Source organism: Cavia porcellus, unplaced genomic scaffold, assembly GCF_034190915.1.
Source record: "Cavia porcellus strain 051 isolate PalLab524CR breed Dunkin Hartley unplaced genomic scaffold, mCavPor4.1 scaffold_1, whole genome shotgun sequence".
Classification (NCBI taxonomy): Eukaryota; Metazoa; Chordata; class Mammalia; order Rodentia; family Caviidae; genus Cavia; species Cavia porcellus.
In genome coordinates, this window is record NW_026947484.1 from 231264464 (window position 1) to 232309008 (window position 1044545).

The 1044545-nt window shown below is 42.8% G+C and overlaps 5 protein-coding genes, 3 long non-coding RNA genes and 1 pseudogene across 19 annotated transcripts; 5 read left to right on the forward strand and 4 right to left on the reverse strand.

Annotated features, from left to right (window-relative positions):
* Positions 1-12776: 12776 nt before the first annotated feature.
* LOC134474595 (uncharacterized) lies at positions 12777-77645 on the forward strand. Of its 3 annotated transcripts, XR_010045466.1 has the most exons (6): positions 12777-12847; positions 14291-14389; positions 59880-60019; positions 74673-74710; positions 75993-76088; positions 76963-77645. It is a non-coding gene; the product is annotated as an uncharacterized LOC134474595 (long non-coding RNA). The 3 variants fall into 3 exon arrangements; XR_010045459.1 differs by having other exon boundaries at positions 75993-77645; XR_010045477.1 differs by lacking the exon at positions 59880-60019 and having other exon boundaries at positions 75993-77645.
* Positions 77646-105287: 27642 nt separating this feature from the next.
* Alk (ALK receptor tyrosine kinase) lies at positions 105288-820660 on the forward strand. 2 transcript variants are annotated; one of them, XM_063230372.1, is made up of 29 exons: positions 105288-106920; positions 302078-302194; positions 327223-327387; positions 482190-482391; positions 641466-641593; positions 700990-701121; positions 707662-707793; positions 710037-710137; positions 727493-727662; positions 746483-746577; positions 746749-746874; positions 773984-774146; positions 783600-783750; positions 788016-788147; positions 788795-788939; positions 790497-790679; positions 791832-791930; positions 792369-792521; positions 793442-793546; positions 793909-794095; positions 795090-795180; positions 795284-795348; positions 796691-796820; positions 803096-803193; positions 806433-806525; positions 809162-809263; positions 814604-814738; positions 815359-815449; positions 817816-820660. In XM_063230372.1, the coding sequence occupies exons 1-29, from the start codon at positions 106248-106250 to the stop codon at positions 818530-818532; spliced, it is 4881 nt and encodes a 1626-aa protein (XP_063086442.1). In that variant the 5' UTR covers positions 105288-106247; the 3' UTR covers positions 818533-820660. The 2 variants fall into 2 exon arrangements, with proteins under 2 accessions (XP_063086442.1, XP_063086446.1); XM_063230376.1 differs by lacking the exons at positions 105288-106920; positions 302078-302194; positions 327223-327387; ... (9 more) ...; positions 783600-783750; positions 788016-788147 and having other exon boundaries at positions 788883-788939; positions 790497-790605; positions 817816-819807.
* A 12275-nt stretch (positions 820661-832935) lies between these two features.
* Positions 832936-908251, reverse strand: Clip4 (CAP-Gly domain containing linker protein family member 4). Of its 4 annotated transcripts, none has more exons than XM_003473006.4 (16): positions 908110-908251; positions 900964-901111; positions 880613-880752; positions 879801-879894; positions 878536-878697; positions 876636-876754; positions 873584-873817; positions 866189-866324; positions 859441-859581; positions 857332-857421; positions 856583-856726; positions 850585-850719; positions 848501-848624; positions 845178-845242; positions 838775-838847; positions 832936-835154 (listed from the first exon to the last, which is right to left on the reverse strand). In XM_003473006.4, the coding sequence occupies exons 2-16, from the start codon at positions 901094-901096 to the stop codon at positions 834833-834835; spliced, it is 2112 nt and encodes a 703-aa protein (XP_003473054.1). In that variant the 5' UTR covers positions 901097-901111; positions 908110-908251; the 3' UTR covers positions 832936-834832. The 4 variants fall into 4 exon arrangements, with proteins under 4 accessions (XP_003473054.1, XP_013011416.1, XP_063086468.1 ...); XM_013155962.3 differs by lacking the exon at positions 908110-908251 and adding an exon at positions 907242-907445; XM_063230398.1 differs by lacking the exon at positions 908110-908251 and adding an exon at positions 906927-907059.
* On the forward strand, positions 883115-886083 carry LOC134471473 (uncharacterized). Its single transcript, XR_010040922.1, has 2 exons — positions 883115-883305; positions 884776-886083. It is a non-coding gene; the product is annotated as an uncharacterized LOC134471473 (long non-coding RNA).
* A 17276-nt stretch (positions 908252-925527) lies between the features above and the next one.
* LOC100732305 (FACT complex subunit SSRP1-like) lies at positions 925528-928041 on the forward strand. The gene has a single exon (XM_063230406.1). It carries the CDS (start codon positions 925597-925599, stop codon positions 927640-927642), a length of 2046 nt encoding a protein of 681 aa, XP_063086476.1. The 5' UTR covers positions 925528-925596; the 3' UTR covers positions 927643-928041.
* Positions 928042-936589: 8548 nt separating this feature from the next.
* LOC134471500 (uncharacterized) lies at positions 936590-945302 on the reverse strand. 2 transcript variants are annotated; one of them, XR_010040950.1, is made up of 3 exons: positions 944286-945302; positions 942090-942214; positions 936590-940165 (listed from the first exon to the last, which is right to left on the reverse strand). It is a non-coding gene; the product is annotated as an uncharacterized LOC134471500 (long non-coding RNA). The 2 variants fall into 2 exon arrangements; XR_010040955.1 differs by having other exon boundaries at positions 936590-941977.
* On the forward strand, positions 945233-955886 carry Pcare (photoreceptor cilium actin regulator). 2 transcript variants are annotated; one of them, XM_063230410.1, is made up of 2 exons: positions 945233-948875; positions 953128-955886. In XM_063230410.1, exons 1-2 carry the CDS (start codon positions 945564-945566, stop codon positions 953506-953508), a joined length of 3693 nt encoding a protein of 1230 aa, XP_063086480.1. In that variant the 5' UTR covers positions 945233-945563; the 3' UTR covers positions 953509-955886. The 2 variants fall into 2 exon arrangements, with proteins under 2 accessions (XP_063086480.1, XP_023422125.2); XM_023566357.2 differs by having other exon boundaries at positions 945233-949165; positions 953128-953518.
* An 8358-nt stretch (positions 955887-964244) lies between these two features.
* On the reverse strand, positions 964245-1019812 carry Togaram2 (TOG array regulator of axonemal microtubules 2). Of its 4 annotated transcripts, none has more exons than XM_003472884.4 (20): positions 1019668-1019812; positions 1005643-1005781; positions 1003661-1003774; positions 1001869-1002156; positions 1000992-1001203; positions 1000087-1000277; positions 995996-996042; positions 993979-994148; positions 991526-991676; positions 991126-991287; positions 988196-988349; positions 987271-987376; positions 986282-986517; positions 983478-983636; positions 979257-979374; positions 978777-978871; positions 977337-977526; positions 976890-977106; positions 968613-968699; positions 964245-964717 (listed from the first exon to the last, which is right to left on the reverse strand). In XM_003472884.4, the coding sequence occupies exons 2-20, from the start codon at positions 1005668-1005670 to the stop codon at positions 964362-964364; spliced, it is 3081 nt and encodes a 1026-aa protein (XP_003472932.1). In that variant the 5' UTR covers positions 1005671-1005781; positions 1019668-1019812; the 3' UTR covers positions 964245-964361. The 4 variants fall into 4 exon arrangements, with proteins under 4 accessions (XP_003472932.1, XP_063086483.1, XP_063086482.1 ...); XM_063230413.1 differs by lacking the exon at positions 1019668-1019812 and adding an exon at positions 1013154-1013307; XM_063230412.1 differs by lacking the exon at positions 1019668-1019812 and adding an exon at positions 1012449-1013047.
* A 954-nt stretch (positions 1019813-1020766) lies between these two features.
* On the reverse strand, positions 1020767-1026796 carry LOC100731480 (glucocorticoid modulatory element-binding protein 1-like; annotated as a pseudogene).
* Between the last annotated feature and the right edge of the window lie 17749 nt (positions 1026797-1044545).

Here is a 1044545-nt window from a genome sequence, read left to right on the forward strand (position 1 = left end):
GTGTGACATAAAACTAACCTGCCAGGGAAATTGCTAGTTCTGTTTCCTCTTGAAGCCTTTTCTGATTTCCCCCTCTGCTTTGGAAGATGTGCCTCTTTACCATTGCAGACTGAGAAGGGAATGCTTCTCATCCTCTCGCCATTTGAATTTTAATAGACTGAAAATGGAAATAGACTCTGATTCTACTGTGTCCGGGGCAGATGTCCTAGCCTTTCTGTACTTCCCCAGGAAATGGTACAGAATGAAATGGAGATGTATCAGGATGTAGCCGCCCGGTGTAAGTCCATTCTTTGGAAATTTAATGACGTGAGTGAAATGGTCCTAAACTTTTAAGAATTTTTGTTCTTATTGCAATAACAAATACCACTACTGGTGTCTCCCAGGGCCTCCACAGCCATGCAAAGCCTAAGCCTGCCCTGCTCGTCTCTGCAGATTCTCCCAGACTCACTCTGCACTTGTCCAAAGCCATGCTGAACCAGCCCAGTTTGCAGCGCATCCTCGGCTCACAGGACCACCTTCCACTTCTGTGCAGGGGCTTTAGCCCCTGTGAGGTTAGCAGAGCTGAGCCACGCCGGTGGGCGGAGCACCTGCGTCCAACCTGTTTGGGCCTCTGGTCATCTCTTTGCTCTCTGCTGTCCTCTGCCCCTCGTACTATGCTTTTCCTTTGCAAATCCCTTTTGCCTCCTCCTTTCCTAGTCCACAATATCAGCTATATCCTGCCCTGTAGGACGTGGATAACCAAAGGGAACATCTTGGAAAGCTCCTTAACAGGAGCTGTGGGGCCCACTCCTTCAAAGCACTTTAACCCTGGCATCATTCTCTGTTTTCAGTTGAAGGAACTGAGACCTTGAAGAGTTAGTTAGTTCCTTAACATGACAAGGTTGTGAAGCATTTTGACCCTAAGTCCCATGGTGTTTCTATGCTGCTTTCAAGGGCCATTCTAAAGGATGTCAACGCTGTTGAATTCATCTCTCCTGTGGTCAGGGAGAAGTGGGTGCATTTTGTCAGCCTTTGGACTATATTTTTGGATTGCACTCTGCTGACTTTGTTTTATTTAATGTTTTGTAAGTGGCCCCTTTTTATAGAAGAGAAGGCTGGAGCTCAGAGAGGAAAGTGACTGGCTAAAGTGCCACTCTAAGAAAGATGAGGCTCGGTTCTCTAACCCCGGCCTTCTGCCCCAGCATCCCCATTGCTCTTTGGGCCGTCGAATGGCCGGAACTCAAGGCGAACAGCCAGAGGTTTGTAGAATCCCAGAGATTTCAACATGGTTTTTCAAGACAACATTTGGCACGACTGGAATGGGTAATTAGCTCTGCCACAGATTCGGTTTATACAGCGCCTGCCCATGGCGCCTGGCTCAGGTCTGAGGCCAGTTCACGTACAGCAGCAGTCGGTGGGAGTTAGACTTCTCTCCGAGGGCCAGGCAAGGGCTGCGATGTCTGGGCCTTCACATTTATTTGCCTCCCTTCCCTTGGCTTTTTATGGAGCCGAGCCTATCATTAATCAGGCTGTGAACCAAAGAAAATAAAAAAGCTGCCTTGGAAAGAAAGAACTCTTATTTATTTAAAATTGAAAAAAAAAAAACACCCAGAATAGACAGAGCCGTGTTTCCAATACACTGAATTTGATTATCTGGCTGTGAACAAAGGGATTTCATCATTTAAAATTAAAGCTGAGATGCTAGGCAAGTTTGTTTGATGAATCAATTTCACGGGGAGGAGGCCCTAAGTAACAAAGGTGAATCTTCTTTCCTCTTGGGTCTGTACATCCTGAGCATTTTGCTAATTACTCCAATTGTTCAGCTTCTAACTTGGAGAGAAGAGAGTCAGAGAAGTCCAACATGTCCCAAATAAAGCCTTGAATGGGGGAGTCCCTGGTCCCTGTTTGCGAGAGGGACCATTAGACCCTGAGTTCTCCCACATGGATGTTTTTGGCTGCAATCGTGAGTCTCAGTCAGAAATAGGAGCGCCATCCTTCGGGAAGCAAGGCCCATCAGTGAGGAGCAGAACAGAATGAAAGAGGAGGAAGCAGAGGCTCTGATATTGTTTTGGAGGGTCGCTCCCAGGGTGTGTGTGCAGGAAGCCGTAACTGCAGGATGTGATCCTGGCAATATGAACCCCGGGACCTACTTTTCCAGTTTCAGTTAATTACAAAATACAGTCCCTGTGGATGGGCGACCCCTCTCCACATAAACTCGCCTACTTTCCTTCCTCAGCTCCTCCAGTGTTCATACAAGCCCGCTTTTAACATGCTGCAGGCGCATTTCTGATTCGCCTTTCTGTTTGGGAGCCGGGGTGGGGGGGTCCTGCTTCTTACAGAATAGTTAACTTCACAGGCAAGTTCGCTTCACCCCCTGGCTGCTGCACTGGCCCACCTGCCCTTCCCACCTGTTGCCCATCTGGCCGCACTGGCATCTGCATTTCAGGCTGGCAGTCTGCTCCCTCCTTCTGCAATTTTCTTCCCGGAAATGCACTAAGCCCTGTCTCTGTGTGGCTCATCTTCTTATCATCTTAGAGCCCTAGTGCCACGGTGTTGCCTCCTTTGATTCCTGTCCCCCTTTTCTGCCTCAGGACTGCCATGGTGTGGTCACACTGCCTTACCCCTGGATTCATCACTTGGTATTGCTGCTTGTTAAGCTTCCTGTGTACGTGCCTTTGGGTCAGATATTCTTGGAAGGCAGCATTACGTGATTCCTTCTGTGTATATTCTGGGACAGGCAAGATGCTGCGGGAAGAGTGGGTACTCACAAGTCTTTGACAAATGAATGAATGAAAGAGATTTATTGAGATAAACATTAGCAGTCTTTGGCCCAGATTGGTTCTCATATCTTCCTGCCTTTCTTTCTCTTTCTACCTTTTTCTTTTTCTCTTTATAGCTGACCTGCTCCCCAGCCTCAGCGTTCTAAACAGCTCTGCTAGGCACTGTCTTGGAAGGTTGCTGATTTCTGCACCAGTGGGGAGCTGGCCCTGATCCCAAGCAACTTTTATAGACAAGCAACAACAAAGCAGCTATATGGTGAGGGTGGTCTGGAATCGGGGAAGAGGGAAGCTTTTCCTGTGTCATGTTCATTTGCTTAGGGATTGCTATTTGGAAATGTTTTATGAGCATTCCCTCTCTCCTCTGAGGAAGAAGCCCTCTTCCCTGGCAGAGTCTGCTGTCTCCAGGGGAGGGTTAAGTATAGAGCAAGCACATTGGCCTAGTACTGAATAACAGTCAAGCCTCTGTACTTCCTAAGACGCTGCTGCAAACCCCCACCCCTGGGACCAAGACTCCCCCTTTAAGCAATTTGGCTTAAAGGAGCAGGAAATCAGCAAGGCTCCAGGGAAAGGGTACTCACTGGCTTGGCTTGATGCTGGCTCTGCCACATGCTGGGATGAGGGAGAACCTGTTTCCTTGAGAGGAGCTCAGTTTCCTCTCTGCATATGAGGCTGATACTCTCTGGGGCCTTTTTTTGAGGGGGGGGGGCAAACACTCTAGAATTCCTAGTTCAGGATTCCAGAGCATCTGCTTGGGTCGCTGTGGTTCAACCTGGGCTGAGACCAGGAGGTGGCAGCACCAGCTTTGCTTAGAACGCAGCTTAGGCAGTGGTGTCACTGTCCTCAGTGGAGCTGGGATGTGCATCATGCTCCCCTCTGCTGTGTTGCGCTGCTACTTAGTCTGCTGGCTCATGAAATGAATTTGGCAACCCTGCTACACCCCGGACTCCTGGGCCACTCACAGCTCCCTCGCTGCCTGCCTCTGACTTCACTGGTGTGACATACTCAGGCCAGGGCACACTCATCCCCAGCAAGGCCCAGTGACTGGCTTACACATGGGCTGCTCCCAAGAGCTCCTTGACTCAGGCCTGAGCCTCCCCCAGGCAGATGAGAGTTGCATCTGTAAGTTCCTGTGTTCGCCCACTCCAAATTAGCCACCCGTCCCCTCGGCCCCCCACGCTGCCTCCAACAGCTCCATTTGCTCAGGGCAAAAATGGAAATGCCCAGTGCCAGGCCTGACTGAACTAAGCACAGAGAGTATGACTTGGGGTTACCTACCAAACTGTTGGGGAGCTCTGACTTGCAGTGTAATAGAATATTTGAATGGCATGGACTGTTAAGCTGAGCCAGTTTAGGGGTTCTCCAGTCTTGCAGGGGGTCACTTGGGAAGTTTATTGGAAAACATATGACCTGGAACATGAATCAGACTGGATCCCAGGAATCTGTATATTGGCCAAGCTCCTCAAGTATGTTGAGCGTATCTGGTCTACAGGAGGGTGTTTAGGAATTGCCATCAAGTCTACACCAGCGACTCATTCAAGGAGCATGTTGGCACACACTCGGAGCCCATCCCAGACCTGGGAAGTAGGAGGTCAGAGGGTACCATTCTGTTCCAACAAGGCCTCCAGGTGTAAGGTGACCGATTCAGACTGGCTTGCCTGGCACTGTCCTGGTTTTACCATTGAAACCCTGGCATCCTGGCTGTCCCTTTGGTCCCGGGAACACAGAAATGCTTGGTCACTCTCTGAGGTGACTTTATGCATTCTGAAGTTCAGGAAACATGGGAAAGAGTTTGTTTTGCAGTTGAGAAAGTGGAGGCCAGGCCAGGAAGCTGTTTGTCTACTGTACACAACGAGCTGGTGGCCCTGCATTCTTGCTGCTTGAGGAAGCATTTGCTGGAGGTAGCTGCTTCGCTCTTTCCTGCTCTCCTCTAGAAGCTCACCCTGGAGGAGCTCATTACGCCGTGGCCATATCTGAGATGAATAATCTATGGGCTTGCTCGACTGAGATGTGAGCAGTGACAGAGACAGGTGCCGCCACACCTTAATGAGCTCTTCCAGGGCTTCTCTTGCTCATGTGGAGAACGTGATTTCCAGTTTAATGGATTTCCATTTGGCCATCATCCCCGGGAAAGCAGAAGTACTGCTATAAGATATAGAATCCTTGGGAAAGAATTACAAGCCAGGAGCTGTGGTGCAACTTGGTCAGAATCCCTGTTGATTCTGCTACCTCCAGGGTCTCTCCAGGGACTAAATCCTAATGTGTCTCCCTTAGTTCTCTAGCCATTGGCCACCTGGTCCAGGCTGATTATCCAATACAGGCTTGGTTGATTTATTCCAGGTGCCCATTACAGTACTAATCAGGAATGTGGTGATGGGCCAGAAGGCTCTCGCAGTGCAGTGCTCTGCAAACTGGAGCATGCATCACAGCCACCTGCAGGTCTTGCAGTGGCATACTGGGCCTGCCCACAGAGTTGTGGGTGAGTTCGTGGTAAGGACATGAGCATCTTTCACATATGATGTTCATTACTGGTGTTACCAGGCTGGCATTAGATGATTTCTAAGGATTCTCCTAGCAACAACTATTTTACTTAGAGAAAAGTAGCATGGCTGCACACGGAATGTATTTTCACCATCGCAATTCCTATTTCCCTTAAGCATCACTATATGTAGGCTAACATTTAAAATTCCACAATAAAGAAGTCCTTTAATTTAATTAATTAATTGTTTTGATACTGGGAATCGAACTTATGACTATACTTTTTCAAGATAGGCACTGTGTCTCTGAGCTATTTCCCCAGCTTTAATTTTATTTGAACTTACCCATAATAATAGTATAAATTTATGGGGCATGAATGGATAAAAAAAATGTGGCATATGTGCATGAGGGAATACTACTCAGGCATAAAGAGATGAAATCCTTTGATTATGAAAACACAGACTAAAAAGTTATGCTATTGGAAATAAGCCTTTATTTTCCGTAAAGGTTTAGCATCACCAACATAGATATCTAAGGCTAGGAAAGGAAAGAAAACTGGAATATATTAGAATCTTTTGTTCCAGCAATGACAGAGCAGAATCGCAAATCTTTATCAGTCATTTGCCTTTAAGACCTCTTCATCCTGTGATCTGGGTTACTGGAGTTTCTTGACTTACTTCTTACCGCCCATCTTTCAATAAAAAGTAGTCTCTCCTCTGCTGAAATCTTCAAGAAGCATCCATTCAAACTCCTCACCCATGAGTACAAGTTCCTGTGGGTTCCAGTTCTCCTGACCCCTCCATCTTCATCAAGCCCCACTCCCTGCAGTCCACACATTTCACCAATGTGCTTGCTTTTGATTCTCAGAGCTCAGAAACCTTTATCCTGCTTTGTTCATGCTGAGCAGTTTGTTTTTAAAGCATGATCTTGCACTGCTTATCATGGCTGGCTCCTTCTCATACCATTGGTTCAGCCCAAATATCACCATCTCCCAAATCCTTGCACTGACTGTCTGTCCTATTGTAAATATTCTAGGACATACCATTTCTCTCTATTACAATTGTCTATTTACAATTTTCTTATGGAATTTTTTCCTACTTCTGATCTGATTCTTTATCTTATTCACTCATGGGCTGCGGGGTCTGCAAGAGTAGGGTGCTGATGGTGGTATAGGAGTTGATCACATTGCTGGGTGTATAGAGCAGACTGAGGCACAGAGTGAGTGTATTCAATTGTACCTGGAGAGAATGTGAGGGAACCAGGCTCAGCCAGGGCAAAAGAGAAAAGAGGAATAGGAGGAGATAAAGTTTCAGGTATGAGAAGCCATGAGCTTTGGCAACAGATAATGCTAGGCTCATAATTTTGCTTCAGTGTGACCTCGTTGCAGGTTTTCTTACCTTCCTGGAACACCAAAGCCAGTCATGAGTCTTCCTGGGGCCATTTCTCAAAGCCTCCTCCCGTAGGCTGGGTTTACTCCTTCCTGAACTTCTTAACCGCCTCTCTTGAGGTTCTGAATGTGTTATGTCAGTAATTCAGCCCATCCCTAGGTCTTGCAGGCTTTGGAGAAAGCTTGGTGAAGAAAGACCTTGCTTCTGGGGTAGGTTTTCACTGAGAATCCTCCAGTTCCCTTCTACCAGTCTACTTCTCTTACGTCTGAAATACTCACCCTGTGTCCCAACAATTGGACAGGGCAGGAGATAAGGGAGTCCTGTTGGAGTCCTGAAGGCCAGTTGGACACAGTGGCCTCTGGGCAGGAAGGACTAAGAGAAGACACAGAAGTCAAGAAAGAGACAAGTGAACTTCTTACCCAGGCCTGCCCCCACGTTTGGCACCACGTAATGGTCCTGGTGTCTTATCGTTCGTTCATCTGTCCATTCTTATTTTCATTCATTCACTCATTCAGCAAACACTTAACTGAGCACTGTGATTGGCGTGTTGATAGGCATTTGGGGGACAAAGATGATGCAGTCCCTGCTCTCCACCACAAAGATTGTTACTGTTCAATATGGTCAGTGCAAGAAACTTATGCAAGAGTTTTTAGGGCAGCTTCTCCTGTGTGGCCACAAGAAGGCTCTGAAAGGAAGCAACACCTAAGAAGGAGCTGATACTTGGAGCGGAAGGTAATTAACTGAAAAACAGGGGATGGCAGTTGTGAGAGTTTATTCCATTCTGTAACATTGAACCCTGCTGTGTGACAGGCACTGTGCTATTTGTGGCTCTTGTCTTGGAATTACTCAGGAAATTACGATTCTGTGGCAAAGGCTGAGGTGGGGGACCAGGAAGGAGAAACAGAAAAAGCTCACCACTGCGGTTTTACTGGGTATCAAGGAAAAAATAGGTAAGTGTTTAAATTAAAAATTTATTACAGTAAGTGACACATTGCCATTCATCCCCTGAAGATAGTCTCCCATCATGCTTTCAGCCTTCTGAGGCTATTCTGGATGCTCTCTTTCCTGTTTTTTTAGTTGAGCTGTCATGGTTGCTGTGATGTCCAAAACTGACTCAAAACATATATTTTTCATAGTCACTTGGACTGTGGCAAAGCCAGAAATTACACAGTCCCGGATCTGGTGACGAGGATGAAGCCATCTGTAATCCTTATACTAGGCAGACATAACATAGACAGCTGATCCAAGCAAATAGCAAATGTTTAAATAAAAATATTTGTTACAGTGAAGCACAGATTATTATTAATCTCCCCTAAAATACCCCAAATACTCTCCCTTTGTTGAAATAGACTTATTTCATTGTTTTTTGGTAATTTTTACTGTACTTTTTTAAATTTAAATTTTCACTTTTTTGATCATCCTTGTATTTAAAGTATGGATTCTGAGAAGACAGTTTTTAAAAATTATTTTTTTATTTTAAAGATAATAAAATGCAACAAGACAAAACAGAATAAAGCCAATGAAAACAAAGCAGTGATATGATACACAACTTCAAAGCAGGATACTAGGAAAACAACAGTAGCTACCATAGTATATCTTGTTATCTTCACAATAGTTGTCCATCTTGTCGGACATAAAAAAATCAAACCAAAGCAAAACAGAATAAAACCAATCAAAATAGAACATTGAATAAAGCAAAGCAATTAATTGAAACAAAACAAAACAGTGGGAACAATATTGGACTTCAAAGACGAGATAGAAGGAAATCCCCTGTATTTGCTATATTGCATACTGTCATCCTTCCAATAGATGCTCAGACTGCTGGCTGCTTGTCCTCTGAACCAGCTGGTTATTTCTGGGAATGGGGGTGGGGTGGGGTTGATTCTAAGCCCACATGTTGGTAGGCTTACACAAGAGGCACTGATTTTTCTCTTTCTGGACCCTGCATAGCTTGCATGGTTTACCAGAAAGGCTGGCTAGTTGGATTGTAGAACTGGTTTTAAATCTAGGCTTTAATTACTCACTAGAAGACCTGGAGCAAGTTGCCCTAATGCCCTTCATCTTAGTGTTCTTATCTGTATATGGGGACGGTGAGAGTATTAGCTATTACTGTGGATACAATGAAAAATTATACAATGCATTTGACATGAAGCTAGCTCATAACCAACACTCAGTACCTGATAAGTATAGTATCATCATTATAGTAGTTTGACTAAGTAGTCTTACTTATTTTGTTCTTCTTTATCAGTATGAGAATTAAATATTGTCTTTTATTACCATGTGAGTGTTGCCTTCCTGCTGGAGAAATGCATCATGGTCCAAATATGAAAGAGTTAGCCATGGGACCAGTTTTGTCAATAGAATGTGAGAGGATGTCATGTGTGCCAGGTCTGAGCTGATGTTTTAACATGCTTCCCCAGTGAGGATGTCGTGTCACAGACAGGCTGGTCCATCAGCTGCCCCCTGAAACAAGAAGACACCGAAACAGAGCTGACTGGTAAGTAGCTGTTATGTGAACACATGAGAAAAAATTAGGTGTTGGTTGCTGTAAGCCAATGAGATTTGGTGATTGTTTTGGCAATGAAGGTGACTAATTATGGTGTCATCCTTTCATTGCAAGGAAGAATTGGAGAAAGATCTTTTGGAGGGAAAGATTCTTTAGTCAAGCCCTGAAGATGATAACAATGATATTTAGATATGGTAGGTAAAAAAATAGATATGGCAGGTAGAGGTGGGGAGTATTCTAGCTAGAGGAAAACCACAAATTTGGGGGAAAGTGTTACTCATTAGTGGAGTGGGTAATAAGTCTAGGGTGGCTAAAGAATGTGTCATACATCTGGAGCGGTAGTTAAGGGCCAGATCATTTAGGGCCTGGAAACAGTGATAAGAACATTTGTCCTAGAAGCAATGTAAGACCGTCTCTTGGTCTGTTGCTGCCTTTTAGAAAGATCACCTTGGCTGATCAGCAAAGGCTGGGTCAGAGGGCAAGAGGACCCTAGAGAAGGCAGGCAGGAGTCCAAGGAGAGGACAGAAATGGACGAGCATGGGAAGAGTTGGGAAAGACCTGGTGACCTCCCAGGTGAGAATGGAGGTGTAGGAGTCAACCGTGCGGTCCACGTGGGATTCGGTAGATGTGTTGATGGGGAGTGCGGAGGAGGAGCAGCTGAAGGGAGGCACACAAGGAGTGTGTTTTGGTCATTTGGTGCAGCTGGTGTCTGGAAATGCTCTTTCTCTTAGCATAGTAATGTGCCAGTTAAAATTTCCAGCATCCTTTGGAACTAAAGTACACATCAGACAAGTCCTGCCAGATGAGACCGGTTGGTCACTACTGGGGAGTCCAGGAAAAGCTTTGTTTTCAGATAGGCCCCCTAACTTCCTCTTGACTTCTGCTCCCTGAAGAGAAGCTTGTTCAGCGCAATCATGGGAAAAGCCGAGAACACTTCTGAGGCCTTGGGCTTGACATCTACGTGTTGCTCAAACATCAGCTGGGGAGAGAATAGCGATTTTGGAATCATGAGCATATGGGTGTCTCAAACTTCACATGGGTGAAAGACTTACAGTAAACAGGCTGAAGGGCCAAGGACAGAACCCTGAGCAGTAGCATCACAGAGTGATACAGATGCCATAGTCATATACTTTTTTAAAAATCCAAAACAAAGAACAATAGTAACAGAGCTAGTGTTTCCAATCACCATCACAAATCTTACTCTTCTAACTTGAGCCTTCGAAGTTACCACTGTTCTTACATTTGGCTTGTATTCCCTGCAAACATTTCCCTCGGGCCCATATTTTATGATCGTGTTTTTAATGCATAAGGTGTGTTATTCATATCATTTTGCAGCTTGCTCTTTCCAAGTTAACAACACACCTTAGAATCCTCCTTTTCAGTGCCACCTGGTCCTGCAGGGCAGTACGTATCCAGTTTAGGTCTGTGCTTGCTCCTTTATTGGTAAATGCTTTGTGTTTCTTATAAATGATGGAAGAGGGCGAGCAGACGAGCACGGTTCTATTCTAACAGACGCTATCCGTTGACCTCTGTGTGCATGTATTGATTTTCACTGCCACCAGCAGTGCAGACAGACTGCCTGTTTCTTCACATCTCACCACACCTGAGATTAGAGGAAGGAACATGTGGGACATCAGGTGAGTGAAGAGGGAGCCTTTTAAGTTAACGCTTTCCTGGTTATCAGCGAGGCTCAGTATTCCCAGTTTAGTACGTGTAAAAATGCTACAAACCGCTCATTTATATCCTCCGATTATTTTTCTGTTATGCTGTTCTTTTCTTATAAGCTTCTAGGAGTTCTTTATTTATTCTGGTTACTAGTTTTAATATATGAAAATATTTTCTCTTGGTTTCTTATAATTATTTAATGCTAGCTTATAATGCAGCATTTAGATTTATCTGTCTACGGTTTCTGCTTATAGGTTTCAAAATATTATATTTTTTTCCTAATTGGCTTATAGTTTTCTATTTTATAGTTAGGCATTTTTTTTCCACCTGGAAGTTATCTTTATTAGTATGAGACAGGAATTAGATCACTCCTCCTCCCTAGATAAAGATCCATGGCTCTCATACTATTTTTTGAATAATTAATCTTTCCTCTTACTTGAAAAACTACCTGTCATTTTTCAAATTCCCATATGTGTACTGTGATCATAACATCCGGTGTGTGTTTAAATTTTTAAAAAACTGCTAAGTAATAGAAACATTGCTGCTAGTTCCCCCTCAGAATGCTTCCCCTGGCTTTGAGCACACCCGTCTCATTGGTCTTGCCATTTTCTGAGGTAATTTGGGAAGTCCTTTTTGTGAATGTCTTTAGTTTCACTGTTGTGGCCAATGTCCTGAACTGATTCAAAATATTTACCTTTCGTAGTCATGCTGATTTTGGAGAAGACAGAAGTTCCCAGGTCCAGTGAATTAGGCGGGTGAGGAGCCACTACACTATCTTTGCAAACCTCCCTCTTCTGTTGAAGGGCACCTGCAGGCACCAGTGACAGCACTTTAAAAAAAAAATCACATCTCGCAGGCACTCATCCAGGAGGACCTCCAGAACTACAGGAATCAGCAAAGATGATGAGATAAGCCTGTTCCAAGTGAGGGGGACAATTTTGAGGGATATTAATAGCAAGGAGTCTTTTACTGTTATAAATTTTCTTTCAAATAATTTTAAAATATCATGTCATATTTTTGATTGCCCTTTGTACACAAAGGTCTTTTTCTGACTCTCTTCATTGACCACAGTGTCAGATAGGTCCTATTCCTCTTTGCAGATCCATCCTTTACCCTTCTTCAGCCTGTTGCTGCCCCAGGAAACTGAAATATACAGACCACGTTCTGGGCCCAGCACTTGGACCAGGCGGTGAAGGATCTCAGATGGAAGAGAACGGAGGAAGATGAAGCCGAGACGTTTGTTCTCTTGGATTTCTGCCTGCAGGGCTGCTTTAGGAGGCTGTGTGGCTCTGTTGAGGGTCACCTCTCTTCTCCAAGCGGCCCTCTTTTCCAACTACTTTCTAGAGTCTCTCCTTGCCCCTTTGGACTTCAGAGTGGTTGCTACTCTGTCTTATGGAATTTTTCCTCGTGATTTCCTTCTCCCCTGTTTAAATAGGCCCTGTATTAACCTTCACATACTAAACTGGGAATGCTCTTAATTCTTGCTGGAATCTCGATTGATGTAGCTGTAACAGAAATGGCCTCATCCAACCAGTAGACTTCAGTTTCTTGGTTGCCCAGGTAACAGTTCCTGTTCCAGATCCGGTTGCTCCTGTCTCTTAGAAATGGTTGCTCACTGTGACGCATAGCTGGTCACTATGATGCACACTGATTAAGCCAATCCCCAGTTGACAAGCCATTCTGGCTCTGTACTTCCTGCTTGCTTATCCTACTTGTGTAGGCCCTAGACCACCAGAGATCAGGGACCGATATTCTGGGAATGATCCCCATCAGTGCCCAGCAATGCAAATAAATCTGGCACCAAATCTTGGGTGTCAGTTCAGTGTTTCTGTTTGCTACTGCCTCATTGATTTTCACTGAGATTGTATTATATAGATTATTTTGGGGAGAAGTGAAACATACTACTGACTCTACCACCCACAAGCATGGTATGTTTCTTCATTTATTCATGTCTTTTAAATTTTTTTTCTTTTTTTTGGAGACAGGCTGACCTTGAACTCACTTGGACCATTGTCGATCCTCCTGCCTCAGCCTCCCAAGTGCTAGGATTACAGGTATGCACCACCATGCTGGGCACATGTCTTTTATTAAAAAAGTGACTTGCACAAGTTTTATGCTTTTTTTTCCTCAAAAAGTTTTGGTATATTTTGTTTGATTTATTTACAGGTAGCATACAGCCTGTGTTTCTATCATAAATAAGACCTATTTTAATTGGTAAATGCTTTGTAGAAGTTGTTGATTTGTATCTAGTGGTTTTATATTTGGTTATTTTGCTGAACTCTTAAATAAGTTCCAATAGTTTTCAGTCAAGCTTCTTCAGATTTCTAGGTAGACAATTTCATCTGTGGATAGACAGTTTTATACCTTTTCAATTTTTTTTGTAAACTTTATTTCTTCCTCTTGTATTTTTTTCCCCTTTTTTGGGCACTGGCTATGTTGAATAGTATTTGGTAGTAATAAATGTTAATATCTTGCATAACATTGACAGGCATCTGCCCCAAACTGAAGACCTTAGATTCTATTTTTAATTTGCTAACCATTTTAAGAATAATAAATTGCTGTTGGAATTGTAGAAAGCGCCTTTTCAATAATTTTGGGAATAATAGTATTGTACTATTGTAAAATAATGAGATACAATCTCAGTGTTGTTTTGAGGAATCCTGCCACTGGAAGGCAGAGGGAGGAAAATTATAATTTTGAGGCCAGCTGGGGCAACTTAACAAGACATTGTCTTAAACTAAAATTTACAAAGGTTTGAGGATGTAGCTCAGTATGAGAGCACTTGCCTGGGATGTAGGAAGCCCTGGGCTCAATCCTCACTACTGCTAGATAAGTAAACAAACCAGCAAACTACAAAGCTTCCAATAAAAATAGGTGTTTTAAACTTTATCTCTTTCACTTTCCTAAGCAACTATTTCCAATTCTTTTAGCTATTTATTTTGCATGTTTATCTCTATAGCTTTAACTGCATGTGTCTCCTACCACTGTTTAGTTTTGAAAAATTTCCCACACTGACTAGAAAGTAATACTCTTTATCTTACTTTCTAAAGCCTTTTCTTCTTTTCTGACATAATACATAAATATTTTTCTAACGAACTTTTGAATTAATTAGTATTTATATTTTTTAATTTGTATTTGACCAAAAAAGCATGTTATTATTTGTCTTCTTGTTATCTAGATCCTATGTGGCTATTGACTGGGGTTTTAGGTTCAAATTTTATGAAAATACCTTTTTTTCTAAACAGTCAATACTGATTTAGATCTAATATTACATTTTTCTGATTTCTTTCCTATTCTTAATGAACATTAAGTTTTCATTAAATATTGAATATATGAAATATTTATGAACATGCATATGTTACCAAATAAAAGTACAATGAGCATATAAATGCCCCAAATTCCCCATTAAGAAGCATTATTTTTGAAGTCTCTTCTCCAACTTTCGATGTTGTGTTCTTTTGATATATATTTTAATTTTTTTTTCCTTTTTGAGATAGTCTTACTATACAGGTCAGGCTGACTTGAACTTATGTAGCCCAGGTGCACCTCGAACTCATGGCTCTCCTCCCTCAGCCTCCAGAGTGCTGGGATTACAGGTATGTACTACTGCATCCAGCATGTTATATATTTTAAAATTAGTACAGTCCACTTTTTCCTTCGCTTGATTTTTCTAGTTGTTGTTCCTGTCATTTATTTTGCTTTTTAAAAATTGACATACTTATAAATATTTATGAAATATACCAATTTGATAAATGTGTACAATATATAATAATAAAAGCAGAGCAATTAGCATTTTCATCTGAAACATGTATTACTTTTATTTTTGGAACTTTAAAGTCTTCTAGTTATTTTGAAATATAACTGTAGGCTGTAGTTAGTCTACTGTGCTTTTGAATACTAAACTAATTCCTTGTATCCTTCTTGTATGCTCAAAGCATTCTCCATAATTTTGTGTTCATTATTTCCTTTATAGTTTTGCCACATACATTATAGTGATTACTTTTATCTATAAGCAATATAAGTTCTCCAGGTTTCCTTTTAAATATGAGAATAAAGAGTCATCCTTTATCATGTTTGCCTCAGACTATTCAGTTTTACAAGTTTTTATGTAAGTAAATTGCATAATCTGTATTCTGCAGTGACACCCGCCCATTCATTCATCACTTTGGTTTAGGGATTATCTGCATTTTGCTAAGTACCTTTAAGTCACCAGTGCCACAGCTGCAAATATCATCTCATGATTAAAAATCTTGGGAGATAGGGCTGATTAGTGATTAAAAGCATAGCACATAGGACTCTATGCATTTGTTTAAATCTTGGGTTCACCATTTATTATGTGACAATGGCAAGGTTTTTTTTATTTTCAGGAAAAAAAACATGAGAAATGATGAAAATTTCTAAACAAGATTAATAGGATAGTAATAATGGTTGATACATTGTGTGTTGTTATTTTCAAAGTAGTTGCTCAGATTGCAAGGTATAGGCGTGATAAATGGATCAGACACTATCAGCACAAATCTTTGTTTTCAATGAAATAATACAAATTAGTAGTATAAGTATGTATTATCTCATTGAAATATTTCCTTTTTCCTTTTTTCTTTTCTCCGTTCCCCATCCCAGTTTCTCCTTCCTCTCAGTTTCTCCCCAGTTCCCATTATCTCTCAGACCTTTTAGATCCTATTTACTCTTCCGCCTTCTTACACTAGGGCAATAACAGTGTTTACACATGTGAGTCTGATTTATGTCCTCATTGCATTTATCTGTAATATGAGCGTGATAACACTCTTGTCACCCGAGGAAGTGAGTGAGTTAAAAATGTAACTGTGGAAGTTCCTGGAGCGGTAGGTCCGTCTTAGCTGTGGTTTTTCTTTCTGTGGCTTCAGTTATGAACTTGCAGCCAGACAGAGTCTAAAAACACAAAATGGAAAATTCCAGAGTAGAATTCAGGGAGAAAAGTTTCATAGCATATTATAAGAAAGAACTTTGTACCTCAGGGATTTATAATTTGGGAAGAACTAACAAAGTTTCTCCTTTTCAAATATTGATGTGTGGGAGCCATTGGTAATCATTTCACCAAAGCATTTGTTTAAAATTTTACTCTATGTAGAGACAAAAATTATAGATCATTATCTTAAAGGATTCTTACACATTCTGTGGTTTTGAAGTTTGACTAGGAAGAACAAAATGTGCTTTTGCATAGCTAATTTTCTGCTGCTTCTTTGTGCTGTTAATTATAATGATTTATCATAGATATTGAAATTATGGAGTTTTCCTCTTCAAGTATCTGAAATGGGAGATTGATTTTGAGCATTTGGTTCATGCTCACATGATAGAATTAGGCCTTCTCATAGGCATTGCTAGCCTTTGAGTGCTGAATATTCTTCAGAGGTTGCAAGTTCAAAGCGTGAACCCAGGGTGGTGCTATTGTAGGAAGCCGAGCATTCGGGAGAGGCACATTGTGTGGCTTTTAGGCCATTATGGGAGTGTCCTTGAAGGGTCCCAGATCCCTCTTCTCTTTCTCTTTTGCTTCCTGGCCAAGGTGTCTGCATATTTTGCTTCACTACAGGCAAAACAATAGGGCCAGCTGATCATGGACTGCACCCTCCACAACTGTGACCCAGGATATACTTTCTCACTTTGCAAGTTGATTAGCTCAGATATTTCAGTACAAGGACAGAAAGCTGCCTAACAAAACTAAGGATATCTAGGAAAACACAGTGTATTTATAGGACTCGGTACTATCTAGGTTCAGATACCCAGTGGGGGTCTTGGAACATATCCCTTTGGGCAAGAGGGACTACTGTGTATTCTAAACACTATGTAAACTGTGCTATTATTACTGTAATACCATAATTATTACTACGATTTACTTTCCTTTTTCTGTCTCAGACAATGTCCCTATGAACATCTCGCACAGGCTGCCCGTCCCGTATGCATGTGCCAAGTCAGCTGTGGTGAACCTAGGGCACGTGTGTTATTTATTTTTTAAGGCCCAAGATGTTAATGAATGAGTTGTTTTTCTTCTAAACAAAACCCTCAGTATTCAGGTTTCATTGAAATATGGGTGTTTTGTGGTAAATAAGAGGGTTTGGGTTGTAGTGTAGGCTCTGGATTCTAAAGTGTTCGCCCTCACCGTGCTGAGTTGTAAGGGGTGAACATCTTCGGCTGCATGGTGTCAAGCTGCCTTTCAGGGTGGTCCGAATATCTGTAATGTAGAAGTGTTCTGTTTGGTCCACATCTTCATTGCCCTTGGAATTAACTCTGTGTATGACAAAGATGGCAATTTTTGGAATTTTTGCATGAAATCCACATATGCCACCTAGAAAAATTCAAGAAAGAAGAGATTGAAAACAAAAATTTTTTATTATGTTCCATTGTTACGGGTGTTCCATACACGGAACACTAGGCATGGGAGGGTGAAGAGAGTTTAAAAAGTTTGCCAACATGGTGGCAATGACACTGCATCGTGTTACGGTTTTTACCGTGTATGTGTGTGTGTGTGTGTGTGTGTGTGTGTGTGTGTGTGTGTGTGTGATTTGTTCATTAGCCACTTCATTTGATTTCTTCTGTGCTGTTATCTAGACAATGTTCTGTACATTTTCTCGCTGTATTTTTCTTATAAGTGCTCAGTTGTAGAAAGCATACTTAACATCCTGATATTTTGTCAGTTATATATATTATGAATTTAAAGCTTGCCTTTCACCTTCTTAATAAATAGTTTGAGGAATAAAAGTTATTCAGGTTTATGAAGTGTATTTATAACATTTGTCTCATAATTTTTATGTGTGTGTCCATTTTAAAAATCCTTTTGCTTGTGCTGAGAATATACAACCGTCTTCACACATCGTTCTCGGAGAGTTTGTCTTTCACTATCTACCTTTCATCTGTCAATTTTACTTGTGAAGGGAGGTTTGAGGCTTTATTTAATACATCTTCATGAATATTACAAATTGTGTAAACAATATCTATTGAAAAATTCAGCCTTCCCTCCTGATGTGCAGTAGTCTAAATCAATTATTTTTCTTATTGAGCTTGACAGCCTTTTTACTGTAACAATTTGTTTTTTAACTTTATTCTTATTAGTGTACATTTGTCGTACATATTGATCTCGTTCATCATAGGGAACTTGTACCTGTACATAACACATCTCAATGCTACTTTTTTTCCACCACTCTCCTCCTCTCCTTTAAACCTTCTCCTCCTCTTCTCCTCCTCTGCGTTTACACGAGCTTTGTTTCCAATTTTTCCTTCCGTTCTCCTTTTTCTCCCTTTTCTCTTTCCCCACCTCCCTTGTTTCCCTTCCTATTTGAACATATTTTTCCTTCTTCCCAGGATCTATCCTCCATTTTATTCCTTATTTACTCTTTGGGTTTCTCACACCAGAGAAACAACGCAATATTTAAACCTGTGTGTCTGATTTATTTCACTTAAGATTATGGTCTGAAGGTGCATCTTTTTCCCTACAAATGAATCAAATTTATATCTGAGTAGTACTCTGTATTTTCTTTACACATTCATTTTTTGATGGGCATATGGGCTGTTTCCAAGATTTAGCTGCTATATATTGTCTTTCAAATATATCAGTATGGTATGATGCTTTTAATTCTTTTGGGAAGATACCTAGAAAGGGACTAGCCAGTCAAATGGAGCCCTCTCATTTTAGTTTTTTGAGACACCTTCATCCTGATCTCCACAGTGGTTGCACCAGTCTACATTCCCACTAACAATGGAGAAGGGTTCCTTTTTCTCCACGATCCCACCAGCATTTGTTATTGGTTGATTTCTTGATGATAGCCATTCTATCTAGAATGAGATAGAATCTCAGCATTATTTAAATTTACCTCTCTTGAACGACCAGTAGTGTTGAGTAGTTTTTGTATATATTTATTTGCTGTTTCTATGTTTATCTTAAAATTGTCTATCTCAGATGCTCATTTTCTGATTGGTTCTTTAAAGTTGAAGGACCTGATTTTTTTTTTTTTTTGCATTCTTTGTATATTTTAGATGTTAACCCTTTGAGAAACAGCTGGAATTTATTTTTCCATTCTGTGGGTTGTCTCTTTGCTCTTTTGGTGATTTCTTTTACTGTCCAGAAGCTTTGTGATTTGATGAGATCCCAGTTGTTGGGTTCTTTGTGATATTTCCTATGCAATCAGGACTTTGTTCATAAGTCTTGCCTACATTTATGTCTTTAAGAGTTCTATCTATGTTATCTTCCTGCAGATTATTTCTGTTTTAATATGTTGATCTTTGACCCATTTCAATTTTAGTTTAGTGCATGGTGAGAGATATAATTCAATTTTTGGCGTGTGGAAAGCCAATTCTTCCATCACTGTTTATCAAAGAGTCTATCGTCCGTTCTTCCAGTGAAAGTGTTTGGCTCCTTTGTCAAAGATAGGTAACTGCATGTGCTTAAAGTTGTTTTTGCATCTTCTGTTCTGTTCCACTGATCCTCGAGTCTTTTTTTCCTCTACCATGCTGTACTACACGTAACATTTTAATTCATTGCATGTATTATAAGTTTTAATTTATCTGGATGTAGAGCAGTTCTTATTGCTATGATACTATTTGTCTTGAACCTGTTGTGGTTTTCTCTCCTTTTTTCCTCTTGATTGAATATAATTAATTCCTCATTTCACTTTTCCTTGTATTTATATTTTTAGTTATTTTCCTAGAAATGTTTATGTATACAACTAGCATACCCAATATATAAATTCTGTCAATATTGCAATTTTTTATATGTAACTTTTAGTTTTATGAGATAAAGTCTCTATGTACTCCAGGAGGTCCTTGAATTCACTGTGTAACTCAAATTAACCTGGTGTTGGGTGGTCCTCCTGCCTCAAAAGTCTGGAATTCTAGGATTATTGGCAAGCACTACCATGCCTGGGAATACTTTTCTTTTAAAAACTGTGTTTAGAACAGTAAAATGCTCTTATAGCAGTTTGTCTCTGCTTACCTCTCCTCTTAAGTTATTTGTTTTTGTTGTGAATGTCAGTTTTTCTCCTTTTCTTAAACCTCACAAGATACCATTATTACTGTATTTTATGGATAATTTTTAAGTATACCTATGTTATTTACTATACCTGTGCTGTTTTTTTTCTGCTTATATCTTATATCACTGTTTTTTCTCCTGAAATATATCCTTTTGAATTCTGTGAACACTCATCATTTGACTGAAAGATGTCTATTTTGCTCAGTTTTTGAAAGACATTTCTAAAGTTATTTTCCAAATCAACTAATACTTTCTTTTAGCTCAATGAAGGTATTATTCCACCGTGTGTATGTTTCCATTATTGTTATCTGGAAGTCAGCTGTCAGGCTAATTATCATTCTTCTATGTCAGTCTGTCACTATGGTGACTCTAGATCTTTTTTCCTTTGGGAGTTTTCATCTCGTTATATCTTTTGGTTAAAGCGATTAACTGGGTCAATCTAGACTCAAGGGAGGGGAAAATAGATTTTACTTCTTGATAGATATACAGAATATTACAGCTATAGTCTTACATGAATATGTGCTTTATGAGTTAAGAAATTCATTTTGCATACCTTTGAAAAAAATGAGTACATAAATGTAAAAGACATTTTACTTAAGGACAACATACGGTATATGAGTGACCTAGAAAATCAGCTCGCTGGTTAAGAAACATGGATATAGGGTTGCTTCTCAAAGGTTACTTTCAAAAATAGCCAAAACAAGCAATAACCATTTATTAAATGCTTCCTCTGTATTAGGCATTGTTTTAAGTGATTTCACAAGTTTTATTTTATATAATTTTAGATGTACAGAAAAGTTGCAAAAAGCAGTCCACAGAATTTTAGTAATCCCTTTCCACATCTTCTCTAAATGTTAATATAGCTATAATAAAATTGACAAATATGGAAATTGAGAGGGGTATAACACCATTAAATATTTGTAGACCTTGTCTGGATTTCATCACATTTTCCATTGATGCCATTTTCCTGCCCTGGGATCTAATCCAGGATTCCTCATGGAATGGAAAGATCTCCTTGACTTTTGCAATCTAACAGTGCCTTGGACTCTTTTTACTTTTCATGACCTTGACACCATTTAGAGTACCCATGCCAATTATTTTGAAGAGCATCACTAAGTTTAGAGTTGTCTGATTTTTTTTCTTGAATGAATTGAGTTTAAGCACCCCTGGGAAGAAGAGACCAGTAATGATGTGCCTTTCTTAGGGCCACATGTGCAGGGGGGGTGGTATTACAGCTTATGACTGCTAATACTAACTCTGACTACACGGTTAGGATGGTGTCTTTCAGCTTTATCCATTGAAATATTATTTTCATCTTTGTAATTAAATAGATAGGTTTATTCATTAATTTGTAATTAATAGTAATCTGTGTAATAAGTAACAAGTTCATCATTCTCTGTCATACGCTTATATTTTCTGCTCTTTATCTCTGTGGGATTAATTTCTGAATAATTGTTACAGCTTTCTTGCCTTCTCTAATTTTCTCTTCAGCAATGTCTCTTCTGCTATGCAACACATCATCTGTATTTTTATTTCAAAATTTCTAATTCATTAAGGAAATATTATCGATACAATTGTGTTTTTCATTTCTAAAAATTAGACATGTTTGCAGTATACAATGATGACACTCATCATGGGTGTTGGTATATTTAGATAGCTTACAGAAAACCTTTATATCTGCTTTTATTCTCAATATGCATCATGGCTTCAGATCCACAAAATTCTTTTATTTACACATTTTTCTTAAAATCTTAGGAGTTTAGTGTATGAGGCTGGAAAATTTAACATTTATGACCTTTAACATGTGCCATGCCCTATTCTAAGTACCTGATGTGTATCGACAGATTTATTCCTTGCATCATTCCTGCCGTACAGGTCCTTTGCTTCACCTTTAGTTTATAGATCTGGCTAATGAGTCACAGAGATATCAAGTGGCTTCTTCAAGATCACAGAACCAGAGCATTGCTGAACAAGGTCGTTTTTTAAAATCCAGGTATAAAGCTTCCCTTTGTCTTCCCATCCTAATAACAGGCCCAACTTCTGCAGTCCTGACTCCCCAGAGCAACGTCCCTCCATTAGAGAGATTGTGATTAAAAGAGTGGAAATTAGTTCTGCTAATGGGACCCATGTGTCCTTCAGGGTGCAGTGCGGAGGGAGGATCTGGGTCCCGGCTCAGCCCAGCTCCACCTCCCCGCTCTCACCACTGCTGCAGGACTGTGTGGCTGAGATAAGATTATTAGAAGGCACAATCCTCCGGAAGAACTAGGCCAAGTAATTTCTCCCCTTCTGATCCAGCTTGTTTCCTATGTAAATAAATAGGGGGGAAAAGGGGAACTCGTGGAAGAATTCATTACATCCTCTTCTTTTCCAACTTTACAGAGTCTCTCAACCTGTAATCACACATCATCATATTTCTATCATTTTGCTAGTGTATTTTGACTCATTTATTTCCCTTTTATTTACATTTCTTTTGTTTGAATCTGTCTGAGAGAATTAAATTAATATACTTGGTTTAAAAGTGAAAGATACACAAATGCTCAAAATGAAAAATAATGTGCCTTCTATTCACCTCTTGTCCTCCCAGATATTACCCCCTGAAGACAACCTCTCATGACTGCCCGTGGTTTTAGTTCTCCTGGGGTTATTTCCATACCTCTAAATAACATGTGTGTTACCATTTCCTGATCAATGAATATCAGACATCATCCATTGATCGCTGCTCCCAAAGATAAGATGGTATCTCACCTATTATGGTCTAGAGGGAGAGCCCTTGCCGCAGACACTCGGCCTCCACTAAAGCCTGTGACTACGAGGTGCCTCTGGGGTGGTGGGAATTGACCCAGGGTGGCTGCTCGTGTAACTGTAGAGGCTTTATTGATGTTTGTGGAGCTGAAACTGGAAGCCAGGAAGGCATGAAGATGGCATATGATTGACCACAAGGAGGGGATTTCTGCTCTTGGGAACAGTTTTGCGTGGTTTTTAAAGAGGTTAACCAAGAGGGAGTGAGGTGATTGTCTTCGATGAGCACACCGTTTATTGCTCCCAAGAGGACCTTGTGGCATCAGGGAGCCAAGAAATGGAAGAGATTTTGCTATAATTGATGTGTATGATTGTTCTGGGCAGTAGGAAACAGCAAGGTCACTTGAGATAGGAAGAGCCGAATGCCCAGAAGTCCTCTGGCTGCATCCAGTAACTGGAAAGGAAAAATGTAGGAAGTGACCTGTGCTGTCACATCCAGTCAAGTTTTCTCCATCTTTCTGGGGACCAGGAGAAACTAATGGAAGCCTCTGGGGGGCAGGAGCTGTGCATGGGGACTGGGAGCAGGTGGCCATTCCCTGACAATTAGATGGCACCGTGGGAACCGAGGGGGATTGGAAGACGGGAAAGCCTTGCAACTCTGATTTATCTTTCTTTTTAGAGCAGGCTCAATGTTCACAGAGAGAACACTGACATGTACTTCTCACCTATGTCAGATTCTACCCCTTAAAGGATCACCTATCCAGGGTCTTTGAGAAAGAAGGGTCTTAAACAACACCTGCTATGGAATTGCCCATTGGTACCCACTTCTCTGTGCCCCGCCTTCCCAGCTCTACCCTGCTTCCCCTGACCTCACTGCAGCCATCACCTGGAGCTTGGGGACTCCGTTTCACACAGGAAAAGGATGTGACAGTCTGGTAGGCCTCAGCAGAAGAACAACTTTAGATAACTGCACTTCCTCACATGGCCTGGCTCCTTCTCTACCTGCCCCACCTCCATAAAGGGCTGGAGGGCTGGTGACAGTGACAGAGGTAATTACAGAGTTGGAGGGACAAAAGTGATGAGCTGATGCTTGCCGCCACTGGGTCTCTAGCTTATTTGGGGAAAATCAAGCAAATAATAAAAGTCCCAGAGACCCCTCCCGTGCACGGCCTGCAACCTGCTCTCGCTCCCTGTGCTTGACGTCAGTCCTGCTCACCTGCTCCTGGAAGACTTAACTATCCAACATGCAAAGCTTGTACTTTCTTCTCTTTCTTCCTCTTTTGCAATGCTGGAGATGGAACCTAAAGCCTCGTGCACGTTAGGCAAACATTCTTCCCCCTTTCTCAGCCCTTCCTATTTTATTTTGAGATAAGATTTTGCTGTCTTTCCCAGGCTGGCATTGAACTTGTGATCTTTGTGCCTCAGTCTTCCAAGCAGGTATATACTATTGTACCTGGCTAAATCTTTCACTGTCTTAAAAATTATGTCCAACATCTTTTTATCATGGGGATTGGTCTGATCGCAGACTCTACTTTATTATCTTCAAGTCAGGGGCTTCATTCCTAGCTACATAACCAGGAGGTGGGGGCAGGGGAAATTTAACAGATAGTTCAGGGTGGCCTGATGCACTCCAAGGTCTGATATCAGTGGTAGTTCCTATGCAAGCATGAAAATATTCCTGGCCCTGTAAATTTTGTACACCTGCACACACACCCTGTCACAGAATACAGTGGATATTTAATGCCTATTTTTCTTTATTCATCCTCCCAATGTTCTAGACCTGTTTCTCTGAAGAGAAATGTCCTGAAGACCCTAGACATACACATATTTAAATCATCTTATCTTTGATTCAAATTGTTAGGTAGTGTCTTTTTTTTTGTGTGTCTTTTTGAGACAGGGTCTCACTATGCAGTTCAGGTCGGCCTTGAGCTCACTTTTGTAGCCCAGGCTGGTCTCGAACTCACAATAATCCTCCTGCCTCAGCCTCCTGAGTGCTGGGGTTATAGGCATAGGTCACCACACCCAGCTACAGGTCATGTCTTCTTTCCCAGTCAAGAGCAACCCTCCAGAAGTGCTGGGTGACAATAGCAAGTGCCACCTACATAAGTGAACTCATCTGATACCCTCACTATCCTGTCATTTTCCCATTTTAGAGATCAGAAAGTGGGGATGGATAGAAGCTTTTGGTTTCGCAAGGTCTGGTGTGGCTGAGCCAGAACTATAATTCAAAACCCATTTCATGCCAAGGGTCCTTTCTACCATATTAAAATGGCAGAGAACTTCACCGAATGTGTATTATTTGTTAAAACAGATTTCTGCTCCACTAAAGAAGAAAGTAGTGTCAGGATGTGTTAGACACAGGGAAGCTGCACTCAGACCAAACTGTCCCTCAATATTATGCTCGAAGAGGACTTGAGGAGGAAAGGTCCTATCTGTAACCCTGGAGTTTTGCTTTTGGCCTCCAGCCCTTCTATCAAATATGTCAGAGGGATCTCAGCTTTTTCATATGAAGATAGACAGCAATGAATAAGGTCTGGCCCCTCCGGCCCTTGCATTCTGTGCTATAAAATGCTAATCTGACATGTGATATCAAGGTAGGTGGATGCATCTTCCCTGCGAGTCAGCTTGCGAGTGTTCTTTGCAGAGCGTCATGGTGAGTAGCTGGCCTGATTGCCGAAGCACGTCCCCGGTCATGGAGTTAGCCTGGTTCTCCAGCTGCAATAAAAAGGGCTTGATTTTGTAGCAATAGGAAATGATTGGCTGTTATCAAAAGCAGAGAACTCATATTCAATTCTTTGTGAAGTTAAAAAAACTCTTCAAAATAAGGCAAGTTGACAAGTAAGAGGCAGCATAAGTGGGTCCACGAAATGAGCTGTCCACGGACACTGAGGAACACCTGAAGATCGGACAAATGTGGAGTGGCACCCATCCTCTGCGAGGCTGATGAAAAGTTGATAGGGTCAGAAATTGTGCAAATAGGCAATTATCTGTGAGAACGATGGCGGAGGATTTAAGTAGGGATCAAAGAGCAAACTTGCTTTTGAGAGCACCAGAAGGGGAAAGTTTCTGTGAGGATCATGTCGTGCATTTGATTCATGATTGGACACAGCCCAGACTTGATACTGAGCTGGTTTCCTCATGGGAAGCTGGACACAGTCAGATTTGTTTGAAGAAAACACTAACTAGTTGATACCTGCTACCTCTGGCTCGTCGGTGTCACAATTCTTGACCTGGAAACATTGGTTACTGGGAAGAATCTCATGCAACTTGTTGTCAAAATGAGATTGTCGTCAATGAAAAATCCTTCAACTAAGATTATTTATAAATGTTGGGGTTCTAATCAGGAAAGAGGATGAGGGACAGAGCAGTGTCTAGGTAAGAACTGCATATTTGGAACTGGGCTATATGGGTCCTAATTCCTGGTTTGCTACCTGTAGATAAATCACCACCTTGACTGTCGTATTCCTCTCTGCACAGTGGGAATTACAACTCTCACCTTGGACAGGTATGTGAGTTAAAGCCAAAGTGGCTAACAAAAGCAAAGACTTTATAAATGCCAAAGCACTACACAAGGGTGAGGCATTGTAAATATGATTGTTACTGCTCGGGTCTCCAGTTTATAAGATTGAAATTTGACTGCTCCAATGACAGATATGTGGGAATACATGAATAATTCCACCCAAAATATATTTTTTCTCTTTGCCACCCTTCAGCAATAAATATTTAATTTACATTTGAAATCTGGCAACTGCTAAAGCTATTAATCCAAATAAACACTCAGTACTCTGCAAATCAACATGCTTCACAGCCAGAGCCTGCACCTGCACTGGAATGCATGCCTGGCCCACCTGCTGGAGGAGTTGGCTACATCTTCCTGGTGATGGCCGTGATGACTGTCAGTCAGTTGACAGGCTGTAGTGGGGGTCCCGGGGCATGGAGCAGCTCACAGGACTCTGTGGGCAGTGACCAAGTGAGGACATCCATTTCACTGAAGGGCTGACAAACTAGTTGAGAGTATAAGAGAAACACAGATAAAGATGAAGAAAACCAAAGGGCCCTGCAACAGACAATGATTGTTTCTGAGTGTCTGGCCCTTATCTGTCTTCTTATGGCAAATAAATACATGAACAAATCTTCTGTTTTCCACTTGTTAACCACCATCCAAATTTCCCCCTGTATATTTGGGAAAGGGTGACCTCAGTCCCCTCCTCTAGAAGTGGACCTCTGACCCAGGCCTTCTAATCAGAACCTTGATGACTAGTTCTGAGAAAAGGCAGCTCAATTAGGTCCAGGTCCAGAGCTCTTTCTCAAATATTCAGAAGAAAAAAAAATATATTCTTGTGTCTTAAGATAGCATAAGTAACTTCCTAGTGACAGCTCTGAGTGCTTGGATCTAAGCAGCCCTGAAGCTCCCTTGGCATCCCCATGACCCCAGCCAATGTATATGCTGGTTTGCTTAGTCCATTCAAGGATATGCATAGACCCAGAGTTACAGTTGTGTTCACTCAGCTTCATACTACTCAAGGGCGCCTCCTCATGCTGGCCGTCTCAAGGATTTTTCTGTTTGTTCCCCGTTGTATGTTTCTCATTTGAAGCTCTGTCTTAAGACAGCAACTGTATGTCAATTGCCAGGATGCAAAAGGTACAAAGATAAATGACGTAAATAAGCCTGGATCTTGCTCTCAAGGAGCTAACACATCAGTAGAGAGAAGGGGATGTGAAAACAGTGGAGCTGGGGAAGTCCGGGAGCATCCGTGGTGCCTTGCTGATAAGAAGTGGGATGACGACAAGGGTGGAGACTGTGGCCTAAGCAGGCGGAAGGTCTGTTCTCTATGGTGTCAGCGGAATCTGAACAGGTGGCGGGAAGGGCTTAGTGACCAGTGTGGCTGTGTGGTTTTGATTTAAATTTTTCCTTTCTTTGACTGTGGGGGATGTAACCACATCTTTATTTTTGGTTTTAGTAAAGGAGAGAGCAAGAGCAACCTGAGCTATATTTCCTTTCTCTGTGTTTCCAGGAGCTTCACTCAGAGGACCAAGAGATGTAGTTTCATGGTTGCAAGGAAGGACTGGTTCTTTTAGACAGAGAAAGAGACAGAAAGAGGTAGAGAATAGTAAGACTTTGACACGCTTAGAGTAGTGGCAGAACTAAGGGGATGAAAACCCCTGGTCTATCTTTTCTGGGAGGCAGGGGATTGTGGATGTGGAATTAGCACAAGGTCACAAACTTAAATGCCCACAGGGACCAGGGAAAGTTAGAGTGAAAAAGACAGGCTGGGAAGAGAAAGCCTGTGGTCTGTTGGTCAATCTTGACTTTTCATTTTTGGTATACACAGGGGGAAAACAACTATCTTGTTGTCTCATCTCTGAGTGAATAACAGAATAGGTGAGCTGATACGTGGCTCCTGACTCCTGGCTGCTGTGGGAAGACAGTACAGAGTGTTGGGGAATCACCACGTCTGGAAATGCTGGCCATCATTTCAGACCACTGTGCCTTTAAAACAAGCAAACACTTGCCTATAGAGTAGACACTGAGACCTTAGAAGAATTGGCTGCCCAAAGGCATGAGATCAGGCGCACTATATGCCTTAGGCTGCATGCTTGAGACTGGCTTTTCTTTTGATCCCAGACTTCGGATTCTACATGACACAGACTCTTTTCTTGAGATCACATCCCACAGGTTTGGAACAAGGTAGTAGGGAGTGGCCGGGGTCTTTTTATCCTGCAGTTAGTGAGAAACAGAGCCAAATGCTGTATGTTTGGGGGAGCAGGTTCAGGGATGAGAAGGTCCTTCTCTGTCACCGTGGCCATAGCACCAGAACTGGAGTCCCCTTTCCTGGCTTGCATTGGAGGCTGCAGGAGGGTCCCCATCCACTCTGTCCCTGGGCATGAGACCAATATTCCCTTGAAACCTTGACAGAAGTTAGGTGTCTGTGCGGTGGAGGCCCCATGCTACTCCTGCTCCTTGGGTAAGCGGTATCTGAAGGATACAATAGAGTCAAGGAAAACCTGGAGTCCTGTCCACTTGGGAGAGCTTGATGCACACACATCCAAGGTGTACAGTGGGGATTTAGGCAGCCCAGAGAGGAATTGAGGTAGTTGGGACATGTGTGCTGCATTAGATAGAATCTTTTGAAACAGTGCACCACAAGCTACCAATGCCATCATCCTAGAAAAGTCTTTCCCTCCCTCCCTTCCATCTTTCATTGTTTCCTTCCTTCTTCCCATCTTTCTTTCCCTCTCTTTCTTTATTTCTCCATCTTTCCTGTCTTTTCTCTTTGTCTCTTTTCCCTTTGTGCTAGGCATGCAGCTGCCAACATGTCTTTGTGATCTATCAGACTCCTGATTTACACCACTCAAAAATTTTGCATGACTGTCATCTCATTAAGGTATTTATGTCCGGGCACAGCCTGAACTTGAATCTACCTTGAAGGTGTAATTGTGTGTTGCTAATGTAATGGCTGGAGTTGCCCATGCAAAGAGCAACATGAGAGAGGTCACTGGGAGGAATGCAAGGTCACAGAGCCACCTGAAGCGTGCTCAGGGTTGATTCGCTCATTTCCTCCAATCCCAGGGAGGGAGAGGCCCCTGATGGCAGGCAGGTAGGCTTTGTGGAGAAGAATGACTCCAGCATGGGCTTGTGCAGATGGAAATGGAAAGGAGTTCATTGTGCTTTCCAAATTGCTAAAGACTTCACTGACAATCTGAGCACATACACAGCAATAGTCCAAAATCAGATGCCCATAAAAACAGATGGACCAATAGGAGAGGTGGCTTTTTTCTCCCTTAAAGATGGTTTGCTGTTTCCCCAGCTCTGGCATATTAATCTCCCAGACAATATAAGAAGATGCCTCCCTTTTTGGAAATAGATACAAAGTCAAGTCTTTCTCTCTAGCATTTGCTCTACTTCCAGACATCTTGGGCTTGGCTAGATACACCACTGTGATACTTTTTCACTGCACAGGGAAGGGATGCCTGGCGTCTGGTTTCTGGATCATGTCACATTTGTAAATTTAGACAATATTTATTAAGCAACAGTAATAGGCCCTGGGGACACCGTAGGGGACAAGACAGACATGGCCCAATTCCGACAGACTGGATAGGGACACAGATAATGGCAAGTTCCATCAGGAAAGACAGATAGGGCTCTGGGGTACTTCTCTCAGACCTGTAGGACAGGGAAGGCTCCACAGAAGCCAAAGGTCCTGCAGATCTCAGATGGTGGGAATCATGGTAGGGACCGTCACTTGGTCCAATATTTGCAGTGATGAAAACGTTGAGTCCCAGAGCAGTGAAGGAAAACTACAAGTTCACACGACTCATAAAGTGGAAGTTAGCTCAGAACTCAGGCTCCTTCTGTCTATTACTCTGTTTTTAACTCCATTAACATTACAGGATTATTTTTCCATAATAATGAGGATTAGATGAATTGGCTTTTAAGACATAAAATAAAGGGGTCAATGGGGATCAAATATTGCTGCCATAGATAACATCACAGATGCTAAGGACCACGGCTATGGTCTCAGGCGAAGGCTGAGCTTCAGAATTAGACAGACCTGCCTGCCCCGTCCCAGAGGTACTGCCTCTAAGAGAATGCATGTACCTTGTGGGCAGCTCAGTATGAAGAGAAGGGTAAAAGGAGTGGGCTGGGCTACTTGCAAAATAGTGATTAGATGTGTAACTCACTATCTCTTGGGACATAGTGAAGGAATAGAGGGGAGGGGTGGACTGGGATGTTAATGAAGCTGTTTATATAAGGCAGAACCAGCAAGAGAAGGGAAATACCTCCTGTTATGGTTTGTGTCTAGGTGGTCCCCCCAAGCTCCATGCAATTATGAAGGTGGCTGAATCCAGCATTTGTGATTGGGTAGCTAGCTGTTTGGCACTGGTGGTGTGAGTGCTTCACCCACCCAGGGATGGAGCAGACATAACAGTGTAAGGGTGGAAGAAGGCATGTCTTTCCTCTTTTGCTCTGTTTGCTCTTGCTGTTTGTGGTGGCCATGAACAGCTGCCTCACCATGCTATCCTGCCTTGGAGCCGGCTGAGTATGGACTCAAACTCCCAAAACTGTAAGAAATAAACCCTCCCTTGCTTCACTTTGGGCATCAGGTATTTTGTCTCAACAGTGAGAGAAAAGTAACTAAGACACCCTCCCAGCTCGTCTATGGTACTAATTCATTTGTCCATCCAACATTATAGTTGAATGCTTTCTCTTTCTCTGTGTTAGGGGACAAAGGTTCCAATGTGAAATACGATGTAGTTTTGACTCTCAGAGAAATCATCTCATTGGTTTTAACACTAAGCAAAGAGGATTTTTAAAACATAAAAGTTAAGTAAAACCATCAGTGGTCTGCAAAGGGTCTTTTCCCATCCTTTGAGTCTCACAAATTGTGAGGCTTCAGGAAACTCACAAGTAGCTTCACTTGCTTTGGTACTGTGCTCCCCTCAGCTCTGCAGTCCAAATCACCACCAAGAGGCAAAGAACAGGAACCGAGTTTTTCTCCTGTGGAGAGAATAGGATGATCATTTCCCTCTTTCTTATGGTTGCTAGGTGTTCCCTTTGCAAGTCATTTCCTACATCTTTCCCATCCCCTTTTCAGAGTACAAGGTTTATTATCCATCTCCTTCCCAGACAAGAAGGTCCACCAGCCTTTAGCTCACTTCTTCCAAAAAAGCCAAGACTTTCTCTGAGAAGGACTGATGTCACAGACCCCCGCGTTTGGAAGGAGCTCAGTATAAGTGGGTGCTGACCTTATATAAGTTAAATTTCTATTTTCTTAGTTTGGGCTTCCCAATTCCCAAACTGTGGGGAGCCCAAGTTTGATTTTCAGACAAAAGTATTGAGGCATGTTATTTGTGGAAGGAGGAGAATTCTCAGAAGAAGCAGTAGGAGAGTGAAGATGAAATTCAGGGAAGGGGCTCAAGCTAGTCAAGCATAGGTTAATGACAAATGACTGCTATGGGTGCTGGGGGCTCTAATCCTCTGGGACCCTCTGAAAGAGCCAATCTGCACTTTGCCTCAGAACTGCCTTAGAAAGATAGGTGGGGACATTTACCCACTGACTCCCATCCCTCACTAGGTAAAGGTTGTTTCTGGGATGTCAATGCCTTAAATTTCTGATCTCCTTAGAGAGGTCTGGAGGCCAGAAAATGAAGCAAACAGACAGTCAATGAAGAAAGCCATCTACACTGATGGGAAATGTCTTCAGTGATTGCTAGATAAAGTTGGAATTGTGTGGGCAGGACCATTGTGCACATGTCTTTGCTGGTTTGTATGGTGCTCCTTTTAAGTATCTGCTGCACTTATCACATTTTCAATTCTTCTTAACTTATTTTAGTTTATAGACATAATAGGTATTTTATTTGCTTCTGTGTGCCCAATACCCAGCTTGGTACCTGGAATCCAGGGAGGCCTTGATATATATTTGTTCAATGGATGAAGAAATGACTGACTGAAACAATGACTCTGTACCCTGGACTCGTCTGTCCAATCTTAGAGCATGCCTATAGGCTTTAGTTATTAGAGGAAGAGGAGGAGGACAGTTGGAAGCTATGTCTGATTCTGGGCAGTTCTTTTCCTGAGACTATGGAACAGGGTATGATTATTGTTGAAAAGATGGCATCTCTTGTCACTGGGGCTCAAATCTGTCTGCAGATCATCTCAATGTTTTTACTTTTTTGTTGTTGTTGCTGAGACAAAATACCCAACACTGAAAGTTAAAAGAGGAAAGGTTTATTTAGCTCACAGTTTGTAGAGGTTTCAGTTCATGGTTGGGTCCAAAGCAGCATGATGTGGCAGAGGAGGAACAATCCATGACACATAGAATGCAGCAAGCTACAAGATGCCATAAGTGAGAAGCAATAAACAGGCCTCTTTCTGTCCTTTATAGTTTTAATCAAGGCTACCTGTCCTTAGGGCAGATAGCATTCACGCTCAGGGTGGGGCACCCTTAATCCTACCCAGGACTACACCAAACCAATCCATGGACTCATTCAGTAACCACCCACCCCTAATTCCAGCATTATATGCTATAGATCCAACCATCTCTGAAAAAGCCCCATCTATGATTACATGAGACTTTGTGGGGAATCTAGACACAAGTCATAATAAATAGCTCACTCACTCTTTTGATAGAGTGCCAATTATATTATGTTATATTAGTCAATATATTAGTCAGTATAATTATATTATATTAGTCAATATATTATGTTTAGAAGTAGATGAAATATAAGAAAGATATTAGCTATAAATGTTACGTTTACAGAGTTTACAGTTCAGTTTAGGGTCAAAACAACTGCTATAAACTTATAACAGCTTATAATCAAGTGATGGATTGTGTATCTCAAATTAAGTACTCAAAAATCACCCAGGGGATTCAGGACAACAAGGGAAGTAGAACAAACTGTGGATTTGCAGTGAAGAGAAGACTGGGGTTAGGTTCTCCTCTCTGCCACTAGACTGTGGGACTCACGGAGACAGACCAGAGTTGATTCAAAAGGCGTGAACCACTACTCATGATATCTAGAGCCCACAGGAAGCTCTAGTGTTCTCTGCCCCAAGGATGTGGGGCATGGATGACTTAATGGGACTCGTGCCCTCTGTTTCCAGTTGGGTTTGGTCAATGCTGAGTCTAGTTGGAGGTAGCCAACTAAAGCCAGGAGGGTGGCATTCCTTGGACCGCCTCCCAGGTCACTTTGGCTAGCTCTGACTCTATACCACTCTTTCCTTCTGGGTCCAATAATCTGGCACTCTTTCTCTTCTCTCTGGATCTCTGCTAATTCTGGCTTCTCACATTATGCCTTGAGGTTTCTCACATCCTTCCTACACCTTTGTAATGATTCCACTTGTAAACAAAGCCTTTCGCATTATCCAATTCAGTGAGCCATCTGTTTCCTCTTGGGACCTGACTGATACAGAATATCCAAGTCCTTACCCTTAAGAAACTCCTAATCTAGTAAAAGAGAGGCCTGGATAGAGCTACCCCTAAACAGAGGCAGATTGAAGGCAGAAAGATGATTGGCGGCCAGAGGGTGTTTCCATCAACATCAATACTTTGGGAGTTAAGGTGATAAGAATCCTTCAAGAAGATGTCTGTACTATAATTATTGTAATTTAATTGTGCCAGTACCATTTACTGAAATAGCAATTGGAGCTTTTGGCGCTATGCAGTTAGTGTTTTCCTTCCCAAAGGCCTCTTTTTCTTTGCCCATAGCTTCTGTAAGAAGCAGTAGTTTCCAGGCCCTTGGGAGACAATGACTTTCCTGGTTTTTGCTTTGCCAGAGTCTGTGTGCTCTAGAGGGAGATGTGCAGAGATGCAGGGGGAAGGGGTGAAGGTGCAGATTGTACTTGCAGTCAAGAATTCAAGATGTGAAAGCTGCCATGGGAATAAGAAGGTTTTAGAAAATCCCTTAAGACCAACAGGGGAAGAAAATTTGAGGTTTATTGAGTGGTCGGTACCAGTGCACTAGCCATGCAGGTCTCAAAGAGCAGTGGCAGGATGGCTCTCTGGATATCCATGGCTGGACCTGGCTCTAGGTCCTCTTCTTTGGCCATGAGCCCAGGACAGAGTTAATACTCACCTTCGTGGGATTCTGTCCACCTGGATGATGATCACATTGTGGCCCATGGGCCAGAAAGCCACTCCCAATGGATACATGCTGGGAGCTTTAACAACCCTGAAGGAGGAAAGGATGCCCCGGCAGTGGCTAAACTTAAATTCATCGCTAACCCAGTGGGATAGGAACTCAGAAAATATTAAAGTTATTTCAAGAGGTAAAAGTAACATGAAATTTCTTATGTTCCATGTGTGGAATGGAATTCATAGCTGCTAACATGCAGATTTCCTCCATAACTGCTCAGAATCCCAGTGCAAAACCTTCCTGCACCTCATGCTGATTACTGTCCTAGCTCAGGGACCAATTGGTTTTGAAGCAACTGCTGTTTTGCTGTTGGAACACTGGTGGGCAGAGATGAGCGTGAACTCTCAGAGGAACATTATGTACTAGTGATGGAACTGGGTTTGAAAGTGTGCTAAAGAATGTTTTTTACCCCAGTGTTGAAAATGAAGTGGCTCAGTAAGTGTTTGGGAAGAAAAGAATACAAGTGTAGCTTTTTAGATCATACTGACAGAAGCAATTTCTCTGAAATTCTCAAGCAATATGAAGACCAATTACTCTCATAGAAAGGGAATTTCAAGCCCCTATTTCTGATTTTCTTTCCAAACACCAGTGAACAAACAAATGAACAAACAAAATTGGACTTCTTCCAGGATAGAAGACATGGGAGCCTGATGTTAGAGTCCCTACTTGGAGAACCCTGCCTTTTCCAGGCGTCATGGTGATTTTACCAGCAGTTTTTTCTAGCTAGAGTCCATGGAGATTGACTTAAGCCAAAAGACAGACTTCCAAGGAGAGGTCGCTAAGACAAGAGCAGATTGATAATGTTAATAACAGTAACCTCCATGCTGGAGTGGATTTTAGCCTCAGCTCTGTGTCCCTCCAGAGGGGTCCAGAGAAGTTCAAGTAATTATAGAAAATATTTGCAAGATACATACTTGGTAAAAGACTTATAGCCAAAGGTACTTAAGGAACTCTTAAAACTCAACAATAAGAAAACAAATAATAAAAAGGGGCAAATTATTTGAATAGATACCTCACTGAAGAAGATATACACACGTGTGGCAAATAAGTATATAGAAAATGGGAAGTTGCACATTATTATCATTGGTGATTGCAAATTTAAATATTACTGCTGCTACTGCTACTACTAATGCTACAAATCTATTACAGTGGTTAAAATCTGAAAAACTGACAACATCAAATGCTGACATGAACTTGAGCAACAGGAACTCTCATTACTGATAGGAGTGCAAAATGGTGTAGCCACTTTGAAAGACAGTTTGGTGGTTTCTCACAAAGCTCAAAACAGTCTCGCTATATGATCTGGCAATTACTCTTCTAGGTATTCACCCAAACAAATTGAAATCTATCTCTACACCAAAACTTGCATACAAATGTTTATAACAAATTTATTCATGCTTGCCAAAACTTTAAGCAACCAAGAAGTCTTTCAAAGATGAATGAGTAAACACACTGTGGTCCATCCCTGCAATGGAATAGGATTTTGTGATAGGAAGAACAGAGCTATCAGCTGTGAACAGACCTAGAGGAAACTTAAACACATGTTATTCAGTGAAAGAAGATAGTCTAAAAATGCTACATACTAAAATGATTGCACCTGTATGACATTCTAGGAGAGTCACCATGTGGTAAGTGTTGTAGTTAAGGGTTGTGCAGAGAACAATTAGAATCAGGATATGGAGTTTATGATATTATTTTTATAATGGTCACTGGGAATTAACACAAGAAAATGCAGGAAATCTATCTTCAACACCAAAGACATAGAATATTTATAGTCAAGAGCCTAAATCCCACAGCAATGTCCTGCATGAGTCTAGATGAAGACCCAGAGCTCATGAGAATGCCTCTCACGAGTCCAGCTGGAGGTCCAGAGTCCACAAGAAGGACTCATGCCAGTCTTTTTTACGGATCTATGCTGGGAAGGCCCAAAGGTCAGCAGTGGAAGCCAGAAAGTTGCCAGCAGGATGAAGGAGCCGTGCTGGTGGGATGAGGGTTCTATGCTGGAGCCGAGAAGTCACACTCACAACAAGACCAGGGCTGTCCTGAAAGGCACCACAGCCGTCCTCAGCGACACAGAGGCCCTGAGCTTCCCCCAACAACAAGCACAGTTGGGTACATGTTAGGAAACCAGCGTGACAAGCCCATCCTGGAGACCAAATAGCACCCATCTTCCCCTCTGGAGCCAGAAAACAATGCTCGATGTGAGGACCAAAGCTTCTCCAGGAGAACCAACAGCTCAGACAGCAACTTGTAGGAGAACCCATAATGCCTCCTTAATGCCTCAACCCTCCAACACCTCCCTTCTTCTCCACCTATTTATCCTGGCAACTTTCCTCATGTGGAGCATCTTTGCTCAATGCCATGCTGATGAAATCCAGCTGGTGTAAAGTTGTCCACCAGTTCTTAATCCATAACAGTAAGGAATTACCAGCTGAATGGAGAGGTACATAAGACCAGGAAAGGTTCCAGACTACAGATGCCATGCATGTAAGTCTGTGAGTCCCCAGACATGTGAATGTGTGAATCCCCAGATAATTCCAGTCCCCTCCGTCTATCAACCGAGGACCACTTAGCAGAGACAACCAATCTGTACTCAGCCTGAATTCCTGATGTATAAAATCCATGGGCATAATAAATGCTTGTTTTATACCCCTAAAAAGTTGGATAATTAGAAATAAATAACTGGACCATATATTTTAATAGCAATAGATAACTAAAATAAATATATTATACATTCTGGTTATCTTTCTATTGGTGGGATGTGGTGATAGTCAAAAAGACTCGGAGTCAAAATCATTTAGTAGTCTGACCACAGGCTCAGAGGATAGTGGTATGTACGTAGCATTAGGGGAATCTTCTTCTGAGGGTTGCAGCCATTGTTGATTCCAAGAGGTCTTGTTTTAAGGTCCTATGTTGTTTCCATTGGGTTGTTGGGTTGGGTTTTATTCCCTTTGGTTTTGTTTAATTATGTCAAATGTGATGGCAGGAACAGCTATTTCAAAGATAGCAAGATATATTGTTATATATAATTTTGGATTTACTCTAGGCTTGTTTTGATGTCCTTTATTGCATTCACTGTTTTGTTTTTATTGTTTCTGTTCTGTTTGATTTTCATTATATACAAAGTTATCTGCAGCTATTTCGAAGACATCAAAAGGCATTATGGCAACTACTGTTGATCTCGTAATGTTTTGAAATCCTGTATCTTTTACACTGGCTTGTTTTGATTGGCTTTATTTTGTTTTATGCTCTTTAAAATAAAAAAGAATCATTTATTAATGAGAAATAGGTTTACTTGCAAAGAGTTCAAGATAGTCAGAACGACTGGTTCCAGATTTAAAGATAAAACAAAGCAAATCAATTTTTCCTTACCCTCCTCATCCTCTTCTTCCTCCTCCTCCTCCTTGTCCTCATTCTCATCCACATCCACATCCACTTCTTCCTTCTTTTGACATTTTGTGAGAGGGTCTTGCTATGCAGTCCAGAATGCGCTATGTAGCCCAGGCTGGCTTCAAACATCTAATCCTCCAACCTTGTCCAATCCTCTTTGGGATTTCAGGCATACACTACCATACCTAGTACAAGGCTGAATTCTTATAGTAGTTTCCTAAGACTATTGCAACAAACAATCGAAAACCTACTAACTTAAAACATCACCACATTTATTATCTTAAGTTATGGAGATCAAAAATCCCTGTCTCACTAGACTAAAATCGAGATACAGCATGGCTTTGTGCCTTCTGTAGGTTCTAGAAGACAATTCTTTTCTTGACTTTTCCTAAATTTACAAGGCTGCCGGGTTCCTTGCCTCTTGGCCCCATTCTTCTACCTTCAAAGTCAGTAGTGCCATGCAAAATATTTCTTGAAATCCCATTTCTTTTATTTTTCTCCTTTGTCTCCTTCAATGTATAAATATCCTTGTGATTCCATTGGGCTCTCACGCACATTCCCTGATAACCTCCCCATTTCAAGGCCAGCTATCAGCAAACTTAATTCTCCTTTTCTGTCTAAGCTTACATATTCACAGGTTCTGGAGATTAAGCTGTAGACATCCGTGGGGGGCATTGTTCTGCCTATCAAAGTCCCAAACTAGCTTTACTGTCAATTACAGGATGCGAGTGATAGTTCCTACTCTGCATCCCTTTACAAACTTTTCCTCTATTACATTCTCAGTCAGTTTCTGTTGACTGTCTCCTCTCCCTGGAAATGTACAAGGCATATAAATAAGCATTTTTATATTACCAATTATACTGTCCCATGGAGGGGAAGAAAAATTAAAATGACAGGCAGAGCAATCTGAAACCCACCTGTGATGCAATAACCCGTCCTTGTTCTGTTTTATCTCATCAGACTCTTCGAGTAACTTCATGAAATAGGTGGAGTGGGTATGGTATCCATATTTAACACCTGGGACAGGAAATTGCAAGGGGGGTGAAGGCACGCTTCAGTGGCACCCAGGACTCATTGCAGAGCCTGCCTTGGGCTCCATTTCGTGTTTCCAAAGCCCGTGCTTTTCTCCTCCATGCTGAAACCTCAGTCTCCCCTTGGCATCGTCTTGGGCAGGTGAATTTCTTGTATGTGTCAGAATCTCAAGTCTTCCCTGTCCTTTCCTCTCCCTCTCTCCCTTTCCTTCCTTCCTTCCTTCCTTCCTTCCTTCCTTCCTTCCTTCCTTCCTTCCTTCCTTCCTTCCTTCCTTCCTTCCTTCTTTTCTATGAGGCAAAAAGATTCCTATTACCCCTACTCTGTCCTTGTATGATTTCATTTCTAGCGTGCTCTTTGAATGAAGGTTAATATTGTAGGGCATTCTCTAGGACAAGCCAGGAAAAGCCAGCACAGGGCCATCATGTGAGCTTTTATTTCACTCTCCATTCCAATGTGCAGATGCTCTAAATTCTGGGCTTTTATTCTGGTGCATTTGGGTTGGCAAAAACTGATACACCCTGAACCCACTCTTGAGGTCATGATTAAACTCCCAAGTGTCTTTTAAGCTTGTCAGGGGGCAAAGAGAGCCAAATCATCAATGGGTCCTTCCACTGAGAATTCAATAATTAAAAAACCCCATTTATCTATTTAAAAACATTCATGGGTAGACTGGGAGAGGTGGAGTTCTAAGCTTACAGCCAGTGAGCAGAGAAGATCACATTAGCTCTGACTCACTGCCCAATCTACCCTCATACCATCATCAGATCATTAGCAGAGGACATCGTGGCAAGACAGTGCAAGGCCCCGAGGGCTTCCTCTCTCCATCAGCTCCCCTGTGCCATTTTCCAAGCATTTGTGAGTGCAGAAATTTGTTGCCATCGGGCGATATCCGGGTATACAATGTAGGGGAAGAGCCTGGGGTGAGACTGAGGTTTGATTCCTGGCATTACCAGTTATTAGTTCTGGAAAAGTTAGTTATATAATCCAGAACTTATGTTTTTCTCTTTCTTTTCTTACATGTCTTTGTAAGGAGAATAATAATATTTTTCTAGGATCATTTTGAGTAATAAATGGTATGATTTCTACAAAAGCATGTGACAAACCCTGTGTCATAGCAAGTGATCAGGAACTACTTCCTCCCTTCCTTCTTCCTGTTTATAATGTATTCAGCTGCTCCTCAGAGCTGTGCCTGAGAAGACCTTGGAGATACTGGGGCTAACAAAATATAGTGGGGTAGGGAAGGCATGCCTGATATACAAAATTATAGACTTTGGTTCTTCTGTGGAAGCCCTGGATAAGAGATAGCCCATTTCTGAACATGCATTAAAATGAAAGTAGTCCAACCTACCTGTTCCTAAGCTCATGAGACTCTGTGAATATCTAATATTCTAGGGCTGAAAAATCTATAGAACACTGAGCAAAGAGAAGGGATCCTGTTTCCAATCTTACCATACCAACAAGTAGAAAATAAGCAACCAGACACCTTCTAAGGATTAAGAACTGTAGATATTTCAGCATGGAGTGAATTTAAAATTGTGCAAAAAAGCATTTTATTAACAGCTCCAGGGACTGAAATCCTTTGTCAATATAGTTTCTATCGTTCATAGCTATGTATTGGACAACAGCTATGATCTAGGCAGGCTACAAATAAGAATATTTAAACTCAGCCCTCCCTGAAGTCTCGGTGGAAAGACCTGAAAATCAGCCAAGCATGAATCAATGAGAGATGCACTACGGAGAGAAGGGAGTGGGATGAGACACACAAATCAGAAGCCCCCAGAACCCTGAATATGGTGTGGGCTCAAGGTCGGAGACACAGGATAGGGAACTAGGCAGTGATTCAGTGGGAGGCAGGGAGAATAATGCAGCCGTTTGTGAAGGAAGGAAAAGTTGCGGGTGGATTCCCCTACAGAGGAAGGGCTGAAGTGTCACCCTTGCTTGAGACTCCCGTAACTGCTGCACACACGTGTGTCTAATCTCCTTTTAACCATTTCCTCCTTTTCCCTGTCACGCTTTTTGTGGCCATTTGCCAGTTACACTGCAAGTCCCCTGAGGACACGAATTGCACCCTATTTGACTGGGAATGTCAGTCTGTTGATGCCTGTACATGGAAAGATGCATGTGGATGTTTGCTGGACATTTGAGTGATTAGAGGGAGGACAGATGTTGAGTATCCAGGTCACAGCTGGTTCAAAGGGATGGGAAAATGCAGGCTGTTTTTCATTACTCAAGAAAGTGTCCTAGGAACCTAGGCAGTCGTGGCTTAGATGTCATACTGGACATCTGTTGGTTGCTCACCTGGAATCCACTCGACTCTTCCTTACTTTTTATAACACCCAGAGTTTCCTTTATGGAGCACGGCTTCAGTGTCACTCACCCTTGGCCAATTAGTGTGGGCACATCTTTCTTGCCTGGATGCTGGTCTAGACGCTCAGGGGATGATCCAGACTTGAGCTAATCAATGCATTGCTGTGCCTTGCCCACTCTGATTCCTCAGGCTTGTCCAGCTGACTCAAGTTTCCCTGTCTGTCCAAGGTTTGGAGAAGGACAGTCATTTCCTCCTCCCCTCTGAATGAAGTGAAGCACAAACACTGTGATGGAATCAGTGTAACCACTTTGCATCAGGAGGGAAGATAGAGATGAAGTTAGCCTTTGGAAAAAGAACTAGAGGAACAAAACAGAAAGCTGGACGGGACTTCTGGAGGGTGTTAAGAATCAATCCATCCCATCGTTTGATGTGGTTTTTATTAATATTTATAGCACAATGCACACTAAGTGATGTGGCCATAATTCTGCCTCCATCGGTGGGAGGCGGTGGCATGGTGGTTAGGAATTGAGGCCTGGATTCACCACTCCATCATCAGCTCTTGACACTTGGTGAGCGATTTGAATTTCCTGAGGCTCGGTGTTTCCCATACAAGAGTAGAATACGGATAATAATAGGCTTGTGAGGATTAAATGAGATAATTCATGTGCACTTCTAAGCATATAATGAGAGCTCAGAAGAGAATCCCACAACAGGGCTGACATAAGCTGCCTAACCTTGAAGGGTCCTTCCTGGTATTTCATTATAGAGCGATGTCCCTGGAGTTACAATTGAACTTCCCTGTCACATTTCCCTTACTTAGGCTCAACTTTAAATTCTTTGTGTCTACTTAGAAGGTCAAGACCATTCAAATGACTTATTACCACTAACATTTTTCATTCTGTTGTACTGTAATCATTGTATTTGTCAGGAATCTCCGAAGAAACAGAACCAATAGGATGCATGGAGATTATCCATATATCTATCTAAAAGATTTGTGGTACGGAATTGGCTCATGTAATTATGAAGGCCAAAAAGTCTTACAGATTGCAGTTGGCAAGCTAGAGACCCAAGAGTTGGTGATAGAATTTCCAGTCAAGTCCAAAGGCCTGAGCACTAGCTGGTGTAAGATCTAGTCTAGGGCAGAAGATGATGGCCCAGCTACAAAACTCAGACAAGCAAAATTCTCTTTTGTGTAGCCTTTTTGTTTTATTCTGGTGTTTTTAACTGATTGGAAGGAACCCACTGGCTCTAGGGAAGGTGATTTATTTTACTCAGCTATTCATTCAAATGCTATTATCCAGAAACACCTTCTCAGACACACCTAGAGTAATATTTGACCAACTATTTGGATACCTTGTAGACTATTCAAGTTTATATACAAAATTAGTCAACACGCACAGAAATCTAAATATATTTATTGATTACCTCCTATGGGCAAGACATTGTTTTAAATTTAAGGGATATTAAAATGGAAAAAGGTGAAAAAGAAAGAAAATACCTACTTTCATGAAGGTGCTGTGGTGCAAGTTCTTTATATTTTAGCAAATTCTCTCATTGTTGTCTTATTTAGTTCTCATAATAATCCTGTAAATTTATTTTGATATATACTGTATCTTATAGAAAAATTAAGTCATCGACTTGCCCACAGAGCTCCTGAGCAGTGGATACAAGACTAGAATTGAAATTCCTAAACTTAGTGTAATATTCTCTCTGCTCCACTGGATTTTCACATACTTGGTCACCTGCAGAGATCTACAAAGTTGTAAAGAGTCCATTTACAAATTTACCGTCTCCATTCTGCAGTGTGCTTAAGGGATACAAATTGTCAAATCATATGTAATTGCCAGTATTGCTCATTCATCTACACAGTCTGAGAGCCCCTCCTGCCTTTGTCCAGCGAGGAATAGCATTTAAGAAATAGACCCAGGGTGGAATCAGCTGACCGCTTAATTCTCAACCTGAGATAAGCTCTTGCTTTGTTCAGTGGCTCTTGAAATGATGACATGCAACAGAGCACAGAACAGCACTCTTTCTTGTTTTTCCCTCCATCTGAAACCAAAAGAAATTCTTTAAGGAAGTTTTAACCAAATGCATCTGTCATTTATTAAGATGGATGGCTGGAGAGCAACTTTCTCCATTACTGGAAATGGCAGAATCAAATTAGGAAATAACAGTCCTCGGTATCTTCTCCAACCAGCTTTTGCATAATGTGTTGGGAAAAATGCCACCTCGGCAGAAAACTACTGTTGTAAGGGCCAAGGTTCTTTCCCCAGGGGAGCCCTGTTTCCCGTGAGGTTCCTTTCCCCCTTGGGCAGGTGAAGGGGCTAAGCTTGGGGGTGGAGTTTCCTCACCCAGGACATTTGCTTGGTGTTTGCAGGTAGGCGAGGCTGTGTTCCACAGTCTAAGAGGTTCAGATAAGTTCTACTACATTCTGCTCTTATTTAGAAGCCCTGGCTCTTGATCTGGTTTGCTAAGCTTCGTTCTTCTCATTTCTTAGTGGGTTAAGCAGCTCTGGCTGGACACACACTGAGTGTCTACTACATGACCAGCACTCTTGACCCAGGAGTTACCTACAAGGGAAAAAATGCCTGTCTGCTTCGTCTTGCTACTGTGCTTGCCCGGTTCACAGTAGATAAAGCTCAGAAAGTGTTTCATGCTATCAAGGTAATAAACCAGAGCAGCTAAGTACAGAGTGAATGAGGGAAGGGTTTATTTGAAAGAATAAAAACTCTTTCACAAGCCATGAAAGCTGGACCCTTATTTCAGAATGATCATTTTATTTTTATGTCTCCAGGGGGAAGTTAGGCACTTAAGCATTTTTTCTTGTTGCTGTTAAAAAGGGCTTTTGAGATCATTTAATTTGTCTTCCATCGAAACAAGAGAATCTGCTTTCAACATCCTAAAAATGCGAGTGTACTAGCCGCCTTTTCCTATAATACTGAGAGGCAACTTTAATTTCACCAATAAGAAATCAGAAATGATTATTAATCTATACTCTTTCAGCAAGGTTTACTGAGCTTCCAACATGTGCCACATGTGGCACTAGGCTGTCAAGAAACAGTAGCAACAAGATGCAGGATATCATTAGTGCGTGTTATTTGCTTCGCCCTTTATTGTTAATAACGAGTTTTCATGTGCATCTTTTTAACCTCTTAACCATCCTGTAATGGAGGAAGGATAAGCATAATCAAGAGGCTCTAGTTTATGATTGTCATTAGTGCTCCTCTCCCAAATATTTCCAGGGCACAAAAAGTACCCATGTGAGCTCTCTGACCTCTGAAATACGCAGAGGAAGGATCACATTATTTGTGAACCAGAGCTCTAACTGGACCTCCCCTTTCATTCACTGGCGATCATGGTTACTCGTGCGCCCATCACCAGCAGATTGAGTAATCACAGGGTTCAAAGACCCCTGCTGCTCCACACTGGTGCAAAATCAAACTTTCACCATATTTATTAAGCCACTGAAATTTTGTGCCTTTGTGACTGTCCCATGATCTGACTCCAACTAATTCGAGGTTCCATTTGATGACCTTTGCTCACTGTCTTGTGGAGGACAAGACCATTTCATTATTCAAAAGTCCTATGCATTGGGAAATTCTGACTTCATAACTGAAATAAAATCTACATTCCCTACTTCCTAACTCCTTACATTCTTCCCAGAGAGACAACAAAGAGACCCCTCCTACTGCATGTCAACTCTTCACAAAAATGACTGCTATCCTGTCTCTCCTCAAGCTCTCTTCTCCAAGTGAAATGTGACTGACACCCTCAGGTGGGGTCTTGGATGACATGATTCTCAGGTGCCTCATTATTCTTGTTCTAAATCCAGATATAACCTGATTTATCAGTGTGGCTTTTGCTTCTGACCACCATGTACTATGAATAAGTCTTCATATTTCTTTTCATTTATGTACTAAAATGAAAACCATTTTAAAATGTATTACTCTTTAACATAAAAGAAACATTGTAATTGCACCTGAAAGCCCTTTCATAGGTCTCTATTTTTTTTTAAAGATACAGAACCTACAAGACCCCAGGTGAATGCTGGCTATTTTTCCAATTTTACCTTTCTCAGGTGTTCCTGAGTCAGTCATTTGCCGGTCTGCCCTCTGATATTTTCCTCTCCCCTACTGTGCTGTGTATCACAGTAGAGCTGTCCCCTGAGAGAAAGCTCCCAGATCTCATTCCCATTATCTACTTAGGCTTGGCCACCACAGCACTGGTGAGAGACACTGCTCTCCTGTCATCCCTCCACTTGCATGGCATTTCCAGTAGGGGCTGCATTTCCTGTCTCTCCAGCTCCTTCCAGACAGTCTCTGCCATGTGGCTCCTGCCAGACAGCTCCTCCATGAGAGCTCTGGCGATCCTACTGCTCTCTGGTTCCCTACTGATCCTGATCTCTGAGTTGCTCTAGTCTTCTGTCCATCTTCTCAATTCTTTCATAGTGGCTTTAAGTCTATTAGATTTTCTCTATTTGAAATACCTTTAGAGGGTTTTGTGGATCTGACTCTAATAGCCATGAGTGTTCTAATCTCTGATGCTGGTGAACATCTTTCTTAGAGTTCTTAGAGTAGACCATAGTCTTTCTTGATGCGGAAGGCAGTTGTCTCTCTTGGATCTACACCTGGCTTCTTCTAATCACTCTGCAGCTCTCCTGACCTGTCTGTCTCCTCTGGTTTCCCTTCGTGCACTGTCCTCACTTTTATCTGAACATTCATTTGCTTTCCTTTGTCATTATGAGCTCATGGCAGACATAAGTTATGTGTAACTTGTTCATTGCTGTATCCCAAAACCTAACCTAGCTGCTGTATCAAAAAAGGTGCTCAATGAATAACTGAAGAAAAAATTAACTATTTATATATGGCAAATGTGGTCATAAGTTTAGGATGATGTATTTTGAGAAGCAAGAGGGGTGCCTCAGTAGCAAATCTACCTGGAACTCTGAAGCGAGTGTTAAGTATTTGTTGAAGCTTTGTGCTGTGACTTCAGTCTGTATAGTCATGGGTATGTCTTTGATTTATATTCTCAATATGAGGTGAAAATTTTTCTGAGGATTTTTTTATCCTAAAGATTAAAAACTTTGGATAAGGAATATTTGTTGTTATTGATTGTGCCAGATGACTTTTCCATTGGCAATGGCCTAACATTCTGAAAAAATATGTCGATGAGCCTGGTTGTTGATCAGGAATTACCACTGCCATCCGTAATGTATACAAACTTCCTTTTCTAATCACTCAATGACTTTGAGGGACTCCCCAGGTGACCAGTGGGTCTGGAAGAAGGTGACCTCCCTTGGTATCACTGTATCTAGCAAGGGATTGAGCACAAGGGTAGCCATTTTCTCCAGCATGGAGGACATGCCAGAGGATCTAGCTTTGGCTCTATCCATAAATATCCTTTCCTCATTCAATAAGGAAACCTCTGTGACCATGCTGAGCCCATGCTGCTGCCTCAATGACCCAAACATGTAATGACAGCTGGGCAGAGACTGGCTTAGTGCTGCTGGGCTAGGAGCAGTGGAAGCTTCCATCCATCTCTGGGGGACCTCAGTGTACAGTCAGAAGTTGTGGCTGTGTGGGTTTGGAACACAGAAGTGAGGAGTTTCGTGCACTTGAAGGTCCTAAGCAGTTATTGTCATCACAAGTGGTTCAGGCTTCAGGAAGCATGAGAGGAGATTGCCAGTGTTTCTATGGTCATTAATGAGATTTTCTGATACATTTGGACAGCTGGTAAAGCCATTGAAAGTAGGCTGATTTGCAAGGATTAGCATAAATGAGTTTAAGTAAAATTTATGCGTGAGGAATACATTAAAAAAACCCAAGTAGAACCAATAAGTATTGGGTCTTCTCTAAAGCAGTGGGTGCTAATAATGTGAACAGTTGAGTCCTTCCTACATTGTGTATGATAATCCTTTGAAAGACAAAATAATGCCCAGAAATTTGCTCAAATGGCATAAAGCTCTCTGACACCCAAGTCTATGTCATGTATGAGCATATTCTTAAAATGTCCTTGGAGGAGAAGGTCCTCAGTACGACATCATCCCTGTGTTCCTATAGAGAAGTCAATATGGTTAAGATGTTGCCTGCAAAGGCTTGATGGCAGGGCTGTTGAAATGCTCCACAAGGAGGCAAGTGATCATGTATTTTATTTCTTCAAAGGGTAAGGTGAACTGTGAATGTGAAACCATCAAAATAACCATAGAGAAGAACGTATTCACAAAGTCTATAGCAACAGTTACTATTAGATGGAGTCAGTAATGTGAATGCTATTAGGAATGAGAAGCTTACTGAGGGTACCATGGCATTAAGAGTGTGACAGATTACTCTTAGTAGTCAGATTTGTACACTGACCAAACAGAGCTACTGAAGAAGGAGACAGTGGACTCAGGAAGTATTTATATAATGACTTTTAGTTTTTGTAGTCTTTGTTTCAAAATATATTTTGAATACAATATTGACTGTATATTTTGACTATAGCTATTTTAAGCAGGTGGAAACAGGAGTATAGAAAAAGTCCATTGCAGTGGTGATGAACCTATGGTACATGTGCCAAACCGGGCTGTTTATTAACATTGAAAAGCTCTAAAAGTTTCGACATCACTGGTCTATAGAATCACGTTTTGAGAAACCAACTGCAACTGGCAAAAACTTAATTCAATTCCAATTTATTACTTACTGAGTCAGTGTCTGTGCCAACTATGGGATGTACTGAGCGCTATGATCTTGGGGCAGCTTTGGTGAAGTGATAGTTGTCATGGTTATGATGAAGCTATATCTATTTGCTCAGTATTTGCATCTCTTATTGATGCTAAAGGGTGAAGTTAATAATGTCTTATTGACCCTTCGTTAACTGTTATGGAATCCAAAGTATAGTTATAACTCGAGCCCAGTATTGATTAAGACCACAGAGATTTGCCACCTGTTAGATCAATGAGGCTCATTGGGCAATTGTCCCCATATGGTGGCTGGTGTCCCTGTAAGATGCTGAGTCCCTAGCAGGCTTGTGCTGGTTGCCATTGCCTAAAATCAGGATATTGGCTGATGCGCTCTTGGAGTGGCAAAGTGTGGGAGTCGAGAAGGCCTGGAGCCACCTTGCTGGGCATCTGATGTGGCATGGCATGGGTGTCCTTGGCTTCCCCATACTCTGCTGAAATAAAGCTTGTAACTCTTTCAAGGGTTGTGCCCAATATTAAAACATTTGTGAAACTAAAATTTTTGGGGTCTCCAATACCAGGTGTTTTGATTAGAATCTTGGTTTTGGAGAAGCTGAGTTACTTAGAGGTCCTTTAGGAAGATGGTGCCTTATTCTCTGGGTTGGTCCTTTGATGGTTAAATGTTTACTGGGGTTTCATCTTGTTCTCATTAACAACTGATAACTGTGGGCTATTTAATGCTTCCTTAGTAGTCACAGTCTGGCTCATAAGGGGAAGGAAGTGAAACTGCCTAGTAATTTGAGGTTGCACTTCCTGTACTGCCATCATAAGGCCCAGGTTGGGGCTAACAAGGGTCTCCGGACCATTGGAACATTCAGCAAACTAATGAGCCCGTTGCACCATGCCAGTGTTCACTCTATGGTTGGAAGGTAGTGAAGTGGTGAACATTCACAATGGCGGCAGTGGAATGTGATTTTTCCCATGTCATGGGCACCCAGTGGATGAGAAGGCTCTACTGTGCTGCCAAGGGCATGTAGAATGGATAAATTTCAATAGATTGAATGGTTTTTAAAATGATTTATTGACTTTAGAATCATAAGACATCCCTGCCAATTGGCTTTTCTCAACAGGTATTAAAGTTAATTCTGAGCTAGTGTTACAGAGGTGTAAGAGCCAATTGGATTCTACTTCATCTTCACGTTGAATAAATTCTTTTAGTGCATTTTTAATCAGTCGAAATCACAGATCCTATTTCCATTTCTGATTCTCCTATTCAATTTTAAAAAACAGAACAGAAAAAAGGATAGAAATGATACAGAATTTCAAAGAAGTAGGAAATTAACACTAGTTAATATATTGCATATTGTTATCTTAGAAGTAGTTGTTCAGGTTACAGGATTTAGGAATAAAAAATGATGAAACAGACAATGAAACCTATAAACATGTGCTCTTTCCCTTCTTCCTTCTCTCTTTTCCTCTATCCCAGTTGTTCTTTCCTTTTGAGCACTTTCTTTTGCTTTCATTATCACAATATCTTTTGCACATTTGGATCTTATTACTCATTCAGGTTTTTTTACACTAGGGAGACAATATGATATTTACACATGTAAGTGTGATTTATTTCACTTATGAGTGTGGTGTCCAGTTGCATCCATTTACCTCCTACTTCATTGGATAAAAACATCACATCATTTTTTATCCGTTCTGTGGTTGATGGCCATTTGTGTTGTTTCCAAGATCTGGCTATTATAAATTGTGCTGCTATAAACATGGGTGCACATACATCACCATGGTATGATGTTTTCAGTTCTTGTGGGAAAGTGCCCAGAAGGGGGATAGCTGGATTGAATGGGACTTCCAATCCTAGTTTCTTGAGGAATCTCCACAGTGATTTCCACAGTGGTTGCACCAGTCTACACTCCCACCAACAGTGGAGAAGGGTTCCTTTTTCCTCACAGTTCCTCCAGCATTTGTTATTGGTTGATTTCTTGATAATAGTTGTTCTTTCTAGGGTGAGATAGAATCTTACTATTGTTTTAGTTTGCATTTTTCAAATAACCAGTGGTATTGAACATTTCCTCATATATTTATTTGTCATTTGTATATCTTCATATGAAAAATGTGTGTTCATCTCAGATGCCTGTTTTTGGATTGGGTCTTTGAATTTGGGGGTCCTGGTGTTTTCCATTTCTTTATATGTTTTAGATATTAGTCCTTTGTCTGAGGAACAGCTGGCTAAAATTCTTTCCTATTCTGTGGGTTTTCTTTTTACTCTGTTAGTGATTTCATTTTAAGTGCAAAAACTTTTTAATAAAATGAAATCCCAGTTGTTGATTATTTGAACTTCCTGGGCAGTTTGTGTTTTATTCTTGAACTCTTTGCCTGCTCCTGTGTCTTCAAGATTTCTACCTACCTTGTCTTCTAATAGATTTAATGTTTCTATTTTGATATTTAAATCTTTAATCCATTTTGACTTTAGTTTGATGCACAGTGATTGACATGAATCTAGTTTTAGTCTTTGGCATGTGGAAAGCCAATTTCTCCAGTACCATTTATTTAAGAGGCTATCTTTCTTCCAGTAAACATGTTTAGCCCCTTTGTCAAAGATAAGGTGACTGCATATCTTTGTAGTTTTGTCTGCATCTTAAAATCCATTCCATTGATCCTCAGGTCTGGTTTGGTGTGTGTGTGTGTGTGTGTGTGTGTGTGTGTGTGTGTTTTTTTTGCCATTACCATGCTAATTCTATCACAGTAGCTTTGTAGTATAATTTCAAGTCAGGAATTGTAATGCCTCCTGCCTTGCCTTTGTTGTTCAGGGTTACCTTTGCTATTCTACGCCTCTTCTGTTTCCAAATGAATTTTAGATTTGTTTTGTCTAGATCTATGAGGTATGTTAATGGTATTTTGATTGGGATTGTATTAAATCTGTATAACAGTTTTGGGAGTATAGCCATTTTTACTATGTTGGTTCTTCATATCCAAGAGCAAAGGATAGCTTTTCATTTTCTAATGTCGTCTTCTATGTGTTTTGTTTTGTTTTTTGGAGTACTATAGTTTTCAACATACAGGTTTTTTACATCCTTTGCTAGGTTGATTCCTAAATATTTAATTGTTTTGGATACTATTGTGAAAGGTGTTATTTCCATAATTTCTCTCTCAGTGAGTATGTTGTTTGTGTACAGGAATGCTATTGATTTTTGAGTGTTATATCCAGTTACACTACTGAATTTATAAAAATATTTTTGAATGGTTATGGGAAACTCTTCAATAAAGTTCTTTATCTGTCCCATTTTAATCTTCTGTGTTCAGGGAACTCCAATTTCATCAGGGTCAGGAATTTCATCCTCTCTCTTATGCATCCCCACCTGCAATGCCATCTATGTTGAACAGAAGAGAAGAGAGAAGTGGAGAGGAGGGAAGGGTTAAGTAGGAAAGGGAAGATGAGTTGACTAGGAGCAAGAGATACCATTCAAGGTATCCCCCCATTGATCCAAGAGGTGGACCTCACCTCTTAATAAGCCCATTCAGTTATGAACTCATCAATAGATTAACCCATTGGTAAACTCAGCATCTTCATGCTCCAATTACCTCTTTATGTGTCGCCTCTGAACATTTTTGCATTGGAGATTATGCCTTTGATATGAAACTCTGAGGAGAAGCATCATATTTAAATCATAACAGCACGGGCATTTCCTCCATGACAGTGCTAAAGATCAGAACCATTTTTGCAACAGAATCAAGCACCAGTAACAGCTGAGGCACTTTAAACCACATAGAATCCTGGAGAACCAAGTGCCCTAGGGCTGATACCTCTGTGTACCAGGTTACTTGCTTTTGTTCACGTGATCAAACACCAGGTGCATCTCTGCATGCTCTATAGCACAGGGTCAGCACCTGGTTGGTGCACACATGTGACAGAGAGCAAGAGTCACTCCCTGAGCCTTGAGTCAGTGGGTCTCAGCAGGAACCAAGACCCATAATCCAATTCAAGACACATGGGTAGGTCTAGGTCATGACACACTACCCAAGGTGTGACAATCCCATACCAATCACTGAAGCTTCTCATTTAGGTCAGTGAAATCTACAACAGAGGCTCTAGCAAATGTAGTACAAATTAGCAAAGCTGAGAATGTGAGCTCACTAGCAGGTAACAGTGCAGCTCAGGGAGTATTTGCAGGAGGTGGTGGCTCCAAGTTGCACTGCCTGCAGCACCACAGCTGTTGGCCTGCCAGAGGCAAGGAAAGAGTCCTAGGCTGTGGTCACTGCACAGACATCCTGCCCAATTTGCCTATTGCCTTATCCTGGATATAGGAAGTGGGACCAACCTCTACCCCAGGTTGGTTTGGAAGTCAAGAATGATGATGTCACAAACACACCAAGAGGATATGAACAATTTGTTACACATATATTGAGATTTTCTACAAAGCATAAGCCAGTCTGAAATGACTTGAATAAAGCAAGGGAACGTTGGCTTTGAGTTTTATTGTGGTGAAGGGGAGAGAACAGAGTAGCATTCCTGCCTACAGCTGAGGTTGGTGTGGTTTAACCTTTTGGTACAGGGAGAGCAAACTTGGGTTTGTTTATAAACAGCTTGCTCCATCTGAGGCAAAAGGAGAGACAGAAGTGGTGGCCTATCACAAACTGAAAAGGAGACATAAGACATGTTTGCAAATTCTAATTTCAGCTTAAAAGCTCAGAGTGCATCATTAGCTACAAGTATTGTCAGGTGCTTTCCTAGAAGTGACAATCTCGGCTTGGTTTTGACAGTGTCTGCCAAATAGATAAGCCTGAATAGCCGTAATTTGTTCATTGTTTTTTTTTTTATTTAAAGAGAGAAAAAAAAAAACAAAGCAGTAAAAGGGTACAAGCAGTACAGAATTTCAAGAAAAAAATATACAGTAAGAAATCACTAGTTAATAAGATTACATGTTGTCATCTTAGAAATGGTTGTCCAAATTACAAAATTAAAGCATACAAAGTGGACATTCATACAGTGAGATTGCAGCCAGTTCTGTTCAATGATCCAACAAAAACTCAGTAATATGGTTTTCTATCCTACACACTTAAATATGCATGCAGTTATATCCTTTAGGCCACTTTCTTTTCCTCTCTTTTTTACAATAACAATTATACTTTTTAGGTTTTATTACTCCCATAGTTCTTACTACTTTTTTTTGAAGAGAATAAAACCAAATGTGACAAAACAAAACAGAGTCAGAACAGAAGGATGGAAACAGTATATGATGCAAAAATAGATTGTTTTAAGTGGAAACGTATCCTCTGGGTGGTGTGGCTGCTAGGGCCTGCAGCTCCAACACACACGTGCTTTTTTCCAAGATGACCGCTGCATGTGGGCGTGTGGCAAACGTACTTCATGCTTGACCTCCCGTCTTCTCACGTAGAATATCGAAAAGATATTTGCTCAGGTGGAAAGAGTTACTGAGACGAATCCTCTCCACTGACTCATCAAGGGAATTTCTTAAGAAACTGGAATTTTCTTTCTCTTTCTGTTTTTTTCCCCCCTGGTGGTACAGGAGATTGGGCCCATGGCTTTTACACTGAGCTACATCCCCAGCTTTCAATAAATAAATAAATACATACACAAACACCTGTTTTGAGACAGGATCTCACTAAGCTGCTAAGTTTCCCAGGCATGGCTCCGCTGAGTTTTTGCAAGGCACGAAGAAGCAGTGTAGGTGGAGAAGGACAGGAGATTTAGGCTGAGAAAATGACACGGGTCATGGCATTGAGTCCAGAAAGAATGGGACCTGCCAATGTTTCTGCAAAGCTAGCTACAATCCTGGGTTTCTGTGATTTTCTCAGTGACTCTTAATCACCCTGGATCACAACTTAAGGCTCATTTTTACCCTTGCCTTCTCCTCTTTAGCCAGTTTCCATCAAAATGGTGCCAAGCACCTGTTGGTTGCATCACTCAGGGTTGTGGCTTCAAAGTCTGAAATAAGGTAGAATAGTACAAGAATCAGTTACTCCTGAAAATTCCTCAGCTTACCCATAAAGTACAAGACACATGGTTCTCAAAAGAGATACGGGTTTGGGGATCCATGTGTAAAAGACCTCTACACCTCAGGCTTAGGGTCCTGCTGTGAGGAGTTTACACCTTGAGGGGGCACATAGAGCCCAGAGCAGACACCAAAGGAAGAACTCCTCTGTCTACCTTCTGGGGCATGGAGGGGGAGTAGACAGATGAGGCTGCCCATTTTAAGTTGTTTTTCTCCTCTCCCTTTCTCTTCCCTCCTTTCCTCTCCCCTCCCCTCCACCTCTTTCTTCCGCACCTCATCCACTTCCTTCCCTTCCCCTCCCTTGTCCCCGTTTGCATACTTGGACCTGTGTGGGTTAATGCATGCATGACTAGAGCCCCTTCTGTTTGGCCCCTGGTCAGTGAGTTTTCATCATTTTCTTTTTTGTCACACATTGCTGTGGGCTCCTGGACTGGCGTCAGGGTCCTGGTGAAATTGGCCTCCTGCACTGGTGTCTACATGTTTCCATCCATCCTTAGCATGTGCAGCTCAGGAAGCTCATAAAGCCTCCTGGAGTGAAGTCCCCCTATAGTTCCCCACCACCAGTTCGATGCTCTGTGAAACGTGTATGCTAAATATATTTTGTATCTTCCTGCCTTGTCTACAGCAAGAATGAGAGATGTTTTAGGGCAAAGATCATCTTTTTTGCCCCTCGGTATGCTTCAACTTCCCCTATAACGGGATCCCAATGAATGGTGTTCCTTTTTAACGATGATGTTGATACTGAAGTGTATACTTTGTCCACTTCACGGAGCTGTATGCTCTGCTGTGTGTGTGTGTGTGTGTGTGTGTGTGTGTGTGTGTGTTTTCTCCTATGTCTCTTTGTCTCCTCCCTTCTTCTGCCTGAAGATACTCATTTTGTGGTTTCTGCATCTAAGAAGGCTACAGCTGTCAATCATTTTATCTTTTGCAGATCTTTTAAAAACCTGACTCTATTTAAATTTGCCAAAGCAAAGTAAAGCACTTAAAAAGCTGTTCTTCCTTTGGGGCACAGTTGTTCGTCCTCTTCACCACTGAAGAGGACCTTCACTCCACTGCCGGCCCTTATGCAGCTACTGCATGTGGAAGGGAACACCATAGCCCACACAAAGCGTTCACACTGCCAAGTCTAGGTGTGGGAAAGAGTTTAGGACTCTGGGCCATACAACACTGAAAATGTGAGTTTAATTCCCTGTTGTTTGTGCTCAACTTCTTCCTGAAAAGAATTCAGGGTAGCTTACAAAGGAAAATAAATTAATCTTAAGGGGGAGAGTCAAAGAGACTCCATCCTTATAGGATGGAAAAACTAGTCCAAAAATGCACGCCACAAAGATTTATACTCTGCTAAAGGCTTGCAATGCATTTGGGTTCTCTCTTTCTTTCAAGATTCTCCAGGGAAAACTCATCAAGCCATCATGCCCTGAGGTACAAATATTCCAAATGACAGAAAGAAGCACAAAACTTACTACTGAATCTAGAGAGAATCTTCTTCCAAGACTTTCCATTAAGAAAATCCATATAGCAACTAGTCCTCACCAGTGTTCTCAATCCAGGAGCAGTAGTGGGTTTCATGAGTTGTTTCTTCTTTTGATCTATGCACAAGACAGACAGGCAGGACACGGCCAGCAAAGCAGCACAACACTAGGCCAGGCAGCAGTGGGCAGGCAGGGCCAGCTAGGTGAGACTGAACTGGCCAGGCTCTGTGGAGCTTAGCCGGGCAAAGCAAAGCTGGGCAGGATCAGACAGAACTGGGCAGAATGAGGCATAGATGTGAGCAGCCCTGGACACAAATCACCAGAACTGGGCATAGCGTGGCAGGACTTGGCAGATCAGGGCACAAGTAGGTAGGGCTTTTAGAGTTGGTTAGAACAGGGCAGGGGAAAGCAGGGCTGGGCAAGACTGGACACGGCTGGGCAGGTCTGAGCAAAGAACAAGGCAAAAAAAGACAGGGTCTGGGAATCACTAGAGGAAGGAGACTGTCCCCTGGTCCCAGCAGTGCCCAGCAACTCATCTTCCCTGGGTATTGGGAGACTGACTGACTGGTTTCGCTATGGACTGGGAACCCAGTAAAGACAGCACATGCTCAGGCCTTCCTTGAGGATGCAGTAGGTTTGGGGGAAGCTCAGTTATTTTGGGCTGAATAGACCCGTGCTGTCATGCCTGATGAAGACCATGAATAGAATGTGTCCTCTGTCCAGTAGGAAACGCTCTTTGTCTTTGAAGATCCCGCACAAATGCCACTTTCTCTGCACCACCTTGCTAAGATGCAGCTCTGCAGCAGGCTGGCCCTTCCCTTATGCCCACCTGGAATCACCACTAATTGGTACCTGGGTCATTCCGGTGTTACTGGCTCTCCACTCCTTTCTGTGCTGCACACTCATCATGAGGGAGAGACGGTACTTGGGTGGTTTCTGCTTTGTGCATCTGATGTTGATACCAAACTGTCTGCAGCTCGCTTCACAATCAACATGTCAGGATCCCTCCACTGGGGAGCCATTCGCGTGGGCTAAGTTAGATCTGACTCTGAGATCAGAGAACAGAGGATTGGAGATCTTGTCAGGAAACTGAGGCCTCAAGAGTATCACTGGCTTACCCAAAGTCACTCAGAAACTTAGGAGGATTCTGAACAACTTTTCTTTGTCTGGAGGACTTTTAAAATAACATGTGACTTTATTTCTTGAAATCACTGTGTCAGTATCCCTGAAACTGAAGATTTTCCGAATGTGTTTTAGCAACTCCTAGGATTTAAGGATTTGTAGAAACTCCTCTGTAATGTCACGGCCTATCCTGAACTCATGAATTTCTTCTTCCTTAATCCCATGGCATCCCCCAGGGCCTCCTGTCTTGTTAATATTCGTGCTGGAAAAATCTGAACATGGGCTGAGAATCCCAAATAAGTACTCAGATAGCTCAGAAGAAGAGTCCAGGCACCTGAGTCAGGCAGGTCTGGTTTCACATCTCAGTTTGATAGCTTGAGCACATCATTTACTATCCTTAGGTCTCGGTTTTCTAAACTGTAAAGTGGGGCTATTGACTTTCTAGGAATGTCATGAAGAATGTGGGATAATGAACACTAAGTGTGTTCATTAATGTGAACACTAATGAACACAGAGAAAGCACAGAGCTTGCGTAAAAGAGACTCAGTTTCCTCATTGTCCCTGCAAATCATACAGCTGTCACCAACTGGTACGGGTGTTTGTGTTAATGCAAATGGAAATTAAAACAAAAATTTGTAGGAAAAAGCTTTATGTTGAAAAGAATAGAAAATGGGAAGGGGTTTTAGTTTAAGGAGCTAAGCAAGGTCCCCCTTAGCAAATGAAAGTTAAAAAAAGAAAAAAACAAAGGAAAGGATACTAGCTTTTGCAGCTGGAGGGGGCACCTCTGCTGAGGAGGATCAGATCTATCTATTAACAAAGAGAAAAGACCAGTTTTCTGGGTTTCTGGTGGGCTGGGGTCTAGGTGAGTCTTATCCCAGTCTCAGTTTGTAGCTATGGAGAAATCCTGAGCACTTGAGGGGTGACTGGGTTCCCATGAAATGATTGCTGTGGCAGTGCCAGCCTGTGAGGCTCTGCTTTTCCTGGGACACAGGTTTAGGACAGTGACTGGGGACCGCTAGGCACCGATGCAGCGAGGGGAGTCTGGAATTGGACACTGTGCAACTGGCACTCAGATGTGAATCCTGAGAGTTAGTTACTCTCCTCCTGATGTCCTCAGCTTTAAGAGAATGAGGAAGGGTGAGGAAATTTGGGGCTAAGAAAACTTGTACTGCTGACTTTAAAACTCTAAATAATTAACATACCTATATTCAAAGCTTTAAGGTAATAGAAGATACAAAAATAAAGGTCACAGTTTAAATCTCTTTTATTCACCTATTGGGCATCTGTACAGCTAAGGAAAGAATCATAGGTTTTAGAAAAATAACTACGAAACAAAACCTCTTTAACTTTCAGAAGAAAACACTAATCATGCTTTAAATGAGTAACAGCTGAACAGTCCAGCAGTTGTGTGCCCTTTGTCTCTATAGTCATCTCTGACTGTACATAACCATGACAAAGATCAAACAAAACCCTCACACAAATGGGTTATCGTCTCCATGTCTAGCCCCCATCAGTGCCAGCTCCTCTACAGCATTTTAGATAGCTGATGACAAGGAGAAAATCCCCAAGGCTGGGGCTCCCTGCAGCTGACAGGTAACTCTGTGTGGGATCTGTCTCTTGGGCCAGAGGAGGTCATCTATATTTCTGGTTTCCTCCTAGAGCCATTATAAATATGAAAGGATTGGGCTGGGGATAGAGCTCAGTGGCACAAGTGCCTGCCTAAATGCAAGGACCTGAGGTACCAAAAAGAAGGGGCCATTCAGTAGATGCTTCTCCTACTCTGAGTATCTGGCTTGCACATTCAGGTCATAAAGTGCTTGGGGGCACGCGTGAAACTAAGTATGTTACACAAGGCTAAACCAGGCATAGGATAATCCACCCTCACCTAACTAAGGGTTTCTGCCTCCCTCCTGCAACAGCTCAGGGTCCTGCTTGTCTAATGTCATTAGCATTGCAGAGGTCTTAAGCCAGAATCTGCCTAGTCTGTCTCAGTATCAGGAAGAAGAGGCCAAGTCCCTGGGAAAAGGATCTGAAAACCTCTGTGCTTGAATCTGCTTGTTCTACACCATGCCCTCTTCACCAAGAGGCCAGAGCAGGGAGTGACTTTTGCATCTCCAAGCTGTGGCCGCAGCTTCCTCATATTCCTGTTGACCCGTTACTGAGGCAGAACATAGTGCAGGAGAAAAGGAAAGAGGTGACCCAAGATACAGCTTGGGAGCTGCCTGTACGACCAGATTGACAGGGCAGGAAAGCCCCCTGGGGAGCAGCGTCCTTGGTAGGTCTTCCAAAGGTAGCACAAGCTCTGTACTTGCTCTCAATTAGGAAGACAGGCTTGCCCTGAGGCTCTGGGATGACTCTGAAGAACTATGACAGCCAAGACTTAGGCACCTAAAGAGGGCACCTCCATGATAAGACACAAGGAAATAAAAGTGTCATGTTGGAAACTAGTTGCTACATGTTATGCACCAAGTGGAGCTCCTTAGTATGGTTATGAGCCAGGCACATGTATTTCCAGTATAGGGGCTAAGGGACTGAGGCCTTCACAAGATGATCAAAGCATCTGCTCTTGCTAAAAGAATTAGGCAGGGGAGGAGGAGTCAGTGGCCCTCCTGAGGGAGCCAGTGGCCCTGGGGCAGCACATCAGCACTGGGGCTCTGAACAGGGCAGTGGGAGGGGCGCTGGATACCCAATGGACCAGGCGTGTGGGTGGTTAGTGTCTCCACACAGGCGGTTTCCTCCTCTGAAGAATAGGTATAAAGAGGGTTAATCCTCATGTGTCCCAGGATTATCGTGACAATGAAATGAAATGAGACAGATATGAAAATGTTGTGTATATTGTACGCCATCATGAAAAGGAATAGCATAATTAACAGAGTCCAGCTTAAAGGATCTAGTCATTTAGGGTTTCAGATTTTTTAAAAATCTTTTATCTTTTTATCGGTACCGGGGATCGAACTCACAACCGTCTGCTTGCAAGGCAGGTACTTATGCTGCTGAGCGAAATCCCCAGCTTCAATAGCATAATTAACAGAGTCCAGCTCAAAGGATCCAGACATTTACCAAGGAAACCAAAAAAGAAAGAAAGAGCCTTTGGGGAAGGCCAGTTTTCTATCTGTCTCCGTCTTCTTCCTGTAAGCTGTCTTCTTTGTGGAATGTGCTGATTTTTTTTTTTTGTTTTTTATTAAATCTAGAAGCCTCAAGACCAGTTTTAAGATGAAAATAATTTCATCGGGCAAAACCCCGGTGTATATTCCCAACTTTCCCTAAATTTTAGATTTTTATGCATGCTCTTATATTGATATTTTTAAGACCACATTCTTTATGGCTAAAAATCCAAAGTGGGTATTTATCTGTTTGACACTATCCATTAGAGCAAAAACAATTTAATTTGGATGTGCTAATGTAATTTGCACACCAATACCACTTAAAAACCACATCCTAAAAATGCCAGAGTTGCCTTGAACAAGTTTTAGTGGGGATGGCTTGCAAAGCAAAGGTAATAAATGCATCATATAGAAAGTTATAAAATATGGAAGCGTTAATGAATTGCGAGTACAGGTTTAAACTCTAATAAAGGAGAATGATTACAGGTGAATGAGTAATTATTTTAAAGATAGTCATAATTGGGATTACATTTTGGCTCACTTAAAATATTGCAAAACATGGACTTTATGCAGCAAATACATTTTGTCATCAATCCCCATTATTCTCCTTAGAATGTTCCTGGAGGAAGCAAGAGCTTTGCCAACGACTGCTTGGAAAGACCCAAAGGTAGAAGTGAATGTCGTTGGCTTTCACCTAAGAAAAGAACCGAATTCGGGAAAACTCAAGTAACCCAAAGTCACCGTGAAGCAAGGTCAGAGAGGATGTCGTGATCTAAGTGCCGTGACTTGTGTTGGTCTCCTACGCTGTTAATGCTCTTTTTATTGTAAGTTTTTGTTGAGAATGTTATCTGGTGCTACAGTCTCATTTTTCTTTTCTTGTAAAACCTCATTATAAAGCTATGTATTCTTTTTCCTTGCATTAGGTTTCAGATTATGCTGGGAGGAGCCCCAGGCTCTGTGAATGTGCCAGTCCCCCCCTCTGTGAATGCCCACCCCCTCCACCCCCGCAAGTCAATGTGGAAGAAAGGGTGGACTGGAAATCCACAGGGTCCTGCGGCCTCAACTCTCTCATATGTAGAACTGTCTTGCTGTTGTTTGTCACAAAGTCTGAATTCCAGGAGAAAATTGCATTTGTGAGGAGGATTCTACTGCCAAAAAAGAGAACAGGCAAACCACCAATGTGAGGAAAGCACATCCCTTACACGGTGGGGCAAGGGGGGTACCTTAAAGGGCAGGCCACTTTGGTGTCCAGCTGAGGTGAGGAGGCAGCCCAAGCCAGCAAAGGGCTAGACTGGGAATGGTCTCTGCTCTCGCCCCAGGTGTGAATCTGGAGGAGCCGGGAAGCACCTGCATCCTCCAGCTGCTATGGGAGGTTTTGCTTGGCTCAGGGATTCTAGAGCAGCAGCCAAGGGCTGCCTCAGAAACAAACAGGCTGTTTTTCGAAAATAGGACATTTGGTGTCTTTAAAGGCAGTGTGTCCCCAGCTTCGCACGTGGCCCCTTGCCTTTGAGAGGGAGCCGGATTGCAGAGCAGCTGAGCACTGAATAAGGGGTCCAGGATGTGTGCATCAAGCAGTCTCCAATTCCATGTTTATGGGCTTAAATCTTTTCATCTTAAGATCTCAGAGCATCTTACCTGGCATTAACAGTGATTACTTCAGCTTTATGGGGAGAAAATAGAGACAGGCGTGCACAGAGCCTGCTTGATGAGACAGCGAGGGAATTGGGAGGAGCCTGGGGCTAGATGATACTCTGAAACGTTGCTGAAGATTTGATGAGATTTCTTCCTCTCCTAACATCATGGAGCTCGGAAATGAAGGGGAGATGGTGCGCTTCAGAACCTGAATTTCATTGCCAAGGAAATAATCCTAGAATGGGGACAGGAGCAGACCAAGGAACCGGAAAAGCAAACACATCCCACACGTTTGAGTAGATCCTACTCTAAAAAGAATAAGTAACCCTCTGTGTTTTACTGTTTACCCACAAGCCCTTCTCCCAACAACTTATTGATAAAGTTTCAGCACAAAGATCCTGCCCATACAGCTCTAAGGACAGAGGCGGACTCTGAAATACAGAAAAGGAAACATGGACAGTCCAAGAATTAACAATTATATTATAAAAAGATGTGGCAGGGATAATTTTGTATGGAGGTTATTTTATATAATTTATCTCAGTCATCTTGAGAGTGTTCTTTAGCGGATGTGTCATCCTTCATATTTCACAGGTGAACAAACTCAAGAAGAGGGAAAGTCAGGATCTGTTTCCAGGTTTAGCTGCCTCTAACATTCTTGTTCTTTTAATCCCACTATGGCTGGGTAATGATTTGAGGCTGGTCAGGGTTGTTTGAATTTTGGATGCGGTTAAGAATACAAATACGACAGAAGTAAAATATGTTAGAGTAATCTAAATGAGAAATGTATGAACCCTGTATGAGGAAAATCTTGGAGCACAGACTTGCACGTCTCTTATTCTTGGCTAGACCATTTCAATATGATCAATATGTTGGTTCTGCATAAGTTAATTTAGGAATATAATATACTCTCAATAAAACTTATAATTTTTTTTCTTGTATGTTAGACAAGATGATACTAAACGTTTACCTGGGAAACAAACATGGAAGAGTATTCATGAAGAGTGAAAAGAAATAGCTACATGTGAAGAAGGGTTAAGTGGGGGAGACACATTCAAAAGATAGCCAAACACATCACAGAGAGCTTGAAATTCACACGGTTCAAGATGGACACATAAAATCAGGCTGGTGAATAAAATAGTTTAAAGGCTAAATACACATAGAAATGTAACATATACCAAAGGTGACATTTTAAATCATTCAACAAGGCATAAATATTCTAGCAAGCCTGCTGGTACATGCTTGTCATACCAGCAGGAGAATTGCAAATTCAAGGTGTCCGGCAGCAATTTAGCAAGACCTTGCTCCACATAAAAGGTAAAAAGGGAAGGGATGTACCTCAGGGTAAGCCCTGGATCCAGTCCCCTGTTCCATCAAAAAAGTAACTCTTTAATAAATGATAAGGTCCTTAGATAGTCACATAGTAAATGATAAAGTTACATCTATAAAATGCACAGGAACACACTTCAAATATGTCAGAAGAATAATGGAACTTCTCACTGTGTGGGCATGGAGCGGTTGGCATATACTCTTCTCAATAATCATAAAACTGGGCAAAAGATATTTCAGGGATCCAGAAACAAACTAGAAGCTGACAAAAATTGGAGAAGCATTTATCCATGAAAAACTGCTCAGGTTTTGGGTGTCAGAGTTTGCAAACTACTTGCTGGAGTGCTATCATGCCCTCCCCCAATTTCATTATCTTCCCTATAAATCTGTCAGGATTACAATTTTACCATTGCCGAATGGGTTGGGAAGGATACCAGGTTGCTACTAGATGGTTTATCTTGAAAAGAAAAAGGGGGCAAGACTCAGGGTGTTGTTAGTAACAGTAGCAAACTCAGTAGAAAATGAACAGGGAAAACCTGGATCTTTGCTAATCTGAGGTTGTGGTCTCAGAGTACCTAGAAACAGAGAGGTCCTAGAACCTGGAGTCACAGAAGTGCTAGACAATCTTGCCACTGGACTGCGGCTGACTGGGGAACTGTGTGCACTTGGGTCTCTCCAAAAGAAGGCAGTGGAAGGGGAAAGCCAGGGACAGTTGAAGACCTGGTGGACTTTGAATGTTTCCCAACCTATATTAAGTTAAATCACAGGGTAGAGGAAGGATGCTTTAAAGGCTCAAAGTGGGGGTTAGGGGTATAGCTCTGCAGCCAAGTGTCTGCCTAGCAAGTACAAGGTCCTGAGTTCAATCCCCAACCCACACGCACACATACACAAAACACCACAAATTGTGAATGTCCAGTAAGTTAGGTTTTTAAAACCATGAGGGTAAGACTGAAAAAATTGAGGCATTAGTGGTTCGTTAGGGGGAAGAGAGATTCTACATTTTCAGCCAAATTTCCTTACCTCTCCCCAAAAAATAATCACTGAATGAACAACCTAAGAATCTAGAATTGTTGTTTATATTACCTAATATATCAAATCTCTATAGTTTTGAGATGTGTAAAGAAACAAATTGTTTTCATCTGTCACAAGGAAAATAAAGAAGTCAACAGAAATCAGTTCTGACTGGCCCAGACACTGAATTTAGCCAACAAATGGCTGAGAATGGTGGCACAAGTCTTAGGTAATCACAGCATTCTGGGAGGCTGAGGCAGGAGGCTCACAAGTTAGCAACTTAGTGTGATCCTGTGATCCCCTACACACCAAAAAAGCTGGAGATGTCACTAAGTGCAAAGGCTCTGTGGTCAGATTTGGTTACAGAAAATAATTTGTCAACAAAGACTTCAAAATTTACTATTTATTAAGATGTACTCAAATAATTATAGGAAATATTGTCCAAAGACTTCAAGGAAAATGTAGTAAAAATAACTCAACAAATAGAAAATCTCAATAGAGAAAAGGAAACTATAAGAAGAACCAAATGGAATCTCCAGTATTGAAAACTACAATAATTATTTAAAATTTACTAATTTATTTGATAGCAGATTCAAGATAGCAGAAAAATTTAAGGAATAAAAGAGAATTCAGTATTAATGTATCATTTCAGTCAAAAATGCATGAAGAAACATCAAACAAAACCAAATTAAGAAAAATTCTGTGAAATAGCTACATTTTAATAAGATAAGTGGCATATAATCTTGAAAAATCAATATCATGAATGACAAAGGAGGGTTAAGAAGCTGTTTTAGATTAAAGACTAACTTAAAGATAAATCAGTGTAATACATGATCCTGAACTGGACACTTTTCTGAAAAGTAAAAGTTTTCTAGAAGAGACATTGGAGAAATTGACCAACAAAATTAGAAAATAATCTGTAATTAGATAAAACATACTTATGTTAAATTTCTTGAATTTGAACTCAATTACATTTATATAAGACATTCTTGTTGTTAGGAAAGCAACATTTAGTAGTTAAGGTAAAGGAAGATTACATTATACACCTCCCCACTCTAGAAAGATCTCTTTACTTTCTAGTATCTGTCTTTTATTTTGCTCTTTATGTTTTGGGCTTTTCATGTAAGACAAAACCATGTGATATTTAAGTTTGCGAATCTGATTTATTTCACTTAACATTACGGTCTCAGGGTGCATCTTTTTTCCTACCAATGACTCATGTTTATCTTTCTTTATGGCAGATGTTACTCCATCATGCACAGCTACATTCCCTTTGTCCATTCATCTGTTGGTGGACACATAGGCTGCTTACAAGATTCAATTATTGTGAGCTGTGCTGCTGTAAACATGGGTACACGTGGATCACTGTGATGTGATGTTTTTGACTCTTTTGGGAAGATATCTAGAAGGCGAATAGCCATGTCAAATAGAATTTCTAGTTTTAGTTTTTCAAGGAATCCCCATAATGAGTTCCAGAGTGTTTATACTATTTACATTTCTCTCAGCAATGCAGAAGAGTTCGTTTTTTCTTATAGCATCTTCAGCATTTGTAATTATTTGATTTCTTGATGATAGCCATTCTTTTTGGGGTAACATGGAATCTCAGTGTAGCTTTCATTTGCATTTCTCTAATGGCCAGTGATGTTGAGCATTTCTCTATGTATTTTCTGGCCATTTGTACTTCTTCTGTGAAGTCTCTATTCATTTTTTATGCTTGTTTTTTATTGGATCTTTTACTTTGGGGGGGTTCTAAATTTTTTTAGTTATTTGTATATTCTACATATGAGTTCTCTGTCTAAGGAATGGTTAGAAAAATTTCCCCCATTTTGTAGGTTGTTTTTTTTTTCACTCTGTAGATGATTTCTTCTGCTGTGATGAAGCTTTTACATTTAATATTATATGATTTGGTGATTCTTGGAATTATTTCCGGTGTAACCAGAGGTCTATTTAAAAAGTCCTTGCCTATATGTATGACCATAAGAGTTTTACCTGTTTTGTACTCTAACAGGTTAAGTGTTTTTAATGTTTAGGTCTTTGACCCATTTTGAGTTTAGTTTAGTATATGGTGAGAGATATGGGTCTAGATTCAGTCTTTGGCCTGTGAACAGCCAATTTTCCAAGTTTTTCAAAGAGGTTATATTTACTCCATGTATATTTTTGGCCCTTTGTCAAAGATCAAATAACTGAATGTGCTTGGGTATTTCTGCATCCTCTATTCTGTTCCACTGATCCTCATGTCTTTCTGTTTTATTTTAAAGAAAAGAAAACAATAAGAACAATGATACAGAATTTCAAAACAATATCATAAGAAATTAACAGTGTTTAAGATATTGCATATTGCCATCTTCAAAGTAGTTGCTCAGATTATAAGATGTCTATTTTTGTGCCAGTACCATGCTGTTTTTAATCATTGTAGTTTTGTAATATAACTTCAAATCAGGGATTGTGATGCCTCCTGCTTTGCTTTGGTTACCTGCTTTTTAAATTCTGGGTCTCTTCTGATTTCATGTGAATTTTAGGATTGTTTTCTCCAGCTCTGTAAAGAATGCTGGTGGCATTTGGGTATGGATTGTGTTAAATATGTATATCAATTTTGGGATTATGGCTGTTTGGACTATATTGATTCTGCTGACCCAGCAACATGGGACATCTTTCAATTTTCTGGTGTCTTCTCCAACTTTGTTTTTCAGAGTACTATAGTTTTTGTTGTAAAGGTCTTTTACTTCCTTAGGTTAATCCCTAAGTATTTAATTTTTGCTTGTGAATGGTATTTTTTCCTAATTTTTTTCTCAGTGGGTTCATTATTATTTTATAGGACTGCTATTGATTTCTCTTTGCTGATTTTTATTGTACTATATTACTGAACTGGATATTAATTTTAAGAGTCCTTTGGTAGAGTTTTTTGAGTCTTCTATGGATACGATCGTATAATAATAATTTGACTTTTTCCTTTCCCATACACCTCTCTCTGTCTCTCTGTCTCTCTCTCTGTCTCTCTCTCTCTGTCTCTCTCTTTCTGTCTCTCTCTGTCTCTCTCTCTCTGCCTCTCTCTCTCTCTCTCTCTCTCTCTCTCTCTCTCTCTCTCTCTCCTGATTTGGCTTGCTCATGTTTTGAGTACAACGTTGAACAGGTAGATATCCTTGTCTCATTCCTGATTTTAAAGGGAAAATTTTCAGTTTTTTTCCCCACTTAATATGATGTTAGCAGTAGGTTTGTCATAAAAATCTTGTTATCTGATTGAGAAAGTCTTTATATACTTATTTTTAGTACTTTTATCATGAAAGTATATTAGGTTTTGTAAAAGGCTTTTTTGTGTCTATTAAGATGATCGTGTGATTGTCATCCTTGCTTCTGTTTAATGTGATATTTATATTGATTGGTTTTCACATGTTGAACCATCCCTGTATCCCTGGGGTGAAATTTATGTAGTTGGTCTTGAAGTATGATTTTTTTTGATGATTTGTTTCATTCTGTTTGTCAGTACCTTGTTGAGGGTTTTTGAATCTATATTCATTAAAAAGATTGGTCCATGGTTCTCTTTTTTGGTTGGATCCTTGTCTACTTTTGGAACCAGGGCAATGGTAATTTCCAGGAATCACTTTGGGTGTACTACTTCCCTTTCAGGTTCATTAAAAAGCTTGAGGAGTGGGTGTTACAACTTCCTTGAACTTTTTGTAGAATTCAGCAGTGAACTCAACGAGACCTGGGCTTTTCTTAGGTGATAGCTTATATACTACTATTTTGATTTCACTGACTGCTACTGGATTATTCATTGTTTTTAAATCTTCTTCATTCAGTTTTGGTAATTCATATTTATCCAGGAATCAACTCATTCTTCTATTCTCCAATGTATTGCTTACAAGTTTGCAAAGTACTTGTTAATAATGCATATGATTTCAGCAATATCTGTTTTTGTCACCTTTTTTCATTTCTAATTGGATTAATTTGAGTCTTTCCTTTTTTTGGCTAGATTAGCTAAGGGTTTGTCAATTTTGGTTATAAGAACCAGCTTTTAAATTCATTAAATCTTCGTAATATTTTTGGTCTTGATTTCATGGCTTTCTGCTCTGATCTTTATAATTTCCCCCTTCGTATTACATTTAGGTTTGGACAATTCTTGTTTCTCTAGGACCGTGAGGTGCACTGTTAGATTATTTATTTGAAGTCACTCTGCTTTTGTGATGTGGGTGTTGAGTTATAAACTTCTCTCTTGATTCTGCTTTCATTATGTTCCATAAATTCCGGTATTTTATCCTAGTGTTGTTATTAGTTCATAGAAACTTTTATTTCTTCCTGATTTCTTTTGTAATCTATTGTTTAGTTAAGAGTGTGTTGTTATACATGTATCCATATTTATAGCAGCAGAATTTGTAACAGATTAATCTTGGAAACAACTGAAATGTCTATCAACAGAGGAGTGGGTAAAAAGTTGTAATATTTTTATGTAATAAAGTATTATTCTGCTATAAAGAAGGATAAACGAGGTTTTTACAGGTAAATGGATGTAACTAGAGATCATACGCGTAAGTGAAATAAATCAAACTCACGTGTAAATATCATATTGTCTCCCTAGTGTAAGAAACTGAAAAAGTAAGATCCAAATGTACCATAGATACTGAGAAAGGGAAAGAAATAGCTCAGAAGGAAAGAACTACTGGGATGGATGAGAGGGAAAAAGAAGAAAGGGAAAAATACACACACACACGATAGCTAAAATAATTGTACTACTGAGATCTTTTACTTCGTTGAAAAAATGGTTTATGCCTGTATTGTTTGATCAAATATGCATGCTTATACTTTGTAATCTGAAGAACTATTTTGAAGTCAACAATACGTAGTTAATTTCCTATTATCTTGTTTTGAAATTCTGTATCATTTGATTTATTGTTTTGTCTCTTTCAAATAAAAAAATGTTTAGTTTCCATTTGTTTACTCAATTTCTGTTTTTCTTTGGTTGTTAATGTCTAACTCTGTTGTGCTCTGATCTGATAATGTGCATGGTAATATTTCAACTCTTCTAAATTTACTTAAGCTTTCTTTACTGGCTAGTATGTGATCTAGTTTTAAGAAAGTTCTGCGTGGTGCTGAGAAAAATGTGTGTTTGGTTTTGTTGGGTGGAATACTCTACAGGTATCTATTAAGTCCACTTGTTTGAAAATTTGGTTCAACTCTGATATTTCTTTGTTGATTTTTTTCTAGTTGTTCTATTTGTGGGGTATGGAAGTTTCCTTCTATAATTGTATTTATTTGATCTTTTATGTCCAGTGGTGCTTGTTTTATGAAGTTGGATACATCCTTGTTCAGTGCATGTATGTTAATAATTGTTATCTCTTCCTGTTCAGTTATTCCCTTAACCAATATATAATGACCTCCTTTGTCTCTTTTGATCAGTTTTGGCTTGAAATCCACTTTTTCTGAATAAAAGATAGCCATATCTACTTTATTTCATAGAATATTGTTTTTGATTTTTTATTTTGTGTATAGGTTTGTCTTTGGCTTAAATGTTTTTTGTATACATGATAGCATTGGGCTTTCTTCCTTGATCTGGTTTCCAAGCCTTTGTTTTTTGCCTGGGGAACTGAGAGATTTCACACTGATGGTTATCACTGACAGATATTGATATATTCCTGTCATTATCTTATTTTCTTGTTTATAATTTCCTATTTTCCCTTCTATTTCTCTGCTCTGTCTTTTATCATTGTTAGCTGTATTGGTTCTTCCTAGGGCTTCTTTGAGAATTTCTTGGATTTCTGGTTTCCTCATAATGAATTTTGTAGGTGCTCTTAATCATGAAGCTATCTTATTTCCCCATCAGTTTTGAAAGATATGTCAGCCTGAGTTAAATATGGTCTTCTTTAACTACAAGTATTAGTCCTCTTTGCATCATCTAGGAGCGATTGGCCCCATTTTTCATGTGATTTTAATGGTATCTCTCATTAATTGTTCTCTGACAATAGCCCTGTCTTCTAGCTTTGACACTGTCCTCACACTGGTCACTCCTCTGCATATACTTTTGACACAAGTTTTTCATCTCTTGAATTTCTGTTCAGACTAATTTTCTATGCAAGTCATGCATATTTAGCATTTTTCTGATTCATTCTTTTATCTTTTTGTTAATGTCTTGTTTAGACTCACTGATAATTTTGTCTACTTGCTCCCACATCTTGTTACTTATGCCTTCTGTGAGCTGGACAAATGCCTTATTGATAGTTTTTAATCTCCCCCGGTATCATTTCAAATATCACAGATACGTGGCTTTTAGTTTCCTCTTGCCCAATGTCTCATGCATGGATCAGCGCTGGAGGAGTTAGGTTTTGGAGGCATTTTGTTAATCTGTTTCTAGGTTGTTAATTTGTTTGTTTGCTTTTGTGTTGAGGTTTGTGGATTGGCTTTATAAGAAAGCTTTTTTCCCCTGGAGACCTCTTCGTTTTCTTTGGCTACACTCAGTGGTATCATGTAGGCATAACTAACTACTGGCCTTTTCCTGTCTCCAAACCTAGCCACCTCCATTTCTTGAGATGGAAGTTTGCAGCATGTTTATCTCTCAGTGTCCATTTGTCCAGGAATGGAGTATAGTATTGTTAATGACCTCAAACAAGATACCTATTGCAACTTCAGAAAACCAATTAACAACTATGTCACTTGGCTATAGTAATAAAATCAACATCAATTATTGCATCAGTACAAGTGAATATTGACAAACCCTGAGAATCAATAAAGTACCCACCCTGGCTCATACAAAAGAGATCTCTAATTCTAGTAAGAATACAAAGACAAAATATTGACCTATTATTTATTGGCATACTATAAATATTTACTAAGTGGAGCAACTTTACTTGTATTAACAATAGTATCAATAGCAATAGTGTAAAGTTTTCTGTCTGTCTAGAGGTTCATAAAGCTTAGATGTTTTACCAGTAAAGGTGGAGGAGGTAGGGGACTGGAGAATGAAAAATCAAAGTTTAAAAAAATTCATTGATGAGATATAAGCAGGAGGAGAGAAAAGTAAGATACAAGGTCCTGCCTGTGGAGAAGTAAAAGGAAATTAACAGTAATAGACAAAAGTTGCTGGAAAAAATAAATAAGAAAAAGAAGAAAGAAGATAAACAGAACAAGAAAAAGAGAGAAAGAAAATATAAAAAACAGGAGAAAAAATTGGAGAGGAGAAAGAGAAAAGAAACTAAAAGGGGAGAAAAAACTTCAGACTCCCCCAAAACTTGATGAAGGAAATACAAAAATAATACAAAATCAAAAAAAAAGATTGAATCAAAGGAAAAAAATTCCTGTGTCATCAAATGAGCATTTTCTTTGCAAGATCCGCAGTCCCGGGACGCAGGAACCAGGATTTTCTGTCTGGCCTTAGGACCTAGGAGTTTTGCAATGCCTTCCTTGTAGGAGAGGGCCCTCTGTGTGCTCCCCCAGGCCGGTTACCAAACAAGTGAGGGGATACCCTTGCTCTGTGGCTGGGTGGAGAGCAGGATCAGCCCTCTGGTCTCCATGGGATGTAGACCACAGCGCAGGGTTTTGGGTGTGCTGTTGGACTTCATGTCCTCAGTTTTGTGGTCTGGTGACTGGGTTTTCCTTGCCTCTGCTGCCCCGGGTCTCGCTCCACGAGGGAAGGGCATCGCTCTGCCCGTTGCTCAGGTCTTTTCATTTCTGTGGGGTTGGGGTGCTGCCCCTCGAGGGAAGGGCCTTCTCGCTTCTTTGGGGCGGGGTGGGGTGGGTGCCACTTCTCTGGCCCAGAGTCTGCTTTCTCATCCGAGGGCAGGGTCTGCTCCTCACAGTGTGGTTCACTTTACACGCTTCAGTCCTTGCTTGGTTGGTGGGCCCTGCTGGAAGGACCTGGGGGAGCAAAGCTGTTCACATAAAGGCCACCAGGAGGCACAGCTTGGGGTGTCCTCTGAAACGGTGCTGGTAGGCACACTGCAGAGAGAAAAAAGCGGAACAGGCATGCAAGATGATACAAACGATTCAGCTAAGGATGATACTCAGTGCCCTGGGTAGACCGTGCTTGGATAACATGTAACTATCCTGCTCATTCGTCAGAAATCAGAGAGACACCCAGCGGCTCAAGTGCCTGCCTGCTAAGTGCAAGGTCATGGGTTCCATCCCTCGTGTAAAAAATAAAAATTAAAACTAAATAAAATAATAAAATCAGAGATACATACACTTTTGATTTTAATATATTTAGTCATTTGAGGAAGATATATATATATATAAATTACAAATGTGATTGTCTCCTCCAGGGCCCTATGCCATACCCCACCCATCCCATCCACCCTCAAACTCACCGCTCTCCTCAGAAGTAAACTCGCTGTTGTCTTCTGGATTTAGTCCGGCTCCTACTGCATGCTAAATGGTACAGTCAGCACGCTCAGCCTGGGACAGCCTCAGGTGACTTTCTCCTACGATGGATGTGAATTTAGTTTATTTAGACTGATCTTTCCTCTTTCATCCTTCTAAAGAATGATGTTGCTTACTTTTCAATTCCTTCAGCTTTGAAGTGTTGCTTAAACCCCTGTGTCTTGTGATAGCATGAAATTGTGCTTAAACCGCTTACCCTGCACTTAACCTCCGTGTTGCAGGAAGGCAGGTAAGACGGTGTCTCTTCGTGTGATGAGAGCCACAAAGCCCCTCCGTCCTCCTCACTTTCATCCCCTCTCCGTGCCTGTGCGCTGAAGTGGACACCACTGGGTTTAGGAGTACATACATTGTATTTTGGAACTGTCATTAAGTTTTCTTTGCTTTGACTCTAAATTGCTCTGAATGTGGAAACCAATACAATTTACCACGAGGAGGTGCTGACCTTTGTACTGCAGAGCCAATTAATGACCGAGTCCAATTACACTTTTTACAATTATGATGTCTTCTGTGCAATTCAAAGGAAAAATTTCAAAGATTATTCTTGTTTATGTTCCACCAATTGCTCAAAATCATGTCTTTTTTTAAAAAAGTAAATTTCATATTTGAGTTCTGCCTTTCTTGCATCTGGTTTTCCGCAACGCCAACCTGGGATTATGGAGTGTTTTACATTTTTCTTGTTAAAGGAAGAAACTTAAACCTTTCACCTTGTTCCTTTTACCACTCAATCTCTTTTTTGTTCAGAATCCATTTCATCTCTTTCTCGGGGAAAATGATCTCCTATTCTGTGCCAGCTGCTTCCTATTTGGACCATGAGTTTCTTGAGAACTTTGTGTTTTCCTTGAGGTCTCTAAGTACCTTCCTTTATAAATAAAGTGCCTTCATTTATGTCCGTGGTTTTGGTGTTTTTTCACGTTGCTAAAGTCTTTTCAAACGCTGTTCTATTCTGCCCCTTCTCCAACTCTTCTTCCCACTGCTGGGACTTTTGTTGTTTTTTGGTTTTTGTTTCATTTTGATCTTTTAGCATTTCTTTCTTGGAGGGCTCGGTCTCCTCCACCCAGCCCGTACCTCAGCTGCAATTCTAGGACTTTTAGATATTGTTTCCTGGATTGAGTCTATTATTTTCTGAATATCATCCTTCTTTCTTTAATTCTACAATTTCTCTCTTTAAATTGTGCATAGTTCCCTACTCTGTTTTGTTGAAGTTCGTCCTAAAATAACTTTTAAAAAGCAGATAAATTCTTGGAACAAAATAGCTAACATTCATAGGATTGGAACAATTGTTCGTACTATTGTATGGTGATCTGAGTTTTTCTTGAAGATCATTATGTAAAATAACAACCCTAGTTATGCTCATATCATCTTGTTTTGAAGGACTATATTGTCAGTGTTCTGGGCTCTTTGCTATGATTGTTTGTATGTCTTTTTCATTTTGTGTTTTTCTGGAAATTTGTTTTGTTTTGTCTTTTTTGTTTTGTTTTTCCCTCTAATGCTAAAAGGATAGGTATACATGTAGAAACTCATGCATGTGTAGAACTTCTAAAAAGTTTATGAGAATCGATTACATAATGCACCATGAAATGAACAGCTACTTTGAAGAAAAAGAAACACTGTAGTACCCAGTGCTGATTCTGTAGCATCATGATGTGCAATCCAGCAATACTATTATTCTTTGTTCAGAGTGGTTTTAGTCTGTTTTGTATTGTCCATACTCAAAGATATGGACAGCTATTTTGAAGAGAACGAGAGACATTATGACAGCCATTGTTGACTTCCCTATTGTCTGGTCTTGAAGACCTAAAATGCCTTCATCATCCTGTTCTGATCAGTTCTATACTATTTTGTTTTATATGAGTTCATTGTATGTGATGATATGGACAACTATTTTGAAGAAAGCAAGAGACAGTATGATAGACAGTGAAGATCTCTAGTTGTCTTGCTTTGAAATCTGCTCTCTTACACTGTTTTCTTATGATCTGTTTTTTTCTGTTTTGTTATGTTTAATTTTACCTGTTTTAAGGTAAAAAAAGCAGATCTGTGCAATCTATGCTGCTTCAACTTTCATATGTATCAAATACTTTTATTTTTTTTTTCATATTTGGTTGATACATTACTTGGTTGTAAATTTCCAGTTAACATATAACATTCCCCCAGCTTCTGAGATACTGACACCCCATTATTCAGTTTCCCTGATGAGGAGTATGGTGCTGACTCCCCCACCCCATAGTTTTATTAGTTTCTTTATAGGGTTGGTAGTTATGATTCTAAATACAGGTTAACTTTTTCTCTTCCTCATTGGTACTGTGTTCCTTTCTTTACACACCTTGGCCATTCAGTGCAGACTTTCTGAAGTGAATATTATATCTTTTTTACCTCATAATTTATATCCTTTTTCTGTTGTTCTACATTCTCAAAGTTGTCCTTGCTCTATTTTCTAGTGCTTTTGTTTATTAATTCTCACCTTAGGGAAATTATATTTTTTATTTCCAAGAGATACTTATTGTTCTTTGATATTTGAAAAACTGTAACTTGATCTTGTTTTACTGCTTCAGGGTTTCTTTTTAATTCCACCATCAAAGCCTGAAAGCCTGCAACTGCAAGTCTGAGTTTGCACCATAAATTCCAGACTTTTCTTGTCCTATCATTTCTTTGGTTGACAACGGGAAAAGGCTGACTAGGCATTCTCTATACCTGGCAAGGAGTTATTATTATTACTATGATTATTGCACTGGGGATTAAACCTCGAGCTTTTGCACACTGTTACATCTCCAAACTATTTTGAAACAGGTTTTTGCTAAGTTCCCCAGGCTGGACTCAAATTTGTTATCCTCCTGCCTCAGCCTCCCAATGATGCTGGAATTGCAAACGTGTGCCACTTTGACACTTTGGACTTCTTGATTGGCAGATCTTCTTAGGGTACAGAGACTGGGAGCCTTTGTCTTGAGGGTTTCCCAAATATCCACATTTGGTAGGTTTTACTTGTGGACATAAGCCCTTACAGTGAAGGTTCATGTCCTTCCTAGATAGTTTGCTTTAAGTTACTGAAGATGTTTTCTTTTTTCCTTCTTTCCACAGGGCAAGCCACTAACAACCAGCAGTCTGCATATGTGGAGGTAAATTATTCCACCAGCACGTATCTAATTTTTGTTGCATTTGGGCTCTGGCTTCCACTGCATTGGCCCTGCCTAGAAATGCAACCCCTTCCTCCATGTAGCCAATTATACCTGTATTTGAGGCTGCATTTGATCTGTTGTCCATCAATACTTACCAAATAATTTCCTTCTGTCTTTGTTGAACTCTCTGATCTGCTAATGACCCCTTCCACTTCTGCCTAATGTTTAATGATGTCTTTGGAGGACTAAGACATGTGCCTTTCCACAGTCATTGGGAATAAATGCTAATTACCAATATCCTTTTTAACAGGTCTCTGAGGGCAAATCCCTGCTTCCAAGCAGTGCTGCCCTATGCTGTTCTTGGTAGATTGCATTGATCTTATTTTAAAATTAGAGGTTCCAACATTTTCAATGCTGTACCTTCTCCTTTTTGAGTTTCAGAACTATAAAGCTACTTGTTCCTGAATTAATGGTTATTTTCACCAAAGGTAATATTTATCACTTGATAAATGATCTTGGTTCTCTGGAACCTCGCTAGCCCCTCTCTATACAAACGAAGATCACATAGTGTAGAATGTAGAGGGATGATTTTGTTCTGCACATTGCTGTTTCTTAGACTTTACTGATCCTTTTCTTTGCACTGGAATGTTTGCTCCCTTTTCCTGTCTCCCTGCACCTCACTTATTATCTCCTCCCATAAAAGTGGTACCCAAACCTTAGGGTTATGCTGAGCTAGTCATTCAAAGTGTGTGGCCTATTAATACCTGCGTGTAGTAGTGTCTGCTTTGAGCCCTGCAGAAGGAGGTGAGTATCAGTGGTTCCTTAAACAAGTATCATATTGTACCACGTGATTTCACTGTTTCTAGCATAGCTGATTGAATGAGACTTGGCCACCACTCAAGGAAAGTCAATCCATAGACAGGAAAGCAGCCTCTTGCCTTGGTTTACCTAGTCATTGTTGCCAACTTACTTGGATCCATTCCTTTGTATGAGGTAGTTGGCTGAGTGCTAAGTGAGTGTGCAGAGCCATTTATATAGAGAGTAGCAGACACAGAAACAAGCTGGTCACATGAATGCTGGGGCACTGTTATGGTTTCTGCCTGGATGTCCCACCAGAGCCTCATGCAGCCATGGTGGCGCTTTTCAGAAGCAGCTGAATCTAGAGTTTGTGACTGATTCATTACCTAGTGCTGGGATTATGGGTGTGAGTGCTACCTGGTGGTGGCCTACATATAATATAGGGACAGGAAGAGTCCTCTCTCATGTCTCCCTTTTTGCTCAGGGTTCTTTTGCTGTCCTTTGCTGCCATGAACGGTTGCCCCTCATCATGCCACCTGCCTGGGAGCCAGCTGAGTATGGACTGAAACCTCCACACACTGTGAGCTAAATAAACCTTCCATTTCTTAATTTGGGGTATTGGGAATTTTGCCTCGGCGATGAGAGAAAAGTAACCAAGACAGACACTGAATGAGTAGCAAAACAAGACAAGGTAGTTCATGGCTGAGTTTTGGGTCTTGAATAATCTTCATCTTGGTCCCAGCTTTTTGAGGCTTGGTGGAGCAATGTTTCTATTCACACCACGGAAACAGAATTGAATAATTTACTGGCCAACAGCTGAATCCTTTTCCCCTTACTCCTGCCTGCATCGTAATCATTTGCCACCCACTATTTGGGGAAATTGTGGGTCCATTTTTGAGCTCAGGCTAAAGTAAAACAAATCTAAAGGTCCTGTTCAAAGGCAATTTGTTCCACAAACCTGCTGCTGTGACCTCAAGTACCTCTGTTTCCTCTAAATCCACACAGCACTTTGAACAAGATAGCTACCCTTTCAGGACACAGCCCATACTGCCCTCAGTATGAATACTGTGCCAGCATTCCTGTAGGACTGGCGGACTGTGAAGACCAGACTTGCTATGCTGAACATCCTCCACAGTGCCTGGAGCATGCTGGTATCAAAGAAGTGTCCAGCAAATATTTGCTAAGTCAGTGAGCAAAATGATGGAAGGGCCAAAAAAGGAGAGAGAGGCAGAGAAACAGATTTTAATTAAATCTATGTAGAAATTTCTTTATGCCACCAGGTACATGGGAATATAGAGTCATCTGACAAATTTTTGTTCAACATGTTTGCTGTATGTTGTGTTAAGTACACCATGATTAAAAAATACAGCATTTCTTTTTAAAGAGTTTTAACCAAAACAAAACAACAAAAAAAGAGAATGACTTGTGAATTAAGTATGATAATATAATTTTAGGTTCTGAGTGTTCTCTGACAGTAAAAAGGGGCTGAACTACAAACAAGGACATCTCTGATCGGGGCAGAGGCGTGCGGCACCCATTCTGTGTTGGCCCAGCCGGTTCACAGCCAGGCTTTCCTGGTCTCTGCAGGATGTTCATCCTATAGAATGTGAAGAACAAATTCAGGGAGACTGGGATTTCATCGTGGGTCACACGGTCAGTAAAGCAACTGAGTCATCCCTCCATCTGGCTCTTCAGATTCAAACTCACCTGCTCCCCGGAGAATGGTCTACCTGACCCAGGAACTGTCTTTCAGAGCTTGACTCTGCTCAGATATAGGACCAGAGAGAAGAAAACCCTGGGCTTAACTTAAGAAGATTGTCCTACTGTAATGAACCCCCTTGGGATCTGCCGGAGAACAAACTGGCTGCTTATTGGCCTCACAAGGACTCTTTTAACCCTAGCATCTGACTTTCGTGCTGAGGAGGTCTGGTTTTCCCATCTCACACCTGGCCTTCAGGCTGCCTCAGCTGAGCCCCAGCTGTTGGGCCCATAGGGAGGTGCAGACACAGGCTCTAATCTGCAGCTCAGCCTGCTTTGCTTTGGACCTGGGTTTTACATCAGTTCTGCCTTCTAGGCTTTGGTTAATTATCAAAAACCTGATGCCTCTGGGTTTTTATTTTGTTAAATTCTGGATACTTTGGACTCATAAGGTGTCTAAAAGAAATAAAACATTTATTCATCAATGGTGATTTCATTACTAAAATATTTGGCAACTTCCAGGCCCATGTTGTGCTGAGGCAGATCTGGAGTTTAATCTGACTTCAGAACAGAGGAAATTAGAGGGAAGGGGCAGATGCACTGGGCACTCTGAGGGACTGCAGAGCTACCTGGCCCTGCCAATGGACTGGCATCCAGACGTATGAGCCAGCCCTGCAAGGTGGAGAGCAGGAGGCTGGAAAAAGCAGGAAGAGAAATATAGGTCCTGCCTGCTCATCTGGGGGCCCTGTGAAGGTGCCAGCATTTCCAGAGTGTGACAGGGAGGGCCAGGATGGAGCATTAGCTGTCGAGCAAGTGCACAAACACTTGGCATCGTTGTAGTGCTGTGTAGCCCAGGGAGTAGGTGTGGGAAAAACACGGGAGGCTCAGCTTCCGTGTCAAGCGAGGTAAGTTATGATCAGGATTGGTGTGGACCTCTCGAAGACATCAAATTTGATGGCCAGTCCCACCTCTTTTGGGCACACTGAGCTAAGAGGTGGATGAGAAAGGCTTACACAGTTGGTGCCTGTGTCTGTATCTGGCCCAGCCGGGACCCTACTGAGGCAGTCTGAGGGCCAGGTACAGAGCAGACTGAGCACTGGTACCACAGAAGTGTATGCAGAGGTTAACAACACAGCCTTGTGTATCAGAACCAGCACTTTTTAGGCTTCCCTTTTATCCCTTTCTGCATGAAATTGGACAATGAACAGCTTATCTCTGCCTATGGATGCCGACTTCCCTGGTATTTGGTTGTGATTCTAAAATGAGATAACATTTATAAGGCGTTTATGGATGGAGGCCAGGGGTGGTCACACAAACCTGCGGTCCTAGCACTCTGAGAGGCCGAGTCAGAGGAATTACAAGTCCAAGTTCAGCCTGGGCAATTTAACAACACAGTGAGGCCCTGTCTCAAAATGTTAAAGGGGCTGTGGAGGGCCTGGGGGTGTAGGGTAAGAAGGCTTTGGATTCAGTTCTCACGACTGCCTCCCCCCAACCCCAAAAAGGACCGGGAGGTCCCTGTGTGGTATATGTTATATGACTAAAGGAACTTTGATCTCATCGCTCGAGAGATTCTTACATCCTCAGGCGGCTGCATACTCTGTCTTCTTCCTGGATTTGGGTGGGTCTTACTGAGTTTTAAAGACTTCAGCTCAAGCATTTCTGGAACCTTCCCTGCCCTCAAGCTGCACTGAGTGTCCCTTCCCCGGGCTTCCTAGTGGACCTTGGGTCCCACTTACTTTTCATATGCACTGTTCACATGTTTTTCTTTTCCAAGAAGGAAGGAAGGGACTGAATTTTTTCTTTGTGTTCCAGCATCACTCAGTGCGCTACATACAAAGTCCAATGTGAGCAGAGCTGAGTCCAGGGTCCACATTTGTCTGTCTCTACAAGTCAGGGCAGGGTGACTGCTAAAGGAGTGGCATCAAATGTGTCTTTCACAGAGCAGCAAGCTTAAGGGAAGAAGCTATTCTTGTGTGCCCTCAGCTGAGCTGGAAATACTTGTGTGTGTGTGTGTGTGTGTGTGTGTGTGTGTGTGTGTGTGTATGATCTAAGTCTTTTAAGGGAAGAGAAAAAAATAAGAGTTAAAAGGGAAGAGGAAAAGTCGAATCGCTATGTATCCATTATAGATCTTTGCTGATTGAGCAGAAAAAAACCATCATTGCTTGATTGACCATGAGAGCAGCAGAAGAATACGATATTAGAGAAAGGCCAAACAGACTCCCATCCAGCTCTGTGAAGGGACCTGACGCCATGTAATGCAGTCAAGAAGTTTTCAATGATGATTCCATTAGTGAGAGGCAGAAGGACATGGGATAAAGGAGTAGGACTGTCTAGCTTGGAATTCTAGTCCTACCAAACCACCACTTAAGTAACTTTCTAACACTGTAGTTCCTTATTAATACAATGAGGATAATAATAATATCAACCTATCCTATTGTTATCATAAGGGTTAAATGAGATGGTCAGTGTCGAATCATTTGTCAGGGTGTTGGGTGTGTAGTAAGTGCTCAATAAATTCTAGCAAGTAGATGAAGATTGATCATTTCTTTTGAACATCCTGGCCCTGAATCTGGAGTCTCAGAGAGGGAAAGGGTAAGATTGGAAGACAGCGAATCTGAGAATATAGGATACTATGGCCTAGAAAATATGTATGCCTCTTGCAGTTTATGTTAAGACCTTTCAGACTGTGATTCTGAGGGAATTAGCCACAGGAAGAAAAAACAATTGTGTAAAGTGTGATCTTGGAGTCAGGATCCAGAGGACCAGTCTGACTCCCACCACTGCTCAATTTTGTGGCCTTAGGCAAATTGCAGAAACTCTCTGGGACTCTGCCTATGCATGTGTAAGTAAAGAATTGGTTGGTAAGCTTTTTCTTTTTCTTTTTGGCTACAGCAGACATTGATTCTAATATCCAGCCAAGCTGAACTGAAACTCTCCCCTACTTGTCTGCATTTACTTGCAGTTACCTCCCCAGTTTGTTGGGGGCTACACAATGGCGGATGCACAAAGCCTACCTCCCTAGGCAGGCTTTTCCTAAGGGGAATTGATGGTTGAACAAGTGCAAGACTCATCTAGTGCTCTGTGTTTAAGTAAGTTTAAATGCCTGAAGATTCTGGGGAGCAGTTATGGATGGGATGGGATTCAGCAGGAGAATCTGTCCCTTCCTCAGACGCAGGACAAGATCTGGCAGGTGTGAACTCGAGTTCAGAGACTGAACAGGAAGGGATTTCCATCTTGACAAAGAGAGCCAAGATCAAATCCCAGCGATTGTCTACACAGAAGCAGAAAGGGGAGAGTGGTTGGATGGAGAGTGGTTGAATACAGCTTTTGTGGTCCTCAAGGTGGAGAACTATGATCCCCAAGGCAGATTTCAGATTGTGATGTAAAGTAAGAAAATGCATATGTTTCATTAAAGCAGGAGTCAAGAAACTACTCCACAAACAGACAGACAACAGATATTCTAAGCTTCATGGGTCATTCTGTCCCCATCACAACTACTCAACTCTGCCCCTGTAGTATGAAAGTAGTCACCACAAACACATAATTAGAATGGCTGGGTGCAATGAAAGCATTGTTTACAAAAGCTGGTGGCACAGCCACTTTGATCCACAGGCCAGAGTTTGCAGACAGCTTCACTAATGGAGCTCTCCCCGCCACCCATAGTAATCCCATCACCATCGAAGGCAAGGCAGTGTTTGAGTAGAGGTTCAAGGACCCTTTCTTAATATGGCCTGAGTGAATATCCTTGCTCTGGGTGGGTGCTGATGAGCTAGGCTGTTGAGTCCCTTTTAATAGCAAATCTCACAATGTTGTTAAAAGGTAGGCTGTTGGGACTGTTGTAGCTGAATACACAGGCAGGGCTGTGGAGTAGTTTGGGCATGATTGAACTGAGAACGAGGAGACATCTCAGGGTGCAAGATAGGCCATAGCTGAGGCCACCTGGAGACTTTCTGGATAGTTTTCCTTTAATTGATATCTTCTATTGCTCTGAGGAGTCCTTGAATCCTCTCAAGAATCTGCTCAGGTTTCCTCCATTGTCCACTCAACTCCTTGCTTGTTCTGATTAAATACGGGCTGCCTAGCATTAGCTGGCTAGCAGAGTTATGAGCTCTGCAGAGATCTCACTCCTCCTGCAGCCCTAAAGACCACGCTGCTTATCTCATTCCTTTGAGCCTTTGCCATGCACCTGTTTGTGGGGAATGTGGGTCTAGGTACAGACCCCAATGGTACAGCCAAAAGAAAGGTTACAGGGTCCGTAAGTATCCATGATGGGGAGACCTTGGAAGAAACTGGGGAACTAAGACAGTGAGCCTGGAGCTGCTGCTCCTCTGATCCATTTCCACTTTGATTCTCCTTTCTTTGGGGAGCATCGTCTGGGAGGACTCTCTACTCACAACGTGGCAGGCTTGATGGAGATTTCGTGGAGACAGTCAATGTCAGCCTATCCAGTGGGAAACATTCTTCTTTCTTTCAATGTTTTGTCTCCTTTCTTACCTAATTTGACACACACACACACACACACATACACATCACTCACTAGTTGTGTTAATGTTTTCATGTGAACTAGCTGAATGCTCAGTCAGAATCCACGAAACCAAAAAAACCACGCCAGAGTAGGATGCTGTAGCTTGCTTGGGTTTCCTTTTTAAGAAATATAACAGGACTCCAAGGGAGGAGGCGAGATGCAGTACTAGGAGGGGAATCTTAACTGTGCACACAGCGAGGCTGCTGCTGTCTGACTCGGGGCAATCAGGCACTGCTGCATCTGAGTATCCAGATTCTGGGCTCCTCCAGCAACTCCCAACTCACTTTGAATCTTAGGTCACAGATAAACCACATCTACATAAAGCCCAGCTCAAGTGGATTCAGGCAGATTATAGGTCTTTACCCAGCCACTTCTTTCAGTAAAGAGAACACTAAGTCATCCTAGCTGACTTGCACGAATTATCTCTCAGTCTGCGGAACAGCTGACTGTAGATTTCTAAGACCTGGCCCAAGGGATGCAAGCATTTCCACTATGTTAGCATCTGCTGCATTTCAGGGTAGAAATATGATGGGAGAGGGAGTCAGAACATTTGTGTTGAAATCCTGGCTCTGTCACTTAGTAAATATGGGGCCTGGGGCATGGCTCAGCCTTATGAGAATTAGGCACCCCATTTGTGAAATGTAGATTTAAATGTAAAATAAAACGAGACTGTTCCAAGTACAGTTGCTTCTCATTACTCACATAGCTATGTTCTCCACAGTCATTGTGAACACTGAATTAGTAAATACTGATCCCCTGGCCCTTCGGGAAATACAGAGTTAGTTTTCTGCCACCTTTGGTAACAACAGTTTAATCATTCTTTCAATATATAACTTTGTTTTATGTGTCTTTCTGTTTAGACGTCTTATTTCATATATATTGTTGATTCATTGATATTGAACTCTCAGCCAACATCATTGCAAATTATGCCTGAATGAAACTTACCTAACGTGCATTTTTAAAAATGAGGCACACCGAAGCCTTCTTGCCTTGTGGCTCTCAGCACTCCATGGGGGAGCTATTTTAAACAGTGGTGTCATCACAAAACCCCCAAAATGAGAAAAACATGGTAAACAGACTACAAAAGGGTACTGGTTTATAGGCTTTATGTTGAAACTGCAGGGCATAGCAGCACCATGTTCTGCCTCTACAAGAAAGCTACTGAAAGTTTTCCCTCCTCTCTGTCTGTTGCAAGAGTTGATTTGGGGACTATCCAAACATTTTAATAAGTAGGAGAATTTGCAAACACTGATTTGTGAATTGTGAGGATTCCTTGGAGGGTCAGTGTGAGATCTATTATGATCAAGCTCAAACTTCCCAGACCAGGGTGCAGTCTTTTAAGATTTGTCTCCTGATTACTTTCCTGCTGTAGCTTCTGCACAAGCTCATTTTTCAGTCCTTCTTGCTCGCTTCTGAATGCTGTTTCTTGCTTCTGTATGGTTGCTCACACAGAGTCTGCTGCCTGAAACGCCCTCTTCACCCTCATCAAGAAAAGCTGGTACTCTTCTCAAGGAAAACCAACAGGTCTGTATCTTACTTAGTCCATTCACATTGCTATGACAGGATGCTGCATACTGGGTGACTTACAAGCGTCAGAATTCTCTTACGGTTCTGGATGCTGGGAAGTCCAAGATCTTGGAGTCTGCTGTAGGGTCACTTTTTGACTCACAGACACTACGTTTTCACTGTAGTTTTAGTTGCTAGAAGGGACAAAGGAGCTCTCTGGAGCATCTCTTGAAAGTTCACTAATCTATTCATGTTCTAATAGCCTCCTGAAGGCTCTCATCTCAATATTATTACTGGTTGTCAGGATTTTGATATATGAATGGAGGGGCACAAATATTCAGGAAACCTAGTCTTCTACTCAATCTGTATGTTTGACTCAGAAGAAAAGAGTTTGTTTCTAAGAGTAATTTTTTGAAGTACACATAAGTCACGGGGCAAAACAAATGAACATTTCATCTCTGTCACCAATGACTTGTTTCTTTCATTTTCTTGATCATTATCTTAGAGAAAGTTCAGTCTTTGGTGAATGCTGTCAGCTTCAAGGCTTGGTGGGAAATTCCTAATCCATTTTCCAGATTATATTCAAAATTTGAGGAACCTTTACTGTTAGCTTGCGTTTTCTGTCCTTGACTGAAGCTTTCCTCAGATGACACCCTTCAGAAAGACAAGGTCAATAAATAACATCAGGAATCAAAGCAACCCTCTGTGTCTCAGAATGTTAGACCCAGCCTCAGCCCTGCACACTCCAAGTCAAGGGTGACTTCCAGAAGAAAACAGTATACCTGGGAGTCAAGTGTCCAGGCAATTCCCAGGTAGGCTCCATGTTACCGCTGGCTGGGTTTGGGCTTCATCCGTCTCGCCTGCCCCTGGGACAAGCTCATACATTCTGCCCTGTGTCTTGCTTGCCTCTCTCTGATTGGTGCTTGCTTCCAAGTTTGTTTCCTCTTTACTCCAGCCAACCAGTTCCCAGCTGCTCCCGGATACTTTTGCCTGCATGATCTGCCTTTCCTCTATTCCATGCCAATGCTCGGACAGTGAAATCTGACTCTCAGGAGAGGGTAGGGGGAAAATGCCAGGTGGAGAGCTAAGTAGACAATTGTTCTTGTTCCCAGTTTTCACTATCTGCATGTTCTTGTTCAGACTCCATTTTCTTGTGTCCCCAGTATGTCCCATGTTTAAAATGGGAGGGTTTACTGATTGCTAAGGGCTTTCCCAGCATTCACACGCAATGGTGCTATATTTTGTTGGAAGAGAGATGAGTGAGATGCTCCTGATTTGTTCACAGATGGATAAACTACCTTCGATTGGCTCCAGGACTAATGGAAAATCTGCTCTATGATTGTTTGGTTGAAATAACTTCGAAATCTACATTTCGTCCAGCTTAGTGATGACAACACTATCGGGAATGCTAATGGCTTACAAAAATGAGAATTAGGAGAAATCAGTGACAGTACACAGAGGATAGTACTCTAGTAAAAAGTAATCTTATGCTCATCCATTACTCACCTTTTGGAGGAGAAAAGTCTCCAATGTCCCAGAGAAAGTTTTACTACTCAATTTTTAATGTTGCTAGGTGGTTCAGAAATAGGCTTGAAAGGGAAAGAGAAGCAGCCAAGTTGACTGTGAATTCAGGGAAGAGAATGTTGATTGTCTCAGGAAATAATTACTATTTAAAATGAACCATGTATGATATCATACATGGTGGGAGGGATGGTGATGCGGGTGTTGGAGATGACAATAATGTTAAAAAAAACTGTCACGTGGAATCCGCATGGTACACGAGGACCTGTGCTAAGCCTTGACATTACTCTCTCATTTAATGAGTCACATTTTATTATCAAAGGTCACAGCAAGGCATAAACAACTGTGCTGTATAAACAACAACCTGAATGTGCTTAGGAAACAAGACTAACATGAATAATCATCATAGTTTACATTGGTAGCCAGGTTCTAAGTCATTGCTCATGTAGGAAACCTTCCCTATACTGACCTTGGCAAAAATGCTAAGATGCAGAAAGGACAGATGTTTGTCCTGTTGCAGATTTTAAAACTGAGACTTGCAGAGGGAAAGTGACAGAAGCCAGTAAAAACCCAAGAGAGTTGATAAAATTGGCTTACAATTATACTGGGCATTGAAGAAGGACAATCTCTTAATTGCATTTTGTAAAACACAAAGGAAACAGTGTGTTTGCTCTCACATAGCCAAAGCACTTGCTTAATTGCATGCTCTTTAGTGATGTCAAACCTGATTTGGAAATATGTAAGACAGTGAAGAGCTCCCCAAAGATAACAGACAGCTTGTTCCGTCCCCTCTGTCACCCTAGGCTTCACTGCATTTCTGTCCCAGCGGTTCTCAGGTCCTGCTTCATTGCTTGGATCAGCTGACGGAGGTTTGCTGTTTTCTGCCCCTGTGAAAGGCCTGTGTCTTCCACTGTGTTCTTCTTTGAAATCAATGACCTTTGAAGTTCCAGCCTATTTAATCTCCAGCCTGCGCTGCCTTGGTTGCAGCTGACCCTGAGTCTTGGCTTTGTGCAGGGTGGAGAAATGGACAGTCAGGAGCAGTCCAGGCATGGCCCTTCTCCTCCGCACACTGCTGGCCTCTCCCAGGGTCAACTAAGGGCTTTGAGAGGAATAAAAGATGATCTCTGTACATTCTCTTCCGGTTCCCACATTTAAGAACTTCCGGAAGTCATTTTTTTATCATGTTTTTTGCCTTGTCTCAGCTCTATACCATGTGCCCTTAACTGTCCTCCTATTTCATCTTCTAGGCCATTCATCAGAATGTTAATCAGGAAGTTTGGGAGTTTTCTCTACCTGGAGGATGCTTTTCCCAAACTCATTGAAAGTCTCTTTGATTTGTCCAAGAATAACAACAACCAAAATAAAATCTAGACTAAGCAGGAAAATATTCTATGTGGGTAATATATTTATAAGGCGCAGGTGGAAAGGCCTGCTGGTTGCTCCGTCTTGACAAACTCGGTGGTTGCTGTCAATGTGTCTTAAAGTTTGCTAAGAAAAGCTTCCTGCCTCTAACAATAATGTCCTGGATTCTGCTGTTATCGATAGGTTAGTGTTAAGTCTGGTTCTCTGCGTTAGTGGTGGGGAGTGAGAACCTCTTCTAAAATCAAAATACTCTCAGGCTGGTTATCAGCTTGGATAGTCTTTGGCTGGAGTAACAGGCTGGAATGAGCATTCCTGGGTGTGACTGATGCTGCTTGTGTCTTGACTCATGCCCATCTAATAGGTGCTTAACTGCTATTTTTACAAAACAAAACAAAACAAAATCTCAATCTTACAGCTTTGGGGTTGTGGGAGTATGCTTACCCTGTGTGTAAAGCAACTCAGAGCACTGAGGAGCCAATGCCCCTCAGGCACAGCCTCCCAAGGGGTGGGATACCCTGCCCCAGCCTCTCATCCCTGGGTGGGTAGCTCTGATGCACATCCTGTTCTGGCTCCCCCCTTCCCCAGGATTAAATCCCAGTTTCCTTCTGTGGTACCTCGCCTGACAACACACTGGCTTCCCTCCCTCCTTCTCCCTGGGTCAGTCCCTCCCCGGGTGTTTCCTGGGCTCCCTCCCCATGTAAAGGACTGACAGGTGAATTCTTATTTCAGGGATGCTACTGGGGAAACACATGCTGAGAATACAGGCAATGGCAAAATGCAAGGATGATCTTGAGGCTTTTATAAGTAAATGGAGGCAACTTGAGGTGATACTCACAAGTGAAATAAATCAGACTCACATTTGTAAATATCGTATTGTCTCTCTAGCATAAAAATAAATAATAATAAGAATAATAATTATAAACTGAAAGAGTAATAAGATCCAGAAGGTACAACAGATATTATAATAATGAAAGGGAAAGAAAGTGCTCAAAAGGAAAGGACAACTCACAGGCACATCCCTATAACTGTGTATATGTTTAAGTGTGTAAGACAGATAACCATACCACTAATTCTGTTAGTTCATCACAAAAAAATAGTTTATGCTGTCATTTTTTGATTGTTCATTTTTTACGCTTAGATTTTGTAACCTTGAACAACTACTTCTAAGATAGAGCTGCTACACCTCTACGTGTCAGGTTCACACTTCAACCAGGGAAAAGGGGAAACTATCAAATCCAAGACAAAGGCCACGCCTTCTTTGCCAGATTTTGCCACATCAAATAGGAAGCGATACCTCTCCAGGAATTTCTGCCTGTACTGCATTTCCCAGAATTTTGTTACGCCCACTCACACCCCAGTTGCAATGGACATGGGGAGTTGAGCACTTTTAGCTATGCACATCCTTCTGTCAAACATGACTGGCACTGTCATGGTAAAATAAAACAACATACTGGGTAGGCAAGTGCTGTGCTTGTCACAGAAGCCACGCCTTTTTGAGTGTTGCTAACATCTGTGTGTGCATAGGTTTATTAAACCATGCTGCTCGATGTCTGACTAGCAGGTTGATGTTACCTGGAAACTGCTAGAAATGCAGGGCCATGCATAATGGCTCATGCCTGTAATCCTAACACTTTGAGAGGCTGATGCAGGAGGGTGGCATGGGCAATTTGGTGCCTTAGTGAGACCCTGTCTTTAAATACATTTTTGTAATGGACTGGGATATAGCTGAATATGCCCTGGGTTTATTCCCTAGGAAAGAGAGAAAGAAAGAAAGAAAGAAAGAAAGAAAGAAAGAAAGAAAGAAAGAAAGAAAGAAAGAAAGAAAGAAAGAAAGAAAGAGAAAGAAAATACAGATTCTAATTTAGCAAATCTGGGATTAACGTGAGTCCTGCATCTTGTTTTGTTTTGTTTTTGTGGTACTGGGGATTGAACTTGAGCTACATTTCTGGTCCATAAACAAAAAAACAAACAAAATTTAAATTTTGAGACAGGGCTTCACCAAGGTGCTCATTCTGGGTTCAGATTTGTTTCTCCTGCTTTATCCTCCCAGCACACTGAGATCACAAGGTATGTGCCACCATGTGGGGCTCCGAATCTGCTGTCTAAAAAGATCTCTTTCTGTGGTTATCTGTATGTACAGTCAAGTCTGAGAAGAAGTGTCTTAGACTAGTTTTCTTCATGTCACAATGAACAAGGAAATACCTTGGTCATTGGCGTCCTTTCTTCCGCCATGTCCAGGGCCTTGTCAGTGGTAAATTTCTGCTGAATGTCTAAATAAGTCAGACAATCCAGAGTTAGGGGAGAAGCTTCCTCGCTAGCCCTTCAAGTCCAAGTGATTCTTTCACCTTCGGACGTACCATCCCCTTATTCAACGCCACTTACCTCACTTTTCTGTATTAGTGTTGAAGGTCTTTGTTCTCTTGGACCAAAATGTCTAGAATCTTACTTATGCTGGACTCATCCTTACCTTATCCTCTCCCAACATCTAGCTGAATGCTTTGCTTGGTTAAACTGAGATGCACTGAAGCTTTGTCATTTTCTGTGCACAGTTTCACTTTCCTCACATTGTTTGGTTCATCTATTCCATGTTCTTTCTCTCAAAACAAAGCAACTCCCGCAATGCATAAGATAGTCTTTTGGATTTTTAGCATAGTTTTAAACAGTTACCAGTAGTCAAATAAATAGGAAACTATTGTGCAGAAATGCCAAGTATTTGTTGGCAGCAGAATTCTTTTCTATAAACAGAAACTCATCTCTATCTAGATGAGAGAGAGGCAAGCAGGCATGCTTTAATAGCATCGTGGGGGCCTGAACCTCTGGCCACTGGTCTCCCCTCCAGTAAGCTTTCTGGCCCTCAGAATTCTTAAATGTTTAAACCACAGTCCATTGGGTGAGAGGGAAGATCTCATGGCCCACCAACAGCCTAGTGAAGATTAAAGGAAAACAAAGTCCTTACATTGCAGTAAATTTGTTGCTATAAAGAAATACATATTGCAAATTATTTGCATTACAAAGGAAGAAAATGGAATGCCTACAAGTCTCCATACGCTAAAACAATGCCCTGTGATCTTAAAATAACCCAGTGGTTTTATTATTCTTTCTTTGATAGAAGGTACAACTTATTCAAATGGCTCAAGTGCATAGGCAGCACAAAACAATTTGAGTGTCTTTCTAAAAGCAAATTAGCACAGGGATGTAGATGAATCATATTAAACCTTAATTAGTGGGAAATTATAGGCCTAAAATCCAGTGAATACTACTACAGACAATGGCATACTTGGGGTCAACCAAATAATTGATAATACTCTAGTGATAATAACGAAGCTAAATGAACAGCAATTTATAATTTACAAAAGTGCAAATAATGGCTCTCAGAAACCGCTCCGCTCACTACAGTCGTGGTAAATCTGTTCTGATACAAAATCATAAAAAATGTCATTTGAGTGCAAAGCAAGTACTGGGAAGCCAATGACAAGGACGCTGCTGACTTCCTCAAAACTACGGGAGTGCGACTCCCTACAAGCCTGAGTCACACAGCCCGAGCTGGAGCACGCAGCCAGGCTCAGAAGAGACCCTCAGGTTTCTGTAGGTTCTGAATTAGACTCCTCCACAAACTCTAATAGTGAGCTATTTTTAGTTTATGAACTCCCCAGTTTAATAGCCCGGATAACGAAGGGCTGTTACCAAGTAGCCTCAAGTCCAGCATCAACATGGAAACCTAGAGCCGGAGACCTCCCTTCGCCAGACTTTGAGAATTACCATTGTAAAGAGGGCAGAGAGACACACTGGAAAAATGCTTTGCTTCCCTCAAAGGAGCCTCCTTCATTATGTTTTGTTGCAGGAGCCAGAAGGTAAACTCGCCAGCTGGGCTCTCTCGGAGGGCCAGCAGCACACATTTCTGTGCAAATTCACCTTGATGTGGTGTGACACGTAGGGAAGGCACTGGCAGCCATGCTGGAGGTTCATTAGCTGAGTCCCCGAAGGCTCCAGGAGCCGGGTTAGTGGTACAGCCTCCACTGAGGGTTCCCTAACGGGCCGGGACATCTTACTCTTTTGCTTCAAGATCAATTTTAAAAGCAGCTTGGCAGCTCTGCCTCTTTACATCACCCTTGGCTCCGCTGCAGGAGGCTGCCTGTGGATCTCCTTTCCAAAGTGGCTTTCAGTGGGGCCGTCCACAGCGGACAGTTTGTAAATATGGTCATTTACCTGCAGCTGCAGCTGGTGGGCTCGCAGGTGAGGCCTCCACAGCATCGTCAGCTGTGAAAGGGCGAAGTAGAAACAGGGCCAAGGTAGAGACAGAACAACCAGCCGTCTCCCACAACAGTGGGAGCCAGAAGCCCGTGGTCAGTGCAGCAGGGGACAGCAGATGCCACCTGCCCTCCTGTTAGCCTTCATATCTGAGGCAGGTCAGGAGCAGATAGGGGGCCGGCTCCACCCATGATATGGGACTACAGAGTCATTTACAGCACATGCACTACATAGCTGGACAGAGTTTGTCATGGGTTTCTGTGACCTATCCTTGGGAAGGCTGATTTCACTATTGAATGTTTCCAGATGGTCTCCCTTGTTTAAAGCTTGACAGGGACAGTTTAGCCACTTCCTTCAGAATACCCACTAGAATTCACGTGGGTTTGAGTGTGTCTACAACGTCCTTGAATGTTCTGAGCAAACATAATTTAAAAATAGTGCTTGTCCTCCTACGGTGGTCCCGGAAAACTAGTTTTAGGGACATTATGATGGTTTCACTCAGGGCTGGAGGAGTTGAGGAAGAGGGTCCGCGTGCTTTAGCGGTTCTGTCTCACCAGGGAAGTAGCCAGGCTGTGCCGCTCAAATGTTGGTGCACACGTGCACCAGCAGGCTGTGGAGAGCCCCACACTCTGAAGTCCTGAGGAAACACCCTGGCTGTTCTTATGTTTGATGAGAAACGCTTCTGGGAAGTGTGGTTTTACAGTCTGCACGGAGTCCGTTATAGCTAGCATAGGTCAGGGTGCAGGGTGTGTCTGAAGAGGCAGAAGCCAGGGCTTGGCTGAGCTTTGCAAGTCAGACAGGCAAGATCTAAGAGGGCCTAGGAGAGAGGTAGATAGAGCGGCGGTGTATGCACAGGTCTGGGCTTAAAGGTTTTTGTAGTCACACTCATGTTGCTTCTGTGTTCCTTGGAAACTGCTCAGGCTGTTCTCAGTTAGCAAGTCTCAGCTGAAATTTGTGTACCCTTCGATAGTCTTCTTTAGTGGAAATAAAATACCTCACTTTGGTGTTCAGGTCACAGCTTGACACTTGATTGATTCCGGACCACGCATCTGTCCAATTGGAGATGTGCAGACTTTGTCTGGTCCGTGCAAAATAGGAGCCTGATGATTGGAAGATCCAAACTTTTGATGGAAGTGTGGAGTTCAGAGTTGTAGGAGTTGTAATTCAATAAAAATACATACATTTTTCAGGGAAAGTTCCAGGGTCACGCTTCATGACAAGGTATCAGAAACATTCTTATAAGGAACAAAAGATTCTATCTACATTCACTACAATTTGACTTTGTTTTGGAGAAACAAGCAGATGAAACTTGCTAAGAGCAGGAAGGGAGATATGAAAAGTGTTTAAAAAGAAGAAAAATTATCATTGTTTGCCAGTGATATTGTGGATCCTTGGGAAGCCCAAGAAGATCTGTTGAAAAATTGTTACAAACAGTGAAGTGTGTTCAGAAAGAAGGCTGGATGCAAAGTGAATATAGGCAATCAGTGGCATTTCAATATATAATTCCAAGTTAGAAAATACACTTGAAACAAGTTAGAAAATACATTTGAAAAGGAAACTTTACAATAGAAAAACAAACAATATGGATAAAGGCTACAAGAAATATACAAGACATATATGAATAAATTATTAAACATTCATTCCTTAAAAACATTGTTAAACATGCCTCCTGTGCTTTTGAATGGAAATATTCAACATTGTAATGAGCATGTCTCTTTATGTTAATTTGCACATTTAAATAATGTCAGTAAAAATTTTTTTTTCAACTGAGTTGAGTCAGTTCTAAAATGCATATGGCAAAATAAAAGAAAAATATATTTGTAAACTCTGAAAAGAAAGAACAGTTTGGAAGAAGTAACAGCTTTCTGTCTTCACTAAAGCTACAGTATTACAGATGACTATGGGATAGACTAGAAGGATCAGAAAGAGATCAAATATAGACCAAAATTATTTTTTAATAAATGTATCATTTCTTATCAATGAGAAAAAGATTTGTCATGAAATAAATAGTCTTGGGACAAAGAATTTCATGAGAAATAAAAATTAAGAGTAAAGTTGGATTATACTGTTTTTTTATTTTAAAGAGAGTCAAACTAAACAACAAAATAGAACAAAGCAGATCAGAAGAAAACAATGTAAGTGACACAGATTTCAAAGCAAGACAACAGGAGATTTATAGTGGCTCCCAGGATGTTTCTTGTTTTCTTCTAAGTTGTTGTCTATATCTTCACATACAATGAATTCATACAAAACAAAATAGTATTGAACTGATCAGAACAGAGTAATGAAGGCATTACAGGTTTTCAAAGCCAGACAACAAGAAAATCAACAATGGCTACCATAATGTCTCTTGTTCTCTTCAAAATAGCTGTCCCTACCTTCATGTATATTAAAATTAAACAATACAAAACAGGCTAAAACCACTCTGAACAAAGAATAAAAACATTACTGAATTTCACAGCATGATGATAGGGATCAGCAATGGATACCATAAGGTCTCTTTTACTTCAAAGTAGCTGTTCATTTCATCGTGTATAATATAATCAATTCTAGTAAATTGTTTAGAAGTTCTAGGCATGTAATAGCCCCTACATGTATACCTATCCTTCCTGTATTAGACAAAACAAAAGTACAACAAAACAGATTATTAGAAAAACAAGAAATAAAAAAGACAAATAAATAACAACAGCAAAGAGCCCAAGACAAAGGGCCTTCAGAACAAGGTGGTAGGATCATAACTAAGGTTATTTTACATAATGATCTTCAAGAGTTCCTCAGATCACCAGAAACAAACATGCAAAATTGTTGCAGTCCTTGTGAATGTTAACTATTTTGTTCCAAGAGCTTGTAGAATTTGTAGCAAAATCATCTTAGCTTATCTTAAGTGTGTTTATATAAATTTAGATATTTTTTCTTTTTATACTATACTTTCTTCCCAAAATATTGAAATAGATTAAAAATGAAAACCCATAAAACACTAGAAGAAAACATAGGATAGATTGTTTTAGATGTATGTATTTATGTGTAGCTTAGATATAACACAAAGCCATAAAGAAATTACTATTAATTTGACAGCTGCAAATGTTTCAGAAGGTAATATAAAATAATCAAAAGGCAAAAGAGATAAATGTGCTCATTTCCTTAATATATAAAGATATTCCACTAATTAATGAGGAAAAAAAAGTGTGTAAGTACATAAACCAAGACTTACCAGAAAACACAAAATACTTTTAATAACAAGAAAATACATTTATGCATAATAGGAGAAATAGAATTTAAAAGTACAATGGGATATTATGTTTTTAACAATCATTTTAATCATCGAAAGTGTGATAACACACTTTGATGGTGAGTATGGGAAGAAACAATTGATCAGAGATACTATGAGTATAAAAATGAATGTATACTCTGCAGAAGGCAATCAGCCAGGAAAGGACCTATTTTAAATATGCATGCTCTGAGACCAGCAGTTTCACTACTAGAATTTACCTAAAAAGATTTTGCATTTATACAAAATGAAGAGTATAAAAGATTATTCTGTGCAACACATATTGTTACTTAACAGAATAATGATAACAAAAGTTTCTTTTTTTGAAGATTTCTTTAAAAAAAAACACCTAAATTCAATCAATAGGAGCCAGTTGAATGAATGTGAAACAATAATATGCGATGAAATACAGCCACTTGAAAACACCAAGGCTCTTTTATGAGTGCTGAGATTAAACAATCTCAGAGATATATTGTTGTATTAAAAAACTACTACCTAATATGCATAGCATGCTACCAGTGTGTGTGTGTGTGTGTGTGTGTTAATATCTACACCAACAAATCTCAAACACTTCGGTCTCAGGAAGACTTTATACTTTATACTCTTAAAAATTATCAATGACCCCAAAGAGATTGTCTAAAAATTTCTAGAAAACTCAAGAATACATAGGCACCTATTTTAGTAGTTGTCAAAATGATAATGTCACTTTGCCTTTGTGCATATGAGAGAGAATAAGAGGAAAGCAGATGAATACTTATAATTTGGCACTTTTAAGAACATAGTTTGTACCTTATGAATTCCCTGGAAGTGTCTTAAGGACCCTGGGAGTTCAGGGACCACACTTGGAGAAGAGCTGACTTATACCCATGTGACTATATATATGCACAGAAGCGTTCAGGGTTGCAGTTATTGCCTTTGGGGAAACACATGGAAGACCCAGGAACCTCGTGGAGCTCTGCTGGGAGAGAGATGTACCTTTCACTGCAAAACCTTTTGTACCTTTTCAATTCTATGCTTGTGTTAGTGATTGCATTAAAAAAAAAGAAACAAGAATATAAAGAAACAAATTGAAATGGAAACTAAGATTTATGACCTCTAGAATTAATCCAAGTCATGGACAAAGACTGATGTACATGAATATTCGTTGCAGTATTATTTATGATGACAAAGATTTGAAAACAACCCACATGTCTAAAAATAGAGATCGGTTTAACAAATTATGGTACATCTATACATTGTAATTCTATGCATTCATTAGAAATCATAAATCCCTAGAATGTTCTGTGATGTGGGAGAATGGTCACAATATAGTGTTAAGTTTTAAAATATAACACAGGATATAACTTTGCATGAACCAAATTATACTAATTTAAAACAGTACTGGAAGGATCTATATCCCAAATTTTAAGTCATTAGTTTTGGGGGTGAGAGTACAGGTCATTTAAACTTCCTCTTAAATATATCCTGAATTTTCTGAATTTCCTACAATTAATATGTATCATTTTTATAACTAGATAGTGAATATTATAATAGGAAAAAACTAAAGTAATCTTTTCAGGGCAATTTTTTTCAGCAGCTCCTGTCACAGGGGTTAATGGGATAGAGAAACATTTCTAAGGGGGCGTCCTGCCTCTGATGTAACCTGTGGTGATGATGAACCCCATCTTGCTGGATGCATGGGGACCTGTAATACCTGCTGTGATGGATTGAGTTGCAAAGGCTGCCTTGGTTGGGGGCCCTAGAGAAGACAGAGAACCTGAAAAATTAGAAGAGATCGGATAGCCTGTTACTGCAAAGCAAATCTAAAATTCAGCAATCTAAAATAACAATAAACATTTACTGCCTCACAAATCATGTGAGTCACAAGTTTAACCTAGCTTGGTGGCTCTGGCTCAGGATCTCTTACGAGGTGACGTCAGGATATCAGCGGAGGCTACAGCTGGAAGAGCTTCCTCCTCATGGCTTATTCACTTGCCTGCAAGTTAGGGCAGCTGCTGGGAGGAGTCTTTCTTTCCTTCCCACATGGGCCTCTCCATCCTTACAACATGGCGGCTGCCTTCCCCAGAGCAAGTGATTCAAGGGTGCCACACTGTCTTTTATGATTTAGCTCACAAGTCATTCACTGTCACTTCTGCATATCACACTGGTGGCACTGGTTAGCCCTAGTGAGTGTGGGAAGACAGTATACATGGGTGCAAATGTGAGGTGATGGGGATATATTTGAGGCTTGCAAACACCAGTGGACATTTGATTTTCAAAATAACTTGAAAGGCTCTAGACCGGGACTACTATCTCAGAGCAAGACATGCTAGCCTGGTTGAGGTTTAAGATGCTGTTTCACAGGGTAGAGACTAGTTATCAGGGCAGTCTGAGGCCACTAAGCCACCAGGAACCATGAACGGAGTTTGGGACTGAGGACAGAGAAGATGGCACAAAGGAGAGTTTTCTTTCCTGAAACTAGGTAACTGTTCCTGCTTACAAGACTTCTATTTACTGGCCTGAGGATTAAGCTTTGGTTGCTGGGATTATAACCTCACATCCTGTGTTCCTGGGACCAACCATGATGTAACTTTATTTTATATAAAGCCTTGGAATATCTACAAAATATGAACATTGCAGCATCCAAGTCACTTTGTCCATACTGTTTCACATGTGTCTCCTCTGTCACACACAAAAGTCCAATCGAGTATAAATATACATGAGCATCCGGATTGGTAGCTCTGGAAAAATGGTCATCGTGGACCCTGGTTTCTTCTGTGCTGGGAAATTCTCTCGGGTACTCAGTTTGTGTTTAGCAAGGGTGACAGCGGAGGGCACTGGGACTCTGTTAGAGGGTGATGAGCAAGCTTTCAGTCCTGCTACCATGATGAACAGGTGCTAGGTTTAAAGAATAGGTGTACACAGGGACCTGTTCAGGGAGTCAGTGGCAGAAGGGACAGAAAAACCAAGTCCCAGGTTGTCTTAGTTTGATTTCTTAGAGCCAAGTCTATCCCAAGTTTGCTCAGTAAGTGATGTATTCATCGCTGGAAGATAGCAGTTTTCAGGACAAGGGGGCATCTTGGTGCTCCCTTAGTAAAAAGTCTCAAACATCATCTCCATTAAGTCTCTGTGATTTTTCTAATTCATATTTTTGAGAGAAAAACCCATTGACTCAACCTAGCCTGGGGTTGGTTTCTCCAGATTCTGTTCACTGCTTCTCACATCAGCCATGACCATGGCCTGAAGTCCCCACAGTACTGGAATTAGTGATACTCCTGCCAACGTTGGCTGTGCACAGTCAGAAGAAAGGGCAAAGGAAGGAAAGATAAGTATCTTAGTTCACATCCTGGAAAGAAGGGAGCTTATAGTTTCAAGGATGTTAGCCAGTGGATAGCAGACCTCAGAGGAAATGTATTGTCCAGCGGGTAGAGCCTATAAGAACAAGGCTAAGAAACTGCACTTTTAGAAATTATGAGTAAGGTGTGCAGATTGGTCACAGAGACAAAACAAAAAATCATTCAATGTACAGTGGGTGATGAAAATCATGGTGAATGTTCAATTAAGAATACTGTTACAGTAAAAGACATGTTGTCATTAATCTCCCTCCAAAAGCCTCCTTCCCTCTAATCCTGTAACCCATCATTCTTGCTCCTTTCTGAAGAAGTTCTCTTTTATGGGTGCCTTTATGAAGTATGACAAAAGAAATGCAATCACTGCCACTACTGAGTGCCATCCAATGGGAAGCCAGGCTCATAAACACATCGCACTGTGTTCTTTTCTACTTTATTCACGAGTTCTGGCCGCATACATCTTCTAGCTCTTCCCCAAAGTCACCGTGACCATGAAGAGTAAATGGTTTGAGCCAGTTCAGGACATCAAGGCAGCTGAGACACAGCAACTAAAGACACTCACACAGAGGAACTTGCAGAACTGCTTCAGTAAGTGGCAAGTGTCATTGAAAGGAGGCAGAGTACTCTGAGATGGATTAATGGCAATGCGTCTTTTCGCGTAATAATTTCTTACGTAAACACAAAGCATAGTTTTTGAAACATAATTCAAGGTGAGAGGGGGAGCTCTTAAGAGAATGATTTGATGCCGTGCTGCTTTGGCTCAGTTCTTCCTAAGTAGAACCAAGTCTAAAGTCCACGTGGGCTAAGCTCAGTCAAAAGTGCTCAGTCATCCCAAGGCCTGTATTAGAAAAGAAAATAGGGACAAAGTCTCAGATAGAACCACACAGACGCAGAATGATGGGTCATATAAGACTGGCCAGTGGGAACTTCTATTCAATCATTAAGACAACTGGGACAGTCAGTTGGATTTAATCCATTGTTCAGATTGACTTGCTTACGGTCGATCAGATCCATCGTGTAGACATGGCTGAGTCCAAGGCACCAAAGCTTTCTCCTTGGTGTCTCTAAATGTTACAGGGCAGGGCACTCACCTGTCTTGGCTGAAAAGTCAGAGAACTAAATGGATCGGATACTGTATGTTGGTGTGGAGCCCTTTAAAAGACTCCTCAAATGAGTTATATTGATAACCATATTATCCAGAAAGTTTTTCTTTGGCTAAGGAAGATTCCTTAGCCAAAAAGGATATTTAAAAAGGCAAGGACACATTAGGATAGAAGCAGGTGATAAGACTACTTATTAGCGGCAGTAATAGCTCCTGCCCTTTTTCCTTAATGTGCTGGGCTTCAGCAAACAGGATTACTGTGAGACACAGTGGTGAACACTGTTTGCTTTTATTTCCTTTGCCGTTTCCCCTCCTTCTGTAGATGTGAGGTTGTTTATAGTTTCTAGGAGAGATCTGTCACTCTGTGTTGTGAAAGGTGTTTTTTTTTTTTTTTCCCTGCATTTATGCCACGTCTGATGTGATGCCTTTGGAGAGATGAGAGGAGCTGAGCGCTCTCGTTATCTCCACAATGATATTTGCAAGACTGGAAGCATGTTGAGGAGAAAGCTTTGTTTGGAGTTGGTTCCCCAGCTTGGTGGGATCCTCAGGGCACTAGTGGTGGCCAGTTTTCCTCAAGTAACTAGTTGTCTGGATCCTTTCTAGTTTATAATGCCCAGGGCAATGCTTGCAGATGTTCCCCTTCTTTGGGGACCAGTGAGGCTTTTAGTCTACCCCCTGGGCTTCACATAATAGGGTGGCTCCAGGCAGGCATTTCCTGCCAGAGTTGTGAGCAGAAATGACATGCACTATTCTAGGGTGTCCTATTTATTAATTGGTGCAAGATTCTCTGGCCTTACAAGGCTGGCTGCTCCATCAGCCCGCATCCTGGGGTTCCTCAGATGGTCAGAGCCCTCTGCCTGCCAGAAATACACATGAACTGTGAGATTCATATGTTTCACTGTTTTTAACTTACTGGTTTTCTTTGAAGCAGGGGGAGTCAAACTCTATCACTTATTTTACAAAATTATTAAAAATTATTTGTAAAAAATTAATAACCCTCCTATAATTCTGCTGTTCCAATATCTATTTTTTTTCATGCTTGTTTTTATTTTTGTAGTTTTTGCTTAGTTGTAGCATGGCATGGATTCTATTTTGTATTCTGGGTTTTAAAAATTTAATTTGATCAAGGCCCCATGATAGTAATAGCCTGAACTATTTTATTTGCCACGACATCTCTCCTGTGCACATCACACAAAAGCCAGCACACAGTAGGTACTTAATAAATAATGATTAAAATTAATATTTGATGACTTTACTTTCCTCTTAGCTTGATGAATATTAGAAGATATATATGACTGACCAGCAAACATAGGCAATAAATTCAAGTCTCAGGTTTGTCCAAAGGCAAAGACATATTTTTAAAACAATCTTTGGTTTGTTTTTTCTTTGTTCAGCGTGAGATCCAAGAGCTCTTTCTGGCTCCCTGGAAACTCGGTCTCCCGGTCCCTGTCAATCCTAAGCAGGAATTTAGACACGTGACCATCCTGCTCCTTTCTTCTAACACTGTACAGAAGCCCGGATAAATCAAGAGTTCTCCCAAGGTCACACAGACTCCGAAAAGCAAGGCTGTAATTCCAATCCTCTTTCTGAACACAAATTCTTAGTTCATTTGAGTGTATCTCCTGAGTTTCATGTCTAGCACTTGGCACAAATCAAATTACCCTGGTTGTGGGTTTCCAAGGTAAGAAACCTTTCAGGTCAGCTCTGTTTACTGATTTGGCTCTTTTTTTTTTTAACCTGTCTTATCCTTCTCCTGTTTTCCACCACCACTTCCTCCTCTTCTTCTTTCTCTTCCTCCTCTTTTTTCTCCTCCTCCTCTTTTTCTTCTTCCTCATCATTCTCCTCTTCCTGTTCCTTTTCTTCTTTCTCCTCCCTTACCCTCTCTCTCATACTTACATCTGGGTACTTAAGACTTACTAATTTGTCATTCAGGATCAGGACCAAGTCAATCAATTTATCTCAAGGCCATCAGTAAGTCAGGGTCATCTTGGCCCATGTAGTATGTAGGGTTCTTTTGGCTAGAACGCGTCCCTTTCCCGTCCTCCTGTTTGAAATTAGACCATCAGTTCTTACTTCCTTTAGCCTAGTAAATACCTATCTGTGTAGGTGACTCTCAGAAAAACCCACACTTTCTATCACATTCCAGTCTCTCAAAAACTTGGTCAGAAAAAAGTTACAATCTTCTTTTAAACATGAACAAAACACAACAGTTTAGAATCTTTGTGCAGACCAGAACTACATTTCCAAGAACTCTATTAAAAGAGTAAAATTAATTGTAATAATATCTTTCTTGGATAACCTTGCTTATCCAAAATATTCTCATTTAAATAAGTACTCAACACACAAATTACTAGTCATTTTTTCATACTAAATACTTGGACTATTGTGTGCATTTTACATTTACAGCACATTTGAGTTTGGATTAGCCATTGTTAGCTTAGTGGTCCGATAGGTTAACAACTATTATATTGAACACTGTGGATCTAAAGGGTAAATCAGAGCATGAGACTCTTCTACCCAACTATCCAGTGTCTTCTCATAGCAATCAGCACAAAAGTCAAACTCTTTACCGTGACCTTTGCAACCCTACACGAGCTGGACCCTAGCTGCCTCTCTGATTTATGTCTTCCATTCATGATATCCAGGCCACAATGACCTCTTGGTTCTCTGCATATGAAAGCCCATTGTCATCTCTGGGATTTGCACTGATATTCCTTTGCTTAGAACATTCTCTCTTAAAATCTTTGTAGATTCCCTCCTGTTCTCTAATCAGGATTTAACTACATTGTAACTTCCTGGGTGAGAGAGTCCTTCACCAACTCTAAAGCTACAGTTACAGCCCCAGCCCCTTCACCAAGTGCTCATCAGCTGTTGCAGGGCCCTGTTTAATTCTCCTCACGGCGTTTACTCTTCTCCTTTATCACCTTATATGCTTGAGTGTCCGTCTCCTATCTGGAGATGGTAAGCGCACTGGAAGGTGAGCTGCTGGATGGGAAACACTCCTGTTATCTCATTCAGAGCAATATCCTTAGAACTCGAGCAACACCCTGTGTGCATTAGATACTGAAGAAATATTTGTTACCAAATTAGTGCCTGACTTCATTAATCACATAGGTCCAGTCAGATTTTACATTTGTGGAGCATGTTTTGCCTTACATCACACTGCCTGGATTTGAAATGCTATTTTTATTATTGCATTCTTTATAAAGTATTCAATATCCCCTTGCCTAAGTTATTTGTTCATTTCCAGAAATTGAAAATCTTCAGAAGAGAGACTTGATGTCCTGGGTGTACTCCTGGCTGTTTTTTTTTTTTTTTTTTTTTTTCTTGGCATATATGGCAGTCAGATTTTATAAGGGAAAAGATTTTATATAGAACATGTAATTTATAGAATTATTTTATAACAGTCACCCAAAGAGTCAAACACAAAAAAATGCAGGAGATCTGGCCACACACTAGAGACTCAAAGAATCCAGCTGAGGGCCTGGATCCCTTGGCAGTGTCCTACACGAGTCTAGCTGAAGACCTAGAGCCCATGACAATGTCTTCCACCTGCACACCTGGAAGCCTGCAGCCTGTGATAATGTTTCATGCAGGTCAGCTTCCAAGATCTGCACTGGGAAGGCCCAAGGGTCAGTGGTGGAAGCTAGAAAGTCTGCACCAGCGGGACGAAGGATCTGTGCCAGCAGCTGAGGGATCTGCACTGGAACCAGGAAGGGATGCTCAAGGTGAGGACCAGAGCTCCCCCACAGAGAACCACAGTGACAGAAAGGACCTCGGCTTCTCTGACAGTGGGTACAGTTGAGTTCATATCAGGAAACCAACTTGCAGACTTCTCCAGGACAATTAACAACCCACCACCTTCCCCTCCGGTTCTCTGTTTATGCTGTTGGCCACAATCCTCGGGTGGGCCTCCGCACTCAGCACCACGCTGACCCAGTTCTGCGGGTGTTACAGGTTGCCCACAGTTAATTCACCACAGCACGTGTTCTCTCACCTTCCTTTACCCTCACTTCTCTTCCCGAATCATCTTCAAGATGATACAGAGCAGCCCCATATATTTTGGTTGTCTTGAGGACTTCCACAGTCTATGTGAGCCACTCCTACCTCTTGTGTCTCGCGGTAATTTGGGCTTTCAGCTTCTCCTGTCCTTCTTTGTCCACCTCAGTCCATCTCTCCCCATTCATTTCCTCTCTTGTGAAGTCACTCGGGGATGCTGGGCTTCCTACTCATGCATCTAGGTTCAAACCAGGTAACAAATTTGGTGCTTATATACCCTTTTTACTGAGTCTTCTTCTTCTTCTTCTTCTTCTTCTTCTTCTTCTCCTCCTCCTCCTCCTCCTCCTCCTCCTCCTCCTCCTCCTTCTCCTCCTCCTCCTCCTCCTCCTCCTTCTCCTCCTCCTTCTTCTTCCTCTTTCTCTGCTGCTGCTGCTCCTGCCAGATCCTGCTATGTAGTGTAAGCTGGTCTCAGGCTCACTTTATAGCGCAGGCTGGTCTCAAACTTCCAACAGTTCTCCTACCTCAGCCTCCAGGAGGTACTCTTCTTGAGCTTTGTAATTGGTAAAATAGATGTTATTTCCCCTCATAGTGTTAGCATATTAAATGAGCTATTACATGAAAATTACTTTGTAATACACTGAGCCAGTGTAAGTGCCTGAGACAAATTAACTGCCACAGGTCTCCCTTTTTGTCTTTCTGTATTTCCCCTCTTGCTGTTAACTCCACTTTTCTATCCCCTTTCCTGTTGGTGATGATGATAGGGGATAAAGGTGTCAAAATTACAGCTGCAGGCGTGATGAGAAGCCTAACTTGTCCCCGTGGGGTGTGTAATCTTTGGAAGAAAAGATCATTGGTTTGGATCCAACTCTGTTATTTACTTGCTGTTTGACCTTGGACAAATTATTTTGCCCCTCTGAACTTGGGTGTTTTGTCTCTGTAATGGAAATAATAATATATATCTTCCCCCAAAGGCCACTGTGTGATGTGACACATGCACACAGACACAGAAACACACAGAGAGACACACACATAGATACACATTCATAGATGCATATGTATAGTACTTGACAGATTGCCAGTGTTAATTCTGTCTTAACAGTCATCTAATAAAAAAGGAATGCTGTTTTTGAGATTTATATAATTCAATCTATAGGGAAAGACATTTTTCTTTTCTTGGGACAAATCTGAGATAATTTATAAAGACATGAGAGTTAATTGAGACCCCTGTGTCCATGAGATGCAAAAGCATTTTGAGGGAAGATGTTAAACCTTGGAAACACATATTAAATTTCAAGTCTCTGCAGCCCCCTAGTGGCCACCGATTTCAGCAACTGATCCGTGGTCATTGACAAATTACTGAGTCAATTTGCCTTTGAACAAGACCTAGAGACATAAGGATAGAGTGACGAGTAAAAAGGGCTGGCATTTAGCCTTCTTCATACTTTAAATAGAAATTTATTCTTTTATCAGTGTGCACACCGGCAAAAGCTGATGAAAATCCAAAAATATATGTGCACATATGAGGAAAGTACTAACCTCCAAACTCCTTCTTTTTTTTTTTTCCTCCCTTGTATTCTTCACCAAGAAAAGAGCATTATTTCTTCTCTTTGGGTCAGGTAAATCTTTGCCCTTAAACTTGTAAACTCAGTACATCCTCTCTGAATGCCAGGCAGAGGCCAGATGCTTGTCAGTCTGTGAGTTGCAAGCACTGTGACAAACATACAGCTACAAGCAAGTCATTCTGAGAAGCGATGTCTTTTGTTATTAGGTCTTCCACAAGCCAAAGGGGATACCATAGAGCTGTAAGAACCCAGCTTCTAAGAGCATCAGTCCCTGGAGGCTGCACCTGCTGTGGGGCTGTGAGCACATTACTAAGGGAAGAATGTTCCGCCCTCCGCTGTGCCTGAGACTGAGCATGCATCTCTGTGACCTGTCATGCTTTGAGCCTCAAGGAGGATCTTACCTAGCTCCAGAGTTAACACAGGGTCTGACAATCAGCCTTTGCAAAGAAGAAACTGAGGGACTTGTGTGAACCAAAGACTGTAGTTTTATCTGTAAACTCAATGAGCTGCTTGGTATCACATAGGCAGTATGTGAATTCAGTGCTGGGAGCTCTCTAAGGTCGAAAGGAAAGGAAGAACTGACACAGAGCCCTCAATTTACAAATGAGGAGGGGAAAAAAAAAGCCTGGGCATCTGAACTGTCACTCCCAAGACGGTTGGCAATAGTGTCTCATCATGCCATCATTGTGTCTTCCAGTCGCCTCTGTATCTCTTTGGCCTGTTGATAGGTATGAAGCAGTAGTGGAGAGCTTATGAGTAAGGGCCTTGAGTCACATTAGGGCTGTATGATCCGGGGAATAACACATTGTCTGTGACTCAGTTTCCTCATTAGTAAAATTGGAATTAAAAATATTTACAATGGCCTGGGGTTGTGCACTCAGGAAGTGTTTGTGTAGTATGCCAGGAGAGTGTGGGTTCAATCCTCAGCACCATGCATGTGCCTTCCAGACGCTGGAGGAGAGGGCGCATGTTCAGGCACCATTCTGAGAAACGAAGTGGCAAACAGCTGTCAGAAATGTTATTTTTTCGTAGCTGAAGAATAACTCTGCAAGACCGTGGCCAATCCCCGCCTCTCTCCCCTTCCCCGCTGCCAACTTTTCCTGGTGTGCGGAAGGCCGGATCGAAAGGTTCCCAGAAATGCGCTCGAATACCGGGAATCGGGAATTTGTGTCTCAGGGCACCAAATACAAGCGGTTCTTGGATTGGCAGCGTGGCGTTGCCACCCCGTTCCTCCTTTCTTAGCCTTGTCTCCTTTTATTCTGGAACCTGATTCTTAAAAATCAGAGCAATTTAATCTGCTAAGCGAATAATTAGGATGAGGGCTTGATTGCAAAGTCCTCCTCCAGTTCTCCCGTTTGTTCAAAACCCGCTTCTGTGCACCCAGCAGTTTAAATAGGGCAAAGAATCTAGAGAAAGGGGAGGAAGGGCAGGAAGGAGGGAAGGAGAGGGATTTACCGAGGGAGGGCGGGGCGCGAGCGGTGCTTTTCTCAATGAATACCGAGGCCTCTGCAGATTTGCATAGGGGCCGACCTCGCCGCGTCATTGGTGGACGGGCGCGGGCGGGGCGGGGCGGGCCGGCTGGGGCCGAGCCGCGGCGCGGAGTTGGCGCGCGAGCCCCGCCCCCGCGCGGCCCCGCCCCCTCCCGGCGCGCGCTCGCGGCTCCTCCAGCTGCAAGTGGCGGGCGCCCGGGCAGATGCGATCCAGCGGCTCCGGGAGCGGCGGCGGCGGTGGCAGCTGACGACCTCTGCCGCCTCTATCCGGGGTGTCGCGGGGCACCGAGACACCTTCCCACCGCCTTCTGGCCGAAGACCCGAAGCCACCGGCGCGGAGATAGGTGAGCCGAAGGCGAGATCCCGGCCTCCCTGCGCTGGATGCTTCCACTCCGCGGCCGCCGCCGGGGCGGCCCTGGAGCCTGCGAGCGAACTCCTGGGAGCCGAGGCGCGGGCCACGGCGAGGACGCCGCAAACTTGCGCGCCGGCGGCTGCAGCCTGAGCCTCTCCACCGCAGCGGCAGGACTCGCACTCACGCCCAGAAGTTCGGGGGGCGGTGCAGTCGCCTGGGGGCGTGCGCGGTAGCAATCCTCTCCCGCGATTCTTAACCCAGACCCCGGGCAAGGAGATCAGAGGAGCGGAAAGGAACCGCAGGAGGTGGCCAGGACAGCAGACACCTGCTCAAGGCCGAGGCTTCCAGCCGGGAAAGTTGCAAAGGATTGGAGGCTGCCTGGAGGACAGACAGACCCCAGCTCCGGCCGCGGGGGGCAGGAGAGGACAGCGCCCGGTTGCCACCTCCCTTCCAGCGTAGTAGTTTCTAGTCTGGGAGCACAGCGAGCTACAAACGGGGGCGCGGCACTTGGCTTGGCGAGCGAGAGGCGCGGGGTCCAGCTGTTGAGTCCAGACAGCTTCAGTCTCTGGACTCCCGCCTGGCTCCCGGCTCCGTCTTATTCAGACCGCAGCTAGGGTAAACCTAGAGACTCGGTTGCGCACGGTGCCCCAGGGACAGGTGGGAAGAGCCCTTCAGGATCAAGGACTATTCGAAGCCCTTCCTGTTTGGGGGAAAGCTGGGGGTGAGGCTGGGCTCCCCAGAGTTTGAGACTAGTTCAAACAGCTCTGCTCTGGCGGGATGGCAGCCTTGCGTCTCCTGTGGCTCCTGCCACTGCTCTCTGCGGTAGTCTCGGGCTCCGGGGCCTCGCCTGGCCATCGCGCGGGGTCACCGGCTGCAGGGCCGCCGCTGCAGCCCCGGGAGCCGCTCAGCTACTCGCGCCTGCAGAGGAAGAGCCTGGCGGTGGACTTCGTGGTGCCCTCTCTCTTCCGCGTCTACGCCCGCGACCTGCTGCTACCGCCGCCATCTCCCTCGGAACCGAACACTGGCCGCCCGGGAGAGAGTGGCTGGCTGGCTCTCGACTGCGCACCGCTGCTCAGGCTGCTGGGGTCGCCGTCTGGGGTCTCCGGGACAGCGGGCGACACCTCGCCGTCTCCAGCAGCGGCGCCGACGCTGTCCAGGGTGCTGAAGGGCGGCTCGGTGCGCAAACTCAGGCGCGCCAAGCAGCTGGTGCTGGAGCTGGGCGAGGAGGCCATCCTTGAGGGCTGCCTTGGGCCCCCAGACGAGGCGGCTGTGGGACTGCTCCAGTTCAACCTCAGCGAGCTGTTCAGCTGGTGGATTCGCCACGGCGAAGGGCGACTGAGAATCCGCCTGATGCCCGAGAAGAAGGCGTCGGAAGGAGGGAGAGAGGGAAGGCTGTCCGCGGCGATCCGCGCCTCCCAGCCCCGCCTTCTCTTCCAGATCTACGGGACCGGTGAGCAGCTCCCGCTAGAGCGCGTTGGGATTTGCGTTCTCACTTACACGGATTTATGACCACTGTTAACCAGTCCTTTCTCTCACGCTCCTTTCCCCAAACCTCAGCTTCCTAATCCCCTTTCTTCATTCCCAAAGTTAGACGTTTGTCCTTGAGCGCAATCACTCTCCAAGGGCCTTCTTTTCTTTTTAGTAACCAAGTTGTGGAAAAGTTTTTCACTTTTGGCAGAATTTCTTCTTTTACTGAATTACAACAGATCCAAACTAAAATTGGATTCCTTCCTTTCTGGCTCCGAGAATGGCTGAAATGCTCCTATTACTTTTAAATTCCAGCTGAGTACAGTACTAGATGAAACCATTTGCCCTCCTCCCTCTCCCTTGTCCCCCTTCCTGGTCATCCCATATTTGGAAAATGCAGTGTAATTTCCCAGAGAAGATAGAACTCCTCTTTACATTGAGCCCCCCCCCCCCCATTGCAGTTTCTTCCCAAGTGCCGGGTTGCCCAGGACATGCCTCTTCTTTGGTTGATCCATTCTGCTACCTTCTCCCACTTCCTGCCTTCTTTGCACTCTGATTCTCATTCTTCTTCTTAGATGTCTTGGGAGACCCCCAGAGAACTCATGGAACAAGAGACAGGAAGAGGTGTGGTGAGAAGGGAGAAAGTTGTAAAAATGGTCTTGCTTTGGGGAAATCACTGTCAAGTCAGGGAGAAGCAATGGGTGGCTTCTCTGGTTTTCTTTCCCTTCTCCTCCTCCTGCTTTTGCCTCCTCTTCTCAGCTTGAATGTCTGCAATAGCAGCTCTTGGTGATAGTCTCTGGCAGGCCTGTTTCACTGCAGATCTCCCTGCTGGAGATGCCTGAAGTGACGTTTTTGTTTCATTTACTTCCTTGTTTCCTGCTACAGGCACTGACTTGGGGGCACATATTTCTAACTCTTCCCATAGTAACCTTTCACTGGAAAACCAGGTGGTTTTGAATGGATGTTTCTCTTGTAAGACTGCTGGGGAAGAACTTGTGAATAAAACATACAATGTAAATGAATGAGAGAAGCACGTAAGAGAAATCATGTTTTTTAAAAAGCCTACAGTAATTCCATTGAGCAAACCCAGCTTCTTTTCTATCATTCTCATCATCAGAAATAAATGAAATTCTTATGCTCCACTGGTTACTAATGTCTAATATTAATTGGATGGGAAGTATTGAAAAAGGTCCATTGTAGAGCTACAAGGATCTCCTTTGCTTGTTCCAACACATACATACTCCCACACACATTCAAGACTCTGGTGCAGCAGAAATACTGAGGAGCAGATGTTCCTCAGTCATTGCACAGAAAATATGCTAGTGTGTAGTCTCCAAGGAAAGGAAAACAGCCTGGATGCATATTTCAGCACTGGCACTAGTGGCACTGGCACGTAAAGTGACCCCTTGTGATCATGCTGGAATTTATATAGTTCACATCGAAAGACGGGGTCTGATGGGCTTGATGGTGCCTTCAGTGAACAGAGATGGGAGAGCGATCACCATCATTCTACAAAGGATAGTTTTGTAAGAAACAGCTGGGTTTTAATGTCATTGTAGCTTCTGTGGTTTATACATGAAACTCTCTCTTAGTACCCAACATTTTTGTAATAAACATAAAAATCACTTCTCTGCAAATTCAGATTTTTTTCCACTTCTAAATCTTTGAGCATTTCTAGAGTTGCCCGTCAGCTCTTGTTAAATGACATAGGACCCAGCACTGTGCTGTTGTCACATACTGGTGACAGACAAAAGGGGTCCTTTTTAAAATATATCTCCAGACTTACCAGTTACATGTGGGCAGGTTTCAAGAAGCTACCAATCACCAATATAATGCATTTGAAAAATATACTACCCCAGTCAAGTTCTCCATGGGGATTTGAAGCTGCTGAGTGGGGGAGCTTCATGTAGAAAGGAGTCTCCTCCAAGAACTGCTTTGCTATTGACTATTGGGAAATCATGAACATCCCAAGTCCTACTTAGTTGCGTGGTCCATTTGGCAACTGGACCAAGCTCTTATGCAGCATTTGACACATCTAGCAATGCTGTTTTCAGGAAGAGCCAGGATTCTGCCACTAAAAGGCCAGAAATTTTGGCCAAGCGTTTTTCAACAGGATTAGGATCAAATGGTTATTGATGGTCTCAAATAAGACACTAAGTGTAACTGAATGAGCTCCCCATGACCTCAAGAGAGACAGACAGCTCACTGAAAAGCACTTCAGCCATTGTGGTGATCACACTTGGAAGAGGCTGGTTTCTCTTCTCTCTGAGGACATATGCTATCTGCAGCTGGGCATCTGGCCTTGCAGGGCTGGCCTTTTGCTTTTCAAATGCCTTCCAGCCTCATTCACATAGAGTCTCCATTGCAGCACTTCCCATGGAGCAGACGTACCCTACCATAGTGTGTTCCATGTTTGGGGCGACATTTATTATTGTCATTTCACTCATTTTCTCATGTGAAATTTAAGCCTAAATTCTGCCACTTGGATTGATTTTGCTATTTATCATCTTTGGAGAGATTGGCTTATTCTCTTTATATTGGCTCTAATTTATAGACAGTGTCTAAAACTCTTCTATGGCATAGGATCTTCATTATACAAAATAAAAGTAGACAGAACTCAGCTATTTTGTTCTGCTTCTGCCCAAGGGACTGGCAGTCTACTAGAAGGCTACAACCATGCTTATGGGGCTATTTGTGGGGAACAAAGAAGGGAATGGTCTTCCTGCCATATCTTGCAGAGAGGCGCCTACAGCAGCCCATTTGTCTCAGACTGAAATAGCTTCTTAAACTTGAGCAGGATTGAGGATGGGGCAAAGTGGAAAAGCCCCCAGTTAGAACAAAGGAGGACCATTGTATTGCTTGTGGTGTTGGGCTGTCCGGAAGGACCAAAGAATGCCTGGAGGGTCTTATATTGAATGACATGCATACAGTTTTCCTGTTCAGATTTCCATGGATTGATAAATAGAATAATCATTTCAAAGTCAAAAACAGTTCCCTGAGCACATAAACAGAGAATCAGTAGAGAGGCCGTAGCTGGGAGCCTATGAATGGTGATGCATCCCATTCCTCTGGTTTATATCCTGGTTTGATGTTTTGAAATCTGCTTCTGCCATCCCCCCAGGCAAAGGTGTAGAGGATGTTGTGGGATAGGAGAACCTGTTTCCCCATGTACGCAGGAAAGGGCGTGTATGACTTGGGATTTTTACATATACAAAAGGTCTGAGCAATTTAGGGTAGATGTATGCAATGCGATACACAGGAAGTTTGACCTCACGTATCTGTCAGTCCTTCCTATTCCATTTCTAGAGAGGACAGAGAAAGTAAGGAAAGATATAGAGAAAATTGGAACTCCCAGGGTGGATATCAGTTATTGGAGGTGAACTGGGAGAGTTGGAATTAATCCAGAGAAGAGCAGAGAGCTGATTTAAGAGTTGAAGGGACTGATTTATGATGAAAGATGAAAAAAATTAAATATATATGGCTGAGCTAAGTGGTGATGAAGGGAAAGCCATGGCAACAATCTACAAATCTCTGAGGAAGGAGACTGGCAGTGAAAGAGAGGAGTAATTTAGCGCGGTCCATTGAAGTAATAAGATGATACTTGCAGAAGGAAACTTCAGGTTAGATATCAAGGAAGCTTATTTTCTGAAACTGATATTCCTCTGCCTATGGAATGGAATTCTAAGGGATCGGGGAGGCAGGTGAGATGTGGGTCAGACAAGCCAGAGCATTCATTATTAAAATGTTCTATATTTTCAGATGCCATGAAGCCATGACAAGAAAGCTAGAATGGGAATGGAGTAGGAATCAGGGTTTCTGGATATAATTCAAAAGGCTTTGAGCACTGGTGTTTTCTGGGAAAAAGAAAAGAGTTGCTTATGTATCTTTGAAGTTGGTGAAAAATGTAGGAATTTTGTTAGTAGACAAGCACGGTAGTACACAACTGTAATCCAGCAGTCTGTGACACTGAGGCAGGAGGATACAAGTCTGAGCCCAGGCTGGGCAATTTAGTGACACAGTGACATCTTGCCTCAAAATAAAAAAATAAAAAGGATTCAGATATAGCTCACTGTGAAGACCTTGGGCTATATAAACCCCCAATACTGCCCCAAATTAAAAGAATATTGTTAGTAAAAATTTTTTTTTGAATTTATTGAATTTATCCTTTCTTACCACAAGATTAAGCATAGAATTTTTTTGGGTGGGGTACAAACTGTCTGTCTAGTGTGTATGTGGGGGTGCGCTCACCTGGGAGTCAGGTGTCTAAGATGCATCTAAGAGGGGGGCTGAGTCATTGCACAGAAAAGGAGACCTCTCAGAAGTTGAAAAGATGAGATCATCTTTAAACTCAGCGGACACCTACTTGAAGATTCTTTGAAATGTTGAGCATATATCTGGCCATTAGAAAGATGACATTCGCCCACAGCCGATTTAATATTTCACAAGTTTACAAAACGGAAAAAAAAATCTGTGATGGGCTTGTGTGGCCAGTGCTGGAGGAGAATGTTATCATTAATAAAAGTGAATATCTTCGTAAGGGATTGTTCTGCTGAAGGACAGGAGGGACTGACCCAAGAGGGTAGGAAGAGCTGGATCAGCGGAAGCTCCAGCCTGCCACCCCTCACTTCATGGGAATTTGGCCAACTGGACCCTTACATGGCATTTTGCCTTCCTTTGTAACCATTTTTAATGTCCTGTTACAAATATAAGGACTTTTACAATATAAAACACTTGCACATTTATTGTTTCTATTAATCCTACAATAGTCAGGGCAAGTATTCCCTTTGTTTTATAAGTAGAGTCACTGGAACCCAGCTGTTTGATAACTCTTCTTCCAAGGTCATGAGAGTACAAAGCAGTAAACCTGGAGATTCATTTTTGTGTTGAGACATTATGAGGCACTAGATGCTGTGCTGTGTTGGAATCAAAACCATATTTTCCCTTGCCTTCAAATCAGGGTCCTTTCCACTGAAGGAATCAGTTCAAGACATAATGCAAATTGTGAACAACTAAGACATAACACAAATTGTGAACCACTAAGACATAAACAGATGAGACCTTTTTGTTATGCAGGCCAGAAGACCCTGTAACAAATAGTTGGTAGTCAGGAGCCATGACTTGGAATAGTTCCTTAAAGTCTTTGAGAGCCAGTTGTATCACTGTAAAAATCGGGGTAGTAATAGTTCCTAAGCGTAGTAATAATTCAAGGTATTGTCATGGAGATTAAATTAGAAGATGTGTGCAAATCTATAGTGCAAGGCCCAAATAATGATAAAGTGCCCCTTCAGTATGAAATGTTATGGCATTTCTTACAACAGCAACTCTCCAGCATCCAGTCAGCAAGCTGTGCATGCTACATCTTAGTCTGTCTGAATGGTCCCATCTGGAGCTGTGTAATCTCTGGGTGTGGCTGCATATGGTGACCTTGGCAGTGGTAGCGGTGCTGTGTTTTCTCCATGCAACTAATTTCTCACTTCCAAGATAGGCAAGGTAGGGTCCATGGGGAGGGAAGAGAATGGGTACCAGGGTAGTTTTTATCATCTCACTTCTTTTCCCCAGAAATATGGAAGAGAAGGAGGACTGAAGTGTAGGGTTTTTATTTCATTTTCATAAACATATGTCTTCATAAGTTTCTTACCTTGCATTCATTCCAAAGAGTCAAGCAGCATATTGACCATCTAATTATTTTGTTTTCCTTCAGAAAGAAACTAAGCATTGAACTTTATGAAAGCTAGTACTGAGGAAAAGAAAGAGACATCGTGGAACAGTAGCTGTCAAGTGGTGGAACTTCTTTCATTCAAAATGATTTGTCCAGTCCAAGATCTGAACGCCCAGAGAGGTTCTGGAGCCCCGGTCTTTAGTAGCTCCTTTATTCTAATTAGCAGAAGCTAAGCCCTTCTCTGTCTGGCCATTCATTATCAAGTGAAGGACACAGCGAGAGATATAAAATACCAAGTGGTTATATGAAGCCATTACTATCGGTTCAACCATTGATGTCCTATAGAGACATGTAACCCGGGGACTTGTGGGGAGGCTTCTCCAGGAAGGTGTATCAACCTAAAAAGGACTGCTAAGCATCCACACAACACTAAATAGGTGATTTTTTTTCTCATAGCTAAACTATTGGTTAAAAGATGCACATGGACATCATTTCCACCTGGGAGCAGATAAAGAATGGGGCGTGTTGGCGAGGATGGTGGTAGGTACAGAGGTCACATGGAAAGAGCTGAGAAGTTATCAAGGTCCTGTGGTTGCTTTCTCTTTGAGCCATTATGTTGGCCGCTGGTCCCTGCTGCCCCCACTCTTTCTCTGCCTTGTAATGGCACAGGTAAGGTCTGGCTATGAAATAGAGAAGGAGCGAGAAGAATCCCCCAGGACCCCTTTTGGTGAGGTGAATTTCTCAGAACAACTTGTTTTCCTGTTAGACGATTTTAAAATGAATTTTCTAGTAGTCTATTCTGAGCTTGGTTTCACTTGACAATATATTGTACATGTTTCAGAAAGCAGGAGGTCCCAGAACAGCTCAGGAGACCTCCCTTAGGACAGACACATCGATGACCTTGGTTAATTAGGTTTTTGTTCCTTGCACCTGACCGTTCTGGCTGGGTAACAACAGGCACCTGTACAGGGAGGGAATAGAATTCCTTAGAGGAAGGAAAAGACTAAAGAGAAGGTATGGAAAATGTTTGAGCTCAGAGGACAAGTAAAATGTAGACAGGTTTAAAGAAATTAGACAATAATCCAAAGAAAACCAGAAGCACTTTAAACCATTGATTCTTCTTCTTTTATTCATGTTTCCTGGGAACATAGGTTCAAAAGAGAGGACAAGAGTCCTTTACAGACTATGTGCAGGTCTTCAGTCCTGAGGATTAAGGTAAGCGCTCTGCAGAACTCTGAATTAGGAGCTAGAATATTTGGATTCTCATAGAGAATTTGCCTTTTGTTAGCATCTCTTTTGAACTTGCTGATTTTCTGGGTCATTGTTCCTAAAGGAGATAATACAGATTTCGTCACAATTGCCTTGTGGAATTGTCATGCGCATTGTAAGAGATGATCTATGTGAAAACTCCAGTTTGGATTATTCTAAAATAAACAGAGAAGGCATCAGAAAAAAATGAATTGAACCAGTTTAAAAAAAGAGTGCTGAGATTTGGGCTTCACTCATCTTTGTTTTCAGCCAATACTGGGCATTAGAAGCAGCAGAGTTTGAGGCAGGCTTGGGATTCAGTTAATGGCTTGGCACCTTTGAAAAAAGGTTGTATTCTCTCTCCACAGTTTCCAGAAATGATGTTCTTGACTCAAAGTCAATTTTCCTAATTCCAGACAATTCCACCAGTGAATCCATATGAGAGTAAACCACAGAAACTTTGTTAATTACATATATAACATCAATATAATCACAACTTAGATAAATGCCATATACAGAATAATCTCTTGCCCCCCAGAAAGTTTTCTCCAATCTTTTTCCAATTTGTATCTACCCCTGACTCAAGGTAATCATCTTTCTGATTCTTACATCATGAATTAGTTGACTATACTTGAACTTCATGTGGATCGAATCATACAATCTGCCTTCTTTTGCATCCAGCTTATTTACTGAATGTGATTTCTATGACACGTGGTTTTATATAACAGTATTCTTTCCTCTTTTATGGCTGTCTGGTACTGGACACACCCTTTGTCTGAGACACACCCTTTATCAATTAATTTTCTTCTTTTTTTCCTAAGAAGGAGTTGGGTCAGTGGGAGATCACTGGCAAAATAAAATCCACCCCAAGTCATACATAGACTACACTACAGATCTGGCATGGGGGCCCCACTCTGTCATTTATTGGACCATGTATATTAGTTTTCTGTTCCTTATTCTTTTCCTAATTCTGTAGGAAAAGGAGGAAAAATACTACCCAACTCCCAGGATTATTGTGAGAATTAAATGAGTTAAAGCTTGTAGAAGGTTCTAATCTGTAGTCAGTGCTCAACCGGTGCTAGTTTCTTCTCAAGCTCTTGGTTAATTTTTTGCCTTGCCTTTTCATCCCTTAGTTTAGAAACAAAATAAATGCTTCAAAAAAATCTTCCTGTAGCAGAGAAGGGAAGCCTTCGCACGTGAAGTCATTGGTCCGAAGGAAATGTAACAGCAAAGGTCACTGTAAATTACATGTAATGAATTTTAATAAATAGCTTTATTTGTATATAATTTTTACTAAAATATTTTATATCCAATTTAAAATTAACAGAAATAGTCTATTAATCAACAAATCATTTTTTAGACAGGGTCTCACTATGCAGTTCAAGCTGGCCTTGAGCTCACTTTGTAGCTCAGGTTGGTCTCAAATTTGTATTGATCCTCCTGCTGCAGCCTCCTGAGTGCTGGGATTACAGGCTTGTACTACCATGCCTGGTTTATTAAATAATTTTTAAAACTCTTTAGTTTTATAGTAAAATCAATTTAAAAAGAATACTTTCTGTGCCCTTGTAGATGGGACAGGAAACATTGGACAGAAACAAAGCTTCATTTGCATAGAAAGACAGCAAAAAATTAGAATAAACTGGGCATGGTGGTACAAGTATATAATCCCAGCAGTCTGGGAGACTGAGGCAAAAGGATTACAAGTTTGAACCCAGCCTGGGCAACTTAGTGACTTAGTGCTGTCTGAAAATAGATGACTAACTAAATCAATAAAGGGCTGGGAATGCCTGGGATTCAATAGCCAGTGCTATCCAGTAGTGCAAAGAGAGAGAGAGGAGGGAGAGAGAGACAGACAGACAGACAGACAAAGAGAGAGAGAGAGATGAATGAGAGAAATGTATATGAGATATGAGTTCATCCAAGAAAAATCAAGAATTGCCTTCTGGACACTGAGATAATTAAATATAGAAAAAATCAAAACAATGATAGAGAACAAGGTAGGAGGATAGGAATTGCTTGAGTATTTTTATCCTAGAAGGGTTCTGACCTGGTGTTAAAATATGCACTCTGAATTTATGTAAATATAATTCATATATGATAACTACACAGTTTGATTTGTTTGATAAATGCATCCCCTTGTGTGATCACCAGCCTAATTAGGATATAGAACATTTCTGTCAATCCCTAAAAGATTCTTTTCAACCTCTTGCAATGAACCCTTGCCCTTTCTGTCCCAGGAAACTTCTGATTTGATTTCTATCTCAGTGGATTAGTTTGTGTGTTCTGAAGCTTTATGTGAATAGAACCACACAGCATATTCCCTTTTGCACTTTGACAAATGTTTTCGGGATTTACTTATGTTGTTTTATGTATTAGTAGTTATCCCATTGTATGGATACACAAGTATTTTTCTACCAGCCATTGACTAGTGGAAATTTCTAGTTTTCAGATCTTATGAACTATATTTTTTGGACAAGTTATATACACAGTGGATACACAAGCCATTTTACATCCATTGTAGAATTGGTGGGTCACACAGTAAACACATGTGTGACTTCATGAAAAACTGCCTGCTTTTCAAAGAGGTTGTATCACCCTACACTCCATCCAGGAAGGATCAGAGTTCCACTTGTTCTGCATTCTCAAAGATGCCTGGTAGTGCCAGCGAGCTGGGGTATCTCCTTATAGTTTTAATTTGCATTTCTTTCATATTGACTGTCTAACATCGCATAATAAACCACACCAAAATGTAGTGGCTTAAAATCATTGATCTTTCATCGGAATTTGGAAAGCTTGGCGAGGTGATTTTGCTTGAAATCTTTTCAGAGAGTGCAATCAATACCAGACAAGAGCAGAATCATTTTCCAGCTGGACTGAGGTGCAGGTTCCCATAAGAAGGGGACTGCTCATAGGGACAGCCAGCTCCGGCTGGCCAAGGAAGCCAGATGGCAGCCCTTCCCCTGGAAAGGGTGATCGAACACCCTCAGTCCGATACCTGGCTTCCCTTGGAACATGCATCTACTAAGATCACATTGATTTTTCTCTTTATTTTGGGAATGTGATGAATTTCATTGTTTGATTTTCAAACATGGCATCAGCTTGTAGCATCAGGATAAACCCCACATGGCCATTATGTATTATACTTCTTTTTAAAATTTTTATTTTAAAAAGCAAAACAGAAAAAAGGATAGATACGATGCAGAATTTTTAAAAAGTAGCTTACCTATCACTTTCTTGTTATCTCCATCCTGCTATAATTACTTAGTATTTTTTTCAGTTTAAATTTTTCATTTGAAATAAATTATTTGTATTTCTCTGCTGACAACTATCTTTGCATCCATTTTTTCCAGTGAGTTTTTTTTTTTTTTTTCACCACTTACAACACAATTAAAACAGTTCCTTCTAAGTCTCTGTCTGAAAGTCCCAACATCTGGGTTACTTTATTATTGCTATCTGTGGATTTTCCTTCCCCCGAAGCTGTGGTCACATTTGTATGGGGGGAGCCCACTCTCTGTGCAGACAGTAAGTTTAGAATGCGCACCAGAAGTGCTGAACATTGTGTTCCTTGGTCTGACCCTAGGGTGGGGCTTGAAACTTCCTTTTACTCTCCAGTCTTTTAGTGCTGATCCAAAGGGAGCCAGAGTCCTGGATTCAATAGCCATTGTTGTCCAATGCTGCAAAGAAAGAGGGAGCGAGGATAAGAGAGAGAGAGGGAGGGGGGGAGCAGGGATGGGAGGGGGAGGGAGGAAGAGAGAATGTTATGGGAGGGACACAAGTGGGGTGTCCCTGGGACACTTCCCTCAGAGGATTAGCATAGGTCCTTCTTTAGTTCTCTTCTCTTAAAGATTTTCTTTAAGCTCAGAGCTACTACATGCTCTCTGCAGCTAGGTTTGCCTTTGGGCAAAACAGGGACATAGCATGGAGAAGCAAAACAGAGATTTCTTCCACACCCTTTGGGCTGAAGTCCAGTTCTTTGGTCCAGAAGATGAGTCTTTTGTTGTTGTTGTTGTTTGTTTTTCTTTTTGTCTTTTTGAGACAGGGTCTCATTATGCAGTTCAGGCATACAACTCACTGTGTAGCCCAGGTTGGCCTCAAACTCACAGCATCTTCCTGCCTCGGCCTCCCGAGTGCTGGGATCACAGGTGTGCAGCAGGTCCACCAGGCTGTCTGCTGGGGTTTGGACCACTGGCCTGTTCAGCCGTACTGACGTGGCTGAGGGTACGCTGTTGCGATGAGAAGAAAAAGAAAGGAGAATAAATGAAGAAATTAAAATTTATCTCTGTATTTATTGAATCATAAGGCCCCCTTTCCGGGCTAAAAACCCAGAAATAAAGGATTTCTTTGGGAATTTGACTTTCTGTTATTCCACTAGCACAGCTCAGCTGGAAGCCTGCTTTTGGTTCATGGATGCGAGAGAAAAGAGGAATAAAGCAAAACAAAACAAAATGACAGAAAGCTGATTTCCATATTCATTACTTTTCCAGATTTTGATAATATTCCTCAATATTCCTGGTTTTTGTTACTTTTAAAGTCCCTAGTCTTTTCATCTGTTTTCTTTTACACTTTTTCCAGAGTGTTTTTTTGGGTTATAGCAACAAAATAAATTGGATTTACTAGGCTCACTTCATCTTGACTCTATGAGAAGTTCCTCATTTTTTTCTTGAGTCAGTTTCTATCCACAATGTTTTTCCTTCTTTCTTTAATATTTAATATCATGTATTCTTCTTCATTTACATTTTCTTGGCTTTTTTCTATTAAGTATCTTTGATTTCACTTTTTAAAAGAAAAGGTGCTGTTTTATACAATGGAGCACTAGTCTGCCACAAAGATAAACATGAGGCATTTACCAGTAAATGGATACATACACCTCGAGACCACAAGCTTCAGTGAAATAAATTGGACACAATGTTTAAATATCCCATTGTTTTTCTGGTGTGAGAAACTGAAAGTGTAAATAAGGACCAAAGTGTATAATAAACATGGGAAATGGGAAGAAAATGTTTGATTTCACCTTTGATGAGGACTTTGACTGGATAGACAGTGTTTTTAGGTTGGTAGCACATTAATGACATGGTTCCATCGTTCTATGGCATACACTGTTTCTAAGGGAATGTCAGAGATTGTCCTGACCTATTTTTCCTGTTCTGTTTCCTCCATCCCCCTGGCTTCTTTGAGATTTTCTCTTTACTACTGAATTTCAGCAATATGATTAATAATGTGCCCTGATGCAGGTTGTTTTTTTGGGTTTTTTTTTTTTTTTTTTTTTTTTGGTATTCTTACTGCTTGGGATTTGTTGAGACTCTTGATTCTATGGGTTAATATATATAGAAAAATTCCAAAATTTTTTCTCCTCCTCTTTCCCAGGAATCTTATTACAACTGTGCTCTCCTATATAATGTATTCCAACATCTTATTAAGAGCATGTTCATTTTTTTCAAAACCTCTTTTCTCTTTATTTGTCTGAATAATTTTTATTGCTTATCTTGAAGTTTACCTCTTCTTCTTCTTCATTAGTGTTTAATGTTTTGATAAACTGGCCCAGGTAATAAATCTTTACTTTAGAGATTGTTTTTTTGGGCCTACAGTCTTTTCCATTTTTACTGCTTTCCTCATGTTTATGTTTTTCTCTAGGTCTTTGGACATATTTGTAACAGCTATTTTTAAAGTTTTCTCTGCTAAATATATTATTTCTGTCATTTATATATCTGTTAATGTTGATCAATATTTCTCTTGGTTATAGGTCATATTTTCTGGCTTCTTTAATGCATCTGGTAGTTTTGCATCTATTTTGTGCCTTGTGACTGTTACATTATTATTATCAATATTATTTTGGTACTAGGGATCAGACTCATGACCTCACTCACACTTGCCAGAAGGCGCTTACACCACTGAGCTATATCCAGGGTCCTAGTATTATATGACGAGTGTGGTGATTTTGCTGTCTTCACTTAAAGACTACTAAAGTTTGTTTGACTACAAATTTATTGCCCATCAATTGGAATCCTTAAAGAATTAATGCTACACTTTGTTACAGGAGTTTAGAGAAACTTCATTTCTGATTACTTTAGGTCTACTTTTCAGGTTTCAGAGATTCCTTTCTGGAATCTCTACTCAGTACTTTGGTATTGATGAGATCTGTCCACTCTGGTTATTAAACACCTAAACATTCCCCAACTCTGTGTAAACTGTAAAGTTGTTGAGCCTATAGTCCTCTCATAGATTTTTTTTTTCTGGTAACTATTCTTTGCTAATCCTTGGGGAATCTCATTTTATGAATGTATAATATTCAGCCCAGCTGGGCATGGTGGCACACACCTATAATCCTGGTACTTGGGTGGCTGAGGCAGGAGGATCATTGCAAATTCAAGACTGGCCTGGGCTATAAAGTGAGCCACGTAGCAAGCTGGAAATACGTAGCGAGACCCTGTCCCAAAAAGTCAACAACAACAGGGGACCTACATGCAGGGCGCCCCCCATCCTTTTTGCTTTGCATGCTGGGAATTGAAGTCAGGGCTTACTTAATCCATGCTAGGTAAAGCTTCACCACTGAGCAGCACCCCCACCTCCAGTCAACTCCCTGGATATTTCACCTGCTTCAGCCTTCCCAAACTCCAATTTGGCCTCCAGTGAGAGCGCATCAAATTGGTTTTATTTTCTCAAGGATTATACTTGAGTAGCAGTTAGTGCTGCTAACTATCAAATGACTAAAAATAGTTTTCCATGAATTTTGTCAAGCGTTATAAACGTTTGTGGCAGAAGGACTCGTCTGGAGCTAGTTTTTCCTTTATGGCTGGCAGATTACACAGTGACCCTTAAAATCATGGTCATGTTGGCCTGTCTCCTGAGATGCCATGTAGATTTTTACGCGAGATGCCTACCAAAGGAAAATACTTTTTGTGAATGTCTGTAAGTTTAGACTTTTGCATGAAGAAAAGGTTATATACTGGTTCAGTTTCTTTTCTAACTGAACACTTACAAATTTCAATGAGATATAATCACTTCCTCCCAGGAGAAATTGGCAAAGAAATTAGAGAGAAAAGCAGACATGACATGGCAATAAATAACTCCAGTAAAAGAAGACCTTAATGTTAAAAAGATGGTCCAGGTGGTTATCAAGGTTCAGGAAGGATTTGGGAGGTGAGTTTCTGCTGGGGCCACAGTGAACAAATACATTCCTTCGTCTAGACTGCAAACCTTAAAGGCAGATGAACTCTACTTGCTCAGTGCATGTTGGAAAGGGAGCTGTATCCCTGAGACACGAAATTACAGCTCTGGAAATTTCAAAACAATAAGCTTATTGCCGGTTGGCAAGGAGTCAGGGCAAAGGTTATCTGCTGAGAATGATGAGCTTCTTTTGGGACTAAGAAGTTGAGTTAGCAAAACATTTCCAGAAGAGGTGATTTGAGAACAGGCAGGGTCTTGGAGGAAATGCAGCGTATTTAGTTAGAAAAGAAAAGGGCAGAGGGCCTTCCAGCATGGGGCAGTGACTGATATAATGCTCAGAAGAGGAACAATTAGTTAGAGGAAGAGAGGTGAGAGAAAAAAAGGGTAGAGACTGACAAACACCTGGGACAGAAGACTCTCTCTCTCTCTCTCTCTCTCTCTCTCTCTCTCTCTCTCTCGTTATAGCAGTATAGCTAAAGCAGAAAGCTCTAAAGAATCCTGAGGGTTTTGAGAATGGGTGCTGGGTCAGATATGAATTAGGCATAATGATGATTTATTTAGATTTAGATTTGATGCTCAAGAAATGAAAAAGTATCATATCTTGAGTTGGAAAGCGGATATTGACTGCAGGTAGACTGTGGATCCTTTAGAAAATATGTTTTCACAATGGGACTCAGACCTGGACCACAGAGAGGGTGGGTGCTGGACAGAAGCCCAGAGAAACTGTCTTGCTGCCTCAGGGGTGAAGGAATTGCAGCTGGACCCACAAATTCCTAAGTAAGTGGGAAACAAACAGGATGGGTCAACAGTGTAAGGTTTTGACCTGGGCTCTTGGAGACTTACGGTATTGCTGATAAAGACGTTACCTTGGGCAGGGGTTGGCAGAACAATTGCTGTGGCATCATGTAAAGATGCAGTCATCTGAGGTGCACAGGAAAATGTGGACCTGGAGTTAGGAAAGGTCAGAATTCAAGGCTGACAGGGGTGTGGCAGTTACTTACCTGGACCTGTTTGATCTTTGCATGCAGAGGAGCTCTCCTGAGGAAGGAGGGGAAAGAAGTTACCCATGAGGTTTAGGGGAGTTCGTAATCAGACCATGGAGTGGAGTCACTGCCATCACCAGGAAGGTGGTTTGTGAAAGATGGAAGAGAGGCCTCCAGATCAGGAGGTATCAGAAACGAGGTGGAGCAGACGCCTCGGTGCAGTGGGAAAGTCACCGTGTTTGCCCAGGACCATTCCCTGAGCTGCCTGCTGGCGGGGAAAAGGCACAGGGGGAGAGAAGTTTCAAGAGTTCCTAACAAAAAATGGAACCAAAATCTGCCTAAGTGTTCCTTCAGGAAGTCTGCGTGAGAGGAAGAAAAGAGAATGAAATACCAGTGACGTTGAAGAGTTCAGCAGAAAGAAGAAAAGTGTATTAAGGATTAACGAACTGGTGTTGAAAATCAAGAGGGTGATGCAGCTAACCAGAAGGGATATTTCTGCCATCAGAAAGAAAACAGCGGTGTAGCAAAACCCTTCACCCCAGGCATTGCTGAGTCTTCCGTTGTCCTTTGACGACCTTCCAGCCAGGCTCCTGGATTTAACAGGTTTCTGGAGTAGCCTCTTAAGATATAGTTCTTTCATTTCATTTTCCAAAATATTCAGAAGGATACAAGCATTGCTATCTTACAAGACATTACAAGGCTGCTTTGTGCTTGCTGGGTAGCTCTATTGGGAAATACTAAATAATGGACTCAGTTCTGCTGTTTATAACTTAATATTAGTGATAACAGCAACCATTAAAGAGTTTTAAACATATTACTTCATTTAATCCTCTCCATTAGGCAGTAAGGCTGATTTGGGTATTGTGCCCATTTTCCAGATAGAGGAACTAATGCATGAGAAGGCCACACAGGAGGGGAAGGATGTGGGGTCAGAATCATGCTGTGTTTGACCCTGCACCTATAATCTCTCTGTTTAATGCTCTTTCTGGTCACTGTAGCTGTAAGTTCTCAACATGACGATTCTTTAAGTGTCTAAAGTCAGTTATCCAACATGCCCTCAGTAATGTTTTTACTTGTTTTCTTATTTCCCGCCTTTCTTTGTCCCTTTGTTTTCTTTCAGTTGTTGAACTGTTAGTTCAGTCCTGTTCTAGGTACTGTGCAGACCGCAGTTACAAAGTGACACGGGCCTCAGTGTCATGGAACGTACCGTGAAAGCTGCGTGTTAAATGTATGCATTAGCAACATAAGACATGGTAAAAGCCCTATCAACAAACAGAAGCTTATAGCAGCCCTGGCCACTCCTTCCCGTCACAGTGCCTGCTTCTTTTTTCCTGACACCCCTCCGCAAGGTGTCCCCTCAAAGCAGTACAGGGCACCCATGGCGGGCTCTGCCCCCTGAGCATGTGGGATGAAGCTCCTGAACTACAAGACCTGTGTTACAGCACCTTATAGGTACAGATGGGCAAAAGGACCAGAGATAAAGAGCACAGCTTCTCTTCGAGGAGAAGATGAATGTGCAAAGGGCCAGGCAGAGACTGAGGGTGGGCGCCCAGCAGCACGGTCAGACAGGCTCAGTGTGTCCAGGAAGTGTGACCCGAAGGCGTGCTAAACAGACCACAGAGCCACCACCACCTTCCTTTCCACACATCCTGCCTTTCCCTTCATGCTCCAGCCCCCTTCTCCTCATGCATCTGATTGAGAAATGCAGCCCAGGGAGAAAGCACGAAGGTTACTAAATACGCTTGTGTCTCCCAGGACAGCTAAGGTGAGAAATATACTATAGGGATGGCTTTGATTTTTTTCTTTCTTTCTTTCTTTCTTTCTTTCTTTCTTTCTTTCTTTCTTTCTTTCTATCTCTCTCTTTCTTTCCTTTTTTTCTTTTCTTCCATAGTATTAATTTCGATGCCATAATGGAGGAAACTGCTTGGAGAAAAATGTCATGGAGCACAAACGCAGATTTGATACATCTGACCTTTCTTCTCTTCAGAACAATAAATGTCAAATAGCTTAAAATGACAGCCAGGATGGCTAGAGACTTTTTATGTGCTTAAATATTTAGGCAAGAAACATAATTTAGACTTAAGCCTAATTTACATAAAGATTCTGACCTATGCGAATCATAAGCACTTTTAAGAAACTATCACAAGCAGTGATGTTTGCATTCTAGAAAACAGAAAATGGGAAATGGGAAATATAAAAACGCAGAATGGAGGTGAAGTGGCAAATGATTCTTGATAGGTAATGAGAACCTTTGATAGCATTAAGAAAGTATTTTGCATAAAATCTGTGTCTGCATTCCTCCTTTCTGAGCGGTAAGGTATGGTAACATCCAAAGAAAAATTCAAAATCAACACCTCCTCTTCTTTAATTAAACACAGAGTACTTCATAGGTGCACTTGTATTATTTATCGTCATTTTACTAAGGACATTTTGTTGCTGAAACAGAAGCAGAGAGAATTATCTTGTGCCAGCTGTGTAAATCCTGATAGAAGTTTAATCCTCAGCCCAGAGTAGAATGCTCTACTCAGCCTCAAACTCTGTTATTGTCAGAAGAAATTGCTTCCCTTTCAGAGAGGATCTTTATTTTTTCTTTCTTTTTTTCTTCTTTCTTTCTTTCTTTCTTTGTTTCTTTCTTTCTTTCTTTCTTTCAGACTTCTGAACATTAGTTAACTTATATACTTCTGAAAAGAGATAGGGTTGAACTGTGTTAACTTACCACCTGTACTCCCACCAACTAGAAGGCTGAGGTATAAGGGTAGCAAGTTTGAGGGCAGCCTGGGCTACATAGTGAGACCCTGTCTCAAAAAGACCCCATCTTAAAAACTTACTAAGTTTTTAAGATAGACAACTCTATTTTTCTGCCTTTGGCATCCTCATTTGTAAAACAGAAATCACTTTATGAGTTGCTACACAGGGTTCTTAAGAGAAATAAGCAAGAAACCTTTCACAAAGTGTTTAGCACAGTCCTAAGTTCATGGTTAAAGTACCAAAGATAGTATTGCTATCATGTTATGGTTGTTGTTACTAATAGAAGAGTTTTTTCTCATTATGTTTTGTGACTCTTTCCATATTATCTTTCTAGGTCTAACTATCCTCAGAATTATTTTGTAGGAAATGTAGCTAAATAGACAGAGCTAGAACAAATCCTTAGATATCGTGGAACTAGAGCAGCTCTTTTGCTCAAAGAAATAAAGTTGTCAGGTAACCAGGTCTGTCCCATTGTCTGTTACCTAAAGATTCCATATGGAACCAGCAAGTCATTCATTCATTCATTTCAAAAGCTTTTAATTAAATAAGAAAGAGTATTTCTGAGCGCTTAGGATATTTCTTATAAAATCTTATATTTTCACAGCAGAAACCCCTTCATATTTCAATAATCAATTATGAAGTTTGAGTCCTGCAATTGTGATAGAAGGAGGGGAGAGAGTTCTGAGCCTAGAGCTGTGGGATCAGGTTTTCATTTCAGGATGTACCAGCCGTCCTGTTTGAGCCCTGGAAATCCACCTCCACTTCCTGAGTCTTAGCTTCTGTGGTATCAAATATGTGAGTTCAAGTCTTCATTCTTTTCACATTAGAATTCTGTGATTCTGACCTATTTCCTGAGTTGTTGTTCATGCATCACTGGGAAGACAGTATTTCTGAAACACAGTTGCAGGGTCAATTAGAATTTTACAGAGTGATAAGAAATGATAAAAAAAAACCATGATAACTTTCTCCAGTTCTTTTATAACTGACAAGTATCAGATTACGATAAGGACTGTTTTTCTCTAACTAATATACTCCAAAGACCATGATAAAATTAAATCAATTTATTTTCATTTCTATCCCAGAGGAGGCCCCGAGTTATTCTGGTGTTTTTTTTCAGGATATACTTAATAATCTCACTCAAGCTTCTCCAAATAATTTTTTTTTTCTTTAATCATTACAGGCAATCATTACAGATGTTGATTGTATGGACAAAGGCAATCAATCAATCAATAGATGTAGAAGTAGATTGACTAATCACTAAATAATGACCTTACCTACATAAATACGTAAATCCTGTATCTTGTCTTTCCTTACTTGCGTGAAGTTTCTGTTAGTTGACTGAGGGTTAAGTGTTTGACTTATCTATTGCAGTAGGAGGCACACTGAACGTGTTCAGTGAATCAGTAAAGGAAGGAAAGAATGCATCAGAGTTGTCAGCCCGGTGTATGAAAAGCACTACTCCAACAAGCCCTTTCTGTCTTTAACACCCCATGTCCCACTGTGGTTGTTAACCCAGTGTGCTTCTTACAATTTCTCCCATTCATTTCTGAATGGCGCCTTGATTATTTCCTTCACTTCAGTTTTTCACTCAAGAAATAGTTATGAGAGACCTTCTGGGTGCTCACAACTTTGTAAAGTTCTATAGGGTAAAAACAACAGTTACGAGATTCCTGACTTTAAAGATTTATGATCTATTAAAGAAGACTAAAAGCATAGGAAACTCCAGAAGTTGGGGATCAAGACTTGAAACAACCATCAATTAGTTTAATGCTCTTTATCTAAATTTTCCAAGTCATGCATGGGGGTTGACACCAACCCCTCAAAGTTGATGAGAGTATTAAAGAAGGTTGTATATGAGATAGAGCACTAAAAAACCCTGTAAGCTGTATAGTAGATTACTTAAAAATAATACAAGGTAGTATTGACTTAAAGATCTTTGAGCAAAGAACAGTGAGTGACAACTAGGACTTCTGGAGAAACCTGTGTCATATTGGACTCTAAAGACTGAGTAGAGTTTGGATATTTGGAATGAAAGAGCTGGGGAGCAGGAACATGAAGCAGAATGCATGTGAATGAATCTACTAGCTGTCCTGGCATACCTAAAATGAACACAGCTCTCCACTGGCCCCATTTTGACTGGGGAAGATATTTTGTGTTGCTCAGCACAATCTATGAGCAGGATGATGTTCAGACCTTGTAGATCGAGCTAGGGCATGTAGCTTTCTCACATGTATTGCTCAGAGAGATGAGAGTACCATTTTGGGAAAGCAGAACTGGTGATGGTGTGGAGTTCAGATTAGGATGAGCAGACGGGAGTCGGGATTCAGGCTTAGAAGTGGCAAATTCTGAAAAGGATGGAATTTTGTGGGGTGACAGATAAAGTGACCCTAGAAAGAGATAACAGGTTCACGTCAGAACCATCAGACGTAGCCCAGCTCTAGGCAGCTACATCCTGTGGACCACTGGACGCAGGACACTATGCAGAAGCCTTAAGAAGTGAGGGAGAGTTGTGGGCATTTGGGAGTCATCAGCACAGAGACTTCTCATAAATTATGCACTTTGCTTAGAACTTAATTTCGTGTTTTTTTAGAAGATAAGAGAAATGAAAAGCTTGCTGAATTATGGATTATGCAACTGTGTTAAAAGTAATTCTCTCTTTCTCCCTCCCCTCTGGCTCCCTGGTGACTTCTGTGTACTGTTCTTCCCTCTGATCCACTCCTTCGTCCCCTAATTCCTCATAAACCGAGGGACACAATAACCTTTATTTCTGTCAGATCAGAAGATTCTCAGTGCAGGGGTTGGGTGATCAGGAACGTTCACCAGGAAACATGACAACCCTCTCAGAGCCCTCCCCAGTGCTTCCCAGATCAGAAGGATGGCTTTCCTCTGGAGGGAAGCAACCATTTATATTTATGGCAGGAAATGTTTAAAGAGCTAAAAATCCTCAGCTCCCCGGACAGCCTTGTTGTTTGACTTGCAGCTTTTCTTAAGTAAAGCACTAATTCTCAACAAGATGAGCTCTTGGGAGATAATGTGATCAGATGAAGTGTGGTTTTTCAAACCTGGCGGATGGGCTGGAAGCCAAGGTTCCTTTCCTGGCACCATGCTTTCGTCTGTGGGTTGATCTGATTTAGCAAAAACGAGTGAATAGGACCCTCAAAAGTTGAATTTTCTTTACTTTAATCCTCTGTTTCCTCTGCTTCAAGAAAAATTTGCTGCAATTTACTTAGATGTGCTTCAGGATGACCAAGCAAAAACAGCATCAGACTCAACCCTAGTTAGATAACACTGGGAAGGGAAGTAGGAGAGGAAGGGGGAGTGGACATCAATTGGACATCTGTCCCATGGCAGACACTTCACAGACATCCTTGCTTCATTTTTACAACTGTAGTACATAGGCATTTCTCCCCCCAACAGTCTCTCTGTCTCTGTCTCTGTCTCTGTCTCTGTCTCTGTGTCTGTCTCTGTCTCTGTCTGTCTCTATCTCCTTCTGTCTCTGTCTCTATCTCTCTCTGTGTCTATCTCTCTGTTTATCTCTCTCTGTGTCTATGTCTCTGTCTGTCTCTGTCTCAGTCTCTCTGTCTCTGTCCCTCTGTCTTCTGTCTGTCTTTTTGTCTGTCTGTCTTTCTGTGTATGTGTCTGAATTGAACCCCAAACCTTTCACTGATCTATATCCCCAGGCTTTTTTATTTTGAGACAGGTTCTCCTTAAGTCAGTAAGTTCCCCAGGCTGGGCTCAAATTTATGATCCTCTTGGCCCATCTTCTCAGAGTGCTGGAATTATAGTTCTGTAGATAGGTCTTTTCATCTCTATTTCACAAATGAGGCTCTGAGGGGTTACACGGCATGCCCAGTTTGTATGATGAGGGAACAGCTAAATTAGGACTTGATCTTAGGTTTGTAAGTCTGAGGATCCCCTTCTTGTTCTAGGCTTATGCTTCTTTCTTACTATATTTTTACAAAAGATGCTAACTATACTCTCCAGTGGCCTATAGAGCAGGGTGTGGGTCTAGTAGTCATCATCCCACCTCGCACTTTCCACGCCCTCTTTCCATTGTGGTGCCTCTCTTACTTTTCTTCCTCCTCTTCCAGTGTGCTGTCCTCTTCTTCTGTCTCTCTCTTGAAGTGAGAGTTATAGGGCGAAGCACAGGAGAGAAGCAATAGATCCTCAAGTCCTTCACGTCCCATTGCATCTTGGGAATATTTGTTGATCTTCTGAAAAGCCCAGTCAAGGGCATGCAGATGCTGCATTCTTGCTCCATTAAAGTTTCTGGTTTTCATTTTGCTTGTAGATAAATACTGAGCAAAATCTCTACCACCTACTCAAGGCACCACAGTGCCTGTAGAACAATTATGCTCAAGTGTCTATATTAAAAGTTCCCTATGGTAAAAAGAGAAGGGTACTTAAGTTTTACTGATCTAGAAAGTGTGGGCTGAGGAGAAAGGAGTAAGGAAGAGGAGCCAGGAGCAATCGTGCTATGAGGCTAACATGTTTCTTTTACAAAAGGCAAGGATGGCTTGATATATGGCCTTGGTCTACTACACGATCCCTGACCCATCCATAGCCCTAAGGTACCCACAACTCCCTGGTAGGCAGCCCATTTCCTCTGACATTCCTCAAGGACAGATTCTCTACTCTCCTTCAATTTTTTGTCTCCTTTGAAATCAATAGTACTACATAAATGCATGAATTTCCTCCTCCGGGAACATCTGTCTGTCTTCCCAAGCGCTGTTCTTCTAGGCAAGAAAGAAAACTTAGGTCAGAGACCTCAACTCACACTCGGAAAACTTCAGCCTTCCAGACAAGTGTTGATGCGACAGTAAGGATTCTAGGTCCACGAGGTGAGCCTAGCTATGAAGATGAACCGAGATGATGCAGATGAAGCCACTGCAGTGCTTAGCACAAGGCTGAATGCACTAGAGGTGACATTCATACCTCAGTCATCTCATCCTTCTCCATATTGGTGAGAAGCCTCTGGCTGAGAGTAACAAAGACCCCAGTGAAAGCAGCAAAACAATGTGTGGTGTACTATCTCACCTGGGAGACCGAGCTTCAGGTGGCTTATTTTAGCAGGACACGATAAGTTCAAGAGCAAAGGCTCCTTCTGACTTGTAGCTTTTACTGTGTGAGATACTTTATTTTATTTGGAACATGTTCGCAGTACATCATGAATATATTCATTGTGGGTAGTCTTTCTACTGCGTCTTCCTCAGGGTTAGCAGTTCCCTGTGGTTACTGCTGGCTGCAGAAGCTCTGGGCACCTTTATGCATACCTCCTTGCAGAAGCAGAGAAGGATCAGGTGTTTTTCCCTGGGTCCCATTTTGGGGAAAGAGGAAAGCTTTTCTGAAGGCATCTGGTGTATTTCCACTTGTGGCTCATTTATTAGGGCTGCCTCACAGGGTGATGCTGAACTCAGTTGCCAAAGGAAAGAATGCAGTTCCCTTATTTCTCACATCAGAAACTTTGGGAGGGCTTCTGACAGTAGGCACCTCTGGGCTCCCTGGTTTCCGATTCAGCGGGCCTGGGGTAAGGCCTGAGAATTTGCAATTCCAACCAGTATCCTGCTGCTCTGGGCACCACAGGTGGAAATCATTGACTGAAACAGTTCAGCTGTTACCTGCCAGGCAAAGGGCAGCTTTCTGGAAGTACACGCAGGACCCAGATCTGAGCTTTGTTAGCAAGCCAACTAGTCACACATCCTATTTAAATTTGGGGGTTACAAATGAGCAAGAGATTCCATTTGATCTTGGATGTTCCTCCAGGTCATACCTCCTCAGGGGCTCCCTCTTCATTTAGGACACTCCCAGGGAATACCTACATGGCGAGTTCCACTCAGCTGAAGAGAGCAGATACTTGGTACACAGGCTCAGGGATGCCAAGTGTTTAGATTCATGGGCCTGGTTATTCCCTTTGGATCTGGTCATTGTTTTTTTTCATTGAAGATGATGGAGGTGGCTTCCCATGCTTCACATCTTCTGCGTTTGCCTCTTCCTTCTCATCCTCACCAGAAACTTTAGTGTCATCCAGACCTTCTGTCTTTCAGAAAAACAAAGTCTTCCTCACCCTTACCATGGGTGTACCCAACTGGGAACATTTCAGGGACATGCATTTCCTTTATCAGCAAAGGCTGATGGCCTTTCCGTTGGAAGCTGGGCAGCCACTAGCTCAGCCATGAGGGAGTTTGGTGCTGTGGTTCCTTCTAAATGAGTGCTCATTATTGATGCTAATTGAACTTGAAGTTAATGAAAAAGGATTATTTTACAGGGCTTAAGTCAGGCCAAAATTGTTATTACAGGTTAATTATTCTCTTTAAAAGGCACCATTTCAGCTGTGATTGTTTTTTATCAGCTTTATCTCTGGTGCTGAAAGAGATGTCTTCCAAGGCAGATCCCTGATATAATTAGTCACCTCATCTAATTCTTAATCACCAATCATTTATCTGTAGATTAAGGTTAATCAGAGTGTGTGGGTTGGATACTCTCCCTTAATTGTATTGATCAGTTTCAAAGGAACCCTCTATTTCTTCATTTTTGGGTAGGTATGTGGCCTTTCTCTGTAGTTTTAAACATAAAATCTGGTGGAGGGAACCAGGATGAGCTTACTGGAGAAACTGGTGTGTATTACTAGTGATCGAAGGAACTGGGCGACCCTGGGTTCCCCAGAGCTAGGGGAGGAGGAAAAACCACACCAGAGAAACTGAGTCCTCCGCTCCCCCTTCTCTTCTTTTTTTTTCTTCTTCTCTTTCTTCTTTGCTTTTCATTTAGTCTTGTCTTCTGTTGCCCATTTTTCAATCTTACTTTCACGCAAGCTCATCATTTTGCTTTTGGACCTATTTATTTATTTTTTCTCATCTCTTTCCCTGCTTTCGCTTTTCTTGATAGTGTGAGTCTGTTTACCTGGCTGGAACTTGGGGCTCTGTCTGGCAGCTGCTGCCCAGGGAAGATAACACAGTAAGTTGTCCCTGTGCCAGTGTTAGGAGACAGAGGGGAGGAAGAGGGACTGACCATGAGGAGAGTTTGAAAAGGGTCAGGGCTTCTTCTTGACAGAAAAGGAAGGCTGAGGGGAAATAAGATTGAGCTACATGATTATAGGACTCCATAGTCAGGGCGAGGAAAGATTTAATCACCAAATCCCAGGATAACTGAATGAGAAGGGAAGCTTAAGGTTTGAACCAGGTGCATCTAACAGTGAGACCAGCAGAGTGAGGACCTGGCGGAGAAGTCCTGCTGGGAAGCCTTGGGAGGCAGTGTCTGCTCAAGACCTCCTGCCCACACCTCTCCTCTCTTGCCCCCCACTTTGGTGGCCCTTATACTCAGATAATACAGGACAAAAGCACCATTGCCTTCTGCTTTATAACCGCTTTCTAAATTTGTGTTTTAGTTGCAGAAATGATTCATGAATATATTCTAATTTTTTGTTAGAAGGTCTCTATCTATTTATACGTATTAATATTTAAGTTTTCTTTTATTCAGAACATCAACTTAGGCTTCTCCTTTCATTTTTAGTGATAACCAATGATAATTTGATGTGTCTTTCTTTTTATCGTTCTTTCTTTCTTTTTTTTTTTTACTGTGAATGGAACTCATGACCTCATGCTCCCAAGGCAGATGCTGTGCCCCTGAGCTATATTCTCGGCCCTTGACTTGCATTTCTTCTAAATATTTTCTTTGCATTTGAAAACATACTTATACACTGTAAAAAGATCAAACATTGGGTATCTAATGTACTGGCAAATAATTTTCTGTGTTCAGTAGGATACAGTGGAGGTACACAAAGGTTTCTGTAGAAAACTCAGGTTTTAGCTTCCTGGTCTGCCATATAAAATGCCATGGGATGGGAACTGGAGAAATACAAACTAATTTTCTCATCGTTCTTGAGATTGAAAGTCAAGATGAAGGTGTTGGAAGTGCTGATTTCTCTTGAGGCTTCTCTCCTTGGCTTGTGCGTAGCTACCTTTTAATTGTGTGCTCACCAGCCCTTGTGTACCTGTGTCCCTAGTGTCTCTTCTAAGGACACTAATCCTGTTTGTTGGATTAGAACCCCACCCTTATGGTCTCACTTTACCTTAATTACCACTTTTTTTTTTTTTTTTTTTTTTTTTGCAGTACCTAGGATTAAGCCCAGGGTTCCTTGCACCCTAGGCAAGTGCATTAACAATAGAGCTACTTCCAAACCCTTATTAAATTTTATTCTGAGGCAAGGTCTCACTAATTACGCAGACTGACCTAAAATTTGCAATCCTTCTGCCTCAACCTCTGGAGAGGCTAAGATTTACAGGAATGCACTATCATGCTGAGCCCCTTACCTTCTCAAAAGCTCAGCCTCCAAATCACATTGAGGTTAGGGCGTCAACATAGAGATTAAGGTGGGGGTGATACAGTTCAGTCCATAACAATATCTGATTTACCATTCTTGCACCTCAGTGCTTCTGACAAGATGTTGCCACCTCCAGGATGGCTAGGGTTCTCCATCCTGGGAAATGCTCTTCATACTTTAATTCTATATGCGAATCTTCTAAAGCACTTTTCCTCTGTAGCCTTGCTTCCTGCCTCCACAAAAAGACATTGCAAGACTTTGCTTCCTAAGAATTTTGAACCATGCCTTCTGAAAGCCTGTGAGCTCCTGCTTTGACTGGCGGTGTCTGTCCCCCCCCTCTGTCACTACACTCTCGGGTCTCTGTCTTATTGCAGGGAATTGTTTGTGGGCCCTAACGTCGTGACACTCAGTGAGTGGCTTTTACTTTGGGATGAAGATATCTGTTCCAGAATCTTCTTGCACAGAACAAAATAATTGGAAAATTCAAAGACCAGAGAAAAAGATACCCCAAACCATAGCTAACCACTTTTCTTTATCCAGAGTAATTGAGAATACTAGAGAACCTCAGGCCTGCTCCTGTGTACTATTTTTGAAATTTGTTGGCTGAAAGAATTCATTTTGGGAGAACTGATAAGCTGGTAATTGGCTAGATTTAGTCTTACAATTAACTGTTGGATTGAGATGGTTAGGGATATCCTGAATCAAGCCACTGGAATGATTATTAAAATGCAAGTGTTATCTAGAAAGAGCAAATAAGAAACTGTAGCCAGTGATGGAACACTCATAGCAAAGTCTTTGCATTTTTTTCCCCACATTATCTACCCAGTTTCTTTTTTTCTTTCTTTTTTTTTTTTATTAGTACATGTTTGCAGTTCATGCAGTTTACAGTTGTCTTGGGGAGTGGTTACATGTATATACTGCAACTTTTTTTGTTTTTTTAATCTCCTTTCCCTTCCCCATCCTCTCTCCTACTCCAGTTTCTTGTTTGATATAATTAACATCAACGCATGTTATGGCATATAATGCTTACGTTACTTGAAGTTATTATGCTCCTGTGCATGGCGTATCTTGATGCTGCTTATTTCTCCTTCCCTTCTCCTTATCCTTCACCTTTGTTCTCTTGATTCATTTCCCTATTGCAAGAGATCCATCCCCTGGTGCCCTTCTACCCATCCTTTACAATTCTCTCTGTTTGTACTTTGCCTCACTCAAATGAGGGATAGCATATGGCGTTTGTGTGTGGTTTCTTTCATTCAGCATTATAGAGCTCACCAACACAGAACCAAGTGGGACCACCATAGCCAGGCTCAAAGCCATATCTTTGGATCCATGGATTTCCACTTCCATATTTTTTTTTCTTTTTCTTTTTTATTGGTACCAGGGGTTGAACTCACGACTGCACAGGCGCTTATGCCGCTGAGCTAAATCCCCAGCCCCCTCTACTTCCATATTTACTTCTTGCCTCTCCACAGAGCCATTCAGTCTTAGTAACTTCCAATTCACAGCCAATCCCTTCTTAAGGAAAAGCTTTGTTTTGTAATTCTCACTCACTTCTGACTTTTTAATGGAATCCTCCATTTCCTGCAGTGTGGTCTGCTTTCTGAGGCTGTCACCTACTCCGGAGCAAAATTCGGAGGAGGAGGCCATCCCAAGGAATACCCTGCAGGGCTAATTAAGGTTTTAAATCATCCTAGAGGATTAGGATCAACCAGTGGCCCTTTGTGTGCCACTGCAACTTGCCAAACCCCCATCCTGCCATTTCCAGGCATAAAATCCACATTAACTTTTAAATGTGATTCAAGAATGCATTTTGGATAACGATAACATTGCGGTATTAAGTCTTCAAAAAGGAGCCTGAACACATGACTTGAGATACTGAAGTTTTACCGTAGATAGAAATGTTAGGGTTTTTATGGTTCCCTTTGACTGTTAGACATACTGCATCTTTCTATAGGAAATAGTGACCTCCAAAATGTATTTTCAGAGAGTATTAGCATGTGGTGTGTGTCTGTGTCTGAAACATCAGCATCCTCATAGATATTGGCATTTCCCCTTGTTTTCCTATGACTGGAAAAGCAAAGTATTTGAGAATTTCAAAGGAGTTCAGAGTCGATAAAGTACCTTATAAAAGATGCTTTGGGGCAGGAGTACAATATTCATAGCATTAGATCCCTTTGACTTTTAAATTTCATTTTTTTACAATGGAAAGATATGCCCTAGATTGAGAGTCATGCCACTAGGTTTTTGTTGGTCTCCCACTGTTTATCTAGCTGATCTTAATTTATCAATAATCTTGAGAGTTAATAATTTATTGACCAAAAGTCAATTTATCCCCTATTTACCACCTAAAACCTCCTAACAATTTCTTTGGTGGGATGGTGCCCTTTCTCCTATTTCATAGAGGTTTAGAAAGATTGAATCACTTGCCCAAGGTTCTCATGACTTAGTGATGGAGCTGGAGTTTATGCTCAAGACTTAAAGATGTTTAAATACCTGCTGTGGCCATCAGATGTTCCACCCACACCAAGCTCAACAGCACCATCCACAGTCCCCACAGACTCTCACTGGGCGCCTACAATGAGCCTTGCACTCTGCAGGAATCAGACACCAACCTCCCTTCAGAGTGTGCTGACCTGGACCACTAAGTTCTGTCTGAGTTTCTGAATCTCCCTCTACTGTAAGAAAGCTACTGGGATCCTTGACACCACCTTCAACTTGAAGCTTTATGTGCATTTAGGCATTTTGCAAGGTTTCCATTCTTCTATTTCTTTATTAAGTGTATTAGTCACATACTTTTATTGGAAGTCTATCATGTGTCAAGCATTCTGCTAAGGTCTTTTTTTTTTTATAGGGTTTTTGAACATAGTCCTCATACCAACCCAAAAGAGACTAAAAAATGGCAATAGAGGTTCCAAGTTACCTTGGCCAAGGCCACTCAGTTTGTAAATGCCAGAACTAGAATTTGAACCCCAATCTGTTTTGGAACCCCACTTTTTCCTGTGTATGTAATATCTTGGGCTTCTGTTCTTGAAACTTAATATGTTCCATTTATTTAGACAAGCTGATTTCTGTTACTACAGATATCGTGGAAATAGAAATCTGTGTAACCAGCTATCTTGAGGCCTGGGCAACAGTCTGTTTATTATAGACAGTATTGTATACCAGAGAATTCTGGCTTGAAGGGACCCTGTGCCTTGATGTTTGGTTTGTTTGAAGCTGAGAATGAATCCTGGAACCTTCCCAGCAGTGAGAGTTAACATTTCACCACACTGAAATCACAGCGAATCTAACTCAGGAGGTTGTTTATTATAACGACAATAACAACCACAAAAAGAGCTAATATTTATGCACCTCTTTATAGTTTCCCAGGCCCTTCCGCATCCATTATCGCATCTGATAAGAACAGAAGCATAATGGAATGAGTTGGAAGCTTACAAACATATAAAATGATATTGAGCCTGCGCGGGAGACACTCCTAGCACCACCGAGAACAAGGGGCAGGGTCGCTTGGCAGGCTTATCTTTAAATACCTGATCAGGAAGGCAGCTGAGCAGCAGATAAATGTAAAAAGGCCCATGAAGCTCCGAATAAACAGAGCAGTCTTTTTCTGAATGGAAAGTAGCTAAAATTCAAGGCCCAGGGTTGAGGCAGGGTGGAAATATTCAAAAATGATGGCCTGAGAAGAAACCCTAAAACTGTCAGGCAGCAGGGGTGACCAATACACATCAGGACTGGCCCAGAAGAGATAGGGCAATAAATCAAGGGGGGACTGTTATGACCATCGCAAGGTGCCACTGAGCTGTAATGGGGAGCAGGCTGTGTGGCTTCATACTGCTGGGTAAACGGGGCCCTGGGCATGATGGAACTGACCGTGTCACCTTGGAAAGGCTCAAGATGCAAAGTACTTTTTAAAATGGGTTTGTGAGTGCTTAGATCATTCTAAAGATCCACAAGTCATTCTTCCCTCTCCCCAGAGCCAATTTCAAGGAAAAAGACTGCTGGGATGTAGTATGTGCATTGGAGCAGGGAGCAGACGTGCTGTGACTCCATCAGTGCTTAGAGAGGTGGCTGGAGGGGAGCCTGGCACCCCCTGGCATGGGTCATCTTGGTTTCAAGTGCCACATATGCCAGTGATGAGTCATGTGACCCCGCAGCTCTCAGACTTCAGGTTTTCTCTGCTACAGTTTTCAGATAGGGACAATATCTCAACAACTGCTCACTGTAAGACTCAAACAGACTGGTGATAGGAAAGTACTTATCACAGGGTCTCTGCAGAATAAATGGTTGGGGGCCATTATGGGAGGACAAGGAAGGGAATCTTTCACTTAGGAATCAAGGGACAATGAGTAGAATGTGGTACAGTAAGTCTCCAATTTATAAACAAGTTCCTTTCTGGGATAATGTTTGCCAGGCACATCAGTTTGTAAGTGCAGCTAGCTCGTAAGTCGGATAAAGTGAGCCTTAATCACCTTTGACATAAATACACATTGAAAAGCATAAGAATCTCCAACAATACACGCACAAATTCTGTAAATAAACTACATTTACTCTTACGGTTGTCTTAGAGTGGCAGTAAAGTATAGTACAACTATACAGCTATACCTGAGATTTATTTGCATCTACCAGTGTTTGTAAGGCAAGGTCCATTTGTATCAGTGAAAGTCTGCACATCTAATGTTCATAAGTTGGGGATTTGCTGTACACAGCTTTCTCTCGGTTATCCTGCAGACAGTCTCAAACTCTTGAAGCTTTATAGTAACTTTACTTCTTATTCATGTTGCTTGTTGGTGTTGTGGGACAGCTGGTACCGTTCAGCTCCAGGGAGTTAGGAAGTTCAGCTCTGCCCCAAGTACTCTGGATTCAGGACAGGGATAGCCTCCCATCTGAGTCACAGTATTTTCATGACAGAGGAAGATAATGCAAGAGAGCTCTGAGGATCTCTGCTTGGAAATGATATATTCTCCTTCTGCACATGTACAAACAAACACACACACACAGAGACACACACACTCCAACTGGCAAAGAACATCATGAGGTCAAGGCCAGTATCGGGAGGGGGGCGCGGGCAGGGAAGTTCATTTTTCCATGGGAAATAAGAGGGGAGACTGTACTTGAGGTTAGTTATAGTCCACTTTGAATGGTACTTAGGGCCCTGACTGTGCATAGAAAACCATGCGGCTGGACTTAGGGAGACTGGTTGAATAATCAAGCCAGTTTGCCAAAGCAATGGACACAGATTCAGGGAGTAGATTTTTGCTAAACCTTGCACTTCACTTTGACAACATGTAGAGAGAAGACTGTTTAGAGGGTTGTGCCCAAGTTCTCCCCACCACTAGTCTGTCTGGTCTCACTGCATCTGAGCCTCCACCTGTGACATGACACTGACCTCAATGGCTTGTAGCTCTGTGTGAGTGGATAGAGAGTCAGTCAGTGTCTCCCTAAGCAGTTGGGTGTATCTGTTAGGACTTGTTTCTCAGGCCACATCAGAATTCAGCACTTTCTATAGCTCATACAATCCTCCTCAGAATCAAAAAATGCTCCTCTTTATGGGTCTCAGATTTGTCATTTTTGAATGAGACGTAGTAGAGTGATCTCTAAGGTCATTTACAGTTTCCATGGTCTATGACCATGATAATTGGACAAGTGTATAAGAGTCATGTGTGAATACTTGATCTGAAACTTTCTAGTGTGGATAAATGTTAATCTCAGCATTATGCTCATTTAAGATGGGTTGCACTATCTACATTGCTATAATAGGCAACTGCCACTCTGGGTTTTCTCCATGTCTCCAGTTACCCTGGGATACCTGTTGCTTCTCTCCCCCCCTCCACTCCAGTACTGATCCACAGGTAAGCTGCATGTCCAGGCTTCACCCTCTCCTCTTCTAAAAATTTATGCATGATACTTGACTAATCATTAGTTGAATTGTTGAAAGAGACAATCTCTACCCTTCCAGAAATGCTAGTTAAATAATGTGATGTGACAAGTATATGGAAGAAATTTTAGGATAAAAGACCCTTATTTTTCCTTTATGTTGATTTGATAAATATTTGTTGACACCTGTTATGTGCTTTCATTATGTTGGGTTCCTTAATCATCACAAAACTCCCTTTAAAGGAAATATTAGCATGTCCATTTTATAGCTGAGAGTACTGAATTCCAGAGAAGGCAGTTCACTCAAAGGTTCACAGCCAGGAAGAACATACCTAAGATTCAAATTTATATTTCTCTCTTTTTTTTTCCCAAACTGTGCTCGCAGACCACAGCGGGGACTGGGCAGTGGTTCGATCTGTATTTTGCTCTTTCTTGGGTACACGATGAAAGGCCCACACAGATGGACCCACCATAAATCCAATACCATGCTTTATGGGTTTTACTGCAATTCCTATTCTCTTCAGTTCCCTTTGTATTGTATTTTGCTAAGTTGTACTCTGGTTGCTGTTCCAAATGTCTTGAGATAAGTATCTGATAGGATCAAGGCAAGACATTGTTAGCCACTAGAAGACCTTGCTTTTTAGATGAAGGCTCACAGCCTATTAACTTTATAACTTTAGTAGTCATGTATGGAAATTAGATTCTATGAAACTTACCCTGCCTACTTTGTAGAGATTGTGAGACTGAGGGAACAATATATGTAAAATACTCTCCAAATTGTTTTTTATTATTTAATAAGTGACATTAATGTTGACTTTCTTTAGAATGAAAAGAGAAGGTAACTAATTTCCACTTCTTCGAAACAAAGGCTGAAATTTAAAAGGAAACACTACCCCTAAAACTGTTTGTCTGAAGGGTTCCAGAATACAGAGGGAAGAGTACCAAGTTGGTAGCTTCCTTCTAGCAAAGAAAGCAAAAGAAATTTTCAGGGTCACTTTCAGAAAACTCAGTGGATAGAAATTCAGATTTCTACCGAAGGCATTTAAGGATTCAGGCCCAGGTTTGTTTGGATTTAGGAATTTCTGCTTTTCCTTGTAAAATGCTGCCTACATTAGGTACTGAAAGAGGCCACCAAATAGAATGCATGACTCCCTCCATTCCAGTGACACACAGTCTGGTTGGCATGAGAAAAAAGACACTTAGGAAGAGCAAAAAATGATACAGTGGGCCTTGGACTCAAGGTGCAGAGTTCATGGCAAAATGAATCGCTGATCAGAGACAGGGCAGAGGCTGCCTCTCTGCTGCCTGAAGCTCCTCTGTGCTCAGCTGAAAGTGTGAACGGATCTGGAATGATTGTTTAGGGGAAGGGAAACTGGGTATGCATGCTTTTGAAGCCTTTCTCTGCAGTGCATTTGTGAACATCATGCTGTCTTGTTTTATTGGCTTCCTTTCACTGGAGTCCAGCAATAACCAGTCGTTCTTTTCTTTTGACGAGCTGAGTCGTAAAGAGCCAAAAAGACTCCTTGTTCATCCAGCACTAAGATTACTGAGTACATCTTCATCTGGGGCCCCGTCTACCTTCGCCAGCTGTCTCCTCTCTTTCCCCTTCTCTCCTCCTCTTCCCGCTCCTTCTCTCCTTTCCTTTCTTCTCTCTACAGAGAACCACCGAACAGCACTGAGATTGTTTTATTCTAATCACATACGCTTTTGAATGTTAATAAAGTAAAAAGACAGAACTTTAAAGAAGGGGGCTACCAGACTAGATATCTATTCAAAGTTGCTTTTCAGTTCAAAATAACTTCTGCTCAGGAGTTTTCAAACTGTGTTTAGAAATAGAGATGCTTCCATTTTTAAAAAATTCAATCACCACTTCTCTCATTGATTTTATATGAGATTCCTCTTAGGAGTACACTTGACAGAATATTCTAATGGAAACAAAAAAATTGCTCTCAAATCCCACCTGTATACCCACAGTGAATCCCCCAGAGACCAAAAGGAGATGGTACGCTGGGTGTTATAGTAACAGCTTTCTGATCGTGAACAAACCACCCTAGAAACTGGCATATAATTTGATAATTTTTAAGTGTTTTTTTAAATCTTTTTTAAAAAAAACTCAGGTCTTATCTTAGTTGCTTTTCTTATTGCTGAGATAAAATACCTGATGCCCCAAATTAAAGAAGGAAAGGTTTATTTAGCTTACAGTTTGCAGAGGTTTCAGTCCATATGCAGCTGGCTCCAAGTCAGAGTGGCATGGCTGAGGGGCGACAGTTCCTGGTGGCAGAAGACAGTGAAAGCAACCAGAGCAAAAGGGGAGGAGCAAGCCACTTTCTCTTCCTGATACTATATAGAGACTACCTGCCCTGGGATAGGTGCAGCACTCTCACCTCCACTCTTAGCACTAGACAATGAACCAATCATAAACTCCAGATTCAGCTGCCTCTGAAAAGCCTGACCCCTCCTGACTGCATGGGAATTTGGGGGAACATCCAGACACAAACCATAAGAGATCTCTCTATATTTTTCTGGTAGAACTCACAGGCATATCTCAGACTTGACTTCTATGAAATTAGAGCATTCCAGAGCTAATTAGGCATAATGGAAAAAACATTAAAAATTTCTTTCTTTTTTAATTTTTCAATTTTATTGGTACATTTTGGATATATATAGTGCCAGTATTCATCCAAGGGAATTTGTACCTGTATATGATATATCTTACTTCTTTTTTTCCCATTCCCCTCCTCTCCCTCCAACCTGTCTTTCCCTCTTTATTTACAAATGCTCTGTTTTTACTTTTTCCTATTCTTTTTTTATTATCCTTTCTTTCCTCTCCCACTTGTTTCCCTGAACATTTGAACATTTTCTTCCCATTTCTGAACATTTCCCAATAAATACCAATACATATTGTGTCGGTATAAATGTATATTTGATTGGTTTAAATGTAAATGTATGGTGTATGAAAAACCCACATCTTCTTTATTCATTCATTGGTTGATGGGCATTTGGCCTCTTTCCAAGATTTCGCTATTACAAACTGTGCAACTGTAAATATAGATTTGCATATATTGCTGTGGTATGATGCTTTAACTTCCTCTGGGAAAATACCAAGAGGGGAATATATGGGCTGAATGGAACATCTAGTTTTAGTTTTTTGAGGAATCTCCATTTTGATTTCCAAAGTGGTTGCACCAGTTTACATGCCCACCAACAGTGGAGAAGGGTTCCTTTTTCCCCAAAGCCCTGCCAACATTTGTTGTTGGTTGATTTCCTGATGATAACCATTCTTCCTGGAATGGTTAATCTAAGTGTTGTTCTAAATTGCATCTCTTAAATGATTAATGATGTTGAACATTTTCTTATATATTTATTTTGTTTCTATTTCTTCATCTAAAAGTTCTATTCATTTCAGATGACCATTTTTGGATTGAGTCTTTACATTTGGAGCATGTGACTTTTTTGAGTTCTTTATATATTCTAGATAATAGTTCTTTGTCTGAGGAACAAATGGCAAAATTTTTTTCCCAGTCTGTGGATTGTCATTTCACTTCTTTGATGGTTTCTTTTGCTGTGCAAAAGCTTTTTAATAAGCTAAGTTCCCAGTTGTTGATTCTTTGTGGTTTCCCTGTGTGAATGGGGTTTTGTTCATAAAGACTTTGCCTTCATCAGTGTCTTCAAGAGTTCTACCTATTCTGTCTTCAAGCAGATTTAGTGTTTTTGCTTTAATATTTAGGCCTTTGATCCATTTTGATTTTAGTTTAGTGCATGGTGAAAGATATGGGTCTAGTTTTAATCTTTGGCATATGGAAAGCCAGTTTTTCTAGCACCATTTATTAAAGAATCTATCTTTCTTTAACTGAAGGTGTTTGCTTCCTTATTAGAAATAAGGTTGCTGTTATAGTTTATGTCTCTATGTCCCTCCAATCCTCATGCTGTCATGAGGTGACTAAAGCTTTTCAGAGGTGACTAAATCTAGAATTTGTGACTGATTCATAGTTCAATGTTGGGTTCCAATTTGTGACTGCTAATCCCAACCTTGAGTACATATCCTGCATGCACTATAAGGGACACAAAGAAGCCTGTCCCCACCACCCACCATTGCTTTTGCTGTCTTCCAGTGCCATGAACTGTTGCCCATCTGCTATGTGCTATGCTGACTGAAACCAACATATTATGGAGTGAAACTTCTACAAACTTCTATTACTAACTGAACATTTCACCTTTTAACTTTGGGTGTTGGGTATTTTGTCTCAGCAAGGAGAAAAGTAACAAATACAGTGGCTGAGTATTTTTGGAGTACTTTGTTTCTGTGTCTTCTAATCTGTCCCATTGATCCCTGGGTCTGGTTTTTTTTCTTTGCCAGTATTCTGCTGTTTTTGTCACAGAGTTTTGTAATATAATTTCTAGTCAGGGATTGTGGTGCTCCCTTCCTTCCCTTTGTTGCCCAGAATTGGTTTAGCTATTCTAGCTCTCTTGTGATTCCAAATGAATTTTAGGACTGTTTTCTCTAATTATGTGAGCTATGCTATTGGTATTTTGATTGGGATGCTATTGATAAATTTGCATAACAATTTTGAAAGTATGGCCACTTTCACTATTTTGGTTCTTCCTACCCAAGATCAAGAGATATCATCTTTGATCTCCTTTTTCAGAGCACTTTGGTTTTCAATGTAAATCTTTTACTTCTTTCATTAGATTGAGCCCTAGGCATTTCATTTTTGGAAAGAATTTTTAAAATTAAATGTGTTTCTCATATGCAGCATGTTGTCGAGTCTTGCTTCTTGATCCATTCTGCCCTGTCTCTTTTGATTGGTGAATTGGGCTCATTATCATTGATGGTTATAACTGGTATGTATTGGCTTATCTTTGTCAAATTGTTTTCCTGTTTTTGGTTCCCCCCCATCCCATTTAATTCGTTTTCTTGCCTGGTGGCTTCATTCTGTTAGGTTTCATGGAGTTGTAGTCCTTGTTACTTGTTTTCAGAATGTCCTTCAGAACATTTTGGAGTGGTGGTTTGGGCGTCATGAGTTTCTTCGAGTGTTCTTTGTCATAAGAGTATCTTATTTTTCCATTGATTTTGAAAGATAGTTTGGAAGGAATACAACAATCTGGATTGGAGGTTTTCTTTTAGGACATAAAATGCTTCATTCCAAGCTCTCCTTTCTTGAGGATTTGTGCTGAGGAGTCTTCTGTGATTCTACTAGGCTTTCCTTTATATGTGATTTATTTATTTTCTCTAGCAGCTTTTAATATTTTGTTCTTTGTTTAATATTTTGTTCTTGTGTTGACTTTCTGGAGTGTTGACTATTATATGCCTTGGTGTAGTTTTTTTTTTTTTTTTTTTTTTTCCAGCTAGTTGGCATTCTATATGCCTCACTTACCTGTATGTCAAATTCTTTTTCCATTCTTGGGAAGTTTTCTGCCATTACTTCTGTGAACAGGTTTTTCATATCACTTGCACTATCTCATGCTGTTAATTGACTCTGTTCGATCTTCTGTCAGTATTCTTTGCATCATCTAGCTGCTGCTGGATTGACTTTTCATGGTCCCTTGCTACTTTTAAGAAATCTTTCTTTTCCTGTTTGCTAACCATGGTCCTCTCTTGTATATCTGACATTCTATCCTCACATTGGCTCATCCTGCTGTGTATACTTTAAATGGAATTTTGAACTTTCTAGGTATCTGTTTCATGGATTCCATTTCTTACCAGTGTTGAATGTTTATGATTTCTATCATTTCCCTAAGCTCTCTCTTTTTTTTAAAATCCATATCAGTTCTAGAGTCACTAACCAAAATTTTTTATTATGGTTCCCATCTCTAATTACCTGAGAAATTATTTTGATTTGATTTTTTTTCTACGTCCTTATTTGTCTGGTTTGTTCCTTCTGTTGTTCCCACTTCAGAGAGTCCAAGTGGGTGACTTTTGGATTGTTCATCTCATTGCAACCATAGTTTGTCTTATGTGTCTTGTCATTTTATATCATTTGGGGGGGTTAATTCCTAGGTTGTTGCTTGTAAATTTCTTATGGCAAGCAACTTTAATAATAGTATTTAGAACCCTTAGGAAATGACTAATCCTCAAAGATATTTTCCAGGTAAAGCTGGGTTTGCTTTTAAATCTGTTGTAAGATTTCCTTTGGGGAAGTGAATCATCTCATCAAGCCTGCACCTCTGTTCTACTGAAGTTCAGGCTGATTTCTGGCTTTGAGGCAGGACCCCAGTTTGCTCAGCCTGGAACTCTCCATGTACCTCTGCTGGCTTGAACTTGGATTCTTCACCCCCTACCAACTTGAATTGGGTTCTGTCTTGCCCTGACACTGGGAGATGCTGGATGGACCCCATAGTTCCTCTGAGTTCTGAGCTCAGTTGGCCCCTCTCCAAGATGGCTACTGGCCAACTGCCCTCTCCTGGGAAACGTTGGGTCTGAATAACTCATCAGACACCGCAATCTCCTGAGTCATCTGCTCCAATCTGCTAGTGCATTTCTCTGTGGAGGCCTCTGGGGTCACCAGCAGTCACTGTGTGTCTGCAGATTTGGGCTGCACTTCCTATGCAGTATGCCAGGGCTCAGGGAAGAAGTGTCATTTGCCACCTTCTTCTTTGATGAAGATGCTCTTTGCTCTTCCTTTGCTTTAGTTCTGGATTCAGGTTTTTGCTGTGTCCTAGGGAATCATTTTCCTCCTTCTTCTGTTTCTGCTCTATTCCAGTAAGTCTCAGAGAGGTTATTTCTGTGCTCTTCACTACTCTACCATTTCCCCAGAAATTCGACTGTTCATGATTTCTTTCAGGCAAATTGAAACCTAGATTTCAAGGCCTCTGTGCCCATGCATCGCTGAACTCTGAGGTTGATTCTATAGTTGGGGCAGCACAGTCACTGGAGGTTCCACACATGGTAAAATCTGTATTCATTTTGGTGAAAAATAAGAGAAATGTTCCTTTAACTACAAGTCTATAGAGATAGAAACTTATTAACAGCTGAAAATTAACCTAGAGATTATCAGGCTGTATCTACAGGTTTATGTTTCCTTGAATCCTGCTTTGAATTATATTTTTACTTAAATAAACAAGCAAATGTTAGTATATAAAGTTGTGTTAACAATGGTTATCAGTTTAATCCATAGGCTTCCTTATTATAGAAAAAAATAACCACCTGGGGTCTATATTCAGTGTCTTAAGCCCGATCCTCCATACCTAGGAACACTCATAGCGATTAGATAATTGGCTTATATTGCCAGAATCCATGGCATCAATATTTACTGGTTAACAACTGACTGAGTCACAGATATTGTCTGAATCTCAATGAGATGATGAAGCATTTTTAAGACCTCTTCTCACAGCTGTCTTTTAGGCTTCCAGTACCATCTACTCAAGATGGATGGCAAGATGAAAGATAACCAAAGGTCTTATGATTACCTGACCTGATAGTCTCCTTGGTCAAAGGTTTTCCCTTTAGCCATTTTAGACTTGCTCCTGAAATGTAAACACTGGGCTGTTTCTTTCTTTTGCAATAAAGGTCTTTGAGCATAGCAGTCCTTCCAGGAAGGATGAAAAAAGATTGGCTGGCTCAGTTTTACATTAAATGAATCTTCCATGGAATGACACAACAGAAGCACAGAGGGATAGGATTTTAGTGTAAAGGGAGATGCAACACGATGGCTTATGAAAGCCTTTCCTATTCAAAATGTATTTGTAAAATGATGGGATCAGCACCGTGCGAGCATTGGCTAAAATGCAGAATCCCAGACACAACCAAAGACCCACTGAAGCAGAACCTGCATAGGATTCCCAAGGCTGCCATTTGGAAATGATCCTCCTTTGTTTGAAGGTAGCAGGCTCTAAGTCTTCTCCTCTCCAACCTGGACAGGACTGTGACAGTTTTGACCAATACTATATGGCAGAAGTGACTCTGAATGATTTTAACTAGGACAGAAAATGTGATGCAGCCTTCTCCTGACTTCTTGTGGTGTTTACCCTGACAGGGGCCAGCCTCCACAGGAGATGTTAGAGTCTTATGAAATAGCCAGGAAGTCACTGGTTTAGCTTCCTATGGCTAAGACATAATACCCAATGCCACAGTTTCTTTTTTTGAAAGGTTTCCTTTGGCTCATGGTCACAGAGGACTCAGTCCATGGTTGGCTGGCTCCAAGACAGGAGTATCATGGAGCAGCAGAGTGTAGGGGGGTGCTGCTGATTTATTCATGATGGTGAGAAGTAGAGCACGTGAGCAGTGCCTTGGAGGAGTAGTCTAGGGACAATATGTATGCTCAAGGCTACACCACCATGATCTACACAAACACACCCAGAAGCATATTTTACTATTCCACTAGGTTTTCCTAATCTAAGGATGTTGACAAATCAGGGTTAACGGTCACAGGTATTTGCGCAACAGTTGCAACTAAGGCCAGGCTTCAAGCCACTCTGGCAAAATCCCCAGACATATGAGAGACATCTCCTTGTGAACCCAGCTGATGCCACATGGAACAGAAGGACATCACTAAGCCCTGTTTGAATTTCAGGATAATAAGAGGAATCCAAGGATACAATCAGATGGTTGTCATCAACCACTAAATTTTGTGGGAAGTTTTCCAGGCAGCGAAATAGCTGGCATAGATACTCAGTTGAATTGTATGTCCCAGAAAAAAGTGAAAATTCCTGGAGAAAATAACAGTAACAACTCATCCAGGGAGGCATTGTCTACAGAGCTGTCAAAATGCTAGTGTGGATTAAGATGTTCTTATTTCAAATGGAAATGTTCCCCTTAGGTTTTGTCTTCTTATCTTTACTGTGTAAATTGTAGGAAGCCTTCTGACTAGAATTTTAAGATTGACCTCTTTTAAGTGTCTACACTGTCAGGAATTGAGCTCAGTGGTATCCAGTACTATACCATCTCATCTTTATAACAAGTCTTTGAGAATAGCTGGGATAGTGGAAAGGAAAAGATTAAGTTGGTAAACATATAGAAATGTATGTACGTATATGTATGCTAGACAGATTACTATTAATGTCTGTTAGTGTATAAAAAAGAACAGTTTGTGCTGTCATCATTGGATTGATCATTTTTGTGCCTAGATTTTATAACCTGAACAACCACTTCTAAGATAATAATATGCAATATATTAGCTAGTATTAATTCCCTACTTTTTTGGAAATTCTGTATCATTTCTGTCCTTTTTTTTCCTGTTTTGCTTTTTAAAATAAAAAAAGAAAATTCATTCTTATTCTTGGAGGACTGTGCAGTTTTGAACCTTGTTTTCATACCATTGCATTTGAATTGCTCAGCTTCTCTGTTTTATCTTTTGAGAGAGAAACCTATTTCAGTTCATCATCTCTTCCTGCACCCGATGGGCTCTAGGCTCTGTAGGAGTGCACTATGGTAAACAAGTCACAGTATCCAAGTCAGGAACACATTCTCATGCACTTATTAATGTCATGGGGCAGAGGGCAGAGAACATGGGAAATTCAGAATGGTTTTCTGGAGAAAGTAGCTTAACACGGACCTTGAAGGAGTTCACTGGACAGGTGAGGTATAGAGCATGGAGGCAAGCGGATGCTGAACAGAAAGGATTTGAGGCTGGAGGAGACCAGCTCAGGCATTGCAGGCAGACCTCAGGTTTGGTGGGAAATCATCCTGTTATCTTCTTAATGGAAAAATAAAGGATGTTATTGTTGTTGTTGTTGTATTGTGGTGCTGTGGAGGGAACCCATCAGCTTGCTTACTCCAGTCTACCACCAAGCCACATTCCCAGCCTCATACCTCAATGCTATTTCTTCCTTTTTCTTTCCCTTGCTCTCTCTCTGGAAAAAAAGACCCATTAATATCAACATTAAGCCTACTTGTCCAGTTTATGACCAAGGGAAAACATTTCAGTATGAAGAAGAATTGTCAGGTCTAGGGAATAAAATCACAAGATACTCAGTTAAGTTTGCATTTTAGATAAATAGTTATATCTTAATGCCTAAAATATTTGAGATACACATGTACTAAAAATTATTCATCATTTATCTGAAACTCATATCTAGGTTGGTGTCTATGATTTTTCCTAGTGATGCTAGCATCAAGTAGATATAAACAACCCCTTTGACTCCTTGTGTTTGTTCTAGAGATGACATGAAATCTCTTTAGTGTTGTCTTATTTTTATAAGTACACAAAGCTTTAATTTAATGCACCATAACTTATGTTAGACATTATACTTTGTTTATGCTTTTTTTGTATTTTTAAAAACAGACTATTTCCAGTGTCACTTGCTTTCTTCCTGTATGCTTTTGTTCTCTTGATTTTCATACATCTATGTTTTATGACCACAGTTCTAGAGGTCATTGTGCCTCCAGCCAAGGCTTACCTTGAGGTCACACCAAAGCTCTTCCACTTAGAAATCCTTCATGACCTTTTCTGCTTCATGGTGAACTTGGAGGTGATTAAGTTTTTCATACAACCTCAAACAGAGTTCTTGATAGAAAATGGACAAACCAGGGGTCAGCTGGGGGGCAGATGTGAGTCTTCCCCAAGCCACCAAAGAGTTTAGAGAAGAGGAACACACCTCTCTCCTCAGATTCCTGTGACTAACTTCTGGATTGAGGAAGCTTTAGTCATTTCTATCTCTAATTTGCTGGATAGAAATTGTGAGATTTGAAGGTTTAAGACCAGGGAGAACAGGATTATTGCAATGCAAATACTGAGAGCTTAGTTTGGGGGGATGTTGAGAGAGAGAGTGTCTCATTGTGTATTGTAGGCTGGGGTTGGGCTTACTATGTAGCCCAGGTTGGTCTCAAACTCATGACCCTTCTGCCTCACCCTCTGGAGTGCCGAGATTACAGGTATGCAGCACCATGCCCAATGATTAATTTTGACCTGTAGAAGGTTAAAGGGCTGGGAGTGTGAAGGATTGGGGAAAGTTCCATGGAGAAGGTGGCATTTCAGCTGAACCTCGATAGGACTTTTACTCCCCTTTACCTGTGTGACCTCATGCACTCTCTTTGTGCCATACCTGCTCCTTGTAAAGTGCACAGCAGCCCACAAATGAAACGAAAGCCAGCCAGCCACCTGTTGTGTCTGGACAAGCTGACAAGACAGCCTGCCCCACGGGCACAAAAGTTTGCTGTGCCCCACGATGCCTCCGTGCCCTTTGCTCCAAAGTCAGAGCAGTTCACCTCATCTGTCTTCCTTCTTCCTGTCATGCATAGAAATTCTGCCCTTTGAAACTTGGTGAAAGCACCAACCTGTCAATCAGAAGAGGGAAGATCATAATTAATGATAATAGCCTGGTTTTAATTATAGCTATTTAGCAAGTTAGCAGAACAATACCAGTAACACAGCTCGACACGGAACGGGTCGGGAGCAGCCTGCTGTTTCCCGCAGTGTTCACAGTGTGCCCCTGGAATTTTGCAAGGCTCAGCTCACGGAAACTGGAAAATCTGCAAGTGAGAGCTAAGCAGCCTGCATTTCCCCTTCCCCAGCAAGGGATTTCTTCCTTTTTCTGCTCCAAGCCATTTGCAGGTACATCTACAATGAGCCAGTGACCCTAAGGTCAATGATGGACCTACATTCTGTTGGGATGCATATCACACTGAGGCCATTTAACTGAGCTCTCCTTCCATAGCTCAACTTTCTGTACTGATCAGGCCTACAGTGTTATAAAATTAGCTCTGCAAGGGGCCTTGGAGATCTTCTAGCCTGGAGACTTTCAAACTTTTTAAAGCAAGATGAGCTGCTTTAATTAAAGGGTAGGTTTAAGAGAATGACCATGAAATCCTACTCCTCAAACTCCATCTTGTTCATAGCTATAGCTCCGTGGCCTCCCCATGGAACCTTTGGGATGTCAAAGAGGAAGTCCCCTGCACCTCATTTTTAAAGTGGTGCACTAGAGGAAATGCAGCTTTCTCACACACAAGCAATTTGATATTTTGAGAAGTAAATAATAGATTTCTTCCCTCCTGCACATGTACTCTTATAATGAGCCCACTGAAGCTATTCTTCCAGCACTGAAAAATCCAAATCTATCCATAGATCTCTAGAGGGTTGTAAAGTAGGAGCCTCTGTAGGTCTTGAGGTAGGGGAGAAGCACAAAATCAAAGGCTTTTACATTGTGATCTACAAGTGGGAGGTCCATTGCTTTCCTCTGCTTTTTGGCAAGGCTTGTCATCTTCAGTATTTAAGAACCACTCCCTAAGGTTACTCAGCAGGTCCCAGGAAGGCTCTGCAAACCCCAGGCTCCCACTTTCTCCCCATGTTTGATCATGACCATCCTCCTGCCCTTTGTGTGTCCAGCTGGTGCCTCCTACTTTATAGCTAATTGAGAAATGACCAACAACACAGAAGCACAGAGTTGGATGCAGAGGAGCAGTTCCTTCCAAAGTGTCCAACGGATTTTCGCTAAGAGATGACAAAGTGATCTTGTCATTAGTGGGGCACACATCTCTCCAAAGACAGGTTGGCAGAAAAGATAACATTTCCCAGTCTTATTTCTGATGAGATGGCAACCTTTAATAGATGCAGAAGAAATCTTTAGAGTGGAGTTCTTAGATCTTTTTTAAGCCTCTATGGGACATTGGCAGTTGGAGAAAACTATCCTGGATGACAAAAATTTGGGTTGCAAGCAGATGACAATAAGGTAATAATTCTTCCCTTTTAAATAATGAAGGCATTTCTTCTCTCTGACAGTTTAAGCTCATGAAATTTGAGTCCCATTGGTATCAGATTTACAGGGAACCTTCTGGTTGCTTCTCAGGAAGAGGAAGTTTGCCTTAAAAGAAAAAGTTTGCCTGGGCACTCTTCTTGTCTGTATGACTCCTTTGTTGTTTCATTTGCTTCAAGGAAGCACAATTGTGTTTTGGAGAACAAGGGATAGAATGAGCCACCCCGTCCTTTAAGTCAAACTGAGCAGTCCGTTGCCTAGAAGGTAAGTCCCCAAGGCCTGTGCTTTCCCTATTGTCAGTCCTGCCAAGACATAAGTAGAATTACAGAGTTTGTCCATCCTTCTGCTGGAGCAAAATGCTTAAAACATATTGACAGCTGACTACCTTAGGTAGTTGTGGGTGATGTAAAGATCTTGCACTGAGATGAAAATCACTCTGATCACTGAGCTCCCTGGTAAATTCTGTTAATGTGGTTTTCATTTTGACACCTTCTCAATGGAGGAAGCAATATGTAACCACATGCTCAGGTGCACACTCTCTACCTCACTGGTCTCCAGAACTTTGAGAAGCACTGGTTTAATATGAGACTATATGTCTTAAGGGTGGAAATTTTCCAAGCCATATTTTCTTAGAACCCAACAGAACTGACTGGAGAACGGATTTCTGTTCTCTGTGTCAGGCTGGTATGTCCTGGAACTGCTCTGATGAACAATAGCTTTTGGGTCCCAGACAAGGGACAGTTTAGTGCCCCGGTTCATGAATTCAAATGTCATGACTCCAAACTCAAAGCAGGCTTTCAATGATAATAAGCACCACCACTCCTTATGGAACTGTCTCCCCTGAGGGACTCTGCCTCACCACTTACCCAATCAGGCTGGTATGTTTTTGAACAACTTTTTGCCCTAGACTCTCAGCCTTACCTTCTCAATTCTGGATTCTTGGTCAATGTTGTCTCCTGGAGCCACTTTCTTCTTAGCCCTGTAGCCTACACCCCTAAAGAAGGTGATGTTCCTTAATGTCCCCAGTCAGATTTTATGCTATGGTCTCTATCATGGTGTGGCTGAGCCTCTGTACTCTGAGCATTCCATGAAAGGAAGCTTCACTCACCATAGTGATTGACAGCTCAGTCATTCTCTAGTGTAGACTGGAAATCCCTAAGCCTCAGGAATGGCCTAAGGCCACTGGAAACATCCAATTATTCAAATAATGTTCTTTTCAGCTCACCTCCCCCATTGGGACAGAAAAGACAGTGGTTTCTATAGATTCCTTCATTCCTCTAGGTCTAGAAAGGAGCTCAGAAGCCCACCAGTGACATCCAGGGCTGAGCTGTGTAAAGTTGTTTTAGAAAATGTCCCACAACATCAGTTTGGCATATTTTTCTGGAATTGATGGTCAAAGAACAAAATGCAAGTTTGGCATTAAATCTGTAGTTTTAGTTTATCAGCTATTGAAACTTCAGACAATCATGTGACTCCTGAGCCTCAGTTTCTCGTGTAAAATAACAGACTTTCAGAATTGTGAGGTTGATAGATACAATAAACAACATACTTAACAGAAAGCTTGGTTTATAATAGTTTCCATTTTCATGCAACTTCCTGGAGACCTAATTTTTTTAAAGGCCCACAACCTTCTTTGTGTTTATTTTTCCTCTCCAACTTTTGTGTCTCCTGTTCTTTCTTCATGGGTAAAATACTGCAGCTCAGTACTTTTATTCTAGTAGAAAATCAAGTCCCTTTACAAATGGAAAACTGGTGAATTTTTAGTAAACAAAAAGCTATCTACTTGATTTAACCTGCAATCCAACAAAATGAAAGAGACAACTTTTTATTCTTTCTTTTTTTTTATTTAAAAGGAAAAAAAGAAAAAAAATAAAATAAAACAGTATAAGGGTACAAGTAATACAGAATTACAAATAAAGGTAAGAAATCACTAGTTAATAGATTACATATTGTCATCTTAGAAATAGTTGTTCAAGTTATAGAATTAAAGCATACACAGTAGATATTCAAACAGTAAGACTGCCAACAGTTGTGTTCAGTGATCCAACAAAAACTCAGTAATATGGTCATCTATCTTAACACACCAAACACACTTGCAGTTGTATCCTTTAGAGCACTTTTTTTTCCTCTCTTTTTTACAACAAAATTTACACATTTTGGGTTTTATTACTCCCATAGTTCTTATTACTTTTTTTTTTGGAAGCGAATAAAACCAAATATGACAAAACAAAGCAGTCAATCAAAACCAAGGACAGACATAGCACATGATGTAAAAACAGAGTACAAGGTTATCAACAATGGTTACCATAATGCCTCTTGCTTCCTTAAAAAGAATTGCCTATATCATTAGGTATAATGAAATTGAACAAAACATACAGAGCAAGACAAATAAAACCTAAACATTGAACACATTACAGGACTTCAAAAGAAGATAATAGTCAAACCAGAATGGGCATCATAGTGAATCTCATTGCCTTCAAAGTAGTTGCCTATACCCTCAAACTTGATACTATCGAACAGAACGGAACAGAGTCTAATCAATCAGAACAAGATAGTGGGAGTAATACAGGATTTCAAATCAAGTTAATAGGGAATCAAAAAAGTTACTATAATATATCCTGCTAATTTTTTTATTGTTTCCTTAATTAAAAAATAATAAATAAATAAATAAATATTTTTTTAATGAATAAGGGGGAGATTGAGATAAAAGAGGACATAACAACATAACAATACAGGTCAAAGCTTTACAATTTCAGCAGCCTAGTGCTTCACCACCAAATAACCCTAACTTAATAGTAGTTACCATAGTGTCTCTTTCCTTGAAATATTTGAATATAACTTTGTATACTATAGCATCAAACATAGCAAGACATTCTTTCACCATAACAGAAAAGCCAGAGTGTTCTACTCAGCTTACCTCCTAAGTCAAGGAAGAAGGGGAGGATCCCCAGAGAGTGTGGCAGCAGGGGCTACCCCCAGCACACCCTGATCTGGTGGCCCTGTCCCCTCCAGCTCTGGGAGGGAAGCCGGAACCCCAGTTTTGACAGAGTGAAGAGGGGCTTTCTTGAGTTCTTCACTGGGAGCTATAAGGCCACCAGTCATTCTAGGGGAAGAGCGGCTCCTGAATTCTCCCCTGAAAGCCAATGGCCAACCACGGGGTACGCCTCTCCTACCCCGGAAGCCTAAACTACAGAAAAGAAGCACAAAGAAAATGTGCTGGAGAAAGTTAAAAGTGAGACTCTGTGCCACCGCATTCTGTGACACTGTGAACCAATTCAGTAGTTGGTGGAATAAGACTTCATGCATTCACTCCATAAACAATGGACCGACATACCACTGAATGAATTAATGAACAAGTAATTATTTATTTAATAACTATTCTGTGACAGACACATTCAAGGCAACAGCGATATAGCAGTGAGCAAAGCAGAGGAAAGTTCCTGCTCTTGTGGTGTTTATAGTCTACAGAGTGCGGAGAATAAGCCAAGAAACACACACCATGCCAGGTGGAGATATGGCTCCGGGGGAAACTGAAACCTGGGGAAGGGTAGATGGTGACGAGGCGGTGCCCATTGCCATACGATGGGTAGAGACGGGATGAGCTGCTGTTAGACCAGAAACGGGAATAATACGTGCAGCCGAGGACATCTGGATGAAAAGTACCCCAGACAGGGCAACAGCAAATGCGAAAGGTCTGAGATGGGGTGTGTTTGGTCCACACTGCTACCAGTGTTTGCTTATAGGCAGGAAAAACAAATTACGTGTTTGTCTCTGAGTTGAAAATGTCACACCAAAGGGGTCAAAAAAGACACTAAACTTAGAGCAAATTACTTCACAGAATCTCAGATTACTCATTTATGAAAGAAATGTTCTGGACTGGATTAGCTGTAAACCCTTAGCGTGGAGAGTCTCGTTTTTTACCATGAGTACTAGGAAGTTAAGTATTGCAGGAAGTAAGGACCAAGGAAGCTGAGAAAGATGAACGCATGGAGGAAAGAAACTGGATATGAGGTATAGGGTAGCAGCTAGTTTGATGCAGAACTGGAATCTATTACTAGTGAGCAGTATAAGGAAAAGGAGGTCATCATGATCATCACTGCTATCATCTTCATCATCATTACCCACCAGCACTGTCACCGTCACCACCATTATCATCACCAGCATCACAAACATCATCACCATTATCATCAGCTTCATCTCCATCATCATCCTCAGTATCGCCATCACCATTAACATAGCCACCATTGTCCCCATCATCACCGCTGATAACATAACTAGTTTGCCATGTGCCAAACACTGTAGTAGAATCTTATTATTATCTTGCATATTTACATAATATTGTAGAGTTGGAACTATTATTATCTGCATTTTACAGAAAAGAAAGCTTACAAAGATGGAGTAACTTTCTCAAGGCCATACAGCCTACAAGGCAAAGGCAGGGTAGAGAGAATCCCATAATCTTTAACAAACACCTATTACAGGTGAGGCAGAAATGCAGGACGAGGAGAATGTCATGAGCAGGGAAAGCCTAGCAAAGTAGTTGCTGATGGGAAGGGTCAAGATGGCACCACAAAGTGCTTTATTTCAAGCACTGGGTTCTCCTTGGTTCCTTCTGAGCAGCCTGGTGAAGCCGGGTCTTGCTGGTGTGAAAGGTAAAGATGGATGAGTCTTGGGAGAAGAGCAGCTCCCAGAAACCACTTCTGGTGAAATATGGTGAAGAATCACACTGCTGGTTGCGGAGTTGGATGTAGGGACCAGCCAGGAACTGGGACGGTGAGATGCCAATGACTAGGCTGGCAGCAGGTGAGGAAGAAAACACTGACCAAAGAGACGGTCATTGTGGCTCTTCAGTTTAATGCCTTCTGAGTCTGCAGGTTGTAAAGCCCACACCAAAGAGAGGCTTGGAGGGCAGCAGCTACCAATGGGTACAGTCAGGCTATGTTCAAGGTGTACAACTTCACCCTGCGGCCTCCTTAAATGCTCCAGCCCACCTGGCCTTCTAAGTTAGGAACCTGGGGATCACCTAACTTCTGTCTCTCTCCTGAATATGCTTTCCTTCTTTGCTTCATCTGTCTCCTCTGTGTCATTCTATCTCTTCTTATCTTGGTTCTGCCTTCTTACCTGCCTGCACATGGCAGCAGGTTCCTCCTGCTTTTGGTGACTGAGGTCTATTCTGTCTCACTAGTTCACTATCCTGGAGCAGGATAAGCTCAATAACATTCAAACCTGAAAACCTCAAAGACCTCTTGACAGAGCCATTGAAGTACCCTCCCCACAATGTCAGGGTGGGGGGAGCCTCACACTGAGGCAATTAGCACCTCCCACTGTGAGCGGGCCAAGAGGAAGGGAAGAAGCCAGAAAACAATGGACATTCCCTTCCTTAGAAAGCAGGCAGAAAGAACAGCGAAGAGTTTGTGGTCATGTTAAAATCACTAACACCTGCTTTTCTAGCTGTGAGATCTGATCAAGTGGATAACTCTAAACACTCAGCTGATGTTCATCTCTAGTTCTTAGAGTATACTTTAAATATGAGGAGGTCCTCAATAAATCTTGATTTGGCAAGATTTAGGTGGACAAAAGGCTGAAGGGTTGGTCAGATACTACAGAATACACGAGCCATGCCCAAGAGAGTTTAATTCAACTGATCTTAGAGATTTGAGAATAGGTATGATGTTTCCAAGTTTTTGTGTGCTTCCCTCAGACCTTAACACATCTAGGCAAGCTGAGCTACGAAGCTCAGAGCTTGTGCTTTTTTCTTTTTTAAGTATTTTTCATAGAGGTAAAACACACATAACAAAATTCAAGACGTTTGCCAATTTTGATTGTATGATTCAGTGACAAGGACATTTACAGCGCTGTGACACAGTCATCACGATCTACTTCTAGAATTTGTTCATCCCCAAAGGAAGAAACTCTGCACCCATTTTGCCATTGCCCCTGCCCCGGCTCCAGGTATCCTGAGTTTTATTTTCTCTGTTTGAAGTTGGCTCAGTGTTTCTCAGTGTCTCACACAGGTGGAGTCTTATTTGGCTTTCTGTGTCTGGTTTATTTCACTTAGCATGCTTTCAAAGTTCATCCGTGCTGTAGAAATAACACAATTTTATTCTATTTAAAGATACCTCACTGTGTGTGTACAGTACATTTTGTTTACCATTTATCTGCTAATGGACAAGCGGTTGGTTCCCACCTTCTGCTGTATGTGAATGATTCTGCTCTAAGCATTGGCATGTACGTATCTGCTTGAGTCACTGCTTTAAATTCTCCTTGGTATGTGTGTAGGAGTAAAATGCCTGGTTCACATAGAATTCAATGTTTAACTTTTTGACTGTCAAACGCAGGTATATTTTTAAGAGCTCCATAGATTACTCTTTTGTGCAGCTGGGCTGAGCAGGACTGACACTAGCCAAGGACTGCAAAGGAGGGTCCCCTGATAGGGGAAAGGAAGGAGCCAGGAAGGAGTGAAGCCAGATCTTGGGGGTTCAGTGCAAGACAAACTGTCCTCCAGTGTTATCTACAAAGTCTCCATGGATAGGGGGATTAACTATGATTAAACTCAGAATCCACTCTTGGCTGCCTTCATGGCTTTTGTTAGGATTTCCTGAAAATGGTTTCCATGTGTATCTCAGTCTTTTCACGTGAAAATCTGCATTATGCCTTCCCCGTTTCTTTCCTCCTGGCATGTTGAGAAATGGCATCAGTGACATTGAGACAAAGTCCCCAAGAAGGGTTTTAACAACACCAATAGCATTTCCCTGGATAAATGGGGGGAGGTACTATCCCTGGTGTGGAAACTGCCTTAGGGGAGAGTTCCAGCAGTGTCCCTTACTTAAAACATGACTTCTGACACTTGTTTCCCAGTTCTTCTCCAGAGGGAGGGAAATGTCTGATCTGATGGATCTGCTATTTTGCTAAGTCCCTTTGGGTTCAACTTGTCATTGCAAGGCTTATTTCAAGTATGTCACACAAGCCTTTGTTTCACCACCAAAGCATTTTCTGTACTGAACTTAAATTGGCAGTCATCAAGTATAGCTTGGTCCTGGGTAGTAGGGGTGAGTGGAGCTTGGTGAAGGCAGTCACAGAAAAGGAAATAATCTTACAGTTGTTGGAAACCCCAACAGGAATCACAGAAAATGCTTCTGGATGGACAAATCCTTGGGCAGTGAGACTAGGGATCTGTCTACCTTGTGTACACTGGTAGATTTGATGAAAAGTTAATCTATACATTGATGATGGAATGATTTTTACTTAGAGTTAGGGAAGTCATTGTAGGCGTGGATGGAACCAGTATTTCTAACACTGCCAAATTTGCAGCGTGTTGGAATGAAGCATTCCCAGAGCAAATCAGTCTTTTGTGATACACAGGGAACTTGCTTTATTATCTAGAAGCCTTTGCTTTGTTGGGGATATTAAGAGGGCCAGAAGGATTTTGAGGCCAAGAGTGGAGGTGGTTATCAGGTGATTCTCTCTGCTCTCCTGGGTAGTGAAAAAACAAACAATGGATGTTGTTAATGCCTGGCAGCATCTCCAGATCACTGGAGCCTGGAAAGGGGAATTCCAGCACCAGGTTCGTTGTTTTGCCAATGAAGAGACCCCTGTAAGGCATCTACTTCTTCCTCTGGCTTCCTTTTAGACTGCTTTGGCACCTGATGGTGAATTCTCTTCCCCACATTTGGCTGTATTTACCTTCAGGATTCTATCATAGGGATTCTCTCTATCCACTCATTTTTGTTGCTCTCACACATCTTGTCTCTGACCTGGGACAATCCTTGGACACAGGCCTTACTCCTCTCTCCCACGCACCGCCATTAGGCTTTGCAGTCCTTGCATCTATCCCTGCCAGGTTCCAGAATTCTGGTCCTGCATCAGTTTCTGTTGCTCCCTTGGCTGTGCTGATCTGGTGTTGGAAGTTTTCTGGATCCCAGAGCACATCTTCCTTCTCGTCACTCTGTCCCTATACCCCCAACAAATGTCATCTTGGCTCTGAATATGATCTTGGGAGTATTGTGGAAAAGAGGCAGCTGAAATTGAGCCATTGGATTCTGGACTATTCATCATTAATCACAACAAATGATACTTGGCCAGCCTGCCTGTTAGAAATAGGAGCCTGTAGCACTGGAATATCACTTTTATGAAGCATCAGAGTCAGTGGCCAGAGCCATAGCTCCGGGTAGAAACCATCAGTGTCCCTGATTCCTAGAGGGTGTGTGGGTGGGGCTGAGGCACCGCAAGTTGAGGAGGCCACCCAGTGTGCACTACTTCCAAAACACTTTTGGGAAGATTCTGGAGGTCTTTTAAAGAGACAAGCTGTGTGTCTCTTAAACTACTTACTGCAGTCTGCAAGTGAGGAGAGCTGCCATTGAGCAAAGCTATTGCACAGATTGGAAAGAAATTTAAAGAAACATAAAGGTGTAAGAAACCTTACTGATGGTCCGGTTTGTATGCCACATTGCAGGGTTTTCTAAGTGTCCCACTTTCCAGTAGGCAGTTGTAGCTTTCCCCAGTTCTGGTTTTCAATTCCTTAGACTTTCTAGGGCTTAAGTTCTTCTAAATTAAGGACATATTCAGATCAGGTCAGTAGATCTTCAATCATGACCCAAATACCCTGGAATTTTCTAGAAACATCCAGTGCTTCATCTAGAAGAGGTAGGTAGTGAGGGTGGGGTTTCCTGAAGCTGGTGGTTAGGACGTGTAGCATGCCATGAGATCTTTATCATACCCAATCCAAGGTGAGAGGACATTGGCTGCATGGTTCCTTTGACCAGAATGGCAAAGTAGAAGACATACCTCTCTACCAGATATGGGAGTTTCTTTCCAACACAGAGAGGTAGGTATTATCTTCTTGACATATGACATATGATTGCTTCTTTAAAGCTAATGCCACACTTATATCACAATTGGTATATGACATGATGTGTATGAGCTGTGAGATGCAGGATAAATCGCTTCCTTTCTGGACTAAAAACTAGAGGAGTGGCTGATCTCAAAGGTGTTTGGGGGCCAATATTATATGACTCACTTGACATTAGTCAAGTAGTCACTATAGAATGTCCAACCCCTCTTTCTAAGCACATCTTCAGTCCCAGTATATTTTATAGGCTTTTAATAAGCTCAGGAGTATAATTGGAAGCTCACCTGATTTTCTCCCTTTTATGTATTGCTTGTGCCTTGTGGGTTTAAACTCTCTATTGCTTGTGACAGTCTTGAATTCCCATCTAATAGGTCCTTGGGTGAGGAAGGATAGGAAGACCCATATAGGGAATATGGTTGCTGATCATGGTAAGCCTAAGAATCTGGGAATATTCAAGGTGTCAGTGTAGGATAGTTGCATTTGTATATTACTCCATGTAAATGTCTCAAGGGATCTTGAATTAGTTTAGACTAATTCAATTTTAGAAAATAACATATATCTATTAAAATCATGTTTATAAAGAGTTTTTAATGATGTGGAAAACAATCAACACCAGCTTAAGGAAACCCCATGCTCATTACTTGCCTCTTCTGTATGAAGCACTGGATGTTTCTAGAAGATTCCAGAGTATTGGGATCAGTAGGTCAAAAGGTGCCATCCTTGGGAGTTGGCTATGGGGTTGATCTCACTGAGATCTCTCTTTGTAGTCAGGTAGCCTCTGTTTTTACACCTGGTTTCTATCAATTTTCCTAAAGCCAATGGAGTCTATACCAAGATTTATGTGTTTGCACCAGTCAGATCAAAAGAAGCTAAAACAGGAATGTGAAACACACTCACAAACAAACTGAGACCTGGTGTGTAAAATAGTCCTGGAGTCCTCATTCGTAATTCACTTTCTTCCCAAGCTGAGCAACAGTACCTTGGTCCTGCATAACCTCGTGATTCCTGGGGGTGATGCTTTTCATCAGAAACCTGTTCTTACCTTCTCCTGCAGGGACATTGGGACCCAATGTTGACCAGTCTTTCCCTGAACCTTTTAATCTCCTCAAAACCTCCAGAAATGTTCAGATAGGGAAGTTCATCAGTCATCTATAGACATAACCAGCATCTTTAGTTTGAAGGACCTGTTATTATTAGACCTTTTCCTCTGTAGAAACATGCATATTTTTGCATAATTTTATTTATTTAAAATTTGATTGTTTTCCACATCATTAAAAACTCTTTATAAACATGATTTTAATAGATACATGTTATTTTCCAAAATAGATATATAATTTGTTCAATTATTCCTTTAACGGTAGAAATGTACCCTAAATTGTTTTCAGATTTTTTCTTTTGTTTCATTTATAATTATATAAGCTGCCAACTTACCTTACTAAAGGTTTTCAAAATGTATACTTCTGCTACCAAAGTAAGAGAATATACAGCCCATAATATTCCATTATTATCATTTTGCTAACATTGTAGATGGAGATCATTATTACTCCATTATTATTTTCATTTGAAATTCTGACAATTCATCCAACTGGATATTTAATTTTGGCTTTTCTCATTTGGAATTTTTCTGTTTGCTTCCTCTGTCCATTAATCAATTGGGATCTCAGGGTTTTTTTTTTTGTTTTGCATGTTTGTTTTTTCATATTTGTTCACTGCTCATAATCTTTGCTGCAGATATTACTCCCCGTCCGTTGTCTTTTAATATTGCTTATAATTTTTTGGCATGAAATCCAATCTATTGATATTTTCCTTTGTAATTCTTTTGCTTCTAAAACTAGAAAGATTGTTTGCCGCAAGAAATAAAATACATCTTTCTCCATATTTTCTGCTTTTTTGTTACTTGAGTTTTCACATTAAGTTCTTTGATTTATTTTGAGTTTATTCAAGTGCAGACTCTAAACTGATTTTCTTCTAAATAATTAACCATTTATTCCAGTATCAAATCTTCCCTTCTTGATTTGTGTTCTTTTTTTCTTTTTCTCTTTTCTTTCTTTCTTTCTTTTTTTTTTTTTTTTTGAAGTTTGCTTCTAGGGTAGTTGTTCTTTTTGTTTTTGCTGATCTCTGTTGGGATTAATATTGAGACTACTGGATATTTTTTAGGTAAACAAGCATAAAAATACATTTATCTTACCTAGCCCCTTCTCCTTCCTGTGCCCATGGAACGACAGCTTACAAGCCTGAAGGAATAAAGATCAAGATGCCCATGGAGGCTACAGACATAGAAGGCACACTTGCATCAACATTACAGTTTTATTATTACCGGCTGGGGTAGGACTCTCTATCTTTCTGGTTACCTTTTAAGTGACTAAATAACAAACTACTTGAACTTCGAGGCATAAAGCACCCATTTTATTATTTCTAAGGGTTATGAGGCTCAGAAGTTTGGAAAGGACACAGTAAGAATGTCTTGCTTCTGTTCCACAGTGTCTGGAACTTTAGCTGAAGGGACTCAAAGGCTAGGGTTAGAAATCATGTGGGTGTTAGTTCACTCTCCTGTCTGTCTGTTGGTGATAGCTGTGTGACAGTGCCTCAGCCGGGACAATCAGCAAGAACGCCTATTTGGAGTTCCTCCCAGTGGCTACCTGAGCTTCCTCACAACATGGCGACTGGATTCCAAGAAGGAGCATCTGAGAACCACACAGAAATAGCCTCAGAAGTTATGTAGCATTATTTTTATCATAACCACAGCCTGTCTGGTTTCAAGGTGAAGGAATATTAACCTCACCTCTTAGTGGAAAGAATGCTAAAGTCACATGACAAGGATAACATGGAACAGGAAATACCATTTTGGCCATTTTTGGATGAAGGTACGAGTGTCAGCGTATGGCAGTTTGACAAGCGAGGCTAGTTCCTGAAGTCCATGGATACCAACATGGCTTATTCTCCCAGTGACTTCACACCTTCTCAGTGAAGTCTCTCCTGATCACTATTTCAATCTGACATCTTCCATACTTTGGAAGCCTATATTATTCTCCCCTGATTTATTTTTTTCTTTATTAACACCTATCATTTAACGTCAAGTTAAATATCATTAACTTGATATTTTAATGCAATTGTATTATTTATAATCTATTTTTTCTATACAATGTAATCACAAAGAGAAAGTTTTTGTCCATTATTTTCATAGATGTCCCCAAGTACCTGGAATAGTGATCCATGCAGCCCAGGCCCAGGCCATCTGTGTGTATAGGGGTGAATGTGATGCTATTTTTCCTCCTACTCCTTGACAGGGAGCCCACATACACACAGTATGCACACATGTACTGGGGTTGGATGAGGCCCTAGAACTCCTGCCTGAGCTTGGGCTTATGCAAACCTTTCTGTGCCTGCTGCAGAGGGGTACAGATCCAGGGCTGCAGGACCAAGGGCCCAGCCTGACAAGGGCCTGTCCCTGGTTTCAGGCACAAACAACCACACATACACATGTGCTCATCCATGCCTCATGCGTTCATTTCTCACACTCACCCTCCTGCGTCATGCAGACCCCACTGCCACCACACATATCTCACGCTCTACACCCAGAGGCTGTTCATGCCTCTCGTGCCATGTCAGTACCCCTCCTCCTCTCACATGCTGCCCTCTTCTACCCATCCAGGGACATGTGATGGCTCTTCCCTGATCCTACATGCCTTGTGATCCCCAGCCTCGAGATGCTCTGCCTGGTGGGATGTGTGAATATGCAGAGGGAGCCCCTGGGTGTGCAATGGCATGGGTGTGTGCATCCCTGGGGCTGACTGGTGCTTCTACATGGCACCTAATGTGTAACATTCTGCCCTGACTCTGAAGTGCTTTCATGCATTTACACTTGGCCTTATGTACACAGCCTAGAGCACATGCTTGAAATTGTTAAAATGAATCTGTGAATGCAGGGTGGGGTCCCTTATTCCACTTTTTCTTCTGGGGGCTCCTTTGATAAAGACATAGTCAGCCCATCTACTCTCCTTCCTTTCCCTCTTCTGGCCTCTCTACATCCCTCCTCCAATTCCGTAGCCCTTCTGCTTACTACTTTGTTTTTAATGGCCAGAGCTCACTGTGCTGCCACCAATGCTGGATGTCCCCTCCCCCACAGGCTCTGAGCCCCCCAGGGAACACACACCTGCTCCAGCTGCTTTTTCTTTAAGGGTAAGGTTTCCTGTGTCCTTCACCTCCTGTTGGAAGCGAGGGAACCACCCTCTGGGCAGCTGCCCACTCTGCAGTCTTCACCACCTGTGGCTGTATCATCTCATTCCACCGTGCTGTTCACTCAACAAACCAAGAGGACTTGATGCTTAGAAGAACCCTGGGGGATAAGCTTCAACTACAGGGCTCCTATTTGCAGAGGGGAAAACCAAAGAGCCATATAGTAAAAAACATGTCCTAAGTTATAAAGAGTAACATCTAGAAGTAAGGTGCCCTTTCTTGGAATCCATCACTCTCCAATCTGTATGCCTCACTTCCCTTCTGATATGGTGGCTGTGTTCCTTTGAGGCTCTGGGTCACTTCCCAAACTCTTTGTCTTTCCGTTTCCCCAAAAGGGAATTATTTCAATAATCCCAAACTAAAAGATGATTGCAAGACCTCAAGTTGTCAGGGACAAACAACCTTGTTGCAATTCATGAGTCAGTTGAGTAGAATAAATGGAGCAACAAAATGGTTGAATATGTCTTTGGGACAAGCGAACCTTGTAATTTGATCAAATTACCTTCCAGAAATATCATTTTGACTATTTTTAATACAGAAGTTACATACTGAGCAAATGACTATTTTGGTTATGGTTGTCTTACTCCAGCTACCTTTGCTATGGAGACTATATAGTGAATCTTTTGATCTTTTTCAAAGGGCTAAATTTCCTTGAAGGGACAAGAAGACAGAGAAAATAACCTTATTTTGTGTTCTTTGATATACTCACTTGAACTCTGGGCTTCAATAACATAGGGATTATTTTCTAGAAGATTCCCCTAAACCCAGCCTTCTGGTGGAAGGCGGAGTGAGCTGAAGGCTTTCTTTATGTAAATCTTTATGTAAATCCTCCCACCATCCCGGAAGCTGCCACTTAAGGCCAGCCGGATGATGAATCTTACCCTTCAAATATTTAACCATGTATATATTTCAGCCAAAAGGTAGAAATGGCCTGGTTCGTAAATGCCAAAAAGGACTCGATGTGCAGAGATTGGACAAGTGCCCTGGGGTTCTGGTGTACCACAAATTAGTTTAGCAGAGAGCCCCAAGGAGTCTCACTGGGGATGCTTGTCTCACCCACGTGGCTAATGCAAGTTTTAGAGTTTTCAGGGGGTGAATTGGGCTCCACCTGGCTCATTTTCAATAGGCCTTTAAGGCTTTTCCCTTTCAATGCCTTTTCTGTTTCAGTATCTCTCGGTCCCTTTAATCATGAAGCTCTTTTCATCTTCTCACTGTAATTCCTCCTCACGTAGTTTCTCTTGACTGTAGTTTCTGCCAGTTGCTGCTCCATCTGCATATCATAATGATCAGCCCGGGGCACAGGGATCCAGCACAGAAGTTTAGCCTGTAAATAGAACTGAAGTTTAAGCTCCTTATTACCATAGAAATTAAAAACTCCTCCACTCACACGTACCTTTGGTCCTTAGACAGGGTCCACTAAATCTGCTGTCTCCAAGGGGGCTGCCAAAGCTTTATGCCTCCACACACTGAGTTGGCTACGTGCCATGAGGCATCAGCCGCTGCCAGGTCCCCCTGCCCCTGGTGCATTGTGTGCTAGGCTTTCCAATGGGGCTCTACAGACCTGAATGGAGCTTCTGGCCATTCTTCTCTCCAGTCACCAGAGTCAATGGGAGTGAATTTGGTTTCTGAAGCTTTGCTGGAGACCAGATGTGAGGTGGAGAAGGAAGAATCTCTCTCCTGAGGGAAGATGTACTCCCGTCCTACTTTCTAAGAAGCAAGAGGAGCATCCTCTGGGCTGCTTGAGGTCTCTCTGCAGTTACCCTTTGCTTTCCCTCATGCCTGTGCCTTTCTTGTCCTGTAGAGAAAGATGCTGATGTGCGATAGCTGTAGGCACAGTGGAAGCGATTCTTTGTTTAGTTTAGAAAAAATTAATTGACTTGCTGTTAAACATGCAGTTAGATGTCAAAGATACACTACTGATCTAACTGAATACAATGCTAGCCCCTGAGATCCTTGGGCTCCAGGAGAATACCTGGAGATCTGGTTTCAAATTCTGACTCCTGTTTTACTAGTAATATTATTTTGGGCATAAAAACAATATCGATACAAATGATAAGCATCTCTATTTTGGAGCAACATGTGACAGGCAAAATGTTAGGTCATTTCACATGTTGTTGATCTAGACAAATTTATCTTTCAATTGTACTTTTTTTGGTACTAGGTAGACTTTCTGTCCACCCAGCTCTTCCTCCATCACAATCCCTATACCTGCATGATCATGGTTGAGTGGTACAGGAAACCAAGTCAAGTATGGGAAAGAAAGGAGATTGGAAATAAAAGATGTTCATACAGCTCCGCAGAGCCAGCTTCTTGTGTGTTATAGATCCACAGCTGTTTGCCTGTTCTTGGACTCTGCAAGACAGGCTGTAACCAAACAAGATCTCTTTCTGGGTGGAACTGATATGAATGGGCTTTCTAGCCACTATTATAATAAAAGCCCCAGTAATGCATTTATTTTGTGCACAGTGGGGTAGTTGTTGTTAGCATTAAATAAGATCATGTGTGTCTGAAGATTCTTTATAAGTTATAAAGTCATTTAAAATTCAAGGGATTGTTACATGACAATGACCATCGTGATGACAATAATGATGATGGTAATATTGTCACACCATGATAGAAAAACTGTCATTGAGAGAGGTGAAGTATTTTCCAATAGAAGTTGTGTGACATTGGTGTGACCTGGTGTCAGATGGAGGTACATCTGGATTTGGTGTTGGACCCAGTTGCTTTCAGGAAAACCTCTCACCTGATCCAGAAGTGGGAGCATAGTGAGGATGGAAACTGGGCCAGGGGAGTAATGTATTCCTTATTAAAGGAAGTAATAATTATTACTTCTTTATTAAAGGAGTAATAATTCCTTATTAAAAGAGCCTATGAAATGTTGCCCTGGTTCTTCAAGAGAAGGTCTTTCTTATACTCAAGGACAGGTCTGCTTCTCCTTCCTTCTCCTGGTAACCCTCCAGCCTAAGTCCAGCCTCACTGCCTCAAAATATCCCTGACCAGGTACTCAGTTAGGGTGGGGATGATAAACAGCTGTCCAACCGAGTGCACCTTCCTGGAGCAGGTAACCTTGGGTCGGCAAAGAGGTCATGGCAATGACCTGACCCCTCCAGCCAACAGCTCTGCTGATTTAATTGCTGGCAGCAGATTTCTGCCTTGGGCTGACAGGGACAAACCCACTGAACTCAGTCACATCAGGGCACAGTGTGTCTGACAGGACTTGGCTGACATCTCTGACACCTTTGATGGATATCAGCCCTGCTTGATCTCCAGTGTCCTTCAGGGGAGCGCCCGGAGGTGTTTGTCATCATGATGTGACTCACATATTGAATTGTTAGCTCTACACACATCTTTTCTGGGAAAAACACTGCGGTTTCTCTAAAGATGGGATATGTCCTCGCAGACTGCAGACTTTTCCCATCATTAGAGAACCCAGATCTTGAGGCCATTTTGGGCATGGGGGAGTGATCTTCTTATGCTCTCTGATAGATGTAACTTTTCTTTTCCCTTTGTGTCCTCTTTTGCTTTCAGTAAATGAAATGATATTGCTGGAGAAATATAGTAAAAATGCATTCAATTACTCTTCCATCTCTGTATTCATTCATTCAACAAATGTTTATTGACAATGCCATATGCTGTATTAGGATTTATCAGTATAGCGATTCCAAGACACGATTCTTGGTATAGTGTGTTCCAGGGGGAGAAAGAGACAAAACAGCTCTGCAAGAAAGTAAAGAACATAATGATATAATGAAGTGAGAGCTGTAAAGGACACAAGCCAGGAACAGAGGTAGGAAAGCACAGAAAGGCTCTATTCAGTCCAGGAGGCCATGGAGTGCTCCCTGCTAAGACCCAGAGGAAAAGAAGGTGATGACCATTCAAATAAGGAGCATGCTGGCATTTAGGAGGCTGTGACCAAAGACACCAGGATAGAACTGAGTGTGTTCAAGACACGAGATATGGCCACTATGACTCAGGGTGACAGGTGAGGGGATGAGTGGCGTGTGGATAGCACAGTCTCTGGAGTCAGACTCACCTGGATTTGAATCCCTGTTCTACTCACGTGCTGGCTGGATGAACTTGGAGAAAATACTTCTTCATTTCCTCTGAACGTGTACCCAGAAGTGGAATGCTGGGTCATATGGTAGATCCATTTTTAGTGTTTTCAAGGAACTTCTATACCATTTTCTACAATAGCTATCCTAATTTACATTCCCACCAAAGATATGAAAGAGTTTTCTTTGCTCCACATGCTCACGAATGCTTGTTACTTTTTTTTCTCTCATTTTTAAATAGTAGTGTTAGTTGAGTTTGCCTACAGCTGCTTCCATGCATGCTTTCAGTCGGGGCTAAGCTTTCACCATATACAGTGAGCTGCAACCTAATCTAATGAATAAAAACTGTAACTCTTTTAACAACTATCCAGGTCTCAGCCAATCACAGAAGCCAAGTTTCAGTCAAGCAAGAGTCTTAATTGCTTTCTCATTGCTGAGACACAATATGCAACACCCACAATTGAAAGGCAGAAAGGTTTATTTTGGTTCACAGTTTGCAGAGGTGTCAGGCCATCCTCGTCTAGCTCCAAGTCAGGTGGCATAGCAGGAGGGGATGGCAGAGGAGAGGCAGTTCATGGCATAATAGCAGGCATCAGAAGGAGATCAAGGGCGCAAGCGATATACCCTTCCAGGCCATGCTCAGTGACTGACCTCCTCCGACCAGGCTAGGCTTGCCCAAATCACATGTTAGTTATAAATTCATCAGTGAACCAGTCCACTGATAAGTATCACACTCCTCTAATCTAATCACCTCCTCAATGTCCCTCCCGCCTATGAGTGTATGAAGCTTTGGGGGCACATTTAGATATAAACCATAACAGCAGCCAAGTTTTTTAAACCAGGCTTAAATAAGGGAAATTAAATTTCACTCAACCTCGGTGTCTTCCTAGGCTACTTCCTTTCTGTCTATAAATGTTCCCTAGCTGTGTGGTAGCTCAGAGTCGCTTTGAATCTATTCAGTTTAGAGGCTTGCTCTACTCTGGAATCATCTCTTTTCCAATTAAGTCCTGTTGAATTTAATATGTCAAATGTTTCTCATTTAACACTAGGCACCCTGACAGGTGCGACACCTTATAGTGTAACTTTAACTTGCATTTCCTTGAAGTTATTGCAGTGGAGCATTTTCTCCCTCTGTCTGTTGGTCATTGGCCAGTGGATGGGCTCTTTTGAGAAATGCCTAGTCTGGTCCTTTGACCATTTTAAAATTAGCTTTCTTCCTTTCTATTAAGTTGGTGTTACCTTTGGATATTTTATGTATTTACACTTTATCATACGCATAAGGTTTGTAGATGTTTTCTACCTCTTCCTGGATTTGTTCTTCTCTGCATTTATTGTGTCCTTTGCTGTGCAGAAGTTGCAGTGTGTTGTCATCTGGTTTGTTTACTTTTGCTTTTGGGGTTATATGCAAAAAACCTTTTGCTAGGCAAATGTCAAAAAGCTTTTTCTCTATGGCTTTTCCAGTGTTTTATAGTTCCAGGTCTTAGGTTTAAGTCCTTAATCAATTCTGAGTTGATTTTTTTTTATATGGGGTGAGACAAGGGTACAGTTTAATTCTTCTGACTGTGGATATCCACTTTCCCCAACGCCGTTTGTTGAAGAGCTGGCCCTCCCCCGCCCCATTCTCAGTTCTTGGCACCTTTGTCAAAGATCAGCTGATGTAAATACTTATCTGAATTTATTTCTGGCCTGTTGCTGTTTCATTTGTCCATATGTCTATTTTCCTTCCAATATCACTCTGCTTTGATTACTCTAGGTTTGTAGTAGGTTCTGAGATCAGGTAATGTGATGTTTCTAGCTTTGTTCTTCTTGCTTAATATTGCTTTAACCAGTCAAGCTTTTTTGTGTTCTATGTGAATTTTAGGAATTCTTTTCCTACTTCTCTGAAAAAGTTATCACAATTTTTATATAGATTGCATTGAATCTGTAGATTGTTTCGAGCAGTATGGACATTTTAATGTTACTAATTCTTCCAATCCACGACTGTAGGGTATCATTCTATTTCTTTGTGTCTTTCCCTTCTTCTATCACCATGTGTCTTAGTTACTTTTTACTCGTTGCTGAGACAAAATACCTGGAGCCCAAAGTTGGGAAAGGAAAGATTTATTTCTTACAGTTTTTGGAGGTTTCAGTCCACACTCAATTGGCTCCAAGGCAGGCAGGCATGGCTGGACCGCCATTCATGGTGGCTGCAAACAGCAAGCAGGAACCAGCAAAGAGCAAGACACACCTTCTTCCTGCCATTACATCACATCCTGGCTCCATCCCTTTGTGAGTGGGGCACTGACACCATCAATCCAAGCACTAGACAATGAACCATCACAAATGCACAATGCAAACTCATGAGGCCTGGGGGACACAGACATAAACCATGACATCATGTTATATATAGTTTTAAGTGTACAGATCATTCACCTCTTTGATTAAATCCACCTAATTTTTATTCTATTATAAATGAAATTGTCCTCTTGATGTTTTTCCATACTTCAGTATTAGTGTATAAAAATGTCATTGATTTTTACATATTTATTTTTATATTCTGAAACTTCATTAAATTGGTTTATTAGCCCTTGCAGGTTTTTGGTGGCATCTATAGGGCTTTCAATATGTAAGATGAAGTTGCATGCAGTGTCCATATAACTTCATCCTTTCCTATTTGGAAGCTATTTATTTACTTAGGTAGGCAGTTATCTGCATCTTTGTCATCTCCTTTGTTTCCATGACTGAATATGACGTTAGCTGTAAGTGTGACACATATGGCTCGTTTTGTGTTGTGCTGTTTTCCTTCCGTACTCAACTGATTTAACATTTTTACCATGTTGTTGAATTTTATCAAATGCTTTTACTGCATCTATTCAGTTGTCCTGTGCTCTTTGTCCTTCATTCTGTAATGTGGGGCATTACATTTATTGATTTAAATATGTTGAACCATCTTTGCATCCCAGGTATAAATCCTACTTGATCATGGTGAATGATCCTATTAATGTGATGTGGAGTGTTGTTGGATATTATTTGGTTAAGGATTTTACACTTACATTCATCAGAGGTATTGATCTGTAAATTTCTTTTCTTATAGTGAGTGTTCTTGTCTGGCTTTGGTATCAGGGCAAGTGTAGCCTCATAGAATGAGATTGAAATGAATACTTCCTCTTCAGCTTTTTGGAAGACTGTGAGAGAGACTGGTATTAGTGCTTCTTTAAATGTTTAAATGTTTGGTAGAATTCAGCCGAGGAGCCATCAGGTTTTGTTCTTTTTGACTGGAGATTTTTTTCAGTGCTGGATATTGGACCCAGGTGCCGCACCTGAGAGGCAATTGCTGGACCACTGAACTCTTCCCCCAAACCTGATCAGAGATTTTGATCACCTATTTGTTCAGTGCCTTTATTAATTATTAGTCTGTTAATATTTTCTAATAGAAATTAGTAGTCAGTGCTGGAAGGTTACATACTCAACAGTTCCATTTTAATAGCTTGTGTATTTTATCTATTTCTTCTAGGATATCCAATTTGTTGGCATATAGTTTTTCATAATGGTCTCATGATCCTTTGTGTTTTTGTGGTGCCAACTGTAATGTCTCTCATTTCATTTCTGATTCTATTTGAATCTTCTCTCATTTTTTTCTTATTCTAGCTGAAAATTTGTCAATTTATGTTTTCACAAGATTAAGTCTTAATAACATTGGTCTTTTGGTTTTTCTACTCACAAAATTTCTATTGCAATATTTGTTATTTTATTTATTCTGATAACTTTGGGCTTAGTTTACTCTTGTTTTAATTTCTTGAGGTATAACATCAAATTGTTTATGCGAAGTCTTTCTTTTTCTTTTTCCCCTCTTCCTTCTTTGTTCTGCAGATCAAACTCACCACCTCGCTCATGCTAGACAAACACCCTACCGCTAAGCTAGTCCTCCAGCCAACTCTTCGTTTTTTTAATGTAGACATTCATGCTATGCATTTTCCTGTTAAAATACTTTTGCTTCAGCTCATAGTTATAGTAAGTTTTGTTTTAAATTTTCTGTCATGATATTTCAAAATGTCCTTTTTGACTCATTGATTGTTCAGGAACATGCTATTTTATTTCTGCATGTTTGTGAATTTTGTTAAGTTTCTTCTATTATTGATTTGTAGTTCATTCTATTGTGGTCAGAAAAAACTCTTTTATTTGAAATGATTTCATTCTCTTAAATGCGTTAAGATTGTTTGGGAACATAATACATGGTCTATCCATGTGCACATGAGAAGAATGTGGATTCTTACTGTTGCATGAAATGCTTTGTATATCTGTTAGGTCCATTTGGTCTGAAGTGGAGTTCAAGTCTGTTTTCTTATGGATTTTCTGCCTGAATAATTCAAGAAAGCTTGATAATGACTATTGTTATCCATATTTTCCAGTTTCTTTTCCATTTCTTTCTCCTCAGGCTTACTAATCCTTAACCACCTAGTAGAACCTCTGGAAAGTACCCTTTTTTCTGGTTAAGTGAAGCAATTGTTAGCAAGAGCTAAAAATAAGCAGCTGCTGTAGAGTGGGAGCCGAGAGCCACTACTAAAATTGGACTTTTCAGACAAACACCTGTCATACTATCTATCCAAAGTTCTACCAGTAAGAATTTCTTCCTTTTGGTGAAATCCTGTCACTTGAAACAGTATGGTTAGAACTGGAGGTTACTATGTTAGGTGAAGTGAGCCAGGCATTGAAAGATGAGCAGTGCACCATCTCATTTATATGTGGAACCTAAAGTTATTGATTGCATAGGAGTTCTGGATAAAAGGTGTTTGCTACAGGAGGAGAAGAAGGGGTGAGGTGTGGGAAAATGTTGAGTAATAAGTATTAAGTTACAGTTGGATAGGAGTAAGAAATTCTGCTGTGTTATCATGCATAGATGATAATACATTGTACACATTTTAAAAGATAGAAGGAAAGGTTTTGAATGTTTTCACCCTGATGAAATGACAGTTGTTTGAAAAGATAAATGTTTATGCTGATTTGAATATTTCACAATGATACATATATACAATCATCCACATATTTATATTATAAATATAATATACTATAAATATGTATGTAAATATAGTACATATTTATACTATAAATATATAAAATCCACATGTATGTGTTAAAATTTTTAAAAGATATTTTTAGGTTATGATAAAAAATCAAGCTACATATAAAAAAGAATTATTTCTTTTGCTATAAGCCTCAGACCACATCTCTGAAAGGGAAGGGTTTTTGTTTGTTTGTTTGTTTGTTTTGTAGTGGGAATCGAACTCACAACCTTGCACTTGCCAGGCAGGCCCAAAGGGAAGATTTTAAGCACCTAACCCTGTAGGTCTTTTTGTATCTTTGTTCTCTTCAACCACTAGGACACGCTCGATACTGTTTAACCTCTCCTTCAAATTCTCTCTTTTTCTCACCTGGGTTACTCCTCTTTTAATCCTTGTCCCAATCCTCCTCCTCTCCCATTTGTCCTATTTGTATTCTGCTCTGCCTTCTCTTCTTCCTCCCCTCCTTTGGGAACTCTTAATACCTTTTCTCCGAGAAATCCACTATAATTTCCACAATTGTCAAATCGATATATGGAACTTGCAATCTTTTGAAACCACGTCACTTCATACCACATCGCTCACCTTCTCTCTGGTTATTTCCTCCTAGAAAAAGTTCCCCTATAATCCAGTCTCCATTCAGCCAAACCATCCTCTCCACTGACCTCCTTCTGCCTCTGAGTTTCTTGTTTACTCGGGCTGGGAATCTGGGCTACGTGTGTGATGTTTCCTCTTTTCTTTCCACTTGCAACAACTCCTGACTATTTTACATTTATTTTTGCAACTGCTTTTCTCTGGCATTATTTTAATTTGGGTTCTCAGCTCCCACCTATGCTTTTGTTGTGATCTTCTCACCAACCATCCTGTGCTGTCCATTTCCAAGGAACTGTCTGTTGATTATTTAATACATATAGGTGAAGTCAAACCAATTTTAAAGTTAGTGAGAATGGTTTGTTCTTAACAAATTTCAGCTCCTTTCTGTCCTCACTGTACATACGACTTGCACATAGGTCTGCCTCTCAGTCGAGAGCAGAGGCCGATCTCAGCTCTTGACCCCTCTTTCAGGCCTGAGCCAATTCCCAACCCAGACCTGACCGCTTGCTGAACGACCGCGCTCTGAGCCTGACCTTCTAGACACTGCATATTGTTCTACTCCAGTCATCTACAGGCGGTCTCTGTCTCAAGTACAACCTGCCTTCACTTGAACAAATCTAGTTTCTCTCCCAGGGCTGTCTTCTTCTCCACCCACCCCACTCAAATTGTTAAGTAAGATGAAATAGCCATTTTCTGAGAGTGTCAGAAAGTTCAACTACATTAGACGCATCAGCCATACAGCCCACCGTTAGAGAATAAATGATGCTTGGCAGCAGGGAGTAGTTGAGCTTTTAGGTCTCAATTATCACCTCAAGGGATGTTCCTCATCCATAATTGTGTGCTGTTATCCACAAAATGTTAGAGCTCCTCTGATTCCATTTATATAACATTAAAGATGACAAGATTATAGAGCTGAGAATAGATTAGTGGGTACTGGGTGTTAGAAATGGGGGTGGGAAGGATGTAGATATGGTTTAAAAGGGCAACACACAAGTTCTTTCGGTGAAGGAATTGTTGGGTATCTTGACCATGATGGTGAATGCAGAACCTGAAGCGTGGTGAAATTGCATAGAAGCACACACACACAAACACGCGTGTGCACACACACACACACACAAGTAAAATTCATAAAGCCTGAATAAAGTTGTTGGATTATGTCATCACCCATATCATAGTTGTGCTATTATACTATTATTATAAAGATGTTACCATCGGAGGAAACTGGGTAAAAAGGAAATCACAAGATCTATGTTATTTCTTACAACTGCATGTGAATCTACATTTACTTTCTATAAAATATTTAATAAGAAAATGTTAGCACTCCTAACAGTGGTATTTATTAAAATGGAACCATACCTTCTTTCAGCCAATTATTATCAGGTATTAGCCAATTATAATCTAAGTAATAGGCTTCATGGGGTTTTGATTCACTCAAAGACAGTATGTTTCCACTTACTTTCCAAAATGTACTGCAAGCTCTTTCTTTATGTCTATGGTCATGAGTTTGTAGACCTCAGTCTTCCTGCCCTTGATTTCCTTGCCTGTGGACTAGAGAATCCCAATAACTGTAGCATAGCCTCGGTGTTCTTTTGATTGTTTAAAGTTGTTCTTCCCTGTCCCTTCACTTTTGCTTTCTGAGTCTCGTAGGATAGACCCATGCTCAGCCTCAGCCAAGGATGATAGCACCATGATTTCTTTTTTTTGTCTTTTGCCTTTTTATTGGTACCAGGGATCGAACTCACGACTGCCTGCTTGCAAGGCAGGCACTTATGCCGCTGGGCTAAATCCCCAGCCCCAGCACCATGATTTTTTTGTTTTTTATTTTTCTCTTTTCCTCTTTTTTTTTCCCCGAAGTTTCTGGGCACAGAAATACATTAAGTGGGAGCAATGGAGTTCAGTCTGAGGAAGACTGCCAGATGAATTCTCAAGTCTTTAGTGAGAACTTTGAGCTCTGAATCCTTCATGTTGGCGAAAACTCCTCTGAAACCTTTCCTTACCCATTCTCATAGATTTATTAAAGTTTGTTGTTTCTTCTGGTCAACTTGGCAACATGATATTAAAAAAATCTTTAATATCCCCTGCAAAAATGTGACAGTGTCCTTCCTGTTTCTTACTCTGCACGATTCCTAAGCAGGTAGAATAATTTTGACTTCAGTTTTGTCTAGAGAGAGGTGCATTGACCCCTTCTGGATGTTTCTTACATTTACTAAACCCCATCCCGTTGCCATTTGCTCAATGCACATGTAGAAATGGACAGCTAAGGCAACTTGCTAAAAGTTAAAGCCAAGAACAGTGATGCAAAGGGCTGCAGAACCCTAGAGGCAGAAAAGGCTGTGAGATCAACTAATGCAACGTCCTACCCAACATAGCAACTTCACTTATTAGAGATCTTTTTCTTAGGATCAGTCCCCAGCTGTCTACCTATGAAGGGACACTTGATCTGCATCCCTCCTCCACTTGTGATGTTTCTCCAATAATTTAAACTCCATGTTTTCAGTGTGGCATCCCCTTGTCCCTGCAGCCATTTTTGACACATCAGAGGTACACAGAGGACACCACTGCTGTGCTCACTGATGTGTGTGTCTCCTGATATAATTACATAAATCTGATTCAAATATCTCTTCTTATACTTCCTAACCACACAATCTAAAACCAATTGTAAACTCAACCTAGACTTAGCCTCGTGTTTCCCTAAGGCTTGGATGTGAAGTAGATGAGGTCATGTCTGTAAAATAGTTGGTCCATCTTATATTCTTTTACTATGATGACTTATATTAATAGTAGGCACTTTAATAATTTTATAGAACACTTAATATGTCCTGGATACATTCAATACCTTGCACTCAACTTTATTTTTAGTCCTCACAACTCTACAGTATGTTAAAAGTGATATTATCATTTTCCCCTTTACAGATGAGAGAATTGGGGCTGGTTCAGTTACACCCAAGGCCACAGAGCTAGAAACTGGTAGAGTCAGAAGTCCCCTCCCCCTGACATTTCTGAAACTGAGATATGAGTCATAACCCATAGCTGTGGGCCATCATTTCTCTCCTCCTCCTTGAGAGAACCTCAGCTAGCTACTCAGGCAGTCACCTCACATCTCGATTAAGAAGAGACAGCCGACCAGTAAAGCAAATATGCATATTTCAGCTGGAAGCATCTACAGGGCCACTCACTCAATGTTTATGTAATTATCATGAATTTTGAATTAATGTCATCGGAATAAATGGGGTCACACATTAAGGAAACAAAACATGATCGTTAGGGTACTTTTGGTTTTAAAATTTGATGATTCTATATGCATAGCACATTAGAGGGGAATAAACAGCTAAATAATTGAAGAAGGCTAGTTTTGGTCAGCATTGTTCTTAGTACCTTGACAGCTGTGACCCAAGACAACATAGACAAGGCTGCCTCTGTCCCATCCTCACTGACCCTGTGTCTCTAAAACAAGGACAGGGACTCACACATTCCCACATCCGCTTTAAGAGGAGGCACAGAGACAGTTGTCAGTGTGATTCCTACTAATTAATTTTTAGGAGCTCTTCTGTTAATTTTTCCTAAAGTTCAAGGGTGTAATCCTTGGATATTGACCAATTAATTAAAGGTTATGCATGGTCATATTAATCAAGGTTCTCACTTTACATTTCCATATCCCCAAGGGTGAGGCAGCCATCTCTTGGTAAAAGGAAGAAGGGGAAACTCTTCCCGTGTCATTCCTCAGAAAGGCATGACAGTGCATAGATAGGTCACTTGTACATCCAGTGCATAGTAGGAACCTCACGGGCTCAAGATCCACCGTGAATCAGATGTGAGTCTGTAAACCAATGAGCCTTGGGGTATTCAGCTAGAGAAAGGAGACAATATTTCCATAGGGCAGTTGTGAAGATTAAATGAGATAATCTATGAGGCCAAGATGTCTACTCCTTCATTGGTTTATTCTGTAAATATTGATTGAATTCTGGAACATGTCAGGCCATGGCCCACCCCAACATGACAATGAATTATATTATTTATTGTGGAACACAAAACAGACATGATTTATGCCTTCATGAAACTCATAGTCTATTTTAGAAAATAAGCCAAAAAATGTTACCAATATGATTCTGTATTTGTGTGTTTTAGAATTTGTCAAGAGTAGGTCTTGAGACAAAAGAGGGTTGATCTTAACCATAGCAAAATGCACACACACACACAAATTTGCGTATTTGACCACAAAAGGATGGATGCATTCCCATGAACTGATGTCACTGAAGTATTTAGAGAATTTCTGGGTACAGAGTGCTATGTAAATATAAAATATTTTCACATATCAGAGCTTTATTCTAAGGAAATAATCATGGAATGCAGAAATATTTAACCACAGGATGTAGAACCTCAGGATTATTAATCTAAAATTAGGGGAAAAAACCCTAAATGTACAATAGTGTATTATTAAGAAATTATGGTATATTAATTCATGAAAAAATAATGCAAGAGCTGTTAGCACCAAGGATGTGAGCAGTGAAGGCTTTTTTTGATGTGGCAATGAAACGGATCAATGCAGAGTAAGAAAGACCGGTCTATGCAGGGTGAAAGAGGATGGAGTAAGGAAGAGAATTCCTAGCAGAAACAATGAAGGGAAGGGAAAAGATGGACAGCAGAGAGCCTGGCAAGGGCTCATCCTGAAGGGTCCCCCAGACCACCAAAAGGAGTCTAGATTTCACTCCAAGTGTAAAGGAAGCTTTCAAAGAGGTTGAAGTGGACAGAGGACATGCAGCTGCTCAGAGCTTGTAAAGAGGGTGGACAGAGGCTATTTGGAGGGGATGGGACTCAGAGGTGAGAGGTGATGGGCAGAAGGCATCGCGCAGAGTTCTGAGGGTGTGATGGGTGGGTGGGGAGGTCTGATGCATTGTTTGGAGTCAGAATCAAAAAGATTTTCTCATGATTTGGTATCTAGGTGAGAGGAAATAAAGAATTAAGGAAGCAGCCTGGAATTTTTAAGTAGTGGGAAGAATCAAAGTGTCATATACTAAGGAAAAGACATGTTGATGCACAAGAAAGAATGGGGCTCAGATTGGAGGGGCTGAGTGTGCGCATGCGCTCTGCTGTCTGTCTGTCTATAAGGGCACTAATCCCCCTGGCGACCTAATCAGCTTCCTAATCACGCCCACTTTGTAACACCGTCCCATTGGGGATTTAGGTTTCAACATAGGGATTTCGAGAGGACGTAAACTTATGGGACTGTATAACGTCAAGAATTGTAACTGTGACTCAGCAGAGAGGAAATATGTGTGGAAGAAGACTCTAGAATTGCTGGAACTTTCCACTGCCAGCTGCTCCTCCAATTTCCTATAACTGGGACTGAGAACTCCATGACAGCATGGAAAGGAATTCACCACATCTACCAATACATAAGGAGGAGCTGTCATCCTCTTAGGTCTGGCTGGTCCATCTTGGAGAGTGATGACAAGTGGCACTTCAGTCTGGTGTTTGAGCAGGTGAGGGTTACGTGGATTCCTCTGCGTGTGCACTGACACATCCAGCGTCTGACAGTTACCTGGGAAAGCTGTGAGGCTGTGAACAGGTAAGAAGTTGTCTGGCTCACTGGTGCACGCTGCCATGGCTATCCATTAGCATAGCACACCAAGGATCAAATCCAGTGCACAGGTCACGGATAAATTGTGTATGCAGGGCTGGGTTTCTTATTCCAGTGCAGAAGGGGGAGCAGGAGAAAAAATTAGTGAGTTTTTGTTCCGTTCTCATCTCCCAAAGACAGTATGCAGTAATAGTAAAAAAAAAAAAAAAAAAAAAGTTCTCTTGGGTGGAAATGTACAAAGCTGTGCAGATTCTGCCCCCCATTTACTGCTGCCTGCCTGAGCTTTTTCTGCAAGTTCATGTCAGATACAGACATCTCATCTGGTCTGTCTACAGAGCAAGAGCTATCTCTGCCTGCTCTGCCCTTCTCCCCAGCTATTTGAAGGATCCAATGAGATAAGCGTGAAGACGCCTTGGTGCACATAAATTTGCAATATTTATTTTCATTTGTTCAGTCATAGCTTTGCCCTCATGGAAGTTAGTCTGATGAGGAGGAGAAATAAAAAGACCAAATATGGCCTGGGCCTGTGGTTCTCAAAATGTGGGCCCTGGACCTGCCATGGCGTCAGCAGGGAAGTAGACAGACATGCAGACTTACGAGCTTGTCCCAAACCTACTGAAGCCGAAATCCTGCTGGATGATTTTGATCCAACTCAAGTTTGAGAACCACTGAACGAGGCACACAGTAAAGTGTGGCCTGATAAAATGATTTTAATAAAAGCTGAACTAATAAGAATTTAGCCAGAAAAAGAGAACAGGGATATGGTTTAAGATTACTATCCTAGAGGAATGTTCTGGTGCAAGAGAGAACTTGGCCCTCTGAAGAAATTGAAATAATCCCAGTGTTTAGGAGCAAAGGATGAGCAGATGTAGAAGGGAAGTCAGTGAAGCCACCTGGTGCAAGAGGCCTTATATACCAGAGGAAAGATCTTACAGTTTATGCCCAACTCAGTGGGAGGCCATTAAAGGGTTTTGAGCAGAAAAGGGAGTCTTCTGGTCAATAACATGCTATTGAAATTTTAAAATATTTCCTTACAATCCAATAAAGATAGTTAATTGTCTTCATTAGAGCTTATACTCTAATTCACGGAGAAAAGGCCCAATAAAACCTTCGTCCATCTCATGAATATAAATTAAACACTCATTATGAGGCTGACACTCTGCTAGGCACAATGAAAGGACTCAGGAAGTGGTAAGGCTCCTTCTTCCAGAGGACTGGGACGGGGAGGGAGAGCACGGGATAAAGGTGGGCACAGGTACATGCCCCTTGCACGTGGCCACTGCTGATGAGAACAGCATCTTCTCATTCACCTATCAGTGACTTGGGTTGGCTGCGGCAGGGTTACAGAGACAGTAGCGGTGGATGTATCGGGACTGTCAGACAAGACTTCTGGGAGAGGGAGATGATGTATGAGAAGGCACAGTAGCAGATTAGCAAGGGGTTCTATGGGTGTAATGACAGGCTTGCCATGAAGTATTGGACATACTGTGGTCAGAGTGGGCTGAGTCCAGACAGTGCTGCTGGTTGTTGGGACAGGGCACTCCCAACCCGGCCCTGAAGGATCCAGATTCTCCTGACTCCTAAGGAAGCCAGTTTGGGAGTCAAGGTCAAGGGCATTGCTGAGAGGCCTCAAGGAGGGAATTGGTGCTGCAGTTACTGCTGGAAATTCCTCCCCCGCTTCCCATCCCCGGCTCTGGGACGTCCTTGATTGAAGGCTATTTTTCATTTGTTTGTAAACTTTTCCTTGAAGTGCAATGATCACTGGAAAAAATGCACAAATCTTGGGTGCACAACACAAGCATTTTCCCAAATGAATATCCCTGTGTTCCTTCCAGCACAATTAAGAAACAGGACATTCCCAGCATCCAGAGCATCACCTCACTCAGCCATTCCCTTTCTGAGAGCTGCTGTCCCCACAGAAATCACCACCCTGACTTCTAATTTGCTTCTCTATGTACTTCCTGGGGTCACTTGTTTGTGGTTCCCCAATATGACATTTATGAGATAGAGCCATGTATTGCTCATAGTTATAGATCCTTCACCCTCACTGCTGTTTGGTATACTACTGTATAAAAACACTACAATTTACTTTGCCTTTCTGTTGTTGATGGGAATTTAAGTAGTTTCCCATCTGAGGCTATCATTTTCTTATACTTTAACCTTTGATTTAACTTTCCATTTCAATTTGTCCACATTTCCCTTATAAATTCATCTCTTATAAAACTTTGACTGCTTTTTCATGTATGTGTTTGGCAAAGGAAAAAAGTAGAAAAAAATACTAGATAAATTAACACCAATGGGTTCAAAGGAATAATGGAAGAGAGAATACCTGTACGATACCTGTACCAAAGATCCACCTGTCTCCTCCTCCCCTTTCCTTCCCCATTCACCCCCTCCTTCCCCTTCCCTTCCTCAGAGAGCCTAGGAGAAGAGACATTGGTACAGCCAGCTCAAAGGTGTTGACAGCCAGCTACCAGCAAAACTGAGCAAGGTAGATAGCTCTCAGGAGCCTGTGGAGGCCAGGAAATGTATCTTACTCATTTTTATAAATGGTTTGGTGTAGGCACCTTGTAAATGTTTCTTGAATGAATGAGTTTTCAATAAAATAAAGCATGCATGCTGGCTGTGAATCTATGATGTGCCAGGTAAGCCCTTAGAACAGAGTGGTATAAAAATCTTTCTCGAGGATCTGTTGGAAAACCTTTGGTAGACCTCTTAGCCCTGTCTGGGTACCTGCTAAGCACATCCTGTGATTCCTACACAATTCTAAGAGGTGGTCACTCTTCTTACCCCCATACACAGAGGGGACACTGAGGCAGAGTTGGACCAAGCATGTCCCAGGGACACAGGTGGTGACCTGTGGCCTTCATACCCAATCCCCCTGCCCTTCCAGTGGCTCTGGAGACACCGAAAGCAAACAATCTATGCTCTTAATGCCTTACATCTGGTGTCGAATGGGCATAGTTAGCAGGAAGGCTGTTGAGCAGATAGAGAGCCAATCCCTGTTTCCAACATGAGGGGCATAGGGAAGAACATCTTTTTAGAGCAGCTTTGGCTGAAGCAGGATTTCGAAGGAGGCGATACTTAGGCAGATGGAGAACAAAGAGGCTCCCTCACTAAGGGATCATCTTGAGCACCACCCCACTGTGGTGCAGGGATGAAGATGAGGGTGTGAGAGGTCCCAGAAGCTGCTCAGAGGACAGGCACTCTGGAATGAGGTCCTGACTATACTGGGAACGTAAACTCCAGGAAAACCTTGTGGCAGATCCATCCATCAAGGGCTATTGGGATTAATATTTCACAGCCAAGTATCTCTGCAGCCTGACTGCTTTGGGCTACTGCTTAGGAGCCAGATCTCTGTAGCCTTGACTTGTGCATTTCATGTGAGCTTGTGTGAAGCTGTGAACCATGGCCCCCAGGATGTGGCCTTGCCTGAGGTCTTCAGCTAAACCCTTTGCCATGCCAGTCCTACTTCACCTCACTGGGGCCACTGCAGGATCCAGCCACAGGCAGCTCAGAGCCAGGACCTTTTGGGAGCCTCCTGCTTCTCAGAGGCAAGAGCTTAACGTCCTCTCCCTGCTCTGGGTAACACTCAATGGCACACACATCCATTAGCATTTATCATGGCTTTAGAGGCCAGGTATTAAAACATTGCACAGAACCCTGCAGGCTAGCAGAAATGCTTTCGAATTCTCCAGCAGTTTCTTAATTATCTTGAAGACAGTGTGGTTTGAAAGCCCACATCTGCACGGACGTGCTCAGTTTCTTTCTTCCTCTAAGTCTAGGTCGGTGGTTCAGCTCCCTGTGAAAAGCCTGTCTCAACAAGGGGGCCAACACTAAGAATGTGGGCTGCATTCCCCCAGCAATTCAAGGAATATTTCAAGGATAGTTTTGAACCTCTGCACTCTTGGGCTTTGTACTGATGCACTCTGTAGCTGAGGTAGTTGGGAAGAAAAGACCCCCTCCTTTCTCTCCCAGGGGAACTATGGCCTTCAAACCCACTCCCTGGTCCTCCCAGTGGCTCTGGGAGTGGCATATTAAACCCAGACTCTCAAGTGGTCAAAAGAATGCTTTTGAAGCCTTGGAAATCTCTGCCACTGACGGGGGACTTAAATCCACTTGGCTACTGAGCTGAGCTTGCTCTTTTGGGGCCAGGAGTCAGTCAGTCTCCCCAGCAGAGGATCAGTCCCCCAGTGCTTAGATTGTTTTCCTCTTCTACTCCTCTTCCTCCTTTTTCCCTTTACCACCAAACTCTCCTTACCCCTGCTCCTCTTCTTCTCTTTCTCCTCCTCCTCCCTCTTTTTTTGGTCCCTCCAATTCCCCTTCCTTCTCTCCCTCCTCCTATTTCCCACCTCATATTTCCCTCAGTGGGTACAGAATGATGTGCCTGGACAGATACTCTTCTAGAGAATTTGATACATGAATGAGTGCTATTCTTTGCCTTCGGAGGAAAATTCATTTTATTTTTTTCAGTCTGGGGCACTTGGAACTAGATTGTCATGTTCACCTTTCTGTCTTTTTCATTATTCCCTGAAAGCACAAACTCAATTTAGGCTTTAGTGAAAAATGAAGAGCATTAGACCAACCTTTTAAAATTGCGTGGTCAGGACTTCCTGCTTGCCTGTTTTTCATGGTGCTGTCATCACTGGGTAATTATAACATTAAGTATATATCTGATCAGCAAATTGGTTTTAATTAAAATCTCCTGTTGATTTCCTAGCAACTCCTGACTCCTGGAGCATTTGTTCATCTCCTTGAATGGCTAGTAAAGTTTCAGCTCCAAGGGGGAGACAATGAGCCATCCAGAGGTCCAGGGCCATCGTATCCCCCTTCCGTGGGCTCCCCTGGCTTTCTTAATAGTATTTTGTCAGCTGTGCAGTGAGCAGCTCTTTGTTCTCAGCTCCTGAAGAGGGGAACACCTGCCCTCCCTTCCTAAGACAAGATGATGCCGAGGCCCCATGGAGGGGACAGTGGAACTCATGGAAGTAGAGCAGGATTTGGTTTTGGTGATTCCTAAACCACCTTCAGCTGCAGAGGGGTTCCCCTGTGCCTCTGCAGGGTGGTTCCCTGCCTCCTCTGTGTATTTCTATGCAGGGAGACAGGGTAACTTTTACTGTTATATCTTCTGTATATATCTGCAAATTCTATAGACTCAGCAAGCAAGAGTTTTTAGTTCAATAGAACGATCTGGTTATAAATGATGAGACCATTGACTTAATTGTTTTGAGCTGCGGTTCTTTATCTGTAAAATAGAAATGATAATACAACATACCTCATGGAATTCTTGTCATAAAAAACTATATATATGATGAAAGTGGTAACTAATATAATAATCCTAGTGCTACCCAGTACTAACCAAGAAATACTACCCAGGAAGGAGCCAACCCAATTTCCGGAGCATCCTTGCAGTGTTGAATGTCCTTCAACACATGGAGGAGGGGTGGGTCTTGTTCCCTACTATTTATGGCATAAAAGCTGTAAATAATAACTCACTGAGTGTGCTCTTTCAACCCGGATACCGTTCCCTAGGTCCAGGTAAAGAGAATCCCTCAGCAAGGTCTTGTTCTCATGGACCTTAGAGCCTACAGGGGAAGGTAGGCAGTAAGTAACCATATAAATGGACAGACGTGACAATTTTTCATAGTTATAAAAATTGTGAAGAAAATAAAATGGGGCAACTACACATCAGGTGACTTGGAGAGGGGTGCTGCTGAGTACAGTGTGCCTGGCCACGAGCAACGTAAGAAGCATGTGCAAAGGGGCAGAGGCAGGAAGAATCCTGGTATGTTCAAAAAACAGGAGTCCAGGGTGTTTGGCCTGCTCCTGGTGCTATCAGAGAGCCTAGCACGGCTGGATCGTGAGAGCCCACAGACCATATGGCATTACATTCCCGAGTCTAAACTTAGATTTCTTATAATCAGGGGGCAATTTTAGGGTCCAAACTCTAAGCATTAAATATAGACTGGACCAGTGAAGAAGGCTTCATCCACAAGGCAGCGTTGAATATGAACACTGAATATGTTTTTTTTTTTTTTCAAGAAGAGCCTTGGCATAAACCATGGCACAGGTGTATTTTTTTTTGAACCTTTGCCCTAAGCTACCTATACCCATAACCCTCTTAAACATTTTTAAATTTCAGAGCAAGGTCTTGAAAGTTACTAAGTTGTCCAAGGCTGGGCCACAGATTCTTTGTAAGAGAACTTTAGAGAATTGCATTTCCTGAAACGTGCTTTGGTACACGGATGCTGGGAGGTTTGGGGAGTCTTTCCACAGTTTGGGGACAATGTAAACTGTACTTAATTTTTCAAGGTTAAAAATGTCACCAATGTTTGAGGAGGTCCTGCAGCAAATACCTGTTTCACTTTTTATAACCCAAGGAGTCCCAGGTTAACTTGGCTGTGGAATCTTTCTTGTTTTCAGAGCTCCTGTTAACATTCTCCCAGGATTAAAGTACCAAGAAATATCCTTCAGAAACCACTGTGGAAGAAACAGGGTTCGTGTCGGCCTTGAGGGATTGGTAGTGGCAGGCCAAGAGCCTTGAGTGAATAATTTATTTGCCACTTGTGCCCAAAATTGTTTGTACTGATGATCTTTTGCAGTGAGTCCAATCTCACTGTCATCTGTGCCCTTGCCTCATGTGCACCTTACTACTAGGACAAGGAGGTACCTGGAGAGAGGAAGGGAGCAGATGTGCGTTCCTGCCCAGATGTGCGATGACAGAGCTGATTATGAAACGAAGAATCCCCGGTGTCAATCTAGTCAAAGAACCCAGAGCCTATGAGAAGCCTTTCCTTAGGATGGCCTGAGTGTGTGTGAGTGTGTGTGAGTGTGTGTGTGTGTGTGTGTGTGTGGTGAGAGCATGTAATGACTAGTAGCAGGATGAAGGGTGTTTATATTCTCTACTCTGCGACTAGTGACATCAAATTCTTGTTTTCTTTTGATTTTTCAGTACTGGAGATTGAATCAGGCTTTTCGCTGAGCTCTGTTTCCAGCCCATTTTTATCTTTTATTTTGAGGCAGCATCTCATGAAGTCGCTAACTTGTTACTGTGACCGACTCAGAACACCCATGTTCTGACTTTGGGTTCTAATTTCTCTGCAGTTGACAGTGAACTTAGTTTGTCAATCACTGGACTGGTTTTTGGTTATTCTTCAGTTCATGATCTCAGATCAGGCAGACACCCTGGTAAGAGGTCATCCAGCCTACTCTCCTGTAAAAACCGGGACGATGGGCCTAACCACTCAAAAATCATGGACCCCTTCAGGAATCTAAGATCAGCTATAGGCCTCGCCCAGAGAGGAAGCACAGATGGGTATTTAAGTAGTGTTTTGCCTACAGCTCAGGGGTTTACAGACCTTCTAGCATCTAAATTTATTTAGTAACCTTTTCTTCAATACCTGTTTAAATCTCCTTTATTGACTGTTTTTGTTTGTTTGTTTTTTCTTTTTGAGACAGGGTCTCACTATGCAGTTCAGGCTGGTTTTGAGCTCACTTTGTGACCCAGGCTGGTCTTGAACTCACATGATCTTCCTGCCTCAGCTTCCTGAGTGCTAAAATTACAGATATGCACCACCACACCTGGCGTTATTGACTATTTTTATTCTTAAGATAAGGTAAATGCATTCTTAAAAGTAATACATGCAAACCAGGTATGGTGGCGCATGCCTGTAATCTCAGAACTCTGCCTTTTCAGAATGATTGCAAGTTTGAGCCTAGTTTGAATAATTTAGCAAGACCCTGCCAAAAAAAAAATGTTTTAAATAGATGCACAGGCAACCTCGCATGATCTGTCCCTGTGTCCCATCTGCTCTGACCTTGTTTGGCACTACTCAGTCTCTGCCCAATTTGCTACCACTCTAGCCAGGCTGCAACCTTTTGGAAGTTCCTATACTTACCACCACCTGCTTTCATCAGGGCCTTTGCACATGCTATTTCTTCTCCCCAAAATGTCTCCCTTTCCTTGTTGCTCAGACAAGGAAGTGGCTCAGAGGTTACTTTCTCAAGGGAATTCTGTTGGCTCCCTTTTCCAAGCCCTGTATGTTAGATTACCCATCCTCTATTCCCATGTAATTGTGGATATTTCTTTCAAAGTTGAAGTTCACCTCTTTTTGTGAGAGTAACTCACTGATGTTTGGCTTCCCCACTACAAAGTGAAGTTCATGAGAGCAAGGACTAGATCTTTGGTACCCAAGGATACGCTAAGCACACTATGGTGCCCAGTGGTAACTATTTGTGGACTGAGGAGTGATATTTGGTCATGAGTGCTCCCTAAATCTTAATGCAATCCGTTCCATGGTTCCAGGACTTCTGTTTTCCAGAGTTTCTACTGGCTTCCAGTTTTGATAAGTGACAATTTACTGCTGGTGTCCATTCTATTGACAAGTTATAACTCCAAACAAGTCAATGCCTGTTTCAATCTTTGCAAAGTTATTGGCCCAAGATCTGCAACATAAATTCCATGCAGCAAATCCATCTATAGGCGGAACCTGGACGCCACTCTGCCAACCCTTGTCACATCTATCAGCTCATCACACATGAGCACATGTACCTTTCCTTCTTCCCTTCCTTCCCTTCTTTCTTACGGCAGCTTCAGTCTTTCTGACAAGTGCTGACAATGTCAATACAGACACACCACTCTCAGAATAAATTCTATGTATAATTGTGTGACTATGTATAATTGGTTGGTGGGGTTAGGGCAAATTTTCACTACCAGTGTCTTGGTTACTTTTCTTTCATTGAGGAAAGGTTTGTTTAGCTCACAGTCTGTGGAGGTTTCAGTCTGTAATCAGCTGTCTCCAAAGCAGGGCTACAAGGCAGGGGCAACACTTCAAGGCAGCAGAAGACAGCAGAAGCAACGAGAGCGAAAGGAGGAGACCAGCCTCTTGGCCTTACACTGTATTCAGGCTGCCCACCCTGGGGATGGGTGTAGCACTCACACCATCTCTGTGGCCTCCTCTTGCACAGGATGAGGATATTCACAAAGTGAGGACCTTGGTCCCCTGCTGAGCCACTTAGTTAAACTCTTAAACTCAAATTGACATAATTAAAAACATCCTAGAGCAGTCAGGGTGGGCCCTCCAGGCAGTGGGATGTAGAACTGCTGAGTTACTTAGTTAAACTCCTAGACTTTGCAAGTTGACACATGTATCAGTCACTGCAACCAGTAATTCCAGTTCATGGGGAAACAGCTGGGCTCACCTGGACTCCTTCTAGCTGATGAGTCCTGGCACTCCCTTCCTCTTTATCAACACCAGGCACATTGTTAGCCTTGCTGAAGGCTCAAGCCCTGATGGCTCTCTCACCCTGTCATTGTGCCCCGTTACCCTACCTCCTCCTCTTGACCAAAGTATGACCTGAGGACATCACGTGGGAGAGGAACTTCTTCCTTAAGACCTTCCCTTTCTCTCTCCTTTGTCCCTAATGGTAGAACATTTGCTCCAATTTCCGGTTCCCCTCAGTTTCTCGGCATTCAGCTATCCAAAGCCTCTGATCCTTTTATTTACCAGATGCTAACTTACTTCTCCCCTTGCAAGGGAGGAATCTGGATGGGAAGGGATGCTCCCACGGCCCAAGGAGCTCAGAGTACACCACTCCTGTGGGGGAGACCGCAGGGTCACATGCAGGCACTTGCCAAAGCTGCTGTGATAGAAACGCACAGTGCTTCCTGGCCCACTTCCCTTCCTGCACGGTGGCCTAGGATGTGGTGTCTGGAGGATGATGTCATCAGCTGTCACTTTGTTGCCACTGGCAACGTTCAGAATCTTCGCTCCTTCTTAATCACAACTAACAAAGGAACCTAATTGTCTATCTTTGGAGAGTGGAGTGGAAAGTCGTGTAGTGGATGAAAAAGTTCCTTGTTGAGTAGCATAGGAACAGATGTATAGGATATATGTCTGTGATCTGGTATAAGATCCAGCACAAGAACCATGTCAGGAAGCTCTTCAGCCCTCATATACAATTCAGATTCACTGTCTAGCTGCTGCTTTTTCTGGGGGTGCTATAGTCAGCTCTGCAAGGGAATAGATTTAATACAGGACACAACTTACAAGATTATTTTATAATATTCACCCAGAAAGTCAAATGCAAAAGGGTATGGGAAATCTGTCCACACAATAGAGACCCAAAGAATCCATTGAAGGCCTGGATCCCACAGCAATGCACTACACAAGTCCAGCTGAAAACCTAGAGCCCCTGGCAGTGTCCTCCATGAGTCCAGTTAGAGGCCTAGAGCCCATGATAATGTATCATGCAAGTCTGTATCAAGGACCTGCACTGGGAAGGCCCAAAGGCCCAAGTGGGGTGAAGGAGCTGTGCCTGCAGGCTGAAGGATCTGCACTGGGGGCGGGAAGTGACACCCAAGGTTAAGGACCAGAGCTTCCCAAGGAGAACCACAGTGACGGCGAGGACCTGAACTCCTTTGATGATGAGAATAGCCGAGTTCGTATTAGGAAAGCCAGCATGGCAAGCTTCTCCAGGAGAACCAATAGCAGTGCTGTCTTCCCCTCCAGTTCTCTTTTTAGGCTCTTGGCAAGGATCCTCAGGTGGGTCTCCACACCCAGAGCCACGCTGACTCAGTTCAGCTGAGTGTTACAAGTTGCCCATTAGTTAATCCACTGCATGGAGGCTGATGATGGACCCTCCTGGAGTTCCCAATTGGTATCCTTCCCATAAATCTCTTGTTATTTCAGGTGAGAGCTAGAAATTCTCCTAGGGGCTTTAATCTTTTTTCCTTTTTAAAGCAATCATAAAAACCAAGCGGGCACATGCTTGTAATCCTAGCACCTTAGGAGACTGAGGCAGGATTACTAATTTAAATCCAGTCTAGGCAATTTAGAGACTCAGTGAGACCTTGTCTCAAAAAATAGCAAATAAAAATAACTGCGAATATCATTCTGGGTAAAGGTTCTGGTTTTAATCCTCAGCATCACAATAAATAAATAAATGAAGGCATCCCTGTCATGTTTTACCTATCATAGACTCCTTAAGACACTTGTAATTCAGGATCATGTCTGTAACTTCCGGTGAAGTAAACTAGAATAAGCAGAGAGAGAAGATAAGGGAGGGAGAGAGAATAAGAAAGTCGGGGGGAGCAGAGGAGACAGAAGTAGTTTTGGGGGGATATGACCTGCGTTACCTATATGCCTCCACTCTGCATTGAGGCTGGACTAAGAGCAGGGCAAAAGCTTGGCTGAAACCGACATAAAAGTAAGAAACAGTTATTGGCTGAGTTCCCCGTGAAGAAAGGCCAGACATTCCCTTGATTCAGAGCAAAGACTTTTGTTTTTGAATTAACGAGCTTTGATGGCTATTTTTGGAAGTGAGAAAATGGAAGTTTATTGCACCACTCATTCTGCCTGTTTCAATTTGGCAAACACAAATTTATCCCCGTCAGCTGGTGCCCAAATGAGCATCACCCAACGTGGTTCAGTCCAGCTCTTTAGGACCAAGGGAGCTCAGCCCCCAGCAAAGATGGCCCGTTATTACTCGGGAGGCCGATAGAGGGCTCCCGAGAACACTGAGCAAAATTTAGTGGAAATCACCACCAGGAGGAGGTTCAACTCTTTTGGTAGTTGGTTTATGGTTACTTCATATATAAACGGATGGAGAGAACATGTTCAGCAAAGGTACCAAGGGACGAACAGATGCCATGAGGACAAGGAAAGAAGTGGCTGTAGTGGAGGAAGCTTGGGTTAGATTAGTCTTAAGTTCCTTTCTGAACACAAGCTGGGACGCTGACCTAGAATAGCTCTTCTGGAATCAGTGGCAGAGCTTTATAAAACACTTGCAGGTCAGATATGCTAAAGCCTTGATTCTCTTGATTGCATTTATTTTGGAAATAATTGCCTCACATGTCTAAGGCATCTATTAGGCTATTTTTAAAAAATGCTGGTGTAATATTGGGGGAGAGGAAGCCTGGCTTGGAAAGACCTTTTAAGGTACAGCCTTGTGTTGCTATGATTGATTTCAACCTCACTCAAGAAAAATCTGATAAAACATGGTTCACTCCAAAGGAAAAGCGTTAATCCATTCCTCCAATGCAGGCCTAGAAAAATGACCCTATTATAAACCAGAGAAAGAGTTGAAATAGAGAATGAGCCTCTTGATGGCCACTGAGGTAAGACAGTATGACATGACTGAAAAATGACTCCTGAAAGACTTAGAGAGAAGCCGTAATATTATTTGTACCAAATCATGTCATCTTTCTGAGTCTCAGTTCATCCGCATCCTTGGGATAATCCAGATGGTCTTGCCTGCTCCAAAGTGGAAAGGTCATATACGATAACACAACAGAAGTGCTTTGCACACCCCAATGCACCCCACAAATTTTCAACTCTTAGTAGACACAATAGCTCATTGCTGCAAATTTTAGTGACATAGTGTGTGTGAATAGCTTGGATTCTCTCATTTCTGACTTTAGGATTTCATATGAACCACATTGTGGCTGTGGGTTTTCTCATCTTTCAACAGACAACAAATTAGAAACAAGCTATAGAAATATTTCTGAGGTGCAGAGGAAAAGGAACTGGATTTAAAGATCTTAGAACACAACATTTTTAAGGAAATATACAAAACCAGGCAATTTGTAGCCAATATTGAGATTATGCTTGAAGTAAGAACTTTATCTTTATTCATTTATTCTTTCGTTTGAGGGCCAGGGATTTAACTCAGTGGCCTAAGTGCCTGCCTGGCAAGTTCGAGGTCATGAGTTTGATCCCCAGACGGCAAATAAATAAATAAAATAATAATAATATTCTTTCGTTTGGTGTTTGTAGGTATAGAAATACAAATTTTGGAATTGAGGACAGAAGAGTCTGGCAATGGTTTCATCTATCTATCCATGTAGTCTTCAAGCATATGTTGACAGGTTCCTATTTGCAAGATCCATGTAAAATGCAGGAGGCCATAAAGATGTGCAGACATTATCCCTCCCTTCAAGAAACACTAGGTATTCTGCCTTTCGCATAGCAAGTGATTTAAAAGGCAGAGATAGATGGATTCTTGTTTCTGTTTATTAAATGGGACATGTGTCAAGGAGACAATATAAAACAGTGGTTAAAAATAAAAGCTATGGAATCAGAGAGCCTTAGGGTCTCATTTAAGATCTCCTAAGTATGCTAGCTTTGTCTTGAGCAAGTTGTTTGGCTTTTCTAAGCCTTAGCTCTTTCTTTTATAAATTGGATATTGCTGCCTACCTTGAAGAGTAGATACCAGGATTAAATGAACTGATATGTGTAAAGCATTCCATACTCTGAGTGGCATGTACTAACTTACAGTTATCCTTGGCATCATGATTACATAGCCACAGAAGTTCAGAGAAGAGAGCACAGAGCAAAGGTCTTGTGGGGAAAGACCTTTAGGCTACGCAGAGGGTGAGCTTTGTCACCAGCCTACAGAAGGAAAAGGTTATTTGAGAGAGACAGAGGAAGGGACTCTAACAAAGCTGGGAAAGGGGAGAGAACATGGCAAGTGCCATGAATGTCAAGACAACTATTTGCCATGAACAAAAAACTCACATTGCAATCTACTTAATGTATTCATTTTGACTTTGCTATTTCCATAAAGAAATCTTGCCATGTCTCTCTGTGCAGGAAATTGCCTCAATTATTCTAATGCTTTGCTGGTCTGAATTGGAAGGCAGTTATCTGAAATCTTGAAGATGATGAAATTTGTTTTCTGGAATTCTCAGTTACTCTTCTTCTTACCAGTGTTCCATCTCACTGAGGCCTTCTACCCGACCCAGTCATCCAGGGGCTCTCTGTTTTTTAAAACCCTTTATTCATTTTCATTATTATGCAATACATATTTGTTTATTGATCAGAAATTAGAGCACTGTCTTAATTACTTTCCTCGCAGCTGAGACACAATACCTGACACCCACAACTTAGAGGAAGAGTTTATATTGGTTCATATTTTGGTCCCGAGTCAACTGACATCAGGGCAGGATGTCATGGGGCACAGAGAGAGCTGCTCACAGCATGGCCAACAGGCAGGAGAGAGAGAGAGAGCCAGGAAGAGTTAAACATTTCCAGGTCATGTCACATGATCCATCTCTTCCAACCAGACCCACCTCCCAACAGGAGTCAGCTATAAGCCCCCATAATCCATCACTTCCCCAAAACTCATAAGCACACAAGGCTTGGGGCACATCTAGATATAACACTGCAAACACACAAGAAAGACTATTTCTCATCCTACTTGGCCCAGCCACCTCCCCAGAACATGTTCTTAGAAAAGAAACTGATAAATGAATTTACACTAAGGTGAAATAATTTTCAGCATTACCTCATCTAACAGCTCTCTGCAATTTATCAGGCATCCAAATTCAGAGTAAATGAATAGAACCAAAACGTAGAACTTCAGGTATCAGCAAACATGGGAAGGTCATTTTGAGATAGCAGTAGGTACTTTAAAAAAAGCTTTTGTCATACACAATGTGACACACATGGCTTTAAAATAATTTTTCAAACATTTTGATTAGCAATAATTTACATGCCATGAAACTCCCATACCTTTTGTGAACAATTGGATGCATTTAGGCAATTGTGTAAACCTCCTTGCTTATCGAAATATGCAATACTTTTAATATCAGCATTCTATGAGGCCGAGGCAGTGAGATCACAAGCTCAAACCCCACCTAGGAAACTTAACAACTTAGCAAGAACCAGTGTCAAAAAAGAGGTTGAGGATACAGTTCAGCATGAAGGTACTAAGTTCAATATCCAGTACAACACACACACACACAAACACACACACTATATATATGTATATTTATTTTTATATATGCAATATTTTTATCACAAGAAAGACTCCTTATGTCCCTTGCTAGCTGGTAATTATCATTATATATGCAAATATTGTTTGTTCACCATAGGCTCCTTTAGTCTGTTCTGGAACTTCACAATGGAATGGTGTAGCATGTATTGTTTTCTGTCTGACGTCTCTCACCAAGCACATTGTCCCGAAGCTTCAGGAATACTTGTGTCTGCATGAGCAGTTTGACCTGCACTCTACTGCAGGATTATTCCACAGATTGTTCAAATACATGATGATGAAGATTCCCATTTGTGACTACTATGAAGAAAGTTGCTATGAATCTGTATGTATCATCTTTCATCTTTCTAGAATTCTCTAGCTTTATTATGATGTGCCCCAATATTGCCATCCTTGTGTTTATCATGCTTAAGTTTCATTGAGATTCATAAATCTGAAGATTTGTGTTTTTCAGCACAATTGAAAAAAAATTTGACATTATTTTAAAAATATTTTTGGACTCAATATTTCTTCTCTTTCTGTTAGTATAAAATTTTAGTAGTAGGTTATGCTGCTTAATATTTCCCCAGAAGTCATTGTGGCTCTGTTTATTTTTAAAATTTTCTGCTTGTTGATCACTGTGTTTCAAATTGGATAGTTCCTGTTGTCTGATTTTCAAGTTCATTGGTTTTTTTTCTCTTATGTGGTGTCTGCTGTTTTTAAATGCATCCTGTGAACATTTTAAGTTTAGATATTATATTTTCTATTTTGGAATTTCAGTTTGATTCTTTCTGATTTCTTCTTTCCATTCCTCATTAAGTTCATATTTTCCTTTAAACATCTGAATATATTTGTACTTCTTAAACTCCTTGGCTGCTAATTCAGTCTTTACTGTCATCCTTGTCTTTTCTCATGGTAATGGATTACACTTCCTCGTTTCTTTGCCTACCTGGCAATTTAAAAGAAAAATATGTGCTGAACATTATTGATGCTACATTATTGACTGTCTGGATATATTTTTTTTGTCTGTCTTAATAGTTGGCTTTTGTTCTTGTAGGCAATTCATTTATTTATAAATCAATTTGATACATTTGGATTTGTATTTCAGTTTCATTAGGGATTGTCTGTTATCTCCCATCTCGGCTCATCTGAAGTCTGCCCCCAAATATAAACTTTCTGGGTTCTGTGCTACATTTATGAAAGATTCTCCTTTGTGTTTGGGAAGAACTGTGTCTCCCACTCCTGTGCAATCTGCAGAGTAGTTATGCAAATCTTTTGTAGATGCATGACCAGTGATTCTGTGGTAACTTTTTCCCTCTGGTAGGTATTATTTTAATGTATCTGTAAAATGTTGCCCTACACATATGCACTATCATATCCAGTGAAAATTCAAGGGGACTGCTCTGCAGTTTTAAAGAACACCTTCTCTGCCCAGCTCCCTTCTTTCTGGTACTGTGTTCCCTGAATTTTGGGAGCCGCGTTAGCTCCAAACCTGTTTCAGCATCCCTGCCTCAGCAAGACCACATTCTGGCTTCCTGTTGTGCCCAATCCAACAGCTGCTTCCAGTAGAGAACTGGGGCCATGGCATGATTCGCCTCATTTGTTTCCCCTTTCCTAGGGAGCAGAGTCTTGCTGCCTGCTATCTGCTGTTGGAAAGCAGTGCTTTTATATGTATTTTTTCAGTTTTGTAAGTGTGCACATTAGGACATAGAGCTTTTGTATGTATCAGTTATGGTTATATCTTGAACAGATTGTAAGACTACATAAAATAGATCCATCAGTTCATTTTGCATATGGAAAAACCAAAGCATTGACCGTGGACTAAGTAGGATCTCTGTATTACAAAACCATGGTAATTCTAGAACAACAATAATGGGTTTCAGTTCTTGGTTTATCTAACCAGTTATGTACTCTCTAGTAGAAAAAATCTGTAAGTAGATTGTAGAGATAATTGATATCCACTGAAGCCAGAGGCAAGACATCTCAGGGCTCCAGGCTCTGATTTATGACAGTTGTCACTGATGACAGTTTATCCTTATTCTGGGATTGAGACAGTGTTGTGCTTTTTTCAGGTGGAGCGGGGTCCTGAAACCAAGTCTGGGTAGGAAGTTGTGAGCAGAAATGCTATGTGTCAATGTTGGGTGAATATTTATTGCTAGGACAAGCAGTCTGGTCTGTTTTCTTTCAGTTGAGATGATTGACAGTGTTCAAGATGGTAACTCAAATCACCCGGGTCTCTAAGAGACTAAGCAAAGAAAAAGTCAGGTAGTATAAACATCATAATTCTCTGTTGTTTAGTCCACCGAGTTTTAGAGGGTTGTATATTTTCACAGACTTTGAGGTGAAAATATGGTGAATTTTGCTGTTGCATATCATCCAATAGAAAGACAAGGATCTTCAATCTGAGAAGTGATGTAGCAAACCTCAGTCACGGTGTGTGACAAGTTTTAAGTTGTTTGGTGCAGTCATTCATCTGTGATCCACAGGTGAGAACAGGTCTGTTTTAAAATCTGCCATGAATCATGAATCATGAACAATGCATTAGCATGACACTTTGTCATTTTTATTGGAGTTTCACGATTGTGCTGCTTCACATTCTACCTTTTTAACAAACGTCATCATGGGGGATGAAATTTGGGTCTATAGCTATCTTCCTGATACTAATACTCTGAGTTCTCAGTGAATATCACCTAGTTATACAAAAAAAAAGTCTGTCAAATATAATCAAGGTCTAACATTAAGGTGGCATGGATTACAGTTTTTGACCTTGGTGGAATTGTGTGAGCTTATTGTATTCAGGAATTCTTGGGTGAATTCTAAATACTATAGTGGATCATTAGAGTATTTAAGAAATTGTTTGTGTAGAAAATGACTAGAAAAATGGGTGAATTGTTTTATCCTCCAGTATGGCAATATTCCATATCACACATTACTTCTGGTATGGCAACTATTGTCAGACTGAAACCTTAGGATGTATTGTCACCCATGTGCTCACCAGATCTGACATAGCATGACTTTTGGCTCTTCCCCAAAGTCAAAATAAGGGTGAAAAGTAAATATTTTGAATCAATTTAAGACATCAAGGCAGTCACACAAGTTCCAAAAAATGACTTCCAGAACTGACTTCAGAAAATGTCAAGAACATGGGATAAGTCTGTTCAAAGTAAGGGATAAGTGATTTGGATGACCAGTTAGTGGTATGGGGTTTTTTTTTTTAATTGTAATTTTTTTAACATGAACATTCATCATTTTTTGATCACACTTCATAATTTTTGAATGATTCACTCCACTTGAATGAGATGCAGATGCATTTGATAAAATTTGTGATTCTTAGGATGGTTCCCCAAAAGCAGACACTGACATGAGAATTTTGGGACCAAGTAACTCATTAGAGAGGTATTCCCTGGAGATGACTAAGGAAATGCAGAAATCAGGGACAGGAAGGAAGCAAGTTAATTAATGTATGATTTCAGGTTCCTCTTGATCTTGCTAGTAAACTCTGAAATGTAAATTGTCTTGGTGTCCGAACTCAAGACGTGAGAATTGGGTCTTCTTACACAACCCAGGCCCAGGAGGGAAGGCTGATGCATAAGAACCAGTACAAAGAGGTGGAGGCGACTAAAGTGTAGAGCTGATGTGGCTGACGACTGTGAAGACAAGCGAAGAAGAAAGGGCTCTGCATCTTCATTTTCAGTTCTGTGTTATGAGAAGACCCATAATGGCGTATCTCTTATAAAGCTGTCATGGGGTAGATGCACTGCAGTATTATCTCAGAATAGAAATGCTGGCGATTGCAGTAGTCTCACATGGAAAGGTCTTTTCTCCCTATGTCATTATATCTTAAACGTCAACATAAACTCCGTACTGCAGCCAGTAAATGTTACCCCCAAAGTTCCATTTTCTTACACGTTCTTAGCCCCTGTCTCAACACAGAGCAAAAGAGCTTTAAATTTTGCCTTCAACTCTTGTTATCTATTATTTGCTGGCAACCGAAAGGGTATTCAGACCCATTTGCTACATAAAAAGACCCGGGTCAGAATTGCTTGTTTCCTTGTCATCACTCAATTTACCCATTCATCAGCTCCACCTGAGTGATGGTCGCCTCCTGCTTTGACTTAGATTGCAAGCCTTTGGGGAGTTTATCTAATGGGGTGGCTTTCTTGGCCCAGAGAGCTGAATGAGTTACATTGCCTTTGTGCTCTTTTGAAAGGTAAAGGAAATAAAAGTTTGCTTGCCATGATTTGAAGTGAAGTTGTGGGCTTATTTGCTGCAATTGGTGATATCACTCACTATACCGAAGGTAGATCAGGAAATCTGGTCTTTATGTGTTTTGGTCTGAGAAACATGGAAAGGCTGCTATTAGCCACAGTGAAATGGTTTGGGCCAATTAGGGAGCACAGAAGCATACTTCTCCCCCACCTCCATTATGTCTTTATGTGTGATCTGTTCACTCCAGACACATACTCCTTTTTGTTTGTTGTTGGCATTTCTTTTTTCTTTTCTCTTCTTTTTTGGTACCAAGGATCGAACCTATGAACTCGTGCTTACCAGGCAATCACTTGACCCAACATTTCTAGATAAAGCATTTCCTGTGGCAACCTCAGTTCTTTATTTTAAACCAATTAACGTTTATTCTATTGGAATTTTAAATGGTGTCCTAACAAACTTTGATGCTAGCATTGGAAACTTTACTTGTGCCCTCCCGCCCTCTCCGGTGAATGTCACATTGCCCTAATTAGTTAGATTCGATGCTCTCTCCAGGATTTTCTACCTCCTGCTCTGTCAAACCATTTACCAAAATAAACTGTCAAATAAGGTGAGAAAATTGGCAAGATTAGCTACCGGACATTGTGTCAAGTCTACAAAACCGGGCCAACTCACCTGAACTGTTCACATTTTTAACCAATTGGGTGAGCATCATGTAAACAATCAGAATAAAGTACGTTGTGTTTCCAGGCGGAAAGAAGTTTCACGTTGTTCCCAAATAGTACTGGTGAGAAGTTGCTGACCTTCTTGCTAGGATATTCGCTAATAGCGCTAGCATTTGGGAGTCCGACGCTCCTGCTTTATATTTTAGGCTGATTTTAATAACATATGAAACTTTTTTGGCCCTTTGCAGGTTGATGAAGTGCTGTTGTTTACCTGCCCTCACTTTATTTGCCAACCACGTGTACTGTGGACTTTGCAGGATAAGCAATGCTTTCTGGCTTGAGAGGATGAGGGCTGGGTCAGGCTGGCAACTTCAGATGGCATTGCTTGTGATAAGCTCTATCAGGAGTTCCAAGAACCATGTAAACTTTCAAGGACAATAGATCAACACTGCCCCAGCTAGAGGGGTGAGTTCTGTTTGTAATTTTTCAGGAAAGCAGATTCTGGGTGTTCAAGATCCTGCTAAAAAAGATACTAAATACACCTGTGCTCTAATCCTGAGTCCATCAGTTACTAATTGTGTCACCCAGGGTGAATTCTGCATCATTCAACCTCAGTTTTCTTGTCTCTAAAATAGTAGTTTAAATATTTAGAACGTACATCACTGCTATAAGGTTTAAGTGAAATATCCTACATGAAGCACATACACACATGAAGCACATACACCATGCTCAGCACATAGTAAGTGCCAAATAAACACCAACTATTACTTTGTGTATGGAATAATCCTTGCTAATGGGATTCCTTCATTATATTTAACTTCAATGTCTTTTAGACAACCCAGAATATGAGAACAAATGGTTTGTATCCTTTGACCTAACCAGTGAAAATTCACCCAGTAGGGCAGGAAAGACCATCATACCCAAAGAATGACGTGATTAACATGAAGGTGGCCAGATTTTCTTTTTGTCTGTCTTCCAGATACAGAAACAAGCCTCTGGGCTGATTCATTATTGATGCAGCATTGGTCCTCACACAAGTGCTGTGAAGGGTGATGGGGGAAGATACAGACACAAGGATTCGGGGCAGAGCTGCCTTTCCATTCAGCTTTGAGTCAGAGATGCCTATAGATTCTAACAGTGGAGAGGAAAGTTGGGGCCCAGTGCTCACTGGCCTTCTGGGCGTGAGGACTTCTAAGTGGCTGGGACTGGAAGTCTTGTTCTATAATAAAACCCTGTGGGCTGTGGCGTGATTCTACTTCCTGGCCTCAAGAGCTTGCTGGGCTCTCTCGCCATCCCATTCCTGCAGGCTCCCTGTCCCTGTTCGATATACTCTTTCTATCTGTCTTTGCAAGTCAATTACTACATATCCTTCAGAGCTGAACCCAGCTGCCACTTGCTTGGAGAAATAAGCCCTTCCTGATTCTTAACGACATCACCTGCCTGACTTGCTCTCATAGTAAAATGGCAGGGTCACGTTGATCTCTGTGCTTACTTGATTGACGGCCACTAGACTTTGAGATCTAGGAGGGGAAGTGCTGCCTCACACAGAGCCTGACACACAGCAAGTGCTCCATAAATATATGTAGGCTGCATGAATAGATGAATGGAAGAGTGAATATCAGAAAGCAGAAATAATAGTCTATTTGCCCACATATAGTGTATTGTGGCATGCCAGTGAAAGTCAGGGTATTGTGTTAGTACCGCCTTAGTGATGTTTTCCGACACACTTTCACAGATATGAATGGACCAAACATTACAACATTCATTAACAGGAACAAATCACAGAGCCAGCTTACATATCTGCTGGACATTGTCACAGCATTGCTGCTATGTGCTTACTGTACAAGGCGATTGTGTACAGCAGTACAGTACAATCAGGAACTTACTGTGATTTTATGTGTGTGTGCATTATATTCTATATGCGTGTCAAAGGTTTATAAGACTCACTTTGTCAGACTTAGGGACAGATCTGACTTAGGAATGTTTTCCCTGAAGAGAACTCATTCATAAGGTGGGGACTTATTGAACTAATGTACACAAGTGCTTTCTACAAACCCCACCCTCCACTCTCAAAGACAACCTGCTTTAGGCTTCTTGACACACTGAACATTCCTCTGCTTCTTGGACGTATCCCTGGCAGGGCCAATGTGAGAGGATGCCTACTCCCAGATTTCTGAAATTGTCACCTGTTTGCCCCGTAATGATGTTTTCCAGGTTCCCTCCCTCTCCTTTCCTGGCTCTAGTCCAGAGCTGCATGGAGTTTGCATCTGAGCATTCTGGACTCTAACCAAGTCTGTTCCTGATGTTAAATAAGGGGTCCTGCATTACCATCCTTTTCTTGAATGTTTTTACTGAGATTATAATGCTGACCAGATACCTCACTTCCTTGTGTCCTTTTTTGTTGCTAAAGGTTTTTCATAAAATTGTTAAGTACACCTTTGAATGATAATTCCTTACCTATTTAGAGAGTATTATGGAATTCCAACTTTGGTAACATTCTCAGAATTAAGCATGCAATGAAAATGTTTAACCTATTCAGGAGATATCAGCCATTAACCCAGACAGATGCTCGCAAATAATGCCTTGCGCTCACTGTATAATAATGAGTGCTATTAAATATGAATGACCTCATTTGTCCTTCTGGCATGTGTGTCCCATAGAGAGTGACACATATGTACATTGCCATTTAGCATCTGGAGAAACTATCGCCTAGACAGGTTAAGTGATTGTTTATCAACGCTCAAGGCTAGCTATTAAGTATTGAGCTCAAGGCGTTGCATTTGGGAGATTTGTGTCATAAAAGCTTTAAGTTAGACTGAAGGTAGGATGGAAATCTAAAATATGGAGACTTATTTGGTTCAACAGTTTTGGGACTGGGTCAGCATAGGACATAATACACAGCAAAAATGAGAGAACTGATTAGGGACTAAGGATTAAGCCCATGATAGAGAACGCATGTTGCACAGCACAGGAGAAGAAAACTCTAACACATACTTTAATATGTGTATGGATCACCTAGGAATCAAGTTCAAATGCAGATCTGATTCAAGAGGTCAGGGGTGAGGCCTGGGGCTCTGCATTTCTAGTGGTAAAACTGATGCTATTAGGCACTGAATAGCAGGGGTCTTAGGAGCCCTGAGATAAGACTGGAGAAGACCTTGTGCTGATGAGCCTCCTCAACCTGAAGTCTCTTTCGAGACCCCAGAGCTATCACCTTCCTGATGTTTTCCTATATCCTATGACTTGTGTTGGAAATTGACCAATAATTTTTCCCCTAGACTATGTTAGCAGCAGCCTTACTCTGTGAAAAGATTAGGAATCCCCCAGCCACATTCTATGACTAATTCAGTTGGAAGGGGAAGAGAACTCTTTGCTCTTTGTGAAGGACAAAACACATATTTGTTCACAGTACTAAAAGAAATGTTGAAAATAAGTTTTTCTGGAAGCCAAGAGCTCCACTGAAACATCCACTTCACATTGAATAGAAGGGGTGATAAGCACACAAACACTCTGTCTTCGGCAAGCCAGAGCCAAGTCATGTTAAACTTCTCCACGGCCAGTGGCTCCATGTCACTCCAGTTTGCCAAGGAAGTGATGAAGGATGCCCAACTGAAGAGCAAAACTCTGGAAAGGACAGAAAATGATGGCACTGACTTAATGGAAATCTCAAATCTTCACGTAGAAGCTGACAGCTCTTGTTCTCCTAGCACCCGAGTCTTTGCTGAGACTGTAGCTACTAAAAAAGAGATCAAAGTCAAGCAGGAGAGAGAGAGAGAGCCTCAGGGATGGGGGCTGGTACAAGCTGTGGAGCACGTGTGTCCACCACACTGGAGGCAGGAGAATCTGGCACTGTTTGCCTGGTTCCCTGGCATTTTTGCTAAAACTAGAACTTAGTATTAATAGGATGCATTCATATTCAATGAGAATTAATATAATCAGTAATGTACTGCTCTTCCTAGGTGGAAATAATCTTACTATGGACCCATCTCATTCACAGAAATGCCCACCTATATTCTGCTGCTAAATTGGCTCTACAAACATTTGTTAGACATTTAAAACTCGGTAATAATCTTGGGCTCCATGCAGCAGGATTGAGAATAAGCGACGTTCTTATTCTCTGCTTTTATAAAAACCACCTGGGCTGCTCCCCATCCACCTCTCTGACCTTGAAAGCAATGCTAGAATTTACAAACTCAGTTTCAGTAGGACCCTGGGGCAAAGCTGCATTCATTCATCCTTCTCCATCTTCCATGGCAGGTCCCCTTGCAAGGGCGGTGATGGGAAGCTGTTCTGAGCTGTTAAAGTAGTTTCTCAGTAGAAACATTCAATTACCATATATGGGCTTTGAGCTCATTGATTAAATTGTTGACCCTGCCCTTGGTCAGTGGAACTCACTAGACAGATTGGACTACATAAAGGAAATAATAACCAAAAAGCATCTCTAATATGTAAACTCAACAAAGAGCTCATCATTTGGGAGCAACTCATGAGCAGAGGAGATCAGTACACTGAACGAATAGCACATCATTACGGTGAACCGCAGGAAGCAAGCATATTTCTTGTTGCCAGTGTTTGGCTTGACCCTTCTTCTTTGAAGGTCAGTGGGAGTTTGCATCAGAGAGGATCACAAATTAAGAATCTTGAGTAAAATCCATAGTCTCCCTGGACTTTAATTAGTCACATATAATCTTCAACCTTTTCCCTTCCAGGTTTTCTAGGCTTGGAAAGCTATATAATCAGAGCTGCTTTTGAACAGTGCTGTTCTGAGACTATTGCCTGATGTGTCTAAACTTTTTTTTTCCTTTTGGCAATATTTACTCTGTCAAATGTATTATCATTGAAGGAAGAACACCAGGTAGAGACTGATTTCTCTGTTAGTCCCCAACACTTGGATTTAGATTCATATTTGAAAACCAATCTCCTATCAGTAGCTGAAAGCAAACCTTTCTGAATGGTGTATTAACATACCCCTCTAAAAGGGCTTAATTTGACATCTGACTAGTACCAGGATAGCATATCTGCTGTAGAATTGTACTTCTGAGCTGAGGCAAAAACATTCTAAGCGCCAGTCTTATTCTATATTCTTTACAGCTAAAACCAGATGATACCCTCTTTTTAGTACTCAGTCAATGCAGAGGGTTCCCAAGGAAGGTGGCAGATGGCTGGGGAAAGTGAGGTTGATTTATTGCTCCAATTAATCATAGAGGGCCAGACAGGCATTGCTCTGGTGTTGGACTTTCTCCTGGGAAAGTGTAAGAACATTATTCTCCTCCTTCCTTGCACACCAGGAACATTTGCTGCTGCTTCAAGCACGGAAAGAGTTGCATAAACATTTTAATATTGCATGAAGCTTGTGTAAGACTGACTGAGTATATGAATGCTAAACTCTGACACATAAAGAGACAAGGAAGGAGCCAAGCAAAGACCCAAGTTTGTCCTCTTTTTAATTTGTTTTGTCAAGTGGAAAGTCTGTCTGTAGTAAGTCAGTGTTTTGATGGTTCTCCTTGTAGAATTTTGTCCCGGTAATATATCAAAGCCCATGCTACATCAAGACCAAACACCAAAAACTACAGGCATATTTCTTGGGATGTTTTTTGCCCACTTTTTCATATAAAAAATCCTAAAATCATAGCTTCTCTGTCTTCCCTTTTCCTAAATAGTTTGGAGTTTCGGTGATGGATTTCTGTCATCTCACAAAGAGAGGCTGGCTTCATAGAGATATCAGAACCATGTTCTCCTTATAGAACTACAGACCACACCAGAGCTGAGGGAAGTTGTATCTTGCTTGGTTTAGCACACAGTGACTCCCAAGACCAAAACATAGGTCATCCTGTATCCTCAGTGATGACTCCACAGCCCAAATTCCCTTTCTGTAATCACGATCCTCTAACTCCTACCGCCTGGACAACCATTCTCTTTCTTTCTTTCTTTCTTTATGTTTTGATTCTAACTTTTTGACTTTCCCAGGTCCTCTCTTGTTTCTCAATCTCTACCCCAACCCAAGTTCAAATCATTTCCTGGCCGTACGACTGCACTGACCTCCTGCTTGGGTTTCTTTCTCTGTGTCAGTCCGGTCCTCAGTGATTAAAAAAACATGATCTTCTAAAAATCTAATTATATTAGAACCCATTTAAATCACTAAATGATTTCTCAGAGAATTGTGGATAGAAAGTGTCCTTTATTTGAACTGTCATGCCCTTATCACCTGTTTCCTTCCTATTCTCCAACCTCTCTGCCATCAATCCTCCCCTCTCTATCTACCCATATTGACTTTCTTTATATTCCTTGAATATAACAAGGTATCTCATTCCTTTAGACCTTCCCATGTAGTTTGTGATATTTACTTACATCTCTGCCTCTGTTCCTTGACTGTAATTTCATTAGGATATGGGTGGAACTATTCCCATTTTTCTCAATGTTACGGATCAGTGCCCAACAGAGAACCTGCCCACATAAAAGACATTCAACACATCAGTGCTGTAATAAATGAATTGATGAAGTGATAAAGCACAGAAGGTTACCAGTGTCTGGAAGCGCCTCTTTCTACTGTAACATGTAAAGCATTAAATCTTAGGAATCTCCCAGGGAGAAAGAGACTGTGGGAGATCTCAGGAAATATAGCTTGCATTTTATTTTATTAGTTAAGAAAACAAGGATCTGAAAAGTGTCTTGAACCCAATGTCACAACAACGAGCTGAGCAAAGACTAGAAGCCAGCCTTTCAATATCTGTCCCAATACTTCTCCTGTGTCCCCATTGATTCTGCATTTGTTAACTGCTAGAAATTTAGGGATTGAAAGAAACCTATCGGCATAAATGAGCAAACTTACTGAGGCTTGGAAGGGCAGAGGGACTTCCTGCAGGTCAGGTTTTACAGACTGCCCAAGTGCTAGTGGGCATCAGTCACTCCATGAGAGCCACTGGCAAGCTGAAATGAAGCTTTTTGGGCACACAGGCGGCCAGATGATGCCCCTAATAAGGAGCAGAGTGATTCGGCCACGCAGGTTCATACTGCCTTCATCTGTCTCCCAGCTGAAAGGTCCATCTGCCTTTCCTCCCTTCGGTCTATCCACCCTTCCTCTTGATCTCCCTGAGTTGGTTCTGTAATCTTCCTGCAGATGCTGGGTTGTATTCCAAGACCACGTGAGTTGGGCAAAAGGTCTTCAAGTTCCAGATCTGCCCCTTGGATAGAGACCTTGAATCATTTAACACTCAGTGCTTTGGCTTCTCCTACAGCTGAATTAGGGGGCCTCCAGGGCCTGGGAGCTGAATGCTGGAGAACAGTACATAAAATTCTTGGAGCTCCTTGAAGAAAAGGACAATGTAAATTCCAGACATTGTTATTATCCCTTTGTTCAGAAGAAGTCTTGATTTCAGGTTTGGAAGGCAGGAAATGGGGTCTAACAAAACTTCCTAAAGTCCTCTTAATTCCCAGGCCCTAAGGAATGGCAGGACAACGTGTGTGGAGAGCCCTGTCATCCCATCAACTCCCACATCCTCCTCCTGTGCTCATCACCAAGGAGGCCCCTGGGGGAAGGGCCTCACAGGCAAGATTGATTTCCCACTTAATTGTGGCTGGCAGGCAAGAGATACAGTTTCCCCTCTTCTTCCAGGCCTGAGGAATGGGAACAGCCAAGGGAGGTCAGGATAATTCAATTTTTGAAATGCATTCCAGAGGTCTAACAATTATAGCCAGGAAGATGTCAGGAGCTGAGGAGTCTGGAGCGGCTGAGGGCTCCACAATCCGTCCAGACGCACTTTGTCACAATCAGGACCTGGGCTGGTGCAGTGGCTTCTCCTGCTCATTGGCGGGGGTTGCTCTTGGAGGCAGGCAGGAGGGATGAATGTCAGGAATCTAAAATTTCCATGGGAATCGAGAGCCTCAGTTCAGGCCCTCTTCACTTTGATCTCTTACGAGATATTGCTAAAAATAGTTCTTGCCGGAGCTGGGGATTTAGCTCAGTGGCATAAGTGCCTGCCTTGAAAGCATGTGGTCGTGAGTTCGATCCCTGGTACCGGTAAAAATACAAAAAAAATAGTTCTTGCCTTCCCACCCCCAGTCTTCGTAAAATACAGATCCTTAGGAGAGGAGAAAGGAGGGTGGACACAGAGTACAGAGAGTAAAACCAAACTAGACCCTGGGGGCTGAAGAGGTTTCCTCCTCATGACTTAGAGCACTGCCTCCCTGGAAGCCTTTGCACTGGACAGGGGTGGGCAGGGGTGATGGGAGTCCCTTCATGATCTTCATGGCTTTCTTCTCTCATCACTGGTACCACTTTCCCTGAGTACCACCTTCCTCTGAGTGCCACCAGTGTTACTTGGTTTAGTAGCATTTTTGATCTGCAGCCCTGGGGGAACCCTCAGCCTGACACTTGTCTCATCCAGGCAGACGGCAGATATAGTGTCTAAGCTATCTGCTCTCTCCTACTCCTTTGTAGTTTCTCGCTTACTCCCTACTTTTACCCCATATGAGGCAACATCTGTTCACAGCACAAGGGTATTGAGGATAAAGGCTATGTGGCCCCTGAAAGCTAGGGCCAGATAAAGCACGAGAAAGGAAATATTGTAGAATCAGCTCCGACCCTTTGAGTTCAGTTGGTGAAGCTGTGTTAGATAGCTAACATCCCATCATCTCTGTTCTTCTGAGAGGAAGACCCGTTATGGAATCCATCTGAGGTCACAAGACCTGTCAGTGGCAAAGCCAAGATCAAACCAGATACTTCCAGTCTCCAAAGTCTATGTCCTTTTAGAAGACAAAAGCTCACAAGTTCTCATCTTCTCTACTGGCCAGGAGAGCTACTTTTTCAGCCAGACTCCTGTTCTCTTTCATTGCTCAGGCTGTCAGGAGATATCTATGCGATGTTTCCAAGGCCAGAATGTGAGTTCTCTATTGTTGTGTAATACATTTTCCCTTAAAACTACAACTTTTGCTACATTATCTAGTTTTAGTGAGTCGGGCATTCTGGGGCTTAACAGGTTCTGGCTCAGGGTCTTCCCTGAGGTTTTAGTCCAGGTGCTGATCAAGGCTGCAGTCATCAGAGGGCTCAGCTGCAGCTGGAGAAAAGGCTTCTGTGTTGCTTTGCTTATATGACCTAAGCTCCTCCTGTGTGAATGTCACCGTAGGGCTACTGGGCCGAGATCGCCACACGGCAGCTGGCTTCTCCCAGAGCATATGGTCTAAGAGACAGCAATGCTTTCATAACCTGGTCACACACTGCCGCCACCGCCACCATATTCTTAGTCATCAGAAGCCAGTCGCTAAGTCCTGCTCACTTTCAAGGAGAGAGAAATTAATCTTGAAGAGAGAAGTATAAGAGAAATTGCAGACATATTTAAAAACTACATTAACCTGATACCCAAGCCATCCCCATCTTAAGGGCTGGCAGTTTCCATTCTCATGGTCAGTGAATAGGAGCACTACAATTGCCTGTTGTTCATCTGCCTCGGGGCCCAAGCCCAGGAACGACTCATCTCCTTCGGCAGCTCATGCGGGGTAATGGACTGGGGAGTCTGGGGTGATATAAAGCATGCAGTCACTTCCACTAACATCCTTCAGTGATCTTCTGACTGTGAGGAGTTCAGCACAGGAACTAATGTCTTCAGAACTAAGCCTTTTTATCAAGTAAGATCACCACAAACAAAAATACACTCAAATGCTCTGAGTTCTTTTCTTTTGACCCCTTCCAATGCCTTGGCATCAATTTATTTGCACTCAATTGGTAAGATCACTTGGTAAACAATTTTTTGTGGCAATGATTTCTTTCCCCACACAAACTATGGATCATTCAAGGGAGAAAGCTTCAAACAAGCAGCCCGATCACTCTGGTAATAAACTCAGAAAACACACAGAGGAAGCTAGAGCCTGCTTCCAATAGTATTAACTAATTTCCTACACACAAGACCCTTGCAAAGGAAGAGCTGTATTTCATGGTACAGATGAGAGGACTGAGACATGGCGAAGTTATGCAGAGTATCCAGCTTCAAACAGGCACAAAGGGCTGCCTGAAGAGTTTGGGCTCTGCATAAATCCTAGTGCCTTAACACATAGTCCTGGATGAAAACATGGGACTAGACCCCTGTCTCACAGTTTGGAATCTGAATACGAATTGAAACTTCTTCTCTTGGAGTTTGAAGGAAACTGTTAAAATGCAAGTCCTCAAGTTGGTGCCATCTAGGGGCTAAGAGCCCTTATTTGTTAATAGGTTCCCAGGTGATCCCATGCTGATAGGGTGGGCGTGTTACATTCTGAGTGAGTTCTCCTTCCCTTCCCTTCCCTTCTCTTCCCTTCCCTTCCCTTCCCTTCCCTTCCCTTCCCTTCCCTTCCCTTCCCTTCCCTTCCCTTCCCTTCCCTTCCCTTCCTTCTCTTCCCTTCCTTTCCCTTCCCTTCCCTCCCCTCCCCTCCCCTTCCCTTCCCTCCCCTCCCCTCCCCTCCCCTCCCCTTCCCTTCCTTCTCTTCCCTTCCTTTCCCTCCCCTCCCCTCCCCTCCCCTCCCCTCCCCTCCCCTTCCCTTGGCTTCCCTTCCCTTCCCTTCCCTTCCCTTCCCTGAAATTTCTTTTCCTAGGACAAGAACTCTGGCTGGACTTTAGAATCATGTAGAGTGGAGTACAGATGAAAATGTTAAAGAAAAAAGCAAACCATCTGCCTACGTCCCGCCCTAAGAGATTCTGATTCAGGTAGTGTGGGGTGCCCACTCAGGGAAACAGCATGCTTTAAAGCACCCTAAGTGATTCTCCTGTGCATACAGGGTATACAACCAAAGAGTCCCTGGGCATAAATCTCCCTATTATTGGAAACTTCTTTGTGATCCTGCTTTCTTCAGTGCCCCACAGGTCTCCTGACCCATCGCAGGAGCTGTGGTCAGCGCACCCCTAGGCTGCAGCAGGCAGCACTGACTCTTACGTCTGCAGAGAAGCTGCACGTTGCATCACTTATGCCACTGCATATTCTTGGAGCACGAATGGGCTGCCTTGCTTTGGGGGAGAAAGCAGGCACTGCTGATCCAGCCTGGAAAACCTACGCACTGTTGCTGGCCAGCACATGTTGGGCATGCAGGGCACGCACGGCCTGGGCTTCCTCTAACATCCCATTTTGCATAACACTTTTTGTTTTCATTATGCCTAAATTTGGCCTGCCCAGAGAGCGTGATTAAAATGAAAACCTGATTCTAATAGAGCTAGAGAAATGGAAGAAGAAATCTAAAAATAGGCCAAGGAAAAGGGAAAGAATTTGAATGGTATAATGACCAAGTTGGTTCAAACACGCAGTCATTTCTTTTAGGGAAAGAAAACAGTGGCGATATCCACGCAGGTGCTTGTATAATCCAGGTCACATCAAAACTCTTGTCTGCTTTACAAATTCAAAACCACGGGGAAAATGGAAGCAAACAGCAATAGAAAATAATAAAAGGAATAAGAAGCCTGCCTCCCTGCCTCGCGCATTGCACAGAGGAGTTTGGTGAGCCGAGGGGTATCTGCAATGCACTTTGTTCTCTGCGGAGAAATGGGGAACAGCGAAACAAAAAATGCTGTTAATATTCTAACACAAAGCCTGGAGGACTGGCTAGAAGCACTTGGTTTGGGGCTTCAATCTTTGCTTTCTCTTATAATTAGATAACCCAGTCTGAAGTATTCAGTTCAAGCTTAACTTCTTATAAAAGGCATCTTCTAGTCTCATGGCTTAAGTTTTCCAGGTCTAACTTCCCAGTATGCTCTTCCATTTCCCCATGAGGAGAGTCTTTCCTTTGACTGGTTTTGTTTAATCTGTGTATGGTTAGCTTAGTCCTCCATCACCATGGCCTTGGACAAGGCACAGGAGACATTTAGAATGACTGAATGAACGAATGAATGAGCCCCTAGGAAAGTCATTTAAATTCCCTGGGCTTCTATTTCCAGGTCATTAAAATGTTGCTGGAAATGAGTTTGGCTAAATGACCTCTAAGCAGTATTCCCGCTCAGACATTCCATGATGCAGCTTTAGTTTACCGTGCTGAGCCATTCTCTCCGTGGGGACAGTGGCTGTCTAAGTGCCTTGTTCCTGAGGGTTGCATAGAAGGCCACTAGGTAAGACACTATCTTGCAATCACGCTGCTTATTCCTCTGTTTGCCTCCCTCCTTCCCCCCACAGTGTGATTTATTATTTGACCAAGTTAAAACCAAGACCTAGAAAATCCAAGCTGTCCAGTTATAGCAGAGAAATCATCAAAAGAGTTAAGATCACAATGCAGGTCACCCCTGCAGGATGACATTCTCATCTTCTCTTATGTAACTTTGAGCTCCCATCAGACTGGTCCCAGAGTACAGCATGAATGGCAATTTTGCCTTGAATAGGTTCGAATCCCAGGGCCTGCTCCTTACCACTCTGTGTGACACTGAGAAAATTACTACTTAATTTCCTGTTCCTCTATCTTGCCTCTTGTACAAAGAGACGATAATTTTTCTCCTATAGTGTGAGGATTTAATGAGTTGAACAACATAAAACATACACTGAAAACATAGCCCAAAGTAGTGACATCCAATAAATGGTGATTCATTCAATAACTGGTGACATCCAATAAATGTCACCTCTTTTTATTATTCTCTATCTCTTGAATATTCCTGCCTCTGCTTCTGCCTCTATTCGTGATCTCCCACTTCTTTATTGAAATCTGAGTCAGCTTTTGAAGTTCAGTTCACAGACCATAGATCACAGACTGTCAGCCTGGGAGGAGTCATACTGATAATTGAATCCAGCCTCCTAATTTTACAGATGAGAAGTCAACGCACAGAGAGGCATATCCAGTTACCCAAGGTCACAGAGTCAGCTGTCGCAGAGCTGGCTGCAAATCCATGGGACCAACCTTGCAGCCAGGCCTTTCCTGGAATGCTCGTCATCCTCCCTCTTTGGAACTCAGAGCTGTTACTGTTGGCATCCTTGTTCTGGTGCTCGCTTTCTTGTGAAGCCATTTTATTAGGGTGTAATTAGTAATCACTCTTCGGACAGTCTTTCTTGATTAATCTTGTATCCCCACCTGGTGGCCATGCTGCTCTGTGCAAAGTGAACGTTTGTTGGTGGCAGTAGGAAAGAACTCTGTGGGAGCACATAAAATGCTTCCATATAGATTACTACCTCATCGATGCTACAAGGCTATGGGCTAGGGGTTATTTTTATCTCCTCTGGAGAGGAAGAAATGGGCTTGGAGGAAGGACAGGACTTTGTCAGAGCCACCCAGTCAACACAGAGAGGGGCTGCAGTGTCCCTAGATGCCCCACCAATTCCCGCCTGTCTGAACAGATGGACCTGCCCCTGAATCTTCCCTGTGCATTTGTCTTGTGTCTTTAACTAGAAGGCTTGAGACAAGTGTTAAGAATTCTTGATCTTCTCAGAGCCTACCATAATCACAGCAGTCTCACCATATTTATTTGTTGGGAAAATTAATCACAGTTTTCCTCCTGACTGCCTCCAACTCCGAGGAGACAGGGTCAGTTCTGGCACATAGATGCTGCTGGCTGTCACTCTGATCTGCTTGTTTCTCAGCCTGTGGTTTTTTTTTTTTTCCTTTCCTAGTATGGGATTAAAGCTATTTGACTCCTTTCAAATTCCGGATAAGGCTTCGAGAACAGTCTGGGAACGAAACACTTGTGGACATTAAGCTAGGTGAGCACAAATCAGAGAGAAACTGGGTGCGGAGGCCCCTGAGACTTAGCCGTGGGACAGAGCATTTCAGGATGGCATCAGGAAGCAGAAGTTGAAGGGAAATGGTCAGGAAGTGGGAGGAGGAGGAACCCATTTCTATTCCTTGCTTCCTTGATCTTTAATTGCATCCTTATTTCATGAATTAATGATGTCACTACCGCCTTTAATATAATTCATTAAAGCAGTTTATTCCAGGCAACCTTGTGTGATTTCTTCTGTGACTCCTGCCAAAGTAAATCTTTTTACAATCTAACAGCAGAAGCTTCCAAGTAAGAACATCCCCAATCTCGGATGGAAGAAGGGGTCAGCAGATGGCCCTGGTTCCTCCCTCAATTTCTGGGTGGTAACAGCCAGATGTTAAACAGCACCATTCTAATGAATATGGGGGACCAGAAATAACTGGGTCGCTCAAGAGCTTTAGTGTACAGCTGCCACCACCTGCCTTTAGTTTTAAGTCAATTAGGAAGTTAAGTTTTGGAGATACTCTGGAAAGAAATGTCATGTCCTGTGCTAAATCTTTCCCAAACTCCAACTCTTGTTCTCATAACCCTGTTATTACACTGACCCAATGGAGAAGAAAACCAAGATTAGGAAGCCCTGAGCAACTCATCCAGTGTCCATAATTTACTAACAGAAGGAGGATTCAAACCTAGTCTAGACACTGTAGCAGGAATAGCTGACACTCCAGACTCAATTTATGGAACACTCTTGATTTCTGGAATTCTCCATTATGATGAGTCTATGACATCAGAGAAACCCATCCATTCGTTCTTTACACTCATTTCAGATTGGAACGGAGAGTCTCTAAGACTTGACATTCTGCGAGTATGGGTCACAGCCACTGTCACAACTGCCTCTAACATTTCCTGTATTGAGAATGAACTGATTGTTGCATACTGTTATTTGCATTTGATTGCACATAATTCTCACACCTATGTATTAGTCCTGTTTCACAGAGGAGGAGACTGAGGCTCAGAGAAATTATATAACTTGTTCAAGTTAATGCAGCTCAGTGCATACTGTCTGCCCCCTCAAAGCCACCCAGAAGGCACCGCTGGACTCCCTGGGCTAGAAACACAACTCCACCACTTGAAGTGCAGTGGAACATGGGTCAATCATTTAATCTCCTGGGGTCTCAGAACTTCACCCACAAAATGGAGTCACTGCAGCATGCTTACCTTTTAGGGTTGCTATTGCACTGATAAATATGGAACACTCAGAACAGCATCTGATGCTTGTTGAAAGGTCAGCTGTTATCATCCTGTTCTTTTCTCATTGTCCCAAATATGGGTTCTTGCCCCTGGGAGCTCAGCTCCACATCTCTTCATTCCTTGTACCATTGTGAAAGAAATGAGCCCTAGACTCTGGAGAGAGGTTTAAAGAGAGCTTCTCTGATGTTTCCAAAATGTTAACTTATCCTCTTTAAGTTTCTTTCAGCCATAACAGCCATGGAGTTAATATAATTCAACTCACTGAAGTTTTATTAGTTGTGGATATGAGTAGAAGGAACTTGCCCTGGAAGGTGCTTATGGACTGAGAGTGGAACAGCCGTTGGTCATGCAATTATAGATTAAAGGCTTCCACAAGCATATATACTTAGTTTACAGCAGAGACATTGAGCGCCTGCACCATGCAAGTGCTGTAGAGTTCACCAATGGCTCTGGGCTGCAAGCTGGTGTTACTTCAGAGGAACACAGTGCACAGGCAGGTGGCCTCTCAGTTTTGAGGATACACCCATATGCTTGCAGTTCTAGGAGATTTATTTTTATGCACTTTTACCTGTCTCAGTAATGAATTTAGTAGAATAATGTGGGGGAGACATTGTGTTTCTGGTGCTGGTGTAAAAAGAATCTATAGGCAACCCTAAATTCTTGACAGAATTATTGGCTTATCTTTTTTTCTCCTCCTCCATCTACTTCCTAATTCCTTTGGTGCTTCTGTCTTTAATGCCCAGGGATTCTTGCCTGTGGCTTGTCTGCTGCAGCGTGCATGGGAGCTCATGGGCCAGACTCAAGTAGATGATCTCAAGTAGACTCTCTAAATACAACAATAAAGAGCATTCTAATGAAGGGTGGGAATTCTGGAAGAGATGTCTGCATATCTCCTTTAACATCAAGCACAATATAGAACCCTAAGTAGATGCTTAGTAAGTAAAAGATGGACTAAGGCATGACTATGTTGTACTTGGTCAGAATCAGCTGTATTTACCAGGGTGTTTTTTAGTACTTTGTCACTTATTCCTGAAGATTTGACTAATGGCATCTTAATCCAAAGATGTGTTTTCCAGTCTGAAACCCCATGAAGTTTAACTGTAGTTCTTAAGAGAGCATTATTCTTCATACTGTGTCACATGCAAATCCTTGGGCAGTTCTCAAAGACCTTAGAGTGGACCTCTCCCAGTAGACGGTTCTTCTCTCATCTGTCTACCCTTGGCAGAACTGAATCAGGGGTCCTTTGTATCTTACTGGGCTTCTACTTCTTTGATCCAGACACCTGGTGGTGATAACCAGTCCTTCACATGTGCTTGGGTAGGAAACAAGTGGAATATGACCTGAAATTCCATCATTTAGTACCAGGAGTGGGATTGTTCTATAGTATAAGAAATATGTAAAGTGTTTCAGGCGCATGGTATGCAGAAGGTTTATCTGCAGTTGTTAGTAGCCCTGTGTTTCCCTCTCCATAGTGCCACAGAGGAGTCAGCCCTAGAAAGCCAGTTGTGTGCATGTCTTCTCAGCTCAGCTCCAGATTCTGTGACCTTTTGCTGGTCTCAAGAAATTAGCAGCGGTGGAAATACTTAAACCGGAGAAACTTCAAATGCTACCATGAGGTCTCACCGCCTTTCTTACCACATACCTCATCAATATTTTAAATATTTACCACTGCTGCTCTCACCCCTAACCCTTGCAGGCTTGCACTGTGTACACGTGGCTTTGTCACCTGTCATCACAGCAGGTCAGCACAGTGAGATAGGTGAAGAAGTGGATGACAGTAGACTGAGCTATAGTCCTGGCATCCAGTAGTCTTGTAGGTCTCATCATTCTCCTTCCTTCAGGCACACACATTCCTCCTCAGCAGTACTCAGTAGGCACAAGAGGCTTAAAGGACTTGAATCATTGCCTTTTAAGAGAGGATTTACCTTATCATCTTCACCAGTTGCCTGTACTTCCCCTGCTGTTCACCACCTTCCATTTTCTACCCCACTTTTGTGTAAGCCTTTACTGTGCTCATGCTGTAATGTAACCACATTAGCACCACAGAGTCTGGGGACATTTGAACTGAAAGGGACTCAGATAGCATCAAATACCTAGGGATAAGTATAGCTCTTTATTACTGTGCCAAATTCAGCCCCACGGATGGAAGTTGTTCTATGTCATGAGTCTGTAGTCATATCTGAGCTGAGTAGGCATGAGACAGGACTGACTGTGTATGTCTACCGAAGTTGTGGGGTATAGAAAACAGGGCTGGAAATCCACTTCATGAATTAGGTAAGAAAGTTCAAAACTCGAAGGACTGGCTAAATTGCCAAGAGTCACATGGCTTCTATGTGGCTATGTAAGAATTCAAAGCCAGTTATTCCCTATTAATATCTTCCCTGGACTTTGTTTCAATAGAAAATTATGTAGACTTGAGCAAGAATAAGAGAATCACCAACAACATGAACTTAAAAGTCCAAATCAGCATCAGGAATGGAAAATCAGGAAGAATGTACTTCTTCAATTCAGTTGATTCTTCTCAGCTTGGTCAGTGGGGCTACGTTTGTCACTGATTTGTGCTTTAAATTCACTCCTTAGCATGAAATAAATTGAGTTAAAAAACCAAATGTGTCCTGTGAGAGGTCAGCATAGTAATGCAGGTCTGTAATTTCAGCACTTTGGGAGACTGAGGTAGCAGGTTCTCAAATTTGAGCCTAGCCTGGGCTACTTAATGACTTAGCCCGACTCTGTTATAAAATGTCAAAAGGTAAGTAAATAAAAAAGGTCTGAAGATACAGCTTAGTGCAGAGACCCTGGGTTAAATCCCAAATATCACACAAAAAGAATACTTCTTGTGTGAAACAATGAATTCTGTCTCACACACTGCTGGAGAGTCACAGGTCGGACACTTGAAAGCTTTATCTGTGCATAGCCATGGAATCAGGGGATGCCCAGCTGGTGAGATTATTATGTCTACTCCTCTTCTCTTGAGAAGTGAGTCCACCTCATCATGAACCAAAGTAAATACTGTTTTGAAATATCTCATCAGTCGGTAATCTCCACGTCGCTTATAAGACTGCGCCTGTGGGGAGCTTTGAGCTTTCCCCTGGGCTACCTGCTTAAGCTACTTCCATGTCTCATGTTCTTCAATTCCCAGAGAGCCAAAATGTGCTATCTCCACTCCGTTACCTCCACCTGGCTCCCTCAAAACCCGTTCTTCAACCCCCAGCTGTACGAATGTCCCTCATTTAGATGGTACTTTATAATTCTTTTCACATCTCATTGTTTTGGACCTTGTGGAAGTCTGCAGGGGAGGGAGAGGAGGGGAGTGAGAGAGACACAGAAGGAGAGGAAGAAAGAGACAGAAGCAAGGAGTGAGGGGTGGAAGGGAGGGGAGAGAAGGAAAAAAGAGAGAGAGGGAGAGGGAGAGAGGGAACACTCTAGAGTCTCCTTTTTTTATAAGCACATGAATTCTACCAAAATAGATGCCTACATTTAGAGCCTCATTTAACCGTATCAATAGACCCCAAAGTAACAATCACATGATCATTTCTATAGATGCAGTAAAAGCTTCTGATAAGATCTAACACTCATTCATGATAAGAACCTTACAGAAAATTGGAATAGATGGTCTTCACCTCAGTATGATAAAGGGTATCTATAACAAACCAACAGCCAGCGTCATATTAAATGGTCAAAAACTGAAAGCCTTTACCTTAAAATCAGGCACAACACAAGGATGTCCCTTATCACCACACCTATTTAACATAGTACTGGAAATACTAGCCAGAGTAATTAGACAAGAGAGAGAATAAAAGGAGTAAAGATAGGAAAAGAGGAAGTTAAATTATCATTATTTGCAGATGGCATGTTACGCTACATGAAGACCTCCAAAACTCCATTGAAAGACTCCTGGATATAATAAATAAATTCAGCAATATAGCTGGATACAAAGTCAGTACTCAAAAATCAATAGCATTCCTATACACTAAACAAAATCACTGAGAGATAAATAAGAGAAGCCACACCCTTCACACTAGCATCCAAAAAAATGAAATATTTAGGAATTAATCTCATGAAAGAAGTAAAAGATCTATACAGGGAAAATTATAATGCCCTGCAAAAGTAATCGAAGAGGATCTCAGAAAACAGAAAGACATCCCTTGTTCATGGATAGGAAGAATAAATGTGAAAATGGCCATTCTCCAAAAACTGTTATACAGATTCAATGCAATCCCAATAACATACCTGATAAATCTAGAAAAATCACTCCTAAAATTCATCTGGAACCAGAAGAGACCTAGAATAGCAAGGGCAAGTCTAAGCAGCAAAGGCAAGGCAGGAGACATCACAATCCCTGACTTGAAGTTAAACTAAAAGCAACTGTAATAAAATCAGCATAGTGCTGGAATAAAAACAGATCTGAAGATCAGTGGAATAGATTAGAAGATACAACCACAACTACAAATATACTCAACTACGTATTTTTGATAAAAGGGCCAAATATGTTCACTGGAAGAATGACAGTCTCTTTAATAAATGGTGCTGGAATAATTAGCTCTCCATATGCCAGAAACTAAAACGAGACCCATGCTTATCACCATATACTAAACTAAAATCTAAATGGAATCAAAGATCTGAATATTAAAACAGAAATACTACATCGGTTGGAAGACAAACTAGGTAAAAATCTTGAAGACATAGGGGTAGGTAGAGAATTCATGAACAGGAATCAAACCGTATGGGAAACGCTTCCCAGAATCAATAACTGGGATCACATTTTACTAAAGAGTTTCTGCATGTCGAAAGTAACCTTAATTATTTCTTTCAAATATAGTCACATGGTGGGTAGGACTAGGACTTCTACCTATAAATTTTGGGGGAACATAATTCAGTCCCTAACTGATTTTTAATGTAAGGCCCAGAATAGAGTCAGGTGAGCCATTGTGTCTGACTTTTTATTATTATACGTTCTGGGATTCAGAACATTTAACAACTTGCACAGGATTGCCAGGATTGTCAGTGATGAAGCTGAGAGGACTATCTGGGTTTTCTGACTGGGCCTCCACTTCTCCCCATCTTTCACGTAGGTTCCTAGCACAAGTCAACCCCAACCAAAACAGTGCAATAGTTTTTCTCACACCTGCTGTTCTTATAACAAGCGGCAACAGAACTATACACTAAATTTTTTTTAACAACACTTCTGAGGATAAAGAAGAAAACCAAGCTCAGTTTTCTCTACACTCTTGTTCATCAACCAGCTCACAAGACCTCTGTGCAGATTGGCTGGTCACCAAGAAGCATGAGGAAATTTCTTCCTACCAGCAGCCATCCAGTCTACAGAGGACACCAGGGGGGTATCCTTTAACTCAGCTTGATTCCGGTACTATCCGCTTGGAGCGCATTGGATCACAGGCTGAGAGCTGAGCCCCATAAGACTGTCCCTATTCAGATGGCAATCACAACAGTAGTCGTCATCTGTACTTTTCACGGATGGGCTACAATTGGGGATCCTTCAGTTCTCACCTCAGATTTGACTAATTTGCGAGAATGTCTCACAAAACTCAGGGGAACAGTGCTAGAGACTGCAGGGTGAGTTCTCTGTAGCACCACCCTGGGTCTGTCAACTACTGGGGAACTTGTTATGGTGTAAATGCTGTAAGACTGTGTACATACTTCAGTAGTTATCTTTAGGAAAAGAGAAATAATTATGCTAATAAATAGCTCTGAAGCAGGCAAAAGAAAACTAAAACAAATTCAGGGAAACACTTTACTTATACTGTTTTTATAAGGACACAAATGAAGAAATAGAGTGGAGTCATAAATCAAGGCACACAGAAAGGTCCTCCAGGAGCCTCCACGCATTCAGCTGTTCAGAAGCTCTCCTGTCCTCTTCAGTTTTTATAGAAGTTTGTTACCTGAGCAGAGTTGATTAAAGGATTTCCTACCCCACTTACTCTTACAAATTAATGTAATGAGCTAAAATTCCCAACCCTGTAATGATACCTGCGTCCTTTCTGGGACCAGCCCCCATCCTGAAGCCACTAGCTACTGCCAGCCCCCAGTCGACTTGTTCGCATACTTGGAGATTCCAGGAAACAGAATTGTGTTTCGTAATATCACAATGCCTCGATTAAATTAAGTTGTAAAAGAGGACGTTTCACTCCAAGTACCACCATCTTGACAGTGTCACTCTTCTTTGTGTCACATTTTGAAATCTCTGTATACTTATTAGATCTAGTTGTAATGTGTAAGTTGGGGTGGAAAATCTATGGAGCCTAAGCTCTTCAAATCTGTGACGTTGGAGGATTCCAAAAGCGTAAACAGATACAAGTCCATAAAGTATAAATGGGTTGCAGATGGATAGTGTGGCTGCTTTATTGCTCTCCTTTAAAAATTTTTGCTTTTATTTACATATTTGCAGTGCACAATGATTACATTCATCCTTTGTTTTGTGCTTCAGTTTATATATTGGGTTAAAAGAAATGCAAGCTTATGTGTCTGATTTATTTCATTAACATTATGATCTCAAGGTGCATTCATTTTAGTATAAATGACTCAATTATCCTTGTTTATTGGCCAGTAGTACTCCATTGTGGATAAATACCACATTTTCTTTATGCACCCATCTGTTAATGGACATAATACATTGCCTCCAAGATTTAGCTCTTACAAGTTGCACTACTATAAACACGGTTAAGCATGTATCACTGTAACATGATGTCTTTAACTCAGGAATATACCTACAAGGAGAACAGCTGGGTCAAATGGAATTTCTAATTTTAGTTTTTTTTTGCGGAATCTCCACACTGATTTCCACAGTGATTGTACAGATTTCCACCCTTACCAACAACATGGAATGGTTCCTTTTCCCCCACAGCATTGCTAGCATTTGATACTATTTCATTTCTTGAAGACAGCGACTCTTCCTAGAGACAATGGAATCTCAATGCTGTCTTAACTTACTTATCTCCTTACAAGCTAACTGATCAGTGTAAGTTGTTATTTGGAATTTCCTGGTTTTATGTATGTTTCTGGGAAGTACTTATTTGAATTCAGGAAAGAACAGCAAAAGACGTGCTTTGTTCCTCACCAAACCTATCCATTGATTGCATCTCAAGGTAGAAAGTGGGTATCTCTGAGGTGTCACACACTCTTCTGAATATCCTGCGTCCCAGCACCAGAAGAAGGGGCTGTTAGGAATGAAGATGCTGATCAAATACATCAAAAGGAGGTCACAACCAACCCCCATTCTTAAGCCGAGTTCTGTCACTAAGAGAAGTAGTGAAGTCCAGTAGAATAAATACGGATGGAGTCAGGCTAAGCTCATTCATACCCAAAAATGCAGTAGAGCCATTAATTCTTTCATACACTTTCTTGTTCCAAGATTCATTTTAAGGGTCTTGTGTTGCTTTGCTACTTGCTATTCAGATGACATTCAGCAAGCCACTTAGGATTTCTAACTCTCAGTATAATGGAGATACTCTCAGCCACCTTGCAAGATTGGTGATTAAACAAAATAATACATGAAAATTCCAAGCACAGCAGATGACACATAGCAAGTTACCATTAAGCAGTGTCCATTATTTTAAAATGGAAATGTGCTTGTGTTTTCAAAGCCATTACTAAGGAAATGCCTTTCATGCACTGTATTCTTTAAAACATGTTCTTGGATGAAGTTTTGCTCCTATATAACATTTATACTTTTCTCGTGCCATCAATAAGGGGCTCATGATTTCAATGGGTTGGTGAAGCAGTCCCTGGGATGGCATTAGGACTTGGGAATGGCAGGTGATTATGGATAGAGCTAAATTATTTACTTCATCAGAGTGTCTCTGGACTTCATCATACAGGCCTGTCATAGGAGCTGTACATAAAGATGAATCATGGTCCCTTTAACTCAGGGATCTGAAAGGTCACTCGGGCCATGGAAGACATATAAAGTTGTGTTTGCTGCATTTATCACAATGCAATTGTGCATGCATGTGATTCATGGCAGGCAACATGAGGGTGGACTTTGGCTTTTTCGTATTCTTGTCACGTCGAGCTGCCACATGGAGAGGCAGTGATCGGGGCTCTGGAGGCCCAGAGTCCTGTGCTGAGACTATAGTTTGTAGCCATTTCATTCAGGGTGACAGGGCTTCGGAGAATGGCAAGTCATGAGTGATATGTCTGTTTCTCTGTTTGATAGGCATTCTGGGTTCGAGCTCACACTTTCTCTCCAAGGGATCTAGAAAACTGGTGGAAAGGAGGGAGAAAATCAGGGCAAGTGACTAACTTTGTCACTGCCCCATGGTGCACCCCAGTGGAGCTCCATGGACTGTTGGTTTCAGGGACTGATTCCTGCAGAGGCTCTTGGGGTCCAGGTATTCAGAGGAAACTTCCTCTCATCTTCCCTCTGGTCTCACAAGTGGGCGAGCCAAGGGTGCCCCTCTGGGCGAGTCATTTAGATCTCAACCACACTTCTGGCTGGTTTCATCTTCCATACCCTATTTATGAAGATGTAATATTTTTTTAGATGAACTGCTTCATAACTTCAATATATTTGTTTGTTAAAGAAGAAAGCTTATGTTACTACAATAAATGAACATAGAAAAACTTGACATAGGTCAAATGAAAACCAGACATTGAGATTAAACTCTTACTAGAACTCTTAGTAGTTTGCCAAGTCAAACTCTCAATGTCTGAAGATTACTCTTTGTTACAAAGGGATCTCGAGGAAGGTCAGGAAAGTGTTGAAGACATGGTAGCATCCAGTTGAAACTTTCTCCTTAATGGAACACAGAAGTGTTAAAGGAGTTTCAAAACAGGGATAACTTTCTTATAACGTCATTTAATAGCATTTAATGATCCAACCCTGTGTCATGAAAAGTGTATCCTGGACCATCTAAAATGAGTTGCATAGGATGAATTCTGTATTTTGGGGGGAACCATACTAGGAGTCTTTATTCTCTTTCAGGTCCAACTTACTGCCTCCATCTATTATCCCTAATGACCATACAATTAACTATTCGTATTGCCACTTTTGTTATTAATACTTGCTTACTGGCCTGTATTAAACTGGTGTGTATTTGCACTGCCCGTCCAATACTTTACACCTTCCTCAAACTTCCGGGTGCTAATGAAAGACCACTGAGACTTTGACTGAGGAAATTCCTGGAGTCTGGAAGCGAGTTCCTCAGAACTCTCCTGCCTTCCCCTCCTCGCCTGCACGTGTTGGGCCCTTGACACACTCTGTCCTACCTCCGCAGAAGGAAGCCTCCTCTCTCTGTCTCTTCCCGAGGGCTGCCACCATTCCAATGAGTAATGTCTTGAGACAGATGCAAAATCGATAGCTCACGACTCGCATTGCTCTGGTTATCTTCTATTCTTTTTCACTCAGCCTCCCTTGGCTTCCCTAGATGAGAGTCTGGGGAGAGATTCATCTTCTCTCTTGTTTCTTTTTACATCACCGTTGTAGCTACAGGGACAAGTGTGGCAGACTTTTCTAGATCGTCAAGGGATAAATAGGAAAGATGAGCTCTTTGTGGCACCTGACAATTTGCCATAAAGACCCAAAGTGCTGTTTAAGGACTTTTCTTAAGTTAAAACTTTAATTATCATTTTCAGTCTGCCCAGATTGTAATCCTTGTTGAAGATTTTTCCCAAGTGAAGTTGAAAAGTGCTTTCGCTGGTCTGTGTGCCTGCAGTCTCGCTAGTGAAAGTGGGCTGTGTGTGCTCAAACACCTGTGTGTCTGTTTTCCTGTCACTCGTTTAACACAGACTGATGGTGTTTCACACTAGGCTCCTATGTGTTCTTATCACCATCTAACTTAAGACTTTTTTCTATAACTCTTTTTTTTCCCTTCCCATATCTTAGTGACTTAGAAATTCCCCCTGTCTATACCTGGCCATTCTCTGTGTGCTGGGATGGGTACTATGAGTCAGCTGCTTCCCTGTCTGATTGCTTAATGGTGTCCCCAGTGTATCAGGATCTTCCTGAAAGCCCTGAAATGCTCCGCTCTCTCTTTCCACCAGCCCCAGTGTTTGGACACTATGTGAACATAGCCACATTGCTCAGGTAGAGAGTCTGGCTGGGAAAAAGCTTCATTTAGTTCTCAACATGTTAAAGCCAGCTCTGCCAATTACTGTGCAACCTGCAATTAAATGTGTGTTTTCCTGCACTGGGCTGCAGCTCTTTCTCTCCGAGTGCTGTTTAACAGTAGGATCTGCAACCATCATCCAGTTTACTGGAGTGTCCCCAGCTTCCACCTCCTTTTTTCTTTCTCTTGTTTTATCCCAGGGACCCCTTTCTTGTCCATATAAAATGCTGCTAGACTCTCTCAAGTGCCATTAAGAAGCTGTGGTCTCAGGTTTTTACCATGCCACAGCCTCCTTCCAATCCGAACCATAGGCCTGATGCTGTATATGCTGTAGGCTTCCAGTATTTACAGTCAACACTAACCCTTGCCCTTAGCCTCCACAAAGCATTCAGGCCTTTCCATATGGTGTCACAGCTAGAGGACAATTGAAAAGCATACTAATGTGTCTGGGTTTTTGTTTAAACATCAGGATATCATAGGCTCCTTACCCAGAGTTTCGCTTGCTGTGGTTTCGGTTACTGGCAGTCAACTATGGCTTGAAATTATAGTACAGTACAATATGATACTTTAGGAGAGCCACAGATTCCAGTACAGTATATTATTATATTCTGTTTTATTAGTTATTGCTGTTAATTGCTTGCTGTATTTAATTTATAAAGTAAATGTACGGGGATCATGTAGTGTACGTAGGTTTCAGTGCGATCTGTGTTTCCAGGCATGCACTGGAGGTCTTAGAACACATCTCCTGTGGCTAAGGGAGCACTACTCTGCCTGAAAGATCCTGGAATTGCTCACCTACTGAAGCCTAGGGTCGTACAGTTTCATTTGTTTTTTTATCGGTACCAGGGATCGAACTCACGACTACCTGCTTACAAGACAGGCACTTACACCGCTGAGCTAAATCCCCAGCCCCTCATTTTTATTTGCCTATGTTGTGTGTGTGTGCGTGTGTGTGTGTGTGTGTGTGTGTACATGCATGCACAAACACTCTTCTCTTTCATCTCCACACTTACACATATATGCTTTCACCACTATGTTCAATTCTTTCTAGTTTAGACTCTGGACTACTCACTTGGGGACTCTGTCTACCTAACCTTAGAAATACAGAGATGGTGCTCAGATTGGGGAATAAAACAGAGATAAAGAGACAGGGACAGAAGGATAGAAATAACCTAAAACAGGGGAGACAGAAGGTGACAGTAATGATTAAAGTGCTCCCAGGAGCTTAGGTCTAATTAAGTAGGGCTTCCATCTTGCTCTTCTTAATGTGTGTGAGGACTCACCCCTTACTTCAGGTGTCCCCCACAATCACACCTTAAGGTTAGGGTGGTGGGCACTGTTTTTATTCAGGTTACGTAGGTGAGGGATCTAAGAAGTGTGGGCAGGCATATTTTCCAACCTAAAAGGTCAGAGAAGCGAGACTAATGGGTCAGCACCGAACTCAACACTGTTATTCCTTCAGAAAATAGAAGGCAGCAAGGGCAGAGTGGGAGACACAGGCTTCCAGGTAAATAAATCATTATTATCCCCGTAAGTGCTCTGAAGTTTTCCTGCCTCTCCTGCTGGATACAGTCGTCCTGGTCTTACTGCTTTCCAAGGGCATAATAGGTGTTTGTGACTTAAAGAATGCCAGGCAATGTAAGGCCCCGAGGACTAACCCATATTCCATATCCAGGTCCACCTGGCTCTCATAGATCTGACAGTCCCAAGTGGGGTGAAATTCCATCAAGGGAGGGCTAGTCTGCCTTGAACCCCAACCTGAGACCTCCAGTCTGTGCACCCAGTGACAGCAGGCAGCCACCATTTACTTTCACGTGGAAATACATCTTGAAATGCAGTAGTTTGTTCTTGGAGGATGAGATTACTGTTCTGAAAATGTTCTAACTGCTGGCTTCACAGAAAGGCAGCCTTTTCCATTTTGCAATGCAATAATGAAGACAGAAAGAGAGATTTAGTTCTCCTGGTTTGCCTCTGAGTATTGCCTAATTGTCTTGAAAAACAATCGCCTTAGTGTTTCTTACTTAGCTTCTAATACTAAGCATACATATATTATGTCTCCCAGTTTACTTATCTATTTACTACTGTTGCTTGGGGAAGGTTAATTTCTTCTCAGTCTAAGTTATTCTCTTTTTTTCCTAAAAACGCCTCTGTGAAGGGACATTGAAGCTAAGCCTGCATACTACACATAGGGGTAAAAGAACTCCGAGCTTCATAGAGATGGCAGACACACCAAATGGTTTGGGCCCTGTTGATCTATGCCCTGTTCTTTATCCCCAACCGCCAAGCTTGGGATTCCATTATTTATGTGCATTATGCTCTTCAATTTCATTGCACTATGTGAACAACCGAGACTATGTTTATTCTACACAGATGAATCAACCTTGATGCAGTCAATTTATTTCTGTTAGTAGAATAAAAAGGTAATATGCACATGATGGATCTGACCAAACGTCAGCAATCTGAATTAATGGGTCAGAAGATGAAGACCAGCACATTGACCACCCAGTATTATTTTCCTCTTTAGGCAGAGGTAGGCATGGTTAAAAGACTTCATAATCAATTTTCCATGCCTTGGCTATGAAGACCACCCACATGCAAAAAAGGATTTGTAAAAACAGCCAGTCACTCTCTTATGATGTTAATAACCAATTGCTGCTCATTTAATTATTATTAAACCACCAGTTGAATTCAAGAAAACAAGAGTTTCCTGGACTCTATTTGGCTTTTCAGTCTGGCTTGTGGGAGCACAATCTCTCCTGGTTTATTCCCTGTTCAAATCTGCTGCCTAATGAGCTAAATTTTTTAGAACCTTATGTTAAGGGAGCTGTGGCAATGGCAGCTTTCTTTGGTCTGAATTACGTGGACAGTTGCCCAAACTGCCACTTTGCTTTGCTGGCATAGACACAGATCATTGAGAAGATCTCCCTGAGGTTGCTTTAAAAAAAAAAAAAAGATTTGGCATTTAATAAAAGCACTTCCTTACATGTGTAACAGTTCAAGCCATTTAGATAATTAAGAAAGCATTCCCTTAAATATATATCTTACCTATTTTTTAAAAGTTCTTTTATATTTTTAAAACCTCATTTAGGTTATCTATGCATTTATAGGAACCAGAGAAATATGACTTAAGCCAGAATGCATGGGTTCAGGGTTTCAGTGTAGAGGGGAAGGCTGTACATGTCCAAAATGTCTTGGAATTTCCTTTTAGTTTTCAGTTCTCTCCTCCTCCTTCTGCTCCTCCTGCTCCTCCTCCTCCTCCTCCTCCTCCTCCTGTTCCTCCTCCTGCTCCTCCTCCTCCTCCTGCTCCTCCTGCTCCTCCTGCTCCTGCTCCTCCTCCTCCTCCTCCTCCTCTTCTTCTTCTTCCTCTTTTCCTCCTCCTCCTCCTTCTCTTCCTTCTCCTCCTGGTCATCTTTTTCTTCTTCTTCCTCTTTCCCTCCTCCTTCTCCACCTCCTCCTTTTGTTACTCCTCTTCCTTCTCATTTTCATTGTTGTTATAAACCACAACTGCTAATCAAACAAATTAGTTTCAATATTTTGAAAACATGGTTTATTTAACATCTGCAGTGAATGTACTAGGGAATAAAACAATGATCTAAAAACTCATCCTGGCACAGGGAGATGAGCAAAACAACAACCCAGAACAGTCCACCAACGGGATCATCAGCCCTTCAATTCAGTGCTGGCTTTTGAAAGTTTTCATCTTCTCCCACCTTCTCTTTCTTACATTGAAGCCATCCTTACCGCGCTAGTCTGTTGAGCTTTCTTCTCTTCTCAGTCTCTACACTTTACTAAGCTTTTTGCAGACATGTGTGTGCTTATGTGACTGAGCAAAACGTATTTAAACTTAATTAAATTTGGTAGATTTTATTTTGTTTTGACATTTGAAAACTAAGTCAGCATTGGAAAAGAACTTTGATAAAATAATTTATCGTACAAAACTAGAAATCAGTTTTAGTTTATAGTCCAGTGTCATTATCATTATTATTTATGCCTTTCCCAACCCAGCATAAGAAGGTGTTATGCTATCATTTCTCAAATTGATTTTCCCTGCAACTGCATTGCAGTGCTTTAGTAGAAAGAGCACTGACATGGGAGACAAGCAACCTGGGATCCTAGAGGTGACACTTCAATAAATAACTGCAATTCAGGTGTGATTTCTCAGCCTCGATTTCCTCCATATGAAACGATGGCTTGCTGAATGATTTCTAGGGACTTTTAACTTTAATGGTCTGTATACTTCTAGCAAATGGAGGGATGTATTTCTTTACTCCTAGAAAAAGAGAGAAGTCAGGCAGGGAGGCAAAAGGGAAGAAAAGAAGATGAAACAAGAAATAGAGGGCACTTTCTGTGGCTCATCAGATGCTTGAAAGCTAGGAAAAGCACATACAACACAGTGTGGGCAAAATGTGTCTGAAAACTGAATTCACAGTCATTAAATAAATGAGAAAATTGAAGGTTTGCTGCCTATAGGTGGGAAGCAGAATGTTCATTTTAAACACATACACCACACATACACACACACAAGTCTCTTGGATAGAGTGACAGATGACTGGTCATTGAAAATTTTATGCATTTTTTAAATTAGGTGCAGTGAAGGGAAACTGCAAATTGAGAAAGCAAACGTGTTATTGTTTCTCATGTTTTGTGTTTTCTTCACTTACTTTTGGTGGAAGATATTTCTCACATCACCTACTAGTTACTGTGGATATGTTTTGGTTTTTTGCTATCAGCTCGAGGATTGCCCGAGCTCTGTGGTATTACCTGGTTGAGTTGTGCCATCTGTGGCTTCCCAGGAGTACAAGGCATGGCTGTAGCACCTGCCCTTTCTTGAGGAGAAGGTTGTAGGTGTCTCTGGGGTTTTTCCACCCTTGCTGTAAGATCTACCTGATCTGGAAAGTGTAGGTCAGTGAATCTGAGAAGGAGAGAGGAGCAAAGACCTGCCCAGCTATCAGACTCTGATCTGTCACACATCAGAAATGCCAAATGACCAAGGCGGAGTTATTCCAGCTCCCAAAATTGTCTTGCTTAGGATCCAAAAGCCCTCTCCCACAGAAAGTTACTATGTCTCTTTCTGCCTGTATTCCTTTGTGCAGGGCACTGTGGGAACCAATTTGGGTTCAGAGAACTCTCTTTGTTTTCAAAGAATCTGCTGTTAAGTCTGATGTCTAGAAAGCCTGAGTCCATTCAGGATGATGGCCCTTCCCTAAGTTCTCCCTGTTGCTTGACTTCCCAGGGAAAGCTACTGGAAGCACTTGGCCCAGTGAGTTTTGCAGAGAGAAGGTGGTTATACGGAGATTGTGGTCAAATTGTCAGTCGGTGTTGACCGGCTGCTCTGAATGAGAATCTTGTTCTGTAACACTTTTTCTTCTGCATGGAGCTAAACACCTTCATTCAGCTCACATTTGTGCAGTCACCTTAAATTGATTTTGAAATAAGGAAGGCCAGTGGATGTTTTAGATTCCTTGACACCTTTAAGAAATTTGGGGACTGATGAAGATACATGACAGGATTTATTTCTCTGCTGAGACATAGGTTGAGGACTCCCTAAATCAGGGACCTTTCCTTTTCCCAGCTTATTGGTGGCTGGACCTACCTGGGACCCTTCCCTGAAAAGTTAATGCTACGATCAATCCAGGTACTCTGCTTCATCTAGACTTGGCTCAGGGTCTTCCCCGTGCTTGCCTGTCATCATTTTTAGAGTGCTGAATGCTCTGTGAATTATGGTTACTACGTGGCGTATTTAGCTCCCTTATTTGAAGGTAGGAGCTTAATCCTATTTTGTATTTTTATGCTGTGCCTGGCGCAGACAAATTTCTGCACATCAGTGCACCACATCAGTGCACCGAACGATCAGATGAATGTGTGAGATACTGGCCCCAGTGATAGTGGTGGCATCATGCCATTTGGGAGGCATTTTTAAATTCCTTGATTAGCCAAATATGATTTGTTGATGATTGTATAATAGTACATCTCTTTCTCATCCCGAGGTCCTCTTTTATTATGGTTTTTAAATCAATTTCTCTATTACTTCTGCTTTATTGCCAATTATTCACTCTCTTAAAACTCCACTAAGTCATTCTTTTCAATCCATGTTTTTCCTATATCCCGTTTGGAATTACTTTTCTGTCTAACTTGGTGCCCTGGCTGGATACCAGCACTGTAGATCACTCCAAGTTTTGGATTTTAAATTACGCTAGAAGTTCCTGAAAATGTTTCTTCTTCAGTCAAAAGAGAACTGGAAAGATGATAGAAGGCTTTAGAAAACTTGTTTTTTCTATAATCTGGTGGCTAAGAAGAGCCATTCCAAATATAACTACCTCATGGAGCCATGGATTCAAATTTCAGATTTGAAAACCCTGAAATTTGGCTTCAGAGAACTCAAAAGCCTGCATCTCACTGACTGTTAGCACAAATATTCTGTAAAATAGGTGAAGCAAAATTTTAAATTCCTATTTTAAAAGTTGTGAAAGAACACTCAGTGTGATAGTCAGTTTTCACTCACTATGACAAGATGCCTCATTGGAAGGAGGTCTCAGTCCATGCTTGGCTGGCTGCTTTATTGCTCAGTCTGCAGGGAGGCAGAACATCATGATGAGGAGTTGCCCTCTTATCTCATGGTTTTGGGAAGTGAAGAGAGAAACAAGGGCAGAGAGAGAGGGACAGAGAAGAAAATATACTCTTCAAAGTCATGCCCCCAGGGACCTGCTTCATTCAGTAAGGTCGCACCTCCTAATTAGCCAGTTTAGTCACAAACTCATCAATGAATTAACACATGGATAAAATTCAGCCCCAATCCCAAAGCCCCGCTTCTGACCACTGCTTCATTGGGCACCAAGCCTACATTATGTAAGCCTTGCAGCACATATCCAACCTTAACGGAAAGGTTTAATGGCATATCCAAGTTCTCATGCAAAAGGGTAGAGGAAAGGCGGAAAGAATAAAGCCAGCTTATAGCATGTTGCAGCATTCCAGCTGCACACCACACAGCCTCTCCAAATTGACTTTTTGCATCATCCCAAATTCAATGTTCATGGAACTATGACAGGTTTTACATATGTAGATAGGGTGGCAGTTTATGAAACATAGTCACCAAATATTTCACTTCTCATGAGCTTCACCATTTTTATTTGCATGTGCAAATACATTGGCTAGAAACAGCTGGACCGTAGGGGCAGCGACTTCTGTAGTTTATAATGGGAAGACCAAATTCTACATAAGGTCCTGTACTACTTGATGACAGGGACGCATTCTGAGAAGTGTGTTGGGGAAGATTTTGTCATCATGGTAAAATCAGAGTCTATACTTACACCAAATAAAATGACCACAAGGTCCCTAGTGACATGATCACATAGCACCCCTGTCACACGTGTGCTGTTATTGATCAGAATATCACTCTCTGCTGTATGGCTACGGTTCCTGTCCAGCACGGAACCTCCCCTTGCCATCTGTGGTTTCTAGATCTTGATCGTATTCCAGCAATATTTGAAGCCACATTTGCAACCGCAGGAGAAAAATTCTATTCCTTAGATTCCCCTTTTATAGGATTTATGTGGATAATTTATTCTCGTGGAGTGGATCTGTGGCTGAATACTTGTTATCCCAAAATGGAAGGAGCCTGTGAAGGTAATAATAAAGGACTTCAAATACTTTGGCTATAAATTAACAAAATTGTTGCAATTATTTCTGTTTGATTTGGACTTCGGAGCATTTTTCTTGATTGGCTAAGACAATAAAGGATGTAGGTATGAAGAATCTGTCTGCCAAGCTTCACTGTCTCTGGTCAGGGGTTGATGTAAACGGCTAATGCTCACATTTATGGCACCTGGACAGGCAGCCTGTCCAACACCTAAGACTTGCCTACTCATCCTGGTGATCTGAAGCTCACCACTGACAGTCTTTGTCTGATCCTACAATTTGTTTCTGTTTTCCCAATTTATCCCCTGGATGATCAGGGATAAATTTTACTTGACCGAAATTCTTGACCCTGTCACCCAAGAATGCATTAATAAGTCTTAGTGAAAGTGAAAAATTCTCACATTTTTCTGCTCTTATAAAACTATCCTATCAATGAATATTTATGGAGCACTTACTTTGTGCACGGATATGGATATGACTAGAAGATATGATTAAGAAAGAATCCCTAACTTAAGAAGATTTAAAATTCAGTTGTAATCATTCAAACAAATACTAGTGCTTCTCTGCTAAGCATTGCTTCTGATATTTGGGTGTTTCTGGTAAATGAAACGCGATGGACCCTGTCTTTGTGGAGTTTACAGCCCAGGAAAGGAGACAGAGAACTGAGAAAGTCGTGAGGATAAAGAGTAATAAATGACTTCACGGGGGAAGGAGAGATGTGCGGGAATTTCATTGCCAGAGTAACTGCTTTCACAAACTGGGTCTTGAGAGAAACTCAAAAATAAGACACCAAATATAATTGGAGAGTGAGTGGCAGAGACTGGAGGATGATCCAGTGACAAGAATTTGAAGCTAAACAATCTTTGAAAGATCTATGATTAGAAGCAGGGAGATATCAGCTTTTGGTGGAAGAACTCGCGTGAACAAAGGCAAGGCAGGACAAAAGCAGGAAATGTGTACAAAAAACAGAATTATTTGGGCTGGAATATACGTGGCAGGAAGATTATAAAAATCAAGGGGCAAATAACTTTTAAATATATTTTTAAATCTAAAACACAATTCAAGTCTAAAGTTTGTTTGCCTAAATTTTCCAGTCAGTATTATAAACCTCCAAAAAGCTGTGTTATATTATCTAATCCTTAACATTTTTACAATTTCTCTATCTATCTATCTATCTATCTATCTATCTATCTATCTATCTATCTATCTATCTACCTGGATGGATGTAGGGAGATATATGTGTGTATCTATCTACCCATAGGCATAAACAATTATTTTGGTTGTTATTGATACTAAACCACTTGATAGTAAGCTTTGGAAATCATGACCCCGTATGTTTCTCTTGAAACCAAACAGGATTTTCTTTGCCCTTAGTTTCTACACAATCCCCATTCATTCACCCTGCCCCTCCTCCCAGGGTTTTCTCCAAGGAATGTAGTCCCATATTCTCATCTGAACCTGTATCTTTCTGAGGTTTGAACAGCTGCTGAATAGCCAGGTTGCTTGGGAAAAAAAGAAACAAGTTTAAACAACTCCAAAGTCATTCACAGTCTCTGCTGGGTAGGAGCAGACCGGGTCATCTGTGCTTTTTGCTCGTATCTCAGGACCAAAAAGAAAATATTCTCCGAGGCTCGGGAGAAAATGACATAAAATGAATCCATTCTGCTGTCAGAGATCATAACGCAACTAGAGAAGAAATACAAGATCAATTCATTCTTATTATAATTTTCAAATTGCCATCTTCCCGTTTGTTCAGATGCAGGTCTGATAGCTCAAATTGGTCTTTGGAATGTGTAAGGAGCTTTTTTGGACCCTTCCTATTGGCTTATCAGTTCCAGTAATTTTACCTCCCAGAGTGAAATTGGCTGCTAACATTTGGAGGAAATCCGTGCTGTATTTTCTGGTAAGTTTTGCTGATCATCACCCACCAGGCTATAGTAAATGAGCTTCTGGCTTATTAAGAAGACAGCTGTGGAGACTGGATGCTTTATCACAAAACCCCTGGTTGTTCCAGGAGATTTCCCCAGCAGAGACAGCCTTTATCAAGCGTTTATCTATTTTTCTCTTTGCATAATACCTTAGATCTCCTGTTTAGAGGAATTCTTCTCATTTGGCTGTTAGGATAAAAGAGAAAACTCGGGCATACAAGCGATTCTTTTATTTCTCCTTCAAGGCCATCTGTGTAGGCCTCATGGAGAGATTAAGAAAGAAGAGCAGGGCAGAAAGAAAGGTAACTGAGCTTGAAGACAATTGTCAACTTTTTTACATTTCTCTTGTGTTGCAAAGTATTATGTACATCTATAGATCTTTTATAAAAGTTTTTAAACCATCATTTTCAAAATGATTTTTAAAAAGAAGGTACTAGTTGTCCATAATTCTACCAAGCAAAGGTATCTATTAACAATTTTATGGTTTTAATCAATCTCTGTGAGTTTAAAGCACAGAATTGGGAATATGCCCTGCATAAAGATTTTAAAGTGATGTTTTCATTAGGCATTATATAAATTCGCGTAATCTTTGTTAGCATTTCTATAACATCTTTTGAAGGTGTCATTTTTGTATGTTATTATTTCTTGTTTCAGAAAGCTAGTTTGCTGGTTTTATTCTGTTTTGCTTTGCCTATAGATTGCAACAATGAATATCCTTATGCAATAAAGCTTTCGCATGCATACTAGATCATTTTCTTAGGATGGATTTAAATAAGTTAAATTACCGGGTCAAAAGGTAGGAATATTTTAAAGGCTATTTATATTTGCCATCAGAAAATTTTAAAAAAATGCTCTCCCAGAACAATTTAAACTCCCACAAGCAATGTCAAAGAATGCTTATCTCACAGAACACTTGCCAGAATTGAATATTACTTTTAAAATATTTTAATTTGATAGGTAAGGAAAAGAATGCTGTCTTGTCAAATAGCAATTCTTTGCCTGCTAGTAAGCTTGAAAAATTCTTCATAATTTTTAGCTTTCTGTTTGTGTATGTCTGTGTGTGAATTTTCTATTGCCGTCTGCAACCTCTATACTTACTAATCTTAGTGTTCTTAGTATTTTTCTAAATTATTTGGATAAATCTGAAGTAAACCTCTCTGAACCTTGATTATAATTTTTTAAAAACTTTTACAGATTTTTAATGTTTCACATGACCAACTTTTCTTCCTTTTTTTTCTAATACTTTTTATTGATTTTAATATTACTCTGCCCTCTGTCATCTAGAGATGTGTAAAGTACTATTCTGTGTTTCTATTGAATTTTGTTACAAATTAATTTTTTATACTTCCTTTATAATATCTGTCTTTCATTGAGGTAGATGATTCGAATTTAGGTACCAGATGAATGTTTTCCCAAATAGTTAACCTGTCACTCCAGCAATAATTACTAACATTACCTTCCCATGAAGCTAATATAGTCCATTTATTCTATGCTAAATTCACATGTAAATATAGATCTAGGTTTCTAGAACCTATTTTGTTATCAATGATCTGTTTTGAATTTACCACTACAGTTTTTAATAACTTGTTTCATAAAATACCCTAAGGTATGGTAAGATAATATCATATCCCTCTATTCATTTTCTTTTGCTTAAAGTTATTTTTAGCTCTTAGTTGTAACAGGATTTTAGAATCATTTCTTTCAAAATCAAATAAGTTCAAATTGTTTAATCCTATACACAAATCCTAACTTTTATTTCTCAAGTTGATGTTATGATAAGAATTTCAGATTCCTAGACACTAAACACTAACCTTCAGCTCTCTGAACATTTGAATCACCCTTGATGTTTGGAAAGAGTCCTGAAATGGAATGTTTCAAATACCCTTGAATTTTAATTTTGAGTATTAATGTAATGACTGTCTCTGGGCATATCCTGTACTGAGCAAAACATAAGGAGAGGGATACAAGGTAATTGATGGATGGATAAATGGGTGGATGGATGGATGGAAGAGATTGCAGAAGGACTACTAAAAACAAAGACATCCGATCCACCAGAGGCCCTAAGTATCCTGTGGGCAGTTGTGATTACTGCTTGAAATCTCTACCAAGTCTGATAACATTAACCATGTAAGGTGTAGTACAGAAGTGAAAAACCACTTTTGAGATATGCTAAACATTTTACTAGGTGTTTTGCAATATAGTATTATCTAACGTAAAAAAAAAACAGAGTCAAAAGTGGAAGAAACTTTCCCAGAGATCACAGAGATAAGAGGCAGACTCAGATACAAATCTGTCTCTTAAACTCCCTAGCCTTTGCTATTCTTCCAGATCCTATAAATGGGTCTAAAATACAGAATATTATAGAAATAACATTTCTTCTGTTCTGATGTCATTGTATCTGAAATACTACATTTAGTAACCTTTTAGAAAGAGTCTCAATGATGATTGTCTTTTGAAAAGGTAAACAAGATTCATTCTTTTTTCCCCCCTTGTTGTAAAATATAGATACACAAAGTTTTGGGCTACGAAGAAGACTATTGGTGTATGCTTGAGGATGAGAGGATTTCATGTAGATTAACATTTTTAAACCCAGTCCATGTCAATTGTGATTTCACAGACACTGCTCTTGGAGACTTGACCTAGCATCGAGTCTTAGCAAGAACATCCCTGCTTTAATCCACTTTCTCTTCTGCCACTCTCATCCCCATGAGACAGTCTAATTATGGCAGATGCTGGGTTGTGAACTGTGGTTTACTCTTCTTAAAAAGAATGACATTAACGTCGCTGTAATCATTCTTTAGCTGCATATATTATAGATTCCTTCCCCAGAGCCCCAAACACTTTGCAAACATGATCTCATTAACCCACGTGCCAACCTGCTGTGGTAGGTCAGTCCTCTCGGAGGCATTCAGGAATTGAATTACACACAGAGAAAGTGATCTTTTCGGTGCTGCCTGCCAGATGGGGATGGAATCAGGAGTAACATGGTAGTTTAGAACTGTTCAGTGCCCTATATATCACCTAGTCTGACATCACATTAAATAAACTTAGGAGACTAAGGCACAGGGGGGCCATCCTAAGCACCAAGGCTCTTAACCATGGATATAGTGTTATTATCTGGGATGTTTAAAAAATACCATTGTTCAGATTTGACTTCAGATCAACTTCATCCTAGTTTCTGGGACTTTTCCATATCATGGTTTTAAGGGCTCCTTCTGTGATTCTAATAAAAACAGACATGGTTCAGTATGAGCTGGAGAAAGGTAGACACCCAGGAAAAGAAGATCATCTATCCTTTTTATCCTAGAGATCAGTTCATCCTGTTGTTATCCTCAGCCATCTAGTTTGGTTTATAGTAGACTATCCTGAAGTCTTAATCCAGACTGGCATCTTATATACAGGCGATGATCCATAGTGAGTTCATTTCACCAACGTGGCAAAGCTATGGCAACATGGTGCTGAACTGTGATTCTGCCAAGACTATTAACTAGCGAGCTCACTAGACAAAATCAATCGAATCTGTTGGATGACTTAGCCTTCCTAGATAGAGTAGCCTGTCTGCTTGCCTAAGTGTTGTCATTACTTTTCTAGACCTTGTCTTTTACAAGGAGCTGTGATATTTATTTTCTATCATAAGCTCAGTGCTAGGAGGTGTTAAAGATCCTCAGAATTAGTCCTCTAAAAGAATAAATGAAATCATACCCTCTGGCATTATAACGATTAGAGATTCAAGCATTCATCATAGCATCTATAGTATGTGCTGGATAAATGGTACCAGTTATGATGCTTGCATTATCTTTGGATAATGTTATGGTCTAGACATAAAAGTTGAGGGTAGGAGGAAGAAACAACCAGTTTCCAACTCTGTTACCTTCAGAAGAAAAGGGACAGCACAGTATAGAGTGGCACTGGCTGGAGACAAATACAAAGAGCATGTCTAAGCAAGGCATGAAAGGGAAACTATGGTTGCCTAATAGGCTTTATGTAAGGTACTGTTGTAAATAATCTCTTGGTTCCTATTCCTTAGCCCTCTCAATCCTAAAGCTAGAGCTCCTTAACCCTGTATTCTGGAATTCCCCCTGCCTTCATTTCAGGAGCTCTCTTTTACCCCTTTAGTTCTATTATTTTTGACAGTCAGTCTCACAAAGGTCCTTCTAGCATCTTTCCTGTGTTCCCAGTGACTTGAGTCTGGGTTGGTTGCCTGTGAAACTTTCTCTTACTCAGAAGCTGGTCCTGATCTAGTCTCTTTTCTTTCCCTGCCTCATGAATTCCTAAATACCTGTACCACCTCTAAGTTCTCCGAGTCAGGAATACTACTACTATGGTATCACACAAGCAATAGAATGGAAAGAGAAAGAAATTGATCCCCACTGCAGACCACTGGGGATCTGTCAAACCTTCAGCACATGTGGCACAGTAGGCTATTTGTTATCTTGAGAGCTCTAAAAGGTTCACCAAGTATGGTCTAGACCTTTCTTTTGGCATCAAGACAGGTTCCTTTTTTCTGTGACAAGGAATACCATATTAATGTCTTAACTGGACATCCCATTGCTTCTTGCCAGCCATGATATTTTGGCCCTTTTTTTTGAGAAATCTGTCATAGGTGCCGTGGCCAAGTGGCCCGACCAAGTCCCACCTCACGAGGCATTCAGCAAGTCACCACTAGGCTCTCAGTCACATCCAAGTGGACTGATGAGTTAAGACAACTCCATTGCTATCCCTAAAGAGAAGACATAGGCTAATGACCAGAGGCTACAACAAGCCTGCGGCCAGTCTCTTAACTGTAAGATTTGCTTCCAGGGAAACTTAATTCTTTCTTAGAATTCTGTAATGTGTATGCAGCAAAAGGTGAGGTGGCCATTTCTATGACTATGTCTGCATGCCACATCTGACTATTATTTGCATACATTAATGTAAAGGCATAGATTCTCATTCACTCTCATAGTGTTTGTGTTTAGAAGAGTACTAGGGGGCCCATCAGTGACTCGAGTCTATTTATTCTTCTTTTGTCTAAGGCGTGGTTGGTCATTTAGTGCCACCTGCCTTTTCAGCGTCACTTCCTGTCTCTCTGTCACAGCACCAGTTACTGAAAGAATATTTTCTTGTTTGTACCACTTGCTGAGCTCTGTCTCTGCCTCTGTCTCTGTCTCTGTCTCTGTCTCTCTCTCTCTCTCTCTGGAATGCCTTTTTTCATTTCTCTTCTTGGCCAGTTTTTATTTATCTTTCAAACACAATCCACAATCAGGTCGCCCTACAACCTTTCCTCCTCTGGGCCTGAGTATGTTTTGTGTGCATAGATCCCAAGACCCAAGCATCATACCATTTTGAGCTTTGAGAAGAATCCCTGGGCATCACTTATTTTCACATATATGATATGTACAGTATGGGCCCACTATGTGTGTTGGCACGAATGTATACATTTAAGTTGCAAAATAATAAATATTGGTCTTTGTCTTCAGTTACTTCTAGCTCAGTCACAAAAGAGCATGAAGTGTCTTCAGGAGTAAAAATGGAAACCACCTTGTCCGTTGAACGAAGGCATCAACACAACCATCAGGGATTTTTTTTTAGAAGACAATCCAAAGGCATGTGAGTTTCACTTAACAAATAGCTTCTCCTTGAAAGGAAATAGCATCTGTAGTGATCAATGTTAAGCCAAAATGTGTGTTAAAAGAGCTGGTTAAGAAATCTGTCATAGGTGCCATGGCCAAGTGGCCAGACCAAGTCCCACCTCATGAGGCATTCAGCAAGTCATCACTAAGCTCTCGGTCACATCCAAGTGGACTGATGAGGTGTCCCTAAAGAGAAGGGCAATGGAGCCTGATGTTAAATATGCAGGAAACTGGACTTCAGGAATCTTTCCTTTCTGCTGAGTCGTCTTCCATTCCTGTTTAAAAAGTCCCCAGGAAATCCTTAGAAATTTGTCTATGAAAATTTAGAAGGCAGATGGAGTAAGAGGAATCTTTTATTTGCATTTATTTTTCACCAGAACTTTGGATTTCTAGTAACTAGATTCTGATCTCCTCCAATCAGGAATCATGTGTTACTCACCTTATATTCCAATTTCTTAGCCCAGTGTTGTACACAACTGGTGCTTTATAAATGTTCACCCAAAGAATGACAACATAGCTGTTTCCAATTCATTCAGGAAGCCCGATGGGACCAGATTTTTAACACACATTTAGACTTAACACTGATCACTGAAGATTCCATTTGCTTTCTTAAAGAAGTTATTTGTTCTAGTGAAATTCACATGCATTTGGATTGTCCTCTAAAAAAATCCCTGACAGTTGTACTATGTTTTTGGTAAGTGGAAAAGGTGGTTTCCGTTTTCATATTGTTGGAAACTACCACTTGTGTTGGCTTATGAGTAATAGTTATGTTCAGAAGAGGAATTCTTGTCCTTTGGGGGATCTATGGATGTTTCAGATAATGTAAGGAAAAGAAATAAAAAATTGGATGGGAATATGTAGAAAAAAGCTAACCTTGCTGAAGAAAAAATTCTTCAAGGGACATAAAAATCAGTGGCATTCATCGTTAAAAAGGGAGGCATCAATCATTCTGTCTCATTTTATTTTCATTGTATGTGTGAGAGGAAGTACAAGTGCAAATGACAATGGTGAATGACTTCTAAAAGCCACTTTATCCCTGCACCGTGAATAAGAAAGATCCTTAGTTTCAATCTTGCAGATACGGTAAAAAAAAAGTCTATCAACTCTAAAACATTTCTCCCTGGTACATGAAATTCCTCTAAACCTTTCCTGTGCTCCCTAAAATCAAGGAGACGGAAGATAAGCAAGCTTTCTCACAGAAAAGCTGCAGAGGGTCAGGCAGACTAGTGTGGTTCATGGCTTCAGCTAGTAATAAATTCATTTTTTTCACGCTAAGACTCGTCTTTAGCTCCTTCTGCTTTCTTTCGGAGTGGTAGCCTTGAGGCCTACACCAATTTGTATGCTTTGCTTCTTGTCTTACTCATCTTCCAAGTCTCATGGACTTGTACCTGGGTAACTGTCTCCGTTAATGCAAGGTTGTCTGAAAGGTTGTGGACAAAATGGAACTTTTGTAAATCTAATCATTCAAATGCACTTTGGAGCTTTGTATTTAAGAGAAGACAGGCTTCAGTGTTGGGCAAAATGAAAAAGAGTCTGGCAATCTGACTCACATTCTGGTTTGTCTCCTCTGAAAGGTGATTTTTTTTAATCACCAATTTTCTTAAAGCTGAACTCAACCTTCCTGAAGAGGGGACTAGATCATCTCAACTTGCAGGACATCAGCGTACTCTGACATGACTCCCACTACCTGTCCATATTCCAGGAAGTACCTGGGATTTGTGCCCCACTTGTACCTAACTCTTTTTGCACATTTAGCATGTCTGCACCCCGAGTTTTGGTAGAGCTTTGTGAGAATCTATGGCCAGGGTCTCTGCCTAGCTCTCCTGATGTCTAAATGCGTGTTCCTCTCTCTATTACATGGTCTCCCCACAGCAGGGGTCATCCTAAAATACAATGCTTCATCTTAGCCATTTAGGACCATGCACCTTGACCTTTTTATTCTGTGTTGGAAGCACATTCAAAACTGCTGACGGATGAAGATGCTTAGTGGCATCTCACAACTCTAGATGAGATAGATCAGTTTATAAACGGATGTGGAAAGGAGCACCGGTATCTTACTAAACAATTAGAATCGTTTCACAGGCATGAAGTGGGATGCTTGGTTTGAGTTCTTGAGTTCGACCATAGTTCTGAAGAATTATTAGCTCCATCAATGTGGACCAGTTTTTAATTTCACTGAGCCTGTCTTCCCCATGTGTAAAGTGCTTAAAAGTAACCACAGAAAGCTGTGATGACGAGAGAAAATGTATACACCGCACGAGAGATGCTAAATGAGTAAGAAGTCTCCTTAGGATTTATCAGCACTAAAGTGTTCTCACTTCATGTTTGTTCTGTCCTCACCTCGCCCCTTTGTCCACCACTCCCCATTTTCTGTTATTCTTCTCTTGTGGTTATCCAAACACAGTATCTCTTTCTCTTCCGCTTCCTCTTTCCTTTCTCCTCTGTCTCTCCTTTTCCCTTCCCAAGATAAGAACAAAAAAATTTCAAAGCTAAAATAGCCTCCATACAGTTTCAGCTTCTGCTCCTGTGAACGAGATGACACAAAGGTACGAAGTGGTCACCTCCTACTCACTGGTAACCTTGCGTCTGATGTCCATAAAACTGACAACTGACCGTTACAAGTCCGTAGAATTCTGGGGAACCAGCACAGATGCTTGGTCTACCAGCTCCATGATGACTACCTTTCCCTTACTCCCTAGGAAGCCTGAGGAGGGCATGGATGTTACAGTCCTGTCTCCCTAGAGAGTAGTGTTTTTCTTCTTTACAACCCCTCAGGAGCATTTTATATTTTAAGCTCTTTGATAAAACAACTAAACCAGCTCATCTCATAAAGCAACAAAACCCAGTTCAGATTTCTGACAGACTTTTGTTGTTAGACCAGACTCAGTGTATTTTAAACATTTATTTTCAGTTTAAAAAAACTGGCTGTTGCTCAGCATGGACAGTAGACCATGAATGGACAGTGGTGGGCCTTTGATCTAATTTTCGTGTGTTTGATTTCTCAATAACAAATGGGCTTTTGTTATAAGGCAGGTTGACACTGAGCCTGCTTTTCAGTGGTGAATAGGTGGCGAGTTGGGAGCCAGCTGTGGATGCCCTCTCTTTTCTTAGTCCTTTAGCAAATCTGTAACTTGATACATAATTGAACATTGTTGATTAGGCCCTCTCAATATTCCAGACATTGAAGAGACAAAATTATGTTCCATCCGGTAGAACAGCTTTGAAACTAAATGTCAGGTGACAATTTAGCTTAGTTATGACTGATATCATCTGTCAAACAAGAGGGAAGAACTATTGATCATGATGCTGATAAAAGAAAAAAACACATCCCAGAGAAAAAGGAAGGGAAAAAATAGGGAGCCAGTAATGTAGTATTCTGTCTTTAAGTTACTGTTCTTTTTTTCTTTTAGGACAAGGGATCAAACTCATGACCGCATGCTTGTAAAGCAGGCACTTACGCTGCTGAGCTAAATCCTCAGCTCTAAGTTACTGTTCTTGAATAATGCTAAGAGCCTGCTCCTGAGTCCCAGCCTAGATAAGGAGCCCAACATGTCTACCATCAGAAGCAGCAGGAGTTATATTAAAGCCATTTGGAGTCACGCTAGCAAAGAGCTGAGTGAGCCACACAACAGAAAATCCTACTAGAATATCGTCAGAAGTCACTCTGCAAAGGAGCCTGAGAGCAAAGACTGGTGGAGAAGAACTGGCAGAATAGTCTAGAAGGTCACTTGTGTTACTGAGGAGGCTAGGTAAGAGGTGGAGACGTGTAGAAGCAGGCTCGGGGACTACTAACAGCTGGCAGAGCTTTTCACTTTAGTGTGGGTCACTGGTTCAGGTCAAATCCTAACTGGTAGAAATTGTTACTGTTGAGGGTTGATGGGAAATTAGGTCCTAGGTTTCAGTCAGCTTCCTAAAAGTATTAAGCTTTTCCTGGAAGAGTGACAGGTACAGAAAAGCAACAGGTACAGAACTTTTCTATTTTGCTGGAATGGGCGTGGGGTAAATGCTGGGCTGGCACAGACAGGAAAGGCAGAGAGGTGGTGGTGATCATGGTGTTTGAAGAGGGGCAGCAGATTAAAAAAATATCATTCTAGGTCCTAAAGGTGTGAGGACTCAGGGATCCTGGGGCTCATCAGTGGGGAGACAAGTTTGGAGACCCTAGAAAGAGCTAGACTGAGTCCCATGAGGAAACTCATTCCTGGCTGAGAACACGGTCCTCCTCAGGACCCAAGTGCATCTTCATCCTAATTCTGTCAGCCCCACCACTGGCTCTCTGACTCCAGAGGGCTCTTAGCTAATCTCAGGGCAGAAGAGGCTGATTTGTGAGTGATCTCCTGAATCTTTTATTTAAGGCTTTAGCTTTTCAGGGTGTAGCTACTGCAAAACCAATTGCAAAGAAAAGCTTTGGCTCTTATAATCCAACAACTTTTCTTTTTCTTCCTACTGTCATCTCTTGACTGAAGCAACATAATGGAAGAGTAGTATGGCTAGGTAAAAGAAAATCTATAGACTGTAAGGTACATCAGTTAACATCTCCAGTTGCTAACCTGCAACTTTCATTACTTGTTCTTCTTTTGATATCTTATTCTTGGGCTTCTGAAGCCTAAACTCAGGTCATCTGGTGGTCCCACCCACGAACTCAATGCTTCTTGTCAGGAAGAAACTGCCTACTGGCAATTAAAAAACTCAAGAGCACTATGAAAGTCTATACTGTGTACAGTAAGACAGGAGATAAAGGAAACAGTGGATAAAAAACCTAGCTAAGAAATTCTCTTCCCTCAGTAATTCCAGTCTAATTTTACAAAATAGTGGCATGTGAGTGGCAGACTTTATGGTGACAGCCTAATATTACATGGCTTACAAAATTTTGGCCACAGGTTTGGGAGATAAGAGAGGAAAAATCTCACTATACTGCATTATCCATAGTAATAGGCATGCAGTGTCATTTTACATAGATGCGATTGTTTGCTTGAATATTGTAGTGCTTTGATGTCCCTTTTCAGATAATCTGTTCCTTAAAACGAGTGCCCAGAAAATCAACTTTGTAATTGCAGGTACGTTCTCCACTCCCTGCTAGTGGGGAACCCTGTTTGTCATGAAATGCACACAGGAAGGCAGAGAAGCTGGTGAGCTGGAGAAATCAGTAACCCTGGTGGTCAGGAGCATGCAGGAATGAATGTTTTCCCTGTCTTAGATAAGAGAACCGTGCAAAGGCTTACATGGTGCAGTTCTTTGAGGGGATCTCCGTGGTAAGGAAGAGGGTGGCATGGAAAACAAAGTGTTCCTGGGAACAAATTTCTCTCACTCTGCCCTGCACTCTTGTTTGGTCTCAAAGTAAGTGGCTATGTCTTAACATATGTTGGTAAGTTTCTCTCACTACTCCCAAAGTTCCTGGGTGTAGAACCTACATTATCTTTGCCCCTTCTTTCTAGAAACTACCAGACACACAGTAGTTCTGCAGAAAAGGCTTATTATAAGAATGAGTAGAAAGAAGCTCTGAATAGCTGTATCTTCTTTGACGCTAGTGCTTGGCTACCTTGGCATATTTTCAATCAGCTCCTACCTGGTGTGCACTTCAAACTACACTTGACCAGAAGTTATCAAAGAATATTTTGCTGCATAGCTAAGGAACTGATACTAAAAGTTAGAATCTAGACTTTCGTATTATGAAAAGGTCAGAGCTTAGTCAACTGAAAAGATGCTGGATACATCTGGAGACCCTTTCACCAGCAACATCTTCCTTAGCTAACATGGACTCTTCCTTGTGATATCCATTCCCCCAATACTCCATGGGCCATCAACTCCCTGGAGGCTGCTGCTCAAATCCCCTAGGTGTTCAGAGATTAGCTTTCTCCACCTGGCTTCCTCCTGAGTGCTCCTGGTTCCATCTGACCCCGTCATGTTGCAGTTAGACCCGATCAATAGTCTTTTTAAATAAGCTTTGCCCTTTGCAAACCAGAGCTAAGCATTTTCGTTTCCTGTTTGAAAAGTTCAGTTTCACTCCTTGTTCATCTCTAAAAAATACCCAAGAGAGTAGAAAACCCTAGTCGTGCAAAAGCTGTTCTTGCAGGTGAGGGTCTCCAAGGCTCAACCATTAGGTCCTTTTGGTGAATTCATCATCCTCACACCCTCAGGAAATATACTGCATTGAAGAAGGCAGGAAAGTGTTCATTGTGTCACCTGGCAATCTCAGCTCAGGGGAAGACAGGAGCTCACAGGAGAGGCAGGTCCAAGAGCCTGAGAGTTGTTCAGGTACCGGAGTCTAAATGGCTCAGAATTTTTTTCTTTTCCTTTTAGAAGATAAATGTGGTGTACAGACGGTATTGATTGCAAGTCGATTGATAATCTTCAGTCTGTGTTTCTGAGTGTGCATGTGGAGATCAGGAGTCGATATCCATTGTCTTCAGGGTTGGGATGTTTGGCCCATAACTGATACTTGTTGTTTGGTTCTTAGCATCTCAGAGATCAAAGAGTCTTGTCACAAAGACCCATGCATGTAAGACTGTTTCTGGATGTAAGAGAAATAATACAGTTGTTTCCTGTGCTGGTAATTTTTCCAAAGTTGCCAGTGGAGGCCTAATCTCTGTTTTCACTCTGTCCTTACAGAGTGAAGATTCAATAAGATACAGGCTGTTCAAGCACTAAGCTTTTTACACTCTGTTTATCTGATTCTTCTGTCTAATTAGAGGTACCGTCTACACTTGATTGGTTTTTAAAGCCCAACACTTGGCAATTAAATCTTCTTTATTCTAACAACTGGGTGGCATTTCCCTGAGTGACTTAGCGCATGATATAGTACAGTATCTGCAAAAACCAGGACTAGTTTCCTTGGAGCAGCTCCTTTCATGGAATTTGATGCCTAGTGGCTAATTTGAACACCCACCAAAGACTGCAGAAGAAATGGTGTGGCTTCAACTCAGAAGTCCAATGTCGCTGATGTAGGGGGAGTCTTGGCTTTCATTAGAAATCACGAGACAGCATCTGATCCTCAGTGAAGCTTTTCTTCTAGACCTTCTTCATAAGCTTTTAAGATCTTCTTCCCATTTTTATTGGCATATATCATTCACAGCCAAGTAAGTGCAGAAAGTGTCCACAGAGAACCCAGCCTGACCCACCATGAAGCAGGTTAGCTTAGCCCGGGCTCTCGGGGTGGGATGTTGAAAGACTTTGGGCTCACAGAGCTTTCAAATATACTAATATGCCAAGCAAAAATTATCATGATCTGGCTCTTCCTGGGAGTCCAATCATATCACCACAAGGTTTTCTTTATCCCATGTTTTCTCCAATAGGAAAATGGTAGAATGGCTTGGAGGGTAGGAGGAGGTGCTGCCCCTGGATAATCACAGTTCTGCCCTTACCTCTTAAGAGTACACTCTACTTTCTACAGAGGTTTGTTCAGTTGTTTTTGTTTCTTTTGTTGTTGTTGTTTTGTTTTGTTTTTTGTTCAGTTTTTTTGCAGTGCAGTTTTAGTGCTGCCTTTTTTAGGGAAATGCAGCAAAGAGAACTGTGTCAATTGCCATCAAAGACTAAGAAGACTCCAGTTATTTTACAGAGGACAGATCTGCTTGATGACCCCTTCCCGGCTGCTCCTGCTCCATGCAGAGGCGCAAACACAGGCGCACTTACGCGTGCACGCACAAGTACGCACACTCGTGTCCATACGCATACACGTGCACGCACGCACGCAGAGCAGAGTCGTGGAGAAGCATGCGCAGTGCTGTCTAGTATGCTAAGGAGTCTCCAAATAGGTCTTTGCAACTGAAGTTTACTTCGCCACAGTGGCTGTACCTGGGAGTGTGCACCAACCACGTAAAGTTCTCATTGTTTTTTCATGTGTGTTTTCAGTCTTTTACCCTCACGTATGAGTTCTGAGTGATGGTTAAGGAAGACTAAATCACTGCCACCGGCCCAATAAGCCTCACCCGAGATGATGAGCGCTACCGCCTGACACCAGAGATTGCGGTACGCGCCCTAATTTTTTTTTTTTTTTTCCGTTTTCTGTGCGGGGGAATGCAAATTATTTAAGGGAGTTCTCCTAGACATTGTATCCTTTCCTGAGGACTCCTTCCGGGAGGATAACTGGAGCTATTGAAGGCCAGCTGAAGTAACTGTGGTGATATGTCTCTATCTGAGCTTAATTGTTTCACTAGGTGGAAGGCTGGGCTGATGTGTGGGGATGGTACAGGACAGGAACCTGTAGGAATGGTCCCTGAGTTCATTGTTCTAGGATCTGCTGAGAAGGTTCTGGGGCGAACTCCCAGGCTTGGAACAGTCAGAGCTGGAAGGATCTCTATTCCCACCTTATTCAAAATGTGTCTCAAGGATCAGAGACCATCTGAGTATCATCCAGGAGTTCGTAAAAATGCAGTGTCACGGGGAGGTCAGTCCCCAGCCTCGACATACTGATACAGCATCGCATCAGCATTTTAACAAGATCCTATAGTGATCTCTAACTATGTGGAAAGAAAGAGCCATTCCTTCCCCCATTTAATAAAGGACTAAAGAATAGCCATTCAAAAAAAGCTGTCCTTCAGAGATCTATTTTACTAAGAAGCTGATATAAGAAAGGAAAAGGAGACAGCCAGCAGGAATTGTCCTCACCTCGCCCCTTTGTCCACCACTCCCCATTTTCTGTTATTCTTCTCTTGTGGTTATCCAAACACAGTATCTCTTTCTCTTCCTCTTCCTCTTTCCTTTCTCCTCTGTCTCTCCTTTTCCCTTCCCAAGATAAGAACAAAAAAATTTCAAAGCTAAAATAGCCTCCATACAGTTTCAGCTTCTGCTCCTGTGAACGAGATGACACAAAGGTACGAAGTGGTCACCTCCTACTCACTGGTAACCTTGCGTCTGATGTCCATAAAACTGACAACTGACCGTTACAAGTCCGTAGAATTCTGGGGAACCAGCACAGATGCTTGGTCTACCAGCTCCATGATGACTACCTTTCCCTTACTCCCTAGGAAGCCTGAGGAGGGCATGGATGTTACAGTCCTGTCTCCCTAGAGAGTAGTGTTTTTCTTCTTTACAACCCCTCAGGAGCATTTTATATTTTAAGCTCTTTGATAAAACAACTAAACCAGCTCATCTCATAAAGCAACAAAACCCAGTTCAGATTTCTGACAGACTTTTGTTGTTAGACCAGACTCAGGAATTGACCACAATGAAATCTGAATCTTGGGTATCTGGGCAGCAGAAGAACTAAGGTACCCACCTGTAGGCAAAATACTAGATGACCAGAAAGGACTTAGAGAATAAGGTTGAGTGGACACATATTTTAGCTTTGGTGTTCATGGTCCACTCCAGACAACTTCCCTGAACTGTCAGATGCTCAGTTCTAGGCTGGATGATGACTTTGCTGGTCCATAAGAAATTTACCATGAGTCTACTTTGCTACTGTCACTGTAGAATTAGAAATAAAATGACACTAAATTGTAAAATAGGTATAAAAAAATCTAACACAGTTCTTATTTTTTCCTTGTTGTAGTTTGATCCTTGCTTTAAAATAGCAAGTTTTATATGGAGCCTCTGCTTTTATGTTCACAGAGTCCCATTAGAGCATTGGGCTGTGCCCCAATTGCAGTTTGAGGTGACATGTGTCCTGGATACCCTTTGGCACAGCTGGTTCCCTGAAGATATCTTGAAAATATTGTTGGCTTCTAGGACTTGACTTAAGATAGGACCTATTTTGATTCTAAATGCATCTGTATTGCTCAGAGATGAGGAAGAACAAACTCAACTCAAATCTGAAATAAGCCGACTAGGCAATCAGCTGCTTTGCTTAGAAGGGGTCAGAGAGAAATTGGCCTCAGCCAAGACGGAGGTCGAAAAGAAAGGAGAGAGAGGGAGAAACTAACTGTCCTCCCAAGGGCCATCCTCGGCTGAGTGTCCACTCTTTCTTGCTCCATAGTGCTCCAAGGCTGGGATTGGAAGAAGTAAACAGAAAGGTTAGAATCATTGTGGATTTCGACTTTTCAGGCAGTATTGCATAGTCTTTTCATCCATGAAGTCTCGCTGGCATTAAGCAGTTTTCCAATGCTCCATTGCATCTGGTTTATGCTAGTTTTAGTTGTGTGGTAGCATTATTATTGTCATGTTTCTTTGAGGAAGGTCTTCATGCTATCCTTAGCAAGGATCAGGTGACAGTATACATCCAATGCAGTGAAGAGTTGGTGGTACTATCAGTAACGTGAGTCACTATTTTCAATAGTGGAAATTAGAAAATATCTCTGTCACTGCCTAAAGATGTTACCCTGTTAAGAGCAGGAATTTCGTGGGTCACATCAAGTAAGTGTTTCAAAATGATCAAGAATCTTCAAAACACCTTACGATGTGGAGACTTCTATTGCCACAAATTTTGTGGTTCTCTCATCAATGCAACATTTTCTCACTAAAACTTAGGTATTGCTAATTTCAGTATTCTTTGGGAAGTTACTACCCACAACTAGCCACTGTGCTGAGGACTTACACTTATTCACTTAATCTTAATAGACTGTGACCTGGTAATATTATCCTTATTTTGTAGGTCAAGTAAGTTTATCAAAGATGGACTCGAACCCAAAGAAGTATGTTTAGAGGTGTCTAAGTTATTAATCAACCACTATAATGTCATCTGCTCAAGGTATAAAGAGTTGCTTTTTCTTTTTGTGATCTCTGCTTTGGGTTTTCAGCCAGCAGGTGAGAGAGGCTGTTCACATCCTACTTGGTTGAACAGGTTTTTGACATTGCAGAATTTTGAGGTAAAATAGCTCAGTCTTCCATCATATGGTATCCAGTTACTTAGTAGGGATTTCTTTATCTCCTAGTAGCTGTGGCTCCCTGAAATTTTAGCAAAATAACACGACTACATTTGCAGTTAGGTCAGGTGTTTTGGTAACCTAAGTAGTTGTCTTTAGTGAAACAAGTTAGAAACCATTTGCTCAGTTGATCGAGTCCTAGGAGTTGGAAGGCATATTAGAGGAACCTTTATCCAAATTCCCCATGTAGTTAATAACTCGGAAGGTTTTCCAACAGTGTCATGTTGTATTTTGTTTTATCTTCTGATTATTCAAAGATGACCTTGTGTTGGTTGATACTTTCAGTGATGAAGAACGAGCCTTTCCCTTTACTGAATCTTCAGCCTGACTTTCTTGTCTCCATCTTTTCTGTCCCTGGAATCTGTTTGTCCTGATGACAGGCATATCCAGCTTCATTACATCCAGAAATAAATATCTTTTTTCAATTATGGAATTATTAACCATGTAAATTTAAATTGTGACCCATCTCTAAAGCAAAATGTTGAGATTATGCTCATTGGTAAGACTGTGGTCAATTTTATTTCAGCCATTGTTTATTCTAGGGCATACGATTATGTCATCTTTTTACAAAGAGAGACCGCATATATGCAGAAGATACCGTTTATAGTCATCAGTTTTTATCCTTGTCTGGTCCATAGAGTGGTGTCTTTAGGTTATCTTTAGCTATGTGTTAGATCACTGATGTTATGCTTCTTTAAGGAAGGAGCTGATGATCAAAGTATGTTGGATTCAGTGAAGGGCTTGTAATGCCATCAGTAACATGAATTATTTCTTCTACTGGAGTGAATTTTTCAGACCTATTGCATTCTATTTTTACCTCCTAGGCACACCTCAAGTTCAAATACCTGTACATTATTGCAAGAGCACTGGGCTGGAAGCCAAAACAACCAAATGACTCCTGTGTTGGATTCTGTACTGGGACCTTGGTTAAGGCATTAATGTTTGGGAATCCTGGTTTTATCCTTAGGAAAGTGGGCATTCTGCCAGCTCTATTCTTCTCGTAAGGGAGACTCAAAATAGGAAATACCAGTAAGCTGTCATACAGTATGGCAACCTAAGGTCAAAGCCCTGGTTTCTAGAATGGTTATGAAATGGATAAGTGGGAAGCCAGAAAATAAGAGAACCTCAAACCTTTAAAAAATCACACAGTTGAGTCTCCTTTATCCAGAGACTGTCTGCAGAAATCTGGGGAGACTGAGATTGTGTTACCTCAGAGCTGAGCGTTCCTGTCCGAAACTTATCAGTCAGGACATTTCAAGGCAGCATGGGCAGAGAATGAGCTTATGGTTATTTGTCCAAATGTAATGAACACTAATGAGAAATCCTATTTGTGGATAGCATCAAAGTTAGTACAGAAATCTCACTGAAACTATTTCAGGAGGTGGCATTAACTAGAGGTATGTTGTGCCAGCTGCTGTTGTGTGTTATCTCCAGTGACTCTGAGTGGTGGCTGATACTTTATTTTTTATCTTGTAGACATTTTCTCCAATAGGACTAGATCTTCAGTGTATGTTGTCCTATCAAATTATCTTCTAAAACATATGTTTGTAAAGTTTATAAAAATCCTAATGTCTTCCCAGTTCTAAGACCGCTTGAAAGAAGTCTTCAGAGATCCTCCTCCTTCTCTTTGTTCTCTTTAAGATTCTAAATTAATCTCCTCCTCCTTTGAAGTCTTATTCATATGATGCATTTTGAAAAGAATAGGATTTCATGGGGAAACTCATGAAGCAAAATTCAGCCAAAAATGCATATAGTGCTTAATCAATGAATATTTCATTTGTCATTTCCATTACCCATCCCAGTGGAGAGATGCTTTCCTTGTATTTCTCTGAAAAATAATGAGTGTTAGTTATAATTCTTAATTTTATGCTAAAGAAAGCCCACAGTTTCCTAGTGAGTGTTTGAATTCTGTGTTAGAACTGAGATGCTCCCTAAAGGATGGAGGTGTTCTCTCCCAAAGTAGTAGAGAATGTGGAGGGGAGGGTAGAAGTCATTGCCAAGAATAGAGGTAGTTGAGGCACTTTTTCGGCCAACTCTGTTTCCAGTCGGGATTCCCCATTCCTCCCCCTGAGCAGTAGCTGTAGGTACAGTGGTGTGTGTGACAGCTGGCTCTCTTGAGAGGAAAAATGTATAGGTACCTATGCTGTACAGTATAAAATAAGTGCAGTGTGTGATTGCAAATAATTATAAAATATTATTGTTTTAAAATTCAAAATTAATTCTTGCATAATGGTTTTGTTCATTTTGCCAATTTTTTTGTACTATTGCCAAGTTATGGTTGTAATTAACGAATGTGTGTACATCTAACGTCATTTTTGGTTGGTACTTGTACATTAACAATCAAGGTGAAAGTAAAATAGCAAAGATATGTGTGGAAAGTCCAACAAACCATTAAGTGAGCCCCATTTTTCTGAAGTTCTGAGCAGAAAGAGGGTTTTTCATTTTAGTGCAACCTCAAGGCCTTCTATTGCTTGTTAAGCCAGTCTTGTGCTTCGGGTGTGAGAACTGACAGAGAGCTACTACCGTGACCTGCACCAGGAAATTCTCCTGTAGAAGACCACTTTCAGCACTTGGCTGCTTTAGGGGGCACACAGCTTGCTTTCTATTGCTATTTCCTCATTAAGGACCTTCCATGCTATCTACTCTTCCCACTACACTGAGGGTACATGCTCTCCTGCCCCATCCTCACCACCGCCCCTCACTCTAAGGTACTTGCCAAGACCTGCCTTTCATTCCCCTCCTCTCTTCAAATAGTTGCATTTTAATTTTGTTCAAATCAATATTCAGTGTTTACACGGCAATGTAAATGCGATTCATGGCTAAGCCTTTTCGTTTCCTTTCAGGCACAATCTTTTGTTGTCCCTAGAGGTTTTGTTTTATATTTACATTTAGATTACATTATATCCTTTTATACTGGCTTAGTTCCTTCTGGATCTATCACCCTGTCTACCCCCAACCCTGCCCCGTGCCCTCTCTGTTGCAGGTGCCTCTGCTCCCCACCCCTCCTCTTGTAGAAGAAATCGCCCCTGGGGCCCTGTGCCCTCTTGAGTGAGAGCAGGGAACTCTCTGGCGTCCTGTGCTGGCTTTCACCTCATTCCAGGAATCCCCATTGTCTAGTTTCAGGGTAAAGCTGCCCTCTTTCAGGGCCCCACTGATTCTGCAAGAGCACACTCTTAGACAGTTTCTTGAGGAGTTTGAAGACAGAGGACACCTGAGGTCTTGCATATTTGACAGAATCTTTATGTCACCTCCCTAGAATAATTGGTAGCTTCTTTGGGTATTGAATTCTAGGCTGGAAGTCACTTCTCTTCAGATCTTTATGAGCCATTTCTCTTTTGTTTCTGGATTGTGACCAGAGACATGTGAAGCCATTCAGATTCATAGTCTCCAGATGGGATCTGTTTTATTTTTTTCTGAAAGTTTTTTGGTTTTTTGGTGCTGGAGGCTGAACCCAGCGCCTGTGCTTAGTAAGCATGAGCTGGTTCACTGAGTGACAGCCTAGCTCTGGAAGTTCATTTCTGTCTTTGTCCTGTGTGTTTTACACACAGGATTAGGATTATACACACCTGTAATCCTAATATTTCAGAGGCTGAGGCAGGAGGACGGCAGTGAGTTTGAAGCCAGCCTAGGCTACATAGTGAAACCTGGTTTCAAAAAACAAAAAAACTCCCAAAATTTATGATACTGTGCCTTGATTTTAGTTTCTCTGTCTTGCATCTACCTATTTTTAACATGCAAATTCAAGCCATGTAGTTTAGGGATATTTCTTTGAATTACTTTGTAATTGCTTCTCTTCTTATGGATGTGTGTATGTGTGTGCATATGTTCGTGTGTATTTTGTTCTGTTTCTGGAATTCCTGTTATTTGCACGTTGTACATTCTGGGTTAGTCATATACTTTTTTTTTTACCTTTCCTGGCCCTGTTGTCTGTCTCTTTCTCTTATAACCCTCTGTTGCCTCTTCTCGTTTCTACTGTAATATTTTTAATTTTGCCAGGCCTGTTTTGCTGTCTTAATGTTCTTTTTTATATTATCCAGTTCTTGTTTTCATAAATACAATGTCTTCTTTTATGTCTCTCAGGATATTAAATGTATTCTCAATATAAAATGTTTTCCTTGCATAATTCGTATTAGATCACTTCTCTCTTGTTTGTTTGATTTGATTTCCAATCTTTCATGTTGGAGATTTCCCTCAGATATGAATGAGCTCTAGTTTCTGTTGTTAGTAAGAGGTGGGCACTGAAGCACTGGAACTTTGGAGTTTGCTGTTGGGCCCTGCCACCTCCTCGTAGAGGGCAGGAGCTGTTTTATTGGAGAAACTTGATGTTAGCATCTTTATATTTTTCCTCGTGGACTGTTTGAACACTTTTTCACTTTGAAAAAAACCCTGCCAGTCTCCTTCTTCGGGGTACAGGCTTGATTGTCCCCCCAGTAGGGACAGAGTTTGGAGATGTTGGCGTTTAGAATATAAATATTCCCTCCTTGCTCCAGTGTTTAGCTCTGTCCTCTTTTTCTAACTGTGCCTGCTGTTCTTTGGACCAAGTAGTCTCCAGGTCTCCCATTCCAGAAAATAAACAAATATGTAATCTCCTCCTTGGATGAAGAGGGATTTGTGGCTCTCTTGTGTACTTTGATCAAGCCTTCTTTGTTTAGTTCTCCTCCCCTCCTACCCTCCCTGAGAGCCTCCACATTATCAGTTGAGGATGTAGCTTTCTGAGATCTGTTAAATTAGGTGATCGTGAGTCTAATCATTCATCTGCTGCCCGGTTCCCAAACTCTTCTGCATTCCTATTCTTTGGCCTTGCATGGTATTACCTCCTTTTCTCCTGTAGCATCTCAACGTTCATTTCATAGCATCTCTTTTTTTATGTATTATAGTGGTTGTAAATCTGTCTCATTTCCCCTCCAAAGAGAGAGCTTCTCTAAGGGAAGCCTTGCATCCCACAGACTCGATTTCCCTGAGTACTTCACAGTTGCAGAGAGCATTTTGGGTGCTGAAGTGCACCAAGCGTGAGACCAGCTGCATGGCCCTTTCAGGAAGAGGGCCTGGGGCTCAGGCTAACACACTGGGGGCCCAGCCGGTATCCCCGAGGAGTTTATGGCTGGCTGCTGCTTTCCTGGCTCCAAGCCGAGAGAGCCTAGTTCTGACTCAGTTTCTCCATGGTGATAGAAAGAAGTGATGACTCTACTGAAATAAATAAAAATATTTAAAAAGTTACTGATACTTCCATTATCTTTTAATATTGTCATAAATGTTTACAGATGTTCATATACATACATATTGTAATTTAAACTATCCCCCTTATATTTAGGTATATTGTAACTGTTACTATTTTGTTCGTTTTGTCTATTTAGTATCTTGAGGTTTATTATTTTAATTAATTAATTATTATAATTTAATTGTTATAACTTAATTTATTTAATTATTAAAACTCTATAATGTGATTGGCCTTTTGCTGTATCATTCTATCAGTTTTTTTTCCATCTTCTGATATACAGAAATTAGTAGATTTTTATGTCATCAAAGCTATCTTTCTTTTCAATATATTGCTCAGAAAGTATACTGTGATTTTCTGAACAGAGCGTAAGCCGGTTTATTTCTCAGAGAGCTGTCAGCTTTTCCTAAAGGGGTTTATTACTATTTATTAGGGACGCATTTACTCAGAATTTGAAAGCTGGCTCAGATTCTGGATGCGAAGATTAAGCTTTGAGCTCCTTGAGCTAAATCTGCCCATTCTCCTCTTTGCCACTTTCACAGAGAGGATGGGCATGCTGGCTGCTGGCAGAATGACAAATATTGCCACAGCTGCCATCAGATCTTTAAGCCATGAAAATTCCCCAGGAGCCTCTTGGGATTCTCTAGGTAAAGCCCCCTCATTTGAAAGTCCTAGGAACCTTCCTAGAATACTTGCTAAACAAGAAGTAGCAAACTCTGCTCCAGGCACCAGCTGACAGCCGGACAGTAACAAGTCATTTTTCTCACCTTGTAGCGACCTAATGAGTAATCATCTTGACTTCCCCAGACTGGGGCGAGAAGACTAGCAGTGTTCCTTGGAGTTACGTCCTTTCATCTTGCCTGTTTGACATCCCAGTTGACAGGACACGCGATGCAGGGCCAGATGGTGCTGCGTGCATTACACAGATGAGTGGCAGGAGTCCAGGTGTGCCAAGCAGAGGAGGAGGCAGGGGAGAAACTGGGCATTCCTTCACTGGAGTGTATGAGAAAGAACAGTGCCAGCCAGGCTCTGTCTCTTCCTGAGAGCCTGAGTGATGTATGTTCAGAGCAGAGTCTGAAATGCTTGTTTTGCTAAGGATTCAGGAAAATGAATACATACATCCTACTGACTTCGTTTTCCATTAGGTAGCCTGTGAAGGGAGAAAGGACTGTGTGTGGTGGAGATAGCATTGTTCTAGGAAACAGAGGTCCCGGGTAAGATTCATGGGCTGACCAACTACCCTGCTTTCCCTGGGACTGATGGGCCTGCAGATGGCCTCCTCCAGGGACTCTTGTAGGTTAGAGACCATGCTGTACATTGGCAGTAAAGACCTCCTTCTCTTCCCGTAGACAGGGTTTGCTCAGGGACTGTTACATGCTCCATATTAGAAAGTAGATGTTGTGGAGGCAAAGTGTAAAGTTAAAGCACATTACACAACAATCATTTATTAAGTGTCAGCTCTGCCAGTTTCAGTGGGTACAAAAACAAGGAAGACTCAGTTTCTAACCTATCCTTAATAGGTCCTGATCCCACTGAGTAGGCAAACACAGTATATGTGGCTTTAGATTACATATACTTGCTTAGGTTATCACCACCAAGATGTGTGCTGGGAGTCCAAGAGAAAGATTCACTGTCTAGTGTGTGTTTTAATGAAGAGGCAGAGAATGAGGGGAAAGACATCAGAGAATATTCAAATATGTGAGATGTGTATGAATAGGGAATGATCCATGGATTCTGAGACAGAGAATGCAGCCATACTGTGTAATTTTGAGTGTGAGGCTTGCAGGACAGAGAGATTCTAAGCAACCAGATGGGCACTGGGCACCCTACGAAGGAGCTAAACTTTGTGAGTGATCCTAGGAGATCCATGCCAGGTACTTGCAGAGGTGATGCCCAGATTTCTGAATTTGAATCATTGCTTTTTCTACACATATTTATTTAGTGTTATGTGTATCATAGCATTGTTTATACTACATGAGTTTTATATAGAGTCTGTGGAGTCACTTATACATTCATACAACAGAATACTATACAACTATTTAAAATTATATCAGTGATACATATTTCTGGGCATGAAAGACTTCAAAGAGTGGATTATAAGGCAAGATAGAGTGTTTCTACATTTCAATTAAAATGATACTGTTTTTTTTTACAGTAGTATTCTGAAGCCAGCTCATACAAACTCACAAAAAGTAATTTGTTAGAATTTACTTCCAAGCCCGTGTTCAGTGATATCATGTTGGTAATTTGAAACCAACCAAGTGGAAGTTATGTATATTTTTGTAAAGAAAAAGCTGGATAATGCAAGCTGGTGAGGTTAGAGGTGATTCCTTTGCTCATCTGTATTTTCCAATTTTTAAAAATTGATGCACATTACTAAGATAATTTTTGTTTTACTATTTTATAAAAGCAAAAGCTCGTACTGGCAGCAGCATAGTGCTGAGGAATGGGGACAGGGAGATAAGTCTTGGGGTTGGCCTAGGGCACAGCTAAATGGAGAGAGAGGTGGAAATTGCATGAAATACTTGAAAGAGACCACATGACAAACTCTTAAGTATTTTCAGTGATTGTCAGGTGAGAAATCCATGGAAAATAGATACTAGTGCTTTTATATTACCAACACAGGGAAACCATGGGTTTGAACAAGATCTTCAGTCTAGCCTGAAATTTCATGTTGTCTTATAACCTCCTTTTTATTGAAAGGGATGACACAAAGAAAAATGACTGGACTTCAATTCCTTTGAGTTCCAGAGTCTTTACCCACCACATCAGGAAAGAGTTAAGCTAGTAAGAGAACAGAATAGGTAAGAAGGCACGATCTCTTGTTCCTTTTCCAATCTGTAATGCCTAGTACTGTACCTGGCCCAGAGCGAGTGTTCCAGGAATGTTTGATGAATGAATGGATAAAACAGGGGCAGAAACAGTGATGTGCTGTTGAATGTTGAAGAATGTCCCTGGTTTGTGATGTTCACTAATATTTCTAATTTTAACTGTGGCCACTCGAGTTGGGATTGGAAAGAGATGAACACAGTCAGTTCCTGCATCTCACCAGACCATCTGGTGTTCAGGCCTCCAGGGGTGATCCCAGGAACTTTCCTGGGCGGACTCAACCTTTGCCCAGTCACACAGAGAGGTCTTTTCTGTCCTTGTGGTGGGAACAGGAACCAAGACTTCCTTTGAGCGCCTTGGAGTTAGGAGTTATGAATTAATGTTTCAGAGATCTCAGTGGGTTGAGGCAAATCACAAAAAGGCTGTGAAGCACTGCCCTCTAGACTGATAGGAGAGAGACCAAGGTCAGCACCTTCAGCCCTTCTCTGCAGCCTGTAACCATCAGGCAAGGCCAACTGACTTTTCTGCAGCAGAAGTGTTGAGGGCTCCTCCAGAGGCAGCTGGGCCTCCAAAGGCCTATAAACATGGGGGCCGAGCTTGGCTCAATGATGAAATACTTAATTTCTTGATTTATGAGGTACTCGTTATTTTTATTAACTGTCCTATTTTATTAGGCTTCCTTCGTGGCTTGAGAAAATTCCTAGCCTTGTGGTTCTCAAAATTATACAGTATGGCTGCATTCTCTGTCTCAGATGCCATGGATCATTCCCTATTCTCCATTTAAGCAGAAAAATGCTCCAGGGTCACATTTCTGATAGAAAGCTAATTCTCCAAGTGACTACAAGGAGGATATCAGCATTTTTGATTGATACAGTACTATGTGGGTGCCTGTAACAGGCCTCATCCTCTACTGATGTGCTGCTGTCACTTTGTATGATAGATATATTACTCCTAGTATACAGTTGAAGGAATTGAGGTTTAAAAGGTATACAGCTGTCTTGGTTACTTTTCTCATTGCTGAGATAAAATACTAATGTGCAAAGTTAAAGGAGGAAAAGTTTATTTAGCTCACAGTTTGTGGAGGTTTCAGTCCATAGTGGCCGGCTCCAAGGCTAAGTGCAACATGGCGGAAAGGCATTGCAGAGCAGCACAAATAATAGTGCCCACAAGGTAGCAAAAGCACCAAGGGACCTTAAAAGCTTCTTTCTGCCCCTTTTATACTCCATTTGTCTACTGGGATTAGGTTGGTGGCAAACCAATCGATGGGCCAATTTAGTAATCACACACCTTTAATCCCTGCATTGAGCCATATATCAACCACACGCTTTAGATCCAGACCCCTGAAAAAGTCCCACCTACGACTGCATGAGGCCTTGGGAAGGACATCTAGACTCAAGCCATAACAACTAATATAGTGTCTCGAGCTAGAAAGTGGTCACGCAAGAACTATACCCATGTCAACTGATTGCAGGGCCCATTCTTTTAGAGGCGCTGCCATAAGTTCTTGGAGGTAGGTATGCTGTGTCCCTCAGCCTCCTGGAGTGACTAGGACATCTTTGGCTGGTTCCTTAAGCCTCTCTTATCTTCACTTTCTCTTCTGTGTCACAGTTTAGAAGCACAGCGGGGCATGTCAGTGTCTCCGAGTGCTGCTATATTTTAAGGTCTGACATAAAATATCAGCCATAACTGAAGCCCAACCAACCTTTTTTATTTATTTTTTTCTCCCCTGAAATATTTGGCATGGTGCTTTTCTCTTGTCAGAGGAACTGAAGGCTACAAGTTGTTCCACAATATATACTCATGTGGTGACTGTAAAAAGCAACCCTCTGCTCAGCTATTAAAATAACCTTCCCTCTGTAATGGATTAGTTATTTTAGCAATGAGGCCCATTTGAAGGGAGATCATGAGATAATTGACTGTCAAACAGTTGAGCAATGTTAAGGTCAATTGTAGTGGAGGTCAATTCGTTTGAACAATGGGCTTGCTTCTGACAAGACTCATAATGTTGATAATAATAACTTTGGTTTAATGGAAGTGTTGAATGGTGTTAGACTAGAATGAACTATTACACGTTCAGATTAAGTATTATCTAAACTTAGAAGGTTTTGGAGACAGTTTGGACATAGAAAATGCAAAATCTTTCACTAGGGAAAACTGACTTTAAAGAACAGCTGGATTTAATGTCAAAGGCAAATGATTTTCTATCCCCCTTTACCGATTGACTTGAATTTACACTGTGTAGACCATGATTATTCCCCGACTCTGTATTTATAGCTTCTCATTTGCATTTTTCCAGAATAATTAAGAATTTAACCTAGAATGGGCCATTTTTGAGTAGAGGTGAATGCTTTCTGATTTTTAAATGAACCATCTAAATGAGCTACTAAATAGACATTGTATTGTCCTTGCCTCCTGGTTAACGTCCTTCTAAACTTCTGGACTCATTACTGCAACCCGAGGGGAGAGATTGTTTACCCCATCCAGAAGTCTGTCTTTGTTGAGGGGGTGACTCTCATCCATGGAGGATGGGCCATATCATGGCTCTCGTCCTCTGTCTATTGTTGCATGGAGTCAGAAGATGAGCCCAGCAGCCTCTGATGGGTCGAAAATGAGGGATTCCTCAGGAAGACCCTAGCAGAAAACAGAAAGGAAAATCAGCTCCTCGTGCTTTGCTTAAACTCCTCTGAAAATTATTGTCAATCTGTTTACCTTTGCTTGCCAGTACTGGCTCTTCCTTCGTGCTTTTAAAGAATTTGCTTCTCTAGAAAGAATGTACCTCTGTGTACTGCCAAGGTAAGGCTTTTCTGAGCTCCAGCTGAGATATGAGGGTGCTATTCCTTAGGGGTGTCAGCTTCTCCGGCAGAGCAGATCCATATCTTACTGTACCCATCTAACACGGGAGGGCTGAGACTCCAAAAGCCAAATAATATGCACTGCTTCATGAAGTGGCTGGAAAAACTGGGAACTTGAACCCGCCTCTCTGCCTTTAAAGTCTGTTTTCTTTTCATCTCTTCTTTGCTATTTCTTGAAATTATAATTGGTGCCTCCTCATGATAGAGTTCTCTTGGTTCCTCGGTAAGGAAGCTGCATGCCTACTCCTTAAGTTCATTTTATGTTATTATTGGGATCCCATAGGCCATGTTCATGGCACCACTGCCAGATTTTTCAATGTTAGAGCAAAATTCACAAGGGAGAAAGAGTTTTCTCAGAGCGGGTAGGCTTGGTATCCTTTGGCCCTTATGAACGGAACAGCAGAGATGGTTTATCAAGGCTGTCTATAATCATAGACAACCGTTTCTTAACCTAGTAGGAGAAGGAGAGGGGATGAGGACACAGTGAGCCTCTATAGGGGCATAGGATGAAAACAGCCAGAGCTCCTTGAGTTGCAGACTAGAGTAGAGCACATCAGCATGTTGAGGACAGCTCATCAGGTCTTATTGTAGGCTAGCGAACTGTCTGCCAGTCTCTGCACGGTCAGCTTCTAAGTCTCAAGTACTCCCCGCATCACAAACAATAAATGGTGATTTGAATAGCAGCAGTCAAACAACATAACCAGTGAATCCACTGACCCTCACCTGGACCAGGTCATTGGCCAGGCTGGTTAGTAAACATTGGGCTTTATGGAGTCTTATAGTTCCATTTTGGTATGGAAATGAAACTGGGGCATGCTGGGAAAGTGGCCTGGATGAAGTTCTGCACTGGAAGAGCCTGCCTAATGCACATAATAATCCTTGCACTTATCTAGTACTTCCTCTGTGCCATGTGTAGAACCCAGGTTTTTTACATGTATTTTCTCACTCACCCTTGCTTAGTAAAAATATACACAGACTATTATTTTCCATATTAGAAGAAACTGCATCTTTGCGGGCACCCCGATAATCAGTGTTATACTAGAAGTCAGTTGGTCAGGTTACAGAGAAAGGCTGAGCATAAAGGAAGGGATGCATAGAGAAGACTAAAGCTGTTGAAAAGAGAGGAAATTTTTCACTTTTTTCTTGTGTCATGCTGGCATTCTTACAGATATATAGAAATATATTGTTTTGAGAATTCCTCAGGTAAACTATATTTGCCATTACTTCTTTCCCCATAATTAGGAATGTTTTAGTTACTTTTTAATTGCTGGGACAAAATATCTGGCATCCTTAAGTTAAAGGAGAGGTTTATTTTAGTTCACAGTTTGTAGAAGTTTCAGTCCACAGTTGATTGGCTTCAAGACAAGATGACATGGCAGAGGAGGAAGAGCTCATAGGCAGGAGGCAGCCACATTCAGGAGAGTAGCAGGAGAGAAATACAGTAGATAACCCAACTCTTCCCACCGGCCTTCGCCTCCCAACATTACACCAGCTATAAACCTATCAGTATCATGCACCATGATCCAGTTTCAAACACGCGTGGTCCGGTCATTTCCCAGAATCTCCTCCTATGAGTGCATGTGGTTTTGGGCGGACATCTAGATATAAGCCATAACAAGGAGATATCAGAAAACATTCTCAGTACAAACGGTGAACGGCTATGTGAACTTCTGCTTATCCAGAAACCTGATACAAGATTTACTGCAATTAAAGCAATTATCAAAGCAAGTTCCTTAATATCAAGAGGAAAAAAAAATCCCCCAAGCTCACGAAACAGATTTGCCCTGAAGACCTTCTTCTTTGTAGCTAGACAGAATGAGGCCAGGCATCTTACCTGGCCGGAAAGCAGAAGTGGAGCAGTAGCTAAGTAAAATGCTTTTAGCTTAGTCACACCTGCTGTGACAGAAATAAACAAAAACTAATTTCACCTCCATGAGAATGATGGGCAGGGATTAAAAAAAAAAACAATCCTGTAATACTTCTTTTGTTTTGGCTTCAAACATGCTGTTGCTAGCAGCTGTTACCAGTGTACGTTGTGTTTATTGTTGAGTAATTACATTTTGCTTTCATATTGGCAAAGCTATTATTTTCACCCTTAGGAGCAGTGGACATCTTGTGTGCACAAATGAATTAATGTGACTTTCGACTTTGGAAGCGATGACTTATTAATCTGCAGTGTCGTTAAGTAAATATTCAGATGTATTTGTCGTGGTTCCTATCACTAATGGGCTTTTCTCTGGCCACAGATTCCACAAGATCATGCAACCCCAAGGACTTGATTCTAGAAAAAGCACGAGAGAGGAATTATGGACATCTCTCTTAAGATGATTTTGAAACCTGTCCAAAAGCAAAAGGGTGTTTCTGATTTAAGACAACCATAGCAGTCACAGCCAGACGTTGGAAACTCCCCAGAGAACATGTCAAGGGGAAGATTTCTGTACTGTGTCCTTTCCCTAGAAGACTAAATCAAAATGACATTTCTCTCTCTGGACCCTGCAGTGTATGTGCCTGCACTCATGCACACACATGCATAAGTGCAAATACATTCCCAGGGACCTTTGCTTTCTCTAGAATTTCCTAAGTACTTGGCGAGATCTCAGTCAATACTCTTGCTTGGCTATTTTATTATTTCATACCATTTCCTGCACACAAGGTACCACACAGTTAGCTAAGTTACCCACTGAATTGGCTGAATGGAAAGGCAGATGGAAAACCTAAGGTAGGTAAAGGATGATGAATATTCTCAAGACAGAAAAGGGTACAATTATGAAGAAAAAGACCTTGTGTGAGCATTCAAACTTCAGACAAGAAGTGAGACTCACAGGCAGAGAAGAGCCAGTTTGGACACAGAGGACAAATAGGAGAAATGAAAGAATTCTGTTTTCTTAGGGAATATTTTTGGTCAATATTTTTGGCAAATGTTTTCAGTCTTTTATTATATGCAAGTTGAAGTGTGAATTGCACAAGGTTAGGGGAAGAGGGAGGGAGAGGGAAACAGAAAGACAGACTTGGCTTTTAATCCTCCTGGAAGTCAGATTGTAGAAAATCAAGTGCAGTGAGACGTTCACATGTACAAAGAGGCCTCTCAGAGCATGGTGAGAGCAACAGGAGATTAAACTTTACTAAAGACACCCTTCAGGGGATATCTGCATGTCTGGAAAACAGGACATGTGAGGGTCCCACAGAGCAAGAATTCTGGTTGAAGTCTTTTTAATCAGGAGACCAAAGAGAAAGAAATAGTGAAAGGCTAGGAAAATCACCCGTGGAGCAGGGTGAGGAGGCCAGAACAGCGCCTGGGGCGGGGGTAGGGGAGCAGAGGACAGTGGCAGTGGCCTGGATTCAAACTCATAGGCAGGAGAAACACAAAAGCCCTCGAGAGAACTGAGTCTGCAAAGCACAAATTCTGTTCATCTCTGCTATGTTCTATGAGCATAGAAACCCCGGGATCAAATCACTATCTTAGAACCAAGCCCAGTCCACAGGAACAGCTTCAATAGTGGCTTACCAATTAGGAGCACAGCTGAACCATTGGGCCAAAGTGAATGTCAGTTGTGAGGCCAGCAGGCAGCTGTTCCTCTGGCAAATATAGAATCTAAAACTGTGGCCAGGCGCTGCAGGCTCCCCATGTCAAAGTGCTGTAAGTAAGGTGTGAACCCTATTTCTTAGGAATTTTTGATACCTTTCCAGAGGTGCAAAGAAACAAAACCTGAGTTAGATCATGTCTGTCCAGTACTCAGATCCCTTAGATCAGAGGTCAGAAACTGCAGTTGCTGGGCCCTGGGAACTAAGAATAATTTTAGATTTTCAAAAGACTCTTAAGAAAAACAGCAACCAGAAACATGAATTCGGGACAGAGAGTGTATGTGGCTCTGGTGTCTAAATATGTCTTGTCTGTCCCTAGTAGGAAAAAAAAAAAAAAAAGCTTGTTGACCTCTGTTTTAGAAGAGTCTCATTAAATTTAGAAAGTTTATGGCTTACTAAAGTATTGAGAAATTTACATATCTAATACAAATAAATCATCAATAACTAAAGAAACAGGGTGCCCGTGCAGTATTTTGTATTACATGAAAGACTCTTTGCTGTTTATCTGAAATTCACATGCAACTAGGTGTGCTTTATTTTATCTGGCAGCCTACATGTCAGTGGTATCATGGGACAGTCTGGAACCCAGAATGTCTGGGTCACATCTGCTACTTACTTTACTGAGTGGGCAGTTAATCTTCTCATGCCCAAGATTCATCAACTGCAAAATGAGTACCTAACTGATAGGGCACCTGGAGCAGATCTGGCATGTAGTGAGAGCATTACTATTGCCAGTGTCATTGCATCCTTTTGTTCCAAGGTGCCCCTCTGACTTTCTCCCGCTGCTCTTCCCCTTACACTTCACTTCAGCTGCAGTGGCCTCCTGAAACTTCTCAGACCCTGTTATAAGGTATCTATACCCATAATATCCTGTGCCTAGAACATCCATCCTTCTTCCCTGTGCTGTATGGTGTTCTGTCCTTCAGTGCATGCAGAGTTCTGTTTAACTGCTGTCTCCTGGAGAGAACTTCCCTGGCCACCCTGTCACCATTAATTCTTCTGCTTTGTTTTGTCATCATAGCTTTTCCTCTCTCTGACATTATGAATCTGTGTTACTTGCTCACGGTCTGCTCTCTCACTAGAGTGTCAGCTTCCTGGGAGCAGGCATCTTACTGGTCTTGTCTAAGATCACGTTGCTAATCCATAACACAGTAGCTTGCAGATATTTGAAGAATAAGTGAATGAATGAATAACTACTAAGTTTACTAAGGCACCTATATCATGCAGGGTTCTGCTCCAAAGCCGTCAACATGTTTACAGAGGGTTGAGTAGGTGCTGGGCAAAGAGTGGAGAATCAAAAAATAAGGCCCTTGTTCCCTCTTTCAGATTACACCCTGTCTGGAAAGGCAAATAGAACACAGGTACTTATGAATAGCAAAGGAAAAGACTGTCAGCGAAAGTCATGAGAGCCTTGAAAGGATTTATCAGGGAGGTCAAAGAAGGCTTCTCCTAGGGATGGCCCTTGAACTGACTCATGAAGCAGGACAAATTCAGCCATCCAAGAAGGGGAAAGAAGGGCATTGGAGTCCCAGGGAAGTGCAGATGCAAAGACCTCTGGTAGAGGAGCACAGAATGTTCAATAAATGGGGAGGAGTCCAAGAATCATAAAAGGAGGAACTCGGGGTTGTTGCATTTAGCAACCTACCAGTCCTGCTTGGGATTTTCACATTTTTGTGTTCTGGTTTGATGTTCACCTTAGCACTAATGCAGTAGATCTCGGATAAGGATAACCTTGCACGCACTTATCAAAACTCATGCTTGTCATTTTAAGTCATATTGGAAAGAGATAACGGGACATGGCTGAGGGCTGATCAAGGGGTTGGTCGTGTGGCATAGATGCTACAAGGTGCCACAACCTCCCCTCACTGCCATTCCCTTCCTGTGGTGACAGCCCAGCAGGAGCAACACAGGCTGTGGGTTAGCTCGGTGTTCTTCCACTGACAACCGTGAGTTTCAGCAAGTTGACTGCCTTCTCCTCCAAGTCAAAGTTTCTCCACATACAGAACAGAGAGGTTGGTATTAAGTTGTATGTCAGAGATAAGGGAATGAAATGAAAAAGGACACTCAGCACATACAAGGAATTGAGAAATGGTGAGAACCTGGCTCCCATTTCCTACTTTTTCTAATCCAGCCTTGTTGCCTTTTGCTTGGTAGAGTCCAGTATGAGGAGAAGGAAAATTAAATCTTAACATTTACAACATGTGCCCTTTGAAACTCTAGTTTCCCGAGATGGTCTGCAGAAATAGGTGCTGTAGTAAATTGGGTCTATTGAGAATTCGTGCCCTAAGCCTGTAAGGTCCCTCCTCAAAGCATTCGCCAGAGGATTTTTCTTCCCACAGAGCCAAGGAAATATTAGGTGCTTGACACACTGGAGCTTTCTGGCAAAGCCATTTTGTTATGCCACATGGGTCTATATTCAGAATTACTCACCTGCAGGAACTCAAGGTTGAGGTGTTACCGAGGTCATTTCCTCAGTGGTGGAAGGTAGTTGAGGCCAAAAAAGAGCCCACAGCCTGCACTGTTGGCTGCTAGCATCTAGAATGAAATCATTTGATTATTGGAAAAGTTAGAAGAAATCTTCCTACTGCTTCCCCCTCCCAAAGACTGTGCTCTTAGAAAAAAATCCTGAGGCAAATTTTTGTGAATATTCCTTTGTAGGGAACCAACCTTTGAGTCACATGTTAAAAAGTGCTTTTGGAGCTGGGGTCTTATAGAAGAGAATGTCAAATCTGTATATGTGTACTGGCAGCCAGCATCACCTGAGACTATTTTAGTGTGTATTACGTTTGCTCAAATGGACTTAGAAGTTGTGTTTAAGAACAACCAAATCACTCCAATCACTGTTAAGGATTTCTTAACAGTAAATTCTAAGGTTTAACAACCCACTTACATGGACCAGCAACATTTTAGCCGAAAAAGAATTCTTCATTCCCCGGATAGATTTGGAACACTGCTTTAGGATATTGATATTTTCTCATGATAGAGGAAGAAACAGCAGGGAGTATCTAATGTTGTGCCTGAAATCAGTGAGGGTGAACAGAGGATGTAGTTTATAGAGTACACTATGGGGTCACCCTTCAAACCATCCCTGTCCTTCAGCTCTCCTTCTGCAGGCTGATTAGCTAGAGAAGAAAGGATGCTGTATTCTGCACCCTGCTGAGCTTACTCATGGTCACCCTTGGATGGCCTGAATTTGAGGACCTCACTGTCTTAATGATAAGCAAGAGAGGGGCAGCATCCCACAGAGGAGAAAGAGAGCAAGACAAGTGTTCCATCAGTAGTCAGAAGACCTGGACTCTGATCCAGCTCAAATTCTTAGTATCCTTGTGGTTTGGGCCAGTTAATTCACTTGTTCCTATTCGTTTGTTTTGGTTGGGGAAATATCTGTCTTGCTTCACTTACAGAGATGCTGTGCAATAACAAGTTAGAAAGCTTTGAAAACACTGAAAGTGATTCCGCCAAATTCAGGCTGCTGACTATTCGGTGTTAATGCCAAAGCAAATGTTTCCGTTTCTTTCTCAGATTCATGGCTTAGACTTGGCAAAACACTGACCAGAAACAAGTTTCTTGGAATTTTTCAAGGGCACCCAGTTATGGTTGAGTCGAGCTTAAACCTTGGGAAGTTTCAGAATGAAATTGGAAATTGCCCTGGGTAATGGAGAGCCAAATTGGGCCTTAGAGCAGGTAGCAGGGTGACTTATTTTTTAATGTTTCCAACATGAAAGAACACAATTGATTTTTTTCCTCCTTAATCCCTCCAACTCCCTAGCTTTTATTGTTTCTAAAATAAGATAAACCAAGCAGGTGTTATTTCAGCTCTGTAAACAATCTTTATTTTTCTGACCGATAGGAGTAGAAATGGAGAGGAGGTTTGGGCTTAGGAGAGGGGGAAGCCAGGCAATCAGGGAAATCATTGATCTTAACTCAGCCAGCTCCTACCACTTTTGCGAATGCTCACAGAGCTCAAACTACCACCACCCCAATAATTCACCCTCAGGTCTTGGTCGATTCTTCATGAAAGTGCGGAGCCTCCGGCAGAAAATCTTCAGGTACTCTGGTTCCTTGCATGGATCAAATCATACTTGTTATTTTTTAAGATTAGTGGCAGTCCAAAATGACTTCACTTTCTCAATTCAGGCAAATAACTGTCAAATGACTTTATTTTAATGCACCAGTGCTGGGAACATTGGAAGACATTTTTTGTTTTATTGTATATTCTGATGCTTCCGACCTGTTTTCTCTTCCCTCTGTGTTTTCCTGCCATGGGCAGAAGGGTGTTGTCTTCAAAGGCTTTTTCTTAGTTAGTAGGCAGTGACAGGATATAGACAAAAGGAGAAATGGACCTAGCAGTGGAGACAGGTACTTGATCCTGAGCTGAGTATGAGCAAGGGCATTGGGACCCATACAGCCCCACCCTTGCCTGCCGCTCAGGGCTCCTAGCAGCTGACCCTGTGGGACACAGAGGCAGGCTTGCTGGCTCCTCTTGCTGGTGCTGGCAGGCCCCCAGCTCTCTGATTCTGCAGCATGGTCGTCCATCCGGAAAAGCCCCCATTCTTCAACCTGCCCCAGGTACTGAGGTCTCAGCCTTGGGTGTGTCCGTGTCTCCTTGGAAAGCTGGCTCAGAGGGCAGCTGTTTGTCCTTCTTACCTTTGGTACTATTCTACAATGTCATAGTAGTAGTGAGAGCAGGAACAACAGGGTGCAGTGTACAGGTAGGGTCATTAGTGACAGAGGTCCAGGTTAGAATGAGTCACTTTATGTTTTTACCTTAACCCAGTTTCTTTACTAGTAGAAATAAAAATATCTATGCCACTAATCTCAGAAATGTTCATTGCGTTATATTTCACTTGTGATGGAATGAGAAGACTGAATGTTTGAGCTGGAAAGTATCCTAAAAAATCTAGACAATGAGGACCTAGTGGGGACTTGTTTGGCCTGTGCCTTGCTGGTGAGATGTTACTGCTTAGAAAGTGGTTACTGCCTTGGAACCAATCCTGAGATTTGGTACATCAAGGCCTCATATAAGCAAGAGCCTGAGAATTAGGACCAGACTGTTCAGAAACTAATTATCTGGTGTTTTTCAGTTATTCCGATAGACAGAAGTCGAGAGAGACCAAAAGTGCGGTTTTATTAGGAATAAGAAGGCAACATACCCATATCCAACGAGCATGCAACCTACTGCTTTCACCACCACAAAGAGCACAAGGGCGGGTTTCCTGAGCCTCTGTTTCATTCATGCAGCCCCGCAGCTGATGGGCCATCTGTCCAGGGCAACTGTGGTCTGGCTGCTCTCTGTACCCTGAACTGCATCTCTGGACTGTGTATTCCTGGTCAGGAAGAGTGAATGTCAGTTGAGTTGTTTCTGCCCTATTATAGAAGGATATGCGTCCTCAACAAGGTTTTCTGTGTCACTATCTCTTAAAATACTAAAAAAGGTACCCTCATTTCTTCTGGTTGAAGCTTTCCTTGAGATCCATTCACAATTTGCTTTCAAGGGCCTTAAGCTGTTTTTGAGAAGGGGCCATTCTTACCATTACTACAACTTGAGGTAGAATGTGTTTCTACCCTATGAAACAAGATTCATCGCTCCTGTCTCTGTCTTGAAGAATCTGGGGAAGAACTCATTGAATCAACAAGTATAACTGTGGTTTCTGTACATAAAAGCTGTTCTGCTAAGCTGATGCTGACCTTGTGTGGGCTAATGAAATGGGTGAGCTCATTGGATTGGAGGTTTTTGGACCATGGAGAAAGCCATGTCTTTCTTTTTTAGGATGCTGAGAAGAATGGAGTCCCACCACCCTGTGAAGGAGCCTCCTTTCTCAGCAATAGATGTGTCTCTCCTCGGGTTGGGCTTGAGATTTCTTTCAGGGTTGAAAGACACAGGTAGTCTCAGACTCCTGGGCCTGGTTGGTAATTAGTCCCATGTGTTCCTCTAGGGTTCTGATCATTTTTATTTTCTATCTGTTCAGGATTAAGGGGTCTTTTCTTTGGAGTATTTGTTCTCAGGGGATGTTGAGCACCTTAGGGGCCATGTTAAAAGACAGCCAGCTGCCCCCACATCTCCAAGGCATATCATCTTGAGGGTGGCTTGAGGCTCTTCTGATGATTTAAAAATGGTTACTTCTCACCTGGGCCAGTGGTTTGGAAAGTGTGGCCTTTCAACCAGCCATATCAGTATCACCTCTGAGTTGTTAGCAATGTGGAAATCTTAGATCCCCCCAGATCTACTGAATCAGAAGTTGTGGATATGGAACTTCTACTTCATGTGTCAAAAAAGTTCTCTACATGATACTGATGTACCTCAAAGTTTGAAAAAATACTGTCCTAAGTGGGCAGGAAGAGTGAATGTCAGTTGAGTTGTTTCTGCCCTATTATAGAAGGATATGCATCCTCAACAAGGTTTTCTGTGTCATTATCTCTTAAAATACTATAAAGGGCCTTCTGATGAATCACTGGGAAGGGGGTGCTCTGTGGCCAGTTCTAGATTTGCTGAATCAGCACCTTTGAGAAGGGTGGCCCGGAATTGTGCCTCTTCTCCACGCTTCCGCTTCTTGTGCAAATAAATTTTAAGAACAGCCTCAAATCAAAGCATGGACCTAGTTTCAGCAGCATGCACACGACTTGGGACATTACAAATGCAGAACACCAGCCTCTCCCCAGACCTCCTGAATCAAACCTTGCAATTCTGACCTGACCCAGGGCACATGAACATTTGAGAAGCATTGCCATGGACCACGTACTTGAAGTCCCTGCTGTGTGTGGACAGCGTATTCATACTGTACAGTCAGCTCAGCCTTGAGCTGAGAGTGTCATTCTAGGATAGTCCAAAGTGTCTGCTGGGAATTGACTTAAATGTCCTGAAGCTTGCCTAGGATATACTTATGGGGACAAGTGATGTTTTTGCAAAGCACTAGAGAGCTGGTCCATACCTTAGTATCTGATGGAAGAGCACCATTATTATGCACAGACTGAAGCGGGGACGTCCCTGTGAACTTATTGCCAGCTGCTCTTCGTAATCCCATCAGTTTACATCCCTCACCTAGCCCGGAAGCAGGTATGTAGGATTCACCTGACTCACTCTTTTGGGTGTAGTTTCATGGGACTTTCCAGAAAGGCCTGCCAACAGTCATTCATGCTTTGTGTGAGATGAGAGAAATTAATGTTTTCTTTCTTACCATTTACAATGGAAAGCTGAATAGTATATCCTATAATATCCTCTAGACTTCCATCAGAAGTTGACATCACCTGTTGACATCCAGGTGTCAACAGTAGATGAAAAAATATGGACAGGGCACTCAAATGCAGAGTTTTCTAGGCATATCCTAGAAAATGAGGTCAGATCCAGCATATTTGGACCTACGCTCTAACTAAGACTGATTTCTCTTATTTGTTTCTGGGAGGAAAGTGATTGGGCCAAATCATCTCTGCAGTTCTTTACACTGCTGAGGTTGGAGTATCCGTGGGGTATTTACTGTGCTAGGCCCCTCGCTAGATATTGAGGGAATGAACATTTTAGGGTGATGCTTCTTCTGAAACCCCAGTTGAGGCGTGAGAGGGGAAGGCAGACATCAGTGCTCCCTCAGAGGCCCACTAGCTACTCTGCTCTCCTCACAGCTAAAGACGTATGTCTCCTGATGGTAATCTAATACCATCAATAAAGAATGTACTAGAAACTTCCATTTTTAGTGGTAGGAGGAAACTTGTCCATTCATTACTCATACAGCAAGTACTTTTACTGTCTAATATCTGTAGATAATTGTTCATGAGACTTGTTTTTGCTTTTGATTATTGAACTGATCTTTCTTTTTAAAATTAATTTTATTGGAACATTTTAGATATACACAGTAACATTCATCAAATGGTATTTGTACCTGTACACGATACATCTCCATTCTTCTTTTTTCCCTCTTCCCTCCCCTTCCCTCAAGCCCTGTTCCACTCCTTATTTACAAAAGCTTTGTTTATATTTTTCCTTCTGTTCTCTTTTCTTCCTTTTTTCTTTCTTCCTTTCCCATCTCCATTCCCCAGTTTCTCTTTTCACTTGAACATTTTCTTCCTATTTCACAACATCTATTATACATTTTGGCCCTTATTTACACTTTCAGTTTCTCACACCAGAGAAACAATGTGGTATTTAAACATGTCTGTCTGATTTATTTCAGTTAAGATTATGTTCTCAAAATTTATCCGTACCTAGAAATGTCTCAAGTTTATCCTTCTTTATGGCAGCACTTATATATATATATATATATATATATATATATATATATATATATCTCACATCTTCTTTATCTGTTCATTGATTGATGGACATTTGGGCTACTTCCAAGACTGAGCTGTTACAAACTGTGCTGTGCTACTATATAGGTGTGCATATTTCACTGTGGTATGATCCTTTTAATCCTTTTGGGAAGATACCAAGAAGGGATTAAATAGACCCTCTAGTTTTAATTTTTTAAGAAATCTACACGTTGATTTCCACATTGATTGCACCAGTCTACACTCCCACCAACAGTGGAGAAGGGTTCCTTTTCCCCCAAACCCCTGCAAGGATTTCTTATTGGTTGATTTCTTAATAATTGCCTTTCTCTCTGGAGAGAGATAGAATCTCAGCGTTGTTTTAATTTGTAGCTCTTTAAAGATCAATGATGTCGAACATTTTTTCATGTAATTCTTTTCCATTTATAAAGAGTCTATTAATTTCAAATGTCCAGTTTTGTATTGAGTCTTTAAATTTAAGGAGGGGGTCTCACTTTTTTTAAAGTTTTTTGTGTATTCTAGATATTAGTTCTTTGAGGAATAGCTGGCAAAAATTTTTTCCACTCTGTGAGTTGTCTTTTCACTCTGTTGGTGGTTTCTTTGGCTAAACAAAAACTTTTTAATAAGACAAGATCCCAGTTGTTGATTCTTCATGATATTCCTTGTGTGATTGTGATTTTTGAATTGATCTTTCTTAAAAGCACTTGTTTCCCAAAAGAAGTTTTAAAATTTCAGACCAGTTGGAACCCATTGTAAATAAAACCCTTATCAGAAGGGAGTAAATGGGTAATATTTCTCCCAATTTCCCAAAGGACAGTTTGAGAGAGGTGAAGTTGAAGTTCTCGAAATGGCTGATAGTTCCATCAATCAGCACTAGTTAGAACCCTTCCCACATCACTGGGAACTGGTACAGGAGAGGCCAAAGGAGCAATTGTCATTGACAAGGCTTTGAGGAGTCTGCACTTGGTGGCTTCCTAAAACACCTTCCAATTTTGAGAGAAATACGTGACTGCAAGAGACTCACCTCAGATACTGTGGTTTCTTTTAGCATCACTTCTACATAGCTTATTCCATTAAGTTTCTCAATAAGCATAATGAATGGAAAGCTGAGCCAGATTTCAATTTTCTTACCAGGTAGGAAGACATAGTAATATGATTCAAATACAATAAGCACTAGAAAACATAAAATAATCGTAGAATACTGTATCAGGCATTATCTTGCTTCTGGGATGAAATACTGGACACCTGCACCTTAAGGGAAGAGAGATTTACTTTGGCTCACAGTTTCAGTGGATTCGATCAGTGGCCTTCTGGCTTGAAGGCAGAAATGACGTGGCAATGGCACAGCAAAGGAATGCTGTTCAGAGGAGGTCGCTGTGAAGCAGAGAGAGAAAGGAGGGACCAGAAGTGAGACTGCACCATTCCAAGTCATTCCCTCCGTGGCCCTCTTCTAAACAAAAGGTTGTGGGGGACATTCTAGCCTAAATCATAACATGTGCCACAAATGTCTCAAAATTAGCAACTAGGAAAAATTACTGGAACTTTTCCTTCTAAAGTGGCCTAAAGACAGCTGTTTTAAAAAGTCTGAATTTTAAAAAACTCATAGTTGGCAGTTAGGAGTTGAGAGAGCAGGCTGAGGAGCCCAGAGGAGCTCAGTAAGAATCCTGGCCTTGCTGTTTTCTTAGCCATGTACATATGTGTATGGCCTCTATTTTCTCATTTTAAAAAAAAGTGGAAATAATACTAATGCCTCTGTCATAATGTTGTTGAAAGGATTAAGGGGAAAATAATTATAAAGTGCTACAAGAATGTCTAACTCAAAATAAGTCCTTATCAAGGTTGCTGTTATTTTAGCTGATTCTTCCATTATGGGGCTTGAACCCGTTGTTCTGGCATCCTGAGACCAAAAAGTAGAAGCACTGATGACCCTAAGATGGTCACAGTGTGATCACTGCTTCATTCATTTGCTGTGGGATTTACTTATCCCTCAAGTATTTACCTGCCACCTACTGTCTGCAAGGTACTGTGGTAGAGTCGGATGATAGTTCAGTGAGTAAATGGACGTATAATTATAGACTAAATAAATGGTGTGAGGGAGGCAAGCAGTGGACAATGGTGCAGTGTACTGGCATGAGGAGACCGACTTCAACAGAGTGATCAGGGCAGGACTTTATGAGGGTTTGACTTTAAGCTAAAAGATAAAAGATTATACTAGGCAGAGGACCACTGGCCTCTCCCTTAGCACACAAGGTGAATGTAGTTTCACTAGAAACACTTCACCCACATTTAAAGCTTCAGCTTCCTTCTGGTGGGCACAAAAAGTAGACCTCGAAAGTAGCTGGGGAGAGTGTGTTTTGCTGATTTTATTACTTGTGGTAGAGGGTTTGGTCATGCCAAAATTGACTGGGGTTCAGCATTTTCAGGGATGTACACTGCCGAGGAAGTATGACATGTGAAGAGAATGAATCTTAAATCCACACCTCGCATAGAACCTACCACTATCACTTGAGTGAGCTTAAGAAAACCAACTTTTGATTCTCTGTTTTATCACCTGTAATATGTAGTAGTTATGACTTTTGTTGTTAGAATTGAAATGAAAATGAGATAATATATTCAAAATATGCACTATAATGACTGTTATCCAGTAGGCAGAGCATACATCAAGCATTCCTGTACGTTTATTTAAAACAATAGAAAACTACTACCCATTCTTTACCCTGTGTTGTAGAAAAATGTTTGCCATGTGTGATGACTTTAAAATAAGTCTGTACATTCTTGCATGCTTCTGCTATCTAAAAGCAGAGTCCGTTTCCCTTTTTCATCAATGTGGGTCTGCCTGGGTGAATCACAATGACATAACAGTACAGTGAACATGACATTGAGTGACTTCTAAAATTGTGATGGAAAAGTTAATACTGGTAATACTGTTTTCCATCTGGCTGTCTCTTCATATGCCCCTTTTTGGAACCCAGCTACAATACTTTAAAAAAAAAGTCACAGTTACATGGCAATGCCATTCTTGAATATTCTAATGACAAGCTCAGGTGATATCTCAGCCAAAACCCAGCATCAACTACCAGATATGTATAAATGAACCTTTAATTAATTATAGCCCCTGGCTTTGAAAGCTTCATCTGACCCTTTCAGATGGAGCAGAGATGATCCACTGACATGATCCCTTACCATTCTGTAGAGTTGTGAGCCAAATCAGTGTAGCGTCTGTTTAAGCCCTAAATAGTGGGGTGATTTGGTCTAAGAGTTTAGGTAACTGGAATAGTAAGCTTGTCTATCTTGGCCCAGCCTCTATCATGCTGTCTCTCCCACCACTCTAGGCCCAAAGTAGTGGAGATATGACATGGAAAGACACTGAGTCAGTGGGATCTTATTCTTCCAGCAATGCTCACACGGTTCTGGGCAGGTAGTTGTCCTTCTGTGGGCCTCAGTTTCTCCTTGTGTATAATGGATTGGATTAGATACTCTTACAGGTATCTGCTGGTCCCAAGGTCATGTAGGAAACTAACATGAAAGTAAAAAGAATTGCAGGCTTTCCATATTTTGAGTTATAAGCCTAAATTTTGTATGCGGGAGTATAGCCAATCAGTATTTTCTGAGAGCTTCAATTAAAGAAGAATGAGCATTCTTGGCTCAAGAGGGAGATTTTGCATGTCTTGAGACCTCTGTGTGAACCAAGAAATGGGCCTGGGTAGAGCCGTGCAGGTCTGTCTAATCCAATTGTCTAGTAATTTTCAGCAAGTCCTCATTAGAATCTTTGCCCTAAAGAGACCTGCAGTTCTGGGAGCCCACTTAACACCTGCAGTTCTCTTAAAGTTTAAATAAAAACAGAAAGGCCGGAGGCTAAGAGGGTTTTAAGTCCACATCTGGTGGGTGGTTCCTGGCAGATGATCTCTAAAGGGTTATGTGTGTTTTATCATTTCAGTTTCTTCTGAAGAGAGATTTAAAATCAATTTAGGGGTCATATTGAGAGACTTTGTTAAAACCACAGGTTCCAAGTCAAACAAGAATTGGTCCTCAGGGGCTCACTAATGACAAAGGGAAAGTGATCCAGGCTGTTCCACAAATCCTCATCCCATTCCTTTGCTGAGGCAATGGATTTTTTTTTTTGAAGTCTATTACCTCCTTCATTAATTCTTTAATTTAATAGCACCAAGGTGAATCTCTCTGTCTTTTGCATGTAACTGACTGTTGGGAGCTAGTTTTCTCTAATGAACAAAAACCACGCTGAAAGAGCTTGTTTTGGAAAGCTGATTTCCAAATTGAACATCACACCCATAAACGAAAGAGCAAATCCTTCTCACTGCAGGAAACTTCTAGGCAAGCTTTGGAGATAAAACCTGTAAGACTACATAGGCTTCAGGAATCTCAGCTAGGTCATGGAATATCAATATGGAACAATGGATTGTTTTTCCGCCACACTCCTACCCATGGATCATCAAATTATGAAAGTGCCAGAAAACATTAATACTAAAGTCCCAGGCAGAGTATAACTTGTTTTATTCGGTTTGTTTAAGGCTTCTGAGATTGGATTAGATTCCTAGGATATTGAGTTTTCTTTCCTTCTGCTGCTTGGAGCTTGGCCATTATTGTGATAGTTGGCTAAGATGTTGCCAAAGTGCAAGAAGCATTGGTTGTTATGATCATTAACTAAAAGACAGCTAGCTCATCCAGAACCTTTTTTTGTCTGCTGGCCTTTGCAGCTGTCACTTTGGTGGGGATCGTGACTACGTATAGGGAAACTTTTTCTCTAAAATGTTCTAGCTATTTTAGAATAAAAGGGAGGGAGGGAGAGAGGGAGAGAGAGAGAGAGAGAGAGAGAGAGAGAGAGAGAGAGAGAGAGAGAGAGAAGGGAAGGGAAGGGAAGGGAAGGGAAGGGAAGGGAAGGGAAGGGAAGGGAAGGGAAGGGAAGGGAAGGGAAGGGAAGAGAAGAGAAGAGAAGAGAAGAGAGAAAGCTCTTTGAACTGGAATCCCGATTGAAATTGCAACCCAAGGCATCTTCAGTCACTGAGGTAGAACAGAAGCATGGTCAAGTCTGACATGCCTGCCTAGAGGTTCCTGTCCCAGGCTGTGGTTGCTGGCTTCTGTTGGTTAAAGCATGGACAAATAAACCAATGTCCAATTTAGGATCCTTAGTTTAACAGGGGATCTAACATGTGGATATGAATCTTGACAATCAATTGGTTTATCCCTTTCTCTTATGAATGCAGAAGCTTAGACCCAGAGCCATGACATGATTTGCCTATAGCCTATAACAGATAGAGGGCTAACTTACCTCTTCTCTCAACTCTAGCGTAAGTCTCAATCTGAGTCAAGCAGCCTGGAAACAGGCCCTGGATCAAAGATGTCCAGAGGAGAAGTTATTACCATTAGCTATAAGAATTTAGAGAGTTTGCCTTAAGAATGTTAATCAGCAGCTCCACCTTACAATGAAAGATGGCATCTTGTGTAATGAACCTGTCCCTGAATTCTCACTTTAGCAAGAAGGCCACAGGCGAATATACCTCCCTGTCCGGCTCATCTCTAGGCAGCAGAGCCTGCCTCAGGTGAGGTGGAATAAAACCAGAGAATCTGACATGTGTTAGGGATTATTTCCAAGTCACTGGGGAGCCCTGGTAGCAGTTAAATTGTTGACATGATGGGAACCAATGAACTTATTGAGATGGGAGGCCGATTTCAGGTTTGTTACTAAAAATATGTAGATATGTTTTGTGGCTAACCAAAAGCTTCTCAGTCCCAGTACTTAGAGTATGTAATCCGTCACACCCTAACCATCCCCCAAATGGAAGCTTGGATTGTACTTTGCAATCTGCATCTGTATGGTATCTTCAAATTGCCACAGATACCTTTTAAGAGAATGGAGGACAAAGAGGTTTATCTTGGAAGAACCATCATAAATGATTTTTTTCTGCCTACGAGACAGATTGAACTTGGTGGCTGTCAACTTTCCACTGACAGATGGATGCTACACCAAGACATGGGCTAGTTAGCTTTAACAACTGAGCAGCTCAACTGACTCAGTGTGGATCGGACCTCTTTTTCAGGTTTATTTTTTATTATTTTGGTGATGATTGATTAGCTTCCACATGCAGATTATAGAAATTTATCACTTTATCTTTTTTTAAAAATAGACTTTTAAGAGCAGTTTGAAGCTCATAGCAAAATTGAACATAAAGTACAGAGATTTCTCATATACATCCTGCCCCCAGGCACACACAGCCTGTATCACACTAGCAACATCCCACAATAGAAAAGTACACTTATTACAGCTCATGAGCCTACGCTAACACATCATTGTCACTCAAGGTCTGCAATGTGTTCTATGTCCTATAGACTTAGGCACACTTATAATGACATGCATCTGCCATAATAGTATCATACGATGTAGTTCAGTGCTCTAAAAATTCCTTACGGTTCACCCTACCTGTCATCCCCAGCCCCTGGTGATTACTGATCATTTTCTGACTTCACAGTTTCTCTTTTCTAGAAAGTCATATGGTTGGGGTCATTCAGCATGTAGACTTTTCAGATTGGCTTCTTTCATTTAATAACACGTGTTTAAGGTTCTTCCATGTCTTTTCATGGTTTGATACTCATTTATTTTTAGTGCTGCATAATATTTTATTCTCTGAATGTATTGTTATTACTGTCTTAAAAAATTATACTTACGTTAATATGATTTATCTATTTTATTTGACTTATTCGAGTGACACTATTTGTTAACATTTAGAACCTAATGGTTTCTTTTAACATGGCCAAAAGATAGAGAACAAGAAGATGAGTAACAGCACCTGTCTATTGATCTCTTTGTGTCTAACTGTGCCTTGGATGGACTGTTTCCTTACTGTCTTCCAACTGCCCTTTGTCGGTTTGTGTAAGTGATGATTATTCTGTCTCCCTTTTTCAGACCTTCCTATGCTCTCTCTTTCTTTCTTCCTTTCCTTCTTTCCTTTTCTTCCTTCCTTCTTTCTCTTTTATCACTGAATAATATATTTGCTCTCCTACTCTATGAAAAGCATTCCTTTGTTAATTCATGAAGCTGATAGAGCTCCTTTGAACCAGTAGAGAGCTTAACGGTGAAATAAACTTGCCCTGTGTCAGAATGAGACACTCAAAATGGGGGAGCAGCCTCTGGCCTCGTATCGAGATGCAATAACTCTCTGAAGTTCTACTACAGAAGAGAATAAATATGTGTAATGTAGACATTCAATAAATGTTGACTCGAATGTAATAAAAATGGTTTTGCACATGCATTTTAAAACTTCACTATGTATATTAGAAGATATTTTTTGACATCTTATCTACACTCCTGGTTATATCCCTGGTGCCTGGCTTATATGATACAGTCCCTCACTGCTGTGTGGTGAATCTCGCAGTACAGAGTCCAGACTCTTGCTTGCCTCCAATTACTTGATTCTAATGAGGGGAGGTGAACTTATACTTAAACCATGTGTGCTTGATACTCACAATCTATGTCTCATGAAATCTTTCATCAATGCAATGAGGCAAAATTTTCACGTCCATTAAGTTTTGTAACAGATGAGAAAAATGAGGCACAAATATATTACTCTGTCTCAGTCACATAACTGGTAAGCGGTAAGCTGGAAAGGAAAATCTAGTTTATCAAACTTTGTAAACCACGTTGCCATGCATATCCTTGAAATCTTACATTACATAAATTGTTACTTTGCTGTTTTTTGGATTTCATTTATTATTAGCAACCATCCTTGTGTGTTCTGATTAAGGTTCCATTTTCAGTTGCATGAAAATTTAAGAAGGCTTCACATTTCTGGGTAGGGAAATGTTTCTGGTGTTTCTACCATGCTTTACTTTTGAGGCTACTCTTTAATTGATTCAGAGAGGATAAACGTCTCTGCCCCAGTAGTCCTTGTTTGCAGCTTCAGGGCTTCATTTAACATACTTTTCCCACACTGAAAAGTCCTAAGATCTGCATACTTGAAACATGCCTCAGAAGTCTCTTGGCTTTAAACATCTGCTAAGCTCTCTAAATATGAGCAGGTATTGATTCATGAGCTGTGTTATCACCACCCATAGAGTGACAATAAGGCAATAGTTGACTGCCTACATGATAAAATTTGCCCAGTGGGCTCATAAACTAAATTACACCATCCAGACGTGAATGTAGAAGGCTATTTTATGATACGAAGTAATGATACACACAATATGAACATGATTTTTCTGAAAAGAGAGCATGCAAATTTGTAATATGCCATTTATTTTTCATCAAAATTCACCCGCTCACTCTCTTCCCATAGACATGACTCTAACCTCCACGAGGGGCCAGGCCACTTTGGTGTCACTCTTGGTATAATTAGGTGTAGTTTGGTATAATTAGGTACAGTAGCTGGCTAGCAGTGCAGGCCTAGAGCAAGTGCTCAGGAGAGCCTTTCTTGAACACATGAATAATTATAATACAAAATGAGCTTTTCCCTGACCTGGTGCACAGTAACAACTACTGCCAAAGGCCTCTTTTTGTCTTCCAGTTCCTAGTGATCTCCCACTTTTCAGTTCATCCTGCACTGGCTTCTGTGTTTCAAGCCCCTTGTCAGTCAAACCACACTTAACATGTTTGCTCCTGTCTGCTCTTGTGCCTGTCTTTCTCCCATGTACCAAAGTTCATTACACTCCTGTGATCTTTCTGCTGTTTCTTGGTTTAACCCCAGGGCTGACCATTTTCTACTCATCACACAAACATAATACATTGCGCTAGGGAACCATCCCAGGGTAGTTCCTAGTGGTAGATCGTAGGAAAGGATTATGTAAGAGAAAACAGACACTGGGATGCAAAGGAGATTAGAGGCAATATTCCCACTAGACTGTCCTTTCCTGGGCGAGACATGTCCACAGCAGATGTCTCTGCCACCTGCTTATTGTGCTGTGGACTCCCTGGCTTGTCAGTTCTTTTCATAATATAAGAACCCAATGCAGTGTTATCAATGTGTTTTGCCCACCGTGGAGCCCAGGGAGTCACTGCTGCCTATAGTCTGGAGATTTCACTTCTAGTTGTATAAGTTAAGATTGGAATTAACATCTTTTTACCTGCTGTGCGGCTTCGCTAGCTATATAGAGCTTGGGGCAGTCAGGCATTCAGACTCTGTTTGTTTTTTACTTGAAATGTAAAATCAACACCAACTGTGATGTCCAAAAACACATTCTGCAGTTCCATATAGGATATTTTAAAACTTGTTTTTCAAAATTAATTCACACTCATCAAAGCATAATGAAAAACGCAAATACTGAGTCACCCATAATTATCCCATGCAAAGATATTGTCTGGGTTACTTCTTTCTCATTGCTGGGACAAATACCTGATACCCCAAATTAAGAAAAATTTATTTTGCTCACAGTTTGTGAAGGTTTCCGTCCATAATCAGGTGATTCCAAGGCAAAGTGGCATGGCTGAAGGGCAACTGTTCATGGTGGCTGGATGAGTAGAAGACAGCAAAAAAAAAAAGGCCAAAAATGGGCAAAAGGGAGGAGCAAACCTCTTTTCCCACCCTTGTATTGTGTATGCAGGCTACCTACCCTAGGGCGGGTGTAGCACTCACCTTGCCAATCCCAGCAGTAGACAATAAACCAATCACAAACTCTAGATTCAACCACCCCTTGTGACCCCACAAGGTTTGGGGACATCCAGACACAAACCATAACAAATACCTACTCCTAACATTTTGATGTACAAGATAGGATCAAAAGAGAGAGAGTGAATATTTAAATGTAAAGCAGTTACAGTAAAAAACACAGTGTCATTAATCCTCCTCAAAATGCTGTCCTGACTTGGAACACACTTATCATTTTTGCCACTTTCTGAAGGAGTTCATGAGGTTGTTTTCCATGATTGTCATTAGTTGTGCTGCCTCAGTGACCTGAATCAATTCAAACATTCATCTTTCATGGTCATTTTGACTTTAGGGACGAGCCAAAATTTACATGGTGCCAGATCCAGTGCATATGGAGGGTGAAGACAGTGCACGTTTCTTATCAGCCTGCCTTTCTGGTGGATGGCACTCAACAACAATATTCAGTGTGCTTTTTTATCAAATCTTATAAAGATCTGGATAAGGACTTCTGAAACTCCTTCACAAAGTGGCAAGAATCTTTGTGCACATTCCTAATAGTTTCTCTGGGTTGTTTTTAGAATCCAAATTAGCAATTCAATTGATTAAAAATACTTTAAGACTTGATACATAAACAGTTGATACTTTGGGAACATTAATGAATATTAAAATTTCCTCCTATTTATGGCTTAATTTCAAATCTTCAAATCTGTTTTCTGTGGTTTCTATTGATAAAAATTAACAAGCATCTCTTCTATGTCTGACCATTTACTTAAAAAAATTAACACAATCAGACCACTGTTGTGCAAATATTTGCCAAATGTTAGCACTACATAAGGATACTAAGAGATACTAAGGTAAGGGAAATAAAAGTTCAACAATATGTCAGCCTCATTTAATGTCATCCTCTTTTATTTACTTAGTACAAGGCACAGTGTTTCATTAACAAACAATTTGACGGATTTTTTTGTTAAACTTGTTCCTTGCTTTTATTTCTTTATGCACTCAAATATATCACGTTGTCAAATTTTAAAATACACTGTCAGAATGGAAATAAGGGTGATTTGGCAGAGGTATGACTTAACATTTTTCCACCCTGAATTTTAAAAAAAAATGGCCCATGTTTATTTTAGTAAATTAGAAAAATTCAGAGAAGTATTAAGAAGAAAATAAATGACTCATAACTAGACCATTCAAAGGCAATTACTGTTAATTGTTGTATTTCCTTCCAGGCATTTTCTTTGTGTATTATTCACAATGCTGAGATCATACTGGATGAGCAATTTTCTAACATACATAAACATTTCCTTATGTTATCAAAAACTCTTTGAAAACATTATCTCTAATGGCTCCATAATATTCCATCATGGAATTAAATATATAGACTTTGATAGTTAATAGTGAAGGCTTTGCATAGACTCTAGTTTTAACATTGCTATGGTTAGCCAGTGACTCAGTTTCCCTATATGTAAAATATATATGAGATTAAATATATTGGCTATGAAGGGTTCTGTAAGGAGTATATGTGATAATTAAAGTGAAGCTTAATTGTGAGTATGGCACATAATGAACGTGCAAGGAAAGTTATTATTATTGCTACCATTATTATTGTCTTAGTCATTTTACCTATTGCTAGATTTTAAGTTGCTTCTGAGAAATGTTTACTATAGTAAACAAGGCGAGATTGTCACCCACACACTTTTACAACTTCAGAATATTAGGAGAGAATCAGAGTCTTAAATATGAACAATCTTAGTACCGGATGTATTGCTAACAGTAATCTATCATTACCCATAGTGCAGTGCAGTGTTGTTATTCTAAACAGGGAAGCAGTTACATCCCAACCAGAATCACCTGAGTCCTTCTTACCTTTTCTCTCATCCTTTCCCTTATCCAGCCCCATCTTCCCACCCTCAGGTAGCAGGAAAGAATCAGAATTTCCTAAGCCTTTAGAACTCCTGAACCACTCAATTTCTTCATAACCAAAATGAGGACATCAATACTTCTTTCATAGGATTGTTGTGATACAATGATTTCCATGTATAGGAATTCGTATTTGACAAGCACTCATGATTAGTCATAATTAATTATTATGAAAAATAAAATTGAGCTGGGGATATAGCTCTGTGGAACAAGCCCTTGTCTAGCTAGTGTGAGGTTGTGAGTTTGATCCCTGATGCCAAATAAATAAAAATAAAATTCAACTTTTAATGTATACTCTTACCAGCAATTCATACAATTGTCTCTCATTGCCCCTTAGCATTATTAAACATAACTGTTTTAAAATATTTTAAAACATTTTATTTACATTAATTTAAATTATTAAAAATTAATTAAAATCAAGAGATTATTAAATATTTTCTAATTCAGTAAGTGAAAATAGCATTTTCATATTTTAATATACTTTTCCTTACTACCATTAGAGATGAACTTTTGTCAAATACTTGTTACTTATGTGTGTGTGTGTGTGTGTGTGTGTGTGTAAGAAACAGTGAGAAAGAGATCTGGATCTATTTAGGTTATGGAGATCTTTGCTTTGTTTTACTTTTGGGGATGGAGAGGCAACCTTTTTGCTATTTAAGGTATTAGATCCTGTGTTGCTGAATTTCTTTTACCATCTTATAGTCAGTGTATGTTTCTGAGGGTTTCTGTGCCATCTGATCAATTATAGACTTTAGAATTCTGCAAGAGAACATTGTTAAACTTAGAAATCTGTGGTCCTTGAAGTCTATCATTTCATTCTCGATTTTTAAAAATCGGAAAACACTAGCTAACTTATCTCTGGAAAAACTTGAAGTCTCTAGGATAGCTCCGACCTCCCAGGAGATGGAAACTGCCTGCCACAGCTTTTTCTGCACTTGTATGAAGGTAATGAATACAAAAAGCAGAGATTAGTGAGTATTGGGCACCCAGTTAGAATGAGGCTGAGCCCTGGATGCACTGTTGTTTCTCGCCTGTCCCCCGGCTTGCTCTCCATTTCCTCTAATTGACTCCCCACTTAATTTTCCAACTCTGAGTTCTCAGCTTGGTAGCCTGACTTATGCTTTACTTATTCCCAGCATAATGGTCTACTTGACATTTGCCAGCCTTTCTGTGTATCATAACCAGTTTAAGTTAGGCACTGTTGGCCCCTCTGATATTGGCTAATTGTATGTTGAAGCTGCAGGTCACAGGTTTAGCGGGGCCAAGCCTCACAACTACCATTTTTCTGAGATACCCCCTAAACTCCTCCAGTCACTACCTGGACATCCCTGGTCATCCCCTTGGGTATGTCTGGACCTCAGATTGTCGTCTACTGCCTACAGAGGACAGATTTCCCTCAAAGAGAGCTCACAACTCTTCCCTGAGCTTTTGGAATACAGATCACTTAATAGCTAGGTCCAAAGTTTGCCCAACATTTTCTTTGTTGATTATAATGATAATAAATCATTTTTATGAAACAGATAACATTTACTGAACATTTACTGTATGCTGGGCATTATGCTAAGTGGTTCATATGTACTCTTACATGTTTTCAAGCAAGCGTATCTTTTGGTTCTGTTATTGTTTCTGTGTCACAAATGAGGAAAGCACAGCTCAGAGAAGTTAAATAGTTTGTTGGAGGTCACACAGATATTGGTAGGTGGTAGACTGTGAGGTGAGTTCAATCTGGGCTCCAGAACAAACATGGTGCCATCAGGGATTCCCTTTTCTCTTAATCTAGTGTACAGCCCCTTTTATAAATCTTACATCCTGTGCCACTGATTTCTATAAACAGTGACAGGCCAAAGCTGGCAGAAGCCCGTATGGCCATTTCCTTCTCTTGGGGGTGAGATGAGGCATTATCTTCCCTAATCTTGCTGTAATTCCTGTGGCTTCCGCTGCATGAGCTGGCTTCCTCTCCAGTGGCAGAGTGAGAGCCTCACTAGTCAGTTATATGGCCTTCTCGCTGGTGTCAGGCTCTGTTATTTGCTCTGCACATACATTTCCTCCTCCTCCCTAAGTCCTTTCCCACCCTTCATGGCAGGCCACTTCCCATTCTAGTGCTGCTCTGTTCGTTTATATTCACTGAATTTACACACTTTTTGGAAGGTCAGGAGCTCAATGCCTTTGTTTTTAGGGTTTTCCTGTCTTAGTCTGTCCTGTCTACTACAAAAAAATTACTGCATGCTGTTAGCTTATAAACACAAAAACTTATTCTTTACAGAGGCTATTAAGTCCAAAATCAAGATATTGAAGGATTCAGTGTCTAGGAAATGCCTTAATTCTTATGTGGTAGCTTCTCATCATGTTCTTAGACAGGGGAAGGTGTGAGAAGTCTTTTGGGCACAAGTAATCATAAGAACTTTTTAAAAGGATGCAAAGAACATGCATGGAAACACTAACAAATGCCCACATATGGACTCAGGTTTCAATATATGAGGGGCGTGGTGTAAACATTCAGTACACACCACTCTGTAACAATCAGTACCTCATACATAATAGCCCTTCCTTGAGTCTTTCCACCCTAAGGATGAGTGAAACCTGTCACATGTGTAATTGGACCTATTTTCACAGGAACACTATACCAATCTCCATGTGTGGAGTGTGAGAAAGCCAGCACTAGAACTTCTGTAGCATCCACCAACAGTCATTGCATTCCCTGCCTGTATCAGAGTCTAGAACCTCAATGTAGCGGGGACAGTAGCTTTGTATCTCTTTTATATTCTGACTACAGCAACTTCTCTGCAATCGCAGTTTTAACTGTCATAGATTTTACTATTTGCAAGTGAATACAAATTACATGATACATAATAAATTGTCATTCTGCTGAGACAAGAATTTAAAAATGTCACACTACTAGGCTGGGTGTGGTTGTGAGACGCTTAGACGGCAAGTGATGAGTTGTTTTCTGCCTATTGTGCTAATACATTTTATGAAAATAACGATGTTCTACAATCATAGTCATGAGTGTGGGAGTGACAGATGCATCCTGTGCAAATACGCTGCTATGTGCCGGTTCTGCGTCAGGGTGGAGCCTCCCACTTCTGCGTATGAGCTAGTAGAGGGAAAATGACTTTGCAAATCACGGACAGAACCTTTCTAGAACATGAGAGTGCTTTTCATGCACAATGTTAGACAATGAAAGTAGTACTCTACAATAAGCCTATGTTTCATTAACCTGCACCAAATATGTTTGTTGTTTAGTCCTGACTCCTTCTCATGGAGAGGATTGATACTGTACTGATAAAATGGAAATTTAGGGTTTGCATTTAGAGATGCAGATAAGTTTCAAAGAAAAAGCCTAGTTTCCCACTCAGAACTTTAATATTATAGAGACTCTACCTAAGTGTGACCTACTCATATGTAATATAATCTTTTATTTAGTAGGCTGGAAAGTTCAGTTTATTTTATCCCTGATGCCAGCAGCCATTATGTCTTGGTGTTGGCCAGAATCTCCAATGACAGCAAGACTCAGAAAGTCTGAAAGAGACAGAGTGCTACTTGCAGAAAAAGAGGCCATTATCTTGGAAGCTACTTCTGGTGTCATTGCTGAAAGCAGTTTTTCAGTTTATGCACAAACCTTAGAAGGCTCCTTCTGCTACCATGATTCAAAGGGGAAAAGAGGGGAGCCAAGAAATTTTGGTCAGCGAAGGTCATCCATCATGAGGAGACTGTAATCCTGGTAAGACTTCTGATAAGATGCTTCTATATGAGAAATGAGGCTATGTGTAGCCGTTAGCTCAGTCATTTATAATCATTACTTTTTGATCATTCAGTAACCATCTTGTGAAATTATTTTCTGAATTTCCAAAGTTGAAAAAAAAGAGTCACATTTTTTCCCTTTACTTTGGCGAAATCTTTTGGCAGTTATAAAAGTCACATGGGAATTTTCTCAAGCTCCATCAGACCTAAGTTCATGACCCTCACTCACCCGTGTCACCTGATTTGTGTGAGTGAACAGTGTCGGACACATCTGCTCTTTTCTGCTCTTTTCTCAACTCTGTCCACAGAATAAGCCCAAAGAATCTTCTGTAGCAAACACCTCTATTGATTTTTGGAGATGTTCCCAGGGAAAGGTGCAGGATCATGGTGTACTCAGAATGTGGTCACATGTGTTGATTCAGAGCTTCCTTCTCCAGTGCTAAGGTAATGCATGTGCTCCGTCTGGGCAGCAAGAAAGCAGACACCGAACCATTGAGTCCCTCAGCACTCTGGGAGTCTCAGTTACACCAGAAGTGGCTAACATCCAGTGCCCTCTAACTGTGGGTGACCTCTCATTTTATTTCAGTGAGGCATACAAATGTTTACCATTTTATGTGTATATGTGATTGGAAAGTACTGGGATTAAGTGGTTAGTGCTCTGTGTTCACTTTCTTCCTCTGTAAGCTGGAATTTTTTTCTTATAAAATCTTTATGAGGCTCAGATGTTTGAATGGAGGGGCTTCAAGACCTTCCATGTATTTGTGGGGTGTGTCACTGGCCACAGAGATAGGACTGTGCCTCTAGCTTAACCTCCCTCTGAGATGCAGTTTCACCTTTCTGTCCCCTCCAAGTTATAAAACCAGTGTACTGTGCCTACTATCTAGAGACCAGCACCAACATTTGCATTCTGTATGGTCTTTGCTCCTTAGGACTTCTGCAAGTCACCTATCAGAGAAGAAGATGCTTATTCCACTGCGTATCAAGTACACCACTCAGTATCTGCCTTCTTCTGGTCTAACTGCCTTCCCATCCCAGCTATCTTCCAGGTCTACCCAAACCTGCCCTTCCTGAAGAAAGCTTTGCTCTTAACAAGCCTGTTATTAATGGTAGATTCTTGGGCTTGTAATTAGATGTCCCCCCAAAGCCTCATGGGCTCATAGGCAGGGATTTTGGGAGTGGCTTTTGGGTGTGTGATACTGGATTGTAGATTGATAACTACATTAGTCCACTGATTGATTTAGCATAGTTCTGGGTGTGAATAATTGGGAAGGTCTGCCTTGGGTATGAGTAGTGCCAACCAATAGACTTGTAGCCTGAATGGAATAAAAAGGGTAAGGAAAGCTTATTGGTTCCTGCTTGCTCTTCCGTGGACTGTTCTCTGCTATGCCCTTCTGCCAACCTGTCCTGCCTTGGAGTCAGCCAACTATGGACTGAAACCTCTGTAAACTGCGACCTAAAATCAATCTTTCCTCCTTTAATTTATGGGTGCTAGGTATTTTGTTCCAGCAACAAGAAAGTAACTCAAATAAAGGTCTTTGCCCAAGGCCAAGCATAACTCAGTCATGGTTTTCGTGTTCATAACCAGGGTGTGAGCTGGCTGGTATCAATTCCCTAGATGATTCCAAAGATAAAGAGACCCCACAGGTAGTGAGAACTTTTTCCTGCCCTTCTTCTGATGTGCTTCCCAGCCAAATACTGTGTAAATAGGTGCAAATCAAGTCACAAACAATGTGGCACACAATGCTAACACTGATTTCTCTATATGATAAAAGTATGAGTAATATTTATTTTCCTTTTTAGACATTCCTGATTTTATGCATATTTTCTATAGTGAAGCTGAACGTATGGTTTAAATTATATTGCTTAAGGAGGTACTCAAGATGTGCCGCATGGAGCAAATAGCAGCTCTGACATTTCTTCACACTTGCTGCCTCCAAATTACTGCCTCAACTTTCAGAGCCAGGCCATTTGGAGGGGTGGAAGCCAGAAAGAAGGGAGGAGGGCGGGAATGTGGGCTGTAGAATTTCCTCTTTTGACAGTGCGAGAAGCTCATTCCAGGGTGTTCATCTGTACAGTCGCAGCAGCAGAACATTCATGTTTTCCCCAGGGTATTTTATGGCCCTTTTACAGCGCTACTGTGAATAACTTTCTCTCGGTAACCTCAAAATAGTGAAAAATGTCTCTTCCTTTGTCTCTGCTCTGCCTTGTTTTAGCTCCAGTTGTTAATATTGGTCTCTGTTTCACCATCTAGTCCTTCATCCTCTTCTGTTCACTTTTTCCTTGTCCCCTTCTTTGCCTCACTTCGCCTAATCTTTAAAGCAAAATAAACTCGGGGTGGTGGGTAGCACACAGCAAGCGTTGGTTCTTTCTTTTTCTCTTTCCCTGACCTCAGAGCATTGTATAAAGCAGCATTTTAAAGTTTTAAAGAACAAAAATACACGTTTCCCATTTCTTTCTTCTACTACTTTTTTTCCTACCTTCGATGGCTGGTTGAAGCAGAAATTAGAGAAATTGATAAAATTTCTTACTGCTTTGCTAAAGAGATGACCTTCGGTGATGCCTTGTCCTTTGCTGTGTTTTAGATTCCTTGCATATGTGACGGGAAGACATAAATAAATATTCTTTAAAGTCCTTCCCAACTCTGTGACATTGTCAGGCATTGACTAGTGGAGCACAAATCTGGGCTTGCTGATATGACTTAGCCAGCAGCTAAAGCAATTCTAGGGACCGTGTCAGCCCTTCGCTTTGCGAGGATAATTCTGATTATAGACAAGAAGGAAAGGTAGACTTCCAGACCTTTTCCTGGGGAAAGCACAGCCCATAGGCTGTTACCAGAGAACAAGAAGAGTGACTGAAAAGAAGGATCAGTCATGCTAAGTGGCAGAGCCATTCTAGGCAACAGTTTAGGTCCCTTTCCTCGTTAACTTAGAAGGATCTGTCATTTTCACTGAGGAGAATACTGCGGCATCTATGATATGAGTGACCTTTTTTTCCTGTGTTTTATTTGTTGCCCCTCATTTCAAGGACAATAAATGCTATCTTCAAAGAATTCTGTACCATACAGTAGCATTGTGGTCAGTCCATGCATCGGGGTTCTGGCCTCTCTTAGGATGGAGTCAGGAGCAGGTGTTCTGATCTGAGAGAGATTCCTGCTCAAATTGGCCCCTGCCCTCCCTGGCTTCCTACCCTATCCAATTCCCTTTAACTATTTAACTCTTTAATTTACTGTAGGGTCTCAATGCATTAATTTCTCTTGGTTCCTCCCTTAGCCTTTGTGGTAGAGTCAGATACCTCCTGTAGTATATTTTTGTAGGACCACAGGTCACTAACAAACGACTTCAAAGACCGGAATAGTCATCAGGACTTTCCATACTGTAAGCTCCTTAGTCACAAGAGGGTGGTGTTTGACTCTGCTGTGATGCATCCCGACCGCTGAGGAAGAGCTCAATACAAAGAGAATGTTCAGGAAATACTCCTTGAGTGAATTCATCTTAGCTCCAGGATCTTGGACACCTTGCCTAGGTTGCACGGATTTCTATTTCCTCACTGATGAATGGAAATAGTACTCATTCAGAAAAAGGTAGGATTTGTGTTGGATAGTGGTTGTAAAGCACCAAACAGGGGCCTGGCACAAATGCAGAAGGAGTTTAGCATGAGCCTCGTATAGGCACACACCAAGTATTGATTCTTTTTTTTCCTGACCCCAGAGCATTGTATAATGCAACAATTTAAAGCTTTAGAGAGCAAAAATACATGTTTCCCTACTTTTCCTCTCCTGTTTTCTTTACTATCTCTTATAGTTGGTTGAGGCAGAAAATGGAGAAATAGATTAAAATTTCTGATTTTTTGCCGATGAGATGATCTTTGCCAATGCATTGTTCTTTCTTGGGTTTTGGCTTCACTGTGTATGAGATGGGGAGACACAGATAAAGTCTTTACAGCCCTTCCTCACTCTGCCACTCTGAAGCTCTGCGTAGGGTCCAGGATAATGTTGGCCATGGTCGCTCACAGTGCTAGATGGATGGAAACAAAAAGATGATAAAGTGTCAGAATAGGGCAAAGCAACTTAGGCTGGGGTACTGTCTGTTTTAGTATGAGCTGAATTTATTCTAGTAATGTTTTAAAATGCATCATCGTGACAATGTCCCTTAGTAACTGCACAAGGATATTTGGTGTACCTTTGTTCAAAAGAGCCTGAGGGCTTAACATATACTGTCTCATTAATTCTCTGAGCGTCTATAAAGTTGGATGGGAAAGCATGAAGAGTTCTGTTTTATATGCAGAGAAATAAAGCTTCCACTAGGTTAAACAGTTTACCCAAGGTCATACAATAACATCGGTTTTCCCAAGAACCCAGGTCTTTATCTAACACACCAGCCTGAAAGACCACTGTGCTCCCAGCGTCTGGAGATGGGTTCGGCCAGGTGAGAGGTCTGGGCTAAATAATGTGGCATTTAGAATTGTTATCTCTTGGAGGATAGGCCTGAAATGAGAGAGGTGGCAAGTGGCTCATAAAGGACTGAGAAATCTGGAAGTCAGCAGAAAGTATTTCTTCCATCTTCCTCCCTTCACGGTAAGAATCCTTCCGCTGGACCAGCCAAGGCCTTATCTCAAGGGCTCAGAATATCAGCCCGATGGCAGTTGCCATGGAAACACTGCTGGCTGAGCTCGAGGCCCTGGAAAGTCAGCCGTGTGGACTGAAGGTGTGTGTTCTTGGATCAACTTCCTGGTTGACCTGAAGGGATCTGAGTTTGCAGTTAACAGAATGCTATAAGCATCTGTGACCTGATTTAGTCTCTTTCTGCTGTGTTTGATTCAATGTTCTTGCTCTCCAGGGAAGTCAGCACCATCTCCGCCACTGTGTTACAGTGGCGTGCCTACCCTGTCCACATATCCAAGGACTAGGTTGTATATTCTGCCCCAGTGTCCACTGGCTGTGTGTCCTTCGATAAGGAAGTTGTACTTTCTGAGCCTCAATCTCTTCTGTAGTTTGTTAACTAAAAGGCTCATTGTGAGGATCACAAGAGGGAATGGCTCTAAATGGCTAAGGGAGCCCCAAGTCCTGGTGAATGTGTGACTCTTCCATGTCGGAGCTCCCATCTTCTTGTAAAAGTCAGACGTGCCCTCCCCAGGGTGCTTGCTGCGTGACCAGGGTGGTCACTATGGGAACTGTCGCTTCCTAACTTGAAACATCAGGCCAAAAGAAGAGCCAGTTGTTCTCAGATCATTTATAACCTCTTGTCCAACGTGCCCAGAGATTGCTGGGCCCTCAGTGAGTGATTACCCTACAAGGACTCCCTTGCTCCAAAAGAAAAAGCTCTTTTGTTGGTGGACTTGATTTTTCAGGCTACCCTGTCTTTGTGTCACTTTCAGTACATTAATTATTTAATGCCTAGCAAGCTCTCTGAGATCATAAGATGAAAGGCCCAGTGGCAGTTCAAAGTCTTTCTTTTCATTATTATTCTAGTCAACATGTTTTTGGGGGAAAAATAGGGTTGAGATTACAGCGGAGTAAATTTCATAAAGAACAGTGTGTCAGCAAGCCAGGGAAATGGACCCAGAACAGACAGGCATGTTACCCTGCTCGTGGAAGCACTCAGGCTTTGCAAGGACAGAGTGGGGTGTGTGTCAGCAGTCAGGCCCTACTGAAAGCCAGTGAATCTGTGCTGGTTAGCGAGTGGAGGGTAAGTGACCAATGCAGTTGGAGCAGGGATTCAGGGGAAGAAAAGAAACTGCAGGATTCACGGGCAAGTCAGGAACAGCTTGCTTGGGGCCATGAGACCATGTCTAGTTGGGTCAAAAGGTAGTGCCTTGAGACTGTCCAAGGAAAGACTAATTTTGAAGGAGAACATTATATGTCACATTGTCTTCATTAGCTGACTTCCCATGAATTGTCAATCACTAGTGGCCTGCATAGAGATGGTATCTCAGTTTATGTTGTGGTTCTCTGCCACTTGTCTGGCCTTGCTCCCAAACATGAGCAGCCATTCCTACATGAAACCAAGAAGAAGCTTCCATGAAAGTTTTCCCTAGTGCTTTATAAACCTGTGACAAGGAAAATAAGTAATAAAAAAAAATAAACATTTGACCTGAAACTTGAAATTTGTAATGAAATTATATGCTGTTATAATCCATTGTCAAGAATTGCCAATATAGTAATTAGTATACTAATATAATCCATTGTTAGCAATTACCAATATAGCATAAGCAACATGTTTGATGAGTGACCCACAAGCCACTGTCCAAAGAGGCTTTAAGCCCAGAGTGGTTAAGGAGAAAGAGGACCCAGTTCAGGTTTTGTCTGGCACAGCCTAAATCCTAGTGCAAATGATTTGATACAGAACCAGCTCAGAGAAGACGGGGACCTTGGGGAGGAGGAATTTGGGTTGGTCCTTAAAGAAAAGGTAGAATTTAGGAAAACAGAGACAGGAAGAATATTCTAAGCAGAGATCAGCTTAACTTTGGAGACTAACATGTAATGGAGACCCTCGAACGTGAAAGAATTCGGAATGGGAGATAACGGCTGAAAAAATAGTGAACAGCGTATCAGGGCTTCAGATTTTACATGCTGTAGGCATTTCTAGGGTAACTTCTGCACAATTCCCTTTGCGGCGTGTCTCTAGGATAACTTCCAAGGAAGCAGTTCCCCCAAGGGAAGGGATTGTGCCTTTGTATCACCCCAAGGATGCCCGCTGAAGGAGTGGCTACTCTCATTGGCTTACAGAAGTCCCTTACCTCAGCATGAACTCAGCAGTGCAGCACAGGACCTTTTAGGACTGGGGACAGGGCAAGAAATATGTTCAAACTGTGACTCTGGTGCAAGAGAATATGATAGAAGAATAATTTTTGCTTTAAGACGTGAGCTACCAAAAAAGAGCACGAACATGCTTTGATGAGGGGGGAGTGGGGCTTAGAAAAAGATGAGATGGAGAGGGGTTGGGAAATGTCATTCAGATGCTACTCCTGACACTAACAGCTCTGCTCTGAATGAGCCAGCTGGAAGGAATGTGAAAGCGAATTATGGAAAACCAAGTATATATGAGGGTATCTTAGCAAACAGCCAGTTCAACACCTCACTTTTCTAGCTCAGGAAAGGTGTGGGAGGTCTGTGTCCCCAGGACAAAGCATGCATCTGCTAAGTCTTGCTTTTCTTTTTTTCCTTTGAAATCAGGCATCTTGTTTTTTAGACTAAGTTAACTGCCTGCTGCAACCCCAGCATTCCTGTTACTGTAAACTCACCGAGAATGTTCTTTTGGTGAACAGGTGTGGGATTAGCTTGGAAGTGCTCACACCATTCCCCTTAAGCTTCCGGTCCCACTAGGAATCCTGCCCTGTGACCCTTGCTGGGCTGTGCTTGGTTACTGCTGTTCGGCATCTGGACAGCTATTTATTTGGCCACTTTGAGCTTTGCTTTGTATGACATGAAATCATTGTAAAACAATGCATTATTAAGTGTGCTTTCAAATGGAGGGGGCAACTAACACACTTCAGTGATTGTATTGTCCGAAGGAAAATAAGTAAGTAAAATGTGTACAAGGGAATGTAGGTGGAGCTCCAAGGAGTATGTAGGATAGACACGTTTGCTATATCTCACTGATGTAGGTTTGTAAAAGATGCTCAATAGTGAACCCAGAATGTAAGTACCATCACGTTTCCATTGCTCTTTATTACTAACACAGACACAAGTACGATTTATTCACTACCTTATGTGCATATTGACTTAACAGTAAATAGGCACACAGCGATACATGTGAAAAATAAAACTAGGAAATGGGTCCTTTGCCCTTGGTTAAAACTTGGGTAGATGGTAGGCAGTTGGCACGGGCAGTAGTTAATTAGTGAATAACTGAGAAGTAGCTCTTGGGGAGCACTTTAGATCCCAGAAATCTTATTGGTCCTGGTATATGAAAGAGATCAAGACTCCTTTACACTTTGGGTTCTAAAATAAAGATAGGCCAGGGATTTAGCTCAGCAAGCTAAGCACCTGGAAAGCACTAGGTCCTGATTTTGAGGTCCCAGTACCAAAAAAGAAAAAAAGAAGCATAAAATTTTTAGACTATTATGACTTATTTAAGAATATATTATGTACATACATTCCCAGGAGTTTTTAAGAGTATACATTACTTATCATGATTTTCAGAAAATTGAGATATTTCAGAGTATGTGATTGGCTTGAAATTAAAGAATTAATAAATGGCAGTGTTATTTTCTCCAGGATTCTGATTTCATTTGTTTTTGTAAAATATTTATTAAGGGCTACTGTGTGCCAGACATAGGTAATAACTACTGCAGGAAGTACAAAATAAGCAAATAAATATACATAATATCATTTTTTGTACCGGGGATTGAACTCACCACCTCACACTTGCCAGGTAGGCACTTATGCCACTGAGCTAAACCCCTGGCCCCTACATAATATCTTTACCTAAGAAGTACTATAATGCAGGCGAGTGAATAGATTACAGTTTACTATGAGTGCTATTTCTGTAGGATGATCAGGGAAATTCCTTCTGAGAAAGTAGCCTATGGGCAGAGTCTTGGAGAGAGGGAAGGAGTGACCACACCCCTGTGAGGTGACTGTACTTTCTCAGCTGTGAGAACTGTCAGTGCAAATGTCCTGAGGTGGCAGTGAAAAGTAGCAAAGAGGCTTATGAGATTGAGTTCTGTGAACAAGGGGAAAATGCTAGGAAATAAAGTCAGAGAGAGCCGGGGACCAGACCATGTAGGGCATTTGAGGGTGCGACCATAGGAAGAAATTTGAAAACTATTTCAAGGCCAGTTTGTCAGTCTAGCTAATGCACGGAGGACAGACTGAAGGGAAACCAGCTGTAGTCCAGGTGATAAATCATAGGAGCAAGGATACGAAGGGATACAATTCAAGCAGGGCTGTCAAAATCTGCTGATGAATTGATGTGGAGTATGAGAAAAAGAGAAGGCAAGGATTTCTTCTTGGTTTTTAGCCCAAGTAAACAGGGGAATATTGGAATTGATTTCTGAAGTGTGGTTTGTGTGAAGGGTAGTCACGTATTTGACTTTGCCACGTTGTGTCTGAGATGCTTATCAGGCAGTGAAAGAGATTTTTGAACTGGCAGTTAGATATGTATTATGATATTCAGGGGATAGTTTCAGCCTGTAGACAGAAACTTAGTAGCACTAGTATATCGATGGCATTTAAAGCTATGAAACTAGATGAGATCACTTTGGGAGTGAGTTCAGAGAGAGGAAAAAAGCCCCATTTTTCAAACTTAATACTTGTCAAATAACAAAACAAAGATCTTGTACAGTTATTTAAAAGAAAAAAGGTTGGGTTTATTTACATGTCAGACAAGGAAGATTTCACTGAGTAGTCTCTAAGGAAAAAGAGTCAAAGTTCTAAAAACTTACAGAGTTACGTGGTAATCTGGCTAATTCAGAACTGAATGAGAACATAGATTGGTGTAAACTTGGTTAGAACAAGCCCCAGGCTTGGCTTGTCAGCAGAGAATCTTCAGTTTGGTGCAGTAAAGGTCTGGTGTCCAGGGGTCACTTGAACTTCACGGTCCTTGATCAGCATCAGTTTGCTGGAATCACCAGGAAGAAATCCAATATTCATCCACGAATCTTCCTAGGCAAGTGCTATTTGAGAGTGGAGAATTTTCCTTTTGCCCAGTCGGGAAAGTGAGTTTCTAGTAAAGAAGAGGCAAGAGGACCTACAGATGAGGCAGGAGGCAGCGCAGGGCTGTGTGGAAACCAGCACAGGAGGCATCCGAGAAGCAGGGTGGTCCCTGAGTGTCGGATGCTGCAAGCAGGGTTACTAAGATCAGAACGGAAACTCGCTTGTTGTATCTGTGTTCTAGGACCACCCGTGACCTTGTCCTGGAATTGGGGGCAATCTTGATTTTATTGTGCTTTTAAAATGCTAATTTTTTATTAGCACGTGGTGTCGGTGCATAACGATTACATCCCTTGCGGAGAATTGGCACATGTTACATAACCCATCTTAATTCTGTTTTCTTCTCCTTGTTCACCCTTTTTTGCCCTCTCTCTATCACTTGGTCTCCTTCCCCTTTGTAACAGATCTCTCTGTTATTTATCTTGTACTTTGTTCTCGAGTTTGTATTTTAGGCTTCTCAGGTAAGAGGAACCATGCAGTATTTAAGTCTGTGTGTCTGATTTATGTTGCCTAACATGATCTCAAGGCGCATCCACTTCCCTACAGATGACTCAAGTTCACGCTTCTTTATGGCAGAGAAATATTCCATGTGCACCATATCACAGTCCTTTACTCATTCATCTGTTGATGGATAGATAGGACACTTCCAATGTTTAGCTGTTACAACTGTGCTGCTATAGATATGGGTGTGCGTGCATCACCATAATACAACAACTTTAGTTCTTTCAAGAAGGTATCCAGAAGGAGAATAGCTGGGTTGTGTGGAATTTCTGTGTTTAGTTATTTGGGAACTATCCATACCGATTTCTATAGTCATGTGTTACATCTATAACAGTGTGGAAGGGTTCCTTTTTTCTATCAGCCTCTCTAGAATTTGTTATTATTTGATTTCTTGATAATAGCCATTCTTACTGGAGTAAGATGGAATCTCGGTATTGCTTTAATTTGCATTTCTTGAATGGCTAGAACGTTAAACATTGTTTCAGATATTTATGGCTGATTTGTATATCTTCTCCTGAGAAGTGTCTGTCCATTCCAGTTGCCCATTTTATGACTAATCTTTTACTTTCTATATATCCTAGATGTTAGTCCTCTGCCTAGGGTTCAAATTATATCACAAAGCCTACAGTGATTGAAAACAGCATGGTACTGGCACCAAAGCAGACATGTGGGTCAGTGGTGGTGAGCCTGTAGCATGTGTGTTCCAGAGGGCACATGGAGCCCTCTTTGTCAGCACAGGAGCCAAGTTGACCCAGAAGCCAAGCATCAGATAACAGCTATTTTTTGAAACTAAAACCTCCAAATTCAAGTGTAGTTGCTGTGTTTGGCACTTTGCAATACGTAAGTGATTTGGGGTGGGCAGTCTGGGCTCTCGGTCTTGAAAAGGCTCACCGTCCCTGGAATAAAGGCTATATAAACAACTCCTGGCAGCTCAACTCTCTGATCTTTGACAAAGGAGCCAGAATCATGTATTGGAGGCTCATGAAATCACCAGAATGACAGTCCAAGTCTTGCCAGGAGCCAGTGAATAATGCCTTCAGTCCAGGTACGTTCCGTTAGGCCATGATTAGCATGCACCTCATTTGGGCACCTGAAAACCCCTACTCTTATCCCAGACTTCCTACCTTTCATTTTTTCAAGGGCTCAAGTGGGCCCAAGATTCATTCCACTCGAGACAGTTGTGCCTCATGAATCCGTGTGGCTGAGGCCCGTTTCACTCTGGCTCTTCCTGTTTTCAGAGTGGAGCTACATCTGTTAAATGGGTGGCTTCTACATCTGTTAAATAGCATGGTTTCTCTCTGTGGTGGAAAACTCCCTTCTCACCACAGCGAAGATGGGGTGGGACAAGGACTGTCCAGGGAACTCACCACCTCACCACCTGGCACTTGTGCGATGCAGAAGTCATTTTCTGTGATATCTGTATCAGAACGTTGGCTAGCACCCACTTCAGTCCCAAACGTGTCCAGTCCTGGCAGACAACTTCATTCACGTAGGCTGTGCTTTTCCTGATCTTTAACTTTTTAGATAAAGAGACCCAATCTTTTGGTTGATCCTCCCATTCGTTCCTCCAGCCTCACCTAACTTTTTAATCTCTACTCTCGCTGGGGACTCTTTGATCCCATAATTCTGGAACTTTCTACCAAGGTAGGATAAAGCTTTCTGCTTTTGATCCTGTATTTGTTTGCATTTTGGTGGACCATAAATTGCTTTAAAATACATCTGGAGGGACCCACAGTGATATCCATATCTCCTTGTCAGTTTATGACTACCCTTACAGGTCTTTTTAAAATGCATTCAGATATTTTTTCCCCTCTGGATGTGTTACCTGGTCCTCATCCTAGTAAAAACTCATCTTCCATTTTGTGCCCACCCATGGAGTCATTTGTACTTCCTGAAACCCAGCCCCATTGACTTGATTCTTCATATCTAGGAAGAAGGAACTGCTATTTTCAAGCATAATGGTTAAGAAAAGTGACATCAGTTGGAAACAGGGAAATATAGCTCGATCTTAGTCTTCCTGTTGCTTTAATATTAGTGAAATTTTGAGCTAAACTATGACTCAGACAGAGATATGTCAGTTTTTATTTACCCGAGAATCATTGTAGAGGTGTGGTTGCCAGCCTTTACCATTGCCCAGGATAGGGGCTGGCAAGCCTTATAGAGTAACAAGGATCACCTGGCACTCACTTGCAGAGGTCCGTTTTAGGCAGTGGAAGGAGCGAAAGCTTTTCTGTCTGTGGATTCTCTCTTTGATCTGCCTGTTCCTGGTTTTCTGGGCTCAGTCAAACTATCTCATGTCATTAAGCCCCAGTTCCCTCAGCTGCAAAATGAGGACAATAACAGTATTTATTATAAGAAGTAAATGGAATAACACATTTAAAGTACTTAGCAGAGTGTCGGTTCCATATATGCATAATACACATTAAACCGTTCTTAAAGTCTGGTGCACTGAGCCCTCCCCAGGAAATCTTACACAGTCCTGGGTTCACATCTTTGCACCCGTTGTTCACCTATAAAAAGAGTTGATGTAGGAATGAAATGAGATGGCTTCTCTGCAGCTCCCCAGCATAGCTCCTGAGCCCTTTCAATGCATTTTCCTCTGAGCTATTTTATAAAAATGCTGCAGGAAGGTGTATCTGACTCCGCCTAATTCCATCCTGATCTCTGCAAGTCGGATGTCAAAATCTCTTTTCTAGGTACCCAGAAGTCAGCATTTCCAGTTCAGATCAATGGAAAGCAGTTTTTCTCTTTCAAGAATTCTCATTCTGCTCCAATTACAGGGGCATATAGTCCTGTGGTCAGCTTTACCAAAGAGCAGCCCTTACGGAAACAGTGGAGTGGTCCGGCAATGAAAGGCTGCACGGGCACCCACGTAGAGATTTTCCTACACCGCAGAGGTGGAGTTGATGCTCAAAAGAAGCTGCAGGCAGAGTTGGAGCTTGCTGGTACCACAGCGGCTGCCGAAGAAACTGGGAGCCAGAAAGCCGGGAAAATGCTTCTGCTGCTTTTTCTTTTTGTCTTCTTCCTCTTCTTCACAACGTCATTCTAAGAGGCTACTGTTGGAATGACAAATAAGCCTACTTGTATTAGAACATAGCCTGTTGGTACTAGGCAGACCTGGGCTCAGTTTGGATTCTATCATTGACCCTGCGAGTCTCAGATCTTGCAGTTGTAAAGTGAGATGACAGTTTCCATCTTTACAGGATCACTGTGACTAGCAAGTGGCATTAGGGGCGTTAGTGAAAGTGGTTAGGTGCAGACCCAACTCTAGTTCCTCCCTTCTCTCCTCCTCTCACTGTATTTTGTGGCATGTCTACCTGCTACACAGAACTGATGCTAAAATCCCAGCCCTCGTTCCCTCATCTTTCCCGTGAATGTCATGGAAACCCCTCAAGAACTATTTTTATGACTGATACTGTGTGACAGCTGTAAGACCCATTCTTACTTAGCAGGTGGATCAGTATTGTCTCTCTCTCTGTTTCTTTAATGTCCAGGTCGTAGTACCTTGGAGCCTCCAACAAACACGCCTACTCCTCCTGATTATTTTTTGTGGAATCTGACCTGGATCATGAAAGATTCCTTCCCTTTCCTGTCTCATCGCAGCCGATATGGTAAGTATATTTTTAGTAGTTATTTGTGATGCATTGTCACTAGCTTGTAATTAAGGAAGTGAGAAGCTTCAGTTGATGACTCATGGATCTGCAAGGATCTTTCAGACCCCTAGATGAAAAGAAATTTTTCTGTGTCCTTTGGCTCCCAGTGACACCCAACCCCGCCAGGCCATTCCAGTTGTGTTCTATGTACTAAACTAAGCCAAAGGCTCTGTGGTTGTTAACTCCCATCCCTCCAGCACATAATAATACTGGAAGTGTTTTATTAATTATTAGATGCTCTGCTTATTTGCCTTGTAATTGTAGCTTTCTGAATACAAAGTTTTAACTCAGTATTTCTAAAGTTCTTTATCTCCTAAGAAGGCATTGTCATAAATTATGGGGACTGCAGGTGTTCCAGGGCCCCTCCAAGGATTCTCTCACATTTGAGTGGCATCTCAAAGTTTTTCAAGCATGTTTTGTGATAAAATTTCAACTCATTTGATCGTGCAACAGCCTCAGAAATAGAGAACAGATCTGTTACTTGTTAGTCCCGTTCTAAAAGTCACACCTACATCCTCCACCAGCTTTGCTCTAATCTCCTGTCTTCATTTTCCCCTGAGAGGCAGATATCCCCTAAGTCTTTATGAGGTGCTGAAGGAGGAGAGAGAGCTAGAAGGGGCTTCAAACTACAAGGGGCTACGGACCCTACCTAATGGCGATTATGTGCCCTCCAGCTAATTTGGGGTACTGTGGCTCACTGGTTGGACTGAAGGAAGAAAAACCTATCAGAAACAATGAGAAAGAAATTTAGTGACCATTAACTGCCTCTGTGACAGGAGAAAGGCACAGCATTATTAAGACCAGGTCAGATTTCTACACTTTCTGTGGCTACACCAGAGGCTTAGTTTTTGAAGAGAAATTTCAAGTCTTCTAGAGACTGACGGGAGTAGCTTTTTCCATTTGGGAGATATTGTTCTTCAGACAAGATCATGTGGGACTGGCTTTATTCTAGAAAGATGAATATAATTATTTAATACAGATACCTTTACTGCAGTGGGTGTGGCAAGGATTGCTGAGGAGGGACCTTTCCATTTTGGCTTTAACTGGTCAGCAAGTGGCCCCTCTCTCCAGTGTTTTACAAGCTCTTGGTCTCCAGGAGGGACAGTGGTGGTGGGACTTCCCTCCCATACACATGGGTAACCTGTGCATTTGGCCTTGATTAATGAGATATTCTAAGAGTCTCGTGGTCTCTGGGTCTCCTGTCATATTAGACAGGAGAGAAATGGCCTGTCATATAATATTTCAAATGGGCTCAGACTTAACCTAGTTTGGGGCATGTTACAAACGCCGATGAGTCCTATTGGTAGCAATCGGAGCCAGGACCCAGATGTCTCTGGGAGTTTCGCCAGAGCCTATTTTGGGGCTGTCTCTACCTTTCCAGAAGATTGAAGCTGCCACGTGGAATGGAGGTGCTTCTTTTTTCCTAAAATTGTTGCCACTCCTTGAGTTACTTGAGAGGTAGTCTGTGGTACTACTGTGGTAGTCCCAATCTGGGAACAACTCCTTTAAGAACCTGGGTTTCTCTGGGTTGTAATAGCACAGAGAGCTTGGCAGACTTACTGAGTGGTTGCTGCTAGGCCTGTGAAAACTTGACTGTGCAGCATCTCCTCCCACACAGAAAGAATCAAGAAATGCCTTTATAACCTTCCACTGCGTCCTTTGGGAAAAGGATTGTTTGTTTTATAAATACAACCAAAGTCCCTTTTTAATTCTCCCTTGTCTTGAGGCCATTTCTTGACGAATGTATACTTATTTTAGTGTTTCCTCAAGAACTGGGAATAAGGCTAGATTCTTAAGGGGTTTTAAGGCTGCCTTTCTTGATTTCCTGTCAGCCTTTTGATTTCCCAAGGAGAATTCAGGCATAGCCCTTTAGTGCCCTTTACAGTATATGATTGCAGCTTGCTTGAGAAGACTGGCTGCTTCCTTCAGGGAACTGTACCTGTTCAGGGTTTTGAAGGAACCATCATCGATGTCCTGCCTGCTTGCATAAGTCTAGGAGATCACTCATTTATAACAATGGCTAATTCCTAGGCTGATAGGAAAGAAAGAAGCACACTTATAGTAGTATGAGATTATTTTGTATAATAACTTCAAGGGTGTCTAACCACATGGCCTTATACTTAGTGAGCCATTCCCCTCTTACCTGCAAGTAGCCTTTTGTTTCCCAGATAGCTCTAACCTGATAGGGAGTCAGGACTTTAGTGTCTATCCCAAAGTTAACTTTATAGTGTCTTCTGTTAATACAGTAACAAAGGCTCTCAGATTAGGAGTCACCTCAACCTCAACTATGACCTTAGGTCCACAGGAAGGTTTTCTAGAGAATTAAGTCAAAACAGAATAAAGTAATTGAATTGGCTGAACCATGGTGTCTAAGATGATCCAAAGTTCCTCAGAGGAGATGGTGATGTCCCTGAACAAATGCATTGTAAGTTCCTTGGGGCCTCTTCAAAGCAGGAAATGAATGTCCTGGTTGGGCTAGCACCTCTTTGGGAACGGGGACAATCAGACCTCTATGCCATGAGTCAGGCATATGAGCTGAGTAGATTACAGGCAGAAGCTTGATACAGTCTTGTGCCCAGTGTCCAATCCTCTTGTACTTGAAACACAAACTGTTCCCCAGGTGTGCATGGGTTTTTCCTTAGACATTCTGAATCGGTTTAAAGCATCACCAATTGCAAAAGCCATAATCCTAGCATTTCTTTTTTGTCCCTTTTCTGAGTCCCCATTGCTGAACACAGAAAAGCCCATGTCCAGCAAGTGGGTCATAGGTTGTCTGTGGCCCCTTGTGAAGTTTTTGTATCCTATGCTGAATATCTGGGAGTGATTGACAAATACAGTGATATTCTTTTAATGCTTCTTCCTCCCTTGAAGGTGGATCTGTATTGTAATATTTATGAAAAACGCAACCTACCTCTTCAACTTCCTGGTAAGAGCAGGCAGCATATCAGACATCACTCTTAGTCCTGCACTAGTATTACAGCCCCAGTGTGCTGCCCTTGAAGGGGAAATAGCCTTTGCAGAGCTGTTTCTTTCTCCTTTTAAAAAGCATTATCCATTTGCATAGTTCCTAGCCTCTTGTACATCTGTAACTGAAAAAGGGACCTGATTTACTGCCTGGGGACCATAAGGTGAAGGCAGAAGAGACCTCTCAGTATCATCAAACAGAGCAGGTAGACTCACATCCTCCTGAGAGATTTGTTAGTGTTCTAGGACAGGGGCTTCCTCTGAGTTTTTGAGACTTTCCCGTGATAAAGAGTCACAAAAGCCTATATATGAGGCATTTCATTCCATTTTGCATGTTTTAAACAGAAATGCCGTAACTAAAGAATAGTCTCATAGTTGAATGTACCACCTTCCAGGTCATATTGAACCAAAACCATATAGCCTTAGGAGCTAAGTTGTTTCTGCTTTGGATTATCAGAATCAAAACTTTTCCACTCATTGAGAATATGACCTAGTGGCAAAGTCAGTGAAATCTTCCTGGTGAGGTCCTTGAGGTTTTCAGTTGGCTTGGGATAGGGCCTGAAGAGAGGAAGAGACAGCCAGGTATTGACTCCTAAAGACAGCATCCCACACAGAAGGAAGAGACCCGAGAGGTCCACGGAATATCCTTTGTAAGACCCTAACACAGACTAGACAGGCATCTTGTTTACAAAAGCATGGAAGTCTCCTGGCAGTCTTTTGTCACCATATTGGACCTATTACCTCACTAGGGAGAAAAGAGGTGAGTCAGCTGGTGGCTTTACCTAGCCCTGTAACTCCCATGAGGTAAGGGCAGAACTTTCCCTAACAAAGTTCCCCATAGCCACTGGAGCTCCTTTATGGCTCAATTTGCATTTTGCACCTCTTAATGACTTTATTTGTATTCTGATTCCCTTGATGGCTCAGCTGTATAGGTATTTCCAGTCCCTTGATAAAGCTACTTAACCAGGATGGAGCTCCTGGGAAAATTACCTCTTACATTTACTCCAGTAGTAAAAAGGCTAAGAACAGGCATGACTCTGCTTTTCATACACTCATAGTATCTTGAATTTAATTTATTAAAAAGTTATTTGAAAGAGTTTAATTAAGTTTTAAACACTGTTTATTTGTTCTCCTCAGGTCATAGATTTTAAATTACCTACACTTAAGGGAGAAATCAAACCAGGAAGCTATTGCTCTAGGTGGGATTTAAAACAGGGAGGGAGAGAGGCACTTGAAGCTGGCTTGAACAGGCCTTCCTGGCCGCTGCCCGGCCCCAGAAAAAGCCTCAGGCATTTCCTTTTAAAATGAACCAAATTGTTCTTTTCTGTGCAAGGAAGAGCCATTGTGCCGAGTTAAAGTAATTCACAAAGAAAAGAGGTTCTTCTCTCATGCTCTCTAGCATCAGAGGTTTAGCTCATAAGACCAGGAAGAAAAGAGAGAAAGATAAAAGACAAAGATGGCAGTTGACAGGAGCCCATGCCTAGCCACGTGATTGCATGCAGGCCCTAAACCTGCTTATTGGTGCCTCGCACACTTTGGGTGCAGCGCCCTCTTGAGCTCAGCTGCAGCATCACACAAACTGAGTAGGAAACACTCAGGGCGGGGCAGCTTAATCCTGGCATCACATCAAACCCATTGAGAAATAAAAGCTGATAGAGTGATTTGTACTCAATCTAGAGCAGCCCAGAATATTAAAGAGAGGAGGCAAGTAGATACGAAAAGAGTTTAATAAGCAGGGAGAGCAGGAGGGAGTCACCACCAGGAAGGCTGTGGCCACTCTGCAGATGAACTGCAGGCTCTGCCTGATAAGGCTCTGGTGGGGGAGGGGCTCTGGTAGCCGGTGTGAGCTGATTTATTTGGTGAGAGTGCAGGGGATTGGGTAAACCTTTACATCCCTGAGCTTGGGCAGACTTTTGGGAGGGAGAAGCCATAGGGGCTTCTGGGAAGAAGGAGATGAGCATTATCAGGGCAGGGCTTTGAACACTCTGCCATGATGATTGTGCTGTCTCTCAGATGGTGGGATCCAACAAAAGCCATTTAAAAACAGGTAAACAGAGACTAGCTTAATTTAAAAATAAAAGGATAGCAAACAGACATGCAGATAACAAGGCATACCACAAGAAAGAAAGAGAGAAAGAAAAAGAAAGAAAGAGAAGAGGAAGAAGAAGAAACAAGAAAAAAAAGAAAGATCTGTTGTGCCTCCGGGCTGGAAGAAAAACAAAACTCCTTTCATTCCCCTCCCCCACCCCCTCCCCCATTCCCCTACCCCCTCCTCCATTCCCCCACCCCTCCCCCACTCCCCATCTCCCTCCCCCATTCCTCATGGCCATGGCCAGCAAAGCTGCAAACAGTTCTTTGCACTCCATGAGAAGAATGCCCTGATTTCCTGGCCTAGGGGAGAGAGTGAAGAAAGGCAAAGAAAAAAGACTTAAGCCTTTCAGACAGTTTGAGAGAGAAAGTGTGCTCATCAGAACCTTACCTGGTCTCCTCCTGGCTGGTTCACCAAGTCACACGGGCAGCACTCTCTTCCTAACAGTGGCTCATCAAATAAATGTGACCCGGCTTTGTGGTACTTGAATCTCCTGGAATTGGACTCTAGGTTTTTTTTGTTTCAAATGAAGAACTGAATGAAATTAAGTAAAAGTGCTGACAAAGTGACTTGAAAGAGTAAAAGTTTAGAGTGAGGGAGAAACCGGCTCTGTAGAGCCCAGTAAAAGAGGAAGAAGTGAGATAAAAGTCCCTGCTGGAGGGCACAGGCTGGGCGCCACAACAGTGAGCCTTCCTGGCCTTTTATGCCATTTGCATCATGAGGGAACTAGCAAGAACCTCCACAAAGGGGCCCCCAGGGGTGTGCTGGGATCGCACCCCTCAGGCTGACATCTGGGCTAGGCCATCCTCCTGAAAACTTGCTCACCTTCTCATGAAAATCCACATTTTGGGAACTACTCTGGTTATGGGTTCTGGGATTGGGTAATTAACAGGTCACACCCACTTCTCCAGCCAGCTCTGCTATTCCCTAATCTCCTCTCTGAGAGTCAATTGCGTTTTTTACAGATGTAGAAATCTAGCTTCATAAAAACACACAGTATGGATTCTCTAGCTGAAAAGTCAGATGACTTCTCTTGGATTTGCTTTTTTCCGAGGGGACCATCTACTCAACCTGTTGAATCCTGTCTTGGGAGCCCTTAGGAGACCATATGTGCATGGTGTAGAATTTGTCATTCTTCATGTTTAGCCTAATAGCTCTTACTAGCTGGACCTTAGCAGTAGAAACAACAGGTTTGGAGCAGAGCTAGTGATGCCTTTACAGGGGAACACTGAACATTTTTCTTTCCCTTGAACTCCAGTAGAATAAACCCCATGAGGACAGGTGCCTGCTATATTTACTTCCCACTTTATCTCCTACATAGAAGGTATTCTTAGAGACTTATATATGATAAATGAATACGGAAGGCCTCCAGAGATGGACTTTTCTCAGCAGGCTGTATTCAATTAAGTATTTATAAACTCACACACCACTGAGCTCTGGAGTCCCTTCTGGGCATATTTACTATTCCTACTGCCTTGGGCCTGAGCCTTTTAAAATGCACCTAACAAAGATGTTCACTCTCTGTAGAAGAGCTACAGTGTGAAGCCTGCTGTCCCTCATCTGTAACACAGCTAGTCTTGGCTCATATGAATGATACCTTTCGTTATGAATTTCAAAAAATAAATTCATGAAAAGTCCTAAGGCAATTTAAGGTTGTATTTTGTACAGTGATATTTCTAGCTGTTCCTGAGAGAGAGAGAGAGGAGAGAGATCAGTGATTCTCAAGAGATTGCAGATAAGAATTACTTCTTTATTTTCTTTAAACCAGACACTGACTGTTATGATAAGGGCAAACATCTATAAATAATTGAAATCCAGTCTTTGTATCCTTAATGCTCTGTAACCCGATTTGTAATGCTGCAGGTCTTCAGATAACACTTCTGAGTTTTCCTTCAAAGTCGTTCAGTATCTCTACAGGAGAACATTTATGAATTGTGGATTTACCCAAATAGCCCTTACCACAGAGGGTAACACATGTGTACCTTATAGAGCATCTTGAGAAGAGACTGTAGGTTGAAGGCAGAAAACCATGAGAATTTGTTAATCCCCTGCCTACCCACTGTTTGGCCTCCGTAAACCCACTTCTCTTGTGCTTAGCTTCCTTTATCTGTAAAATGAGAGTGGAGTGCTGGGAAGAACGGTCTTTTGTGATTCCAAGATTCAAATTGTGCTGGTGGACTAGAACTTTTCAATTTTTCTTCTTCATGGAGAAATCCCAAACTGTCGGACAACATTGTCGAATGCTGGACAAGGGCAACAAAGTCAGCACCATTAATTATATTAATTCCTGAAAGAAGCAACGCTTTCTTGATTGTTGCTCGTTGACTGAGCGTAGCGGTAATTTGAATCTCTTCCATTTTCCTGCCACATTTAATTCAGCTGAGATTTATGAAGATCCCACAATCACCCTCACCATCCTCACCTTTACCACCTGCACGCCTGGCCCCGTGCCCGATGCAAGAACCCATGCAGATACAAAGAGAAGTAGGCCTTGGCCCTGAGCTCTCAGAGTCCATCCACCAATGAAATACTTCTGCATTCAGAAGGCCCCTGACCATGAAAAGTAGCCTCTCTGGGCTGACCTTACAACCTGGACGTTAAGGATTCACCCTGAGATCCCCTGCTGGAGGTGGAATTGAGCGCCTGATTCCCATCCCTTTAAGAATGTTAGTAGGGCTGAACCTACATGTCCATGAAACAAAGAGGCCAGCAGATTTCTCAGTGATAAATCTCTATCTTTCAACTGCCAGGAAAGCCATTTAAAAAATGTTAACAACTTCATTAATTTTAAGGCCTCAAACAGGGGCAGAAATATTTGACTGGAAAACTGCCGCCTGCAGGGATAGTTCTTCAGACTGAAGGCGCCAAGTCTCACCAAGTCCGCATGGAACGTCACGCCTGGTGGCTGTTTGCACTTGTGCAAGGTGAGGGCAGGCATCCCCAGTCCATCTGCAGGTGTCCTGAGGAACAGCGGCAGGCCGCTCCTCTCTCAGGCAAGCTGTCCGCTGCACTGAGTGAGTGTGGCTTTCTTCTTGCCAGTGTTTTATGAGAAGAGAAGAGATGGTGAAGGCTAATAAGATTTACTCACCCAGCCTGTAATGATCTGCTTGAGGAAAAAGTTTGACCTGCCTTTTTGAAAGCCTCTCATATTTCTCGTAATTTACGTCGGGCCTTTTATGTTGTATAAAATACACTCTGGTCAGGGGCATTCAGTATCTGATCCCAGCTCTTTCTCTTCTGTCTGGAGTGATGAGAGCTGATAATTTCATCACCAGTGAGTGGGAAGTTGTGTGCGCTTCCTCCGAGGCTTTGGAAAGGGGAGGACATCTAACGAGAGATATTTTGTTTTTCCTTTTATTTACTCTGATGCCTGTAGACTTATTTATAGTCTTGGCTAAAGGAATGGGCTCTAACTACCTACCCAGATAAAAGCTGTTCCATCAGGTTGCACCAGCTGCGGAGAGACTGAGGCCACTGGGTGTCGTGAAAAGCAGTTTTCATCACCTTGAATTCTGGATAGAGACAGATGGTCTCCTTCTTGACTTTAATTCACATTTGCCCACTCTGGGTGTAAAGAGATGCCAATGAATATTTAAAGCAGAATGACCAAAGAGCCTGCCCAGATGAGCCAGAAAGAAGAGACCTTTCATTTTCTTTTAACCATGCTACTTCAGAAAACTTTTCACACGCACTTCTCCCATTTAAGTTCTTTCCTAAAGTTGTGGGGAGTGGAAACTGCCTTACTGCACGTGTTTACAGAAATGTCAGGTGAGGGCCAGAGCAGTTTATCAGTGTAATTTGTAAGTACACAGAAGGTGAGCAGTTAGAAAAGAGTGAACTCAGGTTTTCTGACTGCCAAGAGGAGTGCTTTCTCTATCACATCACCAAGTTATGTCAAAGATGGACCCTTCCTGCTGGGGAACATTCACACTTCCTGGGTCACCTGCTGTTTGGACTGAATGGTGAGCATGATATGAAGACTTTGGATGACTATAGGATAGACACTTGATGTCCCCTAGCTGAAACCACCACAGGCAGGCTAGGCAATTCACTGCTTCCTAAATATGGGGACAGGGCTCTCACACCATAGGTATCCTCATTACTCTCCCATCCCTTTTTTTCCACCTCAAACTGCTGTCCATGTTGTGTTGAACTGTGTCCCCAAAAAGGTATGGTAAAGTCCTAATGCCCTCGTGTAACTTTGAATGAGAACTTAGTTGGAAATAGAGTCTTTGCAGGTGTAATCAAGTTAAAGAATGAGGCTGTTCCAGATGAAGGTCACGATCCCATGTGTTTCAGAAGAGAAAGGCACAGATACACATAGGGCAGATATCACGTGGTCATCAGAGTGAGGAACACCCAGGTTGCTCGTAACACTAGAAGTTAAAGGAAAGCTTGCACACAGATTGTCGCTCACACTTCAGAGGCAGTGTGATCTTGCCAACATCTTGATCTCACACTTGGGACCTCCAGAACTGTGGGAAGTAAATTTGTTATTTTAAGCAACTCAATTTGTGGTACTTCTTATGACAGCCTTAGGAAACTAATTCAAACCTTCACCCTATCAGTCTCCTCAATGTCCATAAAGAAAACAGGCTCCTAGAAAAGAAAATATTCCTCCCGATATCCAAGCATAACAAAGCCATTAGTGGGCTTTGAATAAAGCTTCTATTAAAATTTTGTCCATTTTATAGTCCACAGGGACCTACCCAGTTTAGGGGGTGGTGCTTTGGGGAAGAAAAATTAAGACTTTTTAATTACTTTCTCTCCTGTTGCCTCCTTCACTGCCCATTCTGCTACTGTATGAATTTCTTTGGTTAAAAAGCCTGGATAAATTGAATTTCTCTCTTTAAAAAAAAGCCAACATAACCCTGAATCAAAAATGGAAAACAAAAGGCATTCCAGCCCTCTGTGGGTTTTTCTTCATTGCTCAGACAGGAAGTTAATTTGATCACATTTGTGAAATTACATATTCAGTGTAGCTGGCCCTGATCAGCCTTTCCAGCCCTAGGAGCCCAGGGTCCGGGGAAAGCAGCTCTCAACTCCCTTGTAGACTCCTGTCAGGGCTGAAAGCTTGCTTTCCAACTCCTTTACCCATGACAGGCTAGTTTGCTTTATGTTTTCTTCCCAGCTCTGCTCCACTGAGCTGAAGAAGTGAGTTTTCTAGTTCATGCATCTGTATTTTACCTACAGCATGGTGGGCAAAAGGCCTCTGTATGCATTCACTAAAAAAGGGCTAGTCCCAAAGGGAACATAAATGCTGGCAGTCACACAAGATCCAGGGAAGGGACCATCTGTTGTCTTGAGGTCCACTGACCTGCTGGGATCGAATAAACTCAGTCTACAGAAATTCAATAAAATGCCATTGGCTTAAAAGAGACATGTTCATAATACTCCTCCTGATCATATACCGTTAACATGGAGATGTACAAAGCCATTTAGTATAAAGTAAATGTATCTCTCTATGCATTCTGGACAGAAAGGCACAAAAGCCTGTGCAGGAGCAGGTCAAGCTCGGTGACATAGGGCTTGGAGATCTGGTAGGACGCAGCCAGGCTGAGACTTTAGAAACAGTTGCTTATGATTATGTTTAGGTTTTAGCCATCAGCCAACATATGAAGCATAAGTTAAAAAGGAAGGGCCGGAGGAGAATCTGGAAAGATCCTAGATACAGAAATGATGTGAATGCTTATTCAAGAGAGCCTAGCTCACATAATTGAGAAGATGTAGGTGCCATTAACTGGAATAGAGAAGAGAAAAAACATTTGTCAAACAGTGGAGGTGACCAAAACATCCAGAAGGAGTTAGAAAGGTGATGAGATGCCCACTGAACAACACATTCCAAATGCCTTCAGCACACGCAGGGGAAGAGGCGGGGCAAACTCACGTCTTAGATTCGAGGAGAGAAGTGAGATGGACAGTCCTTAGCAACCGTGTGAGGATGAAGCTGGTGATTGGAGGGCGAAGACCTAAAGGCAATCCAGAATATTGGCATTTAGGAGGACCTAAATAGAAGCAAAGGAGCATGAAAAACAGATGCAGAAATAGAAGAACCAGAGGACGGTGTAACCTCAAAAGGCAAGAAAATAAAGAATTTTCTCAATGAAGAAAACCATCCATTAACACTGTCGAAGCTGGAGAGAAATGAAATACAGCAAGACGTTAAGAGTGTGTCTTTACCCTGCTAAATACCTTCACACTCAAGGGCTTTGAAACTCAGCAGATTTGGTGCTTCGTGAAAATTTTGTCCCGGTACTAGTTGTTTGGTACTATTGTGCAAGCTAGAATATGTAAGCATTGATTGATGCTAACTTGCAACTCTTTTTGTCCAAAGCAATTTGCTTGATACTATCTGTGGTCTCAGAACCAACTAATGATGAGCTCTGGAACTAACACTCTACCTTGTTTTATGTTTTATATTCTTCCTTCTTCTTTCATATTTCCTACCTCCTTACTCCATCTTGTTCCCACTTGGTGTATTTTTCCTCCTCTTAATTTGTCTTCCTGCAGCCTGCCAGCTCCATCTAGCAAGTTCCAGCCAAGTCCCTGCCCATGCTGCAGAGCTCTGAGTCCCCTAGAATACCCTGGGCTTTCTTGCTCCTTGGAACTTTTTGATGGAGATTTTTTTTTTAATTTAGAGAAAAAAATCAAAACAGGAAAAAAGGGTAGAAATAATACAGAATTTCAAAACAAATAACAATAAGAAATCACTAGTTGATGAATTACATATTGCTGTCTTAGTTGTTTAAGTTACAAAATCAAGACATTAAAAAGTGGATAGTCAATGGCAGTACAGACTATTCTGTTTGATAAACTACTAAGTCTTTGTTAGTTGATGGAGAATTTTGACAGTGATATCACTCTGCTTGTATTGTCCCTCTGGAAATCTGGGAAGAGTCTAAATTGCACAGGGAATATTTCCTGATCATCCAAATTCTCCAGGAGTCCTATTGGATGATGCCCATCTTCATAAAACTGAGGCCTTTCTTTTGTTTTGTTTCTTTTATTCAGTTGAATCAATTTCCTAGTTTGTAGTTTATCCTTCATGGTTGAAATATAAACTAGCTAAACTGATAAAGAGATCATCTGAGTCTGATTTACCCAACTGGTAAGGAAATGTTAAATGTCACTTTTGCCTCTCTGTCTGTCTGTGTGTCTATCTACCCATCTATATTGCCTCCGCTCATCCAGTGAGTACCTATAATTAGATAAAGTCTTTGCCCCTGCCTATAGTAGACATCCTAACCTGTTTTATTTTTATCATAGTCTAAGATGAACTCAAGCATCCATATGTCAGGGTCCCTTTGGTGCTTGTTACTTGATTGTGCTGTGTGTGTGTGAAGTTCCCCCAAATTCTCTAGTCGGTCCTGATGAAGGAGTCTCTGTCTGCTCTCGTGACCTTCCCCGTATACTAGGAAGACTTGTTCAGTTTCATCAAAGGCATGATATGCTTTTCAGATTTACTGGAGCTTCTTTTTAGATACTGTAGAATAAACATTCACATGCCACAGCTAATGACTACATTGTGTCTGCTAAATTTTAGAACATCCTGAGAGGCTAGGGACCTCATTTTATTCCCATGTTCTCATGGAGGAATTTATGAGTCTCCCTGTGGCACTTTATACCTAGATGTCACACAGTTCCCCATATCTTAGTTATCTGTGGTCCTTCATAGTCATTTTTCCTAACCCGAAAGCTTTCATAGAGTTCAAGGAGCTCATATTTTTCCCTTTATCACCCTCAATCCTTTGTGCTGAGTAGTGATGGTAAACCTCTTAGAGCTTTCAATAATACAAACACTCGTGCCATAGGTTTCCCACCACTGTCCTAGTGTATTGTGCTGGTTATATTCTCAGTAAATGTCCGCTAAGTTGTAATATTTATGAAAAATCCAGGAGCAAACTAGCAGAAAATTTGAGTTCTTCAGTCCTTTACCTAGAGCTTCCCAGCCCTTTAGTTCTGCTTTGTGGAGAGCAGGAACATTAAATTTCCATCACCCCCTTCATTTATGAAGTCATGTTAATTGGTTTCCGAAAAGAGATGCATCTGAAGAGAGGATAGTTCCTAGGCTGGACTTCAGTTTAGAATTCAGAGCTGTGATTTTAACGACTTTGGGCAGGCTTTTTTTTTTTTTCTCTTTTCAACCTCAAAAAGCATATTCAGCAGACGTGAGTGAGCTGAAGAATTTTTGTTTTGACAGCTTTGGGACATCTGAGATATTGCATACAGGGCATTTCTAACCAGCCTAGAAAGTCATGTGTCCAAAACACACCACAGAGAAGGGACTGATGAGGAGGTAGAAAAATGAGGGAAAGTCCTCTTAAAATGAAATATTTTATCAGAAGCAATCTCAGATGCAGAACTTTGTCAGGAGAGACCTGGGATTAACAGGAATTTAGCCAGCCCATTTGGGTAGATGACTAGAATAATTTAGTATGTGAGAAAATTTTATAAATTGTGAGCTGTCAGGGTCCACAGCTGTCTAATCAAATAGTCTTATCTTACAGATGAGGAAACTAAGTCCTAGAGAGACCAGCATTGTCCCCAGGACTAGTGGCAAAGCAGACTCCAGCCCAGGCCATCTGCGTGGCAGCAGAACCATGGATGGTGATTCCTATTTATTTTGTTTCCAATCTTGCTTTGCAGAGTATTTTCTCACAGTTGGTTCTGTCTGTTGCTTCACCCATCTCATTACCTCAATAGCTGCTACCATGGCATAGCAGAGTTGTACTGGCCCAAGCATTGTGGGGGCAGTACGTTCCTGGTGCACATGAGCCCCCAACAGGCTCAGTACAGTTGCCTCATGGTCATCTGGGGAGCATCTGTACACCTAGATTCTCAGGTTCACTGAGCTATAGGACCTGCTTTGGAAATCACAGTCTTTAGTTCACCTGGCACTGCTTAGTTAGGTCTCCTGTGTAGCAGCCACGCTAGTAGTCCAGCAGCCTCTCTTTAAAGACAAGGCACAGAGCAATGGGGAAAAGACACAGCTTGGAAGCCCAGCTCTGAATCTCATTCTGTTTCCCTAGAATGACATCACCTGTAAATGGGGAATGACCTTCTCTCCGAACAGCATTGTGAGGACCATGAGGGCTGATTTGAATGTGCCCAGAATCCAGGTGGTTCAAAATACTTTTTAAAAAATGAGATCCATTACAGTGAGAGGCCAGTGAACTGGGCTTTGATATGATGGCTTTTGCCCAGTTTTTTCTTCCAGAACCTGAACGCGTTTTTATCTTTAACCATGATACTATTCCACGCATTCCAACTCCAAAATTCATACAGTTAAACTAAAGTAAGCAAAATCAGTTCCTCACCTGTCTTGAATAATCTTATTCCTTCTTCTGTTCTCAACAAACTTACTTGCTAAACCTTTACCATTTGTCAGAATCTTTTTCCATACTTTCAGGTGAAGTCCAGAGATCGCCTCTTCTATAACGTCTAGTTATCTTAGGCAGAAAGAATCTCCTTTCTCGTGTGTCACCAAGGCTTCACTAGGTCTGTCTGTTCTCAGAGTTAGTTTTGGGCAAGTCCATCCTGCCCTGCTGGACTGTGAGTCCCTGATTGGTACAGAGTCTGTGCTAGGAGAGCCGGGTCTCTCCTAGTGTTTAAGATTGTCATCAACATGAAGCTGGACATACAGTAAGTGTATGTCCATAATCCCAGCACTCCAGGAAAGTAAGGCAAGAGGACCACAAGTTCAAGCCCATTCTGGGCGACCTGGTGAGACTGTGTCAAAATAAAGAGGGGTGGGTAGGGAGCTCAGTGTGAGAGCCCTGGGTTCAGTCATCAGTCACATCAGAAAAAGATCATTACAAGCTAGTAAGCTCACATGCACTTACTACATACAAAGACAGAGAACAGTAAGGGGAGAGGATCCATTTCACATGTGCTGTGCTCACTCTTGACTCAAGCTTCTGTTGTCATCATGGATGCCACATGACTCAGAATTCTTTTCTAACATTCTTGTTTCAGGTATCCCAAGTAGACAAACTCCATTTAGGTAGATGTGATATTAAGCAGTGGTATAAAGTGCTCATTTTCACCATGGTCTTTGAAGTTTGCTTTGTTTTATTAAACATCCCCAATTTTAAAACATCGCCCCCACACACACACATACACACACATCCGGCTTCTGGTCCCAGGTCCCTCATATCTCCAGATACCACTTTGGCCAAGTTATTTCACCTGCCCAAGCCTCAGTTTTCCCTTCTGTAAAATGAGGATCCTGGGCTAGTTTACTTCAGAATGTCTTTTTTTTTTCCTCCCCTTGGTACTGGGAATTGAACTCAAGGTCTCACACTTGCCAGGCAGGTACTGTGCCACTGAAGTATATCTCTGGCCTCAGAATGTCTTAAGATTTTAATTACTTTTAATATATTTAATATTCTGTTTTTACCTTAAGAACAATTATTATTTTCTAACTGTCGTAATGGCCACAGTTAAGAGATAACAATGAAGCTTTTTATGCCTATGTCCCACCATTTTGCCCATTCATACACACACAGCTCCTCCCTCTGAGGCTGTGTTTATGTAATTGATTGATTGAAGGAGACTTGGCCCTTACCACAGCTTGATTGTACGTGAGTGAAACAGATGTCTTGAATTGGGTGATTGGTTTCCAGATGCATTCCAGGGAGCAGGGTGATGGGAAGGAAGTGAATTGATTTCAAATCCGGGGCCCCCTGAGAAATGAAAAGTGGACGTGAGTGGGGGTGGAGTGGGGCCAAATTTGGTATTTATTGTTATGAAGTTAGTGACCAGATGTTGACAGCAGCTGGTAGATTAATGCAAAAGGTAGTCAGTGGGTGAAGTGCCCCTTCTAGGAGGTGGTCCTTAATCAAGCCTGAGCTAAAAACCGGGCCTCCTGAGCTCCTCTTATTCTGCTGGCCAAAGCCAAACTACAGAATAGGTTTCAGCAACCTGCCTGAAAGGGGCAAATCATCTTAACATGGTAGAGATGGAGGCCTGAGGTCATTTTATTCTACCGCTCCATTTTTCAGAAGAGGAAACCGAGACCTATAAAGGCTGAATGACTTGCTTAAGGTTACATGGCAGAGCCAGGACTAGAGCCAGCTCATCCCATCGGAGGTCTTGCCCAGGAGAGCAGACCAGGGCACCATAAAGGAAAGCCTGAGTAAGAAGCTCACGTTCACCCCTTTGGTTTCACCTCTACAATGCAGTAAGGTTTGACACGGTCTAGCCTTCACTGCTAGACACCCACCACCTCCTCTGCTGTGGCTGACCCCTCCCCTAATTTCAGGAGTAACAGTGATGACAGCCACATTAAAAAGGGCCAAGCCGCGTGCATGTCATGACACTGGGTGCTTAATATGAACTGTTACTTATTCTTCTCCATGACAGTGCCACAGATAGTCTGTCCTTTAATTCCCACTTTGTAGATAAAATGATGGAGGCATGAGGAGATCAAACAATGTATCTTGAGGTAGAGATGGCAGTTGGTGGAACCCAGCTTCCAACTTGTGCAGCCTGATCCCATCAGGATACATGGTTCAAATTATTTCCTCCCCACCAGTGTCACCCATCCTTAAGGTTCTGATGACAGGGAAAGAAGAGGAGGCATCTGTTCGAGCCAGCATCTCCTTGAGTCCTCCAAGGTCCCAGCAGTTCACTTTCCCCTAGGTTTCAAATGATGTATCTGGACCAAAAGGCCAGGTAAGAGGACCTGTATAGCAGCTAGGAAAGCCTGTCCATACCTGTCACTTTACATGAGCATCAAGATAGGTATTGTTTTTATCATCATCATTGGTGTGAAAGGTTTCCCTGATTTAAACATGAGGAAATCAAGACGCAAGCGGTTAAATGAATTGCCCCACAGCACAAGGCTCATGAGCCCAGAGCCATGAGGCTTTCCAAGAATTCTCCTGTGATCTTTCCCCTCCGCTGCTAATCCAGTGCTTTCTCTCACCTTTTTCTCACTTTAGCTTCTGGCCTGAGAACAGATCTGCTCAACAGCAGGGAGCTTCCAGCAACCATCAAAACATGGCTTGTTCTTGTTGGCACATGAATCCATCTAGGAAGAGAGAATCCAAAGAAGCCTTATCAGAGATTATTTGAACCATCTAGTTACAGGGAGATCTTTGGAAACTAGACATAAAAATTTTTGCGAGGTCATTCCAGAAAAAATACCAGAGTGTGAATTTTTGAGAAATTTTCTAATTGTGAAAGTTATTGGTTTGTTTGCAACCCCCAGTTTAAGTATAATAATAACCACAGGGATTGGAGCCAGATTTTAGTACTGATTCTGCAACCCACCCACTGTGTATCTTTTGGCAGGTCCTCCAATATCTCTGACCTCAGTGTTGTTTGTTTTCATCTCAGATGGTGTGTAGTGTCCCTTATGTCTGTGAAGCTATGAAGTTCTGTGATAAGTCCCTTGAGAAAAGCAGACTCTGGCTTGTGACTTAGTATTGTTGGTGGTTGAGGAAGTTCCTTTGAGCTGGGTACAGTCCTGAAGGACTGACAGTGGTTTGTAACTGCCTGTTTCTCCAGCTCTGTTTAATGAACTGTAACTTCAAATAGCGATGCCTCGAAAGGCCAACCGAAGACAAATGCCATATATGCCTGCCACTTCCTGTGTTCTTTATTGAATATACAAAGCAGACTTGTCGTGAATCCATTGGCATTTGTGTATGCCAAAGAGCAAACCACTGCAGCTGTGTGTGCCAGTACAGAAGCCTCAGGAAATGAGAGCTGATTGTCCAGTGGCTGTGGCATTCACCCTGGCTCGGGAGAGGCAGCATCCAGAAAGTCCTCCTCGGCCAAAAGAAACACACTCTACACCTGGTGCGACAGTCTCTGGTCATTGACTGGACTCTGCATGAGTCTTTTTCCTTGCCTGGGTCTTGAAAACTTTTTCCTGTCTAGTGAAGCAGTTCACCTCAATGTCACTGCAAGTTCCAACAGGCTCTTAACTCCGGAAATATCTTGTAAGGATACTCTGTTTTCCAAGGGACAACAAAATAACAAAGAAATGGTTATCTACGTCCCCTCCTTCATACAGGCAGCTTAACCATGTCATGTAAGTCCAATTCTCATGACAAACACAACACTTTGATAAATATAAAAATTTTGCATCAGCCAATGCCAGTTGAGAATTTCTTCATTCCAAGAATGTGCTCTGTGAGCAATTCTGGGGTGTTAGTGTTGTCACTGAGGTGACCAACCCTTGGAAAAAATAAGTGTCTCACATGACACAGCATTCAGCCAAGCCAAATGTCACACTCACTGAACCACCAGCTCTCTCTGCCCCATGCTTGACAAAGCTGGAGACAGAATTGGAGTCAAATCTCAAATCCTGTGTTCTATTCCTGTGAAACAATCAGGATGATACTGAAGTTACTTACAAAATAGTAATGAATAAGACATATGGGCATAGAAATACAGGTGCACCTCAGTCCACAAGCTTGGTTCTCTCCATAATGCTGGCCACAAACTGAACTGGGCAAGAATGAATCAGTTTTTCCCACAGAATCAACATCGAACTCAATCATTGAATTTTATCAGTTCTTATTCAATTCAGTTTGCGAGCAGAAGCATGTAAACAATCAAGTTTGTGAACTGAGGTACCACTGCACAGGAAAAGATTATAGGACTTGTTTGGACCCCCGAAGACAACCACTGAATAAATGCAGACAGTCAGACACACTATTAGGCTCTCTGCACCCCAGCAGTTAAACATTGTGTCTAGATACCTAGAAATAAAATGCTAAATAAGCCGTTTAGGGAGAAAATAGCCCCAAGACAAAGTCACAGTCATGTTCCCAGGTTTTAAACTTGGAGTGAGCCTGAGAAGTTTTACAGATGCAGATCTGACAGCTCAGTGGAGTGCCTGTCTTGTGGGCCCCTTCTGAACAACAGCCTCATCCTGTGGCCATAAAATCTTGCCCAGTCCACCCTCACCTCTGTCACCTGGACACTTAACTTGACCCAGGAGGCACAGCAGATACCTGGAAGATGCAGAGAAGCCTAGCTAGGAGCTTTTAGCCCTAGGCTTTGCTCCATGTGGCCTTCTTGGGGTTAGGACTTGACCTTGCCAGTGTGTGCTCTGACTCACTGTTTGCCCAGGGCATCTTGGGTATGGCTCTGTAAAGAGAGTCCTGGGGCCTTTGGAGAGAGCCAAGATGCCCCAGTTCTTGGCCTGCCTCCCTCTTGGTGCTGTTTGTTCTTTTAGGGAGCCAGTTTCTTTCATAACTCATTGCAAATGAGTTCCTTGGCTTCCGTTAATGCCTGTGCTTCTGAATGCAGGAAGCTATTTCTGCTGTCTTTTTGGATCACTATCCTCTGTTTGTGGGATACTCACCTACCGTGTGTGTACTTACGTGTGTGTATGGGGGGATGGGAAATCAAGGCCTCAGGAGTCACAGGAAGCAGCACATCCAAGAAAACCTCTTCAGTCACTTTCTAGCTGGGTAACCTCAGGTGTGTCTTGATGTCTCTGCATCCTGAGGTCTTTAATGATAACTGGGGATAAGAATCCTACATACTTCATGGAGATCAAACGAGATAAATGGTGGAAATGACCCGGCATCACATCTGACCCCAGTGGGCCCACAGTAAACGCTGCTGATCCCGGATGTGCTCCCTCCAGGTCTTCATGGATGTCTTCCCCGTGAGGCTGGGAGTCTTCTGTAAACACAGCCAGTGCTGCCAGAGACAGGAAGAAGTCAGACCCGCATGGTGACTTCTGCAGCAATGAATGCGGGGGGGGGGGGTGTTGTGGGATTCATTGACATAGACTCTTCCCTTTTTTATGGTTCTCTAGTATTTGCTTCCAAATCTTAAGGTGTGTCAAGGCTGAGAAACATCCACGAAGCTCTTGCTGTGGCCACCTGGAGAATGGGTGATCTTGAGATGTCTTGAAAATGAAAAGTGGCAGTGGCTGCTCTCCTACCTTGACATTGATTCAAGGTGACTTAGAAAACTTGGGGGAGGCCTCTGAGTTGACAGATTAAGGATTCAAGTGCACAAAGCACCACTTTGGAAGCCTCTGGTCATGGGTTGTTAGGTTTTCCAAGTCCACCCAAGGGGAGATCATGTGTGCAAAGCACATTTCTCTGCTCCCTCTCTGCACATGTGGAAAGGACCTGGAGCTAACAGAGCTTTGATGGAACCTTCCTAATCATACCCTTTGGCGTGGTTGCTTTGGTATTAGTGGTCTTGTACATTCCTAAAGACTGGATTTCCACGCTCTGGTTCTGAGTATTCCTCCTCCTTCACAGCCAAAAGGGCCTGATAAAAAGACCATGCATCCTTTTGGGCAGATTGCCCAGAGCATCTCTCATCAGTGTCCACAACTTTCTCCTGAATGGCCGTGTTACACACTAAGACAGTGTCTTGCGCTGTCTGTTAATAAATTCAGATTGTGTGTCCGATACCCTGAAAAGTTTTAGGATCTAGGTACATACTGGTAAGATCCTTCTCTCTCTGTCTCTTGGTCTCTGTCTCTGTCTCTCTCCTACTCTCATTCACTGTGAAACAATCATTTATAACTTGTCTCACTTGGCTTTTGTGATTCTTTGAGAATCTGGAGGGAAACTGAGTCCCCGTTGACTGTGATTGATGTATAGGCAGCCTCCTTTCTTAGGTTGTCTCCTGAGATGATGGCAGCTTCCTAGTGGAGGCATAAAGAGTGGAAGTGACTGTGTCAGCCGGCAGGAGTTTGTAGAGCCTCCAACCCCCAGAGCTGGAAGGCACCTCTTTGGCTGTGTACCTCCTTCCTCTCAGATTTCAAATGTAAAAAGTGAGGTACAGAGAAGGGAATAGACCTGCTGGGTTCCTCAGCTGCTGGATACAGGACTGAAACTTTACTGCCTTGCTAAAGACCGTTCCCTTCATAGTCTTCGGCACTTCTCTCCGTAGACAGATGGTTTCCAGAAGCATCGATTATATTTCTTCTACTGTGGAATTGAGAAGAAAGACAGTGGCGGTGGTTTCAACTATATAATCAGCAGCTCTCCTCTCCTCTCCTCCCCTCCCCTGCCATCTGCCCTCCCCTCTTCCCTCCCCTCCCCTCTCTCCTCCCCTCTCCCCTCCCCTCCCTGCCTCTCTCCTCTCCTCTCCTCTCTGCTGTCTCTCCTTCCTTCCTTTTTCCTTCGATTCCTCCTTCATTTTCTTCCTTCCTTCTTTCTTTTCACCTTTTTTATAGACACATAGTAATTTACTCTAATTGTTGTTTCTTAATGGTCATATTTTCCTGGACCGAAGTGGCTATATACAGTGAGCCTGAAATCTCTGGATCCTTGTGAAGGTCTCAGTCAGTTTACGAATGGGCTGGATGCTGAGACGGTGTGGGAACCTTTGCACATATGGAAAGTTGCATACCTTGGGTCTAAGAATGTAAATCTTTACACAAGATTTTCACCCCTTATTTGATTTGTTCTTTGGGTTGAGATTCTGAAGCTATGGAAGATTTGATGAAAAACTTTGCATCTGCAGAGTTATCCAGGCTGAGGTCTCTTTCGGCCTCTGCATTGGAAGAGTCCTTTGGGAAGTAAGCTTTCTGAGGAAAGAACACTTCTCAGGGCTGTTCCACAGGTTAAACAGGGTAAGATAAGACATGCGGACAGCCAGAGAGGCTCAGTGAGGGGTGTTCCCCACGGTTTCCGGAGTGAACCCTGCCTCTGCCATGGGGTTGCTTAACACTGAGCATTTAATTGAAGCCCTCCATTCCTTGGGAAAAGAAATATACAACCCCTGCTACACAGTCCCCAAGTCAAAAGAGGGCTAGGGAGAGGGATTCAAAAACCATCGCAGATCTGGAACCTCTTGAAAACCTCCTATATGTCCATTGACAGATGAATGAATAAAGAAAATGTGGTTATATACAATGGCGTACTACTGAGCCATAAAGAAGGATAAAATTGAGTCATTTGTAGAAAACAGATGCACCTTGAGACCATAATGTTAAATGAAGTAAATCAGACACACCACCATAAGTATCATATGATTTCTCTTACATGAAGAGAACTAAACATATAAATACAATATGCAATAAAACAGATAACATGAAGAAGAGAGAAAAAAGTTATTGTCATTAGCACAAAATATACTTTGACATGGTACAGTCATCTTCTGGGTTTTATGTTTTTGGCCTGTTAGTATGGCCTTTAACCTGACTATAGGATAATTAACTTTATAAGGTCTTGTATGATAAATAAATGAATCTGATGCTCAAAGAATAAAAGAGGGGTAGGAGAAAGGGGAAAAAACAGGTTGAAATGTGTTATGTACATGTATCATTCTCCACAATGAATGTGATCATTATTTACTGTAAACGTATACTAATAGAAGTTTTTTTTTTCATAAAAGGAAAGACTGGAGGAAAAGAAAACTTAACCTGCTACTGTTACAGAAGATGGGTCCCAAGTATTGTTCCCCCAAAGTACTGAGAGTAACTTGAAAGAGGGGAAAAAAGCTTTCTCTGAATATTTTATGAGTAATTAAAATAAAAATGTAGAAAGTCTCATTCAGTTTCCCCCAAATGAGCAGTAATGTTAACTCCATTCATTTAAAAGCAAGAGAGTACAGATTTGACTTCGGATGCCTTGAAGCAAGAATTTTAAAACAAACTCATTGGGTAATCTTGGGAGTTACTTTGCTGGTTTTGTTAGGCAAGGTCTGACCCAAGCAAGCAGATTGTCACACTCCACAAGTTCAAAGATCCAAGAACTGGTGACGCTCAGTGTGGCATTGTGGATTCTGTTGCCCGTTTGTCCAATAGCGCACATAGGCTGGGCAGTGCCTGATTTAGTTCTGTCATAAGCAGAGCTTGGGTTGGAGGTAAACTGTCAAGACACAAGATAGTTGCAGAAGGTAAAACCTGCAGGAGCTGAGACAGGCACCTGTGGTTGTCAGTCTGGGCTGGGAGTGACCGATCGCTCTCTCTCTCCTGGGTTTTCACAGATCTTTCACCCACGCTTGCCTGTCTTTTTGGCTCTCCCCAGAGGAGCCTTATGCAATGGCCAGATCTGTCCTTTTGAGAGTCATTTTGCTGTTGCAAAATACAAATGTAGGATGAGTTTTCTCCTTACATTCTGCTGTCAAAACCAGGTATTTGGCAAGCAAGTTCAGATTCTTGAACATCAACTGTGTACGTAGTAGCCGTGGAGTCAGGAGCAGCTGAAATCTCCTGAACCAATAAATATGTAGGCATCAGTGGCATGTCACCTTCAACAAGACAGGATCTATCATTTCAGCTTGCCACTATAAAGGTGAATTGTCCGGATCGTGAAAGGGCCAGTGGCATTAACCTAAGGACCAGAAGGACGGCGCTGCTGGAGAGCAGATGGAAACATAAATCTCTACTGGCTGAGAAGCAGAAAGATACTTAACAGAAGTGTAATTGCAGTTTTCCTCCTTCTTTAAGCTGAGATAGTTTGGCTGGTGTCACTGGGAATTATCTTAACTCCTACTCCTAGGCGGGGCCAGCTGCCCCTGGCTGTGACTAAGAGACCATCAGTGAGCTGGCCATCCTCTGCTGTAGAATCTCTGCCTCCTGCAGCAGAATCTCTCTGCTGCATTGGGAAATTCCCCAAACCAGACTTGTCTTGGAGATGGAGGCAGTCGTGACCCCAGAAGCAGCTGTTTAAAAGCACAAATGCTAATTGGGACTTAGCACCCAATAGTACAGCACTACCACGCAGATTGATTTATCAAATTCTCTAAAACCCTTCTGAGAGCAAGGACTTTGGAATCTTAATAAAGTTAAATGAAGAAGGAACTTTGGAAAACATCTGTTCTGTGTCTTCTGTGAAGGAACTTGAGGTCCACAAAGGTTAAGTGACTTACTGAAGGTCACCAGAAAATCAGTCCAAGCTGGAGCAGAGCCCAGGTTTCTCTGGGCTCTTTGGTTCCTCAGTTCGTCTCATCTATAAACCCTTTACTTTACAGATGAGGAAAATAAAATTTATCCATGAGAAGTGACTATCCCAGCCCAGACCCAAGCCACATTTCTCACGTTCCTTGTCCAATATTCCGTCTTTTTATACCACACTATCTGTTTTCACAGCCTTGCAGCTGAGGGGAAGACGAAGCATGGGTGACAGAATAGTTTGCATATTGGCACATCTTCTCTTAATCTGCCTGGAAGCTCTGAGTGCTGCCATGTGCAAAGCATTCCAGCCACTGGACAGGAAAGGTGGGAAAAGAGGAGCTAAACGATATGGCTACCCCCAAATCAGGGCAAATGGGGAAGAAGTGAGCCCCAAGATGATTTCCCCCCAAGAAATGCACAGGAAGATGATAAATGTCCCGGGTGTGGTTCCTTCCTGCCTCTCTCTGACTCTCCTAACCCAGTGACCTTCCCGAGTCCTTCTCCAAGAAAGAGTAAACCCTGATTTATTCCTGCCCCTTCACTGGCAGGCAGATAGTAGGGTGCATTACAGGGCTGGTAGAGCGGGACTGTGTGTAAGACTTGTATTCTCTTTGACCTGTTTCTTAGTCAGACAGGGCAGAGCCTGGCTAGGATCTCTCCTGAGTACCAACTGTATGTAGCTAATAACATTTTAGTGCCAGTTCTCCTGGAAAACTCAAGAAGTGGATATTATAGTCCCTGATGTCCTCTACTTTTTCAGAGCCGGTTAGAGTGAAATCTACATGGTTGCTCAAGCCCTCTCCTATCACTAGGCAGCCCCACAGGACACAGAGCCCCTCACTGTCCAGTCTGTTAGCTGTTTGGTTTAGGAGGCTTCCCTGAGGACTTCTCCTGTGCTGTGAGTTACAGGAAGGTTGCATTTCTTTTTTCCTTTTGGTCCCCTTTGTTTCATCATAAAGCCTAGTCGCCTATGGAATTGACAGCTCACCTCTCCTGAGAGGTTGTAGGTTGTGGGTGAGATTAAGGCCACCTTTCTGGAATAAAGGGGGCCATACTTGGGAAACACTGTGTTCTGCTAACCATTAGCTGTCATTGCAGGTTTGGAGTGCAGCTTTGACTTTCCCTGTGAGCTGGAGTATTCTCCTCCACTGCATGACCGTGGAAACCAGAGCTGGTCCTGGCGCCGTGTACCCTCTGAGGAGGCCTCGCAGATGGACTTGTTGGATGGACCTGAAGCAGAACATTCTAAGGAGATGCCCAGAGGTAAGAGCAGAGGCTGTTGGAAAGAGTCTGTGATGGGTCAGCCCTAGACTGGGGTGCCCTTTTCCTGTCTGAAATTGTGATGCTTTTCTATAAGTCTCTGTTTTGTTTCCTTTGAAACCTACTTTTAATATACAAGTCCCACCATGGCTCCTTGGGCTTTGCAAGGAATTAGACTATGTAAGTCTAATGACAAGACCAGACCAACCCTCTCCTCCTCCACTAAAAAATAGACATTGGATGTCATAACTTCCTTTCATGCAGATTTTCCCAAAATAAGATAGAGAAAAATATGCTTATTTTGTTATGGGCTTGCCAAATAAAGCACAAGATGCATGATTAAATTTGAATTTCAGGTGAACAACAAACAATTTTTAGTGTAAGTATCTCTCAGGCAATTGTTAAAATATACTCATATTAAAAACTATGCCAGTTATACTAAAAACTTTAAATGTGATTGAGTATCCTATATTTTTGGTTCCTAAATCAGGTATTCTTAATTTGGAAGGCTAAGTAAAATTAGGTTAAAGTTTTGTTTCAAAGCTACTCATGAATATTCAGGCTGCACATTTGTTTTGCATGATGCTTCCAATAGTTCTGAGCTGTTTATGAACATCCCCTTCTGAATTAATTAAACAAGGTAGACCCAGAATGTTACATATTTGTAGAGGTTTAGAGAGATGTAGAGGTACCAAGCTCTAGCCCAGCCTTCAGGTCTCTCCGATCCTAACCTTAGGCCCTCAATTTGTTGGATTCAAAAAATTCTGCTAAGCCCAAATTGACAGCCCATGTTTCTGTTTTGGGGGAAGAGATACTAAGTGAGATGATACTGAGATTACCAGACACTCAGAGGAGTATTAACAGTTTGCAAAGCACTTCTTTCTACCTATGCAGCCTTGTTGGGTTTGAATTTTGCGAGAGAAAAAGGGCTGATGAAAAAGTGAAGCCTCAGAGAAGGCACTGGCTGAACTAAAAACAAACAGATCATTCTCCTGGGCCCAGGATGAAATGGTTTTGGTGATGAGTCTTAGATAAGGTAACTTTCTATCACATCATGTTTCTGTTTTTATAGACAAAGCTGTGGCCAGAGCCTGCTCTGTGGCTAAGTCCTTAAAGGTGATTATCTCAGGCTCATGGAACTCAAGAGCTTAACAGACATGGCGTTTAGGAAGCCGATGGATGTGACACAAAAGGAATTAATTCTCTCAGGTTTATGTTGTACATCAGCCTTGAACTCTGACATGACAACACAACTACGAAACACCTTTCCTCTCTGTACATTCTCCTGAACTGAACTTTCTGTTGTTACGCCTCTCTTGAGGTTTCCTAATGTTGATTCATATTTTAAACTATTTTTATTTGGATATGATATGTAGGTAAGAGGTTCTTAACCCAGTAATGCACCCAAATCTCGTGAAACACTTATAAAAAATACTTGGGCCCCATAGCCTAAGATTTCAATTGAAGAGATTAGCGATGGAGCCTAGGAATGTTCACATTTTACATTTTTATCATGAAATCTAGCATATGCAAATGCACAAATGTAATATGTATGCACAGGTTAAAGATTACAGTGAAACTACCATCCCCGTTCTTAATACCAAGCATAAGAGTTTAAATATTGTCAGTCCCTTTGTCTTCTACCTAGATCACAGATTTCTTTCCTTCCTCAGAGATAGCCACTATCTTGCATTTCATGTTAATAATTCATTTGCCTTTCTTTGTGGACAAGAGGTTTATAGTTCCAAACATCATGTTGATTAGATTTTCATATTTGGGACTTTTTATTGTCAATGAAATCATATTGTTCTTTTGTAAGTTTTCTCTTTGGGTACATGTTTTATTGTTTTGATACCGAAATTAGTGCAATTTATTTGTCCTGTATTGGTCATTTGAGTTGTGTCCTGATGCTTGCAATGACAAGTAAGACTACTGTAAGTAGTTTTGTACATGTCTCTTGGTACACATGTCCAAGAGGAATTACTGAGTGGCAGGGTTGGTGCATTCTCCAGCATTAGATATTGTCGGTCTGGTTTCCAGTGTGGGAACACTGCTTTAATTTATATTACACTCTCCCAGCATGCGTCGGTGTTCCTTCCCACGACTTTTATGTTCAATCACTGGCATTCTCAGAACTACGTCATTTTTATCAACCAGTTAGAAAAAATACAGTATCTTATTGCCATTTCAATCATCATGAGAGGTTTTTTTTATATATAAATTTTTCTAAGTTGCTCAGGTGATTCTGAGGTGTATCTATTCTTGAACTGGTGACAAGAATATTCTTTCAGATTGACTTCTGTTCAACCATCCCAAGGGATATCTCTGAATTTTAATGCCTAACCTCTGAAATATATTTTTGGTCATTGTACAATTTCAATGGTATTTATATTCTAGAGATGGATGTGATCATGGTTCACTGAGATCAAGAGAGAGGGACAAGTGATGTGTGTGTTTTTTGGGAATTCCACAGACTTTGTGGTGTCAGACATTATATATTTGACAGTTGGTCCTTTAAAATTTTTTAAACAGTTCCAGGAAATTGTGCCTTGTCACTCTCTGACATGCTGCTTCTTCACCTTGTGATCTCTGGCATGTGTGTGTCACCCCGAGTGCCGGGAGAAGACAGGAAGAGGGACAGGAAGGGAGGGAGCTAAAAATAAATCTCCACTTCTCGCTGGTTCTTAGTGTAATACCTTTATAGTTTTATGAGACTTGGTGCCGTGGGTCAGTGCATTCATGTTATGTAGACCTTTCTCATTAGATGATTCAGCCAAGATTGGAATATCCATTTTTTAAGTCAATATTGTCAACTTTCACTTCTCTACCATCAGGTAGTATATAGTATTCCTATGGACAGGGATGTAAACAGTCATAGCAACTGTAGTTGCTGTAGGAAATTTATGAAAGCAGAGTGGCTTTGAAAACCCAGAAACATTTTTTCCCAGTTTGGGAAGTCAAGTAGTTTGAAGTCAGGGTGTCAGCAGAACTGATACCTTCTGAACAAGAGGCTCTGAATGAGAATTCACTTCCTGCCTTGTGGTTGCTGGCAATTCTTAATGTTCCTTGGCTTGTAGATGTATCACTCTAACCTCTGCCTCTATCCCCACAAGGTATTCTCCTTGTAGCCTTGTCTCAGACCTGTCTTACGTAGAGAAATATGTCTATGCTTTGATTTAGACCTCATCTTAAATTCAGCATTATTTTTTCTTAGTATCCTTAATTATATCTGCACAAATCCAATTCCAATAAGGTCATCTTCACAGGTATTAGGAGTTAGGGTTTAGAAATATCTTTTAGAGATCACTACACCGTGATATTTTTCCTACTGCAGCAGGGTTGGTGTATGGATTGCATATGTTTTTCCCTGCACCTGAACGCTGTGGGTTCTCAGACCTATCAGGAGTCCATATGTAAGGAGGTTCAGAGAAGCCCAGATGAACAATGACATTTCTCATCCTTCTTCCAACTCCTTTCCCCTCCCCAAGTGTTTGAAATGTTCTTAAAAGACCCATAAGAACACTTCTTAAATAGACCCTGTTATGATTTGTGTCCAAATGTCCCCCCAAAGCCTCATGTGGTCATGTAGGGGCAGGCTTTTCAGAAACTGATTCATAGTTCAGTACTAGAATTAAGGATGTGAGTGTTATACTCGCCCTAGGGCAGGTAGCCATCATACAATATAAGGGACAGAAAGAGACTTGTCCCTTCTCTCTCTGTGTCTCTGTCTCTGTCTCTGTCTGTCTCATTGCTGTTCCTGTCTTCCACCACCAACAACTGTCGTCCTTCTGCCATGCCATCCTGCCTTGGAGTCAGCCAACTATGAACTGAAACCCTCACAAACTGTGAACTAAATAAACCTTGCCTCCTTTAATTTTGGGTGTTGGATATTTTGTCCCAACAATGAGAAAAATAACTAAGACAGACACAATCCCAGGGGTAGCAGGAACCTAGATAAACCTTTGAGCTGTCAGTGATGTCAGCTCAAAGGGAAGGTGTCAGAGAAGGTTTCCTCAGGATACAGTCCTCTTTGCTTTCACAATCACCGCAGGCTGCAGCTGTGTAACTGACTTGGTTCTGAGTCTCGTGCTTTTCTTCCTGACTCTTTGGGCTGCTGATAGACAAGTGATATGAGGAAAATCTTCCCAGCACTCCTCCTGTTACCCAGTTGAACCTATCATAAGCCATCCAGTCCTGCCTTCAGGCTTTATTTGCTGATTGAGCCTCTTCGAGGCACTGACTGTCACCTGTGAATGGGTTTGCCACTTTCTGGACAGCAAGTCCTAGAATAAAGCAAGAAAGTGTCTTCAAGCACAGTAAGATAAAGATGGGAGGAGCTTGGGTGCAGGGGAGTCACTGAGAATACAACCGTTGTCCCACCCTGCTGGGTGGAATGTGCTACTACAGGTTTCCTCTGGTTTTAGGAGGACATTGAAGCTGGGAGAGGAATTAGGAAAGATCAGGCAACTGGAATAGAAAAGAAATATAATTCAATTGATTGGTGATCCTCTTTTTTATTCTTCTCTTTTTTTTTTTTTTGTTTATACCAGGGATTGAACTCACAACCCTGTACTTGCCTAGCAGGCGCCTGTGCCACTGAACTAAACCCTCAGCTGATCCTCTTCTGTCTCCCTTTCTCTTCTCTCTGTCTCTCTGTCTCTCTGTCTCTCTGTGTCTTGGTCTCTCTCTCTCTCTCTCTCTCTCTCTCTGAACAGAATGATGTACCTTGCTTTTCTTTGTTTCATGCTGGGTCATCCAAACTGAAATTTTCCATGTTAAATATCCATAGACTGAAGCCCCCATGAGCTCCCTTCCGGTGCTGCTGTCTCAGTTTGGTGTGAAGTTGCTACTTTAAAACTGTGGTCTTCATGATACAGGGAAGTGAAACTCCCAACCTACTATATGTCTGGTATGAGTTCATATTCTCTAAATAAAAGAATGAATTTTAGCAACAACAGAGGATAAGACTAGATTACATTTATTGAGAGAAAGAAAGCTTCTGTCTTACAGAGAAACAGAAGGGGTTCTGAGTGGGTTGCCAAAGTCCCTGTCTTTTCTAGGGATTTTACAGAGCAAAACCACAAGGTGAGGCGGGTCCAAGATGGGAACTCACAAGGTAGGCATAAAGTGGGTCAGAAGTATGGTCAACCAATAAGGTTAATTTCTCAGGTAAAAGTAAGTTGGGTACAAATGGGTGAGTCATGAAGCAAGCAGGCGTGCATATAGAATAGTGACTCTACCCGTAGGGGTTTGGGATGGTGACTGTTGGCTTCCTCAGGGTGACAGAGACCCATTTAAAATATCAACCCTTAGGATGTGGGTGTATTTGCTTGATCTTTTGTCTTGAGGCATGGCCTGCAGTGAGAGGTGTCTGTTGCTTCCAAAGTTGCAAAGTATCTGGCCTTCTGCACTGGCTTCTTCAAGGGCCCAGCCCTGTCTGCCTGTAATATTTCTAATGCCAGTAACATTCAAACTTTACTTTATTGTATGCCCCATGAGTAAAATATTTTTGAGTATGCACTATATATGTTTTCATCAGATATATATATATATATATAGAAATAGATATAGATATAGATATATATATATAACCATATACTACTATTAACAAAATTTAATTTCTTTTTTTTTTGAGTTGAAAAGAAACATAATTCTAATCATACTTTGAAGACCACTGCAGAATTTCTGTCCTCTGTGAATGGCATCAGACTTCCTAGTTCACTGAGCCTCTGACTCTGGCTCCAGAGCTGTTGATGTCTCTTTCTTTCTCCTCCTCTTTTGACCCACTTAGGGCAAGTTTCTCCCAGCTCAATCCCCTTTCATAACCTGGGCAACTTTGGCCAACTTTGGGGGACTCCTTCCCCCAAAAGGCCTCGCAGACAAGTCTAGCTCCTTTTATGTCTCTTTAAGTTTTAAAATTTAGCCTCTGTTCATGGAATCTGTAGGTTTAGAGAGGAAAGAAATGAGTTCTGAGTTATTAACAATGCTAACTCTCAAAATTCAAGACTTACAGGTTTCCATTTCAACTCATATATAGAATTACAACCAAATAATTTCCTACTGAGTCATCTAAAAAAAAACTATGTTGATACAATTATTTATGATAGTGAAAAAATTTTTTAAAATGTTAAATGCCCAACAACAAGTAATTGAATAAAATGTAGCATACATAGAACTTTATGCTGCCATTATGTATGTGCTATGAAAAATATTTAATAATACAAAAAAATATTTCAGGTCTTTTTAGGTTTCTTAAAAGCAGATTAATATGTGGGAGAGAAGTTGTTTTGTACAAGAAAAAGTTATGCATGTTGGTAAGGAAAAAACTATAGAATGAGAGAAAGATTTGTTCCAGCTATTTTTTGAGAGAGAAGACTAACAATCTAGAATACATAAAGAACTTTAAAAAATCAGAGGACTAAAATAGAAAAATCAACCAATGAAGCAAACAGATACTTCTAAGAAGAAGTACAGATGGTCAATACACATATGAAAAGATGTTTAATGTCTTGGCGAAATGCAGTGAAAATAGTCCTAAGATTTCAACCCACACCAGAAAAATGGCAGTCATTAAGAAATCTAACGGTGACAAATGCTGGTGTGGCTGGGGTGAAAAGGAACCCTCCTTCACTGTTGGTGGGAATGTAAACCAGCCCAGCCATTATGGAATCAGTATGGAGACTTCTCAAAGAACTGAAATTAGAAATTCCATCTGATCCAGCTGTCCTCCTGTTGGGTATCTTCCACAGGAGCTAAAGACATTGTCTTACAGTGATACATATAGACCATTGTTTACAGAGGTGCAATCCATAATAGCTAAGTTCTGGAAGCAGCCTGTATGCCCATCAGCAGATGGATACATATAGAAAATGTGGTATCTATACATAATTGAATATTACTTAGCTATAAAGAAGAATGAAGTTCAGTCGTTTGCAGGAAAATAGGTACCCCTGGAAAATGTAAGGTGAAATAAACCAGACACACGTGCTTAAATACTGCATGGTTGTCGATGTCGCTCCTGGCCGGCAGGAAGGACACACGACAAAGTCTGGCAGTGGACAACCTTTTCTTTTATTTTCCTTCTCCGTACAGCCTGCCCTGGGATCGCTCCCAGCCGAAGCCTCCTTTGGTCCGCTCCCCGCGGCTCCTTCTGGGCTTCTACTTCTGGGCTTCTTCTTCCCCCCCAGGGGTGGCACCAGTATATATACGGATACAGTGTCCAATCATGTTAAAGTAAGCAAGGCAAGCTGATTGGCTAACATCATCAGTTGCCAGGCAGACTATATTGTTGAGCGGGTTGCTTACGCGGTAAGCAGGAAACTAACGTGCTCGATGGGAGGGGTAATCTACCTCAGGCTTTACTCTTTACTACAGGCCTCACGTCCGCCAAGTGAGGCGACCGGGCTCGGGGCTGCGGCTCCCAACATCTCCCCCTTTTTTATTTTTTTTATAAATGTGCGCATCGTAGCCCTTCCTGGACTGGGTGCAGAGGCTTATGCCCTATGCGTAGGCCCACCGTAGGTCCTTGGCTTAGACCCTGGTCAGCCGTCCCATGGTCTGCCAAGGCCCTGAGGCCCTCGTCCTTTTTCTAGGGCCAGGCACAAACTGGACGGAACCTGGATGCACACAAGCTTGCACTCATTTCCTCTCCGTAAAGAAATCCCCTCGGAGAGAAATTTAGACCTGGGCAGCATCTAACAGTCCAGCGGCTTACGTGCAGGATGGGGTAGGGCCTGGCTTAGGTTGAGTCGCACCGGGGGAGTACGCTCTTACCCGTCATTGACTCTCCTACCCAGCTATGTCATAATTTTTTAGAGGAGGAGTGTGGGAAGCTCACCACCTCTAGACTCGGTCGTAGGCTAGGCGAGCGAGCCATGCATATGCCTGAGGATCTTCTTGTCCATTTCGGGCTATCGCTATTTCTATTCATCTTGTTGGTTGGTCTGTGATGGATCTCCGGTAGGGCAGGTCTGATCTTCAGTCGAGGGCTTTGTCGCCCGTGTCAGTCTCTCCGGTACCCACAGTGGTTCTCGTCCCGATTCCTGTGGGAAAACACAAACCGCGCCTCGGTTCCAGCTGACCACTGGATCCGGGCCCATCCATTGTCCTGTCAGGACATCTTTCCACTTCACCCACCCTTTATGGTTGGGGGAAGGGTTGCAGTGCTCCACGGCTGGGGAGCAATTATCATTATTTAAATTTAAAAAATTGTGTGTGAATAGTGCCATGGATAATCGTGCCTTTGGGGCCAGGCCTTGGCCTACTCCCCCTTTTTGTTTTTGTAAAATTTCTTTGAGGCTTCTATGAGCCCTCTCAATGATTCCTTGACCTTGGGGATTGTATGGGATACCATGTTTTAATTGAACCTCCATCATTTTGCAGAACTCATTGAAGGCTTTGCCTATATAGGCTGGTCCATTATCAGTTTTTAATATTTTTGGTTTGCCCCATGCGGCCCAAGCCGCCAGGCAATGATTGATCACATTAGACACTTTTTCACCTGTTTCTGCTGTTGCGAATATGACGTGAGAACAGGTGTCTGTGGAAACATGAACATATTTAAGAGTCCCAAACTCCTGTATATGTGTGATGTCCATCTGCCAAACATCACCAGGGATCAAACCTCGAGGGTTTACTCCCATCGGTATGGCAGGTTTGTATGTGGCACAGGAGTCACATAGTCGCACGATATCTCGTGCATCTGCTCTGGAAACATGGAAATGGTTTGCTAGTGTCCTGGCATTCACATGAAACTTATCATGGAAGGCACGGGCTCGCTCGATTGGTGTTAGTAAGGTAAAAATCCATAACGGGCGAGTGGCAGTATCAGCAGCCGCATTCCCCTGTGCCATGGGCCCCGGCAGGGATGTATGTGCTCTTATGTGGGTGGTGAAGACCTTATGGTGTCTGTTCTGAAGCAATGTCTGGATAGACAGGAACAGCCCAGCCACTGTGGAAGTGGATCTAATTAAACCGGCAGTCTCAAGCACTTGCATAGCATTGACCACATACCTAGAATCGGAGACAATATTAATGGCTTCTGAGAACCGTTCAAGAATCATTTTAACGATCTGCAGTTCCACCACCTGAGGCTGATCAGGTTCAAATTGTATGGTAACCGGGGGCTTGCCTAGGATCACATAGGCGCCTATCCCCGTCTTGGAGCCATCTGTGTATATTGTAGTTGCTGGGACTAATGGCTCAGAGGCAGTAACCTTTGGAAAAATTATAGGGTGCTGAGTGACAAATGACAAGATAGGGTCTTTAGGGTATTGATTGTTTATATCCCCATGGAAAACACATCTCAGAATGGCCCATGTATCTATGCAGGCAGCCAGGGTCTTGATCTGGCTGGCGGTATAGGGTACTCGGATGGCTTGTGGTCCTGAGCCAAAATGTTGGACAGCTCTATCATGCGCTTCAAGGGCCAATGAAGCGACTGCCTCCGGGTAATGCTCTATGACTTTTGCAGGTGAGACCTTAGGGTGTATCCACAGTAATGGTCCTTTCTGCCAAATCACCGCTGTGGGCTGTAGACTAGTCTGTAGCAAACAGACATCAAAGGGTCGCCCTGGTTCAATTCTGTGTAAGGTAGCCCCACCTAAGGCTTTTTCCACTCTCTGTAAGGCAGCTCTTGCCTCAGGAGTGAGCCTCCTGTGGGAGGCTATATCTGGGTCTCCCTTTAGAAGGTCGAACAGGGGTTTGAGATCTGAATTTGGTATATGTAAATATGGCCTAATCCAATTAATGTCTCCCAATAGCTTTTGCATGTCATTTAGGGTCCTAACGCCATCCGTCCTAATGGTGACCTTCTGTGGAGAGACTAGCATAGGGGAGATTTTCGCGCCTAAGTAGGTCACCATTTCTCCTCCCTGAATCTTGTCGGGGGCAACATGCAGATTAGCTTGTCTCAGGGCCTCGACCAACTGGCCGAGCATATTATTTAGCATGTCTGGGTCCCTGCCGCTGAGCAAAAGGTCGTCCATGTAATGCACACATCTTATCTTGGGAAAGGATTTCCGTAGGGGGGCCAGTAGGGAATCAAGGTAAATCTGACACATAGTGGGACTGTTGGCCATACCTTGGGGCAGCGTTATCCACTCGTATCTGAGATCAGGGCTTTCTTGGTTAATGGTGGGTAAAGTAAAGGCGAACCTATGAGTGTCCTCTGGATGCAGGGGGATTGAGAAGAAACAGTCTCTAAGATCTATAACATAAACTGGCCAGGATTGAGGGATGGCTGAGAGAGCTGGCAGCCCCCTCTGGACCGCCCCCAGGGACTGCATCTGCGCGTTGACCGCCCTTAGATCATGGAGCAGCCTCCATTTGCCAGACTTTTTCTTAATTATAAAAATGGGGGTGTTCCATGGGGAGGTTGACGGCTTAATGTGTCCTAATCTAAGTTGTGTACTGACTATTTCTGACAAGGCTAATAGCTTCTCCTTAGGCAGGGGCCACTGAGGTACCCAAACCGGATCATTTGACCTCCAGGTGATTTTGATCGAAGTGGGTAGGAGAGCTTCTTCAGCGGCCCCTAAGAAAAACCCAGCCCTTGCCTACCTTTTTTGTTCTCTACTGGTATTGGGGATGTCCGACCCTGTAGGGCATTGCCCAAGCCTTTGCCGGGGGTATATCCCTGGTTCCTGAGTATATCCTTAGCCTGGGGGGAGCAGTTTGACGTAAGCGTGACATCCATCTGAGTGAGGATGTCCCTTCCCCATAGAGACACTGGCAACTGCAACACAAATGGTTGGAAATGGCCCTGATGACCCTCCTCATCGCACCAGAACAGGGTTGAAGCACTAACCTGAGGAGCTGACACCATCCCCAGGCCCTGCAGCGTGTTATCTGCAGTGTTGGTGGGCCAGTTGGAAGGCCAAACCTTTTTGGAGATAATGGAACGGTCAGCTCCTGTATCTAGGAGCCCTGTTATATTCTTGCCATTGACCTTAAGTGAGAGCATGGGCCTTTTATCAAGTGTCATATGGAGTCCCTCAAAGACTTCCCCTGAGGAACCGAAACCTTGACTTTCTCTAATTTTCTGCTTTGAGGGAAATCTCTTGTGGAGACTGGGGAGCAGCAAGAGCTGCGCTATCTTGTCTCCTTTATTGATTACCATAGTACCCACAAGAGATTGAACCATAATTTTAATGTGTCCTGTGTAGTCTGAGTCTATGACCCCCGGGACTACTATGAGACCCCGAAGGGCCGTGGAGGATCTCCCGATCACCAGACCCATGGAATTTTCGGGTAACGGTCCCTTAAAGGTGGTTTCAACCACTTGAACACCCATGTCAGGCACTAATATAAGTCTGGAGGCGACACTGAGGTCCACACCTGCTGACCCAGGGGTGGCCCTTGTTGAAGGCTGCCATCCTGAGCTGTCCTGTCTCTGGGGTGGGGGCCCGCCTGTGAAGGGGGCCCCCTCTGGCCGTTTTTTGGCCCTCTAGCATCTCGTCCACAAATACGGTTGCCCTGAGCATCAAAGACCGACCTGCACTCCTCAGCTTTGTGTGATCCCCTCTTGCATCGCCCACAAACATATGGTTCTTCATTCCTAGGACGAGGCCTAGCATCTGCATTGTTTGGGCAATGACGTTTAATGTGTCCTGGCTCCCCGCAGGCAAAACACCCTTTAGCCTTACATTCCCCTTCTAACCCGCGAGGTCCCCTCTGCTGTACAGCCGCGGCCAGGAGAGCAGCCACTCCCGAGTTGGAGAGCGGCCCCCCTATCTCTCTACATATCCTAATCCAGGCGTTGAGGTCCTTGTTCTTATGAGGAGCTATCGCTGCCTTGCACTCCTTTGTACATTGCTCAAAAATCAGCTGCCTTACCAGCGGTCGAGCCACTCCCGGATCAGAAAATATCTTATGGGCAGCATCTTGCATTCGGGCCACAAAGTCAACAAATGGCTCTGTGGTACCCTGAATTATTTTTGAAAGACACAAGGAGGCTGTTCCGGCACTACTTACCTGCTTCCTGGCGCGGAGCCCTATGGCGTTGATTTGTTCATAGACAGCGCCGGGGAACTGAGTCTGATCATCAGCGTGCCGACCTTCTCCCATAAGCATTTCCTTGTTCCACCCCCGGTTTCCCCGACTGGCGTTTCTCTCAGCCTGCTCTGCAGAGAACTCTGCGTACCAGGCTCGCCAATCCAAGTAACTACCCGAGGGCAGACACGCCTTTGCCAGCTGAATCCAGTCCGCGGGGGTGAGGGGCCCAGAAGACAGGTTCTCCAGCATGGCAATGGTGTAAGGCACAGTCGGCCCAAAGGTTGTAACTGCATTTTTAAGTTCTCTAATCTGCTTTATCTCAAAAGGCTCCCATGCATTACGTCCCTGGCCCATAGCTACTTGTACAGGAAATATCCCGTAGGGGCCACTATCTATCCCAGGTGGTGGATGTACCTCATGAGACAAACGTCCCCCCTGCCAAAGCCGCCTGTAAAAATACCGACCCGCCGGCGGCGGAGCATAAGACGGCGGCCATGATTGGGCGGAAAATGGGGGCCCGTGCATCACTTCCTGTTCTGGCGAAGGGGAAGGGAGCTCCCGGGCGGCCGCCTCGCAGCGAGGGATCGCCTCCGGGAACAGCCCCCAAGGTGGGGCGGAAGGCTTCGCCTCCCTCTCGCGCCGGGGAGCGCTCAGGAGCTCTCTACTCCTCCGCAGACCAAGTTGAGCGGAGCGCAATTCACGGCGCAACGCTGGGAAAGAACCCTGCGACTCCTTATCGAGCGACTTAGGCTCCTGACAGCTGGTCTCTTTGGCCTCCTTGCCATTCAACTTTCCCTCGTCCTCGGAGTCAGACGACTCCGAGGCTAGAGCCCCGTCCTTCTCCTTAGCATCTTTGTTCCCCTTGACGGGCCCCTCTCGGGAGCTCCCCGACTGGGCCTGCTCAAATACCCTGCGTACTTTTGTAAGCTCTTGAGAGCTTTCTCCACAACCACCCTCGCTCTTAGTGTTGCTACCTAGCATGTTTCCCATCTTTTAATATGTTACTCACCGCGTGAGGCCCAAGGAATCCGCCACTTACGCGTGAGCCTGAGGGGAGTCTAAAAGCCCTGTAGGTGCGCGCCACCCAGAGCCCAGGCTTATCCCCAACTCACCTGTCTCGCAGCTCTGTACTGGAGCGTTGTCCGCTGTCACGTCTCGGGGGTGATCAGTCCCCGTGCGGGCCACCAAATGTCGATGTCGCTCCTGGCCGGCAGGAAGGACACACGACAAAGTCTGGCAGTGGACAACCTTTTCTTTTATTTTCCTTCTCCGTACAGCCTGCCCTGGGATCGCTCCCAGCCGAAGCCTCCTTTGGTCCGCTCCCCGTGGCTCCTTCTGGGCTTCTACTTCCGGGCTTCTTCTTCCCCCCCAGGGGTGGCACCAGTATATATACGGATACAGTGTCCAATCATGTTAAAGTAAGCAAGGCAAGCTGATTGGTTAACATCATCAGTTGCCAGGCAGACTATATTGTTGAGCGGGTTGCTTACGCGGTAAGCAGGAAACTAACGTGCTCGATGGGAGGGGTAATCTACCTCAGGCTTTACTCTTTACTACAGGCCTCACGTCCGCCAAGTGAGGCGACCGGGCTCAGGGCTGCGGCTCCCAACACATGGTATCTCTCATTTGAGTAGGACAAAGCAAATAAAGAACAAAACAAAGGAGTGGTGCAAGGACAGAGTGATGATCTTTTGCAAATGAGAAAGAATCCAAGAGATTGAGGGCGAGGGAAGTGGGTTTAGGGGAATGGGAAACAAAAATATTTCATTTGTGTCAGGTACTCATACCAAATATCCAAAACTCATGTAAACATTAATTATAAGCATGAGCTAAAAATCAGAATAATAGCAACAATAATGAAAACGGGGATAAAGAATTTAGAAACAGAGGGAAAGAGGTGAGTGAGGAGGGAAGGGGAATAAAGAAGGATCAAGCTGTCAAGATGTGTTACGTACTTGTATCTCCTCCCTAAGACAAGTGCAAACTTCGTGCACAGCAAACATTTACTAAAAATACAAATAAATGACTTCACCCAGGTTACTGGACTCAAGATAACAGACAAAATCAAATGTATTCCTATCCACTTACAGAGAATGAGCTAATCTTATAATTTCTTTCACAAAATTGAGAAAATTATAATGCAGGTATTACAATACTTCTAATGGAAATTAAAGACCTAAATAAACAGAAAAATGTTGAGAAAGAAATAGGCTAGACTAGTATAGCAGCAGTATTATTTCTAGATGGTCAGTGATTTTCATTTACTCTGTGTGCTTTGATATTTTCCAAGTCTGAACCCATGAAATGCATTATTTTTATAAGATAAGCACATCTTGATGTAATACAAGGGGCTCAATATTAGACTGAATTATCTCGGACTTTTGGAGGAAAATGTTAACTATTTTATGCTACAAAAAAATCAGAAATATTGCCAGCACAAGTGGACAGCCAAACAGGTAGAATAGAATACATTGGTAGTTGACGTCTGCTCACATAATGGGACCTCCTTTCTGGATTTGATTCTGCTTGGCTTCTCTACAGGCTGGAAAAGGGCAGTTGTGGGAACAAATGAGCACTGGGTTTCAGAAATACACCCAGGGGCTAAGTGAGGAGAGCTGCATGCACCTTCCTACTTTCTTTCAATCCTTGCCTCTGTAGATGTATCAGAAGTGCTCTGGATGACAATTCCTTCTCATTTAAGCGTGACTATTCATCAAACGCAGTCACTTGGTAGATGTGCAGCCTCCTGTCCCAGCCCCTTTTCTGGAACTTAACAAGAAAGGCCACCTCAGTTCACTGATTGTATATGCAGAAATGTGTCCCTCATCTCCTGAGCAGAGTCCTTGGACCTTAGATCCTGACCTTTCAGCAATCATGTCAACAAGCCATGATTTCTGCTGCATCCTAATTTGATTCTGGTACCAGCCTAGCAGCTGGAGTTTGACTTTCAAAGCAGGACCTGTCTCATTGAGCTGGCATGTTGCTTCGGTGGGGAGGTTTCTGGGGAAGTGTTACTTTCCTGCCTACCAGGGCGGCCCATCCCAGGGAGTGACCGCTTTGCCTTCTAAAACCTCTTCATAGAAGGGGAAGATTATAAATGTCCACTCAACAACATGTACCTTCTTAACTGAATTGTAATTGTGGGGTAATAGACATGTACAGTAAAGAAAAGGAGACATAAGCTGGGGAATGAAGGAGCCTGGACTTTGGTCCCGGGTCTGCCATTAGGGAATTTGCTTTACTCTGCATCTTGAATGTTTTATCTGTAACATAAAAGTCTTAGAGTAGATGTCAATAAAGCCACGTCCTATCCTGATATAATGCAGGGAGTATGCATATCAAATACAAATGATGGCCAAATCAAAATTCTGTGAGACACATTAATCCCACCAGATAGGGGGAGATACTTCTCCCTAAGTTTTGGTCATAGTCTCCTTTCAGCCTTTATAAAAGCCCGGTGCTTCAAGCCAAGAACTAAACCATAGCACAAGATGGAAGCATTGTCTCTATAGAGAGTCATGTAGCCTCCTAGAAGGAAAAAAGAGGAGCTGCTGCCCATTGGAGCAGTGGAACTTGCCATGATAGATTCTCCAGGCTAGAAAACCTGAGAAGAGACTGGCGTGGTGGGCAGATCACATATGCACACGCTCGTGCATGCCCACAGTTTCATCTCCAGGACCTGCGCTTATTTTGCCTTGCGTGGCAAAAATCTTTGCAGATGAGGTTATTCAGGTTGATCAGAAGCATCCACAGAAGTCCTGCTAAGTGAAAGAGGGAAGCAGGGTAGTAATCAGAAGAGGAATATGAAAACAGAAGCACAGTTCTGAGAGAAGAGGAAAAGAGGGAAGGAAAGAGAGAGACAGATTGTAGAAAGAAGTGAGGAGAAAGTGGGGAGAGAGGGGAGAGATTTGAAGATGCTAAATGATAGAATTGTGGGGGGTGACGGCTGAAAAGATAAGAAGTATGAAATATAAATGACCTTATTTTAAGAATGCGGGGAGAGGCCCCATCCCCTGGGGCGCAGCATCTCCCCCCAGGGTCGGAGATCTCTTCGTGGGACACGTGGAGTGAAGGCATACTTGTAGCTTAGGTTTGGGGTGGAGCCTGAGGGGGCATTAGGGATGCACAGGTTGCCCATTGGTACTCTTTTGGCGCCAGAGGTAAATTCCTAGGGGTGGGGGAGATAGGACTCCTTGGTTCCACCTGAGGCTTTACCTGCTACACTGTCCTGTCTGGGCCAAAACTCTTTCACTAAGGTGCTGCACCACTGGTTTGATCATGAAGGAAGACGCCATGAGAAAAGAAATGTAAGAAGCTCTAGAAGCAAGGAAAGAAAAGGTCATGGACTGTTCTGTCTTGGAAGGACAGACTTCTGATCTCCAGCTGGTGAAATCATCCATTAGTGTTATTTTATGCTACTGTTCCTGACATTTTGTTGCACATAATAGAAAAGCTACTTTTGACCAAAGAGGGAAGAGAGATAACGCTCTTGTGATCAGGGCCAAAACTTGTAAAGGGCATCATTCTAGAAATGGCCACATTCAGAGAACTGATGGGATCTTAGAGACAAACTGACTTAACGTACTGTAGGTGTCCATTGAATTACTGTTCCCTGAGCCCACTCTAATGTGAAGAGAGTAACCACTTTGTGAGCCAGAAGAAAAATAGAAATACCCAGCAGCAGGAGAGTTGAAGGTAGACCTAAGCAAATGCTTGTGGATCAAAAGCACCTGGGGAGGGGCCTGGAAAAGGCGCTGCAGGCTGGGTCAGGAACCAGCCCCGCGTTCCATCCCAAATGAAACTGGAAAGAGCTGCAGACTTCAAAGTGTTTTTCCGACCGCATTCATGTTTATTTCTCACGGCACAGCAAGATGGATATGATCAGTGTCTCTAACTATACGTTGGCAACCAAGGCTAAAAGTAAGCTTCCAGGAAAGGAAACTGGGTCTTTCTTATTCACTGCAGTGTCCCAAGAGCCTAACATAATACATTCATTAAATATTTCCTAACCTATAGCTGGAAACAGAGAGCTGTGTACATGGCTCAAACCTATAAAAGCTGGTAGATGGTAGAGTCAGATCTTAAATTAGTGTTTCTTTAAAGATAAACAAAGAACAGCAAAAACAATGATATAGAATTCCAAAACAAGATAATAGGGCATTAACAATGGTTAATATATTGCATGTGATCTTCAAAGTAGTTTTGGTTTGGTGTTTAAACACTGAACCTCATGTTCTTTCCAGCATGTTAAAATAGCCTACAGTGCAGTGTTTCTCAGGCTGCTCCTGCAGGAGACTCATCCTTACCAGATGTCTGGCAGTGCATTCAAGGCATCACACAAACATGCCAGTGATGCTGGGGTAATTCTCAGTCCTGGGACACAGCCTAATTATGTCCATCCTGCTGTTTGGTAGCTACAGGGTCTTGAAAGAGGAATTAGGAGACCTGCTATGTCCTCTGTCTGGAGATTGCCAGAATGAGGGGTGTGGCCCTAGTATAATGTCACAACTTGATTCAATTCAATTCAACTCCATTCAATTCAATGGTGTGAGAAAATGGAATCAGGTTACTGAAATCAGCTAGGATGTTCACAGCATCCCTCCCCCACCACACCCACATACATATACTTTGTCCCTTTAGAAATAGAAGGAGCTCTGTCATCAAAGTCAGGAGAGCCAGGCAAGCCTTGCGAACTTAATTGATGAATCAAGTGGGTAAGATCAGATAATTCATAAAAGTAGGTGTAACTGTCTTACTTCCTTCCTTTCTTACACAGTTTTTGCTAGTGTTACATGGATTTCTTAGCTTCATCAATTTGTAAATATCAAATGGTTCAAATAAGACACATGCTGAAGGAAGACTGTGAACCACTCTGAATTGATGTCTGAAGAGATGTTAAGGAAAGTAAAGGAAATCGCTTGAATTGGATATAATTATAGAATAATTCCTCAGAGTGGAAAGATAATCTTTACTCATTTGAGACGGAGTAAAAACTGGCTTAGTTTAAATTGAAGAGAGACCTGGTGGTCTTTTTTTACCTCATTGGTTCTCTTTTCTGACTTATCATAAAAGTCAATCTAAATAATATATTAGAGGTCATTTTGGAAGCAGGAAAGTGGCCTTAGAAAGAAGCATGTGACCCAGCCTGAGTCATCTTAACCATGGCAGCCTGAAACAAGAGGTCCTGTCTGTCTTGGTTTAAAAATCTTGACCTGCCAAATAGGACGCTTACTCAGTCCAGGTATCTATGAGTAACATACATAAGGATGTCACTTTGTGAACACAGCAAAGACAGTATTCTGAGAATGAGCCTGGACTCCCACTAGTAACCATTTGTGTTTACAAATGAAACTAGTGGGCTCTAAAAAAAAAAAGAAAGAAAAAAAAAAGGATGCTTGTTGGTTCAGATGTCCTGAACTCCCAGCAAACAGACGGTGAGGACCTTTAACCGGGTTGCTAAGGTTGTGTGGTCTAGGTTGTTACTTTTTCTAAAGTGTTACAATCTGTTTTCTTTCTACTTCTTAATCTAGGTCTTAGTACTTTTTTATAGTCATGTTTGATCAAAGTACATTTGTTGGATATCATGCCTTTCCTAATTATTTGTTTATGGAAGTTGTTATTATTTGAAAATAAGATAGATGCTAGGATTACTTGTTAAGAAAACTGGTCATATATGTGATGTGACAAACTCACAGTATCTTTTGTCTAGTATTAAGACCTGCATTTGTGTTTTTTTGGCACTTTTCTTCTCTACATTGGTCAGTATTCTCTGCACTTTGAGGTGACATAAACAGTATTTGAAATATTTTCTCAGGAACAGGGAACTATTTCAAGGTCCCTAAAATTAAAATGGTCTTTTGGTTATATAGTGCCATGACACTATAGTAGATAGATATTAAATTCGTGTTTGTAATATCTTGGGGTGCCTCTTTTTAATCCTCATCTCTAATATTGCTTGAGCTACGTAAGTATAAAGTTTTATTAAAATATCTTTACTTAGACTAGATGCTTTTTTTTAAAGAAATTCTTTCCTTTTTCTTCAGTTATTGACATGATTTGTTTCTACCCTAAAAGTTTTCATTCTATGCTGGTGCATACTCAGGGAATCTAGCATGAGAGAGCTCAGTGCAGTCATTACTACCCTTCTCATGTTCAAGCACTTATGGTCTATTTGGCATTTTAAGTTTTAAATTAGATAAAGAACACTGAGAATACTAAACAGATAGAGGCATCAGAAATGGGGATTTTAGAGAAGGCAACGGTCTTAATTTTTCAGCTAGGCAGTGCCTTGGTGATTACCCATAACTGTTCAGCTCCCCATGAGCACTTTATTTCTTGCTTTCTACCATCCTTTGCTTTACGCTCTCTATTCTGTCCCGTCATGAGCATGAAACTAATAAAGAGTAATTTTATGACTATTTTGGGTCAGCACTAGGTAAAAGACAGCCTGCACCAGAAACATGGGAAGAGAGTTTGAGGAGAGGAAAGAAAAGTGTACACCAGGGTGTACGCTGTGAATTAGGTCTATTTTGAAAGAATAGTTCTCAAAGTAGGAAAATCTGTGAAGCTAAAGAGTAGCTCAGTGGTTGCTAGGTTTAGGGGACAGGGACTGGGTGATGGTGTTGACTAGGGAAAGTGTTTTGACTTGGATGGCAAAAATGACCTAAGTTTGATAGTGATTGTAATTGTACAACTCTTGTCAGTGTACTGGGGTCTATTGCATATATGTTCATAAAATGTATGCTGTACAAATCTTTGGCTTACAGTCGTTTTATATTTTTTAAAAGAAAAAAAAGTCTGCTTTTACTAGCTAGAGGGATTAGTGATAGAGTTCCCCCCCTAGATGGCTGTACTCCAGTGCTAGCACTTATGGTTGGACATGTGTCTTCTGTTCTTCCCTCTTCGAACATTCTCTCTTCAAAAGCTTGAAGCACCCTTCCCATTTACATCTGTAGAAGCATAATAGGCAGGACTGACTGGTACATAATGAAGTAAGTTTGCCTAATGTGAAAGAAAAATCCAGACTCCTGTTGGTGCTGCACACAAGTCGAGGAGACATTCCTTGCTAGAGAAGCAAGCTTAGGTACCTAAATTGATAACAGAAGTAAGCTAATTCCAGAAGCCCATAAGAATGGAGAAATAATGAAAAATATCCTGCAGTAGAAACAATATTTTAAAAGACCAGCTGGATAATGGAGTTCTGTGTTCCTGAGATTAAGAACAAGAAGAAGCTCAGTATACTTCAACAGGGAGCCAGGTGTCAGATGCAGTAAGAAATGGATCTTGAAGGGGTCTTGTGTGTATAAAAAGAGCATAGAAACTGAGTTTCAGACAGAAAAGTAATTACTAATACTCTTCCCAGTGCCTCTACAAGCAGCAGCAGTAACCTACAACTTCGTTTTTAATTCAGACTTCGATGAATGCATGCATAAAATCATTGAGCTCACTTACTCTGGAAACGTAAATAAAACAATAACTCTTTGTGTGACTATTTGAGGCAACTCCAGGTAAAGGATTTAGCCTAAGCCAAGAAAAGGGAGAAGAATAGGAAAGAAAAGAAAGGTGAGCCTCTACTCAGTAACACAACTAGATAGATTTGCATTCATAAGGAGGAAACAAAAAAATAAACATCCCTTCCTGTTTTCTTCTCAGATGGATGGGTGGATGCAACCCACTGTTAGATTTCATGGCTTGACAAGTAGAGCAGGAGCTGAATTTCAGCCCCACTCTTTACTCAACACACTTTTGGAGGACTTCAGTCACCTAGTTATATGAAGTTATCAATTCTCAGGGTTTACATCGTATCCAGCATTTACTAAATCTTACGTTACTTTAGTCTCACAAAAACTCCATGGAGTAGTTGCAGAAACATGACTACCTATGTCTGCTATAACAGGTTTCAAATAAGTAAGTTAGAAAGCTAAGGTCAAATGAAAATATTTGTAAATTCTTGGTCTCCAAACCAACTACAGGGCTGGAAGAAACTGACAGAAATAACTATTTTTGTCCTTTCAAATCTGACCAAATATTCAAAAATCTGAGCAGTAATTTAGGTTTAAAAACTGTTCAACTTTAAGTAAGCATGGTGGACCTGGTACTGCTCCTGTCTGCCCCTTTTTGTCAACCAGGAGTGACTGCGAAGGTATTCAACAATGAACGGCAGCCAAGGGGAGCTTGCTTAATTTGGAGAGGATGAGACAGTAGTCGGGCAATGTGCATGCTCAGTCATGTTGTAGGTAAAAATGATGATCTGAGCACTTGGTGAAATGGGGTCGAGTAGTGGTGTGAATACTTTGTAAGTTTCATGTTCTGATCGTGGAAAGGACAGACATAGATATGGCTGCGTATATTCTGTGTATATGTATATTCTCAGTGGAGATAAGACAGGGTCCAAGAAAGCCATAACCTTCAAGCCAATTCTAAAGCCATGTGCATGTGTGGAGAAGATGTGGAATACTTAACAGCCTAACACTGAATGCATGAACTATGCACAGATTTATTTATATCTTACAGGAGTCTTAATGACTCAAGGTGTTTATGTATATCCTCTATCTGAATGTTTGTGACAACTGAATTATTCAAGGGTGATCCAAAGAAAACCAGCCTTAACAAACATAAGCACAAGAAAATCAATCAGTAAAGGCACATCAGCAGCCACACATTGTAGACAGGCAGTTCTCAGAGATATAGTTTGCCCAAGTTACTCAAACAAAAAACAAAACTAATAAGAAAATAAAATAATATAATAACATCAAGAAAAAACCTGTATGAATCTTCAAAAGGAAGTCAGAATTTGGAATTGCTTCAATATATTATCTAAAGTGCCTATGTTTCATCAAAAATTATGATGCCTGCAGAAGAAACAGAAAAATGTGGCTGTTAGGAACAAAGAATCTATTTAAAAAGCTTCTGAATACCTTTAGATATTGAATTTACAAAACAAAGCCTCAAAAGCTGCTGCTGTTGTTATGTTCGAGGAACAACCACTTCCAAAAATAGTTTTGAATGTTAAAGAAAGTATGACAGTAACAACAAATAAGCACATAAACTTTTTCTTAAAAGAACAAAATAAAAAATTCTGAGTTGAAAAGTACAATGACTAAAATGAAAAACCAAGTAGCAGGACTTAGTAGTAGATTTAGAAGGCAGAAAAAGAAAAAACAATGTAAAATTGGGACAATATATAATTTCTAGCCAGAACAACAGAAAAAAATTGAATAAAATACTCCTGTCATTAAAGATGCCAGGGATGACATCAAGCACACCAATACATGTTTAATGGAAGTTCCGTAAGAGTAAAAGAGGGCATTGAAAAAATAATGGTTGAAAGAATGTCATTAGGGGGTGGTAACCAGTTTGCACATTCAAGAGATTCATGAACCTTCAATTAGAATAAATACAGATGTTTATATCCAGACACATCAACAAATGCCAACGATAAAGAGCTTAAAGCAGCAAGTGAAAAGCAGAATGACACTTTGGTTCATAAACATGAGTCATTCCACAATTCCAGGGGAGATGGCTGTGTTCCTGTTTGTGCAGAGAAGATGGCTACAGTCGTGTTCTTCACCCAATGTGAAGCATTGAAACACAAGCAGAATTGTGCCAAACACTTCTGTTCATGAACCAAATTTTTGTAAACAGAAGTGTTTGTGAACTGAGATACTAATGTAACTCCTCATATCCAAGGGGACATCAATATGAGTAATGACTGAGATCTTATTTAAAACAATTCAAAAGACAGTAGAGTTTAAGACCAGCCTGAGCTAGATAGTGAGACTGTTTCAAAAAAGACCAAAAAAAAAAAAAAAAAAAAAAAAAGCAATGGAATTATATACCTTAAAGTATTGATAAACAAAAGTAAACTAAAATTTATGTATGCAGCCAAATTGTCTGTTAAAAATGAAGACAAGTAAAATACTTTCCAAATAAAAGAGACTAATAGAATTTATTTCTAGTCAACCTACCTCTTAATACATTCTAAATGGAGACCTTCACAATGAAATAGATGCATACTACCAGGAGATAAGTTGAGTCCACAGAAGAATGGAGAGTGCCAGAAGTAGTAAACATATGAGTTAATGTAAACGATTCAGCATTTTCTTTTCTTTTCTTAATATCTTTGAAAGACATAAATTTGTATAAATTCACAATTATAATACTGAATTGACATACAGATATATGTGACAATAATAACAACATATTGGGAAATAAATGGAAATATATCTGAATAAAGTTCGTATATATCACTGAAGTTGGATTAATAGTAAATCTGACGTAGAATGATAAATTAAGATGCATATTATAATTTCTAGGATGATCACTAAGAAAATAACTCCAAAATGTAGAGGAAAAAGTCAACAGAAGACTGTAAATGACACAATGAAAAATATCTAGCAGTCAAGAAGAAAAGAGGAACAAAAGAACAAATTGGCAGGAGACAAGATATTATCAGAGTATTTAAAAAAAGCAAGATCCAACTATGTTTTGTACAAGGGACCCAATTTAGATTCTGTGCTACAAATAGATTAAAGATAAAAGGGTAGATAATGAAGTACCATAAAAACAAATAACCATAAGAAAGCTGGAGAAGTTATATTAATGAGATTAAATTAAGACAAGAAATGTTACTAAGGAAAAGATAGACATTTTATGATGCTACAAGTTTAATTCACCAAGAAATTATAATTATTATAAATATATAGTCATCTAACAACAGATCCTCAAAATATATGAAGTGAAACTATCAGAACTGAAAAGAGAAACAGATAATGCAACATTTATTTTTGGAAATTTCACTACACTCTCAATAATGGATTGAACAGATAAACAAAAAAAAGATACAGAAGATTTGAACTATAATATCAACCATGAAACCTGAAAAAATATGCAACACTCTACCCAAGGACTAGGGACTATATAATCCTTCTAAGTGTAAGGGAAAGTCTCTTCAGTTTAGACTATAGGCTAGGTCATAATTCTTTATAAATTTAGAGGGTTAAAATCAAAGTATGTCATTCTTCAACTGAAATGGAACAGATTAGAAATTTATAACAGAAAGAAATCCCTAACTACTTGGAAATCATTTGTCAAACTTCTAAATAATTCATGCATCAAAGAAGAAATATGTATGTCTTAGTTACTTTTTCTCATTGCTAAGACAAAATATCCAACACTCAAAGTTAAAGGAGGAAAGAATTACATAGCTCATGGTTTGTAGCGGTTTCAGGTTATAGTTGGTTGGCCCCAAGGCAGGAAGGCCTGGCAGAGGGGAATTGCAGAGGAGAAACAGTTCACATCAGGCAGAATGTAGCAAGCTAGCAAAGTAGTGAAGTAACAAGCAGTAGTGAGGAGAGCAGCCATTCTGTTCCTAACAGTCTATCCAACTGTGCCCTTAGGCTGCGTAAGCATGCACACCCAGTGTGGGCTTTCCTGCTGTCTACACCCAAAAGTATGCCAAGCCAGTCAGCGTGCTGATGTAGCAATCACACACAGCTGACCCCAGCATCGCTCACTCAATCCAGCCACACCTCTGAGAAGCCCCACCAGTGACTGCATGAGGCTGAGGGGGACCTCTAGACAGAACTGTAACAGTGTCTCATGAGAAATACTGCAGTGTAGACCTGACATGTTCCACAAAGGCCCACGTGTTAAAGAGTCCCAAGGTTGTGTTTTTAGGAGGAAATGGAAACTTTAAGAGATAGAACCTGGTGGAAGGTCTTTTAGTTGTTGGAGTGTCCTCATGAAGAGTATAGTGCCTTCTTTCTTTTCCCTCTGCTATGAGATGAGCAGCTTTGAGCTACCAAGAGTTCCCACCATGCTATCTGACCCCACAGGGTCCCTTGTTCATGGACTGAACCTCTGAAACTATCAGCCAAAATGAACCTTTCCACTTTATGCTTTGATGGCGAATGGGAAACTAACACAGAACATCAGAAAATAGTTTGATTGAATGAAAACTGAAATAGAGCAAATCAAAATTTAAAACATTTTTTAAAATGCTTAGGAATAAATCTATATATTTGGATGCCTTTATAAAGAAGAAAAGTTTCAAATTCATAACCTAAGCATCTGCTTAAAGACAAAAAAGGGAAATACTCAAATCATGCAAAATAAAGGAAATAAAAATTAAAGTAGAAGTCAATGAAAGAGAAAACAGAAAAGCAGTAATGAGAATCAGTGAAACCAAAAGTTGGTTTTTGAAAAGATCAACAAAATTGAAAAAAAAATTTTTAACTAAGCAAAGAAAGAAGACACAAATCGCAAAGTCAGGAATAAGACAGAAAGTGTCACTTTGGCCCTAGAGAAATTAAAAGATTACAAAATACATTAATTATAAACAAGTTTTGCCAAAAATTTTAGATGAAATTGAAATTCATACAATTTAGAAATGGATACATACTTAGAAAACCACAAGTTATCAGAACCAATTTGAAAAAAATAAGAAAATCTAATGATGCTTAATAAGTTGAACCAATAGTTGAAAGCATTCTAGAAAAAAGTTTAAATGCAGTGATGAATTCTACCAAATATTTAGAGAATAAATAACAATGTTAAATTATTTGTTCATAAATAAAAAGATAAGTACTTTTTACTTCATTCTTTTCCTCTGATAAGCTGTAAAAAAGATGTGAAAAAGAAAAGAAAATTACTAACCATTGTCTCTCACCAACATAAGTGCAAAAATCCTTAAAATATTAGAAAGCCAAATCCAACAACACTGGGAAGGAGGATATACCATAATCAAAAAGACTTTCAAAATAATATTAAATTAAATAATTAAGTTAAATTATTTAATATAAATAATTTAATATAAATTTAATATCATTTAATATCCAAAAGTTAAGAAGTATGATATATTACTTGAATAAAGTAATAAGCCATATGATTATCTAAATAGGCACAGAAAAGAAATCTGTGAAAAGCTTGCATCTAACAACATACTTAATGATGAAAGACTAAGTAAATAAATAAATAAAGACTAAATTAAGCTTTCCTCCAAGGTTAGGAATAAGACAGTGGTGCTGTTTTTCCTCACTTCTCATCAATATTGAACCTAGCCAGAACAATAAGAAAAGGGAGAGAAATGAAAAAATAAAGACATAGAAATTCATAAGGATAAAATTGTTTTTATCAGTGAGTAACATGATATTTTATGTAGAACACTGAAAGTATGCACAGATAATAAAAACTAACAGAACAAATAAATGAATTTAGAATGGTCACAGATATAAAATCACTATATAAAATTCAGTTCTGTTCCTATGGTCTTAACAGCCAGAAAGTCCCAAAAGTGAAGAAGACAGTTTTGTAGACAAAAAATAGAGAAGAAAATCCTAGATGCTGAAAACTTAAAGATAATCTAAATAGAAAGAAAAACATTATATTTTCATGAGTTGTAAAAGTAATTTCAGGGTAACATATAGGTCCCCAAATTGGCCTATAAAGTCAGTGTAGTCACTGTCAAATTCACAATACTCTTTTTCTTTTTTGTAGCCTAAAATATGTGGAAATTTAGAGAATCAGAAATAGGCAACAGATTTTAAAAGTAAGCCAATTTGGAGTAATAACACTACTTGATTTCAAAATTTACCTTCTGTCATGGTTTATGCCGGTGGCCCCCAGGCCTCATGCATTTGCATTATGCATTTGTGATTGGTTCATTGTCTATCGCTTGGCTTGATGTGTCAGTGCTACACCCACCTAGGGGTGGAGCTAGCATACAATGTAATGGCAGGAAGAAGGTGTGTCAGTGTCTCTTGCCGGTTTCCGCCTTGCTGTTTGCAGCTGCAGTGAACTGTGGCCCCGGCATGCCATCTGCCTTGGAGTCAGCTGGAGTGGACTGAAACCTCCACAAACTGTAAGAAATAAACCTTTCCTTTCCCAACTTTGGGCTTCAGGTATTTTGTCTCAGTGCTGAGTAAAAAAGTAACTAAGACATCTTCTAAGCCGAATAAATAGACATTAAACAAGAAAGAAAAGAATTGATAGTTTGAAAAAATCTTTGATTTTTATCAACAGGTTTTTTTTTGTTTGTTTGTTTGGGTTTTTTTTGGCAAATGTGCCTTGACAACTCAGTGAGGGAAGAGAAAGTCTTTAAGAACTGTTACTGGGATAATTGGACATAATCCATATATAAAAAGTAAGCTTAGATCCTTATATGATACTATACATGAAAATTAAAATGGATCATGGATCTAAATGTAAAATCTAAAACAAAGTTTCCGGGAAAAAAAGGAAAACCTTTGTGACTTTGAGTTGGAAAAAGTTATTAGATATACCACTAAAACTACAAATCAATAAAGAAAGAATTAGTAAATTGTACTTCATGAAAATTAAGAATTTTGTTCTTTAAAGACATTTAATAAGATGAAAAAAATGAGCCATGAAATTGACAGAAAATATTTGCAAAGCATTTATAAATTGCATAGACTATGTATGTAACTCAACTTCGTTAATAAGACCAAAAACCCAATTAAAAAGGAGATTCATTCCACTAATCTCAAAAGAACTTAGTCAGAATTAAGGAAAACAGCACTCTAAAGCTTACTTTGGCACGATTTTAGCCATATGGTAAATACTCAATAAATGGTACCATGGATGTGCTCAGATGGTGGTTTGCACTGTCTTATAAATAAACAAACAGAGCTGCACAGAAAATGAAGAACTCAGAGCAAGAGCAGCAGGATGGCTCAGACTGTTTCTTGAAACATTCAAGGATTTAGAGAACTTCACAGGTGGACTTCACCTTGAGTAAAGGGAAGATGCTCCCCAGGTCATCCGGTTCTTCAGAGGGCTGTGGATTGGGACTTTCCCCAGTGCCTGTGTCCCATCAAGCTGTCACGATAGGGGTTAAAAGAAGAGGAACAGAGAAAAAGCAACCTGCCATGGAAACATGGTCTCATAATCTCTTCCTCACTTGACTTTCATTAATTGTTTAAACACTATTACATTGTGTTGTCATTATTCTTTGGAACAGAGAAAAACTGCAGGATTGCTTTGCATGTCTATCAGCGGGACTGCCAAATTAACGGGGGCTTATCTGTGACTGGTGCAGTTACAGTGCTAATACGTATTATAAAACAATTTTAGATAATTACATATTGACATGAAAAGAAAATATGTATAATAGGTAAAAAATATAGATTGTAAAGCAATATGCATATTACAACTCTACTTGGTCTTACATGTTGTCTAGGTATCAAAAATATCGTAGGAGCATATGTATCAAACCACTATAGTCACTATTTTGGAAAGTGGAATTTTGATTGAAGAATCAGAAAAAAATATAGGTTTGCATTATCAAAAGTTCTTTCTTACTTCTTTAGTAATTAAAAATTGTAAATATTCTTATTCAAAACTGCTATTTATATTACGCTAAAATATAAATAAAGTAACTGGATTGACATAGTTAGTAAATAGTAGACTCAGAATTTGAACTCAGAGCTCTGCCTTCCCCACCATACTATCTTTTTCCAGAATGGATCTAGATGAAAAACAAGTGCCATGGTTTAGTCAGTGGCCCCCAGGCCTCGTGCCTTTGCAATATGCATTTGTGATTGTTTCATTGTCTAGGGCTTGGATTGATGATGTCAGTGCTACACCCACATAGGGGTGGAGCCAGGATACAATGTAATGGCAGGAAGAAGGTGTGTCTCTCTCTCTTGCGGGTCTCACCTTTGCTATTTGTAGCTGCTGTGAACTGCAGCCCTACCATGCCACCCTGCCTTGGAGCCAACTGAGCATGGATTGAAACCTCCAAAAACTGTAAGAAATAAACCTTTCCTTCCCAATTTTGGGCATCAGGTATTTTGTCTCAGCAAAGAGTAAAAGTAACTAAGACAACAAGTAAGATTTTCCTGAACCGAAGGTCATGCATCTTTGAAGCAGTTATCAAATGAAGTCGCAGAGCCTCCTGTTTGGAAGTCACTGAATAATGAGTAGTGGCTTGAACAGCTGAGGAAGATGACCAGAGTCTTGAGGAGAAAGAGAGGCATCAAGTGATGCTAGAAACCTTTTTCTTAGACTTCTGCAATTTACCAGAATAGCTAAATACCATTTTGTTGATAGTTTCAAATTGGGTAGCAGATTTTCAAAACAATGAAGAAAAAAGGGATCCTAGAAACGACCATCTTGTAATTTAGTCTCTGTTAATACAGTGGAACAAATATTAAGAGGAAAAAAATATCATCTAGGATAATGGAATTATGAGCAATAAGCATTATGGGTTTTAAAAGAACAAATCATGCCAGACAAAGTTGATTGCTTTTTTGATTAGTAGACTAAGGGAATAAGGTAGATGCAATATATCTTGATTTTAGCAAAAGGTTTGATAGTGTCTCATGAAATTTTACTCAGGAAATTAATTGAAAATGGCCTAGAGATGAGCGCTGTTGCATGAATTTCAGTGCAGGGGCAGAGTGGGGGCAGGGAAAGAGAAATGGTGGAGCACCAGAGTGGGGGGAGGTGGGGAAGGGAGCTCAGGGCAAGGGTCAGCGCTACTTCATTATTTCATTACTTCTCAGGAAGAAGAGGAGGCTGTTCTTGTGGGAGCAAAATTTATAGTATATCTTATCTGTGTGCTTTAATAAAAAAATGCTTTGAAAGCTAGCAAGTCTACACGGATTCCAACCCCAGCGGTTGCTGCTTCTGGGCAGCAGAAGATGCCCTGTTCATGCAGACAGTACGAAGCGGGTTCAGACTTCCCTTCAGCTCTCATTCTGGGAAATGAAATAGGTGTAATTGTCTTAGCCAAGAGCTCTGCTTCAACGCTAGGAGCCCGTCAGGATCTTAGAGCCTAATACATTGCTAAAATCAACTATTTATTGCCTACCGTGTGCCAGCACCATGGTATACATAAAGCTAGAGGATATCATAAATACAACAGACTTAAAACACAAAGTTCACAGTTTCAGGTTGGTAACACATACAGTAAGCAGGCAGTGATCGTTGCTATAGTCACTTTTCAGAAACATTCTATGGGAAAGCTGATGAAGAACATTCTGTGGAAAATTTAGATGAGGGGAAAGTTGGGAGAGCCGGGGTTTGCTGAGGCTGCTTTCAAAGAGTTGGTGAAATAGAGAGTTTAAAGGTTGGGGAGAATTCTTACATAGCATGGGGAAGAAAAGGACTGTCTAGCCAGAGAATGGAGAGTCGTGGGAATCCTTTAAGGAGTTCAGAGTGCCCAAAAGTGTTCTGTGACCCTATAATGGTAATCGCATCGGCTGTGAGGATAAAGTACTAGTTTGTCTATGTAAGGGATAGTACAGTGCAGAGCACAGAGTGAAGACTCAGTAATTAGAAGCCATTATGCTGCCACTTCTGATGGGTGGAGGCCTGGCGAAAGGTGTGTTGAGTTACCATGAGAATGGAAACAATTAGCTTGTGCAGAAGGACTTCAGAAGTCACATGAAGGAACCCAGACTTTATTAGACAGCCAGTAAGGAGACATTATTAAGTTTATAAACAAAGGAGTAACTTGGCTGCATCTTGTTTTATCACGATCACTCTGGAGTTGATGGAAGAAAAATATGAGAAAAATGGTCAAAAGGCCACAAAAAGGTACACAGGTGACAGATGCAGACCCAAACTAATGCCCAAATAAATAAAAGTTGGGGTAGAAAGAAGGCTATTTATCTGAGGTATGTTTTTTCCATTTTAATTTAATTGTGTAGGTTGGACAAGTAAGTTTTTATTAGTCCTGGTATTTAAGCAATGAAGTTCAGCGACAAAAATATCAGAGTTTTTTCTGTAGGCCTCCAGAAAGTTTCTGGGGCAGACCCTCTGAGCTGTAGCTAAAATAATCCCATCATTATTGCCATTGCCTATGAGTGAGACGCTAACATGCCCACACGGAGGCCTGTCCTCCTCAGTCTCTCAAAAACAGTCGTGATAGGAGCAGTGACACTGGAGGAGAAACATTTCAGGGGGATTTACCTGGGGAGGAATTAGGAACGCTGAGTCAATCAGGAAGAGATGAAGGAGGAACCAAGAAATGAAGGCGCAGTAACTGCTTCTACCATCCCTTTCATTTGGTATTTTTTCAGTGTAACAAAAAAAAGTTTTCCAAAGTCTCTCTCAAGGTAGTTTCAGTAAGGAACTGAACGTTTATTTTTCTACTTGACATAGGCAAAGACTAGAGAGAAACATTATAAATATCTTGACTCGAATCATGTTAGTTTGTAGATTAGACCTGTTAGCTATGATTTTCCTGAATTGTTACATGGAACAAACTATAAACTCTCACAACCTCCGGTGTCCAAAGCTAGATTTTATTCTGTTTGCCTTTACACATGGGACAGAAGAAATGAGAACTAGTCAGAGACATCTCCTGATTCATTGCCTGTTGTAAGAAGATACTCATTAAGTCTTTAGATATGTCACACACTGAAAGTCACCAAAAATACAGTCTGGCCCCTTTGAAGTGATTCTTATGAGACTGAATTCAGTAGAGAGAAATTGCTACAGAATCTCACAAATGCCATCATCTGTGTATCCTTTCCTGGGCAAAAGTTGGGGAGGGGGTGGGGGAGGGGTGAAGGAGGGTGGTGGGAAGGAAAAAGGGTGGAAAGTAACCATTTTTGGACTAAGAATTCCTTTCAAGCTTTGACTGATTTTGTTTACTTTGACTTACCTGAAGTGATTAATAAGAGTCGGCTTTCTGAAAGAATTTTATGTCCACTTAAAAGATATTTTTACGTAAACTTTTTTCAGTGTCTCTAAGACATAATCACTAGGTCATTTTGGAATCCTATTTTATGGTTGCTTGGGAAGGTGGATCTTATGAGTTTCTTTTTTTTTTTTTTTATTTAAGAGGAAAAAGAGAAAAACACAAAACAAAACAAAGCAGTGTAAGGTTACATATAATACAGAACTACAAAAAAAAGCATAACAGTAAGAAATCACCTGTTAATAGATTACATATTATCATCTTGGAAATAGTTGCTCAAATCACAGTATCAAAGAATACAAAGTAGACATTCAAACAGAGAGATTACAAACAGCTGTGTTCAATGATCCAAAAACATTAATATAGTCAGCTATTCAACATCCCTATACACACTTGCTGTTATATCCGTTAGAGCTCTTTTTTTTTCCCTTCCTCTCTTTTTACAACAAAATTTACACATTTTAGATTTTATTACTCCTTAGTTCTTATTACTTTTTTTGGGGGGGGAGAATAAAGTCAAATATGGCAGAACAAAGCTGTCAGTGAAAACCAAGGATAGACTTAGCACATGATGTAGAACAGAGTATACGGTTATTAACAATAGTTATCAACGTTGTCTCCTGTTTCCTTAAAAAGATTTGTCTATCTCATTAGATATTATAAAGTTGGACAAAACAGTAGAGAACAAGACCAATAAAACTTAGACATTGTAAACATTACAGGACTTCCAAAGGAGACAATAGTCAAACCAGAATGGGCATCTCAGTGAATCTTACTGCCTTCAAAGTAGTTGCCTATACCCTCAGACCTGATACTATCCCACAGAATGGAACAGAGTCTAATCAGTCAAAACAAGATCGTGGGAGCATTACAGGACTTCAAAACAAGTTAATAGGAAATCGCAAAGAGTTACTATTATATATCCTAATTTTTTAAATTTTTCCCTTAATTAAAATAAACATAAGAAATAACTAAATAATTTTTTTAAAGAATAATAGTTACAATAGTGTTTGTCTTTTTCCTTGAGATATTTGGATAAAACTTCATATACTATAGCTTCAAATATTTCCATATCAAGAAGCCCGGAATAAAGCCTTTCTAATTAATAAGTGAAAATTTTATAAGGCTTCAAGGCCACATAATGGGGAATCATGATTGCCACATATTTTCATATATTTGAATCATTACTTACATTAGGGAAACTATTCGGTATTCATACATGCGAGATTGATTTATTTCACTTATGAGTATGGTCTCAAGCTGCGCCCATTTATTGATAAATATCTCAATGTGATCCTTCTTTATAGCTGAATAATATTCCATTGTATAGAAATACCACAACTTTTTTATCCATTCCTCAGTTGATGGACACTTGGGTTGTTTCCAAGATCTGGCGATTACAAATTGTGCTGCTATAAACATAGGTGCACATAAATCACTGTGGTATGATGCTTTCAGTTCTTCTGGGAATATGCCTAGAAGTGGAATAGCTGGAATAAATGGGATTTCCAATCCCAACTTTTGGAGAAACCTCCAGACAGACCTCCACAAAGGCTGTACCAGTCTACACTCCCACCAACAGTGCAGGAGAGTTCCTTTTTCCCCACATCCTCTCCAGCATTTGTTGTTGTTGGTTTTCTTGATCCTGGCCATTCTTTCAGGAGTGAGATGGAATCTCAGTGTGGTTTTAATTTGCATTTCTCTGATGACCAATGATGATGAGCATGTTTTCATATATTTATTTGCCATTTGCATTTCTTCATCTGAGAATTGCGTATTCATCTCAGATGCCCATTTTTGGATTGGATCTTTGAATTTTGGAGGTCTGAGTTTTTTTAATTCTTTATATGTTTTAGACAAGAGTCCCTTGTCTGAGAGAGAGTTCACTAAAATCTTTTCCCAGTTTGTGGGTTTTCTTTTCACTATGCTGGAGATTTCTTTTGACATGCAGAAACTTTTTAATAAGATGTGGTCCCAGTTATTGATTCTGGGAAGTGTTTCCCGTGCGGTTTGAGTCCTGTTCATGAATTCTCTACCTACTCCTATGTCTCCAAGGTTTCTACCCACTTTGTCTTCCAATAGATTTAGTGTTTCTGTTTTAATATTCAGATCTTTGACCCATTTAGATTTTAATTTAGTACATGGTGATAGACATGGGTCTAGCTTTAGTTTTCGGCAAATGGAGAGCCAGTTTTTCCAGCACCATTTATTAAAGAGACTGTCGTTCTTCCAGTGAACCTGCTTGGCTCCTTTATCAAAGATAAGGTGGTTGAGTGTGTTTGTAGTTGTGGTTGTATCTTCTAATCTATTCCATTGATCTTCGTCTCTGTTTTGATTCCAATACCATGTTGATTTTACTACTGTTGCTTTGTAGTATAATTTCAAGTCAGGGATTGTGATGCCTCCTGCTTTGCCTTTGCTGCTTAGAATTGCCTTTGCGATTCTAGGTCTCTTCTGGTTCCAGATGAAATTTAGGAGTGATTTCTCTAGATCTATAAGGTATGTTGATGGTATTTCTATTGGGATTGCATTGAATCTGTATAAGAGTTTTGGGAGAATGGCCATCTTCACAATGTTTGTTCTTCCTATCCATGAGCAAGGGATGTCTTTCCATTTTCTGAGATCATCTTCAATTTCCTTTTTCAGTGTATTATAGTTTTCACTGTATAAGTCTTTCACTTCTTTCGTAAGAGTAATTCCTAAATATTTCATTTTTTTGCTTGCTAATGTGAATAGTCCAGTTTCTCTTATTTCCCTCTCTGTGATTTTGTTGTTTGAGTATAGGAATGCTATTGATTTCTGAGTATTGATTTTGTATCCAGCCACATTACTGAATTTATTTATTGTATCTAAGAGTCTTTCAATGGAGCTTAGGGGGTCTTCTATGTAGAGTATCATGTCGTCTGCAAACAACGACATCTTAACTTCTTCTTTTCCTATCTTTACCCCTTTTATTTCTCTTTCTTGCCTAATTGCTCTGGCTAGTACTTCCAGTACTATATTAAATAGGAGTGGTGATAAAGGACATCCTTGTCTTGTGCCTGATTTTAAAGTAAAGGCTTTCAATTTTTGGCCATTTAGAATGATGCTGGCTGTTGGTTTGTCATAAATGGCCTTTATTATATTGAGGTAAAGACCATCTATTCCAATTTTCTGTAGAGTTTTTATCATGAATAAATGTTGGACCTTATCGAAGGCTTTTTCTGCATCTATAGAAATGATCATGTGATTCTTATTTTTGGCTTTATTGATATGGTGGATTACATTTATTGATTTGCGTATGTTGAACCATCCTTGCATTCCTGGGATGAATCCCACTTGGTCATGGTGTATAATCTTCTTGATGATTTGCTGGATCCTATTTGCCAATATTTTATTGAGGATTTTTGCATCTGTGTTCATTAGGGAGATCGGTCTATAGTTCTCTTTTTTAGTTGGGTCTTTCTCAGGTTTTGGTACTAGAGTAATATTTGCTTCCAGGAACGACTTAGGAAGGATTGCTTCCCTTTCAATTTCATTGAACAGTTTGAGGAGTGTCGGCATTAGGTCTTCTTTGTATTTCTTGTAGAATTCTGCAGTGAATCCATCTGGGCCTGGGCTCTTCTTGGTGGGTAAGGACTTAATTACGTTTTCAATTTCAGTAACAGAGATTGGGTTATTCAACAGTTTTACATCCTCTTGATCTAGCTTTGGCACTTCATATGCTTCTAAGAATCTGTCTATTTCTTCTGTGTTATCAAACTTTTGAGAGTAGAGGTTTTCGAAGTAGGTGTTGATGATCTTCTGTATTTCTATTGGGTCTGTAGTGATTTCTCCTTTTTCATTTCTTATTGCATGAATTTGAGCTTTTTCTTCCCTTTTTTTAATAAGGTTGGCTAGGGGCTTATCGATTTTATTTATTCTTTCAAAGAACCAACTCTTTGATTTGTTGATTCTTTGGATTGTTTTCTTAGTCTCTATTGCATTGATTTCTGCTCTGATTTTTATAATTTCCTCTCTTCTTTTGGCTTTGGGCTTGACTTGCTCTTCTTTTTCTAGCTGTTTGAGGTGTAGCATCAAGTTATTTATTTGTATTCGTTCTGTTTTCCTGATGTGGGAACTCAGTGCAATAAATTTTCCTCTCAGGACGGCTTTCATTGCATCCCACAGGTTCCGGTAAGTTGTATCTGTATTTTCATTTTCTTTTAGGTATTGTTTGATTTCTTCTTTAATTTCCTCTGTGACCCACTGATTACTCAAGAGTGTGTTATTCAGTTTCCATGTGTTTGTGGGATTTTTGCAGTATCTTTTATCATTAATTTCTAATTTCAGAGCGCTATGATCCGATAACATGCAAGGGATGATTTCAGCTCTTTTGCACTTGTTTATATATGTTCTGTGAGCTAATATATGGTCTATTTTAGAAAATGATCCATGTACTGCTGAGAAGAATGTGTATTCTGATGTTGTTGGGTGGAACATCCTGTATATGTCTATCAAACCCATTTGTTCACAGGTATGATTCAGTTCTGTTATTTCTTTGCTCATTTTCTGTCTGGTTGATCTGTCCCTTGGTGTCAATGGCGTATTAAGGTCTCCTGTTACAATTGTGTTACTGATAATTTGAGTTTTCATTTCTGTTAATAATTGTTTTATATAACTTGGTGCTCTGGAGTTTGGTGCGTATATATTTAAGGTAGTTATCTCTTCCTCTTGGAGTTTTCCCCTTACAAGTATGTAGTGACCTTCTTTGTCCTTTATGGTCATTGTTGGTTTAAAGTTCACGTTGTCTGCAAACAGAATGGCTACTCCTGCCTTTTTCTGGATTCCTGCTGCATGAAGAATTGTTTTCCATCCTTTGACTTTCAGTCTGTGAGTATCCTTCTGGGTTAGATGGGTTTCCTGTAAACAGCATATGGTTGGATTTTGTTTCTTGATCCATTCTGCTAGTCTGTTTCTTTTGATTGGTGCATTGAGACCATTTACATTAATGGTTATTACTGTTAAATGCTGGTTAATTGTAGGAATGTTATCTCTCTGCTGTTGCATCTTTATCTTTCGGTTCTGTTTAATTATTTGCTTTGCTTAGTGGTTTTTTCCTTTGTGTATCTAAACTGTCTTTCAATATTTTTTGCAGGGTCGGTTTGGTGTTCATGAAGTTCTTCAGCTGTTCTTTGTCATGGAAGTATCGTATTGCACCATCTATTTTGAATGATAGTTTTGCAGGATATATCAGTCTTGGTTGGAAATCATTTTGCTTTAGGATCTGGAATATTTCACTCCATGCTCTTCTTGACTTTATCGTTTGTGCTGAGAAGTCTGCTGTGATTCTGATAGGTTTTCCTTTATAAGTGATCTGTCTTTTCTCTCTGACAGCTTTTAGTAATCTATTCTTGTGTTGGATTTCTGGGATGGTGATTATTATATGTCTGGGTGTAGTTTTATTTTGGTTATGAGTGTTTGGAGTTCTATATGCTTCACTGATCTTGATGTCAGTTTCTGATCTCATGCTTGGGAAATTTTCAGCTATTACTTCTCTAAATATCCTCTTGACATCCTTTATGTTGTCTCCCTCTCTTTCATTAATCCCTATCATTCCTATGTTATTCTTCTTTGCATTGTCTTGCAGTTGTTGAATTGTTGTTTCCTGATTCCTTGTTATTTTCAAGAGATCTTTCCTTTCCTGTTCACTAGCTGCAATCATGTCTTCAAGGTCTGAAATTCTATCTTCACTTTCATTAAGGCGGTTTTTACAACTTTCAGTGGAGTTTTTTATTTCCTGTATATCTCTGTGCATCTGCATTATGTATTCTGTTTGTTTCTTATATTGCTCGTCTAGGGATTCTATCTTTTTGTTTAGTTCCTCCAATTTTTTATCTGTGTTTTCTTTAGATATATTTAGAATCTCTTTCATTTCTTTTATCATTTCTTCTTTTATCTGGGAGATTATTTCGAGTTTGAATTTCTTTAAAGCTTCCTGGAGTTGTTTGTCAACTTCAGTAGCTATTATGTCCGATATATGAGGTGGATGGGATATATTTTCTTCTATATACATTGCTCCTAGGGTTTCCTGAGATGGGCTGGAGGTTTGAGGTTGTAATTTGGTCTTTCGTTTTGTCATTTTGTATATTTCTGTGTTTCAAGTGTTATTTGAAAGCTTCCTCAGGATCTGTTGAAAATCCCCTTCTATGCTTGGAGCTACTGAGCCTCTGACACCGCACTACCCCAAGCCATTGGGCCTGCAGAACCAGTGTCCCTCCTCTGCCTGCTCAGAACTCCGCAGTTCCAGACAAGCTGGGCCTCAGGGACACTGTGCACCCACCTGCCCCTTGGAAGATCCACAGCTCTTCAATTGCAGCCGGGTTAGGGTGCTCTCCACAGGCCACAGTGCCTCAGGAGCCTGTGATCCCTCCCTGCTTGCAGAGATATCCACAGTCCTCTAGGCAAAGGAAGGGACTTCTGCAGGCACTCCAGATCCGCCCAGCTCCTCCTCTGCAGGCAGATGGCTAGGCGCGGCTGGGCTCTGGGGTTAGTGTAGGCCCGCCCATCCGTCAGGAGCTCAGCAGACTTCCAAGTGTAGCGGGGGGGGGGGCGGGGGGGGATGGGGAGGCAGCTGTAGTGGCCTCTAACCCACTGCTCCACTTCACTGCACCCAGAAGCCTGGGGGGTCCGGAACAGTCTGAGATTTGGGCAGACTGTGCTGGGCACTCACCACAGGCTGAGGTGCCTCAGGAAGCTGCGATGCCTCCCTGCTTGCAAAAGTATTCAGTCCTTCAGACAAAGGAACAGGCTTCTGCAGGGACTCCGGATCCGCCCAGCTCCTCCTCTGCAGGAGATCTTATGAGTTTCAATGGGGGAAATTAAGGCCATAGATCAGTCTGTTCTGATTATGAACTTCCCTTTAAGGAAATACAATAATTGTTGAACATAAATTTGTGGGGGAGTGAGTGTTGTCCAGAGAATGTATTTGGTGGAGGAAGTATTGATCTCATGTCAAACTTAGCTGTGAGTCATGTAGTAACTCAGCGTCTGGTTTCATACCAAACAGCCAACAACTCTTGGGCAACTCTGTCTAGTGAATACCGGTCTTGGCTTGGAGGAAAACATATAACAGTGAAAGATATAGCACACGTTCCAGGGGGCTGATACTTTCATCAGAGTGGCAAAACAAAATATATAGCAAAAGCTAAAAATTGTGTTATAAAAGAGAGCATTTATATTCCTCTTGGCATGAAATTATCTTTATTTGGAAAAAAATCTTCCTAAGAATTATTTGTAGGCAGATGGCAGAGCTGAAATCATGGATGTCCATATTTTGTGTATAACAATGAGAGGATATTTCCTGATCAAAAGAAAGATTCTGAAAGAGGACAAGTGAAGCTGTCTGTGATAGTTTCTTGCTGAGGGGTCGGGGTAGGGTTGGTTAGGGCTGCAGGAGCTACCATGCCCAATGCTTATCTCAAGATGATTCGTGTTTCTCAGGTGTAATTCTCTTATCTACTTATTGTTATACTCCTAACGCCATGAACTATAAGCCCACAAACTGCCTATGTAAGAACCTTTTTGGTAGAATTCAGGAGCCAAGTTTTATTTCTGGGCTAACTTTTTATGTATGTCAAATTGGCACAAATGAGACAATCTACAAACTTGAATTTGAAAGTGACCATGAACATCTGGGAATTTTGGAAATCTTAATGAGAACGTTAGACTCCCACAAGATATAGAATTGGAGGTTCAAATTTGTCTTCTCTAGACCTCACAGAGAAAGAAGCAAGCCCTTGTTAACTTGTGAGTTATGTATGTATTGAAAAGATGTTGATAAAAGAAATAGTACTCACTACTAAATATGTAAAAATTCAGCACATGTGATATTTCTTATACTGATCTCTGTTGGGTTTCCATTTTTTCTCATGAATTTTAGATGACACATACCACCCATTTCAGTAAGTGTGCACATCAAGTATAGAGTGGTTGTAAGAACCATCATGTCAGATAGCTTGAGTTCAAATCTTGGCTCTATATTTACTCATTGTATGACTTTTGTAATGTTACTGGATCTTTCACTTATGAAATGCAAATAGAGTCCTAATTTACAGAATTGTGAGGATTAAATTTTGGGGATTAAACGATGATACTTGGCAAGGTCTTAAAATGGCACCTATGAGACCTAAACTATCATTGTGCTTTTTTGTATTTGAATTTAATGTGATTTCACATTCAGGTGTCCTCACGATGTTGTCCTAAACTATTCTTATCCTAATCATAGAAGTAGAAATATTTATTTATTAATTCAGTGAACATGTAATGAACCAGACAATGTGATGGATCCTGGGAAAATGCTAATCACAGGATCAGTGCTATTATAATGCCTGCTTCTTCTCTTTCTGTGGCTTAGGAACCAACGTCTAACAAGATAAAGACAGCAGGAGTGTGAGCATGATACAGCTAGAGACAGTGTAGTCAGACCCATCTGATTCTGCTCTTTGCAGCTGTATGACTTTGTCAAGGTATTTAACTTCTAACAGTCTTGGCTTCATCATCTGTAAAAGGCACAGTAATACCTTATGGTAGGGTTTTAATGAGATTTAAATGAATCAATATAATATCCCTAGAACAAGGCTCGACAGTAAACATTGGTGTCTTCATTCTCTTCCCGTAACTGTGTTGCAAGAAGTGAGAGAAGAAGAAGCAGTGAGCGCTTTCAGCTGCCCAGGAAGACATTCGCTCTGGTGGGAGAAGCCAGCCCTATCGACAGGGTCAGCACCAGTGTCCATGAGGGAAACGTGAAGTCTCCTGCTTTACTCTAGCGTGCAAAGACAGTGCTCAGGTAGAGAGAGACATGAAATATGTAAAAACAGAGGATCCCAAAGAGAAAAAAGCAGTGTACATTACCACAACTGTTATATTCTTTATGAGAAGACGAGGTCCAGCGTCCCTCGGCTTCTCACCTGTCCGGCTGCCTCTATCTATTCTTTCACTCTCTGTTTTATCCTCCCTTCTCCTGTGTATCTTTCCTTCTTGCCTCCCTCGTGATACCCCACTTGTGATACTCCGTTTCTTTGGGAAGGAAAGAAGGAGCAGAGTTAAGCACAAGTTGAAGGTTGACACAGTTTGGTAACTTGCCTCCAGTGGGTGATCAGGTGGCTTGCACAGGTGACATCCAGTTGAGCAGGCCTCCAGAGGCAGGAGCTGTGCCCTCCACCAAGTGGCTCACTTGCCTTGGCCAATGTTGGATTATTCACTCCCAACTCCTCTAAACAAATTGGGCACCAGTGACTCAGGCTTTAAAATGTTCTCAGTGTTCACTGTCAGTTCACATATGCTTCTTATTCAACATTAGCTTCTGGGCCAGGGTTAGGACACAAAAGCAGGTAGCAAGCAGCCTGGGAGTGTGTGGTGGGGGTCTGGTTGGGTCTCACAAGGGCATTCGGGGTAGACTTTCCATGCCTCCATTTTCCAAAGCAGTTCAGTGCTTTATTTGCTAAGTTAAAGACTTCTCTGAATTGTATACATTAAGTAACTGCCCATCAGTTTTGGACTTGATCTCCAGGTCCTCTTCTTTGCATAGAGATGCAGATAAAATTTCAATCCTCTGTTCACATGGTTGTTTCCTCCAGCACCCAGCCCCCATCCTCCAAGGGTTGTTTTGCATCCTTCAAGGAGGATGTCCATATTTTGAATGACAGATAATAATACTAAAAGAGAGGATATGTAAGAAAGAACCATATTAGGGCAAGGAAAAAGAAGAAAGGACAAGCCTCAGAAAGAAGAGATGGGGCCAAATGAGAAAGCAGACAGGAAGAGGAAGATGAGTGGAACAAGAGAACCTCTGAGAGGCACACATTTTACTTATGGAGACCATAATCTCCAAATAAATATACAGTCATAGGTTCAGCCGTCAATTTAAAAACAAGTACACTTTCCAGGCAGATGTGTACTGAGCTGGAGAAGATCCGTAGTAATGCCTGGTTCTGGATGGCAGATACTGTGAATAGAAAGATGGGTTAGTTGTGTAGTATTCAGAGTGTTTATTTGTTTAGTATTTGGGGCTAGTCTTACCCCCTGAGAGCCTGGAGGATTCCTTTCCATGTCAGTCCTTGATATTTAACGGAATGGTTTGGGTGTCTCACCCACCTTCTGGGCTGCTGGTGTAAAATGCATGAGCAGGTTTTGTGACCAAGTCCAGGTCCTAAGCAGTGCTAATGGCTCACTATGGATAAGCCATTCTGTGTTGGCAGAACAACCCACTCCTTGGGGGAAGTAATATCACTCATGTGCACATGGCTTCCTAGGAAGCTCACCTGCTGATTGCCACAAGAAGATCTAAAATGCTATCTGTAAATACAGCCCTTGTTTCATTAAGCTTCATTGTTCCCTGTGAAGTTTCAAATCTTCCCATCAGTCACTAATGCTGTTGTTTGAGTGGGTTTGTAGAATCGCAGTCACTCTCGTTAACTGCTTACCACAGGCACTACCCTGAATATGAATTCCGGAGGAGGTGGGAGGGAAGGGAACACACAGTTTTAAAGCATTGACGGGGTCTTAAAACCAGAGCTTGATCTTCATAATCTCTTATTCAAGTAGAGAGGACAGGAGGCAGGCAGGTTTAAAGGCTCAGAGAAATACGTAGGTTGGCTTGAGATAATGAGCCCTTCCCCAATTTAGCTTTTTTTTCCTGAAAATTATATAATTTTGAATAAAATACAAGATACTTTAAAACTGCAGCAGCCAAACAGTAGTTTAAACTGGCTCAAAGAGGGGATTAAACTTACAGTTCCTGTTTCAATGTAGTTTATGAACATTTTTACCTTAGTCTATTGTGGGGTTGAATATGCAATAAATATTATGTCTATGCATTATGTATTATGCACCATACATAATTAAGAAAATTTGTATCATTTAAACCATCCTATAAAGTAAATATACTAGCATTACTATTCAGGCTAAATAAAATAACATACATTCAACTTGTATGTAACATGTCTTTTAAAAAATGCCAGTATTCTTTGGGGTCAGGTGAACTCTATGTGGGTGCTTTATATGGGTACTTTCTAACCCTAGCACTCTCATCTTTGAACAAGGACTGTACACTCCACTTAATGTTTTTCTGAAAGGCTTGTTCAGTAGGAGCTGGCAAGTACTTGACATTTCTCTGGGAAAGGATGTGTGTTAGTCAGCTTTAGTCACCATAACAAATACTTGGGATAAATCAACTTACAAAGAGAAAAGGTTTGTTTGGATCATAGCTTTAGAAGTGTCCACCCATGATTGATTGACTCCATTGTTTTGTGCTTCTGGCAAGGAAGTGTATCTTGGTGGCAAAGCATTGTTCTGCTAAACCACTCACCTCATACCCCAGAAGTGAGAGAGAGGGAGAAAGAAAATAAGAGCGAGGGAGAAGAAAAGAGGAGAAGAAAGGAGGCAGGAGGTAGAGGGAATGGGAGAGCAGGACTCCACAATTCCGTTTGGGGGCATATCGCCTGTGCCTTAGAGATCTCCCACAAGGCTTTTCCTCATCAAAAGCTTTGCCAAGCACAAAGCTGGAGACCAAGCCTTGTGCATGAGCCCTGGTGGGAGGAGGGATTCTAGCAGCAGGATGTATTTTTAATTCAGATTTCATAACTCTGGAAAAGATGTGAGATGAGCATCTTTCTATGCAGTTAGGCAACTCAGCTGAGCTAAATGAAGCCTGAAAAGGTTCTTAATATGACTCCAGAGCTGGCCATAGCGGGAAGTGATCCTTCCTGTCGTCTGTACTAGGACTTCTGCAGGTTGATGCAGGGTCGTGGTAACATATCACCCTGCTTCTCATCTGAGCAACACACAGAGGCAGCTGTAAGCTCATTTTAATTACTGTACTTCCGTTTTCTTTGTTTCCCGCAGAGTTAGTCATTTGGCCTGGCCTGAGTGGATAATGGGGGGAACAAGGAGCAGGGAGAACCTGGGAAGCTTTTCTCAATTTTGAAGTTGGCTCCCCTTCCCTTTCCTAGAACAGGACGAGTGCATGGCCTACAGAGGTGCCAGCCACTCCTCCAGCTGTTCAATTGAGACAGATGTTCTGTCCAGCAGTGACCTGAAATGACTGGCAAAAATTAATTAACTTGCTGTGGAACTAATAATAAGCTGTGGGTTTGTTTTTTTCTTTTCCTAATGCCAGTTGCCAAAGTGTTTTTCATTAGGGGCCTGAATTCTTCCTTTGTTACCAGAACAGGCTCATTAGACACAGTCCCGTCATCAGGTACAAGGGTCAAACAACAAATCACTGTCCCCTCCTTGGCCACTGTGACCTAACTTGGCATCATTCATTGTTGTACTGGGAGGGATTTCTTCCTGCCCTCAACATTTCCCATCCTTTCTTCAAGATCTCTTTCCAAAGCAGCTTTCAAGCATATACCCATAGACCCCACAGTTTGGGATTGTTTTGTTGTCAGAAGAGCTATTTTGTGTTTACTGATCCAGGCCTTTGCTGGAAAGACAATAGCCACGCTCATTCCGATTCGTATTCCCAACTTCCCTGCCTTCTTTGCCCAGGCAACTTTGCTTGATGCCCTGCCATTTGAATTCATATCTACAGCGTGCTTTACAATGTGGCTGTCGATTTCAAAGATGTTTCCTGTGGTTTTCACAACAACCCTATTTGCTGTCTCCATTTTATACAGGTAAGATCTTTGGGGCTCAGAAATATAACATACCCAGTCTTCCCTTTTTGAAAGGCACAGCCATTAAAGTTAGAACTTTTGAATGAAAATCAGATGCTCTTTCTAACCAACCAAAGAGCCCTCACAGTCCTGTGCTTTGCTGTGTTATCTTTGCAGTCCAGATTTCATATTCTTCCTCGCTTCTGTCACCTTATCTCTGTTGTTCTTCAAGATCTTCTGATCCAACTAATTGTTTCAAAATCACCAATAAGTGAGTCATAGGGCAGAGGCACTGGATTACCAACGACCCATCAGATCGGCTCACCCTGGTAACTTTACAGGTCTCCCTTCAAGCTGGCCCTTTACCGGAACTGAAGCCCTAGCTCCTAATATGTGCTTTGTGTAGGTGCTTAATGAAGAAAGAAAGTGAGGGATAGGATAGGCCAGGGAGACGTCATGCTCTATGTATAAATAGGAAAAAGTTCCAAGCTATAGTCTCTGAACAGTTTTATTCTATTCAAGAAATGGATTAGTGAAAGGTCCATTGAGGAACAAGGACAAGGAAACGTGATGGAGTATCATAGATTTTAAAACCAGATCTGCCTCTGCACACCAGGTGGTTTGGTGTCTCTCCATTCGCTGGAGTCCAAATCTCTCCACCAAGAGTACAGTTAGGGTTAGATGTAACTACTCACTATCAGCAGGTCACCTAACCTCGCAGTATTTATTTAGGATTACTTATGGATAACTTGAGACAGTAAGAGTTGCAATTTCATATAATTATTATATTAAAGTATTAGCTGTATCCCTCATAGCAATGTCTGGCGCACAGTTACTATTTAATAAATATTACCTGGTTCTGTTACACAAGCTAGGCATTAAAATGCTAACATTTTCTTTCAGTATATTTCCCTGCATACAGGAAGAAATGTACATGTGTGCATCCACTAGGCAAGTTTTAGGTACATGCTTACAGTCATTAATTCTATTAATGTTCTGAAAGATACAACTTTAAAGTCCTTTATCTGGGATGTCTTAATGGTATTCTTAGAGTGTTCACTTTGGCATGCATTTTAGATTATTATGCAGTCAATTTCTCTGCCATCCCAATTAGGCCATGAAAGCAGACTCCATTATAGACTTTTTGTTTTGTTTGTTTTTTGTACCAGGAATCATATTCAGGACCTTGTGCTTGCCAGGCAGTTATGCCGCCGAGCTATATCCCTGGCCCTGTTTTGTTTTTTGAGATGGGTTTTTTTTGTGTGTAGCACAGGGTGGCCTCGAACTCATGGAGATCTTCCTCCCTCAGCCTCCTGGGTGCTAGAATTGTAGGCATGAACCACCACAGCCCGCTACTGCATTTTAGACTTTTGTCTCTAAGATCCTCACATGTGTGCATGTGTGAGTGTGAGCGTACACATGTGTATTTAAGTTGGGTCTAATGAAATATTTAGTGTACAAATCTACTTTTGCATATTTCATTCTTTGTGGTGAATTTTGATAATACAGGCACATCACCACCATCACAAAAGAGGGAAACAATTTTCATCACCACTGACATTTCTGTCACGACTCCCCTGTGTTCATAAATTTGTATGTACACTCACAGTTTTAACCTGCCAATAGGTGCTTTGGCGTTGGCTTTGGTGTTGGGGACCACTACCCAGAAACTCTGAGCAGGATTTAAATTTTACTAATTGGCTTTCTATATTTATCTGTGAGTCTGTACTAGGCTTCAGCCCCTTGCCTGGCAATGGGAGCTGAGTCACTGTAATTGAACCTCTATGAGTCACTGGTCCTGGCTGAGGCCTGTAGTGGCCTTTGAGGTCAGAGATACTTCAAGGGGCAAGATAAGGCCACAGCTAAGACACCTTGGCTCCAACACTAATTAAGTAAATAGAGACTGCAGATGCAGGCATCTCACTCCTGCAGTCTCAATCCTACCATAGGTGGTTCTCCCAAATTAGCTTAACCAACTGCTTGGGGAAGTCTTTGAAGTGACCCCAAGATCCTTCCCATTTCCTATGCTTTCTCAGATTCCCCGCCTTTTGTTAGTCCTAATAAAAGTGGGCTGATCCAGAGAATGCTTTGTCATGGCCCTCAGAGTCGCAAGCTCAACAAAGGGTTTTGACCCTCTTGAAGCCCTAAAAATCATACATTTTTTTTTTTTTTATTTAACCTCCACCGTATACTCATTTGGAAGATCGGGGATCAAAGTCGGGACCCGATACTTTGGCAGCACATATGGTTAAATGCTGCAAACAGACTTCCGTATTCTTAGAGGAGGAGGTACATAGATACCTGTGGAGGCTCAACTCCACTGACCTAATCTACCCTAGCATATGATCATAAGTCAGTTCATAGATTAATGCCAGTGATAGAAAACTGAGATTCAGTCTGGCTATTTTCCCAGGTTTCATGGGCTTCATTTTTTAATGAGGAGTATCTAGAACTTCTATAATTGTTCAAAAGTAGTACATATTTATGAGCTTAGGTTTAGTGAGTTTGATCTCTGAAATGAATTGAGACTTTACAACTCTATGGTAAAGATAACAGAGGCTAGAGATCATGGTTCTGCGACCCAGAAGATTGTCTTCTTGCCGAATGATCCTTCCTGGACCTCCCTGGACTCAGGGTAATCAGAGGGAGGACTTAACGATTTCCTTATGACATCTGTTGTGAGAGTTCAGTGTTAATACAGGATTCCCTAAGATACTGTTTTTGCTATTTTTCATAGTGTCTGGGGAATTGGCTTGGAGAAGGTGCTATAGAAAATTGGTGTATTGTCATTTACTAGTTCACTGGAAATCTTGATCTGTTTCCCAACTCACAAAGCCTACAGTATTCAGTTAGGTCTACAAAATGTGCAGTTCCAGTTTCTCCGAATCTCTATAGTTCATGCATGTTACTGTATCTGGGACCTACCATCATTCCTACAGGGCATTTCCAATTTTCTTCCTACACATATGTCTTAAGGTTACCTTCCTGTAATACAAAAAAGAGAGCATTTTTAGATTTTGAAGGTTGATGAAACAGAGACACACATAACTTATTCTTTTTGGTTTCTGCACTCTTATTAATATATTTAGACATTTCTGATTTCTGTTCCTGGAAACCAGTATGTAGTCTTCAGCAGCCTAGATCCATTTAGCTTTTTAAAAATGTCTTTAGTTGGTAGAACAAAAGATCTTGTTTTCTTAGCTGGGAGTAAGCAGCCAGTTCATCATCTTTTCCTTATTGACACATGTCAGAATAACTGATAAAGTCTTCTCTGTTCAACCGTTAGTATATTCCTTAAATGGATTGATTCTGGGGCATTTCAATTCCTTCATTGACGGTGTCTTAAGGAGTGGAATGTGACTATAATCAATTTTTATTATCATTGTGTAGCTAATAGGGCTAAAAATAAGAACTCTTAATTTGCTATGGCATGATTGATTACCCAAGAAGAATATGGGATTAACATCTTTTAATATGCCTGAGAGCTATATTAGACCTTTAAAATTCTCATCGTCAAAACATTCCCACTTCCTGTAATTTTCTACTCACTAGTAAAACAACTCGAGACTCATAACATCATTTTTTTTTTGACTCCTAACCTCAGTGAGTGGTCTCTGGTTTCAGTTTTCATGTTCAGTGCTTCCTGGCCACAAACCTTACAAGCCAAACTTCTTTTATTTTCGATTATCTCCATCTTGTTCATTCTGAACAATGTCTGGGACCAGTAACAGAACTGGAAGAGCCAAAGAAGCTTCCTAGGGCACCAGAACTTGTGAATCTTTTCTCTATTCCAAAAGTAGGTCATCAAGAGCATGATATCTATGACAGAGTCCCCAAGATGGTGTGATGAAGCAGACAACTAAAGGCTATCTGTGTGATGAGCAAAGCACTGAGCTGAGAAGAAGGAGACACTGTGTCTAATTCTAACTCTGAGTCTTAATTTTAGAGAGCTCGGCTTTCTTATCTGTGATTAAAACCTAACACCCAGCCTATGTCGGAGAGCTGTTGAAACTACAGTGTTCTATATAGAATCATATAGTTCTATGCATTGTACTTTCTGTTCCATTTTATTCTACTTTTTTCCTTATTTTGCATTGTCTGTCTCTCACACTGTATATATTTCCCAGTTCCTTTACCTCTTATAAAACTTGGTTTACCTTTGGCACCACTTACCAAGCATTTATTGAGCCAAACATTTATTTATGTATTTCTTCGGGAGATGTTGGAGTATTTAATCCTTGCACTAACTCTTAGGATACTTATTGCCATGATCCCTTTATGGACAAAGAAACTCACTTTGGATTAAGTTACTGGTGGTACACAAAAGGCAGAGTTATCATTTAAACTAAAGACCACTTGATTTTAGATTATTGTTCTTTATGATGCTTCTCAAGACTAAAATGTTGTTTCCTGGCCTGGTCAAACTAAATAACAGGATGTGATTCAGGCAAAGACAGCCAAAGGACTAATAATAGAGGAAAGTCCCAGTGAATGGATATAGAAAAGCCTTCTTCTTTAGCATCAATGTTTCTTGTGGTTTTCAAATTGTCTGGGAAACTTCCATTCTGGGAAAGGGTTGCTCTCAATGGAGACTTTCACTGTTTTCTCCTTTGATTTAACTTCTTATTACTACATTAAACAACATCTACCATCCTTTAACTGTGCTATCAGCAGGAGACCATAAGCCAGGGCATACCAGTTTGGGTATGATGGGTATGATAGATGAGGAATCTTAGAATTGATCTATGAACCTAAAAGATGTCTGACACCACAAGGTACTATTTCTCAAAAATAATATCGATGGAGTAATAAAGAATAAAATACAAATTCATTTAAAAGAATCACTAAATTCACTGGACAATAGAAGTTCTCTTAATTAACCTTCACTTTACCAAGTCAGTTTATTAGCTGTTCCTCTGGAAAGTATCTTGATTGATTCTCATGGTAGTACACGCTTAAGGTCACCAGGCTATTTTCTAGCTCACCTGCACAATCCTGCTGCCATCAATTAAGATCTTAGCTTCCCAAGAGTCTATTGTATTTGTTCTAAAAGATATTTATGGTAATAAAAAATTCAATTGCAGTGCAAGAAGAAAGCTATTGTTTCAGTGGCAAGCTATTATTTGTTTACCAATTCATAAAAGGCAAGCCATGAATAAAGAAGTTGCTGCTGAATGAGACGGGGTACTAAGAATAGCTATGCAGGTTTTCATGGTGCAGCTCCAAGGAGCACTCTGGGACTGATGACTTCTCAAGTCCTGTAGGGCATGACATGTTGCAAAACAATTCAAGAGGGCTCTGGACTTGGGTGTGAGTAAGAAGACTGTAAAAGTCAGAAAGAAGAGCATAAATTTCTCTAAGAAGTTGCTATTGAAAGTGATCTACAAATCTTTTTAAGCCATTATTCCTCTTTACGTAAACCCGAACTGAAAATTACAAACAACATGTTAAGAGTTTAGCAGTTGGAAGAAAGATAACCCACCAACAAAGGATGCAGACCTTGAACTTATATATACATGTGTGTTTTCTACTTAAAATACCATGTTTAAGGCCCACTATTCTCTTATATAACTAGCTTTTTTGATTATTTCTTGAACTACAAGGTCTTAAGGACTTTAGACTTTGCTTTATAGGTCATCAGCCGAAAGACAGTCAAAGGACAGCCACCCTCATGTTAAGAAGGATGGTATAGATTTGAAAAGTTTTGAGGTTACAAAGGAGCTTTTATGGTGGCACTCAGCTAACCTTAACAGAGAGGGGGGTGAGATTCTTGCAGATACCCGTATCAGTTTCTAAGCATGCCACAAACGCCCCAAACAGCCCACACCACTGTTGTTCCAAGTCACCACAAGGCGACTAGCCGACTCTGCATTCTCCATAATTACACCCAATTTTCCAATTGAATTATTGCATGATTTAATTCGTCTGCTGCATCTGGAGAGCATCAGCATTGTGCAGCTGTTGCAGCTTTGAAGAGCTAATTGTTGCTAAGCACATTAAAGTAACCCCATTGCAATGCACTGGGGTCCAAAGGGAGGGGTGCTAACTTTCACTTCCCATTTTCCCTTCGGTTGAGTCATCAGGCAGAGGGCCTGAGGGTGCAGCAGACATTTAAGCCCTGTTAAAATGGAGACTTCATTGGGCATGGCTACTGTCACTGGAGAAAAGCCCTTAAGTGAGTCAGACATGTCCAGATACTAGAATACAGAGACCAAAAAGCTCTGTTCGGCATGTCTTGGAGAATCATGCCAAATAAGATTAGTTAAAAGCTAAAGGCTCCAATGGCAGAGTGGCAGAGCATCCCCAAAATGTACTTGGAGATCAGTTGATGAGGCACCAAGACATCTGAAGACCCGTCCTCCCCATTTTATTTCTAGTGGTGAAGAACAATATACCTGCTACTCTAGCCGTAAGTTCAGTTTACCTTTTATGTTTCCATAGAACATCTACTATTTATATAACCATTAAAGACTTGTTCCAGGCTAAAACACTCCCCATTAATCATCTTTAATTTCTTGTTATATGATAATTTTTTAGTCAAGGATTGGAACCTCTGGAAGGCAAGAATTGAGAATTTCTTTGTTTCCTTCCCTGCTTTGTAGTTCTAAGGATGTGGAATTTGATTCCTAAAGAGTCTCAGTCCTTGGCATAAATTTAGAGGTCTACACAGGTACTCTATTTCTTACCTGAAAGATAAAAATTATGAGTTCATGAAAAAACATCAGGGATTTTACATCTGAGCTGAGAGCTAATAAGGAAGAAAATTAGACCACAGGGAACTTTATGTAAGGGCGAGAAAGTAGAAGTGTATCACTGGAAGGAAAGAAGAGAAGGATCCAAAATGGATATGACAGAGTCCTGGAGAAAGAATAGGGGAGACCATGGGTTTGGTCATGCCAACCACTGGGCGGGAGGGGGGGGCTGGCTAAGGAAAAGTGTTCTGAACAGTGAAATTTCCTCACCTGTTCCTCCCTCAGTCTACAGAGCAATGACACTTAAACTTATGCCCCTTCTCCCTCAGAGAAGTAAGGAAGTGAATCCCAGAGGAGATTGTCAAGTCTCTGAGACTCTACATATGACAGTCACATCCTGGCCCAGCCCCGCTCCTCGGAAGTTTATAGCAGTGTCTACCCATGCATACTAATTCCAATTAACTTTTACTTCTAATCTTAAAAAGGACAACCAAAATATCATCAGACATTTGATGATAGCAGCTCTCGCATAAAATACAATGACCAAATCACAGGAGAAAATTCAATGTAGGTTTTGGGGGGGGTTAATTAATGCAGGAAATAGGAATACTACACACACACACACATACACACACATATGAAAACTTCAGTGTGAGGAACAACTTAATTCAAAGTTCTAAGTCATACACAAACTCCCCGAAAAGCCCACACCACTGTTGTTCCAAGTCATCACAAAATTTTAGACTACTAGTAAATAAAGATCGTACATCTTGCAGAAGAAAATATAGGTTCTAAGTGACAGGGCATCAGAACATCATCTGCCTCAATGCACGACTTTGGGATATAGAAATCAGTAGATAAATCTGTTAAAAATTCTAACACAAAATTATTTCCAACCTCAGATTCTGTACCCAGTACATTACCATTAAATATAAGTTGGATGGTCCTTTAATTTTATGTGCAAAGTCTGTTAAGATTTACCTCTGAAGCATCCTTTGTTAAAAAGACCTTGGAAGATAATACCATATTAAAGTTATGTAATAAAATAATGAATAGAAAAACAGAGAAACTAGTGTTAGAGGATCCATCCCAAAAGAGAGAGAAAGAGAATACCCAGAATAATGGTAAAGCAATTTGCTGGAGATAGTTGAAGGTGTTCCATGCTGCAATACTCCTGAAGTTTGAAATTATAAGCGAAATAACCCAGCCCCCAAAGGACAAAAACTATGATTTCCCTTATGTGAGTTGTGTAGTCAGATTTTGCAGAAAGTAGCATGGTGCTTGCCAGTAGCCAGAGGATGGAGAGCGGGGAGTCAGTGTTTAATGAATACAGAGTTTCAGTCCTGGAACAATCTGAGTGAGGTAGTGGCGACTGTCCTCTAAACCAGTATGTCCCTCACACAGTGTGGTGCCCTCTCACAGCTGCACATGGTCTTTGTCATTTTTAAAAACTTATTTTTTAGTATGAATCTGGAGTCCGTAATGGTCACATTCATTACGGCGAATTTGCACACGTGCATAACCCATTTTAATTCTCTTTTGGTCCCTGTCTCCTCCTGGCCCTCCAGCCTTCTTCCTCTTCCCATTTATAGACCTTGACTTCCATTTTTTCCTTCAATTATTTTCCCCCTTTAATCCCTTGCTCCATTCTTCCCTCCCTCCTCCCCATTTGTTCTCTTTCCCATTTGAAAAAGTTCTGCCTACTTCTTAATATCTGCCTCGATTCATTATTTATACTTTGGGTTGCCCACACAAGAGAGATAATGTGATATTTAAATGTATGTGTCTCATGTATTTCACTTAAGATTATGGTCTCAAGGTGGGGAAGAGTTACATATTTAACTGTAAAGTTATCTTCTTTTGAGAACAGAAGATGCGTTTCTTTTTACTTTATGGTGATAATAACAGAAATTTAGTTTCCATAAACTAAAGTTTATAAATGGATGTGCGCTCATTTTTAAAAAACAGTAAATGCATAATAAAAAGAGAGATTGCCACATTGAAACAACAGCAGCAAGTCTTGAAGGAACTGTAGAGATGATCAAGGTAGAAGAAACACTTCTCTGGGTCGTAAGGACCTCTTGGTGGTTGCTGGGTTTTCAATTGGCAATAAGCACGCCTGGGATAAGCCTCATTGGCTACAACACTGCCACTGAGCAAAGCTCTTGATGGTTACTATGAAGACAGCACCTAGACCATGTATGTGTACTGGGTTAACCAGGAATTATGAACTACATTCCACAGCTCCCTGGCTTCTGTGGGCTTTTTCTGAAATTCCATTGAGGTGGGTGGGGGCTACCGATGAAGATGCTGTATTCTCTACATGAATCTGCCTAGGATAAAAAAGCCACTAAAAATAAACGATTGAAGGTCACTGTGATGGATCATTCTGATTGGATGGAAATTAGAAAAATGGAGAATAGGGAGGCTACCTGAGAAACTGCTGGGAGTGACCTAACTGGGTATTATGCAGGCTAGAGCTGGGAGTGTGAGGGCAGAGAACTCAGGGCTTGAAGGCCCAGAATTCTACCCAGGGCACACCTCATGTGAACTGAAATTATAACACTTACAAAGAAATTCGCAGCTCTTAGAGAATCACCCTTTACACCAAAATACAGAAGTGATGGCAAATCACTGTTAGGTTGAATTACGTTACATTGTTACGTTATTAGGAACAGTGCTACTAGAAACCTAGTTTACTAACTAAGTCCAGGAGAATGTGAGACCGGAAGAGGAACCATGTGCTATAGTAGAAGGATTTGGAATCTCTCACTCATTCATTCATTCATTCATTCACTCACTGAATCCACAATATTTATTCAGCAGATTTATTCAGCAGAGTAGTGTAAAAAATATTCTTTGCACTGGAGATCCGTCAGTAGACTTTTACTTTGATGGCATATGCTCAGAGAGAGAAACAGCAATATGTAAAATATACAATGTGTTGAAAGGAAGAAAGTATTCTATAAAGAACTATAAAGGAAAGAAAATGGTAGTGATGGGTTGCAGTTTTTTAGTGTGGTCGGTTAAAGCCTTTTGTGAGGGTGACGTGAGCAAAGACTTCATGGAGGTAAGATCATCTGTCTCATCTTGGGAAAGAACGTCCATACAGAGGAGCAGGAGAATGTCGGACTAACCAGAGGGGTTGGGGTTGTAGCTCGGTGGCTCAGCCCCTTCCTGGAATATACCTGAACCCCTGAGAAGGCTGCTGTGGCTAGAATAGATAAGACAGAAAGAAAGTGGCAGGAAATTGTATCAGAAGTTTCAGGGACAGACTGTAAGGGTCTTGTCAACCATCACCAGGACCTTGGCTTATATTCTTAGCAAAATAGAAAACATTGGGGCATGTGGAAGGAAGGGCTGACATGCTGTGATGTAGGTTTCAGAAGGATTGCATCAGCTGTTGTTTTGAGATAGACTGTGGTACAGTAGGGGTTGGGGCACATAGATGTGTAGAGGATGTTTGCAAGACTCTAGAGAAGAAAAAAGGTAACTTGAGTCAGACGTTATCAGGATAGAGAGTAACGCATAAATAGATTTGAGAAAGAGCCAATAATTGGGGCTAGAATAATAGGAGGGGGAAGCAAAAGAATGAGCTCAATGGCTTAGGCCTGAAGGGATGGGATTGCAGTTAATCAGCATTAGAAATAACCATAAGTAGATTGTTTTTCAAGTGGATCCTCAGTCTAGATCCTGGCATGGAAAATTTGAAACATTCAACCCGTAACAGTGTCCAATGGCCTTCATAAGCAGGTCTGGAGATAAATGGCCCTGGAACTCCGGGGATTGGTCCCAGCTAAAGACACAACTTCCTGGCACTCACTAGGAAGCTTCTGTTTAAATCCATGCAGCTGCATGAGATTCCCCAGCGAAATGAGGATGGCTGAGAGGATCAAAGGCTGAGCCTCAGGGAACTTCACCGTTAATAAGTTGGGGAGCTAAAAATACACAAGTAAATAAATAAGTAAGTAAAAATGGATGGTGAGTTGGGAGAAAAACTGTTGCTGTTCATGGACGTCAAGCAGAGAAAACATGAGTGTGTGACTGACCAGTTGCAAGTAAATGCTGTGGAAAAGCATCAGAGTCCTGAGGATTGACCACTGGACTTAGCAATATGCTTATTCCTTGATGATTTGGACGGTGATGGCAAGGGCACTGGATGACTCTGGGTAAATTGTGAAATTTCTCATTTCCTCTTAAAGTGAAAATGTTTGAACCAGGGCTTCCTAAACTTGCCTTCTAGCTCTAAAACCCAAAGATTGTGTGATGATTCTAAAGCACAAGTTCAATTTTTTTTTTCCCTGAAGCACATTGCCATAGAAATTTGGAACCCAGAGCTTGTATGTGAGGCTTCACTGTTCTCAGAATGAGGAAAAATGAATGAATAGCCACGACATTCATAATGCTGATCACTGAGTCTTACATGAAAGAAGCCAAGTTAGTCTATAGTTTAACACACTTTAGCACACCTTGCGTATGTACAACACACACACACATTTTCTGGTTTTTCCAAAAAGGAAAGAATTTTCATTTCTAGTATTCTTGTTTTTCATCCATATGTAGTATTGATCCTATTTAAGATTTCTGGGCCCTCATAAAGTTTGCCTTGGTAATTTCCTGAAGCACAGTCCCACGCTTTGATACTTTGACTTTTCCTATGGATGTCCTTACCTCCTACCACTTGGTGGTAGTAAAAATATTGCAAAATAAAGCAAAAGAAGACAAGCAGAAGCCCCCCTTTTTGGTTCACTGCCTCCCAGGATTGGATGATGGCCTCTTTTGGTGATCTTGGCTGTAGGACGTCTTCAGGCCTCTGCATTTGAAGCCCTCTATGGAGAACTCAGCATCTGGGATTTGGTCTGGAGTTTTAAACCCAAAGCCAATGAAACCGAGACACATTGAATATTTACCAAGTATTACTGGGGAATCAACTAAGGAAATCAGGGCCATTGAGATGAGTCTTAGTTTTCCGAAACTATGTTAACTCTGTAATAAATCGTTATATAACTCTGTAATAAACTCTCTAATAAATCGTTATGGAAATATTACTTTAAATTTTGAACTTTGCATAAGCACTGTTGGAAAATTATTGATAGTAGAGATTGAGCTTTTTGTTAAGGTCTTTCATCTGTGTCTGAGACCAGCTGTGAGAGTTTCTGGCTGCTGCGTATAGACTTCTCTCAATTATCAGGAAACATACTGTCTAACAATTGGATGCCTACGTGAATTGGAAAGGTTTAGTTCTCCCTGGAGAGTGAAGGGAAAAAAAAAACTTTAATTTGAAAAATACATGAGGTTTATTCTGTTGTTGCAAGGAGACACCGACATGACTATAATCTCCGTTTCTGGAAATGCTGGGAAGGCAGTTAGAAGCAGAAAATAAAAAGATGGCAGGAAACCGCTAGATTTTTATCACTGTGGCAGCCCTATTTTCTTCACTTTCCAACCTAATTCTCCTGAATCAGCTCAGAGAAGAGGATCTAAGTTATAAAACAGAGCCTCAGTCATGAATGACATTCGGAAGAAGAACTTTCTACCCAACTGTTGTATCCTAAACAGCCCTAGGCTTCCTCACCAGATCAGTTGATGGATAAGGAGATGCTGTTTATCTCAATAAAAAGAAGTAATCAAACAGCACATGAATTTAAAATCACCCTAAGAGAATAAATTACTTGAATTTTTACTTCATGAAGCAGTTTTCTATAAATGCATAGAAGTTTTAAATTGAACTGCTTAATTTTGCTAATTATAGAAGAAAATGAGAGGAAATTAGGAAACAACTAATGGACCGTTTAAGTTTGTTCTTTGGCTTGGAGAGGAATGAGAAGCCATTGCAAACTTAGTTGGGTCAGTTAGAGCAGCAGTTGTAGGGTAGTTAGTGATGCAGGTGTGAAATGATCAGCAGTTTTGGCCCTGGAGAGGAGACAGGGTGGCGTGACTGAGTGATGTCCTGGCGTGCAGGAGCTAGTATTCGTGGTCCCTGTCAGGTCGGAATGGACAGACTCATGGGGTTTGACTATGGAAGTGTGGTGTCCTCTTCTCCATTTGAGAAGGAGGCTTCTCTACTCCAAATCTGAAAAGAATTAGTACAGAGCTAGTAACATTCTCTCCTATGGTTTCCCTCACATTTTATAGCTCTTTAAAATTTTACTTGTTGCTTTCTATTAGTATTATTCCTGACCCTTAAATAGCTAATAACTTAAATGTTCCCAGAGGAAATAGAAAGGTGAAATTTAATCCCACTTCCTGTGAACTTGGCTTCTCACACTAAGTAGGTGTTCAACAAATGTTAGTTGGGTAAATGACTAAATGAACATTATGGAAAAATTCAGTAAACAAATTGGGATGGAGAGGTAGAGATGGAGGGTTGAAAACTACCCAGCTGATGGAAAAAAACTACAACACACTATGTTGTTTTTGCTTATTTTATTTTGCCTTTAAAAAGAAGAGAGGAGGCAAAATCCAGTTCTGAAAGAGAAAAGAAATAGAAAATGTATCTCAGGATGAGATGGACCCAGGAAGTTAAAAAGAGAGGAAGATATACAGTGCCCCTGAGGGGAAATTTATGCAGTCCCATATTGGGAGTCCACCACTGATTGTATACTATTTATATATTGTAAAGATATATGCTCAAGAAGTTAGTGCTTCCATTTTTGTTTGTCTTCCAATATATTCATGAGCCAGCACAATGCAGGACTTGATTTACCTTTGCTGATTTGGCTTCTTTTCTCTGAGCTTATTTATGCTTCTGAGAGAGGTATTGTGGCCTTGCTGATAAAGGACAACCAAATTGCATTCTAGACTCAGCCAGCAAGTTACTGTGCAATTTCTAGAAAGTTGGTTTCTTCTCCAGCTGCTGAGTTTTTCTGATGCGAAGATAAAGTGTGAAAGCTACAGCCCTAGACTCAAGCTTCTCAAATTGTAGTATGCATTTGAACATTTTCCTGTTGCACAAGTAGATTGTGTTTGAGCAGGTCTGTGTTGGGGCCTGAGACTCTGCATGTCCCAAGTGCTCAGGCTGACCCCAGTAGTCTAAACTCCCAGACTTCGGAAGATAGAAGGAACCATGAAGCTCAGCCAAGCCAGTGGTTCACAGCTGACCATTAGAATCACGTGGGAGCCTTGACATATTCTTTGGATTTTCAGTCTGCAAAACCTAGGAGGCATGGAAGGGTTCAAACATAAGTATTTAGTAAATTCTCTCCCTCAGTCTTATGTGCACTTGAGTTTGGGATCCACAAATTGGTCAGATCCCCAACAGTAAATGGTAGAACTGAGGTCCCAAGACTGCTTTAATTCCATGAGGGGAGGTTCTGTTAATACAAGAAAAATTTTCCCAAAAGAATAACTCCTGTGCATTTTGCTGGCCTAAATGATGTTCCCTTTTAAAGCCACGGAGAAACTGTGTCTTGCATATAATTTGTTTCTTAAAAGCACAAGCACTGAAAACGAATTTTTTCTGCCCCTTTTAGAATGATAAATACTCTAGATTATTTTAGTTTGGTCCTAATGGTAGGGGGTGTTACTGGTGAGGGTAAGGAATGGATATTAAGCAATTATGTTATTCAAACACATCATTATTATTATTACCAAGATGAGTGGACTCATTATAATTGAACAATAAAGGCATAAATGACTTTGCATTGTTATTAGTGTCTGTCTCATGGCCCTGCCTTTCCCAGGGGCTGTTGTGTTCAGCAGAAATGATTCATGATGTACCGTACCGGCAGTGCTAACCTTGCAGGCTATTGGTTTTTAGAATCCACTATATCCTCTTTTCATGTCTGGTACCAACCCGTTGTTCATTCAAGACTCTTGCATTCAACGTACTCCGGTGAAGGCTCTGTCTCGCTGACTCTGCTTTTGGTGCCTTCCCTCTTTTCCCCAGTAGCAGCTCGTGATCATCAGACCTGTGACCTGGCTCTGTAATTCTCTTGCTTGAAACCTACCAGTGGCTGCCTGTTTCTTCTAGGATAAAATAAAAATCCTTGACAGGTCTTCCCAGCCCCTTAATGAACTCTTCTGCTTCCTTGCCCCCTCCCAGCCATTCTTCTTCTTTCCACCGTATCATTTTCAGTTTCTGGAATGTTCTCACACCTCTCTTACCTAGGAGAATTGGATATGCTCTTATTCCTGTTTATAAGACTCCTTCCTCAGCTATTTCCTCCTCATCCTTGAGAGCTCAGTTGAATTTTCTATCTCTGAAGAAATGTTCTCTGGCAAATTCCATACTCCCAACAATCCCTTTCCATAGCATCAGGCACTTCTCCATTGGGAAGTGCTACACCAGCAATCGCTTACTTAATGGCTGTTTTTTCTCAGCTAATGATAATCCCCAAAAGTACATGACTGGCATTTTAAAGTCATTGTCCAACACATACCTGGCACATAGGAGATGCTTAGTGGTTACTGGTTGAGAGAATGAATGTTAAGACCTTACCAGGTACCTGAGTAGAGAAGTGAAAGATGCTGGGTCTCCCCTATCAGATTCCCAGAGTTAGGTCTGAACCTTTTTTTCCAAAGCCACATCTTCCCTATCTCTTTAGAGTATTCTTTAAAAAAATTTAAGTACTTAAAGTCAGATGTAGTGATGCATACCTATAATCCCAACACTCAGAAAACTGAGGCAGGAGGCTCCTTGAGAGTGTGAGACCAGCCTGGGCTATAAAGTGAGCTCAAGGTCAGCCTGAACTGCATAATGAGACCCTGTCTCAAAAAATAAATAAAAATTAAAATTAAAATAAAATTGTAAGTGCCTAAAATATATTTTATCCCTAAACTGAACCTCAAGCTCTAGCGTATTTTATTATATTTCCTAGAACCACTGCCTCTTCGTCTGGACGGATGCATGGATGAACCTACACAAACCTCTGCACTGCAGTGTGGAGATGCTGGTGAGGGTGCCGTTTCCCAGGTCCTCCGTGTCCCCTGTGAAAAGATAACCTTAAACATGCCAGGATGAGCTTTGCTTCCTTGGGAAACCAATATTTTCCTGTGTCCACTGTGTTCGTGTGCCACTTTTTTCTCTCTCAGTGTTGGCTACTGGGAAGCTCATTCTCTCAGCTCAACTTGTGTAACTGTGGAGTCCGAGGCCCACCCACTCCCAGTATGACTTTGCCCTGATTTTGATTTTTTCTGTCCTAAATACATTTTCTCTGGTCTTGATTTATTAAATTATTGATAGCTTTCTATTTTAGAGTCTGAAGGCTTGTAAACTTCCTCAAGTCCTTGGTGAATGCAGCAGAGAGTTATATGAAAGCAAAGAAATTCATGAGTCTGTGAGCTACACTCTTTTTAAAGTGTGGAGGATTCCTTTCTGTGGGTGGTACTGGCCTGAGCGAGGAACAGAAAGAGCCCTGCTGGCAAGAGTACTCCTCAGTCCCGCAAGGAAACAGCAGGGTTTCTAGGAGAGGGTCCTATCTGGAATAGATTATTGATGTGATTTTGTCCCTCCAGGCTTGCTGAAGCTATCCTCAGGTGATGCAGAAATATGTGTGACTCCAACCGCTGTTTGCAGTCTACTTCCTTTTCTAGGGAGTAGCTAAACAGAGTGAGCCCAAAAGTCTGTCCCAAGATGGTGTGTGCAATCTAAATTTCCACTGGGATGCCATCTTCTGTTACACGGTTAGAACTAATGTTCTTTTGTAGCTACCTTCTAGTTCACTTTAAATGTCCAGCATTGCCATGGAGACATTTGCTTTGAGAGTGACATTCATTTTTATCTCCAAGGGAAGCAGGAGTGAGCATGGGGTTCATGAGTACTATCTGCTAGATGCTGCATATGGGCCTTACAGAGATTGATTTAACTCTCCAACCACCTATAAAGGAGTCTCATTTTCCAAGATGGTAAAGCCAGGCTCAGGGAGAAACTTGTCCAAGTTCACCAGCTAGTGAGAGGGTGGTACCAGAACTCAGTGGAGATGATCTGCCCACTTGTAGGGCTGATTCTTCACTAGGTCTGACATGCACTGGGGAAACCATCTGAGACCAGTGGAAAAAAGGAGCAGTGAGATAAATAGTGCTCATGAGTGAAACTTAAAGAGTGTCCAGAAGTAGGCAGAAGACACTTTTGCAAGGACCCAGTCAGTCCCTGTCCTTAAGGAGCATTCCCCTCCTCAGACCCCATCCATCCCCTTTTCCACCCTGTCATCTGTGTCGTAAGGTTGTTGGCACAAATGCCCTCCCTGACATCCGGACTCTCCTCATTTGAGTCTCCACAAATGATACACACATATGTGTACTGAGACACTGTCACTGTGTATTGAGATTCTGTGTCCTTTGGATGCACAATCTCAATTCCACAGGAACAAACAAAGTAGACATTATTCCCTCCTTACACTGAAAGTCATGGCGTCCACAAGGACTAGGGCCTTGGCTTCCATCACTGCTGAGATGCCAGAATGGGCAGCAGAGCTCTCTAAATGTTAAGTTTACAGTGCCCCTTTAGGGAGAATGGAGTCAATAAGGAATAAATTTCACGGTCCTCTGTAGAGCTCTTATTTGAACACTAGTTGTCTGCTCGCTTCATTGATGTGCACAGTGACATTTTTCTCCAAGTTTCTCTCAAACTTTCATATTGGATTTAATTCCCACCTTAGGTTTTAATGGCAACTATACTTATTTTAATTAAACATTTGTTTTGAGAAAAGTGTAGGTTCTCATACAAAATAATAGAGGAGTAATTTCCCTTTTACTTGCTTTCCACTAGTGGCAGCATCTTGAAAGTGTGAAGTGTAGTATCACAAGCAGTACCTTAACGCTGACAGAGGTAAGTCAGGGGTCACGTATGGCAGCACAGGGGTCCTTCATGCTGTTCCGTTATGTTCACACCCACTGCCCTCCCTTGTCTCTTCGTTGGCTCCTGCAAACTAATTTGGGCTCCAGCTCTACAATTTTGTAACTTCAAAATGTAATCCACAGTAAAATAATAAAAGAATAAAAATTTAAACACATAAAAAATGGAAACACTGATAGAACTGGTATACTTTTTGGATAAATGTCTCGGTTACTTTCTCAAAAAATGAATGAAATTCTTACCCTTTCTGACTCTCTAAGTTCTGTGGAGGCTCACTCAAGTTTTCGCACATCCTGGTGGCTTGTTCCTTTTATTGCTGAGTAGTATTCCACGGTATGTATTACCACAGTTTGTTCAATCATTCACTTGCTGGAGCACATCTGGATTTCCAGATTGGAGCTGTTAGGAATAAAACTGTTATAAACATTCATCTACAGGTTTTTGTGTGAGTATTTGTGCATTTCTTTGAGATAAATTCCCAGAAGTACAATTGCCAAGTTGTATGGTTAATGGTATGCTTAGTTTTATAACAGTGTTTTCCAGAATGGCTGTACTATTTTGGCATTTCCATCAATAAGACTGATGCAGTTTCTCTTCCTACTTTTCTTTTGAGTTACCTAAATTTAGCCTTCATTGCTTCCTAAAGGCCATATATCCACATGTAATCATCTTGGGATTTAGAGAATGTGAATTTATAAATGGGGACCCAGTTCTGTCCATAGCGTCTGTAGCCCAGAAGTCCCTCAGCCCAAGGGAAACCTGGCTCTGCCTTGCCTGTTGCAGGTTTAGCTTATTATTCTTCCCTTCTGTTGGCTTTATGCTCTGTACAACGCTGTGCAGCAGACAGCATGAGGTGGGAGAGGGAGTGATCTCTGCCCTGTGGGGCCTACCACTTAGTCTGTTAGAGAGACAGGCAGAAACTTTCTAAATGACACAGTGCTGAGGGACAAATCGGACCCACGTCCTGGTTCTCCTAGTTACTCACTGAGGAGGCAGTTCACTCATGTCTTTCCCTTGCTGCTAACTAGGGGCAGTCCTCCTTCTGTGTGACTCCAGAGGTTACGATAGTCAGATGATACATGTGTAACATACACAGATAAATAATAATGTTCAATGAACAGTTGAGTATGGGGAGAAATGGTGGCTCACTTGTGTTACTAGAATGTGGATGGATGGGGAGGAAACTGAGGCAGGCTGCATGGGATGGGACCAGATGGTACAGGGCACTGAGCAGAAGTTACAAGATTTAATACTCTCCAAGCAGGTTAATTGTGAAGTTCAGCTCATGTCTGTTTTACGGCTTTCAGAAAATTCTTGCATCCATTTTTATTTGATGTGCAGCCCTTTGAATTACACAAGGCACACTGTTTCTCTCAGTTTTAAAGAGATGGGGGAAAAGTGAAGCTCAGAGAGATGAGCTATTTTGCCAGGATTCAGCATCTAGTGGCTGGCAGAGCTGGATTCCTAACTGCCTTTCCAGTCCTTTGTCTGCAACCCACCCAATAGCTGGAGGACACACAATCCAGATGTTGGGCTCTAGAATCAAAGCCCTTCTGGAAATGCTTCTGGATCCACATGTATTTATGAGAGCTAGGAGTGTGGCCATGTCAGCAAGGGTCCCCGACAGATCTGAACCATCTTGAATTTAGGGACCACTTATAGATCCTGCCTGATGCGATGATAAGGTCTAATTTCCTTTATCAGTTTTACCTACTCACCTCATCCTCATTGTGACATATAATCTAGGAGCTAAAATCATCATTTGTACAATGACATAATAATAATAATGGATTTTCTCAAATGCAAATGAGCAAAATCTATGATATAGTAAAATGTAGAAATTTTTCCTAAATCTTAAAGCCCCATGTATAACTGTAAGAGTTTGGTATTTATTTGATTCTTAGTAAATTTTTGCATGTTCAGTTATTGCCGTTTTACCCGTATTATTTTATTCATAGATCTGTGAATTGGCTTTCTTATTAGAATATTTTGCACATTTACGTATCTAGATCTTTGACTTTCATGAAGTATCTAAAGCACCATATGCTTATGTAGATCGTACCTAAACAAATCCATCTATAGAAAAATTATAATGGATCTTGATTTATGATACCTGATGTGATGCTCGGGCTTGTAGGGTTTACCCACAAGAAAAATTAGATATCACTGGATAACTAGGCTAAGAGTCATGCAGCATAAATGCCAAAGTTCCTCAGTGATACGGATAACCAAGTTTCAAAATACAACCTGTGATAACCTTAGTATACATTTCTTGTAGAAATGTAATTCATTTTTTTTTTTTTTTTTGTACTGGGGATTGAACTCATGACCTTGCGCTGGCCATTGAGCTAAATCCCCAGCCCTAATTGAATATTAAGATAGCAAACTATTATTCTAGGGGGATTGTGAATATCTGATAGTTTATGTTTTTAATAATACCCTGAAAAATAATATTCTTAAGCTATACTAAATCTGTAAATTGCATTAAACTCAAGTACTTAATAATTACCAACCTGGATTTCCTCTCTTTTTCTTCTCAATAAAAGTGTAACATTGTCTTTCATTTTTCCTCGTGTGGATGTCAAAAGTCCCTAGGTTAGTGTATAACTTCTTGGTGTTTGAAGTTGGAGGCAGCTCACTCAGTTAAGGTTAGTGTCATTTGCAAAAAATGGAAAGAAATTCCTTATCTATGATGGGTCTTCTAATATCAGAGACTCCCAAAGGTCACCTCTTAGTTATATCTTTACTCTCTTCTTCCTTTGTAAGAAAGAGAAGCCTGTGTTTTTCTCCACAGTGGTTGTGGCATAACCAGAGGGCAGAAACACCTACAGTGCAATTCAGGTGCTGCCTGTGTAACCACAGCTATTGTATCCAACCACGTGTTCTAGTGCCTGACCCCCTTTCACAGTTCCCAGCACTCTAAGGCCACGGGCATTCAGTCAAATTTCTGCCTGGGCTCTGTACTTTTGGTGCCTGAGAAAGACAGGCAGCACTGACTACCTAAAAAGTACAGTGCTTTGGCACTTACTATTAAAACATTTCAGTGAATCATTGTGGGGAGTGGCATGGTAACAGTTTCTGTATACCGCTGCCTTGAGATATGTCCATCATTTTACAGGAGCAGAAAGGTAAAGGCAAGCCCTTCAGGTCAGTATTTTCCCAGTTAGCTTATAGTGGAAACTGTGGATGTGAATTCAAGCCAACTTGGATTGAAATTCTGGTCTACCATCTGCTGCCTCCATCTGTAAAATGGGAATAATAACAGTATACAGCACAGAGGGCTGTTTTCAGGATTAACTAAGATCATATATGTAACAGTCTTAGCATAGTGCTTGGCAACTTAATAATATTGGATTTTTTTTGTTGTTGTTACTGAAGATCAATAGTGACTAATGAAATAGACATTGGCTACTTCACATTATGGTTTCTTGGAATCTGTACTTGGTATAAACAAATAATTATGAGAGCAATTTAAGGTTATTCAACTTAATTTCTCCTATAACCCTTAGCTTTAAAATCCCTAAGGAAACTTTAATTACTCTGTGAAAATATTTTGTATTTTATTTCAAGGGAAATTCAAGCAAATAAAGCTGTTGTGGGCCACTGTGTGATTCTTCAGTAGCATATATATTTGCTTCTAGAAACATCTGCCTCTAGAAACATCTATCCAAAACAATAGTCCATCTGTGCCATTATTTCTTGAGAGTCAAGCTACCTGACGTGTATATACAATTACTTTGTATAGCAAGCATGCCCTAAGTATTTATTATGACAATTTATTTTAATCCTAGTAAATGGCAATAGTCCTATGGTCCATGTGAAAGGGAGATTATCCGAGGAGTCCAGGTTTATATCTGACCCCACTACATTGCTGTACCAATAACTACACAGTGCAGGATGTACTTTTTTCAAATAGCACCTTGTAGCTGATAATAGAAAGGAATTTCTTTGCCTTTCCAAACTTCTGTGGCAGTCTTACGTTACATTTTTATTTTGATTCTTTGAATCTTTTCTACATTAGAAAGAATGTCTCTCTTATGTAACTCTGTAGTTGGCTGGATCTGGGACATTTGTTTTATAATAGCATCTCCTCCAAAGCTTAATTAATTAAAAGTTATTTATGTTGAATTACTTGGGATCACACACATACTGTGATAGTTTTTCTAATTTGATCTCTGCTAAAGATTTGTTTTTAAGGTAGCTAGACATATTTTCTGAGTCAGGTATTTTAAACCTACCAAGTTTTAAAACAAAACTAAGCAACATCAATGTCTTCATAATACAACATTGTATGCATGTGCTATGCAAAAATAAATCAGTATAGTATAATCCTTGTGAAGTAGTACTACTACTGAATTCTGTCCAAGAAAGCTCCTCCAGATGGTTCCTATAGCAGAAATCCCAAAGCATTCTCCTGGTAACCGTGGCTGTTTATGCACTTAAGTCCCACAGAGTCAAGAAAAATGGCATAAAATGAAAATTAGCTATATCATATGTTTTAATGCAGAATACACAAGATTCATCCTGAACGCGCTAATACGATGTAGAAAATTTGTAAATTTTACTTGTGGTTTTTGTGGGAGGATTTAATGCTCACAGATTGCATGTTGACAAAGGGAAAATGCTTGCAGTGAATCCTAAGAAGCATAAATGCTGCTTTTATTGTATTTGGAGGTCTCAAGGAAGCATATTTGTGAAATCATAATGAAAGTCAAAAGGAAACGAATGTAACTTAATACATTCTTTTTAACTTTACACATAGCTCTTTGGGAACTGCACGAGACATAAAAAGCAAGATCAGGCTTTATTGAATCTACTAGTTCTTCATCTGAAGAATTCTTAAATTGAGCATAGTTGATTTCTCCACTGAATGCTGAAAGAGAATTAATGATATTCTTCAAGCCAAATCCAAGTTTGATGCTCCAAAGCTTGTTTCTCTCTTCCTCTCTCTTCAGCTTGGTCCTTTGCAGAGCCACTGAAGATGAAATGTGCTAAACATTTCTTGCATTAAACACACAAGTTCTTTTTCTTGCTTAATGGTAATGAATAAATTACTTTCTGCTGCCTGACAGAAAGATGAATTGTTTAACACTTATTATGCAGCCATCTACTTAAAGCGAAGATTACAGTTCAATTCATGTTTGATTCATCGAACTCGAAGTATTCATTATCCTTCCTCTTTCTCCCCTTCGAAAAGTCCTGGGACATCTTCCTAGTGTAGCAAATAAGACGTGACCCAGACCTCTTCTTTCCTCCCTTCTACTGGGTCTGAGCGGTAAAGCAACCAAAGACACACATGTGAGAAATGAGACTTAGGCTGGATGGATCAAAGTGTCACAGTTCCCTGGCCCATTGCCATTCACACACCATAAATGCAATAATCGTCTTCATCTGCTAAATTAGCGGGTGAAAAAAGCTACCAGTCACCTAACACAGAAATTCCCAGCATCCACAGTGCGTGGTGTGTTGCGCGTGAGAGAGAGTGGTGAGCATGCAAATGTTCTTTCTTGAAAACAGCTCTGCATGCAGTGATTGTGTTGTCTTCTCTGTGTACTGTGCAGAGGGCAGCTGGAGCTGGAGAACAGAGAATTTGCTGTTATAATTGGGCGAGAGAGAATCTTTTGCAAAACAAAACCATGGTGGTCTGGAAAACACTGCAGTTTGCCTTTGGAGAGCGTCTTGCCCAGCAGTCGCTGTGACAGTCAGTTGAGTTATACAGCGTTGGCAGCACTGGCATTAAACCCCATTAGGAGCTGAGGAGCATGATTACTTGACACTGGCATCTTTCTCTTTTGGAAACTGCTGTCAGGCTCCTAAAAGTGGCTCTAATAATGATGGTTGGTAGATTCCAGGTGGTTTGGAGGAGCCCCTGTGTGTCTGGCAATTGGGGAAAGATTAAGAAGCCTTTCTTTCCTTATAAACAGCTCCTAATGCTTTGCATCCCTACCTGTTGTCTCTGCATAGATGGAAGGCTATGCCTTACAAAGTGAAGAAAAATACTATTGTAGTCTACTTGAACTGCAGTAACAAAATCAGATGGGTGGCTAAAATGACAGGCATTTGTTTCTTAACAGTTCTGGAGTCTGGAGAGTCCAAATTCAAGGTAGCGGCACCTTTGATTCTTCGCCAAGGTTGTCTTCCTGGCTTGCAAATTATTGCCTTCTCACTGTGTGTAGAAGAGAACCTGTGAGCTCTGCAGAATCCCTCCTCTTATGGGGACATTGCCCTAGAGGTCCCACCCTTTTGACCTCACCTAAACCTAATTACCTGACAAGAACCTTATCTCTAAATACCATCCTATTGGCAGTTAGGGCTTCACCCTATGCATATGGTGGCTAGGTTAGAACACAGGCATCCAGACCACAGCATAGAGCTTCAGCAGTTCTCCGAGCCCTGTTCTGCTTCCTCCATCTCCTAGAGGGATTGGTTGCTGTGCTGGAAACACCTCTCTTGGCAAATCTATGTTTTAAAATGCAGTGTTAGGGGTCTCTAAAGGCTTCCCCAACTTTATCGTAGCTCCTCAGGTGGAGCATGAGGTCCCCAGTGCATGCCTATATCAGTACCTAATGATAATGGTACTCAAATCTTAAGAGTTTCCTTCCTGTCTGGCGGGAGTTGAATTTTATGTATCTCTAGAGCCTGGCCTAGTTCCTGGCCCTCACCAACAATCAGGGAAGGTTTCCTGGATGAGGGAGGGAAGGCAGCAAGCGTGGAATTGACAGCATTTACTTTTGCCACTTAGGAGCTTATTTGTCTCATATATTTTGTGGTTATCAGTTTTCTCATCTGTGAAATTGAAGTAATTATAATTGCCACTGTACTTTGCAAGGCTATTGAGAGACTCCAGTTAAGAAGCTGAAGAGCTTTGTAGATGGTAAAGTATCATTTGTTTCAAACTATTAGAAAACTTTTTGGGAATATATACATTTACGCACTTGCACACACACACATGCATGTGTGCACACACATACACCTACAGATGTGTATGTATTCTTCCTTTGACTTAAGGGTTTTGAAGTCAAACAGAGGAGAGTTGGAAGTCAAACTGAGCCCCTCCCTTAGTTGTATAATCTTTAATCATTAGTTTTCTTGTTTATAAAACCAAGAACAGTAAATAGCAGATTGCTGGTGAGGATAAAATAACATAAAATAGTGGAATTGCTTAGCACCACACCTAGCATATAACAGAGGGTCTTACCTCCGAGTCCCACGTATCTGTCACAGACAAGCTCAGGCACAGTGCCTTCTCCACTTATTCACCACCTCTGTGTCCTTACCACTGAGGGTGACAAATACGGATCACACACACAGCTTAGGATCCTTAATTACTTTTTCTCTGGATGTTAATATTGACTCCCCAAACAGTGTGGAGGCTTCTAGAGCTGAGGCAGCTCTAGCTAAGCCAGCACTGGGCTTTGCCCATGGTAACGCTGTTTCTGGAAATAGCAGCTGAGTGTCCTGATGTATCCTGCCTCAGGTAGAGCCTGAAACCAAGCAGATAAAAATGAGTCTTCACTTTTGAGCGGTGCTGCTGGCTTCGTCTCATCTTCCCCTCTGCTGCTCTGTAGGAAGGGCCCCTCCAGCCCAAGCCCTGTGCCTCCTTTCTGCGTGTCTGCACAGGCTAACACAGGAGCAGCCCCCTTCCAGGCCTTTCCTCTCCCACAGCAGCCTTTTCTCCCCTTAGAGTTTCTCACGCTCCTCCGCAGGTGTTCAGTGTGCCTTTGGAGCACGGAAATGTCTTTATGCAAGCGCTCAAGGAATCAGAGAGGCTAGTTTTGCTTTTATAGATGACTTTAAGTCAGATTAACTCAGCAGAAACTTAGGAGTCCCTACATTGGATAAAATGGATACAACCCTGGTCTCCCCTTAGCAGCTAGCCCCAAACAGTCCCGTAAGGACTCCGAGTAAGGTCCCCATTACCAGCCAGAGCAGGGGTGATTCTGAACAGAGAGAGAACTAGCATCATTTCTTTTTCCTTCACAAACTGTCCCCACCCAGGACCTCCCCCCACCCTGTCTCCTGCTGTGATCATATTTTGCAAACTGAAAAACAGGACACATGATTTGATAACAGAGATTTTTTTCCCCTGACTAGTGAATTGATGTCTTTCTAGGAAGAGTCTGGCTAGGGAATAAACATCAAATCCCATATGTTACACATTTCAGTGAATATACTTTATTGAAAAGGAAAAAAATACATGAGAAGAAATACAGTTTTAGCTGTACGTATCTGTGTGTACATCAGGCAATTTAGTATTTAAGCATTATTTGTTCAGGACAGTTCCTGAATATTTAAGCTGACATCTCTTGCAAACATGCTTTGAGAATAGACATTTGAAGAAGATCTCAACATTTTTTGATAAACTTTTATTGAAAATATTCTTCTATTACAAAACTAGTATAAATTCATTTAGAAAAATTTAAAAGAACATAAAAAATAAATTCATTTATACTTTTATAAACTTAAGAAAGCATTTGATTTTACTTTCTTCCAAACTCTAGATGGATTTTACAACTGGATGATAAGAGTACAACTTTTAGACTATCTTGGGTTTTAACCCAGGGTCTGTCACTTTCTAACTGTGTGATTTAGGGAAAATTATTTAACCTGTCTGTTCTTCTGTCTCCATTATCTATAAGATGAACATACTAATAGTACCGATAGGATTGTTAAGATTTAAAAGTCCTAGTTTATGTAAAATATTAAATAAACCCCCATACATGTGTTAACTTTTTACTTTATGTAATTGTAATTATCCTATATATGTATTTTGTATCATTTTGATTTAATTTTTTGTCATAATGCTTTTCCACATTTGACATAGGTTTTCATAATCACGATTTTTAATCGTTGCAAACATTGCATCAGATTATAATTTAACCATTCCTCTGTTCTTGAACTTTTGTATTAGATATTTCTATTTTAAATGACATTGCCATGAACATTATCATGGAGATCAATGTTTCCTAGTTTGTATTGTTGTTTTAGGACATGTTCTTAGAAGAGGCATTCCGTAAAGTTGCTATTGTTCGTGATACTTGCCAAATATCTTGTCAAGGCTTTCCAATGGCCTTCCGTGAGTCCATTTATATACCTACCAAAAGGGAATGTTTTAAAGCTCTCACCAGAACTTAGTTCTATTGTTTCTTTTAATCAGCAAATTTAGTAGGTAATAAAATGGTTCATTCATTAAAGTACTGTTCAGTATTTCCTCTGTGCGAGGAGCTGAATCTTACACTGGGGAGGCTGCGGTGGAGACCTTTGGTTCTGCCTGTGCTTAAAAGGAAGAAATTGGAACGTAAACCAGCAATTACAGTCAATGTGATAGATGCTCTGAGGTGCAGGAGAGGGACGCTAGGCCGTCCTGGGAAGTCGGGAAAGGCTTTCTGCAAAGTGTAGGACTGGCCTGGTTAGTCTTGAATAAAGAATTACAGTTAGTTGGTCTAAAGGAGATGGAGGATTTTCCTTATATCGAAGAAACAGCATGTGTGAAGAGCAAAGATGCTGAACCACTTGAAGAACTGCAAGGAACTGGGTACACATGTGTCTGAAAAAGTTGAGTAGGACCAGGACGTGTAGAGTCGCTGAGTTCCTTTAAGTCATGATCTTTGAAGCTTACTTTTTATTTGTTGGTTGGCTGGTTTTCAAAATAAAAGCAGCCTCAGTAGAACCTTGCAGAGAGAGTTGCTGACACCATGTGAACACATTTACCCACTGGTCATAGTGTTAAATATTAAGGTAATTTAGCCATCTAAATATCTCCCTAAATAAAGTTAACCTGCCAATTGATTAACTTTCCTGTACTGATGCTTCAAGGTTAACCTGTATTGCGCTCATTTGGCAGCAGAGTGTGAGGTAGCTAAACGATCTTCAAACTCTTCCAGCTACCTCACCTCACCAGTCCTTACCCCATACCTGTTTCTATTCTCACCTAAGGTTTGGAGACCTGTTGGATTGTTGGAACCAACTGATGCATATTAAGGTGCTAGTGATCGGTTAGGAGGTGCGCCCTCTTCTTCTCCAGAGCTTTTGGATTCAGAGGCAGTCGTTTGGCAACAGACAGTCTTGCAACCCAGAGTCTCCAATGATAGAAGGTCAAGAAAGAAGGCCAGTAAGTCAAGGGACTTCCTATGGCCGGTGTGGCCACGCCATGCTTCTTTGGCCTTTCTTTCCATGACCCACCAGAGTAGAGCCTTCATTCAGGCCCATATCCGGATGTATACTTCAGGCCTGCCATTGACTCCTCCATCTTGCCTCTCGACAGGATGTGTGATGATTAGTGTCATGGGCTAGATTGTGCCTCACCATCAGCTGTCCGTGAAACCAGGATAATGGAAACTGGCTGGGAGGTGAGGGAGGTGAGGGCTTCATTCCATAATCCATAAGTGGCTTCATTCCATAATCTCAAGTGCAGCTACCACTTTAGCCCTGGAACAAAAAAAAAAAAACAAAAAAAAAAAACAAAAAAAACAAAACAACAACAACAACAACAACAAAAAACAAAAAACAAAAAACAAAAAAATCCCTGGACACTCTTCTACCTTGAATGTAAAAAAAAAAAAAAATCATCTAGATAAGCGCTTTTTTCTTCACCTCAGGAAAACATTATAATTCCCTCCCAGCAGATTTCCTGGATCTTAAATATCAACTCAAACATTTATGCATGAAAAATTAGAGTCCATGAATGATGCATGCATTCTGGAAAGTCTGCTCATAAATCTCCTCTCCCTCCTTTGGAAAGTCCCAGGTTGATAGCCAACGCCTCATTTTCAGGCCCTATTTCAAAGCCACCTGAGATAAAATTTCCTATTTATTTCTGACATGCTCGCCCTTTGCATATTCAACCCTCCCTTGTGGCAGATAAGTCTGCTGTTATCTTGTCTGAGTTATTGTACTTTTACTTGGCCAGATTATAACACAATTGTCAGTTTGCTCTTTAATAATACTACTTCACAGGGGATTTGTAAGGATTAATGAAATAATGTTTGAAAACCACTTTGAATTTGTATGCACTCATTCTGCTGAGGCTTGAGGGGGTGTTATTTCTTAGTGTTTATACTGTATCTCCATGTAAGAAGTTTTAAATGCTTTGCAAACATTTGGGTCAGTTTTGTTAGATGATGAAGATATTGGCTGTGAAAGCTGGACGTGGCCTTTGAGACCATTTAGTCCTACCCTCAGCCTGAAAGGAGAAGTCTGAGACCCCGAAACTGAGGCTGTATCCCCAGTGGCTTAGTGGTGAAGCGGGTCTAGAATCCAGGTGCCTTCCCACCACGTTCAGTTCTTCAAGCATGCTATAAATTGAATCCCCTACTACTCAGTCTTTCATTTGTGGGAGTCCTAACCTCAGAATATGCTCTTATTTGGAAATAGAGTTGTTGCCAATGTTATTAGTTAAAATGGAGAGCAGGGTACTCCTCCTCTCACTCAATATGCTGGGTATTTTTCTAAAAACGTGGAATTTGCATACAAACACTCATACAGAGTATGCTCAGTGAACATGCAGAAAGCCATCTACAAACCCAGGAGAGCAGCCAGGAAAGAGGTCCTTCCCTCACAGCCCCCAGAAGGAGGTAGTCCTGAAACACCTTGACTTTGGGCCTCCAGAACTGTCAGATGATAAACTTTTAAGTTACTTTGTGCATGCATGCATGTACGTGCGCACACACACGTGTGTGTGTGGTATTTCTTTTTTTTTTTTTTTTTTTTTTTTGTCTTTTTCCTTTTTATCGGCACCGGGGATCGAACTCACGACTGCCTGCTTGCAAGGCAGGTGCTTATGCCGCCGAGCTAAATCCCCAGCCCCCGTGTGGTATTTCTGTACAGAAGCTCTAACAAGTAATACAAAGCCTTTCCTACTTTTAATACTAATTGTTGTCTTTAAGCAGATTAAGAGATTAAGGCAGAAGGTCTGAAGAGGAACTGGGTAATGAACCCCAAACCATGAGCTCCTTCACTCTGCCCTTGAGGTTAATGGAGTTGGGCACACTCCCTTGATCTTGCTCAGAGGCCCTCATTAGGTATGAGCATTTGATACGGCTCATAACGATGCCCCAGTGCCCCCGGGACTGATACCTGGCTTTGCTTCATCCTCCTAGTTGTTAGAATGCACCATCAGAGATGAGCCAGGGCAGCACATGGTTGGAGATCTCAGATGGGTCTTCAGCTATGACTAGATGGAAATATGTTCTAAGACTCATTCTAAAAGACATGTTGGGAACTCACAATCCATTTTCCTGGTATACAGCATAAAATCCATCCTGTGCAAAAAGCCCATCTAAGTCATGGTGTTCTAGAAGCTGGGTGCTAGCAGTGTATTTCATGATGCTGAAGAAGTGGTCAAGTGGGGAGCACAACTAGGGTCAGAGGTTTGTTCTGGAAGGAAGTTTGCTCTCTCTCCCTCTGGAAGAGGACAGATGGGTTCAGAGACACAGTCTTACTAAAATGAGGTAAAAATAAATGATGGAGCTTATGCTGCTGACCTTGATTTTTCAGCAAAGCTAATGGATATAAGACAAACTGACTACAATGTGAAAAGATCATGGAGTTTTAGATTAAGTTTTAGATTAAGTTTTAGTTAAGATTGTAGTATAGTCTCCTAAGACTCTATCTTGTTTGTCAGAGGGTAGAGGCCAATTAGTTCAGAAAAAACATGATGGACTTTAAAGCTCATTTCTGGTTCTTAAAACACCTCTGTAATTGCTTCTGGATTGGATTTTGAGGTCAACCTTTGATCAGAAACACTGGTTCCCTGAAATGAGATCTCTCCCTCAACAAAGGCTGATTTGATTGTTGAGAACTGAGTTGACTTTAGACTCCAAACTGTTTGCAAAAGTTTGGCTCAGTCGCTCCTTGCATTCACTACATTGACCCCAAAGAAAGGTACAGAGGCATTTGCTAAGGCCCACCGTGTAGCTCAGCCTCTCCATTTGACCCTAGAGACGCTACTTCCAGCCACCACATGACGGCAGGTCTTTCTAGCCCAACTGAAACCCCAGGAAAGCAGAGTTGTCACATGACCACGAATCTGCCCACTTTGTAGACTCAGTTCCAGATATGACAAGTGCGGTTTGATAGCCAAATGCAGAATGAGCGGCTCCAAACAGGATTATTGCTAAGTGTGCACTGGGCTCCAAAGACACAGTGGGACCCAAGTCCAAAACAAGGTTGGTAGGAGCCTGACTAAAGTTAGATCAAGGAGAGAGCCTTTGTGAGAGTCAAGTGTTCCATAGGTGCCAGGCTCTGGACCACCTCTTTTGAAACACCATCAACTCTGTCTTAAGAAGTCGGAAGGCTTGTTTTAGTGTGATCTCCTTGTGTTTGCCCTTTGCCCAGGATATGCAGGCAGGCAGAGAGCGGACTTGGATTTAAGGATCCTCTGATCACTGAACCCAGTTTTCCCCATTCATAATGCTCCCAGGCATCATGTGTGCACTTCTTCTTCCCTCACAGGTGTGTGTAAAAAGAGAGGACAACTTGATGTGTAAAGTGGTCAGCACAAATGAGAAACAGGAGACCACACAGCACAGTGCCTTCCCTTATTCTTTAGGCTCCTTAATGCTTGAATTTTAAATCAGCCTCTCTCTTACCGGTGTGAGCTCTATGAAATTCCAAAAGCTGAGCCTAAGTTTACTTCCTAGCTAGAAGCTTAGTAAAAAAATATTGCAGGCCCCACTCTCCACTTTCTTTATTCCATGTAGGAGTTCCTGCTGTCTCCGTACAATTTCCTGACCCTTCCAGGCGCTCTGTGTTTTTCTGTGATGTAACATAATAACCAAGGAGCCCACCTTAGAGATACCAGTCCCACCAGGGCAAAGTCTGTAGCTTCATCTCTGACTTAGTGTCTTTAAGTAGAAATTTAATAGGGCCCTGGCCTCTGCATAGCAGGTGAGGCCAGACAGTAAGTGATTTTGGAGCCAGTGAAAGACCTGAGGGCTCAGAGGTGTCTGTCTTGTCTTTCTCAAGTTTAGAGAACTTGACTTCCTAAGGCAAAATGCCGAGAAAGTGTTCCTAGCAATCCTAGCACGGCTGGTAGGTCTTTATTAAACACCTATGGAGGGCATATTAGACCTTTAACACCCATCAGCACTTCTGCGAATCCTTTATCACACTGTACTATCAGCACAAGGGCTGAGTACCTGTTGCGTGCCACAGTGATGTGAAACTGGAAGAGAAATGCAAAGATGAGAAAGACCCAATCCCGCTACTAAGGAGCCTCCTTCTGTGGCATGAGGGCACAGGGCAGCCAGTATTGATTATCGGAAATACAGGAATTACAAAACACGAAAGAACTCTGATTTATCATAATAAAAAGAATAGGCACTCTTGATACATTTGAATTAAATGAAAAACATTGTTAAAAGAATGTTGGAATTGGTTGTGGTGATGCATGCCTATGATCCCAGCACTCTAGCAAGCTGAGATACAGTGAGATTGCAAGTGAAAGCCCAGTCTGGGAAACTTAGCACTTAGACCCTACCTCTATATAAATGTAAAAAGAATTAACAAAGAGGTCAGAGATGTAGTTTAGTGCAAAGGCTCTGGGTTCAATCCTCAGTACGGTGTGATAGGAATGGGGGAGCAGACAATTACAGAAGTGATCTTGCTGTGTGCAAGACAAATTGGGCTAAATTTAGAATATAAAGAAAAATGGGTTTATAGCCACAGATAGGTAGGGAGAGGTTTATGGATGAAAAATCACCAAAAGGAAACATCAGAGGGAAAAAGAGATTCTGGCTTAAGAGACCTGACAGGAGTCTTGCTGAAGGCAGGCCAGGGTGATCAGATCTTACCTGGGGGAGAAGGTGGAAGAGGAGGAATTTGATCAATATTGGGAATGCGAGATTCTGGTTAGCTCACCTTGACAGGATTCTTGCTAAAACTGAGCACCTGAAGGACAGCCCAAGGATAAGGATCTATTTGGGCTCAAAGCAGTCTTACAAAAGAATCATTATCAGTCTCCAGATGATTCAGAGTGGATCCTGTCAGTCTACAGAGAGGGAAATCTTGAAGAAAGAAGCACGAGCTGAATCCATAATGGCACAAGAGGCCGGGAACAAGGAAAGGCAGATGTAACAGTAACAGAGCGTTTGCTGGTGGGAACCATTATGCTGGGCTCTGAAACAGAGTAAGTTTTGGTGTGAGGTTGGGAGGGTTCCTTCTGCTGAGCAAACTGGATTTCCAGAGGGAAGGTGACATGGAGCTGGTAGGTGACGGAGCTGGGATTAGAGAACAGTCCCAGAGATACCCACGGAGCATCTTGCAAGAGGTGAGGCCGAGGGACGGCTCGGAATTTGGGCAGCCTGAGTTAGTAGGTGTCTGTGGCCCTGATTGCCCAAGAGAAATGACGCACTGGTATAGGGAAAGTGATGGGAGGTGTTGGGGGAGACCAACTCCATGCCTAGCCCCTCTTGTTTTCTGGGCTGTGACATCCGCATAAGTCTCCTGTCATGCTGGGCTGCCTGCGCAGGATCAAGATGATCGAGTTGGGGAGGAAACACTACTCCTGTTTTATTGGCCATTAGTCCTGAAGCTGTAGCACTCACCTTTTCTGGGACTCACTAGAAGTAGCCCGGTCTCTACTTAGCCAGAGGGAAGAGCAAGTCCAGCAGAATCTGCAAAGCTAAGTAACCAGGTTACCTCGGGGCAGTGGTAAATCAATCTAGATAATCTCATTTGGCAGCATGCAAAGCCATTTTGCTTGGACAGTACAAATTCATTTAAGGTAAAAAATGCTGTTTATTTGTTGTGGAAAAACACTGAACTCACGGGCACACTACCTAGTGTTCAAGATTTCTTGTCCTTGGAAAACAAAGTTTTCTTAGTGGAGGAGCTGTAAATGTGGAAAGTGTTTATATGTTTATGTGATAGATGCCCCTGCTAAAGATCACATGGCAGCTGATGAGCATAAGGAAGAATAGTGCCCCACCCAGTGAACTGCCTTTCTACTTACCCCTTGAGTTTTCAAAGCTGATTTTTAAAAGGAAGAGCTTATATCTTGAAAGGATGTGTCAACGTCTGAAAATGTTAGCTAATTTGATTTCCTAAGGAGAAATTCAAAAGGGATTGAGGTGGTTTACTATGCTAAATCTCAAATAAACCTGGACAATTAAAAATAGAAAGCCAGCCAAAACTAATTAAAAAGAGGAGAGAGTGAGAAATGCCAGGCATCGAGGATAAATTTATTATTGCATTTGAGCACTATGTTTAGCTCTAGACTTCCTCATGGCTCAGGCATTCAAAGAATAATTTATGTTAATAAAGTTTTTTAGGTTCATTTGCAGAAAGCTACTGATGACCACAGTCATGATAGAACATACATGGATAAACAATTAGCATGAGGACTGAGATGTAGGTAGGACTCGAAGTCATCAGTTAGCTCTATTTTTATTCCTGAGGAAGCGTAGGTTGGTATTGTACCTACATGTATATGCTCAAACAGCCCCCTGTACATGTACACCCAGAGTGAAAGGTGATAAGACCAGTTCACTGTTATGGTTGATACATTGTGTCAATTTGAGAAGTTTAGAAGTTCAAGTGAGAGACTCAGCCTGGAACCAGGGTTGTTACTTTGTAAATGTCCTCATCCTGTGCAAAGGAGGGCCAGGAGATTGTGTGAGTTCTACACTTCACCCTGCAGCAGGCTGTTAGGTACAACATAAGGGAAGAGAGGCTTGCGCTTCCCTCCTTTTGCTCTGGCTGCTGCCATGAAGTATTGCCGCCCCCCGACCCCGTGTCATGCCACCCTGCCTTGGATCCTGCTGATTATGGACTGAAACTGAAACCTCCACAAACAGAAAGCAAAAACACCTTTCCTTCCTTCATTTTGAGTGTCAGGTAGTTTGTCTCAATAACAAGAGAAAAGTAACCAAGACACTATGTTTTATGTTGGTTTTGATTGTCTTCTTCCCAAACTTATCTGGAGTCACTTTGAAGAAGATGTGATTATGGAATGTCAAACTTCACAAAGGAAGCAGGAGCCATGAAAGCCAAACTGCCTATCTTCGGAATGAGTTCAGCTGCCTTTCTGCAGATTTTTTCTCTCTTCAGCATTGAGTCCAGACCCTTAAAAAGCACAGAGAGCTCTCACTGCCACTCCCATCAGCCTACCGTGGGCTGAGTGAAGTAGAGTTATCTTAGAGTCTCCCTGGCAGGCAGTCCTCAGGGCCCACGGTCAGCTGAAGAGGAAGAAGTTGAGTCAGGTATTGGGGAACGCAGGAGCAGGGATCCGTGAGTAAGAACTCACCTTGGGCCCACTGAGGCTCCTCCCCATCTGGCTCAGCCCTCAGGGACCTCATGATCACTTGGGAACCTGGAGAGGAACTATCCACATGGGAAGCCGTGTTTTTATGTCTGCTGAATTTCTGCATCTGTCTTTCCCGTGTGAATGCCAGGGATGAGTGAGACCAAGAAAGCACAGAATGAAATGAAACTCACCAGCATTGAGATAAAGACAAAAACAAACAAAACAGACCATGAGCTGAAACTGAAGAAGGAAAATGCGTGCTGTGTTATAATACAATAGAAAGACTTACTTTCTAAATTTCTTCATTTTAAAAATCAGAGGTACGGATAGAGCACGACTGAGATAATAGCTACATTGTCTTACAACCACAAAGGCATTAAACTAGCCATTAATGTGAAGGCAGCAAGGAAAGAGGGCCGAAGGGAAGGAAGGAGAAATAGGGCTCCTAGTTTCCTCCTTGGTGTCGCCTCCCTGTTTGCCACCTCCAGGCCTTGTAATTCTGAGGGAGCTGCTTGTGTGGATTTGCTCCTGTAAGGAGTTCGGCCTTGATTTTATACTGAGATAATACGTCTGTTGCTTCTTCATTTATCCAACCCCTACCTTCTTCAGAATAAGACTTAAGACGGTAGACCTAATCACTGATTGAAACCGCTAGTAACAAAAAAAAAAAAAAAAAAAAAATCATGCAAAAGTCTAGCATCAAGGACAGCAAGACGTAGAAAGCGCTACCCATCTTGTATGAGGATTACAGGAAGCACTGTTTATGGAGGTGTTTACTCTCTGATAGGTACATAGAAGATGCTCAGTAAATGTTTCCTAAGCCCGAAAATATGCTCTCACCACCCCATGGTGAAGCATTGTAGATGCTGCTTCCATGTCTTCAGGACAACTAGAGCAAAGTGTGGCCCTCCTTACCCCTTGTGTCGCCCAGGTCTTCCAGTCTGTAACTCTGTCTGCAACCCTGTCTGTAACTCTGACGGTGCTCTGCTTTGAAGCCACCCCATTACAGCCAGCCCACTGCTCTGCAGGTCACCCGTCCCAAAATGCTCCATGTGAGTTGTGTTTGGTCTGACGGACAATATTTGTGAGTATGTTTGCCCTTTCCCCACACTCTGCTGGTGTCAGTGACCCAGAAACTTCCGTTCCATACCTTAGGAGCTGTAGCCTGATAAATGGGCTCCAAAGGGAATCTGGGGGGATCAATTAACAATCCCAGACACCTCAAATAAATTTTTCAGTTGGGTCCTGGGGAAACTACAGTGTCAGCAGCTGCAGACTGATTTCAGAATAAGCAAAATGTATTCAAGTAACAAAATCCACAAGCAGAAGTATGTGATTTTATCTAGGGTCATTTTTTTTAATTATTGGTGAAAGGCAGAATCTAGTTACAGAAAAATGATTTGATGCCGATGCCCAGACTCTCTCTGTAAACCGAGATACATGGTAACATTTGCCCAATGACCTTTTGCTTCTATAGGACAATTAATAGATCTTATTTTTGTGGAGCTTATTTTTGTGTGCTCTTGTCAGCTTAAATCCAGCTTGCTGACCAATTTACAGAATAAGATTTGCTTCCAGCAGACCAAGTGTTCCTATCTTCTGCTGCCCGGAATCAAGTTTGCTGGCTGGCGTGTGTGGAATTTTAGCTTTATCAGGCCTGCAGTGAAGTGAAAATAATAAACACAGGGTTCGAATGAAGGGAGAGCAGAGAGAAGAGCTCATCCAAGAAGAATGAAACCCTTTAAATGAAAGTGCATCTTTCTCAATAATCGGAATTTTAATGTCTCGGAGTCGTTACTGTAATAGCTTTCTCTGAATTGTACGGCATATTAGGGAATCCAAGTCAGAGCAAAGGACAATCAGCCCAAAATCATTTGTCCACTGACGCAACAATGAGCCATTTGTCACCTGTGTGCCTTGGTTTCCCCATCTGCATCGCGCTATAGTTTTTGAATCAATAGCAAAGATTTACTAACCTGTGCTTCTATAATAGGCAGCATAATTGTACTAGTATCTAGGTCTGACGTGAGTAGAATCTGGTCCCTTTCACAGACCTACTTGAAAATCTGACAAATAAGAAAGAGGATTTATTCAAAATACGTGTCAAGGACTAAGCCAACACCAATGTGTAGAGGCTTTAAGGAATTTGGCTTTGGCTCAAACTAAGTGAACTAAATATGTACTATTAATAAAGTAGCTCAAGTGAAGGTATCTCACATGCCACAGAAGTTTTGGGATACTTGCATGAGGTCAAAGCAGTGTGATGATATGATATTTATGTGGTACCCAAATTAAGATTCTAGGTTATGAAAGGTTATTTACTTTAAATGTGTAGATGAGAGAAGATCTTTAAGTAATAGTTCTTAATGTTCCTCTTTTGTGGGCCACCAGGATGACTTAAAGATCTCACAAAACCCCCTGCCACTTCCTGCTTGCCCTGGGGATAAAACTGGTCACCCTGGGGAAACCATGGGCACTGAAACCTGGAAAGGCATTTACAGAAGACCAGCCTCACAGAACAATCACACACCACCTTACACATGGCAGGTAAACTCACGTCCTGCTGCAGAGGCCTTCGGTCTTAAAACTCCTAAGGGAGGGTTGGAAATTTAAGAACAAATGTCTTTTCATCGTAAAGGGTTATTATGATGGTGCTAATAAGAGGCCATAAAAGCATCCAGCCTAGAGAGCAAGGAACAAGTTACCAGTGTCCTTTCCAAATCAGTCTCCACTTAAAACCTCCCTGACAGCAGAAATGGAGCCTGTGTCCATCCTATCTGTCATAGTGCCTGGCACGTGCCATAATAGACTGAATAAATGATTTCTGGCATCAGCTCTGCCACATGATTTGGAAAAAGAGACCTAGCCTTAGTTCACCCAGCTTAAAATCATGATGATTCCTGGCAGTCCATTTTAGAAAACTCCTCTGTCGATCTGCCACAAAATATTTACTAAGCATGTACTTTGTATTTTTCAAGGTTCTAAGCCCCAGGATTATGCAGAGAACAAACATTTCCTACTTCATAAAAGACATGGATGCTCCATGAAACATGATTGTTAAGTGAAATAAATCAGGGACAAAGTTGAAATATCACGTGGTTTCACTTACATGAGAAACCCAAAGTGTAAAGAACAAAATAAAAGATGTATGACAGGAAGTAGAGAGATCCATTCTAGTCAAGGGAAGACAACTAACAACTGCCTGAGCAGAGGTAAGGGACCCCACATGGAAATAAGTGCTGAGAACAGAAGACTGCCCAGCGGGGGCGCCCTTGACCGAGGGACCAGCAGTTAGTGAAATGCACACAGATATTTTTGTGGAGGGTAGTCAGGGAAGACCTCGCACATTAAGCACTGTTTCAGCAGAAACATAAAAGTACACCAAGTGGATTTCTGAAGAAGGAATGTTCCAGACAAGGGATGGGCATAGGTACAAGGGACCCGTCAGCATGCGCTTGGTATTGAAAGTTGCAAGGCAGAAAAATAATCAGGAAAAGTACAAGAAGAGACAAGCATTGCATCAAGTGAGGGCTTTGTTAGAGCTCAGGGCAGAGCGGACTGGGCAGTAGCCAAAAGGCAAGAAGACAGAAGGTGCTAGAAGCCAGAAAAAGCAAATGTCAGGAGGAGGAAGGCCATTCGCTGTAGAACACTGCAGTTGAGTGCGGGGAGCGCTGAACTTTGTAGGGTTTAGGCCCCTGTAGATCGCGGTGGCCTTCACAAGAGCCACTTCAGGGCCAAAGAGAAAGCCCAACTAGAGAGAGTCCAGGAGCATAGGGACCCGGGATTGGATGCTTTAAAGTTTTGTGGTAAATGTCACCAGGGAAATGCTGAGAGGTAGCTCACCATTTGAGAGAGGTGGGGTTCAGAGTAGGGTTTGTTTTCATTTTCAAAATGCTTTTGTTAGTATATGTGTGTTGACGTTCTTTGTGGGAGTTGATCCGTACTGTATCTTAGTTCCTGTTTCTATCCCATTTCCCTTCCCTGCTTCCCCTTCACCCGTCTCCTGATCTTTCCCTCTTTTGTGCATATTGGCCATATGTAGCATCACATTTCTCCTGTGCAGTTGGGACAGGTGTGTGACACTTCTAAATTCCTTTTCTCATCCCCTGTCCTTCCTCTCCCTTCCCCTCTCTCCTTCTCTTGATCCCTTTCCCCCTTTGAGAAAGATCCATCTCCCTGCTTTCTATTGTCTGTCTTTTATTTTGTTCTTTATAGTTTAGGTTGCTCATAGAAGAGAAACCATGTGAGATTTAAGCTTTGTTCCTGGTTTACTTCACTTAACATTATGGTCTCACAGAGCAACCATTTTGCCGCCAATGACTGAAGTTTACTTTCTTATGACAGAGTAATACTCCTTTGGGTATATGCATACCACATTTTCTTTATCCATTCATCCTTTGATGGTCATCTAAGCCACTTCCAAGATTTAGTTATTATGAATTGCAATGCTATAAACATAGCTACATATGTACAGAGACTCCTCAAAAATTTGAAACTAGAAATTCCATTTGACCCAGGACTTCCTCTTCTAGGTATCTTTCCAAAGGAGTTAAAGACACCCTGTTGCAGTGATACATGCATACCCAAGCTCTTGTTTGTTCTAAGGTGGAAGGTCATCCTGGGGTCATAGAGATGATTCAGTACAGAGGAAAAATAAAATGACACTGGAGGAACAATCCTCTGCTCAGTGAGAGTCCTCTCCCCACCTTCACGTGACCACAGAGAGGAAGCCACCTCTCTTTCTCACTCTCACCAAGGAGGAAAAGCACAACCTGTCCTTAGAGGTCATCAACACAAGTGTTACTAGACTGGAAAAGCTAATCAAGGCCCGCCTGTAGGGTTAGAAGAAAATAGATAAAGAATGGTAAGAAGCCACAAGACAGGGTTTCAACAAGTGTGCTGCTTACGCTCCACAGAGTATGGAACAGGGTCAAGTGGGTCTGAGGGTGCTGAGTTAAAGTTAAGCAGATGCATACACTGCAGGACTTCGTGGAAATTCTCTGTCTGTCTGTCTGTGTTTCTGTTGGTCTTCTTTGAGACATTATCTTGCTATGTAGTTCATGCTGGCCTTGAACTCCCTGTATAACCCAGGATTGCTCACTGGATAACTCACAGTGACCCTCCTGCCTCAGTCTCCAGAGTGCTAGGATGACAGGCGTGCAGCACCGTGCCAGACTCACTTGGAGATTTTAAGAACTCCTGAATGCTGTGAATTTCCAAGGGCGGCATCTGCTCTGAAGGATTTTCCCCAGTATATTTGGTGGAGAATTACACAGGACTAGTCAGTATTTCAAGGCGTATAATATAGGAAATAGTGAACTAGATTCATTGTCAGCAGGTTTTTCTGTAAAGGATCAGAAGGTGAATACTTCAGGCTTTATGGACCGTAGTGTCTTTTGTGGCTGCCGAACTCTGCCATTTAAGTAACTGTAGACAATAAATAAATGAATAATGAGGTTGGATGAGAGAAATAAAAATAGGTAGAATGAGCACAAGGAAAATTGTAATTGTAAAATTACATTTTAAAGAAAAACAGCAGCTTCAGGACACAAAGTTATCCAAGGTTACAGTGTCTTTTTCCCTTCCAGGAAGCTCCAAAGGAAAAAAATCCTTATGCTATAAAATGCTCACACTTTTCACCTATAAACTGAGTCTGCACTTTTCCTTCACAGATTTCTATCCTCAAGGAAGCAGAATTTTTAACTAGGAAACATATTTCTAGACTTTAAACAGATCCAAATAGTTTGCATCCTGACCTAGCCCTCCAGAGAGCCAGCTTGGTAGACATTAGCAGTATACATCCTAGATCACCCATCTCAAAGACGATGCTGAGATTACATGAAAAATCCCAGACCTCGATGCACCTTTCTCTTGAGGGCCTGAACTCTATTTTCTCTGAGTGCAGACTTATTTACTTCTGTCTAATAAACTTTCCATGCCTCTCACTGATGCTTCCAAAAATTCTCCCCATTGACATAAATCTATTGGGAGGTGAAGGCACCCATCTCCTCCCTGATGCCTCTTTAGACTCCATCTGGTGACAGAGGACTTTGGTTCAATAAATCTTTATCTACAGAAGTAAGTAACCAACTGGATTTGTGAACCGTAGTGGTTTGCCAAGCACTGAACCAAATAATCTGCCTGATGAGGTGAGATCCTTTCTCTGTCAGGTGTGCCCAGTTCTGCCCACATGGATGCCCAGTTCCTAGCATGTTCTTGAGAGCAAGGACTATTCATCTGAGAGTACCTTTAGTTCACTTAAACCTTTTGAAGTTTATCAGTGATGCCTAAGGCCCAAAATGATGGCCCTTCCCTTCCCTTCCCTCCCCTCTCCTCCCCTCCCCTTCCCTGCCCTCCCCTTTCCTTCCCTCCCCTTCCCTCCCCTTCCCTTCTCTTCCCTCCCCTTCCCTTCTCTCCCCTCCCCTCCCCTTCCCTCCCCTCCCTTTCCCTTCCCTTGTCTTCTCTTCCCTCCTCTTCCTTCTGTTCCCTCCCCTTTTCTCCTCCTCTCCCCTCTTCCCTTTCCTCCTCTCCCTTCTCCTGCTGTCCTCTCCTCTCTTCTGTGGTTCCCCTGGCTTAACCCCAGGGGTATCCACTCTCTGTGCCCCTTTTACAAGACAAGTGTTTGGATTCGTCTCTAAATGATCCATAAGGTGGCTTATCTAGTAGGCTTTTACTTACCTCAATCTTCTGATCTCATCATTCCCATGAGGGAGGTGAGAATGGAATGTTAGCTGGGAACAAGTCTGATAAGATTGTGGGGCAGCAGCAAAGGGAGTAGGAGGTGGGTGATCAGTGGCGTGGTTTTAGGGTCGTTACCTGGAAGAGTGATTAAACCTTTCTTTTGAGACCCAAGGAATAGAAAGGACCAAGACCATCAAGTTAGGCTTACATAGACCAAATTTTTCTGATGATGAGTTACTTTAATTTTGTCAGGGGTGGGGAGGCAGCATTCTGTGAGCATTCAAGCAGGGGCTAAAAAAGGGACACTCAAAATTCAGGTGCACCAATGTTGTATAGCTTGGGGTTCTGTAACAAGTACCATACATTGCTGGTTTAAACAACAGACATGAGTTTCTCACAATCACAGAGCCTGGGATATTCAAGATCAGGATCCTCACATGGTCGGCACCTAGAGAAGACCCTCTTCCTGACTTACAGCCACCTTCTTGCTGGATCCTCACAGACAAAAATAGAAAGCTTTGGCTTCTTTTGTTTCTTACAAAAATACAGATCCCATCATGACAGTCCTACCTTCTTAATCTTATCTAACTTAATTACTTTTCCAAGGCCCCACCTCCAAAAATATCACATTGAAAATTAGATTTTAAGCTGTGAATTTTGAAGGGATACAAACATTCAGTCCAGCAGTTCAGTGATGTTTGTAAGGCCCCTTCCAATCCCAAGCATTTGTGAGATTAAAGCATGGTTTGCTTGAGACTGTGGATTGCTTCCCTGTAGTGTTCTGCTACCAATTACATTGGCTCCCATAGTCCTTAAATATCACTTGTGTTTATTGGTGGCAGTGAGATTGTTATAGGCAGCTGAGTTAGTTAGAAATATAATAGGCAGTGAGACAGGGCTGGGTCCTCAAAGGAGCCAGTACAGAAACCCAGGTACCTTGCAATTGTGGGGGAGACAGACACCTTCTGCTGTGGGTCAGGCCTCAAGACAAAAGATCAAACAAATGCATCCACATGCTAAGCACTGATATTCTAAATAGTTCCCCATCACACTGAGGAAGTCAGGAGTCACCATTCCAACCCCCCTAGGGGAAGAGTCACTGGCCCCCTACTAATGCCTGCTTTTTACATGACTCACTTCCCCATTTGTCCCTAATGTAATCAATTTTCCCTAAACTATTAATCTTACTGGTTAACCATAGTTCTGTCCCACCTTATGCCCATCTGCCTTGTGAGTTCCCAGTTTTCCCCACCTTAAACCCATCTCATCCCATCATTTTGCTCTATAAAAGTCCCTGGAAAAGACAGAGTTCTTGGCAACCTGCTTGGGACCCCTTCTGTCTCTTCAGACAGAAGCTTCCTTTCTCTCAATAAATATATGCTACTCTTAACCTCCGTTGTTCCTAAAATTCATTGTTTGATTTTAGAGAACACGAACTCATACCAGACATAGTAGGTCAGAAGTTTCATTCCCTTATATCAAAATATTCCAGGCTATCCCAACCACAGTGCCTAAGGGGGAAACTCACTGACTTGCAGGAGATTTGAACCAATGCCAGTTGTTACCTTAGTATGGCTTTAGTATGAACAGTGTGAGTTGAGGCAAAGCTCTAATTCTGGGATGTTTGTCTGCACGGGCCTGTGGCTTTGTTCCCCTGTCAAGCAAGTTAATAGAAGTGAAAGCAAGATCTGAAAGCAGAACAATGTGGCATCCAGAACATGCAACTCTTAAAATTTGCAGCATTTGTAACAGAATGGAAACCAAACTCTGCTTGAACATAAACAGGACACATCAGTCTCTCTTTGGCGGAAATGCTTTTCTCCTTTGAAATGCCTTTTCTCAGTGAAGTATTCAAAGTAGCTTTTAACTAAGCACCTTTTATCCCAGGTCCTCAGGATATTTACCTATCATGGGTATCTAGAAAACCTGCTGAGGAGGCCAGGATAGATTTTAAGCCACGGTTTTTTGTATCCTTTGTTGCCAGTTTAGAGAAATTCAAACAGGTGAACACCCTGCAGGAGTTTGAAAGATCTGCGTTTAATCCCTGACACATGTGTGAACCATAGCATGACCCTTCTCTGCTCGTTTTCTGTGTCACAACCACCCGACTCTGCCTTTGCAACAGGAAAGAGCCGTAGACAATGTTTAAATGATCAAGTTCTGCTGTTATTCAATAAAACTTTATTTATGAACACGAATTTGAATTCCATACAATTTTCATGAGCCCTGAAACATTTTTCTTTTGACCTTTTCAATGCTTAAGAAATGTAAGAAACCAGTCTTCGTTCTTGGGTCATGCAAAAGGCAGCAGGCCAGATTTGCCCCTTGGGTTACAGTTTGCTAACCTTTGTGCTAATCCACAGGTACGCAGACAGGACCACGATGGATGTGGTCCTACCCCTATGTCACTCACTTAGGAACATTAAATCCTAATCTGAAGTGTTGCCATGTGGTTGCTAGTTGCATAGAAAGAAAAATAAAGGATGTGATTGGGAATGATAATACAGAGATCCTTTAAAATGGGGAAACGAGTCAAGCAGAAGGAGCTCAAGGATTTGGCCAGGAATGACAAACTAAAAAAGGAAGAGCCTCAGATCAAGGGGGAGTCATAAGCTAAATGTATCAAGTGATTTTACCCTGCTTTACAGTTCTGAGGGTAAGGGCTCCAGGGTGTTGTCTGAGCCTATTGGATGAGGGAAAGGAATGATCTGTGTCCTCCTCTTCCAGTAGAGCATGGGCTGTTTTCCAGCCACGTGAAAGGAAGTCTCTTCCCCCTTAGTGTCACCCCGTGTATTCTCAGAGGGTTCAGTCTCTTCACCTGCTCTTTCTCACTGTTAATTTGCCCGGTTGGCAGGTGAGGGATTGTGCCACGGTGAAGCCTGATAGGACCAGGTAGGATGGGAGTAAGGTGCCCTGAGTTCCAGATCCATTTATGCCACTGCTTTGTCACATGATGCTCATGTCCTCCTCTAGCCCAGCAATGACAAACATTTTAGAGCTTTCAGTGATACAAACAGCCCACTGCAGAACACATTGTAGGTTTCCCTATTCTTTCCTAAACTGAGAAATAAAGTGGTTTTCTACCTCAAGAGTCTCCAGAGAGATGGCACTCTGGATTCCTTTAGAGGAGCCCCCTTGATATATGTTTTAAATATTAAAGACTATATTTAAAATACAGTGCCACAAAAAGCTCTTGGGACTCAGCGATTTGTAGGTCCTCTGCAGGCCTGGCCTTCTGTGACCAGACTCTTCTCCAAGTTTGTCCATGCTGAGTTAGGTCTGGGCCCTCCTTGAGGTAAGGGCCGTAACCATCCAGGTGCTCTCTGCAATAGAAGTCAGGAAAAGTCAAGCCATTTTTTCTAGGGGGAAAAATTAAAAAGGTCCTATTCTACTGGCAAATATCAAGAAAGAACAAAATACATGGTTCATAGCAACTTTTTTCAGCGTTTAGTTGTAACAGAAATAAGGTAATGGCTCTTTACCTTCCTGATAAATCATATTTTACCCTGAGAGGTTTACTGCCTTGGGGTGCTGAGCCAGGCTGGGCTCCTGTTCCTCTGGCACCTTCAAGTGGCCTCGGAGGTAGCCCTGGGGACATCCAGCTCTATCGAACTTCAACCTTGATGGCCTCCCTTCAATCTTGATGGCCCAGTAAACTGTAGCCTGGGTCTGGTAGGTCCTGGACTTTCTTCCTTAGATGCTGCCTAAACAGTGTTTCTTAGTCACCTGAACCCAGCACCAGTCCCCTTGACATTTCTGTGTCCATTCCTGTGTTTCTTTGAGGAATCTCTTCTCACAGCTCATATCTCTCTAGAACACTCAGAGAAACTGAGTGAACACTATCCTTCTCCCCTATGTCCTCCACCAGCCCATCTCACTGAGGAAAATACCCCTGGTACACTTGCTACTCCTGGCAAGGTAAACGAAGTCCTGAGAATCCAGGCCACACAGTGAATCTGCTTCCCCGGGGAGTACCTCCAACTCCTCCCTGGGTGTACCACACCATAGTTAACCAAGCTGTCATTCCACATCTTTGTATTTGATACTCAGCCCTGCTAGGAAGAGGAGACATGATTATACCCTGTGGCAGAGGGGAAACCGAGCCACCAGGACCAAGCCGCTAAACATGGGTAGAGCTAGCACTGGTGATCTGTGTCTTGATTAAGCATTAAATAAATATTTGTAAATCACAGCAGGATCCTACTCTGTATCCCCGTGGATATTTCTGTGTTGCTTGCAAAGACCGTTTACCAAGCTCTGAATTAACTATCCTGAAACTGCTTTTGGAAGGGACACCAAAGAGAGCAGATTTCTGTGCATATAGACAGAGCAGTGTGCAAATGGCCCTTCTGGGTTTTTTCGAGCCATTTTACAGTGAATTTTGAGCTCCAGAAAGAAATCATAAAATAGGTTACAAACCCAACTCTGAAACTTATAATCCATGTAGTTGGTGGCCCAAGCAACCTGCTCTTCTCCACGTAGGTGGCTATCCTTCTAGGCTTATCTATTAAGAAACTGCCATTCAGCTCAGTAGATATACTGAGCCCTTCCTCAGCCTTCCTAGATAAGCTGCTTATTTGCAATCTATAGCCTGAGTACCGCTCCCCGTACTTCCCCTGCTATATTTATTCTGCTTTGTAGTGTATTTGCTCTCCCAGGTCTTAAAGTGTGCTGGCCCCTTTATGTGAATCATCTCATCCTGCCTCCAGTTCCCCAAAGCTGAGCTCAGCCTGACTCCTCTGAGCATTTGGGCTACTCCTGAAGGCAAGCAGCCCCACAAACTTGGAGCCCTGGACGCATGCCCGGCCTCCCTGGTTCAGTCTACACAGCTGGCCTTTTCCATGTATTAACACGCTGCAGAATCTCTCCCTTACTTACCGCTTCTCTAATGTCAGGAGCTACTATTTTAGCATCAGCAATTTGTCTCCCACATAAACAATGATTTAATTTCTTCTTTTACTTTTACAACTTTCATTCCCAATGTTTTTATTTTCTTCTTGGCCACCACCTCTTCTCTAACTCTATTCATCTAGCCTCCTGAGTTTCTTGAAGATATTTATTTGATGGCCTGTTTAAAGTTACCCTGTTACCTCTGTTTCCTCTGTGAGTCTTACGTGCTGTCTTTCATGCTGTTTCTCACCCACATGGGCTTGACAATTTGAGTTCATTTTAGCATATTTTGGGTAGTATCCAAATATTTACAGTCCGTTGGTGCCTCGGCCCAATGCTTCCAGCCACGCCTGTTGCTAGCCACTAGTTTGGCCCACTCCTGGATGGCTGGTGTCATTTTGAGCTCTGTCCTCCTGGCTGTGGGCTCTGTGTCATGTAAATGGCACTCTCCTCCCTAGACAGAGGTGAGCCGCTCAACACCACCTCCAACCTTTGGATAGGTTAGTTCTCCCCACAGTGACAAGCAATATGATGCAGCCCCCAGCCTCATAAAGTTGATCTTGGCCTAGCTGTAGACAAAATTATTGCCCCTACTGCCTGTGATGGGTTATGTCTAATTTTCTCATTTTGGAGAGTATAAGAAATCCCCATTTTGGTCTCATGAGATTTCTCTCTCATTTTTGAGTACGCATATGTATTCGTTGGCTCATATTATAAGCCTTTTTCCTCACTTTGCTCTGTTTGTTGTGGCAGTTTATGTTACATGTGTGCACCCCAACCCATCTGTCTTGGGATTGAACCTCCAGGGGCACTCTGTCACTGAGAAACATAGCAACCCTTTTCATGTTGGGACAGGTCTCACTAAATTGCTCCAATGTGATCCTCCTGTCTCAGCCTCCCTGAATAAAAACCCTCAGGTGCAAATTCTAATTCTATTCTTGTGGACCAAGCAGGTCCCTGAGAACTTACATTTTCTTACAAGCTCTCAGAAAAAACCCAGGTTGCATTTGTGCACCCCAAGGGACACCTCGCTGGACAACTTTGGTTAAAGCCACCCGTCACAGTTCCAACCTCTGGCCTTAATTACTCCACGTCCTCCACTAAGGTATTTGCATCTCAAAATGTGTTATGAATGAAACAGTCACATGCTACTCCTGGCAGTCAAACCCTCATTGACTTTGAAACATTCAAAAGTACTTACGAGCTCACAGTTTTATTTTATCACGTCTGGGATTGTCCCTTGTACTAAGGATGTTCTTATTGCATCATGGGCTTTTTAGTCACATAGCACCTCTCTAGGACGGAGTATAATATTTTCCTGCAGAGTCAGATATTTAAGTGAGTTTTATTGTCAGGTTTTCTTTGTAGTCGTTTTAAAGCTAGTCGCTGTTTCTTAAACTACCTCTGAGGGTAACTTATGTGTTGATGACACAGCCGTATCTTTTTACAGTGTTCACGTACCATACAGCTTAAGCGCCTGGACACTGTTATTTTAAAGCAGAAAATCTTTTTCTTGGTCAGTGACTTTCTCTGTTCTTTCACATGCAGTTCATGATGTCCGAATATTGTGCAATAAGGAATAAAATATGCTTCATATTTAAAACAATCTATTTACAATGTAAATTCTGTTTATATTTTTATTATTTATAAGAGCAAGTCTTGCCCATTATTCAGAGTTCCTCAAATACAAAGATTTATCTAAAATAAAAATTATTTATAATCCAATCATTCAGAGGCTCTTAATCACTGTTAATGTTTTGGAGCATTTCCTTTTCCTATGTACATCAGTGTACGTGTGTATCATATATTCTATATTTGGAATCTGTTTACACAAAGTTTCATCATTTGCAGTCTTTGCTGAATAAAACAGGATTTTAAAACCAGAGCCAGGTGCTCCTTGCTCTCTGGATTCATTTCCAGCCTCCTTCTTTCTTTATATGATTGGTAGAAATATACTCTTTCATGGTGTCCATAACAAAAGGCTTTAGGAGAACAAAATTTTGCTATAAGATCATGCAGTGTCACTTCTGGTTTTCAATACCGGTCATGCTAGGTCACGTGCAAAAGATTTCTGTTCCTTTTAGAAAGTACCTTCTGAACCTCTGTTTTCTCCTCCATAGCACTAGGAGCTAGATTAGGAACCAAAGCCAAGCAGAGCCCGCGTGTTTTGGTGAAGCCTCTCTGGGAAGACACTGGTGCCGACACTACACATGAGCTTCATGCTCACCCCCTCCTCTCTGTGTCCCTGGTCTTTGTGCCCCTCCTGCCCTGCAGCTCTCCTGTACCTCCAGAACCAGCAGAGAAAAGGGAGCTCTCCCTGAGCTTTCACGTTTTAATTAAACATGATGCCAGCTGAGCAGCAGTACATATTAAAACTTTTATTAAAAGTACTGCTAAGGTGCCACGTTAATCAGTAAGCCATATCTTCCCTTAATGGACAGAATTACTCATTAGATCATTAGAATCAGTTGAGACCTCTCAGCTGTCAGATTTTTCCCCCTAAAGCAAAATTCATGTGAGTCACCTTCCATGTTAGAAATTAATGAATTTATTATTTGATTGGCTATGTGGTTTTAAGAAAAGGGCACCTGGCTTTGTTGAAGAATTTCTGACAACCCCATTGCAAATGGGAGCCAAATTAGTGGTGTCAGTTCATATTCTTATTTGATTTATCACCTTTCACGTGCTTTAAAGCACAACTGATATGATGACACTGGGAATGACCACTAAATTTCATTTTCCTCACTGCTTTGTTGACAGGAGCTGCTAAGTGGAATCTGATTTGTGAGGCTGGCCAGGCCTACTGATCACTACCTGTGTCAGCACCAGTCAGTGACAATGTCTCTTTCCTTCCAGTCTTCTTCATCCTGGTTTTAATAGTGTTCGTACATTTCCCAAGTGTTTCCCATGGGCTTGAAGAATTTCATTAACTTTGTCTTATTTTCAGTTTTGGAATGAGGGGAACTTTCTATTTCCATTTGGAGTAAAGAATGCTAATTTATACAGGTACAGACTAGCTTATAGTCATACAAACTAAAAATCCGATGGGGCAGAGTGGTATGTTCTCTCCGGGGAGGAATTCATTGTCAGTCAATGCTGCTTTAGGCTGCCCCAGAAAGGGTAGGGATGAACGACCTCATGGAACACTTTATGAGGTCCGGCCTTATTCAAGATATAGCAGCCAGCATGCAGTCCACAGTGTTATGAGAGGTCCCATGTGCACTTGGAGCTCCTTGTTAGGAATCAGAATCCCCACGCTAGTGTGCCCAGGGAATTCTCAAACAGCTAGAGTTTTTTCCACATCTGTTCTTCTGGAGTCTCTTTCCTCAAAGACTGTTCTGTCCACAGCCAGTCTTTTTGTCTTGGCATTCCCTACTAGGTATGGTCAAATCATGTTATGGTTTAGATCTGGGTGTCCCCCAAAGATCATGCATTTGGGAGATAACTGAGTCATGGGGTCACTATACTTATCAGTGGGTTAGTACACTGATGAGTTCATCGCTGACTTGGCCTTAGGAAATGGGGCCTTGTTGGAGGTGGGACATTACGAGTGTGACCAGGAAGGGTCTCTCTGTCTTCCTCAATGCCTTCCTCTTTCTCTGTTTCCTGGCCATCATGATGTGAGCAACTTTCCTCTAACCATGGACTGAAACTTCTGTACCTGTGAGCCAGAATAAGCCTGTTCTCCTTCAAGGTGTGGATATTGAATATTTTGTCCTGGTGATAAAATGGTGACTAAAACAGGTCAGAGATCCTCAGAATTTGGCCCTGCTTACCTCTCCAGCTTCCCCTCTCCCATCTCCACTCCTCCAGCATTCTGATTTTCTATCATTTCTTTATATTCCCTTATATTCTTTTGCCTCTCAGTCTTTAAACACAGTGCTCCTTTTGCCTGGAACAATTTCAGGAAAAGAAAGACGGTTCAGGGAAAGAGATGGTAATTTGTTTTGCACATGAATGAAGGTGACAGCAAAGAATTTAAAATGTCTATAGAGTACTAGAAACATAGAACATGGAGGATGCAAGATAGCGGACCCTAGGCTTTGTACCTAACAGTCATTTTTAGTGAGTACAATTAGAATGATTGCTGGAATTTAGGGAGAAGTTCAGAGGGCCTCAAACAGAACCTCCTTTGGTGTTTGGGGGAAAGAAAACGTAGCAGTAGAGTGTGGCAGAGGCATGCATGTTCAACTGGAGAACATCAGAGGTAAGTGAAGATTACAGTAGCTCATCACTGAAAACAGAGAAGGAAATAAGGTAAGAGTTATGCAAGTTCAAGTTGGAGTTTCTTTTGACTGTTTCTTTGTTCTGACTACTGTTATGTACACACTATATACAGTTCTTCATTTAGTGACCAATTCATTTAACTACATAGTCACAGGAATGGAATTCAGCTATTAAAGGAAGAATGTGTAATATACATTATATTAAATTATATATTATATATGTCTGTATGTCTAATATATATAGAGGAATGTCATATATATACATATATACATATATATGTATATATATGGCTATAACTCAAATCTGAAGCTCCCATTGTCTCCAGGGTATCACTCAGATGTGGCTAGTGTCAGATACTACAGAGAGAGCAATAGGATAAAGATTGAGAACAATCATTGAATATAGCTAAAGGAAATCACTGGTAATTCTTAATAAATGAAATATTTTTCAATTAAGGTCTAATTTTTTCCTGGGTGTTTTGGTTTGGGTTTTGGTTTGTCTTTTTGAGACCAGGTCTCTCTATGTAGTTCAGGGTGGCCTTGAACTCACTTTACAGACCAGGCTGTCCTCCAGCTTGCAGAGATCCTCTTGCCTCCTGAGGACTGGGATTATGGGCAGTGCTGCCATGCCCAGCAAGGTCTAGTTTTTTAAAGAGATATTTATAATCTTTGAGTTATAAATATATTGAGTTAGAAATACAAAATTCAGATATTCCATTCTTAACTGTTCCTTTAACTATGAATATGCAACATACATAATATATTCCAAAACCATGAAATAAGGTATATTATTGAATTTTAGTCCTCCACGTCTTCCTAAGAACAGTAATCCTGTGTGAATTTTGTCAGAAATGTATCTACCTATTATGTTTTATGTAAGGCAGAGATGTTGTCACTTTTATTCATTCTTGTACCCACAAAATCTTAAACAGTGGCAGAAACATAGTAAAGCTTAATATCCTTATTTGTTAGTGAACAAATCATTTTTAGTAGTTTAAAATAAAAGTATAGATTTGTGTTATGAACCTGGCCAGTTGAAAATAGTACTTTAAAATCAAATTTTGGGAATAATAGATATAAAAAATATGATCATTTTGGAATTCAATATAAAATGAATTAGGTACAGCTTAATTTTAAGTATAAAAGAGTAGGAAACTAGAATTAAAATTGTGATAATGGGACAAAAAACATAAATCATTGGTCTAAATTGTTCTGCCAGTGAGATATCCAAATTAGAAAGTTGCAGTCAGTCTGAGCCTTTGCTAGGTATCTGAAACGTCAGTAGTCGGACAGGGTGTTCATGCAGTTGAAAAATAAAACCAACTAACAAATATCTAGACTGCAACAAGGAAAATTCAGCACTGTATTTTGGGATAACTACTTTAATGCTACAACAGGGAAGATCAAATCTTACATGTTCTATACTACAGTGCATATAAATCTTACACATTCCCCAATTTGATGTAAATTAGCCCATTTGTGGTAGAATGTTTGAAAATCCAGGTCTACAAAGAAACAAGAAAATGGAATCTACTCATAATCCTGGAAGTGCCTAATCTTACTATTTTGGAGCATTCTAATGTTTTTTCTGGAATATAAGTTTTTAATGTATCCCTCAAGTTGAGGCTGATTTGGTCATTAATCATAAACTAGAAGCTGAGAAGTCCATGGTAATTTGTTCGCTTTGCACATCCCATATATTGGTCATCTTTTCCATTGTTGGACGCAATATGCATAGTCCACAGTTTTAAAGGATGAGTGCTTTAATTTATCTCATGGTTTGAAGAATTCAATCTGTAGCCAACTGGCTCCAAGGTAGGAGCATCATGGCAGAGGGACCTGGCAGAGCACAATTTAATTCATGACAGCAGCTGGAGAACAGAGGAGAATGGGGTCAGAGAGGAATGGCCCAGAGACCTTATATAGTGTTCAAAACCACGCACCTCCATGATCCAACCAGAAATACCCAGGAGTATCTCTACTCATCTAGGTATTTTTAATCCAATCCAATGAAGTCGACTTATCAGGATTACATACTGGTCATAATTCATCACTTGTCAATTTCAAACCAGGCACATCTCCTTAAATTATACTTAATCTCCAAATAAAACAGCAAGTTTATAATTATGCCTAATGTGATACAACTAGAATGTGTACAAACAGAAACTTAGTGCTCTCTTCCCCAAAGTTTCAACAGTTTCAACATTTATCAAAGTCTGAGTCCAAGCCTCTTCTGAGACTCAAGGCAAAGTCTTAACTGTGACCTTCTGTAAAAATGAAAAACAAGTTCCATAATCCCAGGGTACAACAGCACAGGGAGGAATAAGGGAATAGAAAGGATTCAGATCAAAACAAGACTAAAACCCACCAGGACAAATTTTAAGCCCTGTAGCTCCATATCTTGCATCTGAGGTGTATGGTGGTAAAATGTGACTTCCAAAGGGCTTGTGCAACCCTAATCCTGTGGCCTTCCTATGGGAAGCCCACAAAGCCTCTTTTTAAGGATGACTACACTTAGAGTATACAGCTTTCCTCAGCTGATGTTCCAAGTTTCCAGCAACTCCAACTTCATGGAGTCTCTAACACACCTTTGGCATCAGTACCACAGCTTCATGCATACACTAACCTCTCAGGAGTTCCTTCCCTGACTTCCCAGGTCAGCCTCTGAAATCTGAGTGGAAATCTCTCCAACTCCACAATTCTTGAGTTCTACAGGCCAGTAAAACCAGCATCATGTGGATGACAACAAGGTCTACTGCTAAATGTGAGCCGTAGCCAGGCCTATTTGGATCACAGCTGCAGTAACCTCTGTGACAGGGATGATAGAGTACAGCAAAGGGAATCCTAGAGAATAATTCTATAGGAGGACCTTCTGAAGCAGGCATTCCCGGGACTCTCTTACCCAATAAAAATGTTCACTGTTTTGCACCGTGCATCCTTCAGTGGGTGAGATCTTGCTGACTTCCAAGGTGCTCTCAAGGCATCTTTCTGCCTGTACCTGTAGGAAATACTCGGTTTCTTTTTAATGGTGCTGATTTGTACAACAATGATACCTCTTTTGACTCCAAATTTATATGTGGTTCTTTGTGGGACAGAATATAAGTTTCTCAAATTTTCTTATTCGGTCTTTTGCCCTTGATCCTTACAATAAGTATGGATGAAAGAAACCAGCAGCATCCATGCCACATTCTGCATTTTGGACTACTTTGAAATTTCCTCAACCAGATCAATTAGTCCACTGCTCCTAATCTCAGTCTCTAACAAAGTCTCAGAACATGGCTAAAATACCAGAGCATATCGCGCATAACCTCTAGTCCAAGTCATGCTCCCAACAGAAATCTCCTGAGCCTGGCTTTTACTGTCTGCATTCCTATCAGTGTTCCATTCTTCTGGGTTTTGGGCACAATCACCTATTGGGATCTGCTAATTGTATCCTGAGGCTTCACTAGCCTACTTCTCCAAATCTTTTCACATCATCCCGCAGACCAGTTCCTAAGGCTGCTAAATCATATGGTCAGATACAGTGAGAACAACAAGCCCACTCTGGTTTTCAGTATTAGTGAGCTTTCTATTTGCTGGACAGAATGTCTGGCACTCACAGTTTAAAAGAGAAAAGGTTTAATTTAGCTCATGGCTTGGGAAATTCAGTCTAAAATCAGATGGGTGAAAGGCAAAAACAGTGTGATAGAGGGGTGTCTTAGTTACTTTTTACTCGTTGCTGAGACAAAATACCTGATGCCCAAAGTTTGGAAAGGAAAGGTTTATTTCTTACAGTTGTTGGAAGTTTCAGTCCATACTCAGTTGGCTCCAAGGCAGGGTGGTATGGCAGGGCCGCAGTTCATGGCAACTGCAAACAGCAAGGTGAAAACCAGCAAAAGAGAGACATGCCTTCTTCCTGCCATTACATCACACCCTGGCTCCACCCCTAGGCCAGTGTAGTACTCACACCACCAATCCAAGCACTAAACAATGAACCAATCACAAATGCATAATGCAAATGAATGGGGCCTGGGGGCCACCGCCATAAACCATGACAAGGGGCCTGGCAGAGCAGTTAGTTCTTCTTAGTTCATGCAGCCAGCTGGGGAGCAGAGGAGAGAAACAGTGCCATATAGCTATATTTTGCTTTTTCTGTCTTCCTCTCCCTTCTCCCCCCCTATATTTTCTTACTGAGGTAGATTCTAAATCCATTACTGTATTGCAAAATAAATGCATATTTTGTATAAGTAAGGAAATTGTATGAGCTACCATATGGTGATCTGGCTTCCAACTTTGGTCACTCTGAAAACAAATAGTACATTAGCAAAGTGAAATCATTTTCAGATATTTGAATCAGAGAAAAAGGTGGCAAATCATCTTAATGTTTCCTCATATTGAGCTATTATGCTTCATGTAATCTAAATATTCAAATATTCATCTACTTGATATTACAAAGAGACATGTTGGTGAATGATTGAATTTGCACCTAGATGTTATAATAGTGTAAAAAATAAATTTAGATGCATGACTTCCTTTCAACTTAAAATGATCTCATGTAAATACCCCGTTTCTGCTGTTCTTCCTTTTGAGTTTTTATCAAGGGTCTCATTTTCCCAGGCTTCTTGAGTCCTTTTATCCATTTTTGACTCACTGAATTCTTTTAAGAGAAGCAAAAAAGAGGAAAAATTACACCCCTAAACAGACTCCCTATACCCCTATCTCCAAATAGTATGCTAATGAATGTATAACAACAGATTGTAGAAAAGATAAGATCTCCTTTGTAATGTTTACCTATTCCTGTAGTATAACTGTTCCTCCTGTGGCTAACTTTGAACTACTGACATGATTTTGTTGAATGTGGAGCTTAGAAGAGATGCACATTCCTTGCCATTATATAGTATTTACACCAGAAAAATACAATATATGCATAAATCTATAACCAAATTTATAACTCCCCAAACCAGGCAGTTAGGAAGTGATGAGTTCTTAACTATTCATTACCTTTGTCGTTAGTACATATAATTTATTTAATTCAGAATTTCTCAGCCTTGGCTCTGTTGACATTTTAAGTTGGGTAATTCTTCATTAATAGGGTCTGTCATTGCTAGACATCCGTGTAGGATGTTTAGCTGTGTTTCTGGCCTCTACCCAGTAGCAGCTATGGTCTCGACAACCAGACAACCTCTGTGAGCATTGACAAATGTCCCCTGGGGTACAACCTCCCTGCAGTGAGAAACACTGATTTAATTATAAGCGTGTTTATATTGTCTATATTGTAATTTTGATAATGGCCAATTTCTTTGTATAAGTGCATAGTGTATCAGAGGAAGTAAACACAAGAAGGTTCCATTACACTTTCTGAATTGCTTGGTTCCCACCTTTTGCTATAGGACCCACCCAACCATTATATGCAAAGCAGCATCCTCCTGTCATACTATTTTTGATTTTCTGCAAATTAAAGAATATGTTGGCTGATTGTTTAATTTTCTTCCGAAGAGTATAACCCTAGAGTTCCCTAAAGTAAGTGTGACTATCAGCTTTGTCAAACTTAGGAAGCTCTCATAGATCATTATATGTTTTCTAAAAAGCTACTTTCAGGTGGCCAGGAGGTGATAAAAACTGAAAGGGTAAAGAATGACCTCTAAGGCAATCCAAGCAGTGATCTGAGTAACGGCCAACTCCCTCATTGGCGGGGAGGAGGAAGGAGCTATATCCTCGGGCTGGAAGTCTTAGTCTGCCCCAATACTACATTTCCTGTTCCATCTCTAGACAGTGGCTGAGCATTTGCAGATACATAAGACAACTTCCAATGGTCTTCCTTTCAGGGCCTCTCTGGTTTCCTAAGGCCCTCATCTTTTGTTCCTTTTGTATAACCAATCCCCTTTCACAGACTGGAGCTGTTGATTTCATCCAAAACTCCCACTCCACATGCCCACCAAGTGCTGATGTTACATAATCTGTGAGCTAATTTGTCCACATTTTCAGGGATCATTTGCTAGCCCTCTGCCCTATAGGTATCAACAGAAAATACTCTGTTATCAGTAGTATTTGCTTAGGGATGTGTACCAGTTTTCTAAGGATGCCACAAGTAATTACCACAAACTAGGTGAGTTAAAACACCACAAATGTGTCTACTCACAGTTCTGGAGGCTTGAATTCCAAATGTCATGGTCCACACATTTCCTCTCAAGACTCTAGGATAGAATCTATTCATGTTTTTTCCAGTCTCTGGTGGTTTCTGGAATTCCTTGGTTTGTAGAAGTGGGGCTCAAATCTCTGTGCCCTCTTCACATGCCTTTCTTCCCCATGTCTGTGTCTTTGATTTCCTATCCTGTCTCTTATAAGAATACTGGTCTTTGGATTTAGGTCTGTCTAAAGGACACAGTGCCAGGGGTGAAGACTCTGTTCAGCTCACTATGACAGGATCGGGAGTGAGGAGTTTTTCTCTTGCTCCATAAATCAGTCAGCTTGTGTGGCCACCCAGCACTGGCTACCCAGCATGGTCCACTGCTGATGTATCAGAGAACAAACATCCTTGTACTCCAACTTCCATCAGATTCTTACCGGGAAGAAGAGACCTCAGTGAAAAGGGATGGTTTGCAAACCCATGCAGCCAGTTCAGTCCAGGGAAGGGCAAGCCTCAGAGATGGCTCATGGGGACGGTGCAGATCTGATCAAAGGGAAGCAGGAAACTGGATCATGGTTTGCACAGGGCTGCATAGGCAAGTGCACAGAGCAACCAAGAAGCAGGGAGAGGGCCCAAGGCTGTGTGTGTGGAGAGCTTGGGGTGCTGTAGGGACAAAGGACAGGAACCAAGAGGCATGTACAGGTCTGAAGGAGATCCAAGGGGAGAGGAAAGGTGTATTGGGACCCTTCTGAGTACTCAAGGAGTCATCATCTGTTAGCAACTCCAGGCTCCTGGGCCAAGTCCTTCAGGTGCATCCCTGAGGTTGCACCTCCTGAGTTTTTAGGAAAGGGTGTTCTCCAGCAACAGTGTTCCCAGCTTCCTGTGTTGGTAGCCTTAACTTTGTACTTGTGATAGGGAACAGTCTTAAGAAGATTGGCGAAAAGGATACACTACAAAGATAAAGACGGACCTATGAGAATGACAGAAAAATAAACGAAACACAAAATGAACTTACTGAAAAATACTACCGACAGCACAGAAGCCTTATTTCAGCTCTGATAACAGAAAGAAGCTACCACTGAGGGAAGACGGTGTAATATACATAACTAGGTCCTATAAATGGATCATCTGGGGGGAAAGGTATGTTTTATCTTCCTTTTCTTTCCAGCCATCCTCTCTCCCAACCCCTCCTTTTTCCTCTGCTTTGGTTCCTTATCCTGCCCTTCTCCCTGACCCTTAGTGAGAAAAACCCAAAGCACGGTCTCCACAGTGTTGCTTTGGATCTCTGTTTATTTCCATCTCTTTAAATTCTAGCAGAGCCTGGCTTTCAGCGGGTGCCTCTGGTGTTTTATATTCTTCCCGTTTTCAAGCCATCGACATTAATGTTTCACAGCTCTGAAGTGTAATTGAGGAGGCTGCCGTTCCAGATCGCCTCCCCGAGCCCTCCTGCCTGTTTTGCCCTGTTGCTTTCCGTGCCTCTGTTTGTTTAGCATTCTACCTGTGGCTGCCAGGATGCCTTGGTAAAACAGTGTTTAAGTTCCCAAATTGATGAGTCTTTGAGCTGCTTTCCAGTGACAAAAAGGAAAGAGTGAAGTGTTCGTTTGTCAGAATGACGAACTCTGAAGGACCTCATAAGCGAAATTAGTTTAGATGGCACTGGTGTTTGGTTTCAGTATGAATGCTACTGTGTCGAAGAAGCAATCAGTGACTTTCATTAAAGCATAATAAGGCAGACTTTATTTGGGACCATGGTACTAGACATAGGGACTCCTGCGAGGGGACTTTTCAGAGAGAGAGAGAGATCAGTTTACTTCCCAATACATTGTGGGTAAGTGGGAAACTCATAGTCCAGGGGCAGGATGAGGTCAATAGATGGAAATTACTAGGAGGACACATTAGGATAAAAGGGATTCTGGCTAAACCAACTAATTAGGAGGCTGGCTGAAGAGAGACCAGGGTGACCAAACATCCTACCTAGGGGATAGTGGAGGATGAGGAATACAATAAAAAATGTGATCAAATCACAGGTGTCAGACATTAGGATTGGAGGGATTTTGCTAAACTAATTATCAAGGTTCTTGCTAAAACTGGATTCTATTAAAGAGTACACAGATGGGCCTAATAAAAGATTCAGGAGCTTACCTAGTTTGAAAAAGCAAAGAAACTTTATTAACTGAAGATTACCATGAGTCAGATGTAAAAAAAAAAATTAACCTTTAAAAATGACTAACTGAAAACAGATTCTAGAAATATGTGTATTCAGGTCCAGGCTGTAGACAAATTAGTGCTGTACAAATTGCTGATCAATTTTTAAGGAGTTAAAATATAACAAAATTGCCAGTAACATTGTGTTTTGAATAATTTGTTTATTAAGAATGTAATTGTTCTTTTTAGAGTGCCTCCAGGCCATAATTACATGCATCAGTTACCATTGTCCTGTAGATTATGAAAGTGTTGGCTAATAAAGAAGTTCTTTTAATGACAAGTCAAACAGACTAGCTTTTACTGTGAGTAAATATTGTTCCAGGGGTGACTTTGCTGTAAGGTACTCAATGCTGTCTTACTCCCTGACACTTAGAGTTTGGCACAGTGACCCTCAAAGTCCTTCTCTCTTGCCAACTTTACAGCTTACTAAAGGGCACTTTGCCATTCATTTTCCATTGTGCCTAAGTGCTTCTGTCCTGCCACAGGGATATCCCCTCTGTCTTCATTAATTCTCTCATTGCTGAGTTAAATTACCCAACACCCAAAGTTAAAGGAGGAAGTGTTTATTTAGTTCACAGTTTATCAAGGTTGCAGTCCATAAATCAGCTAGCTCCTAGCAGCGTAGCATGGCAGACAGGCATAGCAGAGGGGAAAGAGCTGATGGTGGGCAGAAGGCAGACAGCAACAAGAGACAGCCGCGGCTCTTTCTGGCCCTTGTGTCTTATCCAGATCACTTAGGATGGATAGCACTCGCACCCCTAATCCTAGTGCCATCGATCCCAGCATTGCACCATGAATCAGTTCCAGCATCACACAGTCTACATCCAGCCCCACCTAGGACTGCATGAGGCTTTGGGGGTCATCTAGACACAAACCATAACACGCTCCCTGGCAGTCAATTCCAGTATGTAGAAGTACTTGAAGCCAGTTCTTTGAATATTGATCAGACCTTTTTATCTAAGTAGTAATATCCTGAAAATACAGCCCACCTCTATAATGCAGTGATAGCATAACTGCCTGTGTCATGAAGGAGAAGGTCCTGGCTTTGTGCAATAAAGCATTACCGTAGCCAATGCTTTGGGGCATTCTTGTGATAGTGACAACCTGAAAACATGAAGATAGTGGGCTCTTAGGTTTTGAGACTTCTCTGAGGCCTGTGATGCTAAAAGTTGCTTGTCCTAGCTTAAGCTACAAATTTCAGTCCTCTAAAGACCTACACCATGGCTCCAACTCTGCTGTTCATTAGCAGTACAACCTTGGGCAAGATGCTCAGTTTCCCTGCTTTTACCATCCTCATTGTACTGATTCAGTACCACTGCCTCATTGCTGAAACTTTTCTTGTGGAGATGTTCCTCATCTGAAAAAAGGCTGCGTGATGTAGGACTTGGCGAGAGAGCTTCTCCACCTTCCCCCAGGAGGCAGCTCTGTGCGCCCTGCCTGTGACCTCACTTGTCAGTCATCTCGCGGCAGACCTTTTCCTTGCCTGGCAAAAGCAAATCAAAGTGCAAGTGAGGAAGCACAGCATTATTATCGTGAAAGCTTCCTACCTGCTTTACTGTGTGAGTAGGCATCAATCACTCACAAGGTCTGGTAGTTTATTACCAGTAGTAAATTACTTATGGTACATCTCACCTATCACCACCCAAGCCAGGGTTGATGATGACAACTCATCAGAGGTGATAAGTTTTCCTCTACTCCTAAAGCTCTCGTATTTGTATTCAAGCCATATAAATGTAAATAAATATTGATGATGATAATACCCAGGGTGTGCCAAAAGAAAGCATGCAAGAGGCCACCTGTCAGCACCCTAAGTGTTCATAAAGAGTTAGAATACAACCTGCAGTGTGATCTGGCCCATGAATTAAGAATGGCTTTTACACTGTAACGATTAGAGAAAAATCAAACAAGAAAACTATTGTGCGACAAGTGGAAAATGATATGGAGCACAAATTTCTGTGTCTGTGAAGGTTAGTTGGAGCACAGACATGCTCGTTTGTTTATGCACTGTGTACAGCTCCCCGCTCTGCCGTAGTTGTAACAGAAACTATGTAGCCTAAAATATTTGCCATCTGATCTTTGACTGAAAAAATAATTGCTATCCTCTGTTCCCAAATCTAGAAAGAAAATGCAATGCTTTTCTTGCCCTTCTCATCCCTTTCTCCATGAATAACTGGAGTAACCACAGAATTTATTGTCCCAAAGAGACTTTTCTGAGAGTGAAAGAGAATACTTTCTGGGTAAGCTGCGGCACTGGATCACCATATTTAAAATCCTCATTGTGAACAGACCAAATTAAATTTGTTCAGAAAGGGGTTAGAAGGCTGTATTGGACCAAAGCTTGGGAGATTCGTCTCCGGATTTCTGACCTGGAAAAGGCATCTGTTAGGCCAAGAGTGGAGAGGAGAGCTGAGCTGAGGGCGCGTTGCCTCTGTGTTCTATACAGCTCTGTTCTACCCTCCTACCCTCTGTGTTTAATCAGTATTTTGATATTGCTATTCACTCTTGCTTTTGGAAAAATGAACTACTTTTTAAAAGTTTTATTTTTAGCACATAAAAGAATATTGAGTAAAACACAATCATAGTCTTTCACCTTTATTTTTGAAGTTCGCCAAAACTTTGCCCATCATTCATGGTGTAGTTGTTTGTATGGCGCGTCCAAAATGAAAGATGTCAGAGAAAGAAACGAAGATGCCAACAGTCTGTGTTTTCAGGAAATCAAGAGCAAAGTGCTAAGTAATTGCCTCAGACTAGAGAGTTGACATTTGCATGTGACTGAACTAAAAACAAACTGGTTTTCAAAGGCTGGGATATTTGGATTTCTCATCTAGTTTATCTCAGAAAAATAAAAATAAAAACAAACTTGAGACACATGTAGTATATGTTAAGTAACGTCCTGTACTCATAGACAGCTGCCCCGTGTGAAGACACAGGATCTGCCAGTGCTGCCTCCATGTATAGGGACATATATGACTGTCCATCCAAGTGTCCTTAGGTAACTGCTAATGGGACACCCTTAAAGAAAGACGCCCTCATAGGAGTGGGCTAACTCTCTCAGGTTAGGAGAGGCAGAAGCAGGGAGACACAGACACAAAGCAGCGATCCAGGGCCCAGCTGAATTCATGGGTAGATCAGGTTGCACCCACCTTACCCTCATTGATCCTCCTAGTTCAGCGCCCCATTCCCAGATCTGGTGCATCTGGGTTTTGTACCATTGCACTGGGACTCAGCTAAAAGTTTTGCAGAATTACCATCCTGATCTCCAGAAACCAAATAAGGATTTCACTTCTCTAGCTTTTGCCTTTTATTCTTTTGTCATAATTTGGTAGGAAAAAAGGGGTGCTTTTGAATAGTAAAATTTAGGCATTGTGCTGAGCATGGTGGTTCAAGCCTGTAATCCCAGCATTTGGGAGCTGAGGCAGGAGGATGCAGTAAATTTGAGGCCAGCCTGAGCTACATAGTGAATTCAAAGCCAGCCTGAACTGCATAGCAAGACCTTGTCTCAGAAAAAAAAATTGGAGGTGGGGGGCATTGTTCCTGGATGTTAAAGACTGCATATGTTTGGTGGATGGCAATGTGGGAACAGGTCTTCCTGTTTCGAATCCAGTCACACTGCAAGATTGTTAACCACTTTACTGTCTCTACTAGGCCAACTTAATGAATGTTAAAAAGACCAGCTTGAACCACACAGCAAGACTGTGTCTCAAAAAAATCCAGAACCACCAGCCCAAAGGACAATGGGCCTAGGTCTAGAGCCATCTACAAAAGCCCAGAATATACCAAGATTAATTCTGGATTTTTAAAAACTAAATGTAGTTAAAAATCTAAAAGATCAAAATTTTTTTAAATTTTTTTAAAATTTTTTTTGAGACAGGCTTTCACTATGTAGTTCAGGCTGATTTTGAATTTATGTGTAGCTGAGGCTGGACTTGAACTCACAGTGATCCTGCAGCCTCAGCCTCCTTAGGGCTGGAATTACAGGCGTGCACCACCATGCCTGCTGATCAGTGCACTTTAAAACTTAAAATGAAGTACATGTGGATTTTTTTTTAATCCCAAAATGTATGTAAGAATTAAATTCAATACATCTGTTGATATGGTTTTATAAGCATTAATACCATATAATAAAAAATTGTAACAAAATGCAAGAATATAAAATATAAGCACATAGTTCCTTAAAAATAGGAAATATTTGATATAGTTTAAACTGCATAAAAAGTCTCACATAAATAAAAAAAGAAGCATTGATACTGTGTTGGTTACACTTGACAGGCTTGTGAGTCACCCAGGAGATTAGTGGAGCGCCCCCTGCAGGTGCCTGGTGCTCATGGACTGCATAGCAAGTGCAGGTGTGCCATTAGGTACCAGGTTGGGTTCCTTTCTCTCTCTCCTCTCCTTTTCTCCCTTCCTCTGCTTCTTGGCTACCATGAACCAAGCTACTTTTGCCTGTCAGGTCCTTCCACCATGATGTTCCTGCCTCGGATAAACAGAGAGCTAAATTAAAATTTAGGCTGCGAATGTCAGGTATTGTGTCCCAACAGCGGGAGAGCTGACTAGCACATACCCCCAGAAGGAAAATGCGCAATTTATATAAAGTAGCAATTCAAAGAAAAATACATAAAAAATTAGAAATTGGATAGAAATAATCGAGATGGCTAGTAACCAAAACAAATTAGAAAGCAAAGCACATTTAGCTGCAAAATTAGCGATGTTTTTTAATGGTCACAGCACAGTAATTCCAGCGAGGAACAATGAAATAAGCTTGCTTTATTTATGCACACAACAAGTATGTAAACTGAAATAAACCAAACTCGGAAAGTTAAATATTGCGTGGTTCCTCATATATAAGAAACCTAAAATACAAGTAAATGGATGAGTCAGATAAAGCAGTGATGTTAGAAAACTAAAAGGTCGACTTTTAAAGATAAAGAGATCGGGGGAGTAGAGAGGATTGGGAGAGGAGGAGGACTGCCATAGTTACTTCTTGATTACTAGGACAAACTACTCAACATCCACAACTAAAGGAGAGGTTGGTTCGGGCTCTGAAACAGAAACAGCAAGGCGGAAGGGCATGGTAGAGAGAAGCAGGCATCCAGCTGGCAGAGTGTTGGTGGGGAGGAAAGTCAGAGAGAGAGAAGGAGAAGAGGAGGAGGAAGACAGGGGAGAGAAGATGAAGAAAGAGGAGAAAGAAGAAGGAAGAGGAGGAGGAGCACCAGCTGGGGCAAGAATACATCTTTCTAGGTCATTCCCCAGAGACTCAACCTCCAAGCACGTCCACTTCCTAATAGAACACTCACATTTCAAAACATGTGCCTCTGAATGCAAGAGACTTTTGGAGGAAAAGGGATTGAAAATCAGCAACATGTATTATATACATGTGCCAATTCCCCAAAACAAACATCACTGTTCTGTAATACAAACACAGGCGCACACATGGAGAGTGTAGACTAATGGAATACTTTACAATACTTCTGAAAAGCCATTGGCATTCTTATCAAAAGGATTAAAAGTGTTTTGTGTTTTTCAAACGAGTAGTTCTCTTAGGAATTTATCTTAAGATGATAATTAGAAAACTTGAAGAAAAATATATTCTAGAAAGATTTTAATGCAATGTTACATTAGAAAAGAACCCTTGAAAACTTGCTAAAAATCCCACACTGAATATTAACATTTATTTAATATAGAATATTTAATATAGAAAAATGCTCATGAGTCTCTGGAAAATGTAAGCAATAAACCTTATATATGATGTTGGATGCCAGTTTTGTAAAGGTGATTGTCACATAATACATCAAAATAATAATAGTACATAACTTTCTTTGAGTGCCAAGATTGCAATGATTTTTCCTGTCGTCTTTGCATCCTCACTTAACATGAACATTTACACATTTTTATTGTACATACAAACTAAAAAGAACTTAGGATTTTAAAATTTGAATAATCAAGGAAAATTAAATAATTTAAAGATGATGACAAGTGACAAAGGAGAGAGAAAGTATGGATAAAAAGTTGCGATGGACTTATGAATGTCCTTGATGTACAAAATCATGCTATATGGTATCACATACCTGACAGAGGAAGGTCCAAATTGAGCTGTAGGTTTCCTAGCAGTATGCATGAAACATAAAGTCCTTTCAGGTGCAAAATTCACCATGTGTCTAAAGTAAAGTCAAATCAGTTGTTTACCAAAAAAGACACATGACCTGAAACTCTGGCCAGGGAGAAATGTTGTACAGCAATCTTTAAAGAGAGAGCTGTACTGAACAGCATCCGAATATTGATCATGATAATGCATTTTAGATGGTGTTGCTTACAGTGACCTTAAATATAGGCTCCTGTTTCCATATCTAGGTGCAGATCCAAAAAGCATGCTAATCATTTGGCTAAATCCAAGAGTAGACTCTAGCACCTTAGCTCAGCTGTTCTAGAATGAGCTCTGCCAACCCTTGTTTGTGTAGTCTTTTCTGTGGTCATCTGGATAGAGCAATGTCCTCCTGCTCTACATGTCTGTGTAATAATTTGAGCACATAGTGCTGGCTCAAACTGTTTAGTACAGGTTCACCCAGATTTATTCGGCTAATTTCTTTATACAATTCCTGTTAAGAACCTGGTGGCCAAGACATTAGCTTTTCTCAGCTTTTCTGTGGGTAAAATTTTCCAAGTAGCCTTGATCATCTTTAAAATTAGAAGAACATCACTTTAAAACTCGAAGAGGAAGCCTGGTTGCATGGAATGCTGCAAACATCTTTCCTTTGCCGTGCATGAGTCCTGCAGGATTTGACTCAGATGTGATTCCTAGGGACGCATCATGGAAGCCAGCCAGACTCAGATTTGGTGAAATATTTTTTTACAGCATACTAAGTTTTAGGAGAGCTCTTTTTCTATAACTTCCACCCCCTTGCCACACTCCATTTGACTTTTCCCTTTCTCCTCGCCTAACGCTCCAAGGTCCAAGAGAGGCAGAAACTAATCTTCCATTTTTCCATACTGTAACTAGAGTGGCCAGGATTCGGAGCTGGCGAAGGTGATGACTGTGGATAAATACATCATACCTGTAACTGAGTTTACATGATGAATAAATTGTTTGTCTCATTTAGTAAACAAATTTAAACAGACAGTGGGATTTCATCTGGAGGCTGTACAATGCCCAGAAGACACATGCTAGCTACTTACCCAGTCATCACAGAGGGTTTTCTCTAGCAGTTTATCTGGTTTATCATGTGGCTGTGCTTCTAAGCAATGGAGTCACCATAAAACAGTAAGGAAAGAGACCCCTGCACAGGGAACTGTCTTGCCATTTGTGACCGCCGGAAAGATCAGAGAACAACATCCAAGAAAGGGGTTTTAGAGAAAAAGAGAGCTGATTTTTCACGATAATTGGAACAAGAAAAAGAAGAGAAAAGTTGGAGTTTGTTGATCATGGTGTTAAAAATCAGGAAGCTGAGATCAGCAAGGCTGGAGTTCGAGTTCTGATGGGTCTCTCTGAGTCCTGCTGTTTGCAGAGAAGACTTGACTTTGCCTGAGGGTCAAGCCCGAGGCAAGGAAGTGTGGTGGCATCAAGCAAGTTTTCTTGAGCTAACAGAGAGGCAGGATGCAGGGGCTCCGGTGAGCAGTAGTAGTCCTGGACAGATCTGTATAATTAGATTACTTGCTCTCTAAATAGAAACTCGTACAGTGAAAGGGCTGCTTTGCACAATACCAAGCATGTTACAAATGTTTAGTTCTACTACCGTGTGTAAATTTCAGTGGGAAGCAAAGTGTGGTAGAAAGAAAAACAGTTGAAGGAAAATATAGAAATAGTCTTTTTAGATGGGAAGGGGGTCAAGGGTTGGAGGGGACAGGGAGAGATGGAAGGGGAAGGGGGCAAAAAGGAATTAAGACACATTGTGACATGTACAAACTCCCCACACTAAATGTGATCGTCATGCACTACAAACATGACCTACTAAAAAATAAAACAAAAAATACCGGGTTTGAATTCTGACTTGTTCTTCATGTGAAGATGAGACTGGAAAAAATTCTGGTCATCTCCCCTTCATCTGTCCATCTGTCTTTCCCTCTGTCTGTCCCTTGCGCTGTACTTATCTTAAACATACTCTCCTCATTTGTTTTCATGAAACAAGTGTGATCGCATCTCAAAACATAATCTAGACGTCCGCTTTCACAGAACCCCATTCCTCAGCATTATTGGGAGGGTGAAAGGTCTTTAGAGCATCAACTTTGAAACCGACAAAAGGAGGTGGCACCATAGTGCCCCTTCAATCTGCTAAAGCCCTCGGAAGACCAGTACATGGAGGACAGGTGAGCACGATGTGGACGGGATGTCTGAACACGTCACACCCACAACACACACTGAGGCTGGAGGCCCCAGTTTGGGTCCTAGTTACCAGACTGGTCCAGTGAGCTCCTGCCTCCGGCCGCTCTGCCAGTGAAATACAGAACAAAATCCACTCTGCATCGGAAAAAGCAAAACAATAGTAACCAAAAACACAGATCGAGGGGAGATGAGATGGCATGAGATGTACAAACTCCATGAGATGGATTTGGGGTGGAGTTTCTAGAGTTTACTCAAACATTCCACTCTCCATGGTCACTTCTGGAAGAAGGCTGTTCTCTCCGCTGTACCTATGTAGTGTTTATTTCTAATACTCTTAAGCATTCATTTTATTCTGTCCTCTACGTATGGTTCTGTCTATGTAGATTTTCTGTTCTTTAATAAAGGGCAAATAGCACAAAATTAGGGAATAATTGGAAGCTATTTCTGTGTCTTCACGGCACCAGCCTTGTTCTTTGCACAGTCAGGGCTCGATATGTTGGTTGAGTGACTGCTTGTCTTGCCTTTACACATAAGGAAGGAGTAGAGGCAGCACTTTATAGTAAGTGCTACCCTGCACCCAATTCTGTGGGAACACCACTCACTCATGCCCACTCAGCTCGTAGTATTGGCCTTTCCACACCTTTCCCTCTGCCTAACAGATAAGGAAATGAGGGACAATGGACCTTAAAGCTATCTTAAAGCAGAAACTTGATAAACCCACTGCTAGGGATAATTCTAGATTGGAAAGAAGGAATATGGGGATGTAGTTCAGGGGAAGAGTGTTTGTGCAGCATGAGCAAGAGCCTGGGGAAGGAAGGAAGGAAGGAAGGAAGGAAGGAAGGAAGGAAGGAAGGAAGGAAGGAAGGGAGGGAGGGAAGAAAAAGACAGAAAAGGAAAACTCCCTCCAGTTTTGAGGAAAGGCTGGGGTCCTGCCCTGCAACCTCATTACCCTAGTTATCTATGATGGTCCTCATTTTTTGGAACTCTGGGTCTTGGTCCAAACAATTTCTATTTTTCTAGCCTTGACCTGCAAGCTAGATAGACCTGAAAGCACACCAAGCCACCCTTCACCTGCCCACCCCTGTGACCTTCTCCAGAGCACTGGCAGTAGGAATGGTGAGGAGAGCCTGATGAGAAGTGAGTACGTGAGTGTCCCAGAGATGGTTCCTTGGCCCTGGAGCTCCAGGTGAGTTCTGCGAGGTAAAGCCCTTGCTCTGAGCTGCTGCTCTGCGCAGGCTCTGTGCCGTGTAATTCTTAGCAGAACTACAGGGTATTGGCTTAGAGACATGTGGAAGACCTTGACCTTTGGGAAAGAGGCACCGTATGTTTACCAATACTAATTTATCCCTTATGCTGGCCCTCGACACTTCTGTCTTTCCATTTGAAACATGAAGAAACCGTAACAAGAAGGGTATTTAAGCCATCACTCTGCAGAACACCTCAGCACTGGCCTCTGCTGAGACCATGATACGAGCTTTCTGTTCACCTTCTTGACTCACCACTGCTGGGGAGCATAAGTGGCCCTAACCCACACCAGGGCCTGTCTTTGTTCAAGCTGAACTAAACTGTCGTATGGATGGCAGCGTTCCCCTCCACATCTGTTTAGTGTAATTTAAAAATCACAGCCTTTGCACCTACATGATCTGCACCACATGTTGTTCATCCTCCTTATTACCCTAAATTAAAGTGTTGTCTGGTTTCTGGGTTTTCTGTGCTTGCTGTAATAATGGCCCTCTAATCTGACTCCCAATCAAACTCTGGGAGAAAGCATATTGAATCAGAGGGGTTATGCAAACCTGATTTCTAGGTAGCTGCAGCATGAAAACGGGCCTTCTCTGTGTCTGGGCCTGAAATCCTAGGCTTTAGTAATGATGACATTCAGATGCCAGCACTGGCCTTGTGGTTTGGCTCCTGTGCGTGACAGAGAGAGGGAGAGCAAGAGAGGGCACTGAAGCGACTGCATCTGGGCTTCATTAGTTGCAATGTAATTTACAAAAGGCAGCTTTTCAGATGTTGAGATAATCAGCAGGCTGTTATCGAGGTAGCGCAAGGTAATCATGGGTTGACATGAGCAATCCATGCTCAGTGAGATAAATGGGTTTGACTGGCAGGGCAGCGGTTGGACTTTAATAAAAAATAAATTGAATTTTTTTCCTGTGGCTTAATATACGAATCATCTGGACTTATGCATAAAACCAGCACAGTAGCAAAAAGCCCTGGCAGAGAGAGAATGCCACAGTTCTGCGTCTCCGAGCCAATTTCTGTGTTATAAATTCTGTGGATGTTTGGGCGTTGGTGGAAACTGGGGTGGGTAGCGTGAGGAGGAGAAAGCCATGCAGGGACTGCTCGGCCCAATCTCAGCATAAATCACAGAATAATGGACAAGTAATTTAATACCACTCTGAAGTCTCTGAGTGAATCATGGCTTTTTCCCTACAATGAGTCTGGGGCTGTGGTGGGTGAAGAACTTGAAGCTGTTGACTCCTAGAGTTATGACCTCTCCGGGACGATATATCCTTGTGCCTAGTGTGGTCAGAACCAAAGTGTTTGCTGAGCAGGGTCTCTTAACCTTTCCTCTGTATACCTAGTCATCAAAGCACACGGAACCGCCTTCATCTGCAGCATCCAGTCTCCACACCTGCCCTGCCTTCTTATAAAGCTCCTGTCTCTCAGTCTGATGAGTTGGGTTTATACATTTTTTATGGCCTGGCACATATTAGGTGCTCCTGGAAAAGTCTCATGATGGCTTACATATGATATTAGTTTGCAGGGCATAGAGGAAAAAGTACAAAATATCAGCAGAGTGTGCATCACTCAGGATATGCTGGCAGTCCGTTAGAGGATTTGTTTCCATGTAACAATGCACATGATCTTTAGAGCCTGGGTGCACGTCTTATTGTGTCATGTGGGCAAGAACTTTATGATGGCAAATTAAATAAGCCATTGGGATCTTTAAGATACCTTAAGTTTGTGGGATAGAAAAGAAAAGCTGATACCTATATTTCATGACAAGTTGATATAAAATATAGCCATTGGTATAATGGTAAGGTCACCTTTAAAGGTCAAAGAATGCTAAAGCATTTTACAAATAAACCAGCAATTCATGAGGCTATTCAAAGACAAAATCATTTGCCCACGGTCATGTGATACATTGGTTCAGAATTTTTTAGAAACCTGGACTTTGGGCTGTTTGTCTGGCATTTTCTAGCACCTTATGGATTCTCAACCCAGTCAGCAGGGCTGCGTAGAGATGCTGGAGAAAGAGTATGGTAAACTAACAACTCCCAGAACATCCCACTGTAGATAGTCGCTGCTTCTTTAAGATTGCACTTTCGTATGTCAATATTGTTTGGATTCCCTCCTCTTGTTTGGCAGCCTTTGAATGTGCCTTCTGACATCACCAACCAAGATAGCACAGAAACTACCTGAAGACAGGCTGAGTGGAAAGGTCTAGATTAGATAGGATGGGTGGCTGTAGTCCAGAATTGCACTAACAAGCTAGAGGACCTTGGACAAGCTTCTTCCCAAGGTTCCACTGGCTTTGAAACATGGACACAGAACCAACCATCCCTATGGCTTCCATGACACTGATTGTTTCCTGCAATGGAGCCCTTTGTTCCAGGTGAACCCTGCATTGGGGGTAGCTCTGGGAATGACAGGAGGACAGCAGATCCTGTGCCCCCACCCCAAGTTAGGGCTTCAAAGAGCGAGGTTAGAAAACTGGAATAAGATGTCCCCAAGTCCCTTTCAGATGCAGTAGTGTATATGGGTCTGTTAATAATCTGGGCTCGAGTACTAAGCAGAGACCATGTAAATATACGGCACAATGGCCTGAGCTTCCCTAATTCTCTCATGCTTCCCTTTGCCAAGTGAAAACACAGTGGTGCAGTCAGGGGTTGTCACCCTGGGCCGGCCAGCTGCCTTTGTCTCAACTTGTCATCCCTGACTCAAGAACTGAAGATCCTTTCCCACAGAAGGAGAAGTCTTGGGTGTCTTGAGACTTGGGTTAGCCTGTCTGCTTGGATTACTAGAAAAGGCTGGTCACCTGATAATTCACATGAAGACTGGCACAGAGATTCACCAAACGTGATTCGCTCCTGGGAGGATGTGTTGGGTCATCAGGGAAACAAGGAAGTGGGGAAGGAGCTGCGCCTTTGTCTTCAAAGCTATGGAGGATGTCACGCTAGAAGGGTGGACCCGTGATGGGCAGTGATACACAGAGCCAGGGTGTCCCTCAGACCCAACCCTCATTTTCTGTCTCTCCCTTCATCAATCTTTTACTGCTGTGGCCCTGAAATCTGCCTCTCCCTGTGTACTCACCATAACTATCTGTGTTGGTTAAGGCTCTTCCTAGCACTGACCTGTTTGGGTAGTTCCTTCTTGCCTTTTATTTTTGTCATTGCCAAGGAACGGAAGGCAGTATGGATAATTAAGTGACTGTGACATGCCAGTGTAAGGCACACATGGGCTGTTGTATACATTACCTGCTTTACACTCATCTGAAATGTGCATCTTTATTTCAAATGAAGAAGCTGAGGCTCAGAAGGAATAAAAATTACCCAAAGAGAATCTTGGCCCAGGAGAACCCAAATACACTAGACTTTTTATTTTAGAGACAGGTGGGGCTACTTCCTACAGGAACATAGGTACACCCTTGGGCTCCTGAGGAGGGTGACACACACAGGCTGAAAAGTCCTCCCACAGCCCTGCAAGTGGAACTGTTAGGGGCATCTACAGGCAACAGGTGGCTTCACTGAGGGGACTGGGCAGGCAGCAAAGCAATCTGAACAGGGAGAGTCAAATGTCAGCAGAGCACTTGCTGAGGATGCAAGCCTGGCCTTGCCAGCTGGCACTGCCAGCTGAGGAGGCGCTGGCAGCTAGTGAGAAGTCAGAGGGGAGCTCACGGGGTGTCTGGAAGGAAGCCGAGGAGGGAAACTGTAGGACACTGCCCAGGCTGGAGCCTGCAGGGTGGCCTTCGAGGAGGTAGAAAAGGGCTTTTGTCCACAGTCAGTTGGGTTGTTAATGTCTTGTGATTATTTGGGGGTATACTTTTCACCACACTGTATTTCTCTTTTCCATTTATTCATTAGTCTCTAAAATGTACCTCTATTTCTGTTCATACAGACTCAAACGACAGCAATCAGTCAGGGCAGATCGGGAGGGTCAGGAGGTACATGATAGGGTCTTGAATATAAACACTTCCCTGGACTCACTCTGGTTTTCAGTCATCTTTCCTGAGCACATCAACCCACCCCCTGATACAGGGCTTTCTGGATTCTCTTCTGTGGTATGTTGGGTGACCCTGACTGATTGGTCAACAGAAACACTATTCCAGGACCACCAGACTGCATGAGAGCAATCTTCTGCCCAAAAAGTTTCCAGAGAGCTGGGAACTCACTTATCTGCCGGCAAAATTGCCAACTTGGGGATTTGGTGCCGCTTCTCTGCAAAAACAGGCGCCGAATTACCCTGCACTTAACAAATGGTTGCCCTGCTCTCCTAAAACTGCCAACACAAATTGAATTGTATTTTTTCATTGGTGTATACAGCAATGGGTGTGCTCTCGAGCCGGCACTAATTTCCCCCAAGCAAGATGAATGCACAGACCTGAGCTTGCCTGCTTACATTCTGTCTCATTCTAGCAAATTAAAATGTCACAGAGCTACCAGGATCCTTTAGGAGACACAGTCAGATGAGGGGCTGCAGTGGGGGCAGGGAACACATCATTTGCTTTCCCAACTACTCTGTGCAATTTAAATCACTAAAGAGAGCAAAAACAGAGAAAACTGGTTAAAACATCCACAGCTTTCAGTAAAAGTGTGTAAACTGCGGTGTGGATGGAATCTCCCAAGAAGCAAAAAGCTGTTATTTTGGCAGTTTTCTTAAGAGTTATTTTTACATGATGAATGTCCTTTCATGGACTTCTACTTCCCTCATGTTCACTGTTAAAACCAACCACAATCAATTAGCTTTAATTGAGTTCTATGAAAATTTCCACCCAGAATAGCTGCTTTGTGATGAATCATAGTTCATCAGCAAACAAAGTTCAGGTGATCAGATATGGAATTTGATTAGAGGCTCTCTGAGGGGAATTGCACTAGGAAACAGAATTGGGTTTGCAGCTGGGACGTCACTGGTTGTGCCCACCTGAACTCCCTGAAGTTGCCACAGAACGGTTATTAATAATGGAACACCATGTTCTCACACGTGGCTCCTGCCTGCATTCCAAGAGGGCTTTCTCACCAAATCTTCATTAACAAGGGCCTGCCAAGAGCCTCTTCGAATGAGAAGGAGATGTAGTTTGGAAGCTGAAATATGAGACTTTCTGGGACATTCCAATGGTTTATAGGGCCAGCAGGACCAAACTTAGAAAAGCAAGCCTGTCCCAGAAAATGCAGGATAAATGATAGCCACCCCACGGGGGCTTCAAATCAAAAGCAAAGAACACCAACACTGGCAGGCGGGAGAGGTCACTGTGCCAATACTTAACCCCGTCATGTTTGGATTTTGAGGAGAGGTGATACTGAGGATTGAACCCAAAGCCTTTGAACTGAACTATATTTCCCGGCCCCCACATATTTTTTATTTGAGACAGCTCTTGCTAAGTTGCCCAGGCTGGACTTGCACTTGTGTTCCTCCAACCTGAGACCTCTCAGAGTGCTGGGATCCAAACACAGGTCCTCTGATTACAAAACCATGATCTAACCACTGTACAACACTGCCTCTGAGTGAAAATGCGTGCGGTTTGGCCTGCTGGCTCTGCTTTAACATGGATGAGAGCTGCAAGGAACTTTTCAGGTGAAAGGTTCTGGCCAAGGGCTCTCCTCCTTGGGAGTTTGGAATCCTTACTGTCTGAAATTCTTCTTTCCCGTCTATGTCTCTTGCATCTTTCAGGTTCCTGCCCAGACACCAGCTCATCACTGAGGTCTTGTCTTACCATCCACATATACGCATCCAGGTGAACCTTCTCCTCTCCCCCGGCCTTTATTGCTTTTCATTTGTATATTTCTGTTCTCCTCTGTGTCTAGTCATAAAAGATGAGACTTGGTCGTGATTCATGTTCTATTCCCTACGTCAAGAACAGGAGTCAGCTGGTTCTGTAAGTGGCCAGACAGTAGGTGTTTAGGTTTGGGGACCACACAGTTTCTGTTGTGCTATTCAGTTCTGTCACAGTGGTATAAAAGCAGCCTTAGACAGTATGTGTGCAGTGGACATACTGCATCCAGTTAAATTTTGTTGATGCTGAAATTTTAATTCATATTATTTTTACATCATGAAGTATTGTTTTGTTTTTCTTTTCAATCATTTAAATTTTTTTTTTAAAAAATCTTACCTGTAGGACATACAAAAATAGGTATTGAGCTGAATTTGGTCTTCGGACCCTGGTTTACAGACTCCTGATCTAAATCAGACATTAAATGAGTACGTAACTCAGCCATGCATTCATGGCTTATGGACCTCAGCTATGCCCTGTGGGTGTTCTAGAAGTCAGACAGAACCCTGTCCTCCAGGAACCACAGTCTGGTTCTACATGTAAGGCAGAAAGGCCAGTAAGGCAGGCATAGAGGTTCTTTATCAGGAAAAGAAGAAGAGAGAGGGTTACCCAATCTCCCTGAAACTTAGCCAGAAATTGGCTCCCAAATAAAAATTTCCTTGGAACTAGAGAGAGACAAAATGGCAAGCTCAGAAGTCAGGGCCAGTGGAATACAATGGTCTTGAGGGCCTAGTGCTCCAGAGATACCAGAACAGCATCCTTATGCTGTCCAGAGCTATGTGAAGCAATGTACTGGGTTGGGCAGGAAGGAAGGGAGGCCCCTCCTACAGTTCAGAGAAACAACAGACCAGAAGTATTTTCTCAAGAGGTGATGCTTAGCCTGGTGTCCTAGCACTTGGAGGGGATGAGGCTGGAGGACCTCAAGTCCAAGCCATAACCAGTTCAAGTCTAGACTGAAATACATAACAAGATCCTGTCTGAAAAACCAACAGCAGAAAAAGTAAATTCTTGAGAGAAGTCTTCATTCATACACCCAGTCACCATGTTTTGAGAGACAGTAGGATGGAGCTGAAAAAAGGCAGGCATGGCCCGTGTTCCTCAGGAGAGCTCACACTGGTGACAATTCACAGACAGTAGACACTGTTTAACTAAATTTGTGGCGGGTACTATAGAAAAGAAACAGGGTACTGTGAGAATGTGATAGTCACCCAGCTTAGGTGCTGTCGAGGATGCGTGTTTGTATGACAAACAGTGAAGGAAAGGTGTGCCGTGCTCAGTATCCCAGTGACTTAAGAAGTCAGGTGTGCTCAGGGACCAAGTCATCCATAAAACCCAACTTTGAGGTGCAGACTGGGATAAGCATCCTCCTGTGAGAGAGTACACAGCTCCATAGGGTCCTGGGTGCCCGCCAGTTCAAGAAGTTTGGGTTCAGACTGGAGGTATGAATTGCTTCATTTGAATGATTGCCAACCAACCTTCTGGCCTATAGTCTTGAGTTCTCTATGAAGGGGTCAAGATCTCTCAGCTAATCTATCTACCTCATAGGGGAATTTCCAAGATTTTCCCACAGATTTAGAGCTGAACAAATCTATAATGACCTTAAGTGACTGTGATACTTAGTGACATTTAAAGTATCAACTGAGATATTCTAAATAAAACACCACCATTTGGAAATGATGCTGTGGATAGTGGCCTGTTTCTCTTTAAAATGCGATGAGACTCCACCCATTTTTTAAGATAAAACTTTGAACCATCTCTAGAGAAAGTGAGGAAGCGATAGTTTCTATACTGGTTCAGCCTGGTAGGGAAGCACATTGTACAGCTGAAATTTTCTTGCATTTGCCAGTGTTTTTCCTTATAAGTTGCCTCTGTGTGGGGCTGAGTCTCTTTCTGTGGGTCTTTGGGCATCTCTGAGCATCTCTGTGTGGTTGTTTAGATCTTGTTACATCCTCTGAACAGCTGATCATTTTCATCTTTCATGAATAGGCTGAGAAATGTGTGGTGAGCTGTCCTCCACTCCCTCTGGGCCTGTGGCTCTTTTGATGTTCCCTTATTTCTATTTTTCTGTCCTCCAGTTACCTCTTTCCCTTCCTTTTTCTTCTTCCCCTCTCCCTGAGTCTCTGCTCTGTGATTATCTGTAGTATAAACAGAAGACTTTATTCTGTTATAATTATTTGAAAAGAGTTTATGTTTCCTGTTTCTAGTTCAAAAGGCTGCTGAGAGAACAGTATTATGTTTCTCTCTCAGAAACAGGTAAATAGCAGTTTTCCTTTGCAGCTGATACTTCATAGATAAAATGTTTGCCATCTGTACTCTGCCCAAGGATGCATTCTGCCAGGGTGCTCTGCTCCCATTAAGATCACTGCCGACCGGCCAGCTTTACTGTTGAGACATAGAGTCTAAAAGACATACGTTCTGCCCTAGGGAGTCTAATGAGAAATAAATAATCCTAAGTATCCTCGCCTAGGAAGGAATGGTAAACTCTACCCAGAGGCTCTATCATGGGTTCTGAAGACTTTTCCCCTATAGTTGCATTGTACCAAGTTCTAAGGAAGATATTTCTCCAAGAGTTTAGCTTTAGAACTGGCTGTCACAGAGACTTTTTTCCATCTCCTAGAGATAAATCTATTATTTCTATGATCCTTTGTTACCCGGGGGGCCCACAAACACTGTCAGTTCTAAAAGAACTCACACACAATACTCCGAGAATTTTTGCATTCCTAAGCGCTGTCAGTTCTACCTGGGCAAAGCTACCAAGCTCCCTCAGAGAAGACATTCTAAAAATTAAGCCAACTCATTATGCACAAATGACCATGTATGTGTATTATCAAATTTTCACTTAAAACATTGTCTTCCAGGCTTAGTACCTCTGTAGGTAGGGTCTTGAGAATTAATCACTTTGTCTTCCCTTTGTCTGTAGAAATCTGCTAGAATCCTACATTTTCATAGTTGTTTCTTTGATGCAAGAAGTTTAATTGAGCAGCTCTTAGGATGCCCTAGGGAGTCTAATGAGAAATAAATAATCCTAAGTATCCTCGCCTAGGAAGGAATGGTAAACTCTACCCAGAGGCTCTGTCATTAAGGAGAGCTGCTATTTGTAACAACAGTGTTACACCACTTCCCACTTAAGCAGGAGATTCCTTTAGGGCTTGGATCATTTTTTGTCCTTGCAGGCTTTTTTTCCCTTTTCCCTGAGGTCTGTAGACCTGCTGGATGAGGAAGAAGTCACCATTTGCTGAGTTAGTGTTTGATGGTTGTAATGGTTAAAACTTGATTGATTTTAGGACTTACTTGGGGAATAGTTAGAGCACCCTTTTGGGTGGGTCAGGAAGGTGTGAGTGTGACCTCGTAATCTGTATCTGGTCTTTCACTCTTTCTCTCTGGCACTGTTTCCTGAACTAAGACAGCCATGCCTGTCTGGCCCTTTCACCATGATAGTCCCACCTTGGAGGTAGCTAACCATGGACTCCACCCCTGAAACTATGACCCAAATTAAACTTCTTCCTCTTAATTTGTGAGTGTATTGGAATATTGTGCCTCACTGATGGGAAAACTAATGCAGAAAATTGGTACCAGTGAAATGCTGTGACTATACCTGACCATATGATTTAGAAGATTTTAGAACTGGTTTGTGGGAGGAATTTGGAAAGATTGGAGATGTGGTCTAGAGAAACCCTAAAGTTCTGTAAGCAAAGCCTGAGTTCTCATGAGAAATCTTATGAGAACTTAGAAGATCAAAATTTTAATGGAAAAGGAGACACTAGATCCCAGGCTCAAGAAGTTTCAGTTAGCAATGAGAACTCTCTTGGAAATCGCGCTAGAGGCCATGTCACACATGCCATATACTGGGAAACTACTTGTCTATGTTTTGCCCATGTCCTGAGACTTTGCAGGGGACTGAGATTAATGGCAATGGACTAGTTTATTTGATGGAAAAAATTTCAAGGCAACTTGACAGTCAGGCCTTGGCATGAGTACTACTTTTAGCCAGATTTATAACGATAATTTGTAACAAAAAGCAGAGCAGAAAAACTTGAAAATCTTAAATTCTGGCCCAGAAAGAACCACATATGAACTTAAGACTAATGGAAATGTGGCTACTGAAGAAATTAGCACCATTAAAGAAGACAGTGTTTTGTAGAAGGACAAGAAAGATTCCTTGTGGGCATCTCAAGAATCAGCAAGACCCCACCCATTCTGGGCTCAAAGTTCAAAAGTACAAATCTTTCATTTGAGAAGGGATTCCTTAGGTGGCTTGCTTGAGAAAGGCCGCCTAGAAAACTGGGTTCCTGGGATTTGTTTCACTGTACTCAGCCATCCAAACAAATAGAAGTCCGTGTCTCTATGGTTTAAGGAGGTCTTGTTATTCCCTGGCTGGTAAAAATCTTGGTACTTTCCATGTAATTCTGATTTTGCATTTAGAATGCAGTAGTGTTGGGTCAGGGAAGCTTACATCCAGGTTGCTGAGAAATACCTGTGAAGCTGGGCAAGGAGTCCCAGAGAAAGCTGTGCATTAAGGTGTAGGAATCCACCCAAAGTTACAGTGGAGACTCCAGGAAATTGGAGATAGCAGAAACTAAAAACATCATCTTAGGAAGACTTCAGGTTGTGAGTTGAGCCTCCCAAAAGAGAGACTTTGGGGGCTAAAACCAGTAAGACCCTTAGGAACTTACACCTTACCACCATGTGCCCTAGATGGCCAAACACAGTTACAGGACTGTTTTCCATGCCAGGTTTCAATCTTGCTTTCATCCAGTTCTCTTCTTTCTGCCCATTCCTTCCTTTTGGAATGGGAATGCTCAGTCTGTGCTATTGTTTTCTATTCTTACAGAGGTTCACAATTAAGAGTCTGTCTTGACTATTGGAAGACACTTGAACTTGACTTGTTGAAAAATTATGGAAATCTTGAGACTTTGAGAAGGGATTCTCGTGTCTGAGCAGTATACAGGATAGTTCTGTCACCTTAGGTTGATTTATAACCTTGTGTTTATTTGAAATTAAGGGTGGTTTAAGCAGATAAATTTGGGTATCAAGTTGGTAAGGAGTGGGACATGATGGTTAAAGAAAAATGTCAAGTTGGTTGTATTTGGCATCTGTCTAAGGGATTAATGGAACTGGGTAGGTCTGGGTGGGTCATAGAGGCATAACCTTTGTGTCTCATCTGGCCCCTCATTTCTCTCTGCAATTGTTCCCCTGCTCTGCTCTCTAACCACCATAAGCTCAGAAGCTTTGCTCTGGTTGGGAGTTTGCTGACACGGACTGAATCCCCTGAAACTGTGAGCCAAGTGAAACCTCTCTCTCTTTAAGGTGTGAATGTGATTGTGAATGTGTTCTGGCAATAGGACACCTAACTAATACTGGGGTGAGGTTGGTACTGCTCCTGGGAGCACCTTCATGTCACTTGACTATTGTGGTGATAACACAGGAACTCTGTCTGCTTTCTTGTACCTCTATGACCTCACTCAAAAAAGGAGACACTATCTCTCACCTCATTTGGGGAAAGAAAGTCACATTTATTGAGGGCATTCTGAGTCATATCCCATGCCTGGCACTTTCCCATTTATTATTATGGCTAAGTTACAAGGTACATTTTAGTATCCAGTTCATTTTATAGACCAGGAAACTAATGCCAGGGGGCCAGGTAATTTACCAAAGTAATGCAGTTTCTAACTTATGGAGCTAGGACTAAGTGACTTAATCAATGTAAAGACCAAAAATATCACTGGAACGGCTCAGTGGGTGTTACTGTTACTGCTATTAATAACTCTAAAAGGCCAGGTTATTTGACTTTTCAGGTCCCTGCTTTAAGGATGAATGAAAGGTAGCCATCATTGAGATATTATGAAGAACTTGCATATTGGATGAAATTCAGATTATTTAAAGCAAATTTAGGTTTAATTTAGCAATTCATGTCCAAAGGGCTTGCCTGTTGGAAATCCTCTGGTTTCATTGTCTCTGGTCTTCTTCCTTGGGTCCTGAAAAGGGAGCTGCCAAGAGGCCAGGATAGCATCTAAAAACCCATGGGAAGAAGTAGAGGGACCTAGCACAACTTTGGAGGGTAAGCAGAGTTGGTCCCTGCTGAAAACCACACATGAGGATCATTTTAAAGAGTCATCATCTCTTATGAACAAGCAATTGCTCTTTCTGCTGAAAAAATATTAGTAATACATGCCAATTTTACAAAGGAGAAAACAGGATGCTGAAGGGAACAGGCATGTCCCTCAAGTTCAGATCAGTTCTCTCTCTCTTTAACTGTCTTTGCTAATGAGTTGCCCTGCTCACCTTGCCTTTACTGGTAGGTGTAGGATCAGTGAGCACACAGTGCAAGGCCACAGCGGTGACAGTCTGCACCCAGAACCACCTCCTCTTTGGACCAGGGCACGTCCAGGGACCACTGAGGAACCCACCATTTGAAAACTCTTCCTCTTCACACTTTGGGTCACCCTCCTGAAAAGTGCACTAGCACTTGGAAATCCCGACTGAAAACAATTTCTCAGTTAAAATTTTCTTTGCTCCTTCTCATTTCTCTGGCCAGACTTAGGCAGTGACACTTGTAGCAGCTACAAAATGTGGCAGCAGGAAGAAAAAAATGTCTCTATGCTGTGGACAAAGGAGGAAAGGTGCTCTGTTCAATCAACTGTGAGAGAGGCTGAATTATTTAGACTCCTTTGTCAGTGATGGTGAAAGGTAATTTTACTGCTGAATTTTAAGTTTTTCATTAATTAACCACTTTTTCAGTTCAGTGCTCCACAGCTAGGCATCAGCCCGCTGCAGAGCCGTTTCTGAGGGGAGCTCAGGGCTAGGGGAGGACTTTGCTTTAGCCCTGCTTCTCCCAGTGGCGTTTGTAGGTTTCTATCTTTCTGTTTTCCTGCAGTTACTTTGGCTGTGTGCTGGTGCAGAGATCGGATGTTTCATTTAAGACTCAGTCTCACCCAAACTGTCCGCGATTTAATATGTCATAATATATGTGTTAGTAAATCATTTCAGTGTCATCTTTCTCAACATTCTGTTATTAAAGCCCATTTTTCATTGCAAAAATATTCCTCCACAGAGACGGCGTGAGGTGCACACATTCCCAAACCCAGCAAACACAGATAGACTGAACCTTCTCTGCAAGTAAACCAAGACTTGAGAAAATATACAAGGATGAATCAAGAGAATGCTTTCTTCAGAATGGAATGGGATGTACAGAAGAAAGCTGACACTTTACCTGAACGTGCTAGATAATTGCTTCATGTTTTCCAATTCTCTTGGAAAGTAAAAACCTGGCTAGACTTTCCCTGGGAATGTGTGTGCGGTGAGATGCCACAAGGAAAAAGCACGCAGTTTTCAAAACTTTTCCACATATAGCAAGAAATTAATCATGTTGTGTAATTGTGAAACTTCTGTCTAAAGCTGTCTCTTTGAGCAAAACTCTTTCAAATAACAATCCTGCTAGAAACAGTAGACGAATGCCTTGTCAGTTCAATGGAGAGGCCTGAGTACCTACTGTGTGCCAAGCACAGGAAAAGTGACAGGTATGTGGAGGAGAAAATGACCTGGGTCCTTGCCGGTTTATGAGGAAGTAGAATGAGACATAAGATGTCAGCAGATCCTGCTTGTGGGCCGCTTTTTCAAGCTGTTCTTTCTGGAGCTCCATCATGGGATCTCGCTGAACAGATTTTTTAATTGGTTCTTTAGACCCTCAAGAGTTTGTATGTTGGGTAAAGTTAGGGTTTTCTGCACTCAAAATAGATCAAAGAGCGTCTAATTTCTTATGTGGGCTGTGGCAAGTTTATTTTGCTACCATTATTAGTGCATTAAAACATAATGAAGCAAACTAGCAACTCCTCTTTGAAGCCCTGGCGAGCTCTGAGTATGAACCTAAGGTGTGCAGGCTCTGTGCGATGCAGCCAGTCAGATCATTTGTAGATTCTAAATGACTGATGAGGATTCAGCCATGCTGAGTGACTGTCATCAATGCACAAAAATAAATTGGACACTTATAAAGTGAGCCAGGCAGGGTGGTCATGCAGGGTGGCCAGGCTCTGCCCTTCATTTAGTTTTCTGGCTTGACTTTCATCTCGGCAGTTTCGCAGCCTAACTATGTTTAACCTGCCATCAAGAGCAACACCTGGTCACCCACTCTAACTAGCCATACTGAAAGGACCAAGCAAGGCAGTAAAATCCAATTGGGTTCTGATGCACAGAGTTCTGAGTGTCAGCAGTGGGGCCCCACAAATCAGTCGTAAATTTTCTTTTCTGTTTGTTTCCTCCATTTTTTAAAAACTGCTCTAATTCAATCTTACCAATACTGAACTCATTCAAGAGGTAATAAAGCCCTTTTAAGAATAAAACAGAGTCTATGTTGAGAGTAACAATTTATCAGTTTTGCAGAGCACTGTCAAATTGCTGCTATGCGAAGTGCTTGGGTGAAGTAAGACCCAGCCCAGGGCGACAGAGCTGCTGGCAATGACAGCTGGCCCCTGAGTAATCTCACTGAGAAGCGGATCCTCTGTGCTCGCTCATTGGTTTAGGCTTATTCCAGGGTTATTGATTATTACTTTTCCATAATCCATTATTCCCCTTTATTTTCCCCTGGTCTCAGCATTCTCCCCAACTGTTTTTTCCCTTCAACTTGCTAAGTAGATAAACACATGTTATGGAATAAGAACTGGTGGTCAACTTAATGCCAGCTGGATTACATCAGCATGGCACTGAGCGTAGATGTTCCACCTGAGGAAAGTTGCCAGGATAAATAGGTGGAGAAGGAGAAGGAGGGTATTAATGCGTTGATGCATTGAGGCACTGTGGGTTCTCCTATGAGTTGCTGTTTGAGCTGTTGATTCTCCTGAGAAGTTCTGGCTCTCACACTGAGCATTGCTTCCTGGCTCTGGAGGGGAAGATGTGTGCCACTTGGTCTCCAGGATGAACTCGTCACGCTGGCTTCCTGGCATGTATCCGACTGTGCTTGTCATTGGGGGAGCTTGGGACCACTGTGTGGCTGACGATGGCTGTGGTGCCTTTCAGGACAGCCCTGGGTCTTGTTGTGAGTGTGACTTCACGGCTCCAGCATAGAACCCTCATCCCACCAGCTCAGCTCCTTCACCCCTCTGGCACTGACTTTCTCGCTTCCACCACTGACCTTTGGGCCTTCCCGGCACAGATCCATAAAACAGACTGGCGTGAGTCCTTCCTGTGGGCTCTGGATCTTCAGTTGAACTCATTGGAGGCATTGTCATGAGCTCTGGGTTTTCATCTGGACTCATGTGAGACATTGCTGTGGGATTTATGCCTTGACTAAATATTCTGTGTTTTTGGTGTTGCAGATAAATTTCCTGCATTTTCTTGTGTTAACTCCCGGTGACCACCATAAAAATAATATTATAAACTCTATGTCCTATTCATGGTCACTAGCAAAAAGATCCAGGTTTAAATCTCACTCAGTTCCACTATTAGGGTCTTCATATCCTTTGGTCTTCTTAGCATGAACTTGTCATCTGCAAAATTAGTATAATAATCGTCTCTACAATTTACATGAGGATTAAATGAGAATATATTAGAACATTTTCTATACTACCAGTGCATCTCCCCAGGGGGTACCATTCACCTTGGCCTCTAGAATTGTCTCAGTCAGTAGTCCACATCCAGCTCTTTGCCTGGCACACCGTGGGTGGCCAGTAAATAGAAGCTGTCATTGGTGCTGCTGTGATTTGTGTAATGTCCTACTTCTTTCTGGAAAGAACTTCAAATCATTAGCTTTACTGTTAGCCTTTAAAGAGATTCTGGCAAATGCCTCTGCTTATAACCAGCCTGCTTAATTGTGGAGTCTCGGTAAAAGGTTATCTCTTGCTTCTGCAGAAAAATCCGTGAAGGGCTGTCCTAAAGGCAGACAGATTTCTCCCTAAGTAAGAACACATGGTGTTTTGGGTGCTCACCACTAGCCATTATTTAGGTAGAAGAGTCCATAAAAAATGTTTTATCCGTGAGAATTTCCCTTGCTTAAAATCCCTGCCACCAGGTCGCTGAGTTTTACCTGGAGCCCTGGAGCCCTTTGGTCAGCTGCTGTGGTCAGATTTTTGGAACCAACAGAGTGTACAGTTCCTGGATCTTCCCTGTGATGTGTTCCAGCAGTTCAGTGGTTCCAGCCTATCTGTCCATTGGAATTTCCTGGAGATGCTTTTAAATTTCATAGATCTAGTTCCATACAAGCCAGCTAATCACATTCTTAAGGGTAGGGTGCATTCGTTATTTTTAAGCACTCAAGTGGTTCCCAGGGAAAATCAGTGTGGAAAATATTGGTTTTTGCCTAGGCTGGCAAGAAAGTCAAGAAGAGTATGTAGCTTCTCAGGGCTCAGTGCTGGCCATTACCTGGTCCACCATAGCTTGCCCTCCTCTGGTTGCTGGGAAATTTGCTATGGGATTTGTTTTGTTTGGTTGTTCATGAGGCCATTATGTCTTTTCCTGAGGCAACCTTACCACCATGCATGTAGTCCCAACCTTTGTATTTCTGAGAGGAACTCAGAGGATGCTTTGCAAGTACCATGGTCACAGCCTTGAGAGAGAGTAAACCAGTCAATCATTCTGTCTTCAGCAGACGGGGCTTCCACCTTTGATCTCTGTAGTAAAGCAAAACACAGAGATCCTCTTAGCTCAAACCCTGGATTATAACCACAGCAAAACCAAGTTACAGCAATGTAGCACATGAAAAATTAAAGTGACAACTCCCCAGTGATGAGTTGATTCAGCTGGTTTCTGACTCAGATGAGAGCCTGAGATATGGACTCACTTCTCAGGCCTTTGAGTCCTCCTCACTAACACTGACCTCAGTGGTTAGTCTGAGTTCTGTACAGCTCTGGAGATATGTGTTTTAAATTATTTTCCTTTGTTTCCTAAGAGGGAAATGAAGAAAGAGGAAAGGGAGCTAGGAAGACAAACTGACCGGTGTAAGGGATCTCCTTAAAATGATCACAGTAGTGACAAGAAATCTATAAGATGAACTCTTTGCCAGAAGGTCTCAGTAGCTCTAAGAGGTGAAACCTCTTTCCCTTACTAGGGAATGGTAGGAACACAAGGGCTTTAATTTTGCTTGGATTTTGATAGTTAAGATAATTGATATAGTTAAAGAAAATGCCTGTCATGCCTTGAGGGAGCTTTTGAGAGTTCAAATTAGAATAGTCTGCTCACAGAGTGGAAAGGATTATCCCAGGGAGTCAGGAGGCAGTAACTTCCCATACTAGAAAGAAGCTATTCGTTTGTAAATTACAAAATTGTATGTCTGTCCTCCCATTCGCTAATATCTTTTTCAGCCTTTGACATGTCTGTCTATAGAATTTTGTGCTTACAGGTATAGGCACGATCCACGTAAGCAATCACTGCGGAACAGAATGCGCTGAGCTGCAAAACTGGTCCTTGTCAATGACTATCTTCAAGGCCAGGAAAAAAGACTATCCTTGAGTTTTTCTGGTACTTCTTTTATCCTCTTCCAGTTCCTACCTCAACTCTCCATCACCCTGAAATCTAGTAGTCTTTTCTGAATAACAGGTGTTTCCTTTCAGTCGGCAACCCAAGTTACTGCATTGTATCAAACTGATCACACGTGTGTGATAAACCATGTGTAAAAACACCCTGCTTAAGTTCCTGGAACAGATATATAGATAGAGCTATATAGATATATGGATACATTTGCCCTAAGGCCAATACATTCTACCACAAAACAACCCCTGTGCTGGTAGAGCAGAGCCAACATGACCACCGCACTCTGGGAGCCCATGTTTCATGAACAAAGTCATGGAAGACCCAGCTTCAGTTCACTGCTTGGAATTTAAGTGGCTTCTTGCATATGGAGGACGTGACCTGCATTTGATCATAGCTTATCTTTATGAACTAAGTCATTTCCAAATGGAGTATGCCCTACCCAGGATGGACTCTACTCTTGCAGAACTGCTAAGCCCTGTTGAATATTGTCTTTTTCCTATCGTCCCCAAACTTCTGACACAGGAACACTGGGTGGAAGAATAGTGGTTAAGAAATAAGCTAGAACACTGAAAATTCCTTTCTTTGCTGACAGTCTCTCCACGCGAGTAAATTGGGTTCACATTCACTTGGCTGAGTATTTTGTGAAGCGCTACACCAACACTTAAAGTTTAGAAGTGAGAAATTTCCGGAGTCTACCTTTCCATTTGCTCTTTTTTTCTGTCTCCTTTTTCCAATAGTTGGTCTGTCAAGCCAGTGCATGTGGTGGTTCCATTACCAAGACTGTAATGACCTTATCAAGGAATGTAATTGTCCTGCGGCACTGGACTTGGGCTGGCACCATCTGGAGGATGAGCATTTAAAGTCTTCACGTTTTAAAGGGGAAACTGTCAAACTAGTACTAAGAGACAATTACAGGCCCGGAAAGGGGGCCAGGTAGCAAGCAGATCAAGGAACGAGGGGTCTATACTGTAGAAAAGAGTCAAGAGATGCTCACAGTTATTTTAAAATAGTGGGAAACTTTATGTGGATACAAGATATATGTGGTCTTGTCTGGGTGTACATTAAGTACATTAATGTACAAGTGAGTACATTTAGGGAGAGAGAGATTTGAAATTACCCCAGTAAACCCAGGTCCAATACAGCTTGTCTAACCCGGAATAGCTGTCTCATAAGCCACAGGCCCCATCACCCATGGTGGTCTAGCAGATCCTGGAGGACTGCAGGGAGAGCAAGGAGTGTCTGAGAACCACACTGAAAGGATGAGAGAGAGAGAGAGTTCAGGCCTGGGATTCTGTAGCTCCTGATCTGACACCCCCGCCTTCTCTTTCTGTTAATACGAAGTCCATTATTAAGTGCCTGCTGAGCAAGGCTCCTGGTTGGTGATTCTCATTAGAGTCTGTTTAAAAACCTTTCAGAGTAGCATTACCCAGAGCCCACTCCAGACTAGTTAAACACAAAAGTGTTAAAGTAAACCTCAGCACTCACATATGTTAAAGGCCCTGCCTATCCCTATGCTCCATAGTTTTCAGGGAAGATAGGGTTAGGAACCCTGAACCAGACAAGGAAAGGATGTGTTCATAACCGTGCTCCTTCCCTCCAGGCATCTAACTTGGCACTAAGCACACTATGAAATATTATTAAAAAAAATAAATAAATAAGGGACTGGGAATTTAGTTCAATGGCTTAGCTGCCTGCCTGTCAAGTGTAAGGTCATGAGTTCAATCCCTGGCCCAAAAAATAAAAATAAAAATAAAATAAGAAATAAAATAAAATATAATAGTGTCTCAACAAAGATCATTTAAACTTTGTCCTAGACACTTTTAGTAGCTTACGTTTTAAAACAGACACTGAGACATACAGAGGATACAGACCTTAGGGTGTACAATGAACATGATCCATTTTCCAACATGATGAATGTTTTGCTGACACAAGAGTGTCTCCTTATGCTCCTGTGCTGACCAGCGAAGGGCAGCACCCCCCTCCACACCCAGCCCATCACGGTCTTCAAAGCTCCAGGGTACTATCATATACTGCGGGGCAAAACAATTGCAATTTGGGGCAATGCCTCCCCTTTAGAGTTGTTTGGAAGATTCCACTCCCTGTTTCTGTAGGCAGCTGCTGTGAGCCAGGGAGGAAGGTGACTTCTAAAACTGAATGGAGCAATGGCATTGTTTAGTTGACATCATGGGACCTTTTAAAACTACACTGTCCATTAGGAAGTAATGGAATTGCATATATAATTTAAAATTCTGCAGTGGTCACATTGCAAAGCAAAAACAAAAGCTAAAATTGATTTCAATAGTGTACGTTATTTAAAATCCGGCATATCCAAAAATAGCATCATTTCAACATGTAAACAATGTACAATTTTACTAAAGTTCTATTAAGAATTATTACATATCAATGAGGATAAGTACTGTAAGTGGCATTCAATTTATTACATATGGATGACATTGACTATAATTTGTAAACCACAAAAATGTATTCCCTTTAAGTATAAAATTAAGTGACTTCTATAGTAAATGTACAGAGTTATGTACAATCTAATTTTAAACAGTTCCATTACCCCAAAATGAAGCTCTCAGTCTCCTAGCAGTCATGATCAGTTTCTGTCTCCAGCCTGAGGCAAACACCGAGCTACTTTTGTCTCAGTAGCTATAAAGGAAATCATAGAACATGTGGTAGTTTATGTATAGTGTTTTATGTATGTGTATTTTATTTAGCATACTATTTTTTATATTTATTTATGTTTCAGAACATCCTTTCTTTGCTCTTTTGTATTGGTTTGTGTACTCACCTTCCACTAAGTGCACGTTTGAGTTTTTTCCATCCTTCAACTATTGCATACAAATAAAACTGCTTGTGAACGCTCAATACAAATATTTGTGTGGACATAAGTTTTCATTTCTACTGTGTCGCTACCTAGGAATTGAATTACAAGGTGTATATTAAGTCTCATGCAATATTTAAGGAACATCAATCAAAACTTCTTTCCAAATAGTAATGTATTTTACATTTAAAAGTATCCAAGTCTGATATGTATATTGCACTTAAAATACATCTGAATTCCTACCCGCCACATTGCGAATGCTCAGTAGCTGCTTGGAGCCTGGAGGACCACTGTGTTGGACAGCACAGGCCAGTGTCTTTGCCCAGGTGTACTATCTGGAATCCCCCAAATCATGATTGTGTTTTCATGACTAAGCTATACACACATATACATATGGATTTTTGTTTGTTTGTTTGTTTGTTTGTTTTGGTTTTGGTTTTGGTACCAGGGATTGAACTCATGACCTCACGCTTGCCAGGCAGGCACTTATGCTGCTGAGCTAAACCCCCGGTCCCACATATTCATATCACATATACATATGTTTGTGCGTTTCCCTGCTCCTCCCCACATCTGCCATAGACACATGTGCAAAGTTCTACCCTTATTTCTCTTCATTTATGATTTATTCATTTTTCCTTTACTGAATATTGCAATAATTAGATTGCGCTAAATAAATACGCTTTACAGTAATTTATTCATGTCTTGCTGAAACACATTTCTCATGGGACTGAAGGTGATGAATTAACCGAAATATACCCTACAAAATGAAGATATAGAACCTCATTAAGGCTTGATGGCAAATATTAAGAATGTGGAAAGACAACAAAGATTAGAAAGCCGAACATATTAAAAATCATGTCATAATTCTGAGATCTCTATTACTCAGCAGCGATGCAGCCCTGAGACAGCGAGCCTGTATTGGGCAGGAATTTGGAGCTGATCCTGTACCTATTTCATCACTCCTGTGCAGTTATCAAGGATCTCAAGCTGTTTGGTCTCTTGGCTCTCTGAATTCCTAAGAGTCTTGAGTGCAATTCTGAGTCTCTAAAACCAGCTACGATTCTCCGAGTTCTCTTTGGATTGTATTCATCTTTTGCCTTTTGAGACCAACTATGAAGTGAAGTTCCAAGGCCATCATAGGGGTCCGCTGCATTACTCAGACTCCCAAAAAGACAGTTTAGCTTATGGTTTCTACACCATTTCAAGCAGTGAAACTGACTTTTCAGAAGCTCTCTTTGCCTTCAGATCTGAGTCAATCTGAATGCTTCAACATGAGTGCATATTGACTAGACCATCATCTTAAACATTAAAATTTGAACCTTGTAGAAATCTTTAAGTGATTTTACATTTCTAAACTTAGGTTCTCTTTCAGTTTAATTTAGGAATCACTGATGGGTATTGCTATGTGTCAAGGCTGAAATAAATGCTGGTGAGAATGAATTAATTGGTGCTGCATGAATGAATTGTGGTTCATACCTGCAGGGAGAACATGGGCTGCCTGGAATTATGGGTACAGAGTCATAGTAATGCACTGTTTCATATCATAAACAAAGTTATGACTGTAGGAAAGGAGAATAAGACCAGCTTTGCTTGAGGGAATTGGAAAAGTCACCTCACAGGAGGCAACTCTTGAATAGGCTTTAAGGGTCAATTGTTACAGCTGCATAGTGGAGGAAAGGCAGAGGGGATGACGTGTACAAAGGGTTGGTGGCCTTAGCACAATGACACTGGTGATGGCAGTAGCTAGCTCTGCTACGAGAAGATGAGTAAACTGAAAGATTTGAGGCTGGGAAGATGGTAGGTGATGTTGAGCCACTAGAGAGAATTTAGGTTTCATTCTAAGAGGAAAATGAACAGTCAAAAGAAGTTCCTCTGAAAAGGAGTAAAGTACTTTAGCCAAGAACTAACCATGAAATAAACAGGACTGTACTAGCCAGACATCAGAAATTTTCATTTAAGAGTCTTCCCCAGGTCTGCAGTTCACTGATTCTGTGAGTGATCTGAAGTGTTACTGCGCAGGCCTTAAACAAACATTTGAAAATGGATGTGATGGGGGTCTTGATTAAGGAAAAACATGCATGTCCAGGGATGCCAGAAAGAGGGAAGAACTTCCTCACAAGACTTGAGAGACATCAGTCTTTTGTAACAACCAGAAGAGTTTTTGAAACAAAATAAGTCAAACATGAGACCCAGTCTTGTGAACATCGCTGGCCAGACCAAGAGGAGGAAAGCCACAGCCTTCCATCTCTATAAAGAAGCTAAGTCTCATGGTCTTTTTTGTAACAGGGCTTTAAATCAGCAGTGAGTACAAACTCAGACTCCATGGGGTCAACATGGAGGACAGGGGGCAGAACAGTGGACACATGCAAATGAGCACCCTTAACCACAGCCTAAAATCCTAGGCTCCGTTAGAATTTGGGAACCTATAACCTATCTGTGTGTTTTGTTTTGTTCTTGCTTTCTTTCTACTGTGTATTCCTTGAGGACAAACACGGTGTCCATTATAAACCCTTTGTAAGCATCCTCCACTCTGCTCAGTATCTAGCTACACGTAGGAGGTGCATCAAGTCTAGTCCCGGACCTATCACTGGGTGTTTCAAATGAAGGCGAATGCATCATGGGAGCCTTTGGTTTCAAGTTTTTTCTAATGCCTAGCTTTTTGTTAAAAAATGCTGATCTACTTTTGCTACCTGTCCTCAAACCAGTAACCTTTCACATCTCCCCTTGCGAAGCGGCCCAGGATCTATCAGTGGCTTCTTAACCCTGAGGATCTGAATGGAACAACTTCAGCACAGCTCTCTGGGAGGGTCAGCATCCTTGGCTAGGTAGAAAGTATCTGCTTTCTGAAAATCAAGCACTTTCAATGTGCCTTAGGTCTTCTAAATGCGCTATTTAACGATCTGTTCGAGGCTACTCCTGAACAGATTTAGAGGATAGGTCTGAATTTCAATGTGTGGCTTGCTTTTTTATTTTTACTATTAAAGAATTTTGCCTATGGTTTTGTCAGTCATCGGTCAGTCTATGAACACATACCTGTTTACATCCTGCACAGTACACAGGGAACAAAATATATGTCATTTCATCACGCATGTGTGTGATAGATGTTCCTAACTATGGAATAGACCACATGGTTTATGAAACATTATAGAAAATAGCTGAGTAATAAAAGTGAAGCATTTTTAAAGAGAGTTTTGATTCAACTAGTTAGTATGAAGACAAGAAAGAAGTCAAAATATGGAAACATAATTTACTACAGATTGTCTGAAGGAGAGGTATTTGCCACTTATAATATGGACTAAACAGTGTGAGCTTATAAACCCCAAATGGAGGCTACCGCCTGTCTCTTGAGTCCCAGTTTAGCAATCTTTGAGAAACCTAGAAAATGTCATTTATAAACGCAAAAAAAGAGAGAATAGAAGAAAACAATGGAAACAAAGCTTTTGTAAGTAAGAAGGGGAAGAAAGGTTGAAGTGAGAGGAAGAGAATGGTAAAAAATAAGAAGCAAGGTATGTCGTGTACAGGTACAAATTCCCTGTGATGAGTGTTATAGTCGTGTATATCTACAATGTACCAATGAAAAATAAATTTTAAAACTTGTGTACGTAGAATAGTGATCAGAAAACCCAAAGCTGAATGTTACTTCCGCATTCATATGAAACATGGATCGTTCTCAAAGGCCATACTAAAAGTATTAGCAAGCTCTAAGACTTCTTGGTAACTCTGATATTTGAAAAAGAGTGAATGTGTGAAATTTCAAGGCTGCTTCCCTGTTTCCCCTGCCATACCTGCCACCATTTGGGTTCCTCTGTGGTGTCTCTGTCCTTGAGAATTTATTCCTGCTGCATTTCTTTTATTCTTCACCATTGAAAGCTGTGTTGACAGCAACACAATTACTCAGGACAGCCTTGTTTGTGCTGATAATGATTGTGATGATAATATTAATGAGAATGAACAGTTACTGAGCCCTTGCTGAATGCCAGCCTATGTGCTAAGCACTTTTATATGGGTTTCCTCTGTGAGTCTCTAAATTCTGCTAGAGGGTCCTGTCAGTGTTCCTATTTTATAGGTGCTTTAAGAAACTGTGTCCCTGTGCTATGTTAAGATCACAGCAAATAATGGCAGAGCCAGGATTTGGCAAGGTGCCCATGAGCACTACAGAGATGAAAAGAACTTCTTTTTGCCAATTCTAAAGGTTTGGTAATGGAGTTTGCTAAGAAATAAACGGACAGTAGAGTGATCAGCAGGGGAAAAAGACATACATCTTTATTATGTACATGAGTTCATCACAGGAGAATGAGTTTGCAATAATCCAATGTGGTTGAGAAATTCATATATTCTTCTTCATGGGGGAGAAGAAAGAGGGAGGGCTCTAAAGATAGAGTACATGGCTTTTGTAGAGGATGAATGGGCTTAAGAAATGGACAGTAGCCTAGCTTAAAGTTCATCTCTGCTTTCCTGGAAGTTAATCCTTTGGAGGCTATGACCTCTGGGTAGATAAGGAAAATTCAGGAAAAGTTCCTTTTCTGTGCTTCAGGAGGGAAAGAGAGACATGAGACAGAGGTGGGTGACAGACAGAGAGCCCTTGGTTCTCCTTTAGTGCAGAAAGCTGTGTACCTTGGTGTGTCGTCTTCTGAGCCCTAGCACTGCCTGTGCTGCAGCATCTCCAAGGTAGGCTGTGACAGGGACCACTGGGCTGTGGAAGGTACAAAGCCAGGTTTTGCATTTTGGCTGTCTCCTCGATTATCAGGATACAGCTACTCAGGATTCCAGGTCCAGCCTCTCCTCTGCCAGGATCCTTTAGCCTGGCATTTCAGGTGGCTTCTTTTTGCTCAAGGTTAAATATCCCAGAAAGGTATCTTTACCCCTTTCATAAACTTTTCCTCCTGAATTATATTTCTAAATATTTAATAATTCTTTTTCTATAGTCTTAAACATCTGACCAATCTTTAACCCTTTTGTTCTAATTTTTTGAAACTCAGAGCATTCTTGTTGTCCAAAGAAACTGAGACTCCGTTCCTATTTACCATCATTACGTGGGACTATCAGGATGCGAGATAAAAGACACCAGCTGGCTCTTTAAGCTCATTTCATCATCTACTTCTTTAGCTGAGCTTTGGCTACAGAATTTCTGAATTGAAGTCAATGTAAATCACTTTTATTAGTTGCAAACCAAAGGAAAAGGGGAAGGGGAGAGAGGTGGTGAGCAGGGATGGAAACAGACAGCAATTTGCCTTTCAGAAATGGGTAGATCAAATTCTCACAGATTGTTGCCAGTTCAGAAGAACTGGATTTAAATTTAATCCTCAGAGCTCCATACTTGGTGAGATTGCCCAGCACTTTTCAGCACCGTATCTCAGTATCCCCAAACTCCAATGCCCGCAGAAGCCTAGAGGGTAAAATAAAGCAGTCAAGTAGACCAGCAGTAAGATGATGAGTAACTGCTGATTCTCACCCTCATCAGTGGACAGGTATTCTTGAGAATGGTGAGGACTTCAAGGAACTGGAGAGACATGGCCCTGAGATAGTGTAGGAGATACTCACAGGCAGTCAGTTACGGCCCACCAGAAAGCTACGCCCAATGAGGGGAGATTGTCCTTTAGCTTTTCTCCTAGATGTTGCGTGCTGGTACTGAACCCAGGGCCTTGTAGATGCGAGGCAAGCAGTTTACCACTCAGTGACATGCTCAGCTCAGATTTCTATTCTTTAAACATTGATGAGCATTCCAGATTTAAAAGCCAGTGCCCAGTCAGACATGGGTCAGTGAAAACCCATCTCTGAGCAGTGTGCTCTAAGAGCTGTTAATTTGCAAGTTGTTTGCTAAACTTTCTTATCCTTTGGCCCTAACTATTGTTTTTCAATTTGGATCTCATGTGAAAGTTTTTTGCTCTCCCTAGCTCTACTAACTAAGGAAGTCCTAAAGAACTTTCAGTTTACAGTATAAACATAGTGACATTTCACTTTGGTTTTCCTTTTTTTCTTTGTTTTTTTACTTAATGACTTCCATGAATATAATTATGCTTAAAATTTTGCAGCCAAAACCTCACAAAGCATGGATTCCAGTTAATGTGATTATTTTTATCAAATACCATTGAAAGTAATACTTTGGAAAGTCGCTGTAGAGCACTCGAGTTCATACATATAAAAAGGTAAATTGGTAAACTTTATATACAAGATTTGATAGTATAGAATTGTTCAAATTATTTACTTTAAAGGAAATGACAGAGAACAAGTGGGAGTATTTATTTGGCAAGTACAATAGTTAAAGTGTTAATAGCCCGGTTTTTAATGAAGTTCTTACAAATCAGTGGGGAAAACACTGTGCCGTCAATAGATAACTAAATAAAAGAGCTGAACAGATGACTCACAACAGAGGAGAAAGAACCAATTAAAGAACATATGGGAAATGACTCAACCTCGCTAGTAATTAAAGACATGCAAAGAGAAACAACAAATATTATAATTCCAAGTTCCGATGAGGGTTCTGTGAAACAGGTATTACCGTGAATTACTGAAACTCGAAATGGGAAGCCCTGTTGATAAGCAATTCGGTAGTTACAGGAAGATTCGGTTCTGCTGAGCAGTACTGAACTCTTTCCATGCATTAGACCTTCAGCCTGTGCAAAGAAAGGCTGACACCTCCTCTCAGCGCACAGGCACGGCCCTTGGGGAAGACAAGGGGTCCGTCCGTTATTTATGCAGGTAAATCTGAGGCATCCACAGCATGTGGTGACTGAGTGATTAAGGCTATAGCTCAGCACGAAGGGTTTAAAAGCTGTCTGAGTCTATTTGTGCTATTACAACAAAATACCTGAGGCCCAGGAATTGCTAAGTGGTAGAAACAAATGTCTCACAGTTAGGGAGAATGGGAAGTCCAAGGTTCCGATGGAGTCAAGATATGGAGAGGGCTCCTCTCTGTTTTAAGATGGCTCCTTGTTGGTCCATCCCCACGTGACAAAAAGAGTGGGAGAACAAGAGGACCCTAAGCTAGTTCCCTCTATCCCTTCTATAAGGCACTAGCTTGTAAATGGCTGAATCTCTTTCTAAAGCCTCCATTTCTTAACACCACTACAATGGAGATTGAACCTCAATAGGACTTTAGGATCAGGTGCCTTCAAACAACAACAGAAGGTCTATCTGAAAACATGACACTGGGCTGAATTTAAGGGTAGATTAAAATCTAGGTGGATGAAGAAGGGCAATGAGAGGGAAATGAAGAAGGGAAGGCGTTCTCTGTATGAGGTATAGCCTGGGCAATTGCAGAGTGTCTGCAAAAAGTATGGCATGATGAAGTTTGGAAACACCAAGAGTGGCTGCAGAATCAGATGGAAGGTAGAGAAACCAAATAGGGGTCTGGAGAGGGAGCCCAGGCCAGCCCATGCTCTGGTAGAATGAACTTTATCCCAGAGACGGTCTGAAATATAAAAGCAGAACATGGACACAGTCACACATGTGTGTTTAAAAATCATACATAAAAGTCATTGTGCTTTGCTTTTCTAATTTGCTAATCTCAGCACTCTGAGAAGCTGAGACAGGAGGATCATAAGTTCAAGACCAGTCTGGGTAACTTAGTGAGATCCTGTCTCAAAAGTTAAAAAATAAAAAGGGCTGATGAGGTAGCTCAGTACCAAGGCACTGGATTAATCTCCAGTTCTTAAAAAAATTAATAACAGGTAAATAAGCAACCCAATTTAAAGCTGGACAAAAGTTTTGATCAGATAAGTCAATAATAAAGATACACAAATGGCCATGGAACACAAGCAAGACATTGGAGCATTAGGGAAATGCATGTCAAAACCACAAGGGTACAACTTTACACCCAGTAAGATGACTTTCATTTTTAAATAAAGTAAGCTGGTCAGTGTTTCCAGGGAAACCAGAAGCACTGAGAAACCAGGATTCTTATACGTTGCTCGTGGAAGGTAAAATGATAAAGCTGCTATGGAAAACATCTTGGCAGTTCTTCATTAAATACAGAGTTACCATATGACCCAGCGATTCCACACCTGGGTATGGACTCAAAAGTATTGAAAGGAGAGACTCAAACACACGTGTATACAGAGGTTAACAGCAACGATTTTCACAGCAGTCAAAAGGTAAAACAACCTAGCTGTCCACCAAAATATGAATGAACAAAATAATGATATTTTCATACCCTAGAATAGTAGTATTTAGTCTTTAAAAAATTAAATTCTGATACACACTGTAAAATGAGTGAATCTTGAAAATATGCCAAGTGAAATAAGCCAGGCACAAAAGATCAAATATTATAAGATTCCACCTGTACCAGATAATCCGGAATAGACAAACTCAGAAAAACAGAAAATACAATAGATGTTAGCAGACACTGGAGGAAGGATTAAAAGGAGCTGTTATTTAATGGGTGGAAGAAATTTTTTGAGGATGATGTATCCTATTGTACAATTGTATTATTATGGTTGTGGCACACAATTATGAATATAATAATTACTACCAGATTGCACATTTACAATAGTTAAAATGGTAAGCTTCTGTTTATATTATCACTATGAAAAAAGATTTTAAAATAAGAAATATCTATGAAACTTCAGAAAATATTTTTGTAAAAATTCTACCACCAAGAATGATTAATTTGGCATATTTGGTGAATTTCTTCAAGTGTTATCTTTTCCATAGGCAAGTTTGTTGTTTTTATATTTTGTTAAACCTGGAACACCACCCATACTGCACTGCAATTGCCTTTTCTAATGGAAGACCATGAACACCATAGGTATTTATGGAGCATGGTGGTCAGGGTGTCAGCTCTGAAGACAGATGCCCAGGTGTGAGCCTAGATTCTTTCACTAGCTGTGTGGTCTTGAGAAATCACCTAACCCTTAGTCTTGTTTCCCTGGTACAAAGATGATGATAATAATCTCAAACCTACAAATTATTAAGAGTTAAATTACAAAGAAGATGATAACAATCTCAAATCCATAGATTATTAAGAGTTAAATTAGATCGTAAATATAAACACAGTCCCTAATAGTTTTTTCACGTGAGTAAAACTAAGCCTTTAGAATTAATAAAATATTCACAGACACAGGAGAACTTATCTGCAGTAGCAAAAATTGGAAATAATGTAATTATCTAGACTAAATAGCTTACATGTGATGTCTACTTATTGGAATATTATGAGTATTTATGAATATGTTTGCAAGTCAGGCATAAAAACATAGCAAATGCTTATGATTCAGAGTTGAAAGGAAAAGAGAAAGTATGCTTAGCAGAATTATAAATTTTAAAAAGCTAATGGATAGGGAGAAACAAAAGATCAAATGAAATAGAAAGTTTGATTATTAGTACTATAATTTTACTTTCATTTTTTTTCCTAAATTCTATTTCATGAGTATAAACAATGTTTATAACTAAAACAGAATCATTTTTCTGTGAAAGTGTGATTTGTCCCTCTATTGTAAGACTGATAGAAATTTAGTTTCACATCACAAGTAGATATTTAAATAAGTACTGATGGTAATGAAGCCCATATTTTCATGTTCTGGTTGAAAAACTTTCCCGCTGCAAAGCTATCTTCCTGAGCTTTATTTATATATCTGAAGACAGTGGAGCTTAGATTTCTGCACACAGTGTTGGAATCAGCACCAAGGTCAGGCCACCCCTGTTTCCCAGAGGAAATGAATCCAGCAGGACTCCGGAGACACAGCTGCATGCTGCCTCCCACGGGCCACTCTTCCCAAGGACCACAGTCTAGGGAGAGTCTGAACTGTCACTCAGCTGCCAGGACCTCTCAGGCTCAGAGCCCCTTGGGACCACCTTGACCTGACAGGCAAGTGAATTATTTCCAAGCCTCAGTGTTTTTCTTCTCCCACCTAAAAAGTGGGCCTAGTAATCAAATGCCTTAAACTTGTAAAATGTTAACACAGTGTCCGGGACACGGTGGTACTTGGTACATGTCAGCCATGCTTGACATGATCATCCAGATTCACTTAACTATGTAGGCCAGGCTGGCTTTGAACTCACCGCGTCGCCCAGACTGGTCTCATACTTGGCTCAGTCTCCAGAGTGCTGGGCTCACAGGTGTGCTCGCCACCACACCCACCCTCATTGTTTTAAAGATACAGTGAGATCTAGATGTGAATCTAGGTAGATGTGAATCTAGGTAGATGTGAATTGTATTTTATTGGGAAGAGTCAAGGATTTGCAGTCAGGTGACCTGGATTGTGATGATGGTGATACTGCTTGCTTTTTCAGTGGCTTAGGGCAAGATAGTTAATCCCAAAGCGATTCTGTCTGATAGAAATATAATATGAGCCAGAATTTTATTTTGAATTTTCTAGAAACCATATTACAGAAGCAAAAAGAACAGGTGAACTTACTCTTTTTTGATATTTTTGTTTAATTCAATATATCTACTATCATTTTGATGTGTAATCAATGTAAAAATTGCTAATAAAATACTGTGTACTCTTTTTTGTCCTAAATCTTTGAAATCTAGTATATACTTTATATTGACAACGTATTTCAAATTGGAATCTTAATTTTCCTCCAAAATACTTGATCAATATTTCATAAAATTTATATTTGAAAAATTAAATTCACATACTGAGTTCCAAACATGTTTTTTCAAATAATTGAATCAAGTATCCATTTTTAAATGTAGATTACCTAAAATTGAATAAAATAAAGAATTCAGTTCCTTGTTTTCATCAGCTGAGTTTCAGATATTAAGCAGCCTCATGTGGCTGGGCCCTGCTGTAGTTCCCATGGGGGCGGAGCAGGGGAAGCACGGGTTCATTTCACTGAGTTGTTGTAAGATTGTTTGTATGAAACAGTTTTGTAAATCATGGAATATTCTCCAAATGCATCACGTCTCTTTCCAACGTTGCTCAGCTACTGAGTGGTAGAGATCAGTACTAAGCCAGTATAATTCCTACATATGGACCTTGAAATTTGAAGAATACTCATTTTGACATTGGCTTTCAATATGTCTTTAAAGTGCTCCACAGTAAAGAATATATTTTTCATAACAACACAAAATGCATATGCTTCTGTGAGTGTGTGTTTGTTCACACATCCCCAAAGAATTATTGTAGATCTTAAAATTTCATCTATTTCTTCTGCTAATCACCTCCTCCTCCTTCTCCTTTTTATTTAATGCTGATCATGACTCACTAAATTGATTTCATGGCCCACTAATGGGTTACAAACTACCATTTGAAAAACACTGATCTTAAAAGTCCAAATTTCCAGGCGGTTTAAAAATTGATTTATTTTATGTTATAAATCATAACCTTACTGTAGTCAATACTCAAAGGAGGATAATCATGCTTCCCAGTATAAATAAGAAGTTTGGCACTATTTTAGATATGTTATAGGACATAAATGAATTACCTAATTTTTGTTACATTTCTTTATCCATTTGGCAAATGTTTATGGATGCAACACTGATCTTAGTGTTATGCTAGGTACCAGTCAGCTCACCCAAAACAACAAGATGCCTGTACTGATCAACAAGTAGAAAACAGAGAAGCCCTCTCCCCATGGTCTTAGCTGGATAAGTATCACAAATGTTTGTTCTCCTACAGCAAGAGAGAAGTACTTCAGCACTGAAGTGATTCAGCTCTTACGTGTTTCTAGTCCATGTGATTATACCTATCACTTCAGGGTCTCAAGATAGCGACCACACCTCCAGACATTATGTCTATGTTCCAGGCTTGGAGAAGAAGAAAGAAGAAAACAGTCTTTCTCAAAAATCTCTAGCACAGAAGGTTACCACATAAAACATAGGATGTCCAGTTAAATATGAATATCAAATAAACAACAAGTGATTTTCTCAGTTGAAGGAACACTGCTCCATAGAATATTAGACATCCTTTTACTAAAAGTTATTTATCTAACATTCACACTGAACAGATATATTTTTATTTGCTGAATCTTACAATAATATGAGTACAATTCTGGTTGTATTTGACTGCTGTGAACTGCATCACATGGTAATCTGCAAGGAAAGCTGGTTAAATCAAAGCATTTAATTTTTTTATTTTAAAGAGAATAAACTCAAGCAAAATAAAACGGAATAAAGCCAATCAAAACAAACCAGTATAAGTGACACAGGATTTCAGAACAAGATAATAGGAAATCAATAATGGCTGCCATAATGCCTCTTATTGTCCTCAAAATAGCTGCAGATACCTTCAGATGTAGTAAAAATTAAACAAAACAAGAGAATAGAACCAGTAAGAACATAACAATGAATGCAATAAAGGACTTCAAAACAAGACAATAGTAAATCCAAAATGGCTACCATATTATAACTTACTATCTTTGAAATAGCTGTCCATGCCATCAGATATAACAAAATCAAACAAAACAAAACAGAATAAAACCCAATCCAACAAAACAATGAAAATGATACAGAGCTTCAAAACAAGATGATAGGGAATTAACATTGGCTACCACCTTCAGAAGGAGATTCCTCCAGAGATGCTACATTGCATACTGTTATCCTCTGAATAGATGATCAGACTACTGGCATTAGACATGCTAAGTCAATGAAACACTAAACACTACAAGCATTAAATTGTATTTTACCTCAATAGCTATCATCACAGCCTGTGTGTCTCCAAATCAGCTGATTGCTTGCGGTGTAGTGGGGGCCTCTTCTTGTTTCCCAACCCATGCACCAGAGGCTGCTGGGGTCTGGCTGTCGCCCCCTCTGGTTCACAGGTAGGGTTTCTTCTTGGTAACTTCTTGTTCTCTTCCCCCGTAGTCCACAGATCATCAAAGCATTTTTTTTAAACTTCTATTCTCAATAAAAGAGAAAAGTAGGAAAGGAGGATGTCAGTCTAGGACCTGGATGAGCCAAACTATGGAAACTACTTGTCAGTTTCCCTCTGACATTTCTAGCTGATCATAGTAAGCATTTAGATTATAATCTGTGGTCTGTGGGAAGCCATTGAAGAGGGTTTTTTTTTTCATTGAAGAGTTTTAAAACTAGGGAGTAAAAAATTCAATTGTGTTTAATAAGAAGTTGTAGCTGCTATGTACAGATTTTATGGGGGCTGGGAAACTTATGAAGTATGGTTCAATTAAATAGTTTAAACTTTTTAAACTTTATTACAGTGAAAGACACATTGCCATTATTAATCCCCTCAGCATGCTAACCCTCACCTCAAATACATTTGTTCTGTTGTTCTTGCCACTTGCTGAAGCAGGTCTGGAAGTCCTGTATTATGGGAGGCGTGGTCAAATGGGGTGGTGAATTCTGCTGTCAAAAGTGCCATCCAATGGAAAGGCAAGCTCATCAAAACCTTACGGCATGTCCTCATCCAGTTTATTTATCGGATCTGGTACCATGGACTTTCTGTTCTCTTCCAAAGTCCAAATGACCATGAAATGTAACTGCTTTGAATCAACTCAGGACATCTGGGCAACTGTGACAGGTCTTGCTCCTTCCTGAGCAGTGGGGTGTCTAAGAGCCGTAGTGTGTGGGACATCAGAACTTGTTCTTCTGAGTCTGGGATTCTGTAAGACTCCTACAAGGAAATGAATGAAAAAATTTTTTTAAATTTTTAATTAAAAAAATCAATGAAATGCCTGAAGAAGCACTAAAGCCTTCTATGTCTTAGTGAAACTTTTAACAACTAACATGAAAGAGTTTTATACTCTGGCATCAAGGACTTAAGCAAAAATTGAGCAATCTGATTCCAAAGCCAAGACTCTATGTGGAAAAGGGAAAATTCAATCTTGTGACCCCTTCTCTCAAAAGTGGATTTTGTTCCATGGAAGACATTTTGTCCCCTCTCTCCCTCCCTTCCTTATTCTCCTACCACAGATCTTTTTATCTCCCTTTCGTCCTGTTTCTGACTGAATTAAATCAATTGTTTCATTTTCATTTGGTTCTCTTTTCTCCCTCTCCTCAGATCAAGTACATTTCCATTCTCCTTGAGGATTACCAAAATGAGCTGTTAGGGGAAAAAAGGCTTCTCAGCACTTTAACTTCGGTTTCCTCCTATTTATCTGCTTTGCTTTTTATTATCTTTTTTCTGATATCCCAGGACACTTACCCAGTATGTAGAGATTATTGACTTTCCCTCTATTTCCTAAATCAAAATCTGCTGCTTTAAAAAAATGTATGCGCCTCCATTAAAAAGGGTTTATTCTTTATAACAGGGTGAGCTATAAAAGGGGCATATAAAACATACTTTTATATATATCTGTATACATGTGTGCACATGTGTATGAGTATACATGTATATACACCCATCTACATATATACAAACTTGAAAATACATTTATGACTATACACAGAAGTATAAATATACCTTACCACTTCTAGGGAACTGTTGCCATAGCTAACTTGAACCTAAAAAGTTATTTTGCATCTTGGTTTTATAGAAGTTCACTAAATGTGAAAACATAGCAATACTTCTAGGCCACAACAGAATTCATTGTATTAAGATTAATGTCACTATCAAGAAAATTCTCTTTACTTCCCTTCCCTCCTCTAAGCAACACGCTTGCTTTGTCTAATCGTTTGCTCTCAGAAACTGATGTCATTTCGCTTCAAAATGCTTCCAAATGAAGGTGAAGAAGAGCAATACACTTAAGTCCTTGTGGTAGAAGGTAACCGAGCTAATTCCAAATATTTCACATGAATATAGGGTGTTAAAGTCGTAATTCACAGGAGCCCAGCCCTAACAGAGCTCAGCTTCTCACTGTGGAAGCCAAGCACATTCCTTCTCCCCACCAGACTAAGTTTCCTTACCTGTAAGGTGAAAGGTTGGACTAAACGACTTCCCAAGGCCTCTGAATTATTGATATTCCATATTTCTCTTATCCTATTGGCACAAGCATGCCAGTGAAGATAATCTCACCTTCTAAATTTCAATTTAGAATCAATTTTAAATCTCTCCTTCTAAATTTCAAATTCTGCTGTAAATTTAAAACTTGAGTTGCGACTACACAGGGTAGTAGAGTTTGAATTTGAGAAATAACCAATAAGGAGACTCTTTGATTATTCTATCTTGGTTTGGCCAATTCATAAGGCCACATGAACAGAGAAGAGACTCAAATGCAGAGCAGTTATTGTGGGTCCCTGAGAGTGATTTCAAAAGAAAGACTCATCTATCTGGCCCCACCTGACTAGGATTGTATCTGGGAGCAACTGAATAGTAGACTTGAGGCCAGCTGCCATGCCTGGTCTTCAGCCTTGTGAGAGTCCAGAGAATGGATAATGATCTCTGAGCAGAAGTGGGGTCCAAACCACAGGCCATTTGACTGAAAGCATCGTGATAGATTTCTCTCATAGATGAGCAGATACACATATTTTCCTGGATGAGGAATCTCAAATCCCAAATCAGCCACTAATATGCAGTGTGGCCTCAGGCAAGTCCTGAACTTCCTCATGGGTTGCTTTCTTCCCTGTACAAAAAGTGATTCCGTTATGTGACCACGACATTTATCTTTACCTAAGATATTTTCAGTGTCAGATATGGATTGTAGCATTTTTAAGTCTCCCCAGGTAGACAGACCAGTGCAGTAATTCAAAGAAATCTCTCCAAGAACATGATTCTGCAACACGGAGCTTGGGTCTTAATGAGAGAAGAGTTTGAAAGTCAGATAAGCACAGATGATATAACAGGTGATATAGATAAGGACCTACCATATATGTGAAGATATACAGATTTATAGATATAGATATAGGTATATTATTCCTCTCTGCTGGTCTTCACCATCCCCACGTATGATTATTTTTTTCTTGCTTTTTACAAATATTTTCAGGAGCAAAAGTAGATCTGAAGAGTGTTTGGAAAGCATCATGTTCCAGAGTATGTTATATCCAATGGCCAAAAGGTTCTATACTCAAAGGAGTTTGGGCACTGGTTCATTTTATATTCCACCCCCCGAAGACTCATAACTCTTATTGACATTTTAAGACTCTGAGAAGTCCTTCAGCAAAAGTGCCTGTTTAGCTTTGTTGAACTTGGTAATCCTCAAAAACCTTTGATCTCAGAGCTTTTTCATAATACCTATGCTAGTACTTTACAGGCCTGGCATTCTGTGGAAAATACTCTGGGATGTGGCACTAATTATTCCGTGATGCTGTGCCTAGGGGCATGTGTCAGTGTGCCATGCAGGGCATGACACTGCACTTCTGTCTACTTTCCCACCCATTAAGCCCTTGCGGTGTGTTAGTTCCCATCTACCATGAATGAAATCATGATCAACTGAATGACTAATAGCTTATAAAAATGATTTAATAGTTTGTTGCAATAAGGACAATTAGCCAGTGATGCCAGAATCATATCTGATTGATTGAGTTGGAAATTCATCCACATCTCCATTTGTTTATTCATGTTCTCACTCAAATAATATGATTATGAGGTTTCTGGTTCAGAAAGATAGATTGTGCATGCATTGTCTCATTCTCTCCTGAGATCCTATTAAAGTGGTATTAAAGAATTCTGTGGAGGAATCAACTCTGAACAGCAACTAGGACAGGAGAGAAGCCATGAATGATTGCGTGAGCTCAAAAGGTGACAGAATAGAAGATGTCCATGGAGGATATAAAGCAGAGATAGCTCAGAAATGCAAGGGGTGCAGAACAGAAGAGGGAGGCCGTCTGCTGCGAGCTCAGGCAAGGCTCCCCTGGAACGAAGGGTGTGGGTAAGGAGGGAAAACGAGACACTCTCTGTGGTCAACCCAGATGGCCTCTAGCCCTTTTTCATTTTTATTTTTCCCAGAGCAAAATGTAGCAGTATGTTGCCCATAGAATGAAGAAAAGAGGAGCTCTCCTCTAAAGGTTCACATGGCGTGGAGCAGTTAGGGCTGCAGGGGCTTCCTGCATGCTCAGCATGACATGTCCTTCTCTGGGAATCAGGCAACTGCAAGAGAGCCTGCCCCGACACTCGCCCCCCGCACGTTCTGCCATAAAAGCAAGAACTTGTACACTTGCTTCCTGTCAACCTCCCTGTTTAAATTAAGAGGCTGATCCAGACCCACTCAACATATGAGTAACATGGCAACAGGGGAAAGAAAAATAGACTAAAAAATCAGTTAATAGAAGTTATCTTGACAAATACATCTCTTCAGAAAGATTAGAGACTAGAATATGAGGGAAATAAGTTATCTGAGAACTAATAGAATAAGGTTTGCCAGAGATGAAAAAGATGTGTTTTCTGATTGAAAGAGTCCATTGGATGCTAGCAATGAATTCTTGCGCAGATCTAAGATACACTGTATGGACATTTTAGAACTTCAGAATTAAAGGAAGATTCTGAAAACTCCCAAAGAGACCCACTACAAGGAAACTGCGGCTAAAACCAGCGTCAGACTTTTCCTCAGTAACGCTGCTACTAGAAAACTGTGACGCTAAGCCTTCATGTTTCCAAGGCAAATTTTCCAAGATAGGAATAATAGAGAGACCAGCCAGGTAAAATGCAATTATGTCAGTTATTCAAAAATACACAAAGAAATTTCCCTCTGAGGAAATTTCCTGAGGATGGTGGGGTTAGCACGAGTCTCAGTGAAAAGAATAATAACTCTGCTAGGAACCTAGAAATTAACTGGTATAAATTAGAAGAGGAAAACAGTATCTTCAAGAAGAATGACTTTTAAGGAGTATATAGAGCTGTTAGTGATACAGTAAAGAAGACATAAAATAAATGAAAGGAGAAAGCAATTAAAAATGCTGGAGGGCATACTGTATTAAAAAATCCTGATTCAAATACAAGGCAAATTAAAATTACCACAATTTTGACAAGGGGAGGAGGAAGAAAGAGAAAGACAGAGAGAGAGAGAGACAGAGACAGAGAGACAGAGAGAGAGAGAGAGAGAGAGAGAGAGAGAGAGAGAGGAGAGAGACAGAAAGAGAGCCAGAGAGAGAGGATCCTACTGATCCTAGAAACATTCTCCTTGGAGTGAGATGTATTGTTGGACCTATAGAGAAGAGTATAAATATAACCCTTATTCACTGCAGTGAAAAATATATATACTCATCAGTATAAAAGGTCTGTTTATTGATTTTCAATGTTTAGCATCAACCTGTAAACAGAACACAAAAGCCTTAATAATTCTTTTACAACCTTGACAAGGTAAAGAGAAAGTACCGCTGACTCGGGAGGCTGGATGTGGCAGAGGACAAGCACAGGGAAGGGCAGGACCACGAATAGCCCATCTTATAGTGAAGGTTCAGGCAGTGCTGTCTGAAGCTTACAGAACGAGCAGTAAATGTCTCATGTGAGTTTGAAAAGGTAAGCAATAAAGAAGTAAAGCTGATTTACAACTGAAGAAGGTTTTAAAACTCAGAATTACAAGGGGTAGTAGTATTTTTCTTATTGTACTGTCAGTATAAAAAGTTTACAGTTATACCCACGAATAACACTGTGATTATAATATTTAGAATTATGACAATAACCACTTCAAAAATTAGATGTTCTTAGAAATGGTCTTTTCTGGGTGTAGGATTATGGTGAGAAGGAACAGGGTTTGGAAATGGCTTTCTAAAAATTGTTATTATAAGCTGTTGTGCACTATTTGATTTTTTGACATGTATACATATATATAACTTTGTTTTTGTAAATGAAGAAAGACAAAGGCAGGGCAGAGAATCATAGTGTGCAATTCAGCAGATCAAGTTCATGGTATATTTGGCCAACAGATTGAAACTGTTGGTACACGGCCCTCAGAGAGGTGAGTTAGGAGAAGAAACGTTCAAGACTTGAGATCTTGGGGACTTAACTTTGTTCCTGTAGATAATACCCCAGCCAGGCAGATACAATTACTGACAGTGTGGAACTGTACGAATCCTTAGAGAGATTCTATCCAGCTTTTCATTTTATAAACAAAAGAAGCCGGGGAGTGGCAGAGGTAGGACTGAAATCCAGCCAGTCTGACTCCAAGGTTAGTGTTAGATCAAAGAAGTTCCAGACTGAGCCACTAATATTTGTCTCGTATCTACTGTGTACACTGTCTTGACCACTTGGTTCATGTTATTTAATTTAACTTTCACAACAGCCATATAAAATATGCTGTTCCCATGTTAAATTTGAGCAAATGAAGAGAATACAAAAATATGTTATTTATTTAAGATCTGTACCTGCACAGAAACAGAGCCTAAGTTTAAAGATTGTCTCTAGATCTATAATTCTTGGTATCTGGCTCATTGTTTGCACTCTGCTAGTTGAGACAGGATTTGCACATCTCTATATCAGTGACCAGAGTAAAAATCATAACTATTTCATACTTAATCATTGGACACATCAACATAGTGCAGTACTAAGGGAAACATGATCCCCACGCTGTGTGAGCTAGGCACTTTGATCTGCTTCTCCATCCCCCGTGGCCACAATCGTGTGTGTGCCACTAGTCCATCCTTCTTAATTAGAAGGAGCTCCAGGAGGCTCTGCATAGCTCCAAGCTGTTCTGCACAAAATAAACAGGATCCGGAAAAGAGGGAGAGGAGAGAGTTATCTTCACTGACTTTAAAAGATTTATACTGACAATATCCTAAGGACGTTATGAAATGTATTTTTTTCCTTTTTGTGAGAAAACACTGCTGATGAAAAGATAGCTCTCAACTATAGAGTTTCATTGAGAGTGAAAATACTTTTAAGTTCAGTCTCTTCTTGATAGTCCAGTTGCACAAAATCAAAGTCATATAAGCATCATTTCACAGATTAGAACTGGAAATGTAATCCACCTTCCAGTCAATTTGGAAGAGTCCCATTATTGAGATACTGCATAACGGGTTGCAGAATTTACACGTGTTCCCGCATCTACGAAGGAGGCCAAGTGATGCAAAATGAGCTCACAGACCTGACACACCAACACCTTCAGCTTGGTTTCTGAGGTTCCAGTGTGTGCTGTGAGCACCACTGGTTTCAGCTCAATCTTCTACCAAGTTGGGAACATCAGAGGAAGGCCTCAGACCAGGACATAATTATTGTCCCCTTATTTGTAAATTCATCCTAACCTCAAACTATACCCTCAAAGAGTCTGGGACAAGGCTATATCACCAGAGATATTTCCAGGATTGTCAGCTGCTCTGGGTAGATACACACTAGCCTAGAACTCGAAACTATAATCATTCCAAAAGGCTTTTAACGTAACACCTGTGTTACAGTAGACATATACTTAAGACATCAAATTCATGTTTAGTCACATCCTTGTCCAAATGTGGTGATAAATGATGAGGTTGGCTCTCTCCTTCCCTCCCTATATCAGATCAGTCTTCTGCAAGTCCCATTCTGATGGTGTCATGCACCTGCTCAAATGTCTAGCTCTCTATTATCCACAAATTAAAGTAGGAAATCTTAACCCAGGAATTATATGTTCCAATCCCACAATCTGCCATTCTAACCCTTTCCAATTTCCGAATCTCCTATATATTCCACTCTGCAGCCCAACAATATCTACCTTTTTGTCTTTATCCCTCTTTCCATCAACTTGTGTGTGCTGAGTCTTCCCATATCTTTGTTTTTCTTCCTTAATAAGACCTAGTTTGAGAGTATCTTTGAGTCTTCCCACCCAAATTTAAAGTCATCTTCCTGCAGTCTCCCAAAGCACTTCATGTATGTTATGACTTTATAACCTCTACTTATGGGTGTAGTTCTTACGTGTATCTTTTCAACTCTACCAGACTTGGAGTTGTTTGAAGACCAGAGATGTATGCAGTTCATGTCTGTGTCCCCAGAACAAAGCCTGTACTTGGATGGCTGCTCAAAATAGACAGCCAGTAAAAAGAATTTGCAAGAAGAAAAAAATAAGGGAGTGCATAGGTGGATTTGGTCAAATGTTCAGCTGTTCCTGTTTCTCCTTAGCTGTCTGAACTATATATCCTGGACACAAGCCATCCCTATCATATTTTGAGCTAAAAAATACTGTTAATAATGAAGAGGATACAAAGAAAAAAAAGCACTGATTAGAATTCCAAAGCCTGGCATTTGGCCTTAACTTTCAAACTCCTACTTTTGATAAATCATTGCTAGAAAAGGATCATATTTGATCTTCTTTCCAATTATGGCTCTATGGTACTAATTCCATGTCTTTCTTTCTGTTAGCATAACAAGAAAATTCCCCCTTCTATAAGTTAGGGGTAAAATATAGATCCATCTCCTGAGAGTTACCTCTAATTCCTGACTCAGTGACTTCATTGTGGAAAGTGCTTTCCTGGTAGGAACCTCTAACTTTAATCTGCATCATTCTTTATCACAGACTTCTAAGTTATTTGCATAACTGATAAACTGTGCTATCTGTAGATAGAATGACAGTGTTTAAGTGTAGGAATGGGAGGATGTCTAAGAAGGCTGAGCACCTATTAATTGATTTCTAACTGGGAAGTTGAGGATCACATTGCAATAGGTTTCCATGAAAAAAGAGCAGTATCTTCTGGTCCAAAACCTCAAGGAGAAATGCAGCAAATAAAATTAATGCATCAGAGGGATGCCTGGAACCATAAAATGGTGCTATGCTTTTATGCTGACAGTAAGCTCCTTGAATGTAAGTTTCTTGTAGGTCATTTCACTTGTGCTACCGGAATCAGAGTTGGCTTGTCCCAGAGGACAACTTGGCTACAAGCACGGCACCAGGAGGGATTTGTAGGGCTTTCTTTGTGGAGACCAGTTGCAAATTCACATAACTCATGAACCCAAGAGCTGAAATGGATGTTGAGAGATTACTGAATTCAGCCAACCCTTCTCAGCCCACTTTATAAACAAGGAATCTGAAACCTAAGAAAGTTAGTGCTCCCACCTAGATCTCTTAGCTAATAAGCAAAAGAACAGGAGTCCTTTGAAACAGGTGATTTTATTGTTTCACAGATGGAAAACTTCAGGCTCAAGAACAGAGCTAGTAAGAAGGAAAGCTAAAGTCAGATTCTTAACCTAACTGATTAGAAAGCCCGTGCCCCCAACCACCATCTATCTGTATCAGGCATACTGTTTCCAAAGGAAAGCTAAGAGAGGAGGAGTGGGGCTGGGGGTGTCAAAGAGTGTGAGAAAAACCACCAGCACCTCCCACTTTGATGATGTTGGTATCTTAAGTCCTGCCACAGGTCTGCTGGTGGTCGTCTTGCTCGACACATCTGAAGATTCACTTTTCCTGTTACTTTCAGGCTCCTTCCTCCTCCTCAACACCTCCGCAGACTCCAAACATACCATTCTCAGCCCGTGGATGAGGAGCAGCAGTGAGCACTGCACCCTGGCTGTCTCCGTGCACAGACACCTGCAGCCTTCTGGGAGGTACATCGCCCAGCTGCTGCCCCACAATGAGGCTGGAAGAGAGATTCTCCTGGTACCCACACCAGGGAAGCATGGGTAAGTCTTTTCCTATGTCCAGAATTCATTTTATAAAGGTGATTTGGATTCTGACTGCAAATTTCCAGACTCTGTGACATCTACTTAAAACTCACAGTGATCAAGCTGGGTAGGTCCAGCTTGAACCATTACGGCTAATACTCCCTGGGTAGTATCTCAGGCATTGATCTGTGGGTCTCCCTGACCTCCTTGGCTAGTGGTCCTTCCAGAGGCCAGAGGACCAGCTGTCAGAGTGGCATTTAATGTGTGGACGTTAAAAATATTCATTTCCCAAAGTCCAGATGGAGCCAAAAGAAAACAGCTAAAAAGAATGTTAAATGACTGAAATTAAAATAATTTAATATGCTGGAGACTAGGTTTTACCAGCAGAACTTGGGCAGTAAAGGAAAAGAAAAGGTATTGTGTGCAGCCTAGCAGGGCTTATGAGAATGTGGAACCTCAGAACAGAATTAAGGATACCACACCAGTATCATCTTAGTGATGATTGGAATAGAGCTTTGTCCTTGAACTCCCTAAAACATCCACAAGTTTGAAGTCACACCTGCCTATGACAGCCAAATCCTCTGAGCTTTCTAGGGATCTCACTTACTCAGCAATCTGTCAGTGCTCTAAAAAGGAGTGACATTGGAAAGCACACTTGCGTAGGAGCGTCTCTTTGCCTGTCTTTTTCTCCACTAATTTCATAATTATAAATAACACCCTAAGTTCCCAGCTTCTGAGAGTCCACAGATCTAATTACTTTATAATCAACAAAGATGAAGGAGTTTTTTGTGGCATGTTTACAGGAAAAAGTTAGCTGATTTGCATCTGTGCTTAGGTTTGGTTTCTTTAGAACAAAATACCTTTTTAGATGTCCCCATCTGGACAATGACCTATCTTCCACTCTTACAGTATATAGTGGAGAATCCTGCCTATTGCTTTTCCAATAAGACTGTGTGACCTCTTTGGTGATTTCTTGGAAGTCTTCTCCCCACTGTTCCCTACTGACCTATCTGTATTTAGCTGTACTTAGAAAAATACGACCTCCTGAAATTTTAGTAGGAGTAACATTTTGACATCAGGAAGAATGCTATCTCTGTACCTAAGCTCATGTGTGCTTCTTGCCTCTTAAATGTCTCTCTGTGCTAGGTAGGAGAGGTCCAGGCACCAGTACCTATTGTTCTAGTTCCGATATGTCAGGAATATCAGGTGTCTGGCTACCCAGTGCTTTGGAAGAGTTGTCTTCTGGTGCCAATCCTTCATCAGCGTGACCTTCCCTTTCTAGAGACAATATTAAAAGGGATCCATGGGCAGGGATGCCTTGTCTGTGGGGCCATCATAGGCATTAGCCTAGCCTCATGAGCTGTTCATTCCGAGTAACACATTCAACATTCCCTCTCCACCCAGTTCGGCTGACGAGGGAGGCTGATCCCCTGCAGAGCTGGGTGAGTATAATAAAGAATCACTGTGGAGAGGAGAGAGTGCCGAAGGGATTTGGCACATCCTGCAAAGCAGTGCTCATTTCCCTGTGAGTAGGCGGGAAGACAGTGATTAGTCATAGGGGCTTGCAAAAGGTTTTCTCCTCTTTTCCTTTATCTGTTCACGACTACCAAGTGAATTCTCAGTTAACAGATTAGAAACTGAAGCAGAAAGAAGAAATAGAAAATGATGTAGTCTAAACTGGGCCCCAGGTCTCTTCTTTCTTGTTTATGCTTTTTCCAGGAAACCCAAAGCAAGTATCTGGGGCTTGGGGTGGGAAAGTAAAAAGTTAAAGAAAAAGATCCTTGCAAGAAGATAAAGATGATTTTGGTTGTTTGATGTCTCCAGCAGATGAGCCTAGGGCATGCATTGCTCCTATCTTCAGAGTTACCCTCTGCAGTTGGTATAAACAGGACTATGACTTCCTGATGTGAACCAGCCAGGAAATTCCTTAGACTAGAGTCTAGCCTGTCACCAATATCAAGGTCCCCCTGGCTGGCCAGTGCCTACCAGTCCCAATCCAACTGCTCCATCACCGTATGGTCTGGTCTACTCTCTAGAGGGTGTGCACTGCGGCAGGAGAGAGGGATCAGGATTATGCTAGGGTCAGTCCAATGATGTACAGGGGTTTTGTGTCAGGCTTTGTGAATATAAGATACAGAGATGTTTTTCTCTAGCCCTGGCAGAGCCATCTTGAAGTTTAACAATTAGCAGGAATGGTTCCAAATTTAAATTAAAGATGCCTGGCCCAGACTCCCCACTTCAACAGGATCAATATGGTGAGAGTGGAAAGTGACAACAGAAGGAACAATCAATTGTCCGCTCTGCTGCATTGAGGGACTCTGCTCCTTGGGGCATCTTGGAAAACTAAAAGACACAAGGCACTCACCCATGAAATCAGGTAACTCTAGATATTTGCACAGAGTTAGATCAGTGTTTCTCAGCCTCACAATATTGATATTTTGGTAGACCGGTCCTTGGGGAGGAATATCCTGTATATTTTATCCCTATATCTCAGATCTCTATGCAAATAGAGGCTGATAGCACCTCCCTAAATTGTGACAACCAAAACCTCTCCTTCAGACACTGTAAAGGACCCCCATGTTTGGTAGGGAGCAGTAACCCCCAATAAGAACCGCTCATGGAACAGTTGAGATCTGGGAGGAACTGTGGGGTTTACCTGGTTCAGCTTTCACAATTTACAGGAGTGAGAATTGAGGCTCAGGAAAAATTGTTTCCAGTCACACCATGGGTTTCATTTTTGGTAGAAAAATGTCTAGGGTTTTGCACTTGTATGTGTGTGTCAATTACTGGCATGGGTCTGGATTACAAAGATATATAGGGGCTATTCCCTTTCTTTTAGTAATAACAACTATGTCTGACATCTATTTAGCACTGTCTAGATACAATGGCCAGTTACTCTGTACACTTTACACACATTTTATGATTTAACACAACACAATGAATTAAGGTATTGTTGTTAGCTTTACTTCTACAAGTGATAAAGCTCAGTGAGGACAGATAACCTACCCAAAGTCACAGGCTATCCCAGGTGAGGTGTGCTGACCCTAGCCAGCCAGATTTCAGATCATTTTTACCCGTTGCTGGGAGATTTTGAGGCATAGTGATGCAGCAGTAAAATTCACAGCACAAGGCTATGATGGACAAGGCTTGAATTTAAGTCCTTGATCACATCCTTTGTTAGTGAACTCACTTTATTGAGTACTTTCTATTCTTTAGGACCATACAGGTGCAGAGAACACAAAAGGTCAGCTTCTCTACCAAGAATGTCCTATAAATGAGCTCTGAGGTTTCAAGCTCATCCCTTTCCCCCTGAAATCTCAGTTTTTTCCTGTGCCAAGTGAGAAGGACGCTGCTGGCCCTGCCCATGTACCATTGTGGGGTCGGTGTAATGATTTTTGCATACCCTGAGTGTAATATAAGTGTAAGGCACTATGATTTAATATCCTAACCTTCTTTGCCCTGCTCAGAGCCCAGGATTATAAGAGACTGAGGTGCATCTGTTTATGGAGCCACAGTCCATCTCAGGAATCTAGTGGTTTGCCTCAATGAAGGATCATTCCCTTTAATGTCAGTGATGACCTCAGTAGTGTGGGTGTCAGAGCAGCAAGGGGAGCACAGTGATATCCCCTCGATGTTGACTGTGAGCTCACAAATGGGGCTGGCTTCCTCTCATAACAGCAGATGAGGGCTTAGGGACTGGCAGATGGAAAACAGCATTCAGTGTTACCACAAGGGAGAAAGTTGTAATAATGAAGTCTAGCTGGCGGGAGCCTGACTCAGAGAGTGGGCTGCGCAGCCACAAGTCAGACACCACCAAGTCCCCAGAAACCCCTGAGTCGTGAGTGCTGAGGCATCTCTGGGAGCAGAAGCCTGCCTGGAAGCATTCGGGGCAGCACAAAGACAGTTGTGGGTGTACAGCAGCTCTTGGAAAGCAGCAGAGTGTGTGAGGTCTAATGAGTCACAGAGCATGAGCAGCCACATCTGCCAAGGTGGCCTGGCTTTAATAGGCTCTCCCAGGGGACAGACAGAGGAGTGCCCAGTCTGCTTATCTGCCTTCTCAGAATGACCACAGAAGAAACAGAGAAACCAGGCCTGCCCAAAATCCCAGGCCAGCTGGCCACAGAATCAAACAGATATTGTACATCCTAGCTAAAAATGCGTGACCACAGAATGTCTGTAAATTGAATGACTATGATAATACCTACATAATATGGTGAGATGTGAATGGTGTAAGGAAAGTGGTTTGCATTGTGCCTGTCTATAGCAGGCATTTGAGAAATGGGAGTCCCTTTTCAGTTTATGTGTTGTTTTCACAACCACGGACTTCTGATGTAATAGATGTCATGGGTAACACAGTTGAAGACTATGTGTCATAGCTTTCAAGGAATATTGAGTCCATTAAGGAGGACACAATTAAAATAGCAGCAGCTTGTGCTTATCCTGGCATTTTTAAACTGAGGCCCAGAGATAGGAGGATGCTGAGCTAAACGCAGTGGCCAGCGGAGACAGCGACGGTACCACAATGCTGTTCTGACGTGTTTCAGAAAGATCGCTCTGGCAGCAACTGGCTATGTGCAGTCAGCGCCGTCCCAGAAGCATAAGCTCAAGGCTGGTGGTTTTCAGGGCATGGGAGAAATTCTCCAGAGCTCCTTCCCTCACATCCAGCTCGAGTATTCCTGCCTCTCCAAGCACGCAACTAGATACTCTCCCGCAACCATGAGTATCTGGGGACTTTATTATGTGAGAGCAGAACTACAGTGTGTGGAGAGAAGAATTAGGTCTTGAGAAGTTGCTGAGCACTTGAATTACTAATACTTCAAAAGAAGTTTTGAGGCTAGAGGATTTGGTGATACTTTGGCTTCTGCCAGGAAATGCTGTGGTGGTGGAGGGGGGCGGATTTTACAGCATGAGGAAGCCCCACTACAGAGGTGGGAGTCAGCTAAGATTCTCCTCAATGCAAACCCTCGCCTCTCTGCAGGACTTTAGTGCTGGACCCAGAAGATACTTGAGCTCAGTGTCCTCCTGTGAATTTCCATCATGCCTGAAGCCCACAGGTATGATGCGATGTGATGTGAGGACAGTCACATCACACTGCACACTAGGACCAAACCAGGACTTACCCACCCTGGCACACAGAGTCCTCCTATGCCCTCTCCTATCAGTCGCCAGGTAGAAGAGCTACAACAGAAAACCCTCAAATGTACTCACTGTTTGTGGATGAAATTCGCCAGCCATTTGCCCCAGTGAAGACAAACCCCAGCTCCAGGCTGGGTCCCTGCACAGCTGTTGCTCCTGATTTATTTATGTAGTACTGGGGACTGAGCCCAGGGCCTTCACTCTGAACTCACTCTCGGATTTTTTTGTTATTTTTAGACAGGGTCTTGGTAAGTCCCTAGGTTGCCTGAGCTGGATGCAAACTTCAAACTCTCTTGCCTCAGCCTCTCAGAGTTCTGGAGTTAGGGCATGTACCAGCAGCATTCTTATTTAAAGCTGTGTTTTTTCCCCCTCTTAGGGCTTGAACCAAAGGCCTTGAATGTTTAAGGCAGTGATCTACTGCTGAGCTACCCAGATACCAAGGCTGTAAATTCTGACCCAAGATCCTAGTTGTAACTAACGTATGTTAAATACATACACCAACTTCTCAGAATAAGCCCATCAACCTATAATGTTAACATACACTTAAAAAACACACTTTTATTTATTTATTTTTGATTAATTGTTTATTGGTACATTTTAGATATAAACAGTAATCACATTTGTACCTATTTATGACACACCTTGATTCCTTTCTTTCCAATTCCCCACCTTCCCTTCAATCCCTGTTTCCCTCCTTATTTACAAAAGCTTTGTTTCCATTTTTCCTTCTTTTTTCAGCATTTTCTTTACCCTTACTTCCTTCCCCCTTCTCTCCTAGCTCCCCTTTCCATTTGAATATTTTCTCCCTATTTCCCAATATCTGTTACCCATTCTGGTCCTTGTTTACATTTTCAGCTTCTCACACCAAAGAAACCATGTTGTGTTTATATGTGTGTGTCGTTTATTTCACTTAAAAGTATGTCCTTGAGGTACAACCATTTAACCAGAAATGTCTTAAACTTATCCTACTTTATGGAAGAGTAATATGCCCATTGTATAAAAAAATCTTTTTTAGTCATTTATCAATCAATGAACATTTGAGCTGTTTCCAAAATTTAACTATTATAAACTGTGCTACTATAAACATGGGTGCACATATATTGCTGTGGAATGGTACTTTTAATTCTTTTGGGAAGATACCAAGAAGAGCAATAGCTAGGTTGAATAGAACTCTAGTCCTGGTTATATGAGGAATCTCCATACTGATTTCCACAGTGGTTGCACCAGTCTACACTCCCAACAGTAGAGAACAGTGTCCTTCTCCCCCACAACCTTGTCTGCATTTGTTAATGGTTGATTTTTTGGTAATAGCCATTCTTTGTGGAGTAAGATGCAATCTCAGTGTTGTTTTAATTTACATTTTTCAAATGACCAGCCATTTTGAACATTTTTAATATATTTGTTTGCCATTTCTGCTTCTTCATGTGAGCAGTAGCTATTCATTTCAAATGCTCTTTTTTCATTGGGTCCTTAAACTTGGGGGGGGGTCTGATTCTTTTTTGTTGTTCCTTATATATTCTAGACGGTAGTTCTTTGAGGAACAGCGGGCAAAATACTTTTCCCACACTGTGGGCTGTCTCTCCACTCTGTAGTGGTTTCTCTTGCTGTGAAAAGCTTTTTAATGTGATGAACTCCTGGTTGTACTTTTTGTAATAGTTGCTATGCAATCAGGGTTTTGTTCATAAAGTGTTTTCCTATACCAGTGCATTCAAGAGTTCTACAAATTCTATCTTCCAGCAGATATAGTGTTTCTATTTTAATACTGAGATATTTCATCCATTTTGATTTTAGTTTAGTGCATGGTGAAAGATGTGGGTCTAGTTTTAATCTTCAGCATGTGGAAAGCCAGTTTTTCCAGCTCCATTTATTAAAGAGGCCGTCTTTCTTCCAGTGAAAGTATTTGGAACCTTTGTCAAAGATGTGTGGCTAAGTATGTCTGGAGTTGTTTCTGCAACTTCTAAGTATCCCATAGGTCTTCAGGTTTGCTTTGGTTTTGTTTTTTGCCAGTACTATGCTGCTTTTAGTATGGTAGCTTTGCAGTATACTTTCAAGCCATGGATTGGGATGCCCACTGCCTTGCTTTTGTTGACCTGAATTGCCTTCATTACTCTATTAGGTCTTTCCTGGTTCCAAGTGAATTTTAAGATTGTTTTCTCTAATGCCGTGAGATATGCTGTTGAAAGTTTGATTAGGATTGCTTTAAATTGATATAGCCATTTTGCAAGTATGGACATTTTCACCATGTTAGTTTTTTTCCTACTCAAGAACAAAAGATACATTTCTACTTTGTGATATCCTCTTCAACCTTTTTTTTCAGGGTACTGTAGTTTTCAATGCAGAGGTCTGTTACTGTCTTTGTTAGATTGATTCATAGGTATTTCATTTTTAAATGCTCTTATGAAAGGTGGTTTTTTCCTGTTTTTTCTCAGTGAGTTTATTATTCATGTATATAAAGGTTATTGATTTTTGCTTGTTAATTTTGTATCCAGCTACACTTCTGAATATAGTTATTAAATTGTTTGCTGGAATTTTGAGGGTCTACTATGTAAAGTATCATGTAATCTGCAAAAAATTATGCTGATAATTTTAACTCCTTTCTTTCCAATCCTTATCTTTTTATTTATTTCTTTTGTCTAATTTTCTCTAGCTAATGTTCCCAGAACTATATTGAATAAGAGTGGTGATGGTGGACATCCTTGTCATATTCTTAATTTTAGAGTGAAAGCTTTCAGTTTTTGTCCATTTAGTATGATGTAGGCTGTTGGTTTGGCTTTTATTAGATTGTGATAAAGATCACTTATTTCAATTTTCTGTAGGGCTTTTATCACGAATGAGTGTTGGATTTTGTCAAATGCTTTTTCTACATACATTGAAATGATCATATGGCTTTTTCTTGACTCTGTTAACATGCCTTATTTCATTTATTGATTTGCATATGTTTCTGTTTTGTTTTGTTTTCTTTTCTTTTTGAGACAGGGTCTCACTCTGTAATTCAGGCTGGTCTTAAACTCATTTGCAGCCCAGGCTAGCCTCAAGCTCACAGTGATCCTCCTGTCTCAGCCTCCTGAGTTCTGGGATTACAGGCATGCCCCACCACCAGCTTTATTTGCATATGTCAAACCATCTGTGCATCCCTGGAATGAATCCTATTTGGTCATGGTGTATAATTTTCTTGATATTTTCTGTATTCTGTTTGTAGTATCTTGAGGATTTTCATATCTGTGTTCTTTAGGGAGATTGACCTTTATTTTGTTTTTTAGTTGGATTTTTCTCTGGTTTTGGTATCAGGGTAATACTTGCTTCTTGGAATGAATTTGGGAGTAGTCCTGATATGAGACTATAAATTTCCCTCATAAGGCTACTTTCATTGCATCTCATAAGTTCTGGTATGTTGTACTGGCATTATCATTTGCTTGTAGAAATTGTTTAAATTCTTCTTTAGTTTCATATGTAACCCATTGGTTAGGAGGCTGCTATTTAATTTCCATGTGTTTATGAATTGTATTTCATACAATTAATGGGTTCTAATGGGTTTTTATGGCATTGATTCCCAATTTATTTGTGTTATGGTCTGATTGTATGCATGGGATGATTTCAGTTTCTTTGCATTTATTTAAGCACGTTATATGAACTATTACATGTCCTATTTTTGGAGAAAGTCCTATGTGCAGCTGAGAATAATGTGTATTGTGATGTTATGGGATGGAATGCTTTGTAGACATGTACTAAATCCATTTGTTCAAAAGTTTGGTTCAGTTCTAATATTTCATTGTTAATTTTTGATGTAGTTGCTCTATTTGTGGCAGTGGTGTATAAGGTCCCTCATTAAAACTGTATTAGTGTTTATTTGATCTTTCATGTTTGTTAATATTTGTTTCATATAGTTGGGTGTACTGGTATTTGGTACTTATATATTTATTATTGCTATCTCTTCTTGTTGAATTGTCCCCTTTGAAAGAACTTAGTGACTTTCTTTGTCCCTCATAATCAGCATTGGCTTGAAATACACTTTATCTTCAAATAGAATAGCTATCCCTCCTTTTCTCCAGGTTCTTGTTGCACGGAGTATTGTTTTCCATCCTTTGACTTTTGGTCTATGAATTTCTTTTAAATTAAATGTGTTTCTTGTATGCACCACATTACTGGATCTTGCTTCCTGATCCATTTCGCTACTTTGTTTCTTTTGATTGGTGAATTGAGCCCATAACATTGATGGTTATATTTAATATCTATTGACTTACCTTTGTTGTGTTACTTTCATTTTATTGGCTCTCTTTTTCCCCTCTATATGATTGTTTTTCTTGCCTAGTGTAGTAATTGGTTGGGGCTTATGGAGTTGTAATCCTTAATATCTCTTTGTAGAATATTCTTTAGAACATTTCAGAGTGCTAGTTTGATGTTTGTGAATTTCCTCAGGTGTTCTTTTGTCATGGAAGTACCTTATTTCTCCATCAATTTTGAAAGATAGTTTTGTGGGGCACATCAATCTGGGCTACAGATTGTTCTCTTTTAGGGCTTGAAATTCCTCATTCCAAGCTCTCCTTTTCTTGAGTGTTTGTGGTGATAAGTATACTTTGTTTTGATGGGCTTTCCTTAATAGGTGATTTGTTTCTTTTCTCAAACAGTTTTTAACATATTGTACTTGTGTTGAATTTCTGGAATTTTTTCATACAATTATATGCTTTGCAACAGATTTTTTTTATCATGGCTAATTGGAGTTATATATTCCTCATTTATCTGTAGGTCAAATTCTTTTTCCCTGCAGGGAAATTTTCTACCATGATTTCTGTGAACAGGTTCTTTATGTCATTTGTACTATCACCTGCTTTTTCATTGACTCTGATTAGTCTTATGTTATTCTTTGTACCATCTAGCAGATGCTGAATTGATTTCGTGTGGTCCCTTACTATTTTTAAGAAAATTTTTTCAAGCTTGCTAACCAAAATCTGAGATTCTGTCCTCACAGTGGCTCATTCTGCTACCTATACTTTCAATGGCATTTTAAATCTGGGTATCTGTTTGAATCTGTTTTATGGATTCTATTGCTTTCCTATCTTGAACACCCATAGTTCCCATAATTTCCCTAAATTCCTCTACTTTTCTGTGTATCTGTTCTAGAGTCATTAAGCATGTCCTCTTCCTTTTTTATTGAAGTTTATCTCTTCACTCTCCCTCTTCAATTATAGATAGCTTCATTATGATCACCATCTCTGTAGTTATCTAAGAAATTATTTCTGATTTTATTTCCTTCTAGAGCCTCTTTCATCTGATCAGTTATTTCCATTGTTACCACTTCAGAAAGTCCAGGTGGGTGGCTTTAAGATTGGTCCACCTCCTTATTAATTTGATGAGCTGAACGTTTGTGGTTGCATCTTATGTAAATGTCATTATATTTTGTATTTTTAAATTTTAATTCCTGGGTTGATGTTTATTAAATGCTTGTGGTAAGTAACATTATTACTAGCATTTCAAACTTTTACTTCTCAGAGGTGCCTTCCAGGTGTAATTAGCTTTTGGGTTTTGAGTCCGTTGCAAGATTTTATCTCTTCAGTATATTGGGGATGAGAAGTTCCTGTCTACTTGGCCTAACCCCTTGTTCTTTGGCACTGGTTTATAGTATTTTTTATGACTCTTGGACAATCCCAATCTTGGTATACCAGGAAAAACAACTCCTTAGAACAATTTTGTGATGTTGGCTAAAGTCATGCAATCAATAATAACCGTAGCATCAAACACAGCCTAGAAAATGACAAACTAAGGCAACTATTAACTTGCCACTTTTAACTATATGAAATAGATTTGTGGTTATGTAACAAAACCTAAACCAAACCAGAAAATTGTATACAGTAAATAAGCCCTTCATACAGCAGTTTTACACTCCAGAGTTAGGGGAAAAATAGAGAAATAGCAGAAAATAAAGAAATTAGAAGAAGGCTGGAAGGCGAAAGATCACACAAACTTTGGGAAACTGGCATAGAAGATGGGGAAAAGAGAAGGAAGAGATAAAAACAAGAACAGAACAGCAGCAACAACAACAAAACTAGGAACCATATTCACAAGAACTAACAGTGAAGAAAAACCAAACAAGAAAGAATGAAAATAAAGAAAATAAGAAAAAAATTTAAATGTCCACTTTGGGATGTTTCTCTGCTACTGCTGGTAGACAACATGGCAGACAGAGACCAGAGCTGTGTTTGTTTGTTTTTTTAGTTTTTTTTAAAGAAGGTAAAATTAAACATAACAAAACAGATCATAAAATAGCAATGTAAGAGACACAGATTTCAAAGCAAGACAATCAGAGATCTTCACTGTCTATCATATTGTCTCTTGTTTTCTTCCAAATAGTTGTCCATATCTTCACATACCAATAATTCATACAAAACAAAATAGTATAGAACCGATCAGAACAGGATGATGAAGGCATTTTAGGTCATCAAGACCAGACAATAAGGAAGTCAACAATGGCTGCCATAATATCTCTCATTCTCTTCAAATAGCTGTCCATACCTTCATGTATGTCGAAATTAAACAAAACAAAACAGACTAAAATCCCTCTGAACAAAGAATAATAGTGTTGCTGGGTTTCACATCATGATACTATGGAATCAGCACAAGGTGCCTTGGTGGCTCTTTTTCTTCAAAGTAGCTTTTCATTTCATTGTGCAATATATTATCAATTCTTATAAACTTTTTAGAAGGTCTATGAATGCATGAGTGTCTACATTTATACTTATCCTTTCTGTATTAGATGGAAAAATGAAACAAAACAAAATAAATTCCTAGAAAAACACAAAATGAAAAAGACATATAAACAACAACAGCAAAGAGCCCAGAACACTGACAATACAGGCCTTCAAAATAAGGTGGTATAAGCATAACTAGGGTTGTTATCTTACATAATGATTTTCAAGAGAAACTCAGACCATGATACAGTAATATGCACAATTGTTCCATTCCTATGAATGTTAACTGTTTTGTTCAAGAAATTACAGAGTTGTAGCGCAATCATCTTAGCTATACTAAGTGTGTTTATATAATTTTAAACAATTTTTTCATTTCCCATCCTTTTTCTTTATCCTCATTTTCCTGAGATATTATTTTTCCTCTTTAAACAGATTCTTATCCTTTCACTGTAATTATTGAGGTTTTTTTCTTTATCTTATGTACTCTTACCACTTCTTATACTAGAAAGACTATATGGTATTTACACATGTGAGTTTGATTTATTTTACTTATGAATATGGTCTCGAGTGAGTTTGATTTATTTCACTTATGAATATGGTCTCAAGTTGCATCCATTTACTAATAAATATCTCAGAGTTATCATTCTTTATAGCAGAATAGTACTGCATTGTATTTAAAAAGCACATATTTTTAATCCATTCCTCAGTTGATGGGCATTTAGGTTGTTTCCAAGATCTGGCTGTTACAAATTGTGCTGCTATAAACATGGGTGCAGATATATCACTGTAGTATGATGTTTTCAGTTCTTCTGGGCATATGCCCAGAAGTGGGATAGCTGAAACAAATGGAACTTCCAATCACAGCTTTTTGAGAAATCTCCAGAATGACCTCCACAGTGGTTGCACCAGTCTACACTCCCACCAACAGTGCAGAAGAGTTCTTTTTTCCCTGAAGCCTCTGTAGCATTAGTTGTTGGTGGTTTTCTTGATCCTCGCCATTCTTTCTGAAGTGAGATGGAACCTCAGTGTTTTTTAATTTGCTTTTCTCTAATGAGTAGTGATGATGAACATTTTTTCATGTATTTATTTGTTATTCGTATTTCTTCATCTGAGAACTGTGTATTCATCTCAGAAGCCCATTTTTGGAATGGGTCATTGAATTTGGGGGATCTGATTTTTATTAATTCTTTTTATTCTAGACATTCTTTGTCTGAGGGACCATTTTTCCCCAATTTTTGGATTTTCTTTTGGCTATGCTAGAGATTTCTTTTGACATGCAAAAACTCTTCAATAAAACACAATCCCAGTTATTGATTCTGTGAAGTATTCTACATGCAATTTGATTCTTGTTCATGAATTCTCTACCTACCCCTATGTTAGCAAGATTTCTACCTACTTTGTCTTCCAACAAATTTAGTGTTTCTGTTTTAATATTTAGATCTTTTATCCATCTAGACTTTGATAGGCATGGGTCTAGTTTTAATTTTCAGCATATGGAGAGTCAATTTTTTCAGCACTGTTTATTGAAGAGACTATCTTCCAGTGGACGTGTTTTCCCCTTTATCAAAGATAAGGTGGCTGAGTATGTTTGTAGTTGTAGTTGTATCTTCTAATCTATTCCATTGGTCTTCAGATATCTTTTAATCCTTTATCATGCTTATTTTATTATAGTAGCTTTGTAATATAAAAGTTATTGTGATGCCTCCTGTCTTGCCTTTGTTGCTTAGAATTGCCTTTGCTATTTTGGGTCTCTTCTGGTTCCAGATGAATATAAAGAGTGATTTTTCTAGATCTATGAGGTATGCTAGTGGTACTTTGATTGGGATTGCATTAAATCTGTATAACAATTTTGGGAGAATAGTCATTTTCACAATGTTTGTCCTTCCTATCCATGAACAAGGGGTGTCTTTCCATTTTCTGAGATCCTCTTCAATTTCTTTTTTCTAGGGTGTTATAATTTTCCCTGAACAGATCTTTTGCTTCTTTTGTTAGATTAATTCCTAAGTATTTCATTTTCCTGGATGCTATTGTAAAGGGTGTGGCTTCACTTATTTCTCTCTCAGTGGTTTTGTTGTTAGTGTATAGGAATGCTGTTGAAATTTGAGTGTTGACTTTGTATTTAGCTACACTGCTGAATTTATTTATTATATTTAGGAGTCTTTCAATGGAGTTTTGGGGTTCTTCTATGTAGAGTATCATGTCATCTGCAAATTATGATAATTTAACTTCTTTTCCTATCCTTACTCCTTTTATTTCTCTCTTTTGTGTAATTGCTCTGGCTAGTATTTCCAGCACTATATTAAATAGGAGTGGTGATAATAGATATCTTTGTCTTGTTCCTGATTTGGGGGTAAAGGATTTCAGTTTTTGGCCATTTAATATGATGCTGGCTGTTGGTTTGTCATGGATGGCTTTTATCATATTGAGGTAAAGAGCATCTATTCCAATTTTCTGTAAGGTTTTTTTTATCATGAATAAGTGTGGGACCTTATCCAAAGCTTTATCTGCATCTGTAGAAATGATCATGTGGTTCTTATTTTTGGCTGTATTGATATAGTGGATTACATTTATTGATTTGCATAGGTTGAACCATCCCTGCATGCCTGAGATGAATCCCACTTGGTCATGGTATATAATCTTCTTGATGATTTGCTTAATCCTTTTTGCCAAAATTTTATTGAGAATTTTTGCATCTATGTTCATTAGGGAAATTGGCCTGTAGTTCTCTTTTTTGGTTGGGTCTTTCTCAGGTTTTGGTATTAGAGTAATGTTTGCCTCCAGAAATGAATTAGGGAGAATTATTTCCCTTTCAATTTCATTGCAGAGTTTGAAGTGTTGGCATTAAATCTTTGAATTTCTTGTAGAATGCTGCAGTGAATCCATCTGGACCTGGGTTTTTCTTTGTTGGTAGGGATTTAATTACATTTTCAGTTTCATTAATTGAAATTGGGTTATTCAGCAGTTTTACACCTTCTTGACCGAGCTTTGGTAATTCATATGTTTCTAGGAATCTGTCTATTTCTTCTGTGTTATCAAGCCTATGAGACTAGAGGTTTTCAAAATAGGTATTGATGATCTTCTGTATTTCCACAAGGTCTGCAGTGAGTTCACCCTTTTCATTCCGTATTGCATGAATTTTAGATTTTTTCTTTGCTTTTTAAAATCAGGTTGGCCAGAGGCTTGTCAATTTTATTTAGACTCTCAAAGAACCAACTTTTTGATTCATTGATTCTTCGTATTGTTTTCTTAGTCTGTATTGCATTGATTTCTGCTCTGATATTTATAATTTCCTCCCTTCTCTTGGCTCTGGGCTTGACTTGCTCTTCTTTTTCTACATGTTTGAGGTGTAGCATCAAGTTGCTTATTTGTGTTCATTCTGTTTTCCTGATGGGGCAGTTCACCACAATGAATTTTCCTCTGGGGACTGCTTTCATTGCATCCCACAGATTGCAGTAAGTTGTGTTTGTATTTTCGTTTACTTGTAGATATTGCTTAATTTTGTCTTTAATTTTCTCTGTGACCAACTGATTGCTCAGAGGTATTATTATTCAATTTCCATGTGTTTGTGGGGTTTTTGCAGTTTTTTATCATTACTTTCTAGTTTCATGGCATTATGATCCAATAACATGCATGGGACAATTTCAGTTCTTTTGTGTTTACTAAAGTATGTTCTGTTGGCTATTATATGGTCTATTTTAGAGAATGTTCCATGTACACTGAGAAGAATGTATATTGTGATATTGCTGAATGGAACACTCTGTATACATCTATCAAATCCAATTGTTCACAGGTGTGATTCAGTTCTGTTATTTCTTTGCTGATTTTCTGCCTGGTTGATCTGTCCCTTTGTGTCAGTGCATGTTAATAATTGTGTTATTACAATAATAATAATAATAACACAATTATAATTGTAATTGTAAATATACAATTGTATATTTGTATAATAAACTGTAAAATATAATACTTTTTTTTTCTTTTTTTGGTATCGAACTCACGACCACGTGCTTGCAAGGCAGACGCTTATGCCACTGAGCTACATCCCCAGCCCCTAAAATATAGTTATAATAACACTATTATAATTGTGTTATTGCTTATTTGATTTTTCATTTCTGTCAATATTTGTTTTGTATAGCTGGGTGCTCTCGAACTTGGTGTATATGTATTTAAGATTGTTATCTCTTCCTCTTGAAGTTTTCCCCTAATTAGTAGGTAGTGATCTTCTTTATCTCTTTGGATCATTCTTGGTTTGAAGTTCACATTGTCTGCAAACAGAATAGCTACCCCTGCCTTTTTTTTGGGTTCCTGTTGCATGAAGTACTGTTTTCCATCCTTTGATTTTCAGTATATGAGTTTCCCTTTGAATTAGATGGATTTCTTGTAGGCAGCATATGGTTGGATGTTGTTTCTCGATCCATTATGCCAATCTGTTTCTTTTAATTGGTGAATTGAGGCTGTTTACATTAATGGTTATAACTGATATATGTTGGTTTACTTTTGACATGTTATCTTTGTGCTGTTGGTTTTTAACCTTTCCATTCTGTTTAATTGTTTGCCTTGCTTAGTGGGTTTTTTTTTCCCCTAGGTCTGTCTAGAATGTATTTCAGTATTCTTTGCAGGGTTGGTTTGGTGATCATGAAATTCTTCAGCTGTTCTTTGTCATAAAAGTGTCTTATTTCTCCATCCATTTTGAAGGACAGTCTTTCAGGGTACATCAGTCCAAGTTGGAAGTCATTTTCCTTTAGGATCTGAAATACTTCACTCCGTGCTCTTCTTGACTTCATTGTTTGTGTTGCGAAGTCTTCTGTGATTATGATAGGCTTTCCTTTATAGATGATCTCTTCTCTCTAGCAGCTTTTAACGTTCTGTTCTTATGTTGGATTTCTGGGATGTTGATGATTATATATCTGGGAGTAGTTTTATTTTGGTTATGGCTATTTGGAGTTCTATATGCTTCCCTGATCTTTATACCAGTTTCCATTCTCAGAGTTGGGAAATTTTCAGCTATTACTTCTGTAAATAGCCTCTTAATATCATTTGTGTTGTCCCCTTCTTTTTCATTTATCCCTGTCAATCTTACATTTTTTTCTTTGCATCATCTTGTAATTGTTGAATTGCTATTTCCTGGTTCCTTTCCTGTTTACTAGCTGCAATCTTGTCTTCAAGCTCTGAAATTCTATCTTCACTTTCACTGAGGTGGTTTTGCTAACTTTCAATGGAAATTTTGATTTCCTGTATATCTTTTTGCATTGTTTGTTTCTTATATTGTTCATTCAGAGTGTCCATCTTTTTGCATTGTTTCTCTAATTTTTTAACTATGTCTTCTTTAGATGTGTTCAACATTTCTTTCATTACATTTATCATTTCTTCTTTTACCTGGGAAACTATTTCTGATTTGAGTTATTTTATAGCTTCCTGGAGTTGTTTCTTTACTTCAGTTGATACCATTTCAGGCATTTCAGGTGTATGACTTATATTTCCTTCTGTGTCCATGTCTCCTAAGCTTATTTGGGTTGGGCTGGAAGTTTGAGATTGCATTTTGCTCTTTCATTTTGTCATTTTCCTATATTTCCAGGTTTCGAGTGATGTTTCAAGGCTTTCCCCTTGTGCTGAGAATCATCTGGCCCTCTTTTGGCTCTCAGGGCAGACAGAGGCAACAACTAGCCTCTTGGAGTTCACTGGGTGTGGGCCAGTTAGGCCCATGGGGATTTCAGACATGGGTGTGGTCTTACCAAGCCTTTCCTGTGCTCTGGGTTTCAACCTGCCCAAACTCAGGGCCTGGTCCAGATCTGTGTTAGTCAGTTCCACTAAGCCAGCAGCAGCTCCATAATGGGGTAAAGAATGATTCCAGGAAGCCTACACAGTATTTCCACTGAAGATCAACCTGGCCTTAGGGTACAAGGCTAGGATAGACTTGGCAAGCCTGCTGCAGTCTCCAACTCTGCTGCAGGCTTGATCTTGGCTGGGTGTCACTAGGTGGAGCCAACAGCTGCTCTGAGTCCCAAATCCAGTTGGCCTCTTTCCAAGATGGGGCCCTTGGCAATCTTCCTCTCTTTTGGGAGATCAGAATAGGACAACTTAATAGCCTCTGCAGTTCACTGCATCTGCTGCAGTCCTTCGGGTCTGCTGCTCAGCTCCTCTGGTGCATTTCTCTGTGGAGGCCTCTGGGGAAGGTAGTTGTCACTGTGTGTCTGCAGTCTCAAGCCATCCTTCCCATGCAGTGAGAAAGTGCTGCTTGCCTTTTTTCTTCTTCATTAAAGTGTATCACTTCACTCTCCCTGTGGGCTTCAATTACAGCTTCACATACTTCCTGGGTTCTGGGGACCCACTTCCTTCTTCACTTCCTCACATTGCTGTATTCCTATATTTGGACATCAAGTTTCAGAGGGGCTCTTCCTCTGCTGCTCACCACTCTGCCATCTTCCTGGAAGTCCCAAGATACAATTTTAAATAAAAACACCAACCATTATGCTAATAAGAGCTGTGTCAAAGTGTCCCCAACAGAGAGGTTGTTCTGTGGGTGTCAGGATGTGAGGTTGCAATCCATAATTATGAACAACTGTACCCCTTCAGTATCTCTTCTTCTCAAGTGGAGATTGTGGGTACACTTTGCTGCCTTCTTTCCCTGCAGTGCCAGTGACTCTGTCAAGATGTCAGCTACAAGTGGGGCAGCAGGAAACAATTCTCTCCATGTCTCTGCCTTTGGGCCTTTAGTTAATCAGTGGGCCATTATTGGGCAGAGAGCACAGCTCAGTGGTACTATTTGACTCACATGACAAAGCCCCAGGTTTGACCCCCAACACAGTCCCCTGCCCCAGAATCCTTTAAAGAAGAGGGCATTAACTCCCTATTGATCTATAGAGACTTCTACCCGAATGTGTAAAACTATGGCTTTTTTTGGTCTATAGCCAGCTTGAGTGAGATGTGGTCTCACAGGAATACACAGTGAAAAGATGCCACAGGCATTTGCCACTGAAGAGCTACCTGATTTCTTTGCCCAAGCTGTACTGGGTTAACTTCAGACCTCTCCAGTCAATGTGGTGAGTCAGGCTGCACAAGGAAATTAGAGCCCCTGGTCCTCAACAGCCAACGAAAGTTCCCCTACAATGCACTCTGCATGATAAACAGGGTTAGGAATAGAAAAGGTGATCATTTATTGAAATTGATGCCCTCGAGTGGCAGTGTCACAATGATTTAATTTCAAGCCCAGCTTTTTCTCACTTTCAAAGTCATTCACAGAGTCAGCTTCTCTCTTTTTCCCCTTGGTCTGAATAACATACTAATAAATATACAATAAGGGCTTTAATGTCTGGATGATTTACACTAAAAAGAGAGAGCCATTCAAAGACTTTAAAGATAATTTTTAAAAGCCTTAAAGCTCACACCCCTGCTTGTCAGGGGCTTCTTTTTCAGATACCTTAGCCCAAAAATAATTGTGCAGCTCAGAGTACTATGGGAACAGGTGGCCATGAGATTCGGGGTCAATGTGTTCTTGGAGGTAGTACCCCACACATGATGTGAGCTTGGGTAAACCACTGAATCTTGGTGAGCCTCTGATTTCTTGTCTGTAAAATGGTAATAATTATGTCACTCAATGGGTACATTATGAGAAATAAATTGGTTAACAGAAGGTGATAACAGAGTTTCTCCCACCTCCCTGACTATCCCTTTATGGGGGTAGAGGGTTACCCTTTCCCCCAGGGTGCCCCGGGTTGTGGAAAAGTAGCTATGAGAGAACCAAAGTTAGGTATCTCATGTCCTTCCTCCTTGAAGTGATCACCTATAATCACTACCCCCAAAGTACAAGGCCCATGGACTGTACCTGAATTTATCATATCTCTCTCCATATTTTGTGTGATTGTTTTAAAGTAATTTCTGAAATGCTGGTCCTCTGTTAGGGAATAGGAACTTCAGCCATTAGCATGGAAAGTCTCAAGCTTTGGTGGTACAGATCAGAGCCATACATTTTTAAAGATTTATATGACTGAGTCCCATCCTGAGCCATACTGATTTTATTCATCTTGGCATAGGGCATAAGCATATGTATTTTTAGAAAGCTCAATAGGGATTCTGGTATGCATCAAAAATTAAGAATTATAGCTAACACTCACTTTGAGTTAGTTGATCACACAAGCTGATAACTTTATATAACCATTTACCATGCACTAATGAAAAAATGGAAAGAAACCTTAAGATGTGGAAAGAGATGATGTTCCAGGTGGATATTTTTCCCTCTCAGGCCAGTGACAAGATGATCTGACCTTGACCTAATCCTGTCTGTGCATCCTCGAGCAGGGCGAGCCGGGAAATACCTAAGGCTCTATGTGACTAGCTTTTATTCATATATATACTCACAACCCCTCTCTAGTTCTAACTCCAAAAAGACTTTCAAAGCCACAGAAGACTCAGAAAAAATACAGCAGAGATTGAAGTCAGACCTGTTAGAGTTAGGGGATGTCTCCATCCACCCATCTATCCTTTCATCAGCTTCCTGCTTCAAAATGTCACATGTTGAGTCATCTAGATCTCAGGTGAACAGCAGAGGCGTGTGTCGCATTTTTTGCTCTCAGGACACAGGCACTGTACTGTTAAAATTCTTAGCGAATATTTATGGAGTACCTGTTCAGTTTACCAGATGTGTCAGCATCCACCAGTGCATTTCGTCTTCACCAGCGTCTGTCTTACACATTATTCTCCTCGTTTTGTAGATGAATACACAGACTCTCACAGAAGCTCAGTGATTCGTCTGTAATCCTGAGCAACACAGATTTCCTGAGGGCCTTTCTCATGTGGTAGCTTCCCCCAGGAGGGCCTTACAGTTAAATCAGGTCTGGCCCTGAGCGATTGAGAGCTGTTCTCATCACCCATCAGCAATACCTCTTCTCAAGAAGACCAGCCGACCTGTGGCCACTTCATTCTAGGCCACAGTCTTAAGGGCTTGTGCATCTTTTTATTCATTCCTTACAGTACCTGGCACAGTGCCTGGCACTCAGTAGGTTTTCTGTGTTAGGTGACTGGGTCCATTTAAAGTAGTTTGATGATGTGTTTCTTTGTTGTACTACATTCTGTGTCTAACAGCTGAAATCAAGGAACAGTCTTCTAATCAATGGAGAGTGTCCTCTCCCTGCCCTCCACTCACATCCAGAGTTAGCTGTATAATCTTCCCTGAGGCTCAGGAAGTAGCCGTCAAAGTGTCCCTCAACTGTGAAGGTTACCACTAAGTACAAAGGACAGTTCCTTTCCTGGCAGGTAGAACTTTTACTCACGATTGCTTGCATTGACAGGCATTTAAAAAAATAAATCAATGGAAAGACCATCAGCTTCTGCCAGCTTTGACCTTCAAGCTTTGACAGTTGAAGGCTGGTAGTGGGGCTCACGTGTGCTGGTTGCCTCTGTTTCCTTTCTTTTCCCTGGATATTTGATGGATTGAACACCCAGAAGATGAGAGAATTGTGAACATTCGTGGCTCCTTTCCTTGTCAGCATGGCATCTTGGCAAGTCTCATAATGATAAATACAAGTTATATACAAAGAGAATTCAAATGGCTGGAAATAATCATATTTCAATTCAGGAGCATTTATTGAGGTTCACTATTTCCCAGTGAGGTGGGCGTACTCAAACAGAGGAAGTTAGGTGATAGCCCACTAGTGTCAAGAAATTCATCCATTCATTCATTTATCCATTCTGTCCACAAACACTTGTGAATCTTGTTCAAGACTCAACCTGCTTTCAAAGAGCTCTCTGTGAGGTTTAGAGTTAAATGACAACAAATATTAGGATGCTCTGAGGAGAGCCTTGTAATGATTGCTGTACATGACCACTGTGGGCTTGCTGGTGGCCCAGAGAGAACTTGGGCTGGCTCTGAAGGAAGAGGAGTGTGACTGGGCGACATCCCATGGAGAGAACACAGCTGTGTTCAGACAGGTAAGAAAGGGGGTGATGAGCTGCAGGTGTGAAATTCTTTGAGTCTGTCACTTAGAAATCATCTGTCCCACACGGTCCCCTGTGCAATCTCAGAGTTCTCTTCATGTGTATGTGCTGGCCTGTGTTATAACAAAACTCACCCCATACCCACAGAGCCAGTCCCTAAACTGCAAAGTCTCTTGTTTGGTATTCACCCACCACCAGCAGCTCTGCTTGGACAAAACGTCCTACAGCAAAAGCTCAGATTTGTGTTATTAGGTCCAGGTGTGTTCTTCATGGTCTCCTCTCCCCAGCAATGAGTCCAAGTGCCTATAGATGATCCAACCGTGTTTTACCACAGCACAAAGGCTTTCATGACACAAGCTATTATACTTTTTGGTTGCAATTAGGTCAGATTCCAGAAATTTCCTATCCCACTACCTTTGCAGGAAGAGCAGTTAAAATGGATTGCGCTTTATTTCCTTTGTCACCACAGAGGTTCTTATGCATCCTTCAGCAAATCACAATGTCTCCTCCTCTGAAAAGCCCTTTCAGGATTCCTAAATAGTGTTGGACATCAGTGAGACCATGTGGCCTTGCAATAACACAGTCCAGTTACTGGCCTGTTTCTTCTGACAGTCTCTAGGGAATCAGTATGCTTTCCCTGTTGGCTCTTAAGTGCCAGCATATGAGGGATAGGAAAAGATTGAAGCCACTGGCTGGGGGAAGCCAGGATCTGGAGTCTGAGGGGTTCGTACCTTCCTGCATTCCCTGTAATTTGCATAAAAGCATTGAGGAGCAGGTGCTCTTTCTCTGGTCCAGCGAGAGAGGTGTTCTTTATATCTTTCAGTGAGGAAGTTGAGGTTCAGTGGGGTGAAGTATTTTGCCCACAGTCACACAGCTAGTAAGATGACTAAACTTGTCTTCCTGTAGATCTAGTGTTTCTGTTTTAATATTTAGATCTTTGATCCACTTTGGTTTTAGTTTAGTGCATGTACAAAAATCAAACTGCACAGAAAACACTTCCCAGAATCAACAACTGGGATCTTGTCTTATTAAAAAGTTTTTGCATGTCAAAGGAAATCTCCAACAGAGTGAAAAGAAAATGCACGAATTGGGAAAATATCTTAATCAAGTATCCCTCAAACAAAGGATTTCTATGTAGAACATATAAAGAATTTTAAAAATCAGGCCCCCAAAATTCTAAGGAGCCAATCCACAAATGGGCTTATGAGATGAATACACATTTCTCAAATGAAGAAATACAAATGGCAAATAAATACATGAAGAAATGTTCAACATCAATTGTCATTCAGGAAATGCAAATTAAAACAGTGAAATGCCATCTCACCCCAGAAAGAATGGCCAAAATCAAGAAATCAACCAACAACAAATGCTGGAGAGGCTGTGGGGGAAAGGAAACACTTCTCCACTGTTGGTGGTGGTGTAGACTGGTGCAACCACTGTGGAAATCGGTGTGGACATTCCTCAGAAACTAAAATTAGAGGTCCTATTCAACCCAGCTGTTCCCCTTCTGGGCATTTTCCAAGAAAAATTGAAAACATCATACCACAGTGATACATTTGCACCTGTGTTTATAGCAGCATAATTTACAATAGTCAAATCTTGGAAACAGCACAACTGCCCATCAACTCAGGAATGGTATGTTTATACAATGGAGTACTACTCAGCTATAAAGAAAGATTGCATCAAGACTTTTATAAGTAAATGGATGTGACTTGAGACCATACTTATAAGTGAAATTAATCAAACCCACATGCATAAATACCATATTAGCTCCCTAGTGTAAGAAACTGAAAAATTATATGTGTTCCAAAATCTACAACATATACTGTGTAAGAGTATAAAACTGTTCAAAGAGGAAAAGCTAAACTGGTTATATTAGTAATTGTATTAGTTATTGGAAAAGAACAGTTAATACTCATATGTTTAGATCAATTTTATATGTCTATATCTGGTAATCTAAGCAGCCCTCTTGAAGGTAACAATATACAGTATTACAACCATTGTCAAATTCTTATCATCTTGTTTTGTAAACCTATATGCTTAACTGTGTTTGGTTTCTTGTTGTTTGTCTGTATTGCTTTTTTGTTTTTCTTTTCTGTGTCTTTTTAATCTTAAATTTAAAAATAGACAACTGGACTTGAACCTGGGCAGTCTAATGCCAGAGCTCCTGCTTCTAGTCAGTTTCCTACTATCAGGAAATAATTAAGAAAAAATATTTTTATTAGCCATCACTTACTCCTCTTAATACCCAAATTTGTATTTTCTGCGGTGAAAATATAATCCTTCCTCTTGCCTTTTCAAAATAAAGGGGAAAATTCTAAGGTCTTGTCCTCAAGAAGAAACCCATTTTGGGAGCAGGCAATCCTGGCAAGAAGGACCATGGAGAATTATTCTTAGCACTACTGAAGGTCAAGGAACCAGGTCTCAACCCTCCTGTTTCCTGAAGCTCTGCTGAGTCCAGTGCCTCTGACCTGTGGGTGATGGAAACAGAGGTGCTTATATGGTGTTTGTTAAGGGAAAACGCTCCTGGCTCAAGCTCAGCTCTACTTCCATTTCCTCCTAGCTTTAAAGTGAACCTCCGTGTCTCTTATTACCTACCCTAGTTCTCAGACTTTCTTTTTCTCTTCTGTTTTGTTCATGGTACCATATGCATATCCCTAGCTAAACTTTTCACTTGTGCAGAAGTGTATCCTCTTATGGTTCAGAGCCTTAGTTAAGAGCCATGGAATTTCCAAGTAAAAAGATTTCACAAAGCCTACATGCAGATTGGTACGATGTCTATTCTTAAGAGAATCTTGAGCTCACTGAGCTCAATGAAGGAACATTCTCTGCTTTCAAATTACTGCGGATTCTTCCTCTGCTAGTAGGTAAGTCTTATGATAGTTAAAGAAGGCACACAGGAAGGCCACCGTCTTTTCACTGAGATCGGACTGGGTCCAAGACAAGAGATCCAGGGCAGTGCCCTGGGATATTTCTTGAGATCATTCACCAAAAAGTACAGGTTCCTAAGGACTCAGGGCCTTTCCTCTACTCTGTATCTCAAATGCCTCTGCATAACAGGAGTCCAGGAAAACAGCAGTGGGCTAGACTGCTTCATCAATGGCCACATTTCTTGACTCAAAGCTTATTTGACTGAGAGGAATGTGAGAGAGTCCAAACCAGATTGTCATTCTACATTATGTTTTTAATTCTTTCATTCTCTAGAGACCTTGAGACTCACCTCAGTGACTTTCCCTGGGCTTTAACAAGTCTTCAAATGAAGCAAATCAAGACTTTGATGAGGGAGTTCTCAAGTAAATATTTCAGGCTGTGAATCTTTTGATTCCAACCGTGCAGTGGGTACCCATCTCAGCTAGGATCAAAAGGATGGGCATTATTATCACACCGCTGAAGGTCTCAACTCTTCCCTGTGTGTCCAGAAAACACTTATTAAATAAACAAATTTCTAGTTTAATTGGATGAGAAACACTTTGGAAACCAGAGGCATAATTTTAAGGGGGAAAAAAGTGTATAGAAATCTCTTGGCCACGGTTCCACTTCTATCCTGCAAAATAGCTCAGGTTTGTCTGGGTCAGGCAGAGTGAGTTTCCTCAGCCTGTATCACCTTAATTTGTTGCCCTGATCATTCCACACTGATGACCAGGTATTGGAAGTAAGATCATTCTGATTCTGTCTGGTGGTCTACTCCCTGCTGTTTTTAGTTCCTCTAATTTTCTGGGTTATTTCCTGCATATTTCCTATTTGCCCACATACCTCTATTTGGTATTTTTCTTCCCATTTCCTTCTTTTTCTTAGTTTCCTGCTCTTTACATCACCTCTTAATCATGCTACTCCTGTTGAGTGTTTTATCTTTTCAGACAAGCTAGGATGAATTCCAATTGCTTTCTCTCCAACTGTTCCTCCAAGATTTCCTCCATTATTTTGTTTTTCTCTCTCAGGACTAAAATTTCTACCTGCCTGCATAAAATTCTAATCAGTATTCCATTGGATGTTTACCTGTAGACACTGGAGTTACTCCCTTGTCTGGAGTTTCCTAGCTTTACGCTCAATGGCTTGGGTCCCTTCCTTGGGGAGTCTCCTAGTGCACTCTGGGTCATCCTCTCAATACATCTAGACTGTTTCCAGTCATAAAGGCTTTGCTTGTCTGTCAGTTTCATCGATTAACCCTCTGCCACCATGTCTAACTTAAGGATGGTCTCTGGGTTTTGGACAGCTGGTGGCAGCAGGTTCATGATATGTGGAAAGTAAGCCAGGAAATTCAGTGATTGGCAGTGCCCGAGTTCAGATTAAAATAAATCCCCTGTACCAGCTGTGCTGGTCATTGAGTCTTTGAACTTCTGTGACTGCTTCTCCAGTTGCACGTTCTCACGTGACTGTTTATGGCTTAAAGGCATAGTTCAACTAACAGAATCTGAAAAATATTTCAATCACAGAATCATGAAGCATAAAAAAACTTTAAAATCATTGGATTAAACCTCTTTACCTTCCTTCCACACCACTGTAAGAACATCTTCCAAAGCTCAGCAGCTTTGACTTGTCTTGCCCTAACCAGTAGGCTGCTTGCCGTGTTACAAAGCAGGTCACTTCATTGTAGCTCATCTTTCGCTCTTGGATTTGACAATGGGCTCTTGGCTTTAAGCTTTGTTATTCAGTGTCTCTTAAAAGTTACCAATATCGCTAAGCCTCCAGTATTTCATCCATAAAATGGGAATAGTTGGCCCTATAGAATCTCTGTGAGGACATTCTTTTTAACAGTGGTGGCTAATGTACAACATTTGATACCATAATCTCCCTTTGAAGTAGGATTATAAAAATGTAAAGCACTTAAACTAATTTCAGCATTTGACATGTATATTAATTTGTTCTCTTATTTCACCATTGTATCCTTTATTTGTATTCTAAATTACATAGAAAGAGCCTATTTCTCCCCCCAAAAAAGCAGTTTATCATTCCATTGAGGATAGTTTTCACCTCTCTTAACTTTTTTCCAGACTGAATGATATCAATTTCTTCTACAGCATGTAGATGTGATCTTACCAGCAAAGGGCTAGGAGGCCTGTGCGTCAGTGGTTTGGAATTTTCTTCACCCAGTGATGGAGTATAAGCGTGGTTCACAGATTCAAAAGCAGCATCTTGGCACTTGAAACCCCAGCCACCCTTAAGTGGGTACCAACAGGAATCAGAGGGGCAACTAGCGCATTTCACAAAAACCATCCCTTACACTATTTGCATCTTTTATGCCCAAGAGAGAATCCTCAAGTTTGTCTTGCAGACAAAGGAGGCCTTTCTTGTTTGCTACTGACATTCCCAAAAATGTCTGATGCAGAAAGAAATTTAATTCTGGCCCCAGCTTTCACATCATCTTGCTTTGTTTGTCATCCCTGTAGCCTGCCAGATTTGCCCCTTTGTTCCCCTAATTGCTAGAGACATTTTTATACTGAGGAAATTGCATCAGGCTCACTGCAAAATGAATCAATTTGGGAAGAGAGTGAGCTGTGCTGTTGTCTTAAGTGTGCATTAACATTTAGATGCGTTATTTAAACACGGGTCTGGGGTCAATGCCAGAGACAGCCTCATGACTATTCTGACTCACTCCTTGATGCTGGACTCCACAGAGGAGAGTAGGGAGCCCTGCCACCCATCCCCAGCCCTCTTTAAGTCTCTATCTCTAAGGAGGGCTTGAACTAGGTGAGATCTTTAAAGAGCTAAAATGTAAGGAATTGAAAAACTGAATTTGACACGGTGATCGTGGAGTGAAATAAAGGCAGATGAAGGAGGAGACATAAAGGAGAAAAGATTCTCTATCACAATTATATCTCACACACACACACGAAATCCAGGTTTAAATACAGTTGAAATCATTGGAGGTAAAAAAATAAACTGCATATATTAGGAAGCAACAGACATCAGCTAGACTTTTAGTTTGAAAATTAAACAATGTTCTGGAACTGGTGAAAAAGCAAAGCTGAAATCCTGTTGATTGGGTGGTGTTCAATGAGCTAATTCTTTTATCATCAAGAGAGTCAGATAATATCTCCATTAGTAGCAGAAGGTTTAAAAATTGGAGAGAGTCGCAACACCAGGACAATTGCCTGATTTATTCATCTTTCAATCACCTGGGCTCGTGGTCTTAACTGGTAATGGACTCCATCCATCAAAAAATTATCCTCTCTGGCATCCTGGTTTCTGAAGAAATCTGGACGTCCACACAGAGAATTGGTTAAATGATTTAATGTGTTTGAAAGCTCTTAGCACAGTGCCTTAGTAAAAGCTGGTTGAATCTATTGGTTCTATTTTAATTATATGCTCAAGATATCAGAATCCATTAGATACATGAAAACAATAAAATGTCAGTGGTATAATGAAGATTCTGAAGCCCTGAGATGTACATGCATCTGCGGTGTACGAGTGGTACCTTCTCAGAGAGACTGAACTCCTCTGTCAAGTGTCTTTTCTCCCTGGTCCCCTCAGGCTCTTTGTAAGTAACAGTCTCGGGCTTGTGTAAATGTGCCAGCTGTGTGCCTTTCTGTTTCTCTCACTAATGTCTCAGCTTCATCAGCTCGAATGCTGTGCTTTCATTTTGGTGTCTACAAATCGTAAGACAGCAGTACCTGTCACCGAAAGAGGTATTCACTAAATGTTTGTTGACTGAGCAATACGAGCAAATTAAAACTTAAAAGTTGTGCCATGCTGCTTTGTGAGTTGATACTGATGATGAGTAACAGCATCTTAATGCATTTATGCCAAGCAAGGCTAAAATGAGGCCCCTGGCCAGAAGCAGGAAACAAGGATATTCTCTGCTAACCACGCTTGTTACATTCACATCACAACGCTGCCCATTTTAGCACTTACCATATATGATGAGCATTGTTCTTAATGCCTTTAACTATGTTGACCCATCTGATCTTCACAATAGTGCTGCGAGTTCACACATTATTATCCCCGTTTGATAGGTTAAGAGGTTGAGCTTACTGGGTTACATAGCTGGGAATGAACAGAGCTGGAATCCGAGCCCACAGGATCTTGTTCCAGAGCGCAATACCCCTGCACTCTATGATACGATCTCACCAAAAGAGAGGTGAAGACAGTCTCCCTCTTCCAGTAGGATATTCCTCATGGCCCCATCAGGTGACATGTTATATAGGTGTGAGGAGACACTGCCTCCTCTGTGTGTCCCATACCAACCAGCACCAACCCCAGACAAGTGGGTCCCATTAATTTAGCTACCACTCTGGAAGGAGGGAGAATAGGATGTTAGCCACTTGTCAAACAGAGAGCAGAACTAGCACAGGCTTTCACTTATCATGTGAGCAAGAGACATATTTCCTGCCCTCCATCCTAAGACATGCGTGGGAACTGGGAGCCAGAATCTGTCCTGCACGTCACAGCAGCCTCAGCTGTGCATTAGTACAGTTGCATTCTATGCAGAAGGAAAATTGAATTCAAGCCACTCATAGGAGGGATGCATACATAATACAGATGCATATATAATAAATAATTAGATAAACTGAGGCACAATGCAAATGACTAATTTTGCATGCATTCTCCACTGTACCAGAGCTCAAGCTGAGTATGGCCGTGGAATCCAACTCTTTCTCACTGCCTGAACTTTCACTGAAGTCACTGGAGCTTGATTTCTCCCCAGCACTGTGACTCAGGCTTGAACTGGCCTTTCACAGCTGTGTGGATAGGCTTTCCAAAAGCTCTACAGTAAAAGTGAAAAAAGTCTTTTCCAATTGGCTTATGAAAGTATTCTCCTCTAATTGAACTTTCCCCTCTTGCCTGTGCCTTTTGATTCCTGCATTTAATTGCTTTTTAATCAGTAGCTGCTATGTTCAGAGATTTCAAAGTCACATCTGCATCTTTTATGCTGAAACTGTTTTGCTATGTGCTTCCAAAGCTGGTTACAGGTTGGTTTTGATCCGAGCTATGTAAAGTGCCAACAGATTGGCTATAATAAATTGTCTATTTACATGACAGGAGAAAGAGAAGTATTTATCAAATCCAAATGCAAAAGGAAAATCAACAAATGTATTTCCCACAACCTCACGATCCTATTTTGTCTCCTTGTCTTGATCAGATCTTACCACATGGCCCACCTGCCCTCATTCCTTCTCATCCAAGACTGCTCTTCTGTTAGTCTTCACATGTTCATTTGTTCATTTTCTACATACTTATTTTGATGAGAATTATTCTGTATGTGCAGAGAAATACTCTGTTATGGTGGGAATAGAGCTGGTGACAAGCAGAATTAGTCACTGTCTTCATGAAGTTCACATTCGAGAGGAGGAAATGAACATCCCATTATAATTACCTGTATGCTAATGCATGCATAATGTAGAGCTGCATGGTGGAAGACACTGACTTCCATGTCCTTTTCCAAGAGGGGACCTGACCCAGCCTGAAGATTGGTGTGACTTTCCCAGCGATGTGGCATTTAAAGACCCGTGGGAGGGACAAGTGGCAAGGCTTTTCCTAGAAGTGGGAGAGGCATATGAAGCCAAGAAGGGAAAGAGGAAGGGGCGTGTTTTAGGAAATCACGGAAAATATGCACCTGGTATGTTTCAAAAGAAGATTGTGCGGAAAGAAGTGTAGGGACAAAGAAAAGCAGAGGGCTGACTGTGAATATTTAGGGTCATAATGTTTGTCTTCAGAGCCAGCCAACGGTGAAGTGGGTTTAAGAGTAGGACATTGAGAAAACTGGAGGTAGGGCAAGATTGGTGTGGTCACATTTATAAATATTGTTTTGTCTTTCTAGTGTAAAAACTGAATAATAATATTAAACTGAAAGAGTAGTAAGATCAAAAATATATAATAGATATTGTAATAATGAAAGGGAAAGAAAGTGTTCAAAAGGAAAGAACAACTCCTAAGTATACACATATAACTGTATGTATGTTTAAGTGTGCAAGATGGATGACCTTAGTACTAAGTTTTTGTTAGTTCATCAAACAGAATGTTTTGTGCTGTCATTGCTTGACTGTCTAATCATGTTTTATGCTTTGATTTGTAACTTGAACAACTACTTCCAAGATAGCAATATGTAATATATCAACTTGTGATGATTTCTTAATGTTATTTATTGAAACTCTGTATCACTTCTATTCTGTTTTGCTTTTTTTTAATTAAAAAAAGGAGAAATGAGTCATGAAATACAGTAAATTACAGAATAGTCTTTCTCAAACAAAAAGAGAGTTGGTGTGGAGACCTCAGACATTGGCAGAAACCCAGAAGTAGGGGAGGATAATTTTGACTGGAGAGTAAGATATGAGTAAAGCTTGAGGAACAGGACTGGTGATGGATATGGGTGGGAGAGAGGGGGCGGTCTCCTCGCTTGCAATTGGGTGGATGGAGCCATTTACTAGGGCAAACAGAAATAAAGGAGACACAAGCCTGGAAATGACAGTGCGGAGTTCAGTTTGGAGACACTGAGTTTTCAGGAACTGGTAAGCCCAGAAATGAATATGCAGGTGGACATGAGGGTCTGGCATCTGAAGGAAAGATGTGGGTGGGAGGAAGAAACTAACAGTTATTAGCATGTGAAATGGCTTTGCAAACATATGCGTTTAAATGCCTAAGAAATGAACTGGTAATGAATGGTAGACCTAAACAAAAATCTAAGCCACAAAGTTTCTAGAAGAGAATTTCTAAAAAATAATCTATGAAAACTTAAGCAGAGGATTCTTAGAACAAAAATTATAAATTATAAAAATATCGATCGGTGAGAATTTTATCAACATTTAAAAATTTTTACTCCCTAAAGAATTCCATTTAAAAACTAAAAACTAAACCAAACCAAACAAACAAAAGCATGAAAAAATGTCTGATATATATGATAAGTTACTTGTGTCCACCTAACTCAGAAACAGATAAGAGATTTTCATAGACATCACATAAAGTTCTTCAAGTGGCCACTGGGCCAAGGAGTACAGAAAAAGATGCTGAAATTAATAAGACTGATCATGCCAAATGTTGTCAACTAGAACTTTTTTATCCTGCTGATTGGAGTGTAAAATGTTATGACTATTTTGGAAAACAGTTTAAATGTTTCTTTAAATACTACTTGTGTGCCTATCATATAACACAGTCATTCCACTCTGATGTTTATGCAAGAGAATTTAAGTATGTCCACATGAAATTTGTCATTCATATTTATGGTAACTTTATTCACAGTAGTACAAAACTGAACTGCCTTCTAGTCTACCTAAAGGCCATTGGATTGTGATTTAGCTGCACTATGAAACACTACTCAACAATAAAAAGAAATGAGCTACTGATACATACAGCAACTATGTGTGAACTTCACATCATCTTGCTAAGATAAAGAAGTCACATGGTAGTGCTTTTATTTACACAAAATTGCAGAAAATCTAAACCAATCTGCTATTCTAATCCTTGATGAGAGAAAGCAAGAGGTTGACTGCAAAGCAAAGAGAGAACTTTTGTGGTGAGAGAGGAGGGTTGAGATGATAGAAATGTTCTACATTTTTAATGTATTGTGGTTTCCTGATATAATAACTATTATAAATCATCAAATGATATACTTTAAATGGATGCCACATATTACACGCAAACAACACCTCAATAAAGTTGATTTAAAAAAAATCTATAAGAGTGGGAAGGCAAAAGAACCAAGAATAAAATTAGTGCAGAGGGTCCTGGGATGCAGGGGACTCATGCACGGACTAGGTATTAAGGTGTTTCAGGTGTGGAGGCTTAGGAAGAGATAAAGTGGCAGAAAAATCAAAGGCTGACTCGCTTTTCTTAGCTGGACACGTAGAACTAGTGTTCCTGCACCCCGAATTCATGAGTCATGTCCCACATGAAGCCATCCCAGTAAAATTTAACCCACTTGGCCTCTTCTCTACTGTTTGAAAACTATCTAAACCACATCATAGCAGTCTGCATCCCACCTGCTCAGAGAAGGTCTGGAAGTTGCTTAACCTTTGCTTCTTTTGTCTGTCTACACCAGTGCTATAGTTTATAAATTATGTGTTTCTAATTTCCCAAAGATAAAGTTATTTTCTATTGGTTATTGAAATTTTACTGTATCTTAAACATATTGCAAATATTGTACTTACTGGATACTTTGCAAAACTCTGTAAAGTAGATGTTAGCTTCCTTTTACAGGGAATAAAACAGGCTCAGGGAAAGTAAGCCATTCTCCAAAGCATTAGAACTGAGATCTGAGTGGCTGGGGATTTAGCTCAGTGGCATAAGTGCCTGCCTTGCAAGTACGTGGTCGTGAGTTCGATCCCTGGTACCAAGAAATAAATAAAAAATAAAGGCTTAAAATAAAAAGAACTATAAATATCTTTAAAAAAAAACTGAGATCTGAGCTCAGGTTCCTCAGAATTCTAAAGGCTATTCATCCGTGTTGAGGAAGCTTTCTGCTTCTGGTTGGGGCCATATTGTATGTTTACTTCTGCCCATGTTGCAAGTAGTCTGGTACTAAATACATTGTGGGTGTTAAGAAAATATTGATTTATTCATTGACTATTTCCCTCAACTGAGATTTTTGTGTTTTAACACCTATCACCAGGGACTCTAAGGGGCTTTAAGAACATCATTGTCTGGGGACATTTCTTTCTTCCAGAGCAAAAGGAATTAATTAAAGAAGCTCTAGTCTTTTTGTCTTTGGCTTAGTGAGAGGAGAGTGAGCAAGTCTGCTTCCCATTCCCTGCTCACCAGCTGCCTTTCCACATCTTCTGGGACTATTTTTCCTTCCCTGAAGGAGAGATCATGGGAAAGCCAGGGAATTCTGGGCATTTCCACTGTTCACCTTGGTCCAGATCTGCTGTGAGAGCTCCCATTACATTCAGTAACACAGAGGGAATCCCCGTCCAAAGAGTGGAAACTGAAGCTACTGGTTGTTCTTTTTCTTCTAATTGAAAGGTGGCAGACCCCAAACCTGACTACAAACAGATCACAGTTACTGAGTATAAATGTTACCTCCTGCATGCCTTGCAAATAAAGCTTTTGCTTTTAAAATGTGTCTCCACACCTTTACCTTTGTGTTCCTGTCTCTCTAAGGTCCCAAAAGTCTGCATTATAATTGTTTAAAAAGGCATTCCTTTTACAAATTGGAGCAAAAATAGAAAAGCATGTTAAGAAATCTAGCAACTAATTTTTCAGCACTTCTTTTTTCATAGTTTAGGATGAATCGATGTTTTGGTGAATTCAGTAACAGTGTAATATTACTATGAATAAAGGTTTCCAAGGATTCGTGAGAACCTAGAATGAGATATTTGCCTAGAAGATAAAAATGCTCTTTTTTTCAAATTTTAGACTTTCTAGTTACTGAAAATCATGAGAGAAAGAGGGACTGAATGGGATTGTGTAAGTGAGCACTGAAACCATTCATGGATTTAATCTACTCTTAAAAGAGCCTTTTCCATGGTTGAAGGAACCTTTGTTTGCCTCCGTTGTCCCTCAGCTACATTTTTTTAAGGGGCTGGCTATATATTGGGGAAAACCGAGGATGTGTTGAAGATTCCTCCATGATAGATGAAGTTGAAGTCAGCGGTGCTGAACCAAGTTAAAGCTAAAACTGTTATTTAAATATTGAATATTCAAAAATTTATTAGATGTTGCTTAAAACATTACAACAGCCAATTTTTCCTCTAGAAGTTTTTGTTGTAGGGAAACCTCTCACATGCAACCACAGGTACTCAAGGTGTGTGTGTGTGTGTTTGTGTGTGTGTGTGTGTGTGTGTGTGTATTTCAGAAGCAGATATCTTTTTATACCAGGATGTGATCTCCCTCTCTTCTGCTTGTCTACAAAGAGGGATCATGCACACACTTCTCAGATTTTACTTCTAATTTCTTCCCTTTGCCACCAAATAAAAATACTCCTTAAATAAGAATTACTAAGGGAACTTTGGAAACCTCCCTAATATTGTGCCCCTAGGTACTCCCTCTGAGTGGACATCCTTGGTAAGTACTGGGCATGCTTGGTAGACACCTAAGCAGAGTTTCTCAATATTTTGCCTATGAACCACTTGGGAATCCAGTCAAAATGCAGATTCTAACTCTGTGGGCCAAGGATGGGGCTAAAAGTATCAATTTCAAATAATTTTCCCAGCAGACACTCATGCTCATGCTATTCAGACCAGACCACTGTGGATAGTGTGGGTCTTAAATGAGATGTGTCCGAATGTCCACACATACACAGTCATTGAGGCTAGAGACCAGAACAATTTAAAAGGGACTGTGTACCTTCTCTTCTCTATGAAGTGGAGTCCTGGACCATAATCTATTTTTAATTTTCAAGGAGCCGCCATTTTGTTTCTGCAGTGGCTGCACCAGTCTACACTTCCATCAGCAGTGCCCATGGGTTCCAGTACTTCCACACCCCCATCAACACTCTTGTCTGAAAGAAGCTTCCTCATTTAGAAGCTAGGCTATTGGTCAGTGTCCCATCTAAAACACTCTCCCTGTTTTCTCTGCCTCTTCCAAATCCTGCTTGACTTCTAAAGTATCACATTTTCTGAAAGTCCAGTCCACTAACCCCTGAGGAACTCACTGTATCTGTACCTTAAACCACCTATATTTTCCCTTAATGACAAATGTCTCATTTTCTCATCTCTTTGTTAACCCATTGGAGGTTGTATTACATCCATGTTTTTTTGTTGTTGTTGTTGTTGTTGTTTTTTTTTTTTTTTTTTTGTCTTTTTCGTTTTTATCGGTACCAGGGATCGAACTCACGACCGCACACTTGCAAGGAAGGGACTTATGCTACTGAGCTAAATCCCCAGCCCCACACCCACTTAATCTTACCTAGCAATAAGAGTAGTTTGCATTTTATTATACCTGTTGATGGAATAAAAAAAAAAACAAGAAGCGTGAAAAGTCAGAAAAAAAGAATTAAATGCCCTAAGCTTGATGCCTGATCTGAAAACTGTGTGCACCAAGACAAGAAATCGAGTCCTAATTTTCCCAGAAGCTGTCTTTGGCAGAGATTTACCAAGAGCCTCTGAGCCTTGGGGAGACACCTTTCCCTAGGTCACAGTCACCTCAGAAAGCACTGACCCTAATGATCATCGGGATAGGAGAGATGCCTCTCCATGGAGTCCTCTCCATGGACTCTGGGAGGACAAGCCCACTGCTCTGTAGCAAACCAGAATTCATTAGTTCAGGGAATGGCCAGACAAGTCCATGTGGGTTTTATTACAGCCTCTCAAGCCACTTATATGAAAATGAATATTCTTTCATACCTATTCATCCCATGGTGAACCCCAGCAAACAACCCCATTGGGCTACTGGTAGCTGCTGAGCTAAACCAAAGGTACTTACTGTTCCCCCCTGATTACTCTGCCCTATTTGTGTCTGACCCTTTCCCGACCTCTCATTGTCTTTTCTTCAGGAGTGTTACAATACCCTTTAGCTGTGCTGTATTATAGAAGGAACTGGACAGGGCTGGTACTGGCCTCTCAGAATGATGACTTCTCTGGTATTCCCTGAATGCCCTGATGAGGCTCCTGTGGCCCCTGAGCTGTCCTGCACACATGTTTTTTTTTTCAGTATGAAGTAGCCAATCAGTTCCAGCATCCCTTTCAACCTTTTCAACCAGAATAGGATTCCAGTTATCTCAGGGATGCTCAACCCAACCCAGACCTCTTCCCAGGCTCATTGGAACCTGAGGGTACTCTGGCAGAAAGAACAATCTTAGGATATCTTGTACAACTACTAGCTGGCATTTGAAGCCCCTGCCAAGTACTTACCAATCTGTTTGAACTCCAACTGTGATAAAGAACTCACCACTGCCCCCAAAGTTCTTTTAATCAACTTTAGAGAGCACATTTGTTCTGGAGTTGCTGATACCCAAAGAGGCTGTGGAAGATAAGTTTTCTGAACCCCGTTTCTTCTCAGTGTTGGAGAAGACACACCGGAGTGAAGTGTGACCCCTACCCAGTGGAGAATTCCTTAGTCTTGCTGCCTAAGGATCCCAAAGCAGCCCTGATGCCTCCAGTTATGTCCTAGTGAGCAACCTGAAAACTTCTGAGTTACTTTCAGCCCAGGCATCTTCCCTTATCAGGTTGAATTGCTAATACTTCCCTGTAAGAGCCACATTCTCCTTCATTGTTCTAACAGGGTTGAACAGTCTGCAGTGCCAGCAGATTATAGGCATCTTGAAGTCTCTTTCTTATTTCAGGGCCTCAACATGCCTGTTGTTATGGCTTGTATCTAGATGTCCCTTCAAAGCCTTGTGCAATCATAGGTGGGACTTTCGGGAAATGGCTGGATCATGGGTTGGGATGCTGGATCAGGGTGTGCGATACTGAGATTAAGGGTGTGTGATAACTACATTGGTTTAGTGTCAGTTCTGGGTGTGAATAATGGTGCCACCCTGGCTGTGGGTGGCACCAATCAATAGACTCATAGTCTAAAGAGAATATAAAAGGACCAAAGAAAGGCATTTTTTTGCTGCTTCTTGCTTGACTTGCTGTGGACTGTTTCTCCCCTATGATGCCTCTCTGCAGTGCCACCCTCCCAGGGAGCCAGCCAGCTATGGACTGAAACCTCTACAAACTGAAACAAACCTCTGCTCCTTTACCTTGTGAGTGTCAGGTGTTTTGTGGCAGCCATGAGAAAAGTGACTGAGACACCCGCCCATCATTAAAGTCATCCTGGACTCACCTCATGCCTGTAGTCTCCCGGCCTTCCTTCTCCATCCTCTCCAAAATGACCACCTAAAATGTCAGCCTGAACTGATTGCTCTTCTGCTTAACATCATTCAGTGGCTTGCTTTTTCCAGGCCCCAAGCCCAACCTTGCTGATAAGTTTGGTCATCTCTCCAGTTTCTCTCTGTTATTCTGCTCCTTGCTACCATCCCATAACCTGAGCCTTATCCAAGGCTGTGATCTTCCTTTTTTCCTTTGCCCCAGCCCATGTGCCTGTCGATTCCTCTTCCAAAATATGCATTTATGTGCTTGTTCACTTTGTTATAAGACACCATAATCTCTCACCTTGGGGGGCGACCCAAGGGTCCTAACTGGCTTTCCCATTCCCACACTTGCTCCCTTCTGATTCATTCTCTACATAGCAGTCTTAGTAAATGTTAAAAGCATAAATCAAAAAACGCCAGTATGTCATTTTACTTTAAAACCTTCGAATAGTTTTTTACTGTTCTCAGAGTCAAAATACCAGCCTAAAGCCCTGAATGACATGGCTTTGTGTTTTCCCTGGCCTTTCTCATAGCATCCCCCCCTTGCAAACTGCCCACTGTCTCTCTGAGCTGAAGACCTTTTGCACTTTTTGCCCCCTCAGCATGGAGCACCTTTCCTTGGTTCTATGCTGTTATCTGCTGCTTCTCATTTAGATTTCAGCTAGAAATTTATCATCTCAGAAATACTCTTCTTATCTTTTATTCTATTTCAGCATTTTACTTAGTTCCTTTTAGTATTGCCAGCCATTTATAATCACTTGATCTATTTGGTTCTATATTTATTCTCTGAATCCTCACCACAAAGAAAACTCCAGAAGGGCAACAGTCTTGTCTGTCTCACTGTATCTGCAGGATTGTGAGGGTCAGTGCAGCTCATGGCACTTGGTAGGTGCTCCATAAATGTCGATTGACTACTAAAGAAATCTAACCCCTGCTGCCTCTTACTTTCTCTTGGTTACTCCACCCCTCACCTCCTGGAACAGTGACGGGGAACCTTTTAGGAGACCGAGTCCCCAAACTGCAACCAAAACTGACTTATTTATCACTAAGGGCCAACACTGAAACTGAGGTTTTCTTTTAGCAAAAACAACTCATACAGTGACACGTTCTCTCTTAAAAGAAAAGCAGATAACACATATACCATAGGGTCACCATCACTGCCCTAGACTCACCTTCCAGTCTTTTCTGAAGTTACCCAAAGGTGCCAGCTGTTTTTCATTGCTGTGCTTTTGTGGATACTCCTGGGCTGGAGTTCTTAAGCTGCTGTGTGTCCCTAGAAATCTCTCCTAATGGAAATGTCACCTCCTTGGTAGCCTTTCCAACTTCTGTGTTAAAGTTAGCCCCTGGACCACCAGGTGCCCCAAAACAATGCCCCCACATCCATTCTCATCCTTGGAAATTTGGTCGTATTGGCCACTTTCCTATCCATATCCTATAAGCGCTAGTATCACAAAGGAAGGAGACCAGACCTCCTCCATTGTCACTAACTTTCAATCACAATCAGTTACAAACCCTAGATTAGTTTCTCAACAAACATTTGTTGAAAAGAAAACTGAGTAAAGTGTAAGAACAGGTCCTTGTGATAAATTTCATAGACCAGATCGCCAGCTATCTGGTAATGCAGGTGACTGCTCAATTTCTTCACCTGCAAACTGGAAATAATAGCTTATTACCTATCTATCTCATAAATTAGTTTAAAAATAAAATAATACATGCACAGATATTCTGAAAATATAAATTAATTCACTTAAAAATATTTACTAAATCTTTACTCAATGCTAAGGCACTCAGGTTACAAATGGAAAGACATGACTTCTTAAGGGATTATACTTCATGACTGCATTACTAATTACTACCATTTACTATCTTGGTTCTCTGTCTGCAGCATCTTTATATCAATCTTTTACTCTCAGATTTACTGCTTACCTGTATATTCCAGTATTCTGGAGTTCTCTGCATGCTTTCCAGCTGCAAGCATGGCTGAATGATTTCCTCAGTAATCCTAGTTCCACTTCAAGAATACTGTCAGCAGTTCACCTCGCACCAGACCCATCCATCTGTGTAAGAGATAATGTAATTCTAAGACAATATTTAACATTGTAGGATGCGGCATAAACTCAATATGTTTTCAGGCAGTGCAGAAGAAAGTATGTGCCCCATCTCATTCATCACAATAAGAATGAGGGATGGGGCAGATACCCAGGCTGGTGCTGTTCCCACTTAATCTGTCTTAATACTAAGCTCTTGATAAAAAGAATGCCCGTGTAGTTGTTCTGCTCGTTCAATGGCAATTTACATTGAGGGAGCTCAAGATATATGGAGTAACAAGAATCTCTCAGTAATAAAAACTTGAGTGATCCATGCTGTGTTTGGAGGTAACTTCCACTGTGAACACTCTCTGGGGATGAAATTTCAAGAGAAGGATTTTTTATAAACCTGAGTTACTCACACATCCTTACTGGGTTCATTCATTTCCTCATTCAACAAATCTTTACTGGGTATTAACTCCAAGCCAGAAGCTCAGTTTGGGGCTTGGATGCCACCAAAGGAAGCAACAATGGTTTATGCCCTCAAAGGCCTCATGTTAAGGAAAGATTGAGTCAAGGGTGCCCCTGTAGGCACCAAGAATGGTGTCTGTATTTTCCAGTATGTACCTGTAACTGTTAGATCTCCTGGCAAAGAGGCCATCATTCAGATGTGCTAAGCAATGTGTCTATCAGCAGATGCATGGATAAATAAAATGTGATATATACATACGTTAGAAGATTAATCCTAAAAATGAAGGCAGTTACGATGCAGATTGCAACGTAGATGAATTTTGAAGACATTATAAGTGAAATAATCCAGTCATAAGAAAATACCATATGATTCTACTTGTGAGGAATACCCAAACTAGTTAAATCATGGAGACAGGAAATAAAATGGCACCCACCAAGGTTTAGGGGGAGGAAGGAATGGGATAGTTATTTAAGTGGTATGAAGTTTTAGTTTTGCAGTATGAAAACATTTTGGAATGAAGGGTGGACAGCCATATAAATGTACTTAGTATCACAGAGCTGTACTCTTAAAATAATTTAAATGGACAGCTTGATTCTATGTATATTTTACCACAATAAAACCAATTTTTAGCAACCAAAAAAGCCAGTAAGAAATTCAAAGAGAGCTTGAGGCAAAAGATGCAGTGGGACTTTCCACAAAGATGGTGCAGTTAGCACCCCTGCCTTCCTAGAAATGGAAACAGAGAAACCGAAATCATGCTGGGGACACAGCATGATCACACAGTGTGATCTGAGGGAAGGCAGACAAGTGAAGAGTAAAGAGAATTCCTAGAAGCAGCAGACCAGTGTGGGTGTGGAAGCAAAGGGTCAGAGAGTTTCAGTGGGGACCTCCTGGAGGATGACAGTAGTGGACAGAAGACCTTTTTATTTGACAACTGTGAAGTAACAGGCGGCCCCTGGTACAGCATCTTAGAGAACTGTGGAAGTCAGAGCGCAAAGGGTGAACTGCCAAGTAAGTAGAGAGTCTGACAGCAAAGGATGGTGAATGGTTGTGGAAAGTTGTAGCAGTCAGCTGAGGGGAGAGAAGAAAAAGTTAGCGAGGAACATATGAATTGAAAGAAGAGAGTATGGAAGGATCCAGATGGCTGGGAAGGATGAGGTGGGAAGTCCTTGTCCCTTTGAATCAGAGGGAGGAGGTTTCAGGAAAATGTAAAGGTGGAGAAGCAAGCACTGGAGAACTTAGACATTCTAGTCCCTTTGTGGAGCCCAGAAGCAAGATAAAATGCTGAAAATGACAACACAGGACTGCACCAGAGAAGAGTGGGAGAGTCTGGAATGGAACATGGGATGTGGCTGACAGCAAATTGCAGGTGCACGAAGCACGGATCCAGCTGAGGTCAGAGCTGCTGTGTCTAAGGAGACAAGTGGGCCCCGAGGCGAGCCATTGATGGCCTAGATGAGAGCATACGGAAGATCTTCCAGTTGCCAGTGATAGAGATTCAGCTGCAGGCCAGAAGGACATGCTTCCCAGGGGCAAAGGAAAGCATACGTAACATGAGTAGTCCAGGCTGGATGGCCAGGAAATCAAGCTCCAAGGAAACTTCTCCAGAGGTCAGGGGTGAGGGTGACTCACGGTGAGGGTGAAAGAAGGCTCTAGAAGAAAAAACTAAGCTAGATAAAAGGAAAGGAACACGTGATAGGCAGGGAACACTGGCATTTGAAACTATTGGCTAAGCAGCAGTTACGAGGATGGGCAGGGTCCAAGGAGATGTGATGAGGAGAAGGGGCACCGTCTCAGTTTAAGAGGAAACTGAGAAAATGTGGTATTTGGGAGATTTTTGAGATGTTTCTATTGAGGCTAACAGGCTGATGAGATAGATGATGGTAAGGTTAGATGAATAAGCAAAGCAGCCACTGGGGAGGGGAGAGGGAGGTTTACCCAGCTGAACGTGAAGCTTGCTGAACGCCAGAAGCACAGCTCTAGTTGGAAAGATACCGAGAGACACTGCAAGAGTAAATCGGTTAGGAAAGGCGGGGCAGGAATGGGACTTCTGTGGAGCCAGGTTCTCTGTGAGAGGGACTGAAGGGTCCCTTAAATTCTACAGGTCAAAATCAGGTACACTGAAACTCACTGGTGGCAGTCCACATGGGAAGCCTGGTGTCTTTATTTTTCATTTTTAAGAGAATAAAGCCAAACAAATTGAACATACAGTCCTATGGAGGACTGAAGGGTAGAAAGGGAAATTTGGAGTTTGAGAATTTTCATCTAATCAATAATGGTGAACAGCTAGACGAAGAGGCAAGATAGAAGCATAAAGAGGATTCTTCAACTTCACGTTTGCCAAGCAGGCACTTACACTGCGGAGCTAAGCCCCAACCCCCTACAAGAGGATTCTTGAGAATGCCATTAGGACATCTTGTGTGGAGGAGGGTGAAAGTCTCAGAACTTTGTTTGTGAAACTTGGAACCCTCAACCTAAATGTGAAAGACCTTCAGGAAGTAGGCAGGAAAAGCACTCAGGTGTTGGATTCTCAAATGCCACAAAACCAGGGTCACACAAACATGTCTTGGCAATAGACCCCTGCTTTTAATTTGTGAATCTGCCTGTTGAGACAACAGGCTTATTGTTAATCCCCTAATATGTTGTTTTAAAGCCCTGTATTTTTTCATTGTTTTGTTTTGATTGGTTTTATTCTATCTCATTTGATTTGGTTTTATTATATCTGATGTCATGGGCAGTTATTTCAAGATAATAAGATATATTATGACAGCCATTGTTGATTTCCTATTATCTTGTTTTAAAGTCTGGTATCAGTGTCACTATTTTGTTTTGATTGGCTTTGGTCTGTTCTGTTTTATTTGGTTTTATTATGTCTGATGGCATGGCAGCTATTTTGAAGATAATAAGAGACATTCTGATAGCCATTGTTAATTTCCTATTATCTTGTTTTGCAATCCTATATCACTTTCACCGTTTGGTTTTCATTGGCTTTATTAAGTTTCAATTGTTTGGCTTTATTCTCTTAAAAATAAAAAATAAAGATACCAGGCTTCCCTGCCACCAGTCAGTTTCAGTGTACCTGATTTTGACCTGTAGAATTTAAGCATCTTTTAAAGCTCTGAAACTCAGACTTCTTTTCTGAAAAATGAGAGTGTTTGGAACAGGTGTCCTAGCTTTAAAAGGCTGTGCTCTCGTGAGTCTGGCTGGGGCCCCTTCCTCCTGCTGTTTCTCACTATGCTTAATTGTAACAATGAACCATCACCATATTCTTTCCACTGGTGGCAGAACTAGACACTCATAGGGAAAAAGTCTTTTTCTTTGGCTGAATGATGCTTACCTCCATTAGGGCAGCTATGAGCCCAAACAAATTCTTTTCACAATTAGAAAAACTCAGAGCTCTTGGTTAGACAAAGGACTAAAGCTAAATAAGCAAAAGGTCTTGGCTTGGTGATTAGGGTCCTTCCCCTCACCCCTACAATGCACTCTAGTTCAGGACCCAGATTGCAGACAGGTACCCACAACCCTGATCTTAGCCTTCATAACAGCAAAGGTGTCATTGGCAGGGATGCTAGGACACCTATTTTACAGCTGATAAAGTCAGGCTTAGAAAGTTTCCTGGTTTCCTTATATCTGTGGCCCGCTACCCTTATGCCTTGTATGCTTTGGATTCCTGAAAGAGCCACACTTCAAAATTATTGTTTTCTTTTCTGTGTATTTGTGTGAGTAATGTATTTCCTTTTCTAAATAGCTTGACAGTTAAATGAAGGCTCTCTCCCGTGTCCCCTGCCCCAGTCACAGGACCTCCCTTCCACTTTTCAGACCATATTTGGACATTAATCATATCACACCAGTCAGAATACCATCTTCTCTGGAAGTGATATAGCTGCAATAATAAGAAAGCATGGAATAAATACTGATGCCCATAATTCTTTATCATCCTCTCAGCCCTCATATGCACTTACTGAAATGCGTTGGGCCAAATTGGAGGTGGGGAGAATGAATTCTATGGAATTTAATAGTAATGGCATAAGAAATTGTATTCTGACTTATTCTATTATTATTTATTATAAGTGATAGTGTTATAAAGATTTCAGCAGCTCTCAATTAGTTTTGTGTTTCTGAACTTAAGAGGAAAGAAAAAAAATTAAATTTACTTTCTGGGCCAAGAGAGCAATAATCATTTTATGACTACATTCATTTTCTTAGCCTCAGATGAAAAAGGTGACCAGGGACTATTTATAACAAATCATTCCTGCATTGTTTTTCAAGGCCCCCTACATGACCAAAACAACCTAGTTTGTGGATTTCTCATGCAAGCAGAGCATTGAGCCTAAAAGGAAGAAAAAGGGGTCTATCTTCAAGGGGATTTTTGCCTCTTCAGAGAAATAAGCTTCTCACACAAAAGAGTTATAATGAATTTTACGAATATTTACAAGTTGCCATCAAGTATTCATTAGTAGAGAACAGCAGGGGCCGGTCTGCAGAGGAGAGACAAGTGAAGGCAGGTGGGAGAGCAGAGATCAGAGGCATGAGCGTACAGCCAGGACCCAGCTGCTCTTGGCCACAAGCACAAAACACGATGCGGAGCTCGGCTCTGTGTGGACTGGATCTGTGAACTCAGGCAGAGCACAGATTGGTGGAGAGGAAAAAACCAGGTATTACCCAGAGGGAAAAGGGTGTTCAGAGCAAACAGAGCGTTCACAGAGCTCTGGTGGAAGTCTTGTGTCCTCATGTAAGAGCAACTGTCATGTCCCAGACTTTCAGAGTCACCACCTTGAAGTCCGCAGGCAATGGCAGGAAATGTCGCCAGCTAGCATCGCAACCCTGTTTGGTGGCTGCCTGACACACACATGGGTTGCATCCTGACTCTGTGGGAAAAGGAGATACAGGTTTGTGGGGTCTTCCTAGGCAGGGGCTGTTGTGGTCCCCACTGGCACAGATTTAACGTATCTCCCAAGGGATGCCTGTTGATTACATTAGAAAACCTGAGTTAAAGATCTTTCATAAGCTCATATAGTGGGCTTTCTTGTTAAGCTAATGTCGTACCACATTGGGAAAAGCTATCCCTTTCCTCAACACATTCTATTTCCATGTATAACAAAATTGCCATAATCTGGGGAGGTTGATGCAGGAGGACCACTGTGAGTTGGAGGCCAGTCTGGGCTAGAGAGTTCAAGGCCAGTTGACGACATAGTGAGACCTTGTCTCAAAAAGCCAAAAATAAATAAAAAATAAACAAAATAAAAGTTCTATAATTACTAATTTTAACAGAGTAAGCCACTCTACTACCTTCTGGAAAATTATTCTAAAGCCATGAATACCTGTAGTGTCTAATGAAGTCAGGACTCTTAGGTACGTTGTTGTTGTGCAGGACACAGCTGCACAAAGGCACACGGTGACCCTAAACCAAGATCTAAATCTGTGTTAACTGGATTTGTTCCACTACCAGCACCTTTCAGGTAAAATCAAGCTGCAGATGCAAGGCAGTTTTTACATTATTTTAAAACATCTTGCCTTTGAAGTAACAGATAATGCTCAAAAAGGCTGTTTGTAATGCTATCCCTAAATCAGATATTTATGTATTGAGTAACTACCATGTTTTGCATTTTATAAAGCACATTAGACTTTTCCAAATACTTCTGACAGGCTGGATGTGGTGGCATCTGACTATAATACCAGCACTCAAGAAACTGAGGCAAGAGGATCACTTTGAGTTTAAGGGCAGCCTCAGCTACATAGGTTGCCTCCGGTACAAGAGGGGAGGAAAAAGAGGGAAGAGGGTGAGGAAGCAGAAAGAAAAAGAAGAAAAAATGCACAACAAAAACAAATACTCCACATAGTGAGGCATGGTGGCACACACTTGAAGTCCCAGCTACTCAGGACGGAGGCTGAAACAGGTGAAGGCTATACAAGTTTGAAACCAGCCTGGTCAGCTAGCTAAGACTTAAACGAGGGCTGAGAATGTACCTCGGTGGTAGAGGGTCCCTGGATTTAATCCCCAGTACCATAAAAAGCAAAACAGAAAAATCTTCGGATGAACTATTTCTTTCAACTTCTACATAGAACTACACTGGATTCTAGAACAAAGGACTGGTGTTGCCAAGAGAGGTCCCAGTGTAGAGCTGTATAATGCTTCTGTCTTTTAAAAAAAGAAAGTGAGGTTGTGCTCTTTTCCTTAATCAGGTTGCATTCTCTTTAACTGAAACTGAAATGTGCATTTCATTATTTAATTTATCAATATCTCTCATATGCTCACTAAATCATAGTTCCATTCATTGGATGTGCCAGCATAATTAATTACAGTGTGAAAATCTCCTGACAGGATTTTCTGGGGACTCAGGAATAAAAGAGTAAGCACAAGGAAATAGAAAAATCTGGGTCAATTTTCTATAAATCTATCATAGGCTTTTCAGTGTGAGTTCCAGCTTTCTTTCTGGTTGAGTAATCTTGGGCAAGTTGCCTGCTGAGGTCCTCTGTCAACATGAGGAGGTTGGGGTAGTGAACTTCATCACTCACAGTCCCGGGAGGAAAGAGGTAGAACATTCAAATTGAATAATTCGAGTTGAGCTTAGAAAAGGAAATTGTTTACTAAGGTGTGGGAAGAGTAAGAAAAGCACCCGGATGGAGCATTTCCCTGAGGCTGGTACCCACAGGCCATGGCTAGCCCACTCTTGATGGGCAAGACAGGGCTACCTGAATCTGGTTGGTGGGGGAGTTGCGTAGAGATGACAGCCTTGAGAGGGGTAGTGACATTTGCTCAGTGGCATGCCGTGCAGCACCATCAGAGGGGTGCTTACCCCCAACGCCATGCTCCTCCCTCCTTCTCATTGCCAACCCAACCAGAAGCTGGAGAGCAAGGTAGCCATGGAGGTCCTCCACACAGTGCAGCCTCTAGTAAGAAGAGAAGCCAGGAGCTGGGGATAAGTCCACCCTGGCTCTGTGAACCTTCTTAGGGGTCATTAAATACTCTGTCTTCCTCTTTCTGCCAAAATGTTGTGTGTGGTAGAAGTATGTGTGTTAGAGAACATACTGGCAACTTAGGGGAATGTGTCATAAAGGATGCTCTGAGGGTGAGCAAAATATATTTGTCGAATGAATAAATAAATAAAATAAAATGGTTCCAACTGAGGAGTAACACCGTGAAGCTAAGAGACCACATAGGAGAGCACAGGCAATACACATAGGCATGCACACGCACACACACGCATGCACACGCACACAGAATCCCTAAGGAGCTCTGTGTTTTTCACAATAGCATAGACTTAATCCTGGAACTTCATCCTTGAGATAAAATCATTGAGGCATTCAGGGGATCCTATTGTAATACCATCTTATAGCCCAAGCAGACCTGGAATCCAAAAGTCACCTTTTGGAAGGGGTCTGGGAAGCTCAGGTCACCTTTACATTCCTTGGAGCTTTAGAGGGGCCTGATTTTCCAGGCACCCGTGCAGACAGGGCAGAGCCTCTTTTGGAACCATGCCTAGTGCTTTGTTCCCTTCACCACCTTGCAGCTAGCATCTCTTCTTTCCTGTCCCTTGCTTCTGGTAAAGATTTCAGTGCCTAAACTTAGCGAGCCTTTTAAATACCCTGATTCACCAGGTTCTCCTTATGGATTTCTCCCACAGCTTCTGGGCAAGGTTTTTCAACAGTGGTCTCTGTTACTGTTAACAGTGAACCTGAAAAACCAAAAGCTGGGGAATATGCTCTTTAAACTATCATTGCTACAAAGAATAATAAAAACTAGCTTATTATTATTGGGTCCAGATAACCTTAAATATCTTCTCAAACCTTGTGTAGTCCCATGAAGTTGGGGGATCTGCCCTTTGTTGCTCATGTGAGGAAACTGAGACAGCCTCCTTGTGCTCTGGGCAACCTAAGTGCCTAAGGTCTTATGACAAGTTAGCAGAAGGACCAGGCATTCTTCTGCACCAATCCAAATCTCTTGCCTCAGCTCTGCCAGAATCAAAGACTTTGCAAGGAGAAAGAACCTGGTATTTCCCTGTGTTTAGTGCCATTTTATCTTAGCAGTAATGCCTTTGCAAAGGGGTTCTTAGTGAGCTGCATCACTGACTGAGTCCCAAGAGCTTTGCATGGTTCCTCTCAAAAAAACCTGTTAGCTTGTTTACAAATTACCTGTATGGTAAAAGACAGAAGGAACTAACATTTAACAGTAGCCTCCTCTAGACAAACTACATCACTTACCTTCCCACTATTTTGTGGAATAGGAATTATTATTCTCATTATGCAGATGAAAAACCAAGACCCATCCAAGCAATAGTGAATTTAGTTCTGTCTTGAAAGTTAAGATTGTTTCCACTGCATGCTGCTCCTCAGAGAATAAAAAAGAACCCAAGAAAGTTGTGGAGGTCATCCCACTCAACCTTTCCCTGATATAAAGGGTCCCTGGTATAAGGACTGTTCTAGGGCAGCTCATTCTGTTATAGGACACTTGGAGAAAATTTTATACACCATTATCTGACATATACGCCTGTCACCTGGGCTGGGATGAGGAACAGAGTTTGAAGGTGAAGGGAGACCAGTACTCACAACAAAAGACTTATTGAAGGCAACTGAAGATGACAAAATCTCAGGAAAAAGCTATCTAAAGAGAGCCACTTGAAAATTTGATGGGCAGACCCCCCAATCCTCATCAGAGAACTGAATAAGAGTGTGAAGGAAGAGGACTGTGATATTAATTTATACTCCTTGGTGCTGACACCTGAGTATCTTTGAATCTATGTAAAATTGTTAGCAACTAATCTATAATTGTCTTAATTACTCAGAAGATCACTGGAAAGTTTCCCACAGAGACTGAAGTGAGAGATAGGTGGTACGCCGCTCTTGTTTCTTTAATCTGCCATATGCCAAGCCTATCAGAAGAAAAAACATGATTGTTTTATATGCCTGAATTCGAGTTTACCCACAATGACTCTTAAGTGATCCTCACGTGCTTTTCAAAATGTTCCCAAACGATCTGGTTAAAAGTCTATTTTTAAATGTGGTAAAGGATCTATACCAATATTGCCACTACGAGCTTAATTTTTAAAGTCAGAACACTTGCCTATATTAAATTTGTCATTTGCATCTCATTAACTGGACAGTCTTTAGTTACCTGACCTTAGCCAGGCATGCCCTTGGGTTGCATCTGGATTTAAAAATCATCTGTAAAAACCTTTATAAATGCAGTCCCCCATCTTTGTTTTGTTCTTACACTGAACTATTGGACCAAACTTGCAATGGTAACTGCTGTTTATACCAAAAGCAGTGGTGCACTGGAAATACTCAGGACTCAATAGGGTCCTGTTACAGCTGTGTGAAGTTTCATCCTCAGGTCCTGATTTTTTTCCTACTGGATTTCATCTGTTTTAAGAAAACCTGTAATTGTATCTCTTCTCTTCTTCAAAGCTTTATTTCTCAGTGAAGCTCTAGAGGTTAGCTCCAATTTTTCCATGGAAAATGTTCAAATGAATATTTTTTATTATAATAATGGCATTGATTATGGATAGCAGCAAAAAAGAAACAGCCTACAGATAAACAAATTTCTGATTGGGAAGGAAGGGTGTTATGACTGAGTACTAACGCAGGTCCTGCAGTACCATAACTTGGCTTTGGAATGTAGCGTATTCTTCCGGACAGATAAAGAGTGATATTTTACATGTTTAGCTTTTGATTAATCATATTGGGTAGGAGTTCCATTTCCAGCTTAAATATTTGTTCTTCAGAGTTTAATTGATAGTACTATTTTTCAGAATTAGAATTGCTGTGAAGTAAGTAAACTTTTAGCGTCCAATTCACCTTTAAGGTAATTAAATTAAGTACGGTTAGTTAAGAACATTAGACACCTATGAACACTTCCGGGACAGATCAGGCTTGCTCAGAAGAGAAAAAGTTCTGCATGGTTTTTGTCTCGTTTTGTATTTCTCCTAGGTTCTGTGTACCCCCTCTGTCACCACCTTCCTTCCTCTCCTGCTGACACTAATTTGTCAGTTAAAGAAAGACACATGTTGAGTGAAAGTAGCAACCTGTTTCCAGAAGCAGGATCAGCCGCTTCCAGCAGAAAGGGGGACTCATGCTCCTTGCTGAGATGCTCTTCTCCTCAATTTGCTGAATTGTTTTCCAATTTTGATGGAATAATGTTGCTCGTGATATATGTATTCAACATCAATTTTAAATCAAAGCTCAGCTGTTGGATCTAGCAGATGAGAGAACTGAGTTTACCTTTCCCTGCCTGCTGGCTGAATAAGGAGTAATGTCTGCTTTCAATAGCAGTACCAAGTAGATGGTATTGGAAAGAGTATGGACTCGATGTAGACAGATTTGGCTTTCATTCAATTTAAGTCAATTCATTCATTCATTTTTTCAGCCAGAACTTACTGAGCACATTCTATAGATCAAACTCTGTTCAAGGCACCAAAGAAACACTAATGAATCAGATAGAAAAACTAATTCTGCAAATGGCATGAACTTACACTCCATCCTAGCTGTGTCATTGGATATGTTTCTTCAGTTCTCTAAGTCTTAATTTTCTCATCCATAAAATGAGAATAGTAAGAATAAAATTAAAGAATAAAGGAAGATGATGGTTAATAAGTATTTATAAAAGACATCTTAATCTTGGATCCATGGATCTTAAGACAACTCTGGATAGAATTCAGGGGCACACAGACTTGGATGAAAAAATTAGCTTTTTAAAAAACTATTTCTAACTAAATTAGTATTTCTTCAATTGTAAATGTAGGCAAATATCTACTTCAGTTATAGTCTATGAAATTTTGTCAGTAATGGAAATCATCTGACAATTGTTGCTGACACCTTAGAACACTGCTTAAGCTCATCCCTACTTCAAAATTATGGATGTTACTGTATCTACCATGAGATACTCTCATTTAATGCATTCATAAAGAAGCCTATATTACCATATCATGGTTTTTATAATGTACTTCAGCATAATTTTAGATAACCATATTTCAGTATAATTGCCTTCCTTTGTAGTTCTGTGTATTTGCAGACATTACTCTTAAGCATGAGGAGCCTGCACATGACACTAGACTGTCAAACAGTTCATGATTTACACAAAAATATAGAACAATATATTGACCTAGACATCATATCCTGCAGTGGTTCTCAAACGTGAGCATGTTTTGGGATCACCAGAAAGGTTTGCTAGAAAAAATTTCTACTTCCTCAGCCACCACCCCTCCCAGCCTCTTCCTCAGTTCCTGGTTCAGCAGGTCTGTGACAGGGGCTGACAATCCGCATCTCTCACAAGTTCCCACAGATGCTGATGCTGCTGGTCTAGGGATCATACTTTGAAAATGACTAGCCTGAGTACACAGTAAGTACTTAAATATTGTTCTTTCCCATATCAACCTGCCACATGAAGATTTTCAAGTCAGTGGAATGCTATCAACTGATCCAGACAGACATACTGACATGTCATCCGATTCTGCCAGCAAATCCACACTGAGCTTTGGTTATTCCTCTGCCTGCAACCCACGTCAAATGACCTCTACTGTTTGAAAGCTCAGTCTCCACCTCCACTGCCATGTCTAGCTTCAATTCTGACTTGGCAATGACAATTTAAGAAGCACTTACATGGCATCAGTATATACTTGCTGCCTGCCAGACTCAGCGCTTCTCACCTTCTCCCCAGGGATAACACCTGGCTTCTGCTTTATTCCGTGATACATGAATCTTTTCCTCATGTCCTAGCCTCTGTTAGACAAGAGCCTGCTGATGTGCTCAGGGTTTGGAGACCTAGTCAGGATGTGGTGCAATCCACAGGTCTCTGCTGCCTATGAAATTCTTACATCTCTAAGCATCATCTGATATGATTGTCTTGTTCACCTGTTTCTATTTTCTGGGAACTTCTTCCCCTTCAGAAACCTCTATAAATAGCAATCTGCTGCTGTGTCCTTCAGATGGTAGAAATCCTGGGCGTTTTCTGTGTTCAGCACCAGGGACAGCTCTCCACCCTGGAATGAGTGCCTGGAGTGCAGATTGCAGCTTGCCTCAGTTAACCCATCCTTCAGAAGTTCATTGTAACACACCTTGTCAGGTCCTAGGTAACACGTTTGTCATACCTTGCTATTTTGTGGGTAGTGGCAAAGATCAGATTAATATAATATATTCAGAAGAGCTTACCATTTGTAGAATGTTAAACTCAATTTATTAAAAATGTATTAAGTATGAGGGGAAAATTAAGATACAGACCTTATTCTTTTAAAAATGCTCAGGTTAACATGAGATGTAAACATCTAAATAAATAATTTCAGTCTCTTCATTTCCTTTCTATATTCATTTGCATGGTTCTGTTCTAGTTTAAAATTCCATCTCTAATTCTAAGTGAACTTTTTAAAAGCCCTGGGATTGATCAGTTTTGGGTTCTCCTTTGGCAGAACTTTAGTCCTTTTGATGTCTTCTTAAAGCCCCCTTAACCAGCCCAGTGTTTGCTGGTGCTGACCTGGTTATTAAGGTAGCTTTCGTTGCTCTGCAAAACCAAAATAAGTAGTTTAAACAAAGAGAACAGCCTTCCAAAGTGGCAGGCGACCAGAGTGTGATCAAAACAGCTGAAATAACTTCACTTTCTGCTAATCCCACCGGGATTCTTCCTTCCCCCACTCGTGTGTCTACTTTAAACATAATGGAACTCCATGAGCAATTCCGAGTTCTCCCATAGATCGTCATTACTAAATGAGAGGTGGAGTGATGAGTAGATTATTAAGAAAAAGAATGCCACACATCACTTTTCCATCCTTTGCTTTTTCAACCAACCTCAGTGAAATATGATTATGAAGACTATCTGGATTCTTACCAACATTACCTGAGCCAAGCCAAGCCTGTGTCTTTGATATCATCAGTCATGCTGGGGGAACTACTTGACATACACTGAATTATTGCTGCTGGGCTCCAGTGCTGCTGTGATTACCCAGACTTTTGGAGAGCTGGTAGTCATCAGTGTTAGAACCTCAGTTTGAGGATATTAGGGAGTGACCCCAGAATTCTGTTAAATACAAGAGCATGATGAAACGCTGCTTATATAATGGGGAGTAGCCACCAGGTAGGCCATGGTGACAGATTATTAAGAAGTAAAGGATAGAAACTTTTCAGTTGCCAAAAAGCAGCCTACAAAATTAGGAGGATCCAAATAAGTTAATCATTTACATCGGAACTTATTAATAGCATCCACTTCATCAAGAGTACTGTGTTACAGTTACCTAGAACTATGTATGAGTAACCCCTGCTGCTATGAAGTGCAGAATATGGGGGGATGCTAGTGTGTGTCTGTGTGTATGAGTGTGTAGGTATAACTGTTAGGAGAGATTCCATTAGAAAAAAAAAACCACACCCCAAAGGAATGAGCTGAGCAGAGATGAAAGAAACTCAAACCACACTGAGCCCCTCTGCCTTTGAATACGGCCAACCTCCAGCAAGAAGGATAAGTTTGCATGCACCCTTCAGGGAGGCTGTAGAGGCATCTACAATGGCGGTGAAATAACCTTTAGGTCAGTAAGTGGACATGAAATAACGTTTGCCTTGTGACTGGTACACAGTAGGCATTGAGTAAGTGCCTCCTCCTCAACTACTGAACTATCTAACGATCATGTGAGTTTGGCATTAACTCCATTTTTCAGATTAAGAACCTAAGGCTCAGTTACGTGACTACCCAAGATCACAGAGCTATTAAACTATGGCTGTTAGGCTACAGATTCAGGACGTCCCACTGTCCCAGATTGCCTCTCCTTTCACATTTTGTGGATCAACCAGTTCAAGCAGGGTCCTTTCTGACATCAGAAAGATCATAAATAATACTAACTGGGAACAGCTACCTTTCCCAAAAGCCCCAACTGGCTCTTGGAGAACAGGCTCACTTCATTATTAAACTGAGTGCTATGCTCAGCTGCATAAATGCGGACAGCTTACCTGGGAGTCCAGAGGCCGCCTCCCCACCTGCTGTCCTGTCCCATCCCTCTCCAGTTGTCCCCCTTTGTGCAATCATATCTGGCAGTAAATGTCCATCCGAGGTCCCTCACATGATACTCTGTTTACTTCAGCTTCTTTTGGGCCATGATCCCAAACTGGCAGTTCTTAGAAATTCCACTTTTGTCTACTTTTTGGATGACTCTAAAGTTCAGAAAGTTAAAATATTGCCTTTTAATTAACTCTGCTCTCTAGAAACTCAGAATGCATGGCCCTGCTTACTGGGGAGAACTTTTCTCTCCAACTGTACTGGAAAATGAATGTACTTTAGGTCATTTGGTTGACACTGTTTTTGTCATCGTTATTTTATTAAGGCTCCACATTAGAAACACTTAAATTTTTGAAATTGCCATCATTTAATTCCATAAGCAGTTGGTTTAAGCTTCATTTTTTCCTAGTAAATGAAAATTAAATTAAGCTCATTATTGTATTAGACAGTCATTGATTGTGCCCACTTTGGTTTTAATTAAATGCTACTATTCATTATTTCCTCCTCCATAGTTCTTTTAATTTTCTTTGTTATATAATTTGGAGTAACAGTAATATCAGCAAATTATTCCTTATAAATAATGTTAAGAGAGAAAGGTTTACAAAATATACTGTGGAAGTAATCCGAAGGTATTTGCTTATTGTTTTTAATTTATTGTTAATATATTTGCCAGTGAATAGTGTGCCGTGTTCTGCCTTTGTGATAAAATAGGGCATGCCCCTATCGCTCTTAAGCAGCTCTGTCTCATGCAGTTAGTGGCTGACTTCAAGACATCATTGATCTTAAAAATGTGCTGACTATATTGCAATATTGAAGTTATTTTCCAGGGGGTAGATATTTGAATTTAAGTCTGAGAACAGTATCAGAAGGTTTCAAAAATGCCCGGAGAAATGCATTTCATTTTCTCTGTAGCAGTTATGAAGCACTTGTATCATGCCAAAGTCTCCTGGTCATACAATGTGTGGAATGGTGGAGGACCGCAGCCTCTGTTGGAATTTCACTAATATTCTAAGAGACTAAGTGGTAACATAATATATTTTGACCCTCTACCTCCCAAAAAAACAGATTTTCCTTTAATAACCTGGTGTCCATGCCAGGCCCATTCTCTGTGAATCTAGACTAACAAAATGGTTTTATGTTTTCCTGCTCTAAATATATTACTGTTGTAGTCAGGGGTTGCAAGGACAATAATTATATACCGGACACATAATTTATATAGTATTATTTGTAACGATCACCCAAGGAGTCAAATACAAAGAAAGTGCAGGAAACCTGTCCACAACATTAAAGACCTAGAAAATCCAACTGAGGGCCTGGATCCCATGGGAGTAACCTGCCTGAGTTCAGCTAAAAACCCAGAGCCCATGACAATGACTCATGCAAGTCTATTTTATGAATCTGCTGTGGGAAGGCCCAAAGGTTAGCAGTGAAAACTAGAAAGCCTATGCCAGTGAGGTGAAGGATCTGTGCCAGCAGGCTGATGGTTCCGTACGGGAGCCACAAATGCTCAAAACAAGTGTCAGGGTTCCCCTGAAAAGTACCACAGTCATCCTCATCAACAATGAGGTCCCGGGCTCTTCTGATGATGAGAACAGCCAAGTACATATCAGAAAGCCAGCATGACACACCTTTGGAAATTAAACAGCACATATCTTCCCCTGCAGAACCAGGAAGCTATGGTCAAAGGACCAGAGCTCCCCCAAAATGAACCATAGCCATTCTCAGCAACAAGGTCATGAGCTCCTCTGACAATAACAACCAAGTTCATGTCAGGGGAGTCAGCATAACAAGCTCCTCAAGAGAAACAATGGCTCCAAACATCAACACTCACTTAGGAAAAGCCACAGTTCTACTCTTCCTCTCTGGGTCTCCTTTTTATGCTGGCAACAGTCCTCAGCTGGGCCATCCATACTCAGCACCAAGCTGATTCAGTTCAGCTGGTGTTTGAGTTGACTACCAGTTACCAACCTACTACAGTTACTATGCTTTGTAAATGACAGAGCTGAGCTCAATAATACAAGCACAACATAGCTCTGTCTCTCAAACCCAGAACAAAAATGGAAAGCAGTGAGTAGTTTGAACTGTAGACCTGCTGGAGTCTTAAGGAAGAAGCAGTACATACAGACAGGAATTCGGTCCTTGTATGGCAAACATTTCTAAAATTGACCAGTCAAGATGCAATGTCTGGTCAGGCTTAGTGCTTATAGCCAGAGTTTGTGTAGGCTGAGCTCCCTCAAGCATAGAAGGAATCTAAAAAATGCCACTTAACACTATGACTTTGCTGCAAGCTAGAGTCCTGGAGATAGTTTTTTGTGACCTACAACTGAATCAAACTGCTCAGAGAATGCATGTGGTTGTAGCTCAAGAAATGAACCAGTACAGGGATTTTACACTGCTACAGAGAAGCATGCTGGGAAGGGAAGGACATGTGAACAAGTACCTAACACTCTTAATGAACCCAGCCTTCAAGTACAGGAATCTATCCTGTAGAAACAGTCCAAGAAGAAAAGCCCAAATCAGTCATTGGGTTACAAATCTTCAGATTAAAGAAGTGTTCCCACTAGCTTGAACAGATCTTTAAAAGCACATTGAGACTGGGAATATGCATCTGCTTAGCATGGACCAAGCTGTGGGTTCAAATCCTAGCACTCTGCCCCTGCAAAACAACATATATTCAATATATAGTCAAGTAAATACTTGGAGGGAAATTTTTGTTTAAAAATTCCAGCAGTTATTAAACAAAAGCAGGCTGAAATAAAATGAGAACAGGTGGATATAAAAAGAACCAATTCAAATGTTACACATTATTTTAAAATATCACTAGCAAGAAGGTACATTGCCTGATGTTAGGGTGATTAATTAGTTAAATATCTAATTTTTATTATTTACCTAAGCTAAACTGAGAGAAGCAATATGAGCCTACTGCATAACCCACTCCCGACTCCCACTGGCCCCAGAAGCCATGCTGTAAGCCCTCAGGGATGCCAGCTGCCTCATACCACTTTTTACATGGGCATTGCCTTCATAGTGCACATCCTAACATTTCAGTGGGTGGATGGGAAAATAAAGACCCCCCCAAATTTATATAACAGAAGGTTATTGTTTATTCAAGTTACATTTTTTTCCTCTCTTAGCTTTTGCCTCAGGCCTGCTGGCAATAAGCAGGTGAAGAACAAGCGTAAGTTTTCAGAAACTGTGCTAACAAGCTTCTGAACACGTCACTTTGGTTACAGAGAAGGTTGGAGAAGGTAGCAAGGAGATACATCAGCTTCTCCAGACTTAAAACCAAGTTAGTGTCTCTTTGGTCTTTAAAATTGTACCTATATACCTTCCTTTATTTTCGCTTAATCAAATAAACAAGAGGGTTTAATCCATGAGGAAAATGTTAAAACACAATTTTATGGCTGAATAGAGAGTTGAGCTCTGGCATTGTCTTGGTTAAAGTGGAAACTTAGTGGGGCGATGGTTACATTCAAGGATTTACCTATGCACTGCCATGAGACACAGATTTTTCAATTTTTCAAAAGTGGTTTAGAAACATGGAAAACAGGCTTCTTAAATGGTCTAATAGGGTAACAGAAGAGAGTAGAGAAAGTAGAAAAAAATCATTATCAAGAAACTACGAGAATTTTCTAGAGCTGAAGCAAGACACCATTATTTAGATAAAAAGTTCAAACCAAACATGTAGCTCAATATAGATATACCAATCCTCAGATGAAATATAGTGAAATTTCAGATTATTAAAGAAGGTAAAGAGAAAAATCTGAAAAGCTAGTAGAATATTTTAAACAGGGATTCTCTATCATCAGAATAACATCTGACTCATCATTGGAACAAAAATACTAGAAGAGAATCTAATGCTCTCCAAGTATTGAGGAAGAGTTGTTGGCATAAAATTTTATCACAATCTAAAGTGTCATTAAGGAAAAAGACCAAAATAGTGTTTTCAGGCTTTTAAGGCTTAAAGTGAATTTATAATTTATATATAAACTATAAATTAATTTTTATATAAATTATAAATTAAATTTATATAAATTATACATGTAAATTATTGTATATCAATTTACATATATATTACATAATGAATATTTATACCCATATGTCGTGAGTGTCTAGGGCACTCTGAACTCCGGGAAAGGTAAACACGCAAACACGCCTGATCGGGACACGGGGGGTACAGTGCTCGGAAAAGAAAGACAGGAGAGACACGGCACCTTTGCTGTCTGCACCGCGTTACACTGCACTGCACGCACAATCTTTATTTTAAGATTCATATATAGTAAACCGGATCAGTTCACAGAGCCCAGATAATTAAGTGGTGAAAAGGCATTCTTTGTGGCAAGCTACAACGTGACAGACTACAATGTTTATTCTAAACTATCTAAGTGAAGTAAATAATCACAACCAGTTCTCATAACTTCTCTAGCCCAGGAAGAAATTCATTAGCTCAAGAATGTTGTTAATTTGTCTGCTGTTAGTGTCACAAAGGGTGGCCAGCCACTTCCTCAAAACTTCTGCAAAACAAAGCCAGCTCACAGTATGGATTCCAGAGGGTGAGGGATCTCACTGAGAACAGGCATTCCTATTCTACCTCGGTCTCGCATACCAGGGGGGCTATTGTAAATTGCAGGTTAGAGGGGGTTGGGCCTACAAAGTGACACCTCATAATATATATTTAAATATGTAATTTTTAATTTATACATCTCATGAAAAGAATACTGAAGGATGTGTTCCTCCAAGAATGCTAAATCTAGAAGGAAGTATACAAAAACAAGTAATACATGAATCAATGGCACAGAAATTAATAAAATATGTTAGTAATTTTTCAATTATCACAATTTATCATTGATTGCAAGAAATTTAGGGTGTCTTATTTTAAAAGCCATGAAAACTTTAGGAGATGAAAGGAAGCAAAATTGGAAATGGTATTAGTGGATACTTAAAGCCTATTAAGCTCTGTATATTGGGAGAAAGAAACATTAAAAAACTTAAATTTATTTTTTCTACAAAACTAATTATAATTAAGTATGCATATAAATATTTAAGAGTATTTCAAAGACTAGAAAGATTATCCATATCTTCCAAACTAGATGAACACAAAAGGGAATATGCAAACCATTGATTTAACAGAAGCAAAGAAAAAACAATTTTAAAAAGAAACACTGTTTAAAAATTTAGAATAATAGCTGGTAAAATTAAGTTAGACATGTTGGTAATCACAAAAGAGTAAATTGACTATATTTACCTACTTCAAGGATGGATTATCAAACTGAATTAAAAAGAAAAACAGAATCCAACTATTTACTTCACTAGAAGCATACTTAAAGCCACATAGAAATGTTAAAAATAATGTGGAAAAAGATTTATTATCACAGACCAAAAGAAATTATTGTCAATTAAAATATAAGTTAGCACCAAAAAGCTCACAAGAATTAGACAACAAAATAATAAAAGAAGAATATAGGACCAAACTCTAGTAAGAGCAACCTTTTGTGGACTTAATGGATTTGTTACGTATGAAAGTAAAAGTTGAGAAAAACGGAGTTACTGATAAGGACAACTTAGAAATTTAGAGATCAAACAAAAAATAATTCGTAAGGTTACAGAAGATTTAACAACAAAATTAGCATGCAGCATATTATTGTGAACTTAACAGATCCATAGACACATCAAACAATTACAAAAATTGGTCACATTCTTATCAAAAGAAATCCTGGGACTGTTGCCATAGTAATCTTGTTCTCGGACCACAGTGCAATTAAATCAAAAGTATAGTAGTAATAAAAGTCAGTTAGAAACAATAACAACATATGTTTGGAAGCATAAATAATGTATTTTTTAAAAAACCTATTTCACTGGAAATTGTTAGATGTTTAGAACTGAGAGACAATAAAAACACTAATCAAAATTTGTAAAATGCAGAAATCAAATTGATCACCATAATATATATATATATATATGATTTGAGATTCAGTGAAATGGGCTGAGTTTCTATAAAACTAACTAATCTGAAAGAAAATATAAGAAAAAATAAAGACTGATCTAAAAATAGTTCTTTCAAAAAACTAATAGAGACAAAAAGAGGGAAAATAAAATCAGGCAATAAATATAGATACCAGAAAAATGTTCTAATGAATGAACTAAATGATTTTTTGTCAATAACTGAAAATTAGATGAAACTTATTTTTAGAAACAAATTTCCAACTTTGACTCAAAAATAAATAGAAACTGAATAAACTGGTAATTATTAATGAAAGGGATCACTAAATCCATCCCTTCCAGCACCCCAGAAAAGCCACAAGACCCAGATTCTTTTATAGCCAACCTTTCTTAACCCCTGCTCTGAAACAGAAAAATCCTATCCTTTATAAACTATTTCAAAGAATAGGGAAAAAAAGAAAAAGAGAAAAAGAGGCAAAACTGTCAGCTCCTTGATGTGGCTAGCATACTCTTGTAACCAAACTAAAGGAACACTTTAGACCAATTTATTAAATACTATAAGTCCTAAATCAGTTCTAGCAACCAAATTCAGCAGTATATTCACACATGAATTTCGTTGTTAGCATTTCATTTGTTTGCTAACATGTACATACATACATGTGTGTTTGTATATACATTTGTATGTACATATAAAATTACCTGTCAGGATTTAATCCAAGAATGCAAGAATTAATTAGATAAAGTCATTCTATGTAGTTAAAACTTTCTTATGTAATAGTGATATAAAAGCATGCATGAGGTGGAAAAATACCAAAGTCAGAATAATTACCATATCCATGAAGAAAGCAAAACTGTAAGATCCAGGGAGAATACAGAGATAGGTTTGAACTGAAAATATATGCTATTATATTAAATGAAAGCAAAAACAAAATAGTAAAAACATGATTTGATAAAGCCAAATTGGATACACAGGTATTAATTAAATTATTTTGCTATTTTCATATATCAAAATTTTTCTTAATTAAAATTAAAATGTTGTCCAGCTTCCATCACCCCTGGACACCAATAACCAGTGTAGGCTATAAGAAGCAGCCAGCCAAGCCCCTGCATGCCTACCACCATCAGAGGAGTCTTGGTGTAGTCACACATGTCTGAAAAAGGCCACCCTGCAGCCCACTGCCTCCCTGGGATCCTAGATCAGGAGAAACCCAGGTGCTGGCACGTCCCCTGTACTTCAGCTGGGCTGACAATGCAGGAAACATCTAGAACCCACAACTGGCTGGCCCAGAAGAACCTAGGAAAATGTCAGATAAAGAAACAAAAGGCAATCTCAGACCTCTAGCCCACACAGAACAAGTCTAGGAGACATAGACATAGAATAAATTGGAGGTCTCATAACTGAAATTTCTTAAAAGATAGCAACTGAAGTAAAGAAACAACTTCATGAGGCTGTAAAAGTAATTAGATCAGAAACACTATCTCAGGTAAATGAAGAAATGACAAACAGTGAAAAAATTGCTGAGCTTATATAAAGAAGGCATAGATTTTAAAAAGCACAAAGGAAAATGTTAGAAACCTTGAATGAAAAATACAGGAAAGAATTACAATGCAAGAAACAGATTCAAAAAATATACGGGAAATTAGAAACTCCACTGAAAGCTAGCAAAACTGTTTAAAAAACTGAAAGTAAACTTTCAGACCTTGAAAACAAGATTGCAGCTAGTGAATGCAAAAGGAAAGATCTCTTAAAATTAACAAGGAAGCAGGAAATATCAATTCAACTACTGCCACACAACACAAAGAAAAATAATTTAAGACTGATGTCAGTGAATAAACAGGGGTCAACACAAGTGACATAAAAAGACTATTTATAGAAGTAATAGCAGAAAACTTCCCAAGCATGGGAAAAGGACCTGACATGCAGATAAGTGAGGCATACAAAATTCCAAATAGGCATAATCAAAGTAAATCTACACCTAGATATATAATAATTAAAATCCCCTAAATTCAACCCAAGAATAGAATATTAAAAGCTGTTAGAGAAAAGAAATAGATCACCTATAAAGGAAAACCTATCAGAATTATGACAGACTTCTCGGCACAAGCCATCAAGTCAAGAGCCTGGAGAGAAGTGTTTCAAGTCCTGAAAGAAAACTACTTCCTACCCAGATCGATGTATCCTGCAAAACTATCTTTCAAAATTAATGAAGAAATAAGATACTTCCCTGATAAAGAACAACTGAAGGAATTTATGACCACCAAACCAACCCTCCAAGAGTGCTGAAGGATATTCTAGAGACAGATAAAGATGACCACATCTCCAAGAACAACAGAAGCAAGGCAGGCAGTTGGGTGGAGGGGAAGAGTGTCTCAAGACAGCAGACATAGCAGAGCAGATATGAGCCAGTGTATGCCAGTCATAACCATTAATACAGATGGCCTCCATACACCAATAGAAAGAAACATGAGCAGAGTGGATCAAGAGATAGGATCCATAGTATGCCGTAGACAAGAAACACACTTGATTCGAAAGGAAATTCACAGATTGGAGGTTGGAAAAAAGAAAATGTTCCATGTGACCCAGAAAGAAGCAAGAGTAACTTACCCATCAACTGCAGTGTGGACAAGAAAGATAAGATATTTTTATACAATGGAAAGCTATTGAGCTATAAAGAAGAATAATCTTAAGGCTCTTGTAGATAAATGGATGCAATATGAGATCTTTCTCATGGCTGAAATGATTCAGATTCACATAGGTGAACATCGTGTTGTCTCCCTAGTATAAAAAAACTGAAGGAGTTATTGGGATCCAAAACGTAAAATAGATATTGTGCAAGTGAAAGGTGAGGAAATGTCTAGAAAGGAAAGGTGATAGCCATTGTTAATTTTTTGTTTTGAGAGTTCTGTATCATTTTCATTGTTTTGTTTGGTTTCATGCTGTTTTGTTTGATTTTGTGATGTCTGATGGTATGGGAAATTATTTTTAAGATAATAAGTTATATGATGATAGCCATTGTTGACTTCCTATTATCTTGTTTTGAAGTCCTGTATCACTTTTATTGTTCGTTTTGATTGGCTTTATTCTGTTATGTTTTGTTTGATTTTATTATATCTGATGGAATAGGCAGATATTTTGAAGATAACAAGAGGCATTATGTTAGCCATTGTTGATTTCCTATTATCTTGTTTTGAAGTCCTCTATTGTTTTCATTGTTTTATTTTGATTGGCTTTATTCTGTTTCACTTTGGGTTTATTCTCTTTAAAGTAAAATTAAAAATAAATAAATAAACAAAATTAAAATGTTTTGAACATATACCAACTCCCAAGATGAATGTAACTATTATGTAGTACAGATATGTACTAATATATAAATAAATAAATAATATTAAATTAAAATGTTATTTAGGGACCAGCTATCTGGATCACTTAAAAATCTTGTTAAAATACAGATTCCCATTCAGTAGGTCTCTCAGTAGGAGCTCAGATTAGGTTCTGTGTTTCTACAAAGCTCCTAGGCAGTGCTGCTACTTACAGATGCATGGACCTACACTTTGGGTAGCAAGGGTGGTTCTCTAACCTGTGCATACATTCTTTGTAACATTAGATAGGGAGCTTTAAAACTAAATAAAACAAACAAGAAATGCACAGCCAATCCCAAAGATTCTTCTTCAGTTGATTTGATTGGGCATATTATGTTGGTAATTTTTGAAACTCATAACATGATGCTAGTGTACAGACTTGGTTTAAAACCATTGAGCTAAATGTTATCTCATTTTGCAGTGAAGAAAACTAAAACCCAGGGAAGGCATCTACTTACCCAGTCATATAATTTGTTGGGGACTGGAGCCTACTCTTACTCTTCCAGGCCTCTTCTCTATATGAAAAATTTTGTTAGTGTCTTTTCCAAGTTCCCACCCTTTGGATTTCCTAGTTTGGGGTGGATTTTGCCCATCTGTTTCTCTTAGCCCAACAGTTGTTTAGGCCTAGCCTAGTGAAAGACACAGGAGCAAATCCCTGTCAAGTCAAGGAAAGCTTCCATTGATGCCCTCCTGTCCCCTTCTTCCCTTTCAGTACCACATCATGCACAATTTAAAACTCTTGAGGAGCTTCCTGCAACAGATCTGAATGCTCCATGATGTCATCATAAACCATTAAAGGACTTTGTTCTCTAAGGTTAACTCTCAGAACTGGCCTTAGCTGTATCTCCAGTCTTTGTTGTTGTTGTTGTGTGTTTGGGAGGTTATTTATTTGTTTTGCTTTTACTGATAGTTTTTGGTTTGCTTTACAGTATCCTCTGCAACCTTTCCTCCTCTCTCATCAGCTGAAGCACAAGACACTTTTAGTTCATTCCACTGCACCCATAATGCTCATTTCTGTGCAAAGCACCCATGAGCTGCATGGCCCAGCTGGCCACCTAGCAGGCCATAAGACTGATGCCCACTTAAAGCATGGAAAGGATAACCTTTCAAGGTGTTCCCATGCTTCTCTTCTAGGTTTGGCTTCAACTTCCTTCCTAGTTCACCCTGATTTGATAGGCATAGATCTTTCTGCCATAGTTCTCTTTCACCTTAAAGAAATGGAATTTATGCCTATATTCCAAGTTTACTTTCATATACAGAAACCTAGAATTTGAGGCCTTAAGAATTAAAGAAGCTAGAAAATCTCACTTTATGAAACCATGGTCCTACATGGCACAATAACATTCTTCAGATCATGGCATGCTGTCCAGTGGTACATCTCATCCTAATTCACTGGTTCCCAATCCTAGCAATACCTTTCCACATCCAGAGAGAGCCTTTATGGCCCCAGTGCTACGGGTGGCTTTATTCTCAGTACTGGTCTCTGACCAGCCCTATCTCCAGAGGAGACAGTGGCTAGGCAGAACCTATCCAGAGCATTACACTAAAGGGCTATACTTTGTCCATTTAAGGTCTCTGGTCACAATGCAAGAAGAGAAAGCCACAATCGGCTTTATTTGATTTCCTGATAGGCCTACTGTATTCTTTCTTTTAAGGCAGGCAAGACATGGGACAATTAATTAATTTCTTTCTTTGTGGGGATAATGGAGGTTTAAGAGCCTTTGAAAATCAAAAAGAAAATCATTCTATTGCTGGGTTTTAAATAGCACCTTGACCCTCTTTCCTGAATATAAAGTAACCACTATATCAATAGTCCTTCCGTTCACTTATCACTTTTCTGGGCAGAAAAGCTGTGAACCATGTAAAGAGAAAAATGACAGCTGGAGAAAGGAGTTCCAGAAAATCATATTTAAGTTATACAAAGAAGAAAATTTGAGACTCAAAAACTATTAAAACTGAAAAGACCTTCAAGACAGTGGGCCCAATGCCATTGTTAGGTGACAGAAATTGAAGCTTAGGGAAGAGGTTTTGCCAAACTCAGAAATTTCAGAAATCTCAAGAAAGAAAAAGGACAATGCATTTGGCAGGAACAGATTAGTCAGCTAGGTGAGACTTTATTTATGCAGTGTGCACTGATAAGATAGTATGTATAAATTGATTTTTGGTAATATCAAATTATGTGCTAAGTCTATTATGGGAGCTTGCAGTTTACAGGAATCCTGTGATAAAAACTGAAAAAAATAATTTTCTTCCCTATTGCTCTTCTATTTTGATTCTGGATTGGTCTACAGAGGAGTCCCTTAAAGCTACACATATTGGCAATTCAATGAATTCTTACTACTGAGTTTATTCTGGTAAAATAATTAGAGTACTGAACTACAGAGCAGAAGCCAAGTGCTAGTCCAGAGGACTGATTTACAGTCATCTAAACCATGATGGGGTGTGGGGAAGTGACTGAAAACTGGTAGGTATTTTCATCTTCACCCACTGTTCCAAAATAATCACCAGGCTCCTCTTCACTGACTGTGGAGCTGGGTCCCTGTTAGAAAACATACCCAAGAGGTGTGCAAGACAACTCAAAGGACCACATGGAATCTCTTTTCCTTCTTTAGAACTTTGCTACTCAAAGCAGGGATTCCCAGATGGCAACATGGTACCCCTGAGAGCTCACTATAAATTCACAGTCTTAGGCCTCCCTCAGACCTGCTGAGTCACAGTCAGCTAGGTCTCTAGGACATTTGCACAGTAAATTGGTAGAAGTAATGGCTTAGGATGCCTTCTTCAGTTTCCTTTTTTTATTATTATTAAAGAGAAAGAAACAAAAAACACAGAGGAAAAAAAGAGTAGAAATAATACAGAATTACAGAAAAATAAACAGAAATTACTAGTTGATAAGTTACATGTTGTCATCTTACAAATGGTTGTTCAGGTTACAAAATTAAAGCATACAAAGTGACATTCAAATAGTGACACTGCCAACAGTTCTGCTCGTGAGGCTTCTACACCTGCCTCCCCATTCCGGCTGCGCTCGGAGAACTGTGGAGCTTCCAGCAAGCAGGCAGGCACACACTATCCCCGGAGCCCAGCCTATTTGGGACTCCTGCACCGTCTGGGTACAGAGGAAGGGCTGGACAGATCTGGGGCGCCTGCATCCACCTCCCCGTGTGTCTGGAGGACTGTGGATATCTCAGCAAGCAGGCGAGCATCACCAGTTCCAGAGGCCCTGTGGCCTGCGGTAAGTGCCCAGTGCACTCTGCCCCAAGCCCAGACTGTTCGGGACCCTCCAGGCTTCCAGGTGCAGTGAAGTGGATAAGTGGGTCTGAGGCATCTACATCCGCCTCCCCATTCTGGCTGTGCTTGGAGAACTGTGGAGCTTCCAGCAAGCAGGCGGGTGCACAGTGTCCCTGGAGCCCAGCTTATCTGTAACTATGGAGTTCTAAACAGGCAGAAGAGGGCCATTGGTCCTAGAGGCCCAGTGGTTTGGGGGAACTGGGTGCCAGAGTCCCAGGAGCTGCGAACATAGAAGTGGATTTCCAACAGACCCTGACGAAGCTTTCAAATAACACTTGAAACAAAGAAATATAGGAAAATGACAAAAACGAAAGACCAAATTACAACCTCAAACCTCCAGCCCATTTCAAGAAACCCTAGGAGCAATGTATATAGAAGAAAACATATGCCATTCACCTCAAATATCAGACATAATAGCTACTGAAATTAACAAGCAACTCCAGGAAGCTTTAAAGGAATTCAAATTTGAAATAATCTCTCAGGTAAAAGAAGAAATGATAAAAGAAATGAAAGAGATTCTGAATATATCTAAAGAAAACATACTTTAAAAATTGGAGGAACTAAACAAAAAGATAGAATTCCTAGATGAGCAATATATGAAACAAACAGAATACATAATGCAGATGCACAGAGATATACAGGAAATAACTCCACTGAAAGCTGTAAAAACCGCCTCAATGAAAGTGAAGATAGAATTTCAGACCTTGAAGACAGGATTGCAGCTAGTGAACAAGAAAGGAAAGATCTTTTAAAAATAACAATGAATCAGGAAATAACAATTCAACAACTACAAGATGATGCAAAGAAAAATAACATAAGATTGATAGGGATTAATGAAAAAGAAGGGTACAACATAAGGGATGTCAAGAGGATATTTAGAGAAGTAATAGATGAAAATTTCCCAAGCATGAGATCAGAAACCGACATCAGGTTCAGTGAAGCCTATAGAACTCCAAATAGTCATAAAAAAATAAAACTATACCCAGACATATAATAATCACCATCCCAGAAATCCAACACAAGAATAGATTATTAAAAGCTGTCAGAGAGAAAAGACAGATCACTTATAAAGGAAAACCTATCAGAATCACAGCAGACTTCTCAGCACAAACAATAAAATCAAGAAGAGCATGGAGTGAAGTATTCCGGATCCTAAAGCAAAATGATTTCCAACCTAGACTGATGTACCCTGAAAAACTATCATTCAAAATTGATGGTGAAATATGATACTTCTATGACAAAGAACAGCTGAAGGACGTCATGAACACCAAGCCAACCCTGCAAAAAATATTGAAAGACAGTTTAGATACACAAAGGAAAAAAACCACTAAGCAAAGCAGATAATTAAACAGAACAGAAAGATAAAGATGCAACAGCAGAGAGATAACATGTCAACAATAAACCAGCATATAACAGTTATAACCATTAATGTAAATGGCCTCAATGCACCAATCAAAAGAAACAGACTAGCAGAATGGATCAAGAAACAAAAATCCAACCATATGCTGTTTACAGGAAACCCATCTAACCCAGAAGCATACTCACAGACTGAAAGTCAAAGGATGGAAAGCAATACTTCATGCAGCAGGAACCAAAAAAAAGCAGGAGTAGCCATTCTGTTTGCAGACAATGTGAACTTTAAACCAGCAATGACTATAAAGGACAAAGAAGGTCACTACATATTCGTTAGGGGAAAACTCCAAGAGGAAGAGATAACTATCTTAAATATATATGCACCAAACTCCAGAGCACCCAGTTATATAAAACAACTATTAACAGAAATGAAAACTCAAATTATCAGTAACACAATTGTAACAGGAGTCCTTAATATGCCATTGACACCAAAGGACAGATCAAGCAGACAGAAAATAAGCAAAGAAATAATAGAACTGAATCACACCTGTGAACAAATGGAATTTATAGACGTATACAGAATGTCCCACTCAAAAAAATCAGAATGCACATTCTTCTCAGCAGTACATGGGTCATTCTCTAAAATAGACCATATATTAGCTCACAGAACATATTTAAACAAATGCAAAAGTGTTGAAATCATCCCTTACATGTTATCGGAAATTAGAAATTAATGATAAAAGATACTGCAAAAATCCCACAAACACATGGAAACTGAATAACACACTCTTGAGTAATCAGTGGGTCACAGAAGAAATTAAACAATACCTATGAGAAAATGAAAATGCAGATACAACTTACCGGAATCTGTGTGATGCAATGAAAGCCGTCCTCAGAGGAAAATTTATTGCACTGAGTTCCCACACCAGGAAAACAGAGCAAATACAAATAACCTGATGTTACACCTCAAACAGCTAGAAAAAGAAGAGCAAGTCAAGCCCAAGGCCAAAAGAAGAGAGGAAATTATAAAAATCAGAACAGAAATCGATGCAATAGAGACTAAGAAAACAATCCAAAGAATCAATGAATCAAAGAGTTGGTTCTTTGAAAAAATAAATAAAATCAATAAGCCCCTAGCCAACCTTATTTTAAAAAGGGGAAAAAAAGATCAAATTCATGCAATAAGGAATTAAAAAGGTGAAATCCCTACAGACTCTACAGAAATACAGAAGATCATCACACCTATTTCGAAAACCTCTACTCTCAAAGGTTTGATAACACAGAAGAAATAGACAAATTCTTAGAAACATATGAAGTACCAAAGCTAGATCAAGAGGATGTAAAACTGCTGAATAACCCAATCTCTATTAATGAAATTGAAAATGTAATTAATTCCTTATCTACAAAGAAGAGCCCATGCCCAGATGGATTCACTGCAGAATTCTACAAGAAATACAAAGAAGACTTAATGCCGACACTCCTTAAACTATTCAATGAAATTGAAAGGGAAGCAATCCTTCCTAAGTCATTCCTGGAAGCAAATATTACTCTAGTACCAAAACCTGAGAAAGACCCAACTAAAAAAGAGAACTATAGACCGATCTCCCTAATGAACACAGATGCAAAAATCCTCAATAAAATCTTGGCAAATAGTATGCAGCAAATCATCAAGAAGATTATACACCATGACCAAGTGGGATTCATCCCAGGAATGCAGGGATGGTTCAACATACGTAGATCAATAAGGGTAATCCACGATATCAATAAAGCCAAAAATAAGAATCACATGATCATTTCTATAGATGCAGAAAAAGCCTTCAATAACGTCCAAAATTCATTCATGATAAGAACTTTACAGAAAATTGGAATAGATGGTCTTTACCTCAATATAATAAAAGCCATTTATGACAAACCAACAGCCAACATCATACTAAATGGCCAAAAATTGAAAGCCTTTACTTTAAAATCAAGCACAAGGATGTCCTTTATCACCACTCCTATTTAATATAGTATTGGAAGTACTAGCCAGAGCAGTTAGACAAGAGAGAGAAATAAAAGGGGTAAAGATAGGAAAAGAAGAAGTTAAATTATCATTGTTTGCAGATGACATGATACTCTACATAGAAGACCCCCTAAACTCCATTGGAAGACTCTTAGATATAATAAATAAATTCAGTAATATAGCTGGATACAAAATCAATACCCAGAAATCAATAGCATTCCTATATACTAACAACAAAATCACAGAGAGGGAAATAAGAGAAACCACACTCTTCACACTAGCAAGCAAAAAAAATGAAATATTTAGGAATTACTCTTACAAAAGAAGTGAAAGACCTATACAGGGAAAATTATAATACACTGAAAAAAGAAATTGAAGATGATCTCAGAAAATGGAAAGACATCCCTTGCTCATGGATAGGAAGAACAAACATTGTGAAAATGGCCATTCTCCCAAAACTGTTATACAGATTCAATGAAATCCCAATAAAAATACCATCAACATACCTTATAAATCTAGAGAAATCACTCCTAAAATTCATCTGGAACCAGAAGAGACCTAGAATAGCAAAGGCAATTCTAAGCAGCAAAGGCAAGGCAAGAGGCATCACAATCCCTGACTTGAAGTTATACTACAAAGCAACAGTAGTAAAATCAACAAGGTACTGGAATCAAAACAGAGACGAAGATCAATGGAATAGATTAGAAGATACAACCACAACTACAAACACACTCAACCACCTTATCTTTGATAAAGGAGCCAAATAGGTTCACTGGAAGAACAACAGTCTCTTTAATAAATGGTGCTGGAAAAAGTGGCTCTTCATTTGCCGAAAACTAAAGCTAGACCCATGCCTATCACCATGTACTAAATTAAAATCTAAATGGGTCAAAGATCTGAATATTAAAACAGAAACACTAAATCTATTGGAAGACAAATTGGGTAGAAACCTTGAAGATATAGGGGTAGGTAGAGAATTCATGAACAGGACTCAAACCACATGGGAAATACTTTCCAGAATCAATAACTGGGACCACCTCTTATTAAAAAGTTTCTGCATGTCAAAAGAAAGCTCCAGCATAGTGAAAAGAAAACCCACAAACTGGGAAAAGATCTTAGTGAACTCCCCCTCAGACAAGGGACTTTTGTCTAAAACATATGAAGAATTAAAAAAACTCAGACCCTCAAAATTCAAAGATTCAATCCAAAAATGGGCATCTGAGATGAATACGCACTTCTCAGATGAAGAAATACAAATGGCAAATAAATACATGAAAAAGTGTTCACCATCATTGTTCATTAGAGAAATGCAAATTAAAACCACACTGAGATTCCATCTCACTCCTGAAAGAATGGCCAGGATCAAGAAAACCAATAACAACAAATGCTGGAGAGGCTGTGGGGAAAAAGGAACTCTCCTGCACTGTTGGTGGGAGTGTAGAACGGTACAACCTTTGTGGAGGTCAGTCTGGAGATTTCTCAAAAAGCTGGGATTGGAAGTCCCATTTGTTCCAACTATTGCACTTCTAGGCATATTCCCAGAAGAACTGAAAGCATCATACCACAGTGATATATGTGTACCTATGTTTATAGCAGCACAATTTGTTTAACAGCCAGATCTTGGAAACAACCTAAGTGTCCATCAACTGAGGAATGGATAAAAAAGTTGTGGTATTTCATACAATGGAGTATTACTCAGCTATAAAGAAGGATCACATTGAGATATTTATCAATAAATGGGCACACCTTGAGTGAAATAAATCAATCTCGCGTGTGTGAATACCGAATAGTTTACCTAATGTAAGTAATGATTCAAATATATAAAAGTATATATTTGGTAATCATGATTCCCCATTATGTGGCCTTGAAGCCTTGTCAAATTTTCACTTATTAATTGGAATGGCTTTATTCTGGGCTTCTTGATATGGAAATATGTGAAGCTCTACATATATGAAGTTATATTCAAATATTTCAAGGAAAAAGACAAACAGTATGGTAACTACTATTAAGTTGGGTTATTTGGTGGTGAAGCACTAGGTTGCTGAAACAGTCAGGCTTTGACCTGTATAGTTATGTTGTTATGTCCTCTTTTATCTCAATCTCTCACTTATTCAATAAAAAAATTATTTAGTTATTTTTTATGATTTTTTAATTAAGGGGAAAAATTTTTTAAAAATTAGCAGGATATATTATAGTAACTTTTCTGGTTTCCTATTAACTTGATTTGAAGTCCTGTAATACTCCCACTATCTTGTTTTGACTGATTAGACTCTGTTCCGTTCTGTATGATAGTATCAAGTTTGAGGGTATAGGCCACTACTTAGAAGGCAATAAGATTCACTAAGACGCCCATTCTGGTTTGACTATTATCTTCTTTGGAAGTCCTGTAATGTTTACAATGTTTAGGTTTTATTGGTCTTATTCTCTACTATTTAGTTCAACTTTATAATACCTAATGAGATAGACAATTCTTTTTAAGGAAGCAAGAGGCATTATGGTAACCATTGTCGATAACCTTGTACACTCTGTTTTTACATCATGTGCTATGTCTATTCTTGGTTTTGACTGACAGCTTTGTTTTGTCATATTTGACTTTATTCTCTTCCAAAAAAAAGTAATAAGAACTAAGGAGTAATAAAACCCAAAATGTGTAAATTTTGTTGTAAAAAAGAGAGGGGAAAAAAGTACTCTAAGGGATACAACTGCAAGTGTGTTTAGGGGTGTTAAATAGCTGACCATATTAATGTTTTTGGTTGGATCATTGAACACAACTGTTTGCAGTCTCACTTTGTATGCTTTGATACTGTGACTTGAGCAACTGTCTCTAAGATGATAATGTGTAATCTATTAACTGGTGATTTTTTACTGGTTTTTTTTTTGTAGTTCTGTATTACTTGTACCCTTACACCACTTTTGTTTTGTTTTGTTTTTTCTCTTTTTCCTTTTAAATAAAATTTAAAAAAAACATTTCTGTTCAATGATCCAACAAAAACTTAGTAATATGGTTATCAGTCCTACACATTTGTTTTTTATCTTAAAGAGGGTAAGATTAAACATATCAAAACAGAACAAAACAGTTCATAAAGAAACAATTTAAAGAAATACAGATTTCAAAGCAAGTCCACTGGAGATCTTCACTGTCTACCTTATTATCTCTAGTTTTCTTCCAAATAGTTGTCCCCATCTTCACACACCTTGAATACATACTGCATATTACAGAACTAATCAAATCATTACAGGATGATGAAGGCTTTTTAGGGCTTCAAGACCTGACATTGGGGAAGTCAGTAATGACTACCATAATGCCTCTCATTCTCTTCGTAGTAGCCATCCTTATCTTTACGTATGCTGAAATTGAATTTAAGAGACTAGACTAATATCACTTTGAACAGTGAATAATAGTATTGCTAGATGTTATATCATAATGTTACAGAATTAGCATTGGGTTTCTTAGTGTCTCTTCTTCTTCAGAGTATCTGTTCATCACATCGTGCTTGTTCAGTTTCCTACATGACACATGGCTTGACTCCACACTTTTTGAAGTTACCACTTTTGCATATTGGGGTCTTACCTACTCCAGCCAGCCTCACTTCTGCTTTCCTTCCTTTGTTTCTCTGGTCTCTTTTCTGCTGTGTAAAATACGTCATGGGTTGACTGGCAACACCAGGAAATGTCAACATATCCCTGAGGCAGGAGATAATAAAAAGCAGAGACAATAAATTTAAACAGACAACCACCTATCACCAGCTAGCCTAGAGATAAACAGTCCCATACAACCCGGCAATATATATACTATATATATAAAATGTATCCACATATATATGTGAAGTTTTTTTTAAAAACATTTTACTTTTAATTCTGAACATTGTAAAATATTCTAGACATACGGAAAGTAATATACAAATATAACAAGCATGTACTCACCACATACATATTAACATTTTACCCTCATTGCTTTGTAGTTCCTGCTTTTAATAGATAAAGCTAAATCCTCACGCCATCCTCCCTTCATCCTCCTCCACCTCACTTCTCAGGTTTCTGAGCGTTATTCTGCATGATTTTATACTCCTGCCTTACACGCCTGTGTCCATCACCAACGCCCATTCTTTTTATCACGCCGTATGCGTCTCTTGGAACTTGTGTTCATCATTTGTTGTTATATTTCAGCAAGTTTTCTGTGCTGAAGTAAAGCAGTTCATTCATTCCTTTTTAGCTGCTGTTTAGGATTTAACTGAATGAATAAAGCTGAAGGGCAGTTAGACTAAAGGAACAAAGAAGGGTTGCTTAAAAAAACAAATTTTAATTTGTGTTCACTATGTTTTAGATCAGAGTTGCTTTAACAGACGCCAAGAACCCCATACCCTGTTCCTGATCTAAACTCATCTCTTTTCTCTCTGAGATGATACTGTCCTCCAGATCCTATAACTTCTCCCAAGGTCATTGCCACGGCAGTAGCTCCTAACCTTCTGGGTGGTGGTTGGGAAATGGGAGTATTGGTCACCCTCAGGGCCGACAACCAAGCTGTCTCAGACTCCTTTGTGTAGCCCTGGGATCGTCAGTCAAAATATCATGCCTGAAAAAACGCTCCACAACTGGACTACATGGAGAAAATGAAGAGACATTATTGCTACAATTTATCCTAAAGGAAATTTGCAAAGCCACATGCCTGAGATTTATGGTGTGACATCTAGAGATTTCATGCACTGTATTTCTCATTTATGGGCCTCAATTTAGTTAAGAGAAAAGAAGCTTTCTAGAGCAAAACACCCTAAAGCTTTGGTAAAATGGGATATTTAATTAATTCCAAAATCATCAAACGAGTACAGAGAGAGCTTCAGGCCTACATGTTCAAGTGTTCCTGGGTCTGCTTGTTAGTTCCTGGGCTTGTTAGTCCTGAGCACAGAGCTGTATACCAAGAGTGAGGCTCTGGTTAAGAGCTCGGAGCCTGTGGCCCTGCCTGCAAACCTGAAAAGCTCAGGGTGGGACCTTTCTCCAAGACAGGGTGGCTCGGTCTGCTGCAAAGAGAGTCTTCATTTGGGTGTCACATCTCAGCAGATCTGCAAGAGCCTCTGGGTGGTTGTGGGCCCTATAACCCCCTCTAACGCCATCCTCCCTCCCAGTACGATCAGGACCAGTCTTATAGTAGCTGAACTAATCTTTCGTTAATAGAATAGGGGACATTAACACTCTGATGATGACAGAAGATGTCATGGGCAGGGTCTCATTCAATGGCATTCACCTTGTGAGTCACCTTGGTCTAGGGCTCTTTACTCTACAGGACCAAGCACTAGATTTCTTGTAGTATTTTAAAATCAATCTCTGGGAGCCTACACTGACAATAACCGGATTCACAAGCTAGGTGTTTGCTACCCTCTGTGTTTGCCCATGCTGTTCTAGCAGACTGGGACACCCACGTTTCTTACCTTTCCAAATCCTGCCTGCCTTCCAACACCCACCTCAAATGCTTAGGTCCTTCCTGAAACTTTCTCAGCTCCTCTCCCCATCTTTGAAGGACCCCTTTCTTTGAATATGTCCAGCGCTGAGCTGGAGATGTGGCCTTGTGGTACAGTGGTTGGTTAGCATGTGTAAGCCCTGAACTCGATCCCCAGAACAGCAAAATGGGAGGGGAGGATGAACGTGGAACACATTCATCATTAATAAGTGTTGGCCATCTACCCTAAATAACTGTACAATGTGCATTGATTTGTATAAGCAAATAACCCATTTTGTAGGAGCCCTTAGATCACAGAATAAGCCCTCTTTTCAAAGCTCACCTAAGTTTTATCACAGGGTAAGGAAGCAGGTGCCACCAGGGAAGGTTCTGTCTCACATACACAGTGATGACAACACGTTCTCTGCCTCTTCTGTGCCGCATGGTGAACAGTGGTATCTGTTTTGAGGCTTCAAAGCACTTTTTACAAAATAAGGACCATACTATACATGTGTACCAAAAAGATGATTTGTTAATCTACTTTAAAGAAAACATTGAGTAAGAGTTGTCTGTCCCAGAAATTAGAGGAAGGAGACGAGGCCCACATTCCTCTGCGTATTTGGATTCACATGTGTGGTTCGTATTCATGTTCCTATTTGCGATTCTATTAATACCTGTGTTTCTTTCTATTGGGTTTGGAGCCAAAAGCAGTGAACTTGGGGAGTTTTAAGAAGCTGAAAGTGAGACAGTTTCTTCATCTTTTATGGGTGGAAAAACATACACTAGGAGGGGCAGCACTTATCACAGTTTATCAATATTGAACTCAGACTTAGGAAAATTGTTTGTTTGTTTAAAATCAATGTGCGTGTGCTGACAAAAGATTGTGCTGCCTTCCCTGTGTGCCTGCATCCAGCATCTCCAGCTAACACTCCAGCTTTACAATTCCAAATCATGTCCAAGTCAGTTCCCGTTTCCTCACTGCCAACCTTCTGCTGGCCACGTAAACTGTCCCCACCGTCACTGCACCTCTAAGACTGGCAGCAAGCTAGGTCCCTCACCCTCAGGACTGCCATGTCCCTGAGGAGGAAGAGCTGGACCTTTGACTCGGCAGCCCTTTAGTCCATAAGCTTCAGAGTCAGGGAGCGACTCTGAGTTACTAAGCTAAGGCCTCTGATAAAATGGCTCCACCCCCGGTTGAGGACTTACGGACTTACGTAGCTGAAAAAGAAAGAAATTATGCATGCTAAACACCCGGCGTGGCAAATATACTTTCAATCTCACCACATCCTCATCATGACCAGAGAGCTGAGCATTGCAATTTATTTTATGATGTGGAATTTCAGAAAGGTCAAATAAATGTTCCCCAGACGGCTTAGCTGGTGACAGCCACTTTCTCTCTTGTGTGATGCTGCCTCTGTGTAAAGGCATAAAGGGTACTAAGCACATTAATGATGATGTTTCTCCAAGTCTGCTGGCTCATTGAGGTCTCTCTGCTCCATTCAAGCCCATCTACACAATCATCTCCCAAGTCCCCTTCACACATCCTCACCTGACGATCACCTCTTCATGTAGACACCACTGTGTTTGTAATCAAGGTGCCCTCAGTCAATACTTAACCCAGACTCTTGTGCAGCCTTTGCCCAGCTGATAGGGAATTCACCTTCCCATTATGCTTTTAAGTGCTGGGAGGCAGAGTACAGGACCACTTAAGTAGAGGACCTGATGACAGCAGCGGCCCTGAAATTGACCTTAATTCCATAATTTCTTTATTTGGCTTAAAAGTTCATCATGGCTAAGAGGAAAACAAATCATGTACCAAGCCAACCAGGGCCTATAATATTCTTTGATTTTACTTTATGAAAGAAGTTTTGATTACAAAACGAGAGCTGGCCTGAGAACTCCTGGAGTTGCTTAAGGACAATTAAAATAGCTGCTGGAGGAAGAAGAATCCGGAGTGAAGAAAGGGGAGGAGAAGCCAGGGTTGGCCTGCCCGCCTGCCAAGTTCACCTGCGGGTTCCATAACGGGGGAATACAGAAGTTCCTAGGAATCATCTAGGCCTGTTCCCCAGAAATTATACACAAATAAAAGAAAGAAAAATTAAGGTCTATAGGGCCAGCTGTTGTCTTTACAGAGCACAAAGCTGACTGTGTCACTCCTGTGCTGTGGATGCCACAGTGTGTTGACCACAGCAGCCAGGCTTCAGTCTCAGCAAGCATCAGTCTCACCGTGACACACATCCATTGACACAGACAGATTTTGGCTTTTCTTCCACCCAGTAATTGCATGCCCAGCACATCCGAGCCCTTTTAGAAATCAACTGAAATGTAATTCCTTAGCGATTTCTTTGGGGTTCTCAGTGCGCTGTCCCCATGCAGAGCCCCTGGAATTGTTCTTTCAGTATTTGCCACCATTTATGATAAGACGGTCCCTGCACAGATGGTGATGAAGGAGACGAGAGAGGCAGGCTTCTCTTGTGGGGTTCGGGCCTATCTTGCTTGGCCCTGCGCCCTTCCCATTCTTCTGTGAAGCCATCAGAATCACGTGACTGAGAGCCAGGCACCTAGTTCTCCCTTTGACTCTACTCCAGTGTACATTAACTGTAAAAAGGCAATCCAATCAATGCATGGAGAGTCATTAGTAACAAATTACCAACAGCACATCTCACAGCTAATTTCTGCAGGGTGATACCACAGTGATAAATACTACAGAATGGAACTGGGCTCTTTGCAGAGCCTGAGGCTCACTGTCAACCTGCCTGATCTGTCTTTCCTTTCCTATTTCACCCCTCCCTCCCCTGGGTGCCTCGCACACCCTGAGTCCCACTCCAGGCTTTGTGGTCCCTCCCTGGGTCCCCCTCACCTGGGGAGCACCAGCTTCTTCCTCTGCCTGGGCACCTCCACTTGTCCCAGGGCAAGTGCTCAGTCTCTTCTCTGCTGTCTACTGCAGCTCTTCCCACTGCACTGGTGATATGGGTACATGGAGCTTTATCTGTATACCTGGAAACTAATTGTGGTGTCTCTGGAGAGAGAGACGGGGAGAGGAGAAGAAGAGGGAGAGGTCTTTACTGATACTTGGAAACATGTTTTATTTTTTTCTATAATGTATCTTTTCTACAATTATCTTAATGAATGGAAAAAAGTCAGTGCTTAAAAATGATTGTGATCAATTATGTTTCTCACCCTTTACTGTGCTTTGGGCTTATCCCAGCCAAAAACCTAGTCGTCTTCATCTTGAGCCTAGTACAGAGTTTAGAAACTGAAACACACTCGCTGTCTGTCAGATGAATAGAGGGATGCATGCTTGGGGTAAGAGGGCAGAATTTGAGTTGGCAGCTAAAGCCACAGATCTGAGTGTCTGTCTCACTGTCTGAAAGGTAGATGACAAATCTTATCAGTCTCGATGTCATAAACTGCTCCTGTGGAGTCTCATGACCATGCCCTCCCTCCCACTGCAGCATGGGCTGGTGGGACATGCTATTCCCTGGCTGTGCTCTGTGCTCTGGTCCCTTCCGCATCTGACTGAAGCAGCCCCATGCAGGACAACCAAGGTTCATTTCTTCACAGTTGTGGGGCTTAATGTCACCGGTCACATGTGCAGTCTGCCTGGGATTTATAGACATGCTTTCTTTGTTTATTGACATGTTAGTTTGCACAGTTTCTCGGTAGGTGCTCAAAGCCTTTCAAGCATGAAGCTCTTGTAGGTGAGTGAGCCTTTCCTGGGGCTCAGTGCCCTTTACTACATGAGCCCCAGCTGTGCTCTTGGACGTCTTAAATTTCTGGCCACATTCGTAAACCTTTGACTGAGAGACCAAGGTCTCTGGGCTTCCTCAGTATCTCAGCTACTCACTAAGGAGGAAACATGGTGACAGAGACAGCAGTCTCCTTCTAGAGCTGTCTGGGAGAAGCTGGAGGTGGCTCCTCATGCGTGGAACCCACAAAGGACTCCCAGCTTCACACTCCGAGGACTTAAGTAGGGGTGCACCTCTCTGAACCTGCTTCCTTATCAGCCACATGGCAGTGTTACCTGAGACAGGTCAGGACAGGGAAGGCTTCTTTTCCTGCCTCCTTTGAGCTCCCTGAGGCTGGAATATCCCAGAGCTGTGACTCTAATTCAGCAAAGAGATTGCTCCAGGACTGGCTGCTGGTCTCTGGCCTGACCTGCTGCCGTGCTTCTAGGTTCCTGGTCCACTCACCTCCCACTCTGGCTGAGGCTGGACACCATGTGTTACTTCTCTAGGAAGCAAGGGGAAAGTACCAGATACTCAGGGAAGAGCCAATGTTCTTTTTTTTTAAATTTTATTTAAAAGGAAAAAGAGAAAAAAACAAAACAAAACAAAGCAGTGTAAGGGTACAATTAATACAGAAGTAAAAAAAAAAAAAAAACAGTAAGAAATCACCAGTTAATAGATTACAATTATCATCCGAGAGACAGTTGCTCAAGTCACAGTATCAAAGCATACAAAGTGGACATTCAAACAGTGAGACTGCAAACAGTAGTGTTCAATGATCCAACCAAAAACATTAATATGGTCAGCTATTTAACACCCCTAAACACACTTGCTGTTGTATACTTTAGAGCACATTTTTCCTCTCTTTTTTACAACAAAATTTACACATTTTGGGTTTTATTACTCCCATAGTTCTTATTACTTTTTTGTGGAAGAGAATAAAGTCAAATATGGCAAAACAAAGCTGTCAGTCAAAACCAAGGATAGACATAGCACATGATGTAAAAACAGAGTACAAGGTTATCAACAGTGGTTACCATAATGCCTCTTGCTTCCTTAAAAAGAATTGTCTATCTCCTTAGGTATTATAAAGTTGAACAAAACAGTAGAGAACAAGACCAATAAAACCTAAACCTTGTAAACACTACAGGACTTCCAAAGAAGATAATAGTCAAACCAGAATGGGCATCATAGTGAATCTTATTACCTTCAAAGTAGTTGCCTATACCTTCAAAACTGATACTATCATATAGAATGGAGCCAATGTTCTGAAGCAGGAGACAGGAAGCAGCACAGGAGCAGGGACCTTAGATTAGACAGACGAGCACAGCGGTTCTTATGGGGGCCCTGGCGGGCCCCTAAGGTCTCTCTTCGAAGGAATGGCGAGGCCTTGGTCCTGACAAGTGCCAGGCTTGGAGGATAGGCCTTACCAGCAAATCCTTTGAGTACATAATTCAGCTGAAGCTTTTGTGCTCTTCTGTTTTCGCCTCTCAGCTTGATCGGCTGAATCACCCCTCCCCCTGCTTCCCATCCCTTATATTGCTCTAGAAGCCCAACCTGAACTAAATTTCCCCAAATCCAGCAACATAAAAAGTGCATTCAGGAGTAAGCGCCTGAGCTACAGTGCTCCCTTGTGAAAGAGAGCATATCCCTGACTCCATGGTTTTTTCCCAGGGGCAAAATAGTCGGTGTTGCAGTGTAGCTGCTCACACAGAATACTGGGAGTCTCTTTTTGGTCCTGGCATAGTGTGGTCTACACTAGAAGCATTTAGAAAAGGCCTCTGCCTGCAAAGCAGAAAATCTTTCTTCTTCTCATCAGCACCCCTAGCCATCATTGATATGTCTCCTTTGAATTATGGGTAAATTTTTACAAACTGAAATCATTCATGCAATTGCTACCCAGACTAACGTGGGACATACCAGACTCTACCAAGATCTCCTGTGCCCCTCAGTTGTTACAATCCCTTAGAGATAATCCTTATTTGACTCCTTTCACTATAAATTCAGTTTTCCTGTTTTCAAATTTTCTGTAACATTATATGATTAAGCACATGAATGTTAGCTGAAGAATTGTCTATGAAATATTTCTATTTAGTTGTGTGTAGCAATAACTTGGTCCTCTTTGTTGTATAATATTCCATTACTTAAATATGCCACAACTTACCCAGTGAATTAGTTCTTGCATCTATCACTTAGTACATGTATTTGTGCTTATAATTTCAAATTTTACTTAGAAGAGAAAAATGTATATCTACTCAAGCTTTAGAAAATATTCCCAAATGGTTTGCCAAAGCGACTGTGCCAACTTGTAGTCCCTGCAGCATTGTGTCAAGACTATGATCTAACTTCTCAACAAACTGCTAAGGTCAGCTTCTGTTTATTTTGTTTTATTTGTTCACAGGCACAGTGGTCAGTGTTAGACAGTGCTTACATTTCCCTAATGAATAGTAAATCGAACATCTTTCATATGCTTAGGGTCATTTCTTTTGCAAGGATCCAGTGCAAATCTTTTGCCCTTTTATGCTGTCCTATTGTTTTTATTTTTTATTGATTTTTGTAGTTCTTTGTATAAAAGTAGACAAAAGTCTTTTATGCGATATATACATTGTTTTTTATTTTAAAAAGCAAAGCAGAAAAAAGGATAGAAATAATATAGAATTTTTAAAATAGTATGAAATTAACACTAGTTAATATATTGCATATTGTTATCTTAGAAGTAGTTGTTCAGGTTATAAAACCTAGGCATAAAAAATATCAAACAAAGACAGCACAAACATTCTTTTTGATGAACAGAGATTAGTAGTATAGTTATCTATCTTGCATACATATGCATACATACAGTTACATATGTATACCAACCGTCCTGGTTAATTTTTTCTCCTTGCTGGAACAAAACACCCCACACTCGAAGGAAGGAAAAGTTTATTTAGCTCACTGTTTGTGGAAGTTTCGGTCCGTAATCAGCTGGCTCCAAGGCAGGGTGGCATGGCACTGGGGCAACACTTCAAGGCAGCAGCCAGAGCAAAAGCAGCCAGAACAAAAGGAAAGAAAACAAGCCTCTTCTCCTGGCCACTCCCCATCCTTTCAGAACTGGGGTAGCACTCACAAAGTCTCCTGGCGCTCTTTTGCACAGGATGAGGATATGTACAAAGTAAGAACCCGGGCTCCCTGCTGGGTCTCTGTTAAACTTCTAAACTGCTCAAGTTGATACAATGTATTAACTGTAACACCTACCTACATATAATCTTTTCCTTTCTTCCTTTTCTTACATTGTTAAAATTGCAACTATTTCCCCCAGACTGTAGCTTGTCTTTCCATTTCTTTATCTTTTAATGAAAAAATGTTTCCAACTTACCCATGTTTTGGCGTCTTGTTAATGCTTCTGTCTTGTTTAAGAATCTTCTGGAAACTTTGTTCTTCCCTTCACCAGTAAACCTATAATAATTCATTTGTAATGGATTATGTGCCGCATGAAGTAGAGGTAGAGACTCTTCTTTTCTTAGACAGGGTCTATTTTCCCAGCTCTCTGTGTTGAAAAAAGTGGCAACTTTCTTGCAAGCAAGTAATTAGTTATAAATGTGGTTTACTTCTGGACTTTATTCAGTCTTTGCATGGACACATTCTATTTTAATAAATGTAGCTTTACAGTATGTGTTGGTGGTGCTATCAGTATTTTTGCTTCATTTTTCTTTAAGTTTGTCTTCGCTATATATTTTGGAGTAATCTCATAAGTTTCTGAATAAAAAGAAAGCTACTGAGATTTTTATTCGGATGACATTGAATACGTACATTCATTTGAGGAGAACTGACGTTCTGATATTCTTCTTCTGATAATATCAAGCCCTCTGGGCCTTGAGTATGGAATGTATTGCTTTTATGTATTTAGAACTACTTTCATTTCTGTCAGTAATATTTTATAGTCTTTTGCGTGTTTTTGTTCATATTTCTTTAGACTTACATGACTTTAAAATTTTTTGTGAAATTTATTTTTAAAAATTAATTTTTGTAACTAGTATTTAAAAATAATCTTTGTTGTCTATTAGCTATGTGTTCAAATACCATCCAAATTACTACTCATGTTAGAATCACAATTCTGTTTGTAGATTCTTTCAGATTTCTTATGCTGTTACCTAATAGTTTTGTTCTATCTCTACCAAAACTTATGGCTTGTGTTTTCTTGCTTTGCTGATTTGGCTAAGAGAACAAATGAACTATGTAAGTGCTGATTATAAGAACGATTTTCTCATTCCTTAACTCAAGGGAAAGTTTTCAGTATTCCAACAGTAAGTATGATGTTTGAAGATTGATTTCCAAAAATGATCTCTTTATCTGACTGAAGAAGTTTCCCACTGTTCAAGGTTAGAGTTTCAGAACAAATTTTCCCAAAATTTAGAAGGAAAGAAACAATTGCTCACATTATTCTCGTAGGTTCTGAGGGTCAGGAATGTAGAGAAGGCACAGTAGAGAAGGTATGTCTGTGCTTCACAACATCTGAGGCCCCCGCTGGAGGATTTGAGGTAGAAAAGATGGAGTTCTCTGAAAGCATATTCTCTCACATACCTGATGGTTGATGCCAGCAGCTGGTTGGAAGCTTGGATTTACCCATTGCCTCTCCATACAAGGAGGTTATCAGGCTTCCTCATTCATGGAGAACGGGTTCCAAAGGTGAGCATCCTGCAAAAGAGGTAGATGAAAGCTCTATGTCTTTGATGATCTAGCCTCCAAAGGCATGTGGCATCACCTGGATTGCATGTTACTCAACAACACAGTCCTGAGACTCTGAAGTCCAGAAAGTCCTGAGACAACATGCAGTGAAACAAATGTTGCTGGTACCTTTTTTTTTTTTGGAAAATATAGTCTGCCATTTTGAATGAGCTGAGATTTTAATCATGAATGGGTGATGAATTATACCAAATGCCTTTTTCCACATCCATCATATGATTTTATACTGTGTTTCCTTTTTTTCTGCTCGGTAGTGAATTATTCTGATTGCATTTTGAGAATTAACCCAACCTTCTATCCTGGAATGAGCCCATTTTGTTTTGATAAACTGCCCATTGTTTTATATAATGCATATGGATTTGCTTATGTTTGGGACTTTTGCATTGTATTTGAGAATGAAATTGGCCTGTAAGTTTTCCTGCTTTAGGCTTTCTTAACTTTGTTATTAAATTTATGTTGATTTTGTAAAACATAAAGAATTTTTCTCATTTTTCTGTTTTCTAATAACTATGACTATATGAAATTGGTTCTACTGCACCTTTAAATTCTAGGAAGAATCCACTGACAAAACGATCTCAGCCTGAAGTATTCTTTGGTACTTAATTACATATCCTATGAACTTCTTAGCTACAAAGATATATATATTTTTTTACCACGCTGTTAGTGGTTACCCTAGAGATTCCCAGTGTTATTTATCCCTTTCTGGACTTCTGTGCTTCCAGACAGGACCATTTTCCTTTTGTCTCAAGAGTTTCCTTAGCTATTTCTTTTCGCAGAGGTTTTCCAGCAAGGTTTTCCTAAGGGTTCTGTCTGAAATACCTCATATCACCTTCACCATGGAGAATATCTTCACTGGGTAAATAACGCTTGGCTGCAGTCATGTTCTCTCGGTGCTTTGCCTGTGTCACTCTGTTCTCTCTTGATCTGCGTTGCCTCTGCTGAAAACTCAGTTGTCAGCTTTATTGATGATACTTAGGAGATGATGTGTTTTTCCCCTCTGGCTGTTTTAAAGATTTTCTTTTTGTCTTTGATTTTCAGCAGCTTTATTATGATGTGCCTAGTTGTGGTTTTCTGCTTGAATGTCACAAAAAAACTTAATGATTTTTAGGTTTTGAAAATTTTTCAGGCTGTATTTTCCCACGTATTTCTTTTGTCTTTTTTTTTTTTTTTTTCTCTTTCTATTGGATACTTCAAAATATACGTACTTTTAAGCTTTCTCATTTTGTCTCACATATTTTGGAACCTTTTGTGTATGTGGTTTTCATCTTTTCTCCTCTTCTCTATGACTCACCTTGATGATTTCTATTGAACCCCCTTTTCCAGTTTATTAATTCTGTTTTTTGCTTTGTCCTGATTTATTAATTTCTCTAGGTGAATTTTTTATTTGTATAATTTCCATTTGATTCTCATTTTACAAATTTTTGTACTTTGATTAAATTCATCTGTATCTACTATCTTTAACTTATTCTTCCTATAATTAAAGTCTGTATATAACTCTAATATCGATAATTTCTCTTTTCATCTTGTCAGTTTTTATGATCAAGTATATGCTCACTTCCTAAATCAAATGGGAAATCATCCTTATTTTTCTATTTTCTGTTGAGTATATATGAAGTTGGTCTCATTACATCTTTGCATTTAGACTTCAAGATCTGGTTTTTCTCATTGTGTTTTATTTTGGCCTTGGATAATTTGGACCTCTTTCCTATCATATCTGGTAATATTTTAGTGAATTCCAGAGAATCTAGATAGTGTTATTCTTCAAAGAAGTTTCATTTTCTTTTGACAGGTGGAGTGCCCTAATCTGAATCAGGATTAGTCAATTCATGGTTCTAAAATGTCAGTGAAAAACTGGGTAGAATTGGCAAGAACCAGAAACTTACTAAAAACTAGTGCAGATGGGGGGAAGACCAGTGATGATTAGTGCAGAAGAATGAGCTGAGCACTGGGAAGTTGAGGGCCTTCCGTGATAGGCTTTCAGAGAACTGCAAGGTAGACAAATTGGGAAAGAGTAAGCAAGGATTTGATAACGACGGAAGTAGAACATGTCTTTGAAAGTGTTCTGGGATTGAATGAACATAGTGATATTATCTTTCTATGAGAGATCACATCGACACAGATCTAAAGGCTAAAAGAAGAGAATCCTATCAAAGTATTTGGCTTAAAAGAAAAACTATTATGTTTTCTTGTTGGATCCCCTGGTTCTCCGTGGTAAACATCAAATTGGGGACCCTGGCTCCTGGGAAGTCAATCTGGCACAAGGTAATGGCTGTTGATTACTGATTTAGCTCATTCCTTATGTTGGCATAGCATACTCACAATGCAGAAGAGATCTGAACATTTATCTTCTCATTATCTGTGAACCAGGTATCTACTCTTGTACTCAGATCATCAGGAGGAGTGGCTGCCTTTAGGAAAGTTTAATAACATCCTTTTTGCTATCTCAGGCTATTTCTAAGACACGTTGGTCTGAGGCACTCATTGTAAGGCAGTTACTGGTTTGTTTTGCACCAGTTCGGTTTGAAGGAGAAATTTGTCATTTAGAAGGATCAAGGAAAGACATTCTCTTCATGAACTTATACTGAACTCATGCCTTCCATAATCTGACATTCGTTCAATCTGTATCTTCCTAACTACTCAGTCTCACCCCAGAAAATGACCTCTGACTACTCCTACCCCCAACCAAGTGCCCAGTCAGCAGGTCTCAAATTTTGTCATCTCAAGACTCATCTACAATCTTAAAAAATTATTGAGGATCCCGAAAAGTTTCATTCATGTGAGTGTAACTATTGACTTTATCATATTTGTATTATACTGAATCATTTAAAAATATTTATCTATTTACAAATAATGATAAATTGATTATATAACATACTAACGCAAACAACCTATTTTAGTGAAAATCAGTTATCCTTACCAAAATTGAAACAAATTTGGTGGGAAAAGTGGCACCATTGTACAGCTATAAAAAGCTTTTTGGTATCTGGTTTAACAGATTTTTATACCAGAAAGAGTAAGCCAGGCAGTTTCAAGCTTCGATCTTAAACTGGCTCATCATTTTCTATCATCCTCTAAGTTTTCTTAAACTAGAATTAGTAGAGAACGGGCTTCTATTCTTTCGAAGGGCAGAAATCTAAGATACACTAAATTAAATTGGAAAAGGAAGATTGATTGGCTTGTGTAATTGAAAAGGAGAAAACAGTGGAATGCAGTATAATGGGATTCAAGAATGTTCTAAAATATATTCTGAGAGCTTGTTCACTACCACAACTCCAAGGCTAACAAGAGTACTAATCTATAGTAACTATTTACCTTATATGAAGTAGTATACTAATTACCATTGGTAGTTAAAGGAGATGTAGATAAAGATTACTGATTCACACATCACATACAATTAAGGCTACGTGTATGTCTATGTGACAAAGAAAAAATAATAACCCATCAACAGATGACTTATACTATCAAGTGTGAATTCAGATTGTCAGTGTAAAATGTATAGTCTGGTTCCTTCAATAATTCTAATACACAGAGAACTCTGCAGCCACCTTGAAAGTTCAAGGAGTGACTTAAAGTTATTTGGTACAGTTTTAGTCAGTGAGCCTCAGAATAAACATTTTGACTTTTCTGTTCCTCACTGTCACCAAATGGAAAACTTGTGAGATGATTATTGTCATTATCACACCATTGAGAAAACCGCCAGTAATTGCTTATTTCTTATAGGAGAGGATCTCAAACCTTCAAATTAAACCCTTTGATTTATTGCAGTGGCTCCAGTGGTTTTAGCCTCTTCAAAATTGAGAATCACAAATAAAATATAAATTTTTAAAGTAAAAAAAGGGAAGTTCTTCAGGCTTGGAGGAAAAAGCAAAAAGCAACTATAGACAACAGTTAGTCTATAAATTTTTGTTTGGCTTGTAATGTGTAGGAATATATTTTGTTAACAGTGGAACACACCTGGAGGTGACTTCAGAGGTACACTAGAATGGGAAAATGGCACCGTGATACTAACCTGGATCCACAGGACCACAGAAAATCAAAAAAGAATCAAGGAGGCCTTTTTAATAACTCCCACTCAGTAGCAGTAATTGTTAGTCATAAAAACTGATTGCTTTTTAAAAACATTATGTTGCCTGAAATTAGATTTGTACCCTGGTAGCATTTACATATATTGAGGGTTGTGCACTTATCTGTGAGACATTTTTGAAGTTCAGATAAAGCAGTATGCGAGGGTGGCGGTCTCCATGATTTTCTGCACCCCGAGAGACAACAGATTTCTGGAACCCTGATGTCAGCATTGGTAGAGGAGCTTACAATGTATTTTTGAGGCCCATGCTAATGTTTTTGTGGCTTTCTAAAAACAAAGAAGGTAAGCTGTCCACATAATGCCCCGGAGCCCTAGCACCATTGAGGGCTTCAGATTATTTGAGTATTTTTGCAATATTTTCATTGTAGCTCTACCTATATGTTCTTTTAGTACCATCCCGAAATCTACCTTTAAATAACATGACTTCATGCACAATGATAAAGTCCTTTAATTAACACATTTCTAATCCTCACCCTTTAACATTTTTGCTATTATTGTCATGCATTGTAATTTTGTGCTATAAGACCTACAATACATTGCGATTGCTTTTACTTTTAAACAGTCAAAGCTTCTAAAGAGTTTTACTTTTCAAGCTTTTTTCTTAGTACATGTTTGAAACGCAGAATGGATACATTCATTGCAGGGAGTTGTTACAGGTACATTTCAAATCATAATTCTTAATTCTCACTTCCTTCTCCTTCGCTCCCTCCAAAGCAACCCCCTTCTCATTTGCAAAATGTCTGTCTTCCTGTTTTCTGTCATATGTCTCGTATTTTGCTCTTTAAATTATCTACACTTTGGGTTTCTCATAGAAGTTTGGTAACAGCTTTTTAAAACATAATTATCTACTAATTATTTTATCACTTCTGGCTCCTTTCTCATTGACTGACTTTGCTTCCAATTTGAATGCCCAGTCACTTTTTATCAGATACTAGACATTGTGAGTTTATAGGGAGCTGGATTTTGCTATGTTCTCTTAAAGAGTGTTGGGTTTTGTTCTGATGTGCTGATAGGTAACTTGCAGATCAGTTCAGTCCAAAAAAAAAGATTGCCTTAAGTTTGCTGCATCAGGTTCAGATCTTTATGGTTAGACTAATCTAACCATACTACTATTAAAGTATGACTCTTTTGAAGACTGTACCAGTCATCAACTAATGGATCTATCTACTCCAGGTACTAGAGATACAGATCTTTATGGAGAGCTGTGAATGAAGAGCAGACTTTCACACTGAAACTTTTTTGCGGTATGAAAAGATACACACACTATTGTGAGTCTCTGAACAAGAGTCATTTCTCCTTGGCATTTCAAGTAATGGAATATTTGGAATTCTACCTCCTATAAGAATCATTCTAAAACAAGGGAGTTCATAAATACTAGCTTCTTTAGGTATTTCACATGTTTAAGAGAAATGGGCATCTAAAATACCACGTGAAAATTCATCTAACTTTGAAAAGAAGCAAATAAAATTATCATTCATTACATGGTTTGGGTTATTATTGTATGCATGACTTATATTAGATTTACCGTGTGGATTTTCATTTTCATATATGATTACTTTGTTTATATAATAAGCCCAAATGTGCTATAATATATTCAATATATTTAGTCCAATTTTATAGGAATTGGAACATCATTTTACTCTCTAATATGATGTTACATTTTGCTCTTGTGCCTTGTTATTGGCTGTATTTATAATTAATTGAATCCTAAGTTTTTGGCTAAGAGCAAAACCCTTGTGTGACATAATTCCCATGGGAAAAATAGTAATCATTTTGTGATGATTTTTTATGGAACACTTTTCAGGAATAAAAACAAGTAGCCAGCACCTTTAAAAGGCTACAGCTTAACTGTTTCATTTCACCATCACGTGGAATATATATATGCTTTATCTCCTCAACTAGAAGACAAATGTGTAAAGAAAAAAATTGAGAATTATATTCTTTATACCTATATTGCCTTACACATAAAGGGGAAGTAACATGATATAATGCTATCCTATGTCACATTTTAATTTTAAATTACCAAAGCATCTTTATATCTTTTATGAAAGCTCAATTTAGAAAATAGGCAAACGAGAATTCTTCTGAAATGAGATGAAGAATTCAGAATCATCTCATAGGATCTCTGGCACTTGTATTGCATGGTATACGCACTAACCCCTTCATTGTAGAATGAGGCTCCAGAGTAGATCATTCTGGGTTTGCAGTCAATCAGTTCAAGTCCAGAATTCACCATTCACTTGCTGAGAAATCTTGAATAAGTCACTTTACCTCTCTGAGATTCTTTTCTACAGAACAGAAGTTTTAATCATTGAAAATGTCAACATCCATTGGAATGCTTTTAGCTCATTCAGTTCATACCAGAGACTTTCTTTGCTTAAAAACAAGTTCAGATGTAGGCAGCTACTGAGGTGGTTTTTTTCCCTAAAAGTTCCTTGTGGTGGTGGTGGCCTCGCTCTTTTTATCTGCCTGTACCACAGTATTTAGCATGTGGCTTTCATCGTTATGCTTATTGCTTTGAAGTCACAAGATAACTATTCATTATTAAGTTCCAGAAAGAAACAAGGATCAAAGGTACCTACTTTCAGACGCTGTTTTTGAAATTCTGGAAAATTAAAGGAAGTTAAAATAAAAAGTTTCCCTGTATACTTGATTTTATCTCATTAGCTAGAATACATCCATCTTTAGCCAATAAGTTGCCAGGGCAATCAATTTGTACTTATTAAAAGTTTTCACCTGAGGGTGAGATAGGGATTTTTCCTCTCAGTGTTTAAGAAATCTCTAGCCCACCCACTGAACACAATAGGATTCTGTTGTAAGAAAAACAAGGGCAGTGTCCACTGGCTCTTCCTGTCTTCCCCCCCTTACTGACCTAATAGAGTTTACATGGCTTCTAAGTACTTCATATGTGAGTGTTTGTAAAAGTGGTTTTCAAACTATGAGAGCACCATAGAAATGAGAGTCTTTATTATGCCAGCCTGTTAGTAAGTGTTAAGAAGAGGAAAACCAGTGTAAATAAGAATGTCCTTGAATATCTTACATCACTGACTATCAAATTACAAACCAAGGTGCCTACATTGAAAATACCAGAACACTGAGAGTTTATAATATAAATTTAGACGTACTAAAGGTGAATTTCTAATAAGCCCCAAGAACTTACATTTTGAAAGACTTCCCATGTGACCCTTATGCCCACTAAAATGAAAATCCATGGCATTGCATGACCAGGGACAACCCAGTGAGGTAGGACCAAGAATGCTTGGGTAGATGTACACCTACAGTGGAATTTTAGATCATGAAAAATGAGGACACCAAACAAAAGAAGAGAAGGTTAAATAGTAACTGTACCTTCTGCTTAGCACGACCTCTCACACAGTGTAACCTCAATAATGTAGGCATCTGTTACTATTATTGATCATTTTCTCCATCAGCAGGAGACCTAGACCTTAATGGATGATTCAGCTACGGTTCAGTTGTGAAGTCACTGTCTGTGAAATGAAGCCACTATCACCCGGGTCTGTTTGCAGTAGACACCAAACTCTCCTAATTCAATCCACAGGGAACAGTAGGTTATTTCCAATGTGTGGATCTATAAGAAAATTTCAGCCTTCAAGTTTGTTCTAGATGCACATGCAAGATCAGTGCAGTATCTGTGAAGGATTTAGAGTTCCTCAAAAGAAAGTTAGCAAATTCAAGGAGCCATGATTAGTTAGCTCAGAGTGTTGGGAAGGACAGACGATAAATTATAACAGAATGTTTAAAAGTTCTATGAATCAAAACAACATAGCATGGGTGAAGTTAAATAACTGCATATGATTGAACACATGTTTTCTAGTTGATTTTGAAAGAAATTAATTGCATTATAGGTGATTTTTTCAGGTTACATAACTGGACCTGAAATGACTGTCAAATGCAAAAGTATGCAAAGTGTGTGAGGGCTGGGGATGTAGCTCAGCAGCAGAAGCATCTGCCTGGCAAGTACAAGTTCATGAGTTCGATCCCTGGTACCAAAAAAAAAAAAAAAAAAAAAAAAAAGACTAAGAAAGTGTGTGTCTAATCTGTCTGTCTGTCTGTACACTGTAAAAATACTATGAGAGCCAAGTGCCTCACATGGTTAAGGGTTTCCAGTGCAGGCTTCATGTCTCCATTTGTCTTTCTTTAAATCTTTTCCCGACAAGCTAAGCACACTGCTAGGCTTGTGTAGAGCCACGTGGTGAGAGCACCATCATAGAGTGTCCAACTTCCTGGAGCACTGAAAGTGTTTCCAAGATGCTGAAAATTAGGGTAAACAGGAGGAGGTATAGGAAAGATTTTTTTTTCACACTGAACAAGATTTCTTCAAGCTTTAATTGCTGCATAAGATAGGAATTGTTAGGAGACGTTGAATGAAATAATGTATATAAAGCACCTAGGATAGCCTCCTACACATGCTAGGCCTTCAATAAACCACTTTTTCTCCCCATCGTAGTATTTGAAGGTGCCATCTGGGAAGGAGGAGTGCAAGAAGATGCTAGAGTGTCAGCTAGGCCAAACAGATGTGCAGTTGGGCACAAGCCTCGCCCTGGAGATGTTCAATCTGAGCCCTGAGCCTGTGCACCCAGAAGGACCATAGACGCACCAAAACATTAGATTTGCAAGAAGCCTCAGAAAAGCATTCTTGACATCGTCCCCTAAAAGGCCATTTCCCAGTAGTGGGAAAAAACCCTCCCTGCTCCTAACCTAGAGATATGACCTACAGTTGATCTCTCTATCTTGTTTCCAGAGGTCAGCTGAGCACAGGTGGGCAGGTGAGGAAGAAACATGTTCAGCCTGCTGGACGCTAATCTGGCTCCCATGTTTAAGTCAAGCTAGCGTTAAAAGGGTCCTTGACTGAGTGGACTGTGTGGATAAGCAAGGATGTTTTCTGTCAATTTGCAAACCTAGAAATCCTCAAGAGAAGCTTACAACAGCCCCTCCTAGGGGGCCTTTTTGTTTTTAGTTTGCTTTGGGAAGTTGATCGTTTTAAAGGCACAAGATAGAAGAAATCTGGGTCTCTAGAATGACCTGTAATTAATATCTTCCTTTGTTTTGGGTTTTGGTTTTGGTTTTTGGCTTGTCTTGTTTTTGAGACAGGGTCTCACTGTGCGATTCAGACTGGCTTTGAACTCCCTTTGTAGCCCAGGCTGACCTGAAACTCACAGCGATCCTCCTGCCTCAGACTCCTGATACTGGGATTACAGGCATGCCCCACCCTGCCCAGCTAATACCTTCCTTCTTGGAGCATGGTCATCTTCATGAAGCATCTCCATGTGTGTACCCACCATGCAACTGCAGTCTCCTACCCGACAGGTCAAGGGGAGATTGTGTATAAATTCTGTATTATATATGGAGAAAGAATGATAAAGCAACTAATATACAATGAATATTATTACAGGCACAGTAACACCTAATTTAATAAGGATGTACTCTCAAAATAACCTGTTTTATTGTGGCTAAATCCTTGTAACACAAAATTTACCACCTTAAATGATTTTAAATGTACAGTTCAGTGGAACTAATTATAGTCACATTTTTGTGTAGTCATTTGAAAAGATTTTGCCCTGGATGGGACAGTGCAGCAGTGGGAGGCTGGGAGGTGGAATCAAGGACTTGACCTTGAGGTCATCTTCCCCGCCCCTAGACAATTTAACTGTGGTGCTCAATGAATTCCAGTGGGCTACTTGTGCATCAATAATGCCCCTTAGACACCACCCCAGACCAAAGCTATATATATGCCCCCCACACCACCTGTCCAGCAGAGAAAGCCAGGCCCTAGAGGTCATGGAGTTTCTCTCTGCATCCTTAAAATAAAGGCCGCTTTTATTTCATATTTTCTATATTTCTAGCCGCGCCAAAAATTTGATCACCATTACCCCCTAGAAATCTCCGTACAAGATGAGCAATAGCCCTTCATCCTCCTCCCTCCAGTCTCTGGAAACCAGCATTCCGCTTTCTGTTTGTATGATTTTTGACTGTTCCAGACACCATAGATAGAGGAATCATACATTATTTGTCTTTCTATGCCTGGTTTATTTGGCTTAGTATGATACCTTTAAGGTTTCTCCATGTTAAGAGTCAGAATGTCTTTCCTTTTAGACTGAATGGTGTTCCATTATAAAATATACCCCCCCCCCTTTTTTTATCCATTCATCTGTCAGATACTGGACAACTTTTCCATCTCTTGATTGTCCTGTTTGCTTCTATCATTGTGAGTGCATAGGTATCTGAGAACCTGAGTTCTCTTGAGTATATACCCAGGAATAGAGTTACCAGATCACATAGTGATTTGTGCTTCGCTTTTTAAGGACTAGCCAAACCGCTTTCCATAGCTGCTACACCATTTGAGTAATGCTTGAGGATTCCAGTTTCTCTACAACCTAGCAACACTTAGCTTCTGGGTGGTGGTGTTCCATAGTAGCCACCTGAATGAGAGTAAAGTGGTATTTCCCTGTATAGGTGAAGGAAACCCAGTTCAAAAATGATGGCTAACTTACTCAACATCAGGCTGTTGGAAACAAATAAGGCTCAAGTCTAAATATAGAGCTCTTGCCTGGGTCTCAAACTTTCCACTCTGTTCCTTGCACCAACACAACACTAGGGTTGTGGAGTCTTTGGGAAAACTGCAGAGGACAAAATCTCTTTGAAAGAAGAGCGTGGCTGAGTCTGTTCTCTTTTTTAAGACATACACAAAGATAGAAAGACAATGTGTGCAGCATAATTGCCTGGTCAAGAGCACAGCTACGAACTTCAAATTCTACAGTTATATATACAGGCTCTTGAGTTCCTGTTTCTCCTACTGTTCTTGGTTATCAAGTGGTTTTTGACCTTTTCTTTCTGGCGGCTGTATGAAGTTTTCTGTCTAGGGACACTGTATATGTTCACTTTTGCAACCAATTAGGCTGTTTTGATTGTGGAGTTAACAAAAGGGTTCTTATTGAAATGAGAGTAAGGGAGGGCGGAGGAGGGGAGAGAGATAAGAGAGAGATTATGAAATGGGCCTAATTACCATGGCACAGGAGCATCTCCACCAGTTAAACAACTCTCACATTCATCCCCACTGTACAGGACAATAGGAGTCTCCAAATAGGTCCCATAATTCTCTGTTTAACTTTAAGCCTAGGCCACAGACACTAACTTTAAAATCCCACTACCAGCTCTCCCAAGGTAACAGGGTGCTTTCATGTCTTTACTATCTGACAGGCTAAACACGGCTAAGGCTTAGAAAGAGCAGATGCCTTGATGGATCTCATAGCTAACATAATATCTAGACAAGTCAGGGGTCCAGACGGTTGGCAGAACTCCTGGGCTTTCTGTATATTGATCCCGCTAGGCTTCTGCTTCAGTATCTAGTAAAAGAGACCATGGCCAGGGCCACTTCCTCTTAAAATTTCCTCCGTCTCACTTGCAAATGTCTATTGTTAGCAGCATGAATGATGGGTGGGGCAAAGAAGTATAGAGTTCAGTTAGATCACATCTATGACCCTTTCAAGATGGGGCAAAGCTGGTTTGAGTTCCTGACTGTATGACTTTATTGCTGTGTGAATAAGGACCGATGATTTCATCCCTCTGCGTTCCAGTTCCCTTATCTGGGAAGCAGATGTAGTAACCTAACCTCAGAGGATTTTTTATTGTGAACAACAAAAGGAATCTCAAACTAAACACATGATTTAGCAGTTGATATTTGGAATTAATATTCACCAATGAAATTTTATTCTTTCTATTAGAAAGACATTGCAAATTTTGAGTCCTTCTTATATTTGGAGGACAACCCAGCACATAATTTTGTATATACTGCAGCTAAAAATAAACTCGATTCTGCAGGTCACCTAGTATGGGATATGTTTCACTGAATTAATTTTCTCCAACTACTAGCATTCCATGGAGACCCACTTAAGCAAGCCCTTAGGACCCAAGCCTTAGACTATGCCAGTTCCAGCCAGCAACCAGTTATTAACCTGCTCACAAATGCCAGAAAATGCTCTTGGGAGGGCACTGCATGTGTTAACCCAACTATTGCATTTAATCCAAGTTATTAACTACTTTAATTAAATCAAACTCAATCAAATACCTAGACTGTGTCATCGGTGCTAGTTTCAGGGTGCTGAAAGACAAGTGACCTTATTCCCTCCCTTGGAGACAGCACCACACCTTTGATTGGGTCTGGGTTTGTCTCACATTTTCTCCTGATTAGACTGGGTAGTTGTGGTTGTTACTGATGTTGTTGTTACTAGTGGGAGACCACAGTAGTACTGCTTCCTTCTCAGACATTGAGTCAAGCAAGTACCTGATGTCAGGATGTGTTACTGATGATGTGGATAATCCTGGGTTATACTTGGAGTTAACATTTGGCTAAGTGGTGGTTTGATTGTTTTCTCTTCCAAGATAGTTACTGTTTTACCCTTTATATTTAATTACATGGGGAGATATGTTAAAAGTATACAAATACCCTCTCTCTCATCAAGTTTTCACCCACTGTTTTTATTATGCATTACTGTTTAAGCATTTCTTCACTCAAGAAACTTACCTTTTTAGTAGGCATTCAACAATGAAGAAGTAATATGTTAATTAGATGATTTCAGATATTAAGAGTGTTACCAAGACAGTGTAAGAAGTTGAATGAGAGAGAGGAGTGTCCCTTTAAATGGCACATCAGGGAAGTCCTCTCTAAGAAGGTGACATTGGAGCTGAGACTTGAATGACAAAAGCCAGCTGAAAGAGATCTGAGAGAAAAGCACTCCAGGCAAAGGGCACAACAGAGCAAAAGCCTCAGAGCAGGAGTGGGCTAGGCCCATTGGAGGAAAAGAAACCAACCACGCACGGCCAAAATGAAATAGATAAGGGCCAAATGGTAGGAGACAAGGATACAGGAGAAAGTGAGGAAAACCAGACCAAGGACTAGGAAACTCTGAAGACCAGGTGGAGAGTTTGTCAGCTTCCTTGTGCAGGGCACCTTCCTGGATTAAACATGTTCTCTGCCTGTCCTGTCCTGTAGGGTAGCCACTGACCAACTCCATTATTTGAATGCAAATGATTGCTTAAAATCAAATAAATTTAAAAATTCAGTTCCCTAGTCATACTAGCCACATTTTTAAGTCCCCCACAGTCACTGTTGTAGCTAGTAGCTACTGTTTGAATCATTACAGACAGAGAACGCTGGACAGCACTGTTATTATGTATGTCTTCTGCAAGCATTCATTAAGTTCTTTCCTATGGGAAACACATAACTGAGTGAGTTATGACCCTGGGACCTCAAGATTAGTAGACAAATGTGCACATAAACATAATACCAGGCAGCATGTGACCCATGGGCATAGCTCCCCCAAAAAGTGCTGGAGGATTTGGATAATACACTTACAAATAGAAATCTTTTTTTAAAAGCTTAATGGAAAAGCGCCTCTTAGCTGTCTAGAAGGATGGCTGGTTTCATCTAGGCTGAAAGAACAAAGTTATGACTGATAAAACTTCGGTGTGTGCTGAGGGTCTTGAACAGCAAGGGCAAGATGAAGGCAGAAAGAGATCTAGGTTGGCTGTATTTTGCCATGTGTAGGTGAATGTAAGAGGGATTAGCAGGGAGGTGGGCAGTGCAGGGCCTTGGAGCCAAGTTAGAGAGTTTTATCTTCATCTTGGAGGCAGCGGGGAAGCTATTGATGATTTTTGCAAAAGGAATAATGTTGTGCTTCAGAAAGATTGGTCAGACTGTGTTTGGGAAGAGACACCGTCGGGAGAAATCTATCCAAAATCTGTTTGCAGTAAAGCAGATATGAGGTCATTCTTGTTCTAGTACATATTTCTGAATCCTGGAAACATTCTCAGGCACATGAAGATACCGAATATGGAAATCAAAAATGGACTTTGAGTACTCCAGATGCTGAGAGGAGAGTGAAAGTTCCAGGCCAGCCTGGGCAACATAAGGAGAGCCTGTCTCAAAGTTTAAAAATTATAAAAGAGCTGAAGATGTAGCTCAGTGGTAGAGGACCCTGGAACTGAATCCCCAGTGTCACAAAAAATAAAATAAAATAAAATAAAATAAAATAAAACCTGCTATTCAAAAAACTATGCTACCTTTTATATCAAGCAAATATCAGGCTCATATTTAATTAAGCTGTTTGATTCAGGGGGACAATTGCTTGTCTTAGTTGTTTTCCTCATGACAGGAACAAACGAAATAATACTTGCAACTTAAGAGAGGTTTAATTAGATCATGTAATCAGGGATCAGTTGGTTTCGAGGCAGAACAGCATGGCAGAAAGGCTTGGGAAAGAGGAAAAATGCTCCCTTCATGGTGGCCAGGAAGCAGAGAGCAGAGGTGAAGCTGGCCAGGTCAGGCCCTAGTGACCCGTCTCTAACCAGGGCCCACCTTTTAACAGTAAGTTAACATCCTCTTAATCCAGTCACGCTCCACTAGCCCCACCTCTAAATGCATGAGGTTTCACAGGGGCAATCCAGGGATGTCCAAGCCATAGCATTTCAGGACCGGTGTGGTCACTGGTCTGAGGAAAAACGCCCAGGAAATGTCACCCAGGCTCCCCTTCACTGTGTTTATAGGGTGTAGCCCTGCAAATGTAAAGATATTCTTCTCCTAGTATGCCTTTTTGTCCCACCACCATGGATTAGTAGACTTGGGAGACCTGGAGCATTCTGTTTTCTATTTGTGGAGGATTACCCAGATAACTCTCTTTGAAAAAAGAACAATTAGTCTCTACTTTGGCTAAACCTTGCCCTACTTCCATGCATTGATGTGTACAGAGCTGTTTAGGACTTTTCTTTATCCCTTCAATGGGTGTTAAGCAATGCAAATCAGTCTAGTGAGGTGCTGATGTCTAGTCTGTTAAGCAAGGCAGTAAATCAGTATTTCCCCACACCATGGCTGCCAAAAAACATGTGTGAGCCTGGCAGGAAGGAGAGCCACACTCCACCACTCCACGCTGTCCTGGGATGGAGCCTCAAGATAAGAGGCTGTGACTTCCCAGGGCATAAAATCTTACACATCAGAACTAAAGCATGGACTCCAGAACATTAAACTCTACCTCGAACTGTGTAATGCAGATCACGTTCTCTGCATATCCTTTTCTCCGCACAGTTGCAGAGGTGATTTCAGGCCAGCTCCCCAGCCCAGCTCACAGCACTCACTTATTACCCCCGCCACAGTCATCCCCAGCCACCCTCGTCATGGAGAATTAAAACCTGAGGTTGGTATTGGGTCAAGGCCTTCATTATGGTTAGCCATCACCCTAGCTGGACATTAGACTCCCTTGGCTCCCCAGAAATATTGAGATGCCTCCGTGTCTTTATTCTTGCTGTGGGTTGCACTGGAAGTATTAGGCTGAAATTAACTCACTAGAATTTCAGTAACTTTCCTTTGGGATTACCCAAATATACACTTCTCAGATTGTAACTAGGAAGACGCCCTGTATCTATTTACAGTTTTCTTTATTTTGTTAATTTAAAATAGGTATGACTAATTGTTCTTTCATTTTCTTTTCTGATTACTGATTTTGAGAATTTGATTTGCCTACCCCTCCTCATGTATACCTCATACTGAATTCTGTTTTGCCTTCCCCTATCTCCCCTGAAAATTGTCTCCAAGATCAGGGACCTGTTAGAGCCACTGCTAGAAACACTACAGGGCTCAGCCCACTGTGCACTGGAATCAGCACAGTGAACATTGCCTCAACTCTCCTCGGAACTCTGGCCCCACTGGGACCACAAATAACCCTCTGAATTGGAGTTACCATCAAAGCCATTTCTCAGATGAAACTACTAAGTCTGTGGTACAAATGGTATCTGCAAGGGCATAAAGTAAATATGTGAGTGTCCTTAGCCTGGGCCCCTGAACCTAGTACCCCGTAGGCTTTGTTCTTTAACACATAGCCTCATAGTAGGTAACAGAAGGTTTGGTGAAGCCACAGTATTTTTCTGTTAAGGTTGCAGTAACCCTGTTGTCCTGAAGGAAACAGGAGGGTGACAGCGTGTTCTCCTTTGCCCCTGGGTTTCGCCTATAGCCTGCCACTTCTTCCAGCTCTGGCACTTTTAGTTTCTATTTCTATGATGCTTTTTGCCCAAGTGTGATCAGCACTAACAAGCAGCCATTCCATTAGCCTATCTTTAAGAGCAGCATTCCCAACTCACAGGTACCGAAGGAGTTCAGAAAGTGATAACCACAGACCTTCCATTCAATTGACCACAAGTCAAGAGCCTTCACAATGTAATGCAGTCGCTCTCTTCCCACAAATCACACTGTAGACATAATTGAGAAAGCATCAAATTTGGTTTGAAGACCCATGCCTTTGCATACCAGATGGGAATTTCTAGATAAGAGCCTCTTTGAACAGACAGGTCCTAGGAGGAAGTGATGGAACATCCATACAGCTTGGCTCTTGGAGACAGTGATCCCTCCCCAGGGCTTCCCTCTTCAGGCTGAAGCAAAATAGGTCTGAACCGGAAGTGGAAATGTACCAGATGAAACTGTCAGAGGCTCCACTATTGGAAACCCAGACATCTTGACTGGCAGATACCACCATGCAAACCTCCTAGTAATGAATACGCCAGACAGCTTGAAAGAACAGTCCAGGACCAAGACCAGTGTCCTAGAAGGCCTTCTCTGCTTCTCCCTAGGCAATGAATACACTCTTCTACGGGACCCAGGGAATGGTGTATAAGTCTTCAGCCACCACAGAAGATTCAGTGTAGTTGCTGGGGTGCCTGGTTCCCTACTGTATTGTGAAAGCAGAGTCTGTATCTTACCCGTCTCATCGCTGATTTCTATTTCTGACACCTAGTGGGTGCTTAATACATGTTTACCTAGTAAATGAACAGATGCATGACACAGAATGGTATAACATCTTTCACAACCTTGGCGGAATGTCATGCAAAGAGAAGTTGTTTCTGTCATTTATGCAATTCTGACTAGAAGTTTACTAGGATCAGGCGGTAGGTGCTCTGGTTTTGACAACAGAAAGTAGAGGAGTTAGTTTTTAACAATCAGAACACTGAGGAGTTCAGAGAAGCCAAATACTTTGGGGAAGGTAGTGAGGACCCCATAAAGGAAAATATTTAAACTAGAAACTGATTTATGCCAAAATGTTCTAAAACACAAACATTTGGAGAGATGTCCAGTCTAGACACTTTAAGGTTTCTTCCAATTTTGAGACTGCTTTCTGGATTTGTTTTTATTCACCTGTATGGCTGCTTTATTGGTCTGAATATATATGGGTATATTTTTCATCTTCCAAAGTAATCCAAAGCAACCTCTCTACTTAGCGAAGGAGCTTTTGGTGGGAACCAAGGATTGACTTACAGTGCAGCTGACTCATATGTCGCATGATTCACTGTGCTCTATAGATGCCCTCCAACACGTATATCATTGTGTCTGCGGTTCCAAGATGACACTGTTATTTCCCCACCTGTGCAAATACAGCTGTAAAAGAATGATGTATGGCCAGCATCCCTTCCCCAGAATGTAAACAGAGAATATACACCTTCCAGCTTAACATACCCACAAGGCACACACACCCTGTGCAGAATTTCACCATTGCGTTTCAGGACTGTTAAAGAGAGAACACTGCAAATGAACTCACATTACCTGTACAACACACAGAGCTCCCTTGGAAATCACCGAGGACATTAAATCTGAGGTCTACTGAAGCTCCTTCACCCTCTGCAGCGCCCCAGAAAATCAAAAGGTTTCCAGCAGTTTCAGCAAACAAGCAGGCTCTGAGCCTTCTCTCTTTGTTAGGGATTTGATTCAAACTGTGTCTGCTAGCAGTGAAATACAAAAAGAAAAAAACTCGGAATGATGTAGCTTTGAAATTTTTTAGCAAGCACCACAGGAAAGAATAATAAACCATAAATTGCTGCATCTGGCCTTAAATTTATAAAGAAAACAATAATACAAGGAATCAAAAATGTTGCTTTCCTTTGTCATTTAAAAGAGAAGTTTATATTCTTCCTCACCGTTGTTTTTTATTTTGACCCTTTTACTTGACCTATTGTGAAACCAAAAACAACATGGTTTCTGCCCCCTCCTCCATTAAGGAATAAACTTTTGCCTGCAAATTCATACAAATCCAAGCAACAAAGAGATTGGATAAAGCTCAGAATAGTAGGGCCCTCCACTCAAAAGGTCTGGGACTAGTTTTCTGATTAGGAAACAGAGCTAGAAAGTACCATGAAAGTGTGTGCATTGAACCTGAGATTTAAAGTAGCCTCCTAAGTTCAAGGTGAAACCCTCCATGTCTCCCCAGCCACCCTCTTTACACCAGAGGTACTTTTGAATCATATTCTTTTCTGATGGAAGCAGACTACTGAGAGAAGGCTGGAAAACTGAATCCTGGTTTGTTTGTTTGTTTGTTTTTCTTTTAGGTATGCTCAGCAAGCCAGAACCAATTCTATTATATTTTGCTCATTTGGGGCAATCATCTTGAACTGCGTTAAACACACAAGAGCTTTTTTTTCCTTTCCTGTAGCCACTGCTTGCTATACTCCTCAAAATAACTTCCCAGTCTGACAAAAGCACTGCAGGTCTGTAGGCCTCTTGGTGCAGATTCTATCCCTGTCTACCTGGATCCTGAGGCAGCTTAGTCTAAATGCTCTCTGCCCCAGAGCAGCTGCACCTGGCAGAGAGATTTCTGCAGGAAATCATAATGGACAGTGCTAATGAACAGCGGGAAGTGGACTCTGGATAAGAAATAGGGCTGCCCAGAGATTGGCAAGGGTGAGTGATGCTCTGTGCTCCTCGTGCTTCTTCAACCCAAGGCAGGAGACACCTAGTGGTGCGTCAGTACACTGCTGTGCTGTCACCACAGGAAAGGAACCAAGTAGAGTGTGTGGGTGATGAGGTCAGAGGACACAGAGAGGATCTTTGGACAGAGTAAGGGAGTGTCTCTCACCTTGACTCTCTACAACCAGGCTCCTTCAGGTACCTGAAAAGTACTGCTTCCCAAGCTGAACCTCTCATCCAGGCTCTAAAGGAAGAAGAGACGATTATAGAATTATGCAGAGAATTATACCCAGAGTTAAACAGTACGTGTAGATGGCCCTGTACTGGCTGTACATCATGGGAAGGGAATTTAGCTTAGTGGCTCAAATGCTTGCCTGGTAAGTTGCAAGTTCGATCCCCAATATCAAATAAATAAATAACAATAAGGTTAACCCTGGTAGTATCTTGATTACAGTCCTGTGAAGGAAATGGGCTTGTCCTAGAAGTTATGGTTCTCATTAATCATTACCAGGGAAAGGATTTAGAAAATATAGACTACTTGTCATAGTAAGCCCTGGAAGGGGATCGGCTCCATTTCTCTTTCTCAAGCCTCTGTGCCTATGGACATAAACTATGACCATGTTCCAGTTCAGTCTCTGGACTCAGTTGAAAGTGGACTCAAACTCACCCCATGAATGTTTGTCTGAAGACTGATGCCACCTCCAGCAGCCACACCGCTAGAGTCCCCCAAGGGAGAGCTCAGTCTTTACTCCTCTTCTAATGAGTAAGCGCCTGGCACCAGGATTGCTGAGTGATTAATTACTGAAATTTTTTGCTTAATTTATGTCAGATATCTTAATGAACACTGAAAAAGAATAATAAGCACAGAGCTGCTAAGCTACAAGATAAACTCTAGGGTCCCTAACATCAATTTATTTCTAAAATGTCTGGAAATATAACTGAAGTTTAAAATACATTTTCTGATTCTTGTGATGTTATGAACAGCCTTTGGTGACCAGATTTTTCTAAGCCCACACAGGGACACTGTTTGTACATTATTTTGGATAAAATGGAGTCATTTACATACATTTGCATAGTGCTTTCAAAAGGCCTTAATTCCAAGTGTGTCAAATAAAAACAAATTAGTGTAATCTACTGTCATTGTATAGCAGCGCAGCTTGGGGAGCTTGGTAGTGCTGGGCCAAGGCTGCAAGAGTTGGAAGCCAGCTCGTGAGAAGATATAACCACCCCTACTCAATATGTCCAGATAAACAGGCACAGTAAAGTCTAAGAGCAGGGATCTCTTTGGAACAGGTAAAGTCACAAGCATGTCTATTGTTTTGCAACTTGAGCCCCATTTACATCCCTTCTGTCATTTCAACCTCAAACTGTGTGTTTCTTAGGGCCAAGATTGTTAGGAACTATGTTAGTAAGGGTATTAGGGAGATTAAATTACTTGCTAGCTATGCACTAAGTAAGTGGTCATGCCTAAGTGCAAACCTAAACTTCCAAATCCAGGCCTTTTGACTTCAGAGGCTTCATACTGTGAGAACTGACCCAGAGTTGCTTGAAAAGAAGTAAAAGGTCCTCATCAGCTGCTAATCCAGTGTCTCCACTTTAGACAACATGCTGCCATTGGGCAGTGATGTGAGGGAACCTCCTGATGGCTCAGAGACAGCGTCACCCAGCTTGTGATGCATCTGGCCAGAAGTAATTGCCATTTTATCATTTCAGACAGTTATTTGAAAGTTATGGTAATGGGGTGAAAATATAAGCAGCTTAGAGTTTACTAGAACATTAATCCTCTGGAGATGATTTCTGTTTTCTTCTGTACATCTCCATGGGGCCCTTTCCATTGCATTAAGTAGAATTTATTTTTAGACTTTTCTCCCTATGATCTATCATCCTTGGTCCACCCTTGCCTACTTAATGTTCATATTTGCTAAGGTCTACATAAAGGTTTCTAGTGCAGGTCCCAGATAGTCCCACTGGTCTCCAGAAGTACTGTTTAGCAATATCTGGGAAGATACACATTGGAAAGTAGGAGGCAACCCATGGCTGTGAAGCTGCAAAGAGCTAATTCTAAATCCCAGCTTTTATATTTTTGATGACTTGGCCTTTCTGATACTCAAGTTTCTTTATCTGTAAAAGACATTGTGCATCTACAGCTGCCAGATACTCAAACAGATGCTTTGAAGATAATGCTATGAATTTCAGTAAGCCTGAATGAAACAGGCTTGGGTGGGCCTCTAGTGTTGGCTTCTGTACTCTATAGTCATAGGATGCAAAGAGTGTTCAATGGTCTACTTACCCATGAGAAACAGGATACACTGTCTACAGCCCATTTTAGTAGAACTTTTTTAAAAATTTTTTTGTTTAAAGAAAGACTAAAAAAAACAGAAAATAGGTAAAAATAATACATACGTTCAGAGAAAAAATAAATAATAAGAAATCACTAGTTGATGTTTACATATTGTCATTTTACAAATAGTTGTTCAAGATACAAAATTGGAACATGTAAAATGGGAATTCAAACAACGAGACTGCAAACAGTTCTGTTCAACTATCCAACAAAAACTTAGTAATATGGTTATCAACCCTATACACTTAAACATACATGCAGTTGTCCATATCTTCATTTATGTTGAGATTAAACAAACCAAAGCAGGCTAAAATCACTGTGAACAAAGAATAATAGTACTGCTGGATTTCACATCATGACACTCTGTGATCAGCACTGGGTACTGTAGTGTCTTTTTTTTAATTTAATTTAAAGAAAGACTAAACAAAACAAAACAGGTAGAAATAATAAACAATTTCAAAGAAAAAATAAACAGTAAGTAATTACTAGTTGATGATTACAGATTGTCCTCTTATAAATAGTTATTCAAGACAGTAAATGGAGTTTATAAAGTGGGGATTAAAACAGTGAGATTGCAACTAGTTCTGTTCAACTATCTAACAAAAACTTAGAAATATGGTTATCAATCCTATACACTTAAACATACATGCAGTTATCCATATCTTCAATTATGTTGAGATTGAATAAACCCAAGGAGGCTAATATCACTCTGAACAAAGAATAACACTATTGCTGGGTTTCACATTATGACATTCCAGGATCAGCACTGGGTATTTTAGTGTCTCTTTTTCTTTAAATTATCTGTTCATTTCATCATGTGTCATAAGATCAGTTCTCATAAACTGTTTATAGATTCTACACATGCATGAGTCTTAACATGTATTTCTATCCTTTTTATATTAGAAAGAGAAACAAAACAAAGCAAGGCAAAACAAAACATATTCCTATAAACACATGAAACAAAAAAAAATATATAAGACCATTGTACAAAGAGTTCTACCATGATTCCTGTGTTGTCTCTTGTTATCTTCAATAGAAATTGCTATATCATCAGACATAGTATAATTGAATATATCAGTACATAACAGTAATAATTAATGAAAACCATAACTTTGTATATAGTATAGAACTTCAAAAACAGGCAGTTATCAAACCAGAAGGTGTATCACAGAGTCTTGTCATCTTCAGTGTAGTTGCCTATACTCTTAGACTTCATTCTGTTTTCTGCTCCATTCATTGAGGCCTCTCTGCCACTGTTCCTGGAATCCTAGTACTTTTGTCTCTCTCTCTAGAATGCCCTGCAGGTATTGTCTGTAGAGTTGGATTGGTGGTTGTGAATTTCCCAAGTTCCTCTGTGTCTTGGAAGCATCTCGTTTCTCCATTAATTTCTAGAGACATTTTAGCAGGGTATATCAATCTGGGATGGAGGTTATTTTCTTTCAGGGCTTGGAATATTTCACTCCAGGCTCTTCTTGACTTGATAGTTTGTATTGAGAAGTCTGCCATTATTCTGATGGGCCTTTCTTTCTTTATAGGTTACCTGTTTCTTGTCTCTAACAGCTTTTAATATTCTGTTCTTATATTGAGTTTCTGGGATCTTAATTATTATATGCCTAGGTGTAGCTCTATTTTGGTTGTAAGTGGCTGGAGTTCTGTATGCTTCATATATCAGAATATCATTTCCTTTTTCTATGTTTGGTAAGTTTTCCTTAATTATTTCTGTGAATAGCCTTTGTAGTTCCTTTGTTTGTACCCCTGCTTCTTCATTCACATTCTTTATTCTGAAGTTATAGATCCTCTTGTCATCTTCTAATCTTTGTATTGTTACTGCTTGTTTCCTTGTTATTTTTAAAAAGTTTTCCCTTTCATACTCCCACATTGCAAAATTGTCCTCCAGATTGGATAATCTATCCTTAGTTTCTTTCAAGCTGATTTGCCATCTTTCCATAGAGTTTTTAATTTCCTGTAATCTCTTTGAATCTGCTTCATGTATTCTATATTTTTTATATTCTTCATCAAATGGCTCTCTCCTTTGTTTGAGGTCCTCTCTTCTTCCGTCTGTGTCTGCTTGAGGGGTGCTTAGTATCTCTTTTATTAATCTTCTTATATCTTGCTTCACTTAGCTAAATATTTCACTTTGGAACTCATCTATGAGGTCCCAAATATATCTCTTTATGTCCACTGGTGCCATGTCTGATACTGCATGTTTGCTGTTCTCATTCTCCTTTGTATTTACCTGTCCTGGGTCAGTGTTCTCAGGGTTGGGACCTGGGGACATTTTGTTGTTGCTTCCTCTTCCCATCTTTGTTGCTTCTTCCAGGAGGCTCCAGTTTCTTTCTTTGTTGGTTACAATTCTTCTGAAGCCTGCCAGCTAGATGATCCTTCCCACTTCCCGGCGCTAGTGAGTTGCAGACAGGCACAGCATATGCTGGCCCTTCCCCTCTGGATCAGTCAAGCTGTTGTGGCCTGCATTGTATTACTTTGTGCCACCTCCCCTCCCGGTCAGTCAAACTTCTGAGGCTTCACTGGGTTAGAGTGTGTCACCACTGTAGAGACTTGGTTTCGGATAACCTATTGGGTCTTAGCCAGGTCACGTGATGCAGGCCTAGCTCACTCCACCAATCCCATTCAGGAAGGGAACAACTGACTGAAGTCACTGCTTCCCCTTGTACTTGCCAGTCCTGCCTGGTCCCAGAATGTCAACCACCCACTTTCTGTGCAATGGCTCCACTCCCGTCACTCACCAAAGGTGGATGTAGGCACCCCACCAACTCAGCTCTCCATTCAACTCACCAACTCCCACTCTCAGTATAACAGTGCCTCCAGTGAGTCGAAGCAGTGGGACCTTGGACAGCTCAGCAAGTTGCCCCCTGCGGTGGGAACACTGAACCTTTAGCTGTTCCAATAATAGCACCGAGACTGTATGTTTGGTTGGTTCTTCTCACCTTAATTTCTTTCTGGGATGAGGGAATTCATCTCCCCCTGTTCAGGGTTCCCCACTCGGTATTATGTTGAATTCTAATTGACTATCTCAGGGAGCCTCTGTAGCCAGTTGCTATCTATCCACTATCTTTGCTCCACTCCTTTAGTAGAACTTTTAAGGCTCAAGTGCTCTTTGTAATTTTTTATAAAGTCCAAAGGAAAAAAAAACCAATGACTTAGGCTTGATAAAATTGTTGAATATATAACATTAGCATATTAGTTTTTATACCAATGCAACTACAAATAGAATTCTTAATGCATTTGTTGGACAAAGGGTACTTTAAAGGCAAAAGTGTCTGGAGCCATCAAAAATCTTAATGAAGCTCTCATAGTCCTGCTCAGTCTTCTGTGGCTATCTGAAAGTCCACTCTTGGTCTGCTCAGTCTTTATCTACACTTTTTTATACTACAAACAAGTATCCAGATTGGCCAGCTGTGGGCTGACCTAGGATGTGAATTTCAAGATGCCAGGAAGGCCAAGTGTATTGAGATGACTTTGGTTTATTCCTATTCGGCTTCTTGCTTCAGCTATTATCATTCCACATTCCTCAGTTTCCCTCATGTTCCTGTCCACTCCTCAACTACCTGCATCCAAGCAGCAGAAGGGAGGAGGGAGGCAGTACATGGCAGGCACTGCAGATTGACATTACATGGCCTCTCCATCCAGCAACCGTTCTGGAGTTTAAATAAATATTTCAAAACCAATCACAATTGTTCTTTACTATGATTTACTTAACATAAACCATTGAGAAAATAATACAACCATTTATGATATGACCATTGATGCCTCAGTTTCTCCATCTGCAAATTAGATCTTAATGAGGGCATCTTCATTGGAGCAATGGGAAGGGGAATGAAATTACAAGTGATTGAGTACAAAATGCTCTTGGGTAAAAAACATACTAGCTAAGCTTGGAGTTATTTTTAGCATGCTTGTCAGTGAGCTCAAGCCTCTCTAGAGTACCTGAAGGATGAGGATTGCCTGTGTTTACAGGGTTAAATGTACACCTCCACTTCCTTCTTGAGTCACCATCAATTAATTTTATCACTATTAAAGTAGCCCTGGTTGTTTCTAGTGTGTACAAACGACCTGTGAAGGGTTGGGTGAGTCAGTGGTTAACCAGCCAGACCAGGCAGCCTGGTCCATTTCCAGCCAGTCTGCTGGGGAGCAGGCTGCGGATGGAGAAATGAGAGCAAGGGGAGAAGTCAGTGTGGGCAAAATGGGGCAGCGGCGATCAAAGACAAACAAGGGAGAGCACAAAAAAAGACAGTTAAAAATGTCAGAAGGCTGGGAGGGAAAGGACATACTCAACTGTTCAGTGTCACTCAGGTCTATGTCCTCGCTCCACTTTGCATGGTTGGGTTTTGAGTTGGACCTTCAGAATGTATTCTCAGAATCCCTGCACCCATTGTCACATTGCATCCACCATGGGGCAAATAAACGAGATGTAGTAGGACTGTGCTTTATCTACTCCATGTTTTGAGTTAGCATTAGGGATCTTTGCACCGAAAAGGACATAGGAAATCACTTGCCTAATGCTGTCTTTTTACAGATGATGCAAGTGAAGCCTAGAATCTTAAGAGTGTTTACAGTACTTATCCCAGGTCACACAGCAAAGGGGTAGGGATTGAAGCCCAGGTCTTAGGGCCAGATATTTAGCTTAGCAGTACAAGCACCTGCCTGGCAAGCACAAGGTTGTGAGTCTGATCCCTGATAAAACAGCAAGAGAGAAAGAAAGAAAGAAAGAAAGAAAGAAAGAAAGAAAGAAAGAAAGAAAGAAAGAAAGAAAGAAAGACATTTCGCATTCTTGGGGTTCTACCTATGCCTTTAATTTTATCATGTTATTAATCCTCAAACCAACCAAGTCTGGAAACTAAGTACCACACCCCACTTTTGCCGATGTGAACTGAGACTAACAGAGACGATCCGAGATCACCCAGGTCTGTGTAGCAGGACTGGTATAACCGTACCCTCCTGGCTCCCAGATGCTCTGGGGCTTCCTCCCATTTTATCCTGGAACCAAATGTCCAGGGCTGTGTGATTATGACCATTGTAAAGACTCCAGGATCCCATCCATATTTATAGTAAAACTTCTGGCTCAATTGCATTCATGCTTAAAAGTCTCAACATTTTTTAAAATTTATCAGAGGAAAGAAAGTAACAATAGAGTTGATGGGCAATCTGTATAATTAACACCCCAAAGCTCCTAGTACTATAAGGTTTTTGGATTCAAAACTTTCTCCCGACAGATGCTCTTTTCACTGGTCAAGTGGCTTTATCATGAGGATTATAATGGGGGAGAAAAATGCCTGGCAGAAGAGAGCAGAGGGTAAGCATGATTTGAGTTTGTCATCAGCGATCTTTACGTACGCTTTAGTGTACCTAGGAGACTGCTCTCTGCAAAGATTTGAATGGAGAAGCCAGTGAGCTCCAGCAAAGGAGTTGGACATCTGTTTCTCAATTAGTGTTAATTTAGCTTGTTTGGAAATGATTTGTGCCTTTACAAGACAGCATAACTAAAAGTTGTTTTCTTTCCTTTGACCATAACTTTTTATTCGTCTCACAATGGGCCAGATGGATGCAGCAGAGGGGCGTTGCTGGGATGCAGAAGAATGATGGACATCCCTGTGCCCGCCCAAGTTTGAAAAGACACTGTTACGCCTTAATCTCACTATAATCTTCATACTCAAATGAAGGCCTTGAGCAATGCCCAGCCCCTTCCAAAGCACTTCTTAGAAGCACATAATCAGTACTGTGTTGTTGTTACGCCAGGGCTGGTGTTCAGGTGGTGTACACTGTGCTGGTTATGCTGGTTATTAAAACAATAACATATTTCCAGATGAGTTGGAAAACAGCCAGGTCTCTAAGTCCTGCAGGTGCTTCATCTCATCCTCAGCTGCCCTAGACTCAGAGAACTCTGATGAGTGCTGACAAAGCACTTCCCTGGCACCTATATACCTCGAACCTGGCTTTCAGGCCCCAGGACCTCCTATATATCTGCTTCTCTCCTGTGTACCTCTCTCCCTCCAAAGCATGTTTTCCCTTGATGAGAAAGACAGCACCCCTTATGGTGATACTGGCCCCTGGTAGGCAGCTGCCTACTCTATGGTTGCCCTAGAAGGTCCCTGAGTGACTGATTGCTAAATGATTTTCATATTACACTTTGTTTTGAGTTGCTTAGTGAGTTTCACAGGAAAACCTATGCTATTCATAGGAGCCAATGCAGAGTGGTGATCTCCATGCTCTTGGCTATAAGAATGACATCAGCACCGGAGTATGTTCTTGCCCTGGAGTGAAACATACATACTAATATTGCTTCTCTCAGTGGTCCAGGTGGGCTCTGCTGGAGGCACTGCCTAGGTTCTGCCAGCAAGAATAAACTGGCTCAACTGGTGGGGAGAAAAAGTCCACAGTGCACTGCTGAACCCAGGCACCCAGGCTGATCCATGAGTTATCAGCCAGAGTCCAGACAGAAACTGGAGTCAGAGAAGAAAAAAGGGATAAGAAACGAACAAGATCTAGCTGGTGTTTTGCCTCAAATGGAATCCATGGGTAAATAAGGGTCTGTGAATTCTCTATTTGATAATTTAAATAATGTTTTCATTTCAATGATAATCTAAAAGAAAGACACTTGTACCTCTACCCTTGGGTGTGTGATTTCAGGCACTTTGATACCAAATAATGGTGCTTTCTTTGTCATGACACATGACAAAAGAAGTGAGGTGGGTGGCAAGGATTAATGCTCTTGAAAGCCAGATGATTGCCAGGAACCCTAGTAAGAGAAGGGTTTGCAGCAGATGGTACACCAAAAATTCTCCAGATGATTTGATTTATCATATAACCAACATAACACAGAAAGTCAATGTAAAAAGACCTGCATCTATTTTCTGGTCAGTTCTGAGAATGTTAGAGCCCTCTATTCCCATATCACTCTGGTCCTGCTGAAATAAGACATTACAAATGATGTGTGGCTTTTTCTCATCACTCTGGAGGCAAGAAGTCCAAAAGTCAAGGTGTTGGGCAGACCATGTTCCCGCTGGGTAGAATCCTTCCTTACCTCTTCCTGGCTTCTGGTGCTGGCCATCAATGTTTAGTGTTCCTTGGTTTGCATCTATATCCCTTGAACCTCTTCCCTGTCATTGCATTGCTCTCTGTGTGTGTTTCTCCCCATCCTTTTCTTACAAGAAAACCAGTCATGTTGGGTTACAGCCTGTCCAATTAGCGCCTCTTAACTTAATCGTATCTGTAGAAGCCCTATGGATCTTCATTTCCTCAGATCCCAGGGGTCAACATTTTGACCTTTCTGGAAGACAAGTGTATCCTACAGTAACTATAGAAGAGAGGTCTACACTGTTTGCCAGCAGCAACCTGGTTTCCGCAAATAGTGCCTTCTATTATTGAATTGATCTGTTCATTTGAAATGTTTTTTTTATATGCATATTGACTTTTTACTAAATAATTATTGAATTATTATTGTTTGACTTTAATAGTCACTTAAGAGCTTGAAGCATAAGGAGTTCATGCTCACTTTTATGCTGCATATTTAAATTAACTTTATAGTACATAATTTGTCAATGAAGGCAGTCCTTGGCAATTTTTGCCTGTTCTGCTTAGAATAGTTGTGCATTGTTTCAGTATCCTGGGATCTAGATGAATTTCAGATGTGGGAAAAGATTGTGCCTTTCCAAAATGTGTTTGTGTACATAGATCTGCTAACGGAAGCTTATATAGACAAATGGTCTGCTTCAGGTTCTGTATAGCCGTTTTACTCCTTATGATCAATAGATGCTCCAGAATACACGTTGGGTTTTGAAATGGCTTGGAGACAAGGTTAGTTCTGAGAACATTAGAGCCCTGTATTTCCATGTCTCTCAGCAGTCCTCTCTAGGCCAGAGAAAACTCAGTGTCCCATAGGCAAAGTTGCTCTGGAGATAGCCAGGCTCAAAAAAGTTAAATAGATCCTGAAGCCATAGAAAAGAACTGACATTCCAGGACGAGTCCAAAGTTCACTTCTAGAACTAGTGAGACCCCTAGGGGACAATACAACCTACTCCACTGACCACCATGGAATCCCAAAAAGTGATCTGCTATTTCAGTCCTAGGCCTTTGCTTCACATTCTTTGATTCAGAAACGGAAAGATAAACGTTACTGAGGCTTCTCTGCTCTACCTAAGTATCCCTAAATGCAGACCCCTGGGGTGTGAGGGTGAGCTCTGGAAGCGGACCCTTAAGCAAATAAATACAAGTTCCTTGACCTATCCTTCATCCTTATTTTAATTTCAAAATGTTTTAACATCATCTTTTTAAAAATGTTAAATTCATTTCCTCAACAGGATTTGAGTAAAATCAATGCAGCTGAAAGATACTCTAAATTTTTCCTGTATCACAGTGCATTTACCAGTCCTGTTCCCTTCTCATCTATAGTCTCCTATTGATGAAATACTAATAATAATAACTAATTATTATTAAGGAGATTTCTGTGATGAGCCAGTGGGAAAATACAGAATAAAGAACAAGAATACCTGACTCAAGACTTAAGCAATTTTGAATTTATATAACCCATTTAATCACAGTGAACCTTTATTATATGATCTGGAAAATAGGTCTAATTCTACCTGCCTGTCTTCCTCATTGGTGTTATCATGAAGACTGAATTAGCTTATGCAAATGTGAATTAGTATTCAAATGTCAGTTGTTTCTGCCATTTGACAGTGCTCTTAGGTGACCAAAAACTACCCATGAACTTCAGGTCCTGCATTTGGATGAGCTAAGCTTGTTACCAGTTGATTGAGGAACCATGCTGGGGAATGTTCAGGAAGACAGTGTTGTAAATAACCTATTTCAGGATTTGGACTTCATTTGGTAATTTGGAGGAGCATGTGGGTAAGCAAGGGTTTGTTCTAAATTGGATGCTGACAAAAAGTTGGGGCGATATGCTAATTGAGTATATGAATAAATCATTTCTTCTTGAATGGAAGACTAGAATGAGAATAAAGCTACCAGTGGTTTTTAAAAGCAGGGGTAACTGGTTTTGCTCTAGAAAACAGGGTGTTTGGCACGTTGTAGGGAGCACAGTGATCTCATTTTTATCTACATAGACGTAGCCTTGCTTCATCTCATTTTGTCATGATCTCAGATTCACCATGTCTCAGCGTGGTATTCTACAATCACATCCAACAGGAAAACCACCTGGTCTAGCTGTGATGGACAGGACTGTTTCTGGATGTCAGCAGCTTCTCTTTTCTTCTTTCTGGCATTACACATCTTCAAACCAACAGATTCTTTGTAGAACTGTGGATCTACAATGGATTTCAAAATTAGATAACTCAAAGTATGTAAGATAAAGGTAAAAGAAGGAAGAGGAAAGAAAAGGAAAGGAAGAAGGAAGAAGAAACTTAAAGGGCAAACAAAGCTGCCCTGGAGTGTGTTTGCATCTCCACCAGTATTCTTCAGGAGTCAAAGAAAAACAAAAATGACCTGAGTTGTTTCCACTTCATAATAGGCCACTATTGAGGGCATAATCACATGTGAGCAAAGAAAACCCAGCATCTCTAGACTCTATTGAAGGGGACCATTCTAATCATAGGTGTTAGGGTTGGTTATGGATTCAACCTTTTTTATGTACCTAATTACCTGTCACACTCCTGCTAAACTTCATGTCACCTAGCTGTTGGAGGAATATGTGCTTCCTAACCGCTTTGACGAAAAGGATTCCAGAGGTATTTTCACCTCTGGCTGGCCTGTGATCAAAGTGCACAGATGTTTCATAAAACTTAAAATGACTAAGCCATTTGCCTCAGGTGGCTAATCAAGCAGGTTTAAAGAATTCCCAGGTATCAAGGAACCACAAGTGCAGAGTGGAAATTGAATTGCCGTCATAGACATGGTTCAGTCATTAAAAACTGGATTTGATGGGCTAATAGAGAGTTACCAGCTGATGAGGGAGCATCAATATAGTACCAACAAAATTGGCCTCTGTTGTAAAGAGTTTTTCTCAAAGACCCCAGGACACCCAGTAGAAGACAAACTCCTGATACCTGTCATAGCTTGGTTAATAGCTTCAGCTGAATCAGATTAATTTAAAGGGGCTAATGAAGATGATGTAGGAGACAAGTTTGAAGATCGTAATTTGATGCTGAGATATCAACTGAAAGATGATGACATGATAAAGCCAGGAAAGCAGGCAGAAAGTGGTAGGAGGGGACAAGGAAGCCTAGAATTGCCTTTTTCATCAGTTTACCGTACCTCACTGAAATTGGAAAGTATAGCAAAATTGATTGACCTTTATGAGTGTACACATCCACTTTTGTTACTATAACAAAATACCTAAGTCTGACAACTTTATTTTTTAAAGTTGTATTTAGCTCACAATGTTGGAGGCTGAGAATCTAAGACCAGAGAACCCCATTGGCTCAGCCTCTGGAGAGGCCCTAACTGCAGGTGGCATCCAGATAGTGCCATATGCAGGAATCAGAGATGACATCATCAGGCAGGAGGTCAGGGTGGCTCAGGGTTCAGGCTCAAGGTTTTGCAACAACTCACTCTCTTAGGAACTAACTCAGGGGTCCCAGGAGAATGACCTTAGTTCTTCTGAATAACTAAGGACCCTACCTCTGAGAGGACCCACCATTCCTCATGACACCACGCAGAGGCATGAACTCTGGGGGACAGACCACAGCAATCTGTGAGAAAACTGGAAATGACCTTCAGATTTCTAAGGAATGCCAATCGTATCGGTGGCCTTAGTATTATAGTATTATAATACTATATACTATTATATACTATTATAGTATTATAGTATATATGTCCTGCATTTTTGTCATGGTGGTTTCACTAGGAAAAGTTAACTGAATATTCTTCTGCCTTCCTATCATTTTTTTCTATCAGTTTTCAGACCAAAATTACATCCAAAACCAAATCCTAGCATTCCTAAGATCATGACTTATACAGAAAAATAAAAACACCTAAGATGCAGGCGGAAAATTAGATGGTTAACCAGTGGGCCGAAAGTGCCTCAGTGGCAAATGAACCCCACCTTTGGTACTTTTAAGAGTCAGAGTTGTCCAAGTCTGTGTAGTTCATTGCTCATGACACAGCGTCTCAATATTGACACAGAGAAAAAGTTGTGTTGCTTTTTGGGTCAAATTTACCTGTTTTCAAATCTTAACTCAAGTTCTTCTTCCCACTGTGACCTTGCACTGACTTTATAAAACATTTCCAAACTCTATATAATGTTTTCAAAAGAAGTTAAGGGGGCAGGATTCATTATACCACTGCCAGCACTCAGTGACAGCACGGATGTGGAAGCACTGGGGTAATGTATTGAGATATCAAGAACTTCTTAATGTTATGCTCTTCTCAGTTATCTTTTTGTTTATGGCAGCTAGCAGGACCACCTCTGATAGACACATAAAGACAATACTTTCGGATTAGACTCAAAAGAGTAGGCCTTGATGGTGCTGAATATTCCTGTGAATTGTTGAGAAATGAGTTTAGAAGTTCCAAGTGGGGAGATTCTATGAGTTCTTAAAAATGTAGTCATTTGAGTACCTGGCACATAGTAAGCTTTGATATGTATTTTGTGTTATGAATATGTTGATTAGTTCTTTTTAATCAATCAGTTCATTTCTTCTTTGGCATTAAAGACACAAAAACCTATTGGAATAAATGGGAATGGCCCACTAAATTAAAAAGTTTAGGGATTTACTAGATACAAGTCAGATGTTTTATTGAACTTCACTGGCCTAACAACCTAGGAAATTTGGATACTATAATGTTGCAACTTTGAGCAAACCAGTTCAGTTCTATACAGTTTTAGTTTTCTTGTTTATGAAATGATAGTTTGGGCTAGATTTCTATTGTTCCTTCCCGTTCAAATGATCTACGATCCAAAACTGTGCCCTTGAAAATGGATTGCTCTTTGACTTAGTGGTAAAAAGCACAATTGTCTCATCTCTTAACCATGAGTCCAGCAATGTCCATCAGAGCTGGAAGGCAAGTCTTCACTCTAAGTGTTAGTATAGGGCAGTGGTGATAAACCTGTGGCAACATGCTGCAATTGGCTCTTTGTTATCACTGAAACTTCTAAAAGGTTTGCCATCACTGTTATAGGGGTTGGGACCGATCAGTGCCTTTCTTTTGTGGGTTAAGTATTTTTTAATAAATACCTACTTATGAATTTTAATTGTATATATTATCAGAAGTTCTCAAACTATCAAGACTGAACCATTGTTATTACTTATTGACTGATTTAGAGCCAGGTCAAAGAAACACATCCCAAACCTTGGCTGCTGAAATATTTATGATGTGATTAGTGTTTCTTCAAAGTGACGCACACTTTATGCAGGAAGGAACACATTATGGCAAGTCAGAGTTTAAGTTGATGAATGTGTTACCATTTTAGCTATGTAAATCACTCATCAGTGAGCAACCAGTATGAATTTGATGTTTGTAGGAGGCAAACCAGGAATGGGTATGGGCCTCAGAGCTAATTCTGATTTCTTGACTTTCATAAGAAAGAATGAGCTATCCCTAGTATCCTACCCTAACTGAATACCATTTTCATTAGACCATTATATGCTTCTTCCCTCTTTTTAAAGGATAATGTACCTCCTTGAAGTGTGTCATATAAATACATAGGAATGAGATTAGGAATTTTTTAAAATACACAATTAAAAACTATATATTCCCTCTGTACCAAAGATCACACATTAAAGACACTTGTATAGGTGCCAGTTATAACGTGAGAGAAGGCATCCTTTATAAGCACTCCTGGCAAAAGCCTGCATCCCTGTGCCCACATCTCCTCCACGCTTTGCCTCTGCTCTGTGAAGTCACATTATCTGATTCCAACTATTGTGGGGTTGGGGTAAAAGAACCTCCAAGTTCTAATGTACCTTGTTGTAGATATCCTATTAAAATGGGCCTGAAAGATCCAAAAATTCTTATTGACAGGCAGGATGGCATATGATATTACAGATGGAGAAGTCTTTTGGCTATATTGACTTTGGTGCTTAAAAATAAAACAGATGTATCTTTTTCTAACCTTCAGCAAAAGGGTAAGATCCTTCAACTAGTGATCAAGTGCTTCTCAGCACCTGCTCTGAGCAACTATTTGAGATGAACAAAACTTAGTTGAAATCTTGTCTGCTCTCAGATGTAATACCAAGCCTTCTAAACTAGTTTCATGTTTGCTCACCAAAACCCTTTAGGATCTTGTTACTCAGCTTGTGGTTAGCACCAGTATTACCTAGGGCAGCAACGCAAAGTTTTCAGAGACTGGATCCAAACTGCAACCCAAAACCCACTTGTTTATAGCAAATCACCAATACTGTAATTATACTTGAATATTGAGGGTTTTTAGTTTAGAAAAAAAAATCAACTCCACATTAACATTTTTTTTCTCTTAAAAGAAAAACAACACACGTACTGTAGGTTCACCACTATGACATAGGAGCTTGAAAGATACACAGACTTTCCAGTCCTACTCTCAGACCTGAATCAAAATTGCATTTAAACAAAACCCTCCTGTCACTCCTATGCATGCTAACCTTGGAGAAGCGCTGCTGCAGACCGCAGGGGTCTGAGAAACAATCACTTGGCCAATCAGAGAGTGCTCACAGGGGGCATCTTGAAGTTCCTTCTATGCATCCAGTATTGTCATAACAGCCCCTGATAGTCATTAAACACTGCCTGGTCACTTTGGAAACAATTAAGTATTCTCCCTAAGGTTCCTACAAAAGAGCATTTTTGTTGATTATATGAAATCAGAGATGGTACGGTTGGAAAGGATCTTACTACTTGCTTCCTTTCAATACACATAAGAAAACTCAGCAAAAAAAAAAAAAAATGATAATGTCTCATACCTAGTCAGTGGGAGGCCAGGCTAGAACTGAGACTTCTGAACCTATTTTACAGTGTTTATGCACCTCTGACTCAGTGAGAAATGAAGACAGAAGCTGAAGAGCTTATCAGGATGAATCATTCACACATCAGTTGGTAGTTGGGTGTGGTGGTGCATGCCAATAGCTCCCCCACTTGAGAGGTTGAGGAGAATCACAAATTTGAGTCTCACATGAGCAACTTATAAGACTTCCCCATCTTAAAATAAAGAAATAAATGAATATGATAAAAGAGCTGGGGAAGTATCTTAGTGTAAAGACCCTGAGTTCAATTCCCTGTAAACATGCACTCTACCCCAATAAACACACACACACACACACACACACACACACACACACACACATACACACACACACAAACACATCCATAGGCATGCATTCATTAGGTCAGTTGGTAAACATGGCTACACTTAATTTACTGTTGGGTCATCTGTTGTTTAGAGTCAAATTCTCAAGGGGAGAACATAGAGTCATAGGAAGGAACATGCCAATCTGTAACATAGATAAATACCATAGCATGAGTCAAAGACAGTATGGGAACTGAGCAAATTCAATCATCGTCCACATAACCTAGTCATCACACAAATCTGAGATCACTTGTCTTGTGACAACTCTGAGAAACAGATGTGGAGGAGAGACCTGCCCATAACCTACACATCAGGAATTTAAAGGTTCTTGTTAAAGTGCCTTTTGTTCTAGAATCCTTGCCATAAGCCCTGTCCTCAAAGTCAGCTAAAATACTGGAAATTGAATGAAATGGAGCCTTCTTCTCTACTGGCCAGAGGACTTCTAAAAGATAGAATGCTCATCTGACTCACAGCTGGGGCCTCAAAGGACCTAGTATCTAGTAGATCCTCAACCCTATTTGTGGTGGAATGATTATCCATCACAAGTCTCAGACTGTCTCAGCTTGTGTCACAAGAATGACTGTAGGAGCCCCAAGACTGCTGGCTGCCATCAGCAGGGGTATGTTGTCCCTTAAAACCTCCCCCAAAGTCATTGTTCTACTTTGACGCTGGCAATGCCACATGCCTCATTCCCTGACCTCTTCTGAGCCAAGAAACCAGGCAGGTTGCACAGTGTGCTGAACAGAAACAAAAGTTTAATAACCACATTGATTCGTCAGTCCCTGTGTGCCTAGAGTAAATCATTATAAGTGGAAAAAAACAAATCACTTCAGTGATTTTTATTTGTGATTTAGTTTTGATTATAATTCAGTGTCAGTAAGCTCCAAGAGGATTGACTCCCAGCTCTCACTTGATCCAATAACCTGAATATTCTGCCATGCACATGATGTCTTCTGAAGATGTATCTTAAATACCCATGAATGGCTCTTAGGTAGTACAACCAGGGAGCATGTTAGCTTTTCGTATTTCTCACTTGGTTTGATTTCTCTGTGTCCCTTTGTGTCTTGTATCAGAAATCATTTGATCACACCACATAAATCAATAACGCTTTCCACTCAGCTAGCTTACTATTGTCCTTTCTGGCTTCTGTCCTGTACTAATGCTCTTGTGTCTGGCATCTCCAAATCTACCTTTGGTAGAAGTGATTTTCTTTTTCTAAGAACTTTTACTCTAATCCATGGGTTGGAGGGAAAAAAAAAACCCTCCTCATTTTCACCTTGAATTTCTGTCCAACTACATTAATCTGGACGTCTGAGTACTCTGGCTGGGTTGTTTCTAAAACTCAAGGTCATGAGATTTAAGTGGAATCTTCAAACAAAGTGAGTACATAGGAAATCATATGCAATATGTGAAGTGTCTTATTCTCTTGTTGCTGGGACAAAATACTCAGCACACCCCAGCTATAGGAAGAGAAGTTTACTTTGACTCACAGATTGTAAAGGTTTCAGCTCATAATCAGCTGATTTCAAGGCACGGTGTATAACAGAAGGGCATAGCAGAGGAGAAACAGTCCTCAGCATGGCAGGCAGGCGGCACAGGAGGATCAAGGGAGGAGGACTGATACGGACCCTTCTAGGCCTTCCTTGCCCACAGTCATTCCCCTGTGCCCACCAGGCTTCACCTCCCAGCATCACACCCAGCCACCACCCACTGGCTGACTAATTCAGTGATGAGCATCGCACACCCATGATTCACCCACCTTCCAAAAACCCAATCTATGAGCCCCACTTTTGAGCACATGAAGCACTGGGCAAACATCTAAATATAAATCCTAACTTTACTATTCTTTACCCCATTTGCTTTCGTCTTTTAACAGTACTCATTAGCTGCTGTCTTTATGCCTGACAATAAGCACCTATTACTGTCTGGATAGGTCTATAGATGCTTTTTTATCTCCGGGATTATTAGCTATACCTAGTTTTATTGTTGTAAAGTCGCTGTAGGGTGAGGGTGGCAAACTATGGTTTGTGTAAACTTAGCACCTGTTTCTGTAAATAAAAATGTGTTGGAGCATAGCAGTGTTTTTCTGTTACATGTTTTCTGTGGGTGTTTACATGAGACAGTGGCAAAGTTGAGTAATTGTATTAGAGATAAGCCTAAAATATTTACTGTATGGCCTTTCATACAAAAAAAAATTTTCCTACTTTTGGCTTGTATTGCATCTTTTAAAATTTGACTATTTTTGTTTTTGATATGAACTGTAATTTTCTATATTATAAATAGAAGCCCCTTGTCATATATGTGATTTACAAATACTTTTTCCCATTCAGTGGGTTATCTTTTCACTTCCCTGTTGGTATCATTAAAATCATCAAAGTTTTAAATCTCAAGTTCCAGTTTTTCTGTTTTTTCTTTTGTTACTTGTTTTTTCTGTGTAGAATCGAATTATTCATCACCAAATGTAGTCATGAAGATTCACTCCTATATTTACTTCTAAGAGGTTTATAGTTTTAGTTTCTATTGATAAATTTTTAACCCCTTTGAGTGTAGTGCCTTAGTATCTCCTCCCCTGAAAGATCTTAGTATCTTCTCAAAACCAACTAACCATAAATGTAAGGGTTTATTTCAACTCCATTCCACTGATCTATGTGTCTATTCTTAAGCTAGTACCACCTTGTCTTGCATATGGTTGCAATGCAGTAAGTTTTGTTCTTCTTATTAAAGATTATTTTGGCTCTTAAAGGTCCTTTGCAAATCCAAGTGAACTTTAGAATCAGCTTATTAGTGCCTGCCATACATCAGCTGAGATTCTGGAAGGTATTGCATTTGATCTGTAAATCGATTTGGGGCTTGGGTTCCTCTGTCTCCTTCAAGGGGATACTCCCAATTAGCAGAAGACTTCCCAGCAGACCCCTGTCTCAGCGTTTTACCACTTCTCAAAACCATCAAGCTGAGAACTAAGTCTTTAACACATAGCCCCCTGGGGTGCATTCAAGAGTCAAACTATAGCAATAAGTTTCACACCTCAGAAAAAAATTTATTTTTATTGTATTACCTTTAAAACTGTTGTAAATAGAGTCTTCCTTAATTTTGCTTTTGGACTGTATATGTAACTGTATAGAAATAAATGCCAAACTGGTTTTAATATTTTACTTTTTTCAGTGAGTTTCTTAGGATTTTCTGTATGCAAAATTGTATCATTTGCAGAAGGAGATACTTATCCTTTTTTCTTTGCAATAAGGATGCCTTTTATTTCATATTGCTGCCTAAATGCTCTGGCTAGAACTGCCAGTACAATAGAACAGAGGAAACGTGAGTCAGTATCTGTGCCTTGTTTCTAATCTTACAGGAAAGCTTTCAGTCTTCCATAGTTACAATAGTAGCGGTGGGGTTTTGTGGAGATGCCTTTATTACCTTGAAGAAGTTCCTTTCTGTCACTTTTTGTTGAATAGTCTATCATGAAAGGGTGTTGGCTTTGTAAGATGCTCTCTCCGTGTCTACTGAGATGATTCTATGATTTTGATTTTGATTCTGCTGATACTGTGTGTTGGTTTAACTGGTTTTAGGCATTAACCAGTATTGCAATTAATCCTACGTGGTTGTGGTATGCAGTTGTTTTTTTAGACGTGGCTGGAGTAAATGTGTTAGTATGTTGTTGAGGATATTTGTGTCTGTCTGTTAGAAACGAGCCCTCACCTCAAACTGTTGGGGCCATAAAGTTGTGCTCAGCAAGCAAGAGCACTCGACAAGGCAAGGTTTAAAGTTTACTTGTGCAGAATGCTGCAGTGCACCCAGGCATGAGGCAGTGGTCTCACCTGAGGTGGGAAAGCAGGGTTTCAAGCCCTCACCCAGGGAAGTGGCTATTTTTCCAATTCATTGGCTGAATTCAAAGGCTTACAATTTATTGTAGTTGGCTGGTGTAAGCAGTGAGGGGGGATCTGAAAGGTTGCTGAGGGAAGGAAGAATGGAAGGGGATGGAGGGGAGGAACAAAACGTCCCTGGCTGTTGATAGGCTACGCTGCCCCACAATTGGTCCAATTAAGTGTGTGTCTCTCTGCAGGAATAGTTGGGAGGGGGTGTTTTGTTTTGTTTTTTGTCTTTTTTGAGACAGGGTCTCCCTATGCAGTTCAGGCTGGCCTTGACCTCACTTTGTAGCCCAGGCTTATCCTGAACTTGCAAAGCTCCTCCTGCCTCAGCCTCCCAAGTGCAGGGATTACAGGCCTGCACCACCCTGCCCAGCTTGCAGGAATAGTTTTTGAGGGTAGTGTTTGAAGACTTTTTTCTCCCCCTTATCCCAAGAAGTTTCTTTTTAGCTTTCTGTAATTCTTTCTTGTTAAAAGATGCCCTGTGGGTTAGCTTGTTATTCTTATGACCACCAGAATAACTTTTATTTTAAGCTTGAATTTCCCCACACTCAAGTTCAAATAAATTCAATTCTTTTAAGGATAGCTTGGAGATCTACTCTTGTGCTTTGCTTTTCTCCATGTGCAAAATCTCTAAGTTATGGTTCTGGAACTATGAACAGAGGCTTATGGTTTAGTTTGCTTGGCATGATAACTTGCTTTATGAAAGGACAGTAGGCGGGGTTTCTCTTCCTAGCCTATCTCTCTCAGCCTGAACTTTCACTTACAAATGGCCTGAATAGGGTCCCACTATCCTCTGCATGTCAGGTCTAATGCAGGACCCTCACTCGGAGTGTGGGCTAAGTGGAATAAGGGCATGCTAGTCTCTAAGCTACATCCACCTGGACTTTAGCTTCTGTCACACGTCACTAGAGAACGTAAGAGCTACTTTGATCCGTCTTTCCTGTGGGGATACCAGAACCTAGATGAGGGTCTTGGAGAAAAGTGTTCCTCTGTTCTCAGCTGAGCCTGCCTGGAGTGAAAAGATAACAGGTCATGGTTCAAAAATTATAGACTCTCATTCATACTGAGTTTTAATAGGTATTTTGAATAAGTGTTTTTCTATTTGTGTATTTCGTTAAGTTTCTAAAAACTTCAAGTTATGGTGGTTTGTTTTTGTTTTGTTTTGTTTTGTTTTGGTCTTTTTCGTTTTTATCGGTACCAGGGATCCAACTCACAACTGCTTGCAAGGCAGGCGCTTATGCCGCTGAACTAAATCCCCAGCCCCCAAGTTATAGTGTTTTTAAGAAAAATAAGGTTGGGGGCTGGGAATTTAGCTCAGCGGCATAAGCACCTGCCTTGCAAGCAGGCAGTCGTGAGTTCGATCCCTGGTACCGATAAAAAAAAGAAAGAAAGAAAAATAGGGTTTACCAATTATGGCTCTTTCGTTGAGGACTTTTGTGTAAAACTCCTCATGCCACAATTTCAAAAGTGGAACCCGGTCTCCGATTTTTTTCTTTTATTTTTTTTCTATCTCTTACCAGATGGTAAACTCCTTTAGAATAAAGGCTCTGTCTAAATATAATTTTGGCTACATGTACTCTGAGCTTGGAGCTATGCGAGACGTTCTCTGAATTTTTATTTCTAATCCCCTCACTAGTACATTGGTTATTATAGCCACTCTGTAGCTGAGGAAGATGATCCCTAAGAGGTTATGTGACTTAGCTGAAATCTTATTGTTAGAAAATGTTGGAGTCGAGAGCTTGAGCCAAATCTCCCTCCGAGTCACATGGTCTTCCCACTCCACTGTGCTGTCAGTGTATCTCTGGCTCCTAGCACCGCACCTGGAGCACAGGTGCTGGCTGAGTCAATTAAAAATTATGAATGAATGAACAAACAATTGAACTCTTAAGACAGAAGAAGTCTAAGATTATCAATCTATGCTACCCTCTCACTCCTTTCATGTTTTGCTTTGGGTTGAATGATGTACTTTGATGGCAACCTCCCAGACTTGACTGGTTAGGATTTGTTATTTGTTTATTTGTTTGTTTGTTTTTGATTTAAATATAATCATAATATATAAGAATAGCCCTAATCCTAAATTCATTAAATTAAATCAATAGGTGTTATGAAACTATCACGTTTCATGAAGTATAATGCAAGCTCTCTGGAATCTATGCAAAGTCTTCCCTTTCAGCCCATTTCACTGCCAGGTCATATTCATATTCTTTTGCGCAACTTAATTTTTGCATAGTTTTTCAGTTTGGGTATTATAGGTCAACCATCTTTAATATTGTATTGTTAGTAAACTATTAATAATAAGTCAGATACACTGTTCACAGTATTATTGTACTTAAGCCTGTCTCTAGAAAATATGTAAATCTGTTGCACACTCTAAAAATTGAATTAGTAGCTTCATTCCAAAAATGAAATTTACTTTTTTGAAAGCCTCACATTATCTTTCTCTCTTTGCCTTGTTTAGAATTAAATTTTCATTACCCAAATAGCACATGAATTTATCCTTGTGAAAGTGTCTATGAATGCATACGTGTGTGTGTACTACATTTATTAAAGAGCTGAAAACAGTATTCTTAACTTATCCTCTTTGGGGATACAAATGGGAAGGAGACATTCTGCTGGTCAAAAAGAATATTAGGCTTGTCTGCACTGTTTTTAAAGATTTTACAAGGAGAAATTACCTTCCTATCTTTGTGTTCCTTCTGCTTATTATCATTCCGAGTATGCACACAGGAGAATAAGTACATGCCTGTATGTGTACAAGGTGAGTTGAGTCACTGCCTCCTGGCCAAGGGATCCTCCACTTTCCAAAGGGGTCACTCACCACTTTCTTGTTTTCTGTCTCTTGAGCTGCAGAGATGGGGTATCATTATTCCTGTCTATGCCTTTTTTTCTCTACAGTGTACATTTTCTATGAGCTTGGTCTATTGCAGTTTATGGCAATTTTACGACTTAGATTATTTGCCCAGTAAACACCAGTTGATCATGAAGAACCAGAGAAAATTGAAGAGATACTTCTAAAGGCGTCTTCTGTTGCCAATAGCAAGTTGCTTCATTGCTTAGAGAATATCGCTGAAGCAGAGTGTGGAAGACACGCTGAGATACAGCCCAGGCCAGGCATTCATTCTGACCACCTTCCCCGTTCATGGTCACCACTACCATTGATTAGTCCTTGAAGGATCCACACAGTCGGCCATGCCACGCAGTATGGTATAAAGAGCAAGGATTGGAGGGTTTTGATTCCAGTACATACCTTATTTTTATCGATTGCTTTAGTGGAAGTTCTCACGGGAAAGTCAGTTTCTTTCAGTAATTCTGTTTCTTCTTCCTTTTGCACCTCTTCACCTCCCACTTTTCCCTTTAAAATTAAATGATGTGGCACATAAAGATTACCAAAGAGCCGGATAGGTGGCAGACATCTCTAACCCTAGCACTCAGGAGTCTGAAGTAGGAGGATCATGAGTTCAAGGCCAACGTAGGCTACATAGCACATTCAAGCCCCGTTTGACTATTGTCTCAAAACTTTATATATGAAAGAATATATGAATATACATTCGTATATATATGAAAAATCTAGCTGTGTGATAGTCTGGCACAGATAGCTGGTCTACATATATGAAAAAAATCTAGTTCTGTGATAACTGGGCACACAAGTTGTATTCCACGAATGACTGCCAGCCTCTTTTCCCTCAGTTAAGACAAATATAAGACTTTTCTTTTGGCATTAAAGTACTTCTTCCTTCTGAAAAACATGGGGAGCAGTTCCTTCCCATGCCCCGCTCTCCTGGCAGTGTGGGGACACTTAGAAGTAAAATCCCTTAGGCTAAACAGAGATTTGATGCGGGAGAAAAAAATGCAACAAATACTGTTTTGATTGAGACTTGAAGTTGTCATGGAGGCACTGCTTCTGAAAGCCCTTCCGGAGAAGACTTTAAAGATGAAAGATTTCCAGTATCTGTAGGATGAGTAAGGCTTGGGCCCCTTGAGGAGCAGTAACCCTAGGCCATGCCAAATGCTTCCCTCCTTTAGATGAAGACTCACAAAAAAACAGCAGCTGCCAGGAGATGGCATTGGCATCGCTTATTACCATGTAATGAATTTGATATAAAGGATATCTGACAAGCCTCAAAAAATTTTAAAAAGTTCCTTGAGTGTGTGTTGCTTTTATCAAACACGACTTCAGAAAGGAAGTCTTGGAAAACACAGAGTAAGTTTTCACCATAGACTAAGCCCCTAACTCACTAATGCCAAGGTGGTTCTCAGCGTGTTGGGTAAGAAATTTGGGCTTCACGAGGCCCCGTAGGATCAGGATGGCATTTTTCTAGGTGAGCAGATTCTTTGTATGTGTTCATGTTTGTGTGTGTGTGTGTGTGTGTGTGTGTGTGTGTGTGTGTGTTTAGATTCTTACCAATTTGGTGCCTGGGGTCATTCAGCCTTAATCCTTAAGGCTGTCCCATTCTGGTAAGAGAAACTGTGTTTTCTGTTAGCAAAGAAAATCAAGAGAATCTAGAAACCCTCCTGAATCTCACCTGATTTGGCTGGGTTCTTCTTCTGAAGAGGACTGGATTATTATTACTGTTCTTCTTTCCAACATTGGAATTCTATGATTCTGCCTTAGAGGAGCTGAGCCATAAGACCCTTTTCTCTAGGCTTCTGCAGTACTTCCCTGGCTTTGGCCCCCAGACTCTCCTCCTGTGGCTCAAGGACAATGCTGGAGGAGCTTCAGTGTGGAGCCCTTATCAAAATGGAGTGGTCTGGAAAACTTCCGGAGAAAAAGGCTACCTAGAAGCTAATCTTAAACCCTCTTAGAAGCTAGGAAATAGACTGGCTAGAAAATGAACTCCTTTCTAGAATTTCTAGCAAAGGCACTGCCTCAAGATGTAATGCCGAGTATATTGTCATTTCTGATTTGCAGAATCATACAAAAGAGCTTCAAACAGAAAACTTCCTGTCTGCCTTTACTGAGGCTTTAGTCCCAGCGAAGGTACTTAGGGTGCTGACCAAAATCTGGCACATGGTCACAGAATCACAGATCATTAGTATAGAAACAGGTCTTAGAAACCATGTTCGTGCCCACATTTTTAAAAGAAACAGGCACAGAGAGATCAAATGGCTTCCCTATTTGGGAGAGATCTATCTGCCTCTCCCAGGATGTCTTGTAGGGTCCCACTCCTCTTCATGTTCGCAGGAAGCATGCTGGTAAATATGGTCCCATTTCTTTTAATGTTCACAGCTATCAGCATTATTTCTGACACATAATAGGTGCTCAACAAACACACAAAAAATGGATATACACTGGGCTAGTGCCTCAGTGGTAAAGTTCAAATTACATGCAGACTCTCATCACTCAAGTCAGCACTCAGCACTGCTTTGCACATTCAGGCACATGCACACATGAGCTAAAAGCTGGTTCACAAACAGCGGCTTCCTGCCTGCATGTAAACTGTACAGCTTTTCTTCTCATTGCTGTCCTGACCTCTGGGTGACGGGGCTGCAGCTCCCAGTGCCAACAGAAGATATCCATTGTCGCTGGATTGGAGCCAGACTTCCCTTTGGAAGCCAGGACAGATGGAACCAGCAGAGATGTTCTGCCATTGCTGCCCTTGGGCTGAACAGAAGCTAATAGCGTGGAGGCCAAGGGGTCATGGGCCTCCAGCAGCCCCTCAAACATCGTTTTCCCTACCATGTTCTATGATCAAGGACAGATGCACCCTCTATAAAGCATCTGTAGCATCTGCTGCAGTTCTGGGTGTGTTGTGGCAAAACATAGAAGCAAGTATAGAGTGTAAAAAGTATGGTCTCCCCAGCATCCCATTTCTCCAGACTTTTCAAATAACAGGCTGCAGGGATAGCATTTCTCCTCTCTGTGGTTATTATCTGTTTCTTTTTGCAAAGCAAGATGTTTCCGTGAAGGGCACTGGGACTGTAAGGCAGGTCATAAAGGGTGACAAAGCAGAAAGAAAGTCGCCCGCAGTCTCCTCTGCCAGTGATGCACTCCACCTGGTTATTCAACCGCGCAGAGGAGTCGCAAGCCTTACTCCTAAATGGCTTCATTCATGATGATTGACTTCGGAGATTAGCCAGTGCCTTTCGCAGAATGTTAAGCAGGAAAGAATTTTTCTCTCTTTTCAACCAGTATGTTTAGGAGGCTCTGGTTTCGAAGGTCTAGTATGAGGAAGGCCGAGAGGAAAAATAAGTCTTGTGCTGGAAAGCATTCCTCAAAGGAGAACAGCCACTGAATAAAGATGATAGTGAACTCGGGAGCAGCTCCATCAGGGTGACATTGATGCTTCTGGGCACTGATGTATTATTATGACCAATTCTAAGCAGCATTTAAAACCTGAGGATACCAGTAAATGTTTGCATAAGTAAGATGCTTTCAGTTCCGCGTATTCACTGCCTTTGGCCCTAGGTTGCAGAAGCTGGGGAAGGTCTGACCTTAATTGCTCTTCAGGAATCCAGTTGGAGGCATTTCCGGTGTGGTCCTCCGTTGCTAGTGCAATGCTCAGTGCCCTGGTTCAGACCTCCTCCCCTCAAGTTCGGCACCTGCAGCAGCTTACCAATGCAGATCTGTGGCTGTGCTCCACAATTTTTTTTCATTAAATAATTTCATTATTGCTAATGCCAAAGTGCTTGTCCCATAGACAACTTTACATATACAGCTTTCCTGAAAAGATACCTTCATAAACTTCCCCCTGACTCTCAAACGAAAACCGAACTCCTTCCCAGAGAGGTTAAGACCCTTTCCAAGCAACCAAGCATTCTCAGCTGGAGGCATAATCATCCTCGCTGTGAGCTCTCACTCTAGGCCAGGAAGTTCACTCAGGATTTTCAACCAGTCTCCACATCCTCACGCTTTTCCAGCTCTGTAGCTATTTCTCCTTGTTGCTCTCTCCACCTGCAAGGCCCTCACTCCTGTATCTGCCTGTCCCATTGCAAATTATGCTCTAAGAGCGTGAATGCTTTATTGATAACACCTGCTTGGGAATGCCTTGTAATGTATGAGCAAATGTTTTACTTCCGCAATAGAATATAATGTCATTGAAAGTAGAGGCTGTGTGCTTTTGTCTCTCCCTCTCTCATCTATAAAGCCCACTGCTTTGCATATCGCACATACTTTAAAAATGGTTGTCAAGTGATGGATACATAAGTGAATACATGATCAACAAATTAATTCCTTAATTCTGGAAAAGCTTTCCCTAAACCCTCCATCTCTATTTTCTTACATTCCTCAAAGCAAAGAAACCCACCTCTCAGTATACTTTACAAAGAAAGATAAAATGGTACTAATTTTGTTTTATTTCTCTCTAGTTTCCTTGGCTACAAAAATGCTTTAAGAGAGCAGACCATAAAAACTTGGATCTATGGTCTGCATCTTCTGGCCCCAAAATTTCCCAGGAGTACTAAGGTATAGAGATTGGAAAACATCAGAAATCGGGCCATCCAGCGTATTCTCATACAAGAGGCTGACTGCTCTCTAGTTAGGATGGATGTTTGTTAATTAATGCATTGATTTACTCCTCAAAGGTTATGGAGTGGGACATCTAGCTCTCTGTGGTTTACACAAATCATTGCAGGACTAAACAAATCCAGCCAGTGAAAGAAAAGCCACTACTTACTACATGTAAGTATAGTGTTTTATTTCTATTGGAACCGCCAAAGTGAATCTTGTATTTTGTGACCTGCCACCAAAGTCTATGGTCTCTGAAAATCTTCACTTCCCTTAATTAATGTTGCATTCATATATCTGTTAATCATGCTCGGTTGTTAAAATTCTAGAAAAATCAAAATTAGATTTCTGAAGCCCTAGTCATACTTGGTATTTCTAAAATCTAAAAAAGAATTTGCTCTTATTTCAAATTATGAATGGGTACTAATTAGAAAGAAATAACTACAGCAAGGCCCCTCTATAAGCTGGAGTGTCATTTCCTCATCCTGGTCTTGTTGGATCCATGTACACGTATTCAGAGATCTGGCAGAGACTGGGAATGCCCACAGGGATGGCTCTGTGCCTACCTTCCAGGGCCTCCTGATCTGCTGTTTCAGTTATGTGCCCGTGTATTAGTCATGGTTCTCCAGGAGAAAAGAACCAATAAGATAGATAAGTATTTTTTTTTTTAAAGAATTAGCTAATCAGATTATGGAGGTCAGGAAGTTCCACGATATATGTCTGCAAGGTAGAGAAACAGGAAAGCCAGAGTTATAACTTGGCTGGGGTCGTAAGCTCTGAGAATCAGTGGTGTTACCTTTAGTCCAAGGCCTAGTGGTTCTGACTGGGGACCCTGTCCATTCCTAAGGCCCAAGGCCTGAAAATCACAGTGGGGGAATGGAGGGTGGGGCTGCTGCTGGACCTTGAGTCCAAAGACCAAGAAGCAAGAGCCCCTACGCTCAGGAGTAGGAGAAGATGGACATCCATTTCAGGAAGAGAGAGAGACTCCACCTTTTTGTTCTATTCAATGAATTGGATCCTATCTGCCCACATTGATAAAGGTGGATCTTTGCTGCATGGAGTAGTAATCTTGCATAAAGTAGGCATCCATGCTGATCTTTTCCAGAAACACTCTCACAGACACACTAGTAATATTTTACCAACTATTTGGATATCACTTAGCCTGGTCAAGTCGACACACAAAACTAACCAGCACAGTCCTTGAAATAGTGGTTCTGATGGGGACCCTGTCCATTCCCAGCCTAAAGTAACTGTCCACTCTCTCCTGCAGAGCTGCAGGAACAAAGACTGAAGATCAAACAGGTCAGGTTTACCAGAGAAATGCTAGTACCCTAAGCTTAGACTGCACCTTATGTCAAAGGTAAGAAGTTTCTTGAGGAAAACATATTGGATTGGGTGTCCAAATAGAGACCCAGCTAAAGAAACTAGAATAGGGATTAAAAAAAAGTGCCTTCAGGGCACAGTAGAAAAGCTAAAGGGATGAATGCCAACTTGTCTTACTGACCACGTATTTTGAATGGCTCAGTGTCCAGGTGTTCTTCTTCTGAATGGAGATAGTACCTACCTTGGAAGATTGTGATGATTGCTGCTAACTTAGAGCAATAGACTGATTTACAATAAAGGATGCCTGTAATTATTTTTGCTTTATTTATATTCTGCCTCATGGATCAGGCAAGATTTCAGACTATGCAACTCTAGATGATCACTCCTTAGTGAGAACAAGAGAAGCTTCACTGTGCATGGAAGCGTGTGATTTTATTTTATATGTATGTATGCAAAGTGTGGGCTGTGTCTGCATAGAGGTGCATGTGTGTATGGTGCATGTCTTGTGTGTCCATGCATGCGTATCCTTCAGGCTGCATTCTCTGGAGTGACTAAAAGTTTTGATAACCTCCCTTCTTGTGCAGTCTGCCTTGAATTTGGCACTTTGAGGATTCCAATTATAGAATCTTGTCTCAAAACAGCCTGGAAAACATAAAGACAAGTGTAACAAACATTGTCTCATTAGTTTAATAAAACCTTGCTAATTTACCCTAATTGGGGAGAAAGATCATTTGCACTCAGGAAATGTCCGGAAGGGGCCTACTTTAATAAACAGACAGGACTTATTTGTAATTTGTGATGCCATTCACACACAGTCAATGTGCTTGTGTCCTTGAAAACAGTTGGTTCTTATAAGTAGGTTGCACGTTCCTGATGTCATCTCAAAGCTGCTAAACAAGGGGTGACCTGGGAGCAAGGGTCTTTTATTTTCCCAGTTACTAATAAACAACCCTATAAAATATGGCCAGAGGAGCTGAACCGAGACCCCCTTGTAAAGAAAGAGGGAGAGGGCAGAGGCAAGCAGAGCCTTTCGGTGAGATTCAAGGCTCAGACGACCTAAATTCTAGTCCTGGCTCTGTCCCCAGGCTGTCAAGTTACTTTATCATCCTGAGTGTGTTTCTCATCTCTCAAAAGAAAGAGTTTAGCTAAGTGACCTTCCAGTGTTTTCAAGTCATGGCATTTCAGAGCTGCAAGAGAATTACACAGTTCAACTTAGTTTACAGGGAAAGATAGTTATATTCGCCTCTGAGAGGGTTGGACATATTTTTAATGGTCCGTATGATTGACGATAAAATAAGGAGAGTAGAGTTGACCCAGGTTAAGGTGCAATCAGAGAATAGATGAACAGCCAAGTGGACGGAACTACTCCAAGTTTGAAAAGCAAAACGGGTCAAAGATCCCAGTGAAGCAAGCGGGTAAGAGGGGCGCCCACTAGGCCTCAAGGTCACAGGTAAGAGTCTTAGCAAAGAAAATCAGAATTTAGCAGAAATGTTGGACCATGGATCCAAGTCATCAGAGGAGAGAGCAAGATTCGAGAGGGAGCCATTGGCCCCACCACTTGTCACTGTAAGGCTACCGGTCTCTGATTAAAAGTTCAAGGAAGTCCGGAACTTGTGCAGTGTTTCCTCCCTTCCAGAAAAAAGTAAAGGACTAAATGAAGAGCTAGCAGATTGACTGAAAGGAGCTTCATGAGAGGTGTGATATACACCACCCAGGTAGAAAGAGTTCTAAGCAGCAGGAATGCACTGCTGATGGCCCAGGGGAGCTATCAGATGAGAGCTGGCACAGAAGGGCTGCAAAAGTGGCCCGAGCCTGTGTGAGCGGACAGGTTCTCTACAGAGACAGTAGAGGAGACGGAAGGTCAATAGTCTTCTAGCACACCCTTCCTGGGCAGGTAAATAAATTGAAGGTGACCTGTCCCCTTTCTTACCTTTCTGGATAATAGTGAGGTATACATTAAGGACAGGTTGGAAAAAGGATGAGCGGTGTTTCAAAAGAGACAAGAATAAATACGGGCTTCCTTCTTTGATTACATATTATCACCTCTGCCTATCTATGTCTCTCCTTCGCTTCTGTAATTGTTCGTCGATCTGATGGCATCACCATTGTCTCCAGTATGCAGACTACAGCAAAACATGCCCCTGGTTTTTCTTTTCTTTGGGAGAAATGTGAGCTGTGATATGAAAACCACAGACATAAATCAGGCTCTTGATACAAATGTTCATATGTTTCCTTCTCCTTGGGCAATTCCATTCCAGAGAAAAATTAGCAAGACCTGCCCTTTCCTTGATTTTGTTTTCTAACTGAACATTTTTAAGCTCAAGATTGGTGACCTTGAGGCCATCGGCGGGGGCAGCAATCTCAGAAAGGTCTGCCACCCTCTGAAATGCCTCCCTTTCAGGTCTGAAATTCATAGAACTGAAATTTCTCGTCTTCCTAATCCTTCCCCCTAAAAAGATGAAGGACCATTCCAGAAAGATGAAATGTCCTGCAAAAGGTCATTAGTGACTATAATGGATTAAAAAATATTTCCAAATCGGAGTATTGGTTCAAGACTCTTTTAAAAAAGAAAAGGATATTTTATGAGTCCCTGTAATGTGTGCCTGGATCCCTTGAGAATCCCAGACTCTGGGTTAAGGATGTGCCAATTAGCTCACAGTGACTGGTGAAGGGTAATTTCTCCCACAGGGCCTCCATGCCCACTGGCACATATCCTGAGTTTTATGTGGCTTGTTGCCCTTCCTGGTGTATTCCTATCCTGAACCCTACAGAGGCTCTATAGGAAGGTCTTTCCATGGGCACTTTTTCCTCCAGGAATTTTCCTGGGTGCCACCCTGTAGCCTGTTTACTCTCTCTCTCCTCTGAACTTGGTGCCGCATCTTTCTCTGCCTCTAATCCTGAGAGACCCCTGAGATTTCATGACCTTACTTCATCTCATTTTCTATCTCAGATCCACACTCATCTAGAAGGTCAGGTAGAAGAACATGGAGGAGTTCCCAGGTGACCCAGTGGTCATCTGGGCCACCTCAGTATGACACCTGGAGATGCACTGTGCCCCATCATCCCTGACAGTATGGGACTGAAAATGTTCCTGGCCAAAGGATGCGTGGAGTACTGGTTCACAGCATCTGAGAACCGAAGGGACCAAACAAATCCTAGCTCTACTCATGGATTTTGTATATGAAGGCAGTTCCAGGATCCAAAAAGTCTTGCTGAGTTCCGTGTGGATTAGGAGACGGTACAAGGGAGTGGGTGAGAATAGTGATTTGAAGTTAGAAGCCCTGGATCTTGAGTTCAGGTTCCACATTTGTTGTTAAATGAGTGACCTTGAGCAAGTCACTTAACTTTCCTGAAGGTTTGTTTTCTCATCATATTAGGCATGCCTTGTGGTTCAATGAAATAATGACCATGAAGTACTTAACACTATGTCTGTCACTTACCAAGAGTTCAGTAATTAACTGTGAATGCCATCAAAGGTGGAATTAGAATCTCAGGTCTCTTGAGTTCTTCATCCAGATGTTGCATACCTCACCCATAGAAGACAAACATGATTCACAGGTTTATTTAAAAGATAAAGTGCTGCTTCCGATGTGAAAGTAATGAACACCAGGCAGGTGGCATGGTGGCAGGGCAGGTGAGGGACAGTCCTACCTTCACAGGACTGAGACTGGACTACAAGAGAAGTACATGGACTTTCCTCACAAAACAAGATGTGTTACTGGCTGGAACAGCGACTCCTTGGACAGACCCAGTCAGGTGTCATGCGATGGGGAACAAGAAATTCTACCTGCCAATCATTATTCCACTCAGTGCTTTCCTGAAAATGCTGATTGTTTTAACTTCTCGATACAGATACCCCATGTACTGAGCACCTTCTCAGTTACACACTGCAAATGAGCACAGGTAACAATGGTGATGAGTAAACTCAGACTCACTGGTATGAGACCTCTGCTCTCATGAGGGACCTGTGTTCACTGAAGGGGAACTTGAAGACAGGCTGTTAAGAATTCAACTCATAGGCTCATAGGTTTTCATTCTATCTCAAATTCTAAGGAGTCCTTATGCAAAGGAGACCCAGGAGGACCGGAAAAGATTGGGAGCTCAGACTCCCTAAGGAAGTTTGGGGAAGACACATGGTGGTAGCTTTGGTGGAATGATGTGTCCCTCTGCCCATTTCTCTCCACACCAATCTTTCTTTCCTTGCAAGCCCAGAGGAAGAGTAGAGGTCGACTTGTCCCAAGGTCACACTCATCAGTGATAGGGATGGAGAAATGTCACTCTGAGCCTTGTCGGTTGTGCAATTATTCAAATGCTTTGCTTATAATACAATCACAGCTCTTAGCTCTGATTATTGGCATCATCAGCATCATCTATTAATTGGTTTTGAGTTCCTCTGGGTATATGGCACTGTACAAATGCTAAAAGGTGCCAGATACAGACAGGAAGGAAATAAATGAAAGATGAAAAAGAGGCAAAAAGTGGAACGAACTAGGCATTATACTAAGTAGCAAGATCTAAATGAGCCTGAATGTATTTGTGTGAGCTAATCTTAAAGGTCCAGGGCCTACTAAGTTCCAGAAAGTCATTAATTATTTCTGTATCGTCATCATTGCTGTCAGCATTATTTAAGCTATCTATTTTTAACTAAAAGTATTTAAATTTCCATTAGTTTCTTTTTTTCTCTTTATTAAGTAAACTTCCTTTATCACCTTTCTGCCTCTCCCAAGTGGCTTTCTACAGGGTGGAGAACTAGCAAAATCTAACACTTAAAATAAATAAGTAAAGAAGACTTGCCACCAAATTGGCCAGGACTTGCTGTGTTTGCACAATGCCACCAGATACCTGATGTTCCTACTTAATGGTGCCTTTGGGACTCAGCACATGCTGGGGACATCACCCCAGCATGAAACACGTACCACAGAGCTCCGCCTCCTTTCAGGCATGTGCTCTTCAGCTCACGGTGGGAGGCAGCCTGCCGAAAACGTCTTCGTTTCCACCGAAGACATATTGTAGGTTAGCAGGCAGGCGGCTGCTATTGTATTGAAAACCTGCTCATCAGAGTTTCCAAAAGGAACAGATACAAAAAGTTCAAATGGCCCCTTCAGGGTTTCTGCATCTAACCAGGCCTTCAGCTCTGCCTTCCGTTAATCTTCAATGAATAACAACAAAAAATGTGTCGCTGGCTAATTATTGTGCAAGGTGGCAGATGCTTAGTGTGAAAATCTCTAGAGTCACATCACTTAAAGGCACATTGTCAAAAAGGGAGTCTTACTTTGAAATAGATTTTCTGGCTTCTGGCATTGTCTCTGTCTTTTGAACTTGGATTACTCTTTGTTTGACAATTTTACAATTGTGTCAACATAGGGAACATGAACTTTAAAAATCTAGAGCAGTTGGGGGAGAGGATCCCAAACACACACCTGCCTTCCCCGCTACCATGTCAGGAAATTTGCACCCTTTGTCCCTGGAGCTGAGCGGAAGGATTCAGTGCTGCTTTTTTTTTTTTTTTTTTTTTTTTTAATGCCATGGTGACGAAGAAACGCTGGAATATATTTCCTTGCCTCTACTTTCTTTAGTTTCTGCTTCCCCAAGTTGATTCATCCAGTCCCATGCTGGACTCAGCTCTCCTTGACTTTGAATTTTCTGCACATGCAACCAGCCTCAGGGTGAAGATTCTTGAATTTAAGTTTTTTCCAGGGCAGGAACTGGGTCCTATCCATCTAGTACCTACTACAGTGCCTGGCACACAGTACATTTAATAAGTATTGGTTGGTATCAATGAAATTGCTTACATAAGCCTTGAGTTTATTTGCTTTTTAATTTCTACTACCCTTCAGTCTTCAGTCTTCAGAGCAGAAAATTCCTTGATGGTTGGGTTCTTATCTTCTGCTTCCTTTATCCCACTGCTAGAACACTAACCGTGGACTGGTTTGGCATGTTTTCTGCATGTTAGATGGCAGAGTCTGTTCTTTAAAGTCATTGTTTATGTCAAGTACTCTGCTCTGTAAGGAGTAAACACTTATATATTCTCTGCTGGGAAGAAAATTGAGCTAATGTGATGAGATCTCCTTTTATAGACAATTGAGTTTTTAGATTTAGATGGAAGGACTTCAGTGCTGTTTTTAGGATTCCATTTACTTTAGGGCCAATCAAAACAATTTTAAATTTAAATATATCAACCACAGTAACAGTCTGTAAGAGTTTCTGAGGAAGTTTTGAGAATCTTTAGATAACTGTGACAATTCCAAAGAATATGATGATCCACCCCCCGCTGACTTAGAATAAGCCCTGCAAAAACATTTTTAGCAGATGGAGTTGAAATTATTAGGGAAGGGAACTGGGTTGGGGGTGGGATGGATATAGAGAATCTTGTCTAAGGAATTGCATTTGGCAGTGTTTTCCTGTGTATTTTCCTCTGTGTTTTGATAGGTGCATGCTTAGCAAATTGAAAACTGTAATCCAAAGAGGCACAGTGACCAAGCCTTGTCCACCTGGAAGGCTTTTCTAGTAAGAATGCTGAAGACCACTTCTTGCCTTTGGATCTCCCGTGCTTTCAGTGTGTGGCTGGGCTGGTGGCAGAGAGGGAGTCTAACATTCATTTGGCTCTGACTGCATTCCAGACATACTGTTAAAAATTGCATTGTGTTATTGCATTTTATAAGTGGGCTGGGCGGCTGGCAACCCAAAACTCAGCAGGCAAATGACAGAATCTATCTTCCATAAACCAGACCAGTAAAAGTTTTCTGTTGGAAGTGCCATGGGCCTGCAGTTAGGGTCAAAAAAACCAGCTACTTGGAGCCACAATTCATAGGATTAGAAAATCTAGTTTGATAACAGTTTATATAGAGAGGATCCAGGGTAGCGTGTAGAGAAATGGATAAAATGATGGCAGAGAACATAAACTGATGCTGTCCTGCACCTCCTGGAAACATCGTGCTGTGGGGGAGCTGGCGGTGCAGTCCAAATCCTAGGAGAGGTCACCTGGCCAGACCAGTACAAGGTTCCACCATCGCCCTTCTATCCAGAAGTTGAAAGGGCTCCAAAATCCAGTTATATTTTGGCCACCAAATTTTAAAGGAAGAGATTTATAATTAAGCCCATGCGAGAATCACCATATGTAAGTGAGCACTAACAAACAAATACCAAAACAATAGACATATTGTAACATGCACTTCAAAGCACTCACCTGTTCATTTTTTCAGTTCTTCTTTCCAATAGACTCGTAGAAAGCTGATAAAGTAGAGGAACCATGACCAACGAGGTAAAGTGACTTGGCCAAGAGCAGCCAGCCAATGAAAGGAGATGGCTGTTAAGCAGGCGTTTCCTGACTGTTAATCATTACTCTTCCTCTGGGCCAGTCTGCTGCTCCGTGCACAGCTTCTGCTCACAGCAGGACACACACCAAGAGACACAGGGCTGTGAGGTCTCTGGAAGCAGAGAGGAAACCAGGAGCTGGAGAATTCCACAGCCCACTCCTCACCCACCTCTCTGCCAGGTGCCTGCTCCCGACACACTGGCCCAGAGCGGCTGTGTAAAAGGAGTGGGCTGTTTGTGCCTCTGGCGTTCAGCAGGGCTCAATATCAAGTTCACTGAGGAGTGGATTGGCCAGCCTGCTGCCACATAACCCACTGCCTTCCTGCCTGATCACTCACAAAGTAAGAGATGCGAAACAAACCCATGATGCTGTAACCTGCAGTTCCCCGCCAGCCCAGCCCTCAGAACTGCCTCTGTTTCCACAGAAACTACCCAGATTATCATTCATTATTTCTACTTCTTAGTATTAAAACCCTTTTAATATGGCTTTGAAGACCATTGGGGAGTTTTAAAGTTCATGTCAGACCAGAATTTATGGGCCAGTTCTGAAATTTTACCTCTGGGCTCGATCACTGCAATTCCCTTTTAATCGCTCTCTTAGATATCTCTGTTAAAAGACTTCAATTATTTTCACATAGTGGCCCCGGGGACATGGCTAATCTGAATCCTCAGCTTGTGTCACCTCCTTTTGGAGGACTCACATGTGAACTCTCACATGCAGCAGGATAGTATCAGGCCCCATGTACCTCGAGATTCTTGGCAAACAAGTCTCCCTCTCAAGGAGTTCTGAGTTTAGGGATCATGTTCCTATCCTCCCTGTCTCTCCCAGTCTCTGATTAGAAGCAAGAAACAGATGGGCCAGGATGTCCATGTTCACCCATGGTTGCTTTGAAAGCAGTACGATTCTGTGAACATGCAAATACATTCTGAGAATCACTCCATAGGAAACAAATGAAGTGGCAGAACTCAGGTAGAAGGACCGAGGAGAGGAGAGATCCTTCTAATGAACTCTGTGGAGCCCCGGGATGCTTTGGAGAAAATAAAAGCAGATGTTTCCCAAGGGTTTTGTGGAGTATGGAAAAGGGACTCCACCCCCCAACACCTGCACCAAGGACAGAAGGGGGATCCAGAAGAAGCAACAGTCTGTAAAGGGCAACCTTGTCACGGAGAAGAGAGGAGAAGCTCTTGCTGCTCCCCAAAGACCCAGCTGGATCAGGTATAGAGGAGTGGGGTAAAACAGAATGCTAGGAATGCCGGTGGTAATGAAGCCACCTGCAAGATGTCACTTAGTGCCCATGTATCTAGAAGGGGGATTTGAATGGTAGAAATGGATAACTCGATATCCAGGGCACTAACTACTGAAAGAAGGTTTAGGTTTCACTGTGGGCCAAAAGTATCTGCTTCTGTCAGGTGACTAGGGCTGAAAAGCAGCTCAGGCTAGGAAAGAAGGAGCTCTCCAAAGAGGCCAGGAGAAAAAGAGAAAAATTAGGGCCTTATTAACGATCCAACTTCTGTCCTTGGGTACAGACAGCAAAAAAGGAATCAACTCCCCAGCCTGAGCAAAATAGTGTCCCCAAGGTCCTTGATCAGAGCCCTGTTCAGTAACAAAAAGGAGTTCAGGCTCTGCTGTTGGAAAGTCAGACTTCTACTGGTCTGGCAAAACCAACTGGGGCAAGGCAAGGAAGGGTCTGCACCCCAGAGCATGGATCTTCTAAAACCCAGCATCTCAGAGCAGAGCCATCCCCCCAGGACACGTGAATGATTCTTGAGATACTACTAACATAGATTCTTATATTTATTTTTTGTTTCAAAATGAGATAATAAATTTTATCAATGTTTAACTTCACACTGACAGAACATAGACATGCTCACAAGATTTTAACAGTAAAATAAAATAAAATATTTTAAATTAAATGATGTGTGTGATACCACAGAACTCGGTGGTATATGATATAACTTAACATGAGGCTTCAGTTCCTGACCCACGCCCACAGATATACACAGAGCCGAGTAATCAGACATGATGTCTAAGTAATCCCTAGTTATCTCTTATTAAAGTGATTAAAGATAGCTAGGGATTACTTAGACATCGTGTCTCAGGATCCTAGGAGACTAGTGTCTGTATTCGTTTTCTGTTTAAAAACCTGAGTCTAATTTCTTCCTTAGCCCCGTGCCTGTTTTTTCATCTGTGAAATGGGAAAACTCCTACATTATCCCTGTCCCATGAGAACCAGGGTTCATTTTTCCCCCTGTGAAAATGCTAAGGAAGGAGGTGACTGCTGCCTTGGGTTCATTCCAGCATCCTCCAACACCAAACATCCCAAACCACCTTATATCCTGCCAAGGTCAGCTCTGGAAACGGGTTATGCATCATCAGTCAGGCTCCCTGTATACAAACACCAAAGAAAACAAAACAAAACAAAAAAGCATGGCAATTAGGTCCTACACTGGGAGACACTTCTTGTTTGTAGGAGTCTTCACCAGGTAAAGGGAAGAGCCCTGGCACTTCCGAGCCACTGTTCTGAGCAAACTCTTTAACTCCTCATTCCACTCTGGCTGGCTATGTGAAAATGGGAGTAAGGGCATCTTATGGCTGTGAGAGGCCAAAAGAATCAAATAAGAGGTTGTATATATAGAAACACTCGCTCTGGTGGAAGCAACTGTGCTGAGCTGGGGGCCCTGGAGAGCTCATAGCAGGGAAACTCACTTTGTGAAATAGCAGTGTGACCCGAGGTTCCATCTTTGCCTGCTTTACACCTGCTGATGCATGTGGTAAGAACTGTGGTCAGTACTTAGCCTTCAAGAGACTGCTCTGGTTCGCCCGTATCTGGCTTTCCTCTCATCTGAACATGTAAGAATCTCTGAGTGTCTGCCCCATTCTTCTCCACCTCATGCTCTGTAGCCTCCTGAGTTTCACTCAGCTTCTGTGCAGAGGTGAAGTTTACACAAGCAACTGCGGACTTGGAGTTAGATAAGTTTTTGGCTGGAGTCTCAGCCCTATTCCTTATAAATCTAGAACAAGATAATTCACATCCTAAAATCTCAGTGTTCTTATTTGTACAATGAGAGCAATAATTCCTGCATCTTCCAGCTTCTCGGACATTTAGATGAGAGAGCTATGAAGAATTCCTTTGCAGTGTCCAGAACAGAGTTAGTGTCCAAGCAGTGAAAAGAATTCTGCTAATAATGGGCTAAGGTGAGTGTAACAATTGCTACCACCACTATGTGGATGACCCCACCCAGCGGGTGTCCAAAGCCAGAGACTCTTGTAAAAGACAGACCCCTCCCACAACCTTCAGACTAGCATGTGCCCCATAAGCCCCATTCTAACTGTGAAGAAGCTCAGCTGGGTACCCTCTGACTGCTTTGGCACAGAAGCCAGCAGGCTGTGAAGCCAACGCTTGGAGCCATTTTGAAGGAGGCCTTTGAACCTGCTCTGAGCTATCGCAGAATTTTGAAGCCACTGCAGAGCTCACAGGAGGCAGGAGCTCAAGGGCCAGACTCTGCCATTCCAGCCTTTATCGCAATCTATTCCTGAGCCTTCTGCTCTGCAGAGATGCTGTTGGTCAAAAAGGAGCAGGGGCTTCTGCTGTCCTATTTAGCTCCATGAGACATGTGCCAAATAATTAGACATCAGCTCTGTGACTGAAAGACCTGGACAGAAGTAGGTTTTCCCTCATCCAGGAGCCAGTTTTTATGGACTTTTTGGAGATTTCTGTTTGGTTCGTTAACAAAGCTCCAGTTTCATCAGTGGCTGTGGTGACATTTATGTATTCCCAGTCAGCTCCCCCCCTCCGCCTTTTTGTACCAGAAATTAAGCTCAGGGCCAGTGTTGGCCAGGAAGATGAGCTCTGTCTTCAGCCCCAGCCATCCCTTTCTTTTTTTTTTTTTATTTAAAGAGAAAAAATACAAAGTTTTTTAAAAAGGTAGAAATAATACAGAATTACAGAAAAATGAACAGTAAGAAATCACTAGTTGGGGGCTGGGGATTTAGCTCAGCGGCATAAGCGCCTGCCTTGAAAGCAGGAAGTCGTGAGTTCGGTCCCTGGTACCGATAAAAAGGAAAAAGACAAAAAAAAAAAAAAAAAAAGAAATCACTAGTTGATAAGTTACATATTGTCATCTTACAAATAGTTGTTCAGGTTACAAATTAAAGCATACAAAGTGACATTCATATAGTGACACTGCCAACAGTTTTGCTCAATAATCCAACAAAACTTAGTGATATGGTAATTAGTCCTACACACTTGTGTTTTATCTTGAAGAAGGTAAGATTGAACATACCAAAACAGAACAAAACAGTTTATAAGGAAACAATTTAAAGAAATAGGGATTTCAAAGCAAGTTCACTGGAGATCTTCACTGTCTATCTTATTGTCTCTAGTTCTCTTCCAAATAGTTGTCCCCATCTTCACACACATTGAATACATACTGCATATTACAGAACTAATCAAATCATTACAGGATGATGAAGCTTTTTAGGGCTTGAAGACCTGACATTGGGGAAGTCAATAATGACTACCATAATGCCTCTCATTCTCTTTGTAGTAGCTGTCCTTATCTTTATGTTTGCTGAAAGTGAACTTAAGAGACTAGACTAATATCACTCTGAACAGTGAATAATAGTTATTGCTAGATTTTATATCATAATGTTACAGAATTAGCATTGGGTTTCTTAGTGTCTCTTCTTCTTCAGAGTATCTGTTCATTACATCATGCATTATATAATCTGTTCCCATAAATAGTTTAAAAAATTCTTCCCATGTGTGAATTTCTACATGTATATCTATCCTCTCTGTATTATAGAGAAAAACAGATCAAAACAAGACAACAAAACAAATTCCCAGAAAAGCATGCAATGAAAAAGACACGTAAGACCACAATGTTAGGTGATCTACCATAGTTACTATGTTTTCTCTTGTTATTTTCAATAGACTTGTTGACATCAGCAGGCTTAATATAGTTAAGCATAGTATTACATAGCTATTTTTATAAAAACACAACTTTGAAGACATTGTAGGACTTGAAAGTGGTTAATAAGCAAAACCAATATGGATATCTTTTACATCTTGTCATTTTCAGAGTAGTTGCCTTTACTGTTAGACTTGATACTATCAAGCATACCAAATTCGAATAAAATCAGCCAAAGCAAAACCCCAGTCTAACAAACCAGCTTCAAATAATATCAGTCATAGTAAGACAATGTAGGTAATACAGGGTTTCAGTTTAAGTTAATAGGAAATTAAGGACAGTTACCATGGTATAACTTGTTATTTTTGGATTACATGCTTGTGCCCTCAAATCTGACATGAGTGGACAGACCAGAACAAAATAAAATCAAACTAAATAGAGTGATAAGACTACTGTGACTTTTAAATCCTGATACACTATTAACAATGTTCTCTGCCTTCCTTTTTTAGGCTATTTTTCACCTTTCCCCTTCTCAGGATGCTTTGTATGTTTTGGGTCCCACTAGCTCCTTTAGTTTTTAGATTAGGGGGCCAGCCTGTTATCTATCTGAGTGTTGCTGAACTTTTTTACCCCTGAGCTTGATCTTGAGCTGTACTCCTTTATTTACTAAAGTCATAGGGTTTTCCTTCCTTCCGGCTGTGTGGTTCTACACTGCCCAAAAGTGTCATAACTTTCCAATCTATCTGCGATTGCTGGATGAGTTGTCTCTATTTCTCCCTGGTTTCCTGTCACATATAGCATTGTTTTCTCATTTTTGACTTTCAGTTTATTAACCCTCTTTTGGGTTGAGTGTATTTCCTATTCAGAGCATCTCAATGGATCCTGCCTCTTAATCTACTCTGCCTGTTTCTTTTTTTTATTTTAGTGTATCTAGACTATCTATATTAAAGATTATAGCTTACTATCTCTGCCTTATGTCTGCTATTCTATTTTTCTGCTATAATTTGTCCACTTTACTCCTTCATTCCACTGTCTGCCCCATTCATTGAGGCCTCTCTGTCACTGTTGCTGGAATCCTGGTATTTTTTCCTCTCTCTGTCTGGAACATCCTTCAGTATTTTTTGTAGCGTTGGGTTGGTGGCCATGAACTCCCACAGTTCCTCCTTGTCTTGGAAACATCTTATTTCTCCATTAATTTTGAGAGAGAGTTTTTCTGGGTACATCAGTCTTGGTTGCAGATTATTTTTTTTCAGGGCTTGGACTATTTCCCCCCATGCTCTTCTCGATTTGAGAGTTTGTGTTGATAAGTCTGTTGTTATTTTGATGATTTTTCTGTTGTAGGTAATTTGCTTCTTTTCCCTGGATGTTTTAAAATTCTGTTCCTTTGGTGGATTTCTGGAATCTTGATTATTATATATCTGGGTGTAGATCTGCTTTGGTTGTAGGTGGCTGGAGTTCTGTATGCCTCTTTTATCTGGATATAATTTCTTTTTCCAATGCTTGGGAAGTTTTCCTTAATTATATCTGTGAATAGTCTTTGTAGTTCATTTGTGGTTACTCCTGCTTCTTCACACACATGTTTTATTCTTAAGTTATAGATCCTCTTGTTGTCTTCTAGCCTTTGAATGGTTTCTTCCTAGTTCCTTGTTATTTTTAAGAGATTTTTTTCTTTCACAATCATATATCATAAATATCTCTTCAAGTTTCAAAAGGCTAACTTTAGTTTCTTTCTGTCAAGGCATTTTGCCAGTTTTCAATGGAGTTTTTAGTTTCCTGGTAATCTCTTTGGATCTGTTTCATGTATTCTAGGTTATGTTTAAATTCTTCATCAGAGGTTTCTCTTTCTTTTTTGAGTTCCTCCATTCTTCCATCTGTGTTCTCTTGGGAGGGGCTTATCATTTCTTTAATTAATCTTTTTATATCTTGCCTCACTGGGATCAGAAGTACAGTTTTAAATTCATCTATGAGATCATGAAGGTATTTCTTTATGTCCACTGATGCTGTGTCTAGTATTGGATGGTTACTGCACTGGTTCTCTTCTGTATTTACTTCTCCTGGGCTTATTTTCCCAGGTTCAGCAGCTGGAGGTTTTTAAAATTTCTATCTCTTGTAATGTTTCTGGTTTCTTTCAGACTGGTATGTCCTGGGATCTCTAGCCCTCTCTGTATTGCTTAGGGTCTTTCTGAAGTGCACTGACTGGGGTTTTGCTGCCCTCCCCAATTTGCTATTATCTGAGGTACACTCGGGGATGCAGGGACGGTGCAGGCTAGCCTTGAGCCTCTGAGCCAGTCAATATGCAAGTTAGGCTGTACCTTGTGGATGTCACAGAGTCACAACAATTTTGTACCTACTTACTGGATCCCAACCAGAGGCGTAGCTCAGCTCAAACAGATCCCGCCAGTTCTCCCTGCACCAGGGGTGACTGACAAATGTCACTGCGGCACCAGGCTCTGCCCAACTCCAAGATGTGCTCCAGCCAGCGACAGCACCCGCAGGACCCAATCCCTAGCACTCACCAGGAATCAATTCAGTTCTTATTCTTGGGTCCACTCCACACTGTGCCACACGTCTTCACTGCACACCCAGCACAGTGCAGATCAGTCAGAAAACTGTGTGGTGCCCAGCTTCGGTGCCCAGGTGTATGCTCCTCTCGTGGTCTCCTCTGGTGTGGCCAGGTGGCTTCAGCTGCTTTGCGAGACTCCAGGACCCACTTTCCAGCCAATAAAGAGCCAATAAAGCTCTTCCCCTTGGACCCACTGCTCCTGCACTGCATCCTCCTATTAAGGGCCCGGGATTCACCGACTCCCATTATCAGCAGCTGCAGTCTCAGCACAACTTTGGGTCGTCCAGGCATGCCTAGTACAGTGCAGAATGGGTCTCAGTGAGCGTGTTGGGTTTCAGTTCTCTACCTCCGCTTTTCCTTCCTCTTCCTAGTTCTATTTTTCCCTTCGGTTACCGCCTTGGTTAAGAATCGTTATCCAATCACTGGCCCTCTCCATGTTGTCAAATTCTAGCATCTGAGCTGATTTCTCTGCAGAGGTTCTCTATTCAGCTTACTAGCAAGCCATCATTTTTTCTCCCACCAGCCATCCCTTTCTTAAGACAATTTGCATAGATCTCTTGGGAGGCAGATAAAAGATGATGAGGTAGCTATTCCTGATTCATAGGTGGACCATTCTCCAGTCTCTTATCAATTAAATGTATCACTGGAAGATAGTACCAGCCAAAAACAGAAGCTTTCCTTTCTAGGAATCACAGCTTCCAATTTATGGGGCCAGGGCTCAAGGCAAAGGATTATGAGTATCTAGAGCTTTTTTACTGTAAATACACAAAGTGCAGGAAGATTCACAAGAGGGGAGGAAAGTTTGGCCATCTGCCTGGTGGTTCCCACCCAGTTCTACCTGCCTCCTCCTTGGGTCTCTGTCTCTAGTGCAGGCTCAGCATCCCTTAAGATTTCCAGGTCAATATTTTCAACTGACTCTCAAAGTCTTTTGAAAATTGGTGGTGGCAGTTCCAGCCCAGAAATTGACTCCCAGGTGAGCATATCATTGGCACAATCTATGGGCTTCTCAGGCAGTTCTGTCTGCTGTGTTCTGGAAAGCTACTGCTTGGCTGACACGGTAGAATCCTGATATCCAAACTCCATTACTTTCTCAAGCATGGCTTAATGGTGTGAGCATTACCCTGCGCAAATCTAATGAGCCCCTGATTCCTGGGTTATGAGTAAGGGTATGCTAGTGTCATTCTCCAGAGGGGCCTCCCTGAAGGCAGTGTGGCTATTATGCATCTGAGAGGCTAAGGCTAATGCATAGAAAAATATCCTGTGCAGAAACTTGGGATACACTGTAAGAAAGTTGTTTCTCAGTAGCCTGTGTGCTGTCTGTCCATCAGCTGGTCACCTCACAGAAAATACCTCATGAACATACCATGCAGGAGTTGGGATGTTTCAAATTGTCCATCCCTACTAGTTTTTGAGGACTGCCATAACAAATCCTCACCAACTCATGGCTTAACTAAGCAGACTTTGTTATTTGATGGATCTAGAGGCTAGACATCCAAGATCAAGGTATGATCAGAGTTGATTCCTCTATGGGCTGTGAGGAAGGACCTGGTCCAGGTCTCTCCCCAGCTTCTATAATTCACAACTGACCTTTGGTGTACTTGGCTTGTAGACGTATCATCCTAGTGACTTGCTTCATTTTTTATACAAAATTTTTGTGGTGTGCATATCTGTCTCTGCATCCAAATCCCTCTTTTTATAAGAACATAATTTCTGGATTAAGGTCCATCCTCATGATTTCACTCTAACTTGATTACCTTTATAAAAACACTACTTCAAAGTGAGATTACATTCTGAGACAATAAAGGTTAAGAATTTAACATGACTTTCTTTCAGGAGGCTAGGAGACAAAATTCAACAAATAGAACCCTGCCTACCCTACTAGGAACAAGGTAAGCCAGCCAATAGCAGCAAATGTCGCCACCTTCAAGAAGCTTTTTCACAACATCTCAGGCAGGATTAGGTACATCTTACCCTTGTTCACCTCTCACATCACACCCTTGTTATCTCATCCAAACTGGAAGTTGTATTTCTCAAAGATACCAAGGTAACACTTGATCAGTGAAGCATCACAGGAAGTAAAAAGCAGAAAAAGGACTTTGGATATGGAAAATACCTCAAGCAAAATACAAAGAGGCATGAAACAGCCTTGACATGTACAGGAAGCCAGAGGAAGGACTAGGTTTTAAAGTGATTAGGTTGTAATCACTTTAAGGCACAGATTGTAAAATGGAAGCTCCTTTGGCCACATAGTGGGAGCTGATGTGGAACTGGGACTCGGTCCTGCTCTGCCGTGTGAGGAAGGCAGACCCGACTCTCAACACCCAGGCCACTATTTTCACCTGTCATCTCTGCAATAATAGCATTTTAGTTATTTGCTCTTCACTGGGACAAAATACCCATAACCAAAAGTTAAAGGAGGAAGGGTTTATTTTGGCTCTCAGTTTGTGGAGGTTTCTGTGCATGATTGACTGGCCCCAAGGCAGTGCAGCTTAGCAGAGGTGTAATAGTCCATGGTGTGAGAGGCAGGAAGTGACCAGCAGCAAGTCTTTCTTTTCCTTTTTATTCTATTGAGGCTACTGGTTGGTGTCGCCCACACCCAGGGTGAGCCTTCCTGTTATCTGCACCCAAAACTATGCTAAACCAGTCAGTGGACTGACCCACTTATCACACCCATAATCCTATATCATGTGATCAGGCCACCTCCGAAAAGCCCCACCTATGAGTGTATGACACTTTGGGGGACATCTAGATACAAGCCGTAATTGTCATCCACAGTACTTGCCACAGTACACTATAGGCATTGTGTAGCAGAGCTTTGGCTCCCCTTCACACCAGGAGCTCAGAAAGGGCATCAGAACTCCAAGACCTGTCAGAGCCTCCAGCAGTCACATCCCACTCCTGGAGAGGGCAGAGCAGGTGCAGTGTGTGACCTCGGGGATCATCGCAAGTGATACAAGTCTGTGGGCTCTTCTCCCCCCAACTTGCCAGGCCTCCCCACCCTTTTGTGAACTGACCACTTTTCCAGCCCCAGAATTTGCTTGAGATCATGTTTTATGATCAGGTCCATGCTGCCATATAAAATTCCAGCACAGAGATTTATGGCGAAACAGAACCTCTGAGCTTGGGCATCAGCATTTTGCTTGGCTCTGAGGCTTATGTTCTTATTTGAACAAATCAATACTTTAACACATTAAATGGCATTTAAGCTGCCTCTGTACGGAGCACTCTGGGCTGCTGGATATCCTTTAAGGACAGGAGGGGCTGCCTTGGTGCTGAGATATCCTGGGAAAAGTTCTGAGTTGGGGCCCAAGTTGGCCGTTCTAACCCCTGCCCTACTCAGGATGCAGGGCTCGAGCTTAAGGTAGCTAGGAGGCGGAAAGGAGGTCACTGCAGAAATGGCTCATTTCAGATTTCAGTGTTGTCTTTATGCTTCTCTAAAGGGATAATGAATTTGGAAAAAAAGCTAAACCAAAAGAATCTTACATATTGATTTGGCTTGGGGAAAAAATACATTGTATTTTAAAATAATAGACAGTACTCGGCAGTTACTGAAAGAAAAAATTAGGAAACCAAATTCCAGATTCCTACTGGGTTGTATGTCTGATCCTCCATTTATAAAGGAAAAATGTTAACTCGGTACTTTACTAAAAAAAAAAAAACACAAAACCCACCACCCACCCTGCCAGAGAGACTGTCTGGCGAGTCTGTGGAATGGGAAATCCCGCCGGGATCCCCCAGCTTGCTGTCTGTAATTCTCTGCGACTTCTAAAATGCCAGCCCTGAACAAATGCTGTCACTTCTCCTGCCCAGAATCCAGCTGAGCCCCAGCCTGCAGCTCTCTGATGGGAGGGGTGGCGCTCAGCAGATGCTGGGAGGGGAAGTGGCTGGCAGGGGACCCCTCCAAACTTCAGAGGAAGAGAAAGAGAAACTTCAGGATTCTCTGGGATACTGCTCTTGATTCAGTTTTCTGTGTCTTGATTTTCTTTTTTTGTCTGAATAATAAGGATTTCTTCTTTTTAAACAAAGAGAAAAAATGCTAGTGAGTCTTGTATGTGTTTCTTTAGACACCCAGAACAAAGAAGACACTCTCATAGACAGTCAGATTGGGATCAGTAGTTACTTGGGGATCCGCTTACCTCCTGAATCATTTGTACTTTTGGCTTCTAAATGCATCCTCCTCTGCCAGTTCTTGCTGTAAAGCTGAGACCTTTGCTTCTAGTATGTTCTGTTCATGGGAGCTCTGCCCTGTCTTTCCTGTAACCCACACTCATGACACCTCATCCACGATGTCCCATTTCTTTACAATTGAAATAATACTAAAATACCTCTAAAGTTATTGAGAGGCTTTCTGGATTTTTTAAAGGTTTTTCTTCCTGATTTTTCTGCTGTGTTTGTCACATCTAATTCAGCAGCCATTATTCATAGTGACTTACAGTCTTCCAAAGTGGTCACGCTTTTCTCCCCCATGTTGATCAGTTGACTGCACAATAGAAAACACAGACCTTCAATGTGTGTATAACTCAAGAGACAGGAGAGGGTGCAGGGGTCCTAAAGAATAACCTTGAGCATTCAAAGGGCACAGGGTGTTTCACTGAGTGTAAAACGTACAAATCGTGCTACTCTGGCAAGCAAATTGTTCACATGCAGGCCAGATAAGAATTCTTCCTCTACTACAATTTTTCCTTATGACTCTGACTATAAAATTTGGTCACAAAATTGAGATAAACAGGCAGCATGGCACCAGAGTTTCTGTTCTAAATGAATACATTTCTCTTGAAGGAAGGAAAGAGAGAAAGAAGGGGAAAAGGGAAGGGAGAAATTGAAAGTAGCTAAAGAGAGGCCAAGAAATACTGTTTTTCCCGTGTTTTAAAGAATGTGAAGGGGCTGGGGATTTAGCTCAGCGGCATAAGCACCTGCCTTGCAAGCAGGCGGTCGTGAGTTCGATCCCTGGTACCGATAAAAAGGAAAAAGACAAAAAAAAAAAAAAAAAAAAAAAAAAAAAGAATGTGAAAAAATTAGGGAAACGCAGTTTAGGAAATTCAGGCCACCTCTGTACCTATCACCCATACAACACGTCTGATGATGCTTTCTAAGGGCTGATACGAAGTCTACAGCAAGCCAGCCTGTGCCCCCAGGGATCCCCTCCTGCCTTAGCAGCAGGTTACACCGCAGACCTGTCCTACTGAACCAGGGGCCACCATTAGCCTCAGGGCAGCTTGACTCCACCATGGGCCAATGGGAGTCCTGGTCCTGACTCAACATAAAACCTCATTTCCACCCATATCCAATCCTCTCCAGAGCACATTCATCTAACTTCTCACACATTGTGAAGGGCAAGTGAATAACAAAGCCACGGCCATCTGGGTGAAAGACCCCATGCCACCTGCTCCATGTTATTATTTCACAGAAAATTATCAAGCAACAAAGACTTCATATTATAATTTACATTGATCTGGCCTTTTTCCCCTGTTATCTCCCATAAAAATATTTTAAATGCAGACCGATTTAATGGAAACAATGAAAAATAGTGCTGAATGCTTTATATTTGCTGTAAAATTACTACAAAGGATATTCTAAGCAAAACTTGAAAGTTATGCGTGCGTTTCTCCTGTCAGATAAGATTATGAGAAGAGGTAAATTGAGCTTTTTCTCCCTTTGTATTGATCTGGACAAGCTCCCACAGACTCCATTCCTTGTTTCTAACAAACCTTCACACCTTCACACCTTGTCCAGAATTTGTCAAGAGAGAGTTTTAGCAAAGACACATGTAGCGGAATGTCAGCAGTGCAGGCTGAACTGTGACAGGGTTACGCTTTATAATAATAATCATCATCACATGATGGGGTTCTGTGTGACAAGGGCTTGGCTGCTTGTCTCATTTATGTGGCTTCTGACATCCTCTGCCTAACTCATGACTTTGGCTGTGCCAGTTCAAGGGTTCATTACCACCTGAATGACATGGTTGTCATGACTGGTACAGAACAAGGACATGACTGTGTCTGCCTCTTTGGGCCACCAGCTGGGTTCAGAAGGGCCAGAAACGAAGCAAAATCTTAGGAAGGCAGTTTCTAACCTCCAGGTGTAGAGAGGGGCAGAATAAGATGGTGTTACTCTGGTTTGTTGTGGTTTGGACCTACAGTGTCCCCCAAAGGTTAACGTGTTGAAGGTTTGGGGTCCAGTGCAGCATAGGCAGAGGTGAGGGCTTCGGGAACGTGACCAGATCATGAGGGCTGTTTAGGCCGACGGACAGAGGCACTGTTTGATGGCATTTTCAGGAAGTGATGAAAATTTAGTTGAATGTAGTCATAGGGATAATCTCTTGGAGATTATGTCTTGTCCTTGGACCCTACCCCACCCTAGCTCTCTCTTCCTCTCAATCTCTCCCTGCCTCCTCTTCCTCTGCATAGGAGGCTGTGTTCCTGTGTTCATTCCAGTCACTTTCTGCATTGCTTTATTCCCACCTCATTCCCTCTCCCTACAACCCATCCTCAAATTCTGCCTCTCTCTGTCCCTCTCCCTTTCTCCTTCCTGGCCATTAGGAAATGAGCAAAGTCTACCTCATCCACACCACCAAAAACATTCTGCCTCCTTACCAGCCCATAGCAATGGAGCCTTTCAACCACTAGCTGGGCCCCAATAATCCTTTCCTCCTTTAAATTCACTTCCTCAGGTATTTTGTCACAGCAATGGAAAGCTGGCTGATACAGTGTGTGTGAAGACTTAGTAGTCACACTAACTTGCATTTAGAACTCAGCTCCGAGCAAAACATAGAGTAAGCCTTCAACAAATGTTAATGGTGTTGTTGACTGTATTTTCTGTGCTGTCATCATTAGTGTTTCTGCTATAGGTATTGTCCATATTGACTTGGCCAAGACTACCTGCATGAAAGAGAGCATTTATGTGTATCAGATGAGAATGCTTCTACTTAAGAACTCAGATACCCACCAGGTGTCAGCTGCTTTAATTCACTGTTTCTTTTTGATTAGCTCACACCAAAAGAGAGGCCCAAAATTATGTGATTAACCCTGTGGTCATGCATACTACCTGAAAACTGCAACCTTAAACATCCCTAATCCTTAAATTCCTTGTAATAGAGAGGACATCGTTGCTTCAGTGAATAACAGCTATTGTTAGTGATGTGAGCTTTTCAATTCACTCAGCTCCACTAACACATGTTTTGGCTAAAAATGCCAGAACCTTGTCTGATTTAATGGAAATCTGTTCATGCACTTGCCTTCTCATTCAACAAATACTCAGTGAGCATCTACAATGTAGAAGGCCCTGGAGACACAGTGATGAATGATCCAGAATTCTGCCATTAAGGTGGTAAGGAGATAAGATCCAGAGGTTATTCTTCCTGTAGAGACCAGAGAAACACATTCACTCCCACAGGACTAGTCTGCCTGTCCTCTAAATGTACTCTATCTAGGAGGCTGTGTTCTGGCACTTGTTCCAATCTTCTCCATTTCCTTTTTCCCAACTGATGCCCCCCCTCACCACCTATCCTCAAGTTACACCCATCCTGATCTCCCAGTCTGAAACATCATTTCACCATCTATGCTTCAACAGCACATAATACCTGCTTCACTCACCCAACTCCAAAGAGCTGTCATTCACTGTAAATTGGGGTATGTATTATTTTTATCCAGTCTATAAACTCCTGCATGCAAGCCAAATTCTAAACCCAGAGCATCTGTACTTTATCTAGTGTGCCATGGTAAATACCTGGGAAATGGAAAGTGACTCTACTCTAAGGCAGAACTAGACACAAAGCATCTTTTCACGTGACTCAGAAAACTATAAAGACAGGAAAGAGATTTTACATTAACTGAGATGCAAACATTTGGAGCATTCTGAGAAGAAAGTTATCTCTTATCATAATCCAATATATCTTCCCGTAGCAATGTTCCAACATAATTTAGGGGGCTGTTTATCATATGATGACCCACTTAACTAAATTTTTTGTTTGTTAAAAAAATATATGGTGAGTACCATTCAGAAATTATAAATGGCACTCCCATCCTCTTTTACCAACTGCATTTCCCCACCCCCTTGAATTTCATAAATAAGATGAGATATCTATATTTGCACGGTTCCGTGAAGAAGGCTACAGAGTCCTATCAGAATAGCTCCCTTTGTTGAGGCTCTACTGGGTTTAGGAAACTGCTCTGGTCACTTGGATGCATTTTTCTCCCAGATTCTCACTACAATTCAGCAAGTCTGGCATTATGACCTTCAGTCTTAAAAGAAAGGAAAACAGAAGCTCAGCTAAGTTAAATCACTTCTCCAGGGTCACACAGCTAGTAAGGCGGAGCTGAGGACCAAGTGTAGCCCTCACAGTATTTCAGCAGCTAACATTCAGAAAGGCATGCCCGTGAATGTCTTGTAGGCTTGGGAGACTCCTCTTTTGAGGCAGCTGCTATCAGTAGTATACCCACTGGGATACTATACAGCAGCAAAGTAAGACACATTCTCGGTCTTGTCACTTGCCATCCATGGCCTCATGTGCTGTCATGAACTACCTCTTCATTCTAGACTTAAAATAACTTGATACCTTCTCCCTCTTGAGTCATGGCTGCCAACCCTTCTGCCTCATCAATAGCTCATCTCACGTCAGCCATGCCAGACACTTTCCTCTAAACATGGAGAGACTAAACTGGGGGTGGGAGTGCTTAAAGATTCTGTTTGTTTCCATGTCAGAGATTCTTTTTTTTTTTTTTTTTGTCTTTTTCGTTTTTATCAGTACCGGGGATCAAACTCACGACTGCCTGCTTGCAAGGCAGGCACTTATGTCACTGAGCTAAATCCCCAGCCCCCCATGTCAGAGATTCTTATGATTTTTTTGACAGCATATTCCACTCTCTGGCTGGAATGTCTCTCCTCAAAACCCAGACTGGTGCTCCCATCCCAGCAATGCTATGTAGATATATCCTTTTCTACCTGTTATAACTTTAGCAATGTGAAATGCAAGTGATCCATATGTTCGCTCTCATGTTTTGTAGTCTATGAGTCACACTAATTTTAGGTCTATAGAAGCCCCAGTTTTTGACCTTGGGGAAGTCCCTATTTCTCTAACGAGGATCAAACAGAGCCTCTGCATAAATAGATCTGTGGTTTTATGATCAATCACTCTTCCCTCATTGCTGTGAGATGTTATTGGTTAATTGCAGTTTCCAGGGTTTCCATAAAATGCTCTGTCACTGGGACTCCCGTAATCTCATGCAGAAGTATAGGCATCAGATCAATAGGCATCCTTAGAGAACTTTTCATTCAGTGCACACATTCTGCTGATAAGGAAATTAAAACCCAAGGAGGTCATGAGTTGTCCAGGTCCAAGGAAACCCAAGACCAGAAGTGAAGGCTCCGTTCCCAGTTCAGTGAATACTACCTCTGGCCTCTAGGTCAGAAATAGACCTTTACACTCACAAACCAACCCCCTTTTCCGTGTGTGTGTGTGTGTGTGTGTGTGTGTGTGTGTGCGCACGTGCGTGCATGCGTGTGGATTCTAATGTGTTCATTATGACACAATCATTCACCAGAGGTGGGTGGTCCCTATTTTCCTCAAAAAAACTCATACAGTGTTGGAAGCACTTTCTCTGCCTGAGAATTACGATTGATCGGAACACATCCAAATTTTCTGGGCACCGGAGAAAAGTGCCTTGTTCAAAGTTATCAGGCAAATGAGGGGTAGAGGCAGAAGTGGAACTAGAGAGCTCCAGAGAGACATGCAAAGATAATGGACTGTGACAGGCTGTCCATGGAGTCCTTCTGGCTTCCTGCATTCCAGGTGGACATCCTCCTCTGTCAGATTGATTGATTGAGGCACCAGTGCAAACACCGTCACAAATCCCCAGCACATGGATACAGTTGCAGGTTTATTTCTCAGAGGCTGTGGCTCAGAATACAGCCTACCCCCTTGCAAGCGTAAGTGGAGCTGCCACCTGGCAAGGCCAGGTAAGCAGGACCCTAATAAACCAGTTTCACAAGCACTGGGATATAAGCAAAGAAAATGGAGACAGGCGGAGAAGAGAGCTTGCATTTGTTTTTCTCTGGGTTTTTGGCTGTTCCTTAAACAAATCTGACCCTAGGTGTAAGCTTGCCCCTTTCTAGTCCCAGCCTCCCTGGATATAAAATACTACATGTTTGGCAACTGCTTTGAAAGTTATTAAAGTTGCAGCAGTAAACTATGGGAGGCCAGAGAATTTCAGACAAAAGTTATTGCATCAGTAACTCAGAAACTAATTCCTAAACTCTTGACACATTTATCCAGAGGGCTAGTGCCAATATAGAAATGGAAATCATTGTCAAGGGCCACCGTGTACCTGGAATTAAAATCCATCACTCCTTGGAGCAGAGGGCTACGATTTGGGCAGAATATGAATACTCAACCTTTACTACCATCTTGCCTCAAAAATAGGATCCTTTGGGTTTCAGAAGAACAAGACAAATTCTGTTTTGTTTTCTGTAAGAACCCCTCGTTTACATTTTCATTTCAAATATTTCTTTCTTTGACAGTACCACATTTAAACCGAAAGGCCTCCTTTTCCTCCTTCAGTTGCACAGGTTTTATTCTGGATAGAAATCCTTCTGGGTACAGTAACAGAACAAACTTTACAGCAGCAATAAGCCCTTCTACGGCATCTATTGTGGAGAGACTTAATACACTTTTATTAAATGGCCGAAGAGTTGACTCCAGTGGTCTGAATTAACTACAGAAGAGCACAGAGAAAGGATAAAGTACCTCCTTCATTCTGTACATGCCTACTGCATGCACAGCTGCATGCCAGGGGCCAGAGACAAAGCTGTCACCCAAATAGCACCTCCTTGACAGCTCAGTGATTTCCTTAAGTAATACTTTCCTCTGCTAATCAAAAGTTAGCAGAGATAGAGATTTGACATGATCCAGTGTTAGCAAGCAACAGAGGAAATGGTCATTCTGATTCACTTGGGGAAGACTGACTATGCTTTTGAGTTCACTTGGGCATATACTTAGACTCTGATTCAGACTTTTGTCCTAAGGCTCTATTGAGATAAACATATATAGTGTCAGTGTGATCATGCACAGGAGAAATAAAAAACAATGGACCTTTGTTAAAAATACCATCAAGTAAATGATGTCATAATCTATATTTATTGCTTCATGACACATCTTTGATGGGGCCAGTGGAATCACAGAGAAGCATAAGTAGGATGGTCTCATTTATGTAAAATGACAGCGGACAGGTTGTTCACCAAGGTGGTGACCGTGGTTATAGGGCACTATGGGTAGCTTGCCTTTTTTACCTGCTTTTCTGATCTGTTCAGTTTTTAAAAGTTTTTTACAATGATCGTTATTCTATATTTAGGGAATAAGATCAAACATTTTAAATAAAATTTAAGTTTGGGGAAAATTTAGATTTTCCCAAAATTTCTTACCAGTTATCCTACCCTACCAGGACTGGGGATATGGCTCAGTTCCTGCCTGGAAAGTGTAGTTTGATTCCTGATACAAAAAAAAATCTTTTAACACTTCCACACCTAAGCCTAGCCATAAGAAAACAAGAAAATGTTGTGATGATTTTGTGGGTGTATACTCAAGCCACAACACCAATCTGCACACTTTAATTCATCAAATTATATATTTTAGTACATGTAATTTATTGTATATCAATTATATGTCACTAAAATTGGTCGAAGAAAGAAAATATGAAACAATACAAGTAATTTCAATTTGCCACATGAAATTGTTTGTGTGTTGTATGTGTATACATTTGTATATACATAAACACAATTTTATGAGCATACGTATATATGTATATACACATATCGGTGTTGAAAAATATACATTGGATGTTCCAGACAGTGACAGGAGGCTGGCCTAAAGGTTAATAGCATGAGCAGGGTGTAAAAACGTTCATTTAGCTTATTCTCTCTTCTCTGATGGTGTCAGCGTCCTTGATTGCAGATGGATGCAGAGTTCACCATTTGACCTGCTTCCATCTTCTTCTGTCTGTACCTTTTTGCAAAGTCTGTGTCAATCTTAGGTACCTTTTACCCCAAAATACATGCTTCGGTGCACTTTAATTTTGCTGCAGTAAATAAATAACTCTTGCTAGTGCCCCTTAAGTACCTATATACCAAACCTGAGGGTTCTGAGACTTTACTAAAGATAAAACTCCAATAACAAAGTGTTCTTTCCAGAGATAATTATAAATAGAATGGTAAATATTTTGAAAACTTTCCCTTGACTCTGCTGCTGCTTTTTCTCAGGTATATGTTGTTTTCCCTTATAAGAGTAGCTACTGAAATAGTTCAAATATCTAAAGTTGATTTAAAAATAATATAGCAAAAGAAATGCCATTTCCCTGGTGGTATTTTTGAATGGGCTTGAAAACTGTGTCTAGAAGTGAGTTTGCTGGACAAGAAGGAAGCACGGGCTACATGTTGCTCTCCCCATCCTCGGCGCCTGGGGTGCCCATGAAGCTGTGAGCCTCACGGTCACTGCAGGAGAAGGGGGGTCTCTCTGCAGGTGAAGCCTGATTCTGATCACTGTTTTTCTGTGCTTTTCACCTCTGCTCTCCTATGCAAGCAGCTGGACAGTGCTGCATGGAAGAATCGGGCGCCCAGAGCACCCCTTCCGAGTGGCCCTGGAATACGTCTCCAGTGGAAACCGAAGCCTGTCTGCAGTGGACTTCTTTGCTCTGAAGAACTGCAGTGAAGGTATCTAAACATGCCTTTCTCCTTCACTCCGTGTTGTCTTAAGGGTGTCAGTAACGTGCTGCTGTGCTTTGCTGGGTACGTGTACATACAGTGTGTGGGAGCTGGTTCTGAATATTACCAAGCGCACTACAACCTAGAAAACTAATTTCCAAAGATTCAGAATAAAATCATATCTATTTAACCTCACCAAATAAAACACGGTCTTTTTGGATGACATTCTTAACTTCCGTGGCTGTCAAATACCTTCACCTATTTTTTTACAAATATTTTATTATGGAAAATTTTTAATATATACCAAGTAAATAGAATGGTACTTACTATGGTCCTTCAAGTACCTGCAACCCAATTTCAACAATTATCAGCATTCCGCAATTTTTATTTCATTTATATCTCTACCCATTCCTCACCCTTGCCATGACTTCACGACATTTACAGATTGTGCTTTCCACTCTCGAGATAGAATTTACAACTAACCATTTTTAATGATTGTATTTAAGATATTATTCATTTTGTAAAATCCATTGAGACATGGTCTCCTACGCCGTTGGGTTCCTTTTGCATAATTCTCCCATTATGAATTTATTTCAGGATCTATAAGTACAGTATTAACCAAGAGAAAGGCTATCTCTCCTGAAGAGTAATTTGTTGCTTTTCTTTTCCTGTTTACTTTAGTTAGCAGGAAATTCTGAAGTAAATGTCATACACCAGTAGTTTTATCAGTGTATGTTTTTGGTAAGCTTTTTCCCTTTCCGACACAGTCTTTGATCTTCCATTCCTGTTTTCAAAAAAAATATATTTATCTTTCATTAAACATTGCCTCTAGGCTAATTTGTAAACAGGATGACATGGATCATCAGTAGATACGAGGCTGATCTTTCCTTGGTTCTTCAGTATGCACGAACTCCTGACTATAAAATCCTTTATTATTTCACAGCCAATTTCTTTACTGCCACACTCCTGATATTCTTGCTTCTGCCTGGAGACTCCTGATGGACACTGTCACCTGTCCTTGGAAACTGTGGCCTGAGAGGCCCAAGGATGAACCAAGGACAGGAAGTGTGGGAATTTAGACTACTCATAAACATCCATGAAGGCCTATAACATAGAGTAGTCATCTGGATTTGAACCTATCGCTGTTAGAGGTGGTATAAGACAGCAACTCCTTTAGCTAGAGAATCCCCAACCACCCTGATCCTTAAACTGCTATGGTTCTTCATTCAGTGCTAGCCTTAAAAGAACATTCACAAATGTATTTTGTTGTTCTTGTTCTTTTAATCAAAACTAGTTTACATGTAGGGAAAGGAAAAATCACCGGAATGTGATAGATTGAACTTCAGTTCAAATTGAAAAGGTAGTTAACCTGTGAGATGAGGCAAGATATGAGAAAAATGTGGTTTGGAAGCAAGCCAGGAGTTTGTTGAAATGTTTCTCTGCTCATGAGCTTAGAGATCATGAGCAAAAATCATCAAGATTTGCAGACTGCCAGGGTCTACATACCGTCCAAAAGAGTCCATCTGTTGAAATAGAATCAGTTAACAGGAGTTTAACAGAGAAAAATAGCAGTTTCTAGAATTGACCAAATCTCATTTCATCAAATTAGGAGAAGGAAATAAGAGAGAACAAAAATCCAGATATCAGGTCCAACACAAATACTGCAAAAATTTCTTGCATATTCAAATTAAGAATGTCAGCCAGTTATACCAATACATCTTTTACCTTGCAATTCCCTTTTACCTACGAAATTTTTCCTCTGTACTTTCTGTTGCATTTGCATCCTATTATGGAGTCTAAGAGACCTACTCCTTGTTTGCTTCTCTGATCTTAGGAAACCCAGGAGCTGGCCTTTCTAAACTTTATCTAGTGACCTAGAAAATTGCTGCTGTGCAAGAAAGTTTTGCAGTATTTTTGTTGGACCTGCACTCAGTCCCTTTCAGGAGAAGGAAGACAGGTCTGCTTCTGAGTCCTTAGGGAAAGCATCCTGGTCAAGAATCCTGACGACATTCTCATTCTGATGGTGCAGCTGCCACTTTCCAGGCTCCAGGTCCAGAGGCCCAGGTCCAAGTACAGATGGTCTTCATGGAGAAACATTCATTTTCTACACTCCTTTTCACTCTGAAACATCTTAGCCATGAAGGAAAGTAGAGATATTAGTGTGGTTGTATAAGAAAGAAATCAGAGGATAACAAAGCAATCTCAGAGTTTCCTTAAAGCATCCAACTCTGTCTCCATAGTGGGACAAATTTGCATGATATAGTCAAGTTTCAAACACAGGAAGCATCTTAAAACTGTACTCACATATTTAAAGAGAATGAGAGTTCTGAGGGATTGAGGCATGTTTAAGGTCTATGTGATGATGTAACAAGCGTCTAAAGTATATGCATTCCTTGCTTTGGGTAAACCATGAAAAAGAAGAGAGGAAAAGAAATAAGAATTATCTCCGAGGGATGGACAGGACCAGTGACATGCCACATGGCTGTTGATTGATCTGCAAGGTGTCTATCTTCGGATAATAACTTGGTCCCCTCATGATGAGTATACACAACCTGTGAGGAGAAATACAGCCATAGAGCTCGACAGCTCTTTCTTGGCCTGCATCAAGACAGGGACCATTTTATTTAATCCAGAGAAGCACTACAGGAGATCCTGAGGACAATTCTCCCTACATGGGACACAGTATCCTTTTCTTTAATTTTATTGGTACATTTTAGATTTATATAGTGATCACTTTGATCACGGGGAATTTGTGTATAGAGTGTATCTTGACTCTTTTCCCTAATCCCCTCCTCTTCATTAATCCTTCTTCCTCTCTTTATTTACAAAAGCTTTGTTTCTGTTTTTCCTTCTATTTTTTCCTTTCCTTTCCTTCCATTCCTCCTCTCTCTTCCTTGCTTTCCTTCCCATTTGAACATTTTCTTCCCAGAGACACTGTCTGACCATGACTGGCCGCAGGACACAGGTCTATTTCCACTTTAAATCTTCACATGGGTCATAATGTGCACACACAATAGATGCTCAGTTAATACAGGCTATTAGTAATGAATGCTAACCTTGATAGATCTCACACGTGCCAAGGCAAGGTGTCAGCCCTTTACCTGTGCTGCACCATGCAAACTTCTCTACTGTAATGTTGCATCTCAGTTACTTTCTCAGCACTGAAACACAATACCTGACACCCATAGTTTAAAGGAAAAAGGTTTATTTTGTCTCACGATTTGTAGAGGTTCCAAGCCATAGTCCACTTGCTCTAGACCAGGACAGCATGATACAGGAGCACAGCAGAGGAAAAGCTGCTCACATTACGTTGGCAGGGAAGCACAGAGAGTCAAGGAAAGAGCCAGAAAGGAAGAGATACCCTTCCAGATCACACTCTCATCGGCCCTACTCCTCCTACACACCCCACCTTCTAACAGCAAGTCAGTTGTAATGCCCCTGTAATCCAATTGTCATCCTAACATATGAAGCTTTGGGGGACCAAAACCATAAAATGCTGTGAAGCATGATCTATTCTCATTTTTCAATAAGGAAGCTAAAGCTCATGGAAGCTTCAAAAACCTTTGAAGGCATTCAGTCAGCAAGAAAACCAGATCCTAAGTTGATCAGACCACAGAGCCATGTTTGCTGTCATTGTGGGAAGCATAAAGCTGAGGTTTCACTTCTTAGTGGAAACGTTAGGTCATGTTTGGCTGTTTCTGTTCCTCTGATCTCTACACCTCCATGGCCATCACTTCAAACACTGAACTTGTTGCTACCCTGGATTCTACCTGTTGTTGTCCAAGTGCTACTTTGCTCTCTTTGAAATTGACCCTGATGGATTCATTTTCTTAGCCAGGAGCCCTATTCTTCTCGTATTCTTCAAAAAATGATAACTTTGACCTTGACAGTAGACGTTGGTGTCTCTAAACCATTGCTGCACACACACACACACACACACACACACACACACACACATACTGCCAGTTTCTCTGTGTTCCTTTTCTTTATGGTATTTTCATGAAATATCAATAACATCTTATTGCCTTCCATGTCAGAAGTAGTGAAAACTGGGGGCTGCCATGGACCATGCTCTGATGTCCAATTGCCAGTGTTACGGCTTGTGTCTGGATGTCCCCCAAAAGCTTCGTGTGGGCACGGGTGGACTTTTCAGAAGTGGCTGGATCTAGAGTGTGTGATGCTGGGATCAAGGGTTTTGATTACTCATCTAGCTCATTGATTGGTTTGGCATGGTTCCGGGTGTAGATCATGGGAAGGCACTTGATACTTTGCTGCTTTGCTGACTTCTGCCTACCACGAACTGTTTCTCTTCTACAATGCCCTTCTGCCATGCCACTCTGCCTTGGTGCCAGTCATCTGAAAACTGAAATCCCCATCAACTGTAAGCTATAATAAGCTTTTCCTTCTTTAAATGTGTTGACATTTTATCTCAGCAATGAGAAAAGTAACTAAGGCATTGGGAAACAATCATTTATAGGTATTTTGCTCCGAAGACATTGTTGTCTCCATCTAAATTCAGTGGCTACTTTGTAATCATTTCATAGTTAGTCAATTTGCAACTCTAACTTGAGATCTGAAGTGTGTCCTATATTTCTGTTCTTTCTCAAGGGAGGAGTTAGCACAGTGTTAACCACATAGGAAACATCATAGAAATACTTGTTGACAGGTTGGTCAATCAGTCAATTAATAAATGTTGTCCTGTTTTACTGCCTTAGGCTTTGCACCACTACTTCCAAAGCAAAGTAGTTGTGAGTAGGAATTTCTTGGGGAAGTTTTCTCCCTGAAAAGTCAATGAAAGGACAGTTTGCACTTTCAGCAGAGCCAAGAGAGAGACAAAATCCAACCCCTAGTGCACTTATAAAAACCTATCTTCACCTGAGCAATAGGACTGCAGGTCCCTCATGAGGACTGCTCAGCTTCAGAGATGTCTGCAGGAAGACATAGGTCAGGCGGGCAGGGCTGGCTTCCTGGAAAGGATTAAACAAGGATCAGTGTGCAGCTGCTAAACACGTGCATCCCTGCAAGCTCTCACCAGCACTTCCGCACACCAGACCCTGTCTTAGGCATGCTGATTATATTAACTCAACCCTTTCAGCAGTGCTGTGAAGTATATATCATTATCAGCACCACATTCCCATTATATACACAGAGAAATAAAGACATGGAAAGCTAAGTAATTACCCAAAGTCACACACAGCTGATACTGGAATGGCGTCCAATTAGCTTCAGAATCCGTGCCCTTAGCTACCAGATCTTTCTGATTTCTTCTGGAGCAGCCTGCTTCTCTCACCATGCCGAAATGGAATGAACAAAGATGTTCCTAAATTACTGACCAATCCCATGTGATCTCTGCCTGTCCCTTAGGGTCAGCTTATTATTTTTTTTAAGAAATCAATTCAAGATTTTTCTCCTATCCCAGCTAGTCAGAGGTGGTGGAGAGGGATCACTGCTTACCAGTCAACATGAAAATAAGAAACTGCAGAGGATCCACCGGTGAAAATGAAGCAGCTGCAAATAGTTCCTAAATATTTTTGTTGTAGCTACTGTAATTTTCCTTCTCTTAGAAACCTACAAAAACCACATCTGAGGTTTCACAGATGAGAGCCATATTCACTCATAGATTTCCAACAAGCAGCAACCTTGATCCCATACACAATGGAGACATCTGCATACACATCCCCTCCGCTGGCTTCTCTGCACAGGATGTGATAACTCTTCCCTTCCCCATGAATTCCACCAATTTCTCTTCAGAAGAGGAGGGAATCCAAAGTATCAAACACAGTCCCAGTACCACATGAGTTTTGAGATACATGTCCACAGAGTTAGAGACACAGAAATATCTTCTCTGAGGCTACATTGAAGGTATTTGAACTAAAATCTTTTTTCTTTTTAGAATTTTAGAAATGAGCTCATTTCTTTTTAGAATTTTAGAAATGAGCTCATTTCATGGTCTGATATAGTAATTTAGTATACAAAACTATCTAAGTAGACCTGCCGTAGGGAAATGAAGATGGGGCACAGAACCCACTTGTTCTACAGACCTGAAAACCCCTAAAGTAGCTTTTTATGAAATACACCTTGAGAATCACTGGACAATCTGATTTCCAGTGCTCCTATTAGCTCCAGTTTTTCTGTATTCTCTAACTCTGTACTTACTTAAATATGCAAATCAAGAAGTTACATTAACAGACTTTTCATATTTGTTGCTTATACTCAATACACTACTTAAAGGTGAAGTCGGCTCTCTGGTTCATTGTTTCAGTGGGTTCAGTCCATGGTCAGCTGGTTCGAGTGGCATGCAGAAGGACATGGAGGAAAACCGTCACTCATCCCATGGCAACAAGGAGCAGATAGAGATAGAGACAGACAGACCCAGAGAGACAGGGACAGGGAGAATGAATGAGGAGCCAGAGCAAGAGCAGACCCTTCTCTCAGGATGTGCGCTCAATGACCCACTTCCACGCAGGCTCTACAGTGAGCTGTGAGATGGATTAATTCACTGCATAGCATCCCCCAAAGTCCCACTTTGAAATCACAAGACTTAGGGGACATTTTAGATCCCAACTATAATATTCAACTCCAGTTTTCAGAGTCCATGATTCTGCACTTACATAAGATACGAAAGTCAAAAATAGTTGTATTAATTGAGCGCTAGAAATAAGACCAGGCTATTATGCTTTGGAAATGAGCCATTTTCACAAGGTAAGTCTTTGTTTAGAGGGATCCTGGCTTTGAGATGCTAGTCCTAAAGTTAGTATGAATATTTTCAATTTAAAAAATGACATATTTCAGCTCTCTCTCATGCTCTTTCTTACTCTCTTCCTCCTCTATCAAAGACAGTGGTGGGCAATGAAGGACATACACCTTAGGACATACACCAAGCAAGGTCAAGAAGAAATAAGAGAAGTTGAAATAACAGATTCTAATCTTTGGCCAGCCCTTTGGAGCCTGCCAGTGTCTGTAATAGGCTCCAAAACCCTACTGGGTAAAATGAGGGATTACTTCATGGGCTTCTGGCATCCTGGCCCAATCTGTTCATTTTCTGTTCCAGTAGCTAGTAGCACCCCAGCAGGATTCTCAGGCTGTGCTTGTAAATAGAGATTACAGTGGCACTCTGTCTTGAGGTTGCCAGCAGAAAACGCTCTTTGCATGGCAGTTTCATCGTTCCATCCACCCATGCAGCCTCCCATTCATTCAACAGATATTTACTCAGCAGATGCAAAACCACACACATACTGACACTGTTATAAAATTGTGGTCTCTCTCTGGGGCTGAATTTTGGTATGGTCACTTGAAATTCTGCTCTGTATGGAAACTGCTCCCCAAAGGGCATCGCTGATTCACATTTGATTGATGTTGAGTAGCTGTCCATTCATAGATAGTTCTTCCTATGTAGTTCCAGTGTTCCACAGAATGAGCTCCGAACCAGAAATCAGAACACCTAGACTCCCCCCCTTATTTCCCATAGACTAACAATCTTCAGTTCATAGGGGAGCATTAAAGTCCTTCACAGATTTGACACATTAATTAGTTTTTAAATAAAGATGAAAATAAAAGCATGTCAGTGGTTGTCCTGGACTTGACCTCAGCCGGAGGGTCAATAGGAAGGTGGCCGTGAGATGTGTTGTTGGTGACTCTGTGGGCTTCCTAACCTCTCTGGCTCCCCTGAGGCCTTTCAAACTGAGCTGATCCCTCATGGCTGCTCATTTCTTCTTGGAGAGTTCACAGAGACAAACTGGCTCCTCTGACACCTCTGCAAAGCTTGGTGATGTTAATTAATGACCAGATGCCAAGTGGGTGGTGAGAGCTACACTACTAACCTGTGATGTGCTACCAGCTGGGTCAGTCACTTTGAAGGACTGAGGCACCTCTGCAACTCTGCAGCCACTCCCATAAATTCCAGCAGTCTGTTGCTTAGAAGTGAAGGCCAGGGTGAAGACCTAGCTGTAACCTCCCAGTGAGCCCTGTATGTGGTTGGTGAGCCTGGCTTTCAAACACTCTCTATCAACTCCCTGTTGCCAAAATCTCCTGGCCTTAATTTATTAAAAGCACAAGCATTAAAATTATTATTTCATCTAATCGCTGAAGTCTAGTTATATTCCTTTAAATGTCCTTTCTTTTCCATCTGTGCCCCGCTGCAATGTGCCCTGTCTTTCAAATCTTGCATTCTTTTAAAATAGCAACTCAAATGCTGTTTTCTCTGAGAAGTCTCACTTCAGAATTCCATATACTTCTATTTTAGAACAATCTACTTCTCTCCAAAGTCATTCATGTGTCTCACTTAATATATGCTAAGTTCCTAGGAAGACTTTTAAAAAAAATCTGTGTCACAATTAGCAAGTAAGGTTGCTGTTTTCATAATGAAAACTCAATAAAAGTTTGCTTATCCTAATGCAGATTATGGCCTTTAAAATCAGGCCAAATGACTGTGGAATCCCAAATCCATCACTGACTATCTTGTGAGTTTGGAAGCATTTCTTAAAGCCATGGGTTTTGGTTTTTTCAACAATAAATAGCTACTACCACATAATTGTAAGTTTGTCGAGGAATTAAGACAGACACTGTTTGCAGGGCCCCTAGCCAGGGCCTGGCACAGTGAATACTGTTCTCTCTGCATTGTCCCTTAACTAAGATAGAGCTCCTCATTCTGGAGCCGGAGATGAATAAGACCACACAGATTTTGCTGTCTGTCTGCACCTTGGTTGAGCCATCAGGGGGGCAGGAAGAGTGACCCCATTTCCAGCAGAGTCTGATGGCCCAGACTGTTTTCTGATTTCAAAGACAGCTGCTTCTCTCTCCCAAAATTTATGTTTTGACCTCTGGTAAAGTCATTTTCTTTATCACTTTGTGATTAGATGCCCAGGGTTCTTTGTGCCATGTAAAGTATTAGTATGTTTTCATCCCTGTGGGGTTGGTTGGAGGCTGGGGAAGATCTCTGACATGTTTATCACTCTGCCTCCCTGAAGACTGGAGTCCCAAAGAACCAGGCCAGTGGGGTAGATGCAAAAAGAAATTTTACTGGTCTCTTCTACCTAACCATCACACAGCCACCCTTGGCAGGCTCATCTTTACTTTGGACAGGCTTATTCATAATCACTAATAAACCCAGTTACAAATGCCTATAAAGTACTTAAGAACACTATTGAGTGCTTGGATGAATAATTTAAATATTCGACCGTTGAAACTTACCTGGGAAGGGAGGCAGGCACAAAAGATTTTTAAATATAAATAAATAAGAAATGAATGTGCTGAGGTCATTGTACTCCGAGAAGGAAATTACTTTCAAATTACAACTACATAAAAGGAAATAATTGAAAAGATTAATCACACTAAAATAATTGGTCTATTTTACAAGTAATTTGGAGCAATACTCAGTCATTGACATCAATGTCTAGTAGTAAATGGTAGTGAATTTCATTCTCTGACTAGTGTATTTATTTTATTAATGGCACTAAATGGTGGTGTTACTGATTATAAATGTTTCATAACTTTAATTCATTAAAATGTTCAAGGAATTTCCAAAAGTATTTATTAGTTTTAAATCATCCTTAGTATTCAATATGCAATTGCCACTCTGCCTGGATAATTTTAAAAATTATTGTTTTGGGTAATGAGAATCTCTTTGAGTGTGGAGGATTAAGCCCCAGTTATTGATGAGATAGATTCTCCGGCTGGTAATAAATAGGGGACCAAGGGACCTGCTTCCTCCTTAGGTTCCTAAGACTCCTCTGCACCATTCCTTATAATCAGGAGCTGTGAGCCACACAGGGCAGAGCAGATGAAGTAATTCGGGGAAGGATCAGAAAAATGCTGGTTTAGGTGCTCTTTCAACTCACCAGATCTCCCTCTCGCTCCATCTCCCTGAAATAGTGGACTGCAGAATTCAGACTTCCAAACCTCATCTTGCTTTCTTTCATTCTTTAAGAGACCATAGTAAGTAAAATGGCCTTAGGCCATAGAGAGAAGAACAAAGACCACAGCATGAATAGATTGAAGACAGGATTTGAATCAGAATAACAGATTCGATCCCTCCCTGAGCATATGGGTGTCATATGTCTATTCTACCCCGTAGTACTAGCTAATTCATCTGAAAGCTAAAACTGGCGATACCTATTCCAGCGTCCATGTGAGGAGGAAGCATGACACTGAGTATCCCACTGGACACAGTGCCTCAAATCTAGTGAGTGAGTTCTACCCTCCCTACACCCAAAGGATGTAGCATGATATTGTTGATCAGTAGCCTTTGCAACTATTAAACCAGGGTACAGACTTCTGGTGTGAGTCATCAAGAAAAAGTGAGCCAACAGCCAATTAGTCCAGCTCAGGGGATGGATGAAGTACAAGGGTATCCCCCAAAAGAGGGGTGGGTGACTCAGAGCTCTGCCTGGCTGGCCCCACAGGTCTGAGATGAGGTTCACTTTGGTGCTTCGAGGACTTCATCTGCAGAGAATAATTAAAAGCATTTGGTAGTGAGAAATGTGAGTGAGGTCAATAAACAGGTCAGGATACACAGGGCACAGTGCTTTGGCAGCAGGATGGTACAACTATATGACATGTAGTGGCCTGAACGTGTGCCATCCACAGTGTCAACGTGGTACACCTTTCCAGATCTTTGATTTTTCCAAAGGCTAGAGACGAGGGACATTTTATATGACTAAATACCAAGTTCCACTGCAAAGTGCATGCAAACATTGAGACAAAACATGAACTCCAAGACCTTCCTGTTCATAGGAAGACTCTAAGAGGTATCTCCATCCTTCCCTGCCACGTGGGCTACATCGGAAGAGCCACTGGTGAAGTACCATTCCAGAGAACACAGGAACACGGATTAGAGGAGGAAGTACACCAGGCCTCTGGTGTCCATCTGCAAAATGCAAGGCACAGGTGGGCAGACAGTGGGCAGTGACCTGAGGTGACTCCAGAGTCTAGTATGGGGGCCCAGCCTCTGAAGTTGGACAAAGAATGGCTCAGTTCCTGAAGCTGACTTACCAAGCCAGAGCCAGACTCACCAAATATTAGATTCAAACATTCCCTGTGTGTTGGCCTAAATCATATTAGATTTTATAGTCCCCTGTGCATTTCTTAAATCTTTTTGAATTATCTCGCTGTTTGTATGGTTTGTTGGGGCTTTTTTGCTTATTTGGTGGGAAGAAGTGAGGGATTGTGAACATTTATACAGAATTTCTAGGGACATTTTACTTCGTCTCTGCCTATACCCAAGACAGAAGTCTTCACGTAAGGGTCTATGGAACCAAATGCCAGTCTCCTTCAGAGTGGAGGACCTTGTGCATGCAATAAGGAAGATTTTTTTAGCTGATGGGCCTCAGTGGTGAGAACAAGAGACTGTGCTGCTCAAATGTGATTTTTCTTCTTTCTTTATTCATGGTTCCATTAGAGTTGGGCCATCACTGGCTTCAGGTTATGCTGAGAGCATAGGTTTTTGTGGAACTTCATTTTGCCCTTCTTGTCGAAATTTGTTTCAAGAGGAAACACTGGGAGACAGGTGCTGGATGCCTGCCCAGAACGCCCCTGAAAGCAGTTTGCAAACCACAGAGCAAATGGTCTTTGAGACCCCTCCTTCCGCCAGCTCCAACAAGCTGGGATTCTGTGATCAGCGTTTGGGTGGATGTAAAATCTTTTAGCTTTTGCTGTTTCTGCGCCTTCATTTAGCTCTTAGCCAGCATTTTGTGTCTATAAAATAATTAACAAACATTGACTAACTGTCCTTCATCAATCATTCATGCAACTAGTAGACCAGGCTTTTATGGTTTCCTTTTAAAATGTGGCTGTAATATCCTGTCTGGACCCCGAGTCTTACATAGGAGTGAAGGGCCGTCACGGCAGCTCTGGGATTCTCCCAGGCTCACTGGAGAAGTGGGCTGGGAGGTGAACACAGGCTCTGTGAAGCTACAATCATACTAGCAGCCATTTTCTGCTCTAATTAACAGGAAGGACAAGCCACATGGATGGCCAATGGCAGCTGAGAGGCAATAAGCTTTCATTAGAGGTTTCTTCCTGGAAATATGTATGAACACATTAAGTCTATTGTAAAAGGCCCAGAAAGATTGAACATCTCAACTTTCTTTTGCTTTGTAGAATGGTCTTTCCCATTATTTATGAAATTTGCACATAATGAAAATATTGCCTCTGAACAAGAGCTCTGATTAGTTCTAGTTAGGGACAGACAGCCCAAATCCAGTGTAACAGGAGCTTGTCTTCCTCCCATGCTAGGCTGGCCCTAAGTTTAAGGTTCAGACACACAATGGAGCAGGCAAATTAGCTACCGTACCCAGGGCAACAGAGCTGCCCCTGGAGAAGAGCAGTTTACCTGTGGGGTACCAGGCAGCCAGTAACTCCTCTGTAGCCCCCTCCCTAGAGTCAAGAAAAGCCTGTGAGTGATACAGAGCCTCTTTACGGTTTGTGTCTAGTTGTCCCCCACACCCTCTTGCAGTCATGGGAGACAGACTTTTCAGAGGTGGCTGGGTGAATCTGTAGAGTTTGTGATTGATTCGAGGTCCAATGCTGGGATTAAGGATGTGAGTGCTACACCTGCCCTAGGCCAGGTAGCCTGCATACAACATGAGGGTGGAAGGCTTTCCCTTTTCTCCCTCCTGTTGCTGGTGTTTTCCACGGCCATGAACCATTGCCCTGTATCACGCACCACCCTGCCCTGGAGCCAGCTGCTAGCAGACTTAAAACTCCACAGACTGTAAGCTAAATAAACTTTTTCTCCTTTAACTCTGGGTGTTGGGTATTTTGTCTCGGGAAGGTAATTAAGACAACCTAAATCCTGTGAACTTGGGCTTTTGAGTGGGAAAAGCTGGTGTAAGAAGTTTATAGAATTACAGTTAGGTGGATTAGAATAGAAAGCAGAAATTTGTAAGAAGAATTGATCTGTGCTTTCTCTCCGGTCTTGCCGTATTGGGAACAAACTACAAAATCTTTTTAGTGCACAATCTCTCTCTCTCTCTCTCTCTCTCTCTCTCTCTCTCTCTCTCTCTCTCTCTCTCTCTCTCTGTCTCTCTCTCCCCCATTTGTCTTCCTCCCTCCCCTCCTTCTCCCTCTCTCCCGTTCATGTGTGCGTGCTAGCAGATGTGGGTTATCCACCCGTCTGTCATTCATCCCTGGAGTGGCCCCGCGCTCCATTCCTTTTCTTCCCTTTTCTGATTGTGACTACACGAAGTGCCAACACGTCTGTTCAATTCAGAGTCGTGTCATTTGTTTATCCTGTGTGATAATAAAGAAATAAATGCACACAGATCATCCTCTGTCTCAGCTGTTTGTTTTGGCATCTCACGGACAGCTTTTCCGACATGGCCCCATCTCAGCCTCCCTCTCTGTCTCACTCACTGCCTGGCTTTGGTCTTTTTTCTCTCAATTTATTCTCACTCCTCCACTCTTTGTTTTTGTGAGGGGAAGAAAACTGGGCTGTTGAGGTGGATGTTTGATTCTCATCACACCTCAAATATCAGAGAACCTCAGCTGGCCACAGGCCTGAGGCTCTGCATCTGTGTTCAAGGTGGCTGAGACAGTCAGATGGGCCGTGCTGGGGCCAGGCTCCAGGGCATGTGCAGACGGATTGTTCTTTTAAGATGCAGGCTGTCTGATTCTCTTCTCTCCCCTTTCCCTTCTACCTCTCCTTTCCGTCTATCTCTCCTTCCCTCCATATGTTTGTCATTCCCTAATTAAGAGGTCACACAGACACGTACACAGACACACACACACACACACACACACACACACACACACACACAACACAGTGAGGGGTTCTATCAGGCATTTGGACATGGCATTCCTACAGAGAGCCGTAGCCCTTTGAAACAGAAGTCTTTTAAAGTAATTCTTTCAATTATAATTGGCAGATGCAGTGGTAGTTGTGTGAGATACAGGTTAATATTTCAATACAAGTATGCAATGTACATGACCTGATCAGGGTAACTGATGTATCTATCACCTCAGACATTTACCATTTCCTGCTGTTGAGAGCATTCAAAATCCTTTTTAACCAGCTATTTTGAAATATTCTGTTAACTGGTTTTGACCAAAGTTATCCTGTTATGCTATAAACATTAAAAGTTATTCCTGTGGTTCACCTGCACCCCTGCACTATGGGGGTACCCTCTTTCCTTCCCTCCCTCCCACACACTGTTTCCCAGTGCTTGATAATCACTGTCTTTTTATTTACTTCTTTAAGGTCAAGTTTTCAGCTTCCACATATGAGAACACAGCTATGTTCGTCTTTCTGTGCCTGACTTATTTTGAGTAATACCTTAACCACAGTTGAGGTCTTTCCTAGTAGGTTACTTGGCAAAGGCAAGGATGAAGGTAAGAGGATCAGTATTTTCATCTAGGGGTCAAGAAATTAAACTAGAGTTAGCTCTTGGGTAATGGAAGCGAAGATTGCACTCACTACATTCATCAGAAGCTAGGAAAGAGGGTCCTGAGAGAGACTTCTCCCTTCTGGGGTCAGCAGTCCAGAGTGAAAGCTCATGGTGAACGCTGGAGATTTTTTTCTGTCTTTTCCCAGTCTTTAGGCTCATCATGTTGAACATTCCAGCTTATCTTGGTCATATTCCCAGAGCTTTATCTGGGCCTTTGCCAGAGTTCTAAAGGGTTTTAAATGTCACCCTTGAGAAAAGATTGATGATGGCAATAATGGGCCCTAGGATTCCCTCAGGAAATTCTCTCAGGAAAACAGGTAAGGAGAAAAAAGAAAAGAGGGAATGAGGGAGAAAAAAAATATGAAGTCATACCACTTCTTAAGAGAAGAAGGGCACCTTTTGTGCAAAACATGGAAGCACTAAGATTGGATTGAGGAAGGTGATCTGGTTCTACCTGGTCCATCCAGATGCATCCAGTGGGTTTTCCAGTTTCTCCCATCTGATAATTAGATGTAACAAGAAAAACCCCTACTTCAAGAATCCAGACAAGAAACTTTATTGTAAAAAACAATTTTTTTTAGATTAAAAAACTTATGTACAATTTTATGCTATTCTATTATCTGACATAATTTTATCCAAAGCTGTACCATATGAGATGCCATAGGAGATGTTGCCATCTCTCACCATTGACTGTAGATTTTAGAGATTTTAAAAATAGAAAGAAAATCACACAGTCATCATTGAGTGGGTTCCTTCATCCAGGCGTTGAATGTTTCCTGCTATGGCTCCCCTAGGCCTTTTGTTCTGGCACAAGTTCCTTCGCTGTGGCCTGAACACAGCTCAGTGGTTTGTCTGTGGACCTCTCACAAGCTCAAGCAAGACTTTCTGTTATTCGGGTAGCAAATACAAATGTCACAGCCTCTTTGACTTTTGCTTCTATTTTCCACCCGCTAAATGGCACGCCTTCTACTTGATCTCCACATTCCTGACACTCAGTTCAAAGCCTGTCACACAATAGGGGCTCCATGAATTTTTGGAGAACATTGAATGAGTGAATCAACAAATAAGCCTAAAGGGCACAGCAGGGGAAACAGTGTGAATGTAAAGCAGGGTAAGAAATTGAGATCAGTAGCTAGAAAATGTAAACCAGGCAAATACATCAGTGTATCAGATTTAAGATACCTACTTAATCATATGAGTGCTCAACAGCATAATTTTAGGCAAAGACAAACATGCTCAATAGTATAAGCTTAAATTCTAGGTTCTCCTTTGCCAAAATAATAACATGATAATAATTGCAAGAATGTACCCTTCAGAACCCACATTTAGGGAAGCCTTTCCTTCCTAGCTAGTAACCCCCAGGATGTATGCATCTCTTGTGGTTTGCTTGAAGTGGGCTTCATCCTCAAGCCACAGCTTTGAGGATGCTACAATAAAATTGAACACAAATATATTTGGTGTGCTCTGTTGCTTCTGCCTTCTAGGTCTTCAGCTGGCCTGTACATTTTCTTCATTTAAAAAAATCACAAGATTCACACAGTTTAGCGTTTGGAAAGGGCCTAAAGGATTTTTCTCTTTTCACTGCTTCCGCACTCCACACAATAGCAAATCGAAGCCCAAAGTAGTTAAGGTTCTTCAGATACCAAGTAGCAAACTTAGAACTTCTTGCCTCCTATTCCATTGCTTCTTCAACCTCTCCCTGCTGTCAACTTTGTAAAGATTAGAAAGTGGCTTTAAAATCTGTGTTTCTGTTTTCCACTACAGTGGGAGATTGTCTTCTCTGATCCTCACCACCCAGCACAGAGACTGGCAGACTAGATGCCCAAGTCAGTGGGCTTTAATTGAAACAAAAGAAATACATGTCATCCCAATAAAATACCAAGTGGGTGACAAGCATACTGGAACTTTGCATCTCAGCTCCTGTTTTCAAAAAAAAAGACCACTCCAAGCCGACTCAGAAGAAGGACACATTTAAGAAAACACATGTATCACCTTAAACATTTACCATCTTTTGTGAGAACATTCAAGATGTTCTTATAGCTGTTTGAAGTATGTGGTGCATTATTGTTAGCTGTAGTAATAACTAACAATTCTGTGCAACAGAACACCAGATCTTATTCTTCCTGTCTAATGATGTGCTAGCTATCCTGATTTGGTGGTTGTACAATGTACCAAAGTCCTACATTGTATTCCATAGAGGTGCACAACTATTATGTGTTGATAAAGTTTAAAAACAATGGTAAGAGGAAGAAAAGCCCAACCAGCTGTGATTGAAGAGAACCAGCCAATCAAAACAGATTTTAAAGTGCTTATAGAGGTTATAAGTTTTATATTCTATAGGAAAAAATAAAAATTAAACTTAGCTCTTAGGAGAACTTCCCATTCCATTTCCATTAGTGGCAAACAGCTTGATCTGACTAATTTAAAGTAACATCTAACATTTGAGAATTTTCTTCCTCCCTGTTAGGTAGATTAGCAAGCAATGAAGATTTCTCCCCTTTTCCATTCTCCTTCCCATTCCTCTAGGTGTCAATAAAACCGGGAAGGCATCTGTATCACCCTAGCAATGGAAGGAGCCTTTGCTTTATTTTGTGTTTGGTTATGAACACTACTGTGAGTGTGGCTGAAGATTCCTTGCTTGTGGGTCATACAGTCCATGTGGATCCCTCTGACCCCATCCACTGGACTCTCTCCTTATTCTGTCAGTTACCTTGAGCCCCTTTTAGGAGGTACTGAGACCCTCAAAGCTCTCCTAGGCCCTTCTGAGTTCCATGTTGGGCTTCCCACTCAACTCTCTTGACTGCACTTGAGATAGTCCAGTCCTGGCACACTCATCTACTGCTCACAGCACTTACCCCTCTCCACCTTTCTGTTCTCTTTTTCCTTTCTATGCTCCCAGGAGATGCAGTCTCAAGTAGGGTCAATATAGATCTTATTGCTGCAACAAGAGGCTACTCTATTGATGCTTCTGAGATGTTCAAGTGGCCAATAAATGCATAAAAAAATGTTCAGCATCTCAGGTCATTAGAGAAATGCAAGGGAAACAACACTGAAAGTCCATTTTACCCCACAAATACTGGCTATCATTTAAAAATCAAATAATAGCAAATTCTGGCAAGGCTGCTGGGGAAAAGGAACCCCCCTACACTGTTGAAAGGCGTGTAAAATAGCACATTCCTGCTCTCCTTGGCTCTCTGCTCCAAATCAGGTAGGGCTTTTTCTCAATATTGCATGCTCTATCTCCCTATGACTTTTTTACTAAGAGCCTATATTTCGGGGCCCCATCAATTCTTGGTTCTAGATAGTCATGGCTCAGCTTGTTAGCCTCAAGGATTTTTCATACTCTAAAAATGCAGGTCACGCTACTGAAAATCATTTTCCAGAGTATCTACCTTTCCTCACCCAAAATAGTACATGAAGAAAACAGTAGCCACCATGTAAGTGGGGAAGGATAAGGAAATCAACCAAACAATACTCATGAGAAAGAAGCCACATGCGACATTTTAAAGCATTATCATACTGTGATTCGTGGTTCATGATTGTCATAATCATGATAACATTCCCTTACAGTTGCATTCCCCTTGTGTCAGTGTCCCCTGTGCCTTCAGTAAGGATCAGTGCCTCTTTGCAAGGTCTTCATGGAGTTTCCACAGTTATGATGAGAGACAAACACCTCAAACTATTGTAAAGTGTTAACATACTGGATCAAGTCTCTTCCCCTTGTGGGAGCTGACTATAACCCAGAGTCTAGATTAGAGCCCACAGAACTATATATAAATCTTTCTTGTTTATACCATATTCTCCCAATCAAAAAATGATTTCTTTTGCCAGGATCCAGTGACTGCTCTATTATGGCCAGTTTCATTTCCTGGAAACACCACTTACATTATTTTTATCCTGCTTATAGTCTCTATCACCTTAGTGTAAAGTTCAAAGACCTTAAAACCGGTCCTTCTTTTCCTCACCCCTGCCTACCTACTCAGCCTTCTCCACTGTGACTTCAGAGTCAATCTCACACTCTGGCCACACTGAATAGACAGCCTGCGTTTGGAGCAGGCCAGGCATGATCATCCCACCTGTCCCGAGCCGTGTATCCAGCAAGGACCATCACAAATCTCATTTCATCCTCCACTGGCATCTGGGAGCACTTTCTGCAGCAGCATCATTTAAACTGCTCATTTGATGCTAACTACCCTTAAATCATCTCATGATTTAAGGTAAGCTGCTCATGACTTTTCAGAGAAAGTGATTTATTTTTAGTTTAAATCTATGTTTGGGGCAAAGACTATCAATTTGTGCTTCTTCTAAAGCACGTGAGAATGTGTTCCTGCCTCTCTAGGGAGTAAGTTCCTTGGGGACACACAGTATGCTACAGCAAGGAGATTCTGAAGCCAGCAACAGCCCATACCTAATGCGGCCTCTCTGGACAGTGTGATGACCGCCTTAGGAAGATGGATCAGGCTCAGCATGATGACTTATGTAAGCACCAGTTTTCAAGGAAGCTGAGCCTCTTCCTTCTCTGCCTTATATTTCTGTATTTCTTCCTTCTCCTCCCCAGTCTCCCTTCACCAAAACAAGTCCTGCCAACTCCCATGATGGCACAATGCTTATAGCAGAAGTGTTTCATAAAGATGAGGCAGATTGGCAGGAGATTGACGCATGTTTGAACTGATAAGAGCAGATGGCATGTTAAGATAGCTCCATTAACGCACATGTGCTGCTTGTTCCACCTCTGGGGTCCACAGAGAAGCTTCACTCGGTCTTGGGAACCTCTCTGACCACTGCCCTGAGCCCCACCAATCCCTTGATCACTTTGCTAAGGAAGAGCTTGGCAAAGATCCCTGAAGTGAGCTTCAGTTTGCTTGATATTAACATCCGGATCATATGTAAGGAGTGATAATTGGCTCTTTCCTTAAGATTTCTATGTCCTTCTGAAAGAACTGGTGGGATTTCTGTCAGAAGTCCCATTCCCCTCTGAATGCAGTGTGTCGTGCTGGAAACCCATGGCAAGCCAATCAAGCCTCCCCCAGCTCCATGTCCTACCTGAGTCTCAGAGAAGTCACCACAGCACATCCCTTCCTTCCAGGAGGGAACAGGGAAACAGCAGAGTCAGCAGAGATCATTGCCCAGGAGATTTCTTTCCCTGCTCTGGAAACACAGGTGTCTGCCGCAGAGCTTGGGTGACACCTTAGACATGTGTATTTGGACAGCTGCCCTTTAGTTAGTCTCTGATCACGAAGGACTCTAGAACATTAGCTCAGTAATATTTAGATTTTACTCATTTTTGAATCTGTGTTTGTAGCCCACAGTAAAGAGAGAATGTGACAGTTTTAAGGGTTAGATTTATTTCGTTCAGGCCACTGGTGAGTTTCACAATCTCACTTACAAAATGGAAGGAAAATTGACAGCTCACAGTGGTGGGAGGGCTGCTTCATACCACCATGCCCCCGGTTTCTAGCAAAGGTACTACAATTTCCCCAATGCATTTCACAGGCAGATTGCAATCTGGGTTCCCCAACACATTCCTCAGTAATTTTTTGAGGAGATACTGAGTCTGAATTGTTGACCCAATTGCATCAGCTTTCAAAAAATCACACTTTCAGAGGTGGAAATGATGAGTTAAAGAGTTGTTTGTTTTGATTTTTAAAATATGTCTATCATTGAGGCCCCTGGGCTCGTGTATAAAGATTCCAAGGCATAATTCCAAGAGAAAAACACACCTGTATGCAGACTATACCAACTCTTGTCTACACAACCATTCAGTCCTGCCCTTAGGTCTATAGTAGATATAGTATCTGAGCAAGCTTGTACAGCTGGAAGACATATCTGAGAAGAACTGATGGTTTCATGAGGTTGCAAGAGATGTGGCCAGGTAATTTCTACTTAAACTTTCAAGTCAGGAGACAGACCCCTTCAAAACTTAGTGTGTGGGCTTAGAGAGGCACCATTCCATGGAAAGGGCCATACATCCAGTTCCCTAGATGTGCTGTTATTCAAGATATAGCCTAGCAGGAATGGATAAAGAACCCTAGGAAAAAAGAGACCAAAGCAACTTCTGTGGTCCCAGAGAAGAGACATCCCCAAAAGTCATTGATTAACAACGTTAGTGTGTCCCCAGGCTCAGTCTGAAAAGCCCTCTCTAAGACCACAGATTCTTAGGAAAAAGTTCTAGATAGCCATTAACATAGAGAAGTCGGAGCTAAGTCATTTTTCCTCGGAACCCTGGAGAGGAAAAGGTGAATTCAAAAGAAAGAGACTAGAAGAGAATGTAAAGGGAAAGGACAAGGACAAGAAAAGCATGAATACTGATAAAAGCACTGAGAGAAATATCTTTCCCTCTTGTCACACAAAATGGTGGCACTGTAATGGAATACTGCCTGGGGGTTACTTATTGGAGCCCAACAGAAGAGACATGCTATATGCCTCCAACTGCATTCAGTAATTTTTGGGGAGGTGTTGACACACTGTAGTATAAATCATGGGAACTATAATTATGAAAGGAATTCAGCCATATTTCCAGGCCTTAAAGAACCTGGTCTCTGAGAAAGGCACACGTGTAAGGAAATGACTCCCATGAGGTAAACATGGCTGACGTCGTGTCCCAGTGGTGGGAATGTGGGGGTGTGGAGGATGGAGAGATGACACGAAGCAAGACAGTACAACAAAGCTCCAGAGAATAAGGCACAAGAGCACATAAAAGACAGAAATTCTACTCATCTCCTGAGTCTGGCAGGCCCAAGCCTGTGCTAGGCCTCCTCCCCTCCCCACAGCTGAGATGATTCTGGCCGCATGCACCCCTCTTACCACAAGCTTCCCACATTTGTCACCCGGTAAACACAATGCCTCCCTCTAATACACTGTCAACTCCTGGTGTTCAAGGACCATGTTTTATTCATGTTTGCCTCTTTATCACCTAGAATATTGATGTTAAGAATTGTGTCAGATTGGGAGTCACTAGTAAGTGTTTGTTGGGAGGGAAGAAAGAAAGAAAGAAAGAAAGAAAGAAAGAAAGAAAGAAAGAAAGAAAGAAGAAAAGAAAGAGAAGGAAGGAGATCAGTTTTTGTGCTTCCGCATGTAATTTCCACAACCTTCCATGATTCTCTCCATGACCCCCTTATCCTCCATTCAGTGTCACGTCCTCCAGGTCTGCCTCTCTCTCCCTTGGTCTGTTTAATGCTTTCTCTCACCACTTTAATCCATGCCAGAGTCCCTTCCTTCCCCTGCCCTCTCAGTCTCGGTTTCTGTTCTTTTACTCGCCATTCTTTTGCCTTATCCTAAGCTTCTGTTCCCTTCCTGCATCCTTCTCTCCCTAATTTCCCGTTACCTGTAGTGATATCAGAGGTCTCATGTCACTCATGAAGAGCAACAAAATGAAGGGAAGGATGGTGAAAGTCATTTGTTTCAAGAGTAGAACTGCTAGTACGCACTTTAGGCCTCCAGTCAATGGTAAACAAAGAAGAATCAGAACCAGGGCCCCCTGTGGGGGCCACAGGACACAGCCACAGGACACAAAGATCATGTGGCCATCCAACCTGGAGAGTTTCCAACCCAAAGAAGAAGCCATGGAGAGCTCAAGAGAAGTCTACACAGCGGTGACTCCCCGAGTTGCACATCCCATCAGGTTCCCCTCTCATCCTCCTCACTGCACAACCGGGGAAACCCAGTCACCAGAGACATTAAGTGACTTGCCTAAGGTCACACAGCCAGGCAGAGCGGGGTCAAAGCCAGAGCACAATCTCTCAACTCCCAGCCCGGTGTTTTCCCACTCTGGTGTCTCATGGCCGCTAGCTCCTGTGTCCAGGATTGATGGAGCTGACACGCAGGGAGCCATTCTTCCTGCTGAGAAGTGCATCCAGTTAGGGGGAGGAAGGTGACAGCTGTTTAACAGAGCACTATGGGATGGTTCTGGACTTAGAATGAGGAATATTATCTCTTGCTAACGTGTTGGAAGAGACGAGGGGAAACAGAATGTAATTACCCAAATGGCTGTTTTTCTTGGATACCAAAACTAATTCTCCACCCTGGTGAATAATGCTGAGGGGTCTTTAACAATTGGTTTATGCCCATCTGAAAGCTGTCTCTACTGCTAATATCATGGGGAACTATTGCCAATCAGGGATATTGATTGGAGACTGCCTCAGAAGTCAGCCTTCAGGGTCACCAGTTTTCTGAGGGCTCCTGAGAGATTCTCTCCAGTGCAAAGGATCCAGGAGGCTCTACTGCTCAGCTTGACAGAGGGGCCTTGGGCACCTCACTCAGATGTGGCCATTCTTCTCTGGTTTGCCACTTCTGTCACTGAGCCCTTGCGGCCTGTTTGGTTCTAAGCTCCAGTGACCAAAGGTAGGAGGTAAATCTGAGATTTACAGAAATACCCCATTCTCAAAAGAACCAAGAGCAAATGGGCATCCTACCATTCATCTTGAAACATGCCTCTTATGCAAACACCAACTATAAAGCACATAAATTCAGCATAATTAATTCATCTCATCAACCTAGAAACAACTTCTCTTCCTCTAAATGTCTGGAGGCTTTTATTTTTACCACCATTATGGTACTTACGTTGTACCACAATTCCTAGTTATTTGTCCTCTGTCAAATCTGCCCCAAGATTGCAACGCTAAGGATAAGAGTTCATGAATCACTTCTGTATTCCTATGACATGTAACGCCTACAACAGAGCCATATGTATGGAAATTGCCTGGCAAATAAAGTCTCAACATGAAGTAAAAGACAAGGCCACGTTTAATACATAGCTTTAGAGAAAGGTGTTCATTGCGTGGAAGGGATGAGACTTGTGTAGAAGGCTCTAAGGCCTGAGCTCCCTTTGTACTTCCTGTCCTAGAAAGGCCAAGGGGTGGCCCTGTGTCCAGGGAGGATTGACTGGCCACATTCAGAACAGGGTGCAAACTCACAGTGGTACCTTACCCAGAAGGTAAGCGCTCAGGGCCTGAATCTTGGCTGTGAAGACTGTCAAGGGCGAGAAGGGGCCAGGACAGTGGAAGGCCAGCTAAGCCAGAAAATCCATAAATAGTAGCTTATGAATCTGATCAGAGCTTTCAGACTCTGGGTAATTTTTCTAGGTACTTCACTGTCTTGAATATAAGAAGGGTTGAAGAAAAAACCAAGTAATCCAATTTGAAAATGGACAAATGATTGAATAGACACTTCTCAAAAGAAGAAATACAAATGGCCAATGGAAAAATGCTCAGTATCATTAGTCATCAGGGAAATGCAATCAAATCTACAGTACGATACCATGAAACCCAAGATGGAATGGCAGCTGTCAAAAAAAAATTGCTGGAGAAAAAGACACTCATGCATTGTTGGTGGGAATACAGATTAGTGTAGCCATTAGGGAAAACAGTGTGGGGGTTCCTCAAAAACTAAAAATTGTTCCCCCTCAAGATTCAGCTGTACCACTTCTGGGCATCTGGCCAAAGGGAAGGAAATCAGCATACCAAAGAAATACCTGCATGTTCATGCTTATGGCAGCCCTGTTTATAATAGCTAAGATATGGAGCTACCCTAGATGAATGGAAAAAGAAATTATGGTGTGTGTACACAATGTAGTGTTATTCAGCCATAAACAAGAATGAATTCCAGTCATTTGCAGCAAAATAGATGGAATTGGACATTACGTTAAGGAAATAGGCCAGACACAGAAAGAGAAGTGTTACATATTCACGCTCGTATAGGGAATCTGAAAAGGAGCTGATGAGAAAGTTGAACAGTAATTACTAGAGATTGGGAAGGGTATGAGGGGGGATTGGATTTGATCCGTGCACATACATGAGTATAGGGAAAATCATATAGTATGCACAGTATGTGTTAATAAAATTTTTATAAGGAAGTTGGTATAAAGATCTTTTTCCTCACAGTGATAAGGAAGCATTTGAAGGAAGGCTACAAAATTTTAAGTACCACCAAAGGGCTGAGCTGCTTAAACTCTGGGTAGCATCATCTGTGGGACCGAGAGAGGAGGTAAGGAGATAGTGGAACTCAAAGCAGAGGCCCTGCTCATGAGATTTTAAGTCTGAAGAGAAGCAGAATGGTTCCTTTTGAGGGGTGAGCTGGGCCTAGCAACCCACTAATGGGATGTTGAGGACCTTTACAAACCAAGTGTCTAGAAGTCCCACTAGAGCATATATCGATCCCAAAATCACCCTCAGGTGGAACAACCATAAATTACCAGTCAGCTTTCATTATGTGAGAGATTCTCAAATACTAGGAGTCTGACTTTCTCCCTTTTATTGTCCTAATGAAATACCAAGACTTGGCCCAGTCTCAAGAAAGCACCCCAGTGAGAAGGAGTAGGGGCTTCTGAACTAATTAACTGGGCTCCTTGCTGAGAGAGTTTGGATTCCACCCATGCCAGAAACCCTCCTCTGTGTGGGGAACATTGTGAGAGGTGGATGGCTTGACTTCAGCAGAGCTTGAAGGGGTGAGATACAGATCCAGGGTGCAGGAATAAAGGTCATCACATCTTCCCAGAATGGGGAAGTGGCTGCAACACAGATCTTAACCTGATCCAGGGGAGCAACCACATGCATAGATGCTTCAGTGATAGTTGGAAGATCCTTTTGAGGTTCAGATTTAGGGCACCCTTCTAGAAATATATTTATTAGTAGTAGTAATATTATAACAAGAATACTTAACTCAAAATCTCTACCCTCTTAAAATTTTAAATATGTACTATGGTATTATAGACTATAGGCACCATATATAACAGATCTTCAGACATGCCTAGAATGTTCATTTTAGATTTATTTTTAATCGACGCATAATAAGTAGATGGTTATAGGGTACAGTGCTGTGTTTCAATACAAGGGATTTGATGCCCTTATCAAATCAGGGTAAGCAGCATATCCACTGCCTCCAGCTTTCATCACCTTTGTGCTGAGAACATTCAAAGTCCTCTCTTGTAGCTATTTTGAAATGCATAGTACGTTATTGTTACCTGTTGTCATTTTAAAGTGCAGTGGAATGACAGAACTTATCCCTCCTGTCTAATTAGCTCTGTACTCACTGACCAAGCTCTCTCCACCCTCCGGTAACCCCTGCTGTATTCTCTACTTCTATGAGATCAACATTTTTAGATTGTACATGTGAGTGAGATCGGATGTAGAAAATTCTTAATTGTGCATCTCTTCGTTTAAAAAGTCCTGTGCTGGAGTGATTTATTAATCTGCAGACATTTATCCATCATCTGCATATGTGCATAGAAAGGGGTTGCTGGTCCTCCTTGAGTTTATAATCTATAAAGCAGAAGGATATATGACAATTCCTTACAAGCAATTAAGCATCACCATGGGGGAAAGTTGTAGAGCAGAGCATGGGCAGGTGATTCCAGATAGGAGGAATCATGTCAGAGCCCGCATGTCCCTGGGACCATAGTTTATTTTATGGAGAGCAGATGAGGACCTGTGTAGAAACTGGGCATCTGTGGACAAAGTGGATCTACTATAGCCAGAGTACAATCAACTCTCCAAACACTTGAGCCAATTTAAGATTGGAAAGCTTCCTCTAGAGCACTTCGGAGAATTTGCCATCACCCAGACTGCTTTCTGGGGGCTGAATGCTGGAAGATTATTGCTCTTATTTGGAGACAGGTGAGATAGAGGGCCCTAGACAGAAGAGGCTGAAGCCTTGATGTTCTTTGTGAGGCTCAAATATTGATCCAATGTTTTCTTCATCTTTACTTTTACCTAATGTTTTCTTTATCTTTGCTCTTCACTCAGGACCACATTTATTAAAAATTATAGAATTTGGCTCATCCTATCAGATATCCTTCAGACATTTAGATTTCTAAATAAATAAGATAAAATATATTAAGAGGATATCCTTGCTTATTTCAAGGGATACTGTCTCGTCTCTGTGTAGGCAGTGTTTTCTTTTAATATCTTTTCATGTTTTCTTGTATGAATTGTTCATGACCCAGAAAGGGCCTTCAGAGGGACCTCTGATAAATTCCATATTATATTGGAAAAAGACTCTGGCATCTTGGGCTCAAGTCTCCATTCTGCTATTTCCCAGCTATGTGAACTTAATCAGGCCCTTCTCTTAGCCTCTATTTGCTCATTTGTAAAATATTGGGTTAAATAAGGTATCCTACACTCTGTGATTTCCCAGTGATTGGTACACAGGGAGCTTTTACTTTTGAGACAAGAAAGGGCCAAACCAGTGAGATACCACTGAGCATCTCAAAACTGCAGGGTATATTTTATGAGACAAACTTGTGACCAACATAATTTGAGAAAAGAACTCCTGCCTCCTGCCATTTTAGAAAGTTCATTGCTCACTTCAGATCTCCACCTCTGCTAAATCAGCAAGTAGGGGCTAAGGCTGACCTGAAAGAGTGTGCCATGTCAGACACCAACCTACCATGGCACTGGCCATGATAGACCATGACTATTCCCTCGGATGGGCAACCACAGGGCAGCCACACTTCCACAGGGTAGGAGGCCTCAGAGCTCGCCACGGCACTCACCTGTACTCAGAAAGTCAGAAAGAGGTGGACTTTGGCCGTGGTGCAGCCATAAATAACAAAGGCATCTGCCATGTACGTTTACTGAGGTGGCTAAGATTTCAGAAATAACGTGAGTGTTCTTTTTAGGAGCTAGAAGCAGTGCTGTGAGGTATCATGTGAAGGGAGAAAGAGCCCTGAAAGAGTCACAGGAGTCCTCAAAGATGAATAGGAAAAACTAGCTTCTGTGGTTTGAGTGTGTTCACTGTAATCCAGGGATTACCAGTGCCATAGTGTGAGTAGGCGGGGCTTCTAAGAGGTGATTAGGCCCTGAGAGCTCTTCCTGTTTCAAGACGACTTGATGGAAGGAAGTCTTCCCTCCTCGCCCCCTCTGCCATCTGCCAGTTGAGGACACAGCAGGAAGGCCCTCATCCGATGTCACTGCCTGGATCGTGGGTAGTGACCTTAACAGAGGCATTCTGTTATAGCAGCAAGAATTTAAACAAAGAGTTGTGAAGAACATTCCAAGAACTCTTGATGGTGAAAATAATGGCAAGAAGGGGCAAAGGGATAGGACTAGCCATCGTCAGTATAATCATTTCATCCTGGTCAGGTACCTAACCTTGGGCTGAGCGGTTTACATGTGTTATCTTATAATTCTGGCCTTAACCTCTTTGGTAGCTCATCATCCTAATTTTAGAGACAGAGAACCTAAAACTTAGAGGCTTCCCTTTAGCCTCATGTGAAGGTGGAAGTGATGGTTTGGCTGAGTCTCTTCGCTCAGTTGAGTAAGAAAAGGCCAGGGGCTCATTCAGGAAATTGAGTAGTCTGCTGAGCTACCAAGGAGATTGAGGTGGGGGTCTTTGGGAAACTGTAGATGTGCAGCCCCAGACTGGATGGGAAAGGCACCGCCACTGAGAGGTGTCAGTTACACCAGAAACCTGGAAGGTTTGCTAACCTCAGCTGAACTCAGCTCTCTCCTCTGCCCAAGATAGCCCAGAATAAATGGCAGCCAGCAGCTGCATGGGAACCCATGCTGGGTGCAGGGGCCAGATGGCACACTTGATTTTCTTTATTTATTTAGATGTCATTTTCAGCACGGTGGAGTGATTCCAACACTCTAGTGGGTCTGCTCAATCTCCTGTCCCCAGATCAGACAGGAGGAACGAAACAAGGATGAAGAATACTTATCGCTTACTGAGTCAACTCGGAGTGAGCACATTCAACCAAATTTCAGAACCAGAGGCAGCAAAGTGCAAAAGGGTGGAAGAAAGCACTCTGGTCCTCCCATTAGTACTTTAACGAGAATGTTGCATCATTTTTAAACACCTGTTCTGCCTAGGCATTTTTTCCCCAAATGAAATCTGGTTAGAGAAATAATATAGCATAAAGCTTAGGTGTGGAAGGAAGTGTCAGACGGCCTGAATTCAAATCCTGGCACCACCCTCACTAAATGAATGATCTGAGCTGAGTTACTTACCCTCCCTGAGCTTCATTTCCCTTGTCTGCAAAACAGCCATTGGTAATGCTGCCTACTCTTCGTGTTCTAGGAAATAAAGTGGGTTCATACTTATAACCTCTCAGCACAAAGACTGGCACGTGGTTTGTGCTCAGTGAAGTTCAGAGTTGTTATTCTGTGAAACAAAGAAAAGCAGGACTTTCCAGGCTGCATAAGGACTAAGGAACCCATGTTCCTGTCCCTTCAGCCTCCATCACACTCCTCCTGTAGGCTCCTGTGGTGCCCCCTGGGGCCCCAGGCAGAGAGGGCTTCACAAGTAGTTCTCATCAAAGGCCAAGGGCAGGGAGCCTTGATATCACCTCTTCCCATTCACCTGTTGCTGTCAGGTACCATATCACCTTGATAGCCAACTGTAAGATACCAGCATGGCATTGAACATGGCATTGGGAAGAGATTCACACCCTTGGCTTCAGCATGCCGTTGGCCTAGAACTCTAAGGAGCCTGGCGTGAATGCCAGAGAATGTTGGTGATCGCACCTAGGTCTGGCTTTGCATATCCCTATTTAGGGGTGGCCCAGATTTTGAAGTTAAGCTCCCCTCAGTGTCAGACAAACAGGAAAAAAGAAAAAGTGTGGAGCAAGAAGGAGACCGTTTGGAGAGAGCAGGGTCTTTGGTTTTAATGACTGATCCAAATGGCAGTGCGTCTGACAGTTCAGTGACTCTTAATTAGATAAGATTGAATCAGCAGAGCCCACTCCTGGAGCTAAGAGGCTCTCCCTTCAAGTGCAACCATTCAATTACTGCCAGGGCCCATTGGGCAGTGCGTCTCAGCTGTGGGATGGGATGGTGGCATGAGATGTGTCACAGAGAGCTTGAAGGACAAGAGGGGTGTGAGAGAGTATGTTTTGGGGGAGCCCAGTCCAAGAAGAACTGAGAATCTTAGACATGGAAACTCTGAACTTAGCACAGTACGAAGTGACCTGAGAACCAGAACTAGAGATGCCACAGACACAACACAGAAACTGGGAATCCAGAGTGTGTGTGTTAGACCCAGGGCTGTGTGACTTTGTTTCCTTCTCTGAAATAGGGGGGCCATGTCATATGTCTTCTTCAGAGGGATATCATAAGATCAAGAGAACTTATATCTGTGACAACTGCATACAGATGGAAGAGGATTAAGCTGTAGTCTTCTGAGAAGTGGCTAAACACCCATGAGCTGACCAAAGACCTATCAGTCGCTAGGACAGGCACCAGATACCCATCCCTGACACTAGGAAAAAAGCGGGTACACTGTAAGGGTATCCACAGCCTGAGACTGGAACCAGAGAGCTACAGTCACAAAAGTGGCATCAGATGTTCCTCCTTGAAGGACAGATAAGATGCTGTGTGCCCCTCTGGAATGTAGCTTCTTTGTTTCTAAGGTTAACTGGGGCAGTGGGGAGTGAGGCTGAAAAGGAGACGCTGCCTCTTGAGAATAATGTCCCACCTTCTGTTCGGGTGCTGCTCTCCAACTCTGGCTGCCCTAATGAGCGTCCTCTGGACCTCATCCTGGAACCTGGCCCAGAAGGGCTGCCTAATCCCCTAAGTCTACCCCAGGACCTTTTGACTTGGTCCTCATAGTCAGCCAGCATTGTCTCGGCTTCAGATGCTGGAGAAAGTACTTGGATTGGCCCAAACAGGCTTCCAAGTGAAGCCATGTAAATCATGGGTCATTACTGGCCAGGCTGTGAAAGTGCGACTCTTTGGTCCAACCAGGGAGGCGTCACAGGGCACAGAAACAACAGGGCCACATTGGGCAGACTCCTTTAGGCTCCAGTACAGGGAGCCTGTCACCACTGCTCTCTCTGGGACATCCACCTTCCCGAGACATTGTCTAGTCTTCATGGCCCTTTCTACACAGAGAAATAAAATCCTGAAGCACAAAAGATCCTGCTGAGGATCCTACAAAAGCCACACAGTTTAGTGAGACTAGAGATGGGGCACTTGAGATGCCAAGGGCAACAAATGCCTCCATCTTGGAGTTATAGTATTCCTGTTTTGGGGATCAACATGACTGTCCTTTGGCAAAAATATCATTATTCATCCATTTCTCTCCCTACCTTTCAGTCTCAATGTCCTAAGCAAGCAAAAAGAAGTATTTAGGGTTTTGTGTGGAGTGTCACACACACCACAGATCCTGACACATCAGGCTTGCTGTTAGATTGACTCACAAGAAATCACCATTTTTCTGGATCCAAAGGTCTAGTGTTGACAGTTTCTTCTGGTTAAATCTAATAGCAAGCCTTCAACACAAACTTCTCCTGTCGTGACCTCTTCCTCTAAGGAATATGAGACCTTAATACACTACCTTGGGTCATTTACAGCTCAACTGCAGTGTGAAATAAACAAAACACCTTCTGTGGTGGACAGGTGGGAACAGGCTTTAGCTGGACATTCCCTTGAAAACTCTCTTCCCTCTGCCTTCTAGAGACAAGAGGTATTTTATGCATGATGCCAGACCCAGACTTAGCAAAACAACCAAGATTCTAGGTTGAGAATCTTGGAAACTTTTGGAAAATTCTGGAGAGGAGTCTTTGTTTATTCATGTCATTTTTCTCTCCTTCCCAGAAATTGGGGTAATTGAAAATACCCATACACAAAAAGTGAGAAATTGACTGTTGATAGATAAAGAAGAACAATATACCAAGCTCGTTCCCTGCCCTCGGAGTGGCTCCCAGCCACCACTGCAGTCTTCCTGGCTCAGCAGAGTCTGGTGCAGGAGGTGAGGATAAGTTGATCAAGTCTCCGAGGGGGACTCAGGACTGGATCCCTTTCCCTTCCTGGGGCTCAGATTCCTCTTCTACAGAATGGAGACTTGGTCAGATGCACTTTCTGACACCAGTGACCTGTGAGATGGAGGTGCACACAGTCCAGGTGACCTTAGGTTGAGAGAGGCAGCCAGGGAAAGCCCAAGTCAGCTGTAATGGTGGATAAAACCCTCCTGCCCATTCACTGCCATGCCAATGACTCCTTTTGGTCTTTGTCCCCTTTCTTGGTTCCCCTTCTCCCTCAAGCACTGTGGACTCCCACCCCTCCATGTACACCTGTGTATCCCTCAGGGCCCTGCCGTTTTCACCCTCTGGTCACTCCTTTCCATCATAGTCTATATGTTGGAGATCATTATTCTATAGATGGACTTGGAGTATCTGACTTGCTGACCAGTGATTAATTATTCAGCATCACACTGTCCATCATCCCTCTGAACCTGTTTTTCCATCTGCAAAGTGAACAAATGGGACGTTAAGTTCCTAAAAATCCCGTGCACACTGCGATTCTGTCCTCTGGGCCTTCGCTTTGGTGTATTCACCACTGACACCAGGTGGCATTGGAATTGTGGGGGAGATGCTGAGGAGGGTCTTGAACAGGTGTCCTTACCATGCACACCCTTCAGGACCACAGGCTGCCCATCCGCACCCCCAAGCATCCCTAACTTGCTTCCAGCTTTTAAGGTATCTCTTGTTCCTTACCTATCCTCCCACAAATAATAAAAGTAATAAATCTGTGTTATCTGTGACAGTTTACAAAGGGCTTTCACACACAGTATCTCCTAGGCTCTTTCTTACTGTCCATTATTGTCTCCAGTTGAGTAGCAGATGTGAGGATGTAGCACAGACAGGAAGTAAGGTAGCTAAGTATTAGCACAACTAAGATCAGAACCCCAATGGCTGGCTCTAGCGTAGTGGCTTCTCCATGATATTGTACCTCCTTCCTCTAATGTGGTCATCATTTCTTCTTCTTATGCCCAGAGCAGCTGGAAGAAAAACTATGGCTGCCAATGCAAGGCTTACTGATAGAATGGGCTTCCTGGTGGCCTTGTCTGCTAAAGATGCCCTTCCTGTTGTTACCAGTTTCCCTGCAGGGCTCTGAGCTGCCTCCCTCTGCCGTCAGTGGGAAATGCTTCTACCTCAGCGATTCCTCCCTTATCTGAGCTGAACAACCCAGCCAGGTCTTACCAGACATGGTGACGTGGTCTATCATGGTGTTAATAAAGACACTCCAGGTGCTGGTTCTATTTGTCCAGCTTGGGGCCTTCTCTCCTGGTCACATTTTATACACCAGGTAATTATTCCCTTAGCATTACCTGCTGAAAGTTCAAACCACACCTCCAGCCCTCTCCCAACTCCTATGTCCCCTCCCAGTCACTTGATCACACTCTGCAAATCCTTTAAGGTGCTCCTGAAGAGCTTAAAACAATAAAAGGAGAGGCCACCAGCCAGGACATGGGCTGCCCATGGTTTTTGCTTTGAAAGTTTAAAGCAGCCCAGGTGCAGAACCCTGCTTCTTAGATGTGGGGTTGTTTTGTGGCGAGATGAACCTCTCCCTTCAGCAACTGCTCCCTACCTTTGTGGATGCTGCGCCAATCACTTTAGCATAATACAGTCTGATTTCCCCACTGTGATTTGTAATGGGCTCTTAAGCCCATGTTGCCCCATGAATCTCAGCGCAGAAGTCATCAATCACAAACAAGCGGTTTGAAATGGCTTTCCGTGGATAAGACCACAAACAAACAGGAGCCAAACCTCAGACTGAGACCTGTTGTCCAGCACAGCAGCCAGAGTGGGGTCAAGAATAAACAGGCAGGCTGTGCCATGGGCCACAAATACCACTGTTTCCTGGTATTTAGGGCCCAGCAAGCCCCACAGAAGAAGGCCATTGCCTCTGTCCCCTCCGATTCTGCAGAGAAGGCAGGTCTGCCACCCATTCCAAAGGGGAGTGAGCAGAGTGTAGCTGACACTCAGCAGAGCTTGCTGTGTGTAGGGCAGTAACAGCACAGTGGGCAGGAAACACTGGCTCTTCTCAAAGGCCGGAAGAGTGTCTCCTGCTATACATAGGAGAAACTGAGTCTTCCAGAGGATAAAAACCACTTGCCCAAGCTTACGCAGCAAGTACGTGATGGAGCCCGGAGACATATGCAGGCAACCCAACATATCCAGGCAAATCAGGAAGGGTCTGATTTTAGTCCTTTCGATGAAAAATCCTCAGTGAACACTGTTAACCAAGCACTGACTTAGAGTGTCTTTAACCCGAAGTATAAATAATAGAATGCAAACCACTTCCAGTTTGCTAGCTTCCTTTATGTAATCTGGACAAGAACCAAGCCTCATACTGACAAAACTATTAAAGAGATAAAGTGTCATAGTATGTGTCAAAGTGCTTCGTAAAATATGGTGTTTACCCTACAGCCATCAGTGCTCGGGGCTGTCCTGTAATGAGCTAGTGTCTTGCCATAGTTGCCAACTGAACTATGGCCCAGATGACTTTGTGAATCTCTGAGCTTTGGCTTTTAAAACAGTGTGACACTACTGACACCTGGTCACCTCTTCACCTTGCTTCCTACCAACCAGATTGTCCAAGTTGGTGGAGAGCTAAGGCCCATGAGTGGCCAGAAGATGCACTGCACCCTGTATGAATGAAAATATTAATTATTACAATGATGGTGCCCCCTCCAGAGAGCTGCCAGCCCCTTATAGACACAGTTCATTCATACTCATAAGCAGACCCAGATGGACCACCCTGGGGGCACCATCTGGCCCAGTATAGTGTGTCAAGTCTGCCTTGGAGAGATGGAGACATTTTGGTTTACTAGAATGGGGGCAGAATCCTGTAACTCCCCCTTCTAGTTCTTGCCCAGCCTGCCACAGACTGCATCACCTCTGAGAAAAGAGAAAAACTCTTTACCCTTGTCCTTGGGGGGCAGTTTCTCAACCCACATCAAGTTGGCAGGAAAGGTTTCAAGGAGACATAGCACACTCCTGCCACTGTGCCTTGCAGCAAACCTTGCAGCAGAGGTAAGTTGTCAAGGTGCAATCCCTGGACCATCATGATTTACATAATTAGAAATGCAAATTATCAGGCTCTATCCTAGACCTCCTGATCAGAAATTCTAGATGTTTTAAAAAGCGTGCCCTTGATGCACGCTAAAGTTTGAGAAACTCATGCTAAGAGTCTGTCCTAGTTACGGTGTGAAGATTATCTGTGGCTTCAGAAAGCATTTTCTGCAGATGTACAGAGCTGTCCCTGTAGCAGTTCATTCATTCCATGATGGAGCCAGAAAAACATTTCAAGTTAAAGTCACCACCTGTTACCTCCCTATACCTCCAGTACTCAAGTAGTCCCTGCTTCTCAGGAGTAGACAAGACCATGTATCCAGTTGTCTAATAATGCAAATGAAATACAAGAAACAGATTTTCCAAATTCTATGCTTCAAATCCTCCAGTTTAGAACTAAATCTCCACTTTCCCTCTAAGTAAGGGACCAAGATCTTAGCCGTGGCAGACCTCAGCAGCTCATAACACCAGCCCTGCCCATTTCATCTGAACACAGTGGTTGTCTTTAATGGTCCTTTTCAGTGATTTCCCCCAAGCACTCATGGAAATGTACCCACCTCTCAGTGCTAAGCAAGGGAACCTGTTCTTGACAGGTAGCTCCAGGTTTGTTAATAAATACAGTGCGATCAGAAGCATGCAGGCACATGTCCTGTTTAGTCTGACATCCCCTACCATAGCGACACACCTGATCAGAAAGTCTCAGAGGCAGAAATGACATCATGGCTCATTTTCTCTGCAGTCCCATCAGTCATTTTGAATTAGGGAACATTTGCCCTGGATTCCCCAGAGCTGTATCATCTGAGCCTAGGTAAATGCACACAGTTGTGTGAAGGTAGACTCCGTGTATGTGTGTGTGTGTGTGTGTGTTACACAGTTGATACCAAGCTGTGTGACACACTCCCACACATCTGGCTGGCAGGTAGCAGCTCCAGGAGGGCTGGGATTTGCCAGTGTTAATGCCTGGAAGGATATGGAGCAATTCATGACATGGGTCAGGGTGAGCAGAAACCAAATTCAGAGGGGAGCTTGAGATCATCTGGGGACAGCAGCTGCTACCTCAGTGACAGAGTATTAAGCCAGAGAGGACAGAGAAGGACATGGCCAGAGAACAGCAGTCTGATCATCTTTGGGGCACAGACATTATGATCACCAAGCTCTGGAAAGGAGCTTGTGCCATCACACTAATTTTCCCTTGGTTAAGACCATATGTGGGTGCCCTTCAGTTCAGGGTTTGCATCCCACAGATCTTTGGGCTTTCCAATGAGGATCTCTAGGACTCAAGTATTAAAGAACCCTGGCATCTTCCTGTCTGTGATATGAGGTGGAGTGAAAACTCTTTTAGGTGTATTCTGAAAGAGGGATGTGTGTGTGTGTGTGTGTGTGTGTATGTGTGTGTGTGTCTACACATGCATCTATGTTACAAAACCCATTTCCACCTCAACTATCTTTATCATCTCCAGAGACCCCTGTGTCTATCCAAAGGTAGAGGACAAGCCCTTGCAAATATTTTGCTAAGCAAATAAAGCAGACACAGAAAAGCAAATGTTAGAGAATATTTTACCACAATTTAAAAATTTATTAAAAAGGAGCTTCCTTGTCAAGTGCCTTCTCGGTCAGCACAGTAGCTCACATAGAAAACCAGATTCTAAGCAGAAGGAGAGTACTAGTGCCTCAGGCAGTGGTCAGGGTTTCTCTTCTCAAGCAGGTCAGAGACGCAGCCTTAGAATGTTCCAGAAGGAGCACTGGACAGCCAGAAGACAGCCATTCTAGTCCCTCTCTACTTGACCCTGAGCCCTTTTCTTCATGTATAAATGGGCAATGGCAGTATCATGCCATGGGGTTATTGTTAGAATTAAATGAAATCATTAATGTTGCTGAACTTCAAAAAATAGAGCACTGAGCAAAAGATCTTTATTATTCTGAGTCACTGCTGGTCAAGGAAGACTAGTGAGATCACGGAAGCAGACAGAGACCAACACAGAGAGAAATGCTGAGTGAAATTGCCCCACCGATTGGACAAAAGACCCAGGAGATGTGTTGCAGGACCATGGCTAGCTCCTGGGGACTGCTTGCTCAGATCAGCTGCTTGTGTTCCATTTGTGTCCTACCCATTCAGATACTCTGACAGATGGACGCAGGAATTGCTTCCTAGTTCAGCTGGCGAAATGGATTCTGTGAGTAGTTTACAATTTACCCCTGAGCCTGTAAATCCAAACTTGTCTGCATTGTGTTGTGCCTGGAACACATTACATCTGGCACAAGACAGGGCATAAAACGTACCAGTGTTTAGTTGATGTGTTAATTTAGCTGTCATGGACATCAGATGCTGGGATGCATTGCAGTACAAGGTAGCAATTTGTGCCTTTCTCAGAAGTACCAGCCTGCACTGTGATTTAGAAACCCCACCCCAGAACCGTGGACATTTCTGCAGTGTGGTAGCCCTGAGCGGTGCCAGCAGGATGGTGGGAAGTCCACAGAGTGGTAAAATCCTACGCCCATCGCCCTTCCTCCTCACTTGTACCAACCTTGTTTCTGCAGCATAGTCTCAGAAATGAATCAAGGGAGTGACTTAAGTGTGACTTCTTGAAAATGTATCAAAGATTCTATTCAAATAATACATTTCCATATTATGTTTTCCTATAAAAGATGAGTATAACCCTTGTGCTACCTGTCTGCTGAGTTGACTGTAAGATACTAATGAGGGAGATGTGAAAGCCCTTTGAAGAGTTTTATGAGTAGAAATTCAGGGTCAAATGGTGCCATTAGAATGTGAACATCTGTCTTGGAAGCGAGAGAATTGACTTTCTGATGCTTCTTTTAGAGTAACCTTATTTTTTCTGATTATAAAAGTTATATGTACCCATTATACAGTGCATAAATTCAGGGAAGTATAAAAATATTCATAGTCCTTCAGCTCGGGTAGCTTTGATTAACAATATGAGATATATGTGTGTGTGTGTGTGTGTGTGTGTGTGTGTGTGTGTGTGTATCCCACATATGTACAGGTTTTACTGTGCTTTCCCAGCAGCCTTACATATTTGATGTGAAGTTTTTTCCTAGTTACTTGGTCATGAAAATTCTCTCACGTTAGTAAGTACTAAAACACCTCTCTCCATGTGAAACGGACTTGCCATTTTTTTAATTTTTATTGCCTTATCATTGGACTCTTAGGCTCTCTGCCTTCACTTTCACGATATTATAATCTGCAGTATCTGTAGGACTAAATGTCTATGCTACTCTGTTTCCTCAAGGAAACTTCCTAGTCCAAAAGTCTAAATAAGTTGTTTCTTCCCAGAAAAGTCCTGGTTTACATTCTTGCCAGCAGTTAGGATGATCCTTCACCTACAATGGCTTGACTTAAAATTTTTCTTTTTTTTTTTTAATTTTCCAAAAGCAAAACAGAAAAAAAGGATACAGAATTTCAAAAAAAGTAGGAAATCAACACTAATTAATATATTGCACATTGTTTTTATTTATTCCATGGTTGATGGGCACTGGAGTTGTTTCCAAGATTTAGCTATTAGAAATTGTGCTGCTAAAAACATTGGTGCACATATATCTCTATAGCATGTCATTTTCAGTTTTTCTGGGAAAAATACTCAGAATGAGAATAGCTGGATTGAATGGGACTTCGAATGCTAGTTTTTTGAGGAATCTCCACACTGATTTCCACAGTGACTGTACCAGTCTACACTCCCACCAACAATGGAGAAGTGTTCCTTTTTCTCCACAGCCCCATCAAGAGTTGATTTCTTGAAGGCAGCCATTCTTTCTGGAGTGAGATGAAATCTCAATGTTGTTTTAATTTGCATCTCTCTAATGACCGGTGATGGTGAACATTTCTTCATGTATTTATTTGCCTTGTATATCTTCATCTGAGAATTGTGTGTTCATCTCAGATGCCCATTTGTGGATTGGGTCTTTGAACTTGAGGGACCTGATGTTTTTCAATTCTTTATATATTATACATGTAATTCCTTTGTCTGAGGGACAGTTGCTTAAAATTCTTTTCCATTCTGTGGGTTTTATTTTTCTTCTGTTGGTGATTTCTTTTGAAATACAAAAACTTATTAATAAAATAAGATCCCAGTTGTTGATTCTTTGAAGTACTTCCCAGGCAGTTTGCGTTTTGTTCATGAACTCTTTGCCTACCCCTATGTCTTCAAGATTTCTCTATAACTTTTCTTCCAGTAGATTTAGTTTTTCTATTTTAATATTGGATTTTTGATCCATTTGGACTTTAGTGCATGGTGATTGACATGAGTCTAGTTTCAGTCTTCGCCATTTGAAAAACCCATTTGTCCAGCACCATTTATTAAAGAGGCTGTCTTTCTTCCGGTGAACATGCTTAGCCCCTTTGTCAAAGATAAGATGGCTGAGTATCTTTGTAATTGTGCCTGAATATCCTAATCTGTTCCATTGATTCTCAGGTCTGGTGTTTTTGTGAGTACCATGCTGATTTTATCACAGTAGCTTTATAGTGTAATTTCAATTCAGGATTTGGGCTGCCTCCTTGACTTAGAAATGTTCAACTTTACAATGATGAAAAAGCAATGCACCTTCAGTAAAACCACAGTTTGAGCTTTGAACTTTGTCTCTTTCTGAGCTTACCAAAATGCAACATCTATAGCTATAGGCAGAGGCAGATGAAAGCTTCCCTTTATCTTCTCTCAGTGCAACCTTCCTCTTGTTGGATGACTGTGATCCTGGCTTCAGTGGAGGCTTCCTTGTGCTGGCTTCGCCCTCATGGCTGGCTCTCTGTTGCTGTGCTTGGCACCAGAGGAGTAGACAGGGACCAAGTGAAGGAGGATGCTGGCTCAGAGCCCAGCGGTTTAGGCAGCACTGCGTTCTGACCCCTGAACAAGCAGCAGCACAACCAATTCACGACCTTGGTCAAAGATTACCAACCTCCCAGCAGCAGCCACCTCCTTGCATAGTACAGATTCTGGCCAAGAACCGTTCCTGCCAGCATCAAAGGCCAAGAGTCATCCAAGCCACTGGCAGAGCCAGGTCTGCTGTGCCAAATATCTCTTGTCAGAACAGGCTCTGGAAAGTGCACCCTGGGCTCTTGGGCACAAAATGTCATTGGGTTACACATCTAGCTCTCTGCAGTGGGTGCTTTGACTTCCGAGGGCTCTTGCCCATGGAAGGTGGAGATAGGAATGGGGGGCTTGGTGGATGGTTAACTAGTTCAGTACAGTGTCTGGGACTAGAGACCTCTGTGAGCTGTCTCAGAAAGGAAAGGAAAATGAGGGCCTTTTCCCTTTCCTGGGCAGAAGAGCCAAGAGAAGGTGGGTATGTGGGTGTCACTGTGTCACTACTGTGAATCATTTTCTATTGAATCATATAAACCTCACTTTATGGATGGCAAAGCTACTTGTCTTCAGTAAGCATAGACAAGATAAAGTTTTTGAAGATAACACATAAAAAACTATTTCTGTATTATTCAAAAGAAAGATTTGAGGTGGCCCTCAATTACATACAATTTGAACATATGAATGAATAAATCAGGATGACATGAGGAAATATTTTAATACAAAGGTACTATAGAATCTCTACACAAGTAACTGAAATTTGGCTAAATTATATTTCTGTGCCTTCTAGCAGCCAAAGCAAAAAGGGAAATAGGATCAATTATAAGATTCAGAGTGTTCACAGGAAAATGAGTGTTCTTTCTGAAACTTAGTTCTAAACCTAGAAATTGCTGTGTGGGTTCTCATACATGCTAGAGCTGATAACATCCCTGGATGCATCTGGACAGTCAATACAATAACACATCCATTTATCTGTTTTGTATAATGCCACAGCTGAAGTACACACGTCAACTGAGGATTTGACTTTCAAAATTGGTCTCCATCAAATTTGCAAAGTTTGAAAAACAATATTGGCATCACATGCACTGTTGACTGCGGGTGGAGAGAGCGTGGGCATAGTCAGGTCTCTAAATCCTGGCTCTGGGGCTGCTTTCACCTGCTCTAAATCCTCCAACCTATCTATCACAGTGGGGAGCGGGTGGAGGGCAGCAGAAAGGACCCGCAAGATGGTAGACCCTGGAGAAATTTATTCATGCTGGGGGAGCCATGTTCATGGGATCCACAGGCAGCTGGGATGGTAAGACCTTCTCTCCAACACCCACTGCTGGAGCCCGTGGGCATAGATGCACACAGAACCCCTGTACTGTCCACCCTCGATAAGCCTTCCTTGCATTTCCCAGGGTCTCTGTTGCAGATTTGCTTCCTGAGCCTCCCTGATGCCCCAGAGCTGCCCTGCCAGCCTCTGAGGCTCTTCAGGAGAAAAGAAGGTGGACAGCTCAGTACACTGCCCTTGTCACAGTGGACAACAAGAGGGAGCAGCCTGATTCTTTCTGCTGTCCTTGCAAAGAAAAGTCCACCATTGCCCAGCTGCCTAAACCTCATGCCATTTTATTTCTCCCCCCAACAACCCATCCTTAATTTTCCCTCTGAAGTACCCCTTTCTGGCCCCTTTTTTCTACTCTACAGCCCTACCCTGACCCAGGCACTGTGGACTTCTGCCATGGCTCCCTCCCGTTCCTGACCTCTAAGATATGTCCTAGCTCTGTCTCCTGCCCTGGTCCTTTTCCTTCCGAGTGAATTTTAGATGCTTTTCTCTCACAATCCTCCCTCTTGTTTATTCCTGAGTTTCTAAAATGGCTTTTTCCACCCTGCTGGGTCTAGCGTATTAGAATCATGGGCCTCTGACTCAGAGAAACATAAAAAGCTACTTCTGCCAATGCTTTATAACCTTAAGAACGATTTCACAAATCCTTGGATTCTAGTTTCCTTTTCAATAAAATAGCAACTACATCATATAGTTACTGAATGATCTGAATAAGATAGTGTGTTTAAAGTTTAGTCTGAATTCTGAGGAATATCAGTCAAGACTTATCATGAATGGTTTCCATTTGTTTTGCTGACACAGTCTCTGCCCCTACCCAACTCTGGCTCATATTATTCTCACACAGACTGCAGGCTCTTCTCTTTCCCTGGAGTTCTGGAACTTTCTCATTATCTGAACTCTTGCCATTATTTGAGCACAAGAGCATTCCTTTGCCCATAGTTAGACACTCCTTCATTTGTGCATTTCTATTTGCTTAGTAATAAATACTCCACGATGTAGTACCTTAAACACTTAGCATTTTGTCATCTTTCATGATAGGATTTTTGGGGACAATAATTTAAGTACAATTCAACAAGGTAATTTTTGTACCACATACATTAGGACAGCTCATGATGGTTTTCAGTTTATAAACTGGCAGATCAGTTTATGTGGCCCAGCATGACTTTGCTTTATGTCTGATGCCTTGGCAAAGATTATGGGAGGCTAAGTTCAACTGGGACTGCACCAGAATGTCTACACTCAGCCTCTCTGGCACGGTATCCCTGGTGTTGTCAAGCTTCTTACCTAGATTTTTCAGTCTCCATGCCACATCTATGCATGAACAAGGAGCCGTGCAGACCCATGGTCTATGCATAGCCTTTTATGAGTTATTCCCAAAACTTACTTTGGGTCACTGTCATATTTTCTTGGCCCAAGAAGGCAGAAGCATGCCTGAACTCAAGGAGAGAAGATAAAATATCCAGTCCTCTAATAATCCTCCTGAGAGAATTTTAAGGAATATTCAGATAGGTGTAAAGACACACACACACACACACACACCTATTTAACCTGTATTATTATCATTTACTCCTATATATTTCCTAGCATACACAATGGCTTCAAGATTCTAAATCATGTTTTTGTCATTATTTATTGAATACTGAATAGCTTCTATGTACCAAGCACTGAGGCTCACTTGTAGTCTATCTGAATCTTGAAATGACATTGTGAGATAGATACGGAACTGAAGACAATTGGATGTCTGGTTCAAGACCTAGTGATGAGACCCAAATTTGGACCCCCAAACTGATCCTGTTTCCCTGGTCCCTTGCAAATGTTCCATAAATTAAGAAGATGGTGTAGATTGAGAAGAACATACAATCTAAAAGGTCCATTTAGGATGCACTCCCCCTGTGGTCCCAGGATTCCATGGCAGAGCTGCTGCCCTCTCTGGGTACTGCCCAAAAGGAGAGAGGACAGGTCTGTGTCCCTGCACGTCGGCGGTTCTGCTGCAGACCCGTGGGCATGAATGTTTTTAGGTGCCCTCATAGACCCATCTCATCAAATCTTAATCTGTTTTCTCACCTATTTTCACTGCACAGAAGTGTAGACTCTGTTCAACAGTGCTCCACTCTCAAGTATATAGTACCTGCAAGAACCCCCCTGGGTGCTGGGAAATGCTCATAAAAGCAGAGATAGGGCCCTGTGTGCCTGGGGACCTGCGGGGCCCCAAACAACTCTCTCTGCATGATTTTTCTTATATTTAATACAGAATCTGGGGTTTAGAGGATTCTAGCTGAGTCAAGAGTTCCCTCCAGCCACAGGCTTTGCATACTCTCTATTCTTACCATCATTCCCGGACCACCCCCTCAACACCTTCTTTCTGCATATGAGAGCTCTTCTTCCCAGACTCCTTATGGCTGAGACACTGACCCACACTGAGAGGAAAAAAGACCCCTCAGAGATCACTTGGTCCAACTCCGTCACTTCACAAATATAAGCAGACCCAAGCAGGGAAGCAGATTCTTGTCCCAAGATCTTATGACAGCATTACGGTAGATCTGAGGCCTCTCATTATCAGGCAGTGCATTCCAGTTATGTTTGCTGCCTCGCTGAAGGCCAAAGAGAAGAGGGATTCAAAAGAAGAAGAAAGAGGAAAAGAAGAGCCTGAACTCTTGCGTGAAAACAGCAATGGGCTTCCTCAGTAGGCAACACTGATTTCTTCTGGCCCTGCCATTTTCCTTACAGCTTACTTTTGAGGCCAACAAAATCAATCATCTTTTTCTTAAATTGTGATAAAATGCATATACCATAGAATTTGTCATCTTATCATTTCTAAGTACACAGCTCAGTAGTGTTAAGTACACTCAACATTGTTGTACAAGAAATTTCCAGAACTTTTTCATCCCCCCAAACTAAATATCTATACCCATGAAGCAGCACCCCTTTCCCCTTTTCCCAGTTCTTGAAACCACCATTCTGCTTTCTGTCCCTATGAATTCAGCTAGTCTGGGTACTTCATGTAAGTGGGATCATACATTTGTCCTTCTGTCATTTGCTTATTTCACTTACCATAATGTCTTCAAGGTTCATCTATGCTGTAACATGTACCAGAATTTTCTACTCTGTTTTATGTATTACCACATTTTGTTTACTCATTTATCAGTTAAGGGACATTTGGGTTACTTCCACCTTGTGACTCTTGTGAATTAATTTACCAGGAATATGGATATGCAAACATCTCTTTGAGACTCTGCTTTTGTATGTATACTGAGGGATGGAATTGTTGAATCATATAGTATTTCTACCACATACACAATTACACAATTTACATTCCCAACAAAAATCTACAAATGGTCCAGCTTCTCCACACCCTCCATCACCAAACACATACTATCTTCTGTTACTGTGTATTAGCCATCCTGTATGCGTGATCTTTTCCCATGTCCCTTAAAGGAATCAAGTGAAAGATAATACAAAAAGGGCCAATGCTTAGTATTTAAATTTTATTTTTCATTTATTTTCTACCATGATTATGTGCAGTAAGTGAACCAGTGTGTAATGATTGATAAGAGATTGTCACAGCCCATCATTCACATGTCCACTTGCATCAGTTATTAACATTATAGGAATATCAGATCATACAGCAGTTCACTCAGATTTAGGAGAATTTGTTGTTTGTTATTTCATGACCAGGTGAAAGTCAGTTGCTCAGTAAAGCTTGGTGAAAACATTGAGATTTAGAAAGATTCTAAAGCAAAGCTGGCTAATTATTAGCTGAGGAATTTCCAAGACTTAGCTTACAGCTGGGAATATACTCCTTTAAAATACCAAGGATTTAACTCTAAATACTTTGTAGTCTTTCATTTTCTCTCCTAAAAACTACGTCTTCTTTGAATTTTCAAGCTAAATCTTTCTGGGAAATTCCTGGGAATCAAGAGAGAAAGCTTATGAAATGGATCTTTAGTCCAGTGAGTCCTTCTTACTATGTAAGATTGCTCAAACACAGGGCACTCTGAAGTTAATGGAAACAGGGCTTTTAATTGAACCAAGAACAGTATAAAAACTGGCAAAAATACTCTTAAAATGACTTTATTAATCCTTAGACTTTTTTATTATCTAAAGAAAGACAAAACAAAATAAAAAATGGGCAGAAACAGTACATACTTTCAAAGAAAAGAAATAAACAGTAATAAATCACTAGTTGATGTATACATATTGTTCCCCCCACAAATAGTTGTTCAAGACACAAAAGTGGAACATATAAATGGGATTCAACCAAGGAGACTGCAAACAGTTATGTTCAACTCTCCAACTAAAACTAAGTAATATGGTTATCAATCCTATACACTTAGACATGTACACATTTATCCATATCTTCATTTATGTTGAGACATAACAAAACTTATTAGATTAAAATCCTTCTGAACAAAGAGTAATTATATTGCTGGATTTCACATCATAACACTCCAGAATCAGCACTGGGTACTACAGTGCCCCTTTCTTTCCTTCAAAGTATTTGTTCATTTCATCATGTGCCAGAGGATCAGTTCTCAAAAACTGTTTATAGGTTTTATGCAAACATGAGTCTTAATATGTATTTCTATCCTTTCTATATTAGAGAGAGAAACAGAACAAAGAAGGACAGAACTAAAGATTTTCCCATAGACACATAAAACTAAAAAGACGTAAAACAGCTGTACAAGGAGTTCTACCATGGTCACTGTGCTGTTTCTTGTTATCATCAACAGAATTGGCTGTATCATCAGGTAAAGTATAATTGGATATATCAGCACATAGCAGAATTAACAGAAATACAACTTTGTAGATAGTGTAGAGCTACAAAAATAGGTAGTAATCAAATCAGTATGGATATCATGGTAAATCATTGTCATTTTCAGTATAGTTGTCTATACTCCTCAACTTGATACCAGCAACCTAACAGATTTGAATCAAATCTTTCAATAATAAGCAGCAACCAAACAAGTCAGATTTAACAAAGATCAGTCATGATACAACAGTATAAGTCTTTCAGGTATCTTGATTGAGTTAATAGGAAATTAAAGATGACCACTTGTTATGTCCTGATATCTTCAGGACAGCTGTCTGCGCCCTCAAATCCAGTACTTGTATACAAACTAGGACAGAACAAGTTCCAATCAAGCAGAGTGGTGTGAGTAATAAGGGTTTTAATTCCTGATACACTATTAGCTATATCTTCTGCTGTTTTTTTTTTTTTTGAAGACTATTCCTCCCTTTTACTCCCCCAGAATGAACTGTATATTTTTGGGTCTCTCCAACTCTTACGGTTTTGTATTGGGGGGGCAACCTGTTATTTACCTAAGTGTTCTGAACTTTCTCACTCATGCACTGGATTTCTAGTTATATTTCTTCATTTATTAAAGCCTGTCTGTTCAACCTATCCATAAATACTGGTCTAGTTATCCCTATTACTCTCCAGTTCCCTATCACATCGAATTCCATTTTCTCATATTTGATTTTGATCTATATAACCTTCTTCAGGCTAATTATATTTCCTATAAAGAGCCTCTCGGTGGACCCTACCTCTTGATCCACTCTGTCTGCGATTCTCTCTTTTTTCCCCTTAAGTTAGTGTATCTAGGCCATCTATATTAGAAATTATATCCAACATTTTTTGCCTCATTTCTGTTGTGCTCTTTTTCTGTCATTAGTTATCTGTTTGTCTTCTTCATTCCGCTTTCTGCTCCATTCATTGTGGCCTCTCTGCCACTGTTTCTGGAATCCTGGTACTTTTCTCATTCTTTAGAATATCCTGCAGTATTCTCTGTAGAGATGAATTGGTGGTTGCGAATTCCCCCAGTTCCTCTTTATCTTGGAAGCACCTTATTTCTCCATTAATTTCTAGGGACAGTTTAGCAGGATATCTCAATCTTGGTTGGAAGTTATTGTCTTTCAAGGTTTGGATTATTTCACCCAATGCTCTTTGAGATTTGATGGTTTGTGCTGAGAAGTTTGCAGTAATCCTGATGGGTGTTACCTTGTAATTGATCTGTTTCTTGTCTCTGACAGCTTTTAATATTCTACTCTTATATTGGATTTCTGGAATTTTGATTATTATATGCCTGGGTGTAGCTCTGTTTTGATTGTAGATGGCTGGAGTCCTGTATGCCTCATATATCTGAGCATCTTTTCCTTTTCCTATGTTTGGGAAGTTTTCCTTGATTATTTCTGTGAATAGCCTTTGCAGTTCCTTTGTTTGTACCCCTGCTTCTTCATTCACATTCTTTATTCTTAAGTTACAGATCCTCTTGTCATCTTCTGGCCTTTATATTGTTACTGCTTGTTTCCTTGTTATTTTACAAGGTTTTTCCTTTCATGTTGCCACATTACAAACCTGTCCTCCAGTTCAGATAATCTATCCTTAGTTTCTTTCAAGCTGTTATGCCAACTTTCAATAGAGTTTCCTGGTAATCTCTTTGAACCTGCTTCATGTATTTTATGTTATTTCTATTTTCTCCATCAAACAATTCCCTTTTTTTTTTTTGTTCTTCCATTCTACCATCTGTTTTTTCTTAGGAGGTGTTTAGCATTTCTTTAATTATTCTATTTATATTTTGCTTTATTTGGTTAAATACTTCACTTTTAAATTTGTCTATGAGGTCCCAAAGATATTGCTTTATGTCTGTTGGTGCCATGCCTGATATTGCATGTTTTCTGTCCTCATTCTCCTTTGCATTTACCTTTCCTGGACCAGTGTTCTCAGGATTGGGGACAGAGGGCCCTTTCTTGTTGCCTCCTCTTCTCATACTTTTATTCCTTCCATATAGGTGTATTTAAGAGGCCCAGTTTCTTTCTTTGTTGGTTACAGTTTGTCTGAGATGTGCTGACTAGGTGGTCCCACCCACTGCAGTGTACTAGGAGGTACAGACCCGAGCAGCCTATATGGGCCCGCCCCTCCAGGTCAACTTATTGAAGGCTTCACTGCGTTAGGTTGCACTGCCAGTTGCAAGGACTTGGTTTGGGCTAGCCTATTGGGCCTCAGTCCGTGGGGTCACCCAGGTCAAGCACTCCCCACCAATCCCACTTGAGAGGGGAATATGTGACTGAAGTCACTGCAGTGCCCTGTTCTGGCCAGTCTGCCTGGTCTCAGAATGTCCTCTGTTGGAACCTTTTTATCTATGGAAAGGTCTTTATTCCTCTCACTCACCACAGGTCGATGCAGGGTTCCCCACCAGTTCTGCTCTCAATTTGGTTTGCCAATTCCCACTCTCAGAGCATTCGCATCTCCAGTGAGTTGAAACTAGTAGGCTATCCCGGCTGTGCAAATTCAGGCATGGCAGTGGCAGTAAGTTCAAGCCATGAGTTCTACTGGCAGCACTGAGACTTTAGCTGTTCCAATTGTAGCACCTGAACTGCATTTCCAGTTAGTTTCTCTCAGCTTAGTTCTTTCCCAGGCCGGCAGGGTATATCTCCCTCTGCTTAGGACTCCCCATGTCGCACCATTCCTGGAATCTAAGCTGGCTATCTCAGAGAGCCTCTGTAGCTGCTGTTATCTATCTACCATCTTTTATCAATCTCTATTTTCATTATTATTGACCTTTTTCCTTACTTGTCATTCCTGTCTTTCTCCTTCATTACATTTCTCCCTATTTTTGTGATTCTTTCTATAAAAGAATTAAAAACAAGCCAGGTGTGATGGCCCACACCTGTAATCCCAGTTACTTAGGAGGTTGGGGCAGAAGAGTCACAAATTAAAGGCCAACCTGAACAACTTGATAAGACCCTAGCTCAATAAATATAAATCAATGTTGAATAGTAAGCTCAGTGGTCAGTTGCCTCTAGATTTGATACCCAGTTCCATGAGAGGAAAAACTGTTTAAAATGCAAGGAGATAAGGAGGCTCGTGAAGCCTCACCAAAACAAGAACCCTTCATCTTTGCCTGGGAGACTCAATTCCCTTTTCATGTCGCTTTGCCTAGACTCAGCCTGTCAACATGAGTAACACTGAAACTCTTCACGTTTCCCCCAAAGAAATGCTGCTGCTTCTTGATCTTGGCTGGAGGAATGGTTCATATAGTACACACTGCTAGCACAGGCTTTGAGTGCCCTCTTGGTTTCCTTCAAAGGGATACTGTCTCTCAACCTTTCATCGCGCACTGTGAATAGAGTATCACTCCCTCCTTCATGTGTGGTGCTGTTTGTCCTGGCCCTGCCTGCTGCAGCTCTGTCATGCTGCTGTTGCAGGTCTAGTGCTGGTATGAGCATGTACACTTGGTCCTGAACAGAGTTAGTGCCGCTGTGCAAGGTCTTTAGAGAAGTCAAGCTCCCAGCAGTCAGCCTCTTACATGATTTGCTTTTTTATGGATACACATGTAGCTGTAGGACTCGGACTACCCAGAAATCCTCTTCAGTGAAATGCTTTTCCTCTGAAACACCAACCCTTTATGTTGTCAGTGAGGCATAAATCTTGCTTCTGAATCAATTACATTAAAGAATCTATTAAAAAGTATTATTTATTTATTCTTTCAACAAAATTTACTGCAGTCTTACTACATGCCAGGAATTGTTCTAGGCACTGGGAACTCAGCAATGAGGCACACACTAAGATCTCCATTCCCCCAAATGCTGGTCGGGGAGAAAGGCCACAACAAAATTAATACAGAAAGTGAATTTTACCCAACTATAAGTAGGAAGAAGTAACATTTCATTTAAGACAAGGTGAGGGAGCCAATCCTGATGGGTTTAGTGAGATAACATATGAATGGCAGATGGTTAAAGTTACAAATAACTCAACTATTTGCTAACACTAGGTCAGTAGTGGCAAATTTATGGCACACATGTCACAGTGGGCTGTTGGTGTCATTGAAAGCTCAAAAGGTTCATCATCACTGCACTAGATGGTTTACAAAGTACTTTCCCACAATTATCTCATTTGGCCTCAACAACCTCTGAAGATATCAGATTTTTGCCAAGCCCACAAGGACAAGCTGTGAACTGTGATACTCAGATTCTGTCTTCTTCCCTGAGCCTGGATCTAGTCTTATTACCTACTCAGTACATCATGCTAAAAGTCTTCATGCTGGTCTATTAAGAATAGGACTAGAATCATATTCACAAGCCCAGCGAATATCACCCTCCAGTTTGCAGTTGTCTTTGGACCCAGAGACACCCTGCTCTGTCTCCAACCTGTTATATACATACTCTGTGGTATTCCGCTACCTTACAATCCACAATCCTTCCTCTTTAGAAGTTTATTCCTGAAACTTCTAAAATAACCTTTCTCGCCCTAATCCGTTTAGAAAATTAAGTTCATAAGCTTCTGGCTCAAGCAGACACAAAATCCTGGCTCTGCCAATACTCTATTGTTTGGGGAATTAGTTTACAAACTCTTGAATCTGTTTCTTTCTCAGTAAAAAGAGATAATAATCACTGCATATAGTTTCTGGAAACTAAATAAAATAAATACCATAAAGCCTTTGCAGTCGGACCTAGAACATTTAAGTACTTATAAGTAGTGAGTTATTATTATCATGGCTCATATCTGCACTCACATCCACTATGCTATGTCTTTAGTAAGCAGCCAGCCCTTCACCACTACTACCATGGATGGGTCCATCAGAGGCAGGATGCCCTCCCTAGAGCTTCAAGAGAGCTGAATCCCAGTTGCCATCACTGGAGGCACCTAGAGGCCACTACCCATTAGATTTATTCCCCCAGCTGAATGATTCCTACTTACCTTTACTCTCCCATCCCAAGCAGCCATCTCTGCTGCATAACCCTGTCTGGTCCCTGAAGCAGTCTCAGTTGTAGCTGCAATTTGTTTGTGATTAGTATTAATTCTCCAGGGTACAGTTGGGATTGCTCATTGTTTACTGAACAAACAAGAGAAGAAAATGACATTATTTTATGGGGAGCTGTGGTGCAGAATGGTTAAATATCACTACTTTTCAGAGAGATTAATGGTAAAATGTACATGGAGGTCATTTATAATATTAAAAATAAAATCACTAGTGTGTCTTTTCAGCAAAAGCAATGAAGATAAATGTCAAATAGGCAAACCTTATAAAAAAGAGACCATGCACCAAAATAAAGGGGCTTTAGAGGCTACAGAGGAATAAGAAAATTTTAATTTCTTCAGAGAACTCAACCGTGAAAATGAAACACATTCTGCCTCCCTCTGATGCCCTACAGGAATCTCTATGGTTCTCAGTAAATTCATATGGAGACCAACTTGGTACAAGGGATGGGGATTTTGAAACAAGCCCTTACGGGCTCCTCCATGTCAATGGGCAACCTTGGTTCTGTTCTAGGGCCATGCTTGACGTGGCTCAGTCTCTCACCCTCATCTCCGCCCACCAGCTGGTCCTGTCTGGGCAGCACCAGCAAAGCACACACTCACATCTGCTATGTCCTTTCAGCCCCACCATCACAGCTCCACCCAGGCTGCCTCCTTGACTTGCTCGGCCTGGTTACAGTGGCAGCCTGCCTACTGGTTTGCTCTCTTCTATTGCCCTCTTCCTGAATGGCTCCAAATGATCTTTTCAAACACTTATCCAATAGGGTTCAGTTTCCTGTGTAAACTCTGAAAAGCAATTTCGTACTCCTAACCCCAGTTCACAGAGTCTGGCATGGTTAGACCTCTGCAGCCATCTGTCATGACCCTCTGTGACTTTTCTCAGCCAGCCTTTTGCTCAATTTCTGGATCACAACCTACTTTCAAGCCCCAAGATCCTCCAGACTTTTGGCATAGCTGATTCTCTCTTGTTCTTCATCACTGGCTCTAATATCCCCTCCATGGAAATGACTCCTGTGACCACCTCCTCATACTGGATCACTCAGGTGACTGTTTCATCACTCTGATGTCAGGCACATGGCAGAAGCTCTGTTTTTATCTGTGTGATAAAAACACATTGAATTGGATGGAGGAAGAGGGAGAAAGTGGGTAGATTTTTGTGTAACCCAAAGGAGTCAGAAATTCCTCGCAGAATGCAGGAAATCTCACTTAGTGACACCGTTTATTGGTGACCTGTTTTGTCTTCCTCTGCCATACATTCTTCAGCACTCACTATGTCCAAGTACTCTCCAGGAGTAAAATCAGGAGGATGCTTCCCTCACCTCACAGAGTTTAGGATGCATTTGGGAAAAGCTGGCAGTGCAGATGTAAAAGCCCAGAAGAGTGAGATGAGCACCCCCCCCAGAAGGCAGGTAGCCTCTGGGGAGAAGAAAACGCATGACTTCCTTCACAGAGGAGAACAGCAAGTGGGGAAGTGGCATTTGAGGTAGAAGGAATTGTTCTGGACAGCTAAACCAGATTACCCAGAGGCCACCAGCGGCTGCAGGTCATGGTGTTTAAAGATTCAAAGGCACGTGGTAAAGTTGGGCATATATGCCATGCAATTTGGGTTGCATGCTGACAAACCCAGAGGTGACCTTTGGTAAGATTAAGCCTTGTAGGAACTGGGTTCAGAAAGCTCCCTAACAGTGAGGTCACTCCACAGACAACCTGCTAAAACATCACCATTGCAAGTGTTATTTTTGATAGCTATCATTCGTGCTGGAAATTACTTCTGGTTTGTTTCCATTCTTGTTTTGCTGACAGGGTCAGCCCCTGAACAGTCTCAGCTCGATTGCATGATGTGAAGGGCACCCAAAGGTTCTGTCTGTTCCCAAGATTTGGCCTGTGCAGCCCTGTGCTGGCTCCTCTACCCCAAGTCTTCATGGCTAATTGCCCCCAAAGTCCTTGAGAGAGCTCTTAAATTACCTCAGCATAAGAACCCGCATACTTTATGGACACATCATTTCATGCAATCCTCACAGAACATTAGACAGCATTCCTGATTTAGCTAGGGGAACCAGAAACTAAGTCAATGTTCACCTTGCTAACTAGTATTGGAGAAGACTGGAACCTAGTATTATCTGCTCTGTATCTTAAGGATTTTGTCAACATAAAGTGAACAGAGCAGGACTTGACCTGCTACAAGCATCACAGAAATGCAACTTGAGAATCCCAGACCAAGGAAGGAGTTCGCACAGTGAGAATGTGGGTCAGTGGGTGGTGGCAGAGGGCTTGGGTTTAGAGGAGGAAGCCCATTTCTTCACCACTAGAGGTCCTCAGATTTTGGCATATCCAGTTACCACCCGGAGAGCTGGTGGGACTCTTGGTTATGATCTGCCCTCCCAGACACGCTGGAGTGGAGCCCAGGAAGCAGCGTGATTACTGAACTGCACCATTATGATGTCAAGGGTCCAAGGCTACACTCTCACAGCAACAGGCTCAGCCTACGACAAATGTGAATTGTTTGAGGATCTACAAACAAGGATATGGAGACTCAGAGGAAAAAAGACTGGCTCAGGATCCCAGCGGGCTAGCGGCAAGACCAGGCCACACAGAAAAATGCTTTCTTCCGCAGTAGGCTTGTGGCCCTCCATAGCAGGCTCCCTCCTCACCCATTTACACTTTGAGTAGGAACTCAAGATGTCAGCTCTTTAATGAGGTTGTCCGCACTACAATTTATGAGGCCCAAAGCCCTCAGCAAGACTGGTCTCTGCCAGGCTTAATTTACACAGTTTGCAGGCTTTCCAACACCCCCATTAATGTCAGCAGAGGAACTGCGGCTGTTAGCCTAGGAACACTATTTGACTGCTCCTCACCACGTCCCCATCCATTTTCATGTCTCTGGGCTTGTTCACTCTCGAGCACCCGGTTCTTCTGGTCCTGGGAAATGTTGATCCTGCACCCAGCAGGTGGGAGCCAAGCCCAGGCCCCTGGACTCAGCCTGACCCCTCATCCTCTAGTTATAATGCTTCTCCACGTATCATTTCCCTTTTGCTGAAAATTAAGCCCCCTTCTCACTGACGCAGCACTTAGCACTCCCCACCTTTAATGAGCATCATCAGTTAGGCAAGAGCAAGCAGGTAGGAGATGGCCAGAAAAATGAGACAAGTGTGTCTTTTTCAATGCCACATAAATCACCTTAATTAAAAATTAATTGAGTGCCCTAAAATTTGACATCCATTTTAAAAAGAAATTTCAGCTGGAAGAGTTGGGTGGATTTCATCACATCAAATCCGCAAGACACAATCAAAGGAGGAGAGCATGAGTGGGTGTCTGTTTTGAAGGCACAACCAGGCAGAAGAAGTCGCTCCTAGAAAATGAACCCCACAAGGCCACCTGCGGGTAGAACAGCGATTCACATAACCTGACCAGGGCCACACATGTCGCTGATACAAACCTGAACTAATCTCTACTGCGTCTGCAGAGAAGATAAATGGACAAATGAATGTGGCCTGCTGTTTCGGGAGAGGTGTTCCAGGAGGCAAATGACAGATGACTGAGACAGGAAAAGCTGATGTGAGGCGAGCTCTCTGGGCAAGTGGCTTAGTAAAATGTACAGGAGGGCGGAAGGCTTCAGGGGACAGTCATTAACAATGACCAGCATCCATCAAGTTGACTCCATGAAATGCACCTCATAAACATACAGTCACCAACAGCTGTTGCCCAGAACCCTACAGCCAAACATCAGAGGTGGAAAGGGTCTTAGAACAGGGATTTGGGATTGGCACCTTCACCGTCCCAGAAGGCAGCAGTGGTGATGGAGGAGAGGATCCCCCTGAGATGACCAGGTCCTCAGCTGCAGTCTCTGGCTCTCTTGGAAGCAGTATTCAGGAATCGCCACAGAGCTTTGACCACTCAGTGCCAAGGGCCTCTTCTCCAGAGATAGGGGCATCATTGGCTCAGGTGGAGCCTGAGTTTTAACAGGCTTTCTCACTTCCCAAGTGCCTCCCACAGACGGCCAAGATGCTGCTCCTGAAGGGCAATCCAGGGGGAGGGTCTCACCCGGCACTTCTGTCCTCCACTGTGGGTCTGGGTCCTCCACTGTGGTTTATTTAATTGTGAGGCCTTACACAGAGTACCAAATAATGACTGGTGACCCACTGCAGTTTTTTACTGTTTCAAAGCAATGTACATTCTTTAGGCTCCTCAGTCATCTTATTAATCAGGTGGGAATAATAACTGTTCTAGATGTTTATGGGGCTCAAACAAGGACAGATTAGGAAAACACATTAGAAGCTGTTAAAATGCTATGTGGAGGTAAGGAATAAAGACCCCTTAGCACCTGGTGACTTACACTATTAGCCAGGCAGGAACTGCTGTTTCAAAGACAGTGAATTTCCGTAGGCAAGAAAGACCCTTGTGAAGGAAAGATCCCAGTCATCAGTGCTCCCAACACTGATCTCAGATCTCTCTCACCTCCCTGCAGCTAGGGCATTTAGGTGTTTCAGTGGTCACCAGGACCCACCAGCACCCAGGGGCCTTCGTGAAGCAAGCAGTGTTTCTTCATGTCCAAACCTCTGCTCCAGAGGCAGGGTATCGTCACACAAGGCCTCAGAGAGGATTCTGTTTAAGAAGCTTGGGCTCTTGATTAAAACAATTGACCAGGGTGCTCTCTTCTTTGGAATTTATGATCCTCATAAAAAAGAACTTGAGAAGACAGAGCAGTTGATTTTTGTTGCACCTCATTAGTTCTGAGTGTGTGCTAGCAGTGGCGGTCAGCGTACCAGGCGTCCATCTGATTGCATCTCTTGTAAACATGAAGCTCCCTATAGAGGAGACTCTGCCAGCGATCCTGAAAGTCTCCAGCTAGGGGAGGAAATGGAGAGAAGTTGGTTGAAGCAGGGCTAAAAGAGTCCATTTCTCTGGGCTACTGCTGTGCCTTAGTCCAGGAAGAGGGGTCCTGGGATAAAATTCATAAGGTCCAAGGCATTCAGAGGATGAAAGCAGAGCTGCCGTCCACTCCTGGACTCTCTCTTTGTCTTTACCTGTGAGTGAAGGGCCAGGATGCTGACTTCTTGGCCCTCTGCACCCACTGTCAGCATCCCTGAGGACTTCCACCCCTCGGGTACTCCCACCTACAGGCCCTGCACCAAAGACAGAGAGCCAAGTGTCCAAAAATTGAGGATTCCACCAGTCCCTTAGCAACTATGACCACGTTAGACTGCTGTGTGCTGATTTGTAAGATGGGTATAATAACACCCTCCTCAACTAATACACAGGATCCGTTCAAGTCTCAGATATTGAAGTTGAGCAATCTATGTCCCAGGCCCTATTGTAGTCTTGTGAAACTTGGTATCTGCTTTCAAGTCACTCATAATTTAGTGAGAAACACAGGCATCCAACATGGCTCTAGTAATATGAGGCAGACTGTCCAGATGTTAAATGCAAGAAGGAAAAACTGTTCATGGAGAAGGTGAAGGAAAATTCTGAGAATTTTAGTGAAGTCACAGGTGAAGTGATGATGTCCAGAGGACCATGGCTGGCAGGACTTGGTGGAAGGCATCCCTAAGGGGAAGAGGGACCCCAAAGCAATGCAGGGTGACCTGCACATTGCGTCCTGGTCTCTCTGGGAACAAACTCTATAAGCATTGAAGAAGAAAAAAAGCCCCCAGGAAAATACAGATAGGGTTAGATGACATGAAAATTTTAAATGCTTATGCACTAAAATGCATTCTAAACCAAATGAAAATATACATGAAAAATGTATAATTAAGTACATGTCACACATATAATAGATGGTTTTGCATCCTTATTAATGACATATAAAGACACGAAGGGTTTGGGGTTGCAGTTCAGTGCGAGAGCATTTGTCTAGCACATGTAAGATCTCAAGTTGCATGCACAGCACTGGAAAAGAAAAAGCTGGCAGCGTGTGAAAAAACATTAAACCTTACTGTCAAAGAAATCCAAACCAAAACAGTGGGGAGACCCCTCTAGTTAAAAATCAAAATTAGACTAATGCTCGAGGCTGGCCAGGATGCAGTACGAAGGGTGTGCGTGTATGAACACAGCTGGTGAAGACTATAAATTGGATTAACCTCTGCTAAGTAATCTGGCAGGATGTATCAAGAGCCCTTAAAATGTTTACACCCTTTGATTCAGTAATTCCACTTCTGGGAATCTATCCTATGAAAATAATCTGAGATGCAGGCAAAGGTTTATGCTCAAAGATGTTCTTCAAAGGGTTTTTATAAACAGACCAGCAGCCCAATCATTGAACAATGTTTAAATAAATAATGGTGCAGATTGCACCGTATTGTAATCATTAAAAAGGTAATCTTTGGGGGAAATCTCTGAAAAATGTTGTGATATAATCTTAATCATTTTTAGGCCTATGTGCATATGAGGTGACTATATACACGTTTAAAGCATAAGCAGAAAAAAATCTAAAGCTAAATCACCCAAGATTAAAACCCACTAAAAACGGTGGCCAGTGGATGATGGGGCTCTAGTATTTATTTTTGGTGGGGTTTTTTTTTTTTTTTTGACCTTGCTTTCAAATTTTAAATGATAGGTTTATGTTTTTTAGAAAGAAAGAAAAGTGAAAATGCTATGAGACCTATCTGGAGAACGCCAAGTAATTGGTGTGTGAAACACTCATGCTCATGAAGACACACAAAGGGGCGTATGGTTTAGATAAAACAGGACACAGCTTAGACGTGGCCCCATAGGGTAGGGGGACTTTACAGGTGAATTTCATTAAGTCTCTACACTTAGCATCTATAAGGAATTTTGGGAAAACTGTATCTTAGGCTGTCTTGAGGCACAGGAACAGTATTTTTTCTCCTCTACAGGGAAGAACTAGGTAGAGGTGACCAGACTAGGAAACTGTAAGAAAGTAATCACACACAAAAAAAGGTAAAGAACTGAGAAATTAATCTAAATCTACACTGGGCTGCAGCTGACCAGGCCCTAAGCGGACTTAGTCTGTGATTTCAGCTGGAGCCGGGTTTAGGCAGTATATTAATTTCCTATTGCTGTTGTAACAAGCTACCACAAGCTTAATGGCTTAAAACAGCACAAATTTATTCCCTTACGGTCTTAGAGAGTCAAAGTCTGAAATCTAAATTAGAGGCGTGCTGTTGGGTAGGACTGATTTCTTCTGGAGAAGCTAAGCAATATCTATTTTTCTGACTTTTGCAGCATCTAGAAGCTTTTTCCAATTCTTGGTCAGGATCCCTTCCTTTTATTACCCCAGACTCCTCTTCCAGCACTGCATCTTCATCTTACTTTGACTCTCTCGCCCCCTCTGGTAATGATTCTATGGGCCCACCTGGATAATCCAGGAGAATCTTTCTATTTTGAGAGACTTAGTCATATGAGCAAAGTCCTTCTTACCATATAAGGTAGTATTCACATTCAAATTAGGTCCCCAGGATTAGGGTGTGGCTATCTGGGGATCCATTAGTCAGCCTACTCTTAGGAGCAGGCCAAGCATGAGCTCTCCTAAGAACCAGGCCTGGCTAGGGCTGAGGATGGCCAGAAGCTCAGGCAACAAGATAGAGAAGACGAGAATACATCCATATAAAGAGTCAGGCTAATAAAGCCAGCCAAAGGAGTATAAAACAGTTGTAAAGATTTTCATAGGCAGAGACCGTGAGCTATACCTTGAATGGATCGCAGGTTCTGGGGTCCACCATCACATGATTCATTCACAAAAAAGGGGCAAAGGGAGATGAGACACAAAAGGCCATCTGGGCCTAGATTACGAGTAACTTTGGAGAACAAGTTAAAGGGCTCAGATACGAGTCCCAGGAAGGACATGGAGCATGTTTTCCCACACCCACGAGTCACAGAGACTGCCTGGCCAGGGCAGAGGCCAGTGGACAATGCCAGATGGCCCCTGTGTAATCTGATAAACTGAGCTTTATCTGTATAGCAGGGAAAAGAGGGCACACGGTGACCTGTGGCGTTTCCCTTCCATCTGATGGGGGAAAAGCAGCTTTGAGGTTCAAAAAACTGTGTTTACATCTGAAATTCTGACTGTGGGGCCTTAGATAAATCACTTTTCCTCTCTGACCTAAGTTTCCCTGCTTAGGAAATGTTAAGACCCACTGTAAGACCTGCTACCTTCTCACAGAGTGTGACATGCTAAGGTAGAGAGAGGGACTCTACATGCAAATGGGCTGGCAACAGTCGAATAAACCTTAAACTCATGACATATTAGACATTAAGATCGATCACCTATCCTGGCGCGTCCCACATCATAGTCAGCTAAGTCTGATTTTGCAGCCAGGGCTGGAGAAGCCCCTGCATGAGGCTCAGAGAGGCTGGGAGACGTGGTCATCCTAAGCACTGAGGTGGGCGGGATGGCAGAGAGGTGACTTCCTGCCAAGGGGATGGAGCTAGAAAACAAGACAAGAGGGTAAGGCAGCCACATTTGGGGTGTCAGTTCAGGTGGGCTCCACCTGCCCATCTCCACAGGGGAGGAGGCTCCTGCGTCTCCTGCCATGTAAGAGCTGAGTTACAAGAGGCACCAGGAAGGGCCTGAGTAGCAGCCAGGGTAAATTTTCCACTCAAGTCAGGAAGACTAGGGCAGGCCAGCCTGCTCCTTCCTGTACCTTCGATCTGTGGGGCCTGCAGAGACTTGAGTGATCACAGACTAATTATCACATGCATTATTCCTACTACAGAAACTAATAACTACTAATATGTGCATTATAAACTGTCCTCGCTTCCTCCTAGATAATATGATTTGTCTAAGAAATGTAGAGCTGGAGCAAAGCTTAAAAGATACAGTCCAAATTCTTCTTTTATGGAAAAGCAGGTGGGTCAGGCACACAAGGAACGCGGTCAGTGTCACACAGCAGTCTTACAGGTCTCAGGGCCCAGTGCTTTGCATTTCATAGTACAAGTGCTGTGTCAGGGTCCATTCCATAAATCATTCCAATAGTACAATCTGAGGTCAAAAACCAGGAGAAGCTATGCTTGTTGGCACCCCCATTGTGACCTTGAGGATCAGACTGATTGTGCAGACAAGACTCCACCTCGCACACTCAAGCATGGGTTTGAGGCCCCCCTGTGTTTGTGGAACATGGGACAAACTTCTATCACTTGGCCACCCATTATCTCTGCAGTGTGAGATCCCCAGCAGGCCAGGTCCAGGATGAGGGAGTGACATTCTCTCTGCCTACAGGGGTTGGCCTTTCCTGTGGCCAGATTGAGATGCAGGGGTCTCAGTCAGACCTTGGGGTGGGAATGGCAGGGCAGAGTAAAGCTTTCCTTGTTGCCTTCCCGTGGGGCCAGCCAATGCCTGGAGCCAGCCAAACTGATAAGGGAAATGTGTCTGTGTATTCTCTAGGAACGTCCCCAGGCTCCAAGATGGCCCTGCAGAGCTCCTTCACTTGTTGGAATGGGACAGTCCTCCAGCTCGGGCAGGCCTGCGACTTCCACCGGGACTGCGCCCAGGGAGAAGATGAGGGCCAGCTGTGCAGTGAGTAGACGGGGGTTGCTTCCACCCTGCTCCAGCCCGCCCCTGCCTGTAGGGCTCTCCTGTCCCCATCACCTGAGCCACATGAGCTCGGAAAGACATCCCGATGCCCAGTGACCTTCGGCACTGCCCTTCTGACACCACAGGGTAATAAGAGAAAGAGCTTAAGACTTGTGGTCAGGAAACATACAGCCCTCTGTGAGCTGTGATCATATACAGTAAAAACCAAGCAGCATCCGGTAAAGTATGTTCTCAGCATCCTCAGGACACAGAGAAAATGTGCAGACAAAGCTTACCACCAAGGGAATGTTGGAAGCTCTCTATGCCACCCTTCCCTCACTTTCCACGCCCTGTCTTTCAGGAGCCACCTGCCTCTCTCATCCTCCCAATCTTTTGTGTCCCCCAGCCCCATGAAACCTTTTCATAGTTCTTCCTGGCTTCCTGGATTTATTCATGCGGTCTCCCCTGGCTGTTTCTTGAGTCATAGCTCTCACGAGCCATCTCTTCTGGAAACCTCTTCCTCCCAGTTCGGTTGGTTCGTCTTTCTCTGGACCCTTACCCTCAACTGAGCCAGAATGACTTCCTCTACTTTTTGTTAATGATACTGAGACTTAGTTCATTTACCATATGATTTACCCAGTTTAAAATGTAGAGTTCAACTTCTGTTAGTAGAGTGACAAGATTGTAGAATGGCCACTAATTTTAGAACTAATTTTAGAACATTCTCACCATTGTGAAAAGGATCCCCTTGCAGTCTCTCCTGGCTGCCCTCTGTCCTCCCTGCCACTGGACCTAACCAATCACTAAACTTCTGTTTCTATAGATTTGCCTATTCTGGGCATTTCCTACAAACCGAATCGTGTAATATGTGATCTTTTGTGATTTTCTTTTAACAAATATACTGTTTTTGAGGTTCAGGCACATTGTGGCTCATATCAATATTTCATCCCTTTTTATTTCATAATGTTTAATCATATAGATAGTCCACGTGTTTCTTATCCATTCATTAGTATTTTGACCCATATGTTGTTTTCAGATTTTGGTTACTATTAATAACGCTGCTGTGGACATTTATATACAAGTGTTTTTGTGAGCCTGTGCTTTCAATTCTCTTAGATATATATCTAGGAACAGAATGCATGCATCATCTGGTAACTCTGCGTTTAACCTGTTGATAAATTGTCAGAATTGTTCCCAAAGTGACTGCACCATCTTACTCACCCACCTGGGTAGGTGAGGGTTCCTGTTCCTGCACCTCTCATCAGCACCTATTATTATCTGTCTTTCCATTTTAGCCATTCTAGGAAGCATGCGTCCATTCTTTTACAGAGCTGTTTTTCATGTTTCTGTTCCTCTCTGTACTCTAAGCCAGGGCATCTCTCTGGTACCTCTGTCTCTCATGATTCTTGGTGCACTGTAGATACCCAAGGGTTATTTCTTGATGGAAATGAGTAAATTGGTTGGCAAACTTGAGCTCCATACCAAATAAGCAGATCGCCATAGTCACACTGGCAGCCACACTGAGTAGACCCCAGGCAGTGCCCATCTCATTTGAGTACAGTGCTACTAGCCACGGCCTCACAGGAGATCATCACTCAGGGAAACCGCAAACATTTACGGAACGCCAGAGTGAGCTAGAAGATGTGCTAAACCCTGGATCAGGAGAAAAGCTCTGTGTTTCTCAAATCAGTGAAAGCTCAAGGCAAATCCAGAGAATGAAGTAGGGGAACCCGAGCTAGAAGACATGAGGCAGAGTCCTGCCAGGGGTGCCAATGCTGTGGGCCCTGACCAGCAGCAAACAGTTCACTTGTGGGACACACCAGTCATGACACATCCCTGGCCTGCGATGGATTCTATAAGTCACTTGGACCCCTGGAGAGGCTTTATTTATTCTCACTTGAAGCAGTAAAGACTTCCATTTTTCAATTTTAAAAACCTCATATTTGGGGCTGGGGATTTAGCTCAGCGGCATAAGTGCCTGCCTTGCAAGCAGGCAGTTGTGAGTTTGATCCCTGGTACCGATTTAAAAAAAAAAAAAAAAAACTCATATTTTAGATGTAATTTTCAAGTGAAGTCTTCTAGTTAACAATGGAGTCACTGCGTGTTTTTTAGATAAATCTCAGGGAAGAATTGCAGACAGCACTTGTTTTGCATTATTCTGCTCCTGGTATTTCTCACAGAACTCTCACCCTGCACTGAGCCAGTAATGCCGGTGGGCCGGCCCATGGTGCTCAGGGCAGCAGCCTGGAGCGTCTCTCTCTAGTTAATTGTGTCTGCAGTATCTCCAGCAAAACCTCTGGGCTGTATGATTTGGTAATTGCCTTAAAAGTCTTTTGTTACCCACCTCTCAGCTTGGACACAGGTCAGAGAGGCTATGCCCCTATTTACAATTGGGAAAATGAAGGCACAGAGAAGGTAGTTGACTTGTGCTGGGCCACACAGCATGTTTTGGGCAGAGCTGTGATTACGGTACTGAGCCTTTTGGAATCTAGCCCATTGCTGTGGACTGAGGTTAGTTTCTCAGCACTCTGGAGCTTACCACTGTGGATTTCTAGAACAAGCCCCAAGCTTCAGGGCACTGAGTTTGAGTACTAAAGACAAACGCCTAGGGACTAGTGGCCTTTCGGCCACATTTGACAAGTTGCTCTGTCCAGCTCTCAGAATGACAGCTCCACCCTGGAGAACAGCCTCACTGGTTTCTTTGCTGCAGAAATCAGCTACTAAGAGGGCAAGTTCAATCTGCTTTTGGCAGAATAAGAAAGGAAATTTTTTTTCCTTCTTTGCGTGCCCTATTCTTTCTGAAATGTTTGCTGTTTTCTTTTGTTGCATGGTTGATTTTGGAAACCATGCCATGAGGATAACAGCAGCAATGATACTGCCTGACATTTACTGCACCCTTACTGTGGGCAGGTCCTGCTCTAAACACACCTCGGGTGTTAACTTATTCCGTAGGACAATCCTGAGCTGTACTGTCATAGTTATCTCAGAGACAAGGGAGCCAGAGTGAGCTCAGTCCACAAGAAGACTCTCTGCTGGCAGCTTAAGGATTGATTCGGACTCAGTCTGACTCCAGAAACCACATTCCCGACCGCTGTAGGCCAAACTCATCTATTACATGAGTCTCCAGCTTTGGCTGTACTAAGCACTACCCTGACTTCAGACCCAAGAAAAGTGGGCCAGGAAAAATCACACAGGAACAGGGCTGAGCTGTACCTTTCCTCCTTTGGAGGAAAGAGAGAGGCAGTTTTCCCCTTCTGTAACATAATACCTGCCAGTACTCTGCATTACAACTGAAAACATTGCCAAATTCAAATGAGACGTCCCAGATGCTGTACCCCATTGACAGAGCTTGGCAAATGGCCTCAATAGCATCTTGCCCCCCAAGAAAAGAGCCAGGTCTCCCCACTTCATTCCCTGAATGTGTCACTGACTATTGTAGACACAATTGCCCTACCTGGACATGAGGTCTTCTTCCTAGTAGGCAAAAGCGTTTTTAAGAAGTGTATTTCTTTATTGTAAAATAAAACAAGCTGGTTGTAAAATACTGGAAGATCTACAAAAATGCACAGGAGAAAATAACTATTGCCCATAATCCTCTCTCTCACACATTCAGAGATAATCATAATATTTTGATGTATTTCTCATACCATTTTCCCATGACTCCATATTTTCAAGGAAATGTCTAACACATATTTATCAAAAATGTTAACAGAGTTGTCATACAGGGAGGAGAAGTAGTGTCATTTGGCTTGGAGTTTAGACTTGGCAGCTCCTGCGGCTGTGGCTGAGGTCGCATCTCTATGACTCCACCAATTTGTCTCTCTTAGAGCGGAATCAGCTGTCATAATTGCCAAATGTGGCAGAATTCTTTGACCCTCACACAGCCCGATTTGCCATCCAGCCAATGAACTACCTGGCTGCATCCCAAGAAGGGGCCAGCTGGAGAAATTCCCCTCAAATGCAAGGAGCACAGGAAGTAGCTAGAGAGCACATTCAAAATGCAGATTCTAACTTGGCAGGCCAGGTGGGGCCCAGGCTTCCCTACCTGTGATAGTTCCACAGTTGATGTGGACAGATCTGGTCCCTGGACCCCATTTTGAATAACGAGAGGTTAGTTAAAGAAATGAACCAGTCCTTATTTTGTTTAGGAAATGTTAAAGTCCAACAATGTTCCAAACACTTAGGAGGTACTTGGGTGAATGAGAAGGGAAGGAAGAAATCAAAAGGAAGAGTTGATGCCATAAGACCAGCCTTGAGGGCCAACCTCATGCTCAACAATTAACCTTATCGTGATTTCCCAAGTTCCCATGTGAGCTTCAGGAAGACAAGTCCTCTCGGCTTCCCTCCCTCTCTTCAAGGTTTAATTGTCACATGAATTGCCCATCGATCTGCTTTGCTGTTCCACCTGCCAGCCCTCCCTTTACTCTATCAGCTGTAAAGAACCGAGTCTTCCATTCGCAGCTCACCCTGGAACCCACTCCAGCCAGGACCAGGATGGCTTCCCAAAACGGCAGAATGCAATGGCTTTCCTCATGCTGTTCTCCGGAAGGCGCAGGCCGAGACACTGCATGAGCAGCCCCGTGAGACCATTCCAGAGAGGCAGCCAAGGGGTCTGTCTCTGCCCTGCCAGCCTAGAGCTGGTTTAAGGACTTGCCCTGATGCATTCCCCTAACTCAAGTAGAGATAATAATTAATCCTGCTGCCTCCACTTCCTATTTGTCCATCTCTGTCCTAAAGGAACGCTGTGAATTAGATGTTATTGTCACCCCATTATGCACTGGAGAAACCTGAGGCCTTAAGGAAGTGATTTGCCTGAGGTCATGCAGCTGGAACTGGCGAGGGGGACCGGATGCTAACTGTGATGCCGGTACACATCAGTCAGGTTCCGCTGTCCCCTCCTGTCCTGAAAGGCTGAGCAGGAAGCCCGAGCTCAGCCCTGCCTCCTCTTCTGTCAGCCCATCACCTGCCGGAATCGCCCATTGTGGCCCTTGGTTTGTAAAGCGTGATTGTGAAGGACACTCCGTGGAAGGTCACCTCCAGACACCAGTTAGTTTCTGCAAAAGAAGTGAATGTGGGATCCCTTGAGGGGAAGTAAAAAGTAAAACAGAAAGATCTCCTTAGCTTTTGGATTTTTAATCAGAGGAACATGCAGGGCTTGGGGGGAAATGATTTCTTCAGGGGGGTATAAATGAAGGAGATGCTCAAAGTCACTGACAGCTGTTTTAATTTATAATTCTGCCTCGATGTGAAATGACAGAGAATCGGGAGGAAATGAGTAATAATTCACTAAGGTGCTGTCACAGCCAGGAAGCATCAGGGCCCTCGTGGTCAGCCTGCTGCTGCTAAGCAGGCTGAGGCAGAGAGAGGACATGGAGAGCCATGTCCCAGCTCCAGAGCTCCCCCTCCCTGCCCGGAGGGGTCACAGGCCAGCCCCAAGCTGCTGGGGAGGCCACTAGCTCCTCCAAAGCCTTTCATGAGCCGTCCTCAGAGGAACCTGGAGAAAATGGACTCTATTTTTCCCATCTTCTCTTTTCCCCATCCTTCTGTGGGCAGCTGGGAAATCTATGGTCTAGGGAACAGACTGTGGTCTCTTCAAAAGGACCTGAGGTCACCCTAGGGTGGAGGAAAGGATTGGGGGCCCTTTCTGCTAAGCCAGAAGACGATATAGACCACACAGACTGGGATTGCTTAAGCAGCATCAACCAGGTTTTGCTGAGTGATAAGACATCCCCAAGGTGCAGTGGCCTAAGGTTCCATTTACAGAACCTGTCCTTGAGGGCCAGAGGACCCCTGCTCCACAGAAGCATGTGGGATCCAGGCTCTGGAGGCCCCGCCCTCACCCTAATACACCCTCAGAAATAAGAACCCCTCTTTCATGAAGGCAAGGGAAAGAGAGGCCGCAGATTTACACCGGGCTATTTGAAGCCTCAACCCAGGTAAGATACGCATCACATCCACTCTCATTTCGTTGCCCAGGACTAGCTGTATAGTTTCTCTTAACTGCAAGAGAAATACAGAGGAACAAATGGAAGGCTTTGAAAAAGGTTTGTGGCAGATGACATTCTTTGAGACACCCAAACCAGCGCCCTGCTAACCTACCTCTGGTGCTGCTACCATGTCTTTGTGTGGACCATCAGAAGTGTATTCTAGCAACTTGTCTGTTGTGTCCTCCTGGGGTCACATTCATGGTGACTTGGTATTAAGAGCACAGACTTGAGAAGTGGAGAATCTGGGTTCCGGTCCCAGAGGAGTTATCTGCTAGTCATCTGACCTTTTCTTGCTGCTTAAGGTTTGTGAGCCTCTGCTGTGTAAAAACTGGGCTTATGTGTGCTGTGTTGTTATTACTATTTTATTTAGTGATGATCAGAAAACTGTAAATCAGCAATCCACAAACCCTGATTGGGGCTCTTCTTGTATCGTGATTAGCATCCCTAGATATCAGACATTCTGACTGGTGAGCTGTCACTAGTGAGGATAATTTGGTTCACATATTTTGTTTTCAGCAGTCCTATTAGCAGCTGTTCCTCTCGGTTCTCTCCGCAGGTCAACTTCCTGCTAGTTTTTACTGCCACTTTGAGGATGGTTTCTGCGGCTGGACCCAAGGCACCTTCTCACCCGATGTGCCCCGGTGGCAGGTCAGGACCCTGAAGGATGCTTGGTCCCAGGACCACCAAGGTACCACGCCTCTCTTCCCTTCTCCCTGATGTCATGTGGATGTCCACATGGCTGTTAAGTCCCAGCCCTAGAGTAGCTGGCCTCCACCCAGCCCCTGCAGGGTACCTGCCCAAGGTTCCTGTAGGGTTTTCACACATAATTCCCTCTTTCTTCCTGCTTGGGCTTCAGAACAGGCAAGTTTGGCCAAGCTCAGTGTCACCTTCTGTTACGTTAAGTGAGAACTTTGAGGAAAGATTAACAATACTCATCCATCCTTGTGATAAGTGAAGTCCTACCACATTGTCAGGTACATAATTCACTGAGAGGCAGGGAGAGCCACAGACCCTTTCACAAAACTAAAGCACAAAGAGGCCTTATGTCATTTGCCCAGGTGCCCCATGGGAACATTGTCCACGTCTGCTTCATCTCTGGGGCCAAACTACCTTAGCCAGGTCCCTATCCCTGTGGTGGTGAACCTATGGCACCTGGTTATTATCGTTGAAAGCTCTAAAGGGTCCGCCATCATGGGCCTACCCTGCATGGCTTTAACTGACAGCTCCTCTCACGGGAGCCCACCTTCCCTGCAATCTTTGCTTGACTGCTCAAGAAGTCAAAAGATGGGTGCCTGCACTGGAATAGGCAGATTTCAGTGTCAGATTCCAGCCCGCACAGGGTGTTGGGTCAGAGTCTTTGAGGCCAGCACAGCCCCCTAAGTCACCCTGCTGGAGAAGCAAGGCTATCTAGCCATGGCCCAGCCCCAGACTGTACCCAGTGGTTAGCTCAGTCAGGTCCCGGTGCCCACTTCTTTGCAGGAAACAGTCCTCACACTCTTTCCTTCTTGGTGCAGCTGGAGACCCACTTACCAAAATCCCCTTTCTTTCCAATCGAAGATTATCCATCTTATGGATTATTTTAATAAGCAATAGCAATCATCATAAAAAAGAAGGCAATATCTAGATCAACTAGGAAGAAACTAGCTACATCGGAGTGAGTTAGCTTTGGTCAGGACACTTGCAGTGGCCCACAGAAACAAAGCTGAGTGACCACAGCTATAGGAGGGCTCCCCTGAGGGCCCTCGCCAGATGAGGAGAGCCCCGGAGCTCCTCCTTCTCCTCCCAGTCTCCTTATTGCATGGCATCTGTCTCAGGACCCAGTACTCAGGCACAGAGAGAGCTCAAAGCCAGGAGTGCTCTTCACAGCTCTGTGCTCAGTTTGGTGATTCCCCTACAGCACCCATAGAAGATAACTCTCCAGCCGCTTTTGGATGCTATTGGTGACAAGGCTTTGACTGCCTCCAAGCGTAGCCCATTCCCTTGTTTGACAACTATGAATCACGGGCCAATTTTCCTTGCCTCAAGCCAAGTTCCATCTCGCCATGAATTCTACTATGGACTGTGATTTTTCCTCTTAGTCTAAACTACTCCATCCCAAAATGGCAGGGTTTTGGATATGAAAACACAATCATTGTGACCCACCCACTGACATGATGGCTGTTCTTTCCCTGGTTACACAACCGCAGAGTCTTGAATCTGGCTTACGTATCCTAAGATCTCCGGGCTGTGCAGTAACTCTGCTTTGGATCCACCAGAGCCTGTTACTTCTTAGCATCTCAATAGCAGACTTTACCAAGAGATGGGGAAACGAAGAGACTAAAGACTAGAGTCGTGCTGGGGGTTCTCCGGACCCTACAGAGCTGAGAACTTGATGTTGCTCCTACCTCCACAACCCCAGCCATCTCTAAAATGCTCCGCAGTTCCTGGGGATTTAGAGATGTTTCTTACTGCTGCTAGATGGAGCTGGCAGTTCACAGTCAGGCCAAATAGTGCTGGGGGGAAAAGAAAACTTAAAAAAATGAGTCTCCCTCAGCAGAACATGGGACACAAGGAGACAAGATGGGACAAAGTGACTTGGGCTTCAGAACAGGAGGGAGAGAATGGAGATCGGAGAGACCTTTGAAGGTCAATTGCAGCAATGGGAAGGGAGGGGCTGGAAGGCTGAGGGCACCTCAGGCTGCTTCTTGGGAGGCTGGGAATACAGTAGCCCAGTGCATGGTGCCAAGTCCTCATAGATGGTTTGGATGAGGTCTTTGCATCAGTCGGGGTTGGCTGAAGATAACCAGTAGGCTTCCACATCTGCTGTAAGCTAGAAACCAGTGTCTTCAAAGGCAGTCCTAGTCTGAATAATAACCAGGAAGAGTCCGCCGACCCTGGACCCCTTTGTTCACAACAATGGCATGTTCGTAACCTTTTTCTTCTTTCTCCCAGACCATGCCCTGTTGCTCAGCACCACTGAGATCCCGGGTCCTGAAAGTGCTACCGTTACCAGTGCCACATTTCCTGCACCAATGAAGAATTCTCCATGTGAGGCAAGTTTCAGTGTTCCTCTCCCTCTCTGACCACCCTTCCCATCTCTCACTGGCTTCCACATGAACAAAAACAGACTAAGGAAGAAGCCTGGATGGCAGGATGACAAGCGGGTCATTTTGTCATGCTTTAGGTAGATCGCATCCACCAACGCGATAATGTCCCACGTACCAGACTCTTTAAACACCTTTGCTCAGCTCACTGAACTATTGTCCACAAAACCTTATCTTAAGCAACCCCGGATCCTATTTCCTACACCATGCAAGGAGAATAACAATGATTTACAAAAGACTTGCTACAAGATCGATCCTCTCTTAAAAAATACCAGGCACTTACAGCACATTTTAAATATTATAAAGCACCAGAAATTTGATTTACATACTTTTTACTAAGACATAAGTGGCACTCCATGAGGACTCCAAGCTACCAAATGGTTCCTGAGGTTCATATCGCTTTAGTTGAGAAGGGGAGGCTGGGTGCCATGTTCTTTCACATATGGTCATAATTTCTAGGAGCCAGAAAATGTGCTTAAAAGCCCACCATGGCATAGTGACTAAGCCCATGAGCTTCAGAATAAATGGCCTGAGTTTGAGACAAGTTACACCTCAAGTGGTGGTCTGAGCAACTCAGAGACTCAGTTTCCTCACTTGCATAATGGAGATAGTGATCATGTCTACTGCAAAGTGGTGACCTTTAAATAGATTAATATTTACAAAGTGTGTAGACAAGTCCCCGTCACCAAGTGAGCACTACAGTAGCTAGCACCTTGCATAAGCACTCTAAGAGAGAATAAGATGTTAGCCACAAATTAGTCTCTAAGGCCTCCAAGGGCAGCCCTACTTTGGACTTCTCTGTGCTCCCCATGGTCCCCACATCCACATCAGGTACACAGTGGAGCAGCAGCAGCTGGCTTTGGTGACCTCCAAGCAGTCTGGGCATCGCTCTTGCAGGGCTCGAGTTGGCTGGCTGTAACTCCCTGTCAGGGACCTCTATGCATAGCACCCACCTTCCTGCCCAGCCAACTGGGGTCCTGTAGGGTTGGTGACGTTTAAAGGCCCCACATTAACCTCACATCCTCCCATAGTGATGACCATTTTCCTTGCACCAGAGTTCAGCCAACCAGTGAGAAGGAACCCAAGTGGACGTTGATGAAACTGGGCAGCTTCCCCTCCCTAGTGGGTAGAAATCCCCAGGCGGAGGGCTGTTGGCCAGCAGAATACAGATGACAGGACTCCCCTTGCTGAAGGACAGCTTTCAAGCCCTTTGGGTATCTTGTGCAATAAGAACAGACATAAAACAAAGACTAGAAAAGATGTATAAATGATTTCTTTTTACTTAGAGGGATGCTTACACTAAAGCTGAGGCTTCTCCTTAGTAAACAAACGGCACTTCGTTCTGTGCAGCTTGTAACTACTTCCCTGATGATTTGATTTCCAGCTCAACATTTGCCCCATTTTTTTCACTCCGTTGTCTACTACATTTTATGTATCTCTGAGTCACTTTAAATCCTTTTTTTGGAAGAAGTCTGAGCAGAAATAAATAGATTCATTAACTTAAATTGTATTTGAGAACCATGCTATGGGATGCAGATGGTGGAATTACGGTCATTGTTGATATTTCTCGGATGCCTCTGAGCTGGTACCTCGAGAAAGGAAAGTTTCTTAAATCTGGCTGAGGTAAGATGGTTGGCCCACCTGAGAGGTCAGGGGGATCCTTACTAGCATGTGGTCTTTAAATTTATTCTTCCCTAGACTTCATATGAGCTGAATGCCAGAAAAAGAAATGTCATGGTAAGAGCAATATTTTTCTAATACTCCATCATTTCTTTAATAACCTTTGTGCTGATCAATAGCTGAAACAGGTGTTTTCTTTTACTGGCCAGCTTTATTTTCCCCACAGTCAACTTTTCTAGGCTATTTCTGCTGTTTCCTGTGCTTTTCCAGAACTTTCCTTGGCAGACATAATTCAGGGAAGAGAGTGGATGTGAAGGTGGGTGCAATGCATATAGAGGTCCCTGCTGAGAGCTGGACCCACAGAGAGTTACAAGCTGCAAGAGTGATGCCCATCACTGGTCACCTTCTCTGTGCCCAGGCCAGTCCTGGAAGTAAATGTGTAGCAGAATGTCTTAAAATGCTCACTCAAGAAATCCCACCAATACCAGTGGAATCCCATAGAACTGAGTTCAATAAATTTCCTTTATGATCTGGGCCTAAATTAACTAGGAAGTCTGGGTTTCTCTGCCTGCAGTTACCCGGAAAATGTGATAAATGGACTTTTTTCCCCCATCCTGGACCTTGTGAATGATATCACTAAGTGGACCCGGGGACTCTGCCTTTTCAGACCCCACTCTTGATAGTTTAGTTCCATGTCAAAACTTGGGCTTTATTGACGGTAATTGTGCTTGCCAGTGGTACCCGAAATTCATTCTGAACCTATGCAGTTTCCCGCCACTGCCTGTGGTTCCAAACAGTGTCATATAACTTACCTTTTAGACAAATGAGTAAGAAAAGATAGAATGTCAGGAGAGGTAGGGAAGAAAATGCATCTCAGGAAACCTGTGAAACTAGTCCAGATGCCCAGGGTTAGAGACCTAGCTAGGGTACGCCTTTGCCCAGTGTAACTTGCAAGACATTTGAGAAGTGCACCAGCCCTCACCTTTTCCCTGGAGCTGCCTGCAGCCGCCCCACCCCCTTTCCTTAGCCAGCCAGTGCTGCTGCAGGCCCTGCCTCTCCCTCTCTCCGAGCAGTTGCACAGGGGCATGAATATTTGAAGACCTCTGTCCAGCCCAGCCACAAACAGAGAGAGCATTGTGGTCTTGGGTTCCCCCTCTCTGCCACAAGCTACTCCCTGCAGGAAACTGGAGAACCACTTAGCATATATTCTGATTTTATTTTATTTTTATTTTTATTTCACTGAGCTCCAGTTCAAATAATTAAAGCTGCTACCGGGGAGGGGAGCCTTTCAGGGGCTTTCATGTGCTCGCTTGCTGTCAGCCCTGCCTTGGCTTTGAGACACACGCCGATGTGTCGAGCGCTGCAGCTGCTGGTAATAAAGCGTACAGGAGAGTGCTGGGCCGTCTCCGGCCCTCCCCCGCCCTTCACACATGCTGGAAGCCTGACTGTCTCAACAAGCCCTGTGTGGTTTGAAATTCTGTTTTATTTGAATAGCCTGCCTGTGACTAGAATAATTTAAGCATGTTCTCAGGCCAGAACAAGGCCCCAGGAGAAAAAGTGGGCTTCCTTCATTTGCTTTCCCCTCCAAAATACGTACGTAGTTTTCTTTCTGAGAGCTGCTGGAAAACAGGGACCCCGGGAAATAGCTGGTGACCCACCAGTTTTTCTGATGGTCAGTTACCAGCTACTGATTTTCTTACCTCACCAAGCCCAGGGTCAACTTTCTCCTCTCCCTAAACTCTCTCTCTCTCTCTCTCTCTCTCTCTCTCTCTCTCTCTCTCTCTCTCTCTCGCATACACCCAGACATCATGAAGTCAGCCAGGACCCTTCCACCCTGACTCCAAGCCCATGTGATAAAAATACAGCCAGCTCTGCTTAGCTTCTGGATGCTGCCACATTCAAGGCAGAAGGCTCGTGGAGGGGCTCCTCCAAGTCTGCATGGGTGGGCTGGCCTCGAGAGAAAGGAACCCACACTGCATGTCATTAAACTCAACAAATGTGGCCCTGAGGGGCATGGAGGGGAAGAGACTGGCATCTGAAATTGCCCTCTGCCGTGGCTAAACCCAGCTCAAATCCCTCTAAGGAAAAGTCTCCTGCTGCAGTAGTGCCCAGAAGGCTAGAGGCTGGGGGATTTTTTTAGCAAATTGCTCCCTGGTTGATTTTGTAAGACTTTTCAGAGTGCTGGTGATCGTTCCTGGAAAAGGGCCCTTCCTTCCCCTCCAGCTTCTCAATGTGACTCAGAAGCAGAGGAAGCTGGAGTCCTGGCTGTGCTGATTGGGCCTATTTAAGCTTGCTCCCACTTCTTCCCTGCAGGCAGGCAAACAGGACTTGCAGGATAGAAAAAAGAGAACTTTTCTGACTGTTGTGTTTTTAACATTTATTAAACCAATGATAAATCCCCTGTGGAAAGGCAAAGAAAAAAATAATAATAATTACAAGATGGCTTGAGGTAGAGGAAGAATCAGAAGCAGGAGAACTCTGCCTGGAGCAGACACTGCAAACCTCAGCAAGGTGGGGCCCAGGGGATGAGCCGGAATATTTCATTCAGCATGCTGTGTGCAGGGCAGATCTTACACGTCAAGGGCCTCCCTACCTGTCACCAGGGTCAGGCATCTGGGCCACGCAAGGGACAGGAGCACCCTGCCCCCACTGGCCAGGAAAGAAAGGTACCCAAGACTCAAGCCAACAAACACAAGTCAAGAGCAAACCCAAGCCTCATGACTCTGCACTTTGTCCTAGCACCCTGTCCTGCTGGGACAGATCTTCCTCCTCAGCTTAGAGCCTCAAGGGGGATTGTGTTCACTCCCCGCTGCGGATTCCTCACTGCTGGGACACTGTGTGCCCAGTTCTTAGCCTCCTATGGTCACTGCTGTGAGCTAGCCAGGAGGCCCCAGGCTTGACCCCAAATCTGGGATTATTTTCCTCAATCCCGTCTACCTTCCCAGCAGAACGTGTGTCCACCTAGGGAGAAGGAAGCTGCCCTCTTCTCCCCCTTGTGCTACTTACTCATCCTTTCCCATGTCATGGCTGACCGCTGACCAGTGGAAGAATAAGACAGTCCCCATCAGGGTGAACTCGCAGCCAGCCCTGCTCTTGTGTGGCCACAGTGCTGCACGCTTTGTGGTGATTGTGGAAATTTTCTTTGTGAACACTTGGGCACCAGTGCCAAGGTAGAGGACATTCCGGTGCAGCATCTTCTGTGTCTCTCCTCCCCGCATGCCCCAGCTCCTTCGGTCAGGTATCTAAGGCAAAGGTCCCGTGGATATCTCAGGGCCTGTCTCATCTCACACTGGGACCCGTCTGCAGTAACAGAATGGTCATGGTCCCAGGAGGATGGAAATCCAGCTTCAGTGTTTGCCTGAAGGAGGAACAATCCAACTGGTTGTCTTCACACTCGCTGTTTCCTGCATGCAGCAGTCTTTGGGAAGCACCATTTGGAAAATGCCCTCCTCCTACAATGCTCCAGGGTCAGGACCTCATGCTGGATACGTGACATCTACCTGGGTTGTCTACTGTCTGCCCAGAAGGACCTAATTTTGAGCCTATCAAGAAGCACAGGGTGCCTCTGGCTCACCCAGAGTGGTGCTGACATCTAGAGCAAGTCAGAACAGCTTGGGAGCTTCGGGTAGCTGCCTCTCTCCAGCCTCATAGGCCAACAGCTGTGACATCTCCTGTGTTCAGCAGAATCTAGCTGGCCACATGGAGCCAGGACAGAAAGAGCTTTCACCAAGGCAATGGCGTGTAGTGGGAAAGAGGCACAGAGGCCGTGGAGGAGTCCCTCCACTTTCTAGTTAGGAGACCTTGAGCGTATCACCTTACTCTTCTTAGCACTGCAAGAAAAAAAGGGAGACACAAATAAAAACTGCCCCACCTTGATCCAGGCACGCCTCAGTGCCTACTAAACAGCATGCGTGGCTCCTGCATTCCACTGCTGCTAAGACCACCGACCCCCTGTGACCCAAGGTCCAAGATCAAGACTGAGGCCGACCCTATTCAAAGAGCCTGAGTCAAAGGACTTGACCTCTGCTCTTCTGAATGGCCTGGCAGGAGCAGTGGCTCAGTGACTGGGGCCCAAGGAAGTAGCAGATGAGCCCCAGTGGCCCTGCCCACCATCCCCAGCATTTCCTCACTCTACCTTGCATGGGGCTAGGGAGTATCCTCCTCCAATCCAGAAGTCCCTTTACCCTACTGCCCTCCCCTACCCTGGAAGTGGACAAGGAACAGTAACTGCTTACCTCTCTGTAGCCCCAGTGTGTTTCAGGGAGGCCTTCCTGGCCCCTTTGAGGGTCTGCGATACTGTCACTCTCTTTCAAATTGAAGATAAAGTCTTAGGGAAGGAGCCCTCATTTACGCACAGCTGACTACATGCAGCAAAGCGTCCTTAAGATGCAAGAACAACTCTGCTTCCTGCAGGGGGATGGGAGAGCTGCTAGAAAAGAGAGGACCTTGACCCCTAGAAAGGAGATGAACCCTCAACCAAGGAAACCAAAGCAAGGAGAGAGCCCTACAACATAGCACCAGCAGCACATGGGAAGCCTAACTAATCTATTCAAAATCCCTTGTTTAACTTTGAAATCAATGCCAAATCCATATTTTGTTCCCAGACCTATTTGTTCCCATGTAAAAGCATGGCTCATCACTAAATATTGAATAGTTAACACTCTAAGAAGGTATATCGCGTTGGTTTTGAGGACCCTCAAGAAGACCTGAGAAACAAATTGACCCAATTTAAGAAGCCTGCAGGAAGGGCCCAAGCCTTCACTACCTTTTTCTGAAGCCCCAAGGTCTCTTCTCCTTGAATGACCCCACCCCTCGTCATGATGAGGTCAATAAATGGTACACTTTGAAGGCTGCCTGCCCTGCCATGGTCACCACTGAAACTAGTCTTAACTATGGCCATCCCTTTCCTGACCTCTGACACAGATAGCACATCTGAAAAGCCCTGGGTGACCTTAGGTCTAGTAGCTGCCAACACTCCCAGTGGTAACAGTAATCTCAGAAAGCCTTTACCTGGTGCCTAAGTATGTACCACTGTGCACTGGAGAGCATAGGGAGAGACAGAGTGGTCCTTGAAGCATTTCCCAAATGACTTCCTGAAGACTCACTGTATGTTTCTGGGGTTTAGGGTCCCCCTTTAGGGCTCCCATGCAAACAGCCCATGTGCCTGTGATAACATCCTGGTAATAAGAATCCCCAACCTGTCAAGGATTACAGAGCCTTGCCACCTGCTCATAGATGCCCTGTGAGTGAATGACATCTTCACCGTCCTACAGATGAGGAGCTGAGCTGGGCCAACATGCAGCACCACTGACCTGGACTAAGGGTAGGCACGCAGTCTAAAAAGATTAAGAGCAGGGAGGGAAGGCAGAGAAGGGCCGTGGTAAGGGGTGAATCAGCAAATTCTGATTTCAAACCTACCATGTGACCAGCCATGCCAGGAGTGATACCAAAGGAATTTAGGGTCTCTTTGGAGGGATTGCGCAAGAGGAAAGCTAAGAAAACTTATTTTGAGTTTGAAAGACTCTGGTCTTCAAGTCACTTATAAATCTCTCAACTACATTATATTGAAAGAAAGCCAAAAGTCTTCATTAGAGCCCTCAAATCCCCTAAGTCTTTTCACCATACAAAAAAGGAATTTTCTCTTAGGGCTGGAGCAAGAGACATTTAGTATCTGGGAAGCCAACTCCAAAGGTGTCTAAAATATTGATCTCATAATAGAAGTGGGGCCCTGGGCTAAGGATTTCACCTTCAATTTCTATTATCAAAACAGGCTTGTGAGGAATCATAAGCCTCATTTACTAATTCAAGAATCAGAAGCCAGAGAGCTGGGTGTCTTTCCCAAGGTCAGCCCTAGCCAGGGGCACAGCCACAATTCAGACTAGATCTTTCCAACTCCAAAACCAAATCTATGACCACTCTGAGGTCACTAGACTAGACTTACCCACCTGAGTTTAATTCCCAGCTGTGTCCCACTTATGGGCCACCTGACACCAAAGAAGTCATATCTACTAATTAGGGATAAAAAAATACCTGTTTTAGTTGCTGCATAAGACTGTTACCAGCATCAGATGAAAACGTGAAAGCGCTTTGTAACCTTTACAGTGCTTCATGAATGGCAGAAATTATTATCATCTGTCTTCCTGCCTTATGCAGGCACCAGGAAATCACTGCTACCGACCCTGTGCGTTCTCACTTCTCCAATTAGCAGTGTGTGGGCAGGATGGGAGCATTATTTTTCTAGTAGTAGCACCAGGAGAGCATACCCAATAAATCCACTTAATCAATATTAATTCATCAATTTATTGCATAGCCCCTCAAGCACCGGAGCCAATGAGCAGACTCCATAGAGTCTCAAGGATCCAACGTATGTGGCCCTCCTGAGATTTGTGAGCCAAAGTCCTTCTCGCCTCAGCATCTAGAGCGAGGCAGCCACTGGAGCCTAGCGTGCTGTCCCCGCTTCCTGTGATGTGTTGCCTCTGCCAGAATACACGCTAATGGGCTGAAGTCGTCAACAGCTATTGTAATTGCATTCGAACATAATTAATGTAATACCTTTGAGCCATTCAAAATTAATACCTCCCCCATTACATGATGAAACTGACGTATGAAGAGTTACTGTCAAGGCTCAGAGGTGCGAATAAAATCTTGGTCCTTACATCCCATGCAAAAGCAACACGTTAATCACGCCCTGCACGGCTTCCACTGGTGATTGTTATAACACATCTGTGTGGCCTCTGTCTCGAGGAACACCCTGGTGCAAATGCAAACTCTTCCCCAACTGCCAGGAAACAGACATTCCTGGGGACTCCGAACTCTGCAGACACCCATATACCTTCCAGTATAAATATTGAGGTACAGAGAAACAAAACTGTTGGCCCAAGACCACATTATTACACTGTAACTTGGAAGACAAGATTCCCTTTTCCTTTCCTTTGCTGCCAAGATTATTCTCTAAGGAAACCAGAAGACACAAAACTGGGCTAATTCTTTTTATAGCAGTACTGGGAATTGAACCTAGGATCTTGACACTGAGCTATAGCTTCAGCCTCCCCCCACCTTTTTTTTAACTTTTAAAAAGAATCTTGATTCTTATCTCTAAATTTTCCAGGCCTGACATGAACTGGAAATGCTCCTGCCTCAGCCTTGCAGAGTGCTGGAATCACAGGCATGCTCACCAGGCCCTACTAGACTGCAAATTTTAATATTTTAATATGGCTTGTTTCACTCCATCGTATCTCTATCTTCTGGTTTTTTGAGAACTATTTTTCTATGACACAGTAGTCCCTTTCCAATTCAAGAAAACAGAGCTAACATGTTTTTCTTCATCTGAGCCCTCCACTCAGATTAGATTAGATTAAAGTCCTGCAATAGATCTCCAAGTAGCTCCATTTGGTTATATTCATTGGAGGACATGAGGAAGATACAATAAATTATGAACAAAAAAAGGTGAAATTGCCCACAATCCTACCCCACAAAGATAACCCCTACTGGGGTTGGCCCATTTCCTTCCAGACAAGTACTGACTGATTTGAGTATAAATAACCATAGATAAAAATGTATATAAATTCGGTACCATGCCCTACCACTGTTTTTGTCATCTTTGTTTACTTACTTTTATATTTTGTAGACCAATATTATTCCTCATAAGCATGTTTTTGATAGTTACATATCCTAAATTTATTTTATAGTTTTTTCAGGTCATCAAAAGCCATTGGTGTTCAGTGTAAAAAAATTGGAAAAGAGAGAAAAGACTCAATAAAGGAAAATGGATATCTGAAGCTTTATTATGTCACTTGCCAGGAATCATAAGGTTATTAATTTTTTCACATAAAAATTTCGTATTTCGCCTCCATGTTTTTAAAGGGGCTTCATGGCTGTTTGGCTGGGGGTGCCCTGACTTTGATGTGATACTGCAGAAAGACATCAGGTAGCATCTTCAGGAAGATCTTTTTTAAATGTCTCCAGCATGACCAGGCATCTAGCCCTGCAAGTCTTGGCCAGTATCACATTTTATTTGCTTGTTACCAAAAAAAACCTGCATCCAGCCAGCTTCTTGCCGTGTTGCGTTGATCTTTCATTAGACTATTTATAGCTAGAGAGTTGGTGTTTAGTTTTTCCCAGACGAATTAGAAGATGTTGAACAAAAACATTGGATTTTGCGGTGAGTCAATATTCTCAGCTGAAGTTAGTAAGATACCACCTTGAAAACAGAGAACCTTTAAAATCATACCCAGAGTCACAACACTGTGGCCTCAACCTTGATCAAGAGCTTGCTCCGATGTCCTTGATAAAGTTCTAAAACTGGTCATCCAGGGTCTGCTGGCCTTGACATGTGAAGCACCCAAGATAACTGTTCCCTGTCCCCACTGAACAAGCTCATATATGTGTATCTCTGTTTGCAAAAGGTATTTCTCTTTATTGATGTGAAATTCACACTGGAACATCCATCCTTGATTTTGTCTCTCCTATTGCAAGTCCTGAGCTCTTCAGAAATTGGAAGGAAGACAGCAGCCCCCTCCCCAGCGTCTCCTCCATTTGGGAGTGTTACATACAGTGTGGGCATTTATTTGATACCACTGATTCTCTTTTCAGTCCACATCCTATTATAATATTTTCTTATGGGTCCAAGAGATTGATCTGAAGCTGCCACGAGGTACACATAGCAAACACAGAGCATATTCTAGACATAAAATTGCAGTAATTACCTCTGGAGGAGGAAAGGGCCACGAGAGAAATAATAGCATTAGTCCCGGCCACGGTGCTGCCCCTGCTTTACATACAGGACTTTAATTAATAAAATGACAAACACTGCTACCACATAATTGGAAAGTCTATCAGGCCCCACCAAGAGGCAGAGAAGAAAGGCCCTTGTGAAAGGGCCAGCTGGAGCCAGGAGATGTAATTGCTGGTGGCGGGCTCCTGGAGTTGTCTCTTCTCACTTGTCTCACTTGCTGTCTGCATATAAAGGAGTTTATTAGTGAAAATCTGCTACTTACAACCTATATCTAAGTTGTGTCCAGAAGGATCAAAAATTTCACTGTTACAAGCGCCAACAAGTAGCATTTCCCATTAATATAATTGCAAGTTTGTATGAAACTGCTCGTATTTTGTGTGAGTACACACACACACACACACACACACACACACACACACACGAGACTGCTTTTTGTGTGACAGAGGCAAAGCCTTCAAATCCACCATCTCCCTAAACCGTTCAATGTTAAAGTATTTCTCAGGTAAGATCTTGCTAAAATATAAATTCTGATTCAGTAGAGCTGGAAGGAGTCCGAGGCCAATAAGCTCCTAGGAAGGCCAGCATTATTGGCCCCCAGACCACATGTTGAGCCAAAAAGTTCTAGAAAAGTCACATACGCCCCAAAGCATTAAGGACTACCAAACTAGCTTGCATATATATAGCACTGCAGATAGGGTGGACAGAGCATAGAACTTAGTTTGGACTCCAGGTCTACAGTATGTGGGCCTCTGTAAGCTTGGACTCTTCCTCTAAAAATGGGCATAGTAATACCCTTGTGCAGGAATGTGGTTATAAAATACATACACATAAATGATGTGGTTATAAAGCATGTAAGTGCTTAGTGCAACTTTCTGGTACTCAGTTGTCAGTTAATAAATGACTTCATATCCCTTAGTCCACCCAGCTAGAAATAGGTATTAACGTTTGATTCAAAGAGTATTTTGTTCTACTCTAGACAGAACCTGGCTGTCAAGATCAGGCTGGGTGTCCTTGGTGTGGGGACCTACATATGATGCTGTCAGCAGGGCCTTTCCACCTGGACTGGATAGATGAAAGGGAGGTCTTTGAAAGGCACTTGAGCCTGCCATCTGCTTTAATCTCACAGTTTCCTATGCACTTAGACATAAATAATTAATAGGAAGATAAAGTAACACTTCACTTAAGTCATCCAGTTCTTCTAATTAAGAAGCCAGTGAGAACCTCACCCTTTGGTCCAAGAGGAGAGTTCTGGCTCAGGTCATTTCTTTCTGCCCTCAGCCCAGGAGTGTCTCGTCTTGTGGGTTGTTCTCCATCTTTATCTGGAGCTGATGAAAGCCCCATATGAGAGAATCACCCTCTCTATACCTTGCTGGTGGTGGGAACACTTTAAGCCACAGTTTAGTGATTAAGAATGACTTTTTACTTAAAATTCAAGATGAAAATGGATCCCTTACTGAGAGGGCCACTTACTTCCTGCACTAAGTAACCCAGTCACCCTGATGGTCTCCACCTAGCCTGCACTTTAGAAACACCTGGAGGAAATTTAAAGCCTGCTGATGCCCAGAACCTACCCAAGGGGACTTCATCCAGAATCTCTGAGGTGGCACCCAGACATCAGCATTTTGGAAGGCTCTCTCGGTGATTCTAATTTGCAGCCAAGGTTGAAAACTCCAAGTTTCACCATGATATTCATAACATTCTTTATCTCATTTAGTCTTTATCAGTACCTTTTAAAGTGGACAGAAGTCTGGTTATGGTTATACGTTTTTCCCCAACAAAATAAAAGCTCAAGGGAGATAAACAGTAGTCTTAAGGTCACCCAGTTAATGGATTTTAACTTGGAGCACAAACTCCCAGTGCTGCTATAGTCAACAAGCCAGAAAACCAGGTTTTATGAGAATGAGCATTGATGCAAAGAGAAATAGCAGAGAGTGGAAGGGAAGGCAGAAGTTGAGTCACAAGGGTACCCAGGCCAGGCCCAGGGGCTGCTGTCCAGCTGACGCTTCTCTGAAGATTCTGATTCTCTAGGTTGGGGCCCAGGCCAGAGATTCCAGGCAAAATCTGGAAGTCAGAGGTGAGAAGTGGACCAGGAGAGAGGATAGGTTCTAGACTCCTTGGTCTTGAGCATGAGCATTCGTCTGGTGCCCACCTTACCGCATACTCGGGTGGACGGAGTTCATGGCCCCGACACACATGTACCAGCCAGATACTCACCGGAAGGTGTCGATCTTATCCCAAGCCTTTTGTGTCTATCCCTAGAAGCAGACATTGTGGAAACTCAGTACACACTTGGGCTTGAGTTGCGACTGTATCGTATATGTTTTCTGCTATAAATATAAATGGTGACATTGTAAGGAGAAAGGAAAATTAATTTTTAAAATTTTTTTACTATGTGCCTAGCTCTGGACAGTTGGGGCAAGTGACTGTCTTCCCTAACGCCTGGCTCCCTGATATCCAGTGCTTCGCCATGTCCTTTGTCTTGACTTTCAAGTGGCTCCAATTATTTCACCTTTTGCTACACTCGATTGTAGTTATTCACTGAAATTCTGGCTCCTTGTCCAGATGACAAACTCCATGTGGGCAGGGAAGACACGCAGAGTATGCAGCCCAGAGAAGATGCACGGTGAGAGTGTCTCGCTGGACCTCCTCAGGGAGCCCAGGACGTCGTAGCCTTAGTGCCAGTGCTTGGTGGCCAACCCAGTGTTCGTTTCTCTTTCTTTCTCCATCTGCTTCTCTCCTTCTCCCCCTCACTATCGCTCCCACCTTGCCTTTGTCCTCCTTCTGGCTCACTCCTTCCCTTCCTCTCCCTGATTGACCTAAATAATATGCAGCAAGATGGTTCAGTGGCCTGCTGGCCCATGGCTCCAGCAGGACATCCCAGCCACATCCCACTGCCAGGTTGGTGCCACCAGCAGCCTCTGTTTCAAACTGAAAATGTCCTTAGTGCAACTGAGCATTGGAACATTGGTTAGAATACAGCTGGGTGACTGAAAAGCAAGGTATCCTCTGCCCTTTTCTAAAACCTGGTCCCCAGAAAGCAGGAAAGCACATAGGAGCCTTACCAGAGGGAAGTTGATGTCCTGTCCTTGAGAGGGGATCTGGGAAAGACAGGAGTGGCTGCCTGTGCATGTGTAGCTTTCTGTTCTTTCTGACACTGATCAGCCGTACCATGTGCCTGCACTTGACAGCTACTGAATACAGAATAAATAAGACGGACCTTGACGGACTTGTGGCCCAAGGGCAAGGAGGGCAGGGAGAGAAGATAAGGCAGCAGGGCTGCACCCTGCCAGGGCCCTGGGAGCTTCAATCACAGGATTTCAGAGGAAGAGAAAGTCATTTCTGGGAGGAATGATAAGAGAAGGATTCCTGGGAAGCAAATAGATTTCCTTTATTTTTTTAAGTGGAAAGAAAGAAAAAGAATAGAGAAAATAGAAGCACAGTCACGGAAGCAGAAAAATGCAAGGCAGGTATAAATACTGGAGAGGAGGAGTCTGAGGCCCCCTGAGGGTACAGCTCCCCTGGGAGCCACTGGGTGAAAACTGCCAGGCACCCCACTCATCAGGCCGCTCCACGATGTTGCCTGGGGTTTCCTAGTCACTCTGAAACCGAGATGCTGGCTTACTTAATCGAATGTCCAACCAGTCAACACTTCAGTCTTTAAAGTCACGGCTTCTCTTCCTTCCTGTCCCCACCACAGTCTGGTGATTGCAGGTGGACAGCCTGCAATCGGGTCAGTGGCTTCTCTGCTTCCCCACAAGCATGTCCCCCTCTCTGTCTTCTTGCTGACCTCGGACCCTTCATGGCTGCAGATAACAGGAAGAGAGAAGTAACGAGTGCTAGAACAGTCTTTCTTGCCTGGCACTGCCGTGGCGATGTGGCATTAGTATCTTCTGGCTGTGACAAGTGTTTGCAGCTTACTCCTCCTCACGGGACACAACTGTGGTTCCTTTGGAGATCTGCCTTTCTCCCTACCTGGGACTACAAGTCTTTCCTCTTGACTAGAGCCTCTACATGTCCATCTGGTGATCACTGCCTTCTCCTTCAACCTGAGGGCATCTCAAGACACCAGCAGCTTTTTTCTGCTGTGGTCTGTTTACTCTCCACGCAGGCCTCTTGGACAAGATCTACCATGAGCCCCAAGGTCCCTGCTTTAGACCATGTGCCATATTCACACATTTCTTTGCCCCAGCACCCAACGCTGCCATCTCATATGTTTGGCTGTCCAGCAACTAACCAACACCGAGTTCAAACTGCATATTTTCCAGATAGGAGAGACACACACCCTCACTATGCTCCCCAAACTATAAGGGAAAAGCGTCAAGTGCTCCATGTGGCATCGTAAAACCATTCTCTCTTGACTTAGGGTGAAGAGAGGGCTCTCTCTCGCCTGCCTTCTTAGCATCCAGGAGATGAGACAGAAATCATAATTCGCCAAAAGCATATTCCAAAAGTTTTCTTGTCAACCAGCTTTTATAAATCCAAAATATGGCAAAAAGGCTATGAACTGTGTAACCCATTTTTGCCCACTTGTCTTGAAGGTCCTGCATTGTCACGTTCTCATCCTTCCCTTTGAAGCATGCTATGTACCATCCCAGCACTCCAGCCAACACTCCTTTTTAACTTTTTGTTCCACTATTTATTGCCTCAATAGTCACTACAACCCTTTAAATAGATGAAACTATTCCTATCTTTAGGAAACAGGAACTGGACTTTAAAATGATTACCCCATGGAGCTCTTACCCCATGCTAGAATGGAAGATGCATGTGACTTAACATAAGTGCTCAATAAGTATGCATCGAATGACTAAGATTTTGATTTCTTTAGATTATACATAATGTTATTGTCTTGATGCTCCAATACGGAATGAAAAGCTGTTGGAAGGTGCTGAGCTCTGAGTCACAGATGACAGTGACAAACAGGAAAATACAACCAGGGACACAAAAGAAGTCTTAAGAAGCAGAGTGAGAGGGAGAGGCACTTTAGGAGACCATGGGGAAGAGTTTGGAAATAAATTATAAGGGATTTAATGAGATTACTTTGTTAAAGTGATGAGGAAATAAAGGTAGAATCCCAGTTGAAAGACTTTAAAGAGAGAAGAGGCCACAAGGAAACGAAGGAGCAGTTACGTGGATCCCCGCTGTCCAAGATCTCAACATCTGAATGGAGATACAGAAGTCAGTGCAAGCCAGAGAAGGAGTTTTTCCAGAATGAGCAGAATCTGATCTTCATAGAGGAAGAGCCTGGAGGTAGAGAGACTGAAGCAGCTGAAGGCAGAGGGCGGTCCCTGGAGGAGCAGAGGTCAGGGAGGAGGGAAGGCGTGGGGCTGGCAGGACAGAAAATGAAGGACACACCTTCCTCTAAGACGGAGGACAGAGACAGGGTGAGTCAACCCAAAGGAGAGAGAAAGAGCGAGCTGTCTCAGAGATCTGCACTGTTGCCCTAGATCTTTCTCTCAGTAAAACGGAAATCGAACTAATAGATCCAGATTTGAGGACAACTAGCTGTAAACCACAGTATTGGAGGGGCCTTTGAAACATTTGCTGTACCACGTGTATCCTGAAAGCCAATGTGGAAATCCATAAAGGATCACTGCGTAACCAACCATCCAGGTCCCAGAGGGCTCACAGCCTGCACTGAGAGAAGCCCGCATGCACAGTGTTCTTCAGCCAAAGAGCAAGAAGAAAGGAGGTGGCTTAGGTCAGGTAGGAGCCCAAGCAAGGCACACATCAGCATGTGCTGATGGGTGAGAGAGACTAAAGTCTCTAATCATGGCGACCAGACCCAAGAGAAATCCAAGGTCCCCCTTTCCAGTTATCCCGGGAGGTTTCAAAGGTGGTCGAGGAGAAGTGGGGAACATGCACGTGAAGAAGCAGCAGTTACACATCAGGCTACCCAGGCGGATCAGTCCCTAGGGACCCTCAGACACAGGGGTGCCCTCGTGCCTTGTGGTGCTTAAACCTCTGCCATGACATCGGAAGACAACCTTGAGTCAGGAACTAGGAGACAAAAAAGTGGTGATGTATGAGAAGCAGGTCTTCAAATTCTGAGAACCAGAGACCAGGGGCACTGTAGCTGATCAGAACTCCTACTTTACCCTTTCTGCAATGCTCATTTTTATTTATTTAAAGATATGAATGGGAATATTTTTCAGCAATGATATGATGTAGTTGCCTTAAAATTGTAGGTGTTGTTTATAGATTATTTCTATCACATGTATAGCCTCTTATTTGAAATAAAGTGAGCAGAGACCTTGTTCAGAGTAGCACATCTGAATGCAACTGTATTTAAACTTTCTTTGAAAGATTATTAGTTATAATTCCTTCTCAAATCTCAAGGGAATAATGCCATAGTAACCATTCATAAAAACACAGTGAAAACATGATTGTAGCTTCTTTTTGGTCTCCTCAGCCTGGCAGACAGTTATAGTAAAAATCTTGTCGGACCTTTGCCTACCAAATCATAAGGTCTCTAGTTACCAAACACAATGCACTGGAAAAGCAAGATTATTAGAGTCTCTGGGGGAAGGAATAAAAATCTGTTACACCTAAATCTCTACAAGAAAATGGAGTAAAATAATCACTTGAATAAGGTCACAATGTGAATTGGAGCTGTAGATGAAAATCTCCGTCTACTCTTTAGGAAGTTCATTGAATACCCCACTTACCTAGCTCAGAAGTACACGCTTGAGATATCAAGATAAGCAGTCATCAGCCTGAGCAAAGCCCCAGAATTGGCCCCTGGTTGGCCCTTCCCAGCTCCTTGAACTTTAACAAAAGCTACTTTGGGAGACAGTGAATAAGATCACGTGGTGCCCCTGCCACCACTGGGCCAACCTCAGCTAAGTCTTGAACAAAAATCCTTCAGGCAGGAATTGAGAATTCCAAGAAGGAACTCTAAGGTTTCTTTTCAAGCGTAACACCTTGTCTTCTGGCTCTCCTCTCCCTCGCAGCTCAGAATGTCCTGGCTCATCCGTGGAGCCTTAAGGGGAAACGTGTCCTTGGTGCTGGTGGAGAATAAAACCGGCAAGGAACAAAGCAGGATGGTCTGGCACGTGGCCACCAACAAAGACTTGAGCTTGTGGCAGTGGACAGTGCTTCCTCTCCTCAACGTGTCCGACAGGTGAGCCTCTACCCACCCGCTCTACTCCCTTTCTCTGACAGCTGCATGCCGAAGCTGGCCATGTGCTCCTTCCTTCCATGCCCTTGACTCTAGACCAGTGATAGCAAATCCTTTAGAGCTTTCAATGAAACAAACAGCCACTGTGGCATGCTTGCCCTAGACAGACACGCATTCACACCCATGCACGTGTGCACACACAGGCACACGTGAATATGCACAGTTTCTGCAGGTCACTGAGACCACAACATTCTCCCAGGCATTCTGGTGTCAGTGAGAACGCATCTTCTGCTCTCACCTGGCCTGACTGGCTGCCTACAGCACCTCTAGGAAGAACTAAAACTGAGAACTGACATTACCCCCCAGTTGTAATCAGGCTTTATATGTATATAGCATTTTCTATCTGATGAGTTTTGCCTTACTTTGCTCCGTGACCTTGAAGAAGATCTTTATTTCCTTGAGCATGTTTCCTCGTCTTTAAACAGAAAGGATTGGGCTAGAAAATCATTAACTCTGCGGGCTCTGAAGTGGAGCAGTAACCTGCGGGGTTCAGCTGCTCCTTGTCTCCCCAGGATAGCACTTTTCTGCCACCTGCAGTCAGCCCCGGCACAGCAGTGCTCCTGGGATGCTCTGCTATTCATACAGATGTTGGTGCTGACCCCTGTTCCAGACCAACAAGGAATCATTTCTTTGAAGGAGACCGATAGATGGACCAATCAGGAAACCCACCTTTTATAAGCTAAACATAAAACTAAGTAATTCTGCATTAGTTTCCTAAAACAAGCACATTATCATCCTAGTGGATCTACCTTTAAAAAACGAGGGCCAAAAGCTGGAGGGAAGTGGAGGGTGGTTCCGGCTGGCGTGCAGCCTTGTAGATGTGAATCTAGGTTTCAGACTCGTCCTGCACTTCACAGAGTCTGCATCCCCCAGAGCTCGTAACAGAAGCTCTGTCCTTACTGAACATCAGCTTATTCACGCCTCCGGATGTGTGTGAGTTAATGATCAAAGCTCGTGGACATCCTGAGGCTGAGTGACCCCAGGACAAATGGATTTAATTAAAGTGGAAAAGAGGAAAAGTGGACATTGCCCACCACAGAGCAGTCTTTTGCTCTTTGGGCTCGGGAGGGCTGTGCACCGGGAAGGGAAAAATTGAGGGTGATGCCCCAGCCTCCCTCCTGGGAGATGCAAAATTAATTGAAATGAATCAAATGGTTCTTTCTTTTCTATCCAGTGAGCCCTCTCTCTTTCATAGCCGCTCCTGGGGATTTAAAGCAAGTAAGAAGTTGATGGTGTTCACTCCCATACAGTTTGTACAGAGGAGACTTTGTTCTCAGCCTCCCTTCTCCCTGTTAAAGGCTGTTACCAGATTGACATTTTCAGTATTGGTACTGCAACCAAACTCTCCAGTGGGGATTCAGACAAAGACCAGCTTGGTTTCATGATGCTTCATGACCCAATAAGTGTGCAATTGTAGTAAACAAGAGTGCCTCTATTCTTGGGGGACCTGCATGCCACTGGCTTACTCTGTGGCTGCTGTGACCCTCCCCTAGACAGAGGTAATATAGGAGGTGGTGAGACCCGAAGCAAACAGAATTGCAGGAGAAATAAAGCCAGAAGTTTTCACTTATTGAAATCAAACTAAACTATAAATGTGGCCCATAAAAATCAAGACACTATGAGATGAAAGTGCATAGGCTTTAGAATCAGATCACCACAAATTTTAAAACTGGCTCATCTACTTATTAACCTTTCTGAGCCTCAGGAAGACAGTGATTTTCAGGGTGCCTTCCAGACCCTTTAATAAGACCTTTGCTTGGGTCCGTGTGTGCCCTGTCCAACCTGCCCCTCCTTGTACCATTCTCCTTCAGGAAAATGATTAATGTTTCAGAAGATTATTCATGTAACTCCCAGGGTCTACGACCAGTGTCTTCAGCCCAATAGCTCTTTAGGACTAACTTCAAAGCCCTGATAAAACTGCCTTTTAAAGTGTTACCATGGAAATTGGAGAACCTGGGAGCAAAGGTGATAATAATAATCGTACAATTTTACAAGATTGTTATGAATTATTATCAAAAAATTCCATGTATCATGGCTATCTAGGAACCTGATTTCCTGCCTCTTTCATCCTCATGCCTTTGGTATGTGACCTCGTGATTAGCTTATTGAACAAATAACACAAAACACAACAACTTCTCTTTCAAGTTGAGTCATAGTCTATCAAACAAAAATAATACAGTTTCCTCTTGAGTTTAGGGAAATAAATTCCTTGGTGAACTTCACTCCATAACTGGTAACGACTGCTTAAAACAACTATGAGACAATTACGACACCGTCTCCCCATCCAGTGCCTCCGACAAGTTCGGAGTGTCTAACTTAGTAATAAAAACCAGTTGTTCAGCTCTAAGATAAAACAGGATTCTTAGGAATTTGTTGTTACCTCAAGAGAGAAGTCCCTAGTGGAGAAAGGGCAAGAGACAGATTCTTCTCTTTTCCTGGAGCCCTTAAGAAAATGGAAGAGATCAGAGTAAGCAAATGAATAAGAAAAAGAGAAAAATACAAGGGATGAACCACAGAAGCCCACTCCTTCCTCTCCCCGCTGATGTAAGCATTAACAGTATGCAGTGACACTCCCTTAGGCAACGCCTGGCTCCCTCCATTCAGAACCTGCTTTGTGGACAGCTCCCCTCCTGTATCTTGAAAGTGACAGATTATCCCTGTGCTCCTCCAAACCAAATCGCCTCTGCTCCCAGGTCCCCAACTTCCATTACGTTTTTAAAGGCAGTTTTTTCAGGACTTACAAGTTACACCTAGAGAGCTCTTGGGCTGGAGACACTAGTCACAATCCATGGGCACTACATTGATAGTCTTTTGAAACATTGATCATTGTCCTGGATTCCTGTTATGTTTAGGAAAGTGTTATAGTAAAATATACATTGCCATTCCTCCCTTTTGGAATACTGTTCCTTGCTTCAAACACACTTGTTCTATAATTCTCATCACAATCTGAAGCAGTCCTTCCATGGGCATCTTCACAGTGTGTTGAGGAAAGGAGAATGCCACTGCCAAGTGCCATCCAACAGAAAGGCCCGCTCATAAAAACACCGCAGTGTGCTGTATTTTGTGATCATACCTCATGTCCTTGTAAATTCCAAATGAGTAAAATGAGAATTTCACTTGACGAAATCCATATAACATCCTCCATCTGTTTAACCTGTGTCTAACCAAAGGCATAAAATCATGTTGTGTTTATATTGCAAAGAATTCTGTATGTAAAAACAACACTTGTGTACTATCAGAGGAGCCAATGCAGCATTTATCATTCTTGCAACAAGGAGCTCACTTTAGGGACTTTCCTAGAGCCTGTTCTTTCTTTGTCTCTGGTCACTGTCCTGTCGGAGTCACTTTATAAAAAAGACTTTGATCTTAATTGTGTGCCTGTTCCTTGTCAGTAGAAAGCTGGAGCTGAGCACTTGAAACAAAGGGGCTGTAAGCAGACTCCCCCCAACACACAGTCCTCCTTCCGCAAGGCTCAATGACTGTGCCCCAGGTATTGAAAAACTGGCAACAGGGAACATTGATCCACAGCATGATATTCCTCCTGCCCATTTACAAACAAGCGAAGTGGTAAAAGTAATATAAACGTCACCATTATAAAATTATGGCAGCTCTACAATGTACTGTAAAGAGTAATGAGGAAAATTTCCAAGAGCTGTGCCAAGATGTTTTGAGCTGTGTCAACACCTCTGGAATACAGACACAAGTTCTCAGAGTAATTTTGAAGGATGACACCAATTCAAATATTGGCTCGATGCATGCTAATCTTAGTTACTTTTCTTGTTGCTGAGTCAAAATACCTGACACCTGCAAGTGAAAGGAGAAAAGGTTTATTTCATCTCAGTTTGCGGAGGTTTCAGTCCATAATCCCCTGAGTCCAAGACAAGGTGGCATGGCACAGGGGATCACAACGGAGAAATAGTCCAAGCAGAGCTGGCAGGAGACAGCAGCAGCAACAGGCTAGGCTTTTCCCTTTGTCACACCCAGGGTGTAAGATTTTGGGTGGTGCTACATATACCAGGTTGGGCCTCCCCATTATCCACACCAGAACTATGATAAACAATTAGTGGATTAATCCAGTACCATACACCCTTAATCCCAGGATCACACATTGATCATCTAGCTACCCAAAATTCCAGTCTATGAGTGTATGAGGCTTTAGGGGGACATCTGGATAGCTGGATACAAATCACGAGTGCTTAAATATAATTTATTACTACTATATTTTTCTGCATTCTCTCTGGCCCCCTCATAAGCCTCTCCCAATCACTTATCAGTCCGTCTGCTGGAATTAAAACTACCTTTTCTCAAAATGGAAGCAAGGCAAGTTCTTGCCCTCTGTTCTAATTGTCAGTCTCTGGTGAGGACACACTTCTGTCTTTCCTCTTTGTGATCATTTATCTTGCTAACCTAAGTGCAGTGTTCCTCTGTGATCCTAAGCTTTGATAGTGCTTACAGAGCAGAAGCTACGAAGTTCAACTCATCACGAGGTGGATTGGGAAATACCATGGATCAACTCACCGCCCACAAATCACTGCAATTGTTCATAACTTATCATCCCGCACTATCATCAGGAAGGCTTTTAGCTTTGCACTGTATACATAATTTAACAAGAAAGAAATGTCCCCTCTGGAGATATTTAGATACCGTGTTCCTTTTGCATTCTCTGTCCTAACCGACAAGTGAGATGTTTCACAAATGCATCTTTCAAACAGGATCAGTTAAACCAAGAGTTATGTTTTCCTGTATTCAGTTCAAAAACTCCAGAGCCAAGATTCCTTTTTTCCTAGTCAATCATTGTTTATCATCCACAAAATCTCCGTCTTACGTGGGGAGATACTGATAACGATACTCTTTGTGCAGCATCTCTCGGAGGTGAGATATGCATTAGCGGGGGCACTTTCATTATTCTTTCCTGCCTCTGCAGAGAAGTGGTAGATTTGAGTGAAGGGAAATCCAGAGATTTCAGATTATCCTGTTTTCAGCCCTAGAAATGGCCTCAAAGAAGTTGTGCTTCACTCACATTTCTCAAAAGCTGCATCACAGCTTTCTCTAAGAATTTCAAATGATGATTAGAACTAGCATTTGTTGAATGCCTATTGATTTATAATAAGTACTCAATATACAGTATCTCATCTCATGCTTAAAACGGTCCTGAGGGGTATATCCTTCAATTGATCATTTCTTTACTATGAGGAATTCAAGGCTTATAAAGATTTAGTAATTTTCCCTTAAGCTAGTTGGCTTCCTAGGTATCACCTGAGGAAATCATCCACTGTACTTGGTGAGTGGTATAAGGAGAGAGAGAGAGAGAGAGAGAGAGAGAGACCTAAGCAAACGATAGATAGCTATTGTTACTGACAAAATATTCTGGTTCTGGATGGTTTGGGGTCTTCTGTCTTATTCACTTTCTTAGCTGTCTGCTTCCCTTCAACTCCTTCAAATCTGTCATCTTAACCCTACCACCGCCTGCTGAAGACCACTCCTGGGCCACCCCTCTTAGGGCTGTTCCACTCTTAGGCTCCGGTGGTAGTGGCATTGCCAAGAGAGAGGGAGGTCCCTTCCTTTTCCTCCCAGACCATTCTGTCCCCACCCATGTGTCTTTTCAGATTAAGGACAGTTCCCACACTAGGTGCTCCCACTCCAACACTGGGCATAGGTTCTTGTTTGTTTGTTTGTTTGTTTGTTTGTTGTATGTGTTTGCAGTATATAATGGTTACCTTCATCATGGAAAGTTGGTAATGTTATCTTTTCATGGATTTACTAAATTGGACACTCATGTTTCATATCATTTTGTTTAGCTCAGCCAGCTGTTTATTAGTGTGTTCTGCAAACTCATTAATCATTCCATTTATTAAATCTATCATGTGTTTCACTGTCTTCTGCACTCCCACTGAGCACTTTATTGATCTGTTTTTTATCTCTTCTTTTATCAGTTTGAATAATTCAGCTGTGAGACTTTTGGCTTTCCCCTATCATCACCTCATGAATTAGCTTTGAGGAAGTTGAAGGTTTTAAGAGGTGTTTTATTGCCTTGTTTTCCCAGGTTCCCCATGTTTCTATGGGGTACGTGTGCGTACTGAGGTTTGGGGATCGATTATACTAGAAAGACTTTGTTGATTGTATTAAAATCTCTTTATATAGTGTCTGATTTTTAGTGATGCATTCTGTGTGTGGCTAATTATGACCTTTTACCTCTGCCCCAAGATCCAACCACGTCCACTAATTTGGACGTGGGGAGGGTACAGAAAAATCAGCAACAATAGTGTCAAAGACAAGCTGGTTATTGACATACCACAGAAGCAATAATGTGCCAGATTAACCATAAAAAATCTATAATTGTAGTATAAGCACAAAGACAAACCAAATATTGACGTACAGTAAATATCTACTAAATGCAGCAACTGTATTCACTAGCAATAGAAAATAATTCAACAGTAATAGTGCAGTGTTAACACAGTATCTAACATGAAAGTATCTATTAAGGAGTAAAATGGAATTAAATAAATGTAACAGAAAAGAACAAACAAAAAAGAAAGAATAGAAAGCCAATTTTTAAAAAGGGATAAAAACCTAAACCCCAAAGAACCAATGAAAAAAGAAAACGAAATGTGTCCCAAAATAGTCCGCTGTGTTTTTGAATGAGTCTTTTCTTTCCATGGCCCCCAGTCTATAATTCAGTGGATATGGGGAGGAGCTGCCAGGCTTAAGTCTTAAGCTAAGACTTAAGCCCTGACGAGCTGGTCTGAGCCAGCAGTGACGTTCATTCTGAGGCTGCCGTTCCGTGACAGCCTTACTTCCCCTGTCGCATGGTGCAACCCAAGTCGTGCTTTTCTACCTGGCTTTACGACTTGTGTGTTCTCGAGGTGCACCTCTGCTCAGAGACCCCTCTGTCCGCACACCTCGGGGTGTGGCAACAGCCCGGCTGAGCCATATTTTTGTTTACTTTGGGGTATGAGGAAAGCAAACAGCCTGCTGAGTTCTGTTCTGGAGGTAGACAGCCCAGAAAGGAGTGGAGCCAAATGGTGTGCTAGATTTTAGTGCCAGCACTTTGGGAGTCCACGCCCTGGGGAAGCCACACATTACTGGTCTGGCTTCTCACCACAGGGGCTCCTGCATCCCTCCCTGCCTGAGCTTATAGCTCTCAAGTGTCTATGTCCAGCCTGGCCCATCTTTCCAGCTGCCTCCCATGGCCATCTCCCACCCAGTCACTGTGACAGGGCTGTCCCAGGAACCCTGGAGTATAACCACCCTGCAGTCACTCTGCAGCTCAAGTCCCAAACTATGAACTCTTCCCAAAATGACTCCTCATTAAACTCTCTCACATACAGCAGGCACTGCCCTGGACTCCCTTCCCAACACCAGCAGTCATCTTCAGAGTAAGACACCATGTCATTTTTTGCAGTTTACACTACCCATGGACTTCTCTTGGGGTCTGCACTGCCAGCCAGGTCCACTCTCCTTCCTTGGAGCCACCACACCTCTTCAAGTTTGCCCTGCAGAAGAAAGCCCCCTCCCCAAGAGCGGGGATGAGCTCTCCAGGCTGTCTCATTTCTTTCTCTGTGCTGTGATGTGTTTCCAGCTCCCCACAGTTTCCAGTCTTCCTGTCAGCTACCTCCTAGTTCTCAGAGAGTCACCTCTTTCCTCTCTTCACCAAACTGTTGTGTCTCAGGGTGTCCCCAGCACCCGTCCTGAAAAGGCTTCTCATTCACTTCACTATCTGCTTCCCCTCAACTCCTTGAAATCCATGACCTCGATCCCTACCACCTCCTGCTGAAGACCACTCCTGGGCCACCCTTCTTAAGGCTATTCCAGCCTCGGGCTCCCAGCAGTAGTGGCACTGCCAGAAGAAGGGAGGGTCCCTTCCCTTTCCTTCCAGACCTTCTGCCCCCGCCCTTGTGTCTTTTCAGGTTACCATGCCAGGACAGTTCCACACTAGGTGCTCCCACTCCAAAAACGAGCGTAGGTTTGCTGTTGGTCTCTGTTCCACCATCTTATCTGCCTTTCCTTTTGTCAGAATAGGTTCTGATGGGCATTTTTGTTGCAAGTTTATGAGTGTGCCATGTCTAAAAAGGCACAAAATGAAACATACTCAACTGTACAACTCCCTGTAGTTGGAAACAGAGTTCGCTCTATAGGACTGACATGGGAGACTGCACCATGAGGTTGGTGTACTATGCTGGACAGGGCCTTTCTTTGTCCCTCAGAGAGTGTGGCACAAAGGCTGGACTTCCACAGCTGGCACTTCTTCTGGGGTGCTTCACTCCTTTAGCATAGTACCCTTGCACGTTCACCATTTGCTAGCTACAGCAATCACCCCAATTTTCAAATGAGAAGACTGAGGCCCAGAGGGCTTAGATAACTTGCCCAGTGTCCCACAGGTCACTAGACATAGATGTTCTCCAGTTGAGATCTTGCTTCCCTCTCCTTCCAAGTCCACAAACATAAGCAGTGCCCTGTCCTTTTGCACATGAGGAAGCAGTGAACGGTTCCCTCTACTCCTCACTGGCTGTAGCATCCCAGTGTCACTTCCCAGAGCTGCGGGGACTGGGGACCAGAACATACAGAGTGACAGTGTTGGTCTGAGTGAGTTCCTCTGAACCTGGAGGAAACAGTAGTGTGTTCTAGGCCAGGCAGGGTAAATAGTGGCCACTAATCCCATCAAGTCTCTTCTCCAGGGGCTCAAACCTCCATAGACATGCTCGGCTTAACTCTCCCTCCCAGAAGGAGAGGTGGGGTCACAGTGTCTGCTTCGCTAGGATCTTGCAAGGCTGAGGAAACCTCAGGAGGACAGAGATGCCTCCTTAAATCCTTGACCTGTGCCCCCTAGCAATTGTAAAGGAGAATAGGAGGGGTTGTGTTCTCACCAAACTAGGTGTCTGTGCCCATTGAGACTCATTATCAAAATTCAGATTTCAGAGCCCTGAACTTATCGTGAGAAACTGGCTCAGAGTAGTGAAATAATCTGTCCAGAGGCACTCAATTAGGAAGTGGAAAAGTCAAGATTCAAGGAACCATTTTCTATCTCAAAATTGTATCCTCTTTCTAGCACCTGTGATCATAGTTTTTAAAATAATGCGGTCAGGACTCAGGTAAAAAGCTGGGGACAAGATAATGGTCCCAGCCTCCACAGCATGGCAGAAACCTTCTCAGTGACCTGAATCCTGTGGGTACAGCAAACCTGTGCAAGAAAATGGCATCCACGTCCCAGAGTGCTGGGCCACTCTCCTTCCGTGATTCCTGGCTGGCTTACGAGAGAGGCCCTAGTCCTGGATTAGTGCCAGAGACTACAGTGGGTAGAAGGCTGCAGCTGTCAGGGAAGTATGCTGTGGAGTCCTGCAGCCCCCAAGAATGAAAGTTACCCTTCATCTCCACCCCCACAGTCAGGTTAGGTGCTAACCCAGCCGTACCAGGTGCATTAAACATATCTGAAGAACTAGGCTTGTGATACATACTGTGCTAGTTGGGGGAGCACTACCTGAGGTAACAGTAACCCTCTAATCCTCAGAGCTGAATAAAAATGAAATGCACTTCCTGCTTATGTGAATTAAAAGAATGTAGAAGTTAATAAATGGAGGACTTCTACATGGTCATTCGGAGACCCAAGTTCCTTCCACCCAATGGCTCCACCCTTTGCCCAGCCTCAGAATTCTTTGCATTCAGCCAGCTAATGGAGAAGGAACATGGTGTTTTGGCTTTGGAAGGTTTTTGTGAGTTACAACATCTGTTCACTTTTTAATTGGCTAAGTCTCGGACACATGGTCATGCATACTGCAAAGGATGCTGGGGGATTCAGTCTAGCTGTACAGCCAAATAAGAGAAGGAGGTTAGATGAAAAGATGAGATGTGTCATGGAATAAGCCAAGAAATACAGCTCTCCTCTGTGGGCATCTGTCAGTGTCACTTGAAAATCCTGCTTCCTCATTTAGCCACTCTGAGCATTGATCAAGCTTTTTCTCCACAAAGCCTCATAATTCAAGGCTGAAATCAATTCCAGGATCTATTCTGAGGTATGAATGTTTCATTCCCAAAATGTTATGATGCAGCAAAATCTTATTTTCTGGCAGAAATCACCCCAGAATTTTTCTCACTGAACTTCTTTTCTAAAAACAAAAATAAATAAACTAAAGTGCTTTTGGAGAGGCTTAAAACTGTCAGGACAGCATAGGACAATGATTTACAAATTTGACTGAACACCATGATCAAATGGGAAATTATTTCTCTCTTCTTTCTCCCAGAGTCCTGGGCCCCATACACAGAGATTCAGCATCAGTTGATCGTATATTTGGTTCAAGAATCTCCATTTTTAAAATGTTCCCAGATGACTCTGATGTGCAACCACACTTGGAAGTCTGACATGAAATGTCAGATCCAGGTCTCTGGTGGGCAGTACAAGGAATCAAGAAGTGTCAGAGAAGTGTCACTGGCTGACACATTGTCAGCAGGCATATATTAAGTCTCCATCAAGCATGAAGCTAGAAAGGGGTATGGCCAGCCTCATGCAAAGTCACAGGGTTTAAATGCCAGTGAAAGCTCAGGGCACATGCATTAGGGCAGTGAGATGCTAGCATCACATAAGGTCTTGCAGAGCACGGCCAGTGTTGAGATGGTCCAGTGACCCTCCAGTGTCACAGCAGTCAGGAGACTCTTGTGGAGGGAAGTAGGCCAGTAAACCATCCCTGGAGAAAAATTCAGGGCTTGACAAATATGAAAAGGACAAGGACATTCTGAAGAAGGCCCTCAGGGTAAGCAGAGGCTTAGAGGCATGGGTGTTTTCTGAGAGCTCAGAAATAGCCACCTGGTATGTTGCAGCCTCCCTGGGGGGACGTGAGTGTGAGACTGGGCCAAGAGTTTTGGATTCTGGCTGTGAGTAATCAGGAACTACTGAACGCTGCAGAGATGGGCCAGAGAGTGAAGCAACCAGAGCGTGGAACTCTTGTGAAAGACAAATGTGGAATGACTGGAGCAGGAAAGTTGAGCTCAGAAAGAGGAAAAGAGGCATTCTAAACAGCACTGCTGGCCCAGGATAGCCTCAGTTCAGCTGTCCAAGAACAGGGGAAGAGCCAGGGCCAGGGGCTCAGCGCGCAGAGTGCAATCAGCCATCGATAGGTACAAATCAAACACTCATAACTCTGAAAGGATCTAGCCTCATTTCTTTCTCAGAAAATATCCCAGATCATTGGAGCAAGGAGTAGATTAGCAATTCTGAGCTTTAAATCCTATTTCTAACACTGATTTACTGTGACGCTTGGGACAAGCTGTTGCTTTTGATTGCTAAGTTTCTAAAATCAGGAGTGCAAAGCACTGAGACAGATCAGCCCTGTGAGCCTGGCTTAAGAGGTAGTCGCTCGAGATGGCGCTCAGTGAGCCCCTTTAGAATAACGGATGTCTGCTCAAGACTTTTTCAATAATTTCCACAGCGTGACTTACAAATCAACAGATGCATGTGATTTTCATAATTCTGAATGCCTCTAAAAATGTAGCCCAGTATTCTTAGTCCCTTTTCCATAAAAAACAAAATTTATGAGTTAATTGAGCTGCTGATATTTGAAGCAAAGGAAGATCTAATGCTACATTTGCTGTCCCCCGGGAACCTCAGCAACACGAATTCCACCTCACTCTCATGCAGGTGACTCACACATTTTCATGTCCACCTGAGTCCTGTACCTGCTGATGGGGTATCCCACCTACCCCTTCAGCATGGTCCCCAACAGTACACAGGCTTCTGAGTGGTGGTTCTGTCCATAGCTCTGCCATTCTCCTAGATGTTGAGTTCTTCTTGACTTCTCTCTCACTACCCAGGTTCACTGTTTTACCAGCCTGTATAGACTCTGGATCTATAGAGACCAGAACTAAAAGGAAGCTCAGAAATCCCCTAGTCAGCAGGTAATATTCATTATATGACTAACTGAAGTCTTCAAGGATACGGTCTGCATCTTATTAGCATGGTGCACCTAGCTGCAGGCACCAGTGTTTGACTCAGAGCGAGGTCTCAGTCATCTTTGCTCCAAGACACAGGACAATATATAATTTACACATGGCCTTGTAATAAAAAATGAAACAAGAACAAGGAAGTAGAGTCTTCTGTGCTAAAGAAAAGTTTCTAATGTGAAAATACTCATGTTATGCAGATTTTTAAAAATCAAAATGGCATCCATAAAGTTTCAGTGACTTGCCCCATGTCACACCAAGTATACAGCCCAGTCTTCACTCCACCCCACTGTTTGAAACTCATCCCCTTGCAGCAGAAGAGACTGCTAATGTATCCTTGTCATGGAAAAAAAGGAGCCAGGAACCACTTTTTCCTGCATCTTCTCACTGTTGGGAAGCTGCCATCTCTAGGATCATGTTAGCTCTGCAAGCCACAAACCAACACAGAGAGATGTCAAGGAGAGGCCAATGTTTGGAGTATCTCTGTGTTCCAAGAGATGAGCATACAGCCCAAGTGTCTGGGCAGAACAGTTGTGCATCTTCTACATCTAGATTGTTCTTAGCAGCCTTAGAATATAGGAGGCCAGGTGAGATTAAAGTTGGGTGATTTTGTAAGGAGTAGCAGAAAACACAGCCTGGAAAGCTGAGACTTGAGTCCTCTTGTTGGGTTTGCTACTTCTTGATATGAAACACTACAGCTTTCCAAGTCAAATGATCCTCTCAAGAGGTTCCTTCCATTTTTCTGTCTTTCCCCATGGCCAGAGACTTGGCACACTGAAGCTTGGGGTCAGATATATTTGTGCATAGGCACCTCCCCTACTGCAGCAAGACTCTAGAAAGCAAGGTTTGCCTCTCTTCAGCCTTTCCACCTGAAGCCTGGGGCCCCACTAGAATGCAATAGCCATGATATGCAATGTAACGATGAAACAGCAAAGCAGATCTTCTCCAAATGGGCTTTCACCCGTCCTGCAGCCTGGACTCTCCCTGATGAGGCTTTTCCAAGTGACAGACATATGCCAGGACACACAAAGGAGCTGAGACCTTTTAGTCTCAGCCCCCCAAAGTAGTCCTACAAAGCTGTTGCTTGGAAGTCTCAACCCAAGGATGGGGGAGGCTCTGTGTGATTCTCCATGCTTGTTTGGTCTACCTAAAAACTCCTTTTCTGTCTTACGTCAAGCAGGGCTCCTTCTTGAAGCCAAGCTCACCATGAAGCATCTTTGTGTCTTTTCAGCACTGGATGCTCTGTATTATCTTTTTAATAGGTTTTTCATGCTGTGCCCAGAGGGGAAACCAAGTCAGGAGGTGATAAATTTCTTCTGAGAGTGGCACTGAGGGGGATGGAGTTGCTCCCAATGACCTATTTGACCTTGAATATGGCCTGTTCCTACTTCACTGTGCAGGAGCCAAAGGCTCACAGAGTCAGGACACTTCTGTCCGTCCCTGACCTCATCCAACCGAAGCCAGGCCCTGGGAACCCAGACATGTCCTCCAGCACTTCCTCTGGAACCAGTAACCAAAGCCAGTTGCACAGATAACAGTACAGACGTGGCAGGGCTTTTTAATCACATATATTATTCTAATAGAAATGCGTACTGCAACCCGAGGCTTATGACAGTCCATTTCAGAAGACTCTGGCCAAGCAAATCAATTATTCAGTACGAGGTTGAAGGAAGTGTCTTCTCTCAGCAGCATCTGCCAGTTCTACCCTAAGCAACCAGATCTGAGACGAGTCCCAGCTGCAACACAGGGTGCAGAACACTCTCTCCTTCCCAGCTCACTAAATGACCAATGCAGGGATCTGAGGCGTGGTGTCCACCTGTTAAACACCTTAACCTCCCCCACCCAGCTCTTCTTTCCTGCTCTCTCCAAAGCATTGCTGTTCCCTTGGTCGAGTCAGACATACCTCTCTGTCAGCTACTTGAAATCATTAAATGAGTTTCATTAGCTTTGTCAATCCTGCAGGCTGGAAGGGCGGCACAGAAGGCCTCGCAGTCACTGTCCATTAACAGTCCGTGGCCTGTGTGAGATGATACATTTTCTGAGCTGTGTGTGAGCAGCATCCGCGTTTCCTGAGCAGACATCTGTCCAGTGGGTCTGGGAGACACCCAGTTCCAAAGCTGCCCTTCTAAATCTGGTCCACTGCCCAAACGACCACCTCACAAGCTTCTCCCAGACCAGTTTTCACCAGGCTTGTCTGTGAAGCTGAACAGGGTATTCAGAATGGATGCATTCTTTATGCAAAGCCAGGCTCCAACCAAGATCTCTCGCCAAGGCTGTTTAACAACAAGCTTCAAACGCTTCTGGCAAGCAAAAATGAGGGAAAGCGATGATAACTATGCAAGCAGCAGCCTCCACTCTGGAGAAAACAGAAGAGCTAAGGAGGTATGTCAAGGGAAGGGAGAGAAATTTCCAGTGCTCAGGAAAAGGGAGGGACATGTGCTTAGATAGCACAGATCAGTGAGGGCCTAGGAGGAACCCAAGGAGCTCGCTCTGCCTTCTCTGGCTGTGTTGCCTCCAGAGAAGAGAAGAATCCTCTTCTAGCCATAGAGATTCTGCCCCATTTCTGCATCCAGAGCAAAGGCTTTCAGGTTGAGGAAGCAGGGTAGCTAATATATCTATGAGAACCACCTGGCCCCTGCAGTCTTGGCAATAAAGGGGTGCGGACTTTGCTTTTCCCTCCATCCCAGAGTGGTCTCCTTGGTGCCTGTTACAACTTTCTCTTGTTCCAAACATGACTGGTCCATCTGGTAGGTGCTGGAACTCTAGCTCGTGCTGTGGCTGACTCTGGAGAGTGGCTTGGGGTCTGTGTCTTCGGAAAACAGCAGCAAAGAGTGGCTGGGCCAGACTCAAAGACCTGAGGACGTCTGGCCCAGCCCCAAAAGGGAGAAGGGGAGCAGAGCCAGGACCAACTTCTCCCCCTAAGGGGACGGTACTAGGTACTATCCAAGGTAGAGAACCTTAAATCTACCTCTTAACCAACATTCTGCAGGAAAGAAACTCCTGGACATCCCCTAGCATTTCAGATCCCCTTCCCAGGTGGACTGTGTCACCCTTGTCCTCCCTACCCTGCTGTGGGCCACCTTCATCCCCCCTGCCCCTTCCCAGAGCCTCTCAAGTGTGGCTCACTGAGGAATGTTGGCCGCGTGGCCCTGGATGGGCAGAGACCGCGTCATATGTGTTCACTGTGCCGTGGGAGTGAGTCTTCCCTGACTGTAACATGTACAATTCCCAGCGTCAATCAACAGCTTTTAAACAGCAGCTGCCACTGCTGTCACCTCGCAGAACACTTCAGAAACTCTTCTATTTGGAAGCCAGCTCCAGCGGTGTCATTCCACCCATGCCAAGAGGCCCAATGGCTGCTGAGAACTTTGCAGCTCTCGCCTCTCAGTAACAGAGTGAAAGTGGATGGAGCAGGAGACACGGCCTGTGGAGGGGCCTGGAGGGGTTTCCTTCCTACCTGGAGGCTCAGGCATCGCCTTGCTCAGCAACCCAGGTCCTCCGGGAAGGCCCACCGCTGTGGCTTAGTGCTGCTGCGGCTCCACACTTGACCCAGCCTCTTGGCAGCGGACAGCATGTTAGGAGACAATGGTGGGTCCTCGCCTGCCCCAGGGCAGAGCAGTGGGCAACCATGCCTTCACGATACATCCACATGGGAACATGGCTGTTTGCTTGTTTGCTGGCTTGTTTATTTTTAGGATTGAACCTAGGGAGTGCTGAGCTACATCTCCAGCTCCTTTAAACTTTGTTTTAAGAGAGGCTTGCTGAATTGACCTCATACTTGACTTCCTCCTGCCTCAGCCTCCTGAGTGGCTGGAGTTACAGTTGTGTGCATCGGCACACTTTCTGTTCACCCCTCTGAGGAGCTCTGAGTGCCTGATCTCTTGCCAACACGTCCCTAGTGCCTACTTCTTAAAGAGAACAAGAATTTGAACAGCAGTATCAGGGCCCTGGATTTCCAGGTGAGAGTCCCAGTCTGGGCTTTTTCCAGGGTTACACAGCCCAAGCCAGCACCCACCTGTGGTCTGTGTTCCCTGGAGAGACTGAGGAGATGGCCTGCCCTCCTCCAAGCTTGAGTAGCAGGTCGGTCCAGGTATGCATCACAGGCACACCAGATGCTCAGAAGGGCTCTTTTAGCCAGTTTTATCCAGTCACCAACTGATGGGCTGGTCCCCAGCCTTGTCTCTGCCTCCTCTCATTTTTCTCCATCCTGCTTACTGATCCCATGGTATTTATCATCAAAGAGCTTTGATTTTGTCCTTCTGAAAGGCCACCGTGGCTCCCATTTCCAATGACATTACGCTCCTGCCTGCCTCCACCTGGCCCCGCCATCATCCCTTCCTTCCACCGCACCCCACTGAGCAGAACGGGCCTGTTGCTCCCTGTCCCTGCTGCTGTTTTTCACCCCAACTCCTTCCCCTGCTATGTTCCATCCACCCCATGCCCACATCCTACCCCACCTTCAAAGGTGACTTCAAGCCAGGGATAGTGGTGCTCACAACTCAGGAGGCTGAGGCAGGAGGATCACAAGTTCTAGATCAGCCTGGGAAAATAGCACCCACTTCTCCTATTACTCTGTGCTGATGGACACAGCACCATCTCTCTGCTGGCCAGCAAGCAGCCTGAGCACAGTGCTGCTGCCTGATTCCTTTAGGATCCTTGTTGGCCTAAAGCTGGGCAAACCCAGAGCCACTACGTCTGAGATGCAGCCAGGCCACACTGAGGAAGTGATGAGACCTCCTCCCAGCGCCTGAGCTCTGAGAGTGGGCAGCTCCATGCTATTGGCCCCTACAGCTTCCCTGAGGGTCCCAGGACAAAACTGGAACTCCTCCTGCCTCACCTGGCCACCCCCACTGCTCCTTGCTGATCTGTCCGCTCTGTCCTCACCATGGGCACCCCAGCCTGAGAGCACCAGGGGCCTGACCACAGACACTGCAGATTCAGGCCTTTCTTCTTTTAATCAGAGCAAATGTGGACCCAATGGTGACTTTCAGACCAAAAAACTGTGACCAGGTTTCACAAGACGAGTGAAGACGCAGACTCAGGACATAGTTAAGAGTAAGCACAAAGCTGCCGCTCAGAGACGAGATTAGTTTTGACTTCAAGGCTTGCCTTCCTCTGGGCAGTGTCTGTCCTTTCTACAATATGACCAAAGGTCGGCCGCTTGTGCATCAGCCTTTCCACCCAGGTCCCGGTCTGCTCACTAGCTGAAGCTTTGTTCTTTAGCTGCAAATTTGTGAGTGTACACAGTGGCCCCAGCCTCTCTCTACAGACAGGCTGCCCGCCTCATCCTCTCCTCTTCCTGCCCTGCTTTCTCCTCACTAACAGTTACGCTGGTGCTCGGTTTTCCTCGTGCTGTAGGGTCTCCAGTCTCTCTGTCTCTCTCTGTCTCTCTCTGAAACACTCTCTCTGTGTGTCTCTCTCTGTCTCTGTCTCTAACTCTGTCTCTCTGTGTCTAATTCTGTCTCTCTTTCTCTCTGTCTCTGTCTCATCTGTCTCCCTCTGGTCTGTCTCTCTGTCTCTGTCTTCTTTTTTCCTAACCACTTTGTCAAACTATAATTTACATACCGTTTTAAGTATACAAGTCAATGACTTTTAGCAAATGTATTGACTTGTAAAAAGAGTCCCACAATCCAATTTTAGAACATTTCCTTCACCCCAAAAAGAACCTCGTGCTTGTTTGCAGTCAATATTATTCCTCCTCCCAGCCCCAGGCAACCACTAATCTGCTTTCTGTCTCTGCAGATTAGCTGTTCTGAATGTTTTCTATGCACAGAATCCTTCACAATGAGCTCTTTAACTTACTGTCTGCCTCCTTGAACTCAGCATAATGTTTTCGAGATCCATCTACTTTATAGATGTGTCTCGCTCCCTTCTTATTTCTTGCAGAGACGCTTTATCCCACGTGTGTTTTATCCAGTCACCGACTGATGGGCACGGCTTCCCTCTGCATTTTAGTGTCTACACCAGAGACCATGCACTAGTCTTCAGATTTTTCTGGAACCAATTTCTGAAAAGTAGGGAAGGTTTCTGGTGTTTCAGGACACCTTTGCTTTATCACAGGAAAGAGCTGGTTGACCAACAACCTCCTGTGGGGGGGTTTCTCACAAAACAATTGAACCAAAGACATTTTTCTGTCTATCTCACTCTATGCTTTTCCTGGCCACAGTCTTAAGAGCTGCCTCTCCACAGCTCTGAAAAAGCTGGAAAGAGGCAGTATCTCAAGGCATTGCTCTTGGTACTTTATGGTCCTGGGTTAGTGACAAACATTCCAGAGGTAATAGTCAAATCATTTAATACTTAATAACTAGTTGGGAAACTGCACCTGAGCTGGGTGAAAGTCAGCATGCTGGAGACCTGTGGCTGCCGGCTAGTAGGAAAACCCAGGGGCCACCAGAGAAGGAGCCTGCTTGTCTGAAGCAGGAGCACGGAACACTCAGGACAGCAGGTCTTTCTCAGTTGGTTCAGAAGCATTTTGATCTTTCAGTAATGACCTCAGCCCTGTTGGTGAGCATAAGCTGGATGCCAGGCTCACCATATGTGCCTACTCTGTTCACCAAGAAAGCAAAGAAGGAGACGTCCTGGGGTTCTCATGGGGTCCTAGACTCTGGCCCTAAACTTTAAAGTGCTTTGAAGGCCAGATATTAGCCTTTCTCGGAATGGAGCAGTCCTTCAGAAAGGAAGGTACTCGGTGCTGGAGAGGTCAAGGAGAAGTGGCCTGGGGTGCCCTTGCCGTGGCCCCAGGTTAGGTCAGGTTGATAAAACTAAAGTTCAGGGCCAGGCAATTAGCAATGACCAAGCTCATCATCCTCACACACATTCCTCTTGGCATGGACAGGTTCTGGCTGCAGATGGTCGCTTGGTGGGGACAAGGATCCAGAGCCACGGTGGCTTTTGACAACATCTCCATCAGTCTGGACTGCTACCTCACCAGTGAGTTTACTGTACCCCAACACTTTGTCCTCCAAACCCAGTAACCCCTGGTCTCACTGTACCCCCTTAACCTAAGCCCCATTTTCTCTCCTACCTCTGCTATTGCAAACTCCTGTCTCCCCTGGCTTTGAGCCTCACCTAATTCTGCCCATGGGAACTTCTCTATTGCAGTCAGTGGAGAGGACAAGCTGCTCCAGGGTGAAGAGCCCAAATCAAGAAACCTGTATGACAGACCCCCTGACAAGGAGCCACCTTCGGAAATCGTACCGAGACAGACGGCCACCTTTGACCCTACAGGTAAGGGTTCAGTTCACAAACTTAAGCCATGCAATTTCTTGTTGCAAAAGAAATATATGTGCAGTAACTGCAGTGGGGAGCTGTGAATAAAGGATAAAAAGGTCAACTTCAGAGGCAACAGCACCTGTTTTCTGGCTATGGGGCCCCAAGAGGAAGCCTTGTAATGTTCATGTTGCCCGAGCCATAAAAGCTACTGAAAACTGTGCAAAGCAGAAAGTTTCCCCCACACCTCAGGAATCCCAGAGACCGCACAAGCAGGAGAACAATTCTGCATGTCTTCCCCTCAGCCCACTTCCGTGGAACCCCCACTTAACAAAGAAAGCCAATCTTACCGTCAGTTTTTCCATCCTCATAAAGAGGGTTGGGGCCAAGGACAAGGCTGTCTGTTGCTTTATACTGGGCAGCCACCTCATGGGTGAGTTCAGGTCAACTCGCTACCCAGAGTTGGAGCCTCACCAAAGCTGTTCTGACCAGCAAACCCCAGGCTGGGAGATTCACCAGGAAGGCTCTTGCTGCTTCAATAAACACTTCTTCAGGCTCTGGGCATAACTAGGTATGACTTCTCACCTTCCTGTAAGCAAAAAACTCCTAAAGTCTATCTCTAAACCTAGTGCAGAGGAGTTGATCGAGACCGCCTAGCCCCACTGCAGCAATCCAAAGGGCTCCCCTCTGTGGCCTTGGTGTCTGGACACCTGAAGTTTCTCCAGACATGGGTGACCTGCGGAAACAGGTGTACGATACACAGCTCACTCACACTCTGTTTCCCTATAAAGTATGTCTTTACTAAAATAAGGACAGATGAATGATGCCTCTATATTTCTACTTACAAATGTAAAACCTGTTCGATACAAAGCAGTTTTTAAAAGCTAGATGCTTTGCCACCAAATTTTCTGGCTCTCACTTGCTAAACAAATGTTAGTCTTTGGAGGGTTTTTTTTTTTTCCTGTCCCTTGAAAAGCTCCCTTGATGCTGACCTTCACCCCTTTCTGATTTTTTTCCTGCTTCATCCAGCAGCCAAATCCATGCAAAGAACCCGTTGCTTGTCTCAGTCCACCCCTTTCCTGTTCCCCTTCACACTACGCAGAGGCCCCCTCGAAGATTCTCTCTACTTCTCCACACAAGGATCCCCGCTGCAGGACTGCCAGCTCTGTTTCATAAGCGGTTCATGGGACATCCAGCCTGAGGGGAGCAGCCTTCTAACTTTCTATGCAGAGTCCTTTTCCGTCACCAACCCCAGTGACTCAACCTCCACTTAGTCCATGGCCCTTGGACAACTACGACCTCCTTGTGATAAATTCAGGAAATTTACAAATTTAAAAATTCAAGAGAGAAGCCAAATATCCCTTCTGAGTGAGCTAAGCAGAACCTTATGGCACATCCCCGGCCCCAGCATGAGCACCAGCCCTGATTACATAGCAGGGACTCCAGAAACAAGTATTGATTGATGAGTGGGCGGCGGGAAGCTGAGCTGGGATCTCAGATGTCAGCAGCCTGCAGCCCTGCAGCCAGCATTTAGGAAACAGCCATGCACCCTGCCGGAGTCTGGGTTTATTGTCACATAATCCCACTGTCCCTAAAAGGCTAATCGATAAGGCCCTGCCCAATGGCCACTCAAACTAATGAAATCACACAGCAGTTCAAACACAGTGATGACTCCCTCACCACTTCCAAATAGAATTAGAAGCATGTAGCTGCTTGAGGGGCTAGAGATGACTCCAGCTGAAAGTCAAGCCTCCCTGCTGAGTAACTTCACCCCCTCGTCCCTGACCCTAGCCTCCCTCAGGTGAGACCTGGGCAAGTGGCTACAGCTCAGAGCTCTGTCCCTCTTCTGAGCCACTCCTACTCAAAAGAAAGCACAGTAAAAAATATAGGCCCCTGGCCAGCCTTGGGAGATGCCCCAGTTATCTAAAGTTGCTTGGGAAGTCTCTGGAACAGTAAATAGGAGCCTCTGCATTCAGGAACCTAGTGCCACATTCAGAAACAACTTAGGTAATGGAAAGGCTGGACCAGGTCTCCCACACCCTCCCCGTGCTATGTCCCAGGGGCAGAAGGCAACAGCCCATCATATTTTAAGTGTCCTAGCCCCATGTCACTGTAGATTCCTATACTGTGTGTGCAGGTTTGGGGTATCTATGTTTTCTTTGGGAGGGTTTCCAAGGGACAGGACCATTTTTCCCCACCACTGTAGGAATCTCTACTGGACTCAGCCTGATAGTGAGGAGAGCATCCCCCACTGGCCTGGCCTCACCTAGCTTTCATCTGGACTCACCTGCAGTCCTTTCTGCACACAGAATAGATGCAGATGCAGGCACAAGGCTCTAAGAATTCTTGTTCTCAAAGAGGAGAAGGCAGGTAGACTCATGCTTGAACTAGAACAGTGTACCTGCAGCAGAGAGAGCACAGAAGCCTCCTGGAGGAGGCAAGGTCCAGGTAGACTCCGGAAAGCCACAGCCAGGGCCCCTCCACTCAGTAATTATCACCCAGCAAACACATATGCCTGGCACCTCTGCTATGCCTAGTGCTGCACATGCCTATGACCAGTACCCACTGTTCTGCAGCTTCCGGTCCACAGGAGAACAACCTGTGACCTGGGACAGTCCCTGGAGAAAGACATGGGATTGAGGCTAGAGAGGGAAAGGGGCATATCTGATCATGAGTTTCACACATCTTCCCACTGCCCAGGACGGTTGGTCTGTTATCCTGCCAGGCAGGCAGGAAAAGGAATTTAGGAGTCCCGTGGCAGTTAGGCGTAGGGCCAGGATGGGAATGGAAAGTCTACATTCTCTTACTCATCTAAGCTACTGCTAGGTATGAAAGAAAATCTCCCATCTGAGATACCAAAAATGGACAAGAGGTAGGGAAAGAGCCTCAGACAAGAGGCCCTACATGAACAGTAAACAAGTCAGCTCCCAACCGCTTGTCAAAGAATCCAGGAGACAAGATAAGATTTTCCTCCCAAAGTTCAGCACTGTCCAAAGCAGCAGATGACATTCACCTCTAGTCCAGGCAGGACTCATCGCAACTCCTAGAAACACTAAGAGCAAATCAGGTCTTTTGATAACAGTTACAAAGCTCCCGAATTTTCCTAAGCATTTCTCATGTCCCCTGAGCCATTAGGCCTGACTTCCTTGCTCTGGGAAGGGCAGTTGAGCCTCAGGAAGAGCCAGGCAGGGAAAAGCATGCTCAGGTGTGTTTCGAGGCATTCTCGGAAGCCTCTGAGTCACTTTAGCTAATCAGATGAAGAACCTGCAGGAGAAAATGGGGCAAGGATTAAGTCCAGGGAAATTACATTTGTCAGCTTTGCACATGCAATTACGCTAACCAAATGCAATCACAGAGCTACAGAGCCCTTTCTCCTGCTCTCTCACCCTCCCGCTTTCTCTCTCCCTCTCCTCTCAACCTTCATTCTCTCCCTTTCTCCCTGCCTTCCCTGTCTCCATCTCCTCCCATGGTAATAAATGACATTGGAGGTGAGGAGGTGCAGATTCCACCACCTTCCCTCCCCAAAAAGCTCAGGTGAGGACTCACAGACCTCCAGGGCCCAATACTCCCTTCCCTTTCCTTTAAGCTCAGGTATTATATCGAGAGCGCCCGGGAGAATCAGCTCAGTTAACATGGAGTCTTGGCATTGAAACCACAGCTTTGCCTCTGAATTGTCTACTACAGGTTGGTTTACCATTTTCTGAGTGCATATTTCTCACCAAGGCAGGGAGAAAAGCAATTAAAAACATGCAGAATTCCACAAAGAATACTGGACTACCAAACAGAACCTCTGTGATAGGCCTGGTTGGTTTGCACTAGCAACCCCAGGTTTCAGGCCTGTTCAGCTAACCGAATGTGGCCTCCTTCTGGGGTGTGTCAACATGCCTGGTTCCACTAGTGGTACTCCTATGAAAAGGGCTGGGTGGACACAGAGGAGGACAGGTAACTGGTGTTTATAAAATGCGAAGTTTGAAGACAATCTTTAAGTCCTTTCCATTCGCATCTTCGTGTCTCTGGGAGTTGAAGGGGTCTGGTATAAGGGAGCCATCACTCTACTGGGACCGTCTCTCCAATTAACCTGTGACCCAGCTAATGTGGCCAGAAATCACAGTGACATATTGTCCGTTTCCACACATGCTCCTATGATTCAAGAACAGATGCCAATTCCAATGAGAAAGTTTTATGTGTTTCATATAAATTGATTGGGTCTATTTCTGCTAAATGCATTATCCATTCACCACAGAACAACTATTAGAGTTAATAGAATTTGTAGCTAGAGCCATTATGTTGCAAGCGCACCCTTCTAGGGATGACGACATTGTTGGAAGGTGGGCTGCGTGGGGCCCGCCCTCCTCCAGGCCCTGGCTTCCTGCCTGTAAGTAAATGGGTGGATGGGGGCTTCCTTTCTTTCGCTCAGAGCCTTCTGCACTGGGACCCCCTGCAACTCGGTCTCGTTCATTTCAGTGGCACACTGCAAGAAGGCATCCCTATTTCCTTGGGATTCACCCCATCCGAAATAATAATGGATTCCAGTCCAATTCCAAAAACTCCAGTCACAGTCTAATTTATTGGCATTGCCAGCAGTCCCAAGCCTGGCTGGGGAATGGGAGGTGGGAGGAAGCCAGAATTTCTTCTGTGGCTTCACTGCATGCCAGTTTTCAAGGCAGGAAGTCTCAAGATATGAGATGCCAAGAAACAAGGAAGGGTAGGAATCCCAGAGAGCATACTCACCCTGTGGGGACAGGATTGTCTTTGACAGCAGCCCCCTCCAGGGATGCTTAGTTATGGACAGTCACCCAGGACTCCTTGTGTAGCAGAAAACTAGTCAGCCCCTCAGGGAACCGGATGCTGGCGAGGGCTCCTCCAAGCATGTCCTGCATAAGGGTCTCACATATAAGTCACCAGGCCGGAAGAGGTGGTGCTGTCTTTCTAAAATGAGGAGACTGAGGTCCAGAGTGGTTAAGTAGCTTCTCCTAAATTACACAACTCTTATAAAAAGTTAAAGCATGTATTTGGGATACATACTAAAGACATGCGTCACGGGGAGTTGGCACACATACGTACGCATCTTAAATCTCTGCCTTCCCCTCCCCCTTCTGTCCCCACCTCCACCTTCAGTTCCCTTTGTCATCCCTACAAGCTCTACCTCTCTGTTTCCTGTCATCTGTTAAGGAATGTGTTTCTTTTATTAAAAATCACACAGAAAGCCAGATATAACATCTAGAAGGACAAAGTTGTGATAAACTAACCTTAGAGGGATTCCCATTCTTGAATAAGTGTTGTAGATGGATCTCTCTCTTGGCTGAAAAGCCCTGCTTTTTATGTTAGTTTCTACTTAAACAGGGCACATTGGCTTCTCTGGTAACTTCAAGACAGTGTAGCATGGGGCAGTGCCCCTCTACCTGTGGAAGAGCTGGTAACTGCACTAGTTGGCATTCCTCCTCCGTGCACCCCTCATTCGGGATGTGCTGGCAGTGAGCAGGGAACAGTCCTTTCAGGAGTGGTACATTTGGTGCTCTTGGAACCCATTTAGGCACAAGCCATCCCCCTGCTCGGTTCCCTGATGCTTAACCACGTGTGGCGTGCTCTCCAGCTCTGCTAATCTTAGATAATCACCTGTTTATGGTGAGTGTACTCGTGGTGAAGCCCCAGCCTTAGCACAGTTCCCAGGCTCCCGGGCACTGCCATGCGTTCAGCACCCTTGCAATTAGCACGTCACTCTTCATTTGGGTGCGTCTCCCTCCCCGGGAGCTGGCGTGGCAGCGCTCCAGGAGGAGAGGTGATGCAGAACTAATGTGTGATTCATGATTCACATTACTGCCTCAGTCGAGGCTTTACCAGTGGAAGAGGCTCTATGCACGGAGAGCTAGTCAGTGTCCCAGGAGGTGGCTAGCTCCAAGGACCAGGGTCAGCAGGGTGACCAAGGAAAGGAAGCATCTTCCCAGGGGCTTCCTGAGCATAATGGGGTGGAGTTAAAGATGTTAGGTTGGTGGCTGAGCAGCCCCCAGCAGCAAGCCCCCTGGTGTATGTTCTACCACTGAGAGTTCGCTTATTTTTATTTGTACACTGGCTGGCCATTACTAAGTACATTCAGTGTCTCTCTCATTTGATTCTGTAAGAATTTGATTCTGTCAATTCTGTAAGAGTTGACACCATTACGATGTAGAATAGAACTTAGCTTTTAAGTGTTTTTAAGACTATCCATCTAAATCGAAGTTCTACCATTCACTTTATACAACTCCCTTCTCCTACAGTCTCTGTGCCTTTGTTTCCTCTTATCAAAAAGAATGTTTAAGCCAGCTATGGTAGCGCACTCCTGTAATCCCTCCACTCTGGGAGGCCGAGGCAAGAGGATTGAAAATTTAAGCCTGCCTGGGAAATGTAGCAGTTTATTGAGACACTGACTCAAAATTTTAAAGTAAAATTAAAAAAAAAAAAAAAAAAGAACAAAGACATAGGATAGAATTCAGAGTGAAGGCTCCGGCTTGAATCCTCAGTACCACAGAAAGGTGGAGTGCTTGTACTTCTAGTACTTAGTGCTTAATCTCACAGATGTGACAGGGATTGTATAGATTAATACAGTGGTGCCTCGGTTGATGAATTTAATCTGCTCTGGAGAAGATGGCTTTATTGGTGTGAGGAAGCTGGCCGTAGTCATGTTCACCACTTAATGCAGAGTTTGTGAGTGAAAGCAAAAGCTTGTTGAATGCTTCCAGTTGTGAACTGAATTGTTGCAAACAGAAGAGTTCGTGAACGGAGGTGTCACATAAGCCAAGGCCATGGAGAAGCCCTTGATGCAGAGATCCATGTAAGCCAGCATTGTTTTCACCATTTTAGAATTCACACAGAGGAGGGGAAGGTAGGTGACTTGCCCTACTATCCCGCTGGAGAGCTGGGGTTCAAAGCAAGACTGTTCACTTCAAAGCCTTCCCGTCCTAAATCCATGCCCACTGGGAACAATAACTAAACCTCCCAACTGTTGATTGGCATCAAGGGAAAAGTTTCTACTGCATCCAAATTGGTCAGTTTCTCGTTCTCCTCAGGCAATTTCAGAGTCCACTGAATCCAGCAGCACTGCCTTCCCTGAATCTCAACCCTAGAAACAGAATCCATATAGAGTTGAGTTCAGTCTAACAGGCACGTGTTGGGTGCCTACTGTGCACCAGACTTGTGCTGGGTGCCTCGGGGTGGGTGGCTGGGAAACAAGCCCAAGGCTATTCTTTTAGAGGACACCACCCAAAGCCGTGCTCACTGAAGACCACTATTCTAATCCCACTGAGAAACAGGGCTAGTGTCCCTCTCCATGACCCTGACTTTATCCTTCCCTAGGTGGTGTACTGCAAATTATTCTGAGCGAATCATCTTTTTAAAAGGAAATCCAGTGTCTTAGACCAACACCAAATCTCTATTCTTTTACTTCACAACTCTCTAAACAGCTCTGATAGACCTTCAGCAAAGCTTCAGGCACCATTCCTTAATGCCATTCAAGGGGCTTTAGCTCCCCTAAACAGCAGAGCCTCTGCCTTCCTCCTCCTTGGCTGCCCTGAGAAAACATGTTGTTTTTCCCCATTTGCTTTGGTAAAAGATTACATAAGTAGGAGATAAATGATCCAGGAACTCTGGACTCAGCACGTTTTGATTAAGATCATTTAGCTCAAAGATGAGCAGAGCACAAAGGGCTCTTCCTTCCGTGCAGGCATGTTAAGCACTTGTTTAAGAAGACCGCGTTCAATCATCCTTCTCCCCCCAGGTTCCCTGCTTCTGCCCGCAAACCAACCCTGCAGCCTGTGCCACTCACTGCTTGTTACAGCAGAGCGTGTGGCCTTGGCCAAGAAGTGTTATTTTTAGAATTCAGCTGGGCCAGCGCTGGACAGAGGATCTTAGGAGGAGAACAGCTAAAATGCTAATCTTTGATAGCACAAGGGTGTCTTCCCTACTTTCCCCACCCCTGTGAGGAGCGAAAGTAGCAAGAAGTGGAAAAGTTATCACCTAAGTCAAGGAGGACACAACACACAAGGCAGACCCAGTGCCACTGCATCCTCTTTGCTAGGTGCTTACAGAAAGATGCTGAGCCTAGGCACAGTGCTCAGGCCTATAAGCCAAGCTCTCCAGGAGACTGAAGCAGGAGGATCACAAGTTCAAACCCCACCTGGGCAACTTAATGACTTACTGAGAATCTATCTGGGAAACAAAACAAAACAAAGCATGAGAGAGGGATCCAAAGAAAATACTGGCTATGGTGGAGGGGCCTTGGAGTGACAGGATAGTCATCTGTTGCCTCCAAACAATTTACCATAAATATCGTGGCTTAAAATAACACAATCAGTCTCCGTGGTTAGGAAGTTAGGCACTGCCTAGGGATAATTTTGCTTCATGATCTCTCATAAGGACGTGTTAGCCAGGGCTGGGTCTTGTCCAAAAGTCCGACTGGGGAAGGGCTCACTCCCAAGCCATTCCTGGAGCCTCTTTGACTAAGAGCCTGATTCTAAGTATCTAGATGCCACCTGCAGTTCCTCCCCACTTTAGCAGCTGACTTTGTTAAGCTAGTGAGGTGGGGTGGGAAGAAAGGAGGGAGAGAAGAAGAAAAAGAGAGGGAAAGTCTATAGCAAGACAAGTTACAGTCTTGCAGTCATGAAAATGATGTAACCTATCACCTTCGAATATTCCACAGATAGATGTAATTCACGTGTCTCACCCTTAACCAAAGGCAGAGGCTCATCAGGTTGTTACTATCAGGAAATGTGATTGTTTCAGAGTTTATCTGCAGTGGCTTTTATGTAACAGAGATCACCCCATCACCCAGAACTTCTGAGAGCCCATGGGATTCTGATGGGCAGAATTCCCAGAATCAAGCTTAAGCCAGTCTGTTGGCACAGGCACTGAAGTATTCACAAAACATCTGCTGAGAGCCATGTAATAGCAAGATGGCTAGCAGGTTGGCAGACTTCTAGAGCCCGCTGTGCTTTCTCAGAGCTGTCCATGGTAGTGAGCATTTCTTACAGGCTTTGAAAGATATAAAACAATATACTCATATAAAATATTGTGATACTAGCATTATTATCAAAATATGGAAGAAAAGGAGAAAAGGAAGAGGGTCTTGTATTTTGGGTCCTCTTATTCAGTGAATTCCAAGATACAATCAATCATGAATTTGCAGAAGCAATCTTCAAGCTATATTGGAGAAAAATAAATGATATGGAGGCACATAGACAGAGGCTTGCCCCAAAAGGACTTATGTGTCAATATTCATTGAAAGAGAGTCTTTCATCTTCCAAAGCTTGTTAAGATCTTGGAAATCGTGGAAGCTCCAGGACCTTCTCCATGCAATTTTTTTCAAACAAATCCCAAGTGACTAGACTGCAGATGCCTGACTTGTTTTCATAGTGAATTTTGATAGGGACTTCATAATCAGGTGAGAGCAATTTGGTTCAGCTAATTATTATTTTTTAGGACGTGACTGACAGATTTAATGATCATGTGCCAGAATGAATGTTAACATGAAAGGGAAATAAGGTATATCTTAGGATTGTCTAACAGTCTAAATGAGAATCAGAAAAACTCCCCACGTCTCAAGCAGTTACATGGAAAAGAAGATTGTTTCTTTCTCTTTAACCACCTTTATGATTCTGAGCCTATTAAGTAGTCCATTTAGTCTACCTGTTGCCAATCAGGTGACTGGAGTGTCCCCACTGTGAAGGAAAGGAACTTGAGTGCTTTTTCAAAAACTACATGCTCCCTGCATTTTGGTCGTGTGTGTGTGTGTAATCAAAAAAGATCAAGCAAATACATGAATTTGTGTCCAAGGAGCCTACACTCTCTGCAGTCATGGGTAAGAGGGTGAGGTTTTCCAAAGGACCAAACATCCATCAACCCCTCAATACGCATGACCTCGCTGGGGGCTGACCACCCAAGTTGGGGTGGGGACTTGTATGCCGTCTGATCTGTTCTATTTTGCCTGGGGAGCAGGTATTGTCTTTCATTTAGCAAAGAAAATTGTTAATTCCTTCTGCGTGACTAACACTGTTTCAGGCTCTGGACACAGCAGGAAACAAAGCAGACTAAGCCTGACTCTTACTGGAGCTCACATGCTGATCAGGAAAACAGATGACAGTTTCAATCAGCAATGTGATTGAAATGGGGACAGAGGTACTAATGGCAGCGCATTGTAGTGTGTTGTAATGATGGATCAAGAAAACAAGGTCCTTTACATGTGTTCCAGGGCAGAACAGGAAAACACTATCAGTGCTTAATATTAGGGCCCTGATTGTTCCTCCAGGGCTGGAGGAGCCTGGAGAAATCTTCAGCTTCCCTCACAACGTCGAGGCAACCTTATAAACTGTGAAGCGTGCTGGGCCATAGCAGAGGATGGAGCTGTAGGAATGGAGAACCCACCTCTCCTGAGCAGACCGGACCCCTGGGAGTGGCTGAGGCGCTCAGCTCACTGCCCAGGAAGGCAGGCTGAAGGCCACATGTAGCACTGTTTCTAAACAAACTTGGGAACCTGGTCTCAGGGGACTGGCATTGTTTGAGGAACGGCAGCAGGATCCTCTGGTATGTGGTGTTTTCATTACAAGGACACAAACAGTCTTGATGCTAGGAGGTTCCATTCAGGTTGAAGTAGGATCCTGCCAGTGGCTGGAAGCCCAAGGAGGAGTTCAGTCCCATCACAAAAATTATTTCCTAGACAACTGCTAAAGTGGATTCAGTGACCCTGGTAAGGGTTCATTATTTCAGTGCCTGGTTATGGTAAAACTCACATCTCTGCATCCTCTTGACTTCTTGGTTACATAATGACTATTGCGTCTGCAGCTACCATGACAGCACAGCAGGCAGGAAAAAGACAACCATCTCTTCCTCTCTTTGCTCTAGTCTCATATACTTTTCCATCTCATTTTGGTTCATTATTTGATCCTAACGTTCCCCAACTGCTTTCCTTTCAACCCTAGACTTTGGGATTTCTTACCTCCTCCAGTATGTCTGGTTCCCTACCTCATCTTAGAAGCTTTGGAAACTAGAATTCTTTCTAGTTCCAAATCCACTGGCCAGTTGGGCTGCCTATACCTCTACTGCTCATCTGCCAGAGGTATTAGCATCCCAAGGGCTTCTTAAGGGCTTCATTCATTGTGAATCTGGGCCAAATGACAAGCAAGAGCTACCGGGAGGACAGCAGTGAGACAGGTGTGGGCTTCCCTCTGTCGCTTCTCCTACGACACAGTGACTCCTAGTGACACAGTCTGGATGGTGACATACTAAGTCAGGTCTTCTCTCTCCTGGCCTGCATGGCAGCAGTCTGTGACTCCTGGGGCTTGGATGGGCAGGGCTGGTGAGCCACCACCGCTTTCCACTTAAGCCTCAACACCACATCCGTTATGTGTCACCCACCGATGAGTGGTCCACAGTCCCCGTGTTAATATGAAACAGCTCTGGCTTTTTAGCATAGCTCTGGTTTGAAGCCAGCTTGGGAGTAACCAAATTAGCCCCAAAGCCTGCCTTAACTTAATTTTGACAGCTCTGCTTTCAGGATAGCGTTTGCTCTGTGACCTTTCTCTTCTGCCATGTGTCAGTGGCTTTCCCTCAGGGAGCAGGGGGTGGCTGAGAACAGAGCACAGCGGCCATCACAGGAGCCATTAAACTCCCACAGATCCCTTGGTGTCAGGGCTGTTTAGGGTAATTCAGTCCTGAAAGCAGCTTGCATTTCCCCAGCCCTGACTTGCTGCCCTGGTAATGGGAAAGTAGCTTACTGGCGGGTTCTTCTCTCTACAACCCAGCAGAAAAGGACACAGGACTCTAGGATACCTGTGATACCTCAGCATTACTGGGCAGCTCACCTGTCTAGAACTGTGTGTGGAGCAAAGGAAATCAAGATTAAAAAGAACAGCGAGACCATGAGTCTGAGCACATCTAATGAAAGGGAGGGCTGATGTCACAACTCTTGTCACCACCTTTGCTTCTCGTCATTAAGAAAGAACAAAAAACAAAGGAGCAGAAGGCTTTGTTGGAATGAACAGGATTGGAGGCAAGAAGGTTGAGTGTGTTCACATGTGCACTGCAGACAGACACAGGCACATGTAAGTGCACACACACACACACACACACACACACACATGTTTAAATAAGAGCAGATTGAGGAAAAATAAGAACAATATGAAAAATTCAACTGAAAAGTGTTACAGAAAAAGCAATTGTGACTGCTCCCGTCTCTCAATCTCAGTAATCACAAACCTATTGTTTAACTCTGCCACATGACTCATTATTCATAAGAGAAAAGTCACAGTCCTTCCCCCTTCCTTTTCCTGACCTAACATGATTGCAAGGAGCTAGGATTATTGAAGAATGGAGATGCTGCACAAATGCACCGTGATTAAATATATTGAAATTGAAGGTGGAAGTATTCCCAGTTCTGGTTACTGAGGCTCATAGCCATGTCCTTTTACCTGAGTTACCCTTCCCTATGCATGAAATATGAAATATAAATACAAAATATACATTCCAAAATTGTGAACTGAAGGCTGGGTACCCTTAAGCCTTCACAGCTTTCACAGAAGTGAAGGGGGGCTCTCACAGCCTCACCTGACATTGGGTGTTAGACAAGATTAAACCAGAAAGATGAGCTGAGGTTCTGGGAAAGGAGAGAGAGAGAGAGAGAGAGAGAGAGAGAGAGAGAGAGAGAGAGAGAGAGAACATTGTTTCCTCTGAATGTTTACACTAGGATAACTTAGTGAAACATTACATAGTCCCAAATAACTCATTAAATCTAGATGGTGCCATCAAGAAAAGATGAAATAACACATAGCAGGTTATATAAAATTTTTTAAAAAGAAAAACATGGTGTAGCAGGAGGATCAAGGCCATGGTCACTGGAGATATCACTGAGGTGTAATGAAAGCTGGGCCACTCTGGGAGTAGAAATGAGGGTGAGGAGTCCGACCAGATAGATGCTACCAAGGGGCTGATCACAGCTAAGCTACGATTGTCTTTTCAACCTGTAAAATATTTTTCAAGGGCTCTGTGAAAACGGCAGTGATGGTGGCAATTTTGGTTTTTTAATCTCTCTGAAACCCCACATAAAACTGTAATCCTATATTACAATTAAAAACCCTTGGACATTTACAACAAAACCTGGTGATAAATTATCCCCTGCAGACCCTCAAAACACAAATGAGTGATGACAAAGTATTACTTCATATGTTGACCAGCAGACCTGGACAGTCGAATCAATACAAGACAAAGGAGAGGATAGGGCAGAAGCCAATCTGAGAACAGCTGCTGGGTGAGGAGAGGCTTTGCCCCCACCCTGGGATGTGCGAATGCAGGGGCCCAAGGTAAGAGCTAAGGAGGCCAGAATGCTCTGTCCACCACACTTCCTTCCCAGGAAAGTGTGCACATCCAGAAAGAATTTCTAGGACTTAAATCAGTGTTGAAAATGGCAGGAATAATAGAGGGGAAAGAGAATGAAAAGAAGCACTGTCCAGAAAAAGGTGGAAAGAGCCAGAAACCTCAGAGAGCAGAGCACCACATGGTAGGATAGAGGAGCCTGTTGAACCTATAAGTCCAGAAAAACTATTTTCACATAGAATGAATAGCAAGGTCAGATCCCGTGCACAGTTATAATTATGAGCAAAGAGGACAGAATAGCACCTCTACAGAAAATAAAGCATACCAGAAAGACCTGCTTGTGGAATAAGCGTCTATTCCAAATGAGCTAAGAGACAGTAAGACAGTGATAAAAGATATGGAAAAATAAAACAGACCAATAAAAAAGCTCAGAAATTATGTGAAATAACTCATAAAAGAATTTGGAATGAAATATGTTTTCAGAAATGAAATACTAAGCTAGAAAGAATAAAAATGAAGAACAAATGAAAGTTCTTAAATTCTTACACAAAATAGAAAGTAAGGAGAGGACAGATTTAAAAATTAAAAAGATGATGTACATCAAAGAAAGCCAAAGAAGATCCAACATACGTACAGCTAGTAGTAATGCCTGAAGAAGAAAGCCAAAGAACTGGAACACAACAAATACTTAATAAGGTCAAGGAAAATGTGCTTACCAAAACTTCCTAATAAATGAATACACTGTACATCTACAGCCCACATCAAATGATTTGTTAAAGTTTACGTTATTTTAGGGGTTTCGTTAGGATGGTAATACTTTCAATCAGAGGAAAATAGAGTGACTGATTGAATTTACTCAAGTGAAAGAAGTATTATCAATATGAAAGAATTCAATGACTGTTACTACCATCATTTTTTTTTTTTGGAATATGCTTAAAACCAAAATTCAAATAGCAAAAATAACTAAAGAAATATCAACATAAGAACTGATATGACCATCAGTCAGAAGATACTGTAAAACTAAGACTAAGTAAAGGTGAAGAAGGCAAGAGTGTGATCTGTAATAACCGTTGCCCAAGCAGCACAGATGTGATGGATCTACAGGACGTGAAAGGAGGATGAGGTATATGCATATGAAAGATTTTTAATTGCTCTCAATTTTTATATTAATAATAGTGGTAGCAGAATAGGTACTGTTACTTTGACATTGTTATGTGCATAAGGAAAGATAATATAAATTAATAATTACAAAATATTCTAATTTTTTATCACATATTCTTGAGAAACATGATTCTCAGTTTGGAGAAAGAAATGTAGATGTAATACAGCAGAGGTTAAATGGAAATCTCCTTAGTATTGAATGTGAATTAGATGGATCAATATGTAATTATAAGATACATGGATATGTATTTCATGCACATGTATGTTTATGCTGATACACGTGTATGTATATTTCCTAGCCCTGTTCACTAGCGCAGCCGAGGAACAATCACCAACCCAGGAGCAATAAGCTTCATCACACCCAGATTTTGTTCTTAAAACACCTCTTGCCATTAAAGGAAATCAAGGTTTTTTAGAAAAATGTCTGATTCTTGGTCCAGGGAAAGAGCACTGTTATACCACATAACAAGGAAGATTTAAAAGTCTCCTAGATCATATCAAAAGAACCACAGAAACTCCTACTTAACACAGAGGTGACAATTTAAGTTTCCAAAGGACAATAATTGTGATTAATTAAAATTCAAAACTAGCAAGGCACCACGGCTCATACCTATAACCCTAGCAATTCAAGAGGCTGAGGCAGGAGAATCACCAAATTTGATGCCATCCCGGGCAACTTAGCAAGACTGTTCTTCAAAAAAAATTATTAAGGATTGTAGCTCAGTAGTAATGGTGCCTTGGATTCAATCCTCAATACCACCAAAAAGAGAATCTGTTTAAACTCATGGATTCATAATATAAAATTAATTGGGCAACTCTAGAGGGTAATGGAGCACAAATTTTGTATTTTGAAAAATGCAAAGAAGGAAAAAGAATTAAGCATTTATACTGTCCTTTTCATGTGACCTAATCACTGAATAACCAAATTGTAAATGAGAACGTGTATCTCTTTATAAATATACACCGACTAATAAATGAGAAAAAAAAAAGATATAATTAAAAGGTACTGTTGAGTGCACACATGTATTCCCAGCTACTTAAGAGGCTGAGGCAGGAGGACTGTGAGTTTGAGGCCACCCTGGACAACTTAGCAAGACCCTGCCTCAAAAAAACAAGAAGAGTTAAGGGTATAGCTTAGTATGATGGCCCTGGGTTCAAACTCCTGCAACCCCTCCACGCCTCCCCCAAAATAGCATTGCCTTGTAACTCCCAGTAAATAAACAGATTTATGCATTGAGCTTTAGCAAGTCATCAAAAAAGAAAGCAGTGATCATATAGTAAGTTCCTCCCAATGAAGAAACACCATCTAAAGTCTGATAAGGCGATCTAGTGGTAATTTACTGGACAGAGGAACATGTTGAACTGTACCTTGGGGATTTAGTCAACAAAATTCACACCCTGGGAAACCTCATGGGTCAAATGATCCATATTCTTCAAAAGATAACGTAAGGAAAAGGTAGGAGTATAGAAAGATTCTACAGATTTAAAGAAATTAAAAAATGATTTAATTTTAATGGCCAACGCTAAAGAACAGTACTAGAGTGATAAAATTCTTGATAAAAATGCAAGAAAGTGATTATTTTATAAGCCTGAATATGCTTCCCTCTAGAATTAAAGAAGCAGTGGAGATTGGCTGGGCACTAAAGGTTTTATGAAGTTACTAGCAGAGTTCTATTTCCAGACTTAAGCAGTGGTTAAAATGGGCTTCTGCTTTTCAGTAAAAGTAGGAATACATTCGCTTTGGGCATTTTTCTGTATGCTTGATTTTAAAATTAAAAGGTTTAGTCTTTATCACTCTTGAAGAGTCTCCTGTTATCATTAAACAGTCAATAATTCCTTACTACATACTTATAGAAGCAGATTTTTTTTTATTTTTTGCATCTGCAACTAGTTGTAGTGATATTTTAATCACACAATGACAATTATGTGCCTTGTTTTTATTTTACCCTAATAAGAGGACTCTTGAGTCTGATCATGTATGCAAAAAAGATGTTACATTTTCCAGTTTGATAGCATGGTGTCATACACTGATGGAAGAGTAAGTGACAGACTGGACTTGAACTTAAGATCCTTCTGCTTCAGCCTCTCAGAGTGCTGGGCTTACAGGTGTGCACCACCATGCCCAGCTTGATTCTTATTTAAGGGTATCTAAGACAGCCACCAAAATGGTTCAGTATTACCAAGCGTCAGTGGCAATGGATAAAATTCAGTCCCATGGATCCGAATCACAGGGGTGCAGGTGGTCACGTGAAACACAGAGCTCACCAGCAGCCCCTCACCATGCGGCAGAGCCTTACGGTAGTGATTAACAGTGATAGTGGAGGACTCACTTTCCTATGTATCAGGCTTTATTTCTTCGCATCAAATTGAGCAGATGAGATGGCTTAGGAACGGTAATAAAACCTCCCACAATCACAATCCAGCCTATTTTTTTAACGCCCTGCTGTATATTACTAATTGATTTATTTCTTCTTGAAGGGCTCAGCAGTATTCTTCAAATGAAACCAAGTGCTTCATGGATTTTTCTTTACTCAGCTGTCTGTAACTACTCAGTATTCTCACATCTGTGGGTTTTTTATGCAATGTGGATGTGACTGACCCCTCGACTGTGTGTTCAGAGTGTGGTTGAATAAGGGCAAGATAAAGCCAGTCTTTGGTTTGTTGTTTTTTTTCCTTCATAAGTGACTTTTAATGCAATAAAATTTTTTGTTTGTTTAGGGGAAAGAGGAGAAAGAAGCATCTCCTTCCCTCCCCTGCCCACAACCCCGGCTTCTCCCTGGGAGCCATTTCATGGTCTCACAGCCCCACAGGGCTTCCAGATCCAAGGCAGACCCTCAGCAAGGGAAACACAGGGACTGTGCCTCACCTCAAACCTGCCTCTCTTTGCTTTGGTGCTTATGTCACCATCACGCTGTCCCATATCTCTGCTTCCTGTCACAGTGAGTGACCACAAGCCGGCAGTGTGGAGACTGAGAAAAGATGACCTAGAGAGCAAACCGAGAGCCCCCAACTGTTAGGGAGCCTCTAGAGAAGCAAAAGCATTGATGCCCAGAACTCTCTGGCTTTTATTTAGAATATCAGTGTAAGAGGGGGAAAAGCAGCAGAAAAATCAGTTTGGGCCAGGAGCTGTCTAAGGCTAAGCAGTTTCTTCCTGGAGAAAGGGAAGCACAATTGATCAGACACACCACACTTACTTGTCTAAACTTCTGGCTTAACCATTTGATTCTCACACAAACTGCGTGCATTTTTGCACCATCACTTATTTCTTACAGTCTGTGTGCCTTCTGCCTTTCACTTTAATTATTTGTGTGCTTCTTGCCCCGGATTTTAACCGTTCAAACATCACAGAGCCTATGCGCTTTTGTCTGGCAGTTTAATCATTCAGTTTGATCATTCACTCCTGGCCAGGCCCCCCTCACTTCCTCCTCTTTTATTTTACAAAATCAGGGATGGGAAGGAAGAGAGAAACAGTATAGATGGGTACTGGGATACTGGGCTTGATGGGGGAAGGTCATCGTGGCCTCAGCATGAAGCATCCGCCAGAGCAGCATACAGAAGGCCTTGAGGACTATAAGGGAAAAAAGTTAATAGTAATAAAAATCTAAACTAAAAGTTGAGGCCAGAAAAACAGTTTTGGGGGTTCCAGCCAATTGGCAGTGTCATTAAAGTGATTTAAGCTGACATTGCAAATTTTCCTTTGTAATTTATGAAACTGGGCTTGCAGTCGGCCCTGGAGACTAGTAATCTCTATCCAGATTTGTATGAAAAGCATCATGAAAAAGGTGTTGGACTTTTCCCGAGGATACCGAATGGTTCGATCGGATAGGTGTGATGCACAGAAGACAGTAATCAGCATCACAGCTAGGTTGGTTGTGTCTGCAAAGAGCTTGCTATGCTTGTTGAGTCAGTTGACTGTGGTCTTAAGGGCCTCAAGTTACTGTAAGATTTTTTTTTACCAGTTTTGGTCTGGGTTAGCAGTTTACAGACACTGTTTTAGAAATAGCTATTCTGGGCCTGGGGATTTAGCTCAGCGGCATAAGCACGTGCTTTACAAGCAGGCGGTCGTGAGTTCGATCCTCGGTACTGATTTAAAAAAAAAAACTCAGAAATAGCTATTCCTAGTTTGAATAGTTTGAATTAAATGAGGTAAGGTGATCACAGTAGAGTCACTGTAACTTTCACATAATATTGTAGTTGGAATCAGAATGTCCAGAAAAAAGTTTTTAAGTATTGTAATTTGTTCAAAGGCTGAAATTTTTATCCATTTTCTCATGAGATTGGTGGGGAGCCAGGCTTTGGCTTGCTGTCATAGTACTATAATATGAGTAATGTTTAACTGAGAGATATTTAAAATGATTTATATACAATTATATTGGAAAGAAATACAGTAACTACTATGGGTGATATTGGGACTATATATAATGCAAATTCTGTTTTCTGGAAATGGCATTCTTGGGGTAACAGATGCCAACCACTGGAATAGCTACAGTGGCTATCGTCTCTCCCATAGCCCCTTGAGGAACCAGGAGGTGGCTGTTAAGTTTTGTCTGTATATGAAATGCTATTAGAGGAAAGAGACAATTTTTGATCTCCCGTGTAATTATTTCTAAGAAAGTCGAGGTAAGAACATGAGCTCAATAAACCACATCCCTTACTCAAGATGTACATGTCAGCAAACTCCATAAGGAAAAAGTTCCAAGATAAGGAACTTTTTCACCTTTGCAATTTTGGAGTTGTAAGTGACTTACATGATCTTGGTAAAAAACGGGTTTTCAAAAATAAAGGGAAGTCTTGTGCTTTGCTGTCTGTTCAATTTGAGTGGTGAGTTGGTTTTGTGGTACTGCTATGAAATTTTCTAAATCACAATGTAGAAAATGTTAACTCATTAAAATAAATTACAATCATATACCCTCTCTTGTTTTACAAAATGAGATCTAAAGAACTTATTGGCTTGTTTTATAATGGCTTGGCTTGTGAAGTTGTGAGAGATAAGGGTGACTTTTTTAACATATGTCAGAATCGGAGAAAAGTTTGTAAGGAAATTGGTATTGTCCTCTATTAGGGGGCTAGGGAACATATGAAAGAGCTCCTTAAGATTTTTGTTACAAATTAAGGCAATTTTAATCACTTGTAGAGTCTCCATACAAGCCAAATCAGCAACATTTCTGAGAGTCTGAATCAGAGAGCTGTTATGTTATCATCAATTAAGTTCATCTTAGAACCTGAACTTCTATAGGACATTAATAGATAATAGTTATAAAGTTTTGAAGTGATCAGATAGGTAATCGAGGACCTCATCATAACAATCATGGTGATATCATAAAATTAAATGATATGAGAAAACTTGTATCCAAATTTGTCCTCTTCAGTACAAAAGATGAGAAGAATACATCTGTCCATAGATGTATTTTTTGTAATATTGTTTGGACCATACAGTATTTGAGTATTTTTAAGTATAAAATAAATATATAACATACATATAATAGTCATTTAAGCGTAAACTCTGCAAAAAAAGTATTTGTATCTTTGAAGACTTGTGCATTTGGGAGCAATATTTAATATTTTATTATACCATGAAACTAACAATAATGAGGGTCACAAATTAACCTGTAACTGTTCCAGAAGGCAGCTTTGTCTTATTTTTCGTCACTGATCAGTCTAGCTGCCTTTACCAGCCATGCAGAGAAACTCATGTTTAGAATTAATTTTTAGAAATGAGAATTTCAGCCTTTGTCAGCCAGAGAAAAGGCCTGAGACCGAGGAAGGAGTAATGGTAGAGACCAGGGCTTAATCTTTGAGCATCAACGAGCTTTCAAAAGGAAGATCTGGACTCCACCAAACAACAGGCAAATGTCTGTCTATAATTTGCTTCCTCCAGGGCTGGGATTTAGCTCAGTGGTATAAGCGCCTGCCTTGCAAGTGTGTGGTCATGAGTTCAATCCCCAGTAACCAAAAAAAAGTTGCTTCCTCCACAAGTTTCTCGTTGATATACAGAACTTTTCAGTTTTGCCATTCTGTCTCTCTCCATCTTTCAGGACAAAGTTTTTATCATATAAAATAATCTCACATGAAAAGTATATCCTACTTACTATAAAGTTTTCATCACAAACTTGGCTGTACACACTTGAATTTTAAAGTGTCCTTCTCTGCCTCATTTTTCCCCTTTTGTCTCTGATTGTTACATTTTTAAACTTGACTGGCTGCCTGCAGACTTCTAAGTAACCTTGAATCAGTGTTCACACCACCAGCAGAAAGCAAAGAGCAAGTTAACCCTGTAATTGTGATTTAAGCACTTATAATGTATAATAAATGTTTTAACCATATTAATTAAACAAAAATACCAACTTGGAAGCCAGAAGTAAATGTATCAACTAACTAGGATTTGTAACAGTGGGTTCCTAATGTGACTCCTGCAGGGTGAATATTTTATGGTTTTTATTGGGACACAGGGAACTGTTCCTTTCTGTGTTTGGAAATAGGGGCCCCCTCAATATCAAATCTAGAGTAGCATGATTGGCCCAGTGGTAGCCTTTCTTATATTTAGGACATTTTTGTTTTGGTTTGATCTTTTTATCCTGTTTATTCTTGCAATCGTTTTGAAGATATCTCTTCTTGCTACACTTAAAACTTTTTTGAGATTTTAAAACAGCAGCACCTGTGTCTTATGAATCTTAGTTGACCATTTCAGCAATATTTAACATTTTAAGGGGTGTTTAGGACCCTTTGACCAACAGCACTGGCATTTTTATGTGCTAGTTGAGGGATGCCTTGACCATCAAGAGACCATATCTGCCGATTAACCTTTTATTTTGGCTCATCCATCAGACTGTTTAGTCACCATGTCTGTTTTATTTGTTCTTGTGTCTCTTTTGCTGTTCTTAAAATAACCATTCTATAGCTTCTGTGTGGATGGAGTATCTAGACAGAGCAGGCCACTCAAAAAAGTTGGGTAGGACATGGCTCCCTCTCTCATAGGACCTAATACATGCAGGGATAGAAATTCCTGAGCGAGCCCCAGATTGTTAAAGAAATGGATACATTTGTGTAGACCCAGATGGGATTCTAGAGGCAGTGAAAGTGAAGCCTTGATTTACATTTTTGTAAGAGCAGCACCAATAGCCACACTGGAATTGAGAAGCTGTGAGCTTTTATTTTTAATTCATAAGTTTGTCCCTGTATTATAGGACTTTTTGTTTCATTCTTATGTTTATCTCTTAAATAATAATGAAAAAACCTTTAAATTATTGTACATAGACAACAATAGGCGTTGTATTTATAAAACAAATCTTGATTATCATTTATTGGTTCACAACCCAAAAAGAAACATGCCATCAACTTTAAGGGCATCTCTCCTTTTATCAACCGATTTAAATTAGCCCACTGTTAACTGTTAAGCTATGTAAACCAAAAGGCATTTGGGTTAATATCAAACAGAACAAAGCAGGTTGGAAGGAAACAGTGTAAGTGACACAGATTTCAAAGCAAGACAAGAGATCTACAGTGGCTACCATAATGTCTCTTGTTTTCTTCTAAGTATTTGTTTATATCTTCACACATGATGAATTCATACAAAACAAAATAGTACTAAACTGATCAGAACAGAGTGATGAAGGCATTTACAGGCCTTCAAAACCAGACAATAGGATAATCAACAATGGCTACTGTAATGTCTCTTGTTCTTTTCAAAATAGCTGTCCCTACCTTCATGTATGTTGAAATTAAACAATACAAAACAGAATAAAACCATTCTGAACAAAGAATAGAAGCATTACTAAATGTCATAGCATGATGATAGGAATCAGCACTGGATACCATAATATCTGTTTTTCTTCAAAATAGCTGTTCATTTAATCACACATAATATAATCCATTCTCAGAAACTGTTTAGGAGAAGTTCTAGGCAACTTTAAGTGTCTAAATGTACACCTGTTATACATACCTAGGCATGTATAAGCCTCTACATGTATACCTATTCTTTCTGCATTAGAGGGAAAAACAAAGCAAGTTTAAAGATTCAGTTTGATCCTTCACCCCTGGCCAGGTCCCCCACACCTGACCTTGTAAACACTGCAGATACCGAATTTCCCTCTCTGCCCTGCCTGTCTCCTGTGGCCTCTCTCGGAACTATATCCCTGGTCCTGAACTCCCGCTCCCCTCTGCTGGTCCGGTGATCCTAGTTCCCTAAGCCCACTCTTCACTGGGCTCTGCCACTGCCGGGGCCACTGTGGGACTTTCTAGGACTGAGACTCCACCACCACAGCCACTCGCCCAACTCAGCTGTCCCTTCCAAGTGGCCTGCATACTCCCTTAGCCTGAGCATCTTGGTTTGGTTTGTCCTGGCTTGAACTGAGCTCCCTGGGACTCAGGGACTAAAAAGGAAGGAACCTAACACTCAGAAAAGCTCCAGGCCGATGTCCTGGTGACCCTGGTAGCACCTTTTTAAGCCCTGAGCTTGCTAGAAGACCTACATTTAATTAGCACTCACTTTGGGGCCTGTGGGTGGTCACTTGGCTTCTCTGCACTTGAACTTCTGGTCTTTAAAGGGAATGCTATAACTCTGCCTTTTGCACTACACAGTCTCAGCAAGTTTAAAGGTATTTAATATATGTATGAAAGTCCAGGGCCTGACCCACATTAAGTGCACAGTAAATATTGAGAGGTTTTTGTTCCATTCGCCAGTCAAGTAAAGGTATACAGCAGCCCTCTACTGTCCCACCCACACACAACCAGAGAGAAGGACAGAACAAATCAGGAAACAAAGCAAACCTTGACTCCTGCTCCCCGGAGCACAGTTACTGATTCCTTTGACTCTTGAGTTCTGGGTCTGCCTGGCTTAATTTACAAAGTTGTTCCCAGGTCTTCAATTCTGGTGACCCTGTTGGAAATGAGCAAACCTCTACCTAAGTCCTCATGGTTCTAACCTGCCGTGGCTTAGAACTGATCTCCTGCCTGCCAGCCTCAAGGGTTACACCTGCCAGGTCCTGTCTGTTTCTAGGGCCCCCTATTCCAGATGCCTCCTCTACAGAACTCCTAACCCCACAATAATTAATATCATCAGCCCAGAACAATACCTCACCCCTTGAACAAAGTTTAGAAAGTATCAGAGTCTGTTCCAATCAAACACCTTCAGAAGGAAGCTGTCTATAAAGCAAACTAAAAATGGTTCCCTGAAACAAAATCACAGACATCACAGTTCTAAAGGGCCCATCTCAAAAAGCAGATTCTAATATTAAAAAGGATTCTGAGGGCTGGGGGTTTAGCCCAGTGGCACAAATGCCTGCTTAGCAAGTGTGAGGTCTTGAGTTTGATCCCCAGTATCGAAATATGAAATAAAAATAAAAAGGATCCTGAGAAGGACACAGGGAATCTGTACTTGTACAGGGAGATTGTGAAAAGAACAGATGTCTTCAAGGCAGAAAACCGGAAAGGGCTTGATCACCATCCAAAAGATCCATAGCAAAAGACTGATTCTTAATTTTGGCTTCTTCTCTATTGCTGTTATGTGTAGAAAAGTCACTTCCTCTCTCTTGAATGCTCTTTCCTCATTTGGACAACGAGGGAAGTGAGATAATGTACAAATTTGAGTGAGTATTGGATTCTCTTGGGAAGGTTTTTCGTAGTACTATACAATGATTGAATCCCCTTTCCTACTAATATCTACTGAGTCTGACTCCCCAGAGCCCTGTGTTTTAAAGATCCTCAGGTAGTTTGGGAATCACTAATTAGGTGATGTCCAAGTTCTCATCATGCTGTGGCATCCTCTGACTTCTGTGAGACTCCGGACAGAATTCACAAAGGGAACCAACAGGACAAAGCTTGAACAAGACAAGCACAGCCCCATGAGAAGCACGGTAGCTCTTACATGATGAGCAATAAACTCAAAACCTCCATACCCCCCAAGAAGGGATGCTGGCGGGAAATAGAAATTGATTCCAAACAAAGTGGGGCAGATTTATGAGGGTCAGAGCCATCTGCAAGAGCAGGGGGCACCTCTGTGCCTCAAAGACTGCTGGAGACAGCAGAATTCTGTGGATGAATCATGAGTGTGGCCTGGGATGCCAAAGTCTCTATTCCCATGGAATCCACTTGAAAAGGGGTTTCTTCTCTGTACCTTTCCACCAGAAATTGTTGAAAATAAAAACAAAATTTTGTATGGAAACCACCTGAGACTAATACACATCCACTGAATTGGGAAAATACTGGTCCCTTTATTAAGAAATGGCCCTAAAGAACCTCCTTTATAGAATGGGGGTATAAATCTTGAGATTGGGTGTCTGCTTCCTAGTAAGAAATTGAGCTAGAAGTAATACATTTGTTAAACTGTATCCATTATGTATTTTGTTTGCTCTTTTTTTTTTTTTTTTTACCTTTTTATCGGTACCAGGGATCGAACTCACGACTGCCTGCTTGCAAGGCAGGTGCTTATGCTGCTGAGCTAAATCCCCAGCCCCTCATTATGTATTTTGAATGCCAACTGTTGTCTTAAGCACTTTACTTAGGTCATAATACAAAAAGTCTAAGTACGAGATGAACAGTCTCCATTTTTTCAGATTAGAAAATTGAGGCCCAGAGAAGTCATAGAATACTACCCAGGTCTTAAAGCTAGTGGGAGGCAAATCCAGTATGAGAAAACTCAGCCCGTCTAAACCCAAATCCATGCCCCATTTCCTACCCACCAGATGTTCCATCTAGCCAAAAAGGAGAATCCCAGAATCCCTGGGGACATCTCAGAACATTCAGGACAATGTCACTTAGCCTGAGGGGGCTCCCACTGAAGGTAACATGCTGATTAAGGTGCCAAGCCTGTAGTGCTCTCTCCTGGCACACCAGGTATTCTTCTATGTCAAGGATTGAATTACATGAACCTGCATGTTTCTCTCCTCAGTTTTATGGAACTCTTCAAACCCAGATGCTTGCTACAGGCACAAGCTGGATCTGCAGAATGGACTTTAGGCTGGGAGACAACGAGGGGACTGGGTTTCCATCCCTCTTGACCCCCATCTTTATCCCCGCACTTACTGAGTTTGAGTTCCCAAATTCATAGTCACACAAACTCGCTAGTAACATTTTATGTTACTAGGGACAGCACCAGCCTTAGATGGAGACAGGAACCACTGAAAGAAGTCACATTTTTAGTTTCAGACTTTACCATGATGTTGCATACCCCATTGCCTCTAATCTAGCATGCTAATCCATCCTTCTTTTTAGACAAGAGAAAGAGACCAAGGTCTCACAATCTGTCATTGATGAGGCTGCCCCCAAATCCAGGTGTTCTCAGTGATTTCAAAACCCACGGGCCTTCCACTTCATACCTGTAGCACAGCTCACAGTTACAGTTTGGGCAACTGGATAAACAAGCTCTTCAAAAATACCTTCTGTGAAGATCGATCGAGTCCTTTCAGTTAACAGGAACTCAGTGGAAATACATCAGAAAGGTAACCCATCTGCCACACGTACCAAATGTAAATGGACTCGCTCCCTCCTAGCTCTTGATATGATCTTCAGAAATTAAGTAGAAAGCAACATTCTCATTAAAAAAAAAAAAAAAGCACAAGTACTCAGTGTAAACCCACTAGAACTTGGTTTTCCTGACCCTGGGGCCAGGACTGTGTTATAAAAGCTCACCGCAGATGGCCCAGTTTTCAGATTTGTCTTGCCCAATGGACTCTCACTCTGATTTTTTTTTTTTTTTTATACTGGAGATCGAACTCATGACCTAGCGTTTATGCTGCTGAGCTAAATCCCCAGCCCTCACTGATTATTTATAATTGGCAACCCAAATTAACCTCTTACACTTTCATCATTGAGTTAGTCTGAAGTCTTCTAGAAATACTCACTTTAATGTCTCACTGAACAAAGCTACATCATTGAAATTAATTTTCCCTTAATTTTTGTGGGTAGAATTTAACTTAATCTGTCTTTAAAGAGATATCATTTTTGGCAACTTGATAATGAGATTTTTTTATTTTAAGTAAAAGTAATTTATCAACACTAGACTTTTTAAAGTTTGTGTAAGTCGTAAAACATATTAGAATTTTAGGCAACAAAAGAATCAACTGTCTCCCAAAGCCTGGACTGGCTCAAAGACAGACAGTGTGGAAGTGTAGGTCCAGCTGGGAGGGGTTTGTGCTCAATGCTCCTGTGAGACCACAGGAGCCACTTGGGGAGAGGACAGGACACAGCATGCAGTGGACTTCGCCTGGTTAAAAGAGAGAAAATGTGATAGAGTTGACCTGTTGTCCTGTGTTTGTACTCTGTCTTGCATTGGCAACCTAAAAGCTCCTCTATAAGCCAATTGTAGACAGACCGAGTCCTGCTCAGCTGAGGGCTTGTTATCTGTGTCTGATAGGCAAAGCCACACCCAGGAGGCTTCCAGCTCCCACCTGTCCTGGGTCCTTCGGTCAGTGGTGGAGCCCAGAGACTAATACTGTGCTTTATTTACTCTGCTCTTCTTCTCCAAGTTGAAAGGTACCCATGTGCCATGCCAGCCCTCGGGGATGGGGCTAGATGCAGTCACAGTAGCACAGGTAATCACTGAGGTTGGCCAGTACTGCACTGGACAGCCCAGGGAAGCCTATGGAGGCGAAAGGGCCAGGCTGAGTGAGTGATTACCTCTCCTTTTGTGCCACAGTTCACTGGCTATTCACCACGTGCGGGGCGAGTGGGCCCCACGGCCCCACTCAGACCCAGTGCAACAACGCCTACCAGAACTCCAACCTGAGCGTGATGGTGGGGAGCGAAGGGCCCTTGAAGGGCGTCCAGATCTGGAAAGTGCCAGCCACCGACACCTACAGGTGCGTATGAGAACCAGAGACTAAGGGGTAAGTGGACCCACTCTCTGGAGGGGGAGTGGATGCATGCACCAGGGGGACCAGGCGCACGGAGGCTCGCGGATCACAAGCCCTGGCCCATAAAGGGGTGTAAGGACTGGAGATGGAATATGGGGGCAGCTCAGCGACTGTGGAGGAGATACGTGCACAGGAGCTGGCTTCACAACTATCGCTAATAATTATGACTATGATGGGCTATTCTTTGAATGCTACTTAATGCTATTCAGATAAGAAAATGCATGTAAAAATATTTGGAAAGCAAAAATACAATCCACGTGAGCACTAACATTCTTATCCTTGAGCTCTAGTTTTTGGGTCAGCATTGACCACACTCTTACCGCTGGCCTCAACTCAACCCCAGCCCTGTGGGGTCAGGCAGGAGGGGGGTGACTCCTGGTGCCACTCAGAGCACTGGTTGAAACCCAGAATTCAAGTGACTGATTGTGTTTTGAAGTGTGTGTGTGTGTGTGTGTGTGTGTGTGTGTGTGTGTGTGTGTATTGTACTGGAGATGAAACCCAAGGCCTTTTGCATGATAGGAATGTGCTCTACCATTGAGCTATACCCCAGCCAGAATATGAATTGTCACCAATGCCCAGTTGATGTGGATGCAACCTTTGAGAATCAGTAAGTTCCCTCAGACCCCAGACTCAAGTTAGCCTGAAAGTCCTCCTGCAGACTCTGTGGCTTGGGCAAAACCAGTGCAGCAGTCTGCATTTTAGCAGTGAAGAAACAGGCCAGAGTCAGGAGGCTCCCAGCAGTCACAAACGTAGCAACAACCCTCAAGTTCAGACATCGAGGGCATGGCCCAGTGCCACTCGCCCATCCAGCAGCACACAGCTGGGCTGTCTTTCATGCAGTGTTGCTGGAAGTTCCCAGGGACACAGTGGGTTGTAAGCTCTCCTTCCCTTCCTGCAGTCCCTCCAAGGAAAGGGGCTTCTCAGGTTGCCCTGTTTTCTCTCTCCAGCTTACTATGTCCTGTCCTGTGATGGCCCCATCCCTAGGGTAAATGTGTTTCCGGGCAGAGCCGTAAGTGCTTTGTAAGTGACATTCGGGGCCGAAATGAAATCACAAGGTTTAGCTGCAATCAGGTTGGCTGCTCCAAGTCACCTCTCACCAATAAAGTGTTCTAAACCACTCAGCCACCCCAGGATCCCCATACCGAGCAAGCGAGACCTCCCCTTCCTTCCTAGCAGAACCTCCATGTATTCTCAAACAGGAAGGAAGGGATTCCTGGGAAGAAGGCTTTGAAAGCTGGTGAGGACCCAGTATTTTTCCAGCATTAAGTAGTGAGAGGGTGGCATTGTCACTGATGGTAGATATTCTCCTTTGCTCATACGAGGCACCTAGGGTCAGAGGTCCAGAGCTACAGATACCAGGCTGCACACTCAGTGACCAGAACTGGGGTTTAAACCCAAAGTGCTCCAGGTCAGAGTCTGCTGTTTGCACAAAGGCCCACATCTGGATGCTGAGAGGCACAGAGAGGGCAAAGGGACAAAAAAGCATGTGGCTCTCAGAGCCATCCACAGCCACTCCAGGAAGCATCTGGAAATGAGACCCGGGAGGGGAGGCCCAGCCACCTGAAGGGATATTGATAGTACGCCCCGTGGGCAAAACTCAACGTGAAGAAGAAAGCAGAAGACCTGTGAGATAGCCAGAGCCCCCAGCAGTAATCCCCTGAAACTGCCCATTGTGCCCTCCTTTCCCAGGCTAATTCCAAAGCTGGATTGGCCAGACCCCCCTGCTGCCTCTCACACACAGCCTCTTGGTCAGAAGATGCCTCCCATGGGTAGTTGTGGGGTGCACTCCCCAAGACAGTGTGAATCATAGCCATCCAACCTTGCACAGGTTATTTAATCTCTTGAGACTCTGTGTCCCTATGTGTGCAGAGACAGAGATGCCAGCCCCTGCCTGACTGGCTGTGATGTCTGACACAATGCCCACATTGTGAGCTCGCTGGCTGTGGGCAGAGTACCCAGCCAGAGTGTCGATGGTAGCAGCAGCAGGTGCACAGCATTTCCAGGAACCGACTGACCCCACGGGCATACCTCTGGACTCGTCTGTGTCTGCTGACTTCATTCTGACTTCTTCAAATGGTCCCTGGCTTTTGAAAGATTTGGCCTGCCAGAGGAACTGCACTTACAAAATACTAATTAATTAAATTCCCATTTATTATTAATCACAGCCATATGTAAGTCTAGTCAGGTTTCAGATCTGCATGAAGTGCCACTGCATGGATAAAATCCTAGCTAAAATTAGAGAACGGTTTCCTTTCTCTCTGAAAGGTTGATACTTGTTGCTGCCAGAATTGTCTAGTGATTATACACAAAGACCCCTTCATCTGTTGAACCAGTACATTTTGAAGTGTTCAGATTAGTAAAAGAGACATTGTAATCTGGCTTAGAATAGCACCAATCAAAACAAAAAACCATTGGGTTTGAATTTTTATTGTTGTGTTGAATACTTGTATCTTAGCCAATGTTTGGATCAAACAGACATTTCTGACCTCTACCTCGTTCTTGACCCTGGATGATACTCGGAACTTTGATGACAGTAAGGACAGTCACAATAACAGTAATCAGAGAATCAGATAATTAATAGTTTGCTTTTTAGACCATATGAAAACATCCCCAAGTTAGATTATCCACATTGAAATGTCAGTGCTTTTCTCAGGAGGACTTTGTCGCCTTGGTAATTATTGTTACTTAGTAAGTGCGACTCATGCAGTGAGAAAAGAACAGGAAATGCCATAGGACAGGAGAAAAAGGTCCTTAGAAACAGAACAGGAGCCTGTCTGTGGAATCCATCCATGATGGAAGTGCGGTGCTCAACTAGTGCTGTCTGATTACTGGGGAGTGGGGTGCAGAACCATGATGGCTGCTACTGGGGACCCTCATCTCTTCCCCTACTTCTTTTCCTTTCCTGGATCTGTCTCTCCTCTGTCAACAGTACGGGGGTCATGTGGCCCCTCCACCTCTCACATGTCCTGCTTTACAGGTTTTGGGGTCCCATGGTAAACACACATCTGAATGCCGTGCATGCACAAGCATCCGAAAGTGAACCCAGTCCCTGCCCAGAGAGGCTGCAACCAGCAGGGCGAGGACCATGGAGCAAGCATTTCTGTGTAAGGAGAAAGAACTGCCGTGGATGTTTACTCCAGGCACCACATCGAAGGCCAGGGGCAGGCGGTTCACCCAGACATGGCGAACCTCTTAGAGACTGAGTACCAAACTGCAATCCCAAACCCACTTACCCTAAGTGTCAACGCAACAATTAAACCTGAATACTGAGGTTTTAATTTGGAGAAAAGCAACTTACATTGATATCTTTTGCCTTAGAGAAAAACACAGTAATGCTTGTGCCATGGGTTCACCGCTACTGACTCAGCCTAGGTTTGCAGACAGCTTCCTGAGACAGAAACCCCAAGTACAGCCTGGAGACTCTTCCTAAGAGCTGTCAACCAGCTGGGAGGCAGGGAGGGCAGGAAGCGTACACAAGCCAGTGCCCAGCTGGCCACGGAAGTCAGGAGGACAGCACCTTTGGGCTGCAAAACGCCGGCCAGAGGCCACCTCCAGGGGCGCCTCATCTCCCAAAAGCCTTGAGCTCCCTCTGGTGCCCAAAGGAAGGAGGGAGCCAGAACCAGGAGGCTGCAGGCCGGTAGAGCAGATGGGAGGCAGGGGCTGATAACTGGCAACAGTCAGAAAGGGGAGACAGGACAGGGACAGAAGGCTAGAAAAGAAGGGTAGGGATGGCGAGGGTGGTAGGATTTGAGGAGCGGCCCATGCAGGGAGAGCAGCGCCCAAGACAACGGTCAGCTTGTGGTGTAAGGAGTTGAGGAAGCAAGAGGGTGGGTGGGTGGCAGCTAATCTCCTAAGGGGCTTGACAGAGAAGGAAAAGCCAGGTCAGGTGACAGAGAGGGACAGCGGGGTAGCAGAACTTTTAGACCCTGGCCCTGTGGGACGACAGTGTTGAGAGCGCACACAGGAGTAGGCACGGTGCAGCCCACATCCCCTGCCACCTCTCCCTCTCCCCGCCCTCTCCCCCTCGCCAGCCCTCTCTCCCTCCAGCCCTCTCTCTTTCATTCCTCCTTCTCTTCAGTTCAGCATCTTTCCAAGATCACATATGAAACCCTGTTCAAGCACAGCCCACAGCTCCGGATGCCAGCTCTCACACAGCTCACCCGTTCTTCAGATGGGGGCAAGAGGCCTCCTGTCCCAGCCAGAGTCACCGACCTAGGCCACGGCTGTTTCTGGGGTTCCCTCACCTGGCTCCAGGGTGAGCATCATAACTCAACCCAATTCACAACAGTCAAAGAGCCCCCACTGTGTGCCAGGCACTGAACCATGAGCTTCTACTGTGCCCTGGGCACTGGTCTATGGGGCCCCAGTGTGTGCTGGGCACTGAGCCAGGGGCTCCTACAAAGTTCAGGGCACCGAGCAGGTACTGCCGGACTTGGAGGCAGGACCGACAGCCCAGAGCCTCACAGCCTCTGGAAAGACCACAGGGCAGGAAAGTTCAATAGTGGTACACAATGCCAATAAAGTTGTAGATGACAGTAGAAGAGATGTCACAAGGCACCCTTAATTGCCAAAGTAATGGTACAGTTCCCCTTCACTAGAAAGGGCACAGAGCAGGCGAAGCTGGGGTGGTAGGGGGACTCAGCAAAGATCAATGCACTGCAAGCACAGTGGAGTTTGAGTCCCACTTCTGCCCCTGGCACACCATGAAGCTTCCAGAGTCGCCCTCCCTCCTCCCCAGCAGCCCCATTTGCTGCTGGAGGGCTTGAAGAGGGAGGTCTGTGTGATCCCATACAGCTTTCCTAGGTGCAGAGGGCCACACAGGCAGCCAGGTGCTGAGGGCAGAAGTGGACAGCGAGCCTCATCCATGGACGTGCCAGGAATAGAGCAGGGCAGCTCCACCCAAAGCAGATGCCCCCACTGCCCCTTCAGCATTGACCCCCCAGGGGTGTCACCTGATGGTTCATGTGATCCATTTGGACAGTCAGACTGCATGTCTGATTGGCAATTTCCTGCCAACCAAGCCCTGGACACACTCACATGTCCCTCACAAGTCCTCACAGTAATCCCATAAGACGGGCAGGCCTGACCTGACCATCCCCCTTCCCAGATGAGGAAATCTGCACAGATGAGGAAGGGACTCACTGGGGTTAGAGACAGAGCTCAGAGCTGGGTGCCGGTCTCCCACATGTCAAGAGGGTAGAACATGAGAAAAATAGGGTGCTTCGTGCTTCTCTGAGTGGGATCCCTCTATCCCTCTACCTTCCCGCCCCAAGGTGGGCACAGACACAGCCCACACACTGCACCCCAGCTGGGCTAAACTTGCAGGATCCAGCAGGCAGCCAGTTTGATTTGGTAATAATTCTTTATTTAAAAAAGATTCACAACTCAATTACATCAGGTAACAACAGCTCACGGTCAATAATACAAAACACAAACCCAATAAACGTCCATTCTGACCAGAAGACATGGATGTAGACAAGGGGGAAAAAAAATCACAGCATCAACTCGTTGAGAGCTGTATCTTGTAATTTCCAGTAAATTGGAATCACTATGAAGTCATTTTCTCCACTTGAGTGGCAGGTATATTAATTTCTTGTCATTTGTCAACCATCAAGAATAAATTGTTTACAAAGATTGAGGAGCAAGCTGCAGAGCCTTGTGGGGAGTCCCAGGTGCAGGGTCTCCCGAAGCAGTTAGGCTGGGTGTGCATGGGGGGGCCTGAGTGAAACACAACAGCCCTGACTCCACTGTCCTGCCATCTGCCCTGCTGGCCTTCTCGCACCCCTTGTAACTCCCAGGAGCCACCCCCAAGAAGGGAGTGGACAGGCTCACCAGGCCTGGGCAACTGCCAGCGACAGCTGCCCTCTAGCTGCTGGACTAGGTCTCTGACAACGTTATCTCACTTAACTCCCATAACTACCTTTCCAGGCAGGTAGTCTTGTGGTCTAATATACAGGGAAACTGAGGCTCAGAGGGAGTAAAGAACCTGCCTGGGTTCACAGAGCAAGTGAGGGGGAGTGGCAGAGCCAGACCCCAGGGAAGTAATCAAGGCATGAGGCACAAAACTTCAGGAGGCCCTGGCCCTTGGGTCACCAGGTGCATGGTCAGCACCTGGAGGCGGAGCTTGGCTTTGGTACCAGGTCTGTCTGCATTTGGGCCCTTGCTTTTCCCATTGTGGTGCATCTAGAAAATTCCAGAAGAGTGAAGCTCTGATGGTGGGATTTCAGGCCTCGGGGGCTGATGCAACAGCCACTCCTTCCCAGGACCCCAATAATTAGGCCAGGACTGTAAGTGGCTCCTAGTGCAGAGTGGAATAGTGACACAGAGGCCACCAGGCGGGAAAGTAAACTCCAGACACTGGCACAAAGTTGTTGAGCTGGACACAGAAAGCTGACCCCAGCCCACAGCCCTCTCTTGTCCTCTGCACTGGTTTACCACCTCTGCGAACCCACTGTTGGTCCCCAGACATGGGACAGGGGTCCTCGTCCTCACTTTCTTCCTTAGTAGTGGAAGTTGAGGCTCTGAGAGGTTGACCAAGTAGTCTCAGATCACACAGCCAGCCCGGCAGGACTAGGCTGGCATTGGCTGGAAGCTCAGAGCTCTTCCTACCCCATCTCACCACCTAGAACTGGATCAAAGCAGAGAGCAAGCTGGCATCCAAGTCTGGCTGAGGGTTGGGGGAAAATATAGGGAAAGAAAACTTAGGGAAAAGTCAGGCACAAATAACTTCCAAAATATAATAATTTGGCTAAATTTAAACATGTGAAAGAGTTCAGAATGATTCATAATGAATGCAGATCTATGCAAATGACTGTGCAAATGATGCAGAAAGGAAGGAGCAGGATAAAGCTTACCGCTCAGCCATACGCAGGAGCGGGCACGCAAGTAGGCAGAAGTTTTCTAAGCAAAGCCCACCTTCAGGTTGAAATGATATTTTTTGTGCAGCCTGATCAAGCCCCAGAATCCTGGAGTTACAGTTAGGGAGAACAGAGATGAGGCTCTTGTGCATTTCTGTCCCAAGACTGCCCATTCTCTGGAAGCCACCATTGCCACAGTACCCTGCTTGGGGTTCTCTGGTCTGAGCTGAATAATTCTACTTCCTCTTCCTTTGCACTGTAAGTTATCTTTTCTGCAGTTATCACCTCGTCCGTTTCCAGTGAGTCAGGAGCGAGTGCTTGACGCAGGCTCTGAGGAAATCGGGTGAATCGGGGTCTTCTCAGGCTCCCCTCTGTGAGAATTTGTAGAAGCCTCCAAGTGCAGACAGGACAGGAGATGTGTGGATTTGGACCAGAGTCTACCATTGGCTGTGTGGCTTCAGATTGAGGCACTTAACCTCTCTGAGCAGCAGTTTCTTCATCCGTCGAATGAAATTAGTAACATCTACCATGCATACGTGTTTGTGCGGAATGCTACACGCATGTGAGCGTGTCTGATGTGGGCCCCATGGGGGAAGCCCCACCTCCCTCCCTAAACCTACAACCAAGTCTGCCCACTCCTCTGCCTGCTGCAGGGGAAATCCCGAGGCCCCCGGCCTCCTCACTTCTGGGCACTTGAGCCCTGATTGCCACCTTCTGCCCCCTTCTGCTTGTCTGAGAGTCTGCCCATCTGACAGCTCTACCACAGGGCCAACCTCAGCCCTCCGGCCCCACCCCAACCCCACAGGCGAAGACCCCAGCGCCTGTCACAGTCCTCCAGTCCACTCCGGCCATGAGCACCTGATGACCCACAGAAATGTTCCGTGGCCTCGAGCTTCCCTGCCAGTATCTCTTTCTGATGTTGAACCACCATATGAGTTTGGAAAAGAGGACTCAGGAGACACCTCTCTTGTCAGGGAAAAGGCTGGGCCCCCTGAGAGGACTCGGTGGTAGGAAGTGGTCTACTCCAATCTTGGAGCCCTGGAAATTCCCTTCTACTTAGCCGCCCTGGTGGTAAGATTTCGCTGCATAACTGTGAACATTTGCCCAGTTTCTTCTTAAACCCTTCCAGGGCCTGGATCCTACCTCAGTCCTCCTCTTGTCCATCCAGGCTGATGCCCTGCCTGACATCTAATAAGCTCCTGCTAGGGCCTGAGCCCACACAAGGACCCTGGGTGCAAGCGTCTAGGTCTGCAATTCCCTGCAATTCCCAGGACCTTGCCTGTGTATTAGCAAGCAGCAGGTCCCAGGCTTGGCCCTACAGAGGGCCTGCATTCTGCCTTGGGAGAGCTGCCAGAGCTCCCTTCTCTGCTCAGAACATGGGGCATTTCCCAGAATGTGAGTGGAAAAGCCAGCGTGTATGCACATGGGCAAAACTGTCTTCTGTCTCTCTTGCTAGATTTTTAGAAAAGGGATCTGATACATGGGGACATAAACATCCTCCCAAGTCCCTTTCGCTGGCAGCTGCTCCCTGGGGAGGCATTTGTTAGCATTTGCTAGCTGGTATGCTGGCTCCTTCAAGACATGCTGCTCTTCTGACACGGTTCGCAAAGAGAATTCTCTCCTCCCCGCTCCATCCGCGCTTGACTTCATCTTGACAGTCTAAGCAGCAGCAGATAATATTCCCTCGTCCCGTGCTCTGTTTTTATTCTCGTCATGATTGGCTGTTTGTTGTCTGCACACAGATTGCTCCAGAAGGAGTTGCTGGTGGGAAGGGAGTAAACAGTCTGTGTTCATCAACATGTTCTCCTTGGCCGTGGCATGTGGGACCTCCTCATTCCCAGACCCCCTGGGAGGATGGAAAGCTTTGTACCAAGTCAATTACTGCTACTACCCCATTCACAGCACGATAATGAGTGTGCACCGAGGGCCTGTTTTCTGTTGGCCACAATTCTTACGTGGATTCCACTCAGCTTCAGAGTACTTGTTGAGTAGGGGATGGGTCCCCTATTGTCTGCCCTGTACTGCTGAACAGAGAGGTTATGTTGCTTGTCTAAGGTCACACGGGTTCCTTGATACTGGACTGGCAATTCCACAATGGGTGAATCCTAAGCATTTGGGAGACCATTGTCCACACTCTTTTTTTTTTTTTTTTTTTTTTTTTTTTTTGTTTATTTGCTTTTGAAGCAGAGTCTCACTGTGTATTTTGGGCTGGCCTTGAACACACTGCAATCCTCCTGCCTCAGTCTCCTGAGTGCTGGGATTAGAGACACACCCAGCCCCAATTCTCCATCTCTCTCTCTCTCTCTCTCTCTCTCTCTCTCTCTCTCTCTCTCTCTCTAGCACCTTACTAGCCACTGACCGTCTGGCACTATGACTAAGGCAGCTGACCCCCTGGCCCTCACTAAACTTGAGCACACACTCCTGACAGTGGACAAGCATCCTCAGACACGGTGGTGTGTGGCCTCACAGAAGCCTCCGGGTTGGCAGGAAGGGGTTCCATCTTCATGCCATTGCTGGGTCCACTGTGCTTTGTCCGTTACAGCATCTCATGCTATGGTGCTGCCGGCGGGAAAGGCGGGAAGAACACCATGATACGGTCCCATGGAGTGTCTGTGCTGGGCATCTTCAACCTGGAGAAGGACGACGTGCTCTACATCCTCGTCGGGCAGCAGGGAGAGGACGCCTGCCCCAGCGTAAGTGCTCGGAGCAAGGATTTGTGTTCCACACTCATCCAGTGTGGGGAGGCTTCTTGAAGGATGCCAGCACCAGGCACACTCCTTCGGGGGGTTCATTCACATCCACAGTCCACAGGACTTGCTTCTAGATTGAGCCGCCAGCGGCTCCCCTTTCCCCAGGCCACAGAGGCGCGAGAGAAAGTTACAACTCCACAGAGGCCAAGGACAAAGTGGTGGTTTCACGAGTAACCTTTAAAACTGAAGGACTGAATTTTCTTTAAACAGACCAGTGTCTATTCTTTTCAGCAGAATATGAGTTAAAACTCATTTCCTGAACTTTCTTGCTAGGACACTATTGTCTTTAATTATGTTATTATAAATTGGAAAATGTCAGGTTAAACACTTCTATTCAGCTCAAAATCCCAGACCTCTGGCCACACGCAGACATACATAAATGCACAGAAAAAATTATGAAAGATCTATAGTACATATTAGTGTTTACTTCTGGGGAGGCTCTGGATTGGGAGTACTTTATCAATAATGTCTAAAAATTTTACAAAAAGAATGCTTTCATGTATTACTTATTATGTGTGCAATTTAAACTTTTTTTAAAAAAAATAGCAAAGCACTGGGGATTTAGCTCAGTGACACAAGCACCTGCCTGGCAAGTGTGAGGTCATGAGTTCAATCCCTGGTACAAAAGAAGAAAAAAAATTATCAAAGCATATTCTGAAAGCCACAGTCCTGTGAAATTCAGGTCCTTCATTAGAAATGAGTAAAGTAGAGAAGGCAGAGCTGAAGGGACTTGTCTAGGGTCCCTCACCAAGTGACTCCTGTTTTTGCTATGCCCTGTACTTACTAGGCCCCTGGTCTCTACAGCCTTTAACCCATTTCCACTTACAGTCTATTGCTGAGCAAGCCCTGCCGCCCAGGAGGAGGCAGCAGGAACTAAGCAGCAGCCACCGTGCAAACCCTAAGCACCACAGTTGTTTGTCTCTGGCCTGTGTTGGAGGTGCCAGGGCCCTGGGCGTGCTGGCCAGAACTCAGTCTCCTGTAGGGCGCATGTCCTGGTTTCAGCAGGACTCAGCCTCATGGGGAGCACAGCTTCGCTTGCAGTGAGGACCCTAGAAAGGAGCTGGGTTCCAGGGGCCATGGCAGCTCCTTCTCCAGGGACTTATCTGAGAGCAGCCTGAGGGGACAGACAGGAGACAGGGACTATAGAGAAAGCAGTTTAAGTCCACAAAATAAACTCAGAACTCCTAAGAGCCAGACCAGGAGACAGAGACGGTAGACAAGAGGGAATGCCGCTCAGCCTTCCTCCCCTGCGTGGTTTGCGTGAGACAAACCAGCAGGAGAAAACTTGGCAGGTGCAACTTCCTGCAAAGAAATATCTCCATTCCAAGTTCTATTTAGCAACTACAATCAAGACTTTCCAACCCGTTACATTATATTAAGCCATTAAATTACAGGCTGCTGTAATTTTTACAGGAATTTATTGAGTGCTGATGTAATTCTTTCATATAAGCAGAAAGATTGCATGGACTTCTGCGAGGGACTTTCACTTGATTGGATTGTAATCAGTTATGTCTTTTCAGATGACCGTGTCTTTTTTAATTCAATTGTAATCTGCTTGTTCCTGCTGCACTTTATCATTTTTATTAATCAACCTATATGCTCGCAAATATTGTAGGTGTGCAGGGTGAGTTCCCAGACTGGCAGAACCCGGTGATCCTCAGTCAAGGATAGAGCACAGCCCCCTCTGCTGGTCGGACCAGGCATAGCCTTTGCAGATGGGGAAAAAAATTGGTCTTCTCTGATTGGTCCACACCTCTAACCCCCCCCCCCAGTCATCACAAAAGGATGTCTAGAAAACTGGTATCTAGAGATGATCTCAAGAGAATTGCATGCACTCTAGGAGTGAAATGGCAGCTTTTCTGGTTCAGCTGCATCTGTTACAGGAACTGCTCTTCCTGTGTGGGGGCCACTCCTGAGCTACTGTGCATGGCGCAGGCTCAGCTCCTGCACACTGGCCCGCCCCCCACACACACACTCACACACATGCACACACATACACACACACTCACTTAGTTCCTGCTCCTACGGTTCCTTCTGGACCTCATCTGCTGGCCTGAGTCTCAATTAGACTTTGTCAACAGAGGTACCACTGGTAGGGATAGAGTTCTGTGTTATCACAGGATGTTTGTCAGAGTCTCTGTCCTCTCTTCACTCGATGCCCATAGTGTCCTGCAGAAATAGCCATCAAAAAATACTTCCAGATATTTCCAAATGCCCCATAGGGAACATAAGTGCTGGTCTTAAGTTATGCTAAGTACCATCAGTACCTACCTCACCCGCTAGGCACATACTGTCAAGGGCCAACCCACAAGCCAGACGACTCTCCATTCGTTCACACTTACTCAGAACATAGGTGTTGGGTGCCTTCCACGTGCTAGCCACTGGTCCATGTGTGAGAACCACTGCTCATGCCAGCCAGTTTTGTGAACCAAGGAAAGGTCTTTGCCCGCAAGGAACTTACATTTAAGCAGGGAGAGGAAGAAGATATCTGGGGAAAAGAGCCAACCTGGAAAAGGCCGAGTCCCTGAGGTGGGAGGGTGCCTGTGCACCTGGGAGAGGCAGGAGAGGGAGCAGAAGGGTAGGTAAGAGATGTGGTCCAGGTGATGGAAATGGATCGCGACACCTAAGGATGTGTTCAAGCCACAGGAGGGTGTGGGACTCAATAGTGACACAATGAGATATGCGTGCCCAAAGGCCAATGCTGAGTGCACGATGAAGAGCAGGCTGCACGGGCAGAGAGAGAGGCAAGTCCAGGGACACGAGGTGCCTCGCCCCATGGGGCCCAGAAGATCTCTGGCTAGAGCCATCCAGAACCCAGCTGGGTGCTGTGCTCTCTGCCCTGCTAATGCCCCCACATCCCTCCGCCCTTGCTCCTTCTCAGCCCCAGGCCGTGGCCCTGCAGCCCATCCCTCTCCCAGCCCACCATGAGCGGTGCCTCCTTCCCGCTGCCTCTCCTGGCCCGGGCAGTGCTGCATGAGCACCAGAGAAACGTTAGCGCTCTGTTGTAGCAATTCAGAGTCTTTCATCCACACTAAGTCCACTCTGAAAAATGCCAAATTATTTCCATCATTAAATCCAAAATGCCATAGAACAAATTGCATCTCAGCTGTTTATCTGGAAATTTCTCTAGTATTCATTGCCAGCACCCCTGAAAGCTTCAGCATAAGGAGTGGCCCAAGATGAATGGCTGTGTCCACTGGCTGGCTACATAGCAACATTTGATGGAAATTTGATATTTTATTGGCTTTTCTTCCATTAAGTGAAAGAAAAGTAATTTTCCTCTGAGGTCAGGCTGATGTTTAGAAAATTTATCTGAGCCGCTGTGGCTGGCAAGCAGGTAGCTATTTTTGAGACACTGGCTTCTTTATTAAGAGATTCTAGAATGCTACGTTACAGAAATGTCCGGCACAGTCCCAGGGATTCCCAGATCCCCGATTCTGTTTGTGAGGTCCCAAAATGAATCTAAGTAGAATAATAACAACAGCCACCTATCCGGGTGCTACAGGTGTGAGACAGTATACCAGACACCTGACTCGGGTCCCAAGGCGGGACCTCTCCTGGGCTGCTTCACAGCCACATCCTCTCCAAAACCTCAGTGGCTCTTCACTGCCCAGGGATGAAGTCCAGCTCCTCCCACTGTATCCAACGCCTCCTGCCATGATGTGACCATGAAGTTATATCCCTCTGCCTTCCCTGGTTGATGTCCACCCCTGGCCCTCTCTCACCTCATCAGGCCTTTGTCATCACCTCTTTAGAGTCTGCGGGACCCTGGCAGGTCCTTCTGGGTCACCTCTCTCTCCAAAGGTGAGCGAGAGACCTACTGCTTTTCTCCAAACATCTTGCTCACCTCCTGCCATCTGGGCTCGTGCTGCCTTCTCCTGGAATGATCTAACTCCCTCACTGTGTGTGCTAGAAACCTTCCCTGTCCTTTCCACTCAGCCTAGAAAAGCTGTCGCCAACCACCGACCAGCAGTAAAGCCTCCTCCCCGCTCCCCATTTCTCATGACATTTCATGTCCACGCTGTCCCTAAGTCCTTTCCTCATATCACTGACAGTGAAGTCATTTGTGTATATTTTTGTGCTTTCTCAGTTTAATCATGTGCTATTTCAGACGTAGTTAGATCCTATCTTTAAGCACACAAGGTCTGTTTGCAAGGTGTATAACTAACACTAGTTAGGGCACAAACTTAATGTTTTTGTTTCTACAGACAAACCACTTAATCCAGAAAGTCTGTGTTGGAGAGAGCAATGTGATAGAAGAAGAAATTCGCGTGAACAGAAGCGTGCATGAGTGGGCAGGAGGAGGCGGAGGAGGGGGTGGAGCCACCTACGTGTTTAAGGTGAGGTCCCTTTGGTCAGATTCCTGCGGCAGGGATTTCTGTGTGCCGTAACCTCAGAGCCTCAGGACAGCCTGGGTGGAAGCCATGAGCCGCTCTGGCCCCTTTTAGAGATAAGAAGCTGAGACGCAGAAGGAAATACAGTCTGCTCAAGAATGATCACTCCTTTCTTATGGACCAGCCCAGGTTCCCCACGCCAGGACTGCTTCAGGGCTCCAGAGGGTCCCTCGTCCATTACTGGCCTGGCCCTAAACTAAAAGCAGTACTCCCATGGGGACAGCGCTACTAAGGGCTTGGTCTTGAAATTCAGGGGGCCACAGCTCAAGATGCCTAAGAGTAGACAGGAGGGAGCAAGCCAGCTGCTTCTAATCCGCAGCATGTGGGCTCCACAGCGAGTCTGAGGGACATCAGGAAAGAGGCTGCCCAGACCCCCCCCCCTAGTGGTTTCACTTCTGCACTCAAACCCCGACTCATACAGAAATTGGGGTGAGGGATGGGAACATGCGTTTAGGGTCCTCAAACCACCCCAGGCCAAAAGATCACCCCATGGTGCTGCAGCTGATCAGGCTTAAACACTGAAACCAGCCCTTGAGGTCTGCAGAGTGGATGCTCGCTCAGCTTCCCGCTCTCTGGATGTCTCCCCTGGCCAGATGAAGGACGGAGTGCCCGTGCCCCTCATCATTGCAGCCGGTGGCGGTGGCAGGGCCTACGGGGCCAAGACAGACACGTTCCACCCAGAGAGACTGGAGAATAACTCCTCGGTTCTGGGGCTGAACGGCAATTCCGGAGCCGCAGGTAAAGCCCCCGGTCTCCCAGGCCCTGCATGGCCTTCGCTCATGCCCATGCCATCAGGCACCTGAAAGCATCATTGTCCCTAACCCAGAGACGCTGGGAGCTCTGCTGCTGGTACCAACATCAGAGGAGAGGGGGCCAGCAGGACTCCAGCACCTGGAGGCTCCTCTGCCTGTCAGCCGTGTGCAGCCCGTGCTGGGCGCCCCAGCCCAGGAGCGCCCACCACTGACCAAACCCCCATAGCCTGAGGTCTTCACTCAGCCCTGATGGCCCTGATGGAGATCCAGGCTTTATTTTCTAAACCTGGCTGACTCCTCCTAGCACATAATTGTCCCTCTCTGATGCTTCTCCACCCACATGTCCCTCTATTGCCCCCACTGGGTCCAAGAACCTCAACCAAAAGACCCTTCCAGACCAAGGTTGGTCTCCAGGCCCCACCGCTCTCATCTTCTAGAGTCTTTGGGAGCAGACATCTGGAAATGCTGCATGAACAGGAAGGGAGGAGGGGCAGGACAGGTCTGTGTGGTTAGCCATAGCCGCTCAGCCTCAGAGCTGCGGCCATGTTCCCTTTGGCTCAAAGCAGCTCCGCTCTAGTGGCTACCGCTGTCGCTGGGGAATCCTCCAGCACCTCCCAGGGCTGCTCTACTCGTGGAGAAACGCCCAAGCGTTAGTGTCGGGCCACCCAGAACAGGCTGAGCCCGGGAGTAAGGCCACCTGCAAACAAGGTTCCCCCAGACTCATGTTGGTCCTGATGCATGGTGGTTGGTAGAGCCTGTCTCTCTGTCTCTGTCTCTGTCTCTGTCTCTGTCTCTCTGTGTGTCTCTCTCTCTGTGTCTCTCTCTTTGTCTCTCTGCCTCTCTGTCTCTGTCTCTCTTCTGTGTCTCTCTCTTTGTCTCTCTCTCTCTGTCTCTCTGTCTCTGTCTCTCTCTCTCCTTCCCTCCTCTCCCCTATCTTCTCCCTATCTCTCTCAATTGTAACATCCCATAAAGTGTTTCTTGTTATTATCAAGCTGCAGGTGAGAAACCTGAGACCCAGGTTAGAGATGCTCACCCCCAGGGCTTCACAGCTGGCAGACAGTAAAGCTTACAGGGCTTTTGGTGCCTGGTCCTGGATTCGAGCAAGAAGCTTTAGTGCTGTGACTTCTGCAGGCCTTTGAAAGCTGGCTGGATTCCAGTTCTTGCTAAGAAAGTTGGGGCTGGGGATTTAGCTCAGTGGCATAAGCACCTGCCTTGCAAGCAGGCAGTTGTGAGTTCCATCCCAGGTACCGATAAAAAAAAAAAAAGAACGGAAGCAGTCACCAAATAGACGGTGTGATGCCTTAGGGGATCAGCAGGCAGGGAGGAAGGAGCTAGGACCTAGGGAGCTTCCTGCCTCGCCTCCCCAGACTCCTGACCTAGCACCCTGCCTGGCTCTCCAGGTGTGTACTCTAGAGTTCCTGGCCCCCACTAAAGACAGCCCCCAGGACCTGGAGCAGGAGAGGGCATCCCTCATAGCACCCCGCTTCCTGCTCCCCACCTCACCAGTGTCCTCAGGGACACGTTCTTTCCTCTCTCCCTGCAGGTGGTGGAGGTGGCTGGGATGATAACACTTCCTTGCTCTGGGCCGGAAAATCTTTGTTGGAGGGCGCTACTGGAGGACATGCCTGCCCCCAGGCCATGAAGAAGTGGGGGTGGGAGACAAGAGGGGGTTTCGGAGGGGGTGGCGGGGGGTGCTCCTCAGGTGGAGGAGGCGGAGGATATATAGGTAAAGATGATTCGTGTTCAAGGTGTCACTCCCCACCCTTAGTCCTAGGCATCCCTCCCTTCCCCTCCCCTCCCTCCCCAGCCCTCCCTGGCCCACCAGTGTGGCCTGTGGTCCTGTGATGTAACTGCACGCTCCCCTCAGCCTGGCTGGGCCATCCAGAGGCAGGGTGTTGGCTCCCGAGCCAGCATCCTGCCTCTGGGCTCCCTTGACAACAGCATCAAAATCCCATGTGATCTGTGATCCCCAGAGCCAAAGATTCAAAGGCTCCGGCTTCCCAGACTGTTCTCAGAGCCACTGCAAGGGCTCACAGGTCTGAGGACCATGGAAGCCAGACTCCCCCAGCCCCGCACCTGCCTTTGGGCTTGGGTCCCTTGGCACCTTCCCAGGCTCCTCGTTCTCCCTCCCCAGCCCAGCCCACCTGCTCCCAGAGGAGCGTTCCTGAGGGCCACTGTGGGCAGCCCCAGCCCAGCCCTCAGCAGGCAGCCTGCTGTTGTCCACCCCCACCCCATCCCCTTGAAGAGCCTTCTGAAGCTGAGAAGGTGGCTCCACCCTCCCGTAGATTAGGACACACTGCATGCTTGCACTGTGATGTTCTTGTCTGTGTTTGCTTTGATGCTTGTGAGATGCTTGTGTTAACCACATGCCCTGGGTGGGGGGGAGCCCAGGGAGGGGGCCCAAAGATAACCCACCTCCGAAAGAAAGGAGGGACAGGAGCCTGAAGGCACAGGGGCTGGACGCCCTGCCACGCCCCAACCCCACCCAGTGTAACCAGGCTAGTGAATGGCTTCTCAGAGCTGCTGTCCAGGCCAGTCCTGGAAGTGGCCCAAGGGTATACCCGGCCTAAGGAGACCAGAATTTAGGGACTCTTGTTCATGCCCACCACTTCCTCCTGGGGACAGCAGAGCTGCAGAGATTATCCCGAGGAAAGACCCCAACCCGAAGAGGAAAGTGTCCCATTCCCCCTGTGTCCACTGAGCCGAGACCCACGGACAGCCCCTGTGCCCTGGGTCTCCCTTCCCTCCCCACCTACCTGTCCTCTAAGGTCCCCGTGACCCCTGGCTTCGGCCAGAGCTGCATGCCCCGCTGACGCGCATGTGTGTTGAGACTTGGCCTCCATCTCTCTGTGTTCAACTCTGCTTTGATTTGCTGCAGGTGGCAATGCAGCCTCCAACAATGACCCTGAAATGGACGGGGAAGATGGGGTTTCCTTCATCAGCCCCCTGGGCATCCTGTACACCCCAGCTTTAAAAGGTACCTCCCTCTGCTGGGTGGTAGAGCAAACTTCCTCAGGCTAATTCTCCCACCAAGCTGAACCTCAGAGTTACTGACACGTGCCCCCGACACAGAGTAGACTCCTGGGCCCCTTGCAGGCAGGTCATCCCTCAGCTCATCCCGCCATGTCTCCGGGAAGCCAGGATGTGTGGCTTAATGTGGACAGAGAGGTGGGCAACCAGACAGGCGAGCCAGCCCTAGAAAGTTCAGCAGGCAGCCTCAGGGTCCTGCAGGGGGGGTCTCTCCCCCATGCACACACCCGCTGGCCGCATGGGAAGGCTTCACAGAGCTGTTTCCACTGACGATGGGCCCTAGAATAGGGGACCAGGAACCCACAGTGAGCAGGTGGGCATAAAGCACAGGGCAGGGAGTGCGGTGTAGACCTAGCCTACGACTGACCCCCCTCCTTGTCACCAGTGATGGAGGGCCATGGGGAAGTGAATATTAAGCATTACCTAAACTGCAGTCACTGTGAGGTAGACGAATGTCACATGGACCCTGAGAGCCACAAGGTCATCTGCTTCTGTGACCATGGGACGGTGCTGGCTGAGGATGGAGTCTCCTGCATTGGTAAGGGGGTGGCAATGGGAGGGGGCAGGGAGGGGTGAGGCCAGAGTCCCAGGGCTGCTCTCAGAGGCTCAGGGACACCTTCTGCTGGGTGTCAGTATCCAGCCCCTTCCCAGCCGCGCTCTGGCTGTTGGGGAAAGTTGGGGCATAGATCCTGAAGGAGTCCCACCACTCCCTGGGGCACAAACCCTCTGACTCCACCAAAGGCCTTCTCACCTGCACTCAGACGCCCAGAGGCAGGTACCCTGGCCCTCCTAAGGCACTGGAACCTTCTGTTTTCTGAGCTTCCTCTCAGGGTTCCTAACTGGCTACCACCTTTCAAGTGAAGCTTTGATGAGAGAGTCCCATCCTCTTTAACCTGTCCTCCGGGTGACAAAGCTCACTCATTCTGCTCATATGATACAGCTGTGTGCCTGCACCCCAACCTGGTGGCCCTCCTGTCCCTTGTTCTAAGCATCTGTGTGGCTTTTGATGCCCAGTGTCCCATAGCAAGCAAGATGCCTGATGAGCCACTCACAGAGGCCACAGGGGGCCCTGCCCTCCTTCCCCTGGGCTGAGGCCTTGGGGCTACAGGAACTAATTCCTGTGTTACCAGGGCATGCTCCGTGCCTGGGTCATGGGAGTGTGGTGTCCCCTCAGTCCCCAGAGCCCTCTGCTGCGCCTTTCAGCCCTGTGCCATGCTCAGCAGTTGATGGCAATATTAGAACACCCAGAGCCGATGTTCATTCTTGTCAAAATTTCCCTCCGGCCCAAAGCCACTGTCATGAAACTGTGGAACAGAGTGCACCTGCTTTGTGCCCAGGGACCCCTGAGAACTCAGGGATGGGAAGTGGCAGGTGGCTTTTGTCCTGACTCAGTGAGGGAAGACTGGCTCAGGAGAGAATCAGCTCGGTGGTGAACCCCTGTCGGGACCTGTCTTCCAGTGTCGCCCACCCCAGAACCCCACCTGCCTCTCTCGCTGATCCTCTCCGTGGTGACCTCTGCCCTGGTGGCCGCCCTTGTCCTGGCTTTCTCTGGCATCATGATAGGTGAGTGTAGCAGAGCCCCAGGGCTTCCAAAAGGGACAGATCTAGCAGAGATGAACAGGGTCTTGGGCGGCACCATGGATGCCAAGGTGTCCTTCTGTATTCTCATCCCTGGAATGGGATGGGGTGGTCACTAGGGCAGACCAGGTCAAGCTGGAACCGAAGCTCCCAACCTTCCACTCCCAGAACACCTACAGAGTCCCTCGGGAGCCCAATCCTAAGTCTCAGCCCAGGCTGCTCCTGGTGGCTGACACGAGGGCTAAAGCCCCACACACACTCACACTCCTGGGACCTCACTCTCAGCCCACGTGGGCTTTAGTGGCCACGGGTCCTGGTGGGGCAGCAGGGCCTCCATCCGTCTGCAGTGTACCGACGCAAGCACCAGGAGCTGCAAGCCATGCAGATGGAGCTGCAGAGCCCTGAGTACAAGCTCAGCAAGCTGCGCACCTCCACCATCATGACTGACTACAATCCCAACTACTGCTTTGCTGGCAAGACCTCCTCCATCAGTGACCTAAAAGAGGTGCCCCGGAAAAACATCACCCTCATTCGGTGAGTGGGGGTAGGGCCGGAGGGGTGGCCCAGGGAGCTGGGTGCCATTCCAGGACCATGGACTCCTCTAGCCACAAGAAGCCAGCAGAGCCAACGCTGGGCTGGCCCCAGTCTACCCAAGGGGATAAGGTTTAGTGTTCAGGGCCATGTGGGGTGTTGGTTTATTTTAACACCCTACATACTGAGGAGTTCATGCAATGAGGGGAGGACTCCAAGTGAAAACCAGGCCTTCTAAGCACCCCATCTCGGAAGACTTCTGGCCCCTCCCCCATATTAGTGGGGGTGGGGGCTGAGTATACCTCATTTAGCATTTAGAGCACACCGTACATTCCTCTGTCATCCACTGTGACACCCACAGCAAGCATCTACCAGTGCTGTGCCATTGTCCCTGAGACAGACTCACCACCTATTCACTGAGTGAATAAATGTTTGAACATTGTCATGGAGCCTGTTAGGACCTACACTGACCCATTATATGTTGCCATTAACGATACCCCTAATTGGGTGAGTTATAAAGAAAAGTATTTTGTTTCAACTCCCAGTTCCTGAGGGCAAGGAGCTGCATCTGGCAGTGGCCTTCTTGCTGGTGGAGACAGTTGGGTGTCACCCAGCAAGGGGCAGGCAGTGTGAGGGTGTCTGTGTGCTCTGGTCTCCACCAGGGTTCAGTCGTGGAATCCCATGTTAACAAGCCGATGTAACCCTAATTTCCTCCCTAAGATCCCAGCTCTGAACACCAGAGCTGAATGAAGCTGCCCTCGGGATTTCACAGTGGGATTCATTTTCAACACACGAACCTTAGCGGATGCAGTCAAACCTCAGCAGATTCCTTACTGGATTTCAGAGGAAGAAATGAGGGCCCACAGCTGCAAGGCAAGGCCAGTGGGCAGTACTGCTCGCAAGCTGTATGTCAGCCTGGCCTCTGCACCCAGGATCCCAGGGCCCCTTTTCCTGTCGGCCTCCTGACTCTGCCTTGTTTCGTCTTCTCTTTGTGCAGGGGTCTGGGCCACGGTGCATTTGGCGAGGTGTATGAAGGCCAGGTGTCTGGGATGCCCAACGATCCGAGCCCCCTGCAAGTGGCCGTGAAGGTGAGAAGTGGCTTCCTCTTGGCCTGGCCTTGGCCTTGGGTCTCTCTGTAGCCTGCGGCTCTCAGCTCATGGCTGCCTTCTTCCCATCTCCCCTCTGTGCCAGACGCTGCCGGAAGTGTGCTCTGAACAGGACGAGCTCGACTTCCTCATGGAAGCTCTGATCATCAGGTAAAGCCAGAGACCCCGCAGCTGCTGCCCCGCCTCCCAAAGAGCACAGAGATGCTTCTAACAGACAGATACATAATATCTCCAAGGGGACTGGGCTTCCCGAGGAGAGCCCCTGTTCTTCAGGACACATCTTACAAAGTGGAAACCCCCAGTGGTTGTCTCAGCAAATGCCAGTGGGGCCTGATAGCCAGACTGCCGTCATCGTCTGCGGCCTGTGTCCCTGACATCACTCACTGGGCTTTGTTCTTTGAGTGACTCTTTCAGAACCAACGCCCTTTGTCCGAACCAGGTTGTTAGTGTGAAGGAATCCTGCCCCTAATATGACGGGGCCACCCCACCCATGTCCACCACCATGGGAAGGCTTGGCTGAGAATCTGTCTTTGAGGTCCCTGAGGGCGGTTACTCTGACAACCCATCCCCTAGAGAAGAGGCAGGTGTTTTTCCTCAATATCTGGTGGGCTCAGGGCCTCCAGAAGCCATCGAACACCTTGAGAGGGGAGGTGGCTTGGGTGTCCCCCTGGTGGTGGAGTAGTGTGGGTAAGGTGCCTGTGGCCTCTAGATACCCAGGGGAATATGCAACAAGAACATCTTGATTTAAAATTAACATTTATTTTCTGATTATATACATCATGCATGATTATTGAATGCAACTTGGAAAGTTAAGATTATTTGGAAGGAAGCCAACTCACTCAGTCTCACTATTTGCCAATAATTAGCCATTAATACTCTCCCAGTCTCTCAACTCCACGTGTGTTCATATTATGTGTGTGTATGTGGGGGATGTGTGGGTGTGGTGTGGGGTGTGCATATGCGTGTGTGTTGTGCATCCACGTGAAGTATCCTGGCCTCACTGCCCTGTACGTACTCCTAGGAGCATGTTGACAAGAACACTCAACACTTGGGTTCTCCTGTCCCAACTCAGTCCCTGCCCATGAGCAATCTACTGGCAACAGCATGGACCACTGAGCCTGTCCCCTCTTCTTGGCTCTGTGTCACATGCTGCCACCTGTGGGTCTCACAAAGTCCCTAAGAAGCTTCTTAGCTTTTGTCTAAGGCCTTCCTCAGAGAACTCAACCAAAAATTCATGCAGCGATATCTAAAAGATAGGCCACACACACACACACCTGCCACCCCATTCTCCTGTATGCCAACCTCCTAGAAAGCCTGGCCTGGGTCCTGCCTGGCAGCCGGCTTGGCCAGGATGGCACTGCCCATATCTACAGGATGCATCTGTACAGCATGGCTACTGAGAGCAGGACTCTGCCTCCTGCTTCTCTCATTTACGATGGTCTGTCCCGAGACTCAACTTAGTTAAACTTGGTTGCACCCCATCTGCCTGCAGCAAATTCAACCACCAGAACATTGTGCGCTGTATCGGGGTGAGTCTGCAAGCCCTGCCCCGCTTCATCCTTCTGGAGCTCATGGCAGGTGGAGACCTCAAGTCCTTCCTCCGGGAGACACGCCCTCGCCCAGTGAGTGGGAAGAGGGGGAGCCCCGGGTGGGCATGGAGACCCAGGCAGCATCCTGGGAAGCAGCATTCCCGATGGGAGCCGGGAGGTGGGAAGGCAGCCTCTGGGCTCCAGTGCGGGTTTGGGCTGGGACGGAGGGGTGGGGGCATGGTTGTGCTCCAGCCCCAGGGGTTTGTACAGGGCTTATGCGATGGCTTCTATAGCCTGACTCCCTGTTTATGGCCTCCTGACACTGGAACACTAAGCTCAAGACAAACTTGGAGAGGGACTTTCAGTCCAGCTGTGTCACTAACTCAGTCAAATAACCTGGGGGCCGGGTCCCATCCACTCACTGCAAACCCACTGACCTCATCTCTCAGTAGAGATAATAACACCGGACATCCCGACCTTGTAGTTCTACTGTAAAAAGAAACTGGAGTATTTAGGATGTACCCGAGGTGCTATGGATAAGAAAAGAGAGCCCTGGAGGGAGGACCCCCCACTGTGTGGCATAGAGAGCTTCACCCTCAGAGGCTCAGCATTCATCCAGGTGAACCCCGAGGGCATCTCAGTTTCTTGAAATTGTAAAAGGCAGCACTCCCAGCATCTCAGAGTCCGACCCATGTCTCTGCTGGGCCTAAGGAGGCCCCATTCACTACGGATGAGAGCAGGCCAGATGCTGGGTTAGGAGTTCCCTTAGGAAGACGGATAAAGTCAGAGAACTGGCCCTTTCTCTGCCTAGGGGTGCAGAGACAACCTGACATCTTTTCTGCTACAGAAAACCCAGACTGGCCACAGGGCAGGACCAGAAGTGATGGCAAAAACCCTGGCAGGTTGTAGTTACCCCGATCTCCTCCTCAGTCAGGTCCAATTTCCAATACGTTGGCCTTAAGAGCCTCCATGATATTTTTTGCAAGTTTGGGGATGACCTGCCTCAGCCTCTAGGAAGAACCCAAGGTAGACATGAGTGTCTGTGCCGTGAGACAACGCCCCTGGTGGGAGGATGGGAGCGGTGATTACCAAGTCACCCTCCCCACATGTCACCATCACGAGGTCCTATTGCTCAGTGTTCCTCTGTGCCGCAGACACAGTAGGCTCACCTCATCTCTCAGATGAGGAAACTGGCCCAAAGACATTACTGATTTGCCAAAACCACATGGGAAGCAGAAAAGCTGGAACTAGAACCCAGCACTGTGACTCCCGGTTCAGTGCTTATCCTGGCCTCCTCTGCTGTTTATCCAAATGGTCCTTTTTGGGAAGCTGAGCATCAACCGCCAGCTCTCCAGGCATCTCCACCAGGGCCTGGCATCAGCTCATCTGCCCTGTCCCCACCACCCAGCCAGGCGGGTCCCCCACACCCTGAGAGTCTTAGCAGTGCTGCGGTGGAGGTCCCACGGGGGACACGTGGCATCATGCTTTGGGAAGAGACACAGTTCTGAAGAAAGACAGTATTGTGCATGCAGAGAAGGGGAACCTCTGCAAGGAGAGTCTGGGGACCATCTCATGGCAAATCGGAGGACTCTTGGGATAGGAGGAAGAGCAGGACCTTTTCAAGAACACAGATCCTTTTTAATAAAAAAGAAAGAAAGAAAAAGGAACCTGTATTTGTTCAGCATGTGATTACTGAGGGTTTACTCTATGCCAGGTATGGTAATAGGCATGTTTCACTATCTGTTGATTCAGTCTGTAATAGCAAAGGCCACCAATAAGTCAGTAATCTCATCATTAAAGACACGAGTCACTAACCGCATTCATGTCCATGTGCATCCGGCACGGGGGTGAGGCCCCCTGTAAGTAACAGATGCTCAGTGCACAGATGGCCTCTTGGATCCCACACGTCCCCGGTCTGCAGAGAAAACCTCCAACTTGGACTCTGTTTGCTATGTTCTGATTGTGCTGATATCAGTACTGGCTCCAAAGCCACGCAGGGGCCTCTCTTCCCAAAGAAAAGTTGATCCACGTCAAGAAGTAGGGATCAAAAGGGCCCAGAAGCATGAGCTTCTCATCACTTTTCAAAATAGATTTTAGCTGCTTTTTTAGATTTTGTGTTCCCTGTCTGTCTTCTTTGCTTCTTTCTTTCATCTCCCCTGTTCATCCTCACATGCATTGATTCTAAAATATATCCCTATTCTGGTTTTCAGTTAGGGGAAGAGTTCCTTCCCCGTGTCCTGTGCATCTTTATAAAGCAAAAAGGGAGAGAGCTGAAATCGTAGCACTCTGGTAGAGTGCTTGCCAGGGGTTCGATCCCCAGCCTCCCCTGCCTCTGACAAAAAGGAAGAAAACAAATGCCAGTATGACTGTACATTTTACTACCATAGTACACTTTATCTTTTGGGAGGAGCCTCACAGAAGCTGTGACAGTGTCCCTGAATAGAAGACACCTGTGCCCAGAGTGCCACGAGGTCACACGCATGCACGGATCCTGGGCCAAACAGCTTTCAGAGCCACTCACACCTCTAGACTTTCACTCCACATTAGCATGAAGACTGCCCGATCCTGTCCAGAGGACCTCCTTGGCCCTGGAATGTCCAAGCCCCTTTCATCTTCGAGGTCTAACCCACATGGGAATCCTGGACAAGTTCTACGAGGCCCCCCAGGGTTTGTCCTTAGCGCGCTGCGGTGTGAAGAATATCTCGGTACCAAAGGCAGTGCCACACCACAGGGACCAGTCAAGGATAAAACCCGGATCCCAGAACCATCTCAGCCCTGATACAGATGGCAGCACACTGGCCAGCTCTGCCCCCGCATTACTTAGTGTAGACACACAGAGCGCCTCAGACACCCACACCAAAGTCACTGACTGCTTGCTTCTGCACAGACCAGTGGGGCAGGGATTTTCAGGGAGCCCCCCATAAACCTGGCCCTGAGCTAAAGCCTGGAAAGATACCATCCCTGCAGCACCCAGTTCTGGGGCCTTTGAGACATCAGTGGTTCAGGAATCCTGGGTGCTGGAGGCTGAGACCCAGGGAAAGAACTCTTCTGCAAGGCTCTACTACAGCCAGGACAGTCCTTTGGTAGGAACAGAAAGCATTTGTCCTAAGGAGAGAATATATCTGGAATACTACAGCAAAATGGAGGCATACTTCTGGTGGAAGTGCTTTTCCCTAGGAGCTCAGTACTTCAGACCCTCCCAGAGCCTCTAGAGAAGCCACCCACAGGTGCAGCCCCGAGCCCCTCCCCTGCCACAGCCCAGAAAGTCTGTAGGTCCCTTGATGGCCTGTGGCTCTGCTGAGTCCTCCCAACAAACCCAGGAGGCTTTCAGTATCAGAAACTTTCACCCGAGAGAAGCCGGGTCCAGAGAGGCTTAGCAGCAGCAAGGGAAGGAGCAGGGTGGAGCCCAGGTCTGCTCCAGTGCCTGCTGAAACACGCTGTTCACTGAACTGCACCTGTAAGCCATGTCCTGTTCTCTGTTCACCTGTGTTCCGTCATTCCTTGGCCCGCCCTCCTAAGAAGCAGTGCAAATTTAACTACTTGAATCCTGCCTCCCCCAGCTCAGATTCTGTCAGCCCTGCCCAGACCGCTCTTTATTAGCTGTGTGCCGTGAGGCAGTCACTTAACATCTCTGCAGCTTCTCACCTTTAATACAGAAATATCTTCCTTCCCTATCTACCACACAGCCCACGGAATCGAAGGGGAGTTTGCAGCGGATTGGAGCTAGGGAATTTCAGGTGGCAGCAGGAGATTCTTCTCCCTAAGCTGTCTCCTTAGAGCTAAAGAATGGCCTGCAGCTGGACCCGGGGCGTTGCTAGATGGAGTCTGAGGAGGTCACTGCAAAGAGGAGACAGGGGGCCTCAGCTTGCCTCCTGGCATAGGTTTCTCAATTCCTGTGGCAGAAGTGCATCAGTGATGCATTTCTGATCTCAGGATGCATCAGTGAGCAGCATAGGCATGTGTACCAGACAGGGTTAGAAAGGGAAAGAAATAGGGAAGGGATTTCAGCTTGAGGAGGTAAAGGGTCCCAGCTCTGATGGAGATCAAACTGGTGCTTCACAAAAGAATGAGGTCCATCTTCTGTTTGCTTGCTTGCTTGCTTGTCTGATCCAGGGTTCCCTTATGTAATTCAGGTAGGCCCCGAACTCTCTATGTAGCCCAGGCCGGCCTCAGAATCATAATGAGCCTCCTGCCTCAGCCCCTCTGGTGCTGAGATTACAGGTGTGCACAGCCGCACCCTATGACACTGGCTTTTATGAGCGGGCTGAAGTGGCCTAGAGTCTGGCTGATCGTTTTCTCACTTCTGGTTTTGCAAGATGGCTCTGGGGAGAAGTCTTCATTACTTGCGGGGACAATCCAGTCTCCATGAGATGCTATTTATGCTTGGGACCATCTCATTTTTATGGCGGCTCTGCTGGAATCTAAGGTGACCATGGGTTTAGGGCAATGACTGAGCGTTCACTGACAGGCAGATGTTCCTATAAATCTCACACAGTGATGTCTTCAGTCTTGAAGGGAGATGAGATAGGTTTTGTAAACTCAGGGCTGATCACTCTGACTTTATCACTTTAGACAGATATTCCCTAAACCACCAGCGCGCCCATGTGCGGCAAAGATCTGACCCAACATTCTTAGGCAATAAAGTAAACAGATATAAAACCAAGGTCAAGCTTTGTTGCTTTTGGGTTACCCATTTGTTATCTGTAGGCCCACAAGGAGAGTTACTATTTTTTAGCAAAAGCAGCTTCTCAGTCCTGAATGTCTCAGAATCAAACACAATCAAACTTCCCTTTTAATGAATGACATCTTAGTGGCCAGGAGTGAGCTTGTCCTGTCCTGTGATGTTCTCTGACTGTCTCACATATACTGCTGCTTTCTGGCTGAGGGATTACCTATGGGCACCTCAAAATTAAAAACCAAATTTTTGCCCTATCTTGGGGTTGCAGTGCAGACCAGGGTGAAAGGGCTCTGAACCTTGGGAGGAAGAGAAAATCAGCAGCCTACAAGGAGGAATTTCTTGTTAGGAATTTGTCCAAGAGTTACCAGCTTTCTGTCTTTCTAGGGCATTAACTTAAATAAATAAATAGTTGAACACAGAAATAAAGGAGTATATTAATTAGCTTTGTGTTACATAAAACACCCAAGGTAATTAATTTACTTTTTAAAATGATTTGGCTCACTGTTTTTGGATACTGCAGTCCAAGACCAAGTGACTCCACATTGCTTTGGGCCAGAGACAAGGGTGGTACATCATGGCCAAAGTGCACAGCAGAGCAAATCCTATAGCTCATGAGTCAGGAAACAGAGAGAAACTGCAGACCGAGGCCCCATAATCTCCCTCCAGAGCACAGCACCAGTGACTAAAGGACCTTTTATTAGGTCCACTCTCAAAGCTTTCCATCACCTCCCAACAGCACCTCCACGGGAGTCATCCGTGGGACACATGGACCTTTGGGAGGACACTCATTCAGACCATTGCTGGGGTTTGATGTAACTGCCCACTTCTGCTTTTTTGCATAGATATTTGAAACACATTGCTTTAGGTAAACCATAGACCAGACTATTACCAGCTAACCAGCTTCCCTCCCAGTGCTTACTGAATAGCCCACAATGCGCCCATCTTCATGTGGGACACAGTGGGAGAGAATGATGAACCCCTGTATCAGAGACCTCACAGTCCCCTTGAGGATGTGGTAAACTCAATACAAAATAAAACGTGACAGTGAATATGAAACTGCTCTACACTGTGATTAATTGAAAGAGAGACCAAGAATGGATGTCACCTTCAGAAAGACCTCATGACACTCAACAAGGCTGTCCATAGGCCAAGACAGGGCATGTCCCATAGGTGAGGTGACATTTCCTTCTACGTTAAAGAGACTGTATAGGACAGCTAGAGATGGCTCTTAATTGTCCATTATTCTCCAAGAGCTTTTCTTTGCTTAATCCACTTTAGGTCTGAATACACTTGATGGAAATTAAATTTTAAAAATAATTTAAGACATTTAAAATTATATCACCCCCTTGGTTTCCTTACAGGCTTGTTTATAAATGGGGGCACAGAAGTTAAAAAAGAGAAGAATTGCGGGGTACACTAAAAGGGAAAGGACATGGGTCATGTGCTGTGTTCCTGTGGCTGGGCACCCCCAGCCCTGGCAGGTGTCGGAATCCCCTGGGATGTTTTCAAACATGAAATCTGCCGGGAAGGTTTCTGGGTCTGGGTTGGGACCTGTATTCCTAAAACTTCAGAGGATTTCTGGTGTGCAGAGCCATGGCTGTCTTCAGCCTCCTTGTAAGCAGCAAGCAAGTTTGCCAACCTCCCCGCTCCCCGAGAGCTCCATCAGCGGATCTCCTCTGTCTCCCCGCAGAGTCAGCCCTCCTCCCTGGCCATGCTGGACCTTCTGCATGTGGCTCGGGACATTGCCTGTGGCTGTCAGTATCTAGAGGAAAACCACTTCATCCACCGGTGAGTCCAAGTGACCACGCTCGCTCACCCCACCACCTCGTGCGCCCTTCCCCGCGGGTCCCACAGGCCAGGGCACCCCCTTCAGAGCAGAACTGTGGGTCTCTCCCCCAGAGGAGATCCAGCTTTGTCAGCCGTGTGAGCTGAGTCTCCCAGGCTTCCCCAGCCCCCAAAGTAAAGGGATCATGAATTCTTCCTGCACAGGCGGGAGCTCTGCAACCTGTGAGTAATCCTGTCTGTGTCTTGGACACTCAGGTCTTGTATCACCTTAAGGCTCTCCCATCTAGAAAACTGGGCTTGTGGAGGGAAAATCAAAGGAGCCCAATGTTCCCGTACTGGACAGTGGGTAACTCAGAGGCAACAACAATGTTTTCATTATCTCCATATCCCTGGCCTATGGTGGGGCACAATAAATGTTTGCTGGATAAATTAATTTTTTCTGACATAACTGTGAAATAAAGCATAATAATTCTTTTCTCTACTGGTCTATGTCATTTCCCCTGCCACACACAATTCTTGAAATGCTGTTTAGGCTGGAGCATCACATCCACACTTAATGCAGCAAACATCGTAGACCTCATTTATCTTGTGGATGTTGACGACAGCTTGATCTGAAAACTAAAAAGTCAAATAGCGTACTGGGCTCTTTGTAAAGCTCATGCTAATGATTTGCTTCTAATTTAATAAATAATAGCCTGGTAGGCTCACAATTATTAACCCATGTCTTCAAAGAGTATAAGACGTGTTTATAATAATTAGAATATATAATTACAAAGTTGAAAATGAGAGTTACAGTATGGGTTTTAGAAGTAGCAACGTATGAGTGTGTAATGAACTCTGTTCTTTCTCCCTGATAACATGAGGAAACCAGAGACTGAGAAGCCCACCTACAACCATTCCCAATATCACTCCCAATGCCAAGCAGTGACCATCATGCTTGGCCTGGAGATCTTCCTCTTGTGGGTTGTTTGGCTTCATAGGAATCACTGAAGCAAAAGAAGAGCTGGGACCCGCCCTCCATGTCCTCATCTAAAGCCATAGAGTCTGCTCCAAAGTGCCGCTTGGTCCTATTCCTGCCTTTTTTCATTAGATGCAGAACTTTGCATAAGTTTCAGCTGCGCTGTAGTGATGCTCGGTTGTGACAAGGTTGTACTTTCATTGAAAGGCATCCTTGCTTAGAATCATGTTTTCTTGCTTAGAATCATGAGAGCAGCCTGTGTGTCCCTTTGGTAACTTCAAACATCTCCTTTCATTTTTCCCTGAGATGACTTCTGCTCCGGCAAGTCCACCTGCAATTCTGCACCATAACGTTCAGAGTCTCCGGGAAAAGGACCGTATCCATGCAATCTGCTTTCCTAGAGGCATGACACATTGTGATGATATCGCATGCTCTCCTAGCTATGATGAGATAATAGGGTCACATTCTCTCAGGAGTCTTGTCACTGCCAGCTCTATAACTAGCCACTGAAAGGTGGGATTAGCTCCCACAGTGACACTTTGCTCTTTTATCTTTTCTTAAGGCATTAAATTGTCAAAGATCAAATTAAGTATGCATCAGATGAGTTGCTTTAAGCAAAATAAAACTTCTGGCAAAAGTCATCTGTTTCCATCACATCTTTCCTTCTGGTGTCGTTTGGTAATCTGTAATAAGAAAGCATCTCTTGTGTCTTCTAACTAGCAAAGAGGAGAATGGCATATTCCCGTAGCAACCCTAAGTATATGCCTCTCTTCCCCTATGTCTGCCCTAAAGATTCATGGACTTATGTACACTTTCAGACACTTTCTGAATTCAGAGTGGAACTCCCTCACCAGAGGTGCATGTTCCCTGCCTCCTTTTTTTTTTTTTTTTTTTTCATTAAATCTATTTCCTTTGCACGTGATTTACTGCAACTTTAAGAGTTATGCGCCATTCTCCCAGTTCTGGGTGTGTTCTGGGTACTACATTTACTTTCTCGTCATTAAGTTCAAGATCACTTTTAAAGCAACTATTTCATATGTGTCAGCATAAAGACCTTTTTGCAGCCATAAATATTGTTACTGGTCTATTTCACTGTGTTTCTCTTGAGAATTAGCAGCTATATATCCAGCTATTTTTTCTTCTTTTTGATGACATCTATATTATGCCTTTATGGCTTTTTAGGGCATTTTATGAACCATTGACCTTCAAAATTCAACTTCAACCTTATGGATCAGGTCAGTGACATTAGCAACATCTATCACCCATGCCAGTCCATTAGTCTGGCATCTTAAACCACGATTCACAGTCCAAGCCCTATTTTTATAAATAGTGTCTTAACAGCCAGCTGTTAATTCTCCAAGTTTTTTTCTCAATCAAAAATCAGAACCTTCATGAAACCAGTTGAAATATGAAAAAACATCATCTGTCCTTTACAAGGTACTGTTTGTTTTCTCTGCACAGGACTTTAATAGTATTAGAGACCCTTCCAAACGTCTGGCTGTGACCTTCATTCCCACATGCATGTTAGTGGGTACAAAGTCCAAGAGTTAGAGTGGACAAGTCTTGGAAGGCTTCCATTCTGGACTCAGGAGTGCACCGTAGGAAAATGGGCCATCTGGAGCCCAACTCCAAAGAAGCCGGCTTCATAATCTCAAAGAAATGATTCCTCAGCCACGCAGCTTGGCAAAGACTTTATATATAATCATGGGTGTGAGAACCATAATGGTTTCAACTAGAAATATTTGGGAATATCTTAAACCTGCTTCAGCTTGGTATCCTGAAAGTCACATAGTTCTGAAACACTTCTTCAAACAACTGGCAAAAATAATCCTGTAGTCTGCACATGACAATAGCCTACTGCCAGGAAGCATTTTTTTATGCTCCTGAGTTATCTGCTTTTAGTCCACATTTTTAACAAAATGGAGATTAGGGTACCCTGTATGGTTTCTATGAGAATTAGACGTGAAGTATCTAAAATGACTCTTACCACGTAGTAAAAAGCTAGTAAGTTCTAATTCCTGTTATAGATATTTTGGGTTTTATTGTTCTGTTAAACATTTCCAGTAATTTCTCCTAATTCTTTTCCATTTGCCTATTCGTTCTGAGGCTTGAAATTGACATGACTATTTTTTTCCACATAGTTTAACCTAACAAAGGAAATACAGGACAGAGGAAAGAGCTGTCTAAACTTCATATCAGAGGTGAAAACCCCACAATGCACCTGATACATTTAGCCTCCCAAGACAAAATTCAAAGATTTTTCTCTCTTTTTTTTCCTCCCCAGAGACATTGCTGCCAGGAACTGCCTCTTGACCTGTCCAGGCAGCGGAAGAATAGCAAAGATTGGAGATTTTGGGATGGCCCGAGACATCTACAGGTGCGTGGGCTGCCGTCCCCTGTGAAAGCCTGTCCCCACCCCCAGCCATCCTCTGAAAGGAATGGCTGCAGCTCCTCATACCTTTCATCATCTCCTGGTACTGTCAACTTCCCTCGTGAAATTTCAGTGATTTCCTTTCAGGAGGATATGGGAAGCTTTAATTAGTGCCCATGCCCGAGAGTCTAATTCTGGATCCCACTGCCTGCAGTAATTGACGCGAAGTGTTTAATTGGGTTGTCTCTCTGGTTCCAACTCTCTAATCCTGCCATGTTCTGAGACATAGAATAATTTGGATACTTGCTATAAAAAAAAAGTTCCAAGTGAACTTTATAGCTTAACCCCTGTCCTCGGTACTTGGGAAATGTGCAAGGATGCAGTAGAGCCCATCACGGGCACAAGCAGCCTGCACTGACAAGATACTGGACCAGCTCAGTAATCAGACTTACCTGCCGCAGGACACTGGAATAGATTCAAAGTCCACGGGGACTTAGCTCAGCTTCTTTTTTTCTCTATCATAGGCCCAAGGCAACATTAAAAATTGATAAGTTAATCTTTGATTTTAGAAAGAATATTTCTATGGCACTTTTTTTCCCTCCTCTTTCCAACCTCATAGCTCCTTGTAATTAGATACGACTGCGACTCATTACAAGAGCTGAGCATGTGGTTCCTTTGCATGGTCACTGATTAGCCCCTTCCCTAACTCACAGGAGAGTGGGGAGATGGTTGCATAGAGACTTAACTATGCGGAAAATCAGTGAGATGATCCAGACATCTGTGAGTCTCTGTCAGTGCTGGTAACAAGCTCCAGAGGGGTGATGGTGCTGCTACCATCCGGGGACCTTGGGATGGCAGGGTGTGGAGGACAGATTCAGGACAGAGCTCAGTGGAGTCCCCCACCACTGTCACTATGTGACTTTCCAGAGTCCACTCTACTTGCTTTGTTTTGCTTTGCTTTGTTTGACTTTGTTTGGTCTTGTTTGCTTGGCTTGACTTTGCTTGACTTGAGACAGGCTGGCCGTGAACTCACTGTGTAGCCCAGGCTGGCCTGGAACTGGAAGTAATCCTCAGCCTCTGTCTCCCGAGTTCTGGGGTTATAGGCATGCACCACCGTGCCTGGCATTACTCTCTACTTTCTACACCGAGTCTCTGAGCTCCTCCCCTCTACTTTCTCAGAACACCCTGATCACCTCCGTTTTCATATCTGTATGCTGCAGCACCTCAGCCAGCTCTTCCTTTCTGTGTTAGTCAGCATTCTGTCTGTGCAACACAGAGATAAATCAATTCATAACGAGGAAGAAGTTTGTTTTTGGCTCACACTTCCAAAGGTTTTAGTGCATGGTCCTTTAGCACTGCTGCTTTGGGCCTGAGGTCTGTTAACCTCATGGCAGCCGGAAGGCAGAGGGAGGAAGGAAGGGGAGTTGGGTCCCCATCTCCCCTTCTAGAGTACACTCACCTTGATGTCACTTCCTTTCACTAGGCTCCACCTTCTGAAGGTTCCACACTTCCCAGTAGTCCTACAAGCTGCCAACCAAACCATCAGCATGTAGGTCTTGGAATATATTTAAGATCCACACCATTATAGCTCCCCATCTCTAGGCTTAACCCACACAGTTTACCTACAGCCCCAGCATCCCTCACATATCAGTCCATGTGCGGGGTCAGGATGATCCTCCAGGAGAGCTCCTGGGCCTCCCAGCTCCATCAGTGGCCCTGTGAGTTGCCTTCCCTGGGCTTTACCCCAAGCTCATGTGGAACAGATCAGGCTTTCATTCGTGTCACTGAACACTGCCCCGACCCCTGTGTCACTCTGTGCTTCAGTTGCAAACATGTGTTTCTTCCATCAAACCATAGCCTTGGGAGCAAGAGCGATGATGACTTATTTATAAGCACAGCACATGACAGAGTTACTTGATACATACTAGACTCTCAGTACATATTTATTGAAGTAATTAATGTAGGCAGCTGGCAGGAAGCTGCCTCCCGTAACACACCCAGGCAGCAGAACACCAGGCTATGTGTGGCACTGGCTTAAAGGTAGATGAGCCAATTTATTAGTTTTCATCAGAGTGTTACTAATGACATTACCAGTGAAAACATAATCAATCAACTCATCCACCTTTTACGCTAACTGTGTTGCTCGTCCTATGTTCTCCTAACGCCTGTGTTTCAGAAAGCAGGCTCCTGCCAACCGTCAGGGCTATTTGCTGAGAGCCTTTACTGAACTAAACATGGGCAGATGAGTACCATGGAGGACATGGAGCAGTGAGAGCCCAGCTCTCAGCCCTCCCCTTTTGGGTCTTGCATTACCACAGGTCATCAGAAACACACTGTACTTACAAGGTGGAGTCGTGTTTTTCGTTGTGAGTTATAATAAACAAAATCCAACAGGGAAATCTAAACTTCTGCTAGCAAGGATCTTAGTCATTGTGTAGATCATTCCTTTCCTGCCTCTAGTGGGCCATGAAATGACACCAGAGTTCTTAACTGAATGATCTGTGCTCCCCCACTCTCTTCCTGAGTCACCAAGGACCCCTCATTACTTTAAGCCTTTCATGGGTAGACCGTGTGCTCGCCACTTACTCAAGCTTCTGCTTGGTACCATCTCTAGATCTGAGTTTGCTTTCTCCTTCCCACAGAGCCAGCTACTACAGAAAAGGAGGGTGCGCCATGCTGCCTGTCAAATGGATGCCCCCCGAGGCTTTCATGGAAGGGATATTTACTTCGAAAACGGACACTTGGTGAGTGTTCTGCTCCTCCCCTCCAGATATCCCTGCAGCCTAAAATGGTGCCCTTCAGCCAGTGATCCACCTCAGTCTTGGGGAGAAAGAGAAGAAAAGGTCAGATGTGCTCCACACAGTTAGTTCTCAAGTGTTGGCAAACATCAGAATCATGGGAGAGGCTGCATCCCAAGAGAATATGATCCAGAAGGGCTGAGAATCTGTATTTCTAATCAGTTCCCAAGCCACTCCGAGACAAGACAGCTTTGGGTTGGGTGTCACAGAGACAGAAATGGGAGCGATATGGCCACAAGTCAAGAGATTCTGATTGCTACCAGACACAGGGAGAAGCAAGGAACAGATTTTCCCTTCAGGCCTCAGGAACAAGCACAGCCCTGTAGGCACTTTGCTGCCAGCCCAGAGAGGCTGATCTCTGACACCTGGCCTTCAGAGCTATGAGAGACTGAACGTGTGTTGGTTAAGCGATCCAGTGTGTGGTAACTATTTTTCAGTTCTGAGGATTGAACCTAAGTCCTCACCATGCTAGGCAAGTACTCGACTACTGAGGTATACTCCCAGATCCTCTGTAAACTTTATTCTGCAGAAACATCTCGCTGAGTTGCCCAGGCTGGCCTCAAACTTGCAATCCTCCTGCCTCAGCCTCCCAGTTAACTGGCAATACAGGCATGCGGCACTGCACCCAGGCTGCTTGGTAATTTCTTAGAGCAGCTTCAGGAAAAGCACACACCCAGTGAAATCATCCAGCCAGTTGCCCCAGGCCCTCAAGTCTCACTTTTGCAGAGCTTCCGTGAGCTCTGTAATGCCCCAGTTTGAAATAAGAACAGCCATCCCAGATTCCACAAAGCTTTGGGAAGTGATTCTGGTCTGAATAAAACAAGCATTAAGAGAAAAAACATGGAGGAGCAAAACGCAGAATGCTTACGGAAACTTCTTAAAAGCTGTAATACTCACAGAAAGGGCAGAGAAATTATTTACAAACATAAGCATAGCACAAAAGATTACTTAAGGCGATAGTTTTAGAGAAAAGGAACTCTCAGAAATGGAAATATGATGTTAGAGCCTTCCTAGGAGATGGAGCCTGCATGTGTGTGAGGCTGCTGTGTCCTGCAAAGAGTCCAGCCATGAAAAGCAGGGCTGGGAGAAGAATATCACATGGAGAAGCCTGACAAATACTAGCTCACTGGGTCAGTGTCAGCAGAAGTCAGTCATGCTGATAACCATAACCGTGAGTTGACGTGAGGAAAACAGAACGTGAACACTACCGTCCTCCTCCCCAGACCAGGCTAATCAGGAGAAGCACACACACCCCAGTGGAGGATATTGCCGAGTCTCCTGATGGGGTTCATGAATAGAAAAGGGAAAATCAGTAAAACCTAAGGAAATCCTTATTAACTAAGTTTTATTTAATACTGTCTTGATATAGGTTCATTCATTGTAACAAATGTACCTTATTAATGTGTCGTTAAAAATAGCAGGAGCTGAGTGTGGGGTAGGTGGGAATTCTGGATTCATAATTTCTTCTCAACTTCAAATAAAAGCTTTTTTTCCGAAAATATGAAGGCAGAAATGTAAAAGCAATAGAAATGTTAGAATATACTGTTAGATAAGTCTTCTGGAAAATAAAAAACTCAAAAGAGATAGGATACATTGGAAAGAAAAGAAGATTAAGAGGATTAATCAATAGATCAAGTAAGCTGACAAAATAGGAGTCCCAGAAAGAAGGAACAGAGGAAATGAAGAGCATAAAAATATCAAAGGATTAATTGAGGATTTCCCAAAATAGACCATAAAACTTTCCGGAATGAAATCACCCACCAAGTTCCAAGGCCTGCGGATAAAAAGAGACACAGGAGAACATCACCGTGACATTTCAGACCAGCGGCAATGAGCATTCTGCACGCTTCCAAGGAGAAAAAGAAAATAATAAAAAGTGGACAGAGAATCCAGGGCTTCCAAGGGCCACACGACACTTGAGCCATACAGGAACAGAAGACAGCAAACTGATGGACAAATGTCCTCAGGACTCTGTGATGTGATGGTCACAGTGCCTAGAATCCCTTCCTCATCTCTGTAGGCTGGAGGCTGTGATCAGGAGCCTTTATTGTCTCTAAGTCAGTGAAATTTGCCTTAACCTAACCCCGTGGGTCCCTAAATAGGATCAATGGGTTAGGGCATCAGCACCACCTGGGAAGGAATCAAACATACGCATTCCCAGACTCCTACTCAGGCCTCAGGGAACAGAAGCTGGGGCCAGGGTCTGTGTTTAACAAGTGCTCCAGACCATTCCAAGGTGCAGGAAGGCAGGGCAGCAGCTCCCTAACACACCCAGACACACAACAATACGTACACATTGTGAAGAATTGCTTCTGGCGCATGGTCATCTCCTATGACCCATCCGTTCTACCTTACAGAAAGGTTGACCCCAAGAGATGTGAGCAAGAGTGTTCATCTGCATACTGTTTATAGAGAAACAGCAAAGTCAATCTAGTTTTCCCTCAGAGTGGTTTACTTTTACCGAGGAACACTGCTCAGTATAGAGGGACACACTCACCTGCAGGTATGGACCTGAATAAACCACAAAGAGCACACCTGGGGTGAAAAAGGAACGGGCAAAAAAGGTGGGGGCACAGGATAATATTTAAGAATAATTTTACAAGGCAAAAAGTAAGTCCGTGACACATGAAGGGTGGGAGCCCAGCTCACCTGTGTCTGTCTTAGTCAAACTAACAGAGAGCACAAAGGCAAAATAATGACATTGAGGTCTCTTGCTATCTCTTTCTATCATCTCTCTACTTAACTGCCTTTATTTCTAATAGGTCCAGGCAGAGAGCACACAGTCACAAATCTTCAGGCCTTGCTTGCCTTAGAGAACAGAAAGACCACAAAGAGAACAGGAAAATTACCCAAGGTGTGACTGAACATATGGTGAATGTTTAAATTTTTAAAAATTTGCTACAGTAGGACACACACGGCCATTGGTCCCCCAAGTCCCTCTTTCTTCAAACCCATTTATGCCACCATTCTTTACGTCTTCCGAATGAGTTCTAGAAGTCCTTTCGTGAGTGTCTTTACCTGAGGAGATGAGAAACAAAAAAATACAGAGAAGGCTGCTAAGTGTCATCTAATAGAAAGGCATCTTGTAAAAATGTTACTGTAATAAGTTTTTAAATTAAATGTTGACCATATATTCTGATCAAGTCTCATATGTGCCAGGGAATTTGTAGTGACAAAAGAAAGAAAGGTATTTGTCTGTTCCAGTCTGTCCTGGATAGGTGTGTGAGCCCACTACCTCAAACTTTCCACTTGAAAAATACAGAAAGTATCCAGCCCTCCTCAGGGGAGTCTGAAGTTTCACCAAGATGATCATAACAGCTATTCATTGTCCTTGGAAATGTAGCTCTCCACAGTCTTTGTGGTAATGTTTATTAACAAAGAAAACTAAGTCCAGATACAAAAACAAAGACAGCCAGGCATGGTAGCATAGGCCTGTAATTTCAGCATGTGGGAGGCTGAGGCAGGAGGATTGACATGAGTTCAAGGCCATCTGGGCTACATAGGGAATCCAAGGCCAGCCTGAACTACATAACGAGAGCCTGCCTCAGTAAATAAATAAACAAATAAATACAGTTTTTTAAAAAAGTAGGATTTGTCAAAAAGGCTAATCATTACATTAAGGATTTAAAATAAAATCATAATCAAAATATCAAAGGAGATTATTTAGAACATATAAAAACCATTGCCAAAGTCATTCAAAAGAAATAAATGAGAAGTGAAGTATATTTTTAAAGAGTGAAAAATAAGACACAAAGGCCTTATCGGATACTAAATACACAAAAAAGAAAACAGAGAGGTATCGGTGCAAGAAGCAGACCCAGTGAATGGGGGGATAGGGCAGAAATAGACCTATTTTAATCATAAGTCAACAGGCAAAAGGGAAATTATTTTATGAATAGTGTCAAAGGAGTAGTTTGGGTAAACAAACCAATTTTAGAGCTTTGCCTCACTCTGTACAAATTAAAGTCCAACTGATTTGGAGAAGAGAGAAAAACAAACAGAACTAGAAGAAAATAGCAAAGATTTATCTAATCCTTAATGAAGGGAGAATTACATAATTATAAAATAAGTGGGAATCTCAAATTTTTTAATAAATGTGACTACCTCAAAACAAAGCTGTTTGAAATGCTAAAACATAGAAGAGAAAATAGCTAGCTGAGTGTATATAATATACGCCTATAACCCAAGCAACTTAGCAATTTAGCAAGACCCTGTCTCAAAATAATAAGAAAATAATATTTTTAAAACATTGAGATTCAGCTGGGGATATAGCTCAGTAGCACAATCACCTGCCTGGCAAGCACAATGTCATCAATTTGATCCCTGACACCAAAAAAAAAGGAAAACATTTGAGATACAAAGGCTCTGGATTAATGCCAGATACCACACACACACACACACACACACACACAGAAGAAAAGAAAGGAGTAAGTGGTATAAGGAGTTAAATATGTGATAAAAGGTTGACATCTTTGATGCATATAAAAAATGTCTACAATATAAAAGGAAAATGGACTGACACAAAAATAATATTTTCTCCAGATAATTAAAATGGGCAGAAGATAGGAATGGAAAATTCAGAGGAGAAAAAAATGAAATCAATTAATAAACACTCGGGAAACATTCCACTGTGATAACTATCAAGTCAAGACACAAGACGCGCGCTGTTCCCCGTCTATGTCCACCCTGACCAAGCATCCGAGCGCTGATGGTGCCTGTGGTCTTCTCGTGCTGCGTGGTAGATGACAGAGACACATTTGGAAGTCAATGTTTATAACTTCTGATCTAATCATACTACACTGTCCTAATCATTCTTACTAGACTGTCCTAATCTAGTAACTCAGCAGATTTATCCCAAGGAAACCCTCCTTTAAAAACTGTATAGAGATACTCTTCAGTGTTCCAAATATCTTGAAAATCGAAAATGTGACAAAGGCAAGTTAAGACACAGCTACTCAATGAGATATTTTACAGACACTTCAGGTTTTATTTATACAATGTACTAATGCAGAAAAGTGTAAGCTATGATGGAATGTGAGAGAACGCCAAGGTTCAAACTACATATTGAATACAACTGGGATTAGGTAAGATTAAAAAATCTAAACACAAAACCGTAACAGAAATTTGAAAAAAGAAAATGTCAGCAGTGATCCCCTTTACATGGTGTGTCGCGTGTGGTACTTTCCACCCCTTTTCTGGATCCTAACAGTCCTCTAAAATGCAGAAGGATGGAACGGGAAAAGGTTAAGCTCTTCCGTGTGTGTCTCCTCTTCTGTCCCCGCCCAGGTCCTTTGGCGTCCTGCTGTGGGAAATCTTCTCTCTGGGCTACATGCCGTACCCCAGCAAAAGCAACCAGGAGGTTCTGGAGTTCGTCACCAGCGGAGGACGGATGGACCCACCTAAGAACTGCCCCGGGCCTGTGTATGACTCCTCTGGGAACATTCGTACTGGTCACTGAGCAGTTTCTCCTCTCTGAGATTATCTGGAGCTACACAGCCCTCTTTAACATAAAGGGGCAGATGGCAGCCTCATTTAATAAGCCCCAGGACAGGACTTCAAAGAGAGGGGTTAAGTCTTCCAGCCCCAGCAGCAATGCTGCCTTCCAGAAAAGGCACCCACCATCTGGCTGGAGGCTGTAGATTCATGAGGCCTATCTGTATTCCTCAAGCACCCACAGGGAGCTGCGTCCCAGACTCAGCACCTCCTGAGTCTCTTTTAAATAGTTCCCCTGCCTGCATTTTCCACTGTTCTGCCTAGTATCTCTCATGATCAAAGCAGGCAGGAAATAGAATATCCATCCCAGAAGTACCTTTAATCCAGGCCCAGAAGTCCGTGTTAATTAGCTTTGTGTTAGAACACCTTAAGGGCCCAATTCCCTTGTTTATCTGCAGGGGGCAGCATACACCAACGTCGAGGGCACTGATGGGTTACCACCCTTGATCTGTGCCATTTCAGGTCCCTCCCATTTAGGATAGTACGGGCAGAAAACGATCAGGCCCCCTGTGCTTGTGCTGATTTAATGAATGTGCTTATTCTTTTAGGTACCGGATAATGACCCAGTGCTGGCAACACCAGCCTGAAGACAGACCCAATTTTGCCATAATTTTGGAGAGGATTGAATACTGCACACAGGTATAAACTCTCTCTCTGTGACCATGCATGTTTAATCTCTATGAAAATGTCTTAAAAGATGACAGATACCAGAATGGCAAGTTACAATTAAATCAGTCAGAGAGTCAGATTTATGATAAGGAGAATGAATATTCAATTATCTGTGAAATGGTTGGTATCTCTGTTGGCCCATTTCATCCATAAATATCCATCCTTTCTACTCCCTTCCCCAGCACACAGTGCCAGGCTTAGTCGCAGGGAATCAGTTCAACTCACAGATATTAACTAGAAGTAGGAAACAGCTCTGCTCTCAAATAATTTATAGGCTTCCTGGAAAATAACAACCTGTGACATAAATAATACACAGTCACTATACTGTATGTCTAACTATATACATCAGAGTATTAAGGGAATATGCAAAGTAATCTAGAGAAGGTTTAACATCAGCAGAGGCACTTATGTAGGTGCAGACTCCACTAATCACTTTTCGTGCATTTAATTTGATCCTCATCGAGGGACACAGGTGACCCCACTGGACAGGTGAGAGCTTTGGCTTGGAGAGGCCACACAGCTTCTAAGTCGTGCCACAGTCCCTGTGCACCCCTCTCCTGCTTTCTTGGGGGTGACTGAGTTTTTACTTCCCTCCTTATATCCAGCAGGCCCCCATGCCTCCCACCTCATCAAGGACATAAACAACGACTGTGCTATCAAGGACACATTTCTGAGTCATGTGGCCAATGGAGACATCTTGAGACCACAGTGTTAAGTGAAATAGGTCAGGAACAAGAGCTTCAATATCATATAACTTACATCAGAAACCCAACGTATAAATAATACAGAGCTAAAGGCAGGCAGCAGGAAATAGGGAGACAGATCTTTCCTAAATGGAAAGGGGATCTGAAGATGGAGGGAGTGGGAAGGAAAGGGGGTGGGCAGGAAAAAGAATGAGGTGGGGTCATGTGCGTGTACCTGCTCCCCCAATGAATGAAATCACTTCAGACTCGTTTGGATAAAAATTGTTTACATTGAAAATCATAATGATTATGGGCTGAGACCACTAGCTCTCCTGCCTGACACAGAGTCACCTGCTCCCAGGTCCCCCTTCCTCGCCCAGGTGTCACCAGCTGCCCTCAGAACTTCGTTGCCAGGTCCTCTCCTCCTTGTGCCATGTCTGCTTTCCTCCCCTCCCTCCTGGTCCTTCTGTAGGATTTCTAATCCGAGGCTGTTTTTGAAGCGTCTGACAGTGACCCCACTGCTACCCTAGAGCCCCTCAGATGGGACCCCTTCTCCAAGCTGTAGTTACTTGCTGTCCTCTCTGTCCACCTCCATGGGCCCTATAGCCAGGCAGGCAGGCAGGCACCTCCTTCCTGAGCAGCTTCCCTGCCTGGGTCTCTGGGGTTCTTTCAGAGCAACTTGTGTGATGGCATTTAGGTTGCAATGGCGCGATGTGGACTATATCCGCCCTTATACACCTTCTTTGGAGACTTTTTCCCCCGGAGAATGTAACAGCCCTTTCAAAATCAGGTAGTTTCACATATGACTTTTAAATGACTCACTGTAGACAGTCATAATAAACAGGGAGGGAACTAAGGGATTAGAAAGAGTCCGAGGACAGTTTTCATTCTTAGCCTCTTTTACATATGACTACAGGATGAATGTCTTTTGTTAAACTCAAGTCATGGGGTTCTTTCCCAATTTGCATGAACATTAATGAATTAAATTTCCCCAGAGTTAAGTTTTCTCCCACAAATTTCCCTTAAAGCTCTGGCAACTGCTTTTGTCTGTGTTACAATCATTACATAAAAATGACCTAGCACAAAGTTGGTTTTGGTCAATGGTTTCCCCAGTAGCGCTTGAGTATTCCCTTGGCTCTCCAAAGGGCTCATCCTAGCCAGAGCAGTCCAGGTAGACCAGTTAGCCTGCCTGACACCCAGCCGAATTCATGTGTAAGGAGGGCAGGCGGAAAGGGTACAGAGAACCCTGCAGTGTGCACACATGTGGGCACGCACACACACACACACACTTCAAGTCAACCACAAAGACTTTTCAGCATGCTTTGGGAGAATTTTATTGGGAATAAGTGAATCATTTTTTAAAAGATTTTTACAGTAAGCTATTCATGTGTAAAATTTGGTTAGATTTGCTCCTCCTCTTCAACACCCCAGTGGGGTGCCATCCAACACCCATTCACACACTTCCATTACAACACTTTCCTCCAGGCCTTCAAGGACAATGATGAGGTAGGTGGAGCTTGTTTTTTGTCCTTCAGGGCTGTGAGTTATTACACTCACAGCGAGTACTCCACGTTTAGGATTGTGCCCAAGGTCTCTTCCTGATGCAACGCACTCTGTGACTGACTTTTCATGGGTCCCTCTCTCCTACCCCAGGATCCAGATGTCATCAACACTGCTCTGCCCATAGAGTATGGCCCGCCAGTGGAGGAGGAGGAGAAAGTGCCCATGCGGCCCAAAGACCCTGAGGGGATGCCTCCTCTGTTGGTGTCTCCCCAGCCGGCTAAGCAGGAGGAGGCACGCATCCCGGCCCCAGCTCTGCCGCCACCCCTGTCCACCGTGGCCTCCTCTGATAAGGCTGTGAAGAAGCCCACAGCTGCAGGGGTCTCGGTGCAGGGTCCCCGGGGGCCGGCTACAGCAGGGGGACATGTTAACATGGCATTCGCTCAGTCGAACCCACCACCGGAGCTGCGCAGGGTCCAGGGATCCAGAAACAAGCCGACCAGCTTGTGGAACCCAACTTATGGCTCGTGGTTTACAGAGAAACCTGCCAAAAAGAACAATCCTCCCCCCAAAAAGGAGCCGCAGCCGCGGGGCAGCACAGGCCGTGCAGAAAGCTGCACTGTGCCACCCAATGCCACCACCTCCACTGGCAGACTTCCTGGGGCCTCCTTGCTGCTGGAGCCGTCCTCGCTGACCGCCAGCATGAAGGAGGTGCCTCTGTTCCGGCTGCGTCACTTCCCTTGCGGGAATGTCAACTACGGCTACCAACAGCAGGGCTTACCTTTAGAGGCCACCACCGCCCCTGGGGCTGGTCATTACGAGGACACCATTCTGAAGAACAAAAGCAACACTGGCCAACCTGGGCCCTGAGAGCCAAGCCCACAGGGAAGGGGAGGTCATGGCTCCACCGCAAACCAGAGACCAAATGTCACTTTCATGATGTGCCAACTTGTTTTGAAGTGCCACATAACATACTGTACATTTAACATGCTTTCCAAAGGTTCTGAGCATGGGTTCACCTTATTCTTTCAAACGAAAAAACGAGTGTTTGATACTGGCCCAGACTGGTTGCATAAGGTTTTCATGCATGGTGGTTGTAGAGTTCCTTATGCTGCTTTTAAACTGTGTGTGCTCTGCTCCAGTGTAGTAAGAACTAGTTGCTTCTGTGTCTCATAGTGAAAGTCGCAGCTCCCCCACCTTGTTGACGTGGACATGAACAATCTGAGGCGTGAGGGGAGCACAATAAAGACCTTCATTGTAATGACTCCGCATGGAGAAAGACATTCTTCACTTGGAAAAGAAGAGTCACAAACTTCTGAGCAAAACATCACTTTAGATGGCTAGATGCTTTTACCTGTACTGATTCTTTGCCAATTGTAAAAAAAAGCAATGTCACGCGTAGTTCCATAACAGATAAAAATGTATATATTGTATACTCATCTAAATGGAATACATACATCCCAAGTGCTTTGAGTATGGTAAATCACTAGTATAGATCCAGAATTCACCAACCCTATCAATATACCTCATGCCTTAAGAAAATCCTGATACTAATAGTAAATGATTGAGTGTGAGGTTTCCCACTGAATTTAAAACTCAAGACTTAAATTATTTTCAAACTTTCCACTAATTCAGATCTGGTCATTAGAAGCAAAAATTCTAAGCAGCAGTAATACATCAGAGCATACAAACATATTCATACGTGGGCATATGTATCAGTATACCATAGACCAAAAACTTCTAACAGTTTCAGTTATGAAACCCACCAAACTAAGCTCCTCCTTGCAGTGATGGACAGGGTCCCGGGATGAACAGCCCTGCAGGAGTCCCAGGAAATACTAGTGCTGTATCCTTTGTTCTCCTGTTCACCTGAGTGTTCTCTCCCTGAATCACGTGATCCCAGTACACTGGGAACACAAATATGATGAAGTATTCACAGCATAATTTCTGTAGCAACAAACTTACATTAAATAAAGAATTTTTCCCTAGGCAGCAATGAGGAAAGAGGTTTAGGGGTGCTTGGAGAGTTGGGGTTGACACCGCCGTGTGATAGTGGGGGCTCTGAACCTGGATTTCACAGACGAAATTTATTTCTATGAAACTGAACTGGGAACCCATTAAACTGTCCATGCAAGATCGTCTTTATTCCTAAGTGTTCCTGGCCTTCTTTCTGTCTGCTTCTCCTCTGTTGGCATGTCGCTTGTTTCCTGGGGGGCTGGACCACAGTCTCTGTTAGAAGGAAAGCGTTTTCAGTTACTTGCTAGGTATGAAATGTTCTCACACAGAAAGGCTGTGCATGTGTGTGTGTGTGTGTGTGTGTATGCGTGCGTGCGCCTGTGCCTTTCTTCCCACGTTCTCAGTTACGTCTCCATCAGCAGTGTCACTTTGTAAGAGAGCCACTGTGTTCTATGAGGGCACCAGACATCAGTTCCTTTCCTCTAAGGCAGCTGCTGGTCCCAGAGCTGGCTCTGCACCTTCACGAGGGTACTTCTCAGCATCTGCTTAAATGCCAAAGTATTTTTATCTGCTCCAGATGAAGTGGAAGCATCAATGGACTCATCTCTAAATAACTGTATCAGCAAAGCTTTGGTTCATGCCAAATTTGTCTGACATTTTGGTGAAAAGTAGTCCAATTACATAAAGCATTCCAGCTCACAAAGCACCCAGAGGGGCTCTGGAACCTCTCACTTCGAGAAACACTCCCTAAAGGATCATAAGAGATGAGCTTTCAGTGACTTGAGAAAATGATTCTATACTTGTAATGTGACCAGTTAAGCAGGAAATATGTCACACAGCGAAGTCAGTCAACCCTTCCTGGTAATTAGTGAGGGGAAAATCCTATTCCTTTCCTCTCTACAAATACAGGTTGTGCCTTAAGACCCCTGAGACTAATGTGTTACTTTCCTTCTTCTGCACTGTCTATTAATGTCATGTAAGTGCTAGCCAAATCTCATCAGCTATGTACCTGGATAAGTAAATAAACAACTCCCCACTGAGACATGATGCCCTCGAGATGTTTCATTGAACATGTGACCCCTAGGTATCCACATGAGCATAATCCGGGCTACTGTGCACAGAATATCCCTCCAGCCCCAGAGCCCCAGCGGCTCACACCGATGCTGTGTGTTACAGTAAGTCCATTAGCTATGGTAGCAGGTTCCATCTAGAACATGCACAGGCACATTTAAAGTTCGCATGAGTCACGTTAATTAAACTATAAGCTAGTACTATGTAATCACTTAGATTCCACATTGATAAGAAGCCACGCGGTCACGACTGTTTCACAGGAAATGACAGTGTAGCAGACCCGAGGGGGTAACTCACTTCTTCTCAAAATGATAGCAAATCAGACTGGCAGGCAAGTGGTTTTTCCAGCTTCGTATGCCCTTGCCCCACGATTCTTGCCACTTTCTGAAATAGTTCCATGAGTCCTCTCTCCTGTCTCTCATTGTGCCATTATAGCAGACTCAACACCCTTAACTGACTCAAAACATTTGTCTTCCACGGTCCTCTTGCCTTTGGGGAGGAGCCAGAAGTTGCACGATGCGGATCTGGTAAGGTGGGTCAGGTCCCAGCACAGGGTTTTTTCTAAGCCTGCCACTTACATTTTTGATCGCATCTCGTGACGAAACGAAAGTAGACTCCCAGAACTGCGTGAGAAAGCGGCCAGAACGACGGGACACATGTGTTTGAAATGAGGGGGGTCTTCTGAGGGGAAATAATGGCAATGTGTCACTTCTGATAATAAAATTTCAGAATAAATTGTAAGCATTCACCATGTAGTATTTTGATCACACCTTGTACAAGAAGCCAGGCTGTCCCTACCTCACTGGTCAAGGCGAGACGTAAGCTGCAAAAACACACGTGGCCCTCCCACGTGGGCAGCTCCAGGATGAGGGGCCAGGGTCACTGCTCTTGTGCCCTTGCTCTGGCCTCAGCAGTTCCAAGCCAGCCCTGTTGGCTCTTCCATCCATGCCATGTGCTGCTTCATCTGTGGCTTATTTTTAACACTTGTAACTAAGTCCCAAGAATATAGGAAAAAGCTATTTGATCAATTTGAGTAATTCTCTTTTTAAAAACTTTTGGTGTCTCCACATAACACTTGGTAAACCCTGGAGCTATAAGCCACTGAGCAAATGTGAATTAACCATTCTTTAAAATACAAAGCCTTTCTATCTAAATACAGAGGGCACACCACTAGGAAATGCTAAAGATTGTTCTTTTAATGGATTTCCTGTAGCAATGCAGTAAGATTAAATTTCCTGTGAGCTCTGCAGACCTAAAGCAAGATGCATATGAAGTGAGGGTAAACGAACAGACTTCCCACAAGATTCATTAAACGGTATGACGTGTCATGGTGTCAGCCTGTCTTTTATTAAATGAATTTTTAAATAAGTCCAAAGAATCCAAAATGCAACTTTGCTAATTTTATTGCAGCCCCTGGTTCCCCATGTCATGTGAACACACAGAGCCAAACCAGCATTCTCAAATCCCCGAAACAAGGATGACCGAGAGCAAGCAGAGAGGCTGTTGTTAGGATTCTGCTTTCACTTGGCACCCTCAGCGGGGTTGTTTAATTCTTAATGCCCTTCTTAAGAGCAAAGCTATTGTTCCAGCTTGGCAAGGCTGAAACATGAAAAGTCTGATAGGATCAGACGATTAAATTAGTGGGGAGGAGCAGCCACATGGAGTCTAAACCTGACAACTGTCTGCTTTTCAGCATGCGGTGCCCGTAAAACAGGCGTGCCACACTCACACACACCTCACTGCCAGTCTAACCCCAACCACGGCGAGTGCCAGTGTGTCTGCAGTGCCTGCCCACACACACTTCTTATATCCCGCTCTGACCCACCCTCAGCTCTCCCTGCAAGCACTCACTCTGCCAGGGCCTACAGTTCCCTCATAATTTATCGTTTATAATCATCTTTCCCTCCACCACTATGCATCCGTTTTCTAGGCTCCTCTCAGCTGGCATTAGTTGAGAGAAACTCATCACATTAACTTACACTAAGCCTTAGCAACGCTATCTAGGATATTTGCATCTCGAGACACTGTTTGCCCATATGGATGAGTATCAGCTGATAAGTTTTAAAGTGACTGAGTCATCTTGGAGGGTTCAGCACTCATCAGTTAAGCAGCAGGCAGACTAAGCGGGAGGGAACAGACTTAGATACTAGACCACAGCGGCCCACCCACAGGACACACGTTTAGTATCAGGCCTCTGGTTCCTCTTCTACCCAGTTCCCTTAACCAATCGTATCATTACCAGAGTAAAATGAAGTCAACCAGAGTGGCTTCCTGGAGGAAACTAAGTCCCTCTGATGATATTCCCATCTTCGGTGTGATGCTATTCTTAAATACAGCCTTAGCAAAAACTCTAAAACTTATCTTTGGAAGCTTACCTTTCACCACCACCAATATCTGACGCAATACCTGATGCCCCTTGTCCATCGATCTGTACTTTGATGGGATGTCCATTCCCAAAGTAAGGTATGAAGCCCAAAGTACTTGGGACCAGCAGGTGTCTGGTTCTGATGTTGCTCAACAGGTGTATCCAGGTGCTAATATGATGGACATTCACTGAGGAGTCCTTTCTCCAATTAGCCACTGGAACTGAGAGCACCTGTCGATGTCGCTCCCGGCCGGCAGGAAGGACACACGACAAAGTCTGGCAGTGGACAACCTTTTCTTTTATTTTCCTTCTCCGTACAGCCTGCCCTGGGATCGCTCCCAGCCGAAGCCTCCTTTGGTCCGCTCCCCGCGGCTCCTTCTGGGCTTCTACTTCCGGGCTTCTTCTTCCCCCCCAGGGGTGGCACCAGTATATATACGGATACAGTGTCCAATCATGTTAAAGTAAGCAAGGCAAACTGATTGGCTAACATCATCAGTTGCCAGGCAGACTATATTGTTGAGCGGGTTGCTTACGCGGTAAGCAGGAAACTAACGTGCTCGATGGGAGGGGTAATCTACCTCAGGCTTTACTCTTTACTACAGGCCTCACGTCCGCCAAGTGAGGCGACCGGGCTCGGGGCTGCGGCTCCCAACATCTCCCCCTTTTTTATTTTTTATGAATGTGCGCATCGTAGCCCTTCCTGGACTGGGTGCAGAGGCTTATGCCCTATGTGTAGGTCCACCGTAGGTCCTTGGCTTAGACCCTGGTCGGCCGTCCCATGGTCCGCCAAGGCCCTGAGGCCCTCGTCCTTTTTCTAGGGCCAGGCACAAACTGGACGGAACCTGGATGCACACAAGCTTGCACTCATTTTCTCTCCGTAAAGAAATCCCCTCGGAGAGAAATTTAGACCTGGGCAGCATCTAACAGTCCAGCGGCTTACGTGCAGGATGGGGTAGGGCCTGGCTTAGGTTGAGTCGCACCGGGGGAGTACGCTCTTACCCGTCATTGACTCTCCTACCCAGCTATGTCATAATTTTTTAGAGGAGGAGTGTGGGAAGCTCACCACCCCTAGACTCGGTCGTAGGCTAGGCGAGCGAGCCATGCATATGCCTGAGGATCTTCTTGTCCATTTCGGGCTACCGCTATTTCTATTCATCTTGTTGGTTGGTCTGTGATGGATCTCCGGTAGGGCAGGTCTGATCTTCAGTCGAGGGCTTTGTCGCCCGTGTCAGTCTCTCCGGTACCCACAGTGGTTCTCGTCCCGATTCCTGTGGGAAAACACAAACCGCGCCTCGGTTCCAGCTGACCACTGGATCCGGGCCCATCCATTGTCCTGTCAGGACATCTTTCCACTTCACCCACCCTTTATGGTTGGGGGAAGGGTTGCAGTGCTCCACGGCTGGGGAGCAATTATCATTATTTAAATTTAAAAAATTGTGTGTGAATAGTGCCATGGATAATCGTGCCTTTGGGGCCAGGCCTTGGCCTACTCCCCCTTTTTGTTTTTGTAAAATTTCTTTGAGGCTTTTATGAGCCCTCTCAATGATTTCTTGACCTTGGGGATTGTATGGGATACCATGTTTTAATTGAACCTCCATCATTTTGCAGAACTCATTGAAGGCTTTGCCTATATAGGCTGGTCCATTATCAGTTTTTAATATTTTTGGTTTGCCCCATGCGGCCCAAGCCGCCAGGCAATGATTGATCACATTAGACACTTTTTCACCTGTTTCTGCTGTTGCGAATATGACGTGAGAACAGGTGTCTGTGGAAACATGAACATATTTAAGAGTCCCAAACTCCTGTATATGTGTGATGTCCATCTGCCAAACATCACCAGGGATCAAACCTCGAGGGTTTACTCCCATCGGTATGGCAGGTTTGTATGTGGCACAGGAGTCACATAGTCGCACGATATCTCGTGCATCTGCTCTGGGAACATGGAAATGGTTTGCTAGTGTCCTGGCATTGACATGAAACTTATCATGGAAGGCACGGGCTCGCTCGATTGGTGTTAGTAAGGTAAAAATCCATAACGGGCGAGTGGCAGTATCAGCAGCCGCATTCCCCTGTGCCATGGGCCCCGGCAGGGATGTATGTGCTCTTATGTGGGTGGTGAAGACCTTATGGTGTCTGTTCTGAAGCAATGTCTGGATAGACAGGAACAGCCCAGCCACTGTGGAAGTGGATCTAATTAAACCGGCAGTCTCAAGCACTTGCATAGCATTGACCACATACCTAGAATCGGAGACAATATTAATGGCTTCTGAGAACCGTTCAAGAATCATTTTAACGATCTGCAGTTCTACCACCTGAGGCTGATCAGGTTCAAATTGTATGGTAACCGGGGGCTTGCCTAGGATCACATAGGCGCCTATCCCCGTCTTGGAGCCATCTGTGTATATTGTAGTTGCTGGGACTAATGGCTCAGAGGCAGTAACCTTTGGAAAAATTATAGGGTGCTGAGTGACAAATGACAAGATAGGGTCTTTAGGGTATTGATTGTTTATATCCCCATGGAAAACACATCTCAGAATGGCCCACGTATCTATGCAGGCAGCCAGGGTCTTGATCTGGCTGGCGGTATAGGGTACTCGGATGGCTTGTGGTCCTGAGCCAAAATGTTGGACAGCTCTATCATGCGCTTCAAGGGCCAATGAAGCGACTGCCTCCGGGTAATGCTCTATGACTTTTGCAGGTGAGACCTTAGGGTGTATCCACAGTAATGGTCCTTTCTGCCAAATCACCGCTGTGGGCTGTAGACTAGTCTGTAGCAAACAGACATCAAAGGGTCGCCCTGGTTCAATTCTGTGTAAGGTAGCCCCACCTAAGGCTTTTTCCACTCTCTGTAAGGCAGCTCTTGCCTCAGGAGTGAGCCTCCTGTGGGAGGCTATATCTGGGTCTCCCTTCAGAAGGTCGAACAGGGGTTTGAGATCTGAATTTGGTATATGTAAATATGGCCTAATCCAATTAATGTCTCCCAATAGCTTTTGCATGTCATTTAGGGTCCTAACGCCATCCGTCCTAATGGTGACCTTCTGTGGAGAGACTAGCATAGGGGAGATTTTCACGCCTAAGTAGGTCACCATTTCTCCTCCCTGAATCTTGTCGGGGGCAACATGCAGATTAGCTTGTCTCAGGGCCTCGACCAACTGGCCGAGCATATTATTTAGCATGTCTGGGTCCCTGCCGCTGAGCAAAAGGTCGTCCATGTAATGCACACATCTTATCTTGGGAAAGGATTTCCATAGGGGGGCCAGTAGGGAATCAAGGTAAATCTGACACATAGTGGGACTGTTGGCCATACCTTGGGGCAGCGTTATCCACTCGTATCTGAGATCAGGGCTTTCTTGGTTAATGGTGGGTAAAGTAAAGGCGAACCTATGAGTGTCCTCTGGATGCAGGGGGATTGAGAAGAAACAGTCTCTAAGATCTATAACATAAACTGGCCAGGACTGAGGGATGGCTGAGAGAGCTGGCAGCCCCCTCTGGACCGCCCCCAGGGACTGCATCTGCGCGTTGACCGCCCTTAGATCATGGAGCAGCCTCCACTTGCCAGACTTTTTCTTAATTATAAAAATGGGGGTGTTCCATGGGGAGGTCGACGGCTTAATGTGTCCTAATCTAAGTTGTGCACTGACTATTTCTGACAAGGCTAATAGCTTCTCCTTAGGCAGGGGCCACTGAGGTACCCAAACCGGATCATTTGACCTCCAGGTGATTTTGATCGAAGTGGGTAGGAGAGCTTCTTCAGCGGCCCCTAAGAAAAACCCAGCCCTTGCCTACCTTTTTTGTTCTCTACTGGTATTGGGGATGTCCGACCCTGTAGGGCATTGTCCAAGCCTTTGCCGGGGGTATATCCCTGGTTCCTGAGTATATCCTTAGCCTGGGGGGAGCAGTTTGACGTAAGCGTGACATCCATCTGAGTGAGGATGTCCCTTCCCCATAGAGACACTGGCAACTGTAACACAAATGGTTGGAAATGGCCCTGATGACCCTCCTCATCACACCAGAGCAGGGTTGAAGCACTAACCTGAGGAGCTGACACCATCCCCAGGCCCTGCAGCGTGTTATCTGCAGTGTTGGTGGGCCAGTTGGAGGGCCAATCCTTTCTAGAGATAATGGAACGGTCAGCTCCTGTGTCTAGGAGCCCTGTTATATTCTTGCCATTGACCTTAAGTGAGAGCATGGGCCTTTTATCAAGTATTATATGGAATCCCTCGAAGACTTCCCCTGAGGAACCGAAACCTTGACTTTTTCTAATTTTCTGCTTTGAGGGAAATCTCTTGTGGAGACTGGGGAGCAGCAAGAGCTGCGCTATCTTGTCTCCTTTATTGATTACCATAGTACCCACAAGAGATTGAACCATAATTTTAATGTGTCCTGTGTAGTCTGAGTCTATGACCCCCGGGACTACTATGAGACCCCGAAGGGCCGTGGAGGATCTCCCGATCACCAGACCCACGGAATTTTCGGGTAACGGTCCCTTAAAGGTGGTTTTAACCACTTGAACGCCCATATCAGGCACTAATATAAGTCTGGAGGCGACACTGAGGTCCACACCTGCTGACCCAGGGGTGGCCCTTGTTGAAGGCTGCCATCCTGAGCTGTCCTGTCTCTGGGGCGGGGGCCCGCCTGTGAAGGGGGCCCCCTCTGGCCGTTTTTTGGCCCTCTAGCATCTCGTCCACAAATACGGTTGCCCTGAGCGTCAAAGACCGACCTACACTCCTCAGCTTTGTGTGATCCCCTCTTGCATCGCCCACAAACATATGGTTCTTCATTCCTAGGGCGAGGCCTAGCATCTGCATTGTTTGGGCAATGACGTTTAATGTGTCCTGGCTCCCCGCAGGCAAAACACCCTTTAGCCTTACATTCCCCTTCTAACCCGCGAGGTCCCCTCTGCTGTACAGCCGCGGCCAGGAGAGCAGCCACTCCCGAGTTGGAGAGCGGCCCCCCTATCTCTCTGCATATCCTAATCCAGGCGTTGAGGTCCTTGTTCTTATGAGGAGCTATCGCTGCCTTGCACTCCTTTGTACATTGCTCAAAAATCAGCTGCCTTACCAGCGGTCGAGCCACTCCCGGATCAGAAAATATCTTATCGGCAGCATCTTGCATTCGGGCCACAAAGTCAACAAATGGCTCTGTGGTACCCTGAATTATTTTTGAAAGACACAAGGAGGCTGTTCCGGCACCACTTACCTGCTTCCAGGCGCGGAGCCCTACGGCATTGATTTGTTCATAGACAGCGCCGGGGAACTGAGTCTGATCATCAGCGTGCCGACCTTCTCCCATAAGCATTTCCTTGTTCCACCCCCGGTTTCCCCGACTGGCGTTTCTCTCAGCCTGCTCTGCAGAGAACTCTGCGTACCAGGCTCGCCAATCTAGGTAACTACCCGAGGGCAGACACGCCTTTGCCAGCTGAATCCAATCCACGGGGGTGAGGGGCCCAGAAGACAGGTTCTCCAGCATGGCAATGGTGTAAGGCACAGTTGGCCCAAAGGTTGTAACTGCATTTTTAAGTTCTCTAATCTGCTTTATCTCAAAAGGCTCCCATGCATTACGTCCCTGGCCCATAGCTACTTGTACAGGAAATATCCCGTAGGGGCCACTATCTATCCCAGGTGGTGGATGTACCTCATGAGACAAACGTCCCCCCTGCCAAAGCCGCCTGTAAAAATACCGACCCGCCGGCGGCGGAGCATAAGACGGTGGCCATGATTGGGCGGAAAATGGGGGCCCGTGCATCACTTCCTGTTCTGGCGAAGGGGAAGGGAGCTCCCGGGCGGCCGCCTCGCGGCGAGGGATCGCCTCCGGGAACAGCCCCCAAGGTGGGGCGGAAGGCTTCGCCTCCCTCTCACGCCGGGGAGCGCTCAGGAGATCTCTACTCCTCCGCAGACCAAGTTGAGCGGAGCGCAATTCACGGCGCAACGCTGGGAAAGAACCCTGCGACTCCTTATCGAGCGACTTAGGCTCCTGACAGCTGGTCTCTTTGGCCTCCTTGCCATTCAACTTTCCCTCGTCCTCGGAGTCAGACGACTCCGAGGCTAGAGCCCCGTCCTTCTCCTTAGCATCTTTGTTCCCCTTAACGGGCCCCTCTCGGGAGCTCCCTGACTGGGCCTGCTCAAATACCCTGCGTACTTTTGTAAGCTCTTGAGAGCTTTCTCCACAACCACCCTCGCTCTTAGTGTTGCTACCTAGCATGTTTCCCATCTTTTAATATGTTACTCACCGCGTGAGGCCCAAGGAATCCGCCACTTACGCGTGAGCCTGAGGGGAGTCTAAAAGCCCTGTAGGTGCGCGCCACCCAGAGCCCAGGCTTATCCCCAACTCACCTGTCTCGCAGCTCTGTACTGGAGCGTTGTCCGCTGTCACGTCTCGGGGGTGATCAGTCCCCGTGCGGGCCTCCAAATGTCGATGTCGCTCCCGGCCGGCAGGAAGGACACACGACAAAGTCTGGCAGTGGACAACCTTTTCTTTTATTTTCCTTCTCCGTACAGCCTGCCCTGGGATCGCTCCCAGCCGAAGCCTCCTTTGGTCCGCTCCCCGCGGCTCCTTCTGGGCTTCTACTTCCGGGCTTCTTCTTCCCCCCCAGGGGTGGCACCAGTATATATACGGATACAGTGTCCAATCATGTTAAAGTAAGCAAGGCAAGCTGATTGGCTAACATCATCAGTTGCCAGGCAGACTATATTGTTGAGCGGGTTGCTTACGCGGTAAGCAGGAAACTAACGTGCTCGATGGGAGGGGTAATCTACCTCAGGCTTTACTCTTTACTACAGGCCTCACGTCCGCCAAGTGAGGCGACCGGGCTCGGGGCTGCGGCTCCCAACAAGCACCCCTCCTTTCAGGGTTACAGAGATGTTCACTGTCCCTAGATGGCAAGTTTGAGAAAGCTGTTGGGAATAACAGCTCCACAGAGGATCTGGGAAGGGGGAATCCAAAAAGCAGCCAACTCACATGTCCCACAAAGATAAGGTTGAAGACTGCAGACAGATTTCTTACATTTTATTGTACCTAACTGCTGAGGAAAAATAATTTAAATCTTTTTACATTATTCCCAAAAGAATATTTATGTAGTATTTCACAGTTCCCGAAAGAAATCTTATTAAAGATAGAAACTCATTTGCCTGGCGTACATACCAATAATCAGCTGGTGATGTCTTATAAAGGACAAGAAACTAAGGAACACTGCACTGAATTTTCCTTTGTCAGACCCCAGGGACTGCAAAGTGAGGCCTCAAGACTCTTGGGCTGTTTCCTAAGTCCCTCAACTCTATTCCCGTTGAGAAATATGAAAAGTCATTTGGCCAAATTCCAATATTTTTACCTGGTATGTATATAAATATAATCTGTTGGAATTCTCATTAGAAATCCATTTTTACTACCAAGTTAAAAAAAAATTAGTCCTTTACTCTTCTGATCCGTAATGTTCTATGTAATTGCTCTAAACAGTAAGATCTGCTTCCTCTGTCATCACGATGGGATTTGTTATGACCACTACAAATCATTGTACAGTCCATTTTGAAGGATTTTTTTCTCCTCAAAGACATGAAATAGTGACACCTATTCTTCACAACAACTGTCGGGGCAGCCAATGTCATTAGCTCTGTCTGCTGACTTTAAGATCAATCTTAGAAGTCAAATTACAGAAAATACCACAAATGCTCTGAAGCTGTGCGTGTAATTTTGACAAGACCCAGCACCACGCCACTATGACTTGATTTATGTGAAAAGCAATAAGCAGTTAAGTTTTCAGTGAGGCAAACCCACTCTGAGTAAAGTCACGCAGAACCCTTCAGGCTGGAATTAAGAGACCTTAACCTTTGCAATTCTGGCCCCGATCAGGGACTACACAGATTTAGATATTGAAACCTCAATGCCTTAGAGATTCCTAACATTCCAGTACAGTTCAGTACAGAATAGGCATTTCTGAGACTCCCTATTTGACTTCATTTAGCCAACTAAAACATCTTGAATCAACACCCAGTTCTGAGACCAAATTCTTCCTGCCAAAGATGTCTACCAGGGAAGATATATATATAGTTTCCTGTGCAAAAAGAGACTCAAATATCTGGGCTCATTCAGTATTTTAGAGCTGAATTTAAAACACATTTCACAGCATTTTTCTATGACACTGGTGAACACTGAGAACAGGGTATGCTTTAAGGTAACAGCTTCTGTTAAAAACGTTTAAAATATCTTTATACCATTCAGAACTCCCTGCCCCTCCTCAGCAGCATCTTATTTGAAAGGTACAGAAAAGGTGGGATTTGCCATTTATCATCTTGCAAATTGGATTCCTTAGAAGACACTCTAAAGAGAGGGAAGACCGTCTTGCTGCTGCTCTCCTCATGGACAGGTAAAACAGAAATGGCTTCATTTCCATCAATATAATGCCGCTATCCTAACGCACCGACTACTTCAAATTCTATGAGATGTACTTTCCCCCTCCTATAAAAAGGAACATCTGCAAAAATTTGGATAGAAAAAAACTTTTTGCATTTGCAAAGGCACTAAATCCCACTGTCCTAAAATCTTCAGATATCCTCTACGTGCTCCTTGGTCAGGCTCTTCACAAGCTCCATTCGGAATGCTTGCTGTTCCTTTAAGCAGCTGATAAACACCCTAAACAAGGGCGTGTGTGCTAAGGGATGCCAGTAAACAATTACAAGAAAGCGGTAATAGTTTTGTAGTAACTACTGCACCTGCATTATAAATAAGTATAAGGAAGCAAAGGGCAGGAAGAAACATTTTTTAACAGCTCTATTGACTTGCGATGTGTTCATACATATTATTCTGAGTCCATCAGTTAGATAACAAATATCCAATAAACAGGTACGACTACTAGATCTGTTTCTCAGGTAAGAATGATTCTTGACATGTTAGGTTTTAGCCATTAGGCACGCAGATTTAAATAATATTATCACACATCCTAAAGAAGGAGGCTCCAAATGAAACTAAAGTAAAAATCCGTATCGGGGGAGACCAGTGCCGTGCACATTTGCACACGGCGGGATCCAGTCTGTTTCCACACATATGACCATGTTCTCTAAATCAGCTTCATGTCAAGACAGAAACCCAGTCAGTGCCAGCAAACAGACAGGGACCTGTCCGGGGACACCACTGTGTCCCCTCCTTTGCTCCCCTACAACGCCATGCCTTGTCATTTCTTGCCTGTTGCTCTCCCAGGAAAAGCTGTGCAACTGGATCCAAACCTTTCCTGTCATATCCCCTCCTAGTTAAAATGACCTGTCCCAGGGCTTAGGCACTACCTCTGTGACGCCAGCCAGGCAGCATCTCTGCTACACCCCAGTGGCCTCGCTGTCTGTGTCTGCTGAGCATCTGCTGGGTGCCAAGCAGCATTCTAAGTGTGGAGACAGCGGTGAACAAAAGAGTCAAAAATCTACCCTTTGATCTAGTGACGGAATGGAAAAAAAGTAAAAGTTAAACACAAGCAAGGGCGGTCAATGCTGAGGAGGAAAAGCTAGAGGGAGACAGGGAGCTCCGGAGAAGGAGGTGTCAGTGTGCACAGTCAGCGTCATGGGTGTTTCAACAATGTTAAGCAAGTAAAATTATTCCCTAAAAGTTATCCTAAAATAAAAAACGAAGCCTTTTAATGGGAAAGGTGGCTATTTAAATTTGGTGCTTGATTTTACCCTAAATAAGCAAATGAAATCCAACCTATACACAGGAAAGTTAAGGGAGCTTGGAAAACTAGAAACACGTCTTCAAGACAACCAACTGGCTGAATACCAGGTGTAACAGCTTGTGAGATCTTGTCTAGGGACAGGACAGAGCTAGGCAGTTACTCGGGGGAGAAAGGATCAGAGCACAGAGACTCTAGTTATGGAGAAATGGAGAGGGTAAATGACCAGATACCATTCAAACCAAACAGCTTCCCTTTTTATTAATGCTCAGAAAGGAACTTTGAATGACATTTAATAAACAGAACACAGATGAACACATCTAATTTGGGTGTACAGTATGTGAAACATAAGTGCTATATGGCTTTAATAATCCTAATTTAAATATGAAGAGAACAATCGGATCTTCGACTTCAAAAATAAATTCAGTTGGTGTTACTGCTTTTAACTTATAATATTTCATACCCAACAGAAAGAACTATGGTACTCAAGTTCCGTATAGTCATGGATTTCACATTAAGGTATAAATAGAGTTAAGAAACAATTTATATAATAAAATAAGTTTACTTTTTAATTGAAGCAGTCATTTTCTTCAATCAATAAAAATATGCCTTGATTATAAAGCAGCCTCATTTTGCAAATGTACTTCAGGAAAATAAGTTCAGCAGTATTTGAAATACCACACTTTAAAAAAAGGCAACAGAGTGACAGAATTTAGATTTAAAATAGTATATTGCAAAATAGCTTAGCATATATTTCTAAGCACAAAGCAAGCTCCATTCTGAAGTACACTTTTAGTCTTATAAAGCAAACTCTCCCAATATTTCCTTTGTAAAGTCTAAATATTTATAGTAAAAGATAAATCTTTACACACACAGGACGGGAACAGAAACTTCAATACATTTCCACGAGACAAGTGCATGTCATGAAACTGAGTTAACAAATGCTGGAGAAGGGCAGTGACAAGAGTCCTGTCGGGAGCTTTGTCACAGGCTGATATCGGCAGCCCCTGGAAACACAGAACAGCAGCCACGGGAAACAACACCACGTGCATGAGGAACAAACCACACAGCTCTACACGAGTAACTAATGCACCCTTCCCAACACACCTTAATTGGTTCTTTTCTGTTAAATACATTTTTTTTTTTGAAAAATGCTTTTCAAATTCCAGGAGGAAAAGGTAGCAAAAATCTCCACAGATATGAAAGTGCATCATGGCTTGAAAGTGCTACGTGTGTTACAAATATGTCAGATGAAGAAGCTAAATAACTATGTGCAAAAATTCTAACTTGAATGTGTGCCCTTGATCATGGGGCTTTTTGTAGTTCCTAACACAGGTGAGGCAGGAACACAGCAGCAGAACAGTCTCGGATTGCACACTTTGTATAGAGGTAAGGTCACAGAGCCACAAGACAGGAGACATCCGTTCGTAGCTCTGCTAACCCACGAGTGCCTGGCCCTGGTGAAGAGAGACTCCATCTCCCTGTCTGGCCGGGGCCAGAGGCAGAGAACACAGCTTCTGCCGTGTGCCAATGTGTCTTCACATGAGCCATTCCCGAAATGGCACGTGATTTACCAAAAAATACTAAAAACACACCAGTCATGTATCTACTTATGCTCTTAGGGTACCAAATGAAACACACAAAGAAAAAGTTAAAAAACATTTAACAGAAAGACGTCATGCGAACATTACGTTCACCAAAGCTGATTAAAAACCGTACAATTATGGCACTATGAAAAATACATCATGTGCAAAAGGGAAACCCAGTGAGCAAAGTAATGCATCAGTTACTCATCTAATGGCACTTTTTTTTGAGTCCCAGAATTTTCTTGGGAACTAGTTTCAAAAGCTCTAAAAACTTGCTCATTTTGAAATTGTTCTTAAGAGAACCATGATTCCCCAGAGTTCATAACCATGACCTTTTAAAGGCATCTCTCTGAACTGTTACAATGGTTTTTGTGAAGATAACTAGACTGCATTTTCAAATTTTAAATAACGGCTAAATAAATAAACCATTTGCCATGGACTCTATTTTACACTATATATGACAGAGAGAGGCAGAGACAGACAGGGAGGGAGGGAGAGGTGGAGAGCGCACACGACAGCGCCCACTGACTATTTTATGATTTTAACTCAACAGTTTTCATCCACAAGCTTTGACCCGTTGATTCCGCGATAGGTCACTCTGCTGGGTCTGACCAAAAGGCCATGGTTCGGCTTACAGGTGAAATAGCGCTTGTCACCCACCGCGCCGTCGTTTCTCCCCTTGGCACTTCGGAGCTCCAGTCCAAGCCAGATGCCTGATGCGAAGTCCGTGGGGCCCACGTACCTAACGGTGCCCATCTCGTTAGAGCTCATGAGCAGGACCTGAGAGCCCTCGTGCAGCCTCACGCTCCCCTCGAGGCCACCGGCAGTGGTGGCACTGCTCCAGCTGCGACGCAGGACAGTCTTGGACCTGTGCAGGAGGAAGAAAGCAGGGACAGTCCTTAGGTGCGAAGCCACAGAAGGAGTTTTAGCATGTGTGTCCACTGCCGGGGTCAGAGTGACTTCAGTTTACAGAATACTTTATGATCGTAATCGGACCTTTCCAAATTCTAAATAGCAATAACATACTTTAACATTTGAAAAGTTTCTCTTTTGGCTATTTTAATACAACCATGATTTGAATATGAAGTTTAATCTACGACTGATAAATATGCACACATATACTTTCAATAAAACAGCCATCAGAAAAAATACACCTGTTTCTATGTAACCATCAATAGTATAAAATAGCGCAAAGGGAAAAGAAGCTGGCATCGTGGCTGTGATAAGTTACCTTTCGTTGTCCTTTAAATATTTCCTCTATATTAAAACAGTTTTAAAATCTACAACTTTGGAAAACCAGCATCTAGCTGAGGAGATTACAGAGATAGCTGTGAAAACACAGGTCCCGTCCACACGTGGCCTCCAGCGACACAAGGCTTTAGCACCCTCCCTAACTACACTGGCAGGAAACAGCTGCACCGCCCCCGGAGGATTCCTGTCCCTTTCCTCCTGGCAGAACGTTACACCACCTGAAATGGGACAACTCCTGGTGCCCGGACTCACCGCCAAATCAGCGCTGGCCTCAACAAAACAGCTGCTCAGGGCCCAGCCCACCCCGCTCTGCCACCTGGAGGTAGCTGGCCCTGATCCTCACTCAGCAAAAGCCTCACCTCGGCCCTGCAGCTTCCAAAATGGTCACCCAGAAAGCAAAGCGACCTGGAGCTGTCCACCCTGGACCCCACGCCTCCTTTCCTTCCCGAGAAACCCCGTCTTCCCATCACTGCAACGGACAATCAGAACCTCCTGCCCAAACTGGACCCGACCTGGATCCTACATATTTTACTTCTTTTTCTATTTTTCTATATTTTTAAATATAGTACGAAACAACATTTCATTGATTCCTACAACTCACTCCAAAAGGAAAATGACTTTAATTTTAAGGCTAGGAAGCTGAGACTCTGAGGCATTCGGAAACATCACATTAATACGTTATAGGGTTCTAATTAGAAAACAATTTTAAATTCTTATTCACCTTGGGGAATGCATAAATACAACACTAGACAAGGCAATCTGAAATATTCATCATAATCTGTGCAAATCTTTACTGAAGGATAACAGAAAAAGTTAAGAGAAACGTGAGTGTTCTTCAAATTCACTATAAATGGCTACTTTTTGCAACCTGACAAAACTGTAATTTCCACACAATGACAATAAACTATCATTTCCTGAGCACTTAACCTACATCTAACCCCTCACACGGATTGTTTCACTCAGCCTTGCCAATATTAGCAGAGGTCACACCGCCTCCTTTCAACAGAAAGGGAACAGAAGGCTTAAAAAAAAAAAGAGGCAAAGCCAGAGAAAAGCCAGGACCTCACAACCACAATGAGTATCCACCACGAGGAACACAGTGCAAAGCTGTAAGGTGAAATTTCTATGCCATTATGTTACATTGCAAAGTTGCAATAGTTCAATGTGGCTCTGGCAAAGGAGTATACTTCTAAGTGACATAAAAGGTATTTTAGAAAAATTAAAAATATATATAATTATGTGTGATTAAAAAGTAAAACTTCAAAATACAATGAGGAAGGAGCAGATATTGAGTAAAATTAGTTACTCGGAAACACATAAATGATTCTTAAGCACTCACTACAATTCTGAAAATGCAAAAAAAAAATCCAACAAAAGTGTTAAAGCATGAATTTTTTATATAAAGAATGAGGGGGAAATTTGCTGGGTATTTCTCTTATTTCAAGCACAGGCACACACATGCGAGCTGGGCAAGCATGAGGCTCTGAGACAGACACAGGGAAGCACGTTTTAAAAGTCTGCCATCTAGCTGGGCAGAGCGGCATAACCCCAGAACTCTGGGAGGCTGAGGCAGGAGGATAACAAGACGGAGCCCAACTTAGTGCAACTTAATAACCGAGCAAGACCCTGCCTCAGAATAAAAAGGACGAGGCACAACTCAGCACAAGGCTGGATTCAACAAACCTCACAAAAAAAGTTTGACATCTGTTACCTAAGTTACGTTTGTTTTGCTATTGTGGCAAAATATAATAAATGGAGTTTTTAAAGTGCAGTTTTAAAAACCTTGCAGAAGTCACAGTGATAAGAAGCATTAAAGAACACGGGATTATGTTTGTGATGTATTAAGGGGGAAAAGCTCTCTAAAGCACATGTAGAATATGACTCATCTAACTTTGATAAAACATTCAGATACCTGCATTAGAAAAAAGATGGGAAGGGCTGGGAGTGGAAGCACAAAGCTATAATCTCAGCACTGTGGAACAGGATGCAAGTTCAAATCCAACCTGGGGGAACATAACTAGACCCTGTCTCAAAAAAAAATTTTTTTTTAAAGGTAGCCCAGGGTAAAGGTCCTGGATTCAATCTCCAGTACTGCAAAATGAATAAAAATAAAAAGTTAGAAAAGTATGTACCAACATGTTACCAGTGATAATCTTATCTAAGAGACGAGATGATCTTTATCTGCATTTGGTTTCAATGTTTCAAACACTATCTAATCAACTTGCATAAACAAAAAGATCTTATAAAGAAATAATTCAATATCTAAAACACAAATCAATGGTTTGATGAGCACTTAACAGTCTAATAAAATTGATTTTGATTCAAAGTATGTCAAAGCTCAGAAGCTCAGAGAACCACTGAACTCCAAATTACGGCATGTTGGAGTGAATTTATTCACTCAGCATTTACTGGACACCTGGTAAATAGCAGACATGGTGCTAAGCTCTAGAAATTTGTAAAAATCAATAAAATGTGACAAATTAAGAAAGACTGTGTAAGGTACAGAATGTGGCCAGAGCGTGTGCGAGAGAGGAAGAAATCTCTACGGAAGGCACATCCGTGGGGAAGTGACTGTCGGCTAACCAGAGAATCAGGCAGACAGAAAAGGGACAGCACGCAGCAGCATGGGAGCAAAACACAGGTGCCACTGCTTATCTTACTTTTTTCTGGAAAGCAGAGTTTACAGAATGGCCGTCCCTTGGGAGGCTGTCCCTGTGAGCTAAGGCAGGAAACACAGGCACTAACCAGGCGGGCTGCGTATGCTGTGCCTCGCGTCTCCACCAGGGTGTAGAATGCAGGCAGAAAACACAAGCACATGCCAGGAATAGTGGAACCTTGGCAGTGGGACTTCAGGTGTTCTGCCTGCACACCCCAGCCTGAGCTGACCCTGGTGCACAGGCTGGATTCCACCCACAGCCCTCAATGCCAGCTTGATTAATTCAGCAGTTTCAAATCAATTCACCCACTCAATAAAAACACAAAATGCAAAATCCTCCAACTTTTATTAAGAACACTAACCTCTTAGAAGAGAAATATATGCACGTATTGTTCTTAGTCACTTGCGACATTTTTAACTGAGCTTTCAAAGGAAGAATTCAGCACACTGATCACACCTTCCTCTTACGTGTTAAAATTTTACCGAGCAATGAGCAAGATAAAAATTCCACTTCTCTTCTCTCACAGAATCTCATCATATTCATCTTGAAAGGCGTTTTTCTAAATCTTCTCAATACTCACTTGGCAAAAGCATTTCTCCTGTTAATCTCTTTTTGGGAAGAAGCAGAAGTTGTGCTAAAACTTCTCCTAAAACCTAAATAGGAAAGTTAAGGTTAGAAGAGGAAACAATAAATGGCAGGTTTTCAGTTCTGATTGAAAGTTCTCTTTTATCGTCTGGTCTGCAAATGTTCTATGATACCAAAGGTTTCTTTGGACAAAGAAGGCAAGTACATATACGGAACATAACTGCACTTTAGATTTCTTGACAGATTTTTATTTTTGCTTTGCTGATCAAGCTTTGTTCATACAGGAATAAGTTAACATTATGGTACTATCTCTGGGGCTTTATGATTCAGTGAAAATATAATAAAACTGAATTATATATTGACAAAGCTGATTCCATTTATTATAATGCAAATCTTATACTCTTGATAATCGTATGAAAAAAGGCTAAAACAGTTTTTAAAACATTATCATTAAAGGTATCCTGTTTATAAAGCATTAACAATGAACTTCAGAACCCATGACTGTTACCATGACCATAAAAAGAGTTTTTAAAAAAACTTCCCAGAAGACAGACTTTTAAAGAGAAATAGGTAGATGTGTAGAAAGAACCTCTCGTGCTATCCCGTATGATGGGATTTCTACCCCTGGAAACGTGAACCCTGCCTGCCTGGCTGCACAGGAAGCAGCAAGCCCTGGCCCTGCAGGGCTCTTCCAGAAGACTCCAGATGAAAGGGGGGCATGCTCAAGGGATTCGTCATGAGAAACAAGGAGACACAGTTTCAATGAAGAGAAAGGACAGTGATTTGTGTTAACTTTCATGCTCGGCAGGAAGATAAAATTTCCTCTCATAATTTGTGACCATGAGTTAAATTCTTGTTATTTGTGTAATATAAAAAATTGTAGAGACTATAAATTGCAGTACTCTTGGGTAGGCAGTGCTTCCATGTGACCAGCAGAAGTAAACATAATCTCTGGAGACATCAACACAGGCCTCAGCTATGAAATTCTGGGTAAGATAAGCATCTCACAATAATGCATGATAAAAATCACAAGGAAAGAAAATGCCATGCGTTAGGCTTCACAGAAACAGATGGCAGATTCAGACTCCCAAAAACTTAAGATACTGAATGACTTCATACAAAATAAAAGATTTAAAGTATTACAAGTTATAAAAGAAGAACTTGGAAATATGGACAAATAAGTGGTGGTTAGTAGCAAGCAGATTTGCAAAGAGAAAAACACAAGACGTTTACAGTTAATAAGCCTGTGGCTGGATTAAGCAGCAGAATCAACACAGCTGAAGAGACCATCAGAAACACACAGAAGGCTAACTCTGAAGACATCAAAAGGCAAGTTGTGAAACATATGAAAGAGGCCAGGGAAAGAAAATACGAAATAACACACACCCAGAGGCTCAAAAGGAGACGACACAGAGAAGGGAGGAGAAACAGTTGAAGTGTAATGGGTAAGAATTTTACACAATTAATCAAACATGTCAATTGTTAGGATCCAGAAAGACACCTGATGCCAAACAAGATAAACAAAAAGAAATCGCCATCCAGAAACACGGGTAAGACTATAACTCAAAGGAAAATAGCCAAAATATTTTAAAAATAAAATCACCACAACAACTGAGATTAAGCAGACTCACAGTTTTGACAGAAGTCAGAAAACTGGAGAATGATACATGATACCAATGTTCAGGAAGACAACACTTTTCAACCTAAAATTTTAAACCCAGGAAAACCATCACTGGAAAAGGTAAACAAAAACTGAGAGCTTGCGCATGAGGTAAAACAAACCGATCCAAGTAGAAATTGTGGGAATTAATATATTACTAAATATGTGATTACAGTGTAGATCTAAGATGCTCCCCAAAAGTCTCCTGTTCAGAGTGGAGTTTGTGGAAGGTGATGGAATCTGGGGGTGTTACACTTATCAGTATTATCAACCTCAGTTCATAGCTGAATGTTGGAGGTGGGTCACTGTGGGTGAGACCTAAAAAGGTGTTTTCTTCTTCTGGATCCTTCTCCCTACCCCTCCCTTCCCCTCCCTTCCCCTCCCTTTTCCTCCTCTTCTCCTCCTTCTCTCTCTCCCTCCCTCCCTCTCTCTCTCTCTCTCTCTCTCTCTCTCTCTCTCTCTCTCTGTCCCTGTGCTTCCTAAGTACCATGGGTTGAACAGCTTCTTCTACCACATTCTTCTACCATAATGTTTCTGCTTGGAGCCAGCTAACCATGCACTGAATCCCCTGAACCATGAGCCAACTTAGACCTCTCCTCTACACCACCGTCATCAGGTATTGTGACCCAGCAATGGAAAAGCCAGCTAATACAATGAGTAAGTAAAATAAATGACTGCTGTACAAAACTTGGTAACAGTGGTAAGTGAACAGGAAAAATAAAATAACAAGACAATTCCACTTCTAGAGACTTTCTATTGTTTGGTAAAGCATAGGAATGATTAGACTTTCTGATGTACATTAAATTATCTAGGGCTATGACTAAAATGTTCATTCATAGGACAACTTACACACAAGTAAAGGGGGGTAAATAGAATGGATAAAAGATGAGTAACAATATAACCAAAAGTCAAGAAAGGAAACCCATTTGTTGTACACAAAAATTAGATCAAGTAGGAAGCAAAACAGCAAAAATACTATCACTAATATATCAGTAATTACAATGAATTCAAATGCATGAAACTTTTACATTACTGATATTGCCAGGTGATATTTTTTTAAAAAGTAACACCTAGCCAATTATATTCTATTTAGGAAATAGTCTAAATGTATGACAGAAAGGTACAAATCAATGGGTGGAAAAAGAAGTATCAGGCACCTAGTGAACCAGAAGAAAGCTGGTATAAGGTAAGCAGAATTATTATCAAAGCAACACCATTTACAGTTAACATCAGAAAAAACCACATAAATATAAATCTAGCAACACATATAAGGTCCATGTGAGGAAAGCACAAAATTTTGATGAAAGAAATCAGAAAACAGGGCCAGGGATTTAGCTCAGTGAGAGGCATAAGCACCTGCCTGGAAAGCTCTAGGTCATGAGTTCGATCCCTGGTACCAAAAAAAAAGGAAAAGAAATCAGAAAACACATTGGCACCCCTTTATCCTTAAAATGTGTTCCAAGACTCCCAGGGGATGCCCCTTGGACAGTACTGAATCCAATATTGCATATACAGCATTATGTTTTTCCTACATACATGGATCTATGATGAACCTTCAACTTTTCACTAAAGGAGGCCCCTTTATCCTCTTTCATATATCTGAATTTCCAGAGTATCACTCTCACACTCTGGACCCATTATTAAGTAACATTAGCATTGTTTCAACACAGCACTACTACAATAGTCAATCTGGTAACTCAGAGAGGGATACTGAATGACCAAGAGGCGGGCAGTGCATACAGCATGGTTATGCTGGATAAAAGGCAAATTCACACCCTGGGCAGGACAGAGCAGGACAGTGTGAGAGTCTGTTCATCACACCACTCAGAATGGTGCACAACTGAAAACTTATGAATTGTTTGGTCTTGGAATTTCCTCACTTGGTATTTTCAGAGTATAGTCACCTACGAGTGACTGTCTCTGTAGAATGACCAACTGTGGATTAGGGGAGACTACTGTACATAAATGGAGAGCTAGTTCAGGTCCATAAACTCTGTAGTAAGATGCTGGCCCTTCCCAGCCTGATCTCTACATTCGGTGTAATCCCAGTCAAAATGCTAACCAGTTATTTTATGAATCTCAACAAAATGATTGTAAAGTTTGTATGGAAGGGTAACACAATGTCAAAGAAGAACCAAGTCGAACGACTGATACCACTCAAGTTGAAGAATACTGTAAAGCTACTGTATTCAAGCCAGCGTTGTGAAAGAACACAAACACATCAATGGAAAGCCCACAAATGGATCCACGTAAAAAGAGTCAACTGTTCCCTGGCCAAGGATCCAAGGCAACTCAACGCAGAAAGGACTGTCTTTTCAACAAGTGACGCTGCAACAACTGGACATCGTTCTGCAAAAAAAATTAGATACAGACTTTACACCACAAAATTTAACTCAAATGCATTCTAGATCTAAATGTAAAACATAAAAGTATAAAACTCTTAGAAGATAACAAAGGACAGAAGTCAGGATGTCTGGGTTTAGTGATGACCTAGAATACCAAAAGCACAATCCAAGAAAAAAGAAACAAATAATTCAGACTTTATTAAAATCTAAAACTTCATTCGCGGCCTGCAGGGAGAGAGAACCAGGCCCCACGAGGAAGCGATCCCCCCCTGGAAACCACATCTTTTTCATTGTTTTACTGGGTTGGGTTTTATTCTCTTCTGTTTTGTTTGATTATCTTAAATCTGATGGCATGAGCCATTTAAAAGAGAGCAAGACATATGATGGTAGCAATTTTGGATTTATTACTGGCTTCTTTTGAAGTCCTTTATTGCATTCACTGTTTTGTTTTTATTCTTTGTATTCTGTTCTGTTCGATTTTTACTATGTCTGAAGGTATCTGCAGCTATTTTGAAGATAACAAAAGGCATTATAGTAACTATTGTTGATTTTGTACGATTTTAAAGTCCTGCATCATTTATACTGGTTTACTTTGGTTGGTTTTATTGTTTTATTTTCTTTGGCTTTACTTTCTGTAAAGTAAAAATAAATAAGTAAAATCTAAAACTTCTCTATGAAAGACACTATTAAGTAATGAAAAGGCAAGCCATACGTAGACACAAAATATTTTTGAAGCCCTCGACTGAGAAAGGTCTGGAATTCAAAATAAAGAAAGAACTCAATATTTAGAAAATAACAAACACAATTTAACAGGACAAGGGGCTGGACAGACACTTCAACAAGTAGGTCAAGTGCAAGTAAGCATATGGAGATACTCTACATATGGGGGCCAGATTGTGCACCCCAAAATTCAGTACCTCAGAATGTGATGATACTCTCAGATGTGGTTTTAATGGGGTAATTAAGGTAAGGTGAGGTTAAAGGGGACCCTAACTCAATATGGCAGGCAGCTTTATCAGAAAAGGCGACAAGGGCACTAATGTACATTGGAGACCTCAGAAGAAGACAGCAATGGCCAAGTCAAGCCCTAGCAAATCTACACAGCACAGCACCTTATCAAGAACTTCAAATTAAAGCAACACAGCTCCTCAAATGGTGAAAATCCTAAGTCATAACAGTCAGCCTCAAGAAATATGTAAGGGTTAGCATTATGCAAGAAACTTTCACAGGTAGCTATCTGTATGAAAAAGAAAACTAATATAGATCATCATACACAAAAATAAATGCCAATTAAATTAACAAATATGAAAACAAAATTATAAAACTTTTAAAAGAGCAGTATAAGAAAATATATTTGTGCTTTTTGTGTTAAGGAAAGACAAAAAATACAAGCCATACAATGATTTGCTCTATTGACTCCATAAAATTTAAAGACTTCTGCTCATCAAAAGAAGCCAAAAAAGAATAGATACTAGCTGGGGCAAGACATCTGAAACACATAAATCTGACAAAAATTACTACCCAAAATACAGAAGGAAACTTACAAATTAATAAGCATCCATAAGAAAAATGGGCAAGAAATTTGAACAGCTACTTGAAGGAAATGTATATGGCCCACAGACTGAAAACAGACTCAACCTCATCTGTAATTCAGAAAATACAAACCAAAGCCACAATGCAATACCAAAACCCATAAGACTACCAAGCCCACAGGAGGCTGAGGCAGGACTGTGCATTTGAGGCCAGCCTGGACAACACGGTAAGATCCTATCTCAGTCAATCAATTAATCAATCAAATAATAAGCCCATCAGATTGGCAAAGATTTCTAGGTCAAGCAAGATGATTACTGGAGCACTGAGACAGGATAGAGACTGCATCAGCAGCTCAAGGGAGCACGCACTGCAAACAGCTTGCACTGCCTGGGAAGGGGGAGGAGATGGGGACCTGCCTGGCAACCCTAGCAAATCTGCTTCATGCGCACACAATATAGTCTACAATAGTTAAAAACAGGACAGACCTTACAAAGTCATCTACTACAGAGCACATCATATATTTCAATTGAATGCTAAATGTCAAAACAGCAAATAGTTAAAACTAAACATGCATTATTTACTGGAACTTCTATGTATGTGATAAAATATAAAGAGTAGATCTATAACTTCAGGATGGGACACAGGAGCAGGGAGGCAGATGAGACAGGACTGGCTACTCTGGGTTTTCTGTAACACAAGAAATCATCTTCAACCGAGGCAGGTATAAGATGTTGATTCTAAGATTCCATGAACTATGCCCATATCTCCGCTAGACAGAGACAGACACAAGTCACAATAAGATTTTCCAATGAATGAAAGCAAAGAAATGTTGATTACGAGCATAATAGGTGTCATCTTACCAGGGTAAGAATGATTCTGTTTGTTTGAAGAGATTTCTGAAAGTGCGTCCAGGGAATCCGTTAGTCTGTGAATGAAACAAAGCATGCCTCGTTAGGAGGAGCTGACGTTCAGGCTTACGACTGCCTCTCTGCTGAGGCTTTCGCACCAGTTTCTATTTCGTTCCTTCAACCCACACTTAGTGAGCACCCATAGAAGTCAGGAGCAAGGTTCAGTCAAGCATGAGACAACAATGACCAATGAACAGGGCCTGCGGCAAGCACAGTAATAGAAAGAAGCAAGAGGAACATGACTTCCTTTACAACACGGGCCTGATTTTACTTTATTTAACTTTATTAAAATAAGTAAGTATATTTTATAGTAAATGCAACAAATGTGAAATTAAAACTGAAAATATCACTATTCTTAAGCTGGAAAATGCACTGGCTGAGTTGGTACAAGTCTGATTTTTCTGATAAACACTACATCTGATACAGTTCAAGGCCCTTTACATTTGACTCTAATCATAAAGGTCATCTTCCCAATGGTTTCTCTTAGTGTTTTTTATTCAAATCATTTACTTTAAAAAAAAAAAAAAAAAAGAGCCAGGAATTTAGCTCAGCGGCATAAGTGCCTGCCTGGCAAATGCTAGGTCATGAGTTTGATGCCCGGTATCAAAAAAATCCCCAAAAACACCAATCTTGACAGCCTCATTTTCTTTCAACAGTTTACTGACCTTAATCTGCAAGACCTTCATTTGCAATCATCACTTCTTCCACATAATTTATTTTCACCAAGAGATCCTGCAATTCTTGCAATATTTGCAATTTCATTTCAAAATCCCTATGCTTCGTTTTTACGTATCTATAGTATACCACAATCAGTAAGGGACTTACGGACACAAAAAATATGATCCGAGGAACAGGACAGTTACCTGACTTGACAGCTGAAAGGAACTTAATGCTAGAGATAATCAGTTCATTAGAAATAAGTGCCTGATGGTAAGAGCTAAGAAAATAAATACTACGCTACACAGAAGATCACTTGAGGGTTGGGGATGTGGGAAGAGGGAGAAAAAAATGCAGAGCGGGGGGAGAGATCAGATTTGGCCCAGTTAGTAAGTTTTCTCACAGTTTCTCTAAAGAAATGCTGATGTAGTATGTATATTAACCAAATAGATAGATAGATAGACAGACAGGTATTAACTAAAGAAAAGTGGGGTAATGGTAGGTCTAGAATGTCATCCAAACAGAGGAAAGAGTATGTGCAAAGATCCTGGTGCAGGAGGCACATTTTGAAAGTGCAAAGGGGGAAATAAAAGGCCACCTAGAGTTCTGAGGAAGAGAAAATGCAAGGTGAGACTGTAATTGTTTATAATTTTATTAAGGCTGTCTTTAAGCGGTCCCCACTTTAAAAGCCTTCCTAAGATCAGCAGGGTCTTTAAAAAGCTCACAACTGGTTTGGATTAGAAACGCCTCAAAATCAGAGACCATGTCTGTTTTATTTGTTTATAGAATGCCTAGCACAGCACAAAGTGCTAAAAGACATTTAATAGTATTTGATGATGATGAATGAGACAATCAGAAGATGACAGGAAGACAGCTGGATGGAGACGGCAGTGCGCTTTGAGAGCCCTGTTCCTTCTGAGGAGAGGGGGCTGCTCTCAAACGCACCACCTTAAAGAGGACCCAGTAGAAGGCAAACAAAGCATCAAGTGAAAAATGTGTGCTCCGTAAACAAAGTGGGGAGAGGGGAGCCATGAGAAAGGATACGGCCTTACAGAACAAAAGAGGAAAAAGCTGCTCTAGAACAGGAAGCACTCAACTGGGAATCAGACCTGATGCCTAAAATACGCCAGACTGTGTCGTCTGAGTAATCGAACACCAATCGAACCCGGTCAGCGCTCAGAACCAGGAGAAAAACTTGCAGGAGCCCAAGGCAGCATGCTGAGAAATATACCCAAGGAACCAGGGCACAGGGAACCTGCCTGGCCACTCCGCAGGACGTGGCTTCCCCATCAGGCAGTCACTGGCAAGACACAGACCCTAAGGACAGTCACAGGAGCTCCTTTATGCAAGCCTCGTATGACTGTGGTGAGAAGCACTCATGCCGTTTCATCACATCCCTGGGCCACACTTTCCCCATTTGCGGAATGGGTAGTTACAGTGCCTGACCCAAGCGGCTGTGCAGAAGCAGACCATCGCCACAGAAAACCGTGCCCGCTACATATACCTGCTTCTCGAAAGGAGCTGGCATCTCCTTTCTGCCACTTCACAGAGCGAAGTGAGTTTAGGAAAAAACAACAATAAATTAACAAACATGGACTTATTCCCTGCTCCTCCATTAACTGCCCATACAACTTTAGCTAAGTTACTGTTTTCTTGAAACTTGTTTTTAATCTGACCAAATGAAACACAGACATTTAAGCGAAGAACTACAAAGTACTGCATGTAGAAATACAAAACAATGATATCAAATATATCTTAAAAGAAGGAAATTAGCACAGAAAGTGTATGTAGTTATTCAATGAGAAAAATAAACTGAGGAAGAAAATGGATATAAGGAAACTTCCTTTTCCCGGACACAGACACATTCTTGTTAGGGAACCTGATGCAACAACCAGCCTGTGCCCACAGCTCTATCCTCATGAACACCGTTACACTACATAGGTTACTTCTCGCCTGGAGATTACTATCCACTTCCCAGCCCCTGAAGAGTGCCACACTCCGCTTCTTCCAGCATGTGAGTAAAGGCTCCCCACATTCACTCAGATTTTCATGAGCACTTATTTCTGCTCCAACTGTTTTCTAAAACCTGAGTGAGGTGAGGTGTAAGTGTACTATCTTACAAAGGAACACCAAAGGGGTTTATTACATATAAATCCTTGAAACTTCACTTCCCCCCAAGATCTACCGCCTGTCTATTTTTAAAAACTAAAGAAATCAGAGGGAAAAGCCATTTTGGTTCCATTAGGTTTGCAGGAGAATGAATGGGTGCCTGCTGGCAGGAAATGTAATGTAGTTAGGATGTGACTGAGGCAATCAGAGCATTTTCACTTTTGTTTGGATGACAGATTAAGCTTGCTGCTTTCACTGTTCGTAGCTGCAAACACCACTTCTAATGGCCTACACATCCTCATAGGGTTTGCAAATGAGGAAGAAAGGAGGTTTTTAAAATTGCAAATTCTCAGCAAGGCAAATTTAGCTTTCCAGGAGCCTTCTCTTTGGGGAAGGTGGTTGGTTAACCCTTTGAAAGAAGGTGTGCCATCCAGATAAAATTAGAATCCCTCTGTGCACTGCAAATCACAAAAGTTCAAGTCAATAAACATAAATTCTGTTTTTCTCACCTTTGCACCCTGGATGGGGGAGCAAATATTCCGTATCTTGGAGAACAACTGAAATACTGCACACCGCCAACGGAACCATCATTCTTGCCGTGGGGTTTTTCAAGCTCTATGCCGTACCAATACCCTAGAACATGAATACTGAATTTTTAAAAGCATCGGTACTTTACTCAAAATTATTATGCTGTTACATGAACTCAGAGTCTAGATGGTTTAACATTTTCACAAATGACCATAATGATAGAAGATCATCGTGTTCGTTAAGCTTTCAAATCATAAAATTATAAAGTAAAGCCTGAAAATTTGAAAAGTGGAAAAAACATTTGACCAGCATAATTGCAAAGCAGTACATTAAAACGGGAAAATTGCACAAACACAAATATGCAAAGGATTAGCTTTATGCAAATATGCTGCGACCAAAATATGTCTTAAAACGAAATGAAAAAGGAACTGCCCTTGACTCTCTAATACAGTGTTTCAGTGTGAGCAGTGTAATATACAGGGGCATAAATGATAAAGGGAACATGCAGTCTTTTCATTTCATTGTCTCTGTTATACCAGAAACAGCTGGTAAGTAATTAAAGGACAAAAGTAATATGAAAAACACCACTAGACATCATGGGACACTGTTTCCTCTCTTTCCTCTCCATCAGATCAAGAAGGAAAAAAAACATTTTTAACTTAAATGAGAAGATTTAGGTTAACTAATAGGAAGAATTTTCTAGATAACTTTTAGTAGGGGTCTCACTCTGAGAAAAGTAATAGGATGTTCTCTTCTACAGAGCTTAAAATTGAAGAAGAAATGTTACTTTTGGTATTTCCACCAAAATAAGGTAAGTGGACATAGTCTCAGTACATCCTGACTAATCTTAATCACTACATGGAGGAGCTAAGGGAGTCATGAATTACGCAACACATAAGCCATCCTGATTTAGTGACTTGCAATTAGAAGATGGTATTAATGAAGAAAGTGTTGTAAGACAATGCTCCATGGCTCTCATATTTCTGAGATTCTTAAAGCCTGCGGTACTGATTACTTGGTTCCAGACTGTCTTTTTCTAGATGTCTATAGAGGACACCCTTGGAGGACAGAGATAGAGTCTTTTTCCACAGCAAAAGGCAGGCACACTGATTAAAAAATAAAAGGCTCAGAGTCCCTCAGCTCAGGGCTCCTCTTCTGCAAGCTGACCTGCTGGGTATGCGGGCATCACCTGGCCCTGTTTGCCCCACTATGCAGGGCTCAGAGAATAGGGCAAGAAAATGCCAACACGCAGGCTAGGGGTGTTATTGTGAGTCTGAAAGTCCTTTGTCTCTGGGTAGGACTCGTGTCTTCCACCAACATCTGTGAAACTGTGGCAGGCTAATTTGCTAGCTGCAAACAGAATAAAATCTCAGATCGTGTGCAGTTATTCATAGCATGCTGTACTACAGAGCTGTTGTTGTTTTTTCTTTTAATCAATGTTCTAAGTCACCTTTCCCTAAAATGCTGCAATGCCACCATGTGTTAAAATAGCAGATTGCTATTTAAAACACACAAACATGGCTTCATTCAACTGGCTGCTATTTAAAATCTCTGAAAATGCAAGAAAAAAAAGTCTATTTTTGGAAACATACATTAAGTATAGATTGAGATCAATATCCAAACACAAAAACGTGTATTTTTAAGGTCCCAGGGTACACAAAAGCTTTACTTTCCTCCATTGACCCCTTCAAGGCATCCTATAAAAGCTATACTTACCTCACTTTATTTTAAAGTTGTCATTGGAAATGTACTAATCCTAAAATGTGTTCATTATCATTTAGCACATTCAGCAATCAGCACAAACTTGGGAAGTAACAACTAATTTTAAACCAGACAAAAGAAGACATAATTGGGCAAGAGAAATTTCTGGACACCAGTTAATCTGAATACAAACAGAATACAAGCAATCTGAGTTTTTACAATGCTGTCACATTTTCTGGACCATTATTATGATCCATAAGAACTGTTAATCACGAATTCTCTGTGATTCAATTTACCCACAACATTTTAAATCTTTTGTATTCTAAAGACCCAAACCAAGCAAAAAATCACTCAGATGAATTACCTGGAGCAAAATTTGTTGTCCCAAAGAATTTAATCGTACCAACTCTCTGGCCTACCACCAATACTCTGTCCCCAAGGTGAAGCTCTCCTTCGCGACGAGTATTATTTACTATAGATGTTGCTGAGGAATTCAAACCTGTTTAGGTGGTGAGAAAGAGAAAGAGAAAAAAAAGGGGGGAAACTTAAAAAGCACCTTAGTGGAAAACATCCTTATAAGTTCTAGTCTAGTGAGCCAGGAGTTCCGATCCTAGAAGTCTTTCCTTAAACATCGCCTACAGTGTGTTTCTGATAGGGAAGTTGAGGCACTCAGGTAGTGTGAAACTGATGGCCACGTGAGGGTCACACAATCTGATTCCTGCTAAAGAGCTCACCCTTCCACAATGGTCTGGTGTACTCTACTAGAAGAGCGGGGAGCACATTTTTTATGTGAAAAACTAGACAGTTAAATAGTTTAGGCTTTGTAATGCAAAACTGTATCCCAGTGACTAAACTCTGCCCTGAAGCAGGAGAACAGATAGAGCCCAGGTGAAAAGGAGCCCACAGAAACCAGGCGGAAGGTCTCATCTGGCAGCTGGGTTACAGTACGCCAATGCCCAGACTCCCAAAATGCTAGGATTACTGTAGTTCACTTGGACTCAGTGTAAATGAGGAATGTGACCTGAAAGTAAGCTGCTGAGCATCTCTAACCTGAAAATTCAAAATATGAAATGTTCAAAATATGAGACTTATGAAGTGTCAGTGTTCCAATTAACATTACAGTGCCAGTATTCAAAAGCTTTCCAACACTGAAGCATTCGGATGGTCATATTAGAGATGTTCAATCAGTGAAGCCACTGCAAATACTCCAAAATCTTCCCCCAAATCTGAAATCTGAAACAATTATGCTCCCAAGCACTTTAGATAAGGGTTATTCAGCCTGTAACTAGCCCCAATTAATCCACACTGATTTTCTGTATAAGAATAAAACAGCTCCATTCTCAACTCGATTCAAAACTAAATTCTAAAACACACAGAAATTTTGTCTCGAAAGCTGTTGAACTCGAAAGCTGTCAAACAGAACAGCTGGATAAGAAGAGGTGGGGCACCAGGCCTTGTCCCATAAATCCATAATCAGAGGCTGAAGAGGTACCATCTGGGGGCAAGAGAGCCCTGGGTGAGGCCTGGAAAGGGGATAAGTCCCACTGTAAGAAGGGAGAAACCAAAAATGTGGCAAGATGTGGAAAGCATAAGCCGTGGAGGAGGGTCTGGGCAAACTGCTGCCCTAAAATAAAGGCCTGGTTCCTCTTACAGAACTCATATTCTATAGCACTGTGTAGCTTGTGAATTGTAGCACTTTGTAGCTTATGCTTTCTCTGCATAAAAATCACAGTAATACAAAAAAAAAACCCCACAAACTTGAGATTATCTAAATTTACAGCTTCCGGGTGGCACAGCTAAATTAACACCCAGACTCCGTGATCCAAATTCTCAGGTCTGTCCTGAGTTCCCGCAGACAAACAAGACGATGAGCCCGGCCGCAGGCTCGGAGCACAGACTTCCTCCCAAGCTCTCCCACGCCCCCCTTCCCTTCCGCTCCTCTCTGATCGCTTACCCCACCTTCTCACCACCACCCACTCTCTGCAGGTCACATTCCCCTCTGACACAAAGCCTGCGACAGAAACAGCTCGGTGTCCAGTCATTCTTAAACACAGTTCTTAAGGAAGTGGCTCCGGAGCTCCACACGTTTCTTTTTCCACCACTCCTCCCTTGGAGAGGTCCTCTTTCTCACCAATAAACTGTCCTGTCTTCACCACTCGGCCTATGAACCCCTCAAATGTATATTTTAAAAATGCTAAGTGTATAACTATACTATGACTACTTCTTATAAGGTTTTTTAAAAAGTTCTTACATATCCACATATGTATTTTTAAATCAAGTAAATGTCCAAAGCCCAAGTCCCCAAAGAAGGGGGCCCTTAAATGGAATTACAACAAGGCACACAGGATGAGGTCTCCTGCCTTTGTGTCTTACAGCACTAAGAATTGGGGGCGGGGGGCTATTTAGAGAACAATTGTTCCAGATAAACAATGCCAGGCAAAATTCCCAGGTTCCTTGCTTTTAGAGTTCCCACTTTTAAGTGTATTGTATCAATGCTTCTGCTTCAGAGTTTGGAGGTTTTTTTTTTTCCTCCAACAATAACGAATTTTTTAGAGAAACAAATTATGTCACAAACTTTTACTATAATGAAGCACAGGCTCAGTACAAGCATTATAGAGATATTATCAAAAAATCTGGTAATTATCATGAGGGTCATTATGAACAATTTAGGCCAAAATGCCCTCACTTCTTTTCTAAACAAGTTTACTATGTACGCAATCTAAGCTGATTTTCAGAAACTGTGGCGAAGTACTGTGTCTCCACACAGACAGCTAAAGAAAATGGAATGAGGAGTCCAGAAGAACATGGTGGATAGAGAGCAGCAGCCTCGGAGGCTCTTTGAGAAACCGCACTTGAAATCCAGGAATCGTGCCAGGCAGGAAGTCCTAGGCAAGGGGGGATATTCTTTGCCGACACAGGAATGAACTAAATTAAGAGAAACCAACTGGAAATGCAATCCCAGTGATACAGCAGGAACAGATGAGGTCTCAGCTCGGAACCTGGACCCCGCGCCACTGGAAACTGCGATTTGAATTGCCTGTAGCCGCTGCTGCGTCCAGGTCGGCACAGCAGGGAGAGAGGCACGAAAGCTCGGAGAGTGGGAAGCGTTGGAAGGAGTTGGGAGCGGGACTGGCTGGGTGCCCTGCATTGACCTGTGGTGAGTGAGCAGATCGGGACCCTTCCATAGAGAAGGAGGCTTCAGCGGAGGACATACTCAGACTGGGCAGACTTCCCAGAACAAGATGCTGCAGTGACTTCAGTCACATATCCCCCTCTCAAGCGGGATTGGTGGGGAGTGCCTGGCCTGCGAGATGCCGCTGGCTGAGACCCAGTAGGCTAGCCCAACCTAGGTCCCAGCGCCTGGAGGTGCACCCTAGCGGTGAAGCCTTCAGTAGGTTGACCTGGAGGGGCAGGCCGGCATAGACTAACCAGGTCTGTGTCTCCCTGGTACGCTGCGGTGGGCAGGAACACCTAGCTGGCACAATTCAAACAGACTGTGGCTGACAGGGAAGGAAGCTGGGCCTCCTTTATACGCTTATATATAAGGAACAAAGAATATGGGAAGAGGGAGCAACAAGAAAGGGTCCTCGGCCCCCAACACTGAGAAACATACAATAGCAGACACAGCACCAATAGATATAAAGCACTATCTCCAGGCCTCATAGACGAGTTCAGGAATGAAGTTATTAATGACCTAAAGCTAGACATAAGCAGAATAGTTAGAGAAATGCTAAGCACCGCCCAAGAAAAAACAGATGGTGGAATGAAAGAACAGAAAAAAAGGGGAGAATTGTTTGATGGAGAAAATAGAGAAAGCATAGAATACATGAAGCAGGTTCAAAGAGATTACCAGGAACTAAAAACTCTATCAAAAACTGGCATAACAGCTTGAAAGAAACTAAGGACAGATTATCTGAACTGGAAGGCAGATTTGTAATATGGGAGCATAAAATGAAAAACTTCTTAAAAATAACAAAAAAAAAACAGCAACAATACAAAAGCTAGAAGATGACAAGAGGATCTATAACTTAAGAATTAAGAGCATAAGAGAAGAAGTGGGGACACAAACAAATGGACTACAAAAGCCATTCACAGAAATAATCCAAGAGAATTTCCCTAATTTAGCAAATGGTAAAGATACTCAGATATATGAGGCATACAGGACTCCAGCCACCTACAACCCAAACAGAGCTATACCCAGGCATATAATAATCAAAATTCCAGAAATCCAATATAAGAACAGAATATTAAAAGCCATCAGAGACAAGAAACAGATCACTTACAAGGGAACACCCATCAGAATTATAGCAGACTTCTCGGCACAAACCATCAAATCACAAAGAGCGTGGGGGGAAATAATTCAAGCTTTGAAAGATAATGACCTCCAGCCAAGATTGATATATCCTGCACAACTGTCCCTAGAAATTGATGGAAAAACAAGGTGCTTCCAGGATAAAGAGGAACTAGGGGAATTTGCAATCACTATTTCAACTCTACAGAGAATACTGCAGGATAGTCTAAAAAAGGAAAATATCAAGATTCCAGAAGTAGTGGCAGAGAGGCCACAATGAATGGAGCAGAAAACGAAATAAAGAAGACAAACTGACAACAAACGACAGAAAAAGAGCTCAACAGAAATGAGGCAGAGAAGATTGGAAGGTAGGAACAGCTATTTTGGAGAAAACAAGACATCATAATAGCTAGTGCAATTTAGTACCATCTTGTTTTGAAGTCCCATCAAACTTGTATTCTTCTGTCTCCATTGGTCTTAAAAGGTTGTATCTTATTGGATTTTATTATATATGATAATATAAGCAAAAACTTTTATAGACAAGGAGTTTATATAGAAACCATTGTTCATTTTCTGTTAATTGGTCCTAAATACCCTGTAATAATGTCACTCTCTTGAGGTTTTATAGTGTCTTGATATGTTTGGTGCTACAGTATACAAAGTTATACTCAAAGATTTCAAGGAAAGAGACACTATGGGAACTATTTTTATGTCAGGATATCTTGTGGTGAAACACTATTTTGCTCAAATGGTTATGATTTGACCTGCGCTGTTCTGTTGTTATGCCCTCTTTTATCTCAATCACCTTTTTTTGATTTACTTTTTTCTTTTTTATTTTTTTAATTAAGGGGAAAATTAAAAAATAGCAGGATACATTATAGTAACCCACTTTGATTTCCTATTAACTTGGTTTGAAATCCTGTATTGCCCTCACCATCTTGTTTTGACTGATTTTCCTCTATTCTGCTTTGCTTGATAGTACCAAGTTCAAAAGTATAGGCATAACTGTGAAGACAATAAGAATCATTATGATGCCCACTCCGGTTGACTATTATTTTCTTTTAAAATCCTGTAATGTCTCCAATGCTTTGGTTTTATTCTTTATTGTTTAGTTCAATTTTATTATAACTGCCAATTCTTCTTAAAATAGCAAGAGGCAGTATGGTAACCATTGTTGATCACCTTATATTTTGTTTTTACATTATCTTTTATGTCAATCCTTTTGATTTGACTGACTCTGTTCTGATATGTCGCATTTGGTTTTACTCTCTTCAAAAAAAGTAGTAAGAACTGTGGGAGTAATAAAACCCAAAATGTGTAATTGTCATTGTACAAAGGAAAAGAAAAGAAAGTGCTCTAAAGGTTATAATTGCATATATGTTAAGTGTATAAGACAGATAACCATATTACTGAGTGTTTTTTGGATCATTGAACAAAACTGTTTCCAGACTCACTGTTTGAAAGTCCACTTTATATGCTTTAATTTTGTAACTGGAACAACTATTTCTAAGATGAGAATATGTAATCTATTAACTAGTGATTTCTTATGGTTTATTTTGTAAATTTTATATTACTTGTACCCTTTTTCTGTTTTTTTCCTTTTTCTCCTTAAATAAAAAAAAAAAGGAAAAGGAATGAGGAGAATTATGCAGGACCACGGCCACTTGAAAAGCCACACGAGAACAGGTTTCACTGTCATCTGGGAAAGGAACTGTCTGGTCCTCTCCAGCAGAGTTTTAAACAATTCCTTCACTAAAAACAGAGACAATGCACTTTTCACTATGAAGAGAGCACAAATTCATGTGAAAAATTAATGCGCCAAAAAACAGCAGTCATATGCGATGAAGCCCCTAAGGATAAATTAAGGAAAAATAAATGCAATATCTTGGATCCAACAACAAAAGAAAGAGATGTGGCGTAGGTCCAGGGGAGGCGGGAAGGTCAAGATTGCCGAGTGGAGCAATCCGATTGATACAGAGGTCTCCTTCTACACATTTAAAAGGAGCAAATCTACTTACACAAACCCAGATAAAAAACATCAAGAAAGACTGGCTGAAAAAGCCGTAGATACCAGTGCTGGCTCCGGACGACAGAGAAGGGCTCTTGCTCATGGTCTTCTTGCTGTTGCTGCTTGCATTGGGTTTCTTCGAGGAGCTCTGTTTGTGCTCCAGAGAGGATGTGGAGGAGCTGCTGCTGATGGATCCAGGCAGCGGGACTAAAACAGGAATGGGACAGGCCACATTAAAGTGCAGAGAGTACAAAAAGGGCCAATAGGATGATTTTCCAGGAAGATGCTTCAGAAATGCTCTAGTTAGCTTCTTCAACTGTGGATTATCTTCTCTCAAATTAGAGGCCTCACTTCTCCAAATAAGCAGTAGTTTTTTCGAGATTCACATTATAAACACAATCTTATATAGAGGCAGTCACTGAATCACTTAGTGCTTACTGTTTACCATCATTCCGTACCTCTCACCTTAGCAGGGTCCCATCCTAATCACCTAATCACCTAATAATTTGATGCTAAGGCAGCTTAAACATTTTTATCAAGCCATCTGTACTATGAATTTCCTTTCATTCCCTCGAGTAATCTAGTCCAGTACTACAGTTCTGTAAGTGCACATAATAGAGTACAGGATTTTTTAAAAAATATATACTTTATTATGAGTTTCTTAGGAGATTTTCAAGTGTAATTTTTTTCTATGAGTTTTCCTTTGCTGATTTTAAAACTTAATGGCCACACGAACTTTTTTCCTACTATATTACTTTAAAGTTCCACCAAGAAGTTAAATTTTGAGAAACAGAAGTTATAAATTACATTACCATCTTTCTCTGCTAGAGTTTTCAGTTCTTCACTGGGCGGCAATGAAAGTGCTGATTCAGAAATACTCTCCTTTTTTGATGTCATCAATCCTAGGCACAGAAACCGAAAAATTGCAGTGCAAGAGAATTTTGTTTCACATTGAAACATAAAAATGCATTCATTTTTTGAAAGTACATGCATCCTTTGTTATCTAACTCTGATCCATTTCTGACAACATGTCCAATAGTAATTTCACAGAAAGTATGAGCCAATCTTTCACTGTTCCACTATTTAAAAAATGAAAAAAAGGTTTAGGTAAAGCTCAGTGATAAAGGACCTGCCTAACGTGTGTGAGGAGGCCCAGGCTCATCCCAGCACTGGGGAAAAAAAAGATAAAGGCTGAAGAAAAGAATGCAGAATTATACAGTACACTAAAGGGATACCTGCTGTCAGGGTTTATGTCAGGGGTCCCCATGCCTCATGCAATTGTGCATTTGTGATTGGTTTATTGTCTAGCACTCGGATTGGTAGTGTGAATGCTACACCTGCCGAGGGGTGGAGCCAGGATATGACGTAAGGGCAGGATGAAGGTGTGTCTCTGTGTCTCTGTCTGTCTGTCTGTCTCTCTCTCTCTCTGTGTCTCTCTCTCACCAGTTTCCACCTTGCTGTTGCAGCAGCCATGACTACCCCACCATGCCACGCTGCCTTGGAGCCAACTGAGTATGGCCAACCGTAAGAAATAAACCTTTCCTTCCCTAATTTTGGGCATCAGGTATTTTGTCTCAGCAACCAGAAAAAAGTAACTAAGACATCTGCGTGCCCATGTTTATTGTGACAACTTGTGACAGCTAAGCTACAGAAACAGCCTATCGACAGATCAATGGATAAAGAGAATGTGATGTATATCTGCACAATGGAATTCAGCCATAAAGAAATATGAAATCGTATCTTTTTGGAAAATGGATAGAATTAGAGACCACAGTGTTAAGCAAAACAAGCCAATGAATACAAAAGTACGAAATACTCCCACAGTTCCCTTAAAGTTTACAATTCTGCTGAGAGAGTAACAGATGTGCACAAATAAAGTAATCAATGGACAAAGTCCAAGGTAACAAATATCAATTGGTTGTTATAAAAAGTACATACAAAGTGAGAGAGTGAAGGGATTAAAGGGAGCTAGGAGGAGATGTCTCCATGGAAAATGGGGTGTGAATAAAGAGGCAGGTAGCCAGGAGAAGTGCCCTAAGAGATTAGGGTCAGACACCCCTAATCCCAGCTCTGCACGGCTGAGGCAGGAGGATCACACACTTGAGTCTGGTCTGGGCAATTTAGGGAGGCCTTGTTTCAAAAAAAATTTTTAAAGAGTTGGGGACATAGCTCAGGGTGAAAGCCCTGGGTTCATCCTCCTGTACCGCAAAAAAGAAAAAATAAGAAGGAAGAAGAAGGATCAGAGGAGGAGGAGGAGGAGAAAGAGGAGCAGTAGCAGCAGGAAGAGGAGGAGAAGCAGAAGCAGAGGAGGAGGATTGGGGTGAGGAACAGGAAGAAAGGAGGGGAAAGAAGAAGAGATAGATGAGGAAGAAGAGGAGGAGGAGAAGTCAGAAAAAAGAACAGTTAAGGAGCCTGCAGTCACGCCACAGCATCTGAGGAAACTCCCCACAGGAGCAAAAGACAAGCAACGGATACAGCAACCACCACTCAGCAATGGGACTGCAGGGAGAGGGGACCCCACGCCCAGGAGGATGCCTGCTAGGCGCCGGAACACGCCCTGAAAGAAAAGCACAGGGAAAAAGTCACTAAGCATCTCCGAGTCGGTGAGGAACACACGGCCAGGTGTGTTTCAGAAAGACTCACTGGAGGCGCCACACCCAGCGGAGCAGTTAGGTCTGCGGTGTCAGAGGAGAGTGTCAGAGGAGAGGACAGTAAGACAGGGAACAGAGAGACAAGTCTGAGACACTGCTGGTGGGAATTAAAGCCAATCATGTGTGAGGCTCAAAAACACAAGATGCGGGTGTTATTAAGATTAGGCTTCACGACTGGCTAACAAAAAAGAATAAAGCCTCTAAACATTAGCCACCCCACGAATAAGACATAAATGTCGGGAACGTCACTCACTTCCTGGTTGGACCTACCAGTATTCACTTTTGATGTGACGTGAGCTACGCTGACTTTCTGGGGCTTGTTGGGAGGCACGGTTTTCGAGGAAGGCGGGTGTGTGATGTTCTTCCTTCGCTCTTTTGATTTACTTATCTTTGAAAGAGGAGCAAAAATACCTAAGAGAGGACACAGAATTTAGTTATCATGAATGGAAAGCAATCAGATAAAGGAGCAAATATAACTGTTAGTAACATACAGCTAACATGCCTGCCATGAGAGACAAAAAATATATAGTATTTGCCCTCAAATACAGAGCTTATAATCCAGTGGTCAAGACTGACATCACATGTAATAATTTAAGAGCCACATAAAAGACATATAATCAATCATTTATGAAGTGAAACTGGACAGGTGGAAGAGTGAGGGTAACACCTATTATTTCTAAGCTACTGGACAACAGCAGTGCACTATGTAACATACGAACTTCGTCCTTGTCATTTATGTCTCATTAGGATTAATACTTTTCCCACATTATAACTTTTTATATTTGTCTTTATCTTTTCTCTAGATTATATATTTTTAAAGAAAAAATTCAAATGTTACTAATCTCTGCCTTCCCCACTGCACCTAATTATAGTGCCTTATACATTATACAGGTAAAATAAATCTTTTTGATCTTTTAATATAATTTTCCCCAAAGGCCTCGCCTTCAACTCCTGTCGACCAGAAACAAAACTGCGTGTGCTGAGAAGGGGAGGCACAAAGGCAGGGCACGGGCTGCCCATCTGCAGCAGCTGAGAATATAAAACTCCACTAAGAAGGGTTTCTCCGGGCAATAAAATACCGACTTTTAAGTATGCGCGGACATGAGAGATACTGAACACAGACTATAAATACCAAGCTTAATCTCACTAAGACATTACAGAGGAAAATAAAGTCATAATGTGTGTGTGTTACACTTTTTCATTGAGTGTTTGCAACCTAACAAATAAGCACTGTGACTAAAGTGTATTCAAAACAACTTGTTTCAAAGCAGGATAGAAATGCTCAGGAGTCTAGAAAGCTTCGTTTACAGCTAAAAAGCCTGACTATGGCTATGGCTATGACTATATCTGATGCTGACAAAGGTTTGACGTGAGAAATCCTATTCTGTGGAAATGTAAATCTGCACAGTTGTTCTGAAACACAAAAATTCACTTTATAAAATGGATTATAAGGCAATACAGATCCATTCAAAGATTATATTTGTAGATTTATTATAAGAAAAAGATTTCAAGAGATGAAACAATGTCTACTCTAGGAATATTCTAATTTCTAAATTTCTAATTGACTAGTTCATCCCAATTATACTCCTGAAAAATAGTTATGAGAAAAATTATATAGAAGCAAAGACCACATATCAAAATATGTCATCATTGCAGTACTCATAAGCAGGTAAAAACAAGTGTCCACACAGAATGAAGGAGATCGATCACACCTGTGAACTGCAGCGGCCCCACTACCTACACAAGATACATTCCAAGGCATTCACCGGTTCCTAAAACCATAAGCAATGCCAACCCTATACATATTATGTTTTCCTTATACATATTTAGCTGCAATAAAGTTAATTTTGTAACTAAGGCACACTGGGAAATGAACAATAATAAAATAGAACAACTATAACAATTTACCATAATAAAAGTTATCTGTTTATACCACCAGTGTTCAAACTACCCAGCAGTGAGACATAAGAATTGCAGTACCATTGTGAATACGTTAAGATCTTACCAGAAAACCGCCATTGATAAAGTTACTTGTCTTTTTAGAAATAATCAGACGTTTAATTCTCTATCTTAAAAAAATTTTCTATGACATATTAAACTTGAATTATGTGGGTCTCCCACATTTTTTTAAGTTAACCAAATCATTTCAAGGAATGACTGTGTCTCAAGCCCAAAGTGAGCAGAGCATCTGAGGCCCCTCTCACCACTGATCCATATACTCAGGCCAATCAGAGCACCTCGGGGTTTACCTCAGCCCGTGACACATAACTGTAAGGTTTAACTAAAAATAGGCATATAGAGAATCACCTGAAAAGGCAACAGTAATAAATTTCCAAATAAACATGACCCATTTGACACATGTTTAACTCCATTCCTCCAAAAACTCCATTAAAATATCAGTACAGAATAAATATGGTATAAATGTTAAAAGAAAAACATGCTACACAGAAGAAAAAGTACTGAAAGCTTCTGAGAAGTGAAAAAAAGATCAAAAACAAGAAAAAGAGGACAGTGAAACTTCTGCATGGCAATCCCGGAGACTCAGGAAACAGACTGCACACCACGTCCCAAGGGCACACCCTGCACACTGCCTGTTCTATGCACAGTTTTGCTGGCACACAGCCACACCCATCTGCTCACATGTCAGCTACTGTCTACGACTGTGTGTTCACCATCACTGCAGAGCTGAGCAGCCACCATGGAGACTGTGTAATCCACAAATTACTATCTGTTCCTTCACAGAAAACGTTTGCCAAATTCCACAGTAAACAATAGAGGATCACCTTCCAATATGAAGGGAATTGTAATCCAACATAATATTTCTTAACCCAAACTATCACATGAAGTGCGAGAGTAGGAATATATTTTTAGAAAGGAAAGTCTCAAAACATTTTGCCTTCCTTGAGTCCTCTGTAAGAAAGCTACTGATGGATATGCTCCCCCAAACAAGTAAATACACCCAGAAAGAACTGCGTTAGAAAAATAAGGCCATTAAATCTTTCTTTTCATAGTACAGTTATTAAATGTCTAAATCTGGAAAAATCCAGAAAGAGTCATATAAATATATTATTGATAAACAAGCATACTAATATGAGAAGACACAGCCAAAGAAGTTGGAAAAGTTCTCAGCTCTAATGAGCAAGACTCAGAAGGCGGAAAGGCTAGTTAAGAGAAGCCTTCGTTGTTTTTAGTAAGCCTTACAAGACAGTGTGACGCATCAAACTAGGTGCATGTATTCACTTTGATAATTATTAAAGTCATAAAAACAGTATCACCCCCAAGTATTAAAATTTATTATAGAATTTCTACATCTAAAAAATCTGTGCGTTAAAGTTTACAGATAATGGAATAAAACAATCCTGACACAAAGCACAGCATTTACAAGAACTGAGCTGAAATAATATAAGCACAATAAGCCAAAGGGAAAGTAGCAGATTTAGAGCAAGACGGAGAGAGAGAAAAATACTCGTGGAGAGGAATACAATTTTTTAGTTTCTGGTTTGCCAGGTGATTTAACTGACTCAGAATTCTGAGCCAATTCGGCAGGAAAAGCCACTCGAATTTAGTGCGACCAAGCACATGACATCACCTCCAGCCTGCATCAGGGTTTAAGGCAACAACACCCAGTTCTTCCCAAGTCAGGAGCCCCCTCCTTGGAATAATCAAAGTCTTGGATGCTCACGCATTCTACTGGCAGGCTAACTATTCTTTCATAAATCTGACTTCTATCTGCCCTGTGTGCTGCTAAACTTTTTTGATACTGCCCTTATTCTGTGTTGCAGCTGCCAGAATTAACCGCAAGGAAAACTCAGGCTTGAACCTCACCGCACTCACCAGTAAGTTTCAAATTACATATGATGCATACAAAAATTAAAACATTTAAGTGAATAAAATGTACAATTTGTACCTAATTCTTGAATTCAGAAGAATTAGCTATGAAAACAAGACAGCAATATATAGAATGCAGCAATGCGAGAATTTATAAAGCCCGGCAGTGGAAGTTAAGGCATAAAGGCTACAACTCCAAGTCCAGTCTCGTACACTGAGCAAAACCCCATCTCAAAATAAAAAAGGGCTGAGTTCAATAGCATTCCCTGAGTTCAATCAACAAAAGGTAATAATGATTTATAAAGGAAAGGTCTTCTAACTGCAGAAAGCTAAATGTCCCAAAGCACTGCAAATGAAGTTCAAAGGCAAATAACACACTGAGTGAAACATCTCCAACACTGTAAATATGAATTCCTATACTATGTATTTTTAAAAACTCAGCAGTTTGTTAAAGCATGAACACTTCAATTTTACTATGCAAAAAATAAAGGGCAACTACCAAAATAATGCAAAAAATACATACATTGCAACAAAACACTTTATATGTTTTATTTCACCAAAAATCTGAGAAATATAAATTCAGTCATACAAATAAAAATCACATTTTCAAGCAACATTTAAAGTTTTAGGGTAATTATAACTACATCAAAGAAAAACACAGAATATTTAACTACTGTATACAGTTTTGTAGGAAAAATATTACACAGGAAGCCATGTACATATAATTGTTATGTTTTCTCTTTTTTAGGGTTTTCAAATCTTGCATAGTAAGCATTTTTAGTTAAAAAATTGAATAAATAAGGCTCCATTCTCAGTGCATGACAGAACCAGTAATTCTGCTAAATCTCTAACAGCCAATAGCTGGCCGGTGCTGGGTGATTACAGGACATCAAGCACTCTCGTAGGTGCGTTACACACTCATCAACACACTTCCTCCTCACATGGACCCTTGGGAGACTGTGATCCCCGTTCTCCAGAAGATAAACTGAGTCACAGGGAGTGAATGAGGTCCTGCAGCTGACAGGCAGAGACGCTGACTCACGCCCAAGCAGTCATCTCATGATGACACAGGCTGCCTTCTCACAGGGCTGTCGCCATGGACAACATGCCACCAAGATTGCAAAGAAAAATATTCACAACACTGCAAGTGGCAAAAGCAAACTGAAATGGATTTCCTGAAACACCTGTCAGAAAAAAACAGGCACAGCCGGCTTAGGAGTCATAAAGTTGGAATCGGGTGCTTCTCTAACTTTCCAAGTTCTTCAAGACTCTGGAGCTCTGTTTCCTTGATGATGAAGTCCTTCCCTCAGCCCTGATCCCATGGCAGCAGAGTTTAAGAGAGACCAAGGGCACCCAGTGCACCCCGGGCGAGATGGCTTCTTCCAACCACCACCACGCTCACGGCAATAAGGGCAGGCCCACACCGCCAGCTCCGAATTTTTCCAAGAATATCCTTCCTGCTACCATCACTGTCTCCTTACTAAAAAACTCCAAGATCAATCCTAAGGAAGGACTGACACCCTTTCCAAAAACACAGAACAATCCCGTCACACCACAAGGTGCTCAGGACTAGACTACCACGTGTGCCGGAGGTGTCTGCCAGCTGGGTCTCTCATCCACTAGCCTGACCCCAAACCCCAAAGCTCCTCCCTCCCGCCTTTCAGACCTCCCACGGCAATTTTCCACCTCCCTCTCCGCCTCGAGGCATCTGTCAGCCTGGAGACCCCTCATCCACAGTCCAGAGGGCCTGGCCACCTGCAGCACTGTGCACCTCATCCGCAGCTGCATTTGCCATCAGCATCTGTAAGCACTTGTGAGCTCAGGGTGCACTTGCCAGCACCTGTGAGCTCAGGGTACACGGGATTCGTGTTCATTGTCCAACCATCTCCAGTGGAGAGAGGCAGAGACAAGGAGAGAGCAAGAGACTGACAGACAGACACAAAGAAACAGAGACAGACTAGTGAGACACCCACCGTCAGAATATACCATCTACTACCTCTCCTGGAAACCGCCAACCTCTCCTTCTGGAAACCACCAACAGAAATGAGAATTATGCTTACTCGTGCGGTGAAAACTTTCCACCACTGGCTGGCTCCCTGCCTTTCTCTCTCCACTCTTGTCTGGCTCATGGAGACTTCTACACCAGACCAGCAAAGCCACCAACACCCAGGCTGCCTGTTCCTTCAGCTCTTCCCTTCCAGTGACCTTTCTGTCCACCAGCTTCGCTGGACAGCTACACCTCCCAAATGTTTACTGGAAGCATCTACCATGGGCCAGTCCAGGTCCCTAGGGCCAGCACTCCACTCAGCTTCTCAACCATATCAGAAGCTACCAATCATGCATTCTGCTCGCAGAGTCCATATTCCCACTCACAGCCTCATTTTCCTCCCCAGATACTCTGTGCAGTTTGTCACCCTGATTCCCTTGCATTTAGTCTCTACTCTTTTTTTTTTAATCTTTCTTTCTGTTGTGCATTTGAGGAAAAAAAAAAAAACTCTAGTGAAGCAGGCTCTCTAGGTAATCAGCACCCACATCCAAACGGTTTAATAGCACTGGAGAACACTCCACCTTGCACACCGGTTTCACGGTTCATGACCACAAATCTCCAGGCCCTTGGCACAGCACGCCCACCGCCCATACTGCCCTTACCAAGACAGCCCGGGCTCCTAACTGTGCACTTCACTCCTCTCCTCACCTCCAACCAGTCTTTCCCGCCCTATCACCACCAAGTGACCTCACTTCTTGTTCTTAGCAAAAATAGAAAGAATCCCAGGAGAAGCACCTCGTCTTCCTATGGTGTGTCTCCTTGGGGAGGCTGAGCTGCTCCTGACCTAACACAGGCTCACCTGCAGAGTCCCTTCCCAGTCAACTCGTCCCCCCAGGACTGCTCCTTCTTTCTTAAGCATCCCTCGAGCTCCCTTTGCATGGTTCTCATCAGACTACACTAACATGCCTCCCTGCTCCTCTTTAAAAAGTCCCCCAATCCACAGTCCCACGTGTACTGCCTAAGCAACCAGGACAGAAGTTTCATTTAAAAACTAGGAGAGAGATTGAGGCTGTAGCTCAGTGGTCAAGAGTATGCTTACCACCATCATGCCCGGGCTCAATTCCCGACACCACCAAAATAAATAAATAGTCAAGTTTGACTGTTTTAGTTAATTATTATTACTGTAAATCATGGCAACCTTACCATATTTGGGCGCACATTTAAAGTACTGGACTTTTCCAACACTTCCGTTGTTTTTTCCTTCTGGTTCATCTAATTCGATGCCAGCCCACTGACCACTGGCAAATTCAGTTGTTCCACAAAATCGTAGGGTCCCAACCTAAAGAAAACCAAGTCTACATTATTTTTAATATTATGAATAACCACAAAGGCCCTGTTCTTGGTAATTTCATCATGGAAGTTTTTAAAAGCTCTCTCAAGGTAGACTTCAGAATAAGGAAAAGTACCAAAGGGAAAATGGGACATTAAGCAGGTGACAAGAACAAGTGCATCAGGAAAACAGAAGAATCCTAAATACATAGGCACCCACCAGTGATCTTCACACTATATTAAACTCTTTACCAACAGAGTTGAAAGGCAAAATTGGCAAATTCACACCTGGAGACTTTAATCCAACTCTCTCATCTCCTCAACACTTCAAGTAATCTAGTAAAGAGACCGAAAAATCTAAGCAGCTGTAAATTTTGACTTAACTGATACATGGAACATCACACCCCATTTGCATAGAATACAAATGTAAAATAATAGAAATTATAAAAAACATGTTCTCAGATCTTAGTTAAATTAGAAATCACTAACAGAAAAATATATGGAAATCTCAGTATTTGGGAATTTACTTCTAAATAACACGTGAGGAAGAAAAAAATCATTAAGAGAATTAGAAAATACTGTGAACAGGATGAATATAACGTCGAAGTCTGCAGGAGGCAGCAAAAGCATCATCTTAGTAAAGGTCTCAAGCTAGCGAGCTAAGCTTCCACCCGAAAACTATAAAGTGAAGAACCAAAGCCTGCAGAAGGAAAAAAGTGTTAGACAAAAAACTGAGCATGGAGAAAACCAATGAAACAAAAAACAAGTTCTTTGGAAGGATAAAAATTAATTTTTAAAAATCTTCTGGTTGGAAACCAAATTTAAAAAGAGAAAAAAGGCAAATCACCACCATGACGAATAAAAGAGGAATGTTATTACACAACCCTGGTCACTTAAAAAGAAAATAAGAAAATACTGAGAACTCTGACATGAATCCAACAAATGGGCTGAAAGGTTCAGTTCACTGAAAGGCCGTCAAAGCCATCAACGCTCGCACGGGAAATGACTTAGCAATGAAAAAACTAAAGCAGAAACCAGTGTGCAGGTCCCACAGCGTCCCTGGTGGTACCACCCAACACCTCGAGGAAAAGGGAACATCAGCTCCATGCAAACCCTCCTAGAACACCAAGTGCAAGGATCAATTCCCGGTTCATCTTATGAAGCCAATATTACTTTGATACAAAAACCAAAGATATTCTAAAACAGTAAACCAAGCAACCCTAATGAACACGAACATAAGACTCTCCACCTAGCCAGGCACAGTAAGGAGACTGAGACTCCACGGCCAGCCCCCTGGGCTACATGGTGAGACTCTGTCAAACAAAACAAAATAAAGCCAATCGAAGCAAACAGAAAGAGAATATGCACGATAACCAAGTGAAATTTATAGCAGGAACATAAAGCTCACTTAGGATTGAGGAATTAATCAAAGAACTCATCATACCAACAGAAGGGGAGGAAGGTCTGCTGTCTCACAGTGGGGGAAAGATTTGCTACCTCAAAAGATGCAGAAAAGCTTTTGGCAAAGTTGAGCATATTTTCATAGTAACTTTTCAAACCCATTTCCATTTAGGAGAGAAAAAAAAAATTACAACTCACTACCAGCATTCATTTAACTTTTGAGGCAAAAACAATTCTAACTGGTTTTCAATGTGAAAATAAAACATAAAAACTGTTTCTGGGATTATTTCTAAGCAAAACATGTCTCTAATCCTAATGTAACAAAATAAAGAACATGGTGTCAATAATTCAATAATCTTGCTCTTGGGGGGAGATTCAGGGGTTTTTGTTTGTTTTGTGAGACAGGGTATCACCATGTTGCTCGGCTGGCCTTGACCTCTGGGGCAGCCCTCTTGCCTCAGCCCTCTGAGCACAGGGATTACAGGAGTGAGTCACCCCACCTGGCCATATTTAATAATTTTGTATGGGTTAAGTTTCAAAGCACCCAAAATCACAAAGCAGAATCTCAGGTTCCACCCAAAATATCAGGTTTCTCTCTGCATCTTCTTGCCTTCATTGTTTGTGTCAGCAGCAAACTTTGCAGCCTCAGCTGGACGCACCCCCTGATGCTGGTGGTATGCTCCTGGGGAAATGTCTTCACTCAGACAGAGCTGTGACACTGTCAGAGGACATCGCTGCTCTGGCTCGAGCTGCTCTTCGGACATTCTTCCCACCGCTGTCAGACTGAATGCTGCACAGCTGATCATGGACTCAGGCTTGTCCCTCTGGGATGGGTGGCAGCAGGTCAGCACGGTCATGTTTAGAAGGTGAAGAAGGAATTTATCACATCAAATCCTGTGCCCTCTGTGCTCAGCTGGATGCAAGTGACCATCTGATCACCAGAATCCACTGCTCCCACGCGCTCTTTATAACTCACACGACACGTGGCTTCCTAGCTGTCTCTGCCTCTGCTGTTTTCTACTTCAGTCACAGCATCACTGTAGAATGCTGACAACACTGTCCCTGCCTTCCTGTCACACCGTCTCAGTGCCTTGAGTTCACTATAGAATCTTCGTCTGCTTTGCAATCCTTTCTTTCAGATCATTTGGCATCTGTTTCTGTTCAAATGAGCTGTTCCAACTGCATCAGTCCTGATGTAATTCTTTGAAAAGCATGGGAGATGTTAAAAGTATCTAAGACAGTCAAGGATACAGTGCACCCCTTGATCAGGAAGACACTGTATCTTTCACTGTCTTAGTAACTTTTATTTCTCCTTGCTGAGACAAAATATCTAAGATTCAAAGTTAAAGGAGGAAAGGTTTATTTGGCTTACAATTCATAGGGGTTTTACTTCATAGCTGGCTGGCTCCAAGGCAGAGTGGCATGACAGAAGGACATTAAAGAGGAGAAACAGTTCATGGCAGGCACAAGGCAGCAATCAGCAAGGTAAGTGGTTAGCAGTAGCAGCTTATTTCTATCCATTAATATTCTACCTAGGCTACCCATTCTTAGCACAGATAGTGCTCACACCAAGAACTATGCCAAACTGACCAGTGGACGAACTTAGTAATCACATTTCCTTAATCCCACCACTAGACACTCTAGATCCAGCCACCTCTGAAAAAGTCCCACTGCATAAGGCTTTGAGGGGACAGCTAGACACAAGCTATAACACTGGCCAAAGACTAATGCAGGACAATTTCACACCATCAGCAGAATCTTCCAAATTCATACTGGGTCCTGCGTGAACAAGCACAGTTCACACAAAACCAGATTGACTTTCACAAAACACATATGGCTGGTGACCAAACCGTTGGGAGGTACTGTTTTAGAGCTCACCACATGTTGAACGCAACAGTGATTTGCCAACTGCAATGTTTCTGTTTCCAGTAAACAGTTGAAAACTTATTAGTCAAATGTAGGCTTGATCTTATGCAATAAAATATGGGCATTTAACTGAACAGTTGATACAGAAAAGCTATTGACAAAATACAGGCCCTGAAGCAGTCACAATTTGCCTGAGATAAAGTATATGCAAAAGTGGCCTTGCCCATTAAAACATCTCCAGTTCAGGCAAAAAGACTTTTGATTGTCACTTTTGGTGTCTTGCCATTTATATATTCAGGAAAATCCTCTCAGACCAAATGTATTTGAAGCTTGGGCATTAGTTTCACTGGTAATTTTTGAAACTAATTCTTCAGTAAACAACAGTTCAAAATACTATAGTGGGCCAGTGACATCAATTTTTCTGCCAGTTGTACAGGAAAAGTCTACCTTTGATATGGTTTATAACATGAGATGACCATTTCAGAATACAACCTGAGACAGCTGATGTTGGGCTATTTCTGTCCGGTTCCAAGCTGGACACAGGCTTGACTGTATTGTCTTCCAAAGCACTATCTCAAAAATCATCACAATTGTCTATTTTAGAAAAACTGAATTCATCAAACAAATCTTCAGCTAACAACTGTTCAAGATGATATGATGATGTATGATTCTAATCATACATCAGAATGCTGTTTTCTAGCATTTGACATTTTCAGTGATCAAGAATTACTATAGTCTGTAAATGGAAATGTCACTTTACTGAAAACAGAAAGCTACAAATAGAACAGTGTCTTATTTGCAAAAAATAAGAAAAGCACAATATTTCATTTGGAAGAAAAGGTTAAGGTGTAATCTGGGGGTTATCTCAGGCTCACCACTGAAGCTACAAGCACCACAGGCAAGCATTCCTGAAGAAAAATGGAAACTGATTACAAAGACTCAGAAAACCAGGAGTAGGGCAACTTCCTCAACTTGATACAGGACATATGTACAAAATCCATAATTGGTGACTGTCACACATGATGAAAGATTGGGCACTTCACCCCCAAAACTGGGAGCAACACAAGGATGGTCACTCATTACTCCTATTTATTATTTTACTCAGGGCCCTCGGCAATAAAAATATGACATGAAAAGTAAATAAAATGCATAGGGATTGAAAAGAAAGAAAATAAACCAGGTGCAGTGGTGGATAATGATACTTCTGATTTCTGGGGAGGCTGAAACAAAAGGATTATGGGCTTGAAGACAGAATAGTCATTAAGACTCCATCTGGAAGAAGAAAGAAAACATGAAATATAATAAAATCTATTCACAGACATGATTACTTATATAAGATACCCAAAACTACAAAAGCCAAATGAACTAATAAATTTAGAAAGGTTAAAGGATACACAGTCAACATGCAAAAATCCACTATTTCCACATGCCAGAAATGAACAACAGAAAAATAAAATTTCGGCAACAACACCATTTATGATAGTCCCAAAAATCATGAAAAACTTAGATATAAATCTAGCACAGTGTGTGTAATATCTACATGCTTCACACTATACAACTATGATAAAATAAACCACAGGAAAAACCACATGAATAGAAAGACATATTGTGTTGTGAATTCAGAGAATATTTTTAGGTATCAATTCTACTCAACCTGACCAATAGATTTAATGGCACTCAATCCAAAAACCTCAGCCAGGTTTTTAAAAATCTACAAACTGCTGGGTGGGGCAATATATGTCTCACATGCCTACAATCCAGCACGTCGGAGGCAAAGGCAGGAGGATCACTGCAAGTTCAAGGCTAGCTTGCATTACAGAGAGACCATTTTCAAAAGAAAAAAACCCTGGCTGAGCATGGTAGCACACACATGTAATCCTAGCACTTGGGAGGCTGAAGCAGGGGAATTGTTGCAAGAAGTTCAAGGCCAGTCTGGGCTACATAGTGAGCTGAAGGCCAGCTTGAACTACGCAGTGAGACCCTAACTCAAAAACAAAACAAAATAATCTACAAATTCTCAAATATACATGACAGGGCAAAAAAAACTAGAACTGTCAGTTTTGGAAAATAAAGGTCTAACATTGTTTGATTTTAAGAGTTATTATAAGGTAAGAGCCATCGAAAGAGTGTTGAAGAAAGGCTAATCACTAGATCAACAGGGCAGAAATAACACCCACACATACACGGCCAAGTGATTTTTTAAAAAGGTACAAAGGAAATTCAATGAAAGAAGAAGAGTTTTCCATACACGGTGTTGGAACAAATAGGTAACCACAGGTTTGACAAAGAGCCTCAAAAGCAAATACAAAACTAAATGTAAGTCCTAAACTATAAAGTATCCAGAAGAAAACAGAGGAGTATTTCTTAGATATGACACTAAGCACACAATCCATAAAAGAAAAAAGTTGTTAAGTTGGAGTTCATCAAGGTTTAAAATATCTAGCCAGGGATAGTGGTGCGTGTGTGTAATCCCATTTCCAGAAGCTGAGCCAGGAGGATTCTAAGCCCAGCCTGGGAAACTAACACAGGCCTATATCAAAATTACAAAAATAAATAAATAAATAAAAGGTTCTTTGGATGGCACTCAAGACAATGACAAGACATTCAACGACAGACTGAGGCAATGAAGGCCAACCTTTTTGAGACCAAGAGCCCAAACTGCAACCCCAAACCCATCTACTTAGCACAAAGTGCCAACGCGGCCCTGCATGCACTGTTATTCAATGCTCAGCTGCTGGGGCAGTGCTGGGATGAGCTGGCTTAGGTGCCAACAGAGAGGGCCCTGCGTGCCCACTGTGATACACACGCACCACTGGACTGAGAGGGAGTACAGAGGAAAGACTGGCCATAAACTAAAACAAGTAAACCCAGATGATTAATGTGTGAGCATGTTTATTATGAAAGTTTTTACTTCTGTATAGTTAAATATCCAACATAAAACTGAATGTATTCTTACATTTATAAGAGAAGCTATGTATCCATACTTTCTTAGTATTTTAATTCCACAGACAGATGGAAAACAATTGTGATGTGAGCATACCATTTTGGGAGCTGGTGAAAGGCATTCTTCACCTAAGGGTTTGTGTCTTTTTCAATAGTTTGTATTTTTTTAAATAAATTAAATCTCTAAATTTCAGTGGTTTCTGAGAAATCTTATTATCTTCCCCGCAATCCACTCAAACATTGAAAAGAAACATTGAGAAGTGCAAGATCCAAACAGGAATCTCCTGTTCCAGTCTCTGTACTGAGCGCCCTGCTAACCTCACACTTAAGGGGAAAAAACCTCCAGGGAGGCTGAGCATAGATCAGTGGTAGAATACTTCTCAGGCATGTGTGAGAGGACATAGATTTGATTCCTGCACCATAAAAATATATAAATTTTCCCACAATGGGATGTTAAGAAAGTGAAGGAGGGAAGGGAAAGGAAGGAAGGAAGGAAGGAAGGAAGGAAGGAAGGAAGGAAGGAAGGAAATTGGCCTTAGTGAAGCCCACATAGAAACTCTAGAGAAAAGATGTCCAAAACATTTTTGGTGTTCTACAGAGTATAGAGTTCTCTTTCCCACTGTCTCTTTATGATCAGGTTACACAACATCAAAATCTCCCAGTTCTTGGGATCTCAAAGACAAACACCTGAGAACAAGCGTCTCTTTTGCTAGGAGGCTGGCAGAGGGAGAAGTGGCCCTGGCAGAGGGCTGGGAGGCTGCATGCACCGTCCTGGCTGCATCCTTCTAAGCTCAAGCCTCCAGGTCCACTCACCAGTTCTCCTCTGCTCCATTTTTTCTCTAGCAAATACTGATGTCTTTGCTGTCATGTTCGAACAGTTCATATTTTAAAACTGTACTTTATAGTAAACTTACGGCCACCTTTCATAATTTGATTTGAGTATATTTTAATCTGCATGCCTTTCTTCAGAGACTCCAAACTCCGTCTGTGCCCATGCACCCTGGGACACAGAATGCCCACCCTCTAGACAGGGCTTCGGGGATGGTGGTATTAGGGTACCTTCTGTCCTGCAATCACGACACGATCCCCCAACTTCAGGCCAAGAGATGAAAGTGTAGCCTTGTCAGTCACATGGTCGCAGTTTGGAAGCACGGCCTTGGAGAGACAGGAGAGCGGCACCGCATCGAGCAGCATCTGCTTGATTTCCTTGGCAGTGGCAGCGGCATCGGCCATTTCCAGCGGCATATCCACTGGGTCGGGAACCACGTCAGCAGGGACCTGGCCCCTGTCGTTCTACAAACAGAGGCCAAAGACATTTCTCAGCTCTTACTGACTTGGCGTGCTGAACGGTCACGTAAAATTATTGTTGGAAAAAAATTAAGTATATTCATCAGTTCTTTATGGAAGAACACATGCTCTACAATTACTACGTGACAGACACTTTTCTGGATGCTAACAGTGAGCAAACCAAAAGGCTCTGCCCCTGAAAAGCAAACATTCTGGTGGAGAGGAGAGCTGCAGGCAAGTAAGCAACACTGTGGTTACTAAACTGCAGGAAGCAGCACGGAGGAAACGCGGCAGAGGAGGATAAAGAACAGGCCACAGAGGGTCACAGGGGAGCTGCACAGAGGCACTCAGGGCAGTGAAGGCCGCCTGTGAAAATGCTGTACGCACAGCCCCAAAGGAGCTGAGGCAGGGACCCTGCAGGCTCCCGCGAGGGAGACACAGTCTATTCCCTGGGCAGGCACAGTACAGCGCCTGTGGGTGATGGCCACGCCGTGCTGTACGGATACAGAGAAGACAAACGCGGAAGCCTGAGCCAGGACTGACCTGCTCCCCTCTCCCAGGCAGAACTGCAGCCCCGCACCACTTAATCACATTTCTGCCAACAAGGGAGCTCACGCACGACCTTCCACCGACAGTGAGACTGCATCATCTAGTGACATCACAGCTGTCTCTGTTCATGCAGGAACACAGTAAGGACCAGTCTAACAATGCACTTCCCAGAACGCGCCCCCATCGTTAAGGGCCACCACAGGAGTATAAGCCACCGTGTCACAGTTGCCACTTAAGCCTCCTGTCCCCTCCTGCAGCAGTTCAGACTGCAGAGACAGAAACCACACTTTCTCCTGAAACCGGGGCTGCCATCAAGGAAACAGTCCTGTCCTCACCACAGAGACAGACCATGTCCTGAGATCTGTCCTGTGATCTGATAATGTAACCTGCTGCAGCTTACTTCATTAACACGGTATTTATATAATTATAGGGCCATCATTAAAGTTGTCTCACTTAGTTCCCACATCAAGAAACAACTTGTGGACAAAACAGAATACATGTTCCTTAGGAGTTCACACTACAGTAGCAGAGACCAAAACAAAGGTTTCTAAACTTCCAATATGGCTAGTCAGAATATCTGGCTTAGACAGATTAATGACTCCCTGGAGTCATTTCCATGATTTCCAGCAGCAGTGATATTTCAAGCCATTCCCTATACCCTAAGCTAAACTCTCCATGCTTTTAGCCTTTCCATGCTCAGTGCTGTTATTACAACTTCTCTATGTTCTCTAATCAAAAACTTTACAGTCTGTGAGAAAGAATCCAGGTTTTAATTATTTTTTAATATAACAAGTCAATTGTTAACTGAGAAAGTTTTTTTCTTTTTGTCTCCATGGCTTCTCTTTTGCTGTCCCACTAGTAAATTTTCAAATGATCCGTTCAGATAAAAGGAGGAGGATTTTAAATACAATTAGCTTGCAAATGCCCTATATACATTTAAAAATTGAAGTTGGTTTGTTCCTAAGTAAAGTATATAGAGGGAATACATGCCACCAGATTCTTAGAACAGTGACGGGCTACTGTCATCAGATTTCAAAGAAAAACACAAAACATAATGAATATATGTATTGTTGTAACTACACTCTCTAAAAAAGAGGGATGGGTGTGTGTGCGCACTGATAAACAGGGAAACTATATTTTATGGATATTTTAAATTTAGACTTTTATTGTATCCTCAGCTTTAAGAGCCAATCACACACGTTTGTTAATTTGTATCAACTGTAGCAATTCAAGCTTCTATTAAGAAAATGAATAGTAATAATAATAAAAGAACAATGATATTGTTCTAACAGAAGTCTCATTCATACCTAGTTATGGAATTCCTTTCTTTCTTTCTTTCTTTCCTTTCCTCTTCCTTCGTTTCTTCCTTTTTTGTGGTACTAAGGACTGAACCCATGGCCTTCACACTAAGCTGTATTCCTAGCACATGCGTGCATACGGGCTCTCGCTAACTTGCTAAGTTGCCCAGGCAGGGGCTCAAATTGGGCTCCTTTTGTCTTAGCCCCCCAGGACACTAGGATTATAGGTGTGTACCACCCGGACTGGCTGGGGTTCTGCTTTCTTCCAACAATAGTGACTACCAAGATCTGGCCCAAGAACAACTGTTGACTCACGTTGTGACTGTGTTCTCAAAGGTTTACTCCTTTTTTATTTTTTACTTATTTTGTTTGTTTTTTGAGATACGGTCTTAATATGTAGGCCAGGATGGTCTTGAACTCACAGTGATCCTCCTGACTGAGCAGGAGGATCCTTTTTTCCTTATTTTTTTTTAATCTTTTTTTTTATCAGTATCAGGGATCGAACTCACAACCACCTGCTTGCAAGGCAGGCATATGCCATGAGCTAAATCCCCAGCCCCAGGAGGATCCATTTTTAAAAGTGTATTTGAACTTTGCATACAGCTGTCATTCTTTAGATAAATTTTCTAAAGAATTTAAAGTATGACTTAATAGAAAATCATCACTTTAATATGTATGTTTTTATTTAACAGCTAACTTTTCATTAATATATCAAAAGCCTAAGTGAAAAATACTCAAAGATCATGAGACTTTAAAGAGGACTCTACTTTCCAGAATGAGAGCTTTGTAGAACTTAATGTAAGAGGACTGAAAGTTACTGTGAGACCTTACATTTAAAGGACAGAATGTCAACATACTCTTCACATACCTAAAGATACTTGCTCACACAGGGTTATGCTATTAATAAAAACACCCAGATTCAACTCGACTTGGAGACAATACCAAGCTTTTTAAATTCCTTTACTTCAGCCTCTTACCCGAAATGCAGGGTTTGCTCCGTGCTCCAGTAAGCATTTTACGGCACCTGCACACAAGTTATATGCTGCAATGTGCAGAGCTGTTCCAAAATTAAAGTCACTGCAAGTGGCATCCACATCTGCAATTAAACATGAGAAGTATATTAACTAAGATTTTAAATTTAACCATAATTTAAAAGGACACAGGAGATTTGTTTGTGGGGGGGAAATGCTTTTATAAGACTTAAGCCAGCCCACCAGAAACTAGTTCACAATGAAACAAAATTTTTGTATTCCAATCTGGCCTAAATAATTTGTTGCTTATTTTCCTAGTACAATAAAACTCATTAAAGAATGAAGTCATACTGTCATAAGTTTTCGGGCTATCATGAATTAAACCATATTAAAAGCAATGAATGCACCAACTCCTATCTGTAAAAGACTTCCTATATGCTCAGGGAATCTTTTGCATATTTGCCACGACACCCACAGTGAGGTGCAGGGCTTAGGTCAGGGATCAGCAAACTAGGATCTCTGGGCCAAACCCACCTACCATCTGTTTACGTAAGGCTTTCGAGGAACGCGGGCACACTCACTCACTAATACTCTCTACGGCTGCTAGCATGCTACAACTGTGGAACACAGTGGTCGGGACAGAGGCCAATGTAGCCTGAAAAGTATAAAATATTTATTTACTATCTGACCCTTTCCAGAAAAAGACTGCTAAATTCCCTACCAGGAAAAGCAATGTCAAATTCCCAAAACAATTACAGATCAAATGTTTACATACATATTGATTAATAATACTTTACTCGACAAATGAATAACTTCATGCTAAGAAGCAAGGAATCAGGGGCTGGGGACTTAGCTCAGCGGCATAAGCACCTGCCTTGCAAGCAGGCGGTCGTGAGTTCAATCCCTGGTACCAATAAAAAGTTAAAAACGTTTAAAAAAAAAAAAAAAAGAAGCAAGGAATCTTACAAGTCTAAGGACATTCTAAGGTTTCTAATCCCCAGTTTTGGGAATTCCATTTTGAATTTTTCTATAACAAGAATATAATATACTTCTTTTCCTGGATATCTGACTTTAATCTACAACCAACTCTGTGTGTTCTGTCACCACTGTAAGCAGCCAGCCAGGCTCAGAACAAATTCGCTTGAATTAACAGAGATATGCTACCATCAATAGAGGTTTTCTTCTCAACACCACTCAGAAATTAAAAGGCAGCATTTTAAAGAGGAAATGGATAATTATATAAATCAGGGCTTAGAAAACAGCATTCTGGGAAATTTACTGAATCTCTAAAACATGTCTTTTACTGTTTAATTTTTTTTAACTTAAAGGAATGTTCTCTTTGCTTGCTCTTGGTTTTTGTTTTGTTTTGTTTTGTGTTTTGTTTTTTCTCAGAAGAAAACTGACATCTAGTAGAAGACAAAAGTCAAAATAACAGGTCAGGGATTTAGACATTCTGGTTTTCAATTTGAAAATCACCTTTAAGACAAAGAGAAAGGAGATCTCCAGAAATTTTATCTTTAAAGTTGAATCACAGGAATTCAGAAGTGAATGCCATTTAAAAGAAATATCCTTTATTATTTCGATGCCTATTTCTGAAATCTTTATTGTTCCATTCCTGTTTACCCAAGCAAGTCAAAAGAATTATACAGCAGATAGAATCAACTACACATAAAATCTATATTATACTAGAGATTCGCTGAGATAGGAAAACCCAAGAACACTTACTTTGTTTTATATCAATTTGTAATAAGCTTTTCATAAAAGAATACCAATTAATCTTCAATAATGAAATTCTAAACCCTGTCAGGAATAAAATGGGCAGGAAGGTTCACAAAACAAGATGTATTAATAAAGAAAAATCTCCTTAAACTAATGCTTGTATCTACAGTGGCCTGACAGTACTTGCCTTTTGGTTTTGATGTCTTCAAAATTACTCTTATAACTTCTGGGACATCAAAATAGGCAGCATAATGTAAAGCATTCATGTTTGTCCAGCGACTCCGCAAACTGACGTCTGCTCCGAGATCAATAAGCTGAGCTGCAAATTTCACGGCTGTCTCAACATCACCTGAAGACAATTTTCTAAATTATTCATCTTTAGTACAAATTTCAAGTACCAATGAATGATTATCTACTATTTCATTTTAAAAAGCTAAAGCAAATAGCAGACAGAATATACATTTATACCTCAAAAACGTCACTTTCAGGAACTTATTCTAAGGAAATAATCATACTCAGGGATATGAAGAAACACTGTTCTGTGACGATGCTCTTAACTGTTTATTAGGAATAAAATTCTGAAGCCTAAAAATACAATAAAAACTGGTTACACTGAAATATCCACAGTTTGGAACACGGTACCACAGCCATTAAAAACAAAGTGCTAGGTCAGTGCTCTTTCAAGTTCTGTGGACTTTGTCAGTCCCCAACTCCAATCTGTCCATACTTTTTGTAACCTCTTTTTCCCTTATTTAATATTTCTTCCAATCAAGTAAAATGTAACTTTACACCTTTTAAAAAACATTTGGCTAATATTTTTCTTAATTTCATCTTTGTATTATAAATTCATTTTATTTTACAAAAGCCTCAGTCCGTGATGGATTGTAGTGGGGAGAAAGAAGTCCTTCAGCAGCAGTAAGAGTCCGTGAATCTCTGTATCAGATTATTGAAACAGGAAGAGATGATCACATAATACATTTAAGTGAGGCAGGTTTAGAAAATGGTAAAGCACACGATAACTCCAGTTTTAGAAAATACAGACATATGTATTACAACATTCAGCTCAGCATAAAGCCTGGAGTCTGTGAGGATTACATCATTAGATTGACCTTGTTGTAAACCCTCAAGAAGATGCTAGGGCAGTGATGGTGACCCTTTTCGTGTTTTTTACATTAACAAACAACTGCCTGCAGTACACGTGCCAGAGTTCACCATGACTGTTCTAGGACATTATCCGTTCCTTCACCCAGTGAAGTATTGAACAAGCAGTTGAAAGGTGAGAGGAATCAACAGGGTACAAAAACCTCCATGAGAAAAGGGAACGAGGTCCCAAAGGACCAACTACTCCAGCTACATTGTCAGCTAAGTGCTCTCCAGAGTTTCTGATACCCTGAGATTATTTAAGCATAAATGCAAGTGATCCAAGCAAGCAAGAGGATGCCACATACTTACCAATACCATGAGCTCCAGACTTGCAGGTGTAATGTAAAAGGGTCATATCTGTCAACCCATCTCGGTCGTTCACATTGCAGCCTCTTTTAAGGATCTAAGAGAACCAAGGAAAATATGATCTTGATAAAACTACTAAAGTCCCAGTTACTTTGAAACCACTGGAGAAGACCCAAGTTAGTCCGCCTTATCTGAATTATACCCACCACTATACCCAACAATTATGGAAACTCAACTTGTCACCAGACAGGTGGAAATTCTTATAGATTACTCCAAGGCAATCTGTTACTCCAAGTATGTCCTCTGAAAAGTGAATAGAAATCTCCCCAGTGGGAACAAGGACCTTTGAAAACAGTATAAGTGCTCTTCGCACAACATTGGTCAAGAAATTCTCCCTCAAAAATCAAATACTGTTTAAAAGTTGTATTTAAACCTAGATCTTTGTCTTTTTTTTTTTATCCGTACCAGGGGTCAAACTCGGGGACGCAACTTGCAAGGCAGGTGCTTATGCCACTGAGCTAAATCTCCAGTCCCCAAACCTAGACCTTTAGCAAACTACTCAGAAGTGTAGACAGAATCCGAAAAGAATTGAATTCCTTCAAGCTTAAAAGTTTGCAAAATTAGTATGTACAAGAAAAGGTGTAGTATATAAAAAAAAATACCCTTCCCTGCTCGCACCAAAAAAACTTGGAAATACAAAAAAAGTTGTGAATAGTTTCAATTTCATTACTACCTTTCATTCAGATGGAGGGAAGTATCTTGGACAACAGCAATCCTAATAATGCAATACTTAAAATGTAAGAATGTTTTTTTACCTCATTTCCAATAACGTCAATGTTTTGCTGGACCTGAGGAACCCACTGTCTTAAGATGGCAAATAATTCTGAGACTGAAGTTTTGGGATCAAAGAGAATTTCCTGGCACGATGCATCATTAGGATCAAAGAAAGAAAACTCTGTTTGAAACAAAAAATGTAAATTAACTTTATTAAAAATTTCAAACAAATATATTGAAAATAATAACACCAAGGTTCAAATAATAGCAATATTTTTAGATGCTAGAAAAAGCAGGTTTGCAGTGAGCGAATCTCAAAACCAACAGCAGGACCACTAAAAATGAGGTATATCTGGAATTACAGTAACGCATTTCCATTTATCCCGTTGCAATTTACTGTAGATGAAACCAAATGTGATTCACAGACCTCAAATCCCAAGTTTTCCAGGTAGTATTATCTTTAAGGCACAGAAAGTCTGTCAAATTTGTCAGTTTTTTTTCTCTCAAAACACATGGATGGAGTAGGGATTAGGGATGGGACATAAGAGGGATGAAAAAAGGAATTAAGATGTGTTATGTGCATTCACCCACTCCCACAGGAATATAATCCTTATATATCGCGATATACCATTAAAGAAAATGATCTGAAAAATAAAAACACAAAGGTAATGAATAATAAATTTCCATCTACAATTAAAACATAAATTTTAAATATATGCCAAATATTAAGTATAGTAGAATGATTTGCAATTTGAAATGTCCTTTGTATTGTCCTGTATTCCTCTTATTTTCTATAATAAGCAAGCATCACTTTTTACCCATTGACAACCCAGGAGACGAAATGCTACTTCAATCAAAAGGGAAGTCATATTTAGCAACGTGGAAACGAAACTTTGGGACAAGGATTTTGGAATCTGCATTCATAAAATCATGAAACACGTGGCCTACACAGGTCTTCAAATGACTTTACTGAGATTTAGAGAAAAGTCGGACATGGCCCTATAAGTAGAGAATACAAGAGAATGGCTCATAAAGGAAATAAAAATTTCAGGAGGACAAAATTAGATTCCGAAATGAGGCATTAAACAGCTAATCATCATCTCAAGGTATTTTTCTTGTTGAGAAACTGTCTCAGTCAAAAATGGTAGACTATAAAAAGCAGAAAGCAGTATCTAAGAAAGAGAATAACATTTGCTGAGCACAAACCATTTGACAAACACCTACCAAATTCCCCCAGACATCTCACCTGCTAGGTATTATTATCATTATTTTGCTTTAGAGGAAATAAAACCTCATATTAAATGACACTGGCTCAAAGTCACCCTGCCAGTAAACAGTAAATCTGGGAAGGAAACTGGATCTGTCTGTAAAGTTTCTTCCAGCTTACATTTCCTCCTTCCCTGGGACAACTGTCAGGTTCAGACTGGAGCTGCATACACCCAGTGTAATCTGGGATTTCTCTTAAATTTTCTTCTTTATACTTCTATATATTTTCTAAAATCATGCTAATTACACAGAATTCTTACTTTTTTAAAGAGAAGATAATTAAAAGATGAAGAAAAGAGGCACAAAATCTTTAAAAGTAGAAAAGCCGGTCATTAGACGAGAATCAGTTCTCAGAATTTGTTGAGTGAATTTTGCTGAAGATTGTCAGCTGGGCCACCCTGTCCTGTTCAACATGGGAAGAAGGGAAACACGACCCCTGTGTTTCAGAACAACTGCTGAAAATGGAGCCTCTCACAGTTAAAATCTCTTAGAAAATCTAATCAAAGATGGGCTATCTGGTGCAAAATTCACCTGGACCAGGATCTTGTGGCCTTTTTGGGAAAATGTGTGACCCTTACAAAGGATACATTAGAATTACAATGACTACTTTGGGAAACTGTTAACTTAGATAACACAGTTCACCTTAGTTAGCGATGCCCTTGAAAAGAAAGGATCCTGAACTTCCCAAAGACAGTAGAATGTATCTGATGACTTTAACCAGAAGCTTCTAATAACAAAATGACTCGAAAATAGTATCTATAAAATATGCTTACAATATTGCAAATGAAAATTCCTTGGTAGAAAGTTCCAGCCATCTAGGTAGGTAATAATGACTTATTCCATCTACCTGAAGAACAATGTGAATCCACATTCTTTTATAAACTAGGAAGCTCCATATTATTATATCTGACACATTGCTAGAATCTTGAAGCAAAAAATGTGTGTATGTTTATGCATGTTAAATAGACACAAGTAAAAGCAAGTACTTATGTAAATTGTTTCTTGAACTCCCAGAAAAATAGAAACTAACCCAAATGCTTTTCAGAATCACATTACTTTGGGAAATAAAAACACTATTGGTTTACTACAAAAAAAAAAAAAAAGAAAAAAGAAATACCAGCAATTTTCAGCGTTAAATACAATACAGATACACAAATTTCTTTCTGCCTAGGTTTACAGCAGGCCCGCCCTGTGAACCAGTGCCATGCACAGGCAGCCGCCACCAGCAAGGACAGCCAACCCCCAACCCCCAGCCCCTTCCGGTGCCTGGGCTGGCAAACAAGAAGAGTCATCCACCATCCTACCCCTGTAAGTGACTGGCTGATCTGCAGAAACACGGGCTGCTGTGACCACAGCTATTATGGGTACTTGGTGTTTCACAGACTTTGCAGGAGTAGGGCCAGTGACGATCATCCACTCAGAGGCTAGAGGTCCACAGTGTGGCTTCTAGGGGGGTCTCCTTCTGAAGGTGGGAGCCATTGTTAATTTCCTGTTATCTTGTTTTGAAGTCCTGTATCATTTCCATTCTTTTGTTGGGTTGGGTTTTGTTCTGTTTTGTTTGATTGTGTGATATCCAATGTCATGAATAGCTATTTCAAAGATAGCAAGATACATTATAGTAGTCATTTGGGATTTACTATTGACTTGTTTTGAAGTTCTTTATTGCATTCATTGCTTTGTTTTTATTGGTTCTATTCTGTTCTGTTTGATTTTCGCTGCGTCTGAAGGTATCTGCAGCTATTTTGAAGACAACAAGAGGCATTATGATAACTATTACTCATTTTATATTGTTTTGAAGTCCTGTATCACTTACACTGGTTTTGATTAATTTTATTCTGTTTTATTTTCCTTGGTTTTATCCTCTTTAAAATTAAAAAAATAATTTAATTTAAAAAATTTAAAAATCAATGAATTCATTAAGTTCTAAATGATGCTAAACTAGAATCTGAGCTCCTCTGTTACAACAGCAAAATTTTCTTAGAGCATTGATTCTTCTTGATGGAGAAATATGAACTTTATTTACCTGCTACAAAAGAAAGATTCTGTCTTGTCAAGGTAATTTCCTGTGATTCATATGGGTTCTTCCAGATCTTTGATCAGTCAGCTTTCAATAAAAACAGCCAGGATTATTTGATGTTTTCTTGTAAGTTTCTGCATCTGCCTTTAAGATCTTTGTCACTTTGGTTAAATGAGTGCTTACAATGCTAATCAAGTGTTTTGAATCTTATCAATTTTCAAAAAAATCAAGAAAAAAAATGGCATTCAATTTAGAGAAGCACCTCAGTGTTTTGAAGAGAGACTCGGATATGTTTCTTATCAAAAGCAGTCACAGAATTTCCTTTTGGTCTAATTCATTCATCAAGCTAAAATTTAGTTATGGAGAATAAGTATTAGTAAACATTTCATATTTAGAAATTTCTAAACAGACTCTTTGCATACGTCCACAAGGAGTCATCTACAAAAAGGCTTATTTTAACACTGATTACACTATAGGAAAATTGGTAAACTGAAATCAGTCATCAGAGGAGCAGACAGCAATGCTTATTTACATTAAATAAATGAATTAAATATCTTAGTCATGTATTGATACAGGCCTCAACAACACACTGCTGAACAAACTGAGCTGCAGAATGATATATACATATCTGTTATTTACACAAAATAGTAAGTACACAAAACACTACTTCACATTTTTACAAACTCTCATATACGTAGTATAACAAAAATATCTGGAATATATGCATTTTAAAAAGTAGTTGCCTCAGAGAAGTAAAGGGTACTGTACAGAATGGAAAGTAGAGGAAATTTCAACTTTAAATTTTTATTTTTAAAAAGAGCTAAACATGAGAAAAATGTATTTATTCATTTCAACTGGTAGATATGTTTACGTGTTTGTTACCACTGTTTTTTACATTTCAATTTTTTTTTTCAATTTTAGGAAAGGAAATACATCAGGAGAAAAGATCCCATACAAAATAATAAAAATAATGTGTGATGCTTATTTAAAGAAAACTAAAGAGGAAATGAGGATTCTTAAAAGGGGCTCCTCCAGACTCTCCCTGGGTCAGAACAGGATCTCTAGATGCTTCCTGTGTTCATCTTTGAGAAGCCTCAGCACAAGGGAAAAAGAAGATACTGTTCAATAAATTCTAGTGAAGTGCTCGTTAGTACTGAAATTGCTTAACAACTGTGCTCAACATCTGGGCGTGGTGGCACACATCTGTAATCCCAGCACTCAGGAGGCAAAAGAAGGAGGATTGCTAGGAGTTCCAGGCCAGCCTGGGCTACACATGAGTTCAAGGTCAGCCTGAACTGCGTAGTGAAACCCTGCCTCGAAAAAAATAACTGTGCTTGAGTGAACTGACAGCTGTAGTTTGTCTATGTATGTTTCTATATGTGAATCTTAGACATATGTTCTACTAGGTTGCCTTATACGTCAGTAGACACTCGTGATGTTAGCTCAGATGCTTGTGGTTCACAAAGCTTAACAGCAGACTAATGTAAATCAGCTGATCAGAGGAAAGCTGTTTTAAAGATCAGTGATGCTTCCACCCAGCTGCTAGATAATCTACAGGACCCAGATAATGTCCAAAATCAGTTTTATAAATGCAACATTTACTACTGTCTGTGCGCAATAACTTACGAGTTTTTCCTTGGTCAAAGAAAACATGTAAGTCATTTTTAAATGTTAACTGTTACGATGAGTCTTCTGAAACAACTGAGGTAGCTAAGTTGGGACTCTTTGGACTTGGGAAGCTGAGAACACACCTCCTCCTTGTAGCTGAAAGAGCAGCTGCCTCTACCAAAATTTGTCCCATTTCTCCACTGATGAGTGAGTGGCTTCTCCACGTTGCCCAGGGTCTAACACCGCCATGCCCAACAGTCATGAAACAAATTGTTCTGATAAATGAAACTTAGTTATAAGTAAAAAGGTAAGCTCTCGGGGCCTAAAGCAATAAGGATTCCTGAGTACAATGCTCTTGGTTAAATTTATATCTACTGTCTTTGATTAAATAAGTATTTTTTGTTATTCTATCAATGTGATATATTTGGGTAATTTTTTTTTGTCTTTTTCATTTTTATCGGTACCAGGGATTGAACTCACAACCGCCTGCTTGCAAGGCAGGTGCTTATGCCGCTGAGCTAAATCCCCAGCCCCGTTTTTGGGTAATTGTAAAAGATAAAAAGGGTAAGCTTTGGGTAAAGATTGGGTAATAAGTAAAAGATAATAAATTACGTAAAAGTTTCTGTATGTCCTTTAATATCTTATAATTAGATAAAAACAGTTGACTACAAGTTGTTTATACTAAGAAAAAAATTTAAATTAGTTCAGAAATAATAGCAAAGCCTAACAGTTCTAACATAGTGACGTCACCATGATTGTTATGGTCCTTAGCTCAAACTGTCTCTACAAAACTTACGACTCCTATCTGTCAGTATTTGGCAGGGATTCAACTTGTAAGACAACCGTGATTGGTGAGAATTAACAGTTCCCTGGTCATACTATATTTCAAGGTGCTTTTTTTAAGAATTAAATTTAATGATACCATTTAAAAATACATATTGACCATATTCATTATAGGGAATTTGGTACCTCCTTTTTCCCCATACCCTCCCCTCCTTTTAACAAGCCTTCTTCCCCCGTCTACAAAACTTTGTTTCCATTTTATTCTTTTCTCATTTTTTCTTTTCCCTTCCTTCCTTTCCACCTCTCCCTCCCTAGTTCCCCTTTCCTTTCAAACAATTTCTTCCTATGTTACAACATGCATTATATATTTTGGTTCTTATTTACATTTTCAGTTTCTCACACCAGACAGACAATGCAGTACTCACACATGTCCAGTTTATTTTGTTTAAGACTATAGCCTCAAGGTCCAACTACTTAGCAAGAAATGTCTCATTTATCCTTATTTATGGCTAAATAGTACTCCATTGTGGCTTTTTGTTTGTTCTTGGTACCACAGATCAAACTCATGAATGCATGCTTGCAAGGCAGGTGCTTATGCCACTGAGCTAAATCCCCAGCCCCTTCCATTGTGTTTTTTAAAAAAAATTTATACCATTCATCAGTTGATGGGCATGTGGGTTGTTTCCAAAATTTAGCTATTACAAACTGTGCTGCTATAAACATGGGTGCACATCTATCACTGTGTAATGACTTTTTTTTTTAGTTTTTTTATTTTTTTATTTAAAGAAAGACAAAACAAAACAGAAAATGGGCAGAAATAGTACATACTTTCAAAGAAAAGAAATAGACAGTAATGAATCACCAAGTGATGTATACAGATTGTCCCCCTATAAATAGTTGTTCAAGGTACACAAGTGGAACATATAAATGGGATTTCAACCAGGGAGACTGCAAACAGTTCTGTTCAACTATCCAACAAAAACTAAGTATTATGGCTATCAATCTTATACACTTAGACATGTACGTGTTTATCCATATCTTCATTTATGTTGAGACCTAACACAGCATACTAGATTAAAATCCTTCTGAAAAAAGATTAGTAATATTGCTGGATTTCACATCATAACACTCCGGAATCAGCACTGGATACTGCAGTGCCCATTTCTTTCTTTCAAAGTTTTTGTTCATTTCATCATATGTCATCAGATCAGTGCTCATAAACTGTTTATAGGTTTTACGTAAGCATGAGTCTTAACATGTATTTCTATCCTTTCTCTGTTAGAGGGAGAAACATAAAGCAGGACAGAACTAAACTTTTTCCTATTGACATATGAAACTAAAAAGACATATAAATCTGCTGTATAAGGAGTTCTATCCTGGTCACTATGCTGTTTCTTGTTATCATCAACAGAATTGGCTATATCATTAGATAAAGTATAATTGAGCACATCAGTACATAACAGAATTAATAGAAATACAACTTTATAGATAGTATAGAGCTACAAAAATAGGTAGTAATCAAATCAGAATGGATATCGTGGTGAATCATTGTCATTTTCAGTATAGTTGTCTGTACTCCTCAACTCGTTACCATCAACCTTACAGGTTTTGAATAAAATCTGTCAATAATAAGCAGCAATCAAACAAGTCAGATTTAACTAAGATCAGTCATAATACAACAGTATAAGTCATACATGGATCCTGATTGAGTTAATAGGGAATTAAAGATGTCCACTGTGCTATGGACAGCCGTCTGTGCCCCTCAGATCCAGTGCTTGTATACAAACTAGGACAGAACGAGTTTCAACCAAGCAGAGTGGTGCAAGTAAATAGGGGTTTTAATTCCTGATACACTATTAGCTATATCTTCTGCTGGGTTTTTTTTTTTTTTTTTTGAGGACTATTCCTCCCCTTTACTCCCCCAGAATGAACTGTGTATTTTTAGGTCTCCCCAACATTCACGGTTTTGTACTGGGCGGTGGGGGGGGGGGGGCAACCTGCTATTTACCTAAGTGTTAGTGAACTTTCTCACTCCTAGGCTGGATTTCTAGTTATATTTCTTCATTTATTAAAGCCTGTCTGTTCAACCTATCCATACAGACTGGTCTAGTTACCCCTATTACTCTCTGGTTCCCTATCACATTGAGTTCCATTTTCTCATGTTTGATTTTGGTCCATATAACCTTCTTCAGGCTAATTATATTTCCTATAAAGAGCCTCTCAATGGACCCTGTCTCTTGATCCACTCTGCCTGCAATTCTCTCTTTTTTCCCTTTAAGTTAGTGTATCTAGGCTATCTATATTAGAAATTATATCCAACCTTCTCTGCCTCATTTCTGTTGAGCTCTTTTTCTGTCATTAGTTGTCAGTTTGTCTTCTTCACTTCGCTTTGTGCTCCATTCATTATGGCCCCTCTGCCACTGTTTCTGGAATCTTGGCATTTTTCTCTTTTAGAATGTCCTACAGTATTCTCTGTAGAGTTGAATTGGTGGTTGCAAATTCCCCTAGTTCCTCTTTATCCTGGAAGCACCTTGTTTTTCCATCAATTTCTAGGGACAGTTGTGCAGGATATATCAATCTTGGCTGGAGGTTATTGTCTTTCAAAGCTTGAATTATTTCCCCCCATGCTCTTTGTGATTTGATGGTTTGTGCCAAGAAGTCTGCTGTAATTCTGATGGGTGTTCTCTTGTAAGTGATCTGTTTCTTGTCTCTGATGGCTTTTAATATTCTGTTCTTATATTGGATATCTGGAATTTTGATTATTATATGCCTGGGTGTAGCTCTGTTTGGGTTGTAGGTGACTGGGGTCCTGTATGCCTCATAGATATGAGTATTTTTTTTTGTCTTTTTCCTTTTTATCGGTACCAGGGATCGAACTCATGACTGCCTGCTTACAAGGCAGGCACGTATGCCGCTGAGCTAAATCCCCAGCCCCAGATATGAGTATTTTTACCTTTTCCATATTAGGGAAGTTCTCCTTGATTATGTCTGTGAACAGCCTTTGCAGTTCATTTGTTTGTGTCCCTACTTCTTCCTTTACATTCTTAATTCTTAAGTTATAGATCCTCTTATCATCTTCTAGTCTTTGTATTATTGCTGTTTGTTTCCTTGTTATTTTAAAGAAGTTTTTCCATTCATGCTCCCACTTTACGAATCTGTCCTCCAATTCAGATAATCTATGCTTAGTTTCTTTCAAGCTGTTATGCCAGCTTTCAACAGAGTTTTTAGTTTCCTAGTAATCTCTTTGAACCTGCTTCGTGTATTCTGTTTTCTCTATTTTCTCCATCAAACAATTCTTCCCTTTTTTTCTGTTCTTCCATTCCACCATCTGTTTTTTCTTGGCAGGTGCTTAGCATTTCTTTAACTATTCTACTTATATTTTGCTTTACTTGGTTAAATACTTCACTTTTGAACTTGTCTATGAGGCCCCGGAGATATTGCTTTAGGTCTATTGGTGCCGTGCCTGATATTGCATGTTTTCCGTCCTCATTCTCCTTTGCATTTACCTTTCCTGGATCAGTGTTCTCAGGATTGGGGACTGAGGACCCTTTCTTGTTGACTCCTCTTCTCATATTTTTTGTTCCTTCCATACAGGTGTATATAGGTGGCCCCATTTCTTTCTTTGTGGGTTACAGTTTGTTTGAATCACGCTGGCTCTGTAATGATGTTTTTAATGCTTTCAGATAATACCAAGAAGGGAATAGCCAGATCAAATGGGATCTTGAGTTTTAGTTTTTTGAGGAATTTCTATAGTGACTTCCAAAGTGGTTGTACAATGTCTACACTCGCACCAACTGTGGAGAAGGCTTCACTTTTTCCCACGTGTTACTGTTAGTGGTAGATAACAACTACTTTTTCTGTGATGAGATAAAATCTTAGTATTTTTAACATGCATTGCGCAAATGATCAGTGATGTTGAACATTTTTTCATATATTTATTTGCCATTTCTACCTCCTTATCTGAGAAGAGTGTATTCATCTCAGATGTCCATTTTTGAACTGGGTCTTTAAATTTGGGGTGGGGATCTGATAATTTTAGTTCTTTGTATATTCTAGATATTCACCTTTTCTCTGAGGAACAATCAGCAAAATTTCTACCTTGCCCTATGAGTTGTCTCTTCACTCTGTTGGTGCAAAAGGTTTTTAGTAAGATGAGATCCTAGTCACTGATTCTTTGTGCAATCAGGGCTTTCCTCAGGAAGGCTTTGCTATTTCAAGGTGCCTGATATCTAGGGAAGGTAATTAGAATAAATTTACTGCTCCCCTTGCAACACTGGTTTAACTAATCTCCTGAGCAGTCAACAATTGAAGTTTAGAGACCAAAGCTAAAACAGTAACTTGGCTAACAGGATAGGCAATATTTTGGCCCTGGCTCTCCAAGATCAACAAGGACCCAGATAGGAAGAGACCTATCCTAACTATAACTTTGGTAAGTCAACCAACATACTAAGGAAGGAGATTGTTAGACCCCAAAGAACAGGAATCAACCAAGGTACAGTATGGTAAAAAGAAGGGGTGCCAAAGAGAGAAAAATCTATGCTTGCACAGGGAGTTACACAGTCAAGCAAGACCATGACCCATCCCATGCACAGGAAGGCTCTTGATTTATGTGTTCACTTTGTATCCAGCTACACTGCTGAATTTGGTTATTAAACCTAGAAGTCTTTTGCTGGAGTTTTTGGGGCCTTCTATGTAGAGTATCATGATAATTTAATCCACAAATAATGATTATTTTTTTTCAAAAATAATAATTTAATTTTTTCTTCCTTTCCTATCTTTCTTTCTATTTTTGTCTCTTGTCTAATTGCTCTGGTTAATGTTTCCAGAACTGTGTTGAATAACAGTGGTAACACTGGACATCCTAATCTTGTTGCTGATTTTAGTGTAAAAGCTTTCTCTTTTTGTCCATTTAGTATGATATTGTCTGTTGGTTTCTCATATGTGGCTTTTATCAGATTGAAATAAAGACTATCAATTCCAATTTTCTGCAGGGTTTTTACCATGAAGAAGTACTGGGCTTTGTCAACTGCATTTTCAGCATCTACTGAGATGATAATGTGGTCTTATTCTTGGCTCTGTTGAGATCATGTATTATATTTATTGCTTTGTGTTGATTGAACCATCACTGCTATCCCCAGGATGAATCCCACTTGTTCATGGTATACAATCTTGGTGATTTGCTACAGTCTGTTTGCCAATGTATTAGTGAGAATTTTTGCATCTCTTTTCATTAGAGAGATTAGTCTGTAGGACTCTTTTATGATTGGGTCCTTCTCTGGTTTTGGTATCAAGGTGATGCTTGCTTCCTGGAATAAATTTGCAAGTACTGCTGCCCTTTCAATTTCATTAAACAGTTGGAGATGTAGTGGTACTAAATCTTTTCTAAATTTCTTGTAGAATTCAACAGTGCATACATTGGGGCCTGGGCTTTTCTTTGTTGGTAGGTTTTTAATTACATCTTCAATTTCACTGACTAGTTGGTTTATTTAGAATATTTATATCTTCTTGATTCAGTTTGGGCAACACATATGTACCTAGGAATTTTTCCATTTCTTCTGTTCTTCATCCTATTAAAATACAGGTTCTTAAAGTAGATATTAGTGATTTTCTGGATTTCTTCAGGATGTGTTATGACTTCATCCTTTTCATTCTAATTGTGCGGATTTGAGACTTTCCTTTTTTTAAATAAGGTTTTGTCGATTTCATTTCATCTTTCAAAAAACCAAATTTTCAATTCATTGATTTTTTGCATTGTTCTATTATAGCAGCATTATTGTTTAATTATAGAAACTAATTTCTTTCATGTGTGACCCACTGGTTGTTCAAGAGTGTGTTATTTAATTTCCACATTTTTGAGAAGTTTCTGTGGTTTCTTTTGCCACCAATTTCCCATTTTGTTGCAACATGGTCTGATAATATGCATGGGACAGTTTCAAATCCTTTCCATTTACTTAAGCATGTTCTATGAGCTTGCATGTGGTCTATTTTGGAGAACATCTCATTCGCTACTGAGAAAAATGTGTATTCTGATGTTATGGGATGGATTACAGACTTCTACTGTGTCCATCTGTTCAAAATTTTGGTTCAGTTTTGGCATTTCTTTGTTTTTTTTTTTTATTTAATCTATTTGTGACAGTGGAGTACTCAGGTTCTCCCATTACAACTGTATTAATGCTCACTTGATTTTTCATATCCATTAGTATTTGGTTTACATAGGTGGGTGCACTGTTATTTGGTGCATATATATTTATGATTGTTATCTCTTCCTGTTGGAATCTTTGCCTTACAAGAATGTAGTGACCTTCTTTGTTTATCTTAATTAGTCTTGGCTTGAAATCCACTTTCTCTACATATAGAACAAGCACCTGTGCTTTTACCTGGGTTGCTGTCCTATAGAGTATTATTTTCCATCTTTTGACTTTCAATCAATTTCTTCTTACATTAACTGTGTTTCTTCTATGTGGCATATTGTTGAATCTTGCTTCGTGATCCATTCAGACAGTCTGTTTCTTTTGATTGGTGAATTAGGACCATTAGCATTGATAGTTGTAACATCTGTAGACTTCTATTTATGTCATTTTCCTATTGTTGGTTCTCTTTTTTTTTTTCCTGCCAGGGAAATTTTCTGCCTTTACTGCTGTGAACAAGTTTGTTTTGTTTATGTTGTTGTGCTATTTCTTGCCTTTTTCACTGATTCCTATCAATATTATGTTATTCTTTGCTTCATCTAGCAGCTGTTGGGTTGATCTTTCATGGCCCCTTGCTATTTTTAAGAAATCTTTATTTTCATGATCACTTTATGTTCACCACAATTCTGTCTTCTATATCTGATATTCTATCCTCACACTGGCTCATTCTGCTGTATATACTTTCAATAGACTTTTTAATGTCCTAAACAGCTATTTTAACCTGTTTCATGATTCCATATGGTTCCTAAGTTGGTCATTCATTGTTTCTATCACCTTCCTAAGCTCCTCTATTTCTTTATATATATCTCTTTTAGAGTCACTAATTGTATCTTTCATTATGGTCACTATCTCTCTAGTTATCTGAGAAATTATTTTTGATTTGATTTTTTTTCTAGAGCCTCATTCATCTATTTTGTTACTTACACTATTGCCAGAGTAGCTTTCCAATTGTTCCACCTCACTGTCCTCTGGGTTTGCTTTTGATGAACTGAGCATCTTGGGTTGCATCTTAAATGTTGTATCTTTTTTTTTCTTGGTAGTTTAATTGCTGGGTTGATAGCTGAAAATTGCTTATGGAAAGTAGTTTTACTGCTAGTGTTTACAACCTTTGGGAAGTGAGTACTTCTCAGAGATGTCTTCCAGGTGTGGCTGACTTCTGACTTTTGAACCTGTTACGATACCCTTCCTCTTATATATTGGGGATAAGAACTTGATGCCTACTTGGCCCAGCCCCTGGTTCATTGGTATTGTTTATGAATCTTAGTTAATCTCAACCTTGTTTTACCCAAAGAAAAGAACAACTGATTAGAACAATTACGTCACCTCGGCTAAAGTACAATCAAGAATAAAAACACAATCAAACACAGCCTAGAAAATGACACTGTGGCAACTATTAATTTGTCTATGAACTTTAACCATATGAACTGCATATGTGGTTATATAACAAAATCTAAACTGAACCAGAAAACTATATACAGTAAATAAGTCCTCGTTATGGCAATTTTACCCACACAGGAAAAAAAAAACATAAGTTTAAAAAAAAAGTTCAAGGTATGTCACTACTGTCATCCAGAGTCCAGATCCAAGCAGGTTAACCCCAGCAAGTCAACTGTAGCTTTGCAGCCAGGTAATAGATAAGTCCTGCACTTCAGTTCCAGTGAAGCTCAGCTGGTTTCTGGCTGTCTACAAGCTACTCTGATCAGCCTGCAACACTCCACATGTCACCTGCCAGCTTGGACTCAGCTCCTTGCCAGCTTCCACTCAGCTTCCTGATCTCCTGCTACCTAAACTCACAGCCTCTCCCTGACACGCAGTGTAACACTCTCCAAGATGGTTACCAGCCAGATAATTCTGAACCCAAATAATCCACCTGCCACCGCAGTCCACTGTGTCCACTGCTCCACGCCACTTGTGTGTTTCTCTGTGTTGGCCTCTGAGGTCATCAGTAGTCACCATGAGTCTGTAAGTTCAAGCTGCTCCTAGATGCGGTGAGTCCAGGCTCAGAGAAAAATGGCCACCTGCCACCTCCTTCTTGTTCACTGAAGTCTCTCTTCCATCTCCCCATGAGTTTCAAGTCTTGCTTCAGATTCTTCCTGGATCCAGGGGACCCACTTCCCTCCTTCTCTCCCTCACATTGCTACATTCCAACTTTAAGATACAAAATCTCACAGAAGAACTTTCTCAGCAGCTCACACTCCACCATCTTCCCATATCTTGGATATTGTGGCATCTCCAGAACACAGGAATAAATACAGCACATAAGAGGCCCTGAATAAATACCTGCTAAATAAATGTATTTCTGCACGACACATTGTAGCCCTTGGAGCATAAGACAAATTGTGGCATCAAGGTGCACAAGTGTGGTTTTTGACAGAACCATGTTTATTCTTTAGTGTATTTCTATTGCTGAATTATGAAGTTTAGTTTTATGATTTTTATTATATTAAATAATGAGGAATTATCAGGAAAAATCTCAAAAATAAAATTTTGAGTTTTTAATATTTATTGAGCATTTATAAAAGGCACCAAAAGTTTAAACATCAACTGCTTTCTGCTGTACAAACTCTAAAAAGAACATCAGAAATAAACTCCTATATGAATTACAATGAAAATACCAATGACACTCTACAAAAAAATAATCTTTACTTCAATGATCACACCCAAGGCAGTCTTCACGTATGACAACTGCATGTTCCATATACAAGTATCATTCACCCTGATGGTATGCATTTTTCTTTTCCTGTCCTCTCTTGCAGGGCACAATGGACATCCTTTTTGTTTTTCTGCTGACACAATAGGTCTCTGTAATACTGCACCTGTCTGTATACCCGTCAGCTTACCAGTGTGCTCCACAATTCTTGTTGCATAGCTCCCTGGGCATAAACATTTTGTTTTCCCTCTGCTATAATTGAACTATTCCGAGCTCCAGTGTCAGTCCTCTAAGAAAATCTCTCTATGATATTTTGTACTTGCTATTTTCTTTGAAAACTATCAAACTATTTATGTTACACATGTTTAGAATCAAGTAAAACACAAACACTGGCCAATACTTTCTGTTCAAAGTATCATCACAGTTGCTGCATAAATCATCAACAACATCTACTCCATGGTCGGTTTTGTTGTCAAAAAGTTTCCATCTCAGGCTTCTGATTGGTCAGGATTTCCCTACTAGTATTTCCACTATGGAGAGATGTTGACATCAGCAGTACCAGTTCACTTTTCTTTCCCATATACGGGGCTAACTTTATATCTCTCTGAAATTCAAAGATTATGCTATATGATTCTCTGATGTGAAATTGCAATATTTCATTTGGAATTTCTGCTTTCTTCCTGTGTACAGTTCCTGCGCTGGTCAACTTGTGGTCTGTTAGCAAATGTAACATCATTGGAAAATTGTTGAATGTCACATTCTGATGAGCTTGGGAGATGGGAACATCCAGTCAGTTCACATCACTTGGTTTACCCACAATCAGGACCTGATGGCTGAGCTCCAGGATAAATGTCTAAACTGAAAGCATAATAAGTCTTAGTATCTACAAGAGCATAAATTTTAATGCCATATTTTGCCCCACTGCTTTTCCCTAAGTCTTTCACATTCCTGCCACTGCTGTGAGAAATCTGTGCTCAGTACTGCAGACCTATGAATGCTTTCAATTCCCCTAGTGAGGTATAATAATAAATACATTTTGAATTTGGCTATTGGTGCATACAGAACATTTTGCTTGCATCTCAGCCTTTGTGTATTTCACAGCATCTTGCAGCATTTCATCTGTTACTGGCATTTGGTTCCGGCATTCCGTCCAATACAGTTCACCCTTGCCAAGATCTTCACTATATTTTCAGACCTAATTCTAACATTGGACCATTCCATTTGGTTACGTGGCCATTTTACAGCATTTCAACTAGTCAAAGATGCACTCACATTGCTGTTTTCTTCATCGAGTAGCTCTGCCTTCCCTGTGTCTGTATCAGTCAATTTTTGTTCCATTTCACTGTCATAGGAACTGACTCACATGGCCAACATCAAAGTCACTGTTGTCATCCTCATTATCATCCACCAATAACACTCTTCTGTTCCCAAAGTATGTATTTTACCATAATGGATCATCTTGATCATCCATGCATAAGTAATCTGATGTTTCACTTTGGGCCTCCTCAAAAACTTGCAAATCTGCTTTTTAATGTGCCGTTATACAGAACTGGGCTACTTCTACCAGAAAAATCAAAAGAAACACTTTTTTTAATAACTGCTGGAGTGCTGTAGGTCTATTGGACCCTCTGTGGTACTCAGGTAAACACACACAGAACCAATTATGCTACATAAAGGTGGGTCCAGATCCTGTTCTGACACTTCTGCACACGTGAATAGGCCTTGCCATTTGTCGTCCCAAGTGAGTAAATACACACTGCTTCCTGCAGCCCTCAGGGAAAGGTACTGAGACACAGAGCTGGCTACTGTAATGCTGAAATACAAGATTAGAGCAGAAAAGGGATGGGTCAGCCAGATACAGGGTTAAGCCTCAATGCTTAGCAGGACACTGATGCCAGATTCTAACAAGTAGATTGAAAAGAATCTGGAACTTCTGACAAGGGATTGATGAGGAACTAGAAATGTGTAACTGAAGGAAGGACAGTCTAAGAAAATGCTTAAATTATGTGCAAAGATTTAAAGGCTATCACATCAAGAAGTGGATTTTCCACATCAGATTAGTACCAGCTGACTATAATTTCAGGGAGACATTTTTATTAGTGTATGTTTAGCATGCATAGTCATTACATTCATCTTGGAGAGCTGGTTCATGTACATAATGCATCTTAATTCCTTTTTAACCCCTTCCTCTTCTCTCCCTCTGCTACCCCTCCATTTCTTAGTGTACCTCCTTTTTCTAGAAGCTCTATTTCCGTTTCCTATTATTTATTGTTAATTCTTGCTCTTTAGTTTATTTATACTTTTATGTTTGTTATATAAAAGAAACCACATATTTAAGCTTAAATATTTAAGCTTATATGTTAGATTTATTTCACTTAACATTATGGTCCCAGGGTACATCAGGAACACATATTTTGAGTTATATTCAAAAATAACTCTTACAGCTGAAGCTTTTAAGCAATGAAACTATTCCATTAGTTTGTCATTACTGAAGATATGCAAGTGGCTAAATAGCCATCTGTCACAGACTCTACAAATGAAGTTTCTAAACAGCAAGCTTCATGGAGAAATCTGAACTATAGGTCCAAACAGATTCAAATACCATGTCACTATAAGATTATAAGTGATGTTTAATTTCAGCCATACAAAGGAGTCAATATCCATTACCATGTTTAATTAAATATATTTATCCAAGAAACACTGAACAGCTAATCACAACAAATGACTGTATTAGTCTTTATGATGTAAGCAAAAGTAAAACATGGACTCCTACTCAGTCTAGAAACTTATAGTGTAGGAAAGGAAATAAGACAACTATAATCCAAGATAAAATAGGTACTATAAGCAACATAAAATGTGGTTTAGTTCAAGCCCCTGCCCCATAATTAACATTACCTAAAAATTAACTCAGTCAATCTGTTTAAAAGCTGCAAATAACTCCTAGGATTAAGATACTTTGATATTGAGTATTTAGGTAATACTTTGATGACTGCTACAGTTAAAACTATAAAATCTGAATATAAAAAAGTAGGACATGTGCTCTTTAATAAATGGTGCTGGAAAAACTGGCTCTCCATTTGCCGAAAACTAAAGCTAGACCCATGTCTATCACCATGTACTAAATTAAAATCTAAATGGGTCAAAGATCTGAATATTAAAACAGAAACGCTAAATCTATTGGAAGACAAATTGGGTAGAAACCTTGGAGACATAGGAGTAGGTAGAGAATTCATGAATAGGACTCAAACTGCACGGGAAATACTTCCCAGAATCAATAACTGGGACCACTTCTTACTAAAAAGTTTTTGCATGTCAAAAGAAATCTCCAGCATAGTGAAAAGAAAACCCACAAACTGGGAAAAGATTTTAGTGAACTCTCTCTCAGACAAGGGACTCTTGTCTAAAACATATAAAGAATTAAAAAAACTCAGACCTTCAAAATTCAAAGATCCAATCCAAAAATGGGCATCTGAGATGAATACGCAATTCTCAGATGAAGAAATGCAAATGGCAAATAAATACATGAAAAAATGCTCATCATCATTGGTCATTAGAGAAATGCAAATTAAAACCACACTGAGATACCATCTCACTCCTGAAAGAATGGCCAGGATCAAGAAAACCAACAACAACAAATGCTGGAGAGGCTGTGGGGAAAAAGGAACTCTCCTGCACTGTTGGTGGGAGTGTAGACTGGTACAGCCTTTGTGGAGGTCTGTCTGGAGGTTTCTCAAAAAGTTGGGATTGGAAATCCCATTTATTCCAGCTATTCCACTTCTAGGCATATTCCCAGAAGAACTGAAAGCATCATACCACAGGGATATATGTGCACCTATGTTTATAGCAGCACAATTTGTAATCGCCAGATCTTGGAAACAACCCAAGTGTCCATCAACTGAGGAATGGATAAAAAAGTTGTGGTATTTCTATACAATGGAGTATTATTCAGCTATAAAGAAGGATTGCATTGAGATATTTATCAATAAATGGGCGCAGCTTGAGACCATACTCATAAGTGAAATAAATCAATCTCGCATGTATGAATACCGAATAGTTTCCCTAATGTAAGTAATGATTCAAATATATAAAAATATGTGATAATCATGATTCCCCATTATGTGGCCTTGAAGCCTTATAAAATTTTCACTTATTAATTAGAAAGGCTTTACTCTGGGCTTTTTGATATGGAAATATTTGAAGCTATAGTATATGAAGTTTTATCCAAATATTTTAAGGAAAAAGACAGACACTATGGTAACTACTATTCTTTAAAAAAATTATTTAGCTATTTCTTATGTTTATTTTAATTAAGGGAAAAACTTAAAAAATTAGGATATATAGTAGTAACTCTTTTTGATCTCCTATTAACTTGTTTTGAAGTCCTGTAATACTCCCAAGATCTTGTTTTGACTGATTAGACTCTGTTCCATTCTGTGCGATAGTAGCAAGTTTGAAGGTATAGGCAACTAATTTGAAGGCAATAAGATTCACAAAGATGCCCATTTTGGTTTGACTATTGTCTCCTTTGGAAGTCCTGTAATGTTCACAATGCCTAAGTTTTATTGGTCTTGTTCTCCACTGTTTTGTCCGGCTTTATAATATCTAATGAGATGGACAATTCCTTTTAAGGAAACAAGAGACAATGTTGATAACCATTGTTGATGACCTTGTACTCTGTTCTACATCATGTGCTATGTCTATCCTTGGTTTTGACTTACAGCTTTGTTTTGCCATATTTGACTTTATTCTCTCCCCCCCAAAAAAGTAATAAGAACTAAGGAGTAATAAAATCCAAAATGTGTAAATTTTGTTATAAAAAAGAGAGGGAGGGGAAAAAAAAAGAGCTCTAACGGATATAACAACAAGTGTGTTTAGGGATGTTAAATAGCTGACTATATTAATGTTTTTGGATCATTGAACACAGCTGTTTGCAGTCTCTCCGTTTGAATGTCTACTTTGTATTCTTTGATACTGTGATTTGAGCAACTATTTCCAAGATGATATTATGTAATCTATTAACAGGTGATTTCTTACTGTTATGTTTTTTTTTTTGTAGTTCTGTATTATGTGTAACCTTACACTGCTTTGTTTTGTTTTGTGTTTTTCTCTTTTTCCTCTTAAATAAAAAAAAAAAAAAGTAGGACATGTGGAGATGAGCAATTAGTAAAATGGGTATGAATAAAAACACAAATTCCTATTTAATAACTTGGTATCTATTAACTTTCTAATCTAATAACCTTGTATCTATTAAAATTTTGTATCTATTAAAATCTATCTTCAAAGATGACTTGAAATAACAACCCAACATTTTATCTGAAAAATTCTAATTTGAAATGTACCATTTTTATCAAGTTTACCTCCTGGTTTGCTTTTACACATTTGTCAATTATCTGATAAAATATGTCCCTATGGAAGTAAGTCAAAATAGACAAAAACGAGAATGCTTCTAGATTTACATTTTACAAAGGAGAATTACATGGGCCAATTTAAATAGGATCCAATCTCATTCCATATTCCAAGGAAAGGTCTCTTACTATCTCTGCCAAAATACAATGTTTTTAGCAAGTTACCATATTTAACCAAAATAAATATATCAATAGCAGAAGAATGTTAGCTATCTAAGAACCAGTACATTCTAAAACTAAAATCCTCTAAATTTGTCACAGTACTTAAAAGTCACATGTTTACATAATAAAAATGCTTACAGAAGATATAAAGCATTTAGTGTAAAAGGCAGAACATGCAATAAGCAATTGTATTTTTGAAAAAGGAACAAAAACAGCTTTATAAAACCCACAGCAAATGTTTTCAGAAAACACCATCAGAGGGCCTAAGACACAAGTCATCAGTTCATAGAAAACAAACAGATAGTTAACATACCACAGTCTGAAGGCATTGGTGCTGCAGAAATGGAAAAGATAACTGGTGTTTCAGAACCTGGAAATAAAAACGGGTATCTTCCAAGCAAAGGATTTCCTTCTAATGGAAAATCTGGAAGGTCCTCTATGGTCATTTTCTAGAAAGCCACCTATAAAGAAAAAGGGGAGAGAAAAAGCATTTCTGATTTCAGTGTGTGCAACCTACAATGATTACCTTCAATTACAAAAATCCTAAAGTTCTTTTCATGTCTAACCTACTGACATTTTCAAATGCAACCTTCAAGAATCTCTCATCCTGGGGCCAGGGATTTAGCTCAGTGGCGTAAACACCTGCCTGGCAAGTACGAGGTTGTGAATTCAATTCCTGGTACCACCAAAAAAAAAAAAAAAAAAAGAATCTCTCATGATAGAGAAAAAAATTCTTCTGGACAAAGCGTTGTTTAAGAAAGATGGACTGCTTCACACTGTTTCTTACACAGTCAACAACACAATTAATCTCTCTAAAAAACTGCAGGAGCAACGAACTAATATTATGCACAAATGTGCAAAGTGTTGAGCTAAACAGGTAACAAGTAACGGCATATTAGCCTTGGAGATGGATCTAACTCTGAATTCTGACAGAGGTCAGATCATTTCTCGTCCAGCAGCTTGCACCATGTGCTCATCACATGAAGATAATCTACCTCAGGATATTTCCATTATTTTCTGATGCCCCACAATATTACTGAAAATTAATGATATCACTTTTCCAAGTATAAGAGCGTATGGAGATCCCTCCATGTAATGCACCAGGGTCTGTTTATTCTATCCTAACAGAGCGTGGAAGGCTCTACCTTTTAAACTCTATCGTTTATATTACCTCCTTATCCCAAAAAAGTTGAGTGCTTAGTTTTTTTCTCTTAAACTTGTGCTACCCCCTAATCTACAGCTCAGAAATAACAAACAGCAGAGAAAATTCTAAGTTAAACTAACCTTAGGAAACTAAAAACTTCATAGTTTCTTTAGAATCAGATCTTGCAAGTCTGAAATATTATGAATCCTTATATCTACTTTTAAATATAAGCAGAAAATCATATTACAAAACAAAATTAAATATTTTAATTATTTGCATTAGAAAGAATAGGAAAAATTAAAATATTTAATGATTTTAGCTTAGTCTAGTAGCAGGTCATGCTACCTTTTACTCAGTGTGTGTTCAATTATGTTTGGTTAACTTGTCCTGTACTAATAATCACCTTTCCCATCCTACTGTGCCTCCAAGGAAACTGTTACTTCTCTGAGTTAACTGATTTCTTCCCAACTTGACTCATATTTTTGCAAAACATACTGGCAACAACTGGTCAGAGTAAGACTCTTTCCTCAAGGAGCATACATGTGTATGAACAGGTATATTAAATAACCTTGTTTCTATTTTACATGTTTTTAAATTTTCTTGGATACTAAAATTACTAGTCAAAAAAATCACTTGCCCCAAATATTCTGAATCATTTTGACATTCACCCAGGAAAATGACAAGGTCAGGGAACGGGAGTTAAGATAGGAGTGGTGAGCTCCCCAAACACTACCGTCAATAAGACACACTGCACACACTGTGCAGACAGCCCTCCTTCACGTCACAGACTCTCTCTCTTGCAGGATTCCTACTTACTGGTGCGTTCTTACTTAGAGGTAAATTATAGCAATATTCTACAGAGTATGGGCTTTCTTTAGAAGAAAGGAACAGAAAGTCTATTAAGCATCTAATAAGGAATGACTAAGTACAAAACTCCAATTGTTTCAGAGGTTACAAGACTGAGTAACAGTACAAACATGAGTAGCAGATGGCCCATGTCAGCTAGTTTACAATGTTAGCTGGTTTATAAAGTCCAAAAAAATGACTGAAGGTAAGATTATGAACATAACAGAATGTATTAATCACATGAGTACCAAAAAATTCACTATAGGCGCTTCCAAAAATTGGAAATGGTACACTGAAAAAGGCATGGGCAACGATGAGTTTCACAAAATAAACTTTTAAAAACTAGGAAGGAGTTAAAAAGAGGAGCATATGAAAAGGACACCAGTTTGAAACTTGGAACGTGACTGGAAAAGCAGTGAGAAATAATATTAAACCAGGATGTTCTTACATTAACCAAAAATCAGATCATCCAATTCCAGGAGCACTGGGGAGCTACTGATGTTTTTAAAAGGAACAGCCTGCTGAAAGTTGTGCTTCAGGAAGATTAACCATAATCACACATGGGAACTTTTTTTTTTATCGGTACCAGGAATCGAACTCATGACCGCCTGCTTCCAAGGCAGGTGCTTATGCCACTGAGCTAACTCCCCAGCCCCAGAAATACTTTTAATACTCTTAATTCTTCAGGAAAGTGGTTTTCTTTCCAAATCAGTGACAAAGAGCCACCAAATGACTTCCCTTTCAAAGGATGGAAAGTCCTATTCAAATATAGTTTTTAAACATGATTCCCAGAACACCTTAAATTTCCTTCCAGATTGCTGAGATTCTTAAAGAAGAACTGCATCTGACACAACTACCAGTTATGACGGGAACAAAACTGTGTCTTACACCAATTTAAAAAATATCCAAATTCTAGATCTAGAGTGGAAAGATAATTCACCCAAGGAGATGTAATCAACTTCACTTTCTTACATATTTTGAACCAAAAAAGGTACAGTATTATCAGACCAAGGTAGTGGATATGCTTTGTATTTTTACATTTTTGCGGCATTTTTCCTTAGTCCCATTTCTTTTCCTTCATGGAAAAAAACCCAACATTCTACCTTTCATTTACAAAGAAAACTACGCACTTATAAACTTTTATGTAAGCTCACAGTGCTTCCTGAAAGAACTTCTCAGTCTGAAGATCTGTAACACCTGGACTCTTGGTAGAGATACATTGACCCATGTTGAATATACAGTTTTGTTCCAAATCCTCCTACAGTTAACCGGTAAAAATTGATTATTCAATGTAATCTTAAAAGTCAGTCCTAATTATCTGTATCTATATTAACTGGAAGCAAATTACCCAAAATTTTAGCTTTATGGAAATTCTGTCTTACTCCCTCAAACCAAGTTAGCTCTGAGTAAAAGCATGTGGGAACGAGGCTCTAAAATCTGGTGATTTTCAAGGATCTCTGTTTCTGCCATCAAACAGCAGTGGTAAGAAGCATCCACCAACTTCACCTGCGCGGTTCTCAAGGCGGCCAGCAGACTCCCTCAAAATTATGTGGGATGCAGAGGGAGAAAGAACCAGGCCCCACAGGGAGGGAGGAGATCCCCACCAGGAAACCGTATCGTTTTCATCGTTTTGTTGGGTTGCGTTTTTATTTTCTTCTGTTTTGTTTATGTTGACCCTGATGGCATAAGCAGCTATTTAAAAGATAGCAAGATACACTATGGAAGCCATTATGTATTTACTACTGGCTTGTTTTGATGTCCTTTATTGCATTCATTGTTTTGTTTTTATTGTTTCTGTTCTGTTCTGTTGGATTTTTAATATGTCTGAAGGTGTTATATGCAGCTATTTTGTACACAACAAAGGCATTATGGTAATTACTGTTAATTTCATAAGGTTTGGAAGTCCTGTATCCCTTATTCTGGTTTATTTGATTGATTTTATTGTTTTGTTTTCCTTGGTTCTATTCTCTTTAAAATAAAAAAAAAATTTGTTTAATTATGGCTCAAGAGCACCAATCTGGGGACCTAAGCTGTGCCCATAGACCCACATTTGTTGGAATCCTGAGGCACTCACATTCAATTTCCCATAGTGATTTATCACAAATCTTTATTTTCACGAGATTCCCAGACAAAACTACGAAATAAGCATGTCCAAAGCACAACTCCCATGGTTCTTTTATCTGCTCCTACAAAACAGCAGCCCGCTCATTAAAGAGCTATTGAAGTACATGAGTATTTCATGAGATTCAAAACCAAAACAGAGCGAGGAAGGATATAAAAAGCATCCCTCTAAAGATCTCTTTATTCGCTACCTACAAAACATGTGTTCAGTCCCTAGACAGGTATTGGCAGCATTAAAAACACAGCTCTAGGTCCTAGAAAGGGTATCAAAGACAAGATACCTGTTGTCAAGTTCAGGTATGCATTCAACTAATACTTACTGAGCTAATATTTACTGCGCATACAGAATAAAGAAACCAGACATGCCCTTGCCCTCACGTAGATTACAGCCTAGCGCTGCACTTTCACAAGAAAGCCTCCAGTACCATGCAACAGCTCTGCGAGCAGCCACATGACCATGAGAGAAGACACAACACAACAGAGGATTCCTGGGCCACTAATGATTAGAAGCGGTGATGTTCAACCACGTGGGCAGTAGCCACAAGTAGTAGTCTAAAACAAATTTAAAGGGTAGTCCTCCACGGCTCTAGCTCTAGTTCAAGCACCACTTAAAATATCAAGTTGTAGGCGGGCTATGGCTACCATGCCCATGCACCATGTGGGAACAGAAAGAAGTAACTTGTTTCCATGTAGAGTTCTACTGAGCAGCCCGGAAGGAAAACAGTGCAACACACTCTCTAGATAAGAAAATAATACACAGAGGTCTGAAGCAAGAAACAAATCAAATGCCAATGCACTAAGCAAGGCCACAATAGGATAATTATACATAATTACCAAGGGAACAGTATGTCTCAAAGTAATCAGATGCATATAGGTTTAAACTGGGAGAAAGAGCAAAGCTGATCCTGTAAATTAAAGGTCATGAGTATAATTTGCAAATTTTGCGATGCTGTAAGAATCAGACACTATAGAATTACCACTTTTTAACAGGCCTCACTAGTGGAACTGTCTAGTAAGCTTGAAATGTTGGGAATAAAGCCTATAAATAGTGCTAACTCATCCACCAAACAGAAAGAAATGCATTCATTGCATTGTAAGATTCAGTCTTACAGCCCAGATAGTCCATATCACATGAAAGCATTATCCCCCACCAAAAAAGAGGGAAAAAAAGCATCACACTTTTGTTAGCAGGATAAAATGGAACCAGGATCATCTTAAATCTTAAAAATGAAAACTGTCAGGCTGGGGATATAGTTCAGCAGCACAGTGACTGCCTGGCAAGCATGAGATCCTGAGTTCAATCCCCGATACCAAAAAAAAAAAAAGACAGACAGACAGATGTCAGACTTTTGACACTTTCAAGTCTCTACTTCCCTCCATAGTTGCTACACCTCCTGCACCTCCTGCTCTTCTGCTCTTCAGACAGCTTTACACCACGCAGGAGGGAGCTAAGCTTTACACCACAAATGTCAAAATGAAAGTGCAGTTCAGTCGCTGTGCTCCGTGTCACTACGGAGGAAGGTGTCTCTGTCAGGAAATGTTTCAGACAAGCTTTACTCCATGACATGCTACAAGGCGCGCCACGAACTAGCTTGGAACATGCAGAACCATATGAAGCCGTCAGAGCATCGCTCCCGGATACACATCCAAAGACCACCAGGACAGAGATCCAAGTGGCCTACAGAGTGTCAGAGGAAGAGGCCCACCTCACGTGCACAGGGCAGAACGCTAGCATTACAAACCCATCATCACCCCAGTCCGCAGCGATGCGGGCTTTGCACCCTGCGGCAGGCTGGTCCCGTCTCAAGTGCTCTTCCAACTTCTCTCCCCTGCGCAGCTGAGTCAGGATTAAGGGAACTCGGGGCAGCAAAGGTCGGGCGGGACAAACACGACTCAGCTCTGAATGCCGGCAGACCGAAGGTCTCCCCACGACTCCAACCCGGAGGGACAAGTGCCAAAGGCCAGGAGGCCCGGTGCGCGGCGCGGCGCCCAGCTCCGCGGGCTGCAGGGCGGCGGGGGCGGCCCGCACCCCTCGGCTCGCCCGAAAGTCCACCGGCCCGCGCCCCGCCCGTGGCCGCGCCGCCCCGGGGAGGCCTCGGCCAGGGGGCCCACGGAGGCCGGGAGACCCCCTCGCGGCCGCCCGCCCGCCCCGGGCCCCCGCCCACCTGCCGGGTCCTGTCGTCTCCGAGCGCCGTTTGGGGGCGCGGGGCGCGGGGCGCGGAGGAAAGGCCGAGCGCGCGCCCTGCCCGCCAGCCCGCCCGCCGCTGCCCGAGCTGCCCGGGCCCACGCGGGTCGGCGCGCGCGCAGTGAAGCCGCCCGGGCAGCGCGCAGGCCCCGCGCACGCGCGCGCACTCCTCCGCATCCGCGCCCCGCGCCCCGCGCCCCCCACGCTGTCCCCTCTGCGGGGTCTGCACCCCGCCCCCTGCACCGTCCCCCGGTCCCGATGAACCGCGCCCGGCCCGTCGGGCTGCCGTGCTCACCCCGGGAAAGGGACCCCGTGTTTAGCCTCCGTGTAGTGTGCGCGGCCTGCGGGAGATCCCTCGGTCACCTGTCTGTTGGTCTTGCTGTGAAAAGCCCTACTCAGTTGCTGTGCTCACGTTGGGCAATTATGCAAGAAGGCGGCAGAGAGGACCAGGAATTGTCACCACAGTGTGACCCTGACTCTGCTCCTGCCTGGTCTACCCTTTGTCCTGATCGCCTTCTACAACGCCCACCACCCCAAACCAAGCGGTGCTAAAACTAACGCCTGACAGATCTGCAGTCAAGCTGTGGAACGAAAGGCATTGGCGGTTCATGACTGAGGTTAGCAGCAGTGAGTCTGTGTCCTCGGGACAGGAGGTATCCCTCCCTCTCCTCCTCACCCCATCTCTCCCTCCTCCTCCCCTCCCCCTTCCTCCATCCTCCAGGCCTCTCCTGCATACACTACTGTGCTTCCTGTTCACCAAGCAAAGTACCTGCAGTAACAGATGCCGATGACTGAATAAACCGCTTTCAATGTCCCTGTGAGCGCGAAGGACTGCGACCCACTGAACACCTTTTCCCACTGGAACCACTGATTCCATGGGCTTGGGAAAAACAGCCTTGAATTGCTTGAACCCTTTCTACACCATGCTGCCCGCAAGTAGCCGGGATTGAATACTTACTACGTATGGAGGAACTCACAGCCATTTATCTTGGACAACCTTTTGGAATATTGCCTTCTTCCTTGGGAGCTAAAGTATGGCCTCCCTGATCTCTTCCTCTTTAGGTCCTGTTTCCACCCCAGGAGCTCAGATCAAGTCTGATCCCAGGATACCCTGAATAAGTATTCTGTGCCCCTTCTGTGACACGCTCACAGCCCCCACTCACCAGCATGTCAAAGGACTCTGTAGGATCCATCCCTGCTTGTCTTGAGCACTCTTAACTACGATGTTCAGGAGTCAATGCAGTGGAATGCAGAAAGGAGACACAGCCACCTCTTTCTAGCTGCTACGCTTTGGTTAACATAGCTCAAAATAGTTGTTTGTAGCAGTCACATCACATTGTTGAATGGGGTGGAGCACTCTGCCAACTAAAACCCACACTGCTTATGCAACGTTCAGAACCATCACCATCCCACGTCCCTGGTCAGCTGCCAGTTTCTCTGTCCCTACAGGCTCTGCATCTTCATGCGCTCTCAGGGATGCTGATGTGACTTGGAGACTTCCTCCTCCTCGGAGGACTCCACCTTCCTTTCCCTGCTCTTATCACACCTACCCCCACCACAACTGGTTAGATGGAAGGAAGACAGCCTGCCATTGGTAGGTTTAAACACTTGTAACGTCCATCACTGAACCACAGAAACTCATAAAGATCTGTTACTGAGACAAGGAGCTAGTGGCAAAGTTTCTGTAGGTACACAATCTACTTTCAGTGCTGACCTAAATTATCCCGCTGAGCTACCACTATTAGTAGGTGACAAGGTGTGGCTGGTTGAGACGTTCTTTGCTATAATACAGGTCTCTGTTAGAACCAGCCAGGCCACTGGCTTATTTTTGCTACACCCAAACACCACATACACATAGGCAAGTTGCCAGAACACCAAGTCAACTGGCTGCCTTTAATCCCTGCCACATATGCAATCATTCCTCAGAGTCATGCTCCCTGGCACATCCTCTGGAGCACACATGTTGTGGATCTAGGCACTGTCCAGTTAACAAGAGAGAGACTGGACAATAATCTGTAGCCAGAACTTGGAGCTTGAACTGTTGGAGTGGGAAAGCACATGGAATATGACCCAGCTGCAGTTGCTAAGGTTCAGTTACATCTTAAAGACACAGAGTTCTTGAACAAGATAGAAACAAACTCAGAGCCAGGAGGGAAGCAGATGGGCATAGGTCAGTGTCACAGTGTGAAGAAAAGGCACTTCTGCTTTGTCTGCTCTGCGGCACTTTACCTATGGGCTTACTTTGTTTTCATTTTACAAATGAAGAAACAAGAATCCAAGAAGCTGTATCACTTGTTCATGTACCCAGGACAGAAATAAGAGGCAAACCTAAATCTGATCTGCTCATCATATGAAATGTCCTTTTGGACCCAAAAATGGCTACATAGAGCACAGGATCATTCAGAAAAGCTGTCTGCACCAGAGAGGTCTGTAACCAGCTATTAAGACACCACCCCAGGAGAAAGAGGTTGGGGGAACACTGTATATGCAAAAAGCAGTGCCATAACTCTTCCATGAGCTAGGAATTGGATGATTTATTATTCAAAGGGGAGGAAGAAGGGATTCATTACTACATTGTGAATGTACAGAAGACCAAGGCCTTAGGATCCTGAGAGACACTCAGATGTCAGAATTGGGGCACCAGATGGGGTATGGGGGGGGCTTGGCTAGCAGACATCATTAAATGCAGACTATAACCATACTGGGAAGAATTTCTAAAATATTCTTGCCTGTCATGTTTGATATGATCACCAACATAAAGAAAGAACAAGAAAGTCAACAAACTGTTAGAAGTCATAAGTCAGCTCAGCAAGGCTGCCAAGTACAAGATCAATTTATAAAATTCATTAATTTACACCAGATGGGAGCAAGCAGGAAATAGACAATAGTCAATCATTCACAATAGCCATAAAACTTTAAAGTACAAGGTCCACAGTCGGGCATGGTGATCATACCCAGCACTCTGGGCAGCTGAAGCAAGAGGACTGTAAGTTGCTACCCAACCTGGGTAATTTATGAATACAAAATAAAGAGGAGGACTGGGCAAGCAGCTCAGCATAAAGGTTTGGGTTCAGTCTCAAATATCACACACACACACAATATCCAGAAATTAACACAATATCCAGAAATTAACTTAACACCTTGCAAGAACTTTATGGAGAAAATTCTAAAACTCTAAGAGCATACAAAAAAAGAAAGTGTGAAGAAATAAGACATACCTAGATAGTATAATTTTACAACACAAAAATATCAATGTAATCCCTAAATTCAATGTTTTGGTATGGCCAAAATGTGCAAGAACTAAAATTTTAAAGAACTTCATTAAATGATGAAATATATAAGGAAAAACAATTTGAAATTCTGAATTTTTAAGTTAAATCAGCTTTGAAAAGCAGTAGCAAACAGAGGAGACTCGGCCTTATGTCATTATCACAGTAATAAACATGATATTTGCTCTAGGAACAAACAGAACAATGATTCAGAATACAAAACTCAGAAGCAAACTCATAAATGGGACATACATACACATGCATACGTATATTACTACAAGCCAATGAGATGAAAATTACTTAGCAAATAGTGTTGAAGAAACTAGCTTAGTTAATGAAAAGTTGCCATGTGCGCCACATTGGCTATATACAAAGAGAAACTCCAGATGAATTAACTACTGATACATGAAAGATATAAAAAAAAAAAAAAGTAGGAGACTTTCTATAAATGTGGGGTGAGAATGTACTTCACAAAGCATGACCACAGAAGCAGGGCTATAACTTGGTGGTAGATCGCTTGCCTATCATGTACAAAGCCCTAAATTTGCATCCCTGCTTCCCAAAAAATAAAACACTAGAAAAAATTACTATAAATCGTGAAGCAAAAGCTTGAGGTATTTGACTATGTCGCAATAAGGCTTTTCTTTAATTAGAAATGCCATAAGGAAAAGAACTGACAAAACTGGCTAGAAGTAGGTGCGTATAAAAGCAATCAGGGATTCACACCTGAAATAGCTAGGGAACTTTGTGCAAATCGGCAAAAAAAAACAGCCAAAAATGTAATATGAAAATTAGAAAAACGTAATAGTAGTTAGCTCATAGGCGAGAAAGCCAGTGTGTAACACAGGAAAGATGCTCACACTCAGATGATGCACACGCAAGCAGTGTGATTCTGTCACAGCCACTGGCGTGCTGGCACAGGCTTTAAAACTCTGTGAAGATAGAGGAAGTCTTCATCTGTAGCATTTGCCAGTTTCTACGGTGCAAATACTTCACTGACACTGATTTCAGGCTACCAGCATGAAGTTACTGAATCAGAAGCTGGGAAGAATTGCGTTCAGTCAGCTCCATGAGCCACTCCAGTGCACGGTACTCTATCCATCGGTGTGGCACAACGTCAGAAGGATAATCCCAAACACCGGCAATGACATGGGGAAATAAATAAGAATCCTCGTGTGCTGCTAATGGGAATTTAATCTGGTAAATACATTCTGTAGAGCAATCTGGCGGTATTTAGGGAAAGAAATCAATGTGCTTTGTGGCTTAGCAAGCAACCTCTTAGGTACACCTCAGAGAATCCATACATTCTATAAGCACCTTTTCCACGTGGTTGCAGAAAGCCAACATTTCTTTTGCTAGGTGATTTTTACCCAGTCCATAGCTTTAAATACAATTTCCATTACCACGATTCTCAAATTTGTATTTCCTCTCTGACTTCAAACATATGAGATATAATAGAAAACTTCAGTAAATGCTTAAGTTTGTAGCTCTTGGGGTGTAAGATTAATTTTGTCATCAAGGCATATAAATGTGGGTTTGTCAAACCCATCATTATTTTTTAGAACATTTTTTTTATTGGTACTGGGGATCCAACTCACAAGGCAGGCATTTATGCCACTGAACTAAATCCCCAGCCCCTTTAAAATATTTCTATTGATGAATTATTAACTTTATGAGTTTTATTATATTAAACAATGAAGACTAGCCAGGAAAAAAGTCACAAAGTAGAATATTGAGTTTTTAATATTTATTGTTTATAAAAACATCCAAATTTTCAACATCGACTGTTTTCTGTTGCACAAAGTCTATAAAATAACATCAGAAATATATTCCTGTATGAACTACATGAAAATACCAATAGCACTCCACAGAAAAATAATCTTTACTTCAATGATCACATATAAGACGGTCTGCACACATGACAATAGCCTATTCCATACATTCACGTGGCTTACACTGACAGTACAGGTCATTTGCTTTCCTGGACTTTTGTAGGATAGATTTGACAATTCAGTGGTCTCACTTTTTTGTCAGGAGGTGCTTATTATATTAGACTATACAGTTTGTAGTTAACAGGAACACAAAGTATCAATAAGATAAATTCTTAACACATTGTATGTTTAAGGATAAACATCAACATTTTCACATCAGCTGTTTACTTGCTTACAAAACCTAAAGATAGCATCATAAATAAGTCCCTATATGAATTACAATGAAAATGCCAATAGAACTCTACCACGAAAATAAGCTTTGCTTCAACTGTCACACCTAATATAGTCTTCACCCAAGACAACTGCATATTTCGTGCACAAGTATCATTTACATTGAGAGTATATATGTTTTCCTGTCCTGCCTTGTAGACACAATCGGCATCTCCTTTGTTTTCTTCTTGTTGTAGGAGGTCTCTGTGATGCTGCACCTGCCTGTACACCTGCCAGCACACCGGCATGCTCCGCAATAGCTCCCTGGGCAGAAATGTTTTGTTTTCCCTCTGCTGTAAATGACCTCTCCTGAGCTCCAGTCCCAATCCTCTAAGAAAATTTTTCTGTGACATTTTGCACATGGTACCTCCTCTGCACACTATCAAACTACTTGTGTCACACATGTTTAGGATCAAGTGCAACAAAACGTTGTCCAATACTTGGTGTTTCAAGTGACATCATAGTTGCATAACTCATTGACAACATCTACTCTATGTTGGGTTTATTTGTCGGAAATTTCCATCTGAGGCTTCTGATTGGTCAAGATTTCGCTACCAGTATTTCCACTATGGAGGAATGTTGACAGCAGTACCAGTTCACTTTTCTTTCCCATATATGACACTAATTTTATTTCTTTCTAAAATTCAAAGATTAGACTATACAATTCTCTGATTTGAAATTGCAATATTTCATTTGGAATTTCTGCTTTCTTTCTGTGTACAGTTCCTAGGCTGGTAAACTTGTGTTCTGTTAGTGTCATGGTTTATATCTGTGCCCCCAGGCCTCATGATTTTGCATTGTGCATTTGTGATTGGTTCATTGTCTAGTGCTGGGATTGATAGTGTCAGTGCTCCACCCACATAGGGGTGGAGCCAGGATGTAATGTAATGGCAGAAAGAAGGTGTGTCTTGCTCTTTTGTCAGTTTCTGCCTGGCTGTTTGCAGCCGCCATGAACTGCGGCCCACCATGCTAGCCTGCCTTGGAGCCAACTGAGTATGGACTGAAACCTCCAAAAGACTGTAAGAAATAAACCTTTCCTTTCCCAACTTTGGGCGTCAGGTATTTTGTCTCAGTGATGTGTAAAAAGTAACTAAGACAGTTAGCAAGTGTAACATCAGAATGTCACATTCTGATGAGTTTGGGAGATGCGAACAAGTCAGTTCACATCACTTGGTTTACCACTATGAATCAGGACCTGATGGCTGAGCTCCAGGATAAATGTCTAAACTGAAAGAATAATAAGTCTTAACATCTACAAGGGCATAAGTTTTAATGCCATATTTTGCCCCACTGCTTTTCCCTAAGTCTTTCACATTCCTGCCACCGCTGTGAGAAATCTGTGCTCAGTACAGCAGACCTATGAATGCTTTCAGTTCCCCTAAATATGGCTATTGGTGCATACAGAACATTTTGCTTGCATCTCAGCCTTTGTGTATTTCACAGCATCTTGTAGCATTCTATCTGTTACACTTTCCAACACTGAATGGTAATGCTGGCTTTCCGTCCAATAGGTTTCACCCCTGCCAAGACCTTCACTGTATTTTCAGACTTAGGTCTTACACTGGACCATTCCATTTGCTTGTGTGGCCACTTATCAATATTTTGATCAGTCAAATGCTTACTCACATTGCTGTTTTCTTCATTATCTGCATCAAGTAGGTCTGCGTTCACTGTGACTGTATCAATTGATTCTTGCTCCATTTCACTGTGGCAGGAACACTGTTGGCTCACATGGTCAACACCAAAGTCATCATCATCATCCATCCACATCACTGCTCTGTTATGAGGGCATGTATTTTACCATAATGGATCATCTTCATCATCCATGCATGAGTAATCTGAGGTTTCACTTTGGGCCTCCTCAAAAACTTGCATATCTGGTTTTTCGTTTGCTGTTTACTGAATTGGGCTACTTCTACGAGGAAAAATCAAAAGAAAACTTTAATAACTCCTGGAGTGGTGTGGGTCTATTGGACCCTCTGTGATGGGCAAGTAAACATACACAGCACCAGTTAGCCAGAGCACACACGTGTGGCTAAGTCCTGTTTTGACTTCTGCACATGTTCATATTCTTTGTCGTTTGTCATACCAAGTGAATAAACACTGAGATTGCTTCCTACACTCCTCAGGGAAAGGTACTGAGATGTAAAACCAGCTACCATAACACTAAAGTACAAATTTACAGTAGAAAGGTAAGTGGTGGGTCTCCTGGACCCAGGCTTGTGTCTGAAGAGATTTTAAAATGCATCACAGTAAAAGATAAATTGTCTTTAATCCCTCTTAAAGTATCCTCATGCTTCAAAAATGCTTATCCCATAGCTCTTGCCACTTTGGAAGCCGTCCTAGAAGTCTCTCATGAATGTCATTAGTGTTGTTGTGGATGCTTCAAAGTCCTGAACCAAAATAATTATAACATTTACTCGTCCTAGTTATTTTGATTTTGGAAAACAGCTAGAAGCTACACGGTGCCACGGCTGGTGAATAAGAAGGGTGAGAATGCACCAGCCTGCTTTTCTGTTGGGTGGCACTCAACAGCTATACTCACCATATTTTTGATCACACCTCATAAAGACATGAAAGAGTACTTACATAATTTCCAAAAATAACAAGAGCAATGTGATAAGTGTGTTAAAGAGAGGTGGAGAATGGTAAAGCGCCCTTAAATGTGATGAATACTTTTATTTAAACATTCACCATATATTTCCATCAAACCTCATGTATCCAGCTGCCCACTCCATGTATCCTCGATGATCATTTCTAACACATTTCTAACAGAATATGTTCAAAGAGGAATCCCTCCCATTACCTCCCCCATGTTAGTAAATACAGCTCTGTTCTTCCATTGCTCACTGGAGTCATTATTTCTGGATTCCCCGAGTGAATGCTCCCATCCTTACTCTTTAAATAAGTTAATGACATCACTTATTGAGGAAATTCATCAATACCATGGAACTCTATGCAACAATGGCCACTGGAAACCCCAGAACTTCCTTTCTACTGTTCCTGCTTGGGCTTGCCTTCATCTGGCCTGTCTCCTCTTCTTCCTCAAGGTTGCATGTGGGGAGCCCCTGCTAAAGCACACCGCAGACTAGAGAAGACTCAGCTGAATAGCACAAGTCCTATTATCTGAATCACTGGGCCTCGTTCCTAGTGGCACATCCGAGTCACCCTGATATTACTTGAGAAATAAACCCTAAACACTGCCTCATATGTCCTGATCCTCTGGTCTAATTTAGATTCATGCTATCCAAATATTGATTGAATGTTGCAGGCTCTTAGATTTCAGTCTCAGTAAAGACAGACTACTATATCCAAGGCATCTAGAGACCACAGAAGTTGCCTTTATATTATATAGAAATTTGAAGATGTAAGGAATTCACATTATGACCAAAGTTCCATGGAGTTCTCTCTTCACCAGTGCTTTCCAAAACCAATCCAGTTCACTATAAGGCATCAATGACTTTAATAACACCTTGATTAGGAGTTGAGAGAAATTCAAACCCACCGGAATTGCCACCAACCTTGCACCTTGTCACTGATGAGTCAAATGACTCATCTAACCAAAGAAAGCCATTGACAGAACAATTATTGTGACTCATGAAAAAGTCTGCTTTGTGACAAAAACAGCATTGATGAGATCATTTCTGGCATCCTTCATCTAACCATATTTGAAACAGCAAGTAATAGTCAAGGTAAAAAGAATTGCTTTTTAGATTGTTGTGGTGCTCAGTGCTAGAAAAATAATATAATATTTTAAAGTGCATCAAAAATATCTTTATCATCTTCAAGATAATCACAGCCCTGAGGCACTGACTAGCACTTAGAAAGGCAACCAAATTGCATATTGGTCCATCAAATCACTAGAAATCCATTGAGTGCCTCCTACTCAGAGAGCAATGTAGAAGCACTAATTGAGTGTTAGATTCACTCTTGAAAGGAGGGAAGAGGCTCAAAGGAGTAATCATAGGCAGCCTGCTTTGGAGCTCTGGGATCATCTTTTACTCAATCTGCAACCCTAGCATTCCCTCTTCACTTGCCTGAGTTTTGTTTGAGATAAACAATCTCTACCTCCAAGTGTTATGCACTGAGTACAGGCCTGACTCAATGGGATGCACAATGCACAGCTGTGGTCCTAAGACACAAGAATAAGAAGAAAAGCAAAACTAACTGCCAACTCTCAGCATTTCTCAAGGGGAATCACGCTGTGGGATAAGGTGATCAAGGAAGGCTTCCAGGAGGAAACATTAGAGGTAGGCAGGGAAGATAATTAGGTATAGATAAGGAGGAGCTAACATTTATTGAATGCTTGCTGTGTGCTATGCATTATTTTAAGTACTTCCATTCTTTTATATCTATAAGATAGATATCATCTTAATTCCATCTTTAGAGTTGGAGAATCAAGATACAGAGCAGTTAGGCAACTTGCCCAAGAGCACAGGAGAAGTAGCAAGACCAGGATTTGAACCCAGGCCATCTAGATCCAGAGATTAAACTCTTTAATATTATACTCTGCAAGAGAAAAGGGTTGGGGGCTGAAAAGTACAAAGTGTGTTTGCAATAAAGGAATCTATACCTTACTCCACTCAGGCTGCCATGATAGAATACCATGAACCGGGTGGCTTACAGATGCCAGAGATTTATTATCACGGTTCTGGTGACTGAACGTCCAAGATCAAGGCAGCAGGAGATGCAGTATCTGGTGAGGATTCTCTGCCTGGTTCATTGACTACCATCTATTCATTATGATCTCACATAGTAGGAGGGGAAGGTAGCTTTCTGGGGTCTGTCTTATAAGGGAACTAAATCCCAAAGTTCTCACATTAGGGATTAGACTTCAACATATGAACTGTGGGAGAATGCAGATATTCATTCTATAGCAGTCTGGAGCAAAGCCTACAATAAGAAACTAGTAGGAGCTAGAAAGATAGGTTGGGGCTAGAATGACATTGAATGTCATACTAAGAGCTTCACAGGCTGTCCTCTGTGGCCAAGGAAAAGCCACCATAAGTTTCTAGTAAGGAAAGACTGAGAAATCTGTCAGCACTGTTCAGAATGGAAACTCCTGCCTATGCTCTATGACCCATACCTGTGGGATATATAAGTGAGTTCAAGGCCAGCCTCCACTACATAGACTGTCAAAAAAAAGTGATTTCCCCACAAATAGCTTAGATTTTACATTTAATGTGTGCTCAGTAATAAAATGCATTCAAAACAGAGACAAGTTATACAGATGCCCTGAGGGAATAGAGATCTATTTTTCCTGACTTTCCCATTACATCTCATTAACCACTATGCAGCATAACAACACCCAACTATCATCATAACTACCTGGTTGTTATATAAGGTAGTAAGATATAGTATTTGGGATATGTGTCTCATTGAACAAAAATCATAATTCCAGCAAAAAACAACCATACTGTTGCAGAAAATAGCCCTCCCAAGCAGTATAATACAGTTTCTTTGTTTCCCAGGTAACATTCCTGTTCCAGTTGTAGTTGTATCTCTCTTAGAAACAGCTGGTCACTGTGATGCATAACTGGTCACTATGATTGTATAAACCAATCCCCAGTTGACAAGCCATTCTGCCTCTGTACTTCCTGCTTGCTTATCCAATACAAGCCTTAGACTACCAGAGATCAGGGCCTGATATTATGGAGATGAATCTAATAAGTGCACATGGTTGTAAATAAATCCACCCCAAATTCTCGGTGTCATTTCAGTGCTTCTGTTTGCCATTGCATCTGGTAGGTCAGCTGGGAAACTGACCATGCTGACCTCTTTGGTCACCAATCACCACCCTTGCAGATGGAGCAAAGACCTCTCCAGATTCAGATGAGAAGACACACCTTTGAGATTTCTCAAGTCCCCTTGAGGTCTAGAGGAGGACTTCTGGCTCCCCACTTAAGTAGTTCACACCAGACTCCAAAGGGAGGAGGATGCAGTCTGCCTGCCTGCCTGCCTACTTGCCTGCCTGATTCCAGTAAGACCCCCCAAGGCACTCCTGTTAGTCTGTCCTGCTCAGCTCAAGCAGAAGGGGAGTCTGAATAACTCCTGGTATTAGTCAGGACCACTTGCAAGGGAAGAGATGGGAAAGTTTAACTTCTAAGTGCCTGCTGAATGAATGTTGAGTGAATGGACTGGACAGTATAAGTAATAGGCTACTCCATCTCTGCACCAAGGCTAGGAAGCACCAGTTGTGGTAGCTCATTGGGCCCTTATCTACAGTTACATTTTGATTCACATATAGCATAATGGAGACCTTGCACTCTCCTTAGCAAAGTCACACCTAAGTTCCCAAGAGGGGTGCAGCCAGGCAGGCATCTGAATGATCTCTCTCTGAGGGGCACCCACCCTTCATCTCTTGCACCATCCTTCAAGGGTACACAACCCACAGGTATGGAGCCAGAAAGAGGAATTAATTAGTCAAAACCCATAGTCCCTGATTGCAGGAAAAAGGTCTTTTACAGACTTAAAAATTAAAGCAATTTAATTTTGTCTCTGTTTCTCAAAGGAAAATAAGGCCCACTCTTCCTGAGAATCCCACCTTGGCATTCTTGTTGGCTGCCACAATTTCTGCCAACAGTTTCACCCCCTGATCCTGATTCAATCACTTCCAGCCAATTGAACTGGTTCCAGCTAGCCATTGCCTGCTTTTGGCCACACAGCACCCACTCCCCAGAGATGCACTTATCCTAGTTAGATGGCATCTAATGCCCACCTGAGATGACTGACTTGACAATTCCTTCTGAGTTCCACATTTTGATTGAGGAAAAATTTGACTGTGAGCCCTGACAAATAAGTTGTGCCTTCTTGGGCCTGAATAGATAGGACAGATTTGAGTTCTGTTGAACTGAGTCCTCAAGAGTCAAGGGTCATTGTAAAAGTCAGGAACAAACCTGTGAATTCCCTCAAAAGTTCCCTCTCTCAAAAAGTTACCATCACTGGAGCAACTGGGACTCTTGACTCTTGCCCCTTGTGCCAGGCACAAATTTATAATCTGGGAGGACATCTCATCAAATATGAAGGCCTCCTCTTCAAGTTAGAAATAACCATCTCCTTTAGACTAAGCCAGCCTGCCTCCCTCCCTCTCATTGAAGCCTGAACTTTCCACTTTGACTGTTCCCCAAGAAAAAGATGATGCCTGCATCAGCCTGAGACATATAACTTCAACCTTAAAGTCCTAAAAACTGTCTTCCCACAACTATAGGATAAAGACTCACCTCTAGACCTGGTCACCAACCATGATGCACTACCATGATGCCATTGCTGTCATGTCACATGGAGCATAAAGAGACATCCAGCTTTGCATCATCCTGATAGGCTGTTAATCACCTTGGGAAGATCTCCATGATGTCATCAATGCAACCATCACCTTGCTTTCTGTGGTTCCAACCAATATACCTTTTTTGGACTTTTAATTACTACAAGAGTTTGGGAAATCTCCCACTATTTTCAGAGAAACCAAGGTGATATGGTTTGTGTCTGAATATCCCCCCCAAAGCCTCATTTGGTCATGGGAGGCAGACCTTTTGAAGGTGGCTGAATTTAGCGTTTGTGATTGTGATTAGTGGTATGACTACTGTATCCATCCTGGGGTGGATAGCCTGCATACATAATGAAGGAGAAAAAGAGGCTTGCTCCTCCCTTTTGCCTATTAACTCTGATCACTTCCGGTATCTGCCAAGCCACCATGAATGACTGCCCCTGTGCCATGCTACCCTGCCTTTGGGCCAGCTGATCATAGGCTGAAACCTCCACAAACTCTAAGCTAAATAAACTTTTTACTCTTTCATTTTGAGTGTCAGCTGTTTTATCTCAGCAATGAGAGAAAAGTAACCAAGACACATAGCAACGGATTTATCCTTTTCAGTCCCATCACAGTCCCCCAAGAGAAAAAAATGAGACTTCAAAAACTGTAAAATGTCTATAGACTATCAAACTAATAAAACACACCTCTCCTGCCTATGCCAATTCAAGCCCTCCACGTTGCCAATGCCATTGCAAATGCCTTCTATATACATTGACTCAGCCTTCTGCCACCCACAGCCTGCTGGTATACCTGCCTCACCAAAAGAATACCTTCTTTTGCCTTTGGTTGGCTCCTGTCAGCCAGCCCCTCTTTGCTTTGAATGGAAAGACCCCAGTTCTGGATTCACAAACCAAGTGACCTGGAACTCAACCTTCTAGAGGTTCAAAAACTTGTTTACTCTTTGAAAAAATATTTCTGATTAATGACACTCAACTGCCTGCTAGAAAGACACAAAAGTTCTGCTACAATATCTGGCAGAAATTGGTTTTTAAAAAAAGAAGTTGTAAATTTCTTAGAGCTGCTGGCTTCTATAAAATCTGGATCCTTGAGTTCACAAAAACAATCATGATTACTCGGAGAGTCAGATTTTGGGAGAACCCAGTGGCCTACCTGTGCAACTACTTGGAACTGGTTGTAAAGGCTTCCCTCCCACTTTGTCTCTGTACTCCAACAGCCACTATATTTCAGATCAAGAAAGCTGACAAGCTCACCTTAGACTGACACCTAACTGTCCAGGTACCACATGCTATCCTGGGATGAACTGTTCTGAAAATGGATCCCTGACAGATGCTGAGTACACCCTGTTTATGTATGGAAGTAACTGTGTTAGAAATGAAGTCCAACTATGTATGCTGAGGTCACCTTGGACAAAAACTATTTTGGCCAACACTGTCCTGCAAGGATGATCTGCACAGCAAACTTGCTTCCTGCTGCTGTTTGGAAATTTGCCACTAATGATGCAAAATAATCCAGTCCAGAGGCCTTATCCCACCTCTGGGGATCCAACTGACTGACACATCAACCACAGCCCCCATATCCCTAGATATGGCCTACACTTGATCATTGGCAGCAACAACAGGCCTGCATTTGTAGCAGAGGTAACTAAAAAACTAGATTAAATAAAAACTATATGCAGCATCCAGGCCATAAAGTTCTAGAAAAGTTAAAAAAAAAAAAAAAAAAAAACTTCTAACTAGTTAAAAGATCTGCTATATCCACAGACATTCCTTCACACACATATTATCCAAGTACATATTAACTTCCTTTATAAGCTTCAGAAATCCAGCCTTAGATATGGTGGACAATTTATCTGGAGAGCTCCTTCAAGTCTCACTCTGAAGAGAATGCTGACCAGTCCATGCATGACTGAAGCCTGAAGACATCATTCACAACAGGCTGCTTACCCCAGCCCTTGCTTCTCCAGCCCCTGCTAGCTGTGCTTGTTTGTTTGTTTGAGGTTTTTTTTTTCCTTAAACTTGGTGGACAGTTGCCCCAAGAGAATAGAATCAATCAAACATTTGACCAAGATTTGATGAACACACAAGGCACATTGGACTCTCTCCTAGATCAAGCTAACTCCCTTACTGCCTTGCCAGAGTAATCTTACAGGACAGACAAATCTAAATTATGTCTCTTCCTAAAAACAATTTAGGAAAAAGCTCTGTAATAAAATAATCTTGGGGAGCTTGGCTAAGGCCCATCCTAGGATCACTGACAATCTTACTGTTACTGCTTCTAGCTGGACCTTGTCTCAGAAGATCACGTGTAATATGCCAAGCATAGACTTGCTGGGAAAACCAAAAGAGGAGTGAAATATAAGAGAAAATTCACCCCAAGCCAGCACACTTTAGTTTTTTAGGTGCTCCAGTCATAGTTCCTGTTCCGCTTCCGGTTACATCTGTCTCTTAGAAAAGGCTGGTAGGGGGCTGGGGATTTAGCTCAGCAGCATAAGCGCCTGCCTTGCAAGCATACAGACAGTCATGAGTTCGATCCCTGGTACCGATAAAAAAAAAAAGAAAAGGCTGGTCACTGTGACACTTACCTGGTCACTACGATGCACACTGTACAAACCAATCCCCAATTGACAAGCCATTCTACCTCTACTTCCTGCTTGCTTATGCCACATAAGCCCCAGACCACCAGAGATCAGGGCCTGATATTCTAGGAATGATCCCAATCAGTGCCAGTCGACATAAATAATTCTGCCTCCAAATCCTGGGTGTTGTTTCAGTGTTCCTGTTTGCCGTTGCAATTTCCCATGCTAGGGTACTGACTCATCCAGTAAGGAGCTTCCCACTCACTCCTCAACTCAGACTTCTGAGCAGGAGATCTTTCAAATCTGAGACACTACACACCTGGTAGGAAGTTACACTTTCATCAGTTTAAGAGGAAATGTGGGTAATAGCAATAACCTAGCAGTGACAGTGAACATTTTAGGGATGAGCACTCAAATTGCAACCCAAAACCCACTTATTTATCACATCATACCAATACCACGATTAAATTTGAATATTGTTTTAGTTTAGAAAAAGCAACTGTACATTAACATTGTTTGAAAAATAACACATCGTAGGTTTGCCCTCAGCAGAGTGTCTTTGCAGGCAGTACCCAATGACATTATGAAAATATGTGTGTGTCTACTGTAAAGGCCACCAGCCATGCTTAGGTCCCAACTGTGTCTAAGATTGGTCAGCCCCAAGCACACTGATCTACACAGTCCTCAGTTCTGCAACCCAAAAAGACCCAAGGGAAGAGGTTTGGTCTGCGAGGAAAGCACCTCCTCCTATTTGTAGAGTAATTCTCAAAATCAGTCAATACCATTAAATAGTCCCCTGTCCTTAGGGGACCATTTATAATGGAGACCAAAATGAAAACTCATAAAGGCTGGGAAGTGGGGCAGAATCTCAGGCTTCAAAGTCAGACACAAAATCTGCCTGGAACTGAAAAGGTTCGTGGGATGCATGACTCATTATTTTATAAAATGGAACAGTGCCAAGGAAACCGGAACAAATTAGTCACTCTATGGACAGATCAAAATTCAAATTTGTAATTAGCTGTGAGAGGCTGAACAAAATTAAATAATTTCTCAGATTCACCTCTCTCATTTATAAAATGGGTGTCATAGTAGTTCCTACTTTATCTCATAATTTGTAAGAATTCAATTAACTACTATATAAGAACTTTGTCCAATGTCTGATGTTGAATATTTGTTCCTTAACAGTTGATACTGTATATCTAATAAGTACAAGATAGTATGAATTGAAAGACTGAATTAAGTGTTTCAGGAACCAAAAATGGGAGATAAGAGATTGTCAGTTCATTAAGAATAAGCTCCATGGAGGAATAGTTGACAGATAAAATATGGGTTGCTTAATTAAGGTTAAATTTCATACAAATAAGTGATATTTTAGTATGTCTCTTATTGTTGAAGCTTTACTTTTTGTCTATCTGAAATTAAAATGGAAACTGATTTTTCTGGTCTTTTTAACGGAGTTTCACTATGCAGTTTAAGTGCCTTGAGCTCATTTTATAGCCCAGGCTGGTCTCAAACTTGCTACGATACTCCTGCCACAGCCTCCTGAGTGCTGAGATTACAGGTAGGCACCACCAAGCCCAGCTAACCTGATATTTTTATGTGCACAAAATGGCAATTGTAATACAGAGAAAGTAAAACTTAAATTGTTCTTTAGAAGAAAAGAGCAAAATGCCAGACAGAGAAATAAACATGAACAAGAACAGACTAAAGAGAGGAGCAATCAATGGGACTGTCTTGTAAGTTTTAAGAAGATATCTAGGCCAAAAAGTTTAGATTTTATCCAAAATGTATGGGAGTTACAGGTAGCATGCTGTGACAAGGTGAAAACCAAAAAAAGAGACACCTATAAGGAAGGAATAAGATTTCATAAAGAAAAAGAATGGATCCAAGCCAACTCCAGGATTCAGTTTGTCTTTTGCGGTACTGGGGAGTGAATCCAGGGCTTTCACACTGAAATACCTTCCTAGCCCAGGACCTTTTAATTTTGAGTCAGAGCTTTGCTAAGTTGCCCAAGCTAGCCTTGAACCTGCCCATCCTCAGCCTTCCAGAGCTCTGGGATTGTAAGCATGTGCTGCCATGCCTAGTGGGACTCAACTGTTTTGAACTCAGTCAATGAGATAGGTGATAGCCAGGAAGATCAAGTTTGTGGCTGCCCTTAGGATCAAATGGGAGTGGGGAGAAAAAGAGTTGAGAAAGATATTAGGAAGAAAGGTAATGTCTGTGGGGAAAGTGACTAAAATTGTAAATATGAACGTGTCCTTTCCACAGTCAGAAGTTTAGTTTCTGCAGTCTTATTAGCACTGATCTGAATAACAATTAAATGCGAATCTGGAGAGACCTCTGGAGCTAAGTTAAGACCAAAAGGGAAAGATTAGGCATTTATTATCCTCCTTACTGTCTGTCTAGTAGTGAGAATAAATTAAAGCAATGTATTCATTTAGCTCCCTCATTGCTACCACACTCCACGTAGTTCTCTTGCCCACTATAAACGACAAAAGCTCTCCAAAGACAGTTCAATGAAGGCAAATAGCCTGGAGAGCTCAGGGCAACTCTCCCTGGGGTCTGTGTCACAATTTTGTTTTTCCAAATTGGTTGCTTCCTTTTTCATGTGTACATACACAAAATTCTACTCCTCTATATGCAAAAAAGCTATACCCCATGTGGTAGCTTTTGCTTAGAATGACAACTTCTTCTCTTCAGAAAAACTCCCAAGCATGAGCCTTTTGTTTTGATTAAAAGCCTCTATAGTACAGAGTACCGCTGCCTCGAGATACCTGTGCAACCAAAAACCAATGGTCCTAAAAGAACCAGACCCAAAGGGTCTGCTTACAAATCCAAATCTAAGCACTTCATCAACTTCTGATTATTCACACCAACTTTCAAAACCTCTGATGGATGTGATAAAATTCATCCCATCAACATTGCTGCGTCAAAATCTTTGTGCATGGCAGTTAGTCCTTCTGCTTAGACTGCTTATTACTACCTGCACCTATCCAAACCTATCACCCTCCCAGAGCCTTCCTGACTCTCACTTCCTTTATTATTACTGCCAACTACGCTAATTTCTCCCCTTTTCAGCGGGATGATGCATAACAAAACCCCACAGTCCATGTGCGACTTCCGTTTCCGGTATGTGACTTCCGGCAGTAGGAGGCTGGACCACGCAGGCGCAGAAACAGCTCCGCACCCCCACCCCCACCCCCACGCTCCCCGCATCCACCCAATCCCCTGTTCCCCGCGTGCGCACTTCCACCCTGGCCGTTGGAAAGCTGAGCATCCACACACCAATTTAGGAGTTGGGGTTTGGCTTCCAGCTGCCACCTGACGGAGTCAACATGGCAGAGATGCTTGAGTTCAGTGACATCTATCAGGAGATGAAAGGCTCCATGAAGGAGGGTCATCTAAGGTTGGACCATCAGGGTATCATCTTCAGGCACAGCAAGACAGGTAAAGTGGACAACATCCAGGCCTGTGAGCTGATGGAAGGTGTCTGGCGCAGGGTATCTCTGGGTCATGGACTTAAACTGCTCCTAAAGCATGGCCATGTCTACAGATACGATGGCTTCCAAGAATCGGAGTTTCAGAGACTCTCTCATTTCTTCAAGACTCACTATCATCTTGAGCTCAAGGAGAAGGACCTCTGTGTAAAGGGCTGGAACTGGGGGACAGTGAAGTTTGGTGAGCAGCTTCTCTCCTTTGACATTGGCAGCCAGTCAGTCTTCGAGATACCCCTCAGCAACGTCTCCCAGTGTACCACAGCCAAGAATGAAGTGACTCTGGAGTTCCACCAGAGTGATGATGTAGAAGTCTCCCTTGTGGAGATGCGCTTCTATGTTCCTCCTACCCAGGAGGAAGGTGTGGACCTGGTCCAGGCCTTTGCCCAGAATGTGCTGTCCAAAGCAGACGTAATCCAGGCCACTGCAGATGCCATCTGCATCTTCCAGGAGCTGCAGTGCCTGACTCCCCGAGGTCGTTATGACATTCGCATCTATCCCACCTTCCTGCACCTACACGGCAAAACCTTTGACTACAAGATCTCCTTCTCCATGGTTCTGCACCTCTTCCTGCTGCCCCACAAGGACCAACGCCAAATGTTCTTTGTGATCAGCCTGGATCCCCCTATCAAGCAGGGCCAGACCCGTTACCACTTCCTCATCCTTCTGTTCTCCAAGGAGGAGAACATCACTTTGACTCTCAACATGAATGAGGAGGAAGTAGAGAAGCGCTTTGAGGGGCAGCTAACCAAGACCATGGTAGGGTCACGTTATGAGGTGTTCAGCCGGGTCATGAAAGCCCTTGTAAACCACAAGATCACAGTCCCTGGTAACTTCCAAGGGCACTTGGGGGCCAAGTGCATCGCCTGTTCCTACAAAGCCAGCTCAGGGCTGCTGTATCCGCTGGAGCAGGACTTTATCTATGTCCACAAGCCACCTGTCCACGTCCACTTCCATGAGATCGCCTGTGTCAACTTTGCCCGTGGTATCACCACCACTCGCTTCTTTGATTTGGAGATTGAGACCAAGCAGGGCACTCAGTTCACCTTCAGCAGCATCCAGAAGGAGGAGTACGGAAAGCTGTTTGATTTCATCAGTGCCAAAAAGCTTAACATCAAAAACCAAGAATTGGAAGATGGCAAAAATCCAAAATACCGCAAATACACTGACTCTGATGAAGAACTGCATGATGCCTACCTGGAGAGGATGAAGGAAGAGGGGAAGATCCGGGAAGAGAATCCAAATGACAGCAGCGATGACTTGGGAGAGGAAATGGATGAGTCCTTCAAGCCTGGAGAGGAAGAGGAGGAAGAAGTGGCGGAGGAGTTTGACAGCAATGCCTCTACCACCAGCTCCTTCAGTAATGAGGGTGACAGTGACCAGGATGAGAAGGAGCAGAAACAGCTCCAAAGGGCCAAGACAGCCAAGGATCACAAGGACCACAAGAAGACCCAAGAGGTAAAGAAAAACAAAGATCCCAGTCCCCACAAGAAGCCCACGTCTGCTTACACGCTATGGCTGAAGGCCAATCAAGAGAAGATCAAGGCAGATCACCCTGGCATCAGCACCACAGATCTTCCTAAGAAGGCAGACAAGATGTGGAAGAGGATGTCCAAGAAGAAAGGGAAGTTGGGGCACGGGGGTAAGGATGAGGTCGCCAGCTGTGAATGTGAGAAAGCCACGAAAGAATGTGAAGGAGGCCCATGTAAGTCTTCTAAGAGGGACAAGGCAAAGACAAAGAAAGACAGAATAAAGATGGACAAGAAATCCCCTCCACCGAGGGGCTCCTCCTCCAAGTCATCATCCAGGCAGCTAAGTGAGAGCCTCGAGGGCAAAGACTCTGTGCCCAGGGGAGAAAAGGAGCCGAAAGCAGTGGGGGTGGAGTAAGAATTCTGAAGAAGAGGGTTGGCCAGGGCTCCTTGCTGTTGGAAGGACTCGGCATCAGAATCCAGTGAACAGAGGAAAGCACTGTACTTACCCTGTCAGGCCTCCAGCCTCTCACTAACGCTTCGGTACAGTGGTACCTCATATGACCCGCAGTCCTTGGATCCTGTGCCATCTGGTGGCACATGTGTCCCTGGGGCAGCAGGGAGGCTTGTTGATTCTTTGGCTTCCCACGAATAGCTCCTCATAAGGGAGGACACAGCTGACGCCTCTCCTCTTCACGTTCCTGCGGTGGGGTCAGGTGAGGGCAGGCCTGTGGCCACTTTAGGGCCTATTTTCCTGTTTGTTTTTTGTGTCTGGTTTTTGAAATAAACGTTTAATAAAGGGAACTGACTTTGGAGTCCCCCCCAAATTATTTTGCATTAGTTCTTTGTACAGCAGAATTTTGTCCTGGTTTCTTAGTGAGACTGTAAACTCTACATGAAGACATTTCTTGTCCATACTGCATTAAACTTGAAATTAAAGTTGTAGCAAATGTATTACATTAGTGCAAGATCTGACAGAGAAGCTGGGAAGGGGGACATGTACATGGTCTCCATAGTATCTGCTCAGTTTCCTACAAAGTTGTAAAAATTTAGCTTAAGATCCTTCTCTGAATCTTGAGCTCTTCTTTTTAAGAAACAGAAGGAAACAAAAGAAAAAGACAAAAAACACATTTTTAAAAATGGGCAGGTATATAAAACCCAATTGCTTCCATATATATCAGCAATGAACAGTTAAAAATTTATTTATTTAGGGGGTTTTACTTTGTTTCGAAACAGACTCTTCCTGTGTCATCCAGGCTGGCTTTAAACTCACTTTGTAGTCAAGGCTGCCCTCAGACTTTCACCAATCCTCCTGCCTCAGATGCTTGTTGTTAGAATTATAGGCATATGCCACTATGCTTGGCTTTGAATTTTAAATTTAAAACAATATTTATACTATCGCCAAAAATTTTTTTAATTAAAAAGATTTGAGTGTATACTATGTACAAGTTCTACATAAGGAAATCTATCAAGTTGTCATGAAAGAATCAAACAATAAAGGAGAGATTCCTTGTGCCTGGATTGGAAGACTCACTATTATTAGGATTGCACTTCTTTCCAATTTACTTTCCAATTCACCTGACTCAAAATCCTAGCAAGTTATTCTTTTAAGTACTAAGGGATTCTGAAGTATACATGAAAAAAGCCAAAGACCAAAAATAGCTAACACAATGTTGAACAAAACCAGCAAATTGATACTACCTGACCTAAACACGGTAATCGAGGGAGGATGGCACTGGAAAAGAACAGACAAGTCCAAAGAGAGCCCAGAAATATACCCACATCAGTGCAGACAATGGTTCCTTGACACAGGAGCAAAGCAATTTGATAGGAGAAAGGACAGGGTTTTTTTCTCCAACAAATGGTAGTGGAACAATTTTACACAGACAACAACAACCAAAATAGATCTTTCTCAGATGGGAAGAAGGTCAAGATATGGAGGAAAGGGAGGGGGAGGGATGAAAAAGAACCAGAATGTATTGTGTACATGGACAAACTCCGCACAAGTAATGGAAACATTATATACTACACATATGTACTAATAACTCATCTGACAAAGTGCTGTTATCCAAAATATATCCCCAAAAATCATAAAATTCAACAAGAAGCCTAATTTTTATAATGTACAAAAGATCTGAACAGATATCTACCTTACTGAAGGAAATATGTGGATAGCAAGCATATGAAAAGATGGCTCATCAGAGATGGCCAGGAAGTTGCAAATTAAGACAAAAATGAAACCCATATCTATCAGAGTGGCTACAATTCTAAACAAATGCTACTGAAGATGAGATGATTGCTTGTGGGGGCAGTGCAAAAGGGCAGTTGCTTTGGAACACACTTTGGCAGCATCTTACCTGACTTAAATATTCTCATACCACACAATGCATTGACCACACCCCTAGGCATTTGCTGAAGTAATTTGAAAACTTAGGTTCACACACACAAAACCCCGTATGTGAATCTTTTAGTAGCTTCATTTATAATGGCCAAAAATTGAAAACAAGATGTCCTTTAATAGGGGACTGGACAAACTGTGGTAAAATAGAGTATTGTTCAGCGATTAAAAAGTAATATGGTGTTAAGCTACCCAATGACACGAAGGAAGTGTAAATGCACTTTGTTAAAGAAGCCAATATTGAAAGGCTACATATTGTATGCAGCAGGCTGCTTGAGGTACCTCAGCCTCTTTGGCTGTTGGTGATCGCTCCCAGAGACTCAGCTCTGGAGAACAAAACCATTTCCATCTGGAAAAGACAAAGCTATGAAGACAATAAAATGGTCCATAATTGCCAAGGGCTGGAGAAGGAAGGAAGGATAGACGGGTGAAACAGGGGTTCTGAGGGCAGGGAAGCCTTCTGTATAATATTGTCATGGTAGATGACATTTTGCTTTTCCAAAAACTATAAAATGTATGGTAGAACCAGTTAATCCTAAAGTGAACTGTGGGTTTTAGTTAATAATAACGTGTCAGTATTAATTCATCAATTACGCAAAGGATAAAAAGTGGATTGTGAAGCATTTTAAAACTCCTCTCGGGAGTGTAGCAATGAACCGACTTTTTAATCATGCCATTATGCAGGAAAAGATTCATTTCTGTAAAATATGTCCAAATTGCCTGACAGTGATGATGTTTGTATTCAACTACTGAACCCCGCCCTCGTTTGACTAAAATACTGCTATGCTTCATGCGTGCTATTTGCTTCTGCCTTAGCAGAAATGAGTTTCCTCAGAAGCCTGAGTAAGCCGGAGATTCACTTTGTAACCCTTACTCAAATCACGTGATTGTCTTCTCCGTGTCACCCGGGAAGGAATTTTCAGTCCCTCGGGGATCCTCCTCAGTGATCCCACAAATTGTTGAGAGGGTTGGTGGGAAGTATATGGAAGTACATGCTTTCATAATGGGTTCCCTGGGGCCCTATGCAGACTCCAGGTGCTGAAAGCTAGGGTGATAACAGGCAGGCTTTGGCTTTCTTCCCTGGAGTCCTCCTTGGGGTGGCCCAGCCAGCTCCCTAGGCAACAAGTGCCTAATAATGACTGTGTTTGTAGTGCTAAGGGTACCACATCTAAAGAGCCAGAGAGCATTCATTATGACACTTAAGCTACCTCTTTGGCTCTTGGCCCTTGACTGCATATCGCAAGGAAGAAGGCGAAGACATTTCAAGAGACTCTTTCAGAGTCACTCTCAGGTTACTAAAAAACTCAGCCAGCCTGAATTCTCACCTGGGGCTCTCCATTAAAGTTTTCCTGAAGCCTTGAGAAGAGACTTCAGACAGCATCCGGAATTGGGCAATACTTCTGTGACACATGGCGTCATTCATGCTGTGGAAGTCTGCAGCAGGCTGCTTGAGGTGCCTAAGCATCTTTGGCTACTCCCAGAGGCTCAACTTTGGAGAGCAAAACAATCTTACCTTCGCCTAAATCACCGCATCACCTAAGACCAGGCTTCCGGACTTTCTGTAACTGATGGAGACTTGGGTTGGTGCACTTTGGAGCTGAGCTCTCCGAGAGGCTCTTAGGAACACAAAAGAGTAAACATTGCTGAGACTTTGTTGAGTTTCTTCTCCTCTGCAAACAGATGGCTTCATGCTCAAGGCAAGAACTGCAACCCAGCGCCAGGCCCAGAGCGTCTCAGCATAGAGCAAAACTTTGGAAAGACAAAGTTAACTATTAACGTGAAATCACCCGCAGTGGCAGTTTCATCTGCAGTGCAGTGCCAGGCCCTGGCTTCTTACTAGAGCATGAGACCTTTTGTCCCCTTTGTCCCTGCAGTGTCCAGAAGGAGGCTTCTCCCCATAAAAGCACTTTCTAAAGAAATAATACTTGTGGCTGCCAGAACAGAGCCTCGACATGTCAAATGCTTCTTCCTTCCCAGGTAGAATAGGACAGTGTGGTAAAAAGCCCGAGTAAATGGCACAAGCCACAAGCACAGAGATTCAGGATATGCACAGAAAAACAGCTGTCTTCAGATCTCATGCAGCCAGCGCAAGCGTGCTTGATAAGACAGCCTAGATCTGGTGTCAGCCTGAGGGTGGGGAATATTAAAGGCTGGCACGATTATGCCCTTGGGCGCTGTGTGCTCACAGCTGTTGGCTCTCACCCTGGGGAGTATAATTTTCCTACTTTAGTTGGCAGACACTTGGTCTGCAGAGCATATTTCTTTTTTGTAATTAAGTGTATTGGTACATTTTAGATATACATAATGATCACCTTCATCATGGGGAATTTGTACCTGTACATGACACATCTTGATTGATTCTTCCCCCCTCCATTCCCCTACCCTCTCTTCAAGCCCTCTTCACCTGCTTATTTATAAAGCTCTGTTTCCTTTTTATCTTTCTTTTCTCATTTCTTTCTTTTTCTCTTCCTTCATTCCCCCTCCTCCCTCCCTAGTTCCCTTCCCATTTGAACATTTTCTTTCTGTTTTACAATATGTATCAGACATTTTGGTCCTTAATGATACATTCATTTTCTTATACCAGAGACATAGTGCAATATTTACACACGTGCTCAATTTATTTCACAGAAGAGTGTGGTCTCAAGATGCCTCGACTTCATCCTTCTTTATGGCTGAATAATACTCCAATGTAGAAAAAATCTTTACCCATAAGTTGATAGGCATCTGGGTTGTTTTCAAGATTTGGCTATTACAAGTTGTACTACTATAAATATGGATGCACATATATCACTGTGGTATGATGCTTTTAATATTTTTTGAGAAGATAACCGACAAAGGGAATAGCTGGGTTGAATAGAATCTCCAGTTTTAGTGTTTTGAGGAATCTCCACACTGATTTCCACAGTGGTTGCACCAGTCTGCACTCCCAACAGTAAAGATCAGTGTCCTTTTTCCCCACAAGCTCATGTTAATGGTTGATTTTTTTTTATAACAGCCATTCTTTGTAGAGTGAAATGTAGTCTCAGCATTGTTTTAATTTGCATTTCTTGAATGATCAGTGATGCTGAACATTTTTTCAGAATCTATTTTCCATTTCTACCTCTTTATGTGAGAAGTATCTATTCATTTCAGATACCCATTTTTTGATTGGGTCCTTAAACTTCTGATTTTTTAGCTCTCTATAGATTCTAGATAATAATTCTTTGTCTGAGGAACAGTTAGCAAAATATTTTTCCCATGCTGTTTATCATCTCTTCACTCTGTTAGTGATTTCTCTTGCTATGAAAACTTTTTAGTGTGATGAGATCCCAGTTGTTGACTTATTGTGATAGTTCCTGTGTGATCAAAGTTTTGTTCATAAAGTGTTTTCCTAGACCAGTGTATTCAAGAGTTCTACAAATTCTATCTTCCAGCAGATATAGTGTTTCTATCTCAGTACTGAGATATTTGATCCATTTTGATTTTAGTTTAGTGCATGGTGAATGACATGGGTCTAGTTTTAATCTTCAGCATGTGGAAAGCCAGTTTTTATTGCTCCGTTTACTAAAGAGCCATCTTTCTTCCAGTAAAGATGTTTGCCCCTTCTGTCAAAGAGAAGATGGCTGAATATGTCTGCATTTGTTTCTGCATTTTCTGATCAGTTCCATGTATCCTCGGGTCTGATTTTTTGCCCGTACCATGCTGTTTGTATCACAGTGTGTTCATAGTACGGTTTCAAGTCAAGGATTGTGATACCTCCTGACTTGCCTTTGTTCCCCGAATTGTGTTTCCTATTCTGGGTCTCTTCCAGTTTCAAATGAATTTTAGGATTGTTTTCTCCAATTCTATGAGATACACTGTTGAAATTTTGATCATAATTGTATTAAATATGTATAACAATTCTGAAAATGTGGCCATTTTCACTATATTGGTTCTTCCTATCCAAAAATAAGGCATATTTTCCCATTTTCTGATATCCTCTTTAATTTCCTTTTTTAGAATACTCAGTTTTCAATGTAGGAGTCTTTTACATCCTTTGTTAGAGTGATTCATAGACATTTCCTTGTTTTGGATGATGTTGTGAAAGGTGTTATTTCCCTGACTTCTCTCTCAGTGAGTTTGTTATTTGTACATAAAGGCTGTTGATTTTTGAATGTTGACTTTGTATCCAGCTACACTACTGAATTTGCTTATTAAATCTATTAAATTTTTCTGGAGTTTTTAGAGTCTTTTCTGTAGAGTATCATGTCATCCACAAATAATGATAATTTAACTTCTTCCTTTCCTATCTTTATGCCTTTTATTTCTTTCTCTTATCTACTTGCTCTGGCTAATGTTTCCAAAACTACATTGAATAAACATAGTGATAGTGGGCATCTTTATCTTGTTCCTGATTTTATAGTGAAAGCTTTCAGTTTTTGTCCAATTAGTATACTGCTGGTTGTTGGTTTGTCATAGATGACTTTCAGTAGATAGAGATAAAGACCATCAATTCCAATTTTCTGTAGAGTTGTGGTTTTCTTAAATCATGAATGGGTGTTGGAATTTTTCAAACACTTTTTCTGCACATATTGAGAAGATCACTGGTTTTTGTCCTTGGCCCTATTAATACAGTGTGTTACAATGATTGATTTACATGTGTTGAACCATCCCTGCATCCCTGGGTCATGGTGTGTGATCTACTTGATGACAGTATCTCACTGAGAGTTTCTGCAACTATTTTGATTAGCGAGACTGGCCTGTAGTTCTCTTTGATGGGTGGGTCCTTCTCTGGTTCTGGTATCAGGATAATGCTCGCTTCCAGGAATAAATTTGGGACAATTCCTTCACTTTCAATTTTATTAAAGGGTTTAAGAGGTAGTGGCATTAGATGTTCTCTAAATTTCTTATAGAATTCATCAGTGAATCTATCAGGGCCTGAACTTTTCTTTATTGGTAGGTTTTTAATTATATCTTTAATTTTACTGACTGGTTTATTTAGAATTTTCATATATTCTTGATTCAGCTTTGGTAATTCATATGTACCTAATTCATATGTACATATGTATCTGCCCATTTTTTCCTTATTTTCCATCCTATTAGAATGCAGAATCTTGGAGCTGGGGATTTAGCTCAACGGCATAAGTGCCTGCCTTGCAAGCAGGCAGTCATGAGTTCAATCCCTGGTACCGATTTAAAAAAAAAAAAAAAAAAAAAAAAAGAATATAGAGTCTCGAAGTGTGTACTGTGATCTTGTAGATTTCTGCAGGATCTGTTATGGTTCCTAACTGCATGGATTTCAGCATTTTCTTTCCTTTTTTAAATAAGATTGCCTGACGGATTATCAATTTTATTTAATCTTTCAAAGAATTGAATTTTCAATTCATTGATTCTTTGGGTTGTCTTTTTAGCCACCATTGCATTAATTTCTGCTCTGATCTTTATAATTTCCTCCCACGTATGAGCTTTGGGCTTGACTTGCTCTTCTTTTCCTAAAAGCTCGAAGTTGAATGTTAGGTTGTTTATTTGAGCTCTTTCTGTTTTTCTGAGATGGGTATTCACCACTCTAAATCTCCCTCATAGGACTGCTTTTCATTCCATTCCATAAGTTCCGGTGTGTTTTAGTGGCATTACTGTTTTACTGTAGAAGCTGTCTGATTTCTCTTTTAACTTCGTCTGTGACCCACTGGTTACTCAGAAGATGTCATTTAATTTCCATGTGTTTATGAAGTTTTTAGGGTTTAGTTTACCATTGATTTCCAATTTCATTGCATTATGATTTGATAATATGCATGGAATAATTTTAATTCCTTTCTATTTACTTAAGCATATTCTGTGAGCTAGTATGTGGCCTATTTTGGAGAAAATCCATGTGTAGCTGAAAATGTGTATGCTGATGTTGTGAGGTGGAACACTCTGTAGATGTTTAGTAAGCTCAATTATTCAAAAGACTGGTTAGTTCTAATATTTCGTTATTGATTTTTTAATCTTGTTGATCTGTGTATTTCTGACAATGAGGTATTTAGGTCCCTCATTGCAATTGAATTAGTGCTTATTTGATTTTTCATGGCTGTTAATATGTGCTTATATAATTGAGTGCACTGATATTTGTTGCATGTATATTATGACTGTTATCTCTGTCTCTTGGATTGGTCCCTTTACAAGGTTCCTTCTTTGTGTCTCTTATTCTGTCTTGGCTTGAAATCCACTTTGTCTGCAAATAGAACAGCTACCCTACTATTTTCTGGGATCCTATCACATGGAATATTGTTTTCCATCCTTTGACTTTCAGTCTACTTATTTCTTAATTAAATGTGTTTCTTGTATGAAGCTTATTGTTGGATATTGCATACTGACCCAGTCTGTTTCTTTTGATTGGTGAGTTGGGGCCATGTACATTGATGCCTATAACTGATATGTATCGACTTATCCTTGTCATGTTATTTTCTTGTTCTTGGTTCTCTTCTTTCCCCAGCAGAGCATATTTCATTTCTACTTTTAGTAAATGTAAAGCATTGCTACCTTTTCCACTTGTCTTAACCAATTCTTTGTCCAAGACCCCAAAGAATCTAGAAAAAAATCTCTGGAGAGAGTCTTCAGTACCCCAGAACTCCAGTAACACTGCTCCCTTTTTAATCCAAGCACAAATTCTCAGCCATCAACCTAATAACCCTATAGCTTAGAAGCGCTTTCTTCTGCTCTAAAAGGAACAGCCAGTCTCTTAGTACCCAGAAGTTTCTATTGATAATCATTTTTTCACATCCACAGCAACAATTACTATTTATAATGAAAACCCTAAGACTTTAAAGATCTAGAAGTACAAACAGAATCACACACAAAAGACCAACTTGCTTGTGTCACATAGGAAATCCTTAGTCCTCCTCAAAGCTACACAGGGAAAACAGTCTCTTTGTGTAATTTGCATCAGCATGGGCCACTCCCATACTCATGAAAATGGTGCATAACTTTCTCCAAAGCGTCAGCCAACACCACCACAGCAGACTCAGTAAAGAATTAGAGAGCTGTTTAATAGAGATGATCATTTTTAAGGGTGTGAGTAAAGTCTTTGGAGGCCTTCCAAAGAAAAGAGCACACCCTTGCACGGCACATTACTACCCTGGCCTGAAAACAAAGACTGGATGTTGGAACCCGGAGAAGACAGCCATACGGAGAGGGCTGCAGCCAGCCTATGGAGACCAGGATGGGAAGATGGGGAGCTAATATCCCAACTCGGTCTTCTCCCTTCCTATGAGCTCCTTCCTGTCAATGCACCCCAAGGAGAGCAGCCCTAGTGATGCCCTAGGAATCTGCTTCCAAGGGCATAGGGACACAAGTGTGCAGAGAAGATCTATTGGGGCAAAAGGAGCTATCCAGCCCTACCTGAGACTTTAGGGATTACCATCTGAACTGGGCCGCCTCAGGTCTCCGAAAAACATTTTTCTACCTCACAAGACTTGGCTATGCATTCTTCTATAAAGGGAACATTATGAATAAAAGCTTGAGTGAGTTTAATCATGATTTCTGATGATAAAGCACTGTGCTGGCCTTTTGAGCAATTGGTGAGGTCGGGTAATAACTTGAGAGAACAGCACATAATGATTCCTTGTTCTGTTCTTGAGATTTTACTGACACCTGGCTGCCTGTAATTGTTGGAGCCAGTACAAATTTCACAGTCACTGACTTGAGTGTGCAAAAATGCAATTTTCTCTATTCTCCTATAATTGAGTGTAATTTTTGCCTTGAGCCTCCATTCTGCCTCAATGCAGAGAAAATTTAATCTAGTCATTTCAGATAAACTCACTTAGATTCAGTCATGTCTTAGTCAAGTTTATAATTCAGTCACAACTGAATATAAAATTCTCTGTCTCTCCCTCTCTGTCTCTGTCTGTCTGTCTCTCTCTGTCTCTCTCTCTCTTTTCCTCTCTCCTTGTCCCTCTCTCACTCCCTCTTTCTGCCTGTCTCTCTTGTCTTGTCTTTCCCAGAAATGAATCTGAACTCCTCAAGTGTTATCTGATGATTATCCTCCTTGGAGATAATCTCGTTCTATCTGGCTCTGGAGATCACTGTATCATCTGGTTTTCTGTCTCCTTGTGTTCATCAGGTGACCAGGATGACCTCGTGGTCAGCAGAGCTCTGTATTCACACCTCATTCTTGGCAGATTCCCTGGTGCTCTTTCCTTGCAAAATTTTGTCCTGCGTGGAACCCTTCTGGTGTGAAAGGCCTCCCATTCCGTGATGACCTGTGGGAAGCTGGGGTAGACAACCTCCCCTCGTTTGTACCTAGCCATGATTCCCACTTGGCCACATTAGGTGACAGGGTACATCTCTTCCCAAGCTTACCAGCCTGCCCTTTCCCAGCTTCAGGCTGCGGTCAGGGATGGAGGCACACGCACCTCATCTTCCCAGGCCCCTATAGATGAGGCCTGAGGTCAGAGGTGGGGCACAGAGAGCCCCACATTCACATGGGACCCTGTGGCTTCTCCCCAAACTCTTCTCCACCCCAACTCTCCTAGCTGTCCCATCCCCTTCTAGGCCTTCTCTATCCAAGTGGACCCTTTTGTTTTCAAAGTCAAAGTTCCAGGAACTTTGATTCTGGTGCCTCTACCCAAAACGGTGGCTTCCAGGACTGTATGGAAATGTGCCCAGGCGACACAGAGGGAATCTGATGAGCACATGGAGATGGAAAATCATATCAGGAGATGACTGTGTCCAAAGTGCCCCCATGTGATTGGTGTCCTTCCAAGAAGAGTTGGTCCTGAAAAGTTACTCCTCCCTTCCTTCCCATCCTGAAACACATGGCCACACAAAGGGACAGCCATGGGAGGTCACAGGGAGAGGACAACTATCTACAACTCAAGGAGTGAACCTCAGAAGAAGTCAACATGGCCACCATCTTGATCTCAGATTCCCGGAACTGTGAAGACATAAATCTCTGTCTCTGAACAGCCTGGCCTCTGGGTTTTTGTCACAGCAGCCGTAGCAAACTGATACAGGTGGTGAAAACACGTATCTCATTATGTCACAGCCATGGCTCCGAGGCACAGCTCTCACTCGGTGCACACACACACATCTTCAAATGCCTACTGAGGTTGTCCACCATTTGCTTTGCTTTGTTTTGCTCAAGAACTTAGTGTTGTGTGTCATTCAGTTCAGTTCCACTTTTGAGACTCTCATAAACATTTAAAAAAAATCCCAGAATTCTTTAAGAGGTCATGGTTTACTGTTATTCATATTGAAAGGTATCCAGTTCTGTATCTTGGTATCTTGGTTCTTGGTCCAAGCGCCAGTCAGACCAAGGCCTCCTGTATTGTATCCCAACTTTAAACAATTACTTTCTCAGTATAAGCTGATTCAAATATTCTACAAAATGTAAATTTAGCCAAGCGTGGTGGCACACACCTGTAATCCCAGCACTTGGGAGGCTGAGGCAGGAGGATTGCCATGAGTTCAAGTCCAGCCTGAGCTATGTAGTGAGTTCAAGACCAGCCTGAACTACAGAGTGAGACCCTGCCTCAAGAGGAATAAGTAAATAAATATAGACATATGCATATATAAATTCAGACTTGCTAAACATGATACTAAAGATAGAAATTATAAAGACTGATGAGCCAATGATATAAAATGAAAATTCTGTTTCACAATATAAAATTTAAAGGCAAAAGGAAAACTTCTTTTTACCAGGCTAGTAGTACAAGTATTGAACGAAATGTTATCATTCTGAAAATCAGCAAAATACAGATAAGCATCCTAATTTTAAAAAATGAACCAAGGATATGTGTAGGGAATCTCTGAAAGAAAATACACAAATGACCATCACATATTTCTTACCAAAAAATACAAACTCTTAATAAACCAGTAAATGAAAAAAATAATAAACCAGTAAATGCAAATTAACATGAAATGCCATTTTTTCCTCTTTCAAATCAGCAGACATTTATTTATTTGTTGTTTTCTAGACCCTGTCTTCCTGTGTACCCCAGGCTGGCCTTGAACTCCTGATACTCCTGCCTCAGCCTCCAAGCCCTGGGATGATGGATGTGTATTACCAACCAGGCTTAGCGAAGGCTTCTAAAAGCTAATGGCTAAGGCTGACAAGCTTGCAATAAAGTGAATGTTTATACCACTATTGGGAATAAAAACTAACATGATCTTTCTGGAAAGTAACGTCACAGTCTGTAGCGGAAGCTTTAAAAGCACTGATGTTTGGCACTTTTACATCGGCTTCACCTTCAGAGGACAGGATTGGGAAGTGGGGCAGAGGGACTGCAAACGGCAAATCAGGACACACGTGACTGCAGCTCGGTGACCAAGGTCGATACCAACAACTGTAAACCAGGCTGGCAATACGTGCCCTTGAGGAGATGTGATGAAACTGGCCCACGGCCTCCATGTCTTCCTCCCCCAGTATACACCCCAGATTAGACATGAGAAAAATGTCAGACGAATCTCAGGGGAGGAGTACCCTATGGTACACTTGACTGTACACCTCAAACCTCCGGGTCGTCAAAATGTAAAGCCTGGGAAACCGTCCTCACTGGGAGCAGCCTCAGGAGATCTGGCCATGAAAGGTGTCCTGGGTGGGATCCTGGAACAAAGCGGACACAGATAAACACTCAGGAAGTCTGACCGAAGTGCTGGCTTCAGTAAATGACTGTGTGTCAGTACTGATGCATTATTACTCCAGCATCTGGGCTGGGAGGATCCCAAGTGAGAGCCCCCCCTGAGCATCCTGTAGACTTAGTGAGACCCTGCCTCAAAATAAAAAAAGATCTGGGGATGTGGCTCATATGAAGGCCCTGGGTTCAACCCCAGCGCCACAAAACAAAATGACAAAATTATCACAAAAGCACCATAGTAACCTAAGATGTGAATTATAAGGGAAACATTGTAAGAGAGAAAGGTATATGGTAATTCTGGGCTCCATTTTTTTTTAAATCTAGAACTATTCTTAAAAAATTAAGTCTATCAATTTTCTTTAATATTTGCTTTATTTAGCTAAGCAAGTTCACATCCCAGAGTTTATCCTTAGAAAATAGTCCCAAACATGGCAAGGATTTACCTACAGAGATATTTCAGTACTCTTTACAATACATTTAACTTAACTGTTCGGTAATAAGAATCTGACCAAATAAAATGTCTTTCTTTAGCTCAATGGAATATTGTAGCCATTAAAGTTCTGTAAAGCATATTTGATGATACAAACATCAATTTATGACATATTAAACTAGGTTACAAATTGCATGTAGAGCAAACTGTATTGAGTCAGAAAGAGCTAGGACAGACAAATACAGATGACAGATTTTTGTTTTACTTTAAGTTTATCTGTGTTTTCTATATGGCGTATATTACTACTACCATGTTAAAATAATATGACATAAAATTCATCTTTTTAACCATTTTAAAGTGTACAATTCACTGGCATTAAGTATAGGCATAGTGTTATAGCACATATCAGTGTTTAACATCCTTTAATGGTTGAATAATATTCCATTTAAATGTATTTACCACCTTTAGATAACCACTAGTTGATAAACACTTGGGTTGTCTTCGTCTTTAGTGCTACTAATATGTTGTCTTGAAATTTTGTAACTTTGTTTTTATTGTTTTTCCTGTTTAAAATAAAAAAATAATGCTACTGAGAACACCAAAAAAGTGCTCATGATATTACTCAGCAATAAAAAGGTATGAATTATTAATATATACAAAGTGACATGACTCTCAATATTAACTATATTGAGGAAAAGAGTTAACCAAAACATTAAATGCTATATGATTTCACTGTATAAAATTCTAGACAGTGTTTTTTGGTTTTTGATTTTTTTTTTGTTTCCTTTTTTATCTTTTTGAGACAGGGTCTCCCTATACAGTTCAGGCTGGCCTTGAGCTCACTTTGTAGCTCAGGCTGGTCTTGAACTCACAATGATCCTCCTGCCTCAGCCTTCCAAATGCTGGGATTACAGGCATGCGCCATCAGGTAGACAATGTTTGAATGATATTCAGACTTGGCCAAAATTGGTACCACTAAAATGGTTAAAATGGAACTATCTCTTGCTGATAAATTCGGTGCAGGACCACATGAACCAAAATGGAGTAGAGATTTTCAATGCACTGAACAGCAGGGAGTGGCACCTAAATAAGCTAATATTTACTATACGCAATGATATAGATGTCACTGCTTGACTTGTGATAAGGCCAGATCTCTTTTAAAGTAACTTTTAAAGGTAGAATCTAATTTTTTCCCCTGGAGAATGATTGCCTTGGTTGCTTTCTCATTGCTGAGACATAATACCTGACACCGCAACGTAAAGGAGGAAATATTTATTGTGGTTCATAGTTTGAAGAGGTTTCACCGTAGTCTGCTGGTCCAAGGCAGAGCAGCATGGCAGAGGAGAAACAGCTTGTGGAGAGGCCGCAGGAAGCAGAGAGTGATCAAGAGAGGAGGCAGAAGATAAACACTTCCAGGCCACCCCACACCCTCACCCCATGACCCCCCTCTAACCAGGCCTCACCTCCTAACAGCACATTCAGCAACGGAGCTGATAGATAGATGAATCCGTTGATGGATGTAGCACCCGTACGATCCAATCAGCTTCCAAACACATGAGGCTTTGGGGGAACATTTAAGATGTAAACCCTGACTCAAAATAAAACACAGGGAAAGCAAAGATGAGCCCTGAGATCAGAACATAGCAGCTCCCTCCTTGGTCTCTCCTGGACCACTTGCCCCGGGCAAAACCAGCTGCCACATTTGAAGGACAGTGCAGTTACCCCATGGGGAGCCCACGTCATGAGCAGCTGAGGTCTCCTGCAAACAGCTCGCAAGGCCTCAATAGCTCTTCTCTAAGAACCAATAGCACAGCCCCAGGGAAACCTTCAGATGTCTGGACCGTGGCTGTCATCTGGATGGCAACCTCACAAGAGACCCCTGGCCAGAACTGCCCGGCTGAGTTGCTTTCAGATTTCTAACCCACAGAAATGGAGATAATACCTGATAAATCTGGGGGTCATTCATTATGTAATAACAGAAAACTAACATAAGTACCCTTATCTAAGACCAACAGCATCACAGCTACAACTCTGCTAAAGTGTAAAACAAACTGTGTAACATTTTAATTAGAGCATTGTAAACAAAGCATGACAACTTAACTGCACAACTAAACAATTTTTACATCTTTATATAACCACCAACCAGATCAATGTACAAACCACTTCCAGCACCCTGCGAAACTGTCTCACCTCCACAACCAAAATCAATCCATATATGTTTGTTGAAAACTTTCATGTTCTATAACCCCATAGATTAGTTTTGCCTGTTCTTGAACTCCATATAGCAGAAATTTCTACATAACTCTTTGTATCTGGCTCGTTTCACTCAAATAATTATTTTTAAATTTATCCAAGTTGTTATGTTTCACTAGTTTGTTCTTTTTATTTGGGGTAGTATCCCACTGTATAATTATATCAAATGCATTCCCCTAGTGATAGACCTGAATCGAGTTACCATGAATATTCTTGTGCCAGTCTCTTAGTGGCTTATGATTAACACTCAGATAAATTCTTAGGAATGGAATGGACGGGTTGTGAGATACATGTGTAGATATCAGTTTTCCAAAGTAACACCATTTAAATTCCCACCCAAAGAGGTCTTTTTCCATTTGAAACAAGTGCAATTTAAAAAGAGGGAGGGAAAAGGTTGGTCTTAATGAAAAAATGAATGGCAGTGTATAAACACCTTACTTTTGAATTATCCATGATAGTCCTGAAACCATCCTAAAACATACAGAGCTACCTGATGACTGAGCCTCTAGGCAAATTCTTTGATTTTGATCATGGGTTAAGAAATAATTTAAATCAAAGGTTTTTACAAAGAAAATTCAAGCAAAGGCCCAAATCCCAAGAGCAGAAGAATTTACATAATGCATCCTTCAGATGAGCTTTGGTTCTGTTCCATGAAAGACCCAGAGGGGAAAGAACAGTCAGCATCCACGCTCAGCATCTCTGTTTACTGGCCAGCCCAGCATGGTGACAAATGAAACAACAGCTTGACGCTGAACACGGCTTGCCCCCAGGAACTGATTCAGCTTGGAATTCCCCAGAGTTCTGCTTCAAATAAACAGATCCGGGAACTTTATTAATGATGCACTCTGGGGCATCAGGCTGCAACCAGCATCAGGCTCCATACAAAGCCCTAGGAATGGGTCTCCAGCTTATTCATAGCACAGGACACAAGATGGCTCTCAGTGCTCTCTGTCTCTGAGACATCCAACACCCACAGTGTTATGATGATTTTTGTACAAACTTCCAGGGGGAAAGTGAAGAATATTAACTCCAATCTCAGCACCTTCAGAGATGTTCAGGGCAAAATTTTTTTTTTTACTAAGAATATTCAACATTGGCAACAACTCAGATGTCCAAAAATGGGAAATGGCTAAATAAAAACCTCTTACAGACTTGGGAAATCACTGTGACACTGTGCTTAAGAGCAGAGAAATTATACATTAAAGCCTTAGGAAAACCTTAAGGCAGCCATCCACCAAACACAGGGCCATTCAACCCAGACATGGGTTGACAAATGAACAAACAAGCCAGATTTAGAATACTCCAAGACCTATAGCTGGAAATTATTTCCAGACAATTCAGGGAAGAGTCATGGTTTGCCTTAGCTTCCGGGGTGAAAGGAATAAGGATTTGTTTTTAATACCTACCCTGTCCAGGCATGTGGTAAGAAACTTATCCAAGCGCTGATCCCCACAAGAGCTCAGTAAAGTAAGCACCACGGTCCCCATTTTAAAGATGATCTCTGATTCAGCAAAGTTCTCCAACTCAAAGCATAAGGAGTCACATTCCAAACCCAAATCTCCCTTCTCTGAATTCTTGCTCTAGACTTTACTGACAGCAAATGAGGTTTATAAAAAGAATTTTAAGCTGATACCCTTGCCAAGGGCACTCCGCTCAGACTGAACAGAAAGATGTGCTTGCAGACAGAAACACATTTTCCCCCTTGAGTCCTACTCCTAATGACTGAATGACTCTCCACTGCCAGGGTGTTGCTTGTTTTCTCATGAGAAAAATCTAACAAAAAGTCTCTTCCCAGGAGAGCATTGGCCCCTGAGTCTCCGTGGTCCATAGCGACTGACTTTATACTTTATCTGGCAGTAAGTTTCCCTGTCCTCTCCCTCCAAGCCAGGAAGGATGGCTTTCCTGCAATCTAACTCAATGTGCTAATACAGAGGAAAGCAATCGTCTCTTGTTCGTTCACTTCCCTACTATTTAAAGATGTCCATCACTATGGCCACAGGGTTTTACAAGCCTCAAAGACAACAATGCACAGCTTGGTTGTTGTCCATTGCATGTTCAGGGTCCTCTTGATAACAGATTGGAGCACACTCCATCGGTTTGCCCTTGTTAAGCTGTGAAGGTCACATTTCTTCTGGAGTCTGTAATTCTCAAGCCTTGTCTTCTCATCGACAAATGCGTCTCTTCCAGAGGCTTTCACAATCACAGCTAATTTCTCTAGGTTTCATATGGCAGGCATCTGAACAGAATTAAAAGCATAAGCACATGCAAAAATAATCCGCTTCCCAAGATAGTAAGCGCTGAGAACTTCTATATTGGCACACACTGTGAGTGCTGACTGGCTAGGGCATGATTAACCTAATAGGCTTAAAGTTCCACTTGCCATCCACATCTGTCGAGACACAAGCAAAACACAGGCTCATAATCCACGCGCCTAGGTGCTTTGGAATTGTCCCACTTCTCACTACCAGCAGAAAGTTTGAAACTTCGAAGGACACAGATGACAGACACCATTCCTGCTTCACAGTGGGACCAAGAAGGTGAGGAAAGCTGGTTCCATATCTAGGACTTTGCACCATGGACTTCAAAGGACTCTTAGAATTGCCTGCGTGGACCAGTAAGACTGCCTCTGGGCTCCTGTGTCTGAGATGATTCTCAGAAAGCTGTGAAGGCTGTGGGTGGACATCATGGGCTGCACACCTTCACACAGCGACATTGTACACAGCGTTGCAAGGAGCGGCATTCAGTTTTTGAAAAAGCCCAAAGCAGTTCTACCAGGACATCAGGGGAGCGGTAAAAGGGCTTCTGTCCCTTTGCTGGTGAAAAGTTCTACCTGTTATGATGCTGTGGGGAGTCTTCCCCAGGGACGGAGGCTGGCAGAGGAGTCACCAAGTTCCAAGAGGGCTCAAACTGTGACTGAAGGTCTTTGTCAGCTCATGGGAGATATGGAAGGACTGATGCCAGAGACCCAAACCTGCCACATGGCTGAGGACATCCCATTCAGTACACCAGGCTCTCATGGGCCCCGAGAAGCAGCGTTTCCTGGGAAAGAGAGCTCACCTAATGTTACCCCAGAGACCTCCAAACCAGGCCACTGCTACCAAACCATCCTTTCTACTCCTGGGTCTACAGGCAAAGTGGACTTCCCTGACCCCCTAGTAAAGGCTCACCAGCGTGCTTACACCTACCTGCACTCCAGCCTCTCCAGGTACGAAGCCATCGTGTGCCTCATCCATCAGGCCACCCAGACCCGGGAGCTGCTGCAGCCCATGCTCCATTTCCTGCTGCTGTGCTTTGAGGAGGTTAGCCAGCTCTTGGGAGAGATCTCTAGGGATGGAGAAGTGCTCCTCCAGGAGGTTAGGGACAATCTGGTTTGGCCACCGAGGAAAGGAGAGGCCCAGGAACAGCCAGACCTCCTGCAACAGCTTCTGCAGTACACGGTCAGCAAGCTACAGGCACTCCATGGCACAGTGGCCACCCTCACTGGCAGCCTCCTGGAGGGCTCTAGCGGCTACCTCCACTCCACTGCAAGCCACTTGGAAAAGAAGCTGAGCAGGAAGAGAGGTGTGGAGGAATGCCTGCTAAGGACACTGGGGCAGCTAGAGAGCTTCGCAAGTGGCCATGGTGACCCTGGGCTGCACGATCTACCCTTGTGCTCTGAGGACAGTGGCATTGGTGCTGACAATGAGTCCGTGCAATCCATGGACAAGCTAGGGAAGCAAGCCAGCTGGGACTTCGCACCAGAGCATGTAGAATGGAAGTTGGGGACTTCACCCCAGATGGAGACCAGTTTGTCAGGACAGGCCTGGCAGCAAGGTATAATCTGGACAGGTCCACACAGAGCCCATGACTGCCCACTGTCAAAGCCCCTCATGACAAAGATCCAGCCCATAATGCAGGGTGAAGCGGGGAGGCCATGCCACTCCAGCACAGATGCAGAAACAACCACCTCCTGGCCTTCGGCAGGAGACAAGAGCAGGCCATGTGATCCCCTGGGGATTGCAGCCCCCACAAAAGCACATCTTCCTAAAAGCTCCAGGCTGATGGCGACTTTATCCTTCAGTGCAGGTGAGGACAGCAGCCCAGAGGAGGAGGACAATGAGGTTAGCAGCATGAGTCTGTGCACAGGGCAGGACAGAGCTCCGTGTTCAAGGCCACGGTCTTCACCTGCTGACAGAGAAAGCCTCTTGCAGCCATGCTCCAGGAAGCTTAGGAGCCCCCAGGCCCGGGAGATGATTCTGAAAATGAAGGAAGCCATCAGTGAAAGGATCAAGTTTGTGCCTGTCCCTGCTGGACATCAAGACTGGGCTGAGGAAGAGGAGGGGAGGACAATGATCCCACACAGACCTAGCACAGTCAGCGGCGGGAGGAGGGCCCTGGAGAGGCAGAGGAGGTCCCAGTCAGAGGGGTGTCTTAAGAGCTACGAGGAGGACCCTACCCTCCAGGAACTGCAGAGGGTCCAGAGAGATCTCAGTCAGAGGCTGGAGGTGTTTTATGCGTTGGAGGCCAAAAGACAGGGGCAGACTCAGCAGCCCAGGGCAGCAGCTCTGTGGGCCACCAGCAAGTGCAGGGTGAGTCCCAACAGCACCATCCACAAGCTCAAGGCATCCCTCTCCAAGGACTTCAGCATCCTGCCCAGCCAGGACAAGAACATCTGGCAGAGATGTAGTCTGCACCCTGAAAGCGAACAGCCCCAGCAGGGAAACGCTGAGAAGCTACGTGGCACCATCCCATTGGCTGAAAAGGATCATGAGGCCTCCAAAGCCAAGGACTGCATTGTACCGGGCTGTCCCACCAGAACATCCGTCAAAAAACTTATTGAAACTTTCAGTCCCACTGAGAGCTTGAGGACACCAGGGGATACTAAGAACTCGGGGTCCAGCCCCAGTCTCAGGAAGTGGGGAGTCCCCATCATGCCTCCCAGATTTCCCATTTACAGGGGGCTTGCTCCATTGTATGCCAAGCCCCAAATCTCTCCAGCAGTAGGCAGCAACTATTTCAAAGCAGGGGCAGGCTGGAGGCCCTTGGCGCCTGTCTCTCCTCCTTTGCCTGCAGCAGGAGTGTCTAGGTGTGAGGATGCACTTTATGAAACAGAGGGGGACTCAGAGCATCTCCCTCCACCGCCTCTGGAAATCCTGATAGACAAATCATTCACTTCTCTGGAGCCCCTAGAAAGCAGCAATCCAGCAGGAAGCTCCCCTGAAGGGACCCCAGCACCAGGGCTGGGGGGACCTGGTCCTGCCTCAGGAACATGGGCTTCCCCAAAGCTGAGAGCTTCCATGAGCCCCCTTGACCTGCTGCCCAGCAAGTGCACTGCCACCCCCACCACACTGCGCAGCACGGGGCTGGGGGGCACCAAGAGAGGCAGCAGTCCCAGAAAGCCAGTCTCGGATCCCCGTCTCCCGCCGGCAGCCTGCCCAGACTCAGGGCGGGAGAGCAGGGCTCAGAGTCAGGCACAAGCTGCAAAGGCCACAAGCACCTCCAAGCAACCCCGGAAGGCAGTTGTCTGCCATCACACCAGCCTTACATCTGGGCAAAGCAAGACCTCGGTCCCCAACCTGGCAAGACCCACAAGAGGAGCTCACTCTGCACAGCCCCCCAGGTTGAGCCGGGAGAGAAGCCCCCCGGTGATCAGAAAGGCCTCACCCACAAAGGCACACTGGGCGCCTCACGCAGACAAGAGACTGCATGGCCTGTCCTCCTCCCGTGGCCTGGCCCAGCCAAGTCTCCCCACGGTGATCAGCTCCCCCAGCCCACCACTCAGCCCTGGAGCTCCCAGCCCACCAGTGAACCCCAAGGTGCCAAGTCCACCACCAGCAAAGAAGGGACCTTCAGCCTCCGAACCCAAGTCTCCCAGCTTGCACCCAGGGAGCCCTCCTGCCCAGCTCACAGAAGCAAGCTCCTCTTCCCCTGTTTCTTCCTTGTCCCCCGCAGTGTCCACATCTCAGGGGCAGAGGGACACGAGAGACTCTGAAGACAGCCAAGCCCCCTCAGCCAAGGTATCTGCCATTTTCTGTCCTGCTACACTGGCTCTGTTTGAAGCCAAATCGTCCCCACAGTCACTGCCACCAGAGCCTGAGGCCCCTCTAGGGACTCCAGCAGTGTGCTGGAGGAGCAGCTCAGGGCCCAGAATGAAAGGAGATTCACAGAGGAGAATGGCTCTGTGTTCCCTCAACCCCCTGCCCTTCGTCAGAAGGACAGCTCCCCACCACCAGTGGAGTGTCCCACTTCAGCTGCCCAGTTCCAGCCTCACTGGTGCCTCTTGGGAATCCCAGCCCAGCCAAAGCAGGTAAGAGATGTCCTTGAGCAGCTGTGCTTTGGGTACCTGGAAGAGAAAAGGAAGAGCACAGGTAGAGGGTCCTACAGGATGTCTGGGTCAGAAGTTCTCAAACTGTGCTCCAGGAGAAGAGGCAGGTGAGGAAAGAGGTCTGGGTGCCCTCCTCTTTTACGGGAGGAACTGAGCTTCTGTCTGGAACACACTGGGTTCCTGAGAAAGATCTTAGTTGGAAAGAGGCTCTGTTGTATTTTTTTTTTAATCGGTACTGGGGATTGAACTCACGACTGCGCACTTGCAAGGCAGGCGCTTATGCCGCTGAGCTAAATCCCCAGCCCCTCTGTTGTATTTTTTTAAGTTTATAAGCACCAAATTAGCCCTACTCCACACGCCCCTTATTCCCTGGATGGGGGAATGGTAAAACCACCTGCCGATGGCCAACTCACCCCAGCTCTGTCTGGACCTGGCTGCTGGATTCTGTGGCTTCTTAGTCACTGGGTCGGGTGAACTGTCTGGTCACTATCTGGTTAAACTGTTAAGAATTATTGAGAACCCAAAAGGGCTTCTATGTATGGGATGTAGTCTACACACTTTTACTGCAATAGAAGGTGAAACTGAGAAACTGCAAAATATTTATTAGTTATTTATTAAATAGTAAAGCATTTCAATGCTAATGGAAATAACACATTCCTATGAGAAACTTGTTTCCTGCAACAACAAAAAAAATTATTCCAAAGAGAGGCACCATTTTCTGTTTTGGCAAATGTTATTGTTGGATCAACAGCGGGGAAGACACCAAACCCTGACATCTGCTCTTGCAGTAGGTTGCAATGCTATCACCCATTACACGGGCTCTGGAAACTGATCCCACTTTCCAGAGAATCAGCAAAAAGGGCAGGCAATGTCGTCCTGTCATGATGGAAATGGGCTTCCCCTAACAGCCGCCCTGAAAGCATCTTGGGGGTACCCAGGAGGCTGCGGACCGCACCTCGCGTGTGACTAGTCCTGGAGCCATAGAATAGCCATAGTGGGCTTCCCACTCCCCCAAGAGCCCAGCTCCACCTCTCCACCAGTTTCAGAGAGATGTGGAGGGCAAGCTGCTTCATGAGTGCCAAGTACCAGAGTCTAGGTCAAAAGTTGGCATCCCTGCCCTTGGCAGACTGACCTCTGCCTGCCTTTCTCCTCAGGAGCAGGTAACCTGCACATGGTAGGCCCAGAGGACAGCCAGCACTAGGCACACAGCCCCAAGGCACGTGAGCTAATAGAACGACTGCATGAGCCCTGAAAGAATCACTCATATGCCCGAGTGGTTAATTTACAGAAAACATGGGGAAAATGTCAATCAAAAGCCTGTTACAGAAGAGTTCTTATCAACGCATCTTGATAACAGATCAGACAAAGCTTAACCAGCAGCAGTCCCTGCTATCTCTGCATTGCCCACAATTGTGCAAATCTGCGGTTAATTTCTGCACACGTGACACATGTTACGGCCTTCGCAATCTGTCTGGGTATAAATGGTAATTTTTTACAAAATACTCGGCAGTCAATTTTAAGTCAAGATATTATCTCAGGAAAGTCGTGCATGATAATAATTATATAAACTTCCCCAGCCACTTGAAAGAAATGAAATATTGATTATTTTCTGCAAGAATCTTAATGTAACACTGCTCTTTTCTTAAATCTAAAATGAGCTTCCTACAGCACGGTGGCTTTCATCTAAGAACCTCTATAAATGTTAATGTATTATTCCTCACACTAGCTACTTATTCAGTTATTAGATTTCTAAAACTGTGCCCTTCAGGAGAAGAGCTTGAGAGAACAGGGACAATAAAATGGCATTAATTAAAAACACTAACATTTTAAAACAGCAGGAGCTATAAAGTTGTTCGAGAACATAAAATTGTTCAAGAAGAAAATAATGCCCTTTTCTGAGGCTTCTCCTCAGAATAGAGCAGCCTAAACGGTTGTTTTATGTCCTGAATCTCAGTCTGCGGGGTGAGAAGAGGGTTCCTTATATCTTGAAAGAAGAGCCTGCCCAAGGTGACATGGAAGGTCCATGACTTGCATCCATTCCCTTGTTTCTTGGTGTGACCGCATCTCGAAGTCATTCCATAGGAAGAGCACACAACAGGAAAACGCTCAGCGTCCCCCAAGGTGTGAATTTGGTATCTAGAAGCAGAAATGCCAGCTGGAAGACAGCAGGCCTTGCCTCTCTGTGGGGACAACTGTATTTTTCTGCCACCCTGCTTGGGAGAAACAATGCTTGGGACCTGGACACAGATTTCTCGAGGTCCTGATGCACAGAGGCTTGCAGGGATCCAACCATGCCCACTGGGTCTTCCAGGAGGAGGCAGGTGTGCAGGATCAACTGGCCTGAAGTGGGCTTTGATTCCTGTCCCATCATCCCATGCTAGACCTGAGCCTTTTGCAAAAATAAAAATGATGTTTCTGTCCTCTTGATCATGGGGCCCTAGGGAGCAGGATGTCACTGGAGTCATCTCAGGAAGCTGAACGATGGAGTGTCAGCTGTCATGGGTGTGCTGATCCCTGCCAGGATTAGTCTCCAGGTCTCAGTGTTGGGGTACCATGTGTGCTCAAAAGGGTCGAGATTGCCTCCTCTGAGTGCAAGCTAGGGAGACAGCGGGCTCCCTGCAGCCCCACGCCATTCCTGCCTCACGCTGCCCTGTGGCCAGAAGTTCTAGGAAGAGGTAAAACCACAGCCATAGGGTGACAACTGGGACACCCGCCCGGCTGGCCTGAGCTTCTGGCACATGTGGAACCTGGTAGGGGTCGGACAGAGAGTTGTGGTGCAAATGGTTTGCCAGGCCACCTGCAAGGCCCAGAGCGGCTGGCTGTGGGCTCCTCCAGGCCTTCCTTCCTGCCAGCTGCCCCAAGAAGGAGCAGCAAAGGTTGGCACATGCCCTGGCATACCCCAGGGCTTAGGGAGGACAGAAGTGGCGCCTGGGGTCCACCAATCACACTGAACACCTGCAGGGGCCTGAGATGGGGCCAGAAGCCGACACAGATGCGACAGGCTCAAAGGCACACTTTAGGGTCCTTTCCTGAAACCCTTCCCATCACACCCCGACTGCACTCGGGTGCCAGTTACCTGCTAGGAGATTTGCATGCTTTATCTAATACCGATACCTACGAGATGGGTAGTCTTACGGTTTCCATTTTACAAAGGAAATCAAGACTCTGCAGGACTATCTAACATGCTTCGGGGCTCACAGCTGGAAGAGCTAGGATTCAAACCCCTGGAGCCAGGCTCCAATCTCCACCAGGTATCTAGAGGCTGTCTGCCAGGATAGCCAACGTGGCTGTCAGAGTTGTTCTCCTCTACCTGACTTGTTACCTACCTTGCGCCCACCTGCCCTCTGTTCTTTCAAACCTTGCCCAAACTGAGGCTCATGTGGGAATCCCCTCCCCAAACACAGCCTCCGTTGGCCACATCACTCAGCATCTGGGAGACTCTGTTCTAGCCAAATTCTGGGCAAGGCTGAACCAAAAAGCTTCCAGTTCATTCCGCCCAGGAAAAGGGTAGCAGCTGTGAAAGCAGGGTTGACTTTGGTGTTTTGTTTTGCTTTATTTTGTTTTGGTTTGGTTTGGTTTGGTTTGGTTTGGTTTGGTTTGGGTTGCCGTTATTGTTGTTATTAATTCAACTAGCTAAGCCTAGTCCTTTACTGAACAAGAAGTGCTTTAGAAACAAAAACAAAATAAAGGCCCAGTTCCCAGAGCTCCTAAAGGAGTTGCTTTGTTCACGGGGGAAAGAGCAGGATTCAGCCTGTCAGCTGAAAGGCCCCGCCACAGCAGCTGAGCAGGTGAGCACACAGCAAAGACAGCTCCCCAGGCAAGCCTGACATGGAAAGACAGAGGCCCGGTGTCCAGGGGAGCCACTGGACTTCCTGTGAGAGGGCTGGGGAGGAACAGAGCACAGATCTGATCTGAGCTGATCTTTTTCTCTCTCTCTGGAGCAGCAGCAGCAGCGAGGACGGTTCCAAGCAGGATGTGGCAGCAGGACGGAGCAGCCCCTGTGCCCTAGATCTGTTAACAGAACAAGCAGCTCCCCCAGGGCTCTGCGTGCTTGGTCATGGGCTGCAGCCAGAGGCCCGCATCGGCCGCGCCCAGGACAAATCTCAGCCGGAGGAACAGCCCCAACACAAGGAGATGACTCCAGTCACCCCCAGCAGACACAAGGTGACAGCGAAGGACCTGTACTGCCCCTAGATGGCAAAAAAACTGACCCCCAAAAGGAATCCTGGAATGGCCTTGAAGAAGTACCCCTGCTCTGTGCTAAACTTTACATAGTGGCAGTTTTCAGTTCCAAATCCTGCTTTGCCTTGGGGCTCAGAGATTAACCAAAACATTAGATCCCACAGTGACACTTTTTAATCCTTCAAAGGCTATCCTTAATTTAGGAGAGGAATATAGCTTACACTCAGTGGGCCAGATATTCTACATGGTAACCATGAAATCACTTAACCCCATCACAGTGAATGAAGTAAATAGCATTCTCCCATTTTGCAAATCAGAAAACCAAAGGTACCAGGGGAGGCTTCCTCAGGCATCTTGTCAGAGTCACACAGGAGAAGAGAGGATAGTTTGGCGCAGACGTGACTGGCCCTAACGTCTCCACTGTGTCATTACATTCCCTGTGCCTCGTTCCTCCACCGTCCCACCTGCCTGCCGCACACACAGTCCCACAGAGGGTGGGAAAGCTTTGTTTTTAGAAGCCTGAGGGATGACAGGATACCAAAGTCCCATTAAGAGCTTTGTTGATGAAGCTAAGCACTCCTGACACAAGGTGGCTTGGTGGATGAGAACACACAGCCCACGCACTCTCCACTCCTGCATCCAGAGCTCAGCCCCAGTGCCATCAATCTAGAGCTTTCGGCTCCCAGCGACAGCCACGCTGCTCTTGGCCTCAGCGCGAGTCAAATGCTCTTGCCGCCCAACACACCCACATGACCAAGCTTGCCAAACAAGGCGCCTATTCTCTGCACCAGGTGGGGTCTGGAGCTTGCGAGACCAAGTGGGTGAGGCTCACACACTGGTGTGTCTGTCTCTCCCTGAGGCTTCTTGGCCAAGTTTATTCCCAGGTCATCTGTAAAACTTCTAGGGGTGCTCAAAGGAAAGGAGCAAACAGTGGCTCACGCCAGAAACCTGCTTCTGCCAGCGAGCTAGATATTTGCTGCAGATCTTGGAATTTTTCCATCCGAGGCTGTGGAGTACTTTTTATTTAGAAAAAAATTTCAATAATCGGGCAATTCAATGCCAGCTCAGTGGGTTGTCAAAGACAAGAATTCTCACCCACGGGTACAGCTAAGGGGCAGCCCTCCAGATCCACTGCAAAGCTGATTTTTTAAATTTGTGGAAATTATAGACCTCCAATCCTTTCTTGTTGAAATAGATCATGGGCTAAAGAACATGTTAGCCTGGGTCCTAGGGACTCCAGCTAGCTTCCCACAGGGACAGGCAATGAATAAATAAATCTCATTTGACTTGTCCAGTTATTAATATGGGGGTGACCAGGCTTATCTCTCTAAAGGACCGATGATTATATTACCCAAAAGGGCTATACTCGTCCTCTATATTGGAAAATGTCTGTGCATGGTCAGCTCTTTGCTCGTGTGGCTGCATTAATCTGAAAGCTCTGCTCAGGACACAGCCAGAACAAGCTGGGCTGATGCCTGGGAACCTCCTGGGCTGCAGGCGATGGGAGTGGCTGAGGAAAAGCAAGTGCTGAGAAGAAAGGAGGTTCAGGAAACCTGCTTGCTGTGGGGCTGGGCCATCCCTAAATGGCTGGGCAGGTAGTGTGGGTGAGCCTGGCCCAGCTGAGCACGCAGCAGGCAAATCCTTTGAGTGGCCTATAAGACCCAGCTCCCGGGTCAGGGGCTTCAGAAGCACTGGTCGGGAAGTGTCTGCACCCTGTGCTAGGGTTGAGAGACAGAATTCCAAGAAGGCTGAAGATGCATGCAGAGTCCAGCTGCAGGGGCTGCTCAGAGACACAGTGGGTGACACGGGGTACTAAGTGGGTGTAATCACAGGGCCTCACTTCTGAAACCAGGATACAGAGCGAAGCCACCTCAGCCAGAAGAGAAATGAGATGAATCACCTGTCTAGGCTGATCTCCTCCATTGTAGGAGGTTAGGGTGGGTTGATGGCATCATTGCCTGAGTCCTCTTCCCCCTCAACTGTGGTGATAAGAGCTATGTGGGCAGCTAGGAGCCAGGTACCATGTTACATCATAGAGAGGTCAGCACCATAGAGAATTCCCCAGGAGAGGCAAGCCACCCTCTGTGAGCGTGCTTGGCACTGGCAGGAGGCTCCCTGAGGCTGCCCCTCCCCTGGCTAGGCTGGCAAGGGTCACACTGGCCCCTCCCATCCTGCAGTCAGCAGAGAAGGAAACAATAGCTTCTAGTGTCTGCCATCATCCATGGAGCAGCCGATGAAACATCCTTATCCCTCTGGAGGACTTCTTCATTTACTGAAAGACTTCCTCTCCGGGATGGTGCCAGCTTCCTGGCATCTCTCCCAACATGTGATATAAATGAGAGGCCCAGACTGCCAACCAGGTCCAGGTAACAAGGACAATGAACTAGTGTGGCCCCTTGTGTGACCCTACAGCCCCCAAAGCTTTGGGAATTCCAAGTCAGTTTCTCCTGGGACAGATGAAGAAGATTAACCAGGGCCAGGAGCTGGAGTCTGCAGATAATAAAATTCAAAGTTAAAATAATGTTGAGTTGGCACAAGAGTGGATGTTTCAAAGATGTAAATGGTTTGGGGTTTGTTTGTTTGTTTGTTTGTTTATTATTTGGGAGGGGCTCTTTTGCCACCATGCTAACTTCACTTAGCATATGAATCAGACTTTGCACAAGAGAAATTAAATCCACCACAGCATTCCAGTTTCTTTGACATTAATTCATGGTCCCTTCAAGATCAGACCTTTCCCCAAACCCATGCCTATGGTTCTGCCTTGGAGAGCCCATCGTGGTGGCCACGAGGGACAAGCTCAGTGCCACACTTTTTGCGCAGGCCATTCTTGCTCATCTTGTCCTCCTCCAGCAAAGAACTTTATCTTTGCTGGATCAAATCTACTCCCTTTCTCTGAGAGAGGAGAGAGGACAATTTTTCTCTGTTTTTCAATTAAGCAGTGGACCCAACCTCAAAGACGCATGAATCTGTACCTTTGTTTTCTTTATAGAGTTAGAAAACGAGAAGGCACTTTGGGTTTAAACACAAGGAGGAGCCCCCACAGACCTTAAAGGGGTACCCATCACACCCATATTCTTGTTCAAGCTAGCTTTTTCTGGGGGTCTACAGCCTTCATCCTCCATACTAGGGGGAACCCCAGCACCGCGGGGGAGCACTTAGCCCAGCCTTTATCCAACACATTAGTAGCAGCAAACAGATCTCCCCCAAGGGGAAAACACAATTTCCTGGTCCCATCAAAAGGATTCATGAAGAAAAAGAAAAAAGTAAATATTACGGTCTGGCAGAATAGTGATAGCTTTTTGCAAGTATAAATACAATCCGCCAGATAAAATATAACCTTTCTCTGCAGCTTGGGTCTCTGCTGCTTTTCACTATCAGTAGCGTTTATTTTCCAGCCTAAAACAACACCTGAAATAATCCGGCCAAAGACACACTGCTTTCATTGTAAAGAACTTACGCCTGACAAGATTTGCTTCATAAATTCTACAATGTGACTGAAAGGGATTTCAAGAAATATATTCTTTTTCTAAAATAAAACAGCGTTTTGCATGTATCCAGGGAGCCAGTACAGTGAATTATACCTGTTGACATGTTTGTCAATTGATCATCTGGTTGAATGCTTACAAGCTGCCAGGCAGTCACTCTGTCTTCCACAGAAATCTTTTCCAAGGTAATATATTTTTAAGTAGCCCCACATCAAAGATTCTGTTGAACTGACATAAAGTAAATGTGTTCCAAGCCTATATTAACAGAACATGTTATATTGCAACATCATTTACTCCCCGTGCCTACCTAAAGTCTAAATAAAGTCCCATCAATCCACCGCGACATTTTTATGAAATGTAATTAAAGATACATTGCTCACAAAGAGGAGCAAACAGTTCATTCACTGAGCACTCTAACTCAGTTTTATGGAGAACTCTGGGCTTGATTATACTCCTGGAGCCCAGGATGTAACTTCACAGATAAGAAGTCTCCGGGCCCAGCATCTGGTGACAATTGTCTTCCCCTAACCTAGCCAGTGGCTCCAAGACTGTCGCCCCAGACAGTCCTGAAAGGCATTGAATGGTGTAGGCTCTGGATTGGGCTCAAGTGACAGCCTAGCGGTGCCGTTTGTGCCTATGGACAAAGCTGACACCCTCCATGGGAGGAGAAAGGGCCATAAAGAGGAGGTAGAGGAGGAGAAAAGAGGGATTCGGGGAAAGCACAGCTACTCGTACTCCTCTGGAAAACTAGGATTGGGACACAGGAGCCTGGGTCCTGACGCCTTCCTGACCCAGCTGGGTGACCAGGCTCCTCTGCGTCTGACTCTTCAGTGGGAGGCAGAGATAACCGTGCAGCTGACTCCTCCTGCCACCTGCCAGAGCTGGGCACGACGTCTACTCCTGAACCGCCTTTGTGAGCATCTTGGGGAATGAGCTCTGAGCCCCTTGCCCATGCTTACCATTTTCTTTAATTTTGGCTTTAATGTTCACCGCTGCCCATCTCCGCACTTCAAGATTCTTATTAACAAAAGAACTCTGTTTCATTTCTCTCGCATTCTAGAGCTGCTCACTGACCCTTAGAAGAAGCTAAGAACAGCTGTCAAACTCAGCAAGAATGGACTTTCTCCTTTGAAGGTCTCTATGTCTTTCAAAGTGAAAAAACTTGACAATATTTCTCTGGTATTCGTGAGTCCATGTGTCAAATATACCAAATGGAAAAAAAAAAAAAAAGAATTAAACTTCCGAATCTCATTGATCCCCACATGGGGTCTAGGATGGCCTGTCAGGTAGACGGTGGACAAGGACTTTGGGTGCTAAACAGCAGGTCTGACAGCTGAGGCTTGAGTTCATAATAATTCTGACTTGCTTTGTATGCGATGCTTGACTTTTCCAAAGTACAATTGTGTGGGTGAAAGGGGAAAGGAAGAAAGAGGAAAGGAAAAAAAAAAAAAAAATATATATATATATAAGATAGTTATGCAGCTAGTTTTTCTTAGTTCATTGAGAAGAAAGGTTTGTGCTAATATTTTTGGACAATATTTCATGCCTATGTCTTGTACTCTGAAAAACTGCTATGAGTATATTCATATCAATGTATTAATTAATGTTACTCTTCTACTAGGCTATTTCAAAACCCTATTTTATTCTTTTTTAATTTTTTTCTGTTTAAAATAAAAAAAGCAAATGACACATTGTTTCATTACATTTTGGAAGAAAATCTTACGAGATTATGAACAAGGTATTGTTTTCCAGGACCTTCTAGAAATGAATAAAAACAGGCGAGGCTGAAGCTGGTCTGTGTGTTGTTCTAGGACATGCCACCAACTAGTCAGGGACAAGCCTCCCTGACTTCCGCCAGGCTCCACTACAACACCACACTCCTCACAAGCAGCATGCAGGTCATTCCAGGGGCCAGGCTACAGAAAGACGCCACAGTCTTCTCTCTCTCTCTCTCTGTCTCTCTCTGTCTCTCTCTCTCTCTGTCTCTCCCTGTTCTGTCTCTGTGTGTGTGTATGTCTCTCTCTCTGTGTCTTTTTCTCTGTCTCTCACTCTGTCTCTCTGTCTCTGTCTCTCTCTGTCTCTGTCTCTCTGTCTCTGTTTCTCTGTCTCTGTCTCTGTCTCTCTCTCTGTCTCTGTCTGTCTCTCTCTCTGTTTCTCTCTCTCTCTGTCTCTCTGTCTCTGTCTCTCTGTCTCTGTCTCTCTCTGTCTCTCTCTCTGTCTGTCTCTCTCTGTCTCTGTCTCTCTGTCTCTCTCTCTGTCTCTCTCTGTCTCTGTCTCTCTCTGTCTCTCTCTCTGTCTGTCTCTCTCTGTCTCTGTCTCTCTGTCTCTCTGTCTGTCTCTCTCTGTCTGTCTGTCTCTCTCTCTCTCTCTCTCTCTCTCTCCCTCTCTCTCTCTCTCTCTCCAAGGTCTCACTACACAGTTTAGGCTGGCCTTAACCTCACTGTGATCCTCCTGCCTCAGCCTCCCGAGTGCTAGGATTATCAACATCCACCACCACACCTGGCAGCACAGTCTTATTTGAGAAGGAAAAAAAATCTCCATTTTCTCCAATACTTAGAAAATTATTTTTCATAGCCAACCAAATTCCAGCCATAATTTTAACCATTCCTCTTTAAATACTTTGGATGGAAACTCAAATTCCCGAGGGAATTTGAAACAGTAACTAACCTAAGCTTCCACCACTCCCCTCCTCCATCCTCCCAGACACGCAAACCTATCAAACTGTTTCTAACATTAAGGGAGAAGAAAGCAACATTCTTTCCCAGAAGGTCTTTGTTTCCCCTTGCCGTGCACCCCTGCGGTGGTTTCCAGGGGAAAAGTCCCCCAGCAACCGCAGCTGCAGCCCCTTCGGAGCCAGCACTGACTTCTGCGGCGCCCCAGAGTGGCGAAGGCCCGCAGAGGAGGCGGAGGAGAAATAAATACACACTCCGGGAAACAAATTGCCTTCCTGAAAATTATTTAGCTTCTTTCCTCCCCTGGAAGGGGACAGAATCCGCTGTGTTTATAAAACCTGGTGACTTTGGAAAGCTATTGTTTCGCTAACAGCTTCTGACACCGGCCCCAGCAGTGCTGGATCGCTTTCTGGATGTAAAAATTCTCAAGGAGAACCCAAGGTGACGCTAATAACAGCTGTCAGCCAGCATCGAGGTAATTATAAAGCCATGATTAAAACAAAACAAAGCCTTCCAGTGTTATATATAGCCTTTCACCAGACACCAGGCGACAGGCGCTGCAAACCAGACCACCCCCTGAATAAATTCCAGGAATGGTGACCAAACAGCCCCCACCAGGTCCCTGATGCAGAAACACCAACCCAAAGAGCGCTGTGTGGCGCTGCCGCTGCTGTCCCACCTGGAGCCCAGCTGGGAGCTGTCAGTGCTGCTTCTCAACTCACTGGAACCAAGGCTGGGGCTTCCGGATCACGTGCAGATACCTAGGCCCTTCCCTGCAGAGGCAGCTATCTCCTCCTCTCCTGCCCCAAGTAATTCTTTCCATCAACCATGTTTGGGGGTTCTGGTTTAAGACAGACAACTCCCAGGTAGGGGGTAGCCTGTGTACTTCACCAGAGCACTGAGACCAGAGCTGAGGTCTTCAGCCCTGGGCACACATGAGAATGACTGAGGTTCTCATCCAGCAGGTCTAGCACAAAACCCAACACACTGAGCACTATGGGTGATGCAAGCAACCCAACTCCCACTCCTAGAGCCTGCACCTTCTCCAAGCACCCCCAAAGCACCCCTGAAGCTACCTTTCTACAGCTCCCCTCTCTGCCTTAGAGTCTCTGCCAGCATGGTAGGAAGCTATAGCAAGCCCTGGAGAGTCTGCATTTCCTATGTAGTTGGTCTTTGTTTATTGACACAAGTCCTATCCCCACCAAAGGCCATGTGTGGACAGCCAGGTGTCCACAGCACATGCCCATGACCAGAGCTGATCCTCTTTGCCCTGAAGTTTTTAGGGCAAAACTCTAGGATCAGACCAACTCCAGGAAGCCATAGGATTTCAACTGAGCCTTTCAAAAGGCTCCAACTGGCCAGGCAGAGGCAACATCTTGGAGCAACAGAGCTTCCTAGAAAAGGTCAAGGGCTTTACAGTCAAAGGGACATGAATGCGTACCCAAGCTCCAGCCACTCTAACTCTGGGGAGGTTCCCACCAGACCTGTAGCATTTGCATCTTTGAGAGCTTGTTGAAAATGAGGAGTCTCAGCCCAGCCCATTCCTGCCAAATCGGAGTCTACAATTTAACAAAACTCCTAAGTAGCTCGGGGCACTAGCTCGGGTAGCTGATTAAGCATTTCTGAGGCTCAGTTTCCTCCTAAAGAAATCTGAGATGTAATCTCTTCCTTCAAAGGTGTCAAGAAGAATGACAGATCCAGAACACAGGAGACGTTCCATTCTGAGCCCAATTCTTCCTCCTGTCTCCTATTTCTGGTCTCCATCCTCCTCCCTCCACCAAGAATAGAAGGCCTGCACCCCTCAGCTCCCCTCTTCTGTATTAGGAGCAGAACTGAGTATAACAAAAGGAAAATGCTTTAGGTCCAAAAGCTCTCTGCTCTCCAAACTGTTCCACCTCAGCTGCAAGAGAACACAGGAGGAGTGGCCCAGAAGGGAGAAGGACAACAGTTTCCTTCCGTGGTGGGAGGGATGGGAATGGGAAATGCCAAGGGTGACTGAGAGCCTGGCGAGCGAGGAACAGGGACAGGTGACTGGGGAGATGACAGATGTGCTTAAGACGCGAAGGGTGCTGACTTCCTAGCACAGGGGGCGAACAAGCTCACTCTTGAAGAGGGGCTCTGCAGGCTAATGGCACGAATTCTCAGGTTCCGTAAAGCCCCTCTGCACTCTCTCTCCTTCCGAGGCCAAGGACAGCAGAGCCACTGTGAGACCCCGTTGCTAGCTGCTCTAAAGCCATGGCCCTCCAAACATCACGATCATGTTCACCAAGCATTCCTGCATCTGTCATCTCATGCTAAGTAATTTACGAAACTGGCTCGTTCTGCTTCACAGCAGCCAGGTGGACTTGGGCACTGTCACGGCACAGCCCCGTCACCACCTGGCCACGTAAGTCGATGAGGATGGTGAAGATCAGAGCGTGTGACAAAAGGATCCCAAGCCACAGTACCTGAACCTGAGCCCAGGCCTCTGTCCAGTCTCAGTCTCCAACCCCAGGACACCCCAGAGCTGTGAGGAGAGGGGGCTGGCAGGCCTGGGGTCCATGGGGCCAGAGCCATTGTGGTTTCTGAACTTGGACACAGATAGAATCATCTGAATGGGGGAAGGGAGAGAAGAAGCAAGAGGGGAAAGGGAGGGATGCGGGGAGAAAGAAGGAAGGAAGGAAGGAAGGAAGGAAGGAAAGAAGGGAGAGAGAGTCAGAGACAGACAGCAAAATAGAGAAAGCTGGCTACCTGGACCTCACCCTGACCAACTGAACCCGGGTGATTTCCAGGTGATTCTGCAACACCAAGCAAGTAAAGACTCACTATCCTAAAAGGCACGAGAGGAAAAAAAGGAAGAGAAACAAGAGCCGAGTTAAAGGCAAAGTTTCCTGAGATCTCAGAAGTGCCCCTTGGTGTGACAGGAAGGCCTGGCTGTTACAGTTTCAGAGAAGCCCTGGTCCATCGCTCTCCCGCTGAGGGAGAGGAAGAGGAGGAAGATGAAGAGAGGAAAAAAAGGAAGAAAGGGAGAAGGAGACAGCGAGGGAGGGACTGTGTCCCCACAAGCATTTCCTGTCTCAGCCGCACAGAGCCACAGAAGGGCTCAGCTCCGTCCACCTGGGCTGGCTCCCCAGAACTGACTCCCCCCCCCCCAAGTTCTCACCGGTGCTCCCAAGAGGCCCAGGACTGGTTACCAGCGCACTGGCCTCCCTGCTTCCTACACCATGAAGAGGGGGGAGCTCCCCGACCTTCACCAGAGCCCCAGCGCCACCCACCAGCAGTGCCGAGCTGGGGTGAGGCCGGCAGAGTCCTTGGCAGCCCACCATCGATTAAAACCTGAACTCATGCGGGAAACAGTTGTTCAAAGATTTATTCTTTGCTTTCCTGTCAGTTTTCAGTTGTTTACCCACGAGGGAGGATCCCGAACTGTGGGAAGCTCCGTCTGAGGATGGGCTAGATGAGAGGGGGACAGGAAAGTGCACTGAAATTAATTTCTGCTTTCAAAATCCTTGCCAGGCTCTGTTTCTGGGCTCTTTTAGTTCTGAAGACTCCTGAAGTATTCTGATCTATTGTAAGATCTTAACAAGCAGAAAATGCAGGTCTCTCGGCCAAACCCCAAAAGCTCATAAGCAAACACAATTCATTAAACTGTATAAAACCTTTAAAACGTTTAAATCCAGCCTCTCGAGTGTCTTTTGATGGCTCCCTCTACGGCAGATCTTTAGCCTCACTCAGCCAGAATTGACGAAAAGCAAAGTGGTCACAGTGAAGGCCCTGCTGGGGTCACCATCAGGCGAGCAGCCAGAATCCCCAAGCGGCGTGTTAAAGCCGGACACAGATGACTGGGAAGTGCCCCCTCTCAATGCGGGGTACAGGGAGGACCTGGCCTGGCTTCATCTTACTCCAAGGATTCCAGGGCCAGGCTCCCCAGGAAGGGCTCAGAACATGGCATGAAACTGATATCCTACCTGGGGTCAGGTGACAGTGGACTGGGGTTTCACCACTAGGGGCTGCCAGAAAACCCACTGCTAGGAGGTTTGTCCTCAGGTCCTTGGCCATCTGCATCTGTCCGTAGCTGTTGCCTCTCCCCTCCCCTTACCAGGCTGCTGTGCCCATGTTTAAGGTAGTGACCTGAGCACTCATTCTGGTCACTGGTAACCTACCACTGGCCCAGCCAGGGCCAAACGAGTCCAGAGCTTGAGCCCAAGATGGTTCTCTCCCCTGGCCAGACCTCATCTCCCAGATTCTCCATCAGGGCCAACACCTCTGCTTTCTCACGTCTTGTACTCACTACCCTCTCTCGAGTCCTGATCAGCCACCTGTCGGAGATTCCTGAGCTTTCACGTGACCTCAGAGTGAGGTGCAGCCTTGTGCTGTACCAAGTGTTCCGCTATGATGTTTCAGAACACATCAGAGCAAGCCAAGTCTTTAGTGATTCACATGTCAGATTCCCCTCAGCTCCTGACGAGCTGGGAAGATCCTTCCAGAAGGGCCAGCACACACTGAGGACTTCGCAGGGGCCAAAGTGCCCTGTGCTGAGAGACGTTTGTTACACTCACCATCATCAGACAGGTAGCAAAAGGACCAGATTCAAGTGACCGCCTCAGGGCGCTGGGTCTCTAGCCCCTCTTGTCAGTCTCATCTAAAACAAGTTTTGATGTTGTCATGTTTTGTTTTGTTTGCTTTGCAAGCCTACCTTCTAGAATATTCTCTGAGGTTACAAAAATACAAGATAAGAAAACCTTAGAAAAATAAGTAATTCTTTTATTTCTACTTCAAAATAGACTATATACATCCAGAAGTCTAAGGGGGGAATAGTATGCCATCATAAAAATAAAATAAGATAAAAATAATAATTGCCTATTTCTGGTCCTTTCTTGAATCCACCTGCAGGGAGCAGGCACTGCCAGCTGTCCTGCTGTCAGGCAGTGTCCCTCTGTCGGAGACCTTGCAGCTGCCTCCTGGGGACTCTGTGTTTAAGAGTTCCTGCAGCATTTTGAGAACTTGCTTTGGCTGCCCAGCGGCAAAGTCCTGCAGCCGGGTACCCATTTGCTGCTGGAGGGTCTTGGACAGCTGGATCACCACCGTCCGGACGTTTGCACTGCGCCCTGGCAGGATGCCACCCCCAGTCATGTTGTTCAGGAGGTACCAAAGGACAGGGAGGACATGGCGCTCCACGGCCTGAGGTTTCCGAGGGTAAACTGAAGCCACCAACACTGTCGGGAAGAAAAGACAAGATAGGATCACTGGAGCTGGGCACCATCTCAGCTGCCTCTACCCGCTCTTGAGGCGCCAGCACTGACCTCCAAAGCCCCGCAGCCCAGCCCAGGACCTGAGGTCTGTAACACATTTAGCAGCCTATGAAAATGTTTTCAAAAGAAAAACTATGCACATATCCGGGCTGGTTTATATTCACGTTTGGATCGATACAATTTGATGGTTTTGTGGGGAAAGGGGCGAGCAAAAGCAAAAGTGCATGGGGTCCCTGACCATCACGGAAAGTCCCTGCCGCCCAGAGGAGAGAAAAGAGGCTAACGCCCCAATTACAATCCTCCCTCTGCTGTCTGTGAGCCATGGGAACCTGAAAAGGACACCCCACCTTCCTGAGACTTTTCCATCCATAAAATAACGGTGAACCGAGCTCTCGTGATTGTCAGAGATTCAATAAATGCATGTCAAGGGTCCGCCGTCAGGTGATGTTAGCACTGTCAGTGCAGGCAAATACAGAGGAAAACTGTGCAAGAGGAGAAGAAGAGGCCCTCCGACGAGGCACAGTGCACATCAGACACAGCAGGGGACAAGAGCAAAAAGGCCTCCCCAGCATCCAGATGTCAAACCTCACCACAGAAGCAGCAGCATGGGCCACGGACATGTCCGCCAACCACCAAGCTCTGCACACCCCCTCCACGCTAGCGATGGACCCCTGAGCTGACTGTCCGAAGCTCCCAACCCCGTAAACCCAAGAACACCCAGCAGCCAGCCAGGGTAAGTGGCTGTCCCCGGTCACAGGGAGACTGTGGCCAAGTCACCCTAAGTGTGTTAGTGCTAATGGTGCCAGTTTTACGAGGAGACCATGCTGTCTGACGTCTTGCCAAAGGGCAAACAACAGTGAGAGGGGTGTTGATTCATGGGGCCAAGAAATTGGGCTGGGCCACACTCCAGAAATGCTTGATTCTGGGGCTCAGAGACTAAAGGTGTGGCTTCGTTTTATGCTCCTGGTACTCCTGAAGAGGAAGGATGCACCCATTTTATAGGGAAGCAAAGCAAGGCTCACCCAGGAGCTTGCATTCATAAGGGCAGTGCTGAGGACGGAGGCCAAATCGGCCTTGACTCCAAAGCCTCCCCCGTGTGGCACCCCAGCCTCTAGGGGTTCCCCAATCCAGAGCTCTGTTTTATTTTATGGGAACACTCAGTTGTCCCACTCTCATCAGCTGAAAACCATCCAAGCCCCCAGGAGCTCAGGGGTTCCCTTTGCTTTCAGAGCAAGCCAGGACCATGGGAAGCAAGATGAGATGTCCTGGGTCCCCTCTCTCAGTGGCATTTCTCATGATGTAACCATTGACTGTTAGGCCACAACCAGGACTCCTGCACCTCAATCCATGGAGTTCCCATAAGGACCTCCAGGGGCCACAGAATTCTCTTTTAAAAGCCAGGGTGATTGCTGGGAAGGCAGGTGGCACCATCTGGGTCAACCCAAACACAGCAGACCATTGGTAAGGAAGACCCACAGCAGAAGGACTCGGAACAGTCTCATAAACTGACAGAAAGAGGCACGCCGGCTAGAAAGGGCTGAGGTTTGTGTTCTCTGTGATTGACATGGGCCACACAGGAAGAACACAGAAAGGCGACAAGTGTCCCCAGCTCCCAAGTGGGGAATGAAGCAGCTTAAGAAAAAGGAGCACCAAGAAGGGACAGAGGGACCCAAACAATCCTGATCAACTACCTACACTGAACACTGAATTACTGTAACTCAATGTTTCCCCAAATCTCCATGCAGCCTCATCTGCAGAAAAAATGTGAGACCACGAAGAGACACGTGTGCAGCCCTGTCCCCAGCAGTGGAGCTCACAAGAATCAAAAGGCAAAAGCACCCAAGTGTCCATCGTCAGATGCATGAATAGACAGAATGTGGCCCTCAGTACAGTGGAGTATCACACAGAAGGAAGTGCTGACAGGCTGCAGCACGAACACAGCTCGAGGACATCACTCTGGGGAGAATAAGTCAGTCACAAGATGGGGACAAGCACTGCAGGCGCCCACCTCTCTGAGGGAAAATGGCGGTCACAGGGCTGAGGAGGTGGGGGTGGTGAGGTACTGTTTGATGGGGACAGAGTTTCAGCTTTGCAAGATGAAAGGCAAAGGGCAGTGGTGATGGTTGTACAATATTGTAAATGTGCTTAAAACCACTGGACTGCACACTTGGGAATGGTTCGGATGGCAAATGCTATGTTGTGTGTATTTTAACACAATAAAAATGGACAAGGGAAGGTCAGAACAGTCTCCCCCACCAAAGAGGCCCACTTGTCCCTAATAGAGCCCCCTTGCCCATCTTGTCCTGCCTTCTGCCTTCTCCCCCCACCCACCCAACAGTGACGGACTCCAGCCCCCTGGCAACTCAGTCCCTGGAAGAGGGGTAGCCCCACACAGCCCAGCGCCACAGCCCACGGTCCCCGCTCTGCTCACATCTTCCTGGCTGACAGAACCACACACAGCCCCCAGCTATAGGCGTGTGGAGGTCCCTTAGCCGGTCGGGTGGGTCTCTCAAGTCAGCAAAAGCACAGAAGGCCTTCTGGGAGCCATCATGAGGAAGCGAACCCCATTAAACTCAAGCTTCAAGGGCGGCTGGAATAATTAGCCAAAGACTTACTCCTGGGAAGCTGTGCTATTATCCGTCAAGCCTAGTGTCAGAGGAAATTTCCTCCTCTGCTCCTAGCCAACACCAAGGGAGCAGAAGAATTCTAGGGAACTCTTGCTTCTGAGGTATCTTAGAAGTGGGAAGAAAATTACAAGAAAGAAAGAAAGATTACAGTAAGTAAAAAATCTAAAAACAGGCTGTCCCCACTCCAGGCCCCCGAATCACTTTCATGAGGACAGTGAGGGTTTCCCTCAGAGAATACTGATTCGGAGCACCAGAAAAGGGTTCCTTGCCTGGTCTCCTGAGTGGTCTTAGTGCGATGGCCCAGTTCTCACCCCAGGGCTCCCCTAACATCACAGCAGCCAATCTCCTGGGGACAAATCTAGGAGACCCACCAGGGATCTTGGGCACTGAACTTTCCTGCGCCCAGTTTTCTTTGTGTCTAACAAGGAAACTCATAAAACACACATCCTCCTTCTGAGGGTTAAGTGACCCAAGGCATGAAGGCAACTCAGGAGCTCCTTAAGTTTAGGGGCATGGCATGACCCATATGCTTTTTAGGGGAATCTCTGGGGTCCTGGGGACAGACCGAATCTTCCTGCCTCCTCCAGAGATGGAGCCTTCCCCAGAGGAGGAGGAGAATTTGCCAAGCAAGCAGGATGATAAAACTCAGCCCAAGGCCAGTGTGGGTGCATGAGAGATGGGCCCATGGACCCCAAAGCCTAGACCTTTTCCATGCTGCCACTGATCCTGGAATGAAACCACTAGAGAGTTCTGCAGACTCAAAGAGAAATCAGATTAATAAGAGCCATCTTTCCTCTTCAAATCTGCTGCAGAGAGACCCAGGCCTGCCAGCAGCCAGCCAAGGGCCAAGTGGAGTTGAAAACCAGCCTGTGTCCTGTTTGCCAGGCCACAGAAGGGGCAGCTTCTGATTCTCACAGTGGGGCTGTCTGCTGGCCGAGCTGTGTCTCAGTAGACAGCATCTATCTGGACACTTTCTCTGACTTATACAGAGGCACTCAATGGACTAGAGGAAACTCCCTCCACAAAAAAAGAAATGCATCACAGTGTCTTAAAACTATTTGCTTATATATTCCTGCCTCCTTTGGCCAAAAAGGAAGGTTGTCATTGTAGGAAGGTGGAGACTGTCACAAACAGCAAACAATCAAAACCTTCCAGTGATCTGTGGGGATTGTCGCAGGCCTAGAAAAGCACAGGGCAGGAGAGGACAGAGCTGGTGGGGACGGGGTGCTCACCTGACAGACGTCCTGTGATGTCCAGCACCGCACAGCCGCTCAGGAAGCGCACCCGCCCCGCAAAGGCCTGGAGGAGGCAGATGTGATCTGCAAGAAATGGAGATGTCAGGGGCCGTGAGGCTTCCCACGAAGTTCCTTCCCACACCTACCTGAGGAAGAGGCCCCCTGGGGAGCTCCTTTAATTCCTCCAGGTCGCAGCAGGGCCACTTTGGAGAGCAATGGACACAGGGCGTTTGAGGACCAGTGACTGGCTCCCAGCAAGCTCCATTTACTTCCATGGGTCTTGTGCCTACTGTCTAATTCTCAAAGTTGCCATGGGACTTGGGACAAAAGAGCGTAGATGAATGATGACAGATTAGATAGATAGATAGATAGATAGATAGATAGATAGATAGATAGACAGGTGATGGAGATGGGTGATTGCATATGAGATTGCATATAGATATATTTATAGTTTTAGAGGACACTCAAACACTGATCAATGGTCACACAAAATGGGCTAGGGATATAGCTCAGAGGCACAGCGCCTGCCTGGCAAGTGCAAGGTCATGAGTTTGATCCCTGGTACAAAAAAAAATTCAGCAGAGCCGAGCATGGTGGCACACTCGTGTAATCCCAGCACTCAGGAGGCTGAGGCAGGAGGATCGTTGTGAGTTCAAAACCAGCCTGGGCTATAAAGTGACTCAGGGCCAGCCTAAACTGCATAGTGAAACCTTGTCTCAAAAAGACCCCCCAAAAAAATTTTTTTTCAACGAAGAGTTGGGGTTAGTACCAGGCATAGTGGCATATGCACTCTGCACTCTGGGAGCCTGAGGCAGGAGGACCACAGGTTCAAGCCCAGCCTGGGTAACTTAGCAACTGTGTGAAATCTTGTCTCAAAATTTAAAAGACTGTGTATATAACTCAATGAAAAGGCTCTGGGTTCAGGGGTTCAATCTTTAGTACAAAAAAAAAAAAAAAAAAAACAGTTGGGGTTAGAATTCAGAAGTTACTGCTCTCCTCCAAGCCTGAACTTTAACCATAGAATACACCCATGCTGGGCAGTTATTTCCACACTGACCAGTTTTATGTCATGGGCATGGAGCTGGGAACTGAGACATGGTCCTTTACCTGTCCCCTCCCAGGAGACTCCTTTGAAAAACAGACAGACACCCTAGACATGAACCTGGCCCCAGCTGGGAAACTCCAGGCTGCTGCAACTGTGGCCCAAGGTCTGGATCCAAGGTGACAAACCTGACTTGGTCTGTCAGGGGCTCCCCTCCCCCCCCCCACTCTAGCAGTGATAGTCTATGCCTCAGGGATCCGGGACAACTGGTCACCTTGTCTGGACAGAAGCATCTGGCTGGCTTGGGGTGGGGATAGGGGACATCGGAAGGGATCTGCAGGTTTCGGGGACATGATTAACCCTTAACAGTTTATATATTTAACCTCACCACCCAAGCCTCCACATGCCCCCGAAATTTAGGAATTTAGGAATTTAGGGGAAAGAGGGGCTTTGAATCTATCTATCTCTCCTGTATTTTTCTTGCTGTAGAGCTAAGCTGCACCCCCACCCCCCCCCCTTTAAATTTTGAGACTTGCTAAGTTCCCCAGCCTGGCCTTGAATTTAGAATCATCCTTTCTCAGCCTCCCAAGAAGCTCGGATTACAGGCCTGCACCCCGTTTGGGCTTCTTTTTTTTTTCCGGTTTTTTTTTTTAATTGTCCCAGTGCGCTCTGACTACCCGGCTCTACCCACCCTGCAGTCACACCCAAGAGCTCAGCTCACCCAGCTACGGAGCTGCACCCATGGGTAAAGCACTAAGAGTGAGCATATCCTGGCTTGGATCTTAATAGAGCACCAGTCTGAGTGCTTATTACAGACATGAACTGTTCATGGTGAAATCACACGCGGGCAGGGTCGGGGTAGAAGGTTCCCAGCCCGTTGGGCTATATTTCTGAAGCTGCAGGACCCCATGTGTCCTGAATTAAGAAGCTGACTCCTCCCCATTCTGGGTGCATCCTCTGGCTTCTCACACTGTTAAATTTGGAGACCTGCGTTCCTCACAAAAATGAGGAAAGCTGCCTCTGTCTGAGAAAACTGTGCTAACCTTGCAAATTCCCCAGGCCCAAGGGCACTGCTTTTATGGGCACAGCACCTGTGCCATAAACTGCAGAGGCCCCAGCACACCCAGGTCCTGGCCTTTTTTTGTAACCAGAGCAGCCATGGCACAACTCAGTGTAGGGGTGGATCAAGGAACCAGAGGCCCCTTTCAGGGGTGCGGCTGCAGGACTTGCCTGCACCTGTCAGGGGCGGAGGGCGGGAGGCTCAAACCCTATCCCCAAAGCAGCCCAGCAAGTACAGCCCAGTGCTGGAGTCCGTAACAGAAAAATCACAGTCTGGGTCATTTATAAACCATACAAGTTTATCTGGCTCAGGGTTCCAAGAGCATGGAGGGTGGCAGCGGAAGACAGAAAGACAAACAAAAGGGCCAAGCCATTCTTTTCACCAGGAACCTACCCCCACCATAACCCACTTCCCACAGCAACGTCATTAATCTGCTCCTGAGCAGCACCCTCTGATCTAATCATCTGTCAGTGACTAAGAGGATTACCTCTTAACCCTGACCCCACTACCACCCAGTTCAGCATGAGTTTTAGAGGGGACATTCAACCCAGAGCACAGAGGCTGAGGGAACCAACATCTCAAGCCCTAACTAGTTTCCACAGGGGACAGTTTGGACCAGCCCAGCCCGAAGAGCTCTTTCCAAACATTCCACCTCTCCCAGGGCCACTGTGTGATACCACTGCTCAGTGTCCTGAATGGCCACAAATCTAGCTAAGAGCTAATTCCTGCTTGACTTCTGTCTTCCTGAGGCCCGTGACAGATACAGAAGAGAAAATGTAGACGTGTATTGCTGCTGTTTTGCAAAAGCTCCATCCTCAAGGCAACAAAGAATGTTTAATTTGTCCAAGGACACGAAAGACACATCTAGTTCTAGAATATTGCAACTTAGCAAGAAATGGCCTCAGAGTGTCTTGCTAAAGTTTTAATTGTGTAAGAACAGGTTTTATGATATCACCTGCATTACCATTTCTAGGTGCTTCTGTTTGTTACACATACACAAACACACACACACACACACACACACACACACACACACACACACCATCATTCTAGGTGAATTCACATTTGAAGACAGAGGATTTCTCTCTCCTGGGTCACCTCTTACAATTCCCAGTCCAGCTCCAGCTCAGAGCCAGAAGGAAGTAAACTTGGGAAGTTCTTGAAAATGCAGATCCTGCAGACCCTGATCCGAAGGCATCCTGTTCACAGCAGTGCTTGATAACAGGCTGATGTCAGAACCAGACGAGTTTTCCCAAGTCAGTTTATGAATCTTAGTACACTAAACCCAGGCAGCTGACCAGGCTTCCTGTAGCTGATTCTAAGGGGAAGGCCCAACTTTTAGGTCATGCTCAGATTTAATGAAAGCCAATAAAGCATTCTGGTCAACAGCTTGTGCTCTGAGGGCACAATATCTAGGCTTTATCCCGTTCTTCCACATTTTACTACATTATAGTGGACAAGCCACTTACGGTCTCAGTGCCTCAGTTTACTTATGTACAAAATGAGGATGATCCTAGGACCTTCTCGTAGCATTACTGTAATGATTAAATGATTGACATGTCTAACATCATGCCTAGAGCATGTCATCACCATGGACATAGCAGCTATTTTTGTCACGATTGTGATTATTACCCTAAAATTCTCTGAAATCCCAGCATGCTTCATGCTAGAGCTACCAATCAGGAGGCTGGAACTTAACCTTTGAAAGTTTAAAATTGGTGCTTTGTCAGCGTAGCCTGTTGTTTTTATAGTCAGTCTCCTCTTCTGTCTTACAAGGAGGCACAGACTGGCCTTGAGAGTATCTTAAAAGCCATCCAAGGGGGAGAAGAAGCCACCGGCTGCTAGGCCTCAGGCCTGTCTTCCTGACTCAGGCTCACACTTTCAGAGTGAGAGCGAGGTCTAGGGGACTTCACATCTGTTCCATCCAGCTAAGCTCTGTGGCCACCGGATTATCCTCATTGTACTGGGAAGCCAGCAAAGAGCTTTTAAGAAACTTCATAGTTTCTTAAACTATAAAGCTTGATATGCTAGAATACATGAGTGCTGTAATCCCAGCGCTCACGAGACAGACAGGAGAATCACTGCCAATTTAAGGCCAGTCTGGGCTACACATAATGAGTTCAAGGTCACTTGAACTACCTAGTAAAGCTGTGACTCAAAAAAACAAAATGATAGCATGGATCGTGACAATAAAAAACCAGAGTAGAGTCGGCCTCCTCACAACAGGCATAATACTCAGTAACTTAAGAGATGCCACAGCCTCTGTGACTACTAAAACTAGGAAAAGACAGGATGCGATCCGCCTCCACCGAAACATGCAAACAGCTGCAGGAAGGAGCTGCCCAGGGTGACCGGAGTGTAACCGTACGTAAATGTTCATTCTCTGATTTCTTTAAAGCACAATGCAAAGTCAAATTTATGGTCCCAACTATGTGTACAAATATACACAGAAAAAAGAAGTCTAAAATGAAAGTCAAATGCTGATAATGATTTCTCTTAGCAGTTGGGACCCAAGCACACAAGTGAGGCTTTTTTCTTTTCAAATGCTTCATATTTTCCATTTTCTCATTAATAGGTGTGTCTTGTCCAGTGCCGAAATAGACTTTATATTTTTAAAATTAGTGAAGAATGCATAATAGCATGAGAAAGTAAATAGTGTTAAAGAAGCAAACTCAAAATTGTATTCACATTGTCATTTTAACTAAGGAAATATGTATACATGCAGGCCAAATAATAGGAGACAGATATGTTAAGCAGTTGGTGTAACAGAAAAGCATCATGATGAATTTTTATTTCTGTTGACAATATAATGTTGGTCATGTGATTTAACAAGGTGATAAGTTTAAAGTCAGACAGCAAGATAGTGGAAGTAGACCTGAAGCCACCCCCATTCCAAGCTTATCTGCTGTCCCCAGCACTGGCCGGGGCTGGGCTACATTAAGAGAGCTCCCTTTGGCTCTGAAGAGCCTGAATGAGAAGGTCATCTGGCAGAGGCTGAGCCCTCAGCCGCCTGCAGGGAAGATTCTTTTGTAACTAAGGCAGCCACAGAGCACACAGACAGGGCCAACCAGTCTGATGGGAAACTTAGTTAATCCCCAGAATAATGTCCCTGAAATCAGAAGCTCTTGGTGATGAGAAGGAAGAAGACCATCAAGCCTGAAGCCTGGAGAGACCTCAAGGCAGGCAGGGACAAATGGCAGAAATCAGGGAGTAAGCTGTCTGACGTAGGGCTTCTGTCCCCGTCCCCCCAAAAAGGACAGCAGCGGAAATCGTTAGCTGCTCTGTCAACCAACATTTCTCTCAGCCCCACCCACTCTCAGGAAAATCAGGGAACTAGGAGAGATGATTTTGGCTGATGAGGCTGCTCAGCGCTCGCTTCCAGCATCAAGAGACCTCTTTAGAGGTCACCTACACAGGCGTGCCAGCCTCTCCTTGGGTTTTGGCCATCTGGACTTTGTGCCAGAAGATGGCCTGATGACCTCACCCAACATCCTTTTGGATCCCCTTGGCCACGCAATTAGCAAGAAACAAAACAGAACACACTGAGCCAAGGCTTTGTGACTTTCCGCATTTAAAGATTTCACAGCACTGACCAGTCTGGGGCCCAGAATCCCCAGGAGGGCATAAAGAAGCAGGGTCAAAGAAAGCTCCCTCCCGCAAACTGCTCTGAGCCACTTCCAGGAGGGCCCCAGGGTGCTAAGCTCCCCACTGTTCCTACCCAAAGAAGCCACTAGAACCACTAGGCCTATCCTGTGATCTGGGAAGGCTATGCCCCTTCTCTCCTGTCACAACTGCCCCAGAGTCCACAGCTACCTCCCTCCCAGGCCCCCCAGGAGTAGGAAGCTAAGTCCCTTTATCCCTGTGGCCTGGGCTCAGATCCTTCCAGGCAGGTGAGAGCCATTTCTGGGGACAACTTGATGGCAATGATGAAGCCTTGGTCTACCCTAAATCCCCCTAGTTCTGGCCTCCATGGACATAGATATCAGCTTGCCTCTTCATAGTTAAGAATGTTTTCCAAAACATCCTTTTTTTTTTTTTTGCTGATTGGTGCAACACACAGCAAAGCCATCTGGCCCAGAGAGCTCCTTACCACACCTGCTCCGAAACAGAGTACTCCACCCCATGAGCGCCACAGGAGCCTTGAGCCAGGGATTTATGGGAGCTGTGTGTCCCTGTGAGGTCAAACACCACTCCAGCCACAGCACTGACCTACAGACCCAAAAAGAGGACCATCCCCTCACACCAGCCACTGTTCTTCCAATACCAAAGGCTCTGGCTGGCGGACCAGAGGGAGCCTACAAGGAGACTCAGTCCCAGAAAGGAGGCAGGCCAGCAGGTGTCTGCCTGGGAGCAGGAACCCTACCTCCAGGTGTGGTCAGATCACAAAAGCAGGCTGCTAGGATTTGGATGTGGTTTGTTCCCTTCAAGGTCCTTCATGTGTTGGAAGCTTGGGCCTCAGTGCAGATAAATGGGGAGAAATCTCTAAGAAGAAAGATCTACAGGGAAGTAATTAGGTCACTGGACTCATGGCCCGGAGGAGTGAGTTAGTTCCCAAAAGAGTGGGTAGTTATTAAAAGAGAAATATGAGCCAGCCCCCCACCCAGTTTGACTTCCTGTCTCCCCATAAAATCTCGTATTCGTCCACTCCCACCACCTTGATGCCATCTGCCATGAGGCTCTCACCCCAGGAACTGAGCGGAACCTGATGCCACACTCTTGGACTTCCAGAACTGTGAGCCAAGAAAGCCTCTTTTCTTTCTAAAGTATTCAGCCTCTGCTATTTTGTTACAGCAGTAGAAAATGGACTGACACTCAGACCATCCCCAAGTCCCCTACTTTCCAGAGTGCCCAGCCCAGATGGATATAGTGGGCCCAAGTAGAAGCAACCTTCTGACCCTGGCAGATGATAGATTCTGTAGCCCCAAGTTCCAGGCTGCACCATGCCCAAGGAGACTGGCCTGATGGCAGAGATCAGAAACTGAAGCCCCTGGGGGAGGAAGAGTTAAAACTCCACTCATTAAACGTGGTACTCATCCTCCTCGAGCGTCTAAAGCCATTCTGCTCTATGCCAGCTTTCCCAATAAATCCAAGGCCCACAGTGATTTACCAAGAGCCTTGGTTATTGGCAACAGCAATCTCACTTACCCAGAGCAGAGCTGAGAACAAACCATAATTTAGAGCTGGATTTATATTGTTTGTTCTACAGCAACAAACTCAGCAAATCATAAATTCCCTCTGAGATGAAAAGTGGAAATTGACAATATTTATGAACTTAAAAGGCAGAGAAGGGCTTGAGCAGGCCTTTGATTTGTAACTGTAACTCCTCCTGGTGGCTTTGCCAAGGACACAGCTGCTGTACCAGCCTTAGGAGCCGGGCTGGGGCTGCGGCAGGGAGATGGGGGAGGGGAGAACGTGCCAAGGAGCGTGTCCCAGCCCTGCCGTGGGATGCTCTGTGATGCCAGAAGCAAGGAAGGCCCTGTGCCAGCACAGACATACAGCTGCAGGGCAAACGAAGCCAAATGCTCAGATCATGAGCTCCTCCCACGGAGGTGAGGCTTTTTGTAAAAACTCACCAATCTGCCAGCTGGGATCTAAGGCTGCCCTGTACCACTTTCAAAGTACACGTTGAAATCTATACTAGATACACCAAATATCACCTGTGAAGAAGGAAGGACACACGCAGATGCCCTGAGAATTCCACCTGATGCTGGAGAACCAGCATGGGATACAGCAAAGTACATGAGGAAGGGGGAGGCCCTCGATTTTCCTGATGTCTCCTCCACAGCTCTGTCCTTTTTTTATTTAATCCTTCCTTCCAGTCCTCCATCCTCCCACCCATCTCCAGGTCCTCACCCTTTAAGCCCAGGACTCCTCCTTCACCCACTGAGAGGCTGTGTGGCCCCAGGGGAGCCATGAAGAGGCCAGACCAGGTCATCTCCGCCTCACCGCCCCTCTTCACACCCAGTGCCCAGGTGGATGGGACATGTTGAAGCCTCCAGCCAAGAGCCCCAGAGAGCCTAGGTTGCCAATGTCTGCCTGAGCAGCCTCTGAAGAAACGTTTGGCCCACGAACCAATCAGGGTCACTTGCAATTCTGTTTATTCCCAACCAGTGGGGTGACTTGGGAGCCAGGTGCACCCAAGAGCTCAGTGGGGACACAGTGGGGCGCTCACCCAGGCTCTCTATCATTGCATCCAGCACCGTGACAGCGGCGGTGGCGATCCCCGAGTTCTTGGAGTTGAGGTTGTCTGCAACAGCGGTGATGAGGGAGAGCAGCATGGGGTGCACGCTGTCCTTGAGCAGGGGGATCATCTTGGCGAGGGACTCCAGCGCCCACTGGTTTACTTTCTTGTTGGAATCCTGAAGCCTCGGGGTGAAAGCATCGAAGACCTTTGAAAGAACAAAAACCAAGAGCCTACCGTAAATCTGCCAGTGGGACAGAGAACAAGCGCCTCCGAGCTTTCCAAGGAGTACCCAGCCCCTTGACCTCATCCACGCAGGCTTTTGGCTCCTGCTGCCCTGAGAGTTCTGGCACAAATTCCAACCTAGCTCAGTTTTCCAAGTTGAAGCTGCACCCACCAGGAGGAAACAGGTGAGAGGCAGTGCTGAGCGGCCCTCACCTGGACCAGGTTGGCCATGATGAGCTCCGGCTTGGTCTCGCAGTGCTCAAGGAGCCGCCCCACGCCTTCCATCCGAGACTGGTACTCTTTGGCTTCCAGCAGCCTCGTCAGCTCCCGAAGTCGCTCTGCTATTTCCATGCCTCCCCGCAGGGAGGAGTGCATCGCCAGCCGCAGGCCACTGGAGCCCAGTCTAGGGGGAAGAAGGGTCTGACCCCTGGGCAGAGTCCCAAGAGATGAGCATGTCCCCTGCCCTACGCTCCCTCTCACTGGCAAGTGGGGCAGAGACAGCTGTGTCACCGTGGCTCGGTTCACACCCAGTTCTCTTCTACCTCCTACATGGGGACACTGACCTTGGAAATCCTGGAAGTCCTCTCCTCCACCTTCTCCCTGGTGCCTATAACCTGCACCTGGCTGGCCAGGCTCTGCTCACATTGTCCAGTGTCTGGGGAAATGTTAAGAAGCCCTGTTCCCTGATATGGGATCACATGCTCATCAGAGTCCTGTGGGCATTCCAGCCAGTATGCGAGCAGTTCTATACAGAGCTCCTATCTCCCGCTCTCGGTTCAAAGCTCAGGTCCCTGAGTTCATGCTGTGCACCGAGGTCCTGCTTGACAGGACCCAACACCATCCAACAGCCATTTACTCCTGCATCCCCCCTCTTGCCTACCAAGAGCTGTGCTGCACGCTGACAACGAGGTAACTAACATGGTCTTGCCTAACATGGTCTGGATGCTCATGGTTAAGCTCCTAACATGGTTAAGGAGCTCACGGACCAATAGGAGGCGAGTTATACAGAACATGGAGTAGCCATCCACTCTGAGAATGTGGGGCACAGAGCCATCTTGGGGAAGGTGACAGGAGAGAGCAGATGAGGGAGAGAACAGGAAGCCACTACTGCAGGGGTGGGGCTTAGCCAGTGCCCCCTAAGGAGTCAGATATGATCGTCCTAAGATACTGCAGAAGAATTTAAAACTTAAACACAGGAGTGCCCATTGGATTCCCACTGAGTTTCTAGATGCTCTGAGCACCACCCTCCAGCACTTCTGCTAGACCTTCTAGTCTATCTGTGCTGCAGCTCTGCCTTCGAACCAGTCCCAGACTGGTCATTCTGATGGCTAAAGGGTCTGCTGATCTAAGTGAAAAGTGGGAGCCTGACCAACACCACCTCTCACCTATAATAATGGAATGGACCTCCCTTGGCCAAGACTCTAGGGACCAATTCTACTGCTGAATGTTCTCAAGTCCAAGATTTGATCTGCCCAAGATGTGGGTGGAGGACACTTCCTATAAATCCATCTATTTGTATTGTAGAATCAAGTAGGTCTCAGCCACACCACAGATCCACAATCCACCTTGGATCCACCCTTGGCCTTGAGGAAGCAAGATGCATCTACAGGAAGTGTAGGACATGGAGCCCCAGAGAGACAAGAGCAGTCATACCCCTCCTCAGTGGGCAGTCCATTCTCACATGCCACCAGACTCCTTGACACCTTGCGGCCTTTGGCAGATGGAAATTCATGGTTCTCTTCCAGTCCCTTAAAAAAATATATACAGAACTTGAGCCAAAAGGAGCATCCTTCCAGAGAACTGCCCAATGTTTTATTAGAAGTCTTAACAAGAATAATCCCTTTCCCCTAGGAGAGTCCCCAGAGGTCACAAGTAAGCCTTCCAGAGCTCGGGAGGTGGCTGGCGTGGGGATCAAGGTTCCCCACTGAACAGATGAAGGTATGGAGGCCTGGGGAGCTCAGGGAACATAGGTAGTGAGGGTAGGACCAGACAGGGGGACAGGGGACAGGACCACATTACCCTACCCCACAGGACTGGGAAAACCCAGTCCCCAATCCAGTGGCCCATATACGAGGAGGCAGCCTTTCCTCTGACCCCACCCCAGAAGACTGCAACTCAGTGCCACCTGCTCACCCGCTGCTTGATGGCTGCCATGACCTTCCGCAAGTCATGAGATGGGCGGGACTGCTTTAGAAACGTGTCAAACTTAGGGTTCGCCATCAAGATAGTCACCATCTTCCGGCCATAAAACCTGCCGTGGGGAGAAGAAACATGGTGGAGGGGACAGCCACAGAAGTGCATGCTAAATTTTCTCTAAAGCTTTACCTAAGTTTCCTAACCAATAAGAAAGTTTTTAATACTTTTTCAAATTTTGAGAGCAACCCTTACATAGTTAAAAGTTTGATTCCTAGATGAATATCATTCACAATACCAAGAAAAAGTTACTATTAAAAGTCTCTGGGGAGGTTACTCAGCAAGAGGACAAAGCCCGCCTCCTGTGAGCCAGCGGTGCACAGGCTGGGGAACCAGAGGGGCTCACCCCCCACCCCCGCCCCATAAGGACCTGGCTGATTGGAGGACTCAGGGGAAGATAACAACCCAGGTGAAAGGAATATGTTAACCCTCAAGCTGTTTGATTGACTTTGCAGGCCCTGAGCATCTATCTGGAGGATGGCAGCATGCATTGAGCTCGGTCTCTGGAATCCAATGTTTTGTTTCATTGTACTGGTTTTTTTTTTATTCCTGTTTCTGGTAACCTGAGCAACTATTTTGACGATAACAATATGCAGGGTAACAGCCATTGTTAAATCACTATCATCTGGTTTTGAAAACCTACACAGCTATTGTGGTTTTGTTGTTGTTGTTGACATTGCTGTCATTTTCCTTTGGTTGCTGTTTTGGGGGTTTGTTTGGATGTTGATTTTTCTGGTTTTTTTCTTTCTTCTCATTAAATTTTTTTTAAGAAGTGTATAATAAAAAAAGGTTTCTGGGTTAAGGATATAGCTCAACAACCTAAGCAGCTGCCTGGAAAGCACAAAGTCCTGAGTTCAATTCCTGGTACCAGAATAAATTTCCATATTTTCATCCAGGTATGGCTGCACATATCTGTAATCCTAGTACTTTGGGAGGCTGAGGCAGGAGGACTGCAAGTTCAAGCCCAGCCCACAAAATTTAGTAGTTTAGACCCTCCAATTAAAAAAAAAATTATTGGGTTTAATCTCCAGTACTACAAAAATGAAATATATATTTTTTCTTATAATCTGTCTTTTATTCACGTACATTTTAGTTGATAGTACAATTGTATGTACGACATGTATTCATATTAAATTTCCCTTTATGTCATTTAAAATTCCTCACAAGCATCTAGTTAACTATCCCGTCTTACATTGAAAGGCTATACTGAAATAGATCTGATTTCTTTCTAAAATGGGAAATTCAGAAGTCTGAGGAAGCACACAAATAGGACAGTGTAGGAGGGACGGGCGGCTCCACCTAATTTGCAGGGGTAAACTCGGTAAACACCCTCTGGCAGTGGCGTGGAGGGCAAATTGCTGGGGACAAGGCGAGGGTCGAGGAGACCAGTTAGGAAGCCACCATCACAGCCCAGGCAAGAGACCAAGGCCTGCACTAAGGCAGAAGAACAGGATCGGAAAAGGTAACTGCGTTCAAGAGGCTGCAGGATTTTGTGGCTGGTCAGACGCACAGCAGGAAGCATCTAGAATTCACATATTTCATCCAACCTAAGAATCTACTGATTGTGAAATGCATCATTATTTTATTTTTCCCTAAAGCAAAGCAGAAAAAAATTAGCAATTTCCACTGCCTTTCGGCCACTGAACCATGTCCAGAAGGTAGTGTTACTTGGATATTTTCTTCTCACAGGGAAAGTTTTGGGTGGTTGCTTTTCAGTAAAAAGTGGGATTTTGGTCATTCCTTCAACAATATTTGCTTGCTTGGTGTCTAATTCATGTCATACTGTCCTAGTCCTAAACCTCTGCTCACACATAATAACTTTTAATTGTGATGCCAAGTAATAGTAGAATATTTCTAAGACATTTAAAACTACAATTATACAACAGTTCGCTGCAGAGCACCCATAATGATTTCTGAAAATGAATCAAAGGTTGACAGACAAAGAAATGGGCACACCATCGTTTCTCTACGATGCAAATTTAATTGAAAAGTTTCTGCTAGCAACCATCACAACCAAATTTGCAAATGCATGAATAGTAAAACCCAGGTCACAATCACTGCCTCGCCGACAGTAACTGTGAGAGGGACTGTAAGATCCGTGTTGATTTTGAATTTACCATGTGGGGGAATCGTACCTCAGGGTCCCTGTCTTGCATCTCGGGTGCCTTGGTAAATAATGGTGACTTTGTACAATACAGAAACACAGAGAAGCACACTCGGGCAGAAAACAAAGGTTCCCTTTTTTAGGGACCCTTTTCCCCCGAAGATAACAATAGAATATTTGGTGACAGTTCCTCTAGAGATAGTAGAGATTTGGGGCTAACATTCAAAAAGGGACGGGACTGGAGAAGGAGACTGGAAGCATCAAAGTTTGCTGATGACTGGAGCCAGGAGAGGAGAGAGCCAGAAAAGGAGGCGACTGAATAAGCAAAGTCCACGGCCACTTCGGTTCAGATCTCAGGCAGGGAAGATATGGCCCCTGGCAGTGAGGATAAACCAGAGCCCAGGGACCCAGAAGCCAAACTGGGATGGACAGGGTTCCAAAGAGGAAGATGAAACCCAATCCACATCACCCAAAGTCGGAGGGACCCCGGCAGGGGATACTAATCCGGATCCTATTAGGCCTTGTCTTCCACCCTTCTATGGAGAAGTACAGACAAATTAACAGCCTGAAAGCTCCCTCTCCACCAGTACACCTCGGTTCAGCCCTAACACTCACTCAGCTGCTCTCTTTAAAAACTTAAGAGGCATCTTTGATTTCTCTTTGCAACCCTCACCACCATACGCCGTTGACTGTGCCTTCATGGTATCCCAAAGCCGTCCTCTTCCCCAGCCATCTGCGTGCTGACCTCCTCCACCCGGGTCCTGTCTCCCACCATCAGACCTCCCCTGAGCACCCAGAGAGATTGTTTTAATCAAGCAGCTAGCAAGCACATCAAAAAATCGGATCCAGTCATCAGAGAAGAGTCTCTCTAAAAACATGAAACTGTCACTTTTACAAAATTAAAAATTACAAATCCAGATACTGCCACATAATGACTGGGCACCTCGGCCAGTATGAGGGAAGCCAAGGGGCAGGACACCGGACAGTCCCAGCCCCACCGGGCCACACAAGGGTAAGGGCGCCTCAGCCCACTGTGCAGCCTTTGGCTTATCCGTGGAAACCCCAGCTCAGCTCTGTGGGGACCAAGACATTTGTGGGGCAGGTAGGTACACACAGCACCCTTCTCCACAGTGGCAAATGACAGAAAGGAGCAGGCAGAGTGGGTAGGGGGTGACACATGTGGATGTGGCCTCTAGAGCCTGCCGGGTACGCGTAGACATCATCAGGGTGGGGCTAGAGACAGCGGACTGGACAGGCACCCTCACATCTAAAACCAGGAGCTGTTAACCTGCCTGCCGCTGAGGGCCCGGACCCACCTAGCCTCAGGGTTCACTCTGACCATCATATCCCATTCCTTTCCCCCTTGAAATCTTCAAACTCCTCCTCATCCTCCTCCTATTGCAGGAACCCAAATCCCAGCCCCTACCTTGGTCTCTGAGGCCTCTGTGACCTGTCCCTGGCCGCCATGTCCCTGGCTCTGTGTTCCCCCAGCCCGACCCTCTTCTCCCTCTAACACCAAGCTGTCCTCCTCCAGCAGCCTTCAACCCATTTCCTCTGCCAGGCCACACGGCCTGATCCCCGGCCCCCCTCCATCTTTGCTGCATCTTACGTTCCTGTCCCGTGTGTATCCAAATGACCACAACATTTACTGGCTTATTATCTGTCTCCCACAAGTAGGAGGTGAGCTCCAAGATAACAAGGGCTTGATTTTTCTTATTCACTTTATTCATAATAACAAAATCAATGCTCACTAAACACCTTGAGAAAATGCTTAAGTGGTTTTATAGAGAATGCGGCTGGGTGGGTAGAGTCAAGAATAGCATCACATCAAGTGACAGGGGAAGGGAAAGAGAGGTTGTGGAGGCAAGGACACTGATCACACCCTGAAGGGGCCTGGTAAGACACTGGAGAGAGATAGGACAAGAGCTGGAAGGGAAGAATCGGCTTTTGTCCATCTCGCTGTCCCTTTGCATGGCCCTGGGAAGCTGCGCTGAGGGGCCTGGCCTCTCGGGGCTGGCCAGATGCCTTGCCTATCCCGGACCCTGGCCCCAGCCTACCTGGTGTCCTGGTTGGAGTCCTGGGCCAGCCTCACCAGCGTGTGCACCAGCGCATCAATGCTGTCCCTGCTGCCCGAGAGAAGCTTCTCGGCGCCCATCTGCTCCAGGACAGCTGAGAGGTGCTCGGCCGTGCATTTCCGGACTAAAGGGTTTCGGTGGCTGAAAGGAAACCCAGTCGCACCCAAGAGTCAGTTGCAAGGTTGGGATGGGGAGCCCCAGGCTGGCACGCACAGATCACAGCTGTAGACCACAAAGCTAAGCTTCATGTTAGCCGTGGTTCCAAAACCTGGCCACCGGGGGCTGGGGAATCTGGGGGGGAAGACCAGTCAGTTGCTGTACACAAGGTTAAAAGGAAGAATAGCTGCGTGAAGCCACACGCTGCTCCCCAAATCCAGAGGCCTTTCTGAGCACGAGTCTGCCATTTGTCCAGAACACTTCCCCATCTTTCCTGCTCCTGGAAAAATCCTGCTCGGTCTGTGTCTCCTCTTCCTTCCCCAGCCCCACAGCAAAATTCGATAGTGCTACCTCTGAGGTGGTGCTTTCTCTGTTCCAAGACTGAATGTGACACCCTGGAGCCCCTTTCCCGGTACAGCTGCTGGCTCCCTGGGAACGGGGACCAGTCTCCCTTTCTATAAGGACTTAGCAGATGCCCGACACCTCACAGGAGCTTCAGGCAAGTTTGTGAAGCTGAATGGGGTGATCTATTCATTGCAACAAGTGGCACCTGAACCCTGAGAAGAGAAACACATCAGAATGTCTCACACTGTGTCCACACTGCAGCAGGCAGCACTGACCCTTCCGCCCGGGGTCCTATGTCAGTGGAATACAGAGGGCATCAGAGCCCCGCTGTTCAGTGGGGTCCATGGACCAGCAACATTGAGCTGAAGCAGGCCTGCACTGCAGCAAGATCCCCAAGGCACAAGCCTGGGGACACTCAACCCCGGGTCTTGTTGAGAATGACCAATGGCCTCGAGCTCTGTGCCAGGCACTGTGCTCAACTCCTTTTATGCCTTGCCTACATCAACTCCACAAGCTCCTTTAGTATCATCACTTTGCAGGTGAAGCTAAGGCAAAAGGAAAGACCCAGAAGAAGTACTATTAATCTTGCCCAATTCAGCCACAGCAACCACTTAGTGAATGCCGGGTAGAGACATGCGCTGTTCCAAGCACTCTTGAATCAGCTCATTGGCTCCACATAATGACATCACTATTGTTCCCATTTTACAGATGAAGAGATGGAGGACCAATGAGGTGAAGTGACAATCTCATATGTGAACTCAGACAATATGGCTCAGGAGAGTTCTGTCCTTTGGGGTATCCAGCGGTACCATTAGTAAAGGTCTGTGGGCGGGCACGGCAGGTGTGGGAATCTCCTAAGAAGTCCCATGCATCTCTGTGTTAACTGACTTACTAGGGTGTGGAGGACCACCTGGACCTTTCTCCTTGACTACAGAGCAATTATCTCCATTTTGGTAAAACCTGGCCTTGTCTCCATGTACTGATGTGTACAGAGCTGGCTAAGCCATTTCCTTTTCCGTTCAGTTAGCTCTAAGCATTATAAATAGGGCTGGCTGAGGTGCTGATGTGCAATCTTTGAAGCCAGGCAACAGCCCTGTTTCCCTGCCCTGTGACTCCCACAAAAACATGGTAGAATCCATCAGGATACAGAGTCACCCGCTCCAGGGCTGTCAACTGGATTCAAGCCTCAAGATAAGAGGCTATGATTCCCCAGGGCAGAAGTTTGCACATCAGAGCTGAAGCATCAGACTCCCGGACACTGAGAGCTACCTCAACTGTGCGATGTGGATTGGTCTTTCTGGGTACCCTTCTCTCTGCCCATTGCAAAGGTGCTTTTGGGCCTCCCAGCCAGCCCAGCTCACAGTGCCCATGTAATTCCTACCATTCTCAGTCACCCATCCTCAACCCCCTCTCTTCTTCACGAATAAATAACATCCACGTTAGGCCCTGGGTCAAGCTCTTTGTTCTGATGAGCCTTCATCCTGGCCAGACTCAGAAGCCCCTTGGCTCCCTATGACTGTCCCTATGTCTTGGTGTTTTTATTCTTATTGTGGGCTGCACTAGAAGTGGTAGATTGGAATTAACTTGCTAAAATTCCAGCAACTTGTCATGGGATTACAAATCTAAATTTATTGGACTGCGACAAGGAGAGGAAGGCGATCTCTATAGTGGGGCAGGGAGGTTTCTGGCCCTGGGAGAGCCAGGGCTGGGGAAATGCCTTTGGTTTTGCTTCTGGCTTGGTTTTGATTTAAGAGGATACAAATCTGGCTCTAATAGGAGCCCAGCTCCATACCTCTCCCCAGGAGAAAGGCAGTCTGTGCACTCTGCCCTCCACAGTGGCCCAGATTTCATCAGAAAGAAGCAGAGCTCCTGTGGGAGGGGAAGGAGCCCCCGGGGCACAGCCAAGGATGCGAGGATGTGCTGCAGCCCTGTCCTCTGGGATGTTACCATGGCCACCATGCACTTCCCCGACCTTGGAGCAGAACAACAACAGGTCTGCCTCTCTAGCTGAGCTCACCCCATTCTGACCCAGGAAAGTTGTGGAAGGCAAGCAGGGTCTTCCTCCCACAGCCAAAGGTGGGGAGCACCTGAACCCTAATAAGAGAAAGCCACGCACATGCTGGGGCCCTCTGACATCCTAAGGGACCCTCTGCAACCCTCCTTCCTGTTTCCCTTCTGCTCCGTCCCTGCCTCCCACATTCGCCTTCTCCTTCCAGTCCCAGGGCCCCTCCCGTCCTGGCCTCCCCTGACCACCCCCACACCTCAGACAACGAGCAGCCACGTACTAGACGCCTGCCACGGTGAGGGCCGTCAGGGCGCGGGCAGGGCTCACGCTCTCCACCATGGCCCCCAGGGCCCGGCTGGCGGCGCGCTGGATGAACTCGCTGGTGTTCCCAATCTTCTGCAGCAGGCAGCGGGTGACTGCCTCAGCCTCCTGGTCCATGTTCTTCTTCAAAGCCCGGAAAAGGTCTCCCAGGGTTCTGATGGCCAGGCGGGACACCTTGGAGCGGAGGTTGGTGACCTTGGAGAGAAGGAGAAGAGGGACCCTCTAGGACTGCTGGACCCTGACAGGGACACAGAGGATGGGACTACCGCAGCCCTTCAGCCACCCTGTCCCTCACCTGTTGCTACTCCAAAAACAAGGACCCTAGATCAGCTCTGTACCAACAATCCCATTTCATGAGCATCAAAATTACAAATCTCATCGTTAGCATCTGAAATCAGTGTTACTTAGTCCTCAAAGCACGTTCCAAAGACTCTGACTGATCTACAAACTGCTGTGAGAAGGCAGCATGGGATATTTATCTGGCGGAGGAAGACACAAACCAGGCCACATGCGGGAAGGCCAGCCATAGTGCAGCCAGCACCCACAGAATCCTCTGTGTCCAAACCCTTGAACCCCACTGGAGCCATCCATGCCCAGCACATCTCACTGCCTCCCTCTGGGGCTCTGGGGACAGGCCAGGGACCTGGCCCAGGACACTCTATCTCCTCAGACATTCTGAGTCCAGAGGACTGTGACACAAAAGGAAACGTGGGATTCTAGATGTTTCATTTCCCACAGACTACAAATAAGGAGACCCTTGGCCTCAGTTTACCCCTGAGAAGAATGGCAGCCCCTTCTACCTGGGTGTCTGAGGATGGAGAGAGAGACAGGGCTGCCCACATTCTGGGGAGCTCCCATCACAGCTACTGCATGACTCACCTCGAAGCCCGCACCAGGGAAAGGCTGGGGGCAGGGGGCACAACACACGGGGTTTGGGGGAGGCCTCACCTCCCCGGTCACTGCCAAGGACACATCATGCAGCCTCCCAGTGAGGACCTCCGGGTGACAAGCTGCCAGGCGCTGGACACTCACCAGGCCCTTCTCCTTCATCTGCCTGAGAATCAAGGCCAGACCCATCACGGCTGCTCCCTCTGCAGACCAGAGTCCTGCCTCCCCCACAGACACCCCCACAGCAGTGTGAGATTCCCCCAGGCAGAGCTTCCTGGGGCAGCACCCAGGCCTAGCCATTCCTTTGGCATAAACTTTTATGTGTGTGTTTGCTGGATAGTAAACCCAGCGCCTATGCACTGAACTACATTCCCAGCCTGCCTGGCCCCCTGCCCTTTTATTTCGAGACAAGTTCTTTGTAAGTCACTAACTTGCCCAGGCTGGACTTGAACCTTTGATCCTCGTGCCTCAACCTCCCAGAGTGCTGGGAGGCATGTGCCCCGATGGCTGGCTAGCACAAGCCATCTTATGGGAGACCCAGCCAGATTTCAGGTCTGTAGTACCGGGACTGAAGCCATTCAGGACCCATTTGAGTCCCTGACATAAAGCAGACACTTCAGACCTAGAGGGCTTTGTGCGAGCAGTCTGGACTCTGCATCACCACTCACGACCAGGACAGTGAGTCTCACTGGTGCATTAATTTGATCTAGAGAAGTAAAGGGCTGCAACTTTCTTGGTCCCCACATTCTGAAGCCAGATTCATATTAGTCATGCCTGGTCTGGCATTTCACAGAACAGTACCCAGAGGTACTCAGGAACCCAGAGCATGCATGTACGTGCACAGATGCTTTTTCTTCCATGGTACCAGGGCCCAGGGGGCAAAAGGCAGCTTGGGGGGAGGAGCTGTTCTCCAAACTCCAACCTCCCTGCTTCCCCCCACATATCCACCCAAGCCATGGGACACAAAGAAAAGGGGTCACCTCACCAGTCAGTGCTGCTGAGGCCCTGAAGGGCATCCGTCAAGCCCAGCTCAGGGTTGGAGAAAGGCCGTAATTCCTTGAGGATTCTAAGATCCATCTCTTCCTCCTCTTCTTTCCAGTCAGGCGACCCCAAAGAGAGCACCGCAGGTAAGGAGTTAGCTGCACACACAGAAAATGAAAGACACGGCAAGCTCACCCAGGAGAACAGGCAAGCACCCCTGGAGGCTGCTCTTCCCAGCCCTCCTTTCCAGGCCTGGCCTGTGGCATGGAGCAGGGAAAAGGCCCAGCGAGAAGAGAGCAGGGAGAGCCGAGAAGCCAGTGACAGGCCTCATTCCTAATCTGGGAGCCATGGGAGCCTAGTTCTCCGCCTTTTGCAGGCTTCTCCATTCCAAATATTGCCAGCCTGACCATTGCAAACACTGACCTGTGACATGCTGTCAGATGCCACGTGACAGTGCCCGTGGAGCCTGGGATTTGCCTCCAGTCCCGTCCTAGCTAAAGCCCAGTGAGCTGTTCGTGAACGACTCCCTAAAATCTGGTGGTATCTTGACCTCACTCCCACCCTGAGCCTCGGCTCCTGCCCGCCTACATCCAGCATCTTATGAGGCTGTCTGAACAGGGAAATGCAGCATGGACAGAAGGCTGGAGGAAAGCAGGAACAGCAGAAAGACAATGAAGGGTCACGACGGACCCTTCAGGGATCGATAATAGGCAAGAATGATTAAATACCAGAGCATGTTTTCCAGTCTCTCCTTCTTGTGGAACAGACACTGGAATCCTAAATCCTAGGAGAACAGGAAAGTACTGCAAAGGCCTCCTATCTAATCCGAGGTCCTGAGCACACTCTGGGAGGCTGGGGGACACACCCACAGCCCCTCCAATCCTCCATCACACAGAAAGGAGGAAAGGAGGTCTCCAGGTCAGAGCTGTCATTTCCACATTGTTCTTCCCAGCTGGTTGTTCTCAGAGGGTCACCACCCTGAGGATGACTGTCCTACACATATCCAGGAGGTCCTGGGAACATCTGCTTGGAGAGACAACTCTTTCCTTAAAGCCAAGACACCAAGCCCTCCTTCCCTGATGCTCATCTCAGCTCTGCCATGAGCATGTGAAATGGTCTCTTGATTCATCCTTGGTCACCTTCTGGTAGCAACAGGTACAACATCCAACCTCCTTGTCCTACCTGGACATGACATGGAAGCTTCAAGAAGCATGGTCAACTCAGGGGCACAAGCATGCTGGCCTCCGGCTTCCCACCTGCCTCTACCTCATCCTCCAGTGGCACTGAGCATCCCCCTAGAACTTCCAACAAACACAAGACTACAGCTGCTAGGCGCTTAGGATTTCTGTGAGCTCTATCTTTGCCTACGCCTCCCCTGATAGCTTCTCATTAATGTCCATGCATCTGCCTTGAGGTTCAGGAACTTCCATTCTTCAGGAACTTCACAAAAGAAAGTGCTGTGTAGACACAGCAGACCTCACCTGAAGTCTTCTGGTCTCTGAAAAAGCCTAGACACTTACAGGATTTATTAGGAAAATCAGGAACTGACAACCAAGTTTGCCATTCAGAAATGCCATCATTTCTGGTCAGAGAGAAGTGTGGGTGCAAAATAGGAATATAAGGCAATTGTTGACTCTCAGGAGAAAGGAAGGGGAAGAAGACAAGAAAAAGAGGGCTCAAAGTCAGCTCTCAAGGAGTTTATAAGAGCAAAATGCAGGTTTTCTTCTCCACTCCAACAACCTAACCTACTTACAGATCTTACCCCATCTACTCCCCCACACAAATAGGCACAGTAAAATGACCATGACCAAACACGCTATGTCAAGAGTCATTAGCCAAAGTCTTAGTCCTGCTGGCCACCAGCACTTCAGGTGACCTTGGTTGACCTTGGGTCTCTGACTCTCAGGTCTACTCAAGATCTCTTTGCTACCTTCTCATCTGTGAGATTACTTCAAATCCAACCTCTTTAGAATCCTGCATAAATTTATTTTGAAGGGATTTTATGTCACCTACCTTACTGGGCACACTAATATTATTTATCATAGAACATGGCCTTTATAATAAAAGTAAATATTTAGAGCCTTAGCTATAAAATTAGAGCCAGTTTCTGACACCTTTGAGCCTCCAAGAGGATCCGGTTATTAAAAAAGAGACATACTATTTGACACAATCAAAAAGATAGAAAGAATTGAAAAAGGAGATGAGTCAATGCTATTTATGGCCCCCAAATTATGCTTTAATCTTATCATCATTGTCTACCACTTTCCATACTAAAAGAAACTCTGGACCAGATTATATTCAAATGTGTTCTAGTAAAGAAATCTTTTCGGGGCTGGGGGTTTAGCTCAGCGGCATAAGCACCTGCCTTGCAAGCAGGCGGTCGTGAGTTTGATCCCCGGTACCGATAAAAAATGAAAAAGACAAAAAAAAAAAAAAAAAAAAAAAAAAAAAAGAAATCTTTTCAATGAAAACTCATGTTTACAAAAAAATGAAACAAAATAGAAGCTCTCTGGCAGATGGAGAACAGAGCCTCAGAGGTGCCTGGCCCCTCATTTCTTTTCCAGGTGGATCCTCTGAGCCCAGTGGATAGCCTGTCCTGCGTAGCCCAGACAACAGGGAACAAGGTGGGACTCCAGGGCTTCCCAGAAGCCTCTCTTTCTTCCCCTGGTGTTTTCGGGAACACCAGGATGCTGTTTGCCTGCATCTTTGGTCCGGCTAGCCCTGTGCCTCCTCTAGGACAAGCCACACCAGGAGGCAGCCCTGGCTAGCTTTCCCCTCCCCCAGATGCGGCACCATGGGCCTGCAGCCTGGCCCAAAGCCAGTTTTATGGCTCTCGGATACTGTCTGTCTCTCTGGAAAGGTCAGCACCACCGCCCCCAGGTTCCCCCCAGCCTGACATGGGCAATGGGCTGAGACAGAGCCGCTGGGGTCCACCTGATGCGTGGCGGGCAAAGCTGGGCTCCTGCTTGCTGACGGGGATGCTCGGCAGAGAAGACCGGTTGGCCCGCTTCCTCAGGAGGGTGCTGCTGTTTCTGCATGGGCTGCTCTGCCCAGTGGGCACAGACAGCGTCCCACTGCCCCGCAAAGGAAGGAGACCTGTGGAGACAGAGAAAGTTCCAGAACTGGGCCTGTCCCACCTGCCCCTGGCCACAGTGTCCCCTGTGGAAATGGGCCCTGCAGCAGACTAGGAGACAATAGACACACCTCCCTGACCAGTCTCAAGGTGCGGAGGGTGGGCAGCTGCTGGCAGGGCCCTCCTTTGGCAGGTTGAGGACCCGGGGTTTGGCCGAGAAGGTTCCCCAGCCCGAGGGATTCCACCCCACGCACCCAGTACCTTCCTTCACTAAGGCTCTCCTCGAGCCCAGGCCCTGGGAAGCAGGCTCCCACTCCCTCTCGGGTTCCTTCACCCTCCGGAACAACTCCATCTCCTTCATCTGCTTCAGCCGCATCTTCTCCTGGGCAGACTTGGAGATGGTGACCTGGAACTGGCACAGGTTAAAGCAAACTCCATTAGCCTCGGGGATCCAACCCCCACGAACTGTCCACACCTTCATTCATCGAAACTGCGAGCTCCACCCCTGCCTGTCACTGTTCCAGAAGGGAATACAAGAGATAAAGTCCTGCCCCCCTGAGAGCTGCCTAAGATGGGGAGCCAGACAATAAACAGGCCAATCTCTAATGTCAGAGAGTGCTAAGAGAAAAGTAAGGAGATAGATGTGACGGTGGCCTTTGCTCTAGATAAAGAAAACCCAGAGAGACTCCCTGCAGAGGTGAAATCTAAGTGGAAACAGAAATGAAGGGATTGAGCAAGCCATGCAGACTCCAGGAGAGAAGCATAACAAATGCAAAGGCCCTGAGGCCAGAGTAGGACTGCATGGGCAGGGACAGCAGCCATCAGGACACTGGCCAGAGCACCGTGAGTTACAGCAGGAATAGGACACAAGGTGGGGAGGTGACAGGACCCGTTCCATGGTGGCCTTCCCTTGGAAAGGTCACAGGAGGCCGTTTAAGGTTTTGAGCAGGTATTTTGGAGTGGAATCCTTGCCGGGGAGAGAAACTGAGTCTGGGGTGACCTGAATTCCTTCCATTTGGGGGGTGGCTACGCTGAGGGTCATTTTTCACAGCTTTCTATCTGAAATGCTTTGAGACTCATAGTACTTATAAAAACAGGACCCAGAGTTCCGGTGCCACCCACAGCAGCGCCATCTTTGACTGACATGGAGCCACATTTCCCAGGGATCAACTCAGCTGGGGATGGTGTGGCAGACGCAGCAGTCAGGAGACAACTTAGCACTTGAACAAGAGGTGAGGGGGCTGGAACAGGGCAGCGAGGCGGGGACGGTGGACCCACAGTGTGTTCCCATCTCTACTGACCCATGGAGTGTGGGTGAGAGAGAAAAAGGGGTCACAATGGGCCAGCACTGGGGGGCCTGTGCCTGGCAGGCAGGAGCTGCCTTTCCCTGATGTTCACAGACAAGGAACTGAGTTTTAGGCAAGGCGGGTTTGAAATATCATGAGACAGCCAAGTGGAGCTGTCGAGTGGAACCCAGTAAGTGAGTCTAGAGGCCAGGAGAATATGTGAGCTGGTAAGAGAGTTTAGCATGGTGTCAGGGGCCAGAGGAGGCCCTCTGGGGGATATAATGGACCGGGGGCCAGAGGATCAAGCCCCTGGAGACTCAGCTTCTAGACAAGGAGCCGGCAAGGAATTCGGGGAAGCAGCTGCCTTTGGCGGAGACAGAACCTCCATCCCTGCACAGAGAATTCAAGGGGGCAGACGCCAAGCGGAGTCTAAAGCTGCCTGTGGGTCAAGGTACAACTGAGATGTGGCTGTGCCAAGGAAGGAAAAGGGCGTCGGTGACCTCAGTGTGGCAGTTTCAGTGGGGTCACTGCCCGGGAGAGATGGGGGAGACGTGCATGCAGTGGATTTGTTTAGGTTTTGTCCTAGGCTTCAGATGCAAGAAGCAATATGGGAGCCATGATCCAACCTCAAGGCGCGTGTTGTCAGTGCAAGAACGCATTCCAGTGCCAGGGTGGGAGCATCGGGTGGACTGAGTCAGAATGACAGGAGATGGTGGGGGCCCTGGAGAATTGGGGTGCTGTGGAGGGAAGTGATTTGCAGTGCACAGCCGGCAGAGTGAGCTGCCGAGGGAGGCAGGGGATAAAACATTTGGCTGCCTGGAATTAGCAGGACTGCTGGCCTTCCGTGGCTTGGCCCTTACCATGGTGCCACGTAGCTGTAGGACCTGCACAGAGCAGGCCTTTGAGGTAGTTCACTGAGTTGAACCGTTCTAGCTGTGTCAAAGAATAATCCCTGGTTTCAAGTGTTACTAAACTTATCCCAACCAGCAAAGAGAAGCCACTGGTCACCTTGTAAGTGCAAGCCATTTATCAGCCTGTCCAGCACAGCTGCTGGCCTGTCTGCCTGAGTCAGCTGCTCTCTGTTGCTATCTTGGGGGTCAGCTCAAGTTACTCAGCTTGGTTCACCTAAGCCCTCTGTCCTCTCCCTCACATCCTGCTTCCTCCGGCCCCCATGTGACCTCCCCCTGTCCATCCTCCTCTCCACCCCTGCCCGCAGCAGCACTCTGGCGGTCACCCAGTCTCCGCTGCCCCTGCCCTGGCCTTGCTTCTCTTCCTCTATTCAGCCCTCTGCCAGACCCAGAACAGGTCCCAGCCCTCAGCTCTCCTGGCCTCTGCTCTGTCTCCCATCTGCTGGCTCCACATTTGCTTGCAATCCAATGGTGGCCCATTTGATTTCCTGATTTCCTCCTCCTCTCACTGCTCAGATACCTTGGTGCTGGTTTCCTTCTGGTCTTCCTCTTTCGGCAAAGGGTGGGCTTCTTTGGCATGGCCCAAGGAGAAGGCTGTCAGCACAGGAGCAGACTGTGAGGAGGCCAGGGACTTCTTGGAGGCCACAGTGGCAGACCTGTCTCTGATGGGTGGGGCCAAAGGTTTGGGCTCTGAGGAGTCAAGAACAGAGATGGAGCTGAGGACATCCTGTGGCTGGTGTGACTTTACTGCCCAAGGCCTCCACCCTCCATTCTTCTGCCCAACACTTCCTTGATGGAGAAAGTCAGATTCAATCTACACAGAAGCTTTGCAAAGGATGCTGGGAGATGATGTCATCCCCCATTCATTGGTTCATTCGCTTGTCACTCATTCTTTAAGTACTGCACGCCCTGTCTAAGATAGGGGTGAGCAGGAAAGAGGGTCAGGAAGAGAAACAAATACAAGCCCACGACCACTTTATATCCACAAAGCAGAGCTGGAAGGGACAGAGAACTGACTAAAGCTGGTCCAACCTTCTCAACTCACAGATAGGAAAGCTGAGACTCAATGACCTTCAAATGCCCTTGCAATTGATAAAATACAAGTTCACTTCTAAAAACCATCAGATCTATAGCATCTTTTTCTCACTCCATATACTCCCAATCCATGGATTTGCAGTTTATTTTTTATTATTATGGAGACAGAGCAGGAATCAGTTCCTTGATTTCCTCTTGGTCACCAGGTTTAAAGCTCACTGTCCTTAGGAGAAACTGCAGAGCAGGGGCCCTGGGGGATGGCAGCACATGTGGGGCTGCCCCAGCTGCAGAGGGCACCCGAGGGGTTGGGTACAGCGCTCTGCTCCCCTGACCCTCCACCTTCCGTGAAGGATCCCTCTGCTTGGGGCAGGGAGAAGGACCAGGGCCAAAGGGAAGGGGGGACTCAGAAGTGAGAGGCAGGGCAGGGGGCACTGGTAGCCAGGGGACAACTGAGTAGGACGAGGTCTGTGGGATGCCACAAGGTCTGACATCCCCTCGGCTGCAGTTGACTTTATGATTGTAATGTAACACATATTATATATCACCCCCAGGTGACAGGCTGGAGAAAATCCTTTGAGGACTTTGTGATCTCATAGCCTGCATCCTTCCCTATACCCCTAAGAGATGCTCAGGCGTCTGTCTAGCAGTCTTCCAAGGCCCCCAGTGATGGGTTGCCTGGCCCAAACCCCATGTCAGCTGTTACAAGGGTAGCTCATGTGTCACCTGGGCTCACCCTGCCACAGCCAGCCAGAGGTCAGGGGAGAAATAGCTGCCCCCAGGGTTTGGTGCCAGGGCTGCCTCATACAGTGTCCTGATCGTGGGCTTCTTAGGGAACAGCCTGCCAGTGACACACCTGCTGAGCGGATTAGCAAGAAGCTGCCGGGAAGCCACTGAGCTCCGCTTGCTGGCCAGCAGCTGCCACTGATGCCCACGGCTCAGGGTGCTCTGCTCGCTGGCCCAGGTTGCCAGAGGGCCACCCCATACACAGAGCTGACCCCTGTCCCCTCTTCCCTCCTCCTCCCTGCCTCTGAAAGCCTCCTGCCTCTGCCTTCTCACTTTCATCCTGGAGTTGGCCCTGTTCCCCTGACTGAGGCCTGTTGGGACCCTGGGCCAAAGGGCTTTAGGGGGACTTTAACCTCTCACTCTGTCCTGTGCTTACAACAGAGCAGCGCTGTCACACCCAGCGTCAATGCTCAGGCTGCAGGGTAAATCCAACAGGCAACCAGGTAAACCCTCCCCTGGGCTCTCAGTCCTTCATCTATCAAACAGGGACAGCACAGTCCCTCCTATCTGGGCCTCCACACACTGTGTGATCCAGAGTGAGCTGGTACCACTGCTACTGTTCCCTTGGACACGGCTTCCCACCACCCTCAGACACAGGGTCGCAGATGACTTCAGCTGCCCGGCCTGTCAGGTGAGGGGCTCAGGTTCCACCCCATACCCCAGCCCAGGAACAGAAGAATGGAAATCAATGTGGGGGCGCTGCTCGCGGGAATACGTACCTGGAGATTTGGGAGTCTTCTCTTGAGGCCCACACTCCTGAGCCAGGCTTAAAAGAATGGAGGGAAAGGAGCAGGGTGAGAGAGGCCAAGCTTAGGTTCTGGGGGGAAAGGGGGGCCCCTGGGTGGCTCAAAGCAGTGGCACGTGTAGAGCCACTGGGCCCCCTCCGCTGTGATGGCTTCCTGGCCATGGGGCAGTGGGGCAGCAGCAGCCTCGAGGAGAATAAAGGGTCCCCAGCTCAGGGCTCAAGTTCTATGAACACCCCGCCCAGGAGAGCTCAGTGGCCCCCCAATACTCCTCCTCCCTTCTGCCATCCTTCGAGGGACTCTGAAGGGACTGGGTCCTTTCGCTGTGACTGGAAATAGCCATTGTTTTTTAGTTCAGACTCGGTCAGCCACGGGAAGGGAAGATGAGGAGCTTGCTAACACTGGTTTGCTCATTTTTAAATGGAAAGCAGCATTTCTCATTCAGCAGGTGTTTACTGAAGACCTACTGCGTGCCAGATAATGCTGAACAGCTCCTAGGTGCAGTCCCTGTTCACACACCGCCTGACAGAGCACAGCTCTTGCTGTCACGGATTAGATTCCCAGGGAAGCCAAGCAGAGCTGGAGCCGGCAGGGTTTCTCCGCTCACCAGTCATCAGGAGCCCCTGGGGCTGGCGAGGTAATAAGCCACCAGCAGCAGACTGGGCTGCAACATCAGACAGAGCCAGACCAGCGTAGGCAGGAGAACAGGCTGAACAAGTTCCAAGGGCCCAGCTCTGTTTCTGTCTGTAACCTTCTCCCTCCTAGAGAGGACCCAGGCCAAGGCAGACCCTGCCCACCAGGGTCCCTCCGCACGCAGTGTGCTAGCTCCTGCTCCTTTCTGTCGCCTTCCGTTCCCCACCAATCCTGGGCAATACAGTCGGGTCTGTCCCAGGGGACCACAAGCTGAATCCCCCTGAGGGCAGCGTCCTCCCTGATCCCACTCCAGTCTCCTCCCCTCGCCCTGTCCTGGCACCCACCCAACACAGGGCTTAGCTCCCCTCTCTGATCCACAGCCAGTCCGTGCCTGGCCACCCACCCCACCCCGTCACCTGCAGACCCCAGCCTCGGCCCCCACCCTGTTCAGGGGCTACAGCTTCTCCCCTCCGTGCCTGCCACGGCCTCCTCCTCAACACGCACCGCCACACACCACTCCGTGGCTACCGAAGTCACCTTTTGTACCAGAGCTGGTGTCTCCTCCACAAACCTCAATCCTCCAGGACAGGGCTCCCCCCACCCGCGGAGCACAGGTGGCACTAAAATCCCGTCTCACAAGGACAGGGGCACACACCTTGCATACGGCCTGCAGCTCCCTATGCTCCCGCTCTCTCCTCCCAGGGTCTCTTTCTCCTCCATCTGACGAACTTTTCCTCAGCCTTCAAAATTCTCCCTAAGTAGGACTAAGAGTCCTGCCAGGCCGCTTACCCACCTCTCCAGATTGGGCTTAATCAATCTGTGTGTGTGTGTGTGTGTGTGTGTGTGTGTGTGTGTGTGTCTGTCTGTCTGTCTGTCTGTCTCTGACTCTGTCTCTCTTTGTCTCTGTCTCTGTCTCTCTCAGTCTCTCTCTTCATCTGTCTCTCTCTGTCTCTTTCTCTACCTCTCTCTGGAGTGCATGTTCTCTGTCATACCCACATTTGTCTCTAGGTAGGTCACTAATAGCCCATATTAGAAAGGGGTGGTGGATGGATGAACAGAATGGCAGTGGAGTCTCCTTCCCATCTGTTTGCTGGAGAGACTCAGAGTCTCCAACAGGAAATCCCAGTCCCAACCCACTAGCACGAAGTAGATACTTATTACTAATCGATGTCAGGGGGGCCAGGTGTGGTGGCACACATCTGTGATCCCAGCACTCTGGAGGCTGAGGCAGGAGGATCACTGTGAGTTTGAGGCCAACCTGAGCTACATAGTGAGCTCAAGGCCACCCTGAACTACATAGCAAGACCCTGTCTTAAAAGGCAAAACAAAAATTATCTATGGCAGGGAGCCACAGAGACTTTTGAGATGTGATCTGTGCTCTGCAGTGCTCCAAGATAAGGAACAGAATGAGGTATAAATAAGATAAAATAAAATACACAAATAGAAAAACATATATAGTTACATAGCCAAGATTTTCTATTTAAATAATAGCAATAATGAAAATAATTGCTAAAATAATGAAAGGCAGAGGTGGGATGGGAGGTGGTGGGTGGCACCATCCAGGGACACGTGGTTCCCGCTCCACAGACAGCCGAGCACAGAGGGTGAAGCTTCCCACAGAGCAGCAGAGGAGGAGAAGCTGAGGGTCAGAGCAGGGGCGTCGTCCAAGGGCAGCCCAGGAGGAGAGAGAGCAGGAGGGTGGGAGGAGGGCCAGGGAGAACGGAAGAGAGCGGAGGAGGGTGGAGGAAGAGGGTGGAGAGCGGAGGGTGCAGAGGACAGATCCGGAGGAGGGGCCCAAGAAGGAGCCAGTAAGTAAGAAAAAACGGGAGGGGAGAGGCCGAGGTGGCAGCCTTTGTGTGCTGTTAGCATTGCAGGAAGGAATCCAGGGGACACAGCGGTCAGCTACGCGAGCTGCCAAGAGCTGAAGACCAAGGCAGTGAAGGCCAAGACACACACCTGCACCTTGAGGGAATGGACAGGTCCCAGCGGGGGCAGTGAGGGCTCCTCTTGCCGTGACACTGGTACATTCTCCCTACCTCCCTCTCATGCTCATTTGCAACAGTCAGGAGGAACCGGAAACACCCAGCTGCAGGAGGGACCCCTGCACAAATGACAAGGCCAGGCAGGAGATGCACAACACCCACACTCACGTGACCCTGGGGGCCACAGGCACCGGTGAGGACCCCAGGAGAAAGCAAGCGGGCCCTGGAACAGCCAGGCTTCATGAATGGGTAAAAGAGGGACACGCAGGGGGGACCCCTGGAAGGTCAAGAGCAAGCAGAGCAAAGCTGAAGGGCCATCAGTGATCCAAACAGGGCAAAAAGACAGTCAAGAGGGAGATGAGGGAGCGGAGAGTCCTTGTCACCACTGACGACACCGTGCAGAGGGGAGGAGAGACAGTCAGAGCAGGCCGATGGCAGAAGTCAAGTGGAGAACTCACACCCAGACACAGGTGTGTGATCAGGTGACCACACCCGCCAGGGCTGGAAAAATGTGGGGATGTGAGTGTGGACTGAAGAAAAGGCCTCTCGGGAGCTGACAGAGTGGACGCTCGGGAGGCTGAAGATACGGACAGACGTCACAGTAGGCACCTGAGCTCAGCTGTGAGCACGCACTCACACGCAGATGGGCCTGCACTCAGACACACAACACACACAGACATGGACAGACTTACACACATGCACACACAGACATGTACAGAGAGACACACGATAGGCCTGTAAACACACACACAGGCACGCACTCATAGATACACTTAGATTTGCACACACACATGCTCTGGGGTCAGTGTAGATTGCCCACAGGGGTGTTGCAGGGGTGCAGGGCGTCCTGTGCATCCAACTGACAAGCTATGAGCCCGGATTCATGCAGTGTAGAGATCCCTTACCCCAATGAATCCCTGCCTTTTGGGGGTATGAAGACCCCCCCCTTTTTTTTTTTGTCTTTTTCCTTTTTACCGGTATCAGGGATCGAACTCACGACTGCCTGCTTGCAAGGCAGGCGCTTATGCCATTGAGCTAAATCCCGAAGACCCCTTTTTAAGTTCAAAGATTTACACACTACTCCCCACCAATACCATAAGGAGTATACTTTTAGTGTCCAACAATCAAGAAAATACGTAGTCACAAAGAGCTACCATGCATTCATTCCATTTATTTGCTACCATGCATTGATTCCAAAATAATTTATATTTTATTCAGCATTATGGCAACCACAGACATCAAGAAAATGGAGAAGAGAGAACCTGGAGGCACCGCCAGGCCCTCACACCCAGCCTGCTGGAGCTCATGAGCACAGATGCCGGCAGCAGTGCTGTGGCATTCACCCCTGCCCCCCACATACTGGGACCCCAGAGCCGGGCCCTGCACAGGGGTTTGGCCACAGGGGGCCAGGTGGGGCAGAGAACACCGCCAGGTTGGGCTTGGGACTCTTACCGTGTGTTGGGGGGCCTTGTTCCCATGAGGACATCCTGGCCTGGAGCCCAGGGGCTGGAAAGGGAGCCAGGCCTGCCGGAAGAGGTCTCCACAGACGCCCCTGCCTTCGGGATGGGTGGGATCACGATGCCTCCCAGCGACCCCCGCATGCTCTCATCATTGCAGTGCAGATACTGCGCGCAAATCCGCACCTGCGGGGAGAGGGCTCTGTTGCCTCCCACTCCGGACCCCCAGCCACCAGCCCCTCGGCAGGCTGGGGCTGAGCCCCGGGAGCTGCCTTCTGAATCCCCTCTTTAGCCACACGGGGACCCCCCAGAAAGCTCCGTATCCGCACTACTCCAGCCGAGAAACCTGGCAGGCTTTCTTGTTGTTATTATTACTATTTGTTTTGTTGGGGTTGTTGTTGGCCTCCGTTCAGAAATAACCTGGAACATCAGCGCTGGGAGGAGTCTCAGAAACGTCTGCTCCACACCTCTACTGTAACAGGCGGGCAAACTAAAGCCCAAGGAGGGTCAACCCACACAGCCAGTGAGGGGCACACCCCACATTCAAACCAGCCCAGCTTCCTTTCCCCCACACCCTCCTCCCTAGTAAAAGGAGGGGCCAGAAAGTGGAAAGAGTTTGAACATATTGGGACCAAGGACAGCATGGGGACCCCCGACTCTAGGACAGGGGTTATGGGGCCTTTGCCCCTCGGCACAGCCATCCAGTGCTCCCAGGTCAGCTATGAAGATTTTGGGTGTTGGGGGTGGGGGTGGGGGATGAGGTCTCTTCCAGTGTCCTCAACATCCTTCAAGACAGTGTCCAGGACCCCTGTGGAGACACTGAGGGTACAGGAGCAGAGGTCTGGAAGGAAAGGATGGAAAGACAGGCCAGCTAGAGGCAAGACTGTGGAGCCACCTTACCCCCTGAGCATCAGCGCTCAGCTCCTGGGCACCCTGGCTGCCCCCGGGAGGGTCCATGTCCTTCTCCTTGGCTCCGCTGGCCTCGGGGGTGGTCGGGATGCTCTGGATGGGAGGCATCGGCCTGGGCACTCCCAGCAGCCTCTGGGAGGTGGTGCGGGGGATGGTACTCCGCAGAGGGACTCCTTTGGGGCCTCCCCCAGGGTCCAAGGAAGCTGCACAGGGGTGAGGATGGGAATGAGTTAACCCCAGACAATGGAGCCTGGTAGCTACACCAGAGCCTGATGTTCGGGGAGAGACCGGCCAGCCCGCTCCCACCAGCAGACCCTCGGTGTTCACTGTGCTGTTTCAATCAAAGCCACCATTTACAGCCCAGAGGCAGTGGGCTCGGACCAGAAGCAAAACCAGTTCTGAGTTTAGAACTTAGGGCAGCAGGTTCTGGCCCTCAATAGAAGCTTCATGACCTTGGGCAAGTCCCTGTCTCTGACGTGCATGCCCCTCTGGGAAACAGATATTCACAAATACTCAGTGACACCACTAGAAAATGCCAAGCCAGTGCCTGGCATGGGCTGGAGGCCAGTCAGTTCCTTCTGTTCCCCTTTCTTTGCAGTTAATGAAGTGTAGCTGTCTGCACACTTCAAACACAGCTTGAAAGACAGAGCGCCACACTTGCAGCCCCTAGGTTAATCCTTCCTGTACCCCGTGGACATCATCACTGTCCCCTGCCCCATGCCATCCTGCACAGCAGCACCCCCATGGCAGGTAGACAGTAACCAACCCCAGCAAATCATGGCAACACCTGCTGAGCCTCATAGCCTAGGGGTGCAAGGGCCCTGACCTCGGGATGGGTGGATGGCAGGTGCCAGGGGCCAGGGCTCACCTCGCAAAGATGCTGCCATGCCCTCCGAGAGCCTCCTTTTCTTGAGTTTGTCCTTGATCTGAGTGGTGTCTCTGGCCACACTGCTGGCCTCTGACTCCAGCAAGGTGACAGACATCTGGGGGTGAGGCCCCAAAGACAGAGCTCCAAGGTCCCCAGGGTGACCATTCCTGGCCTGCCAGCCCTTCAAAGGGCCATCCAGTGTGACACTGCCTGGATCCCCACATCCTCCCAAGGGCTGTGACGGCTTCTCGCTGTTCAGCAGGACACTTGGCGCAGGCTGGATGGAGGCTGAGGGAGACAGAGATGTGAGAAGCTGGCACTTAGCCTGGGGTAACACAGGTACTGGCAAACTCATCGGCACTGCTTCCTTGGCACGGTCACCTGGCGTTCCAGTCCCTCTTGGGGATAATTTATACATTCAGCAATGTCTGTGAAGCACCTGGCCTGAGCAAGACCCATGTCACAGGGCACTCAGGGAACAGAAGGGAGAATTGACAAGCAGTGCTATCACAGCACAGATGAGGCCACAGCCCCTTAGGAAGAGGAGCCCACCTATCCAAGACCACATCACCGGTCTCCAGGACCTGGCTCAGTCCCTCAAACACTGATGCATGCACTCTAAGCACAGACTGAGCAGTTAGGGGACAGGCAGCAAATCATGCCCAGAGGTAGGCAGAAGTCCACCCAGTTAATCATTCAAGCAGCACTAAATGCCAGGCACTGCTGGCATAAATGCAAAAGTGAGTCTCTGTCATTAAGAGACTTTATGACAATTTAACGAGTGAGCGGTTCAGTGCGAGGCAAGCAGGAGACACACCATCAGTGATAGCAGTCTCATGCTCATCATCACAGGAGGAACTGGTCAGGAGGACCTTGGTGAACGGCTGAGGTACAGTCCAACCTCAGAGAAGCCTCAGAACCCAGAGAGGCAGGGGAAGGCACAGACGGAGGAGTGCACAGCCACACTGCAGCCCTCCTGGGACGCCCCTGGAAGCCCTGAGACCCAAGGGCCTGGGCTGCAGATTCCAGACTGCAGCTGCCTAGCAACACAAGGAGAGCCAAGCTTCGGGCCAGCCAGAGGCCGGTAAGGGAGCTGGCCCATGGAGGGCACGGACCCTGAGCCCTCCAGTCCCCACCCAGAGTAAGGGATGGAGCTCTGCTCAGAGGACAGTCTGCAGCTGAAGGCAGCGGAGAAGCTGGGTGACATCATGAAAAGCATCACGGCAGGGCCGATGCACTAGCAGTGCCCATATCCTGCCACCCAGAGCCTGATGCCCTCGCAGGCCTTGAGACACAGACCCCACAGAGCAAGGCCCTGTCTTCCTGGGGCCTGTGGGACTCCCCCAGATTCCCAGAGGAACCAGCCCCTTCCCGTTCCTGGTGTCTCCACCTGGGCATCCTCATCCCCTGAGGTGCAGAGCTGAGAAAGAACCTATGGAAAAAACAAAGGGCATTTGCAGCAGAGGCCACAGTAAAAGTAATACCCACAGAGTACCCATTTACAACCCAGCCATCGAGAGGCTGAGATAGGAGGAACCTGTGGGCCCAGCCTGGTGAATGCCGTGAGACCCCATCTCAAAACAGAACAAACAAAACCCCCCACTGCAGCTTGACAACACCCCGGGCATCCATCCCAACATCTTCATTTCTCTGCCAGGCTGAGGCCCAAGCTCTGTCCTTCGGTCAGTGGCCCTGACTGGGCAGCTGCCAGGAGGGGACTTCCAACCACCACCAAGTTCCTCGAGGGCCTCTTGGTGTGGCCAAGCCACCAGGCCAGGGCCTCCCCTCTCACCTGGGCTGTAAGCTGGCAGGGTGGAGCTGATGCTTCCAGGCAGGGTCATGTGGGGCCCAGCACTGGTCCTAGGAACGCTCCCACAGTATACAGCCACTGGAGCTAGAACCTTGGCTGGGGACAGAAGACAAAAGCCATGCTTTAGAGTCCTCTAAGGCTCGGACTGGGCACAATTCCTGAGCACTCTAGCCTCAGGGCCTCTGCCTGAAGCACCAAGGACATGTGACAGCCCAGCCCTGACCCAAGAGCCTCACCAGGGTGGAGGACTGGCCAGGCAGAGCCTGCCATCTCTGCCAAACCTCCCCTACCCTGCCGGCCAGCCTCCAGGCCTAGCTCTCCCTCATCCACTCTGTCTGCTTTCTACTCCCTGGCCTTGCTCCAAGCTCCTGGCCAGGCCTTTGCTCTCCCCATCATGGGGTCCCCTCAGCCCTCCCCCAATGACACAGACCCCTGTTGTGTACAGCCTTGGCCTCCATCACCATGTATGTCACATCCGGGAGCTACCTCTTCACTGCCACCTGCTTCAGGCAACACCCTGACCAGGGAGCCCCAACTCTACTGCTTATGGCACATCCCATTCTCTGTCCGCCCCCACAAGTTCCTCGTCCTACAGATCTCCCATCTTCCCTCTGAGCTCCCTAAGCTCCTCTGAGGGCATCCTCCATCCTGCAGACATTCATGAACACCGCTCTGGCAGGGCTCACTCTGTGCAGGGCCTCTGCCCTCCACGCCTGGACACACAGCCAAGCGAAGCAGACTCAGCCTTCATGGAGACTCAAAGGCCAGTGGAGGAGGCAGTGATGTGTGAGTGAGCAGTGGTTTGGGGGGCCTGGGAGCCCCAGCTAGGGATAGGGGCAGAGAAGAGTTCCCCGAGGGAGGGGTGCCTGGGCTGAGACCAGAACAGCGGCAGACAGGGGCAGGGGCACAGCTCAGCTAAGGCCTTACTCCTTTAAGAAGCTGCCACCTCCTATGTCTCCATGCCCAGCCACACCCCACCCCAGGCACTCTCCTCCCCAGGGGGCTCCATCCTGCCTCGTGGCTTTCTCAGTACTGTCCACCCAGCAGGCACTGACGTGTGGGTCCTGCTCCCTCATGGCCCCACCCCTGCCAAGGCACCTCAACCACTGTGGGGCCCTAACCTGCCACCCAGAGAACTCCCTACACAGGTGCAAGTCCAGCCTGTCCACTCCCAGGATAAGGCCCTGAGACCAGCACGCGGGAATGTGGGTTCCCATTTTTGTCACTGTGTGAAATCAGCTAATCTGGGTCTCAGTCCCTAATCAGTGAAGCAAAGCAGCTAAACCACAGAATGCAGACAAACATCTTCATTCTGCTTCTAGACTGAGCTGTTAGCATCTCTCAGTTCTCCGCAGGGTAGAGCTGAGGAGGTCTGATGTGGTCTGATGCTTTCATGGGAATGCATCAGAATCCGAGGTATTTGTCTGAGCATGGGGCCCTGTCCCCAAACTGCCCTGCTCTGGCCATCCTTGTTCTCCAGCATCCCTCTTCTGAGCTCTTCAGAGTTGAACAATTCTGCGTCCCATCTATCTGGAGCACAGCCAATCTCGTTTCAGAGGAAACTGAGGTTCAGAGCTGACTCCCCAAATGCAGAACCAGGACTAGATCCCCCACCATCTGCTGCAGTTAGCTCTTACACCCCTACATGGGCAGCTAAAGAAATACGTAAAGACCAGCCCACATCCCCTGCCCACCCACAGGGCAATGTCACCCCTGGGAAGCCAGCCCACTATGCCTCAGCATCAAGGCAAAGCTCAGGTGAGTCCTCAGCATAGTCTGAGCCATGTGCTCTGAGAGCCACCCAGACAGGTGATTAGGGACTGAGCAGGAGGCCCAAGGTCTATGTGGTGAGAGCTGGGCTGAATGAAAAGGCACAGCCACCTGGCCACATCTGCCAGGCAGAGAATCCACGGGAGGCCCCACTCTGTAAAACACTAGCGAGCAGCCCCACTAGCGCCCCTTACCTGGGGGGACATCGTCACGGGTGCCCATGCCCTGGAGAGAGAAGGTGCCCACGAGGCTGTCTGGGGACAGCAGAGATGCCTGGGCCCTGAGCACAGGCCTTGGAGGTCCAAAGGGTTCTGACCTGTGACATCCAGGGACCTGGGTACAAACGAATGGCAAACACTTTAAACCACCACCCAGAAAGCCCACAGGAGCCAACGCAGGGCTACAGTGAAGAGTCCGCCACAGGCCCGGGGAAGGTAGCCATCCTTCCTGACACCCGGACTGTCTCGGACACCACAAGCTTCTATGTCCCAAGGCCACCTGACCTTTCATAATCAAGAGTGTCAGCAAAGCCCAACCAGCCTGCCATCCCTCAGCACTTGGAGATGGACACTTTGGGGGTCTTGGGGAAGCTGAGACACTGAGCACTTTTTATTGGCTCCTACTTCTTCAAAAGTCTTTCACTGCATCAGCTGCTCTGAAAGCACATGGCGAATGTTGAGCTTCTGTGCATATCACTTGAGTGGGGGGGTCTCCCCAGAAACTGACCGTTATGTTTTAAATATGAAGTATCCCCAAAGACTCATGCAGTGCAGAGGTGCTCAGAGGTAAGGCTTAGAAAGGCAACTGAGTCAGGAGGGCTCGGTTCTCATCAATGGGGGAATCATGGATGAGTTCAAAGCTGAGTGGCCGTGCCAAGAAGAGAACAAGCCGGCGTCTCCTGAGATCCAGCCACGCTGGAACTTGGGGTGCTGAACAAGAAAGCAACACATCCTTCCCCCTGGTAAGCGGTGGTGTGAGCGAGCAACGGGCACAGGAAGAGGACAAGTCGGTGTCCCCAGCGAGCCTACCTGCTGGGGGGCTGAGAATCAAACATCCCATCCCCCTCCCCACTCCCTCTTTAGCAATGGGATGGTACAGCCAGAGTGGGTAGCCGCTAAGGCACATACAGCAACTAAAACTTGTATTGTTGGGTTGATTACGCTGACCGGGATCAGAGGGCTGAGCATCTATTGGGAGGATGACAGTACGCAATATAGCAAATATGGGGGATTTCCTTCTATCTTCTCTTTGAAGACAAACATTGTTTTAATTGTTTTGCTTTGTTCTGATCAACTGTCTTGCTCTATTCTGTTTGGATAGGTTTTATAATGTTCTGTTTTTGATTTGATTTTGCTATACCTGATTGAATGGACAACTATTGGGAAGATAACGAGATATACTATGGCACCTGTGACTGTTATCCCAGTGTCTGGCCCTGAAGTTCTGTACCAGTTTCACTGCATTGTTTTGGTTGGCTTTTTTCTGTCTTGTTTTGTAGTATTTTACTACATTCAAAATAAAAAAAAAAAAAAATAAGTAAAACTTTAAAAAGCCGAGTGGCTCTCACTCTTGTCCAACAAGTAACACTTTTGGTCCTCCCAACCATGTCTGGCCCTGCTGCCCAGACCTGACCACCCAGGCTTCTCCCCAGCCTCCTTTATGCCTTCAGGGTCAGCCATGAGCTCTTGTCCTTGATCTGACTCCATTTTCCTATGACATAGGTCATTGTCACTTCACATAATTTTATGAACTCTTTCCTGAACTTAGGATGACAGAGTGGGGAGGTGGACAGCCATGACTGATTAGCAATAAAATCAGGGTAAAGCTAGGTCCCATCTCCTTATTCCACATGGACAGCAGCTGCCCTGAGGTGCCATCTGGGTGCAGGTTGGGGTACTGTGTCAAGTCCCTCTTGCTGAGCAACAGATTCCAACTCAGGATTGAGAAGCCTGTCCTTGCCTGACAGCCAGCCTGATCCAACACTCAACTGGCCCCAGAAGACATGGCAGCACCTAGCAACCCTCTGGCCAAACAGGTGGTACTCAGCCTAGCCCAGTCCTGGCCCAGTCTTGTTCCAGTCTCCCTGCTTAGGACCTCAAGCCACTTGCGTTCTCTGACCGAACAGAACTGTCCTCAGGCAACCCTATGTCTGGTGATTACTGGGATTAAAATATTTTGGCCACCTGGTAGCAAAAGCAGCTGTGAATGTGAGACCCAGTGCTGCTCCCAAGCAAGGTGGTGGAAGGTTTTATTCCACAGGAACCAAACCCCAGCCTCAGCAGCTAGGGAAGAGGCTCCTGCAGTCAGTAAGGCTCAGCAGGAAGGTTCCATGGTGAACTAAAGCAATACACTGGAGTCCAGGGCTTTGGACTCCATGGTCATGGTTGGGCTTTGCTGACACTCTTGATCATGAAAGATCAGGTCATGAGGTCCAACCTGCCACCTATAGCTATGAAAGTTATAGATAGGAAAGCAATATTAGGGCTGGGGGTGTGGCTCAGTACTCCCTCTCTGGGAGGCTAATGAGACGATTTAGAGCTGCCTAAACCTGCAGAGGATTCCACAGCCATTGATACTGCAGTACAGTGATAGGCCCTCTGGACAACCTGCCATCACTTACAGCTTTCTCAAAGTCAGTGTGTCAACAAGCTAAGGTAGCCCCAATTCCCCAGGTGCTTGGGGACACCATCAGTGCAGAAAGGAGTCCAGAGCCACCTCAATACCTGCCAAAGCGCCTCACCAAGCAGAATCCTGCTGGGTGCAACTCTGACCCCTCAGGCCCTACAGCAATGGTGGCAAACCTTTGGCACGCATGCTACAGTGGGTTGTTTGTATCACTGAATGCCCTAAAGGTTTGCCATCACTTTCCTACGGGGTCTACAGAACAGGGTGCTCCAGGAATTGGCCCATGAGGAGGTGGCCAAGGTTGCTTCTGGATAACCAAGTACATCCTGTGTGTGAGCCCTGGGCAGAGTGCTCAGACCAGAGCCTGGTGGCGCTCAAAGATCCATGTCCCATATAAAAGGCAGAATCAGGAATTCCAGCACAGCTGCAGGCAGGGCTTTCGGGTTTAGCATGAACACCACCGAGTACCTCACTCTAAGGTGTTCCTCTCCCAGTTAGAACAGCCAGCCACCCGCCTAAAGGGCTACGAAAGCCAGCAGATCCTTGTGACCAGGACTTTGTCCACACTCTGCACTGCCCACAAACAGCCACCTCCTCTACTTGGACTCGGTTTCTCAGCTAAGGGACAGAGCGAACTGCGGTGAGTGGCTGTTGTCTACTCCTCCCATTAAGGCTGTGGCTGCAGAGACTCCACAGCAAACAGTACAAGAATGAAGCAGGGTGACAGAAGTGACTCGGGTTTCAAGCAGAAAAGAAACAAAGCTGAGACTGCCCTCCAAGAAGCACCAGCCCCCAAGCCCTGCATGGTGGTGCACACTCGTAAGCCCAGCCAGTCAAGAGGCTGAGGCAGGAGGGGTTGCAGAGGATGCCCTGTGCAATTTATCAAGACCCTGTCTGAAAAAGAAAAACAAAGAGCTGGGTGTGTGGCTCAGAGACAGAAGGCAGGGTGGGCAGGATACTCAGAACCGCGGGTCAAGTGCCACCTCGCTGGGAAAGGCTCCAAGGCCAGTCTCTATGGAGGCAGTTAACACGGTAATGCCTGCCCAGCACTGGCCAGGGCGAGTGGTTATGAGGCTGAAGTAGCAGGGGAATGTGACTGTCCATGTCCAAAAGCAGGGGGAGGGGAGAGGAAGTGGGTGGACAGGAAGGGGACAAGGAGGGCTGCACACGTGTATGTTCTGGGCCATAGCATTGGTACAGCCCCACCCACCCACCTAACGGGGGATGCTGATAAGAGAATCATCAGCTAACCAGTGTGGGCAAGCCTGTGGGTGAGGAAAACGCCCTTAGACTGTTTTTGAAAAGGAACAAACATAAGTGACAAGCCGGGCTGCCATGTTTTATTGTCTATGTCACGCACAGCCCAAGGGCACAATAATCAAGGGATGCCACTCACGCTGCAGATGTTACAGGCTTGTACGTTTATTACAGTCTCCTTCTGAGAAGTGACACATCTTTTTCTAATTCACAAAAGGAGCTGTATGAGCGACAAACTGGACGGGGGACTGAGGTCAGTTAAACCCCTCAATGTAAAGGAGGCGTTAACCAGGGGCCCGGGGAGCCTGCATCACGAGCAGGACAAGTCTGTTCAGGCTGCTAAAACAAAATACACAGACCAGGCTTCTGAAGACTGGAGGTTCAAGGTCAGTGTTCTAGATGGTTCTGTTCGTTGAGAGATTCTTTCATGGTTGGGTTTTGGATGGCTGCCTTCTCACAGTGTCTTCACACAGCCGAGAAAGCAAGCTCACTGGTCTTGTCTGATGGGGACACAATCCTGCCATGGGGCTCCCCCTTCATGATCATCTAAAACCCATCAACCCCATAAGACCAACAAATTGAGAGTTAGGGCTCCAACGGGTGACTTTGGGGATGACACAGCGTTAGGTTATTAAAACATACCTAAGACCGTCAGGAGCCAATGCCTCTCCCTTCCAGGCATCCATGCCTGCAGGCATCACACAGGCTACCACTGGCAGGTCCTCAACGGGGCTGGGAGAAAGGCTGCTTCCCCAGCTCCCCACCACCTGGTCACCACAGTGCCTGTACAGCTGGTCCTGTCCAGGACTGCACCAACAGCAGGGTTCACAGCTTCAAACTGTAGCCTACGAACACTTACAGACACTGCACGATCAGAAGGGACCAGGGACAGACAAAACACCATTTCCAATTAAGACCTTGGTAAAGTAATTTTGATCATGATTCTAGCACCTGAATGACAGTCACAATCCAGGACAGGATTCATGACCAAGCTCCCCACAGCAAGCTCAGAGGACGCCAGACCCCAGCCCTGTCCTTCCAAAGGCCCACAGGAACGTCAACTCCCTGAGGACGAGCCAGGGCCAGGCATGTGCCTCTCCAGGATGCCTGCTAGGCTTCACCTGGGACACCAAGCTGGCTTCCTTGGAGGATCCTTTTCTTCTGTCCTTGTTTTATGGGAAATCTGAAGCCCAGCAGACGCGTGAGTGAGGCCAAGAACCAGAGATCTCAAAACAGAGATGAGGTAGAAATCTCAGACCTCCGACAGCTGCTCTGGACCCAGCTCTGCAGCTCGAAGATCAGTGACAGAGAAGGAACATCGGGCTCCTGAGTTCCCAAGGAGAATGGAGAGAGAGACAGAAAAACGGGGGGGGGGGGCAGAGAGAACAATAGGAGTCAAAGCAGGAGCCCAATGAGGGGTGAGGCAGCAGAGAGCAGAGGAAAGGAGTTGCCCCAAACTCAGGGAAGTGTGGAGGAAGGCAGTCTGAGGGTGGGTGCCCAGGAAGATGCAATCGCTGCTCTCCAAAACCCAGGGCAAGTTGAGACGAGCAGAGCACAGGGGATCCCCATGGTGACCGGCAGGAGAGGGGAACATGGGCACCACCGCCTGGGACTCATCTGACTTTCTGCAATGAGCCTGAAGATGAACAGACCGTACACCCAGCCACCGGTCTCCCGGCATCCACTCTTGCGAAAGTCTTATACACGTGATGCAGGAAAGAGCCCAAGGAAGATCCCAGCCGCTGCAAGGAGAGAAGCCCAAATCTGGAAACACGCTGAAGGCCACCAGAGACACGGAGCACACGTGGGTTGTGCTCATGCTGTGACACAACAAGAAAAACCACGCTGCCCTAATAGAACACCACAGATGCCCATGGCAAGATCTTAAGCAAAAGAAGCCAGACCCGAAGGACTACAGGGCAGGATTCCACTTAGGTTAAGTTCAAGGAAAGCAAAACAAAAGAGCCTGAGTGCTTAGAAACGCATACATGGATAGAAACCTAGAGAAAACCAAGGGAGAACCAGGAAAAAGAGTCACCTCAGGGAAAGGACAAGGAAGGGGCCCGGGGGCGGGCTCTGTGATCTGCCAGGGTGTCTGTGTCCTGACATAGGTGGTGGCCACACAGTCACTTTAGAATTATTCTGCAAACTGCCCACGCACCTTGCACAGCTCATTACGTGCCTTCAAGGGAGGGGGAGGGGGAGGCAAGGTGACAGCTCCCGCCCTCAAATCTGCAACCCAGGCTCCCCAATCCTGGGAGCCCCTAGGAGGGGGGACAGCAATATGTGGCCCCCTGGCTCAGGAACCAATCCTGGGTCCCAGCGGGGCCAGGCACTGGTCTGCCTGCTACCCCTCACCAAGGCACTGTGTAGCACAGCCCAGGCCTCCCCACTGGGTCCCCAGGAAGGAGCCCAGTCAGGTCCCCACCAACGTGGCCTTGGCCCACAGAGGTGGCTGACTAAAATCTCCCTTGGAAAAGAGCAGGATGGTCTCTACTGGGATAATCACAGCGCTGACAGGGCGTTCTGCTCAGCACGCCCAGGTCCCTGTTCACGTGCCAGCTCTGAGGTCGGCTTTACTGAACCCCCACTTTACAAATGGGAAACAGATACAGAGAGGCAAGTGGCCCCCGTGCACACAGCCAGTAAGAATGACACAGGCCAATGTCGGAACTCAAACCCAGAGCGAGACCCTCCCCAGGGCCTGCACCTTAGCCAGTGCAGCTTAGCCAACCCCAAGCATGGTGCCTCTGCACACTCCCAGGGCCCTGTGATGCAGTCAGGGGTTCCCCAGACGGAGAGCACTGCCCACTGATGGAGGCCACAGCCTGGGAAGGGGCAGCCCAGGGAAGCCTGACTGTCCTTGGCTTATAGCACCCGGAGGGCGATAGGTCCAAACTTTTTCCTTTAGCACTGACACATGAAGCCCAGAGAGGGGCCCGGGGCTCCCTGCAGTCACACAGCCTCCACCTGGTGAGGTGATGACTTCCCTCTCCCAAGGCCCTTTGTGCTTGATCCAGGTCAGGTCCCTCCCTCTGAGGGCCTCAGCAATCCTGACTGCCCTCCCACTCCGCCTCCCCTAACTCCCCAACAGCTGAGTGTACCCATGGCCTCTCACCTCTCTGTCCAGAGGCCAAACCCCTGTCACAGGAGGAATCCAGTGCACTCAGTCTCTCCAGACAAAACGCTGCCGCTGGTCCCAGGAGGCAAGGACAGGACCCTCCACCTGGCCTACCCTGGCCCCTGCCCAGCCTCAGCCCTCGGCCTCAGCTTCCTGTTCTGCAGGTGCCAGGCAGCACAGCAGCGGCTGGCACACACCTACTCCCTGCAAGGCTGCCTTGAATAAACACAGCTGCATAGCAACGGCTCTGGGCTGCAGAAGGAGCCAGGTCCCGGAGTAGGAAAGGAGCAGGAGGCTTCCCCTGGGGCTCCTTTCCCCCGTGGCTCCCCAGCTCTGGGCACTGCCAGGTCCCACCACAGGGACCATCAGGCACTTGGAGTGCTGAGCACAGACTGGCACGGGGCAGGGGCTGTGGGCAAGTGACACCCAGCTGGGAGACCTCTGGATCCAGCCTGGCTCTGCCCTCATACTGCTCCAAAAGACAGAAATGTGTGCAGGCCGAGCAGCCAGACAGGGCCAGGTCCAACACTAGGCCCTCTCCGGCCAGTACTTAACCTTTCTCAGCCTCTGTTTCTCGTCTATGAAATGGGTTATAATAATAACCGGCAGCAAGGGTTGCTGTCAGCCTTAAATGGGTCTCTGGGGCAGCCTTGGGATTTGTCCAGCACAGAGGCAGCCATCCACTTCCCCGCAAACACTCACCTAGCGTAAAGCCTCCTCCCCAGCCAGGCTCCTCTGCTCAGCTTCCAGAAAAGGTAAAGCTTGGCAGGCTGAGTGCTTTCCCCCTGGAGCCTGGGCTGGGACAGGAGCCCTGCCCTGCAAGGTCCCCTCAGACAGCTGTTTGCACTCCTCTCCCTACACCCCTCAAGCCCTCACCCTCTAAGCCAAGCCCCAAGGGCTGTGATGACTCCTGCAGCCTCACTCAGCTCCTTCCGGGTTCTTCACAGAGGAGCTGGCAGACAAGGGGTGAGGGGTTGCTGGCAGCTCTGGGGGGGCTGTGGCTGAGTGGCTCACACCCTGCATAGCACCCTGGGCACCCTCCTCTTTTCTGAGACACCGCTGAGGCCAAACCACCACCCCACCCCACCCCCCGGGATCTCCCCAGGCCTGGAAGGAGCAGCTTCAGCGAGCACCACCCACGAGGGGCCCAGGAAGGCGGTGCAGTGCAGCTGGGGCCAGGTCCACCTTCCCGGGCATGGTGGCCTCCTGTTGCTGCGCTTCCCTCTCCTCCCTGGACCAGGCCTGTCCAAACCCTGGACAGCGGCTGGTGGGGAGACATGCCTGTGTGTGGCGCTGGATCGCATTGGAAGAAGTATGCAAAACGCCGAGTCTCAGATGGGGAAACGGAGATCTGTAAGCTGCACAGCTTGTGAGAGGCACTGTCAGTGAGAATCCAGACAGGATGGGAACGAGATGAGCAGGACTCCGGGTCCCTTGGCGCTGTCAGCAAGGGTGACTGTGCATTTCCCCAGCACCTGTCCTAACCTCCAGGGCAGGAGCTATGCCCTGCCAGGCCCCTGGGGTTCCCTGCCTGGAGGCCACAGCTCAGCCCTGGAGGCATCAGCAAGCCCAGCTCCACCCTCTTCCCATTCAGGCTGTGGCCTCTTGCTTCACTGCAAAGTTCTGTCCTGGGACCATCGAGGTTTCCCGAGGGCTTCCTGGTCACACTCTGTGCCAGGTGCAGAGACTCAGGGAGAGCACAGCCCGCCCCCAGTGCCACCACCTGCCCAGGCCTGCGCGGCCTGCAGAAGGGGCAGCACCTTGCACAGTCCTGGAGAACCCAGGCTCTGAAGCCAGCCTGGATTCTCAGCCCGTAGCCACAGAAGGCTCTAGGGAGTCCACAGGTGGGACACGTCAGTGTAATCCCAGCACAAGAGGCTGAAGCGGGGGAAATCACAGGTGTAAGCCTAGCCTGGCCAATTAGTAATTTAGCAAGACTCTGCCTCAAAAACAAAAGAGCTGGGGATACGGCACAGTTCTAGGTCCCCGGGGTTCAACCCCCCCAAAACCACAAAATTTTAAGAAAGAGAAGACACTCAGGGTGCCCCCAGTATACAGCAGGCACTCGCCCAGATTCAGGTGCACACGATGACTGTGGCCTTGACAGTGAGCTGTGACAGGGACCTAAAGCCCGGGGGGATGGGACAGGGAGGGGCTGGCCAGGAAGGGGGCCAGGCTTTTAGGGGTTCACCTCACCTCTGTCCAGTCCCTTCAACCCGAGGCCTTGGACGTTTCTATCATTTCTTGTACTACAGGAAATACTTTCAGGTTTTTGTTTTCTTTCCTTCTTTCTTCTTTCTTTCTTTTCTTCCTTCTTTTTCTGGTACTGACGATCAAACCCAGGGGCTTAGAATGAGCTATGTCCTCCGGCCCTGCCCCTCTTTTTAAAATTTTGAGACAGTCTTGCTAAGCTGCCCAGGCTGATCTTGAACCTGCCATCCTCATGTCTCAGCTTCCTAAGTAGCTGGGGTTATGGGGATGTACCAGACTTCTTTCCTAAAGAAAGAAGCTTCACCAGCTTGGGTGAACCCCGGAGGGAGTGGGCACACCTGGGAAGAGGCCCGTCTGGCAGGCGGGTGAGGAAGGATGCCGGGGCACGGAGCCTGCAGGGCACAAAGACGAAGGGGCCTGCTGGAAAGGAGTAGGCAGGGAAGGACCAGGTCACAAGGGCCTCCTTGGCCATCAAATATCACGTGGATCCCCTGGCCCTAAATGTGTGGCCAGCTCTCTGGCTCTGGGTACACTTGGTATCTCCTCTACACTCAGGGGTACCCCATGCTCACCTATGTACCTAGTTCTCCATGATGAATCCCAACCCATCTTCCAGGACAGAGCTTGTTAGGGCTGAATGCTGTGCCCCAGCCTCCCATTCCTTATTTGGAAACGTGGTCATTGCAGATGTCCTCAGTAAAGAGGAGGTCACACTGCAGTAGGGTGGCCCCCCCTCATCCCACCGGTGTCCTCTATAAAATGGGAATTGCGACATAGACACACATGGGGAGACACTAAGTTAGGCTGACTCAAGCACTGAGTGCCAGGGTAAGGAGAAAGGCTGGAACACCCTTCCCTCATGCCTTGAGGGGACACTCGGCCCTCTGGACCAGGACTGTGGGACAGCAGGATCTGTGGCTCTCAGATGTCTGGTCTATGGGGCTTGCATGGCAGCCCCAGGAGACCAACACAGGGCCTCAGTGTCTCTCCTGTGCTGCCCAGTAATCCAAGCACTTCGCAGAGGTCTATGGGCTGGAGACCTTATTGCTGGCCTTTCTCTGCCTGCAGCTGAACTCTATGGGCTAGAGTTCCCTGCCTTTCCCCGCCAAGCTCAGGGGAGGAAAAGACCCCAGCGTGCCAGCACTGGTGCTGGACCACCTCCGTGGTTTCTCAGAATCTCCCCACACCCATGAACCCCTTTGTTAAACTTCCCTCCAATTGCCCAGTCCCAGCATGCACCTGTCCCAGCCACGCCCCCTGCTCCTGTCACCACACTTGGCTCTGTATCTGGGTCCTCACTGCTCCGTGAGGTCCCTGGGAACGAGGACCACAGCTGACTCATTTGCACACATCCAGCTTGGGGCACAAGGCCTGGCCAGCCTCAGAATCTTTGAGTAGATTCACGGAAGGAAGAAACGAAAGCCCCTAGCAGCTGTTACAGGATCGGGAGCCCCACAAGACGGCCAATGAGCAGCCCCACCAACTCCTCACAGGACGGCTCTCATCCACCACAGCTCCGAAACATTTCCATGCTGAAGAATTTGGGGTCAGTGGGAAGTGACCTCATTTTGACCATGGCCCCTCAGTAACACCATCACTGAGGGTCCTCTTGGCCTTTGTGGATTTGTAGAGTGAAGAAGCTACTTCTGTGACAGGAAGAATAGACATCTTGGGCACCCTCCCACTGCAAGCCAGCTGGACCTCTTGGCTGGTTGCATGAGTGGCCACCTCGCCTGCTGGGCCTTTTCCTCCACTGGGCTCTGGGTGGCTACCCGGGGGCAGGTGTGGTTCTGTGCTGGCCTTCGCTCACCCCCTTCCTTCCCCCCTACTTGGAAGCCTTTCCCACACCCCTTCCTGCCCCTGGACAACTCCCCACTCTCCCACCAGGAGGGGGCCGGGCTTACCCACTGGCTAAAAGCAGCCTCCCCTCCACTACTCTGGCTCCCACACTTCCCCGCTGCACATGCCCACCTGCCCTGCCCCACCTTGCCAGCCCCACACAGTTTGGCTGAGAGCTCATGGGGTGGCTCTAGCCAGCCCCAGCCAGGCTCACGGTTGACAAGGATGCGTGTGCAGAGTGGCACACTCGGGCTGCCGTAGTGAGAGGATGGTTTAGAGCCTCGGAGCTCATTCCCTACACTGCTAATGGCTTTCCCCAGGACCAGACCTTGGCTCCAATCCACAGAGTCCGGGCCCTGGGCATTGTGGGTCGAGGGAGCTCTGACCCCCTTGGATGGTAGCGTCTCAAAGTAAACCAGGGCTGTCCCAGCCATAGCTGGTGACCAGGGACATCGCAGGGGACCCCAGGAAAGTGGACTGCTCAGCCTGGCCTCCACCTGCTCTGTCTCAGGTTCCCGTGGCTTAGGCTCAGGGAGTCTGGACTAAGAATAATCAGCGTGTGACAGGACCAAGACAGGTGACCAAGAGAGATGGCCACTGATTTCCCTGTGCAGTCTGCAGGGAGCCCCCTTCCCCAGGCTCGCATTTGTGGAATGAGAGAATCAAATACAGGCTGAACTCCAGGTCTCTTAAAGCCCTAGTGCCCTATATTCTGGGGACAAGGGCTGGCAGCCTCCATATACCACACCCCCAGGCGGAGAGACTTACAATGGGGACAAGTGACACTGTGGCTCCCCATCCTCCAAAGGTTCATGTCTTCTGTGAGAGCAGGGGTGCGGACCCCCCCAGCCTGGCTACGGGCACAGCACAGGCCTCACCCCGATGGCATCCCCCTCTAGACTAACTGGCTCCCTGGGAAACACCAGCATACGACATGAAGCCTAAGCCAGAAAAGACCCAGCCACACCTTTCGCATCATGGAGGAGGACATGGAAGTCCAGGAGGTCACAGGAAATCACTGGCTATGACAGGTCATGGGCTGAGGCCTTCTGATTCTGCTGATTTCAGGCTGGTGCTGCCTGTCAGGGGCTTCGCCCAAGACAGCCAACCCCTCACCCCCGTGGGGTGTGCCCTGCAAAATGGACACAGGCAAGGCCCGGAAGGGGAGGTAGATGAATGGAAGGGATGGGACAGGATGGATGGATGGGAGGGAAGGAGGGCGAGAAATACTATATGGATGAATAAAGAAAGAAAAATCTGCAGCATGTCCAGGCAGGGTGGCACATGCCTGTGATCCCAGCAGGCAGGAGAATGAGGCAGGAGAGCAATGGATTCAAGGCCACCCTCGGCCGCTCAGGGACACTGCCTCCGAGAAACACCCACAAGAACAAAACGGTTTGAAACACATACTGAACTGCTTTCGGCCTTTTGGCTCAGATCAAATGAAACACTTGTTAAGAATATGCAAAGAAAATGCATTTGGGGGGCCGACCCATAGCGTGGGGCAGTGTCCTAAGGGTGCTGAGAAATGTATCATGAAAGTGTTTTATGAATGTGCTTGAAACATTTTGGAAAAAAGAATCACACCAAAAAGTTGAGGATATAACTGGGTGTGAGTGCACATGTCCATAACCCCAGCTCTCTGGGAGGCTGGAGCAGGAGAATACAAATTGGAGCCCATTCTGAGTAAGTTAGCAAGGCCCTTTCTCAAAATAAAAAGAGTAGCCGCCGGGCCTGGTGATTACACACACCTGTCATCTCAGTACGCAAGAGGCTAAGGCAGGAGGATCACTGGGGGTTCGAGACCAGTCTGGGCTACAAAGTGAGTTAAAACCCAGCCTGAACCACACAGTGAAACCCTGTCCCAAAAGAAAAAAAGAATAAAGACAGAGGGGGGATCTATTTTAGTGTGAAGCTCCTGGCTTCAATCTGCAGCGCAAAATACATAAATAAAAATACAAAAAAGAAATAGATGGAAATTGAACAACTGAAAAACACAGCTGAGATGGGCAACGCAACATAAATTAGTGGACTTGAAGACGGAGCCGTAGAAATCACTCAGTGTGAACAACAGACAAAGTATAGACTGAAAAGAAATGCATAGAGCCTCGGAGACATATGAAACTGCAATGAAAGACTAACATTTGCTTTACTGGAATTCAAGACGGAAAGGAGAAAATGTGGTGTTGAAAAAGATATTCAAGAGAAATATCGTTGAAAATACTCTGAATTTGATAAACGATACTAATCTCCAGATTCAAGAAGCTGAACACCCACAAACTGGATCCCAAGCAATCCACATTAAACTATGCCATCACAGCGGGATGTGATGGCGCACACCTGTAATTCTGGTACTTTGGAGGCTGAGGCAGGAGGATTGCTGTGAGTTTGAGGTTAATTTGGGCTACATAGTGAGTTTATAGCGCAAGATCCTGTCTCAAAAACAAAAACACAAAAAAGATGTACTGGAACTGGCCAGTTGGGATGGCACATTCCGCTACTTGAGAGGCTGCAGCAGGAGAATTGGAGGTTCAAAGCCAGGCTAGATCTTTTTACAAAAGGGCTGAAGGCGTAGCTCAGAACTTCCTAGCGTCAGTCTCCAATACTGAAAAACATCTACCATCATCAATATTTGGAAAAGTAAAACCAAAGTCATGAAAACAGCTGGAGAAATGGCTCATTGTCCAGAGGACTGCACGAGGAGTAACAGTGGATTTCCCATCGGAAACCAAGCAGGCCTCAGGAAAGTACTCCCACATTTTTCAGACATTGAAAGAAAAAGGTCAACCCAGAATTCCACACCCAGAAAAAGTATTCTTCAAAAATGGAGATCAAATTCTCAGCCACAACACTCAACTCCTCTCTCTCTCTCTCTCTCTCTCTCTCTCTCTCTCTCTATCTATCTATCTCTTTCTCTATCTGCATCTTTCTGTGTCTCCAAAAATCAGCCAGAAAAAAACACCTCAGGAAAGACCTAAACCCAGCCTTAAGGTCAAAAGAGAGATTACATCTTCTCACCAAGAGAAAGTTGATTGGGGCCCCACACACATTCCCCAAACCCCTTCTCTAGACACTGCAGGCAACCATTCATTACACACAAGCCTCTCCAAGCCATCTCCAGCCCTCCGGTGAGATGGACGAGCCCTCTGGAATCTCCAGGCCTTACCCAAGGAGTCAGTCTCCAGGTCTGCAGCCCCAAGCTTGCTGTCCACGCAGGCTCACGCTCAAGCCGCCAGCCGGGGCTTCCCCAAGGGAGAGGCAAGAGGCAGACGCACACACACGGTCCTGAAGGAGACCAGCCAAGGCTGTGGGCCAGAGGGAGAGCGGGGCCTCATGGTTTCTGGGCCCTGGCTCTGTCTGATATGAATGGAAAGAAAAGAGTCTTGTTTCTCACTGTTCGCCTGGGTGACAGTTACCATGGATATAAATCAATTTTTGGAGTCCATCAGTCACCACCTGAATGTAAAGAGCGTGCTCTCGGAGCCGTGGGCAGGCGGACAGGCAGAGCCACATGCAGGGACGGTTCTGACGCAAGCTCAGCTGTGGACGTGGAGTGTTCACAGGCAGGCGACTGGCTCCAGGGAGGCCAGCTGAGGTTTCTAACACAGCACTCTCTCGGAACCAGGGAAAAGTGGCCTGACCCAGGTGGGTGGTGACTAACTCCCCTGTCCTCACACTAAACTGCAGGGCACCTGGAATCTGGAGGACAGTCCCCAGAATACCCAAAACAGACCCTGATCGTGTGCCTCCACTGGCCCAGTATTATGGTGTGGGGGCCAGCACTTCGAGTTCCCCACTCTGAACCCTTAGGCACCCACTTACTTACCCTCATGATAAACCTTGGGGTACAGACCCCTACAATCCCTTCCTGTAGATGAGGAAGCTGAGGCTCAGAAAGGTCACTCAACTGGTACCAGTAGGGCAAGGATGACCCAGGAGGGCCAGTGTGGTAGCAGTTTTATATGTGGTCAGGACTTCTAGGGTCCAAACCCAGCTCTGGCCCCTGGACCTCATGCAAATCATTACAGTTCACTGAACCCCAATTCTCACGTCCGAAATGGGAATGAAAATATCTCCCCTGCCTATGTCTGAGGGTCTGTTAGGAGACGCATATAAAAGGCAGTACAGGGAGAGGAGTATAGCCTTCATTGAGCACCTGCTGTATGTTTCAGCCACTGCATTGCTCTGTGTAACTCTGCAGGAGAGGCAGGAACCTTAGGAGGGAAGCCAGGCGTCAGAGACTAGACGTCAGGAAGCTGCAGAGGCTAGATTCCCAGGCAAGGCTGTTTGGGTCCAATGTATTTGTTTTTGTGGATTTTTTTCCCAACAATGAGGCCAGAAGGCTGTGTGTTGGCAATCACGGGGCTGGAGCCCTGGCTGAGTGTGGCTACTGGAATAGGACTGAGCTCCTGGGATGACGGGTGAGATGACTGTGACCTGGGCTGCCACTGGAACGGAGGACAAGGGCGCAGGCCGATGGTCCTGGGCTTGCTTCTTTTCCTCTTCCAATTGGCGACCCAAGTTTGACGTTACAGTACTTGGTCCAGGACAAAAATCTTCTCATGGACAACTGAGTTGCTTTTCCATCACACACCCAACACTTTTCCAAGTGTCCAATTCAGCCTTGGTGTACCCTCTAACTTCTCCTCTGCTCAGAACCTGATAGGCGCCCTGTCAGAGTATAGAGAAAGAGCTCTTCCCCTGCTCCACTCAGTTCACTCTGCTGTCCAGAACTTTCTTGACCACGTCCATTAGGCCAGTGCACATGGACACTGTTGAGGACAGCAGTATCAGCGACCTGGAAGGGAGCCCAGGAGCTGCTGCTGAACACCCCTGAGTACCTACAAGGTACTGCCAGCCACCTCTTCCAGCAGCCCTGCATAGCTATTCCTTTCCAGAACACTGAAGAGTCCTCTGAAACATCCCCGGAGTCTTTCTTCACACCATCCTCCACGACCACTCAGGCAGCAATGGGTGCCACGTTCCACTGGAGCCTCACCTCCTCTGCACATGTGTGATGCCACCAGGTCCCTCAGGGGGTGTCAGCACCACACTTGTCTGCTGTCCTGGCACTGGGGCTCTTGCGCTGCTAATCAGACCAGATTTGGTGTTTCTGCAAGAATCAGAGCACACTTGGTTGTGTTGGTGAAAATCAGTCTGTCGGAGAGGACCATGCGCCTGGGCACTGAAACCAGGTGCTGCACAGTTTTCTGAAGAGGCAGGATGCTGATCTAGACGTGGAAAAACCACATCAAGCTAGAATCTACCTCCGTGGAGGAAGGAAAAACGTGAGTGGAAGGCTGAAGCCCTACGCGCTCACTGAGACCGGTCCACACTGTGCTGGGAGTCAGGCGATTCAAGGTTGGGCTGAAGCCACAGCTGCCAATAATGGGAGTTGTTGAGGCCCGAGCCCTTGGCGGGAGGACGAGTTGCAGCATGGAGTGGAGCCAAGGTGGAGAACTGCATTGATTCCCAGTGAGTGCTGGGGGAGTGGGTCCCGAGGCTGCTGTTGCTAGCTGGAGGACATCTTAGAGTTGGGCAGAGCCCAGCACCACAGTGACATCAGGCAGCTGCCCCTGGTGCAGAGAGGATTGGTGGAATCTGCTAGGCCTGAGCTACACCTCTGGTTGGGACCCAGTAGCCACGGACAAAACTGTCACAACTCTGTGACATCCACAAGGTACAACCATCATGCAATATTAGACATAGCATCAGCAGACATAAAGAAATACCTTCATGACCTCACAGATGAATTTAAAACTGTAATTCTGATCCAAGTGAGTCTAGATATAAAAAGATTAATTAAAGAAATGCTAAGCACCTCTCAAGAAAACACAGATGGAAGAATGGAGGAACCCAGAAAAGGAAGAGAAACCTTCGGTGAAGAATATAAACAAAACATAGAATACATGAAACAGATCCAAAGAGATTACCAGGAAACTAAAAACTCCACTGAAAACTGGCAAAATGCCTTGACAGAAACTAAAGTTAGCCCTTTGAAGAGAGATTTATGATGGGTGATTGTGAAAGAAAAGATCTCTTAATAACAAGGAACTAGAAAGAAACAATTCAAAGGCTAGAAGACAACAAAAGGACCTATAACTTAAGAATAAAAAATGTGAGCAAAGAAGTAGGAGTAATCATAAATGATTATTCACAGATATAATTAAGGAAAATTTCCCAAGCATAGGAAAAAGAAATGATATCCAGATAAATGAGGCATACAGAACTCCAGCCACCTACAACCAAAACAGATCTATACCCAGACATATAATAATCAAGATTCCAGAAATCCATCACAAGAACAGAATATTAAAAGCAGCCAGAGAAAAGAAGCAGGTTACCTACAAAGGAAAAATTATCAAAATAATGACAGACTTATCAACACAAACTCTCAAATCGAGAAGAGCCTGGGGGGGCAATAGTCCAGGCCCTGAAAGAAAATAACCTCCAACCAAGACTGATGTACCCAGAAAAACTCTCTCTCAAAATTAATGGAGAAACAAGATATTTCCAAGGCAAGGAGGAACTGTGGGAGTTCATGGCCACCAACCCAACCCTACAAAAAATACTGAAGGACATTCCAGAGAGACAGAGGAAAAAATTCTAGGATTCCAGCAACAGTGAAAGAGTGGCCTCAATGAACAGGGCAGACAATGGAATGAAGGAATAAAGTGGACAAATAATAGCAGAAAAATAGAATAGCAGAGATGAGGCAGAGATGGTAAGCTATAATGTTTAATATAGATAGCCTTGATACACTAACAAAAAAGAAACAGGCAGAGTAGATTAGGAGGCAGGATCCATTGAGATGCTCTGAATAGGAAATATACTCAACCTGAAAGAGGGTTAGTAAACTGAAAGTCAAAGATGGGAAAACAATGCTATATATGACAGGAAACCAGAGATAAATAGAGACAACTCTTCCAGCAGCCGCAGATAGATTGGAAAGTTATGACACTTTTGGGCAGTGTAGAACTACACAGCTGGAAGGAAGGAAATCTTTGTGACTTTAGTCACAAAGGAGTACAGCTCCGGGGTAAAAAGGTTTAGCAACACTCAGATAGACAATGGGTTGGCCCCCTAATCTAAAAACTAAAAGAGCTAGTGGGACCCAAAATATACAAAGCACCTGAGAAAGGGAAAGGGGAGGAACTGTCTAAAAAATGAAGGCAGAGGACATTGTTAGTAGTGTATCAGGATTTAAAAGTCACAGTAGTCTTATCACTCTGTTTAGCTTGATTATATTTTGTTCCGGTCTGTGTACTCATATTAGATTTGAGGGCACAAACAGCTAACCCCAAAATAGGTTATACCATGGTAACTATCCTTAATTTCCTATTAACTTACACTGAAGTCCTGTATTACTTACAGTGTCTTACTATGACTGATCTTATTCGAAGCTGGTTTGTTAGACCACTGTTTTGCCTTGACTGATTTTATTCAAATTTGGTATGCTTGATAGTATCAAGTCTAAGAGTAGAGGCAACTACTCTGAAGATGACAAGATGTAAAAGACATCCATACCGGTTTTGATTATTAACCACTTTCAAGTCCTACAATGTCTTCAAAGTTGTGTTTTTATAAAAATAGCTATGTAGGGCTGGGGATTTAGCTCAGTGGCTTAAGCACCTGCCTGGCAAGTGTGAGGTCATGAGTTCAATCCCTGGCATCAAAAAAAAAAAAAATAGCTATGTAATGCTATGCTTAACTATATTAAGCCTGATGATGTGGACAAGTCTATTGAAAATAACAAGAGAAAGCATAGTAACTACGGTAGATCACCTAATATTGTGGTCTTATGTGTCTTTTTCATTGCATGCTTTTCTAGGAATTTGTTTTGTTGTCTTGTTTTGATCTGTTTTTCCCTATAATACAGAGAGGGTAGATATATATGTATAAATTCTCACATGGGAGAAATTTTTTAAATTATTTATGGGAACAGATTATATAATGCACGATGTAATGAACAGATACTCTGAAGAAGAAGAAACACTAAGAAACCCAATGCTAATTCTGTAGCATTGTGATATAAAATCTAGCAATACTGTTATTCACTGTTCAGAGTGATATTAGTCTAGGCTCTTAAGGTAATTTCAGCATAAGTAAAGATAAGGACAGCTACTACAGAGAATGAGAGACATTACGGTAGTCATTATTGACTTCCCCAATGTCAAGTCTTAAAGACCTAAAAAGGCTTAATCATCCTGTGATGATTTGATTAGTTCTATAATATGCAGTATGTGCTCAATGTGTGTGAAGATGGGGACAACTATTTGGAAGAAAACCAGAGACAGTAAGATAGACTGTGAAGACCTCCAGTGGACTTGCTTTGAAATCCTTATTTCTTTAAATTGTTTCTTTATGAACTGTTTTATTCTGTTTTGTTATGTTTAATCTTACCCTCTTTAAGATAAAACACAAGTGTGTAGGACTGATCACCATATTACTAAGTTTTTGTTGGATCATTGAGCAGAACTGTTTGCAGTGTCATTATTTGAATATGACTTTGTATGCTTTAATTTTGTAACTTGAGGGGCTGGGGATTTAGCTCAGCGGCATAAGCGCCTGCCTTGCAAGCAGGCAGTCGTGAGTTTGATCCCTGGTACCGATAAAAAAAAAACGAAAAAGACAAAAAAAAAATTTTGTGACTTGAACAACTATTTCTAAGATGTAACTTATCAACTAGTGATTTCTTACTGTTTATTTTTCTGAAATTCTGTATTATTTCTACCCTTTTTTTCTATTCTGTTTTTTTAAATCTTTAAATAAGTAAAAAAGAAAATCAGTCTGTCCTCCGAGTCCGTCATTTTCCTGAGCATGGCTCCACCCAAAGGAACCGGTCACGTTTTGTCCTTCAGCATGGACTTGGCAGCCAGATGAAGGGAATGCTTGGGGCTGACCAGCTGACCACTGAACTTGACACAGTCACACTTATTCCTGGACGCACAGATTCTTCCGGAGGAAGATGGCTTTGCTCCCCGACAGTGGAGCATTTTCCATGTTCTCGCTTGCTTCTATGGCACTTACATCAATCCCTTCTTCAATTTTGTGCCTTTGTCACTTTCTACCGCCACAACTGCTGTATTGTTCTCCAGCCCGAGCTCATAAATCCCCTGTTGTGCAGCCTGTAACCACAAGATCATGAGGGTTTCACTGTCTTTGGGGGCCTCTCCTTCATTTCCTTCAGTAGATACCACAACATCTCCCGCTGGGACCCTCATTTATGCACTGGCCGTATTTCACCTGAAGTCAGACAGCTACTGTCTGTGGCTAAGCTCTGTTTCTGTGTTTGCTACTTTTACTTTTGTGCACTAAAACATCATGAACATAAACACTAGTGGCAATGTACGATAATGACCCACTTCTCCCTGGGCTTCTTTTTCCTGGGATCATTTGGCTCCAGTCTGGGCACAGAAAGACTGCAGCTTCCAACTCCCACCCGGGGGACAGGAGCCCACCTAGCCCAGAATTCCCTGCCTCTGACCCCGCTCTAGCAACCTCTTCCCCCTCCCACGTCCTGCTCGTAACTTCTCAGACCAGTGATCCCTTACCAAAATGGAGCTACGACTAGATCTAAAAGTGTCCCTGGTCTTTAAGGCAAATCGTGCAACGCTCTCAGAGCTCAGCTAATATCCACCTGGGACCTCTTTGTCCACCTGGGACCGCTTCGTTACACACTATGATAAAAACACAAGTGGATGTTCCTCATCTCCCCCACAATAGTGGGTCGCATGTTCTCAGGTGAGCGTCTGGAGCAGATATTCCACGGGCATGCTGGTTTCACTAGAGCTCTTGGGACCATGGGAAGCCAGCTCCTCCACCCCAGAGGCACAGCTAGCACTGCCCGTGTGCTCACCGTGACCCTGAGGAGACACAGAGGAGCGCTCCCCGGAATTCACCAATGCCTACTCTCCTTAGGGTGCATCCAGGTGGGAGGAGGAAGACAGAGTGTGGGGGACCAAGGTGACCTCATGGCAACCACATGGTCAGGGGAAGGACAAAGGCAGATGACAGGAAGGAGGAGGAGGGAGGGCAGCTGGGAAGTGGAGAAGCAGGGTGACCTGCTGACCCTCAGAACAGCAGAGCACATCTGTAAGTCCAGAAGCCAAGGCAGCTACTATACCTTGACCATGGTTCACCCCAATCCCTAAATGCATGTTTGAAAACCAATCCTCACTCAGAGATATCATGCAATGTAACACATGGGACCTTTAAGAGGTGACTAGGGCCCTGTTCTCCCGAATCCATTCATCTACTCACCTGATGGACTCATTAATGGGGTATCTCAACATTAAACTCCTTTTCTTCCTAACCTACGCAGGTTGAGGTATTGTTTTAGGAGTGACAGAAAATCGGCTAAAATAGAAGGCAAGTCTAGAATTTGCTGTGTTGTGGAAAAAGCTAACTATTATTAAAACGAGAGGCCCTTACTGGAAAATAGATGAAAGGGAGATCAATGTACCTAGTATTGGAAGAAAATGGTTTTCAACTCGTTTTATGACATCTCTGAGTGCCGATGCTGGGCTGTCCCCAGCACACTGCAAACTATGTTATTTCATGTTTGGAGCCACCTTCTGGGTTGCTCTTATCCTCACTTTGTTGATGAGGAAACTGAAGATAAATGGCTTCTCAGTGCGGTCCCACCCGCTATGCGCTGGCCAAGGTCCTGCCAGCTGCCAGGGAGAATCAGCAAAGAAACAACCCGGCTCTGGTGTGCCGGGCAGAGGCCCTGCCGGCTGCTGGGGAGAAGCAGGAAGAAGCCACCTCCATCCCCACCACCACCTGCGAGCAACCAAATGCAGCCCAGGCTGAGATGATAGTAACTGAAGTATGGAAACAGCCTGACATTTATGTTGTTTGATTGACTTTGCCCGCCTGGGCCAGTGGTCTGGGGAACTATTTAGAGGATAACAATATGCAACATAGTAAGGATTGTGGATTTCCTACTGCCTGGTTACTGCTTTGTCTTGTTTCATTTACTGCTGTTTTCCTCCTTTTAAAGTAAAGCAAGCCAATGCTGGGGACAGGATCTTTGCCACTCTAACTCCAGAGCTTCGAGAGACTCAGTTTTTTCACTGAAAATCAGCAAAGCTAGGTCAGCCCACAGCTGCCTCCACAGAGGACGTTTCAAGGTAAGGGCTATTGCGCTCTAATTTGTACACATTTTTAAAATATTTTAATTTTATTGGTACATCTTTGCAACTCACGCAGTTTACAGGCATCTTGGGGAGTAGTTACATGGACATATTACAGCTGGGTTTTCTTTTTCCTAATGTCCTCCCTTTTCCCTCGCCCTCCTCCCTTCCCCTGGTTCCCCATCACCTTCCACACACTCATTGGTATTATCTGTAAACGTGGTATGTTACGCTGTGTAGTGCTTCCACTGACTGGGGTGTTAGGGTTCCTGTACCTGGCACCCCTTTATCCCTTTCCCCTCAGATCCCCCTTGTTCTTGTTCCCTCAGACCATTTCCCTGTTGGATGGGATCTGCCCCCTTGTCCCTTTCCACCCATCCTTTACATTCCTTTGTACTTGGCCTCCCTTAAATGCATGTCTGGTTTATTTTAGCCTGTATTATATTTTCCAGGTGCACCCACTTTCCTATCCATGCCTCACACCTGCCCTTCTCTATAGCAGAGTCACATCCTGTTATATAGAGACACCACATTTTGTTTATCCGGTCGTCTGTTGAGCATACAGGTTGCTTCCAGGATTTAGCTATTATGAATTACGCTGCTGTAAACACCAGTATGCAAGTGTCTTTGGAGTATGCTGACTTAAGGTCTTTGAGGAAGATACCTAGCAGAAGACTAGCTGGGTTCTATGGAATTTCTAATTTCAGTGGTTGAGAAATCTCCATACTGATTTCCATCATGGTTGTACTAGTTCACATTCCCACCAATGATACAAGAGTGTTTCTTTTCAAAACAGCCTTGCCAGCATTTGTTATTGCTTGATTTCCTAATGATTGCTATTCTTTCTAGAGTAAGATGAAATCTTAGCATTGCTGTACACAGTTTTTAATAGAGTGACTTACTTGTTTCTGTTGCTTTTTTTAAAGTTTAAAATATTCAAGACATCAGCCCTTTCCTGGGAGTCAGTGCTGTTCGCAGACTGCAGGGGAGGAGAACAAGAAGTCAGCAAGAAGCCAAGACCTCCTGTGAGTCGGCGCCACGCATGAGCTGACTGGGGGAGAGCCAGATGCCAGCCCCTTCTAGGACATGGGCAGGGAGACAGGAGAAGCCAGCGTTCCACCCACCCACGTAAGCAACCAGCTGATCTGGAGAAACACGGGCTGTGATGGTAGCTAATGAGGTAAAATCAACTTACTGTTTGTAGTGTTTCACGGATTTTGCAGACCAAAAGCCAGTAGTCTGATCATCTATTCAGAGGATACAATACTTAGTAGAGGATCTATGGGGGAATCTCCTTCTGAAGGTGGTGGCCATTGTTAATCCCCTATTATCTTGTTTTGAAATCCTGTATCATTTGCATTGTTTTCTTTGGCTTGGTTTTGTTCTGTTTTGTTTGATTTTATTATATCCGATGGCATGGGCAGCTTTTTCAAAGATAGCAAGATATATTCTAGTAACCATTTTGGATTTACTGTTGTCTTATCTTGAAGTCCTTTATTGCATTCATTGTTTTGTTTTGTTTTTACTTGTTCTACTCTGTTCTGTTTTGTTTGATCTCTACTATGTATGAAGGTTTCTACAGCTTTTTTGAGAACAAGAGGCATTGTGGTAACCACTGTTGATTTCCTGTTACCTTGTTTTGAAGTCCTGTGTCACACTGTCTTGTTTTGATTGACTTTATTCTGTTTTATTTTGCTTGATTTTATTCTCTTTAAAATAAAACTTTTTAAAGTTTAAAATATCCAAATTAGTTAACAGTCCACACTTGGGAAAATTCCTTGAAATCTAATAATCCATTTTTCAAAATCTTTCTTGGCCATTCACTTAACAATGTTTTTAATAACAAGCCCCTGTGAGTCTAAAACTATCACATTAAGTTTTTAAAAAATAGAATTCTCCCTCTTGCAATTGTTCATATTTCCAGACTTGTATACTTTTTTTTCTCTTGTGCCAGGTATCAAACTTATGACCTCACACTTGCCAACCAGGCACTTATGGTGCTGAGCTAAATTCCTGGCTAGACTTTTTAAAATAAAATGGCCAGACGTGGTGGCAAACGCCTGTAATCCTAGCACTTGGGAGGCTGAGGCAGGAAGATCATTGCAAGTTTAAAATGAGCCTGGGCTTACAAAGTGAGCTGAAGGCCAACCTGAACTGCATAGAGAGACCCTGTCTCAGAAAGACTTAATTAACTAATTAATTAATTAAATATGGCTTTCTTTAACATATGAAATTCTCAGTGCACTTACAAACATCTGTGAATTGCAGTATGCAAGCCTGGGAACATACAAGGTCTCATAATGCAGACCAAAAAGTGGGTGTAATTTCTCCTGTATTAGGGAGCAGGCAGTCACTGCATTATAAACCACCCCATTGGGGATTATATTTATATATTCATATGCCCAAAGAAAAGTCTGCAAGAATATATGTTAAAAAGTTAATTTTCTTTACTTCAAGATATAAAAGAGATTGGGTTATTTTTATTACCTATGATAGTTCAAGGCTTTCTATGATGAACATGGATTATTTATACACATTCTTAAATTATTCAAATAAAGGCTATGAAACCTCATAAGCAACAGACCTAATAACGTAATAATCAAAATTGAAACTTTGTTTCTGATATGTTGGAATAGCATGAACCAAAATTTACCCTCCCGCATAAATTTAGAAAATTAGATTAAAAATTATTTTCAGCGGGACATGGTGGCATATTCCTGTAATCCCAGCACTCAAGAGGCTGAAGCAGGAGGATTGCTGTGAGTTCAAGGCCAGCCTGGGTTGCATAGTAAATTCAAGTCTAGCCTCACTACATAGCAAGACCTTGTCTCAAAAACCAAAAACAAAAATTATTTTCAGATACTGGGCAGGACATAGCACTCTGGTTCATGAGGAAAGGAAACAGATGAAGTGAAGCCCATACGAATCCTAGCTTTCTGCAAAAGAGGTGCATTCTAGTTCAGGAGCACTGGGAATCCAATCCCAAGAAGACAGTCTGGACTTCGGAAATAGTAAGGCAGCTGGCAGAGAGTTCTGGAAAAACACCTGGAAGGCTGAGACAGAAGGGTTAGTGAGTTCAAGGCCAGCCTGAGCAACACAGCCTCAAAAAAGCAAAAATGAGAGCAAAGCAAAAAAATATATACAGATATAGATCTGCATAGAGGTCTACTTAGAGCCAGGTGCGGTGGTGTGCTCCTGTCATTCCAGCACTCAAGAGGCTGAGGCAGGCGGATCCTGGCAAGTTTGAGACCAGCCTGGGCTACAAAGTGAGCCCAAGGCCAGCATGAACTGCATAGCGAGACCCCGTCTCAAAAAGATAAATAAATAAATTAAATAAATGGAAAAAATAATCTCATTGAATGAAAAGCAAGATGTAATTATGTGCTTCTTACAACAAAATACTGAAATTAAAAGCACAGAGTAAGATTAAAAGGATAGAAAAAAGACAACATGTAAACAATACACCACGTCAGTGTTCTGGAATTATATAAATATCAAAGTAGACATTAGAAGGGGAACTATTACCAGGTATGAACATCACATAATGACAAAAGGGTCAAATCAATGAGAAGTTATAAGTGCTCCAGAACAAAACTTTATATATGCAGCAAAAATTCACCTAGCCAGGCCAGGCAGTGCATGCCCATAATTGCAGCACAGGAGCATCATGAGTTAAAGCCCAGCCTTGGGGGCTGGGGATTTAGCTCAGCGGCATAAGCGCCTGCCTTACAAATGTGAGATCGTGAGTTCAATCCCTGCCCAGGCAACTTAGAAAGACACTGACTCAAGATAAGGAAACTAACAAGGGGCTGGCATAGCTCAGTATGAAGACCCTGGGTTTAAGCTCCAGTACAGCCCCCTCCCCCAAAAAACCCAAACCCAAAACTCAGCAGATACATCTTCCTTTGACATGCATAAGATGATTTCGGGGTATGTAGCATCATGCCCTGAATTGGATCCCAGGCCACAGAACAATAAACTTGCGCCTGGATAACTCATATTTTGAGCAGTGAAACAAGTCTCACTGTGGAATATGATCAAAAAAATACTTTTTAAATGTATTACAGGGCCAGTGATACAGCTCAGTAGCCCAGCATCTGCCTCACGAGTGCAAGGTCCTAAGTTTGATTCCCATTACAAAAAAAAAAAAAAAATGTACTACAGTAAAAACCACGTAGCCATTAATCCCCACTTAGGTATTTGATGATAGGAAATTACTATTTGTTTTTTACATAATAAATAATATGATTGCACTGGGTGTGGGGGCACACACCTATAGTCCCAGTACTGGGAAGGCAGAGGCAGGAGGGTCACTGTGAGTTCAAAACCAGCCAGGGCTACATAGTGAGCTCAGGCCTAGCTTATATTACATAGCAAGACCCTGCTTCTTGTCTTTTTTTTTTTTTTTTCGTGTGTGAGTGTGCATGTTTTGGGGTCTGTGCCTAGATCCCCAATCCCCCAAACAGGCACATGGCAAAGGCTCAAAGGAATGAGATACGTGGCATGGTCTTTAGGGCTACAGGAGGACTAAAATCCTCAGCAGAGCTCGTAACTCTGCTAGCCAGCGGCTGAGTGACCCTGGGCAGCCCGTATTTAATCAGAACAAGCAAGGAGTTGAGTAGACAAGGGAGGAAACCTGAGCAGGATCTTGGGAGGTGTTCAAGGACCCCTCAGAGCAACAGATGATGCTAATTAAGGAAAACTATCCAGAAAGTCTCCAGGTAGCCTCAGCTGTGGCCTATCCTGCCCCCTGAGGGGTCTCCTGGTTCTCAGTTCAATCATGCCAGGGCCACGCCACAGTCCTGCACGTGTATTGAGCTTCAACACTCTCCAACATACATGCTTGTGTGTGTGTGTGTGTGCATGTGTGTGTTTTGAGACAGGGTCTCACTATGTACCCCAGGCTGGCCTTGAACTGAGCGAGATCATCCTGGCTCAGACTCCCAAGAGCTGGGATCACAAGCATGTGCCACCACGCCCATCTGAGACCCTGTTTCAAAAAGAAAAAAATGTGATTTTGCAAGAGATCTTAATTTTTAGGAACTTCATTGGAAGGTGTAAAAATGTTTCAACATCTCTAGTTTACTTGTCAATAAATCAGCAAAACTACATCCAGACAATAAAGCAAAATATACCAAAATATTAAAAATGGTCTTCTCTAAATAATAGATATACGTAAGTGATGGCTGATCTAGAGACAAATATCCAAACTGCAGCTCAAAACCTTCCTACTTATTGTAAAATGCCAACCCTACAATTAAACCTGAATACTTAGGTTTTAGCTTACAAAAAACAACTACATTAATAGCTTTAGCCTTAAAAGAAAAACAAAACACGTGCCATGGGTTCATCACCAGACAACTTATACCGTTTATTCTTTTAACGTTTGTGTATGTTTGAAATTTTCAAGAGTTGGGGGAAGAAGTTAGGTGAAAAACTTCTACCCCTGCACTGTCATTGAAATAACGTGAAATCAGGACGAAGTATAGAGGAAAGAAACGCATTTGGTATTCGGTCCAGACCATTTCTCTCATTGTCTACCTCGCTGGTTAAGCAAATGAAGAGGGGGAACTCTTTAATTCATCCTGTGCTTGGAGACTGCTACCAAGACCTGCTTTTTGTACTAGCAGAAGAGTCCAGCAGGAGGGTGGCCAGGTCCAGGAGGGATGTGTGTAGGTAGACCAGCTACCGCTGGGGACAGGCGAGGAGCGGGGACAGGCAGAGTGAGGCTGGAGGTGCAGCCCGGTCTCCCCACGCCAGGGTTCACGCGAGGCCCCTCGCGATGCGGGCTGCAGGCCTGTTCACCTCGGTTGGCTTCCGTTTGCACCAGAAAACAAAGGGACAGAAGACGACGGAGGTGCTCGGGCCAACCGCAGAAGGCAGGTGCCCCGCACACTTGCACCCTCGCCCCCAGGAGACAGGGCGTGGGGGTGCGGGGTACTCGGGACGCTAAAGGGCCTGGGCTTGGAGAAGAATTTTGCACGATGCAAGGCTGACACCTAGTGGTTATTTTTATTTGACTCCTTGGGTCTGTTGGGGGCTGGAACCCCGAAGCTCCTCTAACGCTAGACCTTTTAGTTTGGCTATGCTCCTGCCCTGGCCTCCCAGAGTGCTGAGGTTTCAGACGTGCACCGCCACGGCCGGCTTGACAGTTGTACTTCTGACCTGCGAGTGACCAGGACATTCTGGATAGGTCTGGAGGGGACGCAAGAAACTACCACGGGGCACCTCGAAACTACAAAATCCAAATACAGAATGCCTAGGCATGTTGGCATGGGCGCCTCTTAGCGAAACCGGATCATCTCCCGCACTCGACTGACTCAGAGCCCTCAGCACTGGAGTGTGACAACCTTCCAGAGCACGCCTATTAACTGCCTACTTGTCTCACAAGGTCCCAATTCGGAGAAGGTGTCCTCAGCCCTGATGGAGAACAGACCCCGCTCTCTTCTTTCTTGGGTTCCAGAGCCCCCCACTCGCGACAGTGCAGCCACTGACTCCGCTCTCGCCTCTCACAATTCGCTGTTGAGCAGCGTCTTCCTGCCCACCCTCAGGCCTAAGTTACAAGCACCTGAGCCCCCCGTGGAGCTGCACCAGCGGGAGCCCCCCGTGGAGCTGCACCAGCGGGACTTGCATTCATTGATTCATTCAGGAGGCGGGAGCCTGCGGAACACCACGTGTAAGAAGGGCCTGAGCTACTTTGTTTCAGCTGAGCTGGTCAGAGCCTGGGACTCCTGAAGGAGCAACTAAAACTTTTCTTCAGTGTAATTGATTACCCCAGCCTGGGGGAGGCAGTGACAGCCACGATTTCCCAATTAAAAATAATTATTGTCATTGGGACCCATTGCTATCAAATGAGAAGAGGAAATTTTCATGTTGTAATATTTCATGTGATCAAGTCCTCTAGTGTCCTCTGTTGGAAGGTGACAAGCCCAACCAGATTTCCCACGGGGCTTCTTTTTCACTTGGGGGAGCAGGGTGATCTGCAAGTGCATTTGTAAATTGCTGCAGCCAAATGAGAAGCCGAATGGACAAAACCTAAGGGCAAAGTACCCCAGGGCTGTGCGCAGAATCCCCACCCCCTTTCATAGCCACCCTGGAATTAGGTATTCCTGGGGCACGGGCTCATTGAGGTCACCAGAGCCTTTGTTTTGCTGAGTTTGGAAACGATCCAAGCACTGATCCGGGGCTGTCTCGCCAGTCCACAGCGGTGGCGGTGGTTCTCAAAAGCATGGGAAACGCAACCCAAGGCCACCTTGCCGCGATGCATCCACTAGCGCCCCACCCCCACTCCCACCTGCAGAAACTCACGGGTGGGCCTGAGCGGCTGTGTCCCAGCCCGCCGAGCCTGATGCAGTGTGAGACTCCAATAGTTCCATAGTGTCCACGTGGAAAGTACGTTATTGGGTGAAAACATGAGAAGTTGCATAGTGTAACATTCAGGATGATACCATCTATGTGGGCGGGGAAAAAACCACTTGGTTTCTAAGAGCACATTCCTATGGAAGCAAATCTACAGGACCACCTGGAGGAATCCAAACTCTAAAGTTATTAGCGCTGCCTGGAACCATTCCAGGCTGAGACCCTAGCACAAAGCTGTCTAACCTGTGACTTTTTTTCCTCCCTTCTTTTTCCCCACACTGGGGATTGAACCCAGGGTCTTCATACTGAGCTACATACCCAGGCCACTTTTTTAAAGTTTTCAAACAAGATTATACTACATTGCTAAATTGCCCGGCCTGGACTTAAAACTCCTGATCCTCCTGCCTCAGCCTCCAGGAATGCTGGGATTACTAAAAGTGTCCCATATTATATTTTTAAATGCCTAAGCTCTCAGTGAGGTAGGAACCTGCTCAGTTCACAATGAACTGACTGGGTGCAAAGACTGGCCTCTCCCAAGGTCCTCCGATGGTATAATCCTGTCCAAGCCATGAATGATCAGACCAGAGGACCCTTGAGCCAAAGTATGGCTGAACAGTCAACAGGAATTAGGAATTTGTGCTGGCTAAGGGTCAGCAGGAAACAGCTGACATACTCAACAGGCCAAGAGAGGGAAGCCACCAATCAGAAAGAACGTTCCTGGGCTCCAGTCAGGGCTGAGGCAGAGAGAGAGGGTGGCAGAGACCCCTGTGACCCAGCCTGGCAGGGAATGCAGACTCTGACCTCACCACCCACCATCCAACCCACCGCATGGGAACTGGGTACCTGCTGGACCTCAGTGCAGGCAGAGAAGGCAGGTAGCCACCCTGAAGGGCCAGGAGTCTGTCTACCTCTTCCAAAAACTCGCACATGGGCAGACCCCAGGGACAGGAAGGCAGCCAAAGCAGCAGAGAAGGGGCCGTGTGGAGACCCTAGTGATTGTCTCTTTGATTTGCGAGGGTTCAAGAAAAGAATTAAAAGGCAATCTATGAACCTGTGGCATACTTGGCAAAAAATGAGTATCTTGCATAAAAATATCCAGAGTTACACAAGATAATCCCTTTAGGGACCAACAAGGGTCTGAATACACAATGCATAATCTGAAGCAATACCAAAGGCAATAAACCAGAAGCTGTGGCTGAACTGAGACTCACCATGAAATAAAAGCAGTGTGCGTGGAATTAAAGGTGTGCGTAAGCTTTTGGCACATTATTAATAAACTACTCATGTCATTTTATTCAGTGCTTCTCCAGAAGTACCTTGATGGACACATTTTAAGAAAAATACCCAATTTGCTAAAAAAAAAGTTTATATAGTATTATGTATATCAAATTAAAACAAGAATGGCTTAAAATGTAACATGGGTAGAATCCTAAGAAGTAAACATCATTGTTGCAAAGAATAAGAAACTATTATGTAGAGGGTGCCATTTCCATTTCCTAAGAAAAATGTGTGTGCACTTCAGAGAAGATACACCGAAACCTTAAAAATGGCTAATTTCTTTTTTGACATATCTTGGTATTTTCCAGAATGCCTTCAGTAGCATTTTCAAAACAACAGATTTTTAAATTGCATTGAAAACTTTTATTAAATTCTTTTTCATCTGTAGAAAATGGAGAGTAATCTACCCACACAGCTGTCTGAATCTCTTTAAAGTAGCAGAAACAAAAAGGAATTCCCTTAGAATTTACAACCTCCGCTCCCTCCTCACCTTAGAACAACTGACTGACAACAATCCCTTGGGCAGACCTGCACTTTGATGTTCAAAGTGTTCCCAGATGCAGTTTCTTGCGGCATCCTAGAGGCAAGTGCCCCTGTTACCGTCCTGTCACACACTGAGCAGAGGAAGAAATCCCACAGGCTAATCACTGCCAAGCTTCGGAGTCCACCGGGGACTGGTGCTCAGGCTTCCGTGCCTAACTTCGGCTTGCTCCACGATGGACTGAACTGTACTCCTGCACCAGGCTTATCACAAGTCACCGATGAAAGAGACCACCAGTTGCACAGTGTGACCGTACCTAATGACAAAGAACTGCACGCATAGAACATTAAATGCTAATTTCCGTGCTTTATGTAGCTTACCACCTGACCTTGCGGGAAGGAGAATAAAGGCAAAAGCTTGCCAAATCCGCTCCTTGTGTGCCTTACTCTAGCTGCTGCTGTAGAACCTATGGTCACTGATGATCAGCTCTTAAATTGTTAAACATATCCTGCCAGCTGCTGAAGTGTGGCCTGAAGAGACCCAACACATCCGGATTCCAATCACGGCCCCTGTGCTTTTAACACAGAAATGGTCAGTGTGAAGTGAGAGGACCCAGCACAGCAGGCCACTTGCTGAGCTGTCTGAGGTCCCGCCACTTAGACTCACTACAGGCACAGTCACACAGAGGTCAGGGGTCGGCCAGCCGAACAGAAAGCTGAGCTGGCGGGGAGCCTGCATCAACCTGTGCAGTGGTGTACACTAACGTAGTGAAGCCTCAGAAGTTTGACTGACCTGGAGGGGAGGCAGCGCACAATAATACAGTGAATGACTCAGCAGCTTGACTGACCCGGAGGGGAGGGGCCAGCATACGCTGTGCCTATCTGCAACTCACTGGCACACTGCAGAGGAAAGGGTCACCTAGCCAGCGTGCTTCAGAAGAATTGTAATCAACAAAGAAAGAAACTGAAGCCTCCTGGAAAAAACAAAAAAGATGGGAAGAGGAAGCAACAAGAAAAAGTCCCCAGGTCCCAACCCTGAGAACACTGACCCAGGACAGATAAATACAAAGGAGGATGAAAACAACAAACATGCAATATCAGACACGGCACCAGTGAACATTAAGAGCTTTGGGACCTCATAGACGAGTTCAAAAGTGAAATATTTAGCCAAATAACGCAAGATATAAGAAGATTAATAAAACAGATGCTAAGGGCCCCTCAAGAAGACACAGATGGAAGAAGGAACTCAAAGGAGAGAACCATTTGATGAAGAATATAAAGAAAATATAGAATACATGAAGCAGATTCAAAGAGATCACCAGGAAATTAAAAACTCTATGGAAAGATGGCAAATCTGCTTGAAAGAAACTAAGGATAGATTATCCAAACTGGAGGAAAGTTTTGCAATGTGTGATTATGAAAGGGAAAACTTTTAAAAAATAACAAGGAAACAAGCAGTAATAATACAAAGACTAGAAGATGACAAGAGGATCTATAACTTGTGAATAAAGAATGTGAATGAAGAAGCAGGGGTACAAACAAAGGAACTAGAAAGGCTATTCACAGAAATAACTAAGGAAAACTTCCCAAACATAGGAAAAGGAAATGATATTCTGATGTATGAGGCGTACAGAACTCCAGCCACCTACAACCAAAACAGAGCTACACCCAGGCATATAATAATCAAGATCCCAGAAATTAAATATAAGAGCAGAATATTAAAAGCTGTTAGAGACAAGAAACAGATGACCTACAAAGGCCCATCAGAATCACGGCAGACTTCTTGATACAAACCATCAAGTCAAGAAAAGCCTGGAGCGAAATATTCCAAGCCCTGAAAGAAAATAACCTCCAACTCAGATTGATATACCCTGCTAAACTGTCTCTAGAAATTAATGGAGAAACAAGATGCTTCCAAGACAAAGAGGAACTTAGGAAATTTGCAACCACCAATCCAACTCTACAGAAAATACTGCAGGGCATTCTAGAGAGAGAGAAAAGTACTAGGATTCCAGGAACAGTGGCAGAGAGGCCTCAATGAATGGAGCAGAAAACAGAATGAAGAAGATAAACAGACAACTGATGGCAAAAAAAAAGAGCATAACAGAAAGGAGGCAGAAAAGGTTGGTTATAATCTCTAATATAGATGGCCTTGATACACTAAATTAAAAACAAAACACGTGCTGGGGATTTAGCTCAGTGGCACAAGTGCCTGCCTGGCAAGCACAAGGTCATGAGTTCAATCCCCAGTACCACAAAAAAAAAAAAAAAACCACGTGGAGTAGATCAGGAGGCAGGGTCCACCGAGATGCTATTTATAGGAAATATAATTAACATGAAAAAGAGTACATGGGCTGAAAATCAAATATGAGAAAACAATGCTCTATGTGACAGAGAACCAGAGAGTAATAGAGGCAACTAGACCAGTATTTGTGGATAGGTTGGAAAGACAGACTTTAATAGGTAAAGGAATACAATTAGAGATCAAGTCCAGGAGAGAGAAGGTTCGGAACCACTTAGGTAAATAGCAGGTTGCCCCCCCCACCCCATTTAAAACCAAGGTTCTTGGTGAGACCCAAAAATGCACAGTGTACACTGGGGAAGTGAAAGGGGAGGGAGAGTCTTGAAAAAGATGGCAGAAGATACTGTTAATAGTGTATCAGGATTTAAAACCCACATTACTTGCACCACTCTGCTTAGATTTTTTTTTTTTTTTTATCGGTACCGAAGATCAAACTCACGACCACAGGCTTGCAAGGCAGGCGCTTATGCCACTGAGCTAAATCACCAGCCCCAGACAGATTTTATTCTGTCCCAGTTTGTCTACTTGTATTAGATTTGAGGGCACAGACAGCTATCCCAAAAACATCAGGATATAGCACAGTAATCATCTTTAATTTCCTATTATCTTAATCTGGAGCTCTGTATAACTTACACTGTTTTATCATGACTGATCTTAGTTAAATCTGGTTTGATTGCTGTTTGATATCGACAGATTTTATTCAAAACTGATATGATTGATGGTATCATGTCTGAGAGTAGAGACAACTACACTAAAGATGACAAGATTCACTACGATACACATTCTGGTTTGATAACTGCTTATTTTTGAGGTTTTATACTATATATAAAGTTGTGTTTTTATTTTTCTTTTTATTGGTACCGGGAATCGAACTCATGACTGCCTGCTTGCAATGCAGGTACTTATGCCACTGAGCTAAATCCCCAGCCCCCTGTGTTTTTATTAATATTGTTATGTACTGATATATTCAATTATACTATGTCTGATGATATAGCCAATTCTATTGAAGATAACAAGAGACATCACAGGAACTATGGTAGAACTCCTTGTGCAATGGTCTTATATGTCTTTTAGGTTTCATGTGTTTATAGGTATGTTTTATTTTGTCTTGCTTTGTTTCTCATTCTAATATAGAAAGAATAGAAATACATGTTAAGACTCATGCATGTGTAGAATCTATAAAGCTTATGAGGACTGACCTTATGACACATGATGAAATGAACAGATACTCTGAAGAAAAAGAGACACTAAAGTACCCAGTGCTGATCCTGAAGTGTCATAATGTGAAATCCAGCAATAGTATTATTCTTTGTTCAGAGTGATATTAGCCTGCTTGGGTTTGTTCAATCTCAACATAATTGAAGATATGGATAACAGCATGTTTAAGTGTATAGGATTGATAACCATTTTACTACGTTTTTGTTGGATAGTTGAGCAGAATTGTTTGCAGTCTCTGTTTGAATTCCCACTTTATATGTTTCACTTCTGTATCCTGAACAATTACTTGTAACAGAACAATATGTAAACATCAACTAGTGATTTCTTAGTTTATTTTTTTCTTTGAACGTATTATTTCTACCCATTTTGTTTTGTTTAGTCTGTTTTAAAAATCAAAAGATGTCAAACCCATCAGCAAATAGGGGTGACATGCCTGCCGCCCATGATGCCAACTACCATCAGTCACTTCTCTCTCCCTCCAGGGCCACACACTAGGTCACAATTTTCCCACTGCAAACCTAGGTGTGTGCTTCCTGTTGTGACGGGTGACTGTGTTACCTTGAGTAAGAAAGGTCCAGCTAAATGGGATCAGCGTGGTGCTAAATGTGGCTGGTGGGGTTTACAGAAGACCCACCCTAGGGTGGCCTGGCGCCTGAACGGTACACAAGGACATGAAGAAGAAAGCAGCTCCAGTTGTCACCTCCACCTTGGACATCATCTGCGGAAATTCGTCTCCAGTGCAGAACCTTCTGTCTCCTGATGGACTCACGCCGGACATGACAGTGAGTCCCAGGCCTTCGACTGTACTGGTTGGGTCTCCAGCACAGAGGCCGCACCCGATTCTACGGGAAGCCAAGGCGAGCTTGTATCTCTTCTCCGGTAAGCACTGACACACCTGTGTAGAAAGGTGACACGACCAACTGCACAGGAACACTCCGCTCCCCCTAACGGGTTTTCTCATGGCAAAACCACCACAGAAAGACAATTTCTCTTTGAAGCCTGGTTCATGATGTTGCTCTGAAACCTGATCAGCCCAGGAGATGAGACAAACTTCCTGGACCTACAAAGCACTGGTCCATGTTTTGAACGTGAGGACCGCACAGGCCAGCTGAGGGAGCTGTACAGTCCACTGCACCAGGCAGGCAGCTCCTTCCTTCCCCACACGGGGTCCAGGAGGAAACCTAAGCAGAACAAGCTGACCACCACAGAGTACTGCAGGGCAAGCCAGTACTGCTAGCTGAGAATCCTTTCAGGCTTCAGCATCCAAAACAGTATAGAATTGCTTCCCTCTTTAAACCGTTATTACCTAGAATATGCCAGTCAAGCTTCCCTCCTGATGTATAACACACTACACTCACACAAACTTTGTCTTGTCCTCTCTTCTACACAGTGCCAACCATGATGTTCTCAGAAACGTCTGCACACAAAAAATGACCCACATTTGTCTGAAAACCCACTACCCCACCACACGGAGGCACACAGCCCAGCTTTTTGTACCCACCGAGTCAGCTACCACCACAGAAAGACTGCAGCCCCTTCCCGAGTGCTGTCTGAATGCAGCCTCTAATCCCTTTGCATTGTTGTATGGCCCCTCATCCTGCTGCTGCTTTGTGTTAGCACCAGAGTGCTGAGGTCCCATAAAAGCCAAGTCCACTATATTAGATGAAGGGGGGGGGGGGCTGAGGATTTAGCTCAGCGGCATAAGGGCCTGCCTTGCAAGTGTGCAGTCGTGAGTTCGATCCCTGGTACCGATAAAAACGAAGAAGAAAAAAAAAAAAGGAAAAGGAAACCACATGATACACCTAAGTCGCTTTAAAGAAGTGATCAACAAATGGTCACAGAAAGAGCAACCTAAAACCCACTGCATTCTGGGCAGATTACCTGTTATCAGGTGAGAGCAGCCACAGCCAAGAGATGTCATGAATAAGAATGAAGAAATGTCAACTCCTTCCACCTCCGTATCCCTTGGCTCCTCCTCCTGAGTGCCGGTGCCGGTGCCGGTGCCGGTGCCCAGGGCTCCAGGCTCCTCTCTGTTTACCTCACTCTCTGGGGAAGCCCACACTGGCCCAGGACTCTATCACCACACCCACATCATGAGTATCAGATCACTACCGCCAGCTACAGGTGGGAGCCATACTCAGGGCACTGGCTCCTGAGCTGTCAGAAAGCACTCTTACCAGGAGGTCGTGTTACCTGCAGAGACCATTGACGGCCACAGTCCAATCACAGGCCCTGTGCAGTTAACAGAAGCCACCACCAGATCCCAGGCCAGCGACTACAGGCAGACGACCTGAGCTCCTCATGCTCCTCTTCCCAACACCACACAGGAAACCTGTAACTTCCAAACAGCCCCGGAACCAACCAAGGCTCAACTGCAGACTACAACCTCGGTCCCCATCATCCTCCTTATCCTACCAGATCCTGCCTACTAAACCCTGCTTCTGTCCTCCTCACCACCCGCTCCCTCCAGGGCCCACACCAGCTCCCCCTCCTACTCACACACCACAGCTCCCTCTTTCAGTGAAGAGGTTACATCAGCCCCTACAACAGTCCACACGGCTCTTCAAGACCCATCTGCTCACTTTCTTCCTGACCCAATTTTTGTATATTTTGTTCCCTAGAGCAGCAAAATTTTTTGAAGGCAGGAGAAGTACACCTTCAGCTTGAGGGGGGCCACCACATGAGAGAACAGGGTGGCAAAACTCAGTGTGGTCTGTCTACCCGCTCCTCAGGCTGACATCAGGCCAGGCCGCCCTACTGAACACCTGCCTCCATCCAGTTCTCAAGAGATACGCACGCACCAGTCTTTGGGTTAAGGAAGGAAAAGAAACCACCAGTGCAGAGTGAGCATGGGCCAAAGTAGCAGCAGGAGCAGGAAAAGTATACCCTTTAGCATGAGGGTGGGCTGGCTGCTACGCAAGAGAACACAGGGGCCCCAACATCTCAAGACACTTTCCTTGTAGCTCACGCCACCCTCCTCTAGCGTCCAACACATGGGTGCACGCTGGCCTCGGGCCTTTGCTGGAGCTGTCTTCCCTGCCTACAGGTCTCTTACCCAGATGCCCACCTAACAATCTCACCTACCCTGGTCTGTGAAGAAGCCCTGACCTGATCGTGAGGTCTATTACCCCGGTGCCTACCCCAGCGCCTGGCCTCCTTGATCTGCTTTTAACCCCCCTGGAGTTACCATACCACACAAAATTTCATCACACATTGCTTATTGCTAGGGCACAATGTCAGCTCTAAAAAGGCGAAGTGTGTTAGCATTCCATCACTGTTTCAAAACCCAAGGAACTCACTTAGAAAAGCTGCATTCAGGCTCACAGATCTGTAGGTCCAGTTAAACGTTGGCCCCATTCTTTGGGTCACCTTCAAGGACAGCATGCCACGATAAGAGTACATGGAGAAGCATCCACTTCATGCCGCGGAAGTAGAGACCAGGGACCCACAGGGTCTTCGGGACCTCCCCCTAGGCCTCATCTCCTGAAGGGTCCCCCACTTCCCAACAGCACTACACTAGGGACTTCACCTTCAAGACATCAAATTGTGGGGAACACTGAGTCAAACTCCAGCAGGCAGGTTTTCCAGGCGTGCCCTTCAGTATCTGTATTAGCTAAATATTATCTGGCAAAGAGTAACCCATCACTAGAGGTTCATAAATAAATGTAAATTTGGGAAATAACTCCCATTAGGAATTATGTCCTAAGACGACACACATTGGTATGTCCAATGTCCCCACTTCCGACATCTTGTGATCTACAGACGCCCCTGTATTAAGGCTTCAAAGCCCCCAACTCAAACCCCTGACATCTACTTCACCACAGTGTACTCACATGCTCACTGCACTCAACCTTATCCAAAGAACTGATTCTACAAATTCATCTTAAATGTTACCTCCTATTTAAGATTCTTGCTAAAAACACTGAAACCAGAATGGAATCAAAAGGAAACAGACAAATCCCAATGGAGGACATACCATGCCACTCAGCTTAGTTATCCAACACCATTTACATAGCAAAATCAAGACAGACCTGCACACGGAAACACAGGAGGGGAGCTATTCTGGATGAATGCAGCAATGACAACCAAGTATGACGAATGACCACTGACTGGACCAGAGCTGGAGGGCCAGAAAGTCAAAAATAACTTACACAGACTTCTCTGAATTAGAAGCAAAGTAAGACATTGAACTCTATAACTAGAAAATTCTTTTTACAACAAGCATCATTTAATTCTGAATTTTTCTAAGCCAAAAAATTGAGATTAGCA

What these genes read in the sequence shown, in the direction of transcription:
- Pcare (XM_023566357.2), top strand. Translation starts at nt 945,564, where the DNA reads ATGGGCTGCACACCTTCACACAGCGACATTGTACACAGCGTTGCAAGG. An exon ending in TCCCAGCCCAGCCAAAGCAG is followed by an intron (nt 949,166 to 953,127) that starts GTAAGAGATGTC and finishes TCTCTGGAGCAG; the next exon opens with CAGCAGCAGCGAGGACGGTT.
- Togaram2 (XM_003472884.4), bottom strand. Translation starts at nt 1,005,670, where the DNA reads ATGGGCACCCGTGACGATGTCCCCCCAG. An exon ending in CATGGCAGCATCTTTGCGAG is followed by an intron (nt 1,001,204 to 1,001,868) that starts GTGAGCCCTGGC and finishes ACCCCTGTGCAG; the next exon opens with CTTCCTTGGACCCTGGGGGA. An exon ending in CCTTGGCAGTGACCGGGGAG is followed by an intron (nt 986,518 to 987,270) that starts GTGAGGCCTCCC and finishes CTTCTCTCCAAG; the next exon opens with GTCACCAACCTCCGCTCCAA.
- Clip4 (XM_003473006.4), bottom strand. Translation starts at nt 901,096, where the DNA reads ATGACCATAGAGGACCTTCCAGATTTTCCATTAGAAGGAAATCCTTTG. An exon ending in TCGTGATTGCAGGACAGAAG is followed by an intron (nt 866,325 to 873,583) that starts GTACCCTAATAC and finishes GGTTTTCTTTAG; the next exon opens with GTTGGGACCCTACGATTTTG. An exon ending in CCCCCATCCAGGGTGCAAAG is followed by an intron (nt 845,243 to 848,500) that starts GTGAGAAAAACA and finishes TTTCATTCACAG; the next exon opens with ACTAACGGATTCCCTGGACG.
- LOC100732305 (XM_063230406.1), top strand. Translation starts at nt 925,597, where the DNA reads ATGGCAGAGATGCTTGAGTTCAGTGACATCTATCAGGAGATGAAAGGC.
- Alk (XM_063230372.1), top strand. Translation starts at nt 106,248, where the DNA reads ATGGCAGCCTTGCGTCTCCTGTGGCTCCTGCCACTGCTCTCTGCGGTA. An exon ending in ACTTCGAAAACGGACACTTG is followed by an intron (nt 809,264 to 814,603) that starts GTGAGTGTTCTG and finishes GTCCCCGCCCAG; the next exon opens with GTCCTTTGGCGTCCTGCTGT. An exon ending in GGATTGAATACTGCACACAG is followed by an intron (nt 815,450 to 817,815) that starts GTATAAACTCTC and finishes CTCCTACCCCAG; the next exon opens with GATCCAGATGTCATCAACAC.